At 40.8% G+C, this 1,153,433-nt stretch overlaps 2 protein-coding genes across 8 annotated transcripts; one reads left to right on the top strand and one right to left on the bottom strand.

Annotated features, from left to right (window-relative positions):
* Positions 1 to 369,476: 369,476 nt before the first annotated feature.
* On the top strand, positions 369,477 to 1,030,571 carry Scp2 (Sarcoplasmic calcium-binding protein 2). 6 transcript variants are annotated; one of them, XM_067140250.2, is made up of 8 exons: positions 690,450 to 690,530; positions 763,779 to 763,823; positions 904,322 to 904,405; positions 946,773 to 946,825; positions 979,433 to 979,552; positions 982,306 to 982,420; positions 1,008,445 to 1,008,542; positions 1,029,612 to 1,030,571. In XM_067140250.2, the coding sequence occupies exons 3-8, from the start codon at positions 904,354 to 904,356 to the stop codon at positions 1,029,726 to 1,029,728; spliced, it is 555 nt and encodes a 184-aa protein (XP_066996351.1). In that variant the 5' UTR covers positions 690,450 to 690,530; positions 763,779 to 763,823; positions 904,322 to 904,353; the 3' UTR covers positions 1,029,729 to 1,030,571. The 6 variants fall into 6 exon arrangements, with proteins under 6 accessions (XP_066996379.1, XP_066996341.1, XP_066996351.1 ...); XM_067140278.2 differs by lacking the exons at positions 690,450 to 690,530; positions 763,779 to 763,823 and adding an exon at positions 369,477 to 369,512; XM_067140240.2 differs by lacking the exons at positions 690,450 to 690,530; positions 763,779 to 763,823 and adding an exon at positions 582,108 to 582,173.
* A 100,740-nt stretch (positions 1,030,572 to 1,131,311) lies between these two features.
* Hsc70-4 (Heat shock protein 70 cognate 4) lies at positions 1,131,312 to 1,150,146 on the bottom strand. 2 transcript variants are annotated; one of them, XM_067158126.2, is made up of 4 exons: positions 1,149,989 to 1,150,146; positions 1,149,260 to 1,149,470; positions 1,134,225 to 1,134,589; positions 1,131,312 to 1,132,889 (listed from the first exon to the last, which is right to left on the bottom strand). In XM_067158126.2, exons 2-4 carry the CDS (start codon positions 1,149,465 to 1,149,467, stop codon positions 1,131,486 to 1,131,488), a joined length of 1,977 nt encoding a protein of 658 aa, XP_067014227.1. In that variant the 5' UTR covers positions 1,149,468 to 1,149,470; positions 1,149,989 to 1,150,146; the 3' UTR covers positions 1,131,312 to 1,131,485. The 2 variants fall into 2 exon arrangements, with proteins under 2 accessions (XP_067014227.1, XP_067014233.1); XM_067158132.2 differs by having other exon boundaries at positions 1,134,231 to 1,134,589.
* Between the last annotated feature and the right edge of the window lie 3,287 nt (positions 1,150,147 to 1,153,433).

The following is a 1,153,433-nucleotide window of genomic DNA, read 5'->3' as shown; positions in this document are numbered from 1 at the left end:
TGTCTTTCGTCGATCAACAACTCAATGATAATGATAGGCAACAGCTCCTCCGTCCAATTGAAGAAAGTGAACTATTCGAGGCCCTACGATCGGCCAGTAAGAGATCAGCTCCCGGCCCTGATGGTCTGACTTACCTTTTCTACAAAAAGTACTGGAACATCCTGAAAACACCCCTTTTAACACTAATGCAACTATTGTTCGCCAATCTACAAGATTGCACAGGCGTTAATGAAGGCATTATAATCCTTATACCCAAAGTCGCCGCACCACGAACTGTATCGGATTTCCACCCGATAACACTCCTCAACACCGATTACAAAATCTTCATGAAAATACTGGCGAAAAGAATACGTCCCTACCTTAATAACATCATCAAAGAAGGGCAAACATGTGCTATACCCGAAAGGAAAATTACCCACATCCTACAGGCAGTAAGGAATGCAGTGTTACACTTTGAAGCAGAACCAACTGAAATGGGCGCGATTCTAAACCTGGACTTCCGAAAAGCTTTCGACAGAGTGCATCATGGGTACTTGTTAGCAGTGCTGCAACGCTTGGGTCTCCCAACCGCAATATGCAATCTTATTCGAAACCTGTATAGTTCGGCGCATTCTCGAATCCTTCTTAATGGACTCTTTTCCAGACCAATTCCCATTAAGACATCGGTACGACAAGGATGTCCCCTCTCAATGACTCTTTTTGCTTTAAGTATTGAGCCCTTTATTCGGGCAGTCCACTTTGTACTGTGCACGATTCCCAACCCCCAGAGCCTGTTCACGGTTGCAGCCTATGCTGACGACGTCACCATATTACTGCAGACACCAACCGTTGCCCCACAGTTGAAGAGTATAATAACAACTTACGAGAAAGCCTCTAATGCCCAAGTCAGTTATCAAAAATCCGAGATACTACCGCTTGGTAGCTGGTCACAAGAGATGACAATTGCGTCCATACCAATGAAAGATAGAATTAAGATTTTGGGATTAGTGTTTACCCCTAATATGTCCCAAAATATTGACATAAACTGGTCAACCATAGTTTCGAGGGTACGCGCCACATTGTCAATCAGTTTGAGTCGAAACCTGAACATCATCCAAAAGGTGTGGCATATAAACTTGTATGCCTTGTCTAAATTGTGGTATGTGGCACAAATTCTACCCATGCCGGTAAAAATAAGCCAGCGAGTTGAACTCTGTATTAGTTATTATTTGTGGCGCGGATATATGTTTCGTGTAGCAAGGTCACAAGTGAGAAAACCCGTAGCGCAAGGAGGACTGGGTCTCATAGCAGTCGGCGAAAAATGCCAAGCGCTTTTAATGCGAGAGATAATGATTGCGAAGACGGGAGTAGGAGCTGCTCATAATACTTACTTTTGGAATATACATCAGCAAAACCTGAAGTATTTAGTGCCGACTCGATATTTTAGAAGAGCGCTGCAAGCGATAGATACGGTACGAGTGACAGGAAACAACGTTCCTCCTACACGAGTAATATACAATCATCTATTACAGAAGAACGACACACAACCCCAGATCACGGAGAAGTACCCAAATCGGAAATGGAATGAAATCTGGAGAAATTTCAAAGATCCTCTTATACCAACTGACTGGAAAGTAGCCGCATATAAAGCTATAAACGAAATTATTCCCACAGAAGATAAAAAATTCCGTCACAACATCACCCAATCCCCACTTTGTAAAAAATGTCTGGAGGTGGACACACAGAGGCATAACCTTACTACCTGTGGAAATGTCAAAGTTATCTGGAAATGGTTTTGTTCTGTGCTAAGACAGATGACAGGATCGACAAATCCTAATGCAGCTTACAGAGCAGCCTTAGAGCTCGATTTCGGTACGCAGCACTTGAAATTTGCGCAAACCTGGCTTGTCATGGGGTATCTTTATTTTGTCCAGACAAACGAACAGTGCTCCCTTAACACGTTCATTCGTCTTCTAAAAGATGCCAAACGAACATTACTGAAACGTGTGCCATCGAGAGAGAAACATCATGTTCAGGAACTCGAGAGTGTTTCATTATAACAGTCGAATGGTCGTGTAGTGGATAGTGCAGTGTTCTTTTTACGCAATGTGTTTTGTGCCAATGGTTTTTTTTTTTTTTTTTTCCTCTCAGTTGAAATGACTACTCTCTAGAACAATCAGGACAGAAGGACTTGTGACTAGTGCACATTATACTGTAATAAGAGATTCAGTGCTTTGCTTGATGTGTTACTTTTGTATGTTGATACTGTATCTTGTTATTTGTGAGAAATAAATGATTATTTAAAAAAAAAAAAAAAACGTGCATAAGCATCATGTATCCGTTAAAATGGGGCACGTCCTGACGGTCAAAAATATAGAAAAAAAACCCGTTCATGAGGTTGGAATCGAACCACTGCATTACCGGTTTTCAGACAGCATGTGTCACCGGCCCTTAACCGACTCAGCCACAAATACAACATGCAAAACGCTCGCTAAATGATTATTAATTACTGTATGTTGGCCGTTCCACCTCGAAAATTATTATCCATGTCAAAGTTTCAATGATGTTTTATAATGTTCATTTAACTTCCTTACATTACAGAACACGTGGCATAACATATCCATTCGATCGTATTACGGGTACCTGTTTTATTTCAAGGCGCGATAAATCACATGTTTGTGCAGAATGGTCCTTAGTATTTGGCGGGGAATTGTGCATACTAGCTTTTCCTTTGCTAGGTCCATAGATCAGTTTACAGTGATGACACACAGGTAGGGGAGAGCCTTGTCGACCATAAGGAGAAATTTCAAGTTATTTGGTGTTTTAAAACTAATTTATAAGGATCTTAAGGTTAAACGTGTTATTTTGGTTGCCTCTCTCCGAAAAAATAAGGGGCTGGTGAACCACTTCGTATATTAAACGCTCCTCGTACTTTCACCAAGTAAAAATCAATATTTCTCTTGTTATTTTTCCTGATATATTGGAGGATTACGCCAATTTTTATTTTTATATGAGAAATGAGAAACTACACCGTTCCCAGTCAACTCTTCAGTGATGCTTGGATTTTGTATGACAGAAATAATCTAGAGAAAGATTTTGACAAAAATCTTGAGCCTGGTAAAATACAACAGTGAGAGCAGAATACGGCATAACCACGAAATATACGCGGAAAATCCAATTCTGGAAAGAAGTTGCCTTTGTTATTACCACATGACACCATTGACTCCAACAAGAGTGAGCAATCATATCTTTAGCTACTTTCAGGACAAGGAAACCGAGAGGGCTTGGTTCATTCAAAGAGATTATAAGAAATGGGGATCACGTGTAAGTACATTTAGAAGGGATGACCTGCTTCGGAATATACTTTAAGCAAGTCAGATTTTCCATAAAATATCGGACCTGAAACAGGAAAGCCGTGGGATGACGATCGAAATGATGAACGCCGAAATCGAATGCTAGAGTCGAGAAATGAGTTAAAATTAGACAAAATAATAATAAGAGGAAGACTAAGCAGAAGAAAAGGAAGAATAAGGCAGACTCTCTGATGAGGGTGGGTGACATCTGCCGTGTATAGGAAACTGTGTGTTATTGTAGTGGACGATAGTGTTGTATGTAGTGAGTGAGTTGGAGGGATGTTGGGGACGGTACAAACACTCTGACCTTTAGCTTGGGGCATTAACCATTTACTGTTAAAACTTTCGGCCTGACTGAAAAATGAACCTGGGGCCTTCTGTATCGAAGGTGATTACACTGTCAATTCAGCCAATGAACCGAATATAATAATAATAATAATAATAATAATAATAATAATAATAATAATAATAATAATAATAATAATAATAATAATAACGGGATGAGTAGCTCAGGCGGTAGACTCGTAGCCATATGAGCTCAATATCGTGGGTTCGATTTCGGCTCAGTTCGGTATTTGAAGGCACTGAAGTTACTGGGACATAAAACCAAGATGTTAGCCATATTGGGGGATTATGGGGTAAGAAGTTGATTCTTACAACCAATCAAAAGCATAAAAGTTAAAAATCAGGACGCAGTGAGAATTGATGGTAAAATGAGTTCGAGGTTCGAAGTTCAAACCTAAGTAATTATGAGTCTAGACTTCTTGGCTATATATGTTAAAATATTTCTTTCTCTTTTAATCTGTTTACCCTCCAGGGATGGTATTTCCCTCGGATTCAGCGAATCACAATCCAAGAAGAGGAAATTTAAACCCTGAGATTTGCTGATGGTATTGTTATTTTATCTGAGACTGCAGGAGATCTGGAGAAATTGCTGAATGGTATGGACTGAGTCTTGCGTAAAGGAATACAAGATGAAAATAAATAAGTCCAAAACAAAAGTAATGGAGTGCAGTCGAACGAAGTTAGGTGCTGCGGGATATATTAAATTAGGAAATGAAGTCCTAAAGGAAGTAGATGAATATTGTTACTTGGGTAATAAAATAACTAATGATGGTAGAAATAAGGAGGACATAAAATGCAGACTAGTACAAACAAAGAAGGCCTTTCTTAAGAAAAGAAATTTGCTCACTTCGAACATTGATATAGGAATTAGAAAGATGTTTCTGAGGAATTTATTCTGGAGCGTGGCATGGTATGGAAATGAAGTATGGACGATAACTAGCTCAGAAAGAAAACAGAAGCTTTCGAAATGTGGTGTTACAGAAGAATGCTGGAGGTGAGATGGATAGATCGAATTACTAATGAAGAGATACTGAATCGAATTGGTGAGAGGAGATTGACTTGGCTAAATTGGACCAGAAGACGAGATAGAATGATAGGACGTATCTTAAGGCACGCAGGACTTGTAGGACTTGTACAGTTGGTATTTTTTAAGGAAGTGAAGGCGGTGAGAACGATAGGGATATGAACATGTCAAACAGATTATAACAGATGTAGGATGCAGCAGTTATGCAGAAATGCAAATATTATCACAGGATAGGGGGCACGGAAGTTGCATCAAACCACTCTAATGACTGATGACTCAAACAACAAGAACACAAGTTTATGTTTCAATTATTTTCTATAACTCGATGATGGTACTGAGTGTATAAACGCTTAAAGCACACTATATGTCCAAGTATAAAGCAAACATGCCAGTGACGGAACATATGTTCATACTAGCTGTTACCCGCCTCTGCGCTCGCGAGGATTTCTTAATTTGATAGAATTAATCATTCCTAGGTACTGCTCTAAGACGTTGTCTGAAAATCCCTAAAGTATAAAAACTCACCGAAAAATTGCGTTTCATTTATCTCAGTACCTCTTTGTAAACCAGGTTTGTGGATTGCCTTTTGGGCCTAAAATGACCAGCCTACTGGCAGAGCTAACTCTGAAATATGCGACATGGAAGTTTACATATGAGAAATAGTCCTCTCAAGTCGAAAACAAAAAATATGTGTTTCTTTATTTTTAAAGGAGGTTCCAAGTACCTATTTCCCCGTCTGTAACTTCTTCAATGTTTGAGATATAACTATGTTCATAAAATGAATTCAACTCCTTCTTCACCTATTTTTCCCACGTTAAGTGGCTTTTCCGAAAAAAATACCTGTTCCTTTATTTTAAAAGGAGATTCCAAATATCAATTTTTACACCTGTAACATGTTCAATTTAAAAATTTTAAATTTTAAGAATTCACTCACTTGTTCACGTCTTTTCACCGCCCCTTAAGTGGATTTTCCGAAAACAAAAAGATACGTGTCTCTGTAATTTTAAAGGTAATTCCATGTACCAATTTTCACGTCTGTAACATATTCAGTTTTTGAGATACATGCATCCTCATTGAAATGATTCAAGCCCCTTTCCATTTACTTCTACCCCCTATGTGAACTTTCCGAAAAATACGTTTTTCTTTATTTTTAACGGAGATTACAAATATCAGTTTTCCCGTCTTTAAACTGTTCATTTTTGAGAACATATATATATTTTAAATATTCACCTCCCTTTTCAGCCTCTTAGCGACGGAATATCCAAATATCCTTAGTAAGCTCTACACTGTTAATGTTTTAATGTATCCCAAACATTTCTTTATGTCGTGCAGTTTTGGCTCGGCGATGATGAATCAGTCAGTCAGTCAGTCAGTCAGTCAGTCAGTCAGTCAGTCAGTCAGTCAGTCAGTCAGTCAGTCAGTCAGTCAGTCAGTCAGTCAGTCAGTCAGTCAGTCAGTCAGTCAGTCAGTCAGTCAGTCGGGGCATGTTATGTTATATATATATCCATAGATTAATCCTCGATTTGATTTATACGCTGTGTTCACTGTTTCTCCTGTCGTGTACGTTCATTTGGGCTTGTGCCATCCCTTTCGATACACCCTGTTTATCTTTCAAGTCTAGGTGATAAGGATTCTACACTATCTGTTGGTGATCATAACATTACTCTTGGTCTGTGTGCTCTGTGCTCTGTGCTTGTCTGTGTCAGTGCGACGTAAAGCCACTAGCAAGAAAAAACATGAAAGGTAATCCCTTGGCATTCGATTTGAGGAAACGTACACATTAAGTTCGACTAATTCTCTTTATTATGTTTGTTATTTGCTTTACGTCGCACCGACACAGATAGGTGTTAAGGTGACGATGGGAGAGGAAAAGCCTAGGAATGGGAAGGAAGCGGCCGTGCCTTAATTAAGGTATAGCTCCAGCATTTGTCTAGTGTGAAAATGGGAAACCACGGGAAACCATCTTCAGGGATGCAGACAGTCTGGTTCGAACCCACTATCTTCCGGATGCGTGCTCACAGCTGCGCGCTCCTAACCGCACGGCCAACTCGCCCGGTTTTTAATTATGTTTGAATTTCTGGGTGAATATATCGCAGTTATTACATAACGGTACTAGTAAGGGAATAATTTACAGTAAGTTATATTCTGTGGATTTTGTTAGAATCGCTACATTATTATGTTATACTATTTGTAAGTAATATTTCATGTAATTTTTCATGATATTTTCTTCAATATATTATCTTTTGGTTAGTTGTCGTTATATAAAACAGAGAAATTTATTAAAGGAATAATAAATCGTCCGTCCTCCAATGAGGGTGAGCATTCGGATCCGGAATTCAGTCAAGGTTACAATCTCAATAGAATTTTAAAACATCAAAAAGTGGAAATTTATGGTTGTTAATGCCGTTATTGTCTTCCATTTTCCAGGGGAGTGGGCGAGGAATGTTAGTCACGTTTTCATGTATAGATGGAAATGAATAAGAGTGCCTCAGAATCTGTATTTCTATTTTTCTATTTCGCAGATAGATAGATAAGGAATGGGTGAGCCCTGCCTTCGCAGGGCTCCACACGTAAGTCTGTGAAGACCCTTTGTGTCCCTTAAACGGGTTTGCCTAGTCCAGCCCTAGTGCTCCTATAAGGGGTACCAGCGTCCGGCTGTTGGCATTCCTGATGTCTTCCAGGCTCATAAAATGTGAGCCAAGATATCGATGTGTAGTGCTTGCAAGAGCCTTGCACTGACATAACACATGCGCGGAGGTCTCTTCCTCCCTACCGCATCTTCTACACATCGGATCCTGACTGATTTTCATGATGTGTAGGTGTCTCTGTAAGGTATTGTGTCCTGTCAACAGTCCAACTAGCATTCGCATTCTGGTCCTATTCAAATTTATCAGGACCTTTTAATAATTTGGCTAGGCCCTTTGATAAGTTCACGTGCCTGCCTTTCTGAGGTTATCCTCTTCCAAATGTCTAAGTGAAACAGGTTTGTCCACCGGGATATTACCAGTTTTACGCTTCGGAGTGACACTCCTAGGAAGGGCTCTGGTCCTACGAAAGGACCTTTTGAGCCCTGTTTCGCTAGTTTGTCAGCTTCTTCATTTCCACTGATACCTGTGTGCCCAGGGACCCATAATAGGGTAACTGAGCCAAATTCAAACAGCTGATCTAACATCATTTGGCATTCCCATACCATTTTTGATGTTGTTCTAACTGCGCGTAGTGCTTTTAACGCTGCCTGGCTATCACTGCAAATGGTGATGCATCTCCTATGTCCAGGTATGTCCCATATATATATACAACACAGGCCAGTATTGCGTATACTTCGGCCTGGAAAACAGTAGCATATTTACCCATGGGAAGGGAGAGCCTTGTCTTAGGTCCTCAGACCCCGGCGTCTGTGCCCGTCTCTGTCCGCGAGCCAGCTGTGTACCATGTACAGCCCCCAGACCTAAGACGGGTCCCAGCGTCCGCGGCCCACTCCTCCCTTGTGGGTATAACTACTGTGAACTTATAATTCAGATTAAAACTAGGCTTCATCAGGTCTCCGATCATCATTGTCTGGTGAAGCCTTGTAAGAACAGAAGCATGATCTCTATTCGGATTCCTGAAGGACGATCCTCCGAGTGACCACAGGCGGTAGGCACTCATTTTCGCTATTTCCTTAACATATAAATGTAAGGGGGGAAGACCTAGGATGGCCTCCATTGCACATAATGGTGTGGTATCCAGTGCCCCTTTTATTCCTAGACACGCAAGTCTTTGGACACTGTTTAACTTGGTGGTCACAGTTTTACTCTCCGAGCCTGGCCACCAGACTAAAGATGCAAAGGTGATCGTGGGCCGTACAATAGAGATATAGAGCCACTGGACCACGTTAGGTCCTAGGCCCCAAGTCTTTCCGACAGCCCTGCGACAGGCCCACATAATCTTGCGAGCCTTATCCACCTTATAGTCTATATATTTCTTCCAACTCAGTCTTGCCTCGAGAATTACCCCAAGGTACTTAACTGAGGTTGTCTTAACTAATTTTTTCCCAAATAAGAAAGGCTCTGACAGTCCGTCTAGCCTCCTCCTCCTGGTAAACACCACGAGCTCCGTCTTGTCGGGATTAACCGACAAGTCCGTGTCGTGGCACCATCTTTCCACCCTACGTAGGGAGCTCTGTACGAGCTCTGAAACCGTACTGGGGAAATCTCCCACCGCCATCAGGCTAATGTCATCTGCATAGCCTTGGGCCTAAATTCCTGGTAAGCATTTCATCCACTACCAGACACCATAATGTTGGTGATAATACTCCTCCCTGTGGACACCCTATGCCTATATTAGCTCTCAACATCACTGCGTTGAGGGTAAACAGAACTTGACGGCCCTGCAGTGAGGCCATAATCCATTTTATGAGCATTGTGCTCACTCCTCTTCTCTCTAGACTAAGTTCTATGGAGCCCAATGATGTGTAGTTAAAGGCCCCTTCTATATCTAGAAATACCACCATAGCAAGTTGTTGCTGATCCAAGGCGCTCTCCAGCCTAGAAACTACCTGGTGTAGTGCTGTCTCAACCGACATCCCTGATTGGTATGCATGTTGATGAGGATGCAGGGGGCAGTCTCTTAATACTTTCTCCCTGATATGTCTATCCGCCAGTCTTTCCAAAGTCTTAAGAAGAAAAGACGTTAGACTAATTGGTCTATAATCTTTAGGTCTAGTATATGAAGACCTGCCGGGTTTAGGTATGTACACTACCTTCGCCTGACGCCACAAGAAGTACACGTACCCCATAGTGAAACAGGCTCTAAAAATTCTGACTACGTATGGTACAAGGACCACGCCCGCTTCCTGGACAAGTGCTGGGAAGATCCCATCCATTCCTGGGCTTTTATAAGGGGCAAAATATTCTAATACCCACTTCACCCTTCTTGGGGTAACAATCTCTGCGGCTTCCTTCCAGCCACTTTTATCGGGTCTGAAGGATCCGCTCGATTCTACTTCACTATTTGTGACTACTGAACCTGGAAAGTGGGCATCAAGCAATAAGCTTAGGGTCTCCCCCTCTGTGGATATATATCCACCCGAAGGTGACTCCAATGAGCCCAGCCTTGCCCTTCCATCCAAGGTTAGAATTCTATGAAGCCTTGCCGCTTCATGTTGACTCTCGATGGAGTCACAAAACTGTCTCCAAGATTTCTTAGAAGCCATTTTGACTTCTGACTTGTACTTTCTTTGTGATTCTTTATAAGAATCTAGACTTTCTTGATCCTGAAGTTCCCTGTATTTATTCCAGAGCCTTCGTGTGTTTCTCCTCAGGTATTCAAGATAACTGTTCCACTTGAAGCTTCCTGTTATTCTTTTTGCCTTAACGACTGGACAGTTTAATTCATAAGAGGTAACTAGTGTCTGTGTGAGAAAGCTCTTTGTTCTTAATTATATTTGAGGGTCCTCTTTCCAGTCCCCTCCTCACGTCCTCCCTAAAAGACGTTCAATTGGTTCGTCTAGGGTTTCTGTAAGATGGGATCTTGAAGGAGCCCTCTATATGAAACACAATGTGTCTACGATCTGACAAGGAAGGCTCCAACGAAACGAGTCTTTAAATTCCTGTATGATTCGCATGGAACCCAGGGTAAGATCTATGATCCCCTCACTCCTATTATTGATGAAGGTAGGGCTATCACCTACGTTCATGATCTCAAGATCAGTTGTACATAGATATTCTATGAAATGCTCTCCTCTTCGGTTTGTGTATTTACTTCCCCAAATGCTGTGATGAGCATTGGCATCACAACCTACTATGACGTTAAGTCCTTGTTTCCTACAGTATATCACCAGTCTCTTGAACTCCTCCGGCGGGGGTGGAGATTCAGTGTCTCCTGGGAAATATGCATAACAGACAACCAGATCTCTTGGCTGTCCGCCCTCTTCATATCTCACTAGAACTGCTACAAGGTCTCTAGTAATAAAGCCCGGTATAGCCCAAGCGTTATCATCCTTAACTAGTATGAATGCTCTAGGCTTTTCCTCTGCTATTCCACTGAATAGAGTCAAGCCTGCACATTTTAGTCCCATGATATGCCCCTGTCTAAGCCAGGGTTCTTGTACCAGGGCGACCGAAAATCTGCCTTTCTGGATACTTCTTATAAGTACCCCAGAGGCCGCTATACAATGTTGTATGTTTGCTTGTATGAAAGTAATCATTCCTTACTTTCATGCAATACTTTACCTTATGCGGTCTCCGGAACGTGCAGCTCCGTCTCCCGCGATGAATCCTGAAGCTTGGCTGGTCCCGGCTCCCGTCCCGCTGGTCTAAGTGCTGTCTGTGGTGGGGTTGGTCCTCTGCTTGTCGCGTTTGTCCTCCACCAGGGTGAAGGTAGCAACATGCACCCCGCAGAAGATCTTCTTCCCCACCACTTTCTCCACATCTCTGGAGTCCATGCTGACCACAAGTCGGACACCTCTCTTCTCCTCCTTGCGGTCGTAGACTCTCCAGCTGTTGGGATTTAAGCCGTGGTTCTGGCGTGCCATTCTTCCCAAAAGGACATTGTTGTCCTTTGGTTGTCCTCGTATCCACACCATGACTCTCTTATAGGAAAGGAGTTTATCCATGCCCACAATTGTGAGCCTTGCTCATTACCACGGTTGAAATGTCTGTAACAAGACTAGAAAGCCATGCTACAGTCTCGTCGTTCTCTGCTATAATGATGGCCGCACCTCTCGACAGATAGCAATCCAGGAACTGAGGCTTAATGGGACCCTGCTACGGAAGCTCATCTATCAGATTGGTGATAGCCTCCTCCACAGACTCCACCTGTTTTTCAGTTAGCTGCTTGTCAGGATATCCTACAGGCACTATGGCCATCCTGATCCCAGCTTTAGCTATCCTGGCATACTCCACCTTGGGTTTTTTGTGGGAGTGCCGATCTTCTTCTGGGATTGCCCCCGACAGAAGTCGTTTCCCCACTGGCGTCTTGGTGGGTGGAGTCCTCTGTGCCCTAGAAGCAGAGTCCTTCTCAGGGTCCCGCTTCTTGTGCCCATTGGATCCCCCCACAGTCGTCGCTGTCGTGGCAGTAGAAGGCCTCTCAGCTCCAGGAGTTAGGCCCTCTTTGGTCTCCTCCCGGACCTTTAAAGCCTTCTTATACCTCTCTTCTCAGCGCCGGAGCGCTGTTTCTTCTTCTTTTTCTGGACCAGAAGATTGCCCACCTCTAGAGTGAACTCTCTTACTGTCGAGGTCGTACTATCCGAGGGTATCTCCGAAGAGTCCCCATCGGTTATTGTTGAACTGGTGTTTCTCTCGGAGGCCCCAGAGGAGCTCCCCGGTTCTTGGGTGGCTACGGTACTCATGTAGGTCCCACGAATAGCTAGGGAAATATAATGTCCGTCCAGGTAGAGCCCCGCATACCCGGGTAAGGCTACTTACTTCGAGAGGGCGCCAAGTATCTCGAAGGCTCCGTTCAAGACACATCTCCCATGTGCCATGCACGCCATAGGCACGGGTCGCGTTACACCTTAGGGTTGGGTGGTGTTTTAGCGTCCTCCTCCTTGTATACCGAATGGTTAACTAATAGGGCTCCATTCGGCATCGCAAGAAAGGAGCTACTAGTCCCCCACACCACGCAGAGGATCTTCAATTGAAGAGGGTAACCGAGGTTATCCCCCTACAATTGTAGAAGCACACACGAGGGAGTCTATTTCGCAGAATGAAACTTTCAAATTTTGTAGTAAGGTCGATGTCTGATAGAGAGGGTGTCTCCTGCTCCTCCAAATAGCAGGCCTCCGGCAATCCACTGTTGGACAGATATAGGTATTTTGTATTTTGCTGACAGGTAAGGTAAGCACGGTACATAAATAGCTTGCTTTTCAAGGTCTGCATCCCGAGCATGATTCGAGTCTCTTTCAAAGCGAATGGTGGGATCTATGACCATTGCTTTACTATCCTTTCTGCTGATGGATATGATGTCAGCTCTCCGATTAGCGTCATCGATCGCTGATATGCCCGATAAAACTAGTGAAATCAATGCCACCAGGGAAATGAGAACAATTTCAAAAATGTTGTTAATTATTGCAATTATAGCTTACAAGCACACTGTGAAGTAGACATCAGGAGATATCATCTCATGAGGTGCAGTGCTGGAGAGGAATGCTTCGCACCTCTTGGACAGCATTTCATAACACCATATCTATCGTCAGGAAGTTTAACATAAGCATCATGCTATCGACAACTAGCCAAACTTGAATTCTCTAATTCTTTGGTAACATTATACGACGCAGAGAAGGGAGCCTTGACAAGTGCATCATTTTTTGAAATAGGTTTGGAAGAGGGAGTGAGGGCCCGCTGGACAAACTGCATAAACCATGCAGCCAAAAATCCCCTTATAAGCAACCCGTTTAACGGAAGTCCACGAATCGGGCGAGTTGGCCGTGCGGTTAGGGGCGCGCAGCTGTGAGCTTGCATCCGGGAGATAGAGGGTTCGAATCCCAATGTCGGCAGCCCCTAAGATGATTTTCTGTGGTTTCCAATTTTCACACCAGGCAAATGCTGGGGCTGTACCTTAATTAAGGCCACGGCTGCTTCCTTCCCACTCCTAGGCCCTCCCTATCCCATCGTCGCCATAAGACCTATCTGTGTCGGTGCGACATAAAACAAATAGCAACAAGGAAAAAAAAGTCCACGAAGGATGGAAACGCTCATGATCGTCAGGAATGAGGAAACGACAAGAGATGTAAATTTTATCTAAGATAAGTTTTCATCTAATTTTGTTTATTGTAAGCGCACGTTATTGTCTTCCCATAAATAACGCATTCTTCTTATGTCTGATTCCATCGCGGTGTTGAAGTTTTAACTATGGCAGTGTGATACTACTAATACTAATACTAATACTAATACTAATACTAATAATAATAATAATAATAATAATAATAATAATAATAATATCTCGGCAGCATACTTGATCACAGCTGGAACAATGCTGTTGAAATTAGATCTCGGATTGAACAGACAAGGACTGCATTCAAAAGAATGAGCAAACTTCTCTGTAACAGGGACTTTAAGATCAATTTCTGTCTCCGTTTACTTCGGTGTTATGTATTTTCTGTCTTATGTTATGGTGCTGAGACTTGGACTCTAACCAGAAAACTTCGATCCTTTGAAATGTGGTGCTACCGACGTCTGCTCAGAATATCAAGGGTGGCCATATCATCCAAAATGATAAATATAGAGTCCTTCAGCTTATCTTACAAAGTAAAATTGAAGGAAGGAGAAGTAGGGGAAGAAGGAAAATATATTTGGGACGGAATCTACGATAGTAGTATGGGCTCAGTACCTCCCACTCTTTTTCCGAGTTGCTGAGAACAAGAACCAGATCGCCCTGATGACAACCGACGTTCGCTGAGGATGTGGTAAATAATAATAATAATCATCATATTGCCTCAGTTATCGTTTGCACGAATTTTGTTTTATACGCCATTTAGGTTGTCTGTGTGCAAATTTTGAGGTTTGCTTTACTCTGCGAGATGACATAAAAACAGATCCCTGCTCTGTTTGGGCGATATATGAATGAATATTTAATTTTGACGGATAAACACCAAAGATCTTTTACTTGCGGATAGCGTACGAAATAGAGTGTCGAATGGACATAATTCTCCCCTTCATAATCCGGCTACATGTGCTGGGTTTGAAACCACCATCTTGATATTCAGAGGCCGACACTGTACCACTCATCCACTGGGCGAAATACTACTCAACTAGAAATTATTATAATTATAAGAATAATAGGAAAAACCAAGGACAGATAGCTAGAAAACAAATCAGCCAGCTTAAGACACACCGTAATTCGTCTGGAGGCCCAGTATGGAGCGGAGTGCCTCGCAATGAACGAAAACGGCCTTATTGAGAAACTTGATATAAAAAAGAAAGATTTTTAGGAACGTGTTAGACCCCATCAAAGACAACGCTGAATGCAGAAGACGAGCCGTATTTCCACACGGAAAAGGTAAACGATAAGGTGCGGAAGAGGAGGTCACGTGGCAAGAATAATCCCTGCAAGGTCAACCATGTGGATCTTCTGCTACGTCCAGAATAAGAAGAAAAACGGGGTGAGGTAGTAAAAGATCTACAAGAGGTGGGCATCACACATGATATTCCCTGGGAACACAACCCACTCTTAAGAATAAACTTCATGACCACAAGGGTTTCCAAGCATAGCCGAAGCTGGAAACTAGGAAGGCGTAGAGCAAAGCAAGAAACGAACAATACCGGCAATGAATGTGGCAGTGCTGGGTAAATCTTACAGCTATAGAAAGTAAAGGGTTGAAATGACGTAGCACTTAGTTGGCCGATACGACATGAATGAACGAAAAACCACGGTGGGCAAGATAAACATGATGTTTGTATGGGTCAGTATTCAAACCTTGGACCTTCAGAGATGCCTTTCGAGACTCAAGCTTGTACTGTAACAGAGCTGTGATGCCTGTGAGCGTTATTTGAATTGTGATACGTGATAAGTCAGAATTTCAGCCTTATCTGTCAGGTAACGTTATTCCCCATTGACCCGTTTGCCTTAGCATGTAACTGATTATCCCACACGTTTACACTAGATGGCGATAAGGAAGTTGTTACATAATATCCCAGGAGCTAATCCTCCGGTACATAACTGTCGTCCTCACATGAGACGAGTACAGGTGCACCTGGCCACGCAGATTACCACTGGGCATGGGAGATCTTAGTAACCAATAGAGATGGGAAGTGCGCAGAATCTTGGCTGTTTCTCAATCAATAAAACAATTGAAACATAAGACAAAATAGGAAGAAGTATATCTTCCCGTGTGAGTGAGTGTTACCTCCAGTTCCTTCGCCACTTTTTCAGACGACACGGAGAGAACTTGGAAAAGATAATTTTGCAAGGCAAAATCGAAGGCAGTAGACCACGAGGAAGAACGGCAAGTAGATGGATAGATAAGGCGAAGAAGATCACTGGTCTACCACTTCAGATCATATTAAAGAAATGCGAAAACCGCTCGGGATGGAGACATCTCATTAGGGTTGCAACACGGAAATGATAGAGTTATGAGGTAACGACGCTCAGTAATGAGCATGACGACTAATGATGATATACTTCTTTTATGCTTCTTGTACCACAATTACGTGGCTCTTATGGTTTGAATTCGACAGAACTTTTAGGGACATAAATAGGAACAAGGCACCTAGAATTAATGACATATCTTCGGAATTAATTACTGCCTTAGGAGAAACTGGCATGGTGAGGTTATTCCATTGAGTGTGTCGGACGTAAGACACAGGATAAGTGCCATCCGATTATGTTCTCAACAAATCAGGTGCTGAAGTATGAAAAATACTGCACCATTAGTTTACTATCTCACGCTTCCAAAAAGTTAAGACATATTATTTGCGGAAGAATGGCAAGACAAGTTGAAGCTGACTTGGAAGCAGATCAGTTTGGCATCAGAAGAAATCCAGGAACGCGTGAAGCAATCCTGACTTTACGCCTGATCTTAGAGGATCATACGTACATGGCATTCGTGGAACTAGGAAATTCATTCAATAATGTTCATTCGAGCATGCTGTTTAAAATTCTGAAGTTGATCGGGATCAGATAGCAAGCAAGAAGGATTTTATTACCTACAATCTGTACAAATGTCAGTCTGTGGTGGCAGGAATCGGGGGCTATGAAAAGGAGGCAGCAATACCGAAAGGAGAAAGGTAAGGCTATACTTTGTCTCCTCTCCTTCCCAACGTTATTATAGTGGAAGCAGCAAAGGAAATTAAAGAGGAATTTGGAAATGGAATCACAATCCAAGGAGAAGAAATCCAAAAAGAACTATGAGATTTTGCCGATGATATTTTATCTGAGTCTGCTGAAGATGTGGAGAAATTGGTGAATGGTGTGGACACAATATAGGAGAATGAGTACAATTAATCCAAAACAAAATAATGGAATGAAATAGAACGAATTCACGTGATGCAGGTAATATTAGATTAGAAAATGAAATCTTTAAAGGAAGTAAATGAATATTGTTACTTGAGTATCAGAATAATTAGCGATGGTAGAAGTAAGGACGACATAAAATGAAGACTAGCACAAGAAATCGGAAGTTATTCAGTTAGTTATTGAATGAAGTGTAGGCAGTAATAATGGTAGGGCTGGACTGGCGCATGCCAGATTAGAGTACATGTAGGATTTAGTTGTTACATAGAAATGAAAAGGTTAGCACAGAATAGGGCGGGATAGAGAGCTGCATCAAACCAGTCTATAGATTGATGACTCAAACAAAAACTGTTATTTGAATAAGATTTGTGATTTCCTCTTCCTGAAAACCGTTTTCAAGGGATCATTTTCATAAATAAATTTATAATTTATAATTTTGTCCTTGTACTTCAGACTGTTGCGTCGTCATTTTTATCCCGAATTAGAGATACAAATGTCGAAAATAGGTTCATCTCAACTTTTGTTTGTTTAGCCATCACGGGGAAAGGCTCAACGGAATATCTCAAAACTCGGCATTTACGTTCTGGGAGAGTCAGGGTGTGTACTAGGCTACATACAATTTGTTCATTGTACAGTGGTCTAGCAAAATTAAGGGGGCCGAAACAGGAAATGTCACGCAAGCAAGCTGACTGTGTGGTTCGGGTCGTTTAGCTATTACCTTCCATTCGAAATATGGTTGGTTTCAACCTCACAGTCAGCAATCCTGAGGTTATTCTCACGTGGTTCCTCATTTTCACGCCATGGAAATGCCGGGGCTGTACCTTAACTGAAGCCACAGTCGCTTTCTCCTCAGTCCTAGACCTGTCCTATCTCATCCCATCGTCACTATTAGACTTTCCAGATTCGATGCGAAAAAAACCAAATGAAAGAAAACCCAGGAAGTCTGAAATTCCCCATTAATATTACTTGTACGCCTTTCTACAAAGTGCACAGAAAGGAAAAACATACCATAGTGCAAATTATAATTTCCTATCTTTCATGTTTGATGAAGAAATTGTCAATTAATAGATTTTCACAAACTTCTGAGTTATGAGCTCTAAAATTGTACAAAATCTGACCCGTCTATAATGGGTACACAGCTAGTATGTTATGTACTCTTTAATTTAGACAATTAGAAAGATTTTACCAGTTACGGTACAATGACTTTTATATTGTTTTTAATTGAAGACGATTCGTTTAGTAGCCTGTCAAATAGAGGTCGTGGTGTTGATTATTGTTTTAAGAGGAAGTTCAACTGCAGCGGGGCAACTATCCTCTATTATCACTAATTGGAAAGAAAATGGAAAGGGTCCAACCCTTCGAAAAATGAAGTTATCTGTAAAAGAAAGGGAATTTTAACCATCATTGGTTAATTTCGCTGGCACGGGGCCTGAGTGTATGTGTTGTCTTCATCCTCATTTCATCCCCATCACGACGTTATTAACACGGCCATTTAGTTTCAATATTGCCTCATATGTCCGCCAACAATGTGGATCTGCTTCGTTTCGAGTTACAAACAACCCACAGACTTGAAGTATTCTGTCATACTCATTTTCGTGCAGTGCGTAAAGTAATATTGGGCGAAAAGGCCTGAATTTAACACCTTTTACTGTTCTCTGCAGGCTTCTTCGAGATATGCTCAACTGAGCAGTTGCCTCGCTCGATAGCTTATGATGACTTGCTACTGATGCTTGAGCAACAATTACAGATAGTATGTGACCGGATCTTGATGTATCTCTAATGTTTGCCATTCTTGTAAATTTAAGGTTAAATTCTCGCAAATGTGTCGTTTGGTAACGTTACATTAGGAAACCTTGTACTAAAATCGTTATGAATTATCTTCGTCATACTTCCAACATAAGTGAAACATGTAAATTCGTTGTTCATTACTAAACGTATGTGCCATTACAAACGACGTCAAACAGCACAACAGAACGCATATTCCATTATTTTAATAATAATAAAAGCAGCTGACTCGTGGCTTACCACGGACAAATGTATATGTTTATGTGTCTTGCGAACTATTGTTACGAACCCAATCAAATCTGTATCCAAGCATGTCTTTTATCCTTATTAATTATAGCGTAAGAGAAGCTGCCTCTGTGGATCCGTGGTAGAGTGTCGGCCTTCGGATCCCAAGATAGCGGGTTCAAACCCGGCAGAGGTAGTCGGATTTTTGAAGGGCGGAAAAAAGTCCAATCGACACTCCATGTGTAAAAGATCTCTGGTGATACATTTGGTATTTACCCGACAAAATTAATTAAAATCTCAGCCATAGACGCCCAAGAGAGATCCGGTTTACTCTAGGTCCGCTAGATGGCAGACAGAGTAAACCGGAACGTCGAAATTGACGAGCAGACAGCCAGATGGCGTCAAATCGAAATGTCTGCAAACGGTAGCTGAGGCCATACGATTATTATTATTATTATTATTATAGCGTAAGAGGAACTGATTTTTGCGCTATCGTAGCGGATAAAATAAATTCTGAATTATAAATTAGCGCTCAGCAGTTTTTCTTCAAGTTCCTTTCTATTATCCCTGTATACAAGACATGATATTGTTTATAAATTGAAAATGCATTCGGAATAGTGGAAAAGAATGGACATAAAATTATTTTCATATTACATGAAAAAGTGACTTCAAGTTTAAACTTTCTTAAAGGCTGTAGACATAGTTAAGTATTCAGGGATATTGTTCAAGTCTGTGGTGAGATAGGTAGAAACACTTTCCTCGTATTTAAAACAAGTAGGATAGTAAATATTCATAAAAATATTTATAGACACTTGTAGGTTGGTTTTACTTAGAATTCTCGATGTCTACTGGTTGATTTACCGTATACGCATCTTTGTGAATATATACATTAGCATTATTTGTACCTGTGCCAGAATAAATCCAATGAGTATCTTCATCAGTCTTCAGATATACTGATTATTTGTTTTGTTTTAATATGATATAGGTAATTTGATGTTTATATGTAACATTCTGCTCAAATTACACATAAAAGTGCATAAGACTCTAATTTTCATAAATGAGGAAAGTATTATTTTTTGCATCAGAATCAACATGTTCTGTCTCTCTGGTGGGCCTAGGGGTTCCCTCCATACTCTTCAGACAATGACGATTTCAGCAAGAGTCGTTTTCTTGTTCTTCTGGGTCTTGTTCTACTGTAGATCTCAGACAAGCCGTTGCTCCCCTTTAGGTCTTTCTTAGAAGTAGAGTTTAATAAAGTAGTGTTGAGTTTTCACGGGACCAGTACTAGTTATATTGGTCATTTATCCACCCGTTGGAATTCAACCGTGCCTCATAAGGTTGAAATCACCACTTCTCACTGACTGATGCCATCTTCGACGTCAACTTCGTACTTCCGTTCTTTTAAAGGTGTAATTTTCAGCCTTTTCGTTTCTCTACATGCAGTAGACGTCAATGAACAGAAATTATGAAAATGGATGTAAGTGCAAAACGCCCTTGAGAACAGTCTCAAACTTGATGATCTATTCAGGTTAAGAAGGTAAAATATCTTGAGCTAGTAGGCGATGTCCTGGAATATGTTCGTAAAATACGAGCAGATGCATTTGCGGTATCTGTGGAAATGTTACAGTTTAAAAGCCTCAAGATAGCAGACACCCTGCATATTCCAGGTAGTGAATTTGATGGATTGACAAGACATTTTATGGCACGATATTATCTCATAAATTCGAAGACGAACAACAACAGCGCTTCCCAAAATGTACCAGGAGAAACTGTTCGCATTTCAGAGACCTACCTCCTAACAGAAGAAAATCTTCAAAATCACATCCACTGGTAGACGGGTGATGGTGTGGTACTTATCATCTGGGAGTGAAAACTCGAGTTAGAGTGACGAGTATTGTGCCAAATCAGGTGAAGTGTTAACAGTAAACCTACAAATACATAATATGTTGATTACGTGTTTCACAAAGTACGTAGTGTTGAGAATAAATCGTTCAATATTTAACCTATTTTACAGTTATTCCGAATATAAACAGCATCCCATTACCCCCTTCCAATTTCAGGTGATATGAGTGCCGGTCATTCGCACTAAATGCCATACATCTTTGTTATGGGCTGTTATGTCTTTGAGCATTCAGGGGGAAGCCTCGTTAAATTAAATAAACACTCACACAATCCTCTATTTACAACTAGCTCTGTGGTTTATTATAGTTCCACACCTTTTATCATTAAATAATTAAAAACCGAGTCTAACCATCGTCACCTTGGTCTCTCTCTACTTCTTTGGAACTTCATGGCCCAGCCCCTTATTCTCCTACGTAACATATTCTCCCTTTATTCACCTCATATGACGCCGTAACTGAAACTGATTTATACGTACGGTTTCAACCAAGTAATTCACTTATAATTTAGACTCTATCTTCTCATGTGTAGTACCCTCCTGCCATTGTTCCCACGTGTGCTTGTACCGGCAATCATTCTCGCTATTTTCATGTCCGTTACTTCTAATAATGTAACCTGAGTTCACCCAACTTTCACGCCTGTACAGCAAAGTCGATCTGAAAACAGTTGTAAAGATAGTTTCGTTCAAGAGCTTATTTCCTACTTCAGAATACCATTGATCGCAACTGCAAGCTCACTGCGTTGCCTTTGCTGCACTTTGGTTCAGTTTCACTTAGTGTACTACCATCCTGGGAGATTTTATCGTAATAACTGAAAATGTTCCAGCTGTTCCAATTTCGTATTCCCCACCTGATAGTCCTTTTAGGTTTAGGTTTATTCCCTATTCACAACCCTATCGTTTTGGGAATGCTAAGTTTCATATTCTCTATGCGCCCTGTTTCAAGCTCCAAGATATTAGGTTAGAAATCTATACAAATAAATAAAGTTGAAGTGTCTGTTTGTAATGTCAAAATAACAGTATTTTACTAATATTAACGTACATGTAGGGGCAGCGTGCCTGCCTCATACCCGGAGGCCCCGGGTTCGATTCCCGGACAGGTCAGGGATTTTTACCTGGACCTGAGGGCTGGTTCGAGGTCCACTCAGCCTACGTGATTAGAATTGAGGAGCTATCTGACGGTGAGATGGCGGCCCCGGTCTAGAAATCCAAGAATGACGGCCGAGAGGATTCGTCGTGCTGACCATACGACACCTCGTAATCTGCAGGCCTCCGGGCTGAGCAGCGGTCGCTTGGTAGGCCAAGGCCCTTCAAGGGCTGTAGTGCCAAGGTTTGGTTTGGTTTGGTAAAGTACATGTACGGTGCTTATAACTAAAAACCAATTTTTACAATTTTCGCCTATCTGTCTCTCTTTTTGTTCGGGCTAATCTCCGAGACGGTTGGACCGATTTTGAAGGAACGTTTTCTGACAGATAGCTGATGGTATAAGGAGTAACTTAGACTACTTTTAAATATTCAAAACAATTAGAGAGGGGATTATTGGGGAAGGTATAAACATAATAGGCAAAATACCGAATTTGTCATACAGGGACAAGACAAGGCTCATTTTAAGCCCCTTGACGCAAAGAACAAAACTCAGTAAGCCCTGTGGGCCCGAAAACCATGTTTTAAGGCTCTAAAACCAACCGTTATGGAGATATTGGCACCACATTGCCCCTGCTATAGGAATGCGATAAAGAAACGACCAGTCGTAACCAAAGCACGTCAGCTCAAGGATTCTACAGCTGTCAACCATGTAGATCGCCAAACGAGGCGTCTTATGATGTAATCGGTTTGTCGATATGACGTACTGTAGATTAGTGGTGCATGACAGAAACGCTTTTCGGCTTCTTGGCTAAGATCAAAGTATAGACTCACTGAAAGAGATCATGTGTAGGGGAGCTCCGCGATATTAACAACTTTTCTCATGTTCTGTGTAGTGTTAGTGGGTATCAGGGAGTATTTGTGCATTTATTTTCTGTTGTGGTTGTGTGAACGTGTTATCTTAAGAGCCTATAGCGTATTTTAATTGATTTGAGGGCATATTTTGGTTTAATTTTATTGCCCTAAGTGCCTCCATATCGAATTTTGCTACAATTGCTCCATAGATAACTTACTAAGAGTGTATTTTGGTTTCTAACTTGCTCTACCCCCTAACAAACTAGAACATAAGATTGGCGTGCCCATCATACTACACCGTAATTTAAACCCACCTAAATTTTGCAATGGTACTAGATTGTGAGTAGTGTCATTGCAAAGAAACGTTATAGAAGGTCGTATAATATCCGGATAAGGAAAAAGTGAGACGATATTTATAACATGGATTCTCATTCTATCGTCGAATTTTCCCTTTGATTTCAAAAGACAGCCATTTGATATTAATATCAGCTTTGCTGTCAGCAAGTCACGAGGGCAAACGTTGAGCAAAGCTGACATAGATTTAACTAAGGGTTGCTTTTACCCATGGGGAGCTGTACGTCGCATGATCACGTGGGAAGGATACCACTAGCGTTGTTGTTTTAGCCCAAGGAAATCGTACACCAAATATCTATATAAATAAAGTTGTAGGGGGTCCGCTGTCTGTAATTTCTTTTGTTTTGCCTATTTTTCAGATATTTATCCGTTTTAGGTCAACTCAAGACAGAATTTGTGGTTTTTATTTTTCGTGTCTGTTTGTCTGTTTGTCTATTCCACCATCACGGCAAAACGGCTGGTTAGATCTCAACCAAACTTCATATTTAGATTATACTCAACCCAAGGAAGGTTTCCATATGCATTTCATATTAAAATCTTTGAATAAACGAGGGGTTTATAGGAAAGCCAGAACGGATTTTCTCCATTTTCTCTTATACTATTGATTTTCTGTAAACTCCGTGGACCGTATGTGAAACGCATCTTCATTATAAACAACTTTCGTTATGTTCATAATTTACCTTACTCTTCAAATGACGGAGACATTTACTTTTTTCTGCGGGTATCATGCTCTGCATTGAGTGACCGACAGACCGACAACGAACCTGCAGGTCACCATGGCAGTAATAACACCATTAGCCATCTTCTTATCTGTTTACCTAAGAATCCCTGCGCCTAATTTTTTCCTCTGTTACCGCTTTCTTATATCCATAACTCACACCAGCATAATTTATTTAGGGGCATTCGATTTTCCAATACATTTACTTAGAATTTACATATTTGTACTCATCCCGCTGTCCTCAGTTATGATGCTATTTTCTGTTAATTTCTGCTTTCTCAACTGTATTACTTTCTTCCTTAATTACTCCGAATATATGCGAGTGCTAATCCCGAAACCTGGACAAACTTTTCTTTGAGGAAATACAACTTCCAGGCTATGCAAATGTATAACTTTTGTCCCCGGAAATTATCGGAATATGGATGCAATTTTAACAACGGTGCAGCCCTTCCTTTCGGAATAATTGGTGGCTAAACCGTAAGTCGTATCACAAAAGATCACGTTTCAATTTGGAGAGATCTACAACTTTGGGCCTATAACATTTTGTCCTATCTGTATCCCTTATTCGTAAAACAGGACGGCATTTCTTGAGTTCAAGTTAATGTTGTACTTTTTACACGTGTATGTTATCGTTTGGCACACTTGTAGGAAAGATGCAATCATGACATTGGGCACGCACAGTGACATGACCAGTGGCCACATATTCGCAAAATTTTATGATTCCAGGGACACATGAGTATCAAAAACATAAAGTAGTATGTGAAAACCTGGACCAAATTTTACCCCATTCAATGAATAACTGAATCTAACCTTAAAATATAGGAGATACGGGAAAATGTCACAGGATCAACCATGTAGAACACTGAACGAGTCGTCCGATGGTGAAGTCCGTTTGTAGGTGCAATTCAATATATTCTTACTCACTGAATTTACAGTAATTTACGGAGAAATTCGTACACGATGTAGAATACCGTAGCGAAGCACAGGCACATTTGCTAGTTGTATATAAGGAGATTTTTCAATGAGATTGATACGAAAAGCCAAGAAGAAAAAATCAAACTATTTCAAACGTTGACAAGGAAGCTTTATAAGTCAAAATAGCCCAAGGAAATTGTACACCAAACATTGCATATACCGTATAGAGATTTTCCAATGAGGTTAATACGAAAAGCCAATAAAAGTCAAAATACTTCAAAAGTTCACATGGAAGCTTTGTAAGTCAAATAGAAAATTCAAAGTGTTCGAAGTTCGGCACAGCTGTTAAAAATAAAAGTATTGTATTTCATTCAATGTACCTATGTATAAACGATGTGTGTTAATAAAATATAATGTTTTATTTTACTTTTAAATAAATAATTTGAAACATCTAACGGCAGAATTAATAAACGCGAGTGAAGCCGCGGGTACATACTGGTAATATATTTCTATAAACATTACTCAGGTAGTGTTTGTGAAGATGAGAAGCCTCCTACCCACGAGGCACTCAACTTGTTATGAAGAACGTTGTGCAGGAAAACGATGAGAAGCATGTTGCTGTAACCATGAAATTTTGCTATTTTCTTGAATTGAAGTCCCTTACTTCATAGTGGATAGTGCACTCAATGGGTAGAAGTCATTGACACAAGTATCCTAACTTACTATGTTTTCCCGATCAATGAATTTCTAAATCTTCTTATACTATTTCTTTAGAATTTGTTTTACGTCGCACCGACACAGATAGGTCGTATGGCGACGATAAGATAGGAAATGGCTAGGAGTCGTAAGGAATCGGCCGTGGCCTTAATTAAGGTACAGCCCCAGCATTTGCCTCGTGTGAAAATGAGAAACCACGGAAAACCATCTTCAGGGCTGCCGACAGTGGGGTTCGAACCCACTATCTCCCGGATGCAAGCTCACAGCTGCGCGCCCCTAACCGCACGGCCAAGTCGCCCGGTACTTATGCTATTTAACAATAATTATGTTATTGGTTTTACGTCCCACTAACTACTTTTACGGTTTTCTGGGACATCGAGGTGACAGAATTTTGTCCCGCGGGAGTTCTTTTATGTGCAGGCAAATCTACCGACACGGGACTGGCGTGTTTAAGCACCTTCAGATACCACAAACTTGGGCTCAGAAAGCCGGGGCCGTAACCGTCTGAGCCACTCAGCCCTGCTTAATGCTAATTTAACGTACACATATTTATTCCGATAAAACTAATAAATGACCGGGCGAGTTGGCCGTGCGGTCAGGGGCGCGCGGCTGTGAGCTTGCATCCGAGAGATAGAGGACTCGAATCCCACTGTCGGCAGCCCTGAAGATGGTTTTCCGTGGTTTCCCATTTCCACACCAGGCAAATGCTGGGGCTGTACCTTAATTAAGGCCACGGCTACTTCCTTCCATCTCCCAGGCCTTTCCTGTCCCATCGTCGCCATAAGACCTATCTGTGTCTATGCGACGTAAAGCAACTAGCAAAAACAACCTAATAAATGATTAATAAATATTCTGCACGTATATATAAGATTATGGAACACAGGCAAAAACAATTAATTTGGGATTGCTGGGAAGTGTAACAGAGATATTTAAAGGTACAGAACTGACCATTACTTGATGAATAAAAGGCAGTGCCCGCTTTATCTTGAGTTTAGAGTTTGGATGGGAAGTGGTTACAATGGGATGAGGAAAGTAATTGACAAAAATACGAACGAGTTTAACGCAGAAAACTCCTGTTTAACGAAGCAATTTTCATTTAACTTGAAACAATGGAATACGGAAATAAAAGTTTCCAGAGCTGGTGACCCATCAAACATAAATGCATCCAGAATTCGTGGTTTTTAAGGGAGGGTAGAAATATTATAGGGGGACTAAGCGGTGTAATTGTTTAAGATGTTTAAAAAGATACCGTAATTACAACAAAACAATGTAATGTTTCCACTATAAGATGTATACCACACATCGTTATTCAAGTAATACGTTTTTATGAATAGCTGCCAGACATATACACTTGCGGAAAAAATATCCAAACACCATGTAAAAAAAATGTAGAATTTGGAAATTTTTGCAATATATGTGTCGAGGTAACGTATTTAATTGATTAAAGGTACAAGAATATAGGTAAATATCCGTGCAGGAAAAGCCATCGCAAATATGCCATGGTGGTCCAGTAATATCCGGCGTAATCACCTGACTGTTAAATGCAGGCATGAAAACGTGCAATCATTGTGTTGTACAGGTGCCGGATATCAGCTTGTGGGATGGAGTTCCATGCCTGTTGCACTTTGTCAGTCAATCAGGGACGGTTAACGCCGGTTGTGGATGGCGTTGGAGTTCTCGGTCCAATGATGTCCCATACGTGCTCGATTGGGGACAGAGCGGGGAATCGAGCAGGCCAAGGCAACATGTTGACACACTGTAGAGCACGTCGGGTTATAACAGTAGCATGAGGGCGTGCATTATCCTGTCAGAAAACACCCCTGGGAATGCTGTTCATGAATACTAGCACGACAGGTCGAATCCCCAGACGGGTGTACACATCTGCAGTTAGGGTGCGTGGAATAACCACGAGAGTGCTCCTGCTGTCATGGGAAATTGCTCCTAAGGCCAGTGCTCCCGGTGCAAGTCCACTGCGTCGACGCCGCAGACAGATGGAACGCAGGCGCTCACCTGGCCTCCTTCTAACCAACACACGGCCATCACTGGCACCAAGAGATAACCGGCCTTCATCGGAAAATACAACGGACCTCCACTCCAACCTCCAACGAGCTCTCGCTTGACACAACTGAAGTCGCAGCCGGCGGTGGTTTGGGGTAAGTGGATTGCGCGCCGCAGGGCGTCTGGCTCGGAGCTGTCCTTCAAGTAACAGATTTTGAACAGTTCGTTGTGTCACTTTGATGCCAACTGCCGCTCGAATTGCTGCTGCAGATGCACTCCGCTGCACCACAGCAATACGCCGAATATGGCTGTCTTCCCTCTCGGTGGTGCTACGGGGACGTCCGGAGCCCGGTCTGCTTGCAAGCGTACCGTCTCGTGAGCACTGCTACCAGCACGCATGCACAGAGACATTCCTGCCAAGTCGTTCTGCGGCTTGCGGGATCCAGCTTGCGAATTGGCTGCGCTGTTCACTTCAAGTAGCTGTGAGATTGCATTTGCGATATGATGGGTTTGAGCCCCACTGAGGGCAGCCCACATTCACACCTGGCAAATGCTAAAGTTATACCTTAGGTAATGCAACGGTCGCTTTCTTCCCATACCTAGCCCCGTCCTATCCAATCGTCGTCATATAATAGAGCTCACGTAGCTCTATTATACGACCTTGTTCAAACGCAGTGATCTGTTTATACTGGCCTCTTCGTCGTCGTAAACGCATTATTGAGCCACTCACAGTCACCCCATCCAATCTCTCACGTTACTAACGCTCTCGCACACTACAGCCTGTATTTAAAGCAAACCTGGTGTGCAAAGTCATGGGGACGCTACTAGTGCCACGCTAATACGATTTGCGAAAAATTTGAATCAACGTTATCTTTCAGATGTATAAACACGCCTACCAACGATAATCTTGGCGTTTGGATATTTTTTCCGACATTATATTAATGTTTATTTTCTTACTGTTAGTATTACGTCATACTGATGCTGGCTGGTTGTATGACGACGATTGGATAGGACGGGGCTAGGTATGGGAAGAAAGCGACCGTTGCATTACTTAAGGTATAACTGTAGCATTTGCCAGGTGTGAATGTGGGTTGCACTCAGTGGGGCTCAAACCCATCATATCCCAAATGCAATCTCACAGCTACTTGAAGTGAACAGCGCAGCCAATTCGCAAGCTGGATCCCGCATGGGTTGTCGAATTTCCTGCATGCCACTTGTCGGTTAACGAGAGAAGAGTCGCCGTCACACCGTAGAAGGTCCAGCAGCATCAATGAACGTATAATCAGATTGAAGCATGTAGAGAAGCAACAAAACTTACTCATTAAATTAAGTGTTGAAAATACTTTCAAACGTTGTAGCGTGTAATGATCTTCTACAATTCAGCCTCACGAACCATAAAAACGTCTGTGGGAACTGCACTTAAATACGCTCTTCAACATTTATTTCAGAAACCATGAAGTATTGAACCGATCAGTTCATTGTGAATGCTGTACGAAATTTTATGGCAGACTAGCTGAGACCATGACATCACTGGACGGGCTTTATGGGTCAGGCGGCTATTGCATCACTCGTCCAGACACGGCAAATGGAAAAACTGGCAACTCTAAGGAGGTTCGCACAGTATTAATTTGTGACGCTTTTGTAGATATTATAACACCAACTTTTATCCGCTGTTCCGCCCATGTAGTCCAGGGGTGGCGCTCGTTGTATTACAGCTGTTTGTTTTTTGTGAATCATCATTCCACGGACTGGTTTGATGCAGCTCTCCATGCAACCCTATTCTGTGCTAACCTTTTCATTCCTACGTAACTGCTGCATCTTACATCTGCTCTAACCTGCTTGTCATATTCATACCTTGGTCTACCGCAACAGTTTCTACTGCCTACACTTCCCTCAAAACCAACTGCACAAGTCCTGGGTGTCTTAAGTTATGTCCTATCATTCTATCTCTTCTTCTCGTCAAATTTAGCCAAATCGACTTCCTCTCACCCATTCGACCCAGTACCTCTTCATCCGTGATTCGATCAATCCACCTCACCATCAGCTTTCTTCTGTAACACCAAATTTCAAAAGCTTCCATTCTCTACCTTTCTGAACTAGTTATTTCCCATGTTTCAATTCCATACAATGCCACACTCCAGACGAAAGTGTTCAAAAACATCTTTCTAATGTTCGAAGTGAGCAAATTTCTTTTCCTAAGAAAGTTTTCATTGCTTGTGCTAGTCTGCATTTTATGTCCTCGTTATTTCTGCCACCATTAGTTATTTTACTACCCAAGTAACAATATTCATCTACTTCCTTTAAGACTTCATTTCCTAACCTAATATTTCCTGCGTCAACTAACTTCATTCGACTGCACTCCGTTACTTTTGTTTTGGACCTATTTTTAATTTTCATCTTGTACTCATTCCATACCATTCAGCAATTTCTCCAAATCTCCTGCAGTCTCAGATAAAATAACAATATCATCGGCAAATCTCAGGGTTTTGATTTCCTCTCCTTGGACTGTGATTCCCTTTCCGAATTCCTCTTTGATTTCCTTTACATCCTATTCTATATAGCCATCGAAAAGGAGGGGAGACAAACTGCAGCCTTGCCTCACTTCTTTCTGGGTTGCTGCTTCCTTTTCAAAGTCCTCGATTCTTTTCATTGCGGGTTTTTATACGGATTATACATAATCCTTCACAGCCCGCCTGGTGGCCATGATCGTTAAGGCGCTGAAGTCTAAACGGTCTGACACCGAGGTTAGCCGGTTCGAATCCCGTTGGTCGAAAAAATTTTCACCATCAGAATGTTGGCCGGCAGGGTAGGGGAGGTGGTGGTATACAATTTCTAATCACTAGATTGCGTGCCAAAAGCCTGGATTAAATTCCAAACCTCTCCGCAGTGCTCATATGGAGTGAGGGCATATGACGCTGTTGATGGTGATTCGTTCTTCGGATGGGGACGTTAAGCCTTGAGCAGACCCCGTGGTGCTATTCGACAGGAGTAGGCTATTTGCCGGCACCGGGTTTCACCCTCTCCCTACTATCATATATCACGTCATTCATTTCATCTCATTAACTCCTCTGATGAGGTTGACGTCAGGAAGGGCATCCGGTCATGAAAACCCGCCACAACAGATTCATCCCCTGTAGGGAAAAGGGACAAGGGCTCTACAAACACAACACATACATAATTTTTCATTCTCGGTATCTGATTCCGATTCTATATTTACGAATGTATGTGGGCTTGAGCTCCTTAATTCGATCCTCTAAAATAAGACGTAAAGTCAGGATTTCTTCACGTGTTCCTACATTTCTTTTGAAGCCAGATTGATCTTCTCCCAACTCAGTTTCAACTTTTCTTTCCATTCTTATGTAAATAATACGTGTTAAAACTTTGTAGGCATGAGATACTAAACTAATGGTGTGGTAGTTTTCACACTTGTCGGCACCGGCTTTCTTGGGAATAGGTATAGCAACATTCTGCCGAAAATCGGATGGCACTTCTCCTGTCTCATATATCTTACACACTAAATGCTATAACCTCACTATGCTGGTTTCTCCTCATTCAGAGGGAATGCCATCGATTCCAGATACCTTGTTCCTATTTAGGTCTCTCACAGCTCTGACGAATTCTGATTTCAAAACTTGGTCTCCCATTTCAGCAGCATCAACAGCCTCTTCTTGTTCAAGAACGATATAATCTACGCCTTTACCTTCATACAACCACTTGGATATGTTCCTGCCATCTTTCTGCTTTGTCTTTACCTAGATGAAGTGGTTTTCCATCTGAGCTCTTAATATTCATACACCTAGATTTTCTTTCTCCAAAGGTTTCCTGATTTTCCTGTATGCAGCATCTACCTTTTCTAGGACCATACAACCTTCCACATCCTTGCACTTCTCCTTCAGCCATTTTTCCTTAGCTGTCCTGCACTTTCTATCCACTTCGTTCTTGATCGCCTGTATTCTTTTCTGCCCTCTTAAATTCTTGCGTTCTTGTATTTTTGTCTTTCATCTTTCAGGTCTAGTATCTCCTGAGTTATCCGTTGGTTCTTAGTTGATTTTTCCTTCCTTCCTAACATTTCTTAAGCAGCCCTTCCGACGTCATTCTTCATGACCGTCCATTCATCCTCTATTGTGTTTCCTTCAGCCTTTTCATTTAGTCCTTGTGCTACACGTTCCGTGAAGCAATCCTTCACACTCTTGTCCTTGAACCTGCCTAGATATTTTCGCATTCCTTCATTTCTTCAATTTCTTCAACTTCAGATGGCATTTCATGACCAACCAATTGTGGGAAAGGTTTGTAATCCGACACCTGGTTTCTGAATCTCTGCCTAATCATAATGAAGTCTATTGCAGTATCACCAGGTCTCGTCCACGTATACAGCCGTCGTTTGTAGTATTTGAATCAAGTATTAGAAGAACTAAATTAGGATCGATGCAAAATTCAACCGAATTATCTTTCTGTATTAACCCTTCTTCCTTGGCCTCCCACTGCATTCTAACCTCCCGTCACAATTATATTCTCGTCACCTTTTACATATTGTATGCTTAACTGATATTGATTTTTAACTGAGTTAAATGTAAATGGTAAAACTGAGTACATGAAGAACAGGCATGGTGAGTATGACACCAAGAAACTCAGAAATAAATTACTTGAATCTGAATTTGAAAAATGGTGGCAGTTGAGAAGTAAAGGTCAGGGAGTGTATCTGTGCAAGGAGTTCCCTCCTGCAAACCGCTGGGTTAGAAACCACGATGGCCTTTCTATTACGCAGTGGAGAGATGCGTTGAAAATGGCACGTAACGTTGCACCTGTAAGAGCTGTACCAGGAAGGTCCCTTGATGGTAACCGCTGCAGAAGATGTAGTGAGACTGAAACATTACCTCACGTCTTGGGTTCCTGTGCCTTCGGTGAAGCTCTTCGAAACACTAGACATCACAACATCAGGTCATCCATAGCACAGACGCTCCGTGAGAAAGGATATCAAGTGCATGAGGAAGTCCATGGCGTTGGAGTAAATGGCAGCACGAGAAGGATTGATATGATCGCAATCAAAGGGAAGAAAGGATTTACATTAGACCCCACAGTAAGATTCGAAACACACTCAGACACCACTTATATTCGCCAGACTGAGACTCGCTAGACTGAGTCATAATTTACTTATTTTTATTTTCTAATGAATTTGTTTGTGTATTCTTTGTCTTTGGCAGCCTCCAAGTGGAAAATAATAATAACTTTTATCTCTTCATACATTATTTCGATATCTTTATCATCCGCTGAACTAGTAGGCATATATGTCTGCACTATTGTGGTGGGCATTGGTTTGGTGTCTATATTGACAACAATAATCCTACTACTATGCTGGTCCGCAGTAGCTTACCCGCTCCCCTGTTTTCTTCTTCATTATGAAACGGACTCCTGCATTTCCCCTGTTTGATTTTGTGTTGATAATTTTGCTCTTCCTGCCAATTACATCTAACTTTAGTCTATCCATCTCCCTTTTCAGATTCTATAACCTACCACAACGATTCACACTTCTAACATTCCATGCTCCGACTCGCAGAATGTCGGTATCCATCTTCCTGATGATCGCCTCCTCTCGTGTAGACCCCACCCGGAGATCCGAATGAGGGACTATTTTACCTCCGGAACATTTTATCCTGTAGTAAGCCATCATCAGTACATCATTCACATAGAGATCTGCATGTCCTCGGGAGTTATTTACGGCTGTAGTTTCCCGTTGCTTTCAACCGTGTAGCAGTATCAACACAGCTAAGCCATGTTGAGTATTATTACAAAGCCATATCAGACAATCATCCAGACTGCCGCCCTTGCAACTTCCGAAATACTGCTACTCCCTCTATCGATGAACCATTCGTTAGTCTGGTCTCTCGGCAGATACCCATCCGATATAGTTGCAGCTGCGGCTCGGCTATCTGCATCATTTGGGACGTCCAAGCCTCCCCATCGCGGCAAGGTCACTTGGTTCGCAGTACATATTATTATTTGCAGAAGTATGATCAAAATAGAATCACTAAACAAACTAGATGTATAAAAGCCACTGTTCATTGAGGATAACTTATGCAGTGCGTTCCTCATTTAATACAATAAAGTGGGGAGAAGACACCGTTTTTACGCTGCTCTTTCACAGCTCCATTAATTGCAGACAAAGGAGACAGAATAGACACTAAGAACACAATATATCAGATATAATGACGGACACTAAGAACGTAGTACAATCCAAACAAATTGATTTACGTCACACCGACACAGATATGTCTTATGGCGACGATGAGATAGGAAAGTCCTAGGAGTGGGAAGGAAGCGGCTGTGGCCTTAATTAAGGTGCAGCCCCAGCATTTGCCTGGTGTGAAAATGGGAAACTACGGAAAACCATCTTCAATGCTGCCGACAGTGGGGTTCGAACCCACTATCTCCCGAATGCAAGCTCAGAGCTGCGCGACCCTTACCGCAGGCCAACTTGTTCGGTTATAGTAAAATGCTACAATAACATAGCTCCTAAACTGAAACCTCAGTGCCAACCCTAATAATACCAGGATCAGCACTGTCATCTGTATAGAATCAATTTGGAGATGTTAAGTTATGCTACAGTGGTGATATAAAGCAGCTAAAATAAAGTTTAAGAACAAATAGGAAAGAAAAATCAATGTTAGACTTCATTGAAAATATATACAACATACGACCTAATATCTGTAGAAAATAAAAGCTAGTTAGAATAACCTTAACGAAGGACTGTGTCTACGTGAGGATATAAATGGATGGTCTTATGAAAAACTGAACAGAAATTGACTCATATTTTAAACGGGGTTTTATAAAATCTTGTAAAGTCAATTATTGTCCGACTGATTCAAGTTGTGTCACACTTTCTGCCAAGAAATGAATTAGTCCTACAGTCGCTGAGAAAGAAAAGAAAGGCAAGGGTAAAAATAAGAAACTGGAATGTAAGACAATAAACATATGAAAATACTACACGGAAAACTACAATATCTTTCCTCAAAGGAACAAATAACTAAAAGTGTGGCCGTTATCGCGCATTTGAATGATTGTCAGAATAACATATTTGCTATACAGTTTATCAGTTACTCGACCATATCTCTAATATCAAAGACTTAGTTGAGATTCACTCTAAAATATCGTCGATTCAGGTAGAATCGATGACCATTTGGCATCAAGTGCTGAGGATTTTCACATTCTTCGCATGATTATAATAGTTACACTTAACCAGGTATCTCGGACATTTATCTAGCATTGATATCACGTCTAACAATTTAACCAGAGTTTAATTGAATTGTGGAATGTCTATCAATCCTTGATCATACAGTCGTTGGTACCACGGTACAATGTCCAGAAACCTTAAAGTAAGTATCGATTAACCATTGCCATGTTGAACGGGTAAGAACCTACAGTCACATATTAGGGGTTCCTAGATTCAATTCCCGGCTCGTCCAAGGAGGTCCGAGTGTTTGTTCAAGCCGAGCAAATGTGGTTAGAACTTCATCACATACAGCACATGCGACACAAATTATGTAAGTGATATGTCTAGGCAGCAGTTGTCTTAGCAAACTATAGACCCTTAGTAGTCCACACAGGCCATACAAGCCATCCCCAGTGCTATAAATATAAATTCACGGTCCAAATTCCTATGTGAATCTGTAAGTCAGTCATTCATAATTCAACACTTTACTGCATGAATTATTTTTCGTTTTCGTTTGGTGAATAAAATTTCAAGCTTCAATGTTCAACTTAACTGGGACTAACAGCCTAACACTCCTATGTGATGTGGATTGCCATAACGGGGTATATATACGATTTTTCACGATTTCACGCTAAGCTTTTAACACTCAAGGACCGAACATTACTGCCTACTGGCCATGGGTACGTATTGCAGGGCGCAAGTACAACTTGCACGACCGTAGGTCAGTAGTGTATTTGAGGTTCAACCGTAGGTACTCCTGAAGCCTGTGTTAATGTGATGGGGAGGGACCACGTAAAATAAACGGTGGTTGGTACGCGTGGATGTAGACGGGGTGGAAGGAGTACCTTTGGTTGTAAGGCTGTTTTGTCTTATGTATGTACAAAAAACAAGGCGTCACTGGTATATGTCTTTAATTGACTGTAGAGTTGAAGGTGTGCCGTAAAATTACCTCTGTCCACAATCTGTATCCATTTATAGAGGTGAAAAGTTACATGTTGCCTGACGGCAACAGTATGCAGCAAAGGGTAAAAAAAAAAGTGCATGTAGTACTCATGATAACAGAGAGTTAAGAGAAACTCTAACAAAAAAAGGAATCAAGGAAACTCAGTGAACCGGGCGAGTTGGCCGTGCGCGTAGAGGCGCGCGGCTGTGAGCTTGCATCCGGGAGATAGTAGGTTCGAATCCCACTATCGGCAGCCCTGAAAATGGTTTTCCGTGGTTTCCCATTTTCACACCAGGCAAATGCTGGGGTTGTACCTTAATTAAGGCCACGGCCGCTTCCTTCCAACTCCTAGGCCTTTCCTATTCCATCGTCGCCATAAGACCTATCTGTGTCGGTGCGACGTAAAGCCCCTAGCAAAAAAAAAAAAAAAAAAAAAAAAAAACCTCAGTGATAGAATGATAAATTTATAATATAGAGATATAGCAAAATTGCACTTTACTATTTCAAAGTATATTTAATATCGTCAGTGAATCATGCTTTTTTACTATTTGATTTACGTCGAACCGACACAGATAGGTCTTGGGGCAACGAGTCATGCTATTGAAAACACAAACAGCATATGGTGAAACTAGAGATGCACTACGCATGTGAATTTAAACAATGTTTTTTGTTTTAACAGCCGGCCCTACACACGACATTAAACAAGAAAATAATGCAACGTGGACCAATTTCGGACCAATCAAAATTTCCATCCGAATTCTTTCTCGTTGGGACTATAGGTGTGAATAATAATTACTTAAAGAAAGTCTCCTTCTGTTTGATTTTATTGGACGTCTAGGACTGCATGCAAAGCTCCCGGATCCACAATTTCATCACTGAAATATGTATATAAACGACAGATAACATAGACCTGATTTAAGTATATATTTCTGGTGAGTCAGCGATAGTTTGGATTGTCAGACCCACTTTCTTTGCTCATATGCCTACATCCCAGCACTGTTAATTCTACTCATATATATCTAACCTAGTACATTCTGAAGTAGTCGCCTATGACGTGGCAAACTTACTGTCTCCCAAAACAAGGAACGGTTTAGTTCAAAACATTGATAGGTTAAGTTTTTAGGTATGAATTCTAGAGACATGTGGGTTCTAATTCAACCTCAAACCCTATTATAAATTGTTTGTAATATTTCAGCAATCATCACTAAGAATCAGTTGTTTACAGAAGATTATTTCTTAACTCCATGTCCTAGTTATTGTAGTATTCTTGCTAATAAAAATACATACCAATGGCTACCTGGAGATTTTCCCCTATTCTAACTTAAACGCTGATCTGGACAGCTCCATACAATGATAAAGAGAGAATTTAGTAGAATAATCTTTCACATAGCCATGTGGTGAGCCTGAACTTCAGGAACGTGGAAAAATCTCTACAGCTATTAAATATCGTATACAATGTTTAGTTTAATTTCCGGGTTGAACCGTGTTGCACTTGTCTGCACATCACGTACAGTTTGCCGACGTTTCGAATACATTGCAGTATTGTTTGTCAAGGCGACTGAAATACCCCTATTCGATCCGAGGTGATCAGTATCCCAGGCAGAAATTGCACTACTAGAGTGGCCCTGATCTTGGCCTTTTATATCCTAGCCTTTCTGGCTGACGTAAGCCCTGGCTGTCTCGTGAGTATTCTGGAAAATATGTGCCACAGCCAGGTAGTGGGGGCTTGCCCGCGCTGTTATGTAATGGGGTTGCGGCCCGTGTGTTTATGTTGTGGTCTGAATATCTTAAACTATGACTGATAGGCATCCAAGAATTACTCATTTTATATCGTTAAGACATACAGACCACAACATAAACACACGGGCCACTCTAGTAGTGCAATTTCTGCCTGGGATACTGATTACCTCGGATCGAGTAGGGTATTTCAGTCGCCTTCACAAACAATACAGCAATGTATTCGAAACATCGGCAAACTGTACTTGATGTGCAGATAAGTGCAACACGGTTCAACCCGGAAATTAAATTAAATAATTCTTCACACCGTGGAAGCTTCACTTCTAAGATATCGTACACAATGAATCGTAAAATAGTCGCATTCCACTTATTTGAGTGCTGGGTGTAATGGACTCAGAGTTTTTGACACTAAGAAATCTTAGTGGGTACAACTTACTGTAATGGGATCTATCATCCAGGTTATATTACTAACTGGGTGGTTCAGGAGGGAGCAGCGTTAAGCCATTTGTCGTTCTGAGTGCAATGCAGACAAACATTGTGATGAAATCGTCACGGCCAAACAAGGCGGAGCATGGGCATTCACTCCCTGTCGATTGTCTTACGAGTGCATTGATGTTACTATTTAAGGGACATGAGATAGGTAATGAGGCCACTTCTAGGCCCACAAGCTCTGCCATAATGCTGACACGCCAAGTCTACCAAAGCTTCTAGTTGCTGTAGAAGCTGGGTGATTTTCTCGTTTACTACGATATCTTTTATTTGAATCGTACCTTCGTCACTGCTGCTCAAAGTGTCGTGGGACGTCGTGAATAATACTTCTCTATATCGACCTCCTTCTCCTATTTGCTGATGTCATTTTGCCACTCCCTTGTAGGGATGTTGCGCTGACCGTCCTTCTGTCGAAAACACATTCAGTGATTTGCAAGGCGTGGGCTAGGCATGCGAGCGATGTGGCTGACTCATCGGGGTTTATGTTTGATAATAATTTACTCAGAGCTCGTTATATTGGCGTAATGTATGGTACTGATGCTTGTTCGACGGTCCTGCCACTTTCTCCTAGGGCAGTATATTTTTCTAACAATTTAAGTGCCTTCTCTAAGTAGCCCAGGTCTCGCATCCATGTGTAAGTGTTGGTGACTTCGAGGAGCTGAACAATTTTAAAAGAAGTAAGTACGATAATGCGTTTATGCATAAATCCAAAATTATTTCCATCATCCATCAAGAGGTCGACAATAGACATCGCATCACACTTCACACAGTGTTGATGTGTCTCAGAGTGAATTACTAATTTTTGGTGAGCTGACACGATTGTCCTGTGGGAGGAGACTTCCATCGTATGAGGGTGTGAAGGCTTCATTGGTTTTAGTAGCAAGCCACCAGCTTCAACAATACGATTATGGATCATATTCTTCTTTGTGGTGCTATCTTGTCAAAGAAGGTATTTTGTATATCTCATATCATAGTTGCACGCTTGTAGATGTTGAACCATTGTCGGAGGTTTCACGTACACGTTTCGATTCTATCTTCTCTCCTACCATTTCTTGTATGAAACTGTGTTTGTCGTTTTGGATTATGTGACCGAAATAGGCTGATTTCTTTCATTTTTCGAGGGTTAAGACTTCACATGATTTTCTGACGCAAAGGAGTACTCCCTCATTGATGACGTGGCCTACCCATGGGAAGTTGAACGTTCTGTGACTATCCACGTTTGAAAGGTCTGCTGTCGGTTCATTGACAAACCTTTCGACACCGTAAAGCAGCACAGGTAACACATAACAATTCACGACATGCCCACAAGTTGAGAATCGGCGGTCTCGGTTGCACACAAAATGTTTTAGTTTCAGAAACGCATTTCTCGCCACGCCAATTTTTGTTTAGACGTCTATATCCAGATATGCCGGCCCCGTGGCGCAGGGGTGGCCTGCCTGCCTCTTACGCGGAGGCCTCAGTTCGATTCACGACCAGCTCAGGATTTGTTATCTGGATTTGAGGGCTGGTTCGACGTCCACTCAGCCTACGTGATTACAATCGAGGAGCTATCTGGCGGGGAGATGGTGGCCCCGGTCTACAAAGCCAAGAAAAAGGCCGAGAGGATTCGTCGTGCTAACCACATGACACCTCATAATCTGCAGTCCTTCGTTTTGGTTGGTTTTCTACATCCGGATCCCAAACGTGTGTTAGCTATCACCCTAGGCACACGAGGTGCCACAACTTTTCGATGTTTTTTCCATGTTTTTTCCAGCCGAAGTGATATTAAAACATACCAAACTCCATAGCTCAACAGCCCCGAAGGACCCTTGGCCTACCAAGTGACCTCTGCTCAGCCTAAAAACCTACAGATTACGAGGTGCCATGTGGTCGACATGACGAAACCTCTCGGCCGTTATTCTTTGCTTTCGGCGGGGTGCTATCAGCATTGGTGAATTTCTGCTTGCTGGTTACCAATAATTTGCTTTGTTGACGTGCTTAATTGAATGTATGTTCAGTCTTCAGCCCTAAGGCTGGTTGGATCCTCAACAGCTCTGCCATGAGCTGTCATAGATGACCTAGGCATCACTGAAGAGGCGTACTAGGGAAATAAGGAGTGAGGTAATTTCCCGTTGCTTTCCTCACCGAGCCAGAAGTTGCTATTACATATCACTCTGCCAAGCCCACTGAAATTCATGCACCAACCGACCCTATGAGCAACGTTTTCACACAATTCATAGCAAGGACTGGCTGCATAAGCATTGGCATTACTAGCATCGCTCATCCTCAGTCACTTTCATATTGTCAAAGCCAAGGATAAAGCTGAGACAGATCTATGAAAGTAACAAAATTGCTCTAGCCCATACCAGAAGACATAGTGCACTGTAAACACTAGGTTCTGCCAGCAAAGGCATACGTGCTTAATTATCAAGTGGAAATAACCTTTCATTTGCCGAGTTTCGTAACTCTGGTGGTTTACATTTCCAAGATCTTCCAAATAAATAAATTTCATAATATAGTTTATATTTCATACCGAAATTATTCTTATTACTAGAGTGCAAACTCTATTCTCTCTGGGCACGCATTCGTCAGCACAAGTTGTATTCTGCACGGTCCTGAAACACGGTCTGATTGTTTCATGTTTAAACAGCTGGTACTACACACGACGTTAATATAATATCAGTTTATGTAAACAAATGAAATTAATAATTCAAGGTGGGCGATGAAAAAATCTCATGTCAATGTGCAAAAATTAATTATTTTATGTTGCTGCAATCCTTCCATACATGCGGCGTGCGTGGGGTGTGACGTATGATGACATTCAGCTACCAGACTCTAATACTACTGTAGAGTCATGTTTCTAATGAAGTAAAGGACATGTTTGTATTACCTTCGCTCGATCATATAAGCAGGTGACTTGTGTATTAGGTACTTTATTTTAAAATACTGATATCGGAGAGTAGTATCTGCAGTTTTATAGGTGTGTGTGTTTGAATCTCAACTTTAGGGAAATTTTGGAACAATATAAATTTCCTTAATATATGGGCACATTATGCCTTTGCTGGCGATACGTAATGTTTGCAATGCACCATGTCTTCTGGTATGGGCTAAAACAAGTTTGATACTTTCATTGATCCGTCTCAGTCTCAGTCACAATACGAGAGTGCCTGAAGTATGAGCGATGCTAGTAATGAGATTCCTTATGCAGCCAATCCTTACTATGAAGGGTGTGAACATTTAGCTCATAGATTCGGCTGGTGCATGCATTTCAGGGGGCTTGGCAGACTGATATGTAATATCAACTTCTGGCTCCGTGAGAAAAGCGATAGGAAACAACATCACTCCTCATTTCCTTAGTACGCCTCTTTAGTGAAGCCTAGGCCATGTAAGACAACTACTGGCGGATCTGTTGAGGATCCAGTCAGCCTTAGGGTAGAGGACTGAACATACACACGTGGGTACATTATTGCCAATTACCCAGTAAATATCAAATAGACAAACACGCGTCTTTAAAAATACTACACATGTAATCTAAGTGGTACGACTACCAAGTTGATAATTCTAAAATTAAGTGTCAGAACAACTCTTCGTGTAAAAAGACATTTAAGATCTTTAGGCTTTTTCAATCGTGAAATTACCAGCGTTTCGCCCCAGTGTAGCAGTGGGCTCATCAGTTGGATTGCTACATATTCATGTACCTCAAACTTTACAATTATCTGCATTTTCTTATTTAACCCTTTCCTTATTCTTTGTAACAAGGGTAAGAATTGGAATTACTTATTCAAAACACAACTACACTATACGAGACTGCGGTAGTGGGTTACGTGAATGATGCTGATCCACGAAATATCACTGTAATATTTGTCACAAATGGAAGATAGTAATTGCTTTTAGTGAAATAAAGTCTCAAATCCAAGGTTGATTAAGAAATAATACGAAATATTTTATTTTAGCGAATACATACTCTACTGTCTTACAACTACTATTTCTGCTATGTCGCAGCGCTTCCGTAAGTGTTTTGTTTGTCCAACACTGTCGTCTGTGATGTCTCTGCTCACTGAAGTTCTTTGGTGTCGATTTATTGATTTTTTCTCATTCGATGTAATTTGATGGGCTGTTACTTCATTTGCACTAACTGATTCATTAAACGATTTATTGGTCCAGGGATCATGCTATTTTCCTTTGAATATATATATGTATTGGTCCAAGGATCATGCTATTTTTCAACAAAATACTGAACCCTTTAGGTCCATATAGAGGGATACCCACCTTTCTTACCTATCAGCAAAGTTCATGAGATCTGTCTCTTGGGTCGTATCGGGTTCTTCGTCACTTGCTGAGGTAAAGGTAGGGTTCAGTAATTCTAATCTATCTACTGGAATGAAAGGTCTGTTTAAAAGATTCCTATTTATTCAGGAAAATTCTGAATCATTCTGATATATCAATGGTATCATAGAAGTCAATTGTGTCCACTGGACACCACAATCATTTTTACATAAACGTCAGAACACTGGTGTGAGACTTTAACGTAACTGCCTGACGGGCATTCATACTAGAAACCATTGTCTCAATTATTAATTATTTAAGAAAGGAAAGTCTGGAAATCCTTAAATTCGGCTTCCATGTGAGACCACATGTACCATCATAGTGATTCGTTATGGTCCAGCCCTCGTAACACGAACTCTGGACTCTGGGTATAATTAAGGCCGTCCAATCGGTGTGTGCCACACAGTGGTTCTACGGCATGGACCCTTAATTGAATCGATGTGACCTGCGTCTATGTCATGGACCGACATCTAATCTTCTAAGTTACTTTAAAGTCATTGTGGATGATGACCGCAAGGAAATGCTGCTACGATGGCATATGGCCCTAATCTAAGTCACTGAGGTTGATGACCCCCCTGACCATCCAAGTTTCTAGGCTGAAGGCTAAACACAATTAAGTTACATCGGTTGATGACCAAAGTTCCACTTTACTATCCCCAGCACATTCACTGCTCAATCAATCAAAGTTCAATAATTACAACAATAGCAATGCTCACAAACTTTGTGGCAGTAAAATCCATTTCCTTCGGATAGGTCCCTTTAATCGTTACTTTATATTTAAATATTCCCCCAGAAAAACAATCTAAAATTTCCAGAATGCATCTCCAAGTTATTCGCTTGATTAAAGTTATTTCAAAATGCGGTTTCACTGAATTTAATAATTAAATAAATTTAAATGATTTTAACGAAATGTTAAAGATCAGTAAATTTGATCTCCGCGGACTCTGGTTTCTTCACAAATTCCTACGCAGCTGTGATGTAAATTCAATATTGCGATGTTTATCTGGCTGGAAAAGAATTGTTACATAATTCATGTCCAGTTATATATCTTGTCTCCTGATCTCGCACTTTTAAAATCTAATCTAGTCCTAACCATTATTAAAACTTGGATATTCTATGAATCTACGTACAAACCAAACAACTCGCCATATAATTACGATGTCATATCTCGTCATACCATTTATGAATTTTGCACACCCCTCACAGACAAACCGATCATCACGACCATCGCTCTATATTTTGGACAACCCTGAATTTGGTTACTCTGTTCCTTATACTCAAAGTTCGTGATTTCAAAGGTTCATTACGTCCCCAATTACAGTATTTCACAATACTCAGATCATTACCGGCTATGAATTTCAACTAAATCCAGCATTTTTAACGTTTTCCCTGGCCGAGAATTACAATCTCAATACCAAGCCTGTCCCGTTATCACAACTGAGGCCTCTCGCCCCCCAAGCTCGCTTGGCAGTTACATTAAACACCTGGTTTACTCACAGTTGACTGGCTTCTCAAAATGCTCTCTTTAAACTCTGCCGACAAATTTAAACAAATACGATATTCTAACCAACAAAATACACAGATTATGCTTCAAGATGCCCACACTAATTATACGCGTCGCCAATTGATACCGCTATGGATTTCTATGAATTTCTTTCCATTCCCAACATTATAAAATATTCCTCGGGCTATCATGTCCCGGCTTCAATGACAGGACTCTAACCTGATTCGCACATCTCATCTCAACTCATATAAAACATTCCTCGGGCTTCCGTGTCCCGGCTTCAATGACAGGACTCTAACCTGATTCACAAATCTCATATCAACAAAACCAACCTCTGTTTCCCAGCTCCACGATTATCATCGACAAAGAATTGGAATAAAATCCTTACTAGAAATCTCGACGTCTAATATGGCACAATGCATTACTCATGAATAACTTCGCATAAATGAGATCGTATTTAATAACTTGATTTTTATGAACAAAATGACTGAAACATTCTACTAGATCTTTTCATTGTCAGTCAGACACAGTTTAAAATGGGCCTAGAAAAAACGTTTCTCTCCGTGACCAAATTCATCACCCTAGGTTCTCACCCGACAGCGCGCTTCCACTCGATTGAAAATGAGTAACCATGGATTATTATTATTAACGTCAAATTGCAGACAGAAAAATTTTACGTCGAATGAACATCTTAATTTGGCATCACAAAATATAGGCAGTACACTCACACGGATGACGATCTACATTGGACGTGATATCACTTCGGAACCCTATTCAATAACTTTTTACAACATTATACGGCACTCGCAAGACTTCAAAAATTTATCCAAGTGGAAAATAAAACAAATGACTATTTTAGTCGTACTCTCACATTTACAAAACTTAGTAGGGGTGACCACTGCGTCGTATATCCCCATTCAAATACACTTTTAGAGATCACGAGACAAGATATAAGAGGTAGTAAGATGGAAAGTCACCTACCTCATGTAGTCATAGGGCTCACCTGCGACCCTGGCATTTTATTTAGTCATTTTTACATTCATGGCTTCACAGTTGATTATTAATTTTCTTCAGGTTTCCTGGAATAAAGCATTAAAAAAAAGAAAATACCCTTCACTTGTTTGCTGGGCGCACACGATGGACTATAATTATTTCGGCACACGAATTACTTAATCACATTAGAATTTATTCAGTACTTTGACCGTCCTATCTGGTACAATTATTTTACTCAAGAAAACTATCTCCTCATGGACTCAAGACCTAGCCACACTGGCTGAAATCTGCAGTTGAACTCAGTCTACTTTCGTTGGTTGGATTTCGCAGAGCAGCTCAACAATTTTTCGTCCGCTTTGTATCACAAATGCCGGAGAAGGAGACTTCGTCATGGCGTCCCTTCGTATTTATAGCAGTTACCCCCTCTCTTCGGATCTCTCCCTTTGCCGCCAAGAAAATTTCTATAAATTTTCTGACTTACCTAAACTGTAATTTCAAGAGTTTTGAAAGTGACTACATGCTTGCTACATTTCTGGCGGTAGTGTTCATGGACATTTAAAATTTTTACGGGTTCGATTTGCGAGATGATTGACCCCCTTTGATAGGCACTATATTTTTTTGACTTGGCTTGGGTCGCCATGTACACGCGCTTTGAAATAGTTCACAAAAATGCCTTGAGATTCTTCCGCCGTTGACACGTGTGGCTGACGTCACGTACCCCAGAGCGTGGGACCGAAGGTAATCACCTCCTCGTCACGTGTCAAATCCATGCTATCAAGAATCCAACTTTTAGTTTAATTGTTACATTATGCATAATGTTCTTAGGGCACAAAGGTCATGGGTTCAATACCCGCACTCCCATTCATAACGAGCTAGAAAGAGAGCTCGTGGGTTCCAGCCCTGGACCTAAAGAAAAAAAAACGACGGCGAGAGCAGCGGAATGCAAGACATATGGACAAAGATAACAAAAATCGCAGACATTGCACTCCCATTCATCGGTGCCAGCCCTGGACCTCGAGAAAGAAACAAAAGACGCCGCAAGCAGCGGAATGTAACACCATGGACTCCTATTTACAGCCAGTAAATACGTATACATATTTGCTAGTTACGACGGTATTTCTTAATCAACCTGGGATTTGAGGCTTTATTTGAGTAAATCAATGATTACCTTTCATTTGTGACAAATATTACAGTGATATTTCGTGGATCAACATCCTTCACGTAACCGCGGTAGTGTACTATTATCATAGTGGGTAGAGGACAGTGGGGTGAGCAGCAGGCACGTCGGTGGATCAGTACAGTAATATCATGAGTCGTCACCGACAGCACAAAATGGTTTTTAGATAAGAATTGATGTCTTGCACTTAAAAGTAAACTCGTGTCCTCTTCCTAAGGTTGTGCAGATCTTTTCAGGGACAATAATATTTAATTTTGCAGGTGTTTCCACTCCTTTTTTTTTACAAGTTGCTTTACGTCGCACCGACACAGACAGGTCTTATTGCGACGATGGGAAAGGAAGGGGCTGGGAGTATGAAGGGAGCGGCCGTGGCCTTAATTAAGGTACAGCCCCAGCATTTTCCTGGTGTGAAAATGGGAAACCACGGAAAACCATCTTCAGGGCTGCCGACAGTGGAGTTCGAACCCACTATCTCCCGAATACTGGATACTGGCCGCACTTAAACGACTGCAGCTATCGAGCTCGGTGTTTCCACTCTTCATCAGTTGCCTGTTCTCAGACGCCACATATTCTTATCCTGCCAATCTCTTCGGATAGATCTCTCCTTTCCATGTCCTTAGTCATTACTTCCCTCCAGGTTGCCCTTGGTCTCTCACGACATCTTCTCGCTGGTGGAGGCCGCTTAAGCACTGTGGCCATCAATGTTCCTCCATCTATCGGACATGTCCATATCATCTCATTGCTCGACCATCAATCCTATCCGTAAACGGTTCTTCCGCATCCATCTCTCTTACATATTAGTTCCTCAGTCAATTCGGGTAGTTAGCTCTCGTACTCCCCCGCAACACATTCACTTCCACGGTGTCTTGAAATGTCTGTTCAGTGAAATATCCGCTCACACGTTGTTCCCGCATACACTTCCGTCGTTCAGCTGGCCCGCTATGAAATTTATGAAGTTAAGGGCTCCATTCCTGACCCGGTCGATTGACTGGAAACTAGGTCATAGATTTTAATTTACTTTGATTGTCATCACACTTTTCCTAAGTCTTGGCTAGCGAAATAATTGAAGTATCTTTCACTATTAAGGTGTGTTTTAAATTACTTTTGGAAACGTCATTTTTATTACCAAAAAGATATTTTCGAAGTCAATTATTCATATTTTACACAATACATGGTGCAATCAGAATAAGCACCAGGTCTTACATCGAGCTTTCTGTATGCAGTTTTCCTTCTCCTTCCATCAAAGTTTAACTGAGATCTCATGTACGCGAAGGCTGAATTTTCCGCTTCTTTCTTCAGGCGATGCACCACGTCTCTGGTTCCGGGATTCGATCGTCTTAGCAGATGGTTTAGGCGATGACGGCATCCTTCAAAGGTCTTCGTAGCTCGGTGTCTCTTGTAGCATGTCCAAATTTCAACGAGAGTACCTTCGTTCTCCAGCCATGTCTGGAGAAAATAATCAAAAACATTTGCGTTCATGGGAATCTGCGATTGGGTGTCTGACCAACCGTCTATTATGTCTTCAGGTTTAAGGAAAGCCAACGCTAAGCACATTTGAATACGATGACGAAGTTTCTCGTTTTCTCGGTATACCCTTGTTAAGCCATCTCTTGGACCTTCCATTATAGGCATATCTTAATATCGAAGTGGCAGTCATTCACTGCGATGGAAGGCAAAACGTCCGTAAGAGCTGAAATTGCCGCAGATTTAAAATCTACATTAATTACCTTAGGCATCCCTCCTAGCACAGTTTCTAAGATGACCCGAAAGAATCTTGCATATATAACTTTATTTTTGTTTGGCAAAAAAGCAAACACGATTGGATGAACGTTCGCCCCTTCGTTGCTGCTCCCAAAATCAGCGTGAAATATGTAAATTTGGCAGAACTGTTAGCTTGGACTTCTAAACGTTCCATCCATAAAAAAGTTCTCTTAGATCTGTAGTCTTACTTGTTCACCACACAGAATTGTAATTATTTCGCTTGAAATATCGTCCCTTAAAACAAAACCCTTTCCGTCTGTGATTTTTAACAATTCTTCGTCAAACACGATTTCGTCCGGAGTATTCAGCTCTTCCTGGTTGCCTTGTGCTGTACTCCTATACTGGTGTAGGAAACCCGTGACAGCAGACTGGCTTGGCATTTTGATCATGAATTCGTATCCCATGTTATGAAGATCTCCCAGCTCATCAAATTAATATTTTGGCATGAGAGTGTCTCCTTATCTAGCTATTTTCTTTTCCTGTAATCAAATTACGCATTTTTTAAACGTGTTAAAATGCGAGTGGTGAAGATGCTTAGTGATTCAGAAAACAAGTAAACAGACTGGCATTACCTCAATTTCATAATAGCATACATAATTCATATGCATGTGATAATTCACTCCTTGATATAAATGTGAGAAATATAAATGATTAGCTCTCCTGAAGTAAACTATTCTCTATTTCGAGGACCGCTTTATCTGGGTCTCCACGTGAATGTTCAGTGACACTCCTCATTCCGCTTTCTCGACTTTTCAGCGTCCCGTAACATCGTTCACGCGATGCTTAACCTTGGTCGTTGTAAGAAACTCCATAGTGCACCACACAAAATTCAGAGCAGAAATAAAATGAAGCAGATAGCTGGTGGCGAAACGATGTGTTTGGAATTTACTTCCAATGCGGTGAATCACTCGCAGGTGTACTATACTGGACCGGAATATGAGTGGAATATTCACAACATTCCATTTGAGCGGAAATTTCACAGAGCCCACTTTTCATACAACCATTTCCACAGCTTCAATCTTATCCGTTAGTCTCTCGTTCACTGTCCAACACTCGGAGCCATTCTTGCTTGACTTATATTGTGGGGTACGACCACACCACATCGCACAGTCTTGACCATTAGTGAACCCAATTACTTGAACTCACCCACAGTTCTCACCCGGTCGAACTCAAAATTCATATGCTCACCTTGCTCACTTCCAACAACAAGATATTCTGTTTCATCCATGTTGACCGATAATCTCCAGCGTCTATCTGCATTCACTAACTTTGTAATTTGGTACGTGGCATCATCCGTATTCAGAACCAGAAATACTCGATCGTCTGTAATAATAATAATAATAATAATAATAATAATAATAATAATAATAATAATAATAATAATAATAATAATAATAATAATAATAATTGTACCGGGCGGTACACCTCCACGCCGCTAATTTAAAATGTGCGCCAATTGAAACTCCTCTGCTGGAGGAAGTCTGAACTTTATTGATGGTATTAATTTTCAAGTTTCTCAGAAGATGTCACTACGTGGAAAATTTGGAGTTTTTGAACGATGTCATTTTCGACGTATTTTTGTTTTGCTTGTAGTAAGAAGTGTGAACTTTCTCTTCTAGAGGACACTACTGAAGATCAACAATAGTGCACCCTAGTGCGGAGTGAAAGAACTGTTTTGTTCTTTTTTTGGAGAAATTTTTATTTCAAAAGTTTGTTTCTTGTTAAATTTCTTTCTGTTATTGCTTAAGTTGGCTGTATACCCCTCTCTTTCCCCTTGTTTTGTATTTAGCCTATCCCGAATTTCTTTAATTTATTTCTGACCAATTGAATGTAGCTTCCCCCAACTGGAATATGTTGCGGTATCCTACCCAATAAAAGTTTTTGTGGGAGGGTGTTCTCATTCCCCTAACGCCTCGAACCTTCCGCGAGAGGATATAAACTGCTGATTTTTGGGTCTCCGGGCCACTTCTGTTCCATCTTTCAGTGTGTAAAGTACATAGCAGGGGGCGGGAAGCGCCTCTTTCTTCGGCGACAGTCAACAACCAGGTAATGGCCGACTAATTACTTCTTTTCTTGCTTGCTCAGCAGTTTAACTCTCGGGGCGGGTCCGAAGTTTTTCCATTATGTAACCTTCCTTAAAATGTAAAGAAACTTCTATCTATTCTATCTTTTAAACTACATATTGGGATAGAGAGTGCTTAACCCTCTCGAGCTCCCACTCATATTTTTTTTGAGGTGAACTTATATTTTTCTCAACCTATTCTTCTTCGACTTAATGTAAATTATTTCCTTATTAAGTCACCTCTTTAGTATGGGATTAGCCCTTGTATTAACGGCCTAGTGCCAAGTAGGTTTTAAACAAAGCGTATTAGGAGCGCAAGATCGCCTCCTCTCAAATTGTTATTTTAGAGGTCATGTAATTACCCTTTTTCATTTAATAGACCTCAGTAGGTTGGGTATTTTACCCCTGTGTCTATGTCCCGAGAGGACAACTTGAAGGTGGAGTTTGGTGTGGCCTTTGAGAGGCTTAAAGTTGAGAGCGAGTGGCTCTTTTCGAAAATTGAGTGTTGTATGCCTCGAGGAGGCTTTTCTGTGTAATTTGGAGCAAGTGCTCTGGGACATGAATGGGGTTTTCGGCCCCTCTGGTAAAACTTATTTTGGAGTAAGGTTGGGCTAATTGCCCTAGAAATGTGAATTCGGGGCTCGAAGCCCAAATCCTGTAAATATTGTAACTACCTTTTGACTTGCTACTCTGTACCTGCCATGCTTGTTATTTCTTTATTTTGAAAGAAAAATATAACCTAATTAAATTTTTAATTAATTTTACTTTCGTAGCTTGAGACCTATTCACCACCCCGCACCTTCTTTCACGCATAACTACCGCAAAAACACGGTAACAAGTGGTAGCAGAGCGTGGTTGAATGGGTCTCATTTTAGCCCCTTTTGACGGCTAAATATTGTTTTGATCCGAACTCTAACCATTTTCTCAGTTGCTGGAATTTTTTGAGTTTTTCAAAATTGTTCTGTCATCATGCCCGGCCCTCGCGATGTTCTCCATCTTAACTACTTGCGCAAGGAGGAGTTGATCTATGAATTGACTATTAGAAATGTGCAATCTGGAGGCACGGTTGCGGTAGACACAAACAAGCTTAGAGAGTCCCTTGAATTACCAATTTCCATCCCCACCTTGGGAGAGAAAGAAATTGACGACTCTCTTTCCACGATCGTCGAGAATATTACTGGGCTAGCCTCTGTAGTTAGTTTTTTTGATGAAAATGATCCTTCTCCTAATCAAATTAAGCGTGTGCAAGCCAGGCTGTTTCATTTTTCAAATAGAGTTAACGATCTGTTGTCTCTGAAGTTGAATGACGTTCAGAAGAAGGAAGCTAGTACGCTACTTGAAAATATTTCTGAGTTATCTAGCAAGGTCACTCAATTGTTAACTGGGGAAATTCCTCCCAAAATTGATCAACCCACCACGATGAATGCAGGTTCCGAGGAAGAGCCTCCTAAGGGAGAAGTTAATAGGAGAACCGTTGCTGCTCAAACTATCTCTGCCCCATTGGACAACGAGTCTGGACGCCGTGCATCGTTGAATAATATACGTTCGGAATTAACTTCCTTGCCATTGAAACCTTTACCTACTATGTCACCCGGGTCCAGCAGTTTGCCTCATCCATTGGCAATGTTGCTCAGAGGTATTTCTAAGTTTTCCGTTAATACCACTAGTGAAGTAATTTCCTTTTTAAGATTTTTAGTTGAATTTCAGGATCATGCCCTTGTGTTTTCTCTTTCTCCATGTCAAATTTTGCAAATTATCTATCCCTATGCAATTGGTATTCTCTCTGATAAAATAGTAAGAGCCATTGCCGAGCAATCATCTATTGAGGATTTCCACCCCCACTTGCTAGCTAACTTCATCCCGGCTAGGGCCAGGTCCTCCCTTATTCAGAAGTACTATTATCGTGTACAGCGTTTGGATGAAAACTTGGCTGACTTTATCCAAGATATTAAATTCTATACTAGGGTGTTTGCCCTTCATTTTCCTGAAGATCAAATTGTACAGGCTATTGTAGAAGGAATTTCACCTCCCTATAGGTCATATTTGTGTTTCGCGGCGTGCCCGCAAACGTTCTCCGAACTTGAAGCGTTGGCCGTCTCAGCGGAAGGAGTGAGATACGCTGATTCCTTGCGTGTCGCGAAAGAACCCCCGCCTTCTTTTAGTAATACTCGGCCTCCATCTCGCCGATCAGTCACACCTCGTAAATGTTATGCTTGCGGGTCGCCTGACCATCTTCGCAATAAGTGTCCACTGATCAAGTCTAGTAGGGCAAATAATGGAGCTGGTTCATCACAAGGCTGTTTTAAATGTGGGGCTTTCTCACATATCGTCAAGAATTGCCCAAACTCAAATAGCACCCACACCTGCTCAACTTCTGGTGCAAATTCCACCAATGCCAATAATAAAATGTGACTAGCGGCTTCGGCTGAGTCGACTCAATCGACTTCTCAAGGCTCAGCCCCTGGCAAAAAGGTCGTGAATTCAGGGAACGTTCAATTTGCAAATCCATCTTTCGAATGCCCCAAAGAGTGTCTTAGGATTGCGGCGGATACCCCCGCACCTGTTCCTTTTCTTAAGATTGAGTTAAATAACGAGCCTATAACAGCTCTATTAGATTCAGGCAGTGTTTGTTCAATTATTTCGGACCAATGGTATTCAAAATTGAAGTCTGTTTGTAAATTACATGACTATGGCTCATCTACCGTTCAATATGTTTCGGCTAATTCATCTCCATTAGAAATTTTAGGTTCTGTACAGGTCAAAATTCGTATTTTTAAATTCACATGGAAAACCAAACTGTTTGTGGCTAAGCACTTGTCTTGCCCCATCATACTGGGAGCGGACTTGATTTCTCGCACTGGTCTTGTGCTCGATCTTCAGAGTAAGTCGTGCACGTTCAAATTTGCGTCCAATTGTAAAATTCCCTTGCTAAAGTGTAATTCTGTATCATGTTCATCTATTTCGCCTACCCAGGATGAGATGTTGTTAGACCTTAGACATCTACCTGAGGAGCAGGCTGATAGTATTCGTACCGAGCTCGATAGCTGCAGTCGCTTAATTGCGGCCAGTATCCAGTATTCGGGAGATAGTAGGTTCGAACCCCACTGTCGGCAGCCCTGAAAATGGTTTTCCGTGGTTTCCCATTTTCACACCAGGCAAATGCTGGGGCTGTACCTTAATTAAGGCCACGGCCGTTTCCTTCCCACTCCTAGCCCTTTCCTGTCCCATTGTCGGCATAAGACCTATCTGTGTCGGCGCGACGTAAAGCAAATATCAAAAAAAAAAAAAAAAAAAAAAATAGTATTCGTAAATTATGTCAGTCATTTCCAGAGGTGTTCTCTGATACTCTTGGTGTTACTGACCTTATTGAATACAAAATTGAGGTCACGGATTCGATTCCTGTCCGTTTTCCACCATATAGGCTATCTCCACCTAAAATGAAGCCATTGAAAGAAATCATTGATCAGATGTTGAAGGATGGTATTATTAGGCCCTCTAAGTCGGCGTATTCGTCACCTATTTTTCTAGTCCCGAAACCCCAAGGAGGCTTCAGGCCTGTTATTGATTATAGGGCTCTCAATCGGAAGGTGGTGTTACAATCTGTGCCTCTTCCCGACCTTCATTCTTGTTTTTCATGGTTCCGTAAGGCCAAGTTCTTTACTACCTTGGACTTGAATCAGGCCTATAATCAGATTCCCCTTGCCGAAGAGTCTAAACATCTTACAGCGTTTGCCACGGACTGGAACTTATACGAATACAACCGCGTGCCTTTCGGGCTCCCCACGGGAGCAGCTGTACTCACTAGGCTACTAGATAGGGTCTTCTCCGACATCAAATTTGAGTACTTATATCATTACTTGGATGATGTCGTCGTATTTTCAGAGACTTTTGAAGAACATCTAGATCATCTGCGAGAAGTTCTCGATCGCCTTCGTAAGGCTGGGTTAACTGTCAAGTTGTCCAAGGTTGCCTTTGCTAAGCCCTCTATTTCGTTCCTAGGGCATATTGTGTCACCTGATGGTGTAGCCGTCGATCATTCTAGAACACAGGCCATCCGTGATTTTAAACCTCCCAATGACATTAAAGGTATCGCCAGGTTTATTGGCATGGTGAATTTCTTCAGGAAGTTCATTCCTAACTTTGCTAATAGAGCGGCGCCCTTGAACCTTCTTCGTAGGAAAGGCATCAAATTCGAGTGGGGACCTTCTCAACAAGCCGCTTTTGAAGATCTTAAATTAGCTCTCTGTAATGCCCCTGTACTTGCTATGCCTGATTTCTCGAAGAAATTCATCGTCCAAACCGATGCGTCGTCGTCAGCAGTAGCTGCAGTCCTTCTTCAAGAGACTGAACTAGGGAGGCGACCCATCGCCTATGCATCTAGGACTCTATCGGCTCAAGAAGCCAAGTATTCTATCTATGAGCTCGAAGGGTTGGCAGTCTTATTTGCCTTAGAGAAGTTCCGTCTCTATCTGGAACATGTCAAATTCGACCTGGAGACAGATAATCAAGCCTTAAGCTGGGTCTTAGGTAGGCCGCGTCGTACTGGTCGTATAGCCCGTTGGGCCATCCGTATTTCTGCCTTCCAATTCGATGTCCGGCATATCAGAGGTACCGAAAATGTTGTTGCTGATGGACTCAGCCGTATGTTTTCCAACGACGTCGAGACCCACAAACCGGCCGACAGTTCATCACCTCCCGAGTCCACACTATCTGGTGTCAATGCCATCTTAACTGATGCTCCCATGCTCTTTAGGGATATCGAGAAATACCAACGTGAAGATCCGACGCTGGCTCCGATAATGGAAACCCTTTCTTCTGGGGAACATGTTGTCCCTTATGTTCTGAGGAATGGTGTTCTATGTTGCTCTTCGAGGCATGATAAGATGATGAAGGTTGTCGTTCCAGCTGTTCTTGTGCCTATGATCTTCAAATACTATCATGAGACCCCATTAGGAGGGCATCTTGGAATCTTTAAAACTCGTGAGAAGATTCGTGAAATGTTCATCTGGAAGGGTATGGACGGTGAAATCCGTGAACTAGTAAAAGCTTGTAAATCTTGTTTGCTCAGTAAACCCACCATGTCCACCAAGGTAGGCCTTTTGTCTTCGCATCAAGCGTCGCGTCCCATGGAACGCCTGTATATCGATTATGTAGGACCCTTCCCCCAGTCAAAGGGAAATGCCAACAAGTTCATCTTTGTATGCGTAGATGGCTTTACTAGATTTTCCTGGTTATTTCCGACTAAGCTGGCTACCGCTCAGTCCACCATTACTTGCCTAAATTCTATTTTTGCTTCTTTCGGTCCGTGCCAATATATTGTATCTGATAATGCTAAGGCTTTTACATCTAATCTATTTCGTAAGTTCTGCTTTGACCTGTCTATCTCTCATGTGACAACTTCTGCTTATTACCCTCAACCATCTCTGGCTGAACGGGTTAACCGTAATCTCAGGTCCGCGCTTATTGCCTATCACCATGAAGATCATTCCAGGTGGGACACGTCCCTGCATTGGTTAGCTTTTGCTTTGAATTCGGCGGTTCATGAATCACATAAATTTACTCCAGCCTCTTTGATGTTCAAGTTTGTTCCCAACACCCCGCTCTCTAACCTCTGGTCTCTGAGTGACATTCTACCTGAGACAATAGATCCGGACAACATTAAAGATCTATGGAAGAAGGCTAAAGCCAATCTTATAGTGTCTCATGAAAAGGTTAGGGAAAGGTATGATCGTGGACGGAGACCCACCAATTTGAAGGTAGGCGACCAAGTGATGGTCAAGAATTTTGTTCCCGCGTGGCAAGCTTGCCCCCAGATTTCATGGGCCATGTGTCATTCTCGATTTCCTGACGCCGGTTACGTTATTATTAAGTAATCCAGCTACCGAGAGGATATTTAGGGTTCACCTGTCACAGGTGAAACCGGTGTAATTTCTGGGTTAACTTGCTTCTTATAATCGTGAAAGGAATATGAAGGTTATATTTTTTTTGAGTTTTCACTTTTAAGGCATTCTGCCCCTTCTATAATATTTTGTTTCATATGTAAGTTTTTGTAAACCCCTCCCGCACGGTTAAACTGCCATCCTGTCCTTGCCACGGCCATTACCACGCTCCCACCTCCTGCTCCACTCTACACAGTGGCTTAATTAAGGCCATGGATTTCTGCACGCCGCTGGCCCCTCAACCTCTCCACCAAGCCTGTGCCCTCAAAAAAAGATGATGGTCCAACAATTCTGCCGCCTAGCTTTAATGTTTCAGTGCCCCCGCAGCCGCGCGGCGCCGTGCTGCGACTGGGTCAGAGGAAGGGCCCCCTCTTCCCCAGCGAGGACCACATGGGCACGGCGAGCCGGAGCTCTCCTCCCGGCTAAGGCTGATGTGCGGCGCACCCCGCAGCCTGTATATGTTCACCGCGGGCGCGGCGTGCTTCAACACCACTGCTCCCCTCATAGTGCGGGCGATCGGTATCTCAGGGTACTTGAGGGGTCCGAGCGGCCTCCTCTGGACGCAAGCTGCAACGGCCGGTCTGGCCATCCAACTTAATCAACATTAACTACATGAACTATTACTATCAGCAATTACTGCACTTGGGAATTCAACAGCAATATTTGGTGGACCTTGCAACATTTTTCTTCACTTTCAAGTATTAAAAGTTTATCTTCTGAATTCAACTTCTATAACCATAAAAACTTTACTTCTCCTGTTACAACAAAAATTTTGAAACTGAATCAAACCACATTAAGAAAATCTTATAAATTCTTCGGCAATTAATCTCCATATCTACATCAAAACTTGGACCTTGTTTGCAAACAAATTTCATGTGTCACCCCTGGAGGAACGTTTGGCGGGGGAGGTCTGTACCGGGCGGTACACCTCCACGCCGCTAATTTAAAATGTGCGCCAATTGAAACTCCTCTGCTGGAGGAAGTCTGAACTTTATTGATGGTATTAATTTTCAAGTTTCTCAGAAGATGTCACTACGTGGAAAATTTGGAGTTTTTGAACGATGTCATTTTCGACGTATTTTTGTTTTGCTTGTAGTAAGAAGTGTGAACTTTCTCTTCTAGAGGACACTACTGAAGATCAACAATAGTGCACCCTAGTGCGGAGTGAAAGAACTGTTTTGTTCTTTTTTTGGAGAAATTTTTATTTCAAAAGTTTGTTTCTTGTTAAATTTCTTTCTGTTATTGCTTAAGTTGGCTGTATACCCCTCTCTTTCCCCTTGTTTTGTATTTAGCCTATCCCGAATTTCTTTAATTTATTTCTGACCAATTGAATGTAGCTTCCCCCAACTGGAATATGTTGCGGTATCCTACCCAATAAAAGTTTTTGTGGGAGGGTGTTCTCATTCCCCTAACGCCTCGAACCTTCCGCGAGAGGATATAAACTGCTGATTTTTGGGTCTCCGGGCCACTTCTGTTCCATCTTTCAGTGTGTAAAGTACATAGCAGGGGGCGGGAAGCGCCTCTTTCTTCGGCGACAGTCAACAACCAGGTAATGGCCGACTAATTACTTCTTTTCTTGCTTGCTCAGCAGTTTAACTCTCGGGGCGGGTCCGAAGTTTTTCCATTATGTAACCTTCCTTAAAATGTAAAGAAACTTCTATCTATTCTATCTTTTAAACTACATATTGGGATAGAGAGTGCTTAACCCTCTCGAGCTCCCACTCATATTTTTTTTGAGGTGAACTTATATTTTTCTCAACCTATTCTTCTTCGACTTAATGTAAATTATTTCCTTATTAAGTCACCTCTTTAGTATGGGATTAGCCCTTGTATTAACGGCCTAGTGCCAAGTAGGTTTTAAACAAAGCGTATTAGGAGCGCAAGATCGCCTCCTCTCAAATTGTTATTTTAGAGGTCATGTAATTACCCTTTTTCATTTAATAGACCTCAGTAGGTTGGGTATTTTACCCCTGTGTCTATGTCCCGAGAGGACAACTTGAAGGTGGAGTTTGGTGTGGCCTTTGAGAGGCTTAAAGTTGAGAGCGAGTGGCTCTTTTCGAAAATTGAGTGTTGTATGCCTCGAGGAGGCTTTTCTGTGTAATTTGGAGCAAGTGCTCTGGGACATGAATGGGGTTTTCGGCCCCTCTGGTAAAACTTATTTTGGAGTAAGGTTGGGCTAATTGCCCTAGAAATGTGAATTCGGGGCTCGAAGCCCAAATCCTGTAAATATTGTAACTACCTTTTGACTTGCTACTCTGTACCTGCCATGCTTGTTATTTCTTTATTTTGAAAGAAAAATATAACCTAATTAAATTTTTAATTAATTTTACTTTCGTAGCTTGAGACCTATTCACCACCCCGCACCTTCTTTCACGCATAACTGCCGCAAAAACACGGTAACAATAATAATAATAATAATAATAATAATAATACGAAGGATGAGAGAGATTATAATTTGCACTGATTTCTCACTAAAGGTAGCCACAGCTCAAATTACAAATGGTATATTGTGCACTTTTGAGTGAAAATAACGCATTTCTGACAAAAATTACGACATTTGAAGGCACATAAAGAATCAAAATAAGAATTAGGTTAAGCATAAGGACAATGGTTCTTCAAAAATTGTATTGCAGATTCTAAACCTCTGCAATTGTTCTAATTTTATGTTCCACACCACACGATACAGAAAAGCTATCTTGATGAATAATTCATGGAGGCTGAAGCATATAACTTGAATTTTATTCTCATAGTGCCGTCTCCTGCTGCTGTCGATGTGTTAGCAGACACACGCTCCTGTGCTCCTGCTGTGACAGTGTAATAACAAGGGTTGATGAGGAATAGCAAAGATATAGAGATTAACACCACAGGAGTCATGATTATGGAACAGTCTTACTAACCTGCGTAGCCATTGTCTTTTCACTCACGGAGGGAGCAGAAATGTTTCACTCTGTCTACTAAGGTGTTCTGAGTAATTTTATGAGTTACGTTTTAAGAATTCCCTAATGCAGTATGGCAGTTGTGATACTATTAACAAATACTTTACATTTGGGAGATATCCTGGGGGCAATCCTTACTTAAATCAGAAAAACAACGACATTTAAGAAAACGTAAATTACAATGAACAACAAAATACAACAAACAATTACGTGAAAATTTACAATAAATTAAAGATAATGTTTACGGTAATTAATAATAATAATAATAATAATAATAATAATAATAATAATAATAATAATAATAATAAATAAAGAACTATATTAGAACAAGAAACAAAAACTGACAGTTAAGAATGCATTGGAGTGATGTACCTTAATAAAAAAAAGAACAATCACGTGGTGAAGAGTACGAAATTTGCGGAAAATAACTTAAACGTTGCCTTATATTTAGCGTATTCGTCTTTTCACTTTTCATTTCTACAATATAATTATTTTTACTTAATGTTATATAACACTTATATGAGTTCAAGGAGCAGTATTCGGCATTTACAATAAATGCTGTATTTCCTAACTATGAAGCTTAATGATAGTACATTTTTATTTGTAACATAATAAACAAGGATCATTTGTAGCCTAATACATACAAAAATTAGGATCAAAGTATAAATGCTTGCATGGCTGGGTGGAGTAAAGGTTCTCCTTTACGAAATCATCATCAACCGAGTAATAAGCGTTATCACTAAGAATTCTGGCTAGACTGCTCCTGAACATATTTTGAGGTACCGAGCTTTAATGAACCGGTGCTCATAAATTAAGGATAATTGGAATTTTGGTACCACACAGTTGGCACTGCATCAAACTTAGACACATGTAGAATTCATCCACATACCCCATGTACATTGATGCATGAAGTACAACAGGTTGGCATACTGTAGATCAGATTGTCGAGCAGGTTTCTGATGACTTGGTAGGGGTACACAAATCAACCTCTTGCAGATTGCCCTGCTCGCTGAAAACAGATTTAACCCCTTACTGCTGATAGAGAGCGTCTAGAAATAAAAATATATTTTTCCACCATGTCAGAGCTTCCAATAAAGATCAAATTTATATACTGTACTCACATTCCCATCACATCAACAGGTGGAAATGATGCTGAACTGTAATAGAAAATCTTTTCTATAAAAGTACAGGCAGTCTTCACCCCTTCGTTGAAGATCTGGAATGTTTTAGCCTGTTGGCAGGGATCTACACATGCTAGCAGTATGTTTTAATCAGTACACTGCGTTATCAATTTGTCATCATAAAAATGGACAATGGAGGTAGAAACCTCTTCTTCACTTCTCCATTCTCCTCCTGGTATGGACATGTGTCTGAATACAGTCAGATCTGCACTCATAAATACACATCTTATGTCATTCGCATACTTCTGATTTCCTTGACCTAAAAATCAAGTATGCCGTGGTGATGGAAAGTATTAATAAAACAGATGAAGTTCTCCTCGCTTTCGAGATTCGTAAGCGTGCATATCTCTGTCATATCATGAGGGAAGGATAAACTCATGTGGTTGTTACTCCATATAAAATTTCTGGGAAACATAATTCTGCCTTAGAAATCTGTTCCATTTGTGGGGCTAAAGTATGAATTAACTTTTAGAAGTCGCTAAGTCTAAAGTTAAAAATGCCGATATAATCACCAGTCTTCGGTAGAAGGTGGCCTTTCATGAAGAATAATTAATTTCTGAGCCTTACGTATGACATTATCAACATCCCATGTTCTTCGTGTCTATGTTTGATCGACCCTGTGAGAGTTGTAAGCTCGTGTGTAAATCTCTTAACTGAACCTGCCATGTTTATCCGCTCTTCTAATGAAATTGGTTGTTGTTGTCTTACCTGGTAATAATGACATGAACACGCCTAGACCAAACTTTGTGTGCGAGTAAACACTTCGAGGAAGGCTTTAATTCTGTTTAAGTGGGACATTGAGGTGAAGTAGTAAGGGGAAGTGACAGAGATTAAACTTGATGGCCAATCTTACTTGAAATTTAAGAATAATAGATATTTCTTCGTTACAGTTTTCTGTTGTTATTATTAGGTAATGAGATGTGTTAGCGAAGTGGCAATGTCACTAGCTTTTTATCAATATTCCCGTGGTTTGGACCGTGGTCAATGTATGTGAGACTTCAGAAACCAAAATTCACACCCTATTTGTTCAGATTCGACGTAAAACTGGAGGTCCAGTGGTTAGGGTCCGATATCAACGATCACGCCGAACTGAATCTTCCTCCTGTTGGTAAATTCAGATTAAGAGAGCTTTAAGTTTAATCCTGCGAAGTACTACCAACACTAGTAATATTACTTTTTCTTACCGAGAGAGATGGCCGTGCGGTTAGAATCGCGCAGCTTTGAGCTTGTGTTCGGGGTTCGAATCCCAACGTCGATAGCCCTTGAGATAGTATTCCGTAGTTTCCCATGTGTACATGAAGGAAATAATGGTGCTGTACCTTAATTAAGATTACGACCCCTACCTCGCAGTGCGACGTTAAACAAGCAGAAAAAGTTTTCTCTGAATTTTTACAAGTTAATCTCAACACACGACACAATTACTAGAACAGCACTTGAAATTATGAGTATAATCCTTTATCATTCTGTATTCACGTTTATTTCTTTCATCACACCTTTCAACATCGTTGATCTACTACTTCTCAAAAAATGTCCGTACCCTGAAGAAGTGTGGCGGGCTTCTTAGAAGGTGACTACGATTCGACTCACTACGATTCGGTCGGTAGAATACTGAACACCATAAGCCACAGTAAGACGTCTAGAACTTCCTTTCTTACCATGCTTTTGACCAAAGTAAATAGTATCACCCCCTAGTAAATGATTTTGTAATTTTAAATACTGGTGTAGTTCCATCTGAATTTTTAACAATTAATCGAGTAAAACTTTGTCCTTAATTCCGTTAGAATTCAGGCATCAAGCTTTAATTCAGGTGTTGTGGCGGAGTGAACATTAATTTAAATATTATTTAATATTGATGACATATTTGCTTCGATTTTCAGACATCATAGATGATCAGTTTCATATTCAGAGGCGTAAACATTACCATAATAAAATAAATTTCAGGTAATAACTTTAATATATGTGATTAATATTCATTAAATATATAATAATTCACAATAGGGTATGCTAGGAATATGTGAAAACAATCTGTAGAAGTTCCAAAATAGTTCTTAAGAATATATTCATCGTAGACTTTTGCAGTCGTATGTCTCTTATTACACGGCATCTTCTCATCTGTATCTTAAGGTAGTTCTTGTCCATAAATGTTTTAGTCTTCCGAAGGTGCGCTCACTGTAAAGTGCAACATTATTGTGTTTATCACTGTATTCACTCAGTGGAGTAGAAGACAGGGATAGAAATTTAGCTTTCAAGACAAATTTTAGTTTATAAAAAGGAAACTTGGTTTTTCACTACGACAAAAGGTCAACATAAAAACACTTCTGCAAGAAGCACTGGTTATATACACAATAAATAAGCTCAACATTTCGCAAAAATTAGTGATCTGAATTTCAAAGAAATGGAATAAAGCATTGGGATGCTTTAGGCAACGTATTGAGGGAAATTGTGTTTGAAAGGAAGTAAGGTGAGCCCTAGAAGGGAAACAAGACTAATGCGAACAGTGTAGAAACATCCTACTATGACTGCGTTCCACCTAAGAACTGCTTTAATGTCCGTTGGTATGGGTACATCATGAAGAACTGTTAGGAAAACGTTGTGCATTGAGACACTAAGCTAAATATTCACATAAATCCTTCGATAACTGGTTGATTCAGAGATTGGAATGTGTTGTGTTCTAAGAACGTAACAATTGTCAGGTACAAGTAACTATTGCAACATAGTTTGTTATAATAACAGCAATTTAGTCCAGAAATGGAAATTATTTCTACGTGTGCTTCGGCGATGAACCTGTATTTCAATATCAATATATGAAAACCTTGTCCATGATTATATAGAAAATGTTCATCAAACGTTCACAAAAATAATGCCCTATAGATTTAAGAATGCATTTTTTTTCAAGAAGGAAATTCACAAAATGTATTGAGGTCTTTGAAGGCTTGGTTATGAACTGCTAACGAACTCAATGAAATTCAAAAACATGTATTTTTGGGACACTGGATAAACTGAGCTTGTACATTTAACCAATAGTAATTCTGACTTAGTTGTGTTGTATAAGGTATAAGACTTAAATAGGAGATCAGTCTCTGTAAATATAACAATACTAGTGAAATTCGTGAGCTTCTCTGAACGTACAAATCGCAATGAATTTTACCAAAATAGTTTTTTTGCTAGTGTCTTTGCGTCGCGCCGACACAGATAGGTCTAATGGCGACGATGGGATAGGAAAGGCCTAGGCGTTGGAAGGAAGCGGCCGTGGCCTTAATTAAGGTACAGTCTGATGTGAAAATGGGAAACCACGGAAAACAATCTTCAGGGCTGCCGACAGTGGGATTCGAACCCACTATCTCCCGGATGCAACCTCACAGCCGCGCGCCCCTAAGCGCATGGCTAACTCGCCCGGTCCAAAATAGTTTATCAATGAATAAAGTACATTACTGATGGAATGGGCCGAGTTACATTGAGCCCAAAGCGTTTTTCAAATCATGGGACATCAGGGTCCTTATAACTAAGAGTTACTAGGAAAAGATGTAGTTAGTTCTACTACCCAGTAAACTTACTGACCTACTATTTACAATTATCGGCAAGTTCACTCGCGTGTGAGTTTTCAGCTGCAGACAGTTGTTACTTACGGCCATAACACACACTGACACAGACACTCACTCGGATGATAACACTACACACCGGCATATCGAAAGCCTGTTCTCCACACGACTTCTAACAGCACAGTGTCATTCTAGAACAGTTTGCAACTGCAAGCCTCCCTGAATTCCACGTCACCATCTGACGGACTCACTCCCGACGAATGACCCTTCACGGACTCGCGACCGTCTGCTGACTTTCATTCATGATTGACATACTCAAGACCGACTCACTCGAGACTGACTGGCATGCGCCAGTTGCCCTTCTACTTCCGATCTGTGGAAGATTGTAGTAGTTCCCAGTTCCAGATCATTCTGGGTGCATGGTCCACTGTAAATCAGCATCCCCGATTTGTCAAGGAACTTCCTTATCTCGAGCTTCAACAATTTGCCGGCGCTGCTCTGCTCGCTGCCGACCCGGTTAACACTGTCACACTGCGTCAGCATCATCTTTCTCGCTTGTTTATTGCGTTCCGCCGGTCGGCACTCGGCTCTCATTGTCACAATACTAAGGCATTCATTTCCTATAGATATATCTAATACTAGCCACTGTGTGCCATTGGTGATGAGATAGTTTTTGCATTTGCAGCTGTAACGCCATCTAGTGAAGAGGAATGGCAACAGAAGAGACAAATTACACCTAAACTAATAAGACTCGGTCATTGTCATGTTGTTATTCAACAGTCTTCAGGGGCTTAAGTCACTATAGGGCACATGGACCATGTTCATTCAAACTCCACTTTGTTACTTGTTTTCTCCTCACTTTTCAAGTGATCGCTCCTTCAGGGTTTCTTCTCATTTCGTTACTCATGTTGATTACCTTCCTGATGAACAGGACTAATGACTACGCTGTTTCCTAACTTGTGAAAACAACCCTGACCGCAACCACCACAACCGCTTCGTACCATGCCTATAATATTTCCACGTCAACGATGCTCGCGATTGAGAGATTTGGATTTGGTGCAATGGAATGCGAACTTTAACCCGTATAAGCGTAATTTCGTGGAGAACGATTAGAGTTAAAAATTAAATACGTATGCCACTTTTTGTAGAAAGTAACTTGCTGGGCTTTATTTTGTGACAGTAGGAACTGTTTGACCAATATTTTGGTTTTCAGTGGATGCACTGCTATGGTTCGAATTTCAACTTCCCATAGCGTTTTAAAATGATAAGCTAAATTGGAACTGAAGTTGTAATTTCCATTTAATTCCCCCAGTTTGTGATAGAGCTTTTAGCGCTCTTGAAGGTGCCCTGTAAGAAATCTAACGTCAGTTCTGGAGGATAATTTACAAGGAAATGTTTTTCATGTAGAGAACCTCTACACAGGTCGACTTAATTTCACCACGCTCGGCAAACGACAGACTGTCAATATGTCGGCTATCGCCTTCATATCAATCAACTTATGTCACTGCTATGCTGGCTTAACCAATGTAACAATAACATTCACAATAAATACATTTCTTCAGGTCTAAGTTTTGAAATGTGACAGATCCCGTTGAAAATGTTTGTGATAAATTTCGTGAAATTCTGCCCAGCAGTTTACCCTGGAGGTTTTTCTAAAAGCTAGACAGACAAACAGACAGATGTCATTTGAATTTTATGTATTTTATATTTTATATCTCTACCACGTTATTTTGTATGACTTAATGTGCCAGTACACATGTTTTGATCTGAACATGGTAACAATATACTTCACACAGTGTTCCTAGGTATTTTGAATTTAATTCTAACGTTTACTGATCCAGAGAGCAACGACGCCCATTTCACTCAGATTAATGATGTTTCACTGTATGCTGTGTTTGTAACAGGCACGCTAACCCATTATTAACTAACGGGATTACTTTAACGGAGCCTCTTTATTGAAAAATTATGCATTCGTACCTCCTAATATGCTGTAATATTCCCATAATACTTTTTTTTCTGGGTTTCGTAGTAAAAATAAATTTGGACTATCAGTAATCTTTCAAGCCCACGAAAATTATACGTCAAAGCTTTGGAAAAAAGATTCTTCTCGTTAGATGAAAAATTGCTTACGCTTGCGCAGATTCACACCCTTCTCTCACAGCTCGGATCACTCAGGGAGTTTTGAAAAGTATTATTTTACGGATATTGTGGTATTAGTTTCTCCTGCACCTAGTTTTAAGTTTCTAGGGCTTCTGAAGTCGTCTCGTACTTTCATGACGATTTCCATTTTTATATCTATCTTATACATTGCAACATGCCTTTGCTGGTGGGACCTAGTGTTTACAGTGCACAATGTCTTCTGGTATAGGCTAGAGCAATTTTGTTACATTCATTGACCTGTCTCAGTCTTATCCTTGGCTTTGACAATATGAAGGTGACTGAGGTATGAGCAATGCTAGCAATGCCATTCCTTACGCAGCCAGTCCCTGTTATGAATGGTGTGAAAATGTTCGTCATAGGGTCAGATGATGCATGCATTTCAGTGGGCTCGGCAGACTGATATGTAATAGCAACTTCTGGCTTGACGAGGAAAGCAACGGGAAACTACCTCGCTCCTTATTCTCCTAGTACGCCTCTTCAGTGATGCCTATGCCATCTATGACAGCTTACGGTGGAGCTGTTGAGGATCCAACCAGCCTTAGGGCTGAGGACCGAACATACATACATACATACATACATACATTGCAACACTTTGATTTTCAACGTGTCTCACTGACACCAATAACTCTAAAATTTCTCTCAATATATAGTAAGATTTTGTTGTTAGAAATATATTTGCACGTTTGTGAAATTTTGTAGTTCAAAGAAGCTATTATGGGGCATTTTGAAGAAAAAAACCGCTTCCCACTGCACGATAAAGTGCTTACACTTGCGTATTCATACTGTTTTGCTCCGAATCCCAATTTCGAAACACCGTATGAGGGTGATAGATTAACTTCGATGTTTATAATCCTCTTCGGGATATTAGACTCTCTGGTACCAAGTTTTAAATGGCTAAGTTGCTAGAGTTCATATTTACTTTTATTTCATAATTTTATACAAGGGTTGGCAACACTTTTGTATATACGCCAGTAAACGAACCCAGTGTCTCTCGCCTACACCACACGTTACATCGTTACTTAACCTACCTCACAGCATGTGGACTGTTATCCAGCGCTCCGCGGATGTGCTGTTCTGCAAAGAAGAGCATCGTCTATGAGCTGGTGAGTTATGATGCTCATTAAACTATTGAATTTGGAACACAACCTGAGACCAGCGTTGCGAAGGAAGTGTTGAGTAGTTGCCATTACAGACTCCTCCCACAATTTTGCAGGACAATGTTCGAGCATATGTAGTGCAACCGGTGGCTTAGCTGTATGCTCGATGAGGGTAGAGAGTACTCTGTCATCCACCATACTTTCCGGACTTCGATCCCTGTGATTTTTATTTTTCTCCGAAGATGACTGTAGTAGTGGTGGTGATTATTGTTTTAAGAGTAAGTTCAACAGGACAAGCGTCCTCTTCGAAAGTGAAGGAACCGCTTCGTGGCATCCACTTTCAAACTGTTCCAAATATTCTTCAGGTGGTACGACTGCTCCATACCATCATCCAGAGAACAGACACTACAACAAGTGTACTGCTGCTTCTGCATCGGTGGCAACAGGTTATACACCGTGAGACTATATAATTTTATGGCCGTATCTCATTTCGAATCGGTTGTAACCAAATTGTTGCCACTATCCTTGGACTTCCATTTACACATAAGGTAAGAACATATAATTACACATAGACAGACTGAAAAATTTTCTGAATTGAGTGTAGGAAAATTCTAGGAATATCATTTTGAGAATAACTAGGGGCCTATATGAATTCACCATAGCTCACATGGATTTGCCAGTCATCTTATTGAACATGTTTTGATCTACAACGAAGACGTTTCTGAGTCAAATTAAAAGTAGAACAAACTAGAATTTTACTTGTTTGTTGATATCGTGATGATATCCCCCGGGTCATGTCTGTTTTACACGGAATTCGATCCCCTGGAATAATGTTTCATTCCATTTAGTAAATTCACAGAGGCTTGCATACTGAACGCTGAAAGACATAACGGTCTATAATGATGATGTATGTATGTTCCCAAACCCAACATAATTTGACCTAGATTTTAACCGCGGCCACCTTGGTGACTTGCAAGTAACAATACCACTCAGTTTCACACCCATAGGCAAATTAAAGATTCAAAGGTAAAAATAATAATAATGAAATAACATCCTTGTCCCAGGGAGAATTATTCAGTTCTTCTTTACTTTAAGCATATCTTTAAATATTGCATTAAGGGGAAAGTTGATGTAGTGAAGAGTGCGAATATTATCTTTGCCTTAATATTAATGCTTCCTGTGAATCCATCTGCTGTACTGAACACATTTCTCATCAGCGCGGTCTACTACGCGGGGTGTGAGGGTGGGATTCTGCTGTCACGCAGGTCGAGATCAGTCCCTTCCCACATGCTTCCTCCCACGCCGAGCCTCGCAGTCCGTCCCCCTTCTCTCTTCATTGATCTTACTAGAGTTCCCAAACTGTTTTAATACCGGGGAGGCAATAAAAATGATGTAACACCTGCTTTATTGTACTACAGTCAAATTAAATTAAGTCTTCCCCGTAGCTGGATATCTCCATTAGTTCTAGCATGCATTCCTCCACTGACCTTGTGCTATTATCATTCCTATACGTCAACGAGATCTGGAAGTCAAGTTGATAATTAAGCACCCATTTCCATTGCTCTTTGTTGGTGGAGAATGATATATTGCTATCTATAATAATAATAATAATAATAATAATAATAATAATAATAATAATAATAATAATAATAATAATAATAATAATGGCCTACGAGAGGCCTGGTGGAGGTCTTTCGAACCGAGGCCAATAGGTGACCTACAAGTTTATGAGGTTGGGGTCCTAGCTATGATAATTTATAATATTGAAGATGACACATACACCCAGTCTCCGTACCAGAGGAATAAACCAATGAAGTTGTAAATTCTCAACCCAGCCGGGGATCGAGCTCGGAAACCTTTGTAACAAAGGTCAGCACGCTAATCATTTGGCCATGGTGCCGGACTAAATTCGTGTCCTCATACTGAGGTGGTGCTGCTCTTTTCAGGCACACACTCAACGGAGGTGAGCTGGATCTATAATTTTGAACTCATTACTAGCCCTTCTGAAAATCCAGAGCCTGTTTCCAGTCATTTGACCGGATCAGGAATGGAATGAATGAAGCCCCATCTAGAGGCGAGGATAGGAATTGTGCCGGCTGCCGAAGCCTGTCGCACTTCTCTGGGACAGTGATTAATGAATGAAATTAATGAAATGAAATGTTATTGCAGAGTGTTGCTGGAATGAAATATGACAGAGAAAACCGGAGTACCCCGAGAAAAACCTGTCCCGCCTCTGCTTTGTCCAGCACAAATCTCACATAAAGTGACTGGAATTTGAACCACGAAACCTCCGGTATAATAATAATAATAATAATAATAATAATAATAATAATAATAATCATAATAATAATCATAATAATGTGGGTCATGGTGTGGGTTACTGTAGTCATGTCCTCGTTCGTGAACCATGGGCTACGGCTGAGTGGCCTAGTAAGTGGTCCTGAGAGTCGGGATACCAGTTGCTATGGAATGGGTGTGGGCATCTCGGACATATTCTGAGTCATGGCCCTCCTTGTGCTCAGATGGCTAGGTCTAAGCAATTCACCGGTGGTCCATAACCCGTTAGAGGAGAGATCCTCACTTGGACTATGTGCGAATAGGGTAGCATCCTGCTTCATGAATTTACCGAGTTCAGAACATTTTTAGCAAGCTTCGGACCTATGGGAGTAACGGAGTCCAACTCCCATTTGACAGGCGAGGGACTCCTTGGAAACAACTTGGCGAACGAAATGGAATTCGATGGGGAGCTATCAATATTAATGGGGCTTATGGATGAAAGAAAGTAGAACTGGCTGAGTCAGCAAAGAGGATGCATCTCGATATGCTAGGAGTAAGTGATATTCGGGTAAGGGGAGATAACCAGGAAGAGATAGGAGATTATAAAGTGTACTTGACGGGTGTTAAAAAGGGAAGGGCAGAGTCTGGTGTAGGGCTCTTTATCAGGAATACCATTGCACGCAACATAGTTTTTGTTAGGCACGTAAATGAGCGAATGATCTGGGTAGATTTGGCAGTTGGAAGAATTAGGACTAGAATTGTCTCCGTGTATTCACCATGTGAGGGTGCGGATGAGCATGAAGTTGACAAGTTTTATGAAGCATTGAGTGACATCGTGGTCAGGGTCAACAGTAAGGATAGAATAGTGCTAATGGGCGATTTCAATGCGAGAGTTGGGAATAGAACTGAAGGATACGAAAGGGTGATTGGTAAATGTGGGGAAGATATGGAAGCTAACGGGAATGGGAAGCGTTTGCTGGACTTCTGTGCTAGTATGGGTTTAGCAGTTACGAATACATTCTTCAAGCATAAGGCTATTCACCGCTACACATGGGAGGCTAGAGGTACCAGACCCATAATGGACTATATTTTAACCAACTTTGAATTCAGGAAATCTGTTAAGAATGTACGAGTTTTCCGGGGATTTTTCGATGATACAGACCACTATCTGATCTGTAGTGAACTAAGTATCTCTAGGCCTAGGGTAGAGAAAGTGAAATCTGTCTGCAAACGAATAAGGGTAGAAAATCTCCAGGACGTGGAAATTAGACAGAAGTACATGGATATGATTAGTGAGAAATTTCGAACAGTGGACAGTAAGCAGGTTCAGGATATAGAAAGTGAATGGGTGGCAGACAGGGATGCTGTAGTAGAAACAGCGAGGGAATGCATAGGAACAACTGTGTGTAAAGATGGGAAAAGGCGAACATGGTGGAGTGATGAAGTGAGAGCAGCTTGTAAACGTAAAGAGAAGGCTTATCAGAAATGGCTCCAAACAAGGGCCGAGGCAGACAGGGATTCGTACGTAGATGAAAGAAACAGAGCGAAACAAATAGTTGTTGAATCCAAAACGAAGTCGTGGGAAGATTTTGGTAATAACCTGGAAAGGCTAGGTCAAATATCAGGGAAACCTTGCTGGACAGTAATAAAGAATCTTAGGAGGGGAGTGAAAAAGGAAATGAACAGTGTTTTGAGTATTCAGATGAACTCATAATAGATCCCAGAGAATCATTGGAGAGGTGGAGGGAATGTTTTGAACATCTTCTCAATGCAGAAGTAAATCATCCTGGTGGTGTTGCGAACAGCCAAGCTGCTGGGGAGGAGGAAAATGATGGTGAAATTACGCTTGAGGAAGTGGAAAGAATGGTAAATAAACTCCATTGTCATAAAGCAGCAGGAATAGATGAAATTAGACCTGAAATGGTGAAGTATAGTGGGAAGGCAGGGATGAAATGGCTTCATTAGTAAAATTAGTATGGAATGTTGGTAAGGTACTGTACCAGGAAAGCCTAGGTCCTGGTCCATATTAATCGAAAGAAACGTTATTCCAGCATAAAAGATCCGACCGACGTACGAACATCTATGTAAAGAATGTTCCAGTATGTGCCAGACCCCACGAGTGCACTAGGCGGAGTCAAGTGACGTCACCTGTCGCTCGAAGCTCACCTCCCCTAGAGATATTTCTCGAAAAGAATTTTCTTTTACCAGCTTTTCAACGCCTTAACCAATTTCAACGGGACAAACGCCGAATCATAGCGGACGTCATAAAAGTTAATCCCTGTGAATTTCGAATTAATTCATCCCATGGTTGTTGAGTTATAATAATTTAAAGTCTAAGGAAATTACGCACTCACGGTCACATGGCCCAGAGATGCTCCCCCTCCCAGCGGTGGTATCTATATATGTCAAGGCCAGCCAGCAAGCAGGCCAGTACAAGGACGAGTATACAGCTGTGTGTGAGTGAGACAGAGGAGAGACCGACCCGCGTACAGTATGTTCGCGCAGACACGGTGAAAGTACTTGCCGTCGCATTTCCGGAACACGAAGTTATATCGCCGACAGAATTATAAAAGACGTCGCACTGTATTTAGTACATCGCGTCGCGACTACAGTCTAATCCTAAAGACATTTAAGAATATAATACGAGTGAACTTATTGAAGTGCAAATATCAACTATTTAACGTTCACAGAATATGTCATTACGTGTAGACTTAGGTTACTTCGAATGACATTGAACCCAGAAACTAATGTGTAGAATCACCAGAACTCATTTCTTTTCGAGTATTGAACTGTATTTCTTTATTCACGCCACATCAGTATAAGACTTACAGTAGTAATTTGAGTGAAAACTAAGAACTTTTTCTGAGGTAATATGACGTTATAATAACAAGATAAGCAGAAAATAATCCTTAGTGACTTAATGACTGTGTTCAAAGACTGTGATTATCGACTATGATTTGCCTTTTCAAGTGTGAACTGTGTAATTATGAACGTTTCAGTAACGATTTTAAATAGTATTTCATACAGGAAGGACTGTGATTCTTTATTTAACGTCTTGAAATTCAATTACGCCATAAATAGTGTTCAACAGTAAATGACAGTGTCAGTGATAACTACTCGCACTAAGTGAATTTTTTCGTGTGCGAAAAATCACCCTAACAAGCTGCAATTCTACATGATCCAGTTCCAGCCGTCATCACCTCATCGGGAACGTCAACATGGTGTGTTAAGGGAACATCGCCGATCCTGATTCTCCACGGAACATTCCAGATGTCCATCCTTCGACATCTTGTAACAACATTTCTTTCAGTAAGTGAGTAGTAACAAGCTGACTAAAATTTTTTTCATTAATTTTGAACAGTGGAAACTTCAGTGCCGCGTGTGAACAAATATTTCAGAGTTCTCATAATTTCTCAGAAGTGATTAATTTAATTTCAAATTTCATTTTTATATCTCACAGAAAGACTTTAGGCTTTTCAAGTGTGCTATATATATCAAGGTTTACAAACTGAAAACTGAAAACTTTTAACAGAAATTTAATTTCTCATATCAACTTACAATTACAAGTGTGTGCTTAGGTTTAGAAAGACTTTAGGTGGAAATTCAATACCTCATATTCTCACATATGAAAGACTTTGGAATCAGTGATATTTATTCAGGAAGATTACGTTCAAACTTTTAATGCCAGATTTGAGTCCAATAATCATATTGCAGGGTGAAGAATTAATAAATTGTTCTGAAAAAATTTTTTTTAACCATCTATTATTCGCTCTGCGAGTCTATCCTACTCTGTATCGGCTCCAAAACCAAGTTCCACTCCCTGAGGTCCTACTCATGCCCTTTGCCCAAAAACTTTTCCTGGTACAGTACCTTCAGATTGGACAAAAGCAGTAATTGCACCTATCTATAAGCAAGGGAACAGGAAGGATTGCAACAACTATCGGGGTATCTCATTGATCAGTATACCAGGCAAAGTATTCACTGGCATATTGGAAGGGAGGGTGCGATCAGTCGTTGAGAGGAAGTTGGATGAAACCCAGTGTGGTTTCAGACCACAGAGAGGCTTTCAGATCAGATTTTCAGTATGCGCCAGGTAATTGAAAAATGCTACGAGAGGAATAAGCAGTTGTGTTTATGTTTCGTAGATCTAGAGAAAGCATATGACAGGGTACCGAGGGAAAAGATGTTCGCTTTACTGGGGGACTATGGAATTAAAGGTAGATTATTAAAATCAATCAAAGGCATTTATGTTGACAATTGGCTTCAGTGAGAGTTGATGGTAGAATGAGTTCTTGGTTCAGGGTACTTACAGGGGTTAGACAAGGTTGCAATATTTCACCTTTGCTATTCGTAGTTTACATGGATCATCTGCTGAAAGATATAAAATGGCAGGGAGGGATTCAGTTAGGTGGAAATGTAGTAAGCAGTCTGGCCTATGCAAACGACTTGGTCTTAATGGCAGATTGTACCGAAAGCCTGCAGTCTAATATCTTGGAACTTGAAAAGAGGTGCAATGAGTATGGTATGAAAATTAGCCTCTCGAAGATTAAATTGATGTTAGTAGTTAAGAAATTACAACAGAATTGAATGTCAGATTGGTGATTCAAAGCTAGAACAGGTCGATAATTTCAAGTATTTAGGTTGTGTGTTCTCCCAGGATGGTAATATATAGTGAGATTGAATCAAGGTGTCGAAAAGCTAATGCAGTGAGCTCGCAGTTGCGATCAGCAGTATTCCGTAAGAAGGAAATCAGCTCCCAGACGAAACTATCTTTACATCGGTCTGTTTTCAGACCAACTTTGCTTTACGGGAGCGAAAGTTGGGTGGAATCATGATATATTATTTATAAGTTAGAAGTAACCGACATGAAAGTAGCAGGAATGATTGCTGGTACAAACAGGTGGGAACAATGGCAGGAGGGTACTCGGAATGAGGAGATAAAGGCTGATTGAGGAATGAACTCGATGGATGAAGCTGTACGCATAAACCGGCTTCGGTGGTGGGGTCATGTGAGGCGAATGAAGGAGGATCGGTTACCTAGGATAATAATGGACTCTGCTATGGAGGGTAAGAGAAGTAGAGGGAGACCAAGACGATGCTGGTTAGACTCAGTTTCTAACGATTTAAAGATGACAGGTATAGAACTAAATGAGGCCCCAGCCCTGGCTGCGAATAGAGAATTTTGGCGACATTTAGTAAATTAAAAAAATCGTACGGCTATTTCTAAGCGAGTGCAGCCCTTGTAAGGCAGACCCTGCGATGAGGGTGGGTGGCATCTGCCATGTGTAGGTAACTGCGTGTTATTGTGGTGGAGGGTGTGTGAGTTGCCGGGATGCTGGGGACAGCACAAACACACAGCGTCCGGGCCATTGGAATTAACCAATGAGGGTTAAAATCTCTGACCCGGCCGGAAATCGAACCCGGGACCCTCTGAACCGAAGGCCAGTAAGCTGACCATTCAGCCAACGAGTCGGACAGTAAATTCATAGAGGCTTATTGACTGAATGCTGAAAAACATAACGGTCTATAATGATGATTTATATATGTATGCAAGTATGTATGTTTGTATGTATGTATTGAACCCTTTAGGTCCATATAGAGGGATGCCTACCTTTCTTACCTATCAGCAAAGCTCATGAGATCTGTCTCTTGGGTCGTATCGGGTTCTTCGTCACTTGCTGAGGTAAAGGTAGGGTTCAGTAATTCTAATCTATCTACTGGAATGAAAGGTCTATTTAAAAGATTCCTATTTATTCAGGAAATTTTGAAGCATTTGATATGTCAATGGTATCATAGAAGTCAATTGTGTCCACTGGACACCACAATCATTTTTACATAAACGTCAGAACACTGGTGTGAGACTTTAACGTAACTGCCTGACGGGCATTCATACTAGAAACCATTGTCTCAATTATCAATCATTTAAGAAAGGAAAGTCTGGAAATCCTTAAATTCGGCTTCCATGTGAGACCACATGTACCATCATAGTGATTCGTTATGGTCCAGCCCTCGTAACACGAACTCTGGACTCTGGGTATAATTAAGGCAGTCCAATTGGTGTGTGCCACACAGTGGTTCTACGGCATGGACCCTTAATTGAATCGATGTGACCTGCGTCTATGTCATGGACCGACATCTAAACTCCTAAGTTACTTTAAAGTCATTGTGGATGATGACCGCAAGGAAAATGATGCTACAGTGGCATATGGCCCTAATCTAAGTCACTGAGGTTGATGACCCCTTGACCATCCAAGTTTCTAAGCTGAAGGCTAAACATAATTAAGTTACATCGGTTGATGACCAAAGTTTCCACTTTACTATCCCCAGCACATTCACTGCTCAATCAATCAAAGTTAAATAATTACAACAATAGCAATGCTCACAAACTTTGTGGCAGTAAAATCCATTTCCTTCGGATCTGTCCCCTTAATCGTTTCTTTACCATTTAAATATTCCCCAGAAAACAAACTAACATTTCCAGAATGCATCTCCAAGTTATTCGCTTGATTAAAGTTATTTCAAAATGCGGTTTCACTGAATTTAATAATTAAATAAATTTAAATGATTTAATGAAATCTTAAAGAACAACAATTTATATCTCCGCGGACTCTGGTTTCTTCACAAATTCCTACGCAGCTGTGATGTAAATTCAATCATGTGATGTTTATCTGGCTGGAAAAGAATTGTTACATAATTCATGTCCAGTTATATATCTTGTCTCGTGATCTCACACTTTTAAAATCTAATCTAGTCCTAACCGTTATTAACACTTGGATATCCTAATAATCTACGTACAAACCAAACAACTCGCCATATAATTACGATGTCATATCTCGTCATTACCATTTATAAATTTTGCACACCCCTCACAGACAAACCGATCATCACAACCATCGCTCTATATTTTGGACAACCCTGAATTTGGTTACTCTGTTCCTTATACTCAAAGTTCGTGATTTCAAATGTTCATTACGTCCCCAATTACAGTATTTCACAATACTCAGATCATTACCGGCTATGAATTTCAACTAAATCCGGCATTTTAACGTTTTCCCTGGCCGAGAATACAGTACAATCTCAATTCCACGCCTGTCCCGTTATCACAGCTGAGGCCTCTCGTCCCCAAGTCCGCTTGGCAGTTACATGAAACACCTGGGGTGTTCCAGTTGACTGGCTTCTCAAAATGCTCTCTTTAAACTCTGCCGACAAATTTTAACAAATACGATATTCTAACCAACAAAATGCACAGATTATGCTTCAAGATGCTCACACTAATTATACGCGTCGCCAATTAATACCGCTATGGATTTCTATGTATTTCTTTCCATTCCGAACATTATAAAATATACCTCGGGCTATCGTGTCCCGGCTTCAATGACAGGACTCTAACCTGATTCGCACATCTCATCTCAACTCATATAAAACATTCCTCGGGCTTCCGTGTCCCGGCTTCAATGACAGGTCCAACCTGATTCACAAATCTCATATCAGCAAAACTAACCTCTGTTTCCCAGCTCCACAATTATCATCGACAAAGAACTGGAATGAAATCCTCACTAGAAATCTCGACGTCTAATATCGCACAATGCATTAATCATGAATAACTTCGCATAAAGGATATCGTATTTAATAACTTGATTTTTACGAGAAAATGACTGAAACATTCTACTAGATCTTTTATTGTCAGTCAGACATAGTTTAAAATGGGCCTAGAAAAATGTTTCTCTCCGTGACCAAATTCATCACCCTAGGTTCTCACTCGACAGCGCGCTTCCACTCGATTGAAAATGAGTAACCGTGGATTTCTACATTATTAACGTCAAATTGCAGACAGGAAAAATTTACGTCGACTGAACATCTTAATTTGGCATCACAAAATATAGGCAGTACACTCACACGGATGACGATCTACATTGGACGTGATATCACTTCGGAACCCTATTCAATAACCTTTACAACATTATACGGCACTCGCAAGACTTCAAAAATTTATCCAAGTGGAAAATAAAACAAATGACTCTTTTTTAGTCGTATTCTCACATTTACAAAACTTAGTAGGGTGACCATTGCGTCGTATATCCCCATTCAAATACACTTTTTGAGATCCTGAGACAAGATATAAGGGGTAGTAAGATGGAAAGTCACCTACCTCATGTAGTCACGCCAGTGTTCGTCATAGGGCTCACCTGCGACCCTGGCATTTTATTTAGCCATTTTTACATTCATGGCTTTACAAACCATTTTTATATATCTTCAGGTTTCCTGGAATAAAGCATAAAAAAAGAAAATACCCTTCACTTGTTTGTTGAGCGCACACGGTGGACTATAATCATTTCCGCACACGGATTACTTAATCACATTAGAATTTATTCAGTACTTTGACCGTCCTATCTAGCACAATTATTTCACTCAAGAAAACTATCTCCTCATGGAGACAAGACCTAGCCACACTGGCTGAAATCTGCAGTTGAACTCAGTCTATTTTCGTTGTTTGATTTCGCAGAGCAGCTCAACAATTTTTCGTCCGCTTTGTATCACAAATGCCGGAGAAGGAGACTTCGTCATGGCGTCCCTTCATATTTATAGCAGTTACCCCCTCTCTTCGGATCTCTCCCTTTGCAACCAAGAAAATTTCTATAAATTTTCTGACTTACCTAAACTGTAATTTACAGAGTTTTGAAAGTGACTACATGCTTGCTACATTTCTGGCGGTAGTGTTCATGGACATTTAAAATTTTTACGGGTTAGATTTGCGAGATGATTGACCCCCTTTGACAGGCACTATATTTTTTGGACTTGGCTTGGTTCACGCCATGTACACGCGCTTTGAAATATTTCACAAAAATGACTTGAGATTCTTCCGCCGTTGACACGTGTGGCTGACGTCACGTACCCCAGAGCGTCGGACCGAAGGTAATCACCCCCTCGTCACGCGTCAAATCCATGCTATCAAGAATCCAACTTTTAAATGATTGTCGATTTATGCATAATGTTCTTAGGGCACAAAGGTCATGGGTTCAGTATGTATGTATGTATGTATGTATGTATGTATGTAGGTATGTATGTATGTATGTATGTATGTATGTATGTATGTATGTATGTATGTATGTATGTATTATCTGTATCTACCTCTTAGTCCCGTTTCCTTATGTAGGGTTAGGAATGAGGTGGGATAATACTTTTATTTGTTTTAATGCCGGATGCCCTTCCTGACGCATCCTCGGTTGAGGAGCTAATGAAGATGAAATAAATGATTGTGAATTAAATTAGGTAAGCAGTTGGAAGAAATCGTATGTGGGCTATGAATAGGAACTGTCCTGGCATTTGCCTGGATGTGAAAATCGTAAACGACAGAAATCTATTCTCAAGACCGCTGATGGGACTCGAAACCACTCGCCTCTTGAATGCAGTGCTTGACTCCACAGCCGTAGCGCGTTAAAATGCATGGTGACTCCACTCGGTCACACCTGAAAATTGAATAATTTCCTTGTCAAAAATATTGTAACAACGAAAATCTACAATGACATAAAAAAATAATTGGGGTAGTTTTGGTGTAAACGTTGCCCGGCTGAACAAATTACTCCAGTAAGATTTGCAGTGTACTGCTGATCAATGGGGAACATTTCTTTAAATTTTGGAATGTCTTATTAATACGGTAGTAGTTAATACTAATTTTCAGTCTGTTGAGACTTAGGGTTGATGAAATAAAAGAATATAAATATCGTTAAATTTATAGTAATGATTTGTGTACCTTACCCCTTAATAGTCCAGTCAAGATGTACATCCGTGCTTGCAAAAGGTCCGGTCGTTCTGAATTTTGTATATGTTGTTAGGACCTAAACTAATATTTAAAAAAACAGATTTGAAATTTCCAAAGTGCTGTGCGAGCCACGGTTTACCCATAAAACCATGACATTTTCAAACTTTTTTAGGTTTTGCTCAATACCTCAGTGAAGGAAGGGTCTTTTAAAGTAGGTTAAATTTGAAACAATTTGACACCAGAGCGAGCTCTATACAGCCACTGGTTCCCAAGATATAATTCTTAAAAAATAGGCAATTTTTCTAAAAATGTTAATTTTTTTCGAAATGGTCACATATTTTCTGAAACATCTTCTAAAATACGCATCCCATGTCAAATATTATATGAAAGGAAGTTGTAGTAAATTTAATTAGCTTTCATTTGAGACCAGACTGATACCTGTAGGCCCAACAGTTCTCTCTAAAATGGCAGATAACAAAAAAACAGCCATAACTGGATTTTTGGAGGAATGCAAATAAACTGTTCTCACGTTTTTTATGGTTTTATTTGTCAAGCAGTTAAAACTTATTTATTTTTGTTATTCTTAAAGAATTGTTTGATGAAAAAGGAAAAGATGATATACCTATCGGGAATCACGTCATCATCAAACATTGTTTTATGTAACTACATGCTAAAATGCTTGTACAAACATCATGGTACCTTCTATAAGGACAAATTACATTTACACAAAAAATAAGGCTAATATAAATCATGTAGGTATTGTGTTTTGGTTGCCAAATCATGCCCTTCTTTTTATCTTACATGGCCCGGGGTTGGGCTCGGACGAAGATGGTGTCGCGATGGCTGTGACGGACGCTGGGAAAGGCGCCCAGTCTGTGGTCGGATCATCTTCATCGTCCGAACATTTCAGCTCCACATCCGGGACATTAATGCACAATTTGCCAGCGCATGACTGGCTGAAGACTGAGCAGTCGTGCCTTTCTGCACGAGCAGCCCCCAGAGCACCCTTTCTTGCATTTACATGAATTTTTCGCAGAAGGGCAGGAGGTGCGGGATCCATGGGGGTGGGGATGGGTGTGATTCCATGAAAAGACAGCTTCAAAACTCAGTGGGATTCAAGTTGACTCTCCGCCACTTCTGCACTTGGAGATAGCTCCTTGCTGCATGGTAGCCTGCTTCATCTTCCGTCGGTGGCAAACGGACGAGGTTTATGCTCGTTGAAGTGACAATCGTCTTATACCTCAGGAAATCCATAGTATCCCTCGCGATGTCACCCCATACCGAGCCACAGATCACTAGATGCCTTCTTCTCTCACGGCTTGTCGGGTGGATTTTGGCCGAAGGAAGACCTCCACTTGCTCAGCTAGTGGTTCATTCTTGCTCAGGAGTGTGGTGATTTTAGTCTTTCCTTAGCCAAACGGTGCTGAGGTGGTATCGCACCTGATAAACGCGTGGGTGAATAGTACCGTCCCTGGCGATCTCTGGGAGCCCTGGTGGTTGTAGGAGGTCCTAGAGTAGTGACAGCAACCAGCTTCGCCCTTCGTGCTCTTCTGAAGGTAGACGTTTGTCTCTTCAGCGCCTAAACCATTGAGATGAACGAGCAGGTCGACGTCTTCTCCCACTATGTCGACCTGATCGGCTACTGCTCTTTTTGAAAGCGCCGTCATGACGATATCTCGATCCGCATCTTCTTCGGCAGCAGGCACTTCTACTCCCTCCTTCTGAAAGGCGTCACAAAGAAGAGTTATTAGGCGTCTCTTGTTGTTCTCATTGCCCAATACATGCTCTTGAGCAATTTGAATTATTGTGGACTCATCGAACGTCAATGCGTAGCTGGAATGAGTTGCGTAGCGCCGGAATCGTTCCGCTGTTTTGGTGGTTCTTTGCATCTTTGGGGTAGCCGTCAAAAATGATGGAGACGTTCTTCCCAAAGTGGTTACGGACGTAGGTGGTATAACGCGCCAAAAGTGCTCGAACTGTGCTCTTCCGCTGCCACACGACCTTCAGCAAGAGGTAGCCACCATCCAAAACGACGTGCGTGCTGGTATCTATCGGCGTGTGGCTGGAAAGAGAGTGAAGGCAGAGTACAGAGTGGATTTTGTGCTCTTGCGCATCCCCTGTTCATTGAACAGACATCGGGAACGGGGCCAACTCATACTTGAAGTCATCCTGTAAATCCTACTCAGATTGCTTTGCAATACACACTCGCTGGAAAATTGTGAGCGGATCCATAGCTACTCTTCTGTTTTTGCTCGGCAATTTAACGGATGAGGTGATCGATACCAGCGTGGTAACTTTATTTTTCCGTTTTATTATTACCTTGTCGCACATTTGCCCCACAATTTTCATCACTCCCTCCGTTCCAACTCTCTGGGCCGTGTGGCAGTTAATCTCAGGATCTGCCAGTAAACCACTACTGATAGAAAGCAAACTGTCAGTTTTGGCAAATGGAGGGTGGAGAGCAAACCAGTTTTTGAGTTGTTCGAATTCCTCTTTCTTTGATAATCACAACAGGACCTGTGCCGAGGTCCTCACGACATATGAAACATACGCCCGGACGGATAGACATTTCGCAACACACTGAGAGCTGCCCTGGAAGGGCCGAGTGTGGGTAAGGAGGTCAAGGGAGGGGACAACGAAAACACTTGGGGAATTTCCTTTGAGTCGGGAGCACCTGCCAGGGGTTATCTCCTCTCTCTGTCGCCTGTCTGTCTTTCTCACACCCGTACGAACGACTAGGACTGATTCTACTACGCGTCCTGAAATAGCGTTTCTTGCAAGATTAGCAGATCTTCGCGATCCAAAATGAATGTTATTGCCACGGGATCCTTCATTTGTCTGCAACTGTTCCCAATTGTTTCTGTAACAAGAAACATGTAAAATTATGAAGTTATTAGTTACATGGTTTGTACAGTCTACCCGTCAGGTCACAAATGGATTTTTAATAATAACAATAAAATTTAACCGGTTGAGAAATGAAACCATAAAAAGACGTGAGAACAGTTTATTTGCATTTCCCGCCCAAAACCCACTTATGACTGTTTTTGGTTATTTGCCGTTTTTGAAAGAACCGCAGGACCTACAGGTACCAGTCTGGTCTCAAATGAAATCTCATTCAATTTACTACATTTCATATAATATTTGACATGGGATGCGTATTTTAGAAGATATTTCACAAAAGTGACCATTTCGAAAATAATTACTTTTTGGAAAAATGGCCTATTTTCGAAGAAATGTATCCTTGGAACCAATAGCTGTATAGAGCTCGCTCTGGTCTCAAATTTTAGCCCATTTAGTCTACTTTAACAGTATGTAGAGTGACTATGCCGATCAGACCCTTCCTTCACTGACAAGGGGGCATTCCCTACTCGTCACCGCCGATTTCGCTCAAATTTATAGAACATGCAGGGCTTGGCTAGAAATGAAAGTACCCGAAGTGGGAACTCCAGATGGCCAAGCGTATAGAAAATAAAAATGTTGACGTGGCTCACGCACCGTATAAGCCATTTACGTTAGTGCATACGCCGAGCAGTTTTTGGCGTAGCGGTAAGAGCTTGGACTAGCAATTAGATGGTCGTGGATTCGGCTCCCAGTGTGGAGAATATTTTCTCAATTTTTATATTATTCATTTATTTTAATTTATTTTATTTATATGCAAAAGGCATATAGGACGTCATTTTTTTAATGAGCGCACAATTGTAGAAAATTTGGAGTTGTAAACTTTTCCGACGTGTTCAAACAGAAATTCTTTTTTTTTCTCCTTTACTGGCTATCTTCCCTCCTTGGGGAATGTGCCATAAACGTGAATAGTCGTTTCGCTGTATGATTCGTTTCCACCAGACGAGTAAAGGTTGCATTAGCTGTACACAAACAATAGATTCTTGGCACAGGTAGAAAATTCTGACAAAGAAATCCCAATTGTTTAACTTTTATGCCTTTTGCGTATAAATAAATAAATAAAATTAATTATTCACCTCTTTGCGTAATTGGAAAATGAATAATACAAAAGTTGAGAGAAAAAACAGTCTCCACACGGGGAGTCGCACCCACGACCATCGAATTACCAGTCCGTGTTCTTACCACTACGCCAAGTACTGCTCGGCGTGCGCACTATCGTGAGTGGCTTATACGGTGCGTGAGCCGCGTCAAGATTTTTATTTTTATTTTTATTTTCTATACGCTTGGCCATCTGGAGTTCCCACTTCGGGTACTTTCATTTCTAGCCAAGCCCTGAATGTTCTATAAATTTGAGCGAAATCGATGGTGACGAGTAGGGAATGCCCCCCTTGTGAGATATTGAGAAAAACCTTAAAAAACGTCCGAAAATGTCATGGTTTTTTGGGTACACCACCGCTCGCACAGTACTTTGGAAATTGCAAATCTGTTTTTTTAAATTATTGGTTCAGTTCCTAACAACATATAAAAATTCAGAACGACCGGACCTTTTGCAAGAACAACCCCCTTTTCATGTTTAACTTGACTGGACTATAAGGAATACATCGTATTATTTTAAAGATTCTACAATTGTACTCGTTACTGAGCTCACCGCACAAAAGTAACTGGAACAAAAGGTGTAGAAAGTTGGGTCTATGGGTGAATATCCCACTGAACAGCGCGAGAGACCAATGAGATGAGCAAGAAAGGTAAAATTAAAACGGAATATTATATAGAAGGACGATACGATTGGAGATATTTAAATGTTTTTCATTCATGTTCTAGACAGTAAATGAATCTTTTTCTTACAGTAGCTCGATCTGTGAATCATGGAAGCCAAGAAATGCAGCTAATGTTCAATCTCCTTGCGTCCAAAGTAGTGTAGAGCCATTTATTCATTTTATCTTCGATACAAAGTGAATCCCTTTCAACTGACGAGAGCAGCATCTGTTTTATGGAAGCAGTTGTATACATATATTTCGGATTGACGCAAATAGTAGTCTTTCAAATATAGAGGTACTACTTTTACATGTGCCCAGTACTGTGTAATAGTGTTTTGTAGTACTGTAGTTTATTACCTTGGGGTGCTTGAGTGTGATTAGTGATATAACTTAGTTTTCCATTCGGGTGGGTGTGATTCGAACCCCAGTGGAACTTGCATGGAATTTCTTTTGAGAAATCACATAGTGACAAGAAAATAATCTGACCTTAAATCTCTGGCCAAAACTTATGTCAGCCAAGACGGCATAAATGACTGGGACAAGCCGAAGGAATTATTTTAAGAGCTTACAATCCAGTCCTGAATGCTCGTGAACTATTTAGTCCCTAAATAGTCCAAAGGACCACTAGAGTCAGGCGTTTTAGGACTGAATTTATCTGTGTTAGGATGGTCAGTTCTTTCCCATATCTTCGTTAACCGTCAATACCTTGTCCGCCTCTGTGGTGTAGTGGTTAGCGTGATTAGCTGCCACCCCCGGAGGTCCGGGTTCGATTCCCGGCTCTGCCACGAAATTTGAAAAGTGGTACGAGGGCTGGAACGGGGTCCACTCAGCCTCGGGAGGTCAACTGAGTATAGGTGGGTTCGATTCCCACCTCAGCCATCCTGGAAGTGGTTTTCCGTGGTTTCCCACTTCTCCTCCAGGCAAATGCCGGGATGGTACCTAACTTAAGGCCACGGCCGCTTCCTTCCCTCTTCCTTGCCTGTCGCATCCAATCGCCCCATCCCTCCACAAGGCCCCTGTTCAGCATAGCAGGTGAGGCCGCCTGGGCGAGGTACTGGTCATTCTCCCCAGTTGTATCCCCCGACCCAAAGTCTGAAACTCCAGGTAGAGGTGGGATCCCTCGCTTAGTCCGAGGGAAAAACCGACCCTGGAGGATAAACAGATTAAGAAGAAGAAGAACCGTCAATACCACTGTGTATCTTTCCTATTTGCAACCATCTAACTGATAGGAAAGCACGAAAGTAAAATACCGGTGTTAAATTTTCAAGAAATATATACAATTTACGAAATAAAAGGTTCATCATATACCTACTAGTTAGTGAGGTGATGGAACATAATTTTAAGAAAATAGAGATAGACCACTGGAACTCCCGTTAAGACACGATGTCCTTTTTTAAGGACGGCTCGTATCACTGAAACTAGGCCCAAATACATTATTTTACAAACATGTATATCTTCTTGTTTTTCGTGGGAAGTTAGAAGTGTGATAAAAGTAATTTATTTTTAGTGGGTTAATAATTAGAGAGAGAGAAATGCATTTATTTCTGCCCCATTTGGAGGCTGCCAAAAAGACAAATCTTACATGAAAATTTGTTTAATAATTACAACGTTCGTTTAAAATATGTCCATAAATGATAGGTATACTATAGTAAAGCCTACTTAAATCATTTTTTTTTAAATTGTACCCGTCAATAATTTTGAAATCCATGAGGGATTCCTCATAGGACAAAGACTTAGCTAAGAGTATAGATGGTTTATTACTATTGCTAACGATCCTTTCAGAGCTGCTAACCCAATATTATTAATAAATTGGTAATGAAAATTAAATTTCTTACGAAAGTTGTGAAATGTGTGAGTAATGGTGCCTCGTGCTAAAACGTCTATGGAGTTCAGATGATATTTCTCGGCATAGTATGGAATTGTAGGTTCATATATATCACATATCTCCTTGTGTACATCATGTGGCTGAGTGGATGATGCTTCGGTTCTAATTGTGGGGTCTATTATTAACCCTTTACTTGGACCCGGTGGTATAGTAATCATGTCAATCCGCCAGCTTGACCCTGTCTGAGACAATTCATGTACCTCCTCGTAGACTGTATAATGCTTTTCTCTCAGGGCTTCAGCAATCATAAATCGTATACGATGATGTCGTGAATTCCGTAGGATGTCATTTAATGGACAGGAACCCAAGACGTGGCCAAGTGTTTCTATCTCACTGTGTCTTGGGACCTGCCAGGTAATGCACGAACTGGAACTACATCTGCTGTCAGTTTTATGGCATTTCTCCAGTCGCTACTGGTTAAACCTTCTGGTTTTCTTACAAAGTGATTGGCTGGTATGTACTCCTTATACAGTATAACACCCTTACCCTTTTGTGGTAAGGCACATCAGGCATCGAATTCTTTGTCGTAGGAGCGAGACCTTGACTGATTCGTATTTATTATTCAGGAGTAGGCCAAGTTTTTCGAAGCACTTCTCTCTTTATGTATGGAGGTCTCTGGTATGGTTAATGTATTTATTGTTGGATCGTTGGAGAATTTGGCATGCATTCATGTGCTGTAAGTAAGCCTTCCAACCACACTTGAAAAGACCGAGTGCTTCATACTTTTCATCGGAGATTAACAGTTTTATAACAAGGCAAGAATTCCGCTATGAGTACTTTCACGAACTAAGAATGTTGATGTGGTGACTAGTTCGATTTTGTCAACATTTTCTAAATGGTAGTATAGGCTGGTACCAATCCAAAATTGTGGCTTAGTAAAGTTACATCCAGAGAACCAGCTAGTTGTTTTACGTCGCACCAACACAGATAGGTCTTATGGCGACGATGGGACAAGAAAGGGCTAGGAGTGGGAAGGAAGCGGCCGTGGCCTTAATTAAGGTACAGCCGCAGCATTTGCCTGGTGCGAAAATTGGAAACCACGGAAAACCATTTTCAGGGCTGCCGACAGTGAGGTTCGAACCTACTATCTCGCGAATACTTGATACTGGCCGCACTTAAGCGACCCAGAGAACCAGAGAGACCAAGCACTCCTCGTTCAAAGAACAAGCCTCCTCTCCACTTAAGACATATCAGATATATACTATCTGCTCCAAGAGCTCTACTCAGGATGTCTCGATGTGCAAACCCTTTCTTCAGTTCTAAACTTAACTCTTACATGTAGATCATAATAACATTCCTCCAACTGCTTTCTTAAGAATAAGAAGACATCGCGTTGTCACCTTTAAACACCCTTAAAATCCACCAACCTCAGTCGGGTTTGAACCCGTTAACTTGCGATTAGTAGACCAATGCCGTACCCGCTACACCACTGCGGCCGGCAGGCAATGGTTAAAGCAAAAATCAGTCTGATACCTCCGACTGTACTGTACACTACTCGGAGCAGCTTGTGAAACTTGTGGAGATAAACGGACTTAAATTAGTAGAATTTTGCTTAACTTATGAAACGATCGTTTCCTGAATATGGTTCCTTATCTCATCATCATCATCATCATCATCATCATCTGTTTACCCTCCAGGTTCGGTTTTTCCCTCGGACTTAGCGAGGGATCCCACCTCTACCGCTTCAAGGGCAGTGTCCTGGAGCTTCAGACATCGGATCGGGGATACAACTGGGGAGAATGATCAGTACCTCGTCCAGGCGGCCTCACCTGCTGTACTGAACAGGGGCCTTGGTGGGTGATGGGAAGATTGGAAGGGGTAGACAAGGAAGAGGGAAGGAAGCGGCCGTGGCCTTAAGTTAGGTACCATCCTGGCATTCGCCTGGAGGAGAAGTGGGAAACCACGGAAAACCACTTCCAGGATGGCTGAGGTGGGAATCGAACCCACCTCTACTCAGTTGACCTCCCGAGGCTGAGTGGACCCCGTTCCAGCCCTCGTACCACTTTTCAAATTTCGTGGCAGAGCCGGGAATCGAACCCGGGCCTCCGGGGGTGGCAGCTAATCACGCTAACCACTACACCACAGAGGCGGCTCCTTATCTCAAATTGATCCATTTGTCGTCCTCCATCATCGCTGAGAATTTGTGACATAATCACGGATACAGCCTGCATATTTTGTAATACGTTTACGTACGACTTGAGGGTGTGTTGTAATGTTACAATAAGTAATTCACGAGAGCACGATCAAACTATCACTACTAACAATTAACAAGTTGACTGGCAGTCAAAGTGATGCGATGACCGAATACAACAGTACGCTAACTCACTTTGCTTCATTTCTGCAAAAGATAACCCTTTAGATGGAGGAATAAGAAAAACTCAAACGAGTAGGACCTATGCTCGGAAAAAAGTGCCCTACATTTGCTGGATTTTCCTCAAATGCCTACGCTTCTGAATTTGTGCTGCATCGCGAGGTTGTCCTCGGCCTGCAGATACTCTTTGCGAGGGTTTATCTTCGTTCTTCTGAATGCTTTTGTAATCGGCTGAGTCAGGTAAATGTTTTACAAATGCAATTACTCTAAGAAAAATATTAAATGATGGAAATTTTCCTTAGTGTTCTTCACGAACCATTTAAATATTATTCACTTCATTTATATATGAATGCGCTACAACCATCATTGACGAATCTAGAAGGAAACTGCAAAAATGGAGACAAAAACCTGAATATTTTGTTTTGAAACGATTAGGCTCGTGTATTATTTATTATAGGCTACGGAAAATGCTCTTAAGAATTTTTATTTCAGACTCCTTAAGCATATTTGACGCATGGTCTAATAGCACGTGTGTCGAAAACTGAAGACAAAAATTGTCGTAAATTTTTAGACGTATGAGCATTCAAATGTATAATTCTATACATAATCCTAATCCATTTTCCGTTTTAATACGACGCTAATAAAAGGCCCTACAAAAAATTATAGAAATAAATCGCTTAGTCTGGAGTTTAAATAATTGAGTGATGGAACAAAATGTACTAAAAATATTAACGACAATCAATCCATATAATCTAGCTCACCAAACACATTCACATATAAGTGATGACTAGCGGGGCTCTGGTGAAGACCTCACTTGAATTAGTTTTGCTCCGTAAATCAGTAAATATATTCACAGAAAAATATTTAAAAAATATAGGTCAAATTCTATTGCTTTATTTTAAATGCTCTATTTCATTATAGTTTTCATTTATTGGGTTGATTTTTAGAAAATCCAAATGTGCTGTTTTAATTTCCCAAGTTTATTTTGGGGTGAAGTATTCAAACCCTATACCCGCTCCATCTGGGTACGAACTTGTTCCCATCCTCCATCTCTTTAAACAATATTTATCAAAAATTGAGTTCCCAGGAGGAAACCATAATTTAATTTCATCGGATGCAAATTTCAAAGCCTCCCACTAGGCCAACCCCTCGTCCACGTCGTAGGAGGAGAGCAACGGCATGAAGTAGGGGACTGCCTGTTGGGGGTGATGTACAGCGGGGACTGCGCATGTCGCATGACCTCTACGGTAGCTGTGAAGACTATACAGGAACCCTGAAAAGTGAAGGCTAACGGAGCTCTGGTGAAGACCTCAACGGGAGCCGATGACCTAGATGTTAGGCCCCTTTAAACAACAAGCAAGCAGCAAGACCTCAATGGCAGCAACAGTGGAGAAGGAGTCCTTTGTTACGGCAAAGCTGGTGGTGCAGGCAGCCCTTCTTCTTCGGGATAAACAACGAAGAAACCACTGCCTTGTTGTAAAGAGGGATCTTTAAAGCCTAAGGGAGTTAAACCCTATAGAACAATTCTATCTGCCGTCTAGAGCAGACAGGAGGCAGCTCCTCCACTGGACTAGGGAGTCGTGGGCTAATAACCCGCACACCTTAATCAAACTCATTACAGAAAGCAGAAATTTATGCTGGCCGGATTTTATGGAGACGACTTTTGCGATGAAATACAGGACACGAATTGTATTCTGGAATGTAAAAACAATGTATGAAACTGGCAGACTGAGTAATGACAGAAATGAAAAGTTATCATCTGGAGATACTTGGGTTGAGTGAAACAAGATGGACAGGCTACCGAGAGCTCAGAACAGGGAGGGGGTTGTCTTCATTTACTCCGGAAGAGGAGCAAATGGACACATTCAAGTGGACTGGGTGTCTTACTCACAAAGCATAATATAGCATAATGAAATGAACCCATGCATCATACAGGATAATTACTGTGCGGATAAGAACCAAAGTTAGACCTGTGGCCATAGTGCAGTGCTACGTGCCAACAGAGTTAGAAGAAGCGGAAGGGAAGGAGGAGTTTTATGATAGGCTGACATCAACACTAGCAGGGATAAAGAAGAAGGACATTGTGGCAGGAAGATAAATCATCATGGGTAGACATAGAATAGGAGAATAAAATAATAATAGACGGAGATTCATAGACCTGTGCAGTAATTTTGGATTGGTTACAGGTAGATAACTGTTTCCAAATAAGAACTGCCACACGATTTCGTGGATGTCACCTGACCTCCAGACAGAAAATCAACTTTATCACTTGGCAATAAGTACAGTACAAGATGGGGACATTCAATCCTGGATGTGAGGAATAAACGTGGAGCAGATGTAAGGACGACCATCACCTTATGATTGCTGATGTCTGTCTGTTAGGTCATCAGCCCAGAGGCTGGTTGGATCCTCAAATAGCACCACCAAAGGCTATGCAGTTATAGAAAAACCACAAAAACCAATGGTAGTACCAAAATGAAGCGTACTAGGCAAGACGAGGAGTGAGCTAGTTCGCCATTGCTTTCCTCACTGGTCTAGACAGTGCTATTGCAGCACAACTAACCCTATGAGCAATACCTTTCATGATACTCAGATGCACTGGTTGTGCTCTGAATGTCATTACTCAGCACCGCCCATACCCCAGCAGCTTCCATATTGTCACAGCCATGGGTGAGACTGGGACTTCAGTGGAAGCTACACTTTGCTCTGGCCTGTGCCAAGAGATGGAAGCATCCATCAAGAACTGACAGCAGGCAGATTATTGCTGATATCAGATTGAAGGTGGCAGCGCCAGTGAAACAGGCAGCTGCACGTATAAAACGTTTCAACTCAGGGAGATTGAGAGATCTTGATGTGCAAAATTAATTTAAGATACGATCAAAGAAAATATTTCAGGCTCTCGCTGAACAACCAGATGAAAGAGGTAAATATCAAATTTAACACAGTCAAGAAACTCTCATTTGACACATGTGAAGATATAGTGGGCTACAGAGAACCAGGGAGGAAACAATGGAATATCGTATGTCACCTGGGGATAAATCGGAAAACGAAGAGAATGTAAGACATTGGTCAACTCCAGTAGAACAAGGAACCAGAAAGCAGCAGTAATGATAAATACAGAGAGGCCAACGAGGAGGATAAGAAAAAAGTGCTGAGAGATAAACAAGTGTTTACAGACCAATTGGCAATACAAACAGAAGAAGCAGCAAGAGTCGGTAACAGCAATGAAGTATATGCCATTACGAGAAAGCTTTCTAGGAGGAACTTTTGGGGGGAGAAACCAGTCAGAGATCCAAATGGAGTAGCAAGAACGTATGAATGTGAAACCATTTTAGAGGATCCAGATATCTCGGTAGAACCACCAACACGACAAGAGATTGCACAAGCAGTGAAACAAATGAAGAGTGGCAAAGCACCAGGTGTAGATAACATTATCCCAGAAGCCCTAAAGGTAGATACAGATTTAACAGCGGAAATAATGGAGCCACTTCTAACACTAATATGGAGCAAAGAACACCTTCCTGAGGATTGGATGAAAGGTGTTCTCATCAAGATAATGAAGAAGAAGGGTGATCTCTCACATTGTAATAACTGGAGGAGAATAACGTTGCTCTCAAATGGGGGGAAAGGTGATGTCAAGAGTCATACTGAGCAGAATAAGCAGGGATCAAATTAACACACTAAGGCTAATCATTGAACAATTTTCTGAGTATGAGACATCTTTGTACATACTTTTAATTGTTCTTTAAAAGCTTTTGATTCTGTCAACCGCAGGAAAATGTAGAGGGCTATGGAAAAGTCCGGAATCCCGCAAAAGATAGTTCCGTCTTACACAGGCAATGTATGATGGATGTACTTGTCAACTATAACATAAAGGGAAGCTGTCTGAACCTTTTGTTGTAAAATCTGGAGTAAGACAAGGATGTCTACTGTCGTCAATCTTGTTTATAATAACAAGAGATTGTATGTTCAGAAAGGAAACTAATAGAAAGCGTGACATTCAGTGGGGATAAATAATCGATTGGAAGAACTGGATTGTTCGGATGATTTCTTTCTTCTTGCAGAATATTTTCGGGACATGGAAATCAAACTGAATGACTTAAAAATAGGAACTTAAGAAGTAGGCTTAAAGATAAATAACAAAGAGACTAAGGCAATGCGCATAAACTACCGTAACAATTATTTCTTTTTACAATTGGTTTTACGCCGCTCCGACACAGATAGATCTTATGACGACGGTGGGAGAGAAATGGGCCAGGAGTGGGAAGGAAGCGGCCGTGGCCTTAATTAATGTACAGTCCCAGCATTTGCCTGGTGTGAAAATGGGAAACCACGGAAAACAAACTTCAGGGCTGCCGACAGCGGGGTTCGAACCCACTATCTCCCGGACGCAAGCTCACAGCCGCGCACCGCTATTCGCACGGTCGTAACAATTCTAGCTTGACTCTAGATGGAATGCATATAGAAAGCGTGTAGGAATTTCGCATAAAAACGAAGCTAAAAATATTCAATTGGAATGTTAAATCCCTTTTTCTGTATAGAAGTGAGACCTGTAAAGTGACCAAAGACATTACCACAAGGTTGCAGACTTTTATAAATCGTTGCTTGAGACACATTATGCAAATATGGTGGCCAAATACCATCTCAAACGAAGACCTTTGGGAGGCCACAAATCAAAGTCCCATACAGCAACAGTTAATGAGAAGGAAATGGAGATTGAGGCACACCCTGAGAAGACTACAAGAAAGTATCACAAGGCAGGTATTGAGCTGGAATCCACAAGGTAGTCGCAGACAAGGCCCACCAAGGGTTACATGGAAGAGAACCATAGACATTCAAAAAGGCATGGAGAGAGGTGAAAGCATTGGCGGCAGATCGAACAAAATAGAGATATTACGTCGAGGCCCTATGTTCCACTGAAGAATTAAAAAATAAATCAAGTGAAATTTCAAAACATTCAACCTTTTTACGCTTTTTCAGTCGTGATATAACCAGCATTTCGCCCCGGTGTATCAGTAGATTCATCAGGTGGATTGACACACCTTTCCAAGACGCTGGTAGCCTGTGTGGCGTTGAGACACCATTGTAAGCCTATATATGGACAACGCAGTGAACTATGTACCTCCACTTGTATAAATGCCAGAAATACATGTAATTAAATTATGGTTTCCTTGTGGAAACTTAATTTTTGATATAAAAGTATAAGGTAGGCATTCATACAAGTGGAAGTACATACTTACCCTAGTGGACCGTCAATGCATTGTGCTAAATAGGAGGCTTGAAGTGGTGTCTTGTAGAGGTTTTGGCAATCCAACTGATGAGCCGACTGATACTCCGGGGTGAAACGCTGGTAGTTTCACGATTGAAACAGCCTAAATAGCTTGAATAATTTAATATTTATCTGCTTGCGTCTATATATGGAGAATTAACTTGCAAACGCCGACACGTTACACTATTTAAATAAACGTACTAAATGGTAAACGAAAATATTGTCCGTTCTTCAGATTTGTAGCTCTCCTGTTTAATCACATTCGTCTACTCCAGGGAATGACCAACAGATCTACAGGAAATGTAATTTTCACGCGTGTTCAGTCAAAGCAGAGCAAGCTAGAAACCAGCCCTCATCATTTACAGACAAACACTCGCGAGAAACTCAATGTAAACAACTATACACTTGCTGACCGAGATTTAACAAACACGTCCAAAGTAAGTTCCTTGCACGCAAATACGAACTTTACTTACAAAACATACCAAGGGAACCGTATTTTATTCCATTAAATCAATGTAATTTTTCTCATCTACGTTGCGCGCTAACGTTTCGCAGATCTGTTAGAAGAGCACGATGGAACTTGTTAGTTTTCTTGATGGTTTTCTCCTCCTTATCCTCTCAAGATCTCTGGATCAATTCGCTGTGTTGTGCGTTCTTCTGAGCATTTCTTACTTCTTTTTAGCCTTTTATAAAGACTTTGCGAATGTTTATTATGTATTCTGTTATGTTGATTTATTTCAGATCTTCCTTGGTTTCTTCTAGTCATTTTATCTCGCAATGTTGTTAGTTTATTATATTAAAACACGTTGTTGAGTCTGTTGTTGTCCATTCTGTAGGGAGAATTTCAAACATCTCTTGCGTACGACGTTAGTGAACCTGTCTGTTAGACTATGTAGGTCTGTAATTCACCTCCTGATTAAGATTCCATTTTCTTTCGTCTGGTCATATACAGGGTGTATCTGTGATGATATTACAAACTTTCAGGGACGAGGGAGGACGACAAATGGATCAATTTGAGGAAATGAACCATTTTTCCGGAAACGATCGAGTCAAAAGTTCAGCAAATTCTACTCATTTCAGTTCGTTTACCTGCACAAGTTTCACAAGCTTCTCCATTTACAACAAATGTTCAAAATGACGTCCCCTGCGTCAATGCAGGCATAGCATCGTCGCACAAAGCTCTGTCGTACTCGTTCGAATATCCTCGCTGTCGTTTGAACAGCGTCGCAGGCAGCGAGAATTCTTGCCAAGAGATCCTCTTCAGTCTCAACAGGTGTCTCATACACAAGGCTTGGCCCCACAAGAAGAAATCAAGTGGGGTGAGATCAGGTGAACTAGCGGGCCACGAAACAGGACCTCCTCTTCCTATCCACTTCGCAGGGAATGTCTGGTCCAGGAGTTCACGAACGCTCAGTCCAAAGTGAGGTGGAGCTCCTCATGTTGGAACCACATCCGTTGACTTAGGGCAAGTGGGATGTGTTCCAGGAACCTGGCTAGAACATCTCTGAACACCACTGTGTACACTGCTGCATTTAGGCGGGGAGGAAGAAGAAACGGGCCTACTACGTAATCACTGACTATGCCTGCCCACACGTTGACTGAACGTTCGTGCCCATGGCTCTTAACACCTGTAGCATGGGGATTCTCATCGGCACAAACGTGACTATTGTGACTATTTAGCATTCCGTCTCTGGTGAAACAGTCTTCACATGTGAAAATCACATACGCAGGAAAGTGAGGATTGACTGCAAGGTGCTGCAAGACCCACTGGCTGAACACGACTCGAGGTTCGAAGTCAGCAGGACTCAAAGGCTGCACTTTCCATGGATGGTAGGGTTTTAGCTGCATTTCAAGTAACACTCGCCAAACACTCATATGCGAAACGGGCCAACTGCTTGAGTGCTAATTGCAGGCGCCTCATCCTCGCGAAAAAGCACTGCATCTTCTAAGTCGGTAGTCCCAGTAATTTGTCGTCCTCCTTGGTCATTATACTGTGGTACCAATTGCCCTGTTTCACTTAATCTTTGCAACAGTCCTGGGAACATGGTGAAAGCCGGGTGTCTCATTTGGTGCTGTACAGCCGTTCGGGTTCTCTGCTACTTCCATTTGTTTGTCCATACACGAACACATATCTGCAAGTTCCGTAACCGGGTACAGCTCCATTTGGATAGGGCTGATCAACGTACCACTTCAACTCGTAAACACAGACTGAAGCCTACAGTACGGACATCGCACACCGATCACGTCAGTACACAGTACGCTATCTGAATTGGAGCCATTGAGCTATTATCCTAGCCCCTTCTGCTCGTCGGGATTGTCTCCCCTAATGTACTCTTAGCCCGTGTAGTGTACAATACAGTCGGAGGTATCAGACCGATTTTGCTTTAACTTTTGGCTGACGGTCGCAGTGGTGTAGTGGATACGGCGTTGGTATACTAATCCCAAGTTAACGGGTTCAAACCCGAATGAGGTCGGTGGTTTTTAAAGGGCGTGTAAAGGCGACAACCCAGTGTCGTTGGCTTCCAGCGTGTTAAAGAACTACTTCGGGACGAATTTCCGGTAGCCCGGCATTTGTTGAGAACAGATGAATATTAAACAACTTGAATTATTAATAACTTTTGACTCGAACGTTTCCGACCTACGGTTCCGTGTCTCACATTGATCCATTTGCCGTCCTCCATCATCCCTGAAAGTTTGTAACATCGCCACGGATACACCTGTATTTCCTTGAGAATTTTTCAGTCTTGCATTTCAACTTCGGCAATTATAGAGCGACCTCCAAAGGTTATGGTTACCGATGTGTATTGGACTTCCGGCAAGATAACCCTTTTGAAGAGTTTCAAAACGCGATACCATTGTTTTGTTGTGATAATTCCATGCTAGTCTGTATGCCTTCTGGAGTTTGAAGGCTCTCTCTGTGTTGTCCCGACTGTCCATTCCTGATGGGTGAATTATTTCTCTAAGGTATTTTAAGGATGGCACCTGCAAGGTCCAACCTTACTCCATTTCTAGTTGGGCTTCTGTGCTACGTTTGACATACGATTTCCTTCTCGTATGATATCTGGATGCCTGCCTTTACACTATCCTGTGTGATCTCTCTACGGCATGCCTAGTTTCTTCTTTATTCCTGCTGATGAGCGCAAGGTCTTCTGCGAAAGATAAGTTTTTCATCTTGACTTTGTACCCTGACTTTCCAAAGTTTATACCTCTGATGTCCTTTTTCCATTCTCTGATGATTTTGACTAGAAGTAAGTTAATCAGAAAAGGGGAGAGGCCGACTCCACATGGCCCCTCCCTCTGGGTACGACCTAGTTCGACTCCACCTTCTGTTTAAACAATATTTGTCAGCGTCGTATGCCTTCTTAAAATACACGAAGGTGGCAATCGTTTTGATTGCATCTGCGGATCATTGTCTATGGCCAGAAAAATATGAGGCCACCTTTTCCGTCGCTCGTACGTACTTCAAAAGTCTCAATTATTTCCCCAAGAATTTTACTTTAGAAATCGTGCTCGTAATTGATTGATTCAGAGAATCTAACGGATCAGTTCCATGGTATTCCTACCCAATCTTAGTTCCTCTAGCGTGGCTTTATTTTTCACAAATGAACTCAGACAATTAGAGAAGGTGAACCATTATCTGGTCCTGCAGTGATTAAAAGGGAAGTTCCTCAAGCCACTATTAATGGATTTTTATGTTATTATATATCTGTAGTGCTCAGGAAAACTGGAATGTCACTTTTGCCGAACTTTTTTCATTAACTTAAAGTGTGTAACTGTAACAGATTACTTCTTCTGTCAAAAATACTGTATAATGGCACAAATCAAAGTGACATAATTCAATTCAACATAACGTAGCTTGAGAAAATGAATTTAAGTCAACTTGTGTTATAATTCTCGAGTGGATTTTATTCAGTTGGCACTCCTATATTATGCAAATATGCGCCATTATTACTCAGCACTACTGTGTTTGTTGATTTTCTTTGGAAACCAGTGACTTTGGCTCCAAAAGGACGGCATAACTTGTGAAACAGAAGAGATGCCAAGCCTTAGCAAACCGCAGGATGAGATGCAGTATTCGGTTTACTCCGCAATAAAGAGAGACTAGAAGTGTGGGATTGGGAAAACTTTGACGGCAGAGTTAGATATGTGGCATCTCTTATTGAAACTGCAGGTAAAACAACAATGAGACCTAAACCTGATATAGATGAAGACAAACGAAAATTCAATTCCAAAAACACAAATATAAATTTTGTGTGGCAATATTTTTGGGATGCAAGTATGCAAGAGGTGCTTTACAAAATCCCTTACTGAGCAAATAGCTGCGTGGTTCGGTCCACATAGCTATAAACTTGTATTCAGGAGACGACAGCAATGAAGGAGGTTTTCCATGGATTCCCATTTTCACATCAAGGAAATTCTAGGTTTATACATTATTTAAGGCCACGGTCGACTCCTTCCCACTCCTAGCCATTTCCCATCCCATGGTAGCCATAAGACCAATCTGTGCCTGTGCGACGTAAGCAAATTGCAAAGAGAAACCAAAGACTAGAATATTATAGATGCATTATTTTATTCATTGGTAACGAAAGGTCCCATGAGCCTCGCAATCGTGATAGGGACAGTGCAACACATACTTTTCTTAAAGCGACACAATAATTACATTTTATATATCAAAGCTTTTTCAGTAAAGTGACAAGTACATTTTTGGATATTTAAGACATAGTTTTTGTTGTTTTAACATGTTAGCATCCTAGTTTTCAGAAATATATTCAGATATTGCACGAATCAGTTTTCTACGCATTGAACATACCATTTAAACAGCTAAGGTGGACACCTGTAACAAATGTGGCATGTTATATCTACAAATCAAAACAGCAAAAAGTCTTCTGAGGGAAAAGAAGGCAGATCATCAAGATGACGAAAAAAAAAGCTTACATAATAAAGCAGTTGATGAGAATATTGCGAAGGGTGACTGTTCCATCGCAACACTATTTGATTTACGGCAGTGTTTGCCAACTCCATATCTTGAGAGAAATGTTTCTTTCTACAAACAACGACTGTGGACCTTTCATTTTATATCTTCATGCTACGTGTGGCACGAAGTGCTTGCTGGTGGGGGTGCCAATGACATTTTCTGCTGTTTCCTTCTATTTCCTAGCCATGTTACGTCAAACTAAACTAATAGGATTTTTGCAATGCTGGGGTATGTGTACAGTTGCAAAGCGAGTGACTGTGGCTTCTAATGAGAAGCAGGTTTACTATTCTTCTTGTTTAAATGCGAGAAACCATCTACATACATATTCAGGGTTGTCGATTTTGGAGCTCGAACCCACAAACTTGTACTACTTTACACCATGCAGCCAACTCGCTCAGTGTTTCATGATAATTACTTCTGTTGGGGTATTCAGTTGTGATGTGGAAGTAAGATGGTCTGCATATAACTTGTCTAGTGGCTTCTGTATTGGACAGTTAACTGTTTTGTTACCACCTAAAGGTCCCGTCAATTTGGTCGGTTCGTTAAAAGGCTTTTAACGGAGACACCGTCGTTAACATGCATGGTAAGTGTCAAACACATTATCGAGTTTAATGTCCCGTTAAGCGTTAAGGAAGTGTTTAACCTGGTCAAGACATTCTAGCCTTCTAAAGAGATCTTATAAATTGCCTGGAATTGATCAACTATCACAGAAACATACACGGATAGATTCGAATGTTAAAAATGCGTCTTCGAAGTTAAAAAATTAGCATAGTACCTTTACAACTACTTGACCAGGTTTCGATTCCAACTCTACCGTGAACGATTTCCACCTTATTATTAACTAGCAGAACACACTCGTCGTTGACGGGCCGATAGTTGGCCATGCCACTGAATTCTCTTTGTTCTCTTTGGTGACATGTAGTTTTTAAGTTGCAAACTTCTCACACGACGGTCTTCAATCTGAACTAACAAGACTTACAAACGCATGCCCAAATACGCAGCCGAACAGAGCTCGACTGATGGGTGCTCGTGCTTTAACACGCAAAAGCCGAATGTCTTGAAGAACCAACAATTACAAAGAGATTGCATATGCCCTTTATATGTAAAATTAAACTCTGAGAGCTTAGGCTTTCGAAACCATGAAAAACATGAATGAAAATCAGGAAGGGGCACTGATTGTGGACATGCGTTCTGTTTTATATCGTGTTGGAACTAACCATTAGCCAATTATTTTGGTTCTTAGCAGATAAAACCTGCGCAGGTGCAGTAGGTAGAGTCTACCTGTTATTAATGACTATCATTTTAAAAAGTTATTGAAAAATACTGTATAATAGCCTTGTATTTGAGCTGAATATCTGAGATATATCCATACGAAATTCCACCTATATTGATTCAATAGTTCAGGCGTGATTGAGTAACAAATAAATAAAGACCATCTCATTTTGGACTATTATGCGATATTTGAAAATGATTTCCCAGGTATTACATTTTAGGTCAATATTTTAACATAAAACTTAGCAGAACTTACTCGTCGTTTAGTTCCACACCTCTTAAAATTACATAATTAAAAACTGAGTATGAACATGGTCGCCCTTTTCTCCCTCTACCTCTCTTACCCACAACAGACCACAGTTAACATATCATCCTCCATTCGCGTCACATGACCCCACCACCAAAGACACTCAATACGTACAGCCTCATGTACCAAGTTTATTCCTAACCTAGCCTTTACTTCTTCATTTTCTGTACTCTGCAGCCGTTCTTCTGACCTGTTTGTACCAGCTGGCTACGTTCATATCTCTTCATATCTCTTCATATCTCTTACTTCTAAATTATGAATAAGATACAATGAGAACATCCAGCTTTCACTCTCGTACAGTAAAGTCGGTCTGAATACAAACTGATGTAAAGATAGTTATGCTCGATACTCTGGCAGCCCCTTAAAAAGCCAAAATCTATAACGTTTTCACACAATATTTGGTGTAAGGCTTCAAATCGAGGTTGATTAAAACCCTATAGGCATAAGCTTGGTCATTATTTTCCAAATTTACCCAAATTTCATGTTCTAGGGTCCGAATTTCATATTGTATTTTAAAACGACAAACTAAAAGTACAACGGAAGTCCTAACTTTTAGTTACATTGCTCCTAGACTTCTGTGCAGCTGTAGTTTGTAGTTGCCCGCATTACAAATGAGAGATAAATTATGAAATATTATTTACTAAGGAGTATTCTGGTGCAGCAAACCTCTGCACAGGCTGGCGTCCTTTCGCCATAGTCTACCAATATATCGGTTATTGGGTTCATATCGATAAACTTATGTCATTCTTATGCTCAAGTAACCATGGCATTACATGATATTTCGTAAACAATTCCACAAACAGTATATGTTCAGCTTTATATCTGTGTGATATGACAGATTACTCTGACAATGAGAATGTTTGTGCAAAATTTCATGAATTTACGCCCAGTGGTTTAGACGTGATACCGTTTCAGAAGGTGGACAGACACGCAGCACACGTCATTTCAGTTTTAATTAAAGATATTTTATTGGTTTTTACGTCCCAGTACTTTTACGTATTTTGAAGAAACTGATTTGCCAAAATTTCGTCCTGCTGGATTTCTTTCAGGTGCCGATTAATCTCATGACACAAAACTAGCATATCTGAACAACTTCAAACACCACTGTACTGAACCGGGATCGATGCCGCTGACTTTGTTCAGAACGCCAGCACTCCACCGTCTGGCAGATAGTGTATACTTAACCTCTGATGATAACTGAGGAAAAGACTGGGCTCGAATCTAAATTTTAGTCATCTCGAAATATCTTTAGAGGTGGTGGTGATGATTGTTGTAATAGGAACTGTAAGTGTACAACTATTATTTTAACACCGAGAAAGTGGATGTGTGGTTGCATTCGAGAGATAGCGGGTTCTAACCCCACTGTCGGCAGCACTGAAGATGATTTTCCTTGGTTTCCCATCCTTATACCAGTCAAAGCAAATTGTGAAAAAACCTATTATTTTAACACTAATCAGGAAGAGGTTCGACCCTTCGAAAAATGAGGGTACCGGAAAAACAAAGGGAAGGGCCACAAAGGGAGTGAAAATAAAAACCACCCTAAGCCTCGTAAACCAGATGAACCTGGCGCAAGTGCAAGCAGTGTCAGAATCAGCTGGAAACCCCATGGGGCCAACCTATGCCTGTGGGAGTTTTCATTTCAGTCGCCTGTTTGGACTGGCAGGGTTTCGTTGATGTGTTTGGGGTGTTTGGAAGTGCCTTTCTTTGATTTCTCCACACTTCAAATTTAGACGAATATGCTATTAAAACGCACACTGCAACAGGACCCGGCTCCACGACGGTGTCGTCTGTGTCTTGGTCTTCGTTCCTCGGGGCCCTGGTTATGATTTCCAGCCGGTTCCATGGATTTTAATCATTCCTTTGGCTCGGGAAGGGAGGTTTTTTCTGCCCCCGACACTGCTTAAAATCACACACACCACACATAGCACTATGCTCCACACCAATAGGCAGTTTATCTGACGCCGTCCGCCCCTGTCCGAGAGTCTATCTGACAAGTGACGCATCTAGCTATTAAAAGCCACACGAAATTTTAATTATTTCACCATTTATTTAAAATACTTAAATACCTCAGCTACTCAAGTTCTCAAATATATAAGTTCATGGGACAATTGATCACCAGTCCCAAATAACTTCATGAACCAACGAAAATATTATCAGAAAAAATAATGCATCGAATTAGTGAGAGGTGAAAATTTTGGCCATATTGGACCAGAATAGATAGAAAATATCTTAAGACACCCAGGACTTGTTCAGTTCGGTTTTTTTTTTTTTGTTAGTTGCTTTACGTCGCACCGACACAGATAGGTCATATGGCGACGATGGGATAGGAAAAGCCTAGGAGTAGGAAAGAAGCGGCCGTGTCCTTAATTAAGGTACAGCCCCAGCATTTGCCTGGTGTGAAAATGGGAAACCACGGAAAACCATCTTCAGGGCTGCCGTCAGTCGGATTCGAACCCACTATCTCCCGGATGCAAGCTCACAGCCGCGTGCCCTTGACCGCACGGCCAACTCGCCTGGTGGACAGTTAGATTTTGAGCGAAGAGTAGGCAGTAAGAACTGTAAGGGTAGACCAAGGCATGAATATGACGAACCGATTAGAGTAGATGTAAGATATATTAGTTACGTACAAATTAAAATAGCACAACATAGGGTGGCATGTAGAGGTATGTCAAACCAGTCTATGAACTTATGACACAAACAATAACAACAACAACAAAAAACAACAACGTGAGATTAACAATTGACGATTCAATTTCATTTAGAACTCATATATTATTTGTCTAGCAGTTTGAATACCTCGTGACCATCAGTTATTTTCCATGGTTGTACAGTCATTTTCGTTCAGTTATGTTCCTAGTATTTTTATCTAGCTTTCAGTAAAACACACGCACGCACACTCTCTTCCAAAATTACCTCAATAACTTCAGGGGAGAGATCCAGCTTAACACCGGAAAAATAGGTCAATATTCATTCGATTGTTATATATGCTACAAACGTTGTTGACAAATACTGCACATATCCCAGCATTGGCATGCTTCCTAGCAATCAGAAGCAACTTCAATAATGTCAAAATTCTAATTATAACATTTTAAAATAAAATGTTCAAACTTTCCCGCCTTTTTAACAATATATCACGGTTTCCTTCATAACTCTCTTATTGTTTCAGGGATAATTATGATTTTTTTCAGGGTTTTCTCCCATAATGTTGTACTACATTCTGTACCTCAATCAGATCAATAGGATTTATATTAGATTGTATGTAACATATGTATTTAAAAAAATATTAATATTTTCAGGTGCTCGAAGTAAAAAATCTACAAAAACATCAAAATGACTGGGGTTCATTTTGCAGGTGGAGGTTTGATACACACTTTAAAAAAGGAAACGTACGAAAAAAAAATATTTTTATTTGCTTTACGTCCCACTAACTACTTTTACGGTTTTCGGAGACGCCGAGGTGCCGGAATTTTGTCCCACATGAGTTTTCTTACGTGCCAGTAAATCTACCGACACGAGGCTGACGTATTTGAGCACCTTCAAATACCACCGGACTGAGCCAGGATCAAACCTGCCAAGTTGGGGTCAGAAAGCCAGCGCCTCAACCGTCTGAGCCACTCAGTCCGGCTCGAAAATTATTACAAACTTGGAATTTATAAGAGAAACAGTGATATATTGTTAAAAAGGCGGGAAGCTTTGAACATTTTATTTTAGAATGTAATAATTATTGGAATTTTGACATGATTGAAGTTGCTTCTGGTTACCAGGGACCATGCCAATACTGGGATATGTGCAGCAATTATCAACAACAATATAGCATGTTTAACAATTGAATGAATATTAACCTTTTTTGCCTTTGTTAAGCTGAGTCTCCCCCTTCAGTTCCCATCCCTACGACGAGTTCTGATCTTCTCCAGGTTTTCTTTATACTAAGTTTTGGAAAATATTGGATCATATATCAAATAACAAGTTACGTATTGCAATATTAGGGACGTAATTGAACATGAACGGCTGAATAAACATGGAGACTGAAATACAGTTTGCTACATTAAAAGTTGTACCATACTAGTATTTTCCGAGGATAATTGCTGAAGAATTTAATGGAAAGAACAATGAAGAGCAAATTTCAATACTGTCATCAATATCTACTGTTACATGGGATCTTATCATGAAACTCTTTCTTCTTAGTCTAATTGTGTACCGGGCGAGTTGGTCGTGCGCGTAGAGGCGCGCGGCTGTGAGCTTGCATCTGGGAGATAGTAGGTTCGAATCGCACTATCGGCAGCCCTGAAAATGGTTTCCCATTTTCACACCAGGCAAATGCTGGGGCTGTACCTTAATTAAGGCCACGGCCGCTTCTTTCCAACTCCTAGGCCTTTCCTATCCCATCGTCGCCATAAGACCTATCTGTGTCGGCGCGACGTAAAGCCCCTAGCAGAAAAAACAAGTCGTATTGTGGTATGTCAGCGATCTACGGTATGGGTATTCAAACTGGAGGACTATAACACACGTCCTCTTCAGAGAGGAAGATTTAACACTTCCATTATATTGCAGAATCAGATGATTAATTACCACTTTGATTACAATGGTCATATGTCACAGCTCCATGGCCAGACACTAATTTGTTGCGTGCTGATCCAATAAACATCGCTCAATAACTGTTATTCGGTGGCAATGAATTACCTTTCCTTCCTTGTTCACGATAGCAGAATTCAGTCAACCCTTCGGTCATCACTTACGTCATTTGAGTATGGTTCTGTCACCTCTAAATTAGATCATTTTCAACTTCTTGACAGTTTGCGATGAAGTGGCTGTCATTTAAAATTGAGGGAAACAGGTCATCAGGTCAATTCTTTCAGTGGACAGTGTGTTCGATAATGTTGTGAGTAAAATATTTTATATAGGTTACCAGTGCCCAACATGAGTCTTCCTTCAATCAATTTAGGGTCTGTTATAAACAATGTTTTAATGTTATTTCTTTTACATCTTACTAAATAATTTTAAGGTATTCTGGGACAATGAGTAACCAGATACTTTCTCCGCGGGTATTCTTTTACGTACTAGTAAATTTACTGAAGCACGGCGTGTTTGGGCACATTGAAATACTGTACCACCAGATTGAACCGGGATGTAATCCGCAAACTTGGGCTCAGAAGGTCAGCACTGTATCATCTGAGCAACTCAATTCGGCTAAACTGCGTTTCTAAACGATTCCGCGTATTTGTCCTAATCCCTTATCGAGCTTATGGAAGTTGCATCCAGAATTTTCTGATTCCGGCCGCACCCAGAAAAGTCTGGAACTTCATCAGCGGGGATACAAAACGGGTTCGGCTCGAACAGACAGTGTAGGGGAGTTGGACAGCAGTAGCGCCGGCTGTCGTCGGAGTTGGTGTGGTGGATGTCCTAGCGGAGTTAGCGTCAGAGTATCGTTGTTGGAGTACGGAGTGGAGTACTGTGCGTGTACTACCGTGGAGTACCGGGACTGAGTACTGAGTGTGTGTGAGTGAAGTCAGTGTATGGAACGCTTAGTGTGAGTAGAGTTTGAACAGTGTTAGCTGTCGTTGTTGTGAGAAGTATTGTAGTGCTGGTTAGCACTATTCAGTTGTTGATATTATGTGACAGCTGTTTAGTTGTCATTGTTATGTAGTTTACTGTGTAGAATGGCCACGTGAAATTGAAGTGCGAGCGATGGACTTCACAGGAGTTGAACCAAAGAACAGTAGTCGTGGGTGGTGGTTGTTTATAGACTGTGAATTCGAACCTGTCTGCGTGCAGCTATTGTGTGAAGTGACTAAGCGTGAAAGTGAAAGTGATGCCGGTCAAACAGGGATTTCCTCCGTCGCAGGGAATACGTAGGGAGCCAGACTACCTGCTTTGAGGAGAACAAAGATTTTTTTTTAAATAACCACTAATTAGGGAACTTTTGTAATCCTATCTCAAATTACATGTGTACGATTGGTTCATCTTAAACCGAGCTCGATAGCTGCAGTCGCTTAAGTGCGGCCAGTATCCAGTATTCGGGAGATAGTAGGTTCGAACCCCACTGTCGGCAGCCCTGAAAATGGTTTTCCGTGGTTTCCCATTTTCACACCAGGCGAATGCTGGGGCTGTACCTTAATTAAGGCCACGGCCGCTTCCTTCCCACTCCTAGCCCTTCCCTGTCCTATCGTCGCCATAAGACCTATCTGTGTCGGTGCGACGTAAAGCAACTAGCAAAAAAAAAAAAAAAAGGTTCATCTTAAATTGTATTAGATCAGTAAAACATGTATTGTTTTATTTGCAACAACATAATTTCCAATCTTTTATCTTTCATACAGCTTTATCTAAGAAGAAGAATAACGGAGATATATGAAGTACAAACATTCGAATATGTCAAGAAATATCAGTTCCGTCTTAAGGGTACACTTAGCGAAAATGATAGACAAGCCATTTTTATGTCCGTTACATTATCATCGCATGAGCAGATATTCACATATTTAGATTTTATTGCAAAGTTGATTAACGGCAGGCATTGCTGATGTGGAAAAATTGTTCAACCGTTAAACCTACAAACTAACGGGTGATGGTGAAGGTGCTTTTTTTTATTTTTTTATTTTACAATTTTCTTTACGTTTCACCAACACATATAGGTCTTTGGTGATGATGGGATAGGAAAGGGTTAGGAGTGGGAAGGAGCGACAGTGGCCTTAATGAATGTAGAGGCCCAGCATTTGCCTGGTGTGAAAATTGAAAACCGAGGAAAGTCATCTTTAGGGCTGCTGACAGTGGGGTTCGAAACAATTATATTCTGAATTCAAGCTGACAGCTACGTGACCCAAACCACGCAGCCACTTGCTCGGTAATGGTGAGGATTGTCGTCATGATTGCTTTTGTAAGCTGCAAAACCATTGGGTCATTATTCCCTATATATGAGGAAGATAATGAAGGTTACTATGGAAATGAAGACATGACGGAAAAGAACGGTCACAGAAGGATGAGGGATTAAGGAAAAGGTAATGGATGGAAGTTGGGAGTTGAAATACCCTAATATCGTAGAATCGGAAGAAAATAAAATGTAACGACCAACACTGTCCTAAGTCACCCAAACTCATCAACAATAGCACTACACTGACTGAACATTGTTGTTTGTTGAGATGTGCTTTGTCTCTTCCTCTGCCACTCTACTCTACTGCCGCAATTGCAAAAACTAACCCGTCAACAACGGGTTCACAGTGGCTAGTATATTCATATAAACGCTAATGACAGGTAATGACTATCGGGTCTTTACGACTATGAAATGACCATAAGTTTCGGTTTTAAATTTAATACTGATTGTTACAAATTGCAGTGAAACAATAGCTAGATAGGGATTTTCAAGCAATTTTAAATTTATCGAACTTAGAATCGTCATCATCATCATCTGTTTACCCTCCAGGTTCAGCTTTTACCTCGGACTCAGCGAGGGATCCCACCTCTACCGCCTCAAGGGCAGTGTCCTGGAGCTTCAGACTCTTGATCGGGGGATACAACTGGAGAGTACCTCGCCCAGGCGGCCTCACCTGCTATGCTGAACAGGGGCCTTGTGGAGGGATGGGAAGATTGGAAGGGATAGGCAAGGAAGAGGGAAGGAAGCGGCCGTGGCCTTAAGTTAGGTACCATCCCGGCATTCGCCTGGAGGAGAAGTGGGAAACCACGGAAAACCACTTCCAGGATGGCTGAGGTGGGAATCGAACCCACCTGTACTCAGTTGACCTCCCGAGGCTGAGTGGACCCCGTTCCAGCCCTCGTACCACTTTTCAAATTTTCGTGGCAGAGCCGGGAATCGAACCCGGACCTCCGGGGGTGGCAGCTAATCACGCTAACCACTACACCACACAGGCGGACACTTAGAATCGTAAAAGATGAAAATGTTTTGTTATGTGTCTCTGTATAAAAAGTAAGTAAAATGATGAAAGTGTAAGAAACATCAGAACGCGTGCAAAGATGTGTGATAACTTGATATAATATAATACTACTGGTTTCTCCCTCCAGCAATACGCACGGAGATGAAACATCGGATACCTACGAGAAAACTTACCGGTTCTGTTGGGAGTATCGACCTAGATGGCAAGCGAGGCTAGACATATGAGCAGGCATGTGGTGCACTTAGCGGCCGGTCATCATCTGATTATGGAGGGCATCTGGTTTTCCGCTAACAGAGGCAAGAAGGCCATTTGGTCTTTACTGTGCACCATCTCTCAGGAAGAGGAGCACGTAATAGGTGCTGTAATAACGAGGCGGGTTATCATAACTTCCTAGAATCTATATCAGTCAACTAACACCTCAAGTCTTCAGTGATAACATCAGTTCCTAGAACATAAAACAGATTAAATGAGGCGTCCCATTCCAAAACTAGTTTTATCTACCATAAGTGATTTTTCAGGAAAAGCGAAAAGCGTGTAATTTTGTAATGTAAGTCACGCTTATTTAATTGTATTATCGTGCATTCAAGTATAAGGTCAGAATGTATAGTTCAGTTTTTATGAGTTTCGACTTGACGTTTGAGCGCTGCCTTTTGGCGGAGGGTAAGTGAATTAATCAATAGCCAATCATAAGCACCGATCGCTCCGATAGAGCGCGTTGGACTCCAGTTCCGGTTAGCAGCGTTGTCGATCTGTTGTTTACTATAACCACGTGCTATCAGCTGTGTGTTGTATTGTGCTCAGTTCTTTTGGCGGTCTTTGTGTGTCTTTGTGCTAGGTTCTTCGTTTATATTTCGTAGTGCAGAGTTTATAATTTTTTTAATAGTATAGCGCGTTATATTGTAGTGAATAGTGTGTAACAAGGTACAATAGTGATCTAGTTTATAAAGTAACTTAGTTTAATATTTAGTTCGGTAGTTACATAGTAGGTTAATTTTAGACCCGTTTGTGAATTTGATATTCTATCATGTCGACGCCTAGTCTAAGGATGAAGTTCCTGCCCTTCGGGCGCGGTACTCCACTAAGGAGCGAGACCCGAAAAATTGTTTGTACTGTTAGGGAGTCATTCTTGACAAAGCACCAACAACTGCGGCTAGAAAGAACGAGTTGGTTAAGTGGCTGAAGGAGCACAATATTTCGGTTCGTGATGCCTCATGCATTTTATGAAACAAAACAAGCCTCATGCATCTTGTGAAACAAAACAAGCCCAAATGTCCAGTTTACGTGGTGGATGAAATAGCCAGAAGGCATGGGCATAAAATAGTTCACCTTCCACCATACCATTGCCATTTTAACGCCATAGAACTGATTTGGGCCCAAGTGAAGAATTATGTACAGTATCTAAGAATAACCGACTCTTCACAGACTTAGTTTTCGAAGCCGTATAAGTGCGGAAGACTGGAGCAACGTTGTGAGACACACGAAATCCGAGATGATTAAAGCTTGGGAGAAAGAAAGTCTCACAGACGATTATGGTGAAGACTTTATTATCTCTTTAGGGTCAGGCTAGAGTGAAACCTCAACAGACGATGATAATGCCGATAGTGACTCAGAAATGAGTTGTATGCTCCCTTTGTAGGATTATTTCCTTCCTTACGGGAAACTGAATCTAACAACGCGAAATATTTTACATGGGGAGTAGAAATTTAATTTAATTTTCTCACTTATCTGTTCGAGCATTGCCATATTTTTATCTCGTAGCTTTATCCTAAATGTGTTGGGTATTATTGTTCATCTTATGTGAATCATGCATGGTGCTACAAAGAATAATTGATTATGGACTTACATTCCAGTATATACATTTCCGTTCGTGTTGTGTATCGTAAATTAGCTGTTTGTATTCGTTGCAATTTGGTACCACCGTCTGACTTCCGGTTAACTGTCAAGACGAAACTCATAAAAACGGAACTATAGTCTTATTGAGAAATTACAAATTAATAGAATGTCAATAACCGCATCTGTGGTGTAGTGGTAGATGTGATTAGCTGTCACCCCTTGGAAGCGCGGGTTTGATTCCCGGCTCTGCCACGAGATTTGAAAGGTGGTACGAGCGCTCGAACGGGGTTCGATTCACACCTCAGCCATCCTCAGAGTGGTCTTCAGTCGTTTTCCACTTCTCCAGGCAAATGCTGGAACGGTACCTAACTTAAGGCCTCGGCCGCTTCCTTCTCTATCTCTTCCAATCTTTCCGCCCCCCCCCCCCTCGTAAGTTCCCTATTCAGCATAGCAGGGGCTAGGTACTGGTCCTTCTGCCCAGTTTAATCCCCCCGATCCAATGTCTCACACTCCAGGACACTGCCCTTGAGGCGGTAGAGGTGGGATCCCTCGCTGAGTCCGAGAGAAAAGCCAACCCTGGACGGCAAAAGGATTAAATAGAGACAAAAGAAAGAATGTCAGTAAATTAGATTCGTATTTTGGATAAGACGAGTTTTGGACCATCCAGTGAAAAAAACAAGTATTTTACCTGCACAAAATATTTTTAAAATTAGAAAAGAGAAATGTAACGTTATAAAAAAACCAAAACCAAACACCACGGCACTTACGCCTTTGAAAGGGCTTTGGCCTGCCCAGCGACCGCTGTTCAGCCCGAAGGCCTGCAGATTACGAGGGGCCATGTGGTCAGCACGACGCATCCTCTCGGCCGTTATTCTGGGTTTTCGAGACCGGGGTCGCCATCTCACCGTCAGATAGCTTCTCAGTTCTAATCACGTAGGCTGAGTGGACCTCGAACCAGCCCTCAGGTCGAGAGAAAAATCCCTGATCTGGTCGAGAATCTAACCCGGAGCCTCCGGACGAGAGGCAGGCACGTTACCCCTACACCACGGGGCCGGCTATAATAAAACAACTAGTACAATAATACACTTTTATCCTATCAGTATAATACAAACTCCAGTAGATTTATCACATTTACATCCTATCGACTGATACTTAGTAATCGGAGAAAACTCTTCCTTTATAGGCTACATTGTACTCACAATAGAACCAAACTAAACAATAAAACATCACTTCGTTGTTTTAATTATGTTAATAATGCATTACACTAACAAATCTGATCATTCCTCTTGAGATCCATCACAAAGAACTTCTGTTTCTTCAGCAAGATATTTTATAAGATGCTTCACGTCCCACCGATACAGATAGGTCTTACGGCAGCAATAGGATAAGAAAGGGCTAGAAGTGGCCGTAGCATTATTATGGGGCATCCCCAGAATTTTCCACGTGTGAAAATGGGAAACTACGGAAAACTATTCAGGGCTACCGAAAGTGGGGATTCAGCAAGATTGTTACATCTCCGTCGGGACGGGTGAACCTTTGTAATAATACCCGTTAACTACTTTTAAGGTTTTCGGAGACGCCAGGGTGCCGGAATTTAGTCCCGCAGGAGTTCTTTAACGTGGCGGTAAATCTACCGACACGAGACTGATGTATTTTAACACCTTCAAATACAGTACCGGGATTGAACCCGCCAAATTGAGCTCAGAAGGGCAGCGCTCTTCCGCCTGAGCTACTCAGTCCAAACCCTTGTGAATATGGGATTGTGTATTCAGCGTTCTGATGAAAAACTTGAAATGCAGAAGAAATATGTCAAATCATTAACTGTTATGGGGACTCCGTGGCTCAGGCGGCAGCGCGTTGGTCTCTCTCCGCTGGGTTCCGTGGTGCAAATCCCGGTCACTCCATGTGAGATTTGTGCTGGACAAAGCGGAGGTGGGACAGGTTTACAATTCATATCCTCGCCGCTAGATGGGGCATTCATTCATTCCATTCTTGACCCGGTCAAATGACTGGAAACAGGCTGTAGATTTTTATTTTCACTAACTATTATGAAGACAAAATTTATATACTTCAGGAAGACAATAAAATTGTCTCCAGTAGAAACGTATTAATGAGATTTCACTGTATTTTAGGGCGGAAACTCACAGCTAAAATATGAGGATGTAACATTCATATACCCCTCTCTCTTTTCTCCTTAGTGTTTCAGCACTGGTAATCGGAGACGAGGCGGTGCACTCGATATATCCTGCTAATTAACGATGCTACGTACACACTAATGCTGTAACTAGGGATGGCAGTTTTTTAAAAAATACCGATATATCGATATTTCGATATATTGAAAGCTTATTTTCGATAATCGATATTTATTGCACACAATATATCGGTATATTCAAGCGATATCGATATATCGTAACCCAAGAGTACAAGAGTAACTACAATATCACCACCAGACCTAGGGATGGCAGTTTTTAAAAAAATACCGATATATCGATATTTCGATATATTGAAAACTTATTTTCGATAATCGATATTTATTGCACATAATATATCGGTATAGTCAAGCGATATCGATATATCGTAACCCAAGAGTAACTACAATATCATCACCAGATCTCAATGCATATATATCAATATTGGTTTATTCTGCCTGTGCACGCGACTGGTTGGTTGAGTTTATCTTGCTACTGGAATTCGCGGTTTAATTATCCATGGAAATTATCCATCAACGGCTGCTAATTTCAGATGACCACTAGCCTGCACGGTTGCTAGGGTTATACTTCCATAACACAAATTTTCATTCACCCGCAGCCACAAGACAACAGTCGAGGCATAGATCCTGAATAAATAGCTTTTTTAGAGTGAAAGAAGTAGTGTAAGTAATGCTTGATGTTCATATAAACCTCGTAAATTAGTAGAAATGGCTGAAAATAGTTAAGAATATGATGCAGCATCTACCGTGCAAGTATTTATGGTTTTATCATTGCATTGATAGGATAAACAAGGAAGAGGAAAGGAAGCGGCCGTGGCCTTAAGTTAGGTACCATTCCGGCATTCGACTGGAGGAGAAGTGGGAAACCACGGAAAACCACTTCGAGGATGGCTGAGATGGGAATCGAACCCACATCTACTCATTTGACCTCCCGAGGCTGAGTGGACCCCGTCCCAGCTCTCGTACCACTTTTGAAATTTCGTGGCAGAGCCGGGAATCGAACCCGGGCCTCCGGGGGTGGCAGCTAACCACACTAACCACTACACTACAGAGGTCTTACCACGCTTACGTCTCTTGGTTAACTGTTTTGTTGAAACATTCAAATTTATGTGCAAACCAGATTCAGAATGTCATAAAATCAAATGAAATTTTCCAATCATTTAGTAATACATAGAAGCAGATTCGAACAAATCAAAACATTGTTGATGGCTTCAAGCATGCTGCACATTTTAACGGACTTAAATTCTTAGCTGCCGCCTTACCTTATAAAGTAAGGAATCAATCAAATTCGGAATTATATACAAACAAATTAAAATTTTTAATCATTCAGTATTATGTACAGATAGACACAAACAAATTAAATATTTCTTGATGGCTTCAAACAAGTTGCATATTGTTAATAGATCCCCGATTTATAGAACTTCAATATAATTTCAAATCCTTGTATTTTGGAAAAGAAATAATTTTATATCGAGATATATCGCTATTTTGTTTTGATAGTAGGATAATATCGGCATGTCGATATCGAATGAAATATCGATATTTATTATATCGGAACGTCCCTAGGTGTTATCGATGCCTACGAGATAAGTAAAGGCCTCAGCATGCACGGTCTCTTCAAGTACTAAATTGACAAAGTAGCAGCAGTTCAAATATCGCCGCTGGATGTGAGGTTTTCCCTCCATTCCTCAGCACGATTCCAATTGGCATTACGATAATAACTTGCACATAAAAGCACATTACAAATATAAAACATTGCGTTTTGAGTAGGAAAGTGATATTTCTATGACGTTTAATGAAGAAAAATAAATGTATCACCGAGTAATTCAAGATGAGCTCATACGAATCAGGTAGTATAATTGCAACCGGAAAGTACACATCCTAATAAAAATGAAAATACTTCATAGTATATTTTAAAACACTGCAGTATTCACAGAGCCTTCGTCGATGAATGCAGAGTGGGTCTCGGCCCACAAGTGGCCACGGCTGGTCCGTGGTCCAACAGCTCTGCACTCCGACCGGCCAACCGAGCAGAGGAAGGGTGGCTCTTCGTCTCTGTATTCGGGAGACTGGACAGGGCTGGACCTCACGGCTGGTCTCCACTGTCGGTTTTCCTGAGAATGGTTTTACGTGGTTTTCCATTCTCCTGCAATAAGGCAAATGCTGGGAGGGTTCCTAGTATAGGCCACGGCCGCCAACCCCCTCACCATCTCCGAGCATCTCCTTCGCCGTAACAAATCTCCCGGCCTCACAGACGGCGTCACCATCTAAGAGGCCCGCCTCCTCCTTCTGGGGAGGAATTAAAACATTTTAGTATTAGTACGTAACCTAGTCTTGCCATGCAAATACCCTGAAAAAAAGTGTTGGAATTGATTGCGACTAGTTTTAGTAGAAATGCTAAAACACGTGCTTTCAAAATGTTCACTACATACTACAGACTTCGAGGAAGGTTGCCACATACTATTTTTCTCGTCACCGCGACATGACATAATTAAGACCCATTTTTCTCGTATTTCCACACTTGCTCGTGGAAATAAATGCCACTACCTTTCTGAAGTTTATTTTTGCAGAACGGTGCACAGCAATAAACCATTGTTTATCACGCGCAATAAACATCTTGTGAATAGAATGTTTACAATAAATACTCTCTCGGCTCTTGTATATTTATCAATATGCACAAAACATTTTCTTAATGTAAATCCACAGCCTGTTTAGAGTCATTTGACCGGGTCAGCAATGGAACGAATTAAGCCCCATCTAGCGGCGAGAATAGGAAATTTCCCGGCTGCCGAAGCCTGTCGCATTCCTCTGGGGCAATGATTAATGACCGACAAATGAAATGATATTTGAGAGTGTTGCTGGAATGAAAGATGGCAGGGAAAACCGGAGTACCCGAAGAAAAACCGGTCCAGCACAAATCTCATATGGAGTGACCGGGTTTTGAACTACGAAACCCAGCGGTGAGAAGTTGGCGCGCTGCCACCTGACTCGCGGAGGCTTCTATTTTCATAACTTTACGTTTAAATATAAACCATATACTCATCACAAGCTGAATACACAAATCAACGCCTTTTATAATGAATTTTAAGGCTTATCTCACCTAAACTTACCTTTTTCCTTCACAGTTTCCATATAGTCTGTGTTGTTAAATGGTGGAGGGCTAACACGAAGTCTAGCGGTGACTCTGGAACTAGAACGTATTTCGCGCTGTGTAAACTGCCATGCGGAGGCAACTGTGTTACATATTCCACCGTTTGTATTCGAATTATGGTCCGGCCTACCAGAGGCTCAGAGCAAGGTATTGATTAGATTGGATGTTTCCAGGTTGCAATTCCACCTTCACTAGCACCATCTCTTGCAGAATTATCGGCGTTCTCTAGTGCGGATGTTGTTAATGAAAATAATAATTCAAAGAAAAACGATATATTAATCGAAAAAACCAATATATTATTCGATAAATCGAATCAAAATTTCGATATCGATATATCGATAAATCGAAAGGAAAATATCGGTATTTCATAAAAACCGATAAATCGTTGCCATCCCTAGCTGTAACTTACGTCTTCAAAATTTATAGTTCCGGTAACAGCCGGCACACGAGAGGTAATAATACTCTCGTGCAAGAACAGCATCAGGGCCCACTGCTGCTGATACCGCTACATACTTTTGCGGTCAAGCAGCATTGGGCATGGTCAGTACCCAGTTGGGTGACCAGCCAGGTCTACCTCCCACCACTGAAACAAAGCTTACTAAAACTGAACACACGGTCACGGTGCAACACACAGCAAATTCAATCAGACCGCATTACATTAAATCATCAACTGACTGTCCGACTCGTTGGCTGAATGGTCAGCGTACTGGCCTTCGGTTCAGAGGGTCCTGGGTTCGATTCCCGGCCGGGACGGGGATTTTAACCTCCATTGGTTAATTCCAATTGCCCGGGGGATGGATGTTTGTGCTGTCTCCAACATCCCTGCAACTCACACACCACACATAACACTATCCTCCACACAATAACACGCAGTTACCTACACATGGCAGATGCCGCCCACCCTCATCGGAGGATCTGTCTTACAAGGGCCACAAATAGCCACACGAAATTATTATTATCAACTGACTTCTCCTACGAATGCCATATTGCAATCAAAAATAATAATAATTATTATTAGACTACTATTACTATCACTTACATATAATTATTATTTTATACCTATTTCCCAAACAGCCCAGGTGAGGATCGCTAAAGCGACCGGTAGTGGGATCCAATAAAATACTGCTAAATATGATCCTTAGTGTTCCTCCAGGAATCAGGACCACTCTTCATTCATCAAGTTTTATATTCCACAACAGGAGTAATATTTTCCGTCATCCTAATACACTGCATTCAGAGCACAGAATTGCATGAAATGAAATGAAATGGCGTATGGCTTTTAGTGCCGGGAGTGCCCAAGGACAAGTTCGGCTCGCCAGATGCAGGTCTTTTGATTTGACACCCGTAGGCGACCTTCGCATCGTGATGAGGGTGAAATGATAATGAAGACAACACATACACCCAGCCCCCGAGCCGGCGAAATTAACCAATTAAGGTTAACATTCCCGACCCTGCCGGAAACCGAACCCGGGACCCCTGTGACCAATGGCCAGAACGCTAACCATTTAGCTATGGAGCCCGACACAGAATTGCATGAAATATTAACATAGTCCAAGAATCAACTGTCATGAATTGCGGGTAAACTGTAGAGTGAAGTCACGTGTTGAAATTGTCCTTTTCTATTGGTTGATTTTATTAGGCGAATTATAGAACAAAAGCCTAACTTTGGTAACAGATTTTCATTGGAAAATGCAAGTTTTGGCCCTACCTTCGTGACAGAATTACCTTACATCTAACCAAGAAGGCACTGCTATCTCTAACATACTTTTGCAATTATACAAGACGAGTTTTGGAACGGACCGCCTGAAATGAAATAGTGGTGATGGCAAATTCCTTAGCAAGAAACTTTTGCTCCCGTAGTTCGTGCAAAAATAACCCAGGTCTGCCCACTGTCCTATTTTAAGGACAGAAGACATACCCACCATATTTTACTACTGCCTAAGCCGTCAGGTAAAAATTGGTGTTAATTGTTATGTTGGTAGCACACTAAAGATATAAACTGTAATTTGTTCTGGCTCTAAGCAGTTTAAAGAATTTGGACAGATCTGGGTTAAAACGAGCGCATTACTGCAGGCACATCTCAAGGATTACGTTTTTGGTTGGCTTTCTGTATGTTTCTGACCATTTAACTGTGAACTAAAATGTTTTAGCGGTTCATAACTTACCGTAAATAATGTGCAATATATACACTAGAATAGTACATGTGCACTATTCTCCTTTTCATTCGATAATATTTTGATGTACATTTTCTTAATTGAGTATTTAACCTAACGTTTCTGGAAATTTATGTGAGTGAAACAAATATAGGAAACAGAGAATCGGGACAAAAGTTGCTATGGAATAGGAGTGGCCATCTAGGACATATTCTGAGTCATGGTCCTCCTTATGCTCGGGCGTTAGGAGTACTCAGCCGGGCTGAATGACTTAGACGGTTGAGGTGCTGGCCTTCTGTCCCCAACTTGGCAGGTTCGATCCTGGCTCAGTCCGGTGGTATTTGAAGGTGCTCAAATACGTCAGCCTCGTGTCGGTAGATTTACTGGCATGTAAAAGAACTCCTGCGAGACTAAACTCCGGCACCTCGGCGTCTCCGAAAACCGTAAAAGTAGTTAGTGGGACGAAAAGCAAAAATAACATTATTATTAGGACTACACAATTCATTGTTGGTCCCTAATTCGTTAGAGGAGAGATTCTAATTGGGACTATGTGTAAGGAAGGTAGCATCCTGCTTCATAGAATTTTTGCCGAGCACGATCAGAACGTTTTAAGCTAGACTCGGACCAGTAGAAGTAACGGAGACACACTTCCATTCGACAGGCGAGGGAAACAACTTGGCGAATGAAATTGAATTCGATATACAGCTATAAATATTAACTGGGTTAACGGAAGTAAGAAAGTAGAACTGGCTTAGTCAGCAAAGAGGATGCGTCTGGAGGTGTTTGGAGTTAGTGATATTCGAGTAAGGGGGATAACGAGGAAGAGATAGGATATTATAAAGTGTACTTGACAGATGTTGAAAAGGGAAGAGCAGAGTGTGGGGTAGGACTATTCATCAGGAATACTATTGCATGCAAGATAATTTCCGTTTGGCACATAATGAGCGAATGATGTGGGTATACACTGACTTAGCAAATGTCACGGGATAGTCACCTAATAGCGTGTGGGGCCTCCTCTGGCCCTGCGAACTGCAGTGAGACGCCGTGGAAGTGAGTCGACAAGTCCCTGGTAATCCTCTGGACGCAGCTGACACCAAATCGTATGCAGAGCGGCCGCCAATGCTGGCCTGTTCGTGGGTGCACGATCCATGGCACGGAGCCTGCGTTCCAGGACATCCCAGATATGCTAGATAGGGTTCATATCGGGGCTCCTGGGTGGCCATGGCAGTCGTTGGACCTCCGCTGCATGTTCCTGAAACCATTCCCGGCCGACGTGGGAGCGATGTGGCGGCGCGTTATCATCTTGAAACACCGCAGAACCGTCCGGGCGCTGGAAGGCCAAAAATGGGTGGAGATGGTCTCCGAGCAGCTCAACATACCGCGTACTATTCAAAGTCTCTTCCAGAACAACTAGGTGACCCATTCCATACCAGGAAAATGCACCCCAGACCATAACAGAAACAGCAGCGCCCTGGACCACACCTTCGAGGCAGGCGGGATCCATCGCTTCATCTGGTCTGCGCCATACACGGTGCCTCCCATCGGCATGATGCAGTTGAAATCGTGATTCGTCCGACCATATCACGTTACTCCATTGTTCCAGTGTCCATCCCTGGTGACTGACGACAAATGCGCGTCATTGTGCCCGATGACGTTGGGTTAACAGTGGCACCCGTGTGCGGCGCCGGCTCCCGTACCCCATACAACCCATACTCCTACGGATTGTCCACTTGGAGACGTGCCTAGCACGGCCTGTGTTGAATTGAGCCGTGATTTGTTACACGGTTGCCCGTGTGTCACTATTGACAATCCGTCTCAGATGTCGCCGGTTACGGTCATCGAGGGTGGCTGGACGGCCGGTCGTTCATCTCTTGTGGACGGTGACACCCGCATTCAACCATTCACGATACACCCTGGACACGGTTGATCGTGTGAAGCCGAATTCTCGCACCACTGCCGAAATCGCACTTCCCATCCGTCGGGCACCGACCACCATACCCCGTTCGAACGGTGTCAGCTCACGACGACGTTTCATGTTACACCTGTCACATCCACAGCCACTGCTCACAAGGTCTCCTATACAACTGCCGCTGGCACAGAGGGCGTGTGGTGCGCAGCCAACACACCTGCGTATCAGTGCTCCGCTATCCCATGACATTTGCTCAGTCAGTGTACTTAGCACTTGGAGTAATTAGGATGAAAATTGTCTTTGTGTATTCACCATGTGAGGGTGCAGTTGAGGACCTTGATAATTTTTATGAAGCATTGAGTGACATCACACTTAGTGTCAACAGCAAGGATAGGATATTGTTACTGGGCAATTTCAATGAGAGAGTTAGAAATAGAACTAAAAGTTATGACAAGGTGATGAGTAAATGTAGGGTAGATGTGGAAGATTGGAAAGCGCTTACTGGACTTCTGTACTAGTATAGGATTAGCAAGTACGATTACATTCACCGCTACACACAGGAGGGTAGTGGCACCAGATCTATAACCCACTATATGATAACCGACTTGGAATTGAAAAAAATCTGCTAGGAATGTGCTGATAATGCAGGGATTATTTTTTAATGACAGACCACTGCCTGATCTGTAGTGAACTAAGTATACATATGCCTAGGATATAGACAGTGAAATCTGTCTGCAAAAGAATAAGGGTAGAGAATCTCCAGGACGAGGAAATTAGACTTAAGTACATGAATATGATTAGTGGAAAGTTCCAAAGAATAGACAGTAAGCAAGTTCAGGATATAGAAACAGAATAGGTGGCATAGAGGTATGCTGTAATAGAAACAGCAAGGGTATGCCTAGAAACAAGTGCGTGTAAAGATGGGAAAACTGAACATCTCGGTGGAATGATGAGGTGAGGAAAGTGTGTAAACTTAAAAGAAAGGAGTATCAGGAATGGCTTAAAACAAGTATCGTTATTTTTGTGAAAATGGAAAAACTGCAATAATTATTAACTGAGAACTATTGCCCTTTTCTTACAGAGTGATAACATCATATTATACTTAGCAGATAGCAGCACCACAGTTTCATGTAGACTATGATTCTTCCTGTAAACTAAACCTCAATTCCCATTCTGGGTGAACTCTAACTGTGGCAAATAAATAGTGGCGAGTTCTCGAGATCCCGGAAACCTCTTCCAGAGGTGCTTATAGCCTGTAGAGGGGTAACATTGCTTGTTTGCTGAACGCCACAGAATCGAGATGTATGGCAAAGAGACAACTTACACGTTGTAAGTTCTTGAAGGGAAAGTAAATTATCAAAGTGCCGAAATTCAGGAACGAAGATAACGAAGCGAAATATGTATGTGTAGGACAAAGTTGGAGAACAGCGACGTATCAAATGAGAATACGTGGATAGGGTAACATATCAAGACACAAGCGTAAATCTAAACGCTTTTCCTATGGACTTCGTATATCCTGCATTGACGATGGCTGCAGCCGAAAATTGTGAACTATTCCCTTCATCGCTGCCGAAAGCTGCAGCCGAATTTTTTGGACTCATGTGTTTCTTTTAGGTGTTCTCTACCCACGTATCCTTAGATGTCAAGACGCTGCACTACGTCCAAGAGCTATACTCATAAATTATACCTAAACTGTGTCTCAGTATCCAGTTTCGAGAAGAGGTTGGAGGAAAGATTTGAGCAACACTGTGTACCTACTTTTGGTCCGCTCGGTATAAGACATCCGTTTAAGGCACGTCTCCCTTCAGTAAATATCTACGCGGAAATAGCGAAATTGAATTCTCATTACACACACAAGTGTTGAGAAAGAGAGGGGGAGGGGAAGAGGAAAGAGAGAGGATAACTCTAAACATACACAGTACCGGTGTGCAGTTATCCAACATGAGCAAATTGTGCGAAGAAATGAGTGCATTATTATTTTAAATATTTTTTCATTAATTTAGATGTACTAGTTTGAGGATAGTAGCAGAACTGACCACCAACCCTGTGCACTTAGTGTGAGTATTAACCACTATTGAGGTGTCTGCTCAACTAAGCGTAAAATTACTTTAATATCTGAAAGAAAGAAAAGAAAAGAAAAGAAAAGAAAAGAAAAGAAAAGAAAAGAAAAGAAAAGAAAAGAAAAGAATGAAAGAAAGAAAGAAGGACAGTATCACTCCACAAGTGGTATACATTCCCCGTTTGACATAGGATGAGGCGCTCTACAGTATGTTCGGCAGGTCAACGCCCTTGGAGTTGTATTCGACACCAGACTAACATTTACTCCCCAGTCCCTACCCCGACAACCACCACAACACATGCATAATAGCTGAGTGCTGGGGATTACCATATGGAATAAGAAACCCTTCGCTAGGAAATTATTATCAGATTATAAGATCCATGGTTCGATTCCCGGCCGGGTCGGTTTTTTTGGCTGAATCTAGTTAATTCCTCTACCTCGGAGGTTGTTTTTTAGTGTTTGTCGTAACACACGTTTATACACTGACTGACAGAGCAAATGCAACACCAAGAAGGAGTGGTCAGAACTTTATGTCAATTGCAGGGTAGACTGACGTCACTGAGGTATGCTCATGATGTGAAATGCGCCGCTGTGCTGCGCACGTAGCGAACGATAAATGGGACACGGCGTTGGCGAATGGCCCACTTCGTACCGTGATTTCTCAGCCGACAGTCATTGTAGAACGTGTTGTCGTGTGCCACAGGACACGTGTATAGCTAAGAATGCCAGGCCGCCGTCAACGGAGGCATTTCCAGCAGACAGACGACTTTACGAGGGGTATGGTGATCGGGCTGAGAAGGGCAGGTTGGTCGCTTCGTCAAATCGCAGCCGATACCCATAGGGATGTGTCCACGGTGCAGCGCCTCTGGCGAAGATGGTTGGCGCAGGGACATGTGGCACGTGCGAGGGGTCCAGGCGCAGCCCGAGTGACGTCAGCACGCGAGGATCGGCGCATCCGCCGCCAAGCGGTGGCAGCCCCGCACGCCACGTCAACCGCCATTCTTCAGCATGTGCAAGACACCCTGGCTGTTCCAATATCGACCAGAACAATTTCCCGTCGATTGGTTGAAGGAGGCCTGCACTCCCGGCGTCCGCTCAGAAGACTACCATTGACTCCACAGCATAGACGTGCACGCCTGGCATGGTGCCGGGCTAGAGCGACTTGGATGAGGGAATGGCGGAACGTCGTGTTCTCCGATGAGTCACGCTTCTGTTCTGTCAGTGATAGTCACCGCAGACGAGTGTGGCGTCGGCGTGGAGAAAGGTCAAATCCGGCAGTAACTGTGGAGCGCCCTACCGCTAGACAACGCGGCATCATGGTTTGGGGCGCTATTGCGTATGCGTATGATTCCACGTCACCTCTAGTGCGTATTCAAGGCACGTTAAATGCCCACCGCTACGTGCAGCATGTGCTGCGGCCGGTGGCACTCCCGTACCTTCAGGGGCTGCCCAATGCTCTGTTTCAGCGGGATAATGCCCGCCCACACACTGCTTGCTTCTCCCAACAGGCTCTACGAGGTGTACAGATGCTTCCGTGGCCAGCGTACGCCGTTTGCAAACTCTGCCCCAGCCTCGTACGGACGACCAACTGTGGCAAATGGTTGACAGAGAATGGAGAACCATCCCTCAGGACACCATCCGCACTCTTATTGACTCTGTACCTCGATGTGTTTCTGCGTGCATCGCCGCTCGCGGTGATCCTACATCCTACTGAGTCGATGCCGTGCGCATTGTGTAACCTGCATATCGGTTTGAAATAAACATCAATTATTCGTCCGTGCCGTCTCTGTTTTTTCCCCAACTTTCATCCCTTTCGAACCACTCCTCCTTGGTGTTGCATTTGCTCTGTCAGTCAGTGTATTTACGTATAAAAATCACACAAATAACCATTGGCGTCTGGAAAGGCATCTGCCCATAACACTGGGATTAAAACACATCCAGTTCCGCCCCCAAGTGATTGGTAAAAGGCCAGTAATTATAAGAAGAGGAAGAAGAAGACGACTATTCTTTACCACACACCTGTTAAACCCATACTGTAATATGCCAACACAGTTTGGAATCTATGCTGTACATCCAAGAAACTGAGCTTACTACTAAAATGCTTACACAGACTGCCTCCTATTTCCTCAAAGTTGTCCACCATAGCATGGGTGCCCACATGACAGTTTGTAGTGGAGGGCCTAGACCTGGGGGTATGTAGTATTTTTAATATTCTGGAAGATGAATGGCGATTTCTATTCAGCGGCAGAATGACACACACGGTATCCCCTGTCTGTTGTGGGGGCGGTACCATCACTTCAACATAATACCGACTTTTAAATCATTTTCTTGAAAGAACATCCACCTGACTACATTAGATTCTTTCCTTTCCCTGCGACCTAGGGAGGGGCTGCGGCCCGCCCTTGCACCATAGTATTCGTTAAGAGCACTTCAGATACATCCCGCATAGACCGTGCAGAGAAACGGCAAGGTGAAATAGGTGGATCAGGTCATAAGTGAAGAGAGACCAGATCGAGTTGGAGAGAGGAGAACAAGTTGGTGCCTGTACGGACGTGCATCACTAAGGGCAATATTGAAACATTAGAATATTAATTCAGAAAGAGTAGAAAACGGGCCGGAGTGACGATCCCTTAACCCTCCACTGCATGAATTATTTTTCGTTATCGTTTGGTGAAGAAAATTTCAAGCTTTAATGTTCAACATACGCTCAGTGTATTAGATGTACCAGCAATTCTTAACTGGGGCTAATAGCTTAACACTCATATGTGATGTGGATTGCCATTGTTGAAGATATATACGATTTTTCACGACAAACCAAAAAAAAAAAAAAAAAAAAAGATTTTACGCTAAGCTTTTAACATTCAAAGACCGAACATTACTACCTACTGGTCATGGGTACGTACTGCAAGGCGCAAGGACAACTTGCAGAACCGTAGGTCGGTAATGTCTTTGAGGTTGAGCCAGAGGTACTCCTGAAGCCTGTGGTAATGTGATGGAGAGGGCCCACGTTAAATAAACGGTGGTTGGTTCGCGTGGATGTTGACGGGGTGGAAGGAGTACCTTTAGTTGTAGGGCTAGGCATCACTGAGATATGTGTTTAATTGAAGGTGTGCCGTAAAACTACCTCTGTCTACAATATTCATCCATTTATACAGGTGAAAAGTTATTTGTTGCCTAAATGCAACAGTATGCAGTAGAGGGTTAAAGTGAAGTGATACGTTTTCACTCTCAGCGCAGGTTGTTGTTGTTGTTCAAATGTTACTTAGAGGGTAACGTCCTCTCTTTGGCCAGGAGAGATGGGGATTAAGGGAGCTGCACGAGAGCAAGAAGGTGGGTAAAGTGGGGCTGAGGAATTTGAGGTGGATATGGAAGGATAGCGACATCTTGACTAAGTTTGCCTTATTTGTGGATTATTTACATGACTTTAACTGCAGAAGGGTTTTCTTTTTGCTAGTCTAGAGGGTGAGCGCTTTTACATAAAGTATGTATATATTCCGACTTCAAAGAAAGAAAAATACATAACATGATATGAAGAAGTAATATAGAGTAGTTAGAAGATGATGAATGATTCTTCTGGAAGGCGAAGTGTGAATGCAGATTGGCGACGATGTGATTTTGTGGCTTGCTTCCGCCATCGCAGTTCCGTTTGTTGACTGGACGCTTCAATGTTCACTGAAGAAAAATGTCAGTGGTAGGTGGGAGGAATGAGTGACAAGGTTCAGACAAGAGTTTCTAAGGGGATGAAATGGAAGTGGGTATTTAGGCCGGAATGTGAAGTCTGAAAGTGGATATTGAGTGTTTGGTTTGCAGTAATCTGTAGGTGTGTTAGGATGAGAGGACTGTGGTAGGGGTGAATATTGTATAGGTCTATAGTGATTAATCGGATTAAATTCTCGGCGGTAGGGGAGGGGTAAAAGAGAGCGGCTAGGACTGGTAGGTGAATCAACTGTGCGAATGTATGCGACGAGTTTGAAATTATCAGGAGGATAGGTGGGATGAGATTTACATCTTCGGGCGTAGGTCGGATGTGCTTCTCCACAGCAATTGCAGATAGGGGGTGTTGGCAGTGTTAGGGCACTTGCAGGTTGGGTGTTCTTGTAGACATTGCCCGCACTTACGGTTCGTAGCTCGACACTGGTTGGTGCTGTGAGATTTGTATGTCAAACATCTTTCGCAGCGAGTAGGTTGCGGCGCCGGGAGAAGATTCAACTTTGTAATGGCGGCGGTAGAGGAACATACCCTGTCGAGATCTACGGTAGTAGGCAGTAGAATTCGCACCATGTGAGTTGGGCATGCTGCGTTCCGTATTCGGAAGGCTTTAAGAGATGGGATACCTTCGAGTTTAATTCGGTGATGGTGCCGTCCTCGGTGATGGTTGGATATATATCATGTACCACACAGCTAAAAAGTCTATGTCTAGGAGGTGGGAGTTGAATCTTGAGTGCTGGTTGTAATAGGAGCTTGGAGGGAGCGGCAAAAGCATGTTGACCTGCTCCAATTGACAGAGTGAGCTTTTGGGGGGGGGGGGCGAGGTCTCCATTCAATTTGACGATAACGCTGTGGGTGATTGACCGTGTGTCTACAATTTCTTCTCGGCGCACATTAAACTGAAGGATGGTGGAAATGATGTTTCAGGGGAGCGGAATTGCAGAGCTGAATTTTTAAGGAGACAGACATGGTTACCAGTTGGTGGGGTATGGAGAGAGTATGCATCGTGGTACTGAAACTGATTCACTAGTAGGAGGAAGAAGGCGTTCATGTGCAGTTTCCATGCAGAGGGTTCGAGACTGATCAAGATTGACCTGGTGAGTATCTATTAGTCTGACCGCTAAGCGCCGGATTTGCCGTGTACTTTCAGGAGGGGTAGTCGAGGCGGAACGTTTATACTGAAGGGTGTTGGCGTTCCACGTTGAAGATGGAATTTGTGGTAGAAATTGCGCCTGGAAGTTGAGATCTGAGAAGGAGGATATGATGGCAGCATGGTAGGCTACGGTGGCGGAGTCGAGAGCGGCGGTTGCAAAAGAAGTTGTCGATGTAGTAGTGGTGCGGGTGTCGCTGGTGGTGGAGATTGCGTAGTGATATATGACGATCCAAGAAGTTCAATTAGCTGCTCTGAACTATTCTATGGAGACCTCTGGTGGAAAAGGCAGAAACCTCGACAATCCCCTCGGTGAGCTGCGAGCGGAAGACAGTAACTAATAGGATGAGTCCTGAGATGAAACTTCAATTCGAGCATCACTCAGTCCACCTAACTAGACACCGTTTAAGCAATTATAAATCGCCGTGTTAGATTTTGGTGTCTGGGTGTCGACGAATGTAAAGACTCAGGCAGTAGTAAAAACTGTCGCTAGAGTCGACGAAGGATGTCAACGCATCGCGGTTCTGCACTACGCCGAGTGATCATCGTCTGCAAGTATGGTGGCGACGTGGGGAGAAGTCCCATTCTTCCAATTGGTTTTGGAGAGGCACAGTGGTGTTACTCCTGGCGTCATGGTGTGGAGAGCCATCGGGTATGACTTTAGGTCACTGCTGGTAGTGATTGAGGGAACTCTAATGGCACAATGGTACGTCACGGACATCTCGCATCATCATAAGTTACCTATCATTCGACAGTATCGTGGTGCCATTTTTCACCAGGTCAATGCTCGTATACACACGGCACGTGTCTCTATGAACTGTCTGCGTGATGCTGAGGTACTCCCGTGACCAGTAAAATCCCTAGATCTGTCCACAATAGAACAAGCGTGGGACAAGCTTGGACGTGCCAGTATCCAGGATATCAAAGACTAGTTACAACAGTTGTGGACCAGCTTGCCTGAGGAGAGGGCACAGTGTCTTTATGATAACCTTGCCTATTGAATCAGTGCATGCATCCAGGCCAGACGGAGTGCAACGTCATATTGATAAGTAGGCTCGTAGTGCCAAGTTCTTTGCACATTCTACTAGATTTCGTAATTACTAAAATAACATCGTATTCCCTGTCAACACGTGAAGATTTTTTCGTTTCTCCTCCCGTTTTGGGTGCTTCAATTGTTTTTTTGATAGGCAGTGTAGTTGTCATTTAATCATAGATCAGATGAGCAATATATGAATCAATATAAAATAATCTAAGTAAATACTTCCTTCAGCGAGCAAGTGGCTGCACGGTTTGGGTCACGTAGCTATCAGGTTGCATTCGGTAGATAGCGGGTTCGAACCCCACTGTTGAAATGGCGAAATGTATGGCTTTTAGTGCCGCGATGTGCCCGAAGACTTCGGCTCGCCAGGTGCAGGTCTTTTGATTTGACTCCCGTAGGCGACCTGCGCGTCGTAATGAGGATTAAATGATGATGAAGACGACACATACACCCAGTCCCCGTGCCAGGGGAATTAACCAATTCTGGTTCAAATTTCCGACCCTACCGGGAATCGAACCCGGGACCCCTGTGACCAAAGGCCAACACGCTAACCATTTAGCCATGGGTCCACCCCACTGTTGACATCCCTGTTGATGGGTTTTCTGTTTGTTACGATCTCCGTAACACATTCCCCACGTGCCGGCGAAAGCGGAGATTTTTCTTGTTCCTGTCATTTTCTCTTGGTCTAATTCCTTCTCACTGCGCGAATTCTGCCGTAAATTATTATTATTATTATGATGATTATTATATCGTGCTGCTGCTTCTACCACATGTATATTTAAGCTATATATCAACTATTACAGTATAACTATTTTATCTCAGCATCGTACGTACTTACGACAACAGCTAAGTCTGTCTGTATTGATAGTAGAATTCCCCCTCCCAACACGTTGTTTCACATTTTCACATCAGGTACATGCTGGGGTTATACATTAATTAGGGCCGCGGTAGCTTCGTTCCCACTCCCAGCCCTTTCCTCTCCCATCATCGCTATAAGGCCTATTTGCGTCGATGCGACGTAAGGTAAAAAATATAAAGAAAAATACTTCCTTCACATTTCAGGCAACTTCACATAGATAAAGTTAAGAAGAGAAAATAGTCCAATACTGAAGTAAATGAGAGAATTATACTAGTTCCTTTTGTTTATTGCACACGAGAAATATTACAAAATAGTATGAAGCAATTCTCCCTCACACTGAAGAAGCGAATACTATTCAAGACCTTTGGTTTGACAGTAAAAGAAACTTGGAAGAATTATACCATACCATCTCCTCGACCGCACAATATTATTACTTGATTCCAAGAGGGAAATACATCTTTAAACCTTGTGTTAATTCAGGAAAAATAAAGCCTAAATAAGAAAATCGAAGGTATGAGGGAGGTATGGACCGGGCAAGAAACATAACGATGAAAGCAAGACGTAAGAATGACGTCACATGCGTAAGTATGAGGTTGCATTACATTGCAGGCAGCACTAAACAGTTTGAGAGCTGAAAGCAACGTAGTCATTTTTATTACACGTTATCACGCAAAATGTGAAGAAGGATGATTGAAAAGAGGAATGAGGGACAGGTAGGAAGCATCGAGGAATCTTGCATACGGTAAATCTTAGACGAACTACGTCAGCAGCTGTGAGGACCCGGTACTCAGAGGCAGATGTCGCTGGAGAAGATGCGACGTAGACGATGCTTAGTGCAATGTAATGTAGAAAAATGAAGTCCAGTGCGGTTGGAAGAGAACTGGTATTGTCGCAGGTGGTGGTGGAGGCTACTATTTCTTTGAGATTACGTACACCCTACAAACGGGGAACCATCCCTTATTAACATTAATCAGATGGAAAATGGAAGAGGCCCAAAACTTTGAAAAATGAAAGCAGTGGCATAAGAAAGACACGGGCCACGAAAGGCGTAAAAATGAAAGACTCCCTTCGTCGGAAGAGAACGAGAGCTGACCAAGGGAGGCCAGACAGAAAATGCAAAAGTGAGGAGCTTGACAAACGTATGTGGAAGTAGTGCCAGACACAGCTAGGGGCCCCTAGTTACTACCTGTGGCTTTTGCTATGTCTTAAAAATGGAAAATACAGGGTGAGTTGGCCGTGCGGTTAGGGGCCCGCGGCTGTGAGCTTGCATCCGGTAGATAGTGGGTTCGAATCCCACTGTCGGAAGCCCTGAAGATGGTTTTCCGTGGTTTCCCATTTTCACACCAGGCAACTGCTAGGGCTGTACCTTAATAAAGGCCACGGCCGCTCCTTTACCACTCCTAGTACTATCCAATAGACACCATAAGACCTATCTGTGTCGGTGAGACGTAAAACAAATCTTAAAAAATGTATTTTATTTTATTTTATCTTAATCCGTTTACCCTCCAGAGTTGGTTATTCCCTCGGACTAAGCCAATCCCACACCTACCGCGTCAAGGGTAGTGTCCTGAGCGTGAGACTTTGGATCGGGGGATTAAACTGGGCAGGAGGACCAGTAACTCGCCCAGGTGGCCTCACCAGCTATGTTGAACAGGCGGCTTGCGGGGGATGGCAAGGCTGGAAGGGAAGGACAAGGAAGAGGGAAGGAAGAGTCCATGGACTTAAATTAGGCACCATCGAGATTTGGCCTGCAGGAGAAGTGGGAAACCACGGAAAACCACTTCGAGGATGGACCCCCCCCCCCCATGTCTACTCAGTTGATCTCCCGAGGCTGAGTTCCTGTTCCAGTTCTCGTACCACTTTTCAAATTTCATAGCAGAGCCGGATGTCGAATCCCGGCCTCCGGGGATGGCAGACGTATATATTATCACACAAAGAAAAGAGAGTTCATATTCCGGGATTAGCACTCGAACACACAACAGTGAACTCACGACACGCAACTGGAAACTTGAAAATAATTGAAGATAGGATAATATCTTAGGACAGACGGATAGGATAAGTATGTAAATATCATGGGGTGTATTGGAAAAATGAAATGTCTTTCACTAAATTCTGATCATGTGCGTTACGAATTTTTGAATGCGGTAAAGAAGAGCCTCTGTGGCTCAGGCGGCAGCGCGTCGGCCTCTCACAGCTGGTTTCCGTGATTCAAATCTCGGTCACTCTGCATGAGGTTTGTGCTGGACAAAGTGGAGGCGGGTAGTTTTCTTATTTTGTATTTTTTTTTTTCGGGTACTCCGGTTTTCTCTGTCATCTATCATTCCAGCGACACTCTCCAATATCATTTCATTTCATCTGTCAGTCATTATTCATTGCCCCAGAGGAGGACGGCAGGCTTCGGCAGCCGGCACAATTTCTATTTTCACCGCCATATGGGGCTTTATTCATTCCATTCCTGTCCCAGTCGAATAACTGGAAACAAGATGACTGATTGTTTTATTATTTAAGCCTAATAAAACCGAGCTCGATAGCTGCAGTAGCTTAAGTGCGGCCAGTATCCAGTGTACGGAAGATAGTGGGTTCGAACCCCACTGTCGTCAGTCCTGAAGATGATGTTCTGTGATTCTCCATTTTCACAGCAGGTAAATGCTGGGATGTACCTTAATTAAGGCTACGGACGCTTCCTTCCAACTCCTAGCCCTTTCCTATACCATCGTCGCCATAAAACCTATCTGTGTCAGTGCGATGTAAAGCAGCTTGCAAAAAAAAAGGCCTGAAAAAGGCAAGGCAGAGGCAAGAAATTAAAGCAGAAAATGGAAGATGAGGAGAAATACAGCAACATTTATATCAAATGTGAGAAAGAAAACCCCTTACTGTGTGAAATAATGGGCTACACTCCGCGGTACTGTTCAGATATTAACGACCACGCTTAGGACCATTGGAAGGTGCTGTTTGTCACTGCCGGCAGAACGAAAACCCCGTATAGAATATTAGTTTTCTCAGTCATTTGAAGAGTAGGCCTAAGCGAAATTATGTAGAGAATAAAAAGACTTAAAATGAAGGGACCTCTACAGATGTTACAGAAAATTAGTAATGCACAAGAAAACATAATAACTATCTTCCAGTAAATCCCCAGTCAATTCAGCGTTTTCTAAACTATATTATATACATGAAGCCTGCTCCCAGAAGAGTAGATTCTAAATATGAAGATTAGTCGAGATTTATCCCGATGTTTTCCCGTGGTGGTTGAACAAACAAACAAACAAACAAACAAACAAACAAACAAACACACACACAAAGGGACACAGAATCTGAAACCACTGATAGGCCTAGAGTAGACCTAAACTGGATAAATATCTCAAAAAAATAGCAAAATAAACAATATTACAGACAGTGGACCCCCTACAACTTTATTTGTATAGATTGCGTATCGTGTATCTTTCAAATCCTGACAGGTTAGGAGTCCAGAAAAGAAGGACATTTTTGAGAAAGGAACAAAACAGAAAGATATTCCAAGCTGGTGATGGTGATAACTGTTTTAAACGGAAGTACAACTGGGCAACTATCCTCTATTAACACTGATCAGAAGAAAAATATGAAGGGGGTACGGCACTTCAAAAATCAAGATATTGGACAAAGAAATACAATTGCCACAAAGAGCGTGAAGATGACTCTCTGGGATTCGCAAATCGAATACCGTCGGGGTCAGAAAAGAACAAGAGTTGACCAAGGGAGGTCGGATTGGATAGATGACGGTGAGGTACCTGGCACAAGTAGAAGCAATTCCAGGACTGAGCTTAGTGCCCTGTTAGTCTCCAACCCACGCTCGCAAGTTAAGAGCCCATGAGCCCCTGAGACTCCTCTTATTCGCCTCTTGCGGCAGACAGGCAGGCAATACTGAGATTAAAAAACTGGGCCTGTTTACCTTTTTTTGCGTCGCACCAGCACAGATAGGCCTTACGGCGACGATGGGACAGGAAGGGCCTAGGAATGGAAACGAAGCGACCGTGGCCTTAATTAAGGTGCCTGGTGTGAAAATGGGAAATCACGGAAAACCATATTCAGGGCTGCCGACAGTGGGATTCAAACCCACTATCTCCCGGATGCGAGCTCACAGCTGCGCGCCCCTAACCGCACGGTCAACTCGTCCGGTGGCTTGATAATCGATAAACCGGATACGACCAGAAGGCTCTTTGCAGATCCGAAAAAGCTTCTGAAATAACAGGCATTGATGAAACCCTTATTAGAAACTTATCCGTGATTTTACTATTAGTTGTTAGACCGGGCGAGTTGGCCGTGCTCGTAGAGGCGCGCGGCTGTGAGCTTGCATCCGGGAGATAGTAGGTTCGAATCCCACTATCGGCAGCCCTGAAGATGGTTTTCCGTGGTTTCCCATTTTCACACCAGGCAAATGCTGGGGCTGTACCTTAATTAAGGCCACGGCCGCTTCCTTCCAACTCCTAGGCCTTTCCTATCCCATCGTCGCCATAAGACCTATCTGTGTCGGTGCGACGTAAAGCCCCTAGCAAAAAAAAAAAAAATAGTTGTTAGTGGCAGAGTCACTGATGTGGACATGTTTAAAGTTTTTATTTATGATACCCAACAATTATACCTAAGGTTATACAAGTCGAATTATTATCTGCCCACCTCTTCTGGATAGATTTACACCCTAGTGCTGAATTAGTCGACCTCGGCAATTTTCGAGATTCGTACTGGCAACCTTTGAAACACAAACTATGAATCGCTTATGCATCGCTGTGCGACATCTGGCGTACACTTTACGTACTAGTACTGTTGTTATTTACGCAGCAAAGCCAAACTATATAATTCGCTCTAGGAATAAGATTCGCATCGAGAAATGTTATATAAAATGTGTGTGTGTGTGTGTGTGTGTGTGTGTGTGTGTGTGTGTGTGTGTGTGTGTGTGTGTGTGACACAGTTGTTGCTTTAGATAACAAAGGTTTAGCAAAATTCACATCGATCGATCATATTATCGATTCAATTCTGATTTCATTTCCATTCAGTTGGCAGTACTACTGGAACCGGAATTGCTCCCTCCTTACTTCTCAAACCCGTGCACAAATATATCGATAAAAAGTGCGCAGATAATACGTGCCCAGCAGTTCACACAAGTTGCAAATCCATGGAGCAGTTATAGCCTATTGGTCTTTTAAATTACCCGTGGGAAAGTTTTCGGAGGAGGCTTCAGAAGCCCTTCACGAAGTCTTCGGCCACTCTAGCTCAATCATATACGAAAAACTTCTCGATCTAACACTTGTTTAGACCTGTTTACGCACGTGCTTATTGTACTGAACCTATTCTATCCTCAAAGAGCAAACTTTTCGCAATAAAAGGACGACAGATACGGATATGGGAAGCTATTTTACAAATTATGTTAGACATACCTCTATGAAAAGCGAGAATTTCTTAGACTCTGATGGTAATGACTAACCAAAACCAAACCCCATGGGGCAGCAGCCCCGAAGGGCCATGGCCTACCAAACGACCGCTGCTCAACCCAAAGGCCTACAGATTATGAGGTGTCGTGTGGCCAGAATGACGAATCCTCTCGGCCGTTATCCTTGACTTTCTAGCCCGGGGCCGCCATCTCACCGTCAGATAGCTCCTCAATTGTAGTCACGTAGGCTGAGTGGAATGATTGAACTGACAAAAAATCCATAAAAGTTGAAGTAGTTTTATTCCTTGATTTTCCCTATTTTATTAGTGTTATGTACTTTTGTTCGCTTGCGTTTATGTTTTCAAGTGCCGTGAAAAGATTGAATGTATAACACAACTTATTTTACGTTACTGGACTTTCGAACGAGATAACTTTTTTTGTTTTGTATATTTACAGTTGTAAAGTTTAAATAACGACAACATGTCCTTTTTTCTGTCTAAGTGGCCAGTGATAGCCTTAAGACGTAATAAACACGTGATGAAAGCTTAATTTTGGATTTTGTCCATTACTTCCATACGTTCGAAGCACTATGTGGCAGTATCAAAATTTGGAGGAAGCCGGAAGATATTGTTGATTACCCTTATCTGATATATCTTCGGAAATCTCTTGCTTACGGCTGTTTGGAAATAATGATTCAGAATTTAAAAGTAAAGTGGTATTATAGGACGTAAGAAAATATGTTATACTGTATTGTTGCCTCTCCCTTCCGTCTCAGTTGTTGGAGCTAAATAAAAAAATGTATTTGTGTAACACAATTCGTTAGTTTCATTATGACAAAAATGTTTTGGTCAATTATTTTGATCACTACTTATTTTTCCTGCCTTCTTTACGGTATGAAATTGTGAAAATGTGTGATTATCTGCCGCCGTCGGAGGTCCGCGTTCGATTTCCGGCTCTGCCACGAAATGCGAAAAGTGGTACGAGGGTAGGAAAGGGATCCACTCGGCATCGGGAGGTTATCTGAGTAGAGGCGGCTTCGATTCCCATCTCAGCCATCTTCGAAGTGGTTTTCCGTGGTTTCCTACTTCACCTCCAGGCAAATATCGGGATGGTACCTAATTTAAGGCAAAGACCGCTTCCTTCCCACTTCCTTGCCTATCCTTTCCAATCTTCCCATTCCCCCCCCCCCCCCCCTCACAAGGCCCCTGTTCAGCACAGCAGATGAGGCCGCCTAGGCAAGTTACTGGTCCTAAACTCCACTACCTAGGAACGTAGATAACCATTTTTAGTGTTTATTTTTGACCTTTCTATTCCCAAGTCTCAACTCAATACGAAGGTGGCCCGCTGGTACTGCTGTAGTTCGGCTTGCTTATTTTGGTATATGTTCACCATCTGTTGGCCGCCAGGTGAACTGTGCAGACAAAATTAACTGACATCTACAAGCGAGTGATAAAGTGTTAGTAGAGGGCGACAATGTCTGCTTGAACTGTAGATAACTGCCACTAGATGTCTGAACGGTCTTACCTCGTTGTAGTTAGTTCCATTTTATAACACAAGGTAGCATTCACGTTAACCTTTTTTGTGGATGCCAAATCGATGTAGCTTGCACTCTGCAACCGTAAGTTCAAAAGGTGTAATATTATTGTTCCTAGGTACTACTACTACTACTACTACTACTACTACTACTACTACTACTAATAATAATAATAATAATAATAATAATAATAATAATAATAATAATAATAATTGCTGCCTCTGTGGTGTAGTGGTGAGAGTGAATACTCTGCCATCCCCAGAGGCCGGTGATCGATTCCCGGCTTTCCCACAAAATTTGAACAGTAGCACGAGGACGGGAAAAAGGTCCACTCAGTCTCGGGAAGTCAACTGAGTAGACGAGGGTTCGATTCCTTTCTCAGCCATCCTCGAAGTGGTTTCCCGTGGCTTCCCATTTATCTTACAGGCAAATGCTGGGATGGCATTTAATTTAAAGCCACGGCCGCTTCCTACCCTCTTCCTTGTCTATCCCTTTCAATCATCCCATCCCCCCCCTCATAAGGCCCCTGTTCACCATAGCAGCTGAGGCCACCTGGGAGAGATAGTGGTCCTCTACTCCACGTGTATTCCCCGACACAATGTCTCACGCTCCAGAACACTACCCTTGAGGCGGGATCTCTCGCTGAGTCCCATGAAAAAACCAACCCTGGACGGTAAACGGATTAAGAATAAGAATAAGAACAAGAACAAGAACAAGAATAAGAATTGTTACCGGGTTTTCCGTGGAACAGAGAGGTGAAAGAAGGTGCTGGTTTTAATGGGTCTATCTACGATAGTCAAACATTAATTTAAAACTCTAAAATAAAGGTTATATTTCTTTTCAGATATTACATTTTAACAAACAAGATTTCAGGTACAGAGGCAGTTTTGTACAATATAGAAAAAAACGGAAAAACCAAGAATTGGTACGTTACAATTTGAGTTTCAAGCTCATAATTTACAAAGGTCCCAACAAAACTAATGTTGCGTTTAGGCAGATAGACAAGGAGAGGAATCTCCCAATGTCTTTTACAGGATATTTAGAACACAATTTTCAAGAGTACTTTGCTCCAATGGTTACAAGTTCCGGCCTTCCAAAGGCACCCCTCAATATTACACAAATATCCATTACATTACAGGAAAAGAGCCTCAATGTTGCACACTTCCACCCAGGGGACTATGCTCCCAAACCCTTACAGCCTACTCAAAGGAACCATTAACTTTTACAATTCGCATAAAAGCGTCTTTGCTCGATAACTTTTACACTTTCAGGTCTCTCTAGGCACAACCTACAATTTACAAGATCATACCAATGACCTTTTAAGTTTACACAGGGATATCTCCTACCCATTCTTCTGGGCCTTTATGGAAATCAACATGTTCAATTACTGCCCCCAAAAACAAAATGTATGGAGGCGGACACTTGCGCTCCTTGAAATCAAGAGGTTAATACCCTACTTGGGCTTGTGGTCCGACGATGCAGAGGCTAAGCCTAAACTACTGAGGTGACTAGATGGACAAGTTAAGTTACAATTTACAAACGAAAACAGTTACAAAATCTTAGTCACCTCAAGATTAATTGAAGGGGAATTTGAGAGGGCAACGCACTCTCTATCTCCGGTTTTCAGTTTAAGTACGTATGACTTACTTGAACTTTTACATGAGAAGGAAGAAAGTTTACATTTTAGGAAACTGACTGTTATATAGTTAAAGAATGGAACCTTCCCCTCGAGTTTAGATGGCAGAGATACCTACAGAGTTAGAAATATGGTGGCCATTACCTTAGCTGATGTTCTGCTCGCCGACGGATGAAGCTACCACCTCCTCTCTTAACACACACTCTCAGTAACACGACGATCAATAAGACAAGTTAGCTCGAAAAGGCGTCAGCTTTTATACCCGAGAGGAAGGTTCGAGAAGGCTCTGGACTAACACCAGACAAACCCTTTCACTTTATTGGCAGATAAAATAGGTACAAGAAGAGTTTGATTGGCTAAAAAATAAATATACAAAATTTCTGATTGGCCAGACTCCAAAGCTGGCGGGATGAGTAAGAAGTGTTGCAAGCCTTGAAGTATCAAAAACAAGGAAAGTCAATTCAGTTCAGAAAACAAAATTTCTTTAAATTTCTAGTTGTTCCACTTTGCACTAGAGTGTCTGACATCAGTTCTTTAATAGAGACATCTATGGAGAAAAGTCCAAACTTCTTGAAATAGTTGCAAACTGAGACACACACACACACACACACACACACACACACACACACACAAACAAACACACACAAACAAACACACACAAAAAAGGAAATCCAGTCAGTTTAGGAAACCTTAAAATAACACATTACTCTATCACTTTAGTAGTGACACCTGTTGATCAACGTCCCAAATTCTTGCACTAGTTGTTTCAATTTTTATGAGATAGATAGCGTTCTTCAAGGTGCTTCATTTAAATACACGGGGTTGAGGTGTATCTCCCGGTACAACAATAATAATAACAATAATAATAATAATAATAATAATAATAATAATAATAATAATAATAATAATAATAATAATCATCATCATCATCATCTCCATCATCATCATCATCATCATCTCCATCATCATCATCAACTCTCAGCCTAAATGTTTGTTGGCTTCCCAATTGTTCCAGCATCAGAAAATATAAAAGACTCAGCTGTCACTGATGAGGCATACTAAGGAAATGAGGAGAGAGGGTATTTTCCTGTTGTTTTCCTCACAGTGCAAGGACGCATTACATATTTGTCTGCCAACCGCACTGAAATACCCGTACACAGATCAACCGACCCTACAAGCCATACTGTCACACAATTCATCACAGAGAATGACTATATTAGGAATTCCATTACTTATATCGTTGTAGCTCGGTCACTTTTAAATTTTGAAACTCGGAGATCCCACAGAGGACGACAAAAATGGAGGTAACAAACTTGTCGTAGTCCGTACCACAAGATATAGTGCACTATAAACACTTTCATCTCAGAAGAAATTTCCTAAATTATTGGAAATGCGGTTACAAGGCGGCATTTAGAGCAAATATCAGAATCTTTAACAAATTTAATATAAAAATGATATCAGCACTAAAACAATTAAAACAAGCACCTGGAGGTTAGGAGCACAAAAAGGAGGTAATGTCCAAAATTCTGAAATGGTCAAATGGGTCGAAATTTAAATGTTACACTTAACACACAGAACAAATTAGAACTCTCGGTCGTAACAATGAATATTCATTTGCCAAGCAGTTACCACACACAAGACCCGAATGCGTGAACATCATAGAAACATGGACATTCTCCAAATCCTCCCCGGAGAACATTGAACGTACCAGGATAATACGAAGTAGGTCTATATATACTATATCCAAAATCAATAATATTTCAATGAGCTGTCCAAGACAGTGTGTGCGTGCTGTCACTACACTTATCTGCAACTCACACACAACATGTTCCTCCACAACACTTGCACGCAGTTCTCGTCACGACAGACGCTGCCCCCTGCTCTATTAATATTATTATTATTATTATTATTATTATTATTATTATTATTATTATTATTATTAATGGTGATTAGCACAGATGCTCCTTCTACGGTAATTAGGATAAGTAAAGATGCTTTATTACGATGTTTTCTGATAAAGAGTTAATCTGGGGGTAATTATCCTACACACAATATCACTAAATCTAACTCCTTCCACAAAGATAGAGGGCTGAAATTCTGCACAAGCGTTTCTTACAAGAGGATTAATGTTTTATTGCGATTCTCCATGATAAATGAAAACCTACAACCTGTTTTCCAGTCATTGACCGGGTCAGGGATGGAATGAATGAAGCAGATATAGGCTATTAGTACGATGGGGTCGCCACTCCCAAAGTGATTTATTAATGACTGACAGATGCTATGAAATGAGAATGGAGAGTGTTGCTGGAATGAAATATGACAGAGGAAACGGGAATACCCTGAGAAAAACCTGTCCCGCCTCCGCTTTGTCCAGCACAAATCTCACATGGAGCGACCGGGATTTGAACCACGGTATCTAGCGGTGAGAGGCCGACGCGCTGCCAAAGGGGGATAAAATTGCTGTAACTACCCTAAACACGTATCAATAAATCGCGCACTTCCCAGCAAGCTAGAGGGATGCCATTTGACACATGGGTTTCTTACAAGAAAAGTAAGGAAAGTAAAGATGTTTTATTCCAATGTTTTTGGTAAGGGGGACGGGGGGTAATTATCCTAATTACAATAATATTAATTTTCACACATAACATGGAGTTAGAGGGCTGAAATTTAGCACAGGTATTCTTAATATGATACATAAGAATATCAGAGACAATTTATTCAGATATTTTGTGAATTTGGGGAGAATTTGGGGTTACTGCGATAAACAAAATACCTCTAAATCGTCCACTTTCCGCAAAGATAGAAGTCTTAAATTTGGAACAAGTGTTTCTTATAAGTTAATTCATACCTTATCTTGATATTTTGCGAAAAAGCGGGGTGTAACTGGGGAAATTCCACTAAACACAATGTAACTATATTCCGCAATTTCTGCAACGCTAGAGGGATATAATTTGGCACAAATGTTCCTTATTAGGTAATTAGGAGAAGAACAAAGGGCACTAGGAAAGTTTTTCCATGTGAGTGAACGCTTTAGACTTTTCAAAATAATTTCCACCACACTTAATACACTTCTCCATACGTCGAAACCAGTCACTGAACCAACTCTACCACTTTTCTTCGGTTATATTTTCACACTCTTGATCCCATGCTGCCAGAAGCTCCTCGTCAGATAAGAAACGCCGCCCTTTCAGCTTCAGCTTCACTTCTGGGAAGAATGCGAAGTCACATGGGGCAAGATCAGGACTGTATGGAGGGTGATCAAGCACAGTCAACCCTGATCTGGCAAGAAAATACATTGTTACATTAGTACGATGTGCTGGAGCATTGTCGTGATGCAAGAGCCAAGCGTTGAGCCGTGACCTTGGACAGAGGTGCTTGAGAGCCTGGTTGACCTGGGGCAGTCAAGTCTCACTGTACCACTTCACTGTAACTGTCCTTTGTGTTTCTAGCACAACCCGAGTCAGGATGTCCCGTTTAGTGAAGAATACTGCAATCATCCTTTTCTTCACTGACTTTGACTTTCGCACAGGCACAGGAGTACCCTCATCTTCAAACAGCCACACCTTGTTCCGGGATTTTGTTGGGAGATCGTAATAATAAATCTAAGTTTCGTCACGTGTAACGATCCTATTAACGTTACGCGAAGGCCCATCTTCAAACTGTTTTAGCATTTTTCGGCACCATTTCACTCGATATGCCCTTTGTTCTTCTCGAAGTGAATGGTGCATCCAAAGGGAACAAACCTTTCTATCCTGGGGATGGTCGTGTAGAATTGAATGAATAACTGGTGCAGGAATGTGGAGGGTCTCTTCTACCTGCCGATATGTCAACCGCCTCTCTTGCTGCAACATTTTCCTCACAGCTTCAATATTTTCCTCAGTCACTGATTCAGACGGTCGCCCAGAACGAGGATCGTCTTCAATCCCAAAATTTTCCCCTCTGGAACTCGTTGTACCAGCGCAAAAATTGTTGTCCGATGTGAACAGTCTTTCCCCAGCTCAGAAGTTATTTCCTCCAGGCACTGATCAACAGTTAATCCACGAGCAAAATTGTAGCGGATAATTGTGGGATATTCACCTTTAGACCACACTGACATCTTAACTCGCTTTCAATCTCACTGCTTGGTAACAACTGGTGTGAAGGTCGCGCCTTGCTGTCTTCTAGACCGATTTTCACCCCTCTATTCATCCCTCACCATACGAGGGGTGTCCAGACAACCGTTTTTGCGTGTTGCAAAACTTTCCTAGTGCCCTTTGTAGAGATGTTTTAGTGATAAACGGGATATATATATGGCGTGTATCCTCCGGAGAGGCCTGGTGCAGGTCTTTTGATTTGACTCCCGTAAGCGACCTGAGCGTCCTGATGAGGATAAAATGATGAAGGGGAATTAACCAATTATGGTTAAAATTGCCGACCCTGCCGGGAATCGAACCCGGGAACCCTGTGACCAAACGCCAGCATGCTAACCATTCAGCTATGGAGCGGGACTTCTCTGTTGTTAATGGCATAGTGATACCTATACCATAATATGAAATTCGTGTATTTTCTGATGATATTAAACAAATCTTTCAAAACCCACATCCGATTGTCATTACCTTCACTTTGCTCTACTGTGTCACGGTGTGTTGTTTTGTCGCCGGTTGTTCTAACCACGTTAGGCAACAGAAGGACTTAGACATTACATTTCAGCCTTTCCGAAGAACATTCAAATTAAATTAAAATGGATTAATGCCTGTTAACGGGATGACTCATGTACTGTTGAGAATGCTCGTGTATGTTGTGTACACATTTACGACTCGGAATACATAACAGACCTTAAGAGTGAGTTATTAAAACTATCAATTAGGCACGTTTTACGGCCTGAAGCAATACCATGTCTAAATTTGCCAATAAATGGTAACGGTTTAGTGAGTCAATTTTATCAATATCGTAAAATAAGGGGAAAAAAGTAAGATGATCGTAAGGCGTTATGAGAACTTTTTCACTCACAGGGTTCCATTAAATCAGAAAATGTTAATAAAGGAACACTGTGAAAGTAATTAGGTAACAAAAGTAAACATGAATGAATCTGTGACGGAAATATTACTACACTAAATGCAGAGTAAACATGCATTTAGTTACTAATCGAGCAGATGCTAAAGTGCAACCGGTACTGGAACGTACTATGATAAAATACAAAATATTCGCCTTGGACCTCATTGTCTACTAAGCATATTTGAACATTAACACCTGCGGAAAACACGGTACCCTCTCCTCCTTCTCTCTCTCTCTCTCTCTCTCCAGTATGTGTATATTAGGCCTACATTTTTGGGAGTGGAACTTTCCTGCTTGCTAATGTGACTGAATTTATGACACTGTTTCTGCACTTAGAAATTTCATTGCGTATCATTTAATTATGTGTTTGGCTCCTTGGCTGAATATTCAACGTAGAGTCCTTCGGTTCTGATGGCCCTGGGTTCAATTCCTAGACGAGTCGTGGATATTCGCCTTAAGTGGTTAATTTCCTTGGCTTGGAGATTGAATATTTGTGCTGTCCACAACATCCCTGCAATTCACACACCACACACATCACTATCCTCTACTACAATAACATGCAGTCTCTCACAGTTGGTAGATATCACCCAATATCTTCAGAGGGTCTCCGTTACAAGGGCTAAACCAGGCAATCAATAACCACTCGAAATTTAAAAATGCATTTAGTTATATCAGTAGTTTTGTTCACTTTCCTGTTGGTAAACTTTTAAATCGTGGATGTGGGACATGGAATGCATCCGCGGAACCCCTTCCTGCCCTGTAAAGTGGCTTAAATAGGTAAAAATGTAGGGGATTCCTCTTAATTGGGTATTATTGATGTGCTTGGTGTAACGTGCCCTGTGTATTTTTTCAGCAGATTGTTGTTACACGGCAGGATAGGCAGAAAAGTTATTAATATAATTAATATCATTCATCTGTGATACAAAAAGTAAAGTAAAGGAGTTTTAATTAATTTTAACGTTAGAGAAATGTTTAACCATATTAACTGCAAGATCATTTACCTGGTTTGAATTTGAGAGTTTGGCCCATATTTTACAACCGAAAGTTGAAACAAATAAAAGCAAGGTGTATTTATAAATATCATATCATGCACCATCTGAACCATTTTTTATTAATTGCAAGGTCATTTACCTGCTTGAAATTTGAGTATTTTGTTCATATGTTAGCACCTAAAATTAAAACAAATAAAATAAAGGAATATTTACGAATTACACATCATGCTACTGAAATTGTGAAAGATTTTACATTAACTTCACTGTCAGTTATGTCATTTACCTCACTAGAACAGCAGTGATTTGTCTCAGAGATAATTTTCGAAAAGTAAGGGGCTGCGATACTTTCCCGTTTTGAGAAGTACATACTATTTTCTGGTTTATGAACTATCCCCTGCAGCATTAGAAATCCAATTAGAGTTTTTGTCTCAGTCAGATTTCTATCCACCCAATCTTTCGCTCGTGACCGTGGTTTCAAGTTCGGATGGGCTTCTAGAAACTGTTTAGCGTACACATTGGTCTGTTCGGCAATACGTTGAAACATATCATCACCTATGAACTGTTCAAAATATTCCAACATATTGGATTCATCGTCAAAGTCCACATTTACACCACTAGCACCAGAAGATACGAATTTCTGACGTGAAACACCACGCGGCGGGAAAGGTTGAAACATGTCTACACTTCGCCTTGATCCGATTCATCATGTTGTTCACATTGTTCTTCATTCTCATTGTCTGAACAACTTTCACTATCAGACTCATCTTCATCTGTATGAAGCTATTCATATTTGGATTTCTGAGAAGATAAATCGTCACAATCATTCTCTAAGTGTTGAATAATCTCGTCTTCTTCGAGCGTTTCAAACTTACGCTTTGAACTAGATGCTGCCATATTTGGCCTACTACGGACAAGTAGCACCACACAATTGTAAAATAAAAAGAGATTTGCTGCCATCGTGCGGGAAAAACATCAGTTAAGACGACAATACACGACGCGGCAAAATAGCTCGTCATACCCAGGAGAGATTCGCGATAAAGACGAGTACGTATATATTCGTCATGCTCATTACCCTGTAACATTATGCATACGAATATATACGTCATGTCCAGTTAAGAGGTTAATTCGGGTGCGTGGATAGGTAAACAAGGGACCCTAGCTGAGTTAGGAATGTTTTCCACTTGCTTACCTCAAGCTCCTCACGTTCTCCTTTCCTATCCAACCATTCTTGGCCAGCTCTCGTTCTGTTCCGACATTGACGGCATTAGGGTTGCGGGAACTAGATAAATTTTATATATTTTGGCCCTTCTCGTTCCTGAGCCGGTACCTTCATTATTCGAAGGATCAGACCTCCTCCTTTTTCTAATCTGGTTAATGTCAAGAAAGGATGATTGCCTACTGGTACATCCCAGTAAAACAATAATCACCACTATATTTATCTTTATTGTGTTTCAAAGATACAGTGCTTAGACAAATATGTACTTTTTACAGTTGCTTTACGTCGCACCGACACAGATAAGTCTTATGGCAACAATGGTACATGAAAGGGCTAGTAATGGGAAGGAAGCGGCCGTGGCCTTAATAAGGTACAGCCCAAAATTTGCCTGGTGTGAAAATGGGATACGACGGGAAACTATCTTCAGGGCTGTCAACTGTGGGTTTCGAACCCGCTATCTCCCAGATACTCAATACTGGCCGCAATTAAGCGACTGCAGCTATCGAGCTCGATAAAGTGTGTACTACAGTACAGCTGTAATTGAAACTAATCTCTTCATAGACTATATAAATGAAGTAAAAGAGAAATAAATAAATATCTCAGAAATATTTGATCCAAGCTATATTAAAAGAAGTGAAAAATTCGTCGATTCACATATAAATTATCGAAGATTTCTTACTTCCGCGCAAAGAAAATAATAAATGCTTACCGTGTTTATTATTGATTTTCAACCTTTTTTATATATTTGAAGATATCTGGACTCCTTCACTATTCATGGAACTGAATGACTTCCTTCTAGTTATTCTTTATGTATTCCCATATTTCCTCCTTCAAGTGCGTAGAAATGTAATTGCCCGGTAACGCAATTGTTCCTGAGGTACTGGACTGTTACGAAATATCTGATAAATGCTTTAACACCACCTAAGTACATATCGCCTTCATCCTATTTTTGGACAAGTTTCAACATGTCACTGTAATTTATCGACCCACTCCAGCTATCTTTCTGCTCTTTACTCCTGGAATGCTCTCATTTAGGCAATGTGCCAAATGGTCATGTATGATAAGTTGCCGAATAGATTGAGGCTTCCCATGCGACAACACATCCACAAAAAGAAGAGGCCAAGGTTACTGAAAGAAGGAGTTAATGTAGATCGTCATTGCTTTTATGGCAGTTGAATGCCAACTACCGCCACGAGTCGCGTTTATCTCGTCCCTTGAACTGCTAGATAATGGGGGTCGTAAGCAGGGGGTCAGACCAACACTTTAACCCAATGTTAATGAGACTAATCCCCCCTAGTGTTCAGTAGACTAGCGGTAAAGCTGTTTAACAAGCCAAGTCACTCGCTTTCTAGAGATTACTCTCTCCTAATACCTGCCCCCGCTAAACTTAAAAGGTTAATGCACCTCGACCTAGGAAAGAAGTTCACGATTTCAGAATATATAAGGACAATTACCTCCTTCTCTTAGAACGTTTAGCACTGTGTATACCAAAATTCCTTTCGACTTGAATAATAATAATAATAATAATAATAATAATAATAATTATAATTTCCGGCTCCATGGCTAAATGGTTAGCGTGCTGGCCTTTGGTCACAGGGGTCCCGGGTTCGATTCCCGGCAAGGACGGGAATTTTAACCATCATTGGTTAATTTCAGTGGCACAGGGGCTGGGTGTATGTGTTGTCTTCATCATCATTTTATCATCATCACGACGCGTAGGTCGCCTACGGGCGTCAAATCAAACGACCTACACTAGGCGAGCCGAACATGTCCTCGGACACTCCCGGCACTAAAAGCCATACGCCATTTCATTTCAATAATAATAATAATAATAATAATAATAATAATAATAATAATAATAATAATAATAATTAATAATAATAATGATTTTAATAATAATAATCCAGTAGGGGAGAGAACTGTATAGGAGGGAGAATTATTCTATATTTTTCGATGCTACATTAGAAGAAATCAATTTCGCAATAGCAGTACTTGATGCTGGATTAAGGAGTAGGTCATCCTAACCACCTTGTGCCCAATATTAAAATAGTGAAAATGGTATTTTTGGACGATATAATTATATCATATAACGTCTCAATGTCCGGCAACATGACACCTTTGGTCCATGGGATCCCAGTTCAATTCCTGGCCGGACCGGGGATTTTAACTTTCAGTGGTTAATTCCTATGACTCGGGGGTTGGTTGTCTGTGCCGTCTTCAGAATTGAAATTCATATTAGTTAGGGCCCCATCCTCACAGTTGCGCAGGTTACCTATACGGCGTCAGCTCTAAAGACCTGCCCAGGATTAATGCTTACACTCTGTGAACCTTAATAACTGGAACTCAAATTTGCATTAACATTCTGTATGTCACAAAACTTGCAGTTACAAATATTCAAAATGACTGCCTTCATCAGCAATAAATCGCCTGAAACAGGGCGACAAATAGCAGATAAAGTTTCCATGGGAGTGGATTCAGAGGCAGCCACAATTGAGTTTCTCATGACATCCGGTATCCGTGGCTCTACATTGTGCACATTGCTTTTCAGCGATAAAGGTCTAACGGTGTTAAATCAGGAGATCTTCAGATCTGGGTAAATACTCGACACTTCCTTATCGGCCTACCCACCTCTCACAAAAGTTCATTCGTGAGCGCCTGCACATCTTGATGGTAATGTAGGGGCTCATCGGCCTGCTGGAGAACGCAGTCTTCGTGTAGAGAGAGAGCTGGTGAACATATGGTACAATCCTTTCCTGCAATATGGTATGGTAAGCTCACTGGACAAAACACTAGTCACTAGTACGCACGCGCACCAGCATCAGGCAGTAGCGATCAGTGAGACGTTGATGTTTCAAGCGAACATGGGTACATGTAAAGATGTGGCAGAGTGGCAAAAAGGGGCAATCGTGTTTGACCGCGTCCATGGCCATACGGTGCGTGAAGTTGCTGGATTTGTTGGTGTTTCGCAGCGAACTGTTCAACGTGTCTACAAGCAGGGGTGTACGTGGTGTACTACACGTGACGTCAGAATTATGGTCGGAAAAAGATTCTGACTGAGAGTGACCTGAGACGCGTTTCAAGGTTTGTGAATTAAATTCGCTTCCAAACTCGACAGAAATTGATGCAGTCAGTGAATGAAGAAGATCCATCCCAACCTGTTAGTGAGAGAACATTTTAACGGGAATTGCATGCAATGATCATTTGGAGTCAGTCACCTCGCAATAGCCCATTTCTCACACAGACACATAAAACTACGCATCTTCACTGGGCTAGAAATCATCGAACTTGAACAGTAGCTGACTGGCGGAACGTAATGTGGTCCGAAGAATCACGTTCTTGCCTGTATTCCAATGACGCACGCCGTCGAGTACACCGAAGGCCAAATGAAGCATTTCATCCTGGATGTGTGAAAGGGCAGGTTCAAGCCGGAGATGGGTCTGTGATATTTTGGTGATATTTTTCGTATCGTGGATTGGGATCACACACGAAGGTGTCCACTAACATGAACCAGGATGTTTATTTAAACATTCTGGATGATTAGGTGTTGCCTTTCACTCAATATCTGCATGATGAATACGCTATTGATATAGCAGATTTTTCAAGATGGCAACAACAAAGTTCATCGGGCTGGACGCATATGTTACTGGTTTTATGAACACGCCCTCACCCTATTACATATCGATTTTCCTGAAAAATCACCTGACTTGAACCCTATTGAAAATCTGTGTGACATGTTGGAACAGCGGGCAATACGCCGACATCAGCATCCCCGCAATTTGGTGGAACTGTGCGATCAAATCCTCAGCGAGTGGCTTAACTTAGATGCGATCTGCCTGCACAACCTTGTGGACTCACTTCCTAAACAAATCCAGGCGGTTATCAAATCCAGAGGCGGAGTTACAAAGTATTAATGATGCTTGCAATGATCTCTCCAGGGGTGATTCATTTTTTTATTCGCTGAGGTTATCTTTCACATGTCACTGTTCCGTCAAAAAGGAATGGCTCCACGGTTCCCACACTGTTAGCCCAGGAAGATCAACTGCTCGCTCTACCGCGATGTGGGGATTTTCATCGGCTCTGTACGCACAGCTGTGATGACTAACAGTTGCGTTCAATTCAAAAGTTGTACCATCAAAGCAGTAAAATTCTCGTTGTCGTTGCTCATATTCACAACCCACTCACAAAATTCAACTTGCATATCTGGGTCATCCTCACACATAGCAGTGCAGGGCATACGCTTTAATTGGTTTAAAATGTGATGGACATATTCAGTTACATCCGAATGAAGCGTATGAACTTCAATATCTCGGGGCAACGGGTGAGAGTCTGCAACATTGCTTAGACAATTCTTTCATGAGAATTCGGGCCCTTTCTGCTTCATCTTCCGTTCTTCATCAAAATGTTACTTACGTAACCTCACACTGTCACTTCTGATGGTAGCACAGTATCAAACAGTGCTCTCCATCATTTCTGCAACTAAATCATGTTTTCTCCAAAACGCATCTAAAAACACTTTAAAATACACTTCCATTTCTCGAAAGAAAACGTCTTCACCTCAGCCAGTTTGTACACAGTTATAATGTCTGCCTCTGGTGTGTCCAAACTGAACTGAAACAAGTAGAATGGGTACACACACTCGTAAGCGCTCAACGTTGTCTTTATAGTTTCCAATATTAGCAGTACGTTTACGTCGTCTTCAATAGCCTCTATATTAATAACGCTCAAAGAGCGTAAACATTGATTTGGAGCATCCCTGTAATATAATAATCACAAACAGAGTTATTCAGCCAAGCTGTCCACCTCAGATAACTTGTGAACCGTTTAAAATATTGTTAGGGGCCGATGACCTTAGATGTTAGGCTCTTTTTAAACAACATGCATCAACATCATCATCATCATCATCAAAATATTGAAATTCTGTTTTCACTTTCAGTAATGGTACCAAGAGGCTCACAATCGGACTTACAGTACTTTTACATGGCGTCAATATCTTCCGAAATAAGGGTACATTTTTTTGCTAGTGGCTGTAAGTCGCACCGACACAGATAGGTATTATGGCGACGATGGGATAGGAAAGGCCTAGGAGTTGGAGGGAAGTGGCCATGGCCTTAATTAAGGCGCAACCCCAGCATTTACCCGGTGTGAAAATGGGAAACCACGGAAAACCATATTCAGGGCTGCCGACAGTGGGACTCGAACCCACCCGGTGGTACTTGTTTTTATAACTACACTGTCTCCTACACACAACCTTAAATCATCAAACATTACAAATTCAGCACCGTGAGTTTTGGAAATTGGACAAGTACTTCTCGAGAAAATATACTGTATTCAAACGTGCCCTGTTCGACTCGCGCTACCTATTACCTATTTTATGCATGTATATCTACGTGAACGAGGGACGGTGGATGCGATCTTTGTCGTAAGATAGTCAATAGAGGGCTTTAGGGAGGCACGGTCGGAACTGAACGTGATATTAATCGCCCTGGAAAGTTATATGACAGAGTGGCCAGACAAAAAGCCTGAAGATGTATGAAAGAGAAGGGAGGCCCAGAGAAGTACGTGGGGATAGTCAAGGAAATATATAAGGGATCTGTGACAGAAATAGTGTTGGTATAACGGGTTTGTGTTGAAGTTGGTTTGCACCAAGTGTTAGCACTCAGTCCATATTTGTTTAATCTGTTTATGGATGTACTGGTGAATGACATCAAGTCTGAAGTGTCATGGTGCATGATGTTTGAGGACGACGTTACCTTGTGTGATACCAGTAGAGATAGACTGGAGCAAAGGCGAATAATGACGGCAAGCACTAGAAGAGAGGGGAATTAAAATCAAAGATTGAATGCATTGTGATGAAAGACTTTAAGACGTTTCAAATATCAAAGAGGTTTGAATAGCTAGCATCAAATTTGAAGAACGATGTAGTCTAGGATGCGGAGATTTCCCATCGAATCCAGTGTGGATGAAGGGACTGGAAGAAAATGAGCATTGTGTTGTGCGATAGGAAAGTGAATAACAGATTGAAAGGGAATTACGAGACGGTGATAAGACCGGCGGTAATGTGTGATTCTGAGGTTTGAGCAATTATCAAGGCTCTGGAAAATTCGTAGGTGGCTGAAATGTGAATCCTAAGGTAGATGAGTGTCAGAAGAGTTGACAGAATAAGGGATGAGTGTATCAGAGGAGCAGTAAAGATAGGGCGGTTGGGTAGAAGAATTCAAGAAAACAGACTGAAGTAGTCTAGTCATATGGAGCGAAGTCCCAAAAATTATTTGAGAAGGACAGTGCGGATGCTGGAGGAGCCAGGAAGAAGGATTGCCAGATTCAGACTAAGGATGGCAGATACAATATTCCAAATATCTGAGAGAAAGAGGCTGAATGATAAAGGAAGGCCTGAAGAGAGAAGAATGGTGGAAAAGAATAAGGCATGGGCATGCTGACACCCACGTAGAAATGAGATTTTTTTTAAAAAATTAATAATAATAGTAGTAAGTAGTAGCAGTAGAAGTGGAAGAAGAAAGATCACCATCCTAATGTCTGTCCGTCATTGGTACAGGGTCCGCTATCCACTACGTCGATCTCCATTTCATTCTGTCCAGTGCATCCGATTAGACAGCGTTTCTATTTCTTTGGGGTAGTGTTAATTACTCTGTTCACTACAGTTGCTTCTACATGACATGAGACGTGGTCATACAATCTGAGATAGGTTCAACTTCAACGACAGATTAACACGCTGTTTGAACGCTTCTCAAACTTACGGTAATTTTAACTCTACAAATATACAAACACAGACTGATATAGGGAATAAGAACCGAATAAAATTCAGGTCAGTATACTTCTTTTTTTGCTAGTTGCTTTACGTCGCACCGACACAGATAGGTCTTATGGCGAAGATGGGACAGGAAAGACCTAAGAGCTGGAAGGAAGTGTCCGTGGCCTTAATTAAGGTACAGCCCCAGCATTTGCCTGGTGTGAAAATGGGAAACCACGGAAAACCATCTTCAGGTCTGCCGACAGTGGGGCTCGAACCCACGATCTCTCGGATGCAAGTTCACCGCCGCGCGCCTCAACGCGCACGGCTAACTCGCCCGGCGGTCAGTATACGGGACTGACAACTACGTAATTCACAGCTTTCAACCAAGGCAATTTTAAGACGCCTTGAGCACCTACCAGTGCATGTAGAATGTAACACGTGTCCACAGTTTTGCTACTAAGCCAGATCTCTTCACGGTAGGTTGTTACAAGTCCCGCTAAATTTCACTGCCGGTACCATATCATATAAAGTTTGAAGAACTATGTGCAAACAAGCTATGCCATGTGAAATGCAATTAATAGCTTTCCTCGTCCCTTGCTGAGTACCAGTTCTTTCTAACTTAACATAATATGTCGCCGGGTCTGTAAAATGAAGATGGAATAGAGGCAGCGGGGAAAGGAATTTTAAGATTGAAAATCCACAGCCTGTTTCCAGTCATTCGACCGGGTCAGCAATCGAATGAATGAATGAAGCCCTATCTAGCGGCGAGGATACGAATTGTGCCGGCTGCTGAAGCCTGTCGTACTCCTCTGGGGCAATGATTAATGAATGATAGATGAAATGAAATGATATTGGAGAGTGTTGGTGGAATGAATGATGACAGGGAAAACCGGAGTACCTGGAGAAAAACCTGTCCCGCCTCCGCTTTGTCCACCGCAAATCTCACATAGAGTGAACGGGATTTGAACCACAAAACCAGCGCTGAGAGGCCGGCGAGCTGTCACTGAGCCACGGAAGCTTATCAGGATTTTAAGACACTCCGGAAAATTTATAAAACATAATACCAATTAATCTTCTATATTCTTAGATATATACACTGGCGGAAAAATATTCAAAGCCCATGAAATAAGGAATGTATAATACGGAAATGTTGGCTATATATTTGTCCAGGTAATATGCAGTATTTAATTGATTAAAGTTACAAGATTACATGTTAATATCCGCGCGAGAAAACTATCGCAAAAGTGCCATGCTGGTCCATTAATAACCTGATTGTTGAATTCAGGCGTGCAAACGTGCATGCATTGTGTGATACAGGTGCCAGATATCAGCTTGTGGGATGGAGTTCCGTGCCTGTTGCACTTGCTCGGTCAGTACAGGAATGGATAACGCCGGTTGTGGATGACGCTGGAGTTGTCGTCCAATAATGTCCCATACGTGCTCGATTGGGGACAGATCGGCGGATCGAGCGGGCCAAGACAACATGTCGACACTCTGTAGGCCTCTCTGGGTTACAACAGCGGCATGGGAGCGTGCATTATCCTGTTGGAAAAACACCCCCGGGATTGCTGTTCATGAATGGCAACACAACAAGTCGACTCACCGGACGGGCGTGCACATCTGCAGTCAGGGTGCTTAGGATAACCACGAGAGTGCTCCTGCTGTCATAAGAAATTGCTCCCCACACCAGAATTCCCGATGTAGGTCCAATGTGTCGACGCCGCAGACAGGTGGAATTAAGGCGCACACCTGGCCTCCTTCTGACCAACACACGGCCATCACTGGCACCAAGGCAGGACCGGCTTTAATTGGAAAACACAACGGACCTCCACTCCAACCTCCAATGAGCTCTCGCTTGACACCACTGAAGTTGCAGACGGCGGTGGCTTGGGGTAAGTGGAATGCACGCCGCAGGACGTCTGGCTCGAAGCTGTCCTTCAAATAACCGATTTCGAACAGTTCGCTGCGTCAATGTGGTGCCAACTGCCGCTCAAATTGCTGCTGCAGACGCAGTCTGCTGCGCCACAGCCATACGCCGAATACGGCGGTCCTCCCTCTCGGTGGTGCCACGGGGACCTCCAATGCTCGGTCTTCTTGCGAGCGTACCTTCTCGTGACCACTGCTGCAAGCAGTCATGCACAATGGAGATATTCCTCCCAAGACGTTCTTCAATAGCGTGCGGAATGAAAATCCACCTTCACGTAGCCCTAATATACGATCTTGTCAACGTCAGGGAGCTATTGATAATGGCCTCTTCGTCATCGTAAAGGCGTTCCTGACCCACTCACAGTCACGCCCTCCAATTCCAAAGGTAACTAACACACTTGCACAATACAGCCCATATTTAAAGCAAACCTGTTGTGCAACGTCATAGGGGCATCTACTAGCGCCACGCTAAAGCGATTTGCGGGAAATTCGAATCAACGTCATCTTTCAGCACGCCTGCCAACGTTCGTTAATCTAGTGCAATCCCTTCTTGGTGTTTGGATATTCTTTTCGCCTGCGTAGACATAGCTACCGTTATAATAATAAACCCTGCAAACCATGTGACCTTGCAGCGGTGGAGAGCCTTGTATATCCCAGTGAAGCAAATAGCCGAGCCGTAGGTGAAACCATATCGGATGGATATCTGTTAAGAAACCAGACTAAGGAATGGGGTAGCAGCCTTTCGGAAGTTGTAACGGCGGTAGTCCAGATGATGGACTGACTATTACCCAGCTGAAAAGAACGAGAAACTGCAGCCGTAACTAACTCCTGAGGATCTGCAGCTTTCTCTGTATGAATGATGCACTGATCATGGCTTCCTGTCGGGTAAAATAGTCCCCCATTCGGATCTCCGGGTGGAGACTACACGAGAGGGGGCAATCATCAGGGAGATGGATATTGACATTCTGTGAGTCGGAGCATAGAATGTTGGAAGTCTGAATCGTTATGGTAGGTTACAGAATCTGGGAAAGGAAATGGATAGACTAAAGTTAGATGTACGGTAGTTGGCAGGAAGAGCAGGAGATTTGGTCAGGCGACTAGAGAATTATCAACACAAAATCAAACAGAGGAAATGCAGGAGTTGGTTTAATAATGAATAAGAAAGTAGGGCAGCGGGTAACCTACTGCGACCAGCATAGTGAAAGTTTTATAGTTCTCAAGATAGGCACAAAGCCAATGCCCACCCCAATAGTGCAGGTCTATATGCTTACTAGTTGAGCGGGTGATGATGTAGTCGGAAAAATATATATGAAGAGCTAGAAGGTTTAATACATTATGTACAGCAAAAGGTGATGAGAATTCAATTGCGCTGGGAGACTGGAATGCAGTGGTAGGCCAACAAAGAGATTGGAACAAAGGATTGGAAAAGGAAGTCGGCTGGTTGAATTCTGCACCGATCATAATTCAATTCTCGCTAATACTTGGTTCAAACACCACAAAGAACGGCTGTATACGTGGACGATACCTGGAGACACTGGAAGGTATCAAATAGACTTCATTGTGATTAGACAGAGAGTCAGAAATCAGGAGTTGGACTGTAAGGCTTTCCCAGGAGCAGACGTGGACTATAACTACGAATTTCTGATCATGAAATGCCATCTGAAGTTGAAGAAATTGAAAAAAGAAAGGAATGCAAGGAGATGGGATCTAGACAAGTTGAAAGAAAAGAGTGTGAGGGATTGTTTCAAGGAACATGTTGCACAAGGACTAAAAGAAAATTCTGAGGGAAGCAATATAGAGAAAGAACGGACAGTCGTGAAGAATTAGGTCAGAAGGGTTGCTGAAGGAAGGTTAAAAAGTAAGGAAAAATCAACTAAGAACCAATGGATAAATTGGGAGGTACTAAATCTAATCGACGAACGAAGATAAGTACAAGAATGCAAAAAATGAGGAGGGCAGAACAGATTACATACGATTAAGTAAAGAAGTAGATATTTCATTTTTACAATTTGCTTTACGTCGCACCATCACAGTTAGGTCTTATGGCGACGATGGGATAGAAATGACCAAGGAATGGGAAGGAAGCGTCTATGGACTTCATTTAGGCACAGCCCCAGTATTTGCCTTGTATGAAAATGGGAAACCACAGAAAACCATCTTCAGGGATGCCGACAAAATGGTTGGAATCCACTATCTCCCGGATACAAGCTCACAGCTGCGCGCCGCTAACCGCACGACCTACTTGCCCGGTAAGTAGATAGAAAGTGCAGGACGGATAAGGAAGAATGGCTGAAAGAGAAGTGCAAGGATGGTGAATGCTGTATGGCCCTTGGAAAGGTAGATGCTTCATACGGAAAAATCAAGGAAACCTCTGAAGGAAGGAAAACATTTTTCAAACCATGGCACTACAGCCCTTGAAGGGCTACCAAGCGACCGCTGCTCATCGCGAAGGGGTGCAGATTACGAGGTGTCGTATGGTCAGCACGACGAATCCTCTCGACCGTTATTCTTGGCTTTCTGGACCGGGGCCGTTTTCGCACCGTCAGATAGCTCCTCAATTCTAATCATGTAGGCTGAGTGGACCTCGAACCAGCCCGCAGGTCCAGGTAAAAATCCCTGACCTGACTGGGAATCGAACCCAGGGCTTCCGGGTAAGAGGCAGGTACGATACCCCTACACTACGGGATAGATGTGTGAATATTAAGAGCTCAGATGGAAAACCACGAGTGAAGGAAGATAAGGCAGGAAAATGGCAGGAACATGTCCAACAGTTTTATCTAGGAAAAGACGTAGATGATAAGATTCTGGAACAAGAAGGAGCTGTTGATGCTCATGAAATGGGAGACCCACTTTCGAGGACAGAATTTTTCAGAGTTTTGAGAGATTTAAACAGGAACAAAGCAGTTGGAATTGATGACATACCGTCAGAATTACCGACTGCCATAGGGTAAACCAGCGTGTCTAGGTTCCATTTAGTGCGTAAGATGTATGATAGAAGAGAAATGCCATCCGATTTTAGGCAGAATGTAGTTTTATCTATTCCCAAGAAAGCCGGTGCTGACAAGTGTGAAAACTGCCGCACCATTAATAATTTAGAATCACATGCCTGCAAAATTTTAACACGTATTATTTACAGAAGAATGGAAAGACAAGTTGAAGATCAGCATGACTTCAGAAGAAATGTAGGAACACGTGAAGCAATCCTGACTTTACACCCGATCTTAGATAACCGAATTAAGAAGGATAAACCCACAAATATGGTGTTCATATATCTAGAAAAGGAATTCGATAATCCTGATTGGACTATGGTATTTGAAATTACTGAAGGTGATTGGGATCAGATACCGAGAAACAAGAATTATGTACAATCTGTACAAAAATCAGTCTGCAGTGAAAAAAAGAAAATTCATGTAGCTAGGTCATATCAGAATGATGGGCAGCAATCGGATCTCCATGGCTCTATTGTACGGGGAACTAAGTGAAGACTCAAGACCATTGGGTAAACCTAACCAGCGTTTCAAGAATGTCTGCAAAAAGGACCTGAGGTAGGACCCATCGACATCAACGATTAGGAAAGCACTGCAAGTTACAGATATAGCTGAAATAAAGCAGTTAAACACGGAGCCAGGATAGCAGAGAAGACGTGAAATTATGCATTTCTCGCAAATATATTTTAGTTGGGCCCCCTTCTCCTTCAGTACGGAAACTGTGCCGAGGAATGTCACTACATAATAGGACTTTCCAATCCTTACCAATGTTGTCAATGAACCAGAGTGCAAAACCATTGTCCTTCGAGGAGGGACGACTGCCTACTACTACTACTACTACTACTACTACTACTACTACTACTACTATAAAATTGAGCAGGAGTTTGTTTGAGGTGTAATGATAACCTGGAACAAATCAACTAATTATATGCTATTAATTGTTCTTTCTAACGTAAATTTAGAGCGACGCGTCTCTATTAATTGGATCCAGTGGGACAAACACTGCATACGTGATATGATTTAGTATACTATTGTTTTTGTCCTTTACGTTTAATGCATTTTAATGAGGTAAATGTAGGCCTGTCTGCTATTCATTATATTATGAATATAATTGACCACAAGCGGGATTAAGTGATTGATATGAGTGAGTTGGATGTTTACTGAATACTGTTCATCCATGCGATTGATCCATGCGATTGAGGATCTAAGAGATGCGATTAGTTTCCTGCTATGTATTAATTAGTACGTGCCTTGGTTTCTGCATCTACCGGAGTGAAAGGGAAGTTGGCACTATATTACACAGGCAGATCAATACACCAAATTGAGTAATCTTGGCATATCCGACTCTCTTATCAATTTCATTAAGGATCTAAATTTACCTCCTTAAGGTATAATGGTGGTTGTTTAACAACGACTTAAAAAATAGTATTGTTCTATCTTATAAAAGCAAAAAAAAAGTACTAAAGTGGCGTAGACTATGTCGGGATACGACCGCAGGTTTATTTTAACGTGAATACGCCGTGTGAACGTAGAGAGTTCAAATAAAAATACTAGTTTAAATTAACTGTGTGTCTTCAATAAATTCGCAATACGCCTCGACATCTTCAATTTATTTATTTATCCATGTATTTATTTATTTTATTATTTATTTTTACAAATTGCTTTACGTCGCACCGATGCAGATACGTCTTATGGCGACGATGAGACAGGAGAGGCCTATGAGTGGGAAGTAAGTGGTCGTGGCCTTAATGAAGATAGGCCTACAACCCCAACATTTGCCTGGTGTGAAAATTGGAAACCTCGGAAAACCATCTTCAGGGCTGCTGACATCGGGGTTCGAACTCACTATCTCTCGGATGCAAGCTCACAGCTGCGCGGCCCTAACCGCACGGCCAACTCGCAAGGTAATCGTTCATTTGTGAACCAATGTTTCCTGAGATATATTCGTTCAGAAATATATAAGCGTATCCTTTTATTTTATTTAAATATACAGATATATTCAGACAAATCAACCCAGATATACCATCGTATATAAATATGTTGCTGTGATTCTCGGTCATTTTACCAACGACCGGTAAACCTTGTGTGTTCTCAGAAATCGTCCCGACCTTAGTTGAGAGGTGTTCAGCTCTGGTTTTCTTATCTAAACTCCACTAATCCTTCCTCCTTCTCCTTTCATAATCTTACGTGACCATAAGGGAAGTGAAATGCAAAATAGGGTTAATGACATCAGCCTGCTCTGCCTTTATATAACGAATGAAACCTTTTCGATTAGCATACGACAGAAAAATGTACTTCCTGCACGAGATCCTGAAGGAGGGCTGTAAGAATGGATACAGGACACATTCCTCAGACGTTTTAAATTAAGCTCAGTTCAACCACTAAAGTCTCCAGTGAGCATTCATAAAATACAACATGAGTCTAGTCACATTTTTATTGCTGGATAGGAATTGTATAACTTCACTAAACACAAACTGAGAGAGGATTCGTTACGTGATTGTTGAGCAGTGCAGCAACGAATCCCAAGTGGTTTGCAACCACTCCATCATTGAAAAGCATAAACAATAAAATAGATCGAGCTCTTTGCTTGATCACATGCCCGTCTAAGAGCAGGAGATTACCCTCTATAAACCGGGATAAATCTCTCCTTCTTGCCAATGGCTGAGTGAATAAGGGAATGCAATCGTAGTTCTCCAGATTCTCAAAGAACACACATCTCTCAGTAGAAAGGTAAAAGAAAAGGCAACTGACTACATTCGGTACCAAGAGGATGTTTGCTTGTTATCTGCACATTAAGTTACGACGAAGTTTTCTCTTTACCGACCAATGTGTCTTAACGTATAGATTGCCGTCAAATATAATCCAACTGCATCTAGTAATCTGGTATTAATGAACAGTATTTTTCTAGATCAGTCCCTAAACTTTGTCCTCCAGTTCAATTCATGTCTAAGGAACCGATGAGAATCGCGAGGTATTGAGAATTATTGATGTTATAGAGTCCGTTACGTTAAAATAATATTGAATGTAAAGAAATATTTCATAGTTATGACATTGTCTGAACACGACTTGGTGCAAGTATAATAAATATAGCGAAGTACTGTTTCCTATTCCATTGTAGGACCTAACGAGGGACTTCAATTTCTAAATGAGGACCGGCAATGAATCCCAGACGCTTAGTCAATAGCTGTTTGGCCCGTGGTCACGCGTGCTTTATTTTAAGGACATTAGACAACAGTCAACTTCTCATGTACTTACTAATTGTGAATTCTGCATGAGGTCGTGCCCTCGAGAAATATTTTATCTCAGAATTTACCTTAAGTTCAAGTGGGGTTTCATTCATGTCAACCCCGTGGTGTGGAGATAGGTTGCCGGCACTTACCGAAGGCCCCAGGTTCTATTCCCAGCCACTCCAGCGATATTAATTCTGAATTGCATGCTATAACAAGGTTCGCTCAACTTCGCAAGATTAACTGAGGAGCTCTCAGATACGGGAGACAACTACTGCCCAATCAGAAGAGCTGGAGACATTAGAGTGCCACGTAGTTGGTCCGACGCTATCCTCAGCCTACTTCATGGCTTTTTTTTTGCTAGGGGCTTTACGTCGCACCAACACAGATAGGTCTTATGGCGACGATGGGGTAGGAAAGGGCTAGAAGTGGAAAGGAAGCTGCCGTGGCCGTAATTAAGGTACAGCTCCAGCATTTCCCTGCTGTAAAATGGGAAACTACGGATATTTTTTCAGGGCTGCCGAGAGTGGGATTCGAACCCACTATCTCCCAATTGCTCGGTCACGCCGTCTGAATTAACAGATGTGTTTCGTAGTCTCAGTGAACTGATTTCTAATAAATTATTTCTTCCCATAATGTGATATTTCAATAAATGAAACGAACCATGTCCAATAGCACTATTTACTTTTTAAGTACAAGAAGAGAGCCGTTCGAAAGCTCCACATGGGTTTACCAGAACATATTATTTATATTGTAAAGATACTTTATTGTACACGAAAACTGAGTCAACACGCAAGAATGAGATATCAATAACCGAGCGAGTTGGTCATGAGGTTAGTGTCACGCAGCTGTGAGCTTGAATTGGAAGGCCAAACATACTCCTTTAGCGTCATAAAATGGACCGAAACAAAACTACAGCAGCTACAAATGAAAACAGTCTCACTTACCCAGTACCATATACATCATCCTAAATCTGCAACCGAACGTCTTACACTTCCGAAATCAGAAGGTAATAGGAGCTTCTTACCCAGTGTAAATTTACACAACAATCATATACCAAACCTACAAGAATATTTCCAGTCCAGAGCTAAAACATCGTGTCTTCATAAATCTGTGTGCAGAATGATATTATCTACACACCCTGCAATCTATCGCCTACAAAAGACATGAATATGACCGCACGGAAGCAAAAACCTCTTCACGGGAAACACACGAACTGGATCAGCCTCATATCGACAAGCCTGCGTCGCACGCTTGGCTGACCTACGCTGGATTTTTTCCCAGAAACAGAAGGATTTTTTTTTATCCATCCAAGATCAAGTAGCGTAATTGGTACACGGAACTACCGTAGATTCGTCATGAATGATCCAACTGTTCCCACAGACAATTGCCACCGCTTTTCCAGAAAAACAGAGAACATCTCTGGCTGCCCACACTTGGCCAACACTGATGATAAGCACCCACATGATCAGGTAGCTAAAATCATTCACCAGAAACTTTCCGTAAAATGTGTATTTCTTCAGTCATCAACTGCGTATTGGAAATACACAACTCCACCCGTTCTCGAAAACTCTTCATACAAGCTTGTGTAGGACCGAGATGTCATAACCGATGTCACGCTCAGTAACAATAGGATAAATGAAGGGGTCGGAGCAAAAGAGTGCCAAGCAACATTTTTGTCAAAACTGAGCTGTCGGTGCCATTTGTTGAGGATTATGATAAGCTATCAGTAAACACTGGAAACTTGCATAGAAACACATTCAAGTGGCACTGCATGTGACTTTCATCTTGTTGCCCCCAACAGTTCTTAGAAACACTCGGAGCAAAACAGTGTCAAGCAACCAGGAGACGCAGATTACCATGGATTGTAGGAGGAAGCTTGTGTTTTCGAGTGATTCTGAAGAATATCTCAGTGATCCTGATGTAGACCCTGACTATCTTCCTCACATAGCATGTGAAATTTCCTCTCAAAGTGGAAGTGAGGTGTTGCTTGGTATTATTTTGACCATAACTAAAGTTTCCGCCATTGTTGGTTGGGTTATGTAACTTATTAAGTCATTAGGTTATGTTTTAGGAACCGTTATAACACACTCTTGGATCTATAGCAAGTGGCTTTTTCAGTTCAAAGTTTACTCTGGTTAGTTTAAAGCCTTTGTTGACCAACATTCGCAAATATTCATTATGTGGCTTGGCACTATATTGCTCCAATTTTAAATCTGTTGCTGTCAGTCATCATTTTTCTCAAGAAAGGTTACATTGTCACTTGCGACCAGAGGTTTATACGAGTTAACAGAAAAACTAGTGCATAATTTTGCAGCACTCTTGTTAAAGTATCGTTATTAGTTACATAATAGAGGATACAACATGGGTATTTCTCGTACTAAGACTTGGTGTTTTGCACTGTTTAGGATATCCTGGATCATTCAAGGATACCGTAACATTCGCCTGAGAAAGGCCCGAATTCTAGGAAGAGAAATAGACGTATTACGATACAGATTAATAAGAAGAGGCGAAACGAAGGAAGAGAATATGTAGCGCGTAAGACTGGAAAAGTTGTTCCAGGAGCAAAAATTGGAGAGCTATGTCGCTGTCCCCTGAGATGTTTTGAACTTGAAGAACAACAGATATTGTTAATATTTAATGGGTTTTGGGATTTCGCTGATTTTGATAAGCAAAATGCTTATTTATTTGGATGCATTTGAGCTATTCCTGTAAAATGGAGATACAGGACACCTGAAGGATAGCCAAGCTACGGAAAATGTGGACATACAATGTAGGCATTCATGACTGTGGTAAAGACTTAGTGTGCATGTTTTTGTGGGATCAGAGTATTGTAGGAGAGGCAGTGACGAAATAGGTAGTGCAGATTTGAAGTATCTGAAAACAAACGCCGTCGATGCTAAAAAGCTTGCGATTTTTTCTGATAACTGCGGGGGCCAGAATAAAAACTGGAATATAATGGCACTCTGGCCTTATTTAATTCACACTAAACGATTTAATGAGATCGAACACTGGTTTTTAACATCTGGCCACACATTCTTGCTATCAGATAGAGACTTTGTTAAAATTGAGAAGTACCAACGAAATCAACCGCCTGTGTACGACGCTGCCGACTAGAAATGTATCATTCAAGAATGTGGGAGAAAGAAGAAGTTCAGTGTAATAGACATGAAGCAAAACTACTTTTATGACCTGGCAGCATTAAAAGTTTGGCTCCTGAACACCAGTAAAAAACATGTGTAAGCGGCATGGAATTTAAATTCACAGACGTAATTTGATCAAATTTGAAGCAAGTAATCCATGGTTTATAAAACTAAAAACAAGCGTGAATATGGATTTTGAAGACCGTAGGGTGCGAAAAAGAGGCAACACCAGAACGTTGAGCTTGAAACGAAAGTACACTTCTGTGCGGAAAATAAAGAAAAATAAACTGCAAGATGTGTTGAAACTCCTGGACTACGTCCCACCTGTCCATCACCAGTTTTATCTCAGCTTGATTCCTGATTCTGAAGACACTAATGAAGTTGAAGAAGTGTAGGAAAGGAGCAGCTGATCTTTTAGTTTTAATGTTATGCATGCGCAGTTATAAGTCCCTAAATTCCATATGTTGAAAAGAACATCATAGTTAAAAGATACAAACAGACCTTTTTCCGTGATGGGTTTATGTTGATTTATGTAAATTTCTTTTCATTTGCCAGTTCTACCCCGATTTCCGCTGCTACCAATTTAAATATTATTGGTGGAAATGTTATTTTAATTGAAGATTGATGTTAGTTTTCATTTCTGATTAAAATAGTTGAAATATCAGACATTGTTTCATTATCATAAAATAATATTCCTAAGATAAATGTCACTCCCATTGGGGCAATAAAATGCCAAGCCACAGTATTCTGTGACGTGGTATTAAAAGTATTGACTTTTACTCTACAAATAGCAACCCAAAAGAAATTATGCCTGCAAATCACATACAATGAATATTACTGAACCTTTCGAAGCTATTATTATATCATTCCCGTGAATGGTACGAGTTCACGATTTGATCAAACTTTCTAACTGCTCTCCCTTAAAGTTAAGAAAATGTTGCTTGGCACTCTTTTGCCCCGACCCCTTCAAATCAGAAAGATCAGCATTCCTTATCGAAATTGCTTGTCCAAATACCTCCAACCTGCAATAACAATAGCCACAAAGATATACAAATTCACTGGATTGGCAATAGAAATACAGTGCCTATGGAAACTGGTATCAGTCATCACAGTTCCAATAGTGATATCATGAGTTATTCCGAAAAGCTTGCGCACCTCTCTGACCGCACTAAACTTGCTTCACCACACGTACGTTGAACTCCAGAAAGTCACCCTCCTCAGCACCTTCCACATTGTAAGAAAGTTTCTAGGAACGACTTTTCCTCTGAGTTGCCAGTACACTAAACAGCATGAAAATCCAGGCCCCAGTTCTGGTGATACTAAAGAATAGATTCCCAAAAAGAGTAGAAAAGTGTTTAGGGACATTACTCGTGCACATGTGTTGTGCACATTGCCCTCTAACTAACATCACAAGGGTGCAATGTGTATTTTGTAATTATTCCTGTTGTAAATATTTTAGTCCGCCTCTGTGGTGTAGTGGTTAGTGTGATTATCTGCCACCCCCGGAGGCCCGGGTTCAATTCCCGGCTCAGTCACGAAATTTGAAAAGTGGCACGATGGCTGGAACGTGGTCCACTCAGCCTCGGGAGGCCAACTGAGTAGAGGTGGGTTCGACTCCCACCTCAGCCATCCTGGAAGCGGTTTTCCGTGGTTTCCCACTTTTCCTTCAGGCAAATGCCGGGATAGTACCTAACTTAAGGCCACGGCCGCTTCCTTCCTTCTTCCTTGTCTAACCCTTCCAATCTTCCCATCCCCGGCAAAGACCCTGTTCAGCATAGCAGGTGAGGCCACCTGGGCGAGGTACTGGTCATCCTCCCCAGTTGTATCCCCAGACCCAGAGTCTGAAGCTCCAGGACACTGTCCTTGAGGCGGTGGAGGTGGGATCCCTCGCTGAGTCCGAGGGAAAACCGACCCTGGAGGGTAAACAGATAAAAAAGAAGAAGAAATATTTGTAGATATCTGTACAGTTTCATAATCAAGAGGAGGACTCCTTGCTTAGGCCGAGTAAGCCCATTATGTTCCGACACAAGCCGAGTCTTCCTAATTGGATGTAATAATAATAATAATAATAATAATAATAATAATAATAATAATAATAATAATAATAATAATAATCGAAATTTTTACAGTCAATATTCAAGCACTATCAGTCTAAAGGACGCGGAAGTACTGGCATATTTCCTTGAAAATGGGTTCATTAGTACGTCAACAAATCAAAAAAATTAGGATCCCTTGTATTTATACACTGGTTGTTGTTTCACATTGTGTCACATTTAGATTGTACTCTTCTGTTAATTCCGTGAAAGAACTTCGTCCATATCTGAAATAGTTATAGAGTTATGGCTTTAAAATGTAATTTAAATCCCTGCCGGCAACGCGCCACTTTCTGCTGTCACGCATATCGGAACGCGCTCATGCCTCGTTTCCGAGTTATTGCTACAGGCAAATTCATTGTCATATGACTTGCTCACATTCTCACACTTCCATGGCACCGGTAGCGCTACCTACTTCCTCTACTGTTTGTATCCATGCTACGAAAGATCAGCACATGTGACTTCTGTTTGTATAACGTAAATCTATTGTCTAGCGAGTTGTGTTCTCAAGTGAAACATGGGAAAGAGAAAATCTTCCTATAAGAATATTCTGAGTGTATGGAGGGACATGAGAAAGAAGAGTATGGTAGTAACCATAAGGACACTGCTGGGAGCATGGAAGTAGCTGGGATGAAGAACATTTTCAGTCGCTCCGTGGCTAAATGTAATCAGTGTTATGTGAATTATATGGGCGATGGCGACAAAAAAGTATTTTAAGTCTGTATCCGACCATCAACCATATGGACCTGATTTGGCTATCACAAAACTAGAATGCGTTTGTCATGTTCAGAAGAGAACAGGCACTCGCCTCAGAAAATTAAAGAAGGATTGGAAGGGGAAATTTTTGAATGATGAGAAGCCCCTTTCAGGAAGTAATCGTCTGAAGATGTTGACTTAACTCTTTACTATTGGACTGCTATCTGGGAAAACTGCAATTCTGTAAATGAGATAAAGAAGGCTATTTGGGCTGTATTGTATCACAAAGCATCCTCAGACGGTAAGCCATACTATTATTTCTGCCCAAATGGACATATTTCTTGGTGCTCTTACCAAATGCCATAGTAGAAGGGCAAGTTCAGGCTTACAAACACAAATATAACATATCCCATTCAATGATGGTGATTTTCATACCTGTGCTTTAAAATTTAGTTAAAAGAGAACTCCTGAAGAGGTGCGTAGGAGGCCACACCCAGAACAATAATGAATCCTTAAACTCCAAAATTTGGAGAATTTGCCCCAAAACGGCTTTGCAGGACACAAAGTGATAGGTTTAGCAGTAAATGATGCTTTTGTGACCTTCAATGATGGTATGCAGAGTAGATGGAAAGTTCCTGAAGAGCTACAACTTGTTCCTGGAGAGTACTGCCTCCAGACTTTCAGCCATATCAGTGCTCAACGAATCACTGGCAGCCTTAAAAAGAGCTCAACAATCCACAAAGGAGGCATGAAAAGCAAGGAGAAGACTAAGGATGGAAGATGCATCCGAGAGAAACTCACAAAAGACAATCATGTATGCGTCAGGGATGTTCTAGAGTTCATTCACTTCAGTTGAAAATTTAATGCTCAATTACCGCAACTTGCATTTGTCAAAACGGTTTCCCTTGTAACATGAACAGTTTTCAAAATGTGAGCATGAAAGTTTGTTCTTTACATCACTTTCTAGCCTTCTAAAAAGTGAATTAATTTTGTAGAAATACCATGGACAGATCTTTTTTTAAATATTTCTTGAAAATAATTCTCTAAAAATGAATGACCGGAAGTATCGTTTTAAAAATATTACTTAGCAACAAAATGTTTTACAGGACTTAATCGTTTTGCTTCTCAGTTGTATGGGAATGTACAAACTAAAAAAATATTAGAATCAGTCCAAAATTGTGGATGACTGGATGAGTTGGCCGTACGGTTAGGGATATGCAGCTGTGAGCTTGAATTCGGGAGATAGTGGGTTCGAATCCCACTGTCGGCAGCCCTTAATGTGGTTTACCGTGGTTTCCCATTTTCATACCAGCCGCTTCCTTCCAACTCCTAGCCCTTTCCTATCCCATCGTCACCATAAGACCTATCTGTGTCGGTGCGACGTAAAGCCACTAGCAAAAATAATTGTGGATGATATGAGAGAAACGGTATTCTTGTGTGAAAAATTGCAAAATATGTCCAAAAAGCACCTTTAAACATTTTTAATTTTCCAAATATTGATAAATATTTTGATTTACAAGGACTTTGTATTCATTCAGGCAAAAGTTTAGTTAAGAAGACCCTGTGAAAGCAGTGAAAATTGAAATAGAATGTTTTTAGATAGGTTTCACCTGTAAATGCCCTGTAAGGGCACCTTAAGACATCTTCACGAATCTTCGTGAATTCCTGTGGTCTGTATTGCGTTTAATCATGCTTGAGCTGCACCAGTACAGTGGGTAATTGAAGGGCACAGGTTAATTATTTGTACACTCTCTGATGTTAGCCATACAATGAGCAGTGTTTATCACTGAGTTGTTAATGCAGAGTGTGAATGGCTGGGCTTCGTGCGGGTAATTTGAGCGACAGTGATAATGATCGAGCGATGACGTCCAGAACACTAACTCTACAATTGCATGTCCTCTGCCCATTGCATTACGACCGCTCTTACGCGAGAAATATAATGCTCTCTCCAAACATATGGATCTAAAGGAAAACATTAACAACAAAGGACTGAGCTTGGAGTATTTCTATGGCGTATAGTCCTACCTTACTAGGAGAAACTTTAGGAAAATGCAACCTTAAATTTAATGATAACATAAGCTATAAGCCGAAACAAAAGCTCTCTCTGCATACTGTATTAGTGCTAGCTTGTCTGCCTCTGGCTCTAAAGTTTGCGTGTCAAAATCCGGCAAAAATAATGGGATTTTTGAAGGGTGGAACAAAGTTCATTTTGAACTACAAACCATGCAATGTCGTAATACACTGACTGACAGAGCAAATGCAACACCAAGAAGGAGTGGTTCGAAAGGGATGAAAGTTGGGGAAAATACAGAGACGGTACGGACGAATAATTGATGTTTATTTCAAACCGATATGCAGGTTACACAATGCGCACGGCATCGACTCAGTACGATGTAGGACCACCGCGAGCGGCGATGCACGCAGAAACACGTCGAGGTACAGAGTCAATAAGAGTGCGGATGGTGTCCTGAGGGATGGTTCTCCATTCTCTGTCAACCATTTGCCACAGTTGGTCGTCCGTACGAGGCTGGGGCAGAGTTTGCAAACGGCGTCCAATGAGATCCCACACGTGTTCGATTGGTGAGAGATCCGGAGAGTACGCTGGCCACGGAAGCATCTGTACACCTCGTAGAGCCTGTTGGGAGATGCGAGCAGTGTGTGGGAGGGCATTATCCTGCTGAAACAGAGCATTGGGCAGCCCCTGAAAGTACGGGAGTGCCACCGGCCGCAGCACATGCTGCACGTAGCGGTGGGCATTTAACGTGCCTTGAATACGCACTAGAGGTGACGTGGAATCATACGCAATAGCGCCCCAAACCATGATGCCGCGTTGTCTAGCGGTAGGGCGCTCCACAGTTACTGCCGGATTTGACCTTTCTCCACGCCGACGCCACACTCGTCTGCTCGTCTGCGGTGACTATCACTGACAGAACAGAAGCGTGACTCATCGGAGAACACGACGTTCCGCCATTCCCTCATCCAAGTCGCTCTAGCCCGGCACCATGCCAAGCGTGCACGTCTATGCTGTGGAGTCAATGGTAGTCTTCTGAGCGGACGCCGGGAGTGCAGGCCTCCTTCAACCAATCGACGGGAAATTGTTCTGGTCGATATTGGAACAGCCAGGGTGTCTTGCACATGCTGAAGAATGGCGGTTGACGTGGCGTGCGGGGCTGCCACCGCTTGGCGGTGGATGCGCCGATCCTCGCGTGCTGACGTCACTCGGGCTGCGCCTGGACCCCTCGCACGTGCCACATGTCCCTGCGCCAACCATCTTCGCCACAGGCGCTGCACCGTGGACACATCCCTATGGGCATCGGCTGCGATTTGACGAAGCGACCAACCTGCCCTTCTCAGCCCGATCACCATACCCCTCGTAAAGTCGTCCGTCTGCTGGAAATGCCTCCGGTGACGGCGGCCTGGCATTGTTAGCTATACACGTGTCCTGTGGCACACGACAACACGTTCTACAATGACTGTCGGCTGAGAAATCACGGTACGAAGTGGGCCATTCGCCAACGCTGTGTCCCATTTATCGTTCGCTACGTGCGCAGCACAGCGGCGCATTTCACATCATGAGCATACCTCAGTGACGTCAGTCTACCCTGCAATTGGCATAAAGTTCTGACCACTCCTTCTTGGTGTTGCATTTGCTCTGTCAGTCAGTGTATATCTGGTGACACATTTGGTATTTACCCGAAAAATTAATTAAAACTCAGCAAATAATTGCGCAATAGAGTCCAAGGTTTCGTGCCATCTGATGAGGAAAAATGAATGTCGAAATTGAGGGATTATTATTATTATTATTATTATTATTATTATTATTATTATTATTATTATTATTATTATTATTAGAGTCGAAACGAAATACTCAAGTAAGGAATTTCTTTTAATGGCTTACATGGTTAACACGTATGAGTAATGGACAGGTGTGTATTGTTCCCTAGTATCAGGTCACGGTCAAGCCTACTCAGTCCGAAGTTATAGCCGATACTAAAATGAAACTGCGCTGCAATCGGCATCAGTTTTCCCCTTTCATTGTGATTGCATCATCGCTGGATGTAATTTTTATGAATGTCCTCAACGTGATGGTGCAAGTCAATTTGCTCTAAGTATAGTAGTTCCTGAGGTAGAAGCGCTGATCACGGCGTGTGAAAGTGGTTTTTTTAATTTGCGTTACGTCACACCGACACAGATAGGTCTTATGGCGACGATGGGATAAGAAAGGTCTAGGAGTGCGAAAGAAGCGGCCGTGGCCTTACTTAAGATTTAAGATTTTCCTGGTGTGAACATGAGAAACCACGGAAAATCATCTTCAGGGCTGCCGACAGTGGGGTTCGAACCCATTATCTCCAGGATCCAAGCTCAGAGCTGCGAGCCCCAAACAGCACAGCCAACTCGCCCGGTATGTAGAAAAGTATCGTGTGTTGTTTTCATATCGCCAATCGAAACCCGAACCGAACGAATAGACGTATTCACATTAAAAACGCTCCCTCACATTTACTTCTGAGCCCTTATTCTGAACCCCTCCTCATTCTTCAGCTCGGCTCTCGATTTTTCTACGTCCTTTAGTGGGTAGTGAGTTTGAAGGGTGCCAGGTTTTGTCTCAATCATTCATACCGGTATCTATTTTCATTTTTGTCTGTGTATAGTACTCGTCATGTAAGGCAAGGCAAATATCGCCGCCCTATTCTCTTTTTTTTTAACGGCTCATCACTGCTGACAACTTGATTACTTACATATTGAAATCACGAGACATAACCATCAATAATTTAGCCTCAATATAAGTATCAATAATGGAGGTTCCCTTACGCATGTATATGGTAATAAATGATCAATCACCTGCTTTAAAATGGAAATCCACAGCCTGTTTCCAGTCATTCGACCGGGTCAGGAATGGAATGAATGAAGCCCCATCTAGCGACGAGAATAGGAATTGTGCCGGCTGCCGAAGCCTCTCGCACTCTTCTGGGGCAATGATTAATGAATGCCAGATGAAATGAAATGACACTGGAGAGTGTTGCTAGAATGAAAGATGACAGGGAAAAACCGGAGTACCCGGAGAAAAACCTGTCGCGCCTCCGCTTTGTCCAGCACAAATCTCACATGAAGTGACCGGGATTTGAACCACGGAACCCAGCGGTGAGAGGCCGGCGAGCTGCCGCTTGAGTCACGGAGGCTGATTTTCAAGGTTAATGAGGAATTAAGGAAATACACACACACTCTCTCTCTCACCCTCACTCAAATTCTTCTTATTCTTCATCTATTTACCCTCCAGGGTAGGTTTTCCCCTCTGACTCAGTGAGGGATACCACCTCTAGTGCCTCAAGGGCAGTTTTCTGGAGCTTCAGACACTGGGTCTGGGGATACAACTGGGGAGGATGACCAGTACCTCGCCCACGTGGCCTCACCTGCTATGTTGAACAGGGCCTTGTGGAGGGATGGGGAGATTTTAAGCTACAGGCAAGGAAGAGGGAAGGAAGAGGGAAGGAAGTGGCCGTGGCCTTAAGTTAGGCACCATCCCGGAATTTGCCTGGAAGAGAAATGGTAAACCACGGAAAACCACTTCGATGATGGTTGAGGTGGGAATCGAACCCACCTCTACTCAGTGGACCTCCCGAGGCTGAATGGACCCCGTTCCAGCCCTCGTAGCACTTTTCAAGTTTTCATGGCAGAGCCGGGAATTGAACCCGGGCCTCCGGGGGTGGCAGCTAACCACATTAACTACTACAGCACAGAGGCGGACCTCACTCAATTTAATGTTATATATTTCTGCCTTTATTTTGATACTCGCATTACTATAACCTTATTCTTCAGTGTTTGCCTTGAGTAAATAATTCACCTCCCTTCTAATAATGTTATTGGCTTTACGTCCCACTAACTACTCTTTTGCGGTTTTCGGAGATGCCGAAATGCCGGAATTTTGTCCCGCACTAGTTCTTTTACGTGCCAGTAAATCTACCGACACGAGGCTGACATATTTGAGCACCTTGAAATACCACCGGACTGAGCCAGGATCGAACCTGCCAAGTTGGGGTCAGAAGGCCGCCACTCAGCCCGGCAGCTCCCTTCTCTAACTTGTCGGACTGAAGATAAACCAGGCTGTAATAATACACACAAGCAAATATATTACCTGAGTATATGCCGTAAGTCAATATCAATGGGCTACACAAAGGCTATGTCTGCAAACCGTACCAAAGTCGTGACGAGACAAGTTTAAGTTAGGTTGATAACGAAATTTCCTTCCATTTGAACTCAGCTGATCTTTATAGACGAGGTAACGTTGTTTTCCTTTTCGGAGGACTTCTTGCAGATTTTTCTTGCTTCTTAGACATCCTAAAAAAACCAAACCAAACCCTATGGCACTACAGCCCTTGAGGGCCTTGGCCTACCAAGCGACCGCTGCTCAGCCCGAAGGCCTGCAGATTACGAGGTGCCGTGTGGTCAGCACGACGAATCCTCTCGGCCGTTATTCTTGGCTTTCTATACCGGGGCCGCTATCTCACCGTCAGATAGCCCCTCAATTCTAATCACGAAGGCTGAGTGGACCTCGAACCAGCCCTCAGGTCCAGGTAAAAATCCCTGACCTGGCCGGGAATCGAACCGGGGGCCTCCGAGTAAGAGGCAGGCACGCTACCCCAACACCACGGGGCCGGCTTTTAGACATCCTAAACGAATTCTATATGTAAGTATTGGACGAAATATTACCGTAATTAATAAAATGCTGCGATCGCCATTTAGCACCAACGACGTTATTAAATGCATTATGCGGTCAGGCCACTTACTGCTATTTACCTGGCATTACACAAACAGATTTATAATCCCACAGGAAAAGAAAATATGCTTTCATTATACCCGAAAATGTAACACTAGTTATATTAACAATAATTCTAGCAAGTCATGAAATAAACCATGACTGTGTAGTGCCAACGTACCAGATTGACAATAACTGTAAAATGTCATATCGGCAAGTAGGGTCCCTAAACTGTATGATTAGGGACTCTGAATCGAACCCAACACTTAGAAAATAACTATAAATCACTAACTTCAGTATTAACAGGGGAGAAAGAGGAAGGTGACAGGGAGTATACGTCGTTACATTTCGACTTCCGTTTATTAATATTGATAGATTGTTAAAGGATGTGCTTAAAACCGAGACTCATTGTACGAAATTGTTGCCCAAAATGTTTCATGTTGGCTATGATATGAATTTAAGTTAAATTGTAGGTGTGTAACGCAATACGGATATACTCGTAACGATGAAATGAAATGTCGTATGGCTTTTAGTGTCGGGATATCCCAGAACGTGTTCGGCTCGTCAGGTGCAGGTCTTTCTATTTGATCCCCGTAGGCGACCTGCGCGTCGTGATCAGGATGAAATGATGATGAAGACAACACATACACCCAGCCCCCGGGCCGTTGGCATTAACCAATTACGGTTAAAATCCCCGAACCGGACGGGAATCGAACCCGGGACCCTCTGAACCGAAAGCCAGTACGCTGACCGTTCAGCCAACGAGTCGGACCTCGTAACGATGATGGCTCGACAATCGTGCGGTCTTCGTCTTGACAAGTAGCTTTGGAATTGTTATATTCATCTCGTGGAGTCGCAACAATCACTCTTATCCCAAGGAAGACAGTCGTCAGTCCATAGATAAAGGCCATTTTTATTTATTTATTTATTTATTTATTTATTTAGTCTGATCCAGGACACCCTAGATTTGCCACAAGACACAGAATAATACACATTAACAATTTTGAGGGAAGATAAAAAGATTAATATTTAAAAAAATGATAGGTTAGAATTAACCATGTTAAATGGCATGAACTCCATATAAATGGTGACGAAGAATCGAAACGGAGTATTTGATGAGTGAGACGACTATCTCATCTTGTAGGCTTCTCGCTAGTTTATATTTTTGTCGCCATGTGACGAAAGATTTGGGAATTGTTCCCCTCGCGCCAAAGACAAGTCCAGTCACCGTAATTTTTTTAATGTTATACGACTCAAGAAAGAAAGGGATGGTTGGATTATAGATATCCTTTTTCTCATTGTCTACGTCAGTCGGCTGAGAGGCTGAAGATTCAAAGCGTACCGTAGGATCCGTCTGTCAATCGCTATAATATCAATCCTGCGAGTGCTGCCTCCTTCGGCGAGGCAGTGGACTTCTTCGTACACTTCTAGATTTTTGAGACGAAGAGCATTAGCAATTATTCTTGTCTCTTTTTGTTTCGTTGATAAAAGTAATGTCCTTGGATTCTAAATATGATTTTATCTCAGTACTGTTTTGGACTGTCAGGCAATGGAAAAGTCGTACTGAAAATATCATAGAACGGTCTTAGAACTTTAGTCCGTCTCTCCGATGATGTGAACTGCACGATGGATTGTTAAACAATGTTTCTAATGAGTGTGCACTGGCGCGAGAAGAGTTGATATACCCTGCCATGACTGATGTGACAAGGCGATGCTGGCTGTATTTACAAATCGTTGATTCAGGTGGTCGATACGCAGCCTGCTAATTCAGCACGACTACAACTTCGAGAACAGAATTCCCCGAATCTCCTTCCGGGTCTGAGCGAATTAGTCTTATCTACGACAAGCTTGTACGAATCGCTCTCTGCGGAAGCTTCTGGTAGTGGAAACATTAACAAGCGGGCCAAGGTGGGAATATTGCGGTGTTACTCGACGTAGGAGCAATACCTGTAATCAACTCATGGTTCTAGCTGCATTTTAAATAAAAGTGTTTTTATCCACAGGAATTTATAAAGAATCCAACAACCGTTCAGAGAAGTAATACGTATTCACTTTATCACTACGGATGCGACGGAAATGAAGGCTATCGGACTAGACAAAGGGGTGATTGAATGGGCGGCTAAATTTCTAGAAAGCAGAACTCAGAGATTTACGCTAGGTGATGCAGTATCTGATCATGTAACGAGTAAGATGGGGATCACCACAGAGCAGGACTATTGTACCTTTGTGTTTTCTTATATTTACAAAAGATGTGAGTAAAGTAATGGAATCCCAGATAAGGCTTTCTGCAAATGATGGTTTGCTGTAGAGAGTAAGTTACAGGTTTGCGAGCGACTGCAAAAAGGACATCACAAATTGGTGTGTTGGTAAACAGTCAGGTTTCACCAAGAGGAAATGTCCTCTCAGTTATAATTACTGTGTTGATAGTACCTCATTGGGATCATTGTAAGTACTTAAGAAATATATGGAAATACTGTATATTTATTGGGACAATCACGTTAATGATGATGTAAATAAAGGTTACAGATGTTTTCCGATAGTTATGAGGTATACTATAAGTCCTAACATGTCACCTGTTTCCATCTTAAAGTACTTATACATACCCTTCAACGTTTCCCTAAAATTTATACGACTGCCAATTATGTTTGCCATATGTTATCCTTAGTTGAATTTTCTGCTAAATTCAATTTTCTAAGTTCCTTCATTATCTCCTCATTTCCAAAAATATTCCTAACTCTATTTCTTCCTAACCTGCACCTCCTTCTTAATCTCTTTATTTCTCTTTTGGTCCAGAGGGTCCCGGGTTCGACTCCCGGCTGGATCGCAGATTTTAACCTTAAATGTTTAATTACCTTGGCTCGGGGATTGTGTATTTGTGCTGTCCCCAACATCCCTTAAACTCACACACCATACAAAACACTATCCTCCACTACAATAACACGCAGTTACCTACACACGGCAGATGCCACGCACCCTCATCGGAAAGTCTGCCTGACAATGGCTGCACCCGGCTAGAAATAGCCACACGAAATTAAGTACTCTCTGACTACGATAGAAGTAGCTTCATGATCACTTACACCATCCAACATTTCAGCTTTGGTTCATCTGGTTTTATCAGCACCCCTACTTGGTTTCATCACTTTTTGATTCAGCTATCCTTTCCCGATTAACTTATTCACCTTTTGCTGGTCATGCATTCTGTCATTCGCATTACTATTTGTGATCTCTCAGTGGTTAATAGTGTGGCTTGTTTTATATGAATGGTAAGGTGTGTATTAAGACGAATACAAACACCCAATCCCCGTGCCAGAGAAATGAACCATACCATTCCTCCCGATCAGGAATCGAACCAAGGTTCCTCTGAAACGAAGGTCGAACGCTGAATTTTCAACCAAAGATCTGGACCAATACAATTATTATAAATTTTAAGAAATTATTTTTCCAAACATAACATTCACATTCTTAACATTAAATATTAATATTTGTAAGATAAACCTTCGGCTTCAAAATATAAAAGAAGTAGGTAGCTATATTAAATACTTCTAAACATAATAAAAAAGGAGTACGGATTTGCAAGTAATTGCTTGGCAATTTATGTAGAGGAATCTGTAATTTCGAATGACATTCAAAAGATTAATAACTCTGCCTATGTCTCACCCATTCGTAACTTAGACCTATATATCAGATTTCAATGAAATATACACTGACTGACAGAGCAAATGCAACACCAAGAAGGAGTGGTTCGAAAGGGATGAAAGTTGGGGAAAAAACAGAGATGGCACGGACGAATAATTGATGTTTATTTCAAACCGATATGCAGGTTACACAATGCGCACGGCATCGACTCAGTAGGATGTAGGACCACCGCGAGCGGCGATGCACGCAGAAACACGTCGAGGTACAGAGTCAATAAGAGTGCGGATGGTGTCCTGAGGGATGGTTCTCCATTCTCTGTCAACCATTTGCCTCAGTTGGTCGTCCGTACGAGGCTGGGGCAGAGTTTGCAAACGGCGTCCAATGAGATCCCACACGTGTTCGATTGGTGAGAGATCCGGAGAGTACGCTGGCCACGGAAGCATCTGTACACCTCGTAGAGCCTGTTGGGAGATGCGAGCAGTGTGTGGGCGGGCATTATCCTGCTGAAACAGAGCATTGGGCCGTCCCTGAAGGTACGGGAGTGCCACCGGCCGCAGCACATGCTGCACGTAGTGGTGGGCATTTAACGTGCCTTGAATACGCACTAGAGGTGACGTGGAATCATACGCAATAGCGCCCCAAACCATGATGCCGCGTTGTCTAGCGGTAGGGCGCTCCACAGTTACTGCCGGATTTGACCTTTCTCCACGCCGACGCCACACTCGTCTGCGGTGACTATCACTGACAGAACAGAAGCGTGACTCATCGGAGAACACGACGTTCCGCCATTCCCTCATCCAAGTCGCTCTAGCCCGGCACCATGCCAGGCGTGCACGTCTATGCTGTGGAGTCAATGGTAGTCTTCTGAGCGGACGCCGGGAGTGCAGGCCTCCTTCAACCAATCGACGGGAAATTGTTCTGGTCGATATTGGAACAGCCAGGGTGTCTTGCACATGCTGAAGAATGGCGGTTGACGTGGCGTGCGGGGCTGCCACCGCTTGGCGGCGGATGCGCCGATCCTCGCGTGCTGACGTCACTCGGGCTGCGCCTGGACCCCTCGCACGTGCCACATGTCCCTGCGCCAACCATCTTCGCCACAGGCGCTGCACCGTGGACACATCCCTATGGGTATCGGCTGCGATTTGACGAAGCGACCAACCTGCCCTTCTCAGCCCGATCACCATACCCCTCGTAAAGTCGTCTGTCTGCTGGAAATGCCTCCGTTGACGGCGGCCTGGCATTCTTAGCTATACACGTGTCCTGTGGCACACGACAACACGTTCTACAATGACTGTCGGCTGAGAAATCACGGTACGAAGTGGGCCATTCGCCAACGCCGTGTCCCATTTATCGTTCGCTACGTGCGCAGCACAGCGGCGCATTTCACATCATGAGCATACCTCAGTGACGTCAGTCTAACCTGCAATTGGCATAAAGTTCTGACCACTCCTTCTTGGTGTTGCATTTGCTCTGTCAGTCAGTGTATGTAAGTTTAGTCTTCAATACACGAAGACAGAAGAATTTATCTGTTTATATCCCTGTAACGTCACTCGCAGTATGGTATATGGTTAGAGAAACAAACAGCCTGAACAAAGAAATGATTTATGGTCAGTTACGACGTAACCTCTGAAGTCTGCTGAGTGCGAGCTGTCTCCTAAAAGATCCACAAAGAACAGAAATATTCTTGGAGGCAGCAGTTACTCTATAATGACTCTACATCGCTTGGGATAACTAAAAGGCAGATTCCAGAGACAAAGGAATAAAACAAGAACTATTTTAAAAGTTACGAAATAACATATATAGTTCATGTAGAGTGATGATCATACCCCTTTCTCTTTGATAAAACATGTTTTTGACGCGGCTATGTCTGTAAAATCAGGTTACATGCATTAGAAGCTTAGTTTAACGAAACCGGATGGTTAAGGCACCATTTGATTGGAAATGTGGGAGGTGAAAGGAAATATGGCACTTGATGGGCCTCAGTTAAGTCAGGTGTCACTGAAGAGGCGTACTGGGGAAATGAGGAGTGAGGTAGTTTCCCGTTACTTTCCTCGCTGATCCAGAAGTTGTTATTACATCTCAGTCTGCCAAGCGCACTGAAATGCACACACCAACCGACCCTTTGAGCGATATTTTCACACCACTCATAACAGGGACTGGCTGCATACGGAATGGCATTACTAATATCACTCATACCTCGGTCACTTACATGTTATCAAAGCCAAGGATGAGACTGATAACTGGACAATAAAAGTAAAAAAATTGTCCTAGCCTACACCAGGAGACATAGTGCACTGTAAACACTAGGTCTTGCCAGGAAAAGCATACGAAGATAATAATCATATGTCTAAAGATATAGCAGTTAACTCGATACATTCATATAACAAAATAGTCTGGATCCCAGAAAAATAACATAGCAAGGCACGGGATGAAATTTGAATATGGAATAGTTTTTGAAAATTCGGCGAGTTGGTCAACTAAATATCAATTCGAACCCTCTATATCGGGTGCTGTAAGAGACATATCTCTAAGCGTGAGATGGTGGTACCATAACGGTTCCCCTACAACCCTTGTAGATAAAGATATGTGTGATTGAAAATGTGAGGATTTCTTAATTCACTTCATATCGATTTCTAAAGGTAAATCACGAGCCATATTTGTGAATCACTGAATATAGAATCTTACACCTGACATAACCGTACCATTGCGGTAGACTTAGCACAATCATGGCTGAAATGACACGGTGTGTGAAATTCCAAAATTATCCAATGTTTTGAAACATTACCACGTTTGGATCAGTGGTAGAGTGTCGGCCTCCCAACCCCAAGATGGCGGATTCAAACCGGCCGAGGTAGACGGATTTTTGAAGAGTGAAAAAGAGTCAGTTCCGCACTCCATGTCGAACGACATCGACATGTAAAAGACCTGTGGTGACAGATTTGGAGTTCATCGACAAAATGAAAACTCAGTCTCAAGAGACGTTAGATTTATTCTACATCTAGTTGTCGTGGATTAAAACGGAACGTTGAAATTGAAGAGCAAGCAGCCAGATGGCGTCAAATAAAATTGCTTACACACGGTAGCTGAGGCTATGCCGTGTCCTTCAATTAAACCTAAGTCAGACTTGCGACGCGCGACGTTGTCACGAAAACTCAACGGGACAGTTCATCACCTGGATTTATTCCTTAGAATTATCGAAGTTATTTCATTAAACCCACGTATGCGGAAATATGAATTTTACAGTTTATTTACTCTGCATAGCGGTTAATTGCACAATCCCAGCAGTATTATAGCAGTTAAATTCACTATCATTACAGACGTGTTCACACTGCATAGCTAGTGAGGAATTACTAACATTTTCCATCATCAAGGGCCTTACATGTTTCTGTCTCGTTCTGATAGCTGCGTCGAAAGAAATGTGTTTATAAAATATCACTATTGAATGTAGATAGTTTTCACACTTTTCATCTCGAACCGCTAGTTCAACACCTTTTTCTTGGAGGCTACCATACACTAAAATGCTGAACGTTTCCCAATTACCTGGGATGGGAACTGTTTGTGAATTAAGCCTAGTTTTACTGCCAGATGTCCTTCCTGACGCCAACGCTAAGTAGAGGCATGTATTCGCTATCGCGTCTTTCTGTGGCGGTTGGTAATATAGTGCCTTATAGGAACAGCTGCGTACTAAGATGAGCGAAACGCCTGCTCCCCGAAATATAGGAATTAACCAGACGCATCTAAATCCCCAACCTGACCAGGAATCGAATTCAGAATCCTCAGAACCGAAGGCCGTTACACTGACCTTCAAGCCACGGAGCCGAACAACTGTCATGCTATTGTAGGTAGTCAATTCAAAGTACTTTTTTAATTTGCTTTACATCGCACCGACACAGATAGGTTTCATGGTGACGAAGTGATGGGAAAGGGCTAAGAATGGGAATGAAGTAACCGTGGTCTTAATTAAGCTACAGACCCAGAATCTCTCTGGAGTGGAAATAGGAATCCTCGGTAAATCATCTTCAGGACTGCCGATAGACGGGTTCGAACCCATGATTTCCCGAATGCAAGCTGACAGCTATATGACCCAAACCACGTAGCCACTCGCTCAGTATTCAATGTTTAAGTGAATATCCTCCCTCGTGATAAATGTTACAGGTTCCCGTACGCTCGTAGAAAATGCATCAACTTCGATGAATGGATAATGAGTCCGGCTCCATGGCTAAATGGTTAGCGTGCTGGCCTTTGGTCGCAGGGGTCCCGGGTTCTATTCCCGTCAGGGTCGGGAATTTTAACCTTCATTGGTTAATTTCGCTGGCACTGGGGCTGGGTGTATGTGTCGTCTTCATCATCATTTCATCCTCATCACGACGTGCAGGTCGCCTACGGGAGTCAAATCGAAAGACCAGCACCTGGCGAGCCGAACATGTCCTCGGACATTCCCGGCACTAAAAGCCATACGCCATTTCATTTTTTCAATGGATAATGAGGATGAAATACAATAAAACTTACTCTATCTCAGTAAGTGTTGAAAATGCACTCTCTTAGCCTATAGACAAGCGTTACAGCATGTACTGATATTCCCGTTCACTCTCCGCAATTGAGCCTGATGAATCTTTATAATTTTGGTGTGAATTGCATACTTTTCTAGTTCGTTCATGGTGAAGGGATTACTTCCATACATTCTATCTTTCAAATTACCCCGGAAATGGAAGTCGCAAGGTATTAAATCAGGAGAGGGAGCTGGCCAATCTACACTAATTATTCTGTCCCCGGACATAACACGCACTTCATTCATTGAATTACGAGAGGTATGTGTTGTAGCCCCGTCTTAACAGAAATACCCAAGTGATTTTTTCTGCCCAGTCAGTTGTGGAATAAATTGGCTCACTATTAATTCTGTGTATCAGTCAGCATAATGATGTCGTTAAAATACTTTTAGAACTAACAGCGTACCGAACTCTAATTTTAAGTTCATAAAATGGAGTTTCAAGAACATTTCTTCGATTTGTACGTGACCAGTAGCGGTTATTTTGCGTATTGACTAGTCCATGTAAATAAAACCACGCCTTGTCAGGAAAAAGCACTAATTCAGAATTTAGTTCACCAGTGTAGATAGACCGAACAAACCTTGCCTGTATCTCTAGAGTTTACACTTTGTAGTTCTGTGACATTTAGGCCTTAAATATCACTTTTCTTGCCTCTCGCCGTGCAGAAGAGTATAAAACCTTAAAGATTTTCGAGTGGATCGCTCAAATCTCTCACAAATATCCTGATTTTTTCATCGGTTAAGACAGTTGGTTTCTTAAGTCGCCTTTTGTTTAGCACTCGACCCATAGTTTTGAATTCATCCACTTCTCTTAATTCCCTACCACATTGGTACTCGCGCTGCAGGAAAGTTGTTCGCGAAATTATCTTCTCACTCTCGCAGCTGATTCATGCTTTAAAAATCTATAGCACACGAACATACGGTATTCAGAACTTAAACCAAAGCCGTGAAATGCACTAAACTAATCAATTAATCAATTACTGGTGTATCACAGGCAATCACGCAGTATACTGTACGGCTTATTGCGTATTGCAGAGCTAGGCGAGCTATATGGCACAGGTAATAACCGGCAACTCGAATGAGGTTCGCATTCTCTGGAAAACCCTCATTTTCATGAAAGCCAACAAAACATTTATCTATAGATCGGTAGAATTAATTTCATTGAAGTTGTTCATGTAGGAATCACAAGTACTATAGTTTGCTTGTTCTGCATACATAATGGGTCGAGGCGTTTCCTGAGGGTCGAAATGAGAGTGCGGATTTGCCATCCATTCCTCAAGATCAGATTGACATTAAGAGGTCTTGGAACACCCTCCGTACTGACCAGACCTGTTTCCGAGGCCGCCGATTTCCTGACGTGGCATCTGTACACTGCGCAGTAGACTGCTCCGTCGCTGTCAGCAATAGAGAATGCCTCCCCAACGATTTCCCGATATTTGGCAAAATGTAATAGACTTTTCGGGTGACGACATTGAAGGATTATAATGTAATTGCACTTGTTAGTTCATTAAATATTGTGTTCTATCAGTACTGCCATTACTTTATTTACAGCCCTCGTATTTTCATCATAATCATAAGCCATACATATCCCTCATGAATCTCTCTACCCCATCCTGACACCTACTGTGTAGAGATGAGAAGAATGCAAGTATGACGAATGTGGCCTGGAAGCACGAACTTCCTGTTCTGCCCAGACATATCGGCTCTTATCTGCTACACGAAAACATTGACTCATACTTCGCAGTTTGCTGGATTACAACTGACAAGAGCGAAGAGCTGCCAGTAGAAGATAATATAAAGTCGCCTGGGTAGTAGCGCAGTTGCTATGGTAACCATTGCGTCACTGGCTCTGCTGGTGAAAACCCCTACGCCCCGTGCCTCACCGGGCACGTGCATTCTTCTTATCTTCCAACAATGTGTTCAAAGTAATGGGTGTCCATAAAAATATTTAGTGAAACTTGCACACAACAGAATCGTACATTACTACATTCCTTTTCCACTGCTCATATAGTTTAATTGGGAACTGGTCAACGTAATACAGTATGAGATATCGTCGTTTCGCCTGCGGAAACCGCTCTGTGATAATACTCTAGGAGAAATGCTAACCCGCAGCACATATATTATGAAGAGCGAGAATTCTTGACAATTTCGCTCAATATTGAACATTAGATGACAGAACCTTACCGATCAAAGTTCTAAGGTAAAATATTCCACATAGTGGGTTTTCAGGCACAACGACGATATATTGCCCTCACCAGTAATGTACTGGCTTTCATTAGAGTAGTTCTAGATGTTATCTAGTCGCTTTACTGCATTGTGGGCTTCTAATGAAGTACAATGGATTGTGCTATAAAACTGACTAAACTGATCATTACAAAAGATAGAGAAACTACAATTAATTTCTTTTTCAGTGTTTTACAGCTTTCCAGTATGTTAGGTTTCTCAAGAAACCTAAAGTGCTCGTAACATTTATTGGAGTTAACTTTCGAAATAACCCAGAACTTAACACGTAGCACTACACAAGCGATTTTCTGCCAACCTTGTTGCTAGCCTTAAAGCTTAAAAAATCCTCAAAAATTAAACATAAACAGTGCATCTATTGTTATGTCCGACTCCTTGGCTTAATGGTTAGCGTTGAGGCATTCGGTTCAGAGGGATTTCGGGTTCGATTCCAGGCTGGGTCGGGGATTTTAATTGCGTGTGATTAATTATTCTGGTTCGGGGACTGGTTGTTTGTGTTCGTCCCAACACTCTCCTCTTCGTATCCAGAAAACACACCACGCTATCGTGTTTTTTGCTATGGACTTTACGTCACACCGACACAGATAGGTCTTATGGCGACGATGGGATAGGAAAGGCCTAGGAGTTGGAAGGAAACAGCTGTGGCCTTATTTAAGGTACAGCCCCAGCATTTGACTGGTGTGAAAATGGGAAACCACGGAAAAACATCTTCAGGCCTGCCGACAGTGGGATTCGAACCCACTATCTCCCGGATGCAAGCTCACAGCCGCGCGGCTCTACGCACACGGCCAACTCGCCCGGTGCAATAGTAGTTTCATCCCCCACATAGGGTTGGCGTCAGGAAGGGCATCCGGCCGTAGAACAGGGCCAAATCCACGTAAGTGTGACAGAGTTCGCACCCTTGACCCCACAAGGTGTGGGAAAACTGATAGAAGGAAAAAAGAAGAATTCAGCTTTTGTTACGCATGAAAAAGTACACTGTTAAAACTGTGTAACATTTTCCGGTGTATGGGATGCAACTCTTCCCGTTTCCATGCAAGCAAGTCTCATGGTAGTGTAGCCAGCCAATTTAAAATTTCATCGGACAGGTCCAGTTTACCCCAGGCTGTTTCCGACGAAGTATAAGAAATACATTAAATATTCGTATATCGCTATATACCGTACTTTGGGACTCAGATAAATACTACTATGATAAATTCAGTGTGATGATGCAACCTTTCCCTCCGAGGTCCTCGTGCTTCGAGAGTTCGGTGCACTTCTGAGCGCCGCGCCATACACTTAGCGAACGAGTCAAACAATTTAAAAGGTTCTAGCCTAGTCTTTTTCCCAAATAGACAAGATAACAAATTTTAATGATTTATATGTCATTTTGTGTGAATTGTAACGTTAAACATACGGGAATATGGACCACGTTTACACTGTATACAGTTTACGATATGGATAGATTTATATGTTATAGCTAAATGTAAGAGCTACCTCAGTTGGCTATTCTAACCTCTCCATTCATGAAGCTTCCAAGCAACTAAGTGACGTAATATTTAATCCAGTCAATTCAAAAGATCTTTGAACTCTGTCCCCAATTCGAAATATCTAGAAAACTGTGGAATGACTTATATAGTTTTAAGAATTTGAATAATAATATATCATTTCTTTTCGACAAATTGTTGAGAGACCTAAATAGGAACATCGCACTTGGAATATAATAAATTCCTTCGCAATTATCGACTGCTTCAGGAGAAATTGGCAAGGCTTGTAAGATGCATGATACATGAAAAATGTCACTCGATTTAAAAATAGTACATAATGCAACAAGCCTATAATGGCAATAATTGTTTATAAAACGAGCGAAGGACGAAGGAAATAACTTCTAAAATCCAATTCAAGGAGAGCAAATTAAAACTATGAGATTTTCCGACAGTATTGTCATTTTTACCTGAGTCTACAGAAGATCGGGGAAAAATGCTGAATGATATGGACTCAGCCTTGGAGAAGAAGTATAAGATGAAAGTTAATACATCGAAAACAAAAGTTATGGTATGCAGTCGAAGAAATTCAGGTTATGCTGGAAGTATGAGATTAGCAAATGAAGTCTTAATCCAGAAGGTGAATGCATTTTGTTGTTTCTGAAGAGATTTATTCAAGAGACACATCATTCTCTATCCCGTCCACATTGCAGCCAAGATGCTAGTAACGATCACAATGACAGGTCGATATAAAACAAAATATCGATCTGTAGGACAAAGGACGATCTTGTTGATGTATTACTTGTTTCGTCTTAGCAACTGGTGGCCTGGGCTGACTGGAAGTAGGTCGTGCTGGGAGTCACGCGAGAAGAGAATTACACGGTCAAGTCATCACAAGACTGTACTCAATCTGTGTCTGGCTTCCACATCTTAACATACGTCTACACTGTATCACGATCATCTTCTTCATATACAGTTAGATGACATTTGTACTCATGTGCAAAGCAAAGTCGTTCCCTCACACTCTGAAAGAATTGCTGTAAACGCGGCCTTAGAATGGAGAATCATCCCTAAGCACTTAAGCAAGATAGTGGAATCTCTCCTCAATATAATAAACTTAATAATAATAATAATAATAATAATAAGAAGAAGAAGAAGAAGAAGATGAAGAAGCACAGTAGAACCTCATTAATCCGGGCCCCATTAGTCCGGACTTCGCTTAATCCAGACAACCACTTAATAATAATAATAATAATAATAATAATAATAATAATAATAATAATAATAATAATAATAATAATAATAATAATAATAATAATAATAATAATACATAAATGCAATTACAATTCAGATCCATGTCTGAATATCGTGACCGCTGTCAATGATAGAAAACCATCAACTTCGATTAACTCGTGGAATAAACTGTTAATACATGAAGAGGTTGAACCAGATACGACTGGATTGGAAACAGAGGAAATTCACAACACCCTCCACCATACATACATACATACATTATCATTATAGACTGTTATGCCTTTCAGCGTTCAGTCTGCAAGCCTCTGAGAATTTACTAAACGTCGCCACAATCCTCGATTTGCAACTAGTGTTGTGGCCTCATTTAGTTCTATACCTCTTATCTTTAAATCGTTAGAAACCGAGTCTAAGCATCGTCGTCTTGGTCTCCCTCTACTTCTCTTACCCTCCATAACAGAGTCCATTATTCTCCTAGGTAACCTATCCTCCTCCATTCGCCTCACATGACCCCACCACCAAAGCCGGTTTATGCGTACAGCTTCATCCATCGAGTTCATTTATAAATTAGCCTTTATCTCCTCATTCCGAGTACCCTCCTGCCATTGTTCCCACCTGTTTGTACCAACAATCATTCTTGCTACTTTCATGTCTGTTACTTCTAACTTATGAATAAGATATCCAGAGTCCACCCAGCTTTCGCTCCCGTAAAGCAAAGTTGGTCTGAAAACAGACCGATGTAAAGATAGTTTTGTCAGGGAGCTGACTTCCTTCTTGCAGAATACTGCTGATCGCAACTGCGAACTCACTGCATTAGCTTTACTACACCTTGATTCAATCTCACTTACTATATTACCATCCTGGGAGAACACACAACCTAAATACTTGAACTTATCCACCTGTTCTAGCTTTGTATCACCAATCCGACATTCAATTCTGTTGCATTTCTTACCTACTGACCTCAATTTAGTCTTCGAGAGGCTAATTTTCATACCATACTCATTGCACTTATTTTCATGTTCCAAGATATTAGACTGCAGGCTTTCGGCACAGTCTGCCATTAAGACCAAGTCGTCAGCATAGGCCAAACTGCTTACTACATTTCCACCTAACTGAATCCCTCCCTGCCATTTTATACCTTTCAGCAGATGATCCATGTAGACTATGAACAGCAAAGGTGAAAGATTACAGCCTTGTCTAACCCCTGTAAGTACCCTGAACCAAGAACTCATTCTACCATCAATTCTCACTGAAGCCCAATTGTCAACATAAATGCTTTTGATTGATTTTAATAATCTACATTTAATTCCATAGTCCCCCAGTATGGCGAACATCTTTTCCCTTGGTACCCTGTCATATGCTTTCTCTAGATCTACGAAACATAAACACAACTGCCTATTCCTCTCGTAGCATTTTTCAATTACCTGGTGCATACTGAAAATGTGATCCTGACAGCCTCTATGTGGTCTGAAACCACACTGGTTTTCATCCAACTTCCTCTAGACGACTGATCGCACCCTCCCTTCCAAGATGCCAGTGAATACTTTGCCTGGTATACTAATCAATGAGATACCTCGATAGTTGTTGCAATCCTTCCTGTTCCCTTGCTTATAGATAGGTGCAATTACTGCTTTTGTCCATTCTGAAGGTACCTTACCAACACTCCACGCTAATTTTACTACTCTATGAAGCCATTTCACCCCTGCCTTCCCACTATACTTCACCATTTCAGGTCTAATTTCATCTATTCCTGCTGCCTTATGACAATGGAGTTTATTTACTATCCTTTCCACTTCCTCAAGCATAATTTCACCAACATCATTTTCCTCCTCCCCATGAGCTTGGCTGTTTGCAACACCACCATGATGATTTCCTTTTACATTGAGAAGATGTTTAAAATATTCCCTCCACCTCTCCAGTGATTCCCTGGGATCTATTATGAGTTCACCTGAATTACTCAAAACACTGTTCATTTCCTTTTTCCCTCCCTTCCTAAGATTCTTTATTACTGTCCAGAAAGGTTTCCCTGCTGCTTAACCTAGCCTTTCCAGGTTATTACCAAAATATTCCCATGATTTCTTTTTGGATTCAACAACTATTCGTTTCGCTCTGTTTCTTTCATCTACGTACAAATCCCTGTCTGCCTCGGCCCTTGTTTGGAGCCATTTCTGATAAGCCTTCTCTTTACGTTTACAGGCTGCTCTCACTTCATCATTCCACCAAGATGTTCGCCTTTTCCCATCTTTACACACAGTTGTTCCTAGGCATTCCCTTGCTGTTTCTATTACAGCATCCTTATATGCCACCCATTCACTTTCTATGTCCTGAACCTGCTTACTGTCTACTGTTCGAAACTTCTCACTAATCATATCCATGTACTTCTGTCTAATTTCTTCGTCCTGGAGATTTTCTACCCTTATTCGTTTGCAGACAGATTTCACTTTCTCTACCCTAGGCCTAGAGATACTTAGTTCACTACAAATCAGATAGTGGTCTGTATCATCGAAAAATCCCCGAAAAACTCGTACATTCCTAACTGATTTCCTGAATTCAAAATCTGTTAAGATATAGTCTATTATGGATCTGGTACCCCTAGCCTCCCATGTGTAGCGGTGAATAGCCTTATGCTTGAAGAATGTATTCGTAACAGCTAAACCCATACCAGCACAGAAGTCCAGCAAACGCTTCCCATTCCCATTAGCTTCCATATCTTCCCCACATTTACCAATCACCCTTTCGTATCCTTCAGTTCTATTCCCAACTCTCGCATTGAAATCGCCCATTAGCACTATTCTATCCTTGCTGTTGACCCTGACCACGATGTCACTCAATGCTTCATAAAACTTGTCAACTTCATCCTCATCTGCACTCTCACATGGTGAATACACGGACACAATTCTTGTCCTAATTCCTCCCACTGACAAATCTACCCACATCATTCGCTCATTTACGTGCCTAACAGAAACAATGTTGCGTGCAATGGTATTCCTGATAAAGAGCCCTACCCCAGACTCTGCCCTTCCCTTTCTAACACCCGTCAAGTACACTTTATAATCTCCTATCTCTTCCTCATTATCTCCCCTTACCCGAATATCACTTACTCCTAGCACATCCAGGTACATCCTCTTTGCTGACTCAGCCAGTTCTACTTTCTTTCTTCCATAAGCCCCATTAATATTGATAGCTCCCCATCGAATTCCATTTCGTTCGCCAAGTTGTTTCCAAGGAGTCCCTCGCCTGTCAAATGCGAGTGGGACTCCATTACTCCCATAGGTCCGAGGCTTGCTTAAAGTGTTCTGAGCTCGGTAAATTCATGAAGCAGGACGCTGCCCTACTTGCACATAGTCCAAGTGAGGATCTCTCCTCTAACGGGTTATGGACCACCGGTGAATTGTATAGTCCTAGCCGCCTGAGCACAAGGAGGGCCACGACTCAGAATATGTCCGAGATGCTCACTCCCATTCCATAGCAACTGGTATCCCGACTCTCAGGACCACTTACTAGGCCACTCAGCCGTTGCCCATGGTTCACGAACTAGGACGTGACTACAGTAACCCACAAACATGAACCAAGGCGGTAAAAATTCAGCAACACTGGAAGACATTGAGTGGTGGCTAGAAGAAGATGATTATCTAGGTTATTACATTTTAACAGAGGAGGAGGTCGTTGAAAGTGTGATCAGCTCAAAACAGATGAATATGACCAGGATGAAGCAGGTGATATTATTAACCCTAAGCCAAAATGTAGTGAAAAGGCCATCTACACATTGTCATTAAATCCGTTGAAGATAACAACGATGAAAAGTATATCTGCATATTACTAACATTTGAGGAATATGCGGAAGTTAATTATTATTAAAGATCTTAATGTCAAAGGAAGAAAAAAAAGATCAGCAGTTTCTTCAAACCAGTAAGCGTGTCAAGTGTGGTCAATGAAGGTGTGTCTTGATTGCCATGTAGTAATTCCGTACTGCACTAGTTATTCTGTACTAATGGTGAAATGTATTATATCTTGCATAATAAATAACCTTTGTACGATGGCGAATCAGAAAGTTACACTTGCTCGCTACGAGAGCACGCAGTGTGTCGTGACCGTGGCCAATGCGGAGGAAGCTACAGTAACTGCTGGCACGTCCGACAGGAAGGTTGCTGCGGTATCTCATCGCGTTGTGTGTGCAGAGCGGGCTAGGCTCAATGGCGCGTCAACTGGATGTTCACTCCAAATTGGCTATGTGTGAAACGATCACTTTTCTATGGGCTAAACGGCTCAATTACACGGACATTCATCACGAAATCACTGCTGTACATGGTGAGCGTGCAATTTTTCATCCAGGTATTGTAAAGTGTGTAAGCAATTTGACGCTGGACACACGGATCTCACGGACATATATCGCGAAGGCAGGCCCGGAACGTCCAATGCCGTTGTAAATGTTGACCATCTGGATGGTATCATTGGAGAGAATCGGCGTATAACACTGCAAGAAAATGCCAACAATGCTGAACATTTCGTACGGCAATGTGGTCTCCACTGTCCACCATCACCTTGGATTTCGTAAAGTGTGTCAAAGATCGTTCCCACGTCTGCTCACCGATGTTCACAAGGGACAACCTTTCCAATCGTCACTGGCATTTTTGCAACGGTATTCTGTGGAGTTTCTGCGGCGAATCATCACAAGGGATGAAACGTGGGTCCAGCACTTCATCCCTGAAACAAAGAGAACAACAATGGAATGGGTGCACACCACGTCACCACCACGAAAGAAGGCCAAGGTCCAACCTTCAGCAGGAAAGGTAATGGTGACAGTGTTCTTTGACATAGAGAGTGTGGTGCACGTAGAATTTATGCCGAAAGGTACGTCAGTCAACTCGGTTTCGTATTGTCAAACGTAGAAACGGTTGCGTAAGGCAATTAAAGAGAAGCGGCGAGGAAAATTGAGCGCCTGTGTGATTTTGTTGCACAATAACGCAACACCTCACACGGCCTGCCAAACGTCCGAACTGCTGCAGCTATTCAAGTGGAAGTTATGGTGACATCCTCCATACAGTCCAAACTTAGCGCTATGCGATTGTCATGTGCTCGGTAAGCTGAAAACGGATCTCAGTGGACGACGATTGCGACACGATGAGGACGTGAAAGCAGCTGTCTGCAGGTGGTTACATAGCGCTGGAGGTGATTTATACGCACCCTGAATCGAAAAGTTGGTTGACCGATCTGAGAAATGTTTATAGTCTCTTGGGGAATATGTCAAAAAGTGAACTTATATTGTATGATGTCATAGCTAGAACCCTGCACAGATGCGGATATCCGTGAAGTTAGTGTCTTGGCGGACATAAACTGTATGGCAGTACGGATAATTTAGCTGATAATTTCTAAATGACGTTTATTGATTTTCACTCAGGTATACTCTTGTTTTTGCATGTGGTTAGGCGATCCTTGACATTGGTATGGGAGAATAGTGATATTCTTGATATATACAGAGTCTTGAGACCATAAAGCCGTAAATCTGAGTTCAATACGTCGGCAGTTGTCGCAAGAGAAAATCCCTCATGAACCTGCGACTGTAGGCGTTCTGGTGCCAGGTGTCGGGCCTATTGCATTATGTTAACAGATCTATACCTTGGGTGTAATATACTGTAGTTAAATATTTAAATTATTTGCGGATAACCATGTTGCAGATGTGGATAACAATTAGCGGATGCGGATGTTGGTGCGGATGAAGAAAGTGCGGATGCGAAGCGGGTGCGGAGTGGATGCGGATATTAATTTGTATATCTACGCAGGGATCTAGTCATAGCCGTGTTGCCTATCTGTAGGTGGTTTCATAAATGGCCATAACTTGGGAGTGTAACTTACTTTTTGATTCGCCGTCGTATTTCTTAAATGTAAAATCCTGTACATGTGATTTTTACTGAAGACAGTGTTTAAATATGTACCTTGGCTTATTCCATAAGTTATTTTGTTTAATCCGGACTTTCGTTAATTCGGACAACCTACAGTCTCAATTAGTCCGAATTAATAAGGTTCTACTGTACATGACGTCAGCTACTGAGTCACAGACCTCCTGGTGCGGTGCCATCCAAGCGGCCTACCTACCACTTCCCGCATTCCCACAGTGCAGCTGTATAGTAACAATGCGGAGTTCCACTGGACATTTGGTATGGCTGAATGAATTTAATTTTGTCAAGCGACAGTGAGAGCACCACCAGAGATCTCTAACATGTGAACAACTCAGTTTACGGCCCAGGTGTGGGTTCTTCCCCGGATTCTGCGAATGATCCCGCCTCTACCGTGATACATTTGGTCGGGTATACAACTGGAGAGGAGGACCAGTACCTCCCCACATGACCTCACCTGCTATGCTGAACAGGGGCCTTGGATGGGACGATTGGAAGGGATAGGCAAGGAAGAAGAAGGAAGTAAGCGACCGTGGTCTTAAGTTAGGCACCATCCCTGCATTTGTCCTGGAGAAGAAGTGAAAAACTACAGAAAACCACATCGAGGATGACTGAAGTGAGAATCGAATCTCCTCTATTTGGTTGACCTCTTCTACCCAGGCTGAGTTGACCCCGCCGTTCCAGTCCTCGTACCACTTTTCAAATTTCGTGGCAGAGCCTGGAATCGAACCCGGGGCCTCCGGGAGTGGCTGAAAATGTCCGGATTCTTGGCTGAATGGTAATCGTAGTGGCCTTCAGATCGGAGGTGTGGGGGAGAGGGCTGCGTACGATTCCTGGCCGGATCCGGGATTTTAACTTGGTCTCGTTAATTTCTGGCTCGGGGGCTGAGTGTTGTGTACGGTTTAAAACTATAATTTCAATTCATCAAGTGAATTCATAATTAATAATAAGAAAAATACAAAATTTTAGCTGGCTACATGGTCGGTAAGACCAAAAGGCAAAATTAATAAAAACAAAACATAAAACAAAAAAGAAAACAACAAGAACATCAATGGGATGAAGGACCAAGATTCTCGACCACCCTTCAAAATGGAACCCATGAATTTCGTATCATGAGTCGAACTATCTATCACCCATTGTAGCAACTACGTTATTAAGAAAATTACATTTTAAAGAATGTTTAATCATATTTCTGGGACACTACATTGGCTTCTTCATTCTTACCACACCTTATTATAAAGATAAGAACAATTTTAATTTTGTCTTTAATGATTGTCATCAAAATTACTTTTCCTGCTCTGTCCGCAGAATTTTTCTGCGAATTTAATTTTGGAAGACGGTTTCATAACGAGCGTCGTCATTAGGGCTACCGGGTTTCAGAAATGCCAATAAGGGACAGGTCATTTAGACACGACATAACGACATTCGATCAAGAAATCACTGAGGAATAATTTACTGTGCTAGGTATAATTACACTGAAGACACAAACTTTATTACAGTATTTTCCTGTTTCATTGTCTACATAAAAGTTTAAACCCGTATTTTTAATAACATTTATCCTTTGTCAATAATGCTGAATCTCCCTTAATCGCACGTTATAATAACACTAGTATGAACTCCCTCACTCTCACCCCACCACAGTACAACAGAAATTTCCAGCTTTATTAATTTCTGTTAAAAGAATTTGAAAATGAAAGAATGCAGGTTTCATCAACTGTTGCGTTGACAAAAACCAGATGGCTCTTTCCTTGCTCCCGCGAGTCCTGCGCTTAGGCGGTTTACACGCCTATTACGCATTTCGATTATAGTGCAGAATCGCTAGATGAAGAAATGCAGGATCGGTAAATGCTACTGTAAAGAAATCATTTTAACCATGGCAGAAGTGAGCTATTTCAATGTGGGGAAAAAAGAGCGTCACGTATGCTGTTAAAAAGGGACAGCAATTCAGACCATGTTTTGAAGTCCCCTTGCAACGAACAATTTCCATAGTTGGTTTTGATTTAATAGGTGTTCACATGGCAATCCCCGATAATATAAGGAAATAATTATTGTTACATAATAAATCTGTTGGTACGCTGAGTTATCCAGACGTTTAAGAGCAAGATGGTTGGTTTTATCTTGGCCGAGCCCAATATAATTTTTTTCAGGACAACGTTTTTGACTCCTCGGCTTCCCCGAAATTCATGAAAGTAGTTAGTGGGACGCAAAACTATTATTATTATTATTATTATTATTATTATTATTATTATTATTATTATTATTATTATTATTATTATTATTATTATCATTATTTTACAATTTCTTCTATGTCACACCGACTCAGATAGGTCTTATGGCGACCATGGCCTTAATTAGAGTATCGCCCCAGAAATTGCCTGGTATGGAACTGGAAGGCCACGGAAAACCAGGAAAACCATATTGAAGACTGCCGAGAGTGCGGTTAGAACCCACTATCTCCCGAAAGCAAGCTGATAGCTAGTCCGGCCGCGCGGTGTATGGGGCAACTCGTCTGCCTGTCGCCCCTGGTTCGATTCCCGGCCGGGTCATGGTTTTTTAATTGTAAATTATTAATATCCCATTCCTGGGGACTGAGTGTTTGTGTCGTCCTTAACGTTCCTTTCATCACATTCAACACTTTACACTTCCGACATTTACAAAATACACGCAGGTTCCTCACATGTGGTGCAAGTAGGGGCGAAAGATCTTTCTAGGTCGACGTCCCGAACAAATAGCATTAAGAAAAGAAGCTGATAACCACGTTGCCCAAATCGCGCGGCCACATTCTCGCTATTATTATTATTATTATTATTATTATTATTATTATTATTATTATTATTATTATTATTGTTACCGTGTTTTAGTGGTAGGTAGAGGTGAAAGAAGGTGCGGGCGTGAACGGGTCTCAAACTACGGAATCAAAGTTAATGTAAAATTTAACAAGGTTATATTTTCTTTTCAAAAACAAAGAAATAACAAGCATGGCAGGTACAAAGTAGCAAATCAAAAGGGGAGTTACAATATTTACAGGATTTGGGCTTCGCCCTGACTTTACACTGCTTGGGCAATCAGCTCAGTTTTACCCCAAACACAAGTTTCAACAGAGGGGCAGAAAACCCCATTCATGCCTAGGAGCCCTTGCTCCAAATTACACTGAAAAGCCTCCTCGAGGCATACAACACTCAATTTTCAAAAGAGCCACTCACTCTCAAATTTAAGCCTCTCCCAGGCCACACCAAACTCCACCTTCAAGTTGTCCTCACTGGACATAGACACAGGGGTAAAATACCCAACCTACTGAGGTCTATTAAATGAAAAGGGGCAATTACATGACCTCTAAAATAACAATTTGAGAGGAGGCGATCTTGCACTCCTAATACACTTGTTTTTTAAAACCTAATCTGGCTCTAGGCCACTAATGCAAGGGCTAATCCCATACTACAGAGGTGACTTTAGAAAAGAGCAGTTGGTTTTACATTAACGAAGAATAGGTTGAGAAAATAAGTTCACCTCAAAACAATGTGAGTGGGAGCTCGAGAGGGTTAGCACTCTCTATCCCAATATGCAGCTTAAAAGAGAATAGATGAAAAGATTGGTTACATTTTAGGAAAAGGTTACATGGTGGAAACGCTTCGAACCCGCTCCGAGAGTTAAACTGCCAACCTAGCAAGAAAAGAAGTTATTAAGAGGCCATTACCTGGTGTTGAACAGCCGGAGAAGAAAGAGGCGCTACCCGCCCCCTGCTATGTACTTTACACACTGAAAGATGGAACAGAAGTGGCCCGGAGACCCTAAAATCAGCAGTTTATATCCTCTCGCGGAAGGTTCTAGGGGTTAGGGGAATGAAAACACCCTCCCACAAACTTTTTATTGGCTAGGGTACAGAAACATATCCAAGTTGGGGGAAGATACATCGGATTGGTCAGAAATTAATAACAGAAATTCGGGATTGGTTAAATGCAAAACAAGGGGAAAGAGAGGGGTATACAGCCAACTTAAACAATAACTGAAAATTTTTTTAGCAAAGACAAACATTTGAAATAAAAATTTCTCCAACAAAATAGTTCTTTGACTCCGCACTAGGGTGCACTATTGTTGATCTTCAGTAGTGTCCTCTAGAAGAGAAAGTTCACACTTCTTACTTCAAGCGAAACAAAAACACATCAAAAATGACACAGTTCAAAAACTCAAAGTTTTCCATGTGGTGACATCTTCAGAGAAAGTAGAAAATTAGTAGTGTAGATAAAGTTCAGACTTCCTCCAACAGAGGAGTTTCAACAGGCGCACATTTTAAATTAGCGGAGTGGAGGTGTACCGCCCGGTACAGACCTCCCCCCCCCCCCCAAAAGTTCCTCCCGGGGTGACACATGAAATGTTTGAAAACAAGGTCCAAGTTTTGATGTAGATATGGAGATTAATTGCCAAAAAAAAAATTTTATAAGATTTTCTTAATTTGGTTTGATTCAGTTTCAAAATTTGTTGTTGCAGGTGAAGTATAGTCTTTAAGTTTGTAGAAGTAGAATTCTGAAGATAAACTTTTAATACTCAAAAGTGATGAAAAATTTTGCAATGTCCACCAAATATTGCTGTTGAATTCCCAAGTGTAGTCATTGCTTATAGTAACTGTTCATGTAGTTGATGTTGATGAAGTTGGATGGCCAGACCGGCCGTTGCAGCTTGCGTCCAAAGGAGGCCGCTCTGACCCCTCAAGTACCCTGAGATACCGCTCGCCCGCACTATGAGGGGAGCAGAGGTGTTGAAACACGCCGCGCCCGCGGTGAACATATACAGGCTGCGGGCAAGTAGCAGGTCGTGCGCCGCGCATCAGCCTTGGCCGGGAGGAGAGCTCCGGCTCGCCGTGCACCTGACGTCCTCGCTGGAGAAGAGGGGGCCCGTCCTCTGCCCCAGTTGCTGCACGGCGCCGCGCGGCTGCGGGGGCACTGAAACATTAAAGCTAGGCGGCAGAATTGTGTTGGACCATCATCTTTTTGAGGGCACAGGCTTGGTGAAGAGGTTGAGGGGTCAGCGGCGTGCAGATGTCCATGGCATTTAATATAATTCAGCCACAGTGTGTATTGGAGCAGGAGACGGGAGCGTGGTAATGGCCGAGGCAAGGACAGGATGGCAGTTTAACAAATCGGGGGAGGTTTCACACAAATGCTTACATATAAAACAAAATATTATAGAAGGGGCAGAAAGCCTTAAAAGTGAAACTCAAAAAAAAAAAATATATATATAACCTTCATATTCCTTTCAAAATAATATGAAGCAAGTTGACACAAAATTTACACCGGTTTCACCTGGGACAGGTGAACTCTAAATATCCTCTCGGTGGCTGGATTACTTAACAATAAGGTAACCGGCGTAAGGAAATCCAGAATAATGCATGGCCCATGAAATCTGGGGGCAAGCTTGCCCGCGGGAACAAAGTTCTTGACCACCACCTGGTCACCTACCTTCAAAGTGGTGGGTCTCCGTCCACGATCATACCTTTCCCTAACCTTTTCATGAGATACCTTAAGATTGGCTTTAGCCTTCTTCCAAAGATCTTTAATGTTATCCGGATCTATTGTCTCGGGTAGAATGTCACTCAGAGACCAGAGGTTAGAGAGCGGCGTGTTGGGAACAAACTTGAACATCAAGGAAGCTGGAGTGAATTTATGAGATTCATGAACCGCCGAATTCAAGGCAAAAGCTAACCAATGCAGGGACGTGTCCCACCTAGAATGATCTTCATGATGATAGGCAATAAGTGCGGACCTGAGATTACGATTAACCCGTTCAGCCAGAGATGGTTGAGGGTAATAAGCAGAAGTAGTTACATGAGAGATGGATAAGTCAAAACAGAATTTACGAAAAAGATTTGATGTGAACGCCTTAGCATTATCGGACACAATATATTGGCACGGACCAAAAGAAGCAAAAATAGAATTTAGGCAAGTAATTGTGGACTGAGCGGTAGCCAGCTTAGTCGGAAATAACCAGGAAAATCTTGTAAAACCATCTACACATACAAAGATGAATTTGTTGGCATTTCCCTTCGACTGGGGGAAGGGTCCTACATAATCAATATACAGGCGTTCCATGGGGCGCGATGCTTGATGCGAAGACAAAAGGCCTACCTTGGTGGACATGGTGGGTTTACTGAGCCAACAAGATTTACAAGCTTTTACAAGTTCACGGATTTCACCGTCCATACCTTTCCAGATGAACATTTCACGAATCTTTTCACGAGTTTTAAATATTCCCAGATGCCCCCCCCCAATGGGGTCTCATGATAGTATTTGAAGATCATAGGCACAAGGACAGCTGTAACGACAACCTTCATCATCTTGTCATGCCTCGAAGGGCAACATAAAACACCATTCCTCAGAACATAAGGGACGACATGTTCCCCAGAAGAAAGGGTTTCCATTATCGGAGCCAGCGTCGGATCTTCATGTTGGTATTTCTCGATATCCCTAAAGAGCATGGGGCATCCGTTAAGATGGCATTAACATCAGATAGTATGGACTCGGGAGGTGATGAACTGTCGACCGGTTCTTGGGTCTCGACGTCGTTTGAAAACATACGGCTGAGTCCATCAGCGACAATATTTTCGGTACCTCTGATATGTCTAACATCAAACTGGAAGGCAGAAATACGGATGGCCCAACGGGCTATACGACCAGTACGACGCGGCCTACCTAAGACCCAGCTTAAGGCTTGATTATCTGTCTCCAGGTCGAATTTAACATGTTCCAGATAGAGACGGAACTCCTCTAAGGCGAATAAGACTGCCAAACCTTCTAGCTCATATATGGAATACTTGGCTTCTTGAGCCGACAAGGTCCTAGATGCATAGGCGATGGGTCGCCTCCCTAGTTCAGTCTCTTGAAGAAGGACTGCCGCTACTGCTGACGACGACGCGTCGGTTTGGACAATGAATTTCTTCGAGAAATCAGGCATAGCAAGTACAGGGGCATTACAAAGAGCTAATTTAAGGTCTTCAAAAGCGGCTTGTTGAGAAGGTCCCCACTCGAATTTGATGCCTTTCCTACGAAGAAGGTTTAAGGGCGCCGCTCTATTAGCGAAGTTAGGAATAAACTTCCTGAAGAAATTCACCATACCAATAAACCTGGCGATGCCTTTGATGTCCTTGGGAGGTTTAAAATCACGGATGGCCTGTGTTCTAGAATGATCGACGGCTACACCATCAGGTGACACAATATGCCCTAGGAAAGACATAGAGGGCTTAGCGAAGGCAACCTTGGACAACTTAACAGTTAACCCAGCTTTACGAAGGCGATCGAGAACTTCTCGCAGATGATCTAGATGCTCTTCAAAAGTCTCTGAAAATACGACGACATCATCCAAGTAGTGATATAAGTACTCAAATTTGATGTCGGAGAAGACCCTATCTAGCAGCCTAGTGAGTACAGCTGCTCCCGTGGGGAGCCCGAAAGGCACGCGGTTGTATTCATATAAATTCCAGTCCGTGGCAAACGCTGTAAGGTGTTTAGACTCTTCGGCAAGGGGAATTTGATTATAGGCCTGATTCAAGTCCAAGATAGTAAAGAACTTGGCCTTACGAAACCATGAAAAACAAGAATGAAGGTCGGGAAGGGGCACAGATTGTAACACCACCTTCCGATTGAGAGCCCTGTAATCAATGACAGGCCTGAAGCCCCCTTGGGGTTTCGGGACTAGAAAAATAGGCGAGGAATACGCTGACTTAGAGGGCCTAATAATACCATCCTTCAACATCTGATCGATAATTTCTTTCAGAGCCTTCATTTTAGGTGGAGATAGCCTATACGGTGGAAAACGGACAGGAATCGAATCCGTGACCTCAATTTTGTATTCTATCAGGTCAGTAACACCAAGAGTATCAGAAAACACCTCTGGAAACGACTGACACAGCTTACGAATACTATCAGCCTGCTCCTCAGGTAGATGTCTAAGGTCTAACAACATCTCATCCTGGGTAGGCGAAATAGAAGAACATGATGCAGAATTACACTTTAATAAAGGGATGCTACAATTAGAGGCAAATTTGAAAGTGCAAGACCTACTCTGAAGATCGAGCACAAGACCAGTGTGAAAAATAAAGTCCGCTCCCAATATAATGGGGCAAGACAAGAGCTTGGCCACAAACAATTTAACTTTCCAAGTGAATTTAAAAATACGAATTTTGACCAATAAGGAACCTAGAATTTCTAATGGGGATGAATTAGCCGAAACATATTGAACAGGAGATGAGACATAGTCAGGTAGTTTACAAACAGATTTCAATTTAGAATACCATTCAGCCGAAATAATCGAACAAACGCTGCCTGAATCTAAGAGAGCTGTAATAGGCTCGTTATTTAACTCAATCTTAAGAAAAGGAACAGGTGCGGGGGAATCCGCCGCAATCCTAAGACACTCTTTGGGACCTTCAAAAGATAAATTTGAAAATTGCTCATTCCCTGAATTTATAACCTGTTTACTAGGGGCTGAGTCTCGGGAAGATGGATTAGTCGACTCAGCCGAAGCCACTAGTCACTTTTTATTATTGGCATAGGTAGAATTTGCACCAGAAGTTGAGAAGGAGGGGGTGCTATTCGAGTTTGGGCAATTCTTGGCGATATGTGAGAAAGCCCCACATTTAAAACAGCCTAGTGCTGAACCAGCTCCATTATTTGCCCTACTAGTTTTGACCAATGGACATTTATTGCGAAGATGGTCAGACGACCCGCAAGCATAACATTTACGGGGTGTGACTGGTCGGCGAGGTGGAGGCCGAGTATTACTAAACGAAGGAGGGGGTTCTTTTGCCACACGCAAAGAATCGGCGTACCTAACTCCTTCCGCTGAGACGGCCAACGCTTCAAGTTCAGAGAAAGTTTGCGGGCATGCCGCGAAACACAAATATGACCTATAAGATGGTGAAATGCCTTCTACAATGGCTTGTACAATCTGATCCTCAGGGAAGTGCAGAGCAAATACCCTAGTATAAAACTTAATGTCCTGTATGAAATCAGCCAAGTTTTCATCCAAGCGTTGTACACGGTAATAGTACTTCTGAATAAGGGAAGACCTGGCCCTAGCCGGGATGAAGTTAGCTAGCAAATGGGCATGGAAATCCTCAATAGATGATTGCTCGGCAATGGCTCTTACGATTTTATCTGAGAGAATACCAATAGCATACGGATAGATAATTTGCAAAATTTGACATGGAGAAAGAGAAAACACAAGTGCATGATCCTGAAATTCAACTAGAAATCTTAAAAATGAAATTACATCACTGGTGGTATTAACAGAAAACTTAGAGATTCCTCTGAGCAACATTGCCAATGGATGAGGCAAGCTGCTAAACCCGGGTGACATAGTAGGTAAAGGTTTCAATGGCAAGGAAGTTAATTCAGAACGGATGTTACTCAACGATGCACGGTGTTCAGACTCGTTGTCCAATGGGGCAGAGATAGTTTGAGCGGCGATGGTTTTCCTATTAACTTCTCCCTTATGAGGCTCTTCCTCGCTACCTACATTCACTGTGGTGGGTAGATCGCTTTTGGGAGGAACCTCCCCTGTTAACAATTGAGTGACCTTGCTAGATAATTCAGACATATTTTCAAGCAGCGTACTAGCTTCCTTCTTCTGAACGTCATTCAACTTTAGAGACAACAGATCGTTAACTCTATTGGAAAAATGAAACAGCCTAGCTTGCACACGCTTAATTTGATTAGGAGAAGGATCATTTTCATCAAAAAACTAACTACAGAAGCTAGCCCAGTAATATTCTCCGTGATCGTGGAAAGAGAGTCGTCAATTTCTTTCTCTCCCAAATTGGGGATGGAAATGGGCAAATCTAGGGACTCTCAAAGCTTGTTTGTGTCTACTGCAACCGTGCCTCCAGATTGTACATTTCTAATAGTCAATTCATAGATCAACTCCTCCTTGCGCAAATAGTTAAGATGGAGAACATCGCGAGGGCCGGGCATGGTGACAGAACAATTTTGAAAAACTCAAAAAATTCCAGCAACTGAAAAAATAGTTAGAGTTCGGAACAAAACAATGTTTAGCCGTCAAAAGGGGCTAAATTGAGACCCATTCAACCACGCTCTGCTACCACTTGTTACCGTGTTTTAGTGGTAGGTAGAGGTGAAGGAAGGTGCGGGCGTGAACGGGTCTCAAACTACGGAATCAAAGTTAATGTAAAATTTAACAAGGTTATATTTTCTTTTCAAAAACAAAGAAATAACAAGCATGGCAGGTACAAAGTAGCAAATCAAAAGGGGAGTTACAATATTTACAGGATTTGGGCTTCGCGCCCTGACTTTACACTGCTTGGGCAATCAGCTCAGTTTTACCCCAAACACAAGTTTCAACAGAGGGGCAGAAAACCCCATTCATGCCTAGGAGCCCTTGCTCCAAATTACACTGAAAAGCCTCCTCGAGGCATACAACACTCAATTTTCAAAAGAGCCACTCGCTCTCAAATTTAAGCCTCTCCCAGGCCACACCAAACTCCACCTTCAAGTTGTCCTCGCTGGACATAGACACAGGGGTAAAATACCCAACCTACTGAGGTCTATTAAATGAAAAGGGGCAATTACATGACCTCTAAAATAACAATTTGAGAGGAGGCGATCTTGCACTCCTAATACACTTGTTTTTTAAAACCTAATCTGGCTCTAGGCCACTAATGCAAGGGCTAATCCCATACTACAGAGGTGACTTTAGAAAAGAGCAGTTGGTTTTACATTAACGAAGAATAGGTTGAGAAAATAAGTTCACCTCAAAACAATGTGAGTGGGAGCTCGAGAGGGTTAGCACTCTCTATCCCAATATGCAGCTTAAAAGAGAATAGATGAAAAGATTGGTTACATTTTAGGAAAAGGTTACATGGTGGAAACGCTTCGAACCCGCTCCGAGAGTTAAACTGCCAACCTAGCAAGAAAAGAAGTTATTAAGAGGCCATTACCTGGTGTTGAACAGCCGGAGAAGAAAGAGGCGCTACCCGCCCCCTGCTATGTACTTTACACACTGAAAGATGGAACAGAAGTGGCCCGGAGACCCTAAAATCAGCAGTTTATATCCTCTCGCGGAAGGTTCTAGGGGTTAGGGGAATGAAAACACCCTCCCACAAACTTTTTATTGGCTAGGGTACAGAAACATATCCAAGTTGGGGGAAGATACATCGGATTGGTCAGAAATTAATAACAGAAATTCGGGATTGGTTAAATGCAAAACAAGGGGAAAGAGAGGGGTATACAGCCAACTTAAACAATAACTGAAAAAAAATTTAGCAAAGACAAACATTTGAAATAAAAATTTCTCCAACAAAATAGTTCTTTGACTCCGCACTAGGGTGCACTATTGTTGATCTTCAGTAGTGTCCTCTAGAAGAGAAAGTTCACACTTCTTACTTCAAGCGAAACAAAAACACATCAAAAATAACACAGTTCAAAAACTCAAAGTTTTCCATGTGGTGACATCTTCAGAGAAAGTAGAAAATTAGTAGTGTAGATAAAGTTCAGACTTCCTCCAACAGAGGAGTTTCAACAGGCGCACATTTTAAATTAGCGGAGTGGAGGTGTACCGCCCGGTACAATTATTATTATTATTATAGAAAATATTTTAATGCTTAGACCACTGAAAAATGTGATTGATCATGTTCTACGAGCAGTGTAGTTCCCTTTGTGGATCAGTGGTAGATCCTATAACATGTTGTACTATTTCCGTTAGTATTAATTTTCTTAATTCATAGCAAAAAGTAATGTTAAGACAATACTTTTCTCTAAGTTTACATATTAAACTTAAATTATGTTTCCACAGTCAGAGCATTCCCAATTGAATGATAGTGAAATCATCATCATCATCATCTGTTTACCCTCCAGGTTCGGCTTTTCCCTCGGACTCGGCGAGGGATCCCACCTCTACCGCCTCAAGGGCAGTGTCCTGGAGCTTCAGACTTTTGGTCGGGGGATACAACTGGGGAGAATGACCAGTACCTCGCCCAGGCAGCCTCACCTACTATGCTGAACAGGGGCCTTGTGGAGGGATGGGAAGATTGGAAGGGATAGGCAAGGAAGAGGGAAGGAATCGGCCGTGGCCTTAAGTTAGGTACCATCCCGGCATTCGCCTGGAGTAGAAGTGGGAAACCACGGAAAACCACTTCCAGGATGGCTGAGGTGGGAATCGAACCCACCTCTACTCAGTTGACCTCCCGAGGCTGAGTGGACCCCGTTCCAGCCCTCGTACCACTTTTCAAATTTCGTGGCAGAGCCGGGAATCGAACCCGGGCCTCCGGGGGTGGCAGCTAATCACGCTAACCACTACACCACAGAGGCGGACCATGATAGTGAAATACGTATCTTAATACACGATAACATGGCACAGCAGAGTGTTCCACAGTTCAACACTAGAGAGCAGCTGTTTATAACAAGTAGAGAATTTACATTGCAATGGGTGTATATAGCACAAAGAGCTTCCATCATGACTCTTGATAAAGAGCAGAAATTCCAGTAAACTTGAAAATAATGGTTCCTTGTCATTCTGAGAATCCATTTCTAGCAAGTGCATTCTCAAAGGGAAGTAGACATGTAAAGTAATATTCTAATATAATTATGAGACAATTTATTCGCCCGACACGAAAAGCTTGCAATTAGAAAGAGGTTCTTAAGATCACAGGGGCTAGAAATAAGGCTGAATAGTATTTCTTGTGAAGTTGAAAGAAGGAGGGCAGAGCTTTAATTGGTCCCTTCTCTATTCCAGTGAGCAAGAAAAGGCATTTTCAACTTCTCTTTATGTCTTACGACTTTCACGTCACTGGTCTAAAAACCTATAACAATTGACGTACCAGGACGTAACTCAAATGGACATACTAATGAGAAAATTACCTTTAAAGTACATGTTACAAGAAATTTATTTCACAGTGTATGACCAATGATACCTATTGTGTTTGACAGCAGCCATTATAGTTGCTATAACATTATACTGCCGGGCTGAGTAGCTCAGACGGTTGAGGCACTGGCTTTCTGACCCCAACTTGGCAGGTTCGATCCTGGCTCAGTCCGGTAGTATTTGAAGGTGCTCAAATACGTCAGCCTCGTGTCGGTAGATTTACTGGTACCTAAACGAACTCCTGCGGGACTAAATTCCGGTACCTCGGCGTCTCCGAAAAGCGTAAAAGTAGTTAGTGGGACGTAAAGCAAATAACATTATTATTATTATTATTATTATTATTATTATTATTATTATTATTATTATTATTATTATTATATAATACCGACCAAAGTGACCACGCGTATTAACGAATCTGGAGTCAAGGTCTACATTCGGAAGACGAGTGGGTTCGAACCCCATCGTAGGCTGTCCAAAAATTGGTTTTCTTCGGTTTCCCATTTTCACTTCCAGGCAAATGCCTGGGCAGTTCCTATTCATACGCCACAGCCGGTTCCTTCCACTTCCTTACCCAACGTCATTCGCTTCATCCTCATTAGCTCCTCAACTGAGGTTAGCGTCAGAAAGGACATCCGGCTGTTAAAACATGCCATACATTTCATCTTACGTCATCCCCGATCCCGTATGGGAAAGAGGAATTAAGGATTAGGAGTATAATATAATACCCAGAAACCATAACATTTTTCAGTTCCTCCCGTGCTGCTGAGCACACCGGGCGACGAGTTCTCTCCGCAGGAACGAATCCGCCTCGTTCCATGTTATATCAAAAAGCTTACGATCATAGATAAACAGCTGCCGCCAGGTGTTCTACAGCCGGCCTCTGGTTCGTCGGACTCGTAGTGGGATCCAGTGTGTGTCCACTTAGGGTATACGAAAGACACTACCAGCATCATGTAATTCGTGATGCAAATTTACTTAAGCAATTTTATTATACTTTTAATTGGAATGATAATGGAAAGAAACAAGTGAGAAACTAAAATTTCATGTTTTCATGTTTGTACTTAATATATTTTTGGAATAGTCTTTGACACGCGCTGGATAAAAAATAAAATAGCTTTCGTTGAGGTCTCAGTCTCAATTGCTGTATATTTGTGTGTACAAAATGCGCTGAAGTATGGGTGATTTGAGTTATCGCATTCAAGGATTCTGTTAAAGTTGCTGCTCATGGTCAGTGGTACTTTAATGGCATATTCTAGACTTTTATTTATTTTATTTTATGTATTTTAATGTTTCAAAGATCCCATGAGCTAATGCTCCTATTGGGACAGTACATTAAACAGCTGGCACAGTTACAATATTAAAGACAAACTGAATTATTGATAATACAGAGCTGACAAAAATTTACGATAATTTAAATCTAAAATAAAACATTGTTCAAGGATAAAATTTTGTGTTTAAAAGTTTTTTTTTTTAAGTTTCAAAATCTTCCTCCTCACGGAGGCAGCCTAAGATAAAGAATACACAAATACAATGTCAATCAAAAATTAAAAAACTGAGTAAATGTCTCAGTCTGGCGAATATAAGTGGTATCTGAGTATCAAAAGAGAACCCCTGAGCGCGTTCAGCCCCCAGTCGATGAACTCCTTAGTACTGATGTTGAAGGTCTTCATCAGCTCTATCATCTTATTAGGGACTGTCCCTCATGAGACTCCTCACTTCTTCTTATAACACGGCACTGTAGGCAGGTACATAGACTTCCTTTCTCGGTCCACAGGTCCATATTGCTCGAAATGAAACCTAATAATACATTCATCTTAACAGACTAAATCCAAGAGCATTAAATTTTTTGTCCCTAAATGTTTCTTAATTTTTCTTTTGAATTTAATGAAATTCAGACGAGTTTTTATCGAGGCTGGAATGGAATTAAATGCTATTATAGCCCTATAAAACAGCATTAGTTCCATACTTCACTGTATTCATTCTGCGGACATGTAAGTTTCCAGATTGCAGGGTTACATGTTCATGAATAGATGAATTACTGATGAATTTGAGCAAATAATAATGAAATTAACTCACTCATCCCCCTGCCCTGTTTTGAAAGACCGTTAGCAGTTACAATGATCTGTGTTGAAAAATATTAAAAGGGTTGTTAGTCAAAAAATGATGTAATCCCATAATGTTTTCAAAATGTATACGAAATACATACATTAGTATAAGTAGCCACCAAACACATACTTTCCGAGTTATATTATTAATATTTTAATCTGCTTACCCATAATTTGAGGTTGCCCAGATTAACCAAGCTTGCATAATATAATTGATGAAATCATACTTTGAAAGCACTCGTGGAGTATTTAACAGCTAAAAATGACATGCTTAAAATATCAATTTATATTAACCTATATATGAAATTTTATACAATGAGTGATAAAGGCACACACCGAGAGGAGTGGCCCCATGTTTTAACGCACTACCCCTATTGAGCCAAACTCTGCATTCGTGAGACGAGTGGGTTCGAACCCTACCGTCGGCTGTCTTGAGAATGGTTTTGTCTGCTGTCCTATTTTCACTTCCAGTCAAATGCAGAGACAGTTCCTATTCATAGGCCACACTCGATTCCTTCCACCTCGTTAACCAAATTCAATCGTCGTAATCCATTTCATCTCCAGCTCCTTAACTATGGTTGGAAGGAGGAAGGGCATCGTGCCGTAAAAACAAGCCATATAATTTCATCTCACCTCATTCCCGACTTCATAGCAGAAAACGGCCTACTGAGTAGACATACATACAATGATAAAACAACACATTTGCTCAGTATTTTTCAGAATCTCATACGCTAATTTAATGCCCCCTTTCCCCATTCTGTTTTATCCCCCGTGGCTCATATTTATGTTCCTCTATTTCAATAATTGGTTGAATTTTGAAATATATTTTCATTATCCTAACACTTTATAACTCGAGAACAGCACGCAGCACAACTGAGAAAGTGAGGGAATTATCAGGCTTGTTGTTATGCCGCAGAGGGGTGTGGGTGATGTGTCAACGACAGGCAGGCACCGCGCCCCAGCCGACCTATGACAGGGATTCACTATATAAAAACGGGGCGATTTTATGCTCACTCCCCCTTAAAGTGCGCTAACGTTGACTACAGTGGCTTGGTCATATGCTTCGAGAAGAAGCATGAACAGTTGCAAGGAAGGGCTTCGCTCTGGAAGGGGTCGGAAAGAAATGACAACCACGACCTAAGCAACAATAGGTTGACACACAACAGAACATGGTCCGCGACCTAGTGAAATAAAGATAACGAAGTTACACTGTAGACTACGTCACTATATAGGACAAACACTAATGTTTGTGATTGGTATTATCTGTTCTTGGCCCAATATTATGTCTTATATTTGTCAATGATATCGGGAAATTACTGCTGTTTGTCAGGCTGTCATTATCTGCTGATGACACAAAACTGTATTTATAATCTTTAAAAAAGACATATCTTTTATTCAGACTTGGCCTACTGTCAACCGACTAAGAATTAATCATACTAAAAGTAACTAGGCCTATCTCATATTTCATAAACCATTTTTGTACATCTTCTCTGGACATCAACTTACGTTTCTACGACCACGTGATAATTCGAGTTCAAGAAATAAAATTTCTAGGGCTTAGCATAGATGAGTCGCTAACATGGGAGAATCGCACCAATCAATACTGATCTGCATTTAGGCCAGTCGCCCAGGTGGCAGATTCCCTGTCTGTTGTTTTCCTAGCCTTTTCTTAAATAATTTCAATGACATTGGAAAATTATTGAACATCTCCCTTGGTAAGTTATTACAATCCCTAACTCCCCTTCCAATAATGAATATTTGCCCCAGTTTGTCCACTTGTATTAAAACTTTATCTTCATATTGTGATCTTTCCTACTTTTAAAGACGGCACTCAAACTTATTCGTCTACTAATGTCATTCCACGCCATTTCTCCGCTGACAGCTCGGAACATACTACTCAGTCGAGCAGCTCGTCTCCTTTCTTCCAATTCTTCCCAGCCCAAACTTTGCAAAATTTTTGTAACGCTACTCTTTTGTCGGAAATAAGCCAGAACAAATCGAGCTGCTTTCCTTTGGATTTTTTCCAGTTCTTGAATCAAGTAATCCTGGGGAGGGTCCCATACACTGGAACCATACCCTAGTTGGGGTCTTACCAGAGACATATAAGCCCTCTCCTTTACATCCTTACTACAACCCCTAAACACCCCCATAACCATGTGCAAAGATTTGTATCCTGTATTTACAATCCCATTTATGTGATTACCCCAATGAAGATCTTTCCTTATATTAACACCCTGATACTTACAATGATCCCCAAAAGGAACTTTCACCGCACCAACGCAGTAATTAAAACTCAAAGGACTTTTCCTATTTGTGAAACTCACAACCTGACCTTTTAACCCGGTTAACATAATACCATTGCCTACTGTCCATCTCACAACATTATCGAGGTCATTTTGTAGTTGCTCACAATCTTGTGATTTATCACTCTATAGAGAATAACATCATCCGCAAAAAGCCTTAGCTTTGATTCCACTCCATTACTCAAACCATTTATATATATAAGAAATCATAAAGGTCCAATAACACTGCCTTGAGGAATCCCCCTCTTAATTATTACAGGGCCAGATAAAGCTTCGCCTACTCTAATTCTCTGAGATCTATTTTCTAGAAATATAGCAACCCATTCAGTCACTCTTTTGTCTAGTCCAATTGCACTCATTTTTGCCAGTAGTCTCCCATAATCAACCCTATCAAATGCTTTAGACAGGTCAATCGCGATACAGTCTATTTGACCTCCAGAATCCAAAATATCTGCTATATCTTGTTGGAATCCTACAAGTTGAGCTTCAGTGGAATAACCTTTCCTAAAACCGAATTGCCTCCTATCGAACCAGTTATTAATTTCGCAAACATGTCTAATGTAATAAGAAAGAATGCCTTCCCAAAGCATACATGCAACGCATGTCAAACTTACTGGCCTGTAAGTTTCAGCTTTATGTCTATCACCCCTTCCTTTATATACAGGGGCTATTATAGCAACTCTCTATTCATTTGGTATAGCTCCTTCAACCAAACAATAACCAAATACGTACTTTAGATTTGGTACTATATCCCAACCCATTATCTTTAGTATATCCCCAGAAATCTTATCAATTTCAGCTGCTTTTCTAGTTTTCAACTTGTGTATCTTATTGTAAATATCAATGTTATCGTATGTAAATGTTAATACTTCTTTAGCACTAATCACCTCCTCTATCTGGACATTTTCCTTGTAACCGACAATCTTTACATACTGCTGACTGAATACTTCTGCCTTTTGAAGATCCTCACATACTTACTCTCCTTGATCATTAATTATTCCTTGAATGTCCTTCTTGGAACCTGTTTTCGCCTTGCAATACCTATACATACCCTTCCATTTTTCACTAAAATTTGTATGACTGCCAATTATGCTTGCCATCATGTTATCCTTAGCTGCCTTCTTTGCCAGATTCAATTTCCTAGCAAGTTCATTCAATTTCTCCTTACTTCCACAGCCATTTCTAACACTATTTCTTTCCAATCTGCACCTCCTTCTTAGTCTCTTTACTTATTTGTTACAATAAGGTGGGTCTTTACCATTCCTTACCACCTTTAAAGGTACAAACCTGTTTTCACATTCCTCAACAATTGCTTTAAACCCATCCCCACCGGGCGAGTTGGCCGTGCGCGTAGAGGAGCGCGGCTGTGAGCTTGCATCCGGGAGATAGTAGGTTCGAATCCCACTATCGGCAGCCCTGAAGATGGTTTTCCGTGGTTTCCCATTTTCACACTAGGCAAATGCTGGGGCTGTACCTTAATTAAGGCCACGGCCGCTTCCTTCCAACTCCTAGGCCTTTCCTATCCCATCGTCGCCATAAGACCTATCTGTGTCGGAGCGACGTAAAGCCCCTAGCAAAAAAAAAAAAAACCCATCCCAGAGTCTGTTTACATTCTTATTTACCGTTTTCCACCGATCATAGTTACTGGTTTATCAGCCATATGGTACTGCCTAATAGTCCTACTTTTAAGACCTTCCTTTCTATCACATTTATTTTTGACTACGAGAAAAACAGCTTCATGATCACTAATACCATCTATTACTTCAGTTTCCCTATAGAGCTCATCTGGTTTCAGCACCACATCCAGGATATTTTCCCCTCTAATTGGTTCCATCACTTTCTGAATCAGCTGTCTTTCCCATATTAACTTATTTGCCATTTGTTGTTCATGCTTCCTGTCGTTCGCATTTCGTTCCCAATTGACATCTGGCAAATTCAGATCTCCCGCTACAATCACATTTCTTTCCATGTCGTTTCCCACATAGCCGACTATCCTATCAAATAATTCCGAATCCGCGTCAGTGCTACCCTTTTCCGGTCTGTACACTCCAAATATATCAAGTTACCTATTATCTTTAGAAATGAGCCTTACACCTAGAATTTCATGTGTCTCATCTTTAACTTTTTCGTAGCTTACAAATTCTTCTTTCACCAGAATGAACACTCCCCCTCCCACCATTCCTATCCTATCTCTACGATATACACTCCAGTTCCGTGAGAAAATGTCTGCATCCATTATATCAATTCTCAGCCATGATTCAACTGCTATTACAATATCTTGTAAATATGTATCTATTAAGTTACATAATTCTATTCCTTTCTTTACAATACTTCTACAGTTCAACACTAACATTTTTATGTCATCCCTACTTGACTTCCAGATCTCTGTACCCTCATCAACGCTCCTAGACAACACCGTTTCCCTGAATGAACCTCCCTATTACCCTTCTAAACAAATTTCCTAACTTATACGTACCACTGTGATTTAAGTGAAGGCAATCTGAGCGCAGATCCCTATCTCCTACCCACCCATCAGGAACTAGAAATTTCACTCCCAGTTTCCCACATACCCACTCCATAGTCCATTTAAATCCCCAATCACCTTCCAGTCAGTATCCCTCCTACACAGTATTCCACTGATAACCATCTCCGCTTAAACTTCACCCGTGCTGCATTTACCAGATCCCTCACATCCCCAACTATGTTGGTACTTATATTAGCTTGCCTTACGTTGTTGGTACCAACGTGAAAAACTACCACCTTCTTCTGCCCCTCCTCCTTCTCTTCTACTTTTCTCAGCATCTGCCTCATCCTAATTCCTGGATAACACTCTACCCTGGTTCCCTTTCCTCTACACACTTTCCCCACGTGTCTAACGATGGAATCCCCCATGACCAGAGCCTCAACCCTACCCACCTCATTTGATCCCCTCCCCTCCTGGTCAGCCCTATCTTTCCTGATAGCTGCAGAAGCTACTTCCTCCTCCCTTATCTCCCTCCCATGACCCTGTTCCACCTGTCTTTTTCTATCCTCTACTCTACATTTTCCTTTCCTACCTTTTCCCTTCCTTCTACCTCCACACATCTCAGCAACAGTTCCCTGTTCTTCATCTTCTCTCAGTTGCTCTACCTGGAGTAGCTCGTACCGATTTCTCACAGACACCTGTCCTGAGTTCTGATCCTGAATAGAGCCCTTAGCCTGCAATCTCCTTCCCCTTAGAACGTTAAACCAGCTGTCTTCTACAGTTCCCCCCTTTCCTGCCCCTCCCTCTTGTACACCCACTGTAACCTGTACATTATTTGAGGGAGTCCTATCTTCCTTCCTGTCTTCTGTGAGAATCCTTATTATCTCCCTCAAACTCTCCAACTCCTCCCTCATGCCCCTCAATGCCTCGCCACACCCACAGTTTCTACGCTTGCACTCTTTAGCTATTATTTACGGAAAAAATGAAAAGAAAAGGGAAAATAAAATAACTTCTTTTGTGTCAAAGTAAACGAAAAGAAATATTGTCTATGTTAGTACTCAAGGATCACACGACAATTAGGTAATTAAATACTACTACACTATAATACTACTTAGTCGTATTCTATCTTTATCCTTCAACACCCTAACAGATAAAATCTACTGTTAATTACTGAATACCGAAAGGAATACACAAAAATTGCACAATTCTATACTGCAGTTAAGCCTGTCCTAATTACAACAACAGAATTTTATTAAGAGAGTTACTACAGATATCTCTACTATACTAAACAAATTTTTACAATAACAAACTAAGCACGCCTATTGTAATAAGATATTACTCGTATACTACTGTACCATACACTACAATAATTTTAAACTACGTTCAGACGTATCCCAATTACAATACCGGTACCGTATTGCACCCATCGGATGAGTCTGATTGGCAACATTTTAATAATTGTATTTGTTAATAAATAGTAAGAGTCAGCGTTCTTAAACAAAGGGACAGCATTGGAAATTTTTGGTAGCTAGCTCGTGAGAATGAAGCCTTGATAGGAACTCATGCTTCTTTCTCTGCTAAAAATAAATTATTGGGACACCTGTTATTACATCATCTTTTGGAACTGCGTAGTTAGTGTGGAAAAGTACTGGCAGGAGTGACTGAGATGGAGAATCATGGTTCTAAATACCCGAATCCCCTCATTCTGGAATGAACTCGTCTATACAGATGAACATCGGAGTATGCGCTCCAATCAGATTGCTGCATTTAAATAATTTCAAAATTAGCGCGACCAAATGAGATGTGGCTTGTAATTAATCCCTGGCAGTATGCAAGGAAGATTATATTAAGAGGAGATGTCAGTAATTATTATAGTAATTCTGAACTAACTTATTGGTTTGTGGCAAATGGATTGGAATATTGTGTATCCAGATGTTTGTTATCACCGGCAGTGGGAACCCCTTGCCAGCGTGGAGAGTGGTTTATCAGCGCGGCAGAAGATATAGTCCAACTAACGCCTACTGTATTGTAAAAGAAATTACGAACAATTTTAGAGTCACGATGCATCATGGTAGTAACAAGAATTGATGCAATTTGTGTGTACAAAGCATTTCATGTTTTTGATAACTTGGTTTTGGAGCTACCCAGCATTCCTTTGGTTGGGATTTTTAGTGGCAAGAATTAGTGTTCCTACGCCGATTAGTGCGCCAACATCCCCGAATAGTGGTTTCTCACGGGTCAGTCATCATCAAGAGTCTTGTGGGGGTCAGACGTGTCTTAACTTTGCTCCGTATTCAAGTACAAAGGTACAGAATTGTGTGTATTTATTACTACAGTGGAGGTGGAAATACGCTTTATAAACAGTAATTGGGCTGTTAAGGTATTTAAAACCACCCAAGTGAGTGGAGTATTAAATTGACAGATTTTACGAATGTTCAGTCTATGCAGGGCGAAGACGAAACTTTGAATTATGCAGTAGTGCATCTTAGGTGACGCAGTTAGAGTGTGTAGCCCGCAGAGCAACCCAAACAGTTTAAAATATATGTGTAAGCCGTAAATGATGGAGAACAATTAGCCTGCTACCGCGGAGCTGTTAGTATGTTTGGAACATTTGAGCGGAGGAAATACTCTCCCTCTCTACAAGTATTTAGGTCGTGTGGGGGTGGACACTTTCTCCCCAGCCGGGTCTTTACAAAGGAAACCGTTAAGCCCGTGAAAGACTTCGCTTCATGAGAAGCAGCAGTGTGTTAAAGCAGAGTACGTAGAATCCGGCCTAAGTTCCAGAATATCTGAGTACTGCGTATGTGTGTATATATGTAATACAGTGTAATGTCTAGTTTTAAGACAAGTTGTCGTGTTTAATATTATGGGTAGGAAATAAACGTGTGCACAGTGTCAAGTGAGAGTGGAAAGTAGTAATATAAGCCAATGCCGGATACAGCAAGAATGGTCAATGATATTAACATGTTGGTCATGAATCTGTAAGACAACATGGCTGCCTTTAGTCCTGGCGATCCCGAAGTGCCCTCAATGTGAGTACACAATCTCATGTTTGATTTAAAATCTAAAGCTTTCCTTTGATAATGGTATCTTTATTTAAATAGGTATGCGAGTGACGATGATGTAACTATAAACCCGAGTACACAGCCAGAAAATTAGGATAATTCCGTTTATGAGTAGTGTAAATATTTATATTTATTATTATTATTATTAATCGTGTATGTACTAAATTTGATCTGTTAGTATTCGAACAAGTTATATTTTTGAGGCAATTATTATTATTATTATTATCAGTAGCATTGTCAGTATTGCATTTAGGCGGAATTTTTTTTTTGTTTCACGCAAGCACAGTTATCGTGGTGGAGGAGTGATGAAGACAATTAATGATAATAAACATATATATATATATATATATATATATATATATATATATATATATATATATATATTCAATAGTTACTGTCGAGAATTCTGTTGGGACGACAGTAACACTGATACATCCACATATTGGTTGCTATGGCAAGTAACGCGGTTAGACAGTTGAGTGAACAATGCTAAATAAAAGGATTTATTTTGGCTCAGGTAAAACAAGGTGTTGTCAAATGATAAGAACGATATTGAGCAACGGTAATTTATTTGAGATGTTTGAAGGTCCGTAGTCGGGAGTATATGGTAATACATGAGGTTATTTATCTGAAGATAATTATGGAAAACAAAGAGTATGGTGAACATATTCTCAATAAAAATGGAAATATAAGTATCAGCGTGATAGCTGAGAGGTAATAGAATTCGTGCAGAATAAGAAATGATGATGACGTCGTAAATGAATAAATGTGAGGAAATAAATAAGCCAGTTAAAGAAGGTATACGAGTTAGAAGGACCAGATGATACATGTAAATGGTTTAGCCGTGACACAATATCATTCTATTCAGAGAAAGTATATTACGCATTTAAATAATATTTTAAAGCTAGGTTGGTAACATGGATCACGCAACTGGGCTGGGGTGGATGCTTGCCAGTAGGAACTATTTTATTGGTTTTAACAGATGATTATTATTATTATTAATATTAAATATATTTATTATTTTATTTGCCTCGTATCAGCCATCATTTAGGTACATTCTTTTATTGTCTGTGCATTGTCTATGCATTTTATTCTGAAGAAACCACAGTAACATTTGCAATGGGTCATGGCTATATTTCAGCGAATTATAATACGTTGAGACGCTGAAATAGGCCAAAAGTGTGGTATGTGCTGATGACAAGGTTCATATATGTATATATTAGTGGAAATGTGGTATTAGGTTAGGATTTCTGGCTGCGTTACCTCGCTTGGTGTACGTATTAGCATAAGTTAGTGTATGTTTTATTTAAAGTAGGAGAGTTTGTCTTTTCCAGATTAATTTTACGATATCTAAGTAAGGGTCATTCGCATATATCGAAAGTAAAGCTTTAGATTTGTGTGCAACAACAACCAAGGTCCATTATGTGAGATAAAGTTACTGAATTCTCAGGTTAAAGCAAGTATTGTTTATTGCACTTGGAAGGAAGATATTGTAATTATGGGAACTCAGTAACAGTTTTGGTTAGAGAAATATTATTATTATTATTAATATTGGTGAACTATATTATGAGAATTTCATGGTTATGCCTTTACACAGTGGATTAGGTATTTCACTAAATTATGGCAAATATGGTTTTATAGATAAAGAAACCCCAATAAGCACTGTTAAGAAAGATTCTATTTCAATGGTGTTACTCATGGCAAATGAATGTTCTAAGATAACTGACATAAACATACTATAATTTATCAGGATGGTGGATCAAGAGTACCGTAATTACAGGTCATGTTAAGATATTATAATTATTATTATTATTATTATTATTATTATTATTATTATTATTATTATTATTATTATTATTATTAATATTGAATATTATTATTTAACATTTCACCAATGCAATTCACAAGCAATTAGGGAGTCTTGATGAATACCATATTAATCACTTGTGTCAATCAATTGTGGATTTATTAATTAATTAAATAATTTACATTTTATATTTTTTTAAATTCAATTTATCTACGATTTGGTTAACAATAGTATTGGATTTTGGTAGGTGATTATAATTCTTTAGGACTTTTTTTTATGATATCCAACATAGGAATAACATTCATTAAATGATATTATTATTATCGTTTCAATTATTATTATTATTATTATTATTGTTATTACAATATTATTATTATTATCATTTCGATGCATTGTAAATTCATTAATATCACTATATTGGAGGATTTGAGTCACAAGACAATGATTTCGAGTGATCAGTTAGGCAATTAATTAGGTAATTAATAAAATTTGAGTACAATCAAATTAGTAAAATTAATTAATTATTATATTATGGTAGCTTTTGGTATGTTTGTTTGCAAACTTATTTCACATATCTGAGAGATTAGTAGGGACAAATTCTAGGTTTTGATTCACGCAAAAATCGTCGTATTATTTCAATTATTATTATTATTATTATTATTATTATTATTATTATTATTATTATTATTATTATTATTATTATTATTATCATCACTATTGTATTACATTTTAAGTTGGTTTTCCACACTTCAGATATGTATTTGGGATACACTGTGGAGACTTTCCTGTATTCTTTCAATTGGTTTACAATGTAATTCAGTGATATTAAAACAATTTTATTAATTAGTTAATCGATACTTTATTTTTTTATATTTATATAAAGCAATTTTATCTATTATAATTATTTTGACTGATGACAAGTAGTTTTTTTTAATGAATAACTTGAATTGGCTATACAAAAACTTATTCACATCAATATTATTATTATTATTATTATTATTATTATTATTATTATTATTATTATCATTATCATTATCATTATCATCACTAAATGTTCTCATGAGTATATTGTTATTCAATTGATCCACCTGGTCTATAAACAACATTATCCTAGTAAATGTGTACAGTTACACGGACATTATATAATTGGATGAACAAATATGGGAAACATCATTTAAACAAAATTTTATGGAAAATTATAAATATTATTCTTTAGGGATTAACGAGGTGGTCATGTGTGTCATTAATGAGAGTTCTAGCTGTACAGTCTCATATGGAAATAATGTAACATTAACAAGTCTATTTTACATTTTATAAAATTTATTTTACTTTTTTTTTTGATTTATCAATAAAATTTTATACACATATTTAAACTCAAATCAGTCTGAGTCATAAATTGTTGTAGTCAATAGTTTACCGAATGCACTATCCCTATGCATCCTGATTCGACGACAGGGACTGATCGCGCCTGAGAAGAGGACCTCACCACCTTCGGTAAGTATATTTTTTTTTAGGGCAGCCGAGGCAACATTGACATCTAGTCTACACCGAAGGAGCTCTGCAAGGGTGCATAGGTAATCAGGAATAAGATGTAAAATGGCGCCCAACGTTGAGGCTTGACTGTCGTCTATAAGGGAATGATAAGTCAATGTTAGGGTTATTTAAATGACCAGACTGAAACTTAGAACATTCATTGAACTTGTAGTAAAATGAACACTGTGTAAAAGGCGGAATTTCATATATGTGATACATATTGAATATATGTTATTAATGTTTATTTATGTAAAACATGGGACATTTGTTGTTGTTGTATATAGCACGTAAGGTCACCTAGGCATAGAGGCAGACTTTTATGCATAATGGTTATAACACAGGAGCAGTGGGAGCAGCTGGTCGCGAGCATTAATATGCTCAACACCAAGGTAGAAACTGTACAGAGTGAGATGAAGGAAGAACAGGACAAAATTACCAAGAACTTAACAGAAAGTTTAGAAAATAGTCAAACAGTACTCAAGGACGAAATTACTAGGAACTTAGCGGAAAACTTAGAGAATAGTCAAACAGTACTCAAAGAAGAAATTACTAAAAACTTAGAGAGTAGTCAGGCAGTGCTTAAAGATGAAATCACTAGGAACGTAACTGAAAGTTTTTCCCAGAAACTAGAGGATACGCGGGCTATGTTGGAGACACTCGATGATAAAATTGTTAGTAGTCAGGGCGAACTGAGAAAGGAATTCCTAGATAACCAAGAAAAGTTATTAAAGCTCTGCGAGACTAATAGGGCACACACTAAGCAGGAGTTGCATAGTTTAGCCGTTGCACATAAGCAACTAATTAAGCAGATAGGCGATGTAAGCATATCATTTACAAAAAGTTTGCAAGAAACCAAAGAAGAAGTGCAAGCTCAGTGTGAAAAGATGTCACAAAAGATCGTTATGATCGAAGATAGGGTCAATCAGGTGGAGATGGAGACACGTGATAACCTTACGGCGGTTAGCACTAAAATGCAGGAAACCATGGAAAGGTTGGACCAGGGATTCAAAACGGTCGAGGCCAACCGGGTAGCAGACCAGGAAAAGGTGACACAACAATTCGCTGACATGAAAGAAGACATAGTTGAATGGCAGATGGACATGAATAGTAAATGGGAACAGTTAGATAAAGGCTTGATCTCTAGTGAAGAAGGGGTTAGAGAAGAGGTGAAAGAAGTCCTAAATAAGGAAATACACCAGTTGCAAGTACAAAGTGATAACTTAGCAACGTTAATAAAATTCGTGACAGAGGAACAAGGCGAAATTAAGAAACAGCTGGCTCAAACCACGACACCACAGGTAGTGACAGATGCTAATCCGTTCCGGGATTTGTTGATTAACAAGGAATCCAATACTCCATTAACTTCAGTTGGAGGTGGACAGACAGTTGCTGCACCGGCAAATCTCATAAATGTGCTTAAGATTACTGATGAACAACCGAGAAAATTTAACGGGAGTGGGTCGTTAACTCCAAAAATGTTTCTGAAAGATCTTAAGGCCTACTTTAGGGAAATGCAAGTACCTGAAGAAAAGAGGTTGAGAATCGCAGAAAGATATCTCGAGGGCTCTCCTAAAACATGGTTTATTGGTTTCCGATTTTTATTTGAAACTTTCGAAGATTTTGAAAAGGCATTTCTGAATCGGTATTGGGGAAGCGACGCTCAACAGAATTTAAGGCTTGAGTTGTATTCCCGAAAATACAATTCCAGCATGCCTACGAGATACAGTGATTACTTTTTGAATCAGCTGGTTAAGATGAAAGAGCTAGATAATCCTCCTTGTCAACAGGAGCTGGTTCAAGCCATAGTAAAGCAGTTTCCTCCAGATGTACAAAGGATGATGATTACCGCCAAAGCACAAAGTCCTGAGGAAGCGGAAGGAATTTTGCGTCAGCTGGACAATACTGTAAATATGAGCACTCCGAGGCAAGCCAAGGCCACGGAGCACAGGGCATTTGTAGTTGACGCGGTGAAAGCAAATGATAAACAAGACGAAAAGGGACGTGTCACTGGTACAATTTCAAGACGACTACCGAATGAGAGGAATACACCGAGTGGTCGGGAATTTTATGAACATCGGCAGTATCAACAGAACTACAATTATCCCAGGTCATATTCGAGAAGATACTGGAACAAGGAGCAAGATAGATACCAAAATAGGAATAGAAGTCAGCCATATCAACGGTACAATCGTAGAGGAACGTGGAGTGATCATCTATCGCAGAGATCAGGCTACAGGAATCCGGAATACCGCAAATGAAGACATGGATGGAAGAAGGGCGTAACTCAAAAAACACTCTTTTGAGATAAATGAGTTTAAAGAATTACAACATCAAACACTTTTCACAGAAATACAAAATTGTGGTATATTATACTTAACTACATTCTTGATTATTTCATAATATGTACATCAAAAATATTTATACATTTTTTGGTTTGTTGTCAATTTTGTATTATGGAGTTACGCCCTTATTCCATTTTCAAGAAACATTTTCATTGAATTAATGTTTTTTACATTGTTGGAAGCATGTAGACAAGTTTTACAGGTTAGAACATTTGACAGGGCACAACATATTATTAGGGGAGTCACTATATCGAGAATTTCCTACTCCCACAGATTCAGCTCTCCGGAAAATATTTTCAAACCATGCACGTGCACCTGCGCGTACAAAGCTTACTAAATCTTTAACAACTTTTAATTTTCTGGGTTCAATACCTACACGAGGGACTGGAAAGCTATCCAAATTATCTTACAGACCATATATCCTTCAATAACTGAAACTTGTCATGAAACGTAATATTATAATTCTGGCTTCCTGATACAGTTCCTTCAGGAGAGTGACATAATATGACATACTTTGGAATTGAAAACTGAAGTCCTTTTGTTTGTGGTGTTGCAAATGACAGTGGGCTGAGAACGGCAGATCATTCTGATAGTAAGGATTTAGTATCCGAATCATGTGAGGTTTCATTTGGTAAATATTCACTGTCATCTGCTGAAATATCAGATGTTTCTCCTCCTGACATTACTCCTGCGTCAGCTGTTTCGAGTCTGATGAGTGATAATTGCTGGATCGCCCTAAGTCAGCATTGGAGCGTATTTTAATTCGGACATGAGTAATATTTGGAAGAACGGCGCAACTCAATATAGCACATCACATGACATCTATTGACACTACCGATAAGCCATTTAGGTAGTATCTAGAAGAGCCTCCAAGGAACGTATATACGCAATTTACCGAATAACGCCACAACCTGACTTAAGCCCTTCTTCCATCCATGTCTTCAATTATGAGAAGAAAAGGTATGTGCAGGAACTGCGGGAGCAACAGCAACAGCAACAGCAAGAGCAACAAAAGTGGAAGCAAGCGTTGGACAGACAAGACCTAAATCCCGATCTCACTGGAGCAGAGAGTATAGAATTTCAGCGAGCAAGGGAGCAGGATGGTCGACGCCAACAATCGCTTAATCCAATGGCTCAAGCTTACCCACCTGGGGGTAACAGTCAAGAAAAAAAACACGTCAATTTTGAATTGCTAAATGCATCTAAATGGAAGGATACTGGCTTAGTGGATGAAAATGCAAGTGAATGGGTGGTAGCACAAGTAGACTCTTGGGTTGTTGAACCATCAGATCTGCTAGAGGATCCAATTAAAAGGGAAGCAACGCAAGTTAGGAAACTACCTGTTATTAATGTCCGAATACATGGCACACAGGCAAGGGCATTGGCTGACACCGGCGCCACGATTAGCATTATTTCTAGAACATTATTTGAGGATTTGAAAGAAAGGCACAACCTACCAGAAATACCTGTGTCGGCTGTAAAAATTAGAGGAATTGTGCCGGACAAAACTACAACTTGCAAGTCACAAACACTTTTAGATATAGAGATTGGAAATTCATCCTTTTCACATCCGTTTGTCATCATGTCGCGGATGAATTACAATGTCATCCTGGGAGCAGACTTCTTAAGGGAAACTAATGCTGTAGTAGATTTGGCACGGAACACTATTAAATTTCGCAAAATAGATGGCAAAGAACGTATACAAATGAGTCAAGGGGTCGGAAGGAATGAGGAAATTAACTGTGTAGATCAGGCTGGTGTGGAACTTGAAGAGATAGAGCATGTTTTGGATCATGAGGAAATTTTTCAGGATATTTTTAATAGTGAGATTCAATCGGAACTAGAAGAATTAATTGATGTCAAGGTGGCTGAGTTTAGTGGTACGAAGGAACAAAAACAACAGCTGAGGGAGATGCTGATAAAGTATCAAGAAGTTTTCGATTCAAAGGTTGGAAAAATTCCGAATTTTGCCTACGCTCTCAATGTAACAGATTGGCGTCCATACAAGAGGAAGCCATACCCAATTCCCGAAAAACATTATCAGGAAGTAAAAAGGATTATAAGGGAAATGGAAGAAAATGGGATTATAGCTAAAAGAGTTACACCTTTTGTAAACAATTTAGTTACAGTTGTCAAACCAGATGGGTCGCTGCGCATTTGCTTGGATGCACGACAAGTAAATGAGAAACTTATTCCAGAAAATGATAAAGCGCCTCCAATTAAGGATATCATCCGTCGTTTCAAAGGGATGAACATGTTTACGGGGGTAGACCTGACCTCTTCTTTTCATCACATCCAACTAGAGGAGAAATCAAAATTACTAACTGGCTTTATATTTGACCAGCATACATACACCTTTGAACGTCTACCCTTTGGCCTGAAGAATAGCAGCGCAGCATTGATAAGAGCCTTAGACAGGAACCTGACTGACGCTGTCAAGGAATTTACAACCAGGTTTATCGATGACATCATTATCCCAAGCACATCATTCGAGGAAAATTTACAACGAGTCAGTCTGTTGTTCCAAAATTTAATTGATACGGGGTTTAAGGTCAATTTAAAGAAATCTCACTTTTGCCAAACTGAAATACTTTTCCTAGGGCATATCATAGATGGCGTAGGAATCCGACCCAACCCAATAAAATTAGAGGCCATCAACAACTTTCAGAGGCCCAGGAAGATTAAGCACATCAGGCAATTCTTGGGTATGTGCCAATTCTTTGCGGACCACTGTCCTAATTATACTGAGGTGGTGGCTCCATTGCAAGACCTGTTGCACAAGAATAATAAGTGGCGATGGACGGATGTAACGGAGATGTCTTTCCAGCGAACAAAGGAGTTGCTTTCTAGAAGTATCAAATTATCTTACCCAGACTTTGAGTTACCATTTGTACTGCAAACGGATGCTTCCAACGTTGGAATTGGTGCGGTATTATTCCAAGAAGAAGAGCACCCACCAAATGCCAAAAGATATGTTTCATTTTATAGTAGAAAGTTGAGGAAACATGAAGTCAACTATAGCACCACAGAATTGGAAATGTTGGCCATAGTTCAGGCGCTGCAACACTGGCAGAAGATAGTATATGGTTTTCCAGTAAAGATCAGGACCGATCATAAGGCACTCACATTTATGTTAAAAACGGCTGTTTCTAGTCAACGAGTTTCACGATGGTCTCTATATGTGCAGCAGTTTAATTTCACAATAGAACACTGTCCTGGTAAAGAAAACATCATTGCAGATATTCTCAGCAGAAACCCTAATGAAGAAGAGGAGCAAGCAAATTATGTTGACCTCGTACAGGAAGACCAAGAAGTTTTGCTTCATTTGAGTCAATTAGCTCGCTATCAACAGGCAGATGCTACTTTGAGTAGATTAAGTGACTTTCTCCAGGGAAGAATTCAGCAAGGGGATCCTAACTATATAGAAATTCAGAAAGAGGCCGAGGAATACCTAATTGTAAATAATCTTTTGGTCAGATATTTGGACAAGGATCATACAAAATTAAGGGTGGTAATTCCATCTCAACTCCAGGAAGAGATTATTTGGCACGTTCACCGGATTACAGGACATGGAGGAATTGACAAAGTAGTGGCTACCATTCAAGAGAACTTTATTTGGAAAAACCTTAGAAAATCTGTAAGAGAAGCAATTATTACCTGCGACATTTGCCAAAGGGTTAAGGCAAATTCATACCTTATTAGGCAAATGCCTATTCCGTTGTTGCCAAGTAAGCCTAAGGAGTTGTACGCAATGGATATTTTTGGTCCAATTCCGAAGTCCACTAGGGGAAACAGGTTTATCTTGGTGACAATGGATGTATTTTCAAAATTTACCACCTTATTTCCCATGCAAAAGGCAAACACTAAACTTGTTGTAAGATGCCTCACTCGGAGTATAATTCCTGGTATGGGAAAACCGGAAAGTTTACTAACTGACCATGGGCCTCAATTTACAGCAGCTCAATTTAAAACGACTCTACAGGAGCTAGATATTAAGCATGTTATGAGTTCTATTAGAAATCCTCAGAGTAACCCATCTGAAAGGGTTATGAAGGTCATTTCGAAATTTTGTAGGATCAATATCCCTAATGAGCATGCCAAATGGATGAAACTTTTGCCAGTGATTACTGACTGTATCAATAACACAATCCATGAAGCAACAGGATCTATACCATCAGTGGTTCATTTAAATCAATATCCCGCTAGACCTTGGCACGCTGTCGTGGATAGCCCAGTGGATGCACAACCTGCACCAGAAATAAGAATACGAGAGGTAGCCGAACATTTGCAACAACAAGCGCAGCGTCGCTTAAGGAGAGTTCAGGGAAGAAGATTTCATCGTCCGCTGAGAGTGGGAGAACTTGTATTGGTCCGACGTCCAGCTACTTCAGTACCTGCAGCTAGATTCTATGCTAAATTCGCACCACTTTACATAGGCCCATATCGTGTCACTCAAACCTTTAACAACAATGCATACAAGATAACGGATCTGGACGGGAACAACGAAGTCATTTTCAATGCTTCAAACTTGAAACTCTATAGACAGCCACGACACGAGGTTCCACCACAAGTTAACATCGCCGAACAGTGGGGAAAATCATCAAAAGAAGATGACGTCTGTTCCGAGAAGGAAGAAGAAAATGCGGAGGACACGGAGCCGTCATCAGATGAGGAGGCGACATCCCTTGTTTCCGAGGAAGAAGACAACACCATTTTGGCCCAACGCCAGGGAGAAGAGAGAAGAGAATGTTGTCCAGTATGTCTGCAAGAACAAGTAGAATTGAGGAAAGTTTTACTAAATATAGCAGAACAGTTAATAGAAGAACAGAGACGCCTTCTTCAAGAGAATCAAGAGCTCCGGAGTAACTTGCTTAAGTCAAATAGAGCATAAAATAGTACAGACTCACAGATGGTTGCAAGTGATGCACACAAGTTACATTATCAATATGGAGGTGGAAAAATTTTCTCGATACTCTCAAAAATTTTATTTAAAGTGGGAGAGTGTTGCACCCATCGGATGAGTCTGATTGGCAACATTTTAATAATTGTATTTGTTAATAAATAGTAAGAGTCAGCGTTCTTAAACAAAGGGACAGCATTGGAAATTTTTGGTAGCTAGCTCGTGAGAATGAAGCCTTGATAGGAACTCATGCTTCTTTCTCTGCTAAAAATAAATTATTGGGACACCTGTTATTACATCATCTTTTGGAACTGCGTAGTTAGTGTGGAAAAGTACTGGCAGGAGTGACTGAGATGGAGAATCATGGTTCTAAATACCCGAATCCCCTCATTCTGGAATGAACTCATCTATACAGATGAACATCGGAGTATGCGCTCCAATCAGATTGCTGCATTTAAATAATTTCAAAATTAGCGCGACCAAATGAGATGTGGCTTGTAATTAATCCCTGTCAGTATGTAAGGAAGATTATATTAAGAGGAGATGTCAGTAATTATTATAGTAATTCTGAACTAACTTATTGGTTTGTGGCAAATGGATTGGAATATTGTGTATCCAGATGTTTGTTATCACCGGCAGTGGGAACCCCTTGCCAGCGTGGAGAGTGGTTTATCAGCGCGGCAGAAGATATAGTCCAACTAACGCCTACTGTATTGTAAAAGAAATTACGAACAATTTTAGAGTCACGATGCATCATGGTAGTAACAAGAATTGATGCAATTTGTGTGTACAAAGCATTTCATGTTTTTGATAACTTGGTTTTGGAGCTACCCAGCATTCCTTTGGTTGGGATTTTTAGTGGCAAGAATTAGTGTTCCTACGCCGATTAGTGCGCCAACATCCCCGAATAGTGGTTTCTCACGGGTCAGTCATCATCAAGAGTCTTGTGGGGGTCAGACGTGTCTTAACTTTGCTCCGTATTCAAGTACAAAGGTACAGAATTGTGTGTATTTATTACTACAGTGGAGGTGGAAATACGCTTTATAAACAGTAATTGGGCTGTTAAGGTATTTAAAACCACCCAAGTGAGTGGAGTATTAAATTGACAGATTTTACGAATGTTCAGTCTATGCAGGGCGAAGACGAAACTTTGAATTATGCAGTAGTGCATCTTAGGTGACGCAGTTAGAGTGTGTAGCCCGCAGAGCAACCCAAACAGTTTAAAATATATGTGTAAGCCGTAAATGATGGAGAACAATTAGCCTGCTACCGCGGAGCTGTTAGTATGTTTGGAACATTTGAGCGGAGGAAATACTCTCCCTCTCTACAAGTATTTAGGTCGTGTGGGGGTGGACACTTTCTCCCCAGCCGGGTCTTTACAAAGGAAACCGTTAAGCCCGTGAAAGACTTCGCTTCATGAGAAGCAGCAGTGTGTTAAAGCAGAGTACGTAGAATCCGGCCTAAGTTCCAGAATATCTGAGTACTGCGTATGTGTGTATATATGTAATACAGTGTAATGTCTAGTTTTAAGACAAGTTGTCGTGTTTAATATTATGGGTAGGAAATAAACGTGTGCACAGTGTCAAGTGAGAGTGGAAAGTAGTAATATAAGCCAATGCCGGATACAGCAAGAATGGTCAATGATATTAACATGTTGGTCATGAATCTGTAAGACAACATGGCTGCTTTTAGTCCTGGCGATCCCGAAGTGCCCTCAATGTGAGTACACAATCTCATGTTTGATTTAAAATCTAAAGCTTTCCTTTGATAATGGTATCTTTATTTAAATAGGTATGCGAGTGACGGTGATGTAACTATAAACCCGAGTACACAGCCAGAAAATTAGGATAATTCCGTTTATGAGTAGTGTAAATATTTATATTTATTATTATTATTATTATTATTAATCGTGTATGTACTAAATTTGATCTGTTAGTATTCGAACAAGTTATATTTTTGAGGCAATTATTATTATTATTATTATCAGTAGCATTGTCAGTATTGCATTTAGGCGGAATTTTTTTTTTGTTTCACGCAAGCACAGTTATCGTGGTGGAGGAGTGATGAAGACAATTAATGATAATAAACATATAGATATATATATATATATATATATATTCAATAGTTACTGTCGAGAATTCTGTTGGGACGACAGTAACACTGATACATCCACATATTGGTTGCTATGGCAAGTAACGCGGTTAGACAGTTGAGTGAACAATGCTAAATAAAAGGATTTATTTTGGCTCAGGTAAAACAAGGTGTTGTCAAATGATAAGAACGATATTGAGCAACGGTAATTTATTTGAGATGTTTGAAGGTCCGTAGTCGGGAGTATATGGTAATACATGAGGTTATTTATCTGAAGATAATTATGGAAAACAAAGAGTATGGTGAACATATTCTCAATAAAAATGGAAATATAAGTATCAGCGTGATAGCTGAGAGGTAATAGAATTCGTGCAGAATAAGAAATGATGATGACGTCGTAAATGAATAAATGTGAGGAAATAAATAAGCCAGTTAAAGAAGGTATACGAGTTAGAAGGACCAGATGATACATGTAAATGGTTTAGCCGTGACACAATATCATTCTATTCAGAGAAAGTATATTACGCATTTAAATAATATTTTAAAGCTAGGTTGGTAACATGGATCACGCAACTGGGCTGGGGTGGATGCTTGCCAGTAGGAACTATTTTATTGGTTTTAACAGATGATTATTATTATTATTAATATTAAATATATTTATTATTTTATTTGCCTCGTATCAGCCATCATTTAGGTACATTCTTTTATTGTCTGTGCATTGTCTATGCATTTTATTCTGAAGAAACCACAGTAACATTTGCAATGGGTCATGGCTATATTTCAGCGAATTATAATACGTTGAGACGCTGAAATAGGCCAAAAGTGTGGTATGTGCTGATGACAAGGTTCATATATGTATATATTAGTGGAAATGTGGTATTAGGTTAGGATTTCTGGCTGCGTTACCTCGCTTGGTGTACGTATTAGCATAAGTTAGTGTATGTTTTATTTAAAGTAGGAGAGTTTGTCTTTTCCAGATTAATTTTACGATATCTAAGTAAGGGTCATTCGCATATATCGAAAGTAAAGCTTTAGATTTGTGTGCAACAACAACCAAGGTCCATTATGTGAGATAAAGTTACTGAATTCTCAGGTTAAAGCAAGTATTGTTTATTGCACTTGGAAGGAAGATATTGTAATTATGGGAACTCAGTAACAGTTTTGGTTAGAGAAATATTATTATTATTATTAATATTGGTGAACTATATTATGAGAATTTCATGGTTATGCCTTTACACAGTGGATTAGGTATTTCACTAAATTATGGCAAATATGGTTTTATAGATAAAGAAAACCCAATAAGCACTGTTAAGAAAGATTCTATTTCAATGGTGTTACTCATGGCAAATGAATGTTCTAAGATAACTGACATAAACATACTATAATTTATCAGGATGGTGGATCAAGAGTACCGTAATTACAGGTCATGTTAAGATATTATAATTATTATTATTATTATTATTATTATTATTATTATTAATATTGAATATTATTATTTAACATTTCACCAATGCAATTCACAAGCAATTAGGGAGTCTTGATGAATACCATATTAATCACTTGTGTCAATCAATTGTGGATTTATTAATTAATTAAATAATTTACATTTTATATTTTTTTAAATTCAATTTATCTACGATTTGGTTAACAATAGTATTGGATTTTGGTAGGTGATTATAATTCTTTAGGACTTTTTTTTATGATATCCAACATAGGAATAACATTCATTAAATGATATTATTATTATCGTTTCAATTATTATTATTATTATTATTATTATTATTGTTATTACAATATTATTATTATTATCATTTCGATGCATTGTAAATTCATTAATATCACTATATTGGAGGATTTGAGTCACAAGACAATGATTTCGAGTGATCAGTTAGGCAATTAATTAGGTAATTAATAAAATTTGAGTACAATCAAATTAGTAAAATTAATTAATTATTATATTATGGTAGCTTTTGGTATGTTTGTTTGCAAACTTATTTCACATATCTGAGAGATTAGTAGGGACAAATTCTAGGTTTTGATTCACGCAAAAATCGTCGTATTATTTCAATTATTATTATTATTATTATTATTATTATTATTATTATTATTATTATTATTATTATTATTATTATTATCATCACTATTGTATTACATTTTAAGTTGGTTTTCCACACTTCAGATATGTATTTGGGATACACTGTGGAGACTTTCCTGTATTCTTTCAATTGGTTTACAATGTAATTCAGTGATATTAAAACAATTTTATTAATTAGTTAATCGATACTTTATTTTTTTATATTTATATAAAGCAATTTTATCTATTATAATTATTTTGACTGATGACAAGTAGTTTTTTTTTGATGAATAACTTGAATTGGCTATACAAAAACTTATTCACATCAATATTATTATTATTATTATTATTATTATTATTATTATTATTATTATTATTATTATTATTATCATTATCATTATCATCACTAAATGTTCTCATGAGTATATTGTTATTCAATTGATCCACCTGGTCTATAAACAACATTATCCTAGTAAATGTGTACAGTTACACGGACATTATATAATTGGATGAACAAATATGGGAAACATCATTTAAACAAAATTTTATGGAAAATTATAAATATTATTCTTTAGGGATTAACGAGGTGGTCACGTGTGTCATTAATGAGAGTTCTAGCTGTACAGTCTCATATGGAAATAATGTAACATTAACAAGTCTATTTTACATTTTATAAAATTTATTTTACTTTTTTTTTGATTTATCAATAAAATTTTATACACATATTTAAACTCAAATCAGTCTGAGTCATAAATTGTTGTAGTCAATAGTTTACCGAATGCACTATCCCTATGCATCCTGATTCGACGACAGGGACTGATCGCGCCTGAGAAGAGGACCTCACCACCTTCGGTAAGTATATTTTTTTTTAGGGCAGCCGAGGCAACATTGACATCTAGTCTACACCGAAGGAGCTCTGCAAGGGTGCAGTATGTCACTACTAGGCATAAACAGAAATTGAAATTGCAAGTTTGAAATTTGCACGAACTACTGTACTAAAAGATTACCAACAAAGCTAAATGCTTAGGCAGATTATTATTAGTACTATGCTCTAATAGATACACACACACAAAGATACACACGAATATAGCAGGTAAGATACTGTGCGGTACTATCTAAATATACCGTATCTGCACTACAATTCTAAACTGAAATGTGGTTATATGAATTTTACCGCTGATAGATTACTATTATTTTTCCTATTATGCGGGACGGAGAATATAAGTGTCCTTAAAAGCCGAAAAATAAAAGGTTGTCTACAGTAATTTCTGTCAAAACTACGCCGGGGGCTTGGACAGCAATATTATTATGATAGGCTCTATAGGAATTTAATTATGAACTTTTAATCGATGTATGAACGAAGGTGCAAAGTACAGTACAAAGTATGCCGGGACCTTAGGCTACAAATTTTCGGAATAAAGTAATCGGCTGAGTTTGTATTTGTACGTTATCAACAATCGTCAACAATCCAAAAACTGTGAAGTACCGTAATTATCCAGTGAAATTACCGTGTAATCTCTTTAACATCTTTTTAAATCGAAGTTTACAGGCGTATCGTGCTTTTTAATTTATTACCTTCGCAATAGTTTGAACGGATATCTATACGAAGTACCGAAAATGTTGCGGCGGAAGTTACGGTACTATTCCTTATGATAATCTGCCTTTGTAAGTATTATACCAACGAACCTACAGATATTTACAAATATTTTTAAAGTGAATATTATTACCTAAAGTATTTCCTAAACCTAAATTCGAAACAAGGTACACCTAGCTAGCCTACTTAACCTAGAAAACGTAATTTACTGAATACCAACTGAATTACCTGTTATAAAATTTAAATAAATATCACTACTCCCAATTTCTACCAACAAGCACTAAACACCACTCTATAAATAGCACTAAATGAATCACAAACAAACAAGCAAACAAAATTAAGTTATTTCAGTAGGTTTTCACTACTTTATCACTACCGGGCGAGTTGGTCGTGCGCGTAGAGGCGCGCGGCTGTGAGCTTGCATCCGGGAGATAGTAGGTTCGAATCCCACTATCGGCAGCTCTGAAAATGGTTTTCCGTGGTTTCCCATTTTCACACCAGGCAAATGCTGGGGCTGTACCTTAATTAAGGCCACGGCCGCTTCCTTCCAACTCCTAGGCCTTTCCTATCCCATCGTCGCCATAAGACCTATCTGTGTCGGTGCGACGTAAAGCCCATAGCAACTAAAACACTACAATAATGCAAGAGCTCTCTCAACAGCCAACCGTTCACAAGCGAATCCAACAATCATAATGCTTTGAGATAGAATAACTCCTGCTATTGGTGTACTCAGCCGATTAAGATACAAAGTTGCTCGTGGACTGTTGAAAAATATTGTTACATGCTCAAACGGGGTTGGATCACTTGCACTGAGTGACATTTGCACTGAGTGACACTTGCACGGAGCTCTCCACGCGTCTAATAGTACCTAGTGAGTCAGAAGTAGGATGGTGACTCTTGGACTGAGTGACACTTGCATGGAGATTCAATTTTCATATACTCCGGTATTCCTAGACACGTACAGTACTTGTCATAGCCTCGATTGAAGAGCTGGCTTACCTCCTCGGTATAAATTATTGAAAACATACTCTCTCTTTTCCTCGTTCTTTCCTTTTTTGCTACACATTTTCCCACTTCATTCACCACTATATCCGGATTTTAAACATGACTTGCCTCTCCTAAAACTACATTACTTTTTCTTGCAATTCTTCCTTTACAGTCGGACTGAGTGGCTCAGACGGTTAAGGCGCTGTCGTCGGTAGATTTACCGGCACTTAAAAGAACTCCCGTGGGACAAAATTTCAGCACCCTGTCGTTTCTGAAAACCGTAAAAGTGGGACGTAAACAATTATTATTATTATTATTATTATTATTATTATTATTATTATTATTATTATTATTATTATTATTATTATTATTATTATTATTATTATTATTATTATTATTATTATTCTACAGCTTTCCCCTCGGCAGTGGGGTCGTGGGTGCGAACTGTGTCGCACATGTGGATTTGGCCCTGTTTTACGACCGGATGCCCTTCCTGACGCCAACCATATATGGAGGGATGTAATCACTATTGCCTGTTGTGGTGTTTGGTGCTGTAGTGTGTTGTCTGAATATTAAGAGAAAAGTGTTGGGACAAACACAAACACCTAGTCACCGGACCAGAAGAATTTATCAGAGGCGATTGAAATCCCCGACCCGGTCGGGAATCGAACCCGGGACACTCTGAACCGAAGGCCTCAACGCTGATCATTCAGCCTATGAGTCGGACAATTATTATGATTATGATTATGATTATTATTATTATTATTATTATTATTATTATTATTATTTCTTAATCCGTTTGCCCTCCAGGGTTGGTTTTCCCCTCAGACTCAGCGACGGATCCGCCCTCTACCGCCTCAATGGAAGTGACCTGGAGCGTGATACTTTGGATCAGGCAGATACAACTGGGAAGGAGGACCATTACCTCCCCAGGTGGCCTCACCTGCTATGTTGAACAGGGGTTTTGTGTGGGGGTGTGAAGATTGAAAGGGATGGATAAGGAAGAGGGAAAGAAGTGGTCGTGACCTTAAGTTTGATACTATCTCGGCAATTGCCTGGAGGAGAAATGGGAAACCACGGAAAACTTCTTCGAGGATGGCTGAGGTGGAAATAGAACCCCCTCTACTCAGTTGACCTCCAGAGGTTGGCGTTTCGTGCAAATGTCAAGTGTCTCTCCGTGCAAGTGTCACAACTTCACTATTACCGGAAAGGGGATGACTAAGCCAGCTCGGGAAACTTCCCAGCCCGCCGGAGGACATGCCACGGCCCTTCCCCTATTGTTCCCTTCATCTAGTTTCTCCATGCGATGTCTGGAAGATATGACAGAAAAATTCGATCTCCAACCGAACCCTGAATGCTCTAGTGGTCCTACATCAAGGTATAAATACAAGGACCCTGCGAGCGAGTGGTTGTTGTGGTGTCGGAGAGACCAGTGAGTGTGTAAGTGGGGGCGACAGAACGGTAGGCTACACTGTGTGTTCGTGTAATTCTGTGGACCGGGAATCACCGTGAGCCAGCGAGGAAACGCACTATCGTGAATGCGAGGATAAATAAACCTGTGTTAATGTTCGCCATTGTGAGTATTGCCCTGCTGTTAACTACTGTCGAGCTGTTTAGTCGTTCACTGCATGGGACTGTATGAAGTACATCTGTGGAGCCGAACCAACGAACAGTCGTTGTGTGTTGTATAGCCAGGGGTACTGCGTTCAAATCCAGCTGTCTACGCACAGCGGCTGTAGGAGGTGACTGGTCTTTGGGAAAGTGAAAGTAAGGATTAGCGTCCCAGGTGAAGAAACGGGCTGGACCCTTGCTGCGCCATAAGGTAAAGGGATTTGTAAATAGACTGGTAATTAGTGTGGCCATTCATAACTGGTTAGAATTGCTTGTGTTTAAATATGTGTGTGTGCATTTATTAGGTCATCCTGAAATAAGCTAGTGTAATGAAAAAATTGAGTTTTATTCGTAACAGTATTTATCATGCTCTGGCTGAAAGCCATCTGAATTACATGATCCATGTCTGGGCATGTTGCAATAAAGGACAATTTGAAAAGGTCAGCCTCTTACAGAAAAGAGCACTGATAATACTCTTCAACTTACCCACCTTAACACCAGCCATACAGGTCTATCAGTATTGTAATGTGCTATCACTAGACGGTCTTTGTAAAAAGCTTCAATTATTATGTTGTATAAATTGAAGAATGGACAAACTCATTCCAACACTCTATACAACTTGAAATACATTCACACAGTACCAAAGAATCCACCATAATTCACTTAATCATCAGAGTCTAATAAGTATGGCATTAATTCTTTGTGGCATTACTCTGTAAAGTTTTTCAATAGCCTTCCTGAGCATATTCGAGAAGCTACTAAATTGTCAGTCTTTAAAACCAAGCTTGTTGATTATCTAGAGGACAAAATGCCTAACCTATAGAATTCTGTTATAGTACCTATATTATTGTTGCTCATATTTGGTTTCTATCACTATGATGTTTTAATATTAGAATTCATTGTACAGTATATTACATTGTTGTCCTAGAAACTGATCTCAAATTTCATCTCTATTGCCAAATGTAATTATTTGTCCTGCACCACTATGAGCCTTGACTCAGGTGCCTCTTTAAATAAATACAGGATCTGATAAAATGATCTGATGGATTTCAAAATTTAAATAAAAAGATGTACTTAAATGTATGTTGATATTTATCACTGAAAAGAAACATTGTTCCCATTTAATAACAACCAGGAAGGAATGTCTTGAAACAACAATTAAGTTTTGAAAACAGCACCCTCCAAATAATGTAAATTCTCACGCACTCCTCAAGCCTGCTTCTGACGTTCCCCCCAGCGCGCTCTACCATATCTTCCGGCATCGCCAAAGTTCCGTAACGAATTACTTCCTTGAGATCATTCTTTGTGCGGGGTTTGGCCTTATAAACATTCCCTTTAAAGTAGCCCTAATGAAAATAGGCAAAAGCACTGAAATCGGGCGAGCGAGCAGGCCATGGAACATCACTACGGCGGGAAGTGACAAGTCCAATATGGTTTAAAACTGCCATTGAAGTCCTAGGTGTGTGTGCTGCCACACCATCCTGCTCCAGGCAGAGTTCCCTGTGTCAATGCGGCGTCTGTGTAGTTCTGGTTTCAGAAAGTTGCTTAACAGTATAATGTAGCGATCCGACTTCACCGTACCGGCATGACCGTCCTCATCAAGAAAACATGGTCCAGTTATCTCATAGTTGTTCACAACACCACGCCGTCACACCTTCTCTCTGAAGGATGTGTGGACACGTATCTGACCAGTATCGGAACTTCTGCTTATTCACAATATCGGAGAGATGGAAATGTGCATCGTCACACATCATGATTATCATGTCATCACCCATCATTTCCACCATTGTCCGGTTCCATGACTAAATGGTTAGCGTGCTGGCCTTTGGTCCAGAGGGCCTCGGGTTCGATTCCCGGCTGCGTCGGGGATTTTAATCTTTATTGGTTAATTCCGATGGCTGGGGAGCTGGCTGTGTGTACCGTCTTAATCATTAAAATTCATCATAGGCAGGGCCCCATCCTCACAGACATCCATGTCGCCCATACGGCGTCAGCTCGAAAGACATGCACCAGGCCTCTTCGGAGGCCACACACTATTATTATTATTATTATTATTATTATTATTATTATTATTATTATTATTATTATCATTATTATTATTAGCAGAAGATAACCCGCTTCGTTGGTCTGTTTTATACATCCGTGTGGTTTTTTCTATATATAATACATAAGACGTTCATTTAAAGACCACTCTATACGACTTGTGTTGTGACACTTGCACGGAGAGACACTTGACATTTTCACGAAACGCCAACCTCTGGAGGTCAACTGAGTAGAGGGGGTCTGCCCAATAATTCTGCATGCGTTCTCGGTGTCGTTCTTTCCTGTCCTGCGTGGATTTCGACCCAATCGCAGCACAGCAGATATGATTTTCTGTGCTAGACAAATGCAGTAGAAATCTTTTTTTCATTCTTTTTTCGGAGTACATAAATATCTTACGTTCTAAGTCATTTCGCAAAACTCCATTCTTATATACTACATGTGATGTCTTGTTGTCTGGCGTATGCACAAACAGATTTTCAGCTCGTCCGACACGTCAGAAAGCGACGTTGAACTGATCATGTGTGAAACAGGAATCCTTCAAATTAACTCCGCAACAGTGGACCGTTCGACCCTGAGCCTTATTGATAGTCATACTATAAAGTTTTCACACTGGAAATTGTAATCGTTTGAAACAAAATGACAAATCATTTGAGATCAATGGAATTCTTGGTATGAAAACCGATTTTCCTTTTCCTTTGCCGGCTAGAATTATTGTCTCAATGATATTGTTAAGATGTTTCAGTAAGTATCTGCTTTATATTCAACAATTACAGAAAATACTCACAGATACACTCAAGCAGCAAATTGTTACAGTTCTGAGATCACCATACTCCAGCGAGATGAATCAAAGATGGTATATAAAACCAAGGAGTACATTCTCACTCCGATCCTTCTGGTACATTCTTGCTCATTTTTAATACATTCAATGAAGAAGTCAGCCATTTTAAGACCCTACATCTCCCACACCCGACAGCTACCACTGTAGTGCACGATAGGAGACTTGAGGCTACTACAACACACAAATACCAGTGGTCTGCGATGAGTATTTTTGACTCCAGGGTGAAATACACTAACACACGCGTCTATTTCATATATGGTTGGCCATTTTTCAACCCCCACATCTCCCACACCACCTCAGATACTGATACACAATCACTATAGTGTACGATGGGAAACTTGAGTCTACTACCACACACAAACACCAGTGGTCTGCGGTGAGTAATTGTGGCTCCAAGGTGAAATACACGAACACACGAGTCTATTTTCATTCATTCATTCATTCATTCATGTCGTATCGGGCAACTTTGGACCACGTTATATCAATTGGCTACTTCTGGCTTTGATGTCTGCCCAATAATTCTGCATGCGTTCTCGGTGTCGTTCTTTCCTGTCCTGCGTGGATTTCGACCCAGTCGCAGCACAGCAGATAAGATTTTCTGTGCTAGCTCTTTCGCTGCGCTATTTTTAAACAGAACACTTACAGAAAAATGTAATTTTTTTCGTATTTTCCAAATGAACTGAAACTTTATTTTCTTCAAGGTCAGTGACATTCAACACCATTGCGCCATTTTTAACCCAACTTTGGCAAACTAGCAGTGACATTTGACCTTGAAACACACATTACTGTGATACATCTCCCAACATGGAACTGGACAAATTGCAGGCTGTCCTGGGCAATTCTTACAAAAAATACTGTCTGTTTTCTCTTGCACAGTCCCTTTGTATTCTTTGAACATTTTTCTGGTAATATGGAACAAGCAACACAATTATGGTTGTGACTCTTGTCCTGCTGCTCCCCAAGAAAGTGCCTCTCCGTCAGGCGCGCTTGTGGTATGTAATCGGAAGTTCTTCCTCGTTTCGCCGGCGGACTTCGCTGATACTCTCGTAGAAGTCCCATTATGACAGAATATCTGAAGTCAGGAGCATTAATTGCCCTCTCTTAAAGCTTATTGTACAATATTCTTTCATTAGTGCAGTTTCAATGTCATCACTAATATCCCGCAAGACCGATAAAAAAATTAAGATCTTCCTCGTTGGCACTTTCCTCCGAACAAACACTATGCATATCATCACTTGTTTCATTGTCCAAATTTACCGAACAGTCTGAATCAGAATCGGCCACTAAAATATAGAAGATTTCTTCACTTCCATTACTAATGTTGTTCCGCGCGCTCATAGCTGCTGGGTGAAGCCTGCCATCGGCCAGACAGCTGACAGGGATGTTGGCGGGCGGCCGGGTGAAATATAACAAATAAACATAGGTCCAGTATTGGCGGCAAAGTTTTCAAACAATGCTCAATACATAGTGAATACATGACAATAGATTTTTGTATTATTAAATGGGCCTTTATTGAAGAAGAGCGTGGAAATTATAGCAGGAAATAACCAAGTCGACAAAAGTCGATTACCGCAGCGAATGCTATAGGGAAGTAAGTCGACAAAAGTCGACTTCCGCAGCGAAAGAGCTAGACAAATGCAGCAGAAATACAAAGAACAACATCTCCCTCTGCACATGGCATTCATAGATCTCGCCAATGCCTTTGATTCGGTTGAAAGAGATGGCTTGTGGAAGATCCTAGCAAGGATAGGCTGTCCTCAGAAGTGCATAAATATTCTTAGATTGTTGCATGATAATATGAAGGACATGATTCTTGTCAACAATAACCCTGAAGGATATTTTGAATTCACAGCAGGTGTGAAGCAAGGTTGTGTGATAGTGCCCACTCTATTCTCAATATTTGTTGGGACTATACTTCATCTTGTTTATGGAAAACTACCAAAAGGCATAGAAATTGAATACAGGACTGTTGGAGGTTTATTCAAACTCAGTAGACTACGAGCCAAGACCAAAAAATCCACTACATCAATCATTGAACTTCAGTATGTTGATGACAATGTTGTACTTGCAAACTCAGAACAATATATACAAGCAATCTTAAACGCATTTGATGAAGCGTATACAAGTATTGGTCCAAGACTTAACATCCAGTAGACGCAGATAGTTCACCAGCCTGCACGACAGCCATCTCTCAGCAAATGCGAATATTGATGATGAGGTTCAATACCGCCTCAAATGTGCTAGTATGGCTTTTGGTCGTCTTCGGGTAAGGGTCTTTCATAATCATAATATCAGCACTCAAACCTAGCTTTATGTGTACAAAGTTACCGTTATATCATCTCTTACATATGGATTCGAAGCGTGGACTACCTACAGAAGGCACATACGATGCCTGGAAAAATACCATAAACGTTGCCTGAGAAGGATTCTGAGGGTTAAATGGTAAGTTTGACGCACTAACATCAGTGTTCTGGAAGAAGCTAACTCCACTAGCATTGAGGCCATGTTTATCAAGCACCAACTCTGCTGGACAGGCCACATCGTTCGCATGCCTGAATTCCGTCTCCCAAAACAAATTGTGTACTCCCAGATAAAGAATGGTCATAGAAAACTTGGAAAACCAACATGAAAAAGAGTCAACTCAAAATTAACAACTGCGAAGCTACTGCACGTAACCGCACAGTCTGGCGTCGTAATGTCTGGGAAGAAACTCAGCGCTTCGAGCAAGAAAGGCGGAGAACAGAAACTGACAAGCGCAATGTAAGAAAACAACGGGAGCTCTTGAAGAAAAACCAAACTACACAGCCAGTGCCTAACAGAACAAACGTGTGTCAAAAATGCGGAAAAATCTGCGGTTCTAGGATTGGCCTCTACAGTCACTTAAGATCTCACAAAACCTAACGTTTTCAGGAAAACAAACATACTCGTCAACGAGGGATATCCCACTATTATTATTATTATTATTATTATTATTATTATTATTATTATTATTATTATTATTATTATTATTATATTATAAGAAGAAGAAGAAGCCAGACATGAAGTAGGATGGGACTAGAACTAGGGAGGAAACGACCGTGGCTTTAATTAAGGTTCAGCACCAACTTTTGCATAGTATGAATATGAGAAACCACGGAAGACCATTATCGGGGCTGCCGACAAGGTAACTGTTACGCCGCCTGAATCGCGCATCTAACTACCTGCTGACTTTTTTTGTTCGTTTTGGCCTAGTAGGGACTACGGAGCTCGTCTTAACTCTTAGCTATGGTCTTATACTTTTTCTTGGTCCAGTACGCTTTCGTTTTCTGGCTATGGGCCTCTTTCTTCCATCCGTCTACTTATTTGTATTTAATTATTTATTTTTTTGCTAGAGGATTTAAGTCTCACCGACACAGATAGGTCTTATGGCAACGATGGGAGAGGAAAGGCCTAGGAGTTGGAAGGAAGCGGCCATGGCCTTAATTAAGGTACAGCTCCAGCATTTGCCTGGTGTGAAAATGGGAAACCACGGAAAACTATCCTCAACGCTGCCGACAGTGGGATTCAAACCCACTATCTCCAGGATGCATGCTCGTAGCTGCGCGCCCCTAACCGCACGGCCAGTCCGTATACTTAGGTCTGGTGGTCCCTGTACTCTTTTTGCTTGTGAGGGACAGTGGGAAGATTCCCTGTAGGATGGCCTGCCGGTACTGAGATCGGTTCTCTCTAATGGGATTTGTAGTTCTTCCTCTAGGTCTGATTTTACTGAGGTGATCCGTTTGGTCTTGGAAGCCTTTCCCCTACTTGTCACCGTGAGGATTCTGTTGGCGAGCCTGCAGGGTTATTATTATTATTATTATTATTATTATTATTATTATTATTATTATTATTATTATTATTATTATTATTATTATTATTATTATTATTAGTATTATTATTATTATTATTATTATTATTATTATTATTATTATTATTATTATTATTTTGCTGGCGGGACCTAGTGTTTACAGTACACTATGTATTCTGGTATAGGCTGGAGCAATTTTGTTACTTTAATTGATCTGTCTCTGTCTTATCCTTGGCTTTGACAATATGAAGATGACTGAGGTATGAGCAATGCTAGTAATGCCATTCCTTATGCAGCAAGACCCTGTTACGAATGGTGTGAAAATGTTGCTCATAGGATCGCTTGGTGCATGCAATTCAGTGAGCTTGGCAAACTGACTATGTAATAGCGCTTCTGGCTCTGTGAGGGAAGCAACGGGAAACTACCGCACTCCTCATTTCCCAATTACGCCTCTTCAGTGGTGCCCAGGCCATGGCCAGGCCAGCTTATGGCGGAACTGTTGAGGATTCAACCTGCCTTAAGGCTGAGGACTGAACACGTACATTCTTCTTCTTCTTCTTTTTCTACCGCTTTTTCCCATACCTGTGGGGTCGCGGGTGCTAACTGCGTTGCACATGTGGATTGGGCCGGATGCCCTTCCTGACGCCAACCATATATGGAGGGATGTAATCACTATTGTGTATTTCTGTGATGATTGGTAGTGTGGTATGTTATCTAAAAATGAAGGGGAGAATGCCGGGACGGACACAAACACCCAATCCCTGAGCCAGGAGAATTTATCGGAAGCGATTAAAATCCCCGACCCGACCGGGAATCGAACCCGGGACCCTATGAACCGAAGGCCATTACGCTGACCATTCAGCCAACGAGTCAGACGGAACATACATATATTTATTATTATTATTATTATTATTATTATTATTATTATTATTATTATTATTATTATTATTATTCCGAGGTATCTGTGGAACAGCAGAGGTGAAAGAAGTTGCGGGCTGGAATAGGTCTCAACTACCAAATTAAAGTTAATTTAAAACTTTAACAAAGGTTATATTTTCTTTTCAAAATTAACAAATGACAACAAATAACAAAAGTGTAACAGGTACCAAGTAGCAAATCAACAAATTAAGAAATTATAGATTACAGTCGTTACAAGTTTTGGGGCTTCGAGCCCCGTTTTACATTCCTTGAGCCCTCAGCTCACAACCAAAGGGCAGAAAACCCCTTCATACCAAGGAGCAATTGCCCCTAATTAGAATGTCAAGCCTACTAGAGGCACGCAGAGATCAAATTTGGAAAGAGCAGTCCCGCTCTCAAGTTTACAAGCCTATCAAAGGCCACAACAAACTTCACTCCTAACTGCCCTCAAGGCACACATACAGTGAAACAGGGGTATCTTGTACCCAACCTGCAGGGCCATCACATGAAGAAAACAAAACTTTGGGTTAATTAAATGGCCCAAAAAACCAAATTGACTGGAGGCGTAGCTTGCACTCCTACATGAAACTTCTTAAAACCTAGGTGGCTCTCGGTCAGTTATACAGGAGCTAATCCCATACTAGGGAGGTGACTCGTAGAATAATAATTTATTACACTAAGAAGAGAAGAAAATCGGTTATGAAAACGTAGTCACCTCAAAACAACATGAGTGGGAGCTCGAGAGGGTTAAGCACTCTCTATCCCAAATTGCGGTTAATTTACATGAATATAGTAAGGGTTACATTGAAAAGGATTCGAACCTTCTCCCGCGGGTTAAAACTGCTGAGCTAGCAAGAAATAAAGTTCTTAAACGGCCATTACCTTGTTGATGAACTGCTGCCCGAAGAAAGAGGAGCTTCCCGCCCCCTGCTACATAATGACACATTAAGCAAGTTGTCGATGAAGTGGCCCCGAGACAAGAAAATCAGCAGTTTATATACCCTCGTGGAACATTCGAGACCTTTCATGAATGATAACAACCCGCCCACAAAGTTTTATTGGTCGGCTAAACATTACACGTCAAAACTGAAGAAGAAATCTAGGATTGGTGTAAAATTAATTTAGAAAATTTAGGATTGGCTGAATTTAAAACTGGCGGAAACAGAGATCAATATTGCCAACCCAAAAAATGAAAGAAAGAAATTTAACAAAGAACAAACTTATAGATACAAAATTTCTTCAAACACAGTTCGTTCACTGCGCACCAGGGTGAACAGTTATAGTTTTTAAGTAGTGACATCTAGAAGAGAATGTCCACACTTCTTGCTACAGAGCAAACAAACACAAATCGAAATAGACATAGTTCAGAACACTTCAAAATTTACAGTAGTGACATCTTCCAAGAAACCGTTGATTTAATACAGATTTTAAAGTTCAGAGTTTCTCCTGTAGGGGATACTTTTAGGCGCACAATTTAAATTTGCGGGGTCGGGGTGTACCAACCGGTACAATTATTATTATTATTATTATTATTATTATTATTATTATTATTATTATTATTATTATTATTATTATTATTATTATTATTATTATTATTATTGGAGCCTCCGTGGCTCAGACGGCAGCGCGTCGGCCTCTCACCGCTGGATACCGTGGTTCAAATCCTGGTCACTCCATGTGAGATTTGTGCTGGACAAAGCGGAGGCGTACTCCGGTTTTCCCTGTCATCTTTCATTCCAGCAACACTCTCCATTATCATTTAATAGCATTTATCACTCATTAATGAATCACCTTGGGAGTGGCAACCCCATTGTAATAACAGCCTATATAAGTTTCATTCATTACATCCCTGACCTGGTCAATGACTGGAAAACAGGTTGTAGGTTTTCATTTTCATTATTATTATTATTATTATTATTATTATTATTATTATTATTATTATTATTATTATTATTATTATTGTCAATGTGTTTATCGTCATACTAACATATTGAACCCATGACCTTTGTGCCCTAAGAACATTATGCATAAATTAACAATTAAACTAAAAGTTGGATTCTTGATAGCATGGATTTGACATACCTTCGGTCCCACGCTCTGGGGTACGTGACGTCAGCCACACGTGTCAACGGCGGAAGAATCTCAAGTCATTTTTGTGAACTATTTCAAAGCGCGTGTACATGGCGTGAACCAAGCCAAGTCAAAAAAATATAGTGCCTATCAAAGGGGGTCAATCATCTCACAAATCGAACCCGTAAAAATTTTAAATGTCCATGAACACTACCGCCAGAAATGTAGCAAGCATGTAGTCACTTTCAAAACTCTTGAAATTACAGTTTAGTTAAGTCAGAAAATTTATAGAAATTTTCTTGGCGCAAAGGGAGATATCCGAAGAGAGGGGGTAACTGCTATAAATATGAAGGGACGCCATGACGAAGTCTCCTTCTCCGGCATTTGTGATGCAAAGCGGACGAAAAATTGTTGAGCTGCTCTGCGAAATCAAACCAACGAAAGTAGACTGAGTTCAACTGCAGATTTTAGCCATTGCGGCTAGGTCTTGTCTCCATGAGGAGATAGTTTTCTTGAGTGAAATAATTGTACCAGATAGGACGGTCAAAGTACTGAATAAATTCTAATGTGATTAAGTAATTCGTGTGCGGAAATAATTATAGTCCATAGTGTGCGCTCAGCAAACAAGTGAAGGGTATTTTCTTTTTTTTTTATGCTTTATTCCAGGAAACCTGAAGAAACATAATGATCTGTACAGCCATGAATGTAAAAATGGCTAAATAAAATGCCAGGGTCGCAGGTGAGCCCTATGACGAACAATGGTGTGACGACATGAGGTAGGTGACTTTCCATCTTACTACCTCTTATATCTTGTCTCATGATCTCTAAAAGTGTATTTGAATGGGGATATACGACGCAGTGGTCACCCCTACTAAGTTTTGTAAATGTGAGAATACGACTAAAAGAGTTATTTGTTTCATTTTCCACTTGGATAAATTTTTTAAGTATTGCGAGTGCCGTATAATGTTGTAAAAAGTTATTGAATAGGGTTTCGAAGTGATATCACGTTCAATGTAGATCGTCATCCGCGTGAGTGTACTGCCTATATTTTGTGATGCCAAATTAAGATGTTCAGTCGACGTAAACTTTTTCTGTCTGCAATTTGACGTTAATAAGGTAGGAATCCATGGTCACTCATTTTCAATCGAGTGGAAGCGCGCTGTCGGGTGAGAACCTAGGGTGATGAATTTGGTCACGGAGAGAAACGTTTTTCTAGGCCCATTTTAAACTGTGTCTGACTGACAATAAAAAGATCTAGTAGAATGTTTCAGTCATTTTCTCGTAAAAATCAAGTTATTAAATACGATATCATTTATGCGAAGTTATTCATGATTAATGCATTGTGCGATATTAGACGTCGAGATTTCTAGTGAGGATTTTATTCCAGTTCTTTGTCGATGATAATTGTGGAGCTGGGAAACAGAGGTTAGTTTGTTGATATGAGATTTGAGATGAGATGTGCGAATCAGGTTAGAGTCCTGTCATTGAAGCCGGGACACGATAGCCCGAGGTATATTTTATAATGTTGGGAATGGAAAGAAATTCATAGAAATCCATAGCGGTATTAATTGGCGACGCGTATAATTAGTGTGGGCATCTTGAAGCTTAATCTGTGCATTTTGTTGGTTAGAATATCGTATTTGTTTAATTCTGTCGGCGGAGTTTAAAAGGGGGCATTTTGAGAAGTCAGTCAGGTAGAACGAACCGGGTGTTTCACATCACTGACAAGCGAACTTGGGGGTGAGAGGCCTCAGCTGATAGGGGAAACCAGCGGGGATATAACGGGACACGCGTGGAATTGAGATTGTATTTCTCGGCCAGGGAGAACGTTAAAATGCTGGATTTAGTTGAAATTCATAGCCGGTAATGATCTGAGTATTGTGAAATACTGTAAAATTTGTTTAATTGGGGACGTATTGAACATTTGAAACCTTGAACTTCGAGTATAAGGAACAGAGTAACCAAATTCAGGGTTGTCCAAAATATAGAGCAATGGTCGTCATGATTGGTTTGTCTGTGAGGGGTGTGCAAAATTCATTAATGGTATGACGAGATATGACATCGTAATTATATGGCGTGTTGTTTGGTTTGTACGTAGATTCATAGGATATCCAAGTGTTAACGGTTAGGACTAGATTAGATTTTAAGGTGTGAAATCATGAGACAAGATATATAACTGGACATGAATTATGTAACAATTCTTTTCCAGCCAGACAAACATCACAAGATTGAATTTACATCACAGCTGCGTAGGAATTTGTGAAGAAACCAGAGTCCGCGGAGATAAAATTTGTTGTTCGTTAACATTTCGTCAAATCGTTTAAATTTATTAAATTATTAAATCCAGTGAAACCGCATTTGGAAATAACTTTAATCAAGCGAATAACTTGGAGATGCATTCTGGAAATTTTAGTTTGTTTTTCTGGGGGAATATTAAAATATAAAGTAACGATTAAGGGGACATATCCGAAGGAAATGGATTTTACTGCCACAAAGTTTGTGAGCATTGCTATTGTTGTAATTATTGAACTTTGATTGCTTGAGCAGTGAATGTGCTGGGGATAGTAAAGTGGAAACTTTGGTCATCAACCGATGTAACTTAATTGTGTTTAGCCTTCAGCCTAGAAACTTGGATGGTCAGGGGGTCATCAACCTCAGTGACTTAGATTAGGGCCATATGCCATTGTAGCCTCATTTCCTTGCGGTCATCATCCACAATGACTTTAAAGTAACTTAGAAGATTAGATGTCGGACCATGACATAGACGCAGGTCACATCGATTCAATTAAGGGTCCATGCCGTAGAACCACTGTGTGGCACACACCAATTGGACTGCCTTAATTATACCCAGAGTCCAGAGCTCGTGTTACGAGGGCTGGACCATAACGAATCACTATGATGGTACATGTGGTCTCACATGGAAGCCGAATTTAAGGATTTCCAGACTTTCCTTTCTTAAATGATTAATAATTGAGACAATGGTTTCTAGTAATAATGCCCATCAGGCAGTTACGTTAAAGTCTCACACCAGTGTTCTGACCTTTATGTAAAATGATTGTGGTGTCCAGTGGACACAGTTTACTTCTATGACACCGTTGACATATCAGATTGCTTCAGAATTTTCCTGAATAAATAGGAATCTTTTAAATAAACCTTTTATTCCAGTAGATAGATTAGAATTACTGAACCCTACCTTTACCTCAGCAAGTGACGAAGAACCCGATACGACCCAAGAGACAGATCTCATGAACTTTGCTGATAGGTAAGGAAGGTAGGTATCCCTCAATATGGACCTAAAGGGTTCAATATATGTAGAATTTTGGTGATGTTGCGATGGGGGAAGGATAGGACTGGGGAGATACCGATCATGACTATTATGATACAGACCCACCGTTTGCCTGGTGTGCAAATATAAAGCCACAGACGACTATATTCAGGCTTGCTGATTATGGGGACCAAACCGACCATCTCCAGAATGCGAAATTAGCTTTACAATGTTCCAACTCGTTTGGTATCATTATTGTTATTTTTATGGGATTAATTCAAGTTGGTGTTATCTTTTTCAGTATAAGATGGTCAGGTGATTACATCTCAAACCCGGCAGAGGTAGTCGGATTTTTGAAGGGCGTAAAAAAGTCCATTCGACACTCCATGTCGTACGATGTCGGCATGTAAAAGATCTCTGGTGATACATTTGGTATTTACCCGACAAAATTAATTAAATCTCAGCCATAGACGCCCAAGAGAGATCCGGTTTACTCTGTCTGCCATCTAGCGGACCTAGAGTAAAACGGAACGTCGAAATTGACGAGCAGACAGCCAGATGGCGTCAAATCGGAATGTCTGCAAACGGGTAGCTGAGGCCATACGATTATTATTATTATTATTATTATTATTATTATTATTATTATTATTATTATTATTATTATTATTATTATTATTATTATTATCTCAATATTTTCTTAAATTAATAAGAAACTAGCGTAATAAATAGACATTTCTTAGCATAATAGTAATATCACTCAACAGAAATATTTGTTTCTTCTGATTTAACTGTGCCCGGTTTTTCTGACGCATTTTGATCTATGCTCAGTAGAAGGGGACGGTTTTCTAAGTAAATATATTCTGAAACTTACAGATAGACTTACCAGTGAGTGAACTACAAATCGCAGTTTTTATTTATTTATTTATTTATTTATTTATTTATTTATTTATTTATTTATTTATTTATTTATTTATTTATTTATTTATTTATTTATGTATATTTTGGGTATTCAGCCCAAAGGCTGGTTTGATCCTCAACAGCTCCACCAGAAACTATGATAGACAGTCTAGGCATCACTGAAGAGGCATACTAGGGAAAGAAAGAGTGAGGTAGTTTCCCGTTTCTTTCCTCGCTGAACCAAAAGTTGCTATTGTATATCAGTCTGCCAAGCTCACTGAATTGCACACACCACCCAACCTCATGAGCGAAATTTTTACAGCAATCGTAACAGGAACTGGCTGCATCACTCATACCACAGTCACTTTCATATTGCCAAAGCCAAGGATGAGACCGAGACATTTATTTTCATAACAAATTTGATCTAGCCCATACCAGAAGACATAGTGCACTGTAAAGACTACGTCTCATCAGCAAAGGCATTATTTATTTATTTATTTATTTATTTATTTATTTATTTATTTATTTATTTATTTATTTATTTATTTATTTATTTATTTATTTAATTTATTTATTTATTTATTTATTTATTTATTATTTAACTTTTACTCTTAAAAACATTTCTTAGCAGACACACTAGGGGTTCTCATAATACGAAAAACGTAAACTTAAGCCATTTCGTCAACTTTGCCAAAAATTGTAGGACTAAAGGGCTTGGAAAGGTTTCAAATTTTGAGACTTGGATAGATCTATCAAACTAAAATGGAACGAATTTCGAAACTCACTTCCGAACTAAATGCAGTTCCGTAAAATAGCCTAAAATTGCTTGTTTCTTTACTCGCTTACTTTTTGATTCAAATTCTAGCCAAATTAACTAACTTTATCATAATTCTTTCTGTAATGTGCTCCTTGGTTCAATACCTTCAGGCGTTTTTGATTTTTTGAAAAATGTCCACGCTGAGGGCTTAAGTGAAACTCTGCATTGACTCACATTAGCGCTCGTAGTGGTAAAAAGTGCCTTTGCTGGCGGGACCTAGTGTTTACACTGCACTATGTCTTCTGGTATGGGCTAGAGCAATTTTGTTACTTTCATTGATCTGTCTCTGTCTTATCCTTGGCTTTGACGATATGAAAGTGACTGAGGTATGCGCCATGCTAGTAATGCCATTCCTTACGCAGCCAGTCCCTGCTATGAATGGTGTGAAACTGTTGCTCATAGGGTCGGTTGGTGCATGCATTTCAGTGGGCTTGGCAGACTGATATGTAATAGCAACTTCTGGCTCAGTGAGGAAAGCAACGGGAAACTACCTCACTCCTCATTTCCCTAGTACGCCTCTTCAGTGATGCCTAGGCCATCTATGACAGCTCATGGTGGAACTGTTGAGGATCCAACCAGCCTTCGGGCTGATGACTAAACATACAGTGGTAAAAAAAGGCAAACTGCTCATTCAATCGGCCGGATAACGATGATTAAGAAAAGGATTGATATTTATAGGAATAAATAAGGAATATATTCTCATACCTTATTATATTTTATTTGCCTATTTGCTCTATCCCCAGGATGTTTTCAACATTGAGTTGCTCGTCTGAAGGGATAGAACTGTGGATTTTTAACCGTTTCCTTGGCTGAACTGTCAGCACCGAGACCTTCTGTCTGAGGGTACGATTCCCTGCCCAATTGGAGATTTATTCCGTGTCTGTTAATTTCTCTGGCTCGGAAACTGGGTGTTCGTCTTCACACGCATCTCTTCAGAATAGCACTCTCCTCTTCATATTCAGACAACACACTACACTACCAGCAACCACAGAACACACAATAGTGAATGAATCCTTCATAGGGTTGAAGTCAACCGGACGTAAAACTGGCTCACTGCATCACTTCCATAAGGGACTGTAAAAAGAGGCAGAAACACAAAAGTTTTATTGTTTATATAGCGATACTGTTCTTGATTTTACTTCTCTTATGGTTTTCTAAGACATCATATGTCGGAAATGTTGTCCTATAGAAGCAAGTAAATCTTTAAGCATCTTCAAATATCATCGGACCGAACGGGGATCAAACCCGCCACCACGGAATATCGAACCAGCGCCCTACCATCTGACCCATTCAGCACGCGATTTATTTATTTATTTTAGCCAGCTTCGTGTTGTAGGGGTAGTGTGCCTATTTCTTACCCAGAGGCCACGGGTTTGATATCCGGCCAGTCCGGGATTATTAATTCTTGTCTTAGTTCTGGAACGGAGGTTCATTCAGCGTCGTAAAGATCAACTGAGGACCTGTCTGATATCAGAGACTGCAGCTTGGTCACGAAACCTTAGCTGAAGAAGTCACTGCGCTGACCACGTGGATCTCCTAAATCTGCAAGCCATTCGACCAGTTAGTGTCTGTCCTGACAGGCCAAGATCGTTAATGAGCTGCTTTTCTGTGTGTTTGTGCGAATTTATTAATTCATTTTAATAATAATAATAATAATAGTATTAATAATAATATTTTGTACTTTACGTCCTACTAACTACTTTCACTGGTTTCAGAGACGCCGATGTGCCTGAATTTAGTCGCGCAGGAGTTCTTTTACGTGCCAGTAAATCTACCGACACGAGGCTGACGTATTTGAACACCTTCAAATACAACCGGTCTGAACCAGGATCGAACCTGCCAAGTTGGGGTCAGAAAGCCGGCGCCTCAACTGTCTGAGCCACTCAGCCCGGCTAATTCATTATTGATTTGATTTGATTTGATTTGATTATCTAATCTATTTATTGAGGAAAGCAACTGGAAACTACTTCACTCCTCATTTCCCTAGTAGGCCCTATGCCTCTTCAGTGATGCGTAGGCTATCTAGGACAGCTGTTGGCTGAGCTGTGGGGGATCAAATCAAATCAGTCTTTGGGCTGAATACCCAACATACATACACTGATTTATTAATCCATCGTTCTATATTTAGATACACAGTATGTAACTCAAAACTGAAGACATATAGTTGTATAAAACGAAGAAGATATATTAGAGCAGAATGTAGGGAAAGTAAAGGTATCTGTGCACACAGTAGGAAACAATATGACCAAGAGAGATCGGACGGAACTTGTATGTGGTAAAGACCTGGTGACAAGACACAAGTTCGCTCGTGACCCTGTCCCACTATTCTTAGCTTGTTGCCAGTGGACTTGGCCGGGCTGGGCTCCCCGTCACAACATAGACTGGGCCAGCTCACAAATAACCTGACCTCAAAGCGAGCAAACAAACCACTCTTATGTTATGAGTGATTCACTCTGCGTGAACTGACCGACACGAAAGGAGTCTTCCAACAATCAGTGTACTGTAGGATCAGGTGTACTCATCAGTCAGCACATCCTTAAGAGATTGACAGTGACATCACAGCTAACTCAGAATTCCTGTATCACTGTTCCGTTCCATTTTGACGTTCCAACACCGAGGTACTTAACAAACCTACAGTTACATCACGGATACTCGGAACCCTTTGCCGCTGCCTTCGTGAGGTACAGGCCGTACTGTAGCTCTGATGACGTGGGACTTAAAGACGATACGCATCCGGTCTGCTTGAATAACGCACCCGTTTAAATTACTTAAGAATCTGTTAACACCGTATAAAAACAACAACTATTCATAAATATTTGTTAATTCTGACATACATATCCTTCCCCGTAACATTCTATTTATCGTGTATATCCGTTCGTTTCCGTAAACATAGGTAACACTTTGAGACATATTCTTGCGATTTCTATCCATTTTCTAGTCAACTGGAACAATCTCATTATGCACACTGATAGAAAACCTGCAACCAATTACAAATACAATATAGTAGAAGTGTAAATTATTTCTGTACCACCAATTCAGTTCCTACAAAAGAGTTTACGAGTAAGCTAACCCCCAAAAATAACAAAACATTTACTGTCACTGTCATAAAATTCAGTTATTGTTAAACCATTTAGATTTTTAAACAGCAAATAATGCCTATGCAATTATTTTCATATTCTATTTTCATGGAATAAGTCTGTCCCATTGCCTATGATAGAAGTTTGATAGGAAAAAATCTCAGCAGTCTTATTTCACAATACATTTCTAAACTGCATAAATTTTCAAATACACCGAATTCAAACAAGCCTAAGTCAGATTACATATAAATATCCTAATGTTACCAATGTTTTTGACATAATAAGAAATTTTAACTCAGCATCTGGGTAAGACACTCTTATTTCCCTCAGGATTTAGTATCCAGGAAAGTGGTTAACACAAACAAGTGTATGGTGATTATTAATTTCTCCCTAGGAATAGCCTTCCTCCATAACCTAACTCTTCCTTTATCAGAAGGAAACATATATACTTGAGTGTACTCTCCTCGTTTACAATTGGCTTTGCAGCCAGGCTCACAGGAACTCTTAGCATGGTGATTTCTCCCACTGATAACATTAATTCAATTATATAAACATCGTGCCTGATAATAAAACACTCAATTAAATTTATACAACATTATACAAATAAATTACCAAATTAAAACACTGCTAAGCGATAATCTTAACCTTTAGCCTCACATGAATACACGAGGCGTCTAGTATCAAAACCGGCCAAGTCACTCAAGGCATATTTTTCAATATGGACGAAAAACCTGTAGAGACAAAGCAATGATGGTCAGAAAAGATTTTTTTCACAGTTATATCCTTAATGGTTTAATATTTAAGTTCCGCTGTTTTGAGAAATCTAACTCATAATTAACCCATCTTTTTTGTTAATTTAAATTTTGACTTGGCCGTTTTTGTTGCAATTTTTGTACAATTTCACAAGGTATGAAAGTAAATCTTTCAGTTCTCCACTGGGAACAATATCCACGTTACAGCACACAATAATGACAAAATACGAGCACACCGGAAATAGGATTGCTTTGGAGCCAATGACGGTAAGAAGCCCGCGAATACGTAAATCAGTGTTGCAAACGAACAAAAACAAAATATCATGACTTCAAAGAATATACATTACAAGGAACAATTTTGCCTACTGGTATTATCACATTGTTGCTTAATGTAACAAGACAAGATTCCAGACACATTTTCAGGCGATCGAGAAGGCAGTGACTGATGATGTTCGCGAGTAAATACCTTGCTCAAGTTTTGGTATTTAATAGATGTTCATAATCGTTACATTAGTGTAAGAGTGATCAGAAGTAAATATTTAGATCACCTACTATATTCTTGTAAGTAAGATACCTGACATTATTTCCGTGGTCCTTGTGTGAAGTGACGAACTATAGAGATAACCTAAAACCCTTTGTTGACCCACTCAAAATGGCCACCTCTCTTGATAGAGGTCGGCATTTATCGAATTCAATGAATGAAAAAATCAATGATATTTTTCCTCAACAGACACCATGCAAGCCAACAAATAATAATAACAACACCGTAAATAACCCTCCACATCCTAACAGTGCATCAGGTAACCAAATGACAACCGTCACAAGTAGGCCTAGTAACGAACGTAATTCAAGGTTAAGCTATTCTGCTGCAATACAGTCGTACCCCTCCAAAGAACAAGCTATTGTAATCGAATCTCATGACGGGATCAGTATCAAGGATTATGTGCTAGCTATAGGTAAACTTACAACCCCTAGCAACATTCGGTTTGTTTCACGTATATCGAACGGAAGGATATGCATCTTTCTCTCTAGTAAGAAAAATGTCGAAGATCTGATATTGACAAACCCTAAGATCTTAATAAACAATGTATCACTGGAAATACGACCCCTTCTAACAAAAAACAAGCGTATTATATTATCCAACGTCTGTCCTGTGATCCCAAACTATGTTATTGAAGAGGAATTGTTAAAACTCGGTGTGAAAATCATGTCTAGGATTACCCCAATCAGAGCAGGTTTGTCAATTCCTGGATTCTCCCACATTTTAAGCTTTCGAAGACAAATGTACATTCAGAATGAAGACTTTGATAAACTCCCCGAATCCCTTCATCTCGAATACGATGGTACAAACTACTGGATTTACCTATCATCCGATTCACCCACTTGTTTTCTTTGCCATACCGAAGGACATCTGGCCAAAGATTGTCCTAACAACGTATCACTTCCAAAAGATGAATCCTCTTCCAATAATTTTCCTCAGCTCCAAGAGATTTCACAAAAGTCACAGGTCGAAAACCCCAAAACAGACATCGGTACTTCTAGCTCTTCTAGCTCACTCTCAAAAGATAGGCCTACTCAAGAAGCCACTTCAATGACCAACCCTGACTTAGCACTTAGCCAAGTCTGTAATGATCCTCCCTCCTCCAGAATTCAAATTGAGAGAGAAATTGCAGCACCTATGGAAACACACGCCACCCCTACAACAGTGAATTTTCCTGGATGTAAAAGGCCAATTTCACTAGCTAGCAGTGAAACAACTAATCCAAATCCTCCTGATGGCAACAAATCCATACTGGCCTCTCCTGAACAAATAGAAAACCGTAAGACAAATCACACTTCCAAGAAACCCAAGACAGACACGCAAAAATCAATAAGTGATATGCTCCTGCCAGTAAAACAAGTTTTGGAAGCTGACCCATCAATATTCCCCCTCAGCTACCTACAGCTCCAGTCCTTCTTTGAAAATACAGTTGGTGCCAAGGACATATCAGAAATTGCTTCAAACTACACACAAGACTTAGAAGGTCTTGCTAAAGCCCTTCAAAAACTCTATCCTTACTATACCGATAAAAGCATAAAAAACAAAAGCACTCGAATAGTAAAAAAACTACTGAAATCCGCCAGTCAAAGTGAAGACCCAACGCATATCAATGTAACGCCAGACTATTCCAGCGACGACAATTCCTTCCCAGTATAACAATGGAGATAAACCTCGTTCTGCTTTTGATCATTATTATGGCAACATTACTCCAATGGAATCTGAACAGTTATCGATCACAGTTAGAATATCTACAACTCCTAATAAACAAACACCAACCATCTGTTATCTGTCTCCAAGAAACAAACTTTCAGAACGACTTTGCTGCCAATCTAAGACTCTACAGTGTCTACCACAAAAATAGAACTAATGTGAATCATGCGAGTGGAGGAGTAGCTACTTATATCAAAAACAATATCTATGCAAAGGAAATTACTGTTAACACTAATTTGGAAGCTGTAGCAATTTCAGTCCATCTACCACCTTCTCTATGTATCTGCAATGTTTATATTCCAAACAGTTATTTGTTTCAAGGTGACGATCTACGAAACCTTATCCACCAACTACCTAAACCATTCATCCTAGTAGGCGACTTCAACAGCCACAACACGTTATGGGGTAGCCATAGTTCTGATGCAAGAGGAAAAGAGATAGAAAAGATACTTGATGAATTTGATTTAATTCTAATGAACTCTACTGCTCCAACTCGCTTTGACATAGCCCACGGCACCTGTAGTAGTATAGACCTAACCATCTGCACACCGGACGTAGCAACCCTTTTCAACTGGTCTGTTTATTCAACACTCCAAGGAAATAGTGACCACTTCCCGATACTAATCAATAATGAAAATTCTTCTGTCAACTCCTCATTTATTAACAACTCCAAATGGAACTTAAATAAGGCAGATTGGACAAAATTTAGGCAGACAGTCAATAACCACTTAAAAGACTTAACCCCTCCAAATGATTTCCCTTCTAAGCACATAAATATCATTGTTCAAGATTTCACAGAAGTTCTTGTTAAATCTGCAGACATGAGTGTTCCAAAAGTAACCTCAAACTCCTTTAAGAAAAAAGTACCTTGGTGGAATGACACTTGTAAGGAGGCTATTAAGAATAAGAATCGTGCTTTCTACCTCTACAAAAGAAAACCCACACCTGAAAATAAAGCCCAATTTCAGAAATATAGAGCAATCGCTCGAAAAGAAATTAAACTCAGCAAAAAGAATTCATGGCTATCATTTGTCTCCTCGCTAAGTTCCCAAACCCCACAAAAGGAAATGTGGAATAAACTTCAAAGAATAAATGGCAAATATAATCACTTCTACATTACTTCCCTCAGAAACTCTGTTGATGGAACCTTCATAAACAAACCTCAAAACATCGCTGATAAATTAGCTGACACATTTGCCGAGATCTCTAGTGACAAAAATTATGATCCTGAATTTCTCCATACAAAGAAATCCAGTGAATCCGTTGATCTAAGGAAAGCTATCTCTGACCCTAACTATAATCTAAACGATACTTTTCAACTACAGGAAATAATTACTGAACTTGACAAATGTGGCAAATCTAGTCCTGGCCCAGATACAGTCCCTTATGAATTTCTAAAACAGCTTCCACTAAGTGCAATAAATTATCTTCTGGCCATTTTCAACCACATATGGAGCTCTAAGACATTTCCTGACCAATGGCGAAATGCCATTGTAGTTCCAATACCCAAACCAGGGAAAGACAACTCAATTGCAGAAAATTATCGCCCTATTGCTTTAACTAATGCGATGTGTAAACTCATGGAGAAAATAGTCAACAAAAGATTACGCTGGTATCTCGAGCACATAAATTTCTTCAGTAATGTGCAAAACGGGTTCCGTAAAGCACACTCCACAACAGACACTTTGATAAGTCTGGAATCTGAAATACAGGAAGCGTTTCTCAATAACCAACACCTAATAGCAGTCAGTTTAGATATTAATAAGGCATATGACATGGTATGGAAAGACTATGTAATCAAAGTTCTAATGACACATAATATATCTGGAAATATCCTATATTTCATTTATAATTTTCTCCAAATGCGCCGAATTCAAGTTAGAGTAAATGGAATGCTGTCAAAGGAAGTAGTAATCAACAATGGAGTCCCACAAGGATCAGTTATCAGTGTAACACTGTTTCTTGTGGCAATTAATGGTATAGTCTCTAACATCCACTCACCAGTTAAGTGTTGCCTTTTTGCTGACGATTTGATAATCTTCTGCCCAGGGAAAAACATTACAACGACTCAACTCCTATTACAAGAATCAATTGTAAATATTCAAAACTGGACTAAAACCACAGGATTCAAATTTTCTAAAACTAAAACCAAATGTATTCTCTTCTCCAAAAATAAACATACTATCGCTAACCCTGAATTATATATGGAAGACCATAAAATTGAATCAGTTAAAACTATTAAAATTCTAGGACTTCTATTTGATAACAAGCTCACCTGGACCCCATACCTTAAAAATCTTAAAGACGAGTGTCAAAGAAGAATGAATATCATGAAAATTCTCTCAGCAAAAAACTGGGGAGCAGACTACCATGTCCTAATGAACACATACAGAGCCACAATCAGAGCCAAACTGGATTATGGCAGTATAGTATATTGTTCTGCCAGACCATCTACTCTTAAGATCCTTGATACCATCCAATCTTCAGCTCTTCGAATTGCCCTAGGAGCCCACCGCACCAGCCCCATAGCTAGTATAGAGATTGAAGCCAACGAACCACCACTTGAAATCAGACGTAAACAGCTGAGTTTGACATACGCACTCAAGATAGCTGGTACAAGTAACCAACACTTGAAAAAACACCTAATTTCAAAGAGACATAAAGGAAAACTAACTGGATCTCAACCCCAACCCTTTAACATCAGAATATCCAATCTTCTCAAAGAAATAAACCTCAGCCTTCCACCCATTTTATTTCCACACAACTCACTAGATACCCCTCCATGGAAAACTCATTTGCCTCCAGTCAACTGGGAATTGAACAACAATCTTAAAGCTCAAACTGACACAGCAAAATTCCAACAGTTATTTAATGAAATTTGTAATAGATACTCATCATATAGTGCAATTTATACTGATGGATCAAAATTCAATGAGAGAAATGGTTGTGCAGTGAAATATAAAGACTATAGTAAGCTATACAGATTACCAGATCTTTTTACAGTGTTTACAAGTGAACTGTATGCTCTTAAACAGGCCATGATTCATATTTCAAAAGCAAGCTACAACAACTCATTCATAATATTCTCTGATTCCAAAAGTGCATTAACTTCAATACAAAATCCATCAACAACACACCTACTTGTTAAAGAAATTCAAATGCTGTACCACAAGATCAAGATCGCAGGAAAAAATGTTATTTTTATGTGGATCCCATCTCACAGAGGAATACCAGGCAATGAATCAGTTGATCAAGCAGCAAAAGAAGCTACTAGTCTCCCAATCAACGACCGTCAAATTGCTACGCCACATTCTGATATCATCGCTTATATCAAAATCAAACTACACGAACAATGGAAAATGAACTGGCTTAAAACTTCCACTAGCAACCTCCAAAAAATTAAAATGATATCTACAAGAACATATCCTCTCCAAAACCTCACCAGACATGAACAAGTCTTAATCTCCCGACTAAGGATAGGACATACGAAGATCACCCACAACTATCTCCTAGAAAAGAAACAACCTCCCACCTGCAGCAAATGTAACTGCTCTCTCACTGTCAAGCATATCATCTCAGAATGTCAACTGTATGACCAGTGGCGCCAACACCACAACATACCTAAAGGAATGGAACTGACACTGTCTTCTCCAGCACTGAGTCATCAAGTCATCAACTTCCTCAAAGACACTGGCTTGCACTCCAAAATGTAATTACATTATACTTATTTTTTTTCTTTACATTTTTATAATTACAATATTATTATTATTATTACCATTATTCTGTAATCATATGTAAGAGTCGCGATAAGACCTTGGAGTTAAAGCGACTATAAACAACCCTAATAAAAAAATAAAAAAAAAAGATTCCAGACAATAATGCTGCATCATAAAGATTGTCGCTCGTTCCTTGACTTGGTCGGTTTTGAATTCACTGGCTGCATGACTTGGCCGATTCTGTTGCACGACCGAGAATTCAGTGGTCTATAACATGAAGACATGGACGATTTTAAAGCATATTCTTGTTTCACCTGATAGTGCTATACTTCTACTTTAAATTGATAACCTTAACTCATTTTTGTAAATTTTGTGACTTGGCCGGTTTTGATACTAGACGCCTCACTCACGCTCACACTAAGTTTTCTTCGCTAATTAAGAACTTGTCACTTAAAAATGCAGTCGATGACGACTCAGTCTGATACTGTATATACCTGAGTAAACATGCGGCCAACGCTAAAATTTTCAATAAAACAGCGAAGAATTCACATGTAACTAACTCACGTGCTAAACTCCCCCCCCCCCCCCCCCAACGATCAGCTGATTGCTTTCCCGCGCTCGCTACATAACGGCCTGTACATCACGAAGGCAGTGCCTTTGCTCAATGTTCCGTTCCATTAAGTCGTCCTAACACCGAATTACTGAATAGAATGATAGTGATATCACGATGTGGTCGTCGTTCCGTCCCATTCCTAATAACAATTATAATTTTATTGGCTTTACGTCCCACTAACTACTTTTACGGTTTCCGGAGACGCCGAGGTACCGGAATTTAGTCCTGCAGGAGTTCTTCACGTGCCAGTAAATCTACCGACACGAGGCTGACTTATCTGATCATTTTCAGATACCACCAGAGTGAGCCAGGGTCGAACCTGAAAAGTAGGGGTCAGAAGGCCAGCACCTCAACCGACTGAGCCACTCAGCAAGGCGTCCCATTGTTAGGGTCTAACGGACTCCCCACAGATGTATTGAGAGACCTCAGTAAACTCCGAGCCCCATGGCCGACTTCACATCTCAGCAGTTCTGTGTTTGTAACACTGATACACTTAACAAAAGTGACATCTCAGTGGACTCATAAATCCTTGGTCACCGTCCTCGTCTCATCAGTCTTGAGTTCAGAGGAATGGAACACTAAATAGATCGACAGATCTTACAACAGTACCTTGTCTTTCTCTTTCGTTGTGGTTACAATATATTGACAGAGATGCAACAGTGAACTGAGAACTCCATGGTCAACGTCCCGTCCCATTCCGTTCTCACGATCTAACAGTGAGACATGTTAAAGACCCAGAGGGAACTCACAACCCAGGAGGCGTGATAGCCGAGTGGCATTGTCACCTTCGGCAAACCTGAAGATGGTTTTTCTATTTCCATTTCACCCTAGGCAAATGATGAGGCATCAAAATCCTTCTTTTTATTTTTTTACTTCCTACAATGATAAGCTGCCTACATCTGACAAATTATACCATAACACTTGAATATGGAATGTATGTTTAACCATGAAGAGTTTTCTGGAGTTAATCCTTCTCATATACAGTACTACAGAGGTGATGTCTAACAATTTGTGTGTGACCGAGCTCGATAGCTGCAGTCGCTTAAGTGCGGCCAGTATCCAGTAATCGGGAGATAGTGGGTTCGACTCCCACTGTCGGCAGCCTTGAAGATGGTTTTCCGTGGTTTCCCATTTTCACACCAGGCAAATGCCGTGGCTGTACCATAATTAAGGCCACGGCCGATTCCTTCCAAATCCTAGGCCTTTCCTATCCCATCGTCGCCATAAGACCTATCTGTGTCAGCGCGACGTAAAGCAAATAGCAAATAATAATAATAATAATAATAATAATAATAATAATAATAATAATAATAATAATAATAATCATAATAATAATAATAATAATAATAATAATAATAATAATAATAATAACAATTTGTGCGGAGACTTTAATGGCCAAGGCGGCAAAATTACAGTGCAGATTATTGGAAATGCCCACACTTTTGAAAAACTCAACTAAGAATTTTGATATGATTCTTCTTGCTCCGATGAAAAAGTCCCACAACCCTTATACAGGAGACGTTGTCTGATTCTTTGAAGTAGGTGATGGTTGATGATGGCTCGCTTCTCCCCGTCTACCTCTGCTGGCTGACTTGAGTCGACCTCACATCTAATGGTGGGGTCCAGAATATATGCAAAGTCCTCTTCTCAGGCAGTTGCAATTATATCTATTCTCCAGTTGCTTCCACAGTCAGCAACACATGGAAGATAATTTCAGCACAGTAAAAGAAAGTGAAATGTATGCTCCCATAAGAAGAGTTAGTAAACAAATTAACAAATTGTACTTTTATGAAAAAATATGGCACGTTCACGAAAATCTTGGTTTGTAAATGTCATTGAAATAATGAAATGGCGTATGGCTTTTAGTGCCGGGAGTGTCCAAGGACATGTTCGGCTCGCCAGATGCAGGTCTTTTGATTTGACTCCCGTAGGAGACCTGCGTGTCATGATGAGGATGAAATGATGATGAAGACGACACATACACCCAGCCCCCGTGCCAGAGAAATTAACCAATCAAGGTTAAAATTCCCGACCCTGCCGGGAATCGAACCCGGGACCCCTGTGGCCAAAGGCCAGCACGCTAACCATTTAGCCATGGAGCTGTAAATGTCATTAAAAATTGTTTAAGAAAATATTATATAATGCTAATTTTCCTTTTGTGTAAGTTATGAATAAATTTCTTGCCGTTTTATAATCATATAATCTGTATCCCATTAGTTCAGCATGATTCATACTTGAAATAATAATAATAATAATAATAATAATAATAATAATAATAATAATAATAATAATAATAATAATAATAATAATAATAATAATAATAATAATAGTAATATGATGCACAAACGAAGTCGTATAGCAGTTATATCTCCGAGCGACGACAAGCAAGACACTCGCCACTACGTGCATGAATAAAGCCGGGCTGAGTGACTCAGACGATTGAGGCGCTGGTCTTTTGACCCCAGCTTGGAAGGTTCCATCCTACCTACTCCGGTGGTATTTGAAGATGCCCAATACGTCAGGCTCGTGTCGGTAGATTTAATGGCACGTAAAGGAACTTCTACCGGACTAAATTCCGGCAACTAGGCGTCTATGAAAACCGTAAAAGTAGTTAGTGGGACGTAAAGCCAACAACATGATGCATGAGAATTGGCTACTGCTCCGGTTTCCCTGAGTGTCATCCGAAAGCAAGTGGAGCTAGTAGTGTCTGCTCTCTAGAGCAACGAGATGATGATGACCTGTGAACTACGTGACGCCTATCACGTAACCAGCCAGCTCGACTAAAAGTTTTCTTTATACCGAGCTCGATAGCTGCGGTCGCGTAAGTAAGACCATTATCCAGTATTCACATGTATCTTAATTATGGCCACGGCCGTTTCCTTCCCACTCCTATCTCTTTTCTATCCCATCGTCGCCATAAGACCTATCTGTGTGTCGGTGCGACTTAAAGCAAATTGTAAAAAGTTTTCTTTCCATGTCGACACATTTCCTTTCGAATCAATAACTTAAAATCATAAACTCTGTTTCAAAATACACCACGGTATGTACGCCAAGGGTCTGAAGAAGCTCTACCAAGCGAGTTGGCCTTGTGGTAAGGGCCGCTCAGCTCAGAGCATGCATTCGGGAGATAGTGGGTTCGAACCCAATTGTCGGCAGCCCTGAAGATGGTTTTTCTATGGTTTCCTATTTCCAAACCAGGTAAATGCCGGGGCTGTACCTTAATTAAGGTCACGGCCACTTCCTTCCCATTACTAGCCCTTTCCTATCCCATCGTCCCCGTAAGACCTACCTGTGTCGGGTGCGATGTAAAGTTAAGTATTAAAATAAAATTATATATCAATACGCACGACGTTCCTGATATAACGCATACCGCTACCACACAGAGATTCGTGAAAATCAAATCAGTTACTAGTGAAGGTAGAATCCGACTGAACTCTGAACCCTGAAGCACGTGATTTTCTATTTCAATATTATTCTTAAAAATGTTTTGGATGTTAATTGAGAAATATTGATAGGACTCTCAGGCAGCTGTTCGAAAATAAATATTTCTGTGTCTTAGTTAAAAATACATATATCAAGATAAACATGCGGTTGCTAAATCTAGCAAATATACATTTATACGCCTTGCCTGGCGCCTACTGTGTGCTTGCTATGTTCTTAAAATATGTTTTAATCATAAAAATCAATTTTCAAAATTCAGTTAAATACATCGTCGCTTCCTGCTCCTTAACATGTGATAGCTTAGGTCCAAACTATATTTAACTACTGGGCAATCTACGTCAGCATTTCTGTACATATCTCGGAGCGTATGTGAAACATTTATAGGTTCACAAGTGTCCCACCAGAAGCGTCCAAAACAATTCTTAGTACATGTTGCAAATTTACTACACTTCACATCTAAAGGTAAGACCCCACTACAGGTTGCCTGTGGAAAACAGGTTTTAAAAATCCTGAAGCCAGAAGTTAACATTACAACTAAACGGACGAGAGAAAAGGGGCTTCGTCCATATACTTCAGTAAAACTGATGAAATTGTGCGCTGCAATGATATCCCGGCACTATTTCTTGGAATGGATCTGCCAGACAGGTCCATCAAAAGCTTGAGATGCGTGCTATCACATAATGGGAATCGCTATGCATTTATTCTATTTGCCCACTGAACAAAACCTCGTGAAGAATACAACCACATGAATATGGTTCTGCAGAAACGTTGTTATCATCAGCACGGATGGCTTATTTGTGTTGATTTGAAGATGGTCACACAAAGCACCCACGTTTAATCTGCATGCCGGATAGTAGGCCTAAGCAAAATCATCGGCGAAGTGTGACATGGCTTTCAAGGGCAAAAATAGCAGTTGGTGCAGCGAACATCATATACGAGCCTTTGGTTCACCAGGACAAAATCATTCTACCGCCGCTCCGTACAAAGATGCCTCATGAAGCAATTTGTTAAGGCCTTGGACAGAAATTCCAATTGCTTCAAGCACATTTGCAAATCATTATCTCAGTTGTGAAAAACTCGGTTGTGAAAGCACACAACTATGAATAATTGGTCCACAACATATTCATAAACTTTCAGAGCTAATATTAGCCTAAAAGTATACTTCCTCCATAGCCATTTAAATAGATTTCCTATCAATCTTGGTGATTTTAGTGAGGGACAAGGAGACAGGCTCCTTCAAAGTTATGGAGGAAATGTATCAAGGAAGATGGGGCAGGGACATGATGGCAGAGTAATGCTGGAATCTATAATGCAAGTGTCCTGATTACTTACATAGTAGACAATCACACAGACGGAGGTATTTTATGTAGTACTTGTGAACATGGTTTCTTTCTGCTATGAACTGAATCCAGTGTCACTGTGAATTTCATATATTCCCTTTATAATGATGTGAAATTGTTTTCACAGTGCTTGTGAATAGACTTATATATTTCCGTTGTCCTGTTCTTAAATGCTTTTTGGTAGGACTTGCTATATCTCAAGAACTAGAGCCATTCTAGCAAAACCGTTGCCATATTAGGTTTCAGCATCTTAAATTCAACCTAAAATCACTGATACACCACTGTTATCGTACGGTCTCTGCTTCTGTATGCAGCCATTTTAATCTGACGCCATTTGGCTGCCCGCTTATCAGTTTCCACGTTCCGTTTTATTCTAGACCTACTAGATGGCAGAGTAAACCGAATCTCTCTTGGGCGTCTATCAGTGAGTTTTAATTCAGTGTGTTGGGTAAACGCCAAACGTGTTACCAGAGATCTTTTATATGCCGACATTGTACGACATGGAGTGTCGAATGGACATTTTGTGCGCCCTTAAAAACCCGACTAATTCTGCCGGGTTTGAACTAGCTATCTTGGGATCCCCGGCCGACACTCTACCACTGATCCGCAGTGGGGGCTATAGTAATAATAATAATAATAATAATAATAATAATAATAATAATAATAATAATAATAATATCCGCCTCTGTGGTGTAGTGGTTAGTGTGATTAGCTGCCCCCTCGGAGGCCCTGGTTCGATTCCGGGCTCTGCCACGAAATTTGAAAAGTGGTACGAGGGCTGGAATGGGGTCCATTCAGCCTCGGGAGGTCAACAGAGTTGAGGGGGTTTCGATTCCCACCTCAGCCATCCTCGAAATTGTTTTCCGTGGTTTCCCACTTCTCCTCCAGGCTAATGCTGGAATGGTACTTAACTTAAGGCCACGGCCGCTTCCGTCCCTCTTCCTTGTCTATCCCTTCCAATCTTCCCATCCCCCGCAAGGCTCCTGTCGAGCATAGCACGTGAGGCTGCCTGGGCGAGGTACTGGTCCCCCCCAGTTGTATCCCAGACCCAGAGTCTGAAACTCCAGGACACTGCCCTTGAGGCGGTAGAGGTGGGATCCCTCGCTGAGTTCAAGGGAAAACCAACCCTGGAGTTTAAACGGATTAAGAAAGAAAGAAAGAAAGAAAGAAAGAAAGAAAGAAAGAAAGAAAGAAAGAAAGAAAGAAACAAGGAAAGAAATAATAATAATAATCATAATAATAATAATAATAATAATAATAATAATAATAATAATAATAATAATAATAATAATAATAATAATATGCCGCCCATGAGAAGCAAACACAGATGGTGGAATGATACCTGTTATAGGGCCATAGAAGGATTCCAAAGGATTCCATTTTGTATCTATTCCAATTTCCTTTCCACTGTCGTGTCATGGTGTCCCATCATCAATCCTCTATCCATGTACTGTATGTCTTAATGATGGTAATGTTATTGGGACCGGGCGAGTTGGCTGCGCGGTTAGGAGCGCGAAGCTGTGAGCTTGCATCCGGGAGATAGTGGGTTCGAACCCCAATGTCGGCAGCCCTGAAGATGTTTTTCCGTGGTTTCCCATTTTCACACCAGGCAAATGCTGGGGCTGTACTTTAATTAATGCCACGGCCTCTTCCTTCCCATTCGTAGGTCTTTCCTGTCCCATCGTCGCCATAATTACTATCTGTGTCGGTGCGACGCAAAGCAACTAGCAAAAAAAATGTTGTTGGGTTTACGTCCCACTAACTATATTACGGTTTTCGGAGAGGCCAGCGGAATGAGCCAGGATCGAATACCGAACATACATACATACATACATACATACATACATACATACCGTCTGGCATTTATTTCTTCAAATCCTTTAATAATAATAACATATTAATTGCAATATGAATATAATCATATGGTTGACAATGGCTGCTTAAAGTAGTCTAACAATGTAATTTAAATATAACATAATGTATTACATTACAATTGGAAATTATTCCGGTGCTAATGCCTGCTTTTAACTGTATAGCAGCGAAAATAAACGAAAACATATTACGTAGAAATTACACGGAAGCAAGAAGTTACATGAAAACATACAGATACACTGTGACAAAATATTGCAAGAACTTAAACAAAAACAACAAACCGTATTGAAAGATACATGAAATCAGGAAGTATATTAAAATTTAAAATACTTACAAGTAGTGTAACTTGATGATTACGAGAAATTGCATGGGTATTCACACGGTACAGGGCACGCAAAAGTAACTTATTTAACGAGAAAATGGTGTTTCTCTATGGGGTCGCGTATGAAGTGAGATAAACATTCGTAGCGAGTTTTTACGGCCGGATGCCCTTCCTGACGTCAACTTCATCTGAGAAGTTAATGGAATGAAATGAATGACGTGATGTGTGAAAGTAGGAAAGGAGACGGTGAAATTCGGTGGCGGCACATAGCCTACTCGTGGCGAATATCACGAAGGGGTCTACTCAAGGCTTAATGTTCCATTTGACTGACGAATCACCATTGTGATAGTACACATATCACACCCCCGAATTATATGTAGAAGTTAGAGATATTATTGTCAGTATTCGATTTATTATTATTATTATTATTATTATTATTATTATTATTATTATTATTATTCTTATTCTTATTATTATTATTATTATTATTATTATTATTATTATTATTATTATTATTGTTGTTACCGTGTTTTGGTGGTAGGTAGAGGTGTAAGAAGGTGCGGGCGTGAATGGGTCTCAAACTACGGAATCAAAGTTAATGTAAAAGTTAACAAGGTTATATTTCCTTTTCAATATTAAGTAATAACAAAGAACAGGTACTTAGTAGCCGAAACACAATTTGAAATGTACAATTACAGGGATTACAGAGTTTGGGCTTCGAGCCCTGAGTTCACAATTTTTGAGCAACTAGCCCAACTTTCCGATATACAAATTTTAACAAAGGGGCAGAAGGCCCCAATCAAACCCTGGAGCCCTTGCTCCAAATTACACAGTAAAGCCTCCTCGAGGCATACAACACTCCGTTTCCAAAAGAGCCACACGCTCTTTAATTTAAGCCTCTCCTAGGCCACACCAAACTCCACCTTCAAGTTGTCCTCAACGGACATAAACACAGGGGTAAAATACCCAATCTACTGAGGTCTATTAAATGAAAAGCAGGTTAATTGAATGACCTCTAAAACAATTTGAGAGGAGGCGAACTTGCACTCCTAATACACTTTGATTTTAAAACCTACTTTGGCACTAGGCCGTTATTACAAGGGCTAATCCCATACTACAGAGGTGACTTAATAGCAATTTACATTACATTACGGAAGAATTGGTTGAGAGAATAAGTTCACCTCAAGACGATGCGAGTGGGAGCTCGAGAGGGTTAAGCACTCTCTATCCCGATATGTCGTTTTAAAATAGAATAGATACCAGTTGTTTTTACATTTTAGGAAAAGGTTACATGGTTGAACGCTTAGAACCCGCCCCGAAAGTTAAACTGCTGAGCAAGAAAAGAAAGAATTTATTAATCGGCCATTACCTTATTGTTGACCGCCGCCGAGGAAAGAGGCGCTTCCCGCCTCCTGGTATGTACTTAATACACTGAAAGATGGAACAGAAGTGGCCCGGAGACCCTAAAATCAGCAGTTTATATACTCTCGCGGAAGTTTCTAGGCGTTAGGGGAATGAAAACACCCGCCCACAATGTTTTTATTGGATAGGACCCCGCAACAGATACAAGTTGGGGGAAGATACACCAGATTGGTCAGAAATTACTAAAAGAAATTCGGGATAGGATAAATCTAAAACAAGGGGAAAAAGAGGGGTATACAGCCAACTTAAACAATAACAGAAAGAAATTTAACAAGAAACAAACTTTTGAAATAAAAATTTCTCCAACAAAATAGTTCTTTGACTCCGCACTAGGGTGCGCTATTGTTGATCTTCAGTAGTGTCCTCTAGAAGAGAAAGTTCACACTTCTTACTTCAAGCGAAACAAAAACACATCAAAAGTGACACAGTTCAAAAACTCAAAATTTTCCACGTGGTGACATCTTCTGAGAAAGTAGAGAATTAATAGAGTAGATAAAGTTCAACCTTCCTCCAGAAGAGGAGTTTCAACTGGCGCAACTTTTAAATAAACGGTGTAGAGGTGTACCGCCCGGTACAGACCTCCCCCCCCAAAAGTTCCTCCAGGGGTGACACATGAAATCAGTTTGAAACCAAGTCCAAGTAATGATGTTGATACGAAGATAGATAGCAGAAGCATTTACAAGATTTCTTAATTCAGTTTCAAAATGTTGTTGTTGCAGGTGAATGAAAGTCTTTAAGTTTGTAGAATTTGAATTTCTGAAGATAAACTTTTAATACTTAGAAGTGAAGAAAATTTTTTGCACGGTCCACCAAATATTGCTGTTGAATTCCCAAATGTAGTTATCTCTTATAGTAACTGTCCATGTAGTTGATGTTGATGAACTTGGATGGCCGGACCGGCCGTTGCAGCTTGCGTCCAAAAGGAGGCCGCTCGGACCCCTCAAGTACCCTGAGATACCGCTCGCCCACACTATGAGGGGAGCAGAGGTGTTGAAGCACGCCGCGCCCGCGGTGAACATATACAGGCTGCGGGCAAGTAGCAGGTCGTGCGCCGCACGTCAGCCTTGGCCGGGAGGAGAGCTCCGGCTCGCCGTGCACATGTCGTCCTCGCTGGGGCCGAGGGGGCCCGACCTTGGCTCCAGTTGCTGCACGGCGCCGCGCGGCTGCGGGGGCACTGAAACATTAAGCTAGGCGGCAGCATTGTGTTGGACCATCATGTTTCTTTTAAGGGCACAGGCATGTAAAGAGATTGAGGGGCCAGCGGCGTGCAGATATCCATGGCATTTCATCTAAGCCAGCCACTGAGTGTGGTGGAGCAGGAGACGGGAGCGTGGTAATGGCCGTGACAAGGACAGGATGGCAGTTTAACAATCGGGGGGGGGGGGTTTACAAGAAATGCTTGCATATAAAATAAAAATAGAAGGAGCAGAATGCCTTAAGAGTTGAACTCAAAAAAAAAAAATATATATATAACCTTCATATCCTTTCAAATTATATGAAGCAAGTTGAAACTAAATTTACACCGGTTTCACCTGTGACAGGTGAACCCTAAATATCCTCTCGGTGGCTGGATTGCTTAGTAACAATGTAACCGGTGTGAGAAAATCGAGAATGATGCATGGCCCATGGAATCTGGGGGCAAGCTTGCCCGCGGGAACAAAATTCTTGACCATAACCTGGTCACCTACCTTCAAAGGGGTGGGTCTCCGTCCACGATCATACCTTTCCCTAACCTTTTCATGAGACACTTTAAGATTGGCTTTAGCCTTCTTCCAAAGATCTTTAATATTGTCCGGATCTATTGTCTCGGGTAGAATGTCACTCAGAGACCAGAGGTTAGAGAGCGGCGTGTTGGGAACGAACTTAAACATCAACGAAGCTGGAGTAAATTTGTGTGATTCATGAACCGCCGAATTCAAAGCAAAAGCTAACCAATGCAGGGACGTGTCCCACCTAGAATGATCTTCATGATGATAGGCAATAAGTGCGGACCTGAGATTACGGTTAACCCGTTCAGCCAGAGATGGTTGAGGGTAATAAGCGGAAGTAGTTACATGAGAGATGGACAAGTCAAAACAGAATTTACGAAATAAATTAGATGTAAAAGCCTTAGCATTATCAGATACAATGTATTGGCACGGACCAAAAGAAGCAAAAATAGAATTTAGGCAAGTAATAGTTGACTGAGCGGTAGCCAGCTTAGTCGGAAATAACCAGGAAAATCTTGTAAAACCATCTACACACACAAAGATGAACTTGTTGGCATTACCCTTTGACTGGGGGAAGGGTCCCACATAATCAATATACAGGCGTTCCATGGGGCGCGACGCTTGATGAGAAGACAAAAGGCCTACTTTAGTGGACATGGTGGGTTTACTGATCAAACAAGATTTACAAGCTTTTACAAGTTCCCGAATTTCACCGTCCATACCTTTCCATATGAACATTTCACGAATCTTTTCACGAGTTTTAAAGATTCCAAGATGCCCCCCCAATGGGGTCTCATGATAGTATTTGAAGATCATAGGTACAAGAACCGCTGGAACAACAACTTTCATCAACTTATCATGCCTCGAAGGGCAACATAGAACACCATTCCTCAGAACATAAGGGACAGCATGTTCCCCAGAAGAAAGGGTTTCCATTATCGGAGCCAGCGTCGGATCTTCACGTTGGTATTTCTCAATATCCCTAAAAAGCATGGGAGCATCTGTTAAGATGGCATTAACACCAGATAGTATGGACTCGGAAGGTGATGAACTGTCGACCGGTTCGTGGGTCTCTACGTCGTTATGAAACATACGGCTGAGTCCATCAGCAACAACATTTTCGGTACCTCTGATATGTCTAACATCAAACTGGAAGGCGGAAATACGAATAGCCCAGCGGGCTATACGACCAGTACGACGCGGCCTACCTAAGACCCAGCTTAAGGCTTGATTATCTGTCTCCAGGTCGAATTTAACGTGTTCCAGATAGAGACGGAACTTTTCTAAGGCAAATAAGACTGCCAAACCTTCGAGCTCATAGATGGAATACTTGGCTTCTTGAGCCGACAATGTCCTAGACGCATAGGCGATGGGTCGCCTCCCTAGTTCAGTCTCTTGAAGAAGGACTGCAGCTACTGCTGACGACGACGCGTCGGTTTGGACGATGAATTTCTTCGAGAAATCAGGTATAGCAAGTACAGGGGCATTACAAAGAGCTAACTTAAGGTCTTCAAAAGCGGCTTGTTGAGAAGGTCCCCACTCGAATTTGATGCCTTTCCTACGAAGAAGGTTTAAGGGCGCCGCTCTATTAGCAAAGTTAGGAATGAACTTTCTGAAGAAATTCACCATACCAATGAACCTGGCGATACCTTTAATGTCCTTGGGAGGTTTAAAATCACGGATGGCCTGTGTTGCTAGAATGATCAACTGCTACACCATCGGGTGACACAATATGCCCTAGGAAAGACATAGAGGGCTTAGCGAAGGCAACCTTGGACAACTTAACAGTTAACCCAGCCTTACGAAGGCGATCGAGAACTTCTCGCAGATGATCTAGGTGTTCTTCAAAAGTCTCTGAAAATACTACGACATCATCTAAGTAGTGATATAAGTACTCGAATTTGATGTCGGAGAAGACCCTATCTAGTAGCCTAGTGAGCACAGCTGCCCCCGTGGGGAGCCCGAAAGGCACGCGGTTGTATTCGTATAAATTCCAGTCCGTGGCAAACGCTGTAAGGTGTTTAGACTCTTCGGCAAGGGGAATTTGATTATAGGCCTGATTTAAGTCCAAGATGGTGAAGAACTTGGCCTTACGAAACCATGAAAAACAAGAATGAAGGTCGGGAAGGGGCACAGATTGTAACACCACCTTCCGATTGAGAGCCCTGTAATCAATGACAGGCCTGAAACCTCCTTGGGGTTTCGGTACTAAAAAAATAGGCGAAGAATACGCTGACTTAGAGGGCCTAATAATACCGTCCTTCAACATCTGATCGATGATTTCCTTTAGAGCCTTCATTTTAGGTGGAGATAGCCTATACGGTGGAAAACGGACAGGAATCGAATCCGTAACCTCAATTTTGTATTCAATAAGGTCAGTGACACCAAGAGTATCAGAGAACACCTCGGGAAACGACTGACACAGTTTGCGAATACTATCAGCCTGCTCCTCAGGTAGATGTCTAAGGTCTAACAACATCTCATCCTGGATAGGCGAAATAGAAGAACATGACACAGAATTACACTTTAATAGTGGGATTTTATAACTAGAAGCAAATTTGAATGTGCACGACCTAGACTGCAGATCGAGCACAAGACCAGTGTGAGAAATAAAGTCAGCTCCCAATATAATGGGGCAAGACAATTGCTTGGCCACAAACAATTTAACTTTCCATGTAAACTTAAAAACACGAATTTTGACCAGTAAGGAACCTAGAATTTCTAATGGAGATGAATTAGCCGAAACGTATTGAACAGGAGAAGAGACATAGTCAGGAAGTTTACAAACCGTTTTCAATTTAGAATACCATTCAGCCGCAATAATCGAACAAACACTACCTGAATCTAAGAGAGCTGTTATAGGCTCGTTATTTACCTCAATCTTAAGAAAAGGAACAGGTGCGGGGGTATCCGCCGCAATCCTAAGACATTCTTTAGGGCATTCGAAAGATGAACTTGAAGGCTGATCGTTCTCTGCGTTTACAATCTGTTTACTAGGGGCTGAGTCTCGGGAAGATGGATTAGTCGACTCAGCCGAAGCCACTAGTCACTTTTTATTATTGGCATAGGTGGAATTTGCACCAGAAGTTGAGCAGGAGGGGGTGCTATTTGAGTTTGGGCAATTTTTGGCGATATGTGAGAAGGCCCCACACTTAAAACAGCCTTGTGCTGAACCAGCTCCATTATTTGCCCTACTACTTTTGACTAATGGACATTTATTGCGAAGATGGTCAGGCGACCCGCAAGCATAACATTTACGGGGCGTGACTGGTCGGCGAGGTGGAGGCCGAGTATTACTAAAAGAAGGCGGGGGTTCTTTTGCTACACGCAAAGAATCGGCGTATCTAACTCCTTCCGCTGAGACGGCCAACGCTTCAAGTTCAGAGAAAGTTTGCGGGCACGCCGCAAAACACAAGTATGACCTATAAGATGGTGAAATGCCTTCCACAATAGCTTGTACAATTTGATCCTCAGGGAAGTGAAGAGCAAACACCCTAGTATAAAACTTAATACCTTGGATGAAGTCTGCCAGGTTTTCATCAAAGCGCTGTACCCGATAATAGTTTTTCTGAATAAGAGATGACCTCGCGCGGGCAGGAATAAAATTTGCAAGCAGATGTGCATGGAAATCTTCGATAGATGACTGTTCAGCTATGGCTCTTACTATTTTATCTGAGAGAACACCAATAGCATAAGGATAGATTATTTGTAAAATTTGACAAGGGGAAAGCGAAAATACGAGGGCATGATCCTGAAATTCAACTAAAAACCTTAAGAAAGAAATAACTTCACTGGTGGTGTTGACCGAAAACTTAGAGATACCTCTTAGCAACATTGCCAATGGATGAGGCAAGCTGCTAAACCCAGGTGACATAGTAGGTAAAGGTTTCAATGGCAAGGAAGTCAATTCAGAACGGATGTTACTCAATGATGCACGACGTTCAGATTCGTTGTCCAATGGGGCAGGGATAGTTTGAGCAGCAACGGTTATCCTATTAACTTCTCCCTTGGGAGGCGCTTCCTCACTACCTGGATTTACTATGGTGGGTTGATCAGATTTGGGAGGAACTTCCCCAGTTAACAATTGAGTGACCTTACTAGATAACTCGGAAATATTTTCCAGGAGCGTACTAGCTTCCTTCCTCTGAACGTCATTCAGTTTTAGAGACAACAGATCGTTAACCCTATTCGAAAAATGATATAGCATGCCTTGCACACGCTTAATTTGATTTGGAGACGGATCATTTTCATCAAAAAACTAACTACAGAAGCTAGCCCAGTAATATTCTCCGTGATCGTGGAAAGAGAGTCGTCAATTTCTTTCTCTCCCAAATTGGGGATGGAAATGGGCAAATCAAGGGACTCTCTAAGCTTGTTAGTGTCTATTGCAACCGTGCCTCCAGATTGAACGTTTCTGATAGTTAACTCATATATCAACTCCTCTTTGCGCAAATAGTTAAGGAGGAGAACATCGCGAGGGCCGGGCATGATGACAGAACAATTTTGGAAAACTCAAAAATGCCAGCAACTGAGAAAATGGTTAGAGTTCGGATCAAAACAATGTCTCGCCGTCAAAAGGGGCTAAATTGAGACCCATCGAAACCACGCTCTGCTACCACTTGTTACCGTGTTTTGGTGGTAGGTAGAGGTGTAAGAAGGTGCGGGCGTGAATGGGTCTCAAACTACGGAATCAAAGTTAATGTAAAAGTTAACAAGGTTATATTTCCTTTTCTATATTAAGTAATAACAAAGAACAGGTACTTAGTAGCCGAAACACAATTTGAAATGTACAATTACAGGGATTACAGAGTTTGGGCTTCGAGCCCTGAGTTCACAATTTTTGAGCAACTAGCCCAACTTTCCGATATACAAATTTTAACAAAGGGGCAGAAGGCCCCAATCAAACCCTGGAGCCCTTGCTCCAAATTACACAGTAAAGCCTCCTCGAGGCATACAACACTCCGTTTCCAAAAGAGCCACACGCTCTTTAATTTAAGCCTCTCCTAGGCCACACCAAACTCCACCTTCAAGTTGTCCTCAACGGACATAAACACAGGGGTAAAATACCCAATCTACTGAGGTCTATTAAATGAAAAGCAGGTTAATTGAATGACCTCTAAAACAATTTGAGAGGAGGCGAACTTGCACTCCTAATACACTTTGATTTTAAAACCTACTTTGGCACTAGGCCGTTATTACAAGGGCTAATCCCATACTACAGAGGTGACTTAATAGCAATTTACATTACATTACGGAAGAATTGGTTGAGAGAATAAGTTCACCTCAAGACGATGTGAGTGGGAGCTCGAGAGGGTTAAGCACTCTCTATCCCGATATGTCGTTTTAAAATAGAATAGATACCAGTTGTTTTTACATTTTAGGAAAAGGTTACATGGTTGAACGCTTAGAACCCGCCCCGAAAGTTAAACTGCTGAGCAAGAAAAGAAAGAATTTATTAATCGGCCATTACCTTATTGTTGACCGCCGCCGAGGAAAGAGGCGCTTCCCGCCTCCTGGTATGTACTTAATACACTGAAAGATGGAACAGAAGTGGCCCGGAGACCCTAAAATCAGCAGTTTATATACTCTCGCGGAAGTTTCTAGGCGTTAGGGGAATGAAAACACCCGCCCACAATGTTTTTATTGGATAGGACCCCGCAACAGATACAAGTTGGGGGAAGATACACCAGATTGGTCAGAAATTACTAAAAGAAATTCGGGATTGGATAAATCTAAAACAAGGGGAAAAAGAGGGGTATACAGCCAACTTAAACAATAACAGAAAGAAATTTAACAAGAAACAAACTTTTGAAATAAAAATTTCTCCAACAAAATAGTTCTTTGACTCCGCACTAGGGTGCGCTATTGTTGATCTTCAGTAGTGTCCTCTAGAAGAGAAAGTTCACACTTCTTACTTCAAGCGAAACAAAAACACATCAAAAGTGACACAGTTCAAAAACTCAAAATTTTCCACGTGGTGACATCTTCTGAGAAAGTAGAGAATTAATAGAGTAGATAAAGTTCAACCTTCCTCCAGAAGAGGAGTTTCAACTGGCGCAACTTTTAAATAAACGGTGTAGAGGTGTACCGCCCGGTACAATTATTATTATTATTATTATTATTATTATTATTATCGGTATTTCGTTTGTATGTTTTGTCATTTATATTTATAAGCTGGAAGATATCCACATATGTAGGTATGAGTAATTTGTTTTGCATGAGTGGGAAAACATTGCTTTAATAACTCTGGTAATTTGAATGAGTCATATGGCTGCCCCAGTGTTTGTTATGATGTACTTGTGTCGGGAAATTCATGAGTCATGTATATATCCCAGCCTGATGAGATGAGCTTGTTGTTGTATTAGGAAAATTTGGTGATTCATGTAAAACTCCCGAGAGTTTGTTATTGTCTTGGGAGGAAGAAGTAGTTCAGGGCTTGGTCTTGACAAGAGGTTCACTCATGATTGGTGGGCAAGCACCAATCAAGACGTCTCATCTGAGAGGAGGGGGATGTTGATGTCTATAAAGGTTGATCATACGGCGGCAACCAGGACATGGTAAGGAACATTGTAAGGGTGATTGTAGAGGTGATTGTAAAGGAACGAGAAGGAAGATAACTACAACTACAACTACAACTGAGGCACTGTACGGGAAGGAAGTGGTGCTGATACACGGTACTGGAGTGACACGGCTGCAATGGACTGGACTTCAAACGTTCGTGGAGCGTAGTCTTGTTATGTTTGTGGAAAGTGGCTGATTGTGGAGAGTGCTTGCGCATTAAGTACTGTAGCACTTGTGGCGGCCTAGCATTATATGTTGGTGAAAGCTATCTCAGACTTTCCATAATTTATGTTGAGGATTGACAGACGTGTGTGTATATATCTTTACAACAAGTGTTAAAATATGTGAACACAGTAGTACAAGGTACAGTATCTGTGTGATGTGATAACTGCCGATTATGAGAATCGGTAAGTCGAATTGATATAGAGACAGTGAAGGGTATTTATCTTCATACATGTACATTGTTCATCGGACTATCTACAAATGGTAGCTTAGTTCTCGCTTTCGTTTTCCCACTGTTTTCATCATTATTATTGTTGTTGTAAATATGGAGTCTCCCAGCAATATTTTATGTGTGTATTATATGTATAATGTTGTATGTATTGAGGTGCTCATGCACGGAATTTGTTAAGAATATAGGTAGCTATTTTAGAATCAGTGTTATTGATGAACCTAGGTGCAGTTCCTACCTAATTAGTCGTTTTCAGGAGGTTAGGTAAGGCCTGCAGCAGATGTAACAGTATGCAGCATTATGTACACGCCCTGGGATATAAAGTTTATCATGCTCTTATCTAAATTCGAGGGATCCATTCTGGTGAACTCTGGCGCCAATACTACGGACATTTCGGTTAATTATGCTTATTAATTTTATTAACTTTTTGAGTAATTTTATTTATATATTTTTATTCATGATTTTATTTATTATTATCATCAAAAAATTACAATTGGCTTCCCAACGTGTGGCTGAATGATTGATACATCTGTTAGGCTTATAAGCGTAGGTGCACTTGTCAGGTGTGGATGGAATTCTGAAAACTATGTCAGTGAAGTGTTTTATATGTACGTGATTTGTATGTTGGAGTATGAAGAAATGTTGTAGTGAGTCGAGTATTATAAAACTGAGAAACAGAGAGGTTGTTAAAGTTACTAGTACTATGAATCAGGACAAGAGAAGTCAAAAGAATTCCACCACATTGAGTTTATCTAATTTAAGTGAGAAAAGCGAAATGGCTGATAGTAGGAAACATCAATCGGTAACGATAGGTGAGGAACCGAGTAACCCGTCTCAAACTCAGAACGTAGGGGATCAAGGCGAGGCTTCAATGCTCATTATGCTTAAATCGCTACTTAATGAATTGAAGGGTGAATTAAACAGTAAGAATGAAGAGTTGAAGGTTGAATTGTCTAGTAAAATTGATAGTCAGAGTAAGGAATTAAATTCAGTGAGTGTTGAATTAAATGTTGTTAACAGTAAAAGTGATGCATTGTCCAGTAAAATCGATAATAATAATGTTGAACTGTCCAGTATAATCGACAATAATAATGTTGAATTGTCCAATAAGATTGATAGTCAGAGTAAAGAGTTGAAGAGTGAATTGAGTTTTTTAAGTAATGAAATATACAGTATTAATAGTGAATTAGATGCAGTTAGTACGGAACTGTCTAGTAAGATTGAGAATCAGAGTAAGGAATTAAATTCAGTGAGTGTTGATTTGTCTAGTAAAATTGATAGTTTAAGCAGTGCTGTGAATGGTAGAATAGATGAATTGAACCAGAAGTTTGACCATCAAAGCAGAGAAATTCAGGAAGTCAATAATAAGGTTGAATCTCAACGCTTGGAATTGACTGAGAAAATCGAATGCCGATTTAATGTTGTTAGGAAGGAATTTGTTGAAAACAGCAAGGAATGTGATAAGAGAATAAAAATAGTAGAAGATAAAGTCGAAGAAATAGATAGAATTAAAACCAGTCAGAATGTTTTAGCAAAGCGAATAGATGAAAAGACTGAGAAATTGGAGAAAGACCTCAAGTCAGTAGAAGGAAATGCCAGAATGGTAGTTGAAGAAGGAATTAAAGCATGTCATGTAAAGTTAAGGCAGGAGATCAGTCAAATCCAAGTAGGTAGCAGCATATGTAATAGGTACGTATCTTGTACGAAGGACTCTGAATTACCCAAGTTTAATGGTCGGCAGTTTAATCCGATGGAATTCTTGAAAACGGTGGAGAAACGGTTTTCCAAGAATCTTGACGATGGTTTGATCGAGTGGAGTATGGTTGATGAGATGTTGGATATTGCATTTGTTGGAGAAGCGAGATCCTGGTTTCAAGTTTACAGACAGGGTATTTCGAGTTTGGAGGAATTTAGGGAGAAATTTAGTTCTAAATTTTGGAGTGAAGCTATTCAGGGAAGGGAAAGAGATCGCGTGCTATTTGGCAGGTATAAAACTCAGGAAGGTGTATCTATGACGGAGTATTTCTTGGCGCATGTTCTGATCAGCCAGAATATTGAAGGTCTAGCATCGGAGAGAGATACAGTCCGCCAGATGTTGAGGCATTTTCCTGAGAAGGTCGGATTAGCTGCATGTATGCAGAATATTGTTACGATTAAGGAATTAGAGCAGCTGTTAGAGAGGTTTGATGCTTTGGAAGGGCAGGGGAGGACTAGGCAAAGTGAAGGTAGAAATTACGGGGATAATGGGAGACAATATAATCAGGTAGCGGGAGATAGGAATAATCAGAATTTCAGTCATTCTAGGCAAGGGAATCAGGGTGGTAATTCCGGAAGGGGAAACAGACACTCTAATCAAGGAGGTAATCACCAGAAATATTATGGCAGAAGACCTAATCAAGGGGAATCAGAAAGTAGGGGGCGTACGGATCAAAGACCTCCAGATCAAGTGCCGAGACATGATAATAGTGAACAGTCCACGTCAAGTAATTTAAACCGGAATCGGACTTCTTAGTTGGGTCAGATAGGCAGTCCGATACCGAAATTCCTATTCTCGCGATGAAACAGGTAAGTTACGAGGTAGACGTGAAAGAGGAATTATTGTATGACCATGTGTTTTGTGTTCAGGGAGATTTTGAGAATAGGGGGCGTGATGAAAGTAAGAAAGATGTGTCGGATGTCTTACTTTGTGCTAGTGGTGATGGTAATAGCGGTGCTGCGATCGATAATCTTGTAGAAGTTTCTGAAATTGAAAGTGAAGTTTTTTGTGAAGTTGATGAAGATTGTTTAGTAAGTGAAGAGTGTTTACGGAGTATACATCATGAGGATGTTTTTGTTGATTTAAGTGTATGTGAGGAGAGTAAAGTTAGGTCCATTATGTGTGAAAATGGTGACTTTGAGATTAATGAAACTTCTAATAAGAGAGTCGAAAGTAGCGGCGTTGTTGGCATGAAAGTGGTGCAAGTAGGAGCTGATATGGAAGGTGGTGAAGATGGATTAATTGTTGGGTCATTAAGTAGTAATGACAGGAAGTTCAAAGTGTATTATGGTAAGAATTTCTGTGATAGAGTGAGCGTGTGTGAGAATGGTAGTGTGCGTGAGATGAAGGATAGTCTACCCAAGCGAGTGTGTAATGTTTTATTTAAGGCTGAGAATTGTGTGAATTATTTTAATGACATGTTGTATGATATCGAGGTGGAATGTGTGAAAAAGTATGTGATTTGTTTGCTTGCATTAATTATGGTTTTGTGGAAGAGTAAACGTAGTGAGATTCCCGAATATTTCAGAAAGATGGATTTCCTTTTTATGAATGTTCCGAATGAAAGTTTGTATGATTCTTGGGTGACTGGATGGTATGAATGTTTGTGTGTGAGATAGAGTGGATTCTAGACGTAGTGGCTTATCCATGCCAATGTTAAGTTTATGTATAGTTTTTTCATTTATATTAGGGTCCGTATACAGTGGACAGTAGTATAGGCAAGTGTGCTTATAGGCTCCTAACTTCTGACAAAAAGGTCCTTGGGACATTTAATATCTATAGCCTTCGCAGATATAAGAGATAGGATCTGCACCTTGGATGTATATATTATCAATTTTAATGTATTGCACCTGCCCACCTCCCGAGTCCCAGACTAGCATTTATCTCAGGGGTGTCGGTTCATTATTTAAGTCATCAAATATAAATATAGCGGCATAAATGAACACGGGAATGAACGGAGCAATTTAAAATTAAAATTGAGGAAGGCTCGATTGTAAACTTGAATTTAAGGACTCCATGATAGGACTAGGAAGTGACTGTTCTTTAAAAAGGGCATCATCTCACTACAATAAAAAGATTATGAGAATGGTTTCCTTTGAAATAATTGCCAGAAAGAGCAGTTTATTACGCCATCCGACGTACGAAACTTTGATACATTTGGCAACGATATTTATATTCCCACACATGTTACATAAATAAAATCACTTGTTATACCGCAAGTGGTATCAATATCGTGCTGGGTTGCTTCTGAAATAAAATGACATTTTGAGGTATAATTTACGGATCGATTCCATTTGAATCGAACCGTTGTTCAAGGATATAGCTTCCTTCTATCGGGAGCCCGAGCATAACCCATGTTACGGTCGGCTTCTCGATTTAACTAAGATGATGTACTCCGGCTATATACATTTTTCCGAGACCGGTACTCGGACTGGGTAATGTTTCTCGTGAATTACGAAAAATGGATTACACGGACAGTTCGTATCTTACGATGTCCAGCTGATGCCATACCACAGAATTAGCATTTACATTTTATTTACATATGATCTGAAATGTTACAAAGTAGCCTCAGTAGACTACTGCCACAGATGAGATAACGAGAAGCGGTTGGAAATACCGTGCGGAAACCGTACGATAACGAGGTCACAAATGACTAAAATATTTATCATTCTTATTATTCAACATACGAATAGAGGGATGTTGTCACCAATTAATTAATTAACTATCGTCAGAAATATTCATGAAATTATCATCCTCGAAATTATTATTATTATTAATATTATTATTATTATTATTATTATTATTATTATTATTATTATTATTATTATTATCATTATTATTATACTCAACGGTTCCTGGCACTGTCACGTTTGATTAATATCGTCATTATTATGCGAGATGCAAACACAAATGGTTATTAATGTTATTATTATTATATCCCTCTTGTGGTTATTATTATTATTATTAAATAGGTGACTCCAGATTTTATTATTATTATTCACGTCACTCAAGAGGTTATTATTATTATTAATGAACCGGTCACTTCCGCCAAATATATTAAGATATCGGTCGCAATTATAATTATTTCACTGATCAACCAACGGCATCATTACTGTTATTATTATGACAATTATTATTAATCTGACCGCGATGATTTAACATCGTCCTAACATTATTATTATTATTATTATTATTATTATTATTATCGGTTGCATATTATCATTTAGATTCCCGTTTAACATCTTTATCAACGCTCAATTAATTAAAGCGGTCCAATCCTTTATCTGCAATATTTATTATTATTATTATCACGACATCATGATTGACATCACTCGTCATTACAATGATTACAATATACGATCATTTATGTGGACTCTGAACTCTCATTATCCTTAGATCCGTAGTATCTCGACGAATAGCTGTGCAGTCTATTTATTTCGTACATGCTGTCACGGGTTCGAATTCTACCCGCTACGTAACTCAGTATTTCTCTGTGACACTGCCCGTACATTTTACACTCATTTCAATATCCTAAGTGTCTCTCGTACGGAATTTATTTTCCTTTCTATCTCAATATTCCTTGATTCATTTATTTCTCACAGAATTATCAACTGACTTATTTATTTACTTCTGACATCATACGACCTTTTATTATCTGACTGCAGATTCTTTAACATTTTTCTATCTCATTTTGATCTACGCCTTAGTTCATTCTCCACAAATAATCGTAACATATGAAATTATATTTACCAAAATTTGACAATCATGGTTTCGTAATATTAGTCTTACGTGTTCCGGCTAATGAATTGCAACTTCGTAATTTAAACCACACGTTCATTAACATGTACGGATTATCAGCACTGATCTTAAATTTCAATATTATTAATTTATCAAGTTAAATTACCACACACTTTAATTCCGAATTAAAAACGACCTCCCGTCATTAAATGATTCCCGATAAACTCAACACGTGATCGCTCGGCTCACTAAATATTCCAATATCACATGAATTATTATTATATCCGAATTTTAAAAAAAATCTTCTAAAAAAGTAGTTTTATTTTTATTTATTATTATTATTATTAATTTAAAAAAATAATTCTCGCCTGTTACACGGTAGTCCACTCTTAATATGTTTAACGCACAACCCCTTTTACAATTTCGATTTATTCTGGCACTAATCAATCCACATATGATTTACTTGGAATATTATTATTATAATCGCTTCTCACAAATTTGAACAACTTCACTTTGAAAATATGAACATACTAATCACAACAAAACACAACTGGTATGGCGAAGCTGGATTTTCCTTCAGTGTCATTACGTAGCTCGTTAAAATGACAAAACAGAAAAAACACATATCGGGTCTTATTTAACTATAATAACCAAAATCAAATGTAAAGAAATTTATTGACTACAAAGAAATATGAATGCATGCATGACTTAACGTACTACACTATATATACAAATTTACATCTCCAACAAACTGAATACAGGAAAAGACCCGATTATTTACATTGTTATATTTACTACTGTCCGTGCTACAAATTTAGGATGGGGTCGTTAAGCGACTCATCTTGCTACAGAAAGTAACCAAGTCTAATAAAATTATTCCCATTTTTCCCAATCACGATAACATTTCCCAAATATTATATACATTATGTACTCATCTTAGTTTCTCGGTATTCCATTACAGCTTTGCAGATGAGAGGCTCCTTTCGGCCCCTCTCTGCATTTTACTCCTCCATTCTTGATGGCGTAGTTCCACAAAAGATTTCCTGGCACATCACCATTTTACACTAATACCTTAATTATCACAAACCTTCACCATTGACAACGTTAACACTGAACACTTTAACTTTTATACAACAAATTAATATCCTAGAACCAAAAATTTAATATTTACACTATTTTAATCTTCGTCCAATTACCGCACAATGGACCTGGACACGTACGACGAGGTGTCAAATTTTTCGCCCGTCGCGATTTATGTCGTCCGACGCGATACGCCAGTTTCATACGGCCTTCTTGAAGTGTTCATGATAGCGGTTCGATATTGCAAAGTACAGGCTACTATTCCCTTAAAGTACTGTTCGTCACACAGTAGGTTATGTACGTACTTATTGTGGTACAATTTATATTACTCTCTTACAGTGCAATTAATTTACTTCACTGATATTTATAACTGACAAACACTGTCCTACGTTAACTATTTCCAGTTCATGTTGCTTGAGCGCGATCACATTTTACAAACACTGGCGGATGCTCGCGCCATTAAATGTTGAGTTACTGTATGCCCGTAAAATTCGAAGTTAGCTGCGACCGACAGTTCAGCTCCAGAGATTCAGTTCAAGTGTGTTGGCGAGGATCCCTTGTCCCGTATATATGGATGAAGCTTTCCCTCGCGAATTCATTGACGTCATACCCCTGAGGGAGGGGGTGGATTTTTAATATCGGCATTTGCACTCCGAATTGGACGTTAAAATTTACATCAAATTAATCCACTCCGCTAGCATATCTGCTGGATTAAATATGAACTCCTGGTGATCACAGATTTAGGAGATACGGATGGATTTAGCTCCTCACATTTCGCGCCTTTAGAAGCGTCCCTTACAACGTGGTCTTCGTCCAGCCAATGAGATTCAAGCTGTCTGGTTTCCAAGAAATCCAGCCTTCAATTTATTTAATTTGCCAATAATTATTGATTATTTTTCCATGCGTGACATCCAATAAATTCATTACATCGATCCGTGTACTCACAATAATTTATTACTAATTACTTTTGAAGTTACGAGAATATCTCATCCATCATTCCTTAAGATGGTATCCCTGAGTCTTACATCAAATTTTTACGATTGGCCGGCAAGCGGTCACGTGATTTAAATCTCCACCTGCCCGAACCTAGGCTAGCGAATGTGCTCGCAGCCGCTGTAGCTTTCCATGACGTCACGGAATTTCCGTCCTGCCAAAAATATCCCAGTGCATTACTCATGTAGCGAGCTTCCTTTGTATCACCTACCCCCTTTCTCTTTCTGACCAAGACTTATTTGTAGACTTGTATTTCCCTGTTCGCCAACTAATGAGATTCCCTGCTGTGAAGTAGCTACATGTTGGTGTGTCGAGCTAATCCGTCAGGCTCAAGTCTGTCGTTCTTCCTTCGCTCCTATTTCGACATTACATATATGAAATGTTTTCAACTACACTTCTGTATTTCAATAAATGTACCATATATTATTTTATCAATCAAATCATGATTGACTTTGGGCCTAAGTCACTCGGGTTCAGTATGTGTGCAGTAGCAAGAAGGGATTGTGTTCTATTGTATATGAAACAATCAGAGTTGTGTGTATATAGCCATATTATTATTATTATTATTATTATTATTATTATTATTATTATTATTATTATTATTATTATTATTTATGTTTGGACAAATTGTATTTCGTGTGTGCGAATACAATGCAGTAGACGCAATGTATATATCATTATTACAGTAAATTATGTGTTCAGTTATGCCATTATAAGGTTATGAATGAAGTACTGTTTTATGGTGAATTATAATATGTGATATCATCGATTCACCAAGGGGGCGTTATGTGATAGTACATATATCACACCCCCGAATTATATGTAGAAGTTAGAGATATTATTGTCAGTATTCGATTTATTATTATTATTATTATTATTATTATTATTATTATTATTATTATTATCGGTATTTCATTTGTATGTTTTGTCATTTATATTTATAAGCTGGAAGATATCCACATATGTAGGTATGAGTAATTTGTTTTGCATGAGTGGGAAAACATTGCTTTAATAACTCTGGTAATTTGAATGAGTCATATGGCTGCCCCAGTGTTTGTTATGATGTACTTGTGTCGGGAAATTCATGAGTCATGTATATATCCCAGCCTGATGAGATGAGCTTGTTGTTGTATTAGGAAAATTTGGTGATTCATGTAAAACTCCCGAGAGTTTGTTATTGTCTTGGGAGGAAGAAGTAGTTCAGGGCTTGGTCTTGACAAGAGGTTCACTCATGATTGGTGGGCAAGCACCAATCAAGACGTCTCATCTGAGAGGAGGGGGATGTTGATGTCTATAAAGGTTGATCATACGGCGGCAACCAGGACATGGTAAGGAACATTGTAAGGGTGATTGTAGAGGTGATTGTAAAGGAACGAGAAGGAAGATAACTACAACTACAACTACAACTGAGGCACTGTACGGGAAGGAAGTGGTGCTGATACACGGTACTGGAGTGACACGGCTGCAATGGACTGGACTTCAAACGTTCGTGGAGCGTAGTCTTATTATGTTTGTGGAAAGTGGCTGATTGTGGAGAGTGCTTGCGCATTAAGTACTGTAGCACTTGTGGCGGCCTGGCATTATATGTTGGTGAAAGCTATCTCAGACTTTCCATAATTTATGTTGAGGATTGACAGACGTGTGTGTATATATCTTTACAACAAGTGTTAAAATATGTGAACACAGTAGTACAAGGTACAGTATCTGTGTGATGTGATAACTGCCGATTATGAGAATCGGTAAGTCGAATTGATATAGAGACAGTGAAGGGTATTTATCTTCATACATGTACATTGTTCATCGGACTATCTACAAATGGTAGCTTAGTTCTCGCTTTCGTTTTCCCACTGTTTTCATCATTATTATTGTTGTTGTAAATATGGAGTCTTCCAGCAATATTTTATGTGTGTATTATATGTATAATGTTGTATGTATTGAGGTGCTCATGCACGGAATTTGTTAAGAATATAGGTAGCTATTTTAGAATCAGTGTTATTGATGAACCTAGGTGCAGTTCCTACCTAATTAGTCGTTTTCAGGAGGTTAGGTAAGGCCTGCAGCAGATGTACCAGTACGCAGCATTATGTACACGCCCTGGGATATAAAGTTTATCATGCTCTTATCTAAATTCGAGGGATCCATTCTGGTGAACTCTGGCGCCCATACTACGGACATTTCGGTTAATTATGCTTATTAATTTTATTAACTTTTTGAGTAATTTTATTTATATATTTTTATTCATGATTTTATTTATTTATTATCAGCACAAAAAAGTTACACCATCAACAGGGTCCTATGCCCCCACTCCATAGGGGCACTACGGAGAGGTTTGGGAAGCTTTTGGCCGCACTCTGGTTATACCAATCTTGGGTTACACAATTTAGACTTGACGTCATAACCACCACGCTGTCTAAATACTTGTTGGACGTCTCCTTAATTATTAGATAAACTTAGCTTTTAAATCATAGAATCTATGACACCTTCACATGCATATCCTTACTACTAGCTACATGCGTCTTCTTTATTTATTTTTTCTTCAGCTTCTTTAAATATATTTCCATACATTCGTCTTTTAATGTTACATTGTTTTTCTGTTCTCCGTGGTATTCTCTATTACCTGTTATTAAATTTACAAAAGTATAAAGTTCAGGTTCATTTCAGTTCAGGTTCTTTTTCGGTTTTACCTATCTCTTTCCGATCTACATATTTCTCTTCGATATTTCTTGTTTATTTACGGTCTTTCAGTACGTGTGCCAATTCCATACGTTCATTGCATAAAATGGATCCATTTCTTATATACTCGCATCAGCCACCTCTAATTTCCCCTTTTGTAAACATTTTAGTCCTCATTGCCATAGTTTTACTTATTTAACGCACCGAGCTCAATAGCTGCAGTTGCTCAAGTGCGGCCATTATCCAGTAATCGGGAGGTAGTGGGTTCGAATCCCACCTTCGGCATCCCTGAAGATGGTTTTCCGTGGCTTCCCATTTTCACACCAGGCAAATTCTGGGGCTGTACCTTAATTAAGACCACGGCCGCTTCCTTCCCATTCCTAGACCTTTCCTCTCCCATAGTCGCCATAAGACATATCTGTGTTGGTGCGACGTAAAGCAACTAGCAAAAAAAAAAAACTTATTTTACGAAATGCAACAAGTTTCCTCTTTCTTTCTTTCTTTCTTTCTTTCTTTCTTTCGTAATGCGTTTACCATCCATAGTTGTTTTTTTTTCCTCGGACACAGCGAGGGATCCCACCCCTACCGCCTCAAGGGCAGTGTCCTGGAGCATGAGACTTTGGGTCGGGGGATACTGTAACCGTCCAGGCTTCTCCAGCCATACTTCTACGTGATATCACTCAATATCAAGATTATCCGCCATCGGCAATTATTTATATGACATATTTATTTTAACTTCAATCATTTGTAAACAAGGCTTTTGGAATCATATTGTATATATTAGAACATCATTTATTATTTAAATTATTATATTACGTAGGATAGGAATTCATTATGTATTGTAAATATGGTCAATGTTGAGACAGAGTTGTTGTAATTACATCTCACACTTGTGTACACGGAAAAGTTATTCTTGAAGCGGGGAAGTTGGATGATTCACTGGGTTAAACTCGTGAACAAAAGGCACTACACAGCTACCCGCGTGCAAGGCTAGCAAGCTTGGATTCTACATCATCGCCACGCCTACTGGTTACTTGTCAAGAATGAAGAGTGGGAGATAATAATGCGATCTACGAATCAGATGCTTCGTTATATTGAGATTTGTTTTTGAGCTGTTATCAAGAGTGGGGGAGAGCCCGGTGATATATTATTTAGCGTGGAGCAACCCTCGAAACACACTCACACACGACTACCAGAACTACAACTACTTTATTGATTTTTGAGACAGTGAGTGCTCGCTTCGAGACAGTCTTTTTCGTACAGTGTGTTGTCGCTTCGACACAGTACTTAGCCGCTGTGATGCTGTCGGATCTGCGTGAGACGAAACAAGCTTACGGCTTGTGAGATATTCAGTAATTATTCTGGACGAAGAACTACGTTTAGTTCAAGTTCATGGAATTTGGTTCAAGTCTGTATAGTATCAGTAGATTAGCTAAGTTGGATTGAGATTTCTGCGAACATGGAAAAATTCATATCTCTGAATTTTCTCCTCCTACGACCAACGCTGATCAATTTTCACAAGTATAGGTCCAATGTATAATTTAAAGACTAGGCAATTAGGGAGTGCTAGTCCAGATAGCCGAAACCATATCACAGAAGGAAGGAAGGATGTCCATGGAGCTAATTCTACAACGAGAAGAGGGGAACGCGTAACCACGGAAAATAGATGACCTCAACGGAAGCTGCAATTGGTGAGCTTCAATTAGATAAAGCAAGCAACAGTTAATTTCAGTAACGTAAATTCTTAAATCATTCCACGCTTAAAGGAACTTTTCCGATTCATATCTTTTTTTTAAATAATAAATTCATTTGTATTTTATATTGCGTTAATTTTCTTTCTTAAGCGATACGTAATGGTTAATTACTTAAAATCCTCCCCCTGTGTTTTAATTATAAGTCTATATGATAGTAAATATAAATTTTGCTTTATAGTTTTGTTTAAAACTGTAACGCTGGCGCCCAAACATTACATAGAGAAATGGGAAACCATGGAATGATAATTAATTCTATTTGCGTGGCAATTTGCGGGCAAGCTACATATAATTTATATTTATATTCATGTGTCCCCAGGTAATAAATTTCGTCTCCTCCAAGTGTGAAGTTAGGAGAGTTAACAGTTACAATACAACTGGGGAGAATGACCAGTACCTCGCCCAGGCGGCTTCACCTGCTATGCTGAACAGGGGCCTTGTGGGAGGATGAGTGATTGGAAGGGATAGACAAGGAAGAAGAAAGGAAGCGGCCGTGGCCTTAAGTTAGGTACCATCTCGGCATTTGCCTGGAGGAGAAGTGGGAAACCACGGAAAACCACTTCCAGGATGGCTGAGGTGGGAATCGAACACACCTCTGCTCATTTGACCTCCCGAAGCTGAGTGGACCCCGTTCCAGCCCTTGTACCACTTTTGAAATTATGTGGCAGAGCAGGGAATTGAACCCAGGCCTGCGGGGGTGGCAGCTAATCACACGAATCACTACACCACAGAGGTGGTCTTTCAGCCCTTTGCCATGCATAAAATGCTCCTTGCGAAAAAGTTCTTATCAAATTCACCTGAAATTTTCATTGAATGTTTGAATGAAAAAATCTACAACCTGTTTTCCAGTCATAGCGGGTCAGGGATAGGACGAATGAAACCCCCATCTAGCGGCGAGGATAAGAAATGTGCCGGCTGCCGAGGCCTGTCGCACTCCTCTGGGGCAATGATTAATGACTGACAGATGAAATGAAATGATAGGGGAGAGTGTTGCGGGAATGAAAGATGACAGGGAAAACCGGAGTACCCGGAGGAAATCCTGTCCCGCCTCCGCTTTGTCCAGCACAAATCTCATATGGAATGACCGGGATTTCAACCACCGTATCTAGCGGTGAGAGGTCGACGCGCTGCCGTCTGAGCCACGGAGGCTGAATATTTGAATATGGAAAGTAGCTCTGAGTTCCATTATCAGTTGAATATTACCTTCATATGTTTACCCCTGCAACAGCACGAAACTAGGTTATTACCCATCGAATGAATAATTAAAAAGTGAAAAATTCATATCTCTTGACTGAAAAACACGGAGTTGTTCTGAAATATATGAGTATTTTTGACAAGTCTGCCGAATAATAGCCAGAAAATGAAAACTGTGCCACAAGGAGCATTTGTTATGAAGCATATAAAAATGATTTGTCAATAGCAACCAATTAACTAATCACCTCCAATTTCTCAGTGGGGCTATATCTTATTATATTAATATGTTTTTGTGCTTTAAATTTTGTCCGCCTCTGTGGTGTAGTGGTTAGTGTGATTAGGTGCCACCCCACGAAGGCCCGGGTTCGATTCCTGGCTCTGCCACGTAATTTCAAAAGTGGTACGGGGGCTGGAACGGGGACCACTCAGCCCCGGGAGGTCAACTGAGTAGAGGTGGGTTCGATTCCCACTTCAGCCATCTTGGAAGTGGTTTTCCGTGGTTTCCCACTTCTCCTCTAGGCAAATACCGGGATGGTACCTAACTTAAGGCCACGGCCGCTTCCTTCCCTCTTCCTTGTCTATCCCTTCCACTCCTTCCGCCCCCCACCAAGGCCCCTGTTCAGATTAGCAGGTATTCCTTCCCACTCCTAGCCCCTCCCTGTCCCATTGTCACCATAAGACCTATCTGTGTCGGTGCGACGTAATGCAACTAGCAAAAAAAAAAAAAAAAAAGATTAGCAGGTGGGGCCGCCTGGGCGAGTTACTGGTATCCTGCCCAGTTGTATCCTCGACCCAGGTGGGATCCCTCGCTGAGTCCGAGGGAAAACCGACCCTGGAGGGTAAACAGATAAAGAAGAAGAAGAATTTTTAAATATGGTTTTGGTAAGTGGTAAATTGTAGAAGTTAAAATGTTGGTATGTGGTAAATTGTAGAAGTTAAAATTTTGGTATGTGGCGAATTGTAGAATTTTAAAATTTTGGTATGTTGTTAATTGTAGAATTTAAAATTTTGGTATGTGGTAAATTGTAGAACGTAACATTTTGGTATGTGGTAAATTGTAGAAGTTACAATTTTGGTATGCGGTTAATTGTAGAAGTTAACATTTTGGTATGCGGTAAATTGTAGAAGTTAACATTCGTCGCCATAAGACCTATCTGTGTCGGTGCGACGTAAAGCAACTAGCAAAAAAAAAGTTAACATTTTGGTATGCCGTAAATTGTAGAAGTTAACATTTTGGTATGTGGTAAATTGTAGAAGTTAACATTTTGGTATATGGTAAATTGTAGAAGTTAACATTTTGGTATGTGGTAAATTGTAGAAGTTAACATTTTGGTATGCAGTAAATTGTAGAAGTTAACATTTTGGTATGTGGTAAATTGTAGAAGTTAAAATTTTGGTATATGGTTAATTATTGTACAAGTTAAAATTCTGGTGTGTGGTAAATTGTAGAAGTTAAAATTTTGGTATGTGGCTAATTGTAGAAGTTAAAATTTTCGATCATGACTCCACTTAATGATAAAAGGTGTGGAACCAAACGAGGCCACAGTGCTAGTTACGAATAGAGGATTGTGAGGGTGCTTAGTTCATCCATAGAAGCTTGTGAACTGAACGGTGAAAGGCGTAATAAAAGTCTACAGTAAAATGAATATATGTTCTTCTGGTGCCGTTGCTTCACAAGAGGTTGGCAATCATCGAAAAGGTTTTTCTTTTCTCAATTTTGTCTTACTCGTATCGGATTTGCCGTACGGTGGATATCTAACTACTATCGGAGATTCCACGTGCAGGATAAACTCCTCCTCCAAGTCCATATTTCCCTGCTATCTTGTCTGTCATGACCAATTCGTATCAAGCCCGCGTGACCGAAATAGGTTGCTTCCCAGTGTTTTGCGAGGGTTAAGATTTCGCATTATTTGCCTGCAGCATGGAGTACCTCCCCTTGATGACGTGATCTGTCCGAGCGATCTTGACACATTCTGCACTATATTCACATTTCAAAGACTTCTAATCGGTTCCTTGACGAACACCTTATTTAAACTTATATTTATAAATTATCTTCGAGTCTCCTTGAAGGTTTTCCATTCTCACTGGTAACTACGGGATATTGAAAAGCATGAATTTTGAACTCTTAGGTTTTCTAATATTTTATCATTTCACCAGATGTGGATCTGCAGTTAAATCAGGGAGATTAATGGCCTCTCTCGCTTCTGTTACTACGAAACTCACCCGCTCTGAATGGTAATTTAGATATTGCACGATAAACAGGCACTGATGCTTTGACATTTCGTACATACCACCTGTGTCACCCAGAACCACCTAAACTTTCACCTTTTACGCCACCCACACAAATATTGACAATCCGAACCTAATAATAACTACGTTAAACTTCAGTATATTCTACAATGAACACATTACGTAGCCAAGCGTGCTGTCACTTGCTGTGATAGGAATGGATTGCAAAGTTAAGTGTTTCTAACCCAGAGTAGGGCAATTTTCTATGGTTCCATTTGTTTGCTTTTCGTCGAGCTGGTTTCCCATATTTAGTTGGTCTACCCACATTCGGTACGACCTTCTGATCTGATCTGAGTATAATATTGTCTCCACCCGCATATCTCAGGCTCCTGTTTGTAAGACTTACCATATTTCATTTTATTAATGTTGATGTCTAGATTAATAATAGGCTACTGATTATATATTGTTTATACGTTGAGTGATGACTTTAACTTGTATATGTTTTCATTACCATTAGTACAATTAGTAAACTTATATTATGTGTTATGTACTCTCAAGGTGTTTTCACTGTCTTATTGCTAAGTTTGGAAGAGTTCGACTCATTGGCTGAATGGTCAGCCTTGAGGGTCTCGGGTTCGATTTCCGGCCGGATCGGGAGTTAATCGCGTCTGATTCATTCTTCTAGCTCGGAGACTGGATGTTTGTGTTTGTCCCAACACTTTTCTCTTCATATTCAGACAATGCACTATACTACCAACCACCACAGAAACACGCAATAATGATTACATCCCTCCATATGGGGATGGCGTCAGGAAGAGCATCCAGCTGTATAACAGGGCCAAACCCACCTGTGCGAAAAAATTCGCACCCGTGACCCTACAGATTATGTAGGATAAGCAGTAGAAGAAAATAAGATGAAGAAGTCTGTTAAGTTTGAAGAAATTGGAAGCAATCGGCTTGATTGGTCCAAATGTAATCTACCATGATATAATTAATATTATTTATTTCAATCTTAAGGATGAGAATAATTATGCTGGATTTTGTGGCCCTAATGATGGAGCTCAGAGTTTCTGAGCCCCTGTTGCCGGGTTCGATCCTGGCTCAGTGGTTTTTGAAAATGCCTTGACGTCTGTAGATTCACGGACACGTAAGATAAATACTAAATCCTATGGGGCAAAATTCTGGCACCTCCGCATGTCCGAAAACCTTTAAGCTATAGGGTGAGACGTAGAATCAATATTATTATTATTATTCTGGGTTTTATGTGTGGAACGCAGAGGTGAAAGATAACGTGGGCTGGAATGGGTCTATCTACGATAGTCAAAGATGAATTTAAAATGTTAAAATAAAGGTTATATTTCTTTTCAGATCTTAAATTTCAACAAATAACAAGCTTTCAGGTACATAGGTAGTTGGTACAAGAACAGAGAAACCAAGAATTGGTATTTTACAATTTTGAGCTTCAAGCTTCTATTTTACAAGGTTCCAACATCACCACAAATGTTGCGTTTAGTTAGATAGATAAGGAGAGATATCTCCCAAAAACACAATTTTCAAGAACACTTTGCTCCAACGGTTGCAATTTACGACCTTCCAAAGGCACCACTCAATAGTACACGAATATCTACTACCTAACCTACAAAAGAGCTTACATGCTCTACAAATTCTACCAAGGAGACAGCGCTCCCGAACTCTTACGGCCTACTCAAGGCAACCATGAACTATTTCAAGACGGAAAAGAGCGTCTGCTCAATACAATTACACCTTAAGGCCTCTCTAGGCACAACCTGCAATTTACAATACCGTATGAATTTTAGTTAACACAGGGGTATCTAGTACCCATTCTACTGGGCCTTCGTGAAAAGGAACAGGTTAAGTTACTGGCCCAAACTCAAAAATTTATGGAGGCGTACACTTGCGTTCCTAGAAAACCAAGGTAGAAACCCTACTTGGGCTTGCAGCCCGACGATGCAGAGACTAATCCCACATTACTGAGGTGACTAGAAGGACTATGTACAGGAGAAAAACAGTTACAAAATCTTAGTCACCTCAAGATGAATTGAAGGGGAATTCGAGAGGGTAACCCACTCTCTCTCCCCGATTTACAGTTTAAGCCTTTAGGACTTACATGAAATTTTTCATGAGAAAGAAGAAAGTTTACATTTTAGAAATTGACGGTTACATAGTTAAAGATTGGAACCCTCCCCTCGAGTTCAGCTTGCGGAGATAACTACAGAGATAGAAAACTGGTGGCCATTACCTGGGCTGATGTTCTGCCTGCCGAAGAATGAGGACTTCAGTTTCCCCTCTTAACACACACACTCAGTAATTCGGCGATCAATAAGACAAGTTAACTTGAAAAGGCGTCAGCTTTTATACCCGAGACGATGCTTCGAGAAGGCTCTAGACTAAATCCGGACACACCCTCTCATTTTTATTGGATAAACAAAAGTTAAAGGAAGCCTATGATTGGCTGAAAAATAAATACATGAAATTTATGATTGGTTAGAATCCCATGTTGGTGGGATGAATAAGAAGTGTTGCAAACCATGAAGTACCAAAAATAGGAAAAGACAATTCAGTTGAGAAAACCTATAAACACAAAACTTCTTTAAATCTCTAGTTATTCCACTTTGCACCAGAGTGCATGACCTCAATTCCTTAATAGAGGCATCTATGGAGAAAAGTGCGAACTTCTTGTGATACACCAAAACAAAACAAAGAAATCCAGTCAGTTTAGGAAACTTTAAAATAACATATTACTCCATCCTTTAGTAATGAGATCGTTTGAACAACGTTCCAACTTCTTGTACTAGATGCTTTAATTTTTATATGATAGATAGCGTTCTTCAAGGGGCCTCATTTAAAAGTACGGGGTTGAGGTGTACCTCCTGGTACAATTATTATTATAGTTGTAAGATAAGGGTGTATTCTTCCCGAAGGCAGGTCCGAACCTCCGCAGATGTGTGCTTGAGCAGGAGTTTACGAACGGTAGGGTGGTAAGTTCTGTTTCGCTCCTCCATTCCCTTACCCCCCCACCAACAGCTCGTGGCAACCCATCCAGATCGTGACCACGCTCAGTGTTGCTTAATTTCGGAGATCTCATGGGATGCGGTGTTTCAACACGGCTACGGTCGTTGGCATTATTATGATGGGGCTGAAATAAATGTAATAATATAATTGCACTAGAAAATATATTATTATTAACCTATATACCAAGCAAGTTATTTTACTGAAATAAATCTACACTGAACAGGAAGTCTGCGTGTTCGGAAATATTCTAAGGAGCTTTCAACATCGGGTTCAATGGCTCATTACCCTCAGTGATAAACTGTCATTAACCTTCTTCTTTTTCTCTAACCGTGTTTCTTGTGTGCGTTCTGTGTTATGGTGTCGACTTGTAACCAAGAAGGGCAAGAAAATGGATGTGGCCTTTTCGTTATGTACCAATGCGCACATACACCTACGATTGAATCTATATATATAAAATAAGAGTTTTGTCTGTACATTGCTCAGAATTTGAAAATAATGGTATTTCTGTATCGATCATATCCACAGTAACAAGAAAATGCAGTTTTTACTTTTCCGTAATTTCTGTCTGTCTGTCTGTCTGTCTGTCTGTCTGTCTGTCTGTATGTATGTATGTATGTATGTATGTATGTATGTATGTATGTACACGCATCACGAGAAAACGGCTGAAGAGAATTTAATAAAAATCGGTATGTAGAGTCGGGGGGTGAGCCGCTACAATCTAGGCTATAAATTATTTTATTCGTGCTGAGTAAAATGGTAGTTTAGGGGAAAGACTAAAATTCAATTCTCAAATATTTATATTATTAGTGGTCATATCGATAAATACTACATAACTAAAGTTATGTATAATTAAATTTCTGATCATTTACGTCTTATGCATTTTTACCGTACCGGCTATGATAACAGAGATATTCATGAATTTGGATTTTTGTTGCTAAGTTCATATCAACGCCGAGCCCCGACAAAATGGGTAAACAGAATTTAATGAAAATCGGTATATAGAGTCGGGGAATAAGAAACTACAGTTTAAGCTATAAACTACGTTATTCACCCTGGATGAAATGGTAGTTTAGGGGAAGGCACCTAAAATTTAATTTTTAAATACCTGTGTTCTTGGTCCTATGGAAAAGTACTACATAACAAAAGTTATAGAGAATATAATTTCCGATCATTTTAGTTTTATTCAGTTTTACCGTACCGACTATGATAAGAGTGGTATTTCAGAACCAGAAGACAATTAATAATTTGACGGCCTACAATATCGAAAGCGCGTAACATAGGTCAACAATAACGTTACACTGACCATTGTTTGTTGTAATGTTCTTTGCCTCTTATGCTGACATTCAACTCCGATAGATGGGATTACTGCTGCGTACCGAGTATAACAGCCTAACTGAATAATGGCGGGGAATAGCTGAGGAGTTAGATAACTTATTTTCTTTAGCATGCCAATCCTCTGGTTCATACATTTTCTAATACTGCTGGTACGTAACACACTGGTTCATCATAGTATGCCAGCTATTCGATACCTACTCTGACGCGCTGTTTTGAATGAGCAGCGTGCGCACTTAAGTCAGAGGCTCAGTTAGTAGTAGTAGTAGGAGTAGTAGTAGTATGAACTGGTCTGGAATTACAATTTAGCTCTATTCCAAATTACAGTACCAGAATTCACTAAATAACTCAAAATTCAACCTTGAAAAGAGCCGTTTGTTAGGAAAAGCTTCTTCCCCTTCACTTTCATTAAATCTACATTAATTTTATCCCAAATTAGCAGCGAAGATGTGGTTTCTTCTCTGGCTTGGAGGAAAAATTGCCTCCATGTCAGATAGTTCTTTCACCCGCCAGTGTAGTGAATTGAGATTTTCCGACTCATCGGGTACTCCCTGTAAGCCGATAAGTAAACGGGCATAGTTTTTGCCCTGAGACTATCCACTATTTGAACACCACCCCCCCCCCCCCCCGCCGAAAAAAGGACGAAGATTGTTCATGGATCACGGATGTCTGCGTCTTGGTCATTCCAGCTCTGTAGCTTTGGACAGTTAGTTCGGCAGCATAGTAGCCTACTGTTCGTTAAAAGTGAAAAATGTGTGGTTTTTCATTTGATCGACTATTTCATATGAAGGCATTGCTTTTAATCGCGCCATTCCTACCGACGTCATTGTAATGATCCATGTTCATTTCAGTTGGGAAAACCACTAAGAGAGTCTTTCTGAGAATCTATAAAGGCAGGCGGAGAGTGAGTGTCTGCCATTATAATGAAAACTCCCCAACCTGATTGTGACTGACGGTAGGCATGGTGGCCTACCATTACAATGAAAATTCCCTAACCCAGTCTTGATATGAGAAAAGACGTTGGTGACATGCCCGTCGTGCTTCTAGGACAAAGTTAACAGCTATGCAACTTAATACAATCTTGCTCACAACGTTTACACTACCTAACCTAGAATTCTGTATAAAATTTAGAATTCCGTAGCGAAGCACGGGTATCTTGCAAGTTTATAATATAGGAAGAACACTCCCATGAAACTAGATGAAATAACCTCTCTTCATAGCTGCTTTTCGCCGGTCTGGGTGGCTCAGACGGTTGAGGTGCTGGCCTTCTGACTCCGACTTGGCAGGTTCGATCAAGGCTCAGTTCGGTGGTATTTGAAGGTACTCAAATACGTCAGCCTCGTGTCGGTAGATTTACTGGCACGTAAAGAGAATTCCTGCGGGACTAAATTCCGGAACCCCGGCGTCTCCGAGAACCGTACAAAAGTACTTAGTGGGATGTAAAGCATCGGCAAATGCTAAGCAGTCTGTTGCGATCCCCTTGGATTTGGTTCCTATTCTCAATGGACTGTAGTTGGTTTCCTGTAATCTCACCCGCCAGGTTCTGATGATCTTTTCAAGAACACAGTTGAAGAGTATCGGGGATAGCCCATCACCTTGTCGGACTCCTGTTTTGATGTCAAAGGAATGCGAGAGACATCCGTGGAACTTCACCTTGGTTTTTGTATCGGTAAGGGTGGCTCTAATTAATGCCAGCAGTTTCAAATCAACTCCAAATTCATTTAAAATGTTTAGCAGGACTTCCCGGTCATTGGAGTCGTACGCTTTCTTAAAGTCCACAAAGACAGACACATACTGCTTGGACCTTAGTGTACAATATCTGATGATCGTTTTGAGATTTTGAATCTGTTCAGCTGTTGAGCGACCTTTTCTGAACCCTCCTTGGTATTCACCTATTTGATGTTCGACTTGTGCTTCCAAACGCTCCAGGATGGCAAGTGATAGAATTTTGTAAGTCACGGGTAGCAAAGATATTCCTCTGTAGTTGTTGATGTTCTTCATGCTGCCTTTTATGTGTAATGGATGGATCAAAGCTATTTTACAATCTTCGGGAAGGGTCTCCTTGTTCCAAATTTCTTCTATTTGCTTTTGCAAGATATCAAGTGATTCCTCTGGGGCATATTTCCATAGTTCTGCTACTACTGAGTCTTCCCCCGGCGCTTTGTTATTTTTGAGACGGGCAATGTGGCGCTTGATTTCATCTCTGTCGGGTGGTCTGGAATCTGGGTACCTGAGTAAGAGTTCCTTGGTCTCAATGGTGCTTTGCGGTTTTGAGCAATTAAGTAAATTCTTGAAGTAATCTGCCAGAATGCTGCAATTTTCTTCATTTGACGTCGCCAGTGTGCCGTCCTTTTGCTCAAAGCATAGAGATGGTGTTTTATAGCCAGTGAGTTCGCGTTTGAAGGCTCTGTAGTACTCTCTGCTTTCATTCTTCCAAAAGTTTTGTTCTATCTTATCAAAGAGAGATTTTTCGTATTTACGTTTCTCAGTTCTGAACACCCTAGCTGCTTGGGCACGTTGGGCTTTGTAGGTTTCCCAATCATTTTCTGATTTCGTAGAGTAGTACTGTTTCCACGCATTTGAGTCTTTCTTGGAGGACTGATTCGCAGGTACTATTCCACCAGGCATGCTTTTTGCTTCTCTTGATATCTGCAACGTCTTTGGCGGCCTCAACAAGGAGACGTTTGGCGTTGTTAAAGTCACAGTCATTTGGTCTAGCCTTCTCCTGGAACTCCTCGACCCTTTGCCGAAGTTTATCATTGTCGAAGCGTGTGATCTGTTTGGTTGTCTTCCTTGTGTTTGCGGGAATTGGTTTGAATTTGATAAGAGACATATAGTGATCTGAGGCCACATTGATGCCTTTCTTTACCTTGACATTCATAATCTCAGGGCTGTTTCTCCTGGAGATTGCAACATGATCAATTTGGAACTCTCCGAGAGCTTGAACGGGAGAACGCCAAGTCATTTGCTTTCTGGGTAGATGGCGAAAGTGGGTCGACTTGACCTGCAGGTTGTGATTTTCGCAAATGGACACCAGTCTTTTGCCGTTGGGATTGGTTCTTTTGTGAGCAGGGTAATTTCCTATAACTTTCTTGTACTTCTGTTCACAACCTAGTTGGGCATTGAAGTCACCCAAAAGAAGCTTGACATGGTGTTTGGGGATTTTGTTTAATTTTTCATCCAGTAGGTCCCAGAAATTATCAACTTCGTCTGGATCAGACTTGTTCTTATCGTTTGTAGGAGCATGTGCGTTAACTAGGGCGTAGGTTTTGTTCGCGCATTTAATTGTGAGTATAGACAATCTGTCATTCACAGGTTAGAAATTTGCAACCGATTTAAGGATCTTGGTTCTAACAGCAAACGCGGTTCCAAGCATCACAGCTCCATTGATGGTTCCTCTTTGCGCTTTGTTCTTAAAAAATCGGTAGCCTTTGGATTCAAAAATCTCTTCATCTGGGTACCTTGTTTCCTGTAGGGCCATTATGGATATCTGATTTTCGTGAAGGGCTTTGGTGAGGGTTTTCAGCTTGCCAGTTTGAGTAAGTGAATTTATGTTGAAAGTTGCTAGAAAGGTTTTAGATTTTGGCCTGAGTTTTTGACTCTTCGGGGTACACCGAGACGCTCCGACTCGTCTCTTGCATGATGTCGAGTCTCCCCCAGAATCCGAACGAGACTCGTGCGCCGTGGCGTTCACGACGAGGGATTTATCCGAAGATTTACCCCCTGGGATATGTTTCTTGAAATGTTGTGCCATCATGCTTTTTGACTTGACTTTGCTTTGGACGGGTACCCATCCTTTTACAACTAGGGTTGTTAGCCCTAGAGGTTGCCTCAAGATGTTTTGTGGCTTCTGGTTATTTACCAGTCTTCGCCGTAACCCTGGCAAGGGACCAGTTTTTTTTCACGGTGGTATTTTATTTCCCTACTACCCTCTGACTCTGCTGGCGGCAGAGCCAGCGAGCTTCCCCAATTCCAATGGGACGCGCCCGATGGAGGTAACCGGTAAATCCCCACACGGGAATTATTATTATTATTATTATTATTATTATTATTATTATTATTATTATTATTATTATTATTATTATTATTATTATTATTATTATTATTATTATTATTATTATTGTATACCTAATACTCTCGGTGTTCAAAGAGGAGAGAAGTTCATTATCAACCGTCAGATAGTTAAGATGAAAATAATTAGGCTGGCAATCCACGTTGTCAGTTTGAAAGCCCCTGCGATCCCATTTTAGTCACCTCTTACAGCAAGCAGGGGATGTCATGGATGTATTTTATTGAACTCACTCACAGAGAGAAACTTTGAAAATAGTATGAAGGAAATGAAGCAGGGTTTTTGATACTGTAGTATTAGGTATGCGGGCCATAGGGAGTGTCTCAGTTTCACGCCCTGCGTGGACTTTCCTCTTTCAGCCAATACCGTCATTCTTGGAAGGCGTGGATCTCATTCCTTTTCCTTCTGATTAGTGCTAGGAAAGGATAGTTGCCCAACGGTACTTCCTCTGAAAACAACATTCATCGCCATCATGTTTTCAGTTCGTGATCAAGCCGGAAATTCAAACCTAACCACCAAAAGGCAGGCTAATATAAAGTGTCCTGGACCGAGGAAGCAATTCATTTCAACTCTCGACTACACACATTTCAAATGGTATGGCCGGGTGTGCGGCAGAGTCATTAGTTGCATTGTTAATATGTTCAAGACAGTGTTCACAAGCCTTTATGTGTTTTGAGGTGCACAGATATACATGTTATGGCGACGAGGCTATAGTAAAGGGACAGAACTGGCAAGGAGGTGGCCGTAGCCTTAATTAAGGTATAGCCTGCTGTGAAAATGAGAAACAACTAAAAACCATCTTCAGCAATGGAGTTCAAACCCATTATCCCCGAATGAAAGTTGACGACTACGTGACAAAAACCACGCAGCCAACTCGCTCGATAGCCACAAGCTTTAACACAGATGGTGGACGTTCATGTGTTCTATATAAATGGTTATTACTTAAGAATGAATGCCATCACTTTCTGCCAGGATTTTATTAATTCATTAATTTATTTATTTATTTATTTATTTATTTATTTATTTATTTATTTATTTATTTATTTATTTATTTATTTATTTGCCTTGTTTTGCATCGAGTAGTTAAGGCCAAGAAGCCTTCTTATACACTTCCTTTCTTTCTTACTCTCTTAATCTGTTTACCCTCCAGGGTTGGTTTTTCCCTCGGACTCTGCGGGGGATCCCACCTCTACCGCCTCAAGGGCAGTGTACCGGAGTGGCAGACATCAGGTCAAGGGATACAACTGGGGAGGAGGACCAGTACATCGCCTAGGCTGCCTCACCTGCTATGCTGAGCAGGGGCCTTTGGGGGGGGATGGGAAGATTGGAAGGGATAGACAAGGAAGAAGGAAGAAAGCGGCCGTGGCCTACAGTTAGGTACCATCCCGGCATTTGCCTGGAGGAGAAGTGGTAAACCACGAAAAACCATTTCCAGGATGACTGAGGTGGGAATCGAACCCATCTCTACTCAGTTGTCCTTCCGAGGATGAGTGGACCCCGTTCCAGCCCTCGTAACGCTTTTCAAATTTCGTGACAGAGCCGGGAATCGAACCCGGGCCTCCGGGTGTGGCAGCTAATCACGCTAACCACTACACCACAGAGGCGGATTTCTTTTACACTAATCCACTATTAACAAAAACATGAAGCTAATACAGTTACCAGGATGTGATTAAAAACGAATATATAACATCATTATAAATATTTTAGGACTGTGATACTACTACTAATGTTATTATTATTTACAAAGTTTACTAAATGATATTTTTCCGGTCCATCCGTCTTTTCTACTGGTCCGATGTATTCATTTTTGTTTTATTCTCTCTGGAATTAACTACCGGTAAATCAAGAGGCACTGAAACGTCTCTAAGTTCAGTAAACTTTCAGTAATCCTAAAATCAAATGATCACTCCAGCAACTGCAGGCGAAGGCTTACATTTTTTAATTTTTTTCTTTTCAAGTTGCTTTACGTCGCACCGACACAGATAGGTCTTACGGCCACGATGGGAAAGGAAAGGGCTAGGAGTGGGAAGGAAGTGTCCGTGGCCTTAATTGAGGTACAGCCGCAGCATTTGCTTGGTGTGAAAGTGGAAACCACGGAAAACCATGAACAGGGCTGTCGACAGTGGGGTTTGAACCCACTATCTCCCGAATACTGGATACTGGCCGCACTTAAGTGACTGCATCTATCGAGCTCGGTAAGGCTTACAGTAGCCCTCAGTTCATTCTGAACCGTAATTAGCGTGTTGCGCACAGTTAAGGAGGGAGCAATACCTTTACATAAAGATGACGATGATGATTATGATGACGAGATTTCGAAACTCGTGTTGATTTCTGTGCGTGGATACTGATGCAAGTGGCAAATGATCCAGCCTTTGTATCTCACATTTTATTTTCGGACAAGGCACGATATCATAATAATGGCTCTGTGAATCGTGATAATATGCACTACTAAATGATGATGATGATGTTGATGATGATGATTGTAGTTTAATGATCGAGCAAGTTGACCTGCGGTTAGGGACGCGCAGTTCTGAGCTTACATTCGGGAGATAGTGGGTTCGAACTTCACGGTCGGTAGCTCTGAAGGTGATTTTCTGTGATTTCCTACTTTCACACCAGGCAAATGCCGGGTCTGTACCTTAAAATTAAGGCCACGGTCACTTCCTTCCCGCTTCTAGCCCTTTCCTATCCCAACGTTCCATAAAATCTACCCGTGTCGGTGCGACGTGAAACAAATTCTAAAAAAAAAAAAAGGGTCGTTAAAAATCAATCAACGTCATAACAAAGAAATCTACAAAACAATCACTCCATACATAATTAACAGATAATAAAAATCCTAAAATTAACGTTTAAAAAGTACTCGGGCATATCAAGACACGTTATCTAACCTATTTGTTACGAATACTACGGAGTAGCCCGGTTCCTCCAGATATTATTATTATTATTATTATTATTATTATTATTATTATTATTATTATTATTATAAAATTAACCGTAACAATAATCGTAATAATAATTACAACATTAATGATAGCTACAACTAAACATAAAGTAAATATTTCTTATTCTGCCTTATGTATGAGGAGCCCGTCTTCAGGCTCCGTAACTGGTCTATTATGGAGTTCCAGACCCGCAACACCTGCCGCGGAGGACTGGTTGTACCGTTTGATGACGTGTGCGGGGATGGTCAGAATGTTCCTGTTGTGCTAACGGGTGTTCAGTTGATGAGTCTCTGAGAGCTTGGCAAACCTGGATGCTAGGTACTGAAGTGCAGATGTACTTAAAGTGGTGTTCAGTACACACTGCGCACGAAGTTACTTTCTCATTTGCAGGTTTAGCATATACAGCTGGCTGGGATATGTTTACGAGGTTTCAAACTTAAAATGAAACTAATGTAGGAATACAGTAACTTTCTGTATCTTACTGGCTAACTGCGAGTTAAGATCGTTATTCAACATTAGGGACATTAGAGTTTTTCTGAATATTTGCAATGGGTGGAGGGACAGACACACTCTCGAAAGTCCCTTTCACCTACCTCCCCCCCACCACTCAATATTAGAATAGAAGTCCTGAGTTCGATCCCTGGTCCCTCCACGAATTTTAATCTAAGATGGAGGATTCGCACGACATTCATTAAATTTTCTGAATTCAACTAAGTAGCTCTCTGATATCAGACAAAGCGGACCCTGTCAAGAAATCTAAGCAATATGACTGAAAATACTTTGACGCCGATCACGCACCCTCCAATGTCTGATGACTATTTGGCTGGGCAGCAGTCAACTTGGTGTTCAAAGGCCCTTAATAGAATGCATATTCCATGCGGTTGTCGTTGTAGCAAATTTTCTTTCAAATAGTTACAGTAGTAATCTATACCGGGTGAGTGAGTGCACCTGACGTTTCTGCTTTTAGGCTTCCCAATGAACGTCAATGGGGTGATTGTCGATTTTTCTTTGCCGTGTACCAAGCTATAGTCGCCTTTTAAGGAATTACTGCGTCATAACAGCACGACTTTTGCAAAAACATGGATGCGACAGGTATTTACACAATACATCAAACTATCATACGGTTTTGTAAAATGTACGTGGCAATTATAAGCTTTCGATTGGTTATGAAATTATCGCTAAAAGCGATGGCATACTGATAGGAAACGTGTGTGAGTTTATGAAGTGGGATATAGTTTTACACCGAGTAAGCTTTCTGATAAAGTGGAGGCAATAGTCACCGTGGTGTAGTGGACTAACCACAGACGGGTTGACGCATGTTGCGTTGGTAGGTGGGCTCGAAACCCACGAGCGATAACCGTTTTCATTCACATTTTAAACTTTGAGGGTCAAATAAGGGGCCATTCGTGCCACATTCAACCAATAGGATGCATGCTGAATGTGTAGTGGCCTGACACTTGGTGTATCCTAGCAGTCCTGGTCATTTCTTCGCTATGTATTCAACGGATGAGTATGTTAACATGTTCCTCATCTACGGTGAACCAGGCGAGTTGGCCGTGCGGTCAGGGGCGCGCAACTGTGAGCTTGCTTCCAGGAGGTAGTTGGTTCGAGCCCCACTGTCGGAAGCCCTGAAGATGGTTTTCCGTGGTTTCCCATTTTCACACCAGGAAAATACTGGGGCTGTACCATAATTAAGGCCACGGCCGCTTCATTTCCATTCCTAGGCCTTTCCTGTCCCATCGTCGCCATAAGACCTATCTGCGTCGGTGTGACGTAAAGCAAATAGCATCTACGGTGAAACAAGGCAGGACGCACAGGAAGCACAGCGCCTGTACCAGGAAGGATTTCCACACAGACAACAACCAAACGCAAATACGTATGCGTATGACTTCGTAACTTTCGCGAACAGGTCCTGTTCGGGACCAGTTACGTCCGGTGAAAGTGCTGAGATGGTTTTGGGCACTTTCCGGGAGAATCCTCACACAAGTACGCGGGCAGCAGCACAACAGCCAGTCGTCTGTTGTACGGATATTGCATTCCAGTTTTCTTCGTACGTATCACCTGCAACTACATCAAGAACTCCACGGACGAGATTTCGAAACTCGTGTTGATTTATTTGCGTGGATACTGACGCAAGTGGCAAATGATGCAGCTTTTGTGTCTCACATTTTATTTTCGGACGAGGCACGAGTTCATAATAATGGCTCTGAATCGTCATAATATGCACTACTGGAGGGTTAAAAATAGCCACTGGGTAAGGCAAGCAGCATTTCAGGCACGATGGGGAGTAAATGTCTGGTGTTGTATACTGGGTGATCACCTAATTGGACAATATTTCCTTGAGGATCATTTGACAGGAGCGCGGTACCTACAGTTTCTTCAGGACCAACTACCATTGCTGCTAGAGGATGTGCCCCTGGGTGAGCGTGTAACCATGAGGTATCAACACGACGCAGCTCCCCCTCACATGTCAGCAGATGTTCGCAACTATCTGAATGTTACACATCCCGGTCGATGGACAGGAAGGGGAGGATCTGTCACCTGGCCTGCTAGATCGCCCAATTTGGCGCCACTGGACTTCTTCCTATGGGGCTATTTGAAGAATGTAGTGTACGCTAAGCAGCAAGGAAAATCGTGAAAGCCTTCGAAACCTTATTATGGAAGCCTGTGAATCCCTAACACCTACAATGCTAGAAAGAGCCCGAATGGCAGTTCAACGGCGTGCTGAAACGTGCATTAGTGCAGAAGGCCATCTATTCGAACACTTACTGCGCTAACTGGCTGCTGCTCAGTCAAGCGGATTCAAACCCCCATCCATTCTATACTCGTCCAGCTCTGCTTATAGAACATCCACATAAGCAGCCTTAACGGCCTAGAACAGTGCCTAAATTAATTAATAAATAATAACCCACGACGTGAGGGCGTTCGGATTCATTGGCTCTGTGGATGATTCTCGAAGTACCGGGTGAGCTGGCCGTGTGGTTAGTGGCGTGCTGCTGTGAGCTTGCATCCGGGAGATAGAGGGTTCGAACCCCACTGTCGGCAGCCTTGAAGATGGTTTTCTGTGGTTTCCCAAATTCACACCAGGCAAATGCTGGGGCTGTACCTTAATTAAGGCCACGGCCGCTTCCTTCCCATTCATAGGCCTTTCCTAACCCATCGTCGCATAAGACCTACCTGTGTCGGTGCGGCGTAAAGCAAATAGAGAAAAAGAAAAACAAGATTCTCGAAATACAAAATGCGAATAAATTTACAAGTTCAAGCGTGATTCGAACCCACGTATCAAACGCACTTACCCTATGACACCATGGCGATCCAGCGAGTGGGTTTCTCGAAAGCCTACTAGATGGACTACTACTTCCGCTTCACAAATGCACACACGTTTTCTATCAGTATGCCATCGCTTTTAGCGTTCATTTCATACCCCACTGAAATCTTATAATGGGCAAGTACTTTTTACATAACGGTATGACTGTTTGATGCATCGCGTGAATGCCTGCCACATACGGTACATGCTGGTTTTTTTTTTTTTTTTTTTTTTTTTTTTGCTAGTTGCTTTACGTCGCACCGACTCAGGTAGGTCTTATGGCGACGATGGGAGAGGATAGGGTTAGGAGTGGGAAGGAATCGGCCGTGGCCTTAATTAAGGTACAGCCCCAGCATTTGCCTGGTGTGAAAATGGGAAACCACGTAAAACCATTTTCAGGGCTGCCGATAGTGGGGTTCGAACCTACTATCTCCCGAATACTGGATACTGGCCGCAATTAAGCGACTGCAGCTATCGAGCTCGGTGTACATGTTTTTACAAAGGTGAAGGTGCAGTGAGTGATTAAAGGCGATTGTTACTTGGTACACGGAAAAGGTGAACAGACCATAACATCAGTGACGTTCGGTGGGATGCCTAACAGCACAAAACGTCAGGCGCGGCTTTTTCGCCCGGTATACTATACAGTATCATCGTGAGCCTAGAAGAACCGTTATGTGCTAATATTTCACCTTAGGACTCTAACCAGAAATGTTCTGACATCTAAGGTTCAGTATTGCATGAATGATATCAACGAATTCGTTCTAAGTGATACATGTCTGTATTTTTCCGCTCAACAGTGGCATATAACGATACTTCGAGGTGCGACTACGATGTATAAAACCGTAACGACTGTGCGTGTGCACATTGACTATTTTGGCGGAATTTTCTTATAGTTATCCGTTTCAGATGTAATAATCACTGTCTAGAGATTTGTTTAGCTTTGGTATGTGTTCATTTGTTTACTTATGTATTTGAGTTCTTATAACTGAAAAACTACTGGACATATTTCAACTAAACATATTCAGAATCAACCTATCCAAAGGCAAGGGTCCATACCATTTCAAAATCCCTGAATAGACTCGGGGCTTGTAGGAAGACGAAAACATCCATTTTACTTTCCCAAAATATCCATGATCATTATTCTAAGTTCTTCCGGCACCTGGAAGCTGCCCGAAGACAAATAATATAGAGTACGGTGAATATTTATTAAAAATAAATAGTTTATAAAAACTCCTAAAATTATAAATAATTGTGAAGTTAGATCTACAAATTTAAACAATATTGAAAAGCAAATTATTGAAAAATAATAAAAATTAATTAAATAAATTTAAATCTACGAAAGCATTTAAGACATTTGAAAGGTATTCAGAACAACTTGATAAATAATACATATCAAACGTAAAAAAAATATTTGGACTTTAGGTCAGTTGATCTTAATCCGATGAGAATAGGAAAGTCCACGAACCTTAATGGATATTTACTTCTAAAACGGTTTTTCATGTACGCTTTTACGATCGGAGGATTAATAAGAGAGAAATTATTAACGGAATATTTTACAGTCTAAGTCCTGGTGGGCACAGCCCAAAAGTGGGTGCATGTAGAGTTGATTTATTATAACTGGAAAGCTACAGTACATATTTTAACCATACATCATATTCCGAATCCACCTACCAAAAGTGTTTTTAGGCCCATATCATTTCAGAATCCCTGAATAGACTTGGGGGTTACAGGAAGACCGAAATAATGTTTACTCTCCCACAGAATATTCGAGAGCAATCTTAATGGAAATCTAAAACTTTTTGTCACGTACACCTTTTCGATACGAGTATTACCAAGGGAGATATTATTAACAGAATGTTTCGTAGCGGACATAGCTCAAAAGCGGGTGCTCATAGAGTTGATTTCTTATAGGCCCTAACTGGTAAATTATTTCATATAATTTAACCAAACTTCATATTTAGAATCCACTTATCTGAAGGCAGGTTTTAGGGTCTATATCATTTCAGAATCCCTATATAGAAGGGGGAGGAGGACCGAAACGCTGATTTTACTCTCCCATAAAATATCCTTGACCAAGCTCACTGAAAATCTACGAACCTTAATGAAAATCTATTTTTAAAAGTTGCTTCCCACATACACTTTCTAGATAGGGGGATAATAAGGGAGATATTATTACGGACAAAGTCCAGCACCGGGTGCGTGTAGTGATGATTTGTTATAACTAGAATACTAGTGGAGACATTTCAATAAAACTTCGTGTTAAAAATCCACTTATCCGAAATTAGGTTTTATACGATTTCAAAATCCCTTAATGGACGAAGAGTTTATAGAAAAACCGAAACAGTGCATTTACTCTCCCACAAAATATACAAGATGAACATCAATGGATATCTATTCCTAAAACTTGTTTTTCATGTACATTCTTTTCCGATACGGGGACTGAGTAAGGGCGAGAATATTGCGGAATGTTTCACAGTTTAAGTCCTAGCGGACACAGCCCGGCAGCGGATTCGCATACAGCTGATCTCTTATAATCGGAAAACAACGGGACATATTTCAGCCAAACTTCGTATTTATAATCCAGCTATCCAAAATAGGTTTTAGGGTTCATATGATTTCAAAATCCATGAATGGACGGAGTGTTTATAGGAAGACCGAAGCAGTGAATTTACTATCCCGCAAAATATCCAAGACTAATCTTAATAGAAATCTACCAACATCAATGTAAATCTATTTTTAAAACTTTTTTCTCATGTACACTCTTTCGACAAAAGGAAATATAATTAACGGGATGGTTTAAAATATTAGAAGATATAGCTTAGCATTAGGTGTGCATTGTGGTAATTTGTTACGACTGGAAAACTATTGAGTATTTTTCCTTACTTCTTTGGTTAAGGATTTTATTCACCGTACTGTTTGGAGGCCTGGAGTTTGAATCTGGACGCCTACATCAGCCGTTGTCGGTGTGGTATTTCCACGTGTTCTACTCTCCTTGCCATATTCCAGGGAAATGCTTAGGTAATAGGGCCTCATTTCGAGTACCAAACTACATTTCCTACCAATACACTCAAGTAATAACAGTAGGCACACACTTCCACGCATACGACATTAACATAGGTTGCCTACCAGTTTCCGTTTGCAGTTCTCGGTCAGTCCGTGCTTCGCGATAACTATCAGCAAGTCATAGGGTCAGACTCGCAGAGTTCCAGGACATGACCTCAGGTCGAGCTACTTCTTACTCGGCTAACTGTACGTCGCATACTCGCACGTCAGTAGCAATAAATCACTCTTAGTTTGTGCTCACGGTAACAGAACGACGAAAGTGGTATACAAAGCATTAGATTAAATGCCAGGCTTCAAGTATTAATATCAGTATGTCGACAACGAAGTTGTTATGTATATCAATATCTCAGAAATGAGCTGTGCATAAATAAAGCTTTCATGTCACATTCTCATTAAATACTGTTCATAAGATTATTTTTGGCGGATATCTTAGAATAATTCTGGTGATAATGGGGAAGAAAGGGCTTGGACTTGGAAGGAAGCGGCAGTGTTTAAGGTACAGGTGCGCCTTTCACCTGGTGAGTAATTGGGAAACTAGAGGAAACCATCATTGGGACAGCCAATGCGGGGGTTAGAATTTACCATCCCCCGAATGCAAACTTGCAGCTAGGCGAGCCGAACCACACAGCCAAACACAGCCAATGCGGGGGTTAGAATTTACCATCCCCCGAATGCAAACTTGCAGCTAGGCGAGCCGAACCACACAGCCAAACACGCTCGGTCTGTTCGTCAGACCTGAATACATGAAGTTGTCTGTAAACTAGTAGTCACTAAAAGTCAGTAGATCTGATCTAAAAATCGGCATCTAAATATCAGAACGTTTAGGGTTCCTTTCTGTTCGCTTCACAGAGAATCGGACCCACGGTGTCTGATTTCAGGAACTCAAATGTAGTGCATTCAACCCAGAGAAGAAAAACGGGTTAAATTTCTTCTCGCGGGCATGTATTATGTTATCTGGTATTTACCGAACAAAACAAAAAACATTTAAAATAGGTCCCCAATAGTGTTCTGGTTTTCCTCCCATGTGGTAGAGTGAAAGAGAACAGCAGAATATACATATTATTATTATTATTATTATTATTATTATTATTATTATTATTATTATTATTATTATTATTATTATTCCGGGTATACTGTGGAATTCAGAAAGGAAAGATGAATGGGTGGATATAGAAAATTCAGAAGATTGATTTAAAATTTTAAAATTAGAGCTATATTTCTCCCTTATCTCTTTTTTGTTTCCTTTCAAAAGTTAAACTTTACACTTTAGGTACACTTGCACTCCTTGAAATGTATATGAAATATGTTAAAACCTATGGGTGCTTATGGCCCGACGTTATAGAGGACGTGATAGGTGGAGAAAAATATTTTAAGTTGCAGAAATTACAACATAGATTTTATAAGTTACATAATCATAGTCACCTCAAGATCAAGTTGAGAGGGAATACGAGAGAGTACGTCACTATTGGGTATATACCCTGATTTCGGTTAAGTTCTTTCGACTTGATAGAAATTTACATTTAATGTTTGAAATTTACATTTTAGAAAATAAAGTTACATTAGTAAAGATTGTAAACCTTACCCTCGTGTTAGCTTTGAAAGACTATTACGTTTTAAACTAGAGATCTGCCATTACGTTTAGCTGGTGGACCTCCCGAAGATGGATGCGGTGCCCCCCGCCTCCGTTACGAACACACACTAGACTGCAGACTGGAGCGATCACAAAGACATCATGGCCCACCAGCTCTAGGCTTTTATAGCGGAGAGGAAGGTTCCAGAAAATTCTGGGCTAAGGCTCTGACACATCCCCCTAATTTTCACTGGATAATCAAATAAATACCAGAAGGTTTTGATTGGCAGAAAAATAAATGTACAAAATTGTTCATTGGCCAACATCTTAAATTGGCGGGAAAAGACAGAAGTGTTGTAAACTTGAACACACCGAAAACAAAGTATAAACAATTCAGTTTACGAAACTTTAACATACAAAATTTATCTTGAATTTTAATAGTTCATCTTCATCCCAGAGGGCGAAACGTAAGTTGATAGTAGAGATACCTGTTGAGAAATGTTCACACTATCTCCGAAATGAGCTTCAGCTATCCAGATCTAGAGGGCCTCCTACAAGGCGCTATTTTAAATGCACGGGGCGGGTGCCTCCGAAGGAGCCTTGAAGCAGCCTGAGACATACTCTCAACAATGACGCAGACATTCCGAGGCGTCTACATTCCAAGCCGACCAACCAATGGATTGAACAACGATTCTTTCAAGGAAGTATCAATGAATAAAATTGTTATTATTATTATTATTATTATTATTATTATTATTATTATTATCCATCTGCGTAGTTCAACAGTATGTGCTTTTAGCTGCCGTCCTGGGAGACCCGGATTCGATTCGGGGTACTACCAGAAATTTGAAGTTGGAAGGAGGGCTGGTATGTGGTTAAAAGTTGCATGCAGCTCGCCTTCATTGGGGTGTGCCTGAAAAGAGCTGAACAATCTCCGGACGAGGATACGAAATTACATTAAAAAGCTATGCACTTAATGTCCGTCAGCCACTAATGGTGTGAAGAAAACCCATGTGTTGGAATGAAGCCTATTATGATTTTATAACGTGTTAGGTGAATGGAATCTACTGGCTTAAGCACAGGATACAAGTGCTTAACGAACTGAGCTATTTGTCTGTGACCTCCCTTGGTTCTGGATTACGCAGGAGGTGATACCTTGCCTTTCTGTGTACCTCTCTAGGGGCTTCACATAGTGATGAGGTGTTGCCTTACATTGTGCTTCTATTTTGATACCGTGGTACCAGCAAAGTGTTTCATTGACCGCTCAGATACCATATTCCGCACTTACCGCCGCGGTGGTCCTCTTAAGCACAGTAGTAAGACATAGAGATTTCCAGCAAAGCAAAGTCACCTCCGTACAGGCCATGGAGAACCTTGGAGGAGTGGAAGGTAAAGGCTTCCACCCTTGTTAACCTCGGCACGTGATGGGGTAGAGTGGTTAGCTCTACGCCCGGCCGCCTTTGCCCCCAGGAATTAACCTGGTACCATTTTCGGTGTAGGCTGAGTGAACCTCAGGGCCATATGCACCTCCGCAAGTGGAAATCTCGTTTCTTAAATTTTACGACTTCATGACGGGGATTCGAACCCACGTCCTTCCGAGCGAACCGAGCACGCCTTTACCGCCTCGGCCAGGCAGCCCCTAGAGATTTCCAGCACATCGTAGAAAAAAGGCAGAATTCTGGCCCCTCAAAGAATTAGGGTTATCAGCTGAAGAAAGTAAGGCCCTGTGAAATTTTAGAGAAAGGAATATTTCTTAGACCTCATATAATTCATACAGAGAGCTACGAATAAATCAGTAAGGTGAAGTGAAAAGTGAAACGTGTTCGTAAACGGCCAGGCATCTTTTCTCACTTGCTGATCAAGAGTACAGACCACTCTATATGCTATCGACAAGGAACACGGAGGACAACATAACCTTCAATACAAAATCAACCCTTACGAGGAAAACGACGTAGGCTATCGTTCATCTCAATAGACAGCAAGTTGAACAATTCCACAATACCCGGGGTCACTGATCCGAGAGAGGGATGTGGCATTGAGTGTTGGATTGGACAGGGAGCGATAACATTCTCACTACTCAGAGTGTGTTTGTAAAAGTGCAATATCCGATTTAAGCCTAAAATCGACATATTTCGTACGTTGAATCTACCAATCCTGCAATGAAAAATGAAATGGCGTATGGCTTTTAGTGCCGGGAGTGTCCGAGGACATGTTCGGCTCGCCAGGTGCAGGTTTTTGATTTGACTCCCATAGGCGACCTGCGCGTCGTGATGAGGATGAAATGATGGTGAAGACGACACATACACCCAGTCCCCGCGCCAGAGAAATTAACCAATGATGGTTAAAATTCCTGACCCTGCTGGGAATCGAACCCAGGGGCCCTGTAGCCAAAGGCCAGCACGCTAACTATTTGTTGTTGTTGTTGTTGCTATTTGCTTTACGTCGCACCGACACAGATACGTCTTATGGCGACGATGGGACAGGGAAGGGTTAGGAGTGGGAAGGAAGCGGCCGTGACCTTAATTAAGGTTCAGCCCCAGCATTTGCCTGGTGTGGAAATGGGAAACCACGGAAAACCATTTTCAGGACTGCCGACAGTGGGGTTCGAACCTACTATCTCCCGAGTACTGGATACTGGCCTGCATTTAAGCACGCTAACCATTTAGCCATGGAGAATCCTGCAATATGGTTCTGAGACATGGACCCTTTTGAAACGAGACCTTCGGAAGGTACTCCCTTCAGTTTGCCGGCGTTATTCTTTGTGAACATATCCGCAATGAAACATTGTCACAACCAGCAAACAATTTGAATAAGCAATCCACATGAGGAAAAATCTCTGGTTCAACCATGTCTGCCAAATGTATAAGAATCGCGTACCATGCAGACTTCTTTGACGTCGGCAACCAGCATAGTGAAAGGTTCAGAGAACAGTACCCAAAAAGACCGAGTATGAAATGATTGAGTGCTCTCTAAAAAACGTAACTCAGATCAGTCTTTGATACAAATCATAAAATATGGAGAAGCACGAAAAGTGATTTTCAAAAACAAGTGGCACCCAAAGCAGCGTTCTAAACTCTGATCAGATGAAGAAGAAAATATAAAACAAAACCCAAATTCCAAAATCAGATATATGGAAACAGGAAATGCAAAATAAGACTCTCATCCAAGCAAAGTGCCCTAGACCTTAAGGTTTAGAAGGAGGAGGAAATGCGCTTGAGCGTCCAATGGCTTGATAACTCAGGAGATCTATGGTAGCGGGTTTGTAAAAGTTAGCGAAACTAGGTCACACAAGAAAGATTGAAAAGGTAAGCCTTGTACAACTCCATGCTGACGGGCCTTTTCTTTTAACGTTTCTTCCGGAGGCATGTCAGAATCACCAAAAAGTCGCAGATTTTTTCTGGATACGATATTATCATGTGACTGTAAATCTAATAGCATATATCAGTCACGTTTAAGCACTCTTAATTTAGTAGCATTGGATCCTACCTCTATTTTCCATCGGCGAGTTTCTAACCACACAGCCAGCCTACGGAGATTCTTTACAACGACTTCGTGGAAATCAATCATTGGGAAATTATGACCCCTGGAAGTGCATTTCCTATTCCATTCGTATCGTACGATCTTAATTAAGAAATATTTCGACAAAACACCTATACACTAATGTGGTACCTTATTGCGGTTTACACCGGGCTGAGTAGATCAGACAGTAGAGCGTTGGCCTTGTGAGTCGGCAGGTTCGTTCCTGGCTCAGTCCGGTGGTATCTGAAGGTCATCTTCGTGTCCGTAGATATACTGGCACGTAAATGAACTCCCACGGGACCAAATTCCGACACTTTAGCGTCTCCGATAACCGTAAAAATGGTAGGTAGTGGACGTAGAATTATCATTATTACTATTATTATTATTATTATTATTATTATTATTATTATTATTATTATTATTATTATTATTATTATTATTATTATTATTATTATTACGGAATTTTGGTGGACCAGCAGAGGTGAAAGTAGGTGCTGGGTGGAATAGGTCTCAACTACGAAATTAAAGTTAATTTAAAACTTTAACAAAGGTTATATTTTCTTTTCAAGATCAAGAAATAACAAGTACAACAGGCACCTAGTAGCATATCAACAAATTAAGAAGGTACAATTACAGTTCGTTACAGGATTTGGGCTTCGAGCCCCAGACTCACAATCCTTGAGCAATGAGCCCAACTTTACCTATGTACAAAGTTCAACAAAGGGGCAGAAACCCCAATCATGCCAAGGAGCACTTGCTCCCAATTACCTAGAAAAACCTCCTCGAGGCACACAGAAAATCCACTTTTAAGAAAGAGCAAACCCGCTCTCAAAGTTCAAGCCTATTCAAAGGCCACACCAAACTCCACCTTCAATCTGCCCTCCAGGCACACAAGAACAGGGGTCAATTACATAGCCCAAAATTCTGAGTAGAATGGAGGCGTAACTTGCACTCCTAATACATTTTTAAAACCTATTTGGCACTAGGCCGCATACACAAGGGCTAATCCCATACTAAAGAGGTGACTTGTATAAGAAGGCTTTATTACATTAAGAAAGGAAGAAACGGTTGTGAAAACAAAGTCACCTCAAAACAATAAGAGTGGGAACTCGAGAGGGTTTAGCACTCTCTATCCCAATTTATAGTTAAAGAGTCGAAGTTTTACCAAGTGTCTATTACATTTTAACGATAGATTACATGAGAAAAGTTTTCGAACCTGCCCTGAGGGTTAAACTGCTGAGCTAGCGAGAAATGAAGTTATTAAACGGCCATTACCTTATGGATGAACTGCTGCCCGAAGAAAGAGGCGCTACCCGCCCCCTGCTACATAATCACACTAGGAGAGATGTTACTGAAGTGGCGAGGAGACCAGAAAATCAGCAGTTTATATACCTTCGTGGAAAATTCGAGACGTTTCATGAATGATTACAACCCGCCCACAAAATTTTATTGGATAACAGCAAAAATTAATACATCAGACGAAGAAGAAACACCTTATTGGTGGAAAATTAGTTACAGAAATTCCTGATTGGATACATTCAAAACAGGCGGAAAGAAAGGATTATATTGCCAACCTACAACTGACAGAACAAAATTTAGTTAAGACAAAAATTATGAATACAAAATTTCTTCAGGAAGGTACATTCCTTTACACCAGAGTGCGATATTAGTTTTGGTAGAGACATCTGTTAGAGATGTTCAAATTTCTTGATATGGAGCAAACAAATCGAAATAGACACAGTTCAGAACACTTCAAAATTTACGGTAGTGACATCTTCCAAGAAATCTTTGAATTAGTACAGTTTGTTAAAGTTCAGGCGTTCTCCTGTAGAGGAGTTTCAACTGGCGCAATATTTGAGTTAGCGGCGTGGAGGTGTACCGCCTGGTAAATTATTATTATTATTATTATTATTATTATTATTATTATTATTATTATTATTATTATTATTTACGTTCACCTCGAAGTGTGATCAACAAAAAATTATTATATTGCGCAAGGTAGGGTTTATGATCTGTGAGTGCAAAACGTGTCAATGGATTTAATGACGATGCTTAAAATTAAAAGAAGAGACACCAAAGTGAGTTGTGAAAATATACACAGCACGAAATGTGTAGATTTCGTCTCAATATTGACTGAGGTTGAAAGGAATATTAATTATTATGCTAAATGTAACGAGAGCCACACTCTAAAAGTGACGAAATTTGAGTTTTACGTGACTTTTGATGTCGTGGTCATAACCACGTGACCTCCAGTTTTTCGTGGTCTCCGAACAACAGACAAGTAACTTTTTGTTTCGTAAATTCCTCTTACCGTGTCCGGGTTTAGAACAACAGCCACCTAGGTGCGAAGCCGCTTATCACACACTCCTACTGCACACGGTGCAATTCCCCATTTCCTGCTCCCCGTTTTTATCCTTTACCTGAATAGCAATAATTCACTATACGTTCAGTAATGTACGGTCCTTTGAGTCAGGTAATTAAAATATTCCGAATGAGACTGTCCACAAAAAGTGACATGGGACAATGATAGAACAACTGGAAATTAATGAGGGGTAACTTTCTACCACGTACACACTCTGATTGGGAGGACCTATGTCGTATCTCAGTTAGTCTTATTCTCCCAATGTCCAAGCTAAGACGAGAAAGTGAGCAGAGAGGTGGGAGGTCTTAATCTTTTCCTATTCTTTCTTTTCATCTCCTCTCTTTTTCTTCTCTCTGAAGACTGTGAAGGAGTAATAGTGAGTAATCCCCACGGCTAGTTGTTTATAAAGCGCTATCGAGACATTGCAGTCTGTTAGCTCGTTGCCCGACATCGGCAATATCATACATTAAGGTTTGTTTTGCCGTACTTCTCGTCCCCAGTCTTTAAACATCGTAGTAGGAATAGTGATTCTTAGATCAGCGGCGATGTCTTTATCCTAAGCGGTAAATAGTGACTGTGTTTTTATATTACTATCTAACAATAGCCAATTTAAATGAACTCAACGTGCAATTAGAAGCGTAGAGTGCCTGCCTCATATTCCGAGACCATGTGTACGATTCGTGGCCAGTCCAAGAATATTAATTCTGGGTTAAAGGCTAGAATGGGGTACATACTAACTCGGGCGACCAACTTAGGAACTGTGTGATACGAGAGACGGTAGACTCGGTCAAGACCCTAATGGTCTGTAGACCAGGGGTTTCTTTGTTATTAACGTGATGTTTCTGAAGAGCAATTGCGTAGCAAAAGAAAACATGGAAGTGTTCCAATATCCTACGTGTTTTTATATTCCCTAAACAAAGCAAACCCTGTGGTAAATAACGTTCGTTAGGAGCCTCGGCCTGGTAAGATGACTTACTATTTTTGAGATAAATGGCCTGCAGGTAGTGAAGTGTCGTGTGGTCAATGTGACAAATTCCTCAGCTTGACTTCCTTATTACGGTCTTCTGCCTTATGCAGCAGGCAGCTCCTGAGTTTAATAATAATAATAATAATAATAATAATAATAATAATAATAATAATAATAATAATAATAATAATATGAAAATCCACAGCCTGTTTCCAGTCTTTCGATAGGGTCAGGAATGGAATGAAAAGCCCTCATCTAGCGGCGAGGATTGGAACTGTTCCGGCTACCGTAGTCTGTCGCACTCCTCTGAGACAATTAATAAATGACTGACAGGTGAAATTAAATAATATTGGAGAATGTTGCTGGAATGAAAGGCGACAGGGTAAACCAGAGTACCCGGAGGGAAACCTGTCCCGCCTCCCCTTTGTCCAGCACAAATCTCATATGGAGTGACCGAGATTTGAACCACGAAACCCGGCGGTGAGAATGGTGGATCTTTCAAGGTCGTTTCGCGTTTGTCATTTGTTACGACATTTTTCCTGTAGAGATCCTGGTGGCGATCCTTTCTAGGAAGCTGATTTGGATGACGACTTTCTCCGGGCTTTTCCAGTATATCGCTAAGTAGTCCGTGAAGGCCAGGCAAATCAGTTGACTTTAATCCTTCCCGATTTTTCCCCAAGAATATCGAGCTTTTCCTTTGATTGTCAAGTTCTGAGTTCCCAATTATTACAATAATCTAGATCGCAGTTGAATAAGAGGGGTGAAAAACCGTCGCCTCTTCTTACGCTTGTCTTGGTTTCAAACGATCGGGAGTTTTCTCCCATTAACTTCATCTTGGACTTCGTGCTTGTTAGGGTCTCCTTGATTATGTTCACTAACTTGGTTTTGACCCCAAATTCCCTGGTGATTCTCTCCAAGGTCTCACGGTTGAACGAATCGAAGACTCTTTTAACGTCTCTCAAGGTTAACTCTTGTTCCCTTCTAATCCCGTGGCCTTACTGTTTCACATTTCGGTTTTCGAATGATCAGACCGCGTCTTTTTCTGTTATCCTTTGTGTATACGTGAGTGTGTGCGTGTTAGGTTGGTATGGGTGGTGGTGGTAGTAGTTGTGATTATTGCTGTTTAAAGAGGAAGTGCAACTGGATAACCAACCCCTCTTAACGATAATCAGAGAAGAATGGGTGACTTCCGAATGATCTAGAAAAATCAAATTAACCACGAAGCCATTTCGCACAGGTTTAATGAAGAATTGGTAGATTGCCATGAAGAGTGTGAAAATTTAAGACTCTCTAGGTCTTGCGATCCTAATAGCGTTGGAGTTGGAAGAGGAGAAGTATTGATCAGCGGAGGTCAGATAAAAATGATGAAAGTGTGGAGCCTAACTCAAGTAATGAGTGTGTGCCTGTCTGTATACATGTGAGATTAAACGTTCTCCTACCTGTAAGCGTGGAATTCTGCCCACGGAAAACCGCTTATATTCCACTAATATTTGCCAGGCCCCTCTATTTAATTTGTCCTACCTAACTTCCCCAAACCCAACGGGATGATCAGTTTTCGTTTCGTTAGTAAAAATAATGATGATTTTCCCCTTAAAGTAATCATCTATATATGTAGGTACCTTTACATTATTTGAAGGTAAAAAATACATAATTATTAAAGGAACGTAATATCTTACAATAGAGAATACCAAACGCCTTTGAAGAGGACGAAACAAGAGTTTAGTGGGTCAACGGTCACTGGACCGTAATAGCACGCCAGGAGCTCTACTCTATTAGTGTGTGTTCGTGGCTCTTGCCATAAATCGTCCGCCTTGGACATCGTCCATCCCGGACTCTTCACGGCAAACAATTCAGCCACTCGTCACACGTGCCTTCCTGTTCAGCCATCCGTCAGAGAGATGCAGGGGACGGCAGTTTCCTTCACCAGTCGCATACTTATTATTTATAATGTTAGCTTGGGATTTTCAGTCTTTCCAGACGATCAATACGTGAAAAAGGCCCGAATTAATTTGAGTAGATGGTCGAATTAAAAAATATTAAAGCATAGAAATTAAACAGTAATAAAGGTGATAATTTAGTTACCATGAAAATAGCATTAAGGATACTGAAGAATGCGGGAAATTAAAAGAATCATGAGAAACTGAAAGATATTTTTAGGGGATTAAGAAACAATCTTACAACAAAGAGAAGTTGGGAAATTAACTTTTTATTTAAATAATAACTCTTCAAATTATAATTTATCACTTTTAATGGATTATTTGGGAATTTAATTAATCTTGTGAGGATGTGAACCACTATTAATATACAGCAAAACTAGAATAATTCGAAACTGAATTGTCTGGAAAAATCGAATTTACCACGAATTCGAATTAAACAATATCATACACCGTGCAAAGCTCAGCTGTTCAAAATCACGTTTTAGCTTTTTAGGTAAGTAGATAATGCTTCGAGGAATGCCAAAATCCTTATCAATCTTCGTCGTTTTCTTTACACACTTTTACATTTCATTCTTAACTGCGACTTTCTGAGTTAGAGTCTATGTTTTGTACTCATCGCGATTTCTTCTTACCAAAGATGGAAAAAATTACAAGCAATTCTGAATATAACAGAATCATTTTACAATTTAAGTGAACATGGCTGACCTCAGTGTTGTACTGAAAACCAAAAGCGGGTATCCTGACGCTGCACGCTGCAGTGCAAGGACTTTACTGTAATCAAAAGCAGTGTACATCCCTTTGTCAGCTTTGGGCCGGTAACGAAGCGTAACCGTTGTCACTTAATCTATAAGCAATTAATGACAGATATGTCAACAAGTGTCTCCGTGTTCCATTTTACAGGACTTCAGCAGCCAGTGAAATGTCTCGTTACATTTGCTGACAGCTGTCAATCAACTCCACTTGAAGTTTTCGATTTAGACCCAATGAACGGATTTTCCTGGTTACAGAAACTTAAAAGTTCGCCATATCAAGGGATATACACCAAGAGCTTGAACATTCTCTTAGCTTCGTAACAACTACAGTTCCGTTTCCAACGCCAGCACTATTCTACATTACTCTTCCCTTCTACCATGACAGCGTTCCATCAACCATAAACATAACTTTTTGAAAAGTGTAAATTTTCTAATATGATACCTTTACTTCGAATTAAGCACGGCATTTTAACTGGTTTGGTGTGTATGAATGTCAAGGGACCAAGAGAAGAGTTCGAATTATTCAAGAAATCGAAATAAAACGTTCGAATTAACCACTTTCCACTCTTCTTCTTCTTTCGTTTTGGCCGACTATGGACCAAGTTGATTCGAATTCGGTTTCATCTGTTTCTGAGCTCTAATCCTCGCCCAGTACTTTTTCATTTCATTCTTTTACTCTGCAATGCCCCCCTTTCTTCTGTCCATGGCACCTGGGTACACTTGAAACCTCTTCGTGGCCTTGACTCTCGACCTCTAAGCATCCTTGTTGCTGATTTCCATTCCTTGTATTCCGAATTCTCCCAGCTCCTTCTTCACCTCCTGATACCAGCGTACCGCAGTTTTCCTGATCTCAAAAAAAAATTATATCTGATCGGTCAGCCTTCCCGGGTTCATTCTTTAGATATGTCCGAAGAACATGGCTCTCCTCTTCCACTGTACTATCCATTCTTCATTGTCGACAATTTGTCCATAACAGTGAAGAGAAACAGAAGAAATTGCTGAGTGGTACGGATACAGAAATGATGAAGATAAAAATAATTGATACCAAACTAAAAATAACAGAATGCAGTCGTACCAAGTCAGGTGACGCAAGAAATATCAGATTAGAAAATAAAATCTTAAAGAAAGTATATGATTATTTATTTATTTATTTATTTGTCATAAGTCTGTACAGAGTTCTCCATTTTCACAGACACTATACATAGGTGTACATAAATGCCTGAATGAGTTTTTTTATTTTTTTATTTTTTTATGAATGATTCCATGACCGAATTAAATTTTCATGCATGCATGAATAAATGAATGAAAACTTCTCTCCCAGTCACAGATAGCCACCAACTGAGGAGAGAACATTCGGTTCGCAGGATAAATGCATGGATGGGATTATGCCTAACTACTGCCCGGTCGTGTTATCCATCCCTCGTGAGAAAAGGAGCCACCTTCCCAAGGATAACACGTCCGGCCCTTTCTCTTGAGGCCCAAACGGAAGACCCCACCTGATCTAATACCTGTCAAACACTAATTTCTCACCATTCCCTAAATTTCTGCGAGGCACACGTAGGCGGAAATCCCGCTCCCCATGTGACCCCTCCCTATTCTATCTCTGTTGCATTTAGGTCACTCTACATATTCGATTGGGATAGGCCCGTCCTATCCCGTCCTACTTCGGTTATATCCTTACATAAGTGTATAAATTAATGAATGAATTAAGTAGATGATTATTGTTGTTCTACAGAACCAAAAAATGCATGTCTAGACAGTCTGGCATGATATGTTCGATAGTTTTCATACTGGTGTCATGGTGGATAATTATTCCATCTTCATTGGTGCAGAGTGCAGGTACACTTTCCACTAGTTATGTTCTACTTTGTCCATAAAGAGAGAAAATCTAAAGCCAGATGATTTGGGAAAAGAATCATCAACCCACGAGGAGCCAGTTTTGGACATTCCTCTCGCCAGGCTATAATAGAGAGGAGCAGCATAGTAGAACAGTGACGTAGTAAGCAAAGACGCAGAGAGAAGGTGATGGTCCCAGAGGATATAAAGGGTTAGAATAGAGAGAACTAGAATATTAACACTACAAATAAATATTTTTAATGATTAATAAGTAATATTAGTATCTATAGATAAGATTAGAACACCAACATTAATAAACGAACAATGAAAATCGCAGGAACAGCTCTGAAACCAAGCGAAAATATGCCACATTTACAATGTCACATAGTGGAAGTACATCCAATTAGTAAATATAATTTTAGGCGTAACACAAATATATTTACAGAAGTAGTGAAGGAAATCAAAATAGAAAAGATAAGAAGAAATAAACGGAATTACAATAGTAATGCGAGGAAAAGGAAGGGAAAAGGGAGTAAAGATGGATACTAGGAGGAAGAGATTCTTCGCCGGGTAGCTTTATTTTTAGGAGAAATGCGAGTGTTGATGAACCAGTAGGTATTGCAAGCACGTAAAATAGGTGATTCCAATTAATGTTCTTCTGTCCAGAGTATCGTTGCCACAGTAAGTTAAGTTGAAAAGAATGAAGTTTGCATACTGAATGTTAACACTGGCTGGCTGAACGAAAAAGTACATAAGAAGCCAGATAAAAGGAAAGCACACTGCTCCCGGCCCGAGAGATCGCGTTACGATCTAGGGGGCCCGCCCCGCCCTTTGGGTGGGAATGAAAGCATTTAGAAGAAGAAGAAAGCAAATAGGGCCAGACGGGCCAAGGAAAAGTCCAAATTCCAAATAACATATGATTCTCCTTGCTCACCAAGCTGTCTGATGTAAGATGGTAATGGCAAAATAATAAGACGGCACAGATGTTTTCGGTGCTCCACCTGGAGCCCGGATTATATAGCACGATGGAAAAATCTAGAAGTATAGATGAAAGAGAAAACCAGCATTTTCCAGAATAAAGCCGTCACGGTCACATGCCCATAGGTGTACGTAGCAGCAGGCGAACAAGGCAGAAGGTAGGAATGTAGGAAACTTGCACATTTGTAGGGAGAAATATTACCCGAGTCCAAGTCACTCCTTAAGATGCACTTCGTGCTATCCAGGTGGTGCCCAATGAGTGACAGCGATAAAACGCAGCCGAACTGCGATCCCGTTCTTCCTGGCCATGGTAATCAGGAGAGAATTCTGAACTTCGTTCAATGTCGACTGAATTAAATGTCAACAATAAGTTACTATGTGATGTCAGACTATGGCATATAAACTAACCTTTAAATAATTATAACTGTATTATGAAATCATCTAACACTGTTGTGATGTATCCTCTAATTGCTGGGATATTCGCGAAAAAAGTATAGTTTGGTCCAGCAGCCATCGTTGTTGCTTATTTAGCGCCACCCAGATGACGTCTATAATGCACAGACAAAGCAATGGTGACCGTATGTCCGATTGTTGTCATTTGTACCAGGCGAGTCTTAAAAGTTCGATGAATGATGAAATACACAAAGAAAACAGAAGTTACACACAAAATATATTTAGTTGCATTCAAGGTTCTCTCCGTTGGCCATAATATACTTTAGACAACGAAACTGGCAGCGAAGGTTCCCTTGTAATATTTCGATGCGCTGATGTCACACATATCCGGTGTGTCAGCAGGATTCCCTTGAGGCGGGGAAACAAAAAGAAGTCTACAGGTGAAGTTTGAAACTTGCAAATAAAATTACCAGAACGTCTTTATCACGTATTCCTGAAAATAGCAATTATATGTACTCTTATTATCGTAGGCTCTTGACACAATTGAAGTCTGTTATCAATTCATGATTTTGTATAGAGTGACGAGGACGCATCTCAGGCAGGTGCGGAGCGTTGTTTGTTAATTCTTATCGACGTAATCATCATCATCATCATTTCCCTTTATCCAGCTGTAGCCGGTTAGGGGCAAATATGATTCCCCTCCATTTTGTTCGGTCTTTCCACCACTCCTCCTCCAACACTGTGTCCCAGTCCAGGTTTCTTCCTATAATACTGCGTTGGATTGTGTCCGTCCATTTCAATCGCGGTCGACCACGGCCTCTCCTCCTTGCATTTGCATTTCCATCACCTGTTTTGGCATTCTTTCATCACTCATTCACTTTGCGTGCCCAAACCATCTATCATTCATTTTTTCCACTCCAATTTCTTCCCGGATTTTTTCATTCCTTATTTTGTCTCTTCTACTCTTCTGTATCATACTCCTCAAGAACTTCATTTCGGCTGCCGGTATTCGACTCTCATCCTTCTTTGTCATTGTTCAAGTTTTTGCCCCGTAAGTAGTTATGGGTACGTAATGTAAATGTAAAATATTTTCGATTTCTTTCCAGATTTATAACGGAATATTTTAGATTCCAATGGAGAGCATTTCTCACAATCAATTTAACATAAAATTTTGAATAAAATATAAATCGATACTGTAAATTTTAAAGTTTTTCAGAATGAATAAGAATTAATTTATGTTGTACCATCCCATTTGTTTGCTATTCGGATGTACTTCAAGAGCTCATTAATTAGTACTGAAAGTAGAGATCATCCTCCATCATTATGGTTCACCAGGATGGCTTGTTATTTGGCAACATCTCTTTTATCTACGATTATGATTATTTTTCGAATGCTGCCGACATCCTTGGATCAACATATTTAAATTTTAGAGAGGCAATTCCTTACTGAGCACCCCCTGAGGTGTCCCGGGGTATTTCGATGACCAGCTGTGCTTTCTCAAGCACGGACAGGACGTCTAATGCTGTTTATGTTATTGGCTCACCTGAACACTTTTAGACCTGAATTTAGTTCTAACATGGGGACTTTTCTAAAAGTAAACTTGTAATCTTTATTGTCATTTGAATACCATGTTTGTATTCACGAATGAGTTATTCAAAAGGGTGTCAATGGAAGTTTTAACTACTTATTGTACAATTGGTAAATTATATTCATGATATTTTTCAAAATAAAACATTTACTTCCACCTTAAATCCATACTTGGAAATCCTTGCTCATAGTTTCCTTATTTTGATTAAGTTCTGATATACGACATTCTCTTACAGAAAGAAGAAGCAGAGAAGGACGAGGAATGTGGGATTGGAATAAATTATTAAGGGCAACGTTCGATAAATTTCCAAGTTGAAAATATTTAATAAAAAGCTAGGTAAACAATTATAAATAAATATAAATATGAGGCAAACGAATAATAGGGAATCTGCTACCTGGGCAACCTCCCCAAATGCAGATGATTGATTGATTGATTGATTGATTGATTGATTGATTGATTGATTGATTGATTGATTGAATAATTGATTGATTGATTGATTGATTGATTGATTGATTGATTGATTGATTGATTGATTGATTGATTGATTGATTGATTGATTGATTGATTGATTGATTGATTGATTGATTGATTGATGAAGTACATATGTTGCTGTGAGATATTTCAAAAGTTGTATACTGACGTGAAGCGTTAGAAGAAAAATATAAAATTGACACTGGGTATAAATGAGTTGAAGCAGGTCTTCTCCCAGGAAGAGTATTGCGGTAGTAAAGTTCGATCGCCGATAGTAATTGCAGGCGCTCACATGAGTATAACGGGAATGTCTGTAAAACGTGAGAGGATTAACTGAGAAGTGTGAACACACGGCATGTGTTTCATATAACAAACACTTCACGTCTGAGTGTAAAATTGAAATGTTTCACGGATGTCTGCCGTAGCATACACTCATAAATTACCACTCGTCATTCAAATTTAAACTAGGAATGCTTCGAAGTTGTCAGTAGCAGTAAAAACCATGGCTAACACATTGTGTATAGTAATTTGAACTCCTCAAAATTCTCGATACTAGGAAATACTTTCACAACGAGGTGCGTCAAAACCGCGAATACACTTCATATGAGACGAGGTTTCAAACTTCCATCTTACTTACGCTGTTTCATTTTTGCACTAAAACTCTTTGGACTGTAATCTACAAATACGTAGACTATCGGCTACATGAGAATGACAAAGTAACGTAAACGTAATACAGAAGACAATTGAAGCACGATGATACAGCCATTAAACTGTAAAGGTATTTGAGAGTCCTATTGATATGAATTTATATAAAACAAAAAAGTTCAGATTTGTCTAGAAAAGCTACTGAAAGGAAACATTAGAAAGACTACGGAAAGAAAACATTGTTCTGTTTGTTCGTCAATAAATCATTCGTCATTGATTCGCATTTACAACTGTCACCCAGGTTACAGATTCCCCATCAATAGTTTACCTTGTTTTTTCTTTAAATATTCCGAAAAACCATAAAAATTTAGTTAGTGGGACGTAAAACCAATAGCATTTTAATTATGTTTAATCCAGAGTGAAGTTCTGTTCACATTTTTGACATTACCATAAATGCTTTGATTTTCTTTTGTTTGTGTTTCTGAGGACATTAAATTTCCCGCCCTTGTAGCACAGTGTATGCCAGGTGACGCCTTCTTTGACAGATTCCATCACATTCTGTGCCTGTCTCAGACTCCTCTATTCTTCCTTCTCTCACAGGACATACTGTTGGATATGTGTCTGCATCTGGCATGGCTCGTTGATCTCCTTCAGACAATTCAGACACCGAAGTATACAGTTAAGTTTTTCACGTCTTGCCAACAAAGCTAATAAAGTTATTGGAGTTACGTTCCACTGACTACTTCTACGATTTTCGGAGACGCTGAGGTGCCGGAATTTTATCCCATAGGAATTCTTTACGAGCCAGTAAATCTACCGACACGAGGGTGACGTATTTCAAATACGACCGGACTGAGCATGGATCGAACCTGCCAAGTTGTGGTCGGAAGGCCAGCGCCTCAACCGTCTGAGCCACTCATCCTGGCTGCAAAGCTAAATTCGTTCTCCCCCCCCCCCTTCTTCAGACGAATATCCAGGGAACGACCCCATTAGCAGAAATTATAATTATAGTTACTACAGATTATGAACACCAACATGAACCAGAGAGAGAGCTGCAGATAGTGCATTGTTACTATTTGTTAGTGTGTCTATCAACAAAATAAATAAAATACTGGTTTCTTTTGAAAATAGATGAAATCGGCAACAGTTCTTTTCAGTGTCATTGTGTAGTATATTACTTTCTACTTTGAAGTTCACTAGAGAGATGCTACACTACGTACGTCCAAATTTGTGATTTTTTCATATTCAGCTCCTCTTCAAATTGCCTTGAATTAACTTGAAGGTATTCTGTTCTCTCAATATATCAATAACACCGATATAATGATATGATCTTCTAGGGTCCGAAAGTATTATTCTACGGAAATTCGACTGCAATTTTATTTTTATTTGTTAACTAGCATGTACCCGCTGCTTCACCCGCGTTTATTAATTCAACAGCTAGATTTTTAAAACAATTTATTTAAAAGCAAATTATAAATACTTATTAACACACATCTTTTTTACGTAAATTGCATTAATTATTTTTTTTTTAAATTGTTACTTCCAATGCCTAAGATGTATCGGGTTCGTGGATGGTACAAACACAGTAATATTAAAACAGTATAACGAATAAACTATATTAATTGCCCCTCCATTTGGAGCTAAGATATATAGTGTGTTTGCTATTCGAACTCTTGAACAACCCACATACAGTCGACCATAAGAAAATCACAGTTTCCAATAATCGAGTCCTACTACTTTAAGCGATTGCCATTGCGCCTTGTTGATGTGCATATCGAAATTCAAACAAATGGGGGAACTGCAGATGTCTAAAATGAAACGGTATATCCGAAGAGATCATTTGAATCCGAGGAATGGATACTACACCAGCGGCATAACCAGTCATGATGGTGGCTTAAATATATTCGGCATCAGTTCCTTGACTGAGAGTCATATTCCTTTGCAGAGGGAAGGAGGATTCATATTCCTGAGGAGGATAATCGGTGCCACGATCGTCCACTCCATGTTCGTGGTACTCCAGGTGACTCCAAGTTGTTCAGAAGCTCTGTAGTGCAGTTGACAGCCTCATCTGTATTACATGTTGTGTCGATAAACTTGGAAATTTGTAGAACACCGGGTAATTTTTGTAAAAGTCGGTTGTTGATGACGTTGACAACTTTATTTCTTGGAACAAGAATTACTCTTTGGCATAGCCATGCGCGATCGGTGAAAAAACTTTCAGATCTCTGCATGCCGTAGATTTGGCTGGACATCGCACGAATACACACAAACACTTCCGGATATAACGGACTGAATTTGGCTCCTTGTGTCGGGGAACGAAAATGTCTTCCTACGTCATGGACTTAAAATAGCTCCTTGACTTGTATTACCTATCTTATGTACGTTACCTAGCGATGGTGAATGTATGCTGGTGGCAGCACGTTGGACTGCCATAACCAAACACACGTTTTGCGAAATTAATAAACCCACACACACAGGGGGCTGTGTATCTGATATCAGCAAGTTCATAAAGGGCAGCCATGTTTCCAGTTGTCAAAAGAAAGCGAGTTGGCGAGAGAATATATGATCAGGCGACAGGCAGATTGTACGTGGCGAATGAACGTCATAAATTTATAAGAGGTGAAAAGTTTGATTCTCACCTTCAAGAATGCCAGGCGTATGCTCAGCGTATGATTGCACTAATCGGAGTGCCTTGTGCTTGTGCATTGGTTTGACGTAGGCCTATTTCAGTCAAACGTCCACCAAGTATGCTAAATACAGTATTTTACTTCTGTTTGTGAAATGTGTAAAGTGTTTATTATAGATTTCAGTCACATTAATATCTAAAAGAAAGCTGCACATCACAATGGACAACTTTTAAGGTTATATTTCAGCTAGCAATCCCAATATATTAAGGTGTGTATGTATGTATGTTCAGTCCAGTCCTCAGCCCTAAGGCTGGTTGGATCCTCAACAGCTCTGCCATCAGCTGTCATAGATGGCCTAGGCATAACTGAAGAGGCATACTAGAGAAATGAGGAGTGAGGTAGTTTCCCGTTGCTTTCCTCACCGAGCCAGAAGTTGCTATTACATATCAGTCTGCCAAGCCCACTGAAATGCATGCACCAACCGACCCTATGAGCAACATTTTCACACCATTCATAGCAGGGACTGGCTGCAGAAGGAATGGCATTACTAGCATCGCTCATACCTCAGTCACTTTCATATAGTCAAAGCCAAGGATAAGACAGAGACAGATCAATGAAAGTAACAAATTTGATATAGCCCATACCAGAAGACATAGTGCACTGTAAACACTAGGTCCTGCCAGCAAAGGCATAAGGTAATTGATCAAAATGATATGTCCCCTACATTATAATAAATCATAACGTTAAACAATTATACTGATACTCATGGGAATGCAATACGTTTAAGAATATGATCAGACTGAGGTGGTTTCTTTTAATGTCGCAATAAAACTTCGAAGGTTTCGGCAAGGGAGGAGTGGAAAGGGCTAGGATTGGGAAGGTAGCAGTTGCGTTTTTAATTAAGTTACAGCCCCAGCATTTGTCTGGTGTGAAAATGGAAAACTACGGGAAACCATCTTCAGAGCTGCCGTCGGTGGGATTCAAACCAACTGTCTCTCGAATGCAAGCTCACAGGTAGCGCGACCCTAACCGCACGGCCAATTCGCTCCATGGCGGAATGAGTGGGTGGCAGCTAATCACACTAACCACTACACCACAGAGGCTGACTATTTATTTATTTATTTATTTATTTATTTATTTATATATTTATTTATTTATTTATTTATTTATTTATTTATTTACCATACCGTTATTTATGCATCATTTTCACCTTTTAGGCTTTCTCAAAGATGTTTTCCAGAAAAAAGCAAATTCTCCACATCCTATCTACGCCAGATTCACAGAAAATAGGCGTTTTTTAAACTATATTTTTCATGTCGTTGTGAAAGCACATCTTTAGATCTCTTCGTTCCATGGATTTGGCCACGCATCGCATACATACAGATAAACACTTCCGGATATCACGGACCTGACTGAAAATGACACCAACCCTGTGTAGAAGGACTTATTGAATAACTGCGTGTTTTATGCAGTGGTTGTCAGTGTGCTGTGCTGTGTGTATAATTTGAAGATCTGGCTCAGAACCCCATGAATACTATTATGGATTTTATGTCCCAATAACTATTTTTAAAGTTTACGGAGACGGTGAGGTGGCGTAATTTTGCCCCGCAGCAGTTGTTTTAGGTGCCAGTAAATCTACCTCCTTGACGCTTCGCACCTGAACACATTGAAATATCGCTTTTACTGTTTGGGCTAATCAGCTCGACACACTGCTGAAGGTCGTTGCGCTGGTTACTCAGTCATAAACTGCTCATCGCAATGGTATGGTAAGGTCCATTTTCCTTTACACACCCGCATAGGAAAATGAACACAAGGAAAATTGTTCTGATGGACTGCATATCCACATGTGGCTGGGAGGCGTGATCAGCCTTAAGGTATATAATGGGTATGTAGAATGTTGGGACATACGAGGTTGGTTTTTTTTTTTTTTTTTTTTTTTTGCTAGGGGCTTTACGTCGCACCGACACAGATAGGTCTTATGGCGACGATGGGATAGGAAAGGCCTAGGAGTTGGAAGGAAGCGGCCGTGGCCTTAATTAAGGTACAGCCCCAGCATTTGCCTGGTGTGAAAATGGGAAACCACGGAAAACCATCTTCAGGGCTGCCGATAGTGGGATTCGAGCCTACTATCTCCCGGATGCATATACGAGGTTTTAGAAGTAAGCAGTCGATATATTTATCATTATTTGATTTGTTTTGCACTGCTCATATCCTGGTCTTTCTCTTCTATTGTAGTCCGACTCGTTGGCTGAACGGTCAGCGTACTGGCCTTCGGTTCAGAGGGTCCCGGGTTCGATTCCCGGCCGGGTCGGGGATTTAAACCTTCATTGGTTAATTCCAATGGCTCGGGGGCTGGGTGTTTGTGCTGTTCCCAACATCCCTGCAACTCACACACCACACATAACACTATCCTCCACCACAATAACACGCAGTTATCTACACATGGCAGATGCCACCCACCCCCACCGGAGGGTCTGCCTTACAAGGGCTGCACTCGGCTAGAAATAGCCACACGAAATTATAAATTATATCTTCTATTGTAATCCCTTAACACGTCCTTTTAATGCGACGCATCACGAAACGCATTATTTATTTATTTTTTATTTATTTATTTAACATAGAGTTATTAATGCATGTTCACTTTTTACGCTACCTCAAAGACCATATTCCAGAACAAAGCAACTTCTCCAGATCTTGTCTAGGGTAGTTTCACAGATAATAAGCGTTTGTTTATCTATATTTTTCATGTCGTTATGAAAACGCATCTTTAGATCTCTCCGTTCCGCGCATCGCACACACACAGACAAACACTTCCGGATATCACGGACTGACTGAAAATGGCTTCTCGTGTCTGAGACGGAAAATGGCTTCCTACACCATGGACTTAAAATGGCTCCTTGACTTGTGTTACCTGTCTTATGTACGTTGCCTAGCGACAGTGAATCTATGCATTTAGTCTTGGTGACAGCACGTTGGATTGTCATATCCCAACACCATTGGTTAAATATACCTACTTTTAACCTTTAATCACGATCAACATTTGGATGTTGTCATGGGTTTTAGTTTGATTCTAATTAGAAGGTAAGGGATTGATATAGTGCAATTATGCGTGCAGAGGCTGTAAAATATTCTGTCTAACATCACCCGTGCTGCATGAACATTTTCTTCTTCGTTTTTGCATGGATACCCAGATACTGGAGTGAAAATTATCTGGAAATAATTAGATGAAAATAGGGTTGGGAAGAGGCGAGGGACTGTCTCACTGTATTTTTGCATAACGTCGCGCGACGCAAGTTGGACACGTTAGATAGTCACTTCGTAAGTCTGAGAAGAGTTATTCGAATTCCTCTTTGAAATGATGCCAAACACGTTAATGTTTCAAAACATTTAGTAACTTTCAAAATTTCTCTTCTGCTCTAATTGACCTAAGTCCACCACAATCGTATTGTTATCTCGGACGTAAGATGCATACATCATGGGACTGTAATTACATTAAAAAGTGGAAATGAAACAACAACAACAACATAACGAGTTCTGAGATTTCCGACTCTCAACATTATTTTTTTTCTCTAAGGGCCCGTAAGTCAACCGTTGTGATACGATTGGCTCGGTTTCAGAGTTTTGTAATAGCATCCCAAATGAGAGGTCGAAACTCATATTCAGATGATGACATGGACGAATTTTTAAAAATATTTCCTACTTCAAATTTTGGACCAATCCCTTGACATGTTACTCTTTTGGTATTTCAGCCATTTTTGTGCGAATTTAATTTGGCAATTGCTCTATAATTATTCATCTTAGCCATCTTCATATGTCTTTTTGTTTCGAACTTCATCATCGTAAAACCTGTATTCATGGAAATCGTCATTATGTTCAGCTCCCCCCACCTTTCGCACGCATTTAACTAATGCATGGTGGGTATCTTATATTCTCTCTTGCATGTCTCACATTTTCAGACATACGGTATCTGAGCCATTCAGATCGGGAACTTAGTTCCGAAGAAACAATGGGAACTGAACAACTGACCGCTGTAACGCTCCCGTTTGTCGCATCGTCTTTAATCACCACGCTGGTAGGAATATCCATTGCCAATGGCAAACCACGGTGTCACAATATTTATTTATAGCTTCGGCTTCGAAAGCCTCTGATTAAAACTCGAAAGTAATTCTTGGTACAGGATGTTCTTATACGATATCCATTCTGCCAACGAAATTTCAGGTAAGTTGTGATGTGATGTCATTGCATCTTCCCTTGGAAGTTCAGGAGTATGTAACCTGGTTTTATGAAAGGTAAAACTAAACTTTCCATAACGAGAGAGGAGCCACTTAAAACTTGTTATGCAGTTGCTCTCGAAGTGTACATTTGTGTATTCTGTAAGACTTGCCCTTTAAGGAAATTCATTGCTTTCTCGATCTCACGGGTTATTTTCACTTGCAGGTGCGAGGCTGTAAATAAGGCAACACATTGACTGCTGTGAGAGGCTGCTCAATTTCATCACGATTCGGAACAACATTCATTCATTAGCTCGGCATTTACGTTACTGTCACCTGCAACGCTACTAGATGTTGGCTATAATTGGAAGTACTTCGGTTAAATTCCCTCATTTAGCCAGTTCCCAATTAATGAGTTCAGTACCACTTCAAAGCTTTTTATCCCTCTTTTATGGTATATTCCTTTGCCATGCGATTTTCTCTAACTACTTTTATGTCGCTGTAACATCTAATTAGATTAGTTCTATTCATTTTATCCCTTTTTATACGATGCATTGGAAACAAAAACCTTTAAGCGATGCATTTCTGTCTATAAATCACCTCAAGAGCAGAATAATGATGCAAAAATATCCAATGTGATATCGGAAAATTAATGTTCAAAATAAACCTACCGACTGCCTGGCTCAGTTGCTCATTCGACTCCGTTGCTCATGATCGAACACGAGCGCAAATCTCAGAAAGAGCTTTGTAACTATCCTACATAACGGGTCTGAATTCATATTTAGATGCTACAATCGCTGAATTTTTTAAAGAATTTAACTCTTTCGTCGTGTTATTCTTTTGGGATCAAGTTTATTATCTTAATTTATCTTAACCACCACGTGTCTTTATGTATTTAGGAGTTATTAATCACAAATAAAACTATTTTGTTCTTGTTTAGGTCATAAGTCGCCCGGTCCCGCGGTGTAGGGGACAACGTCTCCCGGATTCGATTCCCGGCCGGGTCAGGGGTTTTTACTTGTAAATGATTAATATCCCTGGCCTGGGGACTGGGTGTTTGTGTCGTCCTTAACGTTCCTTTCGTCAAATTCAACACTCTACACTTCCGGCATTTATATAATACACGCAGGTTCCTCACATATGGTGCAAGCAGGGGCAAAAGATCGTAATAGGTCGACGCCCCGAGCAAATAGCATTAAAAAAGGTCATAAGTCCATAGGCTGGTTTGATGCAGCTCTCCGTGCCACTTCACCCTGTGCTAAACATTTCGTTTCTACATAACTACTACATCCTACATCTACTCTAATATGTTTGTCATATTCATACCTTGGGCTACCAGTGCCGATTGTAAAGCCTAAAAATATAATTGAACAACATCTGGGTGTCTTAAGATGTGTCCTATCATTCTGTCTCTTCTTCTGGTCATTTATCGCAAAATCGTTCTCCTCGCACCAACTCGATTCAGTGCCTCTTCACTGTGATTCGATCTACCCATCCCACCTTCATCATTCTGCTGTAACACCACATTTAAAAAGCTTCTATTCCCTTCCTTTCTCAGCTACTTATCCTCCATGTTTCGTTTCCATACAATGCCACGCTCCAGATGAACTAATTCCTATATCAATGTTCGAAGTGAGCAGTAATGTATTTTCCTAAGAAAAGCCTTCCTTGCTTGTGCTAGTCTGCAATTTCTGTCCTCCTTATTTCTATCATCATTAGTGATTCCGCTACCCAAGTAATAATATTCAATTACTTCCTTTAAGATTTCATTTCCTAATCGAATATTTTCTGCATCATCAAACTTCATTCGACTGCACTCCTTTACATTTGTTTTGAATTTATTTATTTTCATCTTGTACTCCTTACCCAAGACTCTGTCCCTACAGTTCAGCAATTTCTTCGGATCTTCTGCAGACTCAGACAGCATAATATCACCGACAAATCTCAGAGTTTTGAATTTATCTCCTTGCATTGTGACCCCTTTTCCAAATTTCTCTAATTCGTTATCGCCTGTTCTAGGAAAAGGAGAGGGGACAAACTGTAGGCCTACCTCACTTCTTTCTGGATTGGTGATGCCTTTTCAAGTCTTCGATTCTTATCACTGTAGACTGAGTTTTGTACAGATAATTCTTATTTCGCAGTACCTAACCCCGATCACCTTCTGAATCTCAAACAGCCCAGTCTAATCAACATTATCTAATGCCTTTCATAGATCTACGAATGCCATATATGAGGGCTTGTCTTATTTAATTCGATCCCCTAAGAACAGATGTAAAACCTGGATTGTTTCACATGTTCCTCCATTTCATCTGAAGCCAAACTGATCTCACAAATCAGCTTCAACTTGTCTTTCCATTCTTATGTAAATAATAAATATGATCATTTTGCAAGCGTAAAATAATAATCTAATGGTGCGGTGACTTTCACAATTGTCAACACCGGCTTCCTTGGAAATAGGTATAACAACATTCTGCCGAAAATGGGATGACACTTCTCCTGTCGCATATATCTTACACACTAAATTGAATAACTTTGCCATGCTGGTTACCCCTAAGACAGTCAGTAATTCAGAGGGAATAACATCAGTTCCAGGTGCCTTGTTCCTATTTAGAACTCTCTCAGCTCTGTCAAACTCTAACCTCAAAATTTGGTCTCCCATTTCATCAGCATCAACAGCCTCTTCTTGTTCCAGAACCAAATCATCTATATCCTTACCTCGATACAACTGTTGGATATGTTCCTGCCATCTTTATGCTTTTCTTCTTTCGCTAGAAGTGGCTTTACGTCTGAGCTCTTAATATTCATACACCCAGATTTCCTTTCTCCAAAAGTTTCTTTGATTTTCGTTTTTGCAGGAACTACCTTTCCTAGGACCATACAACCTTCGACTTCAGCCATTTTTCCTTAGCTGTCTTGCACTTTCTGTCCACTTCATTCTTTATTCGTCCGTATTCTTTTCTGACCTCTTCATTTCTATCATTCTTGTATTTTCGTCGTTCATCAATCAATTCTAGTATCTCATGAGTTATCCACTGATTCTTAGTCGATCTTTTCTTCCTTCCTAACATTTCTTCAGCAGCCCTACTGACTTCACTTCCATGACTATCCACTCTTCCTCTATTGTGTTTCCTTCAGCCTTTTCATTTAGTCCCTGTGCAACATGTTCATTGAAACATCCCCTCACACTCTTTCCTTTCAACTTGTCTAGATCCCATCTCCTTGCATTCCTTTCTTCAATTTCTTCAACTTCAGATGGTATTTCATGGGCAACAAGTTGTGGTCAGCATCCATGTCTGCTCCTGGGAAAGTTTTGCAATCCCACACCTGGTTTCTGAATCTCTGCCTAATCATAATGAAGTCTATTTGATACCATCCAATATCTCCAGGTCTCGTCCACGTATACAGCCGTCGTTTGTGGTGTTTGAACCAAGTACACCCTATTGGCAAGGACGAAATTAATGATCAGTGGAGAATTCAACCAGCTGACTTCCTCTTTCGTTTCTTTTCCCATTCCGAATTCTCCTACTGCATTACTTTCTCTTCCTTGGCCTACCACTGAATTCCTGTCTCCCATCACAATTAGATTCTCGTCACATTTTACATATTGTATTAAATCTTCTATCTCTTCATATATTCTTTCGGTTTCCTCATAATCCGCTGTACTAGTAGGCATATAGACCTGCACTGTTGTGGTGGGCATTGCTTTGGTGTCTATCTTGACGATAATAATTGTTTCACTACGCTGGTCGTAGTAGTATACCCGCTGCCCTATATTTTATTCAATATTAAACCAACTCCTGCATTTGCCCGGTTTGATTTTGTGTTGATAATTCTGTAGTCACCTGACCAAAAAATCCTGTTATTCCTGTCAACGTACTTCACTTATACCAACTACATCTATCTATCTCCCTTTTCATATTCTCTAACCTACCACAACGATTCAAACTTCTACCATTCCACGCTCCGACTCGCAGAATGTCAGTATCCATCTTCTCTCGTGTAGTCCCCACCCGGAGTTCCGAATGGGGGACTAGTTTACCTCCGGAATATTTTACCCGGGAGGAAACCATCATCAGTACACCATTCATACAGAGAGAACTGCATGTCCTTGGGAGTTAATTACGGTTGTAGTTTCCCGTTGCTTTCAGCCGTGCAGCAGTATCAACAGAGCTAAGCCATACTGAGTATTATTACAAGGCCATATCATTCAATCATCTAGACTGCCTCCCTTGCAACTTCCGAAAGGCTGCTATAGTCCTGACGCTCAACGCGTACCCAAGCGGTATCTTCTGATCTCAAAACTTGGCCCACCCTGGTAATAATGAGGGTTGTCAGTTTGCCCGCCCTAGTGATAATGAGGATCGACAGTCGGCTCTTTTCCTCTGGACACAAGAGGCGCGTGTCGTTTAAAAGGCAAATGAGCTCTGTCAAAAGCAAGGTTGTCATATTTTGCGTCGATTATTTAAACATGTTAACATTTAATTTATTCTAAAGTCAAAATATAAATATAAAAATTTGATAATGAACCACAGCACAAACCAATATCGCAGAATAATTTGTTTCGTGCTTAACCCGTGCGGTGGTCGCAGATGTTGAAAGAAAGAAAGAAAGAAAGAAAGAAAGAAAGAAAGAAAGAAAGAAAGAAAGACAGGAAGAAGGCATTGGCAAATAAACTCGACAAAGACTAAACTTAAATTGATACCAAAGTTGGCCCATTAAAATATTAATTTTATGCTGCTAATATCAGTGTCTCGCTTTCAGTAAAGAAATGAAAAGTGCAACAATGTTTTACAATTTGTTTTATGTCGCACCGACACAGATAGGTGTTATGGCGACTATGGGCTAGGAAATGTCTAGGAGTGGGAAGGAAGTGCCCGTAGCCTTAATTAAGGTACTTCCCCAGCATTTGCCTGGTGTGAAAATGGGAAACCACGGTGAACCATCTTCAGAGCTGCCAACAGTGGAGCTTGAACCCATTATCTCCCCGATGCAAGCTCACAGGTACGCGCTTCTAACCGCACGGCCAACTCGCCTGGCAAAGGGAAAGTAAAATCACGAACTAGGGACTGGGATAATAATAATAATAGTAATAATAATAATAATAATAATAATTGTCCGCCTCTGTGGTGTAGTGGTTAGTGTCATTAGCTGCCACCCCCGGAGGCCCGGGTTCGATTCGCGGCTCTGCCACGAAATTTGAAAAGTGGTACGAAGGCTGAAACGGGGTCCTCTCAGCCTCGGGAGGTCAACTGAGTAGAGGTGGGTTAGATTCCCACTTCAGCCATCCTGGAAGTGGTTTTCCGTGTTTTCCCTCTTCTCCTCCAGGCAAATGCCGGGATGGTACCTAACTTAAGCCCACGGCCACTTCCTTCCCTCTTCCTTGCCTATCCTTTCCAATCTTGCCATCCCCCACCAAGACCCCTGTTCAGCATAGCAGGTGAAACCGCCTGGTCGAGGTACTGGTCGTTCTCCCCGATAGTATCCCCCGACCAAATGTCTCACGCTCCAGGACACTGCCCTTGAGGCGGTAGAGGTAGGATCCCTCTGAGTCAGAGGGAAAAACCAACCTTGGAGGGTAAGCAGTTTAATAATAATAATAATAATAATAATAATAATAATAATAATAATAATAATAATAATAATAATAATAATAATAATAATAATAATAATAATAATAATAAATATCGGAGTACGTAGTTCGGACGAAAAATAGCCAGCAAACTTAGCTACTGTACTTTTAAAACAAATGCAGTATTTACCTTACCTCTATTCGTCGTCCTCGTCATTGTCTGCTAGGTGAATTACAAATCTATCTTGGTTGCTATCCGTGTCGTGTTTCATGTACTTCTCTTCTGTCTTACTGGTGCTTCGAACACAAGCAGACCACCTCTCAGGACCGATTGTTCCAGCTCCTTCACGAAGAAGTTGACACACACTAGCACTCAAAGTTGGCGTAACATTATTTTTCCTAACATACGTCTTCAGCTGAAACCAGATCATTTCTATGGGGTTTAAAATACAGTGATATGGAGGGAGTCGCAAAACTTCGTGTCCACGTGAGGCTGCGATATCCTCTACAGCGTACCTTTTACTGATATTGGCTGATTTGATTTCCTGCAACGTAACTGCCTTGATGGGTACAGGTTTTGGCACGGGAATGTTATTGTACTCCATAAACTTAATAATGTCCTTAATATTAGTGTTCATGGAAAGAAACCTAATCAGCTGCCGCGAATGATAGCTTGTGTTGTCCATCACGACTACACATTTTCGGTCACGTGGTAGGTTCTCTAGAAGATGAGATCTAAACCAGTTTTCGAAAACTTGAGCTGTCATTTCGTCACGGATATCTGCTTTGCAGTCTCCAATGTTTTAGCCGATAAAAAGGCAATTCTCAACCCAATTCTCACTGCCTCCAGCATGCAATGCCATAATACGCTTACCTCGCAATGTTGGTGCTTTCAGTATGCAATTACAAGTTCCATCATCCCACCCTTTCTTCATAATGGCATGAGCATCGTACCAAGTTTCATCTAGATAGACAACTCTGCATCCCTCGGAACGCAACTTCCGGAGACGGTCCATTAATTTATATCGCCAAGCTACTATTCTAGCAGATTCCATTACAATCTGTTTATTCTTCAGAATACGGAAACAAAACCCAAGTTTTTTCAACAGGTGTCGTAGAGTAGTTTTTTCATAAGGAAAGCCACACACATTTTTCAAATGTTTTAATAGTTCCTGTACGGTTGGTGACTTACCTTTAGTAAAGAATGCATATACCTCGCGTCTCACCAAGTCACAATAAAGAGGGGACCTACAACTCCGAAAAAGTGTGGTAATAATAGGGTTATCTTTAATAAAATTGATGATTTTTGCTTACTTAAAGTTTTAGTCGCCTTTCTTTTCTCCGCGGAACGACTACTACCCGGCTGAGTATCACTCGCGGACACGGAACCACTGCTGCTCGGCTGAGTATCACTCGCGGACACGGAACCACTGCTGCTCGGCTGAGTATCACTCGCGGACACGGAACCAATACTACTCGGTCGAATATCACTGTTACCGGTGCTCGGTTGAGGATAGTTTCCCTGCACTGGCAGATTTAATTCAGGATTTTCTGATGCGATAATTTCCAGGTGTGATTCCCACGGCCTCCACATTACTGCGTGACGCGAAGTGAAAAACAACACACTTCACAAAAATTAATTAACGAAGCAAAGAAATAATCCAAAACTTTCAAACAGCGAACAAAGCAAGTGTGAATTGTCTGAGCTGAAAAGAGACTGACGTCTATTTAACAAGAGGTGCATTGGCCACAGAGCTGTGAGGATTTCTGAAGGGGAATGCGAACTTCCGTTTTAAAGCCCACTGCCGTCATAAATCACCCCCTACTAGGCAAGTAAGTGGCCAGGGAGATCAAACGTTTACCGAACTCATTGAATGCCGCTGGGTACGAGTAGCCCGTCTCAGCTATACCCCCTTTCGATGAACCATTCGTTGGTCTGGTTTCTCAACAGATACCCATCCGATATGGTTGCATATGCGGCTCGGCTATCTGCTTCATTGGCACGTGCAAGCCTCCCCACCACGGCAAGATCACGCAGTTCGCATGGAGAATAATAATAATAATAATAATAATAATAATAATAATAATAATAATAATAATAATAATAGTTTCTTGTCTCACTAACTACGTTAATGGCTTTCGGAGACGCCTCCGTTTACGCAACGTAAACGATATTGTACATATTATATGCGTAGGATTTAAGGATTTAATATGATTTGATAGTTTCTGAGGATGTTCTTATAGAACAAAACATGTTATTTTTTATTTAATAAAGTGTATTTTTAACAAGTATGTTATATTGTTATATATTATTCTGTTTTGAGCTAAAAGTAGTGTGTTCGACAGACTGAGAAGCTTTAAGTTACATTTATCCCTAATCTGAATGTGTTTCTACAACACACTTCATTATTAGCATGCGTTTTGTACATCAGTTTTCAGTCCCTATACACCTTAGTCTGCTCGAAGGAAAAATCAAAGACATTTTCGGAGAAATTCTACTTCAGAACACTCTTGAAGAAGATGAGACGAAAAGGAAGCAACAGTACGGAGAGTGGCGGTTTCACCTAGTTCATGTAATATACTATGAAGAAAAGAAGGTGCGCATGTGGATCAGATGAGAAATAAGAGTTCTCATTTTCCGACGGCTGAACTTAGGGAATTTCTTTATCCTAGATTTTCATATTATTTTCCCTATACTTTCATTCTACTAGAAGTCAATATGTTTCCTTTCTTCTTAAAGTTGCAAGGATGGTGACGATAACAATAAAGGTGCGACAGTCATTGCAGCATTAAGTAAGAGCTTTATTACAGTAACCAAAGTTTTATACAATGTTCAGCAAATGGACCATTAAAATTATTTATTGATATTTACACCGACCGATTGACATATTAATAGTTTGACTTCCTCCTGACGATCCTGTACAACCCTTTTGAACACTATCAGCAGTAAGGATGAGTTTGGTATACAACGGTAGTGTTAGTTAAGACCGTTACACAATAGTACTTACAAACTCCTAAAATAATATTCTCTACCTTGGAAGTATAGGACACTACGTCCATTTTTAGCGAAAATATGATTATTCGCACACCTATATGGGTTTCTTGTCCTCTCCCAAGAGGTATACAACACTATGTCGTACATCAAGTATAGGGGATTTGATATGCTTTTAAAGAAACACCAAGTCCAGTTTTACTTAGAGGAATACAAGACCATCTGGAAATAGGGTTGTTTACGTCCGCACACTTCGGTGTATTATTCAGTTTTACACGTGATTTGACGTCTTTATCTCCAGTGTCTGTATTTTAGGAGTTATGAAGAACTGATCGAAACTTTTTTTTTGTTATTTGCTTTACGTCGCATCGACACAGATAGGTCTTATGGCGATGATGGGAAAGGAAAGGGCTAGGAGTGGGAAGGAAGCGGCCGTGGCCTTAATTAAGGTACAGCCCCAGCATTTACCTGGTGTGAAAGTGGGAAACCACGGAAAACCATCTTCAGGGCTGCCGACAGTGGGGTTCGAACCCACGATCTCCCGAATACTGGATACTGGTCGCACTTAAGCGACTGCAACTATCGAGCTCGGTGATCGAAACTTTAATGAGTGTAAAAATACAATGTCACTTCAAGGCAGTAATAGTCCGCCTCAATAGGGTAAGTTATTGTTTTCTACAGTCCTTATATTAGAGAATATTTGCTACGGTTACAAGCATGACCTAAACGATTAGGCATTGGTATTTCAACAGAACGTAACTCATAAGATTCTTCGGAAAGGCCATACCCATATGGAGGCTAACAGTGTTCATGGCCTGATAGAGAGGAAAAGGAAGAAAGTGATTCAAATATTTTAACACTCTGGGACTGGCAATAACTGGTAAGATAAACTTCCAGCAAATACGCTGTTCATAATATGACACTTCAAGATTTCAAACGTTTCACCTTACAGTATGTCAAGAAAAAGATTCTGCAAACACTCACCTTATTTACAGGAAGAGGGATATTGACAAACGGAAATGTCTTCTATCAAACTGTGTGCAAAAGCAAGTGAAAGAAAATATTATGTGAACTCTGTATTTAAAAATATATTTTGATAGTGAGAACCAAGAAGCCTCCGTGGCTCAGACGGCAGCGCGTCGGCCCCTCACCGCTGGATACCGTGGTTCAAATCCCGGTCACTCCATGTGAGATTTGTGCTGGACAAAGCGGAGGTGGGACAGGTTTTTCACCGGGTACTCCGGTTTTCCATGTCATCTTTCATTCCAGCAACACTCTCCATTATCATTTCATAGCATATATCATTCATTAATAATCACTTTGGGAGTGGCGACCCCATCGTACTAATAGCCTATATCTGCTTCATTCATTACGTCCCTGACCCGGTCAATGACTGGAAAACAGGTTGTAGGTTTTCATTTTTCAGTGAGAACCAAGAGGTTGGCTAGATTAGATTCCACCCTTCCATTTCCAGTAGATTTGAAACAACTCTCAAATATCCGACTACCTAGTTCCCAGTAGAAATATAATGATTTAGTAGTACTGTTACACTATGCCCCTTCATTTTGCCATGAGTTTTATATACATTTAGAACATACAAGTAATACGATCAAATGATACTATTCAGAAGAAGATATAGACGAGGTTTAGGACCAGATATAACATTTATGTTCTTACGGCAAGTCATTTCGCAATGTGTGTAATACTCTGTTTAAATATATATTTTAAATGTAATTCTGGTTGAATAATGTGTTCCTGGCTTTTTCTTAAATACCAAGAAACGCTATGCCATGCAATGCAACACGTTCATTGGAGATATACAACACAATGTCCATAAAAAATCAAAGAGACACACAACATTAAATGTAAAAGACCATGCTACATAAAGTACAAAGAGTTAACTGGTAATTGTTTTACGAAAACGCTATAATTAGGCAAAAATGAAAACAAAGTCAAACGATTTCAAACTACTCTCCTGTAAAATTTAGTTAATGTGACATAGTCTCCTACACCTTCGAGATACAGAATTATTATGGAATGACCAATGACTTGTCCTCCATAAACTATATACCTAAAAGATCGGGAACCTCTTCTACGCCGAGTTTATCTAATTTCCCACAAAGAAAGTTATGGTAATGCATTCATATGCACAACCATGTGCTTCTCGAGTTCCCTTCTGGAATGTACTTAGAAGTGATATTTTATATGTTAAAGTTTTCTTCATGTTGTAGTACCTGTCTAGAATGTACTGTATATTCTTAGCTATTGTTTAGTTTAATAATAATGGCCTGTGGTCTTCTGAGAGACCTGGTGCAGATCATTCGAACGGACGCCCTATAAGCGACCTGTGAGTCTGTGAAGATGGGGACCCACGTAAGATGAATTCTAATGCTGAAGACGGCACAAACACCATGCCCAGAGCCAGAGGAATCGACTAATGAAAGTCAAAACCCCCGGCTCAGTCGGGATTGAACCCGGGACCCATTGTACAGAAGGCCAGCATGCTAATCATTTATCGATGAAGCCGGACGTTTAATTGAATTATTTTATTAATAATACAGAATGGTCAACCAGTCTTTTATAATTTAATTGTATGCAACCCTAAGTATATACACAACATGAAATATCCAACCCTGTTCCTATTGCACTGGTAGAGCTGCGGTGACTGCTAATGGGTCTTGCCTCGACTTCAAATAAAATACTTACCGCAAATGGAGATTCTCTCTGCAGGGACGATCAGTTCAAGGTCGTCTTAGAGTGCAATTCTAGGGATAAACCAAAGTGAATACTAAACTATGCTACTAAATAAATAAGACTTCGACACAGTCCTACGGTCCTCATATTTATATAATAATGCATTTATTAATAAAATTTAACATTACCTCACCCACAAATACAATAAAAGACAGTAAAATAAAAGTGGCTATATAAGTAACAGTAAGGCTAAGTAAATAAATCATGGAAATGTAATCGAATTGTTCCAACATATAACCTCCTCAAGGCTTACATGAAAACTCACAAACCAAAATTATTAACTGTGCTAATTAATTTTCCAAGACTTGGATTCTCATAGACTGATTTTACACCAGCTTGATGATTACTACTTATCTGATATGACTTACAAGCAAACAAAGTTTAAATATATTGATACAATAAAAATAAATTATGTGTCACTGACAATAGTAGTAAATTAGCCACTGAAATAAACCATGACCTGTTACAATATGGATGCTAAAATCTTAATAGCTCAGAACATTCAAAGAATGACGGAGTCATTTCTCCATTTATGATTACTTTTCCTTATCTCAAACATCACTTTCAAATAAACATTGACATCACTGTGTAAAATCCTCATGTAAAATTACAATTTATATTTTAATTTTAGCCATCGGTTACTGAACGGCTGTAAATGGTATCTGTTAACTGACATAAAATGTTGTTTATATGAATTAATTCACAAATTTTCTGTTCAGTAACACAAGTATTTATTGTGGTTCTTGGAAGAGTGACATCCATAAATCTAAGACGTTGTTTACCGTGCTTTACGCGAGCCGTCTACTTTCCTACATTAAATGACATACTGTAGGGTAACTCTCCCACTCAAAAAAGAAAGAAAGAAAGAAAGAAAGAAAGTAAACTACACTACACTGGAGTCACAGTCAAATATCATCTACACTAACTAAGTGAAACAATAAAAAATATAGCTGAAATAAAAGACATCCTACCTCTAACTCTACTCTAATTTATCTGCACGCAGTTTATTCGCATACACGACTGTACAAAAACTATAGTACCGGATTGTATAAATGTATAATCTGACTAATCTTGTTAATTTCAGTGTCCATGGGTTGCAAATCACTGAAATTAGTACTTGCCATGACTATAAGTGTTATTTCATGGCTATTTCTCGGGGTTAGCAGTAATACAATAAATAACGTTACCAATCAAAAATCAAATACATTTACTGACGACATGACAAAAATGTGAACAGGCGCTGTCAACAAAATCTCAACTGATAACAAACTAAAAAGCAATGTCATGATAAAAATATCCTATCTCTAATATCCTGGTAAGTCAAGTGGGTGTTCGGGATAACTCGATAATATTACCGTGAATAATCTCTAACGGCTTAGGTGTGTAATTACATTAACTTGCGATGTTGCGTCACACTGGTTCTCTTAATCTGTCCTACGGTCCTTATATTTGTCTGTGAGCATTAACCTGACACTATTTCCCTCAGCTTTTCAGCTGGCATACGAATTCATTCGTCCTCGCATATAATGGTATTGTTTCCATCGGCTAAACCACCGGCATTTTATTCTCATAAACTCCTCGGCTGGCATTCAATTCTCATCAGCTCACGCTCTGACATATAAATTTCTCCCTGTCCTCTCTTATTTCCCTTAAAAATACTTCCTTATGACACTCGATAAATCTACTGATATAGACCTCTTTCATACTCCATAAACCTCGTCACTCAACATCGCACTTTAAGCACATTAAATAACTCCTTTTCGTAACTTTTACAAATGTCCAATTGGTTATCACGGATCTTTTCTTAAATAAAGGCGCATCTGAATAATCATCAATATTACCATGACTATATCGGTGATCAAAATTACCATAACTAACACTAAGCTACAGTTACCTGTCTACATCGTTTAAATGATCTCTAGAAAAATACAATCAAAAAAAGTTCGTATTTGACACATATAAATATTATTATTCTCTTCCATGACGCGACTAGACTAGTTAATTTACACATCAAATTTTACCATGAAATGAAAATCAAACGTTTATCAACACTACATGTATGTCAAAAAAACACTACGGCACCTAATTTAGAGTTAAATGCAAGCGCTTATATTGACGTCCAAATTAGTGCTATTACTATGAATATAAAAGAGTAATAATTATAACTGTGGGTGAATAAAGAAAATATGCGAAGTTATGGACTGCGCTCCAACTGCACAAAATAAAGTACTGATTAATCATTAGTACTGACAACTCACGTAATAATAATATACATTTATAGTAAACTGCATCTCAGATTTTATTAATTATGACGTACTCACACTGATGCAGTCTCGTTCAACCCATGGTCCACTAGCGTCCGTCGTCGGTGAATTAAAACATGTTGACTTCAATAATGGACATTTCCATATTCTTGCCGTATCCACACATGTCCTTGCTTAACTTAATTCTACACACGGTTATAATCTTGAAGCCTTAAATCTATCACACATCCTACAACATATAATATTTACACACTTACGTAGGCGGATCAAAAGGTTAGTTGCACTAACGCGCCGCAGCAGCGCGCTGTGTGTCGCAAACGTCGGCACAGCGGAGAAAGGGGCAGACACAGCCCACACGTCTGTTAGGCAGGTCGCTGTGGTGTCTCGTCTAGTATTGTGTAAATAGCGGCCAAATGCAATGGCGCGTCAACTGGACGTTCACTCCAAATATGAGGTGCGTGCGACAATCCGATTCCTATGGGCCAAAAGGAAGAATTGCACGGATATTCATCGTGAAATTAGTGCTGAGTATGGGGAGAGGGCCATTTCCCGGCAAGGTATCGTAAAGTGGTGTCAGCAATTCGAATCCGGACGCACGGATATCACGGACAACCTTCGCGAAGGCAGACCCGCAAAGTCAAGGACCCGTGCAAAGGTCAACAGAGTGAATGCGATCATTATACAGAACCGGCGCATTAAACTGAGAGAAATCGCGTCGCAGCTGAACGTGTCGAATGGCAGTGTGTTCGTCATTGTTCACGGGGACCTTGGATATCGTAAGCTGTGGCTAAGATGGGTCCCACGTCTCCTCACCGATGAGCACAAGGGACAACGTTTCCAATCCTCCCTGGCATTTTTGCAATACTATGCTGCAGACAGCGACGGGTTTCTGCGGCGAATCGTCACAGGCGACGAAACGTGGGTCCACCACTTCACCTCCGAAACGAAGCGAACATCAATGGAATGGGTGCTCCCCTCATCACCACAACGAAAGAAGGCCAAGGTTCAACCTTCAGCCGGTGAGGTCATGGCGACAGTGTTCTTTGACATGGAGGGTTTGCAGCACGTGGAATTCATGCCGAAAGGAGCGACGATCAACGCGGCGTCGTATTGTAAAACGTTGCACCGGTTGCGCAAAGCGATTAAAGAGAAGCGCCGGGGGAAATTGAGCGCCGGTGTGATTTTGTTGCACGATAACGCAACAGCTCACAAGGCCGGACAAACGAGAGAACTGCTGCAGCGTTTCAAGTGGGAGGTCTGGCAACATCCACCCTACAGTCTCGACATAGCGCCATGTGACTTTCATCTGTTCGGTAAGCTCAAAACGGAGCTCGGTGGTCGACGTTTCCAGACCGATGAGGAGGTGAAGGGCGCTGTCTCTGAGTGGTTGTAGAACGCTGGAGGAAATTTCTATGCATCCGGCATCGACAAGTTGATTGTGCTTTCGCAGAAATTATTGGAGTCTCTTGGAAACTATGTGAAAAAGTGACGTTACAGTGAATGTCGTTATAGTCCTGTTGCTGTTGTATAGGTGGTGTAATAAATGGCCATAACTGGGAAGTGCAACTTATTTTCTGATCTGCCCTCGTATATTTTAACTTGTTTAGCTAAAAACTCATCACCCCTATCGACTCTCATGTGATTAACGCGAGTGTTTACTTTCTGCGTTAAGTTGGTGTCAACTGTCTTCCCGTACCTTTTAACAAATACCGCAATTCTGAGTTTCTTCTACCTGCTTCGAGGAATGTCGCCTCATAAAGACACACACCGATACGGACAAGTTAACTCCAGCGCAGCATCTCCAAGTCTTTTTGCTCGGCCGGGTGGCTCACATCTCTAATTCCCTACCTATCCGACCTCAACAAAGCATATAAGGCTGACGCCTAGTTGGCAGTCGGCCTCCCCAGCGACATGTATACCTGCCTCATTACAGGTGTGGACATCGCCCTCTCTGAAAATGACATTCCCACCGAACTTCGCAGCACCGGCGTCCCAGTCCACGATGTTTTCAGGCTCCTGGATGGCTCCACTTCCTTACCATCAACGCAGATTCTGGTATACCTACGCAGCGAAGACGAAACGTTAAGCCTCCAAACCAGCAGCGCGACCCTCAACAACAGACTCTACGAAGTGGTGCCTACTCCTGCCTACATCCTAGACCAGCTCTCCGTTAACCCATCTACTATTCCCACCATCATCGAACTTCAACCCCGAATAACCCAGCAGCCCTCATCGCCCCACCTCTATTTTCTCCACAACTACTACCACCACTACCATCACCACTTCGGCCTATACTGCGTCCTATATTTCCGTCATAACTACCACGAATAGCCACCCTTCGCCTATAATGTCATCATCCATCACAACTTCTTCGATTTTCACACAACCTAGTCCCCAGCAACTCCCTGCCAACTCCATGGATTCAACCACCGCAGCACAGCCATCGCCACTACCAGCCTCACAAGGAGACACAGTCGCAGACTCCGCCACACCATCATGGCCTCAGCAGCCTTCACCATCATATCACGCCCTATCTAGCTGTGTTCTTCGTGGCATCGAACCTTCCATCTCAGAAAGGGACATCCTACGCGAACTCCAAGCAGCAGGCGTCCCCGCCCGTCGCGTGTCTCGAATCCACAACGCCAACGGCCCCACGTACATGGTGCGGCTACAACTTCTCACCGCAGATAATGTTCAACAACTGATTAGCACAGGCGGCCGCATCTACAGACAGCACTGCAGAGTGGAGCATTCTCGCTCTCCACCCCCAACCGTTCGCTCCCCTCCCAACAATTTCCACCGTCGACCCCGGTCAGCCCCTCCAGCCGTCCCACCCCCGCAATTCGTTTGTCCACCCGCTCCCCAAACTAGCTTCTTCCAACCACCCCTCCCGATACTAGGCCTACTTCGCCTTCTATCCACCTCCATCTCCAATATCACAGCAACCCTTCACTTTCTTATATTGCAACCCTATGCTGGAACTCTCTTCTAACCTACACACCTCGCACATCATCCCTTTAATCTTATCTCCATAGCCCAGAGGTCCCATCCATTTCATCCACATCTCTCAGCACAAAAGGAACAAATGGACAAGCAGCAAGACAACTATTGTACCACCAAAACCATAACATTATAATAAATCATGTAAAAATCTATTCTACAAATTGAAAATTCAATAAAGAAATTAACCAAGAGGTCGAAACCTCCTCCCAGCTCCTTCACGGAAACAAATCCCCATATCACCTCTCCGAACTCCATAAAATCACAGAACCCCGCCGCATCTCCTGGCCAGAGAGAAGGCGTCACCTTTAAGCGGCCCGCCCCTCCCCTAAGGGGAGGGGAATGAAAAGTTCCCCCTAGGTCCTAGGTCGCATCATGAAGTCTTTATTTGTGTAAGGTCGTTAGCCCGTGCTGGATACTCCGTTCTGCCGGCTCCTATACTCCAATGACCACGTCAGAAACAGGTGCACTGTTTTTGTTGACAACCCTCGGCTAATGCCTTCTACAAATGAATGAAAGCGAAAGTACTTCTTAATTACTGGCTGGTTGACATTGAAACCTGTGTTCCGTTCACATGTGAAACTGTTTGTGATTAGAGATGATGAAAATGGCTGAAGACTGAAATACGATTTTCAAGTGTCATTTTCTCTCATAACATCTCCATTTTTATCATAATATAGTTATTGTTCCTTGAAATCTTCCCTTATATCAGAAGTCATTAATGTGAAATCGGCTGTGCCGTCTCAAAGATAAACCTATTGGACATCGTACCGTGATTATACATTCCGAATATTTCTAAGTGTAATGCAACTATTCACTTAGTGTAGAGCGATCACAACACTCACGTCTTACCCGTTGACTGTTCGGAACACGACTGATTTGACAAGAGCTGCTCGTCTCCTAGCTTCCTTTGAGTTCTGGCATAAGTATATCCATACAATCTACGGGGATTTTAGCTGCTCAGAGCATTACTTTTCCACACCAAAAGTCGTATCACTTCACCTTCCATCTTGCGTAATTCATAAAATCACTGCGTTTCGATTGAGATGTCTTGGCTCCAGAATCGATCGTTAGATTTTAAATAACTCTGATGGCTTGGGTAGAGATATTTTGCTTCGCGGACTTGATGACGTAGTCAAGATATGGCGGCAACCTGTAACATCTCTTTCGGTACTACGCATTTTCATTAATTATCTGTTACACATTTAACATAGTCACTTGCTCCTAATTTTTTTTATTGTAATCTAGTGCACTGCTCACACAAAATATTCTATAACTAATGTCGAATATCACAGATTTACTGAATATTACAGACCGCTACTTTTAAAATTGTATAAATGGTGAAGCTTCATTGGCTGAGAGGTCTTCGATGTTCCTCTGTCTGGACGATTCCAAGGCAAATTAAGGGGTTTCGGGTAGGCGGTTTGGACCTTCCTTCCTTGTCTAACTTCAGGTTTTTTGTCTACTTTTTAGTGGAATATTCCCACGTTTGTGCGTTGTTTCCCCAAACTTTCTCGAACATCTGCAGCGAATGTAACAAGCTTTCTTTGCGGAGATAATGGCTTTATGATCAAAACAGAGCATGACTTTAAACAACTTGAGTCGCTTAGTGGGCGACTCCGGAGGTCTTTGAAGATATTCCGCTGTATTGGAACTGAAATCTACTGTACTGGCAAACTCATATATGATATTTACTATAATTAATATCTTATTGCAATCAGGTTAGATCGAATGGGTGCACTATACATGATTATTACATCGATATGTTTGGATTTTAGCTCGACAATACGGATAACGGTCAGCGCCATTGACAAATCAATGATAAAAACTATAGTGAATGCTTGAAACGATCACAGCTACGAATAACACTCACGTTAGAATAGGAAGCCTAATCCTGTGGACAGGCGCCGTACAGACTGCATGCTTCCTACTGACTGATACGGCAAAAACACGCACCTGTATAGTAAAAAATCTGTCCGTGGATATGCTGGTGCAAACCCCAGACAGTATTTATTTCACTCTCTAGTACTGTGAAAATGATATGGTCACATACCTGCTCATTTCCTAGGAATTTTATTTGACCCCGAAAAAGCCCATTTGGCCGTATGGTAGAAGGCGCAGCTGTGAGCTTTCATCCGGGAGATAGTGTGTTCGAACCCCACTGTCAGCAGCTCTGAAGATGGTTTTCAGTGGTTTCTCATTTTCACACGAAGCTAATGCTAGGAATGTACCTTTAATAAAAATGGGACGCCCGCTTCCTTCCCACTTCGTCCACTTTCCTATCGTCAACATAAGACATAACTGTGTCGATGTGACGTAAAGCAAATTCAAGAGAGAGAGAAAGAAAAGATTTATCTGTAGTTGTATCTTACGTAGCGTGATCCATCCAAACAAGAGGACTATTGATAAAAAGGCTGCATCACTGTGCATTTTGTGTAATTAAGTATTCCATTGCGTAATCCATTGACGAAATATTCCCTAAAAATGCAAGTCAAACCGCGAAACTCCTGATGTTATTGCAGATGGTACAGACGAAATACATTGTTAGGTAATACTCGTTTAATATATGACTTCTTGATTATGACCAGTCGAGTATCTGTAATAGGAGGTTTCCTTCCAAGCCAGCTGAACACAAACATCGCTGAAAGCTCCGGATTTCTTCTCCTAGGAAATTGCTAGTGGTACATGCGTTATACACTACCGCTCATTAATTTCAATACACCCTGGTATTTCAGATTTACAACACAAATCAAACGTTATTTCTCACAAAAGATATTTATATTAACGTACACATATTTAATACAATCACAATCATTATATTTTACTTTCATCAAAGTATCCTCCTTTGGATTTAATGACTGCCTCACAAACTCGAGGCATGCGTCCATCAGTTTTGTAGGTATCGTGAATGTATATGATTCCACACATCCTTAACAATACTCCAGAGGTGTTCCTTGCTGGATATATTAACTTCCCTGATACGTCTGTCCACTTCACCCCAGACAATTTCAATGGGATTACAATCGGGGCTTTGGGACGGCCATACCTTATATTTCAGTACTTTCTGTTTTTCCTTTGATGCAATGTAGTTCGTACAGTATGCCGACCGATGTTTTGGGTCATTATCCTGTTGTAAGGTAAACCCTTTCCCGATTAAGCGCAATCCACTTGGTATTGCATGATACTGAAGTATGCGGTGGTACTGCTTCTGATCCATACATCCTTCTATTTTCACAATGTCGCCAACTCTATCTCCAGCAAAACATCCCCAAACCATAATAGAACCTCCACCGTGTTTAACTGTAGGTAGAACACACTGCTGGGCTACCCTTTCCCCTACAAATCGGCGAACAAATATTCTCCTTCTGGTTCCAAAAATCTCGAACTTCGATTCATCGGTGAAAAAACACCTTCGTCCACTCTTCCGATGTCCAATTACGATGTTTTCTAGCCCATTCAAGTCTCTTCTGTTTATTTCTGGGCCTTAGAAGGGGTTTTCTTGCTGTGACACATCCTTCCAAGCAGGCTTCTATCAGTCTCCTTTTTACTGTTGCAACAGATATTGTGGTCGTGTTCATTTCTACCAATTCTGCACGAATTTGGGGCGCTGTTTTGAATCTATTTCTTTTACTGGTAATTCTAATAGATTTATCATCACTTTTAGTTGTTTTACGGGGTCGTCCTGGTCGTGGTATGTCCTTATTGCTACCTGTTGTCTTCTGGCGGTGAAGGGTGTATTGCACTCCCCTTATAGACACACTACACTGTTTCGAAATTTGGCGAATAGATAAACCTGCTTGGCTAAGTGCTACAATTGCAGCACGTTTTTCTATGGATATCTCCACTCGTGGAGCCATACTAGCGATGTGCACATTTCAACTGCCACGAAGGAACTGACATGCAGGAACCACATGTTATGTATCGTAGCAATGCTTGCCGTCCGCTGTAGATATCACATCACTACAGAGAACAACACAAGCGCATCAAATGCGGCGTCTGTTGGCAAATAGTTAAACAAACATATCTGATAGGTACATAACGTTTATGTACACAACGTTGTTTGTTGGATACTATTGTATCTCGATAACCATAAACAAAAATCATGACATGTGTACAACTGTTGTACTATTCCTTTGCTTCCTCAACCGTAGCCACGGTATTAGACCTTATCTACAGATAACCAAATGTTATATATTGGGTGTATTGAAATTAATGAGCGGTAGTGTAACTGTAATGACTAAAAAGAGTAAACTCGTATCCTCATCCCGAGGTGGTGCAGCTCTTTCCAGGCACACCCCCAATGGATGTGAGCTGCATGTACCATTTCAACCACATACCAGCCCTCCTGCCATTCTTAAGTTTCTGGCAGTACCGGGAATCGAACCGGGACCCCCGAGGACGGCAGCTAACAACACTAACCGTTACGCTACGGAGGTGGACACTGTAATGACTTATGTCATATATCTCCATAGATGAGTAACATATCGACGAATTTGTCTTTGGAATGCGTCACGATTGTAGAATAGTAAAACGGATTCCGTTCTCTCCCGCTACACGAGGGAGCGAATAAGTTTTGTGTTCTGACCTTTCCTTAATAGCTATTGAGTTCAATCAGCATGCATACTTAACAGAACACCGTGCTACCGTCTCAAAGGGGTACTCTGCCGTGCGTAGCTACTGTACAATAAAGCTGTGGATACCTACAAGAAATCTGCATAGAGCAGGATTAGAACCACTTTTCCAGTTTCAGATCTCAAAGACCTTAGCAGTACCTTACCGATTCATCCACAATGACGAAACCTGCGTGCATGCCTCTTTCACTTCGGCTTTAAATTTGCGTGACATCTCTCTGATTCCTATTTCACAGCGTTTACAGTATTTCCGATCTGTCATAACCGAGCACTTTGCACATTCCACCCACTGATGGTACGCGGTAAAACAAACAGTAGACCTACTAAAATTAAAAACATCTCTGAACATCAAACATTACTGCATGTAACCAGAAACCAGCCCACACTATGCCTTTCTGCAGCAGCAGTTTGGAGATCGCTTAATTTCCCGTAGTACGGAATCACCATACCTTTCCTACTCCACGGATCTCCCACCCCCAGATGCTTACATAAGTGCATGCTGAAGTAATCCGTTTTCCGGTCAGATGACCCGCCTAGGAATGTTCCCGAATTACGAGGTAAATAGAGTCATTTGTTGGGTCCTTGCGGCATTCTGTATTGATCAACATGTTCGATGATCTACAGGACTGTTATGAACACTGTGTGAGAGGTGATGGTGCACATTTTGAATATATACATTACCCACGCAGTTAGATACGTGTTGCCGTCGTTTGCCGATTCTTTTGTCAATTTACGCTCTATGCAATTACGTCAAGGACAAATACCACGTCAACTCCATCACTATTTATGGCTTGTTAGTGGGTGCAAGAGGTACCATACCGGGGATGATGGCTGAGTTGTGAAAGAGATTTGCCCTCAAGGTAAGCTTGAGCTGCCGAGGTGGCTGTGCGTTGGTCCGTGCTTCTTTTAAAGAACCATTTATACTCTATATACTGTATATATGGGACTTGTATGATAATATAACATTCAGTAAACAGTGGGTTTTACCCGTGTGAGGTTGGCTCGATTTGCTTTGCTGGCATGTAGGTAGCAAGCAGAGGAATGTCACCTTTAATGACTAGCAGTGTTAGATGGGTTGCGTATTTCTGTGTGAGGTGCTGGTGAACCACTGTGCGTACAGAATAAAAAGGAAATTAAGGCGCTGTTGTTGTATAATATGAATGTATAGTACAGTTTGCCATGACAGGAGGCTGCATAGTGACTGTGTCTAAAATAAGTCAATTACAATAATAATCAAATTATATCAGTAAAATAATAATAACAGTTTTAGACTTTTGTAAAACGTCTCTGAAGTTTTAATCATTTGTGACCAGTAGCCTACACTTTTTTCCTACTCATGATATAACGGAGAAAATTAACTTAATTTGTGGGCATATGATCTTCTGGCCCCCTCGTAGCTCGGCTTCAAGTCTGCAGGTTGGCAAAGCTGTGGTCTTCTCACAACTCCTTACATTACACTCAGGTAGGTGCATAACTCCGAAACAATAACATTACATTGACTGATAAACAGTTGAGGTGTGCGCTGTCTTTTCTACTGCCACTCTTACTCGGTAGATGGCATTACTCTCGATGATGCAGGCCGCCAAAATGGTAGGCTGACTCAAAGTCATAGAGTATGAAGACCATTCAACGAATTTTACTTCGTGCTGGTCATTATTATATTTATGTTAGCCTTACCTACAATTTGGAAGGTGAAGATATATATTGGATTTAACTGGAAATCATTCTGCTAAAGTGCTTGTGGAGACGTGCTTTCAGCAAAATAATGTTGAAACATTAACCCGTCAACGACTGATACAAGAGCGTTATAGGTGAAACATGCCAGGCATTGCGGTTCATCCCAAGATGCCTAATCACTCTGAAGGTATAAATATGATCAAACCGGGCGAGTTGGCCGTGCGTGCAGAGGCGCGCGGCTGTGAGCTTGCATCCGGGAGATAGTAGGTTCGAATCCCACTAACGGCAGCCCTGAAAATGGTTTTCCGTGGTTTCCCATTTTCACACCAGGCAAATGCTGGGGCTGTACCTTAATTAAGGCCACGGCCGCTTCCTTCCAACTCCTAGGCCTTTCCTATCCCATCGTCGCCATAAGACCTATCTGTGTCGGTGCGACGTAAAGCCCCTAGCAAAAAAAAAATGATCAATTCATGTATCTCGTTCCCACATACAACAGTTCTTTTAATGTATTCATAAAATATATTATGATATCCGTACTAGACCCCTCTTCCATGTCAATCAACAGCCTTTTCTCTTTCATGTATTCTACATTGTTACCTAGCTACTTTCTTATATTTCAATGAGTACTGTAGTCATCGCTTAAGAACTACATCTAACTTTCTAACTACCACAGGCCCATTTTAAATCTAAGGAGCACAAATAATATTGTCAACTCAACATCTTCAGAGTAACCAAACTTCACGGAATATTTTGCTCACCCATCCTCGGCATTGATTGAGCCTCGATTGAGCTCGAGCTTGGATTACCCCAAATAACAATAGACCCTTTGGGGGGGGGGGGGGGAGGGGCACACATTTATAAAACTTTCTATGAACTGGTGTTCAGTTGTAAACTTATCTTCACTAATGTTCTCTCGCAAGAGCTGCCGCATATCTTCAAAAGGGTTAAGATCTGGGCTGTTACTGGTCCAGTCTAACAACTTGCTTCTATTTTGCTAGAAATGAAATGGCGTATGGCTTTTAGTGCTGGGAGTGTCCGAGGACAAGTTCGGCTCGCCAAGTGCAGGTCTTTTGATTTGACTCCCGTAGGCGACCTGCGCGTCATGATGAGGATGAAATGATGATGAAGACGGCACACACACCCAGCCCCCCGTGCCGGCGAAATTAACCAATGATGGAAAAAATTCCCGACCCTGCCGGGAATCGAACCCGGGACCCCTGTGACCAAAGGCCAGCACGCTAACCATTTAGCCATGGAGCCGGACTATTTTGCCGGATATGTCCCATTACAAGTTTCACTGCGTGTCACAGGAAACTACACCTTTGCGTGGAGATTTAAACATGTCTCCAATGTTTAAAGATGCTGTTCCTTCCGTACTGTACCTTTAATAATGAAGTCGGACTATTCCTTTCTCGAAAATCACACCCACGATCGTTATTTTCCTTGAATATTATATAATATCCTTCACATATTCACCAGGTCTGTGTCGGTGCGTTCTGCAGGAGTAATTACGCCAATCGGCTTGATCCTGTTTTTAATTTTTCACACACTTTGGGGTGACACTTTACATATTCTTGTGATGCCAAAAGCTTTTAATTTTGTGTAGCATAATCCCAATTTCCTTGTCTTTTAAGCTAATGGCACCAGAAGATATGAATCAGTGTTTCTAATAGCTTTTTATTCTATTACAAAATACGATATTTAATTAAAACATTTAATTCGATGTCCATCCACAGCATTACAATAAAAACAGCCCTAACCTCCAGTCTAAAGAATAATATATCATTGTAATATGTTCACACCTCACATTTCTTGATATCTCGTAAATGTCGAGTTTTAAAAAAGTATTCGTTGTATACATGTTTAGCTTGCATATTCACAATTCCTCCTGCACGTATTCAAAACATTACCACTACCACTTCGAGATCAATAATAGAGGAAGCCTCCTAACCAAACATTTTAGGCAACAAACAAACCAATCAACCAGGCAACCGCCTAACCAATCACTGAATCAATTACCTTGTCGAAAGCTATATTCAAAAATGCCTGTGTTCCTCTTTGTCTACAACTGATTGGTAATAATTCATGTTTCCCAGTATCAGCTACCTAACCGTAGGAATGTCGAAAAGCCTTTCGCAGTCAGTTGAACATAATGTATAATAATAAAAAAATATTAGATCATAAGAGTCCGCCTCTGTTGTATAGTGATTAGAGTGATTAGCTGCCACCCCCGGAGGCCAGGGTTCGATTCCCGGCTATGCCAATAAATTTGAAAAGTGTACGAGGACTGGAACGGGGTCCACTCAACCTCGGGAGATCAACTGAGTAGAGGGAGGGATGCGGATCGATTTCCCTCTCAGCCATCCTCGAAGTGTTTTTCCCGGGTTTCCCAGTTCTTCTCCAGGCAAATGCCGGGATGGTACCTAACTAAAGGCCACGGCCGCTTCTTTCCCTCTTTGTTGTCTATCCTTTCCGATCTCCCCCCACCACAAGGCCCCTATTCAGCATAGCAGATGAGGCCGCCTCGGCGAGGTACTGGCCCTCCTTCCCAGTTTCATCCCCGACCCGAAGTCTCACCCCACAGAACACTACCCTTGAGGCGCCAGAGGTGGGATCCCTCGTCGAGTCCGAGTAAAGAACCAACCCTCGAGGGTAAACGGATTAACAAGGAAAGAAATCATAAGAGCTAAGATAAAATACGACCATAAATGCCCGTAGTCCGGCCCCATGTTGTAGGGGTATTGTGCCTGCCTCTTATCCGGAGGCCCCGGGTTCGATTCCCGGCCAGGTCAGCGATTTTTACCTGGATCTGAGGGCTGGTTCGAAGTCCACTTAGCCTACGTCATTACAATTGAGGAGCTACCTGAAGGTGAGGTAGCGGCCCCGGTCTAGAAAGCCAAGAATAACGGCCGAGAGGATTCGTCGTGCTAATCACATGACACCTCTTAATCTGCAGGCCTTCGGACTGAGCAGTGGTCGCTTGATAGGCCAAGGCCCTTCGGGGCTTTTGAGCCATGGGGTTTGGTTTGGTTTTTATAAATGCCCATAACGAAATAATGGTAGTTTATGGTGAAAGAGACTGAAATCAAATTTCAATGTCGGGAGAAAAATTTAACGCCGCCAGTGCAGTCGAAAGGTGAGAAATGTCATGGCATTTTAAGTGTGCCATGCCATAGTATATGCGTTACCAATAATTAATTCAGAGGAAATAAGGAAAACTTAACTGTAATTAAATCTGTAGATTTATCATTGATTCAACGGAAGACATACTGTTCGGTCTTGCATTGCACCAGCTTTAGAAAAGGCGGAACTGAAGGTCTATAAAGATATTCATTCTTTGGCGGAAAGCTGTAATTCTTGACCAATCATTCCATTTGAACAGAACGTTCAGCAGGCTATAGAGATTGATGATGAGAAGCGTGACGGTTATCTCCCATATGTCCGGCTCCAAAGCATGCTGGCCTTTGGTCATTGAGATCCCGGCTTCGATTCCCGGCAGGGTCTGGAATTTTAACTATAATTGGTTAATTCCGCTGGCACGGAGGCTTGGTGCATGTGTCATCTTCATCATCATTTCATTTTATTTATATTTATTCCTGAAGATGATTTGATCGATACTGGCACTTTGGTTATATCATTGGCTCCAAAAAAGTCTCCTTCTTTATACGATTTATTAATGGAAGTGTAGTTTGAGGAGTGAATTTAACAGTTTATATTTCGGAATGAACATGTTTTAATTCACTTTTAAGAATAAACTCACCGATCTCGATAGCTGCAGTCGCTTAAGTGCGGCCAGTATCCAGTATTCGGGAGGTAGTAGATTCGAACCCCACTGTCGGCAGCCCTGAAAATGGTTTCCCGTGGTTTCCCATTTTCACACCAGGCAAAAATGGGGCTGTACCTTAATTAAGGCCACGGCCGCTTCCTTCCCACTCCTAGCCCCTTTCTTCTATCGTCGCCCTAAGACCTATCTGTGTCGGTGCGACGTAAAGCCACTAAAAATAAAAATAAAAAACTAATTTTTAAGTTGCTAAATACGACGAATGCAAGAGTATTTTTGACAGTAGATACGAATAAAATATATTTGTAAATGTTTACGGAGAAGGAAAGGATGTTTATAACCGTTTATGAAGTAATAAGAAGAATCTGTAAACGTTCACAAAGAACTACATATTAATATAAACGTTTAAAAATATATAACAAGTTTATAAAGTATTACTAAAGAACTAAAATATTGTGATAAACACTTAAAGTGAAAAAAATTGTTTATAATAAAATGTAATTATAAACATCTTTCACATAAGCGAATAAAGAAAGGAAACACAGAATATATATAAAATTTTGTAAAGGAATAAACGATGCTCATACATAAATAAAAATGATTATGAATGTCTACAAAGAAATAAACAAGGAAACGAAAGGGTTCCCACTTATTCTCCGAGTTTTTTTTTTTTTTTTTGCTAGGGGCTTTACGTCGCACCGACACAGATAGGTCTTATAGCGACGATGGGATAGTAAAGGCCTAGGAGTTGGAAGGAAGCGGCCGTGGCCTTAATTAAGGTACAGCCCCAGCATTTGCCTGGTGTGAAAATGGAAAACCACGGAAAACCATTTTCAGGGCTGCCGATTGTGGGATTCGAACCTACTATCTCCCGGATGCAAGCTCACAGCCGCGCGCCTCTACGCGCACTGCCAACTCGCCCATTTCCCCGAGTTTAATCTACCGAAGCAGACAATAAATAGCCCTAATCAAAATACCCGAAAAAATCGAATTAAAAATCACGAAGAATGCCAAGACCAGAACTGACAATGGATTGTGTTGCTACACACCCTTACATGTGGAACATGGATGCTCAAATTATTCGCTCAGACGATAGAGGAGTAAAACTCCTGTTTCATGGCCATATTTATGCAAAAAGTAGTGTTCTAATTAATTGATAGCACTTATTGGGACTGCCAAAAGGCACAGAACAAAGAATGTCGTTCTAGTGCAATTACGAGTTGGACATGAACATCATCATCATCATCAACATCTGTTTACCCTCCAGGTTCGGCTTTTCCCTCGGACTCGGCGAGGGATCCCACCTCTACCGCCTCAAGGGCAGTGTCCTGGAGCTTCAGACTCTTGGTCGGGGGATACAACTGGGGAGAATGACCAGTACCTCGCCCAGGCGGCCTCACCTGCTAAGCTGAACAGGGGCCTTGTGGAGGGATGGGAAGATTGGAAGGGATAGGCAAGGATGAGGGAAGGAAGCGGCCGTGGCCTTAAGTTAGGTACCATCCCGGCATTCGCCTGGAGGAGAAGTGGGAAACCACGGAAAACCAATTCCAGGATGGCTGAGTTGGGAATCGAACCCATCTCTACTCAGTTGACCTCCCTAGGCTGAGTGGACCCCGTTCCAGCCCTCGTACCACTTTTTAAATTTTGTGGCAGAACCGGGAATCGAACCCGGACCTCCGGAGGTGGCAGCTAATCACGCTAACCACCGTATATCCACGCTCCAAATAAGGAAGCTACGAACGCTGAATTAGTAAAAACCTGGTGAAGCTAAACACTTTACAATGAAGATGTATGTATGTATGTATGTATGTATGTATGTATGTATGTATGTATGTATGTATGTATGTATGTATGTATGCATTTTTTAAATAATTTATTAACAGCATGCTCTATTACAGAAAGTAATACTACATGCTTGTATGTATATACATAATGACACTACTAATTAACACCGTATATGCAATTATTTACATATGACTTAACTGTTATCTCGTTGTAAGGTGTCAAAATTTATTTAATTTACAAATTTATAAAAATCCTTTAAGTGTTTGTCCACGAGTTCGTATTCCTCCACTGGCCAGTGGCCCACTGACTTTATAACACTCCTACAAAGTTCATCTCTCTCGAATTTGAGCAATTTACACTCCCAAAGAATATGGTCAACTGTCTGATTATTTGTTTCACCGCACACACATGTAGGGTCATTTGTTATTTTGAACCTAAAACATTATTCACCAGATTTTCCGTGGCCTGTTGTCATAGCTGTCATATTATGACTTAGGTTTAATTTAATTTTCAATCTACTCCGTACATTATGAAATTCTCCATGGCTACATGGTTAGCGTTTTGGCCTTTGGTCACAGGGGTCCCGGGTTCGATTCTCGGCAGAGTCGAGAATTTTAAGCATCATTGGTTAATTTCGCTGGCACGGGGACTGGGTGTATATGTCGTCTTCATCATCATCTAGTCCTCTTCACGACTCGCAGGTCACCTTCGGAAGTCAAATCAAAAGACCTGCACCTGGCGAGCCGAACATCTCTACGGACACTCCCGGCACTAAAAGCCATACGCCATTTCATTTCATTTCCGTTTGTAGCGCTTTCCCACTCGCTCTCCTGCAATCGAATGTTTTCCTCCCCCAGGTCTTGTTTGATTGTATAGATAGGTGTTCTATGGTAAACCACTTCTAAGTCCAGGTTGTTTGCAGCTTGTTTGGCCAGATGGTTTGCAAGTTCGTTTCCCTCATTAACATGAGCCTTGATCCAGTTTTCTTGCTGAAGATATCGCACAATACTTCGTATTTCTTCTATCAATGTATTGTGCTTGCCGTTGTTTCGTAAAAGATCCAAGGTTATTTTACTGTAAGTGTGTATTACGGCACATTTTTCATGTATATTGTCTATGTCTTGTAACTTCTCAAGGGCCTTCAGTACTGCAACTTGCTCAGCCTAATTGTTCGAGCATCTATAATATAATTTGAACCTCAGTTGGTGAGTTAATTCGGAGTTGATATATGTAACTATTTCAGACCTAACACCCGACTCTATTTTGCTGCCGTATGTGTACATCTGGACCGTATACTGTACTTCTTCGTTTTTGTCTTGCATTATTATGTTTTCAGTTGGGTGAGGGCAATTCTTGTATTGCTTTGTAGAGTCAATTTCAGTGATATCTGTCATGTGTTTAATTCGTCCTTTAATTATACTGTAACAATTTGTAATTTCCGAAAGTTTAATATTAATTGGAGTCTTTCCAGCTAGAATGCATAATGCTTCATGTGACATAACTTTAATATTTACTACCCTCTGTACTCGTTTCAGTTGTTGCCTTTATACTTTGTATTTAAGGCATCTACCCAAACAGGAACTCCATATGAGAGTAATGGAAGTATTGCTCCTTTGTAAATGATACTCACTACATCGGAACGCAATCCCCAATTAATTTTAGCTGACTTTGACAAGACGTGTATAAATTTCGTAGACTTTTCAGCTATATGTTGTATACGACTATTGAATCTGAACCTGCTGTCGATTAATATCTCCAAATATTTCATTAAATTAGTCCGTTTTATTTTGTTATTGTTGAGATATATGCTTAAAATCTGTGTTTTTTTTTTGGCTTTTTTCTAGGCACTAGCGTTACCTGAGTTTTATTTATGTTGAAAGATAGTTTATTTACCTTGGACCCATTCAGAGATTTTCAACATTTCAATATTGGCCTTGTTTTCAATTTGCAGTGCATTTTCGCCTCTAATCAGGACCAAGACATTTACAAAAGTGATCACTTTAGTGTCCTTCTTGTAGTTTAGTTTTAATAATGAGTCGTACTGAACATTCCTTAGATCAGGTCCGCAGCAAGATCCTTGTGGGCATCCTCTGCTTACAATCCTTTCTATCTCTAAGCTGTTAATAGTTAATGTAGAGTTAATGTATGTTAGTATATATGTACTTCTCTCACTTAAGTAACATCTGATCAAGCAGTAGAGGTTCTTAGAACAACGAAATTCTTTTCAGGCGTCAAGAACCCCAGGCCACCAGGTACAATCAAAGGCGCCTTTTTCGTCCAAGCTGATCATAGCGACACTGTCCTATATAACCGTATAGGGATTATTGATATATATAGGTGTATGAAGCACGAAAGTTTTTGATACTTTAAGGAGTAGCGTCCACTGTGCTGGATTGAGGTCTGAATGCGGACTGATTGTCGTGTAACACATTATTCGAATATAAGTGATGCATTAATCTATGTGTAAACAGTTTCTCCCACACCTTCGCCATTATATTTAATAAGCTGAGTAGTTGATATTTGCTTACATCGTCTGAGTTTTCTTTACCTGGCTTAATTATTGGGATGATTTTGGCTTTTTTCCAGGTTTTAGGAAATATTCCTGTTTTGGGGCATTTTTTGTGCAGTGCAGTTATATACAAGGGTACTTTGGCGAAAATATGTAGCAATGCATCGCTTGTCAACCCATCTCTCCTAGAAACTTTTTGCAATCGATACATTCAATTATTGCCCTTATTTCTTATTTTGTAAAAGACCTGTCATCATCTGTGTTAGATGATTCCATTTTTTTCTTATCCTTCTGTGGTATTCAGTGTCGGTTATGTCATTATCTGCAGGTGTAAAGTGACCCATAATAAAATTCATTGTGTCAGGTAGACCTGTTGTTTTCTTACATGTGGACAGAGTGTAGGTGTGTCTGATTTTTCCTACTGCTAATTTGAACACAGCATTCCATGGATTAGAAGATGTGGTAATACTACAGAACTCTTTCCAATATTTCGTTTTCTCCTCTCTATTGGCATTCTGATATTGCCGTTTTGTTTTATGATATTGTAATTTCTCTGTGGGCGCAATTCGTCATTTCCTGATGTTCTCTGCAATCTTCTTCTTTGAGCATTAACTTTCTTCCTCATTATTGTCAGCTCCATAGTCCATCAGGGAACTGATTTGCCATTAATTGCTCTCGTGTACGTGTGCGAATTTTAAAACATTTGTTGCAAATTGTTGTAACGATGAATTGGAATTATTTGATGGTATCTTCTGTGTCTGGCTGTTCGAAAACTAAGACCTGTAAATCCTCCTATGTATATATGTATATGGGATTGTTAGTTATTAGTTTTTACCCGAGGTTTCACCCATGTTTAAAATGTTTTGCGAATCCAAGCGATTGTTCTCCTTCAGTTACGTAAAAATTTCACTAAGTGAAACAGAAAAGTGTACCAGTTTTTTCTATTGCAGTGAAACGGATTTGAACCAACCTTGGGCAAACCATGGCTGTCAGAAGTTAGAAGAAAACTTCTGAGAGAAAATACGACCAATGCTGATTAATGTTAAATATACGCAGCTGTTTACGTTTGGTTTATTTGTTACTGAAAGATGAATTATTATATTTCCGAAAATAAAAATATTGGCATGGTATGATTTGTCGTTTGTTAATATTAGCTTGTGTCCTCGTCTTTACTTGCGTGAACATAATTACTCTACCCCTGTCATTGTTTTGAAATGGGAGTTGCAAACTAGTTTGGTTCACATGGGCGAAGCCGAAACACACTTCACATCACAGCCTGCACAATTCCTAGGTAACAACGCCTCATATATTTTGTATCGTTATTTCCGTGACGCAAATTTTCTTATTTATGTAGAAAAAACTGTAATTGTGGTGCAAATGTAAGTATAATATACGGGACGTCTTTGTAGGACGTTTCATGCTCTACAGTGCTTAACTGTCTAGACTCTAGACTGTGGATCAGTGGCGACTCCTGACTTCTGGTTTAGGGGATGTAACCGAAAACAACTGCAAACACCAACACCAACACAAACAAACCGTCCTTCCAAACACATTTTTCAAGAGAAAATAACAAACAAGACCAACAGAAAAGTTTATTTAAGATCTCAGATCCACTAATACAATGATCTGTTTCATAAATATTTCTGTTGAAATAACGAACACACGACTTAAGTTGTGCAGTTACATTCAGAGTTGGACGCGGTTGTCCTTCATTTATAATTATGCTTTTCTCCAAAAGTATACTAAATGGTTCTCTTAGTAATCGTTCGATTACACATTCGGATTGCGCGGTAGAATCATGTAACACTAGCGCTCCTACATCCATGCCTGCTGAACTACTCTCTGATCGGTGTGATGTCATTTCAAAATCGCATCATTCCCGCATTTTTTATTTACACTACAAACACACGAAACCTAATAATGTATATTACTACAACACACACTTGTCATATATCATAATTTATAGCACAAGAAAATAACCACTCAGAAGCAAGAAATCCAGTATTTCACGAAATAGCAAATAAATCCTACCACCGTGCGATAAATTGAAGGATTCCACCTTGCACCGCCCTCTTGACGGATGCGGTTGTTCGTTCAGCATACAAACCCCACGAAAGACATCAACAAACACAAAGGAACAATGCTCCTGCTGCCATCTCTGTAGTAGTTTGGCAATCAGTAGCAGCCACTACCCAGCCAATCTCGTTTCATCCCTCTCTGAGTATCGATAACTGTGCGTTTGAATTTTATATAAATAACTTCCATTAAAATATGAACAATGCATATTTATTTTTCGTTGAAAATACAAGGGATGTAACACATCAATCACATGTATGGCAAATTCGCCATTGCTGTGGATAACTTGTTGATTTAGGCAGCCTGACATAATTTTATTTGAATTGTCTCTCAGAAGTTGTTACTTTCTTTCATCGCAGTTTAATATTTTATATACAGTAACCTTACTCGTGAGATCCTCTAGGCAACAGCGAAAATCGTAAACAATCTCCCCAGCATTTCTCGAGTTATAGAATGCTATTCCCGTACCTAGCGTAACTTTTCAATTGTTAAAAATCATAAAAACTGATATTGTGGCCAATATGTTAAAGCCAATTATATGGTCTCATGGACATCTTTGTAGTACTTTTTATACTCTACAATTCTTATGTAGTATAAGCATCTTGGAGATGTTTCTGAGAAACCGCTACTCCTCGGTTTCCTTTCAACACAGTTCAATATTTTATACACGAAAAACTTCCTCTGGAAAGTCTCTAGGTAAGAGCGTTAACCACAAACTCCTCCAGTGGTTCTCGAGTTTTAATAGGACACCATTACATACATGAACGTATTCAAACAGACACACAGGCAGGCAAACAGACAGACGTTCAGTTATACAATTATATATGTAGAGATGCTGGTTTCGTAAAATTGTGATTCAATACACGATATTCCATCCCTAGAGTTTAAAACACACTTGCTTTTAAGCTTTTCTACTTCCTCACTCATTCACTCACTCGTATATAAATGGAGTGCCTGTCTCGTACAATCCCCAGCTTGTTCAAGAATTATAATCCTGGAAGCGGGTTCATTCAGCCTAATGGGATCAACTGAGACGCTTTGAGCAGAACCGGTCAAGGAAGAGCCACGAATTTGAGCCACATACCTGGACTGCACAATAATCTTGAGCCACTTAGTTTAATATTGGATTTGAGTCACTTTATAACAGGTAGAGAAGACGCTTGTAGGTCTGACTTCTTAGTCTTCAGGACTTCACTTCAGAGGTCCCGGGTTCGATTCCTGACTGGGTCGGGAATTAACATCGCGTCTGGTTGTTTCTTCTGGGTCGAGGACTGTGTGTTTGTGTTTGTCCCAACACTTTTCTCTACATATTCAGACAACATACTACACTACCAACCACCACAGAAACACGCAGAAGTGCTTCCTGATTACATGCCTCCATATATGGTTAGCGACAAGAATGGCCAAATCGATGTGTGCGACACAGTTCGCACCTGCGACTCCACAGCTGTGGGAAAAGCGGTAGTAGAAGAAAAAGAAGACGCTTGTAGAAACATTTTTTGTTATTAGATTGACAGTAATGTCAGTACAAATGCCTCTAATACGCTGGTACGTTGGGGAGAAACTTGTGTCGTTCTCGATGTATATCATCTCCTCCGAACAGGCCATGAAGGTCCTTGGAGGAGTGAAAGGTAAAGGCATCCACTACTCGTAAGCTCGGTTCTGAGCGAGATAGAGTAGTTAGCTCTGTGCCCCGTGGCCTTTGTCCCAGGAATTAACCGGGTGTAGGTTGAGCGAACCTCAGGAACATGAGCATCTCCAAAAGAGGATTTCTCGTTTCTAAATTTGCTGACTTGACAAGGAATGGAACCCACGTCCTTCAGATGAACCAAGCAATCCTTATCGCCTCGGCTAGACAGCGCCTTCTCTAAGCATAGACTCACAAAATTATTTTGGGCCTGCAAAATATAGGAATGATCTTGACTCCCACTGAAGTATGTATATACTTTTCAAAAATGTTCACCATTGCTGCCTACTTAACGATCTCCATGACTCACTAACCACATCTCTACGGCCGCTTCCACCGGGTGGAACCTTCTCGTTCTCCTCCCCAATCTTCCCTAACACACCTCGTCAGCGTCGCCGGCCTGATGCTGATCCTCCTTTCCTTCCACCTAGTCCACATACCCGTTCTTATCCTCTCCCACCTAGGTACTTTTCCCCACCACCGCCTACGTCTGACATTCTCCAACTCCTACTCACCTCTCTTGTAAACATTCCTTCTTCTTTCACCTTCACGCCTCTCATCTTACCCCTCGCACCTTTGTCTAACCTACCCCTTCTACGTATTGCCTGTATAACATGTCCCATTATCATGTGCACGACCATGTATATGACTCTATGTATCTTTATTCAATAAAGCTCTATCTCGCCCTGCACCTCCGTTAGCCAAGAGGCCCTTAGTTCTCCCATTTTTCTTTACACACCTCCCTGCCCACCTCCCTCTTCCATCATATCTCCTTAACTCCGTCCAATCTCTTGGCCAGAGAGAGGGCGTAACCCTTTTGGTGGCACGTCGCTAACCTCCGCCTCACCAGGTAAGACAACCTCTCGCTACCTACCCGTACGTGAACAAAACACAGGGGCATTTCGAAGTTATACATTCACCCTAACAAAAGAACTAGTTGTGAAATTAAACGGAAGTGTCCTCAAATTTATTCTCATAACTTTCGGTTTGAGAGGACTCATCTCGAGTAAACGACGAAAATCTATTATACCTAATTAAGAACGCCAAATAATACAACTAGAAAATTCACACTCAGATATCTGTAATGTCCGTCATAGGCGCTATGTGCCACAGGCAGTTGGACGTTTAGAACTGTTGTGAGTTGAAATAAGTTATTATTCACCGGGATCCTCCGTGGTTACATTTGTCCTAATTCCAGCAGTCCTGATGAAAACTCTTGGAGACTATGTGAAATTTGCTATGCAAAAGGTGGACATGTGACAGGTTTTCTTCCACGTCTCCAGTTCCCTCTATTATACTTTTTCTAATATTATGGCGTAATCATTCTTTCTCCATTTGTCTGCGGGTGGACATAGCCCTTGTCAGCAGATACTTTCCAATATATTCTTCTTCTTTTCCTACGGATTTTTTTCCATACCTGTGGGGTCGTGGGTGCGAACTGCGTAACACATGTGGATTTGGCCCTGTTTAACGCCGGATGCCCTTCCTCACGCCAACCCTATTTGAAGGGCTGTAATCGCTATTGCGTGTTTCTGTGATGGTGGGTAGTGTGGTATGTTGTCTGAATATAAAGAGGAGAGTGTTAGGACGGACACATACACGCAATCCCCGTGCCAGAAGAATTAATCAGAAGTGATTAAAATCCCCGACCCGGCCGGGAATCGAACCCGGGATTCTCTGAGCCGAAGGCCAGTACGCTGACAATTCAGCCAACGAGTCGGACATATACTTTACAATATATCGGCTATAATTTTATTCATAATTGACTGAAGATCGGTTCTGAAGATTATTATTAGGCTATTTATTCACGGGTTTACCATAATATCATCGAGGACGTATTCCGTCGTGCTGGTAAATCATATGAAGTCTTAAACTTCACAATTGGCTGGAAAACAGCCTATTCCGGTGACACCTTCGGAAATGGCAAATACAGCCTGATACATCTTTTCATAGAAGGTAAGGCAGAAGAAGAACGTGGACGCGGGCAGGGAAGATTATCCTGGATTAGGAACCTCTGACAGAGGTTTGACATCCGGGATATTATGGTAATCCTCGACACGGAAAACGCAAACCAGGAAAAGGGACTTCATGATGGTAACTGACCATCGCAATCCCAGAAGCAGAAGGTTATTATTATTATTATTATTATTATTATTATTATTATTATTATTATTATTATTATTATTATTATTATTATTATTATTATTATTATTATTGAGTAGTAATAGTAGTAGCCGTAAGCAAATTAACTTATATTTAAATCACCGTAGATGCATACTGAGTCCATTTCGATATACTGAAATGCAGTGTGTTCTTCTAGAGCATATTACTTTCGAGAACACATTCTTATCATTCACAAAAACATCGAGCAAGGAATTATCTAGATAAAATAGCACTGTATATCAAGAACTCAGATCCGGAAATACCATCGATGGCTGAAATATCAATGTATTTGGCAATATTATCTTTAATTAGATTCCAGGCTCAATCGGATGGCAGACGAAAGTGCTCAAATACGCAGGCCTCTTGTGGATGGCTTATCATAATGTGAAAGGACTCCTGTAGGGCATAATTCCGGCACCTCGGTATCTACAAAAAACGTGAGCGTAATTAGTGAGACATTAAACCTAAAACTTTTCATTACACGGTGACGAAAATGAACTTTAAAACCTGGTGAGCAGTAAAATAAGTTTGGTGCGTTATTATACTATTAACATTACTTAAGTCACCATCAGTTTCACGTGTAATCCAATTCTCTGACATGTGATATTCCTATTCTAAAGTTTATCATATGCTGAACGCGATACATGTCCCGATTAATGACAATACTTGTGCAAATATAATCAGTGCACTTGTTATCTGACATATTTCGCTCATAGTACAGCACGAATATGAGCTCGAGACTGTATCCCACGATGTATAACTCCCTGAAATGAAATAACAATAAACAAATAGGTTTGAGTTACTCAAGGTAAGGCTCGATAGAAGAAATCCCAATTCTAGACGTACTAATGTAATTTCCCGTGATGACCATATTTGAATTTTACAGTAATTTCAGATGTTTTTTCTGAGTTGGATATTTTTCCAGAATGGTTCACGCTTACTTCAGAAAATTCCTGCTCTGGTAGATATTTTAAAGTCTCAAAACAATTTGGACGTTACTCAATCAGGGACACCGGACTGAATAAATTATAATAGCCTATATATTGAACATGTACAAAGTTTGTTCGGCTCTTTGCTTGAATATCTTGATTGAGTCCTTCAGTTCAGGCACCCACGGGATCGATTACCGACAAAAACAGGGATTTTACCGCGCCTGCTTAATTCCTCTGACATGGAACTGGGTGCCTGTTATCATCTTAACACACTCCACACACAACACACCATATTACCAACTAGCACAGAAAAAAAAACCAGAGAAAGCGTCCTTCCATAAAGGATTGGCATCAGGAAGGGCATCGAGCCGTAAGACTGGACCAGGTTCGTATGTCCAATACACTTCGCATCCTTAACTCCCCCACAGCATAGGTAATTGGTAGGAAAGAAAAATGTACGAAGTTTATCAGAACTTTGGAACTTCATTTTTTTTTAGGTAATGGCTTTACGTCGCACCGACACAGATAGGTTTTATGGCGACGATAGGATAGGAAAGGCCCAGGAGTTGGAAGGAAGAGGCCATGGCCTTAATTGAGGTACAGCCCTAGCATTTGCCTGGTGTGAAAATGGGAAACCACTGAAAACCATCTTCAGGGCTGCCGACAGTGGGATTCGAACCCACTATCTCCCGGACGCGCCTCTAACCGCATGGCCAACTCGCCCGGTAACTTTGAAACTAGTCCTAAAGAGGAAGCAATAAAGGATGCAATCATAATAGATACCTTTCATTGTTCAATAACACTCCACATTATGACTGGGAAGGAGCATGATTTGAAGACCCGACCTTAGAATTTGGAGTTCGTTTTGAACATCTAAGATTTTCCGCATTCCGTGGATCTTTACAGGAAAAATGCTTATGTGGTACTTTATTTCAAGACTCGGACAATTCATTCCAAATCCAATTATAAGGAATTACAACGAGATAAACTATAACTGACTTCACGAAAATATAAGATATCAAACAGATATCAAATAGAAAAAAAGTAAAAAAATCTCCAGCCACAAAACTGAATCATTAACAAAGTTCTACCTGAGCGCTGGTAAACATTCCAATTCATTTCATATTTTTGCTATCATTCTTCATAATGGGCACGAAAAATAAAAATCTATCTTAAAAATCCACTTTGCGACATTCATTTACATAGCATGGATTTATAATTTGTCCTTAGGAACATGCGTAACCTACCACACCCACTTAGTAAGGATATCATCCCCCCCGCCGATTCAGGACAGAAACAACGCCACTTCTCCATCCGGGCGCGTCGCGCGCCAGCGTCGCCCGGTATAAAGGTGAACTGGCGGGACGCCTATCCAGCCATTCCTGTTGCCGCCCCTCGTGACGTACCCAAGCCGTACCACCGCTTCACTCAGCCACACCGCCGTAAGGTAGGTGACGTCATGAAATACATTTTCAATTTTAAGTGTTGGGTGCTTTTTATGTGCCGTGTTTCTCATCGCATGGAACTTAACGTTTAATCAATACAGCAGCGAGTCTACGAGTATTGTCAGTCCATTTATGAGGATTATGTTCATGGAAGGTTAAGGGAAAATTAATATTCCAGAGCTACTCAACTATATTTCTACTCACATCCTTTAAATCATCTCATTTATAATGGGAGAGATTGATGACAATATTACAATTACTTTCTCTGTACGAAACTGATATTGACTACTATCACGGCAAAATTATACTAAATTTCCTTTTTTAATAACATAAAAAATCTATATTTGAAAGTTTATATAATGACATATTAACTACCTGAAGTAGACACTGTCAATTTTTTTTTTTTTTTTTTTGCTAGTTGCTTTACGTCGCACCGACACAGGTAGGTCCTCTGGCGACGAGGGGACAGGACAGGGCTAGGAGTGGGAAGGAAGCGGCCGTGGCCTTAATTAAGGTACAGAATTTGCCTGGTGTGAAAATGGGAAACCACGGAAAACCATTTTCAGAGCTGCCGACAGTGGGGTTCGAACCTACTATCTCCCGAATACTGGATACTGGCCGCACTTAAGCGACTGCAGCTATCGACCTCGGTGACACTGTCAAATGATCTGCAAACTTATAGAGTAAGGTATATTAAAATCATTCTCAAATTGGTAATTATGAGGACAAAACGAATATTGTTGACCGAGAAATATTATGATAAAAGGAAAATCATCAGGTTATTTGCTTTACGTCCCACTAAGTATTTTTACGGCTTTTAGAGGCTCCGAGATGCCGGAATTTAGCACCGCAAGTGTTCTTTTTCGTGCCAGTAAATCTGCCGACACGAGGCTGACTTATTTGAGCACATTCAAACCGAGCCGGGTTCGAACCTGCTAGTTGGGGTCACAAGGCCAGCGCCTCAACCGTCTGAGCCACTCAGCCCGGCTAATCATCACTTTTAAAATCAGTTGACAGTAACTTATAATTCTATATTTCTAAAACCTCGAGGTTAATTAAAGCTTCTAATAGAATATTGAAACCAATCTCCTAATGATTCCCGGGTTTAGGCCAAAAGATGTATTTAAAAACGGAAAGACGCCTACTTAAAGACTCATTTCAATGGAGAAGTATCTTAAGGTTCTGTGAATAATGCGGAAGGGTTGTTAACTTTAGTTGAACTCGAAATCATAAATTGAAAATATGCCATTGACTAGGAAATTTACGGTGAATCGTAATTATGAAATATCTTGTGAAAAACAAGCAAAGGGTAAAATACATTTTTGATCATCCAAACATTCTAAGCGTAAACTTCTTTTAATAATCTGGGCTATTCCGTATACGGACAACCCGCAGCTCAAGAAACGCTCACATTAGTGGTAGTAAGAAAACTGTAAGCAAGCCTGTAGTTCTACGTGCCTGCTTATATCGTGAACACGACCTCCATTTTCGCGGAATTGGAACGACTTCAAAATCCAACATGCATTGTCCGGGATTCGAACTGCAGTCATCTTAGTAGAAATACAGTGACTATGCCACTCGGCTATCACACACAAGTAAGAACTTACCTTGATGAAATATTTACTTTGAAACTTAACATGTTGAGCAGAAAAACATACTCGATTAGTTATTATTGATTACCGCAAAATCTGCAGTAAGAAAAGAAACCCTCACTAAATGGGAAAATATTATGATTATCTAATAAAATTAAATCTGATGAAACTAACATTGCTGTACGGGAAAACGTTAGTACAGCTAACTAGTATTTAAAGCGAAATGTAAATTTAGGGAACGTTTAGTGGAACTAAAAGCATTAGTATAAGTAATATGCCCGTCTCTGTGGTGTAATGGTTAGTGTCGTTAGCTGCCATCCCGGGAGGTCCGGGTTCGATTCCCGACTCTGCCACGAAATTTGAAAAGTGGTACGAGGTCTGGAACGGGGTCCACTCAGCCTCGGGAGGTCAAATAAGTAGAGGCGGGTTCGATTCCCACCTCAGCCATCCTGGAAGTGGTTTTCCGTGGTTTCCCACTTCTCCTCCAGACAAATTCCGGGATGGTACCTAACTTAAGGCCACGGCCGCTTCCTTCTCTCTTCCTTTTCTATCCCTTTCAATCGTCCCATTTCCCGGCAAGGCCCCTGTTCAGAATAGCAGGTGAGGCCGCCTGGGCGATGTACTGGTCATCCTCCCCAGTTGTATCCCTCCGACCCAGAGTCTGAAGCTCCAGGACACTGCCCTTGAGGCGGTATAGGTGGGATCCCTCGCTGAGTCCGAGGGAAAAGCCAACCCTGGAAAGTAAACAGATTAAGAACGAAAGAAAGAATACGTAATATGCTGGTAGTGTTAAATCTGAAAAAAGAAAGTTTTAGGAAGTCGGAATTATTAAGTTTCAATAACTCGTAAATAACGAGAAATTTGAAATAATATACATTTTCTGAACTTTAAAATATCAATAGAAATAATTTTCGGTTGATGCTGAAACTTAACCGCAAAGGAACTTTTACTTATCCTTGGCTTTGACAAAATGAGAGTGACTGAGGTATGAGTGATGCTAGTAATGCCATTCCTTACGCAGCCAGTCCCTGCTATGAATGGTGTGAAAATATTGATCATAGGGTCGGTTGGTGCATGCATTTCAGTGGGCTTGGCAGACTGATATGTAATAGCAACTTCTGGCTCGGTGAGGAAAGCAACGGGAAACTACCTCACTCCTCATTTCCCTAGTACGCCTCTTCAGTGATGCCTAGGCCATCTATGACAGCTCATGGCGGAACTGTTGTGGATCCAACCAGCCTTAGGGCTGAAGACTAAACATACATACAAACCACCCAACTGGAAATAACTTGTGGTTATCACTTGTGTTGAACATAAAGTAGACCATTGGTAAAATGAAGACCTTAAACAGAAATATCATGTTATTAATATTAAATCTGAACGTAAAAGAACTTTTGGATAACGAAAGAAAGTTGCTAAAATTATTATTATTATTATTATTATTATTATTATTATTATTATTATTATTATTATTATTATTATTATTATTATTATTATTATTAGTGCATATTCAGCACAACATTGAGCCCTATTTTACGAAAGTACATTAGGGCTTTAGTTTGTAATAATAAAGCATTTTAAAATAAGGAAATCGATCATTCAATTTGTTAAAGGTGTGCAGTTTAAGAATTGAATACATTATTGCGACGAGGCTTCGAAAATATACAATGATTTTGAAACTTCCAGATCACATTTGTTTAGGCGACACTCAAATATAAGATTTTTACTTCCGAACGAGGGGCAGGAAAATATTAGATAATCCGCTATTTGAGGAGATGCACAGAAGTATAAATACTCATCTGTAATTTGGGACCTAAACCACGGAAAGTAGGATTGAAATTTCTCATGTCCCGAAGAAAATTGCGTTAGAACAAAGTCTGGCACCAATACTTTACTCTGAAGTCCATGCTGAACTCCAGGGAAAAGTATTTTTCTTGTAACAGATCCTTTTAAGGTAGAGGTCCAAATATTGTTCCGTTGATGTAATATATGTTCCTTGATATGTCTCTTAATGGAGCACGTTGAAAATATATCATACATAATTTCGTGTTCAATGTAGCAGCTGATTACACTAATGAATATGCTCTCGCACTTCCATTAGACACAGCGTGACCACAAATGCAGGACATGCAGGACTGAGGACATCTTTCGCTTCTACTCGCATACTGACGGCTATCGGATTAATGTTGCATTTGTTATTTATGGCTATACTGTCGGTTTATGAAAAGTCAATAATAAGAATCACTAGTGAAACATAAGTGTCTTTGCTGGTGAAACGCAGTATTTGCAGTGCTCTATTTCTTCTAGAATGGGCTAGATTTTTAACCTTCATTGATCTTTCTCGGTTTCACCTTTGGCATTGGCAATATGAAAGTGACTGGGCTATGAGCAATGCTAGTAACGCAATTCCTTATTCAGGCGGTCTCTCTTTTGAATGTGTAACAATTTCACTCGTTGGGTCTACTGGTAGGTGAATTTCAGAGGGCTTGGGAGACTGATACGCAAAAGTAACTTCTGGCTCGGCGAGGAAAGCAACGAAAAACTACCTCACTACTCCTTTCTCTAGTATTCCTCTTCAGTTATGCCTAGGCAATCTAATATGGCCGATTGCAAGGTACTGAGGACCAAACCAGCCCTCGGGTTGAATACCCAACACACACATAGTGAAAATTAAAATGTTAATAGAAATAAATCGTGGTTAACGTGAAATCTTACGTAAAACTATTCGGTAACCGGAACAATAGTACACATTTCTAGTTAACGCGCCATTTGATGTCTTAAGTTCATGGGAGTCCGCCTCTGTGGTGTAGTGGTTAGTGTGATTAGCCGCCCCCCCCCCCAAAGCCCGGGTTCGATTCCCGGCTCTGCTACGAAATTTGAAAAAGTGGTACGAGGGCTGGAACGGGGTCCACTCAGCCTCGGGAGGTCAAATGAATAGAGGTGGGTTCGATTCCCACCTCAGCTATCCTGAAAGTGGTTTTCCGTGGTTTCCCACTTCTCCTCCAGGCAAATGCCGGGATGGGACCTAACTTAAGACCACGGCAGCTCACTTCCCTCTTCCTTGTCTATCCCTTCAAATCCCCCCCACCCGCAAGGCCCCTACTCAGCATAGCAGGTGAAGCAGCCTGGGCGAGGTACTGGTCATCCTCCCCAGTTCTATCCCCGACCCAGAGTCTGAAGCTCCAGGACACTGCCCTTGAGGTGGTAGAGGTGGGATCTCTCGTTGAGTCCGAGGGAAAAACCAACCCTAGAGGGTAAGCAGATTAGGAAGCAGAAGAAGAAGTTCACGGGAACAGGAACTCTTAAGCAGTACAGTCTCGAATTAACGGTTTAATTTCGAGTACAAATCCCTTGAAAATCTAAGAACGCGTAAGGAAGGGTATCATTAAGTAACAGAAATATTAGACACACACCTTAAGGAAAATCAGTTAGTGATGTTAGTGGTTTAGTGGTAGCTATTATCATAAATATGACGTGGATTATGCAAAGTCTGGAGTAGGGAAATCTCTAAGTATATTAGAGGTGGTGCTTTACATCAAATGCAATTCCTATTTCTGCGTGTATGCGGTACATACAGTACGTTATGTTATGCAATATATCATTTTGTGAGGTAGAGTAGAAGTGCGAAAGATATCCCCATGCCAGAGAGTTGTTGATCGTCCCAATTTCTGAAGAATACAGTTCGAACCTGATATCGCTATTATGACATTTAGTAGAACAAACTTACCCCATATTGTTATGAGATGTAGTTAGGGGCTGCCTGGCCGAAGTGGTAAAGGAGTGCTCGGTTCGCGATCAAGAAGTCGTAAAATTTAAGAAAGGAGGTTTCCACTTCCGGAGGTATGGCTTTTAGTATCGGGAGTGTCCGAGGACATGTTCGGCTCGCCAGGTGTATGTCTTTTGATTTGACACCCATAGGCGAACTGCGTGTTGTGATGCGAATGAAATGATGATGAAGACGACACATACACCCAGCCTCCGTGCCAGCGAAATTAACCAATGATGGTTAAAATTCCCGATCCTTCCGGGAATCGAACCCGGAACCCCTACGACCGAAGGCCAGCACGCTAAACATTTAGCCATGGAGCACTTCCGGAGGTGCAAATAGCCCTGAGGCTCTCTCAGTGTACACCAGAAATGAGTACCAGGTTAATTCCTGAGGGCAAAGGCTGACCTCTCTTCCCCACCAAGTACCCAGATTACGGATAGTGGAAGCCTTTTCCTTCCACCTCTCACAGGGCCTTAATGGCCTGTACGGAGATGACTTTGCTTTTTTATGAGGCTAGCAATTTCGAAACTAAATTATTATTGCACTGATATGTGTAATAAATTCCCTTGCTGGCGATATGTAGTGTTTACAGCCACTAAGTCTTCTGATATGGACTAGAATAAATTTTGTTACTTTCATTGACCAGTCTCAGTCTCATCCTTGGCTTTGACAATATCAAAGTGACCGAGGTATGAGCTATGCTAGTAATAAGTCAGCTGGTGCATGCATTTCTGTGGGCTTGGCAGACTGATATGTAATAGCAACTTCTGGCTCGGTGAGGAAAGCAATGGGAAACTACCTCACTCCTTATTTCCCTAGTACGCATCTTCAGTGACGCCTAGGGTACTTTTACAGCTGTTTTTGGAGCTTTTGAGGATCAAACCAGCCTTCGGGCTGAATACCCAACATACACATGTGTAATAAACTGAACTGAAATGAAGTTGCTGACTTCAAAGGAAAAGTAACCCTCAACATTTGTTAAGAAGAAAGCCATATTTTCAGTGTCGACTCGGTTACTTTAAAGCTTTTCAGTCCGGCGAAAACACTGATAATACCACATATAACATGCGTATAGGAATGTATTTTTTAATAGTGTATATTTTATACAGTTGTGTTATATGTGTTATAATCATTGTTCTCGACAGACTGAACACCTTTAAAATTACATCCTACTCTAACATTTGCATGGAGTTGCGATGGGAAGCAACGAATAAGCCCTTCGAGTATCTTTAAAGGTGAGATGCAAACTTACCCCCCTTCTGAATACGGACTTCAAAAACTAATACTCAACTTGTTGAGGTACCCTAGCAGAATTAATGATAGATGAAATATTTATTTATTTATTTATTTATTTATTTATTTATTTATTTATTTATTTATTTATTTATTTATTTATTTATTTATTAGATACAGCTGATCGAGGGCTGTTTTACACCAATAATATAAAAAATTTAAATAAGTATAATAAGATAAAAATCGGGTATAAACAACAATATGAAATATCCACAGTAAATTAGCAGTAACAATGTAGGTAACAAGAATTTCAACAATAACTGGTAAGGTTAAGTTACAGAGTTAACAAGAAGAAAGTTATACCCAAGGGATGGGCGGAAGGAAATGGAAACTTGGAGAGGACTGCAAAGGAATCTATTAATTTTGTGTTTGAATGGTGCAAAGGGTGTGAATATGTCGACATCGGGTAGTGAGTTACCAAGAGTAACTTCGATTAGATTACTTTTCAGGGCGTGTAACATATACATGCGTAGTTAGTAACATTTGTGACTTTGATATGGTTCATTTAGAAATGTACTTAGATTGATGTTTATCGCAGAAGGTAATCGTGTATAAGCCTTACGATACCAGACTAAGTAAGGCAATATTGACTACATTACTGAGTAATTAACTTTTTTCAGTAAGGATTACTTTTTGGATGAATTGTTTAATTCAATTGCTTGCCACTAACCGAATTAATTGTATTATTTGATTGAAAACAGTCTTGTTAACAAGAGTTCGTAAATTACTTAAAATATAGGTATCTCTTTTTATTTGCTAGTGGTTTAAGGTTCACTAATACATGGAAGGTTTCCGTTTGCGGTGGGTTGAGAAAGGGCTACGATAGAGAAGGAAGCGAGCGTCGCCTTAATTAAGGTACCCACGAACCTACTACGCTGGCGAAGGAGGGGGAGAGGTGATACTCCTACGTGGCGCGTCCCAGGTGACGGTTCGGGGGGCACTTAACTGGCTTGTCAGCGGACTTGAGCGAAATAAAATAGCTCTCGCGGACCAAACACAACCCCTGTGGACGGGGGACGCAGACGAAGAACACACTCACGGTATCCCCTGCCTGTCGTAAGAGGTGACTGAAAGGGGCTACCAAGGGGTGATGATATTAGAACCATGTGATTACTTGTGATTAGTACCATTACGCGCGGAACACCATGGGTCAATGTTACATGCGACTAGTACCACCCTGAGAGGATTACCATGGATCTACGTTGCATAGGAGCAGGAACACTACGGGTCTGAGCGTTGTTTGTGATAAGTGTCATCGTGTGCATTCCACCGATCGGTTCCACTGTGTTCAGAACGGGTCTGCGTTACCTATGAGTAGTACCACTTTATAAGGAACACCATGGGTTTACGTTGCGTGTGGTTGGCACCACTTTGTGAGAAAAACTACGGTGGCACCCATGATATGTACCACTGTGATGAAAACCATGGATCTACGTTGCCTGAGAATAATACCATTATGTGAGGAACATCATGGGTTGATGTTGCCTGTGGGCGTTACCATAATGTATGATACATTGTGGGTCTATATTGTCTATGATTAGTAGCACTATGTGGTCCGACTCGTTGGCTGAACGGTCAGCGTACTGGCCTTCGGTTCAGAGGGTCCCGGGTTCGATTCCCGGCCGGCTCGCGGATTTTAACCTTAATTGGTTGATTCCAATGGCCCGGGGGCTGGGTGTATGTGTTGTCTTCATCATCATTTCGTCCTCATCACGACGCGCAGGTCGCCTACAGGAGTCAAATAGATAGACCTGCACCTGGCGAGCCGAACCCGTCCTGGAATATCCCAGCACCAAAAGCCATACGACATTTCATTTCAGCACTATGTGAGCAACACCATGAGTATACTGTACATGGCTTGTGATTAGTACCACCATAGGAGGAATATCATTGTTCTGCTTTATCAGTGATTCGTACCATTATGAGGGACCTGTGTCTTGGATTTTGGACCCTTTTAAATACGTATCATCCCGGTACTTAAGGCACTGTGAATAGCGTCCACTGATAGTTTTGGTTTCACGATCGTTTTTTCATCACCATTAGTTTTAGACTCTAGTCAGTAGATACATGTTGAAGTTTTAATTTTGTTCACCTTGTACCATTAGGAGTGATGACCTAGCTGTTAGGCCCTTATAAACAATAAACATCATCATCATCATCATCATCATCATCAATTAAGGTACACTATATGTCTGATGAGAAAATAGCAAACCACTAAAAGCTATTCTCTGGGCTGCCGATGGTAGGGTTCGAACCCATTATTTTCCGAATGTCAGCTTAGAACTACATAATCCAATCTAAGCAGCATACTTGCTTCGAGAAAAGATAAAAATTATTGATGTAAAATTATATTCTTATATTTTATTTACTTGTTTAAAAAAAGTATTGTGGTCAGCAGATAATACTGTACGTACTCAGATATCAAACCGTGACTCAGATTTTGTACATCGTTATACTTCCGTGATGCGAGTGCAAAAGGTGGGAATTGTGAAATTCCTTCTATAGTGTTATTCATAAACTCTTACGGTACCGGTAACTGAACATATAAGCATGTGTTAATATTTCACTACCAATAATAATAATAATAATAATAATAATAATAATAATAATAATAATAATAATAATAATAATAATAATAATAATAATAATAATAATAATAATAATAATAATAATAATAATAATAATAATAATAATAATAATAATCAGGGAAATAGTGATTCGTCCATTGGATGGAGGCGTTAAGCCTTGGCCAGACTTCTTGGTGCTCGTCCGACAGAAGTAGCCTCTCTATGGGGGAAGCACAACAGATCTAATTGGTCGCAGGGCAAGGTCACGCAGTGACCTCCTTACTTGTAATTTAATTTAACACCACTGCCGGTAACCCTAAAGATGGTTTCCCGTGGTTTGCAATTTTCACACCAGTCAAATGCTGCGGCTGTACCTTAATTAAGGCCACGGCCAATTCCTTCCCACTCCTAGCCATTCCCTATCTCATCGTCGCCATAAGAGCTATCTGTGTCGGTGCCACGTTAAGCCATTTGTAAAAAAAACAATACTACTACTACTACTACTACTACTACTACTACTAATAATAATAATAATAATAATAATAATAATAATAATAATAATAATAATAATAATAATAATAATAATAATAATAATAATAATAATAATAATAATTGTGTAACCTAAATTAATTGGACGTAGGACAAGGTCATGCAGTCCCAAACTCCCTCCCCCCCCAAAAAAAAACCCAATCCCCCTCCACTTCAAACCAACCTCAAGTTTACTCAGGCTAAACAAACTATATAATGTACTTCTCGTTCTTACTATTGTTTTAATACGACCTTCTAATAACACGCAATACTTTACTTCCGGTTACCACAATGATGGATTACGAAAGTTTCCTTCATGTACTGGAAAGTGAATTTCCTTCTATTGTCTCTGAGGACAGACTGATATTGACTGAAACTACGTTCAGTATCAGAAGATGTACTGTAATGGGAGTATGCTTCAAATTCACTTTGTCTGCTGTGGTGAAGTCCAACGTAATATTTACACTTGAATCTCCAAATTCCATCGCAACAACCATTCCAAATTCTTCACTTCCAAGTACACCTTCAATTTGCCTGCATTTGCAACTTCACCTCTATCACGGTTAAGTAAGCTCTATTCACAATTTCGAAACTTGCACAAAGTGAAAGGTGATTTTGGAAACATTTCCATGCTTGTGTGATACATGAGAAGGTATACTGAATGTAACTAAAATAATTCCACATAGAGTGAGTTGTTCGCGCGATTGGCGTTGCGTGGCTGTCAGCTTGCATTCGACAGATGGTAGGTTTGATTCCCACTGGCGGCAGCCCTGAACGTGGTTTTCAATGGTTTCCCATTTTCTCAACAGCGGCTGTACCAGTCGCCGAAAACCTTCGATATGTTGGTGCGACGATAAACCACTATACCGCCGTCAGCGAGAAAACCAGTCATGCTGTAAACATGAGCACGTGTTAATGTTAACGTTTATTGGTTGATGCTTCCGCAAAACGCCTGCGCGGAGACATCAAAATAGTTCGTTAGCCATAGGGATTGGAATAACTTGCCAAGGGTGATGTTCAATAAGTTTCCAATTTCTTTGAAATCATTTAAGAAAAGGCCACCTGGCGACTGCCCTAAATGCAGATCAGGATTGATTGATTGATTGATTGATTGATTGATTGATTGATTGATTGATTGATTTATTGATTGATTGATTGATTGATTGATTGATTGATTGATTGATTGATTGATATCACAATGCGATCCTACGTGCACAATGTCCAAAATATAATTTCTCAAATAATTTCAGTTAGAATAATATGCAAGAACCGATTCATTGTCATTAATATGAACAAGCAATTCAATCTGAAGAAAGCCGGCGTCCCATGCTCTCATGCTTGACCCGCCATGTTGAATCTCTATGACATCGTCCGTTCGCGCTGTATTCGATCCTTAACCACAATCACTTCGTCCGTTTGCGAAGGCTCGATGGAAACTTTACTTCCTTTCACCTCCATAGAGTTAGAGCGGAGCGTGGCAAACGGACACGTTGCGCTTAATAATAAAACTCGTGTAAGTCATAATATTAACGACACACTTGTGAGTGTAAGAGCTGCAATGCGGTGTGACGGACGGTCTGTGCGATATGACTGTCGATTGTCTCGTCATTAATCCGAATGATACGAGCAGCAGTAAGAAAGAGGAGAGAAAGAGAAAGAGATAGGAATCCGGCTTTGAAAGAGTTCGTCCTTCATCAGATTCTAATTCGGTAAAGTGCATTTTTCAATTTTCTTTCATATTGACTTCTCAAAACTTTAATTCAATTCTAAAATTTAATTTTATTCAAATATTAAATATCAAAATTTGAATTTTTCTTTATATGTGCTGCAGTGAATGATTTATTTGCTTATTGACATTTTGGGAATAACCTCAGATCCATCAACCTTCAGTAATATATTTCTTTCCTAAGGTGTAAAATATCCAGGTGTGATATGGAATTTGCTTGTAGTTTATTTCTCGCGGACAGTGAATAACATAATTTGCTTCGCAATCCATATCGTCATTGCATTTCATCTACATGCTGATATCAGTTTCATCCAGCAAAAGTCTTGATGTAATCACGGCAGTAGTGCGAGGTAATGACAGTTCCTAGACAACCCCATGTGGTTCTTGCCATGTGCTCGAGAGTAGCCCGGTCATTCTCCAATCAACGTGAAGACCACGGACGGATTAATGGGGTTCTTTGTTTACATCACTTTTGGTTCTATCGATGACGGCATAATAGCAGAAAGATCATTCCTTCCATTTGCATCAAAGACAGCTGTTTTCCCGGAGTCAATTGATACTTCGTCTTCAGAGTCCATGGCATGCAGAACGTTCTCAGTACAGGCATAATTTGAACCGTCTCCAGCGAAGTACGCCACCTAATTATTATTGCTTTGGGCGGTAATGTATTTTCAGGGTACACTTTTTAGAGAAAATTTTTTCCAAGTAATTATTGAGCGATTCAGATTTGATTGTGGTTTCGGAGGCGAATGGAGGAGGATAGGTTACCTAAGAGAATAATGGACTCTGTTATGTAGGGTAAGAGAAGTAGAGGTAGACCAAGACGACGATGGTTATACTCGGTTTATAACGATTTAAAGATAAGAGGTATAGAACTAAATGAGGCCACAGCACTAGTTGCAAGTCGAGGATTGTGGCGACGTTTAGTAAATTCACAGAGGCTTGCAGACTGAACGCTGAACGGCATAACAGTCTATAATGATAATGTATGTATGTTTGTATGTAATTATTGAGCTGTACATCTTTTAATGACTTAAAAGTTTAAGTATGATTTTCCAAATCAATCTCAAAAGAACTACTAATTTTAAAGAAAATATTGCAATTGCTTAAAATATTGCTGAGGTGTACTTTTAAAAATGTATAATTTAATGCAATTTCATAATTTTATTCTTGATCTGGATGACATATAGTTTATGCTTTAGGTTATGGAGTATATATTAAAAATGATAGCAATGTGTGCTAAATTCTAGAATATGGAAATATATGGAAAGTAAACACTGAATTTTTCAACACTACAGATTATGATACAGAACGACAATCCAAAACATAATTATCTTTTCTTTATTAATATATATGTATTTAAATATAAATCCGTTCCCTAATAATAATAATAATAATAATAATAATAATAATAATAATAATAATAATAATAATAATAATAATAATAATAACTGGAGCACACGATAGGAGAAAACCAAGCAGGCTTCAGACTTGGAAGATCTTGGGCTGAACAGATACTCTATCCGAAAACAATTCTGAGATATCATGCAATGAGAAGCAAAGAGATCGTTTATACTTTCGTAGACTTCAAGAAGGCTTACGATTCTGTAGACAGACAATCGCTGATACAAGAACTAAAGGAGAGAGGTTTTGACGAGAAGACGACAAACCTCATCAAACAGACACTAACGGAAACTAAATCCAAAACCAAATTCATGGTGGAAGTATCACATTCATTTGGAATGAGAACGGGAGTAAGACAAGGTGATTACTACAAAATACAGGAATATGGTTCACACATTCAAGCACCTCGGAGAGATGATACAGGCCAATGGGATGGAGAAATCAGCTTATGAGCAGAGAAGACAAAAGATGACGAGAGCATTCTGGAAGACTGGGAACATCTACAATAAATCATGTCTATCACGCAACACCAAAGTGAGACATTATAACACGGTCATCAAACCTGGAACCACCTTCACATCTGAAACATTGGTCTTGAATCGAAAAGGTGAACTAGAAAACATCAAGAAACTAGAGATAAGAATTGTCAGAAAAATTCTAGGACCCAAAAAGACACAAGAAGGATACCGGTTGCAAAGCAGACAGGAGACTGAGCAGATATCCAGCATAGTACACGACATGATGAAACGTCGACTGAAATTCTATGGTCACATCACGAGAATGCCGGGCAGCCGACTGACTAAATACCTAGATCTTGGAATACATCGAAAGCATAAAGAACATCAAGTGGATCGCCGAAGTTGTAGAAGACTCGGACATACACGGCAGACGGATATTCAGACAAAAAGTACATAAGTGGAAAAATGGGTCGGGAGATCAAGGAATTAAAGACTGGAACAACTTGGTCTAAAGAAAGTAAGAAAGCACACAGTGAGAAGATGAAAGAAGTGTGGCGCCTTAGGAAATCTCATATCAAGTAGACGCTTTATGTCGTCCATTAGTGGCCTATACGAATAATTGAATGAATTAATAATAATAATAATAATAATAATAATAATAATAATAATAATAATAATAATAATAATAATAATAATAATAATAATACAGTATCAGCAATTAGATGCAGGTTTTTTTATTTGACGCCATTCAGGCTGTCTGTATGTCAATGTCGCTCTTTTGTAAAGAATATATTTAGTTTAAGACATTTTTGTTCAGTTCATATGTTTGTCTACTCTTTAAATAATAGAGCAAATAAAGGTTTTCTTTGAGGTTATGTTGTACTACGAGTGACTGGTTCTCTGTCAGTTCTATACTCAGACTACTGATTGCCATAGTAATGCTACTGTCTGCTTGCAGCTGCTCACAAGCCGCCAAGGAATTGTCATGTAACGCCATGTTTGTCATTATTATTCTAGATTCATGGTTATTTTTTTGGTAGGGGGTAAAAGAGAGGCATGAATCCACCATTCTTCAGAGTACACTTTTATCTGTGCACTAAAAACTGGAATATGATACTTCATAGAATATCAGATCCTTCAATGAGCCTAATGTTACTGTTTCTCCAACACCTACATGAGATACTCTCTGCTTTGTATGTAAATCCGCCGCATCCTGTCGAAAATGGGTAATGCATTTAGAACCGTACGTTTATGTAACTTATTTGTGAATTCCATAGTTAACATTTAGACTATCGTCAAACTTTATTTACTGGTCAGTATGTAACACTCTCCTTCCTTCGATTCGACTAAATGGTGACTTCTGGGGATTTAATTCAATTCCATGAAACATCTCATTTTAATATTGCAATTTAAATGCATCGCAGACCAGGTGGAGACAGAATAAAGCTTAGGAAAGTTTCATGAGTAACTCTTCAGCTCGGTACATTAAGCTGTTCCATTTGATTTGTGTTACTCTCAGTAAACCCAGTTATATATAAATAGAAATTTGATGTAAGTTTATATTACAGTTCATTAACGCTATGCAGACAGGAAATGGAAACCCCAATACGAAGTTTCAAAGACACGAATAACTATCAGATTGGTCGCGTTTATACACACAATCAAAAATTGTTATCACGACGAATCTCGGAGTTACTTGAAATGTACAATTCTTCTTCTTCTTCTTCTTCTTCTTCTTCTTCATTAGTCTTCAACATTTCATTAATGAACGTAGCCTCTTCCGCGTGTTTACAAGCATTCCTATCTTGATCCCAACACGTTCCATCTGCAAGCTTGATGTCATCAAACCATCTCGCCTGGGGTCTTAAAATATTCCTCTTCCATTCCCATGGTCTCCAGTGAACAATCCCTGGGGTCGGAGTCTTGTCGGGCCACATGTCCAATTCACTGCCATTTTAATTTGGTAACCCTAAACAGAACATATTTTTTTACAGAATGTGATTAGTAGGCATCAGACCAAAAGCTATTCTACCAGGGCTCACATAGAGCAATAACAGAGTTCATTCAGATTTCATCTTTGCTTGTCTGACTCCAGCAGTAGTTGAACAAGTCCGCCGAACAATCATCCTTCACTACATTCATTAATTGACATTTATACTTAGTTATTAACATACATCAACAAAATGAAACAGGTATAAAAACAATAATAATTACATTGACGGACCACAGAACGATGACAAATAAGGAAACAACGCTTGCAATTTTGGCCTTCTAGTTTATTTCAGTGATATTCTTTCTCTTCTTCTACTGATATTGAAGGGGCTGATAATCTCGTTGTTTTGTAACCTCGAAATAACAGTCATCACCACCACTACCGCATCCATTTCCTACATCACTTACCTTATCCAGAAGCCAAATTTTTGTAATGATTTTAATTTCCAATATACCTTGGTCAGTTCATTTTCTGTGAGATTGCCTTTGCGGACACATGAAACCTTTCAGTTCCCATCATCCAAAGCCGATTCCTTCATTCCTCGAGGAGTAAGAACGTTTCCCAATTTTCCGCCTGTTAATGATTTTTCGGACAAATATTGTTGCACTTGTTCCCTTCGAGAGAACAATGACAAATGCTTAATACTACACTGCGTTCAATTTTACCCAAGCTACTTGTGCAGAGCTCTTATCACTTAACTCTCCAGACCAACATTCTTGTTCGTTTAGACACCAAATGTCTCGAAGTATTTGTGACCTGAATGTCTTTCAAAGTTCCACCAATCATAACATTCAAAATTATGACCAATATCCTTATTATTCCTTTCTTCCATCTTATTCATGTATATTGTATGCTCAAATATACCCTCAACCACACCCTAACAAAAACGATATTAGCTGAATTAAATCATCATCATAGTATTTCAATTCTGTGGCCGTTCAGAAAATGAACCAGAAAATTTTCAGAACATTGTTTTGAATTCCCGGTCTAGAGAGTCAAGGGGCTGCCTGGCCGATGCGGTAAAGGCGTGCTCTGTTCGCCCGGAAGGACGTGGGTTCGAATCCCAGTCAGGAAGTCGTAAAAGTTAAGAAACGAGATTTCCACTTCCGGAGGTGCATATGGCCTTGAGGTTCACTCAGCCTACACCAAAAATGGGTACCAGGTTAAGTCCTGGGGGCAAAGGCGGCCGGGCGTAAAGCTAACCACTCTACCCCATCACATGCCGCGGTTAACAATGGTGGAAGCCTTTACCTTCCACTCCTCCAAGGGCCTTCATGGCCTGTACGGAGGTGTCTTTGTCTTTGTTTGGTCTAGAGAGTCAAGAATAACGGCCGAGGGGTTCGCAATCGCTTGGTGGGCCACTGCCTTTCTGAGTTGTTGTGTCATGGGGTTTGGTTTTTATTTTGAATTAATTATTGTAAATTATTTCCGTCGTTATAGTCGAAGCTAAATGTATCCTCTATTTGCTGGGATATCCGTTAAGCAGAGCTTAAGGTCCACCAGCCAATTTCGTTGCTTACTTAGCACCACCCGGGAGACACGTGTAGGGTAATTTAAGGTTATACGTACGGACGTAAAGCACGAAGAATGGACCTCTTCAAATCCTGACCACCTGGGTTTAATCCACCATCCTTGTAGAGCTCCTCCTGGTCTCAACTTACCGAGAAGGGAATGGACATCTCTAAACAGAATCAGGACAAACCATGAAAGGTGTAAATTCTGGCTTCACAAGTGGGGAAAATCTGAAGACCCATTCTGCGACTGTGATAATGTGCCTCAGACCATCCAGCTCGTTGTTATGGACAGCCCAAAAAGAAGATTCAATGGATCTGTTCAAGAATTACATAGTGTCTCTACAGAAGCAGTGGACTGGCTGAATAGTCTGGACATTAAGTTTTGAATGCTGAGTTGTAAATTACATACTTATTTAAGAAATATGTATTTATATGTATTTATAGTGTATCCTTGTTTTGACATACAAAATAATAATAATAATAATAATAATAATAATAATAATAATAATAATAATAATAAATAATGTAAATTATTCGTAATACTATCACCCAACATATTAGCATTACCACGTAAATGCATATACCATTAAACATTAGAATCAGATGCATACACATTTACTGTAAGTACAGGGATCTAAGAATTGTTAAATATGGGTTATAGTGTATGAAAAAATGTCCTCTTCCAAACAATGCTCCTGACCTCCTCCTTGCATCCGGGAGATAGTAGGTTCGAATCCCACTATCGGCAGCCCTGAAGATGGTTTTCCGTGGTTTCCCATTTTCACACCGGGCAAATGCTGGGGCTGTACCTTAATTAAGGCCACGGCCGCTTCCTTCCAACTCCTAGGCCTTTCCTGTCCCATCGTCGCCATAAGACCTATCTGTGTCGGAGCGACGTAAACCCCCTAGCAAAAAAAAACTGACCTCCTCCATAGGGTTTGATCTAAATTAGGCATTAACCTAATTTATTTGCGTCACTGGTTTTTCAATCATCTCTTCTTGTGACCTCGATTGCTCAACCTTCTCCTATTCTAACTCCTACGACAGTTCTTCAAGCCTATCGAGAGATTCATTTTTCAAGCCAATCTTGATGCTCACTTTTCTTCAACAGATGCTCCCTGTCTTATAGAGATCGGACCTATGTTCTTTCTTCGTCGATTCTTCTAAAACGGGCTCGTCAACCTAATTGTTTTTCTTCTTAAAACAACAATCAATTATCACCGCCACTACCACATGTCTACACCCGACGATTAAAATTAACGTACAGACCCAGCCTCTCAAAATGGACTGGTTCGAATTCCTCAGATGTTTAAAAAACGTGAAAGTAATAAAACAAAAATCACGAAAATTAAAAATGACTTACATATAGTGTAACATAATAACACCGGGCGAGTTGGCCATGCGGTTAGGGGCGCGTGGCTGTGAGCTTACATTCGGGAGATAGTGGGTTCGAATCACACTGTCGGCAGCCCTGAAGATGGTTTTCCATGGTTTCCCATTTTCACACCAAAAATGCTGGGGCTGTACCTTACTTAAGGCCACGGACGCTTCCTTCCATCTCTTAGCCCTTTCCTATCCCATCGTCACCATAAGACCTATCTGTGTCGGTGCGACATAAAGCCAGTAGCAAAAAATAAAACATAATAATTATAGGCATTGCATAGGAATTAATACGAAATCTGCAGAAAGAATAACTTTAAAGTTTTCTCAAAATTACAACGCCATCACTAACAAATTCACATAACATTTGCAATGTATTATTAATTAATTAATTAATTAATTAATTCATTAATTAATATAGTCTACAGATTGGGCTTTCACGTCGCTGAATATTGTAGTAATTAAAATATTTAGTGGTTACTATCACTTATCTAGGAAGAGCGGTTGACATCATTACAAAATAGAATCAACTTTTTCGGAATGCAGTATTTCAGTGATGAGTTTCACACGACTTAACAATCTAGAAGCAAGAGATTTGTTTGAATCTACTTTCTACCATAATATTTCCAAACGTCGTGCGTATAAAACCGATACGAATCAGGTTTCAAAAACCCTGCTATTCATGGAAGCGGAGTATCACATCCCACTTTTGCTTTCTATCCTGAAGATTTATATAACCCAGCCCAATTTTCCTAGACTAGGCTGTACGTTAGGTCTACCTCAAAGCTGTCATCGCAGAATATAAAATGGGATGAATTGCTTTTTTTTTTCTGCCACGCTATCACGGAATAAACACCATTATTCGTCGGCTGCCATATTATTTGCTTGTTGGTGACACCACGCTAGTTTTAATCAGGTCTATTCCATTTAAGTGCAAATTTTCAAACCATTACGTAAACAAGGGTTTTACAAGTGTATTTATTTCTCTGTGTGGTGGTTTAACATATACATTTGAAGCGTATTTGTGCATGATTTACCTTTGACGAGCATATCCTAAGTGCCTTTCCCATGAACAACAGTAGGCTACAAGTATTTTACTAAGCATGTATCTAATTTACTCACACCAAATATATTTTATAAAACATGAGCACTTTAAACCACATTTAAATTTTGTTAAATAGTCTGCAATATGCTGGGGTTGTCTTCAGACTTTTAATGTTTATTTTATGAAATACTTCCTCTCATGCAAAGGCTGCCTTGCGACGAAGTATACTTTTACATTAATTTTTAGAAAAGAAATAGATATAGTTGAGAAATTTAGCTTATACCCTAATTGTAACAATGATTTCCTAGAATTATTAATATACCATTTAAGGCAATGACAGCAATTTCCGCTAACGTTGTCACTGTTGAGACATCTGTTTGCAAAAATTGGCGGAAAAATCGGCAAATGTTCCCTTCGCTCCAATCATCAGACCCACTATGTCGATTTCCTCTAGCTGATATTTATAACTGTAGTAAAGAACTGTTGGTAAGTAAATATTCTTTTTCTTGTTACCTTTCTGTAGCGGGAGAGCCGAATCTTATTTACGGCCACGGTCCCTACCTTCCCAGTCCTAGTCCACTTTCATCCCTGCTCCACGGAAAAATTTGATATATTAGTGCGACGTATGAAGCTTGGATCTACGGAAGGCACATAACGTATCTCAATAAATATCATCAGTGCTGTTTGACGAGAATCTTCAAACTTAAATGGCAACGAACATCAGTGCCTTGAAGGAAGCGTATGTTACCTGTATTGATGCTATTATCATCAAAACACCTACTTCGAAGGACAGGTCTCATGTTGTTCATATGTTATAATTTCGTCTTTCAAAATGGTTTAAGTATTATCAATTGAAGTATAGTCGAAAACCTTAGGTAAGACATAGAAACGTTGACAAATATAAATAAATGTCAAATTAATACCACTAATCATCGCGTCGACTTATCCACTTCGAAAAGCAAAGACGGAAGAATCGGAGGTGGCAAACATAATGCTATGGAAGAGCTAGCGTTCCTAAGGAAAACACCCCTGAACTGGAATTGGAACTTGCCAGAATATCTTCCTTTATAGTCACTAAAGGAGCCACGGAGAGTATCGTACTCGTCGGCGAGTGATAGCCTATCATATCACAGTACTCATCTGTGATAGCTTACACTAAGCACTATGAATGTACGTTGCAATATCATTATTTCTATGAAAAATTAACTGGTAGACGAGCCCCTAATTTTTAATGAAAGCCCATTGCACAACCGCGACCAACGATTATATAAACTAGACCAGAAATCTAATACTTCGGCGATTTTAGTGGTGCCAACAGTAACAGGTCAGACGCTGGTCGTGACATTGCAGTGACAAGTGATTTGCGCTGACCACAGAGTCTGTTCTCCGGACAGCAAACGGTGACCCGTTACCGTGAGACTTGACATATCCTGTAGCATGTTACGTGTCAATAGTGCGGTAACTGATAAGACTGACCACAGTCGTGTGTGACTGCGCCTAATGGACGACCACATCGATCGACAGCTGGTGATTTCTCGAAAGCGATCGGCTCCGTCGCGCTAATTTGTGTTTTAATAATCTTTCGACTTCTGAAAGAATGTTCAACAAACAACTCCAAGAGGAGGTTTAATTCCAGGTAAACGATGATTATTAATCATGACATATTTTTACTAACATCAGTGGGAGATGCGGTTAGTCATTCCAAATCACTCCCCAGCATATTAGGTTCGATCCCAGCAGACGTCACTGACATGTAAGGATGTTTCAAACAACATTTCCTTGTCAATGATTTCCGGCAACATTAAAAAACTTGCGCACTACAAATTCTTGGCACTCTGCTGACAGTCAATGCCTTTAACCCTTATAATGGACGTTAATATAATTGCGTGCGTCCTCCGGAGAGGCCTGGTGCAGGTCTTTCAATCTGACTCCCAATAGGCGACCTGTGCGTCTGTGAAAATGGGGTCCTTCTTAAGACAAATTCTAATGTCAAAGATGGCACAAATACCCAGCTCCTAAGCCACAAGAAGTGACCAATTAAATTTAAAATATCCCCCGACCTGGCTGATTATAGAACCCTTAAATAAAAATAATAATAATAATAATAATAATAATAATAATAATAATAATAATAATAATGTAAAGATGCATACAGTATATTAATTGTTTGAATATTGTTATAGGTAATTATTAAATTTCGGTATATTTATGAATGGGACACTTCTGTAATACTAAATAATTTTCTATTATGTCGGTGATATTATTATTATTATTATTATTATTATTATTATTATTATTATTATTATTATTATTATTATTATTATTATTATATGTGCCTCTTTGGATCAGTGGCAGTGTGTTGGCCTCCGGATCACAAGATAGCGGGTTCAAACCCAGCAGGGATGGACGGATTTTTGAAGGGCGCAAAACAGTCCATTCAACACTCCGTGTCATACGATGTCGGCATGTAAAATATCTCTGGTGACAAATTTGTTGTTCAATTAAAATAGCCGCAGACGCCGAAGAGAGATTCGGTTTAGTATGCCATGTAATATTCCTAGAATAAAACGGACAAGCAGACAGTCAGATGGTGTCTAATTAAAATGTCTGCACACGTGATCTGAGGCCATACGAATATTATTATTATTATTATTATTATTATTATTATTATTATTATTATTATTATTATTATTATTATTATTATTATTATTATTATTATTATGTCTGACACTGAGGTCTTTTATGGTTTTCACTAGACAAATTGGAACTCCTTCAATCTTCGCAGTGTGTCTGGAATCACAAATTAGGATCGCTATTCGCACTTGACGTTTGCCTTCTTTAGCTTCCTTTTACTTTCGAGCGTTCTCAAGTCTGGTCATACTTTAAGCTGCTAGGAATACGTGAAAACGTTTTCATTTTTGAATATCAGTATTTTAATGCATTATAGGTGACGATAGTGATGAATAACGGAGCAAAACAGCATTAAAGGGGAAGGTAAACAACGAGTGAACTGATATAAGAAACAGGAGTGAACTAATTGAAGCTGAACTACAAATTGTTTCAATTTTTAACATGACTTGGAAATAATTCTTCAAGTCTTTGTCTACCTATGTAAAATTTCTGAATGAATCCAAATCAAGTTGTAAATATACAGACTATTGGTTTGAATATTGCTGTAGATAGTTACATAAATTATAACATATTTAAGAACGAGAGACTTATACAATACTAAAAATATATCGATTATGTCGATAAAGTTTTGTTGCGATCGTTTTTCAATATCTTTCTTATATTTATTTATTTAAAAACCCGGCACCCTAGACAATGTTGGGCAAACATTTATTCCGTGCTCTTTGCCTGAAGAGGACAAACGATCTTTGGTGTCTCCCATTCAGAAGGGCTATTATTTTCAATGAAAGCAGCCATTCTTTGGACCACTGGCAGATCTAACATGCCAGTCTAATCTCTCACTAACTCACTGTTCGGAGAAATACTGTACATGTCTACACACAGCGAGCTACCATATTCGATTCTCGTCTCTGTGAAGATTATAGAAACCTTGGCGTTGCCTGATACGGGATCCCGCCGGCCCCGTGGTGTAGATTTCCTGCCTCTTACCCGAAGGCGCCGGGTTCGGTTCTCGGCCAGGTCAGGGATTTTTACCTGGACCTGAGGGCTGGTTCGAGGTCTACTCAGCCTACGTTATTAGAATTGAGGAGCTATCTGACTTTGAGATAGCGGCCCCGGACTAGAAAGCCAAGAATAATGGCCGAGGGGATTTGTCGTGCTGACCACACGGCATCTCGTAACCTGCAGGCCTTCGGGCTGAGCAGCGGTCGCCTGGTAGACCAAGGCCTTTAAAGGGCTGTAGTGCCATGGGGCTTGGTTTGGTTTGGATACGGGATCCCTCAACGTCGTAAGGGCTATTGAGGCTTCTCTGGTTTCATTTAATTTCCGTGAAAAAATCGTGGAATAATATACATTGTTATGGTACTCTTTGTCCTTTTGCCAGCCTGAAAATTGTGTCAGAAGAGATCTAATATATGAGGAGAGTCAAATAAAAAACGAAAACTCGCTACAACGTGACGTGCAATGGTCTACCAAAAGCGTTAAAACATTTATCCCATTGAGAGACGAGATGAAGCAGGTCGCTAACGGATCCACAACCGCACCCACTTTTGCACTTCCTCGTCCGAATGAATCGAACGACCACAAATATCTTTCTTCAAGTCGCCAAAAGTGTTAAAATCACAAGGTAAAAGATCCGGCCTGTACGGAGAATGTTGAAGTGTTTCCCAATCAAATCGCTGAAACATAGCCTTCGCCAGATTGGAAATATGGGAGGGAATTTTATCATGCAACAGGATGACTCCATCCGACAGCATTCCAGCGCGTTTTGATTTTATGGCGCATCGCAGTTTCTGCTAAGTGCCTTCATAGCACTGCGTCGCCAGGAAACGAAACACACTTATCTGCTCTTCTTTTCTTGCCTTCATTTCTACATTGAACATGATAAATTTCATGTTTGAGCCCGTATTGTCAAAAAGTATCATCATGTGAAAATCTTAACAACAAATGAGGGGTTCGGGACAAAACAGTGCCAAGCAACATTTTCTTAACTTTAACGGAGAATAGTTAGAAAGTTTGTTCAAATCGTGAAATCTACCATTCACGGGAATGATGTAATAATAGCTTTGAAAAGTTCAGTAATATTCATTGTATGTAATTTGCAGGCATAATTTCTTTTTGGCTGCTATTTGTAGAGTAAAAGTCAATACATTTAATACCACGTCACAGAATACTGTGGCTTGGCACTTTATTGCCTCAATGGGAGTGACACTTATCTTAGGAATATTATTTTATGATAATGAAACAATGTCTGATATTTCAAATATTTTAATCAGAAATGAAAACTAACACCAATCTTCAATTAAAATAACATTTCCACCAATAATATTTAAATTGGTAACAGTGGAAATCGGGGTAGAACTGGCAACTGAAAAGAAATTTAAATAAATCAACATAAACCCATCACGGAAAAAGGTCTGTTTGTATCTTTTAACTATGATGTTCTTTTCAAAATATGGAATTTAGGGACTTATAACTGCACATGCATAACATTAAAACTAAAAGATCAGATGCTCCTTTCCTGCACTTCTTCAACTTCATTAGTGTCTTCAGAATCAGGAATCAAGCTGAGATAAAACTGGTGATGGACAGGTGGGACATAGTCCAGGAGTTTCAACACATCTTGCAGTTTATTTGTCTTTATTTTTCGCACAGTAGTGTACTTTCGTTTCAAGCTCAATGTTGTGGTGTTGCCTCTTTCTCGCACGCTACAGTCTTCAAAATCCATATTCACGCTTGTTTTTAGTTTTATAAACCATGGATTATTTGCTTCAAATTTGATAAAATTACGTCTGTGAATTTAAATTCCATGCCACTTACACATGTTTTTTACTGGTGTTCAGGAGTCCAACGTTTAGTGCTGTCAGGTCATAAAAGTCGTCTTGTTTCATGTCTGTTACACTGAACTACTTTTTCTCCCACATTCTTGAATGATACATTTCTAGTCGGCAACGTCGTACACAGGCAGTTGATTTCGTTGGTACATCTCAATTTTAACAACGTCTCTATCTGATGGCAAGAATGTGTGGCCAGATGTTAAAAACCAGTGTTCGATCTCATTAAATCGTTTAGTGTGAATTAAATAAGGCCAGAGTGCCATTATATTCCAGTTTTTATTCTGGCCCCCACAGTTATCAGAAAAAATCACAAGCTTTTTAGCATCGACAGCGTTTGTGCCATTATATTCCAGTTTTTATTCTGGCCCCCACAGTTATCAGAAAAAATCACAAGCTTTTTAGCATCGACAGCGTTTGTTTCCAGATACTTCAAAACTGCATTACCTATTTCGTCACTGCCTCTCCTACAATACTCTCATCCCACAAAAGCATGCACACTAAGTCTTTACCACAGTCATGAATGTCTACATTTTATGTCCACAATTTCCGTAGCTTGGCTCTCCTTCAGGTATCCTATATCTCCGTTTTACAGGAATAGCTCCAATACATCCAAATAAATAAGCATTTTGCTTATCAAAGTCTGCGAGATTCCAAAACCAATTAAATATTGACAACATCTGTTGTTCTTCAAGTTCAAAACATCTCAGGGAACAGCGACATAGCTCTCCAACTTTTGCTCCTGGAACAACTTTTCCGGTCTTACGCGCTACATATTCTCTTCCTTCGTTTCGCCTCTTATTATTCATCTGTATCTTAATACGTCTATTTCTCTTCCTAGAATTCGGGCCTTTCTCAGGCGAATGTTAGGGTATCCTTGAACGATCCAGGATATCCTAAACAGTGCAAAACACCAAGTCTTAGTACGAGAAATACCCATGTTTTATCCTCTGTTATGTAACTAATAACGATACTTTAGCAAGAGTGCTGCAAAATTATGCACTAGTTTTTCTGTTAACTTGTATAAACCTCTGGTTGCAAGTCACAATGTAACCTTTCTTGAGAAGATGACTGACAGGAACAGGTTTAAAATTGGAGCAATATAGTGCCAGGCCACATAATGCATATTTGCGAATGTTGGTCAACAAAGGCCTTAAACTAACCAGAGTAAGCTTTGAATTGAAAAAGCCACGTACTATAGATCCAAGAGTGTGTTATAACGGTTCCTAAAACATAACCTAATGACTTAATAAGTTACATAACCCCAGCAACAGTGGCAGAAACTTTAGTTATGGTCAAAATAATGCCAAGCAACACTTACCTCACTTCCACTTTGAGAGGAAATTTCACATGCTATGTGAGGAAGATAGTCAGCGTCTACATCAGGATCACTGGGATATTCTTCAAAATCACTCGAAGACACAAGCTTCCTCCTACAATCCATGGTAATCTGCGTCTCCTGGTTGCTTGACACTGTTTTGCTCCAAGTGTTTCTAAGAACTGTTGGGGGCAACAAGATGAAAATCACATGCAGTGCCACTTGAATGTGTTTCTCTGCAAGTTTCCAGTGTTTACTGATAGCTTATCATAATCCTCAACAAATGGCACCGACAGCTTAGTTTTGTCAAAAATGTTGCTTGGTACTCTTTTGCCCCGACCCCTCCAATGTTCCACCATTACAATACCATAATCGTCTTTATTAATACGACTGCATTAAACTATATTGGTGATGTGAGGCGGCGTATTAGCGTCTTGCCAATGTTGAATCTTAAAATAACATAAACATGAATATGATGTGAACCATGAAGTCCAGCTATTGCACAGGTTAAAAAATCGTTACATGCGTGAAATTGCACAAATATAATACACCATGAAGGGCTATGCGAATTAAATTAATCATATAGTTATCCTGACTTTGTGAACATATTGTACATAAGTGTACATAAATAGTGCAATATTAATGCCACGTGAAATTAGCTTCCTGTGATGAGTTGAAGAAACGTGCAATTATTTTAAATGACGCGAATTGAACTTGGCTATGTTGTTAATAATATGGGCCTAAGAGGTAAAGAAATATGAATGAACTAATGCAAAAATTCAATGCGAAATATAAAGTGTGTGCCCATCTGTTCACGCACCTCTTTGCTTGTCCCGTGCCGTCCAATTCGCAGTAAGTGTTGAAGCTAACTGAGAGCAGTCCTCAAAGGTCGATGAGAACTAAGTTAGAGGGGAGGTTGTGGGGAGTTTGATGTAAGGGGAGAGGTGTGGGGTGATGCATTACTGCATTACTGACGCGTCTTCGTGGAAAGAATTTAATGTATATATCCTTGAAAAGTATATTGATTTCCTCCGAATTTCATTCAGATTATGAGCTGGTTTTAATTTTTATTTATATAAATGTTTTCAAAAGTATTCAATAGATTCCCTTTCTTACTTTGAAGGTCTTACTTTATATTATGTGAGTGTATGGTTGGTATCCACCATATGAGAATACATTGCTGAGAATCTGCCGTATTTCGACGCATTTTCATGTTCCTTACAACTGATGGAAAATTGCGACCTGTCTGTCCAATGTAACTTGTGGGACATTGCTGGCACTTTAATTTGTAAACTCCTCATTTATGAAATTTATTTTTGACCTTACTAATAGTGTGCTGATTATAATAAAGAAGATCGTTGTTGTTAGTTGTCTTGAAAAAATCTTCCTATTAAGTTTCTTGAGAACATTCGTAATTTCATAGATTTTACTATGACTGTAGGTTAAAAGGCCGTACATTTCTTACTTTTTAGTATCTTTTGTTAATGTAGGAAACGTTTTCTTCTCGACTTTGCTAACAATATGAAATTTTTCACGTGCAATGTTGATGCCAACCAGGCAGGTAGAGCTAACAAATATTCAAATCTAAAGACCAAAATTGCGAAAATAGGTAAGGACATTCTTTTCTTAAAAACTATCTTAAAGAGGGACTCGTCCTCAATTGCTTGAAATCTGTTCAAAACAAGAATGTTTCTTCGTACTGGCATAGAAAGACAAAAGAGAAATCCAACATTCTATGGATCAGGAACGAAATTAAATTTCCTTATAGGAAAATAGCATTGCTTAACACTCAGTTATAATGAGGCGCATCTTGTTTCTTCTTCCTCCCTTGTCCCATTAGAATGAAATTCTTTTCAAAATTTCGTCAATGAAAAAATTGCAGACCTACTTGTAGCACTTCGGCGTATTAGTAAACAAAACTAATACACTTAGGCGCAATAGTAAGTGAAACGATGGTTATTCTCCCTCGTGTATGGATTATAATAATCGGGCCCAATCAACCAGCCCCTAATTTCAGAAGCCTGTTATCAAATTTTCCAAGACCTATTTTGATAAGTCCGGTCTCGAAAGCCCAGAATAACGGCCGATACGATGTGTCGTGCTGTCCACACGGCCCATCGTAATCTGCAGGCCTTCGGGTTGAGCAGCGGTCGCTGGGCAGGCCAAAACCCTTTCAAGGCTGCTAAGTGCCGTGGGGTTTGGTTATTTTGATAAGTTGGAAATAAGAGTAATGGAGAAAGGTCCCTAATTCAATTGGCCCGTTCAATTCAAAGTCAAGGACGCAATCACGATCACGGTGGAAGCTGAAAATGCAGTACATAATTTACCGATCGGGAACCAAACTAAGACTAGACTTAATATTAAAAAAAAAGAATTCTAATTTAATAAGTAACAACAAAGTAGGAGTTCCTTCACATCACAACCAAATAATAGGTTCATTGAAACAGAAAATTAAGGAGAATGATTTGATTTTGACTAAGGCGGACAAGGGGAATGCTACGGTAATTACAAGTAAAGAATCAGAAATACAGAAAATCGAAACTTTACAGAGAATGCATCCGAAACTATGAAAAGAACCGACCAGTATTATCCATAGAAACTTAAATCAACTTCTTAAACAATTTTCTTTCATCCACAATGAAGGGGAGTCACAAAAACTTATTAATATGAACCCGGAGATCTTCACGGCTAGGGCACTACCGAAGGTGCATGACGATAATATACCTCTAAGACCTATCACACATTTCAAAAATAGCCTTATATACAATAAGTCTAGATTTATACACAATTTAAAAAGACACTATAGATTTGAGAGTAATAAGTACATTAAGAATTCCAAAGACTTTTGTGATCGTACCAAAGATTTAAACATGCAATCGGACCAGAAGATGTATTCATTTGATGTCAGAAACATGTTCGCGAATATTCCGGTATCAAAGACGATAAATCTTGTAAATTACAATATACTCGAACATAGTAATTTAAGTAGGCAAGATGTAGCGGATTCTATTACTATCTTGGAATTCTTCACCGCTAATAATTATTTCACGTTTAATGGTCAGATTTATAAACAGAATTTGGGGATCATGGCGAAAATTTACACGGATTTTCTCGAAAATTATATAATCATTTACATTATAAGAATAATATTTTGGTTGAGATACGTGGACGACAGGTTTACAATAATTTATCACAGCATTGCTAATGGAGAGGAGGTATTGGAACAATTAAATGATATGGATTCACAGAATAAATTTTACTTTGAAAATGAGAATAATAAAGTTTTAAATTTTCTTGAAATTGCATTCATAAATGACTCCAACTTATTTAGATATAAAATATTTAGAAAACCCACTCAAACATTTAACGTAATCAGACAAGATTCCATGTACTCGCTAACACATAAGAGGGCGTCCTTTTATAGTATGATTCATACGGCTTATAGTATACCCGTGTCAGAAGTAGATCGTAAAAGTGAATTGGAAACTATTCACTTAATAGCTAAATATAACGGACAAAATTATTAGCAAAGTAGAGAAAAAGTCGTTACCGACATCAACTAAAGATACTAAAAGGAAAAAAGACAGTTACGCCCTTTTCACCTACAGTCATAGTAAAATCTATAAAATTACAAATGTTCTCAGGAAAATTAATTCGAAAGTTTTTCAAAACAACTAACAACAACGCTCATGCTTTTTATAATCAGTACACTATTAATAAGGTCAATAATAAATTTCATAAATCAGGAGTTTACAAATTAAAGTGCCAGCAATGTCCCGCAAGTTACATTGGACAGACAGGTCCCAATTTTTCCATCAGATATAAGGAACATGTTAATGCGTCGAAATACGGCAAATTCTCGGCAATGTGTTCTCATATGGTGGATACCGATCATCATTCACAGACATAAATCAAGACATTCAAAGTAAGAAAGGGAATCTATTGAATATTTTTGAAAACATTTATATAAATAGAAATTCAAACCAGTTCATAATCTGAATGAAATTTGGAGTAAATCAATATACTTTTCAAGGATATATACATTAAATTCTTTTCACGAAGACGCGTCAGTAATGCAGTAATGCATCATCCCACACCTCTCCCCTCACATCAAACTCCCCACAACCTCCCCTCTAAGTTAGTTCTCAACGATCTTTGAGGACTGCTCTCGGTTAGCTTCAACACTTACTGTGAATTGGACGGCACGGGACAAGCAAAGTGACTGAGCAGATGGGCAAACACTTTATATTTCGCATTGAATTTTTGCATTAGTTCATTCATATTTCTTTCCCTTTTAGGCCCATATTGTCAACAACACAGCCAAGTTTAACTCGCATCATTTAAACTAATTCCGCATTTCTTCAACTCATCTCAGGAAGCTAATTTAACGTGGCATTAATATTGCACTATTTATGTACACTTATGTACAATATGTTCACAAAGTCAGGATAACTATATGATTAACTTAATTCGCATAGCCCCTCATGGTGTATTATATTTGTGCAATTCCACGCATGTAACGATATTTTAACCTGAGCAATAGCTGGACTTCATAGTTCACATCATGTTCATGTTTATGTTATTTTAAGATTCAAGATTGGCAAGACGCTAATACACCGCGTCACAAGACTCATAGACCTTTTGCTCACTAATTTTAATATGTCCTTACCATATTTTCAGTGATTTTATGTATGAGAGGGACGAATCAGATTGCACCTGTCCCGGGTTCATCAGGGCATTATTTAATTAATTAATTTTCACTAGTAAACATTTGTATGGAAATCTTAGGATGAGAAACTTCAGACGTCACTTCCCGGGCGTCGAAGTCGCTTCCTCCCTACTTTCATTGTAATAACAGCTAGCTCAGGAGCATACGAGTCAATGGTATGTTCGCTAAAAAGGCATTAATTTAAATATATTGAAAGTAGAGGAATACACTAATAGTATTAAATGAGAAGAATTTTTGCTCCCAATATTTAAAACATAGACCCCAGCAACAACGGCGAAAACTTTAGTTATTGTCAAAATAATGCCAAGCAACACTTACCTCACTTCCATTTTGAGAGGAAATTTCACATGCTATGTGAGGACGATAGTCAGGGTCTACATCAGGATCACTGAGATATTCTTCAGAATCACTCGAAAACACAAGCTTCCTCCTACAATCCATGGTAATCTGGGTCTCCTTGTTGCTTGACACTGTTTTGCTCCGAGTGTTTCTAAGAACTGTTGGGGGCAACAAGATTAAAGTCACATGCAGAGCCACTTGAATGTGTTTCAGTGCAAGTTTCCAGTGTTTACTGATAGCTTATCATAATCCTCAACAAATGGCACCGACAGCTCGTTTTGTCAAAAATGTTGCTTGGCACTCTTTTGCCCCGACCCCTTCAATTTTGGTCACTACTAATCACTAAAATGTAGTCGGCGTCTCGCTAACTCTGAGCGACCTGAGGCGTTTGCCCGTTCTTTTAATTATCACTTTAAGAGCCGTCACTGAAGTTACAAAAATTTATGAGATTAAAGAAAACACCTCTATTCAAATACAACTGTATTTGTCTTATACCACACGCCTGTTTTTTCGATACTTGCACCGTGCTGATATATTGTATTCGACACTGCACTTCACAAATTATTATCTATGTTGCAATGGGTTACAGTAATTATACACTCTGGTTCAATACGTTTCACGGCAACACGTAAGGTGCACGGTCACACAGATTACAATGGATTGGTGGAGCTAAGTCTCGGTTTCACTTATAGTGGCTCGGCCGGGTGGTCAGAGAGATGGTAAACCACGCCCCTAGCCAAAAATTCGCTCCACTAATCATGATCTTTCAGCGACGTGAGGGTAATCAAACTGTAGCTCTTAGCTCCTACTTTCTACTGATCTATCCGATCGTTGGGTCACTCGTAATCTCAAAAGCCTCCTTTTCATAAATCCACGCGTCATGGATTATCTCCACTTTCCTCTCACGTGGTCAGACCGTAACACTTAGCCTCAATCTACGCACTGTTGTATGACGTGCGTCATTATCGCTCCATTCACAAAGTATTACGTTTTCATCATTAATTTGCATAAAATACGCCAGTTCAAAAGAGTCCTTACTCGTAAATTTCCATAGGTTATATCTAAGAAAAATATTATTATTATTAATAACAGTTGAATACGGTGGGTTTGCACCAATGAATGTGTGGATAAATCGCTAAGAATTTCTATTTCTTGGGTTAACACGTTGTGTTCCAACCCACTTTCTGACCCATATACTCTTCTGCGTATGGCGTCGTGTCTGTCTTCTCTGTCTCGCAGAGAGAGAGCGCTATTTCAAGGTTCTGCTGTAATACGCCTTCTCCCTCTCGGTACAAGCAATTAGACCTGCACCCTTGGAGCATGCGTACCGCAACTCGCATCCCGGACTGTGCATAAATTGCTAATTACCACCCTATATGTTGCAAAATGTCGCGGGAAATGGCATATATTGTTAACTGGGCCTTATGACATGCCTATGGCGTGATGATGAACGGTTACAATATATTTTTTTAACCAATATATAGTAGTTTAATGTAGTCTTAATACACTGACTGACAGAGCAAATGCAACACCAAGAAGGAGTGGTCAGAACTTTATGCCAATTGCAGGGTAGACTGACGTCACTGAGATATGCTCATGATGTGAAATGCGCCGCTGTGCTGCGCACGTAGCGAACGATAAATGGGACACGGCGTTGGCGAATGGCCCACTTCGTACCGTGATTTCTCAGCCGACAGTCATTGTAGAACGTGTTGTCGTGTGCCACAGGACACGTGTATGGCTAAGAATGCCAGGCCGCCGTCAACGGAGGCATTTCCAGCAGACAGACGACTTTACGAGGGGTATGGTGATCGGGCTGAGAAGGGCAGGTTGGTCGCTTCGTCAAATCGCAGCCGATACCCATAGGGATATGTCCACGGTGCAGCGCCTGTGGCGAAGATGGTTGGCGCAGGGACATGTGGCACGTGCGAGGGGTCCAGGCGCAGCCCGAGTGACGTCAGCACGCGAGGATCGGCGCATCCGCCGCCAAGCGGTGGCAGCCCCGCACGCCACGTCAACCGCCATTCTTCAGCATGTGCAAGACACCCTGGCTGTTCCAATATCGACCAGAACAATTTCCCGTCGATTGGTTGAAGGATGCCTGCACTCCCGGCGTCCGCTCAGAAGACTACCATTGACTCCACAGCATAGACGTGCACGCCTGGCATGGTGCCGGGCTAGAGCGACTTGGATGAGGGAATGGCGGAACGTCGTGTTCTCCGATGAGTCACGCTTCTGTTCTGTCAGTGATAGTCACCGCAGACGAGTGTGGCGTCGGCGTGGAGAAAGGTCAAATCCGGCAGTAACTGTGGAGCGCCCTACCGCTAGACAACGCGGCATCATGGTTTGGGGCGCTATTGCGTATGATTCCACGTCACCTCTAGTGCGTATTCAAGGCACGTTAAATGCCCACCGCTACGTGCAGCATGTGCTGCGGCCGGTGGCACTCCCGTACATTCAGGGGCTGCCCAATGCTCTGTTTCAGCAGGATAATGCCCGCCCACACACTGCTCGCATCTCCCAACAGGCTCTACGAGGTGTACAGATGCTTCCGTGGCCAGCGTACTCTCCGGATCTCTCACCAATCGAACACGTGTGGGATCTCATTGAACGCCGTTTGCAAACTCTGCCCCAGCCTCGTACGGACGACCAACTGTGGCAAATGGTTGACGGGGAATGGAGAACCATCCCTCAGGACACCATCCGCACTCTTATTGACTCTGTACCTCGACGTGTTTCTGCGTGCATCGCCGCTCGCGGTGGTCCTACATCCTACTGAGTCGATGCCGTGCGCATTGTGTAACCTGCATATCGGTTTGAAATAAACATCAATTATTCTTCCGTGCCGACTCTGTTTTTTCCCCAACTTTCATCCCTTTCGAACCACTCCTCCTTGGTGTTGCGTTTGCTCTGTCAGTCAGTGTATTAAAGACGATCTTGGTATTATAAAGGTGGAACGTTTGTTGTTAAGAGTTTCACAAGTTGATTCATTTCTACAGCCGGACATACACACTAGACCAGTCCGCGCACCAACAAAGACATAACCCAACAACTGCGTGCACCGGTGAGTTGTCACCATGTAATTCTCCTACCACAGCAATGGCAGTATCCAAACGCAACAACAGTGTTGACACCTTTGGGGCGAAATGTGTGTTATGGCTGGTGTTCGGTTTTCATTGACTGCCCCTTAAAACATTAATTAAAATATATACTGTCGTAAGGACAATTTATTGAGTTATCTCAGATACCGTGCTACAGAATTCCCTTTCTATATCACGTCTCTGTTAAGAATATAGGTTTTGGTTTGAATTGCTTTTGGTTTAGCTAAAGTAAGGCAATGATACAATTATGACAAAAGAGATGGAAATGACCGTTTAATGGGCGAGATCTGATTTAGAACATCTAATCAATTTCTTTCTTAAATATCTGGTCGCGAGGAAATGCAATCCAAGTGCTTAGTTCACATATATTTTACTTCAAAGAAGAAATTAACTGACGATTTCAGAACATAATCTTGAAGTGAAAGGCAGTAAGCTCAACTGCCAACTTACATGTGCTGCTCGTCTCCAGGGTTGTACATTGTATAACTTTAAGGATCTGCTCAGTCTGAAACTTCTTGTCGCTGATATGATTTACTTTCCCCTGCTTTGACTTCCATACACTGTTATAGACTTTATCAATATACAGAAACACATCTGGCATCAGAAAAAAAAAAAAAAAACAATTTCAAATGCCTTGAAGCGTAGTTTGCATGAAAGCAGCGAAGACATAATGGCGGAGATTCAACTTCAAAAGACTGAGATTAAATTAAAGTGGAAATATCAGCGAGCGATGTGTAGTATTTCATAACATCTAAGCTCTAAGAGACAAATCGTATTTTCTCTCCACGGATGGAACATGTTGATGCTGTAATAAATTTACATGTAGATCATCGAATGCAAAAGACGTATATCTCACAGGCCAAACTGACCATGTTACATAATTATATTAATGAACATTAGAACCATATCCATAGCGTTTTTCAAATAAAAGTACCAAAGTACATTTATATGATATGTGTAAGCAACATTCGATGGCTGAGAACGAAAGAGTTACAACACAGAAAATGCAGTTTTTGAAATTTTACCTTCAACGTATAGCTTATTTCAACTTCTACAAACTCCGAAAGTGTTACAGCAAAAAATCTAATGTGTTCATGCCAGAAAGCACTTCTAACGGCTTTTAATATGCTGACACTAGACGCTTTGCTTAATTTGAAAGGGTCAGTTTGAGTTGTAACTCTTTTTCATATTATAGTAAATGATGTGAGAACTATACACACATCAGTTTTCAAAAAAATTACGTAACAAGTGTATTTTCGAGAGGCAGTCATGTAAACTGCTATCTTATTTAAATTCTTTCCTGAAAAATCGTGGATTTTGAATTTTAACCCTTTCATTCTTGACCATCGACTTATTTCCTATAGGTTTATTTAACATTTGTATTATATAAATTATTAATACACGTGTTTAATTCGTAAACACAGCGTTTCGTTGCACCTAATACCATGAACCTATTCTAAGTCATTTTAATTATTACTGACATGTATTTTTCCGAACAAAACTGACCCCTAATCATTCATATTAACTCTACACTGTATTTTTCAATTGGCCACCTCACCTGCCATCAACCTCGGGACCACGCAAAAGGACTTACCTTTATTGATCTATTTATCCATCCTTGCCTCTTTAGAAACGCGAAAGTTTCCCTTTGCACTTTTTAAGGTTCCATGCTAAACATTAATTTGGATTCTCGGGAAACGTTTTGACCCATGAGAACAAACGAACGTTCTTTTGCAAAAGATGTCTTCTACTGGGTGAAATAATGCTTCCACTTGCGTACTAATTGCTGGTTTACTTCCGACTCCCAATTTCGGACCTCCGAAATTGTACAGTTTTCGAAATTTTTGGGGTGTCATAGAGGATGTGATTCTATGGTACCAAATTTCAAGTTCCTCGGGTGCCTGTAAATGTCTTATTATTTCATGTAATTTTTTTTCACTTTTATACCTACCATTATACAACGCCACACTGTGATTTTCAATTTTTCTTACCTCACAAAAATCTGGAAAATTTCCCTCAACACTCTCTCGAGGTTTGATGCTTTTCAGAAAACTCTTAAGCTAGGCCAGCATTTTGGAAAAAATAAGAGTTCCTTCCGATTGAAAAATACAGTTACACTTGCATACTTAACTTGAGCCTCAATTTTAAACCATCAACCTCACCCCCCACCAGGAGTTCGATACTTTTCTTTCTTCTACGGGTTTTAGGGATATAAGGCTCTCCAGTACCACTTTACAACCTGGCAGCGTTTCATTTATTCATGCCTCTTTTCATCCTTACACCTACCTTCATATAGTGCTGCATTTCAACTTCCAAGATATTAAACCCCTCAATTTTTTATTGCATTCAGATATTGTTTCTCAGTTCGGTTAATTCACATTTTTTTACAATATACAGGTTCTACATTTGCACTTGCCTTTTTGAATCATGGTATACTTGAGTTCACCATCTCTAGGCCTACAAGACTGTATTTCACAAGTAGTCAGATGGATGTCATGTGTATAGCTTCCCATAGTTTTATGGTATTTGCATATCTAGGATCTTGGGTGTCAGTCGAATTCTCCACTAAGTCCCATGATAACTGATATTGTTCGCGTCGGGTGAACGGCCACAATATTCAGCCGGTGCTCTCTCCCAACAAGTTTTGAAGTGTAAAATCAGAATTCATTCTAATCAATTGTCTAAGTCTGTACTGATGAGGTGAGTGTGCAATAGGCCAGAAAGAGCTTTCAAAACATATTACCATAGAGAGTGAGTCACTAGGTTGGAGCATAATTGACTAATGAATAGCAGTTGAGTATGCAGCGTGATTCAGCCACCCTTCCAGTGTAGTTTTATGCAACCCACAATATTCATTCCGTCCTGAAAACATCTGCCCTGCCGGTATGCTCAGACAACACAACCGGATATCTTGGTATTTACCGCCTCACCATGATAGGACGCCGTTTTGTAATTATTGTTAAAATTATTCTTATTATTTTAAAGGATCAATGATTAATTCGTAGACAATCTGGGCTTCCATGAGGGCAAAGTTCCACACGAAAGAAAACAAACTAAAAGTAAAACTTTAAACACAACAATAATACAGTACTAGAGCTACAAAACTGTTCGTAACAACCGAATGGGTGGCTGTGCGTTTTTGGTCCCGTAGCTGTCAGCTTGCATTCGGGAGATAGTGTATTCGAACCCCACTGGCGGCAGCTCTGAAGGTAGTTTTCCATGGTTCACTAATGTATTGCTGGGGTTGTAAGCTACCTTAATTAAGGCCACGGTCGCTTCCTTCCCACTCCTAGACCTTTCCTGCCCCATCGTCGCGATGAGACCTATCTGTGCCGGTGCGATTTAAATGAAATTGCAAAAACAATTGTAAATTAACAATCACCTTCACAATAAAGAAATCTGTGAAAAACACTTCACACATAATTAGCAGGTAATACAAATCCTAGAAGTAAACGCTGCGCATGGAGCAGTTTTATAGCAAGACACGTTATCTGATCTATTTATAAAGAATGCTGCCGAGCAGTACGGGTCCTCTCGTTATTATTATTATTATTATTATTATTATTATTATTATTATTATTATTACCTTGTTTAGTGCGACTGGTAATAAGTCTGATCTTTCCAGGTTAACGATTGTATAGAGAGAGTTGCATAAGTAGTAGGGATTGCAACAGGTCCCATCCCAAATTTGTCAGCAAATATCATCGCAAAACTGTAGTTTGTTGTTATATTTTCAAATGCTTGTGTGATTTATAGCTGTAACCCATATGAAAGCTATTACTTTTTAAATTATCTAGGATATAAGCATTTATGGGAATATGTCTTCAAACGCTGTCCGATCTATGGAGTGAAATTTCAAAAATCTGGCAAAATAGGAGGTAGATTTCAGTGGCTTGTGTCTCATGAAGTATATGGGGCATGTCAAAGTTATTGTTGTCTGTACCGAGCAAGTGGCTGCGTGGTTTCGGTCACGTAGATGGCCCCAGTTGTTCCCTACTCAAAGTTTGCAACATTTTCGTAACTCTATTTCTCTGTCAGAAATCACCCAGAACAAATCGGGCTGCTTTACTTTGGATCTTTTCCAGTTCTCGTATCAAGTAGTGCTGGTATGCTTCCTATACACTGAAATCATACTCTAATTGGGATCTTACCAGAGACTTATACATCCTCTCCTTTGCATCCTTACTGCACCCTCCAATACCCTCATAATCCTTCAACAATTCAATAACCCAACCGTACGTTCTGAAGTAGTCCTACACTCCCATAAAGAAAAATGCACCAGTGCTCAAAATGATAGGCACTGCATTCGGAGCATACCTAACTAGTAACGAGTTAGTCCACCTATTCGGGCGATCACGGCTCGAAGACGTCGGGCAAAAATTCCGCAAGGGTGAATATACTCATACTCCTCAAACAAAGCTAAGCGCATTTGCAGTTTACTCACCAATGTGTCATTTACGGTTAGTTAGTAAGTACGTTGATTAAATCAGCTAGGGCATTCGAACCGTGACTGGTAAACAAATCCATTACACTAGGGTTGAGGTGATATCCAAGCAAGCTTGTCAGTGTGTATCACTTCTATGCACTGAGGAGCCCCGTCAAACGCTGGCAAATCGCATCAAAATCATCACTTGATGCGCCAGACCTGTTCTCGTGAATCAAAGTGTTGTGTCCAGGTTGTTGCAAAGTTCCAAGAAGATCGACATCTCGTGGGCCGTCCATACAAAATATCAGTAGCCCAAAACCGGTGTATACGCATACCTAGACGTAGACGCCCTACGCGCACAGCTACAACTCTTCACCACGAACTTCGAGATGCCACAGGAGTTACTGTAAGCACCCAAACTGCTTGCAGTAGACTCCATGATGTGGGACTGTATACAGGAATACCCCTCCGGACTCCTCCACTTCGACGACATAACAGGGTGGCTCGCGTTCGATGGCTAGAGTTCATCAGACTTGAACACGAGATCAATGGTCCAGAACATCGTTAACTGATGAAGTGGGATTTGGTTTACATCATGATGACAACGCTCTGCATCGAGGAGTGTGACCTTTTACATCCCCAATGATTTGGTACTGAGCATGCACCGTCGCATTCAACAGTGTCTCAGGGTTCGCGGAGGACCAATACGTTATTGACTCATGTGACTGCACTGAAAACTGTCTTTAGTTTCTGATGTTCTAACCGAGGAGGTACCCTTAATTTGTTTGATTTAGTCACATACTGAGTGTTCTTCTTTTCAAACCGTGTTCAAGATTATAGAGAAGTGAACGGTTTGTTGTATTTACTATTCTCAGTTTCACATCAAATAACATGATATAGGTTCCACCTGAACAAGACAGAATCTGCCATTTGCTTAACTTTGTTTTGATGAGCAAGTGACAACATGGGTCATAGTCGCTACAGAAGCTACGGCACCTCGTGCACATTTCGCACAAGAGTGGGAGCGGATCGAACTCAAAAAAACTCACAAAAATAAGCAATTAATTTCACAAAGGTACCTCTCTCACAACAAAAGCTATTTAGGCCTGGTACGATAGCTATTCTGGAATAACCACACTGGATCTATTAAATACTCATTTATAGGTGTCGTGATTCTTAAGGATAACAACATAAACCAACAAACGCGTAACCTTAACCTCCAAGGACGACTGCTGGTCCGCCAGATGGCTTACAGTGCTACATTGAATCGATTACCTACCGTGACCGAGTCCGATGCCTATTTTATCAGACAGCTCCTCATTTGGTCACACGGGAATTATTGAAGCCCGTTCCACCCCATATTTCAGAACTAACATTATTGAACTGAGCGGTAATCAAACCCGCGGTCTCTGGGTAATTAGTATGCACAGTCACCTTATACGACGGAGCTAGTAATCTTTACAGATTTAATCGATAGATCTATCAATTAATCAGTCACTGAGCATTTAATCCTAGATCGTTCACCAGAGATAAATGATACAGCCGAAGGATAGCGAGGTGATGTTCCTCCGCATTAAAGCGGAACACTCAGGCTAACTGAGATATAGATCATCTGGCACGATTAACAGCGTTATCAGTTATGGGAGTGACTAATTGATTGATGGGCTAAGCAAAGCAGTCGATAATGCGAGAGAGCTATTGATGGATGGAACATTCCAGCAGTAGCGAAACATTCACTCCGTTAATTGTTACCGGACACGATATTGAGACAATTGTACTCATGTAAAAGGACTTCAAATGCTTTCTAGTAACACTACGTTATCATAAAACCGCAACCAAGATTTGCTTAGGTCATGAAAGTCAGTCAATACGGCAGTACATGGAGAGATCTAATGCCAGCAGATCATGTTGTCTGGGTTGCAGCCGCCTTTGTACGCCAAGCCCTTAATGGGATTTGTTTATTTATTTATTTATTTATTTATTTATTTATTTATTTATTTATTTATTTATAGTTCCGTTTGGTCCTGCTATGGACCACACGGTTCTTATCTCTAACACCTTTCTTCTTTGACCAGTACTCCTTCATTCTTGCACTGTGAATGTCTTTTCGCTCCTGAGTCCATTTCACACCTCCTCCCGGACGTACTGTTTTTTCTGTCAGTGACTGGAGAGAGTTTGATGTTCTGATCAATATTCTGTACCCATTCCTGTCATAGATTTCACTAGGAGCAATGTTCTATTCTTGAAGGTCTTGCCCACTTGGCATTAGCCGCTTTCCCTCTAGAGATGGTGTGGAAGATTCTGGAGGTGAGCCTCTGATTGACCATTATCATGACATGACCATAGAAGTTCAATGTTGTAATGCTCTCCAATTGTTGGTACAGTTCGTTGTTGTGCCTGATTCTGTACTTGCCTTCTCCTTTATTAGGGCCCATGATTTTCTCAGGATATCAGTTGCTCTTTTCTTACCATGTTTAGGCATTCTGAGGCGTATAGTACTGACGGTCTCACTACAGTAGTGTAATGCCTGGTTTTGTGGTTAAGGAAGAGGGATTTGGATTTTTACATACTCATACATAGGTGGTAGGCGCATTCCAATTCGATGCATCTGCTCTTCATGGCCTGATCTTTATTCATGTTTGGGGTTATCCATTCTCCTAGGTATTTGAAGGAGTTAGTCCTTTGTACTGCTTTGTCCCCCAGTGGGATTGATTTGGGAGCATCTCTGATGTTGGTGATAAACTGTGTTTTGTTGATGGCGATCTTCAACCCTACTTTAGCTGCTATGTGGTCGAGAGAGGATAGTTGATGGATAGCTTCCTCCACACTGGATGCCAGGAGTGTAAGGTCGTCTGCGAAGTCTAAATAGTGACTGTTAACTTGTTTTTCTTGTAGCCTATTCTCAATCCACAGTCATCCTTTAGCATTTTCGTCCACTCACGAATGACGTTTTCGAGCAGGCAGTATCAAGTATTCCTGTTATGCTTCCTATACACTGAAATCATACTCTAATTTTAGTCTTACCACAGACGTATACGTCCTCTCCTTTACATCTTTATTACAGCCCCTAATACCCTTATTTATTTATTTATTTATTTATTTATTTATTTATTTATTTATTTATTTATTTATTTATTTATTTATTTATTTATTTGCAGAAAATTTATTCGCGTACTTACGAATTCTGGTAACGTTACGTCACTCAAGAAAACACTTAAAATCTGTTTCCTAGAAGAATATTTCAAGTCATAATTAGTAATGAATTAACTAACTATTGTAAGTATTTTCCGAAACTATGGTATTGGTGATTTTTTTCCTATATTATGTTGAATGACGTGCACACCAGGAAATTATAAAATACTTTGTAGGCTACTTTATTCATTATTTCTGGGATTAGTTCATAAAAATCAGATTCAAACTACTGCATCCCTGTCCATCATCATCATCAATCGTATTACGTTATTACAAACACGTCAGCCGATTTGATGTTTCAAGTTTAATTTAATCATTTAATATATGAAATAAATCAGCCGTACATCCCTTCAAATGTAGTTTAAATCCTGCCGTTTAATTCAAAGTATAATTTTGTGTATTTACGAGGGCAGGTCAGAAATTAAGTTGCACTTCCCAGTTATGGCCATTTATTACACCACCTATACAACAGCAACACGACTATAACGACATACACTGTAACGTCACTTTTCCACATAGTTTTCAAGAGACTCCAATCATTTCTGCGAACGCACAACCAACTTGTCGATTCCGAATGGATAGAAATTTCCTCCAGCGTTCTGCAACCACTCGGAGACAGCGGCCTTCACCTCCTCATCGATCTGGAAACGTCGACCACCGAGCTCCGTTTTGAGCTTACCGAACAGATGAAAGTCACATGGCGCTAGGTCGGGGCTGTAGGGTGGATGTTGCCAGACCTCCCACTTGAAACGCTGCAGCAGTTCTCTCGTTTGGCGGGCCTTGTGAGGTGTTGCGTTATCTTGCAGCAAAATCACACCGGCGCTCAATTTCTCCCGGCGCTTCTCTTTAATCGCTTTACGCAACCGGTGAAACGTTTGACAATACGACGCCGCGTTGATCGTCGTTCCTTTCGGCATGAATTCCACGTACAGCAAACCCTTCATGTCAAAGAACATTGTCGACATAACCTTACCGGCTGAAGGTTGAACCTTGGCCTTCTTTCTTTGTGGTGATGAGGGGTGCACCCATTCCACTGATGTTCGCTTCGTTTCGAGGGTGAAGTGTTGGACCCACGTGTGACAATTCGCCGCAGAAACCCGTTGCCGTCTGCGGCATAGCGTTGCAAAAATGCCAGGGAGGATTGGAAACATTGTCCCTTGTGCTCATCGGTGAGAAGACGTGGGACCCATCTTTGCCACAGCTTACGATATCCAAGGTCCTCGTGAACAATGGACAACACGCTGCCATACGACATGTTGAGCTGCGTCGCGATTTCTCTCAGTTTAATGCGCCGGTTCTGTCTAATGATAGCATGATCTCATTCACACTGTTGACCTTTGCACGGGTCCTGGGCGTTGCGGGCCTGCCTTCGCGATGGTTGTCCGTGATATCCGTGCGTCCGGCATCGAATTGCTGACACCACTTCACGGTACCTTGCCAGGAAATGGCCCGCTCCCCATACACAGCACTAATTTCACGATGAATGTCCGTGAAATTCTTCCTTTTGGCCCATAGGAATCGGATTGTCTCACGCAACTCATATTTGGAGTGAACGTCCAGTTGACGCGCCATTGCATTTGGCCGCTATCCAGACAATACTAGCCGGGACACCACAGCGACCTGCCTAACAAACGTGTGGGCAGTGTGTCCCTTTCTCCGCTGTGGCCACGTTTGCAACACACAGCGTGCTGCTGAGGCGCGTTGGTGCAGCTAACCTTTTGATCCGCCTACGTATATATTGATTAAGAAAGGAGGTTTTTTGTAATATTGTTACCTAATTTCCAAGAATTCTAAATGCTCCGCTGAGCCTCAGATTCACCTGGAAATAATTGTCTTGTCTTATGTCCTTTTAGTACATAACGCCCTTCTCATCCTTAATGTCACGCTGATCCCATTCCCACCCAAATGTACTGTGATCCTATGGTCTGACATGGATGAATTAGGGTGCCCATCATTTATTTATGAGATTTAGTATGGTCTCTCACCCTTGACTTTATCGACTTAGATAGCTAGAAACTAAAGCTCCTGCCAGCATCTCTCTTACGACAATTTAGACATGATGACTTTTGCATCACGTTAGTACATGAGACCAGGGGAAGAGAGAAATATATTTTTCTTCATGCATCAAAGAATTTCGTTAAGCTTTGGTGTTCTATAAATCTCATCAATGTACACAACATCCCAATAAAACGTACGGAAATATAGCTGAAAATTGTCCACAAATGTATGTATATTGATTGACTCATTTACACATTCGGTCATAAAAACACATCGATCCTTAAAATTTAATAGCGGTTTATATGTTGTAAAACCAGTCTCTGTTGACATACAGTGCTTATCTGTATTTTTTGGTATATGCTATAACAAGTTCGTTGCTTTTTGTAGACTTATCTCAGTCTTATGTTTGTTTTAGTCAGTATGAAAGTGACTGAAGTACGACCGATGAGTGAGATCATTCCTTTTGTAGCCAGTCCGTGTGGTGAATGGTGTGAAGTTACCACACATTGGGTCGGTTGATGTATGAATTTCAGTTGATTTGACAGATTAAAATTAAATGAATTTGCGTATGGCTTTTAGTGCCGGAATGTGTCCCAGGACTTCGGTTCGCCAGGTGCAGGTCTTTTGATTTGACTCGCGTAGGTGACCTGCGCTTCGTTATGAAGATGAAATGATGAAGACTACACATACACCCAGTCCCCGTGCCAGAAGAATTAACCAATCATGGTTAAAATTCCCGACCCTGCCAGGAATCGGACCCGGGACCCCTGCGACCAAAGGCCAGCACGCTAACAATTTACCCATTGAGCCGGACATTGATAAGTGACAGTAACATCTGCCTCCATGAGGAAATACATTACACACTTCATTCTCCTGCCGGGCGAGTTGGCCGTGCAGTTAGGGGCGCGCAGCTGTGAGCTTGCATCCGAGAGATAGTAGATTTGAACCCCACTGTCAGCAGCCATGAAGATGGTTTTCCGTGGTTTCCCATTTTCACACCAGGCAATTGCCGAGGCTGTACCTTAATTAAGGCCACGGCCGATTCCTTCCCACTCCTAGCCCTTTCCTATCCCGCAGTCGCCGTAAGACCTATCTGTGTCAGTGCGACATAAAGCAATCTGTAAAAAGAAAAACAACTTCATTCCCCTAGTACGCCTTTCCAATGACTCTTAATCTATCCATGACAACTAATAGTGGAGTTCTTGGGGACCCAACCAGTCTATGGTCTGAGGACTCAACATACATTGTGGTACAGTACCGTACGTTGGAGGATATTCATGTTTAATATACTACAGTACTAACGCTACTGGATTTCTTTTTTTGTTGTTGCTTTACGTCGCACCGACACAGAGAGGTCTTATGGTGACGATGGGACAGAGAAGGTCTAGGAGTGGGAAGGAAGCGGCCGTGGCCTTAATTAAGGTACAGCCCCAGCATTTGCCTGGTGTGAAAATGGGAAACCACGGAAAACCATCTTCAAGGCTGCCGACAGTAGGATTCGAACCTACTATCTCCCGAATACTGGATACTGGCCGCACTTAAGCGACTGCAGCTGTCGAGTTTGGTCTACTGGATTTCAGTGGTGCACTTGATACAATAGACTTGTCTGTCTGTTAGGTCATCAGCCCAGAGGCTGGTTGGATCCTCAAATAGCATCACCAAAGGCTATGCAGTTATAGGGAAACCACAAAAACCAATGGCATTACCAAAATGAGGCATACTAGGCAAGATGAGGAGTGAGGTAGTTTGCCATTGCTTTCCTCACTGGACCAGACAGTGCTATTGTAGCACAACTAACCCTATGAGCAACACCTTTCATGACACTCAGACACACTGGTTGTGCTCTGAATGTCATTAATCAGCACCACCCATACCCCAGCAGCTTCCATATTGTCACAGCCATGGATGAGACTGGGACTTCAGTGGAAGCTACACTTTGCTCTGGCCTGTGCCAAGAGATGGATGCAAAAGTACTGTATCCATCAAGAAATGACAGCAGGCAGACAATAGACTTACAGATATTAATTAAGAAAATGGAATCTTACTTGTTTGACCCTTTGGTACTGAAGATTTTTACGTCATATTTGAAAGATCGGAGGCAGCGGGTGATAACTCGCGAAAGAAATTCAGAATGGCGTACAAGGAAAGTGGGCACGCCACAAGGTAGTATTTTAGGACCGTTGCGTTTTACATTGTATATCAATGACATGTCATCTTCTCTAAAAACATGTAATTATCACCTATTTTCCGATGATCTCCAAATCTATTACCATTGCAGTTTAAGCGAATTACCGAACGCAATAAAATGCATAAATGATGACATGAAACAACTCAGTGAATATGCTCTCGCAAACAGACTGATCATAAATCCATCAAAATCGCAAGCTATCATTATCGGTTCCCAGAAGCTCCTACACAAGATCAACGATTCTATCATTCCTCCTCTACAAATAAATAATAGCACAATCCCGTACAGTAAAACAGTGAGAAATCTTGGGGTGACTATGACTGAAACGCTAAATCGGACAGAACATATCAGAAACGTAGGTCAGAAGATGTTTGCTACTCTACACCCACTGAAATTAAATAAAGACATTATACCACTAAACATGCGGCAAAGACTAACACAGACCTTAATTCTTCCTATCCTTGACTACTGTGATGTAATCTTGGTAGACGCCACTAAAGAACAAACTAGGAAACTGCAGCGTATTATGAATTGTTACCTTAGATTCGTTTTTAACCTAAGGTATGATGTGCATATTACTCCTTATTACCAAGCACCGCACTGGTTAAAACCTGTTGAGAGACGTGAATATCATGCACTTGTCTGAATACACAAAATCCTGCATAGTATCTCCCCCCAGTATATTTCATCTAAACTTCACTTCCTCTCTTCCTTCCATAATTGTAACACTCGCTCAGGCTCCACACTAGCTATTCCTCATCACCACTCTTCTGTGTATAATAATTATTTTATTGTAACCGGTTCCAGGCTTTGGAATTTTCTGCCAGTAAGTGTCAGGGGCATTGACTCTTTCCTCAAATTTCAAATAACTTGCCGAGACTTCCTGTTGAGAGTAACCGATTGAAGCGTGTATATGTGCGTGTGATTGCTAATTGAAAAATTAAAAATGATTCTGTTAATTTTTTATATCATGTGTAAACGTAAGGGTAGTTGATAAGTGTGTAAATCGTAAGTGTGTGTGAAAGTATCTATGTGAGAGAGAAAAGAGGACTGAATTAGCTAATAAGCTGCATATTGTGTGGGTGTGTAACTTAAGCTTAATTAGGAAATAGTATAAGTAGTATAATTAGTATAATTAGTAATAGGCAGCATTAATATTAATTTTTTGTATTGTGGTTGAGTGTAAGAGAGGGCCGGGTGCCCTAACTTCGCCACATGAAAGAAGCTATAATAAATAAATAAATAAATAAATAAATAAATAACATGGGATGAAACAAATCAATCTTATATGGATATTGGTCGATGTAAGTGGTCCTAAGTTTCTCCGGCAACCACTATTGTGTCAAATGTTGGTTATGGTATAAGATGTAAAGGTAAATACAACGTGATTTTGTCCCCTGTGGAAATGGACAACAATTAGGCAGGCCAACGAAAAAGTAGAGTGACGGACTACGTGAAGATATGAGACAGAAAGATATTGAGAACAACTGGAGGGAGAGAGCAAGGGATAGGATTTAATGGAGGAGATGCCTTGTAATAGAGCGTGGTCCACTGTGCCTGATGGCAATTAGATGTGACGACGATAACCTCCACTACAAACTGCAACCACTTAACCAGCTTACACACTCTTTTAATTTCGGAGCATAAACACACAACGCACCGCAAGAGGCAGATTGAACAATGAAATTTTAATTTAATTTGAGTTTTAGGAAATGAGATATTTCTCACTAACCATGCGATGGTAATCTAAAACTGAATTGTTGATTTTTTTAATCGACTCCTTTGTAGAGAGGCTGTATCATCTCAATAACGCCTTCAGACTGCACTCGTAACTTCCAGAGAGCTGTAATAATCATGCAGCTTGAATTAATCGTGGTTTTAGAGTTGTATGTTCATTAATGCAGCAGTCTCTGAGCTTTAAACCAATGACTGGGCCTGCCAATTATAATCTCATCACAGGATTATTCAAGATGGCAACCACGTTACGTTATCACTTGGTTATTATCAACTGAATTAATGATACTCTGATGGAACGAATTGCGTATGAAGTATTGATTAATAAGTTTGGATGATAATCATTTGCGTTAAATGGGGTATATCTGCATCGTTCCGTCATGAAATGATATTAAATATTTACTAACAAGAAGTTTGCAAGCACTATGATGTAGGTATAATGTGCCTGTTTGTGCCCCAGGGGCGCCAGTTTCGATTCCCCTGACAGTCCAAAGATTTGTCTGTAAATTCAACTGTAGAGTTTTCTGATGAGTGGAACGTTAAAGATTTTTACCCTACCTCATATCCCTTTATTTATTTTTCTTCGTTATACAGTGTGCTGAATATATATGCCAACATGATATATATACAACCATGCATCTTTCACCTTAGTTTCCTATAACTACATTTTCCTGAGACGTATTTCATTCACTGTACGTCATTTACATGTGAACATAAGTTGCCAACAGAAGCAAGCATGATTTCTGCTATAAACAGTTGGAAACAATCATAGGAGGGCATTCCAAATGAGTGAAAATGAGACTAAGAAATATTCGACGGATTAAGCTGTAGGTACGCATAAACAAATATCGAAAAAAGTTTCTTTCCCTTCCCGTAGAATTGTTTTGATACTTGTAGGATGTAATAAAGGTGACACGACATGAGATTTTTTGAGGCTTGTAGAGGTAATGAAATTGACACGAAATTTCGAGCAACATCTAGACCAGTAACGTGTTACGGAGTTCCTTGTTTACTTACTCTCCTCTATGTTACGTACAAGCATTCTCTGGTGTAACCGAATACATTGAAATACTCGGTGTAAAATCAGTTTACGAAATGTAAACAAAACAGTTCGAGAAAGAAGATCAAATAGCGAGATTACTTGCACATGAATATAATTATTATTATTTCTCGAAATGCAATAATTCGAAATTATTATACTGTAATTATACCTGAAGCATTATATTCAGCTGAATGTTAGACCTGAAGCATTATATTCAGCAGAATGTTAGACCTGAAGCATTATATTCAGCTGAATGTTAGACCTGAAGCATTATATTCAGCTGAATGTTAGACCTGAACCATTATATTCAGCAGAATGTTAGACCTGAAGCATTATATTCAGCTGAATGTTAGACCTGAAGCATTATATTCAGCTGAATGTTAGACCTGAAGCATTATATTCAGCTGAATGTTAGACCTGAAGCATTATATTCAGCAGAATGTTAGACCTGAAGCATTATATTCAGCTGAATGTTAGACCTGAAGCATTATATTCAGCTGAATGTTAGACATGAAGCATTATATTCAGCAGAATGTTTAAACTTTGAACACATAGTTGCTTCAAAAACGAACAATTAAGGAAAGGAGGATGTTCTGAAAAATTATTCATCCCAACCTAAAATATAGTGTTTACAGACTACGGAGCAACTTAGAAATACGCACCCATACCGAAAAGTAATCAAGCGTAATTCGAAAGAAAAGGATAAACTTTTTCGCTCATATCTTCAGATTGCCAGCTGAAAGAATCTGTAAACGTTCGCTTCCTACTTCAAAAGTCTCAAAACGATTCCTCCTTGGTTGGTGGAGATCGATAAGGTTCTATTAAAGTAGTGAATCACAGAAACAAACATTCAACTCCGAGCACCACTCAAACACAAACTTAGACAGGTTCATCAAGAAGAAGTTCCAACTCGACTGAAGCATGTCCATTCTGATGCATGGAAGAAAACACTCTCCGGAAAGATGAAAACCTGGTGGACCCACAAGAAGACAAACGGTTGAGATCTCGCGGTTCATAGTTTCCCTGACGAACAATAATAATAATAATAATAATAATAATAATAATAATAATAATAATAATAATAATAATAATACGGAGTTTCCGTGGTTCACAGAGGGGTAAGAAGCGTGTGGGTTGAATGGCTGGACAAGGAATTAATTATAGCAACTTTTAAGATAACAAATTTCAAAATTTTATTTATTTCCCTTTTTTTTTCTTAAAAATGGATAGATAGAGAATCTGAAGAAAGAACAAGACAATAGAACAGATTATTAATGAGCTCGTCAGCTCCAACAATATAAGAGATTTAGAAATCCGATCATCAGGTACAAAATCTTGTACTAATTAGCAAGCAGATACTTTACATAGAAAAGAGCTTTATTTCTCTTGACAGGTACAAAATTTTATAACAGCAGGATTTGCTCCCAGGAATTACATTAGTCAGGAGTCTGAGCTCCACAATACCATAGTCTAGCCCCGCGGAGGCATTATTTTCTTACAGCGTATTAAAGTTCCACCTCACATTAAAGTGTTCATACACCGTTGCCCCAATGTGGGCTTATCCATTTCACAGTAGTCACTGTTTCCAAATGGAACTAACACAAGGAAAATTTTACGCTCTGAACAGAATATACAGGGGCATAATAACCCATACTACGTGACCTTAATGGTAAAAAAAAAAATGTTGCACATGATCGGCCATAAACAAAATGCAAGGAGGTGAAACTCTTGCACTCATTCAAGAAATCCTAAGTAGGCTTATGGCCCAAGGATACAGAGGCTAATCCTATACTACACACCGGGGTGACTAAATGAGCAACATTAGTGCCAAAATAGATTTACGAAACTTACAAGTTTTGAAAACTTTAGTCACCCCATGCAAGGTTTAATAGGATACGCTAGAGGGTCAACACTCTTCGTTCCTTTGCATTACATATTTCCCAGTAGGGAATAGAACAGAGTCCATAGACTTGCCAAAATTCTACACCAATTTTTAAAAAATTACATTAAAAGAAAGAGATTGAAACCTTCCCTTCGAGTAATCTGCAGGAAATATCACATGTCTAAGTAAAGTCTGCCATTACCTTTTGCCGCTGAACCTTCCCCATGCATGGCTCCCCCTGCCTCCCTTCGTATACGGCGCACTACCAAGACTGGAGCAATACAGACAATACGACCCTAAAGTACCCTGCCTCTAGAGTACCATAAGGGGAAGATTCCAGAACTCTTTACTGATAGGCTGGATTCCTATACACACCCTCGATTTTAATTGGCTAGCTAAAATTTTTCCAAGGTTTTGATAGGTTAATTACAATCGATTAAGAACCAGCTAAAGTGTGGACAACTTCGGTACATTAAAAAAAACAATCCTCCGAGCCAGGTTTACAAACATTGAAAATAAATATTACTCTATGAAATAATTGGAATTCAGCCTGCTAGAGGGAGCAAATAAATCTATGGTAGATACATCTAACCGTAGAAGGCCAAAGTTTCTGGTAGTTCACACGTTCAAATTTCTTGACATAGATGGCCTTATAGGAGGCGTGCAGTTTAACTAGCCGGGGAAGGTGTACCCCTGGTACAACAATAATAATTAGAAGAAGAATCTATAAATTTAAAACGCAAGGCGTTTTCTTTGCAATTCGCCAACAACTCCCCAATGGATCTTTTGTTATAAAATGTGATTTATATGAAAAGGTACTTATATGTATATGTGCCATCGCTATTGTTTTCTTTGTTTCAACTATGATTACTATTTTATTTTACGAAATTAACATGCACATAATGCTATTGGCCCATATACGACAAGTATTCTTCTGTCTAAAATCTGTGAACGACTTCTACTTGGCCGATTTCCAAGCTATTTGGTTTAAATTAAAGATAGCCCACATATCTCTACATTCCCCATCACTGCGTTTTTTTTGTTGATAGCTATCACTTTAATATGAATTTTTCATTATTTGGACGACGCTTCTTCTCGGCTTCAGGAAAACAGTTACGATCAGTTCTAATAACTGACGAGAGATGACAATACGCACGGCCGATTTGATGCGTCGCTCTACCTCCTTACCGGCATTGACATTCGGGTCCACGCACTGTCATCGGAGATGTGGCGCTGGCGACCTAAGTTTTTGCGGTAAAAATACATATTCCTTTATGGAAAAGGTATTGACTTTAATGGGCAATTTATCGTAATTTAGAGGTATGGATACTGTTACATAGATTAATACTGTTAAAATTATTAATCCTAAATTTTACTTTCGTTGATATTTGCCAAAATAATGTCGTGAAATGAAACTGCGGAAATATGGAGTAGTCCAGCTGACATTCCGATATTGACTATGATTGCCGATTTATCTTAATTTAGGGCAAGAAGGAGTATGTTACACTGATTAATACTGATAAAATGATTAGTCCTAAGGGCTACGTTCGTTGATATTTGCCAAAATAACGTCGTGAAACGAAACTGCGCACAGATGGAGTAGTCCAACTGACGTTCCTTAACTGTGAGGAACAACAGTACTCACTTTTATTATCCATAGCATTTAGATAAATAGCAGAACTTACCACAACACATTTTTCTTCTGATGTTAATCTTGAGATACGTCCAACAAGTGCCGCTAGAGTTCTCTTTACTGATCTGTCACGCCCGCTCATTGCAACACGTTCGAATATGAAAAACTATAAAAATTCATTAAAACTAGTAGTTTCAGAACTTATTTTCTACAACGTATTTCTTACAATATGCTTTAACGAAATAAGTAATTCACGAAAGAAGCAGAGAAATCTGATAGCGACTTTCTCACTTCTTACCGATTCCTTTAATTGTGCCTCAGAGTATCCGATAAGCGGATCGAGATTGCGGTCATAAATAACTTCGGGTTTAATCGCCATTTCACCAATTATCAGTGATCCAAACTTTTCCTCCTCACATCTGATGTTTTGACATTCGTATTGAAGCCGCTGTTTGGTGAGCGATGTTATGCCCGTTTCGCCATTAGAAAATACTATGTAATTTTTTAGCGTCTTCTGATACGGTAGAGTTAGGCAGTGCAAGGATCACAGAAATCTGTAACTTGTAAGTGCTTTCCTATGCCAGAGGACACAAATATTTAGCGTCGTTTCACCGTATTTCTCTTTTTCTTCCCGTAAAATTAAATTTGTGTTCGCCTCTGTGGTATAGTGGTTAGTGTGATTAGCTGTCACCCCCGGAGGTCCGGGTTCGATTCCCGGCCCTGCCACGAAATTTGAAAAGTGGCACGAGGACTGGAACGGGGTCCACTCAGCCTCGGGAGGTCAACTGAGTAGAGGTGGGTTCGATTACCACCTCCGCCATCCTCTAAGCGGTTTTCCGTGGTTTCCCAATTCTCCTCCAGGCAAATGCCGGGATAGTACCTAAGTTAAGACCACGGCCGCTTTCTTCTCTCTTCCCTGCCTGTCCTTTCCAATCTTCCCATCACTCCACAAGGTTCCTGTTCAGCATAGCAGGTGAGGCTGCCTGGGCGAGGTACTGGTTATCTTCCCCAGCTGTATCCCCCGACCCAAAGTCTGGCGCTCCAGGACACTACACTTGATGCGGTAAAGGTGGGATCGCTCGCTGAGTCCGAGGGAAAAACCGACCCTGGGGGGTAAACGGATGAAGAAAGAAGAAAATTAAATTCGTTCTAACAGAAATAAAGTTCCTAAATGACCAATTTTAGCATGCTTCTCAATTTGGATTGCTTTTTGGTCAAGTTCAGATATCGTAAAACTTTTTTTCTGATTTCATTACCCGTATCCTACTTCCGAATTTACAGATTGTTTTCTGTATTCTGGTATTTAATTTTCTCATCCGTGTATTCTTTAGATTTAACAGAGATACTCGTAGACTTTCCTTGATATAGAAACGAGACTTGTACTCCTTTTTCGTTTTGCATGTAATACACGGGCGGTGATATAGGGCCTATTGTTGGGAGTTTCATAAGAGTTTATACTGGAAGTGATCTCAGGCCATGATGGATTGCAAGTAAACATTACGAAAATGTCAGGCTTTCTAAATTTTCATACTATTGCCATTACACCAGGTAATTTTTGGATCATATTTCGGGGGCTTTCCTTAAAAGAAGAAGGTAATACACTGACTGACAGAGCAAATACAACACCAAGGAGGAGTGGTTCGAAAGAGATGAAAGTTGGGGAAAAAACAGAGACGGCACGGACGAATAATTGATGTTTATTTCAAACCGATATGCAGGTTACACAATGCGCACGGCATCGACTCAGTAGGATGTAGGACACCGCGAGCGGCGATGCACGCAGAAACACGTCGAGGTACAGAGTCAATAAGAGTGCGGATGGTGTCCTGAGGGATGGTTCTCCATTCTCTGTCAACCATTTGCCACAGTTGGTCGTCCGTACGAGGCTGGGGCAGAGTTTGCAAACGGCGTCCAATGAGATCCCACACGTGTTCGACTGGTGAGAGATCCGGAGAGTACGCTGGCCACGGAAGCATCTGTACACATCGTAGAGCCTGTTGGGAGATGCGAGCAGTGTGTGGGCGGGCATTATCCTGCTGAAACAGAGCACTGGGCAGCCCCTGAAGGTACGGGAGTGCCACCGGCCGCAGCACATGCTGCACGTAGCGGTGGGCATTTAACGTGACTTGAATACGCACTAGAAGTGACGTGGAATCATACGCAATAGCGCCCCAAACCATGATGCCGCGTTGTCTAGCGGTAGGGCGCTCCACAGATACTGCCGGATTTGACCTTTCTCCACGCCGACGCCACACTCGTCTGCGGTGACTATCACTGACAGAACAGAAGCGTGACTCATCGGAGAACACGACGTTCCGCCATTCCCTCATCCAAGTCGCTCTAGCCCGGCACCATGCCAGGCGTGCACGTCTATGCTGTGGAGTCAATGGTAGTCTTCTGAGCGGACGCCGGGAGTGCAGGCCTCCTTCAACCAATCGATGGGAAATTGTTCTGGTCGATATTGGAACAGCCAGGGTGTCTTGCACATGCTGAAGAATGGCGGTTGACGTGGCGTGCGGGGCTGCCACCGCTTGGCGGCGGATGCGCCGATCCTCGCGTGCTGACGTCACTCGGGCTGCGCCTGGACCCCTCGCACGTGCCACATGTCCCTGCGCCAACCATCTTCGCCACAGGCGCTGCACCGTGGACACATCCCTATGGGTATCGGCTGCGATTTGACGAAGCGACCAACCTGCCCTTCTCAGTCCGATCACCATACCCCTCGTAAAGTCGTCTGTCTGCTGGAAATGCCTCCGTTGACGGCGGCCTGGCATTCTTAGCTATACACGTGTCCTGTGGCACACGGCAACACGTTCTACAATGACTGTCGGCTGAGAAATCACGGTACGAAGTGGGCCATTCGCCAACGCCGTGTCCCATTTATCGTTCGCTACGTGCGCAGCACAGCGGCGCATTTCACATCATGAGCATACCTCAGTGACGTCAGTCTACCCTGCAATTGGCATAAAGTTCTGACCACTCCTTCTTGGTGTTGCATTTGCTCTGTCTGTCAGTGTATAACCATATGCCCAAACTTTGAATTCCCATTTATAACTCGCACATGCAGTGCGTCCGCTAATCCTGCGTGTGTGTCTACTCGTGTCTTTTGATTACGGACCTGTTTCAGCCTGTCGCATTCGATGCGACAACAGTAATCAACAATCAATTGTTGAGTTAATTTTCCAGCATTAAATCCGTTGCTCAGGCGGCAGCGCGCCGACATCTCACCGCTGGGTTCCCTGGTTCAAATCCCGGTCACTCCATGTGAGATTTGTGCTGGACAAAGCGGAGGGGGGACAGGTTTTTCTCCGGGTACCCCGGTTTTTCTCTGCCATATTTCATCCCAGCAACATTCTCCAATATCATTACATTTCATCTTTCATTCATTAATCAGGCCAACTCGTCCGCCTCCAGGCTTTAGAAAGCAGTGCGTGTTCTGTCCACGGCCTGTTTCAGTGTTGCTGTGTAGAACTGCTCTCTGATTCTCCTTAACCTTGAGTTTGCATTGTGCCGCCGTCTCGAAAGTGCATTGTACATTAGCATTAGTACATTGTCGCTATTATTGTTCAATCCTCTTCGTTGTGATTATTTCTCCATTTTACATTGTTCTGTAAGGTGAAGCAAGGTGTATAAATATTGAGTTATCATAAGGTGTTATAGTTTATCCAAAATTGCCATTCTTGCCCCTTAAAACGAACACTGTAATCAAACCAATTTTAAAGTACAGAACGTACATCATTGTAAATAACTTACTTACTGAAGATGAAAATGAAACTCTCCAATTTTCCATAGAGTTTCTGAAGAGCTGAATAGCTTAAAATTAAGTGGCTTGCCTCACAATGTCCTGGAGCAATTGTAATATTATTAAGAAACTTAAATACTACTCAGCGACTTCTAACTTTTGACAGTTGTTTGGATCTCGAAATCATTACGGGGTTAAGTGTTGGATAGAGTTTTGATTCCTAGAATTGATTCAACACCATCCGACACAAACCTTCGATTGAATTTTAAAAGGCGCCAGTTTTCTATTCGCCTTGCATTTAGTATGACTATTAACAAAGCCCTACCCTGAAGATGGTTTTCCGTGGTTTCCCATTTTCACACCAGGCAAATGCTGGGGCTGTACCTTAATTAAGGCCACGGCCGCTTCCTTCCAACTCCTAGCCCTTTCCCATCCCATCGTCGCCATAAGACCTATCCGTGTCGGTGCGACGTAAAGCCCCTAGCAAAAAAAAAAAAAAAAAACAAAGCCCTAGGACAGACTTTAGACCGTGTTGATGTATATTTACCCCATCCTGTATTTAGTCATGGCCAACCGTACGTAGCAATGTCTCGAGTTCGATCATTTGACAGTTTGAAAGTAGAAATAGTGCCGGCGAGTCATAGGGCAATAAGTATGGTATTTAAGGAGGGGCTCTTACAGCACTATATTTCAGACACATTTGACCTAAATTTCTCTGCAAATAGATACTACAAACTTCACTCTATAAGTTAAATTCTGGAGTCTGTATTTAGCCATTGCAAACTACATGTAGTAAAAGCTATCACTCAACAGTTTTCAAATGCCAGAAAAATACTCTTTACCGAACGAAGGTCCGACTCGTTGGCTGAACGGTCAGCGTACTGGCCTTCGGTTCAGAGGGTCCCGGGTTCGGTTCCCGGCCGGGTTGGGGATTTTAACCTTAATTGGTTAATTCCAATGGCACGGGGGCTGAGTGTATGTGTTGTCTTCATCATCATTTCATCCCCATCATGACGCGCAGGTCGCCTACGGGAGTCAAATAGAAAGACCTGCACCTGGCGAACCGAACCCGTCCTGGGATATCCCGGCACTAAAAGCCATACGATATTTCATTTCATTTACCGAACGAAGGTCTTAGAATTCCGTTGAATTTCAACGGGTTCAGTCTAGTTTGTAATAAAATAATTATTTTATTAATAATTTCCAGGATTAAGGTAATGTCAATAGGGGAGAAATCTAAAAAGACTGAATGTCAAATAGGAAATACGGAACTGGAATATGTAAATCATTCCAAATAGTTAGGTGGTTTATTCCTTCATGATGGTAGTATCATCATCATCATCATCTGTTTACCCTCCAGGGTCGGCTTTTCCCTCGGACAAAGCGAGGGATCCCACCTCTACCGCCTCAAGGGCAGTGTCCTGGAGCTTCAGACTCTTGGTCGGGGATACAACTGGGGAGAATGACCAGTACCTCTCCCAGGCGGCGTCAGCTCCTATGCTGAACAGGGGCATTGTGGAGGGATGGGAGGATTGGAAGGGATAGGCAAGGAAGAGGGAAGGAAGCGGCCGTGGCCTTATGTTAGGTACCATCCCGGCATTCGCCTGGAGGAGAAGTGGGAAACCACGGAAAACCACTTCCAGGATGGCTGAGGTGGGAATCGAACCCACCTCTACTCAGTTGATCTCCCGAGGCTGAGTGGACCCCGTTCCAGCCCTCATACCGGGGGTGGCAGCTAATCACGCTAACCACTACACCACAGAGGCGGACCGATGGTAGTATACTAAGTGAAATTCAATCAAGGTGCAGTAAAGCTAATGCAGGGAGCTCACAGATGAGATCAACGGTATTCCTTAAGAAAGAATAAGAGAGAGAAAGAAAGACAGACGTGTGTTCTCAGAGAAATTATCCTCACATCGGTCTGTTTTCAGGTCCAGATTACTGTACGGGAGTGAAAGTTGGGTGCACTCTGGATGACTTATTCGAAGGTTGGAAGTGGGCCAAACAGACATGAAAGTAGCTAGAATGATTACTGATACAAAGAGGTGAGAACAACGACAGCAGGGTACTCGAATAAGGAGATAAGGTTTGTTACGAAAACAATTAACGGATGAAGCTGTACGTACAAACCAGCTTCGGCAGTGGGAACATGTGAGGCGAATGCAGGAGTGTGGGTTAAGTAGAATAATAATGAACTCGGTCTTCGAGAGTAAGGAAAGCAGAGAGTTTTCAAGGCGATGAAGATAAGACTCGGTTTTTACTAATTCACGGAGGCCTGCAGACTGAATGCTGACGAGATTAGCAGTCTCTTATGAATATGTATGTATGTACACTGGCGGAAAAAATATCCAAACACCATGAAATAAGGAATGTAGCATGCGGAAATTTTGGCAATGTATTTGTCGAGGTAACATATATCATTGATTAAAGGTATACGACTATAGTTTAATATCGGCGCGAGAAATGCCATCGCAAATGTGCCATACTGGTCCTTTAATAACCGGTGTAATTGCCTGACTGTTGAATGCAGGCATGCAAACGTGCATGCATTGTGTCGTACAGGTGCCGGATGTCAGCTTGTGGGATGGAGTTCTATGCCTGTTGCACTTTATCGGTCAATTCAGAGTCGGTTAATGCCGGTTGTGGATGACGCTGGAGTTGTCGTCCAATGTTGTCCCATACGTGCTCGATTGGGGACAGATCGGGGTATCTAGTAGCCCAAGGCAACATATCGACACTCTGTAAAGCACTTTGGGTTACAACAGTCGCATGGGGGCGTGCATTATCCTGTTGGAAAACACCCCTGGGAATTCTGTTCATGAATGGCAACACAACAGGTCGAATCACCAGACGGGCGTACACATCTGCAGTCAGGGTGCGTGGGATAAACACGGATGGGTTCCTGCTGTCATAGTAAATTGCTCCCAAGACCAGAACTCCCGGTGTAGGTCCAGTGTGTCGACGCCGCACACAGTTGGAATGCAGGCGCTAACCTGGCCTCCTTCTAACCAACACACCACACGGTCATCGCTGGTACCAAGGCAGAACCGTCTTTCATCGGAAAACATAACGGACCTCCACTGCATCCTCCAACGAGCTCTCGCTTGACACCACTAAAATCGCAGACGGCGGTGGTTTGGGGTAAGTGGGATGCACGTCGCAGGGCGTCTTGCTCGGAGCTATCCTTCAAGTAACCGATTTCGAACAGTTCGTTACGTCACTGTGGTGACAACTGCCGCTCGAATTGCTGCTTACCGGGCTAGTTGGCCGTGTGGTTAGGAGAACGCAGCTGTGATCTCGCATCCGGGAGATAGTGGGTTCGAACCCCACTGTCAACAGCCCTTAGGATGGTTTTCCGTGGTTTCCCATTTTCAAACCAGGCAAATTCTGGGCTGTACCTTAATTAAGGCCACGGCGCTTCCTTCCCATTCCTAGGCCTTTCCTGTCCCATCATCGCCATAAGACCTATCTGTGTTGGTGCGACGTAAAACAAATAGCGAATTGCTACTTCAGACGCAGCCCGCTGCGCCACAGTCATACGCCGAATACAACGGTCCTCCCTTTCGGTGGTGCTAAGTGGACGTCCGGAGCCCCGTCTTCTTGCGAGCGTACCTTGTCCTGACCACTGCTATCAGCTCTCATGCACAGCGGAGACCTTCCTGCCAAGTCGTTATGCAATAGCGCGAAAGGAAAATCCACCTTCACGTAGCCCTATTATACGTCCTTGTTCAACCGCAGTGACCTGTTGATACTGGCCTCTTCTTCGTCGTAAAGACATTCTTAACTCATTCACAGTCACTCCGTCCAGTCTCACAGGTAACTAACGCTCTCGCACAGTACAGCTCGTATTTGAAGCAAACGTGACGTGCAAAGTCATTGCGCCGCCACTGGCGCCACACTAATGCGAATTGCGAGAAATTTGATTCAACGTCATCTTTCACACGCATACCAACATTCGATAATCCAGCACAACCCTTTCTTTGTGTTTGTATATATATTTACCGCCAGTGTATGTATGTATGTATGTATGTATGTATGTATGTAAGAGGGGGAAGAACACTAACTATCGGGGTATTTCAATACATGAGCGCTAAAGGCCATGGTATCGCGGGTAAATATTGACCCTCAGCCGCTTTTCTGTTTATGACATCGTCATATGTGACACGTTGCTCGAAAAGGGACCCAACGTCGGCAATGGAAATTTTTCAGCAGCGCTGAACAAAGGTGTCTGGGGTGTAAAAATTGGATTTCTATGTTTTGAGTTCTTGCGCTACCAATGGGTCTTCTTAACAAACTAAATTAGGCAGCAGTTCGAGTATTCGTCACTCGATGTTATGAAAACTTCTTACAAATGGTATTACTGAGAGCTGTAATTGCCTTTTTCTCAAAATACAGTTTCTTAACAGAAACAGGCAGTAATTATTATCTTCTGAACTATTGCACCTAGAAACATCATTTTCTTAATGCTCAGTGTTTTATGCCACTTTTAGAACTACAAAAACTCAAAAATGAAACATCCAACTTTAGGTCCGTTTCCGCACAATGAGTAACATATTGTATTTCATCGTGGCGAGAACGGATATGAATGGCTAATCCCACCATAGAGTTAGTAATATACACTAGAGATAGCACTCGCGCGGCTGTCGCGTGCGAAGTTAAGCGAGCGCGCTGTTTGTTTGGCACTGTCACTGCTGGAGCTTCCTGATAGATTGAAATATATCCTTGTGTGAAGAACAATGCCAGTCTCTTGTGCAGCTTATGGGTGCACTGAGAGGTTCATAAAGGGCAATGGTGTATCAGTTCACGGGTATGCTTCTTTGAAATTATCTTTCGTGTGTAATACTTTGCATGACACTTATTTTCGTGTGCGTTATTTACTAACTCTATGTCTCCCGCCATATCCAAATGAGTAGATTCCAAGACGCTGTCAGTTAAAAGGGTTAGGATGAATTTATTCCGTAAAAAGGGACAGAGCTGAGTTTTGAGAGCAATTCTGCTCAGACCGGGTGAGTTGGCCGTGCGGTTAGGGACGCGCAGCTGTGAGCTTGCATCCAGACATAATTAATATAATGTAATCCTCCTGGCTCGGGGACTGAGTGTTTGTGTATGTGTCCCAACACTTTCCTCTTCATATTCAGACGAGCAGTACATTACCAACCACCACAGAAACGCTCAATATTGATTATATTACTCCATATAGGGTTGAGGTCAGGAAGAGCATTCGATCATAAAACAGGGCCAAATCAATATGTGCGACACAGTTCGCCACCCGCGACCCCACAGATGTTGGCAGCCCTATAGATGGTTTTCCGTGATTTCCCATTTTCACACCAGGTAAATGCTGGGGCTGTAACTTAACTACGGCCGCTTCCTTCCAACTCCTAGGCCTTTCCTATACCATCGTAGTCATAAGACCTGTCTGTGTCTGTGCGACGTAAATCAAATTCTACACAATTCTGCTCAGAAATCAACATGATGACCGAGAGAGAAAAAATATAAAACAACAAGTAGAAACACGACAGCGATTCAGTATATGGGGAGTCCGGTGCCTTGGCGTCTGCCTGAGACTTGTTCTCGCACAAAACTGTTGCTTCGGTAACATCAACCATTACGATGAAATGCGAAAGTATTATGCCACTTGTTTTACGTCGCACCGACACAGATAGGTCTTACGGCGACGATGGGACAGGAAAGGGCTAGGAGTGGGAAGGAAGCGGCCGTGGCCTTAATTAAGGTACAGCCCAGCATTTGCCTGGTGTGAAAATGGGAAACCACGGAAAACAATTTTTAGGGCTGCCGACAGTGGGGTCCGAACCTACTGTCTCCCGAATACTGGATACTGGCCGCACTTAAGCGACTGCAGCTATCGAGCCCGGTAAAGTATTATGAAGAAACTCACTTAAGTGATTCAGTATACAAGGTAACAAGATCTATAATAAATATACAGTCTTCTTCTACCAAGCCTACTACCACGTTTTCCACATCTGTGGGGTCGCGAGTGCGAACTGTGTCGCATATAGTGATTTGGCCCTGTTTTACGACCGCATGACCTTCCTGACGCCAACCCAGGGGCGTATTCTCCTTGAATGCAAGGCATTCATTGCATGCGTTATGATAACACAAAGAACTGTCTGATTTACGATTTTAGGTTGTTTCAGGTCAAATATTAACGATTTTATCTCTCAGAAGTTCAAAAGGTCCGCGCAACTGTACTAGTTCCGTTGCTTGATTACGTGTGGTGCTGGTGTAGTCTCGCCGTCTACTCCACTCTCGGAAGAAAGAGACAGCAAATGCAGGAGTTAACGACGTAAGGCATTCAATCTTAAAATTGCATTCAGTGGCAGACGTAGTTCTGAAACCCTCCGAACGATCTCGCTGCAATTGAAACTTGGTCAGAATTTGTCACCCCATACCCGTGCTACCCTCTGCCATCTGTTAGCAACTTGGAGAAAGTCGACATGTTTACAGCGAACGGGACACACAGATTACCCCCTAGCGAGAACCCAACGTGACGAAACTGACCAATGCCACTGGGGTGACTTACCTCCAGTGCTTAAGTTGTGGCTAACTAGTGAGTTAATTCATTGTGTGTTTTGCTGATTAGTGAGTTCATCCTGTGTGTGCTGTTCCTGTGCTATTCGTCGTTTTATTATATTTTGCGTAATGTGGTATTAACGATGGATGAGTCTAAAACGGATATAATTGTAAATAAGTTTGAAAAGCCATTTACTGGCCGTTCGTTTGATGAAAAAATGCAGGTGCTTATGAAACAACTAGGGTGAGTAGTTTGAATTTTTCTGTTGACAATGGCTAACGTAAATGAGTCAATTATTTATACCGAACAGCATGTTCGTGATGTCATTGACACTATCCCTCTTCATTGTCGTCCGCCTTCACCCTTACCTTCCCCTTCACCAGCTGTGGCAGGAGACATTCTTAAGGAAATGTTAGCTCCCCACCAACAATATTTTCAGTGTTGTCATATCAATGCACAATCGCTTCTTTGTCACTTTGACGAAATACAGGCTCTATTTAGTAACAGTAACTTGCATTGTATTTGTGTAACAGAGACATGGTTACAGCAGTCACTCAAATCTGATCTCGTAAAGCTGAATAACATGACGTTACATCGCCTAGATCGTTTAAATCGTGTAGGGGGCGGTTGCGCTATATATTGCCGTAGCGACTTAAAAAGTAAAATAATTATGACCTCAGATCCTAAGACTCCATTTCGACCTGAATTCATGTTTGTTGAACTCTTGTTTAATAATCAAAAACTACTGATCGGAGTGGTATACAAGGCGCCGGACATACAACATATATCTGACCTAGAAGTGGCATTATCGAAGTTAACTCCGCTGTACGAAAACATAATCATTCTTGGTGACTTCATTACTAATCTCCTAGTTACAAGTAACGAATCAACATACTTACAAAACTTATTCCATGGCATGGATTACAATATACTGACACTAGACGCGACTAACCATGTTCACAGAATAAACCACACGTCTCACATACTGATTGACCTTATTATAACAAACAATCCGCAGAAAGTGGTAAAACATGGACAGCTTGCTGTACCAGGTATTTCGACCCACGATCTCATATACTTATGTTACTCTCTCAAGGCACCAAAGTACAAAACCAGGTACATAATGCGAAGAGACTTCAAGCATTTTAATACTGAGATAATACGAAATGAAGCATATCAATTGCCGTGGAATGACATTCTACTGACTAATGACATTGATGATAAGGTTGACAGACTGAACTCTTTAATATTAGGACTGTATGACAAACACGCTCCGAAGAAGCAAATTCGAGTTTCTCACCCTTCGTCTCCTTGGCTAACAAATGAAATTAAGTCGGTCATGGCAAATCGTGATGCTTGGTATAGGCGATTTAGGCGAACTGAAAGCACTAGTGATTTCGAAAATTACCGTATTCTCCGAAATCAAGTTAAGAAATTAATTCGTAACAGCAAGTATAAATATATTCAAGAGATAACAAACAGACGAAATTCAGCACTAATATGGAAACATTTGCATCAGATGGGTATAGGTCGCAGCCTGACCATGCAGACACCCAGTATACCACTTGATGATCTAAATTCTCATTTTACGAAAGCAGCATACACTAATAATGATATTACTGACAATAATGACTATGATGCTAACTATCCTAATAATGATAATAATAATAATAATAATAATCAACCAGTTGATGACCTAACTAATGATGATATTAACGCCATAAATGCTCATTCCCGAGTAAATCAAGTAAAATTCACTTTCAAAAAAGTTGGGGCGAACGATGTGAAGCGTGTAATTTACTCCCTCAAGTCTGATGCTCCCGGTAATGACGACATACCATTATCTTTCATAAAAAATATTATTGGTGCCATATTACCTATTCTGACGCATATATTTAATCATTGCCTTGTACAGGGAGTATTCCCAACTGTGTGGAAGCACGGTATCGTCATTCCTATTCCTAAGAAGAATTCTCCTAGTTTACCATCAGATTATCGCCCTATATCCATTCTCCCACCCCTTTCCAAAGTACTAGAACGCTTGGTACACGAACAAGTCCTCACTTACTTGACTAACTTCTCACTGCTTGACCCTTACCAATCTGGTTTCAAGAAAGGACACAGCACAACGACTGCCCTACTGAAAGTAACTGATGATATCCGACAGGCAATGGACACTCGACAAGTGACTGTACTGGTTCTACTTGATTTTTCTAGTGCTTTTGATACTGTTGTTCCTCAACTGCTACTTTCAAAATTGGATTCATTAAATTTCAGCAAGACGGCAATAAACTTTTTCAGTTCGTACCTCAAAAATCGCCGTCAGTGTGTCAAAGTAAATAATAGCAGATCTGAGTGGCTTAACAAACCCCTCGGTGTCCCCCAAGGGTCTGTACTTGGACCATTGCTGTTTGCAATTTACTTACACGATGTTGCCAAATCGATTACACATTGCAAGTATCATCTTTATGCTGATGATCTGCAGATCTACTACCACTCAAGAACTGATAAAATTCAGAGTGCTGTAGAAAAAGTTAATGCTGATTTAAGTCTCATAAGTAATTTTGCATTGAGTAACAATCTCAAAATTAATCCTCTTAAAACGCAAGCAATAATCATTGGTACTTCATAAAACTTACACGTCTTAAAACAATACGAAATTCCTCCTGTAGCACTAAACAATACCATTATTCCATTTTGTGAAACAGTTATGAATCTTGGTGTGGCTATAAGCGAAACATTGAACTGGTCGCAACATGTGATGAAAGTGTGCCAAAAGGTATATCAAAGCCTGCATCCTCTGAAGCGGTTTAAAAATATATTTCCTCGGTCCTTGAAAATAAAGCTCATTCAATCACTCTTGTTTCCAATTCTCGAATACTGTGATACAGTTTTTATTGATATCAATAACGAGCAAAGCATGAGACTGCAACGTGCCCAAAATGCATGCATCAGGTATGCATTCGACATACAACCATATGCCCATGTATCCCCATTCTATACACAATTATCTTGGTTACGACTGAATGACAGACGTAGACTCCACGCAACTACTTTGGTGTATCAAGTGCTTTCTGAAAACACTCCTCCTTACCTATCCACCAGATTTCGCTACCTTAGTTCCCTGCACCTGTTCAATACCCGGTCAGGCTGTACGCTAGAAATTCCTGTGCATCGAACCGCAACCTACAATAGATCGTTCACTATCACCGCCACGAGCTGGTGGAATAAACTCCCCAATGACATCAGGGAAGCTAAATCTAAGACAAAATTTAAAATCCTTTGCCAGCGTCATCTTTTAAGCACTTCCAGTCTTTCTTGAGTGTGAATGGGATGCATGAATGAGAGTGAATATGGTTGTTTATTGCAATGTGTTCCTGTATATAATTTAGTTATACTTTACTCACCTTAGTTTAGTTAGTGATACTTAAGTTGCTTTAGTTATACTTTAGGTTGTAAAGATTTCATATGTTTAAATTTTATGTAAAATATACATTGTATATACATGAAGTGGTTAAGTGTAAGAAAGGGCCGGGAGCCCTAACTTCGCCACAATAAAGACGCTTTAATAATAATAATAATAATAATAATAATAATAATAATAATAAATAGTTAAAGCCGCGAGACCTCTACCTTCCCTCGTAAATTTCTTCTTCTTCTTCTTCTTCTTCTTCTTAATCTGCTTACCCTCCAGGGTTGGCTTTTCCCTCGGACTCAGTGAGAGATCCCTCCTCTACCTCCTCAAGGGCAGTGTACTGGAGCTTCAGACTCTGGGTCGGAGGATACAACTGGGGAGGATGACCAGTAGCTATGTTGAACAGGGGCCTTGCGGGGGATGGGAAGATTGGAAGGGATAGACAAGGAAGAGGGAAGGAAGCGGCCGTGACCTGAAGTTAGGTACCATCCCGGCATTTGCCTGGAGGAGAAGTGGGAAACCACGGAAAACCACTTCGAGGATGGCTGAGGTGGGAATCGAACCCACCTCTACTCAGTTGACCTCCCGAGGCTGAGCGGACCCCGTTCCAGCCCTCGTACCACTTTTCAAATTTCGTGGCAGAGCCGGGAAGCGAACCCGGGCCTCCGGGGGTGGCAGCTAATTACATTAACTACTACACCACAGAGGCGGACCCTCGTAAATTTAAAAAGAGAAAACAAGAATTGTGTACGCACGTTCAATCCAGAAACTTACAGTAAAAGTGTTTGGCTCGAGTTCACCTACATGTAATTAGGGTGAGTAGAATTGAAATTTACTTAATACATTGTGTTAACTGCATGGTTACTAGTTGCATGCCTCAGTGGAGATTCCAAGATACGCCACTGCGCCAACCCTATATGGAGTAATGTAATCAATATTGCGCGTTTCTGTGGTGGTTGGTAGCGTACTGCTCATCTGAATATGAAGAGGAAAGTGTTGGGACACATACACAAACACCCCGTTCCCGAAGCCTTCGCTGAATGGTCAACATTGAGGCCTTCGGTTTAGAGGGTCCCGGGGTCGATTCCCGGCCGCTTCGGGGATTTTAATCACGTGTAAAATTGGGAAAAAGTCTAGTAAGAGGAAGAATGCATGTCGTATGGTCACCGTACACATTGTCCCAGTACTTGTATTAGCATTGGTTCAAGTTATATATTGAGACATTTAATCGATATAGAAGAAGTAAAGGTCATACGCCAGAACTTGACTCAACTCTTTCTCCTAGCGTTCCTTCAATAATGTAGAGAGACTGAATGATGAAAAAGCAAAGTCTCCTCCGGAAATACAATCAAGAAGTAATACGATATCCCTTCACAGCAACTAGGCTACTGAGTTAACGGGCTCCTTAAACGTACAAATTCGATCACAATACGGATGTCAATAATTCCGCCTGCCTCATATCTCACAACTAACCAAGCGATTTGGTAAGGTCATAGACCTCTAATCATCTATTCAAGAGATTTTGATTTTGAACGCAATCATCGGCAGCCCTAAGATTGAGTGCCTGTGGTTTCCCATTTCCACACTAGGCAAATGTACGTTCGTTACCACCATGACCACTTTCTTTACAGTCTTATCCATGACGTTAACCACTGGCAAACTATGAAGAAAGTATGAATGATATGAGATGTCATCACAAATAGAAAAAATCCATATTAAGCTTCATTCGCATATGCTGCGCTATATGCTCTGAACGTCAGGAAGTAATCTTACACTTCTACATGGCCTTTGGTCTTGTGACCATTACGAACGAGACTTGTAGTTTGAAATACAATGCACACCACTGCAACATGGTCTTTCATGTCTAAATAATCTACTGTGCTTAAATTGGTCAGGATTCGAAACATGGTATTTTTAATGGGAAGATAGGGACAATATCACTTGAAAGTATTAAAACTGACATGAGAGCAAGGTACAACAGCCTCAAGTAACAATACTGACAACAGGCTTGGTCATTATACGTGTAGAAATGGTTTTCCGTTGATTAAAACTTCAATTCCACAAAAATACTGTGATGGTGCCTAGTATGTACTGTAGATAACGATCGCTCTCTGTCCAATTTTACACCTCATTAATGATCATTTCTTTGTGGGGACAGGTACAGTTGTGAAGTCCCTATCTATAATCTGTACTTGCAATATTAATTGGGTTCGAATCCCACTGTTGGCAGCCCTGAAGATGGTTTTCCGTGGTTTCCCATTTTAACACCAGGCAAATGCTGGAGCTATGCCTTAATTAAGCCACGGCCGCTTCCTTCCAACTCCTATGCCTTTCCTATCCCATCGTCGCCGTAAGACTTATCTGTGTCGGTGCGACGTAAAGCCACTAGCAAAAAAAAACATATTAATTGGGGCTGGATAGAAAGAAACGCCTGTGAGACCTATGTTAGGTAGTAAACAAACTCTGAGGCAAACACAGCTCATCCCAGGCCTTGGCCGCCCAAGATGACTGCCGACTCTTCCCCTTCCACGTGATGGTGAAATGAGGTGGTAGAGTACCCTCCATAACTTGACAGAGAAATTGGAATGAAACATTTAACATGGGACGTGTTATTGATCCACCTGTGTAGTTTCTACATTAAATATACTATGATAATGAAATCATGATGTGTTAGTAGGCAGAAGGAACTCAGAGGCTGCTAGATGACCACATCGAGTCAATATCCTTGCTCAGCAGATTGCATAAATAATAATAAAACTGTATATTTCTTCTTGCGTCTTGTTTATACCGTAGGAAACCATTAAAAGAAGCTTTCAAACTGATCTTCTAAGAAGCAACATGAGAACGACTGGAACACATGCATCCACCTGCTTCTCCTCTCAGGGAACGCACAGGTGTTTTGTCATTTGATCCTTTAGAATTAGATCACGCATGAAAACATATGCTCAAGGATGGCCTACACTTAGAAAATTCCAGGATTTTTGCAGCAATCACTTGGTTCAATGGATTTTAATTTGTTCATAATAGACTGAGTCAAGGTGAGGAATGATATTTTCTCGAAATCCTTCAATGACGTCTTATAAAATACACTCCTTGTATTCTGAAAATGCAACGTTAAGTCCCACTTCAATCTTTAAAAATGCCTATCTATTATACCTTCGAATTGCCATCTATCTGCCAATAGACATGGTTTCGTTTCTCACCTACAATGTGAGGCAGGCCACCTAGTGGGTAAATTATACTCTGTTGAGGTTGAACTATCAGGAAGGAATAATTTAATTTCATCCATGGTGATGATGATGGTGTTTATTATTTTTTTCATATCGTTGATGTTTTAAGGACCTAACATCTAGGTTTTCGGCCTCTGAATTTCACATCCTGAAAGGTGGGTTGGACCATATGAGTGAAAATGAAAACCTACAACCTGTTTCCCAGTCATTGACCGGGTCAGGGATGGAATGAATGAAGCAGGTACAGGCTATTAGTACGATGGGGTCGCCACTCCCAAAGTGATTTATTAATGACTGATAGATGCTATGAAATGAGAATGGAGAGTGTTGCTGGAATGAGAGATGACAGGGAAAACCGGAGTACCCGGGGAAAAACCTGTCCCGCCTCCGCTTTGTCCAGCACAAATCTCACTTGGAGCAACCGGGATTTGAACCACGGTATCCAGCGGTGAGAGGCCGACGCGCTGCCGTCTGAGCCACGGAGGCTCTGGACCATATACTGTAAGTAACGCTCGTAATCTGTATGGATTGAATTACACCTGTAAGCTCCTATTTTATGAACAATACAGTGACAGTGTATCACAGGAGATTGTGTCCGGCTCGTTGGCTGAATGGTCAGATTACTGGCCTTAGGTTCAGAGGGTCCCGGGTTCGATTCCCTGCCGGAGTGGGGATTTTAACCTTCATTGGTTAATTCCAGTGGCTCGGGGGCAGGGTTTTTGTGTTGTCCCCAACATTCCTGCAACTCACGCACCACACATAACACTATCCTCTACCTCAATAACACCCAGTTACCTACACATGGCAGATACCGCCCACCCACATCGGAGGGTCTGCCTTACAAGGGCTGCACCCCGCTAGAAATAGCCACACGAAAGTATTATTATACAGGACATTGTTTCTGTACCTATTGAATACATGTCAGCTCAGGCATTTGAAATGGAAACTTAATTTTACATGAGGAAACCAACATTTCTTTCGACATTTCGTTTAAGAATCCACATGTATCAGTGTTTCGGTCAAGTGTGCCATGAATTGCTGTTTAAGTCTTCACACAACGTGGTAACTTTAAAAGAGTTCATTTAATTATTCTTAAAATATTCCATTGCCGAAGGATCTCAATATGTAGACTTCATCATCATCATCATCTGTTTACCCTCCAGGGTCGGCTTTTCCCTCGGACACAGCGAGGGATCCCACCTCTACCGCCTCAAGGGCAGTGTCCTTGGTCTGGAATACAACTGGGGAGAACGACCAGTACCTCACCCAGGTGGCCTCACCTGCTATGCTGAACAGGGGCCTTGTGGAGGGATGGGAGGATTGGAAGGGATAGGCAAGGAAGAGGGAAGGAAGCGGCCGTGGCCTTATGTTAGGTACCATCCCGGCATTCGCCTGGAGGAGAAGTGGGAAACCACGGAAAACCACTTCCAGGATGGCTGAGGTGGGAATCGAACCCACCTCTACTCAGTTGACCTCCCGAGGCTGAGTGGACCCCGTTCCAGCCCTCATACCACTTTTCAAATTTCGTGGCAGAGCCGGGAATCGAACCCGGGCCTCCGGGGGTGGCAGCTAATCACGCTAACCACTACACCACAGAGGCGGACATATGTAGACTTACAGAAGCAAAATATTGCCGAAGTGATGTGAAGATTTAAGGCCGATAGTTTTGACCAAACTGAGTGTTACTTTAGACCTCTATCTCCCTTCTCGTTAATGAAGTAATTATTTTTGAAAATTCAATTCAAATGTAGGCATTATTCATAAGACTACAGGTACCGCAAGATGTTTATGTTGGAAGTAAAGTATTAGAACGAGTTCTATAATTTCTTCTTTTCTTTCAAAATGAATATATTTCATCCACCATTACTTGTTTGTTGTGTCAAATAGGAACTGATATGATCCATATGATATGAAAGTATCGCTTTCGGGATCTGTTGGACTAAACATTTAATTGGTTTCCGCAGACTGATATATAATACTGTGGTAGGTACCTTTTTCTTCAATAAAGAAAGCAACGAAAAACTATATCACACCTCGTTTCCCTGTTAACCCCATTGTTGGCAGCCCTGAACATGGTTTTGCGTGATTTCCGATTTTCATACTAGGCTGTACTTTAATTCAGGCCACGGCTGCTTCCTTCCCACTCCTACTCATTTCAATCCCATCGTTGCCAAAAAACCTATCTGTGTCGGTGCGACGTAGAGTAAATTGGAAATTTGCATAAATCTGCACTTATGAAGAGACTGTTAGGAATCAAAAAAACCTTCTGACCGAGGACTGAAAAGGTAATTTTTCTTATATCGCGGTACTTTCTTGCTTTCGCTGGCTCCATGGTCTAGGGGCAGTGATCCTGCCTCTTACCCGGAGGTTCGATTCTCGGTCAGGTCGGGGATTTTTGCCTGGATCTGAGGGCTGGTACGAGGTTCACTCAGTCTACGAGACTATAATGTTAGGAGCTATCTGACGGTAAGGCAGAAGCCCCGGTTTGTAAAGCAAAGAATAACGGCCAAGAAGATACATCTCACTGACCATGTGTCACTTCGTAATTTTCAGTCCTTCAGGAGGAGCAGCAGTTGCTTTGTAAATCAAGCCCAAGGGCTGTAGCTCCATATGGCTTGATTTGGTTTGGGGTACTGTATTTATTTCTCTGGTTCTGTCCTTCTGTCTTTCTCCGCAGCTTTTTCCACTCCGTGGTATGCTCCTGTAAATGACGAACTGTATTTAAAACAAACACAAGAGTGCAGTTTCCAGGTCAGAACATTCACCAGACATTGCTAAAATCCCGATGCGACTGGGAATATAACCTGAGATCTTCTGAACCGAAAGCCACTTCGGCATGGAAGCAAGTGTTTTACTTGTGATTACCTCTAATTCACCTATTTACTCTTCAAGAGAAATTGGGAACATTTCTTTCGGAGATGTAATGAGGAGAGCTTTACTTCATCTACCTGAAATGATGTAACATGGAATTCCAAATTTCCTACGAAATCTGTTTAACGTGTGATGATGTCTCAGTACCAAACCATATATATACGTAATGTAGTGATTATGTAGCCGGCCCCGTGGTGTAGGGGTAGCGTGCCTGCCTTTCACCCGGAGGCCCCGGGTTCGATTCCCGGCCAGGTCAGGGATTTTTACCTGGACCTGAGGGCTGGTTCGAGGTCCACTCAGCCTACGTGATTAGAATTGAGGAGCTATCTGACGGTGAGATAGCGGCCCCGATCTAGAAAGCCAAGAATAACGGCCGAGAGGATTCGTCGTGCTGACCACACGACACCTCGTAATCTGCAGGCCTTCGGGCTGAGCAGCGGTCGCTTGGTAGGCCAAGGCCCTTCAAGGGCTGTAGTGCCATGGGGTTTGGTTTGGTTTGGTTTGGTTTGGTTTGGTTTAGTGATTATGTAGAGTACCGGTACCGTACAGGAGAACGCCGTTAAAACCCTTGGTGCTTTACTTCGAGGAAAGAGAGTTTCCCAAGGTACGAGTACAATCTGGGGTGCCTTAGAACTAAAGGATATAAAGCAAAATGTGCAAGGATGCTCTTTTAATCATAACTATTAAGCCACAAGAACTTCAGTTTCACGTAGTATTCGTACTAGTCCAGCTCCATAGCTGAATAGTTAGCGTGCTGGCCTTTGGTTCAAGGAGCCACGGGTTCGATTCCCGGCCGGGTCGGGAATTTTAACCTTAATTGGTTATTTCTGCTGGCTCGGGGACTGGGTTCGTATGTCGTCCTTAAGCGGAAAATGAAACGAAAACAAGGAAAGAATTAAGAAAATATCAGTAAAAATATAAAAAATAAAAAACTAGTATACGTTGTCATCATCATTTTCGAAACAACACAACAACGCAGCAGCAACAACAACAACAAAGAAACCCCTAGGCTTTAGTAGTCCAAGGATGAAGAAGATAAACTCTGTGATGTGCGACAACAATTCCAAAACAGGAATTGTGATAACTACGTTACAGCGTCCCTGGTTTCTCAAAAATGTGGTTGCGATTCTACTCCTGATCAATGATTGTAGGTTATTTGAAATGAAAAGATGTCTTTGTGTTTCACTTTACAGCTAAACCTGGAGGTTCTGTGACCATGATCGTGGTATCAATATTCATATAAAAATATTAAGCTACCTTCCTCCGTTCCGATTGCTTGTGCCGTGATCTCTCTCTCTCCCTCCCTCACTCACTCTCTCTCTTTCTCTCTCTCTCTCTCTCTCTCTCTCTACCTTCCCATTAGCCTCATGTTAGTCTAGCCAGGTAAACACGATTGTTTAAAATATTGCAAGAATAATTCCGAGAGAATTTTGGACACGCAATTCTCAGAGGATTAGAACTTCAGGCACGATATCATTCAAAGGGAGGAATTTTGTAATCATTTCAAGTAAGAAGGGTAACATTGTATAAGAATTATGCCATTCGTAAATAGCTCCCTCCTTGGATAAGTGGTTCAATGTCAGGTTCCAGATTTCGAGAGGTAGGTGGATTTTTGAAGTACTGAGGAAGTCTATTTGGCATATTTGCCATTCTACGTAGGTTTAAAAACCAACTCTGGTGAGACAGTCAGTGTTCACACTCACCAACGTTAATTAAAACTCAGTAATTAGTTCAATAGTTTCGATATCTCAGTCACCAGGTTGAGCAAAATGGAACATCTAAATTGACAATCAGGCAGCGTAAATGCTACCAAATCAAAATACCTGCACGTGGTATATAAATTTATACAATTATTATTATTATTATTATTATTATTATTATTATTATTATTATTATTATTATTATTATTATTATTCATTTATGCCATCAGTGTGGGATGGACAGGAACACTTACATTTACCAACAACTGGAGCTGTTCCCACCATGAAATTTTTAGAAATGAGCTGTAGGATTGGGCAGAGAGCGGCTCCCGTCTACATCCAAGGTCGCTGTGTTCGTGTGGTGCTGAGATGGAAAACCACTTGTGGAAGAATTATGGAATTTTGAAACAGATCTCTTGTCGGTAGTGCTAGTGTCGCAGTTCGAAACACGACTGTTAAGAAAAAAAAGACCACCTCCCAGCATTTTTAATATAGTTAACTAGCTTTACGTCGCGCGATTGACTGGCATACAAAGGACGTCCATCGAGTCAAAATGCCAGCATTTACGCATCTGCGAAAACCGTAAAGTTTGCACTATATGCTAAGTAGATGTTCCATTTTTCTCAACCTGGGGACTGAGATATCGAAACTCGACTAGTTGAAGTAATTACAGTTTCAGTTAACTTTGGTGGGTATGGACACTGACTGCTGTTCATGTCAGTCTTCATACTTTCCACTGACGTTGTTCTTCTCTGGGTCGGGATTCCAAACACGACCATTTTAAAGATGAAAGACCACCTCCCAGCATTTTTAATATAGTTAACTAGCTTTACGTCGCGCGACTGACTGCCATAAAAAGGACGTCCTGCGGGTCAAAATGCTGGCATTTCCGCGTCTGAGAAAACCATACAAGTAATTAGTGAGACTTAAAAAAATAATATTATTCTTCCCCTCATGATATTTATTTATTTATTTATTTATTATTTATTTATTTATTTATTTATTTACCGTGTTTATGCGAATAATCCCCGCTTATTTTTTTTAAAAAAATCTGAGGTACGAAATTGAGGTGCGAGTTTTATTTACATCTTGGCAACACGCTCCTGGCTCACATAGTTTTCAATATTGGGTGTACAGTTATGCTTTGTGTAACCGCAGATGGAAGAAAACTGCCCCATATGTCATATTTAAACGGAAAAAATTCAGATATTTAATTTAAAACTGCCTTTATATTAAAAAATAGTATTTTACACAGTAATTTAAATTTAAAATTACCGGGCGAGTTGGCCGTGTGCGTAGAGGCGCGCGGCTGTGAGCTTGCATCCGGGAGATAGTAGGTTCGAATCCCACTATCGGCAGCCCTGAAGATGGTTTTCCGTGGTTTCCCATTTTCACACCAGGCAAATACTGGGGCTGTACCTTAATTAAGGCCACGGCCGCTTCCTTCCAACTCCTAGACCTTTCCTATCCCATCGTCGCCATAAGACCTATCTGTGTCGGTGCGACGTAAAGCCCCTAGCAAAAAAAAATGTTAAATTTCTCCGTGTCACGATAGAATGCGTCTTCTGGAATGTGCAGGGGTAGCTTTCCGCACTTTCATTCACTTCGATGTGTCGACAGTTTGTTTCGTAGCTGCTAAGTTCGAGTGAAATCGTAATTCTTTTGTATTCAGCGTTTTAAGGAACGCCACAGTATCACGTAACAGGCAGTGTACGAAGAAGCGGAATTCGCGAACACTGGCGATTCTCTTTGGCGATGCCGACAGTTGGCGAAAAAGCGTGGCTCATAATTATAATCAATTCAAACGCAACGATCAATATTGTCAATGCGAATGAAACTGCATTGTTTTCTTTATGCCTGGCCCAATCGGACTTTTTAAGGGCGTCGAGTACTTTCCGTGCAAATACAAGGCATCTAAAAATGCATGCAGTAGGTTCTACAGTAATCCGATGAATAAAGTACTTGCACAGGGGAGCCAGCATAGACTCCTCGTCTTTGAAACTTTTTTCTTTTTATGCCGTTGCGTGAAATTATGTTTGTCAGTGAGTTGTCCAAGTGCATTCGTTTAATATTGTGAATGCATCATGTTGGATAGATTTTGGAAATATTTCTTTTCCATTGCATCTGAAAGGTTTAAACTTTGAATCAATGTTAATTCTATACAGTTACGGATCTTAGAATATTTTTTGACGCGGCAAGGGTTGGCATTTCTGAAGTACGAGGTAGCGATTAATTCGAAATCAAGTAATTCGAATTTTTGCGTCCCAACGACTTCGAATTAAGGAGGTTTTGCCATATCGCAAAACTAACATTCGAGTTCGCCGGTGTGTCTGTTTCAACTGTTTACATTGCATGAGAAAGAATTATTCATCACCGGTCGTGTTAACATCCGCGTAATGAAAAGACCGCGTGTGAAAAGTGTTCTAGACGTGGTGTGTAACGGATGTGTAAGTAATTTAGGAGAGGATTCTAGTGATGCGCGAGACAACGTATCTTTCGGTCTACAGGGAATCGAACCTACTGCTAGTTCAGGTTAATGAAATGCCTAGGCCTACTTGATAATTTTCATGACAAATATAATTTATAGCAGTGATACTGTGTTTCTCAAATATGTTCAGATAAAGCAGCTATATCCGTAAATTTACACTTTCACATTTGCGTAAATATCACCTGGACCTCGCGGAGTGATAAGAAATGTTTGTTTATGTCTATGCTACCCTTTCAATGGAATGAATTATTAGTTCACTTAATTTTTTTCAAAATGAGCTTTCCTGAAAGTAGGGTGCAGGAATTATTCGACAGCGGGGATTATTCGCGTAAATACGGTACTTATTTTTGGAAACTAAAATAGCGAGATGCCGTATTACACAGTTGAACAGTGAAATAGATATTTACAATGGAATTGCATAAAGCAAACTTTAAAGAAATAAAAACGAAGGGAAAATCAATTCTTAACGAAAGTAACGGAAGTAAATTAAAAACTAACGTGACAAATCTATGGAAACAACTACTAACAATAAAAATAATGGCAAATGAGAATAACGAGGTAATTAAAGACTGAAAGTAAAACAACCGAGCAAGTGGCAGTTGGGTTAGAGCCGCGCAGCTATGAGATTGAATTCCGGAGACAGTGGGTTTGAACCCAACTGTCGGCACGCCTGAAGATGGTTTTCCGTGATTTCCCATTTTCATACCAGGAAACTGCTTGGTCTGTACCTTAATGCTACGATCGCTTCCTTTCCTATCCCATCCTCACTATGAGACCTATCTGTATCGGTGCAACGTAAAGCAAGTGGTTAAAAAAAGAAAAACGAAGATAAAACTTATAGCTAGGCATAGTAAGATAAATATAGATGTGACACACATGTAACGATACAGTAAAAAATGAATAATTTGCAATAGAGGGAAGAACAATGAGATAAAAAAGGAATATGAAGAAAAAACGTCCAAGTTCCTGTCAGAATATAAAGAAAGTTAAGGACGATTGAAATGCGGATAAATAAAGTTCGTTGAACAAAGGAGAAGCGGAAATAAGGAATAATAAGAGTTGGATTTATTCTGGTTTTGCGAGTTGGAACATGTAGGGAAAAGAAGGATACAGCTTCAGGGAAACGAAATGCACCGTTAACAGCGTTATATAAACATTTAAGGTCGGCTATTTTCCTGCGAGTAGATAACAGGCGAAGGTTGAACCTTTTCCAGTATCCGATTGCTGCTCAAATTTCGACAATCGGATACTCTGGCTGTAACAATGGCACAGAAGAATGACTGCACGCGGTCAATGTGATTAAGACCAAAGGGGAGACGCGAAATCAATAATCGGAGAGGAGGGTAACAATAAGGTTTAAATGATTGTTGTCTGAGATTAGAAAGCACCCAGCTTGCCATTTTACCTTAACGTAAAACATAAACAACATATCACGAACCTAGAAATTCACATTCGTTTTAAACCATGTGGGATACATTGACTGAAATTCGAACAACAGCCGATTTGATTAGAAATTACCAATGGGGTAGAAGGAAATGAAAGAGAGTCGTAATTTTCATCAAAGGGCATTTAAAATTTAGCAAACGAGAACTGGATATTCATTGCATCCTTAAACCTGAGCGTTGTGGTCATTGGCGATAAACTTCTCATGGGCATATCCCAAATGTTATGTAGCTTTCAAGAAGAAACACTTCGCTCAGTCTGTTGTTTGATTTATGGTTTTATATTTACTACACCCCATCATTTATGTCCCTGCTGGCGTTACTATCGCTCAAAAATATATTACTACCGTTATTACTACAGATATTACCAGGCGTAAACTACTGCGTTTTATGAACTCTGACTTTCCAGTGACAATCTATCGCTGATCTGCAGGATCGTTCAGAAAACACTTCCCTTCTTGAGAACCTCTAAGAATAGTTCACTTTTCGAGCGATTAGTAAGTCGTAGAGAGTTGTAATATTGATTTAGTTGATATGTCGTTATTGCAACTGCCGTTTAATACATTACCAGTTTCCTCTACTGGTGATATCCTATCACCTAGAGTCATTACTCAGAAAATGATATCAAGAAAAATAAAAAATATGAATTAAAATATTTTAATCAGTCACTGTTTGAAATATATTTATCAAAGCAAAACCCCTTTATCCGTCCTGCAGACAATAAAACTGCAATAACTACAGTAAAATTTGATTATAAAAACAAACCAACTCAGAAACGAATATAGAACATGGAAGCAATTTTAATGACGGTGCATACTTTCCTTTCTAGATATTTGGTGGCTAAACGGTAAGTCGTATCGCAAAACGGATGGCACCAAATCAGTTCAATTTGGAGTGATCTACAACTTTGGTCCTATGACTTTTTTTCTAAAGTTAGAATTATAAAACTAAACCTGAGGTATCCAAAACTCATAAATCGATGTACACATAAAAGCAAGTCGGTATAAGGTATAAAAATGAAAACAGACGTGAATTAATGAAGCACTTCCAGGCATCTCAGAAACTTACCTCTTGGTACCAGCGAAGTTGATGACCTCAGAATTCCTAGAAATATCGAAAATTCTAAAAATTATCTGAGGGAACACTCTGGGGGCTTCAAATATTGGGCTCAGCATAAGAACGCAGTCGTATATATTTATCCAAAGTGATAATCTATAGGTTTCATGGGCTAAAAATCTTTCAGGAAATTCCTAATTTTATCCCCTCTCTCAAATCAAGATGGCGGCACAATCTGCCAGACGAGCTAGAAAATTGAAATTTGGCGAAATTCTAGATTATAGCCTGTAACCGACTGAAAAATTCCAAGTTGTTTAAATTTTTCACATTTCACCACAGCAAATATCGAAACATGGAAGCAATTTTAATGACGGCGCAGACTTTCCTTTCTAGATATTTGGTGGCTAAACGGTAAGTCGTATCGCAAAACGGCTGGCACCAAATCAGTTCAATTTGCGTGATCTACACCTTTGGTCCTATGATTCTTTTGTCGTATCTCTCTCGCTTATACGTTGGATTTGGCTGTATTTCTCGATTGTACGTAATTTTTTTGCTTTTGGTACACGTATATTTCATAGGTTTACACACTTATAGGAAAGGGAGAGTCTTCACATTTGGCATGCACATTGACACGACGGATGCCCATATGTGAGCCAAATTTCGTAAGTATGCGAAAAAATAATGTAAAATGTTTAAAATGTACCCAAATTTCATACTGTTCAAAGTTCCTAACTCAATCTAACCTATGAATATGGGAGATGCGAGAAAATGTTATAGAACCAGCCATGTAAAGCAATAAAAGTGGCGTCTGATGGCGCACACTGTTTGTCGATATCATGTACCGTTTAGGAACAGTAAATCTCGAAACGAAGGTCTGCACTTATAAACGTGCCTATGCGTATCTGTCATCTATATATATATAAGCAAGTCGGTCTGAAGCGATCTGTATACCAGGTGGCTCTGGAACGCCGTACTTTCTACTTATAAATGCCCCGCATGCACAAATGATGAACGGGATGTCTATCAACTGATTTTCACAGAGGAACTATTGCCAGCGGGCAGGTTACGTCAGAATATGAAGAGGTAAGAAACGGAGTGTCGATCGCAGCATGTTACTCAGTGCTACGGGTATAATGAACCCCTTGCATTAGTAAACATCTTTTTCGACCGCATAGTTCTAGGTTGGTGTATGCTACAGCCGCACTATATTTGCTGTCTGCATATCAGCAATGGCTAGTGTGATCAGAAGCGGTGAATACACGGACATTATTTTAAGCTGGACAACCTGGTCGGAGTGCAACAGAAGCTCCAAACAGACGTACGCCTTCTACACACATATTTCGCCGAACAGTATTAGTTTTTGTTCCATACAATCAACTCTTTTATCGAGTTGAATGTCTACACGTGTATAAATTAATAAGTTATTAGATTTCATTTACTGCATCTTTGGCGTGTTTACAAACAGTAGCGGCGGTTAGGGGCTGCGCTGAGGAGGGACAGTCGCTTCCACCCCCGCTTTGTAGAGTAAATATTACATTTTATTCCACTTTAGCCAACTGGAACTAGGAATTATTTTAAAAAACTATTTGTACAAGCCTTGTTGTCTTATATGCTAAATCTTTCCTTTATTGTATAGCACTACGGCAAGAAGTGGAGACTTTGCATGTGCTGTGAGGAAGGGTAGTAGGGGTACATATTTTTTGCCGACGTCATGGCCACTGAGTTATAATTCACCCGCTTGCCGCACGTTTTCGTCAGTCTGGCGGAGCTTGTACTCGGGAGATAGTGGTTTTGAATCCCACTGTCGACAGCCCTGAATATGTTTTTCTGTGGTTGCTCATTTTCATACCAGGCAAATGCTGAGGCTGTACCTTAATTAAAGCCACGGCCGCTTCCTTCCCGTAAGTTCTATCTGTGCCCGTGCGACGTAAAGTCAATTGTAAAAAAAAGATATATTTAATTGTAATTGTAACTTCAACGCGAGAGAATATCAACTTTACTTTCACCGGACTAAATTATTTCGTTTGTATTATGTTATTTTATATGTAAATGTAATTAATCTGCCCCGTGGATTATTCGTAATAATAGTTTTTTGAGATTTTGATTCAATGCTGTATAATAAAATTTTCACCAGGTCTCACAAACATACTACGGGGCATTTACTTAATAAATAACATAACATAAAGAAATAATTTAGGAACGTTGGTATTTGCTCCTGTTGAAATACGATTACAAGTGAATACTTTTTTTTACAATTTGCTTTACGTCGCACCGACATAGATAGGATTTATGGCGACGATGAGACAGGAGAGGGCTACGCGTGGAAAGGAAGCGATCGTGGCCTTAAATAAGGTACAGCCCCAGCACTTGCCTGGTGTGAAAATGGGAAACCACGGAAAACCATCTTCAGGGCTGCTGAGAGTGGGGTTCGAAACTGCTATCTCCCGAGTGCAAGCTCAGAGCTGCGCGCCCGTATCCCCACGGCCACCCCGCCCCGTATAATTAAATAGAAGTACGGCATGATTATGCACTTAAAATCATTTAGTATTTGAATACTCACTAAGATACTAACAGACACTAAAGAGACTGCCAGACTGATGAATGCGCGCGACAAAAGGGTGAATTATAACTCAGTGGCCACGACATCGGCAAATATATATATATATATATATATGTACCCCTACTACCCTTCCTCACAGCACATGCAAAGTCTCCACTACTTGCCGTAGTGCTATACAAATTGGTTAGCCGCGACGAACAGCATTTTGTGCGTATTTCCGTCAATAATTATGTTAATAATTAAATAAAATTAACGAAGGAATTAGCAGATAAGATAACAAGGTTTGTACAAACAGCTTTTTTAAAATAATTCCTAGTTCTAGCTGGCTAAAGTGGAATAAAAGTCTAGGGGGGGGGGGTCGACTGTCCCTCCTTGCCCCACCCCCTATTCGCCGCTACTGTTTGTAGACACGCCAAAGATGCAGAAAAGAAAATCTAATAACTTGTTAACTTATACACGTGTAGACATTCAACTCGATGCAAGAGTTGCTTGTATGAAATAAAAACTAATACTGTTCGGTGAAGTACGTGTGTAGAAGGCATATGTCTGTTTGGAGCTTCTGTTGCATTCCGACCAGATTGTCCAGATTAAAATAATGTCCGTGTATTCACCGCTTCTGATCACACTAGCCATTGCTGATATGCAGACAGCAAATATAGTGCGGCTGTAGCATACACCAGCCTAGAACTATGCGGTCGAGAACGATGTTTACTAATGCAAGGGGTACATTAGACCGTCAGCGCTGAGTAATATGCTGCGAGCGACGCTCCTTTCCTTATCTCTTTATATTCTGACGTAACCTGCCCGCTGGCAGTAGTTCCCCTGTGAAAATCAGTCGGTAGATATCCCACTCATCATCTGTGCATGCGGGGCATTTATAAGTAGATAGTACGGCGTTTGAGACCCACCTGGTATATAAAGGTACTAGCTGTAATACCCGGCGTTGCCGGGATAGTTTTTGAATGTTTGCCTTTAATATTTGTATTACCAGTTAGTTAAGTGTAAAGTGAATTTAAATACAATTATTTTTGAAATGTTGATTCTACGACCTATTATGTAGTTTTAGAGTTATTTAAACGTGTTTGATTCCAAGTTTTAGATTATTTAATTCTTGACTATAACTTTGCCCTTGTGGAAGCTCGAATTGATTGGGAAAAATTTGATCCGTTCAAAAATATAATAAGTGATAACTATATGTATTTAGCCGTCGCACTATAGATGTGATGTGCACGATTTCAAATGTCGTTGGTACTGCCACAATCAGCCTTGCGACCCCAAAAGCAGTGGATTCTACACTAATCTCGGTCATTTTAGACTACTTACTTTTAAGCCCCTCTCAGCCCGACAGTCTCAGTGGAGGCTGAACGTGGACTTAAAACGGCATCCAGAGCGTTAAAATTCGTCTCAGCGACACATAAACACTTGATTCGACATAATATCGGTTATTTTCCATTATTTTACATGGTCTTTCATCTCCATAGTATTTTTTTTTTCAGATGGTAAGTCATATGTGTACCAAGTTTCGTTGAGAGCTATTCTGGAACAAACGTACATACTTCCATAATCTCGGTTAATTTTACGTTCATTTTCAACCCCTTCTCAGCTTCCAAACTGATTGCGGCTGAAGTATGAACCATCCTGAGTGTCACAGTTCAACTCAGTGACCTCGTAAACAATATATTCGACATTAATATAAGTCATTTCCGCGTTTTACCCCAAACATTATTATTTTTCAGGTAGTAAGTCATATGTGTACCAATTTTGTATGGGAGCTATGCTGGAAGAACAACATATACATCCGTAATTTCGGTCATTTTAAACACTTTCTTTTCCACCACTTCTCATATCCATGCCGATGGGGGCTGAACAACGTCATTCGGTGTGTCATTATTCACTTCAGTGACCTCGAAAACCATGGACTGTACATGAATATTTTTTGTTGTCTATCATTTCTTATGTTTCACCCGTCTTTCTGTGTTTCTTAATTCCATGGTAATGTTTTCTATATAGTAAGTCGTGTGTGTACCAGGTTTGGTTGAGAGGTAAGCTAGAACATACACACATACGTCCTTAAACTCTGTCCCTTTGGACATTAACTTTTCTTCACCTGTTCTCACACCCCTGCCGATTGGGACTAAACTTTATTTTAAACGGCATCCAGAGTGTCACAGCTCATCTCAGCGACCCCGAAAATTATGGGTTAGACACAAATATCAGTTGTTTTGAGTTAATTTTTACATTTCGCCTCTACTGTAGGGGTTAGGGGTCTCTTAATCCTAAGGTCTTTTTTCCAGATATTAAGTCCAATTTTGGTTGAGAGCTATGCTGGAACATACGCATATACGTCCATTATCTCGGTAATTTTGGAAATTGTGTTTTTCACTTTATCTCATCGTTATGCGAAAGGAGGCTGAATTTGGACTTCTAAAAAATTTGGAGCGTCACTGTTAATCTCAGCGACCCCAAAAAGAAGGGATTCGACACTACTTTCATTTACTTCCACATCTCTCCCCCTCTTAGGGGTGCTGGGATTGTTATAATTCCACGTAGTTTCTCTCTTGATAACAAGTCTTAAGTGTACCAAGTTAATTTGAAATCACTCCCGTAGTCCCGAAAAATTTGGATTCAACACCAATATCGGTCTTTTTAGTCATAATTACATTTCGCCCACTTATCTAGGGCTTCTAGGGGTCTCTTGACCCCACAGTAATTTTATCAGATAGTAGGTAATATTTGTACCAAGTTCAGTTGACGGTTGTACTGGAACGTACACACAAATATCCATAATGTTGGTCATTTGGACATTTTCTTCACTCCTCACCCACCTGTCAATTGGGGCTCCTGCAGATGGTTTTCCGTGGTTTCCCATTCTCACACAAGGCAAATGCCGGGGCTGTACCTTAATTAAGACCACGGCCGCTTCCTTCCCATTCCTAGGCCTTTCCCATCCCATCGTCGCCATGAGACGTATCTGTGTCGGTGCGACGTAAAGCAAATAGCAAAACAAAACAAAAAAATCGGGGCTCAACGTAGACTTAAACGACATTCGGAGTGCCACTATTAATTTCAACGACCCCGAAATTTATGGATGAGACACTATTTCCGATTATGTTTATATCTCACCCCCTCCAATACCTTCCCTTAGGTGTGCTAAGGTTGTCATACCTCCACGTGGTTTATCACCTGACAGTAAGTCATAAGTGTACCAGGTTCGGTTTGAATCACTTCAGTAGTCTCGAAAACTAATTGATTCGACACTATCCTTGTTCGCTTGAGTTATATGTATATATATATCACCCCTCCCCTAGTGATTCTAGGAGTGTCTTATCTTAAACAGTACTTTCTAGAGATAGTAACTCATACTTGTATCAACTTTGGTTGATAGCTAAGCTGGAACATGCATAGTCTACGTCCATTATCTCGGTCATTTATGACAATTTCTGTTTTACCCCTTCCCCGCGCTATGCCACAGGGGGCTGAACTTGGACTTATAAAAACTCTGGAGTGTCATTATTCATCTCAGGGACCCCGAAAATTATGGCTTCGACACTATTTTCGATTACTTTTATATATCAAACCCCCTCACCCCCACCCAAAAGAGGGCTGAACTTATAAACATTCCGGAGAGAAAGTAATTATCTCAGCGTCCCCGAAAACTACCGGTTCGAACTATTTTCTATTACTTTTATATATCACTCTCTCCACCTGCCTCACCCCCTACGACAAAGGGGGATAAAAGTCCGGAGTGTTACTATTCATACTTACAAACCCGAAAAGTGGGGATTCGAAACTATTTTCAGTTATTTTTATATCTTCTCGCCCACCCCCCGCCACACACACAGCCCACCTCTCCTAAGGGTGTTTGAGGTATCTTACCTCCTACGCGGTTTGTCTCTTGATACTAAGTCATAAATATACCAAGTTTGGTTGAAATCGCTCCAGTAGTCTAGGAGGAGATGTAATATATACATACACACCCACACACATACAATGGCATTTATATGTACACTGACTGACAGAGCAAATGCAACACCAAGAAGGAGTGGTTCGAAAGGGATGAAAGTTGGGGAAAAAACAGAGACGGCACGGACGAATAATTGATGTTTATTTCAAACCGATATGCAGGTTACACAATGCGCACGGCATCGACTCAGTAGGATGTAGGACCACCGCGAGCGGCGATGCACGCAGAAACACGTCGAGGTACAGAGTCAATAAGAGTGCGGATGGTGTCCTGAGGGATGGTTCTCCATTCTCTGTCAACCATTTGCCACAGTTGGTCGTCCGTACGAGGCTGGGGCAGAGTTTGCAAACGGCGTCCAATGATATTCCACACGTGTTCGATTGGTGAGAGATCCGGAGAGTACGATGGCCACGGAAGCATCTGTACACCTCGTAGAGCCTGTTGGGAGATGCGAGCAGTGTGTGGGCGGGCATTATCCTGCTGAAACAGAGCATTGGGCAGCCCCTGAAGGTACGGGAGTGCCACCGGCCGCAGCACATGCTGCACGTAGCGGTGGGCATTTAACGTGCCTTGAATACGCACTAGAGGTGACGTGGAATCATACGCAATAGCGCCCCAAACCATGATGCCGCGTTGTCTAGCGGTAGGGCGCTCCACAGTTACTGCCGGATTTCTTTATTATTATATCAAACACCTTTTATTACTCTATTAACCTTTTACAATAAACATGTATAATATATACACAAAAACTGATGACATACACTTTCCGAAGTTCATTGTCCTAGTTCCTTAATGATAAACAAATGTTGTCAAACACTGATCACATTTTAACTGTGGTTGTTTTTGTCGGTTCCTTACGTAGTCTGTGGCACATTAACACCTTATAGCCTACTGATCTAATAATTAAAATATTCAAACACTGTTACGCCATGGATTAAAACTGATATAAGAATGAACCAAAACCTGTTGACATCTTCTCATTGCACTTATATGTCCACCTTTCCATCCATATGTATTGCTGAAAAGATCATAAGTTCAGTTGTCTTGGTTTCCGTCGGTGTTCCATAATGAAGTGAATGGTTGCTGCAGTGAGCCATAGAACTGCGTTGTTGACAGTGGCCGGGAGGAAAGCATATTCTATGTTGAGTAGTCGATATTCTAAGATGGGAGTTGGAGTCATGTGAAGTATGTTGCATATTTTCGCGAAAGACCACGCCCATATGTCCGCACTGACACAAGACTTAACACGATGTATTAATGTATCTCTTTGTTGACAATGTTCACAGATATTGCAGTCAGACCGTCCATGTCGAAATAACTTATCCTTTGTTGGTATAGTTTCATTTATTGTTAAGTATAAAATTGTTTTCCACTGAAGAGGAATCCATTTATTAGCAATATTATTCCATACTAGTTTCCAGTGTCGCGAAGGATACTTTGCCTGTATTTGAGGTGGTTTAATATTCTGGTTCATTATATGGTTATAGATGGATTTTGTTGTTACAACTGAAGTTGGATCTATTAAAGTTCTTGTAAGGTTATCTACAAAGCTCAAAACTCGTTTGAAATGCAGTGGCAAAGTATGATGGGAAGTGAGAAAGGCCACGCTTCGGATAATATTATTCAGAACCGCCTTAGCATAATCGTCATCAGGTCTGCACTCACAATTAATAAAATTTCGCGCGATAAGTGCAGTGCATTTAGCTTCTGCAGAAACTAGTCCTAACCCTCCACACTTAATGCTTTGGTACAATTGTGTTCTGGCTATCCTGTAGTGGTGTCCTCTCCATAGGTAATACCCTATAACTAGATCCATTTTCTTGACTATTATAGGTGGTGGAGGTAAAATCTGTGCGACGTACCACAGTTTGCTTAGTGCAAAGGTGTTAACTGTCCAGATTTTTTGACATATATTGAGGTTTCGAAGGTGTTGAGCAAATAGGACAGCGCGAACTGTATTGAGCAATTTTCTCCAGTTGTCATCTATCATCTGGGTCAAATTCGCAGAAAATGTTATTCCCAGGATTTTATGTGTTTCGGCAGAGGGAAGCCAGTGATCTTGTGTCGGCCAGGGCCCAAATGGTAGTATGGCAGATTTGTGGGGATTAATTTTCGCTCCAGAATGATGTTGATAGTCGTCGGTGACCAATCTTAAGTCGTCAAGCTGTTTGGGCTGTGTCAAGATAACAGTGATGTCGTCCGCATAGACATGCGCTTGTAAGGACGTTGCACCTAGTTGTATTCCTGGAAGCTTCAAAGTTAATTGTCTAATGAATGGTTCCACACTGATGGCGAAAAGAACTGCAGAGAGGGGACAACCTTGTCGAATCGATCTGCGAATGTGGATTGTTTTGGAGAGAAAGCCATTAATTTGTAATCTGGATGTTGCATTGTTGTATAAGTTTCGTAATGTTGTGGTTATCCTGTCGGGGAAAGCAAATCGTCGTAGAACAGACCATAGATAAGAATGTCTAACACGGTCAAAAGCTTGTTGAAAGTCTATACTGACGAGTGCGGCAGAGCTGTTGGGTTGAGAGGACATGTGCAGCACAAAGTAACGTAGAGTTGAGAGTCCATGTATGATGTTGGAGGTATTCAACACATTATGTTGCTCGGAACCAAAGATATGAGGCAAGGTGAGTCGTATACGTCTGGCAAGAATTTTTGCAAACAACTTGTAATCTGTATTAATTAGGGTCAGCGGACGGTAATCCGACAAGGATTTGGGTGATTTAATCTTAGGTACTAACACCATTATTCCTTCAGCGAAATTATTCATCTGTGCTTCACTTGTGAATAGTTCTTGGAAAAGTAACAGTAAGTCGTCCTTTATGTATTGCCAATAGGATTTGTAAAATTCGAAAGACAGACCATCAGGGCCGGGTGATTTTTTACAACATGCGTCGTTGATAGCTTGTAACAGTTCATCTTGGTGTATGTCGCTCTCTAGTTGCTGGGCGTCATCTATTGATAGTTGTTTCCGTAGAGGTTGCAAAAAGACTTGGACTGTTGTGTTTTGTTGAGGCGAGTCCTGAGCGAAAGCTAATTCAAAATGATTGGTTGCCATTTGAATAATATTGTCAGTTCCGGTAATGGACGCCCCTGTGATTTGTAGTTTTGAGATAAATGTCTTCCTATTTCTACCCTTCTCCTTGGCAATATGGTATAACGACGTCCTTTCGTCTTCATCTAAGGAAGGAATACGTGTGCGGGCCTGTACACCTTGTATATCATGTTCTTTCAGCCGACAGAGTATATGTTTAATTTCTGTTAATTTATGCTGCACGTCATATCCGTGCTGTTGCGCGCGGCTGTAGTCGTGTAAGGCTTGTTCGTAGAATTGCTGTGTGTGTCTTCGTTCCAGAGCTTTATGAAAGGACAAATTTCGGAAGAAACGTCGTATGGCAGGTTTAGCCGCGTGAATCCACCAGAGGAGTTGTGAGGAATAATGCCGTTTCCTATCGACCAATCGTTCCCACATCGTAGGAAAATTTTCTATAGCATCTGAAGTCTTTAAAAGGTTATTCTTCAACTTCCAATATCCTCTTCCTATCACTGGAACAGGCGTGTCAACACGTAATTGAAGGAGTACTGTTTGATGGTCAGAGAAAGGAACTGGGATGACGGATATTCTGTGTGTAATTGTGGACATTGAATAAGAGAGATAAACTCTGTCTAGTCGAGATGCTGAATTGTGCCGGGAAAATGTGAATTCAACATAATTCCCGTGTTTCATTTCCCAAGCATCTCTTAAACGGAGCTGCTGGACTAGTTCTGAGAGCGCTACCGAGTTGTTAATGTTGGGTCCGGTTTGATCCTTCGGGTGGAGGACGCAGTTGAAATCACCTGCAAGTACAATATTGGTTCCTCGCGTGAGATGAATATTGAGGTCTTCGAGAAAAAACTTTTCTCGTTCTAATCGGTTTTGCGCTCCTGATGGACTATATATATTAATAAGTATGAAGTTTTCATAACGAGCGGAGAGCACTCTACCGTTTGGATGTGCAACAAAGTCATGAAAGTCAAGACCAGGTCTATATACAATAGCTGTTCCTCGAGTATCCTCTCCTAAGTTAACATAGTATTCATATGGGCTTAATATATCTAAATTGTAGGTACACACTTCTTGGAGAAATAAAATATCAATGTCATGGTCTCTAATAAACTTCTTAATGAGTGCCCATTTCGGGATACTCAAAATGCCACAGATGTTTGCCGTAGCAACAGTACGCAGAATCATCTCTGGAAAGTAGGTGTCACATGTGCTCTGTGCACGGGTAAGGTCAGGATGACATGGTGAATCGGTCTTGGTGGAGTGCTGGTGCTGGAACACAATGGCCAGGAGACTAAAAAGTGTGAACAAGCTGTAGATCCGAAACATAGTGCGACCGTGATGAGTTGAAAGGAGATTATTCTTTAAATTGGCAACTAAGAGCTGTATCCACTTCTTCAATGACCGACCTTCTCTTTACGCTGCAATGCTTGCATGTCCTTGGTCGAAAGGCTTTTAGTGGAATTAGGTTTATTTCGATTCCCGGAAGTTGGGTTTCCCTTAAACAACCGCGGGTCTTTGGGACTCACTTGCTGCGATTGGCATTTACGTGTTTTGGTTGTTAGAGAGCTATCGGAATCTTCTGATGTATCAGCTGGTGTATCGATCGTGGGGGTGTTAACTTCCTCCGCCAATTTAATTTTCTTGTGTGTGACGTGCTCTTTACTTAACTGGGCAGTAGTGTCAATATTAACGGGATCATCCTGTATTGTGGACTGATCTACTTTCAGTTGTGAATCGGGTTGCTCTGTAACCTCCATGTGTTGGTCTGTAGTGTGTTGTATTACGTGGCTTGGAGCCGGCTCTGATGTGGTGAGTGTGTGCATAGCATCTGTTGACACATGAACAGCTGTTTCGCTCTCAGGGTCAAGTTGTTCCCCAGCAAGTAAGGTGTTTACAACAGGTTGCGATTGGGAGTCCAGTGTGGCGAGGTCATCTGTGGTAGACCTGTTTACGAGGGGAGGAAAGGCTCCACTCGTCAATTGTAAGTCAGATTGGAGAGTGGTGGCTGTTGTTGTGGGTACATAGGGGCGAAATAGTGTGGCAAGTGATGTCGTTTGTCTCAAAACATTGCCCGCACGACGGGGACAGTCAATACGCAGGTGATCCGAGGCGTTGCATATAGCACATGTTTTTTCTTGCCCCTCATATGTGACTTGTCCCCTGTACCCCTCTATGGTTACGAAGGATGGAATTTGCTGTTTTAACTGAATTTTTATTTGTCTGATACCATTGGGAACTGGTAGACGGTAGAGCTGAGACCACGATTCATCATAAATGTCTTTAACATGACCGTATTTCGTGAAAAAATTCCTGATTTTTTCGTTCGGCAATTCCGGAGGAATATTAAACAGACGAACTCTAGTCGCCTCAACTCCAGCTGCTTCAATAACTACCGGTACTGTCTCTCCACTAAAAAGTTTGAGTGTGCAACCTGTTTCAAATTTATGTAATATTCTCTCCATAATGGTTGATGAAATTACCTTTATGTATACTGCATTAGCCGGGGCATCCACTTGGAGAGCTGCTAGCTGGTCGATGTTTACTTGCAGTGTTTCTGAAACCCAGGTGTGTATTTCCGCTGCTGTTGGCCTTGTATAATTCCTCTGGAAACTGCATTTCAGCTTATTTTTTCGAATGCTTTGCATTATTACTTTCAAACTGAACAATTACTAACTCAAAAACACTAATCACAGAGAATATTATCAAGACTTGTTGGTAAAAGTGCACTTATCACTGCGGTGTTCTTGTTGTACGTAAGACAAAACTGGCACGTCTAACTCGCTCCGCTCTCTGCGGACAACTGTGTTTTGACCTTTCTCCACGCCGACGCCACACTCGTCTGCTCGTCTGCGGTGACTATCACTGACAGAACAGAAGCGTGACTCATCGGAGAACACGACGTTCCGCCATTCCCTCATCCAAGTCGCTCTAGCCCGGCACCATGCCAGGCGTGCACGTCTATGCTGTGGAGTCAATGGTAGTCTTCTGAGCGGACGCCGGGAGTGCAGGCCTCCTTCAACCAATCGACGGGAAATTGTTCTGGTCGAGATTGGAACAGCCAGGGTGTCTTGCACATGCTGAAGAATGGCGGTTGACGTGGCGTGCGGGGCTGCCACCGCTTGGCGGTGGATGCGCCGATCCTCGCGTGCTGACGTCACTCGGGCTGCGCCTGGACCCCTCGCACGTGCCACATGTCCCTGCGCCAACCATCTTCGCCACAGGCGCTGCACCGTGGACACATCCCTATGGGTATCGGCTGCGATTTGACGAAGCGACCAACCTGCCCTTCTCAGCCCGATCACCATACCCCTCGTAAAGTCGTCTGTCTGCTGGAAATGCCTCCGTTGACGGCGGCCTGGCATTCTTAGCTATACACGTGTCCTGTGGCACACGACAACACGTTCTACAATGACAGTCGGCTGAGAAATCACGGTACGAAGTGGGCCATTCGCCAACGCCGTGTCCCATTTATCGTTCGCTACGTGCGCAGCACAGCGGCGCATTTCACATCATGAGCATACCTCAGTGACGTCAGTCTACCCTGCAATTGTCATCAAGTTCTGACCACTCCTTCTTGGTGTTGCATTTGCTCTGTCAGTCAGTGTAGATAGATAGATATGGACCTATAGACAGATTACATAGACTCGTCTTTGCTCGTTGAGAACTCAAGGTTGCTCATTGTTAGGACTGGGTTATAACTCTTGTCATTCCACTGTTGATATTCTATATTTTTCACAGTTTCTTAAATATTTTACATATCAAATACACTACAGTCTTCTGGGCAGACCTATCAATTTTGGTCCTGTGACATGAAAGTACATTTCGATCACGGCATGCTGGATTGCTATTTCAAAATAATAAGCATAAGAATGAACCTCCTATCAAGAAAGGTACTTTATAAAACATGGCGGCGTGTATATATACAGTCTATATACAGCACTTATTACCGGACTGTCATGATATAGCGTAAACTGCTGTAGCCTAGCGAGAATCTGTCTATCAAGTCGATACAATCTTGGTGCGGCTTTGTAATTTAATAAAATTACATAACATTACTCACTTTAAAAAACTATCAATCGTATTTCGTTCAAACCACTTCATAAACACTCTCAGAAGTAATAAAAACAAGTTGTGAAATTTTCAGCGATACGGGTCTAGTAGTATTTGAGTCTATTTATCTCAAATATACCAACACCCATTTTCATACATAGACATAAAAATGAAAATAGACGTGAATTAATGAGGCACTTCCAGGCATCTAAGAAACAACTTGGTACCAGAGAAGCTAGTGACCTCAGGATACCTAGAAAAATTGAAAATTCTCAAAATTCTTTGAGAGCGTGTCACACTGGGGGCTTCAAATTTTGGGCTAAGCATAAGAACGCAGTCGTATGTATTTATTAAAAGCGATAACCTATAGATTATGTGGGTTTAAACACTTTCAAGAGATTCCTCATTTTTACACCCCTAGCCCGAAATCAAGATGGCGGCTCAATCTGCCAGACGAGCTAGAAAATTTAAATTTGGCGAAATTATAGATTATAGTCTGTAACCGACGGAAAAGTTCCAAGACATTTCAATTTTTCTCTTTTTACTCCGAAAAATATCGAAATATGGAGGCAATTTTAATGACGGTGCAGACCATTTCTAGATATTTGGTGGCTAAACGCTAAGTCGTATCACAAAATGGATGGCACCAACTCAGTTCAATATGGAATGATCTACACCTTTGGACCGATGAATTTCCCGATTGTACGTAAATTGTGTGCTTTTTACACGTATATTTCATAGTTTTACACCCTTATAGGAAAGACAGAGTCGTAAAATTTGGCACGCACATTGACACGATCAATGCCCATATTCGAGACAAATTTTATAATTCTAGGTTCCACATAAGTTCGTGAAAAATAATTTAAAGTGTAAAAATGTACCCGAATTTCACCCTATTCAAAGTTTTTAACTCAATTAACCCACAAATAGATGATATACGACAAAATGTCATAGGATTACTTTATTTACAAATTATACACACACATCAATAAACCACCATTTTGAACATACACTTCTACGAAGAAGAACAATAATAAGAAGAAGACTGCAACATTAGCATCTCAACAAACACAACGAAATCACAACATGAGTTCACATACTTCGCTAACGACTTCCACTACAAATCTCGCTAGCAACTCAACTCCAACTCCCAAGACTGCCTCTTTATATACGTTTCCAGGCCAGGCTTCTAGAAGAATATGATACAACATGTTTGCTCGTAATTTCTAGAGGCTCCAATAACCTATTTACAAATGGATCGAAAGTAATATGCAGCCTTTGAAACTCCGCAACTCGCATCCATAAAACACTACAAGGTGATTCTTTCAGCAGATAATCAGTGCACTGCTAAATTTACACAGACCGAGCTCGATAGCTGCAGTCGCTTAAGTGCGGGCAGTATCCAGTATTCGGAAGATAGTAGGTTCGAACCCCACTGTTAGCAGCCCTGAAAATGTTTTTCCGTGGTTTCCCATTTTCACACCACGGCCGCTTCCTTCCCACTCCTAGCCCTTCCCTGTCCCATCGTCGCCATAAGACCTATCTGTGTCGGTGCGACGTAAAGCAACTAGCAAAAAAAATTACACAGTAATCCTTCTTTCCTATGGGAGATAATTCCCTTGTTAATTATAAAAACGACTATAATGCACAAGGTCGAAAATGAAGAAACCAAATCAAATAATCCATAACTTGGAGATACGAAAAAGAGGGAATTGTCCTTGACGTCAGAACTATTGCGTATTATGAAGTTAATTAGAACAGCGGAGATGGCAAGGAATTGGCTACATGATTATTGACCGAAGTAAATCTACATTCATTGCCAAACTAATTTAATATAAGGGGTCAAGGTGGATTACGTTGGAGGATAATGGGATCTTCGATATTCCACAGAGCGTCACAGACTGAACTATTGGTCCGTTACCTTATTTCAGGGCTTACATGCCTGACTGGCCACTGTTCGTTATGCGGCTCTGCAAGGAATGTAAGACTGAGTCTGGATACAGAAAAATGTATTTTCTCTCCAGCCACAGTATTGGGGTTGTAAAATCCGCAATGGAATATCACACAAAGTGTCACGGAAATGACGTCACTCAATCGCCTTCATGAAATAGCAATGGACAGAGCAAAATAGCCCAGTCAGGGGTCATAATTTACTGAGTAGCATATAATATCAACTAGAAGATTCGATTGGAGTTTGCAATTTACTCATATGCCTTTGCTGTCAAGATCTAGTGTTTAGAGTGCACTATGTCTTCTCGTGTAGGCTATATCAAAATTTGTTACTTTTATTCCCCTGTCTCAGTCACGTCGTTGGCTTTGACAATATGAAAGTGACTAAGGTATGAACGATGCTAGTAATGCCATTCCTTATGCAGTCAGTCCATGCTACGAATGGCGTGAAAATGTTGCTCATAGGGTCGATTGATACGGGCATTTCAGTGAGCTTGGCAGATCTAACAGATGTAATAGCCCCTTTCACTGAATAAAACAACGGGAAACTATCTCACTCCTCATTTCCCTAGTACGCCTCTTCAGTGACGCCTGGACCACCTAACGGCTGATTGCTGAGCTGTTGAGGTCCAAACCAGCCTCCGGACTGAGAAGTCCACTCAATTTACTCATCTCGAAGAGATGCTTTTTCTCGTAGAGTGTAGATGTGTGTAATGAAACGTAACTACGCGGTCATCAGCACAGTTTTAGTATCTTCACTACACCACTACGGAGAGAAATCCTCTGTCACAGCGGCTAAAGATCGCAGCAGTCTATGAAAGTGGGACCTAGTACCGTGATGTGCATAAAATCCAAAATAGCTTTTTACTTAAAATGTAAATATATCGTAAACGATAAAGCGGTCATGATTCAACAAAAACAGCATTGCCATCAGTTGTGTGTGTGTGTGTGTGTGTGTGTGTGTGTGTGTGTGTGTGTGTGTGTGTGTGTGTGTGTGTGTGTGTGTGTGTGTGTGTGTGCGTGTGTGTCATTATTCAGGCAGTAACGAGGCAGAGTGATGGAGTGATGCCAATAAAATAGTGTTGTATAGAAATTGTAGGGTCATCAGCAAACCTGACCAAACTTAACCTCATTTCAAACGTAATCTAACCTAAGCTTTGTAGTTTACGGTGTGATTTCACAACCCATGCAGGATCACCCGTCCTGGGGACAGATGCCCAATCTCACCACCAAAGAATAAAGCCATGCTAGCAAGTTTCGGAGAGAGAAAGAGAAAATTGAATTTGAATTTATTGATAATAATTAACATGCCACTGAGACTGAAAATTCCCTTTATGTAGAGTATTCATATAATAATGTACAGGTTTTTGAACACACTAACAAAATGTTTATAATATTAAACATTAAACTTAAAAAAATTAAAATACAGATACCAAATCCAGTAAAATTAAACACATACATTATATAATAAGTAAAACATTAATCCTATTTATTATTTTAGACTATAATAATCTAAAAAATCTAAAGCTAAAGCAGAGAGTAAAACAATCCTCTAAGAAATATACATATTTCTTATTGATAGACGCAAGAATGCCTGACCTCAGCCCCGTGCCTACTTCTCCAGGAAGGAAGATGTTAAGGACTGCTTTAGTTGAGTACAGTTAGTAGTATTTGCGAAACGGTGGGGACTAAAGACGTTAAAGGTACGTGATGCAGTGCAAACAAAGGATTTGTTAGATTTAGTGGTATGATGCAGGGGAATTTGAAGGGTTCTTTTCATAAACCTATTATCTCTGTTATGTACCGACTCCATACGTTTAAATGCATTATAAAGGTAGGATGGGGGGACGGGGTCTTCAGTTTGAGAATTTTGTGCGTAGCAACAGCTACTGAGATTCATCGACGTTCACTACAGCTTATGAAATAGGGTGTTCTGTGTTCATCACGCCTGGAATCTGCCACGTAACTAACTCATGCGTTTTGCACCCTCCGTAGTTTTATGTTCAAAGTTTCAGATAAGTCGAGAGACAGAGAGAGAACAGAGGGAGAGCTTCTGAAAATTTCCAACACAATTTTCCCATGCTGATTGTTGTCATTTTCCCGTTAGTTCCCGTAGAGTGCAAACGTATAAAATAAATTGTTTTATGTAACAAATACATGAGCAGACAAACACTGTAGGCAAATACACAGCTTCCATGATTTGAGCAATTGCTGCAAGGAAAAAATGTTATACAATTGCAAAGAAGTCATTGGGAAAAGGACCAAGGGAGGAGTTGAACAATGATAGCCTGATACACTACACAACGACTATACAACAATATACAATTATATACCACGACGTGCCCTACGACCGAATCAGAGACAACATAACCCATAATGGACGAAGGCAGGTTAGAAAGTAAACAACATGTCTCAGAGATCAGGTAAAGGTTTTGTACATGAGTAATATAAACGTGAAACTGAGAATTAGCATTTCTATTTTTAACCCAAAACAGGCTGCCTGAACTCTAACAGTTCTGTGCTTCAGTATGAACTTCTTGTTGTCTAGAATATTCTACTTTAAGCGAAATACCATCATTATAACTTCCGACACAAGGACTTAATAATGAAGCTGCTTTGTTTCATAGCAGGTAAGCAAACTCACTTTTGACTGGAGACAGCGAAATGTAATGGTAAGAAACCTTGAACATTCTGTCTCTTTGCATCGCGGAGGAGTAGACGCACAGTAAAGAATTAGGAACTAAGGAGCTTATCTTCGTGAGGGGAGGAAACAGCTTTCGTTTGCGTCCGCATATAGAAGCTTCTAGTCTTTAAAAATGTCTACAATCATTTATCTCATAAGAAGATAGGGATGGGAGCCGGATCATTAGACGCCCGTATATCAAACCCCATACCGATCACTGTCGCCGAAAGAAAAATTGTATTCCTGTGATACTAGACTTAGAAACTTTGTTTCAAAGGGAGTTCAGAAATAAATGCGAATAAATGAATTAATTAATGATGTACAAATAGAATAACTTTCTATCCCAGTCACGGATGACCAGGAACTATATAGAGAGTATTCATATGTTATAACTAGCGAATGTACCCGTGCTTCGCTACGGTATTCTACATTGTATTCGAATATCGAAGTAAATAGTGTGCATGCAGTAAATAAGATTGTTTTAAAATTGCATGTCTCTTAGCGTTATCCGAGAAAGAGCATGGGGAGGTCCCCGTACGTTGTTTCCAATGTAAAGTGTTTGTTATGGATTTGTGATATAACGGCAGGCTCACTGCCTACTGCCATTGACAATCGAGTTGGGACGTTTACGTTATAATTGCAGGCCCCATTGCCTACTATGCGGACAGAATCGATTTGGGGAGTTTTCGTTAAAATGGCAGCCCCCCTTTCCTACTTCCAGACAGATTAGAGTTTTTATTATAATGGCATGCAATTACCCTACTACCACTCGAAATTAAGTTGTGCAGTTATCATTATAATGTCAGGCCCATTTTCCTACTTTCAGCCAGCTTACTGCCAGTCACACCAAGTTGGTGAGTTTCCATCAAAATAGCAGGCCACTATGCCTAATGCCAGTCACATTTTAGATGAGGACATTTCTTTATAATGGCGGGCACCCTTGCCTACTGCCAAACACAATCGGGTAGGGGAGTTTTAAACAAAACTGCATGCTCACTTGCCTTCTGCAAGTCAAATCGAGAAGTGAACTATTCATTACAATTGTAGACCTTCCTTACTAATGACAGTTACACAGGAGTTGGAGAAGGAACCCTTTCATACTGCCAGTCAAAGTCGGTGTGGGGAGTACTGATTACAATAGCAGACCCACCCTTTCTCGATCGCTACAAATCGACATCAGTGAATATATATATAGATCGACATACGAAACTATATGCGTGTTTACAATACTGAAGACCTTCATTTACAGATTAACTGCTACTAAACGTACGTCATATCGACAAAGGATTATACCATAAGACACGCCGGATTTAGTGGCCTAAATGGCTGGTCCTATGATATGTAATCTATTCTTGGGTCAGATTGAGTTAGAAACGTGGAACAGGGTAACGTTCTTGTAAGATTATCTCACATTACATTACTTTTCGGATAATTACGTGACAGCTATATACATAGCATTTGGCTCATATATGGCTACTGGGTGGGCCAATTTTCGTGAAGAGTTTGATGATTCTGTATTTCATATAAGTAATCGAAGGTGTAAATTATGCATGTGAAAATTCCAAATTGACTTAACATCCATTAATAGAGAAAAATCAAACGTAAAATTGATACAGATACGGCAAAGAGTAATAAGACCAAGGTTGTAGATCATTCCAAATTGAACGGAGATTGTGCAATCTGTTATGCGATAGGAATTTCAGAAGGTCTGCACCATTATTAAAATTGCCTGCATATTTCGATATTCTTCGGGGATAAAAAGTGAAGAATTTAATGATCTTGGATGTTTTCCGTTCGTTACAGGCTAAAACGTATAATTTTGTCAAATTTCAATTATCTTCTTTTTCTTCTGGCAGATTATGCCGCAATCTGGATTTTCGGCGAGGCGGGTAAAAATTAGGACTTTCAGAAACTAAACCAAAAATTATGCAGATGGTCATTATTACCCCTTAAACGGAAAGCTGTACGAAAATTTCGCCAAAATAGTCAGTGTAGAGGCACACAGTCGTTACGATTTGATTTATATAGATAAGGAATCTGCTCCATGTAAAACACCTTTTTGGTTATGGCCGCTGGACTTAACCTGCAAAACTGACCATTCATGATATCTCCCTTATTAATCCTCCTGACGAAAAAATGCACATGAAAAAAAGGTTTAGAGGTGGAATTCCATCACGTTTGGTCGATTTCCAGTCAGGTTGGTCTTGTTCTCTATATATTGTGCAAGAGTAAAATCACCATTTCGGTTCCCTATAAACCGCCAGTCCATTCCGGAATATGAAATGTTATTTACGTTTAAAACCTACCTTTGGACAGGTGGATGCTAAATATGAATTTTGGTTCGAATGTCTTCAGTAGTTTTCAAGTTGTAAGGAATACGCTTTACACGCACCCGCTCGTGAGTTAAGTCCGATGGGACTTGTACAAAAAAACGGTCCGTTAATGATATCTCCCTTATTAATCCTCGTATCGAAATGATGCACATGAGAAAAAAGGTTTAGAAATTAATTTCTACCAAGGCAGGTAGATTTAAATTAACGTTGGTTGTGTATATTTTGTGGAAGTGCAAAATCACTGTTTCGGTTTCGTATAAACCCCCAGTCAGTTCAGGGATTTAGAAACAATATTTGCCCTAAAATCTATCAAGGACAGGTGTATTCTAAATATGAGTATTGGTGGAAATACATCCAGTAGTTTGTAGCACTCGCGTACATACGGCGTAATTAAGGAAGAAAATAATACAGTTAAGATAGTTGAAAGTAATAGAAAATGGATTATAACTGAGGACAGCCGGAAAACGACAAATATGTAAATGCCAAGTTAATGTATTGGAAAAACAAATGCCCCTCCATAAATTATGCTAGTGTGAGTTATGGATATAATAAAACGGTAACAGAGGAGCAATTTAGGTCCATTGATTCCTAGGTAAACAAATAATAAGAAGATGACTAATGGTGTTATTATTTAATCTATTCGAAGGCGGTTATAACATCCAACGATATTCCGCCAATATCCCGCAGATAGGCCGATTGACGCCTTTCTTGCATTCTACCCAAGGAACAACCAAGAATTTAAAAGCATAATGAGGAAAATGGCAATACGTTACTTCCCTGCTGGCATGCAGTCAGAGACGTTGCCATGGTAACCTGTAGGTTCGTTGTCGGTCTGTCGGTCACTCAATGCAGAGCATGGTACCAGCAGAAAATTGTAAATTTCTCCGTCATGTAAAGAGTAAGGTAAATTATAAACATAACGAAAGTTATTTATAATGAAGAGACGTTTCACGTACGGTAAACGAAGTTTACAGAAAATCAATAGTATAAGAGAAAATGGAGGAAAACCATTCTGGTTTTCCAATAAACACCCCGTCTATTCAAAGATTTTAAAATGATATGCATATCGAAACCTTCCCCGGGAGGAGTATGCTCTAAATGTGAAGTTTGGTTGAGATCTATCCAGCCGTTTCGACGTGATAGTGGAAAAACCATTCTGGTTTTCCTATAAACCCCCCCGTGTATTAAAGATTTTAAAATGATATGCATATCGAAACCTTCCCCGGGATGAGTATACTCTAAATATGAAATTTGGTTGAGATCCATCCAGCCGTTTCGACGTGATGGTGGAAAAACCATTCTGGTTTTCCTATAAACCCCCCGTGTATTCAAGGATTTTAAAATGATATGCATATCGAAACCTTCCCCGGGATGAGTATACTCTAAATATGAAGTTTGGTTGAGATATATCCAGCTGTTTCGACGTGATGGTGGAAAAACCATTCTGGTTTTCCTATAAACGCCCCGTGTATTCAATGATTTTAAAATAATATGCATATCGAAACCTTCCCCGGGAGGAGTATACTCTAAATATGAAATTTGGTTGAGATCTATCCAGCCGTTTCGACGTGATGGTGGATAAACTATTCTGGTTTTCCTATAAACCCCCGTGTATTCAAAGATTATAAAATGATATGCATATCGAAACCTTCCCCGGGATGAGTATACTCTAAATATGAAATTTGGTTGAGATCTATCCAGCCGTTTCGACGTGATGGTGGAAAAACCATTCTGGTTTTCTTATAAACCCCCCGTGTACTCAAAGGTTTCAAAATGATATGCATATCGAAACCTTCCCCGGGATGAGTATACTCTAAATATGAAATTTGGTTGAGATCTATCCAGCCGTTTCGACGTGATGGTGGAAAAACCATTCTGGTTTTCCTATAAACCCCCCGTGTATTCAAAGATTTTAAAATGATATGCATATCGAAACCTTCCCCGGGAGGAGTATACTCTAAATATGAAGATTGGTTGAGATATATCCAGCCGTTTCGACGTGATGGTGGAAAAACCATTCTGGTTTTCCTATAAACACCCCGTGTATTCAAATTTTTTAAATAATATGCATATCGAAACCTTCCCCGGGATGAGTATACTCTAAATATGAAATTTGGTTGAGATCCATCCAGCCGTTTCGACGTGATGGTGGAAAAACCATTCTGGTTTTCCTATAAACCCCCGTGTATTCAAGGATTTTAAAATGATATGCATATCGAAATCTTTCCCGGGAGGAGTATGCTCTAAATATTAAGTTTGGTTGAGATCTATCCAGCTGTTTCGACGTGATGGTAGAAAAACCATACTGGTTTTCTTATAAACCTCCGTGTAATCAAAGATTTTAAAATGATATGCATATCGAAACCTTCCCCGGGATGAGTATACTCTAAATAAAATTTTGTTGAGATCCATCCAGCCGTTTCGACGTGATGGTGGAAAAACCATTCTGGTTTTCCTATAAACCCCCGTGTATTCAAAGATTTTAAAATGATATGCATATCAAAACCTTCCCCGGGAGGAGTATACTCTACATATGAAGTTTGGTTGAGATCTATCCAGCCGTTTCGACGTGATGGTGGATAAACTATTCTGGTTTTCCTATAAACACCCCGTGTATTCAAAGATTTTAAAATGATATGCATATCGAAACCTTCCCCGGGAGGAGTATACTCTAAATATGAAGTTTGGTTGAGATCTATCCAGCTGTTTCGACGTGATGGTGGGAAAACCATTCTGGTTTTCTTATCAACCCCCGTGTAATCAAAGATTTTAAAATGATATGCATATCGAAACCTTCCCCGGGATGAGTATACTCTAAATATGAAATTTTGTTGAGATCTATCCAGCCGTTTCGACGTGATGGTGGAAAAACCATTCTGGTTTTCCTATAAACCCCCGTGTATTCAATGATTTTAAAATGATATGCGTATCGAAACCTTCCCCGGGAGGAGTATACTCTAAATATGAAGTTTGGTTGAGATCTACCCAGCCGCTTCGACGTGATGGTGGAAAAACCATTCTGGTTTTCCTATAAACCCCCCGTGTATTCAAAGATTTTAAAATAATATGCATATCGAAACCTTCCCCGGGATGAGTATACTCTAAATATGGAGTTTGGTTGAGATCTATCCAGTCGTTTCGACGTGATGGTGGAAAAACCGTTCTGATTTTCCTATAAACCCCCGTGTATTCAATGATTTTAAAATGATATGCATATCGAAACCTTCCCCGGGATGAGTATACTCTAAATATGAAATTTGGTTGAGATCTATCCAGCCGTTTCGACGTGATGGTGGAAAAACCATTCTGGTTTTCCTATAACCCCCCCCCCCCGTGTATTCAAAGATTTTAAAATGATATGCATATCTAATCCTTCCCCGGGAGGAGTATACTCTAAGTATGAAGTTTGGTTGAGATCTATCCAGCCGTTTCGACGTGATGGTGGAAAAACCATTCTGGTTTTCCTATAAACCCCCCGTGTATTCAAATATTTTAAAATGATATGCATATCGAAACCTTCCCCGGGAGGAGTATACTCTAAATATGAAGTTTGCTTGAGATCTATCCAGCCGTTTCGACGTGATAGTAGAAAAACCATTCTGGTTTTCTTATAAACCCCCCGTGTATTCAAAGATTTTAAAATGATATGCGTATCTAAACCTTCCCCGGGATGAGTATACTCTAAATATGAAGTTTGGTTGAGATCTATCCAGCCGTTTCGACGTGATGGTGGAACAGACAAACAGACAAACAGAAACGAACAACTTTATTTATAAGATTATTTTTATACCACTCCCCTCGCCCCCTGCCAAAAGGGTGCTAGGGGTGTCTTACCCTCACGCGGTTTGTCTCCTGATACTAATTGATAAGTGTACCACGTTTGGTGAAATTGCTCCAGTGGTTTAGGAGGAGATGTGTCATATACACACCCACACCCACACACCCACGCACACACATACATCAACTTTTATATATAGTAAGAAGAAGAAGATAATATTTTTATATGTAGTTTTTCGATTAATTTTATATCTCACCCCCTTCGCTCCCCACTTGGATTTGCAAAAAATCCGGAGTAATACTATTCATCTCAGAGACCCTGAAATCTATGGATTCGAAACTGTTTTTAATTATTTCTATATCTCACCCCACCCCCCCACCCTTTGCTCCCAACCTAAAAGGGGGCTGGATTTTAAAAAAATTCTAGAGTATCACTTTTCAACTCAGCGACCCCGAAAACTATGAATTCGACACTATTCTCGATTATTATTGTAACTACCATCCCCCTGACCCTCTCCCTTAAGGGCGCTAGGGATGGCTTACCCCCCACAGTGATCGTCTCCCGATAGTAAGTGATTCGTGTACCAAGTTTGGTTGAAATTGCTCCAGTGGTTTAGTTGGAGATGTGTCATTTACACACACACTTCCATTTCTATATATAGTAAGATTTTTACACTCGTTCTTCACCCCCTTTCCATCCCCGCCCAAAGGAGTCCTATGAGTGCCTTACACAACAGTATATTTTTTTCCCAGATATTAAGTCTTATTTGTACCTATTTTGGTTGACAGCTATGCCCAAACGTACATGCATAATCTCACTGCTCTAGAATCCTGGAGCTGACGTTGCCATGGTTACGGCAGTTCATTTCTTTATCCGATTCCTAGAGCAGGGGTAGTGTGGTGCCAATATCTCCGTAACGGTTGGTTTTAGGGCCTTAAAACATGGTTTTCGGGCCCGTAGGGCTTACCGAGTTTTGTTCTTTGCGTCAAGAGGATTAAATTGAGCTTTGTCTCGTCCTTATACGACAAATACGATATTTTGCCTATAATAGTATAAGAGAAAATGGAGGAAAACCGTTTTTCCTATAAAACCCCCGTCTTTTCAAAGATTTTAAAATGATATGCATATCGAAACCTTCCCCGGGGTCAGTATACTCTAAATATGAAGTTTGGTTGAGATCTATCCAGCCGTTTCGACGTGATGGTGGAACAGACAAACAGACAGACAAACAGACAAACAGAAACAATTTTATTTATATAGATTATTGTTAATTACAATGTATCTTCAAGAAACAATGTTCTCCTTAAGCTATACGAAACCAGTTGGGGAACGCGTCCGCAAACACTCTGAGCTTTAGCCCTGTGCTACTCCTCAGGCGAATATGCTAACGCGGTTTGGTATACGTCAGCCCATACAAATCTAGTTGACACTGCGCTCACCGAAAGATGCAGAATTATTAGGTACTGGCTGTCTTAAACCTACGACTGAGAACATCCACTTTTTATCTGGTATCGCTCTTCGTGAGACTCGCAGAGAGCGTGAATAAAGAAAGACTTAGAAACTCAAGACATTTGCATCAGAAGCACGCCAAGTATTTGAGTACTCTGAGCTCAACCTAGAGTTCACTTGAATCTAGTAAAAGCTTCTTTAGAATAACCTTCAACCTATACGGAAGGAAGATACCGCTAGAATCAAAATGTGGAAGGAAAGAACTGACTATCTCTTAAATCGAATGGAACCAAACAAGAACCCCCGTGTGGTGATAAGGAAAATTGGACAATATAGAAGGCACTTAGCAGATTTCGAACGCGAATTAGATGCATTTATATTTATAGTATAAATGGAGTTTTTCATCTAATACAACCCTCTGTGATTGTCGAGAGCAACAGACAATTCAACACCTTTATCAATGTATCTTGTGTCCGTCAACATACTACATGAAACACCTATTCTCAGCTACCCCTAATGATGTCGTCTGATGGTGGACAGAGGACATTTTACTGCCAGTCTGCAGATCATCACCAACGCTTGCCTCAAAGTTGTGCATAAACATCTTTTCATAACTCATGTATATATTATAAGAGTTTACAAAAAAACCAGCTTCAGCAAATCCGTCCGTCCGTTCTACTGGACCGAGTTGCTTCATGTTGGTTTTATTCCCTCCGGAATTACCTGCCGGTGAATGATGAGATATTGATAGGTCTCTAAGTTCAGCCAACTTTGAGTAATCATTAACTGATCACTCCCGCATTACATTCTGTACTTAGCAGGTTGCTAAGCGACTAACACATTCATTATTATTTTTCTGATATATGATGTTAATCCTTAATAATGTCATTACATGCAGCCATGTTTGATTACTACCTGTCAAGCCAGAGAGTACACACTTCCTATGATCAAGGAAGAATATTATTCCCTTTGATTCTATAACCTAACCCAGCTTCCACGTATATTCAACAGATGGCAGAGCGTTCCTCATAATTTACATGCTGATAAGAGAAAAAACGTCTACGAACAAACAGACCCCATCATGGCATGATGACGTCAGAATGGATGAATTCTGACGAAGAACTGCGGTATACAGTAATGTGATTAAATGATCATCAAACCATTGAAAAGAGAAAGCAAAACAATATGAGTACGACAAACATATCAAGGCGAGTTATCTAACTGATAACATAATGAATTCTGCAGAACAGCACGCGTCCTCTGAATAAGTATTATTTTGATTTATATGTTTCTGTAGTAATCTTATAATTGTAATAATTTCTGATTTATTTAATGCGCCATTGCAGAGTTGTGTACATAATTTTTCGTTTAGCCATGTTTACCATTGTATAGCCTACTTTTGCCTGTTCAGTACGATACTTCTGACACGGATTGCTAATGTATAGAGTTAGTTATTTATAGAAGTATATAGTCTATTATGGATTTCCAACAAACAAAAAGTTACAAAGTAATTAAAATATAATTTACTTGCATATGTTCTGAAAATCCTTTCTGAACGTCTCTTTAATAGTTAATCAAATATCATGAAGTATTTCCTAGTTTTTGTTATGGATTCTAGGATACCTTCTCATGAAAAATCCTCCGTTTTCACCTTTCTCATATTTCCTTTATCACATTCCTCTGATATTATATAGTTTTTTGTTCTTGCCTTCTCATTCACTCCCTATTTAATATTCTAACACAGTATAAAATTCAAGTTCATTTTCAAATCTACTTTCATTTCTCCCCGCATATTTTTTCTGATTTTTTTTGCAGTCTTTCAGTAGCTGTGCCATTTTCATATTATTCAAAGTGCATTCGTTTTCCTTGGTTTCTTACCCTGTAGGTAATAATAATAATAATAATAATAATAATAATAATAATAATAATAATAATAATAATAATCGTATGGCCTCAGCTACCGTGTGCAGACATTTCAATTTGACGCCATCTGGCTGTCTGCTCGTTAATTTCGACGTTCCGTTTTACTCTAGGCCTACTAGATGGCAGACCAAGTAAACTGATACTCTCTTGGGCGTCTATGGCTGAGATTTAATAAATTTTATCGGGTAAACACCAAATGTGTCACCAGAGATCTTTTACATGCCGACATCGTGCGACATGGAGTGTCGAATGGACTTTTTTCCGCCCTTCAAAAATCCGACTACCTCTGCCGGGTTTGAACCCGCTATCTTGGGATCCGGAGGCCGACACTACCTTGTAGGTAAGTTAATTCATGGTTAATTTATACTCTGAAGGACAATTTACAGTATCATTTAAACTAGTACAGTAGAAGAGATTTCATGCAGATTCACTGGAAATTAATTATACACCGTACTTACAATATAACGATAAACAAAATCACTAACCTCTCCTCTAGCTTCCCTTATTGTCTCCCTCATCAGCATTAATATTCCTGGAAATATGAGGGGAAATAACACGTACGCAAATAAAGGAGATTAAAATCTAGTATGCACTCTTCAAATATTTGCCTCAAATTTCGTTTTAGCAAGTTACTATTTCTTGATAGATGCAGTGCTTTCGCATCTTGTCTTTTGGTAAAGGTTAGAGTAAAATGCAGCTTCCACCGAGGTCTCAGTCTCATTCAAGACTGTGACAGTACGGAAGTTGTTGAGGTATGGGTGCTGTGTAATGATATTCAGAGAACGACGTGGGTCTGCATGTTATGAAAATTGCTACTCTCGGGGCCAGCCGTGCTGCAATGGCACTTTCTGGTTCAGTGAGGAGAGCCATGCGGGTTTGAGCCGGTGTCACCGTAGCGCGATCCCGTCAGCTCATATCACTTCCCTGGCAAAGTTCATTTGGGTGCTCTAAAGCCGATCTTATGTCACATCGCTTATCCCACTTGAATTCATCCGAGGAGCGATCTGATTGGCTAAGTTCAGCGGCTGAGAAAATGACAACGGTGCTGGATATCGATTTATATTTTAAAAATTATTTATCAGTATGACCACCTCTCCCTCCCTCTCTCAATTTTGGAGAGTGGGTTGGTGATCACGGTGAGCCGTATCATGCCGGCCCAAAAGAGATATTCAGATTATTATTTGACATAATATATAAATTTTATTCATATAAGTATCAGTCATATATGGTAGAGTAATGAGTCCCAAGATAGCTGAGACCGGAAATCTATGGAGCCAGTATTTCTGAAAGTATGCAAGTATTCAATGTTGTGCTTGACACTTCATTTCACTTTTGTTTCTTTGAATTAATAACATTGTTAATGTCCAGTTATTTCTTTAATTTTGAGATTTTTGTAATGACATTTTATTATTTGATTTATTTGATTTTTGAGTAGTATGATTCGGGGATATTTATGAATAAACTCATCATACCCCATATTATTGTTTCTCACTCGAGTTATACCTCCATTTTCCTGTCATTTACTTATATTTAAGTGTAGAACTTCGACTTTTAGCCTGACCCAATTGACGACCAACCCACTCTCTGGCCAACTCTGAGTTAGTCGGATGTTCATACAGGAATGGAGGCATCGTCCTAGAGGGTATTTACCCCTGGGTACGGTACAACCGGGCACTGGCCTGAGTCTTGGCATTGCTTCCACTTACTTGTGCCAGGCTCCTCACTTTCATCTATCCTATCCGACCTCCCATAGTCAACTCTTGTCCTTTCTTGACCCCGACGGTATTAGGTTTGCAAATCCTAGGGAATCTTTCCTTTTCACGCCCTTCCTGACCCCTATCTTTCTTTGGCCAATATCTTCGTTTTCCGAAGTGCCGGACCCTTTCTGATAAATCTTATATAGAAGATGGTTGCCTAGTTGTACTTCCTCTTAAAACACTAACCACCACGACCACACTCATATACCCGGTTCATGGTGTTTCCGACCCTCTATAAATGTCTATCTTGCACACTGCCTTGCTGGAAATGCCCTCCGCTCTACCAGTTTTGCTGTTTCGAATTGTCTCGCGGGTTGCATACTGAGGGAGAGATCGGCACCAGCTTGTGAATATACGCTATGCTTCTTGAATGTAAAATGCTTTGCACTAGCGACTTTCCATTTGACAGGGGTATGCTCCTTGAGTCGATTGGACTTCCGACTGACAGATAGAAATGCGATGCACTGGAAGGTTGCTATTTGACAGCTTCTTGAATGCTATATCGCTCAGATCTCTGACTATTATAGAATGCTCTAGAAGCGGTGCGAATTGCAATTGTTGCCCTCTGGCGGTAATGCCGTGCATCAGCTTCCGGGAGTCGTGTGTAATGTGTATGTTTAAACGTCGCAGTAGTTGAGGACGAATCTTTTAAGTGAGATGACTGAAGTTTGTGTAAGTTTCTTGTAAGACTAACAATAATTGATCTGTCGTGGGGTGTAATTTTACATACAAAAACTGTTCTTCTGGATCGAAATTCTTTTCGTTTCCTAACGAAAAACATCGTGCAAATAGACGAAAAGCTTCGATTATGCCTTCGAGGAGGGACACAACTGAGAGAAAACCGTGGACTCCACCAAACATTCTCGATTTTGTATTCGGCATTTCATTAATGTCGTCCGCCTCTGTGGTGTAGTGGTTAGCGTGATTAGCTGCCACCCCCGGAGGTCCGGGTTCGATTCCCGGCTCTGCCACGAAAATTTGAAAAGTGGTACGAGGGCTGGAACGGGGTCCACTCAGCCTCGGGAGGTCAACTGAGTAGAGGTAGGTTCGATTCCCACCTCAGCCATCCTCGAAGTGGTTTTCCGTGGTTTCCCACTTCATCTCCAGGCGAATGTCGGGATGGTACCTAACTTAAGGCCACGGCCGCTTCCTTCCCTCTTCCTTGTCTATCCCTTCCAATCTTCCCATCCCTCCACAAGGCCCCTGTTCAGCATAGCAGGTGAGGCCGCCTGGGCGAGGTACTGGTCATTCTCCCCAGTTGTATCCCCGACCAAGAGTCTGAAGCTCCAGGACACCGCCCTTGAGGCGGTAGAGGTGGGATCCTTCGCTAAGTCCGAGGGAAAAGCCGAACCTGGAGGATAAACAGATGATGATGATGATGATGATGATGATTTCATTAATGTCACACCTACGAGAGAGCCTGATAGCCCAAGATATATACCAAGATTACACATGGCACCGCAATCACACAAGTTGCAGGATGCAGCAGATAACGTTACGATGAGGTACAAGAGAAGAAAGGTCAGGCATACAGTAGGAAATATAAAATAGAGGAGTATGTCAACAGTACAGAACTTTCCTTCCCGCTCGATAACAAGTGATGTAAGTACACAGACGAAATCTTGCTGCAGCATAACCACGTTTGTTCTTCTTTAATGCACACCCCTGGACGCATTACGGAACACGGAATACAGAGTCACGGTTACGTACTCGTTAGTCCTGCCCTATCTAACAGTAGGAGAACTGATGCTTATTTTGAAGGAATGACCTTACGAGATCGTCGTAATTGCCATCTCGCAATGTTCTAAATTTATGAGCTTGCTGACCGGTAAATATTCGCTGCTTTCCTCTTGTTAAAGCATGCTGGGCATCCTGACTGCTCCCTTGTCTGAAATTCATAATCACATATATCTGGCTTGCTGTCACTTTTACATTGGTATTATAACATTGCTGCACGCCCTCAGAATGCATAATTTCGAAAATTACTTGTGTTATTGGAAATTTCAAATTAGACTAATTAACCACTGAATAGCATCTATACATTTTATAAGTACACTAGCTTTCAATAATTGTACGATAACAATTAACAAAATTATTCTTTTCACCCTGTTCACCTGCTCCACTTCTCAACAGTTCAACAATCGAACTTGAAGTTACAGAAGTTTCATTTTCACATTCTTTTAGTATGTGAGAAAATCACAATCATTGTACTTTATTTTTCCGAAAAACTCTTTGATAGAATGAGGTTCCTTTTTATTTCCCGTAGAGTAAATCTCACATTTCAGTGTTTTATCATGAAACATTTCTTGGATGGTTTCGCCTTCAGAATGAACTTAATGGATTTTCCCATTATTCCCTTCATGCAAAATTTGAATATAATGCCTGAAACGGTTTCGTAAGAATGGATATTGTGTTTTGAGAGTCAACCACCATCTCAACCACTTATGGGAGGAATATTTTGATGTATGTGATATTTTACATCTACGACATAAACGAAGAACCTTCTCATAAAATTACAAATTTTTACGTCAAACGGTTTTGGAGGGATGAATACTGGTGATTTCGTTTGTGGAGATAATCCCATTTAACACCTTAGGGATGGATTGTTTAAAAATATTCCCTATTTCACGCCTAGGATTTAAAATATATACCGCTATTTGGAATTTTGTCTCCGTACTTTAAGCGGTTTCGGAGGAAGGAATGAATAAATCTGTTTTCGGATCTTAACCCCAATTTAACTCTCTGAAGTGTTAAATTTGTTTCAAACTCAAACTTTCTGTTACATAACACCTAGGATACGATTTTAAATTTTAACTTCGTAATTCAAACGGTTTCATAGATGTGAATATTTTGTCATCATTCCTCATCCCCCATTTGAAACCCCTTAAGGTTGTAGCCTATTGTTTGAAGACCACTTCTTATTTAAAATCTGAGACAGAATTTAATGTGTATAGAGGGCAGCACCGATCTCTGATAAAAATCGAAATGAAAATCCTTTATTATTTAGGCCTATTTATGTATTAAGCTTGTGGAAAGTGATTAGTAATTTGGGAGGTTTAAGTCTTGAAATATTAGACATTCACTCCGCAAGAATTCGTAGGTACCATTAATAGTATACAGTCCCAAAATACTGTTCCTCCAGTTATGTATCAAGTTCAGAATTATTTCCGTTAAACCCCTGAGTTTTACAAATAACCTGTTTCTTTTGGCAATAAAGAAAAGAAGTCGGAAATTCGGTAGAGTACCTTGGCTGTTGTAGACATTTAGTTTTAGAACTTCAACAACTTCTACATGATCCCAATTCTTATACGTGAAATATTTTGAATTATATCATGTTTGGCACCTACAACATCCAAAATGCTTGTAAAATTTGAAATTCATACGTCAAACGGTTTGGAGGGATGAATAATTTTGTCATAAGTCGTCACTCCCCTGCCAAAAACTCTTGCAGGTGTATTGTTATAAGATATTTCCTTATTTCAAATCTAAACCATATAGGAGCAACCATCATGTCAAATTTCAACCTCGTATGTCAAACGGTTTTAGAGAAATAAATATATTTGTCGTCCGATATCACCCCCAGTTAAGACCCCTTACGGGTGAATTGTTTTAGCACCAATATTTATTTAAAATCTAAGACAGTGACGAGTAACGACCAAGTTGAATTTTAACCTCGTATGTCAAACGATTTCAGAGAAATTGTAATTTTTGTAATTAGGCCCCACCCCTACTCCCTAGTCAATAATCCTTAGGGGTGTAATACTTTAAGAACAGTTTTTATTTTAAAATCTGTTAGATATAGGAGCAACCATCATGTGAAATTTCAACCTCGTATGCCAAACGGTTTCAGAGGGAGGAATACATTTTTTTCGCGTATTACCCCCATTTAACCCTAAAGGGCTGAATTTTATCTAAACATCTCCTATTTAACATCTATATATATAAAATAACTTGTACTGACTGACTGACTGACTGACTGACTGACTGACTGACTGACTGACTGACTGATTCATCATCGCCGAGCCAAAACTACTGGACATAAAGAAATGAAATTTTGGTGGCATATTCGTAATAAGATGTAGGTGCTCACTAAGAGAGGATTTTAGGATATTCCGCCGCTAAGGGGGTGAAAAGGGGGGTGAAATTTTAAAATGAGTGTGTCTATATCTCAAAACTTTAAAAGTTTACAGATGTAAAAATTGGTATTTAGAATCTTCCTTAAAATAAGGAAACAGGTATTTTTTTGTTTTCAGAAATTCCCAATAGGAGGGGTGAAAAAGGGTAAAAAAGGGGTTGAATGCCTTTAATCAGGATACCGGTACTTATATCTCAGAAACTGAAGATATTAGAGACCTGAAAATTGGTACTTTTGATCTCTTTTAAAAATAAAGAAATACGTATTTTTTAGTTTTAGGAAAATCCAATTAATGGGAGGGTGAAAAGGGGGTGTATTTTTAAAATGAGTGCATCTATATTTCAAAACTTTTAAAGTTTACAGATGTAAAAATTGGTATTTAGAATCTTCATTAAAAATAAAGAAACACGTATTTTTTTGTTTTCGAAAATCCCAATAGGAGGGGTGAAAAGGGGTGAGAAAAGTGTTGAATGCCATTAATGAGGATACGTATATCTCAGAAACTGAAGATATTACAGACCTGAAAATTGGTGGTTGGGATCTCCTTTAAAAATAAAGAAACACGTATTTTTTTGTTTTTGGAAAATCCCATTAGGAAGAGTGGAAGAGGGTGAAAAAAGGGGTTGAATGCCTTTAATGAGGCTACTTATATTTCAGAACCTGAAGATATTACAGACCTGAAGATTGGTATTTGGGATCTACTTTAAAAATAAAAAACACGTATGTTTTCGTTTTTGGAAAATCCAAATAATGGGGGTGAAAACGGGGGTGAATTTTTAAAATGAGTGTGTCTACATCTTAAAACTTTAAAAGTTTACAGATATAAAAATTGGTATTTAGAATCTCCTTTAAAAATGAAGGAACACTTATTTGTTTGTTTTTGGAAAATCCAATTAATGGTGGTTAAACAGGAGTGACAAATTGGGGTGAATTTTTTGAAAGACTATATCTACAGAATATCTTAGAAACGTAAAATGTAACAAACGTAAAAAGTGGGTAATTGGAATATCCAGTAAATTTAAAGAAACGTAGATGATTTGTTTTTGGAAACTTCATTTAAGGGCAACTGAAAAGGGTGTTAAATTTTAAAATGAGAATTTCTACAGTATATCTCAAAAAACGTAATATGTTACAGAAGTGAAAAATGGTACTTTTCTCTCCATTAAAAATAAAGAAACGTGTATTATTAGTTTTCGGAAATACCACTTGGGTGGAAGGGTGGGGGTAAAAGTGACTGAAAACGGTATTGAATTCTTTTAATTAGGCTACTGATATCTCAAAAATGAAAATGTTACAGACGTGAAATTTGATATTTGGAATCTGCTTTAAAAGTAAAGAAACACGTATTCTCGGAAAATCCAATGAAGGGGGGTGGGGTGTAAGAATTGAAAAGTTAACTGATTTAATTGTATGAGAATACATACATCTAATAAAAACTAAAGTTGTTACAGACGTGAAAATTGGTATTTGGATCTCCTTTAATACAAAGAAAAACGCGTTTTCGGGGGAAACCATCTTGGGGGGCGGGAGTGAAAAGGAATTGAATTTCTTTCATGAGGACACATAAATACAAAAACTGAAGAAGTTGGACTCGTGATAATTGGTATTTAAAAGATCTTTTACTATTAAAGAAACAAGTATTTTTGACGGAAAATCCACTTGGGGGGGGGGGAGTGTGAAAGGAAGTGAAAAAGTGAAATATTTTTATGGGGATACTTATATCTCAAAACTGAAGGTAATAGACGTGAACATTGGTGTTTGGAATCTCCTTTAAACATAAAGAAACACGCCTTCTTTTAATTTTTTGTGGGGGGGCGGTAAATAAACTTAATGGCGGTGGGGTGTAAAAGGAGCTGAGACCAATTGATTTTACTGTTCATAATGTACTTATAATGAGCCTCCGTTGCTCAGGCGGCAGCGCGTCGGCCTCTCAGAGCTGGGTTCCGTGGTTTAAAACCCGGTCACTCCACGTGACATTTGTGCTGGACAAAACGGAGGCAGGACAGGTTTTTCTCCGGATACTCCGGTTTTCACTGTCATCATTCATTCCAGCAAAACTGTCCAATATCATTTCATTTCATTTGTCATTCATTAATCATTGCCCCAGAGGAGTGCGACAGGCTTCGGCAGCCGGCACAATTCCTATTGTCACCGCTAGATGGGGGCTTTATTCATTCCATTCCTGACCCGGTCGATTGACTGGAAACAGGCTGTGGGTTTTCGATGTACTTATTCTGATCATAAACCGATCATTTTTAATCATTCCTGTGTTCGTTTTCAAGAGCCATTTTTCCTTCGGAGAACGTTCTTAATTACATTGGCATATAAATAAAAATTTAAGCACATTTGAAATAAACGATAGGAATGAGATTTACCGTCCAATTTTTCACCTCTATAATAAGGTCAATAACGCACGGAAGTACGTCATTCGTATCGCCAGAAATCCCCCACACTTGCCTACGTGCGACAATGATGCTGGTCACATTGTCAACAATGACAATGGCTGTTGATGTAATTTACCGCCAAGTAGCGGTCTTGCATCTTGCTATGGGGTCCAGAACATCTATAATAATAATAATAATAATAATAATAATAATAATAATAATAATAATAATAATAATAATAATAATAATAATAATAATAATAATAATAATAATAATAATAATAATAATAATGTTCTGGACCGTCGTCAAATGTGCGAACCGCACTGGAAACGGGTCCTGGACGGGTAATGACTAAGAATGCAGTCCGGCCGCGGGTTCAGTACCACCAAGACTCCCAAGACGACACCCAGCTGGATCATCTGAAGGATTTGATCCACATTAAAAATGCTTATCAGGGGCCGGTGACCTTCGATGTTAGGCCCCTTTAAACAACAAGCATCATCATCATCATCATCAAAAATGCTTATAGGAAAAGATTGGAAAGATGTAGTGACCCAACTGACCGGGTGGAATACCTGGACCTAGGCCGGGAAGTACGAAATCGATTCCTGGAAAGAAAGATTGAAAAATGTGAGGAAACTTGCCGTAATCTATTAGAAAACGAGTCAGATCGCGATTTTTGGCGGATTCTCTCAGAAAACGAGTCAGATTGCGAATTTCGGCGAATTATATATAAAAGAATAAGCATTCAATTATAAATTTCAGTACAATACCGTAGCGAAGCACGGGTATCTTGCTAGTATATATATAGTTCAGGTATATATATATATAGGTATATACCCACTTTTACGTCTGTAACGTCTCCAGTTATAGAGATATACGTATCCTCATAAAAACAATTCGACTCCTTTTTCCCTTCTTTCCCCCAACCCCCGCCTTGGATTTTTAGGGAACAAAAACACATGTTTCTTTATTTTTAAAGAAGATTGTAAATACAAATTTTCACGTCTGCAACATATTCAGTTTTGATACATACTGTACATTTACTCGTTTTAAAATTTCATCCCCTTTTTCACTTCTTTTCACCCTCTTAAGTGGATTTTCCGAAAACAAAAAATACTTGTTTCTTTATTTTTAAAGGAGATTTCAAATACCAATTTTTACGTCTCTAAACTGTCAACATTTTGAGATATAGATATACTCACTTAAAAAATTCCCCCTTCACCCCCTTACGGACGAAATATCCAAATATTCTCTCTTAATGAGCACCTACGCTGTAATATAAATATGTCCCCAAAAGTTAATTTCTTTCTGTCCAGTAGTTTTGCCTCGGCGACGATGAATCAGTCAGTCAGGTCATGTTATTTTATATACAAAGACTAGAAAAATAATACATCTTAATTTGATTTTAACAGAATAAGGTTGCTGATTGACACTAGTTTCCCGTAAACACTTCCTTATTCTAGTCTTTCTTTCACGCCAAATATGTGTTGACTTATTTGAAGATATCTGCCCTTTTCTTTTGCAAGGTGGAAAGTCTGAAGTATAATGAATCTCATTTTATTTTTCGAAATCCAACGCATATTACACTTCATCGTAAATTAGTTTCCGAAGCCATATCTCAATATCGTGCAACGTACGCATAGAAGGAGCAAATACGGGTTACTACTTGCGAATTTCACACGGAATAGCATACAATAATCTCTCCCGCAAATCGTGCCCGTTATTTCCGCTAGAGGCGCTTGCAGTCAAAACCGCTCCACCCCAGTATCCATGATATTTCTGACCTTCTGAGAGTTCGGCTCCACTAGCTACTCGCGGTCCCTATAGTGAAGAACATTACCCAGGGTCACGCTACTTAACTTGTGTCTGGGGCAGAGGTCAAGCCTCGTGACATGGGGCTTGCGACCCATCATTGCTAATCTTTGTAATCCTGACCGACCTTGCATGTCAAGTAAATTGTCTGCTACTCAAGATGTAGGCCACAAGCCTGTCGGAGTACTACGTTGTTAGCTTGACTGGGGAATACCCAGTACAGTATATGGTGGCCGGATATCAGCTATTAGGAAAGCTCGGAGAATATGCAAATTAGATTTTGGTAAATTGATAGCAGAGTTAGATTATATTAGTACCCCCACGCTGGAGAACTCGACCTGTCGCTGTCTCGTACACGAAATTCTAAAGTATCTCGTAGTTATTGCTTCAAACATTTACCAAGGTACATTGGCAGCATGAGAGACCTATGTGCATTTCTAACACACACCAGAAGAAACTTAATAGTATAGGGGACTGTTCCAAAACAGTTCTAAGCATGTATAAGCCCCATGGATCTTTGATTCTAGTTATACTTGAGGACCTCTGGGTCAGCAAGAGGTTTAACACGGATATTTACTCATGTACAGACACAAATGTTTGGAACTCCAAGTAAATTATGATAAGGAAGAATATGAGTTTAAAAAAGGGAAGTTACTCTTGTTCTCGTTAAATCTCATTTTTCAAAACCTTTCAAGTCCATATGCGAAACAAATTATAAGAATTTTGGGTAATTCTTCCACCAAAATTATTGCGATTGGCAATGACATCATTTTCAGTTTTAGTATTGAAATAAATGGCGTATGACCTTTAGAGCCGGAAGTGTCTGAGGACAAATTCTACTCGCAAAATGCAGGTCTTTCGGTTTGACGCCCATAGGCAACCCGCGCGTTGTGATGAGGCTGAAATCGTGATGAAAACGGCACATATATACCCAGTCCCCGTGCCAGCGGAATTAACCAATTATGATTAAAATTACCGATCCGGTCAGGCATCGAACTCAATAACCTTACGACCGAAGGCCAGCACACTAACCAATCAGCCATGGAGCCGAACAATTTATTTATTTATTGACTGTTAGCTTTTGAGCGGCAATGTATTAACTAACAGTAACAATGTTCCAGTGCAGTTGTTCGGCTCATCTGAGTAGTATATCTCTTTAGAATGAACTGAATGTTTGGATATAGACTTTAAATAAGATCTCAAATGCGCATGTGTCGTAATTACGTGTCATAGAAGATTATTTATGAATATGTTTATTCATTCTCAGTAAAAAGGAGAATGTAGCAAACCTTCACACACGAGTTGATATCCTCCTTTGTCGACTGTACGATAGCGTACTGTATGAACTCGATAATTAGTTTTGTGTTTCCAGTTCACTTTCCCGTGAGAGGCGAAATTGCAGCCTGCAAGCAATGTGCACTGGCTCAAGCATATAAAATTAAGAGGTTCATGCGAAACGTACAGTTTATCACATTGAAAATAAACTACCATATCCATATTACATGCTGAAATTCAGAGTACGTTTACGTACCGTGCAAAAGATTTATTTCCACATTATCTCACCCAGTACCATATCTCATTTGTTTGTGTACAAATGATGATGATTGTTATTTTAAGTGGCTAAATATCGGGGGTTTCCACCCCCGTATTAAGAATTACGTGGAAGGACTGATGGATTACCATTTATATGTTTCATCATATTGACGAAAATAAGGGTCATTGTATCTTACAGTGGTTGAGCGCGATGCTATTTGATAATGAAGTTATAGGCGAGACCGCTAACATATCAGCCAGACATTCCAGTCTATAGACCGACTGATGTTCGCAGTACCACCTTAATATTTCATCTCGATGTATTTCAACCTACATGTACAATCGCGATCACAAGAATTCCGGGTGGAAAAGGAAACGGGTAACGTTTGGGCTAAGATTTTGGCCAACCTTGAGGATGAAGGAGAAGTAACCAAGACAACGTCACATGTGTTCGTCTTCCAGGAGGGTGGCTTGCGACGTTGCGCACTCGGAGGCCACTCCCAACTCCAATTTTTCGGGAACTGATTAAGACGTTTCTATGGTTAAACATTCTGGCTATACTAGTTTTTCCTTATCAAGGAAAACAATATTAACTAACTGTAATTTAATTGCGAAGAAGTGTGCACGATGTAATCCCACTTAAATATATGGCATTTAGGCCTAATTGTTTGATTAGCGCTGACAATAACTTCACAGGAACGGTTTTCCAAACGCCCTTGCATCTCTGATAATCGTAAATATTTAATGCCAGGTTATTTCTACTTGGTTTTTGAGGATGACAATTATTATTATTATTATTATTAGTAGTAGTAGTAGTAGTAGTTATCAGGGCCTATATTGACTAAAATGAGGGTCATTCTTTCTTGAGCGCGATGCCATTTGATAATTCAGTTACAGTCGAGACCGCTAACATTTCAGCCAGACCTCGCACACAAGAATTACAAAGAAACTGAAGAATATTTGACCCTTAATGAGTTGACATACACATTACGTCTGTTGCCTTGAAGGAGGCGTGTGGTTGCTCGCCTCATTGTCGAACCAGTGGGGCGTGTGGGCAGGTGGGGCAGCAAGTACCTTCACCTCCACGTGTTTTTCATTCATGATAGATATCCCCGTACTTCCGTTTTCTCCACCTCCCCTCACTCTTCAGATGTGTACATGTGTTAACGTGTCTGATGGATGTGACCAATGAGAGAGAGAGTGTGTGTAAGCAGGTACTGGACGGTTCTGAGGGCTGTACTGATTTCTTGCTTGACATGAATATTTCTGACCACGAAATACTAAAGATTTCGAGTGTACCATAACGTGGTCACTATATGCATATCTTCATTTATTCTGTTGTGTGTATCCTATATACATCCCTCTATAACCATGAAAACTAGTCCTGAATATCACAAGATGCTTTACGTCACATCCTTTGCAGCTAAGCCCATGCGCTAATAATCACGTCCCAACTTCTTATACAGTAGTGTGTATATAGAACAGAGGTGTTCACGCTGGTTATTTCGTCCCGCGGGCTCCCAGCACAAGTGGGCGGGCGGGCAGGCGATGACCGTATGCCATTTAACCACAGTGACGTTGTGGCTACGTCACAGGCCGTGAGGGGTGGGTGAAGTTCTCCCCGTCACTCTCGATCACTGCTGCGATACCCGAATTTCAAATGGAGGCAGAAAATAGTGACAGAAAGAGGGCGGAATGCAAAGTTATTTTCAATTTACGTTGTAAAAACTAAGTTATGTTCGTTGCAATTTATGTATTTTGACCGGGTACAATAAAGAGTTAGGCCAACAACCTCAATTTTTTAATTCACGTAATGAATTACAATTTTCACTTAGAGGTATTTAGTTTAATTTCCGGGTTGAACCCTGTTGTAGTTGTCTGTACATCGCGTACAGTTTGCCGACGTTTCGAATACATTGCAGTATTCTTTGTCAAGGCGACTGAAATACCCCTACTCGATCCGAGGTAATCAGTCTCCCAGGCAGCAATTTACACTACTAGAGTGGCCCTGACCTTGGCCTTTTATATCCTAGTCTTTCTGGCTGACGCAAGCCCTGGCTGTCTCTTGAGAGTTCTGAAGGGTATGTGTCACAGCCAGGAAGGGGGGGGGGGCCTGCCCCCGCTGTTATGTAATGGGGTTTCGGCCCGTGTGTTTATGTTGTAGTCTGTATGTCTTAAACTATGAATGATAGGCATCCAAAAATTACTGATTTTATATCCTTCTTCTAAATTTATGTTGTTCGGATGTTTCTTGATTTCGATAGCCTCGCGGATTTTCCTTTCCAGATTCCAAGGGATAGGTGCTAGGATCTTGGTCTTATCAAATATTCCGTGCCTTGTTTCGTAGGAATGCTATTTTTCACTATTAGATTTTAAGAGCTGCTTTAGAAAAATGTCTAACGTAATACGGAGTTAAGTTAGTTACGCTGTGGCTTGTGGTTAACCACAATTATCTGATAAAATCCGTGAGGTTATTTATATGAAGGCACACAGTACATCTATCTTGTAGATACATTTGCATTGTTGTACTTCAGTCTTGGGTAGTAAATATCGATGTCCTCACTCCTGATAAAACTCTCTCTCACAATTTAAAGTCTAGCTATTATCACCGGATATTTTCAGAAATTCAGTAAACAGGGAAAGTCACACAACACTATGCAAAATCATTGTTGTATTATGGAAATATATTACTTATTTGCTTAATGAATAACAGGAATTTCACTTTTTTATATGGAAATACAGTACTGTCATTCCCATCCAAGGAATTGTGCGCTTAAACCTTGTACCTTTGTAGATTGTAACACAAAAATTATATCTTGTCAGTTTTCTTTGAATGAATAAATATAAGAATATAAAACTGACTGTTTATATCGAGGGCAGTATACGAGTAAATCAAACCGGAATATCATGAAATGGTCAATTTTTATGTGGCGATGATAGAGTTTTATTTTAAATAATTTACCCCACTCAGCACTTGGCTGAGTAGTGGAGGAGAGTTCGTGATCACAGTCGAACGTCAATGCTCCTTCGTTTCCCTGCAAAGTGTGTTCTCTCTCTCGCTTCACTGTGACGTTTGCTTGCTACGTAAGCTGCCCGCATTAACGTCAGGCCAGCCCGGGCGCACTGGGCTAGTCTCAACAGGAACCCAGCTGAGCACCACTGACATTGCAAGAAAAATTAAAGAGAAATTTCTGTGAAGATTCACACTTTATGCTGCAGAATATTAAAACTGGTATTGAATCTGGTGATAAACTTACTAGATATATTCGATCATTTCCTAAACTAATATTTCCATATTTCTACCCTTTATTTTGATCTAATTCACCAAATCGTTCTCTTGAAAGCTCCATTCATTTGCGATCCAGAACACCGATTCTACTTTCTACTGGCATTATTTTTCTCTAACATTACATTTAAATGTTTCTACTTTTCCTTTCTTTCTGTTTTCTTTCTTGGTTTTTTATTTCCTTTGTTAGAATGCCTGGTTCTCACTCGGAGACTCCGGGTTCTATTTCCAGACAGATCAGGGATTTTTACCTCGATCTGAGGTCTGATTCGAGGTCCACTCAGCCTACGTGATTACAATTGAAGAGCTATCTGACAGTGAGATGGCGGCCCCGGTCTAGAAAGCCAATAATAACAGCCGAGAAGATTCTTTGTTTCATCTGCAGCGGTCGCTGTAGTGCCATGGGGTTTGCTTTGGTTTTGTTTGTGTAGTTTCAGAATTATTTAGATGTGTTTGATTTCACGTTTTGCATTATTTAATTTTCCAGTAAAACCTTGCCCTTAGTAGGCCCCTTTAAGCCCCTCTCAACCCCCGTCCCAATGAAGGCTGAGCGCGGACTTAAACGGTATCCAGAGCGTCACAATTCGTCTCAGCGACACATAAACAATGGATTCGACATTAATATCGGTTTTTCTTCATTATATACCATCCCCTCCCTTCCCATCCTCCACCCCCAGCGAGGTTGGGATATTTCCTCTCCATAGTATTTTTTAAAAGAAAATGCAGGAAAACCGCCTGCGCTGGTTTGGGCATGTGTTGCGTGCAGAAGACAATACATTGGCAAAGTCAGCGTATACATTGGAAGTCGCTGGAAAGAGGTCCAAGGGACGAGCAAGACAATGACGGACCGACACAGTGCACAAAGACCTGAAAGCCGTAAGAATACATCCAGACATGGCCCGAGTCCGAATTAAAAGGAGACAACGAATCCACACCACGGACCCTGTCACCAAGCGGAACAATAGCTAAAGAAGAAGAGTATTTTTTCCATATGGTAAGTTATATGTGTACCAAGTTTTGTTGAGAGCTATTCTGGAACATACCCACATACATCCATAATCCGGTTACTTTTACATTCATTTTCACCCCTTCTCAACCTTCATACTGACTGCGGCTGACGTATGACTTAACCATCCAAAATAACACAGTTCAACTTAGCGACCTCATAAACAATGTATTCGACATTAGTATCAGTCAGTTTCGTTTAGTTTTATATTTCACACCCTACCCTAGGATTGCTATGTATACTAATTTTGTACCGGGCGAGTTGGCCGTGCGCGTAGAGGCGCGCAGCTGTGAGCTTGCATCCAGGAGATATTAGGTTCGAATCCCACTATCGGCAGCCCTGAAGATGGTTTTCCGTGGTTTCCCATTTTCACATCAGGCAAATGCTGGACCTGTACCTTAATTAAGGCCACGGCCGCTTCCTTCCAACTCCTAGGCCTTTCCTATTCCATCGTCGCCATAATACCTATCTGTGTCGGTGCGACGTAAACCCCTAGCAAGAAAAAAAGAAACTAATTTTGTATGAGGGCTATGCTGAAAGAAACACACATACATCCGTAACGTTGGTCATTTTGTATATTTTCTTTTCCACCTATTCTCATCTAAATGCCGATCGGGATATGGACTTCAGCGACTTCCGGAGTGTCACCTCAGCGACGCCGAATGCTATGAATTGTACGTTAATATTTGTCGTTGTCTACTCCTTTTTATATTTCACCGCTCTTTATGCATTTTTTGCAATTTTTTCCCGCCCCTAGGGATTCTAGAAGTATGTTACCCCATAGCAATTTCTTCTAGAGAGTAAGTCATACGTGTACCAAGTTTTGTTGGGAAGTATGCTGGAACACACACACTACGTCCTTAAACTCGGTCACTTTGGACATTTTCTTTTCTTCACCCGTCTTCACCCCCTTGCCGATTAGGACTGAACTTTATCTTAAACGAGAGTGTCACAGTTCATCTCAGCGACACCGGAAACGATGGATTCCACACAAATATCGGTCCTTTTCAGTTATTTTTACAATTCATCCCTATTCTAGAGGTCTAGGTGTCAATTACCCCCAAGGTATTTTTTTCCAGATAGTAAGTCATACTTGAATCAGTTTTGGTTTAGAGTTATGCTCAAATACACACATACGTCCATTATCTCGGTCGTTTTGGAAATAAATCACTTCCTATGCGAAAGGAGGCTGAACTTAGACGTCTAAAAATCCGGAGTGTCACTATTCATATCAGCGACATCGAAAAGAATAGATTCGATACTATTTTCGATTAATTTTTACATCTCACCCCCATGTTATCACCAAACGCAGGTGTGCTAGGGTTGGCATACCGCTACGCACTTTGCCTCCTGATAGTAAGTCATACGTATACCAAGTTTGGTTGAAATCACTCCCCTAGACACGAAAAGTAGGGATTCAACACCAATATCTGTCGTTTTTAGTTATACTTATATTTCGCCCCCTTCCCTAGGGCTTCTAGGGGTGTCATTTCTCCAAAGTATTTTTTCCACATAGTAGGTAGTATTTGCTCCAAGTTTGTTTGACAGCTATGCTGGAATATACACGTAAAAATCCATAATCTCGGTCGTTTTGGCATTTAATTTTCTTGAACCTTTCTCACACACACACACACACACACACACACACACACCCCTGCCGATTAAGGCTCAACTTGGATTTAAAACGACATTCGGAGTGTCACTATTCATTTCAGCGACCCCGAAAACTGTGGATTCGACACTCTTTTCGATTTGTATTACACCCTTACGGGCTTCGATGGGAGACCCAAGCATAATAATGCGTCAGCGTCACCTGTCGAACAACTGCGGATGAGACCATTCCGGACAGCGGCTCGAATTGCCAACACGGTCTTCGAACCGCCCTCCTTCTACTTTCTGTGCTAGCCTCGATATACTCGAGCACTTATGCGGTGGTAGCGTTCGAAGAAAAAGAAAATACGAAAAATACCTAAGATGGAATCTTATCTAACGTGGAAGTTTCTGGGTTCAACTATTTACTGGATACTGCATAACACTGCTAGAAATGACAAAAATCATGTAATGGGGCTATGAATATCAATTTATTCCTGAATTGTGTCATAAGAAGGGATAGACCACTATCACGGTAACATCTACGCACACGGAGGAAAGAAGAGTAAGCAAATTAAATTGACTCGCCTGAAGAGCATTCAATGATCTCACTCAGCACAGGCCTCATTTGACAAGAACTATAATCAAAGTCTGGCAATTAATATCATCTATCTTTCTATCTTTAATTTACTTTCTTTCGGTCGATCACCACCATGTAATTTGATGATGATAATGATGATGATGATGCTTATTGTTTTAAGGGGCCTAACATCGAAGGTCATCGGCCCCTAATGGTACGAAATGAGACGAAATGAAATGACAATTTAAAATTCCAAAGTCCTCCACTGACCAGAATTCAAAGCATGAGGACGAAGAATGAATGGATGGACGGATATGAATTTAAAATGATCAGTGGATCTGACCCACAGTGCCTCACATGTACAGAAGCTGGCACAAAACAATAGTAGTGCTGACCAAGGGACTGCTTCTATAGTACGATGCTGAATCGATTATGCGTATAGTCGAAACGGGTCAAAAATCCAGGTCATCAGCACCTCATAATGGTATTTATCGCTAGGAAAGTATAACCATGCTGCGTAATATTGCGGTACTAAGCAAAAGTAGCGGAGACTCGCGGTATTCCACACAGTATGGTACTATCCACAGGTAGTGTAATGCGCATATGTAACACAGACCTATAGTGTCTCGCACACTGCGGCGCCACTTACAGGCAACGCAAACCTATAACGGCAACGCAAACCTAAGGCGCTCCTCACATAAGTGGACTAACCACAGGGACTCGTACTATCCCGTGGAAATACTCACATAGTGGGAACGGAGCATAGGTAAGGCAGAACCATGGTGTCGCTAATTCCATGGTGTCGCTCATATAGGGGTACGAATCACAGGTACTGTAGGATCCCCATCCTGATTCACACACTGTCGCTACAAATCACAAACCTATTGCGTATCTAACATAGTGGTACTACGCAAGTAAAGGCAACTCATGGTGTTCCCTGCGTGATGGTACTAATTACAAGTAGTTTCATGGTTCTAATTCGATCGTCCCTTGGTCGCCCCTTTTAGTCGCCTCTTACAACAGGCAGGGTATACCGTAGGTGTATTCTTCGTCTGCCTCCCCCATCCACAGAGGGTGTGTGTTTGGTCCGCTAGAGGTATTTTATTTCTCTCAAGTCCGCCGGCAAGCCGGTTAGGACCCACCTATCCGCCACCTGGGACGCACCACGTGGGAGTATCACCTCTCCCCCTGCTACGCCTGCATAGCAGGTTCGTGGACCATGTAATTTGAGAAGATGTCCCCTACATAATACACTATTCTTAGCACGCAATTAACCGGCCCCTACGCTACATAGTTAATACATGAGAAACATATTTACATGACAAAAAAGGGACAACACTGAGCAAAACTCCCTGGACTTCCTGTAGTCTGACACCAAGGCAGACAACGATGAACATCGGTTATGTTTGAACTCAAAGCTATAATACACTGAACAAAATCATGTGTACATTTTATGTATAGATGGGGCCATTCCTGTAAGAAAAACATGGATATCATTTCATTATGTCCCCGGTGAAAGCTTAATGCAAGCTTGCACAGGCCGGGTCATTCTGGGCTAGGTTCGAACCGGGCTCCTTCTAACTGAAAGATACATATTTGAAAATCCCTAGCTATTCGATGCCTTGTACACCTGTACGCGGGGGCGGGAAATTTATATATATTAACTACCATATATATGATGATATATGATGATGGTTGGTTATCATTTAATACAAGTATTCTTAAACCGAACTATTAAAAAACACAGTGTGAAATCCAAGGGGTCCATAGCTTTCAACTTCGATACACAGCACGTCGCTCCACACATAGGAAAGTAAGAACGAGAGGAAAGGTTTCTCTTCTATTGTGCGCGACTCGGTCAGTGGGACGGTCCTTCCCATTCAATGGCTGCAAGGGTCCTAACCCTTCATAATTACAGCGGCTAGTTCTCCTCCAAGGGTACACCTATTATCGCCCCAATACATTTATTTTATATCACCGCAGAATTCCCAAGGCATATTATTCATTTCTTCTCTATTCTCTCAACCTTCACGTCGATTACCTTCAGGCAATATAACATCCAAATTCTTCATTTTATATATCATCGTAGACTCTTTTGGGCGTTCGGCCTTCTCATTACTTCTTATACTGCGTATCCCAGTTCCTTGGGCATAGAGCTACCATTATTCCTTTCTCAACCCTTCATATTTCTCTTCGCTTACCATAAAAATTCTGACTACTCTTTCAAGCACCCGGTACCACAGCACTTCACACTGGTTTCGCACAAGAAAAGCACTCCAGACAGATTCCGGTAAAAATCAACAAAGGAAATTTGCACATTTTCCTAACATGATTTACCTAAATAACAAAATTTTTGTATCTCTCTCAGTCAGAACTCTTCGCTCTTGATGTTCATGCCTTAATAGTACGTATCAGCTAAGCGTGCATTGTCTAAATGACCCGAGAGCTCCCCGCCTATTCTCTACGACAACGATATTGAACACTAATAGCATCGTCTTGGACATGGTATCCCTCAATCATCACTCACTATTGTTTCCTACCCGCTTTGAGGTAACTTACTTATTAGGATATTACTAATTACTAGCAATTACTAGCAATAAAACTAATCATCACGAAAGACATACCAAAAATATATCATTCTGCCATTCAAACTGAAAATGCGTGCACCAACCGATCCTATGGGCAACATTTTCACTCCATTTATAACAGGGACTGGGTGGTGTTGGTAACGCAGCTTATTCCTCAGACAATTTCATATCGTCGAAGGTAGGTCGGTGAGTGGGTTGGTGGGTTTGCTGGTTGGTTGGTTGGTTGGTTGGTTGGTTGGTTGGTTGGTTGGTTGGTTGGTTGGTTGGTTGGTTGGTTGGTTGGTTGGTTGGTTGGTTGGTTGGTTGGTTGGTTGGTTGGTTGGTTGGTTGGTTGGTTGGTTGGTTGGTTGGTTGGTTGGTTGGTTGGTTGGTTGGTTGGTTGGTTGGTTGGTTGGTTGGTTCAAGAGATCCCTATGGCCCATGTACTATGTGACTTTTATCAAAGCTGAACAGCAATGTGTCATTACCTTTTTGATAATTCGGCTCTAATGACCTTGGTTATCAGTTGGTATATTAACCTCGACGCGTAATAGTACAGGCAAACCAAGCATCTGCTACTCAACCGAGAACATAAAATAGTTTGTCCAAATATTTGTCCTTTCTAGAGAAGTCCATGAAAGCTTTCAGTTTAAAGTGAAATGCACGTGATATAAGATCGTGACGATCATTGGGTGATTGTATTAGACATGTTTTGCGAAATTACTAGTCGGTTTGGTAGAAGGCAGTTCGGGTGTAGAAAAACTTGTTCCATAGAAACTCAAATTGCAGGATTCCAGCAAGATATAGCGGATATTTTAGATACAGGAGGTCAAATAAACTGTTTCGCTATTGACCTATCCAAGGCTTCTGACAGGGTAGAGCATGGAAGACTACTGACGAAAGAGTGACTGAATGGATGGCTCATTATTAGAAAATAAACTCACATAATTATAGTAGGTGAAACATAACATTTTTATTTTATTTTTTACAATTTGTTCTACGTCGCACGGACACAGATAGGTCTTATGGTGACGATAGGATAGGAAAAGCCTAGGAGTGGGAAGGAAGCGGCCGTGTACTTAATTAAGATACAGCGTGGTGTGAAAATGGGAAACCACTGAAAACCATCTACAGGGCTGTCGACAGTGAAGTTCGAACGCACTATCTCCCGAATACTGGGTACTGACCACTCTTAAGCGACTGTACCTATCGAGCTCGGTAAAGTCTCTTGTTACTTCATAAAATAACGATACTAATATTTAAAGGTGATAACTATGGACCTACAGTATATGGATGCAATCTATTTTCAGTCTCTGTATTTGAGAAGTAGGCCTACATCAGTTCTTCTCAAATCGAGGGTGTACCGGGCAATGATCTACCCGGTGGCACTATAAGGAACGGGGTGTTGGCTGGTTACCAAAAACCGAGATCGATAGCTGCAGTCGCTTAAGTGCGGCCAGTATCCAGTATTCGGGAGATAGTGGGTTCGAGCCTGACTGTCAACATCCCTGAAAATGTTGTTCCGTGGTTTCCCATTTTCACACCAAGAAAATGCAGGTTATGTACCTTAATTAAGGCCACGGCCGATTCCTTCCCAGTCCTAGCACTTCCCTGTCTCATCCTCGCCATGAGACCTAACTGTGTCACTGCGACATAAAGCAACTTGTAATAAAAAATAAAAACACTTTATAGAGATGGGCATATTCTTTCGGAGATTCTCTCCTTAACCACGTCTGCAACAACACAGTCGGCAACAGGTGGATGGCACACCCAAAAACGATAAATTGCATTGAAAGTGACAATAGTGGTATATTATATTGCAGGCAGCGCCTTGAGTCACTACCTGCCGTGACTAGATTTCTACATTTTATGGCGAGTACCCCAGAAAGACTGAAGCATCACTGGCAAGACACAGCAACTAGACATGAAGGTCGCCCGTCTGTACCAAGATTCTGCATCTGACCGAATCAAATGACGTTCGTCGATCTAAAAAGTAAACTGCTCTTCTGTGGGAATATGTCAGGGAAATCGAAGAAACGAAGGAGAAGAAGAAGAATATTCTAAAACGTTTGCTCTGAATACTTGCCACACGGTAATAATAATAATAATAATAATAATAATAATAATGTCCGCCTCTGTGGTGTAGTGGTTAGCGTGATTAGCTGCCACCCCCGGAGGTCCGGGTTCGATTCCCGGCTCTGCCACGAAATTTGAAAAGTGGTACGAGGGCTGGAACGGGGTCCACTCAGCCTCGTGAGGTCAACTGAGTAGAGGAGGGTTCGATTCCCACCTCAGCCATCCTGGAAGTGGTTTTCCGTGGTTTCCCACTTCTCCTCCAGGCGAATGCCGGGATGGTACCTAACTTAAGGCCACGGCCGCTTCCTTCCCTCTTCCTTGTCTATCCCTTCCAATCTTCCCATCCCTCCACAAGGCCCCTGTTCAGCTTAGCAGGTGAGGCCGCCTGGGCGAGGTAATGGTCATTCCCCCCAGTTGTATCCCCCGACCAAGAGTCTGAAGCTCCAGGACACTGCCCTTGAGGCGGTAGAGGTGGGATCCCTCGCTGAGTCCGAGGGAAAAGCCGAACCTGGAGGGTAAAACAGATGATGATGATGATGATGATAATAATAATAATAATAATAATAATAATAATAATAATAACAATAATAGTAATAATTTCGTCTGGCTATTACTAGTCTGATGCAGCCCTTGTAACGCAGACACACTAACGAGAGTGGGTGGTGTCTGCGACTGTTTTGTATATGAAAATGCGTGTTATTATGGTTTTGTGTGGTAAATGAGCTGCATAAACACCCAGTCCTCGAGCCAAGTGGATTAACCAATTTAAATTTAAATGCCCAATCGACAGGAGATCGAACCCTGGATCCTTTGAACCAGAGTCTTCTATGCTGATATTCAGCCAAAGGTCCGGACATTGTTATACCCTATGTGTTGTATAAACATTAGATCAACCATTTCGATACTCACTCATCAAGGAAGCTGGATAAGTTTACTTTCAAAGAAACATTCCAAAATCCGTCATATTATAAGCAGTGTTACGTCATACAATGGTCTGTCTTGAAAATATAAAAAAAATTGTTGGTCACTTTTATGTGTATACACACGTTCTTTGTGTACTATACTAGCAGCACTTCAAGAGTTGCCAGGAACTGCTATGATTAATGGTGGCATAATGTTTACATGGTATTTAGTAACTGCACTGTTAGAAGTTACTAAACTTGAGAACTTGAGTTTCACTAGAGGTCAAGTTCTGTAATTAATGAAGAAACTACAAATAACTTACAGCTGATTGCTAAGTGCCTCAATTACACTAGCCCAGATTTTCTACTGATAATCTGAACACCAATGGAAAGCAAAACAAAATCTTCACCCTTCAAGTTGTGAGCATCTTTTGATTCGAACTACGTGTGTAGAGTCCACAATTGTCCATGTCAATCATTAAATTACCATGGTACCCCACACACAGTACGTCTTTACCGCCTTTACAAGACCACCCCCAGGTTCATAGATTACGTTCAGGAAAGAGCCCGGAATATTTGTTATATAAGGCGTGATCAAAACGTTTCCGTTTGAGGGCGTTACTGCAGCAGACATGCAACGTATCGCCACTCCGATGCGGGTATATAAGTACGGACATGTAGGCAAGGGGATTAGCGTAGCAGTCGTGTCGTGTAGAGGTGCGGGCGTAAAATGCGGCGACGTTATTATCAAATGCGTCCAAACAGGACCAACGTGCTGTTTCTCTGTTCTTGGCTGCTGAGGAACAAACACCGGTGGACATCTATCGGAGAATGAAGACTCTATAGGGGGGCAGCATATCTGTCAGAATCTTGGGAACCGGGATATTCCGGGCCTCATTTTTGCTGACGACATCCTTCTGCTCACTTTGACACCCAATAGTATGCAAGGTAGTATAAATGTGGTGGTAAACTACTGTCGAGAATGGAACTTAAAAATCAATGTACAGAAAACTAAGGTAATGGTGTGTAAAAAGGGTCATAAATTATCAAAGAATGAAAAATGGTGGATGGGCGAGACGAGGTTAGAAGTTGTCAATAAAGTAGAATACTTGGGTATGATTTTAAGTGAAAACGGAAAGTAGTCAAAGCAAATAAATAGATCAAAGCTAAAAGGCATGAGTGCACTGTCAGCTATTAGCATACTGGAGAAGAAGATGCCCAATACAGACTACAGAGTGCATAAAAATGTTTTTAATGCAGTAGTCAAATCTAGAGTGTTGTATGGAGCAGAAATTTGGGGAGTTGAAGAAAGGGTTGACTCACTTGATACAATTACGAGTAGATTTGGGAAAATAATTTTGGGTCTACCCAGCTGTACAGCTAACTGTGGTGTGAGAATGATGTGCAAAGATATAAGTCTGCGAGTGGACATTATTAAAAGGATAATAAAGTATTGGTTGAGAATGAAGTTGCGAGAAGGGGGCGAAATTTTACAGATAGCATATCAACACCAAATGAAACATCAGAACCAAGGATACTGGGTGGATGGGGTACGGAATATTTTAGAAACGATTGGAATGGGATGTTACTGGGAAAAAGAATGTATAGAGAAGTGGAAAATATGTAAAAAAAAATAATTCTGAGAATTAAGGATATTGAAAAACAAGACATTGATACACAATGTAGAAATAAGAGGTCATTAGAATAAGTTTGTAATATATATGGGAGAATGAGAATAAATGTAGAGTTTATAACAAAAAAGAGAATGAGGGGTATAATATGGTGGTTAATGGGGATACATAAAAATAAAGCATATAGAAGGAACAGGGATGAAAATAAATGTTTAATATGCTCTGAAGAGATGGGATGGGCACACCTTATAAAAGATTGTCCTATGACAAAGGAAATACGAGAAAAATTCATAGACGATGAGGATGTAAAGAAAATTGAGAACGAAAATCAGTTGTATACAATTGTAAAGTTATTGAACAGAGAATGGATGCACCCGGATAGAATTGCAAAATTATTTAACATTATTAGGGGAAGGTGGAGCAGGAAATTGAAGGAAGGAAAGGATGTGATACATGTCAGCCAGGAACCGAATTGTGCCTAAGGCAACCTAGACAATATAACTCCTTATATATCTGTCAGAATCACCGTTGAGAAATGGTGCGCCAAGTTCCGTGCGGGTCGCGTTTCGACACAAGACGCCGGTCGAACTGGGTGGCCAGCCTCAACCAACAAGCGGACGGTGGGTGGGGCGATTAGGGTGGACCGGAACCCAACCTGATTTCTCCCCACGCAATTATTTCGCCTTGGGTCACCTCATAAAGGCCTTGAAGGATCGACCATTCTTCTCGGACGAGGATGTGCAGCAGGCGGTTACGGACTTCTTCAGGCAGCAAGGCACGGTGTTTTACCTCACGGGGATCTTCAACCTGGTGCGTCGGCGGGATGAGTGCCTCAATACTCACGTCAATTTTGCCTGATTGGCATCCCGATTCAGGACCGTATGGCCATCGAACGAAAACTTTTTACAAGTTGCTTTACGTCGCACCGACACAGACAGGTCCCTTGGAGGCGATGGGACAGGAAGGGGCCAGGAGTGGGGAGGAAGTGACCATGGCCATAATTAAGGTACAGCCCCAGAATTTTTCTGGTTTGAAAATGGGAATCCACGGAAAACCATCTTCTGGGATGTCGACAGTGGGGTTCGAACCCACTATTTACCGAATAGTGGACACTGGTCGCACTTAAGCGACTGCAGCTATCGAGCTCGGTAAAGGAAACTTTTTGATCGCCCCACTTTCTATCATCGTAGGAGTTCCTCTACTCCCTCTGTAGATGAGTGGTAAAGTGTTGTTCTCCCGATCCCAAGATCGCGCGTTCAAACCCGGAAGAGGTAGTCGGATTTTAAGGGCGTCCGTTCGACGCACCATATCGTGTGATGTTGGCATCTCTGCTGACTGTATTTGGTGTTTACTCGTAAAAATTATGAATTTAGCCATACATCACCCAACAATCTGATCCACTTTGCTATCTGGCAGAGAAAAACGGAGCGTCGAAACCGAAGAGATACATCCTAGATGGCTTCAAATGAGAATGCCTGTGAAGAGCACCAGAATAATCATGAAACCCTCAAAAACGTTGGGACAATCATACGAAAATTCAACTCCAGGAGCCTTTCAGGCGAGGATATACATAGGCACACAGCATGGGAGACGAAGGAGGTAATGGAAAGATAGAACGAGTATTGTAGTGACTCTTTATTTGCATCTATTCTTTACAATGACCATGTCATTTATTGGATTTTGAAGTTGCTGATTTCATTCACATACTGTGTACTTGCGACAAGGACAATAAATCACTTGAAGTGTTACAGTTTCATTGTAAATATCTGTTAACTTGACCATGATGGCCACAAATGGTCCGTATTGACTTTATTATTACACTAAATTGTGTCCAGGTTCCGCCTTGTCAATACAATTTAGAATGTATTATTATTTAAAATATAATTTACTTTTATACATAGACAAGTACAGGTTTCGAGAAAACCAAATTCTCTTCTTCAGCTTGTTGGTAAAATCACATGTAGGCCTATCAACAATCTCTTGGCACATACAGTAGTTCATTTCTTTTTTGGGTTTTTTTTTTTTGCTACTTGCTTTACGTCGCACCGACACAGATAGGTCTTATGGCGACGATGGGACAGGAAAGGCCTAGGAGTTGGGAGGAAGCGGCCGTGGCCTTAATTAAGGTACAGCTCCAGCATTTGCCTGGTGTGAAAATGGGAAACCACAGAAAACCATCTTCAGGGCTGCCGATCGTGGGGCTTGAACCCACGATCTCCCGGATGCAAGCTCACAGCCGCGCGCCTCTACGCGCACGGCCAACTCGCCCGGTAGTAGTTCATTTTAAATAACGTCTTTGATACATGTGATTTTACCAACAAGGTGAAGAAGAAAATTTGGTTTTCTCCAAACATGTACTTGTGCGTAAATATAATTGTGTATATAAGTAAATGCTAGTTTAAATAATAATAATACATTCTGAATTGTACTGACAAGGCGGAACGTGGACACAATTAACTGTAACAGTTTAATTGTGATATATCGTCCCTTTCCGATTTCATCGTCAATGAAACCAAAGCATTGTTACTCCGAAATGCTGCACATCACACCTTTTTTCTGGGGGAGCGGTTAGAGGCGCGCGGCATTGAACTTGCATCCGGGAGATAGTGGGTTCGAATCCCACTGTCGGCAGCCCTGAAGATGGTTTTCCGTGGTTTCCCATTTTCACACCAGATAAATGCTGGGGCTACCTTAAGTAAGGCCACGGCCGCTTCCTTCCAACTCCTAGGCCTTTCCTATCCCATCGTCACCATAAGACCTATCTGTGTCGATGCGACGTAAAGCCACTAGCAAAAAAAAGAAATCTCTGGGACCTTTCGAGATGAAGGGGGAGGTATATGTGTTTATCAACAAGGCGTGAGTCACGCACCATGCGCTCTACTTCACACTGAGTGGCACATCGCTTTCTGTGTATTGCCTACACACGTCACTGTACTTTCGATTATTTGTTGTTCTATTGGGTTAAATTAGTGCGTCCCATTTAAAAAGGTAAAGTTGATACCGGTTTATTGGTTACTAGCAAATGTACCCGTGCTCCGCCACGGTATTCTACAATGTATACCGATTTCTACGTAAATTACTGTACACGCAATGAGTAAGATTATATTGAACTGCATGTCTCTTAGAGTTATCCGAGAAACACCAATGGAAGATCCCAAGACGTTGTTTCCGATGTAAGATGCCCGTTGAGGAGTTTTGACGATGATGGCAGGCCACGTTTCCTACTGCCATTCACAATCGAGTTTAAGAGTTTCTACTATAACGGCAGGCTCACTTGCTACTGCCACTCACAATCGAGTTGGGGAGTTTTCATTATAATGACAGGCCCTTTTACCTAATGCCAGTTACAATCGAGTTAGGGGACATTCATTATAATCGAGAAATGCATCTCTATTTAAAATACAGTATAAGGGATGGAGACAAAATGTCATCGGACCAAAGTTGTATATCTCAACAAATTGAGCCGCGATTGTGCTATCTGTTTTGTGATACGACTTACGGATTAGCCACCAAGTAACTTACCCGAAACGAAGGTCTGCAACGTCACTAATATGCCTCCATATTTCGAAATTTATCGGGGCCAAAAGTTATACATTTGAAAACCTTGGAAATTTTCCTCAAGGGAAAGAGTGCCCAGGTTTCGGGATTAGCATCCGCATGCATACGGAGAAATCAAGGAAGAAATTTGAGATGAATTGAAGATAGGAGAACTGGATAAGACAAATTTGTAAATACCAAGTGGATGTATTGGAAAAATGAAATACCCCTCACTAAATCGTAATGATATGAGTTACGGATTTAAGAAAGCGATAATAGAGGAGAAATTTAGGCACAGGGACTCTTAGGTAATCAGATAAGAAGATGACTTATGGTGTTATTACTTAAGCCTCAAGAGCAAGGCAGAGGCAGTAAAGAAAACGGAAGTAGAAGAGAAATACAGTTAACATTGTAGCAGATGCCAGAAAACACGTTACGGTATGAAATAGTGGGCTACATTGCGAGGTACGATTCAACTATTAACAGCCCCCTTAGTGCTATTCGAAGGTGATTGTAACGTCCAACGGTATTCCGCAAATATCCCGTAGAATGGCAGTTTGACGTCTCTCGCGCCTTCTACCCAACGAAAAACCGCAAGTTTACAGGAATGATTACAATGGCATTGTGTTACTTTCCTGCTGGCAAGCAGCCAAAAACGTTGTCATGGTAACCAGTAGAATCGTCGGTCTGCGAGGGTGTCCGTAAATTAAATTATGTAGATAACAAAAACTATTTTAACTGAAGGGACATTTTACATATAGCCGAAAGATTTGACAGAAAATCAGTATTATGTGAGAAAATATCAAATTGCACGTTTTATCTCCCCTATAAATCCCCAGACTTCCATGATTTTTAAATCATATGCATATGAAAAACCTACCCCTGAATGAGTATATTCTAAATATGAAGTTTGGTTGAGATCTATCCAGCCGTTTTGCCGTGATGGTGTAAAGAACAAACAAACAAATAGACTGACAAACAGACACGATAACTAAAACCCACTGATGCGGTCTTTAGTTCACCTAAAATGGATATATATCTGAAAATTGGCAAAATAAATGAAATGAAAGACAGCGAACCCCTACAACTTTATTTGTATCGATTACGTACCTGATGGAGACAAATTGGACAGTGCTTTATGAGCCCCTTAATACAATTTAAAATTTGGAAACAGAATACCATTAACGGACAGAAAATATTTGAGGTGGACAATTTTGTTTAATAACTTTGTATACTGGATGTTTACGTCTAATTTTTCAAAAGTGAGTGTTTCTTTCTGAACATGATACAGTACAATTTTGATTAATGATACGTGTTTAAAATCCCCGGTTGTCTTTATACTAAGGCTTAGAAAACGATTTTTTTGTTTAAAATTAGTGTTGAAAGACCTCGCCCGTCCTTTCCATAGCCTGATGTGCAGGAATCAAATTAACCCTCCGCACACAGATTAGAAGCAATTTTGTTTCTACATAATAGTACCGTACACGTGTGTCTTCAAAGGCCTTCATATTCTCCTCTGATGGGCCTACTACTGCGTTATTCAGAATTAGTAAGCTGAAGATGCCGTATTGTGTAAGAATCTCCACAGAAAATGAAATTACTCCAGGGAAGCATTTCTCCTATGCTTGTTTGTATAAATAATTACATTCAACAAAATGGCAACTGGTTCACTGGCATTTTCATGACACTTAAATCCTAGAAATCCAAGATATTAAGCTCCCTCTGTGGGTCAATTGTAGGGTATGGATCTCCGGATTTCAAGTTCATAGGCTCCCCACGACAGAGTTTTTTTTGTTTCTTGTTTTATTTATTTTTTTTTTTTTTTTTGCTAGTTGCCTTACGTCGCACGGACACAAATAGGTCTTATGGCCACGATGGGACAGGAAAGGGCTAGGAGTGGGAAGGAAGCGGCCGTGGCCTTAATTAAGGTATAGTCCCAGCATTCACCTGGTGTGGAAATGGGAAACCACGGAAAATCATCTTCAGGGCTGCCGACAGTGGGGTTCGAACCTACTATCTTCCGAATACTGGATACTGGCCCCACTTAAGCGACTGCAGCTATCGAGCTCGGTGCCCCAGAGAATTTTTAAAGGACACTAAAAGGCCATTCGGTACCCCATAGTGTATGACGACCTACTTGGTATTTACGCAATAGAGTCCCCGTTTTATGTCATATGGCAAAGAAAAATGTAACGTCGACATTCATACATTTATATGTAGGCAGTCTAAACGGCGTCGAATCGAAATGCTTTCACATATTATCAGATACTATATTATTATTATTATTATTATTATTATTATTATTATTATTATTATTATTATTATTATTATTATTATTATTATTGCGGGGTTTCAGTGATACACAGAGGGATAAGCGTGTGGGGTGAATGGCTGGACAAGGAATAACTTAGAGCAGCTTTTAAGATAAATTTTAAAAATTTATATCTTTCTATTTTTTCTTAAAAAGAGGGAATATGAAGGAATAGCAACAATATTAATGAGCTCGACAGCTCTAACAATATAGGGAACTTAGAAGTCCGAATATCAGGTACAAAACTTGCGATAATTAACAGTTTGGTTGATTTACATAGAAAAGAACTTTATTGCTCTCGACAGGTGCAAATAATCTATAAGAGCAGGACTTGCTCCCAGAAGTTACATTACTCAGAGTCTGAGCTCTGCAGAATCCCAAGTAGGCTTACGGCCCATGGATGTAGAGGCTAATCCTATTCTACACCGGGGTGACTAAATGAAACACATTAATCCCAAAAAAAATTACAAAATTTAGAGTTTCTGAAATTTCAGTCACCGCATGCAAGGTTAAATGGGATATCGTAGACGGTCAACACTCTTCGTTGCCTTACCTTACAAATTTCTCAGTAGGGAATAGAACAGAGTCCACCGACTTGCCGAAATTCTGCATTTAAACCACCACTTTTTACTAACTTAAATTAAACGAAAGAGATTGAAAGCTTTCCCTAAACCTACCCGCAGGGTCTATCAAATATCTAAAAAAAAATCTGCCATTACCTTGTGCCGCTGGATCTGCCTCACGCCGGGCTCGCTCCCACCCCCACTTCGGAAACGTCACACTCCCAAGACTGGAGCAATTCAGACTCTACGGCCCTTAGGCACCCTGCTTTTATAGTACCACAAAGGGAAGATTCCAGAACTCTTTACTGACAAGCTAGATTCCTATACACACCCCCGGTTTTAATTTGCTAGAGAAAATATTTCCAAGATTTTTATAGGTTGATTACAATCGAGGAAGAACAAGCTGAAGTGTTGACAACTTCGGAACATTAAAAAACAATCCTCAGAACCAGTATTACAAACATTGAAAATAAACATTTCTTTATGAAATAATTAGAGTTTAGACCGCTAGAGGGAACAAATAAACCTATAGTAGAGACAACGGACAGTTGAAAATCAAAGTTTCCTTTAGTTCACAATTTCAGGCGTGTTTATATAGATGACTTTATAAAAGGCGCGCAATTTAACTAACCGGGGAAGGTGTAGCCCTGGTACAATTTTTATTTATTTATTTATTTATTTATTTATTTATTTATTTATTTATTTATTTATTTATTTATTTATTCATAGTTGTTGGTTTTTCCCTCGGACTTAGCGAGGGGTACAAGCTCTTCTACCTCAAAGCAGTGTCTGGGGCGTGAGACTTTAGGTCGGAGGATACAACTCGGCAGGAGGACCAGTACCTCGCCCAAGTAGCCTCGCCTGCTATGCCTTGTAGGGAGATGGGAAGATTGGAGGGGATGGATAAGGAAGATGGAAAGAAGCGACCGTGGCCTTAAGTTAGGTACCGGCATTTGCCAGGAGGAGAAGTGGGAAACCACGCAAAACCATTTCGAGGATGGCTGAGATGAAAATCAAAACCTCCGCTACTCAGTTGACCTCCCGAGGCTGATTTTGCCCCGTTCTAGTCTTCGTACCAATTTTCAAATTTCGTGGCAGAGCCGGGAATCGAACCTGAGCCTCCGGGGTTGGCAGCTAATCACTCTAACCACTTAACCACTACATCACAGAGGATTATTATTATTATTATTATTACTATTATTATTATTATTAAGCACTGTCTAGGCGCGGCGGTAAATGAGTGCTCATTGCATCCGGAAAGACTTGGTTCGATTCTCCGTCAGTAAGCTGAAAAATTCAGAAACGAGATTTACCACTTCCAGGGAAGCACATGACCTTGAGGCTCGCTCAGCTTACATAAAACATGAGTACTTGATTAATCCCTGAGGGCAAAGAAGGTGTAGGCCTTATCTTCCACTCTTTCATCGTTACATAGTAAGACTGATGTTCATGATCGTCCGGTTGACAAGTCCTTTTATTGCAAAACACAAAGACAATAACAAGTAAATTATTGCCAATCACCATTTAAGCAATTCTACAAAGTGAAAGTATGTTATTGATGAAAAACTGTTGCGAAAATAATGGAATATGAACTCAGTATGCAGTAGCGATGATGATGATGATGAAGATAAGGAGGTGGAGGGGAAGAAGCACGGTGATGGTGGTGGTGATTGCTGTTGTGTTTGTTTTTGGTGTTGTTGTTGTTGTTGTTGTTGTTTGTAAACGGGCCTAGTATCTAGGTTAACTGCCCATGTATTAGTGAAAGATTGGTTCAATTGACTTAGCGATGGAAGTGATGATGATTGACTTAAGGAGAAATACAACGTAAAAACCTTCCTTATTAACCTTATACAAAAGAAACTGGACAGTATTGAAATTTACCAACAAAAAGGTAGGTACTAAAAAAAATAAAGAACCACGAAATGTGTATATACGAAAGATCCCCATTGGCCTTCCATGAATTTCATGAATTGTATTGAGTTTTTCATTTTAACTTACTTTTAAATAATATCAGTAAGAGGAAGGTTCTTCGTAGAGGAGCTGCGGCACTGGATGCGGCTACATTCTCCATCTGCCTGCGATAATGTTCTACAAGAACTTTATTCAAAGAAGCACGTTCTATACCACGGATGCCACGATGACTCAAGATTGCAAACAACCAAATTATGAACTACGACATGTCATGACGCAATTTGCGGTTCATCGCTTTCATCACAGAATATGTGGCAATACGGAACATCATGATCCGCACGAGGATTGTGTGTGAATAGTTGTGATCGCTATCACCTTCAGAAATGTGGGAAAAGAGTACTGATTAACGCAGAGAACTACATATTGTAGACTGAGTTAAAATGTATGTATCTATTTCATGGTCATTGGCTGCATTAAATTATATTATAGTTGCGTCTGTGGTGTAGTGTTTAGTATGATTAGCTGCCACCCCCCGGAGGCCCGGGTTCTATTCCCGGATCTGGGACGAAGGCTAAGTCGGGGTCCACTCAGCCTCGGAAGGTCACCTGAATAGAGGGGGTTCGATTGCTACTTCAGCCAACCTCAAAGTGTTTTTGCGTGGTTTCCCACTCATCCTCCAGGCAAATGCCGGGATGGTACCTAACTTAAGGCCACGGCCGATTTCTTCCCTCTTCCTTGTATCTCCTTTCCAATCTTCCCATTCCCCACAAGGCCTCTGTTCAGCATAGGAGGTGAGGCCGCCTAGGTGAGGTACTGGCCCTCCTTCACAGTTGTATCACGATCAAATCTCTCACGATCCGGGACGCTGCACTTGAGGCGGTAGAGGTGGGATCCCTCGCTGATTCCGGGGGAAAAACAACCTTGGAGGGTAAATTAATTAAATATAGAAATAAATATTAGGGCCGAGTTAGATAGCAAGGCGTATTACAGAATGACTCTTTGTCAGCAAGCAGTAGTGATATTTTGGACAGTGACATGAAAATCTATTTTTTGTCTTTTGTAGAAAACAGATATTATGACTAAATGTATTGTAAGGTGTTCAGGCATACAAAAATGATTTTTCTCAAAACGTGAAAACTATCTCAAAAGAGGGGACAATTTCTGGTGTTTGAAAACTTGTCCTTGGATGGTTATTAAAACACGACATTTATTTATTTATTTATTTATTTATTGATTTATTTATTTATTTATTTATTTATTTATTTATTTATTTATTTATTTATTTATTTTGTTTACATTATTCATTTATCAGAGCCAAGTTGTGAGATGTTTATTTGTGGTTGGTTACGCTAGGACTGAGGCGACTCGTGAGAGTAGAGGAACCATTAGCCTGGCCGTTGTTTGCGTGCTCTTTATCGGGAGGATCTGTTCACAGACTTGTCATTAAGTCGATCTCCGTTACCTACTGACTGCACTGAACGCGGCACGGAGAGTAGAGCGGGTCATTAGGACATCCTAGTAGTCCTCTAGTGCCGAACCAGCAGGCTCGACTGCTGAATACAAAATACGACTTTTTTGAAAATATCATTATGTTACCTATGCATCCATTCCCTGCAGTTCTATCTTTATTCTTAACAGAATGAAGGATAATATAAGACCATTCAGATACAATTTGCTTGTATACAATTTCGCTCATCCCACATAACCAAAAAGACAAAGACAAAGTCACCTCCGTACAGGCTATGAAGGCCCTTGGAGGAGTGGAAGGTAAAGGCTTCCACCATTGTTAACCGCGGCACGTGATAGGGAAGAGTGGTTAGCTCTACGCCCGGCCGCCTTTGCCCCCAGAAATTAACCTGGTACTCATTTTTGGTGTAGGCTGAGTGAACCTCAGGGCCATATGCACCTCCGGAAGTGGAAGTCTCGTTTCTTAAATTATACGACTTCTTGACGGAAATTCGAACCCACGTCCTTCCGGGCGAACCCAGCACGCCTTTACCGCCTCGGCCAGGCAGCCCTTCATCCCACATAACCACCAATTTTTAATTTTTAATGTCGTATATTATTTTATTTTGTATCGTTAGTATTATTGTTGATGATGATAATGGTGATAGACATGATAAAAACCTAATATCCTGGTTATTGATTGATTATTGATTGATTAATAATTTTGAGTATGTTTAAAAATAGGCCTAATGGTAACTCAAATGTTATTAACACAAACGGATGTTCTTGTTCTTTGTCCTTCTCTATCTAAGCTTTTGTGTTCTTCTCCATACTTTGCGTTCTCCTTCTTCTCCTTCCTTTCTCGTTTCCTTTACCTCCCCTTTCTCGTTCTCCTGGCCCTTCTTCCTCTCTTTCTCTTTCTTCTCGTTATTATTATTCTTCTCCTCCTTCTTTTCTCGTTCTCCATCTTCTCTTTCTCATTACTGCTCGCCTTCCTGTAAAGAGCTTAGGACACCGCCGGTAACAGCATTCTGTGTAGAGTGTGATGAAGATTACGGTCGAGATAGCAAAGTGACTTCTCACTGAGGTGACCGCAGTTCGAATCACGCTCGGTACAATAAAATGACACATCCCCCACTTAGGATTCTTCGTTAAGCTTTGGCTAAATTCACGATAGCAACAATACCGTTAAACTACAAGCTCACTTGGATGTGATAGTGATTATTGTTTAAAGGTGTAACATTGCACGGCAACCTTCCCTCAAAAATGACACCCACTCGCATGACTGCATTAGGGTACGTCCAAGAAGCGCGCTGGTTGTCTGAGTCAGACAGTCGGCGCAGACTGTCTGACTCCGAGCGGCAGGCGGGATGTGGCCATTATGAAAGCTGATTGTCAGAGCAGACAGAGCTGCCACAAAAGAAAAGATATGAAATACAACTGATCAGTGTAGCATGGAACTAACAAGAGAACAGGCTGCAGCTCTATTGCAACGTTAAAACCAAGTTAAAACGGATGAGAAGTGATATACATCCAATTAATGAATTATGATCTATTTACGGGGAGTACAAACACCTTTTTCCACAGTTACTTGCCGACGAAAACAGATTTTTCGAATATTTCAGAATAAGTTCGGATACGTTTTATTTTATTTTGTTAACAATTGAACACAGGCAATGTTCCTATTTGAATGATCTTTAATTCGCTTATCCCATATCGGAGGATTAGGTTGAACTATTGAAATCAAATCCTCGATATCCATCGTTAACAAAATGTCAAACACACTCAACACGAAAATCAACAGCCTGTGCGGCAGGTTGTCTGAAACCAGAATGAACTAATCATTCCGGTAAACGTCTGAGTCAGACTACCAGTGCGCAGGCTTCCTGCACGCAGGTGCATTATGGCCAGTCCCGTTTAGAAAAAAGGATGTACTTATGCCGACTCGGCGCCGACTGCCTGACTCAGAAAACCAGCGTGCATCTTGGACGTACCCTTACGTCGTTGTGTGAACCGCTCGTTTGTTGCTGGGGTTTGTGAAGACAACGTAGTATGATAGGGAATAAACCACGGATAACCCTAACCGAAACGCTGGTGATTTCACGATTGAAAAGGTCTAAACAGTTTAAATGTTTTTAGTATTTGCAATCAATGAAATTAAATTATGGTTTCTCCTGGAAATTTAAATTTTTGATATTTAAAGGCAGGCATTTATACAAGTGGAGGTACATGCTTCCCCCAGTGCACCGTCACTGCATTGTCCTACTGGTATCTCAACGGCGCACTACCCGCAGAGAGGTGTAGCAATCCAACTGATGAGCCCACTGCTACACTGGGGCGAAACGCTGGTAATTTCACGATTGAAAAAGCCCAAAGAGCTTAAATGTTTTAACCTCTAATATTCGTGCCAATTTACCGATTCCAAAAGACAACTGAGTCGCGAAATCTCGTTGTTCGAATCCCAGGCAATCGTTTTTCTCAGTCACGAGATAACTCGATCGCTATTGGACGAGCACAAGGAAGCACGCATGCAAGTGTGTTTTCGCTATTGGTAAACATATTTGCAGTGTTTGGTTCCAGAACTATAGTACGCGCACCTTTTAGTGATACATGGACACCATAGTGCTCAATCGGTCGACCTCGGTTATCTTCGAGATTTATATTGGCAATCTTTGAAACACAAACTTTGAATCGGTTATGCATCGCTGTGCGACATCTGGCGCACACTTTACGTACTAGTACTGTTGTCGTTTATACAGCAAAGCCAAACTATAGAATTCATGCTAGGGACAAGATTCGCATCGAGAAATCTTATATAATGTTACATAATGTGTGTGTGTGTGACACAGTTGTTGGCTTAAGATAATAAAGGTTTAGAAAATTCATATCGATCGATCATATTATCGATTCAATTCAGATTTCATTTCCATTCAGTTGGCAGTATTCCCGAAACCGGGAGAGCTCCCTCCTTACTCCTCACCCGGGTACAAAAATCAATCACTAAAAAGTGTGCGAATAATATATACTTCTTGGCCATGCTGTTTGAAGAGCTCGTATTATTTTCAGTCAAGGAAGACCAAGATTAATGCCCTTAAATATTTTAGGAACATTCTGTGTATGACATTTGAAGCTAGGTTTCATTTGACTATTGAGCAGTCCTGGAGATGAAATATGAAATATTCTATCCTACTTTTTCATTGCTTTTTCCTCGTCACTAAATGTCCCCTTCTTTCCCTGTAGAATACTATCCTAACTTCTAATTGACCTCCGTCTTTTGGCATTGTGGTGGTGGTGGTGGTTACTGTTTTAAGAGTAAGTACAACTAGGCAACCATCCTCTTTGGCATTGTGGATGGGATTAAATAATATAAGTGACAAGCTGTTCATTGCCCCCAACCCAGTTATATACGTTATATTCGCGCGTGCAGATCGGGTGTCGTTGACTTCTCCGTCATAGCCGTTTTCCCCGGCTGAGGTAGAGAAGTGTAGGCAGCCGTGCCAGAGTGCTCCTCCTCTATATCTCTCAGAGCGTTTACATTCTGAATCATATTAATCAATTTTCTAACAGACTTCAGTCATTAAGAAATGTGAAAACAATGCTGGGTAGAACCATTGTAAATAATTATTGTACAGTAACATTGTTATGAAAAAGCCATTTACTTTGCTATTACTAGTCAATCGATGTAACAACAAAGTTAATGTCTGATACAAAATGTCTGCTTCCTGACAAAGGTAAGAGTTTTCGGAGATTATCGTCAGTGATGTCTGCTGTCCGACTAATTGGCTGAACGGTCACCGTTGAAGGCTTCGGTTTAGAGGGTCCCGGATTCAATTCTCGGCCAACCGGAGGATTTTATCGCATCTGATTAATTATTCTGGCCTGAGGACAGAGTGTTTGTGTTTGTCTAACACTTTCCTCTTCATATTCAGACAACACACTACACTACCAGCCACCACAGAAACACGCAATAGTGATTATATCACGCCATATAGGGTTGGCATCAGGAAGGACATCCAGCCGTAAATCAGGGCCAAATCCACACATGTGACACAGATCGTACCCACTACCCCACAAATGTTGGAAAAGAAGGAGAAGAAGAATCAGTGATGTCTGCTCACTTCGGGTCATTCATTTCTTAATTAAAACAAATCTTTCAAATATACAGAGTTTACGGAACAAAACTTCAACTGGCCAGCATGTATACGGCAACATAGCAAACACCTTATATTGTCATCATCTTTTATGAAGAAAAACTGAACCTTTCCGTAAATTTTAAAAGACGGTGTGAGACATAAACACAGCCACGTAAACACAGTCCCTGTTGCTCCACCCTGGCCACAAAAGGCGCCTCGATATCACCGCCAGAAGTGACATACAGCGATGTACGCACGCTAAGCAGTATCCGACGTTTACCTGTTCCTTCTCTCTCGGTCATACTGTGCTTGAAAATGCATGAAAGAAAGTTCAGAGTATTGATCCTTTTGTAACATTTGAAAAATTCAGCAATATATTTATGCTGATGCCTTAGCATTGTTGGCTGAGAGTGAAGAAAATCTCATACGTCTATAGCTCCGTTTCTAGGAGTTTCGACTTGACAGTTAACGTGAAGTCAGACATTGGTGCCAAATTGTGCTAGTTGCTTTAGGTACCACCGACACAGATAGGTCTTATGGCGACGATGGTACAGGGAAGGGCTAGGAGTTGGAAGGAACCGGCCGTGGCCTTAATTAAGGTACAGCCCCAGCATTTGCCTGGTGTGAAAATGGGAAACTACGGAAAACCATTTTCAGGGCTGCCGACAGTGGATACTGGCCGCACTTAAGCGACTGCAGCTGTAGAGCTCGGTGGTGCCAAATTGTTACGAGTACAAACAGCTGATTCACAACACACGACAAGAACGGAATTATATATACTCGAATGTAAGTCCAGAATCAATTATCAATTATTCTTCGTATCAACATGCATACCTCACAAAAGATGAATAATAACACATACCTAACATATTTAGGATAAGGCTATAAGTTGAAAATAGATCAATGCTCGAACAGGTAAAACACGAGAAAATGAAATGAAATTTCTACACACCATCTAGAAAAGCTCGCTTAGATAACAGATTAGATTTCTCTTAAGCACGGAAAAAATCCTACAAAGGGTGGCGAACAACTTTATGCCCGTTATTTCTAGCCGTCATTGTTGGTGCTTTGTCAAAACTGACTGAGTGGACAGACAAAGACCACGAATAGGACTGAGCACAATACAACACACATTGATAGCACGTGGTTACAGTAAACAGGTCGACAACACTGGTAACCGGAACTCGAGTCTAACGTGCTCTATCGGAGCGATCGGCTGCCTATGATTGGCTGTTTATTAATTCACTTATCCTCCGCCAAAAGGCAGCGCTCAAATGTCAAGTCGAAACTCATAAGAACTGAACTATAGCAGAAAAACTGTTTCGTGAAACCGAATGCTCAGGACTCACAGTTAAAGAAAAGAAACCCAAATGTACGTACATCATCAAGAAAGGCTGAACACGAACCACTGCACTCAAGGCACAATACCCGAGGGCCATAGTGAAGTCATCAGCAACATTAAAAAATTAGTTTTCGATGCATTGGATAAATCATCGAAAATGGTTATAACGACATCAAAGGTACCATCAATCAACGGTCGTTATAGCCGATAGTCGCACAAACCGGTTTGTTTGTTTGTTTGTTTGTTTGTTTGTTTGTGTGTTTGTTTGTTTGTTTGTTTGTTTGTTTGTTTGTTTGTTTGTTTGTTTTTGTTGTTAAAATGTCACATTTGTAAGATTTAGGCAGCACACTTGCATGGTTAATTAACAGAATTAAGTTAAACCTTCAAAAAATGAAGGATTTAATTTATAGAACAGTATTTGTGGTGTGGGACTGCGAAAAATTTCATTGGCTTTCTATTGAAGAGTGACTCCATACACTTTTATTGATTGGAGGATTATTTGTTCTTTGCTGCTTGCACAATCTAAGTTAAGATTCTTCAATATCTTTGTGTTCAGATGTTCTGGTACGCTTGAGTTTAAAATAATTTTCTTCAAAAAGACTGGATTTTCTCTGTGACTTTAGAAATTGTGGAAACCATTCAGTGTGATACATCCAATTCCGTCGTGATGTTGACGTATGTTTCCCAATTTTCTAACCGCAATATTATGTGTGACTTTTCTACAGTATTAAACATTTTCCTTTTAGATTGCGACGTCTCCACAGCGGTGCTTGCATTGACTATTTAACAGATGGAGTGATTTGAAACCTACAATAATAAGAGTTACATTGTAGTCAGCAATCCCCAAATACGTAAAAAACATAAATCAACTTTGGACGTTATAGCCGATAAATTTCTCCGGAAATGTGATCACGTCGTTATATACGATATGTCGTAATGAACGACGTCGTACTAAGCGAGTTTTTAAATCCAGTGTTCGTATAGGATTTGGACAGGACCGTTAGACTTCACCTTACAACCTTAAAGGCGATGTCGCAATAAACGGTCTTGACTCTATACACTTTTATTTATTTTTAAACAGTGTCTCCATTCCTTTGGACACGTTTTTCAACCGTTCAGTCCTATTTCATTTGATGTTTCGGATTTTAATTACCTTAGTGTCAAAATTACTAAATACAACTCAGAAGAAGAGGAAATTAAAATTAGACTCGGAAATGTAAACTTTGCTGCTGTAAACTTTCATGTTGAGAAACGTATTAAGCTCTAAATTGCTATCCGGAAACATACCAGTTATACTGTATGCAGCTTAATACTGGATACTAAGTAAAGAAACCTGTGGATACCTAATCACATTTAAAAATACAATTCTGAAAAAATATTTTAGGTCCTCTGAAAGAAAATAACATCTGGAGATTCCGCTGCAGTCAGGACATAAGAACTACCAATAGTAAACCTGTTGTAAGTGGTATAATCCGAAGCAGATGAGTTAGTCTAGGCGTAGTCGTAATAACCGTATGGCCTCAGCAATTGTGTTCAAGCATTTTAATTTGACATCATCTGGCTGCTTGCTCGTCAGTTTCGAGGTTCCATTTTACTATAGGACTACTGCATGACAGAGTAAACAGAATCTCTCTTGAGTGTCTATGGCAGAGTTTTAATGTCTTTTGACAGGTGAACACCAAATGTATCACCAGATATATTTTACATGCTGACATCGTGTTTCGAATGGACTTTCTTCCGCCCTTCAAAAATCCGACTATCTCTGCCGCGTCTGAACCCATTACCTTGGGATCCGGAGGCAGACACTCTACTACTGATCCACAGAGGGATATTGAACGTAATGTTGGAATACTTCAAGAACTTCTAATTGTTTGCTGGTTGGGAAAATACCTCCATATAGATGAGGACTTCAGTAGAGTGATTAAGTAGGTCGGTATTTTCAGGATGGCAATGGAAATATTGGACAGTCCGGCTCGTTGGCTGAATGGTCGTACTGGCCTTCGGTGCAGAGGGTCCCGGGTTCGATTCCTGGTCGGGTCGGGGATTTTAATCCTTTCTGATTAATTTTTCTGGCTCGGGCACTGGGTGTATGTATCCGTCCCAACACTCTCCTCATCATATTCAGCCAATATACCACACTACCAACCACCACAGAAACACGCAATAGTACTTACATCCCTCGATATAGGGTTGGCGTCAGGAAGGGCATCCGGCCGTAAAACAGGGCCAAATCCACAGGTGCGACGCAGTTCGCATCCGCGACCCCACAGGTGTGGGAAAAGCGCCAGGAAAAGAAAAAGAATGGAGATATTGGAGAAAATTTGGAGAGAAGAAATTAGCAAGTACGTGTGGACGAGGCTAAAAAATTCTACTAGTTTGTAAATGGCCATGGTTGTAAATGTCAACTGTCACTGTGTGACTCCTAACATACATATTTAATGTTGTTCACTTACTCTCACAGCGTGGAATAACATGCGTAGCGCGTCATGGGGCAGCTATTTGCTAGTTTGGAGTGACGATGGACGTACGTGACACTCGATACTTGCATTGAGCTTCCACGTCTTATATGTTATCAAAAGTATGGCTAGAATATATCCTCAACGAATTACAAGAACTTTCGTCTTATCACTTCGTGAGATGGTCGACGTACGTTCAAGATTTTCATACTCTTGTGGTCTTGTAAAGTCGCTACTTTCGTTCAGAGTGTACATTTTGAGAAATGGCGCATCTGAGTATTGACAAGTTAGTGACTCATGACATTCACAGTTGAATTGGTGCATAGCCTCTTAGCAGAACAGGGAGGGGGGACGCAGACGAAGAATACACCCATGGTATCCGCTGCCTGAGGCGACTAAAAGGGATGACCAAGGGATGATTAAATTAGAACCATGAAACAACTTGTAATTAGTACCATCACGTGGGAAACACCACGGGTCGCCTTTACTTGCGAGTAGTACCACTATGTTAGGTACACAATAGGTTTGTGATTAGTAGCAGCAGAGAGAGGCTCACTGTGGGTTTACAGTACCTGTGATTAGTACCAATCTATGTGGAACACTATGGGTTTAATTTTCCTGTGATTAGTACCGTTATGTGAGAAACACCACGGGTCTGGGCGTTGGCTGTGATTACATAGTGCCACTATATGAGCGACACCGTGGGTCTGCGTTGCCTGTAATTAGCACCCACTGTGTGAGGAACACCACGTAAATACCGGCGCCCGTGATCATTGCACCTAAGTGAGAAACACCACGCGTTTGCTCTGCCTATGAGTGGCGCCATAATGTGTTCAACACCATGAGTCTACGCTACTTTACATTAATACCGCAAAATGAGTAACTAGCGATAAGTACCATTATGAGGGACCGTTGACTTGGATTTTGGACCCCTTTAGACAACAAGTATCATCGATTCAGGATTTCGCTTTGGAAGCAGTCCCTTGGCCAATAATACTATTGTTTAAAGATAGTTTCTGGCATAATATTATTCACAGACATCTTTTTCAATTCTAGTCAGAGGATCGATTTTGGGATTATTTTTAACTTTCGGTATTGTGAGTTTGATCTGGTAAAAAAAAAAAAGAAATGGCGTATGGCTTTTAGTGCCGGAAGTGTCCGAGGACAAGTTCAGCTCGCCAGATGCAGGTCTTTTGATTTGACTCCCGTAGGCGACCTGCGCGTCGTGATGAATATGAAATGATGATGAAGACGACACATACACCCAGCCCCCGTGCCAGCAAAATTAACCAATTAAGGTTAAAATTCCCGACCCTGACGGGATTCGAACCCGTGACCCCTGTGACCAAAGGCCAGCACGCTAACAATTTAGCCATGGAGTCGGACTTCGATTTGGTGATTATATTAAATTCATATTCATCTATTCATTCCTCATCACCATATCGTTTTGAATTCTGGTAAGTGGATCAGTTTTGGACCTTGAAATTGTCATTAGGTTTCGTATAATTTCGTACCATTAGGGGCCGATGTCCTAGATGTTAGGCTCCTTTAAACAACAAGCATCATCATCATCATCATCATCATCATCATCATCATCATCATTAACAGAACATGGGTCTGGTATATAAAAAGTTGTGTCACATGTGACTTGGTGACACTTAATTAAAAGAATCCTCTCCAAACAGACCAGAAGTGTGAAGTGTCCTACAAAAATAGCAGAAAGAAAATCATGTATTAGGTCACGAAAGGGAGACTGGCCTTTGTGTGGATGAATATTTTAAACGGTACCACAGTAAAATGCCGTTTTAGGAACCCTTCAGGTACATAAAATTCATTCCTATCAGTACCGAGCAAGTGACCGCGTAGTTTGGGTTACGTAACTATCAGCTTGCCTTCGGGAGATAGTAGCTTTGAACCCCACTGTCGGCAGCCCTGAAGATGGTTTTCCGTGGTTTCCCATTTTCACACCAGGCAAATGCTGGGTCTGTACTTTAATTAATGCCACGGTCGCTTCCTTGTCACTCCTAGTCTTTTCTTATCCCATCATCGCCAAAAGACCCACCTGTGTCGGTGCTACATTAAGCAAATTGAACAAAATATATCCTATCAATGTGATTCTCTTCCATGTGTGATAATTTACATATTTTTGGGTTCGAACCCCCATTATCGGCAGTCCTGGAGATGATTTTCCGCTGTTTCCCATTTTCATACCAGTTAAATGCTGGGGCCATAAGAGCTATCTGTGCCGGTGCGACGTAAAGCAAAATTCTACTTATTTCTTCATTGTCTGTTTCAGAAGCGAATATTCTGAAATAATGTCATATTGCATCACATTAGAATCTGAAACTGAAATAAAGATTGAAATAAAATGCGTCCGCCTCTGTGGTGCAATGGTTAGTGTGATTAGCTGCCACCCCGGAGGCCCGGGATCGATTCCCGGCTCTGCCACGAAATTTTTGAAAAGTGGTACGAGGGCTGAAACGGCGTCCACTCAGCCTCAGTAGGTCAAATGAGTAGAGGTGGGTTCGATTCCCATCTCAGCCATCCTGAAAGTGGTTTTCCGTGGTTTCCCACTTATCCTCCAGGCAAATGCCAGGATGGTACCTAACTTAAGGCCACGGCCGCTTCCTTCCCACTTCCTTGTCCATCCCTTCCAATCCTCCTATCCCCCCACAAGGCATCTATTCAGCATAGCAGGTGAAGTCGCCTGGGCGAGGTACTGGTCATTCTGCCCAGTTGTATCGCACGGCCCGTGTCTCACGCCCTTGATACGGTAGAGGTGGGATCCCTCGCTGAGTCCGCGGGTAAACCAACCCTGGAGGATGAGCAGATTAAGAAAGAAAGAATGAAATGCATGTGCATGACTACTTCCATATTTCAATTTCTAATGACCTGTTACGCAGTGATGGTAAGTTGTCTATTGAAAAATGAAGTTTATTTGTCTTAATGGCAACCCTATAATTAAAACCAAACCAAACCCCATGGCACTACAGCCCTTGAAGGGCCTTGGCCTACCAAGCGACCGCTGCTCAGCCCGAAGGCCTGCAGATTACGAGGTGTCGTGTGGTCAACACGACGAATCCTCTCGGTCGTTATTCTTGGCTTTCTAGACCGGGGCCGCTATCTCACCGTCAGATAGCTCCTCAATTCTAATCACGCAGGCTGAGTGGACCTCGAACTAGCCCTCAGGTCCAGGTAAAAATCCCTGACCTGGCCGGGAATCGAACCCGGGGCCTCCGGGTAAGAGGCAGGCACGCTACCCCTACACCACGGGGGCCGGCAACCCTATAATTAGGGACGTTAAAAAAATATTAAACTTGTGTTAGAAAATTTCCTAACTTTGAGTAATCATTTGCTGTAGCTCTACAAGTGCTTTGAAAAATATTACAAGTTAGAACAGTATACCCTAAATGTCCGTCTTATATCGTAAGTAGATGCAAGATAATCACACTCTCTGTAATCACTCTCTTCTGATTTTACCAGATGGATGTGGCGAACATATGCAGTACCCGTTAAGATAGCCATCTAAAAGTAATCAAAATAATCAAACAAAAATAAATTTCTATGCAACCTGATGCAAGTAGATGCAAGATAATCACACTCTCTGTAATCACTCTCTTCTGATTTTACCAGATGGATGTGGCGAACATATGCAGTACCCGTTAAGATAGCCATCTAAAAGTAATCAAAATAATCAAACAAAAATTAATTTCTATGCAACCTGCTGATGAGACGCATTTGACAAGATAATGAATTGCTTTAATAATAATAATAATAATAATAATAATAATAATAATAATAATAATAATAATAATAATAGGCTATAGTATAATTTACCAGAAATTATTGTATAACGCATGCCAGTTCGATGGAGCTCTATTATTTATTTGTAAGTGAAAGATCAACTTCCTACCTCCTCCAATAAATGATCCTGTTTATTGTTTATTCTTTATTTTTACCTACTTTATTATCATGTGCAGGAGGACTTGGTTCCGGAAATGAAACTACATGAGGGAATTTGTTGGGTGGTTACGTCCACTCTCTTTAATTACGTGCGGAGGAATTGTAGAGTAAATTGTTCAACGTTCCGCCATTCACAATCGCCCTCTTGGGATGGAAGTTTATCGTAGCAACACTGGTGCAATTTGACATTCGCTAGATGTCAGGAGAAAGATCTAATGAACCAGCCCTGTGCCTTGCTATCGAGTGTTGGCTCAGCGCCAGTTACTGACAGATGCATCACACCTCCCGGGCGTACATCATATTTCATCGTTTGGCTGGAAACTGCCTAGCTCCTAAACTCCTTGTTTTACAGTCTCCTTTCTCTTTATCGCGACTTCTTGCCGGCGCAGTAATATTTCAAAGCAATAGAAGGTGATATGAGTCGATCGTATGAAACTGTCGATCAATCAACAGATACTACAGTATGCAGGATGGTCATATTCCGCATGGAACGTGCATCAGTTTACTAAAGGTATGGATACACGTCGAAGTTTGAGAAGTTGTCGATGTTGGTTTTAGGAAACACAAACATATTTGTTTCCTTGTTATTGCTACTTCCGTATTATTATTATTATTATTATTATTATTATTATTATTATTATTATTATTATTATTATCGCCCAAATAACTACTTGCACGGTTTTCGGAGACGCCGATGTGCCACAATTTTGTCCCGCAGGAGTTCTTTAACGTGCCAGTAAATCTACCGACACGAGGCTTACGTATTTGAGCATCTTCAAATACCACCGAAATGAGCCGGGATCGAGCCAGCCAACTTGAACTCACAATGCCTCAGAATGCCAGCGTACCGAGCTCGATAGCTGCAGTCGCTTAAGTGCGACCAGTATCCAGTATTCGGGAGATCGTGGGCTCGAACCCCACTGTCGGCAGCCCTGAAGATGGTTTTCCGTGGTTTCCCATTTTCACACCAGGCAAATGCTGGGGCTGTACCTTAATTAAGGCCACGGCCGCTTCCTTCCCACTCCTAGCCCCTTTTTCTCCCATCACCGCCATACGACCTATCTGTGTCGGTGCGACGTAAAGCAAATAACAAGAAAAAAAGAAAAGAATGCCAGCGCATTACTGCCTTAGCTACTCAGCGGGCACTGCTTCATGTAATGGCATTTGCTTGCGTACTCTGTGAACTCCCACGGAACACAAATTGAATGGTGTGGTTCGGTAACCTTAGAACCTCAGCAGAGTCTGATGTTGGTTCCACTTGCCTGTGCCGGGCTATCTTGTGTGCTTCCTTATACGACCTCCCTTGGTCTGCGTTTATTCTACCAAGAGCCCAAAGGCAGTATACGTAATTTCGCGAGTTCTATTAGGTCCTTCAATTATTTCTCGTTATCCAAGCACTTTCTTTCCTTCCTTTATTCGTTGCCATCTTCAAACGCTTAGCCAATTTACTGTTTCTGCTACGATTTATATTAAAAATCTACTTTTTGGTCTATGTAACTGCTTGATATTTTGACTAAAGTCATCAGACCTCCGATTCTACGTGAAAATCGAACTAAGAAGAATCCCTTTTTCCAAATACATTGTCCGAGAACGATGCTTGTTGAAGAATAGCTATAATGGCAGTCTATATCATGTCCCATCGATTGATGTTATGATGATGATCAGGCGCCTTCAAATTGACGTCAACTCCTGGCGACTGCATGTATTGTGACCTTATCGGTCATGTACATATTTATTCATTAATTATTTGGCAGTGAAAAACCTTTGTAAAGCTCCCTCGTACTTGTTACAAAAAGTTGCATTAGGTTGCACATGCTTACACAACCTTTGTAACCTGCTAAACACCACTCCGTCTTAACTAAAAGGATACACAGATAGAGAGAGAGGGAAGAAAATCTCAAGCCAGAAAAATCGATAATGATACCGTCACCCGTTGAAAAAATGGCCGAACACGATGTTGCCAGCTCGCGAATCGCATTATTTTGATGAGATTTCGAGACATGCATAATATTTAATATGAGAAACCTCGGGATGTTATATGATTTAATTATAGACATCTGTCAAAATTCTAATTCTTTATAATATATTAACGTATGGAAGAATACGCAATCGTTGCATTATATAACGCGCTAAGCGTCCCTTGTACGCAGCACCCTCATGGAAGACATTGTTGGGGCATTATTTTGATAATTAATTTTGAATAAATGGCCGAACATTTCAGGTTCCGCACATAACCAGACTACTTAAGAATCTGAGTCACACGTTTGAGAGTATTACCGATGTCATACGACACGTGGAACTATTAATTAAAAGAAAGTAGTGGGGACTATCCATTGTCTCTTGCATGGAAGGGGGAAAGTTTATAAAAGGAACCGCGATGATGACAACCCATCCACTTTACGCGAAGGATCCAAAGCAGAACCACGGTTTGATGGTGTTCTGATCTATTCAGTGTTTCAGACTGTAAATGTACAGTTTATATCTTCGAGAATATTGTAATTGTCTACAAACAACAGTATTTAAAAACAGGTTGAATAATGTCATCGCAAGAACGGTATAATTGTAATTTTTTAAGTGATGCAACAAGTATTAATTTCATTATAGTGCTATTAATTGTATTGTGTGTGTTAAAGTGACGCAACAAGTCTTAATCTCATAAAACTGTTATAAGTGTAGAAGATAACCATTGGATTATGAACGTGCTCAGCGGGAGTAGCAACGGACATGAACCCGTGACCAACGTCAACACCATGGAAGCTTAGAAGATGAAGATGAGGGTCTTACCCGGGACCCGAACCTTGGATTGTTACGACATGATGATAAGTACTAAAATGAAATAATTTTTTTTATAAATGCGCGGTTATTCATTATGCAGATCACGTAAATTAGGTTAGACATGTAAATTGCATGTATTTCTTTTTAATTAGAAAGAGAACTTGTGAGTGGTCTTCATATTCATTTATGTTCATTTCATGGAATTTATAGTCTACTCCATGGGCTTAAATATATATATATAATTAACGTAATGCATGTATTTGACGTGATGATAAAATATTAGTTAGTCAGAGTGCTTAGATTAGGTAAATGTAATAGATAGTGGATTTGTTTTTGGCACTGAGCCGAGCCGTAATTTCGTATAATTTATTTACGTGATATCCAAGCTTATTATCATAATGCATGGTGATTATGCTTGTAAAAATGGATTATCGACTGTTAACATTAGGATAGCAAGGCACTCTTATTTTCATGTAATTCGCATGATGATATATTTGTAGACGGCTGTATTAATTATATGCGTAACTTGTGACATGCCTAGACATCGAACAAACGCCTCCCTATTGAGATTAGCGTTTTCTTTTAATGTCGAATAATTTCCCTTTCTGAATATGAGAATATCCTTATGGATATGTTTAAAATCCATATTTGATTTTATTGATTTGATTTTAAAATGTAGGAAAAACCTAGGCTGTATTCTGTAATCGGATGGAATCGAAGCTGGTCATTCTGAGTTAAGGGATGTGAATATGAGACAATGAACAGTGGATTGATATTGTATTATATAATTGTGGCAGGACAGTGAATTTATAAGCCAGTGGAGCTTTGGAAATATGATATGAGAATATATAATGAAATAAGATTATTTAACAAATATGTGTTCCAAGGGAAACGATTTGCTTTCACCTTGAGATGTTGAAAGGATATTTCTGCCACACCGAGCCATTATTAGCCGGGCTTTGACGTCCAGAGATTTACGATGAGGGGAGAGTGAAAAGGGTTTGGCTCTTGTAAAGGGTTACCGTATGTTGTATTGTTCGAGCTATTCCGCTTAGAATGAAAGCTGTATGACACCGATTATTGTTTAAAGGGTTCTTTGACTTTTTCATGTATGATCTTATAATAATATTTAACTAACTGGAACGCCAGTATTTTCATTTATTTGTTGACCATATGATTAATTAAGAAAGGCAGTTTTATTAGTCCCGTTTGTCGACGCCATCTTCGATATCATTGGTTCAAGTTCAGGGGCAACCATGGATTTTTGTTGTCACATTTTTTTTTATATATACAGCCAATTGCATGTATATATTGTTATTGTTTATTTTCATATTGTGTACATATTTTCCTTTTTATACATTCTTATAGTCGTGTTTCACTCTTTATGTGGATGACAAATCGAGTTTTATTTTCGTAATTTTTGTCATTGGATCCATTGGGATGTGGGTTCGATTTCTGGACCCGACATCAGTCATTTTATTTTGATTAGGATTATATCGACTAGCATTCATTTATTCTTTGTTTATTTTTGTAATATAATTAATTTAGCTAGGTGACCACTTCAAGTTATCTTCAATTTAATTTGTTGTATAAATAATTGCTTCTTCTGATAGTGAAGAAAGTGATTAATGATAACCGTCGCATTTATAAGGATATTTCTGATTTTTTTTATTTGAAAAGTATGTTATACAAATTATGATGTAATATTTATGGTCACGGCGGTGAAAGAAGAAAGAAGTAAAGGAGAAATAAAATTTTTGACACTTTACAATTTGTATTTAGTCCATTGGACATTGCATATTCAATATTAATATACTATAAATATTCAGGATCAACCTTTAATTAATTTGATTTATCAAGGCTCAATAAATAGGTATTTAAATTTTTGCCTGCCTGTCATTTTGCCGAATAACATTGTATCCCAGGTTTCCTTCCGTTCATTTATGCCTTTAAGCTAGCTATGTGTTATTTTCTTTGATCTTCTGCCGCGAACGTACCATGGCCTTGGGAGGTCGGTGGTTTGATTCTTTGGAACGGAAGGGTGCAGTAGACCCTTGCACGGTCGGAAGAGCATTTGCTCACCCATCATTCTGAATTTTTTTGTTCCTTCCTGATGAGGTGGCATTTGACTCTAGACTAAAAAGGTCCCTTTCCATCAGGCGCTTTGGCGTATGGTGCTATATGGCAGTATCCCGATTTTTTTTTTTTAGGGATTATCATGCTGTCATTTGGTTCTATGCGGCAAATGGCGCGGGGTGGAAAGGTTGCAGTATGGACTGCCTCCATATATTTCCATCATAAACCATAAACTTCAGATCCTTCAGTGACATGTTCTTGTTGGATTTCATGAAGTCTATCCATCTCAATGCTTCGCTTACTTGTTCAATCTCTACGCTGCAATTTTATCTGCTTCTACTCGCAGAACTTTTCCGAACAATTCCAGTCAACTTTTTCGCAATTTCTTCAATATCGGATGAAGTATCATCTAATGAAATACATAGTAGTGGTGATTCTGCCGATGTGTTTATTTGTAATAGATCGCAATAAAATTGAGCGTGGTCGATGTCCTGGAATCCTCTTGAAGGTCAAGAAATAATCCTTGCATGAACTAATCTAGAATGCAAGGAATTGGACTTCAACCTTCAGACTAGAACCTGTTCTAATCTCCCAAAATAGTCTTAAATTCTTATTAGATCCAGAAATGGGACACAGGTTGAAATATCTTTAGTCACAATCCCGTTCTTTTAGGAGTTGTCTGATACTGATGAATTTCATTGTTGTGGGGTTTGGTCAAGTCGTAAATAAAATACAAAAATAAATACCGAATTAACATTACACTGGGATTTGTACCGTTTACATAAACATTTACTATCCTAATTTTCTTTTTTTTTGCGCTGCTATGGAAAAATCCCGAGAGAACACCATCCTGTGGTGGACATTATTAGCGCCGAGATTTAAATAACAAATATACTAATGGTGCAGTTTCCAGGTCTTATTGTAGAATCATCACAGAACATAAAACTGGAAAGTTCCAATAAAGACGCATTTAATGAAATTCATTCAGCATCTGTGCTTCGGAACATGGGATGGTATCACGCAGCAGTTATTTGCATTTGAAGGTAAAATCCATATTTTGTCTTTTATCATAGAACGACACCGCCTGTGATGAAAGCCATGTCTGTATTCCTTCTTTGTGATCATTATCATGTTATTGTTGAATTCCAGGCAAGATTTCGGCGAGCAAAACCCCTTGTATATCGCAGAAAAACATGTACATGACCTCCCGGGGAGAAGTTGTTTGAATTTCTTCTTCGCTAGCGACGCTGAACGCCTCCACTCCAAGGACTGCGGCTTTGATGCAGAAGTGATGTGAGACACGCATTTCTCGTCTCCTGTAACAATGTGGTTTAAGGCATCATCACCTTTCTCAGCGTATAGTGTGAGGGAGGGCAGTGCACTGCCCATTCGTTTGGTCTTAGTTCTTCAGTGAGGTGTTCTGACCCGCATCGTTCATACAGTTTCCAAAATCATATACCATATGTCACAATATCGTAGAGAACGGATCTTGAACATTGTGGGAAAAGCAGAGAGAGTGGCGAAATTGTGTACCATCTGACCTCACGAACTTCTGTTTCAACCGCACACACCAAATCATCTGTGATGACATTCTGACATTCCGCCATTCTGTAACTTTCCTTGAACATTCGAACCCATTTCTTCACCATTCCACTCGTCACTGCACTTTCAACATACACCTCAGACACCTGGTGATGAATCTCAACTGCTTTAATGTTTCATGCATTAGAAAACCTAATTACGCGTATCTCGCAGTCGGCGAGTTGATCTATTGCCTTACATATTTTAAACACTAAGTTCAATGTATCCACACCATGTGTATGTCTCAAAAGTTCTATGTGATGTGTCAACAGATGAAGGAAGCCATTTCGCACGCTTAACATCGCAACCGTAGTGCTGTGCCGGAAATCTACGGAAACGGAGCGTACTGAAAATAAACGTATACCTTGCACATTTACCTAGTGTGAATGTGAGAAAACGCCGGTCCGAAACACGACTAACAAAGGAGGATGAAAGGCTGGTTAGTGATTCTCTGTGGGAGGTACCAATATCGAGTAGGTTTGTCTGGTAAATCCCGGGAAATTCTGTAGTTGGTAGGCTTGCCTACTTACGTAACCAGCAGATCTTAAATCCATAAAGGGAGCGGCGAGGGCGTGCTTCTGGAGACTTAAGGTGGACGAACTCGGCTAACGAGCAGCAAGCCTAACAGAAAGTCCAGTAGCTCATCAGCTCTTTCACCATGCCACCCCACATAGAAGTAATTATCCACATTTACTGAAATCTTCAGATAATAAAGTCAGATAATAAAGAGAAGAGCCGGATGGATAATCAAAGAAAACAGAGGAAGTAGTTGGCAGACCCGACGCCGAGAAGCAGAAGGGATAAATGAAGAAAAAGTATATGGGAAACCACGAAGAACACCTACAAGAGTGGAGACAAATATGAGGAAAACAAACTCATGAAAACTGATATAGGTACTGATATCCAACCCACGTGCCTTTTAAGAGAACTAGAGATGATTAATGAATGTTAGTACTTGTTTCAGTCATCAGTGACATGGGAAAATGCGAAAAATAGGTTTGGAAAGATATTATTTTAGTATTTATTGTCATAAGTAAATGTAGCCTACAAAGACCTGGCAGAATAGGTAAATATTTCTAATTAGGAAAATTCGATAGATTATTGCACTTGCCTTCTCCGTCATTCCGTGCCGCTGTAAAATCTGCGCCAACCAAAGCAAACCCCATGGCGCAGAAGCCCCGAAGGACCATGGCCTACTAAGCGACCGCTTCTCAGCCCGAAGGGCTGGTCATCGAATTCTTTCAACTGTTATTCTTGGATTTCTATACCAGAGCCGCTATCTCACGATCAAATAGCTCCTCAATTATTGTAATCACGTAGTCTCAGTAGACCTCGAACCTGTCCTCAGATACAGGTGAAAACAAACCTGACCTGGCCAGGAATCAAACTCGGGGCCTCGGGTAAGAGGTATGCACAATAGTCCTACACCACAGGACCGGAGTGAAACCTGCACCATCGAGGCCAGAAACAAAAGTCGTATCACTACGATATTGACGCAGAATATTACGCGTAGCTTGGGCCGAAATAAGAACACATACGTTCATTATTAGAGAACCGAATATTGTGAAACACCATTGTTCCAGTGCCAATGAAAATAACCTGTAGGTCATAAAGAAGGCATGGACAGAATTTAGAGAACTCCAACATCGAAGGCAAAGTTGAAGGCAGTAGTTCTCGATGAAGACCGGATTAAGAAGATCACCTGCCTCCCTCTTCATTTTTTCCGACGTCCGTCCGTCCGTCCGTCAAGGACACAATTCTACAAACAAAACATAATGAATCACTCAGCTCTGAAATGAAAAAATCGACAATGATGTTAGAAAATATTCGTAAGAGAACTACAAGTATATTCGATAGTAATGTGAACACTTTTTTCAACATTGCCGAATTACCCATTAACACCAGATTACTACCATGTTAGCAACACTCAGTGATCAACGATGTAAGAATGATAGGGGGAATTGAACTGTAGAGGAGCGCAGAAAGGTAGTACGCATCGTTTTATTGACATCTGATCATCAAGATTTGAGATCAGTAAGGGAGATCAAATATTTCCGCTCCTTTAGTTAAATAATTAGAGTAATGGGACACAGATAAACTCAAAACTCGTGCAGCTTCTCTTTTTTTTTTTTGCTAGTGGCTTTACGTCGCACTAACACAGATATGTCTTACGGCGACGATAGGACAGGAAAGGCCTAGAAGTTGGAAGGAAGCGGCCGTGGCCTTAATTAAGGTACAGCCCCAGCATTTGCATGGCGTGAAAATGGGAAACCACGGAAAACCATCTTCAGGGCTGCCGATGGTGGGATTCGAACCCACTATCCCCCGGATGCAAGCTCACAGTCACGCGCCCCTAACCGCACGGCCATCTCACCCGCTGTGCAGCTTCTTGTTTTGCCTTGAATACAGAGAAGGAATGTAATTAAAGCACACAAATCTTGAATGGAGATAAGGTGCAATTTAATTCATTTTATTCCTCAGGGTTCCCGGCAGGGTCTATAAGTAAGCTTTCTGTCTCCTTTCTCCTACTCTCAATTTCATTAAATTTCCCAAGTCAGACCAGTTATTGATTTGCTGCGTGTAGGAAACTTATTACAGTTCATATCACTGTGCAGTTTTGCCTTTAGCTGTTGTAATAATCAGCATAGCGTAGTGCTCGCCTGATATGCTCAAGGATGCACGATAGAATCATTGTCCTGTCGGTTGACATTTATGTCTACTTAACTGTGAAAGATCGTGTCAATAGTTTTATTATTTAATGTCATGAATGTCAAGAAATTAGAAACATTAATTACTTATGATACCAGTATACGATTCGTGAGAAGGTCCGACTCGTTGGCTGAATGATGAGCATACTGGCCTTCAGTTCAGAGGGTCTCGGGTTCGATACCCTGCCGGTTCGGGGATTTTAATCGCTTCTGATTAATTCTTCTGGCTCGGCGACTGGGTGTCTGTGTCCGTCCCAAGACTCTCCTCATCATATTCAGACAACATACCACACTACCAACCACCACAGGAGCACGACATAGTGTTTACATCTCTCCATATAGGGTTGGCGTCAGGAAGAGAATCCGGCCGTAAAACAGGACCAAATCCACATATGTGTGACACAGTTCGCACCCGTGACCCCACAGGAGTGAGAAAAAGCGGTAGGAAAAGAAGAAGAAGAAGAAGAAGAAGAAGAAGAAGAAGATACGATTCGTGCGAAATGATAGCTGAGGAATATCACCGCAAGTTATGGCTCTAATACAGGCTAATGCATATGGTATATTTCATATTACAATCAACTGCTACTTTTTTCAGCTTATTCCAGTTATTATTATTATTATTATTATTATTATTATTATTATTATTATTATTATTATTATCTATTTGATGTGCTCCCAATTACGGGTAATGTAATCATACTTAAATACAGACAAGATACTAAACCTTTTAAAGCCGAATTACAACTAGAAATGGCGGATACTCAGATAATTACGTTTAAGTATGTACAGTTGAAAAATAAAGAAAGACACATGAATTTATTTTTAAAGTGTTGTATCGGATATCATCGTCCTCGAGTGAGGTTGTACAGTTAGAACAAAAATTATGCAAATCACTTATTGCCTATTTTTTTTATAATTTCCTTCACGTCGCACCGACACAAGTCTTATGACGACAATGTGATAGGAAAAGGCCAGAAGTGGGAAGGAAGGGCCTGTGGCCTTAATTATAGTACATCCCCAGCACTTGCTTTGTGTGAAAATGGGAAAACACGGAATACCGTCTTCAGGGCTGCCATCGATGGGATTCTAACGCACCATCTCCCGAATGCAGGCTCACAGCTACGCGACCCTAACCGCACAGCCAACTCGCTCGCTTAACCAAATTGTGTGTATTCCTATTCATTGCGAAATCTGGCATTGGAATTTTAATTATCCTGCCAGTCCTGAAAAGGGCTGTTTTAGGCATGACTTAACCCGGCAGTGGTCGCGCGCATGGTGCATCTTAAAGTGGTCGCGGTGGGTCACCATGACCCACATATTATTATTTAACTTATTTCGTCAGGACTTGTTATTTTTTAAAACTATGTTTGTACATCAATTAATACTATTATCTAGGACATAAAAACAACCGAACCTTTATTTATGTTCTTACTATACATCTACAAATGAATTTTAAAAACTTTAATACAAAACCTCAACTTAATTGCATGTGTTACAAAGATTAGTATTATTTTCTGGAATATTGTTAAATTTCAGAAATAATTTTACATGAATGCCTGCTAAGAACATGAAGAAAGATTTAGAGATCATTTTTGAATAGTCACGATATTGAATTTTTCAATGATTTTCACACATAAACTTTTGGTACGAGTAAACATATAAAAAAACCAGAAAATAATAAATGGCGAAACCAACTGATAAATTCAGAATCTCTGGCTAAGATTTAAAAAATATATACTAATACACCTTCTCACAGTTCTCAGTCTCTGGTTTAGGCATTTTCCAGACAGTCTAGGCAAGTCAGTTTGCCATGGATTCCACATATAAACTTCTTACAGATCGCACACGTCTGATACGTTCTGTTGCCAGTCCTGGAGCATAGTGCACATCTTTTCCGTTTTCTGGTACCTTCATCTTCTTGAGGTCCCTCAGGGAGTGAATCCGTTTCTTTCAGAGTGCGTAGAATTTCCGTCCTAAGCTGACGGCTGAGATTTCCAGTCAGCAAACGGGCCCTCATATACGGCGTAACCAATTTCTTGGCGAGTTCTTTCAAAAACTGTCTCCTCACCTGATGCTTGTCTTTGTTGCTCCAGGAATAAACAACTAATGCATTGATAGCTGTCACGTCCATAAGATGAAAAAATCCAGTAAGGGGCCACCTGTTTGTTTTTCTACCCACAGAGTAACTTCCCGACATTTCATCGACTACGTCAACCCCACCTTTCGTTAAATTGTAGAACGTAGTGATCTCTGGTTTCTTCGCATCACCTGCTAGGATCAATAGATATACCGTGGTGCATCGTTGAAATTAAGATGACAACCTTTCCTTTCTTTGGTACGTAGGATACCAGAGTTGTAAGATTCTTGCCAAATCCAAACATGGAAGAATGTACCTCACGCCCCGTACTTTTCACAAAGCAAAGAGGAAGCTGTGTCTTATTTTTTTTAATGGTACCAACAGTTGTTAGGTTATGTTGCAGCAACATGTTGTGAGATAGGGGAACGCTTGTGAACCAGTTGTCGTGGGTGACATTACGTCCACTTCCTGAAATAGGTGATACAAGCCTCATTACAACTTCAGCAGGAGTTTGTGTGACTTGATGATACTGACCTTGTGGTTGTTTCCCCAAGTAGCCACGAAATCCCCACAGCATTTCATCGATTGTGGTATATTCCGATACACTGAAGTTTGCATGACACTTAGCTACGATGTATTCAAAAACCTCACGCAGTGGAGCGAGTTTATCACCAGCAATTCTAATGTGACGATCCCTTTTATCGTCAAAGCGAAGAGCTCTGAGAAGAAACCGGAAGCGCTGTTGAGACATTACAGACCGAAAAATAGGCACTCCAGTCCCATCGTCACTCCACATTTCATCCGTATTCAAGAGCGATGATTTCAATACTCCTGCATAAAACAGAAGTCCTAGTAATGCCTTTATCTCCCCTAAATTTGTGTTCTTTGAGTCTCTTTCACGTTCGTAATTGTCTTTTATTATAGTGATGTATATATTGGTATAATCAACGATCTTCTGTAGAATGTCATCTGTGAAGAAACACTGCCATGCTTTCACCGGTGTGTTAGCTTCTTTCGCTGCTCCTTTGCACCCTGGAAGATGAGTCACAATACTCCGGCGTCTTGTACGGACTGATTGTGTAGGTTCAGCCAGTTTCCATTTAGTGCCGTCTTTACAGTGTAGTTACCTCTATAAAGCAGTGGGATGTCATCATCCGAAGTAGAGTTGCCTTCCGAATGTCCATCGTCAGTGGCTACTTCGTAATCACTGTCATCACTTTGTTCCGTATCTGTGTTCCGGACTTGGTCGTCTTGTATTTCTTCTTGTGGATCGACATCAGTCCCTACATCACTTTCATCACCACCCAGTTCATTGTCTGTTTCTGCCGAGAATGATTCATTTAGCAGAGAACGAATACGGTCTGCTTCTCTCTCATCCATTTCACCGAAACAAGGATAACGTACTGAAATGTAAAATTTAACTCAGAACATTTAAGTGAACACAAAAGGTCGCGGTGGGTCGTGGTGACCCGCACACTACTTTCCTCGAGAATTGTTACGCTCGAACTGAGTGCCGCCTGTTGTGCTGTGTAGAGGGGGTAGACTTAGGAAGATACTGGGAGGGGTGTTGCTGTGTCGCCATTGGTGGAGGGGGAGTGAACGGAAATGTAAGCGTGCGGGTCATGACGACCCACAGCGACCGTTCTCGGGTTAACACCTCGTCTTACCTATATATAGTAAAATTCATTTTATAGTCAATAGTCAACAGATAAAACTCTCTCTGTTTTTAACGTATTAACTGCACATCCATATGAGGCTTGGAAGGCGTGACCAGTCCCAACTAAGGAAAATAACGGATAAGATTGTGAGCAACTGCAATATGACCTCGATAATGTTCTGAGATGGACAGCAGTCAATGGTATGATGATAAACGGGGTTAAAAGTCAAGTTGTGAGTTTCGCAAATAGGAAAAGTCCTCTCAGTTTTAATTACTGCGTTGATGAGGTGAAAGTTCATTTTGGGGATCATTGTAAGTATCTGGGTGTTAATATAAGGAAAGCTCTTCATTGGGGTAATCACATAAATGGGATTGTAAATAAAGGATACAAATCTCTGCACATGGTTATGAGGGTATTTAGGGGTTGTAGTAAGGATGTGAAGAAGAGGGCATATAAATCTCTGGTGAGACTCCAACTACAGTATGGTTCGGAGTGTATGGGACCCTCACCAGGATTACTTGATTCAAGAACTGGAAAAAATCCAAAGAAAAGCAGGTCGATTTGTTCTGGGTGATTTCCGACAAAAAACAATAGCGTTACAAAAATGTTGCAAAGTTTGGGCTGGGAAGACCTGGGAGAAAGGAGTTAAGCTGCTCGACTAAGTGGTATGTTCCGAGCTGTCACCGGAGGGATGGCGTGGAATGACATTAGTAGACGAATAAGCTTGAGTGGCGTCTTTAAAAGTAGGAAAGGTCATAATATGATGGTAAAGTTGGAATTCAAGAGGACAAATGGGGGAAAATATTTATTTATAGAAAGGGGAGTTAGGGATTGGAATAACTTACCAAGGGAGGTGTTCAATAAATTTCCAATCTCATTGAAATCATTTCAGAAAAGGCTAGGAAAACAACAAATAGGGAATCTGCCACCTGGGCGACTGCCCTGAATACAGATCAGTATTGATTGATTGATTGATTGATTGATTGATTGATTGATTGATTGATTGATTGATTGATTGATTGATTGATTGATTGACTGATTTCAGATACGCTGTATGTTGTTAATTATCTTTACTTCGCACCGACACAGTGACGGCCGCGATGGGATAAGGAAGGGCTAGGAATGGAAAAGTAGCAGCCATGGCCTTAATTAAGGTACAGCCCCAGCATTTTGCCGGTGTGAAAATGGGAAACCACAGAAAACCATATTAATGGCTGCCGACAGTGGGATTCGAACTCACTATCTCGCGGTTATTGGTTTTTAAGCAATGTTATTTTTTAACACTCACCGACCTAAGTTACGTTCCGAAACTACGTGTTGTACGTCAAAAATTACTGATTCAAGAAATTATTATGTCGAAACTACAGGCAAATTAAGATATAGTGTACGTGACACACATTGTGTTGCATATAGGATGATGATGATGATGATGATGATGATGATGATAGTGGTAGTGGTGGTGGTGGTGGTGGTGGTGTTTGTTGCTTAAAAGGACTTAATAGCTAGGTCATCGGCCCTACCACGGTGTTCCTCCTATAGTGGTACTGATCACAGGTAACGTAGACTCATGTGTTCCTCGCTTGGTGGTACTAATCACAGGTAATGCAGGCCCATGGTATGTCACACCTAATGGCACCACTCGCAGGCAACACAAACCCATTACGTTCCTCACAAAAGGGCACCACTCGTAAGCAACGCAGACGCATGGTGTTCCTCACATAGTGAGACTAATCACAGGCCACGTACACCCCTGGTGCCGCTCACCTGGTGGTACTAATCATAGGCAATGCAAACCCACGGCGTATCACACATTATGGTACCAGTCACAGGCAACGCAGACTTGTGGTGTTCCTCACACGGTGATACTAATCACGGACAACAGCCAAACCCGTGGTGTTCCTCACATAGTGGTACTAGTCGGAGGCAACGTACAGAAGACCCGTGGTGTTTTTCGTATAGTGGTACTACTCATAGGTAACGCAGACCCATTCTGAACACAGGGGAACCGACACACTGCAGCGCAGCGTACGGGACCTTTTCTCGCATGGACATTAGTCCGTGCAGTCGAGTGCCCGTCTCTCCGCCTCGGTGGAATACACACGATGGTACTAACCACAGACAACGCCCAGACCCGTCGGATTCTTCACATAAGGATACTACCCCTAGGTCAAAAGTTGCAATTCAGCTCGCGAGGTGAACGGACGTAGTGCTGAACGTGTGAAAAGTATAGGAGTGCGCTAACATGGAAGTTTCAATTGATCAATACAGTACAGGTGTACTATAGGCAGATGGCAGGGCAGATGGAAGGCGAAATCATCTCAAATGGTGAAAAACAGTTTCAACATTACACAAATAGTATTTTCATTAGTGGTGGTGATGGTGCTACTAGTGATCGGTAGAGTGGAGCTAAATTCTGGCCCTGGGCTGTCATGGGAAGATATTGAGAAGCTCAAGGAGGGCATGCAAGAATGCCAAGCGGAGAAGACCAAGGAAATGTTAACGGAACAAAAAAATGAATTCAAGGATTTGAAGACACACATAAAATCAGAACTCAAGGATATCAAAGAGAGCGTACTGGAGAATAAAAACGAAATAGATGGAATAAGGACGAAAGTATTGGAGCTAGAAGAAAGGTTAATGAACCTCGAAGAAAAGGAAAAGACACGAGCGAAGAAAGATAGGAAGAGAAACATAATAATCTACGGGCTGGTAGAAACAGAATACTGTTAGACAGAATACTTTCCCTAATCAGGGAGAGTTTGAAGGTCGAGTGCAACGAGAGTGATACCGATAGTGCCTTTAGATTAGGAAGGAGTATGGGAAAAAGACCAGTGAAAGTATGTATGGTATCCAGTTTGAAGGCTCGAAAAATTTTGGAAAATACGAAAAACTTGAAGGGCACAAAAATATGGATTAAGAAAGAATTGGACCAAGAAGAAGTGGAAAATATGCGAACATTACGTTTTCATCAAGGGAAGGCGCGGCACTCGGGGCTAAAAGCATTTATCCGTGGAAACAGACTTATAATAGCGGCCGATTCTTGGAGCAGGATATGGACTGTTAGTCAGCTCCGCGAGCTGGGACATTGTCCTGATGCGTCGGGTATGCGGAAGGTCAGCAGTCTAGTGGGTGACGGCATTAGATCCGAGTCAGCAGGTGTGTGTGTGGCAACCAACAAAGCAGGAACAGTGAACTGGATGACGCGGCGATCGAAACCAGGCATCACCAACTCAGGAGATTAACTCAAGAAGAAGAGGTGGTCCCTAGGAGGAAAGACATCACAGGGAGAAGAAAAGAAACGTAAGCCAACGTTAAATTTGAAAGACATTTGGGCAAAAAAAATGGGGTTGACAAGGTCTGAGGAAGCTAGGGGTTTAGAAGAGGAAATAGTTAGCTCCCCAAGTGGATCCATTATACAGTTAGAAAAAGCACGAATGACGAGAAGTAAGGTCTTGGCGACATCAGATATACCCGCGAACAAATAACTAAACTGGGTCGTGGGATTAATAAATATTGAGGGTACATTAAGCAAACTGGGAAATGATGAATTTATATATCTAATGAGATATAGTGAGATTATTGGGATAGTAGAGACTTGGTTGTCGCCTAGCAAAAATGTGCAAATACCAGGTTTTAAGGTCTGGAGTAGAACGAAACATAAAAGGAGTCTGAAAGGGCGTTAACCGGGAGGGATATCAGTGATCGTAAAAGATGAAATATGCAAGCAGGTAGAGCTGTGGGAATCGGGATGTGAGGAAGTGATTTGGGTAAAAGTAAAGAAAGGAAACCAGAGCGGAAGAGATATTTTCATTGGTTTTGGTTACAACCATCCATCGGGTTCCCCGTTTGAGAAGAAAAACTTCTTTGAAGAGCTTATTGATGTTGTAAACCAGATTAAATTAGGAAATGAAGAAGCGGGAATAATTATAATGGGTGATTTCAACGCAAGGGTTGGTTTAAATAATCCATTATACGATAAAGAAACTGATGGAATATTAATAGAAAGAAGGAGAAGCAAAGACAAAGAGTGTAACAGAAATGGAGAGAAATTACTGGAAAGGTGTACGATAGAGGAATTGCACATCTTGAATGGGGGCTGGCCGGGGGACGAAACAGGTTACCTAACATACATAGTCGAGTCAGGAGGGAGTGTTATAGACTTGGTGTTGGCATCTAGAGAGGCTTTTACTTATATTAAGGACATTCAGGTAAAAAATTGGACAGCGTCTCATCATTTCGATTACTGAGAGACGAAGGTAAACAAGAAGGTAAACAATATTTCAACTACGAACAGAGAAAATTAGTAAGATATAGGTGGAGTGAGGAACGTAGAGACGAATTTAGGGACGGCTATAGGGGTAAAACCTTTCAAATTTTGAAGATAGGTATTGAGTATATGATAGAGGATAATAACATAGATGAAGCAATAAGAATGCTTGAAAGATAAACAGAAGTAGCTGGTAAAAAAAAATGGTTGGGAGAAACAGAAGGCAATATAAAAATGTATGGTATACTGAGGAGTGTAAAGAAAAGAAAAATCAAGTAATCAAGGTATTGAAAATGTACATAAATGAAGGATCTCAGGATTTACGAGCAGGTGTTTGGAAAAAAAAGGAAGGAATACAAAGATTTAATAAGCGAAATAAAAGGAACTGGCAGGACAAAGAGGCAAAATTATTACATAAGTACTGTAAAAAAATGAAACTAAGGAAACATGGAAAAGAATTAGCACATTATGTATAGATTATAAAAGCTGTAATCAAGTAAGCATATCCAATGAGGAGTGGTTAACGTATTTTAAGGGGTTATTGGGGGGTAAAGACACATGGGAAAGGAAAAAAAATGAGACTGGTATACTGAGACAAGTGGATTTTACTCTGCCTGTACTAGATGATATAATAACCACAGATGAGGTACTAGATACAAGTATAAAAGGGAAGGGCGGAAAGTCAGGTGCTGCTAATGGAATCACGTATACATTTTGGAAAGAGATAGTAAATAACAGCCAGGTGATATAAATAATAACTAAAATATTTAACAAAATCTTTGATGCAGAAACATTCCCAGATGTTGGGAGGAAGAAGTAATTTTCCGAAGACCGAACACGAACAACTATAGGAGTATTACCTTGCTGGATACACTCAGTGAGATTTACACCGGTATTTTAGCTAAAAGAATTATGAAATGGGCAGAAGATTACTCTATACTCTCAGTGTACCAATCAGGATTCAGGAAAAGAATGAGAACTACAGACAATATATTTATAATTAAAACATTAATGGATAAATATATAAGGAGGAAAGGTGGTAGATTATATATTGCAGCAATAGACCTAAAAAAGCTTTTGATTCGGTTAGCCGACGGGCGGTCGTTGCGAAGCTGGCTGGAATAGGGATATCAAATAAAATGATTAAATCCATAGAAGAATTATACGCAGAAGTGATATGCACGATTAAAGTTAAGGAAGATCTAATGGTAGGCAGGATACACTCGAATATTGGACTTAAGCAGGGATGTAAACTATAACCAATTCTACTTTTGCTTTTTATTAATGATGTAATGGAATGTCAGGGGAAGGAGGATAGGACAAGCCCTTGCTTAAACAACAAAGAAATTCCTGGCCTAGTCTTCGCAGACGACATCCTGCTGTTCTCACTAACGACAGTCGGTATGCAAAATAGTCTTAAGAAAACAGCCGAATACTGTAGTACATGGAATTTGAAAATAAATATCAACAAAAGTAATGGTTTGTAAAAGAGGAAATAAATTAAAGAGAAACGAAAGGTGCTGGTGGTTAGAAGGTATTGAATTAGAAGTTGTAAATAAATGAGAATATCTAGGATTCATAATAACATCGAACGGGATGTGGAAGGAACAGATAAGACGTGCCAAATTCAAAGGACTGGCCGTCCTATCAAGTATAATGTCTTTAGAAAGGAAGCTGCCAAACATGGAATACAAGCTACACAAAAATGTTTTTAATGCTCTTGTGGCATCAAGATCACTGTATGGTGTAGAAATATGGGGTACCGAAGTAGATAAAAAAGAACTAGAAGTAGGCCTAATAAGTAATAAATTCTGTAAAATAATAATGGGTCTTCCAGAACGCACAGCAAATAGTGGAGCTAGAAGTATATGTGAAGATATCAGCATCCAAGCAGATATAAGCAGGAAAGTAGTAAAACATTGATTAAGATTAAGAAGGGGAGAGGGGAGGGAAATATGAAATCTAGCACACCAACATCAGATGAAACACATAGATGATGATTATTGGCTATCGAAAGTGAAAAGTAGGCTAAATAAAATAGGAATGGGACAATATTGTGACAAAGAGATGAACAGTAAAGAGAAGAGATTCATTAAAAAATTAACGATTAGATTGATGGACATAGAGAAACAGATGATTAGGGCAGAATGTGAAACCAAAAGAACACTAGCAGAATTTTGCGGAATTATTCAAAACATGTCAATAAGAAAAGAAAGAATCCCAAATAGAGAACTAAGAGGTGTGGTGTGGTGGCTAATGGGGTTATATAAAAATAAGGGACTGAGAGAGAACCATAATGAAAATCATTGTTTATTCTGTGGAGAAATAATGGAAGAGGCTCATTTATTGAGAATATGTAAGGGAACAAATGCACTGAAAACTAAATATTTGGGTGATGAATATAAATTAAAAGTAGAAAGAGAGAAGGAATTTTATACAATAGCTAAATTGTTAAATAAAGAATGGATCACCTCAGGAAGAATAGCTAAGTTTTTGTATTTTAAGAAGCATGTGGCAGAAAGAAATGAAAAGAGATTAGCACTAACTAAAAATACTGCTATTGTTAGTATGTAGGGGAACTGACGTACGAAGAAATAAATATTTTGAAGGCACTTAGTGGTGTATATAAGGGCATGTGCTTTCTCACTATTTATGTAAAGGAAATGGATAAAGGAGAGGAAGGCATGCTCATAACAGGGTGGCGTGGGACGGGCCTACCCCAAAAAAGGATGGAGATATATATGGGATGAGGAATGAGAGAGGCGGGGAACAGGACGAGAGCGGTTCCAGCCCCAAGTGACCGGCCGCAAATGGAATGGTGAGAGAGTTGCACTGTCATCTGGTAGAGGTAGCGGGGGTTCCTCTTTTGCGCCCCATGGTTAGGGCCGGTCTTGCCATCACAGGGAAGGTGGCCTTTCTCTCACCAGGGGTGATGGCGCGGCCGGACAGTAGTAGTAGGTAGCTAGTTTATATTATAAGTAATATTAAATGTTTAAATATTGAAAGAGTTAGCACCACTAGTAGGTTAATTAATATTAAATGTAGTAATATAGAAATTGTTGTATGAAATAAGCTAAGGAAGGGGAAGATACATGTTGTCCTAGACTATGTAATATTGTTAACGTCTAGGACAAAATAAATTATATTTAATAGTCAAATAATTGTGAGAAGGAAATGTAAGTCATGTATCAAACTTAATGAATTTCAATAAACGAATGCTCTCTCCCCAGTTTCAGGCAATCCGGAACTGGGAGACGGGAGTATTCTATTCTATTCTACTACTCCTAGGTACCGTAGATCCATAGTGTTCCACACATGGTGGTACTAAGCGCAAGTAACGTCGACCCATGGTGTTCCTCACGTAATGGTACTAATCACAAGTAGTCTCATGGTTCTAATTACATCATCCATTGGTCATCCCTTTCAGTCGCCTCTTAGAGATGCAGAGGATACTGTGAGTGTATTCTTCGTCTGCGCCCCCCACCCACACGGGGACCAACTCCTTAGCTTAATGGTCAGCGTAGTGAGTTTCAGTTCAGAAGGCCCCGGTTTTGATTCCCATCCGGGTCGGGGATTTTAATCTTAAAAGGTTAATTTCCTTGAGTCGGGTACTGGTTGATTATGCTGTCTCCAACATTCCTGCAACTCATACACATTCGCAAACTGTCACGACGTATGGGCAATAAAATGCTTCAGAATGATCAATGTGCATTCGAGAGGATAGAGGGGCTTGTTATAATTCCAATGAGTTCAAAATCGCTAAAATCGAGAGTCAAAAGGTTTATCGGGAGCTTCTCAAATGTAATAAAAATACGAAGAAGAATGTTACTGATTTTACGTCCCACTATCTACTATTTAAGGCCTTCGGAGACGCCGAGGTGCCAGAATTTTGACACGCAGGAATTCTTTAACGTGCCAGTAAATCTATCGACACGAGGCTGACGTACTTGAGCACTTTCAAATACCACCGGACTGAGCCAGGATTAAACCTGTTAAGTTGGACTCAGAAGCCCATTGCTCTACAGTCTGGACTAGTCAGCACGGCAATAAGACGGCTGAGCGTCGTGCCCCAGGCGAGCGCATCTACTGCCTCAGTAGTGGAAACTGATTTGGAACCCTTGGATGTGGATACTGATGAAGAGGCTCCTGTACGTCCTTGGAAACTCCCACGTTTCTACGTCGATTCCGCTCGTGATATGGACATCGTTCCATTTCCATTAGTATGTTACTTCTTATATTACTGGCCCACTGTACATCGAATTCGCCCTGAAGACGTGTATATTTGTTTAGAATTCTTCTTCTTCTTTATCTGTGTACCCTCCAGGGTCGGTTTTTCCCTCGCTGGGTGTGAGGGATCCCATCCCTACCACCTTAAGGGCAGTGTCCTGGAGCTTCAGACTCTGGGTCGGAAGATAAAACTGGGCAGGATGACCAGTACCTCACCCAGGCGGCCTCCCCTGCTATGCTGAACAGGGGCCTTGCGGGGGGCGAGAAGATTGGAAGGGATAGACAAGGAAGAGGGAAGGAAGCGGCCGTGGCATTAAGTTAGCTACCATCCCGGCATTTGCCTGGAGAAGAAGTGGGGAACCACGGAAAACCACTTCCAGGATGGCTGAGGTGGGAATCGAACCTACCTCTACTCAGTTGACCTCCCGAGGCTGAGTGGACCCCGTTCCAGCCCTCGTACCACTTTTCAAAAAATCGTGGCAGAGCCGGGAATCGAACCCGGGCCTCCGGAGGTGGCAGCTAATCACACTAACCAATACACCACAGAGGCGAACTTGTTTGGAATTAATAAATAAAATGTCAAATCCTTACTGATTACCGATCGACTTGGTCGTGCGGCTAAGGGCGCGCGGCTTTGAGCTTCCAATCGGGAGATGGTGAGGTTCGGGCCCCGCTATCGGCAGTCCGTAGTCCGTGGTTTCCAATGTTCACACCAGGCAAATGCTGGGACTATACCTTAATTAAGGCCATACCCGTTTCCTTCCCACCTCTAGCCCTTACTATACCATCGTCGCCATAAGACCTATCTGTGTCAATGCGACGTAAAGCCAATTGTAAAAATAAACTTAGTGTCTAGATATCGCATTTGATGAAACTCGACACACGCCAATTATTTTTTTCTCGTACATTTTTAAAGGAATGTTTCACTTGATTAGCCATAGCAATATTTATTTTCTAATCTACAGATATGCTAATGTGTTCTCTTTTAAAAATCAGACATTCACTTTGTGCAACACCGCTTACGGCTAGAGGCAATACCCCTAAGGTAGATTAGGAGATTGTTAGATGCTCATTTAACTATTAAGTTATCTTCCAGTATTTAATTTATTAATTAATTACCTTATTTATTGCAACTTACTACAACTTATAGTCGTTTGTACAATCCTGTTTCCACAGGTAAGAATTGCTCGTCATCCGCATCCTTTCAATCTCGTTTTTGTCTTCTTATGCCTCTGTGATGTGTTCATTAGGTTCGTAAAATATTTGTTCTAATAAATGCACATTATTCTTGTTAGGTATTGTCGAGTACATAAAGTATATGCCAAATAGATGTTAAATACAGAGCATAAAGGCCAATCGAATAGCGGTGGGAACCGAACACCGGCCTTCGAATGTCGCGTCCAATACTCTACCGATGAGCTACGGTCTTGCAAATATATTCTATTGAACTGGAAATATGTATGCACCTACTCTTTTTGAAGTACAACGCGATAGCGAAGACTAAATATTTAAAATATCCTTATTTTCTTTGATCATTCGTGTCTATAAGGTATTTAAATAGGATGAATCTCAATAAAATATGTGTTTGAAATAATTATATCATTCTTTGGGACAATAACAGTAGTTTTATTGATTTTACTTCCCATTAACTACTTCTACGGTTTTCGGAGATGCCAACGTGTCGGAATTTTGTCCCTCAAGAGCTTCAGGATGAAAACACTGTAAATACCACTTATACGCTGTTGACTTACAGATATATACACACAGAAAACCCGAAAGCCTACACTCAGAAACACTTCACCTGAATGAAGACTTGATGACCATAGGTACATGGGCCAAAAATCACGGATTAAAATTAAACCTATCAAAATCCCAGGCAATAATTATTGGTTACCCTAAATTACTTTGCAAACTCAATCGAACAGCGTTACCACAGTTTTCCAAAAGTGGTACTCCCATACAGTACAGCCAAAATGTAAGAAATCTTGGTATAATATTTGACGAACATCTGTCCTGGTCTGCCTCACATGCACACACAGATCTCAGTCGTTTGACGACACGGCGTAAGGGAGGACGCTAAATACGACACGATCGACTATCAGGTAAACAATTCCATCATCCTTTTATCCTCACTAACATACATTCTTATAAGGTTTTATCCTTTAAAATATCTCCCTTTTTACTTATTTTCTTCTTGTCTCAGACTCATTTTAGCAGTCTAACTGCAACTCAACTTCAACTACGGTTATTTCTCAAGAGTTCCCCGATAACTACATTTTAAGAAAATCTTTTATATCTCTAATTTTATCTTCAAGATGAACACGTCTCCAGCATAAAGAAGAACCCTTACGCCGATTTTACTTCGTCACTTGGACATTGACTTGGAAATTTTAACATACATGAATGAACATTTTATTTTATCACCATAACTATCGCATGTGTTTTAATTGCCTTGCCATTTTGTCAAATCTTTTAGCTGAGGATGTTCCATAACCGGAACGAAACATGTCCTATTTAGTATATACCTAGAGATTAAGCTGAATTATATCATGTGAATAATAAAACCGCTATAAGAAATTGACAAGTATTGGAAGGTGGGAATCTTCTTAGAACTTAACCTTAGTTGTGTTGAGCCAATACGGGACAAAATATGAGATTTATAAGCTGTACTGTAGAAATGTATACATTTTCTAAACTTCCGCTTAAGTAGTAGTTATAGTAGGCCCTACTCATTATTCATATATTTTAATGTACTCAACGTACGATGTGTATTATATAGATGCTGTGATTTTTAAACGTAGTTGCTTTTATTAATACTATTACTGTTTCTTTTGTTAACATTATAATATTATGATCATCAGTAGTTGTTATTAAGTATTCTAGGTTAAGACTGGTTAAGTGTAAGAAAGGGAGTACATCCCTAACTTTGCCAGAATAAATAAAACACTTTATTATATTATTACTATTATTATTATTATTATTATTATTATTATTATTATTATTATTATTATTATTATTATTATCTACCAATACGGGGCTGACGTATTTGAGCACCTCCAAATACCACCGGACTGAGAATTGAACCTGAGAATTTAGGTTCAGATAGCCAGCGCCTTACCAATATTTAAATAAGATACAACCTCTGTACTTTATCTCTTATGAGTTTTGGGTAAACCTAGGCGAAATTACACTATGGATAGTTGCTGCTTGCGTTGGACCCCAAAACTGCGCAGATTCCCGTTCATATCAAGGAATGGGTGTAACGGTTCGGCTACTAAAATGGTTGCTCACGAAATATTACTGCAGTACGTTGTTCTAGAATTTGCTCAATTGTCAAACTCAGTCTTCAATTTCATAATACCGATAACAGTGACTGTTGTTTTACTGGACAACGAAACGTGATTTTCAGCCTCTCAGGCAATACTAACGCGCACTCGAAGTTAGCTCACTTCCCGCTTATTTTTAACTCGTTAAATTGTATTTGCGAAATTAGAACTAAGGTACCGAATTCGAAATTATATTGTTTAGCGTTTCCATTCATTAAGGATATCATTTACTGTTGTTCTGAAAACATCTTCGACCGGCAGAGTTAATAGCATGAAAGATATCCGTACAAGACTTGAGATTTAAAAGAGAGTAAGAATTCTCTGCACGGAGCAGCAGTCATGTTACCCTGCTGGTATAGTGTACTAAACCACCGGCCATACTTGCAAATGAGCCGCTCTCGACTGCTAATGGCGGCCATACTGGGTCATGGCTTCCTCACTTGCCACTTGAATAATTCCACTCTGCCTTGCGGCGTGAACCGCATTGCCTACTCACTGCTGTAATATTTATTCTCCGAAGTGGGGACAGCAACTGTGTGAATTTTAAATGGCACCTCGTAAGACAAAGCTGTATTATAAGTTTTACAAGTGAATTGAAGGTTAGTAGGGTAAGAGTTTGAAAACCTTCTGCAAATTATTCACAGAAAATTAGTCCTTTATCGGTTACTATGACACAGAAATTCAGCCTATAGTTTCCATATAAAACCGCATTAAATTACCTCCTTAACATAACCTGATTCCACTGTATAACTTTAGAGTCATGCAGGCTATGTCAGGCGACAATGGTACCCCTTTCTACCGTTAGAGGCGACTTAAAAGGAACTCCAGGAGCATTCATCTTGTGTTTGGCGACCACAGGCTCCATGCTTCAACTAACTTGTGCAACGCTCCTTTCGTTTATCTTCTCTATCTTACATTTGCATGTTCTTCGCGAAATCGGACGATTATGGGTTCAGATCCCACTGGTGTCCGGTTGACCAATTTTGTTTGTGTTCAACATCTCTGAACACACCTAATACCGGTACGTACCGTCGTGAACATTATGAGTTCGGATCCCACTGGTGACAATTTGGCTATTTTGTTCTGTACTTAACACCTCTTCGGTATGTATTATATGTGCTGAACATGACCTAATACGCTGGAAGTTTATTTCGATTACTTAATTAATTTAGCAGTCATTCGCTAAATACACTAGTCTAAATGAATACAGTTCCAGCTCCAGATTCTCTCAAGATAAATTCTGAAATCTCATTATATTACTGCAGGTAAGTAAGTAAGTAAGTAAGTAAGTAAAGTATTATTTGGACATACAGGCTTTCGCACAATTACAATGTTCCCCTATTCTAAATTCAAAATAACACAGAAGTGAACATTTATAAACAAATAAAATCAAACTAAATCTACTATGTGGCCTCTCACATGGGTGGATAGCCAGTTCCATATAAAACACGCTACCTCTACATCTAAACTAACTACTTAACTACATTAAATCTATACTAATTCTATCCTAAATATGTCTAGTTGCGACAACACCCCTGGTGAGAAACTGCTACCACCCTTCCCTGGGATGTCACGACCAAACATGTCTCACGAGGCAGGAAACCGATACCTCATAGACCCATTAAGCTGTCAATGTTATTTCCTCACTACTTCTTTATGTAACATGCCACACGTGAGTGGATTGCCAGCTCTACATGCAGCCTGCCACGCCTGCATTCTTCTGCCGAGAAGGATGCCATAACTCGGCTCATCTTTCACTGTCTCATTGACAACTTCCTCTAACCTAATACTATTCAATACCTTAGTCTACTCTACACGCGCAGACGTACTGAATCAATACTTTAGCTTGAGGTTGATCAGGCCTATCTCACCCTTTCCCAGCTCTACGTCACCAGCCAAAACAAACTAACTAATGAATAAACAAACAGGCAGACAAACAACCTAATTAGAAGGAATACAGTACGACTTACATATCAATGAACTAAAATACTACTAATTAGAAAATATACAATACGTAAGGAACAAAGGAACAAAACTGAGCAAATATAAAAACGGAAAATTATACTAAAACTAGCAAGATACCCGTGCTTCGCTACGGTATTACACTGAAATTTATAATTTAATGCGTATTGTTTTAGATATATTATCCGCCGGCATTCGCGATTTGACTCGTTTTCTGCGAGAATCCGCCAAAATTCGCGATCGGACTTGTTTGCTAATAGATTACGGCAAGTTTCCTCCCATTTTTCAATCTTTCTTTCCAGCAATCGATTTCGTACTTCCCGGGCTAGGTCCAGGTATTCCACCCGGTCACTTGGGTCACTATCTTTGCCACCTTTTCCTATAAACATGTTTAATATGGATCAAATCCTTCAGGAGATCCGGCGTGGTGTCGTCTTGGTTGCCTTGGCGGTACTGAACCCGCGGCCGGACTGCATTCTTAGTCATTACCCGTCCAGGACCCGTTTCCAGCGCGGTCCGCACATTTGACGACGGTCCAGAACATTATTATTATTATTATTATTATTATTATTATTATTATTATTATTATTATTATTATTATTATTATTATTATTATTATTATTATTATTAGATGTTCTGGACCCCACCGCAAGATGCAAGACCACTACTTGGCGGTAAATTACATCTGCTGCCATTGACATTGTTGACAATGTGACCAGCACCATTGTCGCAGGTAGGCAAGTGTGCGGGATTTCTGACGATACGAATGACTGACTTCCGTGCATTATTGACCTTATTATACAGGTGAAAAATTGCACGGTCAATCTCATTCCTATCGTTTATTTCAAATTTGTTTAAATTTTTATTTACATCAGGATAATCTACTGTAATCTAAGAACGTTCTCCGAAGGAAAAGATGGCTGTTGAAAACGAACCCAGGAAGGATTAAAAATGATCGATTTATGATCAGAATAAGAACATCGAAAATCTACAGCCTGTTTCCAGTCATTCGACAGGGTCAGGACTGGAATGAATAAAGCCCCATCTAGGGGCGACAATAGGAATTTTGCCGGCTGCCGAAGCACTCCTCTGGGACAATGATCGATGAATGACAAATGAAATGAAATATTGGACAGTGTTGCTGGAATGAATGATGACAGGAAAAGTCGGAGTAAACGGAGAAAAACCTGTCCCGCCTCCGTTTTGTCCAGCACGAATGTCACATGAAGTGACCGGGATTTGAACCACGGAGCCCAGCTGTGAGAGGCCGGCGCACTGCCGCCTGAGCAACGGAGGCTCCTTATAAGTACATTATGAACAGTAAAATCAATTGGTCTCACCACCTTTTACACCCCACCACCGTTAAGTTTATTAACACACCCGAAAAAATATTAAAGGAAGGCGTGTTTCTTTATGTTTAAAGGAGATTCCAAACACCAATGTTCACGTCTATTACCTTCAGTTTTGAGATATAAGTATCCCCATAAAAATAATTCACTTTCTTTCACTTCCTTTCACACTCCTACCCCCCTCCCCAAGTGAATTATCCGGCAAAAAATACTTGTTCCTTTAATAGTAAAGGATATTCTAAATACCAATTATCACGACTCTAACTTCTTCAGTTTTTGATTTATGTGTCCTCGTGAAAGGAATTCAATTCCTTTCCACTCCCGCCCCCCCAAGATGGGTTCCCCCAAAACGCGTTTTTCTTGTTTTTAAAGGAGATCCAAATACCAATGGTCACGTCTGTAACAACAATTAATTTTTCAATTCTTTCAGCCCCCCCCCCCCCCCCTCATTGGATTTTCCGAGAATACGTGTTTCTTTACATTTAAGGCAGATTCCAAATATAAAATTTCACGTCTGTAATATCTTCATTTTTGAGATATCAATAGCCTAATTAAAAGAATTCAACACCATTTTCAGTCACTTTTACACCCCCCCCCACTCTACCCCAAGTGTTATTTCCGAAAACTAAAAATACACGTTTCTTAATTTTAATAGAGATTAAAAATACCATTTTTTACTTCTGTAACGTGTTGAGTTTTTTGAGATTAGAAATTCTCATTTTAAAATTTCACCCCTTTTTAGTTCCCCTTAAATGGAGTTTCGAAAAACAAATCACCTATGTTTCTTTACATTTACAGGAGATTCCAAATATACACTTTCTACGTCTGTAACATTTTACGTTTCTAGATATTCTGTAGACATAGTCTTTCAAATAATTCAGCCCAATTTGTCACTCCTGTTTAACCGCCATTAATTGGATTTTCAAAAAAAAAAAGTGTTTTTTTATTTTGAAAGGAGATCCCATATAAAAATTTTCAGTTCGGTAATATCTTCAGTTTCTGAGATATATGTATCCTCATTAAAGGCATTCAACCCATTATTCACACTTTTACACCCCTCCAATTGGGATTTACGGAAAACAAAAAAAAAGTGTTCCTTTATTTTTAAAGGAGATTCTAAATACCAATTTTTTACATCTGTAAACTTTTAAAGTTTTAAGATGTAGACACACTCATTTTAAAAATTCACCCCCCTTTTCACCCCCCAATCCAAATGATTTTCCAAAAACGAAAAAATACCTGTTTCTTTATTTTTAAAGTAGATCCCAAATACCAATTTTCTGGTCTGTAATATCTTCAGGTACTGAATATAAGTAGCCTCATTAAAAGCATGCAAAACCGAGCTCGATAGCTGCAGTCGCGTAAGTGCGGCCAGTATCCAGTATTCCAGGTTCGAACCCCACTGTCGGCAGCCCTGAAAATGTTTTTCCGTGGTTTCCCATTTTCACACCAGGCAAATGCTGGGGCTGTACCTTAATTAAGGCCACGGCCGCTTCCTTCCCACTCCTAGCCTTTTCCTGTCCCATCGTCGCCGTAAGACCTATCTGTGTCGGTGCGACGTACAACTAGCAAAAAAAAAAGCATTCAACCCATTTTTCACCCTTTTCCACCCTTCCTATTGGGATTTTCTGAAAACAAAAAATACATGTTGCTTTATTTTTAAAGGAGATTCTAAATACCAATGTTTACATCTATAATGTTTAACAGTTTTGAAATATAGATACACACATTTTAAAAATTCACCCCTTTTTCACCCCCCCCCCCATTAATTGGATTTTCCAAAACAAAAAATACGTGTTTCTTTATTCTTAAAGGAGATCCCAAACACCAATTTTCAGGTCTGTAATATCTTCAGGTCCTGATATATAAGTATCCTCATTAAAGTCATTCTACCTCTTTTTCACCCCTTTTCTCCCGTCCTATTGGGATTTTCCGAAAACAAAAAAATACGTGTTTCTTAATTTTTATTGAAGATTCTAAATACCAATTTTTACATCTGTAAACTTTAAACGTTTTGAGATATAGATGCACTCATTTTAAAATTTCACCCCCCTTTTTCACCCTCCCATTAATTGGTTTTTCCAAAAACAAAAAAGTACGTGTTTCTTTATTTTTAAAAGAGATCAAAAGTACCCATTTTCAGGTCTGTAATATCTTCAGTTTCTGAGATAAAAGAACCGGAATCCTGATTAAAGGCATTCAACCAAATTTTCACCCTTTTTTTAACCCGTCCTATTGGGATTTTCTGAAAACAAAAAATATACGTGTTTCCTTATTTTTAAAGAAGATTCTAAATACCAATTTTTACATCTGTAAACTTTTAAAGTTTTGAGATATAGATACACTCGTTTTAAAATTTCACCCCCTTTTTACCCCCTTAGCGACAGAATATCCAAAAACCCTCTCTTAGCGAGCACCTACATCTGAATATAAATATATCCTCAAAATTTCATTTCTTTATGTCCAGTAGTTTTGGCTCGGCGATGATGAATCACTCTGTCAGTCAGTTAGTCAGGACAAGCTATTTTATATATATAGATTACTAGCAAGATACCCGTGCTTCGCTACGGTATTATACTGAAATTTATAATTGAATGCTTATTGTTTTAGATATATAATCCGCTGAAATTCGCGATCTGACTCGTTTTCTGCGAGAATCTACCAAAATTCCCGATCTGACTCGTTTTCTATTAGATTACGGCACGTTTCCTCCCATTTTTCAATCTTCCTTTCCAGCAATCGATTTCGTCATCGAAACCGACTTTCAACCTATTAGGTCGTGTTACGTACATTTAGTACGTCTTGAAGAGATGTTAAGTACAGAACAAAAATGGTCAACCAGACACCAGTGGGATCCGAACCCAAAACCTCCCGATTTCGCGTCGGTTGCTCTACCAATTGAGCTATGGTGGCCCGGCCATCTATGTTCTGTTGGAAAGGATCTGAACTACAGGTCTGGTACTACTACTATAACACTGTAGAGTGCGTTTAAGTTGCCCGTTGAGGGCCAAGTCAATGAATATTGAATTTTCACGACCGCAGATCCTTTCCAACAGAACAAAGATGGCCGGGCCACCATAGCTCAATTGGTAGAGCAACCGACGCGAAATCGGGAGGTTGTGGGTTCGGATCCCACTGGTGTCTGGTTGGCCATTTTTGTTCTGTACTTAACATCTCTTCAAGACGTACTAAATGTACGTAACACGACCTAATAGGTTGAAAGTCGGTTTCGATTACAATGCGGTCGTGAAAATTCAATATTAATCGATTTCGTACTTCCCGGGTTAGGCTCAGGTAATCCTCCCGGTCAGTTGGGTCCGTAAATCTTTGCCATCTTTTCCTATAATCATTTTTAATATGGATAAAATCCTTCAGAAGATACGGCGTGGTGTCATATTGGGTGCCTTGGCGGCACTGAACCCGCGGCCGGACTGCATTCTTAGTCATTACCTGTCCAGGAGCCGTTTCCAGCGCGGTCAGCACATTTGACGACGGTCCGGAACATTATTATTATTATTATTATTATTATTATTATTATTATTATTATTACTATTATGTGTTTCTGGAATTAATGATGACAGGGAAAACCGGAGTATCCGGAGGAAAACCTGTCCCGCCTCCGTTTTGTCCAGCACGAATGTCACATGGAGTGACCGGGATTTGAACCACGGAACCCTGCTGTGAGAGGCCAGCGCGCTGCCGCCTGAGCAACGGAGGATCCTTGTAAGTACATTAAGAACAGTAAAATCAATTGGTCTCACCTCCTTTTACACCCCACCGCCATTAAGTTTATTTACCGCCAACATCCCCCCCCCCCCCCGAAAAAATTAAAAGAAGGCGTGTTTCTTTAAGTTTAAAGGAGATTACAAACACCAATGTTCACGTCTATTACCTTCAGTTTTGAGATATATGTATCCCCATAAAAATAATTCATTTTTTCACTTCATTTCCAACTGCTCCCCCCCCCCCCCAAAAGTGAACTTTCCCGCAAAAATACTTGTTTCTTTAATAGTACAGGATCTTCTAAATTCCAATTATCACGACTCTAACTTCTTCAGTTTTTGATTTATGTGTCCACATGAAAGGAATTCAGCTCCTTTACACTCCTGCCCCCCAAGATGGTTTCCCCCAAAACGCGTTTTTCTTTGTTTTTAAAGGAGATCCAAATACGAATTTTCACTTCTGTAACAACTTTAGTTTTTATTAGATGTATGTATTCTCATACAATTAAGTCAATTAATTTTTCAATTCTTTCACCCCCCCCCCCTTCATTGGATTTTCCGAGAATACGTGTTTCTTTACTTTTAAAGCAGATTGCAAATATCAAATTTCACGTCTGTAACATCTTCATATTTGAGATATCAGTAGCCTAATTAAAAGAATTCACCATTTTCAGTCACTTTTACCCCCCCCACCTCCACCCAAGTGGTATTTCCGAAAACTAAAAATACACGTTTCTTTATGTTTAATAGAGATAAAAAAATACCAGTTTCCACTTCTGTAACATGTTAAGTTTTTTTTAGATATACCGTAAAAATTCTCCTTTTAAAATTTCACCCCTTTTGAGTTCTCCTTAAGTGGAGTTTCCAAAAACAAATCACCTGTGTTTCTTTACATTTACAGGAGATTCCAAACACCCATTTTTTACGTCTGTTACATTTTACGTTTCCAAGATATTCTGTAGATATAGTCTTTCAAAAAATTCACCCCAATTTGTCACTCCTGTTTAACCGCCATTGATTGGATTTTCCAAAAACTAAAAAATACGTGTTTCTTTATTTTTAAAGGAGATCCCGTATACAAATTTTCAGTTCTTTAATATCTACCGTTTCTGAGATATATGTATCCTCATTAAAGGCATTCAACCCATTTTTCACCCTTTTACACCCCTCCTATTGGGATTTACAGGAAACAAAAAAATATGCGTTCCTTTATTTTTAGAGGAGATTCTAACTACCAATTTTTACATCTGTAAATTTTAAGGTTTTAAGATGTAGACACACTCATTTTAAAAATTCACCCCCCCTTTTCACCCCCCCTTTTCACCCCCCCATTATTTGGATTTTCCAAAAACGAAAAAATACCTGCTTCCTTATCTTTAAAGTAGATCCCAAATACCAATTTTCAGGTCTGTAACATCTTCATGTTCAGAAATATAAGTAGCCTCATTAAAGGCATTCAACCCATTATTCACCCTTTTACATCCTTCCTATTGGGATTTTCCGAAAACAAAAGAATGCGTGTTTCTTTATTTTTAAAGGGGATTCTAAATACCAATTTTTACATCTATAAACTTTAAAAGTTTTCAGTTATAGATATACTCATTTTAAAAAATCACCCCCTTTTCACCCTCCCCATTAATAGGATTTTCCAAAAACAAAAAATACGTGTTTCTTTATTTTTAAAGGAGATTCCAAATACCAATTTCCATATCTATAACATTTAAAAGTTTTAAAATATTACCCCCTCCCCTTAATTGGATTTTCCGGAAACAAAAAAATACGTGTTTCTTTATTTTTAAGGGAGATCCCAAACACCAGTTTTCAGGTCTGTAATATCTTCAGTTTCTGAGATATAAGTAGCCTCATTAAAGGCATTCAACCCCTTTTTCACCCCTTTTCACCCCTCCTATTGCGATTTTCCGAAAACAAAAAAATACGTGTTTCTTTATTTTTAAAGAAGATTCTAAATACCAATTTTTACATCTGCAAACTTTAAAAGTTTGGAGATAAAGATTCATTCATTTTAAAAATTCACCCCCTTTTCACCCTCTCATTAATTGGATTTTCCAAAAACAAAAAATACATGTTTCTTTATTTTTAAATGAGATCAAAAGTACCAATTTTCAGGTCTGTAATATCTTCAGTTTCTGAGATATAAGTATCCTGATTAAAGGCATTCAACCCAATTTTCACCCCTTCCCCCCCCCTCCTATTGGGATTTTCCGAAAACAAAAAATACGTGGTTCTTTACTTTTAATGAAGATTCTAAATACCAATTTTTACATCTGTAAACTTTAAAAGTTTTGAGATATAGATGCACTCATTTTAAAAATTCACCCCCCTTTTCACCCCTCATTAATTGGATTTTCCAAAAACAAAAAAATACGTGTTTCTTTATTTTTAAAAGAGATCAAAAGTACCAATTTTCAGGTCTGTAATATCTTCAGTTTCTGTGTATAGGAACCGGTATCCTGATTAAAGGCATTCAACCCCTTTTTCACTGTTTTTTACCCCTCCTATTTGGACTTTCTGAAAATAAAAGAATACGTGTTCCCTTATTTTTAAAGAAGATTCTAAATACCAATTTTTACATCTGTAAACTTTTAAAGTTCTGAGAAATTGATACACTCATTTTAAAATTTCAACCCCGTTTTCAGCCCCTTACAGAAGGAATATCCAAAAACCCTCTCTTAGCGAGCACCTACATCTTAATATGAATCTATGTCCAAAATTTCATTTGTTTATGTCCAGTAGTTTTGGCTCGGCGATGATGAATCAGTCAGCCAGTCAGTCAGGACAAGTTATTTTATATATATAGATAACTAGCAAGATACCCGTGCTTCGCTACGGTATTATACTGAAATTTATAATTGAATGCTTATTGTTTTAGATATATAATCCGCCGAAATTCGCGATCTGACTCGTTTTCTGCGAGAATCCTCCAAAATTCGCGATCTGACTCGTTTTCTATTATTTTACAGCACGTTTCCTCTCATTTTTCAATATTCCTTTCCACCAATCGATTTCGTACTTCCCGGGCTAGGCTCAGGTATTCCTCCTGGTCAGTTGGGTCCGTAAATCTTTGCCATCTTTTCCGTTAATCATTTTTAATATGGATAAAATCCTTCAGGAGATCCGGCGTGGTGTCATATTGGGTGATTTGGCGGCACTGAACCCGCGGCCGGACTGCATTCTTAGTCATTACCCGTCCAGGATCCGTTGCTAGTGCGGTCCGCACATTTGACGACGGTCCGGAACATTATTATTATTATTATTATTATTATTATTATTATTATTATTATGTGTTGCTGGAATGGCTGATGACAGGGAAAACCGGAGTATTCGGAGAAAAACCTATCCCGCCTCCGTTTTGTCCAGCACGAATGTCACATGGAGTGACCGGGATTTGAACCACGGAACCCAGCTTTGAGAGGCCGGAGCGGTGCCGCCTGAGCAACGGATGATCCTTATAAGTACATTAATAACAGTAAAATCAATTGGTCTCACCTCCTTCTACACCCCACCGCCGTTAAGTTTATATACCGCCACCCCCCTCCCCCCCAAAAAATTAAAAGAAGGCTTGTTTCTTTATGTTTAAGGGAGATTCCAAACACCAATGTTCACGTCTATTACCTTCAGTTTTGAGATATAAGTATCCCCATAAAAGTAATTTACTTTTTTCACTTCTTTTCACACTACTCCCCCCCCCCCCCCTAAGTGAACTTTCCCGAAAAAAATACTTGTTTCTTTAATAGTAAAGGATCTTCTAAATACCAATTATCACGACTCTAACCTTCAGTTTTTGATTTATGTGTCCTCATGAAAGGAATTCAACTTCTTTACACTCCCGCCCTCCAAGATGGTTTCCCGCCCAAAACGCGTTTTTCTTTGTTTTTAAAGGAGATCCAAATACGAATTTTCACATCTGTAATAACTTTAGTTTTTATTAGATGTATGTATTCTCATACAATTAAGCCGATTAATTTTTCAATTCTTTCACACCCCCTCCCCCCCCCCCGCTTCATTGGATTTTTAGAGAATACGTGTATTTTTACTTTTAAAGCAGATTGAAAATATCAAATTTCACGTCTGTAAAATCTGCATTTTTGATATATCAGTAGCCTAATTAAAAGAATTCAACACCATTTTCAGTCACTTTTACCCCCCCCCCCCCCCCTCCACCCAGGTGATATTTCCGAAAACTAAAAATACACGTTTCTTTATGTTTAATAGAGATAAAAAATACCATTTTTCACTTCTGTAACATGTTAAGTTTTTTAGATATACTGTAAAAATTCTCATTTCAAAATTTCACCCCTTTTGAATTCCCCTTAAGTGGAGTTTCCAAAAACAAATCACCTATGTTTCTTTACATTTACAGGAGATTCCAAACACCCACTTTTTACGTCTGTAACATTTTACGATTCCAAGATATTCTGTAGATATAGTCTTTCAAAAAATTCACCCCAATTTGTCACTCCTGTTTAACCGCCATTAATTGGATTTTCCAAAAACTAAAAAATACGTGTTTCTTTATTTTTAAAGGAGATCCCATATACAAATTTTCAGTTCTGTAATATCTTTCGTTTCTGAGATATATGTATCCTCATTAAAGGCATTCAACCCATTTTTCCCCCTTTTACACCCGTCCTATTGGGATTTACAGGAAACAAAAAAAAATATGTGTTCCTTTATTTTTAGAGGAGATTCTAACTACCAATTTTTACATCTGTAAATTTTAAAGTTTTAAGATGTAGACACACTCATTTTAAAAAATTCACCCCCCCTTTTCACCCTCAATATTTTGATTTTCCAAAAACGAAAAAATACGTGTTTCCTTACTTTTAAAGTAGATCCCAAATACCAATTTTCAAGTCTGTAATATCTTCAGGTTCTGAAATATAAGTAGACTCATGAAAAGCATTCGACCCCTTCTTCAACCTTTTCTTCCCTTCTTATTAGGATTTTCCGAAAACAAAATATACGTGTTTCTTTATTTTTAAAGGAGATTCTAAATACCAATTTTCACATCTATAACCTTTAAAAGTTTTGAGATATAGATACACTCATTTTAAAATATTACCCCCTTTTCACCCCCTCCCTTAATTGGATTTTCCAGAAAAAAATACGTGTTTCTTTATTTTTAAAGGAGATCGCAAACACCGATTTTCAGGTCTGTAATATCTTCAGTTTCTGAGATATAAGTAGCCTCATTAAAGGCATTCAACCCTTTTTCCACCCCTTTTCACTCCTCCTATTGCGATTTTCCGAAAACAAAAAAATACGTGTTTATTTTTAATGAAGATTCTAAATACCAATTTTTACATCTGCAAACTTTAAAAGTTTGGAGATATAGATTCCCTCATTTTAAATATTCACCCCCCTTTCACCCTCCCATTAATTGGATTTTCCAAAAACAAAAAAATACGTGTTTCTTTATTTTTAAAAGAGATCAAAAGTACCAATTTTCAGGTCTGTAATATCTTCAGTTTCTGAGATATAAGTACCGGTATCCTGATTGAAGGCATTCAACCCATTTTTTCCCCATTTTCACCCTTTTTCACCCCTCCTATTGGGGTTTTCAGAAAACAAAAAAATACATCTATCCTTATTTTAAAAGAAGATTCTAAATACCAATTTTTACATCTGTAAACTTTTAAAGTTTTGAGATATAGATACACTCTTTTTAAAATTTCACCCCCCTTTTCACCCCCTTAGCGACGGAATATCAAAAAATCCTCTCTTAGCGAGCACCTACATCTTAATATGAATATATCCCCAAAATTTCATTTCTTTATGTCCAGTAGTTTTGGCTCGGCGATGATGAATCAGTCAGTCAGTCAGTCACTCAGTCAGGACAAGTTATTTTATATATATAGATTATTTTCGCCCTTACTTATTACTGACTTGAACTCTATAATGTTCCATGTGTATGTGTTAAATGTTGTGTTATGTACATACATAGTTAATTACTGCAGGTATTAATATATTAATTCGCCTCTGTGGTGTAGTGGTTAGTGTGATTAGCTGCCACCCCACGAGACCCGGGTTCAATTTCCGGCTCTGTCACGAAATTTTAAAAGTGGTACGAGGGTTGGAACGAGGTCCACGCGACCTTGGGAGGTCAATTGAGTAGAGAGAGGTTCGATTCCCACCTCAGCCATCCTCGAAGTGGTTTGCCGTGGTTCCACACTTCTCCTCCAGACAAACGCCAGGATGGTACAAAACTTAAGGCCACGGCCGTTCCCTCTTCCTTGTCTATCCCTTCCGATATTCCCATCCTCCCGCAAGACCCCTGTCCAGCATAGCTCGTGAGGCCACCTGGACGAGGAACTGGTTCTCCTTCCCAGTTTCAATCCCCGACCCAAAGTCTCACGCTCCAGAACAGGGCCGGGATCCCTCGCTGAGTCCGAGAGAAAACTAACCGTGGAGGGTAAACGAATTAAGAAAGAAAGAAAGAATTAATATATTAAAGGTTCTTTAATCAATTGTAACGCTCATTGTGTTGACGATTTTTCCGACTTTAAGAGGAACCTGCGTTGGATTTCCGGTTGGGTTCGAGATTATGAAATGTCTGGCTAATTCCTCTGGCTCAAGGACTAGATGTCTCTCTTCGTATTAGTACACACCCTTCGTCACACTACCAACCACCAGAGGGCCTCGGAGCTGAGCTACTACTTCTTAGCAAGGTGGCAACTATACATTGTTCTTATGGGTCTAGGGAGGTGGTGTAATGGCTAATACGTATTCATTGCTTATACAAGACTCTGGAGGGTTAGGGACTTGGAGCTGAGCTTGGAATTCTGAACAAGATGGTGACTATACGTTGTTCTTATGGGACTAAAGAGCGGGCGCAAAGGCTAATGTGTATACATTACTCTTACTGGTGGCTAACTATGGAGAACTACGGTACCTTAGGGGCTCACAAGTTGATACTTAGAGTTGGAGACCTCGGCTAAACTTTCAGATGCGTAGGTGCTATAGGACCTTATTTGTACATTATAGGACCTCTTTTGGGTATTATGGGACTTAATTTGGGCATTATCGGACATTCTTTGGTGCTATTTGCTAGGCCATCATATTACTAAATGAAAGTAGGCTATGTAGGTAAACCTAAAATAGTAAGATACTTATCTATAACATAGTAATTTGCTCAAAACAATTACACTACGTACTTTTAGGTCGTGGGAGGACAAGTGAAAGATTGGCGTCATCCTATTGTATCAGGAGTCCTGGCACAGCTCTTCCGTGGTAGCCCCTTTAGAAACAATGTATCAGCAGCAGGTACTGCGCCAGCGCCGAATATGTTACCCTACTCTCAGCACAGATCAAAAAATAATTTGTGGATATGTACTTTAAGGAAATAACTAAGTACCATAAGCAAACAAAAGCGGAAGCTCGAAGGCGTTATACTTTCGGATATTTTCCAAACTGGACCAGTTGTGTAGCTATAGAAGTATTTCAAATAAATAAACTAATTAATTGAGAGCCTCCGTGGCTCAAACGGCAGCGCGTCGGCCTCTCACCGCTGGATACCGTGGTTCAAATCCCGGTCACTCCATGTGAGATTTGTGCTGGACAAAGCGGAGGCGGGACAGGTTTTTCTCCGGGTACTCCGGTTTTCCCTGTCATCTTTCATTCCAGCAACACTCTCCATTGTCATTTCGTAGCATCTATCAGTCATTAATAATCACTTTGGGAGTGGCGACCCCATCGTATTAATAGCCTATATCTGCTTCATTCATTCCATCCCTGACCCGGTCAATGACTGGAAAACAGGCTGTAGGTTTTCATTTTCAAACTAATTAATTAATTAATTAAATCTTGTTAAATTTAGTGTAGATATTCACCAATTTTTCCGACAATCTGATATTATATCAAGAAACGCGTCATTGTGTCTAAATGAGTTACAAATTTCAGCTGAAGTCCCCCTCTATTTACTGTATATAGCTGACTACTGCAGTTATAACAGCGATACAGTTCCCCTTTTTACGCCTTGACGCATGATGGTGAAAACGCGGGTTATTCAGTTAAAATAAACGTGGACTTTCACTTTTTGTTTCATTTCTCGATTATATGGCTCACAAATGTGGCACGACTCGAATGGAAGTTATTAAATACTGGAATGCTTGTAGCTCGTCCGCGGCATTGTGATCTGCTTCCCGCAGTTAATGAAGTGTTCTGTAATACCAGTATGCACAGCATGGCATGCAAGTATGTTATTACACTAGTGAGAGATTTATGGGCTGCTAGTCAAAAATAAAACCAGTTGAGGCTGACCGGAACATAAACAAAGGACAATGCCGATTATAATTTAGTCATGAATGTTGTCCATCGTAAAATACTTCGACACAGCATTCTGTTTTATTATAATATACGATTATTGAAATCAATTTAGCAATAAAATACGCTCAGCTTTGAAAGGGCGTACTACTGCTCTGTCAATTAATTGCTCGCTCCTTGTTGAACTAATGAGTATTATGTCTCATTTAGATATTTAATGATCAACTTTTCCTGAGTTTTCTTCGATACTGTCTGGTACTGAACGCTGAATATTGCACCATAGCCCTAGCATAACATTGTCATTATGCCCATAAACTTTGAACTTTTTCCCATTGTTTTTATATTTGTTTTGGAAAAACTAGACAAATAATCTAGTATTAATGTTTTCTATGTGTCTGTGTACGAATATAATAAAAGTGGCTGAACATAAGTTTTATAAAATTCAGTATTTAAGCTGATAAAAATAACGATTGAATGTTTTTCTTAGTTCGGAGAAAGCTCTAAATATGAATCTTGAATTATATACTACAATCATCGGTCAACAGTATAGTCATTTAGAAATACCGGGCCCCGTGAGATCTCTGGAGTTAAGTGACATTGCGAGTAGTCTCCATCTGGATCATTGCTGGACCCACTAGCGAGTGGTCGGCTGTTCCGAGAGCTCTCTATTATCGTAGTGTAAAAGTACTGTAGTTAATGATTTTTAAATTTAGTTAATTTGGTGTGTGTGATCCAGCACCTTAACAATCTCCAAAGAATCTGTCAGTCTCCTTATCTTGGTTCAATAATCGAGGATAAAAGTAGCTGCGAAGAAGAAATCAAACGTCGCATCATTCTAGGACGTACAGCTATGGCGAAATTAACAATATCTATGAATACGAAAAAAAGATTAGCCCATTCGCTTGTGTTCTCGATCTTCCTGTATGGATGCGAAACTTGGACCATAAAAGCTAAAGACAGGAACCGAATCAACACCTTTGAAATGTGGTGTTGGAGAAGGATGTTGCGAATACCGTGGACAGCCAGGCGAACAAATGATTCTGCCATCCGGGAAATCGAAAAACAAGAAAGTTTATGCCAAGTTGTGTACCAGAGAATCCTGCAATTCTTTGGTCATATTATAGGGAAGAGAGGATGACAACCTGGAAAAATTAATTGTCCAAGGAAAAGTTTCTGGTACAAGGACACGAGGACGGGTCGCAAAAAGATGGGTTGATCAAGTAAGAGAGATCATGGGCTTACCATGGAGAGTTACTGTCCGGAAAACTCAAGTACGTACAGAATGGTATCAGCTTATAAAAGAAACAACAAAGTCCTTGGGTCACGATACTCAGTCATGAGTGGAACGACTGGAGAGAGAGAGAGATCCAGTTAGTTTGAAAAATATTGGTGTTTAGTGTTTATTTGTAGAAATTAAGATTAGTGATATCTATTTACATTTTTACATCGAATAGTTTCGTTGACGTTCGGTAGATTACGTGCTTTAGGTTGAGAGAAAGAAGAAATAATATTACCTGTTCTTATTTAAATATTGGTAGGTTTACTTACAGAGACAATAGTTGTAAATTCCGCAGCTTTTACATTCGTACAGGCAACAGACATGAAATTTCCAATAGAAATTCAGTGGTTCCACCTATCACAACGGTAATAATTGAAATGAAAGAAATGAAATGGCGTATGGCTTTTAGTGCCGGAAGATCTCAAGACGGGTTCGGCTCGCCAGGTGCAGGTCTTTTGAATTGACTGCCGTAGGCGACCTGCACGTCGTGATGAGGATGAAATGATGATGAAGACAACACATACACTCAGCTCCCGTGCCAGGAAAATTAACTAGTTATGGTTAAAATTCCCGACCCTGCCGGGAATCGAATCCAGGACCCCTGTAACCAAAGGCCAGCACGCTAACCATTTAGCCATGGAGCCGGACACGGTAATAAATAATTTTATTTAATTAAATAACATGATACTTTTATAAATTGCGTTTATTTCAAAGGGGAATTCAACAGAATATACACTACTTCACTCGCGGAATAGTTAACAGTCGTATTGTTATCGATTATTGCCGCTCTTCGTATTCAAATATTGCATTGTCTGTTACGATTGAGAACAAAGGGTATAGCGTAGTCAAGAAAACATAAATAATAATCAGCTTATTTCTGTATTCCGATAACTTACTTGTAGTTCTGAGTAGGTAGTTCATGTCTCCGGCGTAATTTATCATTTTCACTCTCGATCATTCGCCATTTAAGGGTAGTTTTAATTTATACTAGTTTTTGGAAATAAAAATAAAAACTTTCTGATAAGGTTTGAGTTTTAATTACATTTTTGTTGTTTCAGTTAGCCTGTTGCAATTAGGATACGTCTAAATGTAGTTTGGAATTATTGTGGTACTAGCTGACCCGTGCGAATATTTCGCACAGTAACGTAATCAGTCACCGAATGGTAGTAGTGGAAATAATTAAATGCAAGTATTTATTAATGAAAGGTATTTTGTTTTGAAGCGGTCTCATTGTAAAAAGTCATTATAATTATATATACACTATGTTTAATTGTAAAACATTTGAAAAGTAGACATTAAAAATAGATACGGTCTTCGTCAGATGTGAATTTTGTTTTTAAACTTCTTTACTTTACAGAACTTCTTTAAAAACATGTTAGCAGTTTTAATGTGACCATCGTTTACCTTTCTGCTAGAGTCCCGTTGGTGGAGAACGATTTCGCCACCAGAATGTTGGCTGCAGTGTATGTGAGGCGGTGTTATACAATTTCTAATAACTAGTTTGCGTGCCAAAAGCATGGATTCAATTCGAAACCTGTCCGGTCGGATGGAGACGTTGAGCCTTGAGCAGACCCATGGGTATTTTGTGCCGACATCAGGTTTCATCCTCTTCCTACATCATCATCACCCCACATCCAGGTGCGCAAGTTGCCCATGGGTGTCAACTAAAAACCTACGCCGGGCGAGCTGAGGGTGTCCTCGGACACTCCCGGCACTGAACACCATACGATAAAGAAAGAAAGAAAGAAAGAAAAATGAAAGTAAGAAAAAAGAAAGAGAAAGAAAAAGGGAAGTAACAAACAAATGAAGAAGAAAGAAAGAAAGAAAGAAAGGTACGAGAAAAATATTCGACATAGAAGCTGTTCGAAAACATGTCGTTTGAAAATATACTTCTGAATATCATTGAGGAAAGATGTTCATGGATATCGTGCGGAAATCCTCTCGTACAGAAGGAACCATAACGCTTACTGAAGCAGAACGACCAAATACGCCTTCAGCATGTTATTAGCAAGGTAATGGAGCTGGAGTTTGGTTATACAACCTGAGGCATTTAACAAGAACCACACTGTTAGCGTGACGAGGTAGTTAATCTCATCAATCCTGCTTCGCCCGCAGATATCAAAATTTAATTGAAAACTGTGCGTATCCACAGTAAAAATATGATGAGAAAATAGTTCATGACTGTGATTGAGTCAAGATACAGAAAGATTGAGTCCAGCAACACCAAAGCTTGTTGACTGGGCTAGATGAACGTCTTTCCTCAATGATATTCAGAAAAAATGAAATGGCGTATGGATTTTAGTGCCGGGAGTGTCCGAGGACAAGTTCGGCTCGCCAGCTACAGGTCTTTTGATTTGACTCCCGTGGGCGACCTGCGCGTCTTGATGAGGATGAAATGATAATGAAGACGACACATACACCCAGCCCCCATGCCAGCGAAATTAACCAATCAAGGTTAAAATTCCAATTCCCGACCCTGCCGGGAATCGAACCCGGGACCCCTGTGACCAAAGGCCAGCACGCTAACCATTTAGCCATGGAGCCGGACGATATTTATAAATATATTTTAAACATGTTTTCGACCACGTTTAAAGGAATTGTAGGCTCGAGAGTGAAACGCAGACCTGGATCTACAGGGTGAACCATGAAGAGTTACTGCCATTTATGGAGCTCATTTTCCAAGACATGTCATTCAGATACTAATTATATTCTCAATATCTACAGCAGAGATGCATAAAACGTGGTTCTTGAAGCAAGAGCGCTCGTTTAGGCTCTTTTCCGCTGCTCCGATATCACGTTCCTGTAAGTCGCCTCACACTGTTCATTTTTTCTTTTCCTTTTACAAGCTGCTTTACGTCGCACTGACACAGATAGGTCTTATGGCGACGATGGGATAGGAAAGGGCAAGGAGTGGGACGGAAGCAGCCGTGGCCTTTTTGAAGGTACAGCCCCAGCATTTGCCTGGTGTTCAAATGGGAAACCACAGAAAACCATCTTCATGGCTGCCGACAGTGGGGTTCGAACCCACTATCTCCCAAATACTGGATAGTGATCACCCTTAAGGGACTGCAGCTATCAAGCTCGGTCCACTGTTCTTTCACCCTGATGTGTGTGTTGCTGCGCACGTGAAAGTGGTTTTCTTTTCTATAATGGAACGTAAAAAACTTTATCAGACAACAAATCGTTCTGATACACACTTCAAGGCGTCGGCTCGTGTAATATTTCCAACATCTCAGACAAACAAAGAAGTTTAAATGATATCCTAGTCCACCCACTATTTTCTCCAATTAAGGTTCTAGTAGAGTATTTCCCACTGCCGTTAACAGTCAAATGTGGGTGCTGCACTTCAATTAGGACTACAGCCACTACATCCTAAGTTCTATTCCTTTTCTACTATTACTACCACTACTCAATGTTTTCGTTCCCCAAACTGAAGGGGGAGGCGGGCCTCCTAGACGGTGATGCCGTCTCTCAGGCCAGGAGATTTGTATCGGAGAAAGAGGTGTGCGGAGAAAGTGAGGTTTGGCGGCCGTGGCCTAGGCTATACTAGGAAATGTCTCGGCATTCGCCTTAGTGCAGGAGAATGGAAAACCACGGAAACTGTCCTCAAGACAGCAGACGGTGGGAACCAACCCCTCTCCGGCTCCCGAATACAGAGGTGTAGAGCCATAGTAGAGCCGTGACCACCCCTCCTCTGCTCGGTTGGCCGATCGGAGTGCAGAGCTATCGAACTATGGACCAGCCATGGTCGAGACCCACTATGTAATCGGTTGAAATCCTATGTTACTTAATGAGAGTTCAAAACAGTTCAGCAGGATAGGAAATAATTATTAGAGCAATTGTTAATAATCATACTAATTGTAATGGCTGTCCAGCTCCTTGGCTGAATGAGCGGTGTTGAGGCCTTGGGTTCAGAGGTTCCAGGATTTGATTCACGGCTGGGTCAGGGATTTTAAAGTGCATATGGTTAATTCCTCTGAATCGGAGACTGGGTGATTGTGATTGTTTCAAAACACACCTATTCATAATTATTATAAGCTGCACAACTTAACACACCACTCCAATAACAACCACAGGAAGACGCATAAGAGTTGCATCAAAAAGGGCATCCGGCCGTAAAACAGAGCCAAATTCACCTGTGCGACACAGTTCACACCCGCGACCTCACCAGGGTGTGGTGCAGAAGAAACATAAAATACTAATCCTCATGCCTGAAGTCTCAACAATTTAAGTCTTATGGAGTTCAATTCTGCCTTCCGTGGTGGTACACTTGGCTTCACACGTCTCTTTCCGTAACTTCAAGAATTTACAACATGTTATGATGTTTAGAATACTGTACACTCACAGTAAATGATTGTTTATAAAACGATTTCACCAGGGCTCTGTCTAACTGAGGCGATAAAGGCATGTTCGTATGGATTCCCCGTCAGGAAGTCCATAAATTTAGGGACAAGATATTCATTTCTGGAGAGACACATATGATTCATTCAGCCTGGGGCAGAAATGAGTATCATATTTGTTACCGTGTTTTAGCGGTAGGTAGAGGTGAAAGAAGGTGCGGGTGTGAACGGGTCTCAAGCTACGAAAGTAAAATTAATTTAAAATTTAACAAGGTTATATTTTCTTTTCAAAATAAGGAAATAACAAGCATGGCAGGTACAAAGTAGCAAGTCAAAAGGGTAGTTACAATATTTACAGGATTTGGGCTTCGCGCCCTGACTTCACAATGCTTGGGCAATCAGCTCAGTTTTACCCCAAACACAAGTTTCAACAGAGGGGCAGAAAACCCCATTCATGCCTAGGAGCCCTTGCTCCAAATTACACTGAAAAGCCTCCACGAGGCATACAACACTCAATTTTCAAAAAGAGCCACTCGCTCTCAACTTTAAGCCTCTCAAAGGCCACACCAAACTCCACCTTCGAGTTGTCCTCACTGGACATAGACACAGGGGTAAAATACCCAACCTACTGAGGTCTATTAAATGAAAAGAAGGTTGATTACATGACCTCCAAAATAACAATTTGAGAGGAGGCGATCTGCACTCCTAATACACTTTGTTTTTAAAACCTAATTTGGCTCTTAGGCCACTGATGCAAGGGCTAATCCCATACTACGGAGGTGACTTTAGAAAAGAAACAAATTTACATAATGTTAAGGAAGAATAGGTTGAGAAAAAAAGTTCACCTCAAAACAATATGAGTGGGAGATCGAGAGGGTTAAGCACTCTCTATCCCAATACGTAGTTTAAAAGATAAAATAGATACCAGATTCTTTACATTTTTAGGGAAGGTTACCTAACGGAAAAACTTCGGACCCGCCCCGAGAGTTAAACTGCTGAGCTAGCAAAGAAAGAAGTTATTAATTGGCCATTACCTGGTTGTTGACCGCAGCCGGAGAAAGAGGCGCTTCCCGCCCCCTGCTATGTACTATACACACTGAAAGATGGAACAGAAGTCGCCCGGAGACCCTAAAATCAGCAGTTTATATCCTCTCGCGGAAGGTTCGAGGCGTTAGGGGAATGAAAACACCCTCCCACAAAGTCTTTATTGGGTAGGATACAGCAACATATTCAAGTTGGGGGAAGATACCTCGGATTGGTCAGCAATTAATAAAAGAAATTCGGGATTGGGTAAATACAAAACAAGGGGAAAGAGAGGGGTATACAGCCAACTTAAACAATAACAGAAAGAAATTTAACAAGAAACAAACTTTTGAAATAAAAATTTCTCCAAAAAACAGTTCTTTCACTCCGCACTAGGGTGCACTATTGTTGATCTTCAGTAGTGTCCTCTAGAAGAGAAAGTTCACACTTCTTACTACAAGCAAAACAAAAATACGTCGAAAATGACACAGTTCAAAAACTCCAAAATTTCCAGGTAGTGACATCTTCTGAGAAACTTGAAAATTAATACCGTCAATAAAGTTCAGACTTCCTCCAGCAGAGGAGTTTCAACAGGTGCAACTTTTAAATTAGCGGCGTGGAGGTGTACCGCCCGGTACAATATTAATTCTTGGGGATAAAACTAATAGGTCATAAGTTATAAGTTGTAAGCCCCTGAGGTAGCTCTCTAGTTAGGTCTATACGAACAGAGTATAGCAGTCATCTTGTCTAGCAGCCCTTGCCTCAGTTGCCGAAAGTTAAACCGACAAGACTAATAGGTCATACGTTACATGTTGTGAGCCTCTGATGCAGTTCTCCAAAGTTAGGCCTATAAGAACAATGTATCACCATTAGCTCGTAGCCCAGCTCCTTAAAGTTAGTCTAATGTATATACCCATGGAATCTTGCCTCGAGAGCCCTAGCACTAGGTAGTTGCGCGCGACCGCCATCTTGTATATTAGCCCCTAGGATAGAAGCCCCCTTTTATATCTAGATAGAGATAACTGCTCTATCCTACTTATCGTTAAGTCAAAGTTTTGATGTAATTATTGTAATTTTATGTATTTTATTTAATTTTCTAATATGCTCCTATAATCTATATTGTGCTACTGACACGAATAAATAACAGTGAAAGTTACGGAAATTAGAATCGTCTTCCTTCCACTCCTGCAACGGTTTCAGTGGTGTCTACGGAGATGACTTACTATTTGGTTTACTTACAGAAATTTTTATAAAAAGGTATTATAAAGAAAAATGGAATCGGCCTAGTTCTGTAAATGAGGATAGGAGTACGTTTCGCCGGCCCCGTGGTGTAGGGGTAGCGTGCCTGCCTCTCACCCGGAGGCCCCGGCTTCGATTCCCAGTCAGGTCAGGGATTTTTACCTGGACCTGAGGGCTGGTTCGAGGTCCACTCAGCTTACGTGATTAGAATTGAGGAGCTATCTGACGGTGAGATAGCGGCCCCGGTCTAGAAAGCCAAGAATAACGGCCGAGAGGATTCGTCATGCTGACCACATGACACCTCGTAATCTGCAAGCCTTCGGGCTGAGCATCGGTCACTAGGTAGGCCAAGGCCCTTCAAGGGCTGTAATGTCATGGGGTTTGGTTTGGTTTAGGAGTACATTTCATTTGACATTCCTTACCTGAAGGTCCTGAAGGACATGCGGTACGTGTGGTGGTAATTACTTGTAAATCACATCATAGAATTTTAATACTGCTCTGGAGAAAAGTATCCAGCAAGGGGTCGAAAAATCAGCTTATAGAAAATAATACGAATTTTTCACATAAACTCGGGGCAAAAGATTTTTTACATTTTAATTTTACAAGTTGCTTTACGTCGCACCGACACAGATAGGTCTTATGGCGACGATGGGACAGGAAAGGGATAGGAATGGGAAGGAAGCAGCCGTGGCTTTAATTAAGGTACATCCCCAGCATTTGCCTGGTGTGAAAATGGGAAACCATGGAAAACCATATTTAGGGCTGCCGACATTGGGGTTCGAACCCACTATCTCCCGAATACTGGATACTAGCCACACTTAAGCGACTGAAGCTATCGAGCTCAGTTTGGTGCAAAAGAAATAATGATCGTACTTCCACTTAACATTGTGATTTCCACTGTGACCTCTGAATAGACAGATACGGCGTTATGTTGTCTTGTTGGTTTTGCGGAGCATTTATGGCGTCCCTACATAGAATGTGGTGAAAGAGCAGTCTTTAAATCACCATTAATAGAATATCGGTGGTGTGATAAATGCAGTGTTCAGTTCTGCGTCCAACCTCATGGCGTGGAAATGTTTCGTTCAGGAACTGCACTATCAGTGTTTATCACTCTTGCCATTGGCATCTTCGGACATTACCAAGCATTATCTTTTGAAGAAACGATACCCTATTGACGAGTCTGTCGAATAAATACGGACTAAATAATGAAAAGCCGTCATGCCTGCCCACAGGTGGACCCCAGTGTTCAATTTCTTGGTATAAGTGGCGGTGTTCCGGCCTAGCCATAGCTAGTCCACCTAGTTGCTCGCTGCCACTTTAGGACAGATAGCAGCACAGCTGGGGCTGTGCCTTAATTAAAGCCACGGCCTCTTCCTTCCCAGTCCTAGACATTTCCCATCCTTCAGTGTGTATTTATTTTGGAGGTCCCACCTCGGAAGTGGTGTGGATGGAAGGGGATGAGGGACGGTTATGGTTGCAGGATCAAGATGCAACTAATCTAGCATACGCTCAATGTTATATCCGACAGCTCTGAAGATGGTTTTCCATGGTTCTCCCATTTTCACACTAGACAAATGCTGGGACTGTACCTTAATTAAAGCCACGGTCGCTTCCTTCCCAGTCCTAGACCTTTCCCATCCTTGCGTCACCTTCAGTGTGTTAAGCGACGTTGAACCGCCAGCAAAAGAAACTAATGCCCGTTATTTCACCGATAGGCACAGGGAAAGGTAATTTCGTTCTTCATGTGATCACTCATCCCTAAACGTGCATATTTTGTTCTTAATTTCGTTGCTTATCGAACTATAGACTGGGTCTCTCACTGCACAGCTTCGTTCTCCCAGCTCAACACATTATCTCAAGTCGACAGTAACTTATATAAATGAGCTTTAAAATGCTGAGAGATATGTGTCCGCTCCTGCACCCATATAGCAGCCGCAAGTTTCTCGTCCACAGTGAAAAATGTCATATTGGCCCTCCTGCACTTGAATTTCAAAACTGCAGTGTCAAAGTGACCGCCAATTGCAGGAGTTTCTGCAGAGTCTACAATTGGTCGTTCATCTTGACATTTCCAGAAACTTCCCTCCTGACATACCAAAATCAGACGTGATGGCGTTTCGAGAAACTTCCCTCCTGACATACCAGAAACACTAACACTAATAAAAGTTGTATATTTTGTTCTTAACTTCCTTGCTAATCGACAGGCTCACGATGTATGGAGAATACATTTCATTCTCAGATAATCACCCCCTCACTACGTAATTCTCACTCCAAACACAGGATGTACGGAGGAGATATTTCGTTCTCAGTTGATTATCGCCTCACTACGTAATTCTCACTCTAAAGTAAGGATGTACGGAGGAAACGTGTCAGATGGCAAATCACTTATTATTATTTACGTCGCACCGACACAGATAACAGGCGTATGCAGAAGTCTTTTCCGGTTTCACTGAGAGATTGCGCCAGCGAAGAGTACGCAGCGTATGAATTTGACACATACATCAGTTTGTTTAGTCTGGCATTAACGTACCAACACATACAAGTTGAGTCGACATGATAATTGAATGATAAAAAACGTTTGTGCCTGAAAAAGAACATTTTCGACACGCATTGCTTTTCTTATTTAATAAAAAGGAAAAGGCTGTGTAAAGTCGTCGATTGCTGGTAGAAACATATGGTGAACACGCTCCATCGACTAGAACATATGAGACATGGTTTCGACAAATCGCTTCTGCAAGAATACCATGGTTTGTGTCTGGTGAGACCAGTACGGTAGTGTGTATTATGAACTCTTGAAGCCCGGAGAAACCGTCAATGCACAACGCTATCATCAACAAATGATTAATTTAAATCACGCATTAATCGAAAGACGACCAGAATGGGCCAGAAGACATGGCAAAGTAATTTTGTTACACGACAATGCGGCGTCTCACACAGCAAAACCAATTAAAGACACCTTGAAATCGCTTGGATGGAACATCCTTCCGCATCCGCAGTACTGCCCCGACCTGGCGCCATCTAACCACCACCTCTTCGCAGAGCAGCACTTCAGCAACTTCGAGGAAGTTGGAAAATGGCTCGACGAATGGTTTGCCGCAGAAGACAAGCGTTTTTCTGCCATGGTATTCATAACTTACCCGAAAGATGGGCGAAGTGTGTAGAAGCCGATGGCCAATATTTTGAATTTTAAAAATGAATTTCTCTTGAAAATTACCCGTTTTTTTTTTTACCACAAAAACCTGAAAAACATATGCATACACCTGGTAGGTGTTATGGCGATTATGGGACTGCAGAGGGCTAGGTGTGGGAAGGAAGCGATCGTGGCCTTAATTAAGGTACAGCCCCAGCATTTTCCTGTTGTTAAAGTGGAAAACCACGGAAAACCATCTTCAGGGCTGCCGACAGTATGGCTCGAACCCACTACCTCCAGAATGCAAGCTCCCCGCTGCGCGATCCTAACCGCATAGCCAACTCGCTCAGTAGATAGCATAACAAAATCAGCGAAACTTTCTTCGTCATGATAACGTTCCAATAAATATTTCTCTCCTGACATACCAGAATAACCGACTCTGTTTTAGTCATGATAACGTTTGGAGAAACATCCCTCTCGGCGTATCAGAATCACCGACACTATCTTCATCATGACAACGTTTCGAGGAACTTCCCTCCCGGCGTACCAGAATCACCGACAATATTTTCGTCATGACAACGAGGAACTTCCCTCCCGGCATACCAGAATCACCGACAATATTTTCGTCATGACAACGAGGAACTTACCTCCTGGCATACCAGAATCACGGACACTATTTTCGTCATGATAACGTTTCGAAAAACTTCAGTCCCGGCATACCAGAAACACTGACATTTCTTTAGAAGTGATAACGTCTTACAAATTGGTCTGCCGGTAGAGGTGCAGGCTTGAAATTTTGGCTAAAAGAAATTATGCAGGATTTTGAGACCTTCATACCATACGAAGCTACTGATCGATTTATTTCATTCAGCTATCAGAGATTTATGCATATATCCCTCAATACGAGACTAGGTGTACCGGATAACGTGTCGAGTGGGAGTAGCTCGAGTACAGTTTCGAGTGCACACTCAACTTCGAGGAGGGGCTGTTATTACATACATCGTTCGATTTAGATCCACTAAATGGCATTCACTTACTAAACAAAGCTATTGAAATGAAATGGTGTATGGCTTTTAGTACCGGGAGTGTCCGAGGACATGTTCGGTTCGCCAGATCAGGTATATTGATTTTACGTCCGTAGCTGACCTGCGCGTCGTGATGAGAATGAAATGATGATGAAGACGACACATACACCCAGCCCCCGTGCCATCGAAATTAACCAGTGATGGTCAAAATTCCCGATCCTGCCGGGTATCGAACAACCCGGGACCCCTGTAACCAAAGGCCAGCACGCTAACCGTTTAGCCATGAAGCCCGACAACAAACCTATTTTCTCGGTAAAATAGTGATGTCTAATCAGAAATGTCAGTGTGGGTTTTATGAGCATGTAAACTGGGTTTAGTGAGTAGTCAGCGTAAGATCGCATTTCAATGGCCGATTTTCTCCAGTTGAAATTGGAGAAACGTTCGCATACAGGTAAATAAGCCCAAGAAAATCCACCATGAATGGGGCTGAACGGACCAGACAGTGCAGGGAACGCCAGAAAGCCGAGTTGGTGAAGGCCTATCAGCTGAGTACGAGCACTGCTGGTCGTTCTGAATGGCGTGATCAACAAAAATTTTCGCGCTGAATCTATAAAGGTACCACTAATTAATACTGAGAAGCGAAGAAGGTTCAGGGAGCATAATAAAGGGGCGCGCGGTGAAGCAAGAGCGGCCGCCGTGCAGTCGACAACCTCTGTTACGATCAATGGGCCTGAATCGATATTGAGTGTCGAAGTTGCAGATGCTGTGCATTTGGAGAAGCTATCAGTTATGAGATGTTATTAATCCAAAATTTCCGCAGTCGTGTCAACAACACAGATCTGTTTTAAAGGCAAATGGGTAACAGGTGTCCTGTTGTTGAACCAAAGCTGTATTAATAACAATACTGACGCGCAGGTAACCTAGACGATAATGTTCACACTGCGCACGATGGAGGAGCCTACTCCATTCTAGGACAATGAAAAACTACCCACTGAGACAAGGGTGTACGGAGGAGTTACTTCAGTTTATGATCATCTCGATACGAAGATCTCTCTCCAAACCAAGAATGTAGGGAGGAATTACTCTACTGATGGACGATGCTCAAGTCACTACCCAATTTCTACTCAAAGCCAAAGCTGTACGGAGACGATAGTGGCAGTGGCGTACACTGAACCCCATCTACCCCAGCGCTGCTTGGTAAATAACATTTTATTTATATTTTATTATTCCTTAGAACGCTTTTTATAAAGTTTAAAAAAACTGCTAATATCTAGGCCAAGTACAGCTGTCTCGACGATCCGCTCGCACTACCTCAGTTCAGCTTCTCCAGCGAGCTGGGTTTCCTTGCCAGCGCGAAAGAGAGCTACCCAATCGAAATTTAAGTCGCTTGGATGACGCATACACTTGAAGCTTCCTTGTCCTTGAAGCTGTGGCCCCTCCCCAGACAGCAATTTACGGTGACGGGCCAGCAAGATCAGGTAGGACCCGTTAGTTTTAATACTTGACACTCGAAGTGTTCGGCGCCACACACTAGAGGCTACAATAAAAATATCAACAAGTTAACAGTACAGCCACTTACACATCGTCTTGCTAATAAAAATAGAGCCTGTTTATGAAATCAATTGCAATATAAAAGAATTTATTTTATTTTTGGATTTCGGCATGTATAGACTTGTTTTCGAGCAATTCATTGATGACACGTGTACAGTATGTTTTCCGATAGTCGTAGAAAAATATTTAGGTTGCCCAGCATGAACACAGAGCTAAGCGAATGTTGTATTTGGTTGCCTGTAATGGTGGTATATAGTGAATTTTTGTAGTGTTTCTCCTGGATTACAGGTGAAGTTTTCGTGAGTTCTGTGCCGTTATTCATGAATATAACGTGTGTTATGCGTCCTGATGCTGTAGATTAAGTTATGGTGGTGTCGTCACTGCCGTGAATATCAATTTGAAAATATGTGCGAGTGTGTAGAGGAAAATATTCTTTAAAAACCTTTCTCAGGTAGACCCGTCCACGAAAAATGCAGGCTTATTAAAGAAGGTAGACCAACTCCAGATCTACCAGCCTTAACAAAACAAGTAAAAGGTTTCACTAGGCACTTCACTGCTTCCTCGTACGAAAAATATGTTTGGTTGACAGGATGCACCAAAGTGAATGCTCTGTTCTGTTGGTCTTGCCTTCCTTTTGCTAAAGACAGAAAAACAAGCTGGACTAAAACGGGACATATTAATCTGGGAAATTTTACCAATGCAGCTGCTTCTCACGAACAGACTATAGGACACATCAGAACATGTTATCTCTCAGCGTCGTTTGGTAAAATTAGGGTGGACACACAACTAGATGCCCAGCTCAAACGGGGAATCACATTTCATAACGAGTGGGTAAAACAAAACATGGAACTCTTGAAGCGTCTTGTTAATGTTGTGTGCTTTTTATGTAAGCAAGAACTTTTTTCTGAAGGCACGACGAGTGTGAAACCTCAGTTAATAGGGGTAACTACATCGAGCTGTTAAAATACACTGCAGAATATGATCCTCTCTTGAAAACCCACTAAGAGACATCCACAGGTGTTAGGGGTGTATCAGATATAATTCATAATGTTTAATCGATGCAGTGGCAAACTCGTTGCTGGAAGAAACAAAACCTAAATTGAAAGTAGCCAAGTTTGTTTCAGTTTTAGTGGATGAGACGACTGATGTTTCCAACAATGCACAACTCTCCGTTGTTATATGTTATGTTTACAATGGGAAAACAAAGAAAAAATTTGTCGGGTACAGTGACGTCATTGAAAACATAACATGTTTAGGCATTTCAGAAATAGCAAGACAATATTTGACTGAGTTTGACTGTAATAAAAAGTTAATTGTGCAGTCTTACGATGGAGCTGCTGCAATGGCCGGACATACGAATGGAGTACAAGCTTTAATTAAAAGAACACATCCTCAAGCTTTATTTATTCATTGCTACGCGAACCGCTTAAATCTAGTTTTGTCCCATACTGTAAACAAGTTGTCTGAATGCAAAATATATTTAGCTCTCTTAATGGTATTACTGCTTTCTTTTCACGTTCAGCTAAACGGGCTACATTCCTGAAAGAGTATTTGCATAGGAGACTTCCTAGTGTTTCACTTACTACGTGGAACTACACTGACTTAGCAAATGTCATGGGATAGTCACCTAATAGCGTGTGGGGCCTCCTCTGGCCCTGCGAACTGCAGTGAGACGCACTGGAAGTGAGTCGACAAGTCCCTGACACCAAATCGTTTGGAGAGCGGCCGCCAATGCTGGTCTGTTCGTGGGTGCAGGATCCATGGCACGGAGCCTGCGTTCCAGGACATCCCAGATATGCTAGATAGGGTTCATATCGGGGCTTCTGGGTGGCCATGGCAGTCGTTGGATCTCCGCTGCATGTTCCTGGAACCATTCTCGGGCGACGTGGGAGCGATGTAGCGGCGCGTTATCATCTTGAAACACCGCAGAAACTTCTGGGCGCTGGAAGACCAAAAATGGGTGGAGATGGTCTCCGAGCAACTCAACATACCGCGTACCATTCAAAGTCTCTTCCAGAACAACTAGGAGGCCCATTCCATACCAGGAAAATGCACCCCAGACCATAACAGAGACACCAGCGCTCTGGACCACATCTTCGAGGTAGGCAGGATCCATCGCTTCATGTGGTCTGTGCCACACACGGTGCCTCCCATCGGCATGGTGCAGTTGAAATCGTGATTCGTCCGACCATATCACGTTACGCCATTGTTCCAGTGTACATCCCTGGTGACTGGCGACAAATGCGCGTCGTTGTGCCCGATGACGTTGGGTTAACAGTGGCACCCGTGTGCGGCGCCGGCTCCCATACCCCATAGAACCCATGTTCCTACGGATTGTCACTGGGAGACGTGTCTAGCACGGCATGTGTTGAATTGAGCCGTGATTTGTTGCACGGTTGCCCGTCTGTCACTATTGACAATCCGCCTCAGATGTCGCCGGTCACGGTCATCGAGGGTGGCTGGACGGCCGGTCGTTCGTCTGTTGTGGACGGTGATACCCGCATTCAACCATTCACGACACACCCTGGACACGGTTGATCGTGTGAAGCCGAATTCCCGCACCACTTCCGAAATCGCACTTCCCATCCGTCGGGCACCGACCACCACACCTCGTTCGAACGGTGTCAGCTCACGACGACGTTCCATGTTACACCTGTCGCATGCACAGCCACTGCTCACAAGGTCTCCTACACAACTGCCGCTGGCACAGGGGCGTGTGGTGCGCAGACAACACACCTGCGCATCAGTGCTCCGCTATCCCATGACATTTGCTCAGTCAGTGTATACAAAGAGGTTATTGAGCACCGTTTTCATTCACAGAAGTGATCTGTGTGAAGTTTTTTAACTCAATGCTACGCAATTCCCTCGAAGAATGAAATTTTAGCTCCAGTGACAGGTTACCTCATTGCGGTGAATGAGATGAAATTCGGAAGGCCATTTTATTCGTTAAGAAGCGAATTTAAGTCCACCTATTCAGAAACAGCACAAGAAATAAGTGAACCAACTAAAATAAACAGTCCTGATTACAAACAAATTTACTGTGAAATATTTGATAATGTTGACAGCTGCCTCGAAATGCATTTTCAGGATTATGGAAAACTGAACTTCTTAGGACTAATATCTGCGGAGAAAGGAAAGTGTGAAATTTATCAGAAAAACCTGCCTCAGGCTGAAATTTCTAGTCTTCTAAATTCATGCCCTGGCCATTTCGATGAAATTAGATTGAGAAACGAACTAACGGTGTTCTACAGTAGCGAGGAGTTGGATGAAAAGAGTCCATTTGAATTCTCTTTTCAGAACGATCATGAATGTGTTGTTTCCCACAATGCGATCATTTGTACCGTACCAGTGTCTACTGCGTCGGTGGAAAGGACCTTCTCAGCTTTAAAAATAATAAAAACCTACTCAAGGAACAGAACGGGAGAAAAAATACTTTCAAGTTTGGTACTGCTTTCCAATGAAGCAGCATTACTGGAAGACGTTCGCCATAAAGATTCATTTTTTGAAAGAACTGTTCGCTACTTTGCTACGCAGGAGAGAAAAATGGAGTTCACCTTTAAAAGAGAATGTCAATGTTGTCGACATGATTCAGGACAGACCACTCTGTCACTAAGCAACATGAAATTAATAATTTCATTATTTACTGCTCACTACTTTAGTGACCAAAACGGTAGGCAGAATGGCAAAATGTCATCTCGGAGGAATTCTTCAAGGTGCACCAAACTCTCTTTCACATTAAAAATCTCGACTGGATTTGAACCCCCCTTCCCGACTGCAAAGTACCAGCTACTGGGCAAATACACAGCTGAATTCACCCCCAAAGATTATTCATGTGAGTTATATTTCAAATTTTCTTTAATACCTAAACCGTTGTGTAGGGGTAGCGTGCTTGCCTCTTACCCGGAGACCCTGGGTTCGATTCCCGGCCAGGTCAGGGATTTTTACCTGGACCTTAGGACTGGTTCGAGGTTCATTCAGCCTACGTGATTAGAATTGAGGAGCTATCTGACGGTGGGATAGCAGCCCCGGTCTCAAAAGCCAAGAATAACGGCCGAGAGGATTCGTCGTGTTGACTACACGACACCTCGTAATCTGCAGGCTTTCGGGCTGAGCAGCGGTCGCTTGGTAGGCCAAGGCCCTTCAAGGGCTGTAGTGCCATGGTGTTTGTTTTTAATACCTAAAATTTTATGTATTTATTTATTTATTTATTTATTTATTTATTTATTTATTTATTTATTTATTTATTTATTTATTTATTTATTTATTTATTGTTTGGTCTTTTTGCCTGTTATATTTCCACTTAGATATCAAGTGAGTTCATAAAATGGTAATGTTTGCTTTAGAGAGTGTAGTGGGCTACGATTGCTTACATTAAAAAAAAAACATTTTTGCAGCTGGGGTAACGAATATGTTCACCGCACGCCACTGGGTAATGGTTATTTTCCTCTCTCTTCACAATATGTAAGGTATTTCGTGTTTATCTACCTGCTCACAGTTAATCTGTGTCGGTATGTTCGGTATTCAGCCCGAAGGCTGGTTTGATCCTCTACAGCTCCACCAACAGCTGTCATGGATAGCCTAGGTGTCACTGAAGAGGCATACTAGGGAAATGAGGAGTGAGGTCGTTTCCCGTTGCTTTCCTCACTAAGCCAGAAGTTGCTATTACATATCAGTCTGCCAAGCCCACTGAAATGCATGCACCAACCGACCCTATGAGCGATATTTTCACACCATTCATAACAGGGACTGGCTGCATAAGGAACGGTATTACTAGAATCGCTCGTACCTCGGTCACTTTCATATTGTCAAAGCCAAGGATGTGACTGAGACAGGTCAATGAAAGAAACAAATTTATTCTAGCCCATACCAGAAGACATAGCGCACTGTAAACACTACATCCCGCCAGCACTTCTTTGTTTTCCGACTGGGATAATGCTCACTTCTTTACGTAATTTCCTGTAAAATCCAAATGTGTGCGTAGGATACGTCCAATATCGCGGCCGGTTTGTTCCTTCATAATTTTGACATAAGATAAATGGGAAGGTGGGCGTGAGCTGAGAAAATTGTCCTGGACGCGGAACTTCCGACAATAGTTTGACATGCGAGATACTGGAATTCTGATATGGGAAACACAAAATAGGAAGAATCCCTCCAGGTAATAGCGAAACGTCTGTGAGGTGAAGGCACAAGAAGAGAAAAACAAGGTATGAGATCAACAGTTGAAATTACCGCAGACTCTACTCAAACACCAGGACTAGCCTAGAATAAGGAGGTAGGCGATGTTGAGGAACGAGGCATGGTCTCAGGACCAATCCCATAGTCTCTTGATCGGTTAAGCCATGTCAATAACTAACTTCATTCTAAAGGAAACTCGAGAAGCTCAGGAAATGAAAGCAGAGTTCGGTCGTCTAGTTACCTTCACAAATTGCATGAATGCACCGGATGTGGAATCAGAACAAATCGGCGCTCACTTGTTCGGGCCGGTCACGTTTGGTTGATTACAAAATGACGCGCACTCCGGCTGGACTATAAGAGGCTGCAGTCGGCTTTGTTGACCACTTGATCTCCAGTAACCTCTGAGTGACCCCAGGACCTCGCTACTGCAAGGTACGTGGGAACTGGCTCATCCTCAACAAATTATTTAAATAAGAGTAAGAGTGTTTGTATAAAGAACTATATTTTTATTTATATATTCATGATATTTCGTTTATAGACCACCTCTCTACACATCCACTTGATAGTATGTATTTTTCCTCTGCCATCAAAAGTGAACAATCTTTCTTAAAGCAACCGTTTCCTCTCGAGTTTCTATGGTTTCTATGGTTTTATATACAATTAAGAAAATGAAGAATACAAGTTGGTAACCAAATTGCAGTGAGTGAGGGTTATGAAATCTTCACAATGGTTAATTATTAACCTTTTCATTATCATTGACATTTAATAAGTTGATAAATTAGTTCAAAACACTTTTCCACATTACCCTATCCCATGCTAATCTTTTCATATTTATGCCATTATTCCGCTCTGACCACTTTACTTTTCTTACCAGCTTGATTCAACATCTCTTCATTTATGTATGATACAGGTCACCAATCCTGCCTGTTGCATTTCTCTATACCATTATATTTCAGGGCTTCAAACTCGTTCTATCTGTACTTGATATTCTATTAATCTTACAGCGAGTTGGCCGTGCGGTTAGAGGTACGTGGATGTGAGCTTGCATTCGGAAGATGTTGGGTTCGAATACCACCGTTGGCAGGTATGAAGATGTTTTCCAGTGGTTTCCCATTTTCACACCTTAATTAAGGCCACGAACGCTACCATCCCAATCCTAGCCCTTTCCCATACTTGCATCGGCCGAAAACATTCAGTGCGTTAGTGCGACGTTAGACCACTAGCATACAAAGATATTTCACCTCCATACAGTATCACATTGCACAGTAGCTTCTTTCTAACGTGCATAATTATATGTATGTATATACCGTACGCGTATTTAAAATACAGGACAGCCTGAAGAGCGTTCAACTGATATTTGTAAGGTCCTATCCGTGGCACAAGTACTTAGTTGTTCAATCACAGATTAAAATGAAATGAAATATTTAATGTTTAACACAGGATATAAAACATGCACATGTAAGATCACAGTCTTTGTACGTACTATGCATGTTAAATCTCAACCTGGAGGTTGGCTTCATTTTCGGATTTTTAAAATAATTTTATTGGTTTTTATGTCCCACTAACTAATTTTACGGTTTTCGGAGATGCCGAGGTGCCGAAATTTTGTCTCGCAGGAGTTCTTTTACGTGCCAGTAAATCTACCGACACGAGGCTGACGTATTTGAGCACCTTTGAGCACTAAGCCAAGTTGGGTTCAGAAGGCCAGCACCTCAACTGTCTGAGCCACTAAGCCCGGCCATGATATCACTTTCGGAGTTCATGTGGTTATAAAGATACCACATGAATCAATAGCACCATATTGAGCCATATTTGGCAAAACTGAGCCAGAAGGTTATATTGAATCTATTGGCTTTACGTCGCACCGACACAGATAGGTCTTATGGCGACGATGGGACAGGAAAGGGCTAGGGCTGGGAAGGAAGCGGCCGTGGCCTTAATTAAGGTACAGTCCCAGAATTGGCTGGTGAAAATGGGAAACCACGGAAAACCATCTTCAGGGCTGCCGACAGTGGGGTTCAACCCACTATCTCCCGAATACTATATACATGCTCATGCAGAAATCAAGAAACATTGTGCATACATTTCGTCAATCCGGGCTGCTTGCAGGACGTGCAATTAGAGGATTAATGTGTTTCTAGTTGGCAAATTGCTCCCGTAAATGAGAAAGCTACTTAATGCACACACAAATAAAAGCTATTTACCATTGTAATAAAAGGCTGTAATTAATTTTAATATTTTTTGTTACTGGCAAAAGATACTAAAGATAAAGATGGTAATAATGTATTTGTTTTTACAGAAAGTTCCATGAAACGGAATCCTTTTTAAAAAATGTAACCGTTCTCGTAATATACTATAAAGTGATATCTTAGATTAAGCTACTGTTATGCAAAAATTTAAGAGCCTTGGCTTGTCAAGGAGATTGCTGTCTAGGTAGCCGGCGTGTAGATATTGGAGTGTTACGTGATCATCGCTACAACACTGTCGGCCATACCATACTGTTTGCCTATCTTGGCCGATGCCACTGCTTTTCATATCAAGCACCTCCTCAGATGATCTCGTGAGGTTAAGTAGACTTCAGTCAAGGATTAAATATTTGGATAAGCCGAGAATCGATTCCGAGGCTTACGGGTAAGAAGCAAACATGCCACTCCCCTACCGTGGAGCTGGATAGTCAGTATCTGCACAGAATATTAATTCTCGAAAACGGGAAAGCGTGATTAGCGCAGTCACTTAGCCGCTGGCTTTTAATCGGTCTTCAGAGGTTCGAATTCCAGTGGATCACCTGAAAAACCTCATGATGACACGAGGAGCTTTCAGCCTACATAGCTGAAATATAAATGAGCCAGGCATAACGGAGATACACTGAAGAATGTGTAGAAGTGAAAAAATGCTTTAAAAAAATAGTTTATAATGAAGAATATATTTCACTAGAAAGGTTAATGGTATATGTCTATAACACTTGTTTTGGGACCATTCTTAACTAATAATAGGGCAGCGAGCCTTCACCATTCGTTGCAGTATGACTGAAATCAAAGAGCCGAAAGCAACTCTCACACTTCTTCGCATTCATCCAAATAAAATTCTGATACTCTCCTGCATTTCAAGTCTCAGAACACATATCGCTATCGAAATACAAATAGCGGTAGTTGTAGGTTCTAACACACACCTTCGACACCAGTTAACGGACAATTTCCATGCTCACGCATAAATGTGGACGACAATCAAGCGTATATAAAATCTCTAATACAGCTTTATTTAACTCAGTGAGCCATATATATAGGCCTATATATATCTTAGATGATCTTTATTTAAAAATATTGGGACTGTAATGATAATAAACCGAGCAAGTGGCTGCGCGGTTTAGCTCACGCAGCTAACAGCCAGCATTCGGAATATAGTGGGTTCGACCCCCCACAATCGGCAGCCCTGAAGATGGTGTTCCGTGGTTTCCCATTTTCATACCAGGAAAACTCTGGGAGCTGTACCTTACTTGAGGGCACGGTCACTTCCTTCCTACTCCTAGTCCTTTCCTCTCCCATCGTCGCCATGAGACCTAGGGTAGATCATGGAAGACTACTGGCAAAAATGAGTGCAATTAGACTAGAAAAAAGAGTGACTGAATGCGTGGCTTTATTTCTAAAAAATTAGAGAATTAGAGTAGACGAGGCTTTATCTGTCCCTGTAATAATTAAGAGGGGAATTCCTTAAGCCAGTATTATTGGAACTTTATGTTTTCTTATATAAATGATATGAGTAAAGAAGTCGAATCAGAGATGAGGTTTTTTGTGGATGATGTTATTCTGTATAAATAGCGTAATAAATAAGTTACAAGATTGTGAGCAACTGCAAAATGACTTCGATAATGTTGTGAGATGGACAGTAGGCAATGGTATGAAGATAAACGGGGTTAAAATAAAGGTTGTGAGTTTCACAAATAGAGAAAAGTCTTCTCAGTTTTAATTACGGCATTGATAGGAAGAAAGTTCCTTAGGTTATCACTGTAAGTACCTAGGTGTTAACATAAGGAATGATCTTTATTGGGATAATCAAATAAATGGAGTTGTAAATAAAGGCTACAGATCTCTGCACATGGTTATGAGGGTATTTAGGGGTTGTAGTGAGGATGTAAAGGAGAGGGGATATTAGTCTCTGGTAAGACCCCCAACTAGAGTATGGTTCCAGTGTATGGGACCCTCACCAGAATTACTTGATTCAAAACTGGAAAGAATCCAAAGAAAAGCAGCTCGATTTCTTCTGGGTGATTTCCAACAAAAGAGTAGCGTTACAAAATTGATGCCAAGTTTGGGCTGAGAAGACTTGGGAGAAATACGAGCTGCTTGACTAAGTGGTATGTTTCGAGCTGTCAATGGAGAGATGGCAAGGAATGATATTTGTAGACGATAAAGTGTGCGTCGTGTTTTTAAAAGTAGGAAAGATCACAATATGAAGAAAAAGTTTGAATTCAAGAGAACAAATTGGGGCAAATATTCGTGTATAGGAAGGGGAGTAAGGGATTGGAATCACTTACCAAGGGAGATGTTCAATAAATTTACAATCTCTTTGCAATCATGTAAGAAAATGCTAAGAAAACAACAAGTGGGGAATCTGCCACCTGGGCGACTGCCCTAAATCAGATCAGTATTGATTGATTGATTGATTGATTGATTGATTGATTGATTGATTGATTGATTGATTGATTGATTGATTGATTGATTGATTGATTGATTGATTGATTGATTGATTGATTGATTGATTGATTGATTGATTGATTGATTACCTGTGTCGGTGCAACCTAAAGAAAACTGTAAAAAAAGTATGCTAAGCCAAACGGGGATCATCACTTACAATAACGAGATTAAAAGGAAGGGAATAAAAAGACGTAGTGTTGATGGGGAGGTCACGAGGTACAGTCATACCTTTCTACCCCAGCCCCACCCCACCTCCTTCCTCGTCGTTACTCTCAGACTTATTTGATTATACTCCACGCCTCCACCTCTCCGACGTGCGCACAAGGTGACATTTGATATGGTGCACTGGAGGTTATATTCATTCAGAAAGAAAAATTGTTTTTGATTAAAATCGTAAATGAAGGTGAGAGAATTATAAGACTGACTACACCGTTTTCATTCCTAGAACCATGGCTTATAGACATACATTCTCCCGCTAAGATCGCCGATCTAAGACATGAGTTTTAAACGGCTTCCCATATTGAACTTGGAATTTATAATAAGAGAGTGTGAATATTCGCCAATATAGTGCTCAGATATGATACAAGGAAACCACGTGTTTTGAATGTTTCTCATGGTCCGTTTTTATTTTGGTGCAAATACACTAATGTTCATAAAAAAACAGAACACCCTGAAAGACTAGAGATAGGAAGTTCATATTCACAGGACATGTTCATTCGTTTATTCTGCAGAAACGATTAACAATTCAGTCACCTAGGATCATCATGTGTCCTGTTATTTAATAGGCGCTGGGTCCTCCATGGCACTGATAAGTTGTTCCAAGTGTGATGGCATCGAAGAGTATAAGGCGAGAATGGCGTCCTGGGATATTGCCATCCATGCTAGATTCACCTGGTTGCACAGTTCAGTGGTTGGCATTGGGTCACAGCGCCGCACCCGTCATTTCACCATATCCCACACATTTTCGATTGGCGACAAGTCCGGTGATCGGGCGGGCCAGGGCAACAGGCTGACATCCTGTGACAACAAGAAGGCACGTGTTCGTGCAGCAACATGTGACCGCGCATTGTCCTGCTGAAATATGGAGTCTGGGGTGTCGTGCAGAAAGGGTATGGCTACGGGTCGCAGGATGTCAAACTGGTCACAGTGTCCTGGATACGCGCCAACTGTGATTTGTGGTTGTACCCAGTAACACCCCACACTATAAGGCCTTGAGTTGGCGTTGTATGTCTCGAGCGAATGAGTCAACGTGATGCCTCTCCCCCTGTCAGCGGCGAACCAAAATGCGGCCATCATTTTAAAACAAATGAGAACCGGGATTCATCCGAAAGTGTTACACTGTTGCGCCAGAGCCGAGGAGGACGCAGATCTGTCCTGCAATGCCATTCGGATGAGGTGTCGATCTTCTCATGAGGAGGTCTTGATGGTGCGACTAGACCCACCTCGTCGTGTTCTACGGGCTTCTGTGAACCATTCTGTATACACCCGTTGCACTGCCGACACACTTCGTCCCACACGAGCAGCTATTTTGCGGATGGATGCATCACGTTCTCTCATGCCAATAATGTGCCCTCTTTCAAACTCACTCATTTGACGGTACGGTTCTCACATACATCTGCGAGACATCCTACACGTGTGCTCAAGTCACACTGATCCATTACTTTCGATTTATAGCGACAACGAGAGCCGCAGGCACGTTTTACCAGTAGGTAGTGTTGCGCCGGAATATCGATGTGGATCTTGAAGCTGAAAGCCGACACGGTTCAAATTCTAATCATTTTTTCAGAACATACTACTGCACATGCTCTGTGAATATGAACTTCCTATTTCTAGTCTCTCAAGGTGTTCTGGTTTTTATGAATATGAGTGTAACTCTTCAATATCATGTTAAAATATTTTGTTGTGAACGCATTTACATCAGTAAAGTTATGTCAACTCGACTTACTCGACTTTATACATATACACCAATGTGTTTTAAAAAGTATTCATAGAATCGATAGTTCAATTATGTGCACGTAAAATATTTTTCGTTAATATTTTCCAAAGATGTCTACATAAAGAAATCACGTCATTTGCCAGCTTAGCTTTAACTCTATTCTGTTCAAACGTTTTCCGTCTATTGTTGCAATACTTTCGCACTTCGATGACATATTTCTTGCAGCAAAGGCTTCAGTAATTTCTGTAGCAACGATAGTGACAGTGTCTCCTTGTGACAGAACTTGCATATAAGTACACTTAAACACATATCTTTCAGATATAGTATTAGGTGCAGTTCGGTTGTAAATTGGTATTCACCGGACGAGTTGGCCGTGCATTTAGGAGCGCGTGGCAGTGCGCTTGCATCTGGAAGATAGTGGGTTCGAATCCCACTGTCGGCAGCCCTGAAGATGGTTTTCCGTGGTTTCCCATTCTCGCACCAGGCAAATGCCGGGGCTGTACCTCAGTTAAGGACACGGCCGTTACCTTCTCAATCCTAGCCGTTTCCCATCCTTACGTCACCGAAAATCTTCGATGCGTTAGTGCGACGATAAAACCACTAGGGAAAAAATCTTCAGGAGGATGTTTCACTTCACTGTGTCAAAGGCTCTCTCCCAATCAATAAAGCATACTAACATCTCGTTGTCCACGTCTATAATTCTCTCTGTTAACTTTTTATCCACTCTATAACTCTCTTATCCCCCTGCCCTTCTTGAAGCCAAATTCGGTCTCTCCCATGTTTTCATCTACTCTCTATCCTTCTCAAAATAATTCTCGCCACTGCTTTTACAAATTCCCTATCAAACTTTCTTTTTCAATTTCGTTTACGTCTAACCTTCACAGAAAGGCCTCATGGAGACGATGGGATAGGAAAGCCGTGGTCTTAATTAAGGTATGAAAATGGGAAACCACCGAAATCTATTTTCAGGGCTGCCGACAGTGGGGTTTGAACTCACTATATCCAGTGTCCAGAATACAAGCTTATAGCTACGCGATCCTAACGCCACGGCCAACTCACTCGGTCTCTATCAAACTAATCGTACGGTCCTTAACAGCTTGGAGTTTGTATTTCCTCGGAATGGGATTTTATAAGTGAATAAATGTTATCATTATACAATGAGCATACATTTTACGTAATGCGTAATATATCTTTTTCACATCTTGAAAGATAGCCGGTAACACCTTCCGGAGCCACTTGTACATGTAGATGGAGTTGACATAAATGTGACCAAATACGAGGGTAATCCCAAAAATAAGGTCTTTTTTTTTAATATAAATACAGAACTCTGTTCGTGTGGCTGTTGGTCACAATATTGTGAAGAGTGTTTCCCACGGTCTCTTAGGCCAGGAGATTTATTACGGTGAAGGAGATGCTCAGAGTAGGTGAGGGGGTTGATGGCCATATGCCTATACTAGGTGCAGGAGAATGTAAAACCATCGAAAACCATTCTCAGGACAGTCGACGTGGGGACCATCCGTGGCCACTTGCACGCCTAAGTCTACTCTGTAACCGCCAACCTGGCAATTGAAGTAATATGTCAGTATTTATTTACGGCTCAATGTTTGGGGGTACGGGAAAATGACCTGATCAGCGTTTGCTCAGGTACTTTATACCCATGCATTCGTACAGCCTTGCATCCCATTACTGCTGAATTTGGTGGTTTATAGTTTTCTAAATGATGGGTTGCATTTTGGGTTACCACTCATACAGTGAAGAAACCTCACTTGCCGATATACCATCTGTGACAATAAAGTTAGCTGAATAGTCCTGTGCCATCAACATAGATGTACAATGCACGACAGTGACCTTACTGTCCTTCGAAATAGTTCCCTGCCATAACTATGCACTGCTGAGATCGGCGATACATGTCTTGGAAACTTTCCAAGAAGGCTTCCTTTGGTATGGTGTTCAAAAGCCTCGTCACGTTTCGTTGGATGTCAGGAATGTAGTCAAATCTCTTTCCTTTCAAAGCGATTTTGAGTCGTGGGAATAGGAAGAAGTCTGTAGGGGTGAGATCTGGCGAGTATGGGGGATGTTCAAGTTGTACCACCCCCTTTTATCCATTAACTGTTTGACGATATTGGCTGTGTGTAGGCAAGAGTTATCATGGACAAAAAAAATCCATGAACCTTATTGTGCGTACTGGGGTCGTACCCTGCGTAGACGTTTCATGAAACGGGTCAAAATTTCATTGTACCGTGCAGCATTCAACGTCCTTCCCTCAGGTAGAAATTCCTTGACTATCGAAAAAGGTGATGAGCATCGTTTTGATGCGTGGCTTTTCGGCTCTGACCTTTTTCCGACGAGGGGATCCCGGACAACGCCATTCCATGCTTTGCCATTTCGTTTCAAGGTCGTATCTGAGACACCAGGTTTCATCCTCAGTGACAAAACAGTTCAAGAAATTTGGTGTCGCATCTGCCGTTTCGACAAAATCCTTTGAAGCCTCTAAACGTGCCTGCTTCTGATCGTCAGTCAAGTGATGTGGCACAAGACGAGAACAAATTTTCCTCTTCCCTAACTTCTGGGTAACGATTTATCGCACGGATTCACGGTTAATCTGCAGTTCATCCGCTATCATGCACACAGTTATTCGCCGATGGTTCGTGATTAATGTCCTCACCTTCTCAATGTTTTCGTCACTGACGGCGGTCACCGGTCTTCCGCTACGGGGGTTGTCGGAAACACTTTCCCGGCCTCCTCGAAAGCAGGCAAACCACTCATACACACACTTCAACGATAGTGCTTGATCTTCATAAACACGCACCAGCATCGCATGCGTTTCTTTCGGCGTCTTGCCAAGCTTAAAACAAAGCTGTATATTGATCTTTTGGTCGTTCATGTTCTAGTTCGCAGTTCAGAACCAACTCACTAAACACGCACTGTGTCAAACAGGGTTTACACGGTACACCAACGATTCTCAACTCAACAACGTTGGCGGCAGGTGGTCAAAACCTGCTGCTATACAGGTGCAGCGTTGTGTGTCGCCAGTGTTGCCGGATCGACCGTTCTGACTTCAGTCGCCGAACTTTATTGTCACAGGTTTATCTTGCACTTACCGTAAAGTTTGCACGGATTTGCATCTACCGTATTTATACACTACTCAGAATGTACAGTAAAATATCGGGAAGGGGTGGGACAACACTTTGTCGTTCCTCGGCCCAGTATGTTCTTTCTTAACATCACGCTAATCTTATGTGTTGATGTTGTGGGACGTTGACATTTTCTGCAAGGACACGGTCTCGTCAACCAGCTTCACACAAACTGTACGTCGTGTCGGGTGCCGCAGTTGTTCTAAATTGTGTTGATGTTGGTCGGGATCCTTCGACTAATCCTACGATCCTCCGACACTGTTCTGCGTCATGTTCACCCTTGGCCAGATCTAGTAGCAATTGTGGATGCATGTTGTTTTTATACAAGTAGCTTTACGTCGCACCGTCACAGATGCCATGGCGACGATAGGATAGGAAAGGGCTAGGAGTGGAAAGGAAGCGGCCGTTGCCTTAATTAAGGTACAGCTTCAGCATTTGCCGATGTGAAAATGGTATCAGAGCTGCCGACAGTGGGGCTCTAACCCACTGTCTCCCGAATTATGGATACTGGCCGCACTTAAGCGACTGCAGCTATCGAGCTCGGCGTGGATGCACGTCAGCCAACACCAGCGGCTAAAGTCCTTAAAGATATTCACCACCACATAGACTTACTATCCGAGTACTCGCAAAGTGTACATAACGCAATCTTCTCTGCCGTCGAGGTATTTCCCTTCACTAACTGAAAGTCATCAAGTTCACTCAGTATATTGGAAGTGGTTCGCCTACAACTATTCACACTGGGAATATCGTATATAGAATCCAATTGGCCTGAAAATGGTATCGTGCACACCTACATAACACCATTCCATATTTCCAAAGCCAACACAAATGACTAAATCCTCCTTGGTGTCCCGATTTTCATTCTGAGTATTGTATACTGACAACGATTTCATTTCACACTACATTAAATACATAATCCTAGAATAAACTACTTACAATGTTTCTTTTCCTTGCAGGTAGGTCAAAAGAAGATTCCACTACTTCCAAGTAAACATTGTGGTGAGTAGCCCACCTTTGAGTGCTTTAAAATGATTGTCTGCATGTTTCATTAAATTCTAACAATCAGTCGTTCTAAATGCTTCCTCCTCACTCTCAAATGGAAAACAATACAGTACTGTATATGTGTCTTTTTATTCTCGATTCAATTATGTTCCATTGAGACATGAGGAGATAAAATAATCTTTCCTTTTACATACATTGCTTATTGGAGTGTCCAATGGGCTGCGGGTCACAATTTTTTGTAAATACAGAAAAATGAAACTGAACATAATATTCTGCCAGATGGCAGAGAAACTGGAATTCCATTGATATTATCAGGTAAATTATTATATGAAGTACCAAATGGACCACATTCTGTTCTTCGAAAATCTCACTATCCCCGTGGAGTTTGAGTTCTCGATCTTGGGATGCCGAGGCCAATACTCTAACTCTCATTGAGAGTGGAAGCTGTGCACACCCTACTATTATAGTACAGCATAATATTTATATTTGAAAATAATTAAAAATACCATTAATTCGGATATCTTACATCATCATAACACACTAAAGGCTAAGCCTTGTCGCTGTCAACCGTTCTCCTCTCAATCCTGCTGTTCTCTCCACTTCCTTGTAGTCTTTACATCTCACCAAGTTTCTCATATCCTCGAAGTACGTCTTCCTTAGTCTTCCTCTTCCTTTATTTCCTAGTATTTTTCCTTCAAATGCGTTTACTAGGAAGTCATTATGTCTCAGGATATGACCCACAAGTTGCATCTTCCTTCTTTCCATATACTTTCTCAGTCTTCGTTGCTCACTGATTTCCTTTAGAAAAATCTCGATTCTTCATTTTGCCAGCATGTCTTCGTAATGTTCCTCCAGATCTACATTTCAGTTGCTTCCAAGGAATCTCTTTCCTTTTTTTCCGTAATAGTCCAGCTCCCACAATCGTAAATGAGTACACTCCAGACAAAGGATTTTACAAAAGCCTTTCTTGTTTCTAAACTTACATTGTTATTTGTTAAAAGTCTTATTTTATTTTGAAAAGGCTGTTTAGCAGAAGCTATTCTTCTTTTGATTTCCTTCGTTCATCTATTTTCTTCAGTTATAATGCCTCCTAAGTAACAGAAATGTTGCACTTGTTCTATTTTGGAATTTCCTATTCTTATGTTTGTATTAACTTTCCTGCCATCTTAGCTCACAATTAAAAATTAGTTTTCTTACTATCGATTTTAAGTTTGTAATGTTTCAATGTACCACACAAAACAGTCAACATACCTTCATAGCAAAAGGGTTTTATTCTAAGAGTGCGTCAGAAATGGGGTACTTGTTAAGCTCTAAAATAAAATGTAAACACTAAAGGGAAGGAGTGATTTTCCATTATCTCAACCCTTATCAACCTGAAAAGTTGATTGTTGACTGTTTTCTTTAAGAGCACATGTGATGGGTAAATGTCAATAGTCAGAAAAATAGAAAGACTAGCAACACTCCTGTCATACATGTTCTGGAAAGGTACTATCATAATCGTGCTAGTAGGATGTTTGTTGACCTAGTTTGCTCATTATTTGACACAAATGTTGACAAAAGTAAAATATTTTAAATGGCTAGTGTGTGTGTGTGTTGTGGGGTACCATAAAAGGTAGTACATTTATAATGGTTATTTAATACATATTGAATTAAGTTGCTTGATTTCGTTCATGTTGCCTCGCGACACAGCATACTCTTCCATCCATTCCTGGAAATTTCTAGAAGAGTTGAAAGATTTCAAACTTTGAAATATAGACCTAAAATAGATTTGATAACTCTTTTACGATGTTTTCCGCGAGTGAGATTAACGAATTTGTTGTAAAAATGACATTGCTGACAATTTTAACAGAATTGGAACAACTTATATTAAATATATTCATTCAGATGTTCCTTTTAATTATTTTCTAGCAGGTCGTTTCTCGAAGGAAAATGAACCTCAAATGCATTATACTTTAGAAGTACGTAAATACTTCATGAAAATATACACTCCTACATTACAGTACGGTAAGGTATATTTTCCTTTACAAGCTGGCATAGGAAAACGAATGCAACGAACATTGTTCTGACGGACTGCATATCCATATGTGGCTGGGAGGCGTGACCAGCCTTAATGAGGATAATTGATAGGAAGAGTACGAGGTATTGCTCGCGCAGCCACGATTTGCTTTACGTCGCACCGACACACATAGGTCTTATGGCAACGATACGATAGGAAAGGGCTAGGAGTGGGAAGGAAGTGACCGAGCAAATGCCTGGTGTGAACATGAGAAATCACGGGTAACCAACTTCAGCGCTACCGACAGTGGGGTTCGAACCCACTATCTTCCGAATGCAAGCTGATAGCTACGTGACCCAAACCGCACAGCCATTTGCGAGGTTAAGGAGACATAGTAAGCTTTTTCCGTTTGGGGGGCCAACGTTAGATTATTGTATCCTGTTCGACCTAATGTCATTCACGGATACATCTTTTGCGAAGGAAACATGAAAACCAGCCAGGAGTCAACGTATTATACCTGTCAAGTTCTATAAAGGAGTGGCATCTATTAGTCCATCAATATGAGCCTGAGAGCGACAGAAATTATACTGTGCAAGAAAAACTAAGAGCAATCACTTTTGCTCAAGCTGAGATCATTAGATATGTGAACAGGAAATCAATAATGAGTCCGCTATAGCAAGAGCCTCCCCAAGGGAACTCAAGCAGTTTAAAGGGAAGGCCCCTGTGTGTGATGTGAAGTGTATTGGCCGGTAATTAGGGTCAGATGTGCTAATTGACAGTCTTCTCGAGGATCGCCCTTGATCTAATTGTACCGAAATGTCAACAGCCTCCAATACAAGTACTCACTGTGCTGTAAGTAAACGAGACCGTGCAAAAAATAAAACTTACCAGGATAGTCTGCAACGTTTAGAACTTTACAGCGTCATCAAATGTTTTGCGTGATAAAAATACATACTCTAATTGATCTACAGTATGCTACAGCATGCTTCGAAAATATTTTTTCACCGGATTCTGTAAATTGTGAACTACCGTTTTTTTTTTATGTAACGAGAAACCTGCGAAGAAACAGCTCAACCGAGCTCGATAGCTGTAGTCGCTTAAGTGCGGCCGGTATCCAGTAATCGGGAGATAGTGGGTTCGAGCCCCACTGTCGGCAGCCCTGAAGATGGTTTTCAGTGGTTTCCCATTTTCACACCAGGCAAATGCCGGGGCTGTACCTTAATTAAGGCCACGGCCGCTTCCTTCCCATTCCTAGGCCGTTCCTATCCCATCGTCGCCATAAGACATATCTGTGTCGGTGCGACGTAAAGCAAATAGCAAAAAAAAAAAAAAAAAAAAGAAAAAAAAAAGAAACAGCTCATTAGCGTATTGGCCTGCTACCCAGCCAGATAGCTTTCAGCAATGTGGTATTACGTGGTTCAGCGTGACAATATCCTCAGCCGAATTGCTTGGCTTTCGCGACTAGGTGCGCTGTGTCTCCAATCGGGCAGTTCCTAAGACTTATTGCAAAGAGTTAATGACTGGCATGAACTAAAAACGCATCAAGAAGTCACGTCTCTCGGTCCAAGATTTAAATCCTTGAAGCATCTTCCTAAAGAAGCTAGACAATTAATTGGTGTGGGAAAAAATTCAAAAACGTTATCAATACGCAAACTCAATCTACTCCAAAATTAAAATTCAAGAAAATAAAATGTATTTTTGAAGAGGATGATGACAGAATTGAAAATGACACCATTTGAGACAAAAATCGACTTCTACAGGTAGAAGAATTAGATAACGACTTTTCAGACTTTCCAGCTACATGATTTCCTTGTAAACAATTGTTGAATGATGCAGAAAATATCGTATCTAGACGCAGAACAGCACTTAATTCAGAGCACGTGAATTAAATACACTTTCACGTTTAAAATCGTGGATAATCAGTACTGATTAGGTGGGTCTTCCTTTGAATTAACATGTTTTATATTTTTAAAATGCCACGTAAATCTTCTTTAAAAGTTTGAATAATAAAAACGGTTATCAAGAAATATAATAATAAAATACAATATTAATAGTTTCATTTTTACGCAAAATTAAAATATTTCATATTATCACAATCATAATCACAGAATGCAAATTAAATTAGACAATTTTACAAATAGAATATAGAATATTTAATTTCCTTGCCGTAGCCATAAATGTAATTTTCAAATCGATCAAATTTCGAGGTTAATCATTTAAAAATTAAATAAGTAAACGATTAAATATTTTGATAGATCTGCAGTATTAATAATAATAATATGAATAACATGAATAACATCTTGAGTGACATATCAGTGCAGGTTGTGTAGCTGTAAGCTTTCTTTCGAGGGATATTGGTTTCGAACTTCACTGTCGGCAGTCGAAAAGATGGTTTGCCAACTTTAAATTCGTGGAATTTGGAGCCCACCGTAATTAAGACTTCAAGACACTATCTTCCCATTACTACAAGACCTTTCCTTTCGCAGCTTCACCAAATACCTACCTGTTTCACTGTTACGTCAAACAGGTTGTATTATTATTATTATTATTATTATTATTATTATTATTATTATTATTATTATTATTATTATTATTATTATTATTATTATTATTATTATTATTATTATTTACCTTGCACCCTCGGGTACTGGTACGCTGTGGATATTTCCGTATTCATGAATATCCCAACTTGGATAAGGACTGAATTCGTGAACTTGGACATAAGCATCTTTCATGCCAACAGCTCGATCACCAGGGTCTGGTAATTAGTGGTGTAGATACCACAAACGAGTACAAAATGTTAGCCTCGTTTGAGAATGATCCTCTTCCCAATATTGTTATACTTTATTGTAAAGAACGCCTTGGTTCGTACTGATAATACTCAGACCTGCAAAATTTTTAAGAGAAACTCTCTCGAGACTCATGTTGAGTCCTGTGGGCGACGATAACAGCTGTATTGATATGGTGACCTCTGGTCTGGCCATCAGCCTGTATTGTGCGCGGTTTCCGTTTGGGCAGGGCACAATAGTCCTATAGACGTGGAGATTGCCTCCGGCAAAAGGATTCCGCGGTCTGTAAGGACTTCATCGGCCATTGGTATTACTCATGTGTAAAATACATAAAGGTTGTCCCTGAATTCCTCTACAGGGCGCTGATCTGAAAGGGAGGAAAAGGTGGAGCAATAAAATGTCTTTATGTGTGGCCGCTAGTCCATTGAAATGGAAGTCTGCACTTGTGCAGCAGACATATTGACAGAAATACAATGCTGGTCAGCAAGAAGACACGAAAAACCAAAGACACGTTTAGTATACTATATTATGAAACGCTGGTAAAATGATTACACACAGCTCAATTTGCAATATGTTTCACACGGAATACAATGTCTCATAGTTATGGACAATAATTGAATACCTCCCCAGAATAATGTTTCATAATTCATTTTTTACGAATCTGCGGAAAAACGTTACATGTCTGTTAATGTTGTGACGACAGAAAACAGAAATAGGAAAAAGTAGGATATTACGAGGCCTTGAATTTGGCAGTCCCTAAAATAATGTTGCATGTGAATAAGAACATGACGATCGTAAGCAGCATTTACGCTCAGTATATGATTTAAGTAAAGGAAGGCGTCAAACGCTAAATATACAGAACTGGAAGTGTGTAAAAAAAAAAGATGCAGAGGAATAGCAAGCAGGAATATAAACCATGAGAGAGTATAATGTTACTAGGGACGAATTTCCCGAACAAAGTAAGTTTATAATTGTTACATGTGCTTTATACGGAATATGAACACAGAAAAAGTATGTAGATTTTAATGACTGTTAGTTTGTATTGGTTAATACAGGTTGATATAGGTTTGTAGTGTCACAGCATTGATATTCTAGTACAGTTCAAACATTGGAGTTGAATAGCGTCGTTGCACCTCGAAATACCGCTTTGTGACAATGTTGTCGGAAGAAATACTGACCACGTATCACAAAGGAAAATTCGTTGATATAGTTCATGCAATACTGAACCTTAAACGATAGAACCTTTCCGGTCAGAGTTCTAAGCTGAAATATAATTACATAGCGGTTTTTCTAGGCGCAACGATGATAGGAAACATTCTTATCATTCTGAAGAGTATTATAGATAATATTCTAATATATAGAATGACTAGCTGATGTACCCGTGATTCGCTACGGGATTCTCAGAAAGACTGTCTTTGTGGTTTTCTAACCGAAGTCAAAATTGGTCATTACAAAAAAATCAGTATGAATGTAGCGATTAAAAGCAATGTTGTCATGTAAAATGCTCGATCAAATGAAAAACCGCACATTTTCTCACTATTAACGAACAGTACTACGGTGCCGATCTGACAGTCCAAAGTCCCAGTGCTGGAATAACCAGGCCGCAGATAGCCGTGAACACTCCTCTGCCATTATTTATGTAAGTGTGCAAACTGCTCATTCCAATCAGTGTCTCAGAGTAGGGATTGAATAGCTCGAATGCTATGATGAACCAGTGTGTTACGTACCAGTAATATCAGAAAATTTTATGAGCCAGGGGAAAGGCATGCTAAAGAAGAAAGTTATCTAACTCCCCAATTACTTCCCGCCAATATTCAGGCAGGCTGTTATTCACGGTACGACCGGCCGAGTTGGCCGTGCGGTTAGGGGCGCGCAGTTGTGAGCTTGTATCCGGGAGATAGTGGGTTCGAACCCCACTGTCGGCAGTCCTAAGCATGTATTTCCGTGGTTTCCCATTTTTAACCAGGAAAATGCAGGTGCTGTACCTTAATTAAGGCCACGGTCGCTTCCTTCCCACTCCTAGCCTTTTCCTATCCCATCGTCGCCATAAGACGTGCGACGTATAGCAATTTTTTTTTTAAAAAATACTCGGTACGCAACAGTAATTCCACCTGTCAGAGATCAACGGCAACAGAAGACACAAAGCACATCACAACAAACAATGGTCAATGTAATATTATTGTTCGATCAACTTTATGAGATTTCTATATTGTAGGCATTCACATTTAGTTTTCTTTCGACTCTGTGATATTAGGGTCCGACTCGTTGGCTGAACGGTCAGCGTACTGGCATTTGCTTCAGAGGGTCCCGGGTTCGATTCCCGGCCGTGTCGGGGATTTTAACCTTAATTGGTTAATTCCAATGGCACGGGGGCTGGGTGTATGTGTGGTCTTCATCATCATCCTCATCACGACACGCAGGTCGCCTATGGGCGTCAAATAGAAAGACCTGCACCTGGCGAGCCGAACCCGTTCTGGGATATCCCGGCACTAAAAACCATACGACATTTAATTTCACTCGTGATATCAGGGCCTCTTATAAAATTATTTATAGCGTAGACTGTAGTTTCTTACTTCCCGACTTCGCACACTGATTTTCATTAAATTCTGTTCGCCCATTTTCTCGTGACTTGGCGCTGATATGGACTTAAGCTACATAAATCCAAATTCATGAATATCTCCGTTATCATAGTCGGTACGGTAAACATGTATCAGACATAAATGATCGAAACTTTAATAGTATATGACTTTAGTTATGTAATACTTATCGACAGGCCCACTAATAACAAATATTTAAGAATTACATTTTAGGCCTTCCCCTAAACTACCATTTTATTCCGCGTGAATAAAATTATTTTTACCCTAGATTGTAGCGACTTATTCCCCGTCTTTGCACAACGATCTTCATTAACATAGGACCATTAATAACATAAATATTTGAAAATTTGATTTTAGGCCTTCACCTAAACTACCATTTCTCTCAGCGTGAATATAATTATTTATGGCCTGGATTGTAGTGACTTATTATCCGACTTTGCATACCGATTTTCATTAAATTCTCTTTAGCCGTTTTCTAGTGATGCGTGTACATACATACAGATAGATAGACAGACAGATAGACAAGAGAGACAGACAGACAGAGAGATAGACAGACAGACATTATGGAAAAAGTGCATTTCCTTGTTACTATGGACATGACCGATACAGAAATACCATCCTTTTTAAATTCTAAGCAATGTACAGACAAAATTCTTATTTTATACTAGCTGATGTACCCGTGCTTCGCTACGGAATTCTGCACTGTATACAGAACTATCGTACGTAATGTACACGTTGTGAGTGAGATCGCATTAAATTGTAACGTTACCCCAGAAACGCGCCGGGGATTCTCTATAAGTCTTTTCTCATGTGAAGACTGTTGCCTACTATCAGTCACAATCAAGTTGGGGAGTTTCCATTACGATGGTAGGCCCACTTGTCTACTGCCAGTCAGAATCGAGTTCAGAAGTTTTCATTATAATGGCAGACGCTCACTCTCCACCTGCCTTTTTACATCCTCAGATGTTTTCCCAACTGAAATGAACATAGGTCAGTACAATGACGTCAGTAGGAATGGCGCCATTAAAAGCAATGCTTTCATATGAAATACTCGATCAAATGAAAAACCACATATTTTCTCGCTTTTAACGAACAGTACTACGTGCCGATGTAATAGTCCAAAGTTCCAGAGCTGGAATGACCAAGTCGCAGACATCCGTGGTCCGTGAACACTCATCGTCTTTTTTCGGAGGGGGGAGGGGGTGTCGAATAGTGGAGAGTCCCAGGGCAAACTCTATGCCCTTTTACTAATCTGTTTCCTAGGAGTACCCGATTAGTCGGAAAATCTCAATTCACTACACTGGCGGCGGGAAAATCTGACTTGAAGGCAAATTTTTCCTCCAAGCCAGAGGACAAACCCCCTCTTCACTGCTAATTTGGAATGAAATTAATGTGGAATTTAATAAAAGTGAAGTGGAAGAAGCTTTTCTTAAGAAATGGATCTTTTCGGGGTTGAATGTTGAGTTAAGTAGTGAATTGTGGTGCTATAATTCGGAATAGTCTTAAGTTGTAGTTCTAGACCAGGTGGTACTACTACTACTACTACTACTACTACTAAGACCCTCTGCTTTAACTTTGCACACTGCTCATGCAATACAGCGCGTCAGAGAAGGGATCGAATATCTGGAATACTATGATGAACCAGTGTGTTACGTACCAGCAGTATCAGAAAATGTATGAACCAGAGGAATGGCATGCTAAAAATGAAAGTTTTCTAACTCCCCAGCTATTTCCCTCCAGTATTCAGTCAGGCTGTTTTACTTGGTACGAAGCAGTAATCCCATCTATCGGAGTTGAGTAGCAGCATAAGAGATAAAGAACATTATAACAAACAATGGTCAATGTAATGTATTGTTGATCAATGTTATGCGCATTCGATATTGTAGGCCTTCACAGTTAGTTTTCTTCCGACTATGAAATACCACTCTTATCATAGCCGGTACGGTAAAACTGAATAAAACGTAAATAATCGGAAATTTCATTTTTGTTATGTAGTACTTTTCGATAGGACCAAATAAAACAGGGATTTAAAAAATACATTTTAGGCGCCTTCCCCTAAACTACAATTTCATCCAGGGCGAATAAAATTATTTATAGCTTAGACTGTAGATTCTTATTCCCCGACTCTACATACCGATTTTCTTTAAATTCTGTTAACCCATTTTCTCGTGGCTCGGCGTTGATATGGACTTAGCAACAAAAATACTATTCGTGAATATATGTGTTATCACAGCCGATACGGTAAAAATGTATAAGATATAAATGATCAAAAATTTCATTCTATATAACTTTAGTTATGTAGTATTTATCGATAGGACCACTAATAATATAAATATTTGAGAATTAAGTTTTAGGCATTCCCCTAAACTACCATTTCACTCAGCGTTAACAAAATGATTTATAGCCTAGATTGTAGAGGCTCATCCCCCGACTTTACATACCGATTTTCATTAAATTCTCTTCAGCCGTTTTCTCGTGATGCGTGTACAGACAGACAGACAGACAGACAGACAGACAGACAGACAGACAGACAGACAGACAGACAGACAGACAGACAGACAGACAGACAGACAGACAGACAGACAGACAGACATTACGGAAAAGTAAAAAGTGCATTTCCTTGTTACTGTGGACACGACCGATACAGAAATACCATTATTTTCAAATTCTGAGCAAAGTACAGACAATACTCTTATTTTATATATATATATAGACGTGCTGTTCTACTGCAGTACTAAAACAGTAGTACCAAAAGAAATTAATATTATTGTTGATGATTATTTGTAGCTAAAACTAAATTATATTATTTATACTGCCTCCTAGAGTCTCTGTGACTCAGCGGCAGCGCGCCGGCCTCTCGCCGTTGGGCTCCGTCTCAGTCACTCCAAGTCAGATTTGTGCTGGACAAAGCGGAGGCGGGACGGTTTTTTCTACGGGTAGGCCTACTCCGGCTTTCCCTGTCGTCTATCATTCCAGCAACACTATCTAGTATAATTTCATGTCCTCTGTCTGTCATTAATCATTGCCCCAGAGGAGTGCGACAGGCTTCGGCAGACGGCACAATTCCTATCCTCGCCGCTAGATGGGGCTGCATTCATTCCATTCCTGACCCAGTCAACTGACTGGAAACAGGGTGTGGACTTTCATTCATACTGTCTTCTGTCAATCAGATGAAAAGGATCATTTACAAATTCTAGGGAGGTATTCAATTGTTGCTACACAGTGCGACATAGAACGGCTCTGTGCCGGGATCCTGGTTACAACTTCTGTCACGAAAAACTTACACAAAGACCGGACGAGTTGGCCTTGCGGTTAGGGCCGCGCAGCTGTGAGCTTGCATCCGGGAGATGGTTCGAGCCCCAATGTAGGCAGGCCTGAAGATGGTTTTCCGTGGTTTCCCATTTCACACCAGTCAAATGCTGGGCCTGTACCTTAATTAAGGCCACGGCCGCTTCATTCCCAATCCTAGGTCTTTCCTGTCCCATCGTCGCTATAAGACCTATCTGTGTCGGTGCGACGTAAAGCAAATAGCAAACTTACACAAAGATGGTAGAATATTTAAAATGTTGAAAAGATACAACAGAATTTGGAAGGCAGCAGTGGAATCTTCATTTGCTTAATAAATACATTAACGAAATAAGATTATTCAAATCTTACAATAACTAGAGGTACCTACATGACTTAGGAATTCACCACAGAGTATAATACTGCTCAACAATGATACGCCTTAGTGTAAAGAATGTAAGTACAGCCTTCACATTTCATGTAGACTCGCAAATATTTATTTTTTTTAAATTTCTTTACCATTTGTTTTACGTCGCACCAACACAGATAGGTCTCATGGAGATGATGGGATAGGAAAGGGCTAGGAATGGGAATAAGGCGGCCGTGGCCTTTATTAAGTACAGCCCCAGCATTTGCCTGGTGTGAAATTGGGAAACACCGGGCGAGTTGGCCGTGCGGTTAGGGGCGTGCGGCTGTGAGCTTGAATCCGGGAGATAGTGGGTTCGAATCCCACTGTCGGCAGCCCTGAATATGGTTTTCCGTGTTTACCCAATTTCACAGCAGGCAAATGCTGGGGCTGTACCTTAATTAAGGCCACGGCCACTTCCTTCCAACTCCTAGGCCTTTCCTATCCCACGTCTCCATAAGACCTATCTGTGTCGGTGCGACGTAAAGCCACTAACAAAAAATGGGAAGCCACGGAAAACCATCTTTAGGTCTGCCGACAGTGGGGTTCGAACCCAGTATCTCCCGAGTGCAAGCCCACGGCTGCGCGAATCTAACCGCACGGTCAACTAGCACGGTTAAAAAGAGAAAATAGTCCATCGGGTGAAGCGCTTCAAAGAATTATAATAGGTATTTATTTCCACATTACTGTGATATCTTTAGAAATGGCATAAATAAAATGTGTACGTGGATCAGTTCTGCTTAGCATATTGAAAATAAATGAGCCCTTACAGTACTAGACCTTGGCAATGAAAGAAATATGAAAAATTGACACAAAAAGAATATTTCTCGACCGTACTATTTCACAACCTTATTCCAGAAGGAAAATACACTCTTTTTTTTTTTTTTTTTTTTTTTGCTAGTTGTTTTACGTCGCACCGACACAGATAGGTCTTACGACGACGATGGGGCAGGAAAGGGCTAGGAGTGGGAAGGAAGCGGCCGTGGCCTTAATTAAGGTACAGTCCCAGCATTTGCCTGGTGTGAAAATGGGAAACCACGGGAAACCATTTTCTGGGCTGCCGACAGTGGGGTTCCAACCTACTATCTCCCGAATACTGAATACTGGCCGCACTTAAGCGACTGCAGCTATCGAGCTCGGTAAATACACTTTTAACATTTTCCAAGTCGTAATTAGGGAGAACGGTAATGTGAAAGATAAAAAGTAAGAAAACCGAAGGAAGAGGTAAAGTATTGAGGGAGGTAAAGACTGAGCAAGAATACGTATAAGCGTGGCTGCAGAGTTAAGATATTAGAAATGTACCAAGTTCTTAAAAACGACAACTCAAACAGCCGTATTAATATTCACAATTCACTACAACGCTGTGCTAATGTATAAAAGAAAATGAACCTTAAATTGTATGAGTGCGTAAACACGTCATGAAAATATACATATTGGCGTAGGAAAATGTACGCAACGAACGTTGTTTTGGTGGACTGCATATCCGTATGTGGCTGCGGGGCGTGGCCAGTCATAAGGAAAATATTGGATAGGAGGAGCTTTGTGAGAGACGAGTTATTGCTCGCGCACCGTCTATAAATTGTTCCAGTTCTGTTAAGAATTGTCACCAGTATCATTTTTACAACAAACTCGTTAAACTCCTTCGCGGAAATCATCATAGCAGACTCACAAAATCTAGTTTAGTTTTAGATTTCAATGTTTGCAATGTTTCAACTCTTATTGTTTGTCTGGAAATGGATGGAAGAGTATGCTGTGTCACAAGGCAACATGGACAAAAACAAGCAACATAATTTAATACGTATTAAACAGCCTTTTAAAATGTATTACCTTTTTTATAGTATCCTTCACGCCCCCTCCCCCCAGGGAATTTTGAGAAGGATAACACAAGCGCATAATTTCTGTGCAATATACTTGCAATCTGGCCCATAGAATTTTCAGGGATATAAAAACCTACTATCGTAGGGGGATTTAATTAAAATGTTACGGAATAAAAATATTCACCAAACGCCCTCCATGAATACAGCAGGACTGTAACTAGTTCATGAGATGGCACAGTAATTAGTACACTACTTTAGATACAGATCAATCTTGATTATAACTGTAGCGTCCTAGAAGGCTGCTGCTCGGCTCGAGGCCCATAGATGAAGGGAGGTCAGAAAGCTTCCGCCAGCCGCATTTCTTGGTTTCCTGGCCGGTGCCGCTACTTACTGTTGCTCTCAAATTTCCCTCACTTCCTAGCTTTTCTAAATTACATGCTAGTACCGAGAATAGAACCTGGGTGTTGAAGAGGAGCTACTACTCCATCCTGATAATTTGGTCTAGCAGGGGTTATTTTACAGTATCTACCAGTAAATCTACCGACACCGGACTGAGCTGGGACCAAATCCGCCGTCTTGGGCTCAGTAAGTTAGCGCTCTTCCGGCTCAGCTAATCAGCCCGTCAACTGTGTAAACAATCTGTATTATTGTTTTTATTCTTTTTATAACTAACGAATGTTTCATTGCAGTATTAAATCGATCTATCGCTCAAAATTAATTTGTATGACTGGACACCCGAGTATTATATTAACCCGACTCACACGATCGTACGGATTATTTTTACAAATTTCTGGCAGATTAAGAAGCAACTTTTGCCGCGTCAACTCGGATTGCAGTGATAGTGCAGGTCTCACAGATTGTATTCCTATTGCTGCGGTTGGCCAGCAGGACCCAGGCCTAGAATCTGTCGATGTAAATGATGATGATGATGATGATGATGATGATGATGCTAGTCATTTAAAGGGGCCTAATATCGAAGTCATCGGCCCCTTGTCGATGTAAAATAAGAACTAAAACTCACTCTGTATAGTGTGATGTCTGCCTGTGCCCTTTGAAAGAAAACAACTGTTCTAAAATGTCCCACAACCATGTGTAATGTTGAGAAACAAAATGGAATATCTGACTGAATATATTTCGTATAATGACGCGAGCAAACTCTCGTATTCCACAATGCACTTCCGATCTATTATCCTCCTTAAGACTGGTCACGCCTCCCAGCCACACGTGGATATGCAGTCCATCAGAGCAACAGGCGTGGACTTAATATTCCCACTAGGGTTCCTTAGAAATTGTCCAAAATGGAACACATGGAAACCCATAATTTCGAGTTAAATGAAAGTTAGGCATAATCAAGTTCGTCGGATTGGCGACCATCAATACTCTTTCCCATCGCAAAAGTATCCGCTGGCTGTGCGCATAAATCAACATGAAATACCAAATTCTTGACACTCGTCATGAGTGCAGACGGAGAGAAATAAAGTATGAAGGACCACAAGTTTAGAGCTATATGTCTTTCCATTCTTCTCCGCGGAGTAAAGTAAGATTTAAAAATTTCTCTGTCATTCTCTTACTTCAAATTAAGAATAACCATAGTATCTGGGAGACGCAGCTCCGAGAATCATACCAATACATCTCCACTTCGAACAACTGTAGCTCAACAAGGACTAAATAAGGAGAGCGTGTCGTATTTATAAGGCGTAAAGAAAAGGAGGGGCATCTAGGGGACATCGAAGATTCTAGAATATAGTAGATCGCAGGCAGAATACGTCAGTGACTGTGACGTCAGGTGGAGCAGCAGGGAGGAGCCTGCCTTCAGTTGAGGCAGGTCGCGCTGGACGAGATGTGGAAATCGTTAACGATGCGTACAAATGAATGAAGTTCAATGCGGGCAGAAGAAAGCTAGGAAGTTGTACTATCACTAAGTAGAACTCACAGGATTAGAGTAAGTGAAGCATTATCCGATCCTGTAACGATTAAAACGCGAGAGTCCGCCAAGGCAGTATTATTGAAACTTTATGTTTTAATAATGTAAATAATGTAAGTAAATACATGGGATCACAGATGAAGATTTTTGCAGATGCTGTTATTCTGTAGAGTTGTAAATTCGTTCAGGATTGTGAGCGACTGCAAAAGGATATCAACAATGTTATGAGATGGACAACTGGTAAACGGGATGAAACTCCAGGTTGTAAGTTTCACCAAGTGAAAAAGACCTCTCGTTTTTAATTACTATGTTGGTGGGGGTAAAATTATCTCACGGATTTCATTGTAAGTACTTAGATGTTAATACAAGGAATGGTATTCAGTGGAGGAATCCAATTAACGAGGTTGCAAATAAAGGTCACAAACCTGTCCTTGTGGTTATGAGGATTTGAGGGTAGCCTTTTCTTCTTCTTCTTCTACTTCTTCTTCTTCTACTACTTCTTCTTCATCTGTTTACCCTCCAGGGTTGGTTTTCTCTCGGACTCAGCGAGGGATCCCAACTCTACCGCCTCGAGGGCAGTGTCCTGGAGCGTGAGACATAGGGTCGGAGATAAAACCGGGGAGGAGGACCAGTACCTCGCCCAGGCAGCCTCACCTGCTATGCTGAACAGGGGCCTTGTGCGGGGATGGGAAGATTGAAAAGAATAGACAAGGAAAAGGGAAGGAAACGGCTGTGGCCTTAAGTTAGGTACCATTCCGGCATTTGCCTGGAGGATAAGTGGAAATCCACGGAAAACCACTTCCAGGATGACTGAGGTGGGAATCGAACCCACCTCTACTCATTTGACCTCCCGAGACTGAGTGGACCCCGTTCGAGCCCTAGTACCACTTTTCAAATTTCGTGGTAAAGCCGGGAATCGAACCCGGGTCTTCGGGGGTGGCACCTATTCACATTAACCACTACACCACAGAGGCTGGCGGGGGTAGTAGTAAGGATGTAAATGAGAGGAGTTACAAATCACTGGTAAGACCCCAACTTCGACATGGTTCTAGTTTATGGGACCCACACCAGTATTACTTGATATGAAAAATGGAAAATATCCAAAGGAAAGGACGAAGATTTACTCTTGGTGATTTCCAACAAAAGAGTAGTGTTACGAATATGTTGGAAACTTTGGGCTGGAATGATCTGGGAGAAAGAGGAAAAGGTGCTGTATAAGCAGTATAGTATGTTCCGAACTGTCAGGGGAGATATGGTGTGAAATGACAGCAGACGAATAAGCTTCGTGCGTGAGGTTTTCAAAGGTATGAAAGATCATAATTCGAAGATAAAGTTAGAATTCAAGAGAAAATATTGGGGTAAATATTCATTTATAAGAAGAATTAGAATTTGGAATAATATATCAAGAGAAATGTTCGATAAAACATTTCAAAAAACTAGGTAAAACATTAATAGGGAATCTGCCACCTGGGCGACAACCCTAGATACAAGTCAATGATTGATTGATTGATTGATTGATTGATTGATTGATTGATTGATTGATTGATTGATTGATTGATTGATTGATTGATTGATTGATTGATTGATTGATTGATTGATTGATTGATTGATTGATTGATTGATTGATTGATTGATTGATTGATTGATTGATTGATTGATTGATTGATTGATTGATTGATTGATTGATTGATTATCGCCGCAATACGAGGTTCAGTAACCATACTCCGCAATCATCTATATAACATTTGAAGAACCATACATCATGCCACATTCCAAATTTATTCCTGAGTCCTGTGATGGTTGTTTATATATCTGGCACACTAGCAAACTCACCAAAAACTTAGACGACAAAATACTGTGTGGTCGACATTCTTTGTCCTTGTGGACATTTAACCACCCCTACAATGAACGTTTCCTAATCATGGAATGTTTTCATTCACATCCTTAAGACAACGTCTTGTCGGTGCAATCACTCTCCTCTGTCATTTGCTGTCCTTTTCAGTTTTATATAATTGTCTCATCCTATTCCTCTTTTCGATGCCTTCTAAGTACTTCGTCTTAGGAAGTCCTTTTCATTTTTTCCTCAACACTTTCCTTCAAGAATGTTAATGATGAAAATGTTGTGTGTGATTAGATGTCTAATAAATTTTTCCTCTTCTATTTCCTGTAATAATCTGCTCTCTTCACTGACTTTCCTTAAAATCCTCCAAACTTTGAGGGCTTTTTATCCAGCTCATTAATTTAATTTTGCGCCATGTCCACAGTAGGCGGTCGCGGGCTCGGCTGGGCTCGTACGTGTGTCTGCCAGTGCGACCGCACTACAGAGCCAGGCTGGGCTTGTTACTTCACGAGGGCCACATCAAGGAAGCTCGGCTAATAGGCTTGGTTTCCTTTGCAGGCTGAGCTTGCAAGGGCTGCCTGAGCGGCCGATTTTTGGCATGCTACATAAACTAACAGTTTGCAGTTAAACGGAAGAGCCATTCGGTATTGTTTTGTAAATGATTCAGTTGTAATATTCAAGATTTACCACCGCCGTAGTCTCAGGATAGCATTCTAACTCCTCGTAACGCACTGAGGTTCGATTCCCGGTACTAGCAATAAATTTAGAAAAGCTAGGAGATCTGGAAGAGCGTTGATCTAGCGTCGTGAGGAAAATTGGAGAGCGACACCGGTCAGGAAACCAAGAAATGCGGCTAAGGGAACCTTTTTTGACCTCCCTTCATCAAAGGGCCTCGAGCTGAGCAGCAGCCATCTAGGATGCTGAAAATATAATCAACATTGATCTGTCGCTACAGTAGGATACTAATTACTGTGCCATCTCATGAACCAGTTACATTCCTGTTGTATTTATGGGGGAATTTGGTGCATATCTTTATTCTGTAACATTTTAATTAAGATCCCCCTACATTAGTAGGTCTTTATATTAATAAACATCTTACTGTATGATTATACCTATTTCGCTGAAAATTCCACGGAACAGATTGCAAGTATATTGCACAGAAATCATGCGTCTGCGTGCAAATGAGTATCGATCCTATTTCTTTACAATGAAGAAAGCTACTGAAGATATAAACTTTATACATCTTGTACAGTGAGTAGGCCAATATATGAATCAGTGATCAGCCATATTAATTAGAAATGAATGTGTCTTGCGAATGTTCTCCGCCATCTTGACAATTATAGCCGGATTTATTCAATGATATCCTTTCTTCACAGGGTTCAGCCCCTTAAGGCTCGCAACATCAGAATCAGAGATCATTTTCTCTTTCTAAAAGAGAAAAAGCACACCAGTGGTAATAGTTCAATAGGTTCAAGTGTTTCAACATTGCTACATTGTGTTCTATTTTTATTTGGGTAGAGTCACAATACAATATTTCACTGAAGTGCATTTACCTGTTCCAACTTCCCATTGCTGTGTAGGAATAACAGGTCGTTGACGTGTGATTAAAGTTGCGCTCGCTATCTGCACCTGTTGCTGGTGTACAAAATATATTTTGGCCACTCTCGAAAGTCTGCGGAAAACATGCGCATTCGTTTTCCACCTTCCTGGAAGGTCATTTTCGTCTCCGGTTCGTTTTTGTTTTTTTCCAACGCAGTAGTCATCTAGAGAGGAACTTCATGCGCGAGCTTTTCTCGCAAGCCAATTTCAATCACTGGAAACGACTTACTTTATTGGGTGGTTCTTTGCAAGAGAGCCCTGAAGTTCCTGTTCTTCACGCTTTTCTATCAAACAGAAAAAAGGGTATAATGATGTTACATGATCCGTTGGCTGTTTTGATAACACGTTTTTCAACGTATGAAAAATTAATACGTTTGCTTACCTCACTAAACAGCTTACGCAAGAATCTGCCTTCTTTTAGAACTTCCTCTTTCTCAGGTACAGACAGCATCTTTAAGTGGCAAAACCACGGAGTTAGAAACGTTGCTATTTTGTCATACACATGTATTTTCATTTTCTATTCGAGGAACTTTTAGTGTTCTTGGCTTAATTCCCTTCAATGGTATTGTATCATTAGGTGCCTGCTCGCAATGACTAACAGGATGATGGAACCAAAGGAGCACATTTTGTTTTGTTGGACTGGTGTCTCCTAAATCATCTTTGAAAGGTTATATAAAGCAAATCACTCATGAATTTCCCATTGATTACTTCTGGCTTATGTCTCACTTTTCGACTTTCTCTGTGTTACTTGCAGTTACAGGCGATAGGATCTAAATCATTTTGCTGCACTGGTTATGTAAAGATTTTAGCATGATCAGCTTAATATTCCTTCTTGTTTCTATATCCTAACTCAGAGTACGTTCTACACGACTAACTAACCCTGTACGTTTGAAATAGGACACAACTTACTTTCTGTGCTTGCTTAATTATATATCACATGTCCTGTGCCTGAGATCCAACAATGTCATATTTGAATGCGTGCCGTTAAACTGGATTTAAACAATGTCGTACACAAGTTATTCGCGTAAAGGCTTCGTGAAGCTTAAGAGCTTCTTAATATTCGTATCTTAATCAGTTACAAAGTAACCCTTCGTAAATTTGGCAGCTTAATTCCTAACGCCGCACACTAATCAGTTAATTCTTTCATAATTTTCTCACCAGACTGCGGTGTTTTGAGAAAGAGGCAGGTTAAAAGTACTTTGTTTTTATTACTCATTAATGTAGGGAACCGTGGATGCATTATTATTATTATTATTATTATTATTATTATTATTATTATTATTATTATTATTATTATTATTATTATAACCATTCGTTCACATAAGAATAGCATTGCATTGCGTCACGTACTACAGAGTGGCGAACAGCACCGACCACTTCATGATATCGCCGGTAAACAACTGCCCGGTGCGGTAACACAGATGCATTTACTGTACCAGAGCCATTTCCTAAATTAATTAATTATTTTTATAATATTTGAAACCCAGTATCTGACACAACATTAAAAGGTCAGAAGTCTAAGGGACACATTTTAACACAACCCTGCTATTTTACGTTTTGTGGATCTAGGAATAACACGATTGTATGAAGTACTCACCTGACCCGAGGGAAAACGAATGCGCCTTGCTAATGTGCTGGTGTTTGAGCTTCGTACGAGGCACTATCCTAGTTTGATTTGCACAAATTCTCTTTACTGCCCCCTGTCATCAATAACAACATAAAATCGTTGCTATACTTTACTCTTCCCAGCACTCTTTTCTCTTAAGGCATACGATTTATTTTTTATGTTACTCTTAACTTCTCTTAGAATATTTATGTGCAAAGAGCATCTAACCGCACTGAACTGAACACAGCTGTTCTGGATTCGTCACTACCGTGGCCCAAAATCTTTTAGCTCGTCATGAATCGACCTTGTGAACCGCTGAGCTTGCTCACTTCCCAGCGCCAACCCTATTTGTGATAGACCACTGTTGGGTGACTATTGAAATCTACTTAAATATCCGCCCTACTGTTGGTCGCTAATTATAATATAAATACAATATAAAATTTCATTGATCAAATATTAATTTCTGTACCATAATTTTTAATGTAATTTTCACTTGGCGATTTCCAAAGATATAAAATTTAAGATACGTGAATAAATAAATACATGACGATAATAATAATAATAATAATAATAATAATAATAATAATAATAATAATAATAATAACAATAACAATATAATTTGCCGAAACTAGGAGCCAGATGTCACCATAGGACCCCTCAATTTAGAATATTAATAACAACTAATACTAAATGGTAGATCATAAAAGATTCCACTCGAGTCGTGTTCATACAGCTGAAAACTGGTATTCTGCTGACTGAAAGCTTGAGCAGGTCAGCTGGCAAAATTATCACATCGTGTTTAGGCTGGCGCTTGGAGATATAGGCAATTTCCTCGACTTGAACTGGCATTCTTTGCTTCTCTAACCCTTAGGATCATTAATGAAGTGGTTTCCAATTGCGTTCTCCATCCTTTATCTTTCACGAAAACGCTTTGGTTCATCCGCCTTATGAGGTGATTTATCTCTCAAGAACAATTCCTCATCCTCCCTCAGACGAGGCTGTTGGTGACATAGAGGGGGCCACTTATACTGGCGGTCACTCGGTCTTCTCTAGTCATCTTTTACGAAGCTGCCTCTGTGGATCCGTGGTAGAGTGTCGGCCTCCGGATCCCAAGATAGCGGGTTCAAACCCGGCAGAGGTAGTCGGATTTTTGAAGGGCGGAAAAAAGTCCATTCGACACTCTATGTCGTACGTTGTCGGCATGTAAAAGATCTCTGGTGATACATTTGGTATTTACCCGACAAAATTAATTAAAATCTCAGCCATAGACGCCCAAGAGAGATCCGGTTTACTCTAGGTCCGCTAGATGGCAGACAGAGTAAACCGGAACGTCGAAATTGACGAGCAGACAGCCAGATGGCGTCAAATCGAAATGTCTGCAAACGGTAGCTGAGGCCATACGATTATTATTATTATCTTTTACGACAGGCAGATGTTATAGAGGAGGTGTTTTACTCAGCATCTCACACGGGTGTACCATAGAGAACATACGCCATTTTCAGCCCCCAACTCTCCCCAACCCCCTAAACCTGGGGTCAAATGCTATTGCTTAATGTGTTCTAGTGCCATTTCCTACACTGAGGGGACCATTACCCCACTAAGGAAACTTATCCGTCCGAAGCTCTCGGACCCTTCAGGGTCATCCGATTATTTGCCGCTGCCCGGCACTCGGCGTTGAGACACTGGCTGTACGGTATACTCATTACCGTAGGGGGGTAACCGTGAAATGTATTGTATAGCAGTGTCCAATGGTATGCGACATGTAATTATACTCGTCCTCAGCTGAATAACAAATCCGCTCATCAATACATCGCCGGGCTGAGTATCTCAGACGAGAGAGTGTTGGCATTCTGAGCTCAGGTCGGTGAGTTCCATTCCCGCTCATTGGAGTGGTATTTGAAGGTGTTCAATGTCGGTACATTCACAGGCATGTAAAAGGCTCCTGCGGGACAAAATTCTGGCAATCAGTGTATCCTAAAATCGTAAGAATAGCTAGTGAGATGGAACATAGAACCAGTTACCTCCCACTGCGGTAATATTCATGGTCATAAAAATCGAGTCGCATCACGCACAGGCGATATGGTTGATGTGGAGTTCGACAGAAGAACTCACATTATGGCATACAAGAGTGACACCAACTTAGTGGACCATACACTAACATCCAACATACGCGCCTCATCTGAAAGACAAATAGTTTCGAATACTGATTTACTCCCAGAGGAATGACTGTGCGTAGAAAACAAAATCAAAAAATAATATAATGTGTTGCCCATTCCTTGCACTGACAATTCAACTCTATGACGAAAAGAGTCTTTTCCCATATATGTATGACTTGTCTCAAAATATGTCTTTCATTACAATACTCATGTTCCCCGTTCCAAAATTTGTACATATCTGATGTTACACAAACATAAATTAAATGGTCCCAGTGTGGTTGCATGGGCTGATGGATGCACATGGGTGAATGTTTAAAGACGTTAACACGTCAAAAATTTACAGTTATGCCTGGGAAGTTCCTTCTCCCGAATAAAATTCACAGTTGTGCCTGGGAAGTTCCTTCTCCGGAATATGCACTCCAAGTGCTTTCAGATAGCGAGGGGGACCTGCTGTAGTCGTCCTTTCCCTCTCGCAGCCAGGATACTCGTATTGCGCTTATCCCGGCACGCTAATTGCTCCGTCAACAAATCCCCTTCTTCAAGCACTCCCATCAGCTGTCATCTCATAAGATGTACAGTATATCTAATCTCAAATTAATGACCCATCTTCCGGTTCCGTGTTTGACTGGCCAGCGACTTCGCCTTCGGAATTCAGTTTTCTAGGTTCGATTCTCAGGCGGCTCATGGAATTTTAATAGTAAATGACGAATTTACTAGCTTCTGGGACTGAGTGTTTGTACTGTCTCCAATACCCTTGCAACTCACACGCAACACTCCATTCCGCCATACTGACACACAGTATATATAGCAGATGCCGCCCTTCTCAACGGAGGATCTGCCGTAAAAAAGGCTGCACCAGACTATTAATAATCATGAAATTATTATTAATGCGGAAGGTTATGAGGGTCCTAAAATATCTGCTCAGAGGTAGTGCGATTCATTTATTTTTATTTTATTTTTTACAATTTGTTTTACGTCGCACCGATACAAACAGGTCTTATGGAGTACCGAGCGAGTTGGCAGTGCAGTTAGGGGTGCGCAGCGGTAAGCTTGCTTTCGGGAGATAGTGGGTTCAAACCCCACTGACGGCAGCCCTGAAGATGATTTTCCGTGGTTTCCTACTTTTGGGCCATAAGACTTATCTGTTTCGGTGTGACGTAAAGTCAATTGTAAAAAACAGAAGACCTATCTGTGACGGTACGACGTAAAGCCAATTGTAAACAAAGAAAAGTATTACGGGGACGATGGGATAGGAAAGGGTTAGGAGTGGGAAGGAAGTGGCCATGGACTTAATTAAGGTGTGAAATTAAGGTGTGAAAATGGAAAACACGAAAATCATTTTCAGGGTTGCCGCCAGTAGGTTTCGAACCCCCTATCTACCGAATGCAAGATCACGGCTACGCGCCCCTAACCACATGGCTAACTCGCTCGGTTGTGATATATTATCGACTAGCTGATGTACCCGTGCTTCACTACGGGATTCGCAGAAAGACTGTGGTTTTCCTAACTTAAATAAACATAGGTCATTACAAAAACGTAAGTATGAATGTAGCGATTAAAAGCAATGCTATCATATAAAATACTCGATCAAATGGAAAGTCGCACATTTTATCACATTTAACGAACAGTGCTGCGGTTAGATTGCGTTGCCAATCTAATATTCCAAAGTTCCAGAGCTGGGATGACCAGGCCGCAGATTGCCATGAACACTCATCTGCCATTATTCCGCTAAATATGCACACTGTTCATTCCAATCAGTGCCTCAGAGTAGGGATTGAATAGCCCGAATGCTATGATGATCCAGTGTGTTACGTACCAGCAGTAACAGAAAATTTATAAACCAGGGGAATGACATGCTAAAGAAGAAAGTTATCTAACTCCCCAGCTACTTCCCATCAATATTCAGGCAGGCTGTTACACTCTGTACGACTGGGCGAGTTGACCGTGTGGTTAGCGGTGCACAGCTGTGAGCTTGCATCCGAGAGATAGTGGATTCGAACCCCATTGCCGGCAGCTCTGAAGATGGTATTCCGTGGTTTCGCACTTTCACACCAGTCAAATGCTGGGCCTGTACCTTAATTAAGGCCTAAGGCACTCATAGCCCTTTCCTGTCCCCTCGTCGCCATAAAACCTATGTCGGTGCGACGTAAATCAAATAAAAAATACTATGTACGCAGCAGTAATGCTATCTACCGGAGATGAAGGGTAACAGAAGACACAAAGCACATCACGACAAACAATGGTCAATGTAACGTTATTGTTCATCAATGTTATGAGCTTTCTATATGTAGGCCTACACAGTTAGTTTTCTTTCGACTCTGTGATTTATAAAATATTTTATACCGTAAACAGTAGTTTCTTATTCTCCGACTTTACATACAGATTTTCATTAAATACTGTTTACCCATTTTCTCGTTACTCGGCGCTGATATGGACTTAGTAACAAAAATCCAAATTCATGAATGTCTTTGTGATCATAGCCAGTACGGTAACAATGTATATGACATGAATAATAGGAAATTTAATACTATATAACCTTAGTTATGTAGCATTCATCGATTACACCTATAATAAGAAATATTTGAGAATAACATTTTAGGCCTTCCCCTAAACTACCATTTCACTCAGCGGGAATAAAATAATTTACAGCCTAGACTATAGCGACTTATTTCCTGAATTTGCATACCGAGTTTCATCAAGATAGGACTAATAATAACAACAATATTTGAGAATTAAATGTTAGGCCTTTCCCTAAACTACCATTTTTCTCAGCGTGAATACAATTATTGACAGCCTAGATTGTAGCAATTTATTTCCCAACTTTGCATACCCATTTTATTTAAAATACGACCACTAATAACATAAATAGTTGAGAATTCAGTTTTAGGCCTTCCCCTAAACTACCATTTCACTCAGCGTGAGTAAAATGATTTATAGCCTAGATTGTAGAGGTTCATCCCCGACTTCACATACCGATTTTCATTAGACCACCAATAACATAAATAGTTGAGAATTCAATTTAAAACCTTCCCCTAAACTACCATTTCACTCAGCGTGAGTAAAATGATTTATAGCCTAAATTGTAGAGGATCAACCCCCGACTTCACATACCGATTTTCATTAAATTCTCTTCAACCGTTTTCTCGTGATGCATGTACATACATACAGACAGACAGACAGAAATTACGGAAAAGTAAAAAGTGCATTTTCTTGTTACTATGGACATGACCGATACAGAAATACCATTATTTTCAAATTCTGAGCAATGTACAGACAAAACTCTTATTTTATATATATATTAAATTAATTGTAACTACTATGCACAATTACTAAAAGTGCGCTCAAGTTCGAGTTTTCGACTTCATGCTGTTTTACTCACTGACTTGGGAGAACCCACAGCCCTCGCCGAACTCATGTCTCTCCACGCAGTGTCGTCCTCAGAGCGGTTCAATCCACAACACCATTAAATCCAAGAACTCGACTCACAAGCAGAGCTGAATTTTGCGTGGGCAAGACCGTCTGATTGACTCACTCGTCGCTGACTCGTTTCCGAATGACTCGCTTCTTACTCGCCGACTGTCTCGAGACTAGCTCGCGCACGTCGACCTCACTCTATTTATACACCAGTGGAAGATTCTCGATAAAGAATCCCGGAGTTTCCACTTCTAGATCTTTCCGACCACTTCTCCATTGTTGGCGGGTTTTTTTTTTCTTTTTTTTTTTTTTTTTGCAAGTTGCTTTACGCCGCACCGACACAGATAGGTCTTACGGCGACGATGGACAGGAAAGGGCTAGGAGTTGGAAGCAAGCGGCCGTGACCTTAATTAAGGTACAGCCCCAGCAGTTGCCTGGTGTGAAAATGGGAAACCACGGAAAACCATCTTCAGGGCTGCCGACAGTGCGATTCGAACCTACTATCTCCCGAATACTGGATAGACGGGATACGTCAGCAATGTATCGGGGCTTTCGTTCTGCTTCCCGCTCGTTCCTCCGCTTCCAGTTCTCATTGTCACATTGTTACCAATATCATTATTAATGATTCGTCAACAATAAATCAACAAACCTTGCCTATCACGGGCTCCCAAACTGTGATCCAATCGTCTCTATAGTTACCAACGGCACCTAACTTACTGTGACATTGTTTCTACTTGCTTTCTCTGAACTTCTGACGTACCGGTACATATTTCCTCTAGAATCTCCCTCGGTCAAATTCCGACTCCGATGGAATAAGATACTGTCATTGACTCCAGAATCCTGTATACTATGCTGGAGATAATGGATAATTCTTTTTTTTTTTTTTTTTTTTTTTTTTGCTATTTCGCTTTACGTCGCACTGACACAGATAGGTCTTATGGCGACGATGGGATAGGGAAGGCCTAGGAATGGGAAGGAAGCGACCGTGGCCTTAATTCAGGTATAGCCCCAGCATTTGCCTGGTGTGAAAATGGGAAACCACGGAAAACCATTTTCAGGGATGCCGACAGTGGGCTTCGAACCCACTATCTCCCGGATACAAGCGCACAGCTGCGCGACTCTTTGGATAATTCTACTGGTGCAGTGTGGTCTATAATGCCTCATCTTCTTCTAGGTAATTCCACCATGTAGGTTGTCCTTTTTCATTTGATCCTATCCCTCAGACAGTTTTAACATTCTCCACGTTGCCCATTCCACACTGCTCTCTGGCTGAAAGACTTTTATGGAATGGTCAGTTTGTGACATGCATTTGAACGACCCAGAGATTTAATGTGAATATTCGTCAGAATACGGAAAAGACTTACTTCCGTTGACTCAAAAACCGAAACGTCGGAATTAACATGCAGAGAAAAATACTCTGGTGTTGGACAAGAGTCCTGAATATCTCATGCACAGAGACACAAATAAGTAAAGATTGAAGGGAACTGAAAATTCTTTGGAGAGTTCACCGAAAAGATAGAAATTTTAGGCATCTGTTTAAACAACGCTCAATTATAGGCAGTAAATCTCGTTGATGTAGTTGTCGATGTTGACGATGTTGTTGATGATGATGATGATGATAAATCAACCAACGTTGTCGTACCTCCCTGTTTGTGAACCAATATACCAACCTCACCTTCAGCATTCCTTCAAAAAAATACATTTCCTTTCTTTTGCGCCAGTTAATGTCAGTGTTTCATTTCATTAAAGCAAGTCTAAAAACCATGGTGCTACAGATCTGATGTCCCTTGGCCTACCAAGCGACCACTGCCAATCTCGAAGGCCTGCAGATTACGAGGTGGCGTATGGTCAGCGTAACGAATCCTGTCGGCCGTTTTTCTTGGTTTTCTAGGCAGGGGTCACCATCTCACGGTCAGATAGCTCCACAGTTATAACCATGTAGGCTGAGTGGACCTCGAACCACCCTCAGATCCAGGTAAAAATTCCTTACCTGGTCTGGAATCGAAGCCGGAGCCTCCGGATGAGAGACAGGTACGCTACCCCTAGACCGCGGGATCGAGCCAGTAAGCTCAAGGAAGGAAAAATACCGACAGATAACACAATGCAGTACTACAGTACATTCAGAAGATCGTCGCTGCGCCTGAGAAAACAGCTATGGGATAGTGCTGTGGGAGAAATACTAACCCGCGGCACATATATCATCAGAGCGAGAATTACTGCACAATATTGAACCTCAGATGACAGAGCCTCATCGGCCATTTCACATAACGGTTTCCGCAGGCGCAACAACGAGAAAATCCGTGGGAAATGTCTGTACGCCTTCTCCAATCTTAAGAGGCTGCCAAAGGATAGAAACAGGCGAAAATAAAGCTGCAGTCAGCTTATCTCCATGCTGATAAATAAGCATGAAGAGTTCATTGCTGACATCTATAATCTACCAACCCGCTACTCAAAGATGGTTTCAGGGATCAAACAAAGAGACTCGTGCACTCCGACAAAAGCCGATTTTCTAATCCATTGTTCTACATAGAGAATGTAGTCCATAAACACCAGAAAATGAGAGAAAGGAGATGAAAGAAAGGAGTACTTCAGACAGGTACAAGACTCTTGATCGAGATAGAAAGGGGAGTTTGTTGCAAAAATTACTAACAAACTTCCTTCTCATTAATGAAGTTCAGAACTGAGAGCATAACGCAGAGATTTTATCCGTGATTAACGTGGCTTCAAAATACAATATTTTGCTCCGTGAGGAACTTGAAGAGATCGAGAGAAAAGTCTCTACATCGTGTAAAGGTCTTGAGAGAGATATGGTATTGACGCATATTAAAACGTAAGGAGACTGTAATCAAAACCGGATACCGAAGCATTTATCGAATTATTCATTTTGTTTAGTTCGTTCTTTCATTTACACAAAATATTCATTACATTGTAAGCCTCCGTGGCTCAGGCGGCAGCGCACCGGCCTCTCACCGGTGTCCCGTGGTTCAAATCCCGGATACTCCATGTGATATTTGTGCTGGACAAAGCGGAGGTGGGGCAGGTTTTTCTCCGGTTACTCCGGTTTTCCCTGCCATCTTTTATTCCAGCAACACTCCCCAATATAATTTCATCTGTCAGTCAATTGTTGAGGAAAATTGTTGAGGAATGCGAAAACAGGATTGTACCATTAAGGGTGGTAAGGAATGGTAAAGACCCACCTTATTATAATAGAGAAATAAAGAGACTAAGAAGGAGATGCAGACTGGAAAGAAATAGAGTTAGAAATGGATGTGGAAGTAAGGAGAAATTGAAGGAACTTACTAGAAAATTGAATCTAGCAAAGAAGGCAGCTAAGGATAACATGATGGCAAGCATAATTGGCAGTCATACGAATTTTAGTGAAAAATGGAAGGGTGTGTATAGGTATTTTAAGGCAGAAACAGGTTCCAAGAAGGACATTCCAGGAATAATTAATGAACAAGGGGAGTGTGTATGTGAGGATCTTCAAAAGGCAGAAGTATTCAGTCAGCAGTATGTAAAGATTGTTGGTTACAAGGAAAATGTCGAGAGAGAGGAGGAGACTAAGGCCAAAGAAGTAATAAAATTTACATATGATAACAATGACATTTACAATAAGATACAAAAGTTGAAAACTAGAAAAGCGGCTGGAATTGATCAGATTTCTTTTTTTTTTTGCTATGGGCTTTATGTCGCACCGACACAGATAGGTATTATAGCGACGATGGGATAGGAAAGGCCTAGGAGTTGGAAGGAAGCGGCCGTGGCCTTAATTAAGGTACAACCCCAGCATTTGCCTGGTGTGAAAATGGGAAACCACGGAAAACCATTTTCAGGGCTGCCGATAGTGGGATTCGAACCTACCATCTCCCGGATGCAAGCTCACAGCCGCGCGCCTCTACGCGCACGGCCAACTCGCCCGGTGATCAGATTTCTGGGGATATACTAAAGACAATGGGTTGGGATATAGTACCATATCTGAAGTACTTATTTGATTATTGTTTGGTCGGAGGAGCTATACCAGATGATGGAGAGTTGCTATAGTAGCCCCTGTGTATAAAGGAAAGGGTGATAGACATAAAGCTGAAAATTACAGGCCAGTAAGTTTGACATGCATTGTATGTAAGCTTTGGGAAGGCATTCTTTCTGATTATATTAGACATGTTTGCGAAATTAATAACTGGTTCGATAGAACGCAATTCGGTTTTAGGAAAGGTTATTCCACTGAAGCTCAACTTGTAGGATTCCAGCAAGATATAGCAGATATCTTGGATTCTGGAGGTCAAATGGACTGTATCGCGATTGACCTGTCTAAAGCATTTGATAGGGTGGATCATGGGAGACTACTGGCAAAAATGAGTGCAATTGGACTAGACAAAAGAGTGACTGAATGGACTGCTATATTTCTAGAAAATAGATCTCAGAGAATTAGAGTAGGCAAAGCTTTATCTGACCCTGTAATAATTAAGAGGGGAATTCCTCAAGGCAGTATTATTGGACCTTTATGTTTTCTTATATATATAAACTAGCAAGATACCCGTGCTTCGCTACGGTATTATACTGAAATTTATAATTGAATGCTTATTGTTTTAGATATATAATCCGCCGAAATTCGCGATCTGACTCGTTTTCGGCGAGAATCCACCAAAATTCCCGATCTGACTCGTTTTCTATTAGATTTCGGCATGTTTCCTCCCATTTTTCAATCTTCCTTTCCAGCAATCGATTTCGTACTTCCCGGGCTAGGCTCAGGTATTCCTCCCGGTCAGTTGGGTCCCTAAATCTTTGCCATATTTTCCTATAATCATTTTTAATATGGATAAAATCCTTCAGGAGAACCGGCGTGGTGTCATATTGGGTGCCTTGGCGGCACTAAACCCGCGGCCGGACTGCATTCTTAGTCATTACCAGTCCAGGAGCCGTTTCCAGCGCAGTCCGCACAACTGACGACGGTCCGGAACATTATTATTATTATTATTATTATTATTATTATTATTATTATTATTATTATTATGATGTGTTGCTGTAATGGCTGATGACAGGGAAAACCGGAGTATCCGGAGAAAAACCTGTCCCGCCTCCGTTTTGTCCAGCACGAATGACACATGTAGTGACCGGGATTTGAACCAAGGAACCCAGCTGTGAGAGGCCGGCGCGCTGCCGCCTGAGCAACGGAGGATCCTTATAAGTACTTTAAGAACAGTAAAATCAATAGGTTTCACCTCCTTCTACACCCCACCACCGTTAAGTTTATTTATCGCCACCCACTCCCCTCCCAAAAAAAGTTAAAGAAGGCTTGTTTCTTTATGTTTAAAGGAGATTCCAAACACCAATGTTCACGTCTATTACCTTCAGTTTTGAGATATAAGTATCCCCATAAAAATAATTTATTTTTTCACTTCATTTCACACTACTCCCCCCCCCCCCACTAAGTGAATATTCCCGCAAAAAATACGTGTTTCTTTAATAGTAAAAGATCTTCTAAATACCAATTATCACGACTCTAACTTCTTCAGTTTTTGATTTATGTGTCCTCATGAAAGGAATTCAACTCCTTTACACTCCCGCCCTCCAAGATGGTTTCCTCCCAAAAACGCGTTTTTCTTTGTTTTTAAAGGAGATCCAAATACGAATTTTCACGTCTGTAACAGCTTTTGTTTGTATTAGATGTATGTATTCTCATACAATTAAGTCAATTAAATTTTCAATTATTTCACACACACACACACACACACACACACACACACTCATTGGATTTTCCGAGAATACGTGTTTCTTTACTTTTAAAGCAGATTGCAAATATCAAATTTCACGTCTGTAATTCCTTCATTTCTGAGATATCAGTAGCGTAATTAAAAGAATTCAACACCATTTTCAGTCACATTTACCCCCCCCGCCACCCAAGTGGCATTTCCGAAAACTAAAAATACACGTTTCTTTATGTTTAATAGAGATAAAAATACCATTTTTCTCTTCTGTAACATGCTAAGTTTTTTTAGATATACTGTAAAAATTCTCATTTTAAAATTTCTCCCCTTTTGAGTTCCCCTTAAGTGGAGTTTCCAAAAACAAATCACCTATGTTTCTTTACATTTACAGGAGATTCCAAACACCCACTTTTTACGTCTGTAACATTTTACGTTTCCAAGATATTCTGTAGATATAGTCTTTCAAAAAATTCACCCCAATTTGTCACTCCTGTTTAACCGCCATTAATTGGATTTTCCAAAAACTAAAAAAATACGTGTTTCTTTATTTATAAAGGAGATCCCATATACAAATTTTCAGTTCTGTAATATCTTTCGTTTCTGAGATATATGTATCCTCATTAAAGTCATTAAACCCATTTTTCACCCACCTATTGCGATTTACAGCAAACAAAAAATACATGTTCCTTTATTTTTAGAGGAGATTCTAACTACCAATTTTTACATCTGTAAATTTTAAAGTTCTAAGATGTAGACACACTCATTTTAAAAAATTCACCCCCCCCTTTTCATCCACCAATATTTGGAATTTTCAAAAACGAAAAAATACGTGTTTCTTTACTTTTAAAGTAGATCCCAAATACCAATTTTCAGGTCTGTAATATCTTCAGGTTCTGAAATATAAGTAGCCTCATTTAAGACATTCAACCCATTATTCACCCTTTTACACCCTTCCTATTGGGATTTTCCGAAAACAAAAGAATACGTGTTTCTTTATTTTTGAAAGAGATTCTAAATACCAATTTTTACATCTATAAACTTTAAAAGTTTTGAGATATAGATACACTCATTTTAAAAAATCACCCCCCTTTTCACCCCCCCCATTAATTGGATTTTCCAAAAACAAAAAATACGTGTTTCTTTATTTTAAAGGAGATCCCAAACACCAATTTTCAGATCTGTAATATATTCAGGTTCTGAAATATAAGTAGACTCATGAAAGGCGTTGGACAACTTTCTCAGACTTTTCCACCCTTCCTATTAGGATTTTCCAAAAACAAAATATACATGTTTCTTTATTTTTAAAGGAGATTCTAAATACTAATTTTCACATCTATAACCTTTAAAAGTTTTGAGATATAGATACACTCATTTTAAAATATTACCCCCTTTTCACCCTCTCTTAATTGGATTTTCCAGAAACAAATAATACGTGTTTCTCTATTTTTAAAGGAGATCCCAAACACCAATTTTCAGGTCTGTAATATCTTCAGTTTCTGAGATATAAGTAGCCTCATTAAAGACATTTAACCCTTTTTTCACCCCTTTTCACTCCTCCTATTGCAATTTTCCGAAAACGAAAAAATACGGGTTTCTTTATTTTTAATGAAGATTCTAAATGACAATTTTTACATCTGCAAACTTTAAAAGTTTGGAGATATAGATTCACTCATTTTAAAAATTCACCCCCTTTTCACCCTCCCATTAATTGGATTTTCCAAAAACAAAAAATACGTGTTTCTTTATTTTTAAAAGAGATCAAAAGTACCAATTTTCAGGTCTGTAATATCTTCAGTTTCTGAGATATAAGTAGCCTCATTAAAGGCATTTAACCCTTTTTTCACCCCTTTTCACTCCTCCTATTGCAATTTTCCGAAAACGAAAAAATACGTGTTTCTTTATTTTTAATGAAGATTCTAAATGCCAATTTTTACATCTGCAAACTTTAAAAGTTTGGAGATATAGATTCACTCATTTTAAAAATTCACCCCCTTTTCACCCTCCCATTAATTGGATTTTCCAAAAACAAAAAAATACGTGTTTCTTTATTTTTAAAAGAGATCAAAAGTACCAATTTTCAGGTCTGTAATATCTTCAGTTTCTGAGATATAAGTACCGGTATCCTGATTAAAGGCATTCAACCTATTTTTCCCCATTTTCACCCTTTTCACCCCTCCTATTGGAATTTTCTGAAAACAAAAAATACGTGTTTCCTTATTTTTAAAGAAGATTCTAAATACCAATTTATACATCTGTAAACCTTTAAAGTTTTGAGATATAGATACACTCATTTTAACATTTCACCCCCCTTTTCACCCCCTTAGAGAAGGAATATCCAAAAATCCTCTCTTAGCGAGCACCTACATCTTAATATGAATATATCCCCAAAATTTCATTTCTTTATGTCCAGTAGTTTTGGCTCGGCGATGATGAATCAGTCAGTCAGTCAGGACAAGTTATTTTATATATATATATAGACTAGCATGATACCCGTGCTTCGCTACGGTATTATACTGAAATTTATAATTGAATGCTTATTGTTTTAGATATATAATCCGCCGAAATTCGCGATCTGACTCGTTTTCTGCGAGAATCCACCAAAATTCCCGATCTGACTCGTTTTCTCTTATTTTACGGCACGTTTCCTCCCATTTTTCAATCTTCCTTTCCAGCAATCGAGTTCGTACTTCCCGGGCTAGGCTCAGGTATTCTTCCCGGTCAGTTGTGTACGTAAATCTTTGCCATCTTTTCCTATAATCATTTTTAATATGGATAAAATCCTTCAAGAGATCCGGCGTGGTGTTTTATTGGGTGCCTTGGCGGCACTGAACCGGCGGCCGGACTGCATTCTTAGTCATTACACGTCCAGTAGCCGTTTCCAGCGCGGTCCGCACATTTGATGACGGTCTGGAACATTATTATTATTATTATTATTATTATTATTATTATTACTACTATTATTATTATTATGTGTTGCTGGAATGGCTGATGACAGGGAAAACCGGAGTATCCGGAGAAAAACCTGTCCCGCCTCCGTTTTGTCCAGCACGAATGTCACATGGAGTGACCGGGATTTGAACCACGGAACCCAGCTGTGAGAGGCCGGCACGCTGCTGCCTGAGCAAAGGAGGATCCTTATAAGTACATTAATAACAGTAAAATCAATTGGTCTCACCTCCTTCTACACCCTACCGCCGTTAAGTTTATTTACCACCCTCCCCCCCCCCCCAAAAAAAATTAAAAGAAGGTTTGTTTCTATATGTTTAAGGGAGATTCCAAACACCAATGTTCAACTCTATTACCTTCAGTTTTGAGATATAAGTATCCCCATAAAAATAATTTACTTTCTTCACTTCAGTTCACACTACTCCCCACTCCACCTCCCCTCCCCCCCTAAGTGAATTTTCCCGCAAAAAATACTTGTTTGTTTAATAGTAAAGGATCCTCTAAATACCAATTATCACGACTCTAACTTCTTCAGTTTTTGATTTGTGTGTCCTCATGAAAGAAATTCAACTCCTTTACACTCCCGCCCTCCAAGATGGTTTCCTCCCAAAACGCGTTTTTCTTTGTTTTTAAAGGAGATCCAAATACGAATTTTCATGTCTGTAACAACTTTAGTTTTTATTAGATGTATGTATTCTCATACAATTAAGTCAATTAATTTTTCAATTCTTTCACCCACCCCCCACCCCCAACCCTTCATTGGATTTTCTGAGAATACGTGTTTCTTTACTTTTAAAGCAGATTGCAAATATCAAATTTCACGTCTGTAACATCTTCATTTTTGATATATCAGTAGCCGAATTAAAAGAATTCAACACCATTTTCAGTGACTTTTATCCCCCTCCTCCCAAGTGATATTTCCGAAAACTAAAAATACACGTTTCTTTATGTTTAATAGAGATAAAAAATACCATTTTTCAATTCTGTAACACGTTAAGTTTTTTTAGATATACTGTAAAAATTCCCATTTTTAAATTTCACCCCTTTTGAGTTCCCCTTAAGTGGAGTTTCCAAAAACAAATCACCTCTGTTTCTTTACATTTACAGGAGATTCCAAACACCCACTTTTTACGTCTGTAACATTTTACGTTTCCAAGATAATATGTAGATATAGTCTTTCAAAAAATTCACCCCAATTTGTCACTCCTGTTTAACCGCCGTTAGTTGGATTTTCCAAAAACTAAAAAACGCCTTTCTTTATTTTTAAAGGAGATCCCATATACAAATTTTCAGTTCTGTAATATCCTTCGTTTCTGAGATATATGTATCCTCATTAAAGGCATTCAACCCATTTTTCACCCTTTTACATACACCCCTCCTATTAGGATTTACAGGAAACAAAAAAATACCGTACGTGTTCCTTTATTTTTAGAGGAGATTCTAACTACCAATTTTTACATCTGTAAATTTTAAAGTTTTAAGTTGTAGACACACTCATTTTAAAAATTCACCCCCTTTCCCCCCCCCCCATTATTTGGATTTTCAAAGAACGAAAAAATACATGTTTCTTTACTTTTAAAGTAGATCCAAAATACAAATGTTCAGGTCTGTAATATCTGCAGGTTCTGAAATATAAGTAGCCTCAATAAAGGCATTCAACCCATTATTCACCCTTTTCCACCCTTCCTATTGGGATTTTCCGAAAACAAAATAATACGTTTCTTTATTATTAAAGGAGATTCTAAATACCAATTTTTACATCTATAAACTTTAAAAGTTTTGAGATATAGATACACTCATTTTAAAAAATCACCCCCTTTTCAACCCCCCTCCCATTAATTGGATTTTCCACAAACAAAAAAATACGTGTTTCTTTATTTTTAAAGAAGATCCCAAACACCAATTTTCAGGTCTGTAATATCTTCAGGTTCTGAAATATAAGTACTGACTCATGAAATGCATTCGACCCATTTTTCAACCTTTTCCACCCTTCCTATTAGGATTTTCCGAAAACAAAATATACGTGTTTCTTTATTTTTAAAAGAGATTCTCAATACCAATTTTCACATCTATAACCTTTAAAAGTTTTGAGATATAGATAAACTCATTTTAAAATATTACCCCCCCTTTTCACCCCCCTTAATTGGATTTTCCACAAACAAAAGAATTCGTATTTCTTTATTTTTAAAGGAGATCCCAAACACCAATTTTCAGGTCTGTAATATCTTCAGTTTCTGAGATATAAGTAGCCTCATTAAAGGCATTCAACCCCTTTTTCACCCTTTTCACTCCTCCTATTGCGATTTTCCGAAAACAAAAAAATACGTGTTTCTTTATTTTTAATGAAGATTCTAAATGCCAATTTTTACATCTGCAAACTTTAAAAGTTTGGAGATATAGATTCACTCATTTTAAAAATTCACTCCCTTTTCACCATCGCATTAATTGGATTTTCCAAAAACAAAAAAATACGTGTTTCTTTATTTTTAAAGGAGATCAAAAGTGCCAATTTTCAGGTCTGTAATATCTTCAGTTTCTGAGATATAAGTACCGGTATCCTGATTAAAGGCACTCAACCCATTTTTCCCCATTTTCACCCTTTTTCACCCCTCCTATTGGAATTTCCTCAAAACAAAAAAATACGTGTTTCCTTATTTTTAAAGAAGATTCTAAATACCAATTTTTACATCTGTAAACTTTTAAAGTTTTGAGATATAGATACACTAATTTTAAAATTTCACCCCCCTTTTCACCCCCTTATCGACGGAATATCCAAAAATCCTCTCTTAGCAAGCACCTACATCTTAATATGAATATATCTCCAAAATTTCATTTCTTTATGTCCAGTAGTTTTGGCTCGGCGATGATGAATCAGTCAGTCAGTCAGTCAGTCAGTCAGTCAGTCAGGACAAGTTATTTTATATATATAGATGATATGAGTAAAGGAGTGGAATCGGAGGTAAGGCTTTTTGCGGATGATGTTATTCTCTATAGAGTGATAAATAAGTTACAAGATTGTGAGCAACTGCAACGTGACCTCGAAAATGTTGTGAGATGGACAGCAGGCAATGGTATGATGATAAACTGGGTTAAAAGTCAGGTTGTGACTTTCACAAATAGGAAAAGTCCTCTCAGTTTTAATTACTGCGTTGATGGGGTGAAAGTTCCTTTTGGGGATCATTGTAAGTATCTAGGTGTTAATATAAGGAAAGATCTTCATTGGGGTAATCACATAAATGGGATTGTAAATAAAGGGTACAGATCTCTGCACATGGTTATGAGGGTGTTTAGGGGTTGTAGTAAGGATGTAAAGGAGAGGGCATATAAATCTCTGGTAAGACCCCAACTAGAGTATGGTTCCAGTGTATGGGACCCTCACCAGGATTACCTGATTCAAGAACTGGAAAAAATCCAAAGAAAAGCAGCTCGATTTTTTCTGGGTGATTTCCGACAAAAGAGTAGCGTTACAAAAATGTTGCAATGTTTGGGTTGGGAAGAATTGAGAGAAAGAAGAAGAGCTGCTCGACTAAGTGGTATGTTCCGAGCTGTCAGCGGAGAGATGGAGTGGAATGACATTAGTAGACGAATAAGTTTGAATGGCGTTTATAAAAGTAGGAAAGATCACAATATGAAGATAGTTGGAATTCAAGAGGACAAACTGGGGCAAATATTCATTTATAGGAAGGGGAGTTAGGGATTGGAATAACTTACCAAGGGAGACGTTCAATAAATTTCCAATTTCTTTGAAATCATTTAGGAAAAGGCTAGGAAAGCAACAGATAGGGAATCTGCCACCTGGGCGACTGCCCTAAATGCAGATCAGTATTGATTGATTGATTGATCAGTATTGATTGATATTAATCATTGCCCCAGAGGAGTGCGACAGGCTTCGGCAGCCGGCACAGTTCCTACCCTCTTTCCATCTTTCCATTCCTGAACCGGTCAAATGATTGGAAACAGGCTGTGGATTTTCATTCACTACGTTGACAAATATGAGAAAATATATATTGTACTCTACTCCTCATACTCATGTTCTTATGATGGTTGTTATATTTAAAATGAAGATGTACTACGTGTAACAGAAATCAATACTCACACTTATAGGGATGGCGAAAAAGGCCTAAACTACTATATTTTGTTAAATAACCATAGGTAGTAAATTGATAATTGAAGTACTTTTTATCGTGACTGAGCACGAAATTATTACACTTTAGTTTAATAGTAATACTTTAAAAAGCCGTTCAAAAGTGTGGCCTCCTGCGTTTCGCGCAGAACAACATTGCTTGAACTCCTCGAAAATGTTCCCTTTGGCATTGGACGTCGGTTGTGGTTTCAACATGATGGTGCAACTCCTTATTTCTGCCTGAAGTCCGAGAACATTTATACGTAGATTCCGTGAGCACTGGTAGATTCACCTCTCATCACTTGAAATTTTTGTGTGGAGGCACTTGAGCTTGGTGAAAGAGAATCCAATAGAATCGGAGGAAGAGCTCATCGCTCTCAAGTGCTAGCAGCCGCTTACTCTCTACAGCCCATGCCTGGAGTCTTATGAATGTGTGACCTACAATGACCTGTCGTTGCAAACCTGGTATTGCAACAAGGGACCGCAAGTTTGAACTGCTGTTGCAGGATTACATTTTAATTTTAATTTTTTTTAATTTTTGCTAGTAGTTTAACGTCGCAGTAACACATCAAGATTTTTCGACGACGCAGGGATGGTTATAATTAAATTCGTGTGGCTATTTCTAGCCGAGTGCAGCCCATGTAAGGCGGACCCTCCGACGAGCGATGGCGGCATTTCCCATGTGTAGGTAACTGCGTGTTATTGTGAAGAATAGTGTTATGTGTGGTGTGTGAGTTGCAGGAATTTGGGGACAGCACAACCACCCAGCCTCCAGGCCATTGGAAATAGCAATGAAGGTTAAAATCCATGACCCGGCCACGAATCGAACCCGGGACCCTCTGAACCGAAGGCCAGAACGCTGACCATTCAGCCAACGAGTCGAACGCGGTGATGGTAAAGAAATAGGACTGGGAAGGAGACTAAGGAAAACCGTCTTCAGAGCTGCTGACAGTGAGATTTGAACCAACCATTTCCCGAATGTAAGCTCACAGCTATGCGACCCAAACAGCACGGCCAACTCGCTCGGTAGGAAGTAATAGTTTCATTCTCAATAACATTAAAACATGACTTCGATTACCAATTATATCGACCTACGGTTGTTTAATAAGACATACACTGACTGACAGAGCAAATGCAACACCAAGAAGGAGTGGTCAGAACTTTATGCCAATTGCAGGGTAGACTGACGTCACTGAGGTATGCTCATGATGTGAAATGCGCCGCTGTGCTGCGCACGTAGCGAACGATAAATGGGACACGGCGTTGGCGAATGGCCCACTTCGTACCGTGATTTCTCAGCCGACAGTCATTGTAGAACGTGTTGTCGTGTGCCACAGTACACGTGTATAGCTAAGAATGCCAGGCCGCCGTCAACGGAGGCATTTCCAGCAGACAGACGACTTTACGAGGGGTATGGTGATCGGGCTGAGAAGGGCAGGTTGGTCGCTTCGTCAAATCGCAGCCGATACCTATAGGGATGTGTCCACGGTGCAGCGCCTGTGGCGAAGATGGTTGGCGCAGGGACATGTGGCACGTGCGAGGGGTCCAGGCGCAGCCCGAGTGACGTCAGCACGCGAGGATCGGCGCATCCGCCGCCAAGCGGTGGCAGTCCCGCACGCCACGTCAACCGCCATTCTTCAGCATGTGCAAGACACCCTGGCTGTTCCAATATCGACCAGAACAATTTCCCGTTCCCGTCGATTGGTTGAAGGAGGCCTGCACTCCCGGCGTCTGCTCAGAAGACTACCATTGACTCCACAGCATAGACGTGCACGCCTGGCATGGTGCCGGGCTAGAGCGACTTGGATGAGGGAATGGCGGAACGTCGTGTTCTCCGATGAGTCACGCTTCTGTTCTGTCAGTGATAGTCACCGCAGACGAGTGTGAGACGAGGCGTCGGCGTGGAGAAAGGTCAAATCCGGCAGTAACTGTGGAGCGCCCTACCGCTAGACAACGCGGCATCATGGTTTGGGGCGCTATTGCGTATGATTCCACGTTACCTCTAGTGCGTATTCAAGGCACGTTAAATGTCCACCGCTACGTGCAGCATGTGCTGCGGCCGGTGGCACTCCCGTACCTTCAGGGGCTGCCCAATGCTCTGTTTCAGCAGGATAATGCCCGCCCACACACTGCTCGCATCTCCCAACAGGCTCTACGAGGTGTACAGATGCTTCCGTGGCCAGCGTACTCTCCGGATCTCTCACCAATCGAACACGTGTGGGATCTCATTGGACGCCGTTTGCAAACTCTCCCCCAGCCTCGTACGGACGACCAACTGTGGCAAATGGTTGACAGAGAATGGAGAACCATCCCTCAGGACACCATCCGCACTCTTATTGACTCTGTACCTCGACGTGTTTCTGCGTGCATCGCCGCTCGCGGTGGTCCTACATCCTACTGAGTCGATGCCGTGCGCATTGTGTAACCTGCATATCGGTTTGAAATAAACATCAATTATTCTGCCGTGCCGTCTCTGTTTTTTCCCCAACTTTCATCCCTTTCGAACCACTCCTCCTTGGTGTTGCATTGTCACTGTCAGTCAGTGTATTTTGTTAACCCTGGAAGTTTGGGTAGGTACATAATTTTGTTTCAGCCGGTAATCATTACTCATCTCCATTATAGACTGTTCCACGCTCCAGTGTTCAGTCCACAACTAGTTCTGTATTCTCGTTTAATTCCACACCTCTTATCTTTAAATCTCAAAATTCGAGGCTAAGCGTCTTGCCTTGATCTCACTTTACTTCTCTTGCCTCCCCCCCCCTCCCCACGGTTTGAGTCTGCTATTCTTTTAAGTAATCTACCCTCCCTCATTCACCTTTCACGACCCCATCAGCAAACCCGGTTTATGAACGCAGCTTCTCTAATCGAATTCGTCCCTCATTTATTTACGAGTGCCCTCCTGCCATTGTCCCCACCTGTTTATACTAGCAACTACTTTCAATCATTTTCACTATTACAATTTCTGTTACTTGCAACTTAAAAGTAAGATTTATAAAATCCAGTAGAGTAATCATTCTGAAATTAGCAATGTAAAGATAATTTTGCCTGAGAGCTCATTTTCTTCTTACAGAATATCGTAATAAATATTCTACAGTAGTCTATTAAATGACTGTGGTGTTTCATTTTCGCACAATAAAACAAAGAAATAAAATTGTTCTCTATTTGTTTCTGGCAACCTTATTTAACCCTAATGCTTTCATTGTGACCCCCTCCAGGATTAAAATAACGCTAGAAATAACTTTAATGTACTCAGAAACACAGGAAACCAAGAGTTCCATGAAAGTTTTGTTAATCGACAGGAATTTCTAGCACTAAATGAGTTGATTCGACTAATGTGTGAAGTTGGGCAGCGATGACGTGAAGGCTAGGCAAGCCACTGTACCGCAGTACTTGCAATCTGTAACGTAATCGATACACTGTATTCTTAGAATTCGTCACAAGTGACGATGATGTATTACACTTATCTTCCTAGTGGCGCTTCGCTCGCATATTTTGGTGCTGAGACGGACAAAGTCAGAATAGAGTCGCAGTATGAGGTTATAGATATGGACACTGCTGTCCATATGGGCGAGAGACGACGGAATATAGCTGTGGCTTTTGTAATATAAACACGTACTTCAGCCATGGTGCCAAACATTGTGAGCTACTTGCTAAATAAGTGAAACAATTGACTTTCTCGAGTTGAGTGGTTCCGGCGTTTATCTTCGCTTGCGTTACTGCCATCCCAGTCTTCATAACTTCAGATCTTTCAGAATTAGTACCATTACTCTTACAACTAGTTCGAAATCGTACCTGTGCCTCTGGGAAAGAGACTACACACCACGACGGTGACTAAAAGGAATTGAGTCCAATAATGCCTACTGTGGTAATCGAACAAAAATATGTGTACTTAAGGCGGTATGTCCATTAGATTATACAATTTCAGTACAAGTTTAAGAGGATGAATTAAGGAATATATTACTTCAGTTCTTAACGTTATAGTGAATTATGTCGAAATAAGAAACAATTTGCATATTTTATGTGACGGAACACTTGACAATTTCGTTACGGCGGGTACAGACATGCGCGCCTAACTCTGTATCGTAACCACGTCGCGCGCCAAGGTTAAACGGAGCAATGTTACGCACCGCGGTTGCGAGGTAAACTTTTCTACCCCGCGCCGCAGGTCGTAACGCGTAACCTACCAGCGTTCCGCCAGTTGAGACAGTGCAGCTTTGAAAGATGGACTTAGCTGCAGCAGGCTATATTTACACTGACTGACAGAGCAAATGCAACACCAAGAAGGAGTGGTTCGAAAGGGATGAAAGTTGGGGAAAAAACAGAGACGGCACGGACAAATAATTGATGTTTATTTCAAACCGATATGCAGGTTACACAATGCGCACGGCATCGACTCAGCAGGATGTAGGACCACCGCGAGCGGCGATGCACGCAGAAACACGTCGAAGTACAGAGTCAATAAGAGTGCGGATGGTGTTCTGAGGGATGGTTCTCCATTCTCTGTCAACCATTTGCCACAGTTGGTCGTCCGTACGAGGCTGGGGCAGAGTTTGCAAACGGCGTCCAATGAGATCCCACACGTGTTCGATTGGTGAGAGATCCGGAGAGTACGCTGGCCACGGAAGCATCTGTACACCTCGTAGAGCCTGTTGGGAGATGCGAGCAGTGTGTGGGTGGGCATTATCCTGCTGAAACAGAGCATTGGGCAGCCCCTGAAGGTACGGGAGTGCCACCGGCCGTAGCACATGCTGCACGTAGCGGTGGGCATTTAACGTGCCTTGAATACGCACTAGAGGTGACGTGGAATCATACGCAATAGCGCCCCAAACCATGATGCCGCGTTGTCTAGCGGTAGGGCGCTCCACAGTTACTGCCGGATTTGACCTTTCTCCACGCCGACGCCTCGTCTCACACTCGTCTGCGGTGACTATCACTGACAGAACAGAAGCGTGACTCATCGGAGAACACGACGTTCCGCCATTCCCTCATCCAAGTCGCTCTAGCCCGGCACCATGCCAGGCGTGCACGTCTATGCTGTGGAGTCAATGGTAGTCTTCTGAGCGGACGCCGGGAGTGCAGGCCTCCTTCAACCAATCGACGGGAACGGGAAATTGTTCTGGTCGATATTGGAACAGCCAGGGTGTCTTGCACATGCTGAAGAATGGCGGTTGACGTGGCGTGCGGGGCTGCCACCGCTTGGCGGCGGATGCGCCGATCCTCGCGTGCTGACGTCACTCGGGCTGCGCCTGGACCCCTCGCACGTGCCACATGTCCCTGCGCCAACCATCTTCGCCACAGGCGCTGCACCGTGGACACATCCCTATGGGTATCGGCTGCGATTTGACGAAGCGACCAACCTGCCCTTCTCAGCCCGATCACCATACCCCTCGTAAAGTCGTCTGTCTGCTGGAAATGCCTCCGTTGACGGCGGCCCTGCATTCTTAGCTATACACGTGTCCTGTGGCACACGACAACACGTTCTACAATGACTGTCGGCTGAGAAATCACGGTACGAAGTGGGCCATTCGCCAACGCTGTGTCCCATTTATCGTTCGCTACGTGCGCAGCACAGCGGCGCATTTCACATCATGAGCATACCTCAGTGACGTCAGTCTACCCTGCAATTGGCATAAAGTTCTGACCACTCCTTCTTGGTGTTGCATTTGCTCTGTCAGTCAGTGTATTTGCATTATGCAATCAAACGGAAACATAGGCGATGGTGGCAAACTCAGCTATATTCACGTAGAAGTACACATGGCGGTTCAAATTTGCTGGCTGACATGAAGTTTCAGACAGTTAGTGGGCATTATAAAAATTTTACTAGAATGTCGCCTACAGACTTTGAATACCTCATCAGTTTGATAGGGCCTAAAGTTGTTAAGAAGGATACCACATTCAGAGAGGCTATCTCGGTGCAAGAGAGACTGGCAGTGACAGTACGATTTCTAGCAACCGGTGATTCATACACTAGTCTGCAGTATCTTTTCAAAATATCCAAACAGTCGATTAGTGTTATCGTACCGGAATGTGTCAAGCTCTGATTGAAGCACTGAAAGAAAATATAAACGTAAGTAAGGAATTTATTGCTGGGATATTCTATGTTACATACATCAAACATTTTCTATTTTAATTGCTTATTCAACACAGAAACACTACTTTGTAAGTCTAATCAAGTCCTGAAAATCCATATCCACATCGTGGGAATTGCTTACTGTATTTGACTCAGTGGACAGATTGGAGTTGGAGTGAGGAGAATTGGGTGTAGTAGTAGTATTCGGTGAGGATAAGGAAGCTGAAGGAGTGGGTGTTGAAACGGTGTAACTTTGTGGTGGTGGTGGTGGTGGTGGTGATTATTGTTTTAAGAGGAAGTACAACTTGGCAACCATCCTCTATATAACACTAATCAGAAAGAAAAATTGAAGGGGTCCAACACTTCGAAAAATTAAGGTATCGGCCAAAGGAAGACAAGGGCCACGAAGGGCGTGAAAATTCAAGACTCCCTAGGCCTCCATACGTAATACCATCTGGGTCGGAAAAGAACAAGTGTTGACCAAGGGAGGTCGGATAGGATAGATGAAAGTGAGGAGTCGGGCACAAGTAAGTGGAAGCAATGCCAGGACTCAGCTGAGGGGCCCGTGGTCGCCAACCCACGCTCCAAAGTTCAGAGCCCCTGAGGCCCCTTTTAGTCGCCTCTTACGACAGGCAGGGGTTACCGTGGGTATTATTCTGCCGCCCCCACCCACAGGGGGAGGTGTAACCTTGAAAATGTGATGGGTTCGGCAGCTGATGAACGTTATGCTGTGCAGCATGGGGGGGATATTGGGAATATGTAGAGTGAACCGGAGAAGGGAGTGGATGGGAAAAGTGGTCATACTGTCCCCGGTTTGCACGAAGTAAAATGTCCATCATAGAATGTTCAATTTCGGCTCGATTTATTGGTGAATATTTCTGCATCCTTTTGACAACCAAGCTCCCGAAGATCTGGCATTCGTCCTCTTCTTGATGTTTGCTTGCAGATTCGGCCAGTATTTCAAATGCCTTCTCTAGTCTCTCATCCTCAACTCGTCTTTTCCGTTTGTGGGAAACAGGCTGCGGGGGACACGATATAGTTCCTATGGTGCCTTCCGCATGTTGTGTACCTGCTTGTTCTTGTTCGTTGTCTGGTGCCGGCATCTATATTAAGAAATATCGTGTATAGGCTACACATACATATTTAAGATATACATTACTACTACGTTTATTATTATTATTATTATTATTATTATTATTATTATTATTATTACGGGGATACCCTTGGAACAGCAGAGGTGAAAGAAGGTGCGGGCTGGAATGGGTCTATCCACAAAGCCGAGATATGAATTAAAATTTCATTAAAGGTTATATTTTCGAAAATAGCAAAACTTAACAATTTTCACATAGAATTTGAAAATTTAACAAGTAACAACAAGTCAACAAATAACAGACAATCAGGTACAAGACCAGTAAAGCCAAGATTTAGGGACAAATTAACAATCTGGGCTTCTAGCCCCACTTTTTACAATTTCTGAGAACTCAGCTCACAACCACATATTTACCAAAGGGCAGAAAACCCCTAATAACATGGAGCACTTGCTCGAACCTTTGAATATCAAGCCTCTCTGAGGCACGTTTACCACAAATAAAATAGCTGACCCGCTCTCAATGTTCTGAACCTACAAAAGGCTACAACGGACTTTACCATTTACTGCCCTCAAGGCACACTTGCAAAGAAACAGGGGTATCCTGTACCCAACCTACTGGGCCTTAGTAAAAAAATAATAGGTTAAGTTAATGGCCCAAAATACAAAATGAATGGAGGAGAGAACTTGCACTCCTAAATACACATTTTAAAACCTACAAGGCACTAGGCCGATGAAACAGGAGATATTCCCAAACTATGGAGGTGGCTCGTATACAGAATAAATTTAACACATTAAGAAAGAGTAGAAAAACGGTTACGAAAACGTAGTCACCTCAAATCCAAAATGAAGGGGAGCTCGACAGGGTAAAGCACTCTCTATCCCCGATTTACCGTTAAAGATATATTAAGTTTTTACAGAAGTTTACATGTTTAAGAGATAGGTTACATAGTAAAGGTTTCTGACCTTCCCCGCGGGTTAAACTGCTGAGCTAGCAAGAAATAAAGATGTTAAGCGGCCATTACCTTATTGAAGAGCAGCTGCCTGAAGAAAGAAGCGCTTCCCGCCTCCCGTTATACGTCCATACACATTTTTTTTTTTTTTTTTTTTTTTTGCTAGTTCCTTTACGTCGCACCGACACAGATTGGTCTTATGGCGACGATGTGACAGGGAAGGGCTAGGAGTGGGAGGGAAGCGGCCGTGGCCTTAATTAGGGTACAGCCCAAGCATTTGCCTGGTGTGAAAATGGGAAACCACGGAAAACCATTTTCAGGGCAGCCGACAGTGGGGTTCGAACCTACTATCTCCCGAATACTGGATACCGGCCGCACTTAAGCGACTGCAGCTATCCAGCTCGGTCGTCCATACACTTAGATGTTAGTTAGAGAGACAAGGAAATCAGCAGTTTTTATACCCTCGAGGAAAATTCGAGACCTTTCATGAATAAAACAGCCACACCCACAGGCTTTTATTGGCTAGCTAAACTTTACACATCAAAATCGAAGAAGAAAGACACGATTGGTCAAAAATTAATTACATAAATAATTGATTGGCTGACATCAAAAAGAAAAGATTAATATTGCCAACCCACAAATGAATGAACGAAATTTAGCAATAAGAAAACTTATGACTACAAAATATCTTCAAGAAAAGTTCCTTCACTTCGCACCAGGGTGCATGATCATAGTTTTTTAGTAGAGACATCTATAAGAGAATGTCCACACTTCTCGATCAATGGAAAACAAAACAAGTTGAAATCCACACAGTATTGACAACTTCGTAATCACAAAATTTACGGTAGTGACATCTTCTGAGAAACTTATGAGTTGATCCAGTTTTTAAAGTTCAGAGTTTCTCCTGTAGAGGAGGATTTATTGGCGCAAGATTTAAAATTGCGGTGTAGGGGTGTACCGCCGGTACAATTATTATTATTATTATTATTATTATTATTATTATTATTATTATTATTATTATTATTATTATTATCAAATCAACATGTTTAATCAGAACACCATTTAATTAATTTCAGGTTTAAACATTACTGAAACTCTACACTGCGTGAAAATGGCATCTACCTACAAATACAAAGTTGAACAGTCGACATGTTTGCCGTGTGATTGACACATGCCCACCTGGATCAATGGTAAAAGGAAACAGGTGTGAGACCGGCGCTTACATAATATGGTTCTGAATGCTGCCCTCCGGCAGAACATCAGGAAAACAAACTACAAACAACAGAAATGAAAATACTGAGGTGCAGTGGTCCAGTGACCCACTTGGACAAAATATAGCACATGTATATCAGAGGGATTTTAAAGTCAGACATTGAGCGGACAAGCGGGCACAGAACCGATTGCGCTGTTGTGGACCTGCCATGAGGAGAATGGGACAACACACAACGCGGAAGGACCTTCACATCTCTATAATAGCGCGTGAAGGATATGGACCTTCAATCACATGGTCAAATATGATTTATTTATTTGTTTACCTAGAAAACACCTAGCCGGGCTGAGTGTCTCAGACGGTTAAGGCGCTGGCCTTCTAACCCCAAATTGGCAGGTTCGATCCTGGCTCAGTCCGGTGGTATTTGAAGGTGCTCAAATACGACAGCCCCGTGTCGGTAGATTTACTGGCACGTAAAAGAACTCCTGCGGGACTAAATTCCGGCACCTCGGCGTCTCCGAAGACCTTAAAAAGTAGTTAGTGGGACGTAAAACAAATAACATTATTAGAAAACACCTAAATATTTCCTACTACTGTGCTAGACCGTTAGATCTGAAAACTGAGGACTAGGGCAAAATGAATGACCAAGGTAGGGCAATATGATGATGATGATGCTGATGATGATGATGACGATGGTGATGATGATGACGTACCGGGGAAGTTCGTCAATCTTCTAGAACAGCGATGTCAGTCAGAGTGTGTATGCGCAACAGAGAACGTGTACGCTCCTGGAGCACACCGAACACGCCGCTACTGACACAGGCTTCCGTGAGGGTTGGACAATGCAATGCTCAAATTTCTGATCCAAACTCGATAATGAAGCTTTAACATTTTTAGCACCCTAATAAGTCATAAAGAATAAACCCTTCAATTTATAATATGGCAGACACGGTTAACAGTTTCAAGGTGAAGTTCCGCTGTGGATATCCCAGTTGGCAACTTCCCCAGTCGCTGAACACAACAACTGATACAGTAAAATATTGCAGAATGTTAAAAAATCTCAAAATGGGCTTCGACACAAGATTATAGGACGTGGAGGCAATCGGACCCAAACTAGAACGTATCCTTCGACCTTACACTGCAAATATAGAAACTGTACCAAAAGAAGTGTACTGATATTGTTAATGCAACATTATTACAATAAATCCTACATATAATGTTAAGGATTTATAAACCCTTGAAGCTGAATAATATCCGGTTCGTAAATCTGTAACGCAAATTATGCCAGCCTGGTGGCCGTGATCGTTAAGGCGTGAAGTATATATAATCTTGCACCGTGGTTAGCGGATTTGAGTCTTGTTGGTGGTAAAAACATTCGCAATCAGAATGTTGGTCGGCAGGGTAGGGGAGATTGTGGTATACAATTTCTAATCGCTAGGTTGAGTGCCAAAAGTCTGGATTCAATTCCAAATCTCTCCGCAGTGTTCATATATGGTGAGGTCATATGACGCTGTTGATGGTGATTCGTTCATCGGGTAGGGTCGTTAAGCCTTAGCAGACCCCTTGGTGTTATTATACAGGAGAAGGTTGTGTGTCGATACAGGGTTTCACCATCTCCCTACTTCATTATCATCATCCCAAAGTCAGGTGTACAGGTTTCCCATCGGTGTCAAATAGAAAGACCTTCACTAAGCGAGCCGAACATGCCCTCGAACACCCCGGTACTTTAAGCAATACCAAACCCCATGGTGCAACAACCCTGAAGCGCCATGACCTGCCCAGCGACCGCAGCTCAGTCCGAACGCCTGCAGAATATGAGGTGTCGCGTGGTCAGCACAACGAAACTCTCGGCCCTTCTTGGTTTTGAAAACCGGAGCCGCTATCTCACCGCCAGCTAGCTCCTCAATTGTCATCACGTAGTCCGAGTGAACCTCGAACCAGCCCTCAGTTCCATATGAAAATTCCTGTCCTGACTGAGAATCGAACTCGGGGACTCAGGATAAAAGTTATATGCTAAATAAGAGCAAATTATGACAATTTCTTCTTATTCTTCTTCTTAATCTGATTACCCTCCAGGGTTGGTTTTTCCCGCGGACTCAGCGAGGGATCCCACCTCTACCGCCTCAAGGGCAGTGTCCTGGAGCTTCCGACTCTGGGTGGGGGATACAACTGCGGAGGATGACCAGTACCTCTCCCAGGCGGCCTCACCTGCAATGCTGAACAGGGGCCTTGTGAGGGGATGGGAAGATTGCAAAGGATAGACAAGGAAGAGGGAAGGAAGCGGCCGTGGCCTTAAGTTAGGTACCATCCTGGCATTTGCCTGGAGGAGAAGTGGGAAACCACGGAAAACCACTTCCAGGATGTCTGAGGAGGAAGTCGGCCCCCCTCTACTCAGTTGACCTCCCGAGGCTGAGTGGACCCAGTTCCAGCCCTCGTCCCACTTTTCAAATTTCGTGTCAGAGCCGGGAATCGAACCCGGGCCTCCGGGGGTGGCAGCTAATCACACTAACCACTTCACCGCAGAGGCGGACATAATGACAATTTACGAAAGTAAAGAAACCTCGTCTTCTCGTCAGGAGATGCTCCAGCACTTTTCAAGCACACCTCATTGAAGGTGATATACTGTACATATAGGCTGCCATTTTAACCATACACAAGCTTTCCTGCTATTCTCAAATTTCCGGCAGGATCGGTAGTCGAACCTGGGTCATCGAGGACGGCAGGAAATAGTGCCAACCGTTACGCTACGGAGGCGGACATTTTCAGAAAGCAAGTATGTTAAATATCTCGTGGTCATCGTAATCTGCTCACCCTCCAGGGTCGGTTTTTTTCCCTCGGACTCAGCGAGGGATCCCACCTCTACCGCCTCAAGGGCAGTGTCCTGGAGCTTCCGACTCTGGGTCTGAGGATACAACTGGGGAGGATGACCAGTACCTCGCCCAGGCGGCCTCACCTGCTATGCTGAACAGGGGTCTTGCGTGGGGATGGGAAGATTGGATGGGATAGGCAAGGAAGTGGGAAGGAAGCGGCCGTGGCCTTAAGTTAGGTACCATCCCGGCATTTGCCTGGATGAGAAGTGGGAAACCACGGAAAACCACTTCCAGGATTGCTGAGGTGGAAATCGAACCCACCTCAACTCAGTTGACCTCCCGAGGCTGAGTGGACTCCGTTCCAGCCCTCGTACCACTTTTCAAATTTCGTGGCAGAGCCGGGAATCGAACCCGGACCTCCGGGCGTGGCACCTAATCACGCTAACCACTGCACCACAGAGGCGGACATGTTAAATATTTTCCTTGATGAGTCCAACAAATCCAAGACTAAGAGTCAAATTCTCGGATAAGAACATGCTTAGATATCCGTCTTCAAGTAACATACCACTAAACATTACAAGGTTAATTTCAGGCAGAATTTTTTTTTCTATTTACTTTACGTCGCACCGACACAGACAGGCCTTATGGCGACGATGAGATAGGAAAGGATGGGGAATGGGAAGGAAGCAGCCCTAGTCTTAATTAAGGTGCAGCCTCAGCATTTGCCTGGTATGAAAATGGGAAACCACGTAAAACCATCTTCAGGGCTGCTAACAATGAGTTTCGAACCCACTATCTCCTGGATGCAAGCTCACAGGTGCGCGTCCCTCACCGCACGGCCAACTCGCCCGGTGACAGAAATAATATAAACGATTCTGGTTGACGTTTTGCAACTCATTGGCTAAATTGTCAGCGTTAAGGCCTTTGGTTAAGAGGGTCCCGGGTTCGCTTCCCGGGCGAGTCGGGAATTTTAATCGCATCCAATTAATTCTTCTGGGTCGGGGTCTGCGTGTTAGTGTTTAACCCAACACTATCATCTTCATATTCAGACAACCACCACAGAAACACGCAAGAGTGATTACATCCCTCCATGTAGGTTTGGCGTCGGGAAGGGCACCCGGCCATAAAACAGGGCCAAATCCTCGCGTGGGACACATTTCCCACCCGCGACTTCACAGTTGTGGGAAAAGTGGTAGAGGATTATGAAGAAGAAGAAGAAGAATATGATGATGATGATGATGATGATGATGATGATGATGATGATGATGATGGTGATGGTGATGATTATTCTGACGGATTTTACTCTTAAAATAATTTCCCTATTTTCGCAGTGAAGATAATAACTGTAATAATCCAGAAGATTCAGAAATCATTACATCTGTTACGTTACTTTGACGCAGAATGCATCTGTAGTCTCCGGACCGTGCTTGCCGCGGTAAAAGTTACAAAGACATTAAAGATTTAAAATCGAAGTAATTTCTCGACAATGCGTGCCACGATAGTGTTCATTATCTCAACGTAAATAAGAAGGACCATTGTATCCAGAAACAAGAGTCTGAACTTGGTATTACGTCATCGGGCGATGCAATAGTACCTCGCAGGTAATTTTTTTTTTTTTTTTTTTTTTTTTTGCTATTTGCTTTACGTCGCACTGACACAGATAGGTCTTATGGCGACGATGGGATAGGAAAGGCCTAGGAGTTGGAAGGAAGTGGCCGTGGCCTTAATTATGGTACAGCCCCGGCATTTGCCTGGGGTGAAAATGGGAAACCACGGAAAACCATCTTCAAGGCTGCCGACAGTGGGACTCGAACCCACTATCTCCCGAATACTGGATACTGGCCGCACTTAAGCGACTGCAGCTATCGAGCTCGGTAGCTATTTTTTTTTTTTGCGAGGGGCTTTACGTCACACCGACACAGATAGGTCTTATGGCGACGATGGGATAGGAAAGGCCTAGGAGTTGGAAGGAAGCGGCCGTGGCCTTAATTAAGGTACAGCCCCAGCATTTGCCTGGTGTGAAAATGGGAAACCACGGAAAACCATCTTCAGGGCTGCCGATAGTGGGATTCGAACCTACTATCTCCCGGATGCAAGCTCACAGCCGCGTGCCTCTACGCGCACGGCCAACTCGCCCGGTGGTAGCTAAAATTAGTGTAGGTCTTAACTCCGGCGTGATAGCGTGGTGAGGTTTCTTTTTTTTTTTTTTTTGTGATTTCTACACTTATACAGCCAAAAATAATTCAAATAAGAAACATGAGCACATTGTGGTGCGAATGTGCGAAAAAATCTTTCTTTCATAAAATATCACGGCATATGAGCTATAAATGTTTTCGAAATGACCGAAAACTCATTCGAAAGAGTAAAGCAGCTTGTCAGAATTTTAGACGTTTAGACCAATGGTGATGTCAAAAGGCTTATCAGGAACGTCTCAAACTTAAAGTGGCTAAGCGTCGCTAGGATAGCTCCGCGTGGCCGAAGTCCCAGACGAGAACATCTACTGCCCCAGTGGTGGAATTCGTGGTCACCAAGATGTCTATATTTGTTTACAATTAACTTTGGATGACTACTTTAAATTCTGCAGCTGTAAGATAATACTTACTGAATTTTGTCCACCCCTGCTTCTTGTTCATTCCTGTGTTTACGGTAATCCAGTCCAGCACGGTAGCACATGATAGAATCGACGGTCGTTCGTGCATTGTAGTTTTAAAAAATCCAGAAAAGTATGTAACATGCCATCTGGTAGAGGTTTTAGCAAATTCAATTATTAGTTGATGTAAAGGGATGCACCGGGGCTTTTTGGAAACGGAAGTAAAAGTTAAAATTCTGTACTATTCTGCGGCGTCTCAGTGGCTCTTCAGTGCGTCACGGAACACACATTGCAAACTACTGATGTGCGAAGGTGCATTCTCAGTAAGAAACAGTAAGGTCACAAAAAGAATAGCATCTGAAATCATCCTGGCCCAAGATGCACTATCATCTCAACGGTCCTGTAATAGCACACCTTAACAGAAGATAGTTGTTAAATCACACCACCGTACGTTCATTACAAATATTCCTTCTCTCTCCAAGTCCTCTAGCATTACGTCCGGGAGATAGTAGGTTCGGATCCCACTATCGGCAGCCCTGAAAATGGTTTTCCGTGGTTTCCCATTTTCACACCAGGCAAATGCTGGGGCTGTACCTTAATTAAGGCCACGGCCGCTTCCTTCCAACTCCTAGGCTTTCCCTATCCCATCGTCGCCATAAGACCTATCTGTGTCGGTGCGACGTAAAGCCGCTAGCAAGCATTACGTCCTGGATAAGGGAGAGTTATTTTCCACTGTTACCACATTCAAAACCAAAAAGGGGATAGCAGATGTGCATCAACCAGGAGAACACACGTGATATTAAAATAGACGTTAGCAGAAAGCAAGCTTCAACACACATGCACATCCCTGAACATTAAATGTGATTTGAAATGTTAACAAAACTTGTACGTAGAGAGTTCTACTAGCTTCATTCAGGCTCAAGTTCAATATTAACAGACTCGCGCGTCCACAAAGAAGCTCTGGCACCGAGCCAGCGTAATTTTTATAATGAATCAGGAAATGTCAAATATCTTCTTAATAAGCGTTCATAAAACTCATAAATCTACTATTACGGGAAAGAGTACATATAGAGTCCTCGAATTTCATCAGTTACGAGTTAATGAGTTTGAAGTACAGATATGTAAAATATAATTTACTGTTATATAGTATATTCCCAAGTTCTAGTCTACCCGCGCGACAGAGCTTTCCTTTCATTATCCAGACTGGCAGACACTCCTTGGCTTGAGATTCTACGGAGTTACACATTGTCGTTAACCATTAACACGAATTTATCGGTATCGATGAGTGTCTTGTTCTCTAAAATCATAGAATTCCTGACACATACGATGCAATCTCACTAACGAAGTGAACGAAAAGCCAAATAATTTTTGTCTCTCAGAAAATACGCACATTACTGATTCCTACAGTGATACCTGCTTCTGCTGACGTACATACTTTTAAGTGATACTAACTCAAACCAACTTCCCAAATACTGCATAAGTGAAAATATAATGACTCAAGTCATTCGCGTGGTGAAGGGGTTGCTTGCCTGCCTCTTACCATTCGATTCTTCGAACCTTCAAACATCACCGGACTGACCCAACATCGAACCTGCCAAGTTGGGGTCAGAAGGCAAACAGTTCTCTGAAAAGCATACGTGATGTGATACTTGTAGCTAACATGCCCAGAAGACGCACGAAACGTCAGTGCGAACGACTGTTGGGATTTAAGTGAGTCCGTATAATGGACTGCGAGAGACAGGATGGAAGGCACTACAAAGTTTGCGTTGTGAAGACCGTGCGGACTCACTGTCAGATCGCAGTGGACGCAATGATCACCTGTAGGTGTACAGTACATCCACGCAGACGAGTTTAGACGACTCCGGCACACCACTAGAAAGATTGGCTGTCAGGTAGGCACCAAAAGATTTGTCGGCTTTCAGAGGCACGTCTCACAACAATTGGGACCTCTTATTTCTGCCACAAGCATTTCAAGTTTAGCTCAAGTAAATCGTCAGTCTCCATGACATTTTCATTTTCTGCCAATAACACCTTAATATCGCCCCTTCCTTTACAATGAAGTCAGCAGATAGCTGAATAATAATAATAATAATAATAATAATAATAATAATAATAATAATAATAATAATAATAACGTTATTGATTTTACGTCCCATTAACTGCATTTTCATGGTTTTCAGAGACGCCGAGATGCCGGAATTTTGTGTCACGATCGAACCTGCCAAGTTAGGGTCAGAAGGCTAGCGCTCTTCCGTCTCAGCTACACAGCCCAATAGAAAACTTTGTCAATCTTACGTGCCTAGTTTGCTTATACGATATCACAAACAAGATATCTTAGAAACTGCATGAATGTAATTTGGTTTTGCCAATGCCATACTCTCCAGGGTTAGTTTTTCCCTCGGACTCAGCGAGGGATCACACCTCTACCGCCTCAAGGGCAGTGTCCTGGAGCGTGAGATATTGGGTCGGAGGATACAACTGGGGAGGATGACCAATACCTCGCCCAGGCGGCCTCACCTGCTATACTGAACAGGGGCCTTGTAGGGGAAATGGGAAGATTGGAAGGGATAGACAAGGAAGAGGGAAGGAAGCGGCCGTGACCTTAGGTACCATCCCGGCATTTGCCAGGAGAAGAAGTGGGAAACTACGGAAAACCACTTACAGGATGGTTGAGGTGGGAATCGAACACATCTCTATTCATTTGACCTCACGAGGTTGAGTGGACCCCGTTCCAGCCCTCGTACCACTTTTCAAATTTCGTGTCAGTGTCGGGAATCGAACCTGGGCCTCCGGGGGTGCCAGCTAATCACGTTAACCACTTCAGCACAGAGGCGGATACGTAAATATTTGCTAATTGAATTTGTCCGGCTCAGTGGCTAACTGGTTTCCATGCTAGCCTTTGGTCCAGGAGATCCCAGTCTCGTTTCCCGGCCGGGTTGGGAATTTTAACCTTCACTGGTTATTTCCGCGTTTGTGCCGTCTTCAATATTAGATTTCAACCTATGCAGGGCCTCTTCCTCACAGACATGTGTGTCACCCATGGATATCAACTCGAAAGATCTGCACCAGGCAGTTCGGACGCCACGCGTCAAAAAATGGTTTTATTTCGGTTTTTCGAGCACACGAAACCCGCGAGATTGTCAACTTTACAGCGTGTGTAGGCGTACATGGGTCTCCTAGCTGAATTTATCACTGCTTCCAGTTACTGTACTTGTGCCAGGCTTGTCACTTCCATCTCTCCTACACGACATCTCTTGGTCAACTTTTGTTGTCTTCCAACCCGGACGGTATTACGTTTGCACGCCCTAGACAGTCTTTCATTTTCCCGTCTTTTGTGGCCTTTCTTTTCTTTAGGCGGTGCCGTTATTCTTTCCTCTGTCTAGTATTATGAGGGAATGGTTGGCTGATTGTACTTCACCTTTAAACAATATCATCACCACACCACCCACCGTCGAGCACATGAATCGTATAATAACATGTGGTAACTTTTTTTGCTAGTTGCTTTACGTCGCACCGACACAGATAGGTCTTATGGCGACGATGGGACAGGGAAGGGCTAGGAGTTGGAAGGAAGCGGCCGTGACCTTAATTAAGGTACAGCCCCAGCATTTTCCTGGTGTGAAAATGGGAAACCATGGAAAACCATTTTCAGGGCTGATGTGGTAATTTTAAGCGTCATATCTGGTTATTCGAACACATACAGAGAACCTCACGATTGCATCATACGTCTAATTTGCTTATTCCGGTGGGCAAACTTACACTGACTGACAGAGCAAATGCAACACCAAGAAGGAGTGGTTCGAAAGGGATGAAAGTTGGGGAAAAAACAGAGACGGCACGGACGAATAATTGATGTTTATTTCAAACCGATATGCAGGTTACGCACGGCATCGACTCAGTAGGATGTAGGACCACCGCGAGCGGCGATGCACGCAGAAACACGTCGAGGTACAGAGTCAATAAGAGTGCGGATGGTGTCCTGAGGGATGGTTCTCCATTCTCTCTGTCAACCATTTGCCACAGTTGGTCGTCCGTACGAGGCTGGGGCAGAGTTTGCAAACGGCGTCCATTGAGATCCCACACGTGTTCGATTGGTGAGAGATCCGGAGAGTACGCTGGCCACGGAAGCATCTGTACACCTCGTAGAGCCTGTTGGGAGATGCGAGCAGTGTGTGGGCGGGCATTATTCTGCTGAAACAGAGCATTGGGCAGCCCCTGAAGGTACGGGAGTGCCACCGGCCGTAGCACATGCTGCACGTAGCGGTGGGCATTTAACGTGCCTTGAATACGCACTAGAGGTGACGTGGAATCATACGCAATAGCGCCCCAAACCATGATGCCGCGTTGTCTAGCGGTAGGGTGCTCCACAGTTACTGCCGGATTTGACCTTTCTCCACGCCGACGCCACACTCGTCTGCGGTGACTATCACTGACAGAACAGAAGCGTGACTCATCGGAGAACACGACGTTCCGCCATTCCCTCATCCAAGTCGCTCTAGCCCGGCACCATGCCAGGCGTGCACGTCTATGCTGTGGAGTCAATGGTAGTCTTCTGAGCAGACGCCGGGAGTGCAGGCCTCCTTCAACCAATCGACGGGAAATTGTTCTGATCGATATTGGAACAGCCAGGGTGTCTTGCACATGCTGAAGAATGGCGGTTGACGTGGCGTGCGGGGCTGCCACCGCTTGGCGGCGGATGCGCCGATCCTCGCGTGCTGACGTCACTCGGGCTGCGCCTGGACCCCTCGCACGTGCCACATGTCCCTGCGCCAACCATCTTCGCCACAGGCGCTGCACCGTGGACACATCCCTATGGGTATCGGCTGCGATTTGACGAAGCGACCAACCTGCCCTTCTCAGCCCGATCACCATACCCCTCGTAAAGTCGTCTGTCTGCTGGAAATGCCTCCGTTGACGGCGGCCTGGCATTCTTAGCTATACACGTGTCCTGTGGCACACGACAACACGTTCTACAATGACTGTCGGCTGAGAAATCACGGTACGAAGTGGGCCATTCGCCAACGCCGTGTCCCATTTATCGTTCGCTACGTGCGCAGCACAGCGGCGCATTTCACATCATGAGCATACCTCAGTGACGTCAGTCTACCCTGCAATTGGCATAAAGTTCTGACCACTCCTTCTTGGTGTTGCATTTGCTCTGTCAGTCAGTGTATACTCTGCGTACTTTCTTGTGACTTATTCCGTAAAAACATGAAGTGGCGTATGGCTTTTAGTGCCGGAAATGTTCGAGGACAAGTTCGGCTCGCCAGATGCAGGTCTTTCTATTTGACTCCCGTAGGCGACCTGCGTGTCGTGATGAGTCCCCGTGCCAGCGATATTAACCAATTGTTGTTAAAATTTCAGACCCTGCCGGGAATCGAACCCGGGACCCCCATGACCAAAGGCCAGCACGCTAATCATCTAGTCATGGAGCCGGACACATATTCTGTTGTTCGAATCCACAACAGTCAACTACTGTGTTCTTGGTGATCTGAGTACAGAAACGTCAGGATTATCTCCTTCATTTAAACGATAAACGCAGAAAAGGGGAGTTGTTAAAGCCTATACCTGCCTGAATGAAAGTGTGTAGGGAGTGTATTTGGAAGTTTAATGAAGCGCTCAGAGGCCAGCTTTGACTCGAGTCCACGGTAATGAGGCGTGTTCGCAGTCGGCCCTGGCCCTGAACTCAAAGCAAGTCCAGTCGTCCGGGTGTAGCAGTTCTCAGTGAGGTCGGGTTGCCAGTTCAGATCTCTGTGAGACCACGCATTCGTCAAGAAAACAATGAATTACGTAGCTTACCAACATGGTAGATGTGACTGACATAAAATTGTCTATGGTGCTACAGTTCGTGAATGTGAATATATACAGTATGTACCTACTCTATTCGTACGGGCTGTTTGCTTTAGTACTTCAACGCACTGCCAGAAAATAATAAACTGAAAAGGATTTTATTCACTCAACATACATTCATCAAAGCCTTCAGAAAACATATATATACTGTATCTATCTGAAATCATGTTAACCAAGCATACAGCATCTAATAAAGAAAAGCGCGCCCGTAATCTTGCAGCATTCCTATTAGTACAAGCAAACTCAACACTTGAAATAAACAAAAAATAAAGGGTGCCTGGCGGATAGTGGAATGTCCCCAAGACTTTTTAATTGCCTGACATCGTCGCCACATAGAATATACTAATTTCTTGCTAAGTTCCTCCTTCGTACGCATACGCTGCCTACGGAGATTTCTCTTCAACATAGCCCAAAGATGTTCGATGGGATTTTAATCCGGAGACTGGGAAGGTGTTCTAAGCTGCTTAGGAGTGTTCCAGATCAACCATGTCCTTTTAATATCAGCAGTGTGTTTTAGGTCATTATTATGCTGGAATATATAAACAGGTGGCATCCCTGTATTTTCGGCACTCTGCTTCACGTTTGCCCACGGGATTGCATTATAGCCCTCCTCGTTCATTATTCCGTCAATGAAATGTATGTTACGCACACCTCTGGCTGACATACAGCCCCAAAGCATTACACACCCACCACCGTATTTTACATTTGGGGGTGTATTCGCCACATCATTGCCCGTACCAATTTTTCTCCATGTTCTGTGGATGCTATCTGACCCAAGAAAGGTTTTTGTCTCATCACACCAGATAACATCATTCCAGAATTCTTTCTCCTTATTTATATGCTCCTTAGCGAATGTCAGTATAAGCCGTCTGTGTTTTATACTTAGAGTACATATGGCCTTTTCCGAAGCATTCTTCCATAGTACCCATGCCGATAGAGGATCCGACGGATGGTGGAGTTGCTGAGCTTCTTTCCAGTTCGTTCCTCCGTGAGTTGCCTCAATACTGGTGCACTTAATTTGGAATCTGACCTTATAAGCCAAACAACAAGCCGTTCTTTCCTTTCAGTTTGAAAGATGTTCCTGACTCGCTGACTAATCTTGCACAACATATAAATCTGCATTTAACTTGAAAAATCTGAATATCTGCATTTATAATGGAAATTATGAAAATTAACATTCATTAAATAAAATACACACTCGTCGAACCCTGTACTCACACTTACTTGTTACCTGCTTACTTACACATACGTTATTTGAAGGGCGCCAGCTATCACTCAGTACAGCAATAATAGAATGAGACTCTTGACTATCTCTAGGGTGTGGGGTAATAAGCTTACTTTTGACAACATACCATATAAGTTCTGGGAAAAGGAGATTGACGTTCGGTTTCCCCATTAATTTTGAGGTAAAGATATTTTACTTTCACTGAAATAAAACTATGAATTCGTTTGATAGAACAATATATATTCTTTAAATAATATATCAAAAAATAGTGAGTCTTGTTGCGATAAAACAGATGAGAATATGAAATTATGACATTGCAACTGAAAGAAACTAGGCATGAATTTGAATTCTTCTTGACCGGACATTTAACAATTTATACGAAATACTTCCCTCACTGATTCACTTGACTGTACCTTCAACACTTTGAGTGTAAATACGACGTAATCCATTGATCTGGTGTTTACTGTAGATGTGTCACGCCTAACTTGGTGATACATCCTTGTGACTGCTTCTTCTCCATATCATCTGACTTTTTTGTAAGTCAATATGGTATTACCTCTTGGCAGGTCCAGGGTTGCCCTCTCTGACTTCATGGTAAGCCCTTGCGTCCGTGTCTTCCACTAAGTGACGGACCAACTAACTTTTGGCCTCACTCTCTCAATGACCAATGATTAATGGCTCACTGAGTCTTCTCCATCTCTCGTTCACACTGGTTGACTGACCAACTAAGGCCTCTTGATCTAGTAGACTTCTTCACTGTACTGCATCCGTATAACTAATGACTGACGCTACAATATGCACCCACCTTATATAGACGTTGGTTGACACAGCTACGTAATCTCCAGAAATAACAATGACATACTCCCACCTACGCGACAGATATTACAGACAGTGGTGAAATAGCCCGGAGCAGCTGACTCTCTGAGCGCATATTCTAAATAAATACGATGACATAGCCATGGAGTGGCGATGACTTGGCAGAATCGCCAACAATATTGCACAATGCACCAACGTCACACCCAATCTCTGATATATACAACAATTCTCACTGTACAGGTGTTTAATGATAATCTACACATACGTATATATGCATACATCTAAGTGCAATCTTGCAAGCAACAGGCAATTGCAAAATTGAATAAAACGGATAATTACAATAATAGTACAACATCACAGATAACATAATAATAATACTGACATAATAATAATAATAATAATAATAATAATAATAATAATAATAATAATAATAATAAAATACAGATAAAATCATACAATAATAAAAGTACAGATATCATCTTGTAACGGGATTTGAACCGTTACAATTCGCCTCCCTCATAAATAAATCGAAGAACAAAGAATCGATTGATTTATGAACAAAATTATATATATATATATATATATATAACACTGACACATATAAACACTTTAAATGAGTATACAACAATAATTTTCTTTTTCAGCATCCATACATTTTATAATACATCACATATATGAGAATTCTTCTCGCACATTGTTATCGCAGATAACTGTCCAGTGTCCCATTCTCATACAATTCACAAGAGCATAGCCCTTAATTTAACACACACAAATAATTTTCAATCAATATACAACATTCTTCCCCTTTTTTTAACATATCAAAATATTTTGTGAAAATTCACTTATATGAGAACTTTTCTTGCATATTGTTATCGCAGTTAACTGTCCAATGTCCTGTTCTCCGTTTTTTTGTCACACAGTACATGACAATGTAGCACTTATTCTTCCAATACACCAATACGACACTTGGTTCACACGCTAATTCATGTATGTTAATTTTATTTTGCCAGTTTCTCACAAAATTTAATCATCTTACTCTTATTTCAACAAATCTCACGTGAAATACTTCTTTACATATATAATACTACAAATACCGACAATATCCCCTTCCTGATCTTTTAAGGAATATGCACACTTCCCGATACGGTTCACAATAGTGAAATACCCCTGATACAAAATAATAACTTCAACATATTTCCCGCCTCTGCAGATGATGAAATGGAACTCTGAGTAGCACTCTGTCACTCAAACTGAATCAATTTTGCCCTCATTAACTTACATATCAATAAATCACATCCTTCCTGGTAACAATAATTAAAGAATCAATACTATGGCTACAAGATGGTTCAATTATTCCGTAATCCAGCATAATGTTTATTTGTTCTCAGACTTCACTAGCATTTTTAAGTTGAATGAGGTACTTACCTCCCACAAACGATGAATGGTCATGTACTACAAATTTATGTTCAAATACGTGTTCTTCCTCACTTACCACTAAATACATCTCGATGCTTACCTAACATCGCACACAATTACTCCTCCTGTAATTCGCTCAAATTACCTCACGTCACTGCCTCATACCGACTATCCCTCGGATACTGGTCGTTATAGACACCTGACACACTTCAACACAACATTTCCTCTCACTAGGAACAACTTCACTTACCTCTCATATATTTCAAAGAACACACGTCACCAACACACTTACCTCAGACCATCATAATTAACACGTACTTCTTTGCTAGTTTTACTCCCAGAACAAACACACACTACCTAAATTAAAGTCTATTCTACTTCCATGATTTGCAACCAAGTCAGCTCCTAAAACAACTGAATACACAAGTTCGGGTACAACAAAACATAGTTGAAACTTACAATTATCTTTACTTATGATTGGTACCGCTATTAATTTATTTACTCACTTTGACTCACCCAACGGCTGTTATAAGATCTGATAGTACCTTCACTTACCTTCTTCATATCACAATTTCCATCATCGGAGTTATTCCCTCACTACTTACATCACATTCTCGGCATTACAAGTACTTACATCACTTAACAGAACACTTCTTACGTCTACCTTACTACTACTATTAATTACTTCATTATCTACGACTACGTCATTACTTAAATATCTCACTTAACACTACTTAGGTCACAATCACACTACTCTTAACTCTACTTTCACTACATAACTACTTATACTAAATACCAGTTCATCTACTACCTTCAGCCTGTCTACTTAACTTACCCGATTCCCTGTGAATCTGAAATACTCTGGCTCGATAACGACACCTTGATAACCTTCATATTCGGCTTATCATAATGTCTCTGATCACTCAAATCCGTACGCCTCCCATCTTCCGATTCTCTCTGATTACTCCTCTGACCTTCTCTCTCATAACTCAGATACATACGCCTTCCATCTTCCGATTCTCTCAGTTTACTCTTCTGATCTTCTCTCTCATAACTCAAATACATACGCCTCCCATCTTCCGATTTTCTCTGATTACTCTCCTGATCTTCTCTCTCACAACTCAAATCCATACGCCTCCCATCTTCCGATTCTCTCTCGGTACTCTTCTGACCACAATCACCATCAGCACAACTATTAATCCTCTGCTCATCATGATCACCCCCTCTCCTCTGATACACGGCTAACATTTTCCCCCTTCTCTCTACAATATTTCTTTCCCTAGACATCGTGCGCTCTCTCTCTCTCCCCTGTAAACATTCTTCCCAAAGCCTGTCAATGAACTCTTTAATCTCTCCTAAATTAGACATATTATTCCAGTATATTCGAAACCATATTCTACTTTCACCAATAAAAACATTAGACAAAATCTCCAACACGTATACCCATTCAATAAAATTATTCCTCAACTTACTTGCAAATCTTTTCTCAACTACTTTTACAAATTCTATAGTACTGAACTGTCTTCCAGAAAACTTGGTTAAATCACGATCCCTACTGAACAAACCACTCACTACTAGCACCTCTACCGCCGTTTTACCTGTAACTTCATGCCGTATCACTTCCTGGCAACTCAAAATTTCTTCTTCCGCTCCCCTCTCAGCGTTCTCTTCCACTATTCTCACGTCTTCCTGCAATTCTTCCTCTCTCTCTCTCACCTGCTGTGATAGCGTTTCCTGTTCGTTCCGTAGTTCAGTGACCTCCACAAGTTTGCTTTCAATTTGTTCATTTCTACTAATCTGTTCCCCCATCTCTTCCCCAACTGCATTGCAAATCTTGTCCAATCTCTTCTCGACTACCTCATGAATTTCTTCCCGATTACTAGAACTTTTATCACTTAATTCTACGATATTCTCTGTACATATTTCTTTGACTTGCTCGGTCTGAATATGAAGACTGCTCCGATTCAACTTCATTTCATCTTCAATTTCTACGCACTCTTCATTTGACTTACTTTCTAACTTACATGTTGACTTAGATGTTTGATTATTTATCTCTAATATCTTAGAATCTATTTTACTAATGGTCACATTAAAATTTTCTTTATAACTGGAAATTAATTCTTCCATCTGTCTATTCCTATTTTCGATACTTCTATTAATCATTTCTTCCATTTTGCTACAGCTACCAATCAGTTCTTCCATTTGTTTATTATTTTCATTACTAGTATCAATCTTTTCTTCCATTTTGCTACAGCTACCAATCACTTCTTCAATTTGTTTCTTATTCTTTTCATTACTAGTATCAATCTTTTCCTCCTTCCGTTTATGACTGCTTTCAGTACTATTAATTATTTGTTCCATTTCTTTTTTATTATTATTTTCACTACTAGTATCAATCTGTTCTTCCATTTTGCTACAGCTACCAATCACTTCTTCCATTTGTTTCTTATCATTTTCACCAGTACTACTAATAAAAAATTCTTTAATTTCTTTATTATCATTATCAGTCTTTTCCTTACACTTTTCGAAACTACTATTCTTTATTTCTTCTGTCCCTTTCTTACAGTCTTCAATCATCTCGGTTATTTTGGCCATCAGCAAATTAAATTGTTGTAAATTCATTACCCCGGAGAATTTCTTTTGAGTTTCAGTGTGCTTTCCAACTTCTGCACTTTCCTGAATTATCTCAGAAGCTTCCATCGTATTCACCTGTCCCCTACTCTGAATTTCACCTTGGATGTCCGCAGAAGCAATGACCTCGTCCTCACATGACTTGTTATTGTCTTCCTTGTCCATCTTTGGTTCACTAGTGATAGTACGCGATCTCAAATTAATTTCCCTCTTCAAATCCCTTGACATATCCCCAAAATACAAATATATATCGCAAAATTATACTCCTGACATTTACCGGTAATTTCCGTTGGCTTAACTGCGCACACTCCTCCCAAAATGAACCTATGATATGCTGTCATTCAGAACAAATTCTGAATTTATTCAAGCCCCACGTTGGGCGCCACATTGAAAGATGTTCCTGACTCGCTGACTAATCTTGCACCTCATATAAATCTGCATTTAACTTGAAAAATCTGAATATCTGCATTTATAATGGAAATTATGAAAATTAACATTCATTAAATAAAATACACACTCGTCGAACCCTGTACTCACACTTACTTGTTACCTGCTTACTTACACATACGTTATTTGAAGGGCGCCAGCTATCACTCAGTACAGCAATAATAGAATGAGACTCTTGACTATCTCTAGGGTGTGGGGTAATAAGCTTACTTTTGACAACATACCATATAAGTTCTGGGAAAAGGAGATTGACGTTCGGTTTCCCCATTAATTTTGAGGTAAAGATATTTTACTTTCACTGAAATAAAACTATGAATTCGTTTGATAGAACAATATATATTCTTTAAATAATATATCAAAAAATAGTGAGTCTTGTTGCGATAAAACAGATGAGAATATGAAATTATGACATTGCAACTGAAAGAAACTAGGCATGAATTTGAATTCTTCTTGACCGGACATTTAACAATTTATACGAAATACTTCCCTCACTGATTCACTTGACTGTACCTTCAACACTTTGAGTGTAAATACGACGTAATCCATTGATCTGGTGTTTACTGTAGATGTGTCACGCCTAACTTGGTGATACATCCTTGTGACTGCTTCTTCTCCATATCATCTGACTTTTTTGTAAGTCAATATGGTATTACCTCTTGGCAGGTCCAGGGTTGCCCTCTCTGACTTCATGGTAAGCCCTTGCGTCCGTGTCTTCCACTAAGTGACGGACCAACTAACTTTTGGCCTCACTCTCTCAATGACCAATGATTAATGGCTCACTGAGTCTTCTCCATCTCTCGTTCACACTGGTTGACTGACCAACTAAGGCCTCTTGATCTAGTAGACTTCTTCACTGTACTGCATCCGTATAACTAATGACTGACGCTACAATATGCACCCACCTTATATAGACGTTGGTTGACACAGCTACGTAATCTCCAGAAATAACAATGACATACTCCCACCTACGCGACAGATATTACAGACAGTGGTGAAATAGCCCGGAGCAGCTGACTCTCTGAGCGCATATTCTAAATAAATACGATGACATAGCCATGGAGTGGCGATGACTTGGCAGAATCGCCAACAATATTGCACAATGCACCAACGTCACACCCAATCTCTGATATATACAACAATTCTCACTGTACAGGTGTTTAATGATAATCTACACATACGTATATATGCATACATCTAAGTGCAATCTTGCAAGCAACAGGCAATTGCAAAATTGAATAAAACGGATAATTACAATAATAGTACAACATCACAGATAACATAATAATAATACTGACATAATAATAATAATAATAATAATAATAATAATAATAATAATAATAATAATAATAATAAAATACAGATAAAATCATACAATAATAAAAGTACAGATATCATCTTGTAACGGGATTTGAACCGTTACAAGTTAAACAATATCTCTTCGGTTTCCTTGGCGTGTTCTTAATAGTGCATTTGTATTTAAATGTATCAACCACATATTACATCGTAGAATGATTTCTATTGACCAGCTGTTCAATCTTTCGTAATGAAAGTCCTTTAAGTGCCAGTTTAAGTATAGGGTAATTCGTCCCGGATTTACCTTAGTGTTCTTGAGCTCCGTACTTCAATCTGCACTCCTACCGATATCCACCACAGATACACTAGGAAGGAGACTATCACACTTGACCAGTCGTATGCCGTCACTGAGACTTTCCCGTGCATCGCGACCAAACGGTGGGCATCATCCTGTCCATGTGTGCGAATACAACTGATACACCCGTTTGTCGATGCCGGCACATTAATATCAAATCTTCTTGCCTGTATGTAAATAAGTATGGTTTTCACTAATGAATTGTCATTGACAAACCGTGTTTTTACCCGTAATGTACGTTTTATTTCACTTTTTCAATCGTTAATGTGAATATACGAGACTTGATAAGAAATTGAAGCCTGTACGAATAACAGAGACACATGCTGTAAATGGACTGGGATTAGAAAGCGGTAATCACATGATTCATATTAAATAGTACGCGCTCAGAATTGATAATAATAATAAGAAGAAGAATGCGAATGAGAAAGTCACCCGTGAGTCGCGGAGAGAGATGAGCAACAATGGGGTCTAAAATGGAGTCAGACTGAAGTACATAAATATGAAGACCGAGCGAGATGGCCGTGTGGTTAGGGTCGGGCAGCTGTGAGCTTACATTCAGGAGATACTGTAGTGGGTTTGAACTCCAATGACGACAGCCCTGAGGATAGTTTCCCGTGGTTTCCCATTTTCACACCAGGCAAATGGTGGGGCTGTACCTTTATTAAGGCCAGAGCCACTTACATCCCACTCCAACCCCTTTCCTATTTCATCGTCGCCATAAGACCTATCTGTGTCGGTGCGACAATAAGCACATTGCGAAAGACATATGAAGCTGACAATTGACTACCTAGCCTTCGCAGACGATCTCACGAGTTCTTTTAGTTCCCTAGATATAGCCGCATAACAGATCAACGAACTCCATAAACAAGAAGCAAAGATCTCCTTTGAGAAAGTGTCTGTAAGTAACATCAAGCTGGCACTTAGAGAGCTAGACGATGGACAGGGAAATATATAACAGACGGGAAAGTTGAAATACCTCGGTGAGTGGATTGAGCCCAGCATTTCCTAGAAGAAAGTCTTTGCATCACAGATGATAAAAAGCGGAATATCAGTTAACCATGGGCATATACAACAAGAAATCAATATCTCTATATACCAAGCTTTGACATTACTGCGCAGTCATATGACCGGAAGCCTTATGCGCTACAGAGTGCCTTGTAATGCAAAGGAAAGGTCTTACAGAGAAACTCGAAGTCAGACAAAACAAAGAAAGACAAAAATTAAAGAAAGATTCTGAGAAAAATCTGGGGTCCAGTAAATGAAACCTGCGAATATTGGCGACGTCACAACCACGACCGCGACGTGATGCGTAAGCGGAGGATTGTATTATGGTCACGTAACATGAATGGGCCCAATGCGACTTACAAGCAAGATCCTCACCTCCGTTCTGGGATTATTATTATTATTATTATTATTATTATTATTATTATTATTATTATTATTATTATTAAATTATTATTATTATTATTATTATTATTAGTATTATTATTATTAATTTATTAATTTTTCACAATTTGTAAACACAATTCAGGGATGATGAATGGATAAGGAGCATAGCCTCCACATACACGAATGTGCTTCTATTATTATTATTATTATTATTATTATTATTATTATTATTATTACTTGAATGTTGAACAGGTCGTGTGAATATTATGTAAATAATACGCATATGTAAATACGGAAATAATAATAATTTAAATTCAATAATAATAAATTATTATTATTATTATTATTATTATTATTATTATTATTATTATTATTATTGACAGTTGACACATACGTAACACGGAAAGTGTAACTTTTGTAAGATACAAACATTAACATGTTCATTTCAATTTTCCAGTTACATTTTACATTCTAATTTGACAATAGAAGACAGAACTAGACACTAGTATTATTGTACTTAATTATTTACAGAATCTCTATATTACAAAGAAAATATAGAATGACCTATAACAAATACAACAAAAAGATAAATATTCCGGAGCACAAAACTGAAGCACTACAATTATAATCACACCTGAAGCACTACACTCATCAGAAGCCTTAATCATTCAAGGTAGATCACTAATTAAAGACATAGAAAAGCAAGAGAGAAAAATTCTGCGGAAAGTCTTCGGGCAATTGTGCATAGAAGGAATCCGGATGAAAAGGAAATATCTTGAGCTACATCAGCATTCAAAAAAATCTCAGCTTTTAGGACAAGGTGATTGAAATTCTGCGTTCACATTCTATGTAGGAATGAACAATGATGGGCCGACTCACTGACAGTCAAGAACAATTGGCTAGTTGAAATTTAACGATACCTACAGGAAATCGGGAAGACAGGGTAACTTAAGGTAGACAGATGTACATTCAGGATCCTAGTCGGCAATCACCAACCCCGAACTAGAACCAATAAAACCTGGACAGAAGGATGCAAGAAAAATTTTCAGTGAGAAAATGAAGAGATTTTAGGAAGAAGAAAAAAAGCAAACACAAGCGCTAAATAAGTTTAATCGTGCTCCGCACTTAGACAGAGTGATGTAGAAAAAACATGGTTATCGAATTTACGTCCACTGACTACTTTCTTAACGGTTTTTGGAGACGCCAATTTGCCAGAATGTTGTCCCGCAGGAGTTCTTTTCCATTGAAGCTGTCGACACGAGGTTTATGTATCTGAGCACCTTCAAACACTGCCGTATTTAGCCAGGATCGAACCCACTATCTTGGGCTGAGAAGGCCAGAAATAAACCTCTTTTGGAGTCACTCACCCCTGGCTTATACGAAAGTCACGATTTCTGTCACAATTTCCAGGGCCTCCATTTTCCCATAATCTTAGCTGCCTCACTCTTTTGACAGTTTACGACAACGTGTCTTCCTGAAACCGCCAAGGCAAGGTCTTCCTCGCCCATTATTTTATAGTGACGACAAATACCGGCAAATGACCAGCTGACATGTCGTTGTCAACACCTTGCGGGAAGGCTGACGCTTGCCAGCAGATAATCACAGCGTTAATAATTACATCCACTGAGTACTTGTCGCGAACAACCAACTAGTTCTGGAGACAGAGGGATGTTACAGTTACTGTTGCCATGTTTCTTGGACAAGTTAACAATACACGATGAGTTTGTGTTAAAGTGCTAGCCAACGGGATAATAAACTGCATATAGGCTACCGAGTGACGCAAAAGGTTGCGCACAATCTGAAGTAGTCCATAGAGGAGTCGAAGTATAACAACTTTCGAACAGGAACGTTGTTTAGTCTTGGGTGAACGATAGTGTGGTTCACTGTGCAAACTTTACCTGCATCTGATCTGAGATATATAAATTGAGGATTTTTTCAAAAAGTAAATACGTAAATTGAGCATTCGAGTTGATCTCTGTACTAAAAAGGATGTCCAGTTTATGTGCACACACACAAATGAGAAGCGCCAAATTTATCTTCAAGCAAAACCGGGAAAAATTTCGGAACCGATAAGAGGAATACAATGTATAAGCACGAAATGGCAGCAGTACAAAACCAATAAGATCATCCAATAAGCATTCGTAAAGCTGGCTACATATAAAGAGTCCCAAACAAATCGGCGAAACAATATGCGTGATACACAGGGAAGAAGCAATCATGTCTGAAAGATTTTGTTATAATATACAAATTTTCATTCGAAAAGCACGTACTTTTAAACACACCAGTGTGTGGGGGTGGGGGTGCAACCCATGTCGCTTTTCTCTACCGGGGGCAGGTATGAATAGAGATGAATCTTCATAGCGAGTTTTTACGACCAGATGTTCTTCCTGACCCTTCCTGACGTCAATCTCATCAGAGATGTTAACAAGATGAAATGAATGACGTAATGCATGATAATAGGAAGGGAGAGGGTGAAACTCGCTGCCGGTACATAACTAACTCCTGTCGAATAGCACCCAACAGGTCTGCTCAAGGCTTAACGTCCCCATCCGACGGACGAAACATCATGAACATCAGCATATGCCTTCACTCCATAAAAACACTACGGAGAGGTTTGTAATTGAAACCAGGTTTCGATACGCAATGTAACGATTATAAATTGTATACTACCACCTCTCCAACCCTACCGGCCAACATTTTGACTCGGGACTCGAACCCACTAACCACAGTGTCAGACCATAGAGACTTGGTGCCTTAACGATCACGGCCACCAAGTGGACCTCTATTTTGTTTGCCATTTGCTTTACGTCCCAACACTACAGATAGTTCTTATGCCGACGATGGGACAGGAAAGGCCTAGGAATTGGAAGGAAGCGGCTGTGGCCTTAATTAAGGCACACCCCCAGCATTTGCCTGGTGTGAAAATAGGAAACCACGGAAAACCATCATCAGGGCTACCATCAGTGGGGTTCGAACCCACTATCTCCCGGATGCAAGCTCACAGCTGCGCGCCCCTAACCCCACGGCCAACTCGCCCGGTAAGCGGCCTTTTAATAACACCAGTATATGTAGCTATATGTCCTAAGTCGTCAGTTGTCAGCAGAGAGCGGAGCGAGTTGGACGTGTCCGTGCTGTTTACGTCAAGTACAGAATACGGCCGTGAACAGTGAACTAATACAGCCTCTTCCCCGGCTGACGACCGAGATAAGATCTCGTGACGGTTGGTACACACAATGCAGACGCTCACGCGGTGAAGAGAATTTTCAGCAATAGAGAAAACTTAGGAACAAAGTTGAAAAACTAGCACTAGCGATAAATAATAATTTAACCCAAACTTGGAAGAAGTTTGATCTTTGGGCAAAGCAAAGCCGTAGAGGAACACATCTCCATCATATCTCAAGATACGTTAAATAATTATATTTCTCATCCCAAAATAGGACCTGCCTGTTAAAACAACAAGCTCCGCATGCCCCCACCATCCGCAACCAGTTCTCTTTCCGCACCGTTACACTCAGGGCCGATTATATGAACTGTTTGATCTTAGATCACAGACGAAATTGATCTCGGTTCACGCAAAACTCGTACATTTGTATTGTATAAACGTTATTCTGAGATCAATCCCACTGAACTATGATCAACTTTGACTAGAGAAATTTCTCCGATCGACTCTTTGATCTTAGTTCAAGGAGTTGTTTCCTATTTGAGATACAAGAACAGCTGATTGTTAATAAAATATTACATGTGCTTTTACGATAAATGGTTAAAAAATTACACTGAAGTCTAACCTCATACATTGCTAGCTATAGTTGTCCGTATATAGGCAATATTACGCTTCCACTGCAGTGTAATCTAATAATTCTATAACATAAGCTCGATAAACTGCTTAAGTTATTATCTTATCTCGTTCGTAATTTACAGATGTCTGATTATTCTGATTTTTCGGTTATATCTTCTGGTGATGAAAATGATTATTTTCGTCGGGCTCCTCGTGTGTTCTGTGAAAGAGGAAATCCAATGAGAGAACTGAGTGATAAGAAGTTGAAACTCAGGGATCACTTGGGAAAAGATACCGTGGAACAGCTAGAACTCAGGTTGCGTGATATTCTACTTAAAACCTACTAATTCCAATGCACATGTTGTTACTAACTTTGAGATTCTTTGCCACGGGGATTTTTGAATTAGTCGTTGGTGATTTACTGCATGTAGACGCAGCGAAAGTCTGCAGAGCCATTCATCGCGTATCTAATCTTATTGCTGCACTGAAACACGAGTTTATCAAAATGCCTTCCGAACAAAATGACGTGAGGAAAATCATGCGTGATTTTTTCGATGTAAAACACTTCCCTGGTGTTATAGGCACTATATATTGTACCCACATACCTATAATATCTCCTGGGGGCGATAATGCAGAAGTTTATAGGAATCGTCATGGGTGGTTTTCGTTAAAGTTATTTGTGATGCTAGGCTCAGGTCCCTAAATATCGTAGCTAATAATCGAGCCCATAAAGCAGCCAGGTCAGCAATAGAAAGAACATGTGGGGTTGTGAAAAGACTGTTCCCTTGTCTCAGTACGGGGCTAAGAGTGAAGTAAGCTCGTGTTCCAATAATCATAGTTGCAGCATTCGTCTTGCACAATATCGCTGTAAATGCAGTAGATGAGGTCCCCGAAAGAGATGAGGCTGTGTTCGCTGCAAGAAGAGCATTCGAAGAAATTCCAGTACCTGCTGCAAATGACGTTCATGGAAGAGAAAACACTGCTATAAGGGCAGCAATTATTAATAATGTATTTAGGTGACAATATTTACAAAATATTTACAGTTGGCTATTACGAAAAGTGGTTCAAACTAAATTATACGAACAGTTTATCTGCAACAAAAATAGCCAAAAACAGAATGTACTTTACAACTATATGCGTCTAATAACGCCACTGTACTAAGCAATTAAACCCAGTTTTCCTTATCGTCCAGGCCTAACTTTCTCCTTTTCGTTAAAATTTCCATTTAATTTCATTATCAAGTTTTAAGGTCTCAGTTTCATTTTATGCTAGGCGACCGTGACTTTGTGAGCACATCAGCTGTTTTCGAGGTCGAGGTGTGGAGATCAGTTGATTTGGAAGCAGGAGCCTGAAATAGAAGAAATAAAAAAGTGTAGGCCTATTTCTTGCCGACAAATTTAACTTACGTAATACAGGATTAATGTATGATTTCTATACTTGCTTGTTCAATACAAATATTTCAGTCTTTTTTTCCTTACTTCTTTCTTTCACTCGGCACACAAAATACGAATACGAATGAAAACATTCACATTGCTCAACTGCGACTCGCGACACTCGACTGTTTTTGCGCTGTTGCCAAGCGCTCATATATGAACTGGAATCAAAATTGAACTTCGATTAGTTGATCTTAGATCAGTGTTATACAAAACGACACCGGTCTGATCTCAGATCATTTTCTGAACTTAGACTAAAACTGATCTCCAGTCAGTGATGTTTATACAATCGGCCCTAAATGATCTTAAACGTGCGCTGTATTCTATCACTTGCGATGCAGGTAATGATGATATCATTGGGGCTGTACTGCCACTACTTACATATTCAACTACTTCTTGACCAATTGAGTATTCCCTGATACGTGGGAGCTATCATAATAAGTAGAATATACTCGGTGCAGTAGATAGCGGAGCAGTTGGTTTCTCCTTCGTTAAGAATGTCATTTAATCCTTCATGGTAGGATTTTTTAAAATCAGTACCAAGGGAAACCTTAATGTTTAATTTGTCGTGTCATCTTAGGCATAAAATCTTCAACCGTTCGATAACACTAATAAAAATAAGCATGCTTCAACCTACGATGCGGTTGCTGGCGAAGCAAAACACCAACGAATCGCTCATTTAAAGTCAGAATTGCCCAAAATATCTAGACGTAAGTAATAACTTACTCATTAGAAATTATTTTACATGTAATATGGGAACATTGGTTTCGATTTTGGGACGTCGAGTACAGGAACTAAGTGCCGACCTCAAAGAGCAATTCCGGAACAAGTGCAGCACGTTCGACAAGTACTCGATTGCTCTCGATGAGAGTACTGACAAAAATGACACGACACAGCTATCTATTTTCATCAGAGGAGTCGAAAAATATTTCACTGTAATTGAGGACATCATTCCCCTCAAAGGTACTACAAATGGCGAAAATACTTTTGAAGATGTTGAAGACACAGTGAACACTAAGGACGTATTACTCGAAAATCTGTGAAGTGTCGCTACTGATGGAGCACCAGCGATGTCGTCCATGGGTTTTTTAGGCATCAAAAGGAAGGTGAGCGATACTGGGCTACTTTCAATATTATCGGTACAATGCATTTTATATCAAGAACAATTAAGTGCAAAACCCTTTCACAACTTCAAATCTATTATGGATACCGTAGCAAATTGTGTAAATTTCTGCGAAAATATGGTTTGAACCATCAGCAGTTCAGCAAATTTTTAAAAGATCTCCAGGCAGAATGCTGCGATATTCTGTTTTTATTGCGCACTGGTTAAGTTGCGCGAAAGTGCTAGCAGGCTTTTATGAAATAATTGAAGAAATGGCTGTGTTCATAGAGGTGAAAGGTTCTCCCCAAAGAATTTTGCGGAATAAACAATGGGTAGCTAACCTCATTTTCTTGACGGATATAACGTCTCAGGGATAAACAAGTTGATTAGCACCAGACATCGTTACAGAATTTGGACGAAGGTTTTTAATGCCAAATTCAAATAAATTAAGGACATTGTTCATCAACTTCAAATATTTATGATGCCATTTTCAGCGTGTCCTGAAAAATCACCATCATATTTCAAAACAGACTGATAAAACTGCAGTGTGACGCAATCCTAAACGACATTTTATTTTCATTTTAAAAATGTGTTCATCCACAGATATTTCCTAAACTCCATGCCTTTATCTTAAAATTTACGTCAATGTTCGGTACAACTTCACATGCGAACAGATGTGTTGATTTAAGAATTTAAACAGAAGTAAAACCAGGATTACTCTGCCTGATGCTGCTTTAGAGGCATATTTACAATTTCTACCGCCAAATCGATTGTACACGATATTGGCAAATTAGTTGCGGAAAAATGACGTCAACAATCGACGTAAATTCTGAACGTAGTATACAGATACACGAAAGCAAACAAAACATATGTAGAGAATAAACTGTGTGTTCATGAGTTCACAAAATTGTCATTAATCATAGTTTTCGTAAGCTGCGCGCTGACATGACGACCTGTGGTGCTGCCTCCGGTCCTTCCCACCTTCCTCACTCTCCCCCACCTTGCTACAGGTGTATTGCTACAGCTCAGCACCCGTACTGCTGGCGGGGCCGACCTCAGTTAGAAAGGCCTGCAGTACACTAACGATATGTGACTATAGCAAAACTACTAGACCTAACTAGTGCCTTTGACACAGTTATCCCTGAGTTACTACTGCACAAACTGCGAAGTCAAAAGTGACACCTCTTAAGTTTCTTAGCTCCTATTTAACTGATCGCTGACGATTATCAGTGTGAACAATGTACTCAGGATGGCATAACAGGTCTATAGGTGTACGACATGGTTCGTTCTGGGCCCACTTTCATTTGTCATTAGCATGAACGACGTAGGGGACGCACTGAAATATAGCAACTGCCACATCTATGCAGACGATTTTCAGATTAATTATCGTTCTTATCCACAAGACATACATGTAGCCATTGACACAATAAATTTTGACTTACGATGAGTCAGTGAGTATGCAAAAAATACCCGTTTGGTAATAAATCCTAACAAAACTCACTATGATATTTGGTACCAAAAGAAACCTTAACTCATTAAAAAAAGACATGTACCCCGAATTATTTTAAATTATACTGTCGTGCCCTATTGTACGCCAGTAAGATACTTAGGCGTTATAATGACTGAGATGCTAAATTTGACTGATCAAGTGAAAAATAAATACCTTAAAATTCAGAAATCCCTTTTTCCACTTGAAATCTACTCTACTGCATTTCTAAAACATTTTAAAATACAGCTGGTACAATACCTAATTACCTGCCGTAGACTGCTGCGACAGTGTACTTACGGACATATCTCAGATGCTCAAAGGGAGTTTAAACACCTGTATTAGATTTATATTTAAGCTGCGATGTGATTCTCACATTTCTCCTTACTAACGAACTTCACTGGTGTCGTTATGGCCTGTTCCCCTTTGCCCTATACCAAGCAGCAATCGCCTTTAATCACTCACTGCACCATTACCTTTGCAAAAACATGCACCGTATGCGACAGGCATTTACACAATGCATCAGTCATACGGCTATGTAAAAAGTACGTGGCAATTATGAGCTTTCAGTAGGATATTAAATAAAAGCAGTCCGCCTCTGTGGTGTAGTGGTTAGTGTGACTGATTAGCTGCCAGCCCCGGAGGCCCGGGTTCTATTCCCGGCTCTGCCAGGAAATTTAAAACATGGTACGAGGGCTGGAAAAGGGTCCACTCAGCCTCGGAAGGTCAACAGAATAGATGTGGGTCCGATTCCCACTTCAACCATCCTGGAAGTGGTTTTTCGTGGTTTTCCATTTCTCCTCCAGGCAAATGCCGGGATGGTACCTAACTTAAAGCCACGGCCGCTTCCTTTCCCCTTCCCTGTCTATCCCTTCTAATCTTCCCATCACCCACCAAGGCCCCTGTTCAGCATAGCAGGTGAGGCCGCCTCTTCATCCTCCAGAGTTGTATCCCCCGATCCAATGTCGCACGCTCCAGGACACTGCCCTTGAGGCGGTAGAGGTAGGATCCCTCGCTGAGTCCTAGGGAAAACCAACCCTGGAAGGTAAGCAGATTAAGAAAGAAATAAAGAAATAAAAGCTAAAAGCGATGGCATATGCTACCGATAGAAAACGTATGTGCATTTGTGAAGCGGAAGTAGTAGTCCATCTGGTAGGTTTTCTGGAAACCCACTCGCTTGAATCGCCGTGGTGTCATAGGTTAATTGCGGTGCTGTTAATACAGCTGCGTTTGGTAGGTGGGTTCAAATCCCACTTGAGCCTGTGGATGTTATTCGCATTTTGTACTTCAAAACTCATCCACAGTGCCAATGTATCCGAATGCCCTCACGTCGCGGGTTATTTATTTATTTATTTATTTATTTATTTATTTATTTATTTATTTATTTATTTATTTATTTATTTATTTATTTATTTATTTATTTATTTATTTATTTATTTATTTATTTATTTGGCACTGTTATAGGCCATTAGGGCTGCTTATGTGGATGTTTGATGAGCAGGGCTGAACGAGGATAGAATGGTTGGGGAGTTGGTATCCGCTTCATTGAGCAGCAGCCTGTTAGCGCAGTAAGTGTTCGAATAGATGGCCTTCTGCAATAATGCACGTTTCAGTACGCCGTTGAACTGCCATTCGGGCTCTTTGTAGCATTGTAGGTGTTACGGATTTACAGGCTTCCGTAATAAGGTTTCGAAGGCTTTCAGGATTTTCCGGCTGCTGAGCGTACACTATATCCTTCAAATAGCCCCATAGGAAGAAATCCAGTGGTGTCAAATCGGGCGATCTAGCAGGCCAGGTGACAGATCCACTCCTTCCTATCCATCGACCGGGATGTGTAACAATCAGATAGTTGCGAACATCTGCTGACATGTGAGGGGGAGCTCCGTCGTGTTGATACCACATGGTTACACGCACACCCAGGGGCACATCCTCTAGCAGCAATGGTAGTTGGTCCTGAAGAAACTGTAGGTACCTGGCTCCTGTCAAATGATCCTGAAGGAAATATGGTCCAATTACGTGATCACCCAGTATACCACACCAGACATTTACTTCCCATCGTGCCTGAAAAGCTGTCTGCCTTACCCAGTGGACATTTTCAACCCTCCAGTAGTGCATATTATGACGATTCACACAGCCATTATTACGAAATCGTGCCTCGTTCGAAAATAAAATGTGATATACAAAACGATGGGTCATTTGCCACTTGCGTCAGTATCCACGCACAGAAATCAACACGAGTTTCGAAATCTCGTCCGTGGAGTTCTTGATGTAGTTGCAGGTGATACGGACGAAGAAAACTAGAATGCAATATCCTTACAACAGACGACTGGCTGATCTTGGCCTGTTGTGCTACTTCCCGGGTACTCGTGTGAGGATTCTCCCCGAAAGTGTCAAAACCATCTCAGCAGTTTCACCGGACGTAACTGGTGCCTCTCTAAAAGGACCTATTCGGGAAAGTGACGAAGTGATACGCAAACGTCGTTCCACCCTCCTAAACGTATTTGCGTTTGGCTATTGTCTGTGTGGAAATCTTTCCTGGTACATGCGCTGTGCTTCCTGTGCGTTCTGTTTTGCTTCACCGTAGACGAGGAGCATGTCAACATACTCATCCGTTGAATACATAGCGAGGAAATGACCAGGACTGCTAGGCTACACCAAGTGTCAGGCCACTACATGCATGCTATTGGTCGAATGTGGCACGAATGGCCTATTTGATCCTCAAAGTTTAAAATGCGAATAAAAACACTTATTGCTCGTGGGATTCGAACCCTCGTACCAACACAACAGGCGTCAATATTTATGCAGTTAGTCCACTACCCAACGGTAACTGTTGCTTCCACGTTATCAGAAAGTTTACTTGGTGTAAAACAAACGTCCCGGTTCACAAACTCGCACACGTTTTCCATCAGTATGCCATCGTTTTTATCAACAATTTCATAACCAATTGAAAGCTTATAATTGGCACGTACATTTTACATAACCATATGACAGTTTGATGTATTGTGTAAGTACGTGTCGCATACATATTTTTGCAAGAGTTATGCAGTGATGACGCAGTAAGTGCTTTAAAGGCGACTGTAGCGTGATATACAGCACAGCAAAATCGAACATCACCCCACTGACGTGCGTTGGGATGCCTAAAAGCAGAAACGTCAGGCGCGGCTGACTCACGCGGTATTGTATTTTCTGAATGGAGTTTTAAATTCAGGTGTACCGAATTACCTTTCATCAAACTTTAATTACCTCTCCTCCTATCACAACCCTGATATAGTATCTGGCTCATCTTTAACAATCTCTCAGACACTCCAGGGCTTACAATCCCTCCTTCATAGTCCCTGCCAACATTAAATATTTGCATTCTCGTAGGAGATTTAAGACGGATTGCCGAAATCATTTTCTGAATGCTTCCAGTTGTTTTGTATGATGAGTGAAGTGTGAACGAATATATTTCCCTAAAAAAATATAAATGTATTTGCTAGTTATAGGATTACATTTATTTTTACTGTGGATGTAACAGGAAGGTAGGTTAAACTTTCAGGACACATTCTTCGCACGTAGAAGGAAATATTTTATATGGACCTGGGTCAGGAAATTCTATATTTCCATGTTAGAACTCATTTTTTTCAACTCTACATGGTACATTCATCATGGGAAGCACACAAGAACGGGCGTTACCAGCATAGCACATGAAACTCTTCCTTACTTCAACTCGCATCGCAGTAAATCCTGGATGTGCTGATGTATTTCAAGATGCGACGTCCACACAGTTGATACGTCCGCTTGTCTATCAGCAGATTCTGATAGCTCCATGACAATAAAAACACGAAATGCCAATCACAACAAGCTAGTCCTAAAGACCCGCGGCTACATAAGGGAAACACGATTTCAGGAAATCGCATAAATCTAGTTCCACCAAAATCAATTCGATCAATGACACACAAGAATTGCAGCATAACAACAAGACCGGTTTTTGGATACAGTTAATAGTTGCCAGTTTAAAGAATAATTTCATACTTAATCACGACCACGCCGTGCTTTGGATCTGCCACGTATTCTCGCTTTTTCATCTTTCCGGCTGTGGTGTTTAAGTATCAACACACTACCACGACTGCGTTGTCATGTCATCTTCGCCTTACTCATGTACAGAGCACAAGCGACACCGACTTTGCAGAGATGATTTTGCGTACCATTGCTATGGCAAACATCAATGCCATTTTAAGCATAACCAAGTGGACACCAATAATAACTATATTAGAGAAAATGGCATTGACATTCTATTTCTACAAGAAGGGTGTGCCTACAACTTAGATATCTTAAGCCCTTACGAACACCATGTTAATTGATTATTTATAGACCCGGCCTTGACCTTCAGGACTCCCTTCCATGTCCAAACAGCAGAGTGCTTTCCACTCTCTACGCAAAGTAGACTAGGATAGAAAATATGTTTCTAGAAGACCTGAACATTCATCTTCCACGGGGAACTAACATCATACCCGCAGGTGATTTCAACTGCGTCCTCCACTCGAGGGATCAAACCGGACCCAACATTAATAACTCGGCAGTGCTCTCTGAAATAGTCCAACAGTTCCGCCTAAGAGACGCTTAGGAAATGAAACTCGGGAATTATGTTGACTTAACATTTTTCCACCACATAATCCAGCATTAAGACTTGAGAGAGTCTCTCACTTAGATTATACAATTACACACAGAATATGCGTCAGTCCAGTCCCTTTCTCTGACCATCACACAATACTCTTTCAATGAAGTGTTGACGTGTACGTCCCAGTGACAAGAAGAGGACAGTGGAAGTTGAACAGTAAATTTGAAACACTACAGATGTTGGAGTCAGATCGTCTACGTCGGAATAATTTACCCGTAGTTGATATAGTTCTAATATAGAAAACATTTCTTCGCAGACAAAGTAGGGGTCCCCATTTCATCAATTCTGCCGAAAGTTGAAGGACTAAAGGGCCCGGAAAATGTTCAAATTGTGAGCCTTGGATAGCTCTGAACAACCTACAACCTGTTTTCCAATCTTTGACCGGGTCAGGGATGTAATGAATGAACCAGATATAGGCTATTATTACAATGGGCTCGCCACTCCCAAGGTAATATATTAATTACTGAAAAATGCTATGAAATGATATTGGAGAGTGTTGCTGGAATGAAAGATGACAGAGAAAACCGGAGCACCCGTAAAAAAATTCTCCCGCCTCCGTTTTGTCCAGCACAAATCTCACATGGAGTGACCGGGATTTGAGCCACGGTATCCAGCGGTGAGAAGCCGATGTGCTGCCGTCTGCGCCACGGAGGCTCTTGGATATCTCTGTCAAACTAAAAAAAACATTTCGAAAATCACTTCCGGCCTAAATGCAGTTCCGGAAAAACCACCTAAAATCGCCTGTTTCTTTACTCGTTTTCCTATTTCATATTCAAATCCTAACCAAATTAACTTATTTAATACTTCTCAGTATCGGTAGTGTATAGCACAGGCCACCTAGTGAACTCGCTGGTCAAGTACTCTTTAGACAACGACAAAAATCACTTCATTTTCCGCTTTAAAGCAGTAGGGCGAGCCACTTATTGGGTAATCTCCAATCTCCTGTCAAGAACTGTTTGACTCAACCAACATCTTAATACGAGTGCTTAGTTTCAAATGGACGTAACTATAAACAAGACACTGTTTTGGTTTCTGCACCAATTGATAGCACGTTCATTATTCTACTTGGCGACAAAAGGTCGTAACTCAGTTCTGAACAGCCTTGTATACTGTATAATGCAATTCGTAACTACTAAACATGATGGTATTCTTCCTCTTCGTCGTTATCTGTTTAACCTCCAGGGTCGTTTTTTCCCTCGGACTCAGCGAGGGATCCCACCTCTACCGCCTCAAGAGCATTGTCCTGGAGCTTCAGACTCTGGGTCGGGGGATACAACTGCGAAGGATGACCAGTGCCTCGCCCAGGCAGCCTCACCTGCTATGCTGAACAGGGGTCTTACGGGGGGATGGGAAAATTGAAAGAAATAGACAAGGAATAGGGAAGGAAGTGGCCGTGGCCTTAAGTTAGGTACCATCCCGGCATTTGCCTGGAGGAGAAAGTAGGAAAGCACGGAAAACCACTTAGAGGATGGCTGAGGTGGGAATCGAACCCACCTCTACTCAGTTGACCTCCAGTGGCTGAGTGTACCCCGTTCCAGCCCTCGTGCCACTTTTAAAATTTCATGGCAAAGCGGCGAGCCGAACCCGGGCCTCCAGGGATGGCAGTTAATCACACTAACCACTACACCATAAAGGCGGCACATGATGGTATACTTCATGTGAAAAACGTAACCTATTGCCTGTTAAAATATTTGTTGAAAATGAAACATCAACATTTTGATTATGATGATGTCTGTTGTTTAAAGGGGCCTAACATTTAAGGTCATCGGCCCCATCAACATTTTAATCTGAAACAAACTTATATACACTTACCATTTCAATACTATAATTTCTACGTGCCAAATTCAAAAGAGAATCAAACAGATAAATAAGAGAATATCTGGAGTAATAGCAGCGAAGTACTTCTTCATAAAGACAAACAAAACTTAAATGTAAAATTATAATGATTAATAACATTGATTATGATTACGAATTTTTAATGTTCGTGTTTTCTTTATCTGTTTTACGTCGCATCGATACAGACAGGCCTTATGGCGACGATGTGTTAGGGCAGGGTAGGACTGGGGAGGGAGTGAACCGCTTAGTCGAGTCTTCCTATCCCGAAGTTTGCAACATTTTCGTAATAGACCTACTTTTCTTTTGCCGGAAATGGCCTAAAAACAAATCGAGCTGCTTTCCTTTCGATTTTTCCATTTCTCGAATAAAGTAATCCTTGTGACGATCCCATACACTGGAACAATACTCTAATTGTTGTCTTACCAGAGACTTACAAGACCTCTCCTTTACAGACTTACTACAGCCCCTAAACTCCCTCATAACCAAATTAAGAGACCTGTAACCTTTACTTACTACCCCGTACATGTGTATACCCCAGTGAAAATATTTCCTTATACTAACACTTGATTACTTACACTGATCCCCATTAGGTACTTTCATGCAATCAATGCAGTACCTATGTATTAAGAAACCGTTTGTCAACATAGCCGGGGAAGCTTTTTATAGAATGAAGATTTAATTAAAAATTTGAAGAAGAAAATTGTTAGCCACTCTTATTCATCGATGGAAATAGAAAAGAATAGAAGCTTGCTTCATTTCACTGTTCTTTTCACGGCTGCTTAAAATGGGATGGAATAAGTTAGTAATTACGGAATGCCTGCGGCTTCCTTGTAGGCCGCGAGCCAAGCAATGGACTGGGCTAGGCGAATGCTGCCTGCCCGGCTCCGTGTAAATAGCCAACAGCGGCTCCGGCGCTTGTGTATCCCAATGCTCGTGCGGTCATGAGATTTATTATCAAGCGATAGGGGTTAGTGCTAAGGTGTTTCTTAAGTAATAATTATAATACAATGGCTACCGTTTGCCGACATTTTTAATTTACGCGATTTATGTTTCCTGCATGTGAATTTTGAAGTACGTTCGTTACCTCTTTACACTACCAGATGGAAGAAAAAGGGGAGCTCTACTGGGTGATATATAGCTGAGTTTTTAATTTGTTTTATGTTGGTTTTCGTCGCACCGACACAGATAGGTCTCATGGCGACGATGAGATATGAAAGGGCTAGGAGTGGGAAGGAAGTGGCCGTGGGATTAATTAAGGTACAACTGCAGCATTTGCCTGGTGTGAAAATTGGAAACTACGGAAAACCATCTTCAGGGCTGCCAACAAGCGGCTCGAATCCACTATCTCCCGAATTCTCTCCCCTGTCCCCACAGATCATTTGCATGCCACCGTGAGTGCTGAATGGACTCTTTATCGAACCGACTACATGTGACGGGTTTGAACCCGCGACCTTAGTATTCGGAGGTTGACCCACTACCTCAGATCCACTCAGAAAGCCTTTTTTAATTAGTGATAGCAGTTAAAGAAACATTAAGCACGTGGCATTCTTTTGCACGGCTCCCTTGAGTAGTTTATTTTTGATGGCACCTACGACATTCCAAATCCTCAGGTCATTATCGTCGTGTTTAGAGTTGCTAAATGACCAATGTCACTCCGATTTTAATGGATCTCTGTAGTGCGTCAACGTAAGTACATATATGTTTTTCTTCAGAACCGAATTGCTTAGACTAGCCATCTATCACCATGTTCGAGCCAAGGTCCTTTTCTAATTATTGTTCTTAATTGGGTCCATTCTTCGTAATTTTAATCTTCCTAGATCTGCCTTTCTAGTTGCTTTACATCGCACCGACACAGATAGGTCTTACGGCGACGATGAGACAGAAAAGGGCTAGGAGTGGGAAGGAAACGGCCGTGGCCTTAGTTAAGGTACAGCCCCAGCATTTGCCTGGTGTGAAAATGGGAAACCACGGGACACCATCTTCAGGGCTGCCAAAAATGTGGTTTGAACCCACTATCTCCCGAATGTAAGCTCACAGCTGCGCGCCCCTAACCGCACGGCCAACTCACTCGGTCCTTCTCAATGTATGGCCTATCCAATTAGCTTTCCTCTTTCGCATTACTTTCAATATGTTTCTTTTCTTGTTTATCTGACCCTGTGCCACTTTGTTCTTCATATCTGTCCATTTATTCTTCTTCATCCATCCCCAGAAACACAATTCCAAATTTTCTACCTTGCTTTCTTCTCAACATCTATATTTCTGCACCATATAATACTACTCTCCGTACGTAACACTCAGCAAATTTCTCCCTCTGTTGATTAGTGATAGATTGTCGGCCACGCCGGAGGGAACTCCGCGCTGCCCTGTGTATGGCCAACGGTGTACAGTCTATCGCTGCGGCTGTGTTGATGTAAGAATGCACACTGATTGTTGAGCTTGCCTTTTTAGCAAACCATTTCAGTAAATTAAATGTTTCTTTTCGCGGCAAAAATTACAGGGAAAAGATTTTGAAGAATTCTCGTCTTTAAAACCAAATGACTTGTCCGTTAGTAACACTGATAGTTTCTGTTCAGCCTTTAAACAATTCGACAATGGTTTAGAAACATCGAAAAAATTTCACCTGTTTTCTCCCAGAACAGCAAACACCAAATTACAATGTTGGACGTCTACAAACCCTGTATAAAACAATATGGAATCAGGATTACGCATTGTTTGCTCAACAACCAAATTACCTGTAGTCTTTTTGTTAGAGTGCTGATGTTAAAAATGGGAGTCACAAATTTTACATTCACTTCTTCGGGTATATTCATGATTTCTTCCCGTACTTCTTTTTTTTTTTTTGCTTTACGTCGCACCGACACAGATAGGTCTTATGGCGACGATGGGATAGGAAAGGCCTAGGAAGTGGAAGGAATTGGCCGTGGCCTTAATTAAGGTACAGCCCCAGCATTTGCCTGGTGTGAAAATGGGAAACCACGGAAAACCATCTTCAGGGCTGCCGACAGTGGGACTCGAACCCACTATCTCCCGATTACTGGATACTGGTCGCCCTTAAGCGACTGCAGCTATCGAGCTCGGTAAACTTCCCGTACTTCAAAGGAGGTGATTTCTGCATATTCCGATATTGTAGGCTTATCGTGGCAATCCGGCAATTTTCTGGTGTATGGCCTCTTCCTTGTTTTTGTTGTGTTCGTGGTCATCGGAGAAAGCGATGGAACAACGCCCGGTTTTAATCTTGCTATCTCATCTTTAAATACAAACGCATGAATTTCGTGGTTGTTATCGAACCCTTCGTAAAAAAGCACTTACTCAACAAAGTTTTCGTGAAGTCACCGGGTCAGATTCTCCTCACCGAAATTTTTCCTTCTAATAGCATGTAGCCACTTCTTCCTCATTCCCTTATTTTGTGGAAACTGGTGAAGCGAAAATGGGCTTTCCTAAATTTTTCAAAGATGAACACTGCAATAGCTCGACATAGTCACGAAAATAACAATTTAAACAACTTAAATTCGTGGATATTTAGCGGCATGAGTAGCCAGGAGACACATGAAGAGCGCATTGCGCTTACCCAGTACAACAGCAGTGCGCTTTATCGGTGCTAGTTCTATACATCCCTATTCAATATTTTTATAATGCCCTTTTCCATAAATTTTGAGCAGACTCCAGTAACATTTCAAGTAGAACCGGTGAGGCTGCATTGAAACACAAGTTTGAATGAAAGGTATTATAATATACCACGCGACCTTCTTGCATTTTATAAGAACTTGGAACAAAAGAGATTACGTGTATCCAAACATTAGCATGCAAATAAGTTACTATGTTTGGCTCTACAGTACCTTTGCAATAACATTCTCAATAGTGAGCCTGAATAAAACTCCGTCATGTTTGTCCGATGTTGTGTTGGAAGCAGGGTTACTCATTCATCCTGCTCAAACAATTTTCCTAGCATCACTAAGTCGGTGAAATAAGAAAATGTCAGGTGTCATTCTAATTGCTGAAAAAATGACAGTTTTATTGTATTGGTCCACTTCTTTGATGTAGCAGTTAATGAGATTAGCTGTCACCCTCGGAGACCCGGGTTCGATTTTCGGATCTTCCATAAAATTTTAAAAGTGGTACGAGGAATGGAACGGGGTCCACTCAGCCTCGGGAGGTCAACTGAGTAGAGAGGTTTTGATTCCCACCTCACCTTGCATCCGGAAGATAATGGGTTCGAATCCGACTGTCTGCAGCCCTGAAGATGGTTTTACGTGGTTTCCAATTTTCACACCAGGCAAATGCTGTGGCTGTACCTTAGTTAAGGCCACGACCGTTTCCTTCACACTCCTAGACCATTCCCATCCCATCGTCATCGTAAGACCTCTCGATGTCGGTGTGACGTAAAACAAATTGGTAAATTAGTTGATTCGCACCTCAGCGATCTTCGAAGCCGTTTTCCACTTCTTCAGGTAACTGCCGACATCGTACCTAACTTACGGCCATGGCCGCTTCCTTCCCTCTTCCTTGCCTATCCCTTCCAAACCTTCCATCCCCCACATGGCCCCTGTTCAGCATAGCAGGTGAGGCCGCCTGGACGCGGTACTGGTCCTCATCCTCAGTTGTATCCCAGACCAAATGTCTCACGATATAGAACACTGCCCTTGAGGCGGTAAAGGTTGGATCCCTCGCTGAGTCCAGGTAGGAAACCAAATCTGGAGGGTAAACGGATTAAATTTAGAAACATATTTTGTTGTATTTTTTTAAATTCGTAATTTAATTTGTAATATTTGAATTATGTCCGCCTCTGTGGTGTAGTGGTTAGCGTGATTAGCTGCCACCCCCGGAGGTCCGGGTTCGATTGCCGGCTCTGCCACGAAATTTGAAAAGTGGTACGAGGGCTGGAACGGGGTCCACCCAGCCTCGGGAGGTCAACAGAGTAGAGGTGGGTTCGATTCCCACCTCAGCCGCCCTAGAAGTGGTTTTCCGTGGTTTCCCACTTCTCCTCCAGGCAAATGCCGGGATGTTACCTAACTTAAGGCCACGGCCGCTTCCTTCCCTCTTCCTTGCCTGTCCCATCCAATCTTCCCATCCCTCCATAAGGCCCCTGTTCAGCATAGCAGGTGAGGCCGCCTGGGCGAGGTACTGGTCATTCTCCCCAGTTGTATCCCCGACCCAAAGTCTGAATCTCCAGGACACTGCCCTTGAGGCGGTAGAGGTGGGATCCCTCGCTGAGTCCGAGGGAAAAACCGACCCTGGAGGGTAAACAGATTACGAAGGAATGAATATTTGAATTATTCTTCTAAAATGTGCTTTCTATACACCTCACCCTCCTTCGTCTCTTTCCAATAATAATAATTAATAATTTCGTGTGGCTATTGCCTTTGTAAGGCAGGCCCTGCGACGGGGGTGGGCGATACCTGCTATGCATAGGAAACAGTGTGTTATTGCGTGCTGCGTATGAGATTCAGGGTTGTTGGAGACAGCACAAACACCCAGTCCTTCAACCAAGGGAATTAAGAATTTAACATTAAAATCTCCGACCCTCGCGAGAGTCGAACACAGGGCCATCTGAACCGAAGGCAACTACGCTGACCATTCAGTCAAGGAGGCAGACTCTTTCCCACTCACTCCTTCCGGCCTTGCTCTTAGCCCTGAGAGCCCGAGCCTGCCCTAGGCCAAGCACGGAGGTTGCCCGCTTGGAATGGCCTGTCGTACGAGGTCGGCATGTAAAAACTACCTTGGTAGCACATTTGGTTGAGTACCTGACAAAATTAAAACTCAGTCATGGTCGTCCGATAGAGTTCCATTTCTCTGTCACTTGATAGAGTAAAACGGAACGTTGACGTTTACAGCATACATGACATAAAATCAAAATGCCTATATACGGTAGCTCGGCCCATACGACATTATTATTATTATTATTATTATTATTATTATTATTATTATTACCCTCCAGGGTCAGTTTTCCTCGGACTCAGCGAGGGATCCCACCTCTACCGCCTCAAGGGCAGTACTTCAAACTCTGGGTCGTGGATACAACTAGGGAGGATGACCAGTACCTCGCCCAGGCGGCCTCACCTCCTATGCTGATCAACGGCCTTGTGGGGGGGGGGGAGATTGGAAGGTATAGACAAGGAAGAGGGAATGAAGCGGCCGTGGCCTTAAGTTACGTACCTTCCCGGCATTTGCCTGGAGGAGAAGTGGGAAACCACGAAAAACCACTTCCAGGATGGCTGAGGTGGTAATCGAACTCACCTCTACTCAGTTGACCTCCCGAGGCTGAGTGGATTCCGTTCCAGCCCTCGTACCACTTTTCAAATTTCGTGGCAGAGCCGGAAATCTAACCTGGGCCTCCGGGGGTGGCAGCTAATCACTCTAACCACTACAGTACACTGGCGGACTTTATTATTGTTATTATTATTACTATTATTATTATTATTATTATTATTATTATTATTATTATTATTATTATTATTAGCCCATTTGCTTTACGTCGCATCGACACAGATATGTCTTATGGCGACGATGGGTTAGGAAATAGCTAAGAGTAGAAGAAAAGCAGCCGTGACCATAATGAAGGTATAGCCCCGGCATTTTTCTGGTGTGACAATGAGAAACCACGGATATCCCTCTTCAGAGCTGCCGACAGCGGGTTTCAAACCCGCTATCTCCCGAATGCAAGCTCACAACTACGTGACTCTAACCGCACAGCTAACTTACTCGATATATTATTATTAGCATTTTTTGTTGTTATGCCGGCCCCGCGGCGTAGGGGTAGCGTGCGTACTTCTTACCAGGAGACCCCGTGATCTATTCCCGGCCAGGTCAGGGATTTTTACCTGGTTCTGAGGGCTGGTTCGAGGTCCACTCAGCCTACGTGATTATATTGAGGAGCTATCTGACGATAAGATAGCGGCCCCGGTCTAGAAAACCAAGAATAACGGCCGAGAGGATTCATGATTCTGACCACACGACACCTTGTAACCTGCAGGCCTTCGTGCTGAGCAGCGGTCGCTTGGTAGGCCAAGTCCCTTCCGGACAGTTGTATCATGTGATTTTTTGGTTGTTGTTGTTGTTATTATTTCTCTAGCCTTCATGCGTATATCTTTGTTCCACGATAGAGGAATATCTTCACTATTGCGCGATTCTGTAGTGGGTGGCAGTGTGTGTATGAAAAGACGTGTATTAGACCAACATCAACACACAGGCTCCGACTTCGATAGCTTAAGCATACGCAGTTAATCGATGAATAATTAAATGAATGATGAGTATTAAAATGTATGTCTCCATAGGTTTCGCATCAGAGAGAACTGAACCGAAGACCACTATTCTGACCATTCATTCACTAAGTACGAGCATGATTCACTCAAACTGAAGAGTATAAATACTATAGATTTAAAGGAACTAGAAGGATGAATCGGCTTCAGTGGTGGAGTCATGTGAGACAAATGAATAAGAATTGTGAAGGGATGGTATTATCCCTAACTTCTCGGCTCAGTGAATCTCGACCAATGCATGCGGGATTCTTGATAGTGAAAAACCATTATTTGCAGTTCAGGAAAATACAAATCTACTGATTGGTTTTCCTTCACTTTTCCTTTCCTCTGTTGACAAGTGTTGGGATTATGGTGTTTCCAAGTCATGCACTTAGCTGCCTGAATAATAGATCCGCTTTCGTTATCAAAACTGCGCAATCCTAATGAAAGAGGGAAATGGAAAAGTTCTGACTCTTCAAAGAATTCAAATCGGCAAAAAATGCAGGTCTCCTTAGGTTTCACATCAGAGAGGATACTTCTTTTGATAATGTTGTTGTCCGGGTTATCAGTCTATAGACTGATTTGATGCAACTCTCAGTGCCACCGCATTTTATGTTAGAATTTTGATATCTAGGTAACTGCTGTACTCCATCCTACATCTACTCTAATCTGGTTGCCATATTCATTCCTTGGTCTACATACAGTTCATACCCTCTACACTTCCCTCAGAAACCCAACCTGATTCCTATCAGTCTATCTCTTCTTCTGATCAAATTTCGCCATATCGTTCTTTTTCATCAGTTCGATTCGGTATCTCTTCATCCTATCTACCTCTCCCACCTTTAGTATTCTTCTGTAACACCTCATTTAAAAAGTTTATATTTACTTCTATAGATGTTATTTCCCGTCTTCCACTCCCATACAAAGCCGCAATCCACTCAAACTTCTTCAAATGTAATTTGCTTTATGTCGCACCGACAAACATAGGTCTTATGATGACGATGGGGTAGGAAAGAAATAGGAGTGGGAAGGAAGTGACCGTGGCCTTAATTAAGGTACAGCCTCGCCTTGTGTGGAAATGATAAACCACGCAAAATCATCTTCAGGGCTGCCGGCAATGGGATTCGAACGCACTATCTTCCGAATGCAAGGTGATAGCTACATGACCCAAAACCGCACACCCAATTGCTCGTTCAAACTTCTTCAAAATGTATGATGATATGGTTTATTTATTTATTTTAAGAGATTTGTTGTGCAAGTGAAAAACTGATGAAAATGTTCTTCAGTCCACGGTGGAGCTCGAACCTACCGCCAGTCGAGTGCAAGCTCTCGACTACACGACCCGAATCGCTTAGACAAGTTGTTTAGCGAAAAGAAGTGAAATAAATAAAAATATTTTCTTATTTAAAATTTCACCAAGTGAGGTTCGTGATCATGAAATCCGTAGAACATAATTAGAGCTATATCACCACACACATGATGTAAATAATGCAACTACCTCGTTAAGGACTGAACCGTCACTCTTTGATCATGAGGCCTGCTCTGTAACTCTGACCCATGCAGGCTGCTACTAATTGTCTGTAATTTGCTTTGTTTCACTTATGTGTCGTGAAGTTTGCAGATAAAGTGAATTAACACTAGGACAATACACACCTTTGCTGAAACAAACTCGTTCCAAAGCTTTGGACTACAGCCATGCTGTCGGCCTCAACGTTCAGTATAAAACGTAGACTGAAAATATGCCAAACTATAAATTAAAAACTCACCATGTTATAGAAAGAGTCACGCAGTTTCTATTGGCAAAAGTCTATATGTCTTCACAGATCTATCTTAAGAAATAAATAGCGTATTAACAGATAAAAAGCCTGTTCAGTAGTATGTAGAAGCGCAATTAAAGGCCCATCATTAAAAGGAAACACTGAAGGTGCTTTTAGTTTCTCCAGTGTAGCAAATAAAATTAAGGTTAAGGTTTGTTTAGACCTAAGGACTGAGTGTATCAATGTATCCGTACTAATAATTAGTAGGAGATTAGTGAGAATACATACCAGATCTAACGAGACGCACTGAAAATAGTACAACTGCATTATCAAATGCACACATACTGAAGCGTGGTGACTAAACTGTGATTGATGACATGTACTGTACTCGATTATCTCATAAATATACTTTTATTCTTATAATATTGCAGTAAATTTGTGCGGATAAATGGTTGTTATCAAAGGAAACGTACTGATTTGCAATATTGATTGCAAGATTATTGGGCCGAGGAACAGTACAATAAAACTTGCACTTAATCAGACAGTTTAGAGCTAGCTAGCCTGTGCAGTAAATACAGGTTCTATTTACCCGAGAAGACGTGGATTCGATTCCCCAACAGAAAGTAGAGAAATCTAGAAAAAAATGACTACTATATCCTACCCACCGATATGTATGGTGCAGATGGGTAGTTCTTGTGCTTCTGTTCCAAATATTTTAGATTCAATCACACCTCAGATGTTTGAGAATTGTTTTTTTAAATAACTCTGTCACTGGCTTCCGCGTGTTAAAGAACTAGTTTGGTAAAAATTTATAAAACTCTAAAAAACAAAAACGATTGAAACAACGTTAAAATTTATAACGTTGGCATATTCGACCTAGGCTCAGTACAGTGGTATTTGAAGGTGCTCAAATACGTCAGCCTCGTGTCGGTAGATTTACTGGCACGTAAAATAACTCCTGAGGGACTAAATTCCGGCACTTCGGCGTCTCCGAAAACCGTTGAAGTAGTTAGTGGAACTAAAGCAATAACATTATTATTATTAAAATTAATAACTACCATACTATGAGATAAACAATCCAACTGACGAGCCCGTTGCCACACTGGAATGAAATGCTGGTACTTTTACGACTGTAAAGGCCTAATAAGTTCAAATACTTTATTATTGTTGTTATTATTGTTGTTTTTATTGTTGTTATTATTATCGTAATCTTCGTTTGTAGGTGTTATCAAGTAAAAAGACAAATTTTTGTTAAATTATATTTTGTAGAGCCGGCCACGCGGTGTAGGGGTAGCGTGCCTGCCTCTTACCCGGAGGCCCCGGGTTCGATTCCCGGCCAGGTCAGGGAATTTTATCTGGACCTGAGGGCTGGTTCGAGGTCCACTCAGCCTACGTGATTAGAATTGAGGGGCTATCTGACGGTGAGATAGCGACCCCGGTCTAGAAAGCCAAGAATAACGGCCAAGAGGATTCGTCGTGCTGACCACACGACACCTCATAATCTGCAGGCCTTCGGGCTGAGCAGCGGTCGCTTGGTAGGCCAAGGCCCTTCAAGGGCTGTAGTGCCCTGGGGTTTGGTTTGGTTTTATATTTTGTAGAACAGCCACGAAACTTGTGCAATGCAGATAGCACGACGGTATTCTTTAAAGACTTGAGGGGAAAATGAACAAAATTAAAACCCATACAGTAACAGGCTTGGCTGCAAGGACGACTGATGCGCATACAGTCATCCCAGAGGTTTGAGGTGTCACGGAGTCAGCGTAACGACTACTTCGGACGTAATGTCTGGCTTTCTTGACCGGATTCGCTGCCTCTCACGAAAGGCAACTCGTCAATTGACCTCAAGAGACTGAGTTGAAGAGGGATTTCAATTATACAAAATAATTTGTAACATACAGAGTTTGAATTGTCGATATGTATTTAAACAAACATTACCATGTCCAAGGCTTCAAATGAGGTCCGTAAGTTTTGGTTATGCTTTTGCTGGCGAGATGTAGTGTTTACAGTGCGCTATGTCTTCTGGTATGGGCTATATCAAATTTGTTACTTTCATTGACCTGTCTCAGTCTCATCCTTGGCTTTGACAATATGAAAGTGACTGAGGTATGAGTGATGCTAGTAATACCATTCCTTATGCAGCCAGTCCCTGTTATGAATGGTGTGAAAATATCGCTCATAGGGTCGGTTTCAGTGGGCTTGGCAGACTGATATGTAATAGCAACGGCTGGCTCGGTGAGGAAAGCAACGGGAAACTACCTAACTCCTCATTTCCCTAGTACACCTCTTCAGTGACTCCTAGGCTATTTATGATAGCTGTTGACGGAGCTGCAGAGGATCAAACCAGCCTTCAGGCTGAATACCCAACATGCATACATACAAGTTTTGGCTCTCCCGTAACCTTTAATTTTTATTGGAAGAGTCGAAGAGAAATTATATACGACATAGCGGTATGTGAGGATGAGGTTGAAGTTACATCGTCCACCTCCATAAGAATACCTTATACAAGTAACCTTCATGTGGTAGATCTTCAGATAGCATATAGGGTCACTGACAAAGACTCAAGGCACTTAAAATACAAATAGAAGCACTTTCCGTAGTAAACATCCGCCAAGTTTTCTTTTTTTTTTTGCTTTACGTCGCACCGACACAGATAGGTCTTATGGTGACTATGGGACAGGAGAGGGCTAGGAGTGGGAAGGAAGCGGCCGTGGCCTTAATTAAGGTACAGCTCCAGCACTTGCCTGGTATGAAAATGGGAAACCACGGAAAACCATTTTCAGGGCTGCCGACAGTGGGGTTCGAACCTACTATCTCTCGAATACTGGATACTGGCCGCACTTAATCGACTGCAGCTATCGAGCTCGGTCCGCCAAGTTCTGACACAGCTTCCACTTATATAATTATGCTAGATTTGTATTTGTGTGTTGTGTTGACTTCCCTCTTGTTTTCATCCCACCTCAAAAATATTAGGTTTCCGGAGTCGGAGGAAATGTGCAACTTCCAACCTTAAGACACATCCCTTAGTTGACATCCTCATTTTCTGAGTGTTCGAACCTTTTTATTATCTTCATTAGTTTGGTGCTAAAGTAAACCCGTGTCCTCGTCCCGAAGTTGTGCGGCTCTTTTCAGACTCACCCCTGCATTTCTTTATTTTCTAATGCTTCGTTTCAGTTTGCTACCAAGTCTAAATAACCAATACATGTTCATGGATATTTTTGCTTCATCTCTTGTGTAACTTATCTCAAATTTTGTAGCAGAATAAAAAGTATGTCAAGGCCCCTGTTCAGCATAGCAGGTGAGGCCGCCTGGGCGAGGTACTGGTCATACTCCCCAGTTGTATCCCCCGACCAAGAATCTGAAGCTCCAGGACACTGCCCTTGAGGCGGTAGAAGTGGGATCCCTCGCTAAGTCCGAGGGAAAAACCGAACCTGGAGGGTAAACAGATGCTGATGCTGATGATGATAAAAAGTATGTCCGCCTCGGTGGTGTAGTGGTTAGCGTGATTAGCTGCCACCCCCGGAGGCCCGGGTTCGATTCCAGGCTCTGCCACGAAATTTGAAAAGTGGTATGAGGGCTGGAACGGGGTCCACTCAGCCTCGGGAGGTCAACTGAGTAGCGGTGGGTTCGATTCCCACCTCAGCCATCCTGGAAGTGGTTTTCCGTGGTTTCCCACTTCTCCTCCAGGCGAATGCCGGGATGATACCTAAGTTAAGGCCACGGCCGCTTCCTTTCCTCTTCCTTGCCTATCCCTTCCAATCTTCCCATCCCTCCACAAGGCCCCTGTTCAGCATAGCAGGTGAGACCGCCTAGGCGAGGTACTGGTCATTATCCCCAGTTGTATCCCCGACCAAGAGTCTGAAACTCCAGGACACTGCCCTTGAGGCGGTAGAGGTGGGATCCCTCGCTGTGTCCGAGGGAAAAGCCAACCCTGGAGGGTAAACAGATGATGATGATGATGATAAAAAGTATACCGCACATTATCACGCGCCAAGTACGCAATCCCTACATTTCCGATTTTATGAGTAAAGAAACGTTCTACGGTACAATGGAAAAACAGATTCTTATCTTGTATATAATTGCTACCTATTTTGTACTAAACATAAACCAAACCAATCCCCATGGTGCAACAACGTTGAAGGGCCATGGCCCACCAAGCGACTGCTGCTAACCCCGAAGGCCTGCAGATTACGGGATATCGTGTGGTTGGAAAAACGAATCCGCTCGGCTGTTATTCTTGGCTTTCAAGACCGTTGCCAGTATCTCACTGTCAGAAAGTCCTTCATTCTAATCATGTAGGCCAAATAGACCTCGAACAAGTCCTCCGATCCAGGTAAAATTTCCTGGCCTGACCAGGAATCGAACCGGCGACCTCCAAGTAAGAGGCGAGCACGCTACCTCGCTACACCGCGGATCCGGCTTGTATCACACATACCCATAAGGAAATGGAAAATAGAAACTAGGAAATAGAAAACAGAAACTGGTGTCCATCTAGTATATGAACATGCTAGAGATGAAAATAAGCATGTTTAAATTGTATTGCAAGATAGTGTTAATTTTGTATTCTTTCAAAAAAGATGAAATTTCATTGAACTTACTTTCCGTTGTTTTTTCTTCTCCCTTTCCCAGTCCCTTAGGATCGGCACTTCGTGTAGATTTGACCCAACTATACGGCCGAGATCCCGAGACGTTGCTGAATAGTATGGACGAAGTGATGGGTAAAGAGTGCAAGATGAAAATTAATAAGTCCAAAACGAAAGTAATTGAGTGCAGTCGAACGAAGGCAGGTGACGCAGGTAATATTAGATTAGGAAATGAAGTCTTAAAGTAAGTAGATGAATATTGTTACTTGAGTAGTGAAATAACTAACGATGGCAGAAGTAAGGAGGACATAAAATGCAGACTACGCAAGCAAGGAAGAGCTTTCTTAAGAAAAGAAATTTGCTCACTTTAAACATTGATATGGGAATTACAAAGATGTTCCTGAAGGCTTTCATCTGGAGTGTGGCTTTGTATGGACGTGAAATATGGACGATAGAAAGAAAGAAAGAAAGAAAGAAAGAAAGAAAGAAAGAAAGAAAGAAAGAGAATAGAAGTTTTTGAAATGTGGTGTTACAGAAGAATGCTGAAGGTGAGATGTATAGATCGAATCACGAAAGAAGAGATACTGAATCGAATTGGTGAAAGGAGATCGATTTGGCTAAATTTGACGGGAAGAAGAGAGAGAATGATAGGACACATCTTAAGTCACCCAGCACTTGTTCAGTTGGTTTTTGAAGGAAGTGTAGGCGGTAAGAACGGTAGCAGTAGACCAAGGTACGAATATGACAAGCAGATTAGAGCAGATGTAGGATGTAGTAGTTACGTAGAAATGAAAAGATTAGCACAGGATAGGGTGGTATAGAGGGCTGCATCAAACCAGTCTATGGACTGATGACTCAAAGAACAAATACGGCCGGATGCCCTTCCTGACGCCAGCCCTATGTGGAGGGATGCATTCACTATTGCATGTTTCTGTGATGGTTGTTAGTTTGGTGTTGTGTATATGAAGGCATGTGTCCCTGAAATAGACGAATACACGGTTTAAATCCGCTGTTAGGCTGGGAATCGAAACATGGACCCTCTGAACTGAAAGGGCCAGACTAAAAGTAATCACACTTCAAAGGGTTAAAACAACAATCAGTATTTCTCCATTTCCATGTTTGGAGGAGCCAAAATTGAGTGGTTCGATTCTCAATCACACAGAAAGTTCCATTGGACATCCTGAGGGTGCACTTTTGCAAAATATTTCCTCCCTTCAGGCAGGGTGTGAATTTATACCTTCCACGGTATTTATTCTGAACACAAGCTTAATAAATTACAGTTGAGGCGTATCTGTTCAAAACGCGCTATTTCCACGATTGCAACTAATTCCATGCATGTGTACGAAATAATAAAAATATTTTTGAAGTGGAAATAGCACCTTTTGAATACACACACCTCAGTTATGGATACTACAGTAGAGAGCATAATAACAGAGAATTTCATCAATTTTCACAAGTTTTCTCTTTGTCTCACGACCAAATAAAGCTCTTGTTCGAAAAAATAAAACAATAATAAACATAAGCAATTCTAGAAGATTGTTGCTAACGGATATCCAAGAAAAAATCTTAATGCTATGTTTTATTCAAAAATGTCAGAAAACTTTCTACTAATAAGAGGAAGAATTTGTAAATTTTAAATTAAACAACTGAAATAATTCGTTGCGGAATCCGTATAATTTGCTACGGCAGAAGGCCTTGGCACCGCATGCGCACGCACCATCCCCCTCCTAGGGCCATGAGGACTCGCTGTCCTAATGCTCTCACGACTCTTACAGTGGCATTAGGTTTGTGTGTTCGCCGTACATCAGAACCTGAAGGTAGGCCACATGATTGTCACAAGTTTGAAGTTTGTAGTTTAAGAGACTTTGTTGCTGTTCCTGAATCATCACTTTTATTTGTTCTTCATCCTTACATTGTGTGGTTTTCTATTCGCATTTATTTGACCGCGAAGTGTATTACATCAGCGAGTTCTCCCATACCGTGTCTCCGATTCTAATGTGAGTTGAGAACTTCAAATTTCTTCTTTCTGAAGTTATCCACCTCCGATATGAGAGAAGGAAATTTAGTTGAACGTTAAAGAAGAACGCTAAGAACTGGAGACCTACTTCATAGCAAGAGAAAATTGTGAGAAATAATGTTATCGGTTTAACGTCTAACTACTTTTATGGTTGTCGGCGTTGCCGAGGTGCCAGAATCTTGCCCCGTAAGAGTTGTTTAATGTGCCAGTAAATCTACCGTCACGAGACTGACATGTTTGAGTACATTCAAATACTAGTACTACCGGTCTAAGCCGGGATCGAACCCGCCAAATTAAGCTCAGAAGGCCAGGGCTCTTTCGCCTGAGCTACCTATCCCGGGCGTAAGAAGTGAAAACTTTATCTAAGAGTGGACTTGTTAATTCCGGATGAAATCACAATTCTTAAAGCTAGTAGAGCAATGCGATGGATACTATATATGTGTAGAGATATTCAACAAATCCGCCTCTGTAATGCGTTTCTTGCGATTAGCTGCCAACCCCTAAGGCCCGGGTTCGATTCCCGGCTCCGCCACGAAATTTGAAAAGTGGTACGAGGGCTGGAACGGGGTCTACTCAGCCTAGGGAGGTCAACTGAGAAGAGGTGGGTTCGAGTCCCACCTCAGCCATGCTGGAAGTGAATTTCCGTGGTTTCCCGCTTCTCATCCAGGCAAATGCCCGGATGGTACCTAACTTAAGGCTACGGCCGCCTCTTTCCCTTTTCCTTGTCCACTCCTTCCAATCTTCCCACCCCTCGCAAGACCCCTGTTCAGCATAGCGGGTGAGTCCGCCTGAACGAGTTACTAGTCATTCTTGACAGTTGTATCCCGACCCAGAGTCTGAAGCTCCAGGACACTGGCCTTGCGGCAGTAGAGGTGGGATCCCTCGCTGAGTCCGAGGGAAAAACCGACCCTGGAGGGTAAACAGATAAAGAAGAAGAAGAAGAAGAAGGCAGAGTAAACCGAATTTCTGTAGGGCGAAATATAATGAATGTTACTGACTTTACGTCCCACTAACTACTTTTACGTTTTTCGCAGAAGCCGAGGCTGACGTATTTGTACACATTCAAATACAATTGGACTGAGCCAGGATTGAATCTGCCAAGAGGGATCAAAAGGCCAGCGCCTCAACCGTCTGAGCCACTCAGCCCGGCCCTCTGTTGGGCGATGTATGGCTGAATGTTTAGTTAATTCAGTCGGGAAAACACTAAATATGTCACCAGAAATCCTTTATTACAAGGCGGCATCGTATGACATGCGGTGTTGAATGCTTTTCATTCTAGTCTTCAAGAAACTGACTTCCCATTTTCACACCAGGCAAATGCTGGGGCTGTACCTTAATTAAGGCCACGGCCATTTCCTTCCAACTCCTAGCCCTTTCCCGTCCCATCGTCGCCATAAGACCTATCTGTGTCGGTGCGACGTAAAGCAACTAGAAGAGAAGAAACTGACTACCTTTGCCGGGATTGAACCCACGATCTTGGGATACGGATGCTGATACTATACCAGTGATCTACAGAGGGGTCTTTTTGATATGTTGATGTATAATTTAAAAGTGGATATACCTTCTGCTAAATAACTTTGTTTCTTAAATTTTTACATTTCAAACTGCTGCAGTGTGCCTTACATTCTGTAATCACCGCGTAGCTATAAACTTACATTCGTGAGATGTTCGGTTCGAATTCTATCATCAGTAGAACTGAGAATGGCCTTCCTTGGTTTCCTATTTTCATACCAAGTTGTAACATAATTAAAGCTACGACCACCACCGCTCTAGTCTTTTATATTTTAATGAATTATTTTTACATAAGTTACTGCTGTTATAGTATTCGGAGGTGCTGAGGTGCCGGAAATTTTGTCTTAAATGTGATGCGGAATCGAACCCGCCAACTTTATATCTCATCTCAGAATCAACTCATATCAGCAATCCTAGTCATTCCCCACCTGAGTCTTGCAAAAATTGTGTCTGTGTTATTGCGATATTAAAACACTAGGAAAAAATACATACTTTTAATTTCCACAATGTCCGCCTCTGTGGTGTAGTGGTTAGCGTGATTAGCTGCCACCCTCGGAGGCCCGGGTTCGATTCCCAGCTCTACCATGAAATTTGAAAACGTGGTACGAGGGCTAGGGAGGTCAACTGAGTAGAGGAGGGTTCGACTCCCACCTCAGCCATTCTCGAAGTGGTCCTCCGTGGTTTCCCACTTCTCCTCCAGGCAAGTACCGGGATGGTACCTAACTTAAGGCCACGGCCGCTTCTTTCCCTCTTCCTTGTCTATCCCTTCCAGTCCTCCCATCCCCCCACCAGGTCGCTGCTCAACATAGCAGGTGAGGCCGCCTGGGCGAGGTATTGGTCCTTCTTCCCAGTTGTATCCCAACCCCGAAGTCTCACGCTCCAAGACACTGCCCTTGACGCGGTAGAGTTGGGATCCCTCGCTGAGTTCGAGGGAGAAATCAACCCTGGGGGGTAAACAGATTAAGAAAGAAAGAAATGTCCATAATCCTCTTTCTATAATGAGAAGGACTGCCTAGCTGAGAAAGGAAGGCCTGCTTGATTCACTTCGAAGGACTGGGTTATGATTCTCCTTCAGGAAGTAGAGAAACGAGACTTCTAGTTCAGGAGAATCACGGGACTAATAGTTGCACTCAACCTGAAACAGAAATAGTAGCAGCTTAAATCCTGCGTAAAAGGTGACCGAATATTTAGCTTACTACTCTCTCCCACGTAAAATCGAGATTACGAACAATGGAAGCCGTTAATTCCACTTGTCCTTAGGCCTTCATGGCTTTGCTTTCTTTTCCTAACATCAGCCTGTTAAAGGATAATATGACCATTCAAAAGTGAATGGCATTTCTTGAACGAGCTTCATCTGAATATTGTTGTGTGTTCATGGGAGATAATTTCAATAACGTATATGAAGATGGGCGAAATTTGCGAGAGAAGAAGTGGCATTACCTTGCCTGAAGAAAAATTGTTATCAGCTGCTCTATTATCCGTAGAGCCAGATTTGAAAGGAACTAGCCACAAGGCTCAATTTTTAAGGTATTTCCCACTATAATAATAATAATAATAATAATAATAATAATAATAATAATAATAATAATAATAATAATAATCTACTGCTTTTCTCACGCCTGTAGGGTCGCGGGTGCGAACTGTGCCGCACATCTCCATTTGGCCCCATGTTACGGCCGGACGCCTTTCTTGACAGCAACTCTACTTGGAAGGATGTAATCACTATCGCGTATTTCTGTGGTGCTTGTTAGTGTGTGGTGTTGTCTGAATATCAAGAGGAGAGTGTTGGGGCAAACACTAACACCCAGTCCCCAAGCCAGAAGAATTAATCACACGAGATTAAAATCCCCGACTAGGCCGGGAATCGAACCCAGGAACCACTGAACCGAAGGCCTCAACGTTGACCATTCAGCCAATGAATCGAATAATAATAATAATAATAATAATAATAATAATAATAATAATAATAATAATAATAATAATAATTGTTCTCTGGTGAGGTTTTGAAGTGTCAAATTTCGCCTTGAAATCTATCTTTAAATTTCCAGCTTAGAATTCTCATATTTAAGCACACTAGTATTATCAATGATCCGCCTCTGTGGTGTAGTGGTTAGTGTGATTAGCTGCCACCCCCGCAGGCCCGGGTTCGATTCCCGGCTCTGCCACGAAATTTGAAAAGTGGTACGAGGGCTGTAACGGAGTCCACTCAGCCTCGGGAGGTCAACTGAGTAGAGGTGGGTTCGATTCCCACCTCAGCCATCCTGGAAGTGGTTTTCCGTGGTTTCCCACTTCTCCTCCAGGCAAATGCCGGAATGTACCTAACTTAAGGCCACGGCCGCTTCCTTTCCTCTCCCTTGTCTATCCCTTCCAATCTTCCCATCCTGCCGTAAGGTCCCTGTTCAGCATAGCAGGTGAGGCCGCCTGGGCGAGATACTGATCATCCTCCACAGTTGTATCCCCCGACACAGAGTCTGAAGCTCCAGGACACTGCCCTTGAGGCGGTAGAGGTGGGATTCCTCGCTGAGTCCGAGGGACAAACAGACCCTGGAGGGCAAACAAATAAAGAAGAAGAATATTATCAATTCTTGACCTCAAAATCTGGAGTACGGTATCTGAACACTTGACCAGCGCCCACAGCCAGAACTTTAGTTTCCATCCTGGTTTGAGCAGAAGAGAATATGCATAATTTAACTGATAAACACTTCCAAAATATTAAGAACGATAGCTTTACCTGACCAGTCGCTAGTCTCGGTTACGCGTGCCTATTCCACAGAAGAGACCACAGTTTCTACTCTACAGACGACAGTCAGCCAAACAGTCTGCCATGTGCTCACTCCCTGTGAACAAGGTTTCGGATTCCAATACCAACCAACAGTCAGTGGCTCAGTGGCTTAGATGGTTAAATTTAATTAGGACTATGTCTGGCTCAGTTCGGCGGTGTTTGAAGGTGTCAATGATGTCAGCCTTGTCTCGGCATTTTTACGGGCACGTAAATGAACACATGTGGGACAAAATTTCTGACACGTCGGAGTCTCCTAAAACGGAAAAAGTAGATTGGATAGTGAGATGTAAAACCAAAAGCATGAATTATTGATCGCGATTCTGTCTTTTGGCATTTAAGTTTGAGAGTCGTTTGTCAGTATTTTACTGTCACCGTAAGAAGCCCCTTTATAGATCAAAACTCCAGCACTTTGGCGTCTGCTAAGACGAAGGAACATTATACATGTAACAAGATGATCTTTTCCTTCTTCCTGGCCTTTATCCGAACTTCTTGGGGTCCGCCAACCGCATGTGGAGTGATATATTCCTTATTGTGTGTTTCTGTAGTGGTTTTTAGTGTGTGGTGTGCTGTGTTGTGTTCATATGAAGAGACAAAAACGAACACCCAGTCTCCGTACGACAGGAATTAACCATACGCAGATAAAATCCTCGATCCGACCGGAAATCGAACACGGGGTCCTCCAAACCGAAAACCTGTGTGCTGATCACTCAGCCAAGGAATCATAAATACCACTATGGTTTTAATTCTTGTCAATTATACGAGGAAGAAGAAGATTTCTTTTTGCTAGTTGCTTTACGTCGCACTGACACAGATAGGTCTTATGGCGACGATGGGACAGGAAGGGGCTAGGAGTGGGAAGGAAGCGGCCGTGGCCTTAATTAAGGTACAACACCAGCATTTGCCTGGTGTGAAAATGGGGAAACCACGGAAATCCATCTTCAGGGCTGCCGACAGTGAGGTTCGAACCCACTCTGTCCCGGATACTGGATACTGGCCGCGCATAAGCGACTGCAGCTACCGAGCTCGGTAAGGAGAAGATCATCAATGCTTGTGTTTTAAGGGCCGCATTGAAAATATTTGTCTTATACAGCGTAGACACCAGCTCAATGTACAAAGTTTGGTTGTAGTTACTATGCATAATTTAGCGTCTCTACGAGAGAGGTAATTAATTTCAGTAACGTATTCTGAGACATGACCAGCCCCGCGGAGGAGGATGATGTGTAGCTTACCTATAGCCTGGAGGTCCTCGGTTCTACTACTATCTCACTCAAGCGTTTTAAGTCTTGGACTAAGGCTGGAAAGAGCATCACTCAGCCTCATGAAGTCATCTGAGAAGCTGTCTGATAGGAGAGGATTGACCAAGTTGACTACGTAGAACTTGTAGAACTAGTCAGGGAGCTGTGAGCTGGATTCGGGAAATGATGAGTTCGAACCCTCGCCATCGACAACACTGAAGATAGTTCTACACCGTCTTCCAATATCACACCAAATACCGGGCTCTTTCCTAGTCAAGACCATGGTCACTCTCTTCTCGGGCATATTCCTGTTTCACTAAAAGACTTGTAAACAAATGATATGATAGATAGCGGACGCGGTCGAGAAAGTCAAGCAATATGACTAAGGAAGTTGTTACGCTCAACGTATGATATTCCGATATCTGGCGGTCATGTGGCTGAGTAGCAGTCGTCTTGGCAGGTCCCTTATAGGGATGTAAGCGCCAAGAGTTGGGAGAGAAATTAGAAGGAATGGTTAAGCAAGCAGGTAAGCAAGCTTGTAGTTTAACTTCATGTTGATATCGTGACCATAGCCACGGGACCTTCAGTTTCTCGTGGGATCCGAACCACAAGAAAGTGACATTTTTGGTTCAAAATTCCCACATGCAATGGCTGGGATTCGAACCGTGAGAATTCAGTGTCTGCACCACTCGGCCATCACGCCCCAGGAAGGAATTCACTAGTTACCTCGTAATTTTTGGCGTGGTCAACAGTAGTGTCACGCATCAGACATTGACTCAGTGATCTACTAAGTAGTCTGGAAAAGTGGTTTACTAGTTAATGAAGTGAATGTCTCTAGGATCAGTTGTTCATGATTCCAATATTTGAACTCAAGTGAAACCAACGTAGTTTGCTTATTACACTCACCTGCCTTTTATAAGATGTGATCAGAACTTCAAAGTTTTGTTAGGCCTATTCAACACTGTAACCTAGGGTGATGTGAAGTTTCCTATAACAGTCTATATGTATTTCTGATCTAGCTCGTTTTACTGTTTTCAGTTTCTCTGGAAAGGATGAAACATCTTCATTGTGGACGAAGGAACGTTCGTTTCAATTTTAAAAGTACAAAACTTATTGTCGCGATTATGGTTCCTCGACAGTGCTTCGGGATAGATCCTCTGCATTCAAGACATGGCTATACTCTAAGCCACACACTCATTACAATATACATTAACATAACAGAATAATATAATAATCAGCAACAGTTAAGAAACCACTCGTCTTCAGAATCTACTGTACTCTGCAATAACACACGATCCATGAGAAGACTATTTATTCCAAAAATTTCAAACTTTTAACGTTATGAAAATAGAATCGGAAACTCCGTGCCGGATGCCCTTCCTGACGTCAACCCTATATGGAGAGATACATAATATTCACTGCTCCATGTTTGTGTGGTGACCGACCGTGTGTAAATGAAGACATGTGTATTACGACTACACAAACACCCAGTCCCCGAGCAACGGGAATAAACCAGTCGCGCATAAAATCTCATAGATATTCTGATGCGAAAACTGCAATGTTGAACATTCAGCAAAGGAGCTTGATAAATAATCTGTATACACTTGCAATTAAGTGCGATTTATATGGTGGTGGTTGTGGTGGCGATAATGTTTGAGGGGTGAAAAGTTAGGACATTTATACTACTCCTTCAGTTGTCTGAAATGTATGTACGAGCATGTTCACTCTTCATCCCAAAGGCTGCTTGGATCCTTAACAGCTCCACCATTATCCGTCTGAAATAAGTGAAGGAATATATTGAGAGGAGAATAGTTTCAAGCTATAAACTATAACTTGGTAACTCGTCTTAACAAGCATTGCTTCCGAAATATTTCGCCATTTTATGGAAAATAAATGAGTAACCTTGACCGAGCAAGTTGGTTACGAACTTTGGATCAGATGGCTGTGGGCTTGCATTCTAGAGATGGCGTCAGCAGCCCTGAAGATGGTTTTCTATGGTTTCCAATTTTCACACCAGGCAAATAATCGGGCTGTAATTTATTTCTAAATGTAAAGCATGACGTCTTGGCTCTCGAATCCATTATGGTGTAATATTCAGTAAATATCGTAAGCACACTGAGTTGTCATTCACCCTCATCGAATTATTGTCCGACTCGTTGGCTGAACGGTCAGCGTACTGGCCTTCGGTTCAGAGGGTACCGGGTTCAATTCCCGGCCAGATCGGGGATTTTAACCTTAATTGGTTAATTCCAACGGCACGGGTACTGGGTGTATGCGCTGTCTCCATCATCACTTCATCCTCATCACGACGCGCAGGTCGCCTTATGGGAGTCAAATAGAGAGACCTGCACCTGGCGAGCCGAACCCGTCCTGGAATATCCCGGCACTAAAAGCCATACGACATTTCATTTCATCGAATTATTATAGAATATATTTTCCAGATGGCATTAACTTCGATCCCGAGGTTCGAAAGCCAAGACGCTGACCAGCCCGCCACGGATCTGAATATAAGGGGCGATCGAAAAGTTTTCGTTCGACGTGCGTACATTCCTGAATCGGGATGCCAATCAGGAAAAATTTAGTCACTCATCCCACCGACGTACCAGGTTGAAGATCTCCGTGTGGTAAAACACCGCTTCCTGTTATGTGAAGAGATCCGTAGCCACCTCTGCACATCCTCGTACGACAGGAAACATCGACGCTTCAAGGCCTGTTTGAGCGGCCTGAAGGCGTGATAATCGCATCGGGAGAGATGAGGACTATAGGTTATGCGCCGGTCCACCCTAATCACTTCATCCACCGCCCACTTGTTGTCCGCAATGAATGCGGCTGGCCTCTCAGATCGACCGGCGTCTTGCGTCGAAACGCGACCCACACGAAACTAGGTGCACCATTCCACAACGGTGGTTTTCCGACAGACATGCTGCCCCGTCTTCATTCTCCGATGGAAGTCCACCGGTGTTTGCTCTCGGCAAGCAAGAAGAAAATAACAGCACGTTGGTCCTGTTTGGACGCATTTGGTAATAATGTCGCCATAGTTCACGTGGCCGCATTTCACGCACGCACCTCGACACAACAAGACTGCCACACTAATCCTTTTGCCCACATGTCCGTGCTTATATACCCGCATCGGAGTCGCACTACGTTGCATGTTCGCTGCAGCAACGCCCTCAAACGGAAACGTTTTGATCACGCCTTATAGTTACGATGTTTTAAGTTCTAGAACAATAAAAAAATGTCAAACAGCTACGAGGGAATCGTAATAAAGATTATTGTTGCTGAAATTGAATTTAGAAAAGTCAGCTAAGAATAACATGAAGCAAACATAATTGGGAATCATGTGCATTTAAGGGGGAAAATGGAAGTATATGTATAGGTACTTTAAGGCAGAAACAGGCTCCAGGAAGGAGATTCCAGGAATCAGTAATGGACCAGGCGACTATATATGTGAGGACTTAACAGAAGGCAGAAGTATTCAGTCACCAGTAAGTAAAGATGGTATAAGGATAATGATCAGGCTGAGGAGGTAACTAATATTAGAGAAGTACTTTATCTATCTATGATAAAGATATTTACAAAAAGGTTAAGAGCTAGAAAAGCTGCCATGATTGACAACATTTCTGGGGATATACCGAACGGCAATGGGTTGAGATATAGTGCCATTTCAGACTTTATTTAATGCGATTTGTTCGGGACGTCGACCTAGAAAGATCTTTTGCCCCTACTTGCACCATATGTTATGAACCTGCGTGTATTTGGAAATTGCGGAAGTGTAAAGTGTTGAATGTGGGAAAAGGAACGTTAAGGACGACAGAAACACCCAGTCCCCAGGTCAGGGATATTCTTATTCTTATTCTTCTTCTTCTTCTTCTCTAGTCTATTTTAATCCACTGCTGGATATAGGCCTCTTTCATGTGCTTCCATCGTCTTCGGTCTTGAGCCACTTGGAACCAGCGTGTTTCAGCCAACAGCTTTATGTCGTCGAGCCATCTCTTCTGGGGTCTTCCAATGCTCTGACTCGGCCGGGAATCGAACACGAGGCCGCCGGGTGACAGGCGGACGCGTTGCCCCGTACACCGCGGGACTTAGTTAACTATTTTTTGCATGAAAGCGTTATACCAAACGAATGGAGAGCAGCAACAGTAGCCCCAGTATACAAAACGAAAGGGTAACAAACAAAGCGGACAATTACAGGCCAGCCAGCTTCACATATGTTGCTTTTACGCTCTCGGAAAACATTCTTTCTGAACATCTGACTATATTTGACAAATTTCTGATATTACTAACTGGGTGATAGAAGGCAGTTCGGGTTTATGATAGGTTATTCCAGTAAGGCTCAGCTTGCTAGATTCCACCAAGATATAACAGATATTTTAGATTCAGGAGGTCAAATTGACTGTACCGTTATTGACCCATCCAAGGCTTTTGATAGGGTACATCATGAGAGACTACTGACGAAACTGACGGCTATTGGAGCACACAAAAGATTAGTTGTAGATGAATGGGTGGCTACATTTCTAGAAAATACTCAGAGAATTAGAGTAGGCAAAGCATTATCTGATCTGTAATGATCAAGAGTGGGCACCACAGGGCAGTATTATTGGACCTTTATGCTTCCTTTTATATAATATTATAGGAGTAATGAATAAGGTTTTTTACGGATGATGTTATACTATACAGAGCAGTAAATAATTTACAGGACTGGAGTGCACTACAAAAGATTTAGATACTGTTGTGATATGGACAGCAGACAATGGCATGAGGGTAAACGGGTGAAAAGTCAGGTTGTAACTTTCTCCAAGAAGAAAACGCCTCTCAGTTTTATTTACTATAATGATGGGGTGATGTGAATCACAGTAAATATTCAGCTGTAAACATAAGGAATGATCTTCATTGCAGTAAACATATTAACGAGGTTGTAAAGAAAGGTTACAGTCTCTTCACTTGCTTAAGGAAAGCAGCACGATTTTTTAGGGTGATTTCCTACAAAAGCACTGTGTCCCCGACCAGAGAGAGGGTGTTGCCCTCTGGGTGGCCCACCTGATCCCTTCATGGAGAGGAATGAAAGCATAAAAAAGCACTGTGTTAGGAGAATGTTACAAACTTTGGACTTGGAATACTTGCGAATAAGGAGAAGAGCTGCTCGACTACGCGGTATGTTCCAAGCTGTCAGTGGAAAGGTGGCGTGGATTGACATTAGTAGACTAATAAGCTTGAGTGGAGCGTTTAAAGATAGGGAAGATCATAATATGAAGATAAATTTGAAATTCATGAGGAAAAATTTGGGCGAATATTCATGTATATGAAGAGAAATTAGGGACTGGAATAATTTATTAAGGGAAATGTTCTATAAAGTTCCAAGCTCTTTGAAATTAAAGATAAACAATTGATGGGGAATCTGCTACCTCGGCGACAGTCCTAAACGCAGATCAATGATGATGGATAAAAATAAATTCGGGTATTTTCTGCATGTGGGTTATTGTTCACTATGACGACAAAAATATTTTATTTACCATTATGTGAAATGTATTGCACTCCGTCGATTGCGCGTGCGGAAACCGCTATGTGAAATATTTCAGCTTAGATCTTTGATCCATAAAATATACTATTCTCTATCTTAATGACATATGTGCTGCGGGTCAATATTTCTCTAACATCGTCACATAGCATAACGACATACTGTGGTTAGTTACTGCACTCAATACAAAAACATGCCTTTAGAAACCTTTCACAATGCATATAAAACAGATATTTACCAGGTAGCTGCCTGTGTCATGAGGGCGAGTTAATACATTTATCGACTGATATCGATTCTTCCCTGGATGGCGTCGAGTGTTTGAATGGCGGACCCTGAATTGAGCATAGTGTGTTCATCTCAATATTTAATAAAATTAATAAAATGGGTGAACATTTTTCACGTTATTTGTTTTGATTCGACTCGCACGCAAAGCGTCCCTTTCAGCCGTTGTAATGAAAACAACTATTAATGAAAATGCTTCGCAAAATACACTTTCTTTTATAGAGTTGTTTGAGAAATTTGTTGCTTTAATTAGAACTTTAAGAATAGTTTAAAGCTCTTGAGAAGAAAGCTTACAATTCATAGTTTTGAGAGAGACAGTGAGAGTGAGTAAGAATGTTTATAGTAAGGAGAAGCCAAGTGCATTGTATGTCTATCCTTCCACTTCCGTGCAGACCACTACTGTCGTTAGAGAGACCACTGAGTTGATCCACCTCCATTACGAGGTCGTTAAAACACGCACACTTCGCTAGACTGTGTACTTCATAATTACGGCAGACGATGCTTGCAGTTTCATCATGTTGAGTCTTGAATTTAATAACTACATGATTCACATAAGCTGTTATTGAAATGTCTTGCACTACAGAGTTCATTCACGTTAACAAGAGGTACCATAATACAGATCTGTGTTAATAGGTGTGAATATGTTCGGTTCACGTGGTTTGATTCATTGTGTGATACGACTGCTCTGACAATGGGATATTCTGCTCCACAATACTGTGCATCAGTGTAGCATCTAAATGCTCTCATTGGGAGAGTTGATGTTCATATCTCAACGAAACAATGAGGATAGTATCGGGCGTTCTAAGAGTAACCTCAATAACTTGGCTTCACGTCGAGACGAACTTCCCCTTTCCCAGATGAGATGTCATCAAGCAGCAATATATGAATTGGATAAATGCCTTAACCTGAAGTTCCCACAACAGCTACCCAACCAGGAAATTGTGTTCAATGCATCTGCCCTTCGTCTCATGCAAAGAAAACCATTCTGGACCATTAGCCAGCACGAGGGATTTATGATTGACAATGCGTGGAAGGCAACATGGAAAAGCATTCCAAACTTCAACTTCCATCAGCTTAGCGACCCCACACATCTACCAGATCATGAGTTAACCAGAGGTACTTGGTGACCATTTGAGGACTGGTCATACGCCCGAACTAAGACAAACTCAAGAAATAGGTAGGGGATAACAGACTCTCGAGTGTGTGACTGTGGATTTTCACAACAGACTATGATCCACATTATTGAGGATTGCCCAAGAAGATATTTCTTAAGGTAGCTGGTATGAACTCAATTACCTGTAAATGTATATGTCACTAAAACTGTAAAAAGCTGCCTTTCTAAATATAATATTATTTATGAAATTAGTTATGAAATAGGCATTTTTATGTTAACATTTCGATGCCCGTACAAATGTAAATTAAATTAAAATACATTGTGGTATGTAGTTCAAGTTGGTAATTAGTTGCGTATCTTTCTACAAACTAATAATTTAAAAAGTGACTATTTAAAAATCAAATGAATGATAAAACAGTAACTTAATAGGTGTTATAAGTTTTCGTTCATAAATACAAGTATTCTCAGCTGTCGGGGTTGAGCCTACCTCCTTTTATGTTACATACTAGCTGTTATACCCGTGCTTCGCTACGGAATTCTACACTGTAAACAGAATTCTTAGTTAAGTAATGTACACGTTGTGAGTAAGATTGTATTAAATTGCATAGCTCCTAACGTTACCCAAGAAACGAGACTGAAAAGTCACCATAATCTTCCCTCATGTAAAGACTGGGTTAGGGAATTTTCAGTGTAATGGATGGCCCTCTTGCTTATTATCAGTTACAATCTAGTTGGGGACTTTTCATTATGAGGGTAGGTCCACTTGCCTACTGCCAGTCATAGTCAAGTTGGGCAGTTTTCATTATAATGGCAGAGATTCACTCTCACCTGCCTTTTCTACATCCACAGAAAGATTGTCTTTGTGGTTTTCCCGACTGATTACAATGATGTCAGTAGGTATGTCGCGATTAAAAGCAATGCTGTCACATGATACAACCGATGAAAATAAAAACCACACATTTTCTCACTACGCTGCCGATCTAACAGTCCAAAGTTCCCGAGCTGAAGTGACCAGGCCGTAGACAGACGTGAACACTCCTCTGCCATTATTCCTGTAACTGTGGACACTGCTCATTCCAATCAATGTGCCAGAGTAGGGATCGAGTAGCTGGAATACCATGATGAACCAGTGTGTTGCGTACCAGAAATGTCAGAATATGTATGGACCAAAGGAATAGCACGCTAAAGAAGAGAGTTATCTAAATCCCCAGCTACTTTCCGCCAATATTCGCTATCTATCGGAGATGAGTGGCAGCAGAAGACATAAAGCATTTCACAACAAACAATGGTCAATGTAATGGTATTGTTGATCAATTTTATGAGCTTTCTATATTGTAGGCCTTCACATTTAGTTTCCTTCCGACTCTGGGATATTAGGGCATCTAATATAAAGTGAGTCCTTCTTCCTTTCATGTCTTCTTCTTGTCTTCTTATTCAAGCGATCATTCATTTACGCTTTTTTCTCTCTGTACAATTATCTTTACAATCTTCCTTGTCGATAAGGAACGATGGCATGCGTGTTTACACCTTAAGACAATAATGGCAAAATCCATCGCCAGTTAACTACAAACAATATTTCTATGTCAGCAATGCTCGGCGTTGATATGGACTAAGCAACAAAGGTCTAAATTCATCTAAATTCATGAATTCCTCTTAAAACAATAATCACCACCACCAGTCTTATCGTAGTCGGTAAGGTAAAACTTAACAAGACATAAATCATCGGAAATTTTATTCTCTATAGTTATAGCCCAGACTGTAGTTTCTTATTCCCCTACTTTACAAACAGATTTTCATTAAATTCTGTTCACTCATTTTCTCGTGGCTTGGCGTTGATATGGACTTAGCAAAAAAATTGACATTCATGAATAGCTCTGTTATCATAGCCGGTACGGTAAAAATGTATAACACATAAATTATTAGAAATTAAATTTTATATAACTTTAGTTATGTAGTACTTATCGATAGGACCACTAAAACATTAATAATTGAGAATTACATAGTAGGCCTTCCCCTAAGCCACCATTTCAATCAGCGTGAATAAAATTACTTATAGTCTAGATTGTAGTGACTTATTCCCCGACTTTACATACCGATTTTCATTTAATTATCTTCAGCCATTTTCTCGCGATGTGCATACATACACACATACATACATACATACATACATAAATACATACAGACAGACAGACAGACAGACAGACAGACAGACAGACAGACAGACAGACAGACAGACAGACAGACAGACAGACAGACAGACAGACAGACAGACAGACAGACAGACAGACAGACAGACAGACATAAATTGCGAAAAATTAAAAAGTGCATTTCATTGTTACCGTGGACACGACCGATACAGAAATACCATTCTTTTTCAGTTCTGAGCAATATACAGACAAAACTCTTATATAGAACGAGATGAGTTCTGCCCTGCTAATGAGTCTCTCAGAAAATACTGTGGCTGGTGGTGTAGACAAATATTTCACATCTAGTTTTCGCAAGAGGATAACAGGTCTCGTTTCAGGTGTTGGTGGTTTCATCTTAAGTTTAAGCTGACAAAAAATTTATTTTGTCGCTTTCTTGCGTAATGCTGCCGTACAAGCACCAAATTCCAGGCAATTTTGCTGGCTACAAAGAATATTTGTTTTAAACATCTTTATTATACATACTTTAACGAGTATTAAAGGGCAAACATATATTATCGCCAAAGATGCGAATACACAACATATTAAAATGGAGTTATAAGCTTAACCCCTTCAGTTATAGATACAGGACCCTCCTGTCGATTAGCAAGTTTCAGCAGTTTGTAGCAGAAGTGAGAGCATTCGAACTGCGAAAAACTCGTCCTCTTTAAGTGGAGGTCCAACAGCGTTGCGTTGGAACAGATTTCGTTCTCTTCACTGTATTTTGCCTCAAATTAAATGTGCCCATTAAAGACTGTCTTACTGTCACAATTCCTGAAGTACTGTGTAACGGCCTCTGAAGATGAGATATGACACTATTCACAATGAGGAATGTCTCGGACACTGTCACTGTAGAAAAACTTAGGGCGAGTGTTGCTTAATAAAAATATTTAATGTATTGATCAATAAATCAGTATGTTCCCATTGCGATACTGCAAGTGTGAGAACAGCAGATAGGAATACATTCGCTCCCTTCTGCTCTTGAAGTATTTTTAACACATGAAGAGTTGAATTCCATGGTGTAGATTCATCTTGAATGAGGCGGTGCTTTGGTAGGGAAAGATTGTTCGGTATAGCTTCTGGAAACTTGGTGGATTTTGAGAAATGTTTAAAACTTCTTACTCATTTTCTAAGTAACTCAATGGGATCCGCATTGTTATTTGAACTGAAAAGTCCTCTTTCAGAACATGTCTTAGTGCATGAACTACACGCGGCAAATGGGGAAATTTTCCTAACGTCATCGCACTTACTACATTACCACCATTCTCGTGAACCACAGCTACTATTGTATCCAATAAACCCCATGTTTCTAGTGTCTTCTTCAATAAATGTGTAATATTTTCACCTGTGGCACTTGTTCAAATGGTAACGTATCACTTCAATGCATATATGCTGAAGTATGTCATCCTAGTCACAAAATCTAAATGATACTTAGGTATTCGTCGGTTGCGGTTGATGTCCACAAATCCGTTGTAACAGCTATGCTATCTGCATTTAGTAGCTCATCTTTTACTCTGGTTTCTACTTCTTGATACAGTCCTATAATGGTGTCATTTGGTAGGCCTATATGTTTACTTGCAGGCATAGTATTTCTTACTTCAAGATGCTTAATCAAATACTTAAGTCCATTGTCTTCTACAGTTCTAAAAGGCTAGTTTTATTTGAATATTATGTAAGATATTTTCCTAGTAATTGCCTTCGACTGACTTTCTCCTCGTTAAATTTTAGATTTACCGTCCAGAAAATATGTGCGAATAGGCTGGTTAGCAAGTGAATACTGTGATTATATTGATAATGATGTTAATGAGGACAATGGCTTCGAAATGGAACGAATGGCAGGAGCTCTTCTTTTGTCGTTCCTTCACTTGTTGCGCTTTCAATGCTTCAATTTTTATTTATTTATTTATTTATTTATTTATTTATTTATTTATTTATTTATTTATTTATTTATTTATTTATTTATTTATTTATTTATTTATTTATTTGTGGAGGAGAATTGTCATGTTCAGTAAAGGCAATTTTATTAACCGATATGGCATGCTTCTTCAGGTTGCTAGTGTTATGAGACTTACGTCCTCTATTAAAGGTGCTGATAGTTTTACAGTAAGTTGCTTCCTTGCTTATGATTTGGTAGTTTAAATAGACCACTGGATTTGTTTATTGAAAGGGCCGATGATCTAAATATTATGCGTACTTAAACAACAAGTAAGCATCGTGTTTAATGAGTGTCTCTGTTATTGGTTACACTCAGAACTAGGTTATTATGTAGCATATCCACCCAAATTGAAAATTATCAATTCTACTAATTATTGGAATATAACGTTCGAAATTATCTTCCTTAAGCAACAGTTCGACACATTTTATTGTCTTGATATATGGCTTTTTAAGAAATTTGTACTTCATACATACCGGCATCAGAATATCTGCAGACATTCGGAGGAAGATCCCTTTTGTTATGGGATAAGGTGAGCTATAAACGAGCCCAATTCCTTGTTATACCTGCAGTCTGCTAGTTTGAAACTTACGAGTTGATATATGTGCTCCTTGTAACCGCTTTAAGCTCTGATACTTCTGGCAAGTTGACAATATTCATTACAAGTTTTACTATACTGTTAACATAGTATCGAGCTCATCTGTGGGAGTACCGTTCGATATCGATGCCACTTGAGTATCGAGGTTATCTAGAACCTATCTAATAATAATAATAAAGATGATGATGATAATAATAATAATAATAATAATAATAATAATAATAATAATAATAATAGCCAAAGAGCCTCCGTGACTCAGACGCGTCGGCCTCTCACCGCTGGATGCCGTGGTTCAAATCCCGGTCACTCCATGTGATATTTGTGCTGGACAAAGCGGAGGCGATACAGGTTTTTCTCCGGGTACTCCGGTTTTCCCTGTCATCTTTCATTCCAGCACCACTCTCCATTCTCATTTCATAGCATCTATCAGTCATTAATAAATCACTTTGGGAGTGGCAACCCCATCATACTAATAGCCTATATATGATTCATTCATTTCATTCCTGACCCGGTCAATGACTGGAAAACAGGTTGTAGGTTTTCATTTTCAATAATTGCCAAGTGAATTAATTTCCTCTTAGTACCGGGTGGTACCGAGCTCGATAGCTGCAGTCGCTTAAGTGCGGCCAGTATCCAGTATTCGGGAGATAGTAGGTTCGATCCCCACTATCGGCAGCCCTGAAAATGGTTTTCCGTGGTTTCCCATTTTCACACCAGGAAAATGCTGGGGCTGTACCTTAATTAAGGCCACGGCCGCTTCCTTCCCACTCCTAGCCATTCCCTGTCCCATCGTCACCATAAGACCTATTTGTGTCGGTGCGACGTAACGTAAAGCAACTAGCAAAAAAAAAAAGTATCGGGTGGATCAGCCGCCCCTTATTTCATTATTTTAAGCAGCCCACAACACTTATACTGTACTCCAAAGGCCAAACTAAGAACGTCGGCGCCGATGATACGCAAACAAGAAAAGTAAACTCGTATCCTCCTCCCGAGGTGGAGCAGCTTTTTTCAGGAACACTTCAAATCGAAGTGAGCTTCATGTGCTATTCTAACAACATACCAGTCTTCTTGCCATTCTCTGCCGGATATACAACCCTGTGCCCCCAGGACAGCAGCTAATAGCGCTAACCATTACACTATGGAGGTGGGCATACACATATAGTGTAGCATTATTATCTTTGGCTGCACATTTAGCAAACTGGACTAATAATATTTCATATATTACACGTATGCACTTGCAAAATGTTGTTTGGCGCGGACGAAGCGCGTGCACCGAGACGACACGCTGGTATATTGGCAAGCTGTGTGCTCCCATGTTATGTACAGTAGTTAAATTGGGACAAGCACGTGGATAAAAGAAAGCTACGTCATGAAGAGGCAGTTTATACTTCATGAGGAGGCTCATGTGTTTGGAATTTTAAAAAATAGTTATAATCTAAAATATACATTACACAGTGCCAATGATGTTTAAATGAAAGCGATTATTTTTTTTTTTTTAGTTTTACTTGAGCTATTATTTGTATATTTATTGATTTTTAGTATATAGTTGTCATTTTAACTTGAACAGGTCTCGTTTAATGAGATGAAAGGGGGGTGCCTGAACCACTGGCTTGAAGTTACATTTAAAATTATCGTAGATATGCATCTTAACCTTGCCATACATTTCTGAGTATTCAATCATTATGACGAGATCAATATACATAATTACAATTTTAATTTCAAACCTTAGGTGAATAACCACTTCGCCTCTTTACTTCACGGCCACCTCTGATCGGAGCATGTTTTTTTTACAAGATACTTTACGTCGCAGAGACATGGATAGGCCTTCTGGCGACGATGGGACAGGAAAGGGCATTACTTAAGGTACAGCCCCAGCATTGGCCTAGTGTGAAAATGGGAAACAACGGAAAACCATTTTCAGGGCTGCAGAGAGTGGGGTTCGAACCCACTATCTCCCGAATGCAAGCTCACAGCTGCGCGCCCCTAACCACACGGCCAACTCGCTCGGTGATGGGACTTCAAACGAAGCAAATGCTCGAACTGATGAACTTATTTATTAATGCACACTTGACCACACTGTTGAGTAGTCATTCTGGATCGCACTCGTCCTTTGAATACACGGTGAAGTTCCGGATACAAATTTTAAAAAATACTGTACTTCTCAAAGTTGGATTCCGACCTCCCAGTGTTCGGTGACTTTCAACACTGCAGCACTTATCCCACACAGGAAGGTGTATACGGTTTTCCTGTCTTCAGTAAACCATACCACCTCACTTTAATCTTGTCATACTCGTTTTATGTCTGCCCGGCTCCTTGACTAAATGGTCAGCGTACTGGCTGTCGGTTCAGAAGGCCACGGGCTCCATTCAAGGCTGGGTTGTGAATTTTAACAGCGTTTTGCTCATTCCTTTGGCTTGGGGACTGCGAGTTTTGCTTGTCTTCATTCAGTTCTCTTCATTTATACACAACACATCTCACTACTGACAACAGCAGAAACACGTAATAATACACCCATGTTCATAAAAAACAGAACACCTTGAAAGACTAGATACAGATAGTTCATATTCACAGGACATGTTTATTAGTATGTTCTGCAGAAATGATTAGCACTTCAGTCACCTAAGTTCAGCATACGTCATGTTGCCTAGTAGGCACCGAATCCTCCATGGGCAATGGTAAGTTGTTCCATGCGTGATGGCATCGACGCGTATAAGGTACGAATAGCGTCTTGCGATATAACCATTCATCCTGCATTCACCTGGTTCGAAAGTTCGTCTTTAGTGGTTGGCATTGGGTCACAGCGCCACACCCGTCGTTTCACCATATCCCACACATTTTTGATTGGCGACAAGTCCGGTGGTTGGGCGGGCCAGGGCAACAGTCTGACATCCTGTGACAACAAGAAGGCACGTGTTCGTGCAGCAACATGTGATCGTGCATTGTTCTGCTGAAATATGCATCTGGGGTGTCGTACAGAAAGGGTACGGCTACGGGTCGCAGGATGTCATTCACGTAGGTCAAGCAGGTCACAGTGCCTTGGACACGCACCAACTGTGATTTTTGGTTGTACCCAATAGCACCTCACACCATAAGGCCTTGAGTTGGCGCTGTATGTCGTGTGCGAATGCGGTCAATGTGATGCCTCTCTCCTCCTGTCTGCGGCGAACCAAAATGCGGTCATCATTTTCAAACAAACAGTAACTGGATTCGTCCGAAAACATTATCTTCTGCCATTCCTTTCCCCAGTGACGTTTCATCCACCATTGCAGTACAGTATGTTTATGCACATTAGTCAAAGATGAATGGAGAAGTGGACGACGCGCCGGTAACCCAGACCGTAATAAACGGCGACGGACTGTCACTCCTGATACTGTACGATGTGTTACACTGATCCTCTGTTGTGCCAGAACCGAGGAGGACGCAGATCTGTCCTGCAATGCCATTCGGATGAGGTATCAATCTTCTCGGGGGGTGGTCAGGGTGGTGCGGCCAGACCCATCTACGTCGTGTTCCACGGGCTTCTGTGAACCATTCTGTACACACCCGTTGCACTGCCGACACACTTGTCCCACACGAGCAGCAATTCTCCGGATGGATGCATCACGTTCTATCAGGCTAATAATGCGCCCTCTTTCAAATTCACTCATTTGACGGTACGGTTCTCGCATACGTCTGCGAGGTATCCTGCACGTCTGCTCAAGTCACACTGATCCATTACCTTCGGTTTATAGCGACAACTAGAGCCGGAGGCACATTTTACCAGTCGTGGTGGTGGGCCAAGATATCGATGTGGACCTTGGACCTGAGGACCGACATGGTTCAAATGTTAATCATGCCTTCAAAACGTACTAATGCACATGTCCTGTGAATATGAACTTCCTATCTCTAGTCTTTCAATGTGTTCTGTTTTTATGAACATGACTGTAAATACATCCATCCACATAAGGTTGGCGTTAGGAAGGACATCCAGTCATAAAACTGGGCCAAATCCATTTCAAGTGCCGACTCGAATAAACTAGGAAGAAGACCAGACAGATAACAAAGATACTCGTTTTATATCTCTGTACCATCAGCTCCAGAGTGTCTTTTATATCATTAGTCGTTTTGCTCATTGCTGAGCGTCGAGACCTCATAACTCTATAATTTCTGCGTTGCAGTCTTGACGACATGCCTCCATCCAGAGTGGTTTTCAGCTTTTCTTAGCATGATCTGAAGAGGTAGGCCAGCGACATTCTTCGCCTGCTCTAATCATCTACTTGCTGTTCTTCCCCGTGGTCTACTGCCTTCAACTTTGTCTTGTAAAATGGTGTTTTCCAAGTTCTCTTCTGAAGATGTGGTCAAGGAACTGGAGATAACACTCACTCGCACGGGAAGATAGACGTTTCTTGAAGCTCTGTTCATTCAGAATGGAAAAAAATGGTTCTTCTTTCCGTCCATAGTACACGCAGCATTCTCCGCCATCACCACATCTCAAAGGTACCAATTCCTTTTTTACCTCTAGCATTCACGGTCCAGGTCTCACAGCCATACAAAAAGACGAAGAACACTAGTGATTCCACGAAGCGCATCTTCGTAAATGTTGATATTGTCCGGTTCTGCCAGATCTTAGTGAGATTAACCATTGCAGCACGATCTAGAACAATCCGTCTTTTGGTCTCTATTACGCAGTTTCCCGTGTCATTGATGACTGACCCAATCTATACAAATTCCTTTACTATTTTCAGGTCATTTAGAATCCTGTAAGTTGGATTTAACCGTTTATAACCGACATTATAAATCACTGGGGCTCTCGGGCATGTGTTGGTCACTGTCCACGCCTGCGTGGAGCATAGTCTACGGTCTCAGTCGTAAAGTAAAAGTTACTCTTTATATATTCTTTGATACACAGAGAATGGTGTATTTCGAATTCATTCCTGAATGTCTACCTGTCGTTAAGGGAACCTATATTTCATACCTCAGTGATTTCGTGGTGCAGGGCGACGACAGAGGGGCCCCCTTTGATGGAAAGAAAAAATCGGGTTTACCAACGGCCAAGTACATTAGTCCCTCCAGGTGAGTGAATTCTTCGCAAAGCATAACAAACCGTCCTTCTTCAGCCTCAGTATTCTTCAGCGTATTACTATCAGTTTCCGAAAACCAAGACCCGTTCTCTGCTTAGCAACTGATGCCCGGGGGTTAAGTTCTTAACCCGTATTCATAGTAGTCAAAAATAATGTACAGCAAGAAATTATCCTATATTAATATTTCAATAGTTCTATGTGGTGTGCCAGTCTCGTAATGTAACGTATCCGAAGTCCCGGGATCGATTCCCGGATCAAGGGGTAGAGGTTCTCGTTGGCCGATGAGGTGAAGATAAATGCGACGTGCGCTTTGTGGGAATGGACTGCAGGACTGTTTGGAAAACTGGTATGGACCCTAGCATAATTTTTTTCTCTACACAAGGGGCTTGCTTTGAAGATGTTGTTCTTACACGTCCCCTTTAATAAAAGGTTCTCCGCATGTATGGATACTCTTTTGTCTCTACTAATATGAATTTATTTATTTATTTATTTATTTATTTATTTATTTATTTATTTATTTATTTATTTATTTATTTATTTATTTATTTATTTATTTATTTGTTTATTTATTTATTTATTTATTTATAATGATATGAATAAGCAGTCCATTGTGACTAAGATAGTCAAGTAACAATTATGAGCAGTCACAGGACTTTCTACTAAATGGGAAATATTTACATTTAAAAACATTGATAACGCACGCAAGATGCGTGGATTTTTTTCAGAGCTCTGTCCGATATACAAGGTCAAAAGGCCTACGCTCTCCGGCGAATTAACAATGTGTTAAAATATAATTTCACTACAATGAAATGTTTTATACTAGATTGTTAGTATCATTTAGCTGGAGCCTTCGTGGCTCAGGCGGCAGCGCGCCAGCCTCTCTCCACTGGTTCAAGTCCCGGTCACTCTATATGAGATTTATGCTGGACAAAGCCGAGTCGGAACATGTTTGTCTCCGTGTACTTCGATTTTCCCTCTTTCATTCCTGCATCACTCTCCAATATTTCATCTTTCAGTCATTAACCTTTTGCCCCAGAGGAGTGCGACTGGCTTCGGTAGACGGCACAATTCCTATCCTCGCCGCTATATGGGGCTTCATTCCTTCATTCATTCCGTTTCTGACCCGATCGAATGACTGGAAACAAGTTGTGGATTATTATTATTTTGTTACTGTCATTTAGCTCATAATGCTAGAAATCATTAACCTTGTTGAAATGGATTTATCTTACACGTTGTTATTCTTGTTGTCAATGTTTTATCCTTCAAAGAATGCGATCATCACCTCAATATAGAGGTGCGGACATCGACAAATCTTGTACCTTAAGGAAGCAATATTCTCTGCTTCCGTCTTTAGAGCAACTGATTCCCGTATGATTTCCTTAAAGCGTATTCATATCAGTGGCGGCTGCTGGTATCTGAAGCTGGGTGTTGCTCCAAAATTTTCAGTGTCACATTTTTATAGCTTACAGAAATACCAAGAAACTCTATTATCGTTAAGTAATGAACTACATTCCTACAAAAACTGTAACATATCTGGCAATTACAACCCAGGAAATAAGAGGCTAATTATACTCAGTAACTAAAGTTACTCTTAATAATAACGTTATTGGCTTTACGTCCCAGTAACGACTTTTTACGGTTTTCTGAGACGCCGAGGTGCCTCACTTCTTTTACATGCCAGTAAATATACTGACACGAGGCTGACGTTCAACCTTCAAATACCACCGGACTGAGCCAGGATCAAACCTGCCACTCAGAAGAGCAGCGCTCTATCGGCCGAGCTACTCAGCCTGGCACTCCCAGAAATTAATCGGCTTTCAGTAGTGTAGGCTGAGTAAACCTCACGGTCATTTGCCCCTCCAAGAGTGAAAATCTCGTTTTCCTTTTCTTAAGATTTTTTTTTTCAAGTTGCTTTACGTTGGACCGACACAGACAGGTCTTATGGCGACGATGGGACAGGAAGGAGCTTGGAGTGGGAAGGAAGCAGCCGTGGTCTTAATTAGGTACAGCCCCAGCATTTTCCTGGTGTGAAAATGGGAAACACGGAAAACCATCTTCAGGGCTGCCGACAGTGTATTTGGACTTCATAATGGGGAATCGAGCCCCCGTCCTTCTGAGATAATCGACCGCGACTTTACGACCCCGGCTACGCAGCCCCTAAATCATATTATGCAAGATATTTAAATAGCTTAATCTGTCACAATTAAATCTCCTTGTTCACGACTTGACAGAGACAGTGGAGTGAGCGACCACAGAGAGGAAGTGTAGGTGGTAGGAGAGGCGGGTGGACCTCAGACTTCTTCCTAAAATAGGCCTGGCCTCTCACCTCACGCCCCGCCTGTTTATAGACGGCGAGGGGCTTGAGCTTTTTATTAGCCTGTGTCGCGTCCACTACATCACAGATCAGATCCTTCCTGCGATACACTTTCGCCCGGCACCTTAATTAGGGACGACAACGGCGATTGTTCACGACTGAAGGATCTCATTGTACCCACTCTCGGCGTGCCAACGGCAATATTCATCTGTGTTTCTCACGTTATCGACGGCGGCGGCGTCGATATTCACTAAAAATAAAAATATAAAAATGCTGTAAAAGCTTTCATTTCTGTAATCTACCTCATTTAGCTCCTATAGTAAGAAAGAGACGTGGGTTGCTATGATATTTCCAAGGATCTGTGGTTCGAATACTGGTGTTCTCGGAGGCAATTCTGGATGTGGATTTGTCGTGGAGTTTCCCCACTCCATGAACTTTCCCACAAAGTTCCAGGGCTACTATATATAGTGTTACAGTGTCACCCTTCGGTTCCTAAGATGGCAGGTTCAACACCGACAGAGTTAGTCTAAGTTTTGAATGACTGTCGGCACTCTGTAACGTACTCTGACGGCTGATTCCCTCTTTAGATTAGTGATAGAGTGTGGGCCTCCGAAACCCAAAATCGTGAGTTCAAATCCGGCAGAAGAACGCGGATTTTTAAAGAGCGAAAATACGGTACTCAGTTTGGCACTCCATGTTATGCGATGTCGGCAAGTAAAGAATATCTGGTGACACATACTGTGTGGTTCTTACCATACATGATTAATTAAAATTTCACCCATAAACCGCCAAACAGAGTTTCGGTTTCTCTTCCATCTGGTAGAGCAAATGGAACTTCAATTTCAACACACAAGGAGTCTTAAAATATCTGTACACGGTAGCTATGGCCATACTATTATTATTATTATTATTATTATTATTATTATTATTATTATTATTATTATTATTATTATTATTATTATTATTATTATTATTATTATTATTATAGCAGTTCGCCTGGTGGCTATGATCGTTATTGCATAATTTTTTGATTAGCCTATTCGAGTTCCATGGGCGGAAAATATTTCACCATCAGAATGTTGGTTGGCAGGTTAGGAGAGGTGGTAGTAAACAGCCACCAATCACTAGAATGAGTGCCGAAAGCTTGGGTTCATTTTCAATCAATCTCTGCAGTATTCATAAGGAGTGAGGACATATGAAGCTGTAATGGTGATTCATCCGTCGAATGAGGACGTTAAGCCTTTAGCAGGCACTTTGTAGGTTTCTACGCCAGGAATAGACTACATCCCAACACCGGATTTCACCCTCTCCCTACCTCATTATCATATTCGAGGACCAACCAATCCAAACGTGTAATGTCCAACTCTAGACAAAATTGAATTTGATGCAGTTTCAGGAAGTTGGGATATGTTTTTTCTTGCTATACATGTTCCCGCATTCAGATTTTATCTACCCGCATATTGTAACATTGAAATACTATCTTGAAAGTGGACAGTTAAAACAAATCGTAAGTTATATTGTCCACGCAGGTGACTGAATCAGAACGTGCAATGTCCACCAATGACATATTGTCGCTCCTATGTCAAAACCACGACTATGATAATGCTCCTCCTATCCATGATTTCCCTTAAGACTGATTACACGTCCCAGCCACATATTGATATGCAGTCCATCAGAACAATTTTCATTGAGTTAATTTTCCTATGCGCGTGTGTAAAGGAAAATGAACCTTAATGTACCGTACTGTAGGAATTTACCCTCTCCTAGAGTATCATGTACATTTTCCTTTACACATGCGCATAGGAATATGAACAGAACCAATTTTTTTCTGATGGACTGAATATCAATATGTGGCTGGGAGGCCAGGCTAATCTAAGAGAAACAATGGATTGGAAGAGCATTGTCATATTCGTGGTTTTGGCATGGGAGCGACGATATTTTCATTTTAGATGGTATAAGTGAATAAAAAAGAATAATGTTTAAAAGGTCAAAATTGAATGGAGTCAGTGATTAGAATGTAAAATTTAAAACAGAAATTTATTATTACTTTGATGACCATTCTCAATCGTTTACAACATTGGCAAAACGGGGACGCAGGTTGCTGTCTGCAACTTGCAGATCTGTTCTGTTATTATCGAGCAAGATAGGGAAGGAAAAGGGAAGATGTGAAGAAATTGCTCACTTTAAGATTTGGTGAAAATTGGAAACAAGAACAAGGACTTTACTTTTTCATGGGCTTTAGAGGTTCCATACAGCAGCATCACTCTGGAACATACTGAATATGATTGTTTAAATGAAGAACCTGGACTGCATTAAATGTAATAATTGTAGCCTATTCTAAACAATAATATTCTGTATATAACAAATTATTGTAATGAACCAGTTTTTCAAAGTAACTTCAGTCTTTGTTGATTTCCTTCAAGTAGATATTCATTTTATACTGTTCTGAGTACGTACTGTAAATGTGAAGTGATTGCAAGTGTAATTTTGTAAGTTATAATTTTCAGATATTAAAATGAATATGAACTAATGATGATAAAATTACAGTAAACTCATAAAAACATATAATTTCCTATAAAACAGATGAAAACTGATATTGTCGAAAATGTAAATTAACTTTCTAACATCCATAATAAATTATCGATCCCTTACAACATGACATCTAATTCAGTATCCCAATAAGCAACTGTGAAAACTGCATTATGCTTTATTGAATACTTGGAAGCTGTCAGTTTTTTTCTTCTCCTCGAAAATTTGATTAGTGGGCATTACACGTTTTGATTGGTGCTCCTCATTCATAATCATCTCACTCCAAGCCGCGTAGGTCACCAGGTAGAAACCAGCAGAGCCAAACATGTCACCGACACTCCCGGCACGGAAAGCTATACGCTAAATAAATAAATAAATAAATAAATAAATAAATAAATAAATAAATAAATAAATAAATAAATAAATAAATAAATAAATATTATTATTATTACTAAACTTGATTTTATTTCAGTAGCATAGGTCATCCCTGTTCACACCTCCACTTACTTCAACCTGTGCCGTTATGGATTCTGCAGTAGAACGTTCAACTGTAATTTTTGGGTCTAGAACTGGAATTTATATCGTTAAAATTAAACGAAATTCTAACCCAGCTTACGACTTCTGAAACCAGGGTTTGTAATACTGAATTACCAAGGAGCTAATCCTACGGCGAATGTCTATCTAGTTCCAGCTTAATCTCGTGGATAGATACACGCAACATTTGCATTAGCATACTTGTCATAGCTCCATTAAAATATGTGTTTCTCTAGAGCTACTAGGTAAGTTGTAGACTGGAACTTGCCCTGTATTGCGAAGTCTGAATGTATTTGTATTGTAAACTTGCGAACATATGAAAGCTACAACTTAGTTTGTGTCTGAGCCAAAAACGGACTTGGCACGGGTTACTTGGATCAATCATCAGTGTGGTGTCCTCTCTACCTCATTCCACTTAAATACCGAACCCCGGAACTTGGCAGGCCTCACACAGGATGGGACCAATTTCCTGTACTCCTACAAGGTGTTAATAGGCTACACCTCACGGCTCCCACATCCACAGCCACCTTAGGTGAAATACGACCAGCTAAATCTCTCGCAACATTCTTAATTTTATTTTTAAAAATAGGGTATGAGGTCTGGAAATTAATGATGTCTCAGTCTTTATTGTTAGGTCTACCTCATGTATATGTAGCTCGGGCCACGAAAGTCAAGGTCTATCCAGCTTGTCCTCAGAAGGGACTATTCATAGGTTCTCAGAAGAAAAGAAGGAACGTCAGAGGCGAAATTTTATTCCAGTGATCATAGGTTATTACAGCAATACTAAACGTGGTATTCCGATTCCAAAGATTATAATATCCGTGACTCTTCACAACATACGTAGGCCTACCGTTATATGGTAAAACAAACTTAGAAGAAGATGCTCTGCTTTTCTAATAGATGGCAGTGTAAAACTAAATTTCGAAATACATATGTTGGTCGCCGGCATAACATAATTATTTATTTATTTATTTATTTATTTATTTATTTATTTATTTATTTATTTATTTATTTATTTATTTATTTATTTATTTATTTTTGGCCAAATAAGGACTATGTCATTTCGTCCTCTTCCGTGTAATTTAAATTTTGCTCATTATTCTCGCATACATACTCGGTACACCTTTTTCCAGTCTTTAGTTTCGGTTTTCCTTGGAAACTTTCGTGTGATTGAAATTTGTCCTCAGAGGGCTTTCGTACCCGGATATCTTCATGTGTTACCCCCAATACTTGTAGATCCTTGGTTAATCTCCCTGTATACACTAGGGACAGGTCACCATAAAAGACAGTACTCCTTTTCCGAATGTATTTTTCCAGTACGAGCCGCAGCAACATCATCAGTTATATTCTCTCCTAATGTTTCAACTATCCTATGTCCGGCTCCATGGCTAAATGGTTAGCGTGATGGCGTTTGGTCACAGGGGTCCCGGGTTCGATTCCCGGCAAGGTCGGGAATTTTAACCATCATTGGTTACTTTACCTTGCACAGGGGCTGGGTGTATGTGTTGTCTTCATCATAATTTCATCCTCATCACGACGCGCAGGTCGCCTATGGGAGTCAAATCAAAAGTAGCTGCACCTGGCGAGCTGAACCCGTCCTGGGATCTCCCGGCACTAGAAGCCATTTGCCATTTCATTTTTTTTTCAACTATTCTATTAAGAAGTATCGGAAGCAGACTCGCAAGTCAAGAAAGCACATGGAATGGAATTAAATAAAGAGTATTTTGGTTTTTCTGCTCGATACTGAATATAAGATCACAATATATAAAATATGTAAAAGGAATACAGATCTTTATTCCCTTAAATGGTAGCCGAAGATGCACTGATATGGAGTTTGGCATGCAACAGGTGGTTGAGTACGAGAGATCCAATACATTCCCATCTGTAGACACCGATTAATAGTTTCTCATTTGTTGGAAACAAGACTGGTATATGGGTCACCGATATTATCTCGGCAAATTAACTACCTTTCGGTAGACCTGCAGTCGATATCTAGCTTAGTCATGGAGAATTTAAACCGTCACATGAGAACGAGATACAGTCAATCTTCCGAGGAGGACCGAGAAAATACGTCGGCCATCCTATAAATGACTTTCATTGGTTTCTCACCTCATCCCAGACGAATGTTTGGAGGGTGCGTAATATACAATGCCTCTTACTCAACCTTCTCCCTGAAGCTCTGGCATCTTAAAAGGCAGTTATGAGGTAACCAGGACGACACAGCTAAATCTGATAATCCACTTATTTGTGCCGTATGCCTGTCCGACCTCCTTTGATCAACCATTGTTCCTATTTTTTGCTATTTGTTTTACGTCGCACCGACACAGATAGGTCTTATGGCGACGATCAACCCTTGTTCTGTTCCTACTCCAACGGTATTATGTTTGCTAGGCTTGGAGGGCCTCTCATCTTCTCACATTAGGTGGCCCTTTCTTTTCTTTATCCATCAAGTAATAATATTACGGAACACACCTTGATGAGAAGCCAGCGACGTTGCCCGTTGACTAACACAGCCTGGTACGTGAAAAAATCCCCAGAATTGTCCTCGAAAATACTGGAAGATAATTTCAAGGATGAATGTCGATGGGATTCATGACCAGGTCCAGGAAATTTAACGTGCTGAGGTACATCGACCGCTGAAAATAGAACAATTAATGCTCTACGGTGGATGTCGTGCCTGAGGAGGTATAAAATTAACTTCACTTTTCCTTCCCTTACTTTCATCAACATTTATCCTTTCTTCCAATTCCTTGCAGAACTTCGCTTTGCTTTTCCTTCTTGTCAACCTGGTTCTTATGTTGCATCTCCATTGTCATATCTCTGATGCTTCGATTCCTGCTTTCTTCCACTCTCTCTAAGTCCAGGTAATAATAATAGTCGCTATTGCTAGCCTGGTGAAACCCTTGTAAGGCAGACCCTCCGAAAAGGGTTGGTGGCATCGGGCATGTATGAATATTTTCGTGTTACTGTGATAGAGGATAGGGTTTTGTGTGATTTTCAGAGATGTTGGGGACGGTACAAACATCCCGCCCCAAGCCATACTTAAAATTAAAATCCTCGACCCAGCCAGGAATCGAACCCGAACCCCTCTGAATGACTATTCAGCCAAGAAGCTGGACAAAAAATAAATTCTTGTCCTCGTCCCGAGGCGTTGCAGCTCGTTTCAGGCACATGTGAGCTTCATGTACCGTTTTAACCACATACCAGCCCTCCTGTCAATCATAAATTCTGGAAGTATCGAGAATCAAACCCGCGATCCCAAACACTGCCGTTAATAGCATTGAGAGTTACACTACTACACCAGGTAGAATTCCTGGAATTCGCTTGACTCTTGAAATAAAGGCTATGCTAAATCAGAAATTAATCAACTTTAAGCCGTGGTAGTTTTTACTCTTTATAGAAACAAGTAAAAGTTTGGTAAGCAAATACTACTTCCAAATTAACCTGAATAAAATGTTTACTTTGCATGGAGATCAGAGGTATCGTGTAACCGGTAGTTTTGTACAATATCGATTTCACTGTTTTACATTTGATTTGAAGAACGGAACGATTCCATCATAGTTTGCTCCCTTTAATGTTGAGTATATTACAAATATGCCTACCGAACGAGTTGGCTACGCGGTCAACGCATCACTACTGACCTATGCAAGGCTTCTGGTAGGGTAGAACGTGAAAGACTACTGACGAAAATAGGGGCTACTGGACTACACAAAGAGTTGCTACATTTCTAGAAAACAGAACTCAGGTCATTAAAGTGGGTGAAGCATTATCAAACCCCGTAGTGATTAAGAGAAGGTTCCACAAGGCAGTATTATTGGACCTTAAATTTGATGTTCATAAAGAACGGGAATCACAGATAATGTTTTTTGCGGACGATGTTATACTGTACAAGGTACAGGATTATGAGCGACTGCAAACAAACCTCGATGAAGTTTTGAGATGGCAGCAGACAATAGTATGATGGTATATGGATGAAAAATCAGTTTATAGGTTTCACCAAGAGAAAAAAGTCTTCTCAGTTTCAATTACTGTGTTGATGGAGTGAAAGTACCTCATGGGGATCACTGTAAGTACCTAGGAGTTAATATGAGGAAAGATCTTGGTTGGCGTAATCATTAAACGAGGTAAGATTACTGGTCACTTCACTTGGTTATGAGTGTATTTAGGTTTGCAGTAAAGATATAAAGGAGAGGATGTATAAGTCACTAGGAAGACCTCAATTAGAGTATGGTTTTAGTCTATGGAACCGTCATCAGGATTTTTGATTGAAGAACCGGAAAAGATCCAAAGGAAAGCAACACAATTTGTTCTGGATTTCCGACAAAACAGTAATGTTACGGAAATGTTACAATCCTTGGGCAGGGAAGACTTCTGAGTAAGGAGACGAGCTGCTCGACTAAGCGATTATGTTCCGAGTAGTCAGGGGGGAGATGGCGTGGAATGTCATTTGTAGACGAAGAATCTTGTGTGGTGTTTTTAAAAGTAGGAAAGATCATAATATGAAGATAATTTTGGAATTCGAGGGGACATATTGGGGAAAATTCATTTATAGGAAGAGAAATTAGTGATTGGAATAATTTACCAAGGGAGAGCTTTGGTATATTTCCAACCTCTTTGAAATAATTTAAGAAAAGATTAGGTAAACAACTGATAGGGAAATTTTCAGCAGGGCGACGACTCGAAATTCATATTAGTGGGGATTGATTGATTGATTGATTGATTGATTGATTGATTGATTGATTGATTGATTGATTGATTGATTGATTGATTGATTGATTGATTGATTGATTGATTGATTGATTGATTGATTGCTTGATTGATTGATTGATTGATTGATTGATTGATTGATTGATTGATTGATTGATTGATTGATTGATTGATTGATTGATTGATTGATTGATTGATTGATTGATTGATTGATTGATTGCTGTTTGTGTTATTTACAGTATTTAATTTCACGATCTATTACTTTCTCTCATTTGCTTAAAGAATGCTAAAAATATTTAAAATCTATATATATAAAATAAGAGTTTTGTCTGTACATTGCTCAGAATTTGAAAAGAATGGTATTTCTGTATCGCTCATGTCCACAGTAACAAGAAAATGCATTTTTTACTTTTCCGTAATGTCTGTCTGTCTGTCTGTCTGTCTGTCTGTCTGTCTGTCTGTCTGTCTGTCTGTCTGTCTGTCTGTCTGTCTGTCTGTCTGTCTGTCTGTCTGTCTGTCTGTCTGTCTGTCTGTCTGTCTGTCTGTCTGTACACGCATCACGAGAAAACGGCTGAAGAAAATTTTATGAAAATCGGAATGTAAAGTCGGGTGATGAATCGCTACAATCTAGGCTATAAATTATTTTAATCACGCTGAGTGAAATGGTAGTTTAGGGGAAGGCCTGAAATTAATTCTCAAATATTTATGTTATTAGTGGTCGTGTCTTAATGAAAATTGCTAGACAAAGATGGGAAATAATTCGCTACAATATAAGCTATACACGCTGTGAAAAATGGTAGTTTAGGGGAAGGCCTAAAATTTAATTGTCAAATATTTATTTTATTAGTGGTCGTATTTTCACGAAAATTGGTATGCAAAGTCGGGGAATAGGTCGCTATAATCTAGGCTATCAATAATGTTGTTCGCACTGAGTAAAATGGTAGTTTAGGGGAAGGCCTGAAATGTAATCTATATTAAAAATAAGTGTTTTGCCTGTGCATTGCTCAGAATTTGAAATGAATGATATTTCTGTATCTGTCATGTCCATAGTTACAAGGAAATGCATTTTTTACTTTTCCGTATGTCTGTCTGTCTGTCTGTCTGTCTGTCTGTCTGTCTGTCTGTCTGTCTGTCTGTCTGTCTGTCTGTCTGTCTGCCTGTCTGTCTGTCTGTCTGTCTGTCTGTCTGTACACGCATCAATAGAAAACGGCTGAAGAGAATTTAATGAAAATCGGTATGTAATGTCGGGTGATGAACCACTGCAATCTAGGCTACAAATTATTTTATTCACGTTGAGTGAAATGGTAGTTTAGGGGAAGGCCTGAAATGTAATTCTCAAATAAGTTATTTATGTTATTAGTGGTCGTATCGATAAATACTACATAACTAACATAACTTTAGTTATGTCGTTAGTAGTAGTTATGTAAGAAGTTATTAAATTTCCGATCACTTATGTCTTATACATTGTTACCGTACCGCATATAATCAGAGATATTCATGAATTTGGGTTTTTGTTACTAATTCCATATCAGCGCCGAGTCACGAGAAAATGGGTAAACAGAATTTAGTGAAAATCGGTATGTAAAGTCTGAGAATAAGGAACTACAGTCTACGATATAAATAATTTTGTAGGACACCCTAATATCACAGAGTCGAAAGAAAACTAATGTGAAGGCCTGCAATATAGAAAGCTCATAAACTTTATCAACAAATAACATTACATTGACCATTGTTTGTTGTGACGTGCTTTTTATCTTCTGTTTCCTCTCATCCCCGATAGATAGGATTACTGCAGCGTACAGAGGTGTTTTTTTTTTAATTTCCTTGACGTCGCACCGACACAGGTAGGTCTTATGGCGACGATGGGATAGGAAATGGATAGTGGTGTGAAGGAAGCGGCCTTGGCTTTAAGGTACAGCCTGGTGTGACTGGTGTGAAAATGGGAAACCACGGAATACCATCTTCAGGGTTGCCGGCAGTGGGGTTCGAATCCACTATATCCCGGATGCAAGCTCACAGCTGCGCGCCCCTAACCACACGGGCAACTCGCCTGGTCGTACCGACTGGAACAGCCTGCCTGTATATTTGCGGGAAGTAGATGGGGAGTAAGATAACTTTCTTCTTTAGCATGCCATTCCTCTGGTTCATACATTTTCTTATATATCTGGTACGTAACACACTGGTTCATCATAGTATTCGAACTATTCAATCCCTACTCTGAGGCACTGATTGGAATGAGTAGTGTGCATATTTATCGGAATAATGACAGAGGAGTGTTCACGGCAGTCTCCGACCTGGTTATTCCAGCTCGGCAACTTTGGACTCTTAGATCGGCACCGTAGTACTGTTCGTTGAAAGTGAGAAAGTTTTTCATTTGATCGAATATTTTATATGATTACATTGGTTTCAATCGCTACATTCCTACTGACGTTTTTGTAATGACCTATGTTGAATTCAGTTAGGAAAACAACCAAGTCAGTCTTTCTGAGAATCCCGTAGCGAAGCACGGGTATATCAGCTAGTATACAATAACTCTGTAGTGAATATGTGGTATTTAGTTTAATAATGTAATAATAAATTATCTTGTTCATTCACTCATTACACAATTAAGTAGTGTATTTCATTAAAACATAAAAATAGCATGTTAAAATAAAAGGGGTGCTAGATATGTACAAATGCACTGTCCTCCTGCCCGGTACCCCCGCTGCTACACTTTGGCCTTGGCATCGAGCGTTGTAAACATAGGAGCTGTGTTGTACTGCGTCACAACGGTACCAGTTCGTTGAGCCTGACATAGAATCTAAAATATCCTACACGCCAACATCTGTTGGGACAGTTACCAGTTAAATTAGCCGTTAAACACAAAGACTTGTAAGAAGTAAATAGTTGTACGTAGAGGTATACTTCCTATGCAATGACGACTTAAAGTAATCAGAAGTATATGAAGGCAGAGGATAATCGAGTCTGGTTTTCTTAAAATTCCATGTCGTGAACACTTTTTAATGATCATTTTCATTATTCATAAGTGGTGGATTCTAAAAGCTGGAGTATGCAACGTGGGCGTCATTGCTAGAGATGGGAGTTGCATATCATAACATGATACTGTATCCTGTTCCAGTAAAATTATGTTCCTCCGGAAACCCTAATACAAAAGTAACTGTCTGAGAGAAACCAAGGGGAGGATGGGAGTTTCTGATTGGCTAACGGATATTAGGAAGCATAGCAGCTCGTTTTAAGCGCGCATTCCTGCATATGCGCGAGCGATAATTTTCTAACAATTTAGAGGCAGTACTGATATTCCTACCCTGTTACTTGCTGGCCGGTTACAGATATTCTTTAGTTATTCGAAGTGCCTTGTATTAGGGTTAAAGGTGGTGATACATACAGAAGCATTATTCCTCGAAACTGTTACGCATGGTCTTCTTACTTTGCACCTCGTGTTTCACGCCGCATTGTGGACAGAGAGCTAAAAATCCGTTAAGATTGATGTGGACAAAGACGAAAGAGGAGTGTCCACTGCTTCACAATTGCTATAGACAGACTGGTGTTTACACTGTGTTGACAGTAGAGGAGTGTTCACGGCTTCACAAAGGCTATAGACAGATGGTGTTTACACTGTGTTGACAGTAGAAGAGTGTTCACGGCTTCACAAAGGCTATAGACAGACTGGTGTTTAGAGTAGTGTTCACTGCTTCATAACGACTATAGACAGACTGGTGTTTACACTGTGTTGACAGTAGAAGAGTGTTCACGGCTTCACAAAGGCTATAGACAGACTGGTGTTTACACTGTGTTGATAGTAGAGGAGGGTTCACGGCTTCACAAAGGCTATAGACAGATGGTGTTTACACTGTGTTGACAGTAGAAGAGTGTTCACGGCTTCACAAAGGCTATAGACAGATGGTGTTTACACTGTGTTGACAGTAGAAGAGTGTTCACGGCTTCACAAAGGCTATAGACAGACTGGTGTTTAGAGTAGTGTTCACTGCTTCATAACGACTATAGACAGACTGGTGTTTACACTGTGTTGACAGTAGAAGAGTGTTCACGGCTTCACAAAGGCTATAGACAGACTGGTGTTTACACTATGTTGACAGTAGAAGAGTGTTCACGGCTTCACAAAGGCTATAGACAGATGGTGTTTACACTGTGTTGACAGTAGAAGAGTGTTCACGGCTTCACAAAGGCTATAGACAGATGGTGTTTACACTGTGTTGACAGTAGAAGAGTGTTCACGGCTTCACAAAGGCTATAGACAGATGGTGTTTACACTGTGTTGACAGTAGAAGAGTGTTCACGGCTTCACAGAGGCTATAGACAGACTGGTGTTTAGAGTAGTGTTCACTGCTTCATAAAGACTATAGACAGGCTGGCATTGACAGTAGAGGAGTGTTCACTGCTTCACAAAGGCTATAGACAGGCTGGCATTGACAGTAGAGGAGTGTCCTCTGATGGAAGACCACTTCTAGGGAAAGAAAATAAGGCAGGGAGATGGCAGGAACATATCCAACAGTTGTTGGAAGAGGCTGTTGATGTCGATGAAATGAGGGACCCAATTTTGAGGTCAGAGTTTGACAGAGCTTTGAGAGACCTAAATACGGACAAGGCGCTTGTAATTGATGACATTCCCTCTGAATTACTGACTGCCTTAGGAGAAACCAGCATGGTGAGGTTACTCCAGTTCGTGTGTAAGATGTATGAGACAGGAGAAGTGCCATCCGATTTTCGGCAGAATGTTGTTATACCTATTCCCAAGAAAGCGGGTGCTGACAAGTATGAACTACCGCACCATTAGTTTAGTATCTCACGTCTGCAAAATTTTAACACCTATTATTTACAGAAGAATGGAAAGACAATTTGAAAATGAGTTGGGAGAAGATCAATTTGGCTTCAGAAGAAATGTAGGATCACGTGAAGCAATCCTGACTTTACGTCTGATCTTAGAGGATCGAATTAAGAAGGATAAGCATACATACATGGCGTTCGTAGACCTTGAAAAGGTATTCGATAATGTTGATTGGACCAAGATATTTGAGATTCTGAAGAGGATCGGGATCAGATACCGAGAATGAAAAATTATCTACAATCTGTATAAAAATCAGTCTGCAGTGATAAGAATCGAGGGCTTTGAAACAGAAGCAGCAATCCAGTAAGGAGTGATACAAGGTTGTAGTTTGTCCCTCCTACTTTTTAATGTTTATATATAACAGGGAGTAAAGGAAATCGAAGAGGAATTTTGGAAGGGAGTCAAAATCCAAGGAGAGGAAATTAAAACCCTAAAATTTGCTGATGATATTGTTATTTTATCTGAGACTGCAGAAGATCTGGAGAAATTGCTGAATGGTATGAACAGAGTCTTTGGTAAGGAGTACAAGATGAAAATAAATAAGTCGAAATCAAAAGTAATGGAGTGCAGTCGAACGAAGTCGGATGATGCAGGAAATATTAAATTAGGAAATGAAGTCTTAAAGGAACCCAAAAAACCCATGTCATTACAGCCCTTGAAGGGCCTTGTCATACCAAACGACCGCTGCTCAGCCCGAAGGCCTGCAGATTACGAGGTGTCGTGTGGTCAGCACGACGAATCCTCTCGGCCGTTATTCTTAGCTTTCTAGACCGGGACCGCTATCTCACCGTCAGATAGCTCCTCAATTCCAATTGCGTGGGCTGAGTGGACCTCGAAGCAGTCCTCAGGTCCAGGTAAAAATCCCTGACCTGGCCGGGATTCGAACCCGGGGCCTCCGGGTAACAGACAGGCACGCTACCCCTACACCACGGGGCCGGCAAGTCTTAAAAGGAAGTATATGATTATTATTACTTGGGTAGTAAAATAATTAACGATGGCAGAAGTAAGGAGGACACAAAATGCACACTAGTACAAGCAAAGAAGGCCTTTCTTAGGAAAAGAAATTTTCTCACTTCGAACATTCATATAGAAATTAGAAAGACGTTTGTTAAGACTTTAGTCTGGAGCGTGGCATTGTGTGGAAGTGAAACATGGACGATAACTAGCTTAGAAAGAAAGAGAATAGAAGCTTTTGAAATGTGGTGGTACAGAAGAATGCTGAAGGTGAAATGGATAGATCGAATCATGAATGAAGAGATACTGAATCAAATTGGTGAGAGGAGATCGATTTGGTTAAATTTGACGGGAAGAAGAGATAGAATTATGGGATACATTTTAAGACACCCAGGACTTATGCAGTTGGTCTTCGAAGGAAATATAGGCGGTAAGAACGGTAGGTGTAGACCAAGGTATGAATATGATAAGCTGATTAGAGCAGATGTAGGATGCAGCAGTTATATAGAGAAGAAAAGGTTAGCACAGGATAAGGTGGCATGGAGAGCTGCATCAAACCAGTTTATGGAATGATGACTCAAACAACAACAACAACTCCAATATAATACTACACTGTCACGGATACACAGGAACATGACACTGGAAAGTAACCGTTTGTCCCATCCCTAGTCTTTACACACATCTCTCGTTGTTATTAGCTACATAACGTGCAAATATTCGAGACTATAGGCTCTACAATTGATCAATTATTTATTTGTTGTATTGGGATGGAATAATCTGGTAAAATGAGTAGCATTCTTGTGAACCTTCTCCACCAGTCCCACGCACCGTGTAATCAATCCACAGCTCGCGGAATGCCCAGCAGGTTGCAATCAACTAGCGATCACCTCTTTTTGAGGACGATAACAAAACAAACTAACAATGTACCGTCTCGTACACAAAAAAATGCGTCGATATTAACTAAACAGGTGTAAGACACGCTCCTAGATTTCTTTGTTACCGAGCTCGATAGCTGCAGTCGCTGAAGTGCGGCCAGTATCCAGTAATCGGGAGATAGTGGGTCCGAGCCCCACTGTCGGCAGCCCTGAAGATGGTTTTCCGTGGTTTCCCATTTTCACAACAGGCAAATTCCGGGGCTGTACCTTAATTAAGGCCACGGCCGCTTCCTTCCAATTCCTAGGCCTTTCCTATCCCATCGTCGCAATAAGACCTATCTGTGTCGGTGCGACGTAAAGCAAATAGCAAAAAAAATGTGTTTGTTATCATGCATCTGCATCTTGAATCTATCTATCTTCCAAGCTGTCCACCTAATTCAGTATGGGAATAGCGGAGACTGGTATTACATCTCTGTAAATATTGAAACTTTTCAATCTGAGAACATTAAAATATATTGCTGGTAATTCTCCTCAGTTGTGACAGCAAATCGTCTCCTCCCTCCATTTAGTACCGACTTTGCCGTCCTACATTGGAACGGAAAAGAAATAGAGACAATAGTTTTATTCTCCCACATCATCTTAATGGAATAATAAAATAATACAATTTCTAACGTTATACGGAGATAACCCCATGGCATTGAGCCTCTCCAGAAGTTGGAGTCTCATTTTTAAATGTTACGACTTCTTGGCGGGGCATCTAACCCAGCTCCTTTTGGGTGAACCGAGCACGCCTTTACCGTCTTGTTTACGGGCTCTTAATGTAATGATACCGGTACGTCATAATAATTAGTAACAAGGTATCAATACGTTAGACACATTATGAATGTAATCAAGAGGAGCAGAGCAATCTGCATAATTGGCGCCAATTCTTTCAGTACCCTTCAACAGTGATGAATTACCGAGCTCGATAGCTGCAGTCGCTTAAGTGCGGCCAGTATCCAGTATTCGGGAGATAGTAGGTTCGAACCCCACTGTCGGCAGCCCTGAAAGTGGTTTTCCGTGGTTTCCCATTTTCACACCAGTCAAATGCTGGGGCTGTACCTCAATTAAGGCCACGGCCGCTTCCTTCCCACTCCTAGCCCTTTCCTGTCCCATCGTCGCCATAAGACCTATCTGTGTCGGTGCGACGTAAAAAAAAAACAACTAGCAACAGTGATGAATTACATTTCTTTAGGACCATGATTTCTGCTTCATATTTGCTTTCAACTTCATTAAATTCCTGTCTTAGCTTTTCAATGTCTTACTCCTTTGACACAATAGTTGGTTCAGAGATGGACATTTCTTCTAATTTTTTATTTATTTGTTGGCGAGAAACTTTTCAAAGTGCAGAGCATTCTTTTGAGTCTTCCCTTTTCTCTTTTATCGCCTCACGTTCGCTTTTAAAGCTACAATAGAAAATACGTCATTGATTTATGAAACGTTTTAATATTCCGTGTGAATTAAATAGATAATTATCGGGTTCAATACTTGCGCGGATTCAGTATTTGATTTTACTATTATTATTATTATTATTACTATTATTATTATTATTATTATTATTATTATTATTATTATTATTATTCTCTTCTGTGCACAGTTCTTCTCCATGCCAGTTAGGTATATGTTGAGAAGGAATGGCACCCGCTTTCAACTTCTTTTTCAATGGAAACCCTAAAAGTTGGTTCTTTAAATATCTTTCACAATCCTCAGGTCCGGCTCCATGGCTAAATGGTTAGCGTGCTGACCTTCTTCACACGGGTCCCGCGTTCGATTCCCGGCAGGGTCGGGAATTTTAAACATCATTGGTTAATTTCACTGGCACGAAGGCTGGGTGTATGTGTCGTCTTCATCATCATTTCATCTTCATCACGACGCGCAGGTCGCCTACGGGTGTCAAATCGAAAGACCTGCACCAGGCAACCCGAACTTGTCCTCGGACACTCCCGGCACTAAAAGCCATACTCCATTTTTTATAATCCTCACGAAGGAAATGAATGGAACATCGCGTGCACTGTCAACATTTACTGTATGTTGCCTTTGTGTTTACATCCCACAACCTTTCCCTTTCAATTTCATCAATTTTAGGAAACGTATGAAATATAGGCCCTAACTTGTGAGTTGTTCTTACCAGATCGAAACGGCACAATTATTATTATTACAACCCGTACCGGTACTCATCCAAACAAGCTTGCGGTTGAACGTCAAAATCAACATAAACCACAGGGCCTGCTGTTCAGAACAATTTGCAGCAGATCGAAATTTGTCTGCAGAGGTTTATTTGCTTCACACTGAAGGATGTGGGTTTGATTCTCGTCTGGAAGTTGAAAACAAGATATATATTTGGAGAGGCATTGATCCTAATGTTCATTCAGACTGCAGAAGAAATAAATACAAGGGTAATTTTTGGAGGTAAAGGCGGCCAGGTATAAGGCTAATCACTCCATCCTTGCCTTACACTCCTCCAAGAGACTCCATCGCCTGTACATAAATGGATTTGCTTTTGTTGCTCGTATCTACAAATTATAGTAATTTTGGAGGTGTGGGTGAGGTGTGGGACAAGCTGGCAAGGAGCCTTGAAGTCAATCTGCCTCATAAGAAACAGAAAAAGTATCTGCTCCCCCGTAGTAGTAGTAGTACTAGCTATATTTAGATTGTTCTAATAGTAAAATAGAGTCTTACGTAACATTGGTCTTTATTTATCTCCTAAGTTAATTAAATTTACTGTCACTACAAGAGGAATTTAGATCCTTGTCACCTGCCAATAGCTAACTTTAGTTAAGCGCGAATACCACGCATGCGGGAGGATTGGCCTTAACTCTGCAACCCATTCGAGAGGTTTGGATTACTTTCTTTCAATTACTTGAAGGCTCAGGACATAGAAAACGCTTAAACCTCACTAATAAAGTTTGATTAAGTTCAAACGTTTCTTCATTATCTCGGACACTTAATTTCCAACCAACTGAGCAGTGATTCGATCTCACAAACTTGACCATAGGACCCCAGTTCGTAACCGGTTGCGATCTGTGATTTGCTACACTTAGTTGAATGATGGATAAGTGACTGGGGGAAAATGACACTTTCCACTGTCTTCCAGATTGATACTCAGCATATATATCACGATCGCTTCCTTAGTATACAGTGTACAGTCTACTCAAGTGCAAAACATTAGAGCCCGAGTTCATTCTCACTCAGTTCCTCCCCGGCCATGGGAAGTTTAAGTGTCACTTCGAACGTTTTAAAATGAATACTGCAGACGACTATCTGTACTTCTCAAACAGTGTACCATTTGTTGTTTAGCTGCCTCTCTAGATCAGTGGTAGAGTGTCGGACTCCTTCAGAGGTAATCGGATTTTTGAAGGGCGAAAAAATGTCCATTCGACACTCCATACGATGTCGGCATGTAAAAGATCTCTGGTGACACATTTGGTGTTTATCCGACAAAATTCATTAAATCTCAGCCACAGACATCCAAGAAAGATTCGGTTTACTCGGTCTGCCATCTAGTGGGCCTAGAGTAAAACGGAAAGTCGAAATTTACGAGCAGGCAGCCAGATGGGGTCAAATTAAAATGTCTGTACGCGGTAGCTGAGGCCATACGATTATTATTATTATTATTATTATTATTATTATTATTATTATTATTATTATTATTATTATTATTATTATTATTATTATTATTATTATTATTATTATTATTATTATTATTATTATTATTATTATTTGTTGTTTAACTGTGGCATGTTTGAAAGAACAAGATTTGATTTCGAGTGTCATCTGAACAGTTGTAATGTGAAACTTTCAAACCTGCTATAGATCTAATCAGAAAACCCTGCTGCTTCAAACAGTTCCTAAAATTCACTCACCATACATTTGTAAACTTAGTTTCCTAATTTTCACGTCAAGGACAAATAATTCATTAATCTAATCCTGTCAAATAATGTTCCAATTGTTAGGGTATTAAATTAATTACTTAATTAATTATCTTCAAATAATTGTAAATATACATACCAATAACAAACACAGCAGTCACTCAAGTTATTTCATATACGGTTTCATATTTAATTAATATTTATGTCGAATTTCACATGTTTAGGTTCTTCAAAATAATGTTGTAAGTGAAACTTTATGGTTCTACAGTTAATACTGTAGTTACGCACCGCACTGATCTTCTACGGAAGATAAAAGCATACCATCAGATTTTTTCTTAATGCATTTAACGCAGTTACTTACATTCCAAGCGACTACATTGTGTCACATGCGCGAGTCAATATATTTATCGACTGATCTTGAATGATATCGTTTCTTTCATGGACGGCGTCGACTTTTTGAATTGTGAGCGCGGAATTTTGCATCATGTGTTCTTCTTAATATTATTTTAAACAAAAATAAAGAACTTCAACGTTGTATGAAGCAAAATACTTTACTTTACTCGGGTGATAGTGTTTCATGTATTCACTTCGAAATTCCGGCCTCACTTAAACATCACAACTCGTCCGTAAAACATCACTTTCGAACCCTGTGATACAAAACTGTTTTGTTAGTGGTTATACGCCGTTCCGACACAGCAGGTCTTATGGTCACGACGGAATAGGACAGGACTAGGAATGGAAAGGAAGTGACCGTGAACTTCCTTAAGGTACAGACACAGTATTTGTCTGATGTGAAAATGGGAAACCACAAAAACTATATTCGGAGCTGCCAACAGTGGGGATCGAATTCGGGATCACCCAAATGCGAGCTAACAGCTACACGGCCCAAACCGCGCAGCCAACTCACTCGGTTATACTGATTTTAAAACAGAGGATAAAAACACTGTTTTGTTTCGGGATAATAATATATAATGCAAGCTTATAGATACGCGACCAGAAACGCATAACCAATTTCCCCGGATGCTCTTCGCTTATTTCCCTTCCTTTAACCTTTCCTTCCTTCATTCTTCCATGAATTAATTAATTTTTCTTCTACCTTCCCTCCCTTTATTCGTTTTTTGTCGTTATTTCATCTCTTCCCCTTCCGTCCGCTCTTTCCTTCCTGTCTTTACTTCCTTACTTAGTCCTTCTTCCCATGCCTTTTTTCCTTACCGTCTTTCTTCCTTCCCTCCTTCCTTCATGAATTATTATTAAATTATAATTCCACCTTTCGTTCATTACATTACCTTCCGTTAATTATTTCTCCCATTCTTTAGTATTTTCTTCCTTCCATCATTTATTCCTCTTCATATTATTCCCTCCCCTCTTCGTTCGGCCTCCACTTGCCCTTCTCTCTTTGTTTCTCCTTTACATTTTATTTACATGCGTCCTACATTTTCTTTCTTTCTTTCTTTCTTTCTTTCTTTCTTTCTTTCTTTCTTTCTTTCTTTCTCTGGCATATATGACCCATATTCATCACACTCTGGAACAACTCAAGACAGAGAGCATCTGTCTAGACGTGCTGTCACTCTCCATGCGCCGCAGGTCTCCTCTGAATAAAATATGCTCTCGACTTGACGCTGTGAGTCCGGCTGCGCAGACAATGGGTCATTATCCTTACATCTGAATAATGACTGTACTTTACAAGTACTGTAGGATCATGTAGTTCAATACTTCACATTAATGTACATCGGGGTACTTAAATCTAGCGAATAATGCTAATCATATTACTAAAATACTTTTAGACAGCCGAATTATAATATAGCAGTGACTTTTCTATACAATTTTAGTTTCGAACCGTCCTACCTTTACGTACTAGGGCGCAGCCGTTTGTATTCACTCTTGTTAACAATTGGAAATATTCAAAATAAGGCCTTCTTAATCACTTCGTAAGGATCCAGCGCACCTTCAGCAATATTTTTACGTCAAAAGTTTCGGATTTATTCATTTTCCAATGGAATCTTGAAACATATCTCTGTCTATAAGCTTTTGAACAACGTGTTTAATATTAATGGCATCAAACACAACAATCTACTCAAACCAAGTCCATAGCAACCAGTTTCCATTAGAAACGTCACTATTATAATAACGTCTGGCAAAATGGGTGGAGTTTTAATATTATAATTATTTTTTCTTACAATTGGCTTTACGTCGCACCGATCTTAATTAAGGTACAGCCCCAGCATTTACCTGGTGTAAAAATGGGAAACCATGGAAAACCATCTTCAAGGCTACCGACAGTGGGGCTCGAACCCACTATCTCCCGGATGCAAGCTCACAGCTGCGCGACTCTAACCGCACGCCCAACTCGCCTGGTATATTATAATTCAGCTGTCTAAAAAATCTTCTATGCAACGCCTCCTAAATGTGCATAAAACTCTCACATAGGGATACTTGTTACATAAATACCTATTGCGGTAGTTCAGTTCGTCAGATAATCTAGTTATTTCGAAAAGAATTCTTATACCAAATTATCGCTCTTAAGAAACACAAGATTTCGTCCTATGTTGATAATCTTAAAACTTCCATATTAAAAATAAGTAAAGAGTGCTTTCCTTTAACTTTATTATATGGAGAGTTTTGAACGTTTTGACAGATTATTTTAGTGTTCTGTATGTAGTTGTCTTGTTTGAAAACATATGACACACTGTTACTACTCCCGAGACGATAATTCACTACGTCTCCCAATCTCTCATTTAGGTTATTATTAGCATAATTTTAGATTCTAGATAGAAGAAATTTAATTTTAATGTGATGCTAATATTTCGCATACACCAGTTAACGCAGCATAAACTTCCAAAATGCTAAGTATATGGTGAGATTGGCATCATGGAGTCAAGAATTCAAAGTCAGACTTTGTATGAGCTTCTCCCACACTTTCAGTTGTCTACTTCAGTAATCAGAAGAAACAATGAGTACTAAATATCGAGCAGATGAAGCCATAAATAGCGAAGTGGTCACTAAGACAAATTTGTCAAGTCGGGGAATACCATTTACCAATCATCAAGAACTAAACTTTAATCACATGGTAACGCCATAAACTCTAAGGAATGTCTCAATTATGAATTTTGGGTAGATTTTTGTTTTTGATGCCATTACTAAAATACGTTATTCAAAACTTGTAGCAGGAGCCCTCAGATCCAGGTAAAAATTCTTGAGCTGCTTGGCAATCGACCCCGGGAATTTCGGGTAAAAGGCAGACTCGCTGCACCTAGCCTGCATAAGGTGTATTTAACTTCACCTTAAGAAGATACTCATATCTTTCAGGACAACACAATAATATCAAAGAGGACAAAAGATGAATATTTGACTCTTCACTACACATCAAAGTAGATTTTCAGCCCCGAGGCTGTGTCGAGTACTTATAGGACATGCCAAAGGAATGTTAAGTACAGAACAAAACTGGCCAGATAACGGTGCATCCTAGAAGCATAGCCTCCGGTTATCGCGGCTGATGTTCTACCGATTGAGCAAAAGTGGCCTTGCAATTTCTTATCTATAGGATAGGACTTAGGTCCACTACTGACAGCACAACTGCGCGCTAAACACCGGCCATGGGCTATTATTAGCCCTTAAATGCATGATATAGCATATCTGCAAGAAGGTTTTAAAAAATAATGCGGATGTCGCTATAGGGAATTTCGCGAACTAACGCGTGCCTCCCGTGAGTTCCATGATGTCGATAAAATTTATTTGACATTTATTGTTCAGTGAGGGGCTGAACAGTGGATTTACAGTGTCATTTACTAATAAGTTGCAAAAGGGTACATGATACTAGCTGAGTTGCAATTTGGAATTCGTTCTGAATCACTAAAAACTAAAAAGCCATTTTTTGGAAAACTGAAGAAAACTGATCACTAGCCCATGTGGAAAACCAGAAAAGAAATACATGCAAGTTTCTTTGATGCAGAGGGTTCACAGTGGTTTCTTCTACAAAATTTATTTGTTTCCATAAAGAACTGGTAGTCCACCAGTAGCCTGGAGTGATCACTCTAGTACTTTTGGTCGTGGCGATACAGTGTCCCTTAAAGTGAAACACTTTAAAAACCCGAAACCATTAAACCAGGCTTCATTATGGGTATAACCAAAGTTGTATCAGTGAATGAACACACACCAAGTATGTAAATCATTTGTTTAGAATACATGAAAGAAAAATAAGAACCCTTACTTTTATATACATAATATGATGTTATTTTGTAGAATGGTGGCAATCGTACAGGCTGGACAGAAATATTCCAGCGAAAATTTTACCACAATTATAAAATTCTCGGTGGCAATAATACGGAACCATTTGCATGGAAAACAATATCTAATTTCCTCCTGGCAGCAGATAATATGTTCATATTCTTGAGTACATTGATATTTCTTTTACGAAACCAGCAATTCAATTATTTTTTCAAAGAAATTGTGAACTACTCTGTGTCCTTTAGAAAAAATATATCGGTATCAGAATAAATAAATAAATAAATAAATAAATAAATAAATAAATAAATAAATAAATAAGTAAATAAATAAATAAAAGAATAGCAACATCTATAATGTATTATGAGCTTGTATGTAACATGCAAAAACTTGTTCAGACTACCGACATGGAATTTTTTTAAACCGTTTCCTTGTTATAAACCTTCCATGAAATCGAAAAATTAAGGTTTAAATGTCAACATTAAAAAATCATACATTTAATGGTTAAGTATCCAGTTGACCATTTTGCTAACACCGCTTTTCCATCTAGAAAATGTGCTGGACATGACTTGTAACTGAAAACCTAATTTGGGAAAGAAGATTTAATTAAGGAAAATCTTGCTGGAGAGACGAAACAGAAGAGCCTGATACAAACAATAATTGAATGAAATATCGGATTAACGTTGGATTCCATTATCATCCCACACGTCGTACAATTGTGAACGCTAAGCTGAGTGTTTCAAACAATGGAGCACTGATTCTGAGCCCGAAATGGTGGATTTCATACCGACTCAGTCGTGCACTTTTTGATGATAATTTATCCTCCTTCTTTTCCTTGTGTCTTCAATGGACGTTGCAGGTCATCTGTATCCACAACACTTAGTCGGTCAGTACTACCGGTACTACCGGTACCTTCAGAACTGTGAATTTCATGGGAGCTGAGAAAATCTGTCAAAAGATTGTTTTCCAAATCATGAGACGTTCGCGTTGCTTTCCTTCTCCTTCAGAATCTTCATCATAAGTGCTCCCATACTATACGAGACTGAAGTACATAATTGTTTGAGAAATCTGAAGCCGGCGATATTCACTAAATGGCGACGTACCGTCAAACTTTTCCTACCGTTTCATAAAACATGAATGTAACGATGTACCATTAAGCACGAGAACAATGATGACTAGCTCCTGCATACTACATAAGTCTCTCTTTACCATTCCAGACATATATTTGCATAGCCACTAATTAAACGTTCCAAAGTCCACCATTCGTCGCTAGGGGGCTTTCACATTAGCGAGATTCTATGTGCGAGTGATTGCTCCGGTGTTGGCAGACGAGCATGACTGTCACTGCAGTAGTTAGGGAATGTTCTGGGCTGAGATCTTGGGGGTCACGTTTAAGACGTAGTTGCAAACAAATTGCTGACAGTACAACCGTAGCCACAAGGGCTACCAACTTGAGAGATGTGTAAACCAGCGTTGTTTTGCAACAAGCCTGTGTCCATAGCTCTTCATGTCCGGAGTTCGAACGTCAGTCCTCTCGTCACGCATTTGTAAGAATCCAGCAAGTGGAGGTTGGTACTATGGTTTCATGATTGAAAGACCTGCTGATTTACTGCGGTAATAATAATAATAATAATAATAATAATAATAATAATAATAATAATAATAATAATAATAGAGACTGATAAAGGATATGGAAAGGATAAAGATAAAATTTGTGGGCCATATCCTGAGACATAATGACTTCCTAGTAAATGTCTTTGAAGGAAATATACTAGGAAAGAAAGTAAGTGGAAGATCAAGAAAGACATATTTCGAAGATGTGAGAAACTTGATTGGATATTATTAATAATAATAATAATAATAATAATAATAATAATAATAATAATATAATAATAATGTTATTTGTTTTACGTCCCACTAACTACTTTTTAAGGTCTTCGGAGACGCCGAGGTGCCGAAATTTAGTCCCTCAGGAGTTCTTTTACGTGCCAGTAAATCTACCCACACGGGGCTGTCGTATTTGAGCACCTTCAAATGCCACCGGACTGAGCCAGGATCGAACCTGCCAAGTTGGGGTTAGAAGGCCAGCGCCTTAACCGTCTGAGCCACTCAGCCCGGCAATAATAATAATAATAATAATAATAATAATAATAATAATAATAATAATAATAATAATAATAATAATAATAATAATAATAATAATAATAATAATAATGTTAATGATAATAATGGTTAACGCACATTTTCTTGTCGATCTGCCTCAAAGGGCCATGACCAACCAAGCGAAGGCTGCTCAGCTTTCTAAACCGGAGTCGCCATCTCACCGTCAGATAGGCCGATTGTCTGGGTAGACCTCGAACCAGCTGTCAGATCCAGGTAAAAGTCCCTGAACTAAGCCGGAATCGAGCTCGAGACCTCCGGATGATAGGCAAGTACATCTTCCTACACCGCGGGACCAGCTTAGTAGATAAGAATTTCTCAATGATGAACGAGACTCTATGTCTCTATACTTCTTGGAGTAATAATAATAATATCCGACTCGTTGGCTGAATGGTCAGCGTACTGGCCTTCGGTTCAGAGGGTCCCGGCCGGGTCGGGATTTTAATCTTCATTGGTTAATTCCAATGGTTCGGGGCCTGGCTGTTTGTGTTGTCCCCCAACATCCCTGCACACCACACCCTCCACCACAATAACACGCAGTTAGCTACACATGGCAGATGCCGCCCACCCTCATCGGAGGGTCTGCCTTACATGGGTTGCATCCGGCTAGAAATAGCCACACGAAATTAATTAATAATGATAATGTCGAGTGGTTTCCACAGCTAGTTGTAGGCTTTGTGATGCAGACCATCCGATAAGGGTGTGCGGCGTCTGTGGTGTATGGGAAGCTGCGTCTTATTGTGGTGTAGGATATTGTTGTGTGTGACGCTTGAGTTGCAGACATTTTGGGGACAGCACGAACATCCAGTACCCGAACCAAGGAAAATAACCATTTACGATTAAAATCCCACGACCCAGTCGGAAATCGAGGCCAGACCTCTGAGATCCGAAAGCTAAGACGCTGACCACTCATCGACGGAGCCGAAAACTTATTGAATTTAAAATAAGTTAAATATACTTTTTTAAATCTGCACTTGACTTTTCGGGCACGTATATCATAAATACATATACTGTATACGGTATAAGTACTGCCCACACACTTTCATTGCAGTCTGCTACATCTTTGAGTTTCTAGTTTGTAAGCCTCTCTAACGAACCAAGCGGTTTGATAATACTATATTCTGCCTTGTTTATACGTCTCTGTACTGAGTCCAACAATAGTCTCGTAGGTCAGCGGTTCTGAACCTTCGAAAGACCGTGGCCCAGTAAATCCTTTTTCTATAAGACAAGGGTCCGGTCCCAACAAATTTACTCGTAAATACGTTTCCAATTCTTTAATGTTCGTACATATAACTAACCTAAGTATCAATAGTTAAGTAATGCGTGATCTTAAACTGAGAATTACGAATACGATGTTACATATTTACAAAAATCCATTAATTATCAATCATTGGATAAATACGATTTTATAGTATTTTGTACGCTGTAGTTTCTACATGCTAGCATCATTTATTAATTTATGCTAGTTTTCATCGACATATTATCTCATCCTTTCGACCAAATTGTTATAATACCTATAACATTTTATTGAATTGAAAATATACTTTTTTCTGACAGTATTTCATTGATTCTAATGTTAGTTTGTAAAAGGAAATTCACAGGGAAAAGTTATTAAGCACTTCACTTCATCACAGGTTAGTAGAATAGGAGAAACAGCCGAAGGATATCAATTTATCATCGAAACATTTGTCAGATATGCATACGCCAAATTTTTTATACACAATGCATATAATTTTATGTATAAATATGTATGAATCTCTCATTTCGAGACATGATCACGAAAATTATTCTCCTAAGAAGCACTTCTCCTTCTATTACCTGTTATAACAGAGACCATATGAGGAAACCTATCTTCCTTTGTATTACGTTTATTATTAAGAATATTGTTGGGTAAAAAGATCTTTCAAATATTGTCTTTACCGAATACACGTTCCTCTTTAAGATCGTGAAAATTTAATTATACCTACTAATTCAAGTCAACATTATGTATATTTTACGGGCGGTAGATTACATTGTAGTGTCCCAGTTCATGATCCCGCGTCATTGGAATTGCAGTATAATAAATGCATACATACATAAGTACATCATTACAGACTGTTATGTCTTCAGGCGTTCAGTCTGCAAGCCTCGATGAATTAACTAAATGCCTCCACAATCCTCCATCTGCAACCAGCCCTACAGCCTTGTTTAGTTTCACATCATTAAAATCCGAGTCTGGTCATCGTCGTCTTGGTCTCACTCTACTTTCCTTACCCTCCATAGCCGAGTCCATTATTCTCTCAGGTAACCTATCCTCCAATCACCTTACATTTACCCACTATAGTCACCACCACAGGAGTCAGTTTATACCTACAAATTTATCCATCGAATTTATCCTTAATAGCCTTTATTTTCACATGTGTAGTACTCACCTGCTATTATTCCTACCTGCTTGCTGCTGCTATTGGCTTTACGTCGCACCGGCACAGATAGGTCTTATGGCGACGATGGGACAGGAAAGGGCTAGGACTGGGAAGGAAGCGGCCGTGGCATTAATTAAGGTACAGTCCGAGCATTTGCCTGGTGTAAAAATGGGAAACCAAGGAAAACCATCTTCAGGCCTGCCGACAGTGGGGTTCGAACCCACTAACTCCCGAATACTGGATACTGGCCGCACTTAAGCAACTGCAGCTATCGAGCTCGGCCCTACCTGTTTGTACCAGCAATCATTCTTGCTACGTTCATGTCATTTATTTCCAACTTATGAATAAGATATGCCGAGTCCAAGCAGCTTTCATTCCCCTACAGCGAAGTCATTCTTCATTCTTACAGAATAAACATCAACCTGTTCCAGTTTTGTAAATATATAAATAAGTGCAATAAAATTAGCACGACGGAATTTGATACAGCAGCCCAAGAAAAAGTCAGAGTTCACCTCTGTGGTGTAGTGGTTAGTGTGATTAGCTGCCACCCCCGGAAGCCCGGGTTCGATTCCCGGCTCTGCCACGAAATTTGAACGAGGGCAGGAACGGGGTCCACTGAGCCTCGGGAGGTCAACTGAGTAGAGGGGCGTTCGATTCCCTCCACAGCCATCCTCGAAGTAGTTTTCCGTGGTTTCCCACTTCTCCTCCAGGCAAATGCAGGGATGGTACCTATCTTAAGGCCACGGCCGCTTCCTTCCCTCTTCCTTGTCTATCCCTTCCATTCTTCCCATCCTCTCACGAGGCCCCTCTTCAGCATAGCAGGTGAGGCCGCCTGGGCGAGGTACTGGTCTTCCTCCCCAGTTTCATCCCCCGACCCACAGTCTCAAGCTCCAGGACACTGCCCTTCATACGGTAGAGGTGGGATCCCTCGCTGAGTCCGAGGGAAAAACCAACCCTGGAGAGTAAACAGATTAAGAAAGAAAGAATAAGTCAGCCTTGCAAAATCTAATGTGATGTGTTCTGAAAACAATTACTATTAATAACAGTAATTATTTGGGCCGCGTGGTTCCCACCATGCAATATCACTAAAAGCAAAGAATTATTGATTAAAAGAGAAAAGGTTCTAGGTAGTTAAACACGAAATCAGAAAATGTCTGTCTAATGAATTTTCTTCGATCGCCTGACTGGCCTTGAGAGCAGAAATAAAGGGCATCCAGTAATGAATATGGAATATGGAAAGCACGACAAGGTTGTACATGAAGTTAATTGACGCACAGCATTAATATTATCTATGATCGTGGCAATAATAAACGAACAGTTGTAAATCGGAGAAGACGAACAGCCGTAGGAATTGTGTCAGTCATGCGAGACACTCCGCTGGTTACTGTGCTCTCAAGTTGCTGTTTCAGTAAATAACCTCGGACATCGTAGTCAATAGCCCTACGTACTTACTTTGTATGAACCTCAATTGTCGATATGTCTACATTGATGTGATAATTTGAAAACATGAGCCGTTTTCATGGAAACAGCACGCATAGAATACGTTCTTTATGTCAACGAAATGATGCAAACACGCGAATGATTTTTTATTTGAAATTCATGGGATAAACAATATTTCATCGGGGAACCACAGCTCAGTAATCTAATATTTATTTTTATATTATTATTATTATCTATATAAATAAATTATCAGTTTTGTCTGCATTTTAGTCAGTTTTTTTAAATTGGCATTTTGTGCCGGTTATGTTCAGTATAAGAAGGATATGCATTTTTTTCTAAATTTCTACCATATCCATCTGTATGTATCTCTGTTTGTATGTATGGATGGGTGGATGTACGTACGCGGATCACGAGAAAACGGATGAACAGAATTCACTTAAAATTAGTATTTACGATTATAAAGGAGGGCACTACAATCTAGGCTATAAATAATTGTACTCATGCTGGGTGAAATAGCAATTTAGGGCGAAGTTTAAAAATTAACGCTTAAGTGCGGCCAGTATCCAGTAATCGGGAGATAGTGGGTTCGAGCCCCACTGTCGGCAGCCCTGAAGATGGTTTTCCGTGGTTTCCCATTTTCACACCAGGCAAAAGCCGGGGCTGTACCTTAATTAAGGCCACGGCCGCTTCCTTCCACTTCCTAGGCCTTTCCTATCCCATCGTCGCCAAAAGACATATCTGTGTCGGTGCTACGTAAAGCAAATAGGAAAAAAAATTAACGTTGAGACATCACCGTTAATACTGATCCTATCGATAAATGCTACATAACAAAAGTTGTAGAAAATAACGTTCTAGATCATATGCATAGTACAAATTGATCCTACAATTATATATTTCCTTCGTCCTATCGCTGTTACTGTTAGTCGTACAGATGAGTCCTTTGCAACAAAGAAAGAGCCATTTCTGATCTTCCATGTCTCAAATATTTTTATCGCAGAAGAACCGTTGCCGGCCCCGATACCTGAATGTACTTTCTGTCCTAAAGCGGGCCGTGAGTCGACGTCTGCGAGTTATATAACTTATTTAATCTTGCCGTTTCTCTGCGTCACATTCTGATAACTACTCGTACCTGATACACTGATCCATCATAGTATTCGAGTTATTCGATCCATGGTACGGAGGTGCTGGTAGCAATGGGGAGTTAACACAGTGAACGGAACACAGCAGAGCAGTCCAGCTGTGGCCAGGTCATTCCAGCACTGGAAATTGCCATTGGTAGATCGCAAGTGTAGTGCTGTTCGTGAAAAGTAATAATCCGTGCCGTTTTTCATTTCATTTACCTGAACCACCTGCACGACCAAGTCAAAGACAGGTACGACAGTAGTAATAATAATATGACTACGATCTGCTGTCGTTCCACGAGTACCGGGCGAGTTGGCCGTGCGCGTTGAGGCGCGCGGCTGTGAGCTTGCATCCGGGAGATAGTAGGTTCGAATCCCACTATCGGCAGCCCTGAAGATGGTTTTCCGTAGTTTCCCATTTTCACACCAGGAAAATGCTGGGGCTGTACCTTAATTAAGGCCACGGCCGCTTCCTTCCAACTCCTAGCCTAGGCCTTTCCTATCCCATCGTCGCCATAAGACCTATCTGTGTCGGAGCGACGTAAATCCCCTAGCGTTCCACGAGTTCATCTTATGCAGATATTTTGAGCACGTTTGTCCAAAGTTTCCGCGCCCTGGCCTCTTTTCGACAAAGTAGGTCGTCGGCAAAAAAACGCATTCTACATTCAAAGAAATTATATTGTACTGCCTTTCTGGGCGGCTGAAATTATCCGCTTTAAGTCGATATTTCTGGGTAACTTGTGTATCACTTGCCATAACCATTCAATCCTCTGTTACAAATCACGAATTCTCATACAGGGAAGACATGTTATCAAACCTAGAAATATTACCCATAAACGTCCTCACAGTATGGCAGGTATTCAAGAGAACTAACTTTTTTTTTTTTGCTAGGGGCTTTACGTCGCACCGACACAGATAGGTCTTATGGCGACGATGGGATAGGAAAGGCCTAGGAGTTGGAAGGAAGCGGCCGTGGCCTTAATTAAGGTACAGCCCCAGCATTTGCCTGGTGTGAAAATGGGAAACCACGGAAAACCATTTTCAGGGCTGCCGACAGTGGGATTCGAACCTACTATCTCCCGGATGCAAGCTCACAGCCGCGCGCCTCTACGCGCACGGCCAACTCGCCCGGTGAACTAACTTTTAAAAGCGAATGGGTGTAGATTGAATGCGACTATGGAACTGTGCAGAATCATGAAGGGTATTTTACTTTATCTAATCCGACGTGATAAGTAATTTTAGTACAGATGTACAGATTTTATAATAAAATACAAACATATAGTACTGTCGACAGTTGTGACAAAACCATAGTTGTGAGTTGTACCGGGGTGGAGGTGAATAACCTTCCCTTTCTTACTACTGTACAAGTATTGAATAGGAGACCTTAAGCCCAGTGCGCTACACTTTCAAGTGGCGACGTGACGGTTCATTTCACTGATAGACTCACAGCAAAGCAGGGGCGGATTATCCACCCGTAAAGCAAGATGATAAGATTTAGCCTTGTGGCTGCTCACACTGAAGACCACAAATCCAATTTTACAGCAGCATATATTTGATTACGTAACGTTGGATTTAGTAAACACCTCGTTGTATCGCAAGACAGGTGATAACGAAGTTCATCAGCACACAAGGTTAACAGACCAACACTCGAATAAACTTAGTTTAACGATGTGTAAAGTTGACTGTAGAAGTTCATCAGATAATCATCTCAGCACTACAAATGTACCATATTTAATTTGGTATTATTTAATTTGAAATATTATCTAGGATGGTTCATGGCGTGGGTTACTGTAGTCACGTCCTAGTTCGTGAACCATGGGCAACGGCTGAGTGGCCAAATAAGTGGCCCTGAGAGTCGGAATACCAGTTACTACACAATGGGAGTGGGCATCTCGGACATATTCTGAGTCATAGCCTTCCTTTTGCTCAGGCGGCTAAGGCTATATAACCCACCGGTGGGCCCTAACTCGTTAGAGGAGAGATCCTCACTTGGACTATGGGAGTAACGAAGTCCCACTCCCATTTGACAGGCGAGAGACTCCTTGGAAACTTGGCTAACGAAGTGGATTTCGATCGGGAGCTATCACTATTAATGGGGCTTAGGCAGAAAGAAAGTTTGTTTTTTTGTTTTTTTTTTTTTTGCTATTGGCTTTACGTCGCACCGACACAGATAGGTCTTATGGTGACGATGGGACAGGAAAGGGCTAGGACTGAGAAGGAAGCGGCCGTGGCCTTAATTAAGGTACAGCCCCAGAATTTTCCTGGTGTAAAAATGGGAAACCACAGAAAACCATCTTCAGGGCTGCCGACAGTGGGGTTCGAACCCACTATCTCCCGAATACTGGATACTGGCCCCACTTAAGCGACTGCAGCTATCGAGCTCGGTAAAAAGAAAGTAGAAATGGATGAGTCAGCAGAGAGGATGCATCTGGATGTGCTAGGAGTAAGTGATATTCGGACAAGGCAAGATAACGAAGAAGAGATAGGAGATTATAAAGTGTACTTGACGGGTGTTAAAAAGGGAAGGGCAGAGTATGGGGTAGGGCTGTTTATCAGGAATACCATTGCACGCAACATAGTTTCTGTTAGGCACGTAAATGAGCGAATGATGTGGGTAGATTTGGCATTTGGAGGAATTAGGACGAGAAATGTCTAAGTGTATTCACCATGAGAGGGTGCAGATGAGGACATTGAGTGACATCGTAGTCAGGGTTAACAGTAAGGATAGGATAGTGCTAATGGGCGATTAAAATACGAGATTTGGAAATAGAACTGAAGGATACAAAAGGGTGATTGGTAAATGTGGGGAAGAAATGGAAGCAAATAGGAATGGGAAGCATCTGCTGGACTTATTTGCTAGCATGGGTTTAGCAGTTACGAATACATTCTTTAAGCATAAGGATATTCACCGTACACATGGGAGGCTAGGGGTACCAGATCCATAATAGACTATATCTTAACCGACTTCGAATTCAGGAAATCTGTTAGGAATGAAAGGGTTTTCCGGTGATTTTCCGATGAAACAGATCACTATCTGATCTGCAGTGAACTAAATATCTCTAGGCTTCCGATAGAGAAAGTGAAATTAAAAATGAAATGGCGTATGGTTTTTAGTGCCGGGAGTGTCCGAGGACAAGTTCGGCTCACCAGATGCAGGTCTTTTGATTTGACGCACATAGGTGACCTGCGTGTCGTGATGAGGATGAAATGATTGTGAAGACACATACACCCACCTCCGTGCCAGCGAAATTAACCAAGTATGGTTAAAATTCCCGACCCTGCCGGGAATCGAACCCGGACTCCTGTGACCAAAGGCCAGCACGCTAATCATTTAGCCATGGAGCCGGACAGAGAAAGTAAAATCTGTCTGCAAACGAATAAGGGCAGAAAATCTCCAGGACGAGGAAATTAGACAGAAGTACATGGATGTAACTAGTGAGAAGTTCCGAACAGTGGACAATAAGCAGGTTCGGGATATAGAAAGAGAATGGGTGACATACAGGGATGCTGTAGTAGGAACAGCAAGGGAATGTCCAGGAATAACTGTGAGTAAAGATGTGAAAAAAGCTAATATATTGGTGTAATTATGGAGTGAAAGCAGCTTGTAAACGTAAAAAGAAGGCTTATCAGAAATGGCTCCAAACAAGGGCTGATGCAGACAGGAAACTGTACATAGAAGAAAGAAACAGAGCGAAACAAGTAGTTGTTGAATCCAAAAAGAAGTTTTGAGAAGATTTTGGTAATAATCTGGAAAGGTTAGGTCAAGCAGCAGGGAAAGCTTTCTGGACATTAAAAAAGAACCTACCGGGCGAGTTGGCCGTGCGCGTAGAGGCGCACGGCTGTGAGCTTGCATCCGGGAGATAGTAGGTTCGAATCCCACTATCGGCAGCCCTGAAGATGGTTTTCCGTGGTTTCCCATTTTCACACCAGGGAAATGCTGGGGCTGTACCTTAATTAAGGCCACGGCCGCTTCCTTCCAACTCCTAGGCCTTTCCTATCCCATCGTCGCCATAAGACCTATCTGTGTCGGTGCGACGTAAAGCCCCTAGCAAAAAAAAAAAAAGAAAGAAAGAACCTTAGGAAGGGAGGGAAAAAGAAATGAACGGGATTTTGGGTAATTCAGGTGAACTCATAGCAGATCCCAGGGAATCGCTGGACAGGTGGAGGGAGTATTTTGAAAACCTTTTCAACGTAAAAGAAAATCTTCATGGTGTTGTCACGAACAACGGAGCTCATGGGGAAGAGGAAAATGAAATTATGCTTGAGGAAGTGGAAAGTATGGTAAATAAATTCCATTGTCATAAAGCAGCAGGAATAGATGGAATTAGACCTGAAATAGTGAAGTATAGTGGGAAGGCAGGGATGAAATGGCTTCATAGAATAATAAGACTAGCAAGGAGTGTTGGTACGGTACCTTAAAATTGGACAAAAGCAGTAATTGCACCTACCTATAAGCAAAGGAATAGAAAGGACTGCAGCAACTATTGAGGTATCTCATTGATTAGTATACCAGGCAAAGTATTCACTGGCATCTTGGAAGGGAGGGTGCGATCAATGGTTGAGAGGAAGTTGGATGAAAATCAGTGTGGTTTCAGACCACAGAGGGACTGTCAGGATCTGACTTTCAGTATGCGCCTTGTAATTTAAAAATGCTACGAGAGGAATAGATAGTTGTGTTTATGTTTCGTAGAACTAGAGAAAGCATATGACAGGGTACCGAGGGAAAAGATGTTCACCATACTGGGGGACTATGGGATCAAGGGTAGATTATTAAAATAAATCAAAGGCATTTATGTTGATAATTGGGCTGCAGTGAGAATTGATGGTAGAATGAGTTCCTGGTTCACGGTACTTACAGGGGTTAGACAAGGCTGTAATCTTTCACCTTTGCTGCTCGTAGTTTACATGGATCATGTGCTGAAAGGTATACATTGGCAGGGAGGGATTCGGGCAGGTGGAAATGTAGTAAGCAGTCTGACCTATGCTGATGACTTGGTCTTAATGGAAGATTGTGCCGAAAGCCTGCAGTCTAATATCTTGGAACTCGAAAATAGGTGCAATGAGTATGGTATGAAAATTAGCCTTTCCAAGACTAAATTGATGTCAGTAGGTAAGAAATTCAGCAGAACTGGGTATCATATTTGTGATATAAAGCTTGAACAGGTAGATAATTTCAAGTATTTAGGATGTGTGTTCCCCCAGGATGGTGATATAGTAAAATAGATTGAATTAAGGCGCAGTAAAGCTAATGCAGTGTGAGCTCAGAGTTGCGATCAACAGTATTCTGTAAGAAGGAAGTCAGCTCTCGGACGAAACTATCTTTACATCGGACTGTCTTCAGATCAGCTTTGCTTTATGGGAGCGAAAGCTGGGTGAGCTCATGATATTTATAAGTTAGAAGTAAGAGATATGAAAGTAGCGAGAATGATTGCTGGTACAAACAGGTGAGAACAATTGCAGGAGGTACTCGGAATGAGGAAAAAAGGCTAAGTTAGGAATGAACTCGATGGATGAAGCTGTACGCATAAACCGGCCTCAGTGGTGGGGTCATATGAGACGAATGGAGGAGGATAGGTTACCTAGGAGAATAATATACTCTCTTATAGAGGGTAAGAGAAGTATAGGAAGTCCAAGACGACGAAAGTTAGACTCAATTTCTAACGTTTTAGAAACAAGAGGTATAGAACTAAATGTGGCCACAAAACTAGTTGCAAATAGAGGCTTGCACTGAACGCTGAAAGGAATAACGGTCTATAATGATGTATGTATGTATGTATGTATGTATGTATGTATGTATGTATGTATGTATGTATGTATGTATGTATGTATGTATGTATATTATCTAGGTCCATATGGTCTGTTGCTTTACCCATTAACTAATAAAATCCACTACTCAGCCGAGAATCGAACCCAGGGTCCCGAGGCCCGAAGCGCGTCACTCTGAACACTGAACATGGTTTGCCATAGTTTCCCATTCGCACACAAGACAAATGCTGGTGCTGTATCTTAATTAGGCCACATCCGCTTCATTCTCATTCCTAGGCCTTGGCCTAGACCAGACCTTTCCAACTCGAGCACTTTGTGTTGGGGCGCACCAGCGCTGCACTCAGCAGCACCGTTCCCCTCCTTCCCCACCTACTCCACGCAGTGGTCGGTGCATGTGTACGTAAAAGACAGTACATTCATTCTCATTCTCTCTCTGCGTGCGTCATTCTCAGTAGAATCTATTCGATAGAACAGACGGTGGAGCAGTTGGTTTCTCCTTCGTTAAAAATGTCGTTTAATCCTTCATGGGTGGATTCATATTTTGTTCTCAATACCGAAGGGAAATCTCAATGTTCAATTTGTCATGCCATTTTAAACGTAAAGTCTTCAACCGTTCGACGGCACTACCACAATAAACATGTTTCCACCTATGATGACATTGTTGGCGCAGCAAGAACCGAACAAATTGCTAAGTTAAAATCGAAATTGCCAAGTTCTTCAAAGATACGTAATAACTTACTCATTAGGAATTGTTTTACATGCAATTTAGGAGATATGTTTTCGTTTTTGGTTTTGTACTTTTAGGAACTGTTTAGAATTAGATGTGCTGCTAAGAAAACACACCGGGCGAGTTGGCGGCGCAGTTAGAGGCGCTCAGCTGTGAGCTTGCATCCAAGAGATAGTGGGTTCGAAGCGCTGAAGAGGGTTTTCCGTGGTTTCCCATTTTCAAACCAAGAAAATGCTGGGGCTGTTCCTTAATTAAGGCCACGGCCGCTTCCTTCCCATTCCTATCCCATCGTCACCATAAGACCTATTGCAAAAAAAACACAAAAAATAATTATTTTTATTTTATCTCCCTATCCCACAGATACTTGAACCCAACACTTTAGAAGGCGCAGTTCGAGCACGTTATGGGCTATTGTTGCTCTGAAAATTGCAAAAAGTGGGCTAACCTTTACTGATGGTGAATTTATAGAAGAATGTTTAATAGAGTGCTCGGAAGTACTGGGTCCACGCGCTGTGGCTCACTTTGAGGCGATAAGCTTGTCAAAACAAACCATCTCTCGTCATGTACAGGAACTTACGTTTGTCTACTTATGAAAATCTTGGAGACTATCAGACCTCGTTACAGACTTTGCACTCTGAACTCAATTCCCGATTCAAAGAAGTGAATGATATGGCACCTCAACTTGAAGTATTTATGATCCCATTTTCAGCACATCTTGAAAAATCACCATCATGTTTCCAAACAGAGCTGATAAGACTAGAGTGCGACGCAATCCTAAAAGACAGGTACTACCACTACAGCGGTGGTTTAATATCCTTTTACAAAGGTGTTCAACCACAATAATTTCCAAAACTTCAAGCAGTTGCCTTAGAATTTACGTCAATGTTCGGTACAACTTATGCATGCGAACAGATGTTTTCAATTCTGAATTTAAATAAATGCAGAACTAGGACTTCTCTGTCTGATGCGGACTTAGAGGCTGTACTTAGAATTTCTACTGCCAAATCGATTGTACCCATTATTGGTAAATTAGTTGCCGCAAAACTATGTCAACAATCGATTTAAACGCTAAATGTACACATTAAGGCAAACGCAAAGTATGTACAGAATAAATTGTGTGTTTATATGTTTACAGAACTGTCATGAATAACATTGTTTTCATAAGCTGCGCGCTGACTTGACGACCTGTGGTTCTGCCTCTGCCACTTCCCCTCCTTCCCCCACCAACTCAGCGGTGCTATAGCACAGCACCGGGGCTGCTGTCGGGGCCGTGGGAGCACCTCAGTTGGAATCGCTTGGCCTAGACAGACTATAGAGAAGTAGTGATGCAGGATGTCACCAGGACAGCAAAAAGTTTTTGAGAAAGCCAAAAGTTCATAGTAAGCTATTTTCCAATGATAAAGTGATTTTTTTTAATATGACAGAGATTTCCAACAAGATTGAACAACAGAGAACCAGTGTAGAGGGCAAGACAAAGTATCATGCTACTCATGACAAGAGGTGTCCGCCTCTGTGGTGTAGTGGTTAGCGTGACTTGCTGCTAACCCCAGAGGCCCGGATTCGATTCCCAGCTCTGCCACGAAATTTGAAAAATGGTATGAGAGCTGGAACGCGGTCAACTCAGCCTAGGAGGTCAACTGAGTAGAGGAGGGTTCGATTACGACCTCAGCCATCCTCGGAGAGGTTTTCCGAGGTTTCCTACTTCTCCTCCAGGCAAATGACGGGATGGTACCTAACTTAAGGCTACAGCTGCTTCCTTCCCTCTTCCTTGCCTATCCCTTCCAATCTTCCCATCCCCCACAAGGTCCCTGTTCAGCATAGCAGGTGTGGCCGCCTGGGTGGGGTACTTGTGCTCCTCCCAAATTGTATCCCCTGACCGAAAGTCTCACGCTCCAGGACATGCTCTTGAGATGATAGAGGTAGGATCCCTCGCTGAGTCCGAGGGAAAAACCAACCCTGGAGGGTAAACAGAATAAGAAGGAAATAAAGAAAGATAACAAGAGGTGTGAGGGAAAAAAATGCAGGGAACAAAACCGAATATTTATATTGAAAGTTATGGTAAATTTCAAGTATTTGTGAAGCAACTTGATCGATAGTTCGGCCCCGTGGTGTATGGGGCAAGGCGTCCGCTTGTCACCCGGGAGCCCCGGGTTCGATTCCCGGCCGCGTCAGAGGTTTTTAATTGTACATGATCAATATCCCTGGCCTGGGAACTGGGTGTTTGTGTCGTCCTTAATGTTCCTTTTCCCACATTCAACACTTTACACTTCCGCAATTTCCAAATACACGCAGGTTCATAACATAGTGGAAAGTAGGGGGAAAAGATCTTCGTAGGTCGATGCTTTTTTTTAACTAGATCGATAATTCAAGGCAATATGGGAATCAGTTTTCTATTAAAAAGTACAGTATATACTACTGTACTTATAAGTATTGTTCAATTGAAACAACTGGCACCGAGCTCGACAGCTGCAGTCGCTTAAGTGCGGTCAGTATCCAGTGTTCGTGAGATAGTACGTTCGAACCCCACTGTCGGCAGCCCTGAAAATGGTTTTCCGTGGTTTCCCATTTTCGCACCAGGGAAATGCTGGGGCTGAACCTTAATTAAGGCCACGGCCGCTTCCTTCCCACTCCTAGCCCTTTCCTGTCCCATCGTCGCCATAAGACCTATCTGTGTCGGTGCGACGTAAAGCAACTAGCAAAAAAAGCTACCTGTAAAAGAAACATCTTAATTAACATGTTTCGTTCTTGAAAGAACATCATCAGAAACTATCAAATCACACTCAAAATATTTTGAAATATATTAACATTTATGTTTATTTCTGTTTAAATCCTTACAAACTTGAAATTCGGAACTTATCTTAATGAAGTCGTCACTTCTCTCCACTCTAACACAGAATGTAAGTATTTATACATTTTTTGAGTGTGATTTCATAGCGTTGCTTACCCTATAATACGTCTCCGAAGACCTTAAAAGTAGTTAGTGGGACGTAAAGCAAATAGCATTATTATTATTATTACCCTATAATACAAGGCTGGCAAATGAGCAATGAGAAGTGGGGTCACCGAATTTAGTTTCCAGTTCTCCCGCTAGGATCGCCTTTCTAAGACAAATTTTGAATGTCTTCCCATGTTCAGCATGGATCTTGTGACTAGTGCTTGTGAAAATTCGCTAATGTATAGCTAATTATGATACTTACGGAGAAACCACGTGTTCTGAATGTTGCTTATGATCCATTTTTGTTGTAGTGCAAATAATTCCGTCAATATGATGTTAACATGTCCTGTTGGAAACGTGTTTACATCAGTATCTTGAGGTTATGAGTCGTCGTAGTACGGACCCACAGTCAACACAAATTTGTACATCTTTACAGTGGTTTCTTAAAGTGTTTATGAGAATCTATAGTCAATTTATACACACGTAAAGGCTAATACTTAAAAAAGTAGTCTTTGTAATGGGTCTCCAGTTCAGTGTCACCATTTGAATCTCACATCACTGCCTAGCCTAACTTAGCATTAACACTTTTCTGTTCAAAGGTTTGCTGTGTGTAAAACAATATGACACAGGAATCCTGTAATGTGTGGAAAGACCTTTGAACAGAATACAGAGCAATTTATTAGAAAGTGTGTCTTCAATACCAACAACATCTCTCTCTACAGTACATCAGCATTCCAAGAAGCTTATCCAAAGTCCTGTCATAGACCAGCTTTGATTTTTTTTTTCCATAATTCTTTAAAAGCATGCTGTACTATAGTTTTCCTTGCCGTAAATCAAAGACCTCGTCTTTAAAAGTAAAGAGTAAATAGTCTAGAGTATGATGAGAGAAGCAACCTTTTCATTATGCGCTGTAGAGATTTCTTTTCTGCAATCAGACGAGCTCGTACGAAATAAGTAATTCCTATGGCCAATGTAAGTTTTTACAGATTGCTGGTGTGGTAGATACAAAATATTAAGAGATCTTAGGAACCTGTAGCCGGTGGATGACCTGTTGGACAGTAATATGCAGACCTTTATAATACTCTCTCTGAATTTATACTTCCGTATACAAAAATCTTGAATCTGCTCAATCAAGAAATTTGCTTTCAAATCACCTTGTTCAGCTAGTTCTGTAATGTTATTTAGTTGCCTCTCAAGCCCTGTTTTTTTTTTTAATTTTGGGGTTTTAAAGTGGTAATTGTTGTATGTCCGTCGCTCCCTTCTCGATCCGCCAGCCAGCTACACGCGTGCCAGTGTGTTATTCTTCGAGCCTCGACGCGCAGCCCTCAGTGCGCGTGCCTGGAACGTCGTGTGTGCTATATAAAGGAGCTCCTAGCCTGTCCAGACGCCCACTGACCCCGGTGTCCAGCTCCAGAATACACCCTACGTCGAGCACGGAGGCTACTCCTCTCGAAAATGTGCTTCGGCCAGGTGGACTGAATTTCTGGCAGTAAGAGGTCTCACCTCGGGTCACCGCTCCTCTTGCCTATTCCGCTGTCCATGCCCAGTCTTACCATTATATGCCACTATCATTCCCTAGCTAATGCAAGCTCCCATTATCGACTTAGTTTCGCTAAGTAGGAACTCTTCAGTCATTGAACTTACGTTAATGAACTCAGACACTTCAACAAGGAAGGACTCTCTGAGATATTTACGTCAGTGCTTCTGATAGTTTTCGACTATCAAGAACTTTTCATGTCACAAGGACTATATTTCCGAAATAGTAGTGAACGTGAATACTCCAACGTGTATATAGTGTACAAAGACAGACTCTTTCTCCAAATTCATAGTTCAATTTGCTTCGAGATAACTTTCAGTTTTGTTAGTGTAAATATTGTAATTTTACATGTGAAGCAAATAAAGAAGTTGTGCTTTTTGTAAACCCAACCTTGTTTACAACAGTAATAATATTTCTTTGCTTCATTATAAGTGATGTTTGTTTCCTACATTTTCTAAATATTTTCTTTTCAGTTTCAAACCTACTTTAGTGCTGTATAGTTTAAGTTTAATAGAGTACTCTTTGCCTGTGGTTTTATATAATGGTTCACTGATAATTACGGGTGGAGGGTCCTTCTCTTCGTTGGCTGTAGGTGTGGTTGGTTCTACATGTTCAATTTTCTTGTAGAGTTTAGCTTCATGTTCCACGTCTGTAGCCTTCCTCTTATGTGGTTTTCCTGTATGTGATTGTGTTTGTTTGTGTCCGGGAACAACATGAAGTACAGACTGAATGACATGCGGAAGTAGGATTCATAGTGACGTGTTTGCACTAATCTGAGTCTTTAAAATGCCTACTGCGAACAGTGGAATGCACACTGGATTTCCACAGGGATCCTATTCTATTTCCTTGACGAGAAATTGCCAAACACCATTTTCTTTTAAAGACGAGGTCTTTGATTTACTGTAGTACACTATAGTACAGCATGTTTTTAAAGAATCGTCCGATGTTCGCATTACGTAAATACGTCATTAATTTCAGTCACTAAATTAAAATCACCCGCACTAGCACTTGAAAGCTCAAGTACAAAAATACGTCTTGACACGCTCGTGAATGTTTGAATGAGTACTTCACCCGCGCAATTTTATGACTAAGAAGAGCGCACCCAGCGGCAGAACGATGGGGGAACCAGTTTCACGACAAGCGAGGCCTTGTATTTCCCAGCCTTGTATAATAACGTAAGTAACGTCTCATAGTATCTAACTATGATAATGATGGTGGTGGTAATCGAATAGTGCATGGTGACCAATTCTCTTACATTATAGTACACTGGGTCGTAAGACTCTCTGTACAAAATTATTCGTAAAATTTATATTGTCTATCCTTCTCTTAAGAGGCCATAACTGTCTGCTCCCGGAACAAAGGCCTGAGCCATTACAAACGGTGCCTATCTAATGTCGCTGTGTTGGAGAATTGGAGTAGCACAGCTTGCTTTAGTGTAAATGAACCCACGGGGAAATTGAGTGTACCCATGCATAATCTATAGGCTAACAGTTCTGTCTTCCAGCCGCTGGCATGTAAATCGCCTGAAGAACCAAGCAGTAATAGTAGCATGGCCTACAATAAAAGATATTCACTGCATCCATATTGGATATAGAAGGTTATATGGGCACTGGAGGTAATTATTTCATGAAAATATAATGAACTTGAATTTTAACTCGGAAAAGAGGGTAAGGTTATGTATCTGGCAACTGCAGTCAGTAAATTTTACTTACTTTAAGAAAACATAGTCCCTTTTATCCAGTGCTGCCAACTAAAAATTTATTTTCGGCGCTAAATGGATGTGAAAATTCGCTAGATTGTAGCGAAATGAAAAATATCCAGTCATTCTGGTATTAAAATATAGTCACTCACAAAATAAAACTAAAAATAATTTTAAACTCAGAACTAAACTTACCAATTCGGGGTCTGATAAGCTATCGACATTCTTAAATTATCCATTTATTGAGGTACATGATTTTGCGGAATGCTATGATAAGGAATACAGTGCGATTCACAAGGAATTATCGCCACTTACGCAGCTGAAAGCCACTTCGTGCAATATCATATAAATCTAGGTTCCTTTATGAACATTTACTGTTTCATCGGTGTGATTGGATAGAAGTCACGTTCGTTGGTATTGTCTTGATAACAGTGATGATAACATCCAACCGGCCGAACAAATTTAACAAATAAAAGAAAAGTTACGACAGGTGAGCATTCAAACTCTGTACAGGTGTAAAACGCAAGATGAATAGAATCGAATTGTATACAGCGTGTAACCAAAATGCTGGTAAAATTTTCAGGAATGGATTCCTCGTACAGGGAAATGAAATGGCGTATGGCTTTTAGTGCCGGGAGTGTCCGAGGTCATGTTCGGCTCGCTAGGTAGAGGTCTTTTGATTTGACTCCCGTAGGCGACCTGCGCGTCGTGATGACGATGAAATGCTGATGAGGACGACACATTCACCCAGCCCCTGTGCCAGCGAAATTAACCAATGATGGTTAAAATTCCCGACCCTTCCGGGAATCGAACCCGGGACCCTCTGGCCAAAGGCCAGCACGCTAACCATTTAGACATGGAGCCAGACCTCTTACAGGGAAAATAACCTTTATCGATGAGACGGCCGCAGTTCCAATCCCAAAATTACATTTTTGAATGTTTGAAAGTTTTGCTTGCTATTCCTTATAATTGTCGAGAGAATACCAATACATTATATTAATAAGTCTGGAATAAATAAGTATTTTATGTCTTCAGCTGCCGTTGGCAGATAGTTTGATTTAATGTCGTATAGCCCGTCTGTGTGTCAATTTCGACGTTCCATTTTACTCTACCGGATGACAGAGAAACCAGAAATCTATTGGGTGACCAAAGACTGAGTTATTTTTGACAAGTAACTCCGAATATGTCACCCGAGATCTTTAAAATGCAGACATCGGACGGCATGTAATGCTGAATGGGCTTTTCTACGGACTGTCAGTCTAGCAACCTTCGTCGAGTTTGAAGCCGTAATCTTGGAAAACAAAGGCCGACAGAGAGCCCTCGATGTGTCTGGAAATGCTCATCTTCAAGTTACCCGATTTTAATGTACCAATTTAGTATCCATCAATGGATTTGTTCTTTGAAATGAAATCCAAGACATTACTATGTTCATCTGTTTCAACGGAACAGAACAATGTCGCAACAACCCTTCGTTAACGAATTGTGGAACCAATCATAACGATATGTACTTCTCCAGAAAGATGAGATACTGGAACTCGATAGGGGTAACGGGCTGAGACCTCTATTCTGGTCAAGCGGTGGATATTTGGAATATTGATAGAGTGTATCATAATTCCGGTAAACGCTATTGAATGAATGAATGAAGAATTTATTACAGCCAATAGCCATTTATTTATTTATTTATTTATTTATTTATTTATTTATTTATTGGTAGCCGAACATGGCAAACTAGACTATACCACATCAATAATATTCAAAATCATAATGAACAGTGGCTTGTAAAGATGATTGCGAAAAATTTCAAGTGACCCCTTGATCACTATTATTGACACATCTAGGAGGATACTATTAGGAATCCCCAGATTTCGCAAATGTTTCACACAAAATTTAGGCATTGTTCCTTTGATCACAATTAACAGTCGAACAACTTTAACGCAAGAAATTATGTAGGAGTGTTCGAAATATTCTATTGTTGGCTCATAGATGGCTCTCTTTTCCTTGTCTATCTCCTCCGGCTGGCTAGAGCTCACTTCAAGTCTGATAGTTGGATCCAAGATCACAACGCTACCCTTTCTTTGGTTGATGGATTTTATTTAGATCCGTCTGCTCCTCCCTCCAGCAATAAACTAACAAAATAGCAATAAAATAATACCATATTCATGTTTCTGTGCATAATTAAGTCAGTGATTCTGAGCGCCGCTTGCATTTCAGTGCATCGTAGCGTTCACACATTTGTCCTCATCTCAAACACACACAATTCTCACATGATTGATGAAAGTGCGTTGTTTCGCACAGTTTTTTATGAAATCCATGCACAGCCATCCTTGTCATGGTAACTTATATCGTGATTCATATTGTGTTCACTACAATCCAATTTCTATCATGGCACCGGTGGCATAAGAATCGTCCCAGATGTCGGTTTACTTTACACACAACTCTCTCAAGCACCGCTTATGGTTGACGGTAGAGAGCACTTTATGGGAAGTTTCTGCAGATGAAACTGCTTCCTAGCTAATTCCTAGGTCAGTCGAAATGAAGAGTACTTGGAGATGCATAGTACCTTCTGTAGACAGTTTGTCTTGACCGTGTCTATTATGTGTAGTTGTTCATGTTTCAGATATGTCCATACGATTTCCATTCCGTATATTGGTAGAGATGAAATTTTGAGATCAAAGAGTCTCATGACAGTTTTAAGGGGCAACTTCTTAAGGTTTCCGATTCTGTTCATTGTACGATTGCTGCGTTTACGCCGGCATCTCTGTGCTTAGAGAGGGTGGCTCCCGAAGTTTAAAGGATCAGGCGGTGGTCGTGATTATTGTTTAAGAGGAAGTACAACTGGTCAACCATCCTCTATTAACAATAGAGGGGAAAAGTGGAAGGGGTCCGACAATTCGAAAAATGAAAGTATCGGGCAAGGAAAGGGAAGAGCCACGAAGGGTGTGAAAATGAAAGACTCCCTAGGCCTCGAAACCTAATACCGTCGAGGTCAGAAAAGAACAACAGTTGACCAAGGAAGGTCAGATAGGATAGATGAAAGTAAGCAGCCTGGCACAAGTAAGTGGAAGATAAGCCAGAACTCAGCTAAGGCATGTTTCGGTACTGCCTCTTACAGAGTTAGAGAAAAAGTTGAATGGGACATCTTGAGCTGGCGTTACCATGGTTACGACTGTACATTGCTTGATTGGTTTCCAAGAATGGGGAGCTTTCTGGAAATATCTCGGAAAAGTTGTTTTTGAAGTCCCCTCGGGACCTACCTCGTATTGTTTCTCGCGATGAGGGGCCTGAAATGAGTCATGTCCAGTCCTTGTACAACTTCAATATTTTGTCTATTTTATGGCATTGTTTTGTACCCCCTTACAGCATGGAGTTAAAATTTGAATATTACAGTATAACTGCCTCCACGACCCATCCGAATGCTTCATGCGCCTTGGTGTAAATGTTGGTACTGATCAGTGGAGGCGCATAGATATGTGTAACGAACAAACAAACTTTAAGTGTTTCTGTGGTGGTTATTAGCGTGTCTTATTGAATGCATATGAAGAGGGATGTTTTACGACAAGCACAAACACCCAGTCCCCGGGCTGTAGGAATTAACCATACGCAGTTAAAATCTCCGATCCGGAAGGACATCGTACCCGGCTCCCTCTGACTCGAAGACCAGTACAATTACTTTTTGGCCCTTCAGAACTTTTAGTTTTTAGGACAAGCCAAAGTGACGAAACTTTGCATTGAAAATATTTTTGTGTTAGTATATATATTGATATGGGACTACAAAATACTGCGCCGAGTTATGATCACGTTACCTTTAGCATAGAGAGCGAGCTACTAACTATGGTTCACAGATGGTCGTTCAACGGACAAGAACAGTTCTTTTAACCCGCTAGCTAGTAAGAGTGATTTTCTGAAGATATACTTACAAGAATGAGTTTATATTTCTACTTAAGAAGGAGTGTACTGCCCTTAACTCTTGTCAAAACAGCATTAGAGAATTTCTGCTTGCCCCATTCTGTTCCCTGTTTCTCGCGATAAACACTGAGCAATAGAAAGTGCGGACAGGTTATTTGTGTACTGATATCTTAAGACTAAAAAATCAGCTGGTGCTGATGACTAAGTGTCAAGGGTTCAAGACTGTGATTTCAGTCGCAACTAGTATTATTACCCTTATTCATCAACGCTTCTTAGCACAACGGAAATCTGTATCTAACCTCACCGATTTTTCTTCTAAATATTTTTCTGCTATTAAGGAAACAAAATTCTGGAAGATATTTCACTCTCTTCTATGGAGTGGCCTGAGAATGTCAGTGGATCGAAAGCTTCGCAGATATTCCTTCTCCACCGCCCTTCTGATTCAAAGGAACCTATAGACAATGGCTTTGCTGGCGAATAGTGAAAACAATACGAACCAGCGAGCAGCCAGGAAAGCGAGAATGCTCTCATTGATGAAGTTTACAATGGACGTCTCTATTAGTGGCTCATATTTATTGATGATAATCAAAACCATCACGCAAGCATACAGTTTTTCAGTACGTACTGTGACCATTAGTCAGGGACGTCCAGTTTTGCATATGTCGTCCGAAATTCTGGTTTTCGATTTCAAATATCCTTCCTGCACTTACTGGGTTCACTTACAAATAAAGCTTTCGGAACCTATCTGCAGTAGTTATCCAATACGACGAATAAATGTTTAGTTGTTTTCTTTCAGTCCAATCTGTAAAGCCTTTAGCATTTACTGGGGGAGTCCTCTTCAAAAACGAGGGGAGGTGACTGGGGCGATGATAAGGAGGACAGTAAGGCAAGAAGTATGGTTTAATACATTATTGCTGTTTGTCAATTACAGTATATCAAAGTTGGAGGAAAACGTGTATCCTATTAAATTGCCTGTAGCAAGCAAAGAAAGTCTTCTTAATTGATTACTCCGAAAGCTACTGACACGCTGCTCGTTATTGTTCCTCATACGACCCAGCGTAGACCCTGTTACACGAGGCGCACACATCAACTATCTTCCCGCAGATTTTGGTACAAAAAAGTCTCGTTCACAGCCACTATTAGCATTTAAGCCCCGAATTATCTCCTTACTGTTTTCCGTAGAGGAGAGAGTCTACCTCTATTAACCCCCACTCCATAATTAAAAGAATTAGGACACAACCCATGATACGATGGGGAGCAGAAGGTAGTATTTTAACACCGAACCATGATTATTTACAATAAGAATTCACTGAGCTCTTTTCCTTCTTTTGAGGCGCTGGCCTTCTGACTCCTAACTTGGCAGGTTTGATCCGGGCTCAATCCAGTGGTATTTGAAGGTACTTCAATACACTACGTCAGCCTCGTGTCGGAAGATTTACTGGCACGTAAAAGGACTTCTGCGGGACTAAATTCCGGCACTTCGGCGTCTTCGAAAACTGTAGAAGTAGTTCGTGAGACGTAAAGCAAATAACATTAATTATTATTACTTTTCTTCTTCACTTTGTATAGGACCTCAATTCTTCATGTCATCATCTGTTTTGGTTGCGCAATTGGTATTTAAGGATGGTGGTGGTGGTGGTGGCGGCGGTGCAGATTTTTCGAAGCGGCAATCAAAAGATTATCTTATAAGCACCATTTCAGGTTGAGAGCTATTACTGCCAGTTGACATATTAGCACGTTGAATATTCACTTTCAGTTGAATAAATCCTGACAACCTTCATCCTGACATATTAGCACGTTGAATATTCACTTTCAGTTGAATAAATCCTGACAACCTTCATCCGTAAAATGAATAACATTAGCCCGTAAAGGAACATTAAATATTGCTGGCATTTGTATTCGTTTACGATCATTAAAGACCATGTCATGTAACTGGGAACACATTTCTGGAAGCCTCTCTTCTTTCCTCCGTTGAAGTTCTCTCTGATCTTCCTTTATTAGGTCTATTGTCCACTACTTGCAAATATTGTTTTGTTAAGCGCATTTCATCTATTCTGAACAGATGTCCGTGGACTTTCAGTCTTCATTTTCTTATAGTTAAATGTGTCTTATTATTTTGTTTGGTAGTATTGTGATTGGTGGTTGTAGTAGTAGTAGCAGTACTAGTAGAATCACAGTTTAAAATTGAATTATGCTGTGTTTAAGGTTCTATCACAGTGTGCTAATATGCTGTATATCGTTTATTTTCAGGTGAGTTCCTGATCAGTCTGGATCACTAAAGGACTTACGTAGTTGGTGAGTCTTAATACTAATAAATATGTATCATAACTGCATTATTTAATACTAACACATTAGCAAAGCATGAACACAGAATACCATACCCATACATACACCTGAAACCATAAATTTAGGGTATGGTTTTATGGTTAAAAATTATTGGAAAAATGTCCCGTTTCTTGAGGGGAATATAAGTTGTTATTGGCACCGATAATAATAACTTGAGTTTTATTCGATAGTATTAAAAACTGTTTTATTTGCATAGTCACTAAGATGTTGTAGGTCAAAATTTATTCTAATAATTGTTGTATATATATATATATATATATATCACTCGGGTTTGAATGGTAGTCAGTGACGATCGATGCAACCTACTATTGCCATGTTTTTGAAAACCACCTTCATCACGCACTCAGGAGATGTTCTCGGCTAAAGAAAATAAAGGTCCATAAAACAGTTATGGCAACCTCAAATGCTCAACCACTCCACTGTTAGTATCAGATTTATAGCTAAGGTTACTATTTCTTGAACCAGGTGGTTTCTTAGGTGTGCTTGTATGATGATATAAGCCCATTTTAAAACGTTTGTAAAAACTCTTTTAACAGGTCCTGATATCGAACCCAAAACCATTTGAACAGAATGTATCCAACGGACATACCTCGATGTAAATGAATTTAGGAATATTTCCTTAGGGGATGGACTTATTTTAGGAAGATTTTCGTTTACAAAGTAAAGTACGCGGAAGAGTTTTCATCCCGTCGTCTATTCATACAGCCAGAGGAGGCCGACGCTGCTGTATTCTGAGGATGACTGAAGGCCTGCTAGGAAATGAAGAGGGTCACTAAAGCCGGGACTCCCCGAGCATTAAGAATTAAGCTGGCAAGAGCCATCAATATTCTAGGAGGCTGCGCCTTCAATGTTCATCCCGTGTCCTGGAGCACGACCACATTTCTATTGCGCATTTTAAAACCAAGTAGCAATTACGAGCGTCGCAAGACCATAAACTGGAATGTTATAACTAAGGCTGGGATTCTTCTGTCCTATGAATGACAGTTTATAGCGATAAAATTTGACTCAGAAAAGGAACGAAGCTGAACATCTTCGATGTGCCTTCTCTTAATTTCCCATTTATGGGGAAGTTACATTACTTTATGCGGCATTTCGAAGCATTTTAGTGATCTCTTTAACCGTGCTTACGCAAAGGCTTGTTTTCTTTTGTGATTTTATGAGAATAAGGGTGATGATCCTGTATAGCGGACTACCATATCGGTTTCATTTCGTTAAAGGAGATTTGCTTTAATTGTTTCAGTTAGTACAAAAGACACAATTTACTTTTAATTCAAGAACCTATTTGCCTACCCTTTTCTACCTAGTATTAATGAATCCAGGACCGTAAAGTTGAATTGGTAATCTTGCTCATTTGACGCAAGTACAACTTTATTAAGACATAATCGATCGTCATTTTCATTTGAGGCGATGCTGGAGAAATGAGACCTACTTCTGGAGAGGTGCCTATCTTCTTCTTCTACCACTTTTCCCACACCTGTGCGGTTGCGGGTGCAAACTGTGCCACCCATGTGGATTGGGCCCTGTTTTACTGCCAGATACCCTTCCTGACGCCAACCCTATATGAAGGGATGAAATCACTACTGCGTGTTTCTGTGGTGGTTGATAGTGTAGTGTATTGTCTAAATATGTAGAGGAAAGTGTTGGGACAAACACAAATACCCAGTCCCCGAGCCAGAAGAATTAATCAGATGCGATTAATATCACCGACCCGACCGAAAATCGAAGCCGGGACCTTCTGAACCGAAGGCCTCAACGCTGATAATTCAGCCAAGGAATCGTACTGGAGAGGTGCTTATCCTATACCAAAAATTAATACTATGTTAAGCCGTGGAGGCAAAGGCAGATAGGCATTGAGCTGACCTCTTCATCCTACTTATCGCCGACGTTATGGACTTCAGAATACGATAATCTACTACTAACCCACAGAGGGAGATAATAATATAATAGACCTCGTATCAATTCCCCTGCCACTCCCACCTTCCGCCCATCGAAGATATTATCTGGCTGCGACCTTGGCAATATGTATTTCCACTTATTCCGAGTTGTAAAATACACCTAATTTAGCATAAATTTGGATGTTTAAATTCAGAATATTGTAGTTCTTTAATGAATGAATATTATTTAAATAATGCTCTGTGATAACGATGAATTATACAATGAATGCTGATATACCAATAACATCAGAATAATTCGTAATTCAGATGCATTCGTCACACACACTGTGGACAGCCTGAAGTTTAAAAATGTATTATTATGTATTACTAGCAAATGTACTCGTGCTTCGCTGCGGTATTCTACCTTGTATACGGAGTTCTACGTAAGTAACTGTTCACGCATTGAGTAAGATTATATTAAATTGCATGTATCGCAGTGCTATCCGAGAAACGAAACGGAGAGGACCTCGTACGTTGTTTCTGATGTAAGGTGCACATTGGGTAAATGTTTATGATAATGGCAGGCCACATTTCCTACTGCCATTCACAATCGAGTTCGGGAGTTTCTACAGTAACGCCAGGCTCACTTGCCAACTGCCATTCACAATAGAGATGGGTAGTTTTCATTATAATAACAGGCCCCCTTTCCTAGTGCCAGTCACAATCCAGTTAGAGAGATTTTATTATAATCGGGAAATGCAGCGCTCTCTAAAGAATCGAGATACGACAATAAGACATAACACCAAAGTTGATGATATTTCCAAATTGAGCGGCGATTATGTAATCTGCTTTGTGAAATGACTTACCGTTTAGAAACGTGATTCTACTTATGGAAATGAGGTTCACTCAGCCAACACTATAAATGAGTACCAGAAAACGAGGTTCTGCGCCGCCATTGAAATTGCCTCCAGATTCCGATATTTTCTGGGGCCTAAAATTAACACATTTGAACAGCCTGGAATATTCCCTCAAAGGAAAGAGTGTCCAGTGACCAAGTGAAATTGTGTGCATAACAAACGTTGTTTAATATGAAGCGACGTTTCACATATAGTCCACGGATTTTAAAGAAAGTCGATAGTATAAGAGAAAATGGAAGAAAACTGGTGTGGCTTCTTTATAAACCCCCAGTCTATTCAGTGATCTTTTGACCATATGCATACCTAACCTCCCCCGGGTTGAGTATACTCTACATATGAAATTTGGTCGAGATCTATCCAGCCGTTTCGCCGTGATGGTGGAAAACACGGTCAAACAGACAGACCTAAATCGGATAAATATCTGAAGAGTTGGCAAAACGAACGAAATTAACGACAGCGAACCACTACAGCTTTATTTTTATAGATAAGCACGGGCACGTTTATGAGTGCAGACCTTTCTTTGGAGATTTACTGCTTTAAACAGTAATTTATATCAACAAATGAATGGAATTAAACCATTAAAATAAAAAGTTAGCAGCTTTAATTTGATCAACAATTCCACCAGCGGACGCCTATTTTAGTGTTCTGCATGGTTGGTGCTATGACATTTTCTCGTATCTCCTATATTTATGGATTAGATTGAGTTAGAAACATTAAATAGGACGAAATTTGGGTACAGGTTTCACACATTACTTTGTTTTTCGGATGCTTATGTGGCAGCTGAAATCATAAAAGTTTACTAATGTATGACCACTGGTCGTATCGATGTGCGTACGCAATTTATGATTCTATCTTTCCTATAAGTATGTCAAACGATAAGATGTGCGTGTAAAAGTACGAAATTATCTTAAATGTGAGAAATGCAGTTCTATCTAAGTATAAGGGATCGAGATACGACAATATATGGTAGGACCAAAGTTGTAGATCTCTCCAAATTGAACGGCGATTTTGTTGTCTGTTTCGTGATACGACTTACCGTTTAGCCACCAGTTACCTGAAACTAAGGTCTGTACCGTCAATGAAATTGCACCCATATTTCGATATTTTCCGGGGCCAAAAGTTATACATTTGAACAGCTTGGAATTTCCTCATAGAAAAGAGTGTACAGATTTCGGGATTAGCACTTGTATACATACGGAGTAATTAAGAAAGAAAGTACTACAGTTAAGGAGGTTGAAATTAATAGAAAATAGGATTATAACTGAGGACAGCCGTATAGGACAAATATGTAAATACCAAGTGGATGGATTTGAAAATAAAATGCCCCTCAATGAATTGTGATGGTATGAGTTACGGATATAAAAATACGGTAACAGAGGAGAAATTTAGGTGCAGGAGTTCTTAGGTAAACAGATAAGATGATGACTTATGGCGTTATTACTTAAGAAAATAAAGCGAAGAACAGATGTATAAAACAAATACAATAAACATTACACCAAATGCCAGAAAACACATTACGGTGTGAAATAATGCGTTTCACTCCGCGGTACTGCTCAAATATTAACAACGTCCCTTAGTGCTATTCGTGGACGATTGTAACCTCCAACGGTCTACCGCCAATATCCCGCAGAATGGCTGATTGACGTCTCTCTTGCTTTCCACCCAAGGAACAACCACGAGTTTACAGGAATGATGACGGAAATGGCAATACGTTACTTCCCTGCCGGCAAGCAGTCAGAGACGTTGCCATAGTAACCTGTAGGTTGGTTGTCGGTCTGTCTGTCACTCAATGTAGAACATGATACCCGCAGAAAATAGTAATATTCTCCGTCATTTGAAGGGTAAGCGAAATTATGCTCATAACAAAGTTGTTTAAAATGAAGGGACGTTTAACATGTAGTCCACGAATTTTACAGAAAATAAATAGTATAAGAGAAAATGGAAGAAAACTGTTGTGATTTCCCTATAAACCCCCAGTATATTCAGTGATTTTCAAATCATATATATACCTAAACCTTCCCTTGGATTAGTATACTCTATATATGAATTTTGGTTGAGATCTATCCAGCTGTTTCGCCATGATGGTGGAACAGACGGACAGACACGAAAGCTAAAAACCACTGATACGGTCTTGAGTTGACCTAAATCGGATAAATATCTGAAAAATTGGCAAAACAAACGAAATTACAGACAGCGGAACCCCTACAAATTTATATATAGAGATTAATACAACTATTTGCGGTCGATTCAAATAGATAATATTGGTATACTATGAGGTGTTTTCAAATATCAATAATTGTAATGACAAAATTATTTAACAAAAAATTGCAAATTCACCATGGCCAACCAATCCGATGCACTGCAGCCGCTTATCGTGTTTCTGATGGGTTTTTGTTCTCGTGTGCGGGTTGGCAATACGGGATGCCTAGCCAGTGGGAGAGAGGTGGCGTGCACGATTCAATCCGAAAGCTGTGGGTTCGATTTTCCGCAAGGAAGTCGAAAAACGTAGAAACGAGATTCCACTTCTGAAGATGAGGTTCACTCAGCCAACACCATGAATTAGTACCAAGTTAATTCCTGGCGACAAAAGGATAACCACTCTATCTCGCTCAATGCCGACATTAGTGCAAGCCTTTACCTTCCACTCATATAATTGTAAGAGCCCCTCGCTCACTGTATGGAGATGGTTTTGCTTTAGGGGGATAGCAATGCGAAAGAACAGATGAAACCCTTCAAGAAGATACTAGATTATAGTAATAATAACCTCCGAAGAGGTCTGGTGCAGGTCTTTCGAAATGGCATATACAGGGGACCTTCGCTTCTATGAGAATGGGGCCCGACTTATGATAAATTCTAACGTTGAAGACTAAACACGCACCCAGTCCCCAAACCAGAGGAATTAACAAATTAATGTAAAACCTCCAACCACGCCGGCAATCGAACTGGGGACGCTTTGGACTATATGCTACCATGCTAAACAGTTAGCCATGGAGCCCAAAATTGTGATTATAGGATATAAAAATGTATTGAAACTTAAGAGAAAAACCAAAATGTGCAACTCCATTGTCGAAGCCACGGTCACGGGTCTCTTGGCAGTAGAATATGTCAAAATAATGAGGAGTGAGGCAGTTTCCTGTTGCTTTCCTCGTGGAGCAAAAAGTTGCTATTACCTACCAGTCTACTAAGCCCACTGAAATGCACGCACCTACCGATCCTATGAGCAACGTTTTCACATATTTCGTAACAGGGACTAACTACATAAGGAATGGTATTACAAGCATCACTCATACCTCAATCACTTCCATATCATCAAAGCCAAGGATGAGATTGAGACAGGTCATTGGAAGTATTAAATTTGTTCTATCCCAAACCGGAAGATCTAGTGTACTGTAAACAATACGTCTCACCAGCAAAAGAACGTAATAATATAATCAAAGTAGATAAACATTTCCTCCCCGCGTAAGGTACAGAAAGTAAACTAAGCAACGGTCAGATCTCGTATACGGTGAAGGGAGATATATTCGTGAGACAGATTAAAGTCGGGGTAAATTTTTGAATAAGTATCATGAACTTCCTTATTGCAGACTAAGCTTTTCAACTTTACTACTAGTTCCCTGAGTTCTCAACAGATGTCTCTAGCTACTTGCATTGGTCTTCATCACTCTTGCGGACACATGATAATCGAAGATTTATCATGAATTTAACCTGTATCACGAACATACCTCCCTTTACCCTATATATCACATTATAATGTTTAACACATATATATAGACAAATGTCGGTATTTATGAAGATTAAACCGTAAAATACTGAGGTCGATAGCTGCAGTCGCTTAAGTGCGGTCAGTATCCAGTATTCGGGAGATAGTAGGTTCGAACCCCACTGCCGGCAGTCCTGAAGATGGTTTCCGTGGTTTCCCATTTTTACACTAGGCAAATGCTGGGTCCGTACCTTAATTAAGGCCACGGCCACTTCCTTCCCACTCGCAGCCCTTTCCTGCCCCATCGTCGCCATAAGACCTATCTGTGTCGGTGTGACGTAAAGCAACTTGCAAAAAAACCGTTAAATAATCCCTCAAGCACCAATACCTAAAGTGAGTTGTAGCCATGCTTTCCCGTACTCCGTTAGCTACGTCGGTAGATGCAGAGTGGGTCTCGGAACGTAAGTGGCCACGGCTGGTCCGTGGTCCAACAGCTCTGCACTCTGACCGGCCAACCGAGCAGAGGAGGGGTGGCCACGGCTCTACCGTGGCTCTACACCTCTGCATTTGGGAGACGGGACGGGGCTGGACCTCACGGCTGGCCCCAACTGTCGGCTGTCCTGAGAATGGTTTTCTGTGGTTTTCCATTCTCCTGCACTAAAGCGAATGCCGGGACAGTTCCTAGTATATAGGCCACGGCCGCCAACCCCCTCACCTTCTCCGAGCATCTCCTTCACCGTAACAAATCTCCCGGCCTAAGAGACGGCATCACCGTCTAAGAGGCCCGCCTCCCCCTTCAGGGGAGGAATGAAAACATTTTAGTAGTAGTAGCCAGAAGTACCGTTAGCTATTACATCCCCACTTGCACTTCGATATTAACAAACTATTTCTAAGCTCTCACTCATGTTTCCTAGTCTGGGATTGAACCTGACGTGATAAACAAGAAGCGAGACGGCCTAGTTCATTAAAATTGGATTTGAAGAGGAATATTCAATATGCTTTATTTTATTTCCCACAAGAATTGCGCCGACAACCCCTGGGTACTAAACTGAGCATCCCTTTGTTTGAGAGGGAACGTTATCCTCTATGCTAGAGTTACAGAGGTCAGATGCATCACGTCAATAGTTGAAGATGATATTCTGATTTATACTGCGTTATTTGGGGCAACACATGCTGATACAAATAAATCCTGGAGTGTTTCGCCAGTAGATGAAAGCATTAGGCCTTTATTTGAAAATATAATACACAATTCATAACCATTTCCGCTGTATTCATTATTGCCCTAGTTATAGTCTTCATCGTCGTCATTTTATTTCTTGTGACTATTGATAGCCTGCCGCGACCCTAACTAGGCAGACCCTCGGATGGGTGGCGTCTACCGTTTATTGGAAATTCTTGCAAACGTGGTGCAGGATAGTGCTTCATGATGTCTGTGAATGCAGAAAAGTTAGGAAAAGTACAAACACCCATCACCTGACCCGACCAGGAATTTAACCCGGTGCCCCGATCATCGAAGGTTATCTTATAATGTATAATATAGTAGACAACCTTTTTCTGATGTTTTGTTGTTGTTGGATTTGTTTCTGTTATTGTTTTGGTAGTTGATTCGATTCACTCAAGCTCGTAAGTCTTATGGCAGTAAAAGAAATACTCCGACAGTCAGAGAGTGAGAATGACGTCTAAAGAAAATGAATAACCTTGAAAGGCAAGAAAATATCGTACTAAGTTCTCGGTAAACTGAAAATGTCTTAAAGAAATAAGCCGAAACTGTTGTAAGTCTTAGACAGTTGTTAGCTAGAGTCTGCGGTGTGCTGTCAAACTGATCGATCTTGAAATTTTTTAATGGTATGAGGTTCGCTAGCTCTGATTCTGATTTCAATTATTAAACATCCATAATAATTATTTGTACTTTAGGCTGAGTTATACGACCCTAGACTCGAAATTAAATCTACTTCAAAATTTGGTTAGAATAATTGCATGGTAGGAGAAAATTCGGGTCGAAATCCGCCCTTTTGATAACGGCTGGTATTCGAGACTCACAAAGAAATTTCTCGCTTGGAATCGTTAAAGAAATAGTCCGGATGAGCATGCTTGAGAAATTTTACAATTTGCAACCTCGCCAAATGTAAACACGGATGTAAGAAAATCCTCACCTGAGACTTGAATAATGGACAGAACTTTATGTTTCTGTATAGCTAACAAGATACATTTTGAAGGTGTAAGTGTAGGGAATATGAAACTGAAAATACTTTACTGTTTACTATCTTGTAGAGTTACAATTGTTTTTATGTTGTTGCTCTAAAATAACAATGGCGTATAGCTTCCGGAAAAGCCTGGTGCAGGTCTTTTACAAAGGCAACCTGCATGTCTGTGATGAAGACGGCACACACATGCAGCCCCCGAACAAGGTGAATTAACCAATGAAGGTTAAAATCCCCGACTCAGCCTGGAATCGAACCCGGAACTTCCTGGATCCAAGGCCAAAACGCTGACCATTTAGTGATGGAGCTGGACGACTGTTATTCTACGGATTTGTGACACAAAAATAAATGTTCAAAAATTACAAAATTGTAACGAAACTATATAGACTATACAGGAAATTTAAGTATTTTATTATGTTACTTCGTGTACACTAAAACTATATTATTATAAAAGGATCAAGTATGTGTATACTTTACTCTTAGTCGTAACTGTAATAATATTGATCACTTACCATGGAGACCTGTGCATATCCGAAATGTGGATCAATTGAGAAGCGAACAAACAAAAGTAACAAACAACATTGAAGGTGTAGGGAATATGAAAGTGAAAATACTTTACTGCATATTCACTCCATACGGTGCAAATGAACTGTCAGAATGCAAGGCTGGAAACACACCAAGAGCACGGGATAAACGCAATCACTTCATATTTTGGAAACAAAACAGTTTGTACTTGCTTGGAAGTTGATATCTAGTACATGTTGAACACGTCTTTATGTAAACGTAGTAAAAATCCACATACTGTCCAAGCATACTTTAACATAGGAGCATATCTGGGAAAACTTAAATGATTATATATATTTTTTTTTTTTGCTACGGGCTTTACGTCGCACCGACACAGATAGGTCTTATGGCGACGAGATTATAAATTAAGCTATACGTCTTCATAATAAACATTCTGTCATTTATTTATTTATTTAGTATGGCAAAACAAGGATACATTATAAATACATATAAATACAAATAAATACATATTTCTTAAATAAGTATGTAATTTACAGGTCAGCATTCAAAACTTAATGTCCAGACTTTTCAGCCAGTCCACTGCTTCTGTAGAGGCACTATGTAATTCTTGAACAGATCCATTGAATCTTTTTTTTGGGCAATCCAAAACAACGTGCTGGATGGTTTGAGGCACATTATCACAGTCGCAGAATGGGTCTTCAGATTGTCCCCACTTGTGAAGCCAGAATTTACACCTTCCATGGTTTGTCCTGATTCTGTTTAGAGATGTCCATTCCCTTCTCGGTAAGTTGAAACCAGGAAGAGCTCTACAAGGATGGTCAAGATTTGAAGAGGTCCATTCTTCATGCCAGATCTCATCAGCATCAAAATTTGTTTCCAGGAGCTTCTCGCCTAACTTCCATGATGGGTTCCTTTCATCTTGTATAATCCTCTAGCCTTCTAGCAAATAGTTGCGGGGGGGGGGGGAAGTCAAGTGATCGACAATATTTCATCATTTTGCACTTATCCTTAGGTACGATTGCGAAACATAATACTTCATCCAAGTTTCAACTGCGAGGGATTCATCATTCTCATATGCTCGCTTTTTGCCACTCGTCCCAGACGTGCAGCACTTCAGTACTCTCGTGAACCGACCTCTTATAAAAGAGTGTCTTTACTTTTATTTCTGTTTCTGAACCAATAACTTCGGAATACTCTGGCGGAATAATATACGTAAATCCATTTTCTGATAACACGACGAAGTTGATGTTTGCGTTCAACTCTACACGTGAATGATGGATCAAACTTTTTACTGAAAATGAAGAGCGCCTTTATTCTTTGCAGGCAGTGTGTCGTCTCCCTGGAACTTTTCACACAGCCTCGAGTGGAGCTGCTTGTCAAATGTTACGTGCTCCTCATCGTAAGATCCTTAAAACCTGGAAGCATCTGGAGATAAAATCTATAGGGCAGCCAAGTGAAGGAGTTGGTTAACGTTAAACTTCATGTTTGAACTTTGAACTTAATACGATATACCCACATTTCAATAGCTTGTATGTTAGTCAGTTTTTAATATTAAATATTGCCTGTTTTAATTGTCCAAATGGATTAACGTATCAGAGAAATTCTTTTTCGTATTGACTGTATTTGTTTTTGTTAGGTTCGTGAGTCCATAGACCGATGTAATGCCGCTCGCCATGATACTCTATCCTGTGCTAACCTTTTAATATCTACGTAACTACTATAGTACATCTACTGTAATCTCATTGTCATATTCATACCTTGGTCTAACCCACTGTTCTTACTGAAAGATTAACTGAACAAGTCCTGAAAGTTTCAAGATGTGTTCTATCAATCTGTCTCTTCTGGTCAAGTTTCGACAAATCTTTCACATCTTATCAACTCAATTCAGTATCTCTTCATTTTTGACCCGATCCACTCATCTGAACTTCACAGTTTTTCTGCAACGCCAAATTTCAAAAAGCTTCCCCTTCCCTTTCCATACAAAGTCACACTCCGCAGAAATTCCTTCAGAAACATATTTCCAATATGTATACTTAATTTCTTATGAAAATCTTCTGCAGTTCAAGTCCTACTTACTTCTGCTATCATTATTCTACTACCCAATTAACAACATCCGTCTAACTCCTCATTTGTTAACATAATATTTCCTACATCACCTGACTTTATTCGACTTCTTTCCATTACTTTTGCCCTGCATTTATTTTTATCTTGTACTTATTCTCCAAGAACTTGTCTGTACCATTCACCAATTGTTTCTCCAGATCTTCTGCCGACACAGATAATAGAGAAACCCAATACTTCCCAACCACTGACAGGTAGGTGATTCTATTCTTCAAGGCATGAGAGACAAGGCTGAGAGTGTCTCTTCTTTTTGGACTTAATTTTTTTGTTCTGTGTATCATTTTCCTCAAATAGAATTGTTAGATAGACAATAGTGTTTGGTTGTTTGTTTATCTCATAATAACGACTTCTAATACTCTTAACAACTGTCGTCGTATAAATAATCGTGTTAACAAATCTTCCAGTTGAGGTAATTCGTGTCTCCTGACTTTTTTAAAAATATCTCACCCTTAACACATATTAAATAGACACTTAATAGAACAATTACAAATAACAGCAACGCCACATTTTTTGAAGATGAGTATTAAACAAACCTGAACATGGCGCAGTGTCATTACCATCAGGATCATAAAAATGTTATACAAGAGATTGGAAATCCAAATCGCATTATATCTGTGTCTTATTTAATTTTATTTATTTTATTTTATTTTTATTTTGTATTTATTTTTATTTATTTTATTTTATTTTATTGCATTGCCATTCTATTTAATAAACAACAATAAATGCAATGTTAAATAACTATTGGCAATCCTATATAACCTAATCAATTCAGTCTAATCATACTCGAATATAAATTAGGGATGGGACATTCGATTCATTTTACTGAATCGATTCACTTGATTCCGTTCACGTTACTGAATCGATACAGTGATCCGATTCACGGCACATTAGTGACCGCTCCTACTGCATGTGTGTAGTATATACTGGTAAGACAGCAGCAACAGCATTAGGTACTCGCAGCTGTCATCTGATCTTCATACTATGAACTCCTTTCTTAGAAAAAAAATGCTAGTCACTCTAATACATCGGAGGTTTCCGGCGACGCAGGATGGGCAAGGTCTAGGATTAGAAAGGTAGCAGCCATGGCCTTAATTAAGGTACAGTGCCAGCATTTCCTGGTGTGAAAATGGGGAAACTACGAAAAACCATCTTAACGGCTGCCGACGGTGGGATTCGAAGCCACCATCCCCCGAATGCAAGCGCATAGCTACGCGATACTAACCACACGTCCAACTCGCTCAGTCATTTTTGAAAATATGTATTTTTCTATCAGATGAGGATTTTTTTTTTAAATCGTCATATTTTGTATAGGCTACCCAAGATGAACAGTAGCCCGCTGGTTTTCTGATTCAACTTACTGTTGGTTAAGTTATTGGGTCAGTCAGCATTCTTACTGCCCACATATGATTGAAGTCTTGTGCAACGATGTGACATATGAACTGAGAGAATACTGAACCGTTGTTCCCAATATAAAACAGGTACTTTTGAGTGGTCATGAGCATGAATCATAGTCATAGGGCAGGCTAGAGTCGAGTTTAATTGTCAAATGTCAACTAAGTTATATTACTAAGGTTCATTAAACTAATAAATAGTATAACCTAGTAGCCTACCTACTTACTAGCTACTTCAGAATTCTGTTTTGAGTACTGTAAGAAGAGGACAGTGAATGCAAATTGGTATTATTTTCAAATGAGCTGAGCTCGAGAGTCCATTATAGCATACGATTCTTTCAGTGTACCATGGCTCACTGTATGTCTCGCTGCAGCGGAAGCTCGGCTCTCCGCCAGTGTCCAGTGTGCCGATAAAGAGCCGTGTGTATCTTGTGTCTCACTGAGCCGTGCTCGTTCACGATTCTTTCCGTGTGCCATGGCTCACTGTATGTCTCACTGCAGCGGAAGCTCGGCTCTCCGCCAGTGTCCAGTGTGCCGATAAGGAGCCGAGTGTATCTTGTGTCTCACTGAGCCGAGCTCGTTCACGATTCTTTCGATGTGCCATGATTCACTTTCTCGCTGCAGCGGAAGCTCGGCTGCCCGTCAACATCCAGTGAGTGCGCCACTCAGCACTGTCCGCTGGGAGTAAGCTGAATCGTGTGCCGTGAGCTCGCCGTTCCTGTGAATCGATTCACTCGACACTTCAGTGAATCGATACACTGCTATGAATCATGCATTCAGTAGCCAACACTAATATAAACCATCATATTTATCAGGCCGATGCAGAGTTCGCTATGTGGCTCTGCTGTTTCTTTTTTGATTCGGTCATGAGACAGGTCGGGGAGTATATTTATGCTCTTCATGTTGTCGTGTTGTGTGTCGTCCCGTCGTTGCATATTTTATCCCTTGGGTATCTTACCAGTGATTTTCAGCCTGTAGCATATCACAACTCTCGAAATTCACTTTCACAGTCTCTCCTGGACCGGCGCAATGCCAAATCGTTTTCTTTCGTCTGTTTTGAAAAGACGGCCCAACCTAGATACGTTAGCTGGGCATGATTGTCTCTACGATGCACAGTGGTGGATTTGACCTAATGACACGGGCAAACAACCGTGCTGTGAATTTCACCGGAATGATTCTACACTAACGGGAAACGTATAGAAATGTATAAGTCAAAATGCACCTTAAGAACTGAACGCATTAAGTTAAGCTTGAAACATCCACGTGCTGTTTTCTTGACCTCTGTATTCTGTACTGTACTTATAAAAAAGTTTGTTGCATAGAAATATGAGTACTGCATTTTTAATTTTTTTGTTTGCTAGTGGTTTAACGTCGCACTAACACATCGAAGATGAAAAAATGAAATGGCGTACGGCTTTTAGTGCCGGGAGATCCCAGGACGGGTTTAGCTCGCCAGGTGCAGATCTTTTGATTTGACACCCGTAGGCGATCTGCGCGGCATGATAAGGATGAAATGATAATGAAGACAACGCATACACCCAGCCCCCGTGCCAGGAAAAATGAACCAATGATTAAAATTCCCGACCTTGCCGGGAATCGAACCCGAGACCCCTGTGGCAAAGGCCAGCACGCTAACCATTTAGCCATGGAGCCGGACACATCGAAGATGTTCGGCAATGCAAGAATAGGACAGAGCTAGGAATGGGAGGGTAGTGGACGTGGCCTTAATTATGGTCTGGTGTGAACATGAGAAAGCACAGAAAAACCATTTTCAGGGCCGCCGACGATGGGATTCGAGCCTATTATCTCCCGAATGCGATCTCACAGCTACGCGACACACCTTCCACAATATATATCCAGTACTATGTTTGAATGTTTCTGACCTAGTCTCATCCATGGTTGTGACAGTACGGAAGCTGCTGAGGTATGGGATAATTATGTTGAGGACGACTAGTGCTCTGAGCGTTGTGAAAGGTGCTACTTACAGCGTCAGTCGTGCTGCAATAGAACTTTCTGATCCGGTGAGAAAACTACCTCTCTCCTTATCTTGTCTAGTACTATGGGCGTCTAACGAGAAGTCGCATCGACCCAGGGTAAGAAGTGCGAGGGGTAAGCACAGCTGTCGTGCATGCGCCAATCTCAAGTCTCAAAACCTGACAATAAACATCTGTTCCGTCTACGGAGACTCTTGCGAATTCAGGTGCTGTCGAGAAGTTTTAGTGTGGTAGAGCAATCGTGCCTTAGTCACACATTTACTGTATAATGAACAGTTTAATAATGAATATGCATTGATTCATTGTCTGTCACCACTGATGTTTGTAGCTAAGAGTGTAGTATCTATTACTCCTGCCGTATCTACAAGCTGCCGCGACTTCTCGTCAGATGCAGATAGTACGCCTCTGTTTGGCGCCGCAATCAGTGTTTCCCTGTAACGGCATAACCTCTGGTTGTACTATTTCAGGATCCAACCAGCCTCTGGGCTGATGACTTAATAGAGAGACTGAGTTAAAGTTATTGTACCTTCTCATCCAGCCTATTGCTATGCAATAATATTTGCATGTGTTAATTTACATTCTGTTATCAGCCGCCACGTGTGGAAGGTGTAGATCCTCCTTTTTCTTTTTTTTCTTTTTTTTTCTTTTTGCAAGTTTCTTTACGTCGCACCGACGCAGGTAGGTCTCGACGATGGGAGAGAAAAGGGCTAGGAGTGGTTAGGTAGCGCCCGTGGCCTTAATTAAGGTATTTGCCTGGTGTGAACATGGGAAACCACGGAAAACCTTCTTCTGGGCTGCCGACACGGGGGTTCGAGTCCAGTATCTCCCGAATACTGGATACTGGCCGCAGTTAAGCGACTGCAGCTATCGAGCTCGGTAGATCCTCTTTCAACAGCTTCAGAACCGCGGAGTTCCGTTTATACACCATGTAATCACCTGCAATTTTGCAGTCGCTTTCTATTTCGTTCCGCAGATTGTTGATAAACACGAAACAAAAGCGATCCAATGACACTGCCCTCTGGGACTCCCGACATGGCAGTAATTTTCTCTGAATATTCCCTTTCCACTTTTATCCTTTGCATGTAACCTGTCAATAACTCTTGAATATTAACTACCCTTCTATTCACCTTTGTTTCTGTTAGTCTTCGGATCAGAAAATCATATTAACGACATCAAAGGATTTACATTATACAGTAGCTACAGCGTCAACTTGAACTCCACCGAGCTCGATAGCTGCAGTCGCTTAAGTGCGGACAGTATCCAGTATTCGGGAGATAACAGATTCGAACCCTACTGTCGGCAGCCCTGCAAATGGTTTCCCGTGGTTTCCCATTTTCACACCCAGCAAAAGCTGGGGCTGTACCTTAATTAAGTAAGGTCACGGCCTCTTCCTTCCCACTCCTAGTCCTTTCCTGTCCCATCGTCGCCATAAGACCTATCTGTGCCGGTGCGACGTAAAGCAAATAGCAACAAAAAAAACCTTGAACTCCATTGTCTAATGACTCGCTAATGTAATAAAATGTTCGTCGCAATTGGCTCTAAGGCAAATCTTTCGTAAATGCACGTTGCCGATATTTATCACTCATAGACCGAACTTACTATATATTTACAAGACTCACTCTCCACAATTGATATACAGTATGCAACAGTACAAGGACAGAATTTTTTATTTGATTTATAGGAAAGTTTATAGTGGTCATGATATGGTTTTAAGTTGTAATGTATGTGAGAATATCATCATCATCTGTTTACCCTCCGGGGTCGGCTTTTCCCTCGGACACAGCGAGGGATCCCACCTCTACCGCCTCAAGGGCAGTGTCCCGGAGCTTCAGACTCTTGGTCGGGGATACAACTGGGAAGTATGACCAGTACCTCGCCCAGGCCGCCTCACCTGCTATGCTGAACAGGGGCCTTATGGAGGGATTATGGAGATTGGAAGGGATAGGCAAGGAAGAGGGAAAGAAGCGGCCGTGACCTTATGTTAGGTACCATCCCGGCATTCGCCTGGAGAAGTGGGAAACCACAGAAAACCACTTCCAGGATGGCTGAGGTGGGAATCGAACCCACCTCTACTCAGTTGACCTCCCGAGGCTGAGTGGACCCCGTTCCAGCCCTCATACCACTTTTCAAATTTCGTGGCAGAGCCGGGAATCGAACCCGGGCCTCCGGGGGTGACAGCTAATCACGCTACCCACTACACCACAGAGGCGGACATGTGAGAATATAGCACGGAAAATGAATATTTGATTATTAATTGTGATAATTATGTAATGTTGATTTGTGCGTCGTATTAGAACTATTAGGTAATTGTTTAGCTATGGATATTCTAAAAGTATATCCCTATGTTATTTTAAACTATTTTTTCAGAGAAGATATTAAACAAATGAAGAGAATGTGTTGCCATGGTACTGTCATTTCTTGTCTTGCTAGTGGCTTTACGTCGCACCGACACGGATAGGTCTTATGGCGACGATGGAATAGGAATGGCCTAGGAGTTGGAAGGAAGCGGCCGTGGCCTTAATTAAGGTACAGCCCCAACATTTGCCTGGTGTAAAAATTGGAAACCACGGAAAACCATATTCAGGGCTGCCGACAGTGGGATTCGAACCCACTATCTCCCGGATGCAAGCCCACACCCGCGCGCCCCTAACCACACGGCCAACTCGCCCGGTAATACTGTTATATAACTTTTTCAAGAAAGAGATAATTGAATGAACTGAGATATATTTTGTAAAGCTAATGTGATTTTTTAAGGATTTCAGTTAACTCATGAATGTCCGCCCAAGTAGCGTAACGGTTAGTGTTATTACAGTATCTACCGTCCTCGGGGGCCTGGGTTCGATTCGCGGTACTGCCAGAAATGTTTAAAAATGGCAGGAGGAATGGTATGTGGTTGAAATGGTACATGCAGCTCACCTACATTCGGGGGTATGCCTGAAAAGAGCTGCACCACCTCGGGATGAGGACACAAGTTTCCTTTTTCTTACTCATGAATTATCACTGAAGGGCTTAAGAGTAGCAGTTGGAGAAGCGACTTTAAACCTATGCATATGAATGAATCTAGAAAAGTGATACATATATATAAGTGAATCGTATCTTGAATCAAATGGACTACTACTACTAAAAACATTTTCATTCTTCCCTTGAAGGGGGAGGCGGGCCTCTTAGACGGTAACGCCGTCTCTCAGGCCGGGAGATTTGTTACGGGGAAGGAGATGCTCGGAGAAGGTGTGGGGGTTGGCGGCCGTGGCCTATACTAGGAACTTGGCATTCGCCTTTGTGCAGGAAAATGGAAACCCACGGAAAACCATTCTCAGGACAGCCGTCGGTTGGGGCGAACCGTGAGGTCCAGCCCTGTCCCGTCTCCCGAGTGCAGAGGCTTAGAGTCACGGTAGAGCCGTGATCACCCCTCCTCTGCTCGGTTGGCCGGTCGGAATGCAGACCACAGACCACAGACCAGCCGTGGCCACTTGTGGGCCGAGACCCACTCTGCATCCACCGACCATCAAATCGAGAAATATCACATCATATCAAGAGGCTCGCAGTAACATGAAGTAGGGCTACTATCATATAATTCTGGGAGGAGTGATAGAAATAGGCAATCAGAACCCTGTAAACGAGTGATACAACCTCAACCGCGTACGCTGCAATGTGCTGAGACAACAGAGAGGAGGTTAAGTGGCCACGGCTGGTCCGTGGTCCAACAGCTCTGCACGATGACCAGCCAACTGAGCAGAGGAAGGGTGGCCACGGCTTTACCGTCGCTTTACGCCTCTGCATTCGGGAGACGGAACCGGGCTGGACCTCATGGCTGACCCCACCCGTCGGCTGTCCTGAGAATGGTTCTTCATGGTTTTCCATTCTCCTGCACTAAGGCGAATGTCGGGATAGTTTCTAGTATAGGCCACGGCCGCCAACCCCCTCACTGTCTCCAAAAATCCCCTTCACCGAACAAATCTCCCGGCCTGAGAGATGGCGTCACCGTCTAAGAGGCCCGCTTCCCCTTCAGGGGAGGAATGAAAACATTTTAGTAGTAGTAGTAGTAGTAGTAGTAGTAGTAGTATCTTTTGTAACTTAGAGCGAATTTTCATTTTTCCCTTGTTGCCGTACTGCTTTAATATCACATTATGTATCAATGGCAATGATATTAAATAGGTTACATGAGGAATGAATAAATTATATAAATACATAATTGTGGGCAAAATAATAGCAACTGCATTTTATTGTGACCCCCATTAAAATGTGTGTGACCGAGCTCGATAGCTGCAGTCGCTTAAGTGCGGTCAGTATCCAGTATTCGGGAGATAGTAGGTTCGAACCCCACTGTCGGCAGCCCTGAAAATGGTTTTCCGTGGTTTCCCATTTTCACACCAAGCAAATGCTGGGGCTGTACCTTAATTAAGGTTACGGCCCCTTCCTTCCCACTCCTAGGCCTTCCCTGTCCCATCGTCGCCATAAGACCTATCTGTGTCGGTGCGACGTAAAGCAACTAGCAAAAAAAAAAAGTGTGTGTGTTTTTTAACGATTATGCTCTTTCAGTTCTAAGGTACAAATATTTCTCTGTGATTTCTTGTTTCGATTTCATGTAGTGTTCCTTTCACTTTTACTAATAGATTTAAAATTCTGTGCTTGTAAAATGGAAAAATTAAAATGGCTTATGGCTTTTAGTGCCAGGAGTGTCCGAGGACAAGTTCGGCTCACTAGGTGCAGGTCTTTTGATTTGACTCCCGTAGGTGACCTGCGCCTCGTGATGAGGATGAAATGATGAAGACAACACATATACCCAGCCCCCGTGCCAACGAAATTAACCAATGATGGTAAAAATCGAACCCGGGGCCCGTGTGACCAAAGACCAGCACGCTAACAATTTAGCCATGGAGCCGGACTTGTAAAATGATCAGTGTCTTCGTTTTCTCCAATCCCTACTGTGCCCTACAGGACTCTATGGTTCCGGCCAGGCGAAAGCCGGTCCCGAACCCAGAGTACAGTAGTGAAAGAACTCTCACAAACGTGAGCTGGTGCACATAGTCTTACCTGAAGACATATCCTGGCTCGGCCATCCAATAGCGCTCTTCTCAGGGGTAATATGGGGATCAATGGGCAACATAAAGATAAAACACTAGGATATGTGACTAATCAGGTAAGAATCAGCTAAATAAAAAAAAACTAACAGAAACATCGCTGCATTCAACGTTTAACAAATAGGGATTTATTACAAAAACAAAATCTATTTACAAAATATAAGAGCTTTCAAAATGCTTGGGTAAAGATAACGTTGAGCCGATGACAACCAGTTCACTGCCTTCACGAAACAGCTGTGCTGTAATAAGCATGTTACAATTGTGTAAGTAACGAAATCTAGAAAGATGGATATCTGCCGAAATACACATCTAACAGTAGTTCCCAAAAAATTACTATGCCTCGTACCATCGAACCCCGGTGCCAACAAATATAAACACAAAATGAATAGTGTCCTGACTCGGTCACGAACCCTAGTCCCATGAAGAGTAAGGCGTATAATATTCATATACGAACAATCAAAAAAACGCAACCAACATATCCAAAGGGACAATATCAAACGGGCCAGTGTTAAAATTAAAGTAGAACAAATAGAACAAAAATCTCTCCCTGCGTTCCAAAACATCAAGGTCGTCTACTCCCCCCCTACACACTCGACACGCTGCAGACAGGAATATCATCGAGTTTCAAGACTGTGACGTCAGACACACACCAACCCTCACCATTCGACCACTTGACGAGCGGCAATCCACATAATTTACGAGCTCAGCTGGCTGCAGGCAAAACAAAACCTCGCCTCTCAACTCACGTAATCTGGCTGCTAAAATCACTCTTTAAATACACCTGGGCTATCCGCCCTCATCTCAATATCACCAGCAATATAACAAGTCTTATTTCCGCCTCCCATGGGCTCAACCTTGATAATACAAAGACACAAATCAATATGCGATAGTCACATGGCCATAATAAGGCATCTCTAATGCATCCAATACACTCTCAAACTGTGCTGGGATTTTTCATCTCAATACATCCAGTCAGCTGCATGCATAATGCTCACATCTCTCAAACATTCGGACTTGCTCGCCCTGTCATTAAAGCTGGGTGAATAACGGGTAGAATCCTGGTCTCAACTATACAGCCTACGTCTGCAGAAACAAATGCCTGAACGCGACACAATAAATAGTGCCTACCTGTTAGACTAACCTACTATGACCAAGGGAGTTCGACCTGACCCATGAAGATAATACTTACGCTAATATAATACAATCGAAATGAAATATAAACACACCAATACGGAATCTACAAACAATCATCTACCCTAATGTACGGGGTTCGAGCTTGAGGCCTAGCTCTATATTACAAAGAATTTTCCTACCATAACTAATCTGTTGACTGACGGCCCCCCTATTCCTATCTAAATTTAAATGACATGCTTGAAAGAGAATTGGAAAGCTCTGACCTTATGTGATTGATGACATGACGGAGCGGCCCTCCCTGTGGACCACTGAATTTACCATATCATGACAAACTGCGACGGTTGCAGCAGATACTGGTGAACACTTGGAGACATCCTATCTTGCGTGAGTCCTTCGTACAGCTCCTTGGATGGTTGGAAGATGTCCCCTTCGACGTCGCGCTGATCAGGTACACCCAACGTTCCTGGATCGATTCCCGTTGTCGTGTTGGCTTCAGCTCCGGTTGTGGCTTCCTCGCAATGATGATGTAAAGCTCGTTCTGACTTGATGCAGGGGTAACTGAAAACAAATTCATTTATTACAGACTGTCCAAACTCGATGCTTGTTTCCACTGCTATCGTGCCTCACACGTTATATTGACCAAGTCTTGTTCAGAATTTTAAACCTGGTACACTATAGTTTCTTTACCACTCTTAGTAACACTATTATTCCATCCTTTCACTCGGACACCATGGAGTGCTTGAAGAACTACCCTGAGCCTATATTTATTTTAGCATTACGTCAGTTGCAACTTGACCTTACAGAAATATGAAGCTACTATTTCATCAGTCTATTATAGGCAGTACCTCATCTCACCATAGCATATCAACACAGGTAACATCAAGAATTTAGCTGAATATGCAAGTTGATTACTTACTTCCTCGCAGATACAGTAGTACTAGTTGTATGTGCAGCTCGAAGACAAGATGTTGTTCGCAGTGCCGACTTGTAGCATGACGACTTCGTTCAAGCAGCCTTACGGTCAAAGAATGAGGCTGATGTGCCAGGCGGCCTTGCTTTTATAACCAGGTTAGCGTAACCACGCCACTTGATCGCGTGCAGAATACGCGCGCCCGCGACTCGAAGTTTTCCCGCACAACGCACGTCAAGTACCTTATTTAACGAATGCATTTATGATTGCAGCCCTAATGCATATCAAAATAAAGCAGAAATTATGCAGGTTGCAATTCTTGTATCAAATCCAATGCAACTCTTCCGTAACCAAATATATTACTTTAATTCTTTCTTCCCTCCGAAGGTAAGTTTTGCCGGGATCCGGGAAGCGTCCCCAATCTTCATTAAGAGGCTTGGCTTGGGACATAACTCCCTTTAATGAGGTTCTGGAGATTTCTCATAATGACGCTCCAGCTCTCTTCACACAAGGACGCTTCTTCTGGCCTCTTTTATGAAATATACTATAAGACAATGACTTCGTGGGTGGTCTTATGTAATCCCAATATCCAATACTAAAATCTATACTATTGGTCCATGAACAGTATGGTTCACTACGCAACCCCTTCAAGAAGCACGCACTGGAGGTCAACATTTAAATTTCTCTCCACCAAGCTGAGTGTTGGTTAACCAGGTCAGGAAGTGAGTGGAGCTCGCTCGGGCTTGGCCGTAGTCGCCACGGTTACGTGCCAGATGCGACCGTGCCGGATGCGACCCGGCCATTATCGTGCCAATAGCGACCGAGCGGATAAGCACCGTGCCGCATGCGACCCATCAATCACTTACAATTGATCTACATTAAGGGCTGTCCCCAAGTGGCAGATTGCTTATAAGTAGCTAACTTGGTCGTTTCTAAAATAAAGGTCTGACACCGTTGTTAGCAGGTTCGAGTGCCATTGGTCGAAAGAAAAATATAATAATGTTGCTGGCTTTACGTCCCAGTAACTACTTTTATGGTTTAAGGAGACGCCGAGGTGCCAGAATTTAGTCCCACAGGACTTGTTTTACGTGCCAGTAAATCCACCGACACAAAGCTGACGTATTTGAAGACGTTCAAATACCACCGTACTGAGCCAGGACCGAACCTGCCAAGTTGGAGTCGGAAGACCAGCATCTCAACCGTCTGAGCCGTCTGAGCCCCTTAGCCTGGATAAAAAAAATCACCATCAGAATGTTGGCCGGCAGGGTAGGAAAGTTGGTGGTAGACAGTTTCTAATCACTAGATTGCATGCCAAAAGCCGGGATTCAAATCCAAACCTTTTCGCAGTGTTCAAATGGAGTGAGGGGACATGATGCTGTTGATGGTGATTCGGCCCTTCGGATGGCGACGTAAAGCATTGAGAAGACCCCTTGATATTATTCGAGAGGAGTAGGCTACGTGCCGAAACCTGGTTTCATCTCTCCCTACTTTATTATCATAACCCCACATGCAGGCGCGTAGGCCGCCCAAGGGCATCAGATAGAAAGACCTGCACCAGGCAAGCCGAACACGTCCTCGGACACTCCTGGTATTAATAGGACACGATAAATAAGTATGCCTAAGTCGTAAATAGGCCTAATTTCAGAGAATTAAGATCATTTTTTATTGCTAGTGACATTACGTCACACCGACACAGACAGGTCTTAAGGCGACGATGGGATAGGAAAGGGTTAGGAATGGGAAGGAAGTGGCCCTGGTCTTAAGTAAAGTACAGCCCCAGCATTTGCCTGGTGTGAAAATGGGAAACCACGGAAAACCATCTTCAGGGCTGCCGGCGGTAGGATTCGAACCCACTATCTCCCGAATGCAAGCTCAGGGCCGCGCGCCTCTAACCGCATGGCCAACTCGCCCGGTAAAAACGTAAACGCATCACCATGTTTCGTATTGTAAAACGAGTTTGCCCCAGTGTTATGTAAAGAAGGGGCAGTAGCTGCTTGTAGGACTTATTGAAATGGCATTGCACTTCGTTTAGCTTACCTTATCTTGGATGATGACATAACTTATGAAATGACAATTTGCTTGTCAACGCCGGTCGCATCCGGCACGGTTACAGATTATGCGGTCGCTAGTGGCACGGGTCGCTAGTGGCACGGGTCGCATGCGGCACGGTCGCATCTGGCACGCCACCGTCGCCACACACCCAGCCAAGTGGATACGAGTGGCTAACAAGACAGCCAGGTGCAGCAGTACCGGAGTGGGTACACGTGGCTTCACCACTCGATTGCAGAGCTCTGGTTGCCACGGAGTTGGGTAGTCGACAGTCTACTTGACATGCCTTACTTGACTGACGAGTCGTTATTGGTCGTGTTCGACATTTTCATTCCCATTAGTAAACGAAACTCAGCTGATTTTCAGTTGGCCGTCCGATTAGAGTAGCATAACTGTGAACGTGCATTCGGGAGATGGTGGGTTCGAATCCCATGGTAGAGCCGTTTTCACCGACCGCTACCTTCCCAATCCTAGCCCTTTCCCATTCGCATGTCACCGAAAACATGTGATGTGTTAATGCGACGTTAAACCACTAGAATTGTTTTTCAGTATGCTTTACGTCGCACTAACACCGATAGATCTTATGGCGACGATGGGACAGGAGTGGGAAGGAAGCGGCCGTGACCTTAATTAAGGTACATCCCCAGCATTTGCCTGGTGTGAAAATGGTAAACCACGGAAGACCATCTTCAGGGCTGCCGACCGTAGGAAGTAGAACCCACTATCTCTCGAATGCAAGCCCTCTAGAAAAAAGACTTCCATCATGTTAACACAAAACTTCCTGTAAGACAGAATTACATTCGTGTGTAATTTGTTATCATGTGAAATAAATCAAATTTCGCAGCGCTAGAGAAAATGATGGTTCTGGGTTCAGAACTAGAAAAAAATAAGAGAGACATTACAGGCTTCTAATAAGCTATATGAAAAGGCTAAGAATTCAAGGTGAAACTTATCATAAGGATTTTTCAGCTTAAACGTAAACCAGTGCATAGGGTTGCTTAACAAGGCAGAAAAAGTAATCCAAACGAAAGATACGAACACATAACTTTATTATTTAGGGCTGAAGCCAGCAATGTTTATAGGCATCAGCCCTCAAATTTCTGTCTTTGTAAGACGTAATATTAATATTCCGTGAACACTCTGCCTTTCTACATATCCCAATGTTGCTTAACTTCAGTGATTTCACGGCATGCGGTGTTTCAGTATGGTTGTTCGTCAGATATACAAAATAACCAATTAAAGTGAACAAAATTCGCCCCAAGACGAACAAGGGTGCCGGCAGCGTGATGAAGGGGTAGCGTGTAAAGTTTTGTCCTATCACAGCCCAGAATAAAATGTAGCGTCCACCGTGGGAACCCGCCCTGACTCCACCCTACAGAAAATAAACTGGGTAAGTGACCCCTTCATTGATCGAAGTTCACTGGCCAGGGCACCACCAATGCCCAGGATTTTATGGACACAACTCTTTCTGAACTTCCTCTCTTAGTCTATGGGCTAATTAATCAATGCATTCTAAAGCACAACAATGGATATGTTTTAGCCTACAAAACTCAAAACTTTTTAGCGAGGTTAGTACTTTAGGAGATCGTTGCTTCTCTTGCTCCAGGAAGCCACCGTGTGTTGAACGCCAAACGAAACGTGAGTTGAGACCTGTTCAGTGAACCGTGTTACAAAGCTTTGTAACAACCTCACTGACATACTTTATACTATCCTAAAATACACCGTACAAGGTTAACTTGTGATATTATTAGGAATGGATACAGCGTTGTATGTCTCGATATAACTCGATACGAAAACACGCTACGTACTATTTCCCCAAATGTGTGCCTTAATAAGCCTTAATATTATTATGTTGTATTCTACATTAAAGATTATCAGTCACAGTGCATAAAGAGCTATACAATAGTTTAATACTTGCATGTACAATTATTTGCTGTATGATATCTTGAGCATAGTAAACAAGCACCTAAACAACTGAGCTGGTCTTTTCTCTTTTGTTTCTTAGTTACATTCGGTTCTATTTATGCTAATGGTTTAAAATCGCACGAACAATCAGAAGGTTTTCGGCGTGTGCGTGCCACTGCCCTGTACTTATGCTTCCACTGCACTCTGGCCAACTTCCTATTCTTATACTGTACATTATTTCTCTATACCTATTCTAGTTGGTATGATCTCACCACAGTCCATTATAGAAAAAATTGTGGCCGTGGTCGTAATTAAGGTACATTTCTAGCATTTGCCACGTGTGGAAATGAGACACGATGAAAAACCATCTCCAGGGCTGCCGACGCCGGGGTTCGAAACCATATCTCCCGAAAGCAAGCACATAGCTAGTCTGCGATTAGATGGTCGAAGGGGGCTGTCACCTCCTCCCCCTTTGTGAAGAAAATGTTTATTCCATTTTAGCCAACCGAAACTAGGAGTTATAAAAACAATTAACCCTGTTGTCTTATCACCTAATTATTCCCTTTCTTTAAATATTAAAAGAAGGACATAACCAAACCAAAAACCAAACCCCATGGCACTACAGCCCTTGAAGGGCCTTGGCCTACCAAGCGACCGCTGCTCAGCCCGAAGGCCTGCAGATTACGAGGTGTCGTGTGGTTAGCACGATGAACCCTCTCGGCCGTTATTCGTGGCTTTCTAGACCTGGGCCGCTATCTCACCGTCAGATAGCTCCTCAATTCTAATCACGTAGGCTGAGTGGACCTCGAACCAGCCCTCAGGTCCAGGTAAAAATCCCTGACCTGGCCGGGAATCGAACCCGGTGCCTCCTGGTAAGAAGCAGGTACTCTACCCCTACATCACGGGGCCGGCCAAAAGAAGGACATACTTAGGGGAAATAAGCACAAAATGTCGTGCGACGCAGTAAACCGATTCGTACAGCGCCATAGCAAGATGTGGAGACTCGCGTAGCAGTTTGTAGAAGCGCAATTAGCATATGATATTACAAAAACTTAGTTGAGCACTAAATGAGTTGTGTAAGCGGTCAAGTCCATGTGTTGCAGCATGACTGAGAGGCGAAGGAATATTCACTTCGCTAGTTGCTACCAAAGTGTTCTCGTCGGCTCCTAGTGACCACGTTAGGGTGACAAGGCTTTATTTTCCCCTCAAAGTCTGGGATTTGGCGCAGGTTTATGCTATCACATAGTAATTGCACTTCTAGCATGTGCTGTGTGAATCAGGGGTATATTTTTACCAAGGTTATAGATAATTAAGTATGTTTCAGCCGCTTCGACAGTCTGGAAGTCTCACTATTCAAAGTGTTTGTGTGGTTTATCTAGTACCTTACTTTCTTAATGTGCAGTCAAATATTTAATTTTTTATTGTACTAGCAAACGCACCCGTGCTTCGGTACGGTATTCTACATTGTATATGGATTTCTCCGTAAATTACTGCAAAGGCAGTAACTAATATTATATTAAATTGCACGTCTCTTAGCGTTATCCGAGAAACAAAACAGGGAAGACACCATACGTTGTTTCCGATGTGAGGTAGGCATTAGGGGAAGTTTTGTTGATTATGGCAGGCCACGTTTTCAACTGCTGATCACAATCGAGTTCCGGAGTTTCTACTATAACGTCAGGTTCACTTGGCAACTGTCATTCACAGTAGAGATTGAGAGTTTTCATTACAAAGACAGGCCCCTTTTCCTAATGCCAGTCACAATCGAGCTGGAGAGATTTTATTATAATCGAGAAACGCAGCGCTATCTAACATATCAACAACTGAGGCACGTCAATAAGTCATAGGACTAAAGTTGTTGATCTCTCTGTCTGTTTTGCGATACGACTTACCGTTTAGCCACGAATTATCCCGAAACGAACGTCTGCACCGTCATTAAAATTGCACCCATATTTCGATATTTTCCGGGGCCAAAAGTTATACATTTGAACAGCTTGGAATTTTTCCTCAAAGAAACAAGTGTCTAGGTTTCGGGATTAGCACTCGCATACATACGGAGTGATTAAGAAAGAAAGTAATACAGTTAAGGAAGTTGAAATTAATAGAAAATAGGATTACAACTGAGGATAACCGTATAGGATAAATACAGTATGTAAATATTAAGTGAATGTATTTGAAAATAAAATGTCCCTAAATAAATTGTGATGGTAGGGGTTACGGATATAAGAAGCGGTAACAGAGGAGAAATTTAGGTGCAGGGATTCTTAGGTAAACAGATAAGATGATGACTTATGGCGTTATTACTTAAGCCTAAAGAGGCAAGGCAGAGGCAAGAAATGAAAGCGGAGAACAGAAATAGAAAATAAATACAGTAAAAATTACAGCAAATGCCTGAAAATACCTTACGGTGTGAAATATTGGGCTACACTCGGCGGTACTGTTCAAATATTAACAACGCCCCTTAGTGCTATTCGAGGACAATTGTAACCTCCAACGGTATTCCGCCAATATCCCGCAGAACGGCTTTCTACCCAAGGAACAACCGCGAGTTTACAGTAATGATGACGAAAATGGCAATACGTTACTTCCCTGCTGTGGGTGGGGGCGGTAGAATAACACCCACGGTGTCCCCTGCCTGTCGTAAGAGGCGACTAAAAGGGGCTCCAGGGGCTCTGAACTTTGAACGGGGTTGGCTACCACGGGGCCCTCAGCTGAGTCCTGGCATTGGTTCCACTTACTTATGCCAGGCTCCTCACTCTCATCTATCCTATCCGACCTTCCTTGGTCAACTGTCGTTCTTTTCAGACGCCGGCGGTATTACATATGGAGGGCTAGGGAGTCTTTTCATTTTCATGCCCGTGTCTTCCTTTGGCCGATACCTTCATTTTTCGCAGTGTCGGACCCCTTCCATTTTTTCTCTCTGATTAGTGTTATATAGAGGATGGTTGCCTAGTTGTATTTCCTCTTAAAACAATAATTACCTCTACCACAAGAAGTGAGAGACGTTGTCATGATAACCTGGAGGTTTGTTGTCGGTCTGTCGGTCACTCAATGCAGAGCATCAGGCCCGCAGATAACAATAATTTTCTCCGTCATTTGAAGAGTAAGCGAAATTATGTACATAACAAAAGTTGTTTATAATGAAGGGGCGTTTCACACATAGTCCACGGATTTTACAGAAAATCAATAGTATAAAAGAAAATGGAAGAAAACTGTTGTGATTTCCCTATAAACCCCCAGTATATTCAGTGATTTTCAAATCATATATATATATATATATCTAAACCTTCCCCTGGATTAGTATACTCTATATATGAATTTTGGTTGAGATCTATCCGGCTGTTTCGCTATGATGGTGGAACAGACGGACAGACACGAAAGCTAAAAACCACTGATACGGTCTTGAAATGACCTAAAACAGATAAATACCTGAAAAATTGGCAAAAACAAAACGAAATTACAGACAGCGGACCCCCTAAAACTTTATTTAAATAGATAATCACGCCGTACTTCTATTCAATCGCGATGCATGTGTAATTGTTCCTTTGGTGAATTTTTATTGTACTGTATATTATTGGATCTAAATTTTAAAAACCTATTATTACCACAGTTCAACCTTTACTACTCTCCCGGTAATTTTTGTAGTCTATACATTTTCGTGCCACCCCCCTCCCATTTCTAATTCCCAATCGCTGCTACTGCACACAGCTACGTGACTTTAACCACGCAGCCAGTATTTTTTTTCTTTTTTTTTTTCTGGTAGTTGCTTTACGTCGCACCGACACAGACAGGTCTTATGGTGACGAAGGGAAAGGGAAGGGCTTGGAGTGTGAAGGAAGCGGCCGTGGCCTTAATTAAGGTACAGCCCCAGTATTTGCCTGATGTGAAAATGGGAAACCACGGAAAACCATTTTCAGGGCTGCCGACAGTGGGGTTCGAACCTACTATCTCCCGAATACTGGATACTGGCCGCACTTAAGCGACTGCAGCTATCGAGCTCGGTCAGCCAGTAATTATACTCGTCTAGGACATCATCAATCCTGTAAGAATACAACACTGTCAGGTGCCATATTTTATGCTGATATCTGCTCCATTACATGAATATAGAATAATTTAAGATTCTTGTTGTTTGGGACATCAGTCCATAGACTAGTTTAATGCAGCTGTCCATGCCACTCTATCCCGTGGTAATATTTTTATTTTACGCAACTACTGTATCCTACATCTATTTGTTCATCACATGCATACCTTGGTCTACCCCTATCGTTCTTCCCAACTACACTTCCCTCAAAATCTTACTGAACAAATCCTTGTGTCTCAAAATGTTTTCTGTCGATCTATCTCGTTTTCTGGTCAAACTGCGATAAATCGTCCTCCTCTCAACAAATCGATAGATGTCCTTGAATTTGTATTTGGCGCGCACGTTAGCCCAGGAAGAAAGTTAACGTCAGGATATCCGTCGAGATTTCCCGTTGTCTGACATCAAATCACTGAATTGTGGTTTCTGGATTGACTCTGATTATGACTGCGGAAGGTGATTCTACGCTATGGTATACCTACAACTTTATATAACATTTTTCCAATGAAGTACTGGGTTATGGTAACAGTTCCACGTACTACCGAGGTATATGAATTTGCGTGGATCAGAGGATCTATCACACACCTTCGGTTTAATGGCAAGTGAATTCTTACAAAATTGTTGAAAAAGAGCCTGATTCCAGTTTTCACACGTAATCACCAAAAGCTAAACGTGGGATCTAATGGTTAAACATCGACTTCATGTCATCCAAACTAAGGAGGAGCCACTTATTTTATCCAGCACTGTTATCTACATAACGATAACCTGTGTGGTAAAAGCTATCAAGACGCAAGACCTTCACATTCGCACAAAGGTAGTGTAAGATTTCACATTTCTTTTCTAATATGTCTGCTGTCCAAGTACCTTCCTTTTCCTTTTTTCCGTTTTACTTATTTCGCGTTGCACCAACACAGATAGGTCTTATGGCGAGGATGGGATAGGACAGGACTAGGACTGGGAAGGAAGCGACTATGGCCTTAATGAGGGTACAGCACTAGCATTTTCCCGGTGTGAAAATGAGAAATCACGGAAGTCCATATAAGGGACTGCCGACAGAGCGATTCGAACGCGTCATGCTCAGAATTGAAGCTCACAGTTAGGTTACTGAAAGCGCGTAGCCAACTTGCTCGATAGTACATTTCTTTAACCGACAGATAAACTCCGTATGCAACCACAGTCCTGTTAATGTTAATCGAATTAATAGAGAGTTGTACGTTACAATCATCAGATCTTCTTTCCAGCTTTCCAGGCCTTCGGTATAACTATGTTCAATCATACTTCCCAGTTTCCGTAAATGTTTCTGGGTATTTCAGAAATAATTGTCATCGTATACACCCATAGATGTCCTTAAAATGACCTATAGTTATACATATTCCATCATTTTTTCTGCAGGACAGCATCCAGAAAATGACACCAAACCTTGCTACCATGAGCGCAGAAGATGGAACCAATCGTGATAGAAAACAGATTAGCTAACATTAACATGTATGGTGGTTATCACACAAACATTCGCCGGCCTATCCTTAGCTCTCCGAAGAACATAAATCAGACATAGGACAGTCACGTGACAAGCCTACACTTGTGAGCACGTGATGTCACAATGAAGAAATAGTCTCCGATAGGTAGCGCTGAGTAACAGGTACATGACGTCATCTAATCACAGGGAGGGCAGGACATCGTAGATTTAAAGAACCAGTCGTTCACTACCACCTAACGACGTCGCCACGATTCAGGCGAAACTTGTGTGTCTTGCTGAGAAGGTAAGATAAACTTACTATGAAATGGTAGAGTATACCGTGTGTGTGTTTGTGTCCACGTGTTGTGATTTGACGAAAGTGTTCATAACTCAAGACAGAATACTATGGAAATCGAAACTACAAGTAATTTGGTGCTAGTTTAGATTTGTCGGTTCAAGTGCTCTCCCCCACCCTCACTCCAACTATGGTATTCAAATCACTGGAAAGACAAATATACATCAATTTTAACGTCAATAGACAGGATCTTATCTCTGTCATATAATTTATCTCAATTATTTTCCTCCATGTGCTAAAATGTGTACTTTTTAATGAGTACCCAACAACTTGGCTGCCTGGCCAAAACGGTAAAGGCGTGCTCGGTTCGCCCGGAAGGACGTGGGTTCGAATCCCCGTTAGGAAGTCGTAAAGTTTAAGAAACTTCCGGAGGTGCACATGGCCCTGAGGTTCACTCACCCCACACCAAAAATGAGTACCAGGTTAATTCCTGGGGGCAGAGGTGACCAGGCGTAGAGCTAACCACTCTACCCCTTCAAGTGCCGAGGTTACGGATAGTGGAATCCTTTACCTTCCACACCTCCAAGGGCCTTCATGGCCTGTACGGAGGTGGCTTTATTTTGCTTTTGCTTTTTACCCAACGACTTACTCAAATGTGGCAAGTAGAGAGCGGCAAAACACTTCTTCACGCTCATATTATATTACTCTGTATTATTACCTGAAATTAACACTTCACTGTGAGCTTGAAATCAGGAGATGGTGGCTTCGAATCCCACCATCGGCAGCTCTGAAGATGGTTTTCCGTTGTTTCCCATTTTCACACTAGGCAAATGCTGGGGACGCTGCTACCTTCCTATTCCTACCCCCTTTTCCCCCCTTGCGTCGCCTAAAACCTTCCATGTGTTAGTGCGTCATTAAACCACTTGTAAAAATCTTCATAATTTCCGTAAATTATAATAACTACTTACCTTCTCAGTTTCTTCATTCTGCAGATCTATTCAACTGGTTTTGTTCTTTTAGCTTTTTGGCAAGCAATTTTCAAAGATAATTTCATCAATTTCTCGTCTGACTCCTTGGCTGAATGGTCAGCGTTGAGGCCTTCGGTTCAGAGGGTACCGGGTTCGATTCCTGGCCGGGTCGGGGATTTTAATCACGTCTGATGAATTCTTCTGGCTCGGGGACTGGGTGTTTGTGTTTCCCACCGCTTTCTTCGTCATACTCAGACAACGCACTACATTACCAACCACCACAGAAACACGCAAGAGTAATTACATCTCTCCATATTGTGTTGGCATCAGGAAGGGCATCCGGCCGTAAAACAGGGCCAAATCCACGTACGTTTGACAGCTCGCACCCTGACCCCACAGGTGTAGGAAAAGCGGTAGAAGAAGAAGAAGAAGAAGAAAAGTGTTAATCAATTTCTGCTTTTCATTATATTTTTAGTAGCCTATTCAGTATTTCTCCGCAAAGCTGTATCGTTGTTCTTAGATAGACATATTCTATCACTCTGCTGTTAATGGGTTTCATCACCAAGACTTAGTTCATTTGCAAGAACTGAATTAAATTATTACTACAACGACCAGGATTCGGAGCAACACACTGGATATGAAGATGGTATTTGTCGACAATGAAAAATTAAAAATGTTTCATTGAGTACCCAACAGAATAATGATTTCACTTCATTTTAGTAATGTGTTCTCGGAACCTGCACGTTGATGCCTAGATAAATTGAAGATCGGGATTTTCAAAAACCGATAGCTACATGAAATTTAGTTTTCAGATGTTTAGCTTTCTGTCATCACCAAAAAGATATGCGTTATTTTCAATTATGTTTCTGCATTTCAGATGTCACAGTAAATATTTGAAATGTAGAAACCCCCACTGAAAAGAATGCATACCTTCCTGGTGCAGACGAAAGAAATTAAGATAATAATAATGTTATTGGCTTTACATCCCACTAACTTCTTTTACGGTTTACGTAGACGCCGAGGTGCCGGAATTTAGTACCGCAGGAGTTCTTTTTACGTGCCAGTAAATCTACCGACACAAGACTAACGTATCTGAGCACCTTCAAATACCATCGGACTGAGCCAGGATTGAACCTGCCAATTTGAGGTCAGAAGGCCAGCGCCTAAAGCGTCTGAGCCACTCAGCCCGGCAAAAGAAATTAAGTATCTCGAAACATTATTCATACAAATATCGGCTTTTGAAAATACATTCCTCAATTGTATGTCCTCAATATTGAGGTTCGATTCCAGACTCGACCACAGATTTCATTCATGCTCTAGGGGTTAAAGAGGAATTTATTCTCCCCGTGAGATCAATTGAGATCTGCGATATGAGAGACAGTGGCCCTACTCAAGGAATGTAAGTAATAAGACTTAAGATATTACCACGTTGAGCGCGTGACACTGAAATACATCCTGACCATCTGGGAGAACTGGGTTAGAAGCCCAAGGAAATGAAATAAAGTATAAATATATAGTCACTCACAAAAGAGAATGTTCTTCGTATTTAATATTTTATAAGATTTCGCTTTAATTTATTATTATCAAAATATAACTCACCTCCCATTACGTGTTGCTGACTCTAAATTGTGGAACTCTTTCCATGAAATATCAGAACATCCAAATCCCTGACTATTTTCAAAGGTGCTTGCTATGGTCATTTTCTGGAGAAATTCAGGTATGATATTGTAATTATTGCTAGAATTAATTTGATGAATGTTTTAGTTTTCTGAGAAAAGTGTACCTGCAAGGAAATTATAAAACACCATGAGCTCATTTTCTTTTTGAGCGACTAAAGGCTACATTTTCAGACTGGAGTTGTAAGGTAAACCCTATAGTCGTCGTCAGCACCGGGATTGGAAACTGGATAGTTCTGTATAATTCATGTCCTCAGTCCTACAGAGCTGTAGAAAGCGATCAAGCAAGAAATCTTATCGTTTTACGTGCCTCATGATATCGTAATCGTGATTATAGCCATAGGACCTCTAGTTTTTAGTGGAATATGGACGACAAGGACGAGACTTTTCGTTTCAAAAGTCCTTTCAACTTGAAATTAAAGCTCGTCCAGGCTCCTGACTTCTTTGACTTTGTACTGACAGACCTAACAAAAGACAAATGTCTGAAGTTTCAACGAGCACAAAGTGCATATGTTAGATTAATTTATAACCTGTTGCATGGTGCGCATGTAACTCCTTCCTATAAGCAGCTGGGGTGGAAGAGAGAACACCAGCATATTGGCGCAGTGCACGTTCTCGTTCAACTACTACCATCTCTGTTTCCTTAAATCGAAATGTTTCGCAGTCATTCTTTCGGTGTTGCTGACTCTAAAATGTGAAATTCTTTCCATGAAATATCAGAACATCCAAATCCCTGACTATTTTCAAAAGTGCTTCCTATGGTCATTTTCTGGAGAAAGTCATTGGTCGTCGTATGGCTTTTAGTGCCGGGATATCCCAGGAAGGGTTCGGCTCGCCAGGTGCAGGTCTTTCTATTTGACTCCCGTAGGCGACCTGCGCGTCGTGATGAGGATGAAATGATGATGAAGACAACACATACACCTAGCCCCCGTGCCAGTGGAATTAACCAATTAAGGTTAAAATCCCCGACCCGGCCGGGAATCGAACCCGGGACCCTCTGAACCGAAGGCCAGGACGCTGACCGTTCAGCCAACGAGTCGGACAGTCATTTATGATATTCTAAATTGTTACTGGAATTAATTTGATGTATGCACGCCATATGAATGAATAACTCATTTGCTTTTCGTCTTTCGTTATTCTCGTAAAACTTATAGATTTCACTAATTTACCAAGTAGTACAATCTTCCTTTTTCGTTTTTATTCACCTTTGGCTGATAGATTTTCATTAACATTTGCATTATTTGTTTCGTATTGTGTGTTTAAGAGAGGGCATTATCGTCCTATTTCGCCACTAATAAAGAAATCTGCTGCTACTACTACTACCACCACAACATACACTGACCTGCTATAGAATTGCTCAAGTATGATAGATGAGTTTCTTTGGTTAACCAATGTACATTTCACGACCATACATATTTTTTAAACCTAAAAGGCATAGAAACAAATCTAATTACCCCGATTGGGTTTGTATTTTATGTTAAAGCTTGTATTAATATAGAAAAATCAACTTTTGTTAAAAAAATATTTTTGATAGTGCTCGTTCTTTCATGAGTGTTTCTGGTTGAATGTCAAAAGATATAAATACCAATTTGTTTCTTAAAACTTGCCTTCGGCAATATTGGGGGACAGATAAGTCTGGTTGAAACGCTCACGGGATGGAAGGATTTTTATTGAACAGAAGAATGTGACAATTAATGTGTACAAGATTGTGTGCCCTCTTTCTTTCTCTAATGCTAACGTTTTACTTTCATTCCAGAATCAGTAGCGTTTATATTCCAGGTTTTTCACTTCATCCTTGTATAGTATATCAAGTATGGCACATAAATCGAACTCGAGACAATTCCTTATAGTCGTACTCCGTTGCCCGAAATGTTTCTTATACCAGAAACTTCATTACAATATGCCAGAACAAAACCATACATTCCATATTTTTTCCATCATACAGTAGTATAGTATTTTATCCGTTTCACTGGATAGTTAATAAACACCCAGCCCTGAGTCGCAGTAAAATAAGTAGTCGTCTGTCATTTCCTTTTTTGTACTTCTGAAGTAATGAAACAGATACGAAACATGTACAGTAGTTAGTTAGCCCTGCAATGTCCCGCTAAAATCAATGTATTATTAAAAATTGACTTCCACTAAAGCTATTACTTATAAGCTCGATTTACTGTCATAAACAGTTCACTCTCTAAGAACGGTTCCAAAATGTTCCTCTCAGTGCGACATATTTCAAACAATGGCACCAGAATATGTTAGAAGCTACAGGATAAGGAGAAGCTAATAAAACAAGATGTTAACAAAATTTTACAAAAATCATCCTATTAAAATGAATGCAGGAAAATTATTTAAACATTCATTGCATTTTTTCAATTCATTTGATTGCTGTCTTAGATTAATGCTCAGAAGAGAGGATATGTGCCTGATGGTACCAACTCTGATTCTCGGCTCCATTTTATGTTTCCTCCTTGATAGGCAAAAATCATAGAATTTGGCTTACAGGGCATCGTGAATATAATTGATGACGACGATGATGACGATGACGATTATTATTATTATTATTATTATTATTATTATTATTATTATTATTATTATTATTATTATTATTATTATTATCCGCCTCTGTGGTGTAATGGTTAGCGTGATTAACCGCCGTCCCCCGGAGGCCCGGTTCGATTCCCGGCTCTGCCACGAAATTTGAAAAGATGTACGAGGGCTGGAATGGGGTGCACTCAGCCTCGGAAGGTCAACTGAGTATAGGTGGGTTCGATTCCCACCTCAGCCATCCTGGAAGTGGTTTTCCCTGGTTTCCCACTTCTCCTCCAGGCAAATGCCGGGATGGTACCTAACTTAAGGCCACAGCCGCTTCCTTCTCTTTTCCTTGTCTATCCCTTCCGATCTTTCCATCCCCCCGCAAGGCCCCTGTTCAGCACAGCAGGTTAGGCCGCCTGGGCGAGGTACTGGTCCATTCTCCCCAGTTGTATCCCCTGACCCAAAGTCTCACGCTCCAGAACACTGCCCTTGAGGCTGTAGAAGCGGGATCCCTTTATGGCTCCGAGGGAAAAACCAACCCTGGAGGGTAAACAGATTAAGAAAGAAAGAAAGAAAGAAAGATTATTATTATTATTATTATTATTATTATTATTATTATTATTATTATTATTATTATTATTATTATTATTATTATTATTATTATTATTATTATTTCCGTTTTAAGAGGTCAAACAGGGAGTTTATCGTCCGATGAGTACAAATGGGCGCACTGTTTGAAGTAGTGAAAACAAACTGACATTAAATTATGCAGAATTCGCTCAGTTACTTCAATACTCCCAGAACTGCTCTAAATAAGAAATCTGTTGGACAGTAGATCATTGATTTGACAAAAAGGGTGTTTCACCATGGTTTTAGTATTTTGCAGTTACCTATACACTAACGCTACGAAAGTAAGAAAGTGATACATACAAAAAACACTATTCGCTTTGCGAAAATCAAATGATCGTAAATAGGCCATGTCTCTCGTTCATGGCCATCCATCAACGGTTGCTAATTTCAGATGGCAATCAACCATAAAATATAACCTGCACGGTTGCTAGGTAACATTGTCTGTCCATCCATTCACGCCTTACATCACAGCCTGAACGTTTACACTTCCGTCGCACTAACTTCCGTAACGCAAATTTCCATATGACCCCCCAGCCATAAGATGTATTTATGTCAAAAATATATTTCACACCTAGTGCTACCGCGATGTAAGGTAGCATGCCTGCCTCTTACCCGGAGGACCCGCGTTCGATTCCCGGCCAGATCAGGGATGTTTTACTTGGATCTGAGGATTGGTTCGAGGTCTACTCAGCCTACTTGATTACAATTGATACACCGGCCCCGGTCTAGAAAGCTAAGAATAACGGCCGAGAGGATTCATCGTGCTGACCACTCGACACTTCGTAATCTGAGGCCTTCGGGCTGGGCAGCGGTCGCTTGATAGGCCAAGGCCCTTCAGGGTTGTTGCGCCAAGGTGGGGGATGGGGGTAGTGCAGATCAGATTGATTGGCTTCCTTCATCGACACACTTTTATCATGCTTACTTGTTAGCAACATTAATGAAAATATAAAACAATATTATAGAAACGGAGTTTTGATAACACTTGCAAATATCCTGCCTTACAATTGTGTCAGCAGAACAGAATCTTCTATATAGTTAGTACCAGCAAGCTTGAACTTGACATGAAATGTGCATGGATTTTCAACGACTTGGCCTATAGGGTGATCCATAATTTGTTATGGATTATATTGCAAATAAATGACAACCTTCTACACGAGGATTTCAATTTGCTCTCAATGTAAGGAAGGTGGTAAGAGATTAGCCGAACCCATCTCGTAGTATAGGAGTGAAGCCAGTTTTTACTCTTCCGTATTTTTTGGAGAATATGTTTCTTCTTCTAACGTTTTTACAATATAATTTGTCAATTTCTAGGCTCTTGCATTAGTCCAACTCTCAATTTGTAACCATAAGATGATATTTAAATGATACTGTAGTTCTTATTTATTCTTTATTTTATCTTACTGTATTCTCTCTCTCTCTCTCATTCATATATTTCTCAATTAATTCTTTCCGAGCCAATCGTCTCCTTCTTTCAGTCAGGAAATTAATCTCTCTCAAATAATTGTTCCTATCCTCACAATCTTAATCATGAATTCGTTCTTCAGTAGATCATGACAACATCCATTGTTCGACTTGTGAACACAAACAATATTGGGAACTCGGTAGAAAATGGCATATATGTAACTCTTCTGATAGACTTCTTCGCCTAGATAACAGTTATAATAAATGTTAAAATAGTAAGCAAGCTTCCAGTATTACGTGACTATTGATATCGTTATCAAAGCAACGGGACCTAAAGAAGCAGTTCTAGTTATTTAACAAGGCAATAACAGAAATTTACTTTTCACTAACCTTTGGATAGGACGGGTTAGAACTTAATTAAGGACGAGCCTCGATATTAATTTGGTTTAAATAGGAAAATCATTGAAATTCCTCTTTAAAGATGCCGGCGGTGATGTTAGAAATCTCCTGAATACAAACTTACAGGAAAAAATCGTGCCATTTTGCGAGTGATCCTAAACACGAGTACGTAAGATACTACATGGACTACCTGGGATTCGACGCCACTCACCTTGGTGTGCCAGTGACAATGTCACTCAGATACCACACATTTTAATAAAACAAATATGATTGTAGCTTAGATATTATGGCTAACCATGTAGAACAGGAGCACCTGAGCCATTGAAGCCTTTTATGATTTCCCTAGTACAGTTGTCTATCCATTTTTCAAGATTCACTATATTCCCTTAGCCGACGGCTCTGTAAACCACCAAAGCGGCAGAAGAGAATTAAGATTTATTATTTGATCTGTTACTGGAACTTCAATAACATGGCTCAACTCTACATCAATAAAAGTAAGACTTTGAGTCATTAATGGCCACAGCATTACATCGTACACCCCTGGCACTCTTTTGCTGCGTGGCGCGTCCACTCCCCAAACAATGAGACGCTACTACACATTGCTGCCAACACAACACACTGTCAAGTCATTGTGCTGCTACCGCCAATCAAATGCCCAGCTATATCTAAATAACGGTGACTAATATGTTTATATCCAAATCCAGGTGAAGGTTTCGTAGGAGGATAAAACCTGGGCAGAGGGACCATAGTATGTCGCTAATTATAACTTTTAGCCACTGCTTGACCCCACAAAATAAAGGAAGAAAAAACGCGTTTTCCTTTTCACCGGTGGAATTCTTCTTGTTTGTTCTTTTTACTTGGCAGCATTTTGTGTTTCATCAGGCACTAAATTCCTACTACCATGGTTTGCTCCCCAGTTTAACAATATGCAGGACCTGGGAGATATTTTAACCCAGTTTTTGATGTGTGCTTACTAACGCGAACGTAGTAAATAGCATGGTTGCCAGAGCGCGTCCCTTCGTCTGGTTATTTCAAGACAAAGCTGATGTATAAAGGCACTATCTTAAAATTATCGAGCTAGACAATCATAGCAGGCACCAGTTTCCATTACTAGAAATATTCAAGAAATTTCCCCGTTTCTAACGGCATAACTCAATGCTTAAAACGAAGCTAAGAATCAAGGTGCATGGTTTTCAGAACAATACTTTATTCTGTAATTAATCCGTAATAAGTAAACAAATGTGCACCTTCACTTCTTAATTATTGTATTTAGTCAGTGGCTGTTCATCTTGCATGAATTGTGATTAGAGGAACACGTTTACAACGACTGAATTACCGAAATCAACATCAGAGTCAACTTAAAACAGAACAAGTGGTTATTTAGTAATAACAATACAGATACAAGATGCCTTCGTATTAGTTTTTATTTTAATGCTTTTCTGATCTTGAAATATTTGTTAACATGCATATGTTTTAGGGTTGGGTGTCTGTCTGAAATTAGCATCATATTTTGCGTGGGCAGAAAACCGACACCGTAGTAACTAGGCAACCAGTGTTCGTCATCTTCTTCCTCAAGTTAGTACCATGTGTCAAAATTGTGCCTTCTATACAGAATTAGGTACAAATGGCTCCGTGCTTATAAACGAGTTTCCACTGTCATTAACTGGCGTTTCGTCCGGGCCACAGTAAAGCCCCTTAAACACAGTAATGTCACAGAAGGCAGCAGAAATGTTCTCATAATGTGATTGTTTATGACCATACAATTGTGTGCTATATCAGCAACCCTTTCATTGAACGTAGACCTTCATAGGTGGGGCTATCTTGTAACATGGCATCGGAATGTTGTGTGTTGGATCAGCTGTTGGTTGTAGGTCATGATGCTATATATTTATTTCGAGTTATCGGAGCACTTTTTGTCCTCTGTGGGCGGGGCAGAGTGGCTCAGACGGTTGAGGCGGTGGCTTCTGACCCCAACTTGGCAGGTTCGATCTTTGCTCAGTCCGGTGGTATTTGAAAGTGCTCGAATACGTTAGCCTCGTGTCAGTAGTTTTACTGGCACGTAAAAGAACTCTTGCGAGACAACATTCCGGCACCTCCGCGTCTCCGAAAACCGTCAAAAAGTAGTTAAAAAAGCAAAGCAAAGTCATCTCCGTACAGGCCATGAAGGCCCTTGGAGGGGTGGAATGTAAAGGCTTCCACTATCCGTAACCTCGGCACTTGATGGGGTAGAGTGGTTAGCTCTACGCCCGGCCGCCTTTACCCCCAAGAATTAACCTGGTACTCATTTTTGGTGTAGGCTGAGTGAACCTCAGGGCCATGTGCACCTCAGAAGTGGAAATCTCGTTTCTTAAATTTTACGACTTCCTGACGGGGATTCGAACCCACGTCGTTGCGCGTAAACCCAGCACGCCTTTACCGCCTCGGCCAGGTAGCCCCTCAAAAAGTAGTTAGTGAGACGTAAACATAATAACATTATTGTTATTATTGTCCTCTGTGGGTGGAGTGAAAGGATGCATTATCTGTAAACCCCCCCCCCCCCCCCGCTGAATGTCCAAGAGGTTAAAAGGGGGAAACAACCAAACAATCTGCACGTGCTCTCTCGTCTTCTAAGCCCAATAACATCTAGGCCTACATGATTCTATGCTTTTCCGTAGCGGAGAAATTTACATATGTTTCTTTTTTTTTTTAACAATTGGCTTTACGTCGCACCGACACAGATATGTCTTATGGCGACAATGGGATAGGAAAGGCCTTGGAGTGGGAAGGAAGTGGCCGTGGCCGTAATTAAGGTACAGCACCGGTATTTGCCTGGTGTGAAAATGGGAAACCGCGGAAAGCCATCTTCAGGGCTGCCAACAGTGGGGTTCGAATCCGGGAGATAGTGGGTTCGAACCACACTGTCGGCAGCCCTGAAGATGGTTTTCCGTGGTTTCCCCAAATTTACATATTTATTTTTATTTTCATACTCTCCTACTTTACGGCTGCCTTCTATACTTTAAATTACCGAGCTCGATACCTGCAGTCGCTTAAGTGCGGCCAGTATCCAGTATTCGGAAGATAGTAGGTTCGAACCCCACTGTCGGCAGCCTTGAAAATGGTTTTCCTTGGTTTCCCATTTTCACACCAGGCAAATGCTGGGGCTGTACCTTAATTAAGGCCACGGCCGCTTCCTTCCCACTCCTAGCCCTTTCCTGTCCCATCGTCGCCATAAGACCTATCCGTGTCGGTGCGACGTAAAGCAACTAGCAAAAAAATATATATACTTTAAATTAATACATCCAAAAATATCTTAATTAAATATTGGGTATGAGTAACATCTATGAAAAAGGCCCTGTAAAATGAATATAATTTCTAATGCTGAATGTGAATCTTGAGAAGTTGCTCGACAAGAGAGTGGTTTCGTTGCTTGCTTTCGGTACAAGGAATCATGATAACTTAGGAATTGATCTGATAACCCTGTCCAACAAGAAGATAGGATGAATTATTTGTCTTGGAAAGTTCAACTCAGGAAGTAATAGTAGAGAACCTTCTGGTTGAAATTGAATATACTACTATGAACCGATCTTCCTATATTGTTATTTTCTTCGACATAGACTATGTGACATATAGTACTTGGTGATCTGCGGTTAGAGAGTGACACCCCTCTGGCCAGGAGATGCGTGCCGGTGATTTGAGGTGCGGAAGGGCCAAAAGGGATCTGTTGTGGCCTATAAAAGGATATGTCCCCTCATTTGGCTGAAAGTGAGAATGAGAAACCACAGAAAACCATTCTCTGGACAAAGAACGGTGGAGCAAAGCCCACTCGCCTCCCCAACTCTCTCTCAAGCCACACTGATCGGTCTGAGCAATATTCAGAACCACGGTGGTATCTGGAGCGAGACTGCAGTCCACATGCATTGTATAGTACCAAAAAAAAAAATAATAAGATGGACACGTAGAGCAGTAGTCCGCAAACTTTATATGTCGGGCCCCCTTCTGGAGCATCAAATTACTTCAGCCCCTTTATCCTTCCTTCCCTCCTTCCTTCCTTCCTTCCTTCCTTCCTTCCTTCCTTCCTTCCTTCGTTTGCACTTCTCGTACCTGCACAAAAAATTGGCTTACAAGTTCTTCTGTTCTGGCCTATATATCTTAGTAGTAGTAGTAGTAGTAGTAGTAGTAGTAGCAGTAGTAGTATTTAATGAAAATATATTTATACATGATCGTAGAGCAAAATAATGCGCAACAAAGAGTAAATTAAGAACATTCATTTACACTAAAACTAAATATCTTTAAAGTACACCCGATTTCAAAAGTTTTGTACAAAATATTCCTGTATTTGTATTACTTAAAGGTACTGAAGAATCAACATTACAACTAAATCGGGAATATTAATGGTTACAGGTACAGTACACTGTTCATAAGTTTCACACGCTTCAAACTGTTGTTGGCCTAGCCTAGTTTCAGATAATCACTTTATGTTGATGTTTACACACTTTTTTTCTTTTCTTACACGTAACAGTACCGGAGAGAGCAGAAGCAATGTGGAAGGCGATTTTGGTTTGACTAAATTCGCATCTTGTTCTTTATTTATTTCTTCAAGGGAGAATAGGCACCCAACGAGCCACTTTCATGTGATAACATTTTTCCACTGTGAATCAGCCACTTATTCATTATTATGACGATACATGAATCACTTAGAATGGTTAACTACTGTATTCTCAGCCAGTACGTACAGTAATCGACCTGCACCGTCTTCACTCTGATTGACAGGCTGAGAAATTGAGAATCTGAGAATAGCAAGAACTTTTCACGAAACAAATAAAATTTGTAACATTTTACTAACTTTCCACCACAGTCGCGGCCCCTTGCATTACTCTTTGCGGTCCCCCATGGGAGTGCGGCCCCCACGTTGTGTACCACTGATATAGAGAGTAGCAACTGATTCTTTGAATTTCTGATTTCATGCTTTCTTATAATGATAATGCTTTGAATTTAACGTTCCACCAATTTCTATGGAGTATAAGAGACGCCCGAAGTGATAGAATTTTGTCCTCAAAAGTACCCCATTAAGTTTCAGTATATCAAGTGGCACATATTTCCTGCACTTAAGCACACTCTTGAACGCCGAACGACTACCCCAGAATTCGGTCTCACAATCTTAATTCCAAAAAATATTTTCAATTTTTTTAAATACTATTAATTGTACATGAAATAAATTTTCGTGATATCCCTACTTTTACTTACGTGACATTCCCAATAAAATTTCGTGAAAATATTGTGCATGCATTAGGTAAACATATCTGTTTATCTCCAGACTATCCCCTTAACATGACGAAGTATCTCCTGTGATAATGTGGTACACTAATCCACACTACTACAGCCCTAGCGGGCCTTTACCTACCTAGCGACCGCTGCTCAACCCGAAGAGGTGCAGATTACGAGGTGGTGCGTAGTAAGCGCGACGATTCCTCTCGGCCATAATTCCGGGCTTTCCATACCTGGGCCCGCTATTTCACCATCAGATAGATCATCAATTATTCCCATGTAGACTGGACGAGGTGGCCGTACGGTTAGGGGCGCGCAGTTGTGAGTTTGCAACCGAGAAATAGTGGGTTCGAACCCCACTGTCGGCAGCATTGAAGACGGTTTTCTGTGGTTTCCCATTTTCACACCAGACAAATACTGGGGCTATAACTTAATTAAGGCCACGGCCGCTTCCTTCCCACTCCTAGGACTTTCCTATCCCGTCCTCTCTATAAAACCTATCTGTGTCGGTGCGACGTAAAGCAAATTGCTGTTCTCACGTAGCCAAAATGGACCTTGAACTAGCCCTCAGATGCAGATATAGTTCCATGACCTGGCCGGAAATTGAACCCAGGCCTCCAGGCAAGCTCGCTACCCCCAAAACCATGGGGCCAGCTCAATGAAATACACAATATTACTAAAATGTAAATTTACTCATACCGACTCAACGAAGACCAGAAACGGTACAGCTTCTTTTTATAAGTTATTAAAACGTTCTTTTTACCTGTGTCAGGCGAAATATTTTCTGACTATAAGCTAACGCAACATTTCTTTAAGTGACCACTCCAAGCGATTTTGTATACATCTTGAAGCGAACAGTAAGAAATGAATCGCTTCGAAATGTTATTTTGACAAGTGGAGTTGGCTACAACCTGTTAATCGTAAAGCCAACGCAGCGCAGACCGTGAGATGTCTTGTCGCTCAAGAATGTTGGCAGGCGCGCGACTCCACTCATTGTGTTCGGGTGCTATGGAAATACCGGCATAAAATGTTTTGGCTGAATATAGCATGAAGTCGAGGAGTCGCTATAAATAAAAGAGAAGAAGGTGGAAGGCGAGAGCTGGGAAATCAGGCCAATTTAGAAGACCTTTCGAAGCGCCAGATTAAAAAAAAAGCGGCACGTCTTTGCACAGACATGATAAGGATCACTAGCTAAGGAATCTCCCCTTAGTAATGAGAACTGAGGAGAATCGAGCCAGTTCGTGGAATTTCGTTTGGCAGACGATTTAAAGTTGCTTTTTCCCAAGAAAATCAAATAACTTTAATTAATTACGAAAGCTAAAATTAAGGTGCCAAATAGAAAAAATATAAACATTAATATCAGTGAATGATATTAAATCATGGAAAAAATTGTTTATGTTTTCCTCGTATTATTCTATATGAGGTGAAATATAAAGCAGATCTCTCTCTCTCTCTCTCTCTCTCTCTCTCTCTCTCTTATCATTCCCCCAATTTTGAGCATCAGGATATCAAAGAAGGCGTGGAGCAGTGAGTGAGAACTTTCACTCGATCTTTCTTTTCGGAAACATTTCAAGGAACATCAAATTTTCTGTGCTCTCTTACCCGTGTCGCAAAGTCGCATAGTGTGTTCTAAGAAATGTGGAACTCTTTGTTCACACACACTGATGGTAATCTGGCTCTGTAGTTGAGCTGTTTGATAATAGATACTGTACCAGGAAAAGTTGTGGGCAAAGGGCATGAGTAGGACCTCAGGGAGTGGAACTGGGTTTTGGAGCCGATACAGAGAAGGATAGTCTCGCAGAGCGAATAATAGATGGTAAATAATTTTTTTTCAAAACAATTTATTAATTTCTCACCCTGCGGTATGATTGTTGACTCAAAATTTATATTGAAATTAAATGTTGAAAATAATCTTCTTGAAAAAAAAATGGCATAAATATCATTGGTTTCAAAGTCTTTCATATGTGTGAATTTCCACCTAAAGTCTTTTTAAACCTAAGCACACTTTTATAATGGTAAATGGATATGAGAAATTATTAAAAGTTTTCAGTTCTCAGTTCGTCAATCTCGTTATACAGCACACTTGAAATCCTACAGTCTTTCTACGAGAAATGAAATTGAAATTAAATTTATCACTTTTGAGAAATTATGGAAATTGTTCACACGCGACACTGAAGTTTCACTGTTCAAAATAAATGAAAAAGTTTAGTCAGTTTGTTACTCACTTATGACAAGAACTGTTGTTACCAAATGTCGAAAGATGGACATCTGGAATGTTCCATGTAGAATCAGCATCGGCGATGTTGACGTTCCCGATGAGGTGATGACAGCTGGAACTGTTGACTTTCGCACACGAAAATTCATTTAGTGCGACTGGTTATCACTTACACTGTTGAACACTATTTATGGCGTATGAAGAATCACAGTCCTTTCTGTACTAAATACTATTTACAGTCGTTATTGAAACGTTCTTAATCACACAGTTCACATTTTTCATTCAAAATATTGATGTGACGTGAATAAAGAAATATAATGCAATACTCGAGAAAAAAATAAGTTCTGGTGATTCTTAAGTATTAGGCTCTGTAGAAGTTTAATGTTACTTGACGTTGCCTAAGTCCACACGTAATGAAATAGTTAATATTTGTACTCCAATAAGTTCACTCGTGTTACAGTCTTAAATGTCTTTTTAGGATTATATTGTAATCGCGACGCGACATACTAACTGCAGTGCGACGTCCTTTATCGGCGATAGAATTTCGCGTTCTGGAGATACGACGAAAGTACTTCTACCGTGACTGCGCGAACATACTGTACGCGGGCCGGTCTCTTCACTATCTCACTCACACAGTTGTCTGCTTGTCCTTGTACGGTACTGTACTGTACTGCACTGGTTTGCGGGCTATCTGGCCTTGACATATATAGATACCAGCGCAGGGAGGGGTGGCAGCTCTCTCTCGGCCATGTGACCGTAATTACGTAATTTCGTTGAGACTTTAAATTGTTATAACTCAACAACCGTTTGATGAATTAATTTGAAATTTACAGGGATTAACTTTTATGATGTTTGCTATAATTCAGCGTTTGTCCCGTTGAAATTGGTTAAGGTGTTAAAAAGCTGTTAAAAGAAAAATTCTTTCGAGAAATATCTCTAGGGGAGGTGAGCTTCGAGCGACAGGTGACGTCACTTGACTCCGCCTAGCGTACTCGTAGGGTCTGGCACATACTGGAACATTCTTTACATGGATGTTCGTACGTCGGTCGGATCTTTAATGCTGGAAATAATATTTCTTTCAATTAATATGGACCAGGACCTAGGCCTTCCTGGTACATCTTCCCCTTGGTTGGACGAAAAGAAAATACGCAGGATTTTCTTTTCCAGGCTTTATTCTTCCTGTGGTACATATTGTTTTAAATTGGCTGAGTTATAAATACCCTCGAAAGTGCCGTCCAATTCTAATACTGCCGTTAGGCTTACGTACTATGGCCAATGGATTCAAGTACTTAGTTACGCAAGGCGAAATTATCCCATCATCTGTCATTTTATGAATTAAGTTACGAACTTCTTCTCGATATTTCTCGGGTACGGGATATGGTTTCTTCTGATAAGGAGACAAGTCATTTACATCAAGATGATATTCATAGTCAGCTATCTCTCCAGGCTTATCATCGAATACACATGCAAATTTCTGTAGAACGTCATTTTTAGCCTCCTCCAATTTTAATTTAATTTCCGGGTCTTCAACCACACTGGCTATTGACATTATATAATCCGGACCTATAATGGAGTTCTCATTGAATATGGACTCTGCATCGTCCTCACTTTGGTCACCCTTTCTACTTTCTGCTACGGCTGGCGCAACCTCGCTCACAGCGGGCTTAATAATGTCACCACCGGCTGCTTCAAAACGGGCTCCCTTCTCTTGAACTTCCAGGTCACCTCGTCCTACCAGCTGTAGTTCTACGGAATTATTCTGTAATCTTACGAGGTTGGCATCATAGTCAATGGTTCCTTTGTATTTGATCATAAAATCTGATCCAAGTATTAAGTTGAAGTTAAGACGTGATACTACCAAAAATATGTGTTCGAACATCTGACTGTTAATTTCAAACTCTAAAAATGCCTGGGATTTACATTTAACAATCTTATCAGGAACTATCCCTCTTACTTTAATTTGAGCTGCAGGTAATAACAAAACATTGTTCTGATCTTTAAGCGAGTCTACAAGCTTATCAGAAATTAAAGAAGCTTGCGCTCCAGAATCGATGAGCGTAATCACCTGTAGGTTGCCTGTGCGTACTGTTATGACAGGTAATGAACGTGTAATAATTGGCCTTAGTGTTTGTGCGTCTTCGAATAGTAATTCGGAATCGTCAATATGCCAGTAATTGATAACAGCAGTACAATAATTTGACGTTTCGTCCTCATCGTGTTCTGTAGTCAATCTCCCTATTGCGAGATCGGCGTTTTTTTTTATAGCGCCTGTTGGGTCAGGATCAGGTGATCTTTGTTCTCTTGGTCCGAATTGACGTTGATATTCCAGGGATGTAGCTCCAGGCTCATCAGGATTACGGTTTCTCTCCCTGATGTATTCCCGTGTGTCCTTCCATCTACTTTCGAGTTCTCGTCGTCTGGCCTCACGGTTTCCTTCAGGAGTGCTTTCGCGCTGTCTCCATGTATTCCTAGGTTGGTAAGGGTGTCTATTCTGATTCCTCTGACGTCTAAAATTCCGGAGTCTGGTTGGGTTAGTAGGGCTTAATCTGCCTTCTTCACGTGTCCTGGGTTCCTCTCTCTCCGGCGGTTTTATTTCCGCAGAATTCGTATTTACTTCTCGACTCCTGTTAGTTTTCGGACTAGATTGGGTATTAGCCGTATCTAACCTACGCAAAGTAGCGTCAAAATGCTCCAATGTTTTAATGTTGGCAGCGACTAGTATTTCTTGCACATGAGGCGGATATTGAAGTGTCAGGATCTGAATAAGTTCAATATCTGGCAAAGGTGGATCTAAAAACTGGAGCTTCTTTAATTGCATTAGGCAGTAATCTGAATATCGGGAAGTATTGACTGAAGTATTGTATTTGCTAGAGTAGAGTTGCATCTTTACAAGGTGCTGTCTTTCTGAATCCCAAAAGCGTTTAAGAAGTGCCTGTTTAAAGTCGTCATAGTTTTTAAAGTTGCTCTTAAAAGCTATGAACCATGATAAGGCTCGTCCTTCTAGAAGTTTGGATACTACTCGAAGTTTCCTATCGTCCTCTACCCTATTTTCCTCCAGGTAATCGTCGACATTTAACAAAAATTCTCGAGCAGTGTATTCATCACGTCCTGAAAATTTGACTGGTTTGTCATCTGGTACTTTAATAAGGGTTGTTGTATTATGTATTTCCCTCGACGAACCAGGAATTGTGACGTCAGTTGTATGTTCTTTAAGTTTAATTTGATTCATTTCTTCGGACAAATTTTTAATTTTAGAATTAATTGAGGTGTCTAAACTTTTTATTTCATTTCTCAAGTCAGTTTTAATGACTTGTACGTCTTTACAGAAAGCAGCTATCTGGGTATGCGTGCTATCTAGCTGTCCTGTAATACGCTTGTCGAGTTCTCCTTGCGTGCTCTTAATTAATCCTATCTCGCTTCGTAATTTACCCACGTCGCTCTTTAATGCATCTCGCAAGGTTTCCTGCACCTGAGCTAACTTTGCTTGAGTTTGTGAGATGTTACCATGGGATTCTTGAAATTCAGTTCGTAAATCTTTGAGTTCAGTAGAAAATGCTTGAACGGAAGGAAGAACATTTCTAAGATCTTTGTCTAAAGACTTGACGACCTCTGTCTTTATTTCTTCCTTAATAGACTCTAAGTTTTCAACAAACTGATCCCGCATGTTTTTCAATGTAGCTTCGACTTGTGCACTAGAATCAGTAAGTTTCTTTTCGAGGCGAGTTCCAGCTTCACGGAATCGTTGCTCGATAAGGGCACTAGATTCAGTGAGTCTTTTGTTAATGACTTTATCCGCTTCAGCAAACTTAGTATCCAAGGTCTTGTCAATTTTAGAAGTTAAGTCTTCAACCTTACTATTTGACTCAGTTAACTGCGCTTGAAGTTGAGTATTTTGTGCCTGCATTTGTTGTTGAAGTTGAGCCTGTAATTGGGAATTAGACTCTACCATTTGAACCTGCATTTGTTGTTGAAGTTGAGCCTGTAATTGGGAATTAGACTCTACCATTTGAGCCTGCAATTGGTTATTAGACTCTACCATTTGAGCCTGCAATTGGTTATTAGACTCTACCATTTGCGCCTGTATTTGAGCTATCTGGTTATTAGACCTATCAATCTTAGCATTCTGATCATTAATGCTAAGCCGGAGAGCTTCGATAGCTGCAAGTAAGTTATCCATGTTTCCGGAATATTCGAATAAGTCAAATACAACAAGTTCTTTGCAGTCGAATCCTGTGCTCAAGATATTATGACTTGAATCGAACCCTGAATGTTGCGATTATTACAAGTGCATCATTTATTATTATAGCACGGCTTCAAAATCGAGTCCTTGAAATTGCGATGTCATCTATTATTATAGTACGGCTCCAAAATCGTGCCCTTGAAGTTGGGGCGCCATCTATTATTATATTATCCTCTCTGTACCAGGAAAAGTTGTGGGCAAAGGGCATGAGTAGGACCTCAGGGAGTGGAACTGGGTTTTGGAGCCGATACAGAGAAGGATAGTCTCGCAGAGCGAATAATAGATGGTAAATAATTTTTTTTCAAAACAATTTATTAATTTCTCACCCTGCGGTATGATTGTTGACTCAAAATTTATATTGAAATTAAATGTTGAAAATAATCTTCTTGAAAAAAAAATGGCATAAATATCATTGGTTTCAAAGTCTTTCATATGTGTGAATTTCCACCTAAAGTCTTTTTAAACCTAAGCACACTTTTATAATGGTAAATGGATATGAGAAATTATTAAAAGTTTTCAGTTCTCAGTTCGTCAATCTCGTTATACAGCACACTTGAAATCCTACAGTCTTTCTACGAGAAATGAAATTGAAATTAAATTTATCACTTTTGAGAAATTATGGAAATTGTTCACACGCGACACTGAAGTTTCACTGTTCAAAATAAATGAAAAAGTTTAGTCAGTTTGTTACTCACTTATGACAAGAACTGTTGTTACCAAATGTCGAAAGATGGACATCTGGAATGTTCCATGTAGAATCAGCATCGGCGATGTTGACGTTCCCGATGAGGTGATGACAGCTGGAACTGTTGACTTTCGCACACGAAAATTCATTTAGTGCGACTGGTTATCACTTACACTGTTGAACACTATTTATGGCGTATGAAGAATCACAGTCCTTTCTGTACTAAATACTATTTACAGTCGTTATTGAAACGTTCTTAATCACACAGTTCACATTTTTCATTCAAAATATTGATGTGACGTGAATAAAGAAATATAATGCAATACTCGAGAAAAAAATAAGTTCTGGTGATTCTTAAGTATTAGGCTCTGTAGAAGTTTAATGTTACTTGACGTTGCCTAAGTCCACACGTAATGAAATAGTTAATATTTGTACTCCAATAAGTTCACTCGTGTTACAGTCTTAAATGTCTTTTTAGGATTATATTGTAATCGCGACGCGACATACTAACTGCAGTGCGACGTCCTTTATCGGCGATAGAATTTCGCGTTCTGGAGATACGACGAAAGTACTTCTACCGTGACTGCGCGAACATACTGTACGCGGGCCGGTCTCTTCACTATCTCACTCACACAGTTGTCTGCTTGTCCTTGTACGGTACTGTACTGTACTGCACTGGTTTGCGGGCTATCTGGCCTTGACATATATAGATACCAGCGCAGGGAGGGGTGGCAGCTCTCTCTCGGCCATGTGACCGTAATTACGTAATTTCGTTGAGACTTTAAATTGTTATAACTCAACAACCGTTTGATGAATTAATTTGAAATTTACAGGGATTAACTTTTATGATGTTTGCTATAATTCAGCGTTTGTCCCGTTGAAATTGGTTAAGGTGTTAAAAAGCTGTTAAAAGAAAAATTCTTTCGAGAAATATCTCTAGGGGAGGTGAGCTTCGAGCGACAGGTGACGTCACTTGACTCCGCCTAGCGTACTCGTAGGGTCTGGCACATACTGGAACATTCTTTACATGGATGTTCGTACGTCGGTCGGATCTTTAATGCTGGAAATGATATTTCTTTCAATTAATATGGACCAGGACCTAGGCCTTCCTGGTACAATACATTGGTGTGAAATGCTGTCCAAGGCAAGCGTAACATTCTTCGCCAGCACCACATTTCAACAAAATATATTTTTCAGGGATCTGTAGCACGAAGAGTCCATGACTTGACTTCGCAGAGGAAGAAAATAAATGTCAAACTGTATGCTACTTTCTACTTCAAAGATAATGAGAGAGAGAGATCAATCCAAAAAATTTACAATAAACCACTGCTGGTAGGCCTACTTAATATAACTCAATATATCTCTGCAGAGCAATGAGAAAATTCGTTAAATTATCAGAACTGCAACAACAAAATTATTAAAACATTACAAAAAAAGCATTAAAAACTACACAGTCGTCAAAATTGATAAGAAAATCCATAACATGAAAAAATGTAACCCAAACACATCGAAATGCAATGATCTGATAATTTAGGAATTTTAAACTTGCGCTCCTTTCCGCGTATAGGACACCGGCCTCAAGATCATAATTCAAGCTTTCTTCTGAATCACAAGCCGAGTGAGCACTCTCAGTACTCTCTGCATGTCAAATTTCCTTATCCCTACTATTACCTTTGACATCCAAGCCCCTATTATCACTTGGAAAATAGCTTGATTCACCAACAATAGAAGCAAGCAAGCTTGTAGTTTTATGAGACTGTTGATATCATGATCACAGTCACGGAACCTTCAGTTTTACGCGGAAATCGAACCACACGAATATGACTTCTCATTTTAAAAATGGCACATGCATTGATCTAGAATCGAATCCAGGACGCCTTGGTGTAGAGACAATGCCATGCGACTTACATGCCTCTTGGTTCACTATCTTCTTCACAATCCATCAAATAACTCGGTATTTTATCCTCAACTTTTTCGTTGTTTAAATTCGTCATCAATAATGTGTTGATGAATATTATTTTGCCTCCTCACATATCCTTGTTTTTCTTTTTTTGTTTTTTTGTTTTGTTTTGCTATTTGCTTTACGTCACACCGTTACAGATAGATCTTATGGCGACGATGGGACAGGAACGGCCTAGGAATGGGAAAGAAGAGCGGCCATGGCCTTATTAAGGTACAGCCACAGCATTTTCCTGGTGTGAAAATGGGAAATCACGGAAAACCATCTTCAGGGCTGCCGACAGTGGGATTCGAACCCACTATCTCCCGCATGCGAGCTCACCCCGGTCATATCCTTCTAAACAGCATATACGGTCAAGGAAAGGTTAACTCGGACCTCCTTACTGACCTTGTCTCAGAGACAACATTCTCTTATTAGCACCAAGAAAGCTATGTTAGATGGTTAGACTGTATAAAGCAATTTTGACCATTTCTTTCAAAAAACGGTCAGATAATGTTTGGCACTCCAAGGATTGATCAAAATGTATCTTACCTGTTTGTATAACGATACATTTGTTCAATATCGGTAGAAGAGTAGGAAGAATCTGAACTGGGATGAATTCCGTCTTGGAACTCATTTCTTCTAATAGCCTTAGAGCAGGTAGGAATACGTGAGAAATTGAACACTCACAGAAAGTTTCAAGTGAAAAGAATATCTTCTTTCTAATAGGCCTACATCTTGCATGAACTGTGACAAGTTATCTATCACCGCTGTCAGTAACTGTCAGCCACAAGAGCTGGATATGTTCCAAACCAAGCATTGCTGCTGGGCGCTTGCCTGGAAGTGATGTACTCTAGGTCATGCATGGATATATATATATTGCGCACTCGTCAATGAAACTGTGAGGCAATGTCTCTGGAAAGTGCCTTCACGACATTTTATTTACAAATTACACTCTTACTTTTTCTGATCCCATGACTTTATTTACAAATTACACACTTTTTCTGATCCCATGACTTTCACTTTAAAAATAATTAAAAACTGCATGTAGCCATCCCGTTCTACTACTCGTATCTCTCATAGTCAAGCCCATTATTCGTCTAGTTAAGCTATCCTCCTCCATTCGCCACACAAGACTGCAAATTTGAAGCCGGGTAGTACCCACACTTTCGCCCAACGTGTTCATTTTTTAACTTAGCCTTTTTCTCTTTGCTATGAAGTGCCTTTTTGCTAATATTGCCACTGGATTGTACCACAAACCATTTTCACTCTATGAATGTTTATATCCTTTAGCTAATGAATTAGATACCCCGAATCCTCCCAACATATCTGCCACAAAAGAGAGTCAGCCTGGAAACAGAGCAAAAAAAGAATAGTTTCATCTAGCCAACTCACTTCCCTCTTTACAACAACCACTGAGAACTCCTAACTACCTCCGCTATTCCTTGATTCGATTTCTATCACATAATTATCATCCTGAAAAATACGTATTCTAGGAAATTGAAATTGCCCACCTGCTCCAATCTTCTGGCCTGCAAAAAACCTAGTGAACCCTGAACTGTACAAGTTCAGGATCTCATGGAACCAAATGACAAGGCCATTTTGGTTACTGAATTTTAGAAACATTGCATCCGACGTCAATATGGAAAGTAATATTCGCCACTGGATATAGTGTTAAAGCTTCTACTTCCACCATCCGTTTGTGCAGGTATTTTGAAACAGACGTGTTCAAACTATTAAGACCATAACAGTGCGTGGGGATACGAATGAGACAGAAATAATATGTATTGCCACACTGGGGTTTAGTTTATGCCTCTCCATTTTATGTGGCCTCAGGGAATCTCAATTTGAGATATCAACAGCTAACAAATCAATTTACTGAAGTCCTCTAGGTCTTTTAATTAATACTCATAGATCGCGTCGCTCATTATCTGTAACTGGTCAGCAGTCGAGGACCAGCTGGAAGGTGTTTGCGATATATAACGAGGGAGAGAGCGAGAATGAACTGAAGGGTAAGGTAGAAGAGAGGTTTGAAGGGACTGAGCTGAAATTTAGAAACGACAAACAGTGTAGAGAAGTTATTACTTGTCATTACGTTCGACAAATAAAATAATAAATTATTTGCATGGGTGAACCCGTCCGCAATTGATGACCTTAGAATTTAAAGAGGCATGGCATCAATACCAAATAATAATAATAATAATAATAATAATAATAATAATAATAATAATAATAATAATAATAATAATAATAATAATAATAATAATATACCGAGTAAGTTCGCCGAGCCGATTACATCGCGTAGCTGCTGGTTTGCATTCGGAAGATGGTGGGTTCGAATCCCACCGTCGGCAGCTCTGAGGATGGTTTTCCGTGGTTTCCCATTTTCAGACCAGGTCACGGCCGCTACCATCCCAATCCTATCATTTTCCCATCCTTGCGTCGCCGAAAACCTTCGATGTGTTAGTGTAGCGAACGCATGAAGGAGTATATGACACAGAGAAAACTCCGCACGAAGAGAAAGATATGAAGTTGTAGCGTGATCCTTAGTGGTCCATTCGCTTGTAAAAAAAAATATTAATAATATGAGCATGGTCAAAGAATAAATTATTTTATTTGACTTTATCCTTGTTGGAGAAACATTTCTCCTGTCATCACTGCAAGTCCTGTAAACCCATATCTCCACTTAAAAGTTGTCCGGCTCCATGGCTAAATGGTAGCGTGCTGGCCTTTGGTCACAGAGGTCCCGGGTTCGATTCCCGGCAGGGTCGGGAATTTTAACCAACATTGGTTAATTTCACTGGTACTGGGGCTGGGTGTATGTGTCGTCTTCATCATCATTTCATCCTCATCACGACGCGCAGGTCACCTACGGGTGTCAAATCGAAAGACCTGCACCTGGCGAGCCGAACATGTCCTCGGACACTCCCGGCACTAAAAGCCATACGCCATTTCATTTCCACTTAAAAAGGAACAGTCTAAAATGTTGTCACATAATTCCAATTTGTTTGCAATGTGCTTTGTGAGGGAGTTCATTCAAATACACATCCGACAAAATTTACCATTTTTATGGATATTCTGTTGTTTAACAAAGATATGTGCCCCAGTGGTAGTGTCAAAAATGTTCTCTGTATGTTTTCTGAGACATCAGCCCATGCATCCATAGACAAACCCTCTAAGTAGCCCCATGCTCTACTAACGTTTTATTTCTACGTGAATGTTGTAGCCTGCATGTACTCGAATCAGTTTTACATAGTTATACTTCGGTTTCGTCCTCCCAGTAATCCTTCATACTTCCCTACAAACCAACCGAACAAAGGCTTTATTTCGTCAATCCAGTGTCCTCCTAGCCTCTGATATAATTATACAGTCGGTGGTCAATTACACCAAGATATTTACTCCTCACAGATTTGATTCTTACAAGAAATCCCTTCCAACTGTAAAGGGCCCCATACACGCGCAGACTTCTGGAATACTTACCTGCACAGACTTGCCTCCGGGAGGTAAGTCGGAAGTATGCAGTTGTCCACACACGCTCAGACTAAATGACTATTTACCGAGGAAGTTGAATACGTCACGCTCAGCTGTTTTCTGTTTAAGATTATGGGCTTCGGATGGTTGAAAAATGTATACGATCGAAATTAAATAGATAGTCGGTATAGAAGATGAGTTGTTATTTCGACACAATTTAGCGCTCTGCACGAAAAGGACGCGCAAAAAATAAATTTCAGTTTTCATATTTGTAGGTTACCACATTTACATTTTCTGCCGCAACTCTGAGATGGCGCTTTAGTCGCAAAGTCTCCGGCTGAATTCAAGCAGCGCTAGAATGTCAGAGACTTGCCTGCAGACTTTTTGTCGGCAGACTTATCGGCCATACACACAGAGACATGTCTGAAGAGACTGGTTTGTGCAGACTTACCTCCGACTAAGTCTGCGCGTGTATGGGACCCTTAAATCTCCGATCTGATTGAGATTTGGTACAACGACTTCTGTAGGAATGCTTTATTCAGCCATATTAAAATTAGATGCCTAGTCGTGTATTTAGCACCTGTTATGGGATGTCAAAGGCTGCTCATTTAAGCACCGCGTAGACAGGAGTGAGCGGCGGGAAGCAGGTAGAGGTGAGGAAGTAATGTGTGCGCGCGTTGTCTATGTAATATACAAGGCCTGGAAGAATGGGCGATTTTCCGCCAGAATAGCGGGACACTTTAAGGTTTTAGTATTACCGGTAGATGTCAGGGTTACGGATTTTTGTCAGTGAATTAGAGCCGTAACTTTGTATAAGATTCGCATTACATGTGTGATAAGTTTGCATGGTTTTCATGATATCTTTTCGTATCCTATAGCTGTGCGAATTATAGAAACCTAATAGATGCATCCTCTTATCGTTTTTCCTTCCTTAATTACAGATTTAATAAGGTTACGTCTTATTCCGTCTATAAGTTAGTTTCGATCCGCTTGGTTATTTTGTAGTTGATGATGTTTGTTGTTTAAAGGGCCTAACATCTAGGTCATCGGCCCCCATTTTTTGTGGTTTATATTGACAGCAGAGTGGCCTTCAGTTCAACAGCCGCTAGCCTTGCAGCTCTGCTATCGCGAGGGGGAGTGTCTGGTCCCCACCGTCAGCTAACCTGAGAATGGTTTTCCGTGGTTTTTCATTCTCCTGCTTTAAGGCAAATTTTGGGACACATCCTTTCATAGGCCAAAGGTGCCATCCCCTCGCCGTCTCCACACCTTAAGTCATGGCTTCAAATCTCCTTGTCCTGAGAAAGTGCGTAACAGAATGAAAACGTTTAATAGTAGTAAAAATGTAGGCTATAGGTTGTTTCTTTGTGTACATCTGTACCAAAACACAAAGACTACCTTTAGTATTTTTATGGCAGCAACGAATAGTGTGGCGTTACTCTCAGTACTGTGATAATTATTGTAGGGCCAAGTCATGCAATGTATATTTCGTGCAAAATGTGAGTAAAATATTAAAAATGGTGCATTACTTTCTTCCAAGATTTACTTCAAACACTGCAAAGGAAGAAAAAAAGTGACGTTCCATCTGTTTCTTACTGTTCGAACATTACTAGAGAAGTAGAAAAATGCCGTTTCGAGGTAAACCAAAAAAACTAGATGCTGTATTTTATGGTTACCAGCAAGACCGTCGATAGTGTAAAGCAAGCATTTCCTTGAATCTGATTTTAGTGTTAGCCCCACAAAGAAGAGACTTCTTCTAAATAAAATATCGTCCATATTTAGTGGTTACCCCACTCATAAACAAATACGTGCCAAACGCAGAAGTGAACCTATCCCAGTTTAGATTCATCTAAACCAGAAAGAATTCAATCAGTGGCAGCTTCACCTACGGGAAAACCTCCTCAACCACCTACGACCAAAGTAGCAATTCTAGTATCCGCACCAACTCTAAAAGCATCCCGAAGAGCTAAGTACAATAGAAACAGAAGGAAATCCATCTTGCTGAGGAAGTCAATTGTCAGATATAAGAAAGAAATTCATAAGTTTCGACAGAACTGAAATAATTAAAATCTGAGAAGAAGGTCAAAACAACAAAATGACAGACGAAAGTAAATCAACTGGAGCCGTACGGAAAGAAAAAACATCAAATTTGATTAGGCTACTTTGAAAAGAACCTGATTTGTGGCATAGAAAAGCAGCTGAAACTACTACACAGGAATACATTAAAAAGTTACCTTGGCGACACTAATGGAGAGACTGGAACATCTTGAAAATTTAAACGAATATTATAGACCGACAGGTACGGAATAAGTATTATGTAATTTAAACCGATCAATTTTCTGTACATTTTTCCCTTCTTTGTATTTTTATGAGTTTATCATGTGAATACCAATATACTTTTCCTTCCCATTTAAGAGCATTGTGTAGGTCAGTCCATAAACATGACATCTAGCGGCGTATTTAGAAACTCACTGCGGTCCCATCAGCTGGCCAGCATTTCCAGGCCTTGTACGAGTACGGTACATCACGTAGGCAGTGGTGTGCGAGAGAGAGAAAGAGTGAGAGCGTGACACATGAACTGGCAGGCCGCCCCGCCTCTACCTGCTTACCACCTGGTCGTCCTGCAATAATTACAAAATTCTAAAAACTTCATCCTACCGAAATCTTGCCCTGAAAAACAGTTGCTTAGAATCATATATAAACCATTTTTTCCTCCGATATTTCTTCGTAAACCCAATATCATAGCAGATGGTTGGAATGTTACGTTTCATACTTACTGCAAAGCCCTAGAATATAGAAATGATATGCACCTTTAAGAAATATCCTTGAGTTGGTACTTTCTAAATATAAAGTTTGGTTGAAATACCTCCAGCAGATTTACCGTCATAAGCGTAGAAACAAGCCTCCGTGGCTCAGGCGGCAGAACGCCGGCCTCTCACCGCTAGGTTCCGTGGTTCAAATCCCGGTCACTCCATGTGAGATTTGTGCTGAACAAAGCGGAGGTCGGAGAGGTTTTTCTCCGGGTACTCCGGTTTTCATTCCAGCAACACTCTCCAATATCATTTCACTTTATTTGTCAGTCATTAAGAGGAGTGCGACAGGCTTCGGCAGCCGGCACAATTCCTATCCTCGCCGCTAGATGGGGGCTTCATTCATTCCATTCCTGGCCCGTTCGAAGGACTGGAAACAGGCTGTGGATGTTCAAGCGTACAAACAAACAGATATATAAGCAGACAAAAACAAATATATTTCGCGCGTTCGTCTTCAAATAGTCTGAAACGTAGGCCTACATAAGACACCAAATTGTGGAGTAAATTCGCGAAACACATATAGGCTACATTTTGACTTTTTAATGTATAGATAACTGGTTCACCCAATGTGGTCTCAGTTCTTCCCATACTTTAGAGTAATACTTTAGAATAATCTTAAATATTCTTGAGATTCCAAAAGTTTTTTATGTACAGTAGTGCTTCGCAGCATAATCTAAATTTCGTTCTTCATTTTTGGCCTAATGCCACCATTAGCTACGACTTAAAACCTACAATAGAGCACACAGTGTTTTACTATTAAAGCAAGGTTTCAATGAACTTTTTCATTGGATAACCACCCTTTATCTATAGGACTATATAATTATAATGGTCATGCTGTCCATACTTTTCGAATGTTAACCTGACACTTGTTTTTTTCCGAATATACCGGGGAGGGCAAATAATGTTTTATGTCGGGTTCATTTTAATATTTGTCTGTTAATCTGTTGCCTGTTACAGCATTACGAAAAAACGGATTGGTGGATTTTCATGAAACTTGGGATTCAAGGGAGAGGCAAGTAGAATCTTGACTTTACGTGGTTCAAAGCATTTATCAGAAGGGGGAGCCTAAAACAAAAAAACCTATGTATCTCTCCTAGATTGGTTTTACAGGAACGTTTTTAGTGACAAAATGCATTTAGAATCTGTGTTTCTTTCGATGCAGTGAAAAGGCAGATTATCAATGGCGGTCGTGTGAAAATTTTATGTCCCTGAACTGCTAACTGTATGAGGAGTTGCTATGGAACTCATGCCGACAATGTTTTAATGGCTTAGTACAACTTTCTGCACGTTCCGAGGGGAGACATCAAATTTAGGTAAGAGCAGCAGTATTGGAAAATGGAAATATGGAACTGCAAAGGGCAAGAGAGAGCCAGGAAGTAAGTATATCACCGCAAGCCGATGATAGGGAGAGGCACGCCCGCCCACATGCGCCAGAATCACAGGAACAACATATATTATGTATGTGTAGTATATGCCGGCCCCGCCTCTTACCCGGAGGCCTCGGGTTCGATTCCCGACCACGTCAGGGATTTTCACCTGATTCTGAGGACTGGTTCGAGGTCTACTCAGCCTACGTGATTACAACTGCGGAGCCATCTGACGGTGAGATAGCGGCTCCGGTCTTTAGAAAGCCAAGAATGACGGCCGAGAGGATTCGTCGTGCTGACCACGCGACACCTCGTAATGTGCAGACCTCCGGGCTGAGCAGTGCTCGCTTGTAGGCCAATGCCCTTCGGGGCTGTTGCGCCATGGGAGGTGTATATGTAGGCTATTATATGCATACTAGTTGATGTACCCGTGCTTCGCTACGGAATTCTACATTGTATACAGAATTCGAGATTAGGTTGTGAGCAAGATTGTATTAAATTGCATAGCTCTCAACGTTACCCTAGAAACGCGACGGGGAAGTCACCAACCGTCTTTTCTCATATGAAGACTGGGTTAGGGAATGTTCATTGTAATGGTAGGCCCGCTGGCGACGATGGGATAGGAAAGGCCTAGGAGTTGGAAGGAAGCGGCCGTGGCCTTAATTAAGGTACAGCTCCAGCATTTGCGTCGTGTGTAAACGGGAAACCACGGAAAGCCATCTTCAGGGCTGGTGACAATGGGATTCGAACCCACTATCTCCCGGATGCAAGCTCACAGCCGTGCGCCAGTGTTGCCAGCTTAGCGGATTTTCCGCTAAAGTTGACGGAATTAGAAAAATGTCGGCGGAGAAATATATCATTTAGCGGACAGAGGATATTTTGGCAGAATTCTAGATTTATTATAGCGGAATTTAGTGTTATCCATTTTACGTTTTTTTTTTTTTTTTTTTTTTTTTTTTTTTTTTTTTTTTTTTTTTTTTTTTTTACTCCAGTCTATCTGCGAGCAATTGCGTATTTCTTGTCAGGAGCTAGAAGTGACATGAGGAAAACATGTTATTTGGATTTAATGTTATGAGATCAGTGCATCATAAATTTGTAATGCGTGGGAAAAGGGTACTTATCTGACGAAGGACGACAGGTAATGAAACTGTGAGAGAGTAGCATTTATATTTATGCTATGAAGGAAGATTGTTTAATGAACTGGCCTGTTCTGTGTGTGGCCCTTGAGGTAGTTTGCACCCGGCACTGAAACGCCTACAAGTTTTAGCTCGCCGGCAGGGGATTAATCCCAGTGAAACTCACAGATCAGGCGAGTGCAGACATTTACTTTTATTATTATTATTATTATTATTATTATTATTATTATTATTATTATTATTATTATTATTATTATTATTTGAGATCGGATTTCTTGGCGGAATTTTAGCGGATTTTTAGTAGTATTCAGCAGATCTTGAAAATATAAGTTGGCAGTATTTTAGCGGATTTTTAGTAGTGTTTAGCGGATCTTGAAAATATAAGTTGGCAACACTGCCGTACGCCCCTAATCGCACGACCAACTCGCCCGGTAAATTGTAATTCTAAACCAGGGCATACTACTACTACTACTAAGTGAGTCTCTGCCGTAAATGTACACACTGTTCATTCAAAACAGCGCGTCAGAGTAGGGATCGAATAGCGCGGAAATACTATGATGAACCAATGTGTTACATACCAGCAGTATCAGTAAATGTATGAACCAGAGGAATGGCATGTTAAAGAAGAAAGTTTTCCAACTCCCCAGCTATTTCCCGCCAATATTCAATCAGGCTGTTATACTCGGTAAGCAGCAGTAATCCCATCTATCGGAGTTAGAGTGGCACCATAAGAGACACAGAATATCACAACAAACAATGGTCAATGTAATGTTATTGTTGATCAATGTTATGCGCTTTCGATATTGTAGGCCTTCACATTCAGTTTTCTTCTGACTCTGAAATACCACTCTTATCATAGTCGGTAACTGAATAAAACATCAATGATCGGAAATTGTATTCTCTATAGCTTTTTCGAAAGGACCAATAACATAAGTAATTAAAAATTAAATTGTAGGTATCTTCCCCTAAACTACAATTTCATCCAGGGTGAATAAAATAGTTTATGACTTAGACAGTAGTTTCTTATTCCCCGAATCTATATACCGATTTTCATTAAATTCTGTTAACCCATTTTCTCGTGGCTCGGGATTGATATGGACTTAGCAACAAAAATACAAATTCATGAATATCTGTGATATCATACCCGGTACGGTAAAATGTATAAGAAATAAATGATCGGAAATTTAATTCTATATAATTTTAGTTATGTAGTATTTATCGATCGGACCACTAATAATATAAATATTTGAGAATTACATTTCAGGCCTTCCCCTAAACTACCATTTCACTCGGCGCGAATAAAATGATTTATAGCCTAGATTTTACTGGCTCATCCCCCTACTTTACATACCGATTTTCATTAAATTCTCTTCAGCCGTTTTCTCGTGATGCGTGTGCATACAGACAGACAGACAGACAGACAGACAGACAGACAGACAGAAATTATGGAAAAGTAAAAAGTGCATTTCCTTATTACTGTGGACATGACCGATACAGAAATACCACGATTTTCAAATTCTGAGCAATGTACAGACAAAACTCTTATTATATATATATACATATTCACACATTTATAATAATCGTATATTAATATGTGTGTGTTTACATCAGACAGATAATCTACACGGATCTCGTGATGCCTACAAAGACTTCTTTTCGTTGCTGGAACACTAGACACTGATAGCTCTCAAACTTTGTGGGGATTCTGAACAGACTCCTCCGTAATTGCCACCTTTAGTTCCCAGCACATGTCCATGAACAAACTTTTATTTGCTGAGGGATCGTGAGACGATCGCCGTGAGTGACAAAGTTTACTCCGACTCTTCTGGACTATCTCTTATGGACAACATAAATCCACTTTATCCTCTATAAGATCATCCTTTCAGAAACGAAGATAAAGTTCGACGTTTTAGAATCAAAGTAAATGCAATTGTCTTACTTACTACCGTTACCTTAGCGTAAACTTTATCAATTACTGATAACCACGACGTCCAACTGAACATTACTAATTCGTGCACAGTGACCGGAGATACTCGGGATGAATCTTATTAGCATCATTTGAATTGATACTTGCTCGTTCACTCATCCATATCCTTTAGAGTTAGTACACTTGTGATCGGAATGAAGTACTCTACAAACGTTTTCCCAAGAACAAATGCTCATTTTCTATATTTTTTATTTTAAAATGGTTCCAAGGTTACTATGTCGTCACAGCCATCCACTTTCACTCCCTCAAAATGCCATTATAATTAAATTTATATTTTTATTATTTAAATGGTCGAATACTAACGTGATTAAGAAAGCAAAATAGGTAAGTTCAAAGTTTTACATGACTGTCGATGTCGTGATCACAGTCACATGACTTCCAGTTTTACATCGAATCTGAACCAGACAGGGGGAACATATTTAATTTCAAAAATTCTCCATACCTAAGCCGGGATTCGATAAGAAAGTCTTCTGCGCATTAGCTAGTGCATCGTACTACACTTGTAGGAGGTTTTAATATGGTAATCTAAACCGATTGGTCGCAACAAAAGTACAGACGAGTAATTCACTAACTTTTATTAGCACAGTGTGGCAGCACTGCGTCCCAAGGAAATACCTATATCGATCGATTGCTACTAAGCAATTATTACTAATGTCGCAGAAAGGACGGAAGAGAGGAAGTATTGGCACAGGAATATGAACAGAAAAATCTCTGAAAATATATACGTTATTTAAAATGTAAAGAAGTATCTGATTAAAATCAAGTATTGAACTGATCGGGAGTCCAACATCAACTGTTCATAAAGAAGTGATCAAAGCTATAATGTCACGTTGGGAGTACCATGCCATATGTAAAGTAATTCTGTATTCACCACTATCCATTACTGATTCCACGTTATAATTATTTTCATTTTTAACGAATGTTATTTTTTAATATTTCCATCATTACCTTTGTCCAGAATTCACACCGTGTGTGCGCGAATTTTCGATGGACCCGTACGCCAGTACGAGGAAAAAATAGAGAAAACCTGATCAGTGTTTTGTAATATTGTTTATGGTTATACTGCATAACAGTTAGTGCTTTCCCAGGTAGAAGATATGTATTTCTTCCAGGTACAAACAGTTAAGATATCGTAAAACAAATGAGGAACTATTTAAAACACATGACTAGCATAAATGAGAACTCGTGCCAGATAGATTCATATCACAAAGGCATGTCAAACAGGAAAGGCAATATTTCTCACAATTTTAATGTTCTGTCACAAACCGTAAATCACATCTGAGCCTTTTACTAGAATAGTTTTATATAAACCAGAGAGTGTAAGAAAAGTTCTGATAAGGATGATAATTATCATGAAGGTTAAATAAGTTAGCCTCAAACATTTACTTCTTCTATTCTGAACATACATGCACCTACATTACAGACTTATGTATGAGGTTTAGTTTGCAGGTCTCTGTAAACGAATTAAACGCCTCCACAAGCACATGAGTGTATTAGCTCCGTAGCCTCGTTCAGTTCCACATCGCTTATAAATCATTAAAAACTGAGTCTAACCATTGTTCCCTCTGCTCCTCTTACTCTGGTTTGTTGAGTGCATTATTCTCATAAGTAATCTATCACATTCCATTCGCTTCACATGATCCCAGCATCGAAGGCGATCCATCTGTATCGCTTCATCCATCTTAATCACAACTTAACCTCTATCTCCTCATCGCGAGTAAACTCCTCCCATTATTCCCACCTGTTCGCATCGCCAAACTATGAATTGATGTACATTATTTATTTATTTATTTATTTATTTATTTATTTATTTATTTATTTATTTATTTATTTATTTATTTATTTATTTATTTATTTATTTATTTATTTAATTCTAAATGAGTTTAAAATGCAATGGGCCGATTGCAGAAACGATTACTAGTTTTAAGGCTTAGACAACGTCTACCCGAAAAAACGTCTAAATCGAGCACGATCTTCCATTGCATAAACAATGTTCAGTCGGTGTTTAACTAGACATCGTTTAAAATGTCAATATTGATTTGAAAATGGAGATAGAAGTATCTTTCATGCAACTCTTTGCTTGTCGCAACCACTGAAATTCGTCGGTGCGCGCGCCGAACGCCAGTCAGCTGTTTGTCTACCTACGCATTACTCAAATATGGCTACGCATGAGTATGACTTGCCCACAGACAAGAATATTGCTTTCGGTGGAAAATAAATCTCATAATATTATCGATACTAAAGCGACACTCCAGCGTACGGGGAAGTGTAGCTTTGATTATAGCGGCGTTACGGTGAGTGTAATCTACTCGTAAATAGCTTCGACGAAGGGAAGATGAAACAATAGTAATGTATAACCGAATGTGTTGTACGGGCCATATAGATGTAGCTTGAATTCTGGAGATCGTAGGTTCGAAACGCATCATCGGCAGCCCTGAAGATTTTTTTCCGTAGTTTCCCTATATTTACACCGTCCTCCTCTTTAAACAATAATCACCACCATCATCACCACTTGCCTTTTCCTATCTCATAGTTACCAAACACTTATCTGAATTAGCGGGACGATTATATACTTAAAAACCACATACAACCTACTTTTTACTTTTCACTGTTATGTGTGCTTACTTGGCAGTAAATATAAATGAATCCCTCCGGGTTGATGTATGTGACACCCCTCTGACGGTTAGGACAAGTAATTCTGACATGTATGTAGTCGAGGTGATCTATAATTCCATGTATAATGAAGTATATCGGTTGCCAAGAATTGTATTCAAGTTGACAGTTACCGGCCTGTCCCTCTGTCAGTCTCAAGAAAGAAGTCTCTTGAAAAGCGAAATCTTATTTTAAGCTTTACCTCCCCGTACATTTCAAATGAATTGCTACTATTTAGCAGCGCGCGACCCACAGAGAGGCCGTCGGGCTAACCTTTCTTCCCGGAATCGTCTCAACATGATAATACAAATTACATGTTTCATGGTACATAACCTCTGATTGTGATTCACTCCTCTCATTTGAGGTTAAACAGTGTTCTCGGCAGTGTTTAAACATGGCCGGTTGAACATCGGCTTTAGACAGTGTCTAAGTTATAAATAACATCTCTGCAATGCGAAGCCATACGTAGGCGTTGTTTAACCGTAGGCATCGTCTAAACATCGTTTCTGCAATCGGCCCAATGTGTTAAGCCATGTACAAGATACAGTACTTAGTTTAATACCAAGATACTTCTAAAGTATTTATTAGAATAATAATAAAATGTAATGTAAAAATGGTCTGAGATGAGAATAATACCTAAATTAATTGATAACATGATGTAAGATATTGCACACAAGAAGAACAAACGTACAGCATTTTCTTCACATTTTACAAAATTCATATGACTGTCTAGAAAGACTGAGTAATAAGAACCATATCTTCGCTGCTACAGCAAAACCGCATATATCCCAATGCTCTTCCTAACCATTATTTTCCTTAAGACTGGTCACGCCTCCCAGCTACGTATGGATATGTAATCCATCTGAATGTATGAATGTAGGAATGTATGGTTGCATGACGTATTTACGCACCCTTACCGTATATTGTATTTAAGGTTCATTTGCCTTTACACATTAGTACAGGAACATGAAGCCAACGAAAATTGTACTGACGGACTGCACATCCATATGTATCTGGGAGGCGTGACAAGTCTTAAGGAAAATAATGGATAAGAAGAGCATTGGGAGATACGAGGTTCTGCTGTAACAGTGGCGATATAATCATACTTCATCGAGGTTGTCATACATTCTCTAACACATATATCTAAAATTCGCTATATCCCTAACTCCCCTACTAGCAGTGGATAACCGGGCGAGTTGACCGTGCGGGAGATAGTGGGTTCGAATCCCACTGTCGGCAGCCCTGAAGATGGTTTTCCGTGGTTTCCCATTTTCACACTAGGCAAATGCTGGGGCTGTACCTTATTTAAGGCCACGGCCGCTTCCTTCCAACTCCTAGGCCTTTCCTAATCCCATCGTCGCCATAAGACCTATCTTTATCGGTGCGACTTAAAGCCACTAGCAAAAACAATTAGCAGTGGATACATATCAAACCAGTATCGGTATCAATATATGGCAAAATCTAGTCATTGTTCCAGAAAAATACAGACTTGACATCGTAATCCTACCCTTATCACCATTAGTGTAAAGCCATATAACTGCAGATGGTGCACGAGTCAGATAACAGATTAATCTCGGATCATTGTACGTCATGCATAAGACAAATGACCCTCAATATACACATCATAACCTTGCATAAGAACAGATTAAAAGAATCTACTGTCCGTATTGCAAAGCCTAGAAATATCAGCTGCAGTTAACGCCTTAACTGGAGTCCACTGACAAACTTCAAGTTGTAAGGAACTCCTCCACTAAGGGGTAAGTTTTGCGTTGTCCATTCTCTCCTGGTTTTTTTCCAAAAGCAGCATCGCAAGTTCTCTTCACTACTTCATTTCTTAGAGCCACAAATATGCGTGGACTGTAACCATAACAATTGTTGTCCTTTCTATGTACGAACAACATCTTTTTCCTTTTTCAATGGTCATTGCCATGATTATTTTCATTATTGTTGAACATTTCTTATTTCTTTGTCACCTATAATTTTATATTAATATTTCGTATAGGCCTATTGATTAACGTTAATTTTTTTTCTGTGGGAATAAATACACATACATGCACACATCTTCATTATAGATTCTTATGCCTTCAAGCGATCAGTCTGCAAGCCTCCGTGAACTAAGTTTACGTCTCAACAATCCTTTACTTGCAGCTAGCTCCATGGCCTCGTTTCGTTACACATAATAATAACTCGTAAGTAGACTGTCTCCTGAGAAAGATGGGGGGAGGAGAATAGTAAACATATTCAGTGAAAACAGAAACAGATTACAAGTATCTTACCTCAGATGGCGGTATCATTGTTAAAACTGTCAAGTTTATGTACCTGTATTTCCAAAATCGTTCCAGCAAAACTTTAATATTCTTAGAGCTGCTTTTGGTATTTATTTAAAATATGATGAATTAACATTATACATAATCTATCATTTAGGTAAGATTCACACGTCCACGACGGAGTTCAATATTACGTTTCCTCCTCCATACCGCAAGTGACATGCTTCCATCTTCTATTTTGTGGTAGGTATAAGAAAGACACGATCTCTTTAACGGCGTTTATAGTGACTTTTTGGTGCTCGCATCCTAACGTTTCGTGTGACACCAGTGGAATACGACATCCCACAGAAAAGCCGGGCATGTGCCAAAGTCCTGCGGAGAGGCCCAGCACATGAGCAGCTTCGGCAGTAGACTGCAATGGGCTTTGAAAGGCTCGAACATACGATGCCCACGACGTCATCGCACGGGCCGGTCTGGGCAGCGCTCTGTCATTCGTACGCGGTGAGCCAAGGACAGCGCTGTGGTAGTTTTATGGGCTGACTGCTTCAATGTGTACAGGGTACTACGTGTAAGCGGAGTGCGTTGCATTACAGTCGAGTGGAGACTATCAAGTTTGCTGTGGTTTTCAGTTTGATTTCTCTGTCTATCCTGTTATCGGAAATGAATGTGGACTGTAGTTCCTAAAGAAAAGAAACCGTGGCTAAAAACGTGAAGTAAAAAATGAAGAAACACACGAACTAAAAACCGTACAATACAAGGCTTCTGAACCGCATCCTAAACTTAAAAATCGTATTTGGTTGATATTCAAGCCTGCTGTTGACGGTGATGGGAAAGACGTTAATTTTGTGTGCCGTACGATCTGCGCTGAAATTTATGTACACACTAGCAGTTACCCGCGGCTTCTCGCGTGGATTTCGTAATTTAATCAAAGTAATCGTTCCTCGGTATTGTGCTAAGACATTATCTGAAAATCCCTAAAGTATAAAACCTCACTGAAAAATTGAGTTCCATTTACTCCAGAAACTCTTTTTAAACTACGTTTGTGGTATTGCCTTTTGGGGCTAAGGTGACCATACGACATAGAACAGTACACGTGAGAACTTCTTCCCTCAAGTAAAAAAAAGTTTTCTTTATTTTTAAAGGAGAATCCAAATACATATTTCCACATCTCTAACATCTTCAGGTTTTGAGATATAAGTATCTGCATAAAAATGAATTCAACCCCTTTATCAGCCCTTCCTCCACCCCTACCTAAATGGATTTTCCGAAAAAAAGGCAGGTTTCTTTATTTTTAAAGGACATTCCAAGTACCAAGTTCCATGTCTGTAACATGTGAAGTTTTTGACATACACTGTAGATATACCGGTACTCATTTTAAAAATTCACCTGCTTTTTCAATTCCTTTCAGTCCCTTAAGTGGTTTTCAGAAAAACAAAAATACGTGTTTATTGATAAAGAAGCAGCCAAATACCAATTATCACGACTGTAACATCTTCAGTTCTTGAGATATTTGTATCCTCATGGAAAGAATTCAACACCTATTTCAACCCTCCCCCTCTCCGAAGTTAATTTTACCCCCCAAAAAGAGACTCTAAATACCAATTTTAACGTATGTAACAACTTCAGTTTTTGAGATATCAGTACTCTAATAAAATTAATTCAACACACTTTTCATTCCCTTTCAGCCCCACGTTAAGTGGTTTTTGAAAAACAAATAATACCTTTTTATTTTTTTAATATTAAAAATATTAATTTTCACATCTGTAACATTTTAAGTGTTTGAGATATATTGTAGATATGCTAATCTTAAAAAATTCACACCAACCTACATTTCAGTCCTTTTTACCCTTAAGCGTCTTTTCGAAAACAAAATAATACATGTCTCTTTATTTTTAAAAGAGATTATAAATACCACTTCACGTCTGTAACATGTTAAGTTTTTGAGATATATTGTTGATATGCTCAGGGATTGTGTACAAATTTTGGTTGGTAGCTATGCCCAAACGTACACGCATAATCCCCCTGTGGGTGGGGGCGGTAGAATAACACCCACGGTATCTCCTGCCTGTCGTAAGAGGCGACTAAAAGGGGCCTAAAGGGCTCTGAACTTTGGAGCGTGGGTTGGCGACCACGGGGCCCTCGGCTGAGTCCTGGCATTGCTTCCACTTACTCGTGCCAGACTCCTCACTTTCAGCTATCCTATCCGACCTCCCTTGGTCAACCCTTATTCTTTTCCGACCCCGACGCTATTAGGTTTGCGAGGGCTAGGGAGTCTTTCATTTTCACGCCGTTCGTGGCCCTTGTCTTCCTTTGGCCGATACCTTCATTTTTCGAAGTGTCGGACCCCTTCCATTTTTTCTCTCTGATTAGTGTTATATAGAGGATGGTTGCCCCGTTGTACTTCCTCTTAAAACAATAATCACCACCACCACCACCATCGTACACGCATAACCTCGCTGCTGTAGAATCCTGGAGCTGGCGTTGCCATGGTTACGGCAGTTCATTTCTTTATCCGATTCCAAGAGCAGGGGTAGTGTGGTGCTGATATATCCATAACGGTTGGTTGGTTTTAGGGCCATAAAACATGGTTTTCGGGCCCGTAGGGCTTACCGAGATTTGTTCTTTGGGTCAAGGGGCTTAAAATGAGCTTAGTCTCGTCCTTGTACAACAAATTCGATATTTCGCCTATTATTTTTATATCTCCCCCGTCGCCTCTCACCTCGAATTGTTTTAAAAATAAAATACAGCCCATATCCCTCGTGGATAATGTATATTCACATTAGTAAAAGGATTTATTTAAATCGGTCTAGTAGTTTCTGAGATTACCCTCCAGATATATACAAACTAACAAAATTCGCACTCTCTCTTTATTATATTAGTATAGATTAAAGGAGTCGGGCTGATTTTGTCTTTTTATGATTAGATAAAAAACTTGCGATGAACGAGGTGTGCTTGAATGACGAGCATTCTAATGTTTCCGCGTCGTCAGACTCCACGACTATGCAACAACCTGCCAAAGTAATGAAGTTTTCTTCGTGGACTGACGTTCATGAAGCTCCTATTGTAACAGATGAGCTGGATAGATAATTAAAGTAAAATTGTGGAATGGAAGAAGATAGATATAGCGTTCTATTGGAGAACAAATGAACAAAATTATCCAAAATTTCACCAGTTCGCTAAGAAAGTAATATGTATGCAAGCATCAAGTTCGGCTTCAGAGAGAAATTTCATTTCAGCGGGCTTAATTCTCAACGCACGACGGTCATTTCTACAACCAGACAATGCTGATGCTCTTCTTTTTATTCACAGTAATCCCATTCCACCACATTAACAATGACCAATAAACTACGCACACTAAGTAAAAGCTATGTTCAGGTTTGTTTTTGTTGTTGGCATATTGCACGTCATTTCTGTTTGTATTTTATTTTGAGGTAAACGCGAATGAAGTCCTATGAATATGCTTCGTGTTATTTAGATTCATTTTCAGTTAACTTGATGTCAATTGCAAACGAATATTAGTTTATAATACAATTTATGTTTGTTTTCAGTTGTTATTATTATTATTATTATTATTATTATTATTATTATTATTATTATTATTATTATTATTATTATTATTATTATTATTATTATTATTATTATTATTATTAGAGTGCAGGAGAAATTTCAAAATGCGATTAGCCTACTTTAAAATATGTTATTAGCGTACGGGAATTCGTGGAGTGAATTATCCGAATCCGAATAGTAGTGTGACGTGAACATTTCGTTGTGCACGGCGCACATGTTATTGTGGAGAAGTACTCAAGGTTATTCTACTGAGCTCGCCCAGTGCGCTGGACTGCGGAAAGCTGTATGAGACCAGAGCTGTGGACCAGTACGCTGCCGCGTCAGAAGAGAACGGCACTGCACTGGCTGGGCTGCCGGAGCACGTGGGTTTGAAGTGCTACGCAGTGGGCCTGGCTGCAGGACTCTGGTATGTGCCATCGGTGGTTCACACGCGATCTGCTTCCTTTTCTCGTCAAGGCTACCTCGAAAGATAGTCTAGGTCTCCTTAGGAGCACTAATTCTTCTGTTTATCATTAATACATTAACTGATTAATATTTTTCCTGTAACTTAAACCATTCCCTAGCTTTCTCAGAACATCTAGTAACAGGAACGAGGAATATCAAGTACGTATTTCCAATAACTATCACCTATCATGAGCCCGAAATTGGGAGTAACATTAATTTATCTCCTAAAGCTATAGGAAATCAGTTAAGAAAACCATATGCTATCAGATATAGAATCAATATACTATAAGAAAGAAAATGCTAACTCGGAATTGCATTCGGGAAATGGTGGATTCGAATCCCACTGTTGGCAGCCCTGAAAATGATGTTCCGCCGTTTCCCCTTTTTACAGCAGGCAAATGCTAGAGGCTGTGCCTTAATTAAGGCCACTACCTCCCAATCCTAGACCCTTCCCATCCCGGCGTCGCCGGAAACCTTCGATGTGTTGAAACGACGTTGTAACCACTAGAAAAAATTATTTATATAAATAATTCAAGGATCATGTGAGTTTTTTATGCTTTTTGCTTCATTTTCTTCTCTTAATTCATAATTTCTCTGAACGTGAAGTATTCAGCTTTGTAGTTTGTGAGCTGCATGAGCATCGACTTCAATTACATTAAAAATGAGATCACAGTCATTTAAAATGACGAATCAAACCGTGAATTACAAACCAAGTAGCTAACACTATACAGCCATATGTATTATGGGAATGCTGTTAACGTAAAGAATTAAGTTTCCTGGGCAAAGCTCTGGAAACTATAGCCTTCTATCAGACGGCTTCGGATATAGAAAAGTTTTATTAGAATTAAATAAGAAAGAAAGTTTTGGTATAGATAAAAACGAAATCACGATTCAAAAGCGAGTTTCATAATTAATACTAATGCACTGCGATTATTTTCTGGGATAAAAAGGAAGGAAAGGGCCATAAAGTGCGTGAACTATGAAATAACCCCTAGGCCTACCAAACCAAGTGTCATCAAGGTCGATTGTGAACGAGAGTTGACCGAGGGAGGTCGGATAGGAAAAATGGCATTGAGGAGCAATGCTGGTCAGCTAGGGGGCCTGTGGTCACCACTCGAGCCCGTGAGGTTTACCTTTTAGTCATTTCTTAGGCTGGCAATATCTTGGATGTATTGTATCTTTGCATCCGCGAGTGCATTAACTGTTTCCATCCGCTACATGAGAGAACGACATTCTTTATTGTGGAAATAGCTGAGTATGGAAATATCTGTGGGATCAGAACTAAATTAATAGAAATTCCCTGTGTTCTGACAAACACTGAAAACCTTCGAAATGGCTTTATGGGAGATAGTTCCTTTTGCACTAATGCCTAATCGTTACCTAAGATGAACGAGATTAAAATATGTTCATCCTCAAAAATTGATCCCAAATCCGGAACCCTTCGAGAGGGTACATTAACAGTTTCTGTCGAGAGGTATTTATCCGCACTACAATACGTTTCTGTTGAAATTAATGAATGGATGATTCCAGATTAACAAAAAGGATTTTTATGTGCCTTTGGGACAAAAAGGTACAAACTATCTGGATTCAAGAAGTAAAGAAAGATTTTAAAAGAAACAATATAAGAGAAGAAGGAACTATGGACAGAGAGATTTTTAGAAAGAAGGTAGGAAATATGGAAGGATTCCAAGGAAGATTGAACAAGAAACCTGGTGCGAAGTGGTCCGAGAACAGAAAGAAACAGCATAGTGAAAGGATGGAAGGATCGGAAGAGAAAACAACAAAGTATGAAGAACTGAATTGGAATTGGCACGTGGCACTTATCAGGCCTCGTCGGAAAGAAGAAGAAGTATAGTGTTATGCACCTTTTTGATAGACTTCTGTTTATATAACGCTTTCAACGTAAGTTAAGTGCATTGTGGGTCCCTTGATGGTGAAGGGTGGAGGCAGCCTTAGCTTATGTGTTAGGTATCATCCTTGTATAACCTTGAATTGAAAATGAAAACCGCTCTAAAGCATTTCCAGGATCTCTGACAATGAAGTATAACACTCTTTCCATCCCATACCATAAAACCTATTTTAAATCCGTGGTAGGTTCTAAAATCGAACAGAGGGACAAACCCTACACCCTACACCCTAGAGCATAGTGGAGTCATCAAGTCATGACTGTAGTAAAGCTGTGTAAAACGACGTGTATACTCGCTCAAATTCATTTACAAAAGATGAGTCCCATTCTATTTCGAAGTTAGACTCGTTCAAAGCTTCCTGCTCGAACACTCTGGTCCAGAGGTTCTCAAACTATTATGAGATCGTGCCTCTCACTCATGGCTAAAATCCCTCAGTGATAGGTTTGAAATATATGAGTACCTGGCTAACTATTGAAACAGCTTCTATTGATTATAAACCATTCTTTAGAATACACATCGTAAATAAGACGGGATTGTGAAATTAAATAATATTTTACAACGCGCCACAAGAAATTGAAGAATTTGTTTTTGTATAAAATATAATATAATGTTAATAAAATACCACACGATACTCTGTTTGTATGAAAATTTCACAAAACGCTATATTTCAGCCTCAATATCAAGTTGATAAATAAGGAAGAAAATGTTTCGATCTAAATTCTGGAATTCAGACATTGCGAACTATCGAAATTTCAAAAGGTTAGGTGTGCATTCACGATGTGACACAGTTTTCTGATGTCTCGTAGTCAAGGTGAAGCTTTCGAGCGAAGCGTAGCTCCGTATATACATATTTAACTTGCTTCTTAGTTATTTCAATTTTTCTTCATTTTTTACCCCCTGAGGGCTGCTCGCGTATCCCACTAAAAGTTTCAGACGTATCCCTAGGGGTACGCGTATCACAGTTTGAGAAGCACTGATTTACGGTAGCGTTTGGTTTTTATAAATACAGATCATTATTGTTACATAGAAAATAGAACTTGATATCGCTCCAAATTCGATTAAACTTGGAAACACAAATATAATTTATTACCTTGAAATCATTATGAAAATAAATTTAAATCTTTAAATTTCAGTGTACACTGAATGGAAGTGATTTAGTATCACTTTAAACAATATCTTGATTGTGCACCTAGAGTAAATGTATACCAATGTAACCGAATGTTCTCGTTTAAAGCCAAGAAACCAAACGAAATGTCGTTTTAAAACGAAATCGTGTATTTCAAAGCAGCAAGAAACACATATATTCAGCGAAGAAAGTACTTCAGTCTTTTCCACACATCATGACACACCTCTGTATTGAAGTATTTTTTAACCGGAACAGGCAGAGAAGATGTTCTAATACGACCTTCAGCATTCGCATCGTCCTTGCATTCAAACCACTTTAAGAGTGTAGTGCCCAATTTTGTACAAATCACAACGTACGTATCCAGCATGAGTTTGAGAAATTGAGAGTCTTTATGTATTACAATGCCGGTCCCGCGGTGTAGAGGTAGCGTGTCTGCTTCTTACCCGGAGGCCCTGGGTTCGATTCCCGGCTAGGTCAGGGATGTTTACCTGCATCTGAGGGCTGGTTCCCGGTCCATTCAGCCTACGTGCTAACAATTGAGGAACTATCTGACGGTGAGATGGCGGCCCCGGTGTAGAAAGCCAAGAATAACGGCCGAGACGATCCGTTGTGCTGACCACACGACACTTCGTAATCTGCAGGCCTTCGGGCTGAGCAGCGGTCGCTTGGTAGGCCATGGCCCTTCGGGGCTGTTGCGCCATGTTGGGAGGGGGTGTATTATGTATCACAATCGATCATTTCTCCCACACATCTTCTCTGCTTGTCTCTTTCACTAAATTGTATGTCACATTACGGATTCCTTTCCGATGCCTTCATTTGCAATGCTTTTCGCCGTCATAGCGCATAACACTCGCAATGCACATGCAGTATGTTAACAAAAGTAAGGCAACAACTACAAGTCTGGTCATCTACTGAGGGACTAAAAAATTGACTGGACTGGTATATCGAGCCTATTATCGAGTTTAGGTTGACACACATAGTTTACTGTTCAAACATCAACCATTTTGACTAAGCACCAACGAATCTAGTTCGAGTCTGCCTATATAGACACCATTTATTAGTCTGTCTCTGTTCGTTCCACCAGCAGCAAACTACCAAACTAGCAGACTAATAGAAGTGGAAAGGTATAATCTGACAGAAATATCTCAGATTCGCTCATTACATGGCTCTAGTCCGCAATATCAGAGTACACATTCAAAATTCGGAATTTACCACAACTGATCTTAATCATTAGATAGAAAATATACGTCAGTTTCGTTTATTTATTTATTTATTTATTTATTTATTTATTTATTTATTTATTTATTTATTTATTTATTTATTTATTTATTTATTTATTTATTTATTTATGTATTTAGTTAGTTAGTTAGTTAGTTAGTTTATTTATTTATTTATTTATTTATTTATTTATTTATTTATTTATTTATTTATTTATTTATTTATTTATTTATTTATTTATTTATTTATTTATTTATTTATTTATTTATTTATTTATTTATTTATTTATTTATTTGTCAGTTTACCCTTCAGGGTTGGTTTTTCCCTCAGACTCAACGAGGAAAACCACCTCTAAGGGCGGTGTCCTGGAGCGTGAAGACTTTGGGTCGGGGAATACAACTGGGCAGAAAGACCAGTGCCTCGCCCAGGTGGCCTCACCTGCTATGCTGAACAGGGGCTCGGTGGGGGATGGGAAGAGTGGAAGGGATAGACAAGGAAGAGCGAAGGAAGTGGCCTTGGCCTTGAGTTAAGTACCATCCCGGCATTTGCCTAGTTGAGAAGTGGAAAACCACGGAAAACCACTTCGAGAATGGCTGCGGTGGGAATCAAACCCCCCTCTACTTAGTTGGCGTCCCGAAGCAAAGTGAACCCCGTTCCAGCCCTCGTAACACTTTTCAAATTTCGTGGCAGAGCCTAGAATCGAACCTGGGCCTCCGCGCTTGGCAGCTAATCACACTAACCACTGCACCACAGAGGCGGAATATCTGTTTCTTACAAAACTAATGTCGATGTGACGACTACATCTAGTTTAAAATAATTCGGAATTTACTCTGCTCAGTTACTGCGGCGATTCAATAAATATATGCATATGCTATTCTTAAATAAAATTGTGCTCGCAAGTGATGTCCTGTTTACACTTCTATACCTAAAAGGAAGCTACTTGTGATGACTGGATACGCACAAGAAAAACAGAATATAACATATCATGTTCAAGATTATTGCACAGCCCCTCTTTGAAAACGACTTCGTGAACGTTCTACTTTAAAATTTCTTCCCCCACATCCAATACGAGAGTATTTTCAATCTCTTTTCTCCTATTTATAAGACATTCTGTAAATAAGCAGCTTGAATTTTATCAACCTCGAAACTTTCCGTGCGAGCACGCATGCTCTCACTAACAATATTCTCAATATTTCTTTCAGCTGAAGACTTAGAAATGGTATACATTGGGTAAAATATTATCCACCAATCATTTCCAAGACCTAGACTTATCATATTCAACTTCGTAAAAATTATTTGTAGAACGAGCACTCTGAACCACACAGTCCTTGAAATACTCGTACATTGGGTCTGCCAAGGCGACAGTTAAGATGGACAGGAAACCTGGTCACTGTGACGACTGGTCACTTATGTATTGTTTGACTTTCATGACCAGTCATTATTGTAGAAATAAGTAAAATAAGATTCTTAATAAGAAAGAAAATCTCCGCTAAAGATAAGAAAGTCATGAAAAGCCTCGCGAACCTAACACCGCAGGGGTCGGAAGAGAAACAGACATGACCAAAGGAGGCCTTTCACATCAGACAGTTTCTGAATTAACCTCACGTGCTTGCGTGAACGGTATTTTAGCACTCAAATCACGATTAGGATGAACCGTCAATCAGGCAAAGATGGCATAGAGAAGGGTAGGACTTGCAAAGAAGCAGGTCTAAGAACTAAGTTACGGCCCAGGTTTTGACATGGCATGAAAAATTGGACACTACTGAAAACACCTTCATGGCTGCCGACTGTAGATTCGAGCCTATCAACTCATGGATGCAAGCATGCAACCACACGACTCGTACCGCGTAGCTAACATGCTTGGTCATTCGAACTCTGAGGCAGAGAATTCAATAATATAGTCGACATTTAGGTACCTTGTGAGACTGGCTGTCGACCCTGCAGTGCAAGAGTGGTGAGTTCGTCTCTTACTTAGAGTCCCCGGGTTTGTTTCCCGACTAAGTCAGGAATTTTTAACCTGGATCTGAGAGCTGGTTCAAAGCTCACTCAGCCTACGTGAGAACAACTGAGAAGTTATCTGGCGCTGAGATATCGGCCCGGACTAGGAAGCCAAGAATAACAGCTGAGAGGATTCGTCGCGCTGACCACGCGCCACCCCTTGTTATTTGCAGGTCTTCGGGCTAAGGAACAAGCTCTTGGTCGGCCAATGCCAAGGAAACTTACTATCTTGCATAGACTAAAGGTATTCTAGTCGTCTTGACAATGAATAATGCAATGTACTCGAAAAGTGAGCAACGTGTACTTAAAATAGGGCCTACATACAACACGAGGCGGCCCAACCCAGACGAAGAGAGTATGTTCATATCAGAATGAGATTCGAGCAACACCAAGCCCTGGTATCTGTAGGCGGACTGGACTTCAAATCACTGGATCAATTCCAGTGCTTGGGAGCATGGTCAACCACACATAACGTTATAGACTTCGACGTAAAGGAGGAGATCCAGGCAGGTAACAGGTGTTAGATTAGCGCGCGAAATACTCTGAAGGATCTCCGAAATACAAACAACTTGGATGACATCTTCGAAGGAAAAGTGGTGCGACCTCGGTCTTTTCAAAGATGGAACAGAGTGAAAGCAGAGGACAGACAAAGAGAAATATAGTGTGATGGGAAAATATCGGATCCCAAACATACAAAGAAGCAGACGGATCCTTAGGCTGATCATGTTGCGAGGATGTCAGAAAAGGCAATACATAGAGCTGTGATGAAAAGAATACCACAATAAACTCATTCCCTTGGCAGGCCAAGGCTGCGATGGTAGGATGAGCTAGAAAATTACCTAAACTAGTGAGGTGTCATTGTAGACTGGACGAGAGGAGCATTACATCGGTAGAAATGGAGGCAACTTGTTAAGGACGCGAGTGATATTGAGGACCAGTGATCGCTGAATTGTGATGATGATAATGATGATGATGATGATGATGATGATGATAAAAAATGAAATGGCATATGGCTTTTATTGCCGGGAGTGTCCGAGGACATGTTCGGCTCGCCAGGTGCAGGTCTTTCGATTTGACTCCCGTAGGCGACCTGCGCGTCGTGATAAGGATGAAATGATGATGAAGACGACACATACACCCAGTCCCCGTGCCAGAGAAATTAACCAATGCTGGTTAAAATTCCAGACCCTGCCGGGAATCGAACCCAGGACCCCTGTGACCAAAGGCCAGCACGCTAACCATTTAGCCATGAAGTCGGACATGATGATGATGATGATGATTATTATTATTATTATTATTATTATTATTAATAATAATAATAATAATAATAATAATAATAATAATAATATGTACGTATGTTGAGTATTCAGCCCGAAGGCTGGTTTAATCCTCAACAGCACTGCCAACAGCTGTCATATATGGCCTAGGCAACATTGAAGAGGCATACTAGGGAAACGAGGAGTGAGGCAGTTTCCCGTTGGTTTCCTCACCGAGCCAGAAGTTGCTATTACATATTAATCTGCCAAGCCCACTGAAATGCATACGCAAACCGACTATATGAGCGACATTTTCACACCATTCATAACAGGGACTGGCTGCATAAGGAATGTCATTACTAGCATCGCTTATACCTCGGTCACTTTCATACTGTCAAAGCTAAGGATGAGACTGAGACAGGTCAATGAAAGTAACAAATTTATTCTAGCCCATACCAGCAGACATAGTGCACTATAAACAATACATCTTGCTAGCAAGGGCACAATTAATAATATAATTACTATTAATATGAATGTTATTAATATATTATTATTATTATTATTATTATTATTATTATTATGTGCTATTGTTCTTCCACCATTTCGGTCAATAGGTTACCAGAGGTTCATGGCCCTTGAACAAGATCACCTATATTCTCCTTTTCTTGCGTGTATTCAATAATCACAAGTGGCTTTATTTTAGCTATAGAAGAGTAAACAGGGCATCACTTCCGTGCGCAAAGTTTATTTACGAATAGCGTATGCATTTGTCTTATGGCGACAATGGGATAGGAAAGGGCTAGGAAGCGACCGTGGCCTTAATTAAGGTACAGCTCCAGCATTTGCCTGCCGTAAAAAGTGAAACCACTTCCTGGCTGCCAACAGTGGAGTTCGAACCTAGTATCTCCAGGATGCAAGCTCACATCAGCCTGCCCCTAACCGACAGCCAACTTGTCCGGTCCGATCACAGTAGATCACTCTCTTTTTAATAAGAAATTCCGATTTTTTAATTATTTTTTTTTTGCTATTTTGCTTTACGTCGCACCGACACAGATATGTCTTATGGCGACGATGGGATAGGAAAGGCCTAGGAATGGGAAGGAAGCGGCCTTGGCCTTAATTAGGGTACAGCCCCAACATTTGCTTGGTGTGAAAATGGGAAACCACGGAAAACCATCTTCAGGGCTGCCGACAGTGAGGCTCGAATCCACTATCTCCCGATTACTGGATACTAGCCGCACTTAAGCGACTGCAGCTATCGAGCTCGGTCCGATTTTTTAAAATGTAAACTAGATGTAGTAGTCTCTTCGACGTTAGCTTTGTCTCCTGGAGCTGATAAGTTTGATGCTAATGGTTCAATAACCGAAATGACATTCATCTCCAAGGTGCAAAGATCCCGCTGATTGAATTTTCAAATTATTTGACTGAAGCAATTGATTTCAAATCTCGTAGCTACTCAATTATCCTCATGAGAGTAACTCAACCACCTTCCAACTTTCTTTCTTTCTTTCTTTCTTTCTTTCTTTCTTTCTTTCTTTCTTAATCCATTTACCCTCCCCCAGGCTTGGTTTTCCCTAGCACATGGTGAAGGATCCCACATCTACCGCCTCAAGGGCAGTGTCCTGGAGCGTGAGACTTTGAATCGGGGGATATAACTGGGGAGGAAGACCAGTACCTCCCCCAGGCGGTCTAACCTGCTATGCCGAACAGGGTCCTTGTGGGGGATGGGAAGATCGGAAGGGATAGAGAAGGAAGCAGCTATAGCCTTAAGTTAGACACCATCCTGGCATTTTCGAGGAGGAGAAGTGGGAAACCAAGGAAAACCACTTCTAGGATTGCTGAGGCGAGAATCGAACACCCTTCTACTCAGTTGACCTCCTGAGACTGAGTGAACCAGTTCCAGCCCTCGTACCACTTCAAATTCCGTGGCAGAGTCGGGAATCGGGGTAGTAGCTAATCACACTAACGACTACACCACAGAGGCGGACACCACCTTCCAACACAATCTTAAGTTTGTAACAGAGACGAGAATTGAATCCAGGATATAATAACTAAGACATAAATAATAATTACTTGAAATACGTCAGTTTGTGCTTGAAACGTATCATTCGCCTCTCGGGTGCAATAAGCACATCAGACTCTCGACTTCTCCAACACCAGTAAAAAATTATTTTAATTATAAACGATGTCGTATATGATAGGAGAGAACTTTGACATTTTCAATGCGCGCTGGTCAATGTGTAACGACGCCCTGTCCGGTGTGGACGGAAGCTCTTGTTTATTCAGATGAGTGAGTGTACAATTAGCCGGGATTAGTGGTTCAATGAATTAGTAAAGGCGCAAGAGGAGATTTAAATGTACTAGCATTGCTGTCAATGGCACCACTCATCCAACTAGTCACAATGAAATCATGTCTTCTACCCACTTTACTTCTCGTGGGAATATCCAGCTTATGCCTGGCAAAATTATAGGAAGATACAGTATCCTATTCTATATAATCTAAACTGCATCTCTCATGACGTACCAGTAGGAGAGACTCGACTAAATCCACAATATTTAGGCAAAACTGGAATATGACGCACTTTGTGAATGATGATCAAAGCAATATTTATACACTGGAACAATTTTTCATTACACCATAATTATTTAATACTTCAAACAATATAATTTTTCTTTTAGAGTTAATTAATTTGATTGCAATACTTCATCTAAATCCGCAGCTGTGCGGGTAATTCCTCAGCAAGATATGATTAATTCCACAGTAGTCCGCGAATTCATTAACAATAACATTATTTGTTATTATTTCTTCCATTGCTAAATTGTTACCTCAGTCTGGAGATTGGTCGGCTTGAATATAGGCGCCTCGGAATGCCTGCGTCATTGGCGTCATTGCTGAGAAAAAGTCTCGGTTCGCTTCGAGGTCTTGGATTCCTTCTTCAAGGTCTTCTAGGTCTAAGTAGTAATACTGTAAATATTGTAGAAGTGTTCACGTTAGAACCTGTCTTGCCAACACAGTAAACAGTATAACTACTGAAGTTTCTTGATGTCACCAAAAGGATTCACTGTACAATTTACCTTTACCATCATAGAAAAAGATGTTTAAATGACGTAATAAGCCGATTAAACCTTCCCCTTGCGCTGGGGTAAAGCCATTAAAGCCACGCTTGACCGAATATAATTGGCATAGCTTATGAAATAGCCTGACACATATCGGCAAACCATCAAACGTTTCTGTGAAGCAGTATAGTATGCCACAACCGAATATGAAATATCCAGCTGAGTCTGTTTATGTTAGGTACTTTCTGTCTTTGTCAAATATATCCCTTCAGGTAATTGTTTGCTGTAGATTGCACCTCCACCTCGACCAGCTCTACCACCAACAATAGCAACATATCCACTTCATTGGGGTAATCACATAAATGGCATTGTAAATAAAGAGTACAGATCTCTGCACGTGGTTATGAGGGTGTTTAGGGGTTGTAGTAAGGATGTAAAGGAGAGGGCATATAAGTCTCTGGTAAGACCCAAACTTGAGTATGGTTCCAGTGTATGGGACCCTCACCAGGATTACCTGATTCAAGAACTGGAAAAAATCCAAAGAAAAGCAGCTCGATTTGTTCTGGGTGATTTCCGACAAAAGAGTAGCGTTACAAAAATGTTGCAAAGTTTGGGCTGGGAAGACTTGGGAGAAAGAAGGAGAGCTGCTCTACTAAGTGGCATGTTCCGAGCTGTCAGCGGAGAGATGGCGTGGAATGACATTAGTAGACGAATAAGTTAGAGTGGCGTTTATAAAAGTAGGAAAGATCACAATATGAAGATAAAGTTGGAATTCAAGAGGACAAACTGGGGCAAATATGCATTTATGGAAGGGGAGTTAGGGATTGGAATAACTTACCAACGGAGACGTTCAATAAATTTCCAATTTCTTTGAAATCATTTAGGAAAAGGCTAGGAAAACAACAGATAGGGAATCTGCCACCTGGGCGACTGCCCTAAATGCAGATCAGTATTGATTGATTAATACGGTATGGTTTTCTTTTTTCTTTCTTTCTTAATCTGTTTACCCTCCGGGCTTAGTTTTTCCCTCGCACTTAGTGAGGGATCTCACTTCTACCGCCTCAAGGGCAGTGTCCTGGAGCTTCAGACTCTGGGTCGTGGGATACAACTGGAGGAGGAGGACTAGTGCCTCTCCCAGACGGCCTCACCTGCTATGCTGAACAGATGCCTTGTGGGGGGATGGGAAGATTGGAAGGGATAGACAAGGAAGAGGGAAAGAAGCAGCCGTGACCTTAAGTTAGGTGCCATTCCGGCATTTGCCTGGAGGAGAAGTGCGAAACCACGGAAAACCACTTCCAGGATGGCTGCGGTGGAAATCGAACCCATCTCTACTCAGTCGACCTCCCGAGGCTGAATGGACCCGTTCCAGCCCTCGTACCACTTTTTAAAATTCGTGGCAGAGCCGGGAATCGAACCCGGGCCTCCGGGGGTGGCAGCTAATCTCACTAACCACTACACCGCATTCCTCAGCAGCTTCCATACTGCCATATCCAGACATGAGACTGCGACTTCAGTGGCAGCTACATTTTGCTCTGCCCTGGGCCAAGAGACAGATGTAAATATACTGCATCCATCAAAAATGACACCATCTGAATAATAATAATAATAATAATAATAATAATAATAATAATAATAATAATAATAATAATAACAATAATAAACCTTGAGAATCTTAGAAGTGAAGCTTCCACGGTGTGAAGAATTATTTAATTTATTTTCCGGGTTGAACCGTGTTGTACTTGTACGCATATCACGTACAGTTTGCCGACGTTTCGAATACATTGCAGTATTCTTTGTCAAGGCGACTGAAATACCCCTACTCGATCCGAGGTAATCAGTCTCCCAGGCAGAATTGGGAACATGCATCATTTTCAAAAATATTTTTTTTTGAAAAGTACACCAACGAAATAGTACGTAAACGTATTACATTGTGGTATGTTGCCTTGTTTTCTACCATTAAAAAAATATTTAACAGTGCCTTTCCGCAAGGCGAGTGAAACGGCCTCTGACGTAAGCGGCGCGCTGTGACGTCACGATCCAGTACCGCATGGAGCTCTACCAGCCGTTGTGCATCAGCCGTTGCTAAAAGCCGATTGTTTATTATTCATGATCGCGAATAACTTCGAAATGACAGAAGAAACGTTCAAAACAGCACAGTCAGACAATCTACCATGTGTAGATGTCATCATTCTTGAAAAATGTGACTTTTGTGGCCGCAGAAATTCGCGGATAACAAGCAAGTTTGTAAGTGGCGTCTTTTATATACGTGCAATGCACTGTAACCCATAGTATTAGGATAACAACGAACCTGGATAGATATCACATCACTTTCAACATTTCCTTCTATACTGATTCCCCTATTAAAGAATAACATTACATTTTCGGGCTTTCAGCATTAGTAAAGTAAGAAATCGGATTTCAGCACTAACATAAACATATAGGTAGCATTATAGTACTAGTCCGCTTCTGTGGTGTAGTGGTTAATGTGTGCTACTCCCGGAGGCCCGGTTTCGATTCCCGGCTCTGCCATGAAAGTTGAAAACAAATAGTACGAGAGCTGGAACGGGCTCTTCTCAGCCTCGGGAGGTCAACTGAGTAGAACGGTTTCGAATCCCACCTCAGCCATCCTCGAAGTGGTTTTTCGTATTTTCCTACTTCTCCTCCAGGCACCTAAGGCCACGGCCGTTTCCTTCCCTCTTCCTTGTCTATCCCTTCCGATCCTCCCATCCTCCAACAAGGCCCCTGTTGAGCATAACAGGTGAGGCCGCCTGGGCGAGGTACTGTAATGGCCCTCCTCATCAGTTTCATCACCATACTCAAAGTCTCACGTTCCAGGACACTGCCCTTGAAGTGGTAGAGGTGAAATCCCTCGCTGAGTCCGAGAGAAAACCAACCCTGAAGGATAAACTGATTAAGAAAGAAAGAAAGAAAGATCATAGTACTATAGGGCTATATCTAATCTATCATTCCCAAAAAATATATATATATTTATGGTTGGGACAACTGGCCTAACCCACTTCCGGGGCCCATGAAAGAGAATTAAATATCTTTGTGGAGGGAAAAAATTAAACATGATAACGATAAATATGACGTCATCTAGTTTTCACAAGTCGGGCTGAGTGGTTCAGACGGTTGAGGTGCTGGCCTTCTGACCCCAATTTGGCAGGTTCGATCCTGGTTCAGTCCGGTGGTAGTTGAAGGTGCTCAAATACGTCAGCCTCGTGTCGGTAGATTTACTGGAACGTAAAAGAACTCCTGCAGGACTAAATTCCTGCACATCGGCGTCTCCCAAAAATCGTAGAAGTAGTTAGCGGGGCGTGAAGCCAATAACATTAATTACATTTGGCTTTTAACAAGCTGAGCATATCAGGAAAGAAAAGTGTCCTGGAGACATTTTAGTCGCTCAATACAGGAATGTCTTTGGGTGCTGTGACTTTTACTTTCTTTTGCTTTGCTGTTTGCTTTACGTCATACCGTCACATATAGGTCTTATGGCGACGATGGGACAGGAAAGGCCTAGGAATGGGAACAAAGCGGCCGTGGCCTTAGGTACAGCCTCAGCATTTGCCTGGTGTGAAAATGGGAAACCACGGAAAACCATCTTCAGGGCTGCCGGCAGTGGGGTTCAAAACCCACTATCTCCCGGATGCGAGCTCACAGCTGCGCGCTCCTAACCACACGGCCAACTCGCGCGGTATTTTTACCCTTCGGTTTATTGACTTGGCTTGTATAACTTAAAACTTAGGCTAAGTTGCATAATATTTTAGACACATCACTATTTTCACCTGTGTGCAATTATGTTATTTATTTCATTAATATTATGATAATTATTATAATTGAGCATTGTTAACTTATAAGACCCCAACAGACAAGCATTGGTTTTGTGTAGAGTTATACATAAATTCACGTTGTTTCCTTTCATGATGTACACGCCTATTCTTTGTTACATTATAGAGTATTTAGATATAGCCTAAATTTCTTTACCAATTAAGCTCTTCAATAAAGACATACATAACTGTCCCATGCCAAGATATATTGGTAGAATTAGAGCTGTCAAAATGGTTCATAACCCCTTTGATTTATTAGCTTGACATGGATCACCCAAAACATAGGTTAGGTTTGGAGAATACTTTAATAATCAGCATTATTTAATGCAATGTTTATTACTTTCATATTCCAAGATGTAATTGAAGCATTTAAATAAAGCATCATACATTAAAATTTAAAGTTTTACCACTAGAACAGCTGACATGGAAAAGTGATTTGAAAATTCAAACAAATTCATCTTACGTGAAAATCTTCAAAAAAATAAACTGTAGACTTTTCCGATATTTCACCAGCATTTCTCCGGCTGGCCAAAATCCATTTCTCCCTAGTTTTAGCGTCTTTGGAACATTTATAAACAATTTGTTTGGGATGGTATGCGATGTGCTATTGCACATCGGAACTATACACCATTTATAAGTTTTCAGCCTCACTGTCTGTGCAGGATTCATTTTAAGTCTAAAATATACCACTCAGATTATTATCCAATGTATAGACCTCGAATTTAACCATACCAGACACTAACATAAAGTAGAAATACGCGAAGTGTATCCTGCTTCTCACAGCACACTATGTGTTATTTCGTCTGCTAATTCAGTCAACCTGTACGATGACGTCAGACCAATGAGATCGCGTACTTGCGTGACGTGACATTTTCGTAGATTTTTATCATGTTTGGAGTTATTATTTGTACATTCTGATCACATTTTTGAATTCTGCATGAAATTTTGAATCAGATTAGCATATTTTTAATTAAAACCCCGGATCATGCATGTTCCCTATTACACTACTAGAGTGGCCTTGATCTTGGCCTTTTATATCCTAGCCTATCTGGCTGACGTAAGCCCTGGCTGTCTCGCGAGGCTTCTGGAAAGTTTATGTCATAGCCAGGTAGTGGGGGCTTGCCCGCGCTGTTATGTAATGAGGTTGCGGCCCGTGTGTTTATGTTGTGGTCTGTATGTCTTAAACTATGAATGATGGGCATCCAAGAATTACTGATTTTGTATCCTTCTTCTAAATTTATGTTATTCGGATGTTTCTTGATTTCGATAGCCTCGCGGATTTTTCTTTCCAGATTCCAAGGGATAGCTGCTAGGATCTTAGTCTTGTCAAATGATATTCCGTGCCTAGTTTCGTAGGAATGCTTGGCTACTGCTGAATGTCTGTGTTTTGGTTCTTGGTGTGACGGATATGTTCTTTTAGGCGGGTGGAGATCAGACGTTTTGTCTCACCTACATAACAAGCTCCGCAGCTACATTCAATGTGATACACTCCAGGGGCCTGTAATTCTATTGTGTCTTTTACTGGTGGTAGATAACGGGCTAGCTTACGGTGAGGTTTATAGATAGTTTTTATGTTGTATTTGTCCAGTATCTTGCCGATCCTGTCTGTAGTGTTTTTAATGTATGGCAATATCGCTGTTTTCTGGCGGGTCAGTTCTTCTTTCCCGTTGTTTTCTCCTGCGGCGGTCTTTTCTTTCTTCTCTTCTGATTTTTTAAGGACTCGTCGGATGTTATTGAGCGAGTAGCCATTTTTCCTAAGGGTTTCCGTGAGGTGTTCTTTTTCTTCCTCGAGGTGCTCTGCGTCAGATATCGCTATAGCCCTGTTTACTAGTGATGTTAGGACAGCCTGCTTTTGTGATGGGTGATGATGAGACGAGGCGTGTAGGTACCTGTCTGTGTGAGTGGGTTTCCTGTATACTGCGCAACTCAGGAAACCCACTCACACAGACAGGTACCTACACGCCTCGTCTCATCATCACCCATCACAAAAGCAGGCTGTCCTAACATCACTAGTAAACAGGGCTATAGCGATATCTGACGCAGAGCACCTCGAGGAAGAAAAAGAACACCTCACGGAAATCCTTAAGAAAAATGGCTACTCGCTCAATAACATCCGACGAGTCCTTAAAAAATCAGAAGAGAAGAAAGAAAAGACCGCCGCAGGAGAAAACAACGGGAAAGAAGAACTGACCCGCCAGAAAACAGCGATACTGCCATACATTAAAAACACTACAGACAGGATCGGCAAGATACTGGACAAATACAACATAAAAACTATCTATAAACCTCACCGTAAGCTAGCCCGTTATCTACCACCAGTAAAAGACACAATAGAATTATAGGCCCCTGGAGTGTATCACATTGAATGTAGCTGCGGAGCTTGTTATGTAGGTGAGACAAAACGTCTGATCTCCACCCGCCTAAAAGAACATATCCGTCACACCAAGAACCAAAACACAGACATTTCAGCAGTAGCCAAGCATTCCTACGAAACTAGGCACGGAATATCATTTGACAAGACTAAGATCCTAGCAGCTATCCCTTGGAATCTGGAAAGAAAAATCCGCGAGGCTATCGAAATCAAGAAACATCCGAATAACATAAATTTAGAAGAAGGATACAAAATCAGTAATTCTTGGATGCCCATCATTCATAGTTTAAGACATACAGACCACAACATAAACACACGGGCCGCAACCCCATTACATAACAGCGCGGGCAAGCCCCCACTACCTGGCTGTGACATAAACTTTCCAGAAGCCTCGCGAGACAGCCAGGGCTTACGTCAGCCAGATAGGCTAGGATATAAAAGGCCAAGATCAAGGCCACTCTAGTAGTGTAATTCTGCCTGGGAGACTGATTACCTCGGATAGTGTAGGGGTATTTCAGTCGCCTTGACAAAGAATACTGCAATGTATTCGAAACGTCGGCAAACTGTACGTGATATGCGTACAAGTACAACACGGTTCATCCCGGAAAATAAATTAAATAAACCTTGAGAATATTCAGTAGATGCAAAACCATTACAGACACCACAAATTTCAACTACAATCTACGTATAAGCCGGCCCTGCGGTGCAGGGGTTACGTGCCTGCCTCTTACCCAAAGGCCCCGGGTTCGATTCCTGGCCAGGTCAGGGATTTTTACATGCATTTCAGGGCTGGTTCGAGGTCCACTCAGCCTACGTGATTAAAATTGAGGAACTGTGGCGCCATGGGGTGTGTTTCATGTAGTGTGCCAAAGAGCTCACCTGCAACGCCTTTTACATTACCTTTTGAATGGTGCATCTATATCCCCGCATTAGGAAACATGTAATTTGAGGTTGATTTTACTATAGATATTTATTTATTTCCGGACCTTGAAATTCTATATTGTCTTTCAAGTTCCTAGAACTATTCAACATTAATATCACACTGACTTACTATTATTAAGTCCGGCTCCATGGCTAAATGGTTACCGTGCTGGCCTTTGGTCACAAGGGTCGTGGGTTCGATGCCCGGCTGGGTCGGGAATTTTAACCATCATTCGTTAATTTCGCTGGCACGGTGGCTGGGTGTATGTGTCGCCTTCATCATCATTTCATCCCCACCACGACGCGCAGGTCGCCTACGGGTGTCAAATCAAAAGACCTACACCTGGCGAGCCGAACATGTCCTCGGATACTCCCGGGACTAAAAGCCATAGCCATTTCACTATTATTAATCGAAGTGTATTCTCCCTCTTCTTCTGTCACTCATCTTCACCAAAGGATATTTTATGCTGCAACTAACCCACCAAAGACGGATACAAGGGACAATTCTCTAAAATGTGTTCTGAGGCATTTTACACTCAATGCCGGGGATATATTATTCATTCTCAATAACTTGACTCCATCCACAAAACTGTTAGTGACAAAATGGCGTGTGGCCTACGCAGAAGCCCATAGGCGATCGGCGCGTCTGTGAGGATGGGGCCCTACCTAAGATAGATTCTAATGCTGAAGACGGCACAGACACCCAACACCCGAGTCATAGGAATTTACTAATTAAAGCTCAAACCCCCAATTCGGCCGGTAATCGAACCTGGGACCCCTTGGACCATTTAGCCATGCAGCCAGAATCCATCCTTCCTTAAAAGAGTGGACAAGTAATCATAGCACCGGGCGAGTTGGCCGTGCGGTTAGGGGCGCGCAGCTGTGAGCTTGTATTCGGAAGATAGTGGTTCGAACCCCACTGTCGGCAGCCCTTAAGATGGTTCCCCATTTTCACACCAGGCCGCTTCCTTCCCACTCCTAGCCATTTCCTATCCCATAGTCGCCACAAGACCTATCTGTGTCGATGCAACTTAAAGCAAATTGAAAGAAAAGAAAGTAATCATAATGCAAAACTGAGTGAGGAATGGTACTCATGTCATCATGAAAAGAATTTCTTGAATTACAAGTGCATAAATCCTTTCACGCTCAACAGCTTTCACTGATCCTAGCTGGGAACAAGGCCTTGGGTTATATACAGACACCAGGATAAAACAGATATTCTTCTATAATATGATATTCCTCATAGTCGAGTGAACCAAAACTAACAAATACTTTACTTTAGACCTGATGAAAACTTCAATTTACGTTCACTTGCGGAAGGTGAACTTCAGGCCAACCAATCATCCTCCCTAGAGGGACTTGCGGAAGACAAGACTTGTATACCGAAATGCTATGATTCCACGATGTGAGCTGAACTACAACTGCAAATTGTCGTATTTCCTTCCATCGTTTTTCTGAGCAAAATGTCGACCCCACAGAATTGCAAAGAACACTTCACATGGCCGCATAAACGTGTCTCGGAGAGAGCTTTCTTCCAGGATTGAGTGGCTACGGCAGTTGGATTTATGGACGACCACAGTGAGATGGGAAAAGGCTTCAGCAGCTTTACTGCCGTGTCTTCTCCTATCGAGGTTAGTGGATATTAATAATGAACGGTGCTCTCTGCTTTGTTGTGGCACACGTCGAAACAGCTCCATTACATTCTTTATTTCCATGAACTACATATTGTTCAAGCCTGCTAATTTGAGGCTTGCTTAATTAGCTTGAAAGGATATGGGTTCAATTTCCTGCCTGGAGATAGAGAAATTTACAGAAGAGATTTCCTCTCCTGGTGAGGAAAGTGGTCTGGGAAATACTGACTCCACAACTACAAAATGAGGAAACTTTGACATTTTTCAGTCTGTCGAACCTAATGCAAGATAGATAAAACTATAAAATACCTGAAAAAGATAACATTTACTTCGTTCTTGAAAGAACATAATCAGATTCAAACCAAACCCTATGGCACTACAGCCCATGAATGGCCTTTGCCTACCAAGCGACCGCTGCTCAGCCCAAAGACCTGCAGATTACGAGGTGTCGTGTGGTTTGCACGACGAATCCTCTCGGCCGTTATTCTTGGCTTTCTAGACCGGGGCCGCTATCTCACCGTCAGATAGCTCCTCAATTCTAATCACGTAAACTGAGTGGACCTCGAACCAGCCCTCAGGTCTAGGTAAAAATCCCTGACCTGGCCGGGAATCGAAGCCGGGGCCTCCGGGTAAGAGGCAGGCACGCTACCCCTACACCACGGGGCCGGCATAATCAGATTGTATTCAATTAATAATAATCTGATGTTTGGCTCATCATTCCATAGACTGGTTTCATGCATCTTCCACTCCACCCTATTCTGCACTAACCTGCTCATTTCTACGTAACTACTACATCTACCCTAACTTGTTCCTCATACCGAGCAAGTGGCCGCGCTGTTTGAGTTACGTAGCTATCAGCTTTTATTCGGGAGATAGTGGGTTCGAATTCCACTATCGGCAGCCCTGAAGATAGTTTTCCGTGGTTTCCCATTTTCACACCAGGCAAATGCTGGGGCTGTACCTTAATTAAGGCCACGGCCGCTTCCTTCAACTCCTAGGCCTTTCCTATCCCATCGTCGCCATAAGACTTATCTGTGTCGGAGCGACGTAAAGCCCGTAGCAAAATAAAGGGTGTATGGTTACCCCTAACGGCCACACATGCTTCGCAGCGACGTGGCATGCTCTCTATCAGATGGCCCAAAAGCTCTTGTGGCAGTAGAATCCATTCCTCCGAAAGGGCAATGCGAAGGTCATGGGGGGACCTTGGTGGAGGCTGACGGGATGCAATTCTCCTCCCCAATGCATCCCAGGCATATTCTATAGGATTTAGATCCGCAGACCTCGCTGGCCAGTCCATGCGATAAATGTCTTCCCCAGCCAGAAATCATCCAACAGAGCAGCGCGGTGCGGTCGGGCATTATCGTCCATTAAGAGGAAGTGTAGACCAACCGCACCTCTGAAGAGTCGAACATGTGGTCTCAGTACCTCATCCCTGTGTCTCCGAGCATTAACAGTGTTCCTCGGACCACCCATAAAAATGAGCAGGTCCGTACGGCCGTTCAACATGATGCCGCTCCACACCATGACGCCACCACCACCATACTGATCCCGTTCCACGATGTTGCTATGGTTGTATCGGCTACCCGGTTCTCTCCAGATTAATGTGCGACGGGAATCGTTCTGCAAACTGAAGCGGGATTCATCTGTGAAGAGCATATGCCTTCATTCATTCATGGTCCAGTTTCGATGTTGACGGCTCCACAGTAAACGGGCCCGCCTCTGTGCTGGAATGAGCGGGACGCACACCGCTGGACATCGGGCAAACAGCCCTGCTGTTCTGAGACTCCGGTACACAGTTTGCCGGGAAACGGCAACCCCTGAGACTCCTGCAACCTCCATCGACAATTATTGTCTTGCAGGTGCACACCGATTTCGTCAGGTGGTTAAGGCCATATATCGGTCTTGCTGTGGGGTGGTTACCCTTGGTCGACCTGGTACTTCTGAAGACGGCACAGACATCCAACCCCCGAGTCATAGGAATTTACTAATTAAAGCTCAAACCCCCAATTCGGTCGGTAATCGAACCTGGGACCCTCGGACCATTTAGCCATGCAGCCAGAATCCATCTTTCCTTAAAAGAGTGGACAAGTAATCATAGCACCGGGCGAGTTGGTCGTGCGGTTAGGGGAGCGCAGCTGTGAGCTTGCATCCGGGATATAGTGGGTTCGAACCCCACTGTCAGCAGCCCTGTAGATGATTTACTGTGGTTTCCCACCTTCACACCAGGAAAATGCTGGGGCTGTACTTTAATTAAGGCCACGGCCGCTTCCTTCCCACTCCTAGCCCTCTTCTATCCCATCGTCGTCATAAGACCTATCTGTGCTGGTGGGACGTAAAGTCAATTGTCTGTTAATAAATGAAATCATAGTTTGTTAAGAAGGAAGCCATACTTTCCAGTGTTGACTTAGTCAAATGAGACATTACAACTTTCCAGTCTGTCAAACGGACTGAAATCATAGCTGCTGCTGGTCGCGTGCCTCCCGTGGATCCTCATTGGGTACATGGATACGTTATCTTTTGACAAATACCCCGCACTGGGATTCGGTACTTACTAGCATCAAACGTGATTTTCAACATGGATTTGGGCCATTTGGATGATTTCTCTTTCTTTCATATTACGAAGCTTCCTACCAAGGTATGTTTTCCATCATCCCAATTTTGAATGTTTAGGATTTGGTGCCTTTTGGAAGTAAACTTTTCAAAGGTGGTGGGGCATAATACTAACCATTCTACCACTCTAACCCTGTTAGTGGCGAGGTTACAAACAGTGAACGTCATGCTACTTAGTTGGATTTTAGGATTTAAAAGAGCCTATTCGGCACTCCATGTCGTAAAATGTCAGCATGTAAAAGCTCTCTGATGATACATTTTGTATTTACCAAAACAGGACTTCGAATGAAAAAAGTTTGTCTGTGTAAAAAAAAAAAAAGTGTTAATTGTTTTAGGTGCGTTGATGAGGGATTTTAAATGGTTGTTAGCTGATGTTTAAGTCTTTAGTTTTATAAAGTGAGATGTAGATAGCGGGAGTAGTGCGTGAGAGGTGAGGGTGACGTATCAAGGGAAGAGGGAGGGGTGGGGGACTTGACCCCACTCCAAAGAAGTTAGACTTGAGCATGTCTGCACGGAAATGAAAAGGATAGGGAAGGTAGTGTGCTGACAATGGTCAAGAGTATGTGTGACGTACATAGCCGAAGTGTGTTGCAGGCCACCTGTTGGGTCTGGTTTCAGCCAGGGTGGCTTGTAACACATGGTAAGGAAAGGAACACAGTGTTTGTCAGCGAGGGTTGGTGAGATACGATACCAGTTCTCACGTGGCAAGGCTGGTGGCTGCTGTAGACGGGTTGGTGGGCGTGTGTTCCATGCCAGGGCTGTTGCAGCGACCAGTCTAATTAATTTTTTTTAAATTATTTTTTTAGGTGGTAGTCAGGGGTTGGGCTTTGGGTAGTTAGTAGTGCGGTATCGTCCTGCATGTGTGCTGGCTATCCGCGTACGTGTGGGATGATACTGAGTAGATGTAGAAGTAGTAAATGTAGTTAAGTAGTTTTAAGAGAGATGTAGTTGCTATTATTGCTTGTTTTCCTTTGTTTCGCTCTGTCTGTCTTTATTGCCTGTAAGCCGATGGTGTACACTAGGGTGGGCAATAAAGATATGTATGTATGTATTTACCAAAACAAAAACAAAAGGCTCGTCAATAGCTCGCCCAACAGAGATACAGTTCTCGTCTGGCAGAATAAAAGGGATCTTCGAAATTGACACAATGTAGCCTGAGTATTCTTAATAATATTTACAAAATATAATTTAAATATTGATATATTGTACCCTTGTAATGTTCAAGGAATATGAGTGCAATATATTCCAAAGATTTTTAGATATTTCTAGCCCATTAGAGTAACTATACTATGTTAAACTAATCTATCTATATATATAAAATAAGAGTTTAGCCTGTACATTGCTCAGAATTTTAAAAGAATTGTATTTCTGTATCGGTCGTGTCCACAGTAATATGGAAATGCACTTTTTATTTTTCCGTAATGTCTGTCTGTCTGTCTGTCTGTCTGTCTGTCTGTCTGTCTGTCTGTCTGTCTGTCTGTCTGTCTGTCTGTCTGTCTGTCTGTCTGTCTGTCTGTCTGTCTGTCTGTCTGTCTGTCTGTCTGTCTGTCTGTCTGTCTGTCTGTCTGTCTGTCTGTCTGTCTGAATGAATGAATGAATGAATGTAGACGCATCACGAGAAAACGGCTGAAGATAATTTAATGAAAATTGGTGTGTAAGGTCGGGGAATGAGCCACTATAATCTAGGCTCTAAACCATTTTATTCACACTGAGCAAAATGGTAATAATGGGGAAGGCCTCAAATGTAATTCTCAAATATTTATGTTATTCGTGGTCCTATCGACAAATACTGCTTAGCTAAAGTTATACGGAATGTATTTATGTCTTATACATTTTTACCGTAACGGCTATGTTAACAGAGATATTCATGAATTTGTATTTTTATTGCTAAGTCCATATCAACGCCGAGCCACGAGAAAATGAGTAAACAGATTTGATTAAAATCGGCATATAGAGTAGGGGAATAAGAAACTACAGTCTAAGCGATAAACAATATTTTATTCACCCTGGATGAAATGGTAGATTAGGGAAAGGCGCCTAAAATGCAATTTTTAAATACCTATGGTATTAGTGCTATCGAAAAGTAGGCCTACTGCATAACATAATATATAGAGAACACAATTTCCGATCACGTATGTTTTATTCAGTTTTACTGTGCCGACTATGATAAGAGTGGTACTTGAGAGTCGGAAGAAAACTAAATGTGAAGGCTTACCATATCGAAAGCTCATAAAATTGATCAACAATAACATTACGGTGATCATTGTTTGTTGTGATGTTCTTTGTCTGTTACGCTGCCACTCATCTCCGATAGATGGATTACTGGTGGGTACCGAGTATAACAGTCTGCCTGTATATTGGCGGGGAATAGCAGAGGAGTTAGATAACTTTTTCCCTAGCATACCATTCCTCTGGTTCATACATTTTCTGATACTATTGGAACGTAACACACTGGTTCATCATAGTATTTCAGCTATTCGATCCCTACTCTGACGCGCTGATTGGATTGATCAGTGTGCACAATTAACGGAATAATAGCAGAGGCTCACTTATGATCTGGTCTAGAATTACAATTTCGGTCTATTCCAAATTCCAATAGCAGCACACTAAATAACTCAAAATTCAACCCTGTAATGAGCCGTTTCTTAAAAAAAGCTTCTTCCTCTTCATGTCTGTTAAATTCTACATTCGTCTATTCCAAATTAGCAGCTAAGAGAGGGTCTCTCCTCTGGCTTCGAGGAAAAATTTTCCTCCAAGTCAGATAGATATTCCCCCGCCAGTATAGTGAACTGAGATTTTCCAACTTATCGGGTACTCCTAGGAAACAGAGATTAAAATTGCATAGTTCTTTCCCTGGGACTCTCCACTCTTTGCCCCACCCCACCCCCCGAAAATAAAAGAGTGTTCATGACTGACGGCTGTCTGTGGCCTGGTCATTCGAGCTCTGGAACTTTGGGCTGTTAGCTCGGCAGCGTATTACTGTTCGTTACAAGTGAGAAAATGTGTGGCTTTTCATTTGCTCGAGTGTTTCATATGATAGCATTGCTTTTAATCGTGACATTCCCACTGGCGTCATTGTAATGAACTAATGACCTATGTTGATTTCAGTTGGGAAAACCACTAAGGCAGTATTTCTGAGGATGTAAAAAGGCAGGTGGGGTGTGAGATTCTGCCATTATAATGAAAATTCTCCAACTTGATTGTGACTGATGGTAGTAGGCAAGAGGGCCTACCATTACAATGAAAATTCCCTAACCCAGTCTTCACATAAGAAAAGACGTTTGGTATCTTCCCCGTTGTGTTTCTAAGGTAGCGTTAAGATCTACCGGTATGCAATTTAATACAATCTTACTCACAACGTGTACACTACGTAACCTAGAATTATGTATACAATGTAGAATTCCGTAGCGAAGCATAGGTACATCAGCTAGTAGTTTAATATACAAGGTTATTCACCTAAGATGTTACAGGGAAATAACTTCTAAACCATTAAAGATATCGGCATTCTGTTTTCATATTCGTAAATGGTACCCAGGGTCTTGTAAAATAACGTGCTACTTATTCTCATGGGATGATTAATAACCGAGATATTGATACTAACTCCATATTCTTAAATGGAACGGCAGGAATGCATACAGCTGACCTAGAAGTTCAACTGCGTACAAGTTCAAATATTTTCAAAATCGGACGGTTACTTTTTGAGATATCAACAAGAACGCATTTACGCTTTTGCGTGCCGCATCAGACAGCGTACGGTCGTCCAAGGACGTATTGGCATTGATTCCAGCCACAGAACGGATACTATCGTACACATAATATGATGTATCGTAACATACCCTGGGTGTGTAACGTTATTGTATGACTGGGGAACACACAACGGGGAAGGGAGATTATTCGGACATTATTCATTTTCTTTTCTAGAAGGAGCTTTTCCGGTACCTGTATTATGTTTGCTTCTCAATTCGTACAGTAGTATGTACTGTACACTCAAACCAGGGACAATTATAGATTTCGTTATGTTCCTTTGAAGTCGAAGTAATTATTTTATTTCTTTTAAAAACATCACACCTCCCTGTACTGTCACACGTTCGCTTGTCATACAAAGCAAAGTCACCTCCGTACAGGCCATGAAGGCCCTTCGAGGAGTGGAAGGTAAAGGCTTCCACCATTGTTAACCTCGGCACGTGATGGGGTAGAGTGGTCAGCTCTACGCCCGGCCGCCTTTGCCCCCAGGAATTAACCTGGTACTCATTTTTGGTGTAGGCTGAGTGAGCCTCAGGGCCATATGCACCTCCGGAAGTGGAAATCTCGTTTCTTAAATTTTACGACTTCCTGACGGGGATTCGAACCCACGTCCTTCCAGGCGAACCGAGCACGCCTTTACCGCCTCGGCCAGGCAGCCCCTTCGCTTGTCATACACACTTTCCAAACCCATCACATGTGTACGATATGCTTACGTTCCTGATATCCATTCTGTGGCTGGAATTACACCCAAGAACCTGCTTGCGCGTCAATATGTCCTTGCCCGACTTCACGCTGTCTGATGCGGTATGCGAAACAGCACATTCTGTTGTTATTGATATCTCAAAAATTAACTGCCCGATTTTAAAACTACGTACATATTTGAACTTGTAAGCAGTTAAAATTGTAGACCAGCTGTATGGATTTGTGCCGTTCTATTTAAAAATATAGAGTTAGTATCAATATCTCGGTAATTAATCACCTCATTAGAATACGTAGCACATTATTTTACGAGCTCCTGCGTACCATTTACGAATATGAAAACAGAATGCCGATATCTTTAATGTTTTAGAAGTTATTTCCGTGTAACATCTTAGGTGAATAACCCTGTATACGAGAAACGACACCAAAATCATACATTTTACTAGACAGAATAACTCACCTTTACTACCTGCACGGGGCTGCTCATCAAGAGATCTCAGGCCGATTCATGAACCAGCAATAACATTAATGTGGTAATAAAAACGTGAACAGATGATCTTACCTCAGTTCAGTTTACCCCTGAATTGAGAAAGCTACCATCTTCAATGAATACCGTGGGATGTAGAGCACCCTTTAGTCGCTAGAGATATTAAATATTTAGCGCACGCTACTTGAAGCAGGCTGGTAGAAATGAGCATGTAAAATGAGGCAGGACTCCAGCATCGAGACTCATCAAGTCATGAATGGGTAATTTACCAACCATTGAAAAACTCTGTGTTTAGAATATACATCAATAAGATATTCAGTTTACAAAGTTGTTTACCTACTTCGGCTTTATTAATAGTTATTTTTCTTTCCCACGTCATCCCTCGTCAAGCCTTCTTCCAATTTTATCCTACAAGTATAAGCTTGTTCATTCTTCTGCACAGCGAGATGCGAGAGATTGTCAGTCTATAACTAGAAGTTCGCTATGTTCTTCCTCCCACTTTGAGATATAGGATACATACTGCAAACGAAACTTTACAGAAATAATAGAGGATCTAATTTTAGATGTACTAGACTTTCAGAACTTTCTTTGTATAATACTTTTGCATTAGTTGCCGCTATTCATGAACAAGACAGGAGCAAATATGTTCTGTAATCTGTACTGTAGATCATTTCCGAAAGGTCCGCTATCACTGTCACGCCTCGGTCTATTTTCTTCCCGTGAACCGATCCCAAGGCCTCATTATAAGTGTTACCGTGTTTTTGTGGTAGGTAGAGGTGAAAGAAGGTGCGGGTGTGAACGGGTCTCAAACTACGAAATTAAAGTTAATGTAAAATTTAACAAGGTTATATTTTCTTAGCAAAAAACAAGAAATAACAATAATGGCAGGTACAGAGTAGCAAACCCACTAATCGAGAATGTACAATTACAGGATTTGGGCTCCGAGAGCCAGACACACAATTCTGAGCAATTAGCCCAACTTTACGATATACAGAATTCAACAAAGGGGCAGAAGACCCCAATCAAGCCCAGGAGCACTTGCTCCAAATTACACAGTAAAGCCTCCTCGAGGCATACAACACTCAGTTTTCGAAAAAGAGCCACTCGCTCTCAACTTTAAGCCTATCAAAGGCCACACCAAACTCCACCTTCAAGTTGTCCTCTAAGGACATATACACAGGGGTAACATACCCAACCTACTGACGTCTATTAAGTGAGAAAAAGGTTAATTACTTGACCTCAAAAATAACAATTGAGAGGAGGCGATCTGCACTCCTAATACACTTGTTTAAAACCCTAATCTGACACTAGGCCGCAAATGCAAGGGCTAATCCCATACTAAAGAGGTGACTTAAGAAAGAAACAATTTACGTTACATTAGAACGGAAGAAACGGTTGTGAAAATAAGTTCACCTCAATGCAATATGAGTGGGAGATTGAGAGGGTTAAGCACTCTCTATCCCAATATGTAGTTTTGAAAGAGAATAGAGGCTAAGAGTCTTTACATTTTAGGGAAAGTTACATGGTAGAGACGCTTCGGACCCGCCCCGAGAGTCAAACTGCTGAGCTAGCAAGAAAAGAAGTTATTAAAAGGCCATTACCTTGGTGTTGAACTGCTCCCCGAAGAAAGAGGCGCTTCCCGCCCCCTGCTATGTACTTTACACACTGAAAGATGGTACTGAAGTGGCACCGAGACCCGAAAATCAGCAGTTTATATACTCTCGCGGAAAGTTCGAGGCGTTTTTGGAATGAGAACACCCTCCCACAAGGATTTTATTGGTTCACCAAGAAACCCCCTACACAATACGAGGAAGAAACATATTATTGGTTGAAAATTAATTCGAGAAATTCGGGATTGGCTAAATTCAAAACAAAGGGAAAGAAAGGGTTAATATTGCCAACTTAAACAATGACTGAAAGAAATTTAGCAACGAACAAACTTTTGAAATTAAATTTTCTCAACAAAAACAATCCTTTCACTTCGCACTAGGGTGCACCGTTGTAATTCTTCAGTAGTGTCCTCTAGAAGAGAATGTTCACACTTCTTACTACAAGCAAAACAAAAATACATCGAAAACAACACAGTTCAGAAACTTCAAAATTTCCCAGTAGTGGCATCTTCAGAGTAACTTGCAAATTAACACATAAGACAAAGTTCAGACTTCTCCCAGTAGGGGAGTTTCAACTGGCGCACGGTTTAAATAAGCGGCGTGGAGGTGTACCGTCCGGTACAATAAGAATCAGTCCCGTCATTCTTATTCCATGGGCCAGGCTTGTCATATTTGATACATCTAACAAGTAAGAACTGTATATGTATGTAAATTCGTGTCCTTGCCCCGAGGTGGTGCAGCTCTTTTCAGCCACACCCCCCAATGGGGATGAACCCGCGTCTCCGAGGACGGCAGCTACTAGCACTAACCGTTGCACTACGGAGGTTAAAGAATGATAATCTGGTGCTATCCGCAAATTAACTCTTGCTCAGAATGCCTGATCATTGGTCCCTGGCTTAGCTGAGGGTATTAATCAGGTTGCAAACGTCCAAGTTTGGGTAAGATACAGTGAGACACATTGAAACACATGCATCAGCAAAATATTTCTTCTAGCATTTACCAACAAAAATATATTTTTTTTTTTCAAGCTGGTTTTAACTCTGCTGTAACCAATTCATAATTTTCTACGACAATATTCAAAATTATTTCGTACTTTCTTTCTTAATCTGTTTACCCTTCAGGGTTGGCTTTTCCCTCGGACCCAGCGAGGGATCCTACCTCTACCGCTTCAAGGGCAGTGTCCTGGAGCGTGAGACATTGGGTCGGGGAATACAACTGGGGAGGGAGACCAGTAACTCGACCAGGCGACCTCACCTGCTATGCTGAACAGGGGCCTTGTGCGTTTTGTTTTCGTTTTTGCTATCTGCTTTACGTCGCACCGACACAGATAGGTCTTATGGCGACGATGGGAGAGGAAAGGCTTAGGAATAGGAAGGAAGCGGCCGAGGCCTTAATTAAGGTATAGCTCCAGCATTTGCCTGGTGTGAAAATGGGAAACCACGGAAAATCGTCTTCAGGGCTGCTGACAGAGGGGTTCTAACCCACTATTTCCCGGATGCAAGCTCACAGCTGTGCGTCTCTAACCGCACGGCCAACTCGCCCGGTAGAGGCCTTGTGAAGGGATGGGAAGATCGGAAGGGATAGACAAGGAAGAGGGAAGGAAGCGGCCGGGCCGTGACCCTGAGTTGGGTACCATCCCGGCATTTGCCTGGAAGAGAAGTGGGAAACCACAGAACACCACTTCCAGGATGGCTGAGGAGGGAATCGAACGCCCCTCTACTCAGTCGACCTCCCGAGGCTGAGTGGACGACGTTCCAGCCCTCGTACCACTTTTCAAATTTTCTGGCAGAGCCGGAAATCAACTGCGGGCCTCCGGGGGTGGAAGCTAAATCACGCTAACCACTACTCCACAAAGGCGGACCAGTATTCAAAATGAATATAAATATATTTCATCTACAAAGGATATTAAAAATATTTTCCAAACATACACAAAAAGATATCGCAGTGAAACTCATACTGCCTGTGGTAGATCCTTGAAGCTCGGAATAAGACACAATCACCTACAAACTCAGTATTTTATTGGATACCCCCTGGCTCATCTAACATCTCTCTAACCGGCAGGCATGGATCCTACCAACTTTTCCCAGTATTATGGACTTAGTTTCTCCCATTCTTCGCGTAAAGCCGCTTTCAGATCATCTTTGTTGGAAATCTTATGTTTCCTTATTGCGACTTCTAAGTGATACCTGGCGACTGAGGAGACGTTTCCAGCACCTTTGGACAGTTACACAGGAGCTTTGTGCTTGGGGTCATTATCCTGATAAAATTTGTATTGGTCATGTATTCCAAGTTTTTGAGCACTAGCAGGCGAATTGTTTTTCAGTATGTTCAAATACACATTTTTACCCATTATCCCGTCAATGAAAGTCAGCTTCCCTACCCCACTAGCTGCCATACATCCCTAGACATTAACACCTCCTCCACCGTATTTAACACTTGGACGCATATTGGTAGGTTTTAGCTCTTCATTCGGTTTTCTCCAGACAGTAATTTTCCCAACTGATCCATAGAGGTTGATTATGGTTTTATCTACAAATATTACAGTTTTCTTTCTCTTTCTTAATCTGTTTACCCTCCAGAGTTGGTTTTTCCCTCGGACTCGGCGAGGGATCCCACCTCTACCGCTTCAAGGGCAGTGTCCTGGAGCTTCAGACTCTGGGTCGGAGGATACAACTGGGGAGAATGATCAGTATCTCGCCCAGGCGGCCTCATCTGCTATGCTGAACAGGGGCCTTGCAGGGGAATGGGAAGATTGGAAGGGGTAGACAAGGAAGAGGGAAGGAAGCGGCGTGGCCTTAAGTTAGGTACCATCTCGGCATTTGCCTGGATGAGAAATGGGGAAACCACGGAAAACCACTTCGAGGATGGCTGAGGTGGGAATCGAACCCACAACTACTTATTTGACCTCCCGAGGCAGAGTGGACCCCGTTTCAGCCCTCGTAACACTTTTTCAAATTTCGTGGCAGAGCCGGGAATCGAACCTGGACCTCCGGGGGTGGCAGCTAATCACACTAATCACTACACCACAGAGGCAGACATTACCGTTTTCCAGAAGTCAAAATCTTTTCCTGTGTGCTCTTGAACAAACTCTAACCTCTTCTTCCCGTTCAGTTTGTTGACCAATGGTATTTTCCTACTTACTCCCCCATGACTATTACTTTTTCTGATAATGCGCCTAATTGTTTCTGGATGAACTTTCTTCCCTGTATGTTCCTCAACCATCACAGCAAGGTTTGAAGCACTAATCATTGGATTATTCTTAACCTCTCGTAGTATCCAACGTTCATCTGTGAAATTAAAGATTCTTTTCTGATTCTTGTTTTTATTTTCAATCCGGTTGGTACTTCTATACCTTTTAATAACAAATTGCACAGTTGAATGACTTCTGTTCACAATTTTACCAATTTCTCTTAATTATTTTCCTGTTTTATAATAGAAGATCGTCAACACTCTCTTCTTCCGAAGACTGGCCTCTCTGATGGTATATGATTACACTGCAACGCTTGATGATAGACTGACCTTGTCTCAAGCATTTCGTATTGCACTTGACAGTCAAATGTACGCTGTTTATACAGTACGTGTCCATCAAGGTCTGTATAAGTTTCCTTGTGACCCCGAGCACCAGCTCAATACCAAACAATCTGGCATACTTGTGTTAACTTATGGAAAAGATAACTAACAAATAGTGGCATTATAACACAAGATATACAAGTTACATTGCACATAAAAATATGACAAATGTAATCACCCAACCAGAGTCCTGCAGAGAGGCCCAGCCCATGAGCTGCTTCGGCAGTAGGCTGCAATGGGCTTTGAAAGGCTCGAACATAAAAAGCCCGTGGCGTCATCGCACGGGCCGGTCTGGGCCAGCGCTCTGTCATTCGTACGCGGTGAGCCAAGGACAGCGCTGTGGTAGTTCTATGGGCTGACTGCTTCAATGTGTACAGTGTACTGCGTGTCAGCTGCGTGCGTTGCATTACGATTGAGTGGAGCCGATCAAATTTGCTGTGGTTTTCAGTGTGACTTCTCCATCTATCCTGTTATCGGAAACGAATGTGGACTGTAGATCCTAAAGAAAGGAAACCGTGGCAAAAAATCGTGAAGTAAAAAAAGAAGGAACAAACGAACTAGAAACCGTACAATACAAGGCTTCTGAACCGGATCCTAAACTTAAACGTCGTATTTGGTTGGTATTCAAGCCTGCAGTTGAGGGTGATGGGAAAGACATTAATTTTGTGTGATGTACGATCTGCAGTGAACTTTATGTACACACTAGATTTTACCCGCGGTTTCTCACGTGGATTTCGTAATTTGATAAAAGTAATCATTCCTTGGTACTGTACTAAGACATTATCTGAAAATCCCTGAAGTATAAAACCTCACTGAAAAGTTGAGTTTCATTTACCCCAAAAACTCTTTGTAAACCAAGTGTGTGGTATTGCCTTTTGGGACTGAGATGGCCATGCGACATAGAACTGTACACGTGAGAACGTCTTCTCTCAAGTAAGAAAAAAAAAAGGTTTCTTTATTTTTAAAGGAGATCACAAATACATATTTCCACATCGGTAACATCTTCAAGTTTTGAGATATAAGTATCCGCATAAAAAGAATTCAACCCCTTTATCAGCCCTTCCTCCACCCCCACCTACGTGGATTTTCCGAAAACGAAAATGAGTGACATGTTTATTTATTTTTGAAGGACATTCCAAGTACCAAGCTCAATGTCTGTAATATGTAAAGTTCTTGACATACACTGTAGATATACCGGTACTCATTTTAAAAATTCACCTGCATTTTCAATTCCTTTCAGTCCCTTAAGTGGTTTTCAGAAAAACAAAAAAATATGTGTTTATTTATAAAGGAGCTGCAAAATACCAATTATCACGACTGTAACATCTTCAGTTCTTGAGATATTTGTATCCTCATGAAAAGAATTCAACACCGATTTCAACTCCCCCCCCCGCCGCCGCCGCCCATCCAAAGTTAATTTTACCCCTAAAAATGGGTGTTTTTTATTTTTAAAGGTGGTTTCAAATACCCATTTTTACGTCTGCAACATCTTTAGGCTTTTTTTTAGATATAAGTATCCTCATACAAATAATTCAACTAATATTTCAGTCCTTTCACCCCCCCTTAAGTGGATTTTCCAAAACTACTAGAATACGCATTTCTTTCTTCTTAAAGGAGACTCTAAATACCATTTTTTTACGTCTGTAACAACTTCAGTTTTTGAGATCAGTACCCTAATAAAAATAATTCAACCCCCTTTTCAGTCCCTTTTACACTCCCCCCCCCCGCCCACGTTAAGTGGTTTTTCAAAAAACAAAATATTACCTGTTTTGTATTTTTAAAATATTAAAAATATCAATTTCCACATCTGTAACGTGTTAAGTGTTTGAGATATACTGTAGATATGCTCATCTTAAGAATTCACGCCAGCCCACTTTTCAGTCCTCTCCCCCCCCCCCCCTCGCCCCTTAAGTGTCTTTTCCGAAAACAAAATAATACATGTCTATTTATTTTTAAAAGAGATTATAAATAGCACTTCACTTTTGTAACATGTTAAGTTTTCGAGATATGTTGTAGACATGCTCAGGGATTATGTGTAGAAATTTTGTTTGTCAGCTATGCCCAAACGTACACGCATAATCTCGCTGCTGTAGAATCCTGGAGCTGGCGTTGCCATGGTTACGGCAGTTCATTTCCTTATCCAATTCCGAGAGCAGGAGTAGTGTGGCGCCAATATCTCCATAATGGTCGGTTTTAGGGCCTTTAAACATTGTTTTTGGGCCCGTAGGGCTTACCGAGACTTGTTCTTTGGATCAAGGGGCTTAAAATGAGCTTAGTCTCGTCGTTGCACGACAAATTCGATATTTCGCCTATATTAGCCTATTATTTTGGTATCTCCCTCGTCACCCCCACCTCGAATTATTTTGAATATAAAATACAGCCCATGTCTCTCAGGGATAATGTATATTTACATTTAAAAAAGGATTTTTAGAATCGGTCCAGTAGTTTCTGAGATTACCCTCCAGATATACACAAACTAACAAAATTCGCGCTCTCTCTTTACTATATGCCGGGCTGAGTGGCTCAGACGGTAGAGGCGCTGGCCTTCTGATCCCAGCTTGGCAGGTTCGATCCTGGCTCAGTCCGGTGATATTTGAAGGTGCTCAAATACGTCAGCCTCGTGTCGGTATATTTACTGGCACGTAAAAGAACTCCTGCGGGACTGAATTCCGGCACCTCGGTGTCTCCGATGACCGAAAAAGTAGTTAGTGGGACGTAAAAGCAAATAGCATTATTATTATTATTATTATTATTATTATTATTATTATTATTATTATTATTATTATTATTATTATTATTATTATTATTATTATTATCTTTATTATATTAGTATAGGTTAAAGGAGTCGGACTGATTTTGTCTTTTTATGATTAGATAAAAAAACTTACGTTGAACAAGGTGTGCTTTAATGACGAGCATTCTAATGTTTCCGTGTCATCGCACTCCACGACTATGCCACAACCTGCCAAAGTAATGAAATTTTCTTCGTGGACTGACGTTCATGATGCTCCTATTCCAACAGATGAGCTGGAAAGATATTTAAAGCAAAATTGTGGAATGGAAGAAGATGGATATAGCGTCCTATTGGAGAACAAATGGACAAAACTATTCAAAATTTCACCAGATCGCTAAGAAAGTAATATGTATGCAAGCATCAAGTTCAGCTTCAGAGATCAATTTCAGTTCAGCGGGCTTCATTCTCTTCTACAACCAGACCATTGCTGATGCTCTTCTTTTCATTCACAGTAATTCCATTACACCACAATTAACAATGACCAATAAACTACGCACACTAAGTAAAAGCTATGTTCAGGTTTGTTTGTGTTGTTGGCATATTGCACGTCATTTCTGTTTGTATTTTATTTTGAGGTAAACGCGAACGAAGTCCTATGAATATGCTTCGTGTTATTTAGATTCATTTTCAGTTAATTTGGTGTCAATTGCAGACGAATATTAGTTTATAACAAAGTTTCTGTTTGTTTTCTATTATTATTATTATTATTATTATTATTATTATTATTACAGTGCAGGAGAAATCTCTACCGTTTAATTTCCAAATGCGATTAGCCTACTTTAAAATATGTTATTAGCGTACGGGAATTCGTAGAGAGAATGATCCGAATAGTAGTGTGACGTGAACATTTCGTTGTGCACGGCGCACATGTTATTGTGGAGAAGTACTCAATGTTATTCTACTGGGCCCGCCCAGTGCGGTGGACTGCGGTGGGTTCTATGAGCCCAGTGCTGTGGGCCAGTACGCTGCCGCGTCAGAAGAGTACGGCACTGCACGGGCTGGGCTGCCGGAGCCCGTGGGTTTGAAGTGCTGCGCGGTGGTTCTGGCTGCAGGACTCTGCACCCAACTTTCTGTTCATAACGAAACAATTAAATTCCGATCGTGTATGAGCTTCGTTGTAACTCACTGTATTTGTTGTCCGACTCGTTGGCTGAGTGGTCAGCGTACTGGCCTTCGGTTCGGAGGGTTCCGGGATCGATTCCTGGCCGGGTCGTGGATTTTAACCTTCATTAGTTAATTCCAGTGGCCCGGGGGCTGGGTGTTTGTGGTGTCCCCAACATCCCCGCAACTTACACACTACACATAACAATATCCTCCACCACAATAACACGCAGTTACCTACACATGGCAGATGCCGCCCACCCTCATCGGAGGGTCTGCCTTTCAAGGGCTGCACTCGGCTAGAAATAGCTACACGAAATTAAAAAACTGTATTTGTTTTCTTTTTCCAATACGCACTCTGTGACTGAGAGAATTTCAAAATTGTTTCTTTCGACTGATTTCCATTTCCAGTCCTGAATTATAAATTAATTAACTTACCAAGTTCTTGAAATCTCCTTGTCTCTGAGTTTTAGCGGACATTTGCCTCCACATGTTATCACCAATAGGCCTATCTTTCATTTTCTCCATACTGACGACATGACTTTACACTTAAGCTGTGGTACAAGTAAGTGACAAGAAATACTGCGATTATATCCTAATCCCTCCCAACAGGAAATATCACAGAAAGGCTGTTTAGACAGTCTTGATTACTTCATATAACAATCATTTCGCTTGATCTAGACCAACAACATTTTTACGAAACTCTGAATTCCTTACTCTATCTAAGTGGTCGACAAGAGCAAAGTTGAAGCAGTTTTAATCCTGTTGGAGTGGAAACCACTCAAAATCTCGTTAGCCACCAGTGAATTCAATCTACTGCTGCTCACCAGCACAAAACAAACTTCCAGTCATTGAATTTACGACTGAAGGGGATCTCCACTAGAGTACAGTACTTCAGGCATCTAATGGTTCATAAGGTTACAGACTCAATCTCCGTCATTATACTGTAGATGTGGCCTACCTTCATAGACGAACTCTCTCAGACACGCTTCTTAAATTGAAAGGCAACCTTGGTTTGTTCGATCTTGGGGCCTGGTGACTGCGGATGACAATTATAACAAGGGGAGTGCAACATCCATCAAGCCAAAACCTACTTTGGAACTTTGGTGACACAACCGATATTCTACTACAAGACCACGCGCTACCTGCTTCTACTGCTGGTCCCAGATATAAACACCTGAATTAGGAACATAAGCAATAGGAAAGTGATCTTTGTTACTGTAGGTTGGATTGCACTGCCCTCACTGTGGACAAGCCAGCGGAAAGCCGTGAGTCGAAGTAAGGATTTCCTATGAGGCAAGGATGTCCAGCTGCACCACGTTACATTTTGACCAGTAGGATTTCATTTTCGCCCGCCCCTGTCGTGTAGTGGTTAGTGTGATTAGCTGCCACCACCCCCACCCCCCGGAGGCCCGGGTTCGATTCCAGGCTCTGCCACGAAATTTGAAAAGTGAGCTGGAACGGGGTCCACTCCACCTCGGGAGGTTAACTGAGTAGAGGGGTTTGATTCCCACCTCATCCATTCTCGAAGTGATTTTCCGTGGTTTCCCACATCTCCTCCAGGCAAATGCCGGGATGGTACCTACATTAAGGCCACGTCCGCTTCTTTCCTTCTTCCTTGTCTATCCCTTCCAATCTTCCCATTCCCCTGCAAGGCCCCTGTTCAGCATAGCAAACAGTTTTGTGCTGTTCCAGTAAAATTCTGTTCTGTGGACATAATACGGTTTGCAACAATACTCCTGAAATATGAACATGTGCTCGAAGCTGACAAGAAAGATGTCTGATGTCTAATTATTTCTCTCTTTTATCTTCCTTTTTTGTTGCGTGTTTTACGTCGCACTAACCAATGTACGCTTTTAGTGACTAATGCATACGAAAGGACTAGGAATGGAAATGTAGTGGCCATCCTGCCAATGGTGGAGTTCGAGCTCTCGTCACTCGTTCCGCATCCCGTACTTTTGCTCGGTGGTAAAATCTTAAATCTTAAAGATGAAGTAATAGGAACGCCTTAAGGAAATCTCGGCCGAGAGAGAAGTCTCCCGTCCAAAGAGTCATAATTATTGAATTCCGGATCTAATTTGGCTCCTCTCAAGACGATCTGCTTGAATTTCCCACTCAAAAGAAGCTGCGGTAAGGCAGTTAGTGAGCCATATTGGTGGTGAGTGCTTGCTCGTTAGCAACTACCTTCTACCTTTCCACTCCATTGCTCTCGCCGATTTTGTTCACTTTTTATGTCCTAGAATAGGGGAAGTACAGTAAGTTCTTAAACTCTCTACCCTTCATAGAAAGCATAATGGACTTTGACATTTCAAGTTATGCACTGCTCTTATTGTTGGCTTTATGAATGACTGGTTATTTTCTGAAGTACATGTTCTCTGATAATACAAGAGTGCAATAGGCGTACTAATTCATTAATTTCGTGTGGCTATTTCTAGTCGAGTGCAGCCCTTGTAAGGCAGACCCTCCGGTGAGGGTGGGCGGCATCTGCCATTTGAAGGTAACTGCGTGTTATTGTGGTGGAGGATAGTGTTTTTTGTGTGGTGTGTGAGTTGCAGGGATGTTGGGGACAGCACAAACACCCAGCCCCCGGGCCATTGCAATTAACCAATTAAGGTTAAAATCCCCGACCTGGCCGGGAATGGAACCCGGGACCCTCTGAACCGAAGGCCAGTACGCTGACCATACAGCCAACGAGTAGCGTACTAATGAAGAGATTGCGCTGTATCTGAGGATCAGTTGTAGAGTATAGACCTCCGGATCCCAAGATAGTGGACTCAAACTTGAAAGAGGTAATCGAATTTTAGAAGGACGTAAAAAAAGCACCATTTCGTGCTCTATCGGCATGTTAAGGATCCTTGACACATTTGGCATTTACCTGACAAAATAAATTACGGCTACTATAGATCGCTCAGCAGAGATCCGGTTTCTCTGCCCTCTGGTAGGGTAAAACGGAACACTGAAATTGACAGGCAGCTATAGCATAAAAGCAAAATCTCTGCACACAGTAACTGGTGATGGTAGTGATTATTGTTTTAAGAGGTAGTTCAACTGACCAACCATCCTTACGGTAGCTGAGATTACGCTGCTGCTGCTATTATTATTATTATTATTATTATTATTATTATTATTATTATTATTATTATTATTATTATTATTATTATTATTATTATTATTATTATTATTATTATTATTATTGCCATAAAGTTGAGAACATCCTTCCTACGACCAATATATTAAAGCTGGGAATGAACCATTGTATTGGAACTACTATATCGTCCTACTTCCCAGAGTTAGTCATGAAATACTCTTGTCTGCTCTCTGGGAACTTGTGCAGCCAACAACGTAACACTTGCGCAGTTTTCATTAGGAAATCACTACCTGGGACAACCCAAGACGCAAGACGGGATATTACCTTGTAATTTAACTCCATCCTCTCAAATTAATGAGGAAAGAGAGCCGTAGTAACCGATTGCCTTCTTCATTGGCGAGATCGCTCAACTAGCCAGCAATTACAAGAAGTCTCCTTTAATTAGAAATGCAGTGTGATCCTTAAGTTCGGAATACATCACTACACAACGCTCCTTCCTCTGCCACGTATTTTTTGGTCAGGGTTCAAAATCCTTATATTAGCTGAGAATAGTTCTCGTTCTCCTATGGGAGACTCCAATAAAATGTTGTAACGGATCAAATCCCTTTACAAACATTCCCCAATAATATTTATATTAAATGTGATAAGAGTAATCATCACAATGTAAATTGTCTGTAATTTTAGTCCTATATATACGAAATTTTAATATTTTATTACTATGAATATAATAAAGAAGGCTTTAAAATGTTGCCTAAATAGAACAATATTGCATATTTTTAAGCAAATCAGTGCATTTTCAAAATGCCCCTGTGTAATATGTTTGGTTTATTATGTGGAACCATAGAAAATAATGTTATTGGTTTTACGTCCAACTAAGTACTTTTACTGTTTAAGGAGACGCCGAGGTGGCAGAATTTTGTTTCAAGGGAGTTATTTTACGTGCTAATAAATCTACTGACAAGATTTTGGCTTATTTGAGCACCTACCAATCAACACACAAAGTATATACATTCCTGCATACAGGGTTGGCATTAGGAAGGGCGTCATTGAGTGTTTGTGTTGGTTGTGTGGTGCATTGGGTGTAAATGAAAATATTGTTCTTTAAGATATATACGAACACCCCATTTTCGGAACCAGAGGCGCTTAGAATACCCCTCCTCAGACAGAAATCGAACCCAGGACCCTCTGAACCGAAGGCCATTGACCATTCAGCCAAGGAGCCAGGTAACCAAATTGTAGTACAACTAGATAGTACATCCACACAAAACCAGAGCAAAGCCATCTCTATACAGACCGCGAAAGCTATTCATAAGCTCCTCACTAAGTGAAATATAGTGGTCAGTTCTGCGTCTGGCCGTCCCTGTACCAGGAATTAATCTGGTACTCATTTCTGGTGTTGGCTGAGTGAACCCAGGAGCCACACTTCTTCCAGAACAGGAAGTCTCGTTTCTAAATTCTTCGGCTTCCTCACAGGGATCGAACCCGCATCCTTCAGAATGAACCTAGGTCCGCGGTCTAGGGGAAACGCGGCTGCCTCTTGCCCGAAGGCCTCGGTTCTGATTCCCGGCTAGATCCTGGATTGTTACCTTATCTGAGGACAGGTTCAAAGTCCACTCAGCCTTTGTGAGAACAATTGAGAAGCTATCTTACGGGATTAGATAACAACTTGGTGTAGAAAGCCAAGAATAACGGCCGAGGGAATTCGATGCGCTGACCACGTAACCACATAGTAATCTACAGGCCTTTGGGCTGAGCATTGGCCACTTGGTAGGCCAAGGCCCATTAAGGCTCTAAAACACTGGTTTTCTTTTGTTTACTTGTTTTATCCTTGAGAGTGAACCGATCATGCCTTTACCACGCTATTTAAAAAATTCTAATAAAGAATATATTACATTATATTTCACTATAAATATTCTAGAATCGCAAAATATTACTCAAATATTAAAATAGAAACATGTACTAAAGGAATAAAGAGTACTTTGATTCCATTTCGTAATTACAGCTGTTGAAATGCGTAATAAAAGCCACTTAAAGAAATAAGCACTAACTGGATATCAAAAGGAACGTTTCCTCTCTGTCCAAATAAAGGCTAGCTTTTACCTCATTTGCCTGCTGTCCTAGTGCCAGACCCAATTTGTACGTAGCCTAGTGAAACAATTAGGGTAATGCATTCATTGGCTCAGCAGGGCAACTTCATACTTGTTATCGAGTAATTCTATAAGCACATAACAGCGCGTGGTTGGCTTGTCACTTTGGACTTCATAATTAACCGTCCGCACTTTATCGCGCTCATATTAGCATTGTTTATTCAGGGTCCTGTTCACCTCCACGCTAGGTCGTAACGAAATGTGTGCTTCACTCTAGCGAATTCTAGTTTATCGAATTACGTACGCCAATGCAGAACAGATGAGTTAACGAAAAGAGGACCCAAAATAAATAACAAAAGTTATCCGTGTTAACTGATTCTTTTTTAATAATAGACTAGTCGTACTGAGTGATAATGGGATTAGCGGTAGGTTGTTACTGGCAACCAAAGGCATTTACACTGACTGACAGAGCAAATGCAACACCAAGAAGGAGTGGTCAGAACTTTATGCCAATTGCAGGGTAGACTGACGTCACTGAGGTATGCTCATGATGTGAAATGCGCCGCTGTGCTGCGCACGTAGCGAACGATAAATGGGACACGGCGTTGGCGAATGGCCCACTTCGTACCGTGATTTCTCAGCCGACAGTCATTGTAGAACGTGTTGTCGTGTGCCACAGGACACGTGTATAGCTAAGAATGCCAGGCCGCCGTCAACGGAGGCATTTCCAGCAGACAGACGACTTTACGAGGGGTATGGTGATCGGGCTGAGAAGGGCAGGTTGGTCGCTTCGTCAAATCGCAGCCGATACCCATAGGGATGTGTCCACGGTGCAGCGCCTGTGGCGAAGATGGTTGGCGCAGGGACATGTGGCACGTGCGAGGGGTCCAGGCGCAGCCCGAGTGACGTCAGCACGCGAGGATCGGCGCATCCGCCGCCAAGCGGTGGCAGCCCCGCACGCCACGTCAACCACCATTCTTCAGCATGTGCAAGACACCCTGGCTGTTCCAATATCGACCAGAACAATTTCCCGTCGATTGGTTGAAGGAGGCCTGCACTCCTAGCGTCCGCTCAGAAGACTACCATTGACTCCACAGCATAGACGTGCACGCCTGGCATGGTGCCGGGCTAGAGCGACTTGGATGAGGGAATGGCGGAACGTCGTGTTCTCCGATGAGTCACGCTTCTGTTCTGTCAGTGATAGTCACCGCAGACGAGTGTGGCGTCGGCGTGGAGAAAGGTCAAATCCGGCAGTAACTGTGGAGCGCCCTACCTCTAGACAACGCGGCATCATGGTTTGGGGCGCTATTGCGTATGATTCCACGTCACCTCTAGTGCGTATTCAAGGTACGTTAAATGACCACCGCTACGTGCAGCATGTGCTGCGGCCGGTGGCACTCCCGTACCTTCAGGGGCTGCCCAATGCTCTGTTTCAGCAGGATAATGCCCGCCCACACACTGCTCGCATCTCCCAACAGGCTCTACGAGGTGTACAGATGCTTCCGTGGCCAGCGTACTCTCCGGATCTCTCACCAATCGAACACGTGTGGGATCTCATTGGACGCCGTTTGCAAACTCTGGCCCAGCCTCGTACGGATGACCAACTGTGGCAAATGGTTGACAGAGAATGGAGAACCATCCCTCAGGACACCATCCGCACTCTTATTGACTCTGTACCTCGACGTGTTTCTGCATGCATCGCCGCTCGCGGTGGTCCTACATCCTACTGAGTCGATGCCGTGCGCATTGTGTAACCTGCATATCGGTTTGAAATAAACAATTATTCTTCCGTGCCGACTCTGTTTCTTCCCCAACTTTCATCCCTTTCGAACCACTCCTCCTTGGTGTTGCATTTGCTCTGTCAGTCAGTGTATGTTGACAGGTGGTGGTGGTGATTATTGTTTTAAGAGGAAGTACAGCTAAGCAACCATCCTCTGTATAACAATAATCAGAGAGAGAAAATGAAGGGGATCCGACACTTCAAAAAATGAAGGTATCGGCCAAAGAAAGACAAGGGCCACGAAGGGCGTGAAAATGAAAGACCTCGAGTGCTCTAATACCGTCGGGGTCGGAAAAGAACAAGAGTTGACCAAGGGAGGTCGGATAAGATAGATGAAAGTGAGGAGCCTGGCACAAGTAGAAGCAATGCCGATACTCAGCTAAGGCCCCGTGGTCGCCAACCCACGCTCCCAAGTTGAGAGCCCATGGGGCCCTTTTAGTCGCCTCTTACGACAGACAGCGGGTTTATTCTACCCCCCACCGACAGAGGGATTTATGTTGACAATCACGCTGCAGTGAGAAATGTTGGTAGAATGAGAACGACTGTAATATTTCACCTTTGTTGTTAATAATATACACTGATCATTTACTGAAAAGTACGAAATAGCATGAAGGGATTCTTCTAGGGGTAAATGTAGTAAGAAGTTTGCTCTATGCCGACGAGCTGGTCTTAATGCCAGACTATGCTGAAAGTCTGCAATGAAACGTTTTGAACTTGAAAGACCGGGCCGAGTTGCTAAGACGGTTGAGGCGCTGGTCTTCTGACCCCAACTTGGCAGGTTCTAACCTGGCTCAGTCCGGTGGTATTTGAAGGTGCTCAAATACGTCAACCTCGTGTCGGTAGATTTACTGGCACTTAAAAGAACTCCTGCGGGACCAAATTCCGACACCTCGGCGTCTCCGAAAACCGGAAAAGTAGTCAGTGGGACGTTAAGCCAATAAAATTATTATTGAACTTAAAAGGACGTACAGTGATGTCAGTAGGGAAGGGCCGTAAGATAACTGAATATCATTAAGGCCACGGCCGCTTCCTTCCCATTCCTAGGCCTTTTCTATCCCATCGTCGCCATAAGAGCTGTCTGTGTCGGTGCGACGCAAAGCAAATACAAAAAAAAACTGAATATCAGATTAAAAACACGAAACTGGAACTGGTGAGTTATTTCAAATATTTAGGATACGCGTTCTCCCAAGATGGTAATATAGACTATAAGGGACAGACCGAACACCCGCCATAACACACATTCCGCGCAAAAGTTGGCAACACTGTTGTTACGTATCGGTACTGCCATCGCTGTGGTAGGAGAACTGCACTCCTCTAGACCTCAAGCTAGCCAGACAGATGGCAAACGCCTCCAAACGCAAGTACGCCACCACCGCATTTCAACCACTCCACATTCGCACCTGCTCCTACCTTCCCAGAAATACTGAAAGTCAGGGCATAACCGCTTCAGTCGCCAGGAGCAACTACTACTTGACACAACTCACAAGATAAGGAGAAGTCGCCACTCAACAATCAGCTGAAACAAGAAGAGGAAACACTTCAGCAGTACTGGGACAAAGGCCAAATCAGGTCGACGGTCCCACACAACCCATTGGACGACGCGCGGTGTCGCTACGCGCTCGGAGAACTGCATAGAGATAACTCACAGGTGCACGCCGTTGCTGGGTTATGTTTTTGTTGGTGCGCGGATTAGTCTAGTGTGTTCGTCCAACTGTAGAAATGGAGGCATGCAAAGAAGAGCAGTGAAGTGTAGTTCGTTTTATGGTGACTGAGGATGCCGGAGTCCGCGAAACTCATAGTCTCATGTCTGCTGTGTATGGCGAGCACTGCATGTCCAGGACGAGTGTGCACGAGTGGCATAAGAGATTCCGAGAAGGACGAACATAACTGCAAGACGATGCGTGCCCAGGACAGGTCCATCGAGCCATTACTCCTGATGTGATAGGGCGGATTGAAAGGCTTATTCGGGAAAACCGACGAATTGCGGAGGAAGACGTCAGTTTCATTTGGACGAGGAAGTGCAAGAGTGGGTGCCGTTGTGGATCCGTCAGCGACCTACCTCGTTCTACAAAACTGAATTGGTCGTCTCGTCTCCCAGTGGGAACGCTTTTGTTAACTACTTTGGAATAAAATCATTCCGTGGTCACTTTGCAGTGGGTGTTCGGTTTTCATTTGACTGTACCTTATAGTATGCGAAACTGAATCAAAGTGCAGCAAGCCTAATGAAATGAGCTCACAGTTGCGATTCTGTAAGAAAGAAGTCAGCTCCCAAACGGCGGTGCGGTTAGTGGCGCGCGGCTGTGAGCTCACATCCGAGAGATAGTGGGATCGAATTCCACTGTTGGCAGTCCTGAAGATGGTTTTCCGTGGTTTCCCATTTTCACACCAGGTAAATGCTGGGGCTGTACCTTAATTAAGGCCACGGCCGGTTCCTTCCAACTCCTAGGTCCTTCCTGCCCCATCATCGCCATAAGACCTATCTGTGCCGGTGCGACGTAAAGCCACTAGCAAAGAAAAAGCTCCCAAACGGATCTACCTTTACATCGATCTGTTTTCAGACCGCCGTTAGTGTACAGGAGTAAAGGCTGGGTGATTAATTAATTAATTCATAGGTTGGAAATGAAAGTAATAAGGATGATTGTAGATCCAATCAGGTGGTAACAATGGCAGGAGGGTACTCGGAATGAGGCGATAAAGCCTAAGTTAGGAATGAACTCGATGGATGAAGCTGGAGGTATTTTCGGCTTCGGTGGTGGGATCATGTGAGGTGAATGAAGGAGTATAGGTTACCTAGAAGTGACGGGGGATAAGAGGAGTAGAGAGATATCGAAGCGACGATAGTTGGAATCAGTGTTTAATAATTTAATGATAAAAGGTGTGGAACTAAACGAGGCCACAGAGTTAGTTGTAAATGGAGGATTGTGGAGACGCGTAGTTAATTCACAAAGGTTTGCAGACTGAACGCTGAAAGGCATAATAGTCTATAATGAAGATGTAGGCTATCATTTTTCAAGAACGAGTATTTGAGTACCTTCAAATGCTTCAGGACTGAGCCAGCGTTGAGCCCAGAATACTAGATGTTTTGGGCTATCACTGGTTTATTTCTGGTGATTCGCGCTTGTGTGTCTCTTACCCTAACCCCGGATTCGATTCCTGGCTAGTGCAAGGAAATTAATTTGGACAACGAGCTGGAGTGGGATTTACTGACCGGGAGGAAGAGAGCTGCCCGCTCACGAACTCGAAGCAATACGGCTGATGATGTCGTTATGCTGACCACACGGCACTCGAATGTCTGCTGGTTGGACAGCAGCCATCTTAATAAAACAAGTTTCTCAATGGGCTGAATCTGCCACAGGTTTCTTAGTTTCGGAAGTAAAGAGGTACCGTACATATTTCACGAAGAGAGAGAATCCACTGCCTCTTCAGCGACTGGAACAGAGGCAATTCAAAAAATAGTTAGAGTAGGTTATTTCAGTGCCCATGTTTCAAGTGAATGGTGAAACAGAATATGAATTACAAGAAACTTCATAAATTGAACAATTACAGAAATGGACCGAGTGACATCAGGCATGAAAATGTGAAAGAGGTAGGCTATATATTAAACGCCTGAGAAAAGTCCAGTTTAAAGCTTCCAAGCAAGGGTTCTTGAAAAATGCTTATTTTTGAGGCTTAAAAGGGTGCTTATTTACCAGTTTTCGCATGTTTAAAATCTCTGGATGTGCTTTGAGTAATAAGTGTTTTGTAGCTGTGGCGTGGTTCAATGCCTCCCTGAACAGAAGAATACATGGCACAAATCGCGAATAAGACGTGGCCATATTCTTTAAAAAAAAATACTGCCGGCTCCTTGACTGAATGGTCAGCGTAGTATCCTTGGGTTAAAAGGGCTTCTGGAGGGATTCTCGGTCGGCTTAGGATTTTAAATGCGTATGGTTAAATCTTCTAACTCAGGGACTGGGTTATGTGTTCAATTTCAATACACATCTCTTCATCTACAAACAACACGACACAGTACCAACCACCACAACAGCACGCAACGGTAAGTACATCCTCCACATAGGGGGCTCACCCAGCCGTAAAACTGGACCAAATGCACACGAAGTGCCAGCTCCAAGTAATATGGAACAGGCTAGTTGATGCGTGCTCACACAAACCTTTGTTTAGCTAGGGATGTTCCTTTTACGAACTTGCAGATATATCCAAATGTAGCTAATCATAAAGAAAATTATTTCGAACTAACTATATGATAAATTAGTATAGCCAGGCTGAGTGGCTCAGACGGTCGAGGCCCTGGCCTTCTGACCCTAACTTGACAGGTTCGATCCTGGCTCAGTCTGGTGGTATTTGAAGGTGCTCGAATACGTCAGCCTCGTGTCGGTAGATTTACTGGCACGTAAAAGAACTCCTGCTGGAATAAATTCCGGCACCTCGGCGTCTCCGAAAACTGAAAAAGTAGTTAGTGGGACGTAAAGCCAATTACACTATTATTAAAATTAGTATAAAGTGGCAGTTTATAATTTTCGGCATAAATGATCAAAATAACCTAAATAATAAGACCTAGTAACACCCAGTTCACGGAGTAAAATGCGACGGATCCACTTGTTATGCAAGGAGCTCCCAGTATTGGATATCTACAGCGTTAATCTCGTCAGAGCATGGGGATCTAACTCTACCAACAGAAAGACAAGTCGGCTGCCACAACTAGTTACCCTTTCTAATGCTATATGCTGCACGAAGCTAATCTCATCAGAGCCAGGGAAAGCACAGTCGAGTGACGTGCGGACACATGATACAAGTCTCCAAATACATCGAAGTGTGCTTTGAATCGCCCGTGTCAGATTACAGCCGTCTCTGAGAAAACGAAACCCCGACAGCTTAGGCTGCTACGAGCGACACGTCCTTCAGTTTGCAAGATGTGTGTATTTGGAACAAGATAGAGAAACCAGCTGCATTTTGTTGTGCTGGATTTCAGATGTCTTATCCCACCATGCAGATCTTTACTAAAGGCACGAATAAGAGAATATCGGAAATTAGCAAAGGAAATGACGACAAGGAAAGGAAGACTAACCAACATTTTTTTAACTTTTCTATGTGTATAATGCCACATTAACGCTTACAGGCTTTCAGTGACGATAGATTAAGAAAGGACTGAAGGTAACGGCCTTGATCTAAATTAAGATAGGCCTACATCCCCGTATTTACCTTGAAAACCACAGAAGACATCCCTTATTTCCCTAACAGGCCCCTTCAAGGTTGGGGGTTAAAATGTAAATGCGGAATGTCCAATTTGTCCATAACTGATTAAGATAATGTCCACATTTAATAAATTTCAGGTCAGTTAAATGTCTACTGGAAAAAGAAATCCACTAATTTGGTTGCACTAATTCCCACTGTAACAAGGCCCAATTTATTATATACCCAAAGATTTTATTACAATCGATGTCCAATGTAAGAAAAATGCAATTTGTTTTTCGTAATAACTCTACCTCTCCAACCTGCGCCTCTGACTGTATAAGAATTTTTAAGTTGTATGTTAGAGCACACAAATAACGTGTAGTGTTATTCTGTACTCGCTGTATCGCCCGACTGTGTTTTCTAATCTTCCTTGACTTCTAATGTATGTCCTACTTGTATAAGGCCTAATTTTTACATGACTTGCTTGAATTTGGGTTAACATAATTTCGTTCCCGCGTTGTTCTTCTCTTATGTGCTGCAGAAATCTCCCAACACTGATATGATGGGTATGAAACAACGCCTAAAACGTACTATGGAACGCTTCTACTGCGTTATTAATTTTTTGGTGCCCATAAAGTATTTGTAAACGTCATTCGAGATTTTAACATGTCGACTCCTTGACTGAAGGGTCAGCGTTGACGCCTTCGGTTCAGAGGATCCCGGGTTCGATCACCGGCCGAGTCGGGGATTTTAATCGCACCTGATAAATCTTTCTGACTCGGGGACTGGGTATTTATGTTCATCCAAATACTCTCCTCTTCATTCACACAACCCCCTATACTATCAACTACCACAAAAATACGCGATAATTATTACATCCCTCTATATAGGGTTGGCGTCAGGAAGGGTATAGGGCCGTAAAACAGGGGCCAAATCCATATGTGCGACACAGATCGCACCCGTGACTCCACAGGTGTGGGAAAAGTGGCAGAAAAAGAAGATCCGATATTTTAAAATCTACCCGTGGACATTCAGCAGTAGACAATTTCCGAGAAGACACGTTTATCTCTGGACCTGTTTGCGGATATTTTTGTATATGGGCATCTTGCATTGTACTTTTTGATCTGGATGGCCCTTCAGATACCACCTGATGCTGAAACGATTGGGAATCCGATCAGCCTTCGGACTGAACACTCAAGATACATACATACATACATACATACATACATACATACATACATACATACATACATACATACATACATACATACATACATACATACATACATACTCGTACATACATACATACATACTGATTTACGATAATTATATCCTCTGAGGCCATTTCTAAGTTTCTTAGTAAATAATTTTGGATAAACGAGAGCAGCAGAGTTGTCAGGACTGCATTACGTGCTACATCACAGGCACGCCCACGTCTCCAAACTTCGAACGTCAGAGTCTCATTAATAAGCAGCAATATCGTCTTAAATACAGGCTTGAGAACTCGTCATTTCCAGAGCTTATTTTATAAATTGAATGCCAGCTTCGAAAGTGGTCGAGAAGTTTGGAGCGAACGACAATGAAAACCGCGCCGAGTTCTGCCGGCCAACACACAGCATTCTGTGCTGTCACCTGCCCACACAAGACATAATGAGCTGCTCCATCCATGTTGCCATAGCAACAGCTTCTAATCTCACACACAGCATTAATTAACTGTTCTCATGGCCTTTAATTAGTGAGCTTCAATAGAATAGGACTGTGGCTTCCTTCATGATCATTTCACTTCACTCGAAGAAGGCTACCGGCAGACATCCTTATGGGCTTAGTGCCATTGTAGTAGCTTCCACTATGGCTTAATAATAATAATAATAATAATAATAATAATAATAATAATAATAATAATAATAACAATGATGATAATAATAATAGTAATAATAATAATAATAATCTTTGAAGGTGGTACAGTAAGTCAAACAGAACTGAGGTGTAGTGAAACTAATATAGTGAGCTCGCAAACTGCGATTAACCGTATTCTGTACGAAGGAACTGAAAAGCAAGCTTGTAGATTTACGTGATTGTTGATATCGTGATCATAATCACAAGACCTCCAGTTTTACGTCGAATCCAACCCACAAGCATGTGAGTTTTCATTTTAAAAATCTCAAAGCATTAGCCGAGATTCGAACCACAACTAACTTGGTGAGAATCCGTTCAATATGCCACTCGGCGATCACTCCCTCTAAGAAAGAAATGCGTAGTGGTGGTGGTGGTGGTGGTGGTGGTATTAAGAGAAAGTACAATTACAGTAGGTACTATCCTTTTAAAATGAGTTTACAGACAAAAACATCGTCCTGTTTTCGGTACGTCTGTACGAAAGTGAAAGCTGAGTGGACTCGCGATACCGTATTCATAAGTTGGAGCTAACAGAATGAAAGTAGCGAAAACTATTAATTTTACAAACAGGTGGGAACAATGACGGGAGGGCACTCTTCATTAGGATATTGAATGTTATGTTAGAAATGAGCTCGATCCATGAAGTTATGCGAATAAACCGTCTTCAATGGTCGGCTCATGTGAGACGAATGGAGGAGGATAGAAGACCAAGGAGAATAAGTAACTCGACCATGGAGGGTGAGCGAAACTGAGGGAGATCAAGGAGATAATGGTTTCACTCATTCTTAACGACTTCAAAATACAGTGGCCTCAACATAGGAAAGTGTCCGCTGATAGGAAGCATTGCGGCGAAAGAGGGATACCCATTGCCTTAAGTAGAGTTGTGTACTGTCATTTAGAAATAAAGTAGACCTCTTGATCGCACACAGCTATAGAACTGCGATGGAATAATAAAGAATAAGTAAATACAGAGACTACTATTTCAGAAATAACAATATTTAGAATTCATCAGCAGTTTCTTGTTAAAACTGGTCTTTCCATCAGTAAGACCTATAACTTCTGACCTACTTAATCCGTCAGCACGTGCGCTCAGTATTGTAATATATGAGCTGATCGCAGTGTTCCAGCATGATATAAAGGTCCAAACGAAGCTTTAATTTCCTATTGACTGGTTTTTGAGACATCTCTCTCTACCGTAGCTGAACTACACTATACTACCAGACTAACGTCTAAACTACACTTGCTTCTTACATCCTCTGCTCCACCACATGATACACTGAGCTTAGCGACTCTAAGGTCGGTGCTATTTCACTCCTTTTAAACATTTCATACCTTAACTCGTGATCGAATATATTCATAGTTAAGCAACATAGGCCTAAAATCCGCATCGATGGGTGACCACTACATTTCACAGGAACTGAACAGCTTACTGTTGTTACTAGTAATAGTAAAAGGTTAAGTGTGTGAAAAGGAATATGTCCCTTAACATTTTTCCAGCTGAGGTCTACTCCCATTTTAGAGCATTTAAATGCTAAAAATTCAGCGTCCTTGGCTAACACCATATGCCCGTATCTCTTTTTATGTAATTTCGTTTATGATATTCAACTAAAGTAGTCCTTATAGATACATAATTCATACCACATGCATTAAATTATGTTATTATTTGTATAAGTTCTTTTTTATTAATATGGGTAGATAACGACCCGGCGGGCAGATACTGTGTCTTTAGAAATGAAGTTGACTTTTTCTGTTTCTTCGGCTATTTTGCAGTTCATACATAGAATAATTGCTCATTTGGTACTTTTTACTAATATATGATTATAAAATGTTATTGAGCCAAGTCCTGCTCCAAATGCTCCATTAATACGTACCACATACCATACAATATAATAAGTTGTGTTAGAAGATGTTCTCTTCCTCCGAAAAGGTATCCTTACAATTGTTTGATTCTGTATCCAGTAAGTTAAAGAATTCAGTCTGAATCCTCTTAAGCCCTTTGGAATTCCAAAAAACCATTATCATAAAGCGTGGTTGCTGCATGACAATGAGATGTTCTGCCTTTTTCTTTCGCGCTGACGTAGGTATTATCCGAGGGGTAGCTAGGAGGCGATTTGGTCCTGGCCATATTTCATTATAAGTGACCTTGCAAATTCTCTGCGAAATTTCAACATTTCTGATAGTATCCCTTTGATTTTGCCAGTTGAAAGGCATTGTTCTATGTTACGTTAAACGCCCAGATTATAGGGACATACCAATTCTTTCCTCTGATGGCAATCGGGTAAGTGAAAATACTGCCATCCATCTGATCAAGACCCCCCAGGTAGGTATTGTACTTTTTAGCTACATTTGGTTGATCTACATCTCTATATAGCGTTTCACAGTTCCTAAGGGATGTGTGCCAAATTGACTGGAGAGGACAAATCTTGTTTGCTTTATCTACACAGCAGTCATAAGAACCTTGCTCAAATTGTTCATGTCTTTTTCATTCATTCGACTACACTTAACCAGAGTATCGGGTTGCTCGAGTATTTCGAAAGTAGTCAGACTTCGCGAAGCCCTGATAAAACAGTACAACATAAAACCATAAACCCATAAAGAAATAAAAAGTAAGCAGATAATTACATGTGTATTTATAGCTATTTTCCATAAGATAATATGATTGTTAGCTTCATTGTACATGAAAATAATTGAAAACTGAAAACTTTGAAAAGAAACTAAGTGCTACGATATTTGCCCACCAGGTCGTTAACGACCCAGACAAGTTTTACAGTCAATAAACCGATGTTTATGACTCAACAGAGAACATTTTCTATATAGATATCTAATATGAATATACTTTTACCAAAATCAATCATTGAACTATATATATCACGCTATTTGTCAACGATACTTACATTTTTCCTTGGTACTGCATCTTCTGTGGAACACGAATGGGAGCATGCATTTATAAATAACGAAACAACTCGCACATTGTTCTCGTGAAAGGCGCCAAGATTTCGATGTACAAACAATAATGCGTATGGTAATACTGTGAAGCATTATTGTAATAATTCAAATATTGTACGAGACAGGAGTAGGGGATATCGTTAACGACCCGGCGGGCATACAGTATATGGGTTAAAGAGCTCCTAAGAACATAATTATGACTCCCCAGCGTCTCTTGACGTCCATAGCAATTGTAAATATTTTATGTTTTGTTTTTGTGTCATCGGTCCTTGGACTGGTCTGATTTAGTTCTGTAATCCATCTCACATACTTATTCTACTGCACTCTTGCCATGAATCTCCACACTAAACTAACCTTTCCACTACAGACCGCCCGCTCCTCCAGATCCAACCTGCCAGTCTCCAGCTCTATGTGTTCACACGTATCACCTCACCACGACTTAGTTAAACATCCATGTACTGTATGTCGCTGACGGTCTTCTGAGGAGATACTGTGTACGTTAAGGTTGACCTAGTTTGATGTAGTTCTCCACACCCTCCTATCCTTACATAACTATCACATCCTACACCCTTCCAAATCCGTTTGTTATATTGATCCCTTACAGTCCCCTCGGCCAGTTTTACCCCATACTTGACCAAGCAACCTATCTCCCTCTCCTTCGAGTCGAATATCACTTAATCTGTTTTCATACTTACTCGGTTCAGTACCTCTTCCTTTGTGATCTGATTGGCCCATCTCACCTTAAGTATCCTTCTTTAATATCGCAATTTGAAGGGGTTTTTTCAGGAGTCACGTTTATATTTGTGATGAGTAAACACTTATTTTGCATACTTTCTTACTTAACGCAAACTTACTCTATGTTTTGTGTACTGTTCGCTTCTTTCGTCATGTTATTTTACTTCCTAGGTGGCACTCTTCCTCTACTTCCTTAATGATTTAATTCCCTGGTCTTACAATCGCGTGCCTCTTATGACCTTACTCTACTACAATGTAGGCTATAAATTTTGCTTCAGATTAGTTTATTTTCATTTTGTACTCAGTTTTCAAAACTGCATCCATTCCATTCATCATCTCTTCTAAATCACATGCTGATGTCGATAAGAGTTAAATAAATAATATTAGTTAATTAGTTTGTCATTTACCGAGCTCGATAGCTGCAGGCAAGTACCGGGGTTGTATCTTAATTAAGGTCACGGCCGCTTCCTTCCTCTTCCTAGGCCTTTCCTACCCCATCGTCGCAATAAGACCTATCTGTGTCGGTGCGACATTAAGCAAATGACAAAAAAAAAAAAATTGTTTGTCATTTTATGTCGTTTTTCTCACCGTACCTCTCCCATAGTAAATCCCTGATCCCGTAATCGTTAAACTCTAATTCTATTTCTTATTTACCCTCACAATTTAGCACATTCTTAAAACTCTTCGCCTCCAAGAAGCCGGTTTAAGAGCAATGCAGGGCTGAAGTATTCTCAACAGTCTCCACCCCGCACGAGAGTGGACTAGCGCCCGCCGGTAAAGGTCACGTGTGAGCGGAAGGGCGGGGCGGGCCACGCATCTGTTAGTTTAGTGAAGTACTTGATTTCTCTCCCGCTCAGCTTTCAACAGCTGGCACACTTTAGGTGCTCATTTAGAACAATCTCGTCCACATTCTGCTATAGATTCTGCCTGTGAAACAAATTATTAAGAATTCCGGTTATTCACAAACTAATATAACTTGGTCCCAGATTCTCATGTAGTTATAGGTAACACAACGGTCCTGTAATGCGATTTGCACAAACATTAGGGGTATGACGTATAATAACCCCTACAATTTATACAACTCTTCCTGCGTAACCTTACACTTCCCCCGCCAACCCTAACCCCCCCCCCCTCCTTCCCGGCAATCCCCTGCCCTTTCGTGGCACTATAGCTATGATAAACTTTTTCTTTTTGCTATTTGTTTTACGTCGCACCGACACAGATACGTTTTATGGCGACGATGGGAAAGGAAAGGCCTAGGAATTGGAAGGAAGCGGCCATGGCCTTAATTAAAGCCTCTTTTTTTATTTTTTTTCTAGTTGCTTTACGTCGCACCGACACAGATAGGTCTTATGGCGACGATGGGACGGGAGAGGCCTAGGAGTGGGAAGGAAGCGGCCGTGGCCTTAATTAAGGTACAGCCCCAGTATTTGCCTGGTGTGAAAATGGGAAACCACGGAAAACCATCTTCAGGGCTGCCGACAGTGAGGCTCAAACCTACTATCTCCCGAATACTGGATACTGGCCGCACTTAAGCGACTGCAGCTATCGAGCTCGGTCTGATAAACATTGGTCTACAAAGCAATCGAGACGATACATAATCATTCGGGAATTAAGTTGACGCATGTCCGCCTCTGTGGTGTAGTGGTTAGTGTGATTACCTGCCATCCCCGGAGGCCCGGGTTCGATTCCCGGCTCTGCCACGAAATTTCAAAAGTGGTACGAGGGCTGGAACGGGGTCCACTCAGACTCGGGAGATCAACTGAGTAGACGGGGCTCGATTTCCACCTCAGCCATCCTCGAAGTGGTTTTCCGTGGTTTTCCCCTTCTCCTCCAGCCAATGCCGGCATGATACCTTAACTTAAGGCTACGGCCGCTTCCTTCGCTCTTCCTTGTCTGGTCTTACTTCCCATCCCCTCACAAGGTCCCTGTTCAGCATAGCACCTGAGCGAGGCACTAGTTCTGCTTCCCACTTGTATGCCCCGACCCAAAGTCTCACGCTCCAGGACACTGCTCTTGAGGCAGCAGAGGTGAGATCCCTTGCTGACTCCGAGGAAGAAAACAAACCCTGGGCGGTAAACGGATTGAAAAGAAAGAAAGAAAGAAAGAAAGAAAGAAAGAAAGAAAGAAAGAAAGAATTAAATTGACTTGTATTAATCGATAATAATAATAATAATAATAATAATAATAATAATAATAATAATAATAATAATAATAATAATAATAATATCAAGTACAAGAAGTTCACACGTATCTATACAAAATTAACAGAGTTGCTTTAGAATACCCTGAGCCAGTGTCCCTTTTTGACTACAGTGTGACATGTCTGCTCCCTAAAACCATGCCTGCATTTATAGATGCAAGTAAATACAGGTCAATCACCTGCCTATCAATAATAATGTACAAGCCAATAACGCCCATCCTCTCAGAGAAGATAAATTGTCATCTGACCGAAAACAACTTTCTTGCGGAGGAACAAAAGGGAAGCCGCATGAATACTCAGTGATCCAGGGAGCAGCTCATGCATGATGGTATTTACATAGCAGGTAAGGGAGATAAAGAAGCCTTTGTGTACTACGTACATCGGTTCCCTGAAGCATTTGGTAGTGTCCCCCTCCTGCGGCTAGGGAAGTGCTGAGTAAGACACACCTAGCAATTTGTGGTCTTCTGCATAGTGCCATGTTAAGATGGCAGATTGAACCGTTGGTAAACCATCAGAGGAAGAGAATTTATGCTGTAAACATCTGTCCTGTGGTTCGTGTTACCTCTGAATCCTCTCTCTGTGATAGCGAACAGGATAAACCAAAGTGGATATACGATTGTTGGTTCAGGATGGTTAGTAACGCACAGACTGTACATGGATGACCTGAAGCCCATACACACAAATGTCTCAAAACACAACCGAGGTGCACAGAGGAGTTTCCGACACCCATCCGGATGTGTTTCGGATTGGATAAATGTTGCGAGAACGTCTTGGGGAAGGGCCGTTGGACTGAACATGCTGGATACGAACTCACCAAAACAATCTAAATATTGAAGCCATGGAGAAAGAAGAATGCTACAAGTACCCGGGATACCTGAAAACTCAATAAAGAGCACGTGTGCAATGAAAACCAGCCATCTGTCGTTGTTCTTTGGGGTTAGGAAAGTGTTGAAGATATAACTCTCGGCAAGAAACAAGCTGAAGGCAAAAAACGCCTATGCCATACCAGTGCTCAACTACTCCTTTGGAATGTTGAAGTGGGCCGATATGGAACTTGACGAAATGAATTGTAAAGTTTGCGTTCTAGCTATAAGATATCCGACCCATCATCCAAGAACAAACGGTGGGAGAGGGGTGACTGACATTGCCAATCTCCCCCATAGGCAAATCACCGCATTGAGGAAGTGTTTTCTTGAACGAAGTGGGAACAGAGTGCTGGATAATGCACTAGGGAAAGTCGATGTGCGCTTCACACCCTCCCCAGACGAGAAGAACGAACGTTTACGCCAGACAGCAAGATTGAAAACAGAAAACAGCTCCACGGCATATATCTGGCTTCCTTTAAGCAGATTGATATTGACTTTGATGCAGGTGGTTGCGAGTGGGAAATATTTTCCCTGAAATAGAAGGATTCGTGGTGCCAATACAGCACCAAGTGGCAGCCACAAAGAACTACTGAAAGCATACAATCAAAGGCCAAGATCTACTAAGCGACCTGTGTGTAGAATGTGCAACGTGGGCAGAGAGCGCATCATAAGTGGTTACTCTACCCTAGCCCTTGTTGAATATACCCAGCGACATAACAACTTTACCAAAATCATTCATCAGCAGATATATTTGTGCAAAGGCCTCATCATTGATCGCACACCCTAATTATAGGCACTATCCGCAACCGGTTTACGATAATCTGGAGTTTTAAAGTGTACTGAATGAGGAAAGTATGGACTGACAGAACAACGAGTCACAACAACCTGATGGTTTAGGCGTACTGACAGACAAAGCGTCAAAGGCCACATATCTGACCGACATTGCAATCCCAGCTCCTAAAAACATCCAAGAGAAGATCAGGCAATACGTTCACAAGTACCTACCTCTGGCAAATGAAATGCATCGGTAGATGCAGAGTGGGTTTCGGCCCTTGGGTTTTGTCCCTTAAGAGGCTACGGCTTGCCCCTGGTCCAACAGCTCTGTACTCTGACCGGCCAACCGAGCAGAGGAAAGTTGGCCACGGCTCTACCGTGGCTCTACATCTCTGCATTCGGGAGACGGGCCTGGGGCACAGTGCCGGACTTCACGCCTGGCCCCACCCGTCGGCTGTCCTGAGAATGGTTTTCCATGGTTTTCTATTCTCCTGCACTAAGGCGAATGTCGGGACAGTTCGTAGTATAGGCCACGGCCGCCCACCCCGTCACCTTCTCCGCACATCTCCTTCACCGTAACAAATCTCCCGGCCTGAGAGACGGCGTCATCGTCTAAGAGGCCCGCCTCCCCCTTCAGGGGAGGAATGAAAACGTTTAGTAGTAGTAGTAAATGAAATAAGAGATATCCGTCATCTGGATGGAATTGCCATTTAGACTGGTGCTTTCACGGCCAATTGCCATTGTTCCAATATTGGTACGAGCATTAGAGCAAATTCCCTACCACCTGCATGATGCACTTCAACATAAAAGGCTAACAAGAACATCTGCACTGAGCTGCTGAAGATAGCAGCATTATGACGAAATAATGAAAATAGTGCTGGTAAATCTCCCAACACGAGGCCGGCATTGTTAAGCACCGTTTTTGTTCTGTACTTAACATCTCTTCAACAGGTACTAAATGTACGTAACACGACCTATTAGGTTGAAAGTCTGTTTCGATTACAATGCGGTCGTGAAAATTCAATATTCAGAAACTTTATACTTTTGAACCCCAAGATCCAGCAGTTACTTTTCACTGACAGCGAAATACAGAGAAAAATGTGTTCTCCGAACATATTTAAAAATGTATGGCAAGTTTGAGCTACTTGAGCATTGAAACGCAATGACCATTTTGTATCATGATAACTGGAACAAAACAAAAGCAAAAGCACGAGATAAATTTGGCGGATAGTAATTTAAATCAAAATTATTATACACCATAATTGGACCGTTACATCATTTTTCCTTATCCTCTGAGGACAAATGCTTGAGCTTTCTAGACTCTCTTGCAATTTTCATTCCTGAGGTGTTCTTTTTCCTACCCTGTTTGAGACACCCGTGGTCACCCTGTCCAAAGATCTTGAGCGTTTGTTTGGCTATCCATACAAGTGTATTTAAATCACTGCTGGGGGGCTTCAAAAATGGCATCATGGGAAAAGATGCAACATTTGCAGATACACAAAACGTAAGGGTATTTTTAGTGAAATCTAAAAATCTATATTTTTCTCCATATTTAACAAAACTTCACTCATCTCCGATCACATGTTTTTCCGATTGCGCTCTGGCGTGTGGGTTGCTGCGCTGTGTAAAAACGGCTCAACTTGTGACCCAGAGTGCGACGAAAGAATAAAATGACACTGTATCAAATCATGGCTCAGTATTTAAATTATCTTGTTTCATTAAATACCACGTATTTCTCTCCAATACAATGTCATCGGTGTTACTAAAAGAGGAGTGTGTAGCTGTGCACCTTATCGTACAATTGGTCAGTAACTACCAGCGCGTCAAAGGGAAGGAAGGAAGATGGGATGTTACGAGACATGAACCTCCAGCAGGAACATCTCTGTACTTGACATCTGTGTAATTAAAGGGGAGGCTAGCCACATTGTGCACGTATATATCCCCTCAGAGCCCGCAGAACGTACAATTGGCTATTAGTTTACACTGAAACAGGAAGAAACCACTTATGGTGGAAGCCCCAGGGTCAGTTGAAAAATTCAGCTGTTCACGTTGCGATTCTCGGAGCTGAGATCTACAATAACAATCGTGATTTTCTTCTCCATCCATGAAAAAATTAAGATTGGTAGGCCTACCTCACTTCTAGACTTGCGACAGTAGCTCTAAAATGTATCGTTAGTATAGAAACACAAGAACATAGATAATTCATCGTAATCGTAATCCTCAGCCTGTTTCCAGTCATTCGACAGAGTCAAGAATGGAATGAATGAAACCCCCATCTAGCGGAGAGGATAGTTTTTGCCGGCTGCCGAAGTCTGTCGCGCTCCTCTGGAGCAATGCTTAAATGACTGACAGATGAAATGAAATGATATAGGAGAGTGTTGCTGCAATGAAATATGAAAATTGGAATACCCGGAGAAAAACCTGTCCTGCCTCCCCTTTGTCCAGCACAAATCTCATATGGAGTGACCGGGACTTGAACCACTCAACCCAGCGGTGAAAGGCCGTCGCGCTGCCGTCGGAGCCGCGGAGGCTCTATAGACAATTCATCCTACTTATAATAATTTCAATAGGCTAATGTAGTCAGTCAGGCCAAGCCTGACGGCTGAATGATATCTGATATCGCTCTGGCTTAGTATGAATACAGCTGTGGTCCGGATCATACTCAAAGCATTTGGCATTTTTAACGTAGGAAACATTTTTTCAGAGGACCTACTCGGTCAAAAGTAATACACAGACAACGTAGTCAAGAGCCGTATAACGCATGTGTGGACTCTGCTGTGGTCATAATCATTGTTAAGCATAACTTCTGAAGGTAAGAAGTAAGGCTATCTATACAATGCATGCTTTGTTTATCTATTTGTGTATTTTTTAAAAATTCTAGGAATACTTCTAGGGCAAATAACAATTGTCTATTGGAATAAAACGGTAAAAAATAGTACAAACAATTATTAACACATGGAAAATACCAACAACGGAGAGTCGTTTCGCTTTTAGCAGGTTAGCAACCCTTATTTGCTAACAGGGCGGGACTGTGCAATCAGTTGAAGTGTATGTATTATTTACCGACAAAGTACTTACCTAAGAGACCGAAGCCCACTCCATCTTCTTCCAACACTTCACTGCTCTAGTTACCCATCTCCCAAATCCTTCACTCCTCCTCCAACAATGAAATTCTCCTGGCCAGAGAGTACAGTAGTTACCTACTAGGTGAAACAACCCTCCCCTTCAGGAAAGGAAATGAAAACGTTTTGATGATGATGATGATGATGATGATGATGCACAGTAGTTTTCGGCCTACAATTGACCACGGTTGGTCCATGGTTCTACAGCTATGCATTCCACCCGACCAAACGAACAGAGAACGGGCTCTACCGTGTATGCTGTATTCGGAAGTTGGATAGGGACTGGTCTCTACCGTCGGCTGTCCTGAGAATGGTTTTCCGTGGTTTTCCATTCTTCTATATCAAGGTGAATGCCGGGACAGTTCCTAGTATAGGCCACGGCTGCCAATCCGAAGGCTATTCAGCGACGGAATGAAAACTTGTGTAGGTAGATAGAGAATCTGTTATAGCGAACAGCTATAGCTTGAAACACAGCTCTGCATTCGGGATGCGATGGACGGGTCCCACCGTCGACTAACCCGAGAATGTTTTTCTGTGGTTTTCCATTCTCCTCACTAAGGCGAATGCGGGGACAGTTCCTTTTAGAGGCTAGGGTCGCTCACCTTTCACTTTCTCCGCACTTCAAATCACCACAACACAGCTCCTGGCCTGAAAAAGGGTGTCACCTTCAAGGTATGGAATGAAAATATTTTAGTGGTAAAATCAGTCAGACCGCCTCTGTGGTGTAGTGGTTAGTGTGATAAGCTGCAACCCCCGGAGGCCCGAGTTCGATTCCCGGCTCTGCCACGAAATTTGAAAAGTGGTACGAGGTCCACTCAGCCTTGGGAGGTCAACTGAGTAGAGGTGGGTTCGATTCCTACCTCTGCCATCCTGGAAGTGATTTTTCGTGGTTTCCCACTTCTCCTCCAGGCAAATGCCTGGATGGTAACTAAGTTCAGGCCACGGCCGCTTCCTTCCCTCTTCCTTGTCTATCCCTTCCAATCTTCCCATCCCCCAGCAAGGCCCCTGTTCAGCATAGCAGGTGAGGCCGCTTGGGCGAGGTGTTGGTCATCATCCCCAGTTGTATACGCCGACCCAGAGTGTGAAGCTCTAGGACACTGTCCTTGACGCGGCAGAGGTGGGATCCCTCGCTGAGTCTGAGGGAAAATCCGACCCTGGAGGGTAAACCGATTTATTTATTTATTTATTTATTTATTTATTTATTTATTTATTTATTTATTTATTTATTTATTTATTTATTTATTTATTTATTTATTTATATCAGAAGAATACATTTTATATAGCATAATGGTACTTAATGACTTACATATCAAATAGTGTCTGCCCAGAATTTTGCCAAATCACGGGCATTAGGTGTCGCAGCCATCAAGTCCTCCATCGTGTAACATCAACTAAACCGATAAAAGAAGACGAAGAAGAATCAGTCAACTGATGAGCCCAAATGGCACGTTCTGGGCGAAATACTACACACGTACAAGACCCAACAACTGGTTCTATTGCTGTGTCATTGTAAATAGTTACGAAATATCCGGCTCCATGGCTAAATGATTTTTTTTTTAATGCTATTTGTTCGGGACGTCGACCTATGAAGATCTTTTGCTCCTACTTGCACCATATGTGAGGAACCTGGGTGTATTGTGTAAATGGCGGAAATGTAAAGTGTTGAATGTAAGGAAAGGAACGTTAAGGACGCCACAAACACCCAGTCCCCAGGCCAGGGATAATAATCAATTACAATCAAAAACCCATGACCCGGCCGGTAATCGAACCCGGGGCCGCCCCTTACACCGCGGGGCCAGACTTGGCTAAAATGTTAGCATGCCGGTCTTTGGTGCCTTTGGCCAGGTTCAATTCCCGGTCTGGTCGGGGATTGTAACTTTCATTGGTTAATTTCTCTGGCTCTGAGGCAGGGTATTTGTGCGTTTTCATCATTAGAATTCATCACAAGTAGGGCCCCATCCTCACCAACGCGCTGGTCGCCTATAGAGTGTCAAATCGAAAGACCTAGACAAGCCTCTCTGGAAGCCACACGCCATTATTATTATTATTATTATTATTATTATTATTATTATTATTATTATTATTATTATTATTATTATTATTATTATTATTATATAATTCGCTGGGGCCATCAAGGACCACGTTAAGTCTTGTTGCATTTGACACTGAACTTGGCCTTCTTTAGAGCCCAAATTTCCCTCATTTTTTTGTGAGTGGGCCTGCTTACGCTTCTCTGTCCAAGGGGCACCGTGTCTTCTCTTCGGTTGCTCGTCTCGGTTTAGCCCGTTCGTCAATATTTTCTTGCGGAAGAGATCTCTGTTAAAGGCGTCTTCAGCTGAGATATGTAGCATTTGCAGGTCTTCTTTGGTATTTCTAAACCAGGGAATTGTGGTTTTGGGGTTTGAATCAAAAAAGTGAAAGATTTCTTTAGTTAACTTTCTTCTGTCCATTCTTTTCAGATGACCGTAAAATCGTGCCCGTCTTTTTCTGATTGTGTCGGTAATTTTCTCTATTTTGCTGTAGACTTCCTTGTTGGGTCTCTTTTGATGGATTCCATTTCTGTACTTTGATCCCAAGATTCCTCTCACAATTTTGCGTTCTCTTTTCTCCAGTTATTATTATTATTATTATTATTATTATTATTATTATTATTATTATTATTATTATTATTATTATTATTATTATATACTTACTGTTTTGTATTATAAACACCTAACTGCGTGTATCAGTAATGATTACAATAAACAAATACTCTTTTTCTAATTCCTGCTCTTCTATGACTGGGAGAGAAGGGTATTATATGCATTCTTCCATCATTCCATTTACCTTATCTCGTAAAAGCACTCCGCTTCTCAGAGGAAATAATGCGTTCAATTGCGTATAACAAATAATACGTTCAAAATAGCTTTAGACCGACTGCGACACTAAGGCCGGCATTTAAAAACAGAATTGTATCAATCATTGCTTCACATATCCATAACATTATCCCCGACTCCGAACGACAGCATGTCCTCCTACACTTACGCGAGGGTTGCGTACGGATGATACAGAACACTAAAGGTATTCTCGGTCATCAAAATTATTCAATGCAGAGAAATGGATTCTCTTCATCGCGTATTCTCTTTGTGCCCTGTTGTTACGCGTAGCTCTACAAAGAGCGAATAAACGACAGATCGCCTGTATAGTGACGCTATCGCTGGTCGATGATGTGAGTGCGCCTACATATTTTGTCGTATCTCTGACACATTCCCTTGATCTATGATTGATTTCACTTTCATACCGGACACTCAGAAATGGGTTTTCTTTGCATTCTCGTCTCCAGATAAAAAACAAACCCATGTTGGGCTTGGACTGCAAATAAGGCTGCTGCCCCGCTAAATGGACAGCGTTACGACATCGTCAGCGGTTTTTGTGACTGGATCCCCTGGCTCTCGTATCAGGCAGCTCCTCAGTCTCATGAGGCTGAAGGCGACCTGCGTTCGAGTCCTCAGTCCATAATTAACCATTAAATTTCATATTTAAATATTATTTTTCGATTCCCTGAAAGTTTTATAGCAGGGAAAAAGTGCTTTCCAGATCGGTTCTTTAAGGAGCAAATGATTCTTTTTCTTTTTCTGCACGTTGCAGATATGCAACATCGCCAATAAGCATTCGTTTCACAACTGACATGTTACTATTCACAAATAACACATAAAAATTGTTCTTTCTATTTTCTTTCTTTCACTTCTTTGCTACAAATGATCGGTATACATCTATGTGTTATTTCACGGATAAGAGTATGTATGAAGCCATAAATCAGTCCACTTTCTTGGTTTTAGTTTATCTAAGCGTAACAACACTTTAGAAGCACCGTATCATCATCAGTTAAGTCTGGCTCTATGGCTAAATGGTTAGCATGCTGTCCTTTGGTCACCGGGGTCCCGGGTTCGATTCCCGACCAGGTCGGGGATTTTAACCTTAACTGGTTAATTCCAATGTGTTGTCTGCATCATCATTTCATCCCCATCATGACGCGCAGGTCGCCTACGGGAGTCAAATAGAAAGACCTGCACCTGGCGAGCCGAACCCGTCCTGGGATATCCCGGCACTAAAAGCCATACGACATTTCTTTTTTTTTTTTTCATCATCAGTTAAATCCGGCTCTATGGCTAAATGGTTAGCATGCTGTCCTTTGGTCACCGGGGTCCCGGGTTCGATTCCCAGCGGGGTTGGGAATTTTAACCATCATTGGTTCATTTCTCTGGCACGGGGGCTGGGTGTATGTGTTGTCTTCCTCATCATTTCATACTCATCAAGACGCGCAGGTCGCCTACAGGAGTCAAATCAAAAGAGCTGCACCTGGCGAGCCGAACCCGTCCTGGGATCTCCCGGCACTAAAAGCCATACACCATTTCATTTTTTCATCATCAGTTTAGCGTTGTCCCGCAGGAGCAGCGTCCGCTCTTAGTATTTTCGATTGCCACTTCGCTCAGTCGTGGCCATCAGTTGGATGAATGCCGTAGATTCTCATGTCCTTGTTGATAGTATCCTGGCATCGTTGCTTGGGTCTGCCACATAGTCGTTGCCCGTCGACGACAAGGTGATAGGGTGTTTTGTCAACTGTTCAAGGTGCTGCCCGTAAGACGAGCCCACACCCTTGTTGTCGCCCTTCTTGCATTTTATCTTGAATGGAAGTGATACCAAACTGCTGCCTGAGAATGTCGTTCCGTATGTGATCCTGGAGGGAGACACCGACTGTCCAGCGAAGCATGCGTATTTCCATTGCATGAAGTCGACTTTCGTTAGTTTCATTCGCGGGCCAACATTTCGTGCCATATAACGCCACTGGACGTACAGCAGTTCGGTACATCTTTGACTCGAGGTGGATTGTCATTCTGTGGCCACACGAAGTACCTGCGACTTCTTCCACTTTGATCATGTTGCTCTGACTAGCGCTCTAAGATCACCAACGATTCCACCCTCAACCTGCAGGTATCTGAACAAATTAGCTTTGTGTATATCTACACCATTAATTTGGCTGGAACCATCCGCCGGACTTGTTTCCAAATACTCTGCTTTCGCAATGTTAAGACGAAGCCCAAACTCCGAAGGGTGATCGGTCCACGTCTGTACTTGTCGCTGAAACTCTTACCCAGTTGTAGCTTCAAACATGACGTCATCAGCATAGAGCGATGACCATGGGACATCATAATATTAAGCACTGTATCATCACAACCCAAAACACCAGAGTGATCACTCCAGGCTATTAGTGAAAAGCTGCGTAGCAGTTCTTTGTCGAAATAGAGCTCACTTCACATTTTATGCAAAACCCAATGTAAATCCAGTGTATCCAAGAAACATGCACCGGTTTCATTTGGTATTCCACTTAGACCAGAAATCTGTTGAGTCGTGAGCATTAAAAAATGGCTTTTAGTGAGGCAAAGCGAATTCCAAACTTCAAATTAAGCATGACATAATCTCTTCCCATAAATTCACCTTCATAACGTGACGGTTAATGCTAGACTATTAACTTCCTTCTTTGAGGCCAGGTTTAGATTCCCGGTGCTGTCACAAATTTAAGGCAGCCAGGAATGGTATATGGATGAAAGGTACCTGCAGCTCACCTCCATTGAGAGTGTGCCTGAAAAGAGCTGCACCATCTTGAGGAATACGAGCCGAGTGAGTGGCTGCGCAGTTTGGGTCACGTAGCTGTCGGCTTGTATTCGGGAGACAGTGGGTTCGAGCCCCACTGTCGACGGCCCGTGTTGTACGTTAATTAAGGCCATGGACGCTTCCTCTCATTCCCAGTCCGTTCTCATCCCATCTTCGCCATATGATCTATCTGTGTCAATGCGGCGCAATGCAAATTGTAACTAAAATATTTTTTAAAAAAGGAACACGGGGACACAAGTTTACTTTTTTGTGAATAGATACCATTTTAAATCCGCAGCCAACCACTGCGCAACCAACTTCAAAGATATTCTACTAGCTAAATGGAGCACACAGGAAGCCCGCATTAGCTCATGAAATTCCCTCCTGGGGTGGCCACATTATATTTTTAAACCTTGTTGCAGACATGCTACACAATGCATTAAAGAGTTACAATCCTTGAGCTGGTAGCGACTCAGACCCAGGGTCAACGGTTTAGAGTTAAACACACTACATCACAGGGCTCGCAGCATCCTCCTTTCAGTGTTCGCTAATATCTAATCTCGAAATATTCCATTATACAAAGAAAATACATTATGTGTTGATTCAGACAGCGTGCCAAATTGAAACACAATTTCACCCGCATAACATTAAACTTTGTGTTAAAGTTTTAGTACATTTTAACTACCGGATGTCCTTCCTGACGCCAATTATTATTATTATTATTATTATTATTATTATTATTATTATTATTATTATAACTGTCAGTATAAATTTTGATTTAAGGTGCAATACGTGAATCAATATGACACAAAATTCTCTCCAATATGCTATTTATACCCTTATTTTCTTAAATAATTACGGAAATGTAATTCTGATTGACTTTCGGATTTTATTCATAGCATGCGTTAGCAATAGGATTTTACTTAATGCACTGTTCTTGAAGTGAGTTGTCGGTTTGTATATTTCAGATTCCAACACCTGAAACAAAACAGAAAGAGCCATGGCGGACTTCAGGAAGAAAAAGCTGATGTACGTCTTCAACGTCTTCTTTGGTAAGTTCAGTACCTAAATCTTTTATGTTTTGCTATACAACGGACAAAGTGTTACGGTAAACACAATAAGGTGCGGGAGAGATTGATTTACACTGGACTTAGTTGACCTAGTCACTACAGGGTCAGCCAACTGCGTGTACGTGTGATGTCAGGTGACACGTCACACACTCTGCTCGGGCAGCGAAACGAGGTACTTACAAGGGGACATTCTCTACTCGTCACCACCGATTTCGCTCAAATTTATAGAACATGCAGGGCTTGGCTAGAAATGAAAGCACCCAAAATGGGAACTTCAGATGGCCAAGCGTATATAAAATAAAAATAAAATAAAAATGTTGACGTGGCTCATGCGCCGTATAAGCCATTTACGTTAGTGCAGTAGGTGGCATATGGGTAAGAGCTTGGACTAGTAATTCGATGGTCCTGGGTTCGGCTCGCCGTGTGGAGAATGTTTTTCTCAATTTTTATATACTATTATTCATTTATTTTAATTTATTTTACTTATGCAAAAGGCATATAGGACGTTATTTTTTTAATGAGCGCACAATTGTAGAAAATTTGGAGTTGCAAACTTTCCCGACCTGTTCAAACAGAAATTATTCTTTTTTCTCCTTTATCGGCTATCTCCCCTCCTTGGGGAATGTGCCATAAACGTGAATAGTCGTTTCGCTGTAAGATTCGTTTTTACCTGACAAGTGAATGTTGCTCCTGGCGGCTGTACACAAACAATAGAATCTTGGTGCAGGTAGACAATGGCAATGAAATCCCTTTTTTTTTTTTTTTTTTTTTTTTGTGCCTTTTCTATGCCTTTTGCGTACAAATAAATAAATAAAATGAATTATTCACCCCTTTGCATAATTGGAAAATGAATAATATAACATTTGACAGAAAAAAAAACAGTCTCCACACGGCGAGTCGAACCCATCTAATTACCAGTCCGAGCTCTTACCGCTACGCCAACAGCTGCTCGGCGTGCGCGCTATCGTAAGTGGCTTATACGGTGCGAGAACCGCGTCAACATTTTTATTTCTACTTTCTATACGCTTGGCCATCTGGAGTTTCCACTTCGGGTACTTTCATTTCTAGCCAAGCCCTGCATGTTCTGTAAATTTGAGCGAAATCGGTGGTGACGAGTAGGGAATGCTCCATTGTTAGTACTGTAACTGAGAAGTGACGGCTAGAGGGGCGAGGGGAAACACAACGTCATTCGTAGCGGGAGGCCCAAAGGCTGCAGGTACAATGCGGTATGTGTAGTAAATATTTCTCTCTACATATTTTATTGTAACGTAATTTTGTTATGAAGTAGCATAAGAGTTATAAAGCAACTTTATTTCTACAAATACAAACTAAACTTGTTTTCTTTCGGTGCATCTTCGGAACCGATGTTGAACAAAAAATTGCTGTGTTTTACAATATCGTGCACTGTAAAAAGAGTGCTAATAGTAACAAACAGTACAGTTTTACAACAAAAATAGTACAAAGAGTAACCTGTAAACTCAAAACATACGTTTTACCTCATGATATCGATACTCAGTTGCCACTCGTGCGTTTCCTTGATTTTTTTTTACTAGGGGCTTTACGTCGCACCGACACAGATAGGTCTTATGGCGACGATGGGATAGGAAAGGCCTAGGAGTTGTAAGGAAGCGGCCGTGGCCTTAATTAAGGTACAGCCCCAGCATTTGCCTGGTGTGAAAATGGGAAACAACGGAAAACCATCTTCAGGGCTGCCGATAGCGGGATTCGAACCTACTATCTCCCGGATGCAAGCTCACAGCCGCGCGCCTCTACGCGCACGGCCAACTCGCCCGGTCCCTTGATTTTTGTAGTCATTTTTCGTTGACTAGTTTTTCAATATTTGGAGTTAATTTTTGAGAAACACTAAGTTTAAGAGCACACTTCAAATTGTGATCTGACAACTGGCTTCTCTGTTTTGGTTTGGTTTGTTTTTAAAATAGAAAAGGGTTGTTCACAGGCATACGTAAAACCGAAAATACTCAACATTCTTGCTGCAAACCTATGCAATCGAGGAAAAATGTCTATAAATGTCTATAAAAGTCACACAAATCCTTCTTATTTACAAATTTATCTCTTAGTTCTCTATCACACTGTAAATCTATTAACTCTAATTGTAGGTCTGGATCAACGTTATCTGCAACAACTGAATATGGCGTGGTTAAAAGTTGAAAATCAGACACAATTTTAATTTGAACGATTTCACTCTCTTCGACATTTCTATAATTGTTAAACCCTTTCCCTGGAGAGAAACATTCAGAATGTTCAAATGACCTGTTAAATCTGCAATAAATGCGTGGTCACAAATCCACCTGCGATCTTGTAGTTTGGGGTCTGGCACATTCTATTGCTCCGTAAATGTAGGTATATCTTGTCGTAGTTGAAAGAACGCATCGAGTACTTTGCCTTGACTAAGCCAGCGAACAGCGCAATGATAAGGCAAATCACCAAGTTCCCTGTCACTTTCTGCTAGGAATTCCTTGAATTGCCGATGACGTAAGGCCCTTGATCTTATGAGGTTAGTAATTCTAACCACTGCGGTCATTACATTGTTCAGTTCAATGCTTTACGCACATAGATTTTCTAAATGTATGATACAGTGAATTGGAATAAGTGTGTGAGCTATATTGAGAGCCTTCATTTTTTGTATTACTGTATGAGACCAACTACTCCAGAATTGCGTCCTACCATAGAAGGTGCACCATCCGTTGCTATTGAAACTAGTTTGTTCCATGGCAAGGAAGCATTTTCAACAACACAATGCAGTTTAAAATGTCGAAGCCTTTCGTGGTATTCTTCATAGGCACTAAATCCAGTAGGTCCTCCCAAATTGTAAGATTTTCGTCAACCCCTCGTATGGAAACGGCTAGTTGGGCCGTGTCAGAAATATCTGTGCTCTCGTTAATTGCTAAGGAGTATGCCCGGAAGCTTTTTGTCAGTTCTAATAATATTAATGCAGCCCTTGTAAGGCAGACCCTCCGATGAGGGTGGGCGGCATCTGCCATGTGTAGGTAACTGCGTGTTATTGTGATGGAGGATAGTGTTATGTGTGGTGTGTGAGTTGCAGGGATGTTGGGGACAGCACAAACACCCAGCCCCCGAGCCACTGGAATTAACCAATGAAGGTTAAAATCGCCGACCCGGCCGGGAATTGAACCCGGGACCCTCTGAACCAAAGGCCAGTACGCTGACCATTCAGCCAACGAGTCGGACAGTTCTAATAATTATAGGTGGACATCAGATAGGTCTTGAATTCTTCTCGACACTGTGTGCGCGGACAAGCTGGTAGCTTCGAACTCTTCAATGATATTTGGACAAAACTCCTCATCTGCCAGAATTAAACATTCCTTTGCGAATTCACCATCACTGAACGGTTTAAGTTTCTTTGCAATTAAAAGTGAATTTTTATAACTCAGTCGAACTGCTGACTCACTGATCTCGACAGGGTCATTTAATTTATCTTTTAGTTCTGTAATTACACGTACCCTTTCCTCGCCATGATACCGATCATAATCTGCAGTGTGACACAAACAGTAGTGGCGTTGTAAATTATATATTTTTACATACTGTAGCTCTTTTCTACAAACTAAACATTTAGCTGTAGCATTCCTAGCATTTTCAACAAATAAATATAGATCTTCCCATAAAGATAAAAAGATCGGAGGGGTCGGAAGCTTGTCCCACCGCGATGTCCCCGGTTCATCCATACTTATGTACTGTGCTGTACCACTACCACTACCACTACGTATGGCACTGCACGTGTTTACTATACGTACAAAACGAGGCTGTCTCTTCATCTCACTCTACGACAGCTCATACGTCACATGGGCTCTCCGACGTCACACGGGCCCTCTTTTTACACCACACGCCAGCCAGTTGGCGGACCCTGATCTAGTCGCTGAATGTGCAGCCTGATCAGTCCCTCAGCTGGCCAGTCCAGCGCTTGTCCACTCTTCCCCACAGGCAGCAACCTACCTCCACAGAAATTCTTCATCCATGTTTCAATAGCTACACGAAATTAAAATTAACCACGAGCCAGCAGCACACAGTCGTCGTTCTAAGTCCGACCACGCTTAATGTTGCTTAACGAAACGGATCAAACACAATTTAGTATTTCAAAATACATAAGTACAACTGGGCAACCGTCCTCTTTTAACACCAATCAGAGGAAAAAATGGAAGGGGGTCCGATTCTTCAAAGAATGAAGGTATCAGTAAAAGAAACGGAAGGACATGAAAATTAAAGTTTCCCTACAGTCGGGCTCGGAAGAAAACAAGAGTTGACCAAGTGAGGTCAGATAAGAGAGATTAACGCTTGGAGCCTAGTATATATAAGTGCAAGTAGTTCATGCTCGACAAAGGGCCCCGTGGTCGCCACCCCTCGCTCCTGCAGGCTCCCCTTTCAGTTGCCTCTTACGACAGGCAGGGGATACCATGGATGTATTTTTTACCCCAACACCCAAAAGGGTACTGTGTCGCTCTGTCACAGTGTAAGAGAAAATGATCCAAGTTTCATTGTGATTATTAATGTTGTTATTGTTTTGTTGTTGTTGGTGGTGGTGGTGGTGGTGGCGGCGTTTTAAGGGGTCTAATATCTTCATTATCGGTCTTCGTTATTTGCTTCACGTCACACCGACACAGACAGGTATGGATAGGAAAAGGCTAGAAATGGGAACGAAGCCACCGTGGCTTGAATTATGGAACAGTCCCAGTGTTTTCCTGATCTTAAAATGTGAAACCATGGAAAACCATCCTTAAGCCTACCGACAGTGGGAATCGAACCTACTATCTCCCGAATGCAAACTCACAGCTAAGTGACACAAAACTATACAACCAATTCGCTCGGTACCGTTCTCTGGTGATTAAGAATGTTATGCTTCTTTTGCTACATTGGCAACAAATAAAATGGCCTTGACCTTCGAATAATCAGGATCCCCGAACCTGAAAAATTAGGACCTGATGATGATGATGATGATGATACTACTTGTTGTTTAAAGGGGCCTAACATCTAAGGTCATCGGCCCAAAATTAGGACCGAGGGAGAAAGAGAGACGGGGAGAACATAAGGTAATGTACCTTACCCTGTCCTTTAAAGGGGCCCATAGACGTACAATATTATTGCCCAAAATGGATTGTACAATATATTGTTAGCTGCCCACAGACATACAATATTACTGCACAATATTCGGGTTTGTGCAATAGATAGAATCGTGTGGATAAAATATTGCGGGCTGTGCAATATAATGTGCAAAAGCGGCCATAGACGTACAATATACTTGGCAATATATAGTCAGTCTATGCCGACATTTTATTTGGTGAACACTCTTTTCTGTATCACTAAGTCGCTTCACTTCCCTCCGGAAGTTTGTACGCAGAGAACTGATTTTTTAAAATAACTTTTTGCTTGTCGGCGTTCGGGTATTTTTCGCGATATTTCTCAATAAGCACCTCGTTCTGTTCTCCTTTTTTTAACGCGATTACTATAATCTTTGCTCTTAATGTCCCATTGAGCCGGAAGGCTTCGATAAACTCCAAAATAAACTTTTTCATCACCTGTTTGTCTGCCATCACGATACGCGATATTGCACAATATTGCCAACACACGGCACAGTATTTTGCGATTTGCGCAATATATTTCAAACTTTTCAGATTTCATACAATATATTGCACAACCCTTCAATATTAAATACACACTATCAATTATACTGCACAAACCCCGATATTGTGCAATAATATTGCACGTCTATGGGCCCCTTAAGTCTTGGCCTGGCTCAGCAGAGAAGCTGCGTGGATCGTTCGGCTGAAAAGTGAGTCGGCAAATCTAACAAAATTAACTTAAATCGAATAGGACAGGATCAAGACTACATATTTCAGTAAATGAGAAGTCGAGAAATAAAGGGTGGAACAATTTAATGATAAAAGCGCATGAGAAATATGGTAACCATGAACATACAAATTCACACAAAACAAATTACAAGTTTACATGATACAACTCGACGTCACGAGTGTGAGTCGCACAATGAGTCTCGAACCCAAGTCAAAATATCGTAAGTGGAGAATTATGGTGGGATCATGTATTTACGCGGAATATTCAGATGAGTTAATCTACGGATGGCATGAAGCCGCAACTTAACTGTACACTGCCACTGACATACAATAATAGCCTCGCATGTCTTGTCGGTAAACAATATATACAAAAACACTGACTTGGGACTGACACACTTCCCTCAGAAAGCACAGAAAAAAATCTACATCACGGGGTCCGCCCGGATAAATTGGAGAGATCCAGAAACCCCGCAAACACAGATCAGCACGCGCTGTATCCACATTAAACAACGCTGCACACATATAACACAATGACAAAAAGAAATGCACACACAGAAACAAATACAATGCACATAAGCACCTCCTGAAAAGGGAAAACACAGTAATACACTCTACATCATCGCCTGATATCCTGGTCGCACACTCGGGATATCAACAGTCGTGTTCGGCCCATATGTCCAGTCTGGGACATCAAGGCTAGAAATTACTAGCTGAGCGAAATAAAGTGAAAGGGTAGCAGAGATAAAACTTTAACTGCAAACCAACCTTACCCTTGCCTTGGTTACAACATAACGGTACTAATTTGTACACACACCTACTTCGCCTAAGGTCGCTGACACAGTCTACCTACATACCACACAAGTACTTGTCCATGTGGCTTACGAAAACAAGCTTCTCACGGCAGAACAGCGACACAAACACGCCCTCATAACAATCGCCACTTCTGGGCGTACATCAGCCTGTACTTTACATAAATATATCTCGAACATGCAGGTTCGAATCTCGGCTCATATTCAGCGTGTTATTTACATATCTCGAACACCCAAGTTCGAATCTCGGCACATACTCAGTCTGTCAACTAAGCCTTCACACGGCTAATTCACAACTATCTCGGGCGGTTAATACACAAATATCTGGGCGCATTCTGCCCTCACAATTAGCCTTCTCTGGGTTCACATCTCACCCTCGGCTACGGATCGGTCTGTCGCGTTGTAAATCTGAAAGATCCTTGCTCATCACAACGGTGGTAAATTATCTCTGGTCTGGCTCCAAGCTGAAAAAACATGCCTCATGCAAATCCTAACCTTAACTACATGGCATTGGGTCCCGTATTTCCCGCACGAACATTAGAGGTGATCTTACCTCTGAATTTAACCGACGAAAATGACATCACTAATCTTGGCACCCACAAAAGAAAACTACTTACTGTAAAACAAAACACAACTATAACCACTAGACTAGCATTTCCCTCGTACCTTCTTAAACAAAGCTAGTAAACACAAGCGCGGATCGTCAGCCCCAAGTTAAGCAGTGGCGGTTTCTGGTATAGCGCAATGGAGCAATGAACCTCCAGTTTACATCAAATTGTACTCAACTACGTAATTTTCATAACTCCCTTGTCAATCTCGAAGCTCTTGCTAAGTCCCTCTATCCGTAATATACTCGTACTGGCTTTCAATTCATGTGAGCTGCGCAAGGTGTGTGGCTGGATACTTGTCTGGAATGAACCCCCTTGCAAAGACGATCTCTCCGTCCGTACATAGGCGAAGGGAGTGGCGAGGTGCGGGGGGACGAAAGCCAGCACTAAGGCAAGACCAGGATATCGCAGAAACGGATCTCTGTTCTTTACGCATGCGCAATAGGCCACTGTCTCAAGACTAGCTAGTCGTGTTGTTGGGGTTGGGGTATGTGCCTGCCATCTGTTGGCCTTACGGGAATTTGACTAGGCAACAGAGAATAGAACACGTAACTAGCGCTAGTGTTGAAAACCATCGTTACTACCAAAAGTCACATTAAACTGTCAAATTCCAATTAATATCTTGTCCCAAATATATCATTACTTAATAAACACCTATTAATTTGCCTTCTTTGGAATAATTACCCTTTGGAGAGAAACTTAACTCAAAAATCATTGAGGCAAAGAATAGCGGCAAGGTAATACCAATGAAAACTTTTAAATATAGTTGTTACTATTCCCATGACATCGGAAGCAGAAAGGTGTTACTCTACCCTGAAGAGAATAAAAACTTTCTAGCGCAGCACAATGACCGAGGATAGACTTATTGCTCTTGCTATGTTGTCAATTGAAAGGAACTTTGTTGGAGACTCTGCGGACTTCAATGAAGCAGTTATTTCTTATTTTGCATGTGGTAAAACTCGGCATGTAGGCCTACCGTATTTTCTGCTCCTCTTGTATTTGATCACCTTCTAGAACTTATGTCATCTTAGTTTAGGAGGTTACGGCCCACGATGGAAGAGAAGCTGGCGGAGATGGGAAGAGGAGAGGTTGGGGGGAGGCAATTTTTTCTTCTTTTGAACCCCCCAGTGATGAAAGTCACGCGCCGCCACTGAAGTTAAGTTAATGAAAATTACAAGAAATGATTATGCTTAAGGCATAGAACTTACGTCATGAAATATATACAAGATTTCTGAATAAAAAAGGAAAAGGGGCATTATACGAGACTATGCTATATGTCATGCTTAAAAATTGCAGTTTAACTCCTCTGAAATCTCCCACCGATGCCTCCGGCTACCAGCCGGGGCTCATGGTGGAATTACACCATGATGGAGCTGTGAACGTCAAGTCTGGAGTCCTGGCACTCGACTCCTGGGAACGCCATCACTGCTGCCGTCTGCTTCTCTCTTGATGTCTGCTCGTCCTGGAAAGTGGTTGCTGCAAACAAACACTCTTCTTTTTACTGCCTCGAACGTATCTGCGCGCGATGCTAGGCGAAATCAATTTGCAAATCTCCTACTTATAAATGAATCCCGTTACAAGTAGAGCCAATTACGGTTAGAAACCAGTCACAGACAAGTCCATTATGCAGATATTTGGCGCGAACCCCACTAAAATTTACGACCGCGAATTAGTTCAATTTATTCACAATTCAAAATATCTGCCCGGGTGATAGATTATAGTTACATCCTGACAACAACTATATATTTCACTTTGTTCTAAGCACTCTGATTTAGGCAAACGGTATCGGTGTTAGTCGCGAACGATACGCACTGCGCACTGGTCTGTCAATCACAAGGGCTGAGCTCCACGGCTCTCTCTCTCCCTTTATAGAAGACGGTCGATTTCCGTTACAGGCGGTTCTTCCCCAATCTCTCTCCAGCCGGTCTTTGTGTAGGGGCGGTTGGTCCCCTACGGTAGTTTGAATTTGAGTAGATAAAACACTAGAGTAGCTTGGATCTCGCCACAATGATACAATTTACCTTCCATAAACTGGAGCTTATAGTGCCAACTCCACGTGACAAACTCAAAACTCTCTCTGTCACCCTTGCACGATCTCCCTTCTCTACCTCGTATCTCGCTGGCTGGATAACGCTATCTCCGGGGTGTTCACGAGTAAATTTGAAATAAACGTTCCTTCCAGATCGGGGTTTTCACATGCAATCGCACGGTCTCTAACTCGCGCTATGGAGTCGCCTTCTCTTAAATCACGGAGTTCGGGCTCTACATTGCACTATGTTTGAAATATGCTGGTTGATAAAATGATGCTAACTTGAATATACAGATTAATAATAGGATATCATCCTATTATGCTCTCTGGACTATCATTTCCCCATCTCACCTCACATAACGCTTTGCAGGTTTAGTCCTTTAATATCAACACAGAGTTAAGCAATAGAAAAAGACTAATCCTCTACGCTCGTATGTTTGAACACTTCCGACTTCAGCTTATTCTAAAAGGGCTCATGTTTGATTTCCATTCGAGCCGAGTGTATTAGCCGTGTCTGATTAATTACTCTGGCTCGGGGACTATATGTTTCTACTCGTCTCAAAAAACAACCCTGCACATAACCACAACACACCAAACTGCCAGACCTTACAGAAACATGCGATAGCTCAATACGTCCCTCCATATATAGGATTGGCGTCAGAAAGGACATCCCGCCATAATTAATAATAAAAATAATGTTATTTGTTTTACTCCCACTAAATATATTGTATGGTTTTCGGAGACACCGAGTTGATAGAATTTTGTCTTGTAGGATTTCTTTTACTTACCAGTAAATCTACCGACACAAGGCTGACGTATTTAAGCACCTTCAAATACCACCGGATTGAGCCAGGATCGAACCCGCCAAGTTGTACTCATAATGCCAGCGCTCTATCGTCTAAGCTACTCAGCCCGGCATCCCGTCATAAAAATAGAGCCAATTCACATGTGCGACACACTTGACATCAATGGGAAAAATCAGCAGAAGTGTTAGTTACACATTTATTTCAACAAGTGATCTTGTTCAGTTTCTAAAATGTATACAAATCTTAAAAAGTTATTTGTATATTCATATTGGATGATATTTTCTTCTTTTATGAATCTCTCCTGACACAGGTATCAACTAGATATCCTCCATTTTTTTTTTTTTTTTTTTTTTTTTTTTTTTTTTTTTTACAATTTGCTTTAAGTCGCGCCGACACTGATAGGTCGTATGGCGACGATGGAATATGAAAGGGTTGGGAGTGGAAAAGAACCGGCCGTGGCCTTAATTATGGTGTGAAAATGGAAAACTACAGAATCCCATCTTCAGGGCTGCCGACAGTGTGGTTCGAACCCACTATCTTCCATATGCAAGCTCAAAGCTGCGCGCCCCTAACTGCATGGCGAATTCGCTCGGTCCATGATTCTCTGTCCTGAGCATCTTCTTTCAGTTGTTTATAACTTCTACGTTACTTGACATCTGTTAACATTCCAAACCTTCTTCTTCCTCCTCTTCCATCTATTTTTTCCTTCCATCATCTTCTGTTGAAGACAATTTCTGCGTACTATGTGACTCAACCAGGATATTTTCCTCTTCCTTATATTTTTCATCAGGTGTCTCCTATCTCCTACTCTTGTACGATGTACACTGCTCGGAAAAAAGGAATTTGATCACGTCTTTAGATGTTCCTAACTGCATTGTACAAATGCATAGTGGGATGAGGATTGGATTACTGCGGCAATAACATGTTCTGTTTACATAACAGAGGACTCCGCTGTCATCCAGATGTCAGCTGAAAGGTACCACTATTACTCATCATCATCATCATCATCATCTGTTTACCCTCCAGGTTCGGCTTTTCCCTCGGACTCAGCGAGGGATCCCACCTCTACCGCCTCAAGGGCAGTGTCCTGGAGCTTCAGACTCTTGGTCGGGGGATACAACTGGGGAGTATGACCAGTACCTCGCCCAGGCGGCCTCACCTGCTATGGTGGACAGGGGCCTTGTAGGGGGATGGGAAGATTGGAAGGGATAGGCAAGGATGAGGGAAGGAAGCGGCCGTGGCCTTAAGTTAGGTACCATCCCGGCATTCGCCTGGAGGTGAAGTGGGAAACCACGGAAAACCACTTCCAGGATGGCTGAGGTGGGAATCGAACCCACCTCTACTCAGTTGACCTCCCGAGGCTGAGTGGACCCCGTTCCAGCCCTCGTACCACTTTTCAAATTTCGTGGCAGAGCCGGGAATCGAACCCGGACCTCCGGGGGTGGCAGCTAATCACGCTAACCACTACACCACAGAGGCGGACACCACTATTACTACTACTACAAAATATTTTCAGTCCTCCCCTGAAGGCGGAGAAGGACCTCCTAGACGGTGGCGCCATCTTTCAGGCCAGGATATTTGTGTCGAAGAAGGTGAGAGAGTTGGCGGCCGCGGCCAATACTAGGGACTCTCCCGGCATTCGCCTTAGTTCAGGAGAATGTAAAACCACGGAAAACCATTCTCAGGACAGCCGACGGTGGGAAACAGACCATCTCCGTCTCCCGAACGCAGAGGCGTAGAGCCACGGTAGAGCCGTGGCCACCCCTCCTCTGCTCTGTTGACCGGTCGGAGTGCAAAGCTGTCGGACAACGAACCAATCATGGCCCCTTGTGGGTCGACATCCACTCTAATCCGCCGACGTGAATGGTACGAGTGCTTCAATTATTCAAGTGTGTGCGAAGGTTGGTTTCTGTGAAGTGTAGTGTTTACAAATCATGACTGGTCGTACGGACTGAGGTAGGCAACGAGGGCGTCAAAGGTAGCCACTCACGCACTTACACTACCTCAAAGAGGCAACTCGCAAAGATGCGTTGCTAGAATGCTGCTGCTTGCTCGGAATACACTTCGTTATCTGTGGAAACGTTTCAAATATACTGGAAGTGTTGCCAGGCACCCTGGCGCGGGCCGCCAAAGGAAAACAACCTCATTTTGTGCGTGTACAAGCTCTCCGAAACCGCCAAGTTACAGCACGAGCACTATAGGTAGACCCTACAGTAGACTGCTTGAGGATGAGTAAAGACCGCAGTCAGAAGAGACCGACGACCGGCTCAAGTAGTCTACCTGCACTGGGCAGACAACTTATTGGCACAAGACTGCATGCAGTTAGCTAGAGATCATTTGCACTGGCATCTAACAAGGGGGCATTCCCTACTCGTCACCACCGATTTCGCTCAAATTTATAGAACATGCAGGGCTTGGCTAGAAATGAAAGTACCCGAAGTGGGAACTCCAGATGGCCAACCATAGAGAAAATAAAAATGAAAATTAAAAATTTTGACGCGTCTCTCACACCGTATAAGCCACGTGCGTTAGCATGCACGCCGAGCAGTAGTTGGCGTAGCGGTAAGACCTCGGACTAGTAATTCGATGGTCGTGTGTTTGACCACCGTGTGGAGACTTTTTTTTGTCAAGTTTTATATTATTCATTTTCCAATTAAGCAAAGCGGTGAATAATTTATTTCTTGTATTTATTTATATGCAAAAGGCATATAGGACGTCATTTTTAATGAGCGCATAATTGTAGAAATTTTACAAAGTCTTTCCGTCATCATCATCATCATCATCATCATCATCTGTTTACCCTCTAGGTTCGGTTTTTCCCTCGGACTTAGCGAGGGATCCCACCTCTACCGCCTCAAGGGCAGTGTCCTGGAGCTTCAGACTCTTGGTCGGGGGATACAACTGGGGAGTATGACCAGTACCTCGCCCAGGCGGCCTCACCTGCTATGCTGAACAGGGGCCTTGTGGAGGGATGGGAAGATTGGAAGGGATAGGCAAGGAAGAGGGAAGGAAGTGGCCGTGGCCTTAAGTTAGGTACCATCCCGGCATTCGCCTGGAGGAGAAGTGGGAAACCACGGAAAACAACTTCCAGGATGGCTGAGATGGGAATCGAACCCACCTCTACTCAGTTGACCTCCCGAGGCTGAGTGGACCCCGTTCCAGCCCTCGTACCACTTTTCAAATTTTGTGGCAGAGCCGGGAATCGAACCCGGGCCTCCGGGCGTGGCAGCTAATCACGCTAACCACTACACCACAGAGGCGGACATAAAGTCTTTCCGTACGCGCTTTAATTACAATCCCTTGTTGAAAAGTCTGACAATGAAATCCGAATATTTTACCTTTTCTATGCCTTTTGTGTATAAATAAATAAATAAATAAATAAAATGAACTATTTATCTCTTTGCTTAATTGGAAAATGAATAATATAAAACTTGAGAGACAAACAAAAAAGTCTCGGCACGGGGATTCGAACCCATGACCATCGAATTACTAGCCCGAGCTCTTAACGCTACGCCAACTACTGCTCGGCGTGCGCGCTAACGTAAGTGGCTTATACGGTGCGACAGCCGCGTCAACATTTTTATTTTTATTTTTATTTTTATTTTCTATACGCTTGGCCATCTGGAGTTCCCACTTCGGGTACTTTAATTTCTAGCCAAGCCCTGCATGTTCTATAAATTTGAGTGAAATCGGTGGTGACGAGTAAGGAATGCCCCCTTGTAAGACACTAACGCTGTGCTGTTCTCGGATGAATCCTATTTCGCGTTATGTCGTTCAGATGGTCGTCTGCGAGTCGGGGTGAGTCATGGGGAGCAATTTCATCCGACAACTCTTCAGTCTACCGTTGCTTATGGAGGTGAATCTGGTATGGTGTGGGCAGGCGTAAGTTGTGACAGGAAAACCGATCTCCTGTTCTTTCGCAATGGATCCTTAAGTGTTCAACGGTACATTCGCGAGATCTTAGTGCCACATGTGATTCCTCACGTCAGGCAACATGAAAAAAAAAACATACTAGCCATGCATGATGATCCTAGAGCCTTATTCCTTCAAGAGCACCATGTGCAACGAATAGAGTGGCCATCCAGAGGTCCAGACTTGGTCTGAGACCAATTGGAGCAACGCTTCCGAGTAGGAAGTCTACCACCCCAAAATACTATACGCCGTGTTTGTTTTCCTTCAATATGTATGCGTATCGTGGATGTGTGAATATACACTGACTGACAGAGCAAATGCAACACCAAGAAGGAGTGGTCAAAACTTTATGCCAATTGCAGGTTAGACTGACGTCACTGGGGTATGCTCATGATGTGAAATGCGCCGCTGTGCTGCGCACGTAGCGAACGATAAATGGGACACGGCGTTGGCGAATGGCCCACTTCGTACCGTGATTTCTCAGCCGACAGTCATTGTAGAACGTGTTGTCGTGTGCCACAGGACACGTGTATAGCTAAGAATGCCAGGCCGCCGTCAACGGAGGCATTTCCAGCAGACAGACGACTTTACGAGGGGTATGGTGATCGGGCTGAGAAGAGCAGGTTGGTCGCTTCGTCAAATCGCAGCCGATACCCATAGGGATGTGTCCACGGTGCAGCGCCTGTGGCGAAGATGGTTGGCGCAGGGACATGAGGCACGTGCGAGGGGTCCAGGCGCAGCCCGAGTGACGTCAGCACGCGAGGATCGGCGCATCCGCCGCCAAGCGGTGGCAGCCCCGCACGCCACGTCAACCGCCATTCTTCAGCATGTGCAAGACACCCTGGATGTTCCAATATCGACCAGAACAATTTCCCGTCGATTGGTTGAAGGAGGCCTGCACTCCCGGCGTCCGCTCAGAAGACTACCATTGACTCCACAGCATAGACGTGCACGCCTGGCATGGTGCCGGGCTAGAGCGACTTGGATGAGGGAATGGCGGAACGTCGTGTTCTCCGATGAGTCACGCTTCTGTTCTGTCAGTGATAGTCACCGCAGACGAGTGTGGCATCGGCGTGGAGAAAGGTCAAATCCGGCAGTAACTGTGGAGCGCCCTACCGCTAGACAACGCGGCATCATGGTTTGGGGCGCTATTGCGTATGATTCCACGTCACCTCTAGTGCGTATTCAAGGCACGTTAAATGCCCACCGCTACGTGCAGCATGTGCGGCGGCCGGTGGCACTCCCGTACCTTCAGGGGCTGCCCAATGCTCTGTTTCAGCAGGATAATGCCCGCCCACACACTGCTCGTATCTCCCAACAGGCTCTACGAGGTGTACAGATGCTTCCGTGGCCAGCGTACTCTCCGGATCTCTCACCAATCGAACATGTGTGGGATCTCATTGGACGCCGTTTGCAAACTCTGCCTCAGCCTCGTACGGACGACCAACTGTTGCAAATGGTTGACAGAGAATGGAGAACCATCCCTCAGGACACCATCCGCACTCTTATTGACTCTGTATCTCGACGTGTTTCTGCGTGCATCGCCGCTCGCGGTGGTCCTACATCCTACTGAGTCGATGCCGTGCGCATTGTGTAACCTGCATATCGGTTTGAAATAAACATCAATTATTCATCCGTGCCGTCTCTGTTTTTTCCCCAACTTTCATCCCTTTCGAACCACTCCTCCTTGGTGTTGCATTGTCACTGTCAGGCAGTGTATTTTAAAAATATCTATTTAATCGGTTTACCCTCCAGGGTTGCTTTTTACCCCGAACTCAAAGAGGGATCCCACCTCTACCCCCTCAAGGGCACTGTCCTGGAGTGTAACACATTTGGTCGGGAATACAACTGGGAAGGAGGACCAGTATTTCGCCCAGGCGGCCTCACCTGCTATGCTGAACAAGGGCCTTATGGAAGAGTGGTAAGATTGGAAGAGATATACAAGGGAAGGGGAAGGAAGCGGCCGTGACCTTAAGTTAGGTACCATCCCGGCATTTGCCTGGAGAAACCATGGAAAAACCACTTCGAGGATGGCTGAGGTGGGAAACGAACCCCGTATACTTATCTGACCTCCAGAGACTGAGTAGATCCCATTCCAGTCCTCGTACTACTTTTCAAATTTCGTGGCAGAGCCGGGAATCGAACCCGGACCTCCGCGGGTGGCAGCTAATCACACTAACCACTACACCACAGGGAGGCGGACAAACATATAACAAGTGACCAAATTTCTTCTTAGTAGATTAAAGAGGATAATAGATGCTTCCTGGAAGTAAATAGAAGAAAGCATTGGCAAAACAGGCATTTATGACTAAGAAAAACATTTTAACTAGCACACACATGAATATAGATGTCAGAAAATCCTTTGCAAAATCATATGTATGGAGTACACTTCAGTATGGAAGTGAGAGTTGGACTCTGGGTAAATTAGAAAGGAATCGACTTGAAGCTGCTGAAATGTGGATATGGCGGAAAATGACCAGAACGAGCTGGACGGAAAGAAAAACCAACCTGGAAGTCTTAAGGGAAGTTAAAGAAGAGAGAAGATTCTTAAAGGAAATGGAAAACAGGAAAATAAAATTTATTGGACATGTCATCAGACACAATACTTTCATCACTAACATACTTGAAGGGAAAGTAATGAGAAAGAAAGGGAGAGGTAGACCTAGGATGAAGTATTTGGACGACATCAAGAAGAGGTTAGGTTGTGTCAATTACATGGAAGTGAAACGAACAGCCAATGAAAGAAGAGGGTGGTTGCATCGACAAGGCATTAGCCTTTAGAATATTGATTATTATTATTATTATTATTATTATTATTATTATTATTATTATTATTATTATTATTATTATTATTATTCATCTGTTTACCCTCCAGGTTCTGTTTTTCCCTCGGACTTAGCGAGGGATCCCACCTCTACCGCCTCAAGGGCAGTGTCCTGGAGCTTCAGACTCTGGGTCGGGGGATACAACTGGGGAGTATGACCAGTACCTCGCCCAGGCGGCCTCACCCGCTATGCTGAACAGGGGCCTTGTGGAGGGATGGGAAGATTGGAACGGATAGGCAAGGAAGAGGGAAGGAAGCGGCCGTGGCCTTAAGTTAGGTACCATCCCGGCATTTGCCTGGAGGAGAAGTGGGAATCCACGGAAAACCACTTCCAGGATGGCTGAGGTGGGAATCGAACCCACTACACCACAGAGGCGGACATTATTATTATTATTATTATTATTATTATTATTATTATTATTATTATTATTATTATTATTATTATTATTATTATTATTATTATTATTATTATTTCACGAGTTATCCTATAAAATTTTGACTTGTCCAAAGATGTATCCTTCGTATTTCATGCTGAACAATGATTTAAGGTATTAATTATCTTTCTGGTGTATAATTTCCCTCTACTCGCTGGTTCTTATAGTTTACTTAGGGAGGGTTTGCCACAATACCAAGCTTTACTGTATAATCCCCACATGAAAGGAACACAAAGTACAGAGCAAGCAATTTCCACGAGAGATGCTTCGCAAAATTAGGCTTCACAATATGTTGTTTACTTTAGTCAAATCCTTCCCATAGGTATGCGGTCCCTTTTGTACTGTCAGGATCCTCCTTCGGAGAATGTTCTATCAAAAAACCACATTACATTACATTACATTACATTACATTACATTACATTATCAAATAAGCATTAATATCTTTCGATGTTTCAACGAAGTTTAAACATGGACTTCCTCAGTTTATAACGTTGGAACCAATATTATACGTACCATAGTCATAAACGAAATATACGAATATTTTTTCAAGTTTTAAAATAATAATATTTCCAACTATTCTATCCTACAAGATGCATACAAGGTGGCCCAGCTAAATAACATCTGACTAGATGAAGAGGAATAGGCGATTTTCACCTAGGTGAATAATAATAATAATAATAATAATAATAATAATAATAATAATAATAATAGATCCATGAATGCCCGTGGAATATACGTATCGTGCTTAAATAAGCACCGCGGCAGCGACAGAAAGCGTTTTTTTTTTTTAATTGAACTACTGTATACCCATTTCTGTCACATACAGAGTTGACCCTAGGCAGCCACATTCACAACTACGAAATTTCTTCTTTCAGAAACTGCCTTATCCATAACAAAAAAGAGTACACAATTTTCGATGGTAGATTAAGTACATTTACAGCCCTTTAAAATGGAATGAGTTGTAGAAATCGACAGTTGCAGTCGCTTAAATGTGATCAGTATCCGGTATTCGGGAGATAGTGGGTTCATACATCACTATCGGCAGCCCTGAAAATGGTTTTCCATGGTTTCTCATTTTCACACCAGACTGTACGTTAATTAAGGCCACGGCCGCTTTCTTCCCGCTCCTAGCCCTTTCCTGTCCCATCGTCGGCATAAGACCTACCTGTGTCGGTGTGACGTAAAGCAACTTACAAAAAAGAAAGGGGGGGGGGAAGTAGTAGAAATTACTGTTAGCAAGAAAGATGGGTCAGTTTTGGAAGGGTACATGTACAATTCTCATTCCACACATTTCAGACCTTAGTTATATCAATCTCTTAATAATAATAATAATAATAATAATAATAATAATAATAATAATAATAATAATAATAATAATAATAATGTTATTTGTGTTACGTCCCACTAACTACTTTTTTAAGGTCTTCGGAGACGCCGAGGTGCCGGAATTTAGTCCCGCGGGAGTTCTTTTACGTGCCAGTAAATCTACCGACACGGGGCTGTCGTATTTGAGCACCTTCAAATACCACCGGACTGAGCCAGGATCGAACCTGCCAAGTTGGGGTTAGAAGGCCAGCATCTTAACCGTCTGAGCCACTCAGCCCGGCTATCAATCTCTTGACAACTCAGTCAATTAGCTAAACATTTCAAAAACACATATATCGCAGTCGGGTCCAGAGCGTCGGTGTTACGGAATCATTTCAATGCTGCCTAATCCGATGAACATCGGACGGTTGCACAACTTCAGAAACGTAAATATTAGAACTTGAAACAAAGACTGCAGACCAAAACTTAACGTACGACGAGTTAAAAGACCCCGGAGGAATGCGTGCTTGTATAACAATATCACCGTTTAATGCACCAAAATAATGTTCTTCATTCTACAAATCAAATAATATTTGGCAATCGGTTTATATTTTCAAGAAAAAAATAAATTTCAAACAATAAACCTCCTGGATCAATTTATTTGGGTGAAGTTTCTTTTAATTAATTGCATTAATTGAATAGAATGAATTATCCAGGTTGAATTGTCCTGGGCTAATTTATCCGAGAGAAAAATAGATTTGGGTGAACTGTCCCGTGTAGGAAGGGGGCGGTTCCCAGAGTTTGTTGTAGAGAGCCACATTCAGCTATGAAATTATTTCCGCATTCAGACATGAAGCTCTGGCGAAAAGGGTATTGAAGTGTGAACGTTTTCAAATGTGGCGCCAGCATTCTATGGGGGGATTTGCTAAAGGGAGTAAGTGCTACTGAAGAAATGAATTTTGGGTGACATTCCTGTGTTAAAATTTTCTAGAACTCCTTATGCAACAGAAATAGGTAGAGTTCCATCTTAAAAACTTAGTATCACTGCCTCGAAACATCAAAGCAACGGACACACATTTCACGTTCTTTGATGTGTCCTCTACTATTATTTCTCTTGTGAAAACTGTTTATCGCCATCTTCAACTAGTCAGAAGATATCTGAGGTGAATAATTTATGTGGGTCAGTCTGTATATAATAATAGGGTCACGGAGCTTTGAGCTTGCATTCGGGAGATTGTGGATTCGAACCCCACTGTCGGCAGCCCTGAAGATGGTTTTCCGTGTTCCCTATTTTCACACCATGCCAATGCTGGCTGGGGGTGTACCTTAATTAAGGCCATGGCCGCTTCCTTCTCACTCCTAGTCCATTTCGATCCCGTCGTCGCCGTAAGACCTATCTATGGCAGTGCGACGTAAATCCAATTGTAAGTTATAATAATAATAATAATAATAATAATAATAATAATAATAATAATAATAATAAATTTACTATCGCCATAGACATTACAACAACAAAAATTGGTTGCTTAAAGAGTTAGTGAAAAATGGTCCGTTGATGATCTGACTTTCTAAGTTGGTTGCAGGCAGGTATAACAGGTACTCTAGAGCCAGGCAACTAGCTCTCACTTTTGTGACAGTAATGGGAGCTTCAGATATCCGCAGAGCTGAGGCAAACAAAGAGATTAAGATTCTCGTCCTTACGAGCCTGAGGCAAGAGAGAAAGATTGATGGACTCAATAGTCGGCTGATTTATTGCCAAGGCGGTGTGCAGAGAAATAATAAACTACTTTATAGCTCATGGCAGTAATTTGTTACCTAGAGTTTTACGCTCATTCCCAGCTCTCCAGCGCTTACGCCTTATAACACAGAAATGGCTGTATCAATTTAGTGACTCATATGCGCCACCAATATTGATATAAGATTTACCTTACGTGCTGAGGCCATGAAATCTGCTAAGAAATTATCTCTTGGTTATGACCAATGTATGACATGGGAAGCTCAAAATTACCTTCGCATCAGTGTTACCAAGAATTATGTGAGATGTTTATGAAAACTGGCAGCTCTTAATAATAATAATAATAATAATAATAATAATAATAATAATAATAATAATAATAATAATAATAATTTTTGTGTTACGTCCCGCCACGCCAACTACCCCCATTTATGGTTTTCGGAGACGCCAAGGTGCCGGAATTTTATCGCACAGCTGTGAGCTTTCATTCGGGAGATAGTAGGTTCGAATCCCACAGTAGCAGCCCTGGAAATGTTTTTTTATGGTTTCCCATGTTCACACCAGGCAAATGCTGGAGCTGTACATTAATTAAAGCCACGGTCGCTTCCTTCCCACTCCCTGCCCTTTCCTACACCATCATCGCATAAGACCTATCTGTGTCGGTGCGACGTAAAGACAATTGTAAGGAAAGGAAACAAACAAACAAACAAACAAACAAACAAACAAACAAACAAACAGACTTTCAGTATGCGCCAGGTAGCTGCAAAATGCTACGAAAGGAATAGACAGGCATGTTTATGTTTCGTAGATCTACAGAAGGCATATGCCAGAGTACCGAGGGAAAAGATATTAGCCCTACTAGTGAATCATGATTAAGGATACATTATTAAAAGCAATCAGAGGCATTTATGCTGACTATTGGCCTTCAGTAAGAATTGATGGTAGCATGAGTTCTTGGTTCAAGGTAATTAGAGGGGTTATACATTTGCACCTTTATTGTTCATAGTTTACATGAATCATCTACTGAAAGGTATAAAAGTGGCATTAGGGATTTAGTTAGGTTGCGATCAGTAGTATTCTGTAAGAATGAAGTCAGCTTCTGGACGAAACTATCTTTACACCGGTCTGTTTTCAGACTAACTTTGCTTTCCGGGAGTGAAAGGTGAGTAGACTCAGCATATCTTATTCATAAGTTAAAAGTAACAGACATGAAATTAGCGAGAATGATCGCGGGTACAAACGGGTGGGAGCAATGGGAGCAGGGTACTCGGAATAAGTTAGAAATGAACTCGAATGATGAAGCTTATGCATAAATCGGCTTTGGTAATACGAGATGTGTGGCGAGAGGAAGAAGATAGGTTACCTGTGAGAGTAACGGTCTCGGCCATGGAATATAAAAGAAATTGAGTGAGACCGAGATGATGGTGGTTAGATTCAGATTTCAATTATTTAAAAAATAAGGCCGCATTTAATTACAAAGAAGATTGTGGCGCATTTATGAAATGCATAGAGATTTGTAGACTGAACGCTGAAAGGCATAACAGTCTATAATGAATATGTACGTATGTATGTATGTATGTATGTATGTATGTATGTATGTATGTATGTGTAATTAGATGAACAGTTTCACATCTGGGAACGATTCTTACCTTCAGGAATGCATAAAATTAATGACGTACTTAGAATGAATGAATTATTGAATGAAATGAAATCCACATCCTGTTTCCAGTCATTCGACCGGATCAGGAAGAGAATGAATGAAGTCCCCATCTAGCGGCGAAGATAGGAATTGTACCGGCTGCCGAAGCCTGTTGCACTCCTCTGGGGCAACGATTAATGAATGACAGATGAAATGAAATTATATTGGAGAGTGTTTCTGGAATGAAATTGACAGGGAAATCCGGAGAACCCGGAGAAAAACCTGTCCCACCTCCGCTTTGTCCACCACTAACCTCACATGGAATGACCGGGATTTGAACCACGGAACTCAGCGGTGAGAGGCCGGCGCGCTGCCACCTGAGCCACGGTGACTAAATGAATTGTTACTTATTTTAATTTATAATTTTAAAATTTTAGACATGGCATGACTATTCTTTGATTGAAACTTAGTAACACAGAGGAGGACGATGCTGTCTGTATTAGTTATGTACTGACGGGGAATATATATATTGCATATTAAGCAAACATTTCTCGTCATTTCCTTGAGTACTAGACAAACGTTTGTTTGGATAAGTTCAAATGAAAATCCACAGCCTATTTCCAGTCATTTGACCGGGTCAGGAATTGAATGAATGAAGCCCCATCTAGCGGCGAGGATAGGAATTGTGCCGGCTGCCGAAGCCTGTTGCACTCCTCTGGGGCAATGATTAATGAATGACAGATGAAATAAAATGATATTGGAGAGTGTTGCTGGAATGAAATTGACAGGGAAAACCGGAGTGCCCGAAGAAAAACCTGTCCCACCTCCGCTTTGCCCAACACAAATCTCACAAGGAGTGACCGGGATTTGAACCACGGAACCCAGCGGTGAATGGCCGACGCACTGCCGCCTGAGCAACGGAGGCTCTTTGCTTGGATAAGTTATTTCTAAATATTTCAAATTTGTTTCACTTAATCGCAAGTCTCACTATGATTATCCTTATTTACTTAATGCATTGCTTGAGCATCTTATCATAATTAAATATTTATGTACATACATGTTATCTCCCTGGCTGAATAGTCAGGATTGAGGTCTTCGTTTCAGAGAATCTCGGGTTCGACTGCCAGCCGACTCGGGGATTTTAATTGCATGTGATTAATTTCACATTCTCTATCCTAGGCCTAGAGTATAGTCTTATGCTTGAAGAATCTATCTTTAACTGCTAATCCCATACTAGTACAGAAATCCAGTAAACGCTTCCCATATTCGGGAGATAGTGGGTTCGAATCCCACTGTCGGCAACCCTGAAGATGGTTTTCCGTGGTTTCCCATTTTAAGTTATTTTGCTTTACGTCCCACTAACTACTTTTACGGTCTTCGGAGACGCCGAGGTGCTGGAATTTAGTCCCGCAGGAGTTATTTTACGTGCCAGTAAATCTACCGCCACGAGGCTGTCGTATTTGAGTACCTTCAAATACCACCGGACTAAGCCAGGATCGAACCTGCCAAGTTGGGGTTAGAAGGCCAGCGCCTTAACCGTCTGAGCCACTCAGCCCGGCAGGTTTCCCGTTTTCACACAAGGCAAATGCTGGGGCTGTACCTTAATTAAGGCCACGGCTTCTTTCCCAGTTCTAGCCCTTTCCTGTCCCTTCGTCGCCATAAGACCTATCTGTGTCTATGCGACGTAAAGCCAACAGCAACGCTTCCCATTTCTATTAGCTTCCATACCTTCCCCACTTTTAGCCAGCACATTTTCGTATCCTTCAGTTTTATTTCCAGCTCTAACACTGACGTTGCCCATTTGCACTATCCTATCCTTGCTGTTGACCCTGACTACGGTGTCACTCAGTGCCTCATAAAACTTGTCAACTTCATCCTCAACTGCACCCTCAAATAGAGGAAACACTGAGAAAATTCTCGTTAAGTCAGGACGTCAGAGGTAAACTTGGGTGAGTTACGTTTCATTAACTTTACAGGAGAGCAGAAAACTGCTGAGGCGCATAATTTACTACCAGTAAGGCAGGTCGAATCGACAGTTTTGGCCGTGGTAAACGATCGTAAGAACCAATTCGGTAAGGAGTGCGGGGGAAGGCATTAGGTTGAGCTGCTGTATGATCATTTACCATTGTTTATCGCTGTGTTCTCCTTGCACATCAATAATATCACATAGCTTATCTCCATTCGACCGGATACAATAGTAAGAAGACACGATCAAAACAAGTCACATACAATACAAAGCTCAAAATTGTCGTTTTTGCACTTACGATAGTTTATCTCTGACGTCCAGAATTCCTCCAACAGTTAAATCTACCCACATCATTCGTTCATTTACGTGCCTAGCAGAAACTATGCTGCGTGCAGTAGTATTCCTGATGAACATTCCTGCTCTACACTCTGCCCTTCCCTTTTTAACACCACCTGTAAAGAATATTTTATAATCTCTTCCTCGTTATCTCCCCATATCTGAATATAATTAACTCCTAACATATCCAGACGCTTCGTCTTTGCCGACCAAACCCGCTCTACTTTCTTTCTTCCATAAGTCCCATTTTATTCGTAAGCCATTTCGTTCCCCAAGTTGTTTCCAAGGAGTCGCTCGCCTGTCAAATGGAAGCGGGACTCAGTTACTCCCTTGCTTAAAATGTTCTGAGCTCGGTAAATTCTGTGAAGTAGGATGCCGCCCTACTTACATGTAGTCCCAATGAGGATCTCTTCTCGGCGGTTTAGGGACTACTGGTGGATTGTATAGTCCTAGCCGCCTGAGCACAAGGGGAGCCATACTCAGAATACTATACTTTATGTCCGAGATGCGCACTCCTATTATATAGCAACTGGTATCGCGACTCTCGGGGCCACCTTCTAAGCCACGCAGACGTTACCCATGGTTCACGAACTAGGACGTGATTGCAGTAACCCACACCATGGACCATGTTCTCCTAACCTCGACGAACAAAAATATTCTCACCTAAGAGTTGAGAGTCCCGAAACAAGAGAACTCCTAGCACAAGGCTCGTCATTCAACATTCAGACTGTCAATCAATAACCAGTCTAGGTTTAATATAGCTGAATCGTTCATGAATTTTCATAGTCCAAACACTTTCCTCCTCAGGAAATAGTCCACAGGGAGAGATTGGCTATGAATGTTTGTCATTGCCCAAGTGGTGTGAATACCAAGCAGGTAAATTACCATACTTCCAATCCTCCCTGGCCGTGCAGTTCGTGTAATGCTTTTGAATGCATTGTGGTTTGGAAAGTGGAAACCAATCGCGCGTCCACTGAAATTTGATAGAAAAATAATACCGTCAGCCAGTTCTTATAACCTTGAAAATCTTATCTTTCATCTCGTACAAATCAAATGTGACGCCTGGTAGATGCACTGGAATATTGTGGACAAAGCATTTCTCCATTTAGTACTGGGAAGGAATACAGTGGCTAGATCGGGAACCCAATGCTACTCCTATTACAAGAAAACAGCCAGTTGCGTCCAAATTCATATTTTGAAATCTTTTCATGTACAAACTCGACAGCAGTAGCAAATACCCGACTATGCCCCCACTTAACATTCTTTTAGCAATTAAAATCACGAATCAAAATTGTATTTCTAAGTTATAGTGTACACGACCATATAGCTACTGTGGACCATCAATTCACACATTTGTTGAGTCTTTCTAGTGATATGTAATCTAACAGATTATTTCGTACTCACTTTCTTTTTTCTTTCTTTCTTTCTTTCTTTATTTCTTTCTTACTTTCTTTCTTTCTTAATCCGCTTAACGTCCAGGGTTGGTTTCTCCTTCGGACTCAGCGAGGGATCCCACCTCTACCGCCTCAAGGGCAGTGTCCTGGAAGGTGAGACTTTTGGTCGGGGGATACAACAGGACAAGAGGACCAGTACCTCGCTCAGGCGGCCTCATCTGTTCTCAACAGGGGCCTTGTGGAGGAATGGGAAGAATAGAAGCGATAGACAAGGAAGTGGGAAGGAAGCGGCCGTGGTCTTAAGTCAGGTACCATCCCGGCATTTTCCTGGAAGAGAAGTGGTAAACCACGGAAAGCCACTTCGAGGATGGCTGAGGAGAGAATCAAACCCCCCTTCTACTCAGTTGACCTCCCGAGACTGAGTGGGTCCCTCATACAATGTTTCAAATACCGTGGCAGAGCTGGGAACTGATCCCGGGCCTCTGGGGGTGGCAGCTAATCACACTAACCACTACACCACAGAGGCGGTTCTGACAGATTAATATATAGAAATAAACTTCATCGGAAGATATAAAACTGATAAAAACTAATAAAAAATAACTGACATCAGCATTTGCATGTAACAGCAAAGTATTTATGCCTGGCCGAGGTGGTAAAGGCGTGCTCAATTCACCCAGAAGGACGTGGGTTCGATTCCACGTCAGGAAGTCGAAAAATTTAAGAAACGAGATTTTCCACCTCCGAAGGTGCACATGGCTCTGAGGTTCACTCATCCTACGCCGAAAATGAGTACCGGGCGTAGAGCTAACCACTCTACCCCATCAAGTGCCGAGGTTAAGGATAGTGGAAGCCTTTAGCTTTCACCACTCCAAGGGCCTTCATGGCCTGTACGGAGATGACTTTGCTTTTATGTGCAACATGTATACTATTTAGAGCCGTGCGCGTAGAGGCGCGCGGCTGTGAGCTTGCATCCGGGAGATAGTAGGTTCGAATCCCACTATCGGCAGCCCTGAAGATGGTTTTCCGTGGTTTCCCATTTTCACACCAGGCAAATGCTGGGGCTGTACCTTAATTAAGGCCACGGCCGCTTCCTTCCAACTCCTAGACCTTTCCTATCCCATCGTCGCCATAAGACCTATCTGTGTCGGTGCGACGTAAAGCCCCTAGCAAAAAAAAAATACTATTTAGATTGATACTTTCACGGCCCATAATTGTCGACATGGTAATAAGCTTTGGGGCTTTTGCCGTGTCAGGAAACAATATATTAGCAAATCTAATCCTTGGTCGCAGTGAAACTAAGATCAGTGTGTTGCTAGCAGACGGCCAGTGTGGGTTAAGAAGAGATAGTGGCTCCGTTGAAGCAATTTTATCATTATCGAATAATTTTTAGAAAAGACTACAGAAAGGTCTGGCAACATGAGAAAAGTAGGAATAAAATACAACGATACGAAAATGATATGGAAACTGAAAAAAAATATAGAAAACTGAATTTTTAATTTTCATGACCGCATTGTACTTGAATTAAGTTTTCAAATTATTAGGCCGTATTCAATGAGAAAACAAAAATTATCAGTTCCATTCCCTTAGCTTAGAAAGTTTACAGCATAACAACGACCAAGGGTACCATAATTCAATCGGGCGAGCATCCAACACAAAAGCGGGAGGTTGTGGGTACGGATCCCGCTGGTGACCGATTGGCCTTTTATCTGTACTTAACATCTCTTCTGTATGTAGCGAATACGACCTAATAAGCTGAAAGTAAATTTTACATGAGAATATGTTAGTACGTGGGAAACACCGGGAAGAGTTAACATTTTTTTAAGTGAGTAAGACAAGGCTGTTATTTGTTCCCAGGTACGCCTACATTTATGAAGCACCATAATCTAGTAAAGGGGAAAATAATTGACTACAGTGTAAAAATATATAGAGAGTAATTTCAAACGCTTAGGTATGGCGATAACATGACAATTCTAGGGGAGAAATAAAAGATCATCTTAACGGAGCCCTAGTAAATTTGGAAGAAATCTTGGAAAATAAATACAATCTGAAAATTAAACATGAAAAATAAAATCTTAGTTTGTAGTCAGAAAGTAAACACATATTATACACATCACATTAAAGGGACAAACCTTGTTCAAGTAAAATTTCGATAGCAATAGCAAATACCGTACTATGGCCCCACCTACATTCAGTTAGCGATTAAACGGTTCAAATATCTGGAAAACTGAATTTTCTAGCTTATTTCTTTCTTTTTCTGCAACGGGTGCAAAGGAAAAGGATAGACCTGGGAACGAAGCGACCGTGGCCTGAATTAAAGCACAGCCTCAGCATCTGCCTGGTGTGAAAGTGAGAAACCACCAGAAACCATCATCAGGGTTGCTGACAGTGGGATTCGAACTCACATTTTCCGTATGCAAGCTTACAACTACACGGCTCATAACGCGTAGGTAACTCGTTCGATAGAAAAAAAACAGTGGATCAAAAGATAAAGTAAAATGGAAATTATCAGCAGGATAAAGAAAGAAAAATGTGTATTTAATAAGCGGAAATTAACCTATTCGTTTCCAACAATATTGGCCTAACTGTGAGGAAACGACTGCTTAAATTTCCGTCTAGTGTATGACGTTAAAATGGACGATTAAATAATTCTCAAGATTAACCGATGAAAAGCGATACCTATAGACAAATATCTTAAAAAAGTAAATGCAGCTAATTGGACATATTGAAACGGGAATGCCCTGCGAGCATTCGCGTTCATGTATTTCTTGAGAAGAACGAACTAACACCCGACTGTATGGATTCAAAACGAGCGCCGAGCGCGCAGGCATCATGGGGGACAGCATGCAGAGGTGGATTACTTACTTTGGTAATTATATGTTACAAAATAATCTTTTAATTATTAATCAAAAATAATTATTGTTACTTCTTCTTATTCTTCCACCTAGGTTTGTCCCGGTTAAACGGGGTCAGTTTTCCTTACCATAAGGCGCTACTGTTTCCCGTCCTTTGATTTTTCTTCTTCAAGTCCAAGGATGTTCATGCTTTTCTGGACAGTTGGCAGCCATGTAGCTCGACGTCTACCCCCTCCTCTTTTGCTGGTAACAATAGAGACTTCTTGATTATATCTTTCATGGCAGCGCTAAAGAATATAAGTCAAAAGTAGCTACATTTCAGGACTTAAGTTTGAAGTTTTAAAAACAGAGACAGTATTTACTGTAGAGGATTTTAAAAGAATAGGCCTACACCAATACCTATTTCAGTAAATTGTATTTCTTTGTTTTTCTAACCGTTGAAAATTAAATCAATAACTTGTACTATGAGGACCCAATATAACATAACTTACACTCTTACTCCCTGGCACAAAAGATATAATCCTCTGGGCTACTATCTGATAGTCCCAGTTTAATCGCGTCTCAGTTGGCTCTTCTCTTAAGAGTACTGAGCGAGTGGCTGTGCCGCCAGCTTGCATTCGAGAGATAGTGGGTTCAAACCCCACTGTCGGCAGTCCTAAATATGGTATTCCCTGGTTTACAATTTTCACACCAGGCAAATGCTGGGGCTGTACCTTAATTGAGGCAATGGTCGATTTCTACTCCCACTCATAGCCCTTTCCTGTCCCATCGATCGCCATAAGACCTGTCTGTGTCGGTGTGACGTAAAGCAAATTGTAATTGTCTCTTATGCTACTTTTGCTAGTTGCTTTACGTCGCACCGACACAGATATGTCTTATGGCGACGATGGGATCGGAAAGGCGTAGGAATGGGAAGGAAGCGGCCGTGGCCTTAATTAAGGTACAGCCCTAGCATTTGCCTGGTGTGAAAATGGGAAACCACGAAAAACCATCTTCAGGGCTGCCGACAGTGGGGTTCGAACCCACTATCTCCCGATTACTGGATACTGGCCGCACTTAAGCGACTGCAGCTATCGAGCTCGGTAATTGTCTCTTATGAGTGTGGCCCTTAAACTGCCTCACACATACTTGTTCCTTACTTTCTTAAGATTCCTCCTTACCAGCGTAGCATGCGGACATTCTGAAAATAACGACGACAAAATTAGTATTAAATGTGCCTCGAAGGTGGTTTTCGATGGTTTCCCATATTCACACCAGGTAAATGCTAAGGCTGCACTCTTAATTAAGGCCACGGCCGCTTCCTTTCCACTTCTAGCCCTTTCCTATCCTATCGTTACCGTAAGGCCTATCTGTGTCTGTGCGACGTAAAGCAACTATATTCATGAAGTCTGATGCAGCCCTTGTATGACAGAACCTCTGACGAGAATACATGCATTCCACCTCCATTGGAGGTGTGCCTGAAAAGAGCTGCACCACCTCGCGACGAGGACCCGAGCTTACAAACATACATTTGTAAATTAACGATAGGGATATAAAAGACCATGTGAAAAATTACACATTGTAAACAGTCTGCCACATGTTATCTAGAATGACCAGCCCCGTGGTGTAGGGATTGCGTGTCTACGTCTGCCTCTCATCTGGAGGCCCCGGCTTTGATCCTGAAAGCCAATCAACACAGATGAGAAATGAAATTATAGGGGGTCTGCTGTCTGTACGTACGTTTCCTTCCCAGAGAGAGAGAGAGTGCGTGAGTGCGTGTCCGTTTCAAGTCAACTCAAGATCGTATCAAAAGTTTTTAGTTTTCGTGGTCGGTTAGTTGATTGGCCCACCATTGCAGGATAATAGCTGAATACATATGGACGAAACTTCATGTTTAGAATCTACCCATCCTGGAACAGGGTTTAAGATACATCTGATATCAACATCACTCGATGGAAAGGGGTTTAGCAGTAATACCGAAATAGTCATTTAATGTTTTCTCATATAGGGTTGATTTTCTGTAAACATTTTAAACTGTTCGTAAAGTGCCTGTTTTCTAAATAATTGTTGTCCAGCAAATGTTTTGCTTACTCTTTAATTATCGTAAGAAATTAATTATTTCTACTGGGCTTATTTCTGCTGCGAGTGACTGACTCCCTCGAATAAGACGCTGAGCCTGCCGGTCGACAACGCTGCTGTCTGTCTACACACAGCTGTTCGCATGCCGTCGAGCAATCATGTGATGTCATGTTCGTCATCACTCGTGTAAACTCATGGTTGTTCACAACACTTACTGTTGTTAATTGAGATTTGTTTTACCTTTTCTCATCTTCAATGGGCAATGTCCGAAGTTAGTCAAAAGAAGACCTCTCTCTCCCTCGGACACATGCAGACTGATCGCCAGGCCGCGGATTCGTCTGCTTTTATAGAAAACCGTCGGGCGCGTGTAAGGCCGGCCGCAAAATGAGACGCAGGTCCGTGAGGTGACGCAGGGTGACTCACGTCGAATTCTTCACGGCAGAGTGAGTCACGGCGACGATCGTCGCAAGTTGGATCGCAGTTTCTGTACGGAGTTTACCACGGAACTTTAGCTCTGGCAGAGATGGCGAATACTGATGCTTTGTTAATAGACTTGAGTTCAGAATCTGATTCCGATACCGAGTTTGTGTTAGAAACGGTATGTTACAGATTCAGCCGGTGCTCCACTTTTCATGTATTTTTGCTGTCTTCTGAGAGCATCTCTCAGCGAATGGGTCAGTTTCTCCCACATCGCCTTCGCTTCAGCACCTGCAACAATGGCTTTGTGGCTTGTATCATACAGAACTTCGCGAACACGCACGGCTTCAATTAGTTTTTCTTCCATTTCGAACTACAAAACACAATATGAACAGCCAAAATCATCGTGAGTCTTGCAGGAAACTGCGGAAGAGAGACTGCGGTCCGCAGGGTCACCACGGGCAGCAATTGCGTCACGTCACCCTGCGCCGTAACATGCGCGGGTCCAGTCAGTTCTGTGGTTCGCAGAAACTCACCGTGAGGCACCCTGCGTCACCTCACGGACCTGCGTCTCATTTTGCGGCCGGCCTAAGATGAAAACAGCACTGGCGAGAGCCGCGGCGGCCGAGGAAGAGACAAGCCAGGCGGCATACCACCGAGGCAAGCTAAGTTCTCGAGGTTACCGCCACGAATCCTCCGAATTGCTCCCCTCAAGTGCTTTTTCAAAAAAAGAATATTACAATAAACATATATACAGCCCATAATGGACCGACCACGATGAAACAACTGGGAAAAGAATAAGAGAAGAGCAGAAAATGCGAGAAGGAATGAAATAATACACAGAATCCATGCACCATCACACCCTAACGATCGTAGCGGAAGAGGAGGGCAACTGTCCCGGGCAGAGACAGGACTACCCCCTCGGTCAAGTGGCTGTAGTTGCTTGTGCCCCCCGGGCTCCACGAGTGCCGCGTCCTCTGCCACGACGAGACGTGGCGCGGCTGACCGCAGGCGCCCGGGTGGGAGGCTGAAACTGTAATCCCCCAGGTAGTACTAAGACGTCGTCACCAATGGCGGAGTCCAATTGCACTGCATACTGCCACCCGCGGGTAAGGGCCACATATAGCATTGAGGCCCTCGTATAGAAGAAAGCTTGCTATTTATTCTGGCAAAGTTAGGGGTGTACTCCCTTTCTTACACTTAACCAGGCTTAATCTAGAACGCTGTTAATAATAACTACTGATGACAATAATATGAAAACAATATCAACAATAAGAGTAATAGTATTAACAAAAGACCCAAACGTAGTGATATTAAGGAAGAATCATATCATACATATAGAAAACAAATCATATCATCTATATAATACACATCGTACTTAGAGGGGAAGGAAGAGGGAAATAATGATGAAAAGGAAGTAGGAGGAGGTGTTTTCAGGTCAAAACGTTATTATTCATGCATGTATATGTCATATGTATTTCGACACAGGCATGTTTAAAAGCTGAGTTGCTGGACATGCTTCTGACGTCCACTGGTAAGAAATTCCATTGTCGGGCTGCGGTAACGGTGAATCATTTCGTGTAGATTGTTGTGTACAGGAAGGGATAAACACATGATGCTGAAGGATCGGGTACTTTTGTTATGGTCTGTGGAGAGGAGTTTGATGCGATCACAGAGATAGACTGGTTGAGACGTTTTAAGAATATTATGCGAAAATCAGAGAGTATGAAGAGTGCGTCGTTCCTGCAGGCACCGTGTGTACGACGGTGGGTGACATGGTCAGCCTAACGAAGCCCACAGATAATCTTACACCAGCATTCAGAGCACACTGTAATTTCCTTCCCCTCTCTACTCCTACGTTGTTGTAAACTACTGTATATCGCAATAATCAAAATGAGGTAATGCAAGTGATTCAACGATAATTTTCTTTAATTAAAAGGGAAAGTTATTTCGAATTTACTGAGACAGCGTAGCGTTCCGTATATTTTTCTACACACAGACATAGTTTGGGCAGACCAGCACAGATGTTTGTCAAATATTATACCAAGATTCCTTGCGGTTTGCTATACTGTATGGGAATACCACACATATACAACTGTGGTAAGGCTGTCCGATTGAGTTTGCAAAGTAATTTAGGGTAACCAATAATTATTATTGTCTGGGATTTTGATGGGTTTAATTTTAATCCGTGGTTTTTGGCCCATGTATCTAGGGTCTTCAAGTCTTCATTCAGGTGAAGTGTTTTTGAATGTAGGTTTTCGGGTTTACTATGATTATATCTGTAAGTCATCTCCGTATAAGTGGCATTTACAGTGTTGTAATTTGGAAGCCATGCCATTTACAGTATATACAAAGAGAAAAAGATGGGGCTCAGTTCAGATCCTTGTTGTATTCTCACGTCAGCCGTATGCCAATTTGAACCTGCCTTTCCTTGTAACTGCCGCCATTCTCTCCTAAGGGTATGTGGGCTATTCGACGAACATTAACTTTCTCAATGGATTAATGGTATTGTGTCCAATTCATGATCCCAAATTCATGGATTAGATCCAGGCTGAGGTAGTGAACTTTGAAGGACGGTCAAAAATATTGGCACTTCACGTCATTGTTCTTGGAATGTTAAAGATCTCTGGTTGCGCACTCAGTCACCTGACAAAATGGCTCACTCATAGTATCCACCCAGTTTACGATTGCTTGAATGAATGTTTTGCGTACTGGTCTCCTGTTCAGAGGACCCCAGTTCGATTCTCAGTCGGGTCAAAGATGTTAACTGCGTATGATTAATTCCTCCGGCTACGGGACTGGGTGATTGTATTCCTCCTAATACGCTTCTCTTTATCTTACGTACACCACACTACCAACCACCACAGACATACACAATAGGGAATACATCCCTGCACTTAAAATTGCCGCCAGGAAGGGCATCCGGCCTCACCTAAATTGCCGATCCGTTGGGGAGAAGTCCAGGAAGAAGAAAGTATCTGTCCAGTGGAATTCCGCTTTCGTTGCTAGATATCAATACAATTGGAATGTCCCTGGATGGTACCAATTCATAAAGTCTTCAACTCGGTAACTGAAGTTATATTATTATTATTATTATTATTATTATTATTATTATTATTATTATTATTATTATTATTATTATTATTTACGATGATGTTATCACTGTCCATAATTAAAACAAATACTTAGTATTTTTATTGGGAAGCACGCTGATGAAAGGATCAACTCCACAAGTGGACAGAAACTAACCCGTCAACAACAGGTACAACAGCATTGTAGTGTATCAACTGTGGAGCATATTGACCCTGATAAGGGGAGTTGTCGGATTTCAAATATGTGTGGGTGTGGGAGTGAGGGGTGCGGGGGCGGCTGCCTCACTCGCTCAACTCATAACAGGGCCTGAGGCTGCTGGCCAAGATACTAAACTTCCTACCGAGCAGCAGCATGTAAACCTCTTGTGTGTCTTGGAAATGAAATCGAATAAAGTCCCTATAATGGCTTTTTAATCTTCGGTACTCGTAGATAAAACTTACAGTTTCTCATGTTATGTTGTCTTGAAAGCATTCGTTATCTTTGGTTATTTGCTTTACGTCGCACTGACACAGATAGGTCTTATAGCGACAATGAGATAGGAAAGCCCTAGGAATGGGAAGGAAGCGGCCGTGGCCTTCACTAAGGTACATCCCCAGCATTTTCCTGGTGTGAAAATGGGAAACCTCGGAAAACCATCTTCAGGGCTGCCGATAGTGGGATTCGAACCCACTATCTCCCGAATTCTGGATACTGGCCGCACTTAAGCGACTGCAGCTATCGCGCTCGGTTTCTTTATCTTTAGCGCAGCCCTGTGAACTGAATAGTTGTAGATTTCCACTTGTCACATATAAACCATGACGACGTTTACCTTAAGCCTTAGAAGAACGGAGTAGACATCAACAACATAGATTTTTATTTTACTTGTATTTTTATTTTATTTCTTATTTTCGCTTTTTCCTTTGGGGAGAACTTTATGAACCCATGCATTTTTCGCGAGTGCTACAATATGTTTAATAAATACCATTGATTTCTGTTGCCGAGTAGTTAGGTAGCTTACTTACCCATTAAGAAAGGAGATGCAGTACATCAGCATGATACAAGAAGAATGATATAGACTAAAGAAAACTGAAAAATGTCATGATTACACAGGGATGATACATTATAACAATATTATATTGGAATTACGAGATGTCGGTAAAAAAAAACTTGCTGATGATTAAAAGCATTGCAGTATCCAGGAATCTGAAGAAAAAATGGCGCACCTCCATATAGATAAGATGCATAAATATATTACTTTTAGATATAGCATAAAATATTTAGTACAGGATATATTCAAAGTCAGATGGAATGTAAATGGGAGTTTTGTGTTATCAGTAGCGCCCGGATGTTTACGCAGTAGGTTAGGATACAAACTTACTGAAGCGAGTAATAAGTAGAGTCTACCCGCACGACGGTAAACCTATGTGGTTTGCATAAACATTAGGGGTTCGACCCATTAGAACCCCTAAAGTTTATGTTACTCCCACTGCATTACGTTAGGGCGGGCTAGTCGACATTTCCTACTAACATTATTATTTAGTAACAAAATTACTCCGCCTCTGTGGTGTAGTGGTTAGTGTGATTAGCTGCCACCTCCAGAGGTCCGGGTTCGATTCCCGGCTCTGCCACGAAATTTGAAAAGTGGTACGAGGGCTGGAACTGGGTCCACTCAGCCTCGGGAGGTCAACTGAGTAGGGGGGGGGGGGTTCGATTCCCTCCTCAGCCATCCTGGAAGTGGTTTTCCATGATTTCCCACTTCTCCTCCAGGCAAATGCCGGGATGGTACCTAACTTAAGGCCACGGCCGCTTCCTTCTCTCTTCTTTGTATATACCTTCCAAACTTCCCTTCCCCTCACAAGGCCCCTGTTCAGTATAGCAGGTGAGGCCGCCTAGGCGAGGTACTGGTCATCCTCCCCAGTTGTATCCCCCGACCCAGATTCTGAAGCTCCAGGACACTGCCCTTGAGGTGGTAGAGGTGGGATCCCTCGCTGAGTCCGAGGAAAAAACCGACCCTGGAGGGTAAATAGATTACGAACGAACGAACGAACAAAATTACTCAGTAGGAAATGTCGACTAGCCCGCTCTAACGTAGTGCAGTGGGAGTAACATAAATTCCAGGGGTTCTAATGAGCCTAACCCCTAATGTTTATGCAAACCTCATAGCATTACCGTCGTGCGGGCAGACTCTACTTATTTCTCGCTTCAGTAAGTTTGCATTCTAACCTATTACTGCATAAACATCCGGGCCCCACTTATTAGGTTCAGTATAACTCTTGACATCGGTTTATCCCTTATAAGAGCAACGTTATTAACCTCTATTTGTTACAACCCTTCTTAGGTATCTTGAAATGAACTCCCTTCTTCCATTCCTCAGGAAGGCGCTCTTCGTTCCAAATTAGTGTTAGAAGTGGCTCCATGATTTGTTATATACACTACGCGTTCTGCCCCTGTTCATTTGTCTCAATGCTTGTGCGATCTCCTGTCGTGTTGGGGGTTCTACCGGTTTGACCATATTGTTTCCTCACCGATATTATTGAGTAATTCTATGAAGTGCTGTCTCTATCTTTACAATTGTTGTATCTCAGACATTAAGGCTATTCCGTCATTAATTTTTACTGGTTTATCTCCCGAAAAGTTTCCCTTAGAGAGCTTTCTCGTAACGGCATATATGTCTTTGCTGTTAAGAACTCTTGCTGCTTCTTCTTCTTCTTGTGTTGGCAGTTGGTCTGTTAACAGTTGTTTATCTCTCCGAACTTTCTTCTTAACTTCCTTGTTGTATTTCGTCATCGCTGCTGCTTTCTGGTTTCTTGTTCGAATGGAGTTGATCAGTGTCTTGCACTCTCTTCGCTTTTAGATTGATTCCCAAGTGTCATCCGATATCCATTCTTTCCTCTCTGGTTCTCTGTAGTCCATTACCGCTTTGCATGTTTCAAGAAGGAAATTTTTGATTGCGTTCAATTTAGTGTTTACGTCGTCTCTTTGTTCAGCGAGGACCTCGAACATGCTCTTCATTTGTGTCTTAAATTATTTTGGACTTCTGTTATTCCAAATTTCACTGAGTTGAAACGTTTTCATTCGTATATCTGCCTATTTTATTGGCGCTGCAACCTTCAATCAAATGTCAGCAGTCAAAATATGATGGTCACTGTATGCATCCGTTCCAAGTCCATTTCTCACATGGACGAGTGAATGTTTCCATGTCTTGCTTATTGCCAAGCGGGTTTCTGTCCGGAGATCAAGCGACACCTACGAAATCTTGTGGCAGTTCTTATGTGGTGACAGTAATTCAGCTAAAACCAATCCAAAATTACTCCACAGGTCTATGAATCTCTGTCCTCATTTATTTCCTTCTCCTATTCCATGTCTATCCATCATGATATCTCTTCCTTCATTTTCACTGCCAAGTTTTGCATTCAGGTCTCCCATTAATTCTACAACGTCCTTCTTCTTTATCCCTGCCAGTGTTGATGTCAGCCTGTCACAGAACTCCTCCATCTCTTCTGTTTCTTCTAACTCTGTTAGTGCGTATCACTGCACTATTGTCACTTGTCTGATTTTGGTTCTTATTCGTACAGTAATTATCCTGTGTGATACAACGGTCTATTTATAATTATTCAACCTTTTCTTTTCTTTGTAAGACACCCACTCTCCTTGAATGCTGTTCATTTGCTTCTCTTCCAGAGTAAATTAAGTCACCACCCTCTTCTTCCCTCACCTCTCCGTAGACTTTCCGTCTCGTTTCACCTAACCCAAGTATCTCCAGTTTATACCTTTTTCATTTCTGCCATTTTTGCATAATACATGGTTTCCACAATCCATAATACAATCCGTGTCGTGCATTTTATTGTAAAAGTCGTCTCCATAAAATCCAGCCTGCATATATTTCGTCTGGTTACTGTAACAAGTTTCTTTCAGGTGTGCGAGTTATTAGCCCACAGCACCCCAGTCCAGTGGGAAGCTGCCTCCTGGCTGCGCTGAACCGCAGAATTTTTCTGTAGGAGTTATTGTATCTCCCTTGGCCTTTAAAGATCCCCTTTACCACACGGCAGTGATTTCTGCTTATTTAATCCCAAGATGAAGAGCTACCTCCCCCACCCCCAGCTTCACCATATCAAAGGACGACTCCTCCGTCGTTGCTGCCGTTGAGGTCATCACCAGAGCGCCATCAGCCGTCACTTTTGGAGCTCCTTTAGGGCTTTCACAGCTACCATAGCGGTCTAGGGACACACGTACTCTCCGCTACGTAACACCCCTACAGGAAATCCTCTAATCATGCCGTTATCCGCCTCTCACGTGGACGAGGGTTGGCCTTATGGGAAACTTGAGACATATCTTATTGTTTCCCTATGATGTGTCACAGTGGTATGCACGAGGGCACGATTACACTTTTAAGTCTGCAATCGACGGACAAAACAGATTAAAAGGGCAGATAATGGGTTTTTCAGGCACTACCTGCGATATAATTTGCTGAAACCTCATGTACACATACATACACGTTCACTTAACTCGTATTTTCAGAAGATCAGTTTGAAGGGAGATGATTGGTGGAGCGTCACTGCCAGAGAGTGCTAATTAGCCTTTGTTTACTGCAAACATATCGAAGAATCAGAAAATAATTGTTAATTCTGAATATTGAATCAAGGATCATTAATTTGATAGAGAAATAATATGGATGCCGTTATGCATCACTAGACCAAGCGCCAAAAGTTGGTTGCGAGATAATCGCGTTTAAATTTGGTTCTATGTGTAAATTCGAGCGAACATAATTTTGCTAAATATGGTATTACCGGTGTTGTAGGATAATATATTGTACCTTCTCACCAAATTTCAACATTTTTATACTCGCACTACATAGATTTTCTTGAAGAAATGGCGCTTAGTCTACTGATGCAATTTAAGGTTTTTCTAAAGTGCGAATAATGTATCACGATGCTACACCAATAACCTCTAATTGTTGAGAATCTACTGAGTAAAACTTCAAAAAATATAACATGGCGGTAGCCATGATTAAGAACTGAATCTCCTACTGTCTGAAAAGGCCCACTAAGTGCTTGATCCACCACGAGCCGCGCCACAACTCCGGTACATTATTCAAGTTTTAGATGGAGAAATTCTAGAAGGGAAGCTATTCTCTAATGTCGTGATTTGAGGAATTTCAACTTATCTGAGTCAAATACATTGGTAAGACATGAGCCAGTATAGTCTATACAATTTTTTAATGGATTTTTCTTCACGATAGGCCTATTATGTTCTGAGAGTACAGTATTAACGTGATATTTTTAATACAAACAAATCACTGGACAGGTAATAAGATTCTTGCTCTCAGTTCATTCAATCTCGAAATCAGGATCTCCATTAAACCTATCTACGTCACCCACGATGTCAGAATCTGTTTGAAGATTCTGGTAAAATTGTTTGGCATCTGCAGGTATTAGGTGCATCAGCGAACCAAAGTCTCTTAGTTTGGCTTCAGAGATAATAGGTTTTCCTTTTTGCCACAAAGGTATTAATGCCTGGGGAAAGGGAACTCTAGTTTCCCGTGCTCGTCCCTGTCTTGACTTATTTAGATTTACTTCCTGAGATTCACCATCAAATTCTAGAGAATGATTCTCAGGCGCAAGCTTCTTAGCAAGCTGTATTAGTAGCATTGTCCTTCTCCTGGAAGTACTTGATACATTGCTGAACTTCGTCCCTTGATAAACCACTCAATGTATCACCACGTAAAAATATCAGCACTAACGAAAACGCGGGCTGCCTCGCTGTCATCCGCGCGCAATGTGAGGAATGTGGCGCTTGGTCTAATGATGCAAACTGGAACGTCGCATAGTCTACTGATGCAATATACATTTTTACTGATTCCCACTTTGTCGCTTAGGTTTTCTGTTTACTAACAACTAACGGCCTCTTGTACTGCAGTGGGGAATTTTTTATAAATAGCTCAAGCCTTCCTCTACAAGATGGCGCTAAAATCTCAATTTTCGTCAAATGGCGCTTAGTCTACTGATGCATAACGGCATCCAATTTACATTTAACAACTTCTAATCAAAGGTAATGTTCAGGATGCCCAACCAAGATGGAAAAGCCGTGCACGGTTCCTCCAGAAGAAGGTGGGATTGACTCCGCGTCACGACGTCAGGAAATTAAAAACAAGACTCCCACATCTGAAGAGGCACGATGTTCTGAGGTTCATTCAACCTACCGAAGAAATGAGTAATCAATTTATGAGAGTAAAAGCAACCGGGAATACCACTTAGTATTGAGATACGGATAATGGTAAACCTTAACTTCTTCCACTCTTCCAGCGACCTTAATGGCCTGTCAGGAGGTGGCCTTTGAGGAAAAAATTAGTTTAATATAAAAGAAAACTGCATCCTTATAAACACTTCCAATTTTAACAATTTTTATGGTTAATCACAATATTTGAGCACTTACGGGTGGAGCGTTAATGGATGAGTATTTTAAAAAATCTTCTAAAAGTTATTTAAAGAATCACGCTTCTTTACTTTGCCCACTTCCAACTTTAAGAATTGAAGTTCTTTACTGTTACACTTTCTTGATTGGCAGTGAATATTATGGATCGCCCATTTCCTGTAAATAGAGCTCGCCTAGAGTTGTTGTTGTTGTTAACACACTTGACTCTAAAGCGTCGAGAGTGCGTTACAACCTTCACATCACTCCATCCGAACTTTCCTTAAGCTATGTTTAAATTATCAAGGTGTTTGTATGTTTGTTTCTTGACGAGAAAATGCAATTTCCTCCATCACTTCTTTAGGAAAGCGTTCCATTTCTTGTAGACCTACCCTGAAAGAGCTCCATTGTAGGATGATCTTTATAGGATCTTCTCTCTGTCAAAGTGTTTGCTTCTGACAACAGAATTAATAGCCCAAGAACAAGTACTTTGCAAGTTACCTGAGATAGTGGTGGTAGCAATTATTGTTTTTAAGGGAATATACTATTAGATAATCAGCCTACCCAAATTTAAATCACAAGTGAAAGGGAAATAAGGAAAGGGTCATTGTAAACTTGATAGAATTACTAGCCTTTTTCTTTTTCCTTTTCTTTTTTTTCCTTTACGTCGCACCGACACAGATAGGTCTTATGTCGACGATGAAAGAGGAAAGGCTTAGGAATGGATGGGAAGGAAGCGGCCGTGGCCTTAATTAAGGTACAGCCCTAGCATTTGCCTGGTGTGAAAATGGTAAACCACGGAAAATCATCTTCAGGGCTGCCGACAGTGGACTTTGAACCCACTAACCCCCGAATGCAAGCTGACAGCTACGTGACCCAAACCGCGCAGTCACTTGTTCGATCACATGTATCCTTCCCTATTAAGGAATGCATACGATTTCAAAAAAGTCTATGCAATATGTAATTGAACTGTTGAAACAAACTGCATAATTACAGTGTATTTGAAACCTTGAAACTTATTTACAGATTAATATATCGAAAGTTTTCAGTCACGCAAAGATGGGAATGGCCTAGGAATGGGAAGAGAGAAGCCGTGGACGTAATCAAGGTACAGCCCCAGGCTTTGCCTCGTGTGAAAATAGTAAACCACGGAAAATCATCTTCAGGGCTGCCGACGGTGGAATTCGAATCTAACATCTTCCGAATGCAAACTCACAGCTACGCCACCCTAACCGCACGCCCAACTCGCTCGGGTTTTAAAAATCTGAACATTATTTTATGACTAGTAAGTTAATAGTTAAGCATGCAGTACTTTTAAAAGTAGAGTGTGTAGTTGCTGAGTTATAAAAAATCGAACTTCACTAAATTGAAACTAGCGAAAGATGTACCTCTCGCCCCCTTTAAGCAATCGTGACAGAAATATCAAAGATCATGGCCGCCCACGAACTCAATTCCCCCGCATTTCGGACGGATGCGTTAACCATGTTTCTTGGAAGACAAGCACAGAAGACAGATATTTTCAAATCGTTGATGCTGACATTGGCTGCCTTAGAAGATAAAGGCTATACAACGGCAGGATTGCCATTTAGGTCAGTGATGGATAGAAGGCTTCATGTAGCACAGCAGTACGTCTAGTAAGCTCTTCCACCGAGCGAGTTGGCCAAGCGGTTAGGGCCGCGTAGCTGTGAACTTGCATTTGGGAGATAGTAGGTTCGAACCCCACTGTAGGCAGCCCTGAAGATGGTTTTCCGTGGTTTCACATTTTCATACCAGGCAAATCCTGAAGCTGTACCTTGATTAAGGCCACGGTCGCTTCCTTCCCACTCCTATCCCACCGTCGCCATAAGACCTGTCTGCGTCGGTGTGATGTAAAACCAATTGTTAAAGATGTCAGCTCCTAACTTCCGTATTCTCGTGTTTCAGACGTCAACAAAAGCGGAACCATCGAGAGGAAGGACTTCGAGCTGGCTATTGAGGTAGGTAACTCAAAACAATCATTCAAGTCTGATTTCAGACTGAGTCTGTTCGGAAGTAAGCTACAGTTGTCGTATACAGTAATAATATCATGAAGGGTCAAGGTGGGTTTTTAAGTGTTTTCTCACTTGGGCATACTAATCTCCAGTAAGAGAAATTCGGTTCATACCTTGAACAGACTGCCTACACTGTTCGATACTTCTGCAGTTTTACAACAACGAACTCAGCCTTGCCAACTAGGCCCTATTACAACACACTTATGTATCATTAGAATGGCCTACATATAAGGTGTTCCAGTAAATTTATTTAAAGATACAACATTTTGAAAATGTTTCGTATTGAACTGAATCACAATTAAATTGAAACAAGAAATAAAGTGGTTCAACCTATTCAATACAAGGAAAATAAGAAATGTAAACTTTACATTCTTATTTGATTAAAAGCGGGACCGGTTTCGACCACTATTTCGGATCATCATCAGCCGATTAAATAAAAATAGAAAACAATACATAGGAAAACAATAAGTAAAGGATAAGTCTTTCACTAAAAAATTCCGAATTGAACTGTATACTATTACATCACCTACAGTTCAGATCATTACAACATTCGAATTTAAATTCATACCTTACGCTACCTCAAATACGACCGGAACTCTTATCTTCAAGAAATAACACGCTATGCATGTTCGTTTTTCATTTGTTTCCAATATTGCGCTTTTTAACATTTTTCTCCTCACAATTGCTTTTTATGTCAACTGTTCTGCATCCCTAAAGAATCTGTCATACAAGACCCTATAAACATTAATATATACTACAATTATATTAAATTTTATTGTATATTTTTGCGCCTAGAAGTATTTTCAGGCTTGATCATTGAACTATTCACCAAGTTTCATTGGCATTTACAAGCACAGTGCCGGACATACGTACGTATGTTGTGCTGCTCTTCAAGAACTTTCACCTAGCTTCATTTCAATGACTTATCTTCGAATTCTTCTGGATTTCAGGATCTTACATCACGCAGTGCTAATCCCCATAGTTATATAGTGCTTCTTGAACTGCTTTTAGTGAAATACTTATCCTTTACTTATTGTCTTCCTATGCATTGTTTTATATTTTTATTTAATCGGCTGATGATGATCCAGAATAGTGGTCGAAACCGGTCCCGCTTTTAATCAAATAAGAATGTAAAGTTTACATTTCTTATTTTCCTTGTATTGAACAGGTTGAACCACTTTATTTCTTGTTTCAATTTAATTGTATTCCTGTAAAGACAATTAAAATTAAAGAGGAAATACTGAAAATATCTAGGTAGGGAACTTAAGGTCTGAGAAGCCAGCTTGAGGATATACGGACTTAAACATGTCTATCACTATTACTTTTTTCCGGAAATAATCGCATCCCTGAATGTGACTGCCTATAAACAACTATGTACGAGACAGAAATAGTTACAGTTCCATTTAGAATAGCAAGTTGGTATTGCACTTATGAAAGCACGGGACGCAGAGGTTATTACACGTCCTTCCATGTGTCCCTTGTTGTTATTCATCTAGCCTATCTTCAACAAGTCACAAGATATTTGAGGTGAAAAAGGTGAGCCACGCTGTATACATATACGTAGGTGGATCAAAAGATTAGTTGCACTAACGCGCCGCAGCAGCGCGCTGTGTGTCGCAAACGTGGACACAGCGGAGAAAGGGACAGACACTGCCCACACGTCTGTCAGGCAGGTCGCTGTGGTGTCTCGTCTAGTATTGTGTGAATAGCGGCCAAATGCATTGGCGCGTCAACTGGACATTCACTCCAAATATGAGGTGCGTGCGACAATCCGATTTCTATGGACCAACAGGAAGAATTGCACGGACATTCATCGTGAAATTAGTGCTGTGTATGGGGAGCGGGCCATTTTCCGGTAAGGTATCGTAAAATGGTGTCAGCAATTCGAAGCCGGACGCACGGATATCACGGACAACCATCGCGAAGGCAGGCCCGCAACGTCCAGGACCCGTGCAAAGGTCAACAGTGTGAATGCGATCATTAGACAGAACCGGCGCATTAAACTGAGAGAAATCGCGACGCAGCTGAACATGTCGTATGGCAGTGTGTTCGCCATTGTTCACGAGGACCTTGGATATCGTAAGCTGTGTCAAAGATGGGTCCCACGTCTTCTCATCGATGAGCACAAGGGATAACGTTTCCAATCCTCCCTGGCATTTTTGCAACGCTATGCCGCAGACGGCAAAGGGTTTCTGCGGCGAATCGATTCCTATGGGCCAACAGGAAGAATTGCACGGACATTCATCGTGAAATTAGTGCTGTGTATGGGGAGCGGGCCATTTCCCGGCAAGGTATCGTAAAATGGTGTCAGCAATTCGAAGCCGGACGCACGGATATCACGGACAACTATCGCGAAGGCAGGCCCGCAACATCCAGGACCCGTGCAAAGGTCAACAGTGTGAATGCGATCATTAGACAAAACTGGCGCATTAAACTGAGAGAGATCGCGGCGCAGCTGAACATGTCGTATGGCAGTGTGTTCGCCATTGTTCACGAGGACCTTGGATATCGTAAGCTGTGTCAAAGATGGGTCCCATGTCTTCTCACCGATGAGCACAAAGGATAACGTTTCCAATCCTCCCTGGCATTTTTGCAACGCTATGCCGCAGACGGCAACGGGTTTCTGCGGCGAATCGTCACAGGCGACGAAATGTGGGTCCACCACATCACCCCCGACACGAAGCGAACATCAACGGAATGGGTGCACCCCTCATCACCACAACGAAAGAAGGCCAAGGTTCAACCTTCAGCCGGTAAGGTTATGGCGACAGTGTTCTTTGACATGGAGGGTTTGCTGCACGTAGAATTAATGCCGAAAGGAACGACGATCAACGTGGCGGCGTATTGTCAAACGTTGCGCCGGTTGCGTAAAGCGATTAAAGAGAAGCGCCGGGGGGAAATTGAGCGCCGGTGTGATTTTGTTGCACGATAACGCAACAACTCACAAGGCCCGCCAAACGAGAGAAATACTGCAGCGTTTCAAGTGGGAGGTCTGGCAACATCCACCCTACAGTCTCGACCTAGCGCCATGTGACTTTCATTTGTTCGATAAGCTCAAAACGGAGCTCGGTGGTCGACGTTTCCAGACCGATGAGGAGGTGAAGGCCGATGTCTCCGAGTTGTTGTAGAACGCTGGAGGAAATTTCTATGCATCCGGCATCAACAAGTTGGTTGTGCGTTCGCAGAAATGTTTGGAGTCTCTTGGAAACTATGTGAAAAAGTGACGTTACAATGTATATCGTTATAGTCGTGTTGCTGTTGTATAGGTGGTGTAGTAAATGGCCTCAACTGGGAAGTGCAACTTATTTTCTGCTCTGCCCTCGTATATTAGTTGTGTAAGGTCGCATCAACAGATACACAGGATTTTGGCAGTACATGATTAGGGAAAGCATAGGATATGGAAGAAAACGGCCGTGGCTTTAATTAAGATACAGCATCCATCTAGAATGAAAATGGGAAACCACGGAAATCCATCTTCAGAGCTGCCAAAGCTGGGATTCGAACCAGCCATCTACTGAATGTATTCGTACCGCGTAGAAAAAGTGCTCGGTATAGCTCAGGTAAATTGCACGTTAAGATATAGTAGACATAAGCGTAAAGGCCGACAGGCTCGGAGACACAATAAGCCACACACTAATTGAGATTATTTTCGGTACTTATCTTCTTCTTCTTTATCTGTTTATCATCCAGGGTTGGTTTTCCCCTCGCACTCAGAGAGGGATCCCACCTCTACCGCCTCAAGGCCAGTGTCCTGGAGCTTCAGACTCTGGGTCGTGGGGTACAACTGGGGAGAATGACCAGTTCCTCGCCCAGGCGCCCTCACATGCTATGCTGAACAGAGGCCTTGTAGGGAGGATGGAAAGATTGGAAGGGATAGACAAGGAAGAGGGAAGGAAGCGGCCGTGGCCTTAAGTTAGATACCATCCCGGCATTTGCCAGGAGGAGAAGTGGGAAATCACGGAAAACCCATTCCAGGATGGCTGAGGTGGGAATCGAACCCATCTCTACTCAGTTGTCCTCCCTAGGCTGAGTGGATCCCGTTCCAGGCCTCGTACCACTTTTGAAATATTGTGGCAGAACCGGGAATCGAAACCGGGCCTCTGGGGGTGGCAGCTAATCACACTAACCACTACACCACAGAGGCGTTGGTAGTTATCTATTTCCAAAATCACATGAATTCCGGGATGGTCCCTTTCTGAAAGGTACGACCACCTCGCTTCGATTCCTTGCCTAGCTCTAGAACACAGTCACTTGATCTCTGGTCCAGGGACGTGGTGGTAGCCGATTATTGTTATAAATAATAGAATAATCAGATGCAATAAATCAGTGCCTCATAGCCTTAATCGGAGGTAGAGTTCCGACTGAGTTAGAACCAGAAAAACGCCATGTTCTTTCTTTCTTAATCTGTTTATCCTCCAGGATTGGTTTTTCCCTCGGACTCAGCGAGGAATCCCACCTCTACCGCCTCAAGGGCAGTGTCCTGGAGCTTCAGACTCTGGGTCGGGGTTACAACTGGGGAGAATGACCAGTACCTCGCCCAGGCGGCGTCACCTGCTATGCTGAACAGAGGTCTTGTGGAGGAATGGGAAGACTGGATGGGACAGGCAAGGAAGAGGGAAGGAAGCGGCCGTGGCCTTAAGTTAGGTACCATCCCGGCATTTTGCCTGGAGGGGAAGTCGGAAACCACGGAAAACCACTTCCAGGATGGCTAAGGTGGGAATCGAACCCACCTCTACTCAATTGACCTCCCGAAGCTGAGTGGACCCCCTTCCAGCCCTCGTGCCATTTTTCAAATTTCGTGGCAGAGCCGGGAATCGGGCCTCCGGGGATGGCAGCTAATCACACTAACCACTACACCACAGACGAAAACGCCATGTACGGTACGAAATTAAGATTTGCAACTCCTCGCAAATGTAATACTGTCCAAGTTATAGATATTCGTATCTCATCAAGGGAGGTCGGACAGCGAAAGTGATAAACGAAGGTCCATCTAAGTAAGTGGAGGAAATGTCTGACTCACCCAGGTCATTGTCATTACTAGGCACTTCTCGACATCTGTAAATTCCACAAGGATTGTAATAATAATAATAATAATAATAATGTTATTGGTGTTTACGTCCCACTGACTACGTTTACCGTTTCCGGAGACGCCAAGGTGCCGGAATGTTGTCCCGCGAGAGTTCTTGAACGTGCCAGTAAATCTACTGACATGAGGCTGACGTATTTGAGCACCTTCAAAAACCACCGGACGGAGCCGGAATCGAACTCGCCAACTTGAGCTCAGAAGGCCAGCGCTCTATCGCCTGAGCTACCCAGCCGCGATAAACTACATCAGAATCAGAATCAACTTTAATACACTGACCGTTAAAACGGCAGAAGTGTGTTCCGCTCACCCTGAGAGTGAAGCCACGTTGATGATAAACTTTTAAATAAGTAAAAGTAATTTTGTATGAAGCACTGCATTCATAATATTAATATGTCAAATTCAGCTGTGGTCAGAACTAGTCCTGGCGACAGAGAGCCGTCCCCATTACATCTCAGTGCCGTTAACTTCCGCCCCACGAAGTAATGTAGTAACTGCACGTTCGTTGTTATCGAGTACTTGTCCCATTGTTGCGGCTAGCATATCAAAGTAATGAAATGTGACCCTTGCCCCTGGTCCATTACATTAACACAAAGAAATGATGTATTAAGTGGACAATAACTCAGCATCATTGTCGACCTCCATCACAGGCAAGCCTTTGAGTTCCATTTGAGATAATAGCTGTTCAGCTTGTGCCTAGGAATCAGTAATGTTTTGAAAGAACGAAGTTTCTACTTCAAAAATCTTTGTCTGCGTTGATATTCTTATTTTATACGATAAACCCATCAAATTTATACAAGACACCATTGTCTGTTAGGTCATCAGCCCAGAGGTTGGTTGGAACCTCAAATAGCACCACCAAAAGCTATGCAGTTATAGGAAGACCATAAAAACCAAGCTAGTACCGAAATGAGGTGTACTTGGCAAGATGAGGAGTGAGGTAGTTTGCCATTGCTTTCCTCACTGTGCCGGAAAGTACTATTGTAGCGCGACTGACCCTATGAACAACACCGTTCATAACACTCAGACACACTCTCCATGCTCCGAATGTCATTACTCAGTACTCCCATACCCCAGCAGCTACCATATTGTCACAGCCATGGATGAGACTGGGACTGTATCAATCAATCAATCAATCAATACTGATCTGCATTTAGGGCAGTCGCCCAGGTGGCAGATTCCCTATCTGTTGTTTTCCTAGCCTTTTCCTAAATGATTTCAAAGAAATTGGAAATTTATTGAACATCTCCCTTAGTAAGTTATTCCAATCCCTAACTCCCCTTCCTATAAATGAATATTTGCCCCGTTTGTCCTCTTGAATTCCAACTTTATCTTCATATTGTGATCGTTCCTACTTTTATAAACGCCATTCAAACTTATTCGTCTACTAATGTCATTCCACGAATTCTCTCCGCTGACAGCCCGGAACATACCACTTAGTCGAGCAGCTCTTATTCTTTCTCTCAATTCTTCCCAACCCAAACATTGCAACATTTCTGTAACGCTACCCTTTTGTCGGAAATCACCCAGAACAAATCGAGCTGCTTTTCTTTGGATTTTTTCCAGTTCTTGAATCAGGTAATCCTGGTGAGGGTCCCATACACTGGAACCATACTCTAGTTGGGGTCTTACCAGAGACTTATATGCACTCTCCTTTACATCCTTACTACAACCCCTAAACACCCTCATAACCATGTGCAGAGATCTGTACCCTTTATTTACAATCCCGTTTATGTGATTACCCCAATGAAGATCTTTCCTTATATTAACACCTACATACTTACAATGATCCCCGAAAGGAACTTTCACCCCATCAACGCAGTAATTAAAACTGAGAGGACTTTTCCTATTTGTGAAACTCACAACCTGACTTTTAACCCCGTTTATCAACATACCATTGCCTGCTGTCCATCTCACAACATTTTCGAGGTCACGTTGCAGTTGCTCACAATCTTGTAACTTATTTATCACTCTATAGAGAATAACATCATCCGCAAAAGGCCTTACCTCCGATTCCACTCCTTTACTCATATCATTTATATATATAAGAAAACATAAAGGTCCGATAATACTGCCCTGAGGAATTCCCCTCTTAATTATTACAGGGTCAGATAAAGCTTCACCTACTCTAATTCTCTGAGATCTATGTTCTAGAAATATAGCAACCCATTCAGTCACTCTTTTGTCTAGACCAATTGCAGTCATTTTTGCCAGTAGTCTCCCATGATCCACCCTATCAAATGCTTTAGACAGGTCAATCGCGATACAGTCCATTTGACCTCCAGAATCCAAGATATCTGCTATATCTTGCTGGAATCCTACAAGTTGAGCTTCAGTGGAGTAACCTTTCCTAAAACCGAATTGCCTTCTATCGAACCAGTTATTAATTTCACAAACATGTCTAATATAATCAGAAAGAATGCCTTCCCAAAGCTTACATACAATGCATGTCAAACTTACTGGCCTGTAATTCTCAGCTTTATGTCTATCACCCTTTCCTTTATACACAGGGGCTACTATAGCAACTTTCCATTCATCTGGTATAGCTCCTCCGACCAAACAATAATCAAATAAGTACTTCAGATATGGTACTATATCCCAACCCATTGTCTTCAGTATATCCCCAGAAATCTGATCAATTCCAGCCGCTTTTCTAGTTTTCAACTTTTGTATCTTATTGTAAATGTCATTGTTATCATATGTAAATTGTATTTACTTCTTTGGCCTTAGTCTCCTCCTCTATCTCGACATCATCCTTGTACCAATAGTCTTTACATACTGCTGACTAAATACTTCTGCCTTTTGAAGATCCTCACATACACACTCCCCTTGTTCATTAATTATTCCTGGAATGTCCTTCTTGGAACCTGTTTCTGCCTTAAAATACATATACATACCCTTCCATTTTTCACTAAAATTTGTATGACTGCCAATTATGCTTGCCATCATGTTATCCATAGCTGCCTTCTTTGCTAGATTCAATTTTCTAGTAAGTTACACTTTGCTCTGGTCTGTACCAAGAGATGGGTGCAAAAGTGCTTTACCTATCAAGAAATGACAGCCAATTACCGATGTCAAAGCAAACTTAATCTTCTTAACACTGTTTCAACCAGGGATATCTTCGTTCTAAACTAGCATCCCCTTATTCGCCTTAAGTATCTGAGTTCGATAGAGATGAGAAAGAGACTGGTGTTGTGCCCATGGACTGATCTTGTTCAGACAACGGCAGTTTGCCAGGAACTTCGCGTGTCGTGCTACATGAATAAGCTCTTATGAGCAGAAATAAGGTGAGTTAATGTGTAGTTGAGTGAATAACATCCCTTGAAGTCTATATTAAGTAACACGAGCGCTTTTTAACCAATTATAATTCTTTGGGATTAGCTAAGTCTTAACCTACACTTCCCGACATAGAAACAGAGCGCGCTGAAAATTCTTAAGTCCAACTGTACGGTGACAAGCATTGCCGCATAGAATCATGATATTGTGGTTCCTAGTTCGATATTCAGGGGCAATGAAACATTACTCGTAGAGAAGTTGCCATCAAAATGCACCTGTCCAGGGTTCCAGTGCATAACAATTCATCCAAATTGGCTTATGACGTGGCTGAAAGGATTTATTTGACGAGACCCTCGAACAGTCCCTGGAATCGAAGTCCATCACCCCTACTTGAGTCTTTCCTCGGCTGGCACAAGAGCTTGGGTACGTGGTATGTCCGGAAATGGCCTTAAGCTATTTAATTCTAAGTAGGGGAAAGAGTTTCGGATATCAGAGGAATACGAATACACTACTAATGGGAAGGAAAACATTCTATTTTTGCACAAACACTTTTAATTAGCTAAGGAAACACTAGTATAATACACTACACAAAGATATGCCGGGATATTTACATATGCAATAACATTAATTCATAATTTAGCTTTGAGCTTTGAATGTCCTTTTCTGTCTATCTCAGATTAGCATTTATCACTTCATAACCTTCAAATAATTGAAAATACTTCGAAAGGGCACCCCATTCCAGAACTATTTAGCACACGGAAGATCTTATCATATATCATATTAAAACACTTTATACATATCTTTAACAAAGGCATATCTTCTTTACTGCATGAATTATTACATTCAATTTGTATATCACGATACCCTGAGATTATGTTAGCTGAGGGTTACTGCAAAATTTCCTGAGCGCATTTTAAACACATGATAGTTATGTCACATTGTCTACGTTAATGATCTCGTCTAATTTATCGTACGGAGTATTAACTCCCTCATAACACCTCTTTCATTGGGATTGCCTATGGGTTAATATAACACGCGACATTTCATTCAACGGTATCCCTAAAAAAACTATACATTTAGCAACTCAAGAACCATTATATGACATATAATAAAAATTCATTTAAAGAAATAATATAACATTTTGCACTTCATTTCCATGGAAAGAACAGTATCTGGCATGATCCATCTCATTTGCTACGGGTGAGCAACAATCCTCGCAAAAATCTGGAACTCAAACCCGGGGACTTCGGCGTGTGAGGGTATAACAACCTGAAAACCCTATAACGTTTGTTTTTACTTTAATTTTAAAAATAACAGGAAGATGGGAGGATTTCATTCATTTATCAAATCTGAGATCTATACGACGATGTCAATTTCTTGGTTTATGCATGTTTTCGTCATACTACGGAAATAAAAGAACGAACTGAATGTATCTCCTTTTACAAAGTGGCAAACAAACTTCGCTCGAGGTCTCCCCTCACTATTTCCCCTCATAAAACTGTCAAGCGAGTCGTCCGAGACAGTCCGCTCTTCTCCCCTGCAGAGCAGAGCACCGGACTTTACCTGCTATTCTTAAATATTCATATCATCGCAAAAGCACTCTATTTCTGCGATTCATTAACGCTATCAGCATACTAGCCTACATTTGAACTCAATTATCTCATTCTCAAGGCGGCATTCTACATCGCCCTAATTATACATATTTTAACAGGGGAATTCACATATTTAAGCACCACTGTACTTTCAAATTTACGAGCCTACAAATCAAGTACCGTCTTCTCAATCCTCATATCCCGAGAACATGCATATTTTAAAGAGAAGACTCTAACCTTCAGGATTAGAAAAAGATTTCACAGTTAATCGCGATCTACATAATTCAATTACACCCCCACAGTTAACCCTTTGTTGTCTTGAAGTTTGCAGTCTTAAATCTATACAGGAGGAATTTCTACCATTACGTGACGTCCAATCAAGAATTAACAATCGGAAGTTGTATGATAGAGCATAGCACTTAATTGTAGCTTTAGGACGATAGGATTATACTATGAAAATTTATCCCTTTACACTACGTCACGTCACCTGTAAGTTATACTAGGGCCTTATAACTACCATGCAATATTTCCCCATGATTACTGAAATAAGTGGTTCAAACCACGAAGAAAATCTCACAGAAAAATCTTACCAAAACTATAATCCCTCTGAAACGTCGTTATGATCAAATAATATTCAAAGTATTTACATGCAAGTTACTTGTTTATATGAATGTGACTTTAACTGTCATGATAATAAGTTCAAATGTACTCAACACTCAAATGTCTGCACTCAGCTTTCCTCAGGGAGTACAGCCAGGGGTTTAAGCTGCCATCAGGACGTCTTCACTTGCGATGGCCCCCAGAATCGTCCTATATCGGTTCACCTCCATGTTGGTTGAATCCTCGTCTGGCGTCGGAAGCTCCGGAATATCTCTGCTGCGTTGGAGTGACTGTACAGCGGACCGCTCACAGGCCCTCTTCAAAACCGAAGCTCTCGGAGGTCAAATATGCAAATGAGGAAGAACTAATTTGTCATAAATGCACTAATTGTGTCATGCATTTTAACTCTGTTATGACTAAGGATACCTATAAACTCAAGTACCCTAGCCCTATATCGGTATTTGTCCTGCAGCCCGGTATTGATAATTTCATTTGCATACTTAAGTTCTCCACAAGTACTTTAATCTCGGAGCACCACACACTAGCCGGTCACCGTCACAGGATATGAATGTTAGGTATTAATATATTTTTTTACTGGTCATTAGTCTACCCACTCCATTTCACTGACCATTGATATGATACACAATTCACTGCGTTTGAGAAAATACGGAGGGTGCTGTCCGATCTACTAAAATGATAGCTAATAAGCCGCTCACTGTTATTGTGGGTTCAAGCCTTACTGTAACACTGCTATTGAACTATCCTTGTATTTAATTACTTCCTCCATTTAACCTCATTTATATAATTCGTATAATTTGGCACAATCCACCACATTCACTCAGATCAATTTCATAACTCCACACGTAATAATTCACTCCAATCGAACACCTCTTTTTCTTTTTACAACCCCGTGCCGCTCTGACACATAATCGAAGTAATTTTTTATCACATACGGGTCATAACGAACTGAATTAAAGACGTAATGGTACTCAGCGCACTGTCACTCACTATGTGTTGTCATTTACCACTACACAATACTGTTCAATAAGGAACCTTCACAATGTGAAACACTGAATATTAAAACTGACTCTTCACTAAAGAATAGGTCTGCTGATTAGACCGAATGCACTGGATATATTGTGTATACTGCCTTCTTGCCACTCGCCTTTATAGCGAGAGGCCTTTTTTTTTTTTTTTTGAAGGGGGAGTCAGACCACGCCCCCTTGTCAAACAACGGTCTGTTGGACGATACATTTAAACGTTGAATTTGATATCAAGTTAAAGTCTGTACATCCTTATTTCCACTGATCAGTTTTCGTTCCGAGTCCTTCGCGGGTTCGTCTGCAATCATCAAAGCGTCAGTATTAATTCTCAGTAGGTGGAGCCTGACTCCGGGGATTTTTAAGTTTCCCTGGTCCTGTCAGAGTCGGGCATCTGGTTTCACTCTCTTCATGCCATCAACTATCTGCGTACTTCCTATTATTCTTATTATGTAAAATGGTTTTCTGCATGATAAATCCGCATAAAATCTCCTCATTCATCGAAGTCGTAACTCGAAATTATTCATCAAGTATTTCCGAGTTATTAATGTTAATACCCTCGAAAGAGTTGAAAGCTACGCATTGGTACCACTAGATATTTAGGGGAATACATGGGGTGATATTGTCTTATATGTTGAGACGACTTCTTTCAGGTTGTTTCGTGACCTCACTCCTCAGTCACGTGACATCTTTCTCGTTCCAACTCTCTCGCTCAGAGAAAGAGCGAACTCCACTTACAAGCGCTTGTACTCCCTCTTTTTCCCAATTGCGCGCAACGAGAGGAGTGGCGCGCGACTCTACGGCGAGCAGCTCGAGTCCCGAAGCCGTCAAGAATATCCTCGTTTGGCGGCTATTTAACGTAGAACTGCACGGAAAACGGCATATTCTCTATGCAGGATGCCATGACGATGTCACGAACGGTTACAATAACTGGAGTATCCATGAATGTAGGAAACAATTATACAGCACCGTTTCCTGTAAACGGCCTTAAATACGAGCGAGGTGGAAGGTAGAAGGTCTGCGGGTGCAGAGACGGGGTAGCCACGGATTTTAGTAGTGGTGGGGACGGAGCTGTTCGGTTCGGAGCAAGTACTATGACGTCATTACTCGGTTAAACCAATTACAGAACCGAGTACAACTTTATAGCGGTAAATTTAAACTTTATATTGACCTTCTAAGCTACAGTTTACATTTATAAAGAAGATTATTCTTATTCTTATTCTTATTCTTAATCTGCTTACCCTCCAGGGTTGGTTTTTTCCTCGGACTCAGCGAGGGGCCCCACCTCTACCTCCTCAAGGGCAGTGTCCTGGAGCATGAGACATTGGGTCGGGAGATACAACTGGGGAGAATGACCAGTACCTCACCCAGGCAGCCTCACCTGCTATGCTGAACAGGAGCCTTGGTGGTGGGTGGGAAGATTTTTTTTTTGCTAGGGGCTTTACGTCGCACCGACACAGATAGGTCTTATGGCGACGATGGGATAGGAATGGCCTAGGAGTTGGAAGGAAGCGGCCGTGGCCTTAATTAAGGTACAGCCCCAGCATTTGCCTGGCGTGAAAATGGGAAACCACGGAAAACCATCTTCAGGGCTGCCGATAGTGGGATTCGAACCTACTATCTCCCGGATGCAAGCTCACAGCCGCGCGCCTCTACACGCACGGCCAACTCGCCCGGTGGGGAAGATTCGAAGGCATAGACACGGAAGAAGGAAGGAAGTGTCCGTGGCCTTAAGTTAGGTACCATCTCGGCATTTGCCTGGAGGAGAAGTGGGAAACCACGGAAAACCACTTCCAGGATGGCTGAGATAGGAATCGAACCCACCTCTACTCAGTTGACCTCTCGAGGCTGAGTGGACCCCGTTCCAGCCTTCGTACCACTTTTCAAATTTCGTGGCAGAGCTGGGAATCGAACCCGGGCCTCCGGGCGTAGCAGCTAATCACACTAACCTCTACACCACAGAGGCGGGCATAAAGAAGATTATCAATTATTATTAGTGGTACTATGCTCCGTACTTTTTATTATTGGTTATTTGCACAATTTTTATAATGTAATATAAATTTAACACATAACAAACAGTGTAATTACAAATCTGTGCTTAATATGATTCGTATCAAGTAGACATAAATAACGGAATAAACATACAAATGAATAAATACATTAATTAATTAATTAATTAATATTAATGTATATGGATAAACGTACCGTATTCCATAATGTGATAACTGACTAAACGAAATCTAGTTTTTTGAAATGTACCTAAACTCATATACCAGTAATGTCAAACATGTCATTGATAACTATGTGGTAAGGAGATAAATGACAAATCTGTTAAGATAACATCAGTAATGGAAATAAGTATACAAATGAACTCAATTCTTCATCTTGTGGCAAGCATTAAAATCAGACACAATACGTTGTACACAGACAGTATGGGAAGTACCGTTAGTGTTCTGTATTGCATGGAACCGGCGTTATGTACGAGGAATTTCTATTCAGAAATATCAAAGATTCAGCTCGTTTTGCTGAAAGCGACCTTCGGTCTGAAAGAATTTGGCCAGTACATGATAACACCTCCTCTGCGGGCACAGATGTAGCAGGTACGCTAAGGCAAGAAAGAGCAAGTTCACTTAAGAGTCAATAAATACTGAACTTTCACGACCGCATTGTAATCGAAATACACTTTCAAAATATTAGGTCGTGTTACGTACATATAGTACGTGTTGAAGAGATGTTAAGTACAGGACAAAAATAGCCAACCGGACACCAGTGGAATCCGAACCCACAACCTCCCGATTTCGCGTTGGTAGCTCCACCAACTGAGCTATGGCGGCCTAGCTCAGCTTAGCTCTGTTGGAAATGATCTAAGCTACAGGACTGGCTCTATCGTCTGTCCTCAACAACCCTCAGTGACTGCATGTCTTCGCATACAAAAGTAACCGAACTCCTATGCAACTTATTTTTCCCTGCACTGTACCTTCCATACGTAGGAATGGAATTACTTTCACGATGTGCAATTGTATCTTGTACCATGTCCTTACGATGCGCCCGTTTTATGTGATTCCATAAATTTGACGTTCCTTCACCTGTGCAACAGATTTGATTGCAAATTTTACAAGTAGCGGATTTTCCAACTGGACTGCTAGTAAAATGTTTGGGAGGACTTCCGTGGTATTATTGCTTCATTCTTATTACAGATATCGGTAGAAAATATAGCGCAACAACTTTAAACAAAGATATTTGGATTAGGAAACATACATACAGAGCAGATGTCTCAGTCTGGAGTCTGAACAACAGCACAGTGGTGTTGCGAGTGTAGCCTTGCTGGAAGGTTTATTGAAGCACCCACAGCGCTATCCGGGGTATTCGAGTTGAATCGGTGCTCCGCTGTGACGTCACGTAACCTCAAGAACCGAGTTACTCTACAGTTCTACTCGCTCCACCCCACCACTAGTTTTTAGTAGTAGTAAAGTAGCAGGCAGACTAACAAGGGTGTTATGCGTACCTGTTCGTCAAGCTGTACCCCGGTGAATACGGACTCAGGCTCACAGTTGGAAGGTGGCAGTCTCGAATCAGCTTGGGATGATTTATCTTCACTCCACCAGCAGAAACAGCGGGCAAACCAAGCAGATTGCAGGATGCCCCCACTGCGCCTATACATGTAGCTCATTCTACCGGCAACTATGGCACACCAAGGACCTCACATCCGTGAGCGGGTAATTGCTCTCGTTGAACAAGGGGAAATCTAACCGTAACAGAGGCTGGAGGACGCTGCGGCATCCCACAGAGTACGGTGACGCGTTGGGTAAGATGCTTTCGAGAATCGGGAGACGTAAACTTACGTGCTGGCTCGGGTACATGGCGGGTCTCGAGCAAGACGATTGCTTGATCGCTGAGGCACATGAACGCCGTGCAGCTACACCCGCCCGTACGTTTTCCGGTAGCTCGAGGACGGCCTTGAGACGCCTGAATGAAACACGGTTACAATCCCGACGAGCTGCTAAGAAGCAAAAGCTTACTGATGAATAAAGATTGCACCTCCTTGCTTCTGCCCTTTCCAACGAGAACACGTTTTTCTTGGGGAACGATGGGCTGGTACACGTGCTTCACACTTTCAACACCCGACAAAATCCAGTATATGTGGCCGAGCATTGGCGCTCTGGCCGTGAATCTGTTGCGTGTTGGGGTTGGATAAGCTTACACGGGATAAGACTGTTGTACAGAATCAAGCAACGTCCCTTCGTCGGGCAATATGTGCACATTTTAGAGAATATTATGGTCCCTTACGTGCAGGTGATTCATCTCGCCGATGTTATACAATTTCAGCAAGACCTGTGTTCGATTCACACGTTCCGATTAGTTCAGGAATTGTTCGTAATGCAAGGTCAGATCGAACTTATATACTGGCGTCCTTGTGGGGCAGACATTAATCCGTCAGGCTGAGTGGCTCAGACGGTTGAGGCGTTGGCCTTCTGGCCCCAGATTGCCAGGTTCGATTCTGACTCAATCCTGTGGTACAGTGTTTGAAGGTGCTCAAATAAATCAACCTCGTGTCGGTAGGTTTAATGTAACGTAAAAGAACTACTGCGGGACAAAATTCCAGCACCTCGATCTTTACAAAACGTCCAAAGTAATTGGTGGGACATAAAAACAATAACATTATTATTAAGACATTAATCCTATCGAGAACGTGTGGGCTTAGACGAAGACCTGCCCCGAACCCACGCCAAATACGAACGACGCTCTCCGGCATGTTGTCAATACGGCCTGGGACGAGGTGGCAGGTGACGACAATGCGTACTTCATGCTTCTGACCGAATCTATTCCATGGACGCAGGCCTGGAAAAGGTCGTGCACAATGGTGGAGCATGGACCACATAACGACCCCTCCCAAATCCACCACTGTCAATAATTCTTTCTTAATCTGCTTACCCTCCAGGGCTGGTTTTCCCCTCGGAGTGAGCGAGGGATCCCACCTCTATCGCCTCAAGGGCAGTGTCCTGGAGCGTGAGATATTGGGTCGGGGGATACAACTGGGGAGAATGACCAGTACCTCACCCAGGCGGCCTCACCTGCTATGTTGAAACGGGGCCTTGATGGGGATAGGAAGATCGGAAGGGATAGACAAAGAAGAGGGAAGGAAGCGGCCATGGTCTTAAGGTAGGTACCATCCCGGCATTTGCCTGGAGGAGAAGTGGTAAACCACGGAAAACCACTTCCAGGATGGCTGAGGTGGGCTGAGTGGACCCCGTTCCAGCCCCCATACCACTTTTCAAATTTCGTGGCAGAGCCGGGAATCGAACCCGGGCCTCCGGGGGTGGCAGCTAATCACACTAACCACTACACCACAGAGGCGGACACTGTCAATAATTGCAAGTTAAAACAAAGGAACTTACGTGACTCACCATGTAATTTAGTATAGAAATACTACCGAGACTCGAACTCTTGATACTAACGGAGAGCGGCAGGCTCACAATTTTACACAAATAGCTACCGCCTTGGCTGAGAGAATCTGCACGTTCCGAGGCACTGACAAAAATGTAACACAACCGCCGGACAAAATGCAGTGCATACACATTAGGACATTACGACCAATATGGCCGTTGGACGTCCCAGGACGGGAGACGTAACAAGCCATGTCTTGTGGCCGGATAAGAACAAGAAAAGGAACGTACTGTAACTCGGCAAGGTCATGCTGCACGTGTTGCGCGTAACCATACCTTCCAGGAGACGCTCGCTTTCTCTGTCGGCAAGTGAGAGATAAAATAACCCTGGACAGTAAACTGATTAAATAATAATAATAATAATAATAATAATAATAATAATAATAATAATAATAATAATAATAATGTGACTGCAGAAGAAAAACAAACATTTGCCAGTCAACATTCCAGAAAATTCAAAAATTTTGTTTCGCGTCGCACCGACACATGGTGACTATAGGATAGGAAAAGGCTAGGAGTGGGAAGGAAGTGGCCGTGGCCTTAATTAAGGTACAGCCCCAGCATATGCCTAGTGTGAAAATGGGAAACCACGGAAAACCGTCTTCAGGGCTGCCGACAGTGGGGGTTCGAATCCACTATCTCCCGAATGCAAGCTTAGAGCTGTGCGACCCCCACCGCACGGCCACTTGCTCGGTAGAGAAAATTCTGGAAGTTACAAAATTCAATATGTATTTTCTAAATTTCCATATCAGTGCATGTCACGCAGCACTTTCTGTCCTAGTTACAAACTCGTAAGCATTGATGAGGAAAGGAAATGCATGGGCATCCTTTGAGACTGTCTCGTTTCTGACAAGTTTCTGTGTGTCTAGGAAATTGAAACGTTTTCCACTCTTTGAAGTTCTCCCGTCTGTCGAGATCCATTTTGATCAAGCGAGTTCCCAATCAGCCGTCATCACACGCTTCGCTCCCCGTTAAGCCTGAGGGAGAGACACCGAGAGCCTCCTCAGGCTGTATGATCCTAGGTCAATCAGTATGAAGCTCAATCTGTCCAGATACATCTAAACTCTTCATCAAATATTCGGCGAGATATATTATTATTATTATTATTATTAGTATTATTATTATTATTATTATTATTATTATTATTATTATTATTATTATTATTATTATTATTATTATTATTTATTATTATTATTATTATTATTATTATTATTATTATTATTAAGGTTTACTAAACACACTGTGCATACAAGTACTATATAATACATTAATCAAAGTTCTTTCGTCTGCATAGAACATCAATGAGTTCGTCCTACCTTGGTATGTAAGTCAGTGATTCTTTTAGATTACATGATTTTTGTGTAAACTTTATCGACATATACATTAAGTCGTACTTTGGAGCCTACAGACGACAGTAGGCCTATACGTCACATTTTTACAACCCACGCAGGAAAATCACCACATTGCTTCTGTGACCAGGACTGCACATTATTAAAATTTGTCCTTAACTATTCGTAGTCTAAAATATTGTACATAAATATGTTATTGTCGCTACTGTTGCTGGATAGTCAGTCCCTACATCGGTATGATGCAGTCCCCAATATTACCCTATTGGGTGCTAAGTTATTCATTTCTCCGTGGCTATATATATGTCCAAGCCTTTCCCTACCATTCTGACCCCTAAAATGTCCTCAAAAACCAAATGTACAAATGCAATGTGTCTCAAAATATATCCAGTCAGTCTGTCTTGTTCGGATCAAATTTCTCCAAAACGTACTCCTCTCACGAATGTAATTATACATATCTTCATTTTTGATCTAATTTATACGTAATCACATTTAACATAGCTGTCTCGGTGGATCAGTGGTAGGGTATCCGACTCATCATCGTAAGTTCGCGGGTTCAATCCCGGTTGAGGTAGCCGATTTTTGAAGGACGGTCAAAAATCTTGGCACTCCATGTCATTGCTGTTGGCATGTAAAAGATCTGTGATGGCGCACTCGGTGTTACTCGACAAAATTAAAATACCTCTATCCGTTCCAGTAGACTTTCGCTTTCGTAGCTAGATAGCGTCATCGAAATTGGTAGGAATCGAACCCACGACCATCGAATTACCAGTCCGAGCTCTTACCGCTACGCCAAGGACTGCTCGGCGTGTGCATTAATGTAAGTAGCTTATACGGTGCGAGAGCCACGTCAACATTTTTATTTTTATTTTTATTTTTATTTTCTATACGCTTGGCTATCTGGAATTCCCACTTCGGGTACTTTAATTTCTAGCCAAGCCCTGCATGTTCTATAAATTTCAGCGAAATCGGTGGTGATGAGTAGGGAATGCCCCCTTGTGAGCCTGTTTATGTTCGGTTTTTTTATCTCTATCAAATATGTTCCTTCAGGTAATTCCTTTGTTTGCCGTAGAATCGTATCACTATCTCAACCAAAAAAATCATACAGTATGATGTTTTCTTTTGTGTTCATTCATATTATGAGGGAGAAACTAACCTGAATTCAATTATTTTATAGTAGTCACGTACATACGGCACATATAATTATAATTTTGACTGAACATGTCCTCATACTTTGTATCTATCTCCGATTAGGTATACAAAAGTCGAAAATAAATCAGTTATCATTGATCTACATTTCGAACTTTCACCCAAGTGGCAGATTCCCTATCAATTGCTCACTCAGACTTTTCTTAAATGATTTCGAAGAACTTGGAAACTTGCCGAACATTTCCCTTGATAACTTATTCCATTCCCTAATTCCTCTTGCTATAAATGAATATATGCCCCAAGTTTTCCTCTTGAATTCCGACTTTATCTTCATATTATCATCTTTTCTACCTTTGAAAGCTCCACTGAAGCCTTACTGTAGTTGAAGACTTAACAGTCCCTTATACGTCCTCTCCCTTACGTCCTTACTACAAAATACTCGTATGTTCAGTTTAGTGTTTCATGTCTGTCTGTCTGTCTGTCTGTCTGTCTGTCTGTCTGTCTGTCTGTCTGTCTGTCTGTCTGTCTGTCTGTCTGTCTGTCTGTCTGTCTGTCTGTCTGTCTGTCTGTCTGTCTGTCTGTCTGTCTGTCTGTCTGTCTGTCTGTCTGTCTGTCTGTCTGTCTGTCTGTCTGTCTGAACATGACAGGAAAACGGATGGACATGGTTTCTTGTAACTCTGTATTTAACTTCAGAATTATCTGGAGAGAGTACTAGGTTATACGTTACTTGATTATCATACAGTCACATAACAGTATTAAGGATACCAAAACAGGATAAGCCAAATGTCTCCGTTAATACTAGCTGCAGCGAAAAACTGTACATCACAAAAGTTGGATGATATATGCCAGGTGGCCGTCCAGCACCGTACTTTCTACTTATAAGAGTCTCGCACGCAATAATGATGAATGGTAAGTCTAATAACTGATTTTCACAGGGGTATTACTGCCACATGTTATTTTATTAATGTCTTTCTGTACATGGCGGGGCTCAGGCTATGAAGCCTGCTATTATGCCAAACCATATAATTATGCACCTGCATAAACATAATATACTGAACATTATAACTACTTAAAAAATTAGTTAATTATAATTTAATGTGAAATGTAATTTGTATGAAATGTAAAGCATCATAAAAATCATTTTAACATTTTAAAATTAATTTATAATATTTACTATTATTAAAGCTATATCTCGAAAAATATAAACTATAATGTTTCTAACCTTACATTGACATTTTATTCATTTAACTTAATAATCTAAAATTTAAGGGTACTTCTAAGAGTAAATCAATCTGAGTGTAGGTAAAATTTCTAGCACATTCTTCTGAATAGCTTTAGGTTGCTTATGTCTCTAATTTCAGCCGGGAGAGAATTCCAGTAACGTATGGTCCCCGGTACAAATGACTTGTTATACGTACTACTGTGATGAGTGGGGATGGACAACAGGGTTTGTACTGATGACCTTGAGGGTGTTCTGCCTGAGGGAGAGAGGTAGTTGAAATCTATTCTCAGATAATGTGGTTTACCTGTTCGCAGTATTTTGTGAAGAAGAGAAACAGCATGGTATTTACGTCTATCACATAATCTTAACCAGGACAGCTGATGGAGGAATGGGCTGATGTGGGAATGGAGCGGAACATGTTATGTTATATATGAAGAGATAACAACCGGACTGCTACTCGTTGCATGTTCCCCTGTGATACCCGTCAAATGCAGCCCTTTATGTTAGTAATCCCCGTTTTCGAACGCTCAGTAGTACGCTGGTATTTGGTAAAGTAGCACTACAGTTGTTGTCAACATATTACTAATGGCTGATGTGTTCAGCAACGACGAATACACAGACATAATTTTAATCTATGGAGAATCTGGTCGGAATGCAGCCGAAGCTCGCAGATGGTTCGCGCAGGAGTTTCCAAATAGCCGCCTCTCTTCTATACACGTATTTCGCCGTACAGAGTCGTAATTAAGAGGTAATGGACTGTTCAAGGCATACACTACACACAAGCATTTTTTTGATAGAATGGAATGTCTGTACGTGTGTAAATTATCTTCTATATCTTTAGAGTGTTTACAAATGCACCGTGTTAAAGAACGTGTGTAGTAAAATGACTGCTATTTGTTAAAAATCTGAAATACAGCACGTAGTTACACACCTGGGTAAACCAACAACTAGGCATCCCATTCATCATTACAGTAGTGCATATGGAACACTTATAAATAGAAAGTCTGGGCCTGAAGGGTGTGAACCGTTAAAGACTTCAACGTTCTGTTTCCAATTTTAGTAATGTTACTAAAGGGCTCATAATCGGACTTGCAGTACTTTATCATGGTGTCAGTATTTTCTGAGATAATGGTACTTAGTTTTTAAACGTAACAACGCAGTTTCCTACACCTAGCCTTAAGCTTAAAAATATTAAAAGTTCATTGTCACGATTATTTTGAAATTCAGACAAGTACTTCTCGACAAAATATAATGTATTCAAATGTGCTTCATTTTCCAACCGGGATCTGCCCAGAATGATTCGCAATACGTATGAAACCTGAGCTAGGTGCTGATATACAGAATTCCTTCACCTTCTTTTGACAGATAGGTTTTCACTCTACTGCCTCCATATATACAATCACCTAAAATGTGCACCGTAAATAATTTTGAAATGAATGGTGTTATTGATGTGGTCTTTTCACAGAAATGAACTGCAACCAAGGGCTCATAATTGTAGCCCATACACATATTTTAATAATTATTCGAATGTGTAGGTATTTTAGAAAGTTATATTTGTTAAATAGAACAATGCCTATTGATATTAACAAAATATAAATGTACTAAACTAGAATGCCAGTGGTGTTTATTTCAGGATTCAAGTAGGCCTACAAGTAGTTTACGAGCTATTGTAGTTCAAAAATTGTAAATACCGGCAACCGTCTGCTCCATGTTGGAACAAAGTTAAGAAAGAAAATTCAATAAACAAATTCTTTGGATTCGAAAGAAGAAGGAGAAATGGTCTTCAAATGCTGTGTTCAAAATGACTACCACCAGCTCAATACAAGCTTCCAGTCTGCCATGTAAAGACTGATGCACACCTTCTAGCATTTCATCAGAATTTCAGGCGCAGGCAGCAGTAACATGTCTTTCCATATCTTCTGGTATAGTCAGTAGGGCCCTGCAAACAGTGCATTTTAGCTTTCCCTACAGAAAAATCTGAAAGGGTCAAATCTGGTGAACGAGCCGGCCAAGGCGGTCCCCTTTGTCCAACCCAGCGATTTGGGAATATTCGGTGAAGACAAGCTGTATTATAGTATACCATGCGCTGAACAGCCACAACATTGATACCATATGTTCCTCCTAGTCTGCAGGGGAACGTCTTCTAACATCTGTGGAAGTTAGTCTGTTGAAATACTTTTGAGAATCTACTATGCCTTCTATGAAAAATGGCCCCTGATCTGACGGGTTACTATTTTACACCACACATTTAAATTCCATGGACGCTAACGTTTCACCTGACGAAGCCAATGGGGGATGTTTATCGACCATAAGTACATGTTTCGGACTTTTACTTGGCCATGATTTGCAAATGTTGCTCCATGACACATGATAAATCTGGTGTGTCTTGTCTTAATGGCCATGCAAGAAAGTTAACACGATCCTTAAAAGCGTTTCCATGCAGCTCTTGATTGAGAAAGACATGATACGGAGGGAACTAATGGCGGTGGAGAACGCGTAATACACTTGCTTCACTCGTGCCACTTTCTCATGTGAGTGCACAAGATCTAACGTGCGGACCTACACTAACAGCAGCTAGACCATTAATTTAATCCTCTTCTCCGGTCACTTGTGTGTTTCTGTTATGTTTTCTAAGTGTTTCACTACCAGCTTCACGTAATTGGTTGAAGAGGTTCACAAATAATTGCCGAGATGAGTGACGTCTATTGGGATATGGTTTCGCGTAAAGAGCACAAAAAAAACGTACTCTTCCTACATTCTCCATACACCAGTAACATGTCGGCTTTTTCAGCGTTGGTAAATACCAACTTCCACCGCGCCCTATTTCTGAACTATCACAAAGTAGCTGACAAGGTAGTTGCAATGCAATCAGTGTACTGTAAAGGAAACGAACATAAGAACATCGTGGACTTGTAACTAAGCAGTTGAATGGAGGAGACAATTGTCGGTACGTATAATTTTCAAATTGTGATAGCTCGTAACCTACTTGGAGTAAAATACTTAGAAAACCATTGACATTCCAATTTAGTCTAGTTTTATTTTGTTAATGTCAATAGGCATTGTTCCATTTGAAAAATATAACTTTCTAAAACAATCCACATTCCAATAATTATTAAAATCTATTTGTGGGCTACAGTTATGAGCCCTTGGTTACACTTCATATCGGTGAAAACAATATATCAATACTGCCTTCTGTGGATCAGTGGCAGAGTGCCGGCCTGCAGATCCCAAAATAGCGCGTTCAAACTCAGCAATGGTAATCGGATTTTTGAAGGGCAGAAAAAATTCCACTCGACACTCCATGTCGTACTATGTAGGTATATAAAGTATGTCTGGTGATACACTTAGTGTTTACCCGACAAAGTTAATCAAAACTTAGTCGTAGACGCCCAAGAGAGATTCGGTTTACTCTGCTATCTAGTAGGTTAAGAGTAAAGCGAAACGTCGAAACTGGCACGCAAGCAGCCAGATGGCGTCAGATTAAAAATGCTTGCACACGGTAGTAGAGGCCATACGATTTCATAATAACCACATCAACAGCATCTTCCGTTTCAGAAATGGTTATTCACCCTACATATATATACGCGCGCGCGCAATGACGCATTATTTTATTTGATAATGTCACCTGTGTTCCATTTCAATTCGACACACTTCTCTAAAAATGGTATTGATAACGATGACCGATAAAAGTAAGTTAAGGAAGTTCCATGTTCACAACTTCCCTTTCAAAAAGGAAAACCAGAAATTTCGAAAAACACAAATTTAACAAAGTTCAATACAACACTATTTCGTGAAACGTTAATCAATCCAGCCAAAAAGAGCTGAAAAGGGACTACCATCATCTAAACACATAGCCTTGTCATCGTTTGTATTCATATTCAACATACGTCTTTTCTAAGGAAGATATCTCTTTTAAGCCGGGCTGAGTGGCTCAGATGGCTGAGGCGCTGACCTTCTGACCCCAACTTGGAAGGTTCGATTCTGGCTCAGTTCGGTGTTATTCGAGCGTGCTCAAATACGTCAGCCTCGTTTCGGTAGATTTACTGGCACATAAAATAACTCATGCGGGACTCAATTTCGGCTCCTCGGCGTCTCCGAAAACCGTAAAAATAGTTAGTGGGATGTAAATCCAATAACATTATTATTATTATTATTATTATTATTATTATTATTATTATTATTATTATTATTATATCTTTTACTTCACACCGAGGCGAAATCATTCCCCAATATTTATGAAAAAATGTGTACTATTTAAGATTATTAGATGCATATCCATACCGAGTCCTCTTCAAGAGATGACGGATATATATCCCAATCTGCAAAACGTAAGCCAAAATTACGAATGATATTAAAGGCAAGCACAGAATGGAATGAATCCATTTTCGCGTCTTAAGTTGCAGAAGGCATAAAAGGAGAAGCCTATTTATGTTAAGGAAATATTTATCAGTATATGCCAGTTGTGTTTTAATTTGTCATTACTCATTATCCACAAAGACATTGAACCCACGAGGTCGTGATATTCCAGAACGCATCATAAGTGGAGCTGTAGAGTACACTTTGCTGTCCGGAATGCACACGCTTTAGCCGTCCCCTGCCACATTGTAGACGCAACCCGCTACGGCGAACTGCTCGATAACTTGCCTACACTACGCACGTCACGGCGCCAAGAACACACATAGGCTAAATTAAATGTAAGGGAGTATTAACAGCCTGATCTTCTTCACTCAGCATTCGATTCGTGACAAAAACAAATCAAAGTGACACAAGTACAAACACCTTTAAAAAATATTTATCTCATCTTATAAGAAGAGTTCGTTGAGGTCTTCTTCTTAATTCTCAATCCGAAGATTGGTTAGCAGCAATTCTTCTCCTTAACTCCTCTCCGTAATCTGTTAATCTATTCATTTCCTCATATGAGCGTCTGTCTCGAGCATTGCAGTCTAGGTTTTCCTCCTCCTCTCTTGACTTGAATCATTCCTTCTATGACATTAACTATAAAACTATTTTGCCTGTAGAGATGGCCAATTAATTGGTCCCCTCTCTTTCTTATTGGTGACAATATACATTCTTTTCACATTTTCTGCCAAGAATTTTCTCATTTGTGAGTTTTTCTGCCCATGAGATATTTTCCATCCTCATCCAGCACCACATATCAAACGCCTCTAGATGTTTTTTATTGTATGCGCCAAAAGCCCACGTTTCTGAGCCACACAAGGCTACGTTCCAGACAAAGCACTTTATAAATCTCTCTTCAGTCACATTTAGATTCCTTGATGTAAGCAGCACCCTTTTCTTGTAATAGGCGACCTTTGCCTGTGCAATTCTGCTCTTTATGCAGGCTGAACATTTTCGATCTGAAGTGATTTTACTGCCCAAGTAGCTAAAGGCATTTACTTGTCTGAGTAGTAAATCACTCATGTTTACGTCGTTTGAAATATGCGTACCATAATGTCTGTCTTCTTTGTTCTATTACTGCCGAGGTCACCAAGCATAAAATCAAAAATGAAATTTTCGAAGACAATTTGGATGCACTACTAAGGTTTCCATAATGCCACTCATTTAAAAAAACGTTCTTTGGCGCTAGGTAGAGTGGCTCAGACGGAAGAGCACTAGCTTTTTGAGCCCAAACTGGTGGTTTCAATCGCGGTTCATTACGTTCCTATTTGAAGGTTTTTATGTCACTAGATTTCTCGGCACATGAAAGAACTCCTGTGGAGAAAAACTGTGGCAACTCGGCGTCTCTGAAAACTGTGAAATTAGTTATTAAAACATAAAACCAACAATATTAAAAGTATTATTTGGTTTAGCTTTAATATGCATATACATTTTACGCATGATACGAATACACTTATATTATTTTAAAATTATTTGTCAGGAAGTATATACACATTGATATTAGATATTATTATTATTCTTTCTTTCTCCGTTATGACCAATTGTACTCTGTCTTCTGTGAGTTCCACTTGAGCCAGGCTGTCTGTCTTCGCTTCACCGCTTCCTCGCAGGTATTTGCCCACCAGACATGATTCTTTTGTTTTACCAATGGAACAGTCTCGGTAGCAACTTTCACAAGGTCCCTCAAGTCTTCCCAATTGCTACATTTGAGTCCCAATTTTTCATCTAACTGGTTGCAAGTTGATAGTTTCTCTAAATCAAATTTATTAAGCTTGAGTGACCTTGTTTTCTTAGTGTTCCTAGGTAGGAATCTTAGCTTTATTTTTGAGAGATAGTGGTCTGAGTCCAAATTTGCTCCTCTTAATACTCTTACATTCTGGATCTCTCCATGTGACTTCCTTGAAATAGCTACAAGGTCTATCTGAAATTCTCCCAAGAAGTTGTTGAGTGATTTCCAAGTCTTCTGCTTCCTTGGTAGTCGCTTGAAGGCCGTTGAGTTCATCACCAAGTTGAAGGCCTTACAGAGTCCAACTAGACGTTCTCCATTCCTGTTGGTCCGTAAGTCGGCTGGGTACTCTCCCACAATGTGCTTAAACTTTCCCTAAATGGGCGCTGAACTCTCCGACTAGGATGATAGTGTGGTGCTCTGGGACCTTGCTGATTGTGTCCTCTATTTCTTCCCAAACTTGTCTTTAGTTTCAGGGTGACGCTTATTGTCCTCACTGATGGGTGCGTGAATATTTACTACAGTGTAGACCTTGTTTGTCACCCCATACTCTTTATCTTAGTGATGGATGTGATAGCTAGGAAAGTGAAAGAGTAGCTGAGTGTGAACAGAGTGAAAACAATACTATTAGCGGATGATGTAGTTATTTTGGACAAGGATGAAAAGAAATTACAGATACAAGTGAACGCTTGGAGCTACGGAGCTGAGGAGTATGACATGTGAATCACATTCTGTATATAACAGTATGACAGTTGTGCTGACTAGAGGAGAATGGGTTCCAGTGAAGATTAATCAAAGTATACAGTATTAGTATTGTTTTCACTCTGTCCACACTCAGTTTCTCTTTCACTTTCCTAGCTATCGCATGGGGTGACAGTACATTTTCTAGTCAATTACGAAGTATAATAATAATAATAATAATAATAATAATAATAATAATAATAATAATAATAATAATAATAATAATACAATCTATGAGGATGGGACCCTACCGAAGATGAAATCTAATGCTGAAGACGTCACAAACAAACATCCCCCGGGCCATAGAAATTAATTAATGAAAGTTAAAATCCACGACGCGACCGAGGATCGAGCCCAGGAACTCTCGAACCAAAGGCCAGCATGCTAACCATTTAGCCGGACAAACTCGTGTCCTCATTCCGAGCTGGTGCAGTTCTTTTCAGGCACACCCCCAACGGAGGTGAGCTGCATGTACCATTTACCATTTCACCCACATACCAACCATCTTGCAATTCTTAAAATTTGTACCAGTATCGTGAATCGAACCCGGGCCCTTAAGGATGGTAGCTAATAACACTAACCATTACGCTACGGAGGCGAACAATTACGAGGTAATTCGTATGCTTATTACACATATTTTCCAATCCAGTTGAAAATTTTAACAGACACTGTTGCACCATTTACATACCTATAAAGACAGAGAGCAATTAGACTGATCGACCAATTCCTTGAGAGCGTTCAGTCAATGTCTCTGCAAGAAGTTGATTAGCCCTGCACGTCTCAGCCCATTCAATCAGCCAGCTAGGACTGTCAAGATAGTACGAACAGCATTTGTCTCCGTCGGTTACTGGATATATGCTGAGATTGTCGAGTAAACTGTGAAGCTCATTCCCGGTAGACTTCTTGTAACGACAACAGATTTTAAGTTAATTGGAGGAAATGGGATTGATTAAACAATCGAGATTGCATGACGCTCTTAAAACTCTATGAATGTCGATTCTTTTATAGATACAGGGCCACTACCCGCCTCCAGAACCTTTTAACATATTCTTCTCTGGGGCCAACAACCCCGATGTTTGACCAATTTAAATAAGAAATCATTATCATAACATATTCTTCGGTGTTTTTTAATTTTTCCCTTTTATAGAAACGCATGCGTGTGCACCTGATAATTGAATTAACTTCGAAAAATGTCATAATATTTAACCAGGAAAAAAACAGAAGGGAAAAATTAACAATTGACTAAACTGAAAATTTTTATGATGTACGCTCTCGCAGCCGGCATCTAATAGAAAAATGTTTCCTTTCGGGCTTTTAGGTCGTGGTCGCCAGGTTTTGATCCTGCAAACTTCAACATAGAATACGATTACGTAAGCAACTACACTAGCTACGGTCAGTGTGAACTTCCTCTCACTCAATGCTTAATCATGTCAGACTACTTTCAAATTCGCAGAAAGTCATAAGTACCGTAAATATTGAAAAGTGCACCCATCCTTGAGATTTATTTCCGGTCAATTTTGTTGTCTGAACTATTCTGAACTACGCATCTCTTACGAAACACATTGCTGAGAAACCATGATGTCTGCAAGAACGTAATTCCTTCTTGTTACTTCAGTAAATGGCCCTGGTACTGCCCGATCAGTGGTGTGTGATGGTTCTTCCATTACAGAGATGACATAGTACATGTTACTCTGTTCATTTAGAACAAATGCATTATGTCCGCGATGATTAAATTACATTACATTCAATGAAATCAGATTAATAATAAAATTATGGTAATCGTAATTATAAAGTCCGCCTATGGTCATGATCGTTATGGCGTCAAGTCTGTATGGTCTGACACCGTGATTAGCCGGTTCGAATCCTGTTAGTCGAAAAAATATTTCACCATCAGAATGTTGGCAGGGTAATCACTAATCACTAGAATGCGTGCCAAAATTTCGAATTCAATTCCAGACTTTTCCACAGTGTTCATACTGAGTGAGAGCATATGACGCTGCTGGTGGTGATTCGTCCGTAGAATTGGAACTTAAAGCCTTGAGCAGACCCTTTCGTATTATTCGACAGGAGTAAGATATGTGCCGGCACCGGCACACCCTACCCCCTTCCTACTGCCATACATCAGGTCATGTTATCTCTTCATATTCTGACGTAAATAACATGCAGGCAGTAATACCCTTGTAAAAATCAGTTATTAGACTTCCCATTCATCATTATTGCGTGCGGGACTCCGGTCGTAAAAACTCGCTACGAACTTTCCACATTCGACTCCGCGGAGAAATGGCCAAAGGTTGGGCAATAACATTCGCCATTTATAAATTATATATAGGGGCTGCCTGGCCGAGGCGGTAAAGGCGTGCTCGGTTCGCCCGGAAGGACGTGGGTTGGAATCCCTGTCAGGACGTCGTAAAATTTAAGAAACGAGATTTCCACTTCCAGAGGTGCACATGGCCCTGAGGTTCACTCAGCCTACACCAAAAATGAGTACTGGGTTAATTCCTGGGGGCAAAGGCGGTCGGGCGTAGAGCTAACTACTCTACCCTGCCAAGCGCCGAGGTTATGTATAGTGGAAGCCTTTACCCTCTACCCCTCCAAGGGATGACTTTGCTTTGCTTATAAATGGTATTCATCGATTGTCCTTACATAATATAATGCGACGTTATGACGTATGCTAGCGGTGCAGTGGTGTCGACATGTACTGTCCTTGTAAGTATGTAAACAGAACTATTTCTCCACCCTCTAATCCTAACCTACTCTTTAACTGAAGTCGAAGCGATAATAAGTGAGGACGTGTAAGAATATCTTGTCTTTATAGATCCAAAACCAATGTGTCATATAAACCGAAGCAAATGATGTGTTGATATTATCTGAGTCTCGTGACGACGTATCACGTACGAAGTTGTAACACAAGAGGACAAATTGGGGTAAATATTCGTTTATTGGAAGAGAAATTAGGAATTAGATTAATTTACCAAGGGAGATGTTCGATAGATTTCGAACTTCTTTGAAATCATTTAAGAAAGACTAGCTAAACAAATAACAGGGAATCTGCCACTTGGGCGACGGCCAAGGTGCAGATTGATTGATTGATTGATTGATTGATTGATTGATTGATTGATTGATTGATTGATTGATTGATTGATTGATTGATTGATTGATTGATTGATTGATTGATTGATTGATTGATTGATTGATTGATTGATTGATTGATTGATTGATTGATTGATTGATTGATTGATTGATTGACGTAGAGATAAGTTATAATAGTAAATCTGCAATAATAGAATTGTGTAAAGAGAATGAAACAGACTTCTTTCATCAATTAATCTGTAGCTGTATCAGTTGTGAAAGAAAACTCCAATATTGGGCTCTGAGTACCTCTTTTATAATATTTTCAACATGCCTCTGTATTATATATTGTCATACCGTCCTGAAAACTCGAGACACGCCTCTTATGTACGCTAAGCACTTTTACAGTACTACGCTGACTTAAGCCCGAATTTAGCGCCGCTTCACACATTTAATACGGCAGCAGTCTCACGGGTAATGATCTGTGAAATTCTGAATGAAAATCCAGATGTACATACACAACGGCAGCAACAACCCTACAAACAGAAAATTCGTGCATTTTGTCTCCGAAACAAGGAAAAATTGGGCGCTTTTTCCGTACTTCGTGAAATCGAGTCGTGGAGGCTGAATGGTCAGCGTACTGGCCTTCGGTTCAGAGGGTCCTGGGTTCGATTTCTGGCCGGGTCGAGGATTTTAATCGCTTCTGATTAATTCTTCTGGCTTGGGGACTGGGTGTATGTGTCCATCCCAACACTCTCCTCGTCATATTCAAACAACATACCACACTACCAACCACCACAGAAACACGCAATAGTGATTGCATCCCTCCATATAGGGTTGTCGTCAGGAAGGGCATCCGGTCGAAAAAACAGGACCAAATCCATATGTGCGACGCAAAACGCACCCGCGACCCCACAGATGTGGGAAAAAGCGGTAGCAAAAGAAGAAGATTGTTACTAAGTTCGAAACTTATATGCATTTATTTATTTCTTTTATCTGATACAAAGTATCTAGAAGCCAGTACATTGTCCCCTGTCATTCGCCTAAATTGAATCACTGTTACTATGATAACATTTACTTCGTTTCCTTGCTTGAAACCTGGATTTCTTCCACACATCAGCTGAGGCCATGTTATTATTATTATTATTATTATTATTATTATTATTATTATTATTATTATTATTATTATTATTATTATTATTATTATTATTGACCAGTTCCGTGGCTAACTATTTAGCATACTGGCCTTTTATCCAAATTGCCCCGGATTCGATTCCCGGTCGGGTAGTGGATTTTAACCTTATTGGTTAATTCCTCTGGCTCTGGGACTGAATGTTAGTGTCGCCTTCAACATTATATTTTATCCTAGTTAGGGCTCCATCCTCACCGACGCGTAGGTCACCCATCGGCATTAACTCGAACGACCTGCACCAGGGTCTCTCTGGAGGCCACACGCCATTATTTATTTATTTATTTATTTATTTATTTATTTATTTATTTATTTATTTATTTATTTATTTATTTATTTACGAGGCTACATAGCTAGTCAGAAATAGAGAATTGTGGAGGAGTTTAGTTAATAAAGAGACGCTTGCAGACTGAACGCTGAAAAACATAAGTCTATAATGGCGATGTGATGCGATGTATTATTATTTGCTTCGCGTTCTAGAAAGAGGAAGTAATAACTGGTCATAATACGACCCCTTGTGCCACAGTACTTGAGTTCTCATTAGGTGCCTGTGCTATGAGGGAAAATTTATGTGTAGGCACTCCAATAACTTGACAGAGACAGGTCATCATTGAAACTTGCTTGCACAGCACAGCATGCTTGTGAGAGTACTAACATAAACAACTATTTCTGTTGTAGACCATCTGCCGGTCGAGAGGATGGGGAGAGTCTGACCCCAAGTACGCCGAAACACACAGCACGCTCATCAAGGTATGGGAAACACTGCGACAGCGGGCAGACACCGACCAAGATTTGCAGGTAAGATAATTCTATACTTTGCAAAACTACAGATCTAGAGTGAGAGAAGGATTGCTTGAAATTCGAAAAAGAAAGGTAAACATATTTAAATGCCAAATACTCGAAATATTAAACATAAAATGAGAACCTGTGATAGCGAATATCATGCATTAATCATCCATTCGCTCATTCAGTCATGCATTCATCCACATGTAATAATCTCACCTTATCTGCTGGAGTTTCGTAGATGTAAGTTGAGAGCATCCAGCTATCCAATCACTTATTCATTCATCATCCATGCATTCATTCATTGTTCCATACGGAATGTTCTCGCCTTATATGCCGGAGTGCCTAAGATGTAGGCTGAGAGCATTCAACATTCAATCATTCATTTACTCATTCATTAACGAAATCTCTCTCCCAAGTTGATGGCTATCCGTGACTGGGAGAGAGGAATGTTCATCCACTCACGAAATCCAATCCAATCAGGCAATTCATTTATTGAGACAATCACTAATTCTTCATTCACTCATTTGATAATAAAAACTTTCTCCCCAGTTCGTGGTTATCCATGACTTGAAGAGAAACCTCTTTTCATGCATGTATGAATACAGGTCATTCATTCATCCATTCGTATTGGTAAGCGGGCGACCGGCTACGTAAATTAACGTTTTCTCACATTGCTTCATTCTTGTGTGTTTTTATCCTCTCCGCCGTTTATTAATCGAAATATTTCGTGTTTTTTACAACTAAATTCTTTGTTGATCGGAATTTAGATAGATATATTCTTTCCTTGACAATGCTTTCGGGTTGGGCAGTGTGGTTTCATAACAGTACCGCGTGACCGGGCGTATTGCCAGGTGTCAGCATGGTGCGCTGTAGCAAAGACAGCTTGAACGACGATGAAATATGTGGAGAATTGCATGCTGATAGTTTATCTGATGTCCCTAGTGATTGTGAAAGTGCAAGTATTAGTGATGGTGATAATGTGCGTCCGTCAAACATCAAAATATACGCGCGGAAGTGAAAGTGGACTATGAAGATGGCAGACTGCCACAGGATCGATGCATTGATTTTTACAATTTGCTTTACGTCGCACGGACACAGATATGTCTTATGGCGACGATGGGATAAAGAAAGAGCTAGGAGTGGGAAAGAAGCGGCCGTGGCCTTAATTAAGGTACAGCCCCAGCATTTGCCTGGTGTGAAAATGGGAAACCACGAAAAACCATCTTTAGGGCTGCCGACAGTGGCGTTAGAACCCACTATCTCCCGGATGCAAGCTCACAGCTGCGCGGCCGTAACCGCACGGCCAACTCGCCCGGTTCGATGCATTGTAACTGCGGTACAATATAAGGCTATTACGAATATAATTGGCGACACACCGCACCAACTAGTCGATCCTGAAACAACTTGGCATGAAAACGAGACTGTCGAACCTTGTGACCTAACAGTTTATGAAATACTTCAGACATCTTGTCAGGAGACTAGATGCAATGGACAAATGATCATCAAGGGAAAAGTTGGTGGCCAAAAACCCAGAGGATGTGTACAATAACAATGGATGGATCACCGTAACTTATAAGCTTTGTATTGATTAGGAGGAATATTTATTTACATGGGTGGATCAACTCAAGAACCTGACTGGTGAAAGTCTGTAAGATGCGATCCACCAGATCGCAATACGGAACCCTAGTGGTGAACCGTCAACATAGTAGTGTCCGGCTCCATGGCTAAATGGTTAGCGTGCTGGCCTTTGGTCACAGGAGTCCCGCGTTCGATTCCCGACAGGATCGGGAATTTTAACCATCATTGGTTAATTTCGCTGGTACGGGGGCTGGGTGTATGTGTCGTCTTCATCATCATTTCATCCTCATCACGACGCGCAGGTCGCCTATGGGAGTCAAATCAAAAGACCTGTACCTGGCGAGCCGAACATGTCCTTGGACACTCCCGGCACTAAAAGCCATTACGCCATTTCAACATAGTGTTAGAACATGACAGAGTGAGCCTGTAAGCATGAGAATGCTGTATAAAATGCAATCGTGTTTTAATACGTCCACCTGAAAGAGGTTTGTATGATTTTAATTTCAAACTCTCGTATGAGCGTATAAACGTATAAGCGTCTGAAGGACGTGCTTCACATGATGGTAACAAAATAAAATAGAGGGTAGCTGCTGAAATCACGGGCGCCCATGCCCGGGTGACAAGGGGGGACCCCCCCCCCCCCTTAGCTCTTAGCGAAAGGAAAAATTCTAATGTAGTCAGGTGTTTTTATTTCAAGAAAATTATTTGAAAGTCGACATTACGTAGAAATGATAGGGGAAAATTATTTTAAAAGTCGGTATTACGTAGAAATGATAGGGGATACCGTGGGTGGTATTCTACCGTGGAATACAAGTAGCCATTCACCTTCCAAAATATTAAAAATACTACATACCCCAGATCTACCCCCCCCCCCCCTCGTACAAACTATCCTATGGGCGCCCTTTGCTGGAATATATATTGTTAGTACTTTTCATGTTCTTTAAGGCTTGTAAGAATCAAAATGTTGGCTAAAAGTTAACCAAAAGTAGATTCAGCTTTATATTGGTTACACATTGCAGCAATGTGAGTTCAGTTATGGGAGTACAATTATGAAACACAAGAAAATGAAATTTCACTACATCTCTCTTCTTATCAAAATATCATATATACGCAGATATGATTAATATATCTGCCTGATGAAAATATGAGTAATTTATATTTATTTTGCATTTGTCATTTTGATATAGGTGAACCAGGATGAATGGATCAAGATGTGGGATGACTACAAGAAGAGCCCTGATACTCCTCTTGAGTGGCAGAAACTTTACATGAACTTCATGTTCGACCACATTGACTCGTCAGGTAATTTTTTTAAAAAATATATATTGCTTCGGCCCCTTAGGACCATGGTTAATATTTCTCAGCCTTTCTGTATTTCCAGTACTTATCCATCTTGATGAAGCAGTTCTTCGCTCTTTGGACCACTTTGCACCAGGTTGTTTTCTCACTCTTTGTGGAAGATCCTTTACCCCACGTATCCAGGTCCTGAACTTCTCTTTGAACCAGTATCTCAGAGGCACCAGCCAGAACCTGCTTCATCCCAGTAGCCCATGATGAAGTAGAACATTTCCAAGTCAAGAATTCTTTGAGAATGAGGCATTCGAGACAGATGATAGTAAAACATAAGACGATGCTTCCTCATAAACAGTGATTGTTTTTCAAATTTAGATTATAGCTCTGAATTTGACCTCGGTTGATATCAACCTCAGAATTTTGATGAAGGCCGATGGTATTTCTTCGGAATTTCCTCACTTTCATTTGGATTTTCTCTTTCTCACTGTGGCGAATGAGGTCCAAGAATTGAGCAGCATATAAGGCTTCAGAACATACTACTGTGGAGTTGTGGCAATATTTGGTCTGCCATGAGAGAGATTTGGACTGATAAGTGGATTTGCAGAGGTGAAAAACAGTTTCCATACATTTAGCACAATAATTCAGAGCTCCTTTCTCAGATACATGCTGCATACTGCTGACTGAATACTTCTGCCTTGCATTAATCCTCTCATAATATACATCTCTGTCCATTAATGATTCCTGGAATGTCCTTCTTGGAACCTGATTCTGCTTTAATGTAGCTACACATACCCTTCCATTTTTTACTAACATTTGTACGACTGCCTGCTATGCTTGCCATCATGTTATCCTTTGCTAACTTCTTCGCTAGATTCAAATTCCTAATAACATACATTACATACATACATTATCATTATAGACTGTTATGCCTTTCAGCGTTCAGTCTGCAAGCCTCTGTGAATTTACTAAATGTCGCCACAATCCTCGATTTGCAACTAGTGTTGTGGCCTCATTTAGTTCTATACCTCTTATCTTTAAATCGTTAGAAACCGAGTGTAACCATCGTCGTCTTGGTCTACCTCCACTTCTCTTACCTTGCATAGCAGAGTCCATTATTCTCCTAGGTAACCTATCCTCCTCCATTCGCCTCACATGACCCCACCACCGAAGCCGGTTTATGTGTATAGCTTCATCCATTGAGTTAATTCCTAAATTAGCCTTTATCTCCTCATTCCGAGTACCCTCCTGACATTGTTCCCACCTGTTTGTACCAGCAATCATTCTTGCTACTTTCATGTCTGTTACTTCTAACTTATAAATAAGATATCCTGAGTCCACCCAGCTTTTGCTCCCGTAAAGCAAAGTTGGTCTGAAAACAGACCGATGTAAAGATAGTTTCGTCTGGGAGCTGACTTCCTTCTCACAAAATACTGTTGATCACAACTGCGAGCTAACTGCATTAGCTTTACGACACCTTGATTCAATCTCACTTACTATATTACCATCCTGGGAGAACACACATCCTGAATACTTGAAATTATCGACCTGTTCTAGCTTTGTATCACCAATCTGACATTCAATTCTGTTGAATTTCTTACCTAGTCTTCGAGAGGCTAATTTTCATACCACACTCATTGCACCTATTTTCAAGTTCCAAGATATTACACTGCAGGCTTTCGGCACAATCTGCCATTAAGACTAAGTCGTCAGTACAGGCCAGACTGCTTACTACATTTCAACCTAACTGAATCCCTCCCTCCCTGCCATTTTATACTTTTCAGCAGATGATCCATGTAAACTACGAACAGCAAAGGTGGAAAGGTGAAAACCCCTGTAAGTACCCTGAACCAAGAACTCATTCTACCATCAATTCTCACTGAAGCCCAATTGTCAACATAAATGCCCTTGATGGATTTTAATAATCTACCTTTAATTCCATAGTCCCCCAGTATGGCAAACATCTTTTCCCTCGGTACCCTGTCATATGCTTTCTCTAGATCTACGAACATAAACACAACTGCCTATTCCTCTCGTAGCATTTTTCAATTACCTGGCGCATACTGAAAATCTGATCCTGACAGCCTCTCTGTGGTCTGAAACCACACTGGTTTTCATCCGACTTCCTCTCAACCACTGATCGCACCCTCCCTTCCAAGATGCCAGTGAATACTTTGCCTGGTATACTAATCAATGAGATACCTCAATAGTTATTGCAATCCTTCCTGTTCCCTTGCTTATAGATAGGTGCAATTACTCCTTTTGTCCAATCTGAAGGTATCTTACCAACACTTCATGCCAATTTTACTACTCTATGAAGCCATTTCATCCCTGCCTTCCCACTACACTTCACCATTTCAGGTCTAATTTCATCTATTCCTGCTGCTTTATGACAATGGAATTTATTTACCATCCTTTCCACTTCCTCAAGCATAATTTCACCAACATCATTTTCCTGCAAATAACCTAACTCCTTGTGGGTGGGGTTAACTTCCAATAAGTAACCAGGGGAACCTGACCCCTACAGAGCGTGTCCCCAGGTGGCGGATAGGGGGCCCCTATAGTATGTAGGGCTGGTTGAAATAACCAATACAACCCACGGACCAACAGGTAGCCCAATTCCTGGGGGTTTTAAAATACTGGGACACCCTCTCTCCAGGGGTCATAAATATGGAGGGCCCTTGCCCTGGGTTAAAGGTGAAGACCTCAACGGCATCTACGGCAGAGAAGATGGACTTCGGTACGGCGGAGATGGCGGAAGAGGCAACCCATCCTTCTGGGGTGTACAGATGGAACCTACTGCCTTGTAGGACGAGGAAGGCATCCTCAAAGGCTAAGGGAGTAAACCTTGAAAGAAAATCCTCTTATGCGTTAGGCCTAGCAAGTCAGCAGGAGAGTACTGAGTACAGTTGCTTTCAGTAAGAAAAAGAGCCTCGGAAAGAATATTATAGACCGGATTGACACGTCCTCTCAGACAATACAATTGTATGATGACCGTAAGGCTGATGATATACAATATTCTGAAAGGAAACCCCAAATAAAAAAGAGACCCAAATACAGAATTGGAACTATGAACATTCTATCATTAACTGGAAAGTTAGAAGAACTCCTAGACATGATAGATAGAAGAAAAATATCAATATTGGGATTAAGTGAGACCAAATGGAAAGGGATTGGAAGTAAGACACTTCGTGGAGGTTATAAATTATACTGGAGTGGACAGGAGACGGTAGCGAAAAATGGTGTTGGATTCTTAATTAACGAAAGGACTGATGCTACAGCTGAAGTTATCTGCAAAAGTGATAGAATCATTAAAATGTTCATGAAACTGGAGAACACTAAGTACACCATCATACAAGTGTATGCCCCACAGACAGGCTGCAGTGAGGAAGACAAAGAGAAATTTCGGCAAGACCTAGAAGATACAGTTAATGAGAATAATAATAATAATAATCGTATGACCTCAGCTACCGTTTGCAGACATTTCGATTTGACGCCATCTGGCTGTCTGCTTGTCAATTTCGACGTTCCGGTTTACTCTGTCTGCCATCTAGCGGACCTAGAGTAAACCGGATCTCTCTTGGGCGTCTATGGCTGAGATTTAATTAATTTTGTCGGGTAAATACCAAATGTATCACCAGAGATCTTTTACATGCCGACATCGTATGACATGGAGTGTCGAATGGACTTTTTTCCGCCCTTCAAAAGTCCGACTACCTCTGCCGGGTTTGAACCCCCTATCTTGGGATCCGGAGATCTAAATGCGCAAGTTGGGGTAGACAGACTTGTGTACGAGAACATCATTGGTCCACATGGATTTGGACAAAGGAACCCAGAAGGAGAACAACTATTAGATCTGTGCAGAAGAAATGATCTTATAATCAAAAATACATTCTTCAAAAAAAGAGACAGTCACAGAATAACAAGGTACAGTTGGGATGGCCAGTATAGAACATTGATTGACTACGTAATCACAAATAAAGATGGTGGCAGGTACATCACAGATGTAAAGGTCATCCCTAGTGAAAGCATGGACAGTGACCACAGATTGTTGGTAGTAGACTTCAAACATAAGGCAAATGAAACGCAGAAACTTATTATGAAAAAACCAAGGGTTAAAACTTGGAAGTTGCAAGAAGTCCAAATAAAGGAAGAATACAAACTAAGGATTCAACAGAGTTTGCCGAAGTGTGAAGTAACCAGCGTTAATGAAGAATGGAAGGGATTCAAAGACATCTTTGTGGGAGAAGCCAAAAACCTATGTGGAGTTACAAGTTCTATCAAAAGAAAAAAGGAGACACCATGGTGGAATGATAGAGTAAAAACAGCGGTGAAAGAAAGAAGCCAAATAAAGAAGGCACTGGACAAGCAAAAACAAAAACAGGGACAAGAACGAAATGAACAAGAAATACAAAGACTCCAAGGAGTATACAGGAACAAGAAACTTGCTGTAAAGAACATTGTAAGGGAAGAAAAAGAGAAGAAATGGAATGAGTTTGCAGACAAACTGGAAGAGGACAGTAGAGGAAATATGAAATTGCTATACAGAGTAGTGAAAAACAAGTGAAGGGATCAAGAGACCATAAAAGCAATAGAACGTGATGATGGAACTCTGGCACAAGAAAAGGGAGAAATTAAACAAGAACACAAGATCTATTTCGAAAAGCTGCTGAATGGAGATACAGAAAACATAACAACGGATAGAGGAGAGCCAAGTCGAGGAACCACAACTGAACCACCAATTACATGGCTTGAGGTTGAAAATGCGCTCAAGAGCATGAAGAAAGGAAAGGCAGTGGGCATAGATGAACTAAGTGCAGATATGCTGAAAGCAGCGGGAGTTCCAGGAATCCAATGGCTCTATAGACTGCTCAACAAGATATGGGAGGAAAATACTATTCCTGAGGACTGGAAGATGGGCATCATTGTACCTCTGTTCAAGAAAGGAAGCCGACGAAAATGTACTAATTACCGTGGTATCACACTACTGTCCCATGTCCTGAAAATACTGGAAAAAATAATAGAGACCAGAATCAGAGATATTGTTGAACCAATTTTGGAAGAAGAGCAGTATGGTTTCAGACCAGGAAGGTCAACTACAGACCTTATATTTGCAATTAGGATGCTAATGGAAAAATACTGGGAGAAGAACAAGCCTTTATTTCTAATATTTTTGGACATTGAGAAAGCATACGATAGTGTACCAAGGGAAAGAATTTGGCAATGCATGAAAGAACTTCAAGTGCGAGACAGCCTCATAGACAAAGTGAAAATGTTGTATAATGGGAACAGAAGCTGTATTCAAGTAGGATGTGGTTTGTCGGACTGGTTTGAAACAAAGAGAGGAGTGCAGCAGGGCAGCTCATTGTCACTACTTCTATTTATTATTGTAATGGATGTAGTAATGAAATCTATTAAAAGGAAAGAACATGGAGATATCAAAGCCTTCACATTTGCAGATGATGTTGCGATCTGGAGTGACTCAGAAGAGGAATTGGGAGAGAGAATACAAAGCTGGAATGAGGAGTTTAAGAAATATGGTTTAAACATCAGCAAGACCAAGACGGTGGTAATGAAAGTGTATGGGGAAGGAGAAGAACCAATAGTCATGTTAAATGAAGCTCAACTGGACAGCGTTCCAGTTTTCAAATACTTGGATAGCGTTATATCAAATGACAACCTAGCAAAACATGAGGTGAACAATCGAATCAATAAGGCAACACAATTTTACCACCAGGTAAGACACCTGCTATGGGATGAGCAAATACCGGTACCCATGAAAACAAAAATGACAGTGTACAAGTCCTATTATACACCAATTCTTACATACAGTCTCGAAACCACAACACTGACCAATAGAGATAATTCCAAACTTCAGGCAGCTGAAATGAAATTCCTATGCACTATGATCCAGAAAACCAGGAAAGACAAGATTAGGAATGAGAAAATTAGAGAAGAAGTAGGAATAGACGATTCTCTCCTCAATAAGATTCAGATATCAAGACTGAAGTGGTTTGGTCACATGAAGAGGATGCCAGTAAACAGAACTACAAGGAAGGAATTTGACAGAAAGGTAGAAGGAAGACAACCCGTGGGAAGGCCACAAAGGAAATGGATAGATTTAGTTAAGAGCGATGTACTGCTGAGAGGTCATGATTGGGACAAGTTGGTGGAGGAAGAATGGTACAAGGACAGGATGAGATGGAGGAGGCTCATATACCACACCCGGGAAACTGGAGATGGTTTAGGATGATGATGATGATGATCATCATCATCATTTTCCTCCTCCCCATGAGCTTGGCTGTTTGCAACACCACCAGGATGATTTCCTTTTACATTGAGAAGATGTTCAAAATATTCCCTCGACCTGTCCAGTGATTCCCTGGGATCTATTATGAGTTCAGCTGAATTACTCAAAACACTGTTCATTTCCTTTTTCCCTCCCTTCCTAAGATTCTTTATCACTGTCCAGAAAGGTTTCCCTGCTGCTTGACCTAGCCTTTCCAGGTTATTACCAAAATCTTCCCACGACTTCTTTTTGGATTCAACAACTATTTGTTTCGCTCTGTTTCTTTCATCTACGTACAAATCCCTGTCTGCCTCGGCCCTTGTTTGGAGCCATTTCTGATAAGCCTTCTTTTTACGTTTACAAGCTGCTCTCACTTCATCATTCCACCAAGATGTTCGCCTTTTCCCATCTTTACACACAGTTGTTCCTATGCATTTCCTTGCTGTTTCTACTACAGCATCCCTGTATGCCACCCATTCACTTTCTATATCCTGAACCTGCTTACTGTCTACTGTTCAAAAATTCTCACTAATCATATCCATGTACTTCTGTCTAATTTCCTTGTCCTGGAAATTTTCTACCCTTATTCCTTTGCAGACAGATTTCACTTTCTCTACCCTAGCTCTAGAGATACTTAGTTCATTACAGATCAGATAGTGGTCTGTATCATCGAAAAATCCGCGAAAAACTCGTACATTCCTAACAGACGCCCTGAATTCGAAGTCTGTTAAGATATAGTCTATTTTGGATCTGCTACCCCTAGCCTCCCATGTGTAGCAGTGAATAGCCTTATGCTTGAAGAATGTATTCGTAACAGCTAAACCCATACTAGCACAGAAGTCCAGCAAACGCTTCCCATTCCCATTAGCTTCCATATCTTACCCACATTTACCAATCACCCTTTCGTATCCTTCAGTTCTATTCCCAACTCTCACATTGAAATCGCTCATTAGCGCAATTCTATCCTTGCTGTTGACCCTGACCACGATGTCACTCAATGCTTAATAAAATTTGTCAACTTTATCCTCCATCTGCACCTTCACATGGTGAATACATGGACACAATTCTAGTCCTAATTCCTCCAACTGACAAATCTACCCACATCATTCGCTCAGTTACACGCCTAACAGAAACTATGTTGCGTGCAATGGTATTCCTGATAAAGAGCCCTACCCCAGACTCTGCCCTTCCCTTTCTAATACCCGTCAAGTACACTTTATAATCTTCTATCTCTTCCTCGTTATCTCCCCTTACCCGAATATCACTTACTTCCAGCACATCCAGATGCATCCTCTTTGCTGACTCAGCCAGTTCTACTTTCTTTCTTCCATAAGCCCCATTAATATTGATAGCTCCCCATCGAATTCCATTTTGTTTGCCAAGTTGTTTCCAAGGAGTCCCTCGCCTGTCAAATGGGAGTGGGACTCCATTACTCCCATAGGTCCGAGGCTTGCTTAAAATGTTCTGAGCTCGGTAAATTCATGAAGCAGGATGCTACCCTACTTACACATAGTCCAAGTGAGGATCTCTCCTCTAACGGGTTATGGAGCACCAGTGAATTGTACAGTCCTAGCCGCCTGAGCACAAGGAGGGCCATGACTCCGAATATGTGCGAGATGCCCACTCCCATTCCATAGCAACTGGTATCCCAACACTCAGGACAACATACTAGGCCACTCAGCCATTGCCCATGGTTCACGAACTAGGACGTGACTACAGTAACCCACAAACATGAACCTAATAAGTTCCTTCAAATTCCTAATAAGTTCTTTCAATTTCTCCTTACTTCCACAACCATTTCTCTCTCTATTTCTTTCCAACCTGCATCTCTCTGTGGGTGGGGGCTGTAAAATAACACCCATGGTATCCTCTGCCTGACATAAGAGCTGACAGAAAGGGGCCCTAGGGACTCTTAACTTGGGAATGTGGGTTGGCAACCATAGGGCCTTTAGTGGAGTCTTGGCTTCCACTTACTTGTGCCAGGCTCCTCTTTTTCATCTATCCTATCTGATCTTCCTTGGTCAACTCTTGTTCTTCTCGACCCCGGCGGTATTAGGTTGCGAATTCTAGGGAGTCTTTCATTTTCACGCCTTTCACGGCCCTTGCCTTCCTTTAGTTGATAGCTTCATGTTTTGAAGTGCCAGACCCCTTTCACTATTTCCCTTTTGATTCGTGTTAATAGAGGATGGTTGCACTTCCTTTTAAAACAACAGTCACCACCACCACCTCTCTTCCTAAGCTGCACTTCCTCCTTAGTCTCTTTACTTCTCTGTTATAATTAGGGAGCTGATTTTTATGTAATTATGATTTTGCGTAAGTTTTAGCACAATTTATGAAGTTTATTATTCCTATTGTGCATCCGCAAGTGTACAAACAAATCTTATTTCACATAGAAATGCATATTTTCACAAAATGTTTATGTAAATACATATATTAAGAAAATCCATAATAAACACATAAATTGGCAATATTTGTAACTCAATAAAATGTAAAATATTTCTGTATTATAAATTGATGCTCTTATTCACATTTTATGATTACGGTATTGTTTTTAACAGTGTATCTAAAGTTGTATTTCTGAATGTTGTCGCTATTTATGGACTTCCCTCTGGAATTTTGAAGACTTTCTAATCATTGGCTATATCGTTACCTGTGGACAGCGATTTGATTTGCTGCACAAGTCGCTTCCCTCCATAATTGAATTAGGTAACATTCTAGCTCGCTCGTACTAGTCAACCCACTCAAGTTTTTTTTATAGAATGTCAGTGAAAGGCAATCGTGGAGAGATAAGATGACAGGAATACCGTAGATAAAATTGCTCACTGGATAGGTAGTCCCCCAAGAGAAGGTGTCTCTCTTAAGAGTTAGGTTAGTTATTTGGGTCCATATATCATTCCCGTAGTTATGTGATTTTGTCTGAATTTCTATGATAGAAGAAATATTTCCTTCAGTGTCTGCTGGTATTTTTTAAATTATTGAAACAGTAATTTGCCATAAATGCATGTATTTTAACCTATAAAAGAATGCCAAAAGTGAAGTCAAGTATAAAATCACATCTTCAACAATACATAGAGAAATTTAACAATATTTTCACTACCAATGGAAAAGTATTATTTTGCCAACTGTGTGATAAAACAGTAAGTGCAGATCAGCGTTCTCAAGTAATCCAGCATTTGTCTGGAAATAAGCACAATACATTTGCTTTGCATGTGCATTCGTGATAATTAATAATACCGGTAGATGAACAACCTTATTCAAATCAAAAAAATAATTGGAAAAACAGAGGGTTTAAAAAATGTGCAGCAAAGTTGCTAAAGTAATGGAGGGTGTACAAGTTGGTGAAATTGATGGCATTAGAGTTCGTGTAATTCCTCTTTTTAAATCTACAATCTGTATAAAAATCAGTCAGCAGTGATAAGAATCGAGGGCTTTGAAAAAGAAGCAGCAATCCAGAAAGGAGTGAGGCAAGGCTGCAGTTTGTCCCCTCTCCTTTTCAATGTTTACATAGAACAGGCAGTAAGGGAAATCAAAGAGAAATTTGGAAAGGGAATCACAGTCCAAGGAGAGGAAATCAAAACCTTGAGATTTGCCGATGATATTGTTATTTTATCTGAGACTGCAGAAGATCTCGAGAAGTTGCTGAATGGTATGGACGAAGTCTTGGGTAAGGAGTACAAGATGAAAATAAATAAGTCCAAAACAAAAGTAATGGAGTGCAGTCGAACGAAGGCAGGTGATGTAGGAAATATTATATTAGGAAACGAAGTCTTAAAGGAAGTAGATGAATATTGTTACTTGGGTAGTAAAATAACTAACGATGGCAGAAGTAAGGAGGACATAAAATGCAGACTAGCACAAGCAAGGAAGAGCTTTCTTAAGAAAAGAAATTTGCTCACTTCAAACACTGATATCGGAATTAGAAAGATGTTTTTGAAGACTTTCGTGTGGAGCGTGGCATTGTATGGAAGTGAAACATGGATGATAACTAGCTCAGAAAGAAAGAGAATAGAAGCTTTTGAAATGTGGTGTTACAGAAGAATGCTGAAGGTGAGATGGATAGATCGAATCACGAATGAAGAGATACTGAATCGAATTGGTGAGAGGAGATCGATTTGGCTAAATTTGACGAGAAGAAGAGATAGAATGATAGGACACATCTCAAGACACCCAGGACTTGTTCAGTTAGTTTTTTTTTTTTTTTTTTTTTTTTTTTGTTATTTGCTTTACGTCGCGCCGACACAGATAGGTCTTATGGCGACGATGAGGCAGGAAGGGGCTAGGAGTGGGAAGGAAACGGCCGTGGCCTTAATTAAGGTACAGCCCCAGCATTTGCCTGGTGTGAAAATGGGAAACCACGGAAAACCATCTTCAGGGCTGCCGACAGTGGGGCTCGAACCCACGATCTCCCGACAGTTAGTTTTTGAAGGAAGTGTAGGTGGTAAGAACGGTAGGGGTAGACCAAGGTATGAATATGACAAGCAGATTAGAGCAGATGTAGGATGCAATAGTTACGTAGAAATGAAAAGGTTAGCACAGGATAGGGTGGCATGGAGAGCTGCATCAAACCAGTCTATGGACTGATGACTCAAACAACACAACTATGCATATCTGACGTCCTGCGATGTGGAGCAATCATTTTTACAGTATAAGACATTCTTTAGAGTTAATCAGCATGCATTTATGATGGAAAATTTGGAGACGACCTTTGTTGTTCGACAATTTGGAGATAACCTTTATTGTTCACTGCAATTTTGAGACTACTTCTAGCAACTAATGTTCCAGCATATGATTGGTAAGTATGAACTGGTACAAATAAGAGGTAGTTTTTTCCATATTTAAACAAAACATTACCTTCTTTGTAAATTCCATAATATCTACTCTAGCACATCAAAAATGAATATATCATACATTACTCTTCCATATGAACGACCTGCATAAGCAGAAACATGTCAGGAAGGAGAAGCAGAAGAAGAAGAAGAAGAAGACTTTTCGATACACAGATATCCATTTTCTTTAAAGACCACATTTGGTAGCACCATATTTTAATACAATACTTGAACATGAGAGGCTATATGATATTTAAAGCAGAATATTTTTAACTTTTTAGGTTTTTATCATATAAAAAATAATTTTTGCATTTTTAGCACATAAAAATCTGCTCCCAATTTATAATATAGCAGGTCTTTACTTCCTTACAATCTTGAAATGTACATACCTGTTTTGGCATTCCTCAGCAATTCCTCTAAATCCATCCCACAGGTTGTTTACATATTTATTTACCATTTTACAGTGATCATAATTACTTTTTTAAACTTCCCCCATGCCTATCTTATCAATTATATGGTACTGCCTAATAATTGTACTTTTACAACCTTCCCTTCTATTGCATTCCTTTCTATTCCATCACTTTCTGATTGACCTCTCCTTTCCAGGTTAAGTTATTTGCAATTTGTTGGTCATGCTTCCTGTCATTCGCTCTACCTTACCAATTGACATTTGGTAATTGAGATCACCCGCTACAATCATGTTCCTTTCCATTTTATTTCCCACATAGATGATTATCTTATCAAATAATTATGCATCAGCATCAACACCAGCCTTTCCAGGTCTGTACACCTCAAAAATACCAAGTTGCCTATTATTTCTACAAATGAGCCTTACACCTAGAATTTCATGTTTTTCATCCTTAACTTTTTCAGAGCTTACAAATTCTTCTTTCACCAGTATGAATACTCCCCCTCTTACCATTCCTATCCTGTCTCTATGATAACACTCCAGTTCCATGAGAAAACTTCCCCATCCATGATTCAATTCCTTTCACAATATCTGGTAAATATATACCAGTTAACTACTTAATTATAGGCCAGTAAGTTTGACATGCATTGTATGTAAGCTTTGGGAAGGCATTCTTTCTGATTATATTAGACATGTTTGTGAAATTAATAACTGGTTCGATAGAAGGCAGTTTGGTTTTAGGAAAGGTTATTCCACAGAAGCTCAACTTGTAGGATTCCCACAAGATATAGCAGATATCTTGGATTCAGGAGGTCAAATGGACTGTATCGTGATTGACCTGTCTAAAGAATTTAATAGGGTGGATTATGGGAGACTACTGGCAAAAATGAGTGCAACTGGACTAGACAAAAGAGTGACTGAATGGGTTGCTATATTTCTAGAAAACAGATCTCAGAGAATTAGAGTAGGTGAAGCTTTATCTGACCCTGTAATAATTAAGAGGGGAATTCCTCAAGCCAGTATTATCAGACCTTTATGTTTTCTTACATATATATGAATGATATGTGTTGTAACCAAGGTTGAAATTTACAAAACACAACTTTTATTGCTTCACTTTATGATATTTACACAAATAACTGAAATTTATTTTGAAGCAAAAAGGAATATTGAATCTTGAGAAAAGTCTGTCTTTATACAATATGTACAGGTTTACAGTCTTTATATACACTCCTATCTTGAAAAGATAGTCTTTGTGAATTAACACATTGATAGTCGAGAACTATCTGGCACACTAACATGAATGTCTTTAAGAGTCCTTGTTTGTTGAAGTGCCTGAATTCCTAAAAAGCAAGTTCAATTGATTGAAGAAATTCCACCTAGCGAAACTAAGGGAGCTTGCGTAAATTAGGGAATGAAAATGGCTTGTAAAAGAATTACGGAACATAGGCAGCGGAAACAGGTAAGGGAGCGGTGACCAGAGGTGAAACCTCGTACTGCCAGAAATTCAGTCCACCTGGTCGAAGCACATTTTCAAGAGGAGTAGCCTCCGTGCTCGACGTAGGGTGTATTCTGGAGCTGGACACCTGGCAAGTGGGCAAGTGAGCAGGCAGGGAGCTCCTATTTATAGTACACTCGATGGTCAGGCACGCGCACTGAGGGCTGCGCGTCGAAGCTAGCAGAATGATACACAGGCGCGCGTGCAGCTGGCTGGCGGAGGGAGAAGGGAGCGCCGGACATACAACAATATGAGTAAAGGAGTGGAATCAGAGGTAAGCCTTTTTGAGGATGATGTTATTCTCTATAGAGTAATAAATAAGTTACAAGATTGTGAGCAACTGCAACGTGACCTCGAAAATGTTGTGAGATGGACAGCAGGCAATGGTAAGTTGATAAACGGGGTTAAAAGTCAGGTTGTGAGTTTCACAAATAGGAAAAGTCCTCTCAGTTTTAATTACTGTGTTGATGGGGTGAAAGTTCCTTTTGGGGATCATTGTAAGTATCTAGGTGTTAATATAAGGAAAGATCTTCATTGGGGTAATCTCATAAATGGGATTGTAAATAAAGGGTACAGATCTCTGCACATGGTTATGAGGGTGTTTAGGGGTTGTAGTAAGGATGTAAAGGAGAGGGCATATAAGTCTCTGGTAAGACCTAAACTAGAGCATGGTTCCAGTGTATGGGACCCTCACCAGGATTACCTGATTCAAGAACTGGAAAAAATCCAAAGAAAAGCAGCTCGATTTGTTCTGGAAGATTTCCGACAAAAGAGTAGCGTTTAAAAATTTTTGCAAAGTTTGGGCTGGGTAGAATTGAGAGAAAGAAGTACAGCTGCACGACTAAGTGGTATGTTCCGAGCTGTCAGCGGAAAGATGGTGTGGAATGACATTAGTAGACGAATAAGTTTGACTGGCGTTTATAAAAGTACAGTAGGTAAGATCACAATATGATAAAGTTGGAATTCAAGAGGACAAACTGGGGCAAATATTCATTTATAGGAAGGGGAGTTAGGGATTGGAATAACTTACCAAGGGAGATGTTCAATAAATTTCCAATTTCATGTTTGTGGGTTACTGTAGTCACGTCCTAGTTCGTGAACCATGGGCAACGGCTGAGTGGCCTAGTAAGTGGTCCTGAGTCGGGATACCAGTTGCTATGGAATGGGAGTGGGCATCTCGGACATATTCGGATCATGGCCCTCCTTGTGTTCAGGTGGCTAGCACTATACAATAATAGAGTCCCAATAATGGAGTCCCACTCCCATTTGACAGGTGAGGGACTTCTTGGAAACAACTTGGCGAACGAAATGGAATTCGATGGGGAGCTATCAATATTAATGGGGCTTATGGAAGAAAGAAGGTAGAACTGACTGAGTCAGCAAAGAGGATCCATCTGGATGTGCTAGTAATAAGTGATATTCGGGTAAGGGGAGATAACGAGGAAGAGATAGGAGATTATAAAGTGTACTTGACGGGTGTTAGAAAGGGAAGGGCAAAGTCTGGGGTAGGGCTCTTTATCTGGAATACCATTGCATGCAACATAGTTTCTGTTAAACACGTAAATGAGCGAATGATGTGGGTAGATATGTCAGTTGGAGGAATCAGAACAAGAATTGTGTCCGTGTATTCACCATGTGAGGGTGCAGATGAGGATGAAGTTGACAACTTTTATGAAGCATTGAGTGACATCGTGGTCAGGGTCAACAGCAAGGATAGAATAGTGCTAATGGGCGATTTCAATGCGAGAATTGGGAATAGAACTGAAGGATACAAAACGGTGATTGGTAAATGTGGGGAAGATATGGAAGCTAATGGGAATGGGAAGCGTGTTGGACTTCTGTGCTAGTATGGGTTTAGCTGTTACGAACACATTCTTCAAGCATAAGGCTATTCACCGCTACACATGAGAGGCTTTGGGGTACCAGATCCATTATTTATATATATAAAATAGCTTGTCCTGACTGACTGACTGACTGACTGACTGACTGACTGACTGACTGACTGACTGACTGACTGACTGACTGACTGACTGATTCATCATCGCCGAGCCAAAACTACTGGACATAAAGAAATGAAATTTTGAGGATATATTCATATTAAGATGTAGGTGCTCGCTAAGAGAGGGTTTTTGGATATTCCGTCGCTAAGGGGGTGAAGAAGGGAGTGAAATTTTAAAACGAGTGTATCTATATCTCAAAACTTTAGAAGTTTACAGATGTAAAAATCGGTATTTAGAATCTTCTTTAAAAATAAGGAAACACGTATTTTTTGTTTTCAGAAAATCCCAATAGGAGGGGTGAAAAAGGGTGAAAAATTGGTTGAATGCCTTTAATCAGGATTCCGGTTCTTTTATCTCAGAAACTGAAGATATTACAGACCTGAAAATTGGTACTTTTGATCTCTTTTAAAAATAAAGAAACACGTATTTTTTTGTTTTTGGAAAAAACAATTAATGGGAGGGTGAAAAGGGGGGTGAAATTTTAAAATGAGTGCATCTATATCTCAAAACTTTTGAAGTTTACAGATGTAAAAATTGGTATTTAGGATCTTCAATAAAAATTAAGAAACACGTAGTTTGTTTTCGGAAAATCCCAACAGGAGGCGTGAAAAGGGGTGAAAAAGAAGTTGAATGACTTTAATGAGGATACTTATATATCAGAAATTGAAGATATTAGAGACCTCAAAATTGGTGTTTGAGATCTCCTTTAAAAATAAAGAAACACGTATTTTTGGTTTTTGGAAAATCCAATTAATGGAGGGTTAAAAGGGGGTGAATTTTTAAAATGAGTGTATCTATATCTCAAAACTTTTAAAGATTATAGATGTAAAAATTGGTATTTAGAATCTCCTTCAAAAATAAAGCAACATGTATTTTTTTGTTTTCAGAAAATCCCAATAGGAAGGGTGGAAAAGGGTGAAAAATGGGTTGAATGCCTTTAATGAGGATACTTATATTCAGAACCTGAAGATATTACAGACCAGAAAATTGGTATTTGGGATTTACTTAAAAAATAAAGAAACATGTATTTTTTCATTTTTGGAAAATCATTTGGATTGGGGGGTGAAAAGGGGGGTGAATTTTTAAAATGAGTGTGTCTACATCTTAAAACTTTAAAAGTTTACAGGTGTAAAAAATTGGTATTTATAATCTCCTTTAAAAATAAAGGAACATGTATTTTTTTGTTTTCCGTAAATCCCAATAGGAGAGGTGTAAAAGTGTGAATGGGTTGAATGCCTTTAATGAGGATACATATATCTCAGAAACTGAAGATATTACAGAACTAAAAATTTGTATATGGGATCTCCTTTAAAAATAAAGAAACACTTTTTTTTTTTTTTTTTTTTTGGAAAATCCAATTAATGGCGGTTAAACAGGAGTGACAAATTGGGGTGAATTTTTTGAAAGACTATATCTACAGAATAACGTAAACTTTTACAGACGTAAAAAGTGTGTATTTGGAATCTCCTGTAAATGTAAAGAAACATAGGTGATTTGTTTTTGGAAACTCCATTTAAGGGGAACTAAAAAGGGGTGAAATTTTAAAATGAGAATTTCTAATCTCAAAAAACTCAACATGTTACAGAAGTAAAAAATGGTATTTTTAATCTCTATTAGAAATAAAGAAACGTGTATTTTTAGTTTTCGGAAATAACACTTGGGGTAGAGTGGGGGGGGGGTGTAAAAGTGACTGAAAATGGTGTTGAATTCTTTTAATTAGGCTATTGATATCACAAAAATGAAGATGTTACAGACATGAAATTTGATATTTGGAATCTGCCTTAAATGTAAAGAAACACGTATTCTCGGAAAATCCAAAGGGGGGGGGGGGTGAAAGAATTGAAAAATTAATTGACTTAATTGTATGAGAATACATACATCTAATAAAAACTAAAGTTGTTACAGGCGTGACCATTGGTATTTGGATCTCCTTTAAAAACAAAGAAAAACGCATTTTGGGGGAACCCATCTTGGGGGGCGGGAGTGAAAAGGAGTTGAATTCCTTTCACGAGGACACATAAATCAAAAACTGAAGAAGTTAGAGGCGTGATAATTGGTATTTAGAATATCCTTTACTATAAAAGAACAAGTATTTTTTGCCGGATAATTCACTTGGAGGGGGGGGGGAGGAGTGTGAAAGAAAGTGAATTATTTTTATGGGGATACTTATATCTCAAAACTAAAGGTAATAGACGTGAACATTGGTGTTTGGAATCTCCTTTAAACATAAAGAAACACGCCTTCCTTTAATATTTTTTTTGGGGGGGGGGTGTTAATAACCTTAACGGCGGTGGGGTGTAAAAGGAGGTGAGACCAATTGATTTTACTGTTCATAATGTACTTATAAGGAGCCTCCGTTGCTCAGGCGGCAGCGCGCCGGCCTCTCACGGCTGGGTTCCGTGGTTCAAATCCCGGTCACTCCATGTGACATTCGTGCTGGACAAAACGGAGGCGGGACAGGTTTTTCTCCGTTTACTCCAATTTTTCCTGCCATCATTCATTCCAGCAACACTGTCCAATATTTCATTTCATTTGTCATTCATCGATCATTGCCCCAGAGGAGTGCTTCGGCAGCCGGCAAAATTCCTATTGTCGCCCCTAGATGGGACTTTATTCATTCCATTCCTGACCCTGTCGAATGACTGGAAACAGGCTTTAGATTTTCGATGTTCTTATTCTGATCATAAATCAATCATTTTTAATCTTTCCTGGGTTCGTTTTCAACAGCCATCTTTTCCTTCAGAGATCGTTCTTAGATTACAGTAAATTATCCTGGCATATAAATAAAAATTTAAACAAATTTGAAATAAACGATAGGAATGAGATTGACCGTGCAATTGTTCACCTCTATAATAAGGTCAATAATGCACGGAAGTCAGTCATTCATATCTTCAGAAATCCCGCACACTTGCCTACCCGCGACAATGGTGCTGGTCACATTGTCAACAATATCAATGGCAGCAGATGTAATTTACCGCCAAGTAGCGGTCTTTCATCTTGCGGTGGGGTCCAGAACATCTAATAATAATAATAATAATAATAATAATAATAATAATAATAATAATAATAATAATAATAATAATAATAATAATAATAATAATAATAATAATAATAATAATAATAATAATTCCTGTAGGGACCGCAATGATTATAGTGGCGGATGTGAAATAGGCCCGTGTGTCTACGTCTATTCCTACAGTAAATATATGGTGTGCCCATACGACGAATCCGAGAAGATCAATTGCTATTATTGCGTAAATTATTCCTAAAGTACCAAATGCTTCCTTTTTCCCACTTTCTTGACTAATAATATGAGAGACCATACCAAATCCTGGAAGAATTAAAATATATTATTATTATTATTATTATTATTATTATTATTATTATTATTATTATTATTATTATTATTATTATTATTATTATTATTATTATTATACTGTCGTCAAATGTGCGGACCACTCTGGAAACGGGTCCTGGACGGGTAATGACTAAGAATGCAGTCCGGCCGCGGGTTCAGTACTGCCAAGGCAACCAAGACGACACCACGCCAGATCTCCTGAAGGACTTGATCCATATTAAAAATGTTTATAGGAAAAGATGGCAAAGATATAGGGACCCAAGTGACCGGGTGGAATACCTGGACCTAGCCCTGGAAGTACGAAATCGATTGCTGGAAAGAAAGATTGAAAAATGGGAGGAAACTTGCGGTAATCTATTAGGAAACAAGTCAGATCGCGAATTTTGGCAGATTCTCGCAGAAAACGAGTCAGATCGCGAATGCCGGCGGATTATGTATCTAAAACAATACGCATTAAATTATAAATTTCACTGTAATACCGTAGCGAAGCACGGGTATCTTGCTAGTAGACTATATCTTAACAGACTTCGAATTCAGGGCGTCTGTTAGGAATGTACGAGTTTTTCGCGGATTTTTCGATGATACAGACCACTATCTAATCTGCAGTGAACTAAGTATCTCTAGGCCTAGGGTAGAGAAAGTGAAATCTGTCTGCAAACGAATAAGGGTAGAAAATCTCCAGGACGAGGAAATTAGACAGAAGTACATGTATATGATTAGTGAGAAGTTTCGAACAGCAGACAGTAAGCAGGTTCAGGATATTGAAAGTGAATGGGTGGCATACAGGGATGCTGTAGTAGAAACAGCAGGGGAATGCCTAGGAACAACTGTGTGTAAAGATGGGAAAAGGCGAACATCTTGGTGGAATGAAGTAAGAGCAGCCTGTAAATGTAAAAAGAAGGCTTATCCGAAATGGCTCCCAACAAGGGCCGAGGCAGACAGGGATTTGTACGTAGATGAAAGAAACAGAGTGAAACAAATAGTTGTTGAATCCAAGAAGAAGTTGTGGGAAGATTTTGGTAATAACCTGGAAAGGCTAGGTCAAGCAGCAGGGAAACCTTTCTGGACAGTGATAAAGAATCTTAGGAAGGGAGGGAAAAAGGAAATGAAAAGTATTTTGAGTAATTCAGGTGAACTCATAATAGATCCCAGGGAATCACTGGACAGGTCGAGGGAATATTTTGAACATCTTCTCAATGTAAAAGGAAATCATCTTGGTGGTGTTGCAAACAGCCAAGCTCATGGGGAGGAGGAAAATGATGTTGGTGTAATTATGCTTGAGGAAGTGGAAAGGATGGTAAATAAACTCCATTGTCATAAAGCAGCAGGAATAGACGAAATAGATGAAATGGCTTCATAGAGTAGTAAGATTGGCATGAAGTGTTGGTAAGGTACCTTCAGATTGGACAAGAGCAGTAATTGCACCTATCTATAAGCAAGGGGATCAGGAAGGATTGTAACAACTATCGAGGTATCTCATTGATTAGTATACCAGGCAAAGTATTCACTGGCATCTTGGAAGGGAGGGTGCGATCAGTGGTTGAGAGGAAGTTGGATGAAAACCAGTGTGGTTTCAGACCACAGAGGGGCTGTCAGGATCAGATTTTCAGTATGCGGCAGGTAATTGACAAATGCTACGAGAGGAATAGGCAGTTGTGTTTATGTTTTGTAGATCTAGAGAAAGCATATGACAGGGTACCGAGGGAAAAGATGTTCGCCATACTGGGGGACTATGGAAGTAAAGGTAGATTATTAAAATCCATCAAGGGCATTTATGTTGACAATTGGGCTTCAGTGAGAATTGGTGGTAGAATGAGTTCTTGGTTCAGGGTACTTACAGGGGTTAGACAAGGCTGTAATCATTCACCTTTGCTGTTCATAGTTTACATGGATCATCTGCTGAAAGATATAAAATGGCAGGGAGGGAGGGATTCAGTTAGGTGGAAATGTAGTAAGCATTTTGGCCTATGCCGACGACTTGGTCTTAATGGCAGACTGTGCCGAAAGACTGCAGTGTAATATCTTGGAACTTGAAAATAGGTGCAATGAGTATGGTATGAAAATTAGCCTCTCGAAGACTAAATTGATGTCAGTAGGTAAGAAATTCAACAGAAGTGAATGTCAGATTGGTGGTACAAAGCTAGAACAGGTCGATAAATTCAAGTATTCAGGTTGTGTGTTCTCCCAGGTTGGTAATATAGTGAGTGAGATTGAATCAAGGTGTAGTAAAGCTAATGCAGTGAGCTCACAGTTGCGATCAGCGGTATTCTGTAAGAAGCAAGTCAGCTCCCAGACGAAACTTTACATCGGTCTGTTTTCAGACCAACTTTGCTTTACGGGAGCGAAAGCTAGGTGGACTCAGGATATCTTATTCATAAGTTAGAAGTAAGAGACATGAAAGTAGCAAGAATGATTGCTGGTACAAACAGGTGGGAACAATGGCAGGAGGGTACTCAGAATGAGGATATAAAGGCTAATTTAGGAATGAACTCGATGGATGAAGCTGTACGCATAAACTGGCTTCGGTGGTGGGGTCATGTGAGGCGAATGGAGGAGGATAGGTTACCTAGGAGAATAATGGACTCTGCTATGGAAGGTAAGAGAAGTAGAGGGAGACCAAGACAACGATGGTTAGACTTGGTTTCTAACAATTTAAAGATAAGAGTTATAGAACTAAATGAGGCCACAACACTAGTTGCAAATCGAGGATTGTGGCGATGTTTAGTAAATTCACAGAGGCTTGCAGGCGGAACGCTGAAAGGCATAACAGTCTATAATGATAATATATGTATGTATGTATGTATGTATGTATGTATGTATGTATGTATGTATGTGTGTATGTGTGTGTGTGTGTATGTATGTATGTATGTATGTATGTATGTATGTATGTATGTATGTATGTATGTATGTATGTATGTATGTATGTATGTATGTATGTATGTATGTATGTATGTATGTATGTATGTTGAATCATTTAGGAAAAGGCTAGGAAAACAACAGATAGGGAATCTGCCACCTGGGCGACTGCCCTAAATGCAGATCAGGATTGATTGATTGATTGATTGATTGATTGATTGATTGATTGATTGATTGATTGATTGATTGATTGATTGATTGATTCTATTCCTTTCTTTGCGATGCCTATACAGTTTAACACTAACATTTTTATGTCATCTTTACTTGCCTTCAAGCTTCCTGTACTCTTATCACCACTCCCTAGTACACCCCGTTTTCCTGATTGTACCTGTCTATAACCCTTTTTACAACACTCCCAACTTATATGTATCACTGCAGTTTAAGTGAAGGCTATCTGAACGCATATCCCTATCTCCTACCCATCCATTAGGATCTACAAACCTCACTCCCAATTTCCCACATACTCACTCCATAGTCTCATTTAAATCCCCAATCACCTTCCAATCAGTATCCCTCCTGCACACTATTCCACTAATAACAATCGCTGCTCCCTTAAACTCCTTTCTGCTGCTTTAACCACGTCCCACACATCTCCAACTATGTTGGTATCTGTACCTTCTTGCCTTGCGTTGCTTGTACTAATATGTAAAACTACCACCTTCTTCCTACCTTCCTCCTTCTCTTCTACTTTCTTCAACATCTGCCTTAGCCTAATTCCTGGATAATACTCTACCCTAGTTCCCTTTCTTCTACACACACTTTTTCCACATGCCTAACAATCGAGTCACCCATAATCAGAGCCTCAATCACACCTGCCTCATTTGATCCCCTCCCCTCCAGATCTCCCCTATCTTTCCTGAGAGTTGCAGAACCTACTTCCTCTTCTCTTTTTCCCCTCCTGTGATGCAGATTCACCTCCTTTTTCCTATCTTCTATTCTACATTTCCCTTTCCTACCTTTTCCTTTCCTACCTTTTTCCTTTCTTCCTACTTCTTCCCTTATCTGCTTACCTGTAAGCAATATGTATCTTATACAATAACTGTAATACAATTCTAAACTGCACTGAGACATATCCTAATTATAACAGGTTAACTGATTTTTTTTTAATTTGCTTTACATCACACCGACACAGATAGGTCTCATGGCAATGAAAGGCCAAGGAGTGGGAAGGAAATGGTCATGGCCTTAATTAAGGTACAACCCAACTGTCGGCAGCCCCATCATCCCTCTAGTGTTTTACCTTCAGTGACTCATACTGATCTTACCAATACCTGATTAGGGCCCTGAATTTCCTTCCCTTGAAAACATTAGTACACCTGTCTTCTACAACTTTCCGCTTTCCTTCCCATACCTCTTGTACACCTACCATATCCTGTACATTGTTTGAGGCCGAACTTCCTTCCTGTCCTCTGTGATAATCCTAATTATCTCCTTCACACTCTCCAAATCCTCTTTCATACTCCTTAAACCGGGCGAGTTAGCCGTGCGCGTAGAGGCGCGCGGCTGTGAGCTTGCATCCGGGAGATCGTGGGTTCGAATCCCACGGTCGGCAGCCCTGAAAATGGTTTTCCGTGGTTTCCCATTTTCACACCAGGCAAATGCTGGGGCTGTACCTTAATTAAGGCCACGGCCGCTTCCTTCCAACTCCTAGGCCTTTCCTATCCCATCGTCGCCATAAGACCTATCTGTGTCGGTGCGACGTAAAGCCCCTAGCAAAAAAAAAACATACTCCTTAATGCCTGCTCACACCCACAGTCCTTGTGACTGCATTCTTTAGCCATTCTTTACATATAAATGAAAAACAGCAAAAATTAAAATAACATATTCTGTGAAGAAAAAACAAATCAAAGGGAAAAAATGTTGTCTAAGATATTACACAAGGATTATACGACAATCAAATACCGTACCAGTAAGCAATATATATCTAATACAATAACTGCACTACAATTCTAAACTGCACTGAGATTTATGCTAATTATAACAGGTTAACTTTTTTTTAAATATTATTATTTGCTTTAGGTCACACCGACACAGATAGCTCTTACGGCGATGATGGGATAGGAAAGGCCCAGGAGTGGGAAGGAACCGGCTGTGGCCTTAATTAAGGTTCAGCCCCAGCATTTGCCTGGTGTGAAAATGAGAAACCATAGAAAACCATTTTCAGGGCTGCCAACAGTTGGGTTCGAACCCACTATCTCCCAGATGCTAGCTCATAGCTGCGCGCCCCTAACCACACAGCCAACTCACCCAGTGGTTAACTGAAAAAACAGAACTGAAGTTGAAACTAAATACTTGATACTTAGACAGATTATTATTCTTTTTTGTCTATGTACACACTAACAGAAATTAAAACTGCCCTTAATTGCTGAAATATCAAAAGTACAAGGGAAGGTGCCTAAAACAGTGACTTAATTATGCCAGAGACTCGAACCACAAATATGTTTATAAGGAGTGAGGGCATACAATGTTCCTGATGGTGATTCATCCATCGAATGGGGACATTAATCCTTGAATGGACTCCTCGAATGGGGACATTAATCATTGAATGGACTCCTTGATGCTATTAGACAGGAGTAGACTATGTGCCGGCACTAGGTTTCACCCTCTCCCTTCCTACTATCATATTATATATCACATCATTCATTTCTTCTCATTAGCTTCTCTGATGAGGTCGATGTCAGGAAAAGCATCTGGTCGTAAAAACTCACTTTAAAGCAGTAGCGTCACATGCTTAAAATCTTTGGGTATTCACGCAGAGCTGACAGTAGATAAAAAATCCAGTGCATAGGCCTAAGTTCTGCCTCGGTTGGTCAATACATTAACAGGAGTTCAGTTAGCCTATATTGTGTCGCCTCTTTGGTTCATTAAGCAATATTATGTTACACGTGTGACTGTCAACATCCCCATGCGGTCAGTCAATTAACCTGTCCAGGGTAACAGCTCTGTACATTAACCATTGCCACAGACTATGCGATATGTGCTGCCATTTTTGGGATTTGAAAAGAATGTTTAGAGAAGGCATTGGAAGCGGGTCAGCAGTCCGTAATCGTCGGTAGATGCAGAGTGGGTCTCGGCCCTCAAGTGGCCACGGTTGGTCCATGGTCCAACAGCACTGCACTCTGACCGGCCAACCGAACAGAGGAGGGGTGGCCTCGGCTCTACCGTGGCTCTACGCCTCTGCATTCGGGAGACGGGACAGGGCTGGACCTCACGGCTGGCCCCAACTGTTGGCTGTCCTGAGAATGGTTTTCCATTCTCCTGCACTAAAGTAACTGCTGGGACAGTTCTTAGTATAGGCCACAGCCACCAAACCCCTAACCTTCTCCACACATCTCCTGCACTGTAACAAATCTCCTGGCCTGGGAGACGGCATCACCATCTAAGAGACCTACCTCCCCCTTCAGGGGAGGAATGAAACCATTTAGTAGTAGTAGTAGGAGTAGTAGTAGTAGTAGTAGTAGTAGTAGTAGTAGTAGTAGTAGTAGTGGTAGTAGTAGTCCATAATCCACTGCCTGCTCGACATGATGCAGCCATCAGATGCATATCGAGCAGGCAGTGCCGTGATCACACAGTAAACTGTGATCATATTCGCCATACCCATTGCCCCTTCAAGCTATGCAATACGCCAAAGTTTGCAGTTCAAAACAGGTTTGTGATCGGCTGGTGTGGCGCATGATTCAAATGGAAATGGAAAGTGAATCAGCACTTACAACTTCGAAAATACATTCTCAACGTACAGAAATCTGTTCTCATCATTATCGTGTAAATTTCAAAAGAGTTTTGCAATTATACCAGGGTGTTCACATGCTTGTGTGATCCTTAAGATGAGACACCCCTGCTTTAAAGATTCATCTCACTTCATAGCAGAACCCGTAGAGAAACACAACAAGGGTTGGACAAACACATACTATACGTATAACTCAGTTTGGAAGTTCAGCAACATTTTTTGAAGATACAGTGTTTATTTTACTAACCATGTTTCCACATTTATTGCTAACTTTTACCATGGCCTCTATATATTAGCCCCAAACCTTCCTCTGAAAACGATGTGGTGTGATAATTTCGTTGAGGATGTAAAGGAGAAGGTGTATAAGTCTCTGGTAAGACCCCAATTAGAGCATGGTTTCACTGTATGGGACCCACATCAGGACTACTTGATAAAAGAACTGGAAAAGATCCTAAGGAAAGCAGCACAATTTTTTCTGGGTGATTTCTGACAAAGGAGTAGAGTTACAAAAATGTTGAAAACTTTGGGCAGGGAAGACTTGGGAGTAAGGAGATGAGATGCTCAACTATGTGGTAATTTCGAGCTGTCAGTGGAGAAATGGTGTGGAATGACATTAGTAGACGAATAAGCTTGAGCAAAGTTTATAAAAGTAGTAAAGATCAAAATATGAAGATTAAAGTTGGAATTCAAGAGGACAAATTGAGGCAAACATTTATTTACAGGGTGAGGAGTAAGGGATTGGAAAGTGTTTGATAAATTTCCAAGCTTTTTAAAATAATTTAAGAAAGGACTAGGTAAACAACTGATAGGAAATCTGCCAGCTGGGTGACAGCCCTAAATGAAGATCATTGATGATTGATTTTGATTTGATCTGAAATGAATAGTGCTATACAGAACATTTTGAAGTCAATAGGTTAGCTGATAGGATTAATGATTTTGTTTCTAAACAAGTTTTATCTTGGAGATAGTTGTCGTTGTTTGCCAGTCACTTGTTTATTTCTCTATTCTGTTTTCAGGGGATGGCACCATTGACCTTGCAGAGTTCACCACTGTTTTTACAGGCTACGGATTGTCAACTGAAGAGTGTGAGAAAGCCTTTGACAAGTTCACAAAAGTAAGTGTGCTACCAAACAATTATATGCCCAAAACTAGAACTAAATTACTCTTCCAACATAAACTTACTTCCTGTCATATAATACAAGTATCATCATAGAGGAATTCTCTGTTAGGTCATCAGCCTAGAGGCTGGTTGGATTATCAAATAGCATCACCAAATGTTATACGGTTATAGGGAAACCACAACGAGCCATACAAGGCAAGATGAGGAGTGAGGTAGTTGGCCATTGCTTTCCTCAATGGGCCAGAAAATGCTATTGTAGCACAAGTGACCCAATGAGCAACACCTTTCACAACACTCAAGACGTATAAGTCATAAGTCATGCTCCGAATGTCGTTACTCAGCTCCACCCAGGTTTTGCAGTTTCCATACTGTCACAGCCATGGATGAGATTGGGACTTTGGTGGAAGCTACACTTTGCTCTGGCCAGTGCCAATATGTGGAGGGAAAATATTGTATCCATCAAAAAATGGCAACAGGCAGGAAGGAGAGATTGCTGGAAAAGAATAATTATTAATATGTTGAAGGAGCTTCCTTCAAATCTTGATAGAATATCAGACTCATGGTGGTGGTGGTGATTTTTGTTTTAAGAGGAATTATAACTAGGCAACCATCCTCCCTAGCCTCTCTGAATAAAGTGGTGGTGGTGATTATTGGTTTAAGAGGAAGTCCAACTAGGCAACCATCCTCTGTATAACACTAATCAGAGAGAAAAAATGGAAGGGATCCAACATTTTGAAAAATGAAGATATCGGCCAAAGGAAGTCAAGGACCATGAAGGGCGTGAAAATGAAAGACTCCCTAGACCTCAGAAACCTAATAGCGTTGGGGTCGGTAAAGAACAAGAGTTCACTAAGGGAGGTCGGATAGTATAGAAGAAAGTGAGGAGCCTGGCACAAGTAAGTGGAAGCAATCCCAGGACTCAGCTAAGGGCCCTGTGGTCGCCAACTCATGCTCCAAATTTCAGAGCCCCTGGGGCTTCTTTTAATCACCTCTTACAACAGGCAGGGGATACCATGTGTGTTATTCTACTGCCCCCACCCACAGGGGGACCTCTCTGAACAAATTAGGTGGAAACAAAAATTAAAATAATAATATTTATTCAATGGGAGAATTTGAAAGTGAATTAAAAAATAAAACAAGAAATATTTTATTAAGTTGGAAAGGACACAAACACATCAAAAAGGAATGTAAGTTCCCTGACTAATAAAACCCCAAGATCATAGTCATATTTTGGAAGAAGTCCTTTCAGCACCCCCATGTCATATAATGTTAGCATGTAGATTTCTAGTGTCACAACCTGTGCTTATCTTACAAAATGAATAATTAAAGCTCAGCAGTAAATTTCCAGCTTCTTTATCATCAGGTAGAGCAAGTGGAAGTTGAAATTGACACAATATATCAAATCAAAATGCCTGCATTCGGTTGCTGTCCATATGATTATTACTATTGTACGTTGTAGGATAACCTTTTGGAAGGTGTGACTAGCACAGTAGCTAGCAGCTGACTTTCTACATGGACAACAAAGGTTCAAATCTCAGTCAATATCACACGAAGTCAGGATGGGCTTTTCTATTCTTAAAACCCCTAGCAAAACTCCAAATAAGCCAGTGTAGCTTAAGATGACCCAACAAATAACTGAAATAATCTTCAAAATAGCTTTAATCCTCTTGAGAATCCTCGGTGCTGGTTATTGGGATATTATACCATTCTTTATGCAAATCAATTCCTTGTAAGATACTAGGGAAAGATAATGGGAACACTTTTTCCCCAGTGTAATGTTATCAATCTACAAGACCAGGGTTCTTCAAAATCATATAACCTTTATATAAGTTGATCGGATCCATAGCTGAAGGATCGGCATCTTTGCCTTTGGTCCTCAGGGCCCTGAATTCAATTCCTGGCTGGGTCAAGGGATTCTAATTTTAAACAGTTAACTCTCTTTGTTCAGGAACTGGGTATTTGTGTTGTTCTCAACATTCCTACAACTCATACACTATACTCAATAATATCACATCTTCACTGAATGGTCTACCTTATAACGGCCTCACTAGGTGAGCAACAGCCATACAGAATTATTAATACTATACAAGTTGTCTATGAATATCATTCCATCAATATTTTGATATGGTATGTATTTTCCTAGCTTTTGTAGTTGTTGTATTGTCAAGGAGCTTTCAACTATCCATTCTTTATGTCCAATGTAAAAGAAAGCACATTGAATGTTAGCTGTTTTAATTGTTTACTAGCTGAAACATGTCAAGACATGACGGTCAATGGCGAAAATATTTATTAAAGGATTTCTTTATATAAGACATCCCTTGCACTTTATTTTTACAATTTTCTTTATGTCGCACCAACACAGGTAGGTCTTACAGTGATGATGGGATAGGAAAAGGCTAGAAGTGGGAAGGAAGCAACTATGGTCTTAATTAAGGTGAAAATGGGCAACCACAGTAAAACATCTTCAGGGCTGCCGACAGTGGGGTTCGAACTGACTATCTTCTGAATACAAGCTGACAGCTATGTGACCCAAATCACATAGCCACTTGCTCGGTGCATTCCTTGTACAATAACCTATGGCAGTATCGCAACTTTAAAATATTGCTCTCTTGACATTGCAACATTTAACTGGCCATGACTGAAAACTAGATGAGGTAAATTGAGACCTTCACATCCCTTGAGGTATATGGATCGTGATACAAAATGCCAAACAAATTGGAAATAGATACTTCTTGAAAGAAAATGGAAGTTTTTTTCAGATGCAGTGCTCTCTCTCAAGCTTTATCTCCACTTATTATTTCCAAATCTAAACAATTTTTGTACATACTGTACTTCTTACAATTAGGCCCTAATCTGGTTCCATTTAGGAGCCAATGGGAAATGTTGAGATTAAGAATGGCTACTTCCAAGAAAAGACATCTTTCGCAGAAGTGAATTAACGTTTAACTATAAATTTCAATCATGATATCATCATGTGCTAAAATTCTGGCCAGTAGTTCAATAACATTTGATCCATCACCGTCTACAGACGGGTAGTCACTGTTACCAATTTCTTGCAAAAAATCAGCAAATTCCTTTTTTTTGTGGTTTTGCCCACTTTTTTTTGTAATTCCAATGTAAATAGTCCATTACCGGACATTAAATAAATTTCCCAGGTAACTTATTCTTGGTTGCCAGCATTTCACCCCAGTGTGCCAATTTGGGCTCATCAGTTGGTAACTAGCACACCTACTCTCATTTAAATTTAGAGGAATTTTGAATGTAATGTGCATTGTTCAACCACTGGGCAGCAAAACAGCAGCTATTCCTGTCCACGTTACTGATATAATATGAAACCCTAAATTGACGTACTTTGTTATTATATATCCTAAATGTTTTTCTAGTGCCCCCGGGACAATCGATGAATAATGCATTCTTCACATTTGTATTGTTTTGTTAGAGCATGCCAATGATTTCATTAATAATTTAAAGTTGTTCCTGGTTTGTTAGGAGTACCATGTCAGCCAAATCAAAATTTAAAATTAGCACATTAGTATGACATGGGGGGGATCGACTCACTTCATTAACTACAAGAATGGAAAACGTTCAGAGCCTCAATGTTAAAATTACAACATGAAAAATAGTTAAAATTTCTCCAAAATCACTCAAAAGAACAAATATAGGGAGAGATGACATGGAGAAGGAAACATTTAAATTTATATGAAATCACTTCAAGCTAACAAATATAGGGAGAGATGACATGGAGAAGGAAACATTTAAATTTATCTGAAATCACTTCAAGCTAACAAATATAGGGAGAGATGACATGGAGAAGGAAACATTTAAATTTATCTGAAATCACTTCAAGCTAACAAACATATAGAAGAACTACAAAAGAGACAGCAAAATTATGCTGAATAGCTTTATCTCAGCCAAGAGACTTCCTACAACACAGACAGGCTGGAAGAAGCTGAAGTACAGCATGTATTTTATGCTTGGAGTGAATTATTTTTGAAATTAATTCTGTTATACAAAACCTGTGGGAAGTTTTAAACAGAAATTAAACTGTGCAAAGAAGATAATTCATCTTCAGGTGATCCTGTTCAGGATATTGTGTTCCACTAAGTATACAAAATAAAATAAAAAATAAAGCATAATAAAGCATAGTTTGCAAAAAAGATAAAAGCATAATTTAAAAATAATAAAGCTTATTATGACTTGCTCTACCCATCATCTTCTCAGATTTCAGTTCTATTTCTAATTCTTGGATTTTATTTAGCGTATGGCTTTTTTGTGCCAGGAATGTCCAAAGACATGTTCGGCTTGACTGGTGCAGGTCTTTCTATTTGGCAGCCATGAGCAACTTATGTTTCTGGATGTGAGATGATCATGATGATGATGATGATGATGATGATGATGATGATGATAATGAGGTAGGAAGAAGGTGATACCCAGTGTCAACACATAGCCTACTCCTGTCAAATAACACCCAGTGGTCTGCTCAAGGCTTAACATCCCCATCCCATGGATGAATCACCATCATCAGTGTCATCAATATGATTACCCCATTGAAGATCATTCCTTACATTAACACCTAGGTACTTTCAGTGATCCCCATGAGGTACTATCACCCCATCAACAAAATAATTAAAACCATCGCCCTCTTCTTCTTCTTCTTTTATGACCACATAGGATCACTTTAGTCAGTCCGTCGTTCAGGTCTCTTTGAAGGGATTGTTTGGGCTTTGCGGTCCTCCCAGTACTTCTTCAGACGCTCCGATCTTCGTGCCCTTTCCTCAGTTGAAAATGTGCGTGTTGTTGGTTTGTTTTATGTAAGGGTAAAGCGGAGGTTTGTATTCTTGAGTTTTGTATTCAATTTTATCTTATTTGTGGTGTCTTCTGTTGTAAGGCCTATTTCCTTCAGATCCTCTCTTACTTCTTTGATCCATTTACATCCTGTTGTGGTATTTTTTGAGACGAGATTGTGTTGTACTAGTTGTTTCAGAAGTCTCGAATCCTGCATCCTCATGATATGTCCAAAGAATCCCAGTCTCCTCTTGCGCATAGTATCTGTAATGGGTTCTAGCTCTTTGTACATGACTTTGTTAGGTATTAACCGCCACTGCCCATCTTTCTGGTATTTTTTGTTGATGCAGGTTCTTCCAATCCTCCTTTCACTTTTCTGAAGTCTGTCAGTCTTTGATTGTTTATTCAGGTAAAAGAGTGTTTCTGCTGCATATGTAGCTTCTGGTTTTATAAGTGTGTTGTAGTGTTTTATTTTTGTATTTATTGATAGACATTTCTTTTTGTAGATATCCCATGTTAATTTTTGTGCTTTAGCTAATCTACTATAACTGCGCTAATTAGCCTTCCCAATACAGTTGATACAGCAATACGGGCTTAGTTCCCATTTTTACCGCTGAGCACTGTTTGTTCATTACTCTACACGTGAAGTCTTTTTTATGTATATGTTTAAATATATTGCCAATAACTCAGTAAACATACTTAAATCACACCTTATACCTTAATAAAGAAGTTCAGTGAAGAGCGTATCCTTACGAAGCGGAAAAATCCGTACAAAATAATTTTACAGTAGTAAATACTGTACTATAGGAAAAAAATAATTTCACATACCTTCATACTTTATAGCTACTTACACCATTCTTTTCTGTTAAAGGAGCTCACATTAAAATATTTCGGTCTTTCAAATATCTCTATTGCTGATGTGGGTATGTCATTTAAGAATACAGGAATAGCACACTCGCAAATAACTTTACATAATAACTGTGAGTGTCCAATTTCAGGACAAGTGAAGTGAAGAGAATCCTACTACATAGGCACTAAAATCATAGCAACGCATACAGTAGACTCACCAGGATTTTTATGCACACATGGTTGTACTTTCAATACAAAACAATGAATAACTTTCAAAATCCACAGCAGCAAATGAGATGGGTACTGCAGCCTGCTGTTTCCATCTCCCTTATTAATCAAGTCCATTAGCACTGATCAACACCTTCATCTTGTCAAAAGAATCAAGCAGATGCCACACTTAGTTTTTCGAACAACAAAATCTCCTGTATACGATGGATATGCTCATTTGATAGAAAGGTAGCACAGCGCAGAAAAATTAGAACTGTGGTTTTTTAATCATGCCTCAGACCAATAATGAATAAATAGCTATTGTACAATGTACAGTATTTAAACATTAGCTACCAGGAGAATTGTGCAGATACTCAAGGATACACGTAGCATGATCTGGTATATGTGCTACATTGTGCTGATCTTGGGGCATTTGGAAGATTATCTTCAGCACTTCTGATCACAGAAGTGCCTGACTCCACCTCCATGTTCCTGCTTGCTAAATTAGCCAAGATTCCCATCTTCAAAAAAGCAGTTGAAACTGGAGGAGCTCTAGAATCCAGCATATCATTGCTGCCTAACATTTGTCACAGAGCGCTAAAATCTATCTCTATAGTTACTATTGAATACTCGGGTCAGAACATAATGAAACCCTGTCTAAGAAGGTACTTGACACACACCACTCTTGATGCTGTAGTCAACAGAATGGCTTTATACGTCTCCCTTGCTAAAGAATTCCTTTCCGGCCTCTTCACTGAAGGTCTTAAGTTCATTCAGGTACTGCAATTTCTTGTCATCCAAGGTGAAGAAATGCATCTCATCCGGCTACAATGTTGCTACATTTGTGCTACTGGCATCGTGTGCAGTATGTTGAACAATTTATTTATTTATTTATTTATTTATTTATTTATTTATTTATTTATTTATTTATTTATTTATTTATTTATTTATTTATTTATTTATTTATTTGATAGTGGTGCCTGCCAAGGTAGCTACACTACTAGGTAGGCTACTCCGGCGGTTGAAGCTCCCTTTGACTGGAGCGCTATGACGTCACGTAGTATGAAAGATAGCGGGTAGGGTACACAGTCGTAGTACAGCAAGCCTGTCAATTCTCACGCCTGTGAAACATCTTCCCAATCCTTTCATTAAATAATTATCTGGTTTAGTCCGATTCGAAAAGTATCGGTACTTCCAATAGATTTAAAAGCAGGATGAGTGAAAATACATTAAATTTCGTCACATGGTGAGCAGGTAGAACATCAACTATCAAATACATGGCATATAATAAGAAATAAAATATTGCCATGCAACTCAAAATGATTAATTTATTTCCTGATGAAGTAAACATTTAGATCAAATGGCATAGGAAAATATGCATCATATCAACATCTTTATGGAATTATATTAAAGTATTAAAACTCATGTGTCGGGAGACTTAATTAGTTGATGAACCAGCCCAAAGCTTAACCTTCTTATTGGCATATTTTCTCAGTGCTACCTCCTTACTCTTTGCATTTAAATACTGTATCCTAATAAATGTCCTGGTCATTATATAGAGACAAATTATTTTGTCATGGAATACGGAAAATTTTGACTTAATAATAGAAATAGGTTTTCATTACATTTTTGCATCTAGATAGTCTGACCATGAAACACACCAAATATAATTTTGAACTGGACTATATTTTGTAACCACTCATGACTGGGATGTGTGAGGCCCCCTTTCGAAATAACCGAGATCCAGTTAAAGGTCTCTTCTCATGGCAGTGAACAGTTTTCTTTCGATGCACTAAGAGTTTCATCAATCAAGCGACACTTAAAAGCCACATAACCCGCAAGGTATTTTAGGGAATATTGGGTGACATCCTCTCCTCCTGCCGACTGACATGAACTCTTCTCCCTTAACAACTCGGTTTCGATGTCTTCGACAAGCATTTCAGTCTCTGAAGACTCGTCAACAATGTCAAAAAATAATGAAGTGAAATATAAGGATTCACCTATTCAACAATGTCAAAGCCTAGCTCATCTGTGACAAAGTCCATTAAATTTTTTTCAGCCCTTTCCTGTCCCCTCGTCGCCATAAAACCTATCTGTGTCGGTGCGACATAAAGCCAATAGCCGAAAAAAAAAAAAAAAACTATGACAAAAACAGCTTCATGATTACTTATACCATCTATCACATCAATTTCCCTATAGGTCATCTGGTTTTATCAGCACCACATCTAGCACATTCTCTAGTTTCTGACTGAGTTGTCATTCCCTTATTAATTTATTCAACATTTGTTGGTCATGCTTTGTTATTTGCATTCCCTTCCCAGTTAACATTTGATAAATTCAAATCACTCACTACAATAATGTTCCTTTCTGTATCGTTCCCCATATAGCTGATTATCTTATCAAATAATTGCATAAAAGCATCAGCACCAGCTCTGGCAGGTCTGTACACCACAAAATTGTCAAGTTGCCTATTTTCTTTAGAGATAAGTCTTACACCTAGAATTTCATGTATATCCTTAAGTTTTTCATAGCTTACAAATTCTCCTTTTGCCATATGAATACTCCCCCTCATCATATGAAATTTATTTCATTATGGTCCCATTTATCACTATTAACAAAGATGGGGCAGGTCCACCTATTCAGTGCCTTAATTTATATGTTAATATTATTTATTCATTACTAGCAGATGCCCTCGGCTTTGCCCGTGTTTATTAATTCAACCGCGTTAGATGTTTCTAAATTGTTTAATCAAATGCAAAAGAAAACTGTATTTATTAACATACATCACTTTCACTTTTAATAATGGTTGTTTTATATTATTTTAATATTTCATCCCCATTCCACCCCCACCCGTATGGGTGCCTTACCCTACAGTTTTATTTCCCAAACAGTAAGTCATATGAGTATCATGTTTGGTTGAGAGCTATGCTGGGAAATGCACACATACATCCATGATCTCGGTCATTTTGGACATTTCTTTCACCCCTTCTAACCCCAATCCCGATTGGGAATAAACTTTATCTCAAATGGCATCCAGAGTGTCACATTTCTACCCAAAAGACTATGAATTCGCCACTAATATCGGTCATTTTTTGGATGTTTTCATTTCACCCCTTCCTTTAGGGGTACTAGGGGTTTTTTGCCCCTACAGTAATTTTTCCAGGTATTAAGTTATATGTGTATCTAGTTGGCTGAGAGCTATGCTGAAACATACACACACACATTCAAGTGTAATCTCTGTCATTTTCTACATTTTCTTTCTTCACACCTTCTCACCCCCTATGCCATGGAGACTGAACTTGGACTTTTCACTTTTATTTACCATATATAGAAGAAGAAGAAGAAGAAGAAGAAGAAGAAGAAGAAGAAGAAGAAGAAGAAGAAGAAGAAGAAGAAGAAGAAGAAGAAGAAGAAGAAGAAGAAGAAGAAGAAGAAGAAGAATTTTAAAAAAACTCATCGTAATCTTCACATACTGTTGGTTAGGCACTTCCTAAATCCTCCTAGGAGTAATAAGAACAAATTGTGAAATTTTCAGCCAGATTGCTCCAGTAGTTTTTGAGTCCATTCCAGACATACATACAAACAAACATTCATTTATATATATAGATATAGTTGAAGTAGTACACCAATTCAGATATTTAGGAAGCGTAATGGCTGGAAATAATAGAGCTGAGATAGAAATAACAAACAGAGTAACCAAAGGCTCTAACTTTTACAGTATCGTTAGACACCTGCTATGAGATGAGAAGGTCCCACAAAGAACAAACATAATCCTGTACAAATCATATTTCATTCCCATCCTTACACATTCTCTGGAAACCTGCACACTAACATCAAAGGATTGTAGTAGGATTCAAGCCTGTGAAATGAAATCTCTTAGACCTGCCCTTCAAAAGACGACTTGATCATGTGAAAAATGATGAGATCCGACCTAAATAACCTAGGTCTAAATGAATTGATGAAGGAAAGACTTATGTCATCTAGATTTAAATGGTTTGGGCAAGTTAAATGAATGAATAGTACAATGTTACCATGTGCTTATTTGGAAAAGGTAGAAGACCAGCTAGAAGACCAAGAAGAAGATGGATGTACAAACTGAGGGAAGACGTGGAGAGAAGAGGATGGAATTGGGAATCTGTCATGGACAATAAAATCTTTTTGAATAGGCAACTTTGGAAGATGCTCATTTTCAAACACCCTACCGGCTCGCTGGAAGGGCAACCCGATGATGATGATGATGATGATGATGACAGTGAGTTTCTCTCATTGGTTGGCTGGCAGGCACACCAAACTTATCCGCCTCCTGTTGACTCATCACTTCCCGTTCCGGAATGGAGCAACAAGGACAGCACTTCACTCACTTTATCCGTGCATGACATGAGATAACAATTAAAATTATGAAAATAAGGATTTAAAAAATCAGTAATTAAGAATTAAGAAAATAAGCAGTTCGTGTACTAGAGTTACCTTGTATGGTTTCAATTTTAACATTTTCGTAGCCCACCATGCTGAGCTCTTTGAAACTCCGGCTTGTTGTGCAAGTCATCTTAGGGATTTTATAGGCATATGTTCTAATCTTTCTGTGATTTCATTTACTTTTTCCTCATTAAGTACACGTTTTTTAACACTTCCCTTCTTATCAAGTAAAGAACCAGTTCCTTTCAATTTGTTAACGAGTTTCCACATGGTCTCTCTATGTGGAGGACGTACACCTGGAAATTGTATTACAAATCACCTAACAACTTCCCCTTATCGTACATAAATTCCCTTTCCTCTACCGTGTATACATGTGGAGGCTTTATGAGAATTATACCCAGAAGTAACACTTCACAACTGAAGAACAGTTGGAGCGACATATCAGCACTTGATACACGTTCTGAGTATGGATTTGTACTGCAGTGCGGACATTCCCGTGCTGTCGCTGCATTGTGTAATGGGAAATGATGAGTCAATGGGAGGCAGATAAGCTGGGTGCACCTGCCGGCCAACCAATGGGAGAAACTCGCTGTATTAGGACTAGTTTCAACCCTTCTATTGGGCCATCATCAGCCTTAATCACAAACGGAAGAGACATATAGACCCGATATATTACGTTGGTATGCCTTGACTCATTGACATAACATGCTATGATCATATATGAGTCTATTTAAACTTCTATCACTTGCACATGTGAATCACTTGTTCTTGTAAGAAAACTATAGTCTTAATCTATGATGTAAATATTACACATTTAAGATAACACAATAACACATTAAAAATATATTCTTCCAACATACGATTTTTATGATGTCCTTTGGTGTAGTTCAACCTTCTTCCAGAATACATACAGAAAATGAAAACCCACAACCTGTTTTCCAGTCAGTGACCGGATCAGGGATGGAATGAATGAAGCCCCTATCTTGCGGCGAGGATAGGAATTGTGCCAGCTGCTGAGGCCTGTCGCACTCCTCTGGGGCAATGATTAATGAATGACAGATGAAATGAAATGATACCGGAGAGTGTTGCTGGAATGAAAAATGACAGGGAAAACCGGAGTACCCGCAGAAAAATCTGTCCCACCTCCGCTTTGTCCAGCACAAATCTCAAATGGAGTGACCAGGATTTGAACCAGGGAACCCTGCGATGAGAAGCCGACGCGCTGCCGCTTGAGCCACGGAGGCTTCCAGAATATGTACACTAGGTAGATAATATGAGAGATGTATAATAAATTTCAAACATAGTGCTGATATATGATGTAAGCATCATAAGGGCTAAGATAACACAATAACACATTTAAAATACATCTTTCTGATATATGAATCTATTGTGATGGCCTTTGGTGTAGCTCAACTTTCTTTTGGGATAGGTATATAAGATAAACAACATGAGAAGTGCATAACAAAGATCAAACTTTATATTATGAATAGTTTTATTGTCAAGTCCATAGCCAGGTGGTATAATTGAACTACACCAAAGGACATCATAAAAATCACATGTTGGAAGAACTTGGGAGTGTGGGTTGGCGACCACAGGGCCCTTAGCTGTATCCTGGCATTGTTTCCACTTACTTGTGGCAGGCTCCTCACTTGGTCAGCTCTTGTTTTTCCAATCCTGACGGTATTAGAGCACTCGAGGCCAAGGGAGTCTTTCATTTTCATGCCCTTTGTGACCCTTTTCTATCTTTGGTCAATATCTTCATTTTTGTAAGAACCAGATCCCTTCCATTTTTCTCTCTAATTAGTGTTGTATAGAGGATGGTTGCCTAGTTTTACTTCCTCTTTAAACAATAATCATCACCACCACCATCTGCTGTTTCGCACTACTTTGCACGGTAGACAGGAATGCAGAATCTTCTGCATTATTTGTCGAGCTCGCAAAATCCAGAATTCTTCACATAGTTCTGCCAGTACTCCTAGATGGTGAAATTTGATGTGGGTCTCTTGAATGATTAAGTCGGTGAACCAGTGACAGTCATCCAAAATCGTTGGATGTTTCTCAGTTTGAGACACATTTGAGAATTGTAGTCTACCACCAAGTCAGATGATATCATGCAGAAATGGATTGAACTGAGCAATCTGTGAAGTGACTGGCAATCGTTCACAGTTCACAATGCAGCTAGTTCAACAGTGCACCATTCCTCTTGAACCCTTTTGATCCAGTACATGCGTGACTAATGTAGCTCTTCAGCCATTAGTACATTATGGTATTTTGTCTTCTTGCTCAACATATCAATGAAACGAAGTACCCAAGCTGTGACATGCAGCAGTCTCTGTATGAACTGTACTATACCTCGAAATATCCAGTAGGGATTCCGCTATAATGATTGTGAGAACCTGGTGTGTCTTCCTGGCTTCTGGCAACTGCATGCGGGTGAGTGTTGTGTCACGTGGCCATGAGTCTCTGTCCTTGATGAGCCAGCGAGAGCCATGCCACCATGTTTCTAAGGAGGCTAGCTGATCTGCATATACTTCTCAAGTGAAGTGATCTGCAGGGTTCTGATCTCCAGAACAGTGTCTCCATTGACTGAGGTTTACATGATTATGTATTTCTGTTGCGCGGTTACAGACAAACCTCTTCCATTTATTCAGATCGTTCTGAATTCACCAAAGTGCTACAGTAGAATCGCTACACAACTGAGCCTTCTTGATGTCACAGTAAGTCTCTTGACAGAAGTAGTGAAGAAGGCATGTATCAGCAATTGCGGATAGCAGTTCTAGTCTTGGTAGATTTACTCTTTTCACGGGCGCTAGTCTTTCTTTGCTGCAGGCGAGATTTATGATAGTATTGTTAAGCATTGACCTCATATAGATGACGGCTCCATATGCTCTCTGAAGCATCATAAAAGACATGCAACTCTGGTTCATCTCCTGCTCCTGTAATGCCCATCTATCTGGGAATGGATATGGCTGATAGATGCTGAAGTCTGGAAGTCCACAAATACCAACTATGTACAAGATCTGATGGAAGAACTTCCTCCCATGATAGGCCCCAGAGCCACATGTCTTGGAATAACAGTTTTGCTACGATCCCCCACAGTGTGAAAAGTCAATCACAGAATCTGGCAGTGGCGAGTAGAATGTTCCTGTTCATCCCTGGCTTGTCCACTAGGTCTCTTACTATTTCCCCCTTGTCGGTCAAAATTGTCTTCGGGGGGTATCCCAATCAATACCCAGCATACTGATTATGGATCTCATTTTCACACCCTCATTGTGCCAGGCTTCCTTCAAGGCCAGTGAATTGGTAGCCCACTTTCAAAGTGGGAATTTGATCTCCATCAAAAGGTCGGTGAGTTTGTTATATAACCTCGTCACAAGGATGTTGTCTGCTACACTTGTTGTGTTTGAAACAGTAGGCTATGACCTAATCAGTGAACTTGTGTGCACCTTCTCCTCCATTCTCGGTGCGATACCACAGGAACCGAGTGAGGTCTCTGTCGTTTTTGTCTAACGCTAACTGCAGATAGGCTTGATGGCTGCCATCCTTCATTTGACTCCTGAAACGTAGAAGGGTTCCCAATATTTTGGGGACCAATTTAGGACCTATGTCCAGTGTGTCATTCATTGAAGGCAAGTTTGGTTCATGTGACGATGCATCAAAGAGAATTCTGTATTTTGTGATGTCTCCCCTTTGTTTCTTTACAATGTGGTGTGGCATGTAGTAAACATTATTGGGAGTGACGTCCTTGGGTGCAACTTCCATGTGCTCTTGTCTTATGTAGTCCCACATGTGGTTGTAATAGACGTGTTTTAAGTCCTCGTTTCTCTGTGGTTTAGCTTCTAGCAGGTAGAATTTTTTTGACGGTTGTGTGATTGTCAGCTAAAGGGAATTCTCCTCTTTCGAGGTAATAATACAACTCTTCATCTATGCTCAATGCGGTAGGAAATGGCATTTTCTTTAAGGGATAATTTTCACCCCTGGTTATCCACAATTCCAAGTTCCCAAGTCCCAGAACCTTCACACGGTTTTGTCAGTTATCTGATCCATTGTGAACTTGTGAAAATTTAAATATATAATTCCACCTTTACAATACTGTAATTATTTTTATTGAAAAGACAACATTAGACTATTTATAAGATTCAATGATCCATTGTGAATAAGACATGATGGACCATTATTCGGTTGACCGTAGTGCCAGATCTACTTCTTCTGAGTATATATCTGAAGATAGTAGGAAGAAGAACCACTTATGGTGATACTCTGATAGGTTCTTTCATTGTAACTATCTTCCAGTATGAATCCGTATGAATCCAGTATGAATACCTCAATTGGAAGATCTTTGTTAGGGTCATCACTTGGATCAGCCAGCTTCATCTTCTTCAGCAATGCTAGCACAGTTATGTCTTGAGGCACAGTTGGTTGAGGAGTGTAGGAGCTGGGACTTTCAAAGGCTGTAATTGAGACTTGAACTCTGAGTAGCCCATACTGTCGAAACAAACCTTTCGTCTTGTATCATACATAGTGAAGGCGTGATTCAAACGTGCTTATCTCCAGAGTCTTGCACTCAGCAACATTAAGCTGCTGTGAATCAATCAGAGAGTTGTGGATGAAGTTTGATTGACTCCCTGCATCCAGGTTACAACAGGTTAGCTTGCTTCACCCTGTTGGTCCCTTTATTCATATACGTGTGAAATCGGATGAGATGACCCCTATCTTGCTCGTGGAGGTGTATTGACTACTGCCCTCACCACAAATGGATATGTGGTGTGACCCTTGACATTTGTTGCAGGATGCCTTCCCCTCTTTAAAACACTGTGTCTTGTGGTGCCCTCAGCGTAGGCAATGAAAGCACCAGTTTGTGGCTTTCAGTCTCTCGACTCTCGCCTGAGAATCCTTCATTTACTGACAGTCCTGACCCCAGTGACCTCAGTTTTTCAGTACACACAGAAAGGGTCTTGTCTTGGCATCTGCTTCCCCTTTTGTCTGTCTAGTTTTGTGTTCACATGAAGAGTGACTGCTGTTGGTATTGAAGAGGTCATTAACGGGGCGTCATTCTATATCCTTTGAGCGTTTTAAGGGCTACTTCCACTTCTTTGTCAAGGAACGCCATTAATCGAGTGGTGTTCCCTTCTTGTATACCTAGTCTTTTAGTGTGGACAAGCCAGCGGCGACAGACGTCCTCTGGAAAGGCTCATAATAGTTTGGGTGCTAAAATTCAACCATATGTGTCAATGTTTTCACCTAATACTTTCTATGCTTGTATCCGGCAATGGCATTCAATGTAGGTCACGTTTAGTACCTCAGGGGCCTCTAAAACTGAAACTTTGAGATTTTCCAGCTAATCGAGGTGAGGCTGGATAAACCTGTTCTTATCACTGTATTGTGCTATCAGAATTTTTTTAGTTTGCTCGTATGTGTCTGCCTTTATAGATATCCTGTCTACAAAACACCTTGGTTCACTTTCCAAGTACTCGCAGAGGAACACATGTTTGTTTACGACAGATACTGATGAATTTTTGTCAATGGAGGACTCGAACTGCTCTCAAAATCCCGGCCATTCTTCTACATTCCCTGACAATGACTGCAGTTTTAATGGTAGGAAGCTTTATCTCCACTGTAGTTGTGGGTCGAACAAGGATACTCAGAGACGCAGTGGTGAAATTGGACTCATTCCTCACGCGTTTCTGTTGTATGAGGCCCGTGACTTTTCTAACTGCCCATTTGGAGTTGTCCAGATATTCTTCATAGGCTACCATGTCATCTTCATACTCCACACCACTGAGCAAATTTTGGACTCTGTAATTTAAGGCATTTAAAGATGCTAAAGTTTCCTGTAGATGCTCATGGAGATGTTCTATTTCATCTAAGTCTGTGGACTGACTGAACAAATTAATCTGATTAATAAAACGTGAAGTGTTCGAACGTTCAGTCGCTTGTCTACATTTTAATTTCATGTACTGCCTTCCATTATGTCTCCTGCTAGTAAATTAATTACATTGCCTGTAAACCAGCAGTGGCTCCTGAGGGGAACTGGCGGAGGGGCACTACTTTTTCACAAATTTACGTACTCTGACAAATAAGTTTATGTGGTGTATCCCGTAATATGGGATTAATTTGTTCTAACAGACATTGACTCAATCCATCCGCTGTCCTGGTGATTGGATTCATGAACCCCCAGAATCTTTCATGGACGTGACCGTCTAATGCATATCGAAAAACAAGTACCAATTGCCATTTGTTTGAAACATATGTTGTTTCATCTGCTTATATTGCAACGAATTGGGATTCCCCATTTTCTGAATAAATTTGTTCCCTAAACACATTCAACATACAGTTGAGAAGTTCGTTCTGAATGGTCTTTGACGCAACTCTAAATATAGAAGCTTCGGCCAAGTGTTCTTTCATATCAACGTCTATTTCAGCTGTAAAATGAATGAGACCTTTGAAAATTCTAGGATTTAGAGAATTTTCTCTCTCATCAAGGCCATGGAGTGCCACTTCAAATACGCCACAGAATTTTATACACTGAATAATCCTGCGTAATATGTGCCTATTTTTCCTAACCTGATCATTGTGTTTGTTAATGGCTTGGTGATAAGCAGAATCCAGTTGAGTCACAGTATCAACTTTCCCTAGCACAGCTAATTCCATGCATGAATTTATATGTTGGGAGGAACTTTCGTGCTTTCTAATTTTTCTTTCAAGTGTTTGAGATCTGTTACTCCGGTTTTCGCCCACGTCAGGTCATAACATGTACGGAAAACAGAAAAACACATTCCTTGAATCCCAGCCACACAACCACACGTATTCTGTATACAGCCCTGGCAGGAATCTACGTCGATATTCGCGCTCTTTATATTGTTCGACTTGTTCTAGTTGTAAATGGGGTGTTGGTCGACCGAGTGACTTTATCTCCATCTTTTCAGTTAGGGACAGCTGAGAAAAAAGTCTGCTTAAAATATTACTCACAGAATTCATTGTACGTAGCCTACAGGTTAATCATACCTGTGTGGTATACCTTAAGCAACTCTTCATAGGGATTCTATATATCCGCTCACAACACACGACAGATTTACTTTGAACGACATCACACTAAATATTACGAGATAGGATACTGACTAATTTCATTAGCCAGTAAAGCACGTTTATCAGTCCGCAGATGACAGACTTGGAACACGAATTTGAAACGGATGTTCTGCTCGGCGCGATAAGCCTTTGCGTAGTTTCGGGCTGGCTTCGGCAATGACCCAATCTCCCATTTCGTTCATGTTAAAAAATAGTTAGTTCCACGCATGCATGAACGAAAATTACCTAAGAAAGAGTCAACAGCTAAGGGCACAGGGCCAGCATGACCGGCCAGCGAAGAGCGCGCCGAAGGAAGCAAAGTACGTGTCTGATGAAAACATTGACGCACTTGCTGCATGCGGCGCCTAATATCAAAGTGAATGTATCAGCATTCAAATTGCCAGTATTTATAAAACCATTTATAAAAACAGTTACTTAGCTGGAGGGGCACGTGCCCCTCTGCCCTTTAGAACGAGCCGCTACTGCTGTAAACAAATACTCCTTTCACTTATTTACTAGTCTGAGGCATTTATACATTAAATAAACATGTGAAATTGTTATGCAACTCAATGTTACATCATGTACTATTGTGTCAATTGAATGTTTGCCAGAGATAATGTTGTGTTACAAGTCCAAGAACATATCTTAGTTACTCCCTTTGTTCAACAGACAATGCTAGTGTTCTACATGAGTGTTGCATGTTTAGATCTCTCTGGAATGGAAGCCATTAGGGAAATTTGATGTAGAGGTTATATTCTGTTAAGAGTAAAATTGTAATTCCTACGATTTTCTCATACATTAAATGTTCACAAAAATTACCGTAATGGTAGTTAGTGGAACATAAAAACAAATAACATTATTATTATTAGAGCTAAATTTCTACAGACTTTTTCCCCTACTGCAAAAATATTTCACAATAGTAAAATAAGCATGCTAATGTCTAATAAAAATAACTACACTGCGATAATTCTAAACAGCATTTAGACTAATCTAATTACAATACATTATTACTACGTGCTAACAAAAATAAAAATTGCCATTAAATGTTGAAGTTCAGAAGGACTACACAAGGATTACACAACAAAACTAAATATGTAGATATATTATTATTACTATTTTACCCACTATGCTCTAACTCCCTTTTAGTTAAATGCTAAAATATCAAAAGGATTACACATGGTGGTAAATGATGTCAGCATTACAAACACAGAGGACATATGCAATAATCTAAATGTACTATACATTAACGTAGGTGAAAATATAACAAAAGGTCTTCCTGAAGAGGAGCAAGTTCATGGCAGCACAACAGCAGAAAGTCAAACTAATAGTATTTTCATGTCTCCAACTGATGAATGTGAATTGCTCAAAATTATCACTTCTCTAAAAAATAAAAAAAATTTAACAGAAGATAAAATAACCAATGTCATGTTAAAAACCTGTATTGAAAGTTTAGTGCTATATATTGTGGAAATTATTAACCATTCAATTCTCAGAGGAGAAAAACCCCAATTACTCAAATGTGCCAGAATTGTACCTATCTTTAAATCAGGAGATAACACAGATCCATCCAATTACAGGCCAATTAGTATATTATCTGCAATTGGAAAACTCATAGAAATGGAAGTAAAAATTAGATTGGTAAATTTTCTGTGTAAAACTAATTACTTTTCCAATAATCAATATGGGTTTCTCCCAAATAGAGGAACTGATAATGATGTATTTGATACAGTAATAGATGTTCAAAAGACCTTAGATAAAAATAAATTAGCAGCAGGGCTACTCACAGATCTTAAAAAAGCATTTGACCTGGTTGACCACAAAATACTTCTGAACAAGTTAAAATTAGCAGGAATTAGTGGTTTAGCACACAAATGGCTCCAAAATTATTTATGAAACCAAACACAATATGTGATGATTAATGATACTAAAAGTTTTAAGCAGCAAACAAAAACAGGAGCACCGCAGGGCTCAGTACTAGGTCCTATTCTATTTTTGATTTATATTAATGACATACAATCTTTAACACTAAAGGGAAAATGTAAAGTATTTGCCGATGATATCTTAATAACTTACAAAGGACTATGTGAAACGCAAATTATGGAAGATATAAATTGTGACTTGAACAAGTTATCGGACTGGGCTTTATCTCAAAAAATGATCATAAATGTGACTAAAACAAAATACTTAATCTTTCATAAAACAGCCCATAAGATCACAGCGGCTAACACTGTTACCCTAAAGGACCAAGTAATAGAGCGAGTCAACTCAGCTAAGTATCATGGTATAATATTGCACTCAACACTTTCCTGGAAAATCCATATTGATTATGTAATCAGCAAAATTATCCCTTTAATAGGAATAATGCACATATTAAGATACAGTAATTTTTCTCATCAACAATTGAAGTGTATATATTATGCAATGATCCACCCACATCTAACATACACAAGCTTTATTTGGGAAAGATGTAGGAAAGATTACATTAATAATTTGGGAATCCTACAAAAAAGAGCCATCAAAATCATGTATGGATTCCCCTTCCTCAAACCGTCCCATGAAGTTTTTTCAGAGTCAAATATTCTGCCATTCCATAAACAAATTGCATTTTCATCAGCAGTCTTTATGTATAAGCTAGACAGGAAATTAACCCATTCTACTGTTAACTTCTCCCATTTTAGTGAAATTCATGAATATGAAATTAGAGGATCATTAAGGATATATCCCTCTCACTCTTATTCAGTAAATTATGGAGTGAAAGGTACAGAATCATCAATGTTTAGGGAATATAATGTGTTGCCTCCTGTTATAAAGAACTCTAAATCGGTTATATGTTTTAAGAAAAAACTGAAGGAATATTACTCCTTTACAGATATCTTAATATAATCTCTATATAACTTGCTTAAATTAATACAATAATATATACTGTCCATATTTAATATATTACAGCCATGCATTATCTGAATATACTTCTGAAAAACTATGATCCTAACATGTATAAAAAATAAAGCAATGTTTTAGTTATCCAAAAATGTACTTGTCACTTTATAGAAAAAGCCATTGTATATGAAATGTAATTATTGTGTCACCTTAAGAAAAGTATATACTGTATTGTCCCTATCACGAGCCAGAGGCTCATGGGACCTTTTGTCACCAATAAAGAATAAAAAATAATAATAATGGATAACACACAAATATAGCACTCTAAATAAGGTACAAACCTGCAGGTCACATCTGTTGATAATCTACTCTCCAATTTTCTCTATCTGTGGGCTCGATTAGAATATTTTGTTCATACATTCTTGGAACAGTCAATCTCATTTCATCTTTCTCATCCAGCTTTCCTTGATTGACTTTCCCCTCCCAAATTTGTCATATTTAGGAAAAGATATCCTTCACTTCTACACTTTACTGTACTTCTTCATTCTCACATAGGATACTATTTTGGAAAGTGTATAACTATGACCAAATTAGGTACTAATCTCTTTTCCCTTCTTTTTCATTCTCTCTTAAATTATTTCCTCTTTCCTTTCTTCTTTTCTCTTCTTTTAATGTCTTTCTTAATCTCTTCTTGCATTTCTAGCCTGTAGTAAGAACTTTTGAAACAATACTAAATTCTGTCATGCCAACTGATACACTGATATATGTCTACACTGATGTTATTACTTTACATTCATCTGTTAAGGGTTTTATTTAAAATTAATTCAATGGATAAATGTTTTTATATACTCTTTGTATTGGCAGAACAAGACAGTTGAGATCAACCGAGAAGCATTTGGCAAGCTGTGGAATGAATTCTTCTCTTCTGAAGATCCTCAAGCACCTGGCAATTTCATCTTTGGCAAGTGCAGCTTTGAATAACCTCTCTGTCCTCATCACAAAGACACATAGCTCAGTTATTCCAGGATGACATGGGCATAACAACCATGACCCAGTGACTGTTATCCACTCTGAAACTCAACTCTCCAAATAATTTGATGTGTCAGATCAAATAACAGTGTTCAACAGTGATATGTATACATGTATCAAGAACAAATGGTGAGTATTTTTGTAAAAGGGGCAAGGATTGATGGAATAAATAAAAATGGTGGAAGAACATTCTTACAGGAAAAGTACCAGACTTCAAGGAATACACCTTCAAGGATGGTTATGGTATGTTATGTCAGCTTATGTGTCCTCCAAAACCTTCATCATTTAAAGAATAAGTTCAACCCACCTTGTTTGTTCCCAAGCACCTTGTCCCTTCAGATAGCATCTGTTATCCTTGAAATGAACTCTTTTTGGTCCTAAATTGTATTTCTAATCGATTTCATTTCACTGCACTGCCAAGTTTGTGTAAAATGGTGGTTTGACATATTTCTCAGTTTGCTGAGAGGTGTTACAAGGATTATAGAAAATGCCCATGCTTAATATTAATAGAGAGCTTATCAATACAGTATTATCATCATATTTATGGCTGTAAAATGAAAAACTTGTGATATTACAAAGTACTGTAGTGGATATAATAAACAGCAAACTGGAAGTGTTTGGTTAGCACAAGTCAACAATGTAGCATCTCTTGGCAAAAAAAAAAAGAAAAAGTGCTGAATAATATTATTACTAAATAAAACACACAAGCTCTGAACATATTATATTTGTAATCATGTATTTAATTGAAATCCTTGAATGAAAATAAATAAACCAAAGATGGAAGCTTGTTGTATACCAGTGAGTTGTTTATTTCCTCCTCTGTGACTAACAGAACTTGTAAGGGAAGTATGATATCAATTTTTTACCCTCCCTCTGTTATATCTGTATCTTTCCCAAATTTAGGATATATGGTTCCAGAATTTAAAATTTTTTACAGAACCAGGAAACAAACGGCAATGATCATCTGAACAGGCTGCCTAAATCTATGTTGTACATTGTATCAAAAATTGTAATGGAATAGGAAAAAACAAATGTACAAAGGTAAATCAAGGATAGAAAACTAGGAAAGATTGAATGAAGGTAGGAAGGAAGGAAGGAAGGAAGGAAGGAAGGAAGGAAGGAAGGAAGGAAGGAAGAAAGAAATTTAAACTATGATTAAACACAATGACTGGTCAGTACAAGAAGAGGGAGCAACAGAAGTGAAAGACCTGTATGAAGACAGCTGTATGGTACAGTATGTGAAGGAGTTGGTTTTAGCCTCTAAAATAGATAAAAATTTATTGAAGTCTTTGAAATACAGTGCAGCCAGAGAGGAGAATTAATGATTAACTAACAGTCCCGTGTAAAACAATCAAAACACTTCTTTGCGCTTACTCATCTCCTTTTTGTTTTATAAGCTGCATTACATTATTTTGCGTCTGTTATGACATATTTACATTAAATACATCATACACTCCAGTCAGAGAATTTCATGAGTATTTCTGAGAAATGTTCAAATTTTTGAAGTCTCATTTGCAAATAAGCCACATGTTTTCTATGTGCTTAATGCCAGGGGAGGTGCCTGACCACTCTAGCACCTGAATATTGTTATAACAGAAGAATTTCTTCACTTTCTTTGAAGTGTGACAAGGAGTCAAATCTTGATGAAAAATTCCATCACCAGCTGGAAACCTTCATGTGTGAAATACGGTACTCCCAAAACATCTTCTTCACAGGGTGCTTTACAGTCTGTTATGAATGCACTCATTCTTTGTTTGGCATACATATGGAATCCATTGCCCTTGCACTTCAAAGTGAATTTCATTAGCAAAATCCACATTTTCCCACAGTTCTATTGTCCAATCCTGATGACTATGTGCCCTAAAGAGATATTTCCTTCACATTTCTAATGTTAGCAGATGCTTTTTTTGGAGATCACGAGCTATCCTTCCACCTGCTAGAAGCCTATGACAAACATCAGTCATATACAGTTTCACTCCTCTCTCACCCAATTTTGTGAGCCTAGTCCACAGTGAAGAGCCTAGGGTTTAATTTGCTTCTTCTGATAAAAAAGCTGTCATCAGTTGGTGCAGTTTTATTTTTATCCTGCCACAGTTTCCCCTTTTCTTGTGTGAAAATGAGCTGGTCTAGAAAGAAATATGATTTATTAAACCATCAACTCATATGTACAGGCTGACTACAATGGACAAAGTGTATAATAAGCAAATGAAAAACTTAAAAGCTATAAAGCTGAGAACTAGCATGCATTATGAGGAGGCTGACTGATAGAAAGCTAAAAATTGCAGATTATAAATGATGTTCACAGGCTGTAGATGTATGATAGCACTATTCCCAATGAACCGTATGTGGATTTCGTAATTTGATACAAGTAATCATTCCTCGGTACAGTACTAAGATTAATTATAAAACCTACAACCTGTTTTCCAGTCATTGACCGGGTCAGGGATGTAATGAACGGATCATATATAGGCTTGCAGCACGATGGGGTCGCCACTCCCAAAGTGATTTATTTACGACTGATAGATGCTATGAAATAAGAATGGAGAGTGTTGCTGGAATGAAACATGACAGGGAAAACCGGAGACTGTACTAAGACATTACTTGAAAATACCTTAAGTATAAAAACTCACCAAAAACATTGAGTTTCATTTACCCCAGGCACTCTTTGTAAACCACGTTTGTGGTATTGCCTTTAGGGGCGGCTAAGATAACCATGTGACATAGAATTCCTTCAAGTCAAAAAAAATGCATGTTTCTTTATTTTTAAAGTCGATTCCAAATACCTATTTCCACGTCTGTAACATCTTCAGTTTTTGAGATATAGCCTAAGAATATATTAATTATTGACATATACTGTACATATTCTGGTACTCATTTTAAAATTTCATCCACTTTTTCAATTCTTTTTCAGCCCCTTAAGTAGATTTTCCAAAAACAAAAATATGTGTTTCTTTATTTTTAAAGGAAAATCTAAATAAGAGTTTTCACATCTGTAACATTTTCAGTTTTTGAGATAAAAGTATCATCATAAAAATAATTCAACTTCTTCACTTTTCTCCACACCCGTCCCCACTTAAGTGGATTTTCCAGAAACAAAAAAATATGTTTCTTTATTTTTAAAGGAGATTAAAAATCAACTTTCATGTCTGTAACATATTCGGTTTGTGAGATATATGTATCCTCATACAAAGAATTCAACTAATTTTTCAATTCAATCACCCCCCTCCTCCCACCAAGTGGATTTTCCAAAAACAAAAGAATACATGTTTCTTTAATTTGAAAGAATATTCCAAATATAAATTTTCCTGTCTCATAACATCCTCATTTCTGCCAGCTTTTGAGATATAAGTAGATTGAAGGAGATTGCAGGCCAAGGGCTCTATTCAGGATCAGAATTCAGAACAGGTGTCTGTGCGAAATCAGTACGAGTCACTCCAGGTAGAACAACAGAGGGAAGATGAGGGACAGGGAACTGTTGCTGAGATGCATGGAAGTAGGAGGAAGGGAAAAGGTAGGAAAGGGAAATGTAGAGTAGAGGATAGGAAAAGACAGGTGGAACAGGGTCATGGGAAGGAAAAAAGGGAGGAGGAAGTAGCTTCTGCAGCTATCAGGAAAGATAGGGCTGACCAGGAGGGGAGGGGATCAAATGAGGTGGGTAGGGTTGAGGCTCTGGTCATGGGGAATTCCATCGTTAGACACGTGGGGAAAGTGTGTGGAGGAAAGGGAACCAGGGTAGAATGTTATCCAGGAATTAGGTTGAGACAGATGTTGAGGAAAGTAGAAGAGAGGGAGGAGGGGAAGGAGAAGGTGGTAGTGTTTCACGTTGGTACCAACAACGTAAGGCAAGCTGTTATAAGTACCAACATAGTTGGAGATGTGTGGGATCTGGTAAATGCAGCACGGGTGAAGTTTAAGAAAGCGGAGATTGTTATTAGTGGAATACTGTGTAGGAGGGATACTGACTGGAAGGTGATTGGGGATTTAAATGAGACTATGGAGTGGGTATGTGAGAAACTGGGAGTGAAATTTCTAGATCCTAATGGGTGGGTAGGAGATAGGGATCTGCGCTCGGATGGCCTTCATTTAAACCACAGTGGTACGTATAAGTTAGGAAATTTGTTTGGAAGGGTAATAGGGAGGTACATTCAGGGAAACGGGATGGCCTAGGGAGCGGTGATAAGGGAACAGGGAACTGGAAATCAAGTAGGGATGACATAAAATTGTTAGTGTTGAACTGTAGAAGTATTGTAAAGAAAGGAATAGAATTAAGTAATTTAATAGATATATATTTACCAGATATTGTAATAGGAGTTGAATCATGGCTGAGAAATGATATAATGGATGCAGAAATTTTCTCACGGTACTGGAGTGTGTATCGTAGAGATAGGATAGGAAAGGTGGGAGGGGGAGTTTTCATTCTGGTGAAAGAAGAATTTGTAAGCTATGAAAAAGTTAAAGATGAGACACATGAAATTCTAGGTGTAAGGCTCATTTCTAAAGATAATAGGCAACTTGATATATTTGGAGTGTACAGATCGGGAAAGGGTAGCACTGATGCGGATTCGGAATTATTTGATAGGATAGTCAGCTATGTGGGAAACGACATGGAAAGAAATGTGATTGTAGCGGGAGATCTGAATTTGCCAGATGTAACTTGGGAAGGAAATGCGAACGACAGGAAGCATGGCCAACAAATGGCAAATAAGTTAATATGGGAAGGACAGCTGATTCAGAAAGTGATGGAACCAACCAGAGGGAAAAATATCCTGGATGTGGTGCTGATAAAACCAGATGAGCTCTATAGGGAAACTGAAGTAATAGATGGTATTAGTGATCATGAAGCTGTTTTTGTGGTAGTTAAAAATAAATGCGATAGAAAGGAAGGTCTTAAAAGTAGGACTGTTAGGCAGTACCATATGGCTGATAAAGCAGGTATGAGGCAGTTTCTAAAAAGTAACTATGATCGGTGGAAAACGGTAAATAAAAATGTAAACAGACTCTGGGATGGGTTTAAAGAAATTGTTGAGGAATGCGAAAACAGGTTTGTACCTTTAAGGGTGGTAAGGAATGGTAAAGACCCACCTTATTATAATAGAGAAATAAAGAGACTAAGAAGGAGGTGCAGACTGGAAAGAAATAGATTTAGAAATGGCTGTGGAAGTGAGGAGAAATTGAAGGAACTTACTAGAAAATTGAATCTAGCAAAGAAGGCAGCTAAGGATAACATGATGGCAAGCATAATTGGCAGTCATACAAATTTTAGTGAAAATGGAAGGGTATGTATAGGTATTTTAAGGCAGAAACAGGTTCCAAGAAGGACATTCCAGGAATAATTAATGAACAAGGGGAGTGTGTATGTGAGGATCTTCAAAAGGCAGAAGTATTCAGTCAGCAGTATGTAAAGATTGTTGGTTACAAGGATAATGTCAAGATAGAGGAAGAGACTAAGGCCAAAGAAGTAATAAAATTTACATATGATAACAATGACATTTACAATAAGATACAAAAGTTGAAAACTAGAAAAGCGGCTGGAATTGATCAGATTTCTGGGGATATACTAAAGACAATGGGTTGGAATGTAGTACTTATTTGATTATTGTTTGGTCGAAGGAGCTATACCAGATGAATGGAGAGTTGCTATAGTAGCCCCTGTGTATAAAGGAAAGGGTGATAGACATAAAGCTGAAAATTACAGGCCAGTAAGTTTGACATGCATTGTATGTAAGCTTTGGGAAGGCATTCTTTCTGATTATATTAGACATGTTTGTGAAATTAATAACTGTTTCGATAGAAGGCAATTCGGTTTTAGGAAAGGTTATTCCACTGAAGCTCAACTTGTAGGATTCCAGCAAGATATAGCAGATATCTTGGATTCTGGAGGTCAAATGGACTGTATCGCGATTGACATGTCTAAAGCATTTGATAGGGTGGATCATGGGAGACTACTGGCAAAAATGAGTGCAATTGGACTAGACAAAAGAATGGGTTGCTATATTTCTAGAAAATAGATCTCAGAGAGTTAGAGTAGGTGAAGCTTTGTCTGACCCTGTAATAGTTGAGAGGGGAGTTCCTCAGGGCAGCGTTATCGGACCTTTATGTTTTCTTATATATATATAAATGATATGAGTAAAGGAGTGGAATCGGAGGTAAGGCTTTTTGCGGATGATGTTATTCTCTATAGAGTGATAAATAAGTTACAAGATTGTGAGCAACTGCAACGTGACCTCGAAAATGTTGTGAGATGGACAGCAGGCAATGGTATGTTGATAAACGGGGCTAAAAGTCAGGTTGTGAGTTTCACAAATAGGAAAAGTCCTCTCAGTTTTAATTACTGCGTTGATGGGGTGAAAGTTCCTTTTGGGGGTCATTGTAAGTATCTAGGTGTTAATATATAAGGATAGATCTTCACTGGGGTAATCACATAAATGGGATTGTAAATAAAGGGTACCGATCTCTACACATGGTTATGAGGGTGTTTAGGGGTTGTAGTAAGGATGTAAAGGAGAGTGCATATAAGTCTCTGGTAAGACCCCAACTAGAGTATGGTTCCAGTGTATGGGACCCTCACCAGGATTACCTGATTCAAGAACTGGAAAAAATCCAAAGAAAAGCAGCTCGATTTGTTCTGGGTGATTTCCGACAAAAGAGTAGCGTTACAAAAATGTTGCAATGTTTGGGTTGGGAAGAATTGAGAGAAAGAAGAAGAGCTGCTCGACTAAGTGATATGTTCCGAGCTGTCAGCGAAGAGATGGCGTGGAATGACATTAGTAGACGAATAGGTTTGAATGGCGTTTATAAAAGTAGGAAAGATCACAATATGAAGATAAAGTTGGAATTCAAGAGGACAAACTGGGGCAAATATTCATTTATAGGAAGGGGAGTTAGGGATTGGAATAACTTACCAAGGGAGATGTTCAATAAATTTCCAATTTCTTTGAAATCATTTCGGAAAAGGCTAGGAAAGCAACAGATAGGGAATCTGCCACCTGGGCGACTGCCCTAAATGCAGATCAGTATTGATTGATTGATTGATTGATTGATTGATTGATTGATTGATTGATTGATTGATTGATGCTCATACAAAGAATTGAGTAATAAATAAGTTACAAAATTGTGAGAGGCTGCAGGGTGACCTCGATAGTGTTGTGATATGGATGGTGGGCAATGGTGTGATGACAAACGGGGTTAAAAGTCAGGTTGTGAGTTTCACAAATACGAAAAGTCCTCTCAGTTTTAATTACTGCATTGATGGGATGAAAGTTCCTTTTGGGGATCATTGTAAGTATCTAGGTGTTAATATAAGAAAAGACCTTCATTGGAGTAATCACATAAATATGATTGTTAATAAAGGGTACAGATCTCTGCACATGGTTATGAGGGTATTTAGGGGTTGTAGTAAGGATGTAAAGGAGATCGCATATAAGTCTCTGGTAAGACCCCAACTAGAGTATGGGTCCAGTGTATGGGACCCTCACCAGGATTACTTGGTTCAAGAACTGGAAAAAATCCAAAGAAATGCAGCTCGATTTGTTCTGGGTGATTTCCGACAAAAGAATAGCGTTACAAAAATGTTGCAAAGTTTGGGCTGGGAGGACTTGGGAGAAAGGAGACGAGCTGCTCGATTAAGTGGTATGTTCCAAGCTGTCAATGGAGAGATGGCGTGGGAGGACATCAGTAGGCGAATAAGTTTGAGTGGTGTCTTTAAAAGTAGGAAAGATAACAATATGAAGATGAAGTTGGAATTCAAGAGGACAAATTGGGGCAAATATACGAAGGGGAGTTAGGGATTGGAATAACTTACCAAGGGAAATGTTCAATAATTTTCCAATTTCTTTGTGATCATTTAAGAAAAGGCTAGGAAAACAACAGATAGGGAATCTGCCACCTAGACGACTGCCCTAAATGCAGATCAGTAGTGATTGATAGATAAACTCCGTTTTCACCTGCCCCCTCCCTTAAGTTTATTTCCCCCTCCAAAAATTGCTTGATTCTTTATTTTTAAAGGAGATTCCATATACCAATCTTCAGTTTTTGAGATATAAGTATCCCCATAAAAGAAATTCAACTTTTTCACTTCTTTCACCCTACCCCTTTAAGTGAATATTCCTAAAACAAAAAAATATGTGTTTCTCTATTTATAAAGGAGCTTACAAATACCAACTATCACGACTGTAACAACTTCAGATTTTGAGGTATATTTATCCTCATAAAAAGAAACAACTCCTTCTTCATCCCATACGCCAAGTTGATCGCCCCCCCCCACCCCAACCCCAAAGTGTATTTCTTTATTTTTAAAGAATATTCAAAAAAGCGATTTTCATGTCTGTACCATCCTTAGTTTTTTTTAGACATAAGTACGCTCATACAAATAATTCACCATATTTTAAATTCTTTCACCCCCTAAAGTGAATTTTCAAAAAAAAAAAAAAAAAAAAGATTATGTGTTTCTTTATTTTTAACGAAGATTCCAAGTACCAATTTTCACATCTGCAACATGTTTAGTTTTCGGGATATAAGTACACTTATACAAAATTCAAATTATTTTATAATTCTTGCCCTCCTTAATGGATTTTCCAAAAACAAAAATATACATATTTCTTTATTTTTAATGAAGATTCCAAATACCAATTTTTATGCCTGTAACATGTTACATTTCCGAGATAAACTGTAGATAAAATCTTTTTTTAAATTCACCCTTTTTGTCACTCCTGTTCACCCCTCATTAATTGGATTTTCCACAAACAAAAATATAAGTGTTTCTTCATTTTTAAAGGATATTTCGAATACCAATTTTCCACTAGCAGCTCGTGGCTCAAATGGCAGGTGGGTCTAATGTGGATATTATTATTATTGTTCTGGCATATCTGTGGAACAGCAGAGGTGAAAGAAGCTGCTGGGATGAATGGATCTAACTACAGTCAAAGTTAATTTAAAATTTTAACAAAGGTTACATTTTCCAGAAAACAATAGAAATTTGATAGCTTTTCACTTTAGGGAAATTACAAAGGCATAGCAATCTAAAAACAAACTTAGAAGGATCCAAGAATTTTAACTCTCTTGGGCTACAAGCACCTAGTTTTACAATTTCGAGCTCCTAGCTCAACGCCCAAATTTGTTCAAGGGCAGAAATCCCCTAATAACACGGAGCACTTGCTCCCACTTTACAATGTCAAGGCTCCCAGAGGCATTCTTACAACACTAGAAAAGAGCTGACACGCTCTCAGTTTTTCAAGCCTATTCAAGGCAATATCAGACTTTATAATTACTTGCCATCAAGGCACAACTTACACAAATGAAACCTACTGGGCCTTAGCAGAAAAAGAACAGGTTAAGTAAATGGCCCAAAACACCAAGTTGAATGGAGGCGTGTACTTGCACTCCTAAATATGCATTCTTAAAACCTAAAAGGCACTAGGCCAATGAAACAGGAGCTATTCCAAAACTATGGAGGTGACTCGTATAAGAATAATTTAAGACATTACAGAAAGGAAGAAAACCAGTTACAAAACGTAGTCACCTCAAACCAATATGAAGGGGAGCTCGAGAGGGTAAATCACTCTCTATCCCCGAATTACAGTTGCAGATTTTATGAAGTTTTTACATAAGCCGGCAGAAAATTACATTTTTAGAAAAGTAGGTTACATGGTAGAAGTTTCGGACCTTTCCCGCGGGTTAAACTGCTGAGCTAGCAAGAAATAAAGATGTTAAACGGCCATTACCTTGCAGAAGAACTGCTGCCTGATGAAAGAGGTACCACCCGCCTCCTGCTTCACATACACACACTCAGTTAGATGTTGATCAAATGGCCAAGAGACGTGAAAATCCGCAGTTTATAAACCCTCGGGGAAGGTTCGAGACCTTTCATGAATAATCAAGCCACACCCTCTCACTTTTATTGGCTACCTTAAAGTTACACGCCAAATCGAAGAAGAAGCCGGTGATTGGTTAGAAATTAATTACGGAAATTCTGGATTGGCTAAATTCAAAACTGTCGGAAAGAAAAGATAAATATTGCCAACCCACAAATGAATAAAGTGACCTCTATGAGAGAATGTCCAAATTTCTTGATGAACGGAAAACAAAAACAAGTTGAAATACACACAGTACTGGAAACTTCACCATCACAAAATTAAGGTAGTGGCATCTTCTGAGTAAAAGTTTAAGTAGGTCTAGTTCCAAGTTCAGTGTTTCTCCTGTAGAGGAGTTCTAATTGGTGCAAGATTTAAATGTGTGGTGTAGCGGTGTACCGCCCGGTACAGACCTTCCACACAAATGTCCTTCCAAGAATTCTGAAAAAATTATTCAACTCTGAAGAGAAAAAAATGTGTTTTTTTTTTAAGTAGTCGGGTAACAACTAGTTAAACTTCAGTTTTAGAGTGTCTTTGTTGCTGGAGAATGTGAAATACATGTGAATATTTTTTACGGCAAGTACTGCCGCCACAGCCGATATCCAGTTGAGGTCGCCCGGACCCCTCAAGTACCCTCAGATACACTCTCCCGCTACTATGAGAGGGGTAGTCGTTGTGAAGGACGCCGCAGATCAGAAGTGTATTAACAGTCCCCAGATGAGTTGGCGGTTGGTGCGCCACACTTCAGCCTTTGCTTGGAGATGGACTCCGGCGCGCCGTACACAGGTAGACATCACGGGAGTGGAGTGGGCCCGTACCCCACCTCACTGGAGGTACGGCGACAAACGGCTGCGGGGACACTGAAACAGTAAGATCTCGGCGACAGAAAAGTTTGTGGTGACTTGAGCATAGAGGGTACGATCTTTATTGGTGATGCTGAGGGCCGGGGGGCGTGGAAGATTTTTTTTGCCACTGTGTGGAAATGCAGGAGGCGGGGATAGGTAATGGCCACTCAGGAATGGACAGCAGGAAAACCGGAGGGAAAGATCGTACATTTAGTATACAGATAAGATAATACAATCAAGGTCCAGAAGGCCTTAGATTTACAGAAAACATAACCTTATAAGCTCCTGCTAAAGTTTAGTGGCAATGAACAAAAAACGAATTATACAGGTTTTATTTGGGAGATGTGGACCCTAAAGATCCTCTCGGTTGCTGGGTTGCTCACCAATAATGTAACAGGAGTCAGGAAATCTAAAATGATGCACGGCCCATGAAATCTGGGGGCAAGCTTGCCCGTGGGAGCAAAGTTTTTAACCATGACTTGATCTCCTACTTTTAGATTGGTGGGTCTCCTTCCACGATTATATCTTTCCCTACCCTTTTCATAAGAAACTTTAAGATTGGCCTTAGCCTTCTTCCATAGCCCTCTGATATTATCGGGATCTATTGTCCCTGGTAGAATATCACTAAGATACCAACGGTTAGAGAGCGGCGTGTTAGGCACAAACTTAAACATTAAAGAAGCTGCAGTGAACTTATGAGATTCATGAATCGCCAAATTCAAAGCGAAGGCCAACCAATGCAGGGATGTATCCCACCTGGAATGATCCTCATGATGATAGGCAATGAGCGCCGATCTCAGATTACGATTGACCCGCTCGGCCAGCGATGGTTGAGGATAATACGCTGATGTTGTTACATGTGAGATGGATAGATAAAACAGAATTTACGGAAAAGATTGGAGGTAAATGCCTTAGCATTATCAGAAACTACGTATTGACACAGACCAAAAGAAGTAAAGATGGTATTCAAACAAGAAATGGTGGACTGAGCAGTAGCCAGCTTAGTCGGAAATAACCAGGAAAATCTGGTGAAACCATCTACACACACAAGAATGAATTTGTTGGCATTCCCCTTAGATTGGGGGAAGGGTCCTACGTAGTCGATATAGAGGCGTTCCATGGGGCGCGACGTTTGATGAGAAGACAATAGACCTAGCTTAGTGGACAAGGTGGGCTTACTAAGCAAACAAGATTTACAAGCCTTTACCAATTCACGAATTTCACCGTCCATACCTTTCCAAATAAACATCTCTCGGATCTTTTCTCGGGTTTTGAAGATGCCTAAATGCCCCCCTAATGGAGTCTCATGGTAATACTTGAAGATCATGGGTACAAGGACAGCTGGAACCACAACTTTCATTTTCTGATCGTGCTTCGATGGTCAACATAAAACCCCATTCCTCAACACATAAGGGACGACATGTTCCCCAGAAGAAAGGGTTTCCATAATGGGAGTCAGCACAGGATCTTCACGTTGATATTTTTCAATATCTCTAAACAGCATGGGGGCATCAGTTAGAATAGCATTTACACTAGGAGGTACGGGCTCGGGAAGAGAAGAACTATCTTCCAACTCGGAGGTCTCCACATCGTGAGCAAACATGCAGCTTAATCCATCCGCAACAACATTTTCCGATCCTCTAATATGCCTAACGTCAAACGGGAAGGCCGAAATCCTGATGGCCCAGCGGGCTATACGACCAGTACAACGCAGCCTAGCTAAGACCCAACTTAAGGCTTGGTAATCTGTTTTCAAGTCGAACTTGACATGTTCCAGATAGAGGTGGAACTTCTCTAGTGCAAATAAGACTTCCAAACCATCAAGTTCATAGATGGAATACTTGGCTTCTTGAGCCGATAAGTGTCCTAGATGCATAGGCAATGGGTCGCCTTCTGAGTTCAGTCTCTTGAAGAAGCACTGCAGCCATCGCCGACGACAACGCGTCGGTTTGGACGATGAATTTCTTCGAGAAATCAGGCATAGCAAGAACAGGGGTATTACAAAGAGCTAATTTCAGGTCTTCGAAAGCGGCTTGTTGAGAAGGTCCCCATTCAAATTTGACGCCTTTCCTATAAAGTAAGTTCAAGGGCGCCGCTCTGTTGGCGAAGTTAGGAATAAATTTCCTGAATAAATTCACCATGCCAATGAATCTGGCAATACCTTTGATGTCCTTAGGAGGTTTGAAATCTCGAATGGCCTGTGTTCTTGAATGATCAACAGCAACACCATCGGGCGACACAATATGCCCTAGGAATGACATGGAAGGCTTAGCAAAAGCAACCTTAGACAACTTCACAGTTAACCCTGACTTACGAAGGAGATTAAGAACCTTTTTCAGATGATCTAGGTGTTCCTCAAAGGTCTCAGAGAATACGACGACATCATCAAGATAATGGTATAAGAATTCAAATCTGATGTCGGAGAAGACCCTATCTAGCAGTCTCGCTGGCACGGCTGCCCCCGTGGGGAGCACGAAAGGCACACGGTTGTACTCATGCAAGTTCCAATCCATGGCAAAAGCTGTGAGATGTTTGGATTCTTCGGCTAGAGGGATCTGATTATATGCCTGATTAAGGTCTAAGATAGTAAAGAACTTAGCTTTCCGAAACCATGAAAAACAAGAGTGAAGGTCGGGAAGGGGCACAGATTGTAACACCACCTTCCGATTTAATGCCCTATAGTCAATCACAGGCCTGAAGCCACCTTGCAGTTTTGGAACTAGGAAAATAGGTGATGAGTACGCCGACTTAGCGGGTCGAATTATACCATCTTTTAGCATTTGATCGATGATCTCCTTGAGAGCCTTCATTTTAGGTGGAGATAACCTATAAGGTGGAAACCTAACAGGGATCGAATCCGTAACCTCAATCTTCTATTCAATAAGGTATGTAACTCCAAGAGTATCAGAAAAGACATCAGGAAACGACTGACACAATTTACGAATACTATCAGTCTGCTCCTCAGGTAGATGTCTAAGGTCTAACAACATCTCATCCTGGGTAGGCGGAACAGATGAACATGACACAGAATTACATTTTAACAAGGGAATTTTACAATTATTAGCAAAATTGAAGGTGCACGACTTGCTCTGAATGTCGAGCACTAGACCAGTGTGAGACATGAAATCTGCTCCTAATATAATGGGGCAAGACAAGTTCTTAGCGACGAACAATTCTACTTTCCAAGTGAATTTCGAAATGTGAATTTTGGCAAAGATGATACCTAAAATTTCTAATGGAGGAGAGTTAGCCAAAACGCATTGAACTGAAGACGAACAATAATCAAACAAACTTTAATTTAGAATACCATTCAGCCAAAACACTCCCAGAATCTAATAGAGCAGTCAACGGTTCATTATTCAACTCAATTTTCAGAAAAGGTACAAGTGCAGGGGTCTTCACCGCAATCCTAAGACATTCTTTGGGACTTTCGAATGATAAATTGGAAGAGCCCTGACTTTTCCCTGAGCTTTCGCTGGGTTTAATAGGGCCTGAGCCTGAAGAAGGTGAGCGTGCCGACTCAGCCAAAGCCACTAGTCACTTTTGACTATTTGCGTTGGTTGAAGTTGCACCAGAAGTTGAACAGGAGGGGGGGGGGGGGGGGGGGGCTATTGACATTCGAGCAATTCTTGGCAATATGAGAAAACGAGCCACACTTAAAACAGCCTTGGAATGACCCTGCTCCATTCTTTGTCCCACTCGATTTAATCAAAAGACACTTGTTCCGGAGATGATCTGCCGAACCACAAACATAATATTTGCGAGTTGTGAAAGTTCAGCGAGGTGTAGGCCGAAAATTACTCAAGGACGGAGGGGGCTCCTTAGCGACACGTAATGTGTTGGCATACCTAACTCCTTCGGCTGAGACAGCCATAGCTTCTAACTCAGCAAAGGTTTGCGGATGCGATGCAAAACACAAGTATGACCTGTAGGGTGGTGAAATTCCTTCCACAATAGCCTGCACAATTTGATCTTCTGGGAAATGAAGAGCAAATACCCTTGTGTAGAATTTAATGTCTTGGATGAAGTCGGCAAGATTTTCATCCAGTCGCTGTACCCTGTAATAATACTTTTGTATTAAGGAAGACCTGGCTGAGCCGGAATGAAATTAACTAGCAGATGGGCGTGGAAGTCTTCTGTAGATGATTGTTCAGCAATACCTCTGACTATCTTGTCCGAGAGGACACCAATAGAGCGAGGGTAAATAATCTGCAGAATTTGAGAAGGGGAAAGAGAAAACTCAAGAGCGTGATCCTGAAACTCAACTAAAAATTGTAAAAATTAAATGACATCGCTAGTAGAATTGACCAAAAATTTAGAAATTCCCCTAAGTAACATAGCCAAAGAATGAGGCAAATACTAAAGCCAGGTGACATAACAGGTAATGGCCTAGGGGTTGAAGAGGCTTCAGAGACAATGTTATTCAAAAAGAAAGATGGAATTGAGGTACGACAATCAGACTCATTTCCTAATGGGGCAGACGTCTGTTGAGTAGCCACAGATTTTCTACTTTCTTCACCTTTGGAAGAATCCTCCTCATTAGCTATGTTTACCACAGGAAGCTGGTCGGTTTTGGGAGCCGCTGCCCCAGTTAACAATTGACTAACCTTACTGGACATTTTAGAAAGGTGTTCAATAAGAGCACTAGCCTCCTTCCCTTGAACGTTTAACTTAAGAGACAATAGATCGCTAACTATTGTAAAAGTGAAACAGTCTAGCATATACTCTTTTAAGTTGATTTGGAAATGGATCACTCACTTCAAAAAAACTAACTACAGATGCTAGATCAGTAGGGTTGTCCATGATCGTAGAGAGAGCCTCATCAATATCTTTCTCTCCCAAAGTTGGGATACTAATTGGCAATTCAAGGGATTCCTTAAGCTTAGTTGTATCGGCCGCAACCGTGCCTCCAGATTGAACATTTCTAATAGCTAATTCATAACTCAATTCCTCCTTGCGCAAGTAGCCGGGATGGAGAACTACGCGAGGGCCGGACATAATGACAGAAACTTTACAAATTTAGAAAATAGGAAAAGAAAATTCCAGCGACTGAGAAAATTGTTAGAGTACAAATCGAATCGAATGTTTAGCCATCAAAAGGGGCTTAATTGAGACCCATTCAACCACGCTCTGCTACCACTTGTTCCGGCATATCTGTGGAACAGCAGAGGTGAAAGAAGGTGCCGGGATGAATGGGTCTAACTACAGAGTCAAAGTTAATTTAAAATTTTAACAAAGGTTATATTTTCCAGAAAACAATAGAAATTTGATAGCTTTTCACTTTAGGGAAATTACAAAGACATGGCAATCTAAAAACAATACTTAGAAGGATCCAAGAATTTTAACTCTCTTGGGCTACATGCCCCTAGTTTTACAATTTCAAGCTCCTAGCTCAATGCCCAAATTTGTTCAAGGGCAGAAATCCCCTAATAACATGGAGCACTTGCTCCCACTTTACAAAGTCAAGGCTCCCAGAGGCATTCTTACAACACTAGAAAAGAGCTGACACGCTCTCAGTTTTTCAAGCCTATTCAAGGAAATATCAGACTTTATAATTACTTGCCATCAAGGCACAACTTACACAAATGAAACGGGGGTATCTCGTACCCAACCTACTGGGCCTTAGCAGAAAAAGAACAGGTTAAGTAAATGGCCCGAAACACCAAGTTGAATGGAGGCATGTACTTGCACTCCTAAATATGCATTCTTAAAACCTAAAAGGCACTAGGCCAATGAAACAGGGGCTATTCCAAAACTATGGAGGTGACTCATATAAGAATAATTTAAGACATTACAGAAAGGAAGAAAACCAGTTACAAAATGTAGTCACCTCAAACCAATATGAAGGGAAGCTCAGAGGGTAAATCACTCTCTATCCCCGAATTACAGTTGCAGATCTTATGAAGTTTTTACATAAGCCGGCAGAAAATTACATTTTTAGAAAAGTAGGTTACATGGTAGAAGTTTCGGACCTTTCCCGCGGGTTAAACTGCTGAGCTAGCAAGAAATAAAGATGCTGATGATGCTTGTATTTTTAAGGGGTCTAACATCGAAGATCATTGGCCTGAAAATAAAGATGTTAAACGACCATTACCTTGCAGAAGAACTGCTGCCTGATGAAAGAGGTACCACCCGCCTCCTGCTTCACATACACACACTCAGTTAGATGTTGATCAAATGGCCAAGAGACGTGACAATCCGGAGTTTATAAACCCTCAGGGAAGGTTTGAGACCTTTCATGAATAATCAGGCCACACCCTCTCACTTTTATTGGCTACCTTAAAGTTACACACCAAATCAAAGAAGAAGCCGGTGATTGGTTAGAAATTAATTATGGAAATTCTGGATTGGCTAAATTCAAAACTGTCGGAAAGAAAAGATAAATATTGCCAACCCACAAATGAATGAACATAATTTAGTAAAGAACAAACTTATGAATACAAAATTTCTTCAAATAAAGTTCCTTCACTTCGCACCAGGGTACATGATCATAGTTTTTTTGTAGTGACCTCTATGAGAGAATGTCCAAATTTCTTGATGAACGGAAAACAAGAACAAGTTGAAATACACACAGTACTGGAAACTTCACCATCACAAAATTAAGGTAGTGACATCTTCTGAGTAAAAGTTTAAGTAGGTCTAGTTCCAAGTTCAGTGTTTTTCCTGTAGAGGAGTTTTAATTGGCGCAAGATTTAAATGTGCGGTGTACAGGTGTACCGCCCGGTACAATTATTATTATTATTATTATTATTATTATTATTATTATTATTATTATTATTATTATTATTATTATTATTATTATTATTATTATATATAATTCGCTGGGGCCATCAAGGACCACGTTAAGTCTTGTTGCATTTGACACTGAACTTGGCCTTCTTTAGAGCCCAAATTTCCCTCATTCTTTGTGAGTGGGCCTGCTTACGATCCTCTGTCCAAGGGGCACCGTGTCTTCTCTTCGGTTTCTCGTCTCGGTTTAGCCCGTTCGTCAATATTTTCTTGCGGAAGAGATCTCTGTTAAGGGCGTCTTCAGCTGAGATATGTAGCATTTGCAGGTCTTCTTTGGTATTTCTAAACCAGGGAATTGTGGTTTTGGGGTTTGAATCAAAAAAGTGAAAGATTTCTTTAGTTAACTTTCTTCCGTCCATTCTTTTCAGATGACCGTAAAATCGTGCCCGTCTTTTCCTGATTGTGTCGGTAATTTTCTCTATTTTGCTGTAGACTTCCTTGTTGGATCTCTTTTGATGGATTCCATTTTTGTACTTTGATCCCACGATTCCTCTCACAATTTTGCGTTCTCTTTTCTCCAGTTCTTCAAGGAGTCCTTTGTTGGCATTTAAAGACAGGGTTTCGGTTACATATAGAACTACTGGCTTCAGAACTGTTTCATAGTGACGTATCTTGGTGTTTTGGGAAAGGCATTTCTTTTGTAGATTGTGCGGGATGTTTGGTAGGCTATTTCCAGTTTGCGTACTCGCTCCTGAAGTGCTTCTTTGTCCAGTCCATTTTTCATGATGATCTCACACAGGTATTTGAATTTGTCTACTCGGGTGATGTCCCCGTATTTTGTATGGAGTTTTGGTGGAGCCTCTTTGATGTTAGTCATTATTTCTGTTTTCTCAAACGATATCTGCAAACCAGTTTGTTCGGCAATTTCCTTTAAAATTTCAACTTGAGCTCTAGCGGTTTCTATGTCGTTTGAGAGAACAGCAATATCATCGGCAAATGCTAAGCAGTCTGTTGCGATCCCCTTGGATTTGGTTCCTATTCTCAATGGACTGTAGTTGGTTTCCTGTAATCTCACCCGCCAGGTTCTGATGATCTTTTCAAGAACACAGTTGAAGAGTATCGGGGATAGCCCATCACCTTGTCGGACTCCTGTTTTGATGTCAAAGGAATGCGAGAGACATCCGTGGAACTTCACCTTGGATTTTGTACCGGTTTTGATATTTTGGATCTGTTCAGCTGTTGAGCGACCTTTTCTGAACCCTCCTTGGTATTCACCTATTTGATGTTCGACTTGTGCTTCCAAACGTTCCAGGATGGCAAGTGATAGAATTTTGTAAGTCACAGGTAGCAAAGATATTCCTCTGTAGTTGTTGATGTTCTTCATGCTGCCTTTTTTGTGTAGTGGATGGATCAAAGCTATTTTCCAATCTTCGGGTAGGGTCTCCTTGTTCCAAATTTCTTCTATTTGCTTTTGCAAGATATCAAGTGATTCCTCTGGGGCATATTTCCATAGTTCTGCTACTACTGAGTCTTCACCCGGCGCTTTGTTATTTTTGAGATGGGCAATGTGGCGCTTGATTTCATCTCTGTCGGGTGGTCTGGAATCTGGGTACCTGAGTAAGGGTTCCTTGGTCTCAATGGCGCTTTGCGGTTTAGAGCAATTAAGTAAATTCTTGAAGTAATCTGCCAGAATGCTGCAATTTTCTTCATTTGACATCGCCAGTGTGCCGTCCTTTCACTCAAAGCATAGAGATGGTGGTTTATAGCCAGTGAGTTTGCGTTTGAAGGCTCTGCTGTAGTACTCTCTGCTTTCATTCTTCCTAAAGCTTTGTTCTATCTTTTCAATGAGAGATTTTTCGTATTTACGTTTCTCAGTTCTGAACACCCTAGCTGCTTGGACACTTTGGGTTTTGTAGGTTTCCCAATCATTTTCTGAGTAGTACTGTTTCCATGCATTGAGTCTTTCTTGGAGGACTGATTCGCAGGTACCATTCCAGCAGGCATGCTTTTTGCTTCTCTTGATTTCTGCAACGTCTTTGGCGGCCTCAACAAGGAGACTTTTGGCGTAGTTAAAGTCACAGTCATTTGGTCTAGCCTTCTCCTGGAACTCCTCGACCCTTTGCCTAAGTTTATCATTGTCGAAGCGTGTGATCTGTTTGGTTGTCTTCCTTGTGTTTGCGGGAATTGGTTTGAATTTGATAAGAGACATATAATGATCTGAGGCCACACTGATGCCTTTCTTTACCTTCACATTCATAATCTCAGGGCTGTTTCTCCTGGAGATTGCAACGTGATCAATTTGGAACTCTCCAAGAGCTTGGACGGGAGAACGCCAAGTCATTTGCCTTCTGGGTAGATGGCAAAAGTGGGTCGACATGACCTGCAGGTTGTGATTTTCGCAAATGGACACCAGTCTTTTGCCATTGAGATTGGTTCTTTTGTGAGCAGGTTAATTTCCTATAACTTTCTTGTACTTCTGTTCACGACCTAGTTGGGCATTGAAGTCACCCAAAAGAAGCTTGACATGGTGTTTGGGGATTTTGTTTAATTTTTCATCCAGTAGGTCCCAGAAATTATCAACTTCGTCTGGATCAGACTTGTTCTTATCATTTGTAGGAGCATGTGCGTTAACTAGGGCGTAGGTTTTGTTCACGCATTTAATTGTGAGTATAGACAATCTGTCATTCACAGGTTCGAAATTTGCAACCGATTTAAGGATCTTGGTTCTAACAGCAAACGCGGTTCCAAGCATCACAGCTCCATTGAGGATTCCTGTTTGCGCTTTGCTCTTGAAAAATCGGTAGCCTTCGGATTCAAAAATCTCTTCATCTGGGTACCTTGTTTCCTGTAGGGCCATTATGGATATCTGATTTTCGTGAAGAGCTTTGGTGAGGGTTTTCAGCTTGCCAGTTTGTGTAAGTGAATTTATGTTGAAAGTTGCTAGAAAGGTTTTAGATTTTGGCCTGAGTTTTTGACTCTTCGGGGTACACCGAGACGCTCCGACTCGTCTCTTGCATGATGTTGAGTCTCCCCCAGAATCCGAACGAGACTTGTGCGCCGTGGCATTCACGACGAGGGATTTATCCGAAGATTTACCCCCTGGGGTATGTTTCTTGAAATGTTGTGCCATCATGCTTTTTGACTTGACTTTGCTTTGGACAGGTACCCATCCTTTTACAACTAGGGTTGTTAGCCCTAGAGGTTGCCTCAAGATGTTTTCTGGCTTCTGGTCATTTACCAGTCTTCGCCGTAACCCTGGCAAGGGACCAGTTTTTTTTTCACGGTGGTATTTTATTTCCCTACTACCCCCTGACTCTGCTGGCGGCAGAGCCAGCGAGCTTCCCCAATTCCAATGGGACCCGCCCAATGGAGGTAACCGGTAAATCCCCACACGGGTATTATTATTATTATTATTATTATTATTATTATTATTATTATTATTATTATTGTAGTTTTTTTTGCTTCTGCTGAGGTATATACACACATATTAAACGTTGTCATTACATTTTTAATGGCAGAATCAGTACAGTTAAGCATGCTTGATTCTAATTCTTCCTAATAGTACATAGATACATCATATAATCATTATAGACTGTTATGCCTTTCAGCGTTCAGTCTGCAAGCCTCTGTGAATTATTAAATGTTGCCACAATCCTCTATTTGCAACTAGTGCTATGGCCTCATTTAGTCCTATACATCTTAACTTTAAATAGTTAGAAGTTGAGTCTAACCATCGTTGTCTTGGTCTCCCTGTACTTCTCTTACCCTCCATAGCAGAGTCCATTATTCTCCTAGGTAACTATCCTCCTCCATTCACCTCACATGACCCCTCCACCAAAGCCAGTTGATATGTACAGCTTCATCGAGTTCATTCCTAAATTAGACTTTATCTCCTCATTCCAAGTACCCTCCGGCCATTGATCTAACCTGTTTGTACCAGCAATCAATCTCGCTACTTTCATATCTGTTACTTCTAACTTATATAAGATATCCTGAATTCTTTGAGAATTAGACATTCGAGACAGATGATAATAAAACATAAGACGATGCTTCCTCATAAACAGTGATTGTTGTTCAAATTTAGATTATAGCTCTGAATTTGACCTCAGGTGATATCAACCTCAGAATTTTGATGAAGGCCGATGGTATTTCTTCGGAATTTCCTCACTTTCATTTGGATTTTCTCTTTCTCACTGTGGCGAATGAGGTCCAAGAATTCAGCAGCATATAAGGCTTCAGAACATACTACTGTGGAGTTGTGGCAATATTTGGTCTGCCACGAGATCGATTTGGACTGATAAGTGGATTTGCAGAGATGAAAAACAGTTTCCATACATTTAGCACGATATTTCAGAGCTTCTTTCTCTGATACATGCTGCATACTGCTGACTGAATACTTCTGCCTTGCATTAATCCTCTCATAATATACTTCTCTGTCCATTAATGATTCCTGGAATATCCTTCTTGGAACCTGATTCTGGTTTAATGTAGCTATACATACCCTTCCATTTTTCACTAAAATTTGTACGACTGCCTGCTATGCTTGCCATCATGTTATCCTTTGCTGACTTCTTTGCTAGATTCAAATTCCTAATAACATACATTACATACATATATTATCATTATAGTCTGTTATGCCTTTCAGCGTTCAGTCTGCAAGCCTCTGTGAATTTACTAAACATCGCCACAATCCTCGATTTGCAACTAGTGTTGTGGCCTCATTTAGTTCTATACCTCTTATCTTTAAATCGTTAGAACTGAGTCTAACCATCATCGTCATGGTCTACCTCTACTTCTCTTGCCTTCCATAGCAGAGTCCATTATTCTCCTAGGTAACCTATCCTCCTCCATTTGCCTCACATGACCCCACCACCGAAGCTGGTTTATGCGTCCATCGAGTTCATTCCTAAAATAGCCTTTTTCTCCTCATTCCGAGTACTCTCCTGCCATTGTTATCACCTGTTTGTACCAGCAATCATTCTTGCTACTTTCATGTCTGTTATTTCTAACTTATGAATAAGATATCCTGAGTCCACCCAGCTTTTGCTCCCGTAAAGCAAAGTTGGTCTGAAAACAGACCGATGTAAAGATAGTTTCGTCTGGGAGCTCACTTCCTTCTTACAGAATACTGTTGATTGCAACTGCGAGCTCACTGCATTAGCTTTACTACACCTTGATTCAATTTCACTTACTGTATTACCATCCTGGGAGAACACTCAACCTAAATACTTGAAATTATCGACCTGTTCTAGCTTTGTATCACCAATCTGACATTCAATTCTGTTGAATTTCTTACCTACTGACATCAATTTAGTCTTCGAAAGGCTAATTTTCATACCATACTCATTGTACCTATTTTCAAGTTCCAAGATATTACACTGCAGGCTTTCGGCACAATCTGCCATTAAGACTAAGTCGTCAGCATAGACCAGACTGTTTACTACATTTCCACCTAACTGAATCCCTCCCTGCCATTTCATACCTTTCAGCAGATGATCCATGTAAACTACGAACAGCAAAGGTGAAAAGGTGAAAATCCCGTAAGTACCCTGAACCAAGAACTCATTCTACCATCAATTCTCACTGAAGCCCAATTGTCAACATAAATGCCTTTGATTGATTTTAATAATATACCTTTAATTCCATAGTCCCCCAGTATGGCGAACATCTTTTCCCTCGGTACCCTGTCATATGCTTTCTCTAGATCTACAAAACATAAACACAACTGCCTATTCCTCTCGTAGCATTTTTCAATTACCTGGTGCATACTAAAAATCTGATCCTGACAGCCTCTCTGTGGTCTGAAACCACACTCGTTTTCATCCAACTTCCTCTCAACCACTGACCGCACCCTCCCTTCCAAGATGCCAGTGAATACTTTGCCTGGTATATTAATCAATGAGATACCTCGATAGTTGTTGCAATCCTTCCTGTTCCCTTGCTTATAGATAGGTGCAATTACTGCTCTTGTCCAATCTGAATGTACCTTACCAACACTCCATGCCAATTTTACTACTCTATGAAGCCATTTCATCCCTGCCTTCCCACTATACTTCACCATTTCAGGTCTAATTTCATCTATTCCTGCTGCCTTATGACAATGGAATTTATTTACCATCCTTTCCACTTCCTCAAGCATAATTTCACCAACATCATTTTCCTCCTCCCTATGAGCTTGGCTGTTTGCAACACCACCAGGATGATTTCCTTTTACATTGAGAAGATGTTCAAAATATTCCCTCCACCTGTCCAGTGATTCCCTGGAATCTATTATGAGTTCTCCTGAATTTCCCCTCCCTTCCTAAGATTCTTTATTACTGTCCAGAAAGGTTTCCCTACTGCTTGACCTAGCCTTTCCAGGTTATTAATAAAATCTACTCACGACTTATTTTTGGATTCAATAACTACTTGTTTCGCTCCATTTCTTTCATCGATTAACAATTCCATGTCTGAATCGGCCCTTGTTTTAGCCATTTCTGATAATCCTTCCTTTTATGTTTACAAGCTGCTCTCACTTCATTATTCCATCGAGATATTAGCTTTTTCCCATCTTTACACACAGCTGTTCCTAGGCATTCCCTTGCTGTTTCTACTACAGCATCCCTGTATGCCACCCATTCTCTTTCAATATCCTGAATATGCTAACTGTCCACTGTTCGAAACTTCTCACTAATCATTTTCATGTACTTCTAATTTCCTCGTCCTGGAGATTTTCTACCCTTATTCGTATGCAGACAGATTTCACTTTCTCTACCCTAGGCCTAGACATACTTAGTTCACTACAGATCAGATAGTGGTCTGTATCGTCGAAAAATCTGCGAAAAACTCGTACATTCCTAACAGATTTCCTGAATTCAAAGTCTGTTAAGATATAGTCTATTATGGATCTGGTACCCCTAGCCTCCCATGAGTAGCAGTGAATAACCTCATGCTTGAAGAATGTATTCGTAACTGCTAAACCCATACTAGCACAGAAGTGCAGCAAATGCCTACCATTCCCATTAGCTTCCATATCTTCCCCACATTTACCAATCAACCTTTCGTATCCTTCAGTTCAATTTTCAACTCTCACATTGGAATCGCCCATTAGCACTATCCTATCCTTGCTGTTGACCCTGACTATGATGTCACTCAATGCTTCATAAAACTTGTCAACTTCATCCTCATCTGCCCCCTCACATGGTGAATACACTGAGACAATTCTTGTCCTAATTACTCCAACTGCCAAGTCAACTCACATCATGCGCTCATTTACGTGCATAACAGAATGATATTCCTGATGAACATCCCAACCCACACTCTGCCCTTTCCTTTATAACACCTGTCAAGTACATTTTATAGTCTCGTATCTCTTCCTCAAAATCTCCCCTTACCCGAATAGCATTTACTCCTAGCACATCCAGATGCATCCTCTTTACTGACTCAGCCAGTTCTACTTTCTTTCTTCCATAAGCTCCATTAATATTGATGGCTCTCCATCAAATTCCATTTCGTTCGCCAAGTTGTTTCCAAGGAGTCCCTCACCTGTCAAATGGGAGTGGGACTCCATTACTCCCATAGGTCCGAGGCCTGCTTAAAATGTTCTGAGCTTGGTAAATTCATGAAGCAGGATGCCACCCTACTTACATATAGTCCAAGTGAGGATCTCTCCTCTAACGGGTTAGGGACCCTTGGTGGATTATATAGTCCTAGTCGCCCGAGCACAAGGCGGGCCATGACTCAGAATATGTCCAAGATGCCCACTCCCATTCCATAGCAACTGGTATCCCAACTCTCAGAACCACTCACTGGGCCACTCTGCCGTTGCCCATAGATCACAAACTAGGACGTGACTACAGTAACCCACACCATGAAACATTTAATAAGAGTAAAATACTTTAAAAGTTACCTCATTTATAAAGGAACTGTGCTCATCGATTCTTCTGTGAAGCAAATGAATCAATAATTTTGTAGTTGAATTCTGGAATCTCTGCAATGATGTCCTTATGAATACTAAGCACAGCTAACGCGTTTAAACATTTTTGTACCAATGAGTTCCTTAGATATGTTTTAACTCGTTTTAGAGTACTGAAATAATGTTCTGATTCCACGGTTGAAATTGGGGTTGTAAGTAATATTTCTCTCAGTTTGTGTACTTCTGATAAGGCTATTTTCAGATTGTTTTCTTTCATTAGGATCCAAAGAGAAAGTATACTCGTTACACTCACAAATGTATCATTATTCCTATAAGGCACAGTTAGTTCACTTTCTAATTTATCCTTCATAAACATGGGATAATATTTCACTGCGGTGGTTACAAGTACCCTATGAAAAGCAACTTCAAAAACAAATGTCATTTATTGCAGTTTCAAAATACTGAATTGCAGTACGAACATTTAGGACATTTGTTGATAATTTCTGTAGAGTGTTGTGTTGTACAGAATGTCTACGTGTATCAGAAAAGAATTTAAAAATGAGAGAAAATAAAGGAATTCTGCATCATTCAGAAGACCGGGCAAGTTGGTCATGCGCTTATGGGCACGCAGGTGTAGCTTGCATCTGGGAGATAGTGGGTTCGAACCCCACTGTTGGAAGCCCTGAAGGTGGTTGGCCGTGGTTTCCCATTTTCACACCCAGCAAATGCTGGGGATGTACCTTAATTAAGGCTGTGGCCGCTTACTTCCCACTCCTAGGCCTTTCCTATCCCACCATCGCCGTAAGACCTATCTGTTTTGGTGCGACGTGAACAAATTGAAAAAAACAAAAAAATCAATCAGAAGATTAGCTAGTCCTATTGCTTCTATAACTGTAACATCATCTCAACCATCGTCATTTTGAATGGTGTCAAAATACTCAAGAAGAGCATCCTTATTGTTGGATTCAGCATTAACAACTCTGCTATGAAAATTCCGGCACATTTCTACTGTTTTCGGAAAATAATCTTAATAAATCAGTGCGCTTAGAAGAAACAGAAAAAAATTGATGAAAAATCCGATATATTGATGGAAAGCAACTTTGATGATTTCACAGTCAGGCACGCTTTCTTTATTACCTAGTTTAGCTAATGGGTGTAACAGTGGATGAAATGTGCATGAGGAAATGTATCTTTTGTCTCTACCTGCACCCCATTTTTCCCCCCACTAAACACGGCAGCACCATCATAGGACTGAGCAATTAACTTCTGTTCTAGCTTGTACGGTTCTAATTGTTGTTTCAGAGCTGATGTTAAACCGTCTACAGTTCGATAAAGGAAATGAAATGAAATGAAGGAAAGGAAATGAATCTCTCAACTGGGCCGCTACAAGCAACATATCATAACAATATAACTAATTGTGACATGCATGATATATTTGGGTGCCTCCGTGGCACAGGCGGCAGCGCGCCGGTCTCTCACCACTGGATTCCGTGGTTCAAATCCCGGTCACTCCATGTGTGATTTGTGCTGGATAAAGCGAAGGTGGGACAGGTTTCTCTCCAGGTACTCCGGTTTTCCCTATCAACTTTCATTCCAGCAACACTCTCCAAAATTCAGCACGAATATTGGCCCACATCCCCAGTAGCCATATGAGAGCTAAATTCTATGTTTCTAGCTGGCACATAATTATCCGAAAAGTAATGCAGTGTGTGAAATCCTTACCCAAGTTTCTCCCTATTCAAGGATCCTAACTCAATCTAACCCATAAATAGAGGAATACGAGAAAATCTCATAGGATCAACCATTAGGCCGCTAAAAGTGGCATTCAACTTATTTTTCACGTCCTTACACTCCCGTTAAGTGCCTTTCCCAAAAACAAAAAGGTACATGTTCCTGTATTTTTAAAGGACTTTCTAAGTACCATATTTCTTGTCTGTAGCATGTCAAGTTATTGTCATATACTGTAGATATACCGGTACTCATTTTAAAAAAAATTCACCTGCTTGTTCAATACTTTTCAGCCCCTTAAGTGGATTTTCCTCCTCTGCGAACCATGTGCCCTTGCCACGGTGGGGAGGCTTGCGTGTCCCAATGATGCAGATAGCCGAGCCGCAGGTGCAACCATATCGGATGGGTATCTGTTGAGAGACCAGACTAACGAATGGTTCATCGAAAGGGGGGTAGCAGCCTTTCGGTAGTTGCAAGGGCGGCAGTCTAGATGATTGACTGATACGGCCTTGTAATAATACTCAACGTGGCTTAGCTGTGTAGATACTGCTACACGGCTGAAAGCAACGGGAAACTACAGCCGTAACTACCTCCCGAGGACATGCAGCTCTCTCTGTATGAATGGTGTACTGATGATGGCTTCCTCCCGGGTAAAATATTCCGGAGGTAAACTAGTCCCCCATTCGGATCTCCAGGTGGGGACTACACGAGAGGGGGCGATCATCAGGAAGATGGATACTGACATTCTGCGAGTCGGAACGTGGAATGTTAGAAGTTTGAATCGTTGTGGTAGGTTAGAGAATCTGAAAAGGGAGATGGATAAACTAAAGTTAGATGTAGTTGGTATAAGTGAAGTACGTTGGCAGGAAGAACAAGATTTTTGGTCAGGCGACTACCGAATTATCAACATAAAATCAAACAGGGGAAATGCAGGAGTTGGTTTAATAATGAATAAGAATATAGGGCAGCAGGTAGGCTACTACGACCAGCATAGTGAAAGAATTATTGTCGTCAAGATAGACACCAAACCAATGCCCACCACAATAGTGCAGGTCTATGTGCCTACTAGTGCAGCGGATGATGCAGAAATCGAAAGAATATATGAGGAGATAGAAGATTTAATACAATATGTAAAAGGTGTCGAGAATCTAATTGTGATGGGTGACTGGAATGCAGTGGTAGGCCAAGGAAGAGAAGGTAGTACAGTAGGAGAATTTGGATTGGGACAAAGGAACGAAAGAGGAAGTCGGCAGGTTGAATTCTGCACTGATCATAATTTAGTCCTTGCCAATACTTGGTTCAAACACCACAAACGACGGCTGTATACGTGGACGAGACCTGGAGACATTGGAAGGTATCAAATAGACTTGATTATGATTAGGCAGAGATTCAGAAACCAGGTGTTGGATTGCAAAACTTTCCCAGGAGCAGGCGTGGACTCTGACCACAACTTGTTGGTCATGAAATGCCATCTGAAGTTGAAAAAATTGAAGAAAGGAAAGAATGCAAAAAGATGGGATCTAGACAAGTTGAAAGAAAAGAAAATCGAAGGATTGTTTCAAGAAACATGTTGCACAAGGACTAAATGAAAAGGCTGAAGGAAACACTATAAAGGAAGAGTGGAGAGTCATGAAAAATGAAGTCAGTAGGGCTACTGAAAAAATGTTGAAGGAAGAAAAGATCAACTAAGATTCAGTGGATAACTCAGGAGATACTAGACCTAATTGATGAACGACGAAAATACAAGAATGCTAGAAATGAAGAGGGCAGAAAAGAATACAGGTGATTAAAGAATCAAGTGGATAGAAAGTGCAAGGTAGCTAAGGAAGAATGGCTGAAGGAGAAGTGCAATGATATCGAAGGCTATATGGTCCTGGGAAAGGTAGGTGCTGCATACAGGAAAATCAAGGAAACCTTTGGAGAAAGGAAATCTAGGTGTATGAATATTAAGAGCTCAGATGGAAAGCCACTTCTAGGGAAAGAAGACAAAGCAGAAAGATGGCAGGAGCATATCTAACAGTTGTATCAAGGTAAAGATGTAGATAATTTGGTTCTGGAACATGAAGAGGCTGTTGATGCTGATGAAATGGGAGACCCAATTTTGAGGTCAGAGTTTGACAGAGCTGTGAGTGACCTAACCAGGAACAAGGCACCTGGAATTGATGACATTCCCTCTGAATTACTGACTGCCTTAGGAAACCAGCATGGCAAGGTTATTTCATTTAGTGTGCAAGATGTATGAGACAGGAGAAGTCCCATCCAATTTTCGGCAGAATGTTGTTATACCTATTCCCAAGAAAACCGGTGCTGACAGGTGTGAAAACTACCGCACCATTAGTTTAGTATCTCATGCCTGCAAAATTTTTAACATGTATTATTTACAGAAGAATGGAAAAACAACTTGAAGCTGAGTTGGGAGAAGATCAATTTGGCTTCAGAAGAAATGTAGGAACACGTGAAGCAATCCTGACTTTACGCCTGATCTTAGAGGATCGAATCAAGAAGGACAAGCCCACGTACATGGCATTCATAGATCTAGAAAAGGCATTCAATAATGTTGATTGGACCAAGCTATTTATGATTCTGAAGATGATAGGGATCAGATACCGAGAACGAAGAATTATCTACAATCTGTATAAAAATCAGTCTGCAGTGATAAGAATCGAGGGCTTTGAAAAAGAAGTAGCAACCAGAAAGGAGTGAGGCAAGGCTGCAGTTTGTCCCCTCTCCTTTTCAATGTTTACATAGAACAGGCAGTAAAGGAAATCAAAGAGAAATTTGGAAAGGGAAACACAGTCCAAGGAGATGAAATCAAAACCTTGAGATTTGTCGATGATATTGTTATTTTATCTGAGACTGCAGAAGATCTCGAGAAGTTGCTGAATGGTATGGATGAAGTCTTGGGTAAGGAGTACATGATGAAAATAAATAAGTCCAAAACAAAAGTAATGGAGTGCAGTCGAACGAAGGCAGGTGATGTAGGAAACATTAGATTAGGAAATGAAGTCTTAAAGGAAGTAGATGAATATTGTTATTTGGGTAGCAAAATAACTAACTATGGCAGAAGTAATGAGGATATAAAATGCAGACTAGCACAAGCAAGGAAGAACTTTCTTAAGAAAAGAAATTTGCTCACTTCAAACATTGATATCAGAATCAGAAAGATGTTTTTGAAGACTTTCGTGTGGAGCGTGGCATTGTATGGAAGTGAAACATGGACGATAACTAGCTCAGAAAGAAAGAGAATAGAAGCTCTTGAAATGTGGTGTTACAGAAGAATGCTGAAAGTGAGATGGATAGATCGAATCACGAATGAAGAGTTACTGAATCGAATTAGTGAGAGGAGATTGATTTGGCTAAATTTGACGAGAAGAAGAGATAGAATGATAGGACACATCTTAAGACACCCAGGTCTTGTTCAGTTGGTTTTTGAAGGAAGTGTAGGTGGTAAGAATGGTAGGGGTAGACCAAGGTATATGACAAGCAGATTAGAGCAGATGTAGGATGCAATAGTTACGTAGAAATGAAAAGGTTAGCACAGGATAGGGTGGCATGCAGAGCTGCATCAAACCAGTCTATGGACTGATGACTCAAACACACAAGTGGATTTTCAAAAAAAATACATGTTTAATTATTTTTATGGGGATTCCAAATCCCAGTTTTCACGTCTGTACGTCTGTAACACCTTCAGTTTTTTATATATAAGTATTCTCATAAAAAGAATTCAACTTCTTCTTCACTTCTTTCCACCCCTCTCCCCCTTAAGTGGACTTTCTGAAAACAAAAACTATGTGTTCCTTTATTTTTAAAGGAAATTCAAAATACCAACTTTTGCATTTGCAACAGCTTCAGTTTTTAAGATATGATAAGTATCCTCAGAATTCAACTCCTTCTTTACTTATTTTCAAAACCCTTAAGTAAATTTTTTGAAAAAAGGAAAAATGTGGCTTTTTTCATTTTTTAAAGGAGATTCCAATTTTCACATCCGTAACATCTTTAGTTTTTGAGATATACAAAGAAATCAACTAAATTTTCAAATCATTCACACGCCCCCACACCCTCCCAAGTGGATTTTCTGAAGACAAACAAATACATATTTCTTTACTTTGAAAAAAGATTCCAAACACAAATTTTCATATCTGTAACATCATCAGTGTTTGAGATGTAAGTATCCTATGGAAAGAATTCAACTCTTTTTTCACATGCTTCTCCGCCCCCTGCCCGTTAATTTGATTCAACCCCCCCACCAAAAATGCGTGCTTCCTTTATTTTTGAAGGAGATTCCAAATACCAATTTTCATGTCTGTAAACTTCAGTTTTTGAGATATTAGTTTCTCCATAAAAATAATTCAATTTTTTCACTTCCTTTCACCCTCCCCCTTAAGTGAATTTTCCAAAAACAAAAAATATGTGTTCCTTTATTTATAAAGGAGTTTCCAAACACCAATTAACACGACTGTAACATCTTCAGATTTGAGATATATGTATCCTCATGAAAACTCCTAAACTCCTTTTTCACACTCCCCTTCACCCCAAGTTGACTTCCCCCGAAAATATGTGTTTCTTTATTTTTAAAGGAGATTCCAAATATCAATTTTCACGTCTGTAACATCTTTAGTGTTTGATATATAAGTATCCTCATAAAAAGAATTCAACTCCTTTTGCACCCCACCCCCGCACGTTAAGTTGATCCCCACCACCACCACCACCACCACCACCACCACCAAAAGTGTATGTTTATTTTTACAGGAGATTCCAAATACTAATTTTCACGCCTGTAACCTTCAGTTTTTGAGGTATAAATTTCTCCATAAAAAGAATTCCAGCTTTTTCACTTTCTTTCACTCTCCACCTTAAGTGAATTTTCCCAAAACAAAAAATATGTGTTTATTTATTTATAAAGGAGCTTCCAAATACCAATTATCATGACTGTAACATTTTCAGTTTTTGAGATATATGTATCCTCATAAAAAGAATTCAACTCCTACCCAACCCCTCACCCCAAGTTGATTTCCCCCAAAAATGCGTGATTCTTTATTTTTTAAATATATTCCAAATACTAGTTTCCACATCTGTAACATCTTTAGATATTTTAGTTATAAGTACCCTCGTACAAATAATTCAATTAAATTTTCAATTTCTTCATCCCCTTAAGCAGATTTTCCGAAAACAAAAGAATACATGTTTCTTTATTTTTAAAGGAGACTCCAAATACCAATTTTCACGTCTGCAACACCTTTAGTTTTTGAGATATAAGCATCACCATACAAAGAATTCAACTCATTTTTGTATTCTTTCACCCCCTTAAGTGGATTTTCCAAAAGCAAAGAAATACGTTTCTTTATTTTTAAAGGAGATTCCAAATACCAATTTTCATGTCTGTAACATCTTCAGTTTTAGAGATATCACTATCCTAATAAAAATAATTCAACTCTTTTCAGTCCTTTTTACCCCCTCCCCCCCCCCCCCCACAATTGGTTTGTTCCAAAACCAAAGAATACATGTTTCTTTATTTTTAAAGAGAGTAAAAAATACATGTTTCTTTATTTTTAAAGAGATTAAAAATACCAATTTTCACATCTGTAACAAGTTAAGATTCTGAGATGTTCTATAGATTTGCACATTTTAAAAATTCACCCCCTTTTTCAGTTTCCCTTGAGTGGATTTTTCAAAAACAAAGTATCTGTGTTTATTTTTACAGGAGATTCCAATACCAATTTTCAAATCTGTAACATGTTATATGTCTGAGATATATTGTAGGCCTAGGTATATTCTTTTTTTTAAATTCACCCCATTTGTTACTCCCGTTCACACGCTATTCATTTTTCCAAAAACAAAAATAAACATGTTTATTTTTTAAGGAGATTCCAAATTCCAATTTACATGTCTGTAAACTTTAAAATTTTTGAGATATAGATATCCTCATTTAAAAATTTCACCACCCTTTTATCCCCCTTAGTGACGGAATACCCCAACATCCTCCCTTAGGGAGCACTTACACCCTAACTGTATAAATGTATCCCCAAAATTTTATTTCTTTATGGCCAGTAGTTTTGGCTCGGCAATGATCAATCAGTCAGTCAGTCAAACAGTCAGTCAGTCAGTCAGTCAGTCAGGACATATTATTTTATATATACAGACTAGCAAATGTACCTGTGCTTTGTACGGTATTCTACATTGCATACGGATATCGAAGAAAATTACTGTTCACACAATGAATAAGATTTTTTATAATTGCATCTCTCTTAACATTATCCAACCATGAGGTTGTTCTTTGGAATGAGGTGGAACTGCAACACCACTCCATTTCATGGTGAGCTTCGCTGCTATCGAAGTCAGTCAGAAACATTGATAATGCCGAACGCAGTCTTCATTGAAATGTCGGGACCATCATATGCTCTGGACCATGGCCTACAAGCCCAGAAAAGAGTTTTAAAAGTTTAAAAAGTGATCAAGACTTATTCAAATATTTGTTAATATTTTTCACCTTTTTTTACAAATTGACCAACCGAAACTTTTTTTTTCACCCACAATAGCGTAAATTCAAGCAATAACCCTTATCTAAATTGTGGTATTTATAGACTAACGTGTAGAATGTAACTTTTCATACGTTGGTCAAACTGGCCATATCTTTCTTACAAGGTACCTTGAACATGTCAATGCTGCAAAACACGATAAACATTCTCCTATAAGTGTTCGCACGAGAGAATCAGGCCACCACTTTACAACTATAGAGAAAGACTTAAAAATCATCAAAAAAATAGAAAAGGGAAAATTAATGAAAGAACTAGAAAATATTTATATTCATCTAGACCAGCATTTTAATAACAGAAAAAACTTAAATGACAAAATCGAAATAAAAAAAATTCCTTTACATGAACAATTGCCTAAACTTTTACAAACACTTAATCTAGAGAAAAGTAATTTGGCTAAAGTTTTAATTCCCAAAACAACCAATAATCGTGTAACATTAATGAACACGACTCCTCCCTGCACCTCCTCTAAACGTTCCCCTTCCAAAGCCACACCTACTAACATTACTCCGCCCACACCTATTCCCTCCCACAACCCCTACCATCTCACTCATACAACACAAGGAGCAGATGCAGAACAACAGGCAGTTACTATGCAGCCTTAGAGAACACTAGACAGACAAGCAGTAATTGGAGGGGTAAGTGAAGTTTCCTTAAGTGCTCACTCAACTAGTAACACAACATTCGACACTCACATGAATTTCTTCTTTCTTGACAACTTGTTGTTACTTTGTTCATCAAATCATGTCCCTTTTAACTACACTCCATTTTAATTCATTGCTTCAAAGCTTTGGTCATTCATGTCAACAAATACATACTCAATCAACATCACCAGTGTTAAATGACAACAAAAGTTCAAACTTCGTAAAGACTAAAGTTTAACCTGTCGCATGTTACAATCAACAGGATGACGAAGTCTTAGAATTTCATAGACTCTTATCCTCAAAGGATAACATAAACTTTTAGCCTGATAGATTTGGATTGATACAGGTTGAAAGATTTGGCTGGCAACCGAATTGCTGTCATGAAAAACCTTTCTCAGGTAGACATTTCCACGAAAAATGCAGCCCTATAAAATGGTAATGATGACTTTAGAGAGTGTAGTGGGGCTACGATTGCTTATATATATATAAAAAAACATTTTTGCAGCTGGAGTAACAAATGCATTCGCCGCACTTCGCTGGATATAAGTGATCACGAGGTTATTTTTAATAATTCTAGTATTATATCATATTTGTTGAGAGAGAGAGAGAAAAACTCACAGAAAAGGACAAAATTATGCCAGCATCAGTCACTACTTCAAGTATAAGCCTAAACATATTTCAACAACTGACATACAGTAAATGAAGCCTATGTCAGGATGTGCCAGTATGTCAGCAGTGCTATAAAACATCATTCAGACTTAAACATTACACAAACTCCAACAAGAAAAGTCTCTCTTAAATGTTGGGCAAATGGAAAAGAAAAAAAAAAAAAAGAAGAATATATATATATATATATATATATATATATATATATACAAAAACAAAATATAAAAACCCATCAGCTGAAATAATAGAACAGTATAAAGCATGCAGTAGACGAGTAATCAAACTGAAGAGAGAACTAAGAAAAAAAAAAGTATTACTGCAATAAAATTGAGAAGGAGAACAATAACAGACAAATATGGCCTACAGTTAGGGATGTTGTTGTTTGAGTCATCAGTCCATAGACTGATTTGATACAGTACTCCATGCCATCCTATCCTGTGTTAACTTTTCATTTCTACATAACTACTACATCCTACATCTGCTCTAATCTATTTGTCATATCTGTGTCTTGGTCTACCCCTACCGTTCTTACCACCTACACTTCCCTTAAAAACCAACTGTACAAGTCCTGGGTGTCTTCAGATGTGCCCTATCATTCTCTCTCTTCTTCTGGTTAAATTTAGTCAAATCAATCTCCTCTCACCAATTTGATTCAGTATCTCTTCATTCGTGATTCTGTCTACCCATCTCACCTTCAGCATTCTTCTGTAACACCACATTTCAAATGCTTCTATTCTCTTTCTTTCTGACCTAGTTATCATCCATGTTTCACTTTTATACAATGCCACATTCCAGATGAAAGTCTTCAGAAACATCTTTCTAATTCCTATATCAATGTTCGAGGTGAACAAATTTCTTTTCTTAAGAAAGGCCTTCCTTGCTTGTGCTAGTCTGCATTTTATGTCCTCCTTACTTCTACCATCATTAGTTATTTTACTACCCAAGTAAAAATAGTCATCTACTTCCTTTAAAACTTCATTTCCTAATCTAACATTTCCTGCATCACCTGACGTTGTTCAACTGCATTCCGTTACTTTTGTTTTGGACTTATTTAGTTTCATCTTGTATTCCTTCTCCAAGACTCTGTGCATACCATTCAGCAATTCCTCCAGATCTTTCGCAGAGTCAGATAAATAACAATATCATCAGCAAATCTCAGGGTTTTGATTTCCTCTCCCTGGTCTCTGATTCCCTTTCCAAATTCCTCTTTGATTTCCTATATTACCTGTTCTATGCAAACATTAAAAAGAAGGGGGGACAAACTGCAGCCTTACCTCCCTCCTTTCTGGATTGCTGCCTCTTTTACAAAGCCCTCAATTCTTATCACTGCAGACTGGTTTTTGTATAGATTGTAGATAATTCTAATTTCTTGGTATCTGATCCCGATCACCTTCAGAATCTCAAACAGCTTGGTCCAATCATCATTATTGAATGCCTTTTCTAGACCCCAATGTCTTGCACTCCAGGGCACTACTCTTGAGGCAGTAGAGGTCGAATCCCTTGCTGAGTCTGAGGGGAAAACCAACCCTGGAGGGTAGACAGATTAAGAAAGAAAGAATATAATAATAATAATAATAATAATAATAATAATAATAATAATAATAATAATAATAATAATAATAATAATAATAATAATAATATGATGATGATGATGATGATGATGATGATGACACTGGATGAATAGAAATCTGCTTGTTGCACTACAACAATAAATAATTAATTAACTACACTACAATTGTATTTATACACACACATTAACAAACTAACAACTACTATGGCACTGGACTATTTTACTGATCATAATCACAAGCGACAATAACAACATTCACAGAAACAAATACAAAGTGCACGCCCAAATTTCTCTTGTCTTGCCCAAATCTCAAAGCATAAAGACATATTTAAAAATTTGACCAACCTACAAATAGTGCCGTCACCTTATGGTTACATTTTGAATCTTTATTGTAGCTTCTTTATAGAAATGAATTGTTTAAATAGTCAGTATAATGGAATTCATTGTTTTGTAAAATGTTTTGGAATTAATCTCTAACTACAATTGATGTAAGACGGAGGGGGGGTTATCCTAGGTACATGGTAAAGTGGTTGGCGATGTTGCTGCAGGCTCTGCCGGACAGACCATACACCCGCCTGCACTCTTCCTTGCCCTGACAAGCCCATATCGTCTTTCCAGGCTCTTCCCGCACCCCACACACTTGCTAAACCCTAGGAACCTACTGAGGGCTCTCCTGCCAGAGTCCGACTGCCTCACTACTAAAGATAAAACATCATGTTTGCTGAAGGGCTGCCATGGTCTGACAGCCTTTGCCATATCTTTGAAAATAATAAAGCAAAATGTTCACAGCCAAAATAATGATAACATTGTGTAAATGAATAGCACACCGCCATAAGTTCGACTTCGCTACATTTGTCCATCTCGGGATGCAATCAGTTACAAACTAAAATTATGTTAAGTGTTTTGAAAAGGCTGTGGGGCAGCACCCAAAAGCCTTTCATGCATGAACTGCCACTGATCCATAATTGACTATATCTTAACAGACTTCGAATTCAGGAAATTTGTTAGTAATATGCAGGTTTTCTGGGGATTTTTCAATGATACAGTCCACTATCTGATCTGTAGTGAACTAAGTATCTCTAGACCTAGGATAGAGAAAGTGAAATCTGTCTGCAGACGAATAAGGGTAGAAAATCTCTAGGATGTGAAAATTAGACAGAAGTACATAGATATGATTAGCAAAAAGTTCCAAAAAATGTACAGAAGCCAGTTCAGGTTATAGAAAGAGAATGGGTGGGAATACAGGGATGTTGTAGTAGAAACAGCAAGGGAATGCTTAGGAACAACTGTGTGTAAACATGGGAAAAAGCAAACATTATGGTGGAATGATGAAGTAAGAGCAGCTTGTAAACGCAAAAAGAATGCGTATCAGAAATGGTTCCAAACAAGGATTGATGCAGATGTACGTAGATGAAAGAAATAGAATAGACAGTTATGTTTGTTTTGTAGATCTAGAAATGTCGTATGGCTTTTAGTGCCGGGATATCCCAGGGTGGGTTCGGCTCGCCAGGTGCAGGTCTTTCTATTTGACACCCGTAGGCGACCTGCGCGTCGTGATGAGGATGAAATGATGATGAAGACAGCACATACACCCAGCCCCCGTGCCATTGGAATTAACCAATTAAGGTTAAAATCCCCGACCCAGCCGGGAATCGAACCCGGGACCCTCTGAACCGAAGGCCAGTACGCTGACCGTTCAGCCAACGAGTCAGACTGTAGATTGAGAGAAAGCATACAACAGAGTACTGACGAAAAAGATGTTTGCCGTACTCAGTGATTATGGGATTAAGGGGAAATTAATAAAATCAATCAAAGACATTTATGTTGACAATTGGGCTGCATTGAGAATTGACGGTAGAATGAGTCAGAGTCCTGCAGCGGGGTCCACCATGCAACACTCACAAACCCATGGATTCCGGCAGCCCTGCCCTTACAGTGTTGTCCTCTTCTGATGCAGCCGCTTACCTGGCCCACACCACTGGTCCTACTCAGCCCACTGCAGTCCACCTCACTGGGCGGGCTGAGTAGCCTACCTTAACTACTTCCTCACAATAACATGCGCGCCGTGTACAACGAGATGTTCATTTCACACTTCTATTTGGATCACTCGATATTTCCCTTCTGTTAATGACAAATTTTGAACTGCATTAATTGCAGCTTGAAATAAAATGATAAAGATCTCTTATGAACTAAAATAATAATAGAACACAATGTGACTACTCCTACCACTACTCTTACACCTTAATCTCCTTCACACAATATACATTACATTTGTTGAGCGCCATTTGCTGCAAGAAACAACAAAATTCAGAGAGCATGCCTCTTATCTCAATTATCTCAAGACGTGAGGTGATAAACTCACACATCTGGCAATATACAGGAATTTGGATCAGGACAATTGTAGATTATGGTTGCATTTCCACAACTGAGGATTGTACTTGGAAATAGAATCACTTATTATTATTAAAATAAAACTGAGTTTATGACTATAATTTATGTCACAAATAACTAGCAGTGCCGTACATTAATTTTTCAAAAAAATATATATTTACCCAGTGAGACTTGTTGTTACAGTCAAAAAGAAAATTTAATCTAAACAAAGGAAGCTATTGGCATGTACTTGAAATGAAATATGATATCGCCACTGATTACATTCTTCTTCATGTTATTAATGCATAACATGTCTGATGCTGTAATTACCTGATGTCTGCACACACCACTGTTGAACTTGAAATTCCTGGAAAACCAATGAGCTGAAGTCGGGAGCCGTCTGCTGTTATCTTCTTATGTAAGCTGGAGTTGACCTACATTCCCTGTATGAGTGTAGTAAACTCCAATACAGATACGTCCACTCAATATTGATTGTAAGAAATTGGGAAACTTTACTAAAAGGACCTGTAATATCCAGGCATACTATCTAGTTTCACACGTCCTGAGAACTAATATAGAGACTGTTGAAATAAAACAACAATTCTATGCGATATTAGATGTATCTACGTAAGATTCAATTTTCGAACAAAATTCGCGAATTGCATAGTAGAACTCAATAAAGAATTCGAAGTTCCATGACGACAATTAACTGCAGATACATCAGTAAAATTTGATATACATATTACCTATACTTCTGCATACCACGGCACTAAATCTCTGGTACATCTGAAATAATCTTACATTGCGAACTTCTACCTGATGTTTCAATATCAGCCTAGTACAAGTCTCTGCTCAACTCAGATCATCACTCGTAGACCTCTTCAACGTTTCTTAGACCTTTTCAAACAGCTCTGACCACCACACTTTGACATCTGACTACCACTCTTAGCTCTGACCACCACACTTAGACCACTTCTTAGCTCTCACCACCACTCTTACACATCTGACCACCACTCTTAGACAGGCCAACTATTCTTACCTCTACTTTTATCAACTCGTAATGACCACACATCTCCCTACTATCTGGTCATCCCTTCCACTTCAACATACGGTAGCTGGCGAATACAGACACTCGTCGAAATCACATGCCCACGCACTGATGTCATCAGTCATGTGTCGTATTAGCTTGCCCATGCGGACTACCGATGACTACCCTGCATGTGTCAGCGGAAAACCTACCTGCTCAATACAATCTCGGTTAAACATAGCCTAATAATAATAAAAGTAAATGTCTGCACTCACCTGATCTGTGAGTTTCACTGGGATTAACCCCCTGCCTGCGAGTCGGCGAGCTAAAACTTGTAGGTGTTTTAGTGCCAGGTACAAACTAGATGAATCCCCTACCTCAAGGGTCACACACAGAACAGGCCAGTTCATTAAACAGTCTTCCTTCATAGCATAAATATAAATGCTACTCACTCCAGTTTCATTATCTGTCATCATTCGTCAACTAAGAGATAAGTACCCTTTCCCCACGCATTACAAATTTATGATACCACGATCTCATAACATTAAATCAAATAACATGTTTTCCTCATGTGACTGCTAGCTCCTGACAAGAAATACGGAATAGCTCAGAGACAGACTGGAGTACAAATTAAAAAAAGTAAAATGGATAAAACGCTAAATTCCGCTATAATAAATCTAGAATTCCGTCAAAAAGTCCGCTGATATACAATAATAAAGTTTTATTAGTCACTTGCAAAAAAAAAAAGTCCGCTGTCCGCTAAATGGTATATTTCTCTGCCGACAGTCTTCTAATTCCGTCAAATTTAGCGGAAAATCTGCTAAGTTGGCAACACTGCTCCCACAATACTTTTTGTACTGAACTTTTTCCTAGATTTATGTATTCATATGTTTCCTCCATATCAGTTTCATAAGCTAATGGCATAGACGGTTGTAACCAACATGCAAAAGCACAGCCTTTAAACTGAATTTTGAGGTATCAATGAACAGTCTCCACTCAGGTGGTTTCTGTTCATAACCAAGAACATCCATTACAGCATTAACATCATTACAACACACCAAACAATTCCCTTAAAAAGAAAAGGCAGTTAAGAAATTCTTCCTAGCAGTTACAAAGGAAAAACACTTTACATGTCTTTTTAAAGAAGATTCCAACCTAGAACCTTAAGTTCAACTTGTAGTTTCAAAAATTTTAAATCTCTAACTAGATTGTTTAATTCTCCTCGAGTTATAAGATGAGGTTTACTGGACCTATCTTCAAATACAGCGTCACCTGCCTCTTCATTTTGAAATTCTGTCTTTCATTTTCCAATTAATCTTCTAGTCAAGTTCATGGAAGGATCTGGTATCTGTGAAGTTCAGACTTCATATTACATTGTGTGCTATGATTGCTGCATTTTTTTTTTTTTTTTTTTTTTTTTTTTCCTGCAAGACAAAAATAAGGAGTCTATTGCATTATCTTGTGGTTCACGCCAAACCATGGGTATAGCAAAGTTCATATGGCTATTGCAACGCTGGTGTTTATGCCCTATTTTGTAATTATGTTATTTTGCGGCACCAATGAACCCAAACATCACGTACAATATATGAAGAACCGGGGCCAAATTAAGTACCACTGTAAAATGCTCGGTATGAAGCACAAACAAATCACGAATATCATTAATACTCTACCACTAAACCAGGCCTCTAGTCATGACATAATTTTCTATTAGTAAGATGTCTATAATCAAAGAGTTTTAAGACAAATCATTGCTTTACTAGGTAAACTTGAATAAGAGTATTACGATCAACTTAACTTAGTCTTATCTTGGGGAATATTGTGTAAAAAAGCATTATTTATTAGTTTACTAAGCTGGATTCTTGGACCATATCACAAACAGTAGACTTGACTGCAAACAAGATGTGAATATGTCATGAACCATATGGTGAAAGCCAGAAAATGAAGGAATTAAGAACACTAATAATGATGTGATAAAATATGTCACCAGGTAAATGTCAAACATGAGACCCATATTAATTCTTTATGTTAGAATACAACAATAACACAGATGTACTGGGCAATGTACATTTTAATAGAAATGACTCATTAATTTAACTTGTGAAACTATACCATACACTGTATGTTCCATAAATTTCGACTGTATGTTTCATAAATTTACAATGTCTATGTGCAAGCACTCTCTCTCTGGAATAAATAAATAAATAATCTGGGCCTCTTGATCACAACGCAAATTAGCTAACCTTCTCAGCCACATAATTCTTATTAAAAATATACAGGGCTATTCACCTAACTTGTTACACGGAAATTCTGTTTTCATATTCGTAAATGGTACCCAGGGTCTTGTAAAATAACGTGCTACTTAGTCTCGTGAGGTGATTAATAACCGAGATATTGATACTAACTCCATATTTCTAAATGGAACGGCACGAATACATACAGCTTGCCTAAAAATACAACAGAGTACAAGTTCAAATATGTATTTTCAAAATCGGACAGTTACTTTTTGAGATATCAATAAAAATCGCATTTGGGGTTTTGCATGCCCCATCAGACAGTGTGCAGTCGGCCAAGGATGTATAGGCACGCAAGCTGTTTCCTGGTATTGATTCCAGGCATAGAGCGGATACCAGGTATGTACTGTAAACTATCGTACACATAATGTGATGTACCGTAACATACCCCCAGTGTGCAACGTTATTGTATGACTGGCGAGCACACAACAGGGAAGGGAGATTAAAGTTTCTTGGTTTTGTTTTGAAATCCACGTGTAACAGGTTGTGCTCAGTTTGGCATCTTTCCCCACGGATGGGAATGGGAAGGATTTGGAAAGGACGTCGGCCATGGCCAATCTCAAAGGTGCCTGGTCTTGAACATGGGACACCATGAAAATCACTTTCAGGTCAGGCGAGGCAGGAATCGAACCCAAATGCACGCTACTACATTATTCATTTGCTTTTCTAGGAGATCTTCAGGTGTCCTGTGTAATGCTTATTTCTCAATTCTCAAGTGATAGTTATTATTTTATTCCTTTTAAAAACATCAACCCTCCTTGTCCTGTCATGAGTTCACCTGTTATACACACTTTGCAAACCCATCACATGTGTACGAGGTGCTTATATGCCTGGTCAATATGTCCCTGCCTGACTTCACGCCATCTGATGCGGCATGCATAACCGTGCATGCTGTTCTTATTTATATCTGAAAAAGTAATTGTCTGATTTTGAAAATACTTACATATTTTAACTTGTACGCAGTTGAACTTTTAGGCCAGCTGTATGAATTTGTGCAGTTTCATTTAAAAATATGGAGTTCGTATCAGTATCTCTGTTATTAATCACCCCACAAGACTAAGTAGTACGTTATTTTACACGACCCTGGGTACCATTTATGAATATGAAAACAAAATGCTGATATCTTTAATGGTTTAAAAGTTATTTCTGTGTAACATGTTAGGTGAATAACCCTGTATGTTTGCCTACGAGTTTCCCCTCAACCAATTTCTACGTTTATTAATAAGGAAACCTGTCTTTGAAAATATCTGTTACTTGGAACTGATGTAGCAAGTATGGAGAGCATTATTTCCTGGCTAAAACACACAATGTGGGATATCTGCCAGTAATCTTGAGGAATTTCTGTACGCTAGACAAAGGCTTCCCCAAGGTTACGTTGTATCTCCACTGTAGCATCGTTACAGCTGGTTTTCTTTTTTGCTGCTACTATGGCATCATACGATGACCATATCAAAAACAAATTAGATGAACATTATTTTTTTTAATGTACAATTGACTTTATTTACGCACCAACACAGATAGGTCTTATGGCGACGATGGGATAGGAAAGGCTTAGGAGTGGGAAGGAAGCGGCCGTGGCCTTAATTAAGGTACAGCCCCAGCATTTGCCTGGTGTGAAAATGGGAAACCACGGGGAAAGCCTCTCCAGGGCTGCCAGCAGTGGGGTTTGAACCCACTACCTCGCAAATGCAAGCTCACAGCTGCGCACCCCTAACTGCACAGCAAACTCGCTCAGTGGTGACAATGACGTGCATTGCTCACTGGCTGAAGTATGAGACACACGACTCGATGTATCGGTCAGTATAGATGTACACTTTGTCATCAAATACTGCATTAAAATTTATGAGCTTCATGTTCCATATTGATAATTTGTACAAATATAGCAACATTGGGTGTTCCTCCTAATCAGTACAAGTCAAGTTCATGGTGGTGATGATGATGATGATGCTTATTGTTTAAAGTGGCCTAACACCTAGGTCATCGGCCCCTAATGGTACGAAATGAGACGAAGCGTAAAGAGAATTGAAAATTCCAAAATCATCCACTGACCAGAATTCAAAATGTGATGACGAAGAATGAATGGGTGAACATGAATTTAAAACAATCAGTGGATCCAAACCACAATGCCCCACATTCCCAAAAACTATAGTAAAGCAATAGTATTACTGACCAAGGGACTGCTTCTAAAGCACAATCCTGAATCGATAATGCTTGTTGCCTAAAAGGGTCGAAAATCCATGTCATCAGCCCCTCATAATGGTACTTATCGCTAGTAAAGTAGAACCATGGTATTTGTCATGTTGCGGTACAAATCAAAAGTAGTGCAAACTCGCAGTATTCCACACATAATGGTACTACACACAGGTAATGTAATACGCGCAAGTAATGCAGACCTATGGTGTTTCTCACATTGCGGTGCCACTTACTGTACTGACAATGCAAACCTATGGTGTTCATCACATAAGAGTACTAATCACAGGGACTCGTTCTATTGTGTGGTGTTCCTCACAGTAGGTACTAATCATAGGCAATGCAGACCCACAATGTTGCTCATATAGTGGTACTAATCACAGGCAATGTAAGCCTGTGGTGTTTCACATGTAGTGGCGATAATCTCGGGTACTGTAAATCCCACCTTTATTTATTTATCATATGATGAAAGGAGAAATATCAGCTATTTACAAAATATATACAAAAATACACGCATATACACACACTCTTAAGTTCATAAAAATATTCACAATACTGAGTCCAGATGGTTAATAAACTCAATGGCTTCTTGCGTTAGGTTGTGGAGATCTTTCAATGAGCCTCTAAATGCTCAGAGGGGACATTCGAGGACTATATGATCCATCATTTGCTGCTCTTCACCGCAGTCACAATGAGGAGAGGACTTCCATCCCCTCTTGTTCAGTATTGCTCCACATCTTCCCTGGCCAGTCCTTATCCTATTCAGTACACACCACTGTCCTTGAGGTGAATGAAAGCCTGTGGGCATTTAATTTAATTAAGTTTTGATTAAATAATGATGTGTTAGGAAGTTTTGGCTCTGCTATTGACTGTTCCATGCATCTAGTATTTTGAAGTGTTTGTCATGCAGATTGATTGCTGTTCACCACGATGGTTGTCTGGACTTTAATCACTGCGATAATAAGAGTGGACAATCGGAATGTATTGGCAATGGGTTGTTTTCAATTTTCTTCCATGTGTTCAGCAATGACTGAGATCATCTTAGGGGTGCGGGTGGAATGTTACTTAGAACCGATAGCCAGTGCATGTTGGTAGATGGAATACATCCTGTGATGAGGCGCATTGCTTGCTTGAGTTGGATGTCATTATTTCAGAGTGAGCACTGTTTAACCATGTAGAACAGCAGTATTCTGCAAATGAGTACAAAAGAGCTGTGGATCTAAGGACCCTGATTCACACTCTGTTGCTACTAATCATAAACCTATTGTGTACCTAACATAGTGGTACTACTCACAAGTAAAAGTGACTCATGGTATTCCCCGCGTTATGGTACTAATTACAAGTAGTCTCATGATTCTAATTCGATCATCCCTTGGTCACACCTTACGATAGACAGGGGATACCAAGGGTGTATTCTTCGCCTGCGTCCCCCACCCAAAACGGTTTGTGTGTTTGGTCCGCAAGAGTTATTTTATTTTGCTCAAGTACACTAGCAGGCCGGTTAGGACCCCCCACCTATCCGCCACCTGGGAGTACCACCTCTCACCTCTGCTCTGGACAAGTCAAGTTGGTACACAGATTTTTTTTGTGAGTGTGTGTGTGTGTATATATACAGTACATGGTGCTAGTTTCAGCCCTACAATCCTGGGCCATCTAATTAACCTATACTTAAAATCCTTCAACATATATACTTACAACGATCTTGCCAATCTGTTCATTGATTGCATTATACCTATTCAATATTGGTAAATTTATTATTATGTTACTGATTTTTTTATTACTTGCACATACTTAGGTTCTTATTATAAAATTGATATAAAACAATTATTGTTCTCATCATCAATCACTGCCAATCTGCATTTAGGGCAGTCGCCCAGGTGGCAGATCCCCTATCTGTTGTTATCCTAGCCTTTTTTTTTTTTTTTTAAGTATTTCAAAGAAATTGGAAATTTATTGAACATCTCCATTACAAGTAATTTCAATCCCTAAATCCCCTTCCTATAAATGAATATTTGCCCCAATTTGTTCTCTTGAATTCCAGCTTTATCTTCATATTGTGATCTTGCATACTTTTAAAGACACCACTCAAATGTATTTGTCTACTAATGTTGGAGATGTGTTGGATCTGGTAATTGCAGCATGGGTGAAATTTAAGAAAGCAGAGATTGTTATTAGTGGAATACTGTGTAGGTGGGATACTGACTAGAGGGTGATTGGGGATTTAAATGAGACTGTGAACTGGGTATGTGGGAAACTGAGAGTGAAATTTCTAGATCCTAATGGATGGGTAGGAGATAGGGATCTGCGCTCAGATGGCCTTCACTTAAACCGTAGTAGTACGTATAAGTTAGGAAATTTGTTTGGAAGGGTAATAGGGAGATACATTCAGGGAAACGGGGTGGCCTAGGGAGCGGTGATAAGGGAACAGACAACTGGAAATCAAGTAGGGATGACATAAAATTGTTAGTGTTGAACTGTAGAAGTAGAATAGAATTGAGTAATTTAATAGATATATATTTACCAGATATTGTAATAGGAGTTGAATCATGGCTGAGAAATGATATAATGGATGCAGAAATTTTCTCATGGAACTGGAGTGTGTATCGTAGAGATAGGATGGGAATTGTGGGAGGGAGAGGGTTCATTCTGGTGAAAGAAGAATTTGTAAGCTCGAAAAAGTTAAAGATAAGACACATGAAATTCTAGGTGTAAGGCTCATTTCTAAAGATAATAGGCAACTTGATATATTTGGAGTGTACAGACCGGGAAAGGGTAGCACTGACACGGATTCAGAATTACTTGATAAGATAATCAGATATGTAGGAAACGACAAGGAAAAAAAATGTGATTGTAGCGGGAGATATGAATATACCAGATGCCAATTGGGAAGGTAATGCAAATGACAGGAAGCATGACAAACAAATGGCAAATAAGTTAATATGGAAAGGACAGCTGATTCAGAAAGTGATGGAACCAACCAGAGGGAAAAATATCCTGGATGTGGTGCTGATAAAACCAGATGAGCTCTATAGAGAAACTGAAGTAATAGATGGTATTAGTGATCATGAAACTGTTTTTGTCATAGTTAAAAATAAATGTGATAGAAAGGAAGGTCTTAAAAGTAGGTCTATTAGGCAGTACCATATGGCTGATAATGCAGGCATGAGGCAGTTTCTAAAAAGTAACTATGATCGGTGGAAAACGGTAAATAAAAATGTAAACAGACTCTGGGATGGGTTTAAAGAAATTATTGAGGAATGCGAAAACAGGTTTGTGCCTTTAAGGGAGGTAAGGAATGTTAAAGACCCACCTTATTATACTAGAGAAATAAAGAGACTAAGAAGGAGGTGCAGACTGGAAAGAAATAAGAGAAATGGCTGTGGAAGTAAGGAGAAATTGATGGAACTTATTAAAAAATTGAATCTAGCAAAGAAGGCAGCTACGGATAACATGATGGCAAGCATAATTGGCAGTCATACAAATTTTAGTGAAAAATGGAAAGATATGTATAGGTATTTTAAGGCAGAAATAGGTTCCGAGAAGGACATTCCAGGAATAATTAATGAACAAGGGGAGTGTGTATGTGAAGATCTTCAAAAGGCAGAAGTATTCAGTCAGCAGTATGTAAAGATTGTTGGTTACAAGGATAATGTCCAGATAGAGGAGGAGGAGTATTAAAATTTACATATGATTACAATGACATTTACAAAAAGATACAAAAGTTGAAAACTAGAAAAGCGGCTGGAAATGATAAGATTTCTGGGGATATACTAAAGACAATGGGTTGGGATATAGTACCATAACTGAAGTACTTATTTCATTATTGTTTGGTCGGAGGAGCTATACCAGATGAATGGAGAGTTGCTATAGTAGCCCCTGTGTATAAAGGAAAGGGTGATAGACATAAAGCTGAAAATTATAGGCCAGTAGGTTTGACATGCATTGTATGTAAGCTTTGGGAAGGCATTCTTTCTGATTATATTAGACATGTTTTTGAACCTAATAACTGGTTTGATAGATGGCAGTTCGGTTTTAGGAAAGGTTATTCCACTGAAGCTCAACTTGTAGGATTCCAGCAAGATATAGCAGATATCTTGGATTCAGGAGGTCAAATGGACTGTATCACGATTGACTTGTCTAAAGCATTTGATAGGGTGGATCATGGGAGACTGCTGGCAAAAATGAGTGCAACTGGACTAGACAAAAGAGTGCCTGAATGGGTTGCTATATTTCTAGAAAATAGATCTCAGAGAATTAGAGTAGGTTAAGCTTTATCTGACCATGTAATAATTAAGAGGAGAATTCCTCAAGGCAATAATATCGGACCTTTATATTTTCTTATATATATCAATGATATGAGTAAAGGAGTGGAATCAGAGGTAAGGCTTTTTGCGGATGATGTTATTCTCTATAGAGTAATCAATAAGTTACAAGATTGTGAGCAACTGCAACGTGACCTCGAAAATGTTGTGAGATGGACAGCAGGCAATGGTATGTTGATAAACGGGGTTAAAAGTCAGGTTGTGAGTTTCACAAATAGGAAAATACCTCTCAGTTTTAATTACTGCATTGCTGGGGTGAAAGTTCCTTTTGGGGATCACTGTAAGTATCTAGGTGTTAATATAAGGAAAGATCTTCATTGGGGTAATCTCATAAATGGGATTGTAAATAAGGGTACAGATCTCTGAACATGGTTATGAGGGTGTTTAGGGGTTGTAGAAAGGATGTAAAGGAGAGGGCATATAAGTCTCTGGTAAGACCCCAACTAGAGTAAGGTTCCAGTGTATTAGACCCTCACCAGGATTACCTGATTCAAGAACTGGAAAAAATCCAAAGAAAAGCAGCTCGATTTGTTCTGGGTGATTTCCGACAAAAGAGTAGCTTTACAAGAATGTTGCAAAGTTTGGGCTGGGAAGAATTGAGAGAAAGAAGGAGAGCTGCTCTACTAAGTGGCATGTTCCGAGCTGTCAGCGGAGAGATGGCGTGGAATGACATTAGTAGACGAATAAGTTAGAGTGGCGTTTATAAAAGTAGGAAAGATCACAATATGAAGATAAAGTTGGAATTCAAGAGGACAAACTGGGGCAAATATTCATTTATGGAAGGGGAGTTAGGGATTGGAATAACTTACCAAGGGAGATGTTCAATAAGTTTCTAATTTCTTTGAAATCATTTAGGAAAAGGCTAGGAAAACAACAGATAGGGAATCTGCCACCTGGGCGACTGCCCTAAATGCAGATAGGTATTGATTAATTGATTGATGTCATTCCACACTATCTCTCCACTGGAAATGCTGGCAATCAGGAATGAATTAGTTGGAAAATGTATGATGTCCATTAATGGACTAACTATATTGGTATTACATACCGCTTAGTCGAGCAGCTCTTCTCCTTTCTATGAAGTCTCCTCAGCCCACCGGCCCAAACTCTCCAACATTTTTGTAACGTTACCCTTTTGTTGGAAATCACCCCGAATATATCGAGCTGCTTTTCTTTGGATTTTCTTCCAGTTCTTGAATCAAGTACTCTTGGTGAGGATCGCATATTCTGGAACCATATTCTACTTGGGGTCTTACCAAAGACTTATTTGCCCTCTCCTTTACATCATTTATACAACCCCTAACTACCCTCATAACCATGTGCAGAGATCTGTACCCTTTATTTACAATCATATTTATGTGATTACCCCCAATGAAGATCTTTCCTTGTATAAACGCCTAGGTACTTACAAGGATCCCTGTACCGGTTGGCACACCTACACGCCACACATTTGAATTTTCCACCTTAAAGTACTCCTCTACAGCTGAAACTCTGAACTTTAAAACTGAATTAATTCAACCGTTTACCAGAAGATGTCACTGTGTTAATTTTGAATTGTTTTTGTTTACTAATTATCAAGAAGTGTGGACATTCTCTCACAGATGTCTCTACCAAAAACTATGATCATGCACCCTGGTGCGAAGTGAAGGAGCTTTTCTTGAAGATATTTTGTATTCATAAGTTGTTGTCTTTGGTAAATTTCGTTCTTTCGTTGGTGGGTTGGCAATATTAATCCTTTCTTTCCACCTGTTTTGAATTTACCCAATCAGTAATTTCTCTAATTAATTTCCCACCAATCACAGGTTTCTTCTTCATTTTTGACTTGTAACTTATAGCCAACCAATAAACGCATGTGGGTGTGTCTTAATTATTAATGAGAGATCTCGAATCTTCCAAGAGGGTATAAAAGCTGCTGATTTTCTGGTCTGTCGGCCACTCGTACAACATCTAGCTTAGTGTATGGAAGAATAGCAGGAGGCGGGAAGCGCCTCTTTCATCAGTCAGCAGCCTTTCAAAAAGGTAATGGCCGTTTAACATCTTTATTTTCTTGCTAGCTCAGCAGTTTAATCCTCGGGGAAGGTCCGAAACCGTTTTTGTTGTAACCTATACCATTTCGATGTAAAATTTTCATGTTACTTTAATTGTAAATCGGGGCTAGAGAGTGCTTTACCCTCTCAAGCTCCCCGTCATTTTGATCTGAGGTGACTACGTTTTCATAACCGATTTTCTTCTCCTTCCTAATGTATTAAAATTTTCTTATACGAGTCACCTCCCTAGTGTGGGAATAGCCCCTGTTGAATCGGCCTAATGCCACTTAGGTTTTAACAAACTTTCATGTAGGAGTGCAAGTACTCGCCTCCATTCAGCTTTGTATTTTGGGCCATTAACTTAACCTGTTTTGTTTTCCTTCCTGCGAAGGCCCAGTAGATTGGGTACGAGATATCCCTGTTTATATTTGTAAGTTCTACCTTGATGGCAGTTAATTGTAAAGTCTAGTATTGCCTTTAATAGGCTTGAAAGATTGAGAGCGGGTCAGCTCTTTCTGGTATTTTGAAAGGTGCCTCTAGGAGGCTTCACATTACTAGGTGGGAGCAAGTGCTCCATGAAATTAGGGGTTTTCTGCCCTTTGGTATTTTGTGGTTGTGAGCTGAGAGCTCAAGGATTGTGAAAGTGGGGCTTGTAGCCCAGGATTTGTAAGGACCCCTTAACTTGTGTTTTCGTTTGTAAAGTTATAATTGCACCTGATTTTCTTCATTGTTATTTCACCTAGTGAAAATTTGTTAAATCTTGTTGTCTATTGAAAATATAACCTTTATTTAAATTTTTAATTCATCTCTCGGACTTGTAGTTAGACCCATTCCAGCCCGCACCTTCTTTCACCTCTGCTGTTCCACAGATACCCCGGAACAAGTGGTAGCAGAGCGTGGTTGAATGGGTCTCAATTTAGCCCCTTTGATGGCTAAACATTGCTTTTGTTTTGAACTCTAACAATTCTCTCCGTCGCTGGAATTTTCTTCCTTATTTTCTAAATTTGTCAATCTTTTGTCATAATGTCCAGCCCTCGCGATGTCCTCCATCCCGGCTATTTGCGCAAGGAGGAATTAATTTACGAATTAACTATTAGAAATGTTCAATCTGGAGGCACAGTTGCGGCCGATACCACTAAACTTAAAGATTCTCTGGATTTGCCAATTAGTATCCCCATCTTGGGGGAGAAAGATATTGACGACGCTCTCTCCACGATCACTGATAATGCTACTGAGCTAGCATCTGCAGTTAGTTTTTTTGAAGGGGGTGTTCCATCACCTAATCAACTTAAACGTGTGCAAGCTAGGTTGTTCCATTTTTACAATAGGGTTACTGATCTATTGTCTCTTAAGTTAAATGACATTCAAGTGAAGGAAGCTAGTGCTGTCCTCGAAAACCTTTCTAAATTGTCCAGTAAGGTTAGCCTATTGTTAACCGGGACAGTAGCCCCCAAAACCAACCAACCCACTCTGATAAACGTAGTTAGCGAAGAGCATTCTCCCACAGGTGAAGGAGGTAGAAAATCCGTGGCAACTCAACAAACATCTGCCCCATTAGAAACTGAGTCCGATTGTCGCACATCCATTCCACCCTTTGTTTTGAATAATGCAGTCTCTGAAACAGCTTCTTCGCCCCCTAGGCCTTTACCCGTTGTCACCTGGGTTCAGTAGTTTGCCTCATCCTTTAGCGACGCTGCTTAGGGGTACTTCTAAGTTTTCCGTTAATTCTACGCATTCTTAAGATTTTTGGTTGAATTTTAGGATCATGCTCTTGTTTTTTCTCTTTCTCCGTGTCAAATCCTTCAGATAATTTACCCTTATTCCATTGGTGTCCTCTCAGACAAAATATTAGGAGCCATTGCTGAACAATCATCTACTGAAGACTTCCATGCCCACCTGCTAGCTAATTTCATCCCAGCTCGAGCTAGGTCATCTCTAATTCAGAAGTACTATTATAGAGTACAGCGATTGGATGAAAACTTGGCAGACTTCATCCAAGATATTAAGTTCTATACTAGGGTATTTGCTCTACAATTCCCTGAACATCAAATTGCACAGGCTATTGTGGAAGGAATTACACCATCTTACAGATCATACTTGTGTTTTGCGTCGCGTCCGCAAACTTTTGCCGAATTAGAAGCTATGGCTGTCTCAGCCGAGGGAGTTAGATATGCGGACACATTACGTGTCGCGAAAGAGCCCCCTCCATTTTCAGGTAATGTTCGACCTCCACCTCGCCAAACCCTCACACCCCGCAAATGTTATGCTTGTGGGTCGCCTGACCATCTCCGGAACAAGTGCCCTTTGATCAGATCCAGTGGGACAAAGAATGGAGCAGGGTCATCTCGAGGCTGCTTTAAATGCAGCGCCTTTTCCGATATTGCCAAGAATTGTCCGAATTCTAATAGCTCTCCCTCCTGCTCAACTTCGTGTGCAACTTCCACCAATAATCAAAAGTGACTAGTGACATCGGCTGAGTCGGCGTGCCCAACTTCTTCAGGCTCAGCCCCGATTAAATCCGACCAAATCTCAGTCTTCTAATTTATCTTTTGAAGGTCCCAAAGAATGTCTTAAGATTGTGGCGGTACCCCCGCACCTGTACCACTTCTCAAAATTGAATTGAATAATGAACCGATAACAGCTCTATTAGATTCTGGCAGTGTGTGTTCCATCATTTCGGCTGAATGGTATTCCAAATTAAAATCTGTTTGTAAATTTTCTGATTTTTGTTCATCTTCGGTTCAATGCATTTCGGCTAACATTTCTCCATTGGAAATTTTAGGTTTTCTGTATGCCAAAATTAGAATTGCTAAATTTACTTGGAGAGTTAAACTGTTTGTGGCAAAGCATTTGTCTTGCCCCATTATATTAGGAGCGGATTTCATGTCGCACACCGGTCTAGTGCTCGACATTCAGAGCAAGTCGTGCACTTTCAAATTTGCTAGTAATTTCAAAATCCCCTTACTTAAATGTAGTTCTGTGTCATGTTCATCTGTTTCGCCTACCCAGGATGAGATGTTGTTAGACCTTAGACATCTACCTGAGGAGCAGGCCGATAGTATTCATAAGTTGTGTCAGTCGTTTCCAGAAGTCTTCTCCGATACTCTTGGTGTTACTGACCTTATCGAATACAAGATTGAGGTTACTGATGCGATCCCTGTCAGGTTTCCACCTTATAGGTTATCTCCACCTAAAATGAAGGCTCTGAAAGAGATCATAGATCAGATGTTGAAAGATGGTATAATTCAGCCCTCTAAGTAGGCGTATTCATCGCCTATTTTCCTTATTCCGAAACCCCAAGGTGGCTTCAGGCCTGTGATTGATTATACGGCTCTCAATCGGAAGGTGGTGTTACAATCTGTGCCCCTTCCTGACCTTCACTCTTGCTTTTCATGGTTTCGAAAAGCTAAGTTCTTCACCATCTTAGACCTTAATCAGGCGTATAACCCCCTGGCGGAAGAATCTAAACATCTTACAGCGTTTGCCAGGGATTGGAACTTGTACGAATACAACCGTGTGCCTTTCGAGTTCCCCACGGGAGCAGCTGTACTTACGAGACTGCTAGACAGGGTCTTCTCCGACATCAAATTCGATTACTTATACCATTATCTTGATGATGTATTTTCTTTGACCTTTGAAGAACATCTTGATCATCTGAAAGAAGTCCTTAATCGCCTTCGTAAGGTAGGGTTAACTGTAAAGTTGTCCAAGGTTGCCTTCACTAAGCCTTCCGTCATTTCTAGGGCATATTGTGTCGCCCGATGGTGTCGCTGTGGATCATTCTCGAACACAGGCCATCCGTGATTTCAAACCTCCTAAGGACATCAAAGGAATTGCCAGATTCATTGGCATGGTGAATTTCTTCAGGAAATTTATTCCTAACTTCGCTAATAGAGCAGCGCCCTTGAACTTACTTTGTAGGAAAGGCGTCAAATTTGAGTGGGGCCCTTCTCAACAAGCCGCTTTCGAAGATCTCAAATTAGCTCTGTGTGATGCCCCTGTTCTTGCCATGCCTGATTTCTCGATGAAATTTATCGTCCAAACCGACACGTCGTCGTTGGCTGCAGTCCTTCTTCAAGAGACTGAACTAGGGAGGCGACCCATCGCCTATGCGTCTAGAACTTTATCGGCTCAAGAAGCCAAGTATTCAATTTATGAACTTTAAGGTTTGGCAGTCTTATTTGCTCTAGAAAAGTTCCGCCTCTATCTGGAACATGTCAAGTTCGACTTGGAGACATATAACCAAGCGTTAAGTTGGGTCTGAGGTAGGCCGCGTCGCACCGGTCGCATACCCCGCTGGGCCATCGGAATTTCTGCCTTCCAATTTGATGTTAGGCATATAAGAGGCTCTGAAAATGTCATGGCGCACGGAGTAAGCCGTATGTTTTCTAATGGTGTCGAGCCCTGTGAACAAGAAGACAGTTCTTCACTTCCCGAGTCCATAAATCCTGGTGTAAATGCCATTCTAACGGATGCTCCCATGTTATTTAGGGATATTAAAAAATATCAACGTGAAGATCCGACGCTGGCCCCGATTATGGAAACCCTTTCTTCTGCGGAACATGTAGTCCCTTATGTGCTGAGGAATGGTGTTTTATGTTGCCGGTCGAGGCATGAAAAGAAGATGAAAGTTGTGGTTCCAGCTGTTCTTGTACCTATGATCTTCAAGTATTACCATGAGACCCCATTAGGGGAGCATTTAAGCATCTTCAAAACTCGAGAAAAGATCCGAGAAATGTTCATTTGGAAAGGTATGGACAGTGAAATACGTGAAGTGGTAAAAGCTTGTAAAACATGTTAGCTGAATAAACCTACCATGTCCACTAAGCTAGGTTTACTATCTTCTCACCAAGCGTTGCGCTCCATGGAACGTCTTTATCATCGACTACGTAGGACCCTTCCCCCAATCTAAGGGGAACGCCAACAAATTCATCCTTGTGTGTGTAGATGGTTTCACAAGATATTCCTGGTTATTTCCGACTAAGCTGGCTACCGCTCAGTCCACCATATCGTGTTTAAATTCCATTTTCGCTTCTTTTGGTCCATGTCAATATATTGTTTCTGACAATGCTAAAGCTTCATTCTAGGTGGGACACGTCCTTGCATTGGTTAGCTTTCGCTTTGAATTCGGCGGTTCATGAATCTCATAAGTTTACTCCAGCTTCCTTGATGTTTAAGTTTGTACCCAACACGCCGCTCTCTAACCTTTGGTCTCCAGATAATAGATTCAGATAATATTAGAGATCTTTGGAAGAAGGCTAAGGCCAACCTTAAAATTTCTCATGAAAAGGTTAGGGAAAGATATGATCGTGGACGGAGGCCCACCAATTTAAAGGTAGGAGACCAAGTTATGGTCAAAAACTTTGTTCCCGCGGGCAAGCTTGCCCCCAGATTTCATGGGCCGTCCACCATTTTGGATTTCTTAACCCCGGTGACATTATTAGTGAGCAATCCAGCCACCGAGAGGATATTTAGGGTTCACCTGTCTCAGGTGAAACCGGTGTAATGTAATTGTTAACTTGCCATCTGTGTCTTGCAACGGTGTAAAGGTTATATCTTCTATTAATTTTAGGCCTTCTGCCCTTTGTTTTCTCATCTGCTCTGTATAAATATGTAAAACCTTCTCCTAGGGTCATTCTGCTGTCTCTTCCTTGCGGCCATTACCAAGCTCCCGTCTCCTGCTAAACCATTCCAGTTGCTGTAAAAATATATATTTTTTTAAATTTCTACGCCGCTGGCCCCTCAGCCTCTCCAAGATTGAACCATAAATCACTTGTTCCAACAATTCTGCCGCCGAGATTTTATTGTTTCTGCGCCCCGCAGCCGTTCGGCGCCTTACCGCCACAGTGGTGGGGTAAGGGCCCACTCCACTACTGTGATGTCCTACAGTGCACGGCGCACCAGAGTCTATCACCCGGCACAGGCTGAAGTGCGGCGCACCAACCGCAAGCTTATCTGGGGACTGTAAACAAACTTCACATCTGCGGCGTCCTTCACCATGACTACCCCTCTCATAGTGCGGGAGAGAGGTATCTCAGGGTACTTGAGCGGTCCGGGCGTCCTCGCCTGGACTTTAGCAGCAGCGGCGGCTGGTCTTGCTGTTAAAAGTAGCAACGTGTACCTGGTATTCTTCGGCAAACGAGACACTCTAAATCTGGAGCCTAACAAGTTATCAATGAAAAGACTTCGAATATTTTTTTCTTCAAAAGTCTTCTTCAATTCAACATTAAGAAACTTTTTCATTTATTAATGTTTCTTCCATGTACTTCAACAAATCTATCACCAGAGAAGCAAACATTTTCTTCAAGTTGGGTAAAACAAAACTTGGAATTTTGTTTTGGCAAATAATTTTCTTTAACATCCTTTTGCATCACCCCTTGGAAGGACTTTTGTGGGGGGGGGGGGTTTGATCTGTACCGGTTGGTACACCTATACGCCGCACATTTGAATTTTCCGCCTTGAAGTACTCCTCTACAGCTGAAACTCTGAACTTTAAAACTGAATTAATTCAACCATTTACCAGAAGATGTCAAAGAGGAACTTTCACCCCATCAATGCAGAATTTAAAACTGAGAGGACTTTTCCTACTTGTGAAACCCACAACCTGACTTTTAACCCCGTTTATCATCATACCATTGCCTACTGTCCATCTCATAACATTTTCGAGGTCACTTTACAGTTGCTCACAATCCTGTAACTTATCTATTACTCTGTACAGAATAAAATCATCTGCAAAAAAAAGCCTTATCTCTGATTCCACTTCTGTACACATATCATTCATATAAGAAAAAATAAAGGTCCAATAATACTGCCTTGAGGAATTCCTCTCTCAATTATCACATGGATTGATAAAGCTTTGCTTACTCTTATTCTCCAAGTTCTATTTTCTAGAAATATAGCCACCCATTCAGTCACTCTTTTTTCTAGTCGAATTGCACTCATGTTTGCCAGTTGTCTCCCACGATCTACCCTATCAAATGCCTTAGATAGGTCAATCGCGACCATTTGACATGAATCCAGGATATCTGCTATAACTTGCTGGAATCCTACAAGTTGAGTATCAATGGAATAACTTTTCCTAAACCCAAACTGCCTTCTATCAAACCAGTTATTAATTTTGCAAACATGTCTAATATAATCAGAAAGAATGCTTTTCCAAAGCTTACATGCAATACATGTCAAACCGACTGGCCTGTAATTTTCAGCTTTAGGTCCATCACTCTTTTCTTTATACACAGGGTCTACTATATCAACTCTCCATTCATTTGTTATAGCTCCTTCATGCAAAGAATAATCAAATATGTACTTCAGATATGGTACTATATCCCACCCCATTGTCTTTTAATATATCCCCAGAAATCTTATCAATTCCTGCTGCTTTTCGAGTTTTCAACTTTTGTTTCTTACTGTAAATGTCATTGTTATCATAGATAAATTTTAATACTTCTTAGTATTAGTCACCTCCTCTATCTGGACATTATCCTTGTATTGTACATCACATTATTGACACTGCCTTGATGGTAGTTTTCCAAATGTAGTAGAATCGAAGTTGGTTGCCTTCACAGTGTGCATTTGAGTGGCACATATGACTCTGGGCAAATTATTCCATGTTATCGATGTTACGTAGAGAGTTCTGAAGTCTAGTGTTTACTGGCTTAGAGGGAACATCCTTTCTGGTGCTATTACGTTCACGGCTTAATGGAACATGTTAATACTGAATTGAAATCTCAGTGTGTGTGTGTGTGTGTGTGTGTGTGTGTGTGTGTGTGTGTGTGTGTGTGTGTGTGTGTGTGTGTGTGTGTGTGTGTGTGTGTGTGTGTGTGTGTGTGTGTGTGTGTGTGTGTGTGTGTGTGTGTGTGTGTGTGTGTGTGTGTGTGTGTGTGTGTGTGTGTGTGTGTGTGTGTGTGTGTGTGTGTGTGTGTGTGTGTGTGTGTGTGTGTGTGTGTGTGTGTGTGTGTGTGTGTGTGTGTGTGTGTGTGTGTGTGTGTGTGTGTGTGTGTGTGTGTGTGTGTGTGTGTGTGTGTGTGTGTGTGTGTGTGTGTGTGTGTGTGTGTGTGTGTGTGTGTGTGTGTGTGTGTGTGTGTGTGTGTGTGTGTGTGTGTGTGTGTGTGTGTGTGTGTGTGTGTGTGTGTGTGTGTGTGTGTGTGTGTGTGTGTGTGTGTGTGTGTGTGTGTGTGTGTGTGTGTGTGTGTGTGTGTGTGTGTGTGTGTGTGTGTGTGTGTGTGTGTGTGTGTGTGTGTGTGTGTGTGTGTGTGTGTGTGTGTGTGTGTGTGTGTGTGTGTGTGTGTGTGTGTGTGTGTGTGTGTGTGTGTGTGTGTGTGTGTGTGTGTGTGTGTGTGTGTGTGTGTGTGTGTGTGTGTGTGTGTGTGTGTGTGTGTGTGTGTGTGTGTGTGTGTGTGTGTGTGTGTGTGTGTGTGTGTGTGTGTGTGTGTGTGTGTGTGTGTGTGTGTGTGTGTGTGTGTGTGTGTGTGTGCGCTGGATATTCCCCTCTAGCATGTGTGGATCTTCTTAACACCATATTGAGGTCACACTGTCTACTGTGTAAGATTTGTGGTGAGTGGACCTGAAGGGGAGGTGTGGTAGGTGTTGATGTATATTGTATGGTTTGGAGAACTTTTTAAGATGTGTGTTAACAATTAATGGAATGGTAGAATCCCATAAAATATTTATTTTTCAGTTAATTCATTTAAATTATAATTTGGATTATGGCACTGGTCGATTTGAATGTAACATTCCAGGGTAATGTTGAGCAGGGTGCCTTTTCTGTAAAACTGTTAGGATTCGAAGCATAAGTCATGCTGAACATACCAATGCTACAATAGATTTTTCAGCCATGGGCCAGCACATGACAGGCTTCATTTTTTTCTTTACGGTGCACAGACACAGATAGGTCTTATGGCGACGATGAGGTAGGAAAAGCTTAGAAGTGAGAAGGAAGCGGCCGTGGCCTTAAATAAGGTACAGCCTCAACATTTGTCTGATATGAAAATGGGAAACCATGGAAAACCATCTGCAGGGCTGCAGACAGTGGGGTTCGAACCCACTATCTCCTGGATGCAAGCTCACAACTGCACGCCCCTAACCACACAGCCAACTCGCCTGGTATACATAATTTTAGTGAGACGAAAGATGATTTACATATCCTAAAAATGTATTTTATACGATTCTACCATTCCATTAATTGCTAACACACAACTTAAATAGTTCTCCAACCTAGCTTTTTTTTGCTAATTGCTTTACGTCGCATCGACACAGATAGGTCTTATGGCGACGATGGGACAGGAAAGGGCTAGAAGTGGGAAGGAAGCGGCCATGGCCTTAATTAAGGTACAGCCCCAGCATTTGCCTGGTGTGAAAATGGGAAACCACAGAAAACCATTTTCAGAGCTGCCGACAGTGGGGTTCGAACCTACCATCTCCCGAATACTGGATACTGGCCGCACTTAAGCGACTGCAGCTATCGAGCTCGGTAGTTCTCCAATCTATACAATATACATCAACCCCCACCACAACTTCAAGTTCCCCCTCCCCTCCTCACACAGAATAAAACCACACACACTTAACAACTCCTGGGATTTCAATAATATTAACACATTCCTTAGCACTGGAAAGAATGTTCCCTCTAAGCTAATAACCACTTGACTTCACTTATTGTGACAACTCACTACATAACATCGACGACATAATAATTTGCTTTCATACGTGCTACTCAAAGACACTAAAGCCAATGAACTTCAACTCTACCAAATATGGATAACAATGATAAAGGCAGTGTCAATAACATGATGTACAATATCACAAATGATTTATATCAATTTTATAGTAAGAACCCAAGTGTGTGCAAGTGCTTTTAAAAACATCAATAACATAAGAATAAACTTAAGCAATTAATTAATGCAACCAGTGAATAGACAGGATAATTTTAAATGTATAATATACATATATGTTGAAATATTTTTATGCATGGGTTAATTAGCTTAAAATATTTTATGGTTATATGGTGAATATGGCCCAAGATTGTAAGGCCGAAACTACTACCATGTACCGTTTAAAGTAGTAACTTTTATACAAACTTGACTTGTATTGACTAGGAGGCAGAGTCCTGCAGCCAGGCCCACCGCGCAGCAGTTCAAACCCACGGGCTCTGGCAGCCCAGCCCGTGCAGTGCCGTTCTCTTCTGACGTGGCAGCATACTGGCCCACAGCACTGGGCTCTTACAGCCCACCGCACTGGGCGGGCTCAGTAGAATAACCTTGAGTACTTCTCCACAATAACATGTGCGCCGTGCACAGCGAAATGTTCACGTCACACTACTATTCGGATCACTTACTCTACGAATTCCCGCACGCTAATACCATAATTATTTCAAAGTAGGCTAATCGCATTTTGAAATTAAACAGTAGAGATGTCTCCTGCACTGTAATAATAATAATTGATAACAAACAGAAACTTTATTATAAACTAATATTCGTCTGCAACTGACAAAGTTAACTGAAAATGAATCAAAATAACATGAAGCATATTCATAGGACTTCATTCGCATTTACCTCAAAATAAAATACAAACAGAAATGATGTGCAATATGTCAACAACAGAAACAAACCTAAACATAGCTTTTTCTTAGTGTGCGTAGTTTATTGGTCATTGCTAATGTGGTGGAATGACCGGGCGAGTTGGCCGTGCGTGTAGAGGCGCGCGGCTGTGAGCTTGCATCCGGGAGATAAAGGTTCGAATCCCACTATCGGCAGCCCTGAAGATGGTTTTCCGTGGTTTCCCATTTACACACCAGGCAAATGCTGGGGCTGTACCTTAATTAAGGCCACGGCCGCTTTCTTCCAACTCCTAGGCCTATCCCATCGTCACCATAAGACCTATCTGTGTCGGTGCGACTTAAAGCCCTTAGCAAAAAAAAATGTGGTGGAATTGAATTACTGTGAATGAAAAGAAGAGCATCAGCATTGTCTGGTTGTAGAAGAGACCGTCGTGCGTTGAGAATGAAGCCCGCTGAACTGAAATTTCTCTCTGAAGCTGAACTTGATGCTTGCATACATATTCCTTTCTTAGCGATCTGGTGACATTTTGGATAGTTTTATCCATTTGTTCTCCAATAGGATGCTATATCTGTCTTCTTCCATTCCACAATTTTGCTTTAAATATATTTCCAGCTCATCTGTTGGAATAGGAGCATCATGAACGTCAGTCCACGAAGAAAACTTCATTACTTTAGGTTGTGGCATAGTCGTGGAGTCTGTTGACACGGAAACATTAGAATGCTCATCATTAAAGCACACCTCATTCATCGTTTTTTTATCTAATCATAAAAATACAGAATCAGTCTGACTCCTTTAATCTATGCTAATATAACAAAGAGAGAGCGCAAATTTTGTTAGTTTGTGTATATCTGGAGGGTAATCTCAGAAGCTACGGGACCGATTCTAAAAATCCTTTTACTAATGTAAATATACATTATCCCTGAGGGACAGGGGCTGTATTTTATTTTCAAAACAATTCGAGGTGGGAGGCGATAAAAAAATAATAGGCTAATATAGGCGAAATATTGAATTTGTCACGCAAGGACGAGACTAAGCTCATTTTAAGGCCCTTGACCCAAAGAACAAATCTTGGTAAGCTCTACAGGCCCGAAAACCCATGTTTCAAGGCCCTAAAACTAACCGTTATGGAGATATTGGCACCACACTACCCCTGCTCTCGGAATCGGATAAAGAAATGAACTGCCGTAACCATGGCAACGCCAGCTCCAGGATTCTACAACGAGATTATGCGTGTACGTTTGGGCATTGCTGCCAACCAAAATTTGTACACATAATGTCTGAGCATATCTACAATATATCTCAAAAACTGGGAGACACGAGAGAAACCTCTCAGTAGGGTGTATTTGCATGTGATACTGTTATACATCCGGGTGTCTCCTGGGCAACGGACTAGGACTCTTCCTAGACGGCCGATTCTCTCACACCAGAAGTAACAGAGTTATTTATATGAGATCCAACAAACGGTTCTTTTCAGAACCAACCTTAACAGTCATTTCTGTTAACATTGAAGGCATAACATCTTGTAAAGAACCTTTGTATGAACTTCGTCGCGACAAGCAGTGTGAACACACAGAGATATGAAACAGAAACGTCCATTTGTTCCTGGCATGAAACAGATTACTGAAAGACCACACGCTCTATATGGAAGTGCCAGTTTTGTGAAGCCGAATTTAGAAGTCGGAAGTGCTTGCCAGTCAGGTGAAAACAACATTGAAATTATCACCGTTGAGCTAAGTAACTGTGTAATCACCTCAGTTTATAAACCACCTGCAGCAGAATTTTCCTTCATTCCACCCCACAATTTTGATAAAAATAAAGCCTCCATTGTTATAGGCGATTTCATCAGTCACAGTCATGGAGGGGGTTACGCACATGAGGACAAGAATGGTGGGACAGTTCTTTCGTGGGCTGAAAATTTTCAACTCGCCCTCATCCATGATAGCAAACTCTCTCCTCCTTAGTGGGGATGAGGCTATAAACCAACCTCGTTTTTGTTAGTGAAAGCATTATGCATACATGCACCAAAGCAGTATGTCTACCAATTCCAAACACACAACATAGGCCCATCATGTGCCAAATTTTGCTAACAATAAGACCTAAAGAAGTCCATTTTAGGTGAAGATACAACTTTAAGAAGGCTGACTGGGCAAGATTTTCCAGCATACTGGATGAGAAGATTCTGAGCATCACTCCGGTTCCTGAAAAGTACAAGTCTGTTGACAATGTCCAATTTTCTTCAAGGGCATCAATTCCAAGAGGTTGTAGAACCAATTTTATCAAAGGCATTAAACCTGAAATGGCCACTTTGCTAGAAGAATATTACAAGAAATATGAACTTGATCCTTTTAGCGAAGAAACATCAATCCTTGCACAAAGCGTTCTTTCCTCAGTATCAATGGCTAAAAGGGATGAGTGGATAAAATTAATGACAGATTGTGACATGAGAAAGAGCAGTCAGAAGGCGTAGAGACTATTATGTTTTCTCAATAATGACAATACCCAAACCAGTACATAAGCTAATATAAAGGTAGATCAAATTGCCCATCAGTTGCTAGTAAATGGAAAATCAACCCGATCTAGAAAGCTAGATAAGAAACCAATAACACGGAAGCAAAACCAAGAGAGCAACGTCCTATCTCCACCATTTACTGAAACTGAACTGGAATCAGCACTGAGGAAGTGCAAATTGGGAAAAGCAGCGAAACTAGACGGCATTTGAGTAGAGCAGATAAAGAAATTTGGTCCTGTTATCAGGCAATGGCTACTGGAATTAATGGAAGCCCAACCTTTGTATGCCTGTCAACCAGCACATCCTAGGCTGAAATCAAGAAAGAGCTTCTTGACGACCACTGAAGCTCTTAAAGGAACACCACAACAAGCAAGAAAATGTGGCAGGAAAAAACGTCAACATTTAGAGAATGTATGGTTCCAAAGGAAGAACTTTCTCCTCGACATTCTGAAAAGTGGACATCATGGAAGGCTCTCAATTGATTACGCTCCAGTACCACAAGAGGCAAGACCAATCTACAGAAATGGGGCCTTCCTGTGGAGACAGTTTACTGCAAGTGTTGTACTAAGCAGACTAACGAGCATCTTCTACTGTGTCGTCCTTCTCCAGCCACAAGTACCATTAAAGACCTAATGAGGGCAACTCCAAATGAGCTTGTTGTGGTCAATTTTTGGTCAACCAATGTTTAAAATTTCCTCCAGTTTAATTTTTGTCTTGTTTACTTCGTACTTCTGACACGATAAATAATTAATAAATCCCAAAAACTTAACATGTTACAGACATGAAGTGGTATTTATAATCTCTTTTAATAATAAAGAGACATGTATTATTTTGTTTTCGGAAAAAACACTTAAAGAGGACTGAAATGTGAGTTGGCGTGAATTTTTAAGATGGGCATATCTACAGTATATCTCAAACAGTTAACATGTTACAATATGAAAATTGATATTTTTAATATTTTAAAAATAAAAAACAGGTATTTTGTTTTTTGAAAAACCACTTAACATGGGGGGGGGGTAAAAGAGACTGAAAAGGGGGCTGAATTAATTTTATTATGGTACTGATATCTCAAAAACTGAAGTTGCTACAGATGTAAAAATTGGTATTTAGAGTCTCCTTTAAAAAGAAAGAAATGCATATTCTTTTGGTTTTGCAAAATTCACTTAAGGGGGATGAAAGAACTGAAATATTACCTGAATTATTTGTTTGAGGATACTTATACCTAAAAAACTAAAGATGTTGCAGACATGAAAATGGGTATTTGAAATCACCTTTAAAAATAAAAATAACTCATTTTTGGGGGGTAAAATTAACTATGGAGAGGGTGGGAGGGGGTGGTGTTGAAATCTTTTCATGAGGATGCAAATATCTCAAGATGTTACAGTCATGAAAATTGGTATTTGGCAGCTCCTTTATCAATAAACAAATATTTTGTTTTCGAAAAACCACTTAAGGGACTGAAAAGAATTGAAAAAGCAGTTGAATTTTAAAATGAGTACTGGTATATCTAAAGTGTATGTCAAAAACTTTACATGTTACAGGCATGGAACTTGGTACTTGGAATGTCCTTTAATAAAAAAAAAAAAAGGAAACATGCCTTTCTATGGGTAAATCCACGTAGGTGGGGGTGGATGAAGGGCTGATAAAGGGGTTGAATTCCTTTTATGCTGATACTTATATCTCAAAACCTGAAGATGTTACAGATGTGGAAATATGTATTTGGAATCTCCTTTAAAATTAATTCTATTTTTTTTACTTGAGAAAAGACGTTCTCACATGTACAGTTGTGTCGCATGGCCATCTTAGCCCCAAAAGGCAATAGCACAAACGTGGTTTACAATGAGTTTCAGTGATGTTTTATACTTTAGGGATTTTCAGATAATGTCTTAGTACAGTACCGAGGAATGATTACTTTTGTCAAAATACGAAATCCACGCGAGAAGCCACGGGTTACTGCTAATGTGTACATAAAGTTCACCGCAGATCGCACAGCACACAAAAATTAACGTAATTCCCATCACCATCAACTGCAGGCTTGAATACTAACCAAATACGACTTTTAAGTTTAGGATTCGGTTCAGAAGGCTTGTATTGTGCGGTTTTTAGTTCATTTGTTTTTTCTTTTCTTTACTTCATGATTTTTTGCCACGGTTTCTTTTGTTTTGGAACTACAGTCCACATTTGTTTCCGATAACAGGATAGATGGAGAAGTCAAACTGAAAACCACAGCAAACTTGATCGGCTCCACTCGACCGTAATGCAACGCACTCCGCTGACATGCAGTAGACTGTACACATTGAAGCAGTCAGCCCATAGAACTTCCACAGTGCTGTCCTTGGTTCACCGCATACGAATGACAGAGCGCCGCCCAGACCGGCCCGTGCGATGACGTCACGGGCTTCGTATGTTCGAGCCTTTCAAAGCCCTTTGCTGTCTACTGCCGAAGCAGCTCATGGGCTGGGCCTCTCTGCAGGACTCTGCTAGGAGGAACACCCGCTAGCGCTAAATACTTCACTGCGCCTGCCAAATGACTTACATCAGTTTTGAACTGAGGGTCATGAATGGTCGCGGTGGCAAATATGACATTGGTTTCAAGGTCACCAAGCATTTTAGTTGCAGGTTCCCCCCAATTGCTTTCGAATTGCCACACTGCTTCAGTTTTCCAGCCTCCCCTTGACAGCGCCCAACAAGGACGCCTGTGTTGTTTGTTCACAAGAACACTTAAGTCAGCAAAATATGTCTGATGATCCAGCATCATGAAGGGGAATTGTCACAAAGAACACCTCCAACTCGTTCAGCAGCAGCTATGCTGCCAACAACAATTGCCAAGTATCCAGGTAGGTGTACATTCCATCTACAGTTGCCAACAAATTATGCAGAGTTTACCATGGAAGATATTGGCATTCTGTTTTCACTTTTGCTTATGCAATTAAGGGGCTGATAGTTGAACTCGCAGTACTTCTCCAGGTTAATATCAATATCCACTGAGATAACGGCAATAAGACCAGAACTACCCAATTTTCAACACTTACTTACGGTCAATACAAATTCAACGCTGTGATTATATTGAAAATTGGAAGAGTACTTCAGGAAAGTAGAAAAGTCTTCAAACATACTTCATTTGCCAGCCATAGGCTGTCGTGTACAACTGAACCACAACTACTGTAGTTTGTATGACCAGGCATTCACTCGACTGTGCCCTAAGTAGTCTATGAAAAATTATGATTTAACACGTTTCATCTTGTCACAGGTAACAGCTAAAGGACAAAAGAAATGTGCGCCAACTACGGGAGATGTTACCGTGGCATAACATTAAATCATTCAGGACCAAGTGAACTGGCTGCGGGGTACGACCACGGACTGTGCTATGTGGCATCTCTTCAAAATAATCCCACGTCCACAACTTACATTGCATAAAATTACACATTGCACAGTCATATGTCGAAGTACCTAATAATGACATTAATGCTCCTATAACATTGTATGGAATTATTTCCTTCGCTGCCATAATGTTGGTAAACACAAGCATTGGTCAAATGCATATTGAATGTGGGGTCTGATAAATTAAGAGTGATAATGTATACTACAGTAGCCATCAGTTTCTGTACTTAGCCTACTCGTTCATGTACTTACCGCTGCATATCCTGTATAATTATGTTATACATACAGAGCCAATAATACACCTCTGTAAAAATGAACGGCCTATTCAGCTTGCCGACATGTATTTACAGAAGGGAAAAGACAGTGGTTGGTTACTTGCATTCTCGGCACAAACAACTTTCGGCTTCACCTACCTATAGGCCTACGGCACACTGCTCGCCACACAATACAGGAACAATACTCATGAGATCTCTCGACACTTCTCGCGAGAAACAGCGCTTACGCTAGTCTCTAAGAGATCTCGAGACAATGTCTGACTGTCCATCACTAGCTTGGACTAAATTCTGAACCTCATTTATATTGCAAGTAGTAGTTTTAATTTGCAGTTTAGAAAGTGAAAAGATTGTTCTGTTAATAGCGAGAGAAGGCATGTAAGGACACACTAGTAAGCTATGTTACAGGTTAGGTTATGTGATATAAGGAGTATGGGTACATGTGGTAGAAAATAGCCAGTCATTTGCCATGCAGCATTCAATAGTGGAAATGCCACTAAATGAAGGGACAGTAAATTTAAACAGTAAACTAGATAGCACCTTTTGCACTGTAAGCTTAAACGATCGCAATTATTTAGAAAGAATTCCGAGGTTTCCTCACAAGAGATAAGAGAATGGTAGCAGGAAAACAGGATAATATGAATTAGCAAAATTACTCTTAACAGGAAAATGTACTTCAAGGTAAATTTCTAACAAAAGCAATTCTCTGGTATAGAGCTTACAGAACATTGACTAGAATATAATACCAAAGATGAAAATTACGGTTGTGTAGACCAGATACTTCTGTCAATAGAGGACAATGGATAAATTAGATATCCCTATAACAAAGAATTACAGACTCGCACAAGGCCGAATACAAAATACTGCGTGCAAGTAAATTTTGAAAGGAAGACTACAAAAATTCAAGGAACGTTTATATAAAAAGAGGAATTCCATCATAATCTATCAAATGTCCCACGTTTTTCCTACACATTAAAACACATTACATTACGCCTCCAGCAAGGCTAATAGAAGATTTTGCTTCCTCGATTAAGAAACAACGGAGAACTCCTATATTTACAATCGGCCATAGGAATTAATAAATACATTACCACATAGCTGAATAGAAGGAAAAAAAATGCCACTAATGAAAGGTCATTGTTTACATTGAAGCCACCACACTAGATAGTCCAATGGAGTGGACAAACAGTTAATAAACAAAGTTCCAAGTTTACAGAACAAAGAAGAAAATATAAAAGATTTGCTTATTCACCGAAACACTGATCGCGCACTACACCGAGCATGGAACATGACACGTACAGTTAAAAAAATACAAGTCTAAAAACAAATCCACAACGAAGTGCCGAGGAAAACAGGGGAAATAAGATGAAATAAGTGTATTTCATAGATCAGGCCGCTGGAGTATATGCTACTTCATTTGCAAAGAGGCAAACATAAGGTAGTGAAGCCACTTAATAAAAGAATACTCCGAAACAACAAGCTTCAGAAGGTTAAAAGAGCTCTTTGCCCTAGTGATGGTCAGTCTGAGACTAGGTCTCGAGATTTCTCGAGACTAGCGCAGGCACTATTTCTCGCGAGAAATTTCGAGAGATCTCGAGAGCGTTGTCCCCGCATTGTGTGGCGAGCAGCGTGTCGCAGGCCTATAGGTAGTCGGAGCTGAATGTTGTTTGTGCGAAGTATGTGAATAGCCAACCACGGGCCTTCTCCATTTCGTAAATACGTGTCAACAAGCGATTTGGGCGTTCATTTCTACAGAGGTCTATTTTGACGCAATATTACATAACTGTAAGGGATACGCATTCTGGCATTGTATACACTGGTAGGTACACGAATGAGTAGTTTAAGTACAGAACCTGACGGCTACTGTAGGTACATGTACCTGGATACTGGAGGCATGCATTATTCGAACTCAAGATGAGGCAAGATGCACCTTGCTGCATATGCAACCACCATTACGCATGAGTGGAATGTGTAATCTAAAAGAGTTTGCTCCAATTCTTTCAACAGATAGGTGGACATCGTTATCAGACCCCACATTCAATAACATGACCACTGCTTGTGTTTATCGATATTTTGGTGACGAAGGAAATAATTCCTTACAATGTTATAGAGTATTCGCGTCATATGTAAAGTTAGCATAATTACCCAACAACAACAGGAGTACAACAAGCAATTGCATGGACAGGAAATATTACAAGTACTACTAATTTGACATTCTAATTCCAGCATCATCATCATAAACAAATTCAGTATTTCCAGTGCTTAACACTGCCGCTTACAATACTACTGGTTGAGATTTCTACTGGCTTAACATTACAAGTGATAATAAAGTGAAGTTAAACCATCATTACCCTACAACTATAACAATGAAGGAATATATGACAAAAAATGCTACTAGTTTAACTTTCTAAATCCAGCATCATTATATACAAATTCACACACAACTTAAGCATTTTCATTACTTAACACTATGGCTTACAATACTCTACATTGAACCTACTACTAGCGATATTAAAGTTAAAACATAACTACCCAACAACTACAACAACACGAGTACAACAAGCAATTCCGTGGAGAGAAAATATTAGAAGAAATACTACTAGTTTAACATTCTAAATCCAGCAGAAAATCACAAATTCAGTGTCAGTCATTTACAGCTTTTACTTTTCACTTTGCACTAGCACTACTAGCAGTAATCATCATCTTAAACAATTTGATACCGGAAGAGAATCTACCAAAGACTGCTGCAGGTAATTTATTCCAATCCCTTATGGTCCTGTTTACGAAGGAAAACTTGCCCACATCAGTATGCTGTTATTATTACACTAGTGTAAGTGATCGTTTCCACCGGGATATTTCCCATTTGCGATGTATTTGTTAATAATAATAATAATAATAATTAGGTACTTCGGTATATACAGTGCAATGTGTAATTGTGTCTAGTTGTACGCAACAACTTGAAAGCGATGTCCGAAATGCAACGTAAGTCGTGGATTGAAGAGATGCCACATAGCACAGCCCAGTGTGTTGTTTATTCAAAAGAAGTAAAATACGTCGGTAGAAATACTTCTGGGATGATCCGACACTTAAAAACACATAATATAAATGAAGAAGAAAGAATAGTCATAGAACACCTCCAGCCCGGTCTGAATCACAAGAAGCTACCCTGCCGACAACGATTTTGAGGCATCAAGGTAGGTTTACATCCTAATAACAGTTATTTACAAAATATATGGGTTATTCAGCTAAGAAGTCCACCTGAAATAACTCGTGAAGAGTTTAAGATACTGGCATTCTGTCTTCACTTTCATTAATGATATTAAGGAGCTCATAGTTCAACATGCAGTGCTTTCCTAGGCTTTTGACAAAAATTTTCGTCATATACGTTTTCATATGAGAACTGCTGCTGATAACTATCAAGCTTACACTGGTAGTTACTGGGACGTCGCGTCGCACAGCTCGCAGTACACGAAAATTGGTCTCGAGAGCGTTGCCCATCACCCCTGCTGAAAGAACTGGAGCAAAGTCGGCCATTTTAGAGTACACGTTCCACTCGTGTAATGGGGGTTGCATATGTAGCAAATCACATCTCCCCCGTCTCAAGTTTGAATAATGCACGCCTCTAGTATCCAAGTAGGTGTACATCCTATCTGCAGTTATTCACAAATTATGCAGGGTTATTCATTTAAGACGTCCACCTCAAATGAGCCGTGAACAGTTTAAGATACTGTAATGATATCCTGTTTTCACTTTCGTTAATGGTATAAATGGGTTCATAGTTGAACATAGAGTACTTTTCCAGGCTTTTAACAAAATACTGAATACTGGCTCACGTTTTCATATGAGAACGTTATTTCACGCTATAACTGCCATCGATATACTATCAAGTTTACAGTCATAGTTACTGGTACATAGCACAGCTTGCACTACAGGATGACCGGTCTCGAGATTCGAGATCTGCGATGTCAGTCTCGAGAGCGTTGCCCATCACTACTTTGCCCCTACCTGAATAAAATCCAGACAACGCCAGATGTCACGGTGAGAAAATGATTAGGGCCATCGCCAGACGGAAATGCGCTAAAGGGTAGATCATCTTTCTCAGACTAGGACAGTCTCACAGACACTGGACCAAATAAGCTCCAAGAATTTAAACAATTTGCAAGAGGGAAAAATATAACAGCAAGGGGAGAAAGAACATTCGAGGATGGAATAGAATCATGGTGACAAGCACAGAATTCTCAGGTCAAAGTAGAAAGAAGATTCTGCCGAAAATTCAGGGTTTTGACATGCAGCCTAGTGTTTAGAAATTTTATACCACCACCTCTCCTACCCTTACCAGCCAACATTCTACAGGACTAACCAGATAATCAAGACGTAGAGTCTTACACCATTATAAACATTGCCACTAGGCAGGCCTAACACAATTGAATGGCTGGGTGGAAGAAGGGCCATTTATCTGTAAAATAGCTCTATGTGCACTCTGATGGAGTCTGCACTAACGACTGAAAACTGGTGCTAACCCGCAGTAAATTGCAGTAGAGGTAGTTTCCAGTTACACCGGTTTTCTAGCTTTCGCAGCAGTCTTGGCAAGACTGGTATAGTCAATCAAAATGGAAGGCATATTCTGATCTCCCACCAGATAAAAGTGAATAAAACTGATCCGATGAAAATATTAGTGAAAATGACTTGCATACAGGAAGAAAAAAAAACCTAAGGTAGAAATACATTTTAACAAACGAGAAGAAAGAGTATTAAGCGCCGACAAAATTCCACCGATGCTTCGACAAGTGCGAGGAAAAATGCCCAAGTGCAATAGCCTATTGCATTACTTTTTAATATTTCCCTGGAGAATTAATGTAAAGAACTGCTAGGTGAGTCTTTTACCCAGGCAAGCAGTTGAATAGTAGGCTTAACTACCATTTTCTTGCAAGTTAACAAAACATTGATTGTTGTTTAAAGGGGCCTAACATGTAGGTCATCAGCCCCACAAAAACATTAAAACCAGTTGGGAAAAAAAACTACAGTGAGATGACGTTTAAGTCATCAGTCCATAGACATGTTTAATGCAGCCCTCCATGCCACCCTATCATTTCTACGTAACTATTGCATCCTACATCTGCTTGTTATATTCATACCTTGGTCTACCCCTACCATTCTTACGACCTAAACTTCCTTCAAAAACCAACTGAACAAGTCCTGGGTGTCTTAAGATGTGTCCTATCATTCTATCTCTTCTTCCTGTCAAATGTTATATCTACTGAAGACCAGGAAATCCTTCACAGACAAATTTGGGGAAGTGGAGGAAAATAACAGGATACACTTCTTAGGGAACACAAAGAATACCAAGCAATGTTTAATACATCTAGACGGTGTGTAGGGATACAGTATCAGGACTAAGACATGTATCAATCTTTAATGAAAGTCCTTTAACACTGTTCAACATATCTGAAAAATGACTAAGTATTGTGTAATGTAAACTGAAGCCAAAAGAGATTTTAATGAACGACATGAGAGGTAAACACTCCAACATGCCTCACACGATTGTAGATATATATCATCCCTTAAGAATGAATATTGCCTAACTGACATTCTTGATGAAAATTACGTTTTGACACTGTTAGCACCCTCATCTGTTTCAGCAATGGAAATTTCATAGTTCTAGATTGTTGTCAAAAAATTGGAGATGACTATTTTGATTAACCTTCCAGATCCCACTACTCTGCAGTTATTTACCCCTAAAACTATAGATGCAAATTCCAAATCATACAAATCAACTTAAGTCAGTATTTGTTATTTCAGAATAAATTATGTTTACGATCACATGCCATAAAAAGTTTTAATTTCCTTACATTTTGCTTTATTGCTTATTTTGGTAGGTATTGGCGATGATAGCTGTGAGAATGGCGCTCTGAAATTTCAGCCAAAAGAAATCTTCACCTAGGTCTTTAAAGCACCTCTACAGACGATGAAAGCATGGAGTAGTTTACCTTTGAAAGTATGCACGTTGCATTGCACTAATTTTCTGCATAGGATCATCTAATTGCATGCTAATACTTCAAAATGTTATAGATTTACATTATTTTGCTTCTGAGGTCCACCTATCCTTCCTCCTGCCAACAAATAATTCGAAGAAAATTATTCCGATTACACCCCTGAAACATTGGGTAAGCTATTCAGTACACCAGAAGGCGAAGAAGAAATTTGCGATAGAGATGAAGAATTGAAGTGAATCAAGAAAAAGTAAGGAAAGTATGAAAGATGAATGGAAACAACAAAAAAGGTTAGAAACTAAGAATGGAAGGCAAACCATACCTAAGTTACAGGACAAAACAAGGGAAAATCATAAGATGTCATAACTAAAGGAAGCAGGGATCTACTTGCACTTCAAATTTGTGGGAAAAGTCCCAATTGAGGGAGTGCAACATTAAGGATGAAGAAAGTAAGAGATATTTACAGGAATTTGGGAGACCATACCTTGGAATCAGCATAAACTGTACGCCCTGCATTACTGGGCTCGTGGACTTCATCCCCCGAAAACGACCATGTACATGGGAATCAAGACGCAGTGGTACGTTGGTCTATTACATTCTATACGCAGTCACAAATCGTAACATAACAAGCATGCCAAGTGTCGATACGACAGATAACGACGCCCCATGTGGAGGCTGCGAAAAGCTTGTAACGGAAGCTGATGCAGCGACTGAATGTGTAAGAGGTGGTATAACAAAGATTGTGTGGCAGTCAGTGCAGGGGACTTTGCCACGATCAAGAAGCCTAGCTGCTCACTTATGTGGCTATGCACGGAATACAAAGCTGACTTTGCAATGCTTAAAAATGGCAAAGAAGAGTTAAAAGCAATATGGGAGGAGATTAGAAACATAAAAATTATAATGAAGCAGACTGTCGTAGAGGAAATAAGACAAGCTCTATCAGAGTCAGAACGAGATTTAATGACAAAAGATACGAGGCCTTCCATCCCCGCACTATGAAATGAGAAAGCTCGAGATATAGAAGGAAAGAAAATAATGGCACCTGACCCGCCCAGAAAACCAATAAGAGCCCAAACAACCAGTACAATTGAGTAGTTACCCAAAGAGACGAGAAAACAGCAACGAGATTCCCAAGAAATCTGAGATGCCATACCTGATACCTCGAGTGGTCAACGGCGTGTCGGAAGAAAATGAGGAAGTAAGTAACCTGGACGGAGACCATTCACCGTTAACGTTCTCGCAGGCAGAGTGCCGGCGTCAAGGGATCAAAACAAACAGTCGATGGCAGCCCCAAGGACTGCCTGGTTATATGTCGGCAGTATCCATCAAACAAACGAAACAGATGATCTAATAAAATACTTGAAAGATAATGGAATTACTGGAGACATCTTGTGTGAACAACTCGCTACCAAGGGAATAAAAAAAGGCGTTTAAGGTAGGAATAGATTTTGACTACCTTCACACGGTGAAATGCCCAGAGTTCTGGCCTCAGGACGTTTGTGTAAGGCCTTTCGTCCCCAACAACAAAGAGGAAACTCCTTTCCACCCAGTGTTCGAAAGTGAACAAAGTCTGATTGTAAAGGAAGACTTGATCTCACAGGAAATTAAACTGCTATCTTGGAACATAGGACTCTTGAGTATAGCAACAACAGTTCAGAATATGTTACAGGCCTACGATATCGCAATTTTAGTAGAAACTTGAACTTCGAAATGGAACGTCAATAGCCATTATTAAATTCGTGTCTTGGTGGATAAAGGTCCAGCTGGCAGGCCAAAAGGGGGCTTTGCCTGCTTTTTGAAAGAGAATTTTGCACCATTTGCTATACAACATAAGTCAAAGAACACGTTAGTAATATGAACAAGGCAGTGCGTACTTGTGTGTTTATTTTCAACCAGAGTTTACATCCGCAGATATTATAGAAGAAATAGGTAACTGCTTGAATATTGTAATTAAGGACGATCCCATCATCCTAGCGGGTGATCTCAATTGTTGTGTAAATACAGAATTAAAGAAATAGAAAGAAGTTTTGAGCTATCTAGAAGAAGGGCTAATATTAAACAACAATAAGGAACAGCCAACATATTTGCTATGACATGAGTACAATTGATCTTGCCTTCATAAATTCTAGTATAACCACCAAATGTCAAAGTGTTATCATGGAAGCTGAGAAGAAGCATCTGCCCGTGAAAACAACGCTGCAAATAAATGGTATGAATCACACTAAGAAGTTACAGTCTTTAAAGCTGAGAAGAACATTGGACTTAACAAAACTAGAGGAATCAGACAACAAAGCAATAATCGATACACTACACAAAGGAACTCTGAACCAAGCTGCTTTAAAAGAGGAAATTCTTAGGGCAATACCTCCTACAGTATTTAATAGAAAAGCAAAACTATGGTAACAGACGTCTGCTACAAAGCAAAGAAAACAGCTTTGTCAGCCCTGCATGCAGCAAAACTGCAGCGCATGAAAGAACGGCTAGAGTACTACGCTAATTTAAGAAGAGAATATAAAGCCATAGCAGAGATGCCAACTTTCAAGAAAGGCAATTCGTAATGCAGCCGCTATGACACCGGGAGGGACTGGGGGGGGGGGGGGGGGAGGCGGCGGCTGTCGTAGATTTTTTTCCCAAGATCTTACTAACTTACATATCACTGAAAGCTTGTAGTTCCTGTTTGGTAAACGTACACTGGTGGCATGCTTTTTTTTTTTTTTTATCATGTGCATCCTCTGCACTAACAGAGCACTTAGTTCGGAGTTCATATTAGCGCGGAATTCAGTTTTGCTCTTCCTCATCATGCGCATCTGAAAAATCACGGCTACACACACTACAAAACGCGTGTGAATTAGATTTTGAGGAACGCAGTAAACAGGGCCATTCCCTCGAGTATTCCTCCCCAAATTTTTGAACTATTTCTGGTTTATTACTAGCATCACTAGTCACGGTAACATAATCACACGTATTTTCCTGCACAAGAAATCGCTTCATTATTTCAAACCTTTCGCATTTCGGAACACACGATTACCATATATCCTAGAAGAGCAATATATCTAAATTTGGCAACCAAAATAGGAATAAATACTTCTTCAACAGTAACGCACACAGTATTCACAATTAAACTGAGTTTGGCACCACTTTGCAGCCAAAACAACGACAAAAGAACTCGCATACTTACATGGAAGTCTGATCATGTGACAAACAAAGACAACAACTCCGCAAGATATTCCAGTTCACAGGCGCCTATATTTCTGGTACTGAAAGCACACACTGCGTTCGGCGAGTGAAAACTTGAAATATTCTTAATCGAGGGACAGGAAAGGGGTATAAATGAATACTGAGAAATCTGGAAATAATATTCTGAGAATTCAAGCTGTAATGGCATTCCTTGTGTATCTTTTTGAACACTTCATACACTCAGATTTAAAAATCAACAAAAAATCGTAATTTGTGGTGTGTGATTCGTAAAGGCGTAATTACAATGGGTAATTCGTAATTATTACGATTGAATCGTAATAGTTGGCATCTCTGCCATAGCTGAACAAGCCGTCAGACATTTTTGGAAAAGGAAGAAAAACGTTTAATAGAAAAGGCTACTCAGGACCCTTACAAAGCTTTGCGTCCTAAACAGCCAAAGTTTTCTTGTAACATACCAATGGATGTTTGGGAAGCGCACCTTCATGCAATTCTTCACGAGAGGGACACGCGGCCAATCAATTTTCATGTTGACCCAACAGTTATCCCAGATGACTCAGATTTATGCTTGAAGAAATAGAAGAAACTGTCAAAAGCCTAAAAAAGGGAAAGCATGTGGTCCAGATAACATTTATAATGAACATTTGAAAGGGATATTTCCCAGTTATTGATGAATGTTTACAACAGGGTAGGATACCAGACTGTTGGGCTAAGTCCATAATAAAAATGATGTATAAGGGCAAAGGTGATACAGTAGACCCTAATTCGTACAGATGAATTGCTCTGGAATGCACACTCTTAAAGACACTGACTCAGCTAGTATGCAAGCGCCTCGCAATATTAACAGACAAGCTCCCAGACTCCCAGTTTGGCTTCAGAAGAAGATCAACCATTCAAGCAATCGATTGTCTGCAACAGTATATTAATGAAGCTCTGGCAAATCCAAAGGGAAAACTTTATGCAATCTTTACTGATTATTCTAAGGCTTTTGATACGATCAATACAGTTATCCTATTAGACAAGTTGCAAAAGATAGTCGGGCCTAGTTGTTATCTACTTCCAATCATTAAGAATCTCCTTACAGATGACATCAGATCTTCGAGCCATCTCCCACTTTCATGTCCCATAGAGTTATTTCATCTTAAGGTTAGTCCTGTAGCCACTATGGATTAGAAAATATATTGATATATCATGGAAAGAGGCAATTACATAGAATAGAGAAGGTGAAAGCATTATATTTAAAGAAAGTACTTTGCCTATCAAGTACACTCCCCATCATGCCTCATACCAACTGTCGAGGGAATTATTCTTTGTGGAAGAGTTGGCGTTTGAAACTACTGTTCCTGGCCACCCACGCGTATAAGGAATATATGGTGGGTGTTCCGGCCTAGCTACGGCTAGACCACCTAGTTGCTCGCTACCACTTCCTAGGACAGATAGCAGCACCCTTCAGCACTCAGCCGGAAGTGGTGTGGATGGATGGGGATGAGAGACTTATGCTGGGGTGCCTCGTGCGTGAGGAGACGGGAACATGTGACTGACTATTACCGAGGGCATCAGCCCATTAGTACTCAGTATTATGTATTAATAATGTGTTATAAGTGTCGTAAATGTAATAAATGTTGTTATTTAATCAAGTGAGTGAATTACGTACAGAACATGGTCCAATTACGGGCCGGATTATCTACACCACGAGGACCTCGTGAAAGCAGCGTGGCGTGTAGTATGGACGACTAGTTTCTACAGTAACATGGAAATACTTGGAAGTTCACTTTAATGACATCATCTGGCAGTCCCAGGTTCGATGTTCCAGCACCAGAGGTAAACTAAACTGAGAAGGCAGGTCAGTACTATTCATTTAAGGCTCTCCTTTTCTCCTTGTTATTGTCTTACCCCCTTCATCATGGAATCTTCAACAAGGCAAAAGCTTCTTAAGCAGAGGTCGCGATTTAAAGTGCAACTTACCCGCTCGGAAACTTTCGTTGAGAATTTCATCGCTCAGCATTCGAATTCGCATGAAATTAAACTGCGATACGAAGACATGAGTGCATTAATGTCGAAGTTTGATGACGTGCAGTCAGAATTAGAATACGTTGAAAACGAGCAAGCTCATGATCAGGCGCGTGCCGAATTCGAAACCAAATACTATAAGGTAAAGGGCGAAATGAGTAAAATAATAGTGAACCTTGAAGAGTCATCACGCGACACGGTAGATTCAGGAAGAACTCAGGTCAGCAGTGTCGCGAGTTTAAAGTTACCGGCTATTAACATTCCACATTTCGATGGAAAATACGAAAACTGGCTCTCATTCGCGGACAGTTTTCAAGTTATGATTCATAACAACAATAATCTGCCAAGTGTCCAGAAATTTCACTACTTGGCATCTGTTCTCAAGGGCCCAGCCAGCCAATTAATTCAAAATTTACCCATCACAGAGGCAAATTATGAGGTAGCGTGGAAAATGTTGAAGGACAGATTTGAGAACAAGAAACTAATAGCAGCTACTCATGTTAAGGCACTCTTAACTTTAAAATCAGTCTCCAGTGAAACAGCCACAGAACTGTTAAGGTACACTTTTAATAGTCATTTGAATGCACTCAATGCCCTAGAACTTAACATTCCACTGCATGAAGTTATTTTGACTCAACTGTATGCTCCAGGACTTGATGATTGTACTAGACGAGACTGGGAATTATCACAAGCAGACACTCGGGTTCCATCACTTGATGACTTGCTGTCATTTGTTGAGCACAAATGGCAAGCTCTGGAGACCTTCCGTAGCTCACAGCACACTGCACCATCGCACAGACAACAAGCTGACAGAAATAAGCCTAAACCTCAAGGGGATACTCAACCACGTTACACTTACACCACTACCAGTCTCAAAGTGTCCCTGCTGTCATGGTAATCACCCGATATTTAAATGTGAAGGGTTTGCAGCTCTGAGTATGGAAGATAGACAAAGAAGGGTTAAAGAAATGGACTTATGTTTTAACTGTTTGCGTACACAGCATTCTGCCAAACAGTGCAAATCACGTGGCTGTAAATTATGTAGTAGGAAGCATCACACCTCATTACATAATCCATCAGGTAGAGAGGGAGGTACAGCCCATCAAACTGCATCCAACTCCCCTCACACATACTGCAATACAAGAGACCCTGTAGGGGTTCTGCTGTCCACTTCCATGGTCAAGGTACTAGATTCTATGGGGCAAATGCAGGTATGCCGGGCAGTGGCAGCCAGGTTAATCTTTGCACTGAAAGTCTAGCACAGCGATTAGGCCTTAAGAAAATGAAGAATCCCATACCAATCAGCGGCATAAATGATTCCATTTCTCAATCAAGGTACAGTGTACAGTTAGAATTGCAATCCACTGTAAGTAACTTCACTGTGAGTACGACTTGCTCTGTCTTTCCACGTATCACAGGTAACATGCCCAGTAGTTACATTCAGCATGAGCATTGGAACTTGCCCACTGATTTGAAGCTCGCTGACCCCAAGTTCTTCCAGCCAGGTGATACTGAATTGTTTAAAAAAAAAAGTAAACTCGTGTCCTCATCCTGAGGTGGTGCAGCTCTTGTCAGGCACACCCCCAATGGAGGTAAGCTGCATGTACCATTTCAACCACATACCAGCCCTCCTGCCATTCTTAAATTTCTGGCAGTACCGGGAATCGAACCCGGGCCCCCAAGGACGGCAGCTAATAACACTAACCGTTACGCTACGGAGGCGGACATTGAATTGTTAATAGGCGCAGAACATTTCTTTTCATTACTGAAACCTGGGCACAGAACTCGATCACCAGATTATCCTATCCTTCAAGACACTGAACTAGGATGATTATTGCTGGACACTACCATCATAGGGAAGAGAAAAATCCTACTCTAACTACATGCTTCTTGAAGTCAGAGGACAAGTTAGACACCCAACTACAACGGTTCTGGGAAATAGAAGAGCTTACGTCACGAGTCATGACAAGCGAAGAGAGAGCCACAGAAAAACATTTTACAGAGAATACTACTAGGGATGCTACAGGTAGATTCATAGTTCGCTTACCTCTCAAGCAGAAACCTGAGGTTCTGAGAAACTCCTTCAATCATGCCATGTCAAGACTAACTCAATTAGAACGGCGTTTCAGCAGGCAGCCCTCACTTAAGCATGAGTACTCTAATTTTCTTCACGAGTATGAGGCGATGGGGCATATGGTTAAGGTGGATACATCTACTCAGTCAGGGAATGAAGATGGAAGCTATTATCTACCCCATCATCCAGTTTTTAAGCTTAGTAGCTCGACTACCAAAACTAGGATAGTATTTGATGCATCTTCTAAAACTTCTAACAACATTTCATTGAATGACATATTAATGGTTGGAACGTCAATACAACAGGATCTTTACTCTATCATTCTAAGATTCAGAATGCATACCTTTGCCTTCACCGCAGATATTGCTAAAATGTATCGGCAAGTCATGGTTCATGCAGATGATAGGTAAGGGCCTTATTTTTTGGTGAAATAAAACTGTTGATTTCGGTGTTAAAACTAACACTATTTCGGTAGGTATTTCGTGAAATAAATTGTCATACTGATCGATGTTTCTTGTGAAATATTCCTTATGGTATGGGATAAATCTAATTAATTTTGTGATTAGGGGTTTTAAAGTGAACACTTGTAATGTATTAAATTGTTATTAAACCTTAGAACAACCAAATATACAAAATGTTGTAGAAATAAATACCGGTAGGCCTATATAAATCACTGAAACCTCAAAATGAAGTTAGGCGGAAGTTAGGAATTTATACGTAGCCTACACGTTTTTGCCGGTCCCATGGTGTAGGGGTAGCGTGCCTACCTCTCGCCAGGAGGCCCCAGGTTCGATTCCCGGCCAGGTCAGGGATTTTTCTCGACTTGAGGGCTGGTTCGAGGTCCACTCAGCCTACCTGATTAGAACTGAGGAGCTATTGACGGTGAGATATCGGCTCTGGTCTCGAAAGCCCAGAATAATGGCCGAGAGGATGCGTCGTGCTGACCACACGACCCCTCGTAATCTGCAGGCCTTCAGGCTGAGCAGCGGTCACAGGGCAGGCCAAGGCCCTTTCAGGGCGTTAAGTGCCGTGGGGTTTGGTTTGGTTCTACATGTTTTAACATTTTGAATGACTTGTGTCCTAAGTAAAAAACTACGCATGGTTTCAACATTATCAGGATTCAGAGTTGTGCGACAGTCAGCAAGTATTTTTTTTAAACAAAGCAGCCCCTTTCGCTGACCACATTAGACGTCGAAAACCATAACACTTGCGAACACTTGGTGCAAATCCTCCTAAAACTTCACTAACAATGTCTTCTTGCTTCTCTTCTATCAGACGTGCTTTCACTGGATTTTGCAAAGCCATATATCCCTAGAAGATATTCATGGATATGCTGGTGCCGCCCGGCCGGGGATGAGTAACTCAGACGGTTGGTAGGTACAATCCTGGCTCAGTCCGGTGCTTAAATACGTCAGCCCCGTGTTACTAGTTTTATTGGCGCGTAAAAACCTCCTGTGGGACAACATTCCGAGATCTCGGCATCTCCGAAAACCGTAAAAGTAGTTAGTGGGACGTAAAAACAATAACATTATTACAACTCGACCAGGCGATTTATTTATTTATTTATTTATTTATTTATTTATTTGCTCTTTGCTTTACGTCACACCGACAGATAGGTCTTACGGCGACGATGGGATAGAAAAGGCCTAGGAATTGGAAGGAAGCGGCCGTGGCCTTAAAGCTCCGGCATTTGCCTGATGTGAAAATGGGAAACCACGGGAAACCATCTTCAGGGCTGCCGATAGTGGGGCTCGAACCCACTATCTCCCGATTACTGGATACTACCTCTACTTAAGCGACTGCAGCTATCGAGCTCGGTGCGATTTATTTAGAATAGGCCTACTAATATCGTCATATTTTATAATAAAGTCGGTATTATTTATCTTCCCTTTTATATTCATCCATGTCCTCATGCCAGGATTATCCAATTTTTCTATAGAAATGCTGGCTTGCATGAATGCTTTTGTTGTGTCTATTACAAATTGCTCTCTATCACTTTTCAACTCCTTTGCAATGTGTAAAGTATCGCCGATTGCTATTTGCCGCTTAAAATTATGTTCATTCTTCTTTTTTGTGTGTTTCTGATTCTCTACAGTATTTATCGCACGCATCTCTTCGTTTTCACGTAATGCGAACATTACAGTACTTACACATTAGAATCTTCCTTGCAGCATCAAATACATAGAACGCCTCACTGTTGTATTCCTCGGCCCTCGGAAAAACTGTTGTGACTTTAGTTTTCAGCATTTTTGTACTTAAATGCTGGACATTTGCTGATAAATGTTCATAAGTGGCGAACTTTCAATGCGAAAGAGTATAATGCGCACTGCTGTATCTACAACCGATCTTGCTACGACCACAACGCCATTTGCTGTAATCGATAACAGATATCGATTTTTAATGATTGCCTAAGAGATCGCGGAACTGAATACACTTATTTCCGATACACAGGGCTCATCGCTTTGTGTGCATTTGTGTAGAGAATATACAGCGCTATCAATCATCTGAGAAGGAAACTACTATAGTCAAGTTCTCAAGAGCATTTAAACGTTTACTGGAGATCTTTTCCGATACGATTTCGCATTTTTCTTACCAAGTGGGGTATATTTCGTGATTATTTGCGCGATTCGCGTAATAAACAGATTTCGCGATATTTCGCGAGTTCATTCGCTAAAATACGTTACGGTACGGTACCTACAAGGTCATATAAAGGCTAGAAAGAAGACATGAAAAATTTCGTGCTTATCGCTATTACCAAAAAATACGGCCCCTAATGATAGGAAACTTCAACGGATTATCTGGAGGGAATCACCTAGGGACCCACCCTCTCACTATGAACTGACAACTGTAACATATGGTACAGCATCAGCACCCTTCCTAGCTACCAGATGCCTGCAGCAACTTGCTGAAGATGAAGAATCGAGGATCCCCAGAGCAGCACAAGTTGTTCGCAGAGATTTTTATGTTGATGATTTATTAAGCGGCTGTGACGATATCCAGGATGCTCTTCAGTTGCAGTCTGAAATTATTAATTTACTAGAGAGTGGAGGATTTCACCTCAGGAAATGGTGTTCAAACCACCCAGCATTACTAGAAGCAGTTTCAGAAGAAGACAGGGAAACCCAGCTGCCTTTAAGTCTTGATGAAGGCACTAGCATGAAATCTTTAGGCCTATTATGGCATCCAGTTACTGATCATTTTCTAATTTGTGGCAGTCTGTATTCAGACAGTCCCTATCATGCTGATTCTCATGTGACTAAACGAAAGGTCTTATCTGTTATTGCATCAATATTTGATCCACTTGGGTTGGTCAGCCCTTTGGTAATTTCTTACAAGGTTTTATGCAGAAACTTTGGCTAGTCAATCTGAACTGGGATGACAGACTACATCTCAACTAGTCAGAGAATGGGAAGAACTTCGGCTAGGGCAGTTGTTCGAAGAGTCATCCACAAGTGCCTGACCTGTTTTAGATTCAAGGCGTCAACAGCTGAACAATTGATGGGACAGCTCCGTTACCAGAGTGCAACAGAGTCGCCCATTTCTTAATGTAGGAACTGATTATGCTGGTCCTTTCTTCGTCAAGAGGGGAAATGTGAGAAGCAAACAGACAACGAAGAGCTACATTGCATTGTTCATCTGTCTGGCTACCAAGGCTCTTCACCTGGAGGTGGTGAGTGACCTCTCTACTGATGCCTTTATGGCAGCCCTGAGGAGATTCATAGCTTGACGTGGGAAATGCTCCATCTATAGTGATAACGGGACTAACTTCATTGGTGCCAATAGAAGAATGCAGGATCTCCAAAAACTATTCCTTTCAACCAGCTTTTGTGAAGAGATAAGGAATTCATTAGCGATGGAAGGCATCACGTGACACTTTATACCTCCCAGCTCTCCACACTTTGGCGGACTGTGGGACGCAGCTGTCAAGTCCATGAAGTACCACTTGAGAAGAGTTGCGGGTAATGCGCTATTGACATTTGAGGAGCTATGTACCCTTACTGCACAGATAGAAGCCTGTCTTAATTCTCGCCCCCTATCTGCCTTATCTAATGACCCCAGTGACCTTAATCATTTATCACCTCACTTCCTAATTGGTGCCCCCCTTATAACCATCCCTGAGCCTGACATTACTGACCTGCCCATCAACAGATTGTCTCGATGGCAGCGTATCCAGTCAATGCAGCAGCAGTTGTGGAAGAGGTGGTCTGCCGATTACCTGAACTCACTGCAGCAGAGGAAAAAATGGACCTGTCCCAAGGAGAACCTAGCTACTGGAACAGTTGTTCTTCTGAAGGAGGACAATCTTCCTCCTCTCTCTTGGAAGTTGGCTGTGGTGGAGACTGTTCACCCTGGGAAGGATGGACTTGCACGAGTGGCTACCATCAGAACAACCACTGGTCTTTTTAAACGACCTGTTAACAAGTTAATTCCATTACCTATTGAGAACTAAACAGTATTTTTGTGGCTAAAACATAATGTGTTTCATGTGAATATTTTTTCTTGTTCATTTCAGAGTGTAATTATGGTGTTGTGTGTGTGATTTGAACTGAGAACTTATAGTATGCTTAATTCATACTGCATAATAATGGATGAGGACACAGTCAACCTACTTAGTACCTTCTGTTAACAGTGTGTAAATATTTTGTTGCTTGTGTTTCTGTTTTGCCTATGTTTATATGTATATTTTGTTGAATGATCAACTCATTTTGGTTACTGTACATGAACTCTGTATGTCAGTGCCTGTGTGATATTTGAACTGAACTCATGAGGGCATATCAGGCAATGTGATTCAACGGCGGGGAGCATGTTCCGGCCTAGCTATGGCTAGACCACCTAGTTGCTCGCTACCACTTCCTAGGACAGATAGCAGCACCCTTCAGCACTCAGCTGGAAGTGGTGTGGATGGAAGGGGATGAGAGACTTATGCTGGGGTGCCTCGTGCGTGAGGAGACGGGAACATGTGACTGACTATTACCGAGAGCATCAGTCCATTAGTACTCGGTATTATGTATTAATAATGTGTTATAAGTGTCGTGAATGTAATAAATGTTATTTAATCAAGTGAGTGAATTACGTACAAAACAGTGGGACTTTTATCAATGTGATGCGATGATCAAACGCAACTGAACTCTGGGAGGCTGAGTTGAGACACGTTGTGACCACTCAGTCCATGGCTTTTGCGGCGAACTTTGTGAACGCTATCACGTACTTAAGTGTAAACTGAGAATAGAAACAAAATTCTGTACAGACAATTTGCTCATAAGAATTTTGTCCATGCACATTTGTGCGCAATAAAACATTCATTATTATTACATTCACACCAACCACGAGAAGAAACAAGTTTGCAAAATAATAGGATTGCTCAGGCCCAAAAAAAGATTAATTCTGTGTATTGGCTACTGAGCTGTCAACATAAAAGAGTACAATTGGGAACATGCATGATCCGGGGTTTTAATTAAAAATATGCTAATCTGATTCAAAATTTCATGCAGAATTCAAAAATGTGATCAGAATGTACAAATAACAACTCCAAACATGATAAAAATCTAAAACAATGTACGAAACTGTCACGTGGCGCAAGTACGCGATCTCCTTGGTCTGAAGTCATCGTACAGACTGACTGAATTAGCAGACGAAATAACACAGTGTGCTGTGTGAAACAGGATACACTTCGCATATTTCTACTTTATAATAGTGTCTGGTATGGTTAAATTCGAGGTCTATACATTTGATACCGAGCTCGATAGCTGCAGTCGCTTAAGTGCGGGCAGTATCCAGTATTCGGGAGATAGTAGGTTCGAACCCCACTGTCGGCAGCCCTGAAAATGGTTTTCTGTGGTTTCCCATTTTCACACCAGGGAAATGCTGGGGCTGTACCTTAATTAAGGCCACATCCGCTTCCTTCCCACTCCTAGCCCTTTCCTGTCCCATAGTCGCCTTAAGACCTATCTGTGTCGGTGCGACGTAAAGCAAGTAGCAACAAAAAATACATTGGATAATAATCCGAGTGGTATATTTTAAGACTTAAAATGAATCCTGCACAGACAGTGAGGCAGAAAACTTATAAATGGTGTAGAGTTCCGGTGTGCAATAGCACATCGCATACCATCCCAAACAAATTGTTTATAAATGTTCCAAAGACGCTAAAACTAGGGAGAAATGGATCTTGGCGAGCCGGAGAAATGCTGGCAATATATCGGAATAGTGTAGTTTTTTTTTTTAGATTTTAACGTAAGATGAATTTGTTTGCATTTTCAATTACTTATCCATGTCAGCTGTTCTAGTGGTAAATCTCTAAATTTTAATGTATGATTTATTTAAATGCTTCAATTACATCTTGGAATATGCAAGTAATAAACAGTGCATTAATTAATGCTGATTATTATTCTCCAAACCTAACCTATGTTTTGGGTGATCCATGTCAAGATAATAAATCAAAAGGGTTATGAACCATTTTGACAGCTCTAATTCTACCAATTTATCTTGGCATGCGACAGTTATTTATGTCTTTATTGAAGAGCTTAATTTGTAAAGAAATTTATGCTACCGTAAAATGGGGTGAATGGGAACGGTTTTATAGTATTTTCTGTCGCTGTTTTCTTGATTTAGATAATTTAATAAATTTCTTCGTGTAGCAGTATTGATAAGGTCAGATAGCTAGTTATGGTACATGAAATGAACAGATTGGTACAAAAAGTTACGTGATATTGACTGAAAAATTAGTGTTCCCATTCACCCCAAATATGGGGTCAATAGGAACAGATACTTAAGTGTCCCATCTAAACCTATTCTCCTCATACTGGGGTGAAAAGGAACACTGAAAACCTTTAAAAATGTTATTTAAGATCTGAAAAATGCATATAAACAGTAAGAAATAATACAATAAGGTAATTGTCAACCTAAAACATGCTCCAAAATGTTACCATACGTGGAAATTTACATCGAATTTCTGGAGTCCCCTTCTAAAACGATTAGGGTGGTGTACCACACCAACAACGCTTGCCTTATCAATTTCACAGAAATTTTCATGTTCGGACCACTTAAAAATTTGTCTGCTCTCAACTTTAGGTGGCACATACAGTAGGCCTACTTCAGAAACGTTACTGTGAAGCATTCATAGTCCAACACTGGTGACTGTTTCATTGAAATAGGATTACTCTGAAGAATTTGGGTGATTTGATTAATGATGTGGATGGAGAAGTAAAATCTACCATAACCCAGACACCTTCTTCAATTCGTGCTTTCTTGTACACATCTCTCATTATTTTTTTAACCGGATGTAGTTCTCAGTCGCAGTCCTGCCTTAGGTGTGATTTAGGGTTCTGATTCTGGCGTCCTTTGGTTGGGATTGGCAACTTTCTTTTACTAGCATGTTTATCAGTAGGAACTTCATTTTATTTTGAGATCTCCTTCTGCTGTTGCTAATCATCTGACAGATGTCCTTCTTGGCTATCATTTTCCACGTCGTCAGCTTTCACACTCTGACCAGGACGAATGTTTAGCTTTCTCTTTCTAATTTTTACTGTCCCAGGACTGAACCTCATATCATTGAGTACAGAAACAATGCAGTCATCAGTGATACCATTGTTTTCTTCAACATCATCCACCGTTTCTTCTGCTGATGAACGGGGCAAGCGACTTAGAATACGGTCTCTGTTCTGTTCAGATACATTCGTTGAGATAAAACATTTCCATGACGATTAAGGAAACTGAGTGCAAAGTCATAACCTGGCATATTGTTTCTGAACCTCTTCACAGTGACTCACATTCTATCAAGGTAAGCCTTAACAACACAGCGGAGGCCGTTATGCATCAAATAGGTAATCAGAGGAGAACACATCACCAGCTGATCAACCAAATGCTTTTCAGTATCTAAACAATGTCTGTCCAACTTTTGGCTATATTTCTATTCCTCCTTCACTTTTATTATATTCCATACATCTGTTTAACACTGTTGTAGGAATGGCATACTTCTCTGAACATTTTCTGTATGATAATCCTCTTTTAATATCCTCTAATGCAGCAGAAAGCGTTTCCAGTGGGTCTTTCCTGTGGATTTTGCCCCTCTGATCTGGTTTATATTGCCTTGGCATCTTTCTTCATCAACTGGAATACAGATAAAATAAGGGATAGAATTACCGAATAGTATTTATATGAAGACTGTATTCACATTTAATCTCATTTTACACATCATCTGTGTGTTCCCATTCACCCCATTTTTCAATGATTTTGTTCATTAATTGTGCATAGTGTTAACGTAGAAAAGTGTGCTTGTATGTCATGGTAAAATTATGTTTAATTGTATCAAAACATGTCATAGTTACTTATTCTAGACATTAAAAGCACTTACCTCCACGTGATTTTCTAATCCAGAAGAAGATTTTATGGTCTTTAATAGCTATAAAAAATTCAAGGTTTCCTTATTGAGCACTATTGTTGCTAAAGGTTATTGTTATCCTTTCAGAGCACATAGAAATGGCGGGAAATAAGGATAGGGAATATTTTAGGTGAAAAAAATCCCACTGAACTGCTTTACATACGATGCAAACCTTCCATAAAATAAATTCCCTACTGTGTGTTCCCTTTCACCCCCATGTTCCTATTCACCCCATTTTACGGTATGGTACTCTATAATATAGCAAAGAATAGGCGTGTACATCATAAAAGGAAACAACACGAATTTAATAAATGTATAACTCTACACAAAACCAATGCTTGTCTGTTGGGGTCTTACGAGTTAACAATGCTCAATTATAATAATTATCATAATATTAATGAAATAAATAACAATTGGCACACAGGTGAAAATAGTGATGTTGGTGTTTAAAATATTATCCAACATAGCCTAAGTTTTATGTTATAGTACAAGCCAAGTCAATAAACCGAAGGGTAAAAATACTGGGCGAGTTGGCCGTGTGGTTAGGAGCGCACAGCTGTGAGCTCGCATCCGGAAGATAGTGGGTTTCGAACCTCACCGCCGGCAGCCCTGAAAATGGTTTTCCCTGGTTTCCCATTTTCACACCAGGCAAATGCTGAGGTAGTACCTAAGGCCACGGCCTCTTCGTTCCCATTCCTAGGCCTTTCCTGTCCCATCGTCGCCATAAGACCTATAAGTGACGGTGTGACGTAAAGCAAAAAAAAAAAGTAAGTCACAGCACCCAAAGACATTCTTGTATTGAACGACTAAAATGTCACCAGTACACTTTTCTCGCCTGATATGCTCAGCTTGTTAAAAGCCAAATGTAATTAATGTTATTGGCTTTACACCCCGCTAACTACTTCTACGGTTTTCGGAGACGCCGATGGGCAGGAATTTAGTCCTGCAGGAGTTCTTTTATGTGCCAGTAAATCTACCGACACGAGGCCGACGTATTTGAGCACCTTCAACTACCAACGGACTGAACCAGGATCGAACCTGCCAAGATGGGGTCAGAAGGCCAGCACCTCAACCGTCTGAACCACTCAGCCCGACTTGTGAAAACTAGATGAAGTCACATTTATCTTTATCATGTTTAACTTTTTCCCTTCACAAAGATATTTAATGTTTCTCTTTCTCTCTTTCATGGGCCCCGGAAGTGGGTAGGCCAGTTGTCCCAACCATCTATATTATATATATATATATAAAGAGTTTTGTCCGTACATTGCTCAGAATTTGAAAAGAATGGTATTTCTGTATCGGTCATGTCCACAGTAACAAGAAAATGCATTTTTTACTTTTCCGTAATTTCTGTCTGTCTGTATGTACACGCATCACGAGAAAACGGCTCAAGAGAATTTTATGAAAATCGGAATGTAAAGTCGGGTGATGAACCGCTACAATCTCTGCTATAAATTATTTTAATCACGCTGAGTGAAATGGTAGTTTAGGGGAAGGCCTGAAATTTAATTCTCAAATATTTATGTTATTAGTGGTCGTGTCTTAATGACAATCGCTAGACAAAGATGGAAAATAAGTCGCTACAATATAGGCTATACACGCTGAGAAAAATGGTAGTTTAGGGGAAGGCCTAAAATTTAATTGTCAAATATTTATTTTATTAGTGGTCGTATCTTCACGAAAATTGGTATGCAAAGTCGGGGAATAGGTCGCTATAATCTAGGCTATCAATAATGTTATTTGCACTGAGTGAAATGGTAGTTTAGAGGAAGGCCTGAAATGTAATCTATATATAAAACAAGTGTTTTGCCTGTACATTGCTCAGAATTTGAAATGAATGGTATTTCTGTATCTGTCATGTCCACAGTAACAAAGAAATGCATTTTTTACTTTTCCGTAATTTCTGTCTGTTTGTCTGTATGATTGTACACGCATCAATAGAAAACTGCTGAAGAGAATTTAATGAAAATCGGTATGTAATGTCGGGTGATAAACCACTACAAGCTCGGCTATAAATTATTTTATTCACTCTGAGTGAAATGGTAGTTTATGGGAAGGCCTGAAATGTAATTCTCAAATAAGTTATTTATGTTATTAGTGGTCGTGTCGATAAATCTATATATATAAAATAAGAGTTCTGTCTGTACATTACTCAGAATTTGAGAAGAATGGTATTTCTGTGTCGGTTATGTCCACAGTGACAACGAAATGCATTTTTTACTTTTCCATAATTTCTGTCCGTCTGTATGTATACGCATCACGATAAAACGGCTGAAGAGAATTTAATGAAAATCGGTATGTAATGACGGGTGATGAACCACTGCAATCTAGGCTACAAATTATTTTATTCACACTGAGTGAAATGATAGTTTAGGGGAAGGTCTGAAATGTAATTCTCAAATAAGTTATTTATGTTATTAGTGGTCGTATCCATAAATACTACATAACTAACCTAACTTCAGTTATGTCGTAAATTAGCAGTAGTTATGTAATAAGTTATTAAATTTCCGATCACTTATGTCTTATACATTGTTATCGTACCGCATATAATCGGAGATATTCATGAATTTGGATTTTTGTTACTAAGTCCATATCAGCGCTGAGTCACGAGAAAATGGGTAAACAGAATTTAGTGAAAATCAGTATGTAAAGTCTGAGAATAAGGAACTACAGTCTACGATATAAATCATTTTGTAAGACACCCTAATATCACAGAGTCGAAAGAAAATTAATGTGAAGGCCTGCAATATAGAAAGCTCAAAAACTTTATCAACAATAACACTACATTGACCATTGTTTGTTGTGATGTGGTTTTTGTCTTCTCTTTCCTCTCATCCCTGATAGATAGGATTACTGCAGCGTACCGAGAGTTTTTTTTTAATTTGCTTGACGTCGCACCGACACAGGTAGGTCTTATGGCGTTGATGGGATAGGAAATGAATAGTGGTGTGAAGGAAGCGGCCTTGGCTTTAAGGTACAGCCTGGTGCGACTAGTGTGAAAATGGGAAACCACGGAGAACCATCGTCAGGGCTGCCGACAGTGGGGCTCGAACCCACCATCTCCTGTATACCATCTTCAGGGTTGCCGGCAGTGGGGTTCGAATCCACTATCTCCCGGATGCAATCTCACAGCTGCGCGCCCCTAACCACACGGCCAACTCGCTTGGTCGTACCGACTGTAACAGTCTGCCTGTTTATTGGTGGGAAGTAGCTGGGGTGTAAGATAACTTTCTTCTTTAGCATGCCATTCCTCTGGTTCATACATTTTCTGATATATCTGGTACGTAACACACTGGTTCATCATAGTATTCGAGCTATACAATCCCTACTCTGAGCCACTGATTGGATTGAGTACTGCGCATATTTAACGGAATAATGACAGGAGTGTTCACGGCAGTCTGCGACCTGGTTATTCCAGCTCTGGAACTTTGGACTGTTAGATCGGCACCGTAGTACTCTTCGTTGAAAGTGAGAAAGTGTGCGGTTTTTCATTTGATTGAGTATTTTATATCATAACATTGTTTTCAATCGCTACATTCCTACTCACGTTTTTGTAATGACCTATGTTGAATTCAGTTAGGAAAACTACGAAGTAAGTCTTTCTGAGAATCCCGCAGCGAAGCACGGGTACATCAGCTAGTATATATATATTTTTGGGAATGGTAGATTATAGCCCTATAGTACTATGATCTTTCTTTCTTAATAAGTTTATCCTTCAAGGTTGGTTTTCTCTCGGAACAGCGAGGGATTTCACCTCTACCGCTTCAAGGGCAGTGTCCTGGAACGTGAGACTTTGGGTATGGTTATGCAACTGGTGAGGAGGGCCATTACCTCGCCCAGGCGGCCTCACCTGCTATGCTCAACAGGGGCCTTGTTCGAGGATGGGAGGATCTGAAGGGATAGACAAGGAAGAGGGAAGGAAACTGCCGTGGCCTTAGGTGCCTGGAAGAGAAGTGGGAAAATACGAAAAACCACTACTCGGTTGACCACCCGAGGCTGAGTAGACCCCGTTCCAACCCTTGTACTATTTGTTTTCAACTTTCGTGGCAGAGCCAGGAATCTAAACCGGGCCTCCGGGAGTGGCACACATTAACCACTACACCACAGAGGCGGACTAGTACTATAATGCTACCCATATGTTTATGTTAGTGCTGAAATCCAATTTCTTACTTTACTAATGCTGAAAGCCCGAAAATGTAATGTTCTTCTTTAATATGGGAATCAGTCTAGAAGGAAATGTCGAAAGTGATGCAATATCTATCCAGGTTCGTTGTTATCCTAATACTACGGGTTACAGTACATTGCACGTATATCAAAGCCGCCACTTACAAACTTGCTTTTTATCCGCGAATTTCTGCGGCCACAAAAGTCACTATTTTTCAAGAATGATGAAATCTACACATGGTAGATTGGTTGACTGTGCTGTTTTGAACCTTTTTTTTTCTGTCATTTCGAAGTTATCCGCGATCACGAATAATAAACAATCGGCTTTTAGCAACGGCTGGTAAAGCTGCATGCGGTACTGGATCGTGACGTCACAGCGCACCGCTTACGTCCGAGGCCGTTTCACTCGCCTTGCGGAAAGGCACGATTAAATAAATTTTTAATGGTAGAAAACAAGGCAACTTACCACAATGTAATAAGTTTACGTACTATTTCAGTGGCGTACTTTAAAAAAAAAAATTTTTGAAAATGATGCATGTTCCCTATTCTTTAAAACAACTCGACTACTCATCCTTCACCAATTATGCCGTAAAAGATTCATGTATTTAAGACTCCAGTCATAAGAGATGAAAAGCTTATGACCCAACTGTTACGGATTTTAAGAGTTTCGGATATTAATGCACTATTAAATGACTGAACATGCACAATTGACTAGAAAATGTGCACTATGAAAATTCAGTTCAACATTGTTATATTTAATTTTGAAACACTGTACAACAATACCTGCCCATTTTCTTCATTAAAGTTAATTCGTTTTTCTGACAGAACATCTACGTCACGGGAAGCGACAGGTTCATACTTAAATGAAGAAGTATCTCCTTTAAAAAATAAACTTAGAAATTCCATTCCCTCAAACCATTTAGACACGTGGTCCCTTCGCAGACTTAACAGGTGGCATATCAAAACTTCACAACACAGTCCAACACTAAACACAATTTGAAGTGTGTAAGCATGCTGCTTTCCAACTCCCTCCTTTTCTCAATTATTCTGGCCTCAGACGTGTGACCAGTGAGAGTTCGGAGTAAGAAATTCCAGGAAAACAATACAGGATTCAGTGCAAAACCAAGGTTTGGTAGGGAGCAGTGGACACCGTGATACCCTATTTTTATTTTGCCAACAACATGAATCTCAAGTAGCTAACCAGAAAGTGATACAAGGATGATTGTTTATTCGTGCGTTTCCTTGCGCGTTTGATAAACCGGTATACATCAACCAGTCAACAGTACTATCTATATTACTAGCATGTCCAACAAGTACAAGAAGGGAGCATCTCGCTCCTAGAAGGAAGCTGCCGTGGCCTTCAGTAACAGCCCCAGCGTTTGCCTGGTGTGAAAATGGGAAACCACAACAATTTTCAGGGCTGCCGACTGGGGTTCTAGCCCTGTCGTGAATTCTAAAGCAAATAACACTGGATTTGCTTTATTCGATCAGCATCTTATTTTTGATACTTTTATAAGCTAATTTTTAACTTAGTTTTCTCAGTCTGCCAACACTAATTGAGAGTAATAAATTTATAAACTACCTGAAAAAAATTACAGTACTACTACAGAAAAAGAAAGTATTGAAATAAAAGGCTTACTGTATTGCTAAAATAACTGGAAATAAAAGGCTTACTGTATTGCTAAAATAACTGGAAAAGCAGTTTTACAGTTTGATTTGGATTATCTAAATAGTTCCTCTAAGAACTATTATAATTTGAAGTGCAACTCTGAATTCAGTTAGTGTTCCAGTATCATATATCGTCCCTTAAGAATTAATACTGCGCAACTGACAAAACTCGAAAGTTTACCGGAGAGAAAAAAAGTTTAAGAGTCAAAATAATACAAAGTTGTCTTTTGATAGTGTGATGTAAACACATCACTGGATATTTGGTATTAAAATTTTTTTTAAATCCGTAGAGTCAGTTGCGTGGTACTGGATCAGTTACGATTTTCAGAAAATCGTGAGTTACGCGGTATTGGGTTCCATAATGAAATTCATAAAACCTAATTCTTTACATGACTTCTATTCCAATTTTTACCATACAACTAGAAATATTGCTTATCTACATCTGTGCGACAAATTGGTTATGCACAACAATTGCCTCTGCCTAAACTATCTACGTCACAGTTTTACACGTTTTTGCTCTCGATGTACATACTTAACGTACGTCATAATGAATCCAATAGAAACGCAACAGTTTTATCAAGCACACAAAGAAACGCCCGAATAAAAAATTATCCTTTTACCACTTTCTGGTCAGTTACTTCAGATTCATGTTATTGGCAAATTTAAAAAAGGGTATTTCTGTTAGTATACTCCTGGCTTCCATATACTTAACCACAATTTAATGGAAGGTATTGCAAGTCACAAAAATTGTCCCATAAGAGCAACGCAATTTCATATTCAATTTACCATAACTCGTATTAGGGCAAAAACCTGCGTTTAGCGTATGAAAATTCTTGAATATTTTCTCTATTAGTTTCGGTCACAGGACATTTAGAACCTATGAAAAAGGCTTCATAAGCTTGCTTCAAGGCAGGGCTAAAGCAAGATGTCCGACTCTCAACACGTCCAACAGCAGTTGTAGTAAGAAAAAAATAAAAAAAAACTTACATTATTTTGCCCTTTGAAAACTTCTATATTAATCAATGCAAGGTCTGGTTACAATGAGAATACTTCTACAGATTTTCATTAATATGGGCAAATTTGAGCACGTTAGTTTTTTTGTTCTCAATATTCACACTACTCCAGTGTTTATATTGAATGTGATCGATGATCCAGATAGATTCCTCACTACATGCACGAGCGTCGATCCTTTTAGTCTAAAGGGGACCAAAATCAAAGTCATCGGCCCCACATCATTAGGAAAGTAGTACCATGGTATTTGTCGTGTTGCAGTACTAATCAATAGTGTACTCGTGGTATTCCACACATTATGGTACTACCCCACAAGTAATGAAGTTCCCACATGTAATACAGACCTATGGCGTTTCACACATTGCAGCGCCATTTACAGGCAACTCAAATCGATGGTGTTCAGCGCATACATATACTAACCACAGGGACTCATGCTATCATGTGGTGATCCTCATACAGTGGGTACTAATCATAGGCAAGCTAGAACCATGGTGTCACTCGTAAATTCATACTAAACACAAGTACTGTGAAAGCCAGCAACACACTCCATTGCTACTAATCACAAACCTATTTTGTACCTAACAGTGGTACTACGCACAAGAAAAAGCGACCCATGGTGTTCCCAGTGTGGTGGTACTAATCACAAATAGTTTCACTGTTCTAATACAATCATCCTTTGGCCACCCCTTAGAACAGGTAGGGGATACCGTGGGTGTATTCATGTGCACCCCCACCCATGCAGGGTAAAATGAAAAGAGCACTCTTTTACATACAACGCCCATAGGCGGCACCACTCTTGTATTGGTAGGTTTGTAAGCGATTCTCAAGGACCTAAGAATCACCTGTGGGATATGGTCAAGGACTGGCACAGACACTAGTGCATTGAAGTAGAACTACTTTGGAAAAGATCATGTAAACAGTGATAAATATCTGTGGGGAGGGGGGCGGAAAATCAGTCTATCAGGCCGCGTAAGATACTTCTGAATATAGAGTACTGTGCAGAACTGCAGTTTTGTCATCTGTACATACAAATAGTCTATTTTTAGGGAACTGTATAAAATTATACTTACAGAATCCACTTCACACCAATTTGTAATTGGCTCATTAACAAAGTTTACATATTGGAAATAGTGTTCACTTTGTTCTACTCTTCCTCCATTTCAGAACAAGGGCAATAACACTATGGATTAGTCTCAATTTCGTACTTCAGTAGTGATAAGCAACGCTCTTGTTCGAGACCTATTATCCTGTGCCGAGTCCCAGTAATCTACCAGTGTAAACTTTATAGTACATCAGCAGTTATTGCAAGAAATAACATTCTCATATGGAAACATCGGAGCCGATCAATTTTGTAAGAAGCCTGGTAAAGTATTATAAACCTTTTAATGCCATTAACGAAACTGAAAACTAACATCAGTATGTTAAACTGTTAAGTTATTTCAGGTGGACTTCTCAGCTGAGTAAGCCGTCTAATTTGTTTGTGACTAGCTAGAATGTACACCTTCCTAAATTCCTTGCAGTTGTGATGCGAACCAGACTGAAGATTCTGCTTCACCGACAAGCTTTCAACTGCCATAATCATCCAAGAAGTATGTCTCCCGACATACACATTGCACCATTATATACCCAAGACACCGAATTATGACGCAAATATTCATCATCATCAATGGCTAAATGGTTAGTGTGCTAGCCTTTGGTTACACGGATCCCAGGTTAGATTCCCGGCAGGTCTGGAATTTTAACGATCATTGGTTAATTTCACTGGCAGGGTGTTTAACCCCTTCGGTGGCGGGTTTTGGCAGACCTCCGGTGCCAGAAAAGTGAGGTTTTTTCGGAGGAATTTATTTATTTTTAGGAAGCAAGGAATGAGTAACAATTATTAAGGGAACACATTCATATATTATTCAAGGTTAATAAAAACTTACTTTACACTATTTACACTTCTTAGAGTAGGCCTGTGATATAGTTTCATAAAATATTGGTGTTTTGAGTAGGGCCTATACTGTCCTGTGAGCAATGCATTTTTATTTCAGGCTTTTGTATTATTCCCATCAGCAATACTAACGAAATAAATTGCCAAATTTTCTAAGAGCTTCTTTTTTTCCAAAACTGTACCCTTCCATGCGGAGATTTATTTACAAGGTTTTCAATGCACTTTTAGCATAGGGCCAACGAATTTTTTTCGGTCACTGTCAAATTTACAACTTCATCTGTTAGAATCAGTTCAAAACAGTCAATCGCACTCACCTCTGGTAATAAGCTAAGCCTCACACCAGGATTTCCCGTAAATTGAATAAAATTAGTTCACACACTATCCCCAGGCTTACACTTTTTCCAAACGAATGTATATTCAACATCTACCATCACCTTAGCGTCTGACGTAATACCTTCTTCACTTTCACTAGAATTACTAAGGTCATCATCTGAAGAATCAATAGAATCATTATAGCTACTATCAGAAATACTAATGTCACTTAGTGATTCATCTTTGATGTAGTTCCTTATTTTGTCTTCAGACAGACTTCTCTTCCGTTTCGCGCTCGCCATTTCTGATTTACCTCGTCAGCTGGCCAGAGGTTGTATATGTAAAGTAGAGAAGATAAGGCATATTTTAAGCCAGACGCTACGTGAATACAGCTGGAAATCCTCCCGCCATCTGTTGAGAATACTTGAAAACATTTTCCCAAACGATTAGAGTACCCGAGAAATTATTGGGCGATCGCGAAATGAACACTGCAGCTAAACGAGAATTTCTCGGGCGGTGACGTTATGGGCAGGCGTGCGCCACCCGAGAATTTCTCGGGCGTGCCACTGAAGGGGTTAAAGCATTTCATCCCCACAACGCGCAGCTCGCTTACGGGTGTAAAGAAAAACTGCACCTGGTGAGCCGAACATGTCCTCTCACAGGACATTAAAGCCATACACCATTTGATTTGAAGAACACAAGAATTATTTCCGTCACCAAAATATCTATAAACACAAGCTGTGGCCCTTGGGGGTCTGATAACTATGCAAGTGTGAAGGACGATTGTGATTGTAAGGACGAGTTCTCCACCTAATCGATATAACTATGTACACTTGTTCAAAAGAATTGGACCACAGTCTAGCAGTTTAGATTACACCTTCCACTCTTGCACAATTGTGGTTGTATGTGCAGCAAGGCCCACTCGAGTTAGAATAATGCAAGTTTAGTATCCAGGTAGGTGTGCCTGTAGTACTTTACGAACAGAAATTCTGCAAGTTTTCCTATTCAATACATACACATCTCCATATGTGATAAAACTCATTTTAGCCACCTTCAGTTTTTTTTTTTCATAATTGATGCTGACTGAATTAAAATAAGCGATTATGGCGAGGTCATGGACCTGTAGTTCAAAACTTACAGCGTGTTACAGTTAAAAAAAAAAAAACAAAGACGAAACCATTGGGCTATAAAATTTAAAACAGTCTGGTTTTGTTGAGTCACCATCACAAATCGTTAGGTCAGCAAAAACTTGAGAAACTAAAGTTTCAGAAGAAAACAAGCACCAGGTAAAATGTACGCAAAAACAGTGGGAACCGCCAATAAAGTTCAAACTTATTGAACGGTTGCATTCTTGAAATGCCCCACCTCAAAATTTAGTGGTCCCATCCTCAATGATCGTGTCCAATGTTGGCTCAGCTGTGTTTACCGTCAGTGCAGCAAAAAATTTAAAATATTCACTATTACTCTCGTATGTATTGCACAGGACACTAAATTTCCTTGGCAAAGTGAAAACCATCATTGCGAAACGATTCTAATATCTCGTAACATATCTATAGAAGCTGCCAGTTTCTGTACTTAGCCAATTCATGAATGTATTTACCACTATATATACCAGAATTCATACGTATGCTAAATGTTATACTGTGTTAAAATAAACCTCTACAGTAATGAAAGCCCAAGTCACTTGATGGAATTCAGAAGGCATGTGGTTTGTTATTCACATACTCTGCACAAACATTCAGCTCTGTCTACCTGAATGCCTAACGCTTCTTTCCACACAATGCAGGGACAGTGCTAGATATTTCTCCTGAGAAAGTGCCTGCTCTAGTCATCGAGACCTTGTCTGACTGCCCATCACTACTTCAGACATTCTACAAAGGTTTACAATAACAGCATAAACAAGCCTGCCAATGAAACATTCACATACTTCCCGATCATTTCACACCAGTGACAGACGCAGCTGCAGCTTATGCATGAATGCAGACGCGTCATCAGTCTTGAAGCAACTTAAGTATAATGCTCATAACCAGTGCTTGTAGAAGCATTCAGCAGCATTTTGGTGGTCTTGACTCACTGAAAAAGACTGCTAATTTTTCAGAACTGGGGGGCACCAATGAAATAATGCACCTGCAGCTAGCGATTGGCAGTCTGAGATAAGGTCTTGATATTTCAAGACTAGCACAGGCACTATTTTACACGAGAAATTTTGCGGGTTACCTGCGCATTGTGTGGAGAGCATTATGTCACAGGCCTACTATAGCGAGAAAGCTGAATGTTGTTCGTGAAGAGTATGCGAATAGCAAACCACACAACTCCATTCCATAAGGTCTATTTGATAGAGTATATCAATAACTGATATGCATTCTGGCATTGTATGCAGTGACAAGTACTGAAATAACTTCAGCTTCAGATACTGACATTCTGTTTTGATTTTCCTCAATGGTATTAAGGAGCTCTTGGTTCAACATGCAGTGCTTTCCTATGCTTTCGACAAAATTTGGCTTGCACATTCTCATGCGAGAACTGCAGACATACTAATCACAGTTACTAGAATGTCTCTCAGTACAGAAGAATCTATAGATTGTTGCAAGTTGCGACCAAGCAGGCATCAATTTTTGATGAGACAATGTGTCTCAGTGCATTGGCGCTGCCGGTGGCTACAATTAGCCTACACAGTGGCCTCCACGGTATGCACTATCCAGCGTCTTGGTGGGTGTGCTAGGTACCAACTGATGAGCCCAGCCTAGCACACGGGGGCTAAACGCTGGCAACCAGGAATGAGTTGGCTGGAAGATTTATAATGTCCAATAACGGACCATTTATATTGGTATTATAAATTTACCCATTCAGAACAATTATTTCCAATTCCTATGGGAATCAACGTCTACATCGTCTCTAGCAAGAGCGTTATTTATCACTACAGGCATAGCCTGTGTTTCACATGGGTATGTATAATATTCATATTTAATTTTGTTAAACAGACTGGAAACTGGTTTAGTTGCATTTAACCAAGTTGACGCTGGGAAGTATGGTTCTCAACTACTAAAATTTTTAACCTTCAGGTTTCCAGTAAGGATACATTTTGCAGAAAATTCATCTATCACTGTCAGTAGGCATATATTCTTATCCCTTAGCACAATGTTCAAGATGTGAATTAACTGTCAGGTTATCAACTATATTGCTCCAGGGCCAATAGCGCTTCAATTTTATAATCAACAAAAGGAGATTTACTGCTCATCTGACCTCCAAGCCCACAAAAGATCCAGAGGCCTGTCAAAACTAGTTTCATGTTACCCACTGGAAGACCTTTGTAGACCACGTCATTCTCCCACTGAAACCTGTCAGGCACATGGAGGTCAAATGCAAACCGTCAACTCCTGAAGTCATAAATGAAAAAGCAAAAAAATCATTGCATTATTTCTTTATTGGCCAACATTTCTTTCAACAAAATAGTGCCAAAAATGAATTCAGGGGCTTGAAAAACGAAAATTAACTTTAAATTGTGTCTGCAATAATACTGATAGTGGAATGAGACAAACATTAGCCAGCAACAGATTCAACTCGACAGGGTATGCATTATTAGTCAACCTCTTCAATAGTAGGGCCAGCGCCAGCACCTGCAGCTCCACCTGGTCCAGGAGCTGCACCACCTGCACCGGGAAAGCCTCCAGGGAAACCACCAGGCATGCCCCCAGGCATACCTCCAGCTCCTTGGTACAACTTTGTAATGATGGGGTTGCAAAGAGATTCCAATTCCTTCTGCTTCTCTTCAAACTCTTCTTTTTCAGCTAGTTGATTTGCATCTAACCACCTAATCACCTCGTTGCACTTGTCCAAAATTGTGTTTTTGTCAGAGTCTGATATCTTGTCCTTCAGTTTCTCATCTTCCACAGTACTCTTCATGTTGAAACAGTACGACTCCAAAGCATTCTTTGCAGCAATGGTTGCCTTCTGCTTTTCATCTTCAGCACGGTATTTCTCAGCATCATTCACCATCCTTTCAATTTCCTCCTTGCTCAAACGTCCCTTATCGTTGGTGATCGTAATCTTGTTCTCCTTTCCAGTAGATTTCTCAACTGCAGTTACATTAAGAATACCATTGGCATCAATATCAAAAGTCACTTCAATCTGAGGAACTCCTCTAGGGGCAGGAGGAATGCCAGTGAGCTCAAACTTCCCAAGTAGGTTGTTGTCCTTAGTCATGGCTCTTTCACCTTCATATACCTGAATGAGTACACCAGGCTGATTATCTGAGTACGTTGTGAATGTCTGAGTTTGCTTTGTTGGAATGGTGGTGTTCCTCTTTATTAGCGCAGTCATTACTCCTCCTGCAGTCTCAATACCCAGCGATAGGGGTGTAACGTCCAAGAGCAGCAAGTCTTGGACCTCCTCAGACTTGTCTCCAGCCAAGATGGCAGCCTGGACTGCAGCCCCATATGCTACTGCCTCATCAGGGTTTATGGACTTATTAAGTTCCTTGCCATTGAAGAAGTCTTGAAGGAGTTTTTGCACCTTCGGGATACGTGTAGATCCCCCAACAAGAACAATATCGTGAATTTGAGCCTTGTCCATCTTTGCATCTCTTAGAGACTTCTCCACAGGTTCCATTGTGCTGCGGAACAAGTCTGCATTGAGTTCCTCAAACCTAGCCCTAGTGATAGATGTGTAGAAATCAATACCTTCGAAAAGAGAGTCTATTTCAATACTGGCCTGAGTGGAAGATGACAATGTGCGCTTTGCCCTTTCACAAGCTGTACGTAGTCGTCTAAGAGCACGTTTGTTAGTGGAGAGGTCTTTCTTGTATTTTCGTTTGAATTCTTGTACAAAGTGATTAACCATCCTGTTGTCGAAATCTTCTCCTCCCAAGTGAGTGTCACCTGCAGTAGACTTCACTTCAAAGATGCCATCCTCGATCGTCAGGATTGATACATCGAAGGTGCCACCACCCAGATCGAAAATTAAGACGTTGCGTTCTCCATGGCCCTGAAATTAAAAGGAAAAGGAAACTTCTAAATACCCACCAGAAGAAAACAAGAATCACTGAAAAGTCAATGTAGTAATGGCGACGACACATTCAATCTCGTTATTCATCTATATTAAGAAAACAATGTAATCCATTCCCAACACAGCTAGACACTTAGGATTCCCGGACTGAAATTGTTTGACGTAACCAAGAACAAATGTCTTGAGGTATTATTTGCATATGTGAGAGTAAACTTGTAACTGTGCAAGTTTATTTCCTGCAGTTTCCAATGCAACTGAAGCCACACACAATATTCCGGTGGCACTGACGAACAACCAGGCTAGATCACACGTTCTGCACCAGAGGGAGATGCAAGAACTATCAATAGACTGCAAAGAACCCGACCAGTCTGTATACACAAAGCAGTGGCCTCTTCATTCAGCTGCAGAGCTTTCAAGATAGTGAAGTGGTATGAACACTAGACATCAGGAAGAGCTCTTGCTAATTGCATAGAACTGGTTGTCTAGGCATCTGTATTGACCTTTGACCCATCCACCCGTATATTTGGTTGCAGAACTAGCCACATAGGTTGTCTTGAGCAGACCTCTATCAAAGTAACCATCAATAGCTACATGCAGCTCTTGACATGCCATCAATTCTAATCCCAACTATTCAGCCAGTTTTGTGCTGCTGGTGGTATTTGATATTAAAGAGGCATTGACAGCTTTGATGTTTCATCATTTCAAGAATTGAAGTAGTGCACAAGCAACAGCTGCCATGCTCTTCATATGAAGATGAACCCCCCCCCTAATTCTGCGAGTAAGACTGGGAATGGGGGATAGGATGGAAAGCTCAGATTGCCAGGTTAACTACTATGACAGACACTAAGAGGATCAACATAGTCTTACGAGCATTTGAGATCATGAGATACAGGCCATGTAACAACCCCACTGGACTCTATACCAGTCAGTTTTAAGTGCAGTCAGGTCATGAATCAATACTTGCATAATTATAAAATATTTAAGGCCTCTTTTCAATGAAAGAGTACCCATTTCTCCTTAAATGCGACTTCCAAAACAGTTTTGGATTACATATTGGGTGTGCTGATGTGTTAAAACATCAGGTTTTGATTAAGTATTCTCTAATACTACATCAGTGCTGTCTAAGAGGGTCAATGCCAAGTTTGAATGGCCTTCTATTCAAGGATTTCTCATTGTGTTTTTGAAAGGCTCAAGTAATTGCCTTTTTTTAAAAAAGTTTAAATTGGAACTACAAAATTGAAATCTAAATTGTGTTGCTCCATTACTATTATCTTTTCAGGTGCTAAAGTTGGAGAATATGAAATTTTACATTACCTGTACCTTTTTATCGAGACCATAAGCGATAGCTGCAGCTGTAGGTTCGTTTATTATCCTAAGAACATTCAGTCCAGCAATGGCTCCAGCATCCTTTGTAGCTTGTCTTTGTGAATCGTTGAAGTAAGCTGGAACTGTGATGACTGCATTGGTTACACTCTTTCCTAGATATGCTTCTGCCGTTTCCTTCATCTTGGTAAGCACCATTGAACTAATTTCCTCAGGGTAGAAAGTCTTGGTTTCACCTTTGTATTGTACTTGAATCTTTGGCTTACCACCATCACTTATAACAGTGAATGGCCAATGTTTCATGTCATTTTGAACAGTTTGGTCCTCGAAACGACGCCCAATAAGACGTTTGGCATCTGAAATTAATATGAAAACAATTCTAGTAAATCAAGCCTAATCAAAAGGAAAAGTAATAACAGGTCACATTCACCAGCATGAGGGGAAAATTCACCTAGTTTGAACTTTCAAATAGGTGCAATGAGTAAGGTATGAAAATTAGCATTTGCAAGACTGTCAGTGAACCAAATGCAAGGTTGGAAATGAAGAACTGAAATAGATAATTAGAAGTATTTAGGATGTGTATTCTACCGGTATGGTAGTATTGCAGATTGAATCAAGGTGCAAAGATAACGCAGAACGTTTGCAATCTACAGTATTCACCTTCAGAACAAAGCCATTTTTTAAAAGCAGCTTTATTTTCAGAAGAACTGTTTTATAGGGGACTCAGGATGACTTGACAGCATCAATAATGGCATGAGAAGGAAACAGTAATAAGGCTGGACAGATTACTAGATATTACCAAAATAACATGTAAGAACAACAGTTCGTGTACAGTATGGTTCTAAACCTAGGGTTAAGTACCCCTGCGGGAGTAAAACAGCCGTTCTGCAGGGGATAATAATGCTGGTCGTTTTTGGGCAATATAAAATGACATTGCCACTTGGCTTGTGCCCTCACGCTGCATGTACAGTAATAAAAAGCATGGCAGTGAGTGTGTATGTGTGTAAGAGCCTCCCACTAGGTTCCATCCCTTCCTAGCAGCTGCTGTCGCACACACTATGCGAAGGAGAGCGATGAAGACGACCCAACTTCCTCTAGCATAAACTTTTACCGTTCGTTTTGCATCATTGTACTTAGCATCAACCTGAACAAGTGTACATGCTGTTCTACAAGATCTTATGCCCTGTTCTAAAAAAGGGCAATTTGTAGGCAAGTACCAACACCAACAATTGGTATTCGTTCTGGATTTTAAGCACTAGTGAAAAAAGTTGAACCTCAAATTTTACCCGTTCACTGAACGATACGCCGTTATGCTTTGGCTGCTAAAGCGCTTCCCTCCGATTTACTAAACATGAACAACAAATTTTGAATCCTATTTGTTGCAGCACTATGAATTCCAAATTATTCAAAGTTGTGCAATGAAGTTGGTGCCGAATTTAATGGCGTTTTGTACCACACAGAGGCACACTGGTTGTCGAGAGGGAAAGTCAAACAGGGTGTACGACCTCTGAAAGGGACAGGATTATTTCCCAAAAACCAGACCACACAAAGATACTTGTTTAGATGCTGGTATATCCGTTAGACTTTCTGTGAAAAAAGTCTTGATATCACATTACAAGGGAATATGATCAATCTCACTGCTTAACACACCAACACAGAGTTAAAGTTAGCAATGTCGACGTTTACACAACCGTTACGAATTGGTAAATGACAAATTTAATATAAAAAGTATGTATGTCGCGCTTTTAAAACTTTGCAACTCGCCGTTTATCTGCAGTAATACTCGCTGATGTAATATTTTCTGGATATGGGAAATCTTCAGTGTAATTACTGAATATTGAAAAATTTAATCATTTAAATGATTAGAAGACATGTGCCAGGCAAAGTAGAATTTCTCCGACTACACGAGGATAGCACTTTCAAAGTGGAATAGCAAAGTTATGACCGTACATTTTGGTGAAAATATACGAAAGCACTGTTAGTATTATAGCTGACAGGTCCAAGAATACCTCGACACCAATTAGATGTGGGCTGTCATACTTGGACGGAAACTTCCGGCCTGGTGCACAGAACATTTGTAGGTCCATTATGGTTAGCTGGTCAGAGATTGTTTAGCAGAATACGACATGTCAGGCGATACCTGAAGCCATTTTCTGTATAAATGGTAACCGAGCTGAAACAGGGAAAATAAAAAGCACCCAAGTTTGATGCTTAAACAATCATGGCGGCATCCAAGCATGGCATGGACGAGGTTATTTGCAACTGGCTTGAAGAGTGAAAGTGGAAACTATTCTCAGGAGAGTAAAAATACTTCAACTGACTGATTATAGCTATTCCAATTTTAGTTCCAAGGTGATAGTGCCAGTTTAAACTATTTGACAAAAGCAGAACGCAATGAGAGCGGGCGAGAAGTCGAGTAATTTTATACTTGGAATTGTGATCCTGTTGACAATAAGGCTGTTTCTGTAATGTGCAAACCAGTTTCTGACATTCACTGTATAGTGAGGAGGGAGTTTGAAAATAATTCGAAAGAAATAGACGTAGTGTATGAACGTCTAACCCCAGAGTTGGGATCACGTTACTAAGGAAACCAATGCCTATGCTACCATTTCTTGGCAATTTATCTGCTTCCCTTGAAAGCAGTAATACTTATTGACAAAAACATTGGTGTCCTGTTACCATACACAAGCTGAAAGCCCACTTTGCCCTGTGTATTATGTGTGTGATTAGTCAAATTTATGTATTAAAAAAAAAAAAAAAAAAAAAAAAAAAAAAAAAAAAAATCTAAGGGAATATTTCCTTTCACAAGTAATGATAGGCAACAGGGTTAATCCCTACCCTGTGGCACCGATTGGAATAAGCAGTGTGCCTATATAAAAAGAATAGTCGTAGAGTGTTCATAGCTGTCGGCAGTGTGGTGGACGGTTAGATCAGCAGTGTAGTACCGTTCGTCAGAAGCGAGAAAATGTGCAGTTTCTCGCTAGATCGAATATTTTATGATAACGTTCCTTTTAATCGCTGCATTTCTACGAACGTATTTTGCCACGACATGTTTACTTCAGTTAGGAAAACAGGAAATACAGTCTCCGAGTCCCGTAGTGAAGCACGGGTACTGTATTTACTCGTGTATTAAACCCTCTTTCCCCACTTTTACAACCAAAAATAGTAAAAGGGGGGGTTACAATAACCTCAAAATTTTGTGCAGGGAACACACAACTAGGCTACGAAAGCTCATTTTAACCTGCATTATCTTGTAAATACATTCTTACAATAAATTGTTTTCGATACAGACCCGTTGCATCATACGTCCCTTCGTGCCACTATGGAAACTAAAAAAAATATTTTACAACGGTGTTCCAATACGACTCCGTCGTGTTCAAATGTAATTAGGAGTTCAGAAAAGTGGATGTTGTAACAGCGTAAAATAAATGGCCATTGGACAATACTTAAAACGGTGGGACTGACCAGGCCATGCCTGTTGACAAATGAAATACGAAGTAGTTCTGACGCACGACAGTATGTGACCTTGCGAAGTAATACTATTTATATTTTATTCACATAACCCCTCGCGACAAAGAATGTCCAGCAATATTTAGCAATACTATGAAACTATGGGCATTTGACATAACTTGCCTTGATATTAAGGTATTCTTATGCAGATAGGAAATACGGTATCTGCAAGTCGTCTTGTAATACAGCCCCAATGACATTGCAGTTTTACACGATATGCTTTATATTTTACACATTCTATACTTGTTCTTTCATTAGGTACACTTACGTGTGTACACACAGTGAAATTCACTAAAAAACCTGAAGTGTTAAAAATGCTCTGAAAAAGAAAAAAAGCATTTCATGTTGCTGTTCGACATTAAGACTTCTATAAAAAAAAAAAAAAAAAAAAAAAGGTATAATTTTACACTCCACAGCTAAGTTTATATATTAGTTGTCTGTATATTGCTAAGAATTTAAAAAGGATGACATTTCTGTATTGGCAGTGTCCACAATAAGACGGAAATGCACTTCATTTTCTGTCATTTCTGTCTGTACATGTATCACTAGAAAACAGAATTTAATAGAAATTGGTATGAAAAGTATGGGAGTAAGTCTCTACAATCTAGGCTATAATTTTTTTTACGCCGATAGAAATAGTTGTTTAGGGGAAGACCTATAATTTAATTTTTACGCCGATAGAAATAGTTGTTTAGGGGAAGACCTATAATTTAATTTTCAAACATTTCTTATTAGAAGTTCTATCTTAACTAAAATCCGTACGCAAAGTCAGGGAATAAGTCACTACAATCTAGCCTATAAACAATTTTTTTCACACCAAGTGAAATGGTAGTTTAGGGGAAGGTCAAAATTCTCATTTAAATATTAATATTACTAGTTGTCCTAATCCTGCATAATTAAGTTATATAGTATTAAGTTTTCAATTATTTATGTCATACATTTTTACCGTACCAGCTATGATAGAGATATTCATGGATTTGGGTTTTTGTTGCTTCAAGTCCATATCAGCACTGAGTCACAAGAAAATGGGTAACAATTTAGTGAAAATTTGTAAAAGGTAGGGGAATAAGGACCTACAGTTTACACTGTAAATAATTTTACAAGACGCCGCAATATCACAGTCGAAAGCAAACAACGTGAAGGCCTACAATACAGAAAGATAAAATCAATTAACAATAACATTACACAGACCATTGTTGTGATGTGCTTTGAGCCTTTTGTCCCCCCCCCCTATCAAAGATTGTATCACTGTTGCATACAGAGCATTTAAATTTGCTTTACGTCACACCGGCACTCATTAGGTCTTAAGGGGATGCGATACGAAAGGGCTAGGAGTGGGAAGGAAGCAGCCGTGGCCTTAAGGTACAGCCCCTGCATTTGCCTGGTGTGAAAAATGAGGAAGCACGAAAAGCCATTTCCGGAGGGCTGCTGACAGTGGGGTTCATAAAATCAACCCCCAGGTGTAAACAGTGCACGCCTCTAACCGTACGGCCAACTCGCCCGGTAGTTCGAGTTTAACAGCCTGCCTGAATATCGGTGGCAAATAGGTGGGGAGTTAGACAAGCAGGTATTTTCTTTAGCATGCTATTCCGATTCATAAATTTTCCGATACTACTGGTATGCAACAGTAGTTGCATCCGCGATAGCTTTCGAGGTATTTAATCCCAACTTTGTGGTACTGAATAAAATTAGCAGTGTACACAAATAATGGCAGAGGAGTGTTCACAGCTTTCTGCAGCCTGGTCATTGCAGCTCTTGGACTACACTGTTAGATCAGTGCCATAGTACTGTTTGTTAAAAAGCGAGGAAAGGTGCGTTTTTCATTTGATCGAGTACATTATATGATAACTGTTAATTTGTACATTCCTACCGACGTTACTTTGTGATGACCTTATATTGACCTCTGTTAGAAATCGACAAAGACAGTCCGAGAATCACGTAGTGAAGCACGGGTACATCAGCTAGTAACATCATAAGGAAGCAAATAATGCAAATCTTATTTGGATTGAGAGGAGAGATGTGTTCATTGCAATGAATAGGAACCCACCATCCTGCCCCCCCCCCCCAGGAGTACATTTACTTTTATAAGAGCATCACCCACCACCATGATTCACAGCTGAAGTAGCCACTTGCACTCATTGGTCAACGTGAACAGAATGCGATATTGCCATCAGTGCTGAAAAATACATTGCGTTACCAACCCTGGCTGAATAATAGAACGCCATGTAAAGGAAACATGCAATAGCAGCAATTCCAGACTATCCTAATATCTGCATAGCAAGAACGTAGCCCAGACCAATCTTGTTTCCATAATGAACCCGAGGCCTAGGGCCACTTCAAATTGTGTAATAACCACCACCAGCTATCGAAGCACCACTTACAGCAGGAAGGTGGGAAGCAGACAATGTGCAAGATCCAGTAGATCAAATCCATCAGAAAGTCCTACGATATTACATGCGATGTTAGACAATCTATTGCACCCCTGCGTTCAATACCTAGGAAAAAGAAGGTACACAGAAGGCTTGTGTACATGGCCAGAAAGATGACAACATATACATATACCTCACTTCACTTGCAAGTTAGATCACACAGTGAGCAGTTCAGTGCGAGTGTGTTTTAAACAGTATTTAAATACTGTACATGCAATCATTGTATTTTAATCTATATTTCGAGAATGATTAATACTCCGAGGGAGAAGGAGGCCCAGGACTCTTCCACCTCGTGGAAAAAAAAAAAAAAAAAAATACCACTGGCCATGGTGTAACAATTCATCACCAAGGAAGAGCAATGATGTGCTGCAAGAGAATTCTTTGAAGAGGAGGCTACGAGTTTCTCAGAAAGGAGGGTTCCCTGAATTCCATTCCAGAGAGTCCAGGAACGCACTGCCAAAGCTCGTAAGAGTCAGCAAAAGAACTGCGACGAGTTACAATGGAGAAAGAGCTCAGAAGAGGGGTCATCAAAAGTGGACGCTTTGAAAGAAGCGGCCTAGAACTTGTAGAATTACAAACCTGGGTCCATTTAAAGAGGATGTTATTTGTCATCACATATTCCTATTACTCCAGAAGGGAAAATCCAACAATTCTAAAAGGTGTTATTTACACTTGCAAAAGATTTGAAAGGCAGTTATTCTTTACTGAAAGAAGTTCATAACCTCGGTTTTGAATATAAAACTATCAACAGTAGGAAGCTGCTGTTGGCGAGGTGACGTAGTAGGTCTAAGGAGTACGTACCTGCAGAAGATTCGAAGGTGTGATCTAATTAGCTGGCCATGCATGGCCAGATTTTTTCGTAGGCCTTGCCTTTGGGGCCAAATCCGACAGGCTGCCTACCAGGTGTGACCTTCAGAGACCCGGCCTGCTGCTTGCCGTCAACTGTGACACCAAGCCTGTCATGTTGTGCAGCATAGTCTGTCAACATTCCAGGCCCTCCCGTTAATTGAATGATCCCTTTGTTCTTGGCAGGCCAAGCCTCATCCGCTGGCTTTTCGAACTAGTTTGAAAGGCTTGCTGGTCGGGTCTGCCGTACTTAGAACTGTGCAATGGACATTGAAGCAAACAGCGCCCAGAGGAAAAAAATGCTGTTGCGGCTGTTGGAATGTGCATTTTGCTGTACGTTAAGTATCATGCAAACAGAAGAATCGACTTAAGTGGATGAAATCATGGACAGGAAAGCAAAATAGCCTTGTCACGAATTTGATAACACTCGAGCAAAAATGAACCGAACGATGCGGTCAGGGGCACGCATCCGAGACAGCAGGTTCTAATCCCACTGTCTGCAGCCCTGAAGATGGTTTTCCGTGGTTCCCCATTTTCACACCAGGAAAATGCTGGGGCTGTACCGTAATTAAGGCCATGGCCGTTTCCAACTCCTAGCCCTTCCCTATCCCATCATTGCCATAAAACTTGTCAGAGCGACCTAAAGCCACAAGTAAAAAACTATTAATGGAGAACAGTCTAGTTAAAAGAGTATTTACTGTGGATATTGTAGCTCCTAAGCTGAAGGAGGAAAAGAGGATACTGAAGAATGCCAGATTGCAACACCTCGTCTTAACTGATAGGTATGGCCGCTTTTTGTACATTTCAATAAATCTCTAGCAGTGCGTTTGTCCACTCCGTGCTTTCCTTAGAATAGGCTTGACCTGCGAGGCGAGGTCTTTCCGTTGAGCCGCAGACAACAGGTCTCTCCTGTAGCAGATAACGCCTCGAACTTATCTCCCTCACTAGCGAGCAGTCCTAAGTTGTCGGAACGTGTCGCAAAAGGCCTTGTCTGTCAATTCCTTTCTGTGTATGGCCAGCTATTGTTTATTGTGTGGCTGGACGAGACATGAGTAAATGCTGGCCATACCAGAAATAAGGGATGGACCGACAACTCTCTCAAGGGAACAATCGCAGGACCAAGTGGACGACATTGCCTGCCATTCAGGATCAGCGGATGGATTTGCGATGGACGCGTTACTGCTCTTCAGATCCTGGAAGACGGGAGATTACCACAGAGATGGACCACAACAGATTCCGAAAGTGGTATGAGGAAACAGCTACTCCCGAACATCAAACTGAACAGCGCGATAGCTATGGACAATGCTCCATACCAGTGTTCAGCTTGATAACGCCCCAACAAACTAGTCTGAAGGACGAAATGATAAGACTGGTTAATTTGCCATGGGTCAAAGCAAACAAGATCACGAAGGGAATTCTTCTATACTCCGCACGGCCTTATTTCTAAATTGAATTTTCGCAAAACAAATGAGCATCGCCTTCCCTCTGTTGCCAGCGCGCTACGCCTGCGAGAACAGCTGATGCAATATGACTGCGCTAAACAGCCCTTTTAAATTGTAATACAGTACTTAGAAAAACGAATGAATATGGATTGAAAACAAATTCACAAGAACTACACTTTCTAACAATATCTGGCACTATAAGAGAATATATGAACAATAAAAGAGAATGAGGAAATATCATTAACGGCTAATGGCTGGCACAGAAAGGAGTTTATGGCCTACAAAAAGGGACACACTACTGATCTCAGAGTCGCTGGAACCCTTCAACAATATGAAACACGCACTAAATATTGAAGGAAAATACAAAAGATCGCGAACCGTACCGAATACCAAAACACGCTGAGCGAGATAGGTTAACCACGTGGCGAATGTAAATATTAGAGTTGGGAACTAAGTTTCGAGATCGTGCTCTGCCGATATAAATCGATATGAATGGCAGCTTGGGATTGGTTGGATGTCTATGCTTCGGCACATAACCACCAGACAGAGCCAAATTCTTCTAAAAAGTCAATTTAGAAGTAGAGCCGTACGGAGTATAGGCCTCATCAGGGAAAAGAAATCTAAAATGTCAGTGTATTACATTGAAGAGATCACCAAAGAGCAGGGGCACGACAAGGCTGCCCCTATACCACAGCCATTTTAACCCTATCGAAATTATATTGTCTTAAGTTAAGGGTCATTTTGCAGTAAACAAGCAATTCACTCAGAGGTAGAAAGACTTACATACGAGGGAATCAATCGAGTAACTGTCGTAGACTGGAAAAAACGACGTTTCACGTGGAAGAGATTAAGACTACTATACAAAAGGAGACGACTGGACGAACATACAATTCAGTTGGAAGGTTCCTCCACTTCTAGCATCTATTCAAGGTCTGACAGCAGCAGCGAAGATGAGATGGAAGGGATTGAGCCAGTAAAAAATGATTTAAGAACACCGAGTGGATTAGGCCTACTGGGGATACCATTTAAATAAACGCGTCAGGTATTGTACTGTTGGGTGGCGTGGAAAACTGTACTCATTTATGACCGTCCGCCCCGCGCATCGTTTTCCCCTTTAACTCGTATTTGTTTTACATCCTATATTTATGTCAATAAGGTGTGCAGAGACAAAAGTAGGGCATGTTGAAGGATTTGTCAGGTTGTAGGTAGCACCCCTGAATACCACCTGACTGAGCTAGGGTTGGGATCAGAAGGCCAGTGCTCTATTCTCCGAGGTTATCAGGACAGGCCCTGTTTAAAATAACGTAACAAGACCAAGTCGGTTACAGTCGACAGCAAAATTTGTCTCATTTGCGACCACTCATTACAGTGGAAAAGAAGAATGTGAAAACACTTAACTGCCCCCCCCCCCCCCCACCTGGTAACTAAAAAGGTTCAAGTCCTATTTATTCCCTGTCAGTCCCAATATAAAACGCATCAGTCTCAAATGGGTAATGACTATCAGCATACGATTCGTAAGATTCTCAGTTTCACCAGTTACTTGAGGGACCCCTTCCTGTACCAATCGTTCAGCAAGGATTTACCTCGCAGGAACCTAAACGTATGTCAATGAAAAACCTGACAGAGTCATCGCAAATGGGACGACACCGCCTGGCCAGGTAGTTGGCAACTGATCACAGTGGTCAGAATGAAGGAGGGAACAAGTGAGCCAGAAGCGAGGGGCAAGAGTATGTAGAAAGGAATACTGGAATGTGGCAACATCATGAAATGGCACGTGCAGTGCTCCTCCCTCCAACCTTACCTGTCATACGCCAACTCTCATTACCAGCATGGTTCTCACAGCATACTTCGTATTTCGAGGTCTAATTTCCAAACCTTAGTTTGGAACAAGTAATTTTGAATACAATACACCGTCCATCAGCATGCAAAAGTGAGTGAAGCCACCAAATCACCTGCCCACCAATAAAATCCACAGACGTTTGGAACAAAGTTCCTGCCCTGAACTAGTACAGTTTCAGAAAATGTGGAAGAACAAATTTCCAACAAGTAAAATTTCAGCAGGTAAAAGTTCCATAAGCACGCTGGGCATTGCGCGTCAAACAATGTAGCAGAAGTTATGCAAATGTGCAGCGGGTTAGGCGACATCTCTCTCAGTTGCACAGGGCTGCCAATTAGAGGTGGAAAACTAAAATTAACCACAGTGCTATCGAAAGCAATCACTACCGTCCGACCTCAATGGTTTCCAATTATCGATAGTAACTCCCACCCCGCTCAATGGCTTATTTTTCACGCTAACAAATTTTACAGCTATTTATAATTAACTCGAGGAGTTTGTTCCAATTCATAGCCGTTCATCTTTATACCTGCGACTTCAGTGCCGGCAGTAAGACTGCATTTTGGAAGGTGGGATTCTCCATTCAACCTAACCTTACTTGAGATTATGCCAATATGGGCGCGTGCGTGCACAAATTACAAGTTGTCAGGTTTGTAGGGGAGAGAAGATAAGGCATATTTCAGGTCAGACTTCATGAAAGCAACTGAAAACTGCTGCCATCTGTCGAGAATGCTGTAAAACACTTCAAAAATCTTACAATCCGCTTGAAAGATAATTTCTTGGCGGTCACATTATGCGCAAATGCGTGCAGCCCGACGTCTTGGATGTGTTACTTGCGAAATGAATTTCAGAAAGTACATAGCATGAAAGTTATGCTTCCCACTAAAGTTACTTTTCAATCTTTACTGATGTTACCAATTGCCAGCCCACTGCACCACCTTTCAGCATAACTTGTGTGTTCCAAAAAATTAGCAACACAAGGCACCACTGTGGAACATGCAAAGCAATACTGAAGTTTTCGTTAGCCGAGGCAAGTAGAATAGCACTGCGGCTAACCATTTGAGAAGACTTTCCCTGTCGTGCAGATAATATGTGCTGCAGTCATAAAAAAGAACTGAATATAATGTGGCCCCTGTTCCTACACAGACTGGCTTGGATTTGCAAAAAATAAGTTACAGCTAAGAAATGAATTGTTCTACAATACCTGGAGCACCAGAGGGGAGATCCCCTGCGCTTGCTTTAATCCCACCATCCCGCCCCAAAAAGTATTCTTTATAGGAAAATAAAAAGCAAGACAGCAATGAAAGAAATTGCCACCATTATCTTTACTCCCATCGGCCAGCTCCGATCAGCTGTGAATAAGTTGGAAACTTTCCCCCGCTAGAGTCCACATGCGCGCCACACCGAATTGCGGAAAATAAAGACACTCTCGTCAAGAAAAAAAAAAAAAAGCTGTAACCAATCTTTGTAAATCCAGGCCAAGCTCTGTCATGAAAACATGCCGCAGTGCATACTGCCTGCATGGCAAGAAAAGTTAATTCAGTGGTTGTAATACAGCATCACCGACCGCCAAGCCTCCGAGTGTACAGTGAGCGGAGTGGTGTCCCATGCCCGGCCCGTTTGTGGAAGTTTTACCCCATTGCCAAGTTAATGTTGTGACATGGTTAAATTTCTTCATCCACAAAGCCGCATCCGTTCGAGCAATACCTTCCCGAAACAGTGCTTCCACTTGAGCGATTGTGAAGGACTTGTTATTAGTGCACGTTTTACTTCTTCATACCGTACCAACTCAACGAGGAAGTGACTGTGGTACGACAGCAAACTAACAACCTTGTGCCCTTGTTCTTTCGCTACCTCGATGACAAATTTAGTCATGGACATACGCGCTGGGATATTTCATTATTGCAGCCGTTCCACTAACAATTCTTTACGGGCGCTCAAAGTGGGAGTCTCCTCCACTAATACGGAATGGTAAGATGCATTGTCCATAACGATGACAGAAGGGACCAAGCTGTAACAATCGTACTCAAGTCTGCGTATTGCGTCAGCCTGGAAACAATTCCTGTTTCAGGAGATGGTTTAATTCATTTCTTTCCCGTAGTGTTGTGGAACAAGTCGCTACTATCAGCCCCGTTTCCACTACTGCCATGAACCTTAAGTCCCTTTTTACTTCTGTTCTTGGAGGCGAACACCTCTCAACAAGAGCACGTTTTGAAAGCCCAAATGATAGACATGCATTCCACAACAAGATCTGCAGGAACAGAGAGACGGCTACACAAGTGTAAGAATTTCTTGTCGCTCTCGTAAAACTTAGTTCTTAGCACTAATCCTAATGCCCGACTATTAAGGGATACTCCACGGTGCAAAGAATTATCACTTCATGCTTTATGACTGCATTTGTTAAATTATCACAATTATGTTTCAAAGAAAACAAAACTTTCATAAATGCGCGAATCACACCTGACCACATGCTAGCGGCGATAGACAAAACGGCAAGACTTCACTATGGGAATCACGCTATAGATGGCACTACAATACTACCCATATTGCCAACAATCAACTGAAAATAGTTTTTATTTATTTTCTGGCTCCTAAATGCTCATTTGTGGAAGCAAATGAAAGATAAGCACTATACAGAACAATACGAATGAACATTAATAAAATGTGTAACTATCCGACATAATAGTAGATTAGCTTCCGATTGACGGGCGACATCCTTCATTGTTGCGGTGCCAAGATGACTTAAAAGTGTCGGTAGAAATTCAGCAAGACTTTCATTACTTTTATAGCATAAGGATGTAATATGTTGGAAAACTTAAGTGGAATACCTTGTGAAGGAGCGATGTGTTCACTGCGACAGTGAAGAACCCGCCCGCCATCCCCAAGAAATAATTTTGCTTTTATAACCTAAAAGTTATCACGCGCCATAGTCCATCGCCTAACTACGTACCAGCATTTCCATTGGGTGAGACGCTATGGGATGACACCACTCCTAGCAATGAAATGAATTCCGTTACCAACCCGCACACAAAAAATACACAACTGCCCAGACCAATGGAGGTGTCACGCGGGATATTAAGAGGCCTAAGGCCCCTTTGCTTGATCCAGACCAATGGCTTTGTCACGAGATTCGTAAATAAAAGTAGTGCCGCTGCACTAGGACTAGTTCTTTATATGAACAGTTGGCAGCTCTGTCCACCGCACGATCAAGTCCTTCGTCAGAAGAGAGCGAGAGAGAAACAAATGATAGTGCAATCACGCCTGGATGCGTAGCGCTGGAAAATGTAAGGGGTTCTGAACTTTCGCCCAAGTGTCAAGCGCAACCTTGTGCCGGCCCACCTGCAAGACATTTATTGCACTTTTTGTAATGCAGTGAAACAATTCAACATAACCTATGTGTTACTTTTGTTCATGTCGTATAGATGTCTCATTACTGGGATACACAGGGCTGTTCAGCTACCTTGACCATGTGAAACAACGTTTGGATCTTCAAGGTAGAATGGCATTAATATCCCGAGATAATGCACGTATTCCAAAATTAGATCTAAGTACTTTAAAATGTAGTGTACTGAAAATGTGCGCCAGCCATCAACATGCAGAGCCGTTTCACCTTTTCGAGACAGCTACATATTCACCCTGCTGTGCTCGTGAAAATAATGATCAAATTTACAAGTTTTTTTAACTTGTTAATATCGTCATAGGTAACAGGTACTGTAGAGGTATAGACATGTGATAGGCTTCTTGCTACATTTTTAAGCCGTCCTAATTTTTTAAACACACAAGCCCAAACGAGCCAGTGCAACCAGGTAATCACTCCTTCTCAAACATTAACCAATTCCTCAAAATAAAAATAAATGAAGTTTATAAAAGAATGGCCCACAAAAATTGAGACTCCAGGTTTCACAAACCTAAATACTGTGGGGATCAGCATGGGAGGAGGAGGAGGGGGGGGGGGTCATGAGGGAAGTCTGATCTTCGTTTTTTCCTTTATCTGTGTTCGGTGCAAGAAAAGCATACATTCCAGTACATGATCTGTAAACAACGTTTAATTGTCAATTCAACGTGCATTATCGAAGGGGCAAAACAACTTTGTATTTCACTTGTTAACTGTTGTGGTGAGATCAATTCCCCATTTGAGTATTACCTAAAACAGGCAAAGCTAGACCGTACTGCTGCAACATCTACTTTCCTGAACCAATTACATTGGTAAACAAAGTTCAGTTTTGTACAACGCGAAGTCAATCTTCGTTCATTTTCAGAACTAGGTTTTAAATTGACCTTTGAGAGGTCTTTACGGAACTGGGTCTTTTAGAATAAACAAATTGCCATCCTGACATTTGTAATGATTCTTCTATTCAAAGTATTTTATTAGTAACTTCCGGTAATTAAATTCATTCATCAAGGGAAAGGATGAAGTACAACCTTTAGTTACTGAAGGTCAAGAAAATTATTCCACAGAAGAAAAGTCAAGTTACTCCAGTCTGATAAAAGTAAGAAGGCATTCCTTTATGCCAATTTACTGAACTGGCGAAGATAAATTCCCAACACAGCCCACTAACATACCAAACCCATACGAAGTCGGCACATGCAGATCGAGCCAATAGGAAACGGCAATTGCAACAATAGAGGCAGGAAGGACACGGGCTTGCAAGCTGAACCTGTTGGCAGCTTTTTGTTACTGCTTACACATTCACAGTGGATTCAGACAAGATATCAATTATCAAATGACAGCCTGCTTGTCACAAATCTAAGGTAAAGAGTTTGACAGCAAGAGTAACAATCCTAACGTAAGCATGAACAATACCTTCTAACCAGCTCATTAAATGACCTCCCCCCCCCCCACTCTTTACCGAAAAAACTACAAAAGAACCCTGCTTAAGTTATCTGGTTTAAAAACATTTGCCAGTATCCTCTATCAGGATGCCACTCCCCCCTCCCAAAACATGGAAAACACAATATACTTACCGAAAATTGTGTTATTGGGGTTCATCGCTACTTGGTTCTTTGCTGCATCACCGATGAGACGTTCAGTGTCTGTGAACGCCACATAACTTGGAGTAGTCCTGTTTCCTTGATCATTGGCTATGATCTCAACTTTGCCGTGTTGGAAAACACCCACGCAGGAATAGGTGGTTCCGAGATCAATACCAACTGCTGGTGCTTTCACAGCCATATTCTAAAAGAAGTACACAATGGATCAATATCATGCGTGAACTCCAAACCTCACCCCTACCAAAAAAAGTTAAAGAGCATTGTGGCGTGCTGCTCTTATAAAAGACAAAGCCCATCCATAACTTCAAACACCGGTTAGCAACAAAGTGAACATCGCTAATAAAAAGACCTGTTAAAACAACGCATTGCGTCAAGATGGCGGGGCTTCAACATTCAGGAAGGTCCCGCCCGTACTTACAATATTCCACTGTCACAGCAAACTAAATCTGAAGACAGCGATTTTAAAACTACCAGGACTATGCTCAAAATACCGAACACTCTCGTATGATCTATACACTAAGACTTTCACAATGCGCGGAAATTTAACCAACCCACCTCCACACCAAAACCCACACAGTTAACCAAACGACATAGTCTCGTATCGGAACAAATATTAAAAAATTTTAAGACATTATTCACATAAATGTTCTAACCCTTCTACAAACTCCTTCACACTTACACCTTACAAGCAAAATAACTCACCTCTTTTAAAGCCGAACAATATTACAGACAAAATTCGAAGTATAATTTACAGTTCCTCTCGTGTTAACTCTTCGCTTATCGGTTTTCAAGTCGGAAGAATGTCTCAAGCTCGTCGCTTTTATCGGAATAAACTTCTGGAACCTTCCACACTAGTGACCAATAGTAATGCAGTACGTCATAGATGTCGTTCGTCATCGGTATGACTTCGTATTTGTCCATGGTAAGAATTATTAGCTATTAGATATAATGGGAGAATAGAAGTCGGAAAGAGAATGAAACCCATTTTTATATTGCAGAAAGACATTTATTATGTATGAACGAGTTTTGAGTACGATTTCATTATGTTACACAAGTGGCAACATTGTATGAGGCGGCATGATGCAGACACCGCATAATGCGAAAAAGGCGGCAAAGTTCATGGATCAAGGAACAGCGAGGAACTGTCCGAAGATACTCGAACATTCTCGTCGATTCTCGAAGCTTCGTTTTCGCCTGCTCACCTTCCGGTTATTTTAGTCATTGTTTTTTTGTTGGTATCTCGTTGGAAATAAGAAACTCTTTGATTGATACTGGCACATGCTTCTTACACTGTTTAACAATTTTGTAGGAATCAACTGTGGTGCTCTAAATTGTATTCCCAAGGATTTTTGTTCTCTTCGACAGAGGAAATAAATGTGCGAAAGGAGTACAATCGTTGCGTAATGGATAATGCTGTGCCTGTAACATTAAAAGTTAACGACACTTGGAACAAAAGATGACCCGTTCTGAGTAAGGAGGAAAGAGTAGAGTGGCCTTCGGCTCACAGATGGTGATGGTGATGATTATTGTTTTAACCCTGCGTTGGCCATGCCGTGTTTTGTTTTCATTGCTGAAATTGTTTTATAATGAACAAATGTTGATATTTTTGGCAAACTTTAATCTACATAAGAAGTATGTTAGTGGTAATTACCTGTTTTACGTAATTACAAGCATACAATAATATGTTAATTATAAAATTAATTAATTATAGGCCTAATTAATTAATTAATTATAATCTACTAAAACGTGTAACTAAAGATCTAATAACTGAAAAACCTTTTTACTGGACTTCGGAAACAACATTGCTTTTGAAAATGACACCTTAGGCGAAATCTGGTTAGCATAATTTCAAGATCATAACCTACTATGATTTCAACTCTGTAAATTGACACTTACACATACACGCTGACGCACTTTTTAGTCTGAATCTGTTACTTCCGGAAGATCCGCGTTGCCGATAGGACATTCTTTGCAGAGTTTTGGGCCAGTATGCTCTCCACACATGTATCTTTTGCATCTAGCACATATAAATCTGGTTTTTCTGTTCTGCTTTCATGGGGCAAAACAAACATCACCCAGGGTTGTATTCGACAGTTGCAGGTACCTGACGATCTGTAACTCCAGCGGCTTTTCGAACCCTCATTTGTAGTTCAGAAGGAAGGTTTGTCTTTGCTGCTCTAACTTGCAAAAGACCAGCGCACAGCTCTGGAGAGGGTATTCAGGAATTCCCTTCTATTTAAATCATATTGGATGTTTCCTGGATAATAAAACTATAATCCTAATGGTTCATGTTTGTGGGTTACTGTAGTCACGTCCTAGTTCGTGAACCATGGGCAACGGCTGAGTGGCCTAGTAAGTGGTCCTGAGAGTCGGGATACCAGTTGCTATGGAATGGGAGTGGGCATTTCGGACATATTCTGAGTCGTGGCCCTCCTTGTGCTCAGGCGGCTAGGACTACACAATTCACCGGTGGTCCATAACACGTTAGAGGAGAGATCCTCACTTGGACTATGTGCAAGTAGGGCAGCATCCTGCTTCATGAATTTACCGACCTCAGAACACTTTAAGCAAGCCTCGGACCTATGGGAGTAATGGAGTCCCACTCCCATTTGACAGGCGAGGGACTCCTTGGCAACAACTTGGCGAACGAAATGGAATTCGATGGGGAGCTATCAATATTAATGGGGCTTATGGAAGAAAGAAGGTAGAACTTGCTGAGTCAGCAAAGAGGATGCATCTGGATGTGCTAGGAGTAAGTGATATTCGGGTAACAGGAGATAAGGAGGAAGAGATAGGAGATTATAAAGTGTACTTGACGGGTGTTAGAAAGGGAAGGGCAGAGTCTGGGGTAGGGCTCTTTATTAGGAATACCATTGCACGCAACATAGTTTCTGTTAGGCACGTAAATGAGCGAATGATGTGGGTAGATTTGTCAGTGGGAGGAATTAAGACAAGAATTGTGTCCGTGTATTCACCATGTGAGGGTGCAGATGAGGATGAAGTTGACAAGGTTTATGAAGCATTGAGTGACATCGTGGTCAGAGTCAACAGCAAGGATAGAATAGTGCTAATGGGCGATTTCAATGCGAGAGTTGGTAATAGAACTGAAGGATACGAAAGGGTGATTGGTAAATGTGGGGAAGATATGGAAGCTAATGGGAATGGGAAGCATTTGCTGGACTTCTGTGCTAGTATGGGTTTAGCTGTTACGAATACATTCTTCAAGCATAAGGCTATTCACCGCTACACATGGGAGGCTAGGGGTACCAGATCCATAATAGACTATATCTTAACAGACTTTGAATTCAGCACTCGGTGCATCACAGTGTAATGGAAGGAACCAGTATTCCTAAGTTACACCCTTCCCCATGTACGAGTTTTTCGGGGATTTTTCGATGATACAGACCATTATCTGATCTGTAGTGAACTAAGTATCTCTAGGCTTAGGGTAGAGAAAGTGAAATCTGTCTGCAAACGAATAAGGGTAGAAAATCTCCAGGACGAGGAAATTAGACAGAAGTACATGGATATGATTAGTGAGAAGTTTCGAACAGTAGACAGTAAGCAGATTCAGGATATAGAAAGCGAATGGGTGGCATACAGGGATGCTGTAGTAGAAACAGCAAGGGAATGCCTAGGAACAACTGTGTGTAAAGATGGGAAAAGGCGAACATCTTGGTGGAATGATGAAGTGAGAGCAGCCTGCAAACGTAAAAAGAAGGCTTATCAGAAATGGCTCCAAACAAGGGCCGAGGCAGACAGGGATTTGTACGTAGATGAAAGAAACAGAGCGAAACAAATAGTTGTTGAATCCAAAAAGAAGTCATGGGAAGATTTTGGTAATAACCTGGAAAGGCTAGGTCAAGCAGCAGGGAAACCTTTCTGGACAGTAATAAAGAATCTTAGGAAGGGAGGGAAAAAAGAAATGAACAGTGTTTTGAGTAATTCAGGTAAACTCATAACAGATCCGTGGGAATCACTGGAGAGGTGGAGGGAATATTTTGAACATCTTCTCAATGTAAAAGGAAATCATCATGGTGGTGTTCCCAACAGTCAAGCTCATGGGGAGGAGGAAAATGATGTTGGTGAAATTATGCTTGAGGAAGTGGAAAGGATAGTAAATAAACTCCATTGTCATAAGGCAGCA

The sequence above is a fragment of the Anabrus simplex genome, chromosome 1 (genome assembly GCF_040414725.1).
Source record: "Anabrus simplex isolate iqAnaSimp1 chromosome 1, ASM4041472v1, whole genome shotgun sequence".
Classification (NCBI taxonomy): domain Eukaryota; kingdom Metazoa; phylum Arthropoda; class Insecta; order Orthoptera; family Tettigoniidae; genus Anabrus; species Anabrus simplex.
The sequence above is the reverse complement of the archived record's forward strand: the minus strand, read 5'-3'. Positions and strand labels throughout refer to the sequence as shown.

What these genes read in the sequence shown, in the direction of transcription:
- Hsc70-4 (XM_067158126.2), bottom strand. Translation starts at nt 1,149,467, where the DNA reads ATGGCTGTGAAAGCACCAGCAGTTGGTATTGATCTCGGAACCACCTAT. An exon ending in CCCCAATAACACAATTTTCG is followed by an intron (nt 1,134,590 to 1,149,259) that starts GTAAGTATATTG and finishes TATTAATTTCAG; the next exon opens with ATGCCAAACGTCTTATTGGG. An exon ending in GTCTCGATAAAAAGGTACAG is followed by an intron (nt 1,132,890 to 1,134,224) that starts GTAATGTAAAAT and finishes TTTTAATTTCAG; the next exon opens with GGCCATGGAGAACGCAACGT.
- Scp2 (XM_067140278.2), top strand. Translation starts at nt 904,354, where the DNA reads ATGGCGGACTTCAGGAAGAAAAAGCTGATGTACGTCTTCAACGTCTTC. An exon ending in CGACCACATTGACTCGTCAG is followed by an intron (nt 982,421 to 1,008,444) that starts GTAATTTTTTTA and finishes TTCTGTTTTCAG; the next exon opens with GGGATGGCACCATTGACCTT. An exon ending in CCTTTGACAAGTTCACAAAA is followed by an intron (nt 1,008,543 to 1,029,611) that starts GTAAGTGTGCTA and finishes TTGTATTGGCAG; the next exon opens with AACAAGACAGTTGAGATCAA.